Consider the following 1,153,433-nt stretch of genomic DNA (forward strand, 5'->3'; position numbering starts at 1 on the left):
GGAGTGTATCAGAGCTTATGCAGCGTTAATAAGGGCTCAATTTTCTTAAATTCTAGCGAAACCGAAATTGTAAAAAAAAAGAACTTAGAAACGTGCTTTACTCGTCGAATAGTGCTGCAAGAACTGCGTTGGAATCAAAGAAACCCTCTTTTTCCAGTTATATGGCTTACGAACTGTACTGCCACTCCCTACCAAATTATCTCACCCCACCCATGAGTCGCTGGAAAAGGAGCCCCCTATTCCACCTGAGGGCTGGGACAGTTAAATTTGCATTGTGTTTCCCCTTGGGTTACCACTCTAAACTTGACTCACTACCCTGCCCATGTGACGGGTTGAGTGGTCAATCAATCCAACACTTCCTGTTTTTCTGCAAATACTACGTGAAATATATCAAGTGGCTTCTTCTCCCATTTTTTAATAAGTGCAGGCACATTAGTTTGGTGTCCGCCTATTCATGTATGCTTGCCTTGGCTGATGAAGAGTTGTTTTTTCACCTAAGCACATTTTTGAGAATTGTCACAATGGCGCGCAAGACAATGCTTACTCTTTGAGTTTTAATAATGTACAGATAGTTTACAATTATAGACTGGATTGATTTTATATATCAGCAATTTATTTATTACTGATGATTTTTTTGCTTTTTTTCTGCAGTAAATTACCATCTAAATTTTATGATATTGTGTTTATACAACTGTAATTTTTACTATTAAGTATTGCTCTTCCCTTCTGTCATTTTTAACTATTGTTACACTTTTATGGATACAATGTTTATCCGAATTACGTTTGTGAACTGAACTGTACCTTACATAATATCAAATATTTTGCAAAAAAATACTGAAAAAACAGGTGCAGTGCAATGCCATATCGCATATTCTGAGTTTGTAGCCGCAGCATATCCCTGCTCAGACCTTGATCAGCAAATTCGCCCAAATGCTGCCCATCCATGAGTGTACAAGATTATGCCATGTCCAGGAGATAGCACGTCAGCGGCGGACAGAAATATTTAGGTCTAGAGGTCTCGGGCAGTTCCTCTGCATAAGTATCCAATTGTCCTTACAGTATACAAGTTCTTTTATCCATTGTGCCACTGTGGGAATCGATCTGCCACCCCAATGCTTTGCAACCATGTGTTTAGCTAGGAGGATAATGACAGCTACTATTCGCCAGTTGCATGGCTTAAGCCTTTTTACCAGACCAATTTCTAATTTCTGTGGTAGATCCACATGCCCCAGTTTCTTGCCCTAGACTAACCATCCTGTTGAGTTGAATTGATTTTTGGGTTTCGCCTGCCGAAGGCTGCGCTCTGCGCAGCTTTTCGGCGCAGGCGAAATCCATTGTTTACAAAAAGGACTTCAGGAACGTCCCCCGGCTCCCATTGGCTAGCTCCATAAATGGAGGCTAGCCATTGGGTGCCGGATCTGTCCGTCAAGGCCGGACCAGATTCGGGGGCGTTCCCGAGAATTTTTCTCTTTTGGCCACGTCATGCGGCGGTGGGTGGGGCTTTTTTTTTTGCTCGTCGAGGTTTGTTTGGGCCATTTGGCGGCCGACCGCCGGCCGAGGAAGTCCAGGTGAGTGCGTTCCTTTCCCGCCGTCCGTTCCTTTCCCGCCCCCCCCCTCCCGCTGTACGTTCCTTTCCCCCGCCCCCTCCCGCTGTCCGTGTGCCTGCCCGCCACGTTTCTGCTGCTTGTTTATATTTGTTTGCGTGTGTCCTCCTCCCCTGCACTCCTCCACCTTTTGTTTACACTCAGCATGCGCTATCTGCCCCCCAACCGCTCCCAATGTCCGTGTCTTCTCAACCCTCGGTTGTCCGTGCCCGCCCTTTGTACATGCCACTTCGAGACCGTCTTCCCGTTCCCGCCCCCCTCCCGCTGTTCGTGTCCCCGTTCCCGCCCCCTCCCGCTGTCCGTAGGTGCTTCTTAGCATTATGTTCCCTGTTGCCGGTGTCTGTGTCCCTCCGAGTTTAGATCCTTTGGATGACACCAGGGCAGTCTGAAAGTCACCCCGAAGGCATGCTTCCAAAGAGATTCGACATCACACGGCCAGACTGGCCATACGAGACTCCTGGAATCCTCCAGCCCGGAATCCACCCTCCCCTAGCCCGTCCTCAACTTTTCTTTCCCTGTTTATCGTTGTTGCCTCACCCTCCCCCAGCCCGTCCTCTCACTCACGGGCAAAGTACAACTTTTCTTTCCCTGTTTATCGTTGTTGCCTGCTTTGCAACTAATGGCGCCCACTGTGCTTTGTTTCATGTGAATCGATGTGTTGCCCGTGTGCCCGTGGTTTGCACTGTACAAATACACGGAATACAGCCTGCTGCCGTGCCCGTGGTTTGCACTGTACAAATACACGGAATACAGCCTGCTGCCATGACGAAAACACTTCAGAGTAGGGCCCATATCGCACCCCGAAGGCATGCTTTCAAAGAGATTTGACATCACACGGCCGGACTGGCCATACAAGACTCCGGGAATCCTCCAGCCCGGAATCCACCCTCCCCCAGCCCGTCCTCTCACTCACGGGCAAAGTACAACTTTTCTTTCCCTGTTTAGCGTTGTTGCCTGCTTTGCAAATAATGGCGCCCACTGTGCTTTGTTTCATGTGAATCGATGTGTTGCCCGTGTGCCCGTGGTTTGCACTGTACAAATACACGGAATACAGCCTGCTGCCGTGAATAAAACACTTCAGAATAGGGTCCATATCGGGAAATACTGGAATACGTCACGCCTTTCTCTTTACAGCTCCCTAGAAAGTAGTGCTGCTAAGCTTCCTGCTTCTCGACGCGAAAACAGACTTTGTCTTTGCACACGGTTGACTGACCCGGGTCAAGTTTAGCCGTTCCTGTTAGAAGGGTTTGTGTATGTTCTCCAGGTCAGAGGTGTTAACTCACTAGAACTTGGGAGCTGGATTATAATACAGCCAGGTTTACTGATTGCTTCTCAGTGTGGTAATGGGGAGTATTCCAAAAGAAACTTTTCTGAATTTTGATAAACGGAAATAAGCAATCTCTCTCCAAGGAGTATTGGGGCTGTTAATGTTATCTGTTAAGAGGTCGTTTTCAAACACCATTCAGTGCTAGAGCAGTGTGCTGTTACTGGCACTCAATTTGACATTCTGAAACCAAAAACGATCACACTGCTGTAGTTGAGTTGTTGTTAGTTTTTCAGTGTGGCATCGGAAGGCATCATTCGAGGGTGTGACAAGCAGCTATTTCTATAAAGTATATACAGATTGAAGAAAGCAGACTGAAAACATCTAACCTTACTTAGTTTGGTGGATGGTTCCCGGTTGGACATGGATAGGATGAAGACTGATCACCTCAGACAGGTCCATCATAGGCAGCACACGCATCCCGCGTGCTCACCTATTAGAAGTGCATCACAGGCAACTTGAACTTCTCTCTCAACCATCAGGACTGGCGCATTGCAGGCAGTGAAGGATTCCTTAACATTCACCAGGCAGCACTGCATTCCCATGCATCAGAAGCAGCACGAGAGACCCTCATACTTGTGTATGACAAGTGCATCACAAAGAGCATACTTCACTTGCATCCCTCGAGGCCGATCCATTATGGGCATTGCCAGCTTTGCTCACACCACCAACTACAGGCAGATCGGAGGCAGTACAGGCATCGATCCACCCACACGTGACGCTTGCAAGAAATTACAAGCCTTCCTTCTGCAAACACACATTGAGTGTCTGCAGCCTGAGGGCTTTTGCTTCCCTTAAACGCACTCCCATAGCTATTTGTAGCAGGGGACACTGCACGTCTGTGCATAGATTCCAGTTTGTGTTCAGTTTGTAATCCAACTTTGATGGTTGGTGTTACTAAATCTAGGTACGGTTTCATTAATCCTTTTGTATTTTAAGGATCAGAAAAGTGTGGGTAGGTACAGCGTATTAAAGTTTATACACAATTTGAAAGAGGCATGAGAAGGAATTCAAACTAGGCAGCTCTAATATTCACCAACTTTCAAGTTCAGCTCCTAAGAAAATATTTGGGCAACTGCCCTTGCCTTTTCATTTTTTTCTACAAATAAAGAACCGCATCACAGGTCTCCAAGACTGCATAAACCAGCGCAAATTTGAACTGTTCGTTCAACCCCCAGATACGTAGCAGGCAGGTCTAGCTCGCCTCACCTGTCTTTCCTCTCTTCGTATTAGTTTCATGTAACACGTCTAATGCAGTTTACTGTTTTTGCCAACAAACGTAATCTCTGTGTTTTATCGTATGCACCTAGTAGAGCCCACCCTACACAACACCAACCTGTCACTTTTTCTCTCTTTATTCCCCTTCTCTTCTTCTCCACTTATGTTTTCTCTCTCTCCCTCTCATCTCTGTCGATTTCCACCTCCCTCCATCACTCTTCTCCAGTTCCCTCTTTTAAAACCTGATTCTAGACCTTCGTCGTACAGGGGGTAAGTGTGTATGCCCACCATTCTTGACGTTTATGAGACGTCTGTGTTCTTTCTGGCTTTGAGTACCTCAGCATGTTGATTGCATGGCTATTCTGGTCTTGTCCTTGGAATTTGTGATGCAGAAAGGTATCTGTTTCCCAGTAATCGCGTCTGTCTTTCTCTTTACCCTGATAATGCGCTAAATTCCTCGATAAACAGGCTGCAGGCAGGGTGTGCACGGGTGGAGTGATCTAGTACAATATAGTTTTTCTACCGGAGTCTACAAACTCAAATAATGTTTTCAAAGCAAAGTAATATAATTTAAAGTCCTGTTTAGAGCCATCGAACAAAGCTTTCTGATTTTTACTGTGAGTGTGGATGTGTAGCTTTGTGTGTGGCTCTGGGTGTGTGGGTGTGTGTGTGGCTGTGGGTGTGTGTGGCTCTGGGTAGGTGGGTGTGTGTGTGTGTGGCTCTGGGTGTGTGTGTTGCTCTGGATGTGTGTGTGGCTCTGGGTGTGTGTGTGTCTCTGGGTGTGTGTGTCTCTGGGTGTGTGTGGCTCTGGGTCTGTGTGTGTGGCTCTGGGTCTGTGTGTGTGGCTCTGGGTGTCTGGGTGTGTGTGTGGCTCTGGGTATGTGTGTGTGTGTGGCTCTGAGGGTGTGTGTGTGTGTGGCTCTGTGTGTGTGTGGCTCTGTGTGTGTGTGTGGCTCTGGGTGTGTGTGTGTGTGTGGCTCTGGGTGGGTGTGTGTGTGTGGCTCGGCTCTGGGTGTGTGTGTGTGTGTGGCTCTGGGTGGGTGTGTGTGTGTGGCTCTGGGTGTGTGTGAGTGGCTTAGGGTGTGTGTATGTGGCTATGGGTGTGTGTGTGTGGCTCTTAGTGTGTGTGTGTGTGGCTGTAATTGCTGTCTGCTGAGCTCATTCGTAGGGTACAATAGGTCTCACATTTGCAAGAGATTAAGCTAATGGCAATGTAAATAACAATGCCATTTATTAATATGTTTTCAAAACCAACGCATAAATACAAATGTTGTCATTTACAATGCCAATAGATCAAACTTTTCAAAAGGCAAAACCATTGCATTGTAAATGCTTGTTTCTGAAGTGGGCAATGAAACGTGCATAGTCGGGATTCAGTCAAAGGTGCCAAGGCCTCGGCTCAAACCCTAAGGAACATGATTAGAAGATATAATCTGTTTAGTATATTGGTCATCTGAGTCAACGTTAAATGGTTTCCATTAAAAGCTTTTAAGTAACCTTTTACAATAATTGTTGATAAGCTTGAAACCTGCAGTAAACTGAAGCCTCTAGCCCAGACAGAGAATCGAAAATTCGTGTTCATGACTGTTATAAACGGTTCGCTTGATAAACTTAAAAACACATCAATAAATATTTCTTATATTTCACGGTGTAAGTACATCAATAAATATTTCTTATATTTCACGGTGTAAGTGTTTGAAATTTTTGCGATCTCGTAGGTCAGATATACATCTGACCTATTGGACAATAAATTAAATTATTAATTCTAGGTGAGTTCACCGAGTCACTCAAGGGAACTGCCGTTTCATTAATGCCCATGCGCACAACCCGTTCTAGGTCACTCGAAGCGACCATTTTAAAACACCGGCTTCTGTTTATGAATCCGCTTGAATATAGCAGATAACGAAAATATAAAGGGGTGCCTCACGAGCACATAAAGAAAATGTTTGTCTTGTTATTCTTCCCTCACCGTGCAAAAAGAATATATATGTTCCCATAAAAAGTATACGAAAACATGCGTTATTCGCGATTGTTAGCTTCATACAAGTAATTTGTAGATTAGATGCGGATTATGGCGGTATGTGGTTATGCATTAAGCAACAACTCTGCATTTTTGTGTGTGTCTAGGGTGAGGCTTATAACGCGCTCGGTCGTACTGTGACACACACTTGCAAGATGGCCGTCACATTTCCCACCCGGGATATAGTGACCTACTCAGCTGCCGTGTCACTCTTTGTTCGCACGGTGGCAGCACTAGAGCTATCGTAGCTCAGAACGAAAAGCCTGGAGAGCGCAGGGAGGGGAGGGACTCGGGAGCCGTTGCTACCTGCCCGAGGGCACTCCAGGGGTCGGGCTTGAGACAGCCGCTCCCAGGGCGCGGCTACGCCCTCCCAGCAGAGGCTGAGCTTGCGCAGCCCGTTCCCTGTCAGAGGTGCGGTTTTAATGAAAGTACAACTGTTGGGACAGCAGTTCCTCTGCTGACACTTGTGGCCTCGCCATCCCAACCGTTCTCACAGCCGCGAGTAGGCGTCAAACTTTGCGGCGCGCATCTGGGCCAGCATGGTCGACTGGCGGAGGGTGGGTGTCCTGAGTGCGGCTGTTGTCATCACTAGTGGGGTCTTGTATGTGTTCTGGAGTTACCTGTCATCCAGGCGCCGAAGAAAGAGGCGAGAGGATGAGGAGCCCCAGCCCCCGGTCCTTCCCCAGCCCGCGCAGCTGCAGGTAAATGCAGATGAGAACCCCCAGTCCCCATCCCAGATCGTGAAGCAGGAGATAGAGGCTGGTGAGACATCCTTGCATCAGGTCCTGGAGCAGGGGGCAGGGGCTATTGATGAATTCAAGCACCCCTCCTTGTTCCAGGACTTTCAGCAAAAGGAAGAGGCTGGTGTGAAATCCAAGACCACCTCCGTGTCCCAGGGGGTCTTACCGCACGAGGCAGACTCTGGCAAGACACCCAAGACCTCCTCCGTGTCCCAGGGGGTCTTACCGCACGAGGCAGACTCTGGCAAGACACCCAAGACCACCTCCGTGTCCCAGGGGGTCTTACCGCACGAGGCAGAGTCTGGTAAGACACCCAGGACCGCTGTTGTGTCCCAGGGTATATTACCGCACGAGGTAGAGTCTGGTAAGACATCCAAGAACCCTTCCGTGTCCCAGGGGGTCTTACCGCACGAGGCAGAGTCTGGTAAGAAATCAAAGCCCCCCTCCGTGTACCAAGTCTTACCGCACGAGGCAGAGTCTGGTAAAAAATCAAAGCCCCCCTCCTTGTCCCTGGTCTTACCACACGAGGCAGAGTCTGGTAAGAAATCAAAGCCCCCCTCCGTGTCCCAGGTCTTACCGCACGAGGCAGAGTCTGGTAAGACACCCAAGACCCCCTACTTGTCCCAGGGGGTCTTACCGCACGAGGCAGAGTCTGGTAAGACATCCAAGACGCCCTCCTTGTCCCAGGGGGTCTTACCGCACGAGGTAGAGTCTGGTAAGACATCCAAGACGCCCTCCGTGTCCCAGGGGGTCTTACCGCACGAGGTAGAGTCTGGTAAGACATCCAAGACCCCCTCCGTATCCCAGGGGGTCTTGCCGCACGAGGCAGCGTCTGGTTATAAATCAAAGCCCCCCTCCGTGTCCCAGGTTGTGCAGCGGCAGGCATCGACTGGTGAGAAATCCAAGCCCCCCTCCCTGTTCCAGGTCTTTCCGCACAAGGAAGAGTCTGGTAAGAAATCCAAGCCCCCCTCCGTGTCCCAGGTTGTGCAGCAGCAAGCAGAAGCTGATGAGAAGTCCAAGCCCCTTTCCCTGTCCCAGGTCGTGCAGCAGGCAGAGGCTGATGAGTACTTCAAGCCCCCCTCCCTGTCCCAGTTCGTGCAGCTGCAGCCAGAGGCTGATGATGACTCCATGCCCCCCTCCCTGTCCCAGTTCGTGCAGCTGCAGCCAGAGGCTGATGATGACTCCATGCCCCCCTCCCTGTCCCAGTTCGTGCAGCTGCAGCCAGAGGCTGATGATGACTCCATGCCCCCCTCCCTGTCCCAGTTCGTGCAGCTGCAGCCAGAGGCTGATGATGACTCCATGCCCCCCTCCCTGTCCCAGTTCGTGCAGCTGCAGCCAGAAGCTGATGACTCCAAGCCCCCCTCATTGTCCCACTTCGTGCAGCTGCAGGCAGAGTTCGTGCAGCTGCTGGCAGAGGCGGATGAGCACTCCAAGCCCCCCTCCCTGTCCCAGGTCTTGCAGCAGCAGGCGGAGGCTGGAGAGAATCCCCAGTCTTCAGATCTGTCACAGCCCCATGTTGTGCGGAAGGAAACGGAGACGCAACAGGAGGAGTGGCAATATGAAGAGGAGGAGGAGCCGCAGCAAGTTTGGACCACCAGCGAGCCCCCGCTGCAGGTGATTGCGACACCCTTCACTACTTATACACTAGGAAAGGACGAGCATTGGCACAGCACTGCAGGGTTTTTACCAGTGTTGAGTTTAAGAACAGTAGAGAAAATTTAAGGTGATACATTGTGTTAGTACTGTGAAAAATAAGCCCGGTTGGAGGATCTATTCAGGAAAAAAATAGTTTTGTGTTTATAAACAAATCCATTCTTGTTCCAAAGTGTTCAGCTAACGTCTGATGGGAGTCCATGGTCGGTATCATTTCACAGCATTGATTAATATCCGGGAATTCACCTTTGCAGGCGAAATGCAGCTTCGCCGGGTTGACTGTTTGAATCCTCTTGGCGTTTCCTTTGGGATTTTACTCGTAAACAGTGCAGCAGCACTGTTGCGTTTGTCATCAGTGCCACGAGTTTTTATTTTATTGTATAACAGGCCACTATGCAACTGGTGGGTTTCAAGGCATGAACTTCTACAATTAGGGGGAATATAACCAGAATTGTACATTTTCAAGTTGTAAGAAACAGTAATACAGATGAAGTCGTACTTGTCACTGTAAGGAAAGGATGCAGTCTCAGACACACAGTGCATAAAGGAGTAGGAGTCTTGGGAATAATGATGATCACTCCAAAACATAAATATTCTTATCATACAAAATCGTGCTGTGGCCATAATAGAATTGTGGCTCTTTTTTGCATCCTTTAAGCAACTCTTTTGTTTGTGCCTATGAAAGTAGCACACTTGAAGGAAAGAAACATTCCAATGCAAACAGTGGTCGAAGTGGGCTAAAAAAAAAGTATGGGAACTGTGATTCTGTGCACACTTGGGGCCAGGTGAGTGAACATGGTTGCGAGTCAAAAGAGAGGCTAAAAAGGAAAAAATGAAAATATTTAACTTTATTTCGGTTTTTTACGTTCAGTTAACTACATATAAAATAATATGAAGAATACCTGCTAATGGGGATGCTAAAAGAGAAGACATTCATACAGGATGCAATTACGGGGCCTAATACTGTTTATACAAATTTTACAAGTGTATTTGAGGAAAAATGTGCTCAGTGTCCTTAGGGAAGATAGAACCAACACGTATTAGGTGACAAATTTGGACATACAGCATGGTTTCTTGTTACATCTAATCATTATATTATACACAGTATTTAGCCACTTCCTACAGGTTATATCACAGAGACTGGAAATTGTTTGTTTATTATGCAAGTTGACTGCATTTCTGCCCTGTAAATAATATGGGGGGGGGGGGGGGTGTCTCATCCGGAGCTAAGGATATTAGACACCTGAAATGTAATACCACTGTGAAGCCAGGTAGTTGAGTGCTCTGTAACCACATGAGAACAAGCATTTCCAAAGCAATATATCTCGAATTTGCGAGAGTTTAAGCTATTTGCATTGTAAATGACACTGCCTTTTGTATTTTCAAAACCAACTTAATATAAAAGGCATTGTCATTTCTAAAGCCAATAGCTCAAACTCTTGTAATTGCGAGACCACTTTCATAGTGGACGCGCTTATTTCTTTAGGTGCTGCTCGCCGTGTTCGGGCTACAGCGAGCCGCGTCTAAAGAAAGGGGCGTGGCCACCATTAAAGGGAAAGCACGTCATGGGGCACTTTTACCCCAAAAAACAATTATTCACTTAAACAAATGATTTTTTTGTTTGTTGGTAAAAGCGCCCCATTACATGCTTTCACTTTAATGATAAATGCAAAAACCACAGTTGATGGACAGAATGCAGAACAATGTCATACATTCACCCCTGTACAGAGATCTGGGCCTAAATCCATCGTTTTTTGGCACTCTGCACTGAACTGGGGTGGTGTGGAGTGCAAAAAAACGATGGATTTAGGCCCAGATCTCTGTACTGGGGTGAATGTATTACATTGTTCTGCATTCTGTCCATCAACTGTTGTTTTTGCATTTGTCACCCCGAGTGGGATAGGTATGTTCAGACGTGAGTCCCATGCTCTCCACACCACTGGATTAACGCAAGCCGGGCTGAAGACGGCTGAAATGCCAGAAACCGGTCCTCGGAAGCTTGTTTCCGGTCCAGGGACGGCATGGCTTGGCAGTTCGGGCTGGACTGTGTTCCCATGAGGCACAGGGTCAGACTGATTTGCATATGGCCATGTCTGAAGTGGGGTGGTGTGGAGTGCAAAAAAACGATGGATTTAGGCCAGTTTTGTCACTAGGGTTGGTGTCACCTGGTGCGGGTAACTCATGGTGTCACCCCCTCACGACTTAACGCATTGACCTCCTCCTCTCCGAGTCCGCCAGTGGACACAGATGGCAAATAAAGGGACCATACAGAATCGTTAGTAACGTTTGTAAATTTAGTTCCTATATTTACAAAGGCCACAGAAATACACCAGTTATAGTTTAGTAAAAAAACGATAACGTCCACCGCATTATGCACTGGTTTTCAGCCAGGCAGTGCACCCACCCACAGGAAAACACCCAATCCATATTCTTGTCCTCTTAAAAACGAAAATTCACATGTCATGATTATTGTACTATTTAAGGTCATACGTGATCATGTTTGGGCAGAAGTTATATAGCTTTTTGACAAAACTATAACTGGTAAATTTCCAAAGTTTTTTAGATTTTTTTAAACATTAGCTAATGCCTCATTCCAGCAACTAACTACAACATCAGTCTAACTTTAATCTTTCCGTGAATTTTTGTTTGTATTTTTTTATGTAAATTAAGGTATTAGAAACTTAAAATGTCACTTTAACATTTGCTTTTTTCACTGAATTTCTGGGGTTCTTTGATCATATTCTAAAGTGGACCAAGTCCGAAACCTTCACATTCTGCATACCCCAGCGGTTTATGATTATTGTCCATGTGTTGCAGGGGTTGGCTTCAGGGTGTGGCCTTTGGCCAGGCACAGCACCCACTCCTTTTGCATGCACACAGCCCCTACAGTGGACCTCCTTGGGCCTTGTGCGCCCATCATGCAATGTCTTCCTCCTTTTTTAAACACACCCAAAACATTTTAGGTACTGCTGTACTCTTATGGCATCCCTATTGCAAGCTTCCACCTCATGTTACCACAGAACAATGTAAGCTTCCTCGTGAAGCTTGAGTAGTGACATAGGACCATGAGGTGAAAGCTTGCGAGATTCCCAGAGTACTGATATGACCCCAATGCATTTTCATGAAATGTTACGGCTGGCCAATCAGAACGTCAATTACGGCAGGACCATACCAGGTTTTGCAGTAGTACCCCATTGGCTGACTGGAAAAAATGCTCCCTCAGCAAGTAATTTTTTTATTTTTAGTGCATAACAGTCCAGATATCTCTAACTTTTCTGGAAAATGTACCCCTTCATAAGCACACCAAGGACTTATTTCAACAAATATTTTTTTAAACTACTAAACAGATTTACCATAAGTAATAGCATTCTTTCTGAGTAAAATCCTAACTTCTGCCAAGTTGTTTTTTTCAGTATCAGAGAACAGTTTCAAATGGGAAATAAAATGGAAAATCGTTGTTTTAGACTTCCCTTTTTTCTTGTACCAGTACCACGTTTAACAGATCAGTTGGAAACTTTCTAAGAAAGAGCCAAAGCAAGAGAGCTTGTTTTTTTTTTCGAACATTTCGTGCAATACTGAAATCATGATTCAAGATCGCTCCTTGACGTCTCTTTAAAGCTGACTGCCGAAGCTCTCCTTTTTTATAGCACTGTGTGTGTGACTGTCTTGTCTTCTTAGGCCGGCCTTGGGGACTGTCTGGGAGTAATGTGATAGCGATCTGAATCTGATTGTGTGCCTGCACCGCCACATTTCTAACTTCATTGAGTTCATTCATAAATCTCACATATGTGTCAGAGCGGTGTCCTGGTACTACTTCTGAACTGCTACGTTTTAAATCTCCTGCCAGTGCCCACGCAGAGCCTCTCGCTGTCCTGACACTTGACTGATGGACGAAGGTGCAGTCACATCCAGGACCTGCCCGAATCGCACATTCCTGACACTCTATGCAGCGTTGCCGGGAAGCACACATTGGATCAATTCCACGACAAGTGCACGCACCCTGCAGGGTTGTACAAGCACCGCAGCTCTCACATGGTCTGGGCATACACAACAGAATCCCTATCGGAGCTTCCCTGCCTCTCTGCAACACCCCTTCTCAACTCACCTCCACACACCATGTGCTGAGGGCATTGGGATTTCTAACCATGAAGTAGAAGCCAGCCATCATGGCCCAGGGGTGCTCTGAGGTGGTGTGAGCTACCATCCCATGGGCACTTTAGTAACAGCTTCCTCTCTTGTCTCGACTGCCTCTTCTAACCCTCACAGGCCTTGCAGGAAATGTGTATGTTTTCTGTATCACTCAGTGTCAAGTGTGTCAATGCCAATTTCGAGAACCCCCCCCCTTTCCCACTGCGCCACTGCCAATTCATTGCTCTTTGCGAAAATGCCTCGTGAGTTTATTATTTGAGTTTTATATATAGCACTTTCAAGACCAGACGGTATCAGAGCGCTTTACAATGGTAAATGGTACATGTTGCCATCAAAAAAATAAAATGTAAATAAATCTAAAATCAGAACAGCTAATTCGAGTCCAACCAACTTGATATTTCTCTCTCACCGTGACAAGGCAAGACAGTCACACTGTCCCAAATTGAAGGGGAGAGATGACGGCGCTCGCTTCGCTCGCGATATCAAAGCTGATGGCGCTGGTGGCAGTTGACTAAGTTCACATGAATTCTTCATTTTAGCAGCGCACCGCACGCACTTCCCTGAGCTGCCGTCTCGTCTCCTCCATGGCGCGTGACCGCGACGCATCAGAGGAGCACCGAGCACGGGGGCTGTCCCAGGGCCGTCATTGGTAGCACTAAAGATTGACGGCCCTGAGACCCACAAACTGGGTACGCCGCGGCGCCCGTCCTCCACATCGCACCAGCATCATCACCACCTGTGCATGCGAGCGTGCATGGGTACGTGCTGCAGTGCACACTCACTGCACTGACTGCATAGCATTTTAATTTTGTAAGCAGCGCACCGTGGCGTGCGCTTGCAGCGGCTTGCACTCTAAATAAAAAGCACTGGCAGCAGAGGTGAGGGCGAGGCTGAGGCTCAGGCTGCACTCCACTGTGCAGTGCAGAGCGAGCGCGAGCCAGCCACCGTAACTAATAAGATTGGTGTCACCCCATGATGGGGTGACACCCGGTGCGGTCCGCACCCCCCTTGTGACGCCACTGATTTAGGCCCAGATCTCTGTACTGGGATGAATGTTCTGCATTCTGTCCATCAACTGTGGTTTTTGTATTTGTCACCCCGAGTAGGATGGGTATGCTCAGACGTGAGTCCCCTGCTCTCCACACCACTGGATTCAAGCAAGCCGGGCTGAAGACGGCTGAAATGCCAGAAACCGGTCCTTGGAAGCTTGTTTCCGGTCCAGGGAAGGCATGGCTTGGCAGTTCGGGCTGGACTGTTCCCATGAGGCACATGGTCAGACTGATTTGCATATGGCCATGTCTGAACTGGGGTGGTGTGGAGTGCAAAAGAACGATAGATTTAGGCCCAGATCTCTGTACTGGGGTGAATGTATGACATTGTTCTGCATTCTGTCCATCAACTGTGGTTTTTGCATTCACTTTAATGATAGGCACACTCCGTTCTTTAGCCATGGGTCGCTGTAACCTGAATACAGCAGCAGCGTCTAAAGAAAGGGGCTCTGCCTGTAAGTGAAAGCATGGTATGGGGGCTTTCACTGCCCAAAAAACCCCGTGTTTCATAGCGCGGCCGCTGAAGTTAAAGCGGACCACGCAGCCAAATTAAATCAACGCAGCCGCTATAGTTGTAGTAGACCGCCGCTAGTATTTAAAATAAAAGCAGGTGGCGTGCTGCTTGTAGGAAAACACATAGTGGATAGGATAGGAGCAAATCATTGAAGAAAATAGTGCTCACAGCCTAGACATAAAGCAGACCGTGTAACAACACACGTAAAAAGTCCAGTCCTCTTTGGAGGTTATAAATGCAAACTTGGCGGAACCAAGGAGGGACTACTAAGCCTATTCAAGAATGAAAAGCAACGATTTAGAAAGGACAGTAACATGAACCAAATGAGAAGATGGGCGTAGCTTCAAGTCCATACCTGAAAACCGTATGCAGAGCAGCGCATGCGCTGCCCAGGCTCCACCTAAATAAAAGTGTGTATGTCACTCACATAGGGCACAGTCGGACGCCTAGTGAGAATGAGAGGGGAGTCAAACTGGCTAATTTCAGACACGTGTGATGATGGACACGTCAAGGAGAACAATAAAATGAGATGCAGGCATGTATATCACCGTTTTTGCGGTATTATCACAGGTGATTTCTGTTGTGACCTTTTTAATTATCTTTGAACTCCGTGTACCCCATTATTTTTAACTTTTTTCATCTAGGAATTATTGTGGCTTTCCTGATTTCGACATAATGCTCTCCAAAACGCCAGTTGAAGACGATCCATCAATCAGCCACTTCAGTCACTTGTCGTTATATTTATCTCTTCATTATACTACATTTTGATACTTATTTTATGAATCTGTTCCCATAATTTCCTGTTTGTCTATGTTTGTCTTTCCACTGCACTGTGTAACCTTGTAAGTCATGTGGGGATACCATACTATGTATTTTATTAGCGGTCTGATAACATCTTTCAACATGTTTTAAGTATTTTGTATTAAAGAAATTATTTTTTTATAAGGTATCTGTAGGTTACACTGAGTTCCTTATATCATGTTTCCAGCCTTTATGGTCTGTTAATCGCCATAGACCTCTAGTTTGCCTTGGGATTTTTTTCAACAATTATGTTTATCACTGTACAGGAGGAAGTGTCAGAGTCTGGGCTGAATGTTCCCTTATCTTTGACAAAAAAGAGACCACTTCGGCGGTTCTCTTGATTGACGGGACGCAAATCTCAATTTCATTGGTAAACCCTGAGGTGCAGTTGATGTTCCTGTACTCTAACTGACATCTTATCCCAGACGCTGTGACACTTTATCCTGTGCGGTGCTAAACATCCAGCATCTCATTTTATTGTTCTTCATGATGTGTCCATTGTCGCACATCCCTTAAATTAGCCAATATTCCCCCCAGTTTCTCTCCTATGTTAGTAACACACTCGCTTTTATTTCACATGGTTACTGATCTCCCAACTATCTGGCTTTACTGTGGTACTACATTTCATCTGTCCCCTATCCTTAAGTCTTGAAGCCCCCCCCCCCCCCCCCCCCCCCCCCCCAAAAAAAAACTCCATTGTTTATGGGGTTGAAACGCCATCCACTAGCATAATAAACGCACCCTTTCCAGTTCTTGTGATATATAGGGCTAGACTGGGCATAGCGGACACTGGGCGTTTCCCTAGTAGGCCAGAAGGATTGGGTCGGCTTTGGACCAGTGGGGGCTGCTTTTGTTACTGGGGGCTGGTTTTACAGCAGTGCTGCAAAATCGGCCCCTTGTAACGAAAGCGCACGCATCAGCAGTGTTCCCGCCAGCACCCTCTTGGATGGTCGAACCTAATTGCCAGGGCTGGTTTGCAATCCCAGTCTGGCCCTGATGATAGAACCTGTAAGCTGTGGCCAAATACTGTGCATCATATAATTGTTGTTTAGATGTAACAAGAAACCTTGCTGTATGTCAGAATTTGTCACGTAATATGTGTAGGTTCTATGTTCACTTAGTACACTGAGCACATTTTAATTGATTTTTCAAATACACTTGCAACATTTCTATAAACAGTATTTGGTCTTGTAATTGCATTCTGTATGAATGTCGTCTTTCAGCATCCTTGTGGCAACAGTAATTGCCATTGTGCATAAGGATTATCAAGTATTCTTCATATTATCCAAAATAATTGTCTTTTTTATATACACTATAAACCCTTGTTTCTTGTGAGTAGGGTTGCCCTAGTTCCCTGGACACAATACAACAAAAATTAGTTACAGCTTAAATGGAAAATAAATGCAAGTTAAGTTAATCACTGGGAAACGCTAGCATACATTATGAAACGTCTATTAGTTAATGCACTACAGAGGTTTGTGACAGTAACCAGTCAGCCATAGAATTGAATCCTGGTTGGTGCAGTGGAGAATAGTGACTTGTGTATGTTTAGTGCTAGGAGGTCCCAGTCTGTGACAGAAAGCACTGTGAATAGGTACGTCGTTATTTTAAACATTCTTACACACAGTGTAAGGTGCTATAAAATGCTCAAAAAGGTGTAAGATAAAAAGTGCTTTTAAAATATATATTTTAGTGATTCCCAGACTCTAGATAGTGCAGTTTTTTTGAATAGCTGTCCTTTAAAAGCACACTCTTCATAGCTCAGCTTGTAATTACCTTGCAATCCCACTAAAAAAAAGAATACATCTGTGTCATCAGGAAGCTTCTAGTGATTCCATCAATTAAAGCCAATACTGCCTTCCAAGCACCCTTTACATTTGTAAATTAGCCACCTGGGCACATTTACAGTTCGTTCAGATAAGCAGGCACCCTGGCAAGAAAGCTTGTTTATCTGTCTGCCCCTCCCTCGGTTTCACAGCACAGGAGACTCCATGCCTTACACTTCAGCTAAAGCTTTTCATCTCTTGGAATTAACCATCTTGGAGTGGTTGTCTTTTTATAAAAAGTTTGGGAACCTACATTAAAAAAGTATGGGCACATCGAACTATCCTATCCTGCCCACTTCAACCACTGGATGCATACCATGAAGGCTCTTTTTGGAGAAGAGTCTGCTGATTCAACTTGACACACCTTTTGTGGTATGCGGATGTGCCATAAAGAAATTACATGTCTTCAGGCGAAGTATGGGTGTAACAGGTTTTGTTCCTTGGAGGGGAACCATTTTTGTCCTTGGTTATTCGTGAGTCTAGGCGTGTCTCAAAAGCAAGTTTAGTTTTAAAAGCTGCTGCTATGTTGGGTACATCCATGCCTCTGTGGGCGTAGTCACCAATTACTATTTACTATACAGTACTTTCCTGCTCAAACTCAACCTCAATTTCGCCAGTTACCCTTGTTTGAAAAACATAATTGAAAAGTAAACACCAATCAAAGTAACTGACCCTTAATAAGGTATTTGTTGTTTCTTGTAAAATGTCAAATTCTGCCCTGAATAGGTAGCTTCGAGAAATGACATAATACATTTATTAAAAATCCGGTGTAAAGTACAGTACAAATAACTCCATACAGAATGTGCAGATGGCATACTTCGTTTTCTGCAGACACTCAAGTGTTTTAGCCCAATTATACGTTTCTGGAAATTTTGTTATTGTGGGGTTTTGAGCAGATACTACAACATTTAAATGGCAATAGTTTTTAGAGATTTTCCAATTGCAATTTCTTAATTCAGATTTTTACTGAGAAATACTGTCAGTTCGTTTTTAACACTTCAAGTTATATCCGTTTGAAATTGAAGTGCATTTTATAAAAATAAAATGCAGTACTGTTGTGAAAATCAGCACTTCAGTTTTTGTATTTTGAATACAGAATAAAAATACATGTAACCTTAATCTGAACTCCTTCAACTCATTTCCGGTGGCGACACTAAATAATTGCAGTGATAATGGGCACGCTTTACCCCAAATCCTTAATGCCTTACCCATTACCAAATCCCTGGACTCCTTAACCACTTCCGCGCTGATGACAAAGCCAGCTCGTCATGGGCGTTACCTGCCCTATGAGCATGACGAGCTGGCTTTGTCATGTAACCCGCGATTTTTGAAAATCCAGCGCACAGCGGGAAAACGCGGTAGCGGTTAACCCTGTACCCAATTCTTTTAATCCCACCAGATACATCTAACCATCATACCTTTTGCTGTTGACTCTAACCTTTAACCCCTTACGTAACACTTACAAGCCAACTCCTTAAAATGAAATCCTTAACTCCATATCTTTAAGCCATTGTCCCTCAAACCGTAATCCTATATTGTTAGAAATGGGGATCTCTGGTTGGCTAAGGCTTGCGCCAAAGCCAGGCCGAGACCACCACTCTAGTCAGGGAGAGGGACTTACACGCCAAAGATAACATCTGGTCGCCCCCTTGGTAGCTTGGCACAAGCAGTTAGGCTTATCCCGGAGGCAGTGTGTTAAGCATTAGCGCAACACACACAGTAACAACACACTAGGCACATCACAAAAGGAACTCCACACAAGGTTATATATAAAATAGCCTTTGTATTATAATAAAAACACATCAGATAGTAATCACACAATATACACTGTGCCAACTGGCACGGGCAATATTTACAAGGGATTATTTACACATGACAGGGCCACTGTCAGAAGTAGCACTTGGTAAAGAAATAGTAAAAGTAAGAATCTATATGAACTCAGAGCACAGCCAGTAATCACTGGCAGACACTGTATTCAGCGTCCACCTGTAACATAAATCATAACAGGCACAGTATCACATAAGGCGAGAACTCAATTCTGCGCCAACCTCATAAATCTTAATCTAGTAGACCACAACTCCTAAACATAACTTGCATCAGGAAATAAACTTAGTAACATAACCTGCAGTAGGGAATAAATCAAACCTAGACCACAGTAGAGACATAAAATGGTAGGTAAAACCTAGTAATCATAAAAGCACATCTATGAGCATGAATCAAGGTGCGTAAATCATACTACAAACCTTACATTTCCTAGCACCTATAAAAAGTACACTAGGGCCTGGCGCCCTACAAACCCAATAGTCCCCTGGGCCAGCTGGCCATCTCTGAGGGGCTTGAATGCCCTCTGTCCCAAAGTCAGGGCGCGCTGCCAATGCAGCGACAGTCACGGGGGGGCGCACGTGGCGCAAACCTAAACGTGGCAGCTGCCCACTACTGGCTGGGCGATTTACAAAAAGGGGTTGGTGATGAACAGAGTGTCTGAGTTAAACAGACCACTCTTACCCAGTCCAAAGATCAGGGCTTGATCCATCACCGTTATTTATCTCACTGCCCCATCCCAGCTCAGAACCTGGCTATATGCAAATCAGTCTGTCCCTGGCCCAGTGCATCATGGGAACAGGGCAGACTAAACTACCAAGCCAATTCTTCACCAGAAAGGAGACAAGCCACCGGGGACCGGTTTCTGGCATTTCAGCCTTCTTCGGCCCGGCTTGCTTGAATCCTGATGGAGCAGTGAGAAAGGGACTCATGTCTGAGTATACCCTGCCACACCTATAGTGGCCAAAAACGATTTACAAAAAGGGGGTGGTGATGAACAGAGTGTCTGAGTTAAACAGACCACTCTTACCCAGTCCAAAGACCAGGGCTTGATCCACTACTGGCTGGGCAGCTGGGAATCTCAATGAAGGCCTAAACGATGCGCTGGCACTAACTGCTGCGCAGCTGAGCAGGTCAAGGCAGGGGCGAAGGAGTGTGTCTTACTCCTAGATTAAAAACATGTCCCTTAAAAGAAAGAAGAACCTAAATGATGCAGCTGCCCACTACTTGCTGGTCAGCTGGGAAAGTCAGCAGATGCTCTCAGTAGCCCTTTAAAACAAAATGTGCCACACGTGGGAGCCGTCTAGGCTCAAAAAAATAAAGTATGTCCCTTGGAGCACTCTGGCTTCTGAAATAACTATGCGCCCAACGTTGGAGCCATCTAGTCTCTGGAAATAAGTAAGAGAATGGCGGAGCCGATGTAGAGGGGAAATCCCGGGCCCCTCTGGGCTCTCCAACCAATTGGTTGGAGAGCCCTTCGGTGGAGCGACCCCCTATTAGGTGGGGGCCGCTCAAGACTGGACAAGGTACTGTGATTTAGGAAACAGGGAGCCCCCACTCACCGGTCTGGTCTCTCTCCGCTGGTGATCGGGCTCCTCAGTACACACAGTGGGGGCAGGCACCGGCAATGTTTCTCGAGCCCCCTCCGCCTCCAATCTGAACTCGGTGGCGCCTGCGGGGCTCTCCCTCAATCATGGGAGCCCGGCGCAGGCTGGCGCATCACCTGTTCCTCCAGGTGGCGTTTTCTCATGGCGCGGGACAGCCTCTCCTCCTGGCGTGGCACAACTGTTCTCGGCGGGCTGGACTTCCTGTTTCAGGGCGCCGGGGAAGCCCTTCAGGTGGAGCCAATCCCTGCGCTCCACCCTAGTGATGCTGTGGGAGTCTGCTGGCTGGGACCAATCCCAGCGCGGCTTCTACGATGACGTCAGCAGCTCGCTCTCGGTGCGGCGGCGGTGATCTCTTGGGTGAAGAACGAGGGGTAGGCTCCCTCGAATTTATAAATAAATATATCAAGCGAGGTGGGCAACCGCGCAATTAAGACATAAAAACATGGCCATAAAGCAGGGTGGGCACCTTCTCGCAAATATTAAAAGAAGCGGGGTGGGCAACCGCTAGGAGTCCAAAGGGGGGAATCCCCCATTTCGGGATTTCTTCTTAGAAGGGACTGCAGCCCAGCGCTGGGCGGCCTACGACCTCCCTCAGCAGGAGAGCCAGGTGCTCGCAAAAGTACAGCAAAAGTCCTCACGGTGCTGGGGCAGGTACAAGGTCTTGTGGCTGAAAGAAACAGTCCTTGTGGGAGAAATGAGCCAAAAGTCCTCAAAGATAAGAAGGGCATCCAGGGGCAGGGCAGAGCCCAGGTAGGCAAGCCTTCCTCTGGGCCCCAGCAGCAGCACACCCCTGATTTCAGTCCAAGAACATTTTACATGGGGTCACAGCCCTATATTTATACCACAAAAGCCTTTGTCTAAAAGGTGCAGACAACTGGTTCTGGAGCACTTTGTTTTGCTCAGCTCCCCTCTCTATTCACAAGGCAGGCCAGGGACATCGGACACACCACAGGGGGTGGAGCCAGTATTGTGGAGGGAAGGCACAGCCCTATTCAGGTCCCAGGTGCAACTCCTCCCTCCCATCTACATGCAGATCTCCCCATTCACCACCGGGCAGACTCATCATGGATCCTGGAGCAAACCACACCTGCCAGCCTCTGTCACTCACAAGCCAGACAGGCAATTCACATCTCACAGCACACAGAAATGCCAACTTCTAAAAGTGGCACTCCTCCACTAGACACAATAAATCTGCGCACACCATCGCGCAGCCTTTATCCTCACGATTTCGCACATACCAAACTCGACCCTGCACTCCCCACATATCAGGAACTACCATGGACACACACATCCCCCATGCATTCCTATGGAAGGGCAAGCCACTCTCAGCACATGCACTCAGAGTGCGCCCACACTTTACAGTGGGCCCCAGTGCTAAAGTGCGCAGAGGCCTAAAATCACTACCACCATGCCATAGGCTAAAGGCAAAGAGTCTAGGGGTGACCCTGCCAAAAAGGCCCAGGTCCAACACATCTCAAGTTATTAACTTTATTCCTAAAACCTTACATTTTACTCTGTACCCATAATCCCAACACCTTGACCCCAACACAGTATTCTTATTCTTTCTACCCTGAACCTTTAGCCCTATACCATAAACCACAATGCCCTTAAATAACCTTATACTGTTAGCCCCATATCTCTAACCCCAGCACCTGACTGTAATCCCTATATTTTATTCTCATAATAGTAAACCTTAAATTATTCCTGGCCTTTCTCATTGTCTTTACTTTTGTATATTTTAGGGAACAAACTATGAAAGTGTTTTTTTCAAAATATTCATTTTTAGAAAAATATTTTGGAAGTATTAATTTTAAGTCAAGTTATTTTTTAGGCAATATCTATTTCCACTCCGAATGAATTGTAGACTGAAGCTCCAGAGCCAAACCTGATCATTAAAAATCTATTTGTGGGAAGTCAGCATAGTTTCAGAAAAACAGGTTCAAGCAGAGGTTCAGGATACCCGTATTAAATACATTTGCGTGCATTTCATTCAAGTTGAACTTGTTTATTTAGGTGGTGTTATCCTATAAATCAGGAGGGCATGAGTGGAGCCTTGCCAGGAACCACATTGCACATTGACATCCATAGACTAGTTCCTACATCAGCCACTATTGCACCAAATATATATTTAAATACCCCCTTGTTTTAAATAGAATTATTACATGATCTGTTTTTGTGTATCCCTTAATCCATAGATAAATTGTTATCCTCTGCTGCGTTCTTGGAATGGTAATGACCTCATTTCATGGTTTATTGTAGTCTTTGCGTAACATCTGGATGTACATGAACCATCTTCCCTCAAACTTCAGAAGTCCTGGCTGAAAAAGGAACAGGGAGAAAAATGTAATTCAAGAGAATGTAGTCTAGATAAGAAATGCTATTGTCCTCCATAACACTGCCACATGTTAAACTTTATGTAAGAATCAATTGTGCAGCAAGTCAGGCAGCATTTTAACATGCAATTTAATTTCTTAATAAGTACTGTTATGATCCCCCTGCTCTAAAAGATCACAAGCTATCCATGGGTATAGCCTATCCATGGCTATAGCCTACCAGGCCTCGAAAAATCATAACATTTTTTACTAGACCTATTGGTCTAGTGACTTAAATAATCTACTTGACCTAATTGTATTGCTCCTGACCCATAAATTGGTTTCAAATATGTGATCCTGGGCAAATATTTTAATGCACTGAGCTGCCATTTTCTTCGTTATCACATATGAGAGCACCTCCAAATATGCAAGTTGAGCATGGCTGCTTTACAGAAAGTTCTTTTGTTCGAATCAATATTCTAAATGTTTGCTCCATATTTAATGCAAATCGAGCCTTATATAGGATACACATGGCCCGTGACTTGCCTTGTATTTCATTAGCCGCATTGTCATCAGGGCAGGGGCAAGAATGTTTATCATATCAGTTTAAAAACTATCACTTTTAATAAATTCATTACTAAAGCATGAAGTGGTAGCACACTGTCATTTGCAATCAGCAGATTTTCCATTGAAATGGACACAAGTTTCCACTGACTTGCGGGGGATGTAGGGGGGTCTGCTAATAATGTAATATCCTGGAACATTGCTGGTGTGGCGAATACGTTTTCTGATCCCATGTGGGTGGCCTGTGTGAAACAATTTAGTGTTATATGTTTCCAAGAAACATGGTTGTTGGGCCACAGCTTTTTTTTGGGAGGGCTACAAGGCAATTTTTGTTTCTGCTTTACCCTCCTTGGCTGGCATACCACAGGGTGGTCTTGTAATACACATCTCAATAGCACTGGAATGTCCTATTCAAGTCTTGCCCTCAACAAGCTCATGTTTACAGTCCTTGGTCCTAAGGAGAGGGGCATACAAAATGGTTCTCGTAAACTTTAATAATGCAACATTAGTCTCTAGCGATGGGTGTAACATCACACTGTTAGGAACTTTTATAAGTAGACACTGCACAGCAGATATACACAACCTTATGGTCATGGGGGACTTTAATATACATCTGTGTGGGAACCCTGGGATTACACGTTTAGCTGATTTGGGATGTTAAGCTAGGAGGCCCCTTACTGACCACCCAACCAAGAGTTGAACCAATGGTGGTCCTAATACTGACCAACGGGAAGAGAAGGTTACGTTGGACACATCTCTCCATAAATCAGTAAAATAGTCTTGTGCTAGTGTATTTGCAATGTGTACCTCGTTGGGTACTTCACAGGAAGAGGTAATAATTGCTTTTAACACTATCTCCCTTAGAGTAGGTGAAATTTTGAGTGCTCCGGTACGCAGCACAGTTTTTTCACAACTCCAAAATGGTTTGAATTGTCCTGCTCACTGGCTTCAAGAAAACTGCAGGAGGCCCTTGGTGAGAGTCCCAGGAACCAGGTTTTGGTTTGAGCATGCCGCAAAGATTATAAATTGAAGTTAGCAAAACGTTAATCTATTTTGAAGGATGAAGCGAGCTGTCAGAAGCTAGTGCCCTGAAGAATAGCTCCAGGTTCTGGAGCATTATTAATAGACCCTTCCTGGTCCACGTTGAAGGTGGGGACTTGGGTGCACATATTACTGAGGACGAATGGGTGCTCCACTTCCAAACTGTGTTTGAAAGTCCGTTAGAGCAACCATGTCAGCATGGTCAAGGGGTAGATGCACCAGTGTTCACCTTCGAATTGGGGGAGGTTGTGGATGGCATTACTGGCTTGACAAGTAACAAAGCGCCGGGACCTGATGGTTTCCCCCAGACCTTTTTAAATTTGACGTATCCTTTTGGGCTCCTGTTCTTACAGCCGTTATTAATGCAGCTGCTAAGAAAGGATGCCCGGAGTCCTAGGCCATTTTGACAATCGTGACTGTTTTTAAAAAGGGTGACTGAGGTAGTACACATTGTTACAGGCCAATCTCTCTGTTGGACTCCGTAGTCAAGGTGTTGGGTCGTGTGCTACTTGATAGATTGACCACCTGGACAGAGAAACATGAGATACTCTCAGAGGTACAATATGGGTTCCACCTTGGCCAGTCAACCATCACCCAATGTCTCAACCTAAATTTTATACTTAACCAGTACATGGTGGCGCGAACTGGAATTATTTATCTAGCCTTCATGGACTTGTCCTCCTCGTTTGATCATGTGCACAGGGCAAAACTGTGGCAGTTCATGAGGATATTAGGGTTGATGCTTCTGTCTGTTTTTTTTGGCTGACCTTCACCGTGCAACTAAGGCTAATGTTAGAGTTTCAAACTGGCACCAGGTGTCCTGGAACTTTGATATTAAAAGAGGTTTTCCCCTCGAGGTGTATCTTGGCGCCTTTCTGGTTTAACCTTTACATTAATGATCTAGATAAAGCTCTTTTATCAACCGGGGTAGAATATCCCTGCGCAGGCCGTCAAGGCCTCCTCCCTGTTTTACTCTATGCGGACGACGCGGTCCTTATTTCCAGGGCTGCTAGGGGGCTACAATCTCTGCTAATCGCTTTTTCTGACTTTGTCAGAACGTGATCTAACCATTAATAACTCAAAATCTTTTTTTATGGAAGTGGAGATTCACCCGAAAGAGTTTTCAGTTCAGGGTAGGTACAGTTAAGGTACCCCAAACCGATGTTTTCTCTAATCTCTGGGTTATCCTGGACGACCAGCTAAAAGGGGGTCCCCTTAAACAAAGGAAGAAAGGGGACCGGGAGCAGGTGAACACAGCTATTTTCAATTTAGCCTCTAAACTGGGCAATAGACCTACATCTGCCCTGTTGAAGATCTACCAAGCAAGAAGTGTTGCCACAGCTCCTATGGGAGTGAATTATGGGGGTACATTGCTACAGATGTATTTTAGGTAGCCGAGAACTCCTTTCTAAAGCGTGTGTTAGGTGTACCACAGGGACCGCCCAATCTGGTGGTACACAGGAACTGAGGGTACCTTATCTAAGCGATACTTTGGCACTCAGACCCTTGATGTTTTTTGGCTAAAAACCTGGTTAAACGAGGGCCTAACACTTTGCCATTTGATTTTAAAGGATTGTATGTCCCTGGATCATGCGATTAAGTATACCTTGGTTTAGATATATTGAGAGTAGCTTTAAAAAACTGGGACGAGCTGAACTTTCTACTAACCCTGATTTTTTTTTTTTAAAACCTTTATTTGTAGAGTGCACAATACACAGCGTCTGCCTACAACCCCACGGGGCCGGCCGCTATGACATATGAGAAAAGGATAATAAAAGCACCATCGGGACAGAACGCCGTTAAAGCAGTCTCTGAGCGAAGAGTAGCGTGCGGAGCATAGAACCATAGCATAAGGATAGAAAAAGGTTTAATTTTATGATTTTGTTGAGTACAATTTATAAAACTACGAAAAGAGTAGAGGCTAATCATTGACCAGGATAGCTATCATAATTCAAGGAGCACCCAGAAGGAGGCGTGATAGAGGAAGGCAGTTATCAGAAAATAATTTGACCACTAATAAAGAACCAGGACCCACCGCTATGTCACATAATGATAGAATACCATAAACTCCCTAATGACACGGAACCCCAACCCCAAAGGAAGCGAAGAGGTGTAAAAGAGAAAGAAACAGAAAAAGAGAAGAAAAAGAAAGAGGGCCATAGAAACAAAGAGAAAACATAAAACACATCCCATCCCCCCACACCCTGCATACCAGCGGAAGGCCACGGCCCACCCCCCCCCCCCCAATAGGCATGCCTGTCGCCCCAAGAAAACCCCCAAGTGGGAAAGAGAGTAGAGAGAGAGAGAAAAAACGATCCCAATCTCCAACTCTCAGAGAAAGCGGGAGGAGGAAAGTAAACATACTCCCGGTCTCCATCGGCCCCGTAAGCATCCCCCACCCCAAGTATCATCAGCACGACAAAAGTAGCAAGCGGCACTGTAGGTGGGGAGAGTCATTTCCAAATGTGCAAGTAAATCAAACAAAAAAAACAAAAACAGTCCCATCCTAGTCCCCGCCCAACAATGCGTCCATCACATTAAAGAAATCGCCTAGCCCTGGCCCGATCTCGGGCGACCCCACGTACCCACCCCCCGTGAAAGGCCACAACCGTAGGAGAAAAGGAGAAAGCCCGCCCCAGTGAGAACAAAGGGGCAAAATGGCCGCACTCGATGATGAAGGAATGTCCAGGGACAAAATGGACGTCGCCAGTCCCAACCAGAGCCGACACATGGAAGGAGCTGCATTCTCAATATAATAACTCTTTGCATTGCAGAAGGTGTCAATGTTTCCATTGAATAGGCACCGTATATAGGGACAGTCTGATGTTGTAGCAGCAGCCCCGTGGACTCAGTAGGCAAGGTTGAGTGTCGCACCGGGGAAAGAGACACTGTATCAGCGCCAGGGCGATTAAATCGCAGCTCACTCTCTGTATCCACGCAAAGGTGCAGTTTAGGAACACACTCCCGCGGCAACAATGTATCATTGACAGGGATCAGCGGAGGCTGGTAGACATTGCAAGAGGAGAAACCAGGCAAAGTATAGCATGATCCAGTCACGCACCCATCCAGTTTCTCCCTTAACAGTCTCGAGATTTCACGCCAGTCATTCCGCAGTCGAGTGAGGGCACAAAGCACAGAAGCGAGAGTAAACGTCTGTAGATTATTCATTACCCCCTCGGTGCGAGGCGCAGTAGGCAGGTCCGCTTCACAATCGGGTATGAGCTGGGCACACCGGGCGGGAGCCGAGGCACCGTCCGCCATAGTTGTTGGGGAACCAGCCGTCTTGATCCTGCCTCCAGGGACAACAAAGGATCACCGGCGAGGTCAGCGCTGTGGCACAATAGTCAATCTCTTCGGAACAAGACAAGTCCGTAATCGTGGACGGCTCACATCGAGGCGTCCCTTTCCGCTCGGATCAGGCAGAGGCCAGGCAAGAAAGGAGCCCCGGTGGCCCGGGGCACCTCCAACACTGGAGAGAGCGAAGCGCAGCTCACCTTCAGAGTCCCACGGAGAAGGAGATGAGATAGACTCCCAGCTGGCCAGCAGCGCCCTCCACACCAGCGTCCGGTGTAAACGACCACAAAGGATGACAGCACCGTTCCAGAGCGATCGGCCCCCGCAGCTGCAGTGGACACAGGCGGTGCGCTGTATCGCAGGACCCGGGTCCAGGACTAGGAGAGGGGTCGGCGTGTATCTCGACGATACCCCAGGTTAGCAAGCAGGCAGGGACATCGGAGGAACACCCGTAAAGTCAGGAAACGTTTCCAAACATCCCGCTGGTACCAAATAGCAGGATAGCGGACAGGATGGCTGTGCGGGAGATAAGGGCTCCGGGAGCCGGGAGACTACACGTCCGTCTCCGCGGCCATCTTGGCTCCTCCCGGCCTACTAACCCTGATTTAATAACCAATAAGGATGTGAGGATAATAAGGGAGTCCTTTATCAGTTTAAGAAAATTGGAAAGGGAAGAGCTGGAGCTGTGGAAACCAAGCATCCGTACATTTTTTAATGCTAAAGACTACACCATTAGCAGAGCCATATCTCCTGGGGCTTTTATCTGTTTATGAATGGTTTTTATTGACTATTTATTTATTTATTTAGAGAGTTTTGTATAGCGCGAACGTGACCCTTGGGTATCATAGCGCTTCACAGATGCATATATACATACACATACATGAGGTAGGTTTGAGATACAACTCGCATAGCATTACCATATAATGAGTGAGGCCGGTAAGTATAGAGCTATATAGTAAACATTACACTGATATGAGGTAGGTTAGGTATACGTCAAAAGTGGATATATTCTTAAACTATGTACAATGGTTTGCTAAAGTTAGGCTAGTATTAGCATCGGGATTACACCATTCTGCGTAATTTTCAGTCTGCGTCTATCTCCCAGGTTATCATAAATATTATTCTACTATCCTACTATATTGTATGTTGTCTTCCCGTAACCAATAGTTCTGACTTGTCTTTATCTGTGCAATCTTCTGGGAGGGTATAGCGCCGGTAGGTTGTTCCCCATTTAACTAGAAGCACTCGCTTTCTTCCAATCGATGTTCCGTCTTGGCACCTCTAAGACGTGGTGGCAGTGAAGTCCGTTCTAGTCTATGTAAGGAACTTATTCATTAGGAAGATCTTAGCTTCCTTTTTGAATGTTGCCGTATTTGAAATTTTCCTGATATTCGGAGGGAGTGAGTTCCATATTCTGGGAGCTGCCCCAGAGAAAGCTCTGTCGTATGTTTTCTTCTTCTGGAAGATGGGTGGCCTCAGCAGCAGCTCCTTGGCACTCCTGGCTGGTCTCCCTCCTCCAGAAAGCTCAATCTTCTGGGCCAGGTATCTTGGTGTTTTGTAGTGGAGAGCTTTGTGGGTGATACATGCTATTTTAAATTGGATTCTTGCTTCATATGGTAGCCAGTTTACCGTTTTTAGGTGGGGTGATACTGGTCAAATTTCCTCGATCCGGTAATGAGCCTTGCTGCTGCATTGAGGCATGCTTTTAGTGGTGCCGTGGTGATTTTTGGAAGCCCTGCTCAGGTTGTGCACCCGTATTCAATTGTTGAGATAACTAATGATTGTATTGCCAATTTGAGATGTGCGGAAGAGATGAATGGTTTCAGTTTCCTTAAGTAGTTCAAGTGAAAGCGGGCATTTTTTGCCATAGATTTGATGTGGGCTTTCATGTCTAGGTTCTTATCCAACGTAATTCCTAATGATTTGGCTGAGTCCACTACTGTAGGGGTGCAGTTTAGTGCTGTGATCAATTTGGTCCATTCTATCGCCTCTGTGTGGTTTTTTGGTGGTGCGTTTAATAGGAATTCGGTTTTTTGTGCATTAAGCTTCAGGTGATTACTGGTTAACCATCGTATTGTCTCTTTTAAGGCCTCATTGATTAACTTGATGTCCTCTATAGAAGCGACCTTGATGTAAATCTGAGTGTCGCCCGCGTTCATGTGATAGGAAATGTTTGCGTCTCAGAGGATTTCTGTCAGATGTTTGACGTATAAGTTAAAAAGTGACGGAGATAGAGTAGATCCTTGAGGGACTCCGATCGGGTTTGGACATGGTTGGGATAGTGTCTGGTTGACCAAGAATCTTTGAGATCTGTTCTGAAGGAAGGATTCAAACCATTTCAGCACATTTCCCGACATTCCCATCCTTTTATTTAGCCTGTCTAGTAATTTTTCATGGTTTACAGTGTCGAATGTGGACGACAAGTCAAGCAGGACTAGTAAGCATGTTCTATTGAGATCTAGGGCCTGTATTGCGTCAAGGTTTCCCTTGGACCTTTTTCACCTCCTGCTTGCGTTCCCCAGGGGGTGCAGTAGAGACCAGCAGCTTGCGTCCTGTGGCTGCAACGATGCGTCTCCACAGGACCTGCTACATTTTATGTTTTCTGTAAATTATGAGGTTCCAAGGAAGTCTTTTTTTAGTTCCTATTTTAAAGGAGCTGAATGTTGCTAAGGCACGTCCAGCCCTCCTGTATCTACAACTGCTTAAGGACGATTGTATTCTCTTCGTTGTTAGTTATCTGAAATCAGTAGTGAAGTCTAGGGCTTGTCTTGATTAAAAAGTGTTGAGTGTTTTGGACTTATGATTACCATTTTTACGTTTGAGTCACTTTTATAAATTAGGACTCTTCTATTGAGGGAATTAATTTAACACCTTAGATGCGGCGCAAATATCCCTCCCCAGTGCTGCGCTGTCCATTGGAACTAGTGCTGAATGACGTCCAATGGTCGTGCGCAGCACTGGGGAGGTAGTGCTGCCGTCGGCCAATGCCCCGACGCAGCACTTAAGAGGTTAAAGGGGAAAATTGTTGATTTATGAATTGTAATTTGATGTCAACAAGCAATCGGATATATGGTGTAACATAGTTTTACAATGTTTAATGGTGCTGACCTTTTACAACTTTATAATACCTTATGGTTGTGTCACTCTGTTTTATGGTTATCATGCTACAGTAGACCATGGGACTATTGATCATCAATTGTGCTGCTATTCTGAATATTTAATTATTTTTATGTTCTGTCAACTTTTATGGTTATATATATCAAAAACTGAACAAAGTTTATATTGATTGATTGACATGCTCTTTTACTGATAAAACTATATAGTGTACAAACAATGTTTTGAATAGTTTCTGCAAATATGTAATTTGAACGTAACCAAGTAAAGTGGTGTGTGATTTGTTTTGCTCCTATTTAAATCTTTGTTTTCATCACATTTCTGAATTACAAAAGAAAATGTGTGTGTGCAATTCCGTATATATTTTGGAATATTTTTACTATTCATTTACAAGCTATTTAAATGTTGTGTGTTAAGAAAAAACGGACATCTGAAAATACCTTCTCGTGAGCCTACCACACCCACAATGTGTATTTAATTAATTGATAATGCTCTGCTACACTATTTGTTCTTGTGTTGTCTTGAAAACAACGGAATAAACAAATATTGAAAAAAAAAAACAAAAAAACTGACATCCTATAGCCTTTTGTTTCAAAATGATTGTAGGGCAGCTCATTGATAAAAACCTTTAACTGTATTAAGAGAAAGCAAAGTAAACACCACTTCCAGGATAAGATAAACAGCAATTAGTAAAAAGACAAACTGACATTTGACCTCTGTCTTTGAACAGACAGCAAATGTGTGAAGATAAAAGCAAGATTCTAAGGCATCTTATTTGCTCAATCACTTTCTGAATGAAAAGAACGCCTGCTCCTTTCCAGCTCAAGTTCATTCGCCAGAACGGACCAGTGGATTCTAAAATAGCTCAACCTAATAAAATCTGACTCTCCACAGCAAGTGGGTGGATAGTTTTCAAGGCCTGCCTATTTTTTTGTTCCAAGGCATTGGTTTGTACTTCTCTGGTGTAAACTCATGCTAGTCGTAATCTTCATTGATAGGTAGGCATCAAAGGCCATTGGAGTGGAGTACAGCGGCTAGTAAAGGTGGTTGTGTGTATATAGTTAAGCAAACTAGTTTAAAAAGGTTTGAAGCTCAGACTGTCTTATGCCATCCGCAAAGGCTTTTGCAAAGTTAAGCATTGTGTCTGCAATGCCAAGCTATTGAGTGTGTCCCATGCTGGAGTCCTCAAAGTACTCTACACATTAATAATATATAGTCCAATAAAAAAAAACTATGCTAAAGCACCATCAAAGAATACGTCATTTAATAATAGCCTCACGCACCTTGCCCATTTCAAATATAAATTTAAAAATCCGTTCTGTCTATGAAAGAGAAAACAAGACGTAATGACTCCTGTACAAGCTTGTTGTTGGTAGAACAAGGTAATAAGTTTATCCACTGAAAAACGTTAGGATCTTTAAAAACTCAGTACCTCCATAAAGTGGAAATATAAAGGAGTAGTATGTATAGAAGGTAGGAACAGTTTCAAAAGGTGTGTGCTGCAAACAAACTGCCTGAGAAAGTTGCTGGATGTGAAATGTTGTATGGCTTTTACTTCTTAAAACCAACTGGCGATATCAAGATCGCAGGCCCGAGATGTGTAGTTTTGAAGCCAAGTATTATGTATGTTTTAAATAAATTACTTTATAGGCCCAGTAACTCATTTAAAAACTGAAACATAGCCTCCAAACCCAGCCAATTGAAAGTGCAAATAATGTGTTACAAGAGATGGCCCTCAACCTCCGAAAGCAGGAGTTTGTTTTTGTAAAACAAACAAACATTGGCAATGCCAATCGGTCTCGCCATATTTGTTTTTTTGTATTTGTTGTGAATTCATAATATTCAAAGTAATGTTATATTATGCGATGCAAAAGTAATATGTAATTAAAAGTGACCGTGCTTGTTTGTTGAATTTTTTTTTTTTATTTTCTCTGCAAACGTTGGTACTGTGTTTTATATTGTAAAGCATAAAAACAATATAATATATACAGCTATTTTTTGTTTTGCAGATAAAAATGCTAAAGAGCTAAGGTTATATAATACGTAAACATACTTTAAAAAACAATTATCCAACTAAAAGCAATATGTACGTATGCAGATATTGCAACATAGAGCCTAGCCTTTCACAACCATGCGAAAATTTGTACAACATTCAATGCCGGAGGCTCACATGAAAACTAAAAAAAAAAACAAATCGCATTACCACCGTAAAAACAAACAACACATTAAATCCTCCTTTATAATAACATTACTTCTTACCATACCGCCCAACAAAAAGCGGACTATTTGTGAACAGTAAACTTCCTCACGCACCCATGTACTATTCCTGTTTAGCTGCTCTGCAACCATCTTGCAACTAAAAGTTTCATTTAAATAGGCCGCTAATGCAGCATAGAGCATGGGCTTCCACACCCAGCAGAAAGAATAATTATTTGGATACCAAAAACAATATAGGCGGTCGATTTGGAAAGTTTTACCTTCGCCACATAGTATCACTATTTTATTACTTGGTAATCATTTTGCAGCTAAAGGCTACATTTAGTAATCTTGTTATTGCAACATGAAGCGAAGCCTTTAACTAATGAAAGGCTTTGCTTCATGCTGCAATAACAGGATATATAAATGTAGGTTTTAGTTGCATTATTGTTGCTGAGCAGTTACACACGGATAGTATGTGGCAAAGTAAAATGTTCCTACATTGGTTTATTATTTTTTTCGTATGGAAAGATGTAATCTTGTATCTATGTGCCAATATGTAGGAAGGTGGCTACCTGACTAAGGTTACCCCAGATTTTTGCCTTGTGTTTAGCTGGTTTTCGACTTAGTTGGCCTGGTTCCCTGCTAATCAGGGCCCCAGGCTATCTGCTCTCTCTGTAAAATGGATTCCATGTACCCTAGGTGCATAACTAGATTGGCTTGGGTCACCTTATCAGCCCCTATACAGAGCACTATAGGTGCCCAGGGCATAGGTGCATCCAAGGCCTACCAGGGGCTGCAGCATATCTTTTGCCACCCCTGGCTGGCTATCTAAAATTGACACAACTGGCTGATCACTCAGCTGGGGCAGGTGGTGTAATCACCCCTTGCTTAGATATAGTATGCCTATATCTAAACCTATCTGGACACATATAAACCTGTGAGCCACTCCTATGGCAGGCCTTAACAATCCTGAAGGCAGAGTGCGTGGTTTAATGTGAGATGGTGCTCTAGCATGAGCTGAGCCTGTCTGCAGCTGTCGGGACCAATTCCCTTAGCTGTTCCGGGATAATGCCAAACCATATACTCTTAAGCGCCTTATAATCCTCGCGGTTATATAGCAACTTTGGTTTGGCTTTATCAAAACATGTCGTGTAAGGTGTCATACGAATTGGAATACTACCCCCTCGCCAGTTCTGGCGACGGGGGTAGCATTCCACCCTTCTAGAGGGAGAAGACATGTTACTTTGCTGAAACGCGGTTGATTTAAAATGAGCCTCAGATCCACAAAATGGATGCCCCTGCCACAGACACGGGTCTGGCCTCCTGCTGCTGACCGAAACTCGGCAGAGGAGGCCTGGACAAAGAGTTTCCTGTCACAGGGCGGTGTCAAACCACCCCAGACAGGAGATAGTGGATTGGAGTAGGGAGGTTTCAAAGAAACCAGACACTGCCTGGGGAGCACAAGGCTGCCCCTTGCATAATCCGGCCAAACCGGTTCTGGGGCCTCCCAGCCCCTGTCCCAGCGCGGCCAGGATCAAAGGAGAGGGGTGTAACCACCCCCTTCCTGGGTCCCACCCATAGGAGGGGACCTAGCAGGATGTCCAACCCCCCAGATTCGAATAAGAGGGGGAGCAGTGCCAATGCAACTCAGATCATCCTGAAGAAACATAAGAAACGAATTCTGGACCCTTCGACTTTCTACACGACGTTAGAAGACTGAAGAATCTCCCTTGTGGTCAAGGAGTGACCACCCTGTGCAGACAGGCACCATCCAGCCCTCGACCCTTGCTTTGTTGCCGTTCCCGCCGGAACTCGAGCGACAGATCGACGAGATCAAGCTTGCCTGCCTTCTACCTGCCCGATTCTCAGTCCCTGCAGAGCTGAGACCAGTGGAGGCGACCGGAAGCGTGGGGCACGCCATCTTGAAAAGGCCACGAGACGCTGACCGTGCAGCCCACGAGTGATCCTCGAAGCTGTGCACCGGGGTTTGAGAAGCCCCCACCCCAAGCTACACTTGCACCCAAGCTCACCCCTCCACACTCGACGAGTGCTGCGTGGGGCCCTTCTGCTTGTTTTGGCTCGACGTGTTGGCCCGGTCACTTGCCAGCTGGCTTGTGGCCCCTGTGCCGACGAAACTTGAAATAAGACTTGCTTTTCTGGTTGCTCCAGATCTGCACCAGCTCCTGTGAAAAGGAGCCCCCACTCTGACCCTCCTGGTTCGAGTGATAAGCAATCTCCCGGTTCCGCGTGGATTGCTTTTGCCAAGTGCTGTTTGCTGCAATCTTGAAGCCGACGGTGCTGACGGCGAGAGCCTACGTGGGACAGATCGTGATCCGCTCCAGGACGTCGCAGATGCCCCAGAGCCCACGTGACAGCGGAGAGAAGCCTATCGACAACCACCTGATTGCGCCCGACATTGCCTGGTTCCGTCCTGGTTCCACCCTGGTCACTGCTGAGTGACCCAGACTCTGTCCCCTCTGCTTTCAGGTACTTTTCTACTTCGATCCACCCTTGGATCGCACCGGACACTTCTGCTTCACATCGCCTGCAGCTGCAACAGCTCCAAGCACCAAGAGCCTGCGTGTCAAGACCCGACGCCACTTCGACCCTGTGCACCCACGGCCTGTGGGTGAGGTAACTTTGCAACGCCGGTGTTCCCACACTGGTACACACCTCTAGGGTCTGTGTCTAAAGTTTTGTTCCTCTAGGTTCAGCGGAAGTATCTTTTAATTCACTTTATCTAACTTTTACGCACCATTGACATTGCATTGGTGCGCGCCGCACTTTCCGTGCTGCACCCGTCTCCTTTGGGCTACTCCCGACTTCAGCATTGCTAGTCCTGACTGCTCCCAGCGAATCTCTAGGCCCTAGGCCTAACCACTGTTCGATAAGTGTTCCTTATACCACTTTTTTAGTATATGGTCTGAGTGGCCACCCACCCTCATCCATAATTGTGCAACTTTATATGTTTTACTGTGCTTTTGATTTAACGCTTGTGCCCCTTTCCTCATAAAGAGTACTGGGGAGTAATTTAGAAATAAATACATATATTTTTATAATATATACTTGTGTGGTGTCCTTTCATTTGATTACAGGATTGTATGAGTTTTATATATAGCACTTTCAAGACCGGACGGTATCAGAGCGCTTTACAATGGTACATGTTGCCATCAAAAAAATAAAATGTAAATAAATCTAAAATCAGAACAGCTAATTCGAGTCCAACCAACTTGATATTTCTCTCTCACCGTGACCGACTGCCTCCGGACCCAAGGCAAGAAGTCAGTCCCACTGTCCCAAATTGAAGGGGAGAGATGACGGCGCTCGCTTCGCTCGCGATATCAAAGCTGATGGCGCTGGTGGCAGTTGACTAAGTTCACATGAATTCTTCATTTTAGCAGCGCACCGCACGCACTTCCCTGAGCTGCCGTCTCGTCTCCTCCATGGCGCGTGACCGCGACGCATCAGAGGAGCACCGAGCACGGGGCTGTCCCAGGGCCGTCATTGGTAGCACTAAAGATTGACGGCCCTGAGACCCACAAACTGGGTACGCCGCGGCGCCCGTCCTCCACATCGCACCAGCATCATCACCACCTGTGCATGCGAGCGTGCATGGGTACGTGCTGCAGTGCACACTCACTGCACTGACTGCATAGCATTTTAATTTTGTAAGCAGCGCACCGTGGCGTGCGCTTGCAGCGGCTTGCACTCTAAATAAAAAGCACTGGCAGCAGAGGTGAGGGCGAGGCTGAGGCTCAGGCTGCACTCCACTGTGCAGTGCAGAGCGAGCGCGAGCCAGCCACCGTAACTAATAAGATTGGTGTCACCCCATGATGGGGTGACACCCGGTGCGGTCCGCACCCCCCGCACCCCCCTTGTGACGCCACTGATTTAGGCCCAGATCTCTGTACTGGGATGAATGTTCTGCATTCTGTCCATCAACTGTGGTTTTTGCATTTGTCACCCCGAGTAGGATGGGTATGCTCAGACGTGAGTCCCCTGCTCTCCACACCACTGGATTCAAGCAAGCCGGGCTGAAGACGGCTGAAATGCCAGAAACCGGTCCTTGGAAGCTAGTTTCCGGTCCAGGGAAGGCATGGCTTGGCAGTTCGGGCTGGACTGTTCCCATGAGGCACATGGTCAGACTGATTTGCATATGGCCATGTCTGAACTGGGGTGGTGTGGAGTGCAAAAAAACGATAGATTTAGGCCCAGATCTCTGTACTGGGGTGAATGTATGACATTGTTCTGCATTCTGTCCATCAACTGTGGTTTTTGCATTCACTTTAATGATAGGCACACTCCGTTCTTTAGCCATGGGTCGCTGTAACCTGAATACAGCAGCAGTGTCTAAAGAAAGGGGCTCTGCCTGTAAGTGAAAGCATGGTATGGGGGCTTTCACTGCCCAAAAAACCCCGTGTTTCATAGCGCGGCCGCTGAAGTTAAAGCGGACCACGCAGCCAAATTAAATAAACGCAGCCGCTATAGTTGTAGTAGACCGCCGCTAGTATTTAAAATAAAAGCAGGTGGCGTGCTGCTTGTAGGAAAGCACATAGTGGATAGGATAGGAGCAAATCATTGAAGAAAATAGTGCTCACAGCCTAGACATAAAGCAGACCGTGTAACAACACACGTAAAAAGTCCAGTCCTCTTTGGAGGTTATAAATGCAAACTTGGCGGAACCAAGGAGGGACTACTAAGCCTATTCAAGAATGAAAAGCAACGATTTAGAAAGGACAGTAACATGAACCAAATGAGAAGATGGGCGTAGCTTCAAGTCCATACCTGAAAACCGTATGCGTCGCAGAGCAGCGCATGCGCTGCCCAGCCTCCACCTAAATAAAAGTGTGTATGTCACTCACATAGGGCACAGTCGGACGCCTAGTGAGAATGAGAGGGGAGTCAAACTGGCTAATTTCAGACACGTGTGATGATGGACACGTCAAGGAGAACAATAAAATGAGATGCAGGCATGTATATCACCGTTTTTGCGGTATTATCACAGGTGATTTCTGTTGTGACCTTTTTAATTATCTTTGAACCCCGTGTACCCCATTATTTTTAACTTTTTTCATCTAGGAATTATTGTGGCTTTCCTGATTTCGACATAATGCTCTCCAAAACGCCAGTTGAAGACGATCCATCAATCAGCCACTTCAGTCACTTGTCGTTATATTTATCTCTTCATTATACTACATTTTGATACTTATTTTATGAATCTGTTCCCATCATTTCCTGTTTGTCTATGTTTGTCTTTCCACTGCACTGTGTAACCTTGTAAGTCATGTGGGGATACCATACTATGTATTTTATTAGCGGTCTGATGACATCTTTCAACATGTTTTAAGTATTTTGTATTAAAGAAATTATTTTTTTATAAGGTATCTGTAGGTTACACTGAGTTCCTTATATCATGTTTCCAGCCTTTATGGTCTGTTAATCGCCATAGACCTCTAGTTTGCCTTGGGATTTTTTTCAACAATTATGTTTATCACTGTACAGGAGGAAGTGTCAGAGTCTGGGCTGAGTGTTCCCTTATCTTTGACAAAAAAGAGACCACTTCGGCGGTTCTCTTGATTGACGGGACGCAAATCTCAATTTCATTGGTAAACCCTGAGGTGCAGTTGATGTTCCTGTACTCTAACTGACATCTTATCCCAGACGCTGTGACACTTTATCCTGTGCGGTGCTAAACATCCACCATCTCATTTTATTGTTCTTCATGATGTGTCCATTGTCGCACATCCCTTAAATTAGCCAATATTCCCCCCAGTTTCTCTCCTATGTTAGTAACACACTCGCTTTTATTTCACATGGTTACTGATCTCCCAACTATCTGGCTTTACTGTGGTACTACATTTCATCTGTCCCCTATCCTTAAGTCTTGAAGCCCCCCCCCCCCCCCCCCCCCCAAAAAAAACTCCATTGTTTATGTGGTTGAAACGCCATCCACTAGCATAATAAACGCACCCTTTCCAGTTCTTGTGATATATAGGGCTAGACTGGGCATAGCGGACACTGGGCGTTTCCCTAGTAGGCCAGAAGGATTGGGTCGGTTTTGGACCAGTGGGGGCTGCTTTTGTTACTGGGGGCTGGTTTTACAGCAGTGCTGCAAAATCGGCCCCTTGTAACAAAAGCGCACGCATCAGCAGTGTTCCCGCCAGCACCCTCTTGGCTGGTCGAACCTAATTGCCAGGGCTGGTTTGCAATCCCAGTCTGGCCCTGATGATAGAACCTGTAAGCTGTGGCCAAATACTGTGCATCATATAATTGTTGTTTAGATGTAACAAGAAACCTTGCTGTATGTCAGAATTTGTCACGTAATATGTGTAGGTTCTATGTTCACTTAGTACACTGAGCACATTTTAATTGTTTTTTCAAATACACTTGCAACATTTCTATAAACAGTATTTGGTCTTGTAATTGCATTCTGTATGAATGTCGTCTTTCAGCATCCTTGTGGCAACAGTAATTGCCATTGTGCATAAGGATTATCAAGTATTCTTCATATTATCCAAAATAATTGTCTTTTTTATATACACTATAAACCCTTGTTTCTTGTGAGTAGGGTTGCCCTAGTTCCCTGGACACAATACAACAAAAATTAGTTACAGCTTAAATGGAAAATAAATGCAAGTTAAGTTAATCACTGGGAAACGCTAGCATACATTATGAAACGTCTATTAGTTAATGCACTACAGAGGTTTGTGACAGTAACCAGTCAGCCATAGAATTGAATCCTGGTTGGTGCAGTGGAGAATAGTGACTTGTGTATGTTTAGTGCTAGGAGGTCCCAGTCTGTGACAGAAAGCACTGTGAATAGGTACGTCGTTATTTTAAACATTCTTACACACAGTGTAAGGTGCTATAAAATGCTCAAAAAGGTGTAAGATAAAAAGTGCTTTTAAAATATATATTTTAGTGATTCCCAGACTCTAGATAGTGTAGTTTTTTTGAATAGCTGTCCTTTAAAAGCACACTCTTCATAGCTCAGCTTGTAATTACCTTGCAATCCCACTAAAAAAAGAATACATCTGTGTCATCAGGAAGCTTCTAGTGATTCCATCAATTAAAGCCAATACTGCCTTCCAAGCACCCTTTACATTTGTAAATTAGCCACCTGGGCACATTTACAGTTCGTTCAGATAAGCAGGCACCCTGGCAAGAAAGCTTGTTTATCTGTCTGCCCCTCCCTCGGTTTCACAGCACAGGAGACTCCATGCCTTACACTTCAGCTAAAGCTTTTCATCTCTTGGAATTAACCATCTTGGAGTGGTTGTCTTTTTATAAAAAGTTTGGGAACCTACATTGAAAAAGTATGGGCACATCGAACTATCCTATCCTGCCCACTTCAACCACTGGATGCATACCATGAAGGCTCTTTTTGGAGAAGAGTCTGCTGATTCAACTTGACACACCTTTTGTGGTATGCGGATGTGCCATAAAGAAATTACATGTCTTCAGGCGAAGTATGGGTGTAACAGGTTTTGTTCCTTGGAGGGGAACCATTTTTGTCCTTGGTTATTCGTGAGTCTAGGCGTGTCTCAAAAGCAAGTTTAGTTTTAAAAGCTGCTGCTATGTTGGGTACATCCATGCCTCTGTGGACGTAGTCACCAATTACTATTTACTATACAGTACTTTCCTGCTCAAACTCAACCTCAATTTCGCCAGTTAACCTTGTTTGAAAAACATAATTGAAAAGTAAACACCAAAGTAACTGACCCTTAATAAGGTATTTGTTATTTCTTGTAAAATGTCAAATTCTGCCCTGAATAGGTAGCTTCGAGAAATGACATAATACATTTATTAAAAATCCGGTGTAAAGTACAGTACAAATAACTCCATACAGAATGTGCAGATGGCATACTTCGTTTTCTGCAGACACTCAAGTGTTTTAGCCCAATTATACGTTTCTGGAAATTTTGTTATTGTGGGGTTTTGAGCAGATACTACAAAATTTAAATGGCAATAGTTTTTAGAGATTTTCCAATTGCAATTTCTTAATTCAGATTTTTACTGAGAAATACTGTCAGTTCGTTTTTAACACTTCAAGTTATATCCGTTTGAAATTGTAGTGCATTTTATAAAAATAAAATGCAGTACTGTTGTGAAAATCAGCACTTCAGTTTTTGTATTTTGAATACAGAATAAAAATACATGTAACCTTAATCTGAACTCCTTCAACTCATTTCCGGTGGCGACACTAAATAATTGCAGTGATAATGGGCACGCTTTACCCCAAATCCTTAATGCCTTACCCATTACCAAATCCCTGGACTCCTTAACCACTTCCGCGCTGATGACAAAGCCAGCTCGTCATGGGCGTTACCTGCCCTATGAGCATGACGAGCTGGCTTTGTCACGTAACCCGCGATTTTTGAAAATCCAGCGCACAGCGGGAAAACGCGGTAGCGGTTAACCCTGTACCCAATTCTTTTAATCCCACCAGATACATCTAACCATCATACCTTTTGCTGTTGACTCTAACCTTTAACCCCTTACGTAACACTTACAAGCCAACTCCTTAAAATGAAATCCTTAACTCCATATCTTTAAGCCATTGCCCCTCAAACCGTAATCCTATATTGTTAGAAATGGGGATCTCTGGTTGGCTAAGGCTTGCGCCAAAGCCAGGCCGAGACCACCACTCTAGTCAGGGAGAGGGACTTACACGCCAAAGATAACATCTGGTCGCCCCCTTGGTAGCTTGGCACAAGCAGTTAGGCTTATCCCGGAGGCAGTGTGTTAAGCATTAGCGCAACACACACAGTAACAACACACTAGGCACATCACAAAAGGAACTCCACACAAGGTTATATATAAAATAGCCTTTGTATTATAATAAAAACACATCAGATAGTAATCACACAATATACACTGTGCCAACTGGCACGGGCAATATTTACAAGGGATTATTTACACATGACGGGGCCACTGTCAGAAGTAGCACTTGGTAAAGAAATAGTAAAAGTAAGAATCTATATGAACTCAGAGCACAGCCAGTAATCACTGGCAGACACTGTATTCAGCGTCCACCTGTAACATAAATCATAACAGGCACAGTATCACATAAGGCGAGAACTCAATTCTGCGCCAACCTCATAAATCTTAATCTAGTAGACCACAACTCCTAAACATAACTTGCATCAGGAAATAAACTTAGTAACATAACCTGCAGTAGGGAATAAATCAAACCTAGACCACAGTAGAGACATAAAATGGTAGGTAAAACCTAGTAATCCTAAAAGCACATCTATGAGCATGAATCAAGGTGCGTAAATCATACTACAAACCTTACATTTCCTAGCACCTATAAAAAGTACACTAGGGCCTGGCGCCCTACAAACCCAATAGCCCCCTGGGCCAGCTGGCCCTCTCTGAGGGGCTTGAATGCCCTCTGTCCCAAAGTCAGGGCGCGCTGCCAATGCAGCGACAGTCACGGGGGGGGCGCACGTGGCGCAAACCTAAACGTGGCAGCTGCCCACTACTGGCTGGGCAGCTGGGAATCTCAATGAAGGCCTAAACGATGCGCTGGCACTAACTGCTGCGCAGCTGAGCAGGTCAAGGCAGGGGAGAAGGAGTGTGTCTTACTCCTAGATTAAAAACATGTCCCTTAAAAGAAAGAAGAACCTAAATGATGCAGCTGCCCACTACTTGCTGGTCAGCTGGGGAAGTCAGCAGATGCTCTCAGTAGCCCTTTAAAACAAAATGTGCCACACGTGGGAGCCGTCTAGGCTCAAAAAAATAAAGTATGTCCCTTGGAGCACTCTGGCTTCTGAAATAACTATGCGCCCAACGTTGGAGCCATCTAGTCTCTGGAAATAAGTAAGAGAATGGCGGAGCCGATGTAGAGGGGAAATCCCGGGCCCCTCTGGGCTCTCCAACCAATTGGTTGGAGAGCCCTTCGGTGGAGCGACCCCCTATTAGGTGGGGGCCGCTCAAGACTGGACAAGGTACTGTGATTTAGGAAACAGGGAGCCCCCACTCACCGGTCTGGTCTCTCTCCGCTGGTGATCGGGCTCCTCAGTACACGCAGTGGGGGCAGGCACCGGCAATGTTTCTCGAGCCCCCTCCGCCTCCAATCTGAACTCGGTGGCGCCTGCGGGGCTCTCCCTCAATCATGGGAGCCCGGCGCAGGCTGGCGCATCACCTGTTCCTCCAGGTGGCGTTTTCTCATGGCGCGGGACAGCCTCTCCTCCTGGCGTGGCACAACTGTTCTCGGCGGGCTGGACTTCCTGTTTCAGGGCGCCGGGGAAGCCCTTCAGGTGGAGCCAATCCCTGCGCTCCACCCTAGTGATGCTGTGGGAGTCTGCTGGCTGGGACCAATCCCAGCGCGGCTTCTACGATGACGTCAGCAGCTCGCTCTCGGTGCGGCGGCGGTGATCTCTTGGGTGAAGAACGAGGGGTAGGCTCCCTCGAATTTATAAATAAATATAGCAAGCGAGGTGGGCAACCGCGCAATTAAGACATAAAAACATGGCCATAAAGCAGGGTGGGCACCTTCTCGCAAATATTAAAAGAAGCGGGGTGGGCAACCGCTAGGAGTCCAAAGGGGGGAATCCCCCATTTCGGGATTTCTTCTTAGAAGGGACTGCAGCCCAGCGCTGGGCGGCCTACGACCTCCCTCAGCAGGAGAGCCAGGTGCTCACAAAAGTACAGCAAAAGTCCTCACGGTGCTGGGGCAGGTACAAGGTCTTGTGGCTGAAAGAAACAGTCCTTGTGGGAGAAATGAGCCAAAAGTCCTCAAAGATAAGAAGGGCATCCAGGGGCAGGGCAGAGCCCAGGTAGGCAAGCCTTCCTCTGGGCCCCAGCAGCAGCACACCCCTGATTTCAGTCCAAGAACATTTTACATGGGGTCACAGCCCTATATTTATACCACAAAAGCCTTTGTCTAAAAGGTGCAGACAACTGGTTCTGGAGCACTTTGTTTTGCTCAGCTCCCCTCTCTATTCACAAGGCAGGCCAGGGACATCGGACACACCACAGGGGGTGGAGCCAGCATTGTGGAGGGAAGGCACAGCCCTATTCAGGTCCCAGGTGCAACTCCTCCCTCCCATCTACATGCAGATCTCCCCATTCACCACCGGGCAGACTCATCATGGATCCTGGAGCAAACCACACCTGCCAGCCTCTGTCACTCACAAGCCAGACAGGCAATTCACATCTCACAGCACACAGAAATGCCAACTTCTAAAAGTGGCACTCCTCCACTAGACACAATAAATCTGCGCACACCATCGTGCAGCCTTTATCCTCACGATTTCGCACATACCAAACTCGACCCTGCACTCCCCACATATCAGGAACTACCATGGACACACATATCCCCCATGCATTCCTATGGAAGGGCAAGCCACTCTCAGCACATGCACTCAGAGTGCGCCCACACTTTACAGTGGGCCCCAGTGCTAAAGTGCGCAGAGGCCTAAAATCACTACCACCATTCCAGTCACTCTTCCTGGCGCTGGTTCTGTTCCCCCCCCTCACAATACCTTTTCGTTCACTCAATTCCCCCCCCTAGACCCCACTTCTCTGGCCACTCTTGCCACCCGTATCAAGTCCGGATCCCCTGACGACTGCTGCCCCCCGTCCATACTCCGGGACATCTGCCACTCCCTACCCGACTGCATCCTCCCCCTGCTAAACTCTTCTCTTTCTTCCGGTACGGTGCCCGGCTCCTTCAAGGAGGCCGTGCTGGTGCCCCTCTTGAAGAAGCCGGGGGCCGATCCCGCGGTTCCAGCGAATTACCGTCCTATCTCTCTTTTACCTTTCTTCTCTAAAATCCTGGAGGCCCACATCACTACCTGTCTCTCACAGTTTATCGAGAGTTCCAACTTTCTCGAGGCCAACCAGGCCGGCTTCAGACCCGGCCACTCTATGGAGACAGTGATCTTGGCCGTGCTGGATGCCTTGAGAGACGGGGTTGACAAGGGTACCCCCCAGGCCCTGGTATTATTAGATCTGTCGGCCGCCTTCGACACGGTGGATCATAACATCCTTTTCCGCCGTGTCGAGCAGGCTGGCATCCAGGGCCTGGCGCTGGCCTGGGTCAAATCCTTCCTGGCCGGCAGGTCTCAGACCCTCAGTCTGGGCACTTTCAGGGCTCCAAGGGAGCACTCGCCATGCGGGGTCCCCCAGGGCTCTTCTCTATCCCCTCTTCTTTTCAATCTCTATCTTCGCCCCCTTCTTCTTTCTCTGAGGCAGTGGGACGTCACCGTGTTTAATTACGCGGACGACCTGCAACTCATCTTTCCTCTTACCTCCTCTTCTGCTATCCCCAACTTCCAGGCAGTCATGTCCCACATTCTCCAGTGGATGGGCCACAACCAGTTAAAATTGAACCCCGGCAAGACGGAGCTCCTCCTTCCCGGTAGGAGCGCCACCTCCTGGGGGCCACAATTTTGGCCGGCGGAACTTGGTCCCCCTCCCACCCCCGCGACCTCGGTGAAGAGTCTAGGGGTCACAATTGACTCCGGCTTATCCCTTGGGCCACAGGTAGGGACAGTGGTCTCGTCCTGTATTTACCAGCTACGCAGGATCAGGAAAGTGGCATCCCTCTTTACACCTGATGCCCTCCTGCAGGTCATCATGGCCCTTGTCCTCTCCCGCTTAGATTTCTCCAATGCGATTTATCACGGTTTGCCCAAAACATCGGTGGCCAGACTGCAAGTGATTCAAAATCAAGCGGCGAGATTGGCCCTAGGGATCCCGAAGTGGCAATCTGCCAGGCCTCTTCTTGCCAAACTCCACTGGCTCCCGGTCACCGCAAGGGCGGCTTTCAAGGTCGGCTGCCTTACTTTTAAATCGTTGACCGGGCCTTGTCCCGCCTTTGTGAAATCTCTTATTAGACCCTATTGCCCATCCCGGAATCTGAGATCCACTCATCTTCACCTCTTGACTGTCCCCCCCTACAAGCTTTGCAGATCTGGAGGCCGGAGATTCGCACACCTGGCCCCCAAACTTTGGAACTCTTTCCCTCTGTCTCTCAAAACTTCTAACTCCCTGATACTTTTTCGCAAGTCCTTAAAAACTTGGCTTTTCCCTCAATCCGGTTAGTCCCTCTGTCCTCTCTCTGTCCAACCAGCGCCAGGAAACCCATGGTGTCAGTGCGCTCTATAAGCACCCCTTACATTACATTACATTACCACCATGCCATAGGCTAAAGGCAAAGAGTCTAGGGGTGACCCTGCCAAAAAGGCCCAGGTCCAACACATCTCAAGTTATTAACTTTATTCCTAAAACCTTACATTTTACTCTGTACCCATAATCCCAACACCTTGACCCCAACACAGTATTCTTATTCTTTCTACCCTGAACCTTTAGCCCTATACCATAAACCACAATGCCCTTAAATAACCTTATACTGTTAGCCCCATATCTCTAACCCCAGCACCTGACTGTAATCCCTATATTTTATTCTCATAATAGTAAACCTTAAATTATTCCTGGCCTTTCTCATTGTCTTTACTTTTGTATATTTTAGGGAACAAACTATGAAAGTGTTTTTTTCAAAATATTCATTTTTAGAAAAATATTTTGGAAGTATTAATTTTAAGTCAAGTTATTTTTTAGGCAATATCTATTTCCACTCCGAATGAATTGTAGACTGAAGCTCCAGAGCCAAACCTGATCATTAAAAATCTATTTGTGGGAAGTCAGCATAGTTTCAGAAAAACAGGTTCAAGCAGAGGTTCAGGATACCCGTATTAAATACATTTGCGTGCATTTCATTCAAGTTGAACTTGTTTATTTAGGTGGTGTTATCCTATAAATCAGGAGGGCATGAGTGGAGCCTTGCCAGGAACCACATTGCACATTGACATCCATAGACTAGTTCCTACATCAGCCACTATTGCACCAAATATATATTTAAATACCCCCTTGTTTTAAATAGAATTATTACATGATCTGTTTTTGTGTATCCCTTAATCCATAGATAAATTGTTATCCTCTGCTGCGTTCTTGGAATGGTAATGACCTCATTTCATGGTTTATTGTAGTCTTTGCGTAACATCTGGATGTACATGAACCATCTTCCCTCAAACTTCAGAAGTCCTGGCTGAAAAAGGAACAGGGAGAAAAATGTAATTCAAGAGAATGTAGTCTAGATAAGAAATGCTATTGTCCTCCATAACACTGCCACATGTTAAACTTTATGTAAGAATCAATTGTGCAGCAAGTCAGGCAGCATTTTAACATGCAATTTAATTTCTTAATAAGTACTGTTATGATCCCCCTGCTCTAAAAGATCACAAGCTATCCATGGGTATAGCCTATCCATGGGTATAGACTACCAGGCCTCGAAAAATCATAACATTTTTTACTAGACCTATTGGTCTAGTGACTTAAATAATCTACTTGACCTAATTGTATTGCTCCTGACCCATAAATTGGTTTCAAATATGTGATCCTGGGCAAATATTTTAATGCACTGAGCTGCCATTTTCTTCGTTATCACATATGAGAGCACCTCCAAATATGCAAGTTGAGCATGGCTGCTTTACAGAAAGTTCTTTTGTTCGAATCAATATTCTAAATGTTTGCTCCATATTTAATGCAAATCGAGCCTTATATAGGATACACATGGCCCGTGACTTGCCTTGTATTTCATTAGCCGCATTGTCATCAGGGCAGGGGCAAGAATGTTTATCATATCAGTTTAAAAACTATCACTTTTAATAAATACATTACTAAAGCATGAAGTGGTAGCACACTGTCATTTGCAATCAGCAGATTTTCCATTGAAATGGACACAAAAGTGTCCACTGACTTGCGGGGGATGTAGGGGGGTCTGCTAATAATGTAATATCCTGGAACATTGCTGGTGTGGCGAATACGTTTTCTGATCCCATGTGGGTGGCCTGTGTGAAACAATTTAGTGTTATATGTTTCCAAGAAACATGGTTGTTGGGCCACAGCTTTTTTTTGGGAGGGCTACAAGGCAATTTTTGTTTCTGCTTTACCCTCCTTGGCTGGCATACCACAGGGTGGTCTTGTAATACACATCTCAATAGCACTGGAATGTCCTATTCAAGTCTTGCCCTCAACAAGCTCATGTTTACAGTCCTTGGTCCTAAGGAGAGGGGCATACAAAATGGTTCTCGTAAACTTTAATAATGCAACATTAGTCTCTAGCGATGGGTGTAACATCACACTGTTAGGAACTTTTATAAGTAGACACTGCACAGCAGATATACACAACCTTATGGTCATGGGGGACTTTAATATACATCTGTGTGGGAACCCTGGGATTACACGTTTAGCTGATTTGGGATGTTAAGCTAGGAGGCCCCTTACTGACCACCCAACCAAGAGTTGAACCAATGGTGGTCCTAATACTGACCAACGGGAAGAGAAGGTTACGTTGGACACATCTCTCCATAAATCAGTAAAATAGTCTTGTGCTAGTGTATTTGCAATGTGTACCTCGTTGGGTACTTCACAGGAAGAGGTAATAATTGCTTTTAACACTATCTCCCTTAGAGTAGGTGAAATTTTGAGTGCTCCGGTACGCAGCACAGTTTTTTCACAACTCCAAAATGGTTTGAATTGTCCTGCTCACTGGCTTCAAGAAAACTGCAGGAGGCCCTTGGTGAGAGTCCCAGGAACCAGGTTTTGGTTTGAGCATGCCGCAAAGATTATAAATTGAAGTTAGCAAAACGTTAATCTATTTTGAAGGATGAAGCGAGCTGTCAGAAGCTAGTGCCCTGAAGAATAGCTCCAGGTTCTGGAGCATTATTAATAGACCCTTCCTGGTCCACGTTGAAGGTGGGGACTTGGGTGCACATATTACTGAGGACGAATGGGTGCTCCACTTCCAAACTATGTTTGAAAGTCCGTTAGAGCAACCATGTCAGCATGGTCAAGGGGTAGATGCACCAGTGTTCACCTTCGAATTGGGGGAGGTTGTGGATGGCGTTACTGGCTTGACAAGTAACAAAGCGCCGGGACCTGATGGTTTCCCCTGGACCTTTTTAAATTTGACGTATCCTTTTGGGCTCCTGTTCTTACAGCCGTTATTAATGCAGCTGCTAAGAAAGGATGCCCGGAGTCCTAGGCCATTTTGACAATCGTGACTGTTTTTAAAAAGGGTGACTGAGGTAGTACACATTGTTACAGGCCAATCTCTCTGTTGGACTCCGTAGTCAAGGTGTTGGGTCGTGTGCTACTTGATAGATTGACCACCTGGACAGAGAAACATGAGATACTCTCAGAGGTACAATATGGGTTCCACCTTGGCCAGTCAACCATCACCCAATGTCTCAACCTAAATTTTATACTTAACCAGTACATGGTGGCGCGAACTGGAATTATTTATCTAGCCTTCATGGACTTGTCCTCCTCGTTTGATCATGTGCACAGGGCAAAACTGTGGCAGTTCATGAGGATATTAGGGTTGATGCTTCTGTCTGTTTTTTTTGGCTGACCTTCACCGTGCAACTAAGGCTAATGTTAGAGTTTCAAACTGGCACCAGGTGTCCTGGAACTTTGACATTAAAAGAGGTTTTCCCCTCGAGGTGTATCTTGGCGCCTTTCTGGTTTAACCTTTACATTAATGATCTAGATAAAGCTCTTTTATCAACCGGGGTAGAATATCCCTGCGCAGGCCGTCAAGGCCTCCTCCCTGTTTTACTCTATGCGGACGACGCGGTCCTTATTTCCAGGACTGCTAGGGGGCTACAATCTCTGCTAATCGCTTTTTCTGACTTTGTCAGAACGTGATCTAACCATTAATAACTCAAAATCTTTTTTTATGGAAGTGGAGATTCACCCGAAAGAGTTTTCAGTTCAGGGTAGGTACAGTTAAGGTACCCCAAACCGATGTTTTCTCTAATCTCTGGGTTATCCTGGACGACCAGCTAAAAGGGGGTCCCCTTAAACAAAGGAAGAAAGGGGACCGGGAGCAGGTGAACACAGCTATTTTCAATTTAGCCTCTAAACTGGGCAATAGACCTACATCTGCCCTGTTGAAGATCTACCAAGCAAGAAGTGTTGCCACAGCTCCTATGGGAGTGAATTATGGGGGTACATTGCTACAGATGTATTTTAGGTAGCCGAGAACTCCTTTCTAAAGCGTGTGTTAGGTGTACCACAGGGACCGCCCAATCTGGTGGTACACAGGAACTGAGGGTACCTTATCTAAGCGATACTTTGGCACTCAGACCCTTGATGTTTTTTGGCTAAAAACCTGGTTAAACGAGGGCCTAACACTTTGCCATTTGATTTTAAAGGATTGTATGTCCCTGGATCATGCGATTAAGTATACCTTGGTTTAGATATATTGAGAGTAGCTTTAAAAAACTGGGACGAGCTGAACTTTCTACTAACCCTGATTTAATAACCAATAAGGATGTGAGGATAATAAGGGAGTCCTTTATCAGTTTAAGAAAATTGGAAAGGGAAGAGCTGGAGCTGTGGAAACCAAGCATCCGTACATTTTTAATGCTAAAGACTACACCATTAGCAGAGCCATATCTCCTGGGGCTTTTATCTGTTTATGAATGGTTTTTATTGACTATTTATTTATTTATTTAGAGAGTTTTGTATAGCGCGAACGTGACCCTTGGGTATCATAGCGCTTCACAGATGCATATATACATACACATACATGAGGTAGGTTTGAGATACAACTCGCATAGCATTACCATATAATGAGTGAGGCCGGTAAGTATAGAGCTATATAGTAAACATTACACTGATATGAGGTAGGTTAGGTATACGTCAAAAGTGGATATATTCTTAAACTATGTACAATGGTTTGCTAAAGTTAGGCTAGTATTAGCATCGGGATTACACCTTTCTGCGTAATTTTCAGTCTGCGTCTATCTCCCAGGTTATCATAAATATTATTCTACTATCCTACTATATTGTATTGATAAAAAGGGTTCCAAAGACAACCAGTAACCAAAGACCCTTTTCGTTGCCCGGCGATATCGCCTCTATGACCCACCAATGTTAACCAATGAAGAAGCAGGCGCTGGAGACTGGAAGGCAGGAAACGAGGATTTTATTCTCTCCGGAGGAGAACACATCAATTCAGACAGCAAGTATCGTCACGAGGTGCTCTAGCCACATCTCTGAGGCCTGGCCTCTTATACTAGGGTTTATGACCTTTATTGCACATAACACATTCTCGCAACATTTTAGTATTAGAAAGAACATCCTCGGAATCTCCCCTTCAGGCCCGTTCCCACATACATTTACAGTTGGATTCCCCACCCCGGTCACAACAGGTGATGGTTGTCGCACAGCAGGGCATTCCGCCGATTCACGGAATGCATGGGATTGGTCGGATCTCATGGGGTGGGGGCTTTGATCGGTTCGGGGGTCTTTTGATGGGGAGGGGAAGCTTCCTACTGTACGGGGTAATAAACAGTATCCGCAGAGCCAGGTGGCGGCCTGGGAACAGGGAAGACAAACGGGGACACAGGAAAAAGGGGTTTGCATCAAAAGGATTTGAGGCCACGAAAGGAATGAGGGGAGGTGTCGCGCTGGGAACAGGATGGGATTCAGTGGTGAAGCTGCGCTGAAGAGGGGTTTATGACCCAAGGCATGAGAGAGCGGGGGTTGTCAGTGTGCGGGGGGATGCTTGCGAGGTTAAGGGAGAGAGAGAGACGCGCTGGCTATCAGCGAGGGGCAGGGAGGCCATGGCGTTCAAAAATGGCTGCCGCTTACGCGCACGAATGGGCTTGAAAAGGGGCAAGATGACGCCGATAATGTTCACCAAGTTTGAGTTAATTTTCCACAGTCCTCCCTTTAACATTTCCAAGACATCTTGCTGGCCTATTTCCTATCTATACCTATATGCAGCGATCATAAGTAAGGGAGAGGGGACTTAGGCAAAAGAGCTGTACATAAACATCACATTATAAACATTATATTGAAAAATCTCATCATCTAGTAGGTGGGTTCATCGTTAAGTTGGTTGCAGAAAAAGTCATCGTAATGCAATATCAGACTAGAATTACGTAGCGAGGGCGTTGGGTATAGATCATAGATGCTTATAGTCATTCGAAATAGGAGCTGGTAAGTTATCATATAAGTAAGTCCTTTTTGTATACGGCGGGAGCATAGTTAGTCCAATGGTGATTGGGAGAGAAAGGAGATACAGTAAAAAAAATATCAGAGTTCTCGTTGTCTTTTGTCGTCTTCTGTTGGCACTGTTAAGCACCTGGATTACAATTCGGTCTGTCAACAGGAATGTTCATGTGGATTGAGTCGTTGGAGGTCTGTGGGCAGGGGTACATTTTGTCTTGTTTCGTCAGACCTCATAGGAGCAATGCGTTACGGGTTTGGAGCAGGTGTACTTTCTTTTGTAACGCAGAGCATAGATTTGCAATAAAAATGCGATTGTTCCTGAATTGTGAGATCTGTTTGTTTCTTGGGTCTGTGTGGTGAGCATTTCCAGTCGCTTCCATCATCTTCGAGGCGTTCAGCAGCGGGTAGAACCACATACTTCGTTCATCTTTTCTTTAGAGGCGACCCTTGGTGGAGTTCTAGGTCACCGTTCTAAGATTAACATAGTTCGTGGTCTACTTAGTCGGAGCTCCCTCCCTTCTGACGCAGGGAGTACTCTTCTCTGGGTAGCTCAGTAGGATTTGGAGGAACTTGGGAGTTCGTGTGGAAAGGTGCGGGTGTGAACAGTCCTTATGGTAGGTCGGAGGAGGAGGGGATGGAGCAAGGCCAAGTCGGGGACAGATCAGGGGGAGGCGGAGAGTTTGCGACAGGCGAGTCCGCAACCATGTTCAGAGAGCGGGGGCTTTTTGGCACACGTTGATCATAGAGCAGGGGCTTCAGGTCAGCCCTTTCCTTAGCTTTGTCTGAAACAGTGCCCCGTCCGGCGTCTCCTTACTGCTGTGGTCTCGCCTCGGCCTCCGTCGTTGATGTTCCACAATCCGCAGTCAGGCCGCGTGCTCCCACATCCGGTCTCTTTCTCCTCCGACAGTGATACCCTTAAATGAGTTTTGAAAAGACAGTCTTTAGAGATATTGCAGAAGAAGGTAAGTACATAAATCTATTTCTCTCCCAACACCAAGCAACTGGGGTAAGCACTCGCTACATTGGAGATTCTTGCGGCTAACGTATAAACAATTGATGATGGGTTTGCTGGATTCCTTACAACTTCCTTTCGCTGGCTAATTCTTTGGCGCTTTGATGGTTATTACGTTCATTTGTAATAGGTGCGAGGTCTGGTACTCATTTATTGCATACGTCTATTATAGTAGATGTCAGTTCTTCTGGTAGAGACCTATTTCCCTAGTGCGAGTCTTGCAAGGCTAGGCTGGTCTTCAGGACCTTGTATTTTACAAAAAGTGCAACGTGCTATTCACCACAGTCTGATGGGCATCCTTCTGAGGGGTGAACATAGGCTAAACAAGTCTTTATTACATAAAAACATCTTATTTTCAACCAGGCTTACTGCAACAAGTTCTTTCGATTTTCAATCTAATTTTCAACTTTGCACACATCCTTCTAACTTTCTATATAAATCCTCGCAACCTGGTTACTACAAAAACTCGGGGGGGGGGGGGGGGGGGGGGGTGGTTTGCGATAATTATTAAACTTATCCTCGGGGAAGGTGGGATCTTATGGAAAACGGTTAGGAACATAGTGAATTAGAGCAGGGGGCGTTTTTCAAGCTCTCGTTCAGGGCAGCTGACACCAAACTGGGGGCATTTTGGGAAGACGGGGGTGTCTTGATCATATCTTACTGTTTGGGGTATAGGGGCAATTTGGAATGGGGATGGTCGCATTACCACAGACATATTTTATCATAGAAGCCACTGACAAATAGTTCCCTGGCTGTGGGTCAAATTTAGGGAACCTCAGTCGTCTTACCTGTCCCTTTTCTATTGGCCAATTTAAATTTCATCCATATTTAGCAGAAAAGGAGAGGTAGTAACGTGGTACCGATACAATTTTATGTAGGACAAATTTAGTGCAAATACTTGTGGTATTTGGGGCCAATCAGGAGGTGCACCAGTTTCGTCAATTAGGTGCCAGTCGCTAGGAAGAGGGAAAGTGTGGAGGGGTGATAGAGTGAGAGAGAGAGAGAGAGAGAGAGAGAGAGACAATAGGCCAAACAGTACACGTAGGACATGGAGAATGACCGTGTATTGTTTGGGCTATTCAGTGCGTTACCCAACGTTCGACGTTTCGGGTCTGTGTTAGGATGTAGAAAGCATGCAGTTTTGGGACAGAAGAGCATTAGATTAGGTACAGAAAGGTAGTGCATTAGGTAGAGCGTCCTTTTTGTGTCGTCTTGCAGCGCTAGTCCGTTTTCATGCATCGGGCGTGACGTGGTTCCAGATCCCTTACGATACTCTAATCGGGATTCTAATGTAACCTGCAGAGGGAAAAAAGGAGGGAAAGGGGGACAACATTCGAACACATCAAATGTACGGGCACGAAAGTCCTTTACTTACCGCATACTCGTACTTATCTCTTCGGGATATAATCCCTTAGGGTTTTTGGTTTCCGAGAGTCAAGGGGGGGCAGGCAATGTGATAGGTGGTTTTGTGGAGAGGTTCGAGGATGGCATTTAAGGATTGTGTGTAGAGAAACGCTTAAAAAGGAATCAGAGGTGCCTAGCGTGAGGTACCCGGTTTTGTAGATGTATCCGGCCTTCGGGGTCCTTAAATCATTCCCAAAGCTGTGAGGCTCTAAGGCATATCAGTTCTTCGTCTAACCCGGTACCTTAGTACCTTCGACCACCATATCTTAATAACATTCTATCAATCACCCCGCTTTACTTTACCCATTCTCAGAAGTCGAGGTCCTTCTTCATATGTTAGTTCCTGAGCTTAGTCGCATATTTTGGAGGCAACGTATCATACCTGGGATCCGATCATCAATCCGGGGCCGAACAACCATTTCTCGGATAACCTTAAAAAAAGAGCAGAACGGTTGCGCACAGAAAAACCCTCCCACCGATACCCGCATTTACAAGAGTATGCAATGCTTATTCATAGTTTTTTAAGACCTTTATTTGTAGAATTATTCAGTACGTAAAATGTGAGAGCGCAATTCATATTTTGGCCTGACATGTCGTCGATGGAAGCACATACAGTAGGGGGTTATTTTGTAACACAAGAACATGTAAAAAGGCCTAATCTATTGTTTGCAAGTAACTGAAAACATTTCATTGCGTGACAAGGGAATCAGGGGCATTTCAGTTCATAAATGGAAACACAGTCAACCTCATCGGAATCACATTTCCTAGATGTAAACTGTGAGTGTGCATCATAAGCGACGTTATGTACCAGTTACAATAAATATCAAAAAAAAATAAATCATTCATTGAAATCAACATTTTTACGGAACCCCTTCCCAAACGTTCGTCAAGTGAACCCTCCTCCCTTTCCCATCGAGCGCACAATGGTTCGTATATATATCTTGGTACATCAAGTTTCATTAGTTAAGGAACACCACGAGGCATCCGTTAGTTTCCATTGATACCGGCGCCATTTTGGGCGAGGCCGGCTTAATCCGGAAGTAGCATCAGAGGAAAAAATGTCCCCGACGATTGGCGGTTGGATCAGGGTACCTTTCGGCAGTTCAAAAAAAACTGTGCTAACAGAGGGGCTGGTGGTGTGGACCGTCAATCAAGAGAGGGAGGGGGATAGAGTCTTTCTTACCGGGTCATGTTGATGCTCAGCCGGAACTTACTCAAGTTCGTTAGCCCATAATGTTCCTGGGTGGTTCAGACGGAAGCTGATGCAGACACGAGAGCACCGCCATCTTGTTGCTGTGCCGTGGTTATTTCATTTGAGATCAATGCAACTGTTCCTCACCGGAAGCCTGAAGGGGCTGAGGGCTCTTGGGACTTTGGTAGAATCTTCAAAGTCGAGGGGATGTTTGTCGATGGTGGGAGCTTGCGCCCAGGTGGGCAAGTGCCCGAGTTGCAATTTCGGACAAAGTTACTCCAGCGGCCTAGACCCGCCTTTCGAGGGCCCAGACGCCATTTTGAGACCCTGTGGCAGCCACCTTTGCCGTATCCATCAGGAGTGGAAGAAACTTCTTGTGATGGCGAAGGGCAGAGCATCATGCTGCTGGAGCAGGACATTTTGGTTCGGGGCGCCAGGGTGCAGCAGTGGAGCCTTCATCTGGGGAGGTGAGGGAGGCTCTCTCGTGCCGTCTCCCTCTCCCGGCGCATCCTACACCGTCCCTTTGAGTCAGGGGTGCACATGATGACCACCCTACACCCCTGACTCCGACTCTTGGGGGACCACTGTACATCCGGTGCTCCGTAGATATGCCCGTCGGACATTGTATGTCCTGTACTACGCAAGTATACCAGCCGGGTCTTGTATGTCCTGTGTTGCGGAAATATACCAGTCGGGCATTATATTTCCTGTGCAGCGTAGGTATATGGCCGTCGCCCGGCTGGAGGACATCGGCGCCGGACCAGGGCAGGGAAGCCTCCTACCTGTGGAGGTGGAAGAGGCTCGTCCGCGTCGCCTCTTCCTCCCTGCCCACCCTGCATCCGTTCGATGGAGGAATTCGTGATGGCCGGACCAGGAGATACGAGGGAGGGGGTCATTTGCAGCCGCCCCCTCCCTACTCGCGGCCCGGGGGACGCCATCCCTGGAAGGGTAATATGGAAAGACCATTTCATTGCCTGCTTTGTGGAGTTTCCAGTACCTTCTCGCCAGCGATCTCTTTTTGGCCCATGGTTGCTGGCAGGCCCCGCCCCACACGTGCTATGTGTTTCGGATGGGCGGGACCATCGAACTGTTACATTGGAGGACTTCCGGAGTGAGCATAATATGTTTTGTATTTTTCCTATTAGTAAAGTTTGTTTTAGAGAGAGTTCTACTAGTTATTCTATTTACTGTTGGTTGTGTGTTTTACCGTAATTAAATCCTAAGTTTATATAATAGACGCTTGGCTTCCTTGAGTCTTTTCTCTAACGGGGGGGTTGTTTACACTGACCTGCAGTTGTGTTTGTTTTTCAGAGTGGGGGAGCAACAGAGAGCAATCAGTCCCAGAACTCTAACATGTCGTTAAAATTGATCTGACGAAATCTGTGCCATCGAGCATAATCAAACGGGGTGGTCCTGTCTGCACTAGTCTGATTGGTTTTTATCTCGCGCCTTTTTCCTTTCTGTCGGTCTGTCCTTTCTGTCAACCCTCCATTCTTACCTATGCTTTGCAGAGTCGGGCATTGGGCTTTCCAGTGCCCGAGGCGTTTACAGAAAGCACATTGGTTCTGTTTTAAATCTATTCGTCCTGTGCGCAGTGTCGGGGGATTACCTTCGGGTCGTTGTGTCCCGGGGTTGACTTGTCGGCACATCCCTCTACACCGTTCTCTTTCCATGTCTACTCCTCGGGACTGTGCCATCGCTGGCCCTTCCCTTTGCCTACTAGACGTTTGGAGGGTTGTCCGTCGTGTCCCTTCACCTTTTCTGAATTCGTCGCCTTCCCTTCGTCGCGTGGCTTCTTTGCGCCACATGCCGAGACTATCGAGCATAATAGGTGTTGTTTCATTCCTACGAAGGGCTATTTCTACCGTTTCTATTTTGTCAAGATCAAAGGATCCTCTCAGTGGCCACTGTCTTTCTCGATCCTTTTTCGTATATTTATGCCACAGCTCACTATAGGCTATAGCGATTAATCCATGCTTCATGAACATGTCCTTATTAGGGGTGCCTTCCAGCGGAGCCGGATGGTTCATCTCTAATAAGCGGTCCGGGCTAAACAGGCTACTAACCAGTGGGGAGAAGACAGGCATGGCGGATCACAATGGGATAATAGTCAGCACTACCTATCTTATCACTGCGCGCAAAGACTAGATAGAATATTTCTATTCTACGTTGTTTGCACGTAGTGAATACCTCATGAACCAATTCTGAGCAATCAATGTTAGGTCAAAAATAAAAAATCAATATGGTCAATGGGAAGAATAAGTAGGCTCGCAAAGGTTCGCGTCACCTACCCTTTCACTATCTGCAAAGAGGGGACCTATTCTTCCCTGTTTGCAGACAGAGAATCTCCAGAAAACAATCTATAACAGTTAATCAATGGGGGGAGGGGCAATTGTTCAGTGGGGGAGAAAGATAGGTCCGACGGGCGCGTACCTATCCTTCGCTGTTTATAAAGGGAGAGCCTGTTGTTTCTCCGTTTGTAGACAGTGAATCTCCAATAAATTAACAAAAAGTAATACTAGTATTTTCTCAACAATTATCAATCACTTTCAATTATCTATCACTTTCGCAATTCGTCGTGTTTACACGACCTTACCCGGACCGCATGGACAGTTTCTTGTCTTCCGAATCCAGCGCCCGATCGTCCTCTTCTCTTCGTACTTCTCGTGGCACTCCTGATGGTTCCCAGTCAGGACCGCAGATCACTCGAGAGAGGTCTGTTCGGAACCAGTGAAGTTCGGATGATCGGCTGTCAGACGAGGGTCTATCGGACAGGGTACCTTCCGATCGTTGCAGTCGTTCACTCTGTCGTCAGGACCTCTCCCACTGGATCCACGAGTCGCTGATGGGCCCGACGTTGGGCGCCAATTGATAAAAAGGGTTCCAAAGACAACCAGTAACCAAAGACCCTTTTCGTTGCCCGGCGATATCGCCTCTATGACCCACCAATGTTAACCAATGAAGAAGCAGGCGCTGGAGACTGGAAGGCAGGAAATGAGGATTTTATTCTCTCCGGAGGAGAACACATCAATTCAGACAGCAAGTATCGTCACGAGGTGCTCTAGCCACATCTCTGAGGCCTGGCCTCTTATACTAGGGTTTATGACCTTTATTGCACATAACACATTCTCGCAACATTTTAGTATTAGAAAGAACATCCTCGGAATCTCCCCTTCAGGCCCGTTCCCACATACATTTACAGTTGGATTCCCCACCCCGGTCACAACAGGTGATGGTTGTCGCACAGCAGGGCATTCCGCCGATTCACGGAATGCATGGGATTGGTCGGATCTCATGGGGTGGGGGCTTTGATCGGTTCGGGGGTCTTTTGATGGGGAGGGGAAGCTTCCTACTGTACGGGGTAATAAACAGTATCCGCAGAGCCAGGTGGCGGCCTGGGAACAGGGAAGACAAACGGGGACACAGGAAAAAGGGGTTTGCATCAAAAGGATTTGAGGCCACGAAAGGAATGAGGGGAGGTGTCGCGCTGGGAACAGGATGGGATTCAGTGGTGAAGCTGCGCTGAAGAGGGGTTTATGACCCAAGGCATGAGAGAGCGGGGGTTGTCAGTGTGCGGGGGGATGCTTGCGAGGTTAAGGGAGAGAGAGAGACGCGCTGGCTATCAGCGAGGGGCAGGGAGGCCATGGCGTTCAAAAATGGCTGCCGCTTACGCGCACGAATGGGCTTGAAAAGGGGCAAGATGACGCCGATAATGTTCACCAAGTTTGAGTTAATTTTCCACAGTATGTTGTCTTCCCGTAACCAATAGTTCTGACTTGTCTTTATCTGTGCAATCTTCTGGGAGGGTATAGCGCCGGTAGGTTGTTCCCCATTTAACTAGAGGCACTCGCTTTCTTCCAATCGATGTTCCGTCTTGGCACCTCTAAGACGTGGTGGCAGTGAAGTCCGTTCTAGTCTATGTAAGGAACTTATTCATTAGGAAGATCTTAGCTTCCTTTTTGAATGTTGCCGTGTTTGAAATTTTCCTGATATTCGGAGGGAGTGAGTTCCATATTCTGGGAGCTGCCCCAGAGAAAGCTCTGTCGTATGTTTTCTTCTTCTGGAAGATGGGTGGCCTCAGCAGCAGCTCCTTGGCACTCCTGGCTGGTCTCCCTCCTCCAGAAAGCTCAATCTTCTGGGCCAGGTATCTTGGTGTTTTGTAGTGGAGAGCTTTGTGGGTGATACATGCTATTTTAAATTGGATTCTTGCTTCATATGGTAGCCAGTTTAACGTTTTTAGGTGGGGTGATACTGGTCAAATTTCCTCGATCCGGTAATGAGCCTTGCTGCTGCATTGAGGCATGCTTTTAGTGGTGCCGTGGTGATTTTTGGAAGCCCTGCTCAGGTTGTGCACCCGTATTCAATTGTTGAGATAACTAATGATTGTATTGCCAATTTGAGATGTGCGGAAGAGATGAATGGTTTCAGTTTCCTTAAGTAGTTCAAGTGAAAGCGGGCATTTTTTGCCATAGATTTGATGTGGGCTTTCATGTCTAGGTTCTTATCCAACGTAATTCCTAATGATTTGGCTGAGTCCACTACTGTAGGGGTGCAGTTTAGTGCTGTGATCAATTTGGTCCATTCTATCGCCTCTGTGTGGTTTTTTGGTGGTGCGTTTAATAGGAATTCGGTTTTTTGTGCATTAAGCTTCAGGTGATTACTGGTTAACCATCGTATTGTCTCTTTTAAGGCCTCATTGATTAACTTGATGTCCTCTATAGAAGCGACCTTGATGTAAATCTGAGTGTCGTCCGCGTTCATGTGATAGGAAATGTTTGCGTCTCAGAGGATTTCTGTCAGATGTTTGACGTATAAGTTAAAAAGTGACGGAGATAGAGTAGATCCTTGAGGGACTCCGATCGGGTTTGGACATGGTTGGGATAGTGTCTGGTTGACCAAGAATCTTTGAGATCTGTTCTGAAGGAAGGATTCAAACCATTTCAGCACATTTCCCGACATTCCCATCCTTTTATTTAGCCTGTCTAGTAATTTTTCATGGTTTACAGTGTCGAATGTGGACGACAAGTCAAGCAGGACTAGTAAGCATGTTCTATTGAGATCTAGGGCCTGTATTGCGTCAAGGTTTCCCTTGGACCTTTTTCACCTCCTGCTTGCGTTCCCCAGGGGGTGCAGTAGAGACCAGCAGCTTGCGTCCTGTGGCTGCAACGATGCGTCTCCACAGGACCTGCTACATTTTATGTTTTCTGTAAATTATGAGGTTCCAAGGAAGTCTTTTTTTAGTTCCTATTTTAAAGGAGCTGAATGTTGCTAAGGCACGTCCAGCCCTCCTGTATCTACAACTGCTTAAGGACGATTGTATTCTCTTCGTTGTTAGTTATCTGAAATCAGTAGTGAAGTCTAGGGCTTGTCTTGATTAAAAAGTGTTGAGTGTTTTGGACTTATGATTACCATTTTTACGTTTGAGTCACTTTTATAAATTAGGACTCTTCTATTGAGGGAATTAATTTAACACCTTAGATGCGGCGCAAATATCCCTCCCCAGTGCTGCGCTGTCCATTGGAACTAGTGCTGAATGGACGTCCAATGGTCGTGCGCAGCACTGGGGAGGTAGTGCTGCCGTCGGCCAACGCCCCGACGCAGCACTTAAGAGGTTAAAGGGGAAAATTGCTGATTTATGAATTGTAATTTGATGTCAACAAGCAATCGGATATATGGTGTAACATAGTTTTACAATGTTTAATGGTGCTGACCTTTTACAACTTTATAATACCTTATGGTTGTGTCACTCTGTTTTATGGTTATCATGCTACAGTAGACCATGGGACTATTGATCATCAATTGTGCTGCTATTCTGAATATTTAATTATTTTTATGTTCTGTCAACTTTTATGGTTATATATATCAAAAACTGAACAAAGTTTATATTGATTGATTGACATGCTCTTTTACTGATAAAACTATATAGTGTACAAACAATGTTTTGAATAGTTTCTGCAAATATGTAATTTGAACGTAACCAAGTAAAGTGGTGTGTGATTTGTTTTGCTCCTATTTAAATCTTTGTTTTCATCACATTTCTGAATTACAAAAGAAAATGTGTGTGTGCAATTCCGTATATATTTTGGAATATTTTTACTATTCATTTACAAGCTATTTAAATGTTGTGTGTTAAGAAAAAACGGACATCTGAAAATACCTTCTCGTGAGCCTACCACACCCACAATGTGTATTTAATTAATTGATAATGCTCTGCTACACTATTTGTTCTTGTGTTGTCTTGAAAACAACGGAATAAACAAATATTTAAAAAAAAAAACAAAAAAAACTGACATCCTATAGCCTTTTGTTTCAAAATGATTGTAGGGCAGCTCATTGATAAAAACCTTTAACTGTATTAAGAGAAAGCAAAGTAAACACCACTTCCAGGATAAGATAAACAGCAATTAGTAAAAAGACAAACTGACATTTGACCTCTGTCTTTGAACAGACAGCAAATGTGTGAAGATAAAAGCAAGATTCTAAGGCATCTTATTTGCTCAATCACTTTCTGAATGAAAAGAACGCCTGCTCCTTTCCAGCTCAAGTTCATTCGCCAGAACGGACCAGTGGATTCTAAAATAGCTCAACCTAATAAAATCTGACTCTCCACAGCAAGTGGGTGGATAGTTTTCAAGGCCTGCCTATTTTTTTGTTCCAAGGCATTGGTTTGTACTTCTCTGGTGTAAACTCATGCTAGTCGTAATCTTCATTGATAGGTAGGCATCAAAGGCCATTGGAGTGGAGTACAGCGGCTAGTAAAGGTGGTTGTGTGTATATAGTTAAGCAAACTAGTTTAAAAAGGTTTGAAGCTCAGACTGTCTTATGCCATCCGCAAAGGCTTTTGCAAAGTTAAGCATTGTGTCTGCAATGCCAAGCTATTGAGTGTGTCCCATGCTGGAGTCCTCAAAGTACTCTACACATTAATAATATATAGTCCAATAAAAAAAACTATGCTAAAGCACCATCAAAGAATACGTCATTTAATAATAGCCTCACGCACCTTGCCCATTTCAAATATAAATTTAAAAATCCGTTCTGTCTATGAAAGAGAAAACAAGACGTAATGACTCCTGTACAAGCTTGTTGTTGGTAGAACAAGGTAATAAGTTTATCCACTGAAAAACGTTAGGATCTTTAAAAACTCAGTACCTCCATAAAGTGGAAATATAAAGGAGTAGTATGTATAGAAGGTAGGAACAGTTTCAAAAGGTGTGTGCTGCAAACAAACTGCCTAAGAAAGTTGCTGGATGTGAAATGTTGTATGTCTTTTACTTCTTAAAACCAACTGGCGATATCAAGATCGCAGGCCCGAGATGTGTAGTTTTGAAGCCAAGTATTATGTATGTTTTAAATAAATTACTTTATAGGCCCAGTAACTCATTTAAAAACTGAAACATAGCCTCCAAACCCAGCCAATTGAAAGTGCAAATAATGTGTTACAAGAGATGGCCCTCAACCTCCGAAAGAAGGAGTTTGTTTTTGTAAAACAAACAAACATTGGCAATGCCAATCGGTCTCGCCATATTTGTTTTTTTGTATTTGTTGTGAATTCATAATATTCAAAGTAATGTTATATTATGCGATGCAAAAGTAATATGTAATTAAAAGTGACCGTGCTTGTTTGTTGAATTTTTTTTTTTTATTTTCTCTGCAAACGTTGGTACTGTGTTTTATATTGTAAAGCATAAAAACAATATAATATATACAGCTATTTTTTGTTTTGCAGATAAAAATGCTAAAGAGCTAAGGTTATATAATACGTAAACATACTTTAAAAAACAATTATCCAACTAAAAGCAATATGTACGTATGCAGATATTGCAACATAGAGCCTAGCCTTTCACAACCATGCGAAAATTTGTACAACATTCAATGCCGGAGGCTCACATGAAAACTAAAAAAAAAACAAATCGCATTACCACCGTAAAAACAAACCACACATTAAATCCTCCTTTGTAATAACATTACTTCTTACCATACCGCCCAACAAAAAGCGGACTATTTGTGAACAGTAAACTTCCTCACGCACCCATGTACTATTCCTGTTTAGCTGCTCTGCAACCATCTTGCAACTAAAAGTTTCATTTAAATAGGCCGCTAATGCAGCATAGAGCATGGGCTTCCACACCCAGCAGAAAGAATAATTATTTGGATACCAAAAACAATATAGGCGGTCGATTTGGAAAGTTTTACCTTCGCCACATAGTATCACTATTTTATTACTTGGTAATCATTTTGCAGCTAAAGGCTACATTTAGTAATCTTGTTATTGCAACATGAAGCGAAGCCTTTAACTAGTGAAAGGCTTTGCTTCATGCTGCAATAACAGAATATATAAATGTAGGTTTTAGTTGCATTATTGTTGCTGAGCAGTTACACAAGGATAGTATGTGGCAAAGTAAAATGTTCCTACATTGGTTTATTATTTTTTTTGTATGGAAAGATGTAATCTTGTATCTATGGGCCAATAGATTAAAAATTATTACAGAGGAGCATTTCAAGTTACCGCTTAAACTGTCTAACTTGTGGTTGGTGAAATGTGTTCTAAAGTGCATGCTTTCGTGGTCGAAATGTGTTTTTTTTTTTTTGTTTCTTTTTATGTGAGCCCCGGCAATGAATGTTTTACAAATTAAGGGCTGCCAGCCCTTAATTTGTAAATGTCAAATGGCGGGGCTCACATAACCCCCCCCCCCCCCCCCCAAAAAAACGTTACGCGCGCGAAAGCAAGCCAAACTTTATATCCTCCTTTGTAATAAATTCATTTCAATCTATTAACACATAAATACAAACTTATATCGTGCCATAACAAAAACAATAAAAGCGGACAATTTTAAACATTTCACAAGGGGGGTGGTGATGGACGGAGCATCTGAACCAATCAAACACTCACACCCAGTCAACAGATCTGGGTTTAATCCATCACCTTTCTTTAGCCCACTATGCCTCCCCAGTTCGGACATGGCCATATGCAAATCAGTCTGACCCTGTGCCTCATGGGAACAGTCCAGCCCGAACTGCCAACTCCCTTTTGTACTGCTTAAAACATTTCACTACACCACGTACTATCCTTATTTAGCTGCTCTGCAACAATTATGCAACTGAAGGCTACATTGAGATAAGCCGCTATTGTAACATGGAGCACAGCTTTTTACACCCAGCCCTTTATTTGTATAACATTAAATACCGGGGCTCACATGAAAAACAAATGCCACATACTATCATGCAGCTAAAATCTACATTAGGATATCGGTAAAGGACGTCACTTGTGTTGGCAAAAGCTACATGTAATACAAAAGTGTTTGCAATACGCACTCAATTTGCATCTAAGTAGACTGAGATGGCAACAGGACAAATAGTGTGAAATGAATGTAGACAACAGACTAAAGAGAGGCCACACAAGATCGTTATCAACATTGCGTCCACATGACTTAATAATTCACAGTGGGCTGTCAGTTAGTAGCCATAAAACCCAGTAGAGAAGGCTTCGAAGCGAAACCAAACAGTATTCCTAAGGGAAGCAAGATGTTTATCACTAGGGCAAGGCAACATCTGTTTTAGCTTTTAGTTTACTGTTGAAAAAAGGCAAAGTAAGCTTTAACTCCTCCTTTGCACTAAATTATTTAAATGTATTTTGCACAAGAATCAAACATTTCTTCATACTATACCCCAAAAAACAAAAGGCGGCCTATTTGTGAGCATTTAACTTCACCACGTACTAGCCCTGTTTAGCTGCTCTGCAACAATCATGCAACTAAAAGCTACATTTAAATATGCAGTTACGATTTAAAACAATAAATGCCAAACCGTAAATCAGGCCCTACAATACAAACACACATTAGAAACGCAAAAAGACACTAACATTTAGGTACGCCTTTGTAAAAAGATTTTCTTTCAGGTTGCAAACGGTAAGCAAACAAGCATAATAATCCTTATTTGTAGTACATCATTTTCAACAAACATACAGCACAGTAAATAACACATCTAACACACCGTATTACAAGCAATTGTATTGTAATACATAAAAGGAGTCCATAATATGACATATTTCACTCTACAATAATAACACTGCATATTATAGGGGGGGGGGGGGGCAGCACACTCGGAGACGCAATGTTTTAAAAGCAAGTTAAATACCCAAAACAAGACTTCGTATTATTACACAAATACTAATTATAAAGAACAATATTTGAAACACCTCACACAAACAAGAACGCAAAAAAAAAAAAAAACAGAAGTACACTTATTAAACCATTACCCACAATACATAAAGTAATACGTTCGAAAACAAAGCCAACAAAAGCCATTAATAAAAAAATAAGACGAAAAGCAATGCCGTCCAAAACAAAGCAAACCAAATGCATTGAAAAACTTAGACGAAAATCAATACCTTAAAAAATTAAGCAAACCAAATCTATGGAAAAAGTCGGAGGCAAACAAAATGCATTAAAAAAAAGAAGTAATACGGAATGCAACGCCTTCGGAAACGAAGGAAACCAAAGCCAGGAAAAAAAGTCTGAGGAAACCATCTTATATTTCGAACAACAAAGTAATACAAGTAAAGGGGGCCAATAGTTCTAGGCGTGAACAACTCTCCAAAAGGAGGGACTTTAGAACACCACAAGTCAGACAGTTTAAGTGGCACACGAAATAATGAAAATAAACTACGAGGAAAAAAAAGCATATGCATAGTATAGACAGCATCTCTGGACGAGACCAGGCATGCGCTGCCTAGGCGAGACCTAAAAACTAAAGACCTGGGGCCTAATTTATGAAGGACTTGTGCCACTAGTGCGTCACTTTTTCCCATTTTAAAAGTGACTCACCAATGTCGCAAGACCTTCATAAATAAGGCCCCTGATGACCTAACAGAATTGCTGTGTTTGGGTCCGCCAAACTTATCCTTTTGGTCTTGAATGGAAAACAAGCAGTGCCAAAGCCAATAGAGCTCGCATGTGCGAGAGCTACTGTCTTTTTCATTGTGTTTTAGCTATGTTGTCTAGCAGTGCAGCTAAAAGTTAGGAAAAATCGTTATGGACTTGGCCTCAAACTGGTTTCGGCCTTGTTGTACCTCATCAGTGAGATATAGCTTGTTATCTATAGCCTACGCCTCGTTGTGGATAGTAAGCACTAAATAAATTCAGTTCAAATGCAGTACAATAGAAAGTGCAGGTCCCACATCTGGACATTCTCATTTATTTTTATTTTACAGAGTTTTATATAGCGCAAACTTGATCCGACGGTTTGGGGTATCCGAGTGCTTTACATTGCGCCAGTTGCGTTACATGAGGACACATTAATTTTTGTTAGACACAGGGAGATTAAGTGATTTCCCCAGAATCGCAGGATGTTCAGCGCCATTGCCGAGACTCAAACGCATGTTCCCAGATTTGAGGTCGACCGCCATAGCCGTTAGGCCAACGTCCCATTGAAACAGAGGTTGTGTGGAATATTTGCAAACATCCCAGCCACACTCAACGCCGCATTCCCTCCATTGTTAATTGCCCACTGTGCCACTCTAGACCAGGATCAGTCACATTTGAATTAGACTGGTTTCTGCAGCAATCCTAACAGTCTCGCCTAAGCTGCTAGGTCCGGTCCCTTCTAGGCAGTAACATAAGTAACCCAGATCTCTTTCAGCCATATTGGGCCTTGTCGGTGAGAGACGGTTTAAGTTGGGGTGAAAAACAAAAAGGAATGGCTGCAAAAGTCTCGGCCACTTTGTCACATTTCAGTCTTCTATTTGTCTGCTATGCCTATCCACGCAAGGACTAGCCTTATTTAGATCAGACTTGGTCCTTAGGTTCTCCCCCACAGCTCACTAAAGTTTGGCATTCACACTTCCATATCAGGGCCCGAATTGTACATAGGGCATATTGTGTCTGCTTGTACTAAGGAGCAGCGTTAACTAGGTGCACCCAGTGCAGACTGGGTCAGTGCATTCCATGCACACTAAAAGAATGCTCTGTCCTCAGTTCGTATCTGCGCTGAAGTGAACATATTAGTGAAAGACAGCTATGCTTTTTGATTCATAGATTGCTCTTTCATTGGAGGCTAACCAACCTCATTTTGAAGAGGGAGCAGGCGCCCCCCACAGGCAGGTGCCATGTTACAGTAACCACTTTAGGGGTCCTCTGGTATCCCCACAACTTCCTCATAAGGAGTACCCTCTGTACGGAAGGTTCAGTCACTGTTCTCCTAAGTAGTATACAATCAGTGCACCCGCTCTGCCATTGTGCTTGCTAAAGACAACTGGTTCTATTATTTTCCTGAGCCCATACAAATGAAGAAACTCTCCCTTGGGATCATGGTGGCATACATCTCGCCCAAGTGCTATCCATATTACAATAGTGGCTGTGCAAGCATCACCTTCTACAATACCAGAGTAGTTCATGGATGCAGATATGCGCACACACGTTATGGACCCAAGGGCACCTATTCTAAAATGGCCTGTGACGTTTTTGTTGTTGCAGATGTAATGACTGTAGAAGTATCTGAGCATGGCACAATTGAATCGGAGCTGATTGCCATAGAGCAAACATGAATTTTCTCTGCCCTGTAACAAGTATGGATCTTCTTCATTAAGTACAAGCACAGATCTTTACACCCTTCTCTATCAATCGAAACATTTGTAAGGCGCACTACATGCCTGTGAGTGTCTCAAGGCGCGGGGGGATGCTGCTACTGCTCGAAGAGCCAGGTCGTGAGGAGTCTTCTGAAGGTCAGCAGGTCTTGGGTCTGCTGTGGGTGGATGTGGAGGGTGTTCCAGGTCTTGGCGGCGATGTGGGAAAACGATCTGACGCCGGAGGTCGCTCTTCGGATGCGGGGGACTGTGACGAGGTCTGTGGAGCGGGCGGGTGGGGGTGTAGAAGCGGAGTCGTCTGTTGAGGTATGCTGGCCTGGTGTTGTTGAGTGCTTTGTGTGCGTGGGTGAGGAGCTTGAAGGTTATCCTCTTGTTGACGGGGAGCCAGAGCAGGTCTCTCAGGTGGGGTGTGATGTGGCTGTGGGGAGGGATTTTGAGGATCTGGCATGCAGAGGCGTTCTGGATGCGTTGCAGTCGTCTCAGGAGTTTGGCCGAGGCTCCTGCGTAGAGGGCGTTTCCATAGTCCAGTCTGCTGCTGACGAGGGCCTGGGTGACCATTCTCCTCGTTTCGGTGGGGATTCACTTGTAGATCCTGCGAAGCCTGCGGAGGGTGTTTAAGCATGAGGAAGAGACAGCGTTGACCTGTTTAGTCATGGACAGGGTGGAGTCGAGGATGATCCCTAGGTTGCGTGCATGGTCGGTGGTAGTTGGGGCTGTTCCCATTGCGGTCGGCCACCAAGAGCCGTCCCAGGCCGAGGGGGTGGATCCGAGGATGAGGACCTCCGTTTTGTCTGAGTTCAGCTTCAGTCGGCTGTTCTCATCCATTCGGCGACGGCCTTCATTCAGGTTGGTTTTGGCAGTGTGGGGTTCTTTGGTGAGGGAGAGGATCAGCTGGGTGTCTGCGTAGGAGATTGTGTTGAGGTCATGCAGTCTGGCAACATAGGCGAGTGGTGCCATGTAGATGTTGAACCCTGGGGTACGCCGCAGATGATCCTGGTGTTTTCGGAGCAGAAGTGGGGGGGGGGGAGGTGGACGCTCTGTGTTCTGCGGGAGAGGAAGGAGGTGGTCCAGTCCAGGACCTTCTCTTGGATCCCAGCATCGTGTTCGAAGTGTGCGGTGGCAGACTGTGTCGAAGGTGCCTGACAGGTCCAGAAGGATGATGGTCGCTGTTTCTCCGTTGTCTAGCAGGGTCCTGATGTCATCGGTGGCAGTGATGAGGGCAGTTTCGGTGCTGTGGTTGCTGTGGATCCCGGACTGGGAAGGGTACAGGATACTGTTCTCTCGAGGTAGTGGATCAGTTGTTTGTTCATGGTCTTCTTGATGACCCTGCCGGGAACGGGAGCAGGGAGATGGGCCGGAAGTTCTTGAGGTCCTTGGGGTCCCCCTTGGGTTTTTGAGTAAGGCGTTGATCTCGGCGTGTTTCCAGCTCTTCGGGAAGGTTGCTGTCTCGAAGGAGATGTTGATGGTTTTCCGGAGGTATGGTGCGATGACTGTGCTGGCTTTGTTGAAGATGTGGTGTGGGCATGGGTCTGACGGAGATCCAGAGTGGATGGAGTTCATGATCTTGGTGGTGTCGTCGTCGGTGATGTTGGTCCAGGCGAGCAGGCGGCTGGTGCTGATGGTGGTCGTGGTGGCAGAGTTCTCGGTGGTTGTCGGGCGGTTGTGGCGTTAAAGCTGTTGTGGATGTCTGCGATCTTGCGGTGGAAGAAGGTGGCCAGTGAGTCTCACAGGTCTTGTGAAGGTGGTTGTGACGAGGGGGACCCGGACTCGGGCCCCCATGGCCTGCCTATTCATGTGTCTCCTCTCTTTACGCAGCACACGGACTCATGGAAAACTGCGGACGTCGTCAGATGCCGTCCGGTGCTGGACTCTGAAGAAACCTGTTGCTTTAAGTGGGCGGACCTGGATCTGGGACCCGCCCTCTACACCTCGGTAAAACCCGTCCCTGAATCTACACAAGTGTGTGTTACACCCGGAGGAGGAGGAGAGTGGCGTGAGGAGAGCGAGGACGGAGCGGAGAGGAGAAGGAGCGGAGAAAGAGCGAGGACGGAGCGGAGAAGGAGCGAGGACGGAGCGGAGAAGGAGCGAGGACGGAGCGGAAAAGGTGCGAGGACGGAGCGGAGAGGAGAAGGTGCGAGGACGGAGCGGAGTGGAGAAGGTGCGAGGAGGGAGAGGACTGGAAAAAGAGTGAGGACGAAGCCGAGTGGAGAGGGACCGAGGAGCGGAGCGTGAAGTGGAGAGACCAGGCGGACCAGGAAGACCAGGGTACCGGAGGAAGATCGGAGGTGGAGAGAGACTGCAGCGACACGCCAGGAGGCCAACGTGAAGGCGCATCGCCCAGCCACGCTTCCCGGGAAGTGTGGCTAGGACAGGTACGGTCTCGTTTCCTGGGTTGGGCAGGACGTAGGCGGGACAACCCCCCCCCTGACCCAAACCGTGCATGTAAACCCCCCCCCTGTTCCCCTGACTTGATGTAATAATGTTTACAGCTAAGTAATTGAGGCCATTTCACCTCATTCCTCTTCACAGCCCTTGTAGAGAATGTGCTAAGCAATGCTGAACACAAATCACATAGTGTAAGGGGAATACAAGACAGTGGCTTTCCACATATACTGCAATTAAGAAGTGTTGTTTTCCTTTAACTGCCATAGACATTCTGGAGAACCATGTTACACTACACACTGACTGCATCAAACGGGATAACCCATCCGTTTCTCCTTAAACTCTGTTGTAGCCTGTGGACCTCTTCTAGTGTGCTTCATTACAGTGACTAGAAAGAGATTTTCCACACTTAAAGTAGAAACCAGTGGCGTAACCATGGTCCCTGCAGTGAGGGTGTGGGGGGGACCTTCAGCACAGTACCCTGGACTGAGAGCTCCTGAGTGAGCCCGAAGGGGGGCCCCCTCCTTGTACTTTGCAGGGTGGGCCCTCTTAAGGTTTTTTTTATGCCATTGCAAAACGCATTAAAACAAGCAAGCTAAACATGTTCACAAAGTGACACTTTAAATCGGAAGCTATAGCTCCTATGCAAAAAGACTTGTGGACCTAATGCCAAATGTGCAGACCTGGCTGATAAGGCTACCTGTTCTGGAAAAAGTGTGAGCATGTGGTACAGATACAACACATTGCATGCCTAGGAGCTCAAACTTCAAAGCATTCACAATGACAATATGTGTATGTAGTACACTGTACCCACACACTTTGTCAGACCACAACAGTGAAGGAAAGAAACGTAGCCAGTAAAGGTAACCCAACTTGTCCATGATGCATTGCATACAGGTTAGTAAGGTTTCTGGGCTCATGGTCTGTGACTGAACTAGAACTATCAACACACCTTTCAATTACATAATCTGTTTCACTTAGTCCTTTATTTGACAACCGAAGCAAAACAGGTTGAAGCAGCGTGCCCTTGTCTCTTCTGTACCTTGCTCATGGCCAGCATGAGTGCTGAATTGGTTGCTGTATCCCCTTCAGTTATTGTGTGCTACATATTGACAGAGATGCACCCCTAATGAATTGAAAAATCAAACCTCAAATGAAGCCCTGATCCTAAGGTGGAGTAAAAACAACTTGCCGAATTTGTTATGTGGAACAAATATACTGTGGATGGCGTAATTGATAGGAGGCATGGAAACAGCCGCAAGTGAAACTGCTTACCAAGAACCTGAATTCTCTTCTCCAGTACTGGTATTGATGCCTGGATGAAGCACAGCCTGTCAAGGTACATCTGCATTTAATATGGATTATACTTGTGTTTATATACTGGAAGTTTTCCTCCCCACCTACCACCACTGCTTATCCTAAATGAAACCGACTGATAAAGACACAGGCAATGCAGTAACAGTGCAATTAGGTGGCCACCGATTGTAACTTTCACTACCATCTAAAGAAGCAGTAGATGTGCTCCAGTTCAAGATACAAACATATCTTAGTGTGTCAAGAGATCTTTCTTCCAATCGACTACTCCTGCAGTTGCTTGCTAAATTTCCATAAGTGAATCAGGGATGTGTGCACCCTTTCCACTGTGGAGTTGGCTTCACTGTGAAGAGCTCATGCATATTTCATCGGTCCTCATTTGCTAAAATTTGTGAAAGTGCAAAATTTGTTTTGACTTACAACTACTCCCATTTAAGTCGATTCACTTTACAGTTAACATTTGTTTTTGTAAGCTTGTTCTTTATCTGCTCTTTGGGAGTATGAATAGCCGGGTTGCTAAAACAAATGTAAATTCTGTTACTACATAGTACAATTAAAACAAGCATTGGAAATGCAATAGGTCTCGCATTAGAAAAGTTGGAGCTATTGGTCTTGTAAATGACAAATATTTTTTTTATTTATTGGTTTTTAAAATAGCTAAATTGATAGCTTTGTCATTTACAACGCCAATAGTTATAACTTTCGCAAATGTGACACCTATAGCATTTGGAATGCAACATGTTTTGTATTTACGTGACTTAGATGGCAGCTCTGGTCGTTAGGCCACATCTCGAGAGAGCAGGAGAGTGCAGCAGGGGAGAGAAGCACAGCAATGCAATAGGTCTCGCATTAGGAAAGTTTGAGCTATTGGTATTGTAAAGGACACATTTTTTATTTATGTGCTTGTTTTGAAAATAGTGAAATTAATAGCTTTGCTATTTACAATGCCAATAGTTTTATCTTTTGCAAATATGACACCTATTGTAACACAATATGTGTTGTAGCACTGAGTGGTGTGAGGGTGTGAGGGTGGGTGAGGGTGAGTGAGTGAGGGTGAGGGTGAGTGAGGGAGGGTGAGGGTGTGGGTGTGTGAGGGTGTGTGAGGGTAAGGGTGAGGGTGACTGAGGGTGTGTGAGGGGATGAGGGTAAGGGTGCGTGAGGGTGAGGGGGGTGATGGTGAGGGTGTGTGAGGCTGAGTGAGGGTGTGTGAGGATGAGTGAGGGTGCGGATAGTTAAACGCTCAAAATTTGAGGGCCACTATTAAAATGTAATAGTTATGGGTGGGTGGGGGTGTCATCCCCGCAGAGGTGCATAAAACGTGACGCTTCTGGAGACCTAGAGCTTTTATGCAGATACACTTTGGAAGCCCTGCTCAGGGGCATTCCTGGAAACATCATGTCAGTGATGGCCAACCCAGGCTGCCCAGTGCAGTCTTACTCCCTAGCTCTGCCCCCAAGCGTCTTGGCATCTGGATGAGTCCACGTGTGTTCTTGGGCACCTGAGCTCCGGGGTGACTGTTGCTGGGCAGTTTGCATATCATGGCATAGAAGTAAAGGGTTCAAAGATGTCTGAGTGCAGAAGTGGCTTGGCTCAAGTGAACCTCACCTTTCTGAGGACCAATCAAATGCAGCTTCTGTGTAAACTTGTAAACACACTCTTTATTTAAGATGCAATGAGAGTGATCGATTGTACCTTTGGCTTGAAAGTCTTGGTTCCTCTTTGCAGAAGGTGTGTAGGGAGTAAGACATTCAGTCTTCTCTACACACCAGCAAACTTTACTGTGCGTGTCGTAGCCGCAAAGATGCACGCATACCACTTGACGGATACTTACATGGTCGACCACCCCTTTAAAAAGTTCCATCTGAGCTGCCAGCCTCCCCTTCACGTGGGCAGCACGTGCTTCCTGTCGGCTGGCCTGAGAGGCGCCTTGGCAAGGAGCTGGTGGCGTCTGTGCGCTCATGTCCCGGCCTGAGTTTTGGTGGTTTTTAACCACGCCCCGCTCCGTCTGAGCCTTTTTCTCTCGCCAGGTTCGAAGAAAGCTGCCCTCTTTTTGGTTGTTCTTGATTCCAGCCAGGATTGATTCAGCTGTGTGTTTACAACCTGAATCACAATCCTTGCCTTTCATGCCTCTGTGTACCGGCGCCTTTTTCACACCCCGCAGAATCTGGGTGGCTTGCAAGGTCAGTAGTCCCGGCGCATACTTGGCAGACGCACCGAGTGTTACACGGCAGTGTGAGAAGCGCGTGGCCTGCTCCTGCGAGGTAAAGAGTTATACTGCGGGATACAAGTCCCGAGGGCCCGTGGCCAAAAGAGTAAGCTACCAGCAAAACAAGCGGGAGGCGTCTCGGGCGCAGCACGTCTTCCGGAGACGTGCGCGTTCACAGAGCTGAATCGGCTCGTGCACAGGCCAGTAGCGGCTCGTGCACAGCTCTATCTCCCTTGCCAGTTAACACGGTGACTATAGAACTTGCTGGCGGGAGCGCTTCGCGCTCCAACGCCAGCTCGACCTAATTAATATTCTGATAACTATAAGCCCAGCACAGACACAAATGCACTATCTGCAATGTAAGGCAGCTGTCAAAGGTGAGCTTTCGAGTTTTTGAGCCGTCTTGCTGTTTCACTTGTACTGCCTCAAAATGATTGATATGACTGGATACTTTAATTTGACCAAGATTGGTACTTCCAAATGATATAGTGCATGAAAAGATTGCTGAACACAGAAATCCTCCCTTTGCTGTAGTGACTGAATGCATTTCTGCCTTAAAATAAATGTCCCTCTACGTGAGGAGAATTGCTAAATAAGTGGTTGCATTGGCTATTAGCAGAGAATAATCTTTGTTGCACAGAAAAAGATTCTGTGGTTAAAAAAAAAAAGGTTTGGGTGTTGGATGAGCTAGGGATATAGAGAATGCTGGTCCTCTTAGCAACCATATGCGCCAGCCAGAGCAGAAAATTATTTCCTTCTCTCAAAGAAGTATTCATAATACCCTGAAACGTCCTGTTGCTAGTTATCTTTTGCTTCAGCTGGGGCACAATTACCCACATTTCTCTGCCTTGGATACATGTACCCTATAAGCTGAAACAATACATTGAAGCAGAAAAGTGGTAAAAAATGACAGGGTTCCAAGATGAAGACCTGCTGGTGCAAGGCACAAACCTCAAATTTAGTTGAAAAAAACACATTTGCCACATATTTGTGTATGGAATCACTGTGCCGGCACAAATGTCCTACCCCACAGCGTTCCCCTCAATCTCCCGAGTAAAATGATACCTCACTTTGTGGAAATTTGGCAGAGATCGCTGTTAGCATTTAACTGAAGCCATCTTGTTTCCGGCAGCCATTTTAGTTAGCAATGTGCTCGCCGTGTGCTCTTTTCTTCTCTGTCGTTTGCCCTCGTGTTCTGCTCAAAGAACTAGCTATACTTAGTTTCTGCTACTCTGCGCATGCCCAGAGGGGTCTATAGCTGCCCATGCAACCTTTTAGTTTTTTTTACTGTCAGGATGTTTCTACTAAAGTCAGCAACTGTTAGTTACTCCTTCATTGTTGACTGTGCATTTTTGTATGACCATCTATGTATGTAACTCTCCTATGTGTGCTTGTACCGCCTTCTTTTGAACTCCCGTGTGGGTATACAAGACCCATGGTTCTTCTACTCCTTGTGCTACTTCATACACTACCGAAGGGTGTTGTGTGAATGTAGTTCCACCTTATGAGGTTAATAAAATATCTTTTTACTATTTCTGCTTCTGTGCCAACTTCTATTTTCTGGTCTGAGGACTTGTGTGCAGAGAAGGGCGAACCCCTAGCACTGGTAGGCCTTGCTGAGGTCCACCTCTACAGATTGGCGCCCAACCAAGTGGGGCTCATCGACGACGTGGATGCCAGAAGGAGTGGTTGAAATGGAGGATTGGAATCTCGCTACGGATGATCACTGCCCGAGGAGACCCGCATCTTGGCAACCACTGTGTTTTTCCTCTATTCCTGATCTGACCCTCCTGGTGGTGCCGGTCCTCTACTGAGATCTCTTCTGATGTTCGCTGTGCAGAGACCCTTTGGTTGATTCAGAACTTGGCAGTTAGAATCTGGAGACTTTTGTTTGGTAAGGTTGTTTGATGTGACACTTTGTATATGGAAATTGGCCAATATTTGGAATTTCTTTGGATATATATGAATTGCAATTTAAATAGGTAGGTAATGAGGGGACTTTTCTCCAACCTTTGAATATTTCGTAACGGCACATATTGTGTTAAGTGCCACTGCTGTATAGTATTGTATAAGCTACAATAGTTTGGCATGCCTGTTTCAAGCACACTTCGTAGAATGTGTTGCTTCTTTGGAGGTACCGATGTGAATATCGAGCGGAATCAGTTGGCTCCCCCTGAGGGGACACCTAATAGGGACATATATATTAAAATTGGTATTTCTTCTATAATGTACAGCACGTTATGAAATAAATATATTAGCAAGGATCCTGAGTTGCGGTGGCCTATACATGGGTTATTTGATCTTAGAAAAATTCAGTATGTGGAACAATGTATGTTTAAGTGCAAAAGTAGACAAGATATGTTTGACTGTGTACGAATGTGGGAGAAAGAAGCGCATGAACGAGTGAAAAGAGAGCAAGCTTTGATAGAAAATGAACAACGCAAAAATATCCATGCGAAAGCGCTGCAATTAAAAAATGAAGAAATGAAGGAGAGGATAAGGGAGCATTGTTTACAGGTAAATGGCCAATACCCTGTCCGGAGCCCCCTCTCCTTAATAAACCACAGGATGATTCAATTCTGCTAGATTGTTCTCTGCCTCCATATACTTTCTCCCTCTGCCCCTGTTCCTGATGATGACATTCCTCCTTCGGATAAGGAGAAGTTAAGGTTGGATGCTTTGCGAGGGACTTGCTCTATGCTGACCGCTGATTGTGCGGCTACTCTTAGATCTACTGCTCGTAAAGCAGTCTGTGATAACGTTTCTGCATCACATCTTTCAGCTGAGGTACAGCAATGGCAGGATAGAGAGCAGTTATATATTTGTAGAAATGTTTGCCACAGAAGTGATTGAATGGTTTAGAAAGCATTCCACAGAGTTAGAGCCTGCTGATATTGCAAACGATTGTAAGCAATTGCGTGACAGTGTTTTTTTCCCCTCTCAGGTGGCTGACTTAATTAGACGTATGGTTAAACTACGAGCTGATGCACTCCGTTTGCGGGAGAGGAAAAGGCAGCTGCTGCAGCTAAACACACAATTCAGACCACCGTGCCGCAGGCTGACGCTTCAGGGACAGATAAGAATGTTGTAGTTCATGGGAAAACCATGCGGGATGCCGCGCCTTTGCCTGACCTGTGCAAAAATTAGCCCGCTTTTTATGAAGAAGTTGAAGGAGCCATTAGTTCTTGTACCATGACTTTATCTGATATTGATATGTTTTTTGGGCTTATTTTACCCCCTGATATGTGGAGATCTATTCGTAACGTCGATGATCATACAACTTTTGGGGATGTTTGGAAAGTACTAGAAAAGATTGATACGGAAAGGGAACCCGCACAGAAACCACAACAAGAAATTTTAGATCTCCCAAAAGCTATACTTGTTAAATTGAAAACTCTTATTCCTCCTAAAAAAATAGATTGGACTGTGTTAGCATCTTACAAGCAGAAGGCAGATGAATCGGTCTCTGATTTCTTTACACGTTTTGCGGAGGCATTCCACAACTTTAGTGGCCAGTCATTGACAGATGACACAGACAGGCATCTGTTTGTCGATAAATTTGTCGTAAACATATTGCCAGGAATGGCTAGTCGCCTAAAAGCCAGTGAGAGTTCATGGACCACATCTTCCCCAGTCTCTTTTGACTATGGCCCAGTATTATGAATGTCAGGAATTAAAAGCCAAGGGCAATGAAGATGAAAAAAATAAGGAACTGAAAACAAAAAGGTTATGATTGTTCAGGTTTATAGCCTATCTTATGCAAGTGGTGGTAGAGGCGGACGTGCAATGTATCGCCCAGGCACATCCTCTTTTTCCCGAGCTACTTTGTCTTCTGATCAGTGCGCTTACTGCATGGAGACTGGACATTGCGCTTTTGAATGTCCTCGTTGGCGTACTCAGCAGTATCAGCGTGGTCGGGGACAAATGAGAACCCGCCCCGGGAATCCAGGACATAGGGGAGGTATGGATGATCGTGCTAGATTTGAGACTGTTAAGCATCCTCCGAATTCTTTAAATACATTTGATAGGTGTAACCATATCTGATTATTTGAATTCGGATTTGAAGGACTTTGCTTATGCATAGGAATGCCTAGAATGGGGTAAGGAATCAGTTGAAGTCCCAGTAGATCAGAAGGGTCCCTATGTCCAAGCACATGTTTTGGTTTCTACTGATCGGTTTCTGGTTGATACAGGAGCTACTCGTAACTCTGAACAATTGGTTCCAAGGGCTCCCCTGTCTGGCTTAACCATTACATCGATAGGTTTCGATGGCACACCTCCTCTTAGCCCACTGTCACAACCACTTGCATTTCATGTTGATAAATTCACTGCTACATGTCCATTTTTGCTTTCCCCTAACACACCAGACAATATTGTGGGTCTTGATATGCTCAAGTATTTTTGGGCTACAATATGTTGTTCCCCAGAAGGTGTGCATGTTATTTTGAATGATAACTATTCCGTGGCTGAGAAGTCCTGTCTCATTAGAGAGGATATTGCTTTGGCTTCACTTCCTAGTACTTTGTGGGCTACTTCAGATACTGATGTGGGACAAATGGTTATTCCACCAGTGCATATACATGTAAAGGAGGGAGCTTCATTGCCTCAATACAAAACTTCTCGAAATGGTGAAGAGGCACTTGTACGCATTGTTCGTGATCTGATTGAAGTGGGGGTTGTGGAAGAAGTCCATATTTGCAATAGCCCTATCCTTCCTATTTTGAAGAAAGACACTGATACTAAAATCTACAGGTTTATCATTGATTTATGAGAAGTTAACAAGATTGTAGTGCCACAATACCCGGTAGTCTCTGACCTCACAACACTCCTTACCATGGTTCCTCTGACAGCGACTACCTGTACTGTGATTGATTTAAAGAACGCCGTCTTTTCAATCCCTATTCATCCTGACAGCCGATATTTTTTCAGCTTTGCTTTGAATAACTGATCCTTTAGATTCTGTAGAGAGCCCTTCAAGGGTATAGGGAGAGTCCTAGTATTTACAGCCAAGCATTGAAAAGACAACTTGATTCTTTCCCTGTGCCGTCTGGGGTGGCTCTCATACAGTATGTCGATGACATCTTGTTGGCAGCTGATACGCCTAAACAGTGTGAAGAAGGAACGCTGTCATTGCTTTCATTTCTTGCATCACACCACCACAGTGTCACGGAAGAAATTGCAGTATTGTAGACCTGTCCTTTCTTAGACAGGTCACCTCCTGTCTAAGGAGGGACGTGCACTTACACAAGACCGCATTCAAGCTATTTTAGACACACCAGTACCCCATACTCAGAAAGATGTTCATGCATTGATTGGTCTTACTTCTTTTTGTAGGCAATGGATTTTAGGCTTCTCACACATTGTTAAATGTTTGTTGGCTCTTCTGACTAAAGACACTCCAATGCCCCTTCTATGGATGACTGAATGCCAGAATGCTTTTTAACAGTTGCAACAAGCTCTCTGTTCTGCACCAGTGTTAGGCACCGCAGACTACACTAAGGCTTTCACACTCTATGTACACTTTTAGTACAGACACACAGGGACAAGCAACATCTTTGTCATATTTTTCAGCTGTTCTTGATCCAGTTGCTCGTTCATTGCCTGGGTGTTTCTGTTCTGTTGCAGCGGCAGCTGTGTCTATATGTCCGAGTGAACGGATAGTCTTGTCACATAGACTGTTGGTGTTAGTACCTCATGCAGTTGATACCCTGTTGAACCAAACTAAAACGCAGCATTTAACTAGTGCTAGGCTGACAGGATACGAATTGACACTCTTGGCCCCTCATATCACTTTGAAAAGATGTTCAACCTTGAATCCAGCTACTTTGTTGCCATATCCAGCGACTCAGTCCCAGTCACAAGGGCCTCATGATTGTATATTCCTTACTGAGGAACAGACAAAGGGTCGTGCCGATTTCCAAGATACGCCCCTCTCAAATGTTGATGGAGAACTGTGGGTTGATGGGTTCTGTTTGAAGTTACCAGATGGCACAACATTAGCTGCATATGCAATCACAACACTTCAGACGGTAGTTGAGACAGCTTGTATTCCACAGAAGTCAGCACAGGCAGCTGAGCTAATAGCTTTGACAAGAGCGTGTGAACTTAGTACTGACTTGTCTATGAACATCTATACTGATAGCCGCTATGCTTTCGGAGTGGCTCATGATTTTGGGTTACTCTGGAAGGAAAGAGGCTTTCTTACCTCCCACGGGATGCAAATAATGCATGGAAAATTGGTACACAATCTTCTGACTGCCTTGACATACCCGAAGAAAATAGTGATTGTTAAATGTAGTGCACACAAGAAAGTGACCGATAAAATAGGACAAGGCAATGCCTTCGCAGATCACACAGCCTGTGAAACTGCAATGCAGCGAAGCACCACATCCATGTACGTAGTGAGGTCACAGGTTGAAAACTGGCATGATGTTAGGCAGGAAGTGCTAGACATGCAGAGATCTGCTTCTGCTGAAGAACTTGAGCAATGGTCTAAAGAGGGAACATTGGATGATGAGGGCTGTTGGTGAAATAAAGACATGGCCAAATGGAGACTGCCCACAGCTTATTTACAACCTATGATTCATATGGCACATGGGCCGGCACATGTTGGAGCTTCCTCGATAACGAAATTGCTTACGCAAGAAATTGTCGGCACAGTTAAAAACACAGTACAGTCCTGATTGATTTGTCTCCAGTACAATCCTGGTAAAGGGACACAAACTCCTACAGGAGGGTTTGCTATACCAACTGCACCTTTTGAAGTTTTGGAAATGGATTACGTTCAGCTTGAACGCTGCAATAATCTGAAGTATGTTCTAGTAGTGGTATGTGCCTTCAGTAAGTGGATAGAGGCGTACCCTACGAAGGATAATACAACTCTTACTACAGCAAACAGTAGTTTGCAAACTTTTATGAAGTGATAACGGACCCCATTTTATTGGGCAAGTTGTTGAATGTGTCCTGAAAGGATTAGGGATTAAGCAGAAGTTTCATGCTGCCTTCCATCCACAATCAGCTGGGCTAGTGGAGCGATACAATGCTACTCTCAAACTGAAACTAGCTAAAACCCAGGCTTCCACATCCTTGAAATGGCCTGATGCACTACCTTTGGCATTGTTGTCCATTAGATCAGTGCCACATTCACTATCTGGCCTTACACCATATAAGGTGGTATTTGGATGGCCTATGAATATTTGGGGAGTGCCTAAGCCACGCCCCATACATGATGTACCATGTATTTTGATGAGTGACTACCTATCACAGTTGACTGACAGTTTGACAGTTTGATTTCTATTCATCAACGGGTTCGAGAAGCTCTTCCTGACAGGTCTGTAGGTGAGAGCCATGGACTCCGGCCCGGGGATCATGTAATGGTCCAATCCTTCCAGAGGTTGAGCAGCTTGGAGCCTAGGTGGCACGGCACAGAGCAACTACTCCTCGCGGCGAGAACTGCGGTTCGAGTGACGAACAGGAGGAACTGAGTTCATTCCACCCATTGCAAAAGAGTGCCGTCTACCTTGGTGGAACCTGCTGCCCTGATCGACTATTGAGACATCCTGGACACGGAGAAAGGCCAAGCCATATCACCTGAAGAAGTCTTCCAGGGCCATACGATTCCTGGTGTATCCTGATATCAACTGTGGCCCCAGAAAGAAACTTCATTGTTGAAAAAGACTGGTTGCGCTGCCGTCCTGGGTTTGTGATCGACTGATGTGGTGAGGGGGGGGCGGTCCTTTTGCTTAGTGAAACCCGTCTCAGCCCTCAGTGAAGAAACCAACGGCTGCCCAGGACTTTCGATTTTTGTTACTTCGACAACGAGATGAATATGCCTAAGGAGAAAACATAATCTGCTGCAAGGATCTGTGATAAAAAGAATGTGCATTGCTGGGTTTATTGTCACTGTGGTCACTATGGCAGTGATAACTTGGGTTGTAGAGGAAGTGGCTCCTGCTCGACCAGTTCTGACTGCCACTACTCCGGTACCCTTTGAACATCACTATTTTACTCTCCCTTATCATGAGCAGAAGCATAGACAGTCTTATCTAAACAACACGTTCATCCAGATGTTGCACCACACGCACAATGCTACGAACATTACTAACTGTTGGGTGTGTGGAATGATGCCAGCTCATCAGAAAAAGGGAGGAACACCTTTCATTCCTCTTCCCTTTTCCCACAATGGCTCTTGTCAAGCTTGGTTTGTTTGCACTTCTATTGGCTTCTTAAGTGGTTAATATTACTGATATGGCTGTAGGGAGAATAAACTATTATCTCAAAGCGTGTTATCCTGATGAAGAAGGTGATCCACAAGCTAAAGGGACGGAGTGGGAGGAGTACCGACCAGGAAATGCTTCCATACATTGTTTACCTAAATGCTCGAACTACCAAGGGTAATGGACCATTTGTTATAGCTGTCAATAGAGCCCGAGCAGATTTGTGTGTGAGCAGTGTTGGGAAAATTCCAGTAGGAAGAAGCGAATGTACTCAGGTTTTGACCATTGAGGGGAATTTGTATTGTAAACTTTATTTACATTGTTCTTCAATTCTTAGTGGCTATGAATTTAATATATCATATAATTGTCATAATGTATATAGGGGGAAGATGTGTAGAGTTCTGTAGTTGGAATGTATTCTTGTTACTATGGTCTTGGAATGTTATGATTGGAAACAGTGAGTTAAGCTGTGAAGCGGAAGGAGCTGGAGGTACTGGATGTTCACTCCTAATAAAGATTAACTTACAGTGGTGTGGAGTTCATCTTTACATTTCTCATAATACATATTTCATCTGTGGGAACAAGGGATACTACCATCTACCTATTGGATGGTCCGGAGTCTGTTATGTGTCCTTTTTGTTACCTCCTGTGTTTTTGGTACCTGCATCGTATTACAAGGTGTATTGATTGTTTGATGACATTTCTAAGAACAGATGCAAAAGAAAAATATGTAATAATGAGGTGGATCAGACGGGCACTGCACTACAGCAATACGTTGATTTCAATTTGGGGCTGTTCTTCTTTGTTGGTGCTGCCTTGAACAGCAGGAAAGGCAGGCGATTGACTCGTGTCGTGGAAGCTGTGACCAACCAGACAGCTATGGCACTTGGAAACATCACAGAGGAACTGCAAATTGCAAGGATTGTGGCGCTTTAAAACCGCATCGTCTTAGATGTAGTCCTGGCTAATCGAGGTGGTGCATGTGGCATCATCGGAAGTAGCTGTTGTGTGTACATACCAGATCATGCCCCTTCAGTTTTTGTTGCTCTCTCCAAACTTCATAAAATTGCTGCTTAGATCCACCCTGGTACTGGCACATGGACTTTCGCCAGTTGGTTTTGGACACCGTTTGTCACCTGTGGTTGGAAACTGTTGACAGTTTTATGTATATTATTTGCAATTCTGCTGACATGCTGCTTATGTATACAATGTGGTCCAATGCTTTGCTCCATCTGTATTACTGCCTGTACACCTGCCAAACGTAATATTGCACAAATGAATGCCCAGCACATATTAGACAGAGAAATTGATCAATTGATGCAAATCGATGTACATGACGTATATTTAGACTTCTCTAGAAGGTGAATGTCTTCAGCTAATACTAAAAGGGTAATATGTCGAAATTTGGCAGAGATCGCTATTAGCATTTAGCTGATGCCATGTTGTTTCCAGCAGCCATTTTAGTTAGCCATGTGCTCACAATGTGCTCTTTTCATCTTCTCTGTCGTTTGCCCTTGTGCTCTGCTCAAAGATGTAGCTATACTTAGCTTCTGCTACTCTGCGCATGCCCAGAGGGGTCTGTAGCTGCCCATGCACCTGTTTAGATTTGTTACTGTCAGGATGTTTCTACTAAAGTCAGCAACTGTTAGCTCCTCCTTCTTTGTTGACTGTGCATTTTTGTATGCCCATCTACTCTCCTATATGTGATTGGACCGCCTTCTTTTGAGCTCCTGTGTGGGTATATAAAACCCATGGTTCTTCTACTCCTTGTGCTACTTCATACACTACCAAAGGGTGTTGTGTGAATGTAGTTCCACCTCATGAGGTTAATAAAGTATGTTTTTAGTATTTCAACTTCTGTGCCAACTTCTATTTTCTAGTCTGAAGACTTGTGTGGAGAGAAGGGCGAACCCCTCGGACTGGTAGGCCTTGCTGAGGTCCACCTCTACAACTTGTATGGGTGTCCAATGCAGAATTGGCTTAAAACGTTTTTTTTAATGTAGTGCTTAGAATTATGTGCTATACACTTAATCCCTATGTTTTTGGCTCTTCCTAGTCACAAGCCCTTGCCCCACCCACACAGGTTAGGAAACATTTTACTCGAGAGACTGAGAGGAAGGCTGTGGGGTAGGACATTTGTGCCGGCATGGTGATTCCACACACAAATATGTTGAAAATGTGTTTTTTTACAGCTAAATTTGAGGTTTGCAGGGGATTCTGGGTAGGAAAACATTGCGGGATCCACACAAGCCATATCTTGCTGGTCTCCCCGAGTGATTCGTTTTCAGAATGTATGGGTTTGGTAGTTTCCCAAGGTGGCCGCCAAGCCTGGGGCCAACAACCCAGATAACCCCCCCCCCCCTTGCAAAACCAGGTTGTTTTCTGCTAGGTAATTTTGATGTCTTCTCAATACGTTTTGGGCCCTTGCATGTCGCTAGTACTTGACCCACCCTCGCAAGTGAGGTATCATTTTTATTGGGAGACCTGGGGGAATGCTAGCTGGTAGGAAATTTGTGGATCCATGGAGATTCCAGAACTTTCCCACACAGAAAACCGAGAAAACGTAGTTTTTTTAGCTAAATTTCAGGTTTGCAGGGGATTCTGGGTAGGAAAACATTGGGGGGGGTCCACGCAAGCCATACCTCGCTGGACTCCCCCGGTTTTCAGAAATGTGTCGGTTTGTAAGGTTTCCCAAGATGGCCAGGGACAAAAACCCTGGTGCCCCCCGCAAAACCAGGTTGTTTTGTGATAGGTAATTTCGATGTCTCCTCAATATGTTTTGGGCCCATGCCTATCGCAGATACTTGACCCACCCACACGAGTGAAGTATCAGTTTTCTCGGAAGACTTTAGGGAATGCGGTGTGGGTATCATTTTGTGGATCCACGCAGATTCCAGAACTTTCCACCACAGAAATGTGAGGAAAATGTGGGTTTTTGACAAAGTTTGGTGTTTGCAAGGGATTCTGGGTAACCGAACCTGGTGAGAGCCAGATAAGTCACCTCATCCTGGATTCCCCTGGGTGTCTAGCTTTCAAAAATGTATCGGTTTGCTAGGTTTCCCTAGATGTGGGTAGAGCTAGAGTTCAAAATCCACAGCTATGCACTTTCCAAAAAAAGGGTCAGTTTTTACTGTAAAAATTAACTTTGTCCACGTTGCATTTTGAACCGTTTCCTGTCACGGGCACTAGGCCTACGCACACAAGTGAGGTACCATTTCTATCGGGAGACTTAGGGTAAAACAGAATTGTAAAGCAACTGTTATTACCTATTGACTTTTGATGCATTTCTGCCTTTCAAATGAAAGACCATGTGTAAAAAAGAAGTCACTTTGAAAAATGTCCTATAATTCTAATGCTAGTATGGGTACTCAATTTCGGAAATGTGCAAATAGCTACTGTTTCTAACCTCTATATTTTGTTCCAATTTCAGAAATAAATAGGTGTCTTTCATCCCCACTATATATATTTTCCCAAATTAATTGCTATATACCTGGTACATAATAAAAAAATAATTGTAGATGCTGCTCAGTTATTGGCTCTGGGTTCGTCGGGTTCTTGATGAATCTACAAGTCTTATATATCCCCACAACCAGAAACGTCCAGCGGATGTAATGGTATATTGCTTTTAAACATTTGTCATAGTTAAAATAAATTACAGGTAAAAACGTTGGCACAAATGGCTGCTTTTTTCAAACTATTTTCAATTTTTCCTATTTTCAACTGTTTGTTTCTATAAAGGAACCTTTAAAGATCTATACAAATGACCCCTTGCTGAATTCAGGAATGTGTCTACCTTTCAAAAATGTATAGCTTTCCAGGATCCATTATTGCTTTCATGCCCATTTCTACCATTAACTGTAAGAAGGTTGAAAGCACAAAAAATAGCAACAATCGTCTGTCCCAGTAAAATGCCAAAACTGCAAAAAATGTATATTCAAGTCTATCAGCCCCTGAAAGCTGGGACAATTGTGATTTCAGCCCCACAAACCCTTTGTTGATACCATTTGAAGGGAAAAAAACAGACACTTTCATTAGCAGCACTTTTTCCCCATTTTAAAAAAAACTGCATTTTGTCGTATTTTGGCAAATTTCTGGGGTTTCCTCCAGGGGAATCCACAAACCCTGGGTACCTATAGAATCCCCATGATGTTGGGAGAAAAGGACCCAAATTTGGCATGGATACCTTATGTGGTCCAAAAGTTACCGGGGGCCTGAGCGCGAACTACCCCAAACAGCCAAAAATAGGTCTAGCAGCGAAGGGGTTAACAGCATCAGGTGAATGAAATTCTGGGTAAAAAAAAAAGAACTTACTAACTTGTACCAAGCAGTTTGCTTGCAGCTCTTTGATGGCAGTTCGTTGCTCACTGTGCTAAATTGTAACTTATGAACTACATAGTAACAACAGAATCTCTGTAACAAAAGCAGTAACCCACTGAGCTATGCACATAACATATTGTGTTTTTTTATGCGTGGTGCACATTCTTTGCAGCAGGCATATTAAACCTCAGCGCTACCTTAGATGAGTCAAAGCTGCCACTGGACCAAACTCCCATCGCCAGCAGGTTCATTAATCATTGGAGTTATCTTGACACTTTTATTGTTGCCAGAAAATTGCTGATTATATAAGGAATTTTGCAGTGCTTTTAAAACTGCTGCCTGCGGACCCCCTGGGAATGTGTCACTGACCTGTGGGGGGTCCGCGGACTACAGTTTGCGAACTACTGGCCTAGAGTGTTGTAGAGTGAAATGTAGTGTTGTATAGTGGAGTCTCTTACCTTTGTGCTCTTTTCTTCCATTTGGTTGCTCTTGTCACCTGTTTTTTGATTGCTTTGCTTTTCACCCCTTGTGCTTTTTTGACCTTTCCAGTCGTTTTCTTGTGCATTTACACCCTTTTCAGACCTTCTGCCCCCCTCTGTCATGCTCCTTGCAGCTCCCCACCCTCCTCCTGCACCTTTTTCAGCCTCCCCATTCCTTACCTGCTCTTCCTGCTACGTCTCCTCCTGTGCCTCTGCTGCCTTGTTTACGCACCCACAACCTCGTACTCCTCCCCAAGCTACTCGCCCCTCTCAGCTGTGTTACCCCATTGAAAAGGTGCCTAGGTCCAGCTTCACTTACATGTGACTGGTCTTCATACCAGTCAAGGCCCCTTTCGGACCGGATCCCTTGCTTCAGTGCTCATGCTTCACTCCTTCTTCTGTCTCTCTTCTGAAGCCCACTTTTTATGCAACTCCTTTTCTTCTTTGGTCTTTGCCAAGCTCTTTCACCCTTCTGTGTCTTTTGCTTTTTCACTTCATGTTTTTGTCAATCGTTCACCCATTTCTCTGCTTACTTTCTTTCACCCTATGTAGCTCTATGCTCTTTTCGCTTCTCTTTGTCACTCTGTTAAACCATTTTTTGTCCTGCTTTCTCTCGTGCCTTTGTGCTCTTTCACCCATTGTATCAGATTTTTCACCTGTTTTCTGCTTACTTTATTTTATTGCTATAACCTACCCCCCACCCCTCCGATCCCATTGAGCAGGTACCTAGACCTAGCCCTCAATTACCTTGGACCTGTCCTCTGTCTGGTAAAGGTGCTTTTGGACCTGGCTCCCTTGCCTCGAGGCTCCCACCATGCTCCTTCTGTGCTCTCCCTTCTGCCCGATCCCATTGAGCAGGTACCTAGACCTAGCCCTCAATTACCTTGGACCTGTCCTCTGTCTGGTAAAGGTGCATTTGGACCTGGCTCCCTTGCTTCGAGGCTCCCACCATGCTCCTTCTGTGCTCTCCCTTCTGCTATCCCCTTTTGACCAGCTTCTTTTCTCCTTTCTCTTTCACCTGATCCTTCACCTCTGCCAAGCTTCCACTACACGTTTTTGTAAATTTTTCATTCATTTTTCTACTTGCTTTCTTTGACCCCTTTTGCCTCTGTGCCCCTTTCACTTGTTTTTGTCACGCATTTCCCCCTTTATTAGGTTTTGCCTGCTCAGCACTTGTGAAATCTGTTGTATTTATTATGAATCTTAAAAGCAGTTTACATCTACCACCACCACTTTTATTGCTATGTGTGCTTGCCACTTAATTTTCCTCCATTTCTATTGCCCGTAGCATACTATTTCCTGTTGTTCTTTGTATGTTTCTCTCATCAGTCTCCCGTGGACCAAGTACTGTTTTCATCTGCTTTTGTGGAACTTTTTTCATGTTCAGCGTGTGTTGTGCTTGTTCAACAAAGACGCTACTCTGGCCACAATAATCACCATACTGCAGTAGATGTGGTCATTTGCGCATAAGATCTACATCTTCCTCAATGGCGTTATAAGCTTGTATGCAGCATTGTAGAATTCATGCGACTGAGATAAGCGCTGGCTTTTCTACCGTGCCTGCCTTTCACACAGTTCCTTTTATTCATGTTGCATGCCATTTCTTTACTTCTGCCTTTTTATCTTTTTGCGTCCTCCTTGACATCCTCTCTTCTTCCTTTTTTTCTCTTCGCCCTTCTTACTCATGTCCACACACTTCCTTCTCTATGTGCTCTTCTCTACAATGACATGGGACCCCCCACCCCCCCCCCCCCCGGCTGCCCTTGTGCCTTTTAGCTCCTCCCATCTATTTCAGCAGATAATGCCACAGACTCTTATAGAATCATGATGAAGATGCTCCCTCTCCTGTGCCTCATGACTCTCCCTGGGCTGGAATCGACAGCCCCCTTCTCCTCTGTAACCGCCCTACATGAGTACTTTTAAAATTATCTGCTTCTGAAATGTAAAATGTTGGATAGTTGCGCTCGCAAGTGGCAGTAAGCAGGGAATGGGCAAATGGGTCTATAAGTAAATATACAGAACTTTTGCAACGCTCATGTAACATGATATATATTACGCTTGATCTTGGCACGTCCTAAGGTTCCTTGTTCATAACATGACGTATCACTCTTCACCGGGTTCAACTAGTACTTGCAACCTGTGACCTGGTGGGCAACATTCAACTCTATATCTTGGTGGGCTAAAGCGGACGCTGCACATTCTGGCAGGGCTCACTCAGCATTTCATCTTTCCGAGTTTATTTCCTCATCTAATGGCAGGCGTGAAGTGAAAGTATTAGTGAGTGTGCTAGATTATGAATACATTTCGAGACTACATCTTATGGACACCCTTCTATGTAGAGTGCCAGTATGGAAGGTGCACTCATTGCAGAGTCAGTCACACAAGCCAAGTTCGTTCCAATGTTACTTCTTTTATTTAAACAATCTTTAAAACTGGCACACAGCCAACGTGTTTTGTTGCTAATTTGCCAGAGGTAACTTCTTCAGGGCTGTAAACAATTATAAACAAGGCGTAACATAAATAACATAAATCGAAGAAAACAATGATAAACATAGACTACCCACAAAATCATATGACAAAACCTCACATATATTGAATACATAAAATAACCATTATTAAAGCACCCACAAATTCAAAACATATATATTACATAACAAAAAATGATAAACACTTCCAATATACATATATATATATATATATATATATATACATATACACACAAACAGAACATACAAGAGTGACAGTTTTATGCATACAAAGGGAGAGAACATCCTTATTGTATTTGATATCTAAACTTCCTGACAAGGAACATGTGGTGTTAGATGTATAACAAATGTGATTGAACTGAAGTCTTTTGCGCCCATTCACATAGCTATATGAAGAGCAATTTATAAATCAGCCAGCAAAATAAAACACCTTCATGGCAAATAGATGTAAAAAAGGCCATATTTAAAAACTATATGATATCGCCAATCCAAAAAGTGCGGTTGTATATTAATATTTTCAAAGTATTGAAAAAACTTTTTTTTTCCCATAGACAGGAGGTGACCTAAGAAGGTAACCTGCTGTCTACAACATAGATATTTCTAGAGACTTTGTGATTATGTGATGCAAGAAATGATAACCATAACAGTGTTCCTTCTTCATACTGCTCAGGGGTATCTGCTGCTAACAAGATGGCATCGATATATTGGATAAGGACCACCCCTTTTGGTACAGGAAAGGAATCAAGCTGTCTTTTTAATGCTCGACTGTAAATGCTAGGACTTTCTGTATAGCCCAGTGGAGCTCTACAGAACCGGAATGATCTATTTTTCAACGTTAATCCGAAAAGATAACTGCTGTCCGGGTGAATGGGTATTGAGAAAAATGAGTTCTTTAAGTCTATCACTGAAAATATTGTGGCAGTGGGAGGGACCATAATGAGAAGTGTTGTGATATCAGAGACTACTATATACTGGGGCACTACAATTTTATTAACCTCTCGCAAATGAATAATCTGTAAATGTTTGTGTCTGTGTCATTTTTTCACAATTTTAAGGATAGTGCTATTGCAAGTATTGTAGGGGACTTCTTCCACTACCCCCACTTTAATCAAATCCTGAATAATACCTGCTAGTGTTTCTTCACCTTCTTGGGATATTTTGTATTGGGGCAGACGAGGCAATGAAACACCTTCCTTTACTTGGATATGCACAGGTGGAATTACCATTTGACCCACATCAGTATCTGATCTAGCCCACCAAGTAGGGATGCCAGAGCGACATCCTCATTGATAAGACAAGATCTCTCAACCATTGGATAATTGTCATTTAAAATAACATGCACACCCTCCGGAGAACAACGTATTGTAGCACGAAAATATTCAAGCATATCAATACCTACAATGTTGTCCGGTGTGTTAGGGAAAAGCAAAAATGGACATGGTACAGTGAATTTGTCAAGTCTCCATTCAAGTGGCTGTGAAAGTGGGCTAGGTGTAGATGTCCCATTGAATCCTATCGATGTTATTGTTGTGCCGGACAGGGGAGCCCTATGAACCAATCTTTTAGACAGAGCACTACGAGTAGCCCCTGTATCAACCAGAAACCGATCAGTGGATACCAAGACACTTGCGTCAACATAAGAACCCATTTGATCTACTGGCACCTCAACCGATTCCTTACCTCATCCTAGGCTTCCCTATGCATAGTCAGAATCTGCAAGGGCATCAGCAGAATAATCACATTTGATATTGATTTTGTCTATCAAAAGTATTAGAATAATTTGGTCCTTGTTCAACTGCCTCACACCTAGGACGAGCTCCTGCACCTCCTCCTGAATTCCCTGGACATCCTCTCTTACTTCCTCTTCCTCGCTGATTCTGCTGACTTTGCAAACCAGGCCACTCAGAATGTCAATGCCCAGTCTCTTTACAATAGGCACACTGATCAGGGGACAACTTCGCTCGAGGGAGAGGGGGCACTCCAGGTGTATACATTGCACGTCTGCCTCTTCCACCTCCCCTAAATGGTGGACCATAATTTGAGCCAACATAACTATTGTCTTTAATTCTTCAACCTTCTTATCCTTCTTGCTTTTCGCTTCCTGTTCCTGTCGCTCATAATATCAGGCCATGGTCAAAAGGGAAACTGGGGAAGACGTCGTCCAAGAACTCTCGCTGGCCTTTAAGAGACTAGCTATTTCCAGTAACATATTATCGACAAATTTGTCAACAAACAAATGCTTACCTGTATCATCGGTCAATGACTGGCCACTAAAATCATAGAATGTCTCTTCAAATCTTGAAAAGAAATCAAAAACTAACTCATCCTTTTTCTGTTTACAGGACGCTAACCTAGTCCAATCTATTTTCTTGGGGGTATGTGTGTTTTTAACTTAGTCATAATAGCTTTAGGAAGATCTAATATCTCCTTCTGAGTTTTCTGCGCAGGCTCGCTGTCCCTATCTATTTCTTCTTAATGTTCCCAGGTATCACCAAATGGCATATTGTCATCTATTTTAGGTATTGTTCTCCACATATCAGGGGGGCAAAATAAGCCCAAAAACATATTGATATATGGCCAGGTCATAGTGCAGGAGCTGATGGCTCCTTCCACCTCCTCATAAAAGGCAGCAGGATTTTTCCGGGGGTCAGGCAAAGCAGCCTTGAGAGCCATAACGTCTGCTCTACTCCAAGGAGTGTAAACCCAATTATATCTAAAATATCCCTTCGTATCATCCGAGGTTTTGTCATCATTTATTCTCGCACCCTTCTGGGGAACATCAGAGTTGCAGCTTCATGCGTTGGTTTCAAAGTAATTGTACCACTACCAGGTGCAATCTCATCTACTGGAGCATCTATTTTCTGTGCTTGAGATTGCACTGCTTCTACAACTTTCTGTTTTCTAGCCAATTCTTGCTCCTTTCATAAACGCAATGCTTCATCTCGTCTAATCATGTCAGGTAGATTTGAAAAAAGGAAAGTCCCATCTACTGTTTATAATCAGTACTTATATAATCTGGCTCTGTTTCATTCGAAACATGCCGCCAACCATATATTCCCTCCCAAGTGAATTTTTCTACAAAATGAAATTGATCTAGATCTTTTCACTGTTGAACCATCGCTACGAGGATCGATGCAGTGTTATTCCGACGAGCTTCCTCTCTAGCAGAGGTTTTTAAGCTATCTTTTTCTGCCTTAGTTAAAGTAGAGCGAGTCTGCCACCAACCTTGCTTATCTTTATCTTTTTTTGTCTGAGGACAAATGCTCCTCGCCAGAAACCTCATCCTCACGGCACTTGGAGTAGGAAATTTATACGGGGTGTGGGTCATTCTAATAGGATGCAATCATCCAGAGGTGTATTAAGTAGTGGATAGATAGGGCGCCTAATAGGGTACTCGCCATTTACCTCTAATCAATGTTCTCTATCTTCTTTTTCTATTTTTTTACTTTATTTCTTTATTTTTTTCAATTCTAACGCTTTTTGATATATCGTTTTCTGCTGTTCTTTTTCTGCTATAGCTTCTGCTCGCTTCTCTCTCTCGTACTTCTTTATCCCACATATGCACACAATCAAACATATCCTGTCTACTTCTTCTTTTAAGTAAACACTACTCTACATATTGAACATTTTTAGAATCGAATGACCCATTCACTGGACATTGTAAATCAGGCTCTTTCTTTGTGTATTTGTTCCACAATGAAACATACATTATGGGAGAAATACCATATTTAACATACATATCTCTATTGGGCGTGCCTTCTGGAGGAGCCGGCTGACTTTGTTCCAAGCTAACTTTGGTACCACAACAGCATCAACACCACTTGTGGAGTGTGCTGAGAACAGGCAGGTTTTACACATTTTTGTAAAATATTACTACTCCAAACAAATATTCTAAAAGGAGAAAAATCTCCACATTACCTGCCTCCAGTCTTTGCAAAGAGCAAATACAAAAACTAAACCAAGCCCCAACTCCAACTCCCACTTGCCGATCTCTGGTCGACCTAATGGTCACTGCAGAATGATGCCAAAGAAAACCCCAGTTCAGAGCGGCCACTAACTGCAGGGTCAAATAGGTAAAACTGGAAAAGTCACGCCAGACAAAGGTCTCCTCATGCAGTGCGCATCCTCAGTAATATTTAGATCCTCCGTCAAGACCACTCCTTTGGATGGCCGTGTCTCCGATGGGGCTCCACGTGTCGGGCGCCAACTGTGGAAATGTACCCAAAAGTGAGGACACTGGTGCAGGGTCACCCTCTTGTCCACGGGTTCAAAGACCAACAAAATAGAGATCGGCACTGGAGTTGAAATAAAATAACAAGTTTACTAATCACTCATGAGTGGGACCACATCCACAGAACACTCAAGTGCTGCAGGAGGTAGTACACTGGCTTCACAAATGATCGTCCCTTTTATACCATGTTGTTGCAGTGTAAGCATGTGAACAGAAATGGAAAGACCACGTTTAGAAATAACTATCCGCAAACAAGGGCAGATGGATAACCACTTGGTCAGCAAAGTGTGAGGGAGAACAAATGCTTATGGCACCCATAAATGGTCGACAGTTAACATCTGAGACAAGGTGAACTGGCAGCTACAAACCCCCAGCACGTACATTGCTTAGCCATGTCAGGAGGCCAACTAAAATAGATAACACAAGCAGAGTGAAAAAGACAAGCAGCAGAGGACGGAAGAATTATGAAGGAAACTAAATGGACACCACAGCCAAAATGGCGGTTGCTTATGCTAACGTCAAATATTACACGTTTCCACACCAGGGCCTGGATTCAAACAGCAGCACAAAGGGCAGTTTTTCAGTGGTAGATCTGTGCGGTCCTTACACCCTTGTTGCAGCCTTATACTAGATGCCGGCACTGGGGCTGTGCGCATCCCTCATCTGCATCCCATATCTTCATTATCTGGCATGTGAGTGAGAAGGGCGTGTGGTTAACAGAGGTGATAAAACCTCACATGTGTGCGTGTGTCTAGTGGATTAGTATTTGGAATTATCGTATTAGAGGCCGTTTGGGTCCAGTAATTGAATGACGTCTCCTACCTATCTAGTGGTCATGTTAATACCCTGCAAAAACATCCTGCTCGCTAAACCCACCCAGCAGGTTCGGAAAAGATCTTGGAGGAAGCTCCGTATAGAGGACTTCCATGCACTCCTTACAACTAGCCCCCCCCCCCACCTAGCGAAGATCCTGATCAAGGGTACGACCAATTTTGCGAATGGATCAACCGAGCCCTAGACACCCTGATCCCAGCCAAATGGATCAAGGCACGCGCTCATGAATCCAGCCCCTGGTATAATAATGAACTCTCCGCACTGAAAAAAGAGTGCAAAAAAGCCGAAAGATGCTGGAGAAGAAACTACGACCCTGCCCTCAAAAGCCTGTATATCAAGTCGCAAAAAGCCTACCACCGTAGAATCTGTAGGACCAGGGCAGCCCACTTCGCCACCGAGATTAAGAACAGCCACAATGCCTCTAAAACCATCTTTAAAATTCTCAAAGAGCTCAGTGCCAAAAAACAGTGGCTAACCCAAACACCTCACCCGCACTGTGCGATAACATGGCCTCATTCTTTTTAGAGAAAATCCGGAAAATCTACAGCGCCTTTCCCACCACTCCCCACCTCATTCCCTCGACTGGCCTCAACAGACACAACCTTTCTAGCATCCCGGCACTTAGCCAAGAAGATTTCACAAAAATTTGTAACAAAATCAAATCTGGCTCACCTGCAGACCCTCTCAAACCCGAAACCTTCAGAGAAGCTGACATAACAGTCCTAGGCCCCCTGAGAGGCGTTTTAAACATGTACTTCTCTACAGCCAGAATCCCCTCCAAATGGAAATAAGCCTGGGTATCGCCTATTATTAAAAAGCCCACGTTGAACCCTAACATACCCGAAAACTTCAGACCGATATCACTCCTCCCATGGCCAGCCAAGGTAGCAGAAGCCCATGTAAACACCATCCTGACCAAATACCTGTCATCTAATTCCATCTTGGACAGGTCACAACATGGATTCCGGGCTGGACACAGCACCGAGACAGCCCTACTAAGTGTGACAGAACACCTCCGTACCATTCTAGACTCTAGCGGAACGGCAGCACTGATTTTACTTGATCTCAGTGCTGCCTTCGACACGGTGTCATACAAGGTTCTGCTGTTCAGGCTAAAGGAGGTCGGGATATCAGGAAAATCCCTTGGCTGGTTCAGAGACTTTCTATCAGGCAGATCATTCCGAGTCTCCACCCCCCCCTTATCTCTCCAAAGAATGCCCCATTGAGCAGGGCGTGCCCCAGGGGTCAGCTCTTAGCCCCACCCTGTTCAATGTGTCCATCCAACCCGTGGCAGAGGTAGCCAGGAGGCACGGAATGTCTCTCGTGTCCTACGCTGACGACACACAGCTAGTGGTGGCATTAAATGACGAGAGTGGCCACGGCGCCCAAAAATTCCAACAAACGCTCGTCGACATCACAGAATGGATGACGGCGAACTACCTCCAGCTCAACGCTGGAAAAACGGAAGTGCTGCTGGTGGGAAAAAAGACAGACACTTGGGGTAACAACTGGTGGCCAGAAACCCTCGGCCAACCACCTGAACCAAAGAACTGTGTCAAAAACCTAGGAGTCTGGGTAGACCTAAGCTTTACCCACCATACTAAAAAAGTGGCGGCCCCCTGCTTTGGCATTCTACGGAATCTTAGGCCTATCCTAGGATTTTTCGACCATCAAACCCGTCGGATGATAGTCCAGGCAGCCATTTTCTCAAGGCTGGACTATGCCAGCTCCCTCCTGCTAGGAGCTAACGTGGCAGAAAAAACTAGACTCCAGCGAGTCCAGAACGCCGCCGCCAGGGCTCTGGTAGTACTCCCCCGCCATACGTCTGTGGCTAGCGTCCTTACAAAACTCCACTGGCTTCCAATGGAGAAAAGGATTCACTTTAAAATGCTATGCCTAGCATTCAAAATCCAAAAAACGGCATCTCCCCCCATGCTCTGCCCACTCCTGTTAACCTACGTTCCCCGGCGTACTCTACGATCAGAGGGGCAGAATCCACAACCGTACCTCGCATCAAACTAGCCAGGATGGGTGGCCGTTCATTCAGATATCTGGCCGCCAAACTCTGGAATGGCCTCCCAGACCAGATTCGAGGGATGCAGGATCTGCTATCTTTTAGAAAAGCAATCAAAACACACCTCTTCTGTTAAACAGTATTCTCCCTACTTTTCTCCCTCTGACCCTATCCTCCTCCAATGTCTCATACAGAAAGTGCTGGGACGCCCCTTCGCTGGGGCAGCCGAGCGCTATACAAGCACATATAACATTAACATAACAGGCTCACAAACTGATTTATATGCGGCACATGGACATGGGAGCACATTGGATTAATGTCTTGTTTGACACAGACTCTGACCCTCAAACTATGGAAAGATCTCTTGGCGTGCACCAGAGCTTTTGCTCCATTCTGCATCCACTTTGTCTCTTTTGTTAATGATACATTTGATCTATGGCTTACCATTCCCTCAGAACGTATGCCGCAGCGTTCGGAAGTCCTACTGGTGTTTATAGCGCAATACATGTGATTGCTGCTGCAGGCTATCGCCGCCCTCCACCCCAGGCCCCCTCCACCATTCCATAGTAACTTTTGGCTATTACCCTGTGGCTGCACCCGGTTAAAGCTGCTGTAGAAATATGTACAATCAATTTTTAAAAAAAGTCTAGTTCCCGGGTTTGAAAATAAGGCATTTTCTTAGAAAGTCGCCCCATCTCTCTCTCCTTCCCCTATTTCTCTCACCTTACTCACTCACCTCTGTCTTCATCTCTCTCTCTCCCCTTTCTCTCTTGCTTTCTCTTTTTACCCATCCACTCATGTTAGCCCATCTAGTGCTCTCTCTCATTTATCTCTTCTTTCTTCACATTTGTATCTCTGTATGTGACTATCTGCTTTTTAGCTCCATCTGTCCCCTGCCCCCGTCTGAGTGCTTCAAATGCTCAAATTTTCCAAAGATTTAAAAAATAAATTCATTCAAACCACCTCCCAGGGTTGAGACTAAAAATTGTGTTCGTATAAATGTGTGCAAATAGTACCTCTACCCTTTACGTGCCAATCACGCATACCTTATAAGTTTTAAGATTAGTGCATCATCGGGCGGTCCAGGAGGTTGGTTCCTGCTGAGGAAACAACACACATGCAAGACAGTTACAATTGAGACAGAGTAATACGTTACTGTTGCGTTGAGTCTCTACTGGGTGATGCTGCTTCTACCTATTGTGCGGAAGTTGCACAACTTGTGCTGGCTCTGCCTCTCGGTGCACTGTTCGACTTGGTGTTTCCTTCCTGTTTTTTTGAAGTATTAACAATTGCAATTGAAAAAGACTACGCTACCAAATTGGAAAAAATATATCGTTTTTTTTTTTTAAGTTCCAAATATTAACTCCTTATTTTTATCCACTGGAATAAAGTGGAGAAGGCCCCCTTTCACTATTTTTTCTAGGTCCTGAAGAAAGCCTACTTGACCCCCCCTCCCACCCCTCCCCCCACCCCCCCCCCCCCCGGGCATAAAACAAGGCTGAAACATGTCGACCTTTTTATGGACATTGAATTCTGCGGAAGACTCCTAACTCCCCTTCCTAGGCACGCAATTTTTTTTTAAGTAAGCCCAAATCCAGACCCATTAAAATTTCCTTTTGTCTGGCTACACAAGCTTGTTTAACATAATATTTTTTTCACTTACACTGTTATCCACCATCACTGATTACTACTGTACGGACCAGTGGTTCACCTCCAGGTGGAGAAAGCATGAGGACTAACCTAATGATGATGCTGTCACGTTGCTAAGAGAGAGGTGGAGAACCCCGATATACCGCCACCCGAGCCTCGGTACGTGAATGAGGGTTTTTTATCAGTACATGAAACTAATAACTAATAAACCCTGGTTACTCAGGACAAGTGATCCGTTCCCCCATTGAATTTTTGATGATACAAATAAGGAAGCTGAATGGATCACAACCCCTTTCTTCTCCCCCCTTAGATTTTATACTGTTTGTATGGGCCTGCATATGTATATGTGCATGAGTGTGTGTTTATGTACGCTTATGTTGTTACACCTATCTGTGTATGCGGCTGCAGGTTGCTGTTTCCAAATCTGTGCATGTCTATGTGTGCGTTTGTTTCTGCATTCTTTTGAGATGAAACAAAACATTTTTGCATTAACCTCTTCCATGTGTCAGACGGCCCCCGGCCGTATGCGTCACGGTGGGTGTGAGCATCGGATGGCCAGGGACCGTCCGATTTGCGCAGGCGTGGAATTCGCCCGCACGGCAGGGGAATGTGCCGCGGCGAAGTGGTTACAATATTGAAAAATAAAACTGTTTTGTTAGAAACAAACTCACTTTCCGTTGCTTGGATTTTACAGTGTGTTAGAAATGGGGATCTCTAGTTGGCAAGGATTTGCACCTTTGGCCAAATAGGGACCCTTCTTCCTTGTCAGGATAAGGGAGTTACACTCCTAAAATAACCCCTGCTCACCCCCTTGGTAGCTTGGCACGAGCAGACAGGCTTATCTTAGAGGCAAGGTGTAAAGCATTTGAACATAACCAACAGTAATACAGTGTAATCACTACAAAAGGACACCACACCAGTTTAGAAAAATATCCAATATTTTTATATTCTTAAGACAAGACCAAAAACGATAAAAATCCACTATAAAGTATTTCAAAATCTTCACTTATCAAAATATGCTTTAAAAATAGTTCCTTGATGTCGATAGCTCCGTGCGAGGCTATCACAGCGTTGTGAGCAAGCAAATACAAACAGTTCTGGCTGACTGCGGCGTCGCGGGCCAGCTACGGTGTCTGGAAGACCCGCAAACAGTATACCTTTTAGAAATGCAAGGCGTCCGCAGACGTAGTTTCTGGATGTCGGTGCAGGAGTCGTCGGGGGCCCTCGAAGTCTCACACGTTGCAGGTCGATCTCCTTTCTGATGGAGTCAGGAGCGCTGGCGTCGGCAGGCATCGTGTGCTGCGGTGCGAAGGTCAACGGCTCATGGCGGCATCAGATGGCGATGGCGGTGAGACCAGGGTACCGGTGCTAGATGAAGGCAGTGCTTGTCAATGGTGCTGGCAGGTCACGGTGCAAGCAGCGGTGGCATCATTGCTAAAGTTTTGTCGTTGGCTGACGAACTGGAGACGATTGCGTCGGTGGGCCAAGGCTGTGGTGCGGGATGAGGGCGATGCGTCGTGTAAATTTTCGAGCGGTGCCCTCGAACCAAGGTGCAAGCAGCGGCGTCGATTTCGGCATGGAGCGTCGTCGTTGGGGATACCAGGGCGCCGTCATGAAGCAAGGTGTTGCGGAGTGCGGTGTCCACAGGTCGCAGCGCGAGCAGAGGCTCGGTGGCGGCGTCACAGGCGTCATTGGTGAGACCAGGTTTGCGTTGCAGCGGTGTCCACCGAGGTGCCACGGTGTCGTCGCGAAGTGGTGCGGAGGCGGTACCCACAGTGGCTCGGTGGCGGGGTCAGAAGGCGTGGTCGGTGAGTCCAGGATCGCGGTGCAGCGTTGCCCTCTGCGGTGCCTTCAGGACACATTCAGCAGCGGCATCGTAGAAGTCATAGAGTTGATTTTCTTCTATTGCAGCACAAAAAATCTTTGCTGTTCCTGAGACTTCTTGAACAGGGGGCCAGCTTTACCTCAAGCCCTTGGAGAAACTCACAAAAGTAGATTGCAGAAAGTTCAGTCCAGTCCTTTCACTGCCCAAGCGGTAGTCCCTCCTCACAGCTTCTCCCTCGCTTCTTCTTGGCAGTCTTCTTGATCCAAAAGAGTTCTAAAGTTCAGAGGTCTAGGCGCCAATATTTTTATCCCAAAATCCTTTGATTTCTTGGGCAGAGAGTGTCTGTGCCCAGCCAGAACCAGTTCTGCCTTCTCTGGTGTGATTTCCTGGCAGGAGGTGGAGATGGCATTGTCAGAGGCAGACCAGGCCCTTTGAGGTGCAAAGAAATCACCTCCCACTTCCCCCATTGCATTCCAGGTCTAGTCAGCCCTTTCCTGACCCTACCTAGACTATCTGGAGCCACTCCTGCTCCCCAGCCTTCTGTCGTCCAAAACCCAGACAAGCAATTCACATTCCAGCAGAGGCACACGGGATGACTGAGCAAGAAAATACCTACTTTCTAAAAGTGGTATATTCAAAAACCTTCTCTAAAAGATGCAACTTTAGATTCTGAGTTCAGGCATACTAAACTTTATTTTCCTACCTAGTTCCCAGGGCCAGTTATGTTTATACGATGTTATAAACAAACTTCCCATTCTGTCCTATGGGGAACAGGTAGCCGTGCAATAGTGAAAAACAAAATGGGCTGTAATTCACTATCAGAGTATGCGACACTTACCAGGGCATGTCCTACCTTTCACATACACTGCACCCTGCCCACAGGAGTACCTTGAGCCTACCTTAGGGGTGACTGACATGTAGAAAAGGGAAGGTTTAGGGCCTGGCAAGTGGGTCACTCCCCAAGTCGACATGGCAGTTACAAACTGCGCGCAGACTCTGCGATGGCAATGGCAGGTCTGGGTTACCTTTTTAGGGCTACTCACGTGGGTGGCACAATCAGTGCTGCAGGCCCACTCGTAGCATTTTATTTACAGGCCATGGCACACTTAGTGCACTTTGCTAGGGACTAATAAGTAAATCAAATACCCAATCCTGGAAACACCAATCCATAACACGATTTGCCACAGGAGCACTTAGTAAGTTTTATTATTATGCATGATTAATTAAAACCGTTGCATACAGTACATTTAACAATAAATACAAAAAAGTTTAAAATTAAGCGCTTTTATGTGTATGTAAAACTTTTAAGAATAATATCAAAAGTGGATGTGTGCCTAACACAGTCAGCACTGAGTCTATTAGATGGCAGCTCAGTAGGGAATTTATTTTTAAACTGGCAAGATGTTCCCTTGCGAAAAGTAAGACTACCTGTAGCAGCTGTTTTTAGCATCCAAGTTCCGTTGTGAGAGGCCGGAGTTACAAGGTGGCTCAAACAGTGCCCAAAGGTGTGACTATTGCAGATTGGGTTTTCAGCTTTGTTGCTGTCAGAGCAAAACATTTTATGAGGCAGCAGTTTAGCTGTTCTAGAGATGGATTGAAGTACAGCATAACTTCCTACCTACAAGACCTGACACCATGCTGATTGAAGAATGGCTTTAGTAACCTTTTCCGTAGCTCTTTTAACTTCTCACAGATGCATATGATGTGGATAAGATACTCCATGCCACTGGCGCACAAACGACAGGGCTGGTCTCCACCCCTTCTTTCCCAAGGTGGTAGAAGCGAGTTGATTATAACGACTCCCAGGCAGAGCCCAAGAATCCTTCCATGGTCTCAATCTTTATACCTGCCTTGAGATAGGGTTGAGGTTTGAGGACATTGTAGTTGTTAAGCACAGCCCAACCATGAGCTCGTTTAGCTAGCACATTCTTGTCCTCTATGGATGATATTAGTCTTGTTGACTTGGTTACAAATGTTTTAATTTTTTCCCATTGGAGTGTTCCAGGCGTCTGTCAAACCTAGTGGTTAATGGACTCTTGAAGGTACACTTTGGCGGGCAGCATTCCAGAGCGTTAGAGCTCTACCCAGAGATGGTTGTTCAAAGACCCACTTCAGCAGCTCTTATTTTATGCCATCTTTTTACAAAAATCTCCCTTTCTTTCTATCACCTGGTTTTGGAGGCCGAATTCCAACCTGATTCGGGCCAGTGAAACATATTTGGGAAGCTAGAAGATCGCTCGATAGGCAGTTGCTATTGTGCTATCGAGAGTTACTGTGTCTCTTCCCATCAGTGATTCGCTGCCATAATGTGGGCTGCAATTTTGCTCGCAAGACTTTTAAAAAAGGATCGAGCGTAAGGTCCGGCAACAGCTTCTTTACAGGTTTTAATGCTAAGTAAGTCATAGCTCCCTTCCTTTGCAGAGATTCTTGCTGAGGCTTAAAGGAGTTCTTGTAATCTAGCAACATGCCCAGATATTTATAATTTGCTACTTGATCAAGGCTTTTGCTGGCCAAGTACCACTTTGGATTTACCTTCTTGCTGTGGTTTACTGCAAGATTTTTGATTTTTTGAAGTTAATTTCTAAAACGTTCTGATGTGGGAATTTATAGGTTGCGTCAAGAATGTGCTGGAGTCCTACTAATCAGAACTAAATCATCGGCATATAGCAGGTTTGTCAATGTCATGCTCCCTAGCTTTGGAGCATGTGAAAGACAACTATCCAGTTCCCCCGGTAAAAACACCTCCTTGCTTTAGGCCCTTTGTAGTAGTAATTCTGGTTGAAAGATGCTTCCCGGCGCCTAATTTGATTCTAATCCATGTGTTAGTGTGCAGTTGAATAGGTTGATCCAATAAGGGTGGTGATATCCCCCATTTGTCTAGCTTTTGCTAGAGCTTGGTGCGGTCAACGTGATCAAAAGCTGCTGAGTAATCTATGAAGCAGAGATGTAGGGGGTATTTTCCCTGCTTTGCAGTATCCATGAGCATGGTTAAGGCCATGATGTTGGTTGTTGTGCCATGCCCTTGGCGGAAGCCTGTTTGGGTGATTGGTATTTTGTGGTTCATGGAGGACCAGCCGGTCAATTAGTTTAGAATGATCCCCGCAAAGTATTTGGCCTCTATATCTATAAGGGCTATCAGTCGATAGTTGTTTGGATCAGACCTTGCTCCTTGCTTGTATATTGGGCTGATGATTGAGCCTCTCCATGACTCAGGAAATACTGTAGTTCTTAAAGCATGTCCTAACACTGGAACCAAAGCATTACTCCAAAACTCTGACTCTTGCTTGTACAGCATTGGCTATATACCATTTGGGCCTGGTGCTCCCGCCCGTCTTTCTTTGGCAATTTGTTTCCTTATAGCTGTAGCCAGGGGGCCATTTTGTTGTCTGCTAAATTTAGTTGGCAGTGGGGCCTGATGGCAGTTCCGTCTCCCGGTGCGTTGACTTAGTTGAACCTCTGTCATCTTCACTTTGTTGGTATAGGTTTATCTCTGCCAGTGTTAAGTTGTTGGAGCAAGGATATCCCGATTGGAGAAGGGGAGTGGTAGTTTCTATAGCTTGGTCGTTAAAGTGATTAAAAAGATAGTCAACCCAAGAGACTTCAGTGATGTTTGAGTCTATTCCTGAATGGCTGGGCCGCTGCAGTTTCTTAACAGATTGCCAGAATTGTGCGATGTTTTTCTATCTTGCATCATGGTAGAGTTTGGAGCATATGTCATTATCCTTTGCTCTTTTGTTAGCCCATCTCCTTCGTTTCAATAATTTCTTTAGTGCACAAAGAGTATCTTGCAGACTCTGGTTGTTTGGAAATCTGCGTTGTTGCTTTAAATATGGATTTATAGATCACTTAAGTGTTTTTGAAACTGGACTCCTTGCCAACTTGATTGGGTTGGCTTCAACTTCCCTCTGTTTCGGGCCTTGAATAGTAGAGAATGTTCCTCCTAAAGATGTAAAACTTTTCTCAACTTTCCACAGGCTGGTCTAAATTAACACCTCCTTGATTGAACAGGGCCTTAGCTATTGATGATATTTATTTTATGTTGTTAGAGCTGCACCTTATTCTTCTAAGATTGCTAGCTTCATCCAGCAAAATAGACTTGTTAGTTTTTGGTATATGACAGGGTCGAGTTTGAAGGTTCAACTCTTGTGGCAGATGATCACTGAATTCGTAGTTGTCTATCTTAAAGGTGGCAATTTTGTTAAACATAGCCAAAGTTGTAAAGGTGTAATCTAGGTGAGATGATGTCATAGTCGAATGGTACGTGGCTGCTGGTGGATTGTCCTCTTTAAACCGGCCGTTTAGAGCTCTCATATTTAGATGTTCCAAATCCCGAAGAGGATTCTACACAGTCCTAGAGGGCTTGCTGATCTCTATTTGACCTTGCGTTGGGATTCCCCATGCGCCCGGGAGGTCCTGCGTTGAGTCGTCGTGTCGTCCTGAGTATACCGTTGGAGGTGCATGTTAAAATCTCCGGCCAAGATGAAGAGATCTGTTGCCTCCTCGTCCATCATTCTCGTTAGCTCCGTTAACAGCTCCTTTGCTGCTTTCGTTTTTTTGTTTAGGATGTACATAAATGTTTATTATTACTATATCCTATTTGAGCTGTTTTAACTTGAGCGTTAATGTTACTGCCAGAATGCAGTTTGGAGGTGTTAAGTGTATTGTTATAGGAAAAAAACTCACCTATTCTGGTTATTGAGGCTAGAAACAGTAGGCCTCCCGAGCGCTGACCAAAAGCAGATTCCTTAGTTGCAGGAAGGGAGTAGGAGGTATAACCTTGCAGGTCGAAGGGTTATCTTCCCAGGTTTCCTGTAGCAATATTATGTCAAAAGTTTTTATGTAGCTTAGGATCTCCTGGTCACGCGTTTTAGATGCTAAGCCATTAATGTTCCAAACACATATGGAAGTTCCTTCTGAATCTGTCAGTGATGGATATACTATCAATTTGGGGATACAGATGTTATTAGTCGGTGTGTGGCGGTCCATTTCATGCTTGTTGAAGGATGTGGTAGTGCTGATTGACATTGAGTTGGTAACAGAGCGATTGTCAGGTTGGCCTCAATTGTTCTACCTGGTGATCACTCCTTGCACCGTTCAGAACTGAAGAGATCATCAGGCTTTGGAAGCTTGTGTCTAAACTAAGAAAAGGTGTTGGATATGATGGCTTTGGTCTTGATTTCAGAGTTGTCCACCAATTTTGAAATCTGTTTCTTTCGTGTAGAATTCTACCAGCAACCGCTAAGGGTCGCCATTTTTTGGGGTCATTTCGGAACTCTGTCCAGTATTGACTGGCAAAAATTGGATTGACAGTAAGTCAGAAGTATCAACGTTAACTAGGGATGTGATGGAATGTAGGAGTCGTAAGATGTTTCCTCTATTTAGAATGTCCACACAACCTCGTGACTGATATTGGGGAAGGAATATTATTGTATCGGTCTCTTCTGCCGTAGTTGGATCCTGGTATTGGGGCTGCATGCTGCCACTGTTAGTTGCTCATTTCATGGTTGCTACTATTGTGTAATGTTAACAATTGGTCAGATGAGCGTCGTACTGTGCCATGCAAGCTTACATCTTGCCCATGATTTTGACTTAAAGATAATAGGCCACCGTTACGGACTTCCTGTGGATCTAAACCTAATTTCAGACTTAACACTTGTGTTCCTTCATTAGGTTTCTTTCTGTCTGAAGCTGTTGTTGATGGTTCTAGTCTTGTGTTGGTGTACACCGCGGTCTTCCGCTGGGATGTAGGAATTAAAGAAGAGGTGATGCCGAATGATTTCCCAAATGTTTCATGTCCATCCTCCGGTTTGTTGAAACCGCTCTTTAAGGGGCAGGTGCTCCTTTGCTGTACCTTTATGGGATTAGTTCTTGTAGTCCTAACCCTTTTGCATTCAACTGCCGCTGGAGTTTCTGAATTTAGAATGTCGTCGCTTATTAGGTTAGTTGAAGCTGAGTCCGGCTAAAAGTTAATCGCTAGATTTCTTGTTCCTGCCTTTCCTTCTATGTTTACATCCAGATTTTGATGATAAATCTGTTTTATTTGGTGGCCCAGCTTTTGAACCTTGCGAGGAGCTACTTCCTCCTGATAAGCTGTCACTGTTTGGCGGTGGCAGCCCTGTTAATTGTGGACCATGTGCGCTGCCTTTGACCTGCAAGCTATCGTTACAGACAATTGTATTGTATCTGTGCTTGTATAGTGCTACTGCCACCCTACGGGTATCCTGGCGCTCAGATATAAGAACACATGATCAAAATGACGACGAGCAGAGAGAGAGATCGTGCGGATCAGACTTTCGGAAAGAGACAAGTTTTTAGGCTCTTTCTGAATTCAGTTAGAGAATCAATCTGTCTGATCCTTTGTGGGAGCTCATTCCACAACTGAGCCCCAACTACACTAAAGGCCCTCCCCCCCCCATCCTGGAGCGTTTAAATCTCGTAGTTACCAGTAAACTGGCACCAGAAGAGCGGAGCTGTCTCCGAGGAAGTTACCAGGAAAACCTTTCCTGTAATGGGATTGGACCCATCTTGTGTGTTGCTCTGTACACCTGACGGAGAGATTTAAAGAGAACCCTTTCCTTGATTGGTAACCACTGGAGCTCTCTCAGGGCATAGGTAGAGGACAAGGACAATGTTCTGGGTTGTAGCTGTTTGTTTCAGGACGGTTAATAGGTCACCCAAAATCGTTGGGAGCATAATAGTTTATCCACTATTGGAGCACAGGAACATTCCTTTGCACGGACTGTGGTTTGAAAGCCGTTTCTTGCCCTCTTTTTATTAGGCCATTCAGATCGCCCAATTTCCTATCGATACCTGAGGTAAAGTCAGCGAAGGTTTGAAGAACTGTACGTTGGAGTTCCAGTTTGTGAGATTGGTATTACAAGGCCGCATTCGAATATTGCATGGTGTTTAGTATTGACTCCTAAATTAAGGGTTTGTTGTTGCAGGTGGTTTTTCTTCTTCCTTACTGTACAATGTTTGGGGGATTGTTGTGATCTTGACTGTAAGAGGCAACTAGTTCCTCCCACTCTATAAAAAAAAAAATGTATTTGCATTTTTAACCAACAACAGCTGGCAAGTCACAAGTGGTTATCCACACACCCAGGCATCCCCCAGTTCCTCCCACTCTAGAGGAGCTAGGAAGGACATGTCACCAGTTGAAGCTGGCAGGTCTTCATTAAGCAGCGGTTGACCTTGCTCTAGAGAAAATAAGGCAACAGAGTTGCCATTGAAGTTGCCTTTGTTTTTGCCAGATGCCGGTAGACCTGGCCCAGTGCTAGTTGCTGGCTACGGTTGAGGGGAGGGATTATTTTGTTGTGGTGCTAGTTCCCTTGTTTTATGATCCTCCAACTGATGTGCTGCTGGTGAGAGGCGTTGATGGAGCTTTGGGGCAGATTCCGTATCAGACCTAGTTTGGTTTAACAAGGTTTCAGCATCCTCGCTTAGGTCCTCACTTAAGTGAGACTCTGCAGTGTGAGGGGAAAATTAAACGTTTTGGAAATCTGAGCCTAATATAGGTTCCCCTTCCCCTTGCCGCTGTAGTTTGGAAGTTACTGTCTCTGCCTGGGCCTCAGTAGGCCTAAACAGATGAGAGTACAGAGTAGGGATTTGATTGTTACGTGAGCTGACCGATAAATTATATTGTGAGGAAATAAGATGCTCGTTGTGGTTGTCCTTCTGTTGAGCATATTGGTAAGCAGGTTGATGTTCCAGTAGATCGCAGTCAGACACCCTTTCAATCTCCTTTTTTTCACATTGTGCATTTGGTTCGACGGTTTCTTGCATTATGTCATTCTTTCCGTTATAGTTTTTTTACAAGAGCAACACATCCTCACTAAGATTCCCCTCGAGACTGGTTTGTGGACTTGTTTGGGAGCTGCCATTGGAATGGATTTGTACAGGGATTTACTTCGGCATCGTTGGTTGCAACTCTTGGTCGAGGCTGTGTGGAGCTAGCTAAAGGTAAGAGAGGGGATTGCAACCCTTCTATGGTGGCACTTTTTGAGAATATTACTGTGCCAGGATCTTTCAGGAAGGATAATTTTGTGGATATTTTGGGTTGAAAAAAGCAAGTGTTTCTCCTTGGTGGCAACCCTCCCGCACAGATTAAATCCTGGTCCTCAAGTCCCTGCCTCGTGTTAACTACATTGCCCCTTGCTGTTGCAACTTCATTTTTGAGGTTGCAGGTGAGCGGGAGGTTGTTTTGCAAGTTGTTCTGCATGTCATCAGACGAGTCGTCAAGTTTTCCACGTTTTATCTTGGAGCTGTCTGGAATGAGTGGGCTGGTGTCACTGGCCCCCTCCTCCCCTCATTCTTTCGTTTGGTTGCTTTAAGTTGTGGTTGTGATTTTGATTTCGCTGGTGCTTTCCTTACTCTGTCGGATCTCTTGGCACCCGCCTTAATAACCACCTTTATGACCAGCTTATCAGCTTGGATTTCCCTTTTTGATTGTGAGATGTTATGAGACTGAGGGCTGGGGGCTATTGAGCCTGAGTCAGCCCCTCGACAGGAGCTGTAATATATGGAGCGCAACAAATTTGCTGAGATTGCTGGAGTTCAAGCGTAGGTTCAAAGAGCAATGTTACCCAGTTGCAGCAACCATTAGTTCAGATTGAAACAGGCACACCACAAGTTTTCAGTCCACTCTGGTTCTTACCACATTGTGCGCAGGACATAGGTGAAGCCAGTAGTTATAGCTTAAAGTTGCAGCTAAAATAATTGAGGGCGAGGATGTTTGAATTACTATCCAAGGCTAAAAAAAAGCTGTTGAAGGCTGCAAGGAGCAATGAAAAGTCAGTTGGGTTGTAGTAAGGCAGTACAATGGAAGAATTTTGAACAGAGAAATGCCACAGTCACTCCTCTATAGCTCCTCCAGGAGCCTCAAAGTGCTTCAAAAAAGACATCATACACTATCAACTCAACAAAAGATGTTCACATATGTACAACATTCATAGCACATCCAAACACCAGACCACTACCTTTGAACAGCACTTTAGGATGTCATGATAAAGTTTCCATCAACAGCAGAAATACCAAAAAAGACATGGTGCATGGGACTCGACCCCAGGGGTGATGGAAAGTCTTCTTCCACAAGCCCTGTGCAATCATTTGATAAACAGATCTACTAGAAGCTGCAAGTCGGGGCTTTGTTCCAATTTACTGGTGTAATCCAAACCTGTGTTTGTTTCTAAATACACTCCTGCTAATCTAGTGTGTGCGCTGGGATCTAGGCCTCTCCCTGACAATGATGGGTCCGGGACCTGTCCTGTGACCTGGAGGGGCCCAGCAATCTGCCCTCCTCGTAGGCAAGGATTACTCTCCTACTACTGCGTGTAGCACATATGCAGTGGTGGCAGTGTACCATGTTTGGAGCGTCCTTAGTTTGCCCAGACCTTTTGGTTATCAATGAGAGCATATACTACTGACTCCTCTTGTGTAATGTTCAGTTGTTATGTGTACCCCCAGAACCGTGTGCCGAATGTTGAGTTAGCGTGTGTACTGTGAGCCTCTAATACATGCATGGTAGTAGGACTCTCTCAAGTCCTACTACTGGAGTATTGAGGCCAGTGGGATATGAGGAATACTGAGGCTAGTGGGATTTTTTTGGGTCCCCCTGACTGTAAAATTGCACAAGATGAACTGGGATAATAGCTTTCCCACGTTGTGGCAGTACATTGCCTGCATACCTTTTGCTTCATGGTGGTGATTCAGACACTGAAGTGAAAAGGATGGAGGCAGGGCTAGAAATTCCATAAAGACTTTGATAGCAAATGGCTGCTGATTTGGTCTTCCTGAGCATTGCAATTCAGTGAGTGGTGTGGGTGGGGCTGTAGTTTGTCGTTCAAGGGGAGAAAGGTTCTTGACCAGCCCAGCCCTTCATTACAGCATAATAAAGGAAGACTTTAAGAATATCAATGGAAAATTATAGTGTTGACCTACTGAAACCCCTTCAGTATTTTTTTGTTATGCCCAAACCATGAATTCCAGCAATGACAAACACAGGACCGTATTCCTAAAGATCTCATTAACTTCTCTTACCAAAATAGAGGTCGAAAAGCCTCGCCTGAGGAGTGCACGTAATAGGGGCATTCATAATATCATTGGGTTTAATATATTTCGAACCATTTTCTGGGGGGAAAAATATGCCTAGGCCAAGCTGTCCTTATTGCAATTCAAATGAAAAGAAGAACCCTCTAATATTGTGGGCCTCCTGTCATTTGGATCCTGCGTACCAAGATTCTTTGTCTTTTTAATTGTAGAAATGTTTGATACTAATCACTTGAAACACAGATACGACAGGGAGGTGGGCTTAAACCCGTTCTTTGAATAATAATGGCGAAGGATACATCAACTAATTATCAGATAATGTTGTGAGACCTGCAAGTTGTAAATGATCTGCATTTTAATTAATGTAGTCAGCTACCACTATAATCAAGGATATGTTGTGGCTCCATTTTATTTACGGAGCAATTTTAATTTATGGATGTGCGAAAGATCTCTGTAAACTTGAAAGTAGTGAGCCTGTGGCCCTTAGCTGTCTGTACCCCTGCAGCAGAATCGGAATGGCTACTGCAACCCTTTGATCCATGTCTATATCCTGTATTAAGTTGCAAGACGAAAACTTTACAAGAGAGATAATTCTGTATCCTCAGAACGCCATTGTGTTATAGTTGCCAAGGATTACCTTTAAGAGTTGCAAAGGCGTTAAATGCCTTGTGCTTTTCCCCAGTAAGGGAAGACCTCCTGCTTTGGGATGATCCCTTCTTACTCTTGAAGATCCGTTGTTTCCATACTGCTTGCTTCCAGTTGTACCACTACTCGTATACTTCAGAGGCAGGGGATGATCGTTGTTGCTAATATCAATCAGTCCAGCAAAGAGCTAAGTCTTGAACGATTTACTTCTTGGAGTTGCAGATACTGAATATTACATTGAACATCTGCTGACCTTTTGAACCTAAAATCTTAATTCAACTTAAATTGAATCCTAGTACAAAATGTGTTTAGTAAATCTTTCACTAAGTATTGTGCAATCAGAAACTTAGCTTCACCTCTAGATCTGCTTTGTATTGTCCATCTTATGCACCACCCTGTCTCCACTCTTGTAAGGACCTGTTTTTAGGAAGCAGAGACATGCCCTTTTGTATTTTTACGTGAGTTTTCATTCTTTTTTTAAATTTTTGAAAACCTTTATTGTGCATGTAAAAGAAAACAAATACGGGCCTACAACCATCCGGCCGGCCACAATACTTTTGAGCACAGGTGCTAGCAATGCGGTCCCCCAGCGGCATCAGGTGATATAGCAACAATTAATAACAGTTACACTGGAAAAATCATGTCGCCAAGGAGAAGGAGCAGTAAAGGTTAAGTTTTAAAGTTTTTCCGAGTAAATAGAAATCAATGAAGAATAGGTGCAAAGGAGATCTGAGTCCGTACAGTAATTCTCCCACATGAGTAGGCAGCAATAATAATAACATCAGTTGCGCGAAGCACCCCGTCAGAGTGGCAAACCAGTATTGAACAAACTGAACAGCAGGAATCATGCTCATACCACTCCCAGCGCCACCCACTCCCAACCAGCCCCTGTCACAGACCCAGAAAAGAAATAGGACCAGAAAGCGCAGAAAGTTGAGAAAAAAGGCCCATAGAAATGAAATAAGGAAAATTAAATCTATCCCCCCACCCTACACCAATGCGGAGGCTACGGCCTACCCCCCCCGACAATGTGCCTGTCGCCCATTAAAGAACCCGAAATGCAGTACAAGTAAAGAAAGAGAAGAAAGGAAAAGATAAGAAAAAAATAATAAAAAATGTAACTCTTAAATATAGAGAGTGAGAAAAGGCCATCCTAATCTACAACTCTCACAAAATACAAGTGAAGCGGGAGGAGGAGCAATTCCAAACGTTCCCAGCCCCCCAGTCAAAAACACTATCCCCACACAGTTTGCGACAGCTGAGAAATAAGTATTAATACAGAAGCAATTGGGGAAAGACATTACGTCGTGCATGACTTAAACAAGTGTGTGACATTCCTAATCCCGGTCCAACCAGCCAAGCAACCGAAAACATAAAAAGAACCTAGCCCTGACCCGACCTCGGACAGATCCCAAAATGAGGTCCATGAAGAAGGCCCGCCCCCACCAAGACAAAGAGACAATATGGCCGCATAACGGAGGAGAGTAAAACAATTACACAAAATGGCCGTCGAACATCACCAGTTAATCCTTTGTCCTTTCCAAACAAGTCCCATAGGCCATCGGGGAAGTATAGGGTCTTCAAAGCGTTGAACGAAGGCCACAATGGGAAATCCATCGAAGGGGCCAGCTGCTGCACATCCTGGTCTCGAGGCAGAAACAATGTTTCAGGCAGCAGAATGGCAAGCCCCGGAGATAGGGGAAACAAAGTATCGCAGGCAAGTCCACTGGACGGCCGGTGGCGGGCGTCAGTAGAGGCAGAGACAATCACGTCTTCTCCACAAGGAAAGAAAAGCACTGCATCCCCAGTAGGCTCCGATGAGGATAGTCTCATAGTTGGCTGGCCCCCCACACTGCGCTCTCGCCGTAAAACAGATACCATTGTATCAAAGCAGTCACCCAGTACTTGAAAATCCGCACACATCTCCGCTCGAAAGTCGGACAGGGCGGTCAGGATAGATCCGTAGGAAAGCGGTGGTTGGAGTCCCTTATCATAATGCTCCCGGGAAGGAATGTACAAACTGTCCCCCAGCACCCGCCGGGCGACACAATCGGCAGACAGGGACGGGCGCTCTCTCCCGTACTCCGAAGCAACAGACACCGCCATGACGATTGGGGCACAGAGTGAACTCCAATGCGGGTGCAGCGTGACCAGTCGGCAATGCAGGGCGCCAAAGCCCGTAAAATCGAGTCAGGTCGGGCTATCGTCACTGGGGACCTTAGCGCTTCAGGCCGGCACACCAGGCCAAGGGAGCAGGCACCCAACGTCCTTTAAACATGGCCGTGTGCTCCTTCTCTCTTGTCACCCGCCTCAAACAAAGACGCCATATTGCAGAGCGTCTGGATGGGCGATAGGTCACAAGGCGCAGGTTGCAGCGTTCCGCGGCAGGCAGCACAACCAGGAGTCCGTCTCGGGAGGATATTGCCACCCTCTCAGTCTCGGTGTTGCGCGGGCAGCCCGGCCGCCCCAAGCCTCCCAGACTCGGGGACGGACGACGGTGTAGTCCGGGGGTCAGGGCTCGGAGTCGCCTCTCACCTATCTCCGGCTGCCGGGCGAGTTGAGAGTCCCGGGAAAGACGGTGCAGGTCAGCACAGCGTAGCGCACATTCCGCCGCCACAAAATGCCAGGATAGGGATCAGGATATCAGCGCGGAGGAAAGATAGCTGGTGGAGCCGGGAGACTACACGTCTGTACCGGTCGCCATCTTGGCTCCTCCCCGAGTTTTCATTCTTAAAGGAAGAACTCCAACTTCTAAAATAAAATGATAAAACTTCTGGAAACCTGGTCTTTGTCAGTTTGTCTCCAACAGCCTCCTTTGTGAAGACTTTTCAGTTGCCCCTTACACAACATCTTTGAGATGTGCCATCATGACTGTCTAGTCCAGTAAATTAACACTGAATAGTATGTATTTTTAAATAAACCACCAGATTATGCAGACTTTCTTTGCAAAAGAAGCCGAATGAACTTGAAGGAAAGTCCTCCTGGTCAGTCTGTTGGATATAACTGAGGATCAATAATTGCGCATCAACTTCTCCTTCCCTTTTTTGGAAGCCACATGAAATGAAGCCGTTCTACTTCCTTTGCATTTGGAAAGGAGCAGGCAACCCCTGTTTAGAGTCTAAGGTTCGGAGACCAAAAAAGGAAATCACTGGCAGTATCAGTCAACGTTTTTTAGAAAAAGAGAGAGGAACCCTTTATCACCAGATGGGTAGGGTGCAAATAGACCAAAGTCAAAAGCACATTCCCCTAGGGAATAAATATTCAACCACAACAACTGATTCTCGCATCCACCACCAAACTTAATATCAGTCAACCAGAGTCAACCAAACACAGTTGTAAATTAAATGAACTGATATATATATCTCCCCTTCAATGCTCATGACTAGCTCAGCTCGTCATGCAGCACAGTGCTCCTGTATGACGAGCTGAGCTCGTCATGACCATACCCGTTTTTATTGTTGTCCAGCACAGCAGGGGAATATCTCAAGCAGGGATGAGGATATATATATATATATATATATATATATATTTCCAAAAAGCGACAAGTCAGTAAAGTACGCTCTCAGGGCAGAAACAGGCAAACACCTGTGGTTTCTTTAGTGCTGTTTATTCCACAACGCGTTTCGCCGTGAAGACGGCTTGATCACGTGGAAAGCAAATTGCAAAGCCATTGGTTATATCTATTATCAACATAGATATAGAAATGAGACTAGACGTGAATACATGTTAAATTACATTACACTCTAAATGCATTTCATGTTTAGAATACAAAATACAGAATGTGTACCCTCAAAACGATATTTGTCACGTGTTTGGCAACATCCCCGTAATTATAGGAAGCAGAATACATGTACAATAAAATATATGCTTCGTCAACACAATTATAAACAAGAAGTTATTTCATTGTTTAGCTCGTGGAATGCACCACAAAATCATATTGTGCTAGAACCCATGCGTTCCTAGGTCTGGGAGTGTCATATCAAGTTTGCCAAGTGATGGTTCCGTGTCAACCGAATTAACCCACAAGGTGGAAGTGGTGGTGACATCGGGAATGTCTCCCAGAAAGGGGGAGTCAAGGTTTGAGTATGGATCACGCCTACGACGCGTAAACATAGTTCATTCAGTATTCGCAAGTGCTCAAATAAAATGTACTTTTCTACCAGTAAGTCTTTGCAAACCATGCAGTGCCTTTGTGCTCAAAAACGTGGAGAAGGGGAGTAGTCCTGTGAGGTGAAGTGCCAGTGGAGTGGGCCCCTTCTCGCGTGTTCCTACAAGAACAAAACAAATATATGAATTAATACAAGTTTAAAATCAGATGAATTACATTTTCCATTCCTATGATATTGCACATAGGACTGAACACAAGCATAAGGTATGGAGGAGACGTGAATTTAACTAACAGCATGAAAGACAAACATGAATTGACATCACATATGGTGTGAATAAACCAAGGTTGCAATATACTTCTGGCTGAGCTTTTGATTCCTGAGAGCGTACTGCACTGGACTTTTGTTATTGAATATTAATTTCCGGCGGCTCCGCCGGAGTGTACGCCACTTGTCTACGGGTCACCACGTTGCAGCAGGAGCGGCTTTGTAATTGGATATATATATATATATATATATATATATATATATATAACTGATCAGAATGGTAAAAAACATACAAGTTATGGGGAAATTTAATACTCAAGTGTGTCAAATAATCATGAATACCAAAACAAATTAAAAAACAGAATAGCGAGTGGGAAAGAAGCAAGAAAAAATGTTTTCAAATGAAGAAGACATCACAATGGTCAGACAAAAAATGGGATAGTAGATGCACACAATCAGATCAACAAATTCTTGTCAAATGATAGCCATAAAGTGTTGCACTTGTCACTGATCTGTGATGTATTAAAAAAACAAAGCATCAACGCGTTTCGGTGGGTCCAACGTTCTATAACCCCCACCTTCTTCAGGAAAGCCAATATCTTCCCACCTTGTTTCAGATTTTCTAAATGAAAGAAAAAATAAATAACGACCATTTTGAATTTTTGATTGAAAAGCTCACAATTAGCATCCTATGTGGGTTACTCCCACCCTGATATCACACTCTCACTTAGACAGTCAAACCTTCAAGCATACTTCCATAGACCACTGGACCTGCCACCGGTCTCAGCCGTACTTCATTCACTCATTAAATTAGCAACCGAGGGCAAACATGCCTCAAAGTAAAATTACTGCCCGTCCATGGTTCAGTTCAAGGATGCGGGCTCCATTTTTCTCTGCATAAAACTGTAGAGAATATCCAAAGGATAAAACACCATAAAACATTCAAACCAACAAGCATACTTCCAAATACCGTCGGACTCGCCACCAGTCTTAACCGTACTTCATTCGCTCATTTACTCAACAACAGAGGGCAAACATACCTCCAGATACAGATACTGCCCGACTAGGGTGCAGTTCAACAATGCTTGCTACGTTACTCTCTGTACACAGCTGCAGAGAATACATACGAGATAGGACATCAACAGGTTCTCATACTACTTCATCTCAGCTCTATGATACAGTGTACAACATTTCTTAGGCATTTACCTTAATGGTAACCGGAGAACCATCACACTTTAGTTTTAGGCAGACCGGCTCCTTTTCAATGGTTCACTTCCTTATGCCAACGATTTATTTACCCCTTCCGTGCTCATGACGAGCTCAGCTCATTATGAGGCACAGTGGAGCTGTGCTTATGATGAGCTGACCTTGTCATGAACAATGATAAATCTTACTTTCCAGCACAGGAAGGGAAAACCACTAGCAGCCAACTGGTTAACAGAGTGGCTAAAATCCCAATCTGCATAAGAGACAATATGCAGAAAAATGTTTCAGACATAAACCTTGCCTGTTACTATCAAGCTTAAATCATTAAATATTACGGACTCCCCAGATGCTTACCTGTTTAATTCTAAAAAAAGTCCAGCCTAGTTTCATCTCTTTTCGTACATCAACAGGTCGGAAAGCTTGTTCTCACTCCACACAGTGTGTTCACTAAGACGTATCTAAACACACAAAGGTGAAATTAGGATCCCCACCACTGTGATACAGTCTCCAAAATACACCAAATTGAAGCCTACGCTCTACGTGCCTTAATCGCAGTAGAGTTGTGATGCCCCAACAATCTCCTATGACTAGATGCAAACAGTAAGGGGGTTATAAGAACCAACATTTGGGACAATACCCTCATGTTTGCTAGATCTATATACAGGGATTACCCATTTCCTGTTTCCATAAATGTCCCATAGACCCGGGTCATCCGTGTATGTCAAGTTCAATAACCCTAGCATGGTCCCGAAAGACAAACTAAAATAAGTCGCAAGCCCTACACTCCTAAAACAAACTGCGGATATTAGCTCTAATCTTAACAACAATACGCTGTCCTAACCAACAGCCCCCTCCCGTTTACCTGTCCAGCAGATACACTTTCCTACCTACTGGGTTCCAATACGGGGTACTCTGCCTCCGTAAGCGTAGCTCTTTACGACCAGAGCACGCTTCTATTTAAACCCTAAAAGCCCGCGACTATTATTACCGGCCTCAAGTCCAACCCTGCAAAAGCTGTGATAGTTATGTCACGTGTCTTGAGATCGCTCCCAGTGGCGCCATCTTGGAACAGTGGCCCAAATAGGTGGCGCTCAACGTTCTTGTTTAAAAGCACTTTCCTACTTCTCGTGTAGCCACATACTCCTAAAGAAAAATTGCGTTTTCATAATTATCAATAAAGATTCCACTCTCGACAACTTCTCTATACGTAATGCCGATGAACCTCAAGTTACCTGAATGCATAAGCGCCATGTTGAAACTCCCAAAACATTATTAACAGCGGTAAAATATGCTACAAGCTGCTAACCCTGTAGTCTTTCGACATTTGTCTTTTGTTCTTTTGACAGTCAAAGTACCAGATACTGAGGATGTGGCTACCGAACAGCCAGCAATTTTTGACTGGGTACTGGTGAATTAATTGTTTTACAAAAAATATATCCCTCCTGGAACCTCGTATGGTCCCTACGTGGTAGGTAAAGAAAGGGAAAACCAAACAACCAATGATGTTGGAGGGGGTGTTCTGTAGTCGAACAAAACACCTGAAAGAGTCTGATTCAGTAATATCCCTGAGTTGTAAGATGAGAAGGGAGCGAGACCCTTTTGTTATTATAGCCCGCACTCACTCTAATAGTGTATCAGATAACAGGAGCAAAACCCATAAACCGTGTTGGGATTAGGGTAGAGAATGTTGTAAAAGCATATATTATCCCAACTGGTATAATTAGGAGGCAATTTGTAAGGATATGCATACAACATTATCCAGAAGGAAACAAGGAGGCTCTAATCGATTGTAACATGTGCTCATGGCATCATATTTATCAACAATGTGGAGAAAGGCAAAAAGCAGTTGTAGCAGCACTGCGAGATACAAATAAAACAATTGAGAACAACCCAAATTGCACTTGGTGCTCAAGGTGTGTAAGTGAAAACCACGGTAGCGACGCAGGTGACAATGTGATCAGCGAGGACGGCGCAAAGTGACTAGTGCATTAATATATACAGTGAATAAGATGCACAATGTGGTTCAGGGTCACTTAGAAGATATAAATTCAGTTTGTTTGTTCAGTTCGTGAACCACTGTGTGTGGAGCATCTAGGATCTCGCTGAATGGTCGACGGCGTTTTGATCCACATTAATCGGGATCTTCATCAGGACTGGGTTGGGTCAAAGGCAGTGCTCAGGCGGCTGGACAGTTCGGCGGATCCGTGTGGTAGGATCTTCGTTTGAGAGAGAATGACTCGATCCGAATCCGGGACTGTGGGGAATACGTCGTGAGGAGGGACTTCTGTGGATTAAGGCGGCTGATCCGTCAGTGATCGGTAGATCGAGAATAAATCTCAGGGTCCGCCGGTGAGCTGGAAGAGGCTCGAGCGCGGATGGCGTTTCCTAGGGGAAGGGAGTCCCATTTAAGGCTTACAGCACTGAGATAGATGATCAAGACCGGCTGGCTATTGTGCAAGGAACGCTTGGGGGTACGAGTGTGCTTTTAGTGAACGTCTATGGTCCAAATGTGGATGACCACTCCTTCTTCGCTGATGTGTGGCGTTGCATCTCTGCCTTTCCCGCTGCTGAGATTGTTTGGGGTGGGGATTTCAATACATGTCTGGATGCTAGCACTGATGGGGCAGTGAGACGTAGGCTTTCCACTGATGCACTTTTTGGGTATTCTAGTTGCCCGAAGCATCCTGACCTAAAGATATTTGGGCTCCCCTTTCTGGGTATCTCCTTATGAATCCAGATTTGCCATAATCTCCTATACAGGCCTTCGCTGATTATGGGCTGGGAGGAATGGGACCGTTCTGCACTGTTATTTTAAAGTAACACTGTATCACTGCCAGGTGTCACAGTTATATATATTAGTGCCGAGCTAGGAGAGGAGGTGTGAGGGGGTTAGGGTTTGTTTTGTAACGGGTACTTCCTTTCTTGCACTGTAAAATGGCTTGTACATGTTATATTGGTACAGTGATTTTGCTTAGTCCCTTCTGTGAGGGTGATGAATGTTTGTTGCCTTACAAGCTGCTCAATAAAGATATTTATTTTAAAAAAGTGTTTTAGATAACTAGATAAGTTAAGGTGTTGTTTTTCTCTGGCAGCAGCACAGATGGGAGGAGGACCGTCATTAATCTACATGGATTTGAAGGTCTATTACTTGACCGTACAATTGTCAAGCCAGACTATTCCAATATTATTCTACAGTACTTTGCTTCCACACAAATACATATCCATTCCCCTGCTAATTGCTGGCAACGTTTAACATTATCATACAACATTCCCTTTAAAGCCAGGCCTATTGCCAGTGCCGATACGTGTTCTTGATTCTGCTGCAGGTACTAAACTTGGAACCAATTCTAATTGATCAGGCTGTTCCGAGCTTAAGATGGGTATTGCTGTGAACATCTGTATAGAAAAGTGCCTGGACACCCAAGAATAGAATTGAAAAGGATAATTTATTTTATTGTATGCAATTAACTTGTACAGATTGTAGTTTGTACTTCGCTTTCTGAAAGGTAAAAACCTGTGTACAGATGCGAAAAACATCATAATGGGTCTCTCTTTGTGACACCTCAAAGGAGTATCTGCTCAGTATTTAGAAACCTACAAAATTGTAACTATATAAGCAAAAGTGTAGAATTTCTGCAAATCACATCTGTGAATAAATACCAGATTATCACTAAACCTCACGTTATGAGCAGTGTTCTGTTCTTGAGAAGTCTTAACTTTTGGGGGCTTTTTTAAAATACATTTATTGGTTTTCACGAAACTTCGTGCCTGTTAATGCTCTTTCTTATTAGTCACTAACATACTGGACGAAATAATGGACTTTTGTTTTGACAGTAAAAAGTTGCTTCTCCGTCTATGGATGGGGTCCTGCACTGAATTAAAACAACAAAATCCTTGAGCAATGTTACAAGAGCTAGCCAGAAACAAAGATTGGTACCTTGATTGATATGCCCTACAAAGCTTATAAACACAAATTTATAAATCTGTGGCTGGTGAAAGTGCTGATTTAATTACAAATTAAAGTCAATTCCATCGTCTGCTACTACAATTCAGGACTCTAGAAAGTGAGACTTGAAGTCCCCTTGCGAATTCAGAAAGCTCCTCTGAGCATTCAGTGGCATGCATTCTCCCTTTAAGGAGGGAGTGTCTTGTCCACCTGTCAATGGACATTTATGTGTCCACTGTCTGAGGAAGGATTGCGATTTTGAATTTGTTCCAGGTACTTTCTTGTGCACAAGAAGAAAATATTTTTCATTATACAGCCTGAAGTATTTTCTTTTAGTGTAGTCCTTCCACACAGTGGCATGGGGCTATGTATTTATTTTTTAAACTTATAAAGCGCGCAAATGCCCAGGGGCGTCTCGGCGCTGCGGACGTGGCAGAAAGAAAGAGAATTATTGATTAAACAGCCATGTCTAAAAAAGACCTGTTGCAGGCAAGGGGCTGGATAGCATCTGTGGTTTGTCAAGATGCCTAATTCAACATATCAACTAATCAGTCATTAAGTATCATCGCTCCTTAGTGTCTGCCATTAGTGGGCCGAACCTTCTGTGCTGATTTCTTCTGACTTGGAGTCTGCTCTCAGAGAGATAATAACTTATTTTGATAGCAGCGGCCCATCTCTATTTTGGTTGATAAATGCCCAGTTACCTGAGATCTGTCTGTACAACGTTATTGTAGTTAGCAATACTGCACAGCCTGGACTTACTAGTCAATAATATCTCCCCAGTTTCTTTGAGGCATCAGTTTACTGCAGCAGTTATTGAAATGTCGGTACCAGACATTTACACTTTTCCAGAGTTTTCTCTCTTGGTCAGACGATTCAGCACTTTGCTGTTTAAACATTAACACAACAAAATGTGGTTCCAGGTATTCCTGACTGATGGTCTTGCGTATCCATACAGTCCCTTTGGTAATGTTGATGAGAACACTTCAATAGGATCCATCTCTCAATCCCCATAAGTTTCCAGTGAACCAAAAAGGACTTGTGTAATGTATTTAAGTCTTTGTGTGGATTTCCAGGAGGGTTTGCAGAGGAACTCCGATGAAAGCTTCAATCCTCCCCACAGGTATATACCAGGATTAAGATGGCAAATTCCAGCAGCAGAAAACAGAAGGGGAAGAGATACGAAGACTACGAGTTTGACTATGGTCAGATGACCTTTTCAGTGTAATACATTTAGGCCCCTAAAGTTGCCACCTCCCCATGAGTGGAATGGCTCAATGAACAGTGTGCAGTACAGTAAAGCATAGAGATAAATGGCTTACTGATTTCAAAACCTGTCCTTAAACCTGGAAGTAGCCTGGAGAAGCTTTTAGAGGACGTAAGCAAAATGAAAAGAAACATGGCACAGGAAGTACTAGAGAGCTTTATTCTTTAACTTGCGGATAATGCATGCTCTGCACTTCTGGTGCCTCCTGGTCTCTACTGACCAGTGATCCACCACCGCAGTTTTACTATAATATTTCACTCCCACCTGTATTTTGGGAATATGGCAGTGCCTTCAGGCCCAAGTCTTCTAATGAATGCATAAAAGGACTGTAAAAAAAGCGTTTCTGGTACACAGGGCCATACAGAGAACAGAGCAAGAAAGGGCCAATACCACAGTGTGTGCCTATAACCTAGTAAAGATCACAGGAGGAATGGAACCTTACTTATATTTGATATATAACGCTCAGGACAAGTTTTTAATGAGCCGTTTTAGGCTCAATCTTTTACCGTATTTATGGCATCACCGTTAGGGTATTCATTTACAATTGAGCAGAAGGGAACCTGCGGCTGCGACAATAGGTCTCCGCAGGATTCCCTTCATTTTGTATTGTTATGTTCTTTTTATTCTGAGCCCAGGCGAAGATTCTTGGTTGATATTTTAAAACAAGCTAACATAAAAAGTGCTCAAGAAGCTTTGATCTTCCTACAACAAGCGACTGATCCCCTTACATTGTGCTGCATTATCAATTTTATTAAAGTAGCGGTACGTCTGGCAGCAACTAGAGGGGGGGGTATTATGAGGTTTTAGTGATAGGTGTTAAAGGCTAGTTATGTCTTTTTTAATATTGTGACTTGTTTGTATTAATATTGGGATTCATGTAAATTTAATTGTTTTTTTAAAGAATGGGGAAAAAATTGGGGGGGAATGTACATTGTATGTTTGTAGTTTTATGGCGATTTTTAATCATCGAATAAAGAATCCTGACTGACTGACTGAGTGCTTAAATCTAACAAGGTGTTGTACTTAGTTCCCTGCAGTTGCCATTTACAGGAGCCTCATACTTCTCTAAATGAGTAGGGTCTCTAGCAGTCATCACTAGTGGCGCAAACTCTGAAACAGGAAGTGGGGGCTGCTTTAGTGTGCTTGCCTCACTGGCTAAATTTGGCCAAAAGTTCAAGGTCTAACAAGAGAGGGTATGCATGATGAGTCCAGGTACAGCACAACACAGTAGTCCCAATAAAGTATAATTGTCTGCAGAGTTGTGCCTACTAATCATTTCTAATAATATAAATTACACAGACTTGCATGATACACACTTCAGACCATAAGAACAGTACACAAACATAGTACTGCAAAATATCAAACCAGATACTCCGTGTGCAGTAAAGGTAGAGTTGAGTCAGTACTCTCACTGTGATATTGACAATCTCAAGGGGGTGCATTTTAGCAGAGAAGTTGTACACATAGTACCAATACCCAGGCCGCTAACTAAACACAATATATTGTCCGGGAACAGTGTTAAACCTCAATTGTGAATTGGGACAACCTGCAGGTATAGCAACAACACATGCAGTACAGATACAATATCCAGAGTTTGCAAATGATATCAAAAGATGCTGATATTCTAGCCAAAATTGAGTATTGTAAAACCTTCGTAAATTAGTAAAAGGTGCTTGGAAAGATCGAATTGATATATTGCACAGCAATTCAATCAATCAAGAGTTTATAGAGCGCAAGCTACTCACCTGGAATGGGTCTCAAGGCGCTGGGGTGGGGGTGCGAGGGTTTCGCAAATCCTGGAGGTTCACTGATATCCACCAAAGAGCCAGGTCTTGAGGTTCCTGAGGAATTTAGGGAGTGATGCAGTCTGTCGGAGGTAGAGTGTGAGGGAGTTCCATGCCTTGGCAGCAAGGAGGGAGAAAGATCGCCCTTCTGTTCTGCTTTTCTGATCAGAGGTACCGTTGCAAGGGAGAGCTGGGCCGAGCAGAATGAACGCAGGGGTGGCTTGGCACACGAGGCGGTGGTTCAGGTTGGCGGTTCCGGTGATGTGGAGGGCCTTGTGAGTGTGGGCGAGGAGCTTGAAGGTGATTCTGTTCTCGACGAGGAGCCAGTATAGTGTTTGTAGGTGTTGGCTGATGTGGGAGTGATGCAGTAGGTTGAGGACTCGTTTAGCGGCGGCGTTCTGGAATTTGCGGATAAGTTCTTGTTGGTACCGGTGTAGAGTGAGTTGCCGTGGTCCATTCTGGTACTGATGAGGGTGTGTGTGACAGTTTTCCTGTGTTCGGGCGGGATCCACTTTAAAGTCTTGCGGAGTAGGCGGAGGGTGTTGTAGCAGGAGGAGGTAATGGCGTTGACCTGGCGGTCCATTTTGAGTTCGGAGTCCAGGATGTGCGTGCTTGGGGGCAGTGGGTGTCTCCCAGGGCGGGGGGGGCTACCTGGTGTATTTCCAGGTGTGGGCCCATGATGAGTATCATGGTTTTGTCCGTGAGTTGGAAGCAGCTGTTCTTCATCCATCAGGCAACTGCTTCCATTCTGTCTTGAAAGTTGCGTTTGTTGATGTTGGGTTTGTTGGATAGGGAGGGGATGAGTTGGTGTTATCTGCGTATGATGTTATGTTGAATCCATGTGCTCTGACGATGGATGCGAGCGGGGCCATGTAGATGCTGAACAGGGTCGGGCTGATGGAGGTTCCTTGTCGGACTCTGCAGGTGATTGGAGTTGGTTCTGAGATAAATGGAGGGAGTCGGACTCATGTTCAGCCGGAGAGGAAAGAGAGGATCCAGTCTAGGGCCTTTTTCCGGATTCCTGCCTCGTGGAGTCTGCGGGCTAGGGTGCGGTGAGAGATCGTGTTGAAGGCTGCGGAGAGGTCAAGGAGGATGAGGGCCACAGTCTCTCCTCTGTCCAGGAGGGCGCGGATGTCGTCTGTTGCTGCGAGAAGTGTGGTTTCGGTGCTGTGGTTCTTCCTGAAACCTGATTGGGAGGAGTCGAGGATGTTCTTTTCTTCTATGAAGCCGGCGAGTTGCCTGTTGATGGCTTTTTCCATGACTTTGGACGGATAAGGGAGTAAGGAGATCGGTCTGAAATTCTTTAGGTCGGTTGGATCCGCTGAAGGTTTTTGCAGGAGAGTGTTGATCTTGGCGTGTTTCCAGTCGTCGGGGAAGGTGGTGATCTTGGAGCGGTTGATGATATGTTGGAGCTCGGGTGATGATGTCTGCGGCTTTGTGGTAGATGTGGTGGGGGCCGGGATCCGTGAGGGCCTCGGAGTGAGTAGTCTTCATTATCCTCAGATTGTCTTAGATGCTGAGGGCGCTCTATCTGTCAAGTGTCAGCTGCATGCTCCTGGGAGTGGTGGGAGGGGGTTCCTGGTTCGGGGTTGTTGTCGTCAAAGGTCTTTATTTTGTGGTGGCAGAAAGTGCTGAGTCTGTCGCAGAGGTCCTGGGAGGGAGTTGGTCTGTGGACTCGCTGTTAGGTTGGGCGAAATATTTGATGATGCCAAAGAGTTCCTTGCTGTTGTGTGTTAGTGAAGATTCTGTCCTGAAGTGCTCTCTTCCTGGAGAGTCTGTTGAGCTTGTGGTGTGCTGCGGTAGCTGTTCTGAAGTTGTCGAAGTCTGTAGGGATTTTGGTGTTCCTCCACAGTTTTTTTAGTCATCTGTAAGTGTGTCTGGAGTCTCGGAGTTCGGTGGAAAACCAGCTGGCTTTCTTGGCGTGGGCATTGGAGGCTTTCTTGAGGGGGCGATGGTGTTAGTGCAGTCCGTGATCCAGTTGTGAAGAGTGCGTGTGGCAGTGGTGGGGCCATCGACCGTGGTGGTGGTGGTGGTGGTAGCAGAGCTGCTGATGGCGGCGGCGAGCTGGTCGTCGGAGATCTTGTTCAATTCCTGTGTTGGAGCTGATGCAGGCGGACGTTGGATTTAAAGGTGAAGTGAACACAACAGTGGTCCGTCCATGGGAGTTCGGAGGTGTGGCTGAAAAGTGATGGAGTTCCCTGCTTTGAACACAGGATCAAGAATGTGCCCAGCTGAGTGCGTTGATTTGGGTACGATTTGCTTGAGTCCTATGGTGTGGCGGTTGCCCAGAAGGGAGGCGGAGTTGGAGTCCTGACGGTTATCAAAGTGGAAGTTGAGGTCTCCTAGCAGTGTGACTTTGGTGGAGATGATGTCATGCGGCGTGATGATGTTGGTGATGGTCGGAGAAAGAAGTGCGGGTCCGGGGGGGTCTGTAGATGAGGGTGCCTCGGAGGGAGGAGGACGGGTTGGTCTGGATCTTGAAATGAAGGTTCCATCAGGTCTGTGGGCCCATCGGAGTAGGTGCTCAGCCGGAGATTGAGCTTGTGGGCAATGGCGATGCCTCCTCTGGGGCAGTTGGGATGATCCTTCTGGGTGAGCTTGTATCCTTCGGGGATGGTTATTGCGATGTTTCGTCCCAGGTGGTGTTTGTCTAGATTTCGGTCATGAAGGCGATGTCCGGGGCGGTTCTGTCGAGGAGGTCCCAGATTTCCGTGGTGTGTCTGTGGAGGGAGCGGACGTTTAGGAGGATGCATCGCAGGGTTTGGGGTTCGATGGAGTTGTTGCTGGAGGGAGGGGGAGGGTCCTGGGTCTCGGTGGCGGCAAAGGAATGGCGGCAGTGATGGCAGGTGAAGGGTCAGTGGGTGTCGAGGGTTGAGGAGAGCTTGCAGTTGAGGTTCTTGCTGGCGTTGAGTTCATTGAGAGCCAATGAGTTGTAGCGTTGGCGGACCAGGGGTCCTGGTGCTGGTCACGGCCGGGCGCAGACTGGCTTGACTTTGGCGTGGCCGCGCAGCGGCCTCCATTAAGTAGAAGTTGGGGATGGCGGGGCAGCTGGGAGGCAGCAGCAGGAAAAAACGCGGGAGGGGGCCACGGGGGTAGCAGCAGCGGAAACTGGCCAGAGGGAGAAAGTTGGAAAAAGGAAAGAAAGTTGGAAAAAGGAGCTGAGGGGAGAAAAAAATCAAAATAAAGCAAACTATGTCCTGAATAAGGAAATAGGTAGAAATAGGTAGGACAAGTCACCAGTCGAGAAATAAGGCAAATAGAGCGAGAAACCGGACAGCAGGGAATAACTATCACAAGCAGATCCGGGCAGGGCTCGGGCCTCGAACTGTGGCCTGAGCGGCCAGGATAAGAGCACTACCAGGGCGAGCTGCGGGCTGTGTGCTGGGAGAGCAGGAACCCTGGAGAGAGCAGGAACAATAGCGCCAGTAGTATCAGCGGCACCTGGAAGGCAAGGGAACAGTGTCTCGAAATGGTATGGTAGAGCAATGCCGATATTGTGGTAGGTGGAAGAGTTGGAGGGGAATTGGAGCAGCTGGCACAGACTGACTATCTGCCCAGGAGCACATAGGGATCAACCCAAACTGCCAAAATTCCTGATTTTTGTCACCACTGTTTCAACTGCACTTGTGGGGTAGCTCTCGGACAGCTCATCTCCATTGCTGGTGTGGGTTTGAAGAGCTCAGCAAATGTTAACTAACATTGATGTTTGATGAGTTCTAATTATTGACATGTAGGTCCCCTACCGTGATCAGGGGCACACCATCCTCTGGTCTCCTTCAGGCTACACGTATGCAAGACACTTTGGGGCTGACTAGGGGTTCCAGTGCTGGGCAAGGGCAGCAGCAAAACAGCAGAGCTTGAGGGTTGTCTTGGCTTAGTCCCTTGCTAAAGAATGCTCTACTTTTTGGCCTCAGTTCTCCAACAAGGGGTCCCCTCGCATCCAAGTGCAGGAAAAGTTAAGTGAGCGTCAGTGTAACTTCCTGTTACGTTCACAAAAGTGGGCAGTAGGCATCAGTCCATTGATGTGCTACAGCAAATGCATTGTTACAAATCAAAGTGCCATCCATTCCGGCTTGACTCTATTTAACCTCCTCAGAAATGAGTATGGAGCTTTTTTCTATCTGTAGGGGCGTTGGTTGACCCTTCCAGGATTTTTTGCTAGCCTTTGCAGAAGAATGGTTCAACGGAATTATACAAACTTGGTATGAAAGTATACATTTTTTAAAGAAAGTGCCATTAGCTGGTTTGTTGTAAATTCGTTCTGTAGTTTTTGAGAAATTGGCATTAGAAAAGTATCTTGGCAGGGCATAAAATTGATAGGACCCATCATTCAAGGTAGAGATATCTGAACTATTAGTCTGTGGATCGTCCGCAAAATGACATTTAAAACAATGCTCTAATCTGGTTGGACGGGGTTGCTTTTTTTTCCTCCCGGTTGACCACTTTGCAGGCCTTCAAAAATCATTAAAAAGTTACCAGACCTGCAGGTCTAATGATTTGAATAGTCTACTTGATCTAACAGTAATGTACTTGACCCGTTAACTGGCCTCAAATTGTGTGATCCTTGGCAAAAACGTTGTCAGCTTTTTCTTCATGATCACACATGAGAGCACCTGCACACATAAGTTCGGTATTTCTGCTGTACAAATAAACTCTTGGTTAATTACGTACACTAAACCTTTGCTCCGTGTATAATAAGAATCTAGCTCACATTTAGGGTACATATGACCCCTGACTTGCCTCATAGTTCAGAAATAGCATTGTCATCAGGGCGGATGCTGGGATGTTTCTCAGTTCATGTTTAAAAACTCATTTTTAATAAATGCATTGCTGAAGTATTGTTGTGTGGCGTTTTAAGCTCTGAGTGAATTTTCCCGATTCATGCCCTTATATAGATACAATTCACATTGCCCTTTTATAGGCATAGACATCAATCCCTTATTTAAGCACAGCCCATGCTACCCAAATACAGGCATGGCTACTTCAACCCGTACCAAACGTCACAACGACTTCTTGGAAAAACAGCTTAAGCAGTCAGGGACTTCCCCTTGCTTGAATATTGATTTGTCCAAGAACTCAGTTACTTTACAAAGAACAACTAGTCCCTAGGGCTTCTTTCCTGACGTTCATTTGCCCGGCTTTACGTCAAACTATGGCATTCCTAAACACCTTCAAGGTATAAAGATGCCTTCACTTGCTATAGCAAACTACGGTGGTTCAGAGCAGTTTGACTATCTACCTGCCCGATGCAGCTCGCTACAGCAAGTACCGAAGGAAGCCGACTCTCCAGCTGACGCACTGATTAAGAGGCTGCCCTTCTCATGCCAAGAATCCAGCTCCAGTGTTTCCAAGCTTCGCTTATGTGGTGTTGGGCAATCGAGTCCCGAGACAGAGATACCAGACCACCCTAGACCTCCTTGGTATCATAGAAACCTGGCTCGAGGAGTCCTCTACCCCAGACATAGTAGCCTACCTGCCTCCAAACTATGCTGCCATTTACAATAACAGACGGGCAGTACTAGAGGGGGTGGTGTTGCAATCCTGCACGAACAAGAGCTAAAGGCCGAAATTATCTGTGCAGAAAGCATCGAGTGGGCGGACGTTTTAGGGGCAAAAATCTACTCCCCAACTACCTGCTTAGCCATCTTAATAGTTTACCGTCCCCTGCATACACCTCCCAAATTCGTGGAGCTCTTCATTGAACTAGTCAATGACATTCGCACACGCTACCAGTGCTTCCTAATGGAGATTTCAACTTCCACTGGGATCAGACTCCCATGGAAAGCCAGGCCATCCAACTCAATGAAGCATTGACTTCCCTGGAACTCAAACAAGCGGTAAATGCCCCACACACAAAAAGGGCCATACTCTAGCTCTAGTCTGGTCATCCCACCGTTTACCTGCCCAATAGACATCAGTCCCTGCGCCTGGTCTGACCACTACTTAATCAGTGTCCAGCATCCTCCCACTAAGCATGCAGTCAACCCCGTTCCCGAGTGGAAAGTACTGTGAGGCTGAAAAAATATCCGAGCAGACGACCTGGTCAACACCCTACAGAACACAGTCCCTCCGAATCCAACTGGAGGAAATCCTGACTCAGCTAGCATCGCCCTGTCTACCAGGCTGAAGCAGACAATAGACATAGTTGCTCCTTTGCGTAGAGTCAGAACCAGGGACAAAGGCAAAGGGGCCCCTTGGTTCAATGACTCCCTAAGAGACCTGAAACAAACCCTCCGCCAGCAGGACAGAGCATGGCGGAAAGCCTCCAACGCAGACTCCCACGCAGAGTACCTCTTAGCGCTCGGAGCCTATAAAAAAAGCCATCCTAGCAAGGAAAGCCGAATTATACAAACTTAGGATCACCCCAGCTAAAGACACTCAAAAAGAAACCTTTTGTGTACTTTCTGAGGTAAGACAGACGGCGAAGCCCGCCCATAGCCCGGAGGATTACAACAAGTTTCAATGCTTCTTCCTAGATATAGTCAAGGACCTACTGAACGAGATCACAGCCACTTACATCGTCTCCTGTCCACCGTCAACGGTCCTTGAATGCTTGATTCCGGTCTAGGAAAGACATGGCTTGGTAGTTCGGGCTGGACTGTTCCCATGAAGCACAGGGTCAAGGCTGATTTGCATATAGCCATTGTCTGACCTAGGGTGGTGTGGAGTGCAAAAAAACGATGGATTAAGGCCCAGATCTTTGTACTGGGGTGAATGTATGACATTGTTCTGCATTCTGTCCATCAACTGTGTTTTTGCAATTTTCACCCTGAGTGGGCTGGGTATGCTCAGACGCGAGTCCCAGGCTCTCCACATCACTGGAGTCAAGCTATCCAGGCTGAAGAAGGCTGATAGCCAGAAACCGGTCCTTGGATGCTTGATTCCGGTCTAGAAAAGACATGGCTTGGTAGTTCGGGCTGGACTGTTCCCATGATGCACAGGGTCAAGGCAGATTTGCATATAGCCATTGTCTGACCTAGGGTGGTGTGGAGTGCAAAAGAAATGATGGATTAAGGCCCAGATCTTTGTACTGGGGTGAATGTAAGACATTGTTCTGCATTCTGTCCATCAACTGTGTTTTTTGCAATTTTCAACCCGAGTGGGCTGGGTATGCTCAGATGTGAGTCCCAGGCTCTCCACATCACTGGAGTCAAGCTATCCAGGCTGAAGAAGGCTTATAGCCAGAAACCGGTCCTTGGATGCTTGATTCCGGTCTAGGAAAGACATGCCTTGGTAGTTCGGGCTGGACTGTTCCCATGAGGCACAGGGTCAAGGCTGATTTGCATATAGCCATTGTCTGACCTAGGGTGGTGTGGAGTGCAAAAAAACGATGGATTAAGGCCCAGATCTTTGTACTGGGGTGAATGTAAGACATTGTTCTGCATTCTGTCCATCAACTGTGTTTTTCCAATTTGTTTTCATCCTTTTAAAATCTTTCTGTCCATCATACAGAATTGTAAATAATGTATGTTCCTAACACGGAAATGTATATTTTGACATATTTGTGGTTCATTTACAAACTGTTTAAATGTTGTAGAACAGAGACGTCCTTCCGAGCACTCAGTCAGTAATACAATATCAATAAAAAAACGTTTCTTTCTTCAGTTGTAGGTTCAGTCGGCACAGCTTCACGGATTTATTAGTTCCAATGATCAAAGACAACTCAGTTCCAATTCAAAGAGAATTCAGTACATCCAGTTCCAATTCACAAGATATACGCGTAGCCAACACGTGTTTCGTCTTGCCAGTATAAGGCAATTGACTTCTTCTGGGCTTATTCAAATCCTGAAATACAAAGTTCCTCACTTTGGTAATTCAATCCAAATCATAAAAATAACGGTATTCTTCAAGTCAGAACAATGGTCACTATGAACAGTCTTCAGCCGTATACCAATAAATAAAGTAATTCCTCCGTAGTCCACAGTCAAAGTTGACAAAAAAATCACGTCCAGTAATCCCAGCTATACCACAATTTCAAGTTAATCTACCTCTCGATCTGCACCCAGTAATCAACCCGAAACTTCACGTACATGGCTGAAGACTGTTCATAGTGACCATTGTTCCGATTTGCCCGCCCCGGGGGCCTGAGAGGCGCATGTGGCCTGGGGGGTGAGACTGCTGTGGACCCCTGAGGCGCGGATGAGCGTTTAGTCCGGAGCGGGAGACATCGACGGCGGTGTCCCGGGGGGGCCTCGCTCCAACATAGGCATAACCCAAGAGAGGAGGCCCTGACCAGATACAAAGCGGTGGCGAGGTGGTGGGACGGCCGTGGCGTGGCCCTGGTGGTGTGCAGAGGCAGGAGTCCGGGCCCAGGGCGGCAGAGTAATCCCAGAAAGAGGTGCTGTGAGTGAAACCCTCACCGGCAGAGTGTATGCAGGCCGGCAGTGAGAGACGCACGCGCCCCTCAGGAAAGGAAGCATCTACAGCCCCGGATGTCTCTGGCGGTTGGTCCAACGGGGCTCTACGGACCTGGTACATAACACGACACGGAGCCCAGGGCCCGGTGGCGGTGAGTTAGACCCTGGACCTTGCCTAAACAGCTTGCGGAGGAGGGCGGTGCACGGCAGACCTGCTTGTTGTTTGGGACCTACTGTTGTGGAACCGAGGCGCCCCCGACAGTGACGATCCGTCCATCCAGGGGTCTACAGTGCCAGAGTGCCACAAATACAGAGGCTGACACTTGAGGGGGCCTGCTTATTGTAGTTTAACCGCTGCAGAGTTCAAGCAAGTCGGGTGGTGTGCCACGCCATCAGCAACCCTACCACCATGAGGCCTAAAGGGGGTGCCAACACCCAAACCAACAAACTCGACAAGTATGCGGTCCCAATGGGACAGGGACAGGCGGGCGGCGCAGCGGACGACCAGGCGGGCCAGAAGGAGCCTTCCCTGACCTCCATAATGGCGGCGATCCAGGCGTTGGGCACCAACCTGGAAATAAAAATGGACAAGATCTCCATTGAAGTGAACCTCCTCCGAACGGACCTGGGCACGACTACGGAGAGATCAAAAGCCAATGAATCAGAGATTACAGCGCTTCACGCTTCCTCGAAAAAATTGGAAAGCCGGGTTAACGAATTGGTGCACCAGCACCGCCAGATGGCCCTCAGGCTCGAAGACCAGGAAGGGAGGGCCCGAAGAAGCAATATTAGAGTGGTGGGAGTGCCGGAGGGAATGGAGGGGCCCAGCGTAGAGCTGTTCCTGGAGGACCTCATCCTCGCCCACCTCAAGCCAAAGCGCCGGTCTAACATTTTTACGATTGAACGAGCCCATCACGCGCAGGTCCCTAAACCTATGCCAGGGGCGCCGCCAAGGACTATCATTAGTAAAAATCCTGAACTATAGGGACCACGACGCCATCCTCCAGGCGGCAAGGCAGAAGGGCGACCTACAACATTAAGGGGCCGGGATCCGTTTCTTCCCAGACTTCACCCTACAAGTCCAGCAGGAGCGGCGGTCTTTCGTGGGCGTGAAGGCGGCACTCCGAGAACAAGGCATCAAATACATGACGTTCTTTCCGGCTAAACTGAAGGTCATCGCGGGAGGCAAATCCCTGTTCTTCACCACGCCAGCGGAGGTCCAGACCTGGCTTGATAGAGCATCTCCACCCGAGCAAATGCAGCAGGAAAGTGGCTCCTGGAGGGAGAATTGGGTCGCCTTGTCTGGATCTACGGTGGACAGGTCGGAAGTTGATGCGCAGCGCCAGCGTTCCTGGCGCTCTAGGTCGGCCAGCCCAAGGTGGGGATCTCTCTGTGACAACGCAGCTCGTTGAAGGTGGTGACCACAGGACATGGACCCTGCTGAACTGTAATGTATAATGTAACATTGGGGGATTGCGGGCATATGACTCTGTCGGTGGGCTGCATTTTTCTCTGTCTAGCATCCCCATGACTGTTTTGAATATGCCTTGAGTGCTTCGCAGCATTAGAGAACTGGAATGGGTAGGGGGCAGAGTCGGCGCGGCGGCTGGAGTTAGGGCCGGCACACACTCCCCCGGCAGGAGTTTTTCGCGGGAGGGGCGGTTTTCCTCACTCCCGGGTTGGGGTTGGGCGAAAGGCGCTCTGCTAATTGGGGTTGTGGGTAGTTTGAAGCCTACGGAGCAGGGAACAGGGTTGGGGGAGGACTGTTCAGGGGGAGGTGAGTCCTGTTGGACCGGAAAGGGAAATTGGGGACCAGATGTTGGGGGTATGGGGGATGGAGGGGTGGGTGTTGGGGGGGGGGGGGGAGGAAGAGAGCGGGGCGGGGGGGCATTTGGGATGGTCACATCAGAAATGCATGGCTATCTATTTGCAAAATGTTTTGGGTGGAGGGGGTGATTGGGGAGGGTGGGGGGTTGGTTGTTATGGTCACACCAGGTACGTGCGTGCGGGGTTGTGAAATGCACCGGAGCTTACAGGGCCGTTTCCTCAGTTCGGAATGGGTATGGCTAAGAGATGGGATAAGAGCCTCAAGATACTGAGCTGGAATGTTAATGGTCTGGGGGACAAGCTTAAACGAACCATAGTATTGCAATTTGTCAAACGCCACCTCCCCGATGTACTGTTGCAGGAAACCCATTTGCTGGGTAACACTTGCCACGCCCTGAATAGATGGGGATACACTTTGGCGGTCCACTCCAGCTTCACCTCGGGGTCCTGGGGAGTAGGTATCCTTCTCCGTCGTTCCTTCCCCCTCCTTATCGACCACACAGAGACGGATCAGCTGGTTCGCTTTGCGGTACTGTCGGGGAAGTGGGAGGGACGCAGGCTAAACCTGGTCTCTACCTATATCCCGCCTGGTCTCCAAACTCAGTCCTATCAGGACCTGTGCAAGCTTCTCCTTTCCCTCCCTGATGGTCAACTGCTGGTGGGGGGCGACTTTAGCGCGGTTGTGTCAGGGACTTTGGACAGAAACCCACCTAGGGATTTACCACATGGGCGGAAATGGCTGGCAGACTTTCTGGAGGCGTTCGGTCTGGCAAATGTCTGGCGTCTTGCACACCCGACGGACAAACAATACACCTTCTTTTCAGGCCCACATAGCTCCTTTTCCCGATTGGACGACATTCTTACTCCCCTGCCTCACGACACCGCAATTCGAGACGTCTTGCATTTAGCTAGGGGTATCTCGGATCACTCACCGGTTTTGGCTCACCTCACAATCGGGACCTAGCAGGAAGGTTGTGTTGCGCCTATAAACGCCTGGTATCTTCGCAACGAAGACCTTCGAAAGGCACTCACTCTCTTGATAGTTCGCTACTTTGAGAGCAATGACGGACCTGTTGACTCTTCGGTGGTACTGTGGGAAGCCTTTAAGACCGTCCTCAGATGGGAGGCCTTGTCGGCAATCGCCGGCCGCCGTAAAGATAGGGAGGCGCAGATGGCGACTATTGAGACCGACCTTAGGGCACTGGCAGAAGCAGCGCAGACTGACGGAGGACCCGGGGGCTCATGATCGGTTGCTCCTTAAGACAGCGGAATACAAGGCTCTGGCTACAGAGGCGGCTAAGACTTTGGCCAGAGACAGGGAGGGCAGAATATACGACCAAGGCGACAAGGCAGGTAAGCTCATTGCCTGGCTCGACAAAAAACAACAGGCAAACAAAATAGTGGCTGAACGTAAGACTGCTTCGGGAGCTACTGTCACTGAACCCCGTGAGATTGTCACCGAATTTGCACGACATTTCCAGAAGGTATATAGCAGGGGATCAGACCGCCCAGAGGATGACTCTGTGGCCTTACTTGCTGACATTAGGATGCCAGCACTCTCCGTAGTTGAGCGAGAAACATTGGAGGCACCCCTCACCACAGCAGAGCTGGACGGGCTATTAGAGACCTCCGTCCCGGTAAAGCCCTTGGGCCTAACGGTCTCCCGATCGAACTTTACAAGCTTAAACCTGACGGCCTCAGCCCCTACCTCAAACAAATGTTTGAAGAAAGCAAGGTGAAGGGGATATTGCCGCGAGATCAACGCCTGGCCACTATTGTGGCCATCCCGAAAGAAGGGAAACCCAGAGAGTCCTGTGCCTCATATCAGCCAATATCCTTACTAAACACAGAGCCAAAAATACTGGCCAAAGTCCTTGCTAACAGGCTCCAGCCGGTCTTGACCACACTTGTCCACCCGGACCAATCGGGCTTCATGCCTCACCGTAACACAGCACTCAGCCTCCGTCGCCTTAATGGAGTGATGGGGGGATGCCACACTATCCAGGAAGACGCGGTAGTGGTGTCGCATGACGCCACTATGGCATTTGACACGTTGGAAAGCCTGTTGGATGGCAGTGCTTTGCAAATTGGGCTTCGGCCCAAGTTTCATCAAATGGGTGCGTCTCCTTTACTCAGAGCCCCTGGCCCAAGTCACCGTTCATAATAAAACCTCTGAGGCTTTTGTCCTCGAGAGAGGGACTCGTCAGGGATGCCCACTCTCACCTCCTGTTTACCCTTTCCTTGGAGCCACTTGCAGCCTGGATCAGGCAGGACGTGTCCTTAAAAGGACTTAGGTGGGCGGACAGCTGGGAGGACAGGATCTCGCTGTACGCGGATGACATCCTCCTTTACCTCTCGCGACCCCGGAGGTCCCTCATGGTGGCCCTGGACATCTTCACCAACTTTGGGAAGAACTCCAACTACAGCATCAACTGGAGCAAATCTCTCCTATACGTCCTTCACGGCGACCCCCCCAGTGCTTCCCAGAGACTGCCCGATTACGGTGGTCACGGAAGGTTTTAAATATCTGGGCGTTTTTATTTCTAAAGACAAGACCACCATGTACGAGAGGAATCTCCTCCCACCCCTTCAGCGGCTTAAACGTGACTTTGCGGCTTGGCAGAAACTCCCGTTGTCCCTGCTGGGCCGAGCGGCACTTTTTAAAATGATGGCGCTGCCCAGATTCCTCTATGTCCTACAAAACTACCCTAACCTGGAACCGCTGTCGTACTTCGCAGCTGTCGAGGCCGCACAGAGAGACCTCCTATGGTCCGGCACACCCAGAATAGCCTTGCAAAAACTAACACTAGGAGGGTTCGACGGGGGTATAGCACTCCCTGACATTCGTAAATATTATTGGGCTGCACACCTCTCGGCCATTAACCAGGGTACGTACTGCGACGGTAACAACCCGGGATATGGCATGGACATGTGGCTCCTCCCCGGCGGGAATTTTGAAGCGGCGCTGTACTCAAAGCCCGGCAGGTACACGCTCACGGGGCCAACTCTGCACTCGGTGCAATTGTGGCACATAGTCCAGCGAAAACTGGGTCGGTTCAATACCCTTACAATGGCCACTCCACTCTGGGTCTCTGAGAGACTGGACAACCTGGGTCGCACAAAAGGGTTCCTAAACTGGGACCTCATCTGTATTTCTCAAGTCAGAGACCTTTGGGGACCGGACGGGGTCAAGTCCTTCGCCTCACTACAAGACACTTATGAACTCGCACACACTGAATATTTCCGATACCTGCAGGTCAGGCAATCCCTTCAGAAGAACATTCCATCGGGGACCATACCCCCACAATCCTCCCCCCTCGAGGATAGATTGCTGGACGGACATCTGCCGGAACACGCGATCTCCGTCACATATAAAAAACTGATAAACAATTCTCCTGACCTACTTCTAGGCCTCAAAGGGAATTGGGAGGTGGACGGATTAGAGATTGAAGAGGAGGAGTGGAGGATTGCACTTGCCTCCCCTAAGGAGGTGGCCATATTGTCCAGGCTAAGACTCATCCAGCTCAAAATATTACAACGGGTATGCATTTCCTGCACTAGATTAAAGCTGATGGGAAGAAGCGAGGGGGGTCTCTGTAGGAGGGGGTGCGGAGTGGTCGGATCGTTTTTAGGTCTCGCCTGTCGATGCGCATGCGCATCGAGCTTGCGAGACTATGGGGGCTTATCCACTCTTTAACCAACTTGCAAGGAATCGTGGCGATTCCTTGCAGTGCACGAGAAATTTAAGCTCAATGCGCATGCGCATTGAGCTTAAAAGCGGTGCACATGCCCCCAGCCGCCTGCCTTGCCTACTCTCTCTCTCACAGCCTCCCCCAGCTCCGCCCCCTCACTTCTTGATTGCACGGCCGCTAGGCCGTGCCTCCCCTACTCTCCTCCCCCCTCCTCCTCCTACTCTCCTCCCCTGCCTGCCGTGTCGCACCTCTCCCCGCTCCGCCCCCTCCCCTGCCCGCCGTGTTACGGTCTTTGCAACTCCCCAGCCATAGCGATTCTTGGGGCAGTCCTCCTCTTTCATAAACGTAGAGTTGTTTTTTTCTGGATCACTCGGTTTTTTGTATGTTATTATTATTGCACCTTGCACTTTAGAGGAACCATTCCCTAACAAAGTCGCATGCTGTTTTATTTATGGAATGATCACGCTATGTATTTTATCTTTACTGTGGTTTTTAATATTGCAATGGTTTTTAATAACTTGAAACAATAAAAATTCTATCTAGCTATCCTTTCTCGTCGCATAAACAAACCTCCCTTCTCTTTCTGTCCTAGAAAGGGATAACATCCCCATTGTAACTACAATTCTCTCTTCAAAAGGCCAGCCGTCCCGCGAGAGAAGTGGGTTGAAAGAATCACGCAAGGAACTAAAAGCAAATAGTGTGAGTAGCCGTCCCTCTCGCAAGGAGAACAACTCGCCCAATCGGCAAAGGGCTGGATGCAGCTTACGTTACCCTGACAATCTGAACACCTGACCTCTTCCTGCATGCTATCACAGCAGTAGCAGAAACGTAATGCTACGTAGTACTGCCAAATACTGCCGTGTGACCCGCCTACGTTAGCAACACCACTCAAGAGCGAAACCCGTCCCCGCCCCCCAAGTCACCCCTCAAAGTCTCACCGGAATAAAAGCCTGCTGTGTGCCTGCTACTGCGAGCGTCCTAGTTTCATCCGCCCGGTGAGTCTTTCCGCTCAGGCTTTAGCGAGGCTGACTGAGAGTGCCAATGCCTCCCTGCCTATGCCCCTCCCCCACTGCTGCAAAAGTGGGTGAAAGGTCGCACGCTGCAGATGGCTACTCTGGGAGCCGGTGTGCTGTGCGGGAGTCAGCATGGGTGAGATGACAGCAAGGGAGCGATGGCGGGCAATCAGTAGGTGACAGGCTAAAATCTCACTGTCCTGGAACAGGTTTGCTTGTGCTGAATGGTTGTTCTCTCCAGAGGACTGTCCAGAATGCAATCACAACTAAGACAAAAATGTTTTTTTGTGATTAGAAGTCAAAGAGGTGCACACCGTATTTCCTGGGTAAGAAGAGAAAATGTGCATTGGCAATAGAACTCTATGGGCCATCCCTACCACCCTTTATCAAAAGATTTCACTTTGTAGGAAGGTGCAGTCCGAGTGACCATCAAATGGTCTCCGAGGAACAGCATCGCCGAGTTTGCATCTGTTCCTTGCAATATTTGATGTAATTAACCTCAAATCAGTTTGCCATCCATACCCCCATGAAGTCTGTGGAGTAAACGGAGTGCTCTGGATGACCAGACCTTAATTGTCATCAAACTGAAAACCATCATGTGCCCAAACTCGTTTTTAAAAAAAATAAAATAAAGAATACATAATATGGGTGTTTGTTAAAGGTCGCGTGTATGGCTTTTTTCACAGATTCGGTCGGAGTAACCTCTAATTCTGTTGATGCAACCTTGAAACAGAAATGGCAACATATCTGGTTAATGTTTACCCTTAAATGACTCCTCTTGCTCCCCAGACTCACGGGTGTCGCCTTCCCAGACACGAGTGTAATTTAGCATTGCTGAGGCGCACGAGTTCTTGAGTGGATGAGCCTGGCTTCAGGGCACGCAAAGTTCAGAGGGCAGCACCCAAAGCAGCTTCCATGCACGTCAAGGACTCGTGTGTCACCGGTAAACGAAGAGGCCAGAAACGGTCATACTCTTGCTTCTCAGGGAATCCAGCCAAAATAAGTGTGGAAAATAGTCAATATGCTATTTGATATTGCCCAAATACTGCCCAGCATTGTGCACAGAAAACGCAACAAGATGATCCATGTATACCTTCTAGTCTAGTGAAAGGCCAGTGCCGACCTTTTAAATAGATAGTACTTTTTCAGAGTGAGATTCTTAAAGAGTTTCTGGGGTAATGTTTATTTTACGTAATAATGTAAAGAACGCTACTAGAGAGTGTAACTGGAACAACGTGGATACACACAGCATTTCTGCGTGCCCTTCAGCGGTTTACTGTCTTTCCTAGAGGCTGCCATGCATGCATACTCCACGAGTGTGCCAGCCCCAGAGGCAGTTTTATTTAAGTATTAATTATTTACAAAATTAAAAGCCATTGATATTTGCAATATCAATACATCTAAGTCACGTAAAGACAACACACATTGCATTACAAATGCTATAGGTGTCACATTTGCGAAAGTTAAAACTATTGACATTGTAACTGACAAAGCTATTACTTTTGCTATTTTCAAAACCAACACATAAATAAAAAAAGTGTCCTTTACAATACCAATTGCTCAAACTTTCCTAATGCGAGACCTATTGCATTTCCAATGCTTGTTTCATATAGTGTGGGAATGCCCAGTGTTACAGAACTATTGGAGGCAAGTGGTATGCTGCATGCAAGATGTGTGGGGGGTGGAGCTACGTCTGGGAGGCTAAAAGATGCCTATTAAATATCTGGGAGCCAACAGACCTGTCAGCAAAGGGGAGGGTCTGGGTTACGCTTGGACAGGCGGTAGCAAAGCGCAACATTACGAGACTTTGGGGGGCAACCACGCCTCCGAGGATCAGCATGTTGAAAAATGACATGGACTGGTGCATGCTCCAAGAAAAGACTGTACACGGCAAGTGGCTGTCCTAAAAAGTGGGGGGCGGTGTGGTCCAATTGGAACGAGTACAGAGGCAACATTTGTGAGCCTCCTCATCCCCTGCATACAGAAATTGAGGCTGGTGTGTAAGTTGTTAAATGGTTTAATGATGTATTTGCTTTAACACCTATGGTAAACTGTGAATCCTGTGCTGTCTATGGTGCGCTGAACCCCTTCCACGCTGATGACGAGCTGGGCTCGTCATGGCGTAGCCTCCTCGCACTCGCACGCTGATGACGAGCCCAGCTCGTCACGTAACATGCGTTTTTAAAAATCTCACTGCAGGAGCGGAATTCCGCTAGCGCGCATGCGGTAAACAACTGTATTGTACGAAAGTGTTAACCACGATTGGTTTCTAAGCTGTTAATAAAAAGATTTTTTTTTAAATCATTTATGAGCCAGCCAGCCAGCGTTTGTTCAGTAGAAAATAAGTTCCACTTTCTTATGATTTAGTTAATTGCTATGTAATGTAACCTAACCTCCTCACAATATTTTTTTTGATTTTGTTTCCTTTTAAGTTAAATCACTGCATCACTCACGAATGCTAGGATTTAATAATGCTTTATTGGTTTAATGCATAAAGTCAACTTTACAGACTTGCTGGCAGCCGTTTCTTATTGGGATCCACCATAATGTATTTGATTTATTTACTTTAGATTGTATAAATATTTGAACAGTTAACCTGCCCCCATCTTCTCATAAATATCCACCATCTTCTCCACCCTCACTCTGGCCGTCCTGACCATCATTTGATGTCCAGATCTTTACTGAGGCTTGAGAATTTTTCTTCCTTTCTGCAGTCATAGATCATGTATTTATTATAGTAGAGCCATGCAGACCACCCTCATAAGCTTTACCATTCTCTGTGTGTACGATACCCTCCCCCACTAGGTCTCCAATGTCGGTCTCCAATGTCTGTGTTCTAGGTTTACAACATACTGCAACTAAATCTTTCTTTAAGCTAGAAGTAGATTTGTTAGGAGTCAGCCTTTCTGTGTGTTTAGTGGGTAGATCCCTTCCGAAGTTCTTCCAGGTATGAATGACTGTCTCACGTGATTTGTCTGGTCTAAATCCTTGTAATCTTTAATTTGGTTTCTAAGATTTTCTCTCCGTATACATTTATCATTGGGTCTTGTTTGATATATGGGAAAAATTAGCCATAGTCTTGCATCACCTCCAGCGTTTGTCCTGGTTGAATTAATTTTGTACAGCTTTTCAGGTGACAGGAGCCATCTGCATACAATTTTATGTAGAGTTCCTCCTCCATTGGCATATCTTGAATGGTTTGTTTTTCTGAGGAGCATACCTCTTCATTGGTCTTCATCTATGTGTAGACCTAATTCTGTTTTCCATGCTATCTGAAATGTGTTCCTATAATTTTCGAATATATGAAGAATTGTATACATTTGGTTATATGCTTTAAGAGTCAAGCAGATATGGCAAAAGCAATCTCACTATCTGTTAGCTCCCTACTTGCCCTTTCTTTTATTTCTATTTGAAGTCCCCTGTATCGAACCTGAGTAAATGTATTGTTTTTCCTCTGATAACTCCTATTCATGCTTGAGGTCTCCAAAGCTCTTTAATTGGTCCCTAATGAACCTATATTCAAATCAGAAACGTCCTGCATCTTTCAACTTGTTAAAGGTGCCCCTATACAACACCACAGTGAAATCTGTGTTTAACCACTGTAGTATAAAGGCAACGGATATGATAATAATGCAACCCTCTTGTTCAGTATATTTCATGTTCTCAACTTTGTATGATTTGTTTTAAACTGCACTGGCCTGTCTCCTTATATAAATCGCGCTTCAGCACGGTAGTTTACTTTGGAAATTATCTGTTCCATTTGAGCTACAAAAATCCCAGTGATGCTATTGCTATCCTTTTCGAGCTTTAAAAGCAAGACTATTGATGTCCTATAATTGCGGTTACTCATTGTGATGATTTTAAAATAATTGAATAATTCCCGCAGTGACTCCTAGATGAGTAGGGAAAATGTTTTGTAAAAACAGGCTGTGAACCCATTTATAACCATTTCATACCCGTTTTGAGCTATGTAATCGCTAATGTTTCTTCCTTGGTAATGCAGAAGTTTAACCCTTCCCTGTCGTATTCTGTCAGATTAGGTAGTCTTATTTCTTTTAGAGAGTCTGTGATGTCCATCCGACTTGATTCCCGTGTGTGCAGTTAGTGATAAAAATGTATAAAAGACTTCTCTTTTGTAACTTCTAGTTTTCATCCACTGACCGTCACTGTCCTGGACTTATCGGATATATTCTTCTTACTCTAAAGAGGTTAGCTAATAAGGTTCCTACCTTCTTATTCCCTTTACAGTATTATAAGTTTAGTCGGTACAGTGTGTATTCTGCTTTTTTCCACTTCAAGTTTCTTTTTGTAGCTTCTGATAGTTAGTGTTTTCCTCTTGGTTAGCTTTGAGTGTGCCTTTGTGGTATTCTTCAGGACTGAGGAATTCCTGTATTAGGGCCCTCAACTGCGTGCAATTTCCCCTCTACAACTGTGCTGCTGCTTTTATGAAATGACCCCTCCCCCCCCCCCCCCCCCCCCCCCCCCCAATAAATAATTTTATCCCCTTCACTGCTAGGTCCTCACCCCTCACTCACACCCCGCTAAGCCTTTTTTGGGTTGCAATTCGTGTTTAGGCCTCCACAACTTATTGTCCACATAAGGTTATCCACCTCAAATGTGCGTCCTTTTTTCCAACATCCTGGGATTCTAAAGGTGTACCTAGGGTTAATGGATTCCCCTACGGGCGACCGAGAAATTAGCCAAAATACAGATAAATGTTGAGTTTTTGGTGGAAAATGGAAAACAAGTGCTGCTGAAGAAAGCATCTGTTCTTTGTCCCCTGCAAATGGCATCAGTGAAGGGTTTGCAGTGCTAAAATCAACATCTTTCCAGCTTTCAAGAACAGGCAGACTTTTGTCAGAAACCCACATTTTTCAATACAGTTTTTGCATTTTACTGGGACATAGTCAATTTTTCCACTTTTTGGTGCTTTAAACCTCCTTCTGGTTAATGGTAAACCGGGTGTGAAACCAATGGTGGATCCTGGAAAGCTGTACAATTCCAAAAAGTAGACAAAAGTCTGAATTCAGCAAGGAGCCATTTGTGTATATCCTTCAAGGTTTTCCTATAGAAAGTAACAGTTGAAATAAAATAAAGTATTGACATTGAGTTGGAAAAACCAGCCATTTGTGTCTATGTTTTCACCTGTAATGAAAAATTTCCTAGCTAACGTAACGGAACGTTTCGATTCTATTAAGGACTCTGAGGTGAGGATTATGCCTTCTTTCTTCACTTTTATTGACATAGCTGCAACAAGAAACCAACGAAAGACTACGTTTCTCATTCACCACAGGGAATAAGTAGTCGAATCAAAATACATGAAGTAACCAAACACAGCTCGAAAACAATGTCCAATCAGAGCCCATTGTTATGGGCTATTGCTAGTGTCCTTTTCTCCTCTTTCGTAGCGCGGATGCAGCCCACTTCTCCTCTTCAGATGTCCTCTTTATTGGAATCCGAACCTGAAAAAACAGATAGGTATTACCGGAGGTCAAAATGACTCGCCCTGCAAGATAGGTATGTTGTGAGAACATACAAGAACATTCCATAAGATACATAAGCAAACCCAAAAATAAAGGTACTTACTATCATACGGTGAGGGACCTCCTCCAGGAGCAGTGGGCGGGATAATCCTCGCCTCCGAGTCCTTAATTGAATTGAAACTTTCCGTTACGTTAGCTAGGAAATTTTTCATTCTATGTCAGGACTGGAGGCAAGGATTATGCTCGTTCAAAGCTTGCCCACAACCAACTGAGCCTTGTCAAGTATCGGCTTGAAGTAGAACCTCTTAAAGGTAGAATCAGAGGACCAATTGGCTGCATGAAGTATATCCTCCAAAAGGGCACCTAAGCCAAACGCCTTGGAAGCCATGGCACCTCTTGCCGAGTGAGCTCCAAAATGGTGAAGACTGATCCCAGCTTCTTGCATCACCCACCGGACCCATCTAGTGATGGTTGGGGAAGAAACCGCCTTGAAAGGTTTACGAAGTGCAATCAAGAGTTGCCTCTCTGCCGGGGGACGGAGTTCTTCCGTCATCTCCTCATAAGCCTTGAGGCAGCGCACCACACAGAGTTTAGGGGAATCAGGAAACTTCGGATAGGAAATGACCCTGGCATGGTAATTGGTGCGTCGGTGCAAAGTGAAAGTAACCCCGTTAGGGGTGAACACACGCCCAGAGAGGTCTAGGGCTCGAACATCCGAAACCCGTCTACAAGAGATAAGACACAAAAGCATTGCCAACTTCGCAGAAAGTTCATTCCTGGACAAAAACCTGTTAGGCTGCCATGAGAGAAAAATATTCAGGACTAGATTAACGTCCCATAGAGCCGAATAGCGAGGTTCCAGGGGCAAGGAAAGCCGAATGCCTCGCAAAAGTCTACAGACCTTGGGATGTTACCCCACCGGAGCTCCATTAACCGGAACATGACCAGAGGAGATGGCCGATCTGAAAGTGTTAATCGACCGATAAGCCAAGCCGTCAAAGGCAAGGTGTGCCCAAAAATTCACAACATGGACCACATCTGCGACCAAGGGATCGACACCCCTTCGCACACATCAAGTGGGCCATCTGCCCCAAACGGATTTGTACCTTTTGACAGTACTGTCCACCCAAGCCTAGGAGATGAGGATCTCAGCTTCTCGCGAAAGGCCTTTGGTCTGCCATCTACCCCTGAAATCCTCCATGCAATGAGACACAACAAGTTTGTCTACACCAACGTGTGAGGAGCTCCGTCCGGGTTCTTCAGAAGAAGAGGAAAACTGGGGAGTAGGATTGGAAAATCCCAAGAAAGTTCCAGAAGAACCGGAAACCACACTTGAGACCTCCACAGAGAGGTGAACAGGATTAGTTCTGCAGATTGTCTGCGAACCTGAGCTGTCAACCATGTTATCATCGCAAACGGGGGAAACGCACATCTCGCTCCAGAATCCAGTCCTGGAGAAACGCGTCCGAGGCCACCGCCAAGGGATCGGGCCTCCAGCTGAAGAATCTTGGAAGTTGATGGTCCAGGCTGGAGGCAAATAAATCCACTGTGAACGGACCCCAAAGGTCCTGAAGAGATGAAAAAATTTCTTGATCCAGCTTCCAAAGGCTGGAATCCCTGAAATGACGGGACTGAAAGTCCGCTATCACGTTGTCCCGGCCCGGCAGATACTCCGCCGTCACTGAGATTTGAGAATCTAGGCAATACTGCCGGAAGTTCGCTGCAAGGTCCGAGAGGGCTTTCGACCTGGTGCCTCCCAGGTGGTTTATATACCTTACTGCTGAGACGTTGTCCATCTTCAGCAGGAAGTGTGCCTTGAGGCGCTGAAGGGCCCTGTAGTGAAGCGGACCCTGGAAAATTTGCCTGAATCGAGGCCGATAACAGTCCCGCTACATGAGCGAGTTGCCCCAGTGACACCTGGTGCTTGGCCAAGACTTGCCGTAACTCGTGAACAATTTTTGCCACCTATTTTGCTGGCAGCCTGAGTGTGGAGGCCATGGAGTCGATGACGAACCCCAAGAATGTAACCGACTGGGTCGGACGTAACAATGATTTCGTCTCATTGATCACAAAGCCACGGTCCTGGAGCAGAATCACTGCCATCCGAAGATGTTCCGTCAGCTGGCGGGGACACAAGGCCATCAGGAGAAGATCGTCCAAGTACACAATCATCCTGACGCCTCGAGCTCTCCGGAATACCACCACCGGTTTGAGGACCTTGGTAAAACACCAGGGCGCTGAAGAGAGTCCGAAAAGAAGACTTGTGAACTCGTAAGCCCGACTACGCCAAGGGAACTGGAGAAAATGGCAGTGGGGCGTAAAAATCGGTATCACCAGATCCGCGTCCTTGAGGTCCAGGCGGACCATCCAATCGCAAGGACGGAGGACATCGCGCAGGAGTTGAATCCCCTCCATTTGGAAATGACGGTAAACCAGCCATTCGTTGAATGCGCTCAGGTTTATTACAGGTCTCTTTCCGCCATTGGTCTTGTCGACCAGAAAAATGTTGCTCAAAATACCCTTGGGAGTGGGGTTCCGAGAGGACGATGGCGCCATTGTGAAGGAGTGATTCTACTTCCTCGTTCACAAGGAGTGCATCCTGGGCGGAAAACTAAATGGGTCTCGGGGCCACCTTCTGAACTGGGAAACCAGTAAACTCTATATGGAAACCTTTCACTGTTTGAAGCACCCAAGCATCCTGGGTAATGAATCGCCAGGCCTGGTAACAACTTGCCAACCGCCCCTCTATTTTTTTTGAGGGGAAGAAGGGAGAACACTCACCGGAATTAGAGTTAGATGCTCCTGCTCTGAAGCCTTTGACTTTCCCCCGACGTCCTCGAGTGGGGTAAAAGTTTCCGAATGGTATTGACCGGAGCCTCTCTGATTATTCTGGTGGTTCTGACGACCGGTCGAGCGGCCGCTACCTCTACTGGCCCCCCGAAAAACACAAGGGATGACCTTCTTTATTGTAGATTGGGCCCTATCCAAGGACGTAAAAGTATTTACGAACTTGCCCAGTTCCTTTATGAATGGCTCCACAAACAAACCTCCCTGAGCGCCGGCGCCGGCCTCCGAATCTACTAAGTCACCTAGATTCAGATCGATCTTAATCAGGAGGGACCGGCGGCGCTCAGTGGAGAGAGCTCAGTTAGCGTTGCCCATGAAAATCACTACCCTCTGCGCCCAGCCCAACAATGTTTCCAGGGATATAATAGAGCCAGATGCCTTGGCCTCCTCAGCCATATCCAGAATTTTTGTGATAGGCCCGAGGGCGTCCAGGAGCTTATCCTGGCACGCCCTCCATGATCTGTCAATGCCCTTCTTCGGATCACATATACATTTTTAAAGGAGTGTGGACATCCTAGGGTCAATTTCTGGTGTCAGGGTGATTTTCCCGTTGAGAGGGGCGGGGACACTCTGCTCGAAGGCAGTTGCGGGCGTCTTTGTCCAGAGGGCGGCGGATGTGCTCTGCGACATACACAGCCACCTTCTCTGCCGAGACCCAAACCGACGAGCGTGGGTGCACTATATCATTAGGGTCAAGCATGTCTGACGCCGTAGGAGCAGGTTGGGGATCCTGAAAAGGGCGAGACGGGAGCCAGGGTCTAGAGGGGCTGGGCACAGGGTCTGGGTCCGCCAAAGATCTCGGTAGAGCTGGCAGCTGGGAAGGGGTCAAAGGACGGGGGGCCCCCGAAGGACTTGGCTGGCTATCTAGGAAAGCCTTCCTGAGGTGCTCAAAAGTGTCAACATCCACTCCTGGCTCGCGAGGGCGCTTAGAAGGTGGGGGGGGGGGGGGAGTCAAATTGTCTTGAGTTGACGTGGAAGGAGCTAGCGCGGGGGCTACTCTACACTCCAGACATTCAAACGCCTGTTCAATCTGGCGTGAAACCCGGTTTTCCAAGGGTGAAATGGCCAAATCAACAGCCTTGCAGGTAGAAGTGTCTACATCCTCATAGAAGGCATCCCCCAGGACATGTCTGCCAAAGGATCCTCTTCATCCTGATATTCATCTTAATACTCCACAATGAGGGAGAGGAAAAAGTAAATATAGTAATGTAGGCCAAACACACTACAAGAGGCCCTCAGAACTTAAGCAAGGTGTATTTAGGGAACGCTGAGTGCCAGGTGCAGGTAAGGGTGGCTATACAAGCCACAATTTTACGAGGTACTAGCCCCAGGGGACAGACTGCTGGCAAAACAAAAAAGCAATTAATCCTCTCCAGCCGGGGCACAACTGGTCTGGGATATATCCCCTTCGACAGGCCTGAAGGCTGCTACTTGACCTCGTTCCCGTGGCGTCAATTTCAAATAATACAGACCCGCGTTCCCCACACGCAGCCTCACTCGCGGGGGAACCGGGCGGGCACAGTACAGAACAGAGCTCAACAGTGGAGCCGCTGCCGAGCTACAGACCGTTCCGGCGTTCGTCCTCAGACCAGGGCCTGCAATGAAACTCACGAGCTCGCCGTCCGAACCGTCGTAGAGGTTGCGGCGGCGCACGCTCGCAGCCGCCTCCCGCGCCTCCTTGCGGCGGAAGGAATGCAGGCGCAACCAGAAGTAAGCTGCTTAGGAACGGGAGACCCGTTCCCGCCGCCAGAAAAACATCACAAAACCGTGCGACTACCGTGTCTCGCACTGTAACCAAAGCAAAAAAACAATGCTGACCAGGAAATATCAGAGCGCTCGTGCCAGCAGGCAGCAAGAATAAATAAAACACTGACAGCAAATCCGACAGTTCAGTCACACAGTAAAAGCTCGCAGCGCCCTCGCGCTGACCATATTCAATGTAAATATATGAAGCAAAACCAGACAAAGCACGAAGCAGTTAGAGAATAAACTGAAAGGCACTTATCTGGCTACGAGATGAAAGAGGAAGAAAGGACACTAGCAATGGAATATAGAGTTGCTGGATGGCTCTGATTGGACATTGTTCTCGAGCTCCGATTGGTTACTTCAAGTATTTTGATTCGACTACTTATTTCCTGTGGTTCTTGGAAAACATAGTCTTTTGTTGATTTCTTGTTGCTGCTATGTCAATAAAAGTGAAAAAAGAAGGCATAATCCTCGCCTCCAGTCCCGACATAGAATTTATTTTAAGTATGTCAGTTTTTGAAAACAATATACCGTAACATCTGCTGGATCCTTCTGGTTGTAGGAATATATAGGGCTTGTAGGTTCAACAAGAACCTGAGGTACCCACAGCCAATAACTGAGCTGCATCTTGCAATGTTTTTTCCATTGTGTTCTGGGTATACAGCAATTCACTTGGTAAAATATTAAGAGTAAAAAATAGGTGTCAAGGAAACCAATGTATTTCCAAAATTAAAAAAAAGATATGGTGTTAAGAAGCTGTAGTTGTTTGCACATCTCTGAATTTGTGAGTACCCATACTAGCATGTGAATTAAAGGACCTTTTTCAAATACTTTTTTATGCACTTTCTTACATTTGGAAGGCACAAACACAAAGACAGACAATTGGTAATAACACTTGTTCTACTATTCTGTGTGCCCCTAAGTCTCCTGATAAAAAATGGTACCTCACTGGTGTGGGTAGGCTTGGTACCTGCAAGAGTAAACTGCTCAAAACACAACGTGGACATATCAAATTTTTTTCCACTGAAAACAGACCCTTTTTAGGTCGAGCAGACCTACCCTCAATGCGTGAGCATTGAAGGTGTCTGCTTCAGACCTATTGTGGCCCGTATTTAGGAATGTGGACAGCAATCAGACGCGCGCTTTAACATTGTCAGATTTCACCTCGGGAGTGCGCGTCTGAGCCGCGCTTGCGCAGACTAACTCGCTTCCCTCGCACGCATTAACGGCACAGACACAGCCATCCCCCACCCCCCTGCGCGCACACACGCTGCCGCCCCCCCTCCCCCCCTGCACACACATAGACACGCACGCATACACACGCCGCCGCAGCCCTCTACCCTCCCCCTCTTCATTAGATGCACAATCCGTAATAAACCCGCCGTAGACCAAAGCGCGATCACCCGACACCACAGTGCTACCCCCTGCGAGCTTTAAATTATGGTAAAAGCGAGCACAGCATTCGTATGTACAGCAAAGCGCAATGCCGCCAATCGGTACAAGTGAGCAGCGTGTTCTAAACACTTGGGGCCATCCACTTTAACGAGGTGCAGCGCAATCCCCGCTTACCGGGCACACGCAGGGCTTCCATCACTGGGGGGGGGGGGCGGGCACCGTCAATGTGCCCAGAAGCCCCCCCCTCACCGGGTCTGCTATACTCTTCCCCGTCCCACAGCCTCACAGCACTCCGGCGAAGACTGCAGGCGCCGCCACTGTCACGAGCCGCAGGGAACGCCAACGTGCACGCTCACGGCGTCACGCTCCTGCCCTCTCGCGTCTCTTCTGCGCTCCAGGCCGACGTGCGCCAAATACAGGAAAAACAACAGAACCTCAACTGCGTGCTCAACAGTTTTATTTATTTCATTTATGTACTTGTTTTTAATCCAATGTAGTTTTTCCACATCCCACAAAGGCAATCAAATAGCTCGTGAATCATGCCCTGTGCTGTTTTTGGCTCAAATGTCGCCGTCTGAAAATTATTACATCTTTAACCGTGCACGCACAGCGGCCTCCCACGCCAGGCAGGCTTCCCAGCAGATCTGCCGTTCGAGGTCAACGTCTCTGAGTAACATTTCTGAAGGTGCATCTGCAAGCTGTCCTTTTCCCAGGCGCCGACAATCACGAGGAATCCCACAGACGGTATGTGTCCCAGCCTGTAGGGCAATTGGGGAGGCACTACTGGTTATTATTTTAACTACTATTTTGCATGCAATCATACATGCTTAGTGAACTGACATGATAACGGAAGAGGCGTTAGGCACGTGCGTTCTAATTCACCATCATTAATTTACTTGCATTATGAGCACAGTTGGTTTGGGATTGGAGGAGCCACGGACACCCTGCGGACAGTCAGTGCAGGCATTCTGGGAGATGTAGTGCGAACGTGTGTGTGTGGGGGGGTGTCATTTGTAAATAGCACGGCATGCACAAAGCCTGGTGTTTGTTTTTATTTCGCATGACGGTGGAGCGCATTGAAGTTAATTAGTCCAGGGGAAGATAAAAAACAATCGTTTTCAATGGCACAATTGAAATTTCGCCAGAAACGGGCTGCTTCCCTTGAAGTTGAATGAAGGAGGCCAGGCTACATGGGAATTCTAACATGGCGCTACTTCCAAAAAGCTTATATTGGTCACTTACAGTCACGAACGTAGTCAAACATAAGGTGTGGTAAGCAAGGGAGTGGACATTGTGATAAAGGGGTGTTCTCTCCGAGGGAAGGGGTGTGACTGGCAAACATGCATTTGTAGCTGATTTGTAAGCACGGATTAAATAGGGATTTCTGAAGTTTCCATTTGGGACATAAATACGGAGTTCAAGATCACTGTTGCATTTGTTTTAATGAGGATTCTTTTTTGCATTGTGAGGGGGGGTTAGTAGAGTTACTGGCAAAAAATGAGTTACTCTCTGGAAACATGCGCCAGGAAAGACTGCACTGCCACTCACGCCTGCACCACTGCTCAACATTGATATACGTCTCCCTTTTGACAGCACCTTAAACTTCAACAGCTCAGGATGGGTGCTGCACAAAATCCTCAGTTATACATGAGCTACATATAGAAAGCAGATGACACCCGAATGATCACTTGGTTCGCTCCTAGCATCGTCGTCGACAACAGGGAGTGGGGAGGTGGGCGGAGTGGGTGGGGCGCGTGGGGATACTAGCATAAATGTTTCTAAGTTTATCTGGCTCAAAGATATAAACAAATGTACTAAATGAAACGCTCCCACGTTACGGCAACTTTCATGAAATGTGAAACATCTTTCTTCTTTGGTTACGTGATGTTTGTTGCACGAGTGCCGAATATTCTGTTGGCTCGGCTCGTGCTCTTAGAGCCCAGACTGAAATTTGGCTTGGCTCTCTCTGCTAATTAGCTGGCTCGCCCACCTGTATTGCTAGGCCTCTGGTCTGGATCAATCTGATTCTGGACTCTTACTTTCAGTCCTTTTCCTTTAAATGAGTGCATCCTGTTTTCGGTTTTATATATCGGGGAGTCGGCCCGAAGGCATTGGACCACCTTTACATGCGCAACAGATTACACACCCTCACCCTCACACCACCTCACCCTCACACACTCTCACCCTCACCCCCCTCACCCACCCTCACTCACCCTCACTCACCCTCACTCACCCTCACCCACCCTCACCCCCCTCTCACCCTCACTCACCCTCACACCCACACCCTCACACACCCTCACCCACCCTCACATACCCTCACCCACCCTCACATACCCTCACCCCCCCTCACCTTCACTCCCCCTCAGCCCCTCTCACCCTCACACACCATCACCCTCACACACCCCCTCACCCACCCTCACCCTCAAGCCCCCTCACCCTCACACACCCTCACCCTCACAACTCCTCACCCCCACAACCCCTCACCCTCACAACCCCTCACCCTCACACACCCTCACACCCCAACACCCTCACATCCCCTCACCCTCACACACCCCTCACCCTCACACCCCTCACCATCACACCCCCTCACCCTCACTCCCCCTCATTCTCACACCTCCTCACCCTCACACCCCCCTCACCCCCACACCCCCTTACCCTCACACACTCACACCCCTTTACCCCCTCACCATCACACACCCTCACCCTCAGACCCCCTCACCCTTACACCCTCACTCACCTTCACACCCTCACCCTCACACACCCTCACCCTCACAACCTTCTCACCTTCACACACCCTCACCCTCACACACCCTCACCCTCGCACACCCTCACCCCCTCACCCTCTCACCCTCACACCCCCTCACCCACCCTCACTCTCACACCCCCACACCCCCTCACCCCCACCTCCCCCACCCTCACCCCCTCACCCTCACACCCCCTCACCCTCACACCCCCTCACCCTCACACACACCCTCACCCTCACACACCCCCTCACCCTCACACACCTTCACCCTCACACACCCTCACCCACCCTCAGCCTCACACACCCTCAGCGTCACACCCCCTCACACCCCCTCAAACCACTATTGGCATTGTAAATGACAAACCTATTAATTTCGCTATTTTCAAAAACAAAACATAAATAAAAAAAATTGTCATTTACAATACCAATAGCTCAAACTTTCCTAATGCGAGACCTATTGCATTGCAAATGCTTGTTTTGCAATGTGCCTAACTGTGGATTTTAGGCCATAGCTCAACCGGCATCTAGGAAAACGTAGCAAACCTGTACATTTTTGAAAACTAGACACCATGGGGAATACAGGATGGGCTGACTTGCGTGGCTATCTCTACTTTTGTTTTTTACCCAGAATCCCTTGCAAACTTCAACATTTGCCTAAAACAATACATTTTCCTCCCATTTGTGACGGAAAGTTCTGAAATCTGCTGGGAGCCACACATTTTCACCCCCAGCATTCCCCCAAGTCTCCCAATTAAAAATCGTACTTCACTTGTGTGGATAGGCCTAGTCTCCGCAACAGGAAACTCGTCAAAACGCAACATAGACACTGAAAACGTACCCTTATTATGCAATGTGCCTAGCTGTGGATTTTGTCCCTAGCTCATCCGGCATCTAGGGAAACCTGTACCTTTTTGAAAACTAGACACCCAGGATCACTGTACCGGTACAAATTTCCTACCACCCTGTGTTCCCTACCGATATTCCTATGAAAATGCTACCCCACTTGTGTAGGTGGGCCAAGTGTCTGCGAAAGGGAAAAGCCCAAAGCGTATTGTGAAGGCTTCAAAATTATCGATCACAAAACGACCTGGTTTTGCAAGGGGGGCACCTGCTTTTTTGCTCCTGTGCTTGGTGGGCATCTAGGTAAACCTACCAAACCTAGACTTTTCTGTAAACTAGACACACCCGGGGGTGTCCAGGGAGGTGTGACTTGCGTGGATCCCCCAATATTTTCTTATTCAGTATCCCTTGCAAACCTCAAATTTACCTAAAACAAATCACAATTTCATCACATTTCCATGTGGGATCACCACGCCGGCACACATTTTGTACCACCCAGTGATTCCCTCGGTCTCCTGATAAAATTGATACCTCACTTGTGTGGGTGAGCCAAGTGACAGGAAAGGGCTAAACATGTGTAGATATTAAGGAGGCATCACAGCGTATTGATAAGCACAATTTTTTTCAAATGCGATTTTAGGCTGACTCTGCTTTGGGCAACCATGCAAGTGAGGTATCGTTTTTAACGGGAGACAGAGGGGAACACTAGGTGGTAGGGAATTTGTGCCTGCGCGGAGATCCCATACAAAAATGTAAGAAAAATGGTATTTCTTTTTTCTACAGTTGAGGTTTGTTGGGGATTCTGGGTAAGAAAACATTGGGGGAACAACGCAAGTCACACATCCCTGGACTTCTTAGGGTATCTAGTTTATCGAACTGTCTGGATTGCGTAGGTTTCCCTAGATAGCCGCCGAACCGAGTACCATAAATGCAGGTGACCCCCTCCCTGCAAAACCAGATTCTTTTGGGATTGATCATTTTGATGCCTCCACAATACGTTTTGGGCCCGTCCCTTTTGCGGGCACCTGGCCCACCCACACAAGTAAGGTAGCATTTTTACCGGGAGACCTTGGAGAATGCTGGGTGGTAAGACAATTGTGGTTTCTTTCTGATTCTGGGAGAATATGACACAGTAATGCAAGGAAAATGTGTGACTTTAGTCACATTTTGAGTTTTGCAGGGCATTTCGGGTAAGAAAACTTGTTGGGATCCATGAGTGACACAGCACTCTGTACTCACCAGGGTGTTTAGTTTACTTCACTAGAGACAATGTACACCTTGGCAGAAAAAGATAGAAAAATCCCAATATTACTGGACAACCATCTATTCCTCAAGTGTACACACATACTGGTTGGATTTGTCTTGAGGGCTAGTGAAAGGTTCAAAATGTATATTTTATTAACAAAAGATTTCACAAAATGAAAAATACACTGTTAATAGTTGAAAGTTCTCTGCTCGTGAGTTGTAAATCCGTGAAAGGGCACCAACCTCTTCACAGGCCATTCACATACCTTTTACACAAGACCATTCACACCGCCAGCCACGGGCACAGCACATTAAAACACGTACATCAACAGAGAGCACCATTCAAGGACCCATCACTTTCATACCTCCCACATGGCGGATATGTCCATTACACCGGCTGGCGGCTGCTAGTGTAGTGACCAGCTGCAAGTTACTACTTGCACAGTGCCGGCCAAAAGCCAGCTCGCGCACACCACCAGCCAAGCGCCAGTCCACGCCCACCACCAGCTAAACGCCAGTCCACGCACACCACCAGCTAAACACCAGTCAACGCACACCACCAGCCAAGAGCCAGTCCACACACATTAGCCAAGAGCCAGTCCATGCACACTGCCAGCACCTTTTTGTTCTTAACAAAAAAGAAAGCACAAACCAATCTGAAGTAGATACAAAACTATAACTACAAACACAACAGGTCTAACTGGTCTAACTAAACACAACACACAAATGATCTGAATTTCTTTTATAAAACTATACAGACCAGTCCGTTTACTTTTACAGTTGCATCCAAAAACTCCTCTGTTGCGTGTGGTTCAATTAAGAACATGTGGGCACACACAGCCCAGGATTAGAAGGACAATCGGGCAGTACATATAACTCTCCTTTCATATTCCTCTTCGGGCACAGACTTTACATTTCTTAATGGGAAAGCCTTTTTGGGCTGTGGGAGAAATGTGATCGAGAAAGTGGTGATCTATCAATCTAGCCACATCCTCTACTGATGCTACTCTAGGAACTCTTTCCTGTACCACTACAGTAAGGCTGCCTGTAACAGACTGCTGAAACTGGACAAATGCCATCTTTGCCTCTGGAGAACGATCATTTAACACATCAAAAGCATTGAAGGCTGCTAAATGGAATAAATTGATAGCCAACTTCGTATACCAAACGTAAGCCTTATGAACAGGAGTGTAAGGTTCCAACCTCTGATCTACTCGATCTACAACTTCCATGTGCTTATTGAAGTCTAAAATGCATTCCGGTATGTTTATTTCAGCCGCCTGACCCCAAACAGTCACATGTGAAGTACTTTCATCGTGGTTGGTAGTCGGCATGTAGACATCTTTTCTGTCAGAAATTTTCACAGCCAAAATTTCATCACTACGCAAAAAAATTATTTTTATTTACTAGACTAAATGTTTGCTCAATATATAACAAGATTATCTTCCAGGGGATACTCATCAATAGTCATAAGCACTGAATAGTCCCGCCCACGTGCGGGACCCCGGAGCAATAGCCAATAATATGCATATAGCTACACACACACATATATATATATATTTTATGTCACAAAGGGATCGGCACACTATATATATATATATATGGGTGGAGTGGAGAAGAAGCAGACACAGCCCACTGGGGGAGCACAAGCGCGGATTATCTGCTTGACTCGAAGGAGCGGGTCTCTGGACACACCTCCCTCTACCTGCTTGTGACGCCGTGGCCAATCGTAACACGGCATCCATGTACTTAAGGTGGACACTTGTGGATATCCTAATTGCAAAGCGGCAAGCGGCATTTGAAAAAGTCACATTGACGAAACGCGTCATGCCGACGCTTGGATTCACATTAAAGGGACGTTCCTTAAGCACCCGTGTGTGGCTCGTTCTTTTCAGAGGAAGAGAGCATGGTGTTTGTATATTGGTGTGCGGCCACAGCGCACTTTGGGCCCCCACCCCAGAAGACGTTCGGCGGGAAAAGTGGTAACTTGTTGGTACTCCTAACGGACTTGGGAACCGCCGAACCGCCGCTCCTCCCAACTACAATTTGTCCAATGGTTGGAAGCGTGACTACACAAGGAAGCGTCACTTACCTAGGTGATGCTTGCGAGTTGGAGCTGGGTTTGGTGCGGCGGGGTGAGGGTGCAGGAGAGTCGCTTTTGCCCACAGTAGGTGTAAGGTGGAGTGGAGAAGAAGCAGACACAGCCCACTGGGGGAGCACAAGCGCGGATTATCTGCTTGACTCGAAGGAGCGGGTCTCTGGACACACCTCCCTCTACCTGCTTGTGACGCCGTGGCCAATCGTAACACGGCATCCATGTACTTAAGGTGGACACTTGTGGATATCCTAATTGCAAAGCGGCAAGCGGCATTTGAAAAAGTCACATTGACGAAACGCGTCATGCCGACGCTTGGATTCACATTAAAGGGACGTTCCTTAAGCACCCGTGTGTGGCTCGTTCTTTTCAGAGGAAGAGAGCATGGTGTTTGTATATTGGTGTGCGGCCACAGCGCACTTTGGGCCCCCACCCCAGAAGACGTTCGGCGGGAAAAGTGGTAACTTGTTGGTACTCCTAACGGACTTGGGAACCGCCGAACCGCCGCTCCTCCCAACTACAATTTGTCCAATGGTTGGAAGCGTGACTACACGAGGAAGCGTCACTTACCTAGGTGATGCTTGCGAGTTGGAGCTGGGTTTGGTGCGGCGGGGTGAGGGTGCAGGAGAGTCGCTTTTGCCCACAGTAGGTGTAAGGTGGAGTGGAGAAGAAGCAGACACAGCCCACTGGGGGAGCACAAGCGCGGATTATCTGCTTGACTCGAAGGAGCGGGTCTCTGGACACACCTCCCTCTACCTGCTTGTGACGCCGTGGCCAATCGTAACACGGCATCCATGTACTTAAGGTGGACACTTGTGGATATCCTAATTGCAAAGCGGCAAGCGGCATTTGAAAAAATCACATTGACGAAACGCGTCATGCCGACGCTTGGATTCACATTAAAGGGACGTTCCTTAAGCACCCGTGTGTGGCTCGTTCTTTTCAGAGGAAGAGAGCATGGTGTTTGTATATTGGTGTGCGGCCACAGCGCACTTTGGGCCCCCACCCCAGAAGACGTTCGGCGGGAAAAGTGGTAACTTGTTGGTACTCCTAACGGACTTGGGAACCGCCGAACCGCCGCTCCTCCCAACTACAATTTGTCCAATGGTTGGAAGCGTGACTACACGAGGAAGCGTCACTTACCTAGGTGATGCTTGCGAGTTGGAGCTGGGTTTGGTGCGGCGGGGTGAGGGTGCAGGAGAGTCGCTTTTGCCCACAGTAGGTGTAAGGTGGAGTGGAGAAGAAGCAGACACAGCCCACTGGGGGAGCACAAGCGCGGATTATCTGCTTGACTCGAAGGAGCGGGTCTCTGGACACACCTCCCTCTACCTGCTTGTGACGCCGTGGCCAATCGTAACACGGCATCCATGTACTTAAGGTGGACACTTGTGGATATCCTAATTGCAAAGCGGCAAGCGGCATTTGAAAAAGTCACATTGACGAAACGCATCATGCCGACGCTTGGATTCACATTAAAGGGACGTTCCTTAAGCACCCGTGTGTGGCTCGTTCTTTTCAGAGGAAGAGAGCATGATGTTTATATATATATATATATACACATACATATGCAGCCTGAAATACACCATACTAGGCTAAAAAGACTGCCATTATTGCATGTAACACTTTTACATTTGCTAAATAAAGACATATATATATTACATTATATGATAATGTAAAGAAGAAACACTGCCCTGGGTTTCTTTGAAATACACAACCTTTATTTTCAAAGGTAAAAACAGGCAGGATCATAGAGGCAGATTTAGCCTAGATAGGCTGCATAGTAACAACTGAAAAACTTGGCGCTGTGCCTTTAAGACCTCCATGAGCCTCCAGGCTCCCATCATGCACCACAGGTGACAGTTAGGTCAGTTCTTTTTTCCGGCTCCTTCTGGGAGGATCCTGGAGCATTGAGCTCGCCAGTTTGTGATATTTTATCACTTTATTCTGGTATTTCTCTAATTTTTTCGTCTTTACTCGACGTCTTTAGTCATTGTTTGACTAATTCAACAATTTTTTCCTGGTTTTTGACTATTTTTCCAGTCATAATGCCGGCCTTGTTTGTTAAGTGTCCGGCCTGTGGAAAAAAAAATGGCCAAGTCAGACCCTCATTCGGTCTGTGTAGCTTGTTTACCATCTTCTCACAAGCCAGAACTCTGCTACCACTGCAGAAAGTTGTCTAACCGAACTCTCAGGGAGATGGAGAAGAGCAGGCTACAGTCCCTGTATGACCGAGGAGAAACTGTGAGTGGAAGAGAAGATGTTCATTCCAAGAGGCCTTCTTCTCAGCACAAACAGCGCAAAGACAAAGGGGAGAAGAGAAAACATCGGTCCCCTACTGCGTCGAGGGACAGATCTTCTTCTAAGGTACCTCTGTGCTCAAAATCGGCATCGAAATCACCATCGCAGCGACCGTCGACGTCGCGGCATCCTTCACAGTCGAAGAAGATCACGTCGTCGAAGCAAGGTGGGAAGAGACATGAACTTAGACGGTCCAGGTCCGGCTCGCCTACGACTGCAAGAGGGCGGGACTCAACGTAGTCTTATCGACGTCGGCGGTCGCCGCCACGAGGCTCGGAACATAAGTCAAGGTCGCCTTCGAGAGGTGCCATGAGGTCGACGTCGAACCGACCAGCAGAGGTTTCGACGTCGAAGAGCCCAAGCCAGGTGGCGTCGAGACACACGAAGTCGAGAAATTCATCGCCGTCAAGGCGTATGACGTCGACGCCTAAGAGACCATCGCCGTCGAGGGAATCGCCGTCGAGGAAATCGACGCTGAGGAAATCGACGCTGAGTAGATCGACGCCGAGGAAATAGATGCCGACGAGGAGATCGTCGTCGAGGAGGTCGTCGTCGGCGTCTCCGGCACCTAAGAAGCCTAGGACAGTGTCTAAAGACCGGTCTAAGGCTAATACTGTGTCTTCTGGGAGTTCCTCTTCCTCCCCATATCTACAAATTGTGAAAGTCTCTCCAGAGCCCTCGAGAGCACCTTCACCTGTTCAGCCGGCAATTAATCTCTCGCCACGCTGGTTGGGGGAGATTAGAGACTGGAAGATGAGGAAAATAAATCTTCCAAGGTCTTATTCCAGGTCTCCTGTGTCTATAAGACCTGCTTCAAGATCAAGATCCCCTCAAAGACAGTTGGTGCACTCTCCGAGAAGACGTGAGCCTACTCCTCCGAGAAAGTCTCCTTCAGTAAGGAAACGGACTTCACCTTCGCCTAGATCGTCACGTCGCCATTCTTCGAAGAGGCGCGATACTAGATCTTCTACAAGATCTACAAATTCGAAAGGGGGCTATTCGCCGACACTATCATCAACTCCTCCAAGTAGGATTTCACCGATTGAGGACGTGGTTACCTTTAATGAGGTTCTCTGTCGGGGAGCAGCTAAGCTTCATATCGAAATGCCGGTCTCTACTACCAAGACAACGGTCATTTTCGATACTTTGCACCAAAAACTAACGTCAAGGCCCTTACTTCCTCTGGTGCCAGGTCTGTTGGAGCCAGCTGAACAAAAGTTCTTAACTCCAGCAGCACTCGGAGCGGTCCCTTCTCGGATCGCTAAGAAATATAAAGCACCGAACAATGATCCGTTCTTTCTGAGAGATGAGCCAAAACCGGATTCTGTAATTGTCTCAGCAGCACGTAAGAATCAAACAGGAGCGGCGTCATCTTCTGTGCCGCCGGATAAAGACAGTAAGGCTATGGACTCAGTAGGAAAGAGAGTGTGTGCCACCTCTGCTTCCTACATAAAAGTCGCCAGCGCTTAAGCTTTGCTGGGTCGCTATGACCGTGCCCAATGGGATTCCATGTATCGTTTTGCAGAGAAGCTTCCAAAAGAGGAGATCTTACATGAAGGTGGGCTAGTAGCTAACCAGGTGATTAGTGTAGCCGCTGATGCTTCGGACTTATTTACGCATGGTTACGCGCATGGACTCTGCGCTAGGCGCTTCGCTTGGTTGAGGCTCACGGGTCTTAAGCCTGAGGCACAACACCGAATTCTTAACCTGCCCTTTAATGGACAATCACTCTTCGGATCTCATGCTGATGATGAGATGTCACGTATGAAAACCGAACTTGATACAGTGAGGGTTGTTGGTCTTGAGAAAAGGAAGGATTTTAAAAAAAATACCGTCCGTATGACAGGAGACAGAACCAGCAGAGAGTTCAAACCCCTCAATGGTCGTCTCAGCAGAATCAGTGAAGATCTCAGTTCTCCCAGCATCGTCCTGGTCGAGGAAGAGGTGGCATTTCCAGGCAGTCTGCACCTGGAAACAAGCAGCAGCAACAAAAACAGTGAGTTTTTGCTTCCCCTGAGCCCGTTACCCACTCCGGTGGGAAGAAGTGCTTGTTTTTGCCTGGAAGAGTGGACAAACATCACTATAGACAAATGGGTTCTGAATATTGTAAAGAATGGATATGGCATCAGATTCAAGTCCCCTCTGCCTTCCATTCCTCCTCAAAAGTCTGTGACCCATCGTATTCATCTTTTGAGACAAGAAGAGTCTGCCTTGATCTTAAAGAATGCCATCGAGGAGGTCCCAAAGACACAGCGTCGGCAAGGCATTTGCTCCCAATATTTTCTAGTTCCAAAGAAAGGTCCAAACGAGTTCAGGCCCATACTAGATCTCAGTCGCCTCAACCAGTTCATTCGACGAGAAAAGTTCAGAATGTTGGTGTTACATCAAATAATCCCACTTCTGCATCAAGGGGACTGGATGTGCTCCATAGATCTTCAAGATGCTTATTTCCACATCCCCATCGCCCCAAAGCATCGGAAGTTTCTAAGGTTTTGCATCCAAACAAGCCACTTCCAGTTCACAGTCCTACCCTTCGGACTAAAGTCAGCTTCTCGCACATTTTCAAAGTGCATGGCAGTCGTAGCGGCTTTCCTGAGGAGGAAACACATTTTCGTCTATCCCTACCTAGACGATTGGTTGCTAAAGAGTGAGTCTCCGATTCTGCTTCAGCAACATCTCACGTTCTGCATACATCAGCTGCGGAGACTTGGCCTGCACGTGAACTTCAAGAAGTCTATCCTCAATCCAAAGCAGAGGATACACTATCTGGGCGCACTTCTGGTTTCAAAGGACGCAAAAGCGTATCCTTCGGAGGAGAGACTATCCTCTATTCTCCTCAAATGTCAAACGCTACTGAAGACTCCTCGTCCCACGGCCAGGCAGATCTCGTCTCTTCTAGGCTCCATGGCTTCATGCATTTTCTTTGTTCCAAATGCCAGGCTGCACTTGAGACCTCTGCAACAGGCTCTGGAGGACCAGTGGTCCCAGTTTTCAAATCGTTGGGAGGACAAACTGTCACTGCCCTGGTCAGTACAGATCTCCATCCGATGGTGGATGCAGCAGAGTCATCTGGTAGTGGGAGTCCCTTTCCAGGAGGACATGCCCAGACAATCACTGGTGACAGATGTGTTCCTTCAGGGATGGGGCGCTCATCTAGGATCGATTCAAATTCAAGGAGTGTGGTCAGAGAAAGAAAGATTATCACATAAACATGTTGGAACTCAGAGCTGTCCACCTAGCTCTCAAGGCTTTCGTTCACACGATCAAGACATCCTCCCTGCTTGTTCAAATGGACAATACAACAACGATGTACTATCTGAACAAGCAGGGCGGAACGAGATCCAGACCTGTGTCGCTCGAAGCGCAAGCAATCTGGAAGTGGCTTCTGGCTCGGGGTATGAGCATATCAGCGGTCCATCTGCCAGGTGTCCTCAACATCGAAGCAGACGACCTAAGCAGACACTTCGCAGAAGCACACGACTGGGTCTTTAAAGAAGAAGTAATAAAAGATGTCTTCCAGGCCTGGGAGACACCAGAAATAGATCTCTTTGCAGATGCCGAAAACGCAAAATGCCGCGTCTTCGCGTCCAGATACCCACAACGAGGGTCCAAGGGGAATGCTCTATGGATGGACTGGTCAGAGACATTACTCTACGCGTTTCCACCGATTCCACTCATTCCCTTGGTGATCAAGAAACTGTACAAGTCCAAGACAGACATGATCCTGGTGGCTCATGCATCTGTCCAAAGTACCGCACAGGAGGCTTCCTTGCTGTCCGGATCTACTGACCAGAGAGAACGGCAGACTGTTCCATCCCAACCTGCCGTTCCTGAAGCTAGCAGTATGGCTCCTGAGTTCGTCCGATATGGGCACTTAGGCCTCTCGCAGGACTGTATGCACATTTTGAGGGAGGCAAGGAGAGCTTCTACAACAAAAATCGTATGCTTTCAAGTGGAAGCGGTTTTTTATGTGGTGTGTTGCTGAAGGTCATGACCCGATTTGAGGTCAAGAACAGGTACTGTTACCATACTTACTTTCTTTGGCCAAAGCAGGTTTACAGTATTCTTCTATAAAAGTCCATCTGGCAGCAATAACAGCATATCGAAAGTCTCCCACTCGGGTTTCTTTCTTTCAAATGCCAGTGGTAAAGGATTTTCTGGAGGGTCTCAAGAAAGTTTACTTTCCGGTGAGGGCTCCTTCTCCACCTTGGGAGGTGAATGTGGTTTTGTCCAAATTGATGGGTCCCCCATTCGAACCTATTCATAAGGCGTCCCTTCAACATCTGTCGTGGAAGGTGGCCTTCTTGGTAGCTATCACTTCTGCGCGCAGGGTGAGCGAGATACAGGCTTTTTGTTTTACAGAACCTTATCTCGTTTGCCAAGCGAATAGAGTGGTACTTCGCACGCATCCGAGATTCCTTCCTAAGGTGATCTCGGATTTTCATATTAACCAGTCAGTTACACTGCTTACGTTTTTTGCTAGTCCGAACACTCCAGCTGAAAAGCTCTACACTCTTTGGACCTGAAAAGAGTGCTGAAGTTTTATCTTGACAAAACCAAGAGTGTTCGAAAGTCTGATCATTTGTTTGTGAACTATGGCCCTCTGAATACAGGCTTGTCTGCATCTAAGAGTTTCATGCATTATGTTATCTTATCAGTTGGCACTGAAACAGCTCCCGGGCAAGCCGAGAGCGCATTCCACTAGAGGAAAAGCTGCTACGATAGCAATGCTTAAAAAGGTTCCTAGTGGTTAGAGGAGGGTTCGCAGTTTGCGTCCCTGTCTGTTGCACAGCGGCAATGAGGAAACGTTCCTCGCTATCAGAATTCATGTGTCATATTTTATCCAGTTAATCCATATTTATCCATAAACTTAACGTAGTTTTCATGCTTCATGAGTTTCAAAAGTAAATCAATCCAGAGGCAGCCAAGAATCTTTGATGTATTTATTTTGCATATTCAAACGTCTAGTGTTGCCGAAGCTTTTCCACAGACATGTGCTTTATACATCCTGTCGAACAACCAGTATTAGAACCCAATGCATTTCGAACTTTGTTAGTTCTTCCTCAGGGGTACTGGAAAAGATAGATAAAGGGCCATTTTAACATATGTACAAAAAAAAGAAGAAAATTACGTAATAGTAAACATGCTGTGAATCTCCCAATCTGACATCCTGTCCTCATCACCATGTAACTAAATTCATCAAAAAGTCTTTAAATACGCCTCAATAGCAGTTGTCATGTTCACATGAATCACGCACTCTCTATTCCGTTCCCCTTTTGAAAAAACCTAAACTGAACCTCTTAACATACAGAAGACTCGATCCGAATAGTTTACTCTCCCCTTCGGCAACACTAGACGTTTGAATATGCAAAATAAATACATCAAAGATTCTTGGCTGCCTCTGGATTGATTTACTTTTGAAACTCATGAAGCATGAAAACTACGTTAAGTTTATGGATAAATATGGATTAACTGGATAAAATATGACACATGAATTCTGATAGCGAGGAACGTTTCCTCATTGCCGCTGTGCAACAGACAGGGACGCAAACTGCGAACCCTCCTCCAACCACTTCAAGATGACTGTGTCGGGACAAACACAGCGCTGTTCTGCACGCAAATATTGATTCCTGATAAATTGAACATGAACAAAAAAGAAAGGGAAGGTGTGCGCACGCTATCCTCCATGAAGTTTAGCAAACATAATTCTTGTCCCACACGCGATGCGCACCCCACTTGATGATTGAAAAAACTGAACTTGAAAATATTGAACTTTCATAAGGTCTTTCACCACCGAGGCAGCCTCATGCTCGAACAAAGCACAACTGATAAAAATGCACGAGGACCAGATTTAGATTATGTTTACACAAGCGCACATTGTCAGTTTGATTTTTGTACTATTTTGTGATGACTATGCATGGCACTTGAAAATTATTGCTCACCAGCAGTTATTTGCGGAGTTGAGAAGCGTATTTAATTTTATTTACTTTCATTTAGCACTTATATGGTATCAGTTTTTACCTTACAATTGGAATAGCGTTGGAAGTTTACATGTTCGTTTAAACAGCACTCACATAGTGCATCATGGAAAAGGCAGTTTTTCTGTCAGGAAGATAGCCTAAGAGAACACACGTAAACGGTGCATTACCACGTGCTGCTAATTAAGGGATTCATCTGATAAACATGGGCTCGAAGGGGAGTTTAGATAAGGCTGATGGGAAAACGTAGGCGGAAGGGAGCTCTGGCATACGCTCATAATATATTGGAGAGGAAACTCGCTACAAGCCACAGGCTTTTACTGAAACCAGGTAAATAGTATAACTTTAAAAAGTGGCTTTTAATTTAAGGACCAGCTAGGGGTGTGGGGAGAGTAAACTATTCGGATCGAGTCTTCTGTATGTTAAGAGGTTCAGTTTAGGTTTTTTCAAAAGGGGAACGGAATAGAGAGTGCGTGATTCATGTGAACATGACAACTGCTATTGAGGCGTATTTAAAGACTTTTTGATGAATTTAGTTACATGGTGATGAGGACAGGATGTCAGATTGGGAGATTCACAGCATGTTTACTATTACGTAATTTTCTTCTTTTTTTTGTACATATGTTAAAATGGCCCTTTATCTATCTTTTCCAGTACCCCTGAGGAAGAACTAACAAAGTTCGAAATGCATTGGGTTCTAATACTGGTTGTTCGACAGGATGTATAAAGCACATGTCTGTGGAAAAGCTTCGGCAACACTAGACGTTTGAATATGCAAAATAAATACATCAAAGATTCTTGGCTGCCTCTGGATTGATTTACTTTTGAAACTCAGGAAGCATGAAAACTACGTTAAGTTTATGGATAAATATGGATTAACTGGATAAAATATGACACATGAATTCTGATAGCGAGGAACGTTTCCTCATTGCCGCTGTGCAACAGACAGGGACGCAAACTGCGAACCCTCCTCTAACCACTTCAAGATGACTGTGTTGGGACAAACACAGCGCTGTTCTGCACGCAAATATTGATTCCTGATAAATTGAACATGAACAAAAAAGAAAGGGAAGGTGTGCGCACGCTATCCTCCATGAAGTTTAAAAAGGTTCCTATTCATGAAATTTGTAAGGCAGCTACGTGGCGTTCGGCCCATACCTTTGCACGCCATTACTGCCTTGATTCTGATACTCAGGCGGATGCTCAGGTTGGTCAAGCATCCCTGAGGAATTTGTTTGGGTAATGTTTATTAGTATACTGTTTAGAGAGACTGGTATTCGTCCGCAGGGTATGGGATGGGCTTGCTACTCTATTCAGTGCTTATGACTGAATATCCTCGTGAGAAGAGGTCGCTCCCCCATGCTCTCGCTCTGGCTGCCGGTATCTCAGTGTGACTGCTTCGCATTTACCTGATCACAGAAGTATCAACTGCGCGCTCGCATTTGCATAATTTGAACTGCAGATTAGTTTACTTCAAATTGTGCGCTAGCATTTGCCTAATTGAATTGCTGAGTTGTTTATTTTACCATTATTGTGCACTCGCATTTGCCTAATTTGAATAGCTGAATATTTAGATATTGATTGTGCGCTCGCATTTGCTCTAGTGTTTTGCTGTACTGTTGCAGTACTGCTGACTGCATTGTAGATCGGACTGCCTGCCTGGTTAGCTATTTGTTTATCCTACCCGGCCATTTTGTTTGTTGTGCCTCGTAGCGAGGCTCCCCAGCACGCACCCGCCTCCCAGCTGACCCTCCCTCCCACGGACTGCCTTCAGGCTGCCTCGGTGTCCATTGCTCTGTGACCTCCCTATCCTCGTGAGAAGAGGTCGCTCCCCCACGCTCTCGCTCTGGCTGCCGGTATCTCAGTGTGACTGCTTCGCATTTTCCTGATCACAGAAGTATCAACTGCGCGCTCGCATTTGCATAATTTGAACTGCAGATTAGTTTACTTCAAATTGTGCGCTAGCATTTGCCTAATTGAATTGCTGAGTTGTTTATTTTACCATTATTGTGCACTCGCATTTGCCTCATTTGAATAGCTGAATATTTTGATATTGATTGTGCGCTCACATTTGCTCTAGTGTGTTGCTGTACTGTTGCAGTACTGCTGACTGCATTGTAGATCGGACTGCCCGCCTGGTTAGCTATTTGTTTATCCTACCTGGCCATTTTGTTTGTTGTGCCTCGTAGCGAGGCTCCCCAGCACGCACCCGCCTCCCAGCTGACCCTCCCTCGCCCCCCCCCCCCACTATCCACATATGACAGATGCTTCTGCGCGAAGCGTTCACGCGCAGCGGTCGCGCCCCATTCGCGCCGAAGGTGCGCCAAAGGTAAGCCCGTCTACGCCTGTCCGCGCCAAGGCCGCGCCCAGCGCCAGACCCCCTGGCCCCCGAACCACCCACCCCACCCGCATTACATACGACGCCTCCACCCTCTTAGCCCTAAACCCCGGTCGACTCCCCAACTGCGCCCAAGCCGCTCCTGGACACACCCATGGACCCTTCACATGCTACTCCTGCAAGTATGACGGCACCAAGACCAACTCCTCATCCACTATCACCAAACAGAGATCTGACACCAACCACCTGAAATGCATCCTGCTCAACACCCGCTCGGTCCACAGACACGCCATCGACCTTTGGAATCTACTAGACACCATCTCTCCGGACGTCGCCTTCCTAACAGAAACATGGATGAACGCCTCCTCAGCCCCAGACATCACCATTGCCATCCCAGAAGACTACAAGATCATCCGAAAAGACCGCACCTTCCAAACAGGAGGAGGCATCGCTATCGTCCATAAGAATTCCATCCGCATCTCAACCAGCTCAGACGTCAACCTCACTAGCGCCGAACACCTTCACTTCCAGATCCACACCGACCCCAAGACCACACTCCGAGGCACCCTCCTCTACAGGCCACCAGGACCCCGTGCACAATTCAGTGAAGACATCACTGACTTTATCACCCCACACGCCCTCCCCTCCGAGGACTACATTCTACTGGGAGATCTCAATTTTCACCTGGAAAAGAGCAACGACAGCAACGCCACCACCCTTCTGGACAATCTCGCCAACCTCGGACTCAAACATCTTGTCAATACCCCCACTCACTACGCAGGTCACACACTCAACCCTATCTTCACCTCCAGCAAACATATCTCCTTCAGTCACACCACAGTTCTTCATTGGACGGACCACAGCTGCGTTCACTTTATCTACAATAAGACCACAACCCACAACCATCCTCAACCTACTCTGCGAAGAAACTGGAACAAAATCACCATCAACCAGATCTCCTCATCGCTTCTTCAAAACCCCCCTGCCAGCTCTTCGAACCCCAACCAAGCAGCCATTAACCTCACTCAATGGCTAACCAACAGCGCCAACAACCTAGCACCTTTGAAAAAACATCAAATCAAACTAGGCAGCAAAAACGCCCCCTGGTTCAACGATGATCTTAAGAAATCCAAGAAACTCTGTCACTCCCTCGAGAAGGCATGGAGAAAAGACCCAAACACCAACACCAGGGACGCCTTCAAAAACGCCACTTGCATACACCACCAACTGATCCGGACTGCCAAGAAAGCCGCATTCAAAGACCGACTAGACAACAACGCCCACAACAGCAAGGAATTATTCAACATCGTCAAAGAGTTTACCAACCCCACTGCCAACTCCAACGACATCACTCCCTCTCAAACCCTTTGCGACTCCCTAGCTTCGTTCTTCCACGACAAAATCGCAGACATCCACAACAGCTTCGACAACCAACCCGGAGACCAACCCACCCAACCTTCTGCCGTACCTTCACCCCCCTTGAACATCCTTAATGACTGGAACCCAATCTCCACTGAGGACACCATCCGCCTGATGAACTCCATCCACTCAGGATCCCCCACAGACCCATACCCTCACCACATCTTCAACAAAGCAGATTCCATCATAGCACCACACCTCCAAGACGTCATCAACTGCTCCCTCAACTCCGCCACTTTCCCGGAAAGCTGGAAACACGCCGAACTCAGCGCCCTTCTGAAAAAACCCACAGCTGACCCCACCGACCTCAAAAACTACCGCCCCATCTCGCTCCTTCCATTCCCGGCCAAAGTCATCGAGAAAGCTGTCAACAACCAGGTCGCCGCTTTCCTCGAAACCAACAAATCCCTCGACTCCTCACAGTCCGGCTTCCGAGCCAAACACAGCACTGAGACCGCACTCATCGCAGCAACAGACGACATTCGAACTCTACTGGACAATGGAGACACAGTCGCCCTCATCCTCCTCGACCTCTCTGCAGCCTTCGACACAGTCTGTCATAGCACCCTGTTACAACGCCTCAGAAACATCGGAATCCAAGGAAAAGCACTGGAATGGATCACCTTGTTCCTTACCGGAAGAACTCAGAGAGTCCGCCTCCCACCATTCAAGTCAGAGGCCACTGAAGTCATTTGCGGCATGCCACAATGATCTTCACTCAGCCCCACCCTCTTCAACGTATACATGAGCCCCCTCAGGGCCATCGCACGCCAACACAACCTCAACATCATCTCCTACGCTGATGACACTCAACTGATCCTCTCACTCACCAAAGACCCTAACACCGCCAAAACGAACCTACATGAAGGAATGAAAGAAGTTGCCGAGTGGATGAAGCACAGCCGTCTGAAATTAAATTCAGACAAAACAGAAGTCCTTATCTTAGGTACCTCCCCCTCCGCCTGGGACGACTCTTGGTGGCCAGAGGCCTCATGGGTCGGCGATTCCTATTGATACGGTTCAAGGCGGCTGGAAATGAGGGTCCTGTTCTCCGGAGGCTCAATCAGCCGCACCAGTCAGCGTATCAATAGGAATCGCCATGAGGCTGCTTTTCTTCACCAGAGTCAACCCTTCGGACCAGGACTACAACTTGACAGATTTGACCTATGTGGCGGCAATATGAATATGTCAGAGTGAAGCCTGTGGACCGCAAGTTTGTCCGGGCCCATATTCATTTCTTTCTCCACGGACTGGAGCCATTCGGCACGACCGTCCATGCAATATTCATGGTAACCCCGCCCCTCTTCACCTCCCCAGTCCTGATGAAGACCCCCTCTAAGGTTAAATGGATACCTAGCTCTACATTTGGGGTGGAAACGTCGACAACCTACCCTCCCATCAGCTTACGCCATTATCTGAAGATATTGATATGGGCAAATGGAGCATGGTTTTACCTTACTTCGGATGAACATTAACTGTCCTGTTGCTCATCTGGCTATATGACACAGCCATTGTGAACTATCCATAAAGTCTTGATCTAGTGACAATCACCTTACCTCTAAATCCCTCCTTGATTCTTTGCACACCTTTTTCTCAGACTTTTTTGTTCCTCCCTCACTCCTTGGGGCACCAATGCGTTTCTCTAACATACAATGTATTGTTTGTGATTTATGGTACAAATTGGTACGTTGTGATTAAATAACAGTGTACCTCCAAAACTCTTAATATATTTTTTGTTTTGATTTCTATTATTATTTGTTATTTTTAATAATATGTGTACTGGGACCCCTCTCTTCATGTACCGTATTGCACCCAGGTCCCGTTGACTTTAATGGGTATACCCTTTTTCCCGTAGCACCATTTTCAGAAGGCCACCCTACCCGCCACGGACTGCGGCAGGGACCCCAGAACTCCATGGAGGAGCGGAGGGACCGTATAGCCCTGTTCACGTTGCCCTCCACTAGGTCCTCAGCTCAGTGATATATTTTCACCCCCAGGTACTCCAAACAGGTGGGCCCCCATTGGAGGCATCCCAGCCCGTCCGGGAGGGGCCTATCCAGTGACGTGAGGAACAGTCTCAATATCTGCCAGTTCACTCTCAATCCCGAATGGCGGCTAAACTCTTCCAACATATTCCTAGCACATCTCAGGTCCTCCTCTGTAACTCGGAGAAAAAGCAGTAGGTCATCCACATATAGGGCTATGTGATGATGGATCCCGCTTACCATCAGCCATTCATAGTCTCGCCCTAACCGGGCGCCACACGCCAGAGACTCTATGGCCAGGGCAAATAGCAGCAGAGACAGGGGACATTTCTGCTGTGTACCCCTTTCCACTCTCGGACTATGGTATATAACCTTCTCGTGCGCACTCTGGCCCTCGGATCCTTGTACAGTATTTTCACCCAGCCCACGAAGCCCTCTCCCAGTCCCATTTGCCCCAGTACCTTATACAGATAGTGCCATTCTAGATTATGAAACTCCTTTTCTATATAATCGACTGTAAACACTGTTGCTTCTTCATTGGCGTAGTCCCCTGCGTCTAATATGGCCATGAGTCGTCTTGTATTAATGGCTGTGATCCTTTGCGGAATAAAGTCAGCCTGATCCAAGTGAACTAACTTGGACATGTGCAGTAATAGTCTGGTCGCTATTATTTTGCTCAGTATTTTATAGTCCATGTTCAACATGGATAGCGGCCTGTAGGCTGTGTGATCATAAACCAGCTTTTTAAAACTGGAAAAGTAAGAGTTTCTCTGGTAGTGTCGGATAGTATTTTCATTTCGCTAGCTGCAGCAAACATCGAGACCAACCTAGGAGCTAGCTCAGCTGTATAGGTAGAGTAGGATTCACATCCGTTCCCTGCGTTTTATTAGGCGCAATGTGCTTAATGGCTGCGTTCACTTTGTGTAGGGAGATGTCAGCCCCAACTCCTCTTCCTCCTCTAGCTCCAGTCATGGCAGTCTCAATACCTCTATACGTTCCCTTAGTATCTCGTCCTCACATGGGGAAGCCCTGCTATACAGTCCATCATAGTTTCAGGGCAAAAATATTGTTGAGCCCTTCTTGCGTATATTGTTTGTTCCCATCATCATCCTCTATCTCAACTACAGAGGGCCCTCTACTATTTGGGCTAGCCAGCCATGCCATTAAGGAGCCTGACTTGTCGCTTTCAGCATACCTGTGATCTAAATATTGTGTATAGTCAAAGAAACACACTCGCTCAGTCTGTCAGGCTACTGTCTCCATTGCCTCCCGGAGTCCCGTCTGTAGCTCTGGATGTCCCATCCTTCTCCGTTCTAAGTTTCTGAGCTAATTTTCGACTATCAGGACTTCCGTTGTGAGCGTTCGTCTAACCCCCCATAGTCGCCGCTTTGCAGTGGCCTCTCAACACTACCTCGAAGGCATCCCACTCCGGTAGCGGAGAAGTTGCCCTTCCATCATTATCCTGGAAGTACTGTGTAATCTTCTCCCGGATTCCTTCTCTAAATACCTGGTCTTCCATCGCCTCTGGGTGGAGTCTCCGGGTAGGGATTACAGGGCTAGGGTGTGTCCATTTAAGTCCCAATAGGACTGGATGGAGGATGTGGTTTAAGATAGTTCTGGCTAAGTACTTGTTATGGCTGGATTTTCTGAGTAGGTGGGATCAGCCCCCAGGGGCCCCTCCAACCCAGCCAGAACGTACTCACCTTCCCTCCTCAGGACTCCTCTATATCCAGGCACCTGGTACCTACCTGAGGATGGGGAACTCGCAATATACAAGCTCATATTATTAAAAACACCACTAAATCTATAGGGATACTAAGAATACTCACTGATTACTAGGGATATCCATACCCTACACCACACTTATTTACATCAGTTGGTCTCGCGGCCACTCAGACCCAGACCGGTCTACCCTAGGGCAGATATTGCGCACAATCCGGTGCGACTACACATGGGCCTGCAGAACCCAATGCTCCCTTTTCCAAACTGTTCGCAATCCTGCGAAACTAAGCGTCAGTATCCTCCCTGGCGTTCTCACTTATTCAAGCCACAATCCAGTGGGTATACACACTGGTTCGACCCCCCAGTGCTCTCACTAACGCCGCATATCAACGACGACCACATTCCTATGAACACCTATACATATATATATATATATATTGGGAAGTCTCTTCACTAAGGGTCTGCTACTACAATAATATTAATATCTCAGTTGTCTACTCGGGATGAAACTACAATAATAACTTTGAATATAGTTCCAGATTATAGTGTACTCCCTGCTCTTGGCATCAAAGGTCCACTCACTCCCTATTTATGTGATCACCACTTACCTGATTGGGATTACTCATCCATTCACGTGCCTAGCAAACACCTAGGAGCTATATTTACCTTCAGTGAACAAGAATAGGGGCTACACACCAGTTTGTTATAAACTGGGGGTTGTTTTATTACAGCAATATAAACATTTATACAGATCTAACAAAGACTATAGGTAGAACACACCGCTTGAAAGAGAAGGATTACACATAACAGGAACACTCCGCTGAAAGGGAAAAGATTAGACATAAAGTGTAAGTGTAGCTAATGTGATGAAAACAATATCACCTGATTAGTGTGAAGTCTTGTTCTAGCTGTCATCTGGGTTCCTCTCTCGTCTGTGCCTTGGCTCATCTCAGGCTCTCTCTCTCTCCTGCACTCTTGGGTACACCTCTGCGCTGATCACTCTGTCTCTGCGCCAATGTCCAATTAACTCCATCTGCTTCCATAGGTTAGTCCACGAGCTCTCCTCTATCTCTTCTAAAAGGCATTACTTCAGACTCCAGCTATTCACACCTCCTCCTGATAAGCAACTGCTTCTGACTGCTTCCTTCAGTTCCAGCTCACTATTCAACTCAGCTCTTCTCCAGCTTGAACCCTCTCTCTCTCTCTGCCAACTCCACTCCACTGCTCGACTCTCTGCTGGACTGACCCTCTGCTTGACTCTCTCCTCGACTCTCTCTCTCTTGACTGACTGACTCCGCCTCTGCACTTCACTGATATAGAATGCTGTTTTCTCATGGAAAGTTCCAGCCAGCAGCTTGCCGCCCACCAGATCCCTGCACCACTTCGCATCAAGGACACACACCCAGCTGGCCAGCCTTTTGTGGTGTCTTCAACACAGAGAATAATACAGCCTACCGATAAGGGCTGGCCCAGACCGGTTCTCTCCAAGCGAAAAACAGCCTTAACTATAAACTTTGCCTTTGCCCTGAAAAGTCTCCCAGTTTCATCAAGATGGATTCCCTCTAGCTCTAGGCCTGTAGGCCTGAAAGGGGTGAAATGCTCCTTAGCTCTGTCAAAACACCTACATAAACCATACCAATATGTCTAATATGTCAAAGCCAATAGGCAATAGACAGGTTAAAGTCAAGAATAAAGGCATATTAAGCAGCTATCCTCTTCTAGATCTGGAAAAAAAAGCTTAAAAGGGCCAACACAGGCTAAGAATACCTATACTAGATGCGAGCAAGACTAATGATCTATATCACTGCTAAATAAAGCCAAAAACTCTGCCATTACAGTACTCAACCATGTGAATCTGTCAGTGTATATCTAGGGTGCATAGAAAACGTGTCTAGGCAAGCGTGCACCTCATGCGTCGCAGAGAAGAGTGAATAGTTCCTGGCTAAGGCATGTAAGGTTCTCCAGGAGTCCACAAGCCCCCACTGTCCCTGCCAGTCTCCGAACGCCAGTGCGGTACGTGTAGTCTGAGTCTTGCAGTGACGGGTGGGATCTGTCAAGGGTGACAGCTGCCACACTATTAAAGTCTCCTCCCATGATTACTACGGAAGTCCAGTATGGGGCCAGATTTCGGGTTAGTTGGGCCAGGAAGTGTATCTGGTCGACACTGGGGGGCATATATATTCACTGTGCTCAGCGTTCGACCCTCCAGTCTCCTTCTCACTACTATATATCTGCCTTCAGGGTCAACTAAAGTGTCTGTCTGCTGGAAAGGCACTCCTGCTCGTATCCAAATCAGTACCCCTCTAGCGTAGGCTGAATATATAGTGTAATACGCCTGCCCTCGCCAGTGTCTCTGCAGTACCTGCCCTTCCTTTGATGTGAGGTGTGTTTCCTGGAGGAGCACTATTTGCACTCCCCTTCTATTAAGATAGGAGAACACCTTGTATCACTTGGCCATAGTGTGCATTACCCTTATGTACCAAGTTAAGCATTTATACTTTATAGTGGCTACCATATGCCAGCCATCCTCTCTGTATCCGCCCTCTAGGAACCTCAGGCTATCTTTTCTGAGCTGCTGCACAGTCCCCTGTCTGCTGATAGATACATGTGAAGCGACTCATATTTTCCCAGTTTGTAATACTAAGAAAACAACAACTTTTCAAACGCCCCTTCCCAGGACAAGTAGGTGGCTGTCCACCCCATCCAAACTAATAGTCAATGTCAGTGGAAAGTTAATTTACGGGGTGTACAATCTAGATAAGTGGCCCTTCAGGGTCTATAACCGCCTGCCCACCGTTCGGCTCAACTAGAGCATCTAATTCTGCTTTACGTTTCCCCTCCAGATCTCGACACCTCTTCTTTGCCATAGTATTCTGTTCGTGTACCACACCCCCTTCCCACCTCCCTACCTGTTACATCACATGATCCAGTCAGCCATAGTATTCTGTTCGTGTACCACACCCCCTTCCCACCTCCCTACCTGTTACATCACATGATCCAGTCAGCCATCAGTTCTCGATGTCACTTTTGGCAGGTCACTGCATAAGAGTCTCAGAGGCACTCGAGCCAGATTTAAAGGCATCCTTCTTGCTCTTTCACTTAGTGAGCAATAAAGATGCCTTTAAATCTTGTTCTTCTGCTTTCAGAGACAGAGGTCAAAAGTCAGTTTGTCTTCCTACATTTACTTTTTGTTCTGGGACTGAAGATAGAGGATTTTTAGCTCACCAGAAAGGGCAAGGAGTCCCTAAAATAGCTTGTCCTGATTAAATCTTGCTTGACAATGCGAGTGGGTGAGTGGATTTTTTTAGCACTGGGTTAGAGCAGATTGTGGCACAAGCAACAGTGTCCACTTTGAGCAAATCCATGGACAATTGCTCACCAGTGTAGAAGTTAGCTACTTATAAATGATGACCTTTGTTAAAAAGTCCTCTACCAAGTTCCCACACAATTTTCTCACCAACTCCAAATGTGGATGGAAAACCAGGGGTGCCAGCACTGGAATCCCTACTGGTGTACACCATACAGTTATATACTTTTCCAGTACTACTCTCAGGCAGCACACACATCTTAATCATACATCTTAATTCCATAACGTGCCCTCTTGCTAGGAATGTACTGCCTAAAAACCAAGAAGCCCTTGAACAGGACCAAAGACCCATCAACAGCCATTTCTCTCCCTGGAATGTATATCTCTGAAAATCAATTTACAGATCAAGGAAAGGCCAAATCTTAAAAAGACAGTAACAATCAGGGTGATCTTGTGGCAACGCAGAAGCATTATCAACAAATTGCAGCATCCAAAGAAGCAAATACCGATCATGACTCATGGTGGCAGGAAATATAGTCGCTGCCATCAAGGGACTAGTAGCCCAACATGAAGACAGCGGCGGCTTCCTTATCAAGTCCATCAAAATTAAAACCAAGAACTTCTTCAAGTCACCCAGATTTGTTGGAGACCACTGGGTGGCTCTGGAGCGGGGCTTAAGTCTGGCACTGTTGTCCCTCAAATAGTGTTCAGCATACAAACTAGTCTCCAAATTAGTATATAAAGCAACTCAGAGAAATGTATACGCAAAAGGTTTTCAGTATTCAAGTGACACCACTGAAGGCAGGCAACATCAGCAACACTGGCTGCATCTTGTTTGTGGAAACCCAGAGCCCTGCACTTCCAATGGGTAGCCTTTCATTCCCAGACTGCAATCCAGATTACTTTTGCTGCACTATTGGCATATCAATGTCCTCCTCTAAAAACGGCACTTAATCCGCACTGAGAGTGGCATTATCAGCAGATGATTCCTCTCGGACAGAAAATTCACTGCCAGAATCCTGGACTTCCTCGTCTGCCTCTGCAGTCAGTTTCGGAATCATGATCAGAGGAAGACTCAGAAAGCATAGCTGCAACCTGCAGAGTGGTACTCCTGCTGCTAGCCATAATCCTTACTATGAAAAGTAACTTGACAAATACACCAACAGTACCCAACATTGTGTAAAATAAGTAATAAACAAAGTGTGGCTTCATCAAACGGAAAGTAAAACTACTGGTAATCCGAAAGGAAAAGTCAATGAATACAAATCACACAAAGACCTATATATGGAAAAACAATACCACTCACTTGTCAGAGACAGCTAGACTCACCAATACCAACTCTGCATAGATTCGGCAAGCACCAGCAATATCCCCCTAGAAAGGAAGGATAAATGAAAATTACACACAAGGCAACACAATACACATTGTGCACAAATCAAAGGAGAATTTCACACACAATAAAACAGAAGCTAATTATGCTGCTATTATTACAGCACTTACAAACTGTAAACATACCAGTGCCGAAACCCCTATCAGGAGTCGAAGAACAGGAAATCAAAAGCTTTGCACCAGAATAAAAATGGGAAATAAAACATTACCATCACAAATGATCGACAAGAAATAAAACAGTTAACATTATAAAACCCTATGTCTGCTCATCCCCACCCAAATGCCAGCCACACACATCGCCAGCCAGAAGCCTGTCGACCCTGCCAGATTAAACCCCAGTTCGCACACCATCAGCCAAACGCCAGTGCGCACACACTGATAGCCCAGCGCTAGTTTACACACACCGCCAGCTGGACACACACCACCAGCCTGCGCACAATGCCAGCCAAGCGCCAGTCCACACACACTGCCAGCCAAGCCCCAGTCCCCACACACTGCCAGCCAGGCGTCACTTCACTCGCACCACCAGCAAGCCTCTAGCCCAGGCACACTGCCAGCCAAGCGCCAGTCCAAGCACATCTCCAGCCAAACGCCTGTATGTACACCACTAGCCAAGTGCCAGTCCACACAGCGCCAGCTAACTTATACACACGCATGACAAGCGCCAGCCATATACACCGAGTACATGTAGACTGTGGGCCAAACTCAATTTCTCACACACATACATGCAGACACACCGCTATTTCCTGGTGTCTAGTGGTGTTTTGACTCCCTTGGGGGGAGATGGCCCTAAAATTAAGACCAATCTGCCCCCAAGCGAAACAGAGACTGGCAAAACAATTGCCCCAAAAAATGGGAGCGACCCTGGCCAAAGGGGCTGCTCCTGGACATATAAATAAAATACCTGGTGACTAATGTCTCTCTGCCCCTCTTGGGGGAAGATTGGGCCTAAAAATATGGCAGATCTGGCCACTCCCCAACATATAACTTAAACACATCCCTAGTGTTTAGTGGCTTAAGGCCCCCGTGGGGGCAGGTGGGCCTAAAAATATGGCTGATCTTCTCCCGGGGGAGGGGGAGAGGGGGGGAGGGGTAAAAAAATGACCAAAACATTACCCCAAGTAAATAGGAGTGACCCTTGCCCAAGGGGCCGCTCCCTGGCACATAAAAAAACTCCAATCCCTGGTGTCTAGATTGCTTTGCACACGGAAACCTCAGTCCCTCCAGTAAAACATAGACTAGGCAATGATCCAATAGCGTTATTGGTCCCTGCTTAGCTTCTACAGTGTTACCCAATCGTCACTTGTCTTACAAAAGGTAGTCCTTCCAAGCATATGCCTTGCGGGCATGTGAACAATATGGGTAGTCTTTTCAAAGAGGATTTCTGATAGAGACATCTAGTTACAGATTCCTTAACCGTTGAATTCTCCCCAGGCACCAGACCAAATCAGGAAACCGTGTGGAATCTGCGGCTAGGCTATGTCTCTACCAAATAATGTGTTAACGATTGTAATAATAATAATCATCTTTATTCTGTGGTAGTCACATCCATAAAAGATACAGTAATAAAACGGAGACAAGCCTTAAAACACTTCATCAGTACAACTGAGTATCAGTCTAGCTAATGTGCAAAAAAGCAAAGTACAATCAACCATACATACATCTGATATTTATAGATCTAAGTGCTGCTCTTAAAAAAATTCATAACTGCAAGGAGCGTATGGTCATTAGGCAGCAGCTGCAGATATATTAAGGCAACACAGGCGTGTCTAAAACTCATCGCTTTCAAAAGCGGTTTAAGATATATTCTTCTAGGGTAATTAAAATACTTACATAAAAGTACAAAATGTAGGGTATCCTGTGGGGACCTATTGTCGCAACCACAGGGCCCTCTCATCTCATCATGTAAAACAAAACCAGCCGGCTGATCTAAAAGATGGTGGGGCTGGTTAAATCTAAAACGAGTTATTAGAAATCTATCGTAGGCATTTCTCATCCTGCATAGGTAATTCTCCATGCCCTGTGCTGATTTTAGGTAAGCATTCATTCTCACCGCTGGCTTGGTTAGCTTGGTGTTTTCACGTGCGGCCGTGGTGTGTTTAAAAAATTATTCCTTCACTTTGCTTAGGTCGCGAGGCTTCACTGAGTCAGGATTTACAAAAATATTTGCCCTGCACAAAGCAACTAACGTCTGTTTAATGAAGCGCAACCATGGGATTTTTAGTGTATGGTCTAGTGATAAACAATCTGATATAATCAGTCGATTGAGTGCCGACTTAAATTTATTAGACCAGGTTTTCATCCAACAGGTCAGGGGTTTAACTGCCACCATGTCTGCTATATAACTTACACCTAATTCCTCATGCACGGAAAACGATTGGATGCCCTGTGGGACTTTAAATATACGTTTCAGGAACTTATTTTATGCGATCTGAAGTTGGCCGTTTTATAGCCCCACACCTCACTTCCGTACAAGCCTTGGATATACAAAATGACTAGTAAAGCCTTATAATCACATCCGGGGTCCATGTTCCTTGTCTGTAGAAATAGCTGGCAATGACTCCCATCGATTTGTTCATATTGCCTGCCTTTCACCTCTAGCAACTGTTTCCAGTTCAATTTCTCATCGAATTGGATTCCAAAATAATGAAAAGCTGGGACCTTAGCTAAAGTGTGGGCACCTTGTTTTTTTAAAATTTGTATTTATTTATTTATTTTATTTGAGTTTTATATAGCTCTGGCTAGACCCGGAGGTATCAGACCGCTTTACATAGGGTTCCACAAAGTTACAAAATTACATCAGTTAGCAGTTACATCAGTTACTAGGAAACATTTCAAGAGCGTAAAGAAGAGATAAATGGAGCTTATAAGGGAGAAGGGGTCGGGTAAAGGGGTAGGAGGAAATAGGGTGGAGAGACGAGGGAGAGTCTGCCCAAAATCCGGCTGGATAGGTGACGGCAGAGGGGGAAGTCAATCAATCAATCATGAGATTGTAGAGCGCGCTGCTCACCCGCTCGGGTCTCAAGGCGTTAGGGGAGGGGGGTAGCTACTGCTCGAATAGCCAGGTCTTGAGTTGTTTCCTGAAGGCGAGGTGGTCCTGGGTCAGCCGTAGGTGGGTGGGGAGGGAGTTCCATGTCTTGGCCGCCAGGTATGAGAAGGATCTTCCTCCGGCGGTGGATCTTCGAATACGTGGGACGGCGGCGAGGGCGAGGCTGGCGGATCGGAGCTGGCGAGTGGGTGTGTAGAATGCGAGGCCGCTGTTGAGGTACTTGGGGCCCATGTCGTGGAGAGCCTTGTGTGCGTGGGTGAGGAGTCTGAACCTGATCCTCTTGTTGACGGGGAGCCAGTGTAGGTCTTTCAGATGGGCAGAGATGTGGCTGCGACGGGGGATGTCCAGGATGAGTCGTGCAGAAGCGTTCTGTATGCGCTGGAGTCTTTTCTGGAGTGTGGCTGTGGTTCCCGCGTAGAGGGTGTTTCCGTAGTCCAGTCGGCTGGCGACGAGGGCCTGGGTGACCGTCTTCCTGGTTTCGGTGGGGATCCACCAGAAGATCGTGCGGAGCATGCACAGGGTGTTGAAGCAGGACGACGAGACGGTGTTGACTTGCTTGGATATCATGAGGGAGGAGTCCAGGATGAAGCCCAGGTTGCGGGCATGGTCCGTTGGCTTGGGGGCGGTGCCCAGGGCAGTGGGACATCAGGAGTCATCCCAGGCAGAGGGAGAAGGTCCCAGAATGAGCAGAGGGAGAAGGTCCCAGAATGAGGACTTCCGTCTTGTCTGAGTTCAGTTTCAGACGGCTGAGCTTCATCCATTCCGCGACGTCTTTCATTCCTTCCTGGAGGCTGGCTCTGGCGGTGATGGGAGAGGATCAGCTGGGTGTCGTCGGCGTAGGAAATGATGTTAAGGTTGTGTTGGCGTGCGATGGCTGCGAGGGGGCTCATGTAGACGTTGAAGAGGGTGGGGCTGAGCGAGGATCCTTGAGGTACGCCGCAGATGACTTCGGTGGCCGCGGATCTGAATGGGGGGAGGCGGACTCTCTGGGTTCTTCCGGCGAGGAACAAGATGATCCACCCCAGTGCCTTCCCTTGAATTCCGGTGTTGCTGAGGCACTGTATTAGTGTGCGGTGGCAAACTGTGTCGAACGCTGCTGAGAGATCCAGGAGGATGAAGGCAGCTGTTTCCCCGTTGTCAAGCAGGGATTTGATGTCGTCGGTAGCTGCGATGAGGGCGGTCTCGGTGCTGTGGTTAGCTCCGAAACTGGACTGTGATGGGTCGAGTGATCCGTTTGACTTTGGCAGGAAAAGGGAGGAGCGAGATGGGGTGGAAGTTCTTGAGGTTCGTGGGGTCCGCGATGGGTTTCTTCAGGAGGGCGCTTAGCTCAGCATGTTTCCAGCTCTCCGGGAAGGTGGCGGTGGCAAAGGAGATGTTGATGATGTCCCGGAGTTGGGGTGCGATGATGGAGTCGGCCTTGTTGAAGACGTGGTGAGGGCAGGGGTCGGTTGAGGATCCGGAGTGGATGGTGTTCATCGTGCGGGTGGTGTCTTCGGTGCTGACCGGGGTCCAATTGCAGAGGGTGGTGGTGGGGGGGCATTGGTTCGGTGGTTGGATGTGTGGTCTGTGCGCCAAAGCTGTTGTGTATGTCGGCGATCTTGCGGTGGAAGAACGAGGCGAGTGAGTCGCAGAGGTCTTGCGAGGGTGTGATGTCGTTGTTGCAGGCGCTGGGGTTGGATAGCTCTTTGAAGATGCTGAAGAGTTCCTTGCAGTTGTGGGTGTTGTTGTCCAGTTGTTCTTTGAATGTTGTCCTTTTGGTGGTGCGGATCACCTGGTGGTGTGTGCGGGTGGCATTCTTGAGGGCTGTCATGTTTTCTGTAGTCTGGTCGTTTCGCCAGGCTTTCTCGAGGGTGCGGCAGTTTTTCTTGGAGGTTTTGAGTAAGTTGGTGAACCACGGGGCTTTCTTGCTGCCGGGTCTGCTGGCAGGGTTCTTCAGAGGTGCGAGGTCATCGGCGCAATTGGTGAGCCACTGTGTGAAGTTGCGGGCTGCTTAGTTGGGGTCTGTTGTGTTGGCGGGAGGGTTCTGGCTGAGGGAGGTGGTGAGCTGGTCGGCGGTGATCTTGCTCCAGCTCCTGCGGGGAACCTGTTGCGGGTGGTGATGGGTCGTGGTTCTCCTGAAGTTGAAGTGGACGCAGCTGTGATCAGTCCAGTGTAGTCTGGTGGAGTGGCTGAAGGAGATGTGTTTGCTGGAGGAGAAGACTGGGTCAAGCGTGTGGCCGGCATAGTGGGTGGGGGTGTTCACCAGTTGCTTGAGTCCGAGGTTGGCGAGGTTGTCCAGTAGTGCGGCGGTGTTGCTGTCATTGTTGTTTTCCAGGTGGAAGTTGAGGTCCCCTAGGAGGATGTAGTCTGAGGAGGTGAGGGCGTGCGGGCTGATGGAAGTCTGCGATGGCTTCGCTGAATTGTGTGCGTGGTCCCGGGGGTCTGTAGATGAGAGTGCCTCTGAGGGTGGTCTTGGGGTCGGTGTGTATCTGGAAGTGAAGGTGCTCGGCGGCGGTGAGGGTGTTGTCAGAGTTGGTCATGATGCGGATGGTGTTTCTGTGGACGATGGTGATGCCTCATCCGGTTTGGTTGATGCGGTCCCTCCGGGTGATCTTGTAGCCTTCCGGGATGGCTATGGTGATGTTGGGTTGCTGAGGAGGCGTTCATCCAGGTTTCCGTGAGGAAGGCGACTGCTGGTGATGTTGTGTCGAGGAGGTTCCAGAGTTCGACGGCGTGTCTGTGGACGGAGCGGGTGTTGAGCAGGATGCACTTGAGATGATTGTTGCTGGTGCCTGGCCTTGCGGGTGCGTTGCAGGTCCGGAGGCAGGTGAACTTGCAGGCTTGGCAGGTGAAGGGTCCGTGGGTGCGTTTCAGGGTGGCTCGGTAGCAGGCGGGGTTCCAGCCGGCGTTGAGTGCGTGGAGGGTGGTGGCATCGTAAGTCCGTCATGTGGGCTGGCATCGTCTGGGGCCAGGGGTCCTGGCGCTGGGCGCGGTCCAGGCGCGGACGGGCGCAGTCAGGCTTGCCTTAGGTGCGCCTTTGGTGCGCCAGCGGCGCGGCCGCACAGCGTCCTGCATTATGAAGTGGTCTGGGGAGGGAGAGCCCATCTTTTCTATCAGGTAGCTCCACGGGCATGGGCCAAATAGCTAGGTCTCAACGGAAAAACATTTAAAAAGCATAGGGGATGAAATAAAAAAAAAATATATTAAATGGAGGATAGAGGGGGAAAGGAGGCTGGGTAAAGGGGTGGGAGAGAGAAAGCGAAGGCGAGACGAATGCTTTGAATGTCACTCTTGGCTTTCATCTTGCTTTGGGTTTATACCTTACAAGATGTAGACTCTGGAAGGCCTCTTTGGTGGATTAAGTTTCGTTTTGTGACTCCTTTATCCCAAGATTATATTAAATAACTGATTTTATTTAATTTGAATGTCCCTGCTTCTTTAAATGTTGGTCACTTTTCAGAAGGATTTGTGTTTTAATAGGGTTACAACTGCTAGATCTTGATAAATATGTAGTTATACCCCATTTTTATGGGAGGGTTTAGTTTTTCAGAACCTCAGCCAACACTCACTTTTCATCTTCATAATTAAGAAATCCCTCTATTATGTCTCCGGAAAGCAGTGTTACCTAGCAATTAGGGCCATTCTGTGTGTTTTTTATATTTTGTATTTCAAACCTCCTGGTTCTTTCAGGGTCGCCTCCTCCAGGTTATCTACGTACTGTATGCCCTTCCTTTCATTGTCTAACCCCTCTTATCCTTAAATTGTTCGTTCTGGAGAAATCTTCCAAGTATTCCTGCTAAGAGTCAAGACCTAAACATTTTCCATATCCAGGACTTCTGCCCAATCTTCCAACTTGTTGACCCTTGCTATTATTTCTGAAACATATTTGTTGATATTTTCTATCCTTTTTTGTAGTTATGTTTTTAAAGTCCATTATGTATTTCCTAAGCTTTCCAAAAAGGTGTTCCACATAGCTACGGGTGACTTCAGAGTCCATATTTCTGTTAGTTGTGCCTGTCCATCAGCTCCTATTTTGCACAATTCCTCACTTGGTTCCTCTGTATCTATTTTTTTAGATTTGTTTTGTTGTCGCATGCACTTAATGTTCCAGTCCTTTTTTGATTTCCTTTCTGAAACCAAGTCTATCTGTATCTTTTCATGTATTTGTTGCTCTACGATGTATGTTTTCCCCTCCCCTCACTTTTCAGTTGTTGACTGTTGTTTTAAAGCAAGTTCCCCTGGATTCCCTCAAGGGAGTGCCTATTTTCTTAGTCTGTGGTCTTCTTTTTGTATTAACTTATGTGGCCATTCCCTCCTGTTTGTTTTCTAGTGCCATTACAATGTCTTTACCGTGCAGGTAAGATGGATTTTTCAAATACGTGTTTGTGTCTGTGTGTGTGTGTGTGTGTGTGTGGGTGCGTGTGTGTGTGTGTGTGTGTGTGTGTGTGTGTGTGTGTGTGTGTGTCTGTGCGCGTGTATATGCCATTTAGTTTTAAATAATTAGTGCTTAATTGGTTTGTTTTCATTAAAAAATATAATCTAATAATAATTTTACATTTCTTAAAATCTCTATATAAGATGTTACAACGCGCAGTACCCCTATACCTTACCCATCCGTGATCCCTAAGAACTCCTTACTACGCTGATACACTACCCATCTCTGAACCCTAAAAACTCCTTACTACCTCTATATACTACCCATCCCAGAGTCCTAAAACTCCTTACTACCTCTATATACTACACATCCCAGAGTCCTAAAATCTCCTTACTACTCATGTACATTGATCATCTGCCCCTCCCTGCTTGGTACAACGAACGTTGAGGGGGGGGGGGGAGCCTGCAAGGTACATGGAGGGCCCCCACTCCAGCTTTTGTCCGGAGCTCTCAGGCTGGAGTATGGTGCATGATCACTGCATACTATGCATACTTGATTTCGTTGAACTTTGTCAACATTGGTTTCGATCTGAGCCTTAAATATGGACTTTGGATTCAGCTCATGATTGAGAAGTGCATTCAGCTCATGATTGAGAAGTGCATTAACACCTCCCTAGAAACTGATGCGGTAACAAAGCTATCTGTAATAAAACTCACGAGTTTTAGCAATCTAAAGTATGATAGAATTCAATATGATTTCTACATATTTTTTTTGTGTTGTGCTTCTGTAAAAATTAAACAGCGGGGTGGGTTCCAGACTAAGTTGATAGCAGTGCAGAGCCCATACTCCTTTCAAACTGTTCTCTGTATCTGTGATGCAATATTCCTATGTTGTATTGGGGGCTCAGTAATGCTTTTTCATCATCACTTAAGAATGTCATACAAATTCCCTCATAGTTGTGTGCGACGTTTTGGCCTCCTTTGGTAAAAACTCCGGGCTCTCCATCAACTGGGGGAAATCTCTTGTTTGTTCTTAAGGGGGAGACCCGGTCCCTCCGCGAAATTGTCCTATTCAAATTAACACGGGCAGGTTCAAGTATCTAGGGATTTTTATTTCTTTGGACCCGGCGATCTGGTATGCCAAGAACCTACTTCCCCCTTTGCAGAGGCTTAGGAGCGACACTGCAAATTTGAGGAAACTTCCCCTATCATTGCTGGGTCGAGCGGCTCTTTTTAAAATGATGTCTCTTCCTCGTTTCCTTAATGCTCTTCAGAATACTTTGGATGCAGTGCCAGCTGGCTATTTTCGTGAGATGGAAGGGTTGCAGCGTAGTTTATTGTGGGAGGGCAGACCCTGTATTGCTTTAGCTAAACTGACGCTTCCGTGGTATGATGGAGGTGTTGTCCTCCCGGACATGAAACTATATCACTGGGCTTCCCAACTGGCTGCAATCAGCCAGGGAACATATGGGTCAGTGACTGATCCCGGATATGCGATGGACAGGTTGCTCCTCCCTGGAGGTAGTTACAACAGGGCACTGTATTCTAGGTCAACGAAGCTGAACTTGACAGGGCCAACTAAACACGCAGTGCGGATTTGGCATGATGCCACGAGATCTTTGGGATGGAGGGACAGGCTAACGCTAGCTACCCCACTGTTTGACTCGGAACGTCTAGGGAAGCTTTGGAACACGAAAGGATTTGATAAGTGGGATCTGATAGGGATTTCGACTATTAAGGATATCTGGGGCAAGGGGAAGATCAAGTCATTCGAAGAACTGCAGGTCGAGTTTGAGCTGTTGGGAACTGAGTACTTTCGCTATGCACAAATCCGCCATGCGTTGCAAGCAGCCCTGCCTGAGGATGGAGATCTCCCTGAGGCCTCACCTCTCGCGGATAGAATTTTGACGGTCATCTCCCCGAAAAAACATTTCCCTGATCTATAAGAAGTTGATTAATCATAGGGCAGACCTACTTAGGGAGCGGAGGGATAAATGGGTGCGAGATGGCATAGAATTGGATGATGAGGATTGGCAATCGGCCGTGTCCTCTCCAAAAGTGGTCGCGATCCCAGCATGATTGCGGCTTGTTCAGTTAAAAATATTACACAGAGTTTATGTCACAGGCCCCCGCCTCGTCCGGATGGAGTTATCGGATGTAGGGTTGTGTAGACGGAAATGTGGTCTTCTGGGTACAATCCTCCATATCCTTTGGGAGTGTCGATATTTCACCGAATATTGGGGTAAGATCCATGATACTATGCGGGTGGTATTGGGGGTTGCCCTGTTACCAGAGGCGAGGAGATGTCCCCATAATATATGGGAACCTACTGGTCTCAACCTGGCACAAACACAATGGACCACACTAGGTTTTATGATTGCAAAAAGGAACATTGCTCAGCAATGGGGATCGGAGAGGCCTCCTACCCTTGAGAGTTGGAAAAATGATATGGATTGGTGTATGTTTAGGGAGAAGACTGTGTATATAGTGAGAGGCCGACCTGGGAAGTGGGCATCAGTTTGGGGACTTTGGAATAGATACAGGGGAGAGATATGTGTACCACCCAGAGATTCTATGTTTGATGTGCCCCCATCCCCGTAACTTATTTGACTAGCATGTACCTTGAATCCCCCCCCCCCCCCCTCCTCTGGGAGATGTTGTATGTTATTATGCTGCGATTCTTCTGTACTGTCTTCTTTCTTTTTTTTGATGCCTTATTTTCAATAAACAGAAATATATAAAAAAAAAGAATGTCATACATATTGATGGAGCACTCTCCTTTAGCTATACCGGAAGATGATTTCTGAAACTGCTTTTTTCATAAAAAATGTATTAACTCATTTAACGTATTCTAATTTCTGTTGTATTTGTATGGTCCTTTTTAGGTCGCGACAATGAGACAGCTTGAGGGTATTCCTCACTCACAGTTTTTTGAAAAATATAAATAATATATATAAATAGATGACCTTTCAGTCTGTGAGCTTTATGAATTGTTCTGTTAAATTGCCATGTGCACCACAGCATAAAGCATGAGGCAGTGGGTAAACCCAGTATATTCATTGGCTTTTTCTTTTTTTTTATACTTTTGAGTGATTGCACAAAGCTTGTGCACATTGTTTACATCAACCAAAAATGTATTTCACTTCTTCGTAACATTTGGTTAAAATTGTGTTATTTTATTTTGTTTTATATTAACTCTGTAAGCACCAGCTGTTTATCATCTTACACCTGGGTTGCCCAGTTAAATTGTCATTTATTTTCCACCTCCTGTTTAAACTTGTCATACAGTGTTTCAGTGACATACTAGCTTCTTGTGATTTGAGAGCTTGGTGTGGTGGTGATATATTTTCGTCTCCTTCCCAAATAATAAAAAAAAAATGCATAGCGCAACTAAAATGTTATTTAAAAATCGTCAGTACAACGCAGTGACATGAGTGAATGCTTTTTTAAAATTGTGTGATGGTTTCTCCTACAAACTATCACATATTAGCTCTTATGGACAGCTGGGTGTTTTATTTTTGTAGCATGCATGCAAAAAATACAACAAAAATTAAGTACCACACCAGATTTTCTTTTGACACGTACAGTACTAACCTTAAATAATCCCATCGTGTTTCTTTTCCACTAATGTAGTAACACACTTCCTAGCTGTGTACTCCGAAAGTCATTTTGTGAGTACTGTACAAATAAAATATATTTTAGAGGCCTTCGGTTTCTTTGAATCTGAGATGTATAGATTTTCCAGTTCTCCATTATTGAATCTTTCATAGATTCAAATGCTTGAATCATTCCCAGTCATCAAAGTGGGAGTCCCACAATACTATATCCAAGCAGTCATATTATTAGCATAAGGTACAATGGCACTAGGGCTTGAATTTAATAGCCTATCTATGACCTTTTTAAAAAAAAGGACCAAACTTCGTCTGCAACAAATCAGGCGACAGCACCCTCTAGAACCTTCCCCTTAGAAGCTAGTTCCCGCAGATTTTCTACCGCACTTGGTGTGAAGGGAGAGTCCCTGAGCTCTGCTCAATTATTTGTCAAACCTTCTAATTTCAAGAAACTTCTTTTCAGGTCCCTTATATATATTTCTTTATAAATATTCCCTTTGGACATTCTGACAAGAAAGGGATTATTCAGGCCATGTAACACCTGTGGCAAAAAGATACTTTATATTGATGACCCTCATAAAAAGTGCATTTATTGTCTCTATCCTGACCACACAGTCAAAGACTGTAAAGTATGTCGCACTTCCTCACAGAAGACCCTCAATGACAGAAAGGGAAGACTTCTGGTGTGGCTACAGAGGATTAACTCTAAAACCAACCTTTTGTTTGAGGGAGAGAGCGATGATTCTTTTACATCTGGCAAATTGCCAAAAAGGGATACATTCTGTGATAAAGAGCCTTTTGAACACCCTAAAAGGCCCTTAAGAAAACCCACCATGAGACACCTGGTTATTCTAAGAAATATCAGGAGAAATTACATCATAGACCTTCCTCAAAGGTTCCTTCAGAGTCTTCTGCGCCATCTGAAAAACAAATATCTGGCAAAAGGTTTTCTAAATCCCTTCCATCGACGATGGGATCTCCTCCTGCTGAAAAAAATAATGATTTCTGCATCTTTTATTCCGTGTACAATGCAGTGTTGACTATGCTCTCGTCCACAACATCAACTTTAACATCTACATTCAGTACAGTGGCATTGCCATTATTAATTGCATAGTCTCTGGCGTTGATGACCATAGTGACATGTAGATTGTTGACGACACTGAAGTGAATTCCATAGACAAAACGTTCATCTAAGCGCTCGTCTACATAGTCTATGACTAAGGATCCTGCTACGTTGATGAAGACTTCCATTTCGAAGGACATTTAAAGAAAACACCGTTGACGGAGCTCTAGTCGAAAACAACACCGTCGACATTGTCGATGACAACCTCGTTGACTGCAGATCAGTCGGAAAAACCTGTTTTGCATGGAAAAACACAGAAATCCTTGTCGACTACTGAGGTTCAGAATTTGTCATCCTCTGCACCTTTAACACCTCTGGTGCCAGTATCACACCTTTCATATACGGACTAATCCAGTGTGGATGTGATTCTTACAGTTCACACATCATTAAGTAAAGTTTTGCATTTCCATCAGCTGTTCTACTGGAAGAAGAATCTGGAGATGAAAGTCTCTTTAAAGCAGCTCATTGTCTGTGCACATTCCAGTTTATTCCTCTATCAGCGTTACCACTGGCGGATCCCCCTGCACATGAACCTGACACGCGGAGGGTGATCAAGTGGAAGAAGAGGGAGAGATCAGCGTGTGTGCCTCCACTATTAATGATTGGGATGACTGATAACTACACTATCTCCCCCAGGTGAACCTCCAGTGGATTCACCTCCGGACGATATTGGAGGTTTCCACCACATCATGGAAAGTGCAATGAAGCATTTTCAATTGCCTTTAACTACCAAACAGGCAGACTGTTTTCTTTACGATTTTAAAGAACCAATTAAAAAATTGATACAGGCTATTCCCATTATAGATTTTACATGGCAGGAAGGAGTTTGGCTTGTGACGAGCCCTGCCACACTGACAGCATTTAGCAGTTATGCCCAGGTTTTTAGGAAATACAAGTCACTGGATTGTGCTCCTGCATGCCTTATTGGACAACCAAGAACAGATTCCGTCACCAGTCAAGCATCCCAGATGCTCTAGAAATCCTGCTGCCCCTATCACAACACCACCAGATTGGGAAGGGCATCGCCGGGAACCGTTTTATCAGCATGGCAGCATTTACAGTTAGAGCAGTTAATTCTCTGGCAATTCTAGGGACAATTTGTGGTCAGATATGACTCAGTTTATCAATCTTCTGCCAGAGGGTGCTAAGCCTGACGCCAGGAAGATTCTCTTAGAGCGCGAACAAGCTTCTTTGGCGCTAAGACGGTGCCGTTGATATATCTTCTATAGGTTTCCGACAACTGGCTGGAGAAGCTGTCCTCCTCAGGCAGGGCCTACTAAAAGCAATAACATTTAGCCCAGAAGTCCAAACGAAGATCCTGGGCATGCCCTATGACGAGTAAGCATTGTTCGGAATACACATTGAGAAAGCTGTGCAAACCATTAAGGCAGATACTGAATCCGCCTAGTCCCTGGGAACATTGCAATTTCTCAAACAGCCCTTTTAAGGAGCCAGAAGGAAAAAGTCATACTCTTACAGAGGAGGACTTCAAAATTATAGGCCTTACCAAGGGTAATACGGGCCGCAATGTGCACAACAGTACAGACACCTACCTGCAGCAGCTTACAAGCAGCCACCTAGAGGAAAACAGCCCACCAGGGGATGAGATGTTTATAGAAAACAACGAGCTTTCCTTTCAGCTGGCTACCGTCCCCAAATCCAAGGAACATCTAGAAGGATGTATTTCTCATTATATTCACCAATGGTCAAGGATAACATCACACAAGTGAGTCCTAGAAATAATAGATCATGGACATGCCCTCGAATTAGTCAGTAAACCGCTGAATGTGCCTCCAACAGGGTTGTTTGCTCCCCATCTGAAACACCTATTGAGGGAAAGGGGCAAAAGAGAAGGTCCCGAAGTCTCCGCGGGGCAAAGGGTTCTATTTCTATTTCTTCCTGATCAGGAAAATATCATGAGACTGGCACCATTCATGGATCTTTGACAGTTGAACAAATACCAGAGAAATCAGTCTTTTTGGAAGGTCACTCTACAAGACATTCTACACCTTACCAATCAGGAGGACTACACGACAGCTTTGGACCTTCAAGACACTATCTATTTCACGTCCCAATCCTTCACAGCCATCAGAGATACTTTTGTTTCCAGGTAGTTGGCACACACTTTCAATTCAAAGTGCTCCCCTTTGGACTACGATCAACCCCAATATTCACCAAGTGCATGGCCCCTGTGGCAGCAAGTCTGAGGCTAAGTGAATTTCAAATGTTCCCCTATTTAGACGATTGGCTAATAGGTCTCATACCAGATCCACAGAAATCAACTCTCAACCTGAGAACCACATTAATGTTTCTAGGAGCTGTCTTGGGCACCCAGTTAGACAAAGCTTTCGTCTCTCCAGAACGACAGGTCAAGATCCGGATACTGGCTTAAAAGCTTTGCAAAAGAAAGTCAGTTTCTGTCCGATTGTACAAGTCGTTTCTGGGAATATGCTCCTCCTGCATTCCTCTGATAGCAAACTGCAGATTTCACGTGTGTCCTCTACAAAAACAGCTGGGCAAGCAGTAGCTACAAATCCTGGGCTCATTCGACGATGTGATACTTTGCAAAAGAAAGTTCATTTATGTCTGACAGTACAAGTCGTTTCTGGGATAATGCTGCTCTTGCATTCCCCTGATACCAAACTGCAGACTTCATATGCGTCCTCTACAAGTAAAGCTGGACAAACAGTAGCTATTCGATGATGTGATACTCATAAACAAAACAATGATGAAAGCTATGCATTGGTGGGCAGTATCATCCAATATTTCTCAAGGGTTGACTATTCTCTGTGAAGAAACAGATCTCATCATCACCACAAATGCATTCCTGGAGGCATGGGGCGCTCACCTTCAAGAGCTCTCAGTCAATGGCAAATGGACAACCTCAGAAAAGGATGCATATAAATCTTTTAGAACTGAAGGCCATAGCCCTCGCTCTATCATCATTCCTCCTCAGAATTGCAGGCTCTTCAGCAATTATCCGTACGGAAAATACCAACAGCATGCACAACCTAAACAAACAAGGAGACAAAATCAGTTGCTCCATCTCAAGATGCACAAACGATTTGGAATTGGGCCTTGCAACACAATGTAACAATGAGGGCAGAACACGTTCTAGGAGTATCCAATGTGCTAGCGGACACCACTTGTCACAAGTGGGAACTCAATCCTCTGGTTCGACAGGACATTTTATCTTCAGTGGGGCACACCACACCACAACTCTGTCTTTTTGCAAACAATAAATGCCAATACTACTCAAGCGGAAATGCCTTTTTGATCTGATCAAAAATATTTGCTGACGCTTTTCTCCCAATTCCTTTGATACCAAGGATTCTTAGGAAAATGAACAGGGAACCATGCAATTCTGGTACATAGAATTTCTTCTCTCTGCACAACATCACATTCCTCTGACGCCTACTCCAACGTCACTATCCATGAACGAGGGCCAAGTACTTCATCCTGACCCGACTTCTCTTCACTTGTAGGCCTGGAGCCTGACGACCTTGAGATCAGACCATTAGGTATCTCCAGAGACTGCAGAGAAATACTCTAAAGTGCGAGCAGACGCCATGAATAAGTCCTATCAATTTAAGTGGAAATGCTTCTGTATATGGTGTCAAGAAAAATAATTACATCCATTTCTCGCAACACTAGTACAGATCTTACCTTATCTCCTTCAGTTAGCCAAGTCTGGTCTTGCATAGTCATCAATAAAAGTGCACTTCGCTGCAACCTCTCGCTTTAGGAGATTGGGTAAATCATCTCTGTGGTCTGCGAGATTAAACAGTTCCTCAAGGGACTCTTTAGATTTTTTCCACCGGTGAAAGCCTTCTTTTTGGCATCTCAAAGTGGTATTGTTAGTTAATAAAAAGCCTGTAGGAACCAATCCACAAGACACAGTTGAAATACCATGTCATGAAAGACAGCTCTGCTATTAGCACTAACATCTGCAAAAAGATTAGGTGAATAACAAGCATTCACTATAAAACAACCATTCATGCAAATCTGAAAGAGACACGTTAGTGATAGATTCCTTACCTTAGTGTATCCCCACGCGTCACACTGGATCCGTGTCCTTCAATGGCGTCGTCAGCGACGAGGTGACGTCATGGAGAATACTTAGGCGCCAGCCATGCGCTCTGACGACAGTTCTTTCTTTTTCCGCTCCGAAAGCGCAAATCTGGATTGAGCGCGTACCTCAGTCAGTCAGTCAAAATACTTTTATTCGATTTTGGATACTCTTGACTACTCTTTTGAGACTTTATGTCTCCTCCTCTTGTCTCCTGGTGCACGTAGGGATGCCCGGATTTAAGTCTTGGGAGTCGTGCCGCCGTAACGTCGGTGGCGGACCCCCACGATGTGTGCCTCTACTGCCTGGAGACCGATCACGACGCCCGGGACTGTCGAGACTGTCGGGCCATGGCCCGAAGTCCTTGCGGGAATGGTGCCGGAAGTTGCAGAAGGTCCGGCATGCCTCTCACCGCCGCTCCGGGTCTAGGGGCTGTTCACGAGACAGCTCACGGGACCGGAGCTGTCGCTTTTCGGGCTCCAAGTCTTCGCCTTGAGTTTCCAGTAAGCGATGCCATAAAAAGAAGTCAAAGAAGCGTGCTCGCTCTCAGACTCTCGGTGGGGGACAGGGGCTCCGACCCTGCGGTTCCTCTAGAGCCGGGCAGTCCCGCGGCCTACCGGCTATACCCGGGTCAGTCAGCGACTCCCGCACAGATGCAAGATTTTCTTGCTGCTATAGACCACCTTTTTAGGTCCCGGGCTCCCGCCAACGCGCCTTCGGGCCCTGCGGAGCCATGTCCAGATCCTGTTGAGTCGGCGGCTCTGCCACCGGCGCCACAGGATCCTGCGCCGCTGTCTTTGGCCCTGGCACCACGAGGAGCAGCACCTATGTCCCCGTCTTTGCCCCAGGCGCCGCACTGGATGCCGTTTATCCCACCCCTGCCCCGGTTCCCGGACCATTTTGTTCGGGCCTGGGATCCAAATTGGGATGCGGCTCCGGCCGGCGCCGTTTCAGGTGCCGTTTCCGACACAGTTTCCGACACCTTACGTCCCTTCTCCGGCTCCGGCTCTGCCGCCATGACCGGCCCCCTCTATGCCGGAGCCGGGCAAAGACTGGGACGGTCCGAGGATCCCCTTGCCCGCCAGTGTGACTCCGAGCAAGATTGGGTGGATGACCTCGAAGATGCGGGCGAACATGATGTGTCTTCTGACCCGGGGCTTGCCTCTCCTCCGCCTACTATGGAGTAGGGTGCTTCCTACACTGCGGTGGCTCTCAATATTGACCTCCCTGCTGTGGCCCTTAAAACCAACCTCCTTATGGAGGTGCTCCAGACAGCGTCTGCGTTGTGGGAGCCGCTGCTCCCTTTTCAATGAGGCCCTCACTGAAGTCCTCTTGGGCACGGGGGCGCAGTGGAAAAAAAACATTGCTAGGCGTTATCGTACAGCGCCTGGTGATCCCGCCATCTTGACCACTCACCCTACGTCTGAGAGCCTGGTCATTTAGGCCGCGACGTCGTAGAGTGCCTTTCCCACTGCTCCACCGGAATAAGGACTCTAAAATGCTAGAACAATTTGGCAAGAGGTTGTTCTCCTCAGCCAGCTTGGGGATGCGGTCGGTTAACACCGCCTGCTTATTGGGCCATTACACCCACGCAGTGTGGGATTCTGTAGCTCAGGTCTTGCCTCTGTGTTCTGAGGAGGTCCAGGCTGTCCTTTTCCAAGCAATTGTGGAGGGTAAGGATGCAGCTAAGTTTGCCACCAGGTGTGGTTTGGACACCGCTGATTTGTTGGGCAGGGCAATTTCCACAACTGTGGCGTTGCGGCGCCACGCCTGGTTGCGTTCAGCTGGGTTCTCGCCTGATGGCCAGGGCTCGCTCAGATGCTCCGTACATCACCACCCCCTTTTGTACCGCTTTTGGCCGCCATAAGTGTGGCAGGGTATGCTCAAACGTGAGTCCCTTGCTCACTTTGCCACTGGATTCAAGCAAGCCGGGCTGAAGACGGCTGGAATGCCAGGAACCTGTCCTCGGAAGCTTGTTTCCGGTCCAGGGAAGACATGGCTTGGCAGTTCGGGCTGGACTGTTCCCATGAGGCACAGGGTCAGACTGGTTTGCATATAGCCATGTCTGAACTGAGGTGGCAGAGTGGGCTAAAGAACGGTGATGGATTAAACCCAGATCTTTTGACTGGGTGTGAGTGTTTGATTCAGATGCTCCGTCCATTACCACCCCCTTTTGTACCGCTTTTGGCCGCCATAAGTGTGGCAGGGTATGCTCAGACGTGAGTCCCTTGCTCACTTTGCTACTGGATTCAAGCAAGCCGTGCTGAAGACAGCTGGAATGCCAGAAACTGGTCCTCGGAAGCTTGTTTCCGGTCCAGGGAAGACATGGCTTGGCAGTTTGGGCTGGACTGTTCCCATGAGGCACAGGGTCAGACTGATTTACATATAGCCATGTCTGAACTGGGGTGGCAGAGTGGGCTAAAGAACGGTGATGGATTAAACCCAGATCTTTTGACTGGGTGTGAGTGTTTGATTGATTCAGATGCTCCGTCCATCACCACCCCCTTTTGTACAGCAGGGCTCGCTCTTGGACATGCCCTTTGATGGCTCCTACCTCTTTGGCGATAAGGCCGACAATGCCCTGGAGCCCTTTAAAGACTCTCGATCCACGGCCAAGTCTTTGGTCTTTTCACAAAGAACCGTGGCATGTCTGGCTTTCGTTCCATGTGCTGCCAGGGGAAGGGCACCCAAGCCCGCTCCTCCAACAAGCCTGTGCAGAACCAACCTCAGCGCGGCCGTGGACTCCACAGGGGCCAGGTCTGGTAAACCAGCGTGCGGGTCAGTCCACCTCCACCCCCGCTGCTTCCGCCTCTAAGCCAACCTAATCTGAGCTTCAGGGAGCACCCCACGCCGGTGGGTGGCAGGGTCCGCCACCACCTCCACCACTGGTGCGAAATTACATCGGACAAGTGGGTGCTGCAGATAATCTGCCAAGGTTACTCACTCCCCTTTCTGTCCTCCCCTCCAGCCATGCCACCCCGGTACCACCGCATGTCGGGGAATCATTTGGCTCTTCTGCGTAAGGAAGTCACGGCCCTCCTGGCCAAGGGGGCCATTGAGTGCATTCCCGGTCAGGAAGTAGGGAGTGGTTATTATTCCCACTACTTTCTGGTCCCCAAGAAGGACAAGGGGGGCCTACCCCCCATCTTGGACCTCCGGGATGTCAATCGCATCCTTCGGAAGGAGAAGTTCAAGATACTGACTCTGCCTCAGGTCCTGGCTGCCCTGGAGACTGGATGGTAGCGTTGGACTTGCAGGACGCTTATTTTCCCTGTCCTGCCAGCCCATCAGTGCTGCCTGCGGTTCATGGTAGGCCGGGAGCATTTTCAGTTTGCCGTGCTCCCCTTCTGCCTTACCAGTGCCCCTCGAGTGTTCACGAAGGTGATGGCGGTGGTCGCAGCTCATGTACACAGGTCAGGGGCGTCAGTCTTACCCTACCTCGACGACTTGCTGTTGAAGGCGGGCCCGCCCCAGGCAGTCGTCACCCACCTGAAGACTACGGCCGACCTCCTGCATTTGCTGGGGTTCTCTATCAATGTGTGAAGTCACACCTGAGTCCCTCTCAGAAGCTCCGCTTCATCGGTGCGGTTCTGGATTAAAAGCTGCTTTGGCCTTATCCTGCCGAGCAGCGAGTCTGGGATATTCAGGCTATGATTCCGCTCTTTTAGCCTCTATCCCGCGTTTCAGTCAGATGACCCTCCGGCTTCTGGGCCTGATGGCCTCCTGCATCCTGCTGGTGACACATGCCAGATGGCATATGTGGGCTCTGCAGTGGGACCTGAAGTTCCACTGGGCACAGCATCAGGGCAACTACTCTGATCACGTCCAGATCTCAGAGGGCGCTGCACAACAGTTGCAGTGGTGGCTCACGGATTGCGATTGGGTCAGTGGCAGATCCCTCTCCCTTCCCCAACTGGAGCACACAGTGGTGACGGATGCGTCCCTCCTGGGATTGGGAGGCCACATGGGAGAGGCAGAGATCAACCTTCTTGGAGCTGCGGGCGATCCGACTTGCACTGAAGGTATTCCTTCCCTCTGTCCGGGGAAGTGTAGTGTAGAGGTTCACGGACAACGCCACCTCCATGTGGTATTGCAACAAACAGGGCGGGATGGGGTCGTGGACCCTATGTCAGGAGGTTCTGCTCCTCTGGACATGGCTGGAACATCAACGCATTACCTTGGTGGTTCAACACCTGGCAGGGCGGACGAACTCAGCCGCCGGTGCATGGTGGATCACGATTGGCTTCTGAACTGGGACGCGGTGCAAGGTCTATTTCTGTAGTGAGGATAGCCTTGGTTAGATCTATTCGCCACCAAAGAGAACGCAGAATATCATCAGTTCTGCACGTTGGAATTTCCCTCGCTCGGAGACGCTTTTCGTCGCGAGTGTAGCGGCGGTCTATTGTACACCTTTCCGCCTATACCACTTCTGCCCAGAGTACCGAAGAAGATCAGAAGCGACCGGGCCCAAGTCATTCTTGTGGCTCCGGACTGGGCTCGAAGAGAATGGTATCCCGAGCTACTCAGTATGAGCAGCGATCCCCCGATCAGTCTGCCTCTTCGGGACGATCTTCTGTCGCAGGGGACGGTCCTCCACCCGAACCTGTTCAGCCTCCACCTCCACGCATGGAGGTTCAGCGGCGACAGTTTACACCTTTCGATCTTCCTCCCGAAGTCTGTGATGTCATTCTGGAAGCCAGGCGTCCCTTCACCAAAACGGTATATGCCTGCAGGTGGAACGGATTTGTGGCAAGGTGCACAGCAAATCAATCAATCAATATATTTGTAGAGCGCGCTACTCACCCGTGAGGTACTCAAGGCGCTGGAGGGAGGGGGGTGCTGCTACAGCTCGAAGAACCAGGTCTTGAGGAGTCTTCTGAAGGCGAGTAGGTCTTGGGTCTGCTGTAGGTGGGTAGGGAGGGTGTTCCAAGTCTTGGCGGCGAGGTAGGAGAAGGATCTGCCACCAGAGGTTGTTCGTTGGATGCGGAGGACAGCAGCGAGGGCGAGGCTGGTGGAGCGGAGCTGGCGGGTGGGGGTGTAGAAGTGGAGTCTGCTGTTCAGGTAGGCTGGTCCGGCGTTGTGTAGTGCTTTGTGTGCGTTGGTGAGGAGCTTGAAGGTAAACCTCTTGTCTACGGGGAGCCAGTGTAGGTCTCTCAGGTGGGGAGTGATGTGGCTGCAGCAGGGGATGCTGAGAATCAGTCGGGCAGAGGCATTTTGGATGCGTTGCAGTCGATTCAGGTGCCTGGCTGGGATTCCTGCGTAGAGTGCGTTGCCGTAGTCCAGTCTGCTGCTGACGAGGGCCTGTGTCACCGTTCTTCTCAATTCGGTCGCGATCCACTTGTAGATCCTGCGGAGCATGCGGAGGGTTTTCTAGCAGGAGGAGGAGACGGTGCTGACCTGCTTCGACGTGGAGAGGGAGGAGTCGAGTATAAATCCAAGGTTGCGTGAGTGGTCGGTGGGTGTTGGTGCTGCTCCCAGCGTGGTCGGCCACCAGGAGTCGTCCCAGGCTGAGAGGGTGGGTCAGAGGATGAGGATCTCCGTCTTGTCTGAGTTCAGCTTCAGGCGGCTGCTCCTCATTCAGTCCGTTACGGCCTTCATTCCCTCGTGGAGGTTGGTTTTGGCAGTGTGTGAGTCCTTGGTGAGGGAGAGGATGAGCTGGGTGTCGTCGGTGTAGGAAATAATGTGGAGGCCGTGCTGGTGGGCCACTTGTGCGAGGGGAGCCATGTAGACGTTGAACAGTGTCGGGCTGAGGGATGAGCCCTGGGGGACGCCGCAGATGAAGTCTGTGGCTTCGGATCGGAAGGGTGGGAGGCAGACACTCTGGGTTCTGCCAGAGAGGAAGGATGTGGTCCCGGCGATGGCCTTCTCTTGTATTCCGGTTTCTTGGAGGTGTGTCTTTAGGGTACGGTGGTACAAAAGGGGATGGTGATGGACGGAGCATCTGAACCAATCAAACACTCACACCCAGTCAACAGATCTGGGTTTAATCCATCATCGTTCTTTAGCCCACTCTGCCACCCCAGTTCAGACATGGCCATATGCAAATCAGTCTGACCCTGTGCCTCATGGGAACAGTCCAGCCCGAACTGCCAAGCCATGCCTTCCCTGGACCGGAAACAAGCTTCCGAGGACCGGTTTCTGGCATTTCAGCCGTCTTCAGCCCGGCTTGCTTGAATCCAGTGGCAAAGTGAGCAAGGGACTCACTCGCATCTGAGCATACCCTGTCTACCAATGGCGAACAAAGTGGTACAAAAGGGGGTGGTGATGGTACGGTACGGTGGCAGACCGTGTCGAAGGTAGCTGACAGGTCCAGGAGGATGAGTGCTGAGGTGTCGCCATTGTCTAGTTTTCTCCTGTCGTCTGTGGCAGCGATGAGGGCTGTCTTGGTGCTGTGGTTTCGTCTGAAACTGGACTGGACAGGTCTAAGATGTTGTTGTCTTCGAGGTGGCGGGTCAGCTGCGTGTTGAAGATTTTCTTGATGATCTTCGCCGGGAACGGGAGCAGGGAGATGGGCCGGAAATTCTTGAGGTCCTTGGGGTCTGCCTTGGGCTTCTTGAGATGGACGTTGATCTCGGCGTGCTTCCAGCTTTCCGGGAATGTAGCTGTCTCGAAGGAGATGTTGATGACCTTCCGCAGTTGGGGTCTGATGGTTGCGTCTGCTTTGTTGAATACGTGGTGTGGGCAGGGGTCTGATGGCGATCCTGAGTGGATGGAGTTCATGACCTTGCGAGTCTCGTCGTTGTGGATGTTGGACCAGGAGGTCAGGCGGTTGGAGTTCGTGAGGGTGGTGGAGTCTGGCGTGGTCGAGGCAGTCGTGGTGCTGAAGCGGTCGTGGATGTCAGTGATCTTGCGGTGGAAGAAGATGGCCAGCGGGTCGCACAGTGCTTCTGAGGGCGGGATGTCGTTGGCGCTGGGGTTGGAGAGTTTCTTCACGATGCTGAAGAGCTCTTTACTGTTGTGTGCGTTGTTATCGAGGCGGTCTTTGAAGGACGATCTCTTGGCTGATCTGATGAGGTGATGATGTCTGCGGCTGGCATCCTTGTCGGCTGCGTAGTAGTCCGGTTTGCGTTTGTGGAGCTATTTCTTCTCCAGTTTTCGGCATGTGCGTTTGGAGGTCTGGAGCTCGTCGGTAAACCAGGTGGCTTTCTTGCTGGAGTAACTGTTGGAGGGTTTCTTGAGCAGGGCGAGGGTGTTCGCGCAGTCGGCTATCGACTGTCTGAGGTTGCGGGCGGTGGCATCTGGGTCGGTATTGTCGGTGGTGTCGGTGGGTGGGTTCTGGGCGAGGGTGGTGGACAGCTGGCCTTCGGTGACTTTGCTCCAGTAGCAGCGGGACAGCCGTTGGGTGCTGTGGTGCATGGTAGGTTTCTTGAAGGTGAAATGATTGCAGCGGTGGTCAGTCCAGTGGAGTTCGGTGGTGTGGTTGAAGGCGACGTGGGTGCTTGTGTAGAAGATGGAGGCAAGCGTGTGACCGGCGGAGTGAGTGGGTGCAGTGACGAGTTGCCCGAGGCCGAGGTGGTCGATCAGGGTGGTAGAATTGGCGTTGTTGTTGTTCTCGAGGTGGAAGTTCAGGTCCCCGAGGAGGATGAAGTGCGTGGCTGCTGGCGAGGTCGGCGATTGAGTCGCTGAACTGTGCCCGGGGTCCGAAGGGGTCTGTCGACGAGTGTTCCTCAGAGGGTGGTGTTAGGGTCGGTGTGAATCTGGAAGTGCAGGTGTTCGGCGGTGTTGAGGGTGTCGTCTGCGTGGGAGGAGACCTTGAGAATGGGCTTGTGAACGATGGCTATTCCTCCTCCGATTCCGTTGGCGCGATCCCTGCGGGTGATTTTGTTGCCGTCCAGGATGGCTATGGCAATGTCGGGCGCCGAGGAGTCGTTCCACCAGGTTTCGGTCAGGAAGGCAACGTCTGGGGCGGAGGTGTCGAGCAGGTCCCAGAGCTCGACGACATGTTTGCGTGCAGAGCGGTTGTTGGGGAGGATGCATCGGAGGTGGTTGGGTCTGGTGCTGGGAGGTGTGGTGGCTCTGTTGCAGGTGAAGCTGCAGGTGCGGCAGGTGAAAGGTCCGTGGGTCAGTTTCGGGGCGGCCTGGAAGCAGGTGTGGTCTCCGCCAGCGTTGAGTGCGAGGAGGTTGCTGGCGTCGTATCGAAGTCTGGTGGCGTGGCGTTCGCGGGGTCCAGGGGTTCTGGCTCTGGGCACGGTCCAGGCGTGGACGGGCCCAGGCGGACTTGTCTCTGGCGCGCCGCCATAAGTAGGGAGGTGGGAGGGAGGAGCAGCTGGGAGGAGGGTGGGGGACCAGGGAATGGGAGCGGGCCGGGGCCGCAGGGGACAGCAGCAGCGGGAACTGGCGAAGGAACGGAGAGTGAGGGGGCGGGCCGCAGGGGTGGCAGCGGCGGGGGAAAGGACGTTGAGAGCGGAGCAGGGGGCAGAGAAGTACACAAGTACCTGAAAGTGCAGAAAATACAATACAGGACAGATCCTATACCACAGTCAGCAGCTAACAGCAAAGAAACAGCAGCCCAGGGGGCCCTCGAACACTCGGCGCACTGGGTAGCAGCAGGAGCGGTAGACGGGCGCCGACAGGTGGAGCTGCGCGGCGTGGGGGGCCACCAGCTTAACCAGGGTCAAGTGTTGCAAAGAGTGTGGATCCCCTTTCTGAGGTTCTTCTGTTCCTTCTATCTTTGTCCTAGCAGGGCTCTGCTCTGGGCACTATCAAAGGTTATCTTACGGCCATCTCCGCCTTTCAACGGCTTCCAGATCAGCTTTCTCTTTTTAAGTCCCCTGTTCCTAACCGTTTCATTACAGGCATTACGCATACGTTTCCACCTGTGCCCTTCATAATGCCTCAGTGGGACTTAAATCTTTTCCTGACTTTTCTGATGTGCAGTCCCTTTGAGCCCCTTCATAACTGTCCCTTATGTCTTCTCACTCTAAAGACGGCTTTCCTTGTTGCTATCACCTCTGCCAGAAGAGTGAGTGCAATCCAGGCCCTCTCTTCCAAACCTCCTTTTCTTTCTATTCATCCGGACAAGGTGGTTTTAAGGACCCATACTCCTTTTCTGCCCGAGTTTGTCACGCCTTCCAAATCGGGCAGACCATCACTTTGCCCACCTTCTTTCCGCCTCCACATCCTTCACGGGAAGAGGAGAGGATCCACCGTCTGGACCCAAAACGTGGGCTTGCATTCTATCTGCAGCATACACAGCAGTTCCAGGTGGATGGTCAGCTCTTTGTTGGCTACGTGGGTGCCAAAAAAGGTCTGGCTGTGCACAAACTGACCTTCTCCCGGTGGATCGTTCTGTGCACAAACTGACCTTCTCCCGGTGGATCGTTCTGTGCATCAAAGCATGTAACTCCTTGGCCAAGAATGAGCCTCCTATGGGGCTGCGTGCCCATTTAACCAGGGCAACTGCAGCCACTACTGCCTTGGTACGTGGCGTTCCCTTGCAGGACATTTGTCAGACATCTACGTGGGCCTCCCTGCACACATTTACCAAGCACTATTGCCTTGACAGTCAGGTCCGGAGAGACGGCTTTTTTGGCCGTTCCGTGCTCCGTGAATTTCTGGTGTAATTTCGTTCGCAGACCCACCACCGGGGTTGGTATTGCTGGGGTATCGACTCTAAGGTAAGGAATCTATCACTAACGTGTCTCTTTCAGTTACACAAGTTACTACTTGTGTAACGATATATCTGTAAGAGACATTAGTTAGTGATCGATTCCTTACTACCCCGACCATTCTCCCCATTCTGCGAACGGATTACTAGGGTTAAGGTCACCCCCTTTTAGGGCCCTAGTTTTATGCACCAATGGTCAGTATCTTGCATGGCTTCGCATTTCGGCGCGCAAAGTCGTGTACAGAACTGACATCAGCGCGCATGGGTGGTGCCTAAGTACTCTCTGTGAAGTTATCTCTGCGCTGACGATGCCAGTGACTGGCGCGGAGCTGCAGGACGCCACCAACCAACGCGCAGGGGTACTGCTAAGCAAAACTTTCCGGATCCAGTCTGATGCCTGAGGATATTCTAAGTTAAGGAATCTATCACTAACTAATGTCTCTTACAGATATATCATTACACAGGTAGTAACTTTTGCTTCAAGAAAGTCAAAGTGACCTTAAGGACTAACCCTTCATTCATACCAAAAGTACCTTCGGATTTCTATCTCAACGTACCTGTTGTACTAAAGTCGTCCTTTCCAAACACACAAATCACTGCTGAGATCTCTGCATACTTTGAATGTTTAAAGGTGCATTAAGTTACATTTATACAGAACAAAACAGTTCTGTAAATTTGATCAATTGTTCATCGTCCATGGCAATTTGAATAAAGGACTTCCAGTCTCTAAATCTTCCATTGCAAGATGAATTGCAACAGCCATTCCATTTTGCCATAACTCTGCAGGACGTCCCTTAATAATTAGAGTCCAGGCTCATTCAGCAAGAGCTGTTTCTATGTCCACAGCTTTATTTGCTTGTGTTCTGAATCAGCATTATTTCCTGGATGCTGCATCCAAAGTTGATACGAGGGTGAGAGGCTGTGTTGCACTACCTATTTCACTAAGGTGAGCCTCTTTCCTTTTTATGCATTTCTTTTCCCACCATCCGCTCTTATTATGTTTATTGCTTTCATTATGTTTGTAACAACTATTAACTATATCTGAAAGAGACAAGTTAGTGATAGATTCCTTACCTTAGAATATCCTCAGGCGTCAGACTGGATCCGGAAAGTTTTTCGTCAGCTGTACCTCTGCGCGTCCGTAGGTGGCGTCGTGCTGCTCCACGTCAGTCACTGTCGTCGTAGGCGCTGAGATGACGTCACAGAGGCTACTTAGGCACCACGCATGCGCGCCGACGTCAGTTCTTTCTTTTTCCGTGCCAGCAAGCGCAGATCCGGTTACAGCTTGTACCCTAGTCTCTTTTTTATTAACTTTTTTGAGACTTTTGTTTCTACTTATCCAGTATTATTGGTATCTTTCATAGATTCACATGCCTGAATCATTCCCCGTCGTCGGGGTGGGAGTCCCCGGTACATAAAAAGAGTAATGTCATATAGACATATACATAGTAATAGGCCAGAGGCCTCTTATTAGTAATATATCCATGTCCTTTTGTAAAAAGAACCAAACTTTGGCCAAGAGCCATTCAGATATTACCACCCTCTAGAACCTTCCTGGAAGGAGCCCTAGTCCCTCAGATTTTCTACTGCACGTCATGCTAAGGGAGTCTCCTCTGAGCTCTGCTCAGTTTTTTCTGGTATTCTTTAACTTTTTCAATATTTTTCTCTCAGAATTTGTTCTCTGTGAGGAGTTCTTCAGTTGAACATGGCTGACACTCCTAAAAAAAGGTCCATTTCGATCCTGTGCCTCTTGGCGGAAAAAGAGGCTTCATGTTGATGACAGACACGAGGACTGCCTTTACTGTCTCTACCCTGACCACTCTGCAAAGGATTGCAAGGTCTGCCGCACTTTTTCGACCAAAACTCTGAAGGATAGAGAGGGACGCCTGCTGCTCTGGCTCCAGAGACTTAAGGACAAGGACTGGGTAGTCTCTTCAGGGGAGAGTGAGTGTTCCATCAAAAGTACTCATTCCTCTCCCAAAAGGCCTAGAACGTCATCCCCAGGACCATCTTTGGAGCCACCTCAAAAGAAGACGCCCAAGTCTTCAGAGGTTCGTTCAAAGGCCATGGCTGAGAAGGTTTCTCCTCAGGATACTACCTTCAAAAAGCCTCTCATGACATCTTCAGTGGTGGCTGTAACAACGTCGACAACAACAATCTCCACATCAATGGCATCGTCATTCTCCTCAACGTCGACGACTACTTAAGCCTCGTCGTCGAAGGGTAGGTCCATTCCATCTGTAATAGTAATTAAAAAATAGACTACGAAGCCCTCGTCGACGAGCGCTTCCTCGTCGACGAAACAAAAATCATCGTCGACTAAAGCCCCATCGATGTCGATGAAACCTTCTTCATCATCGACGAAATTTTCGTCGATGACAGTGAAGCCTTCGTCGACAGTTCCATCGTCGACAAAGCAGCCGACGAGACCATCGACGTCGACAACAGCGTCGACAAGAACGAAGGCGTCGACTGGACCATCGACGACGTCTCCAGCGTTGACGCTGCCTTCGACAAACAAACTCAGTCGACGACGCTGCCGTTGACAGTTCCATCGTCGACGAGGACGCCACAGTCGACTCCTGCTATAGCCGTCGACGTTCCCCAGTCAATGACCGCACCATCGACGGGCTCGCCGACGACAGGATCACCTTCATTGAAGTACTCTTACACACACTTCAGGATAACCAAGCGTACTTTGACGCCAGAATTGACGTCACCAAGTAGAGTCCAGCCACTGCCACCGGCTCATTTGTTGGACACGGATGATTCTGATGATGGCACACTGTTTCAGACAGCTACCAATCCATCAGAACTTAACATTAAAATCCATGAAAGTTCTGAGTGTGAAGACTTGGATCAGGAAGGAATGGATTTCCAGGAGGAATATCACTCTACTCCTCTTCCACCTTCACAACCTATGGTGTGTCTTCCAGCATCCATAGTGACGGATTTACAATTTCTCATTGCGGATTATAAACAGCGGTTTCCTTCCAATCCGCCTCCTCCAGTAGGGCGGCAAACGCCACTTGTGACACCTACCCCTCCACCTCACCCTAGGTCGCCTCCGCTGGTCATCCAACCGGACACAGCTTATATGCCTCCTTTACCGTCTTCTGATGACGAAGAGGGGTAAGGAGCACAAGACGAGGAAGAACAGCAAGAAGAAGGAGAACTGCAGGACGACGAATGGAATAATTATGTTATTCCAGATCCGGCTTCCCCTGACCAAGCACAGGCAGACTCGCCTCCGAAAGACATTGGAGGGTTCCATAACATCTTGGAAAGGGCTGCTTCAAGATTCAAGATCCAAATAACCACGAAACCTCAGGATTGCTTCCTGTATGACTTTAAAGAGCCATTTAAGAAGGCTGTGAGATCCATTCCCATTATTGATTATATTTGGGATCAGGGAGTGAAAATAATGAAGAATCCTTCATCTTTGCCTCCAGTTCTACCCAGGCTCGACAAAAAGTATAAAGCTCCTGACACAGCTCCTGCATGCCTTACAAGTCACACAAAACCAGACTCTGTCATTACCCAGGCTGCGCAGCGTAAATCTAATAATCCGTCGGCAGCGTTGACTGCGTCACCAGATAAGGAGGGTCGTAAACTGGATAATATTGGCAAAGGTTTTCCATCCATGTCGGCCCTCACTGTACGAGCGGCTAACTCCTTTGCCCTGTTAGGGCGCTACAACTGCCAAATGTGGGCGGATATTGCTCCATATTTGGGTACTATCCCAGAAGACCAAAAAGAGGAAGCAAAAAGGATTCTCCTTGAGGGCGAACGTTCAGCCTCGGAGATGATCGACTTGGCGATGGATATCGCCTCCACAGGATTCAGACAATTGGCAGGGGCTGCGGTCCTAAGGCGCCAAGGATGGCTTGAGGCCACATCTTTCCGACCGGAAGTGCAGGCCAAGATATTGGACATGCCGTTTGATGGCCAGCTACTGTTTGGGAAAGACATAGACGAGATGCTGCAAGGTATCAAAAAGGATACTGATACCGTGAAAGCCCTAGGTACTCTCCAGTTCAGAAATACTTCCTTTCGGGGCTCCAGAGGAAGAGGACAACCCTCAAGAGGTAGCTATCAGGGGTACAAATCATCATACAGCTCAAACCAGCAGTACAAACCCTTCCTTTCGTGGACGAGGAGGGAAGAAAGACACAGCCAGAAGGCAATGACCTCTTTCTTCCGCAGGCCTCCATTTCTTCTCCACCTTACGCAGTTGGAGGAAAAATCTCATCTTTCCTCCACAAATTTCAGCAAATTGCAACGGATCGCTGGGTCCTTCAGCTAGTCCAGTTTGGACATTAATTGGAGTTTGTGGAAACTCCTCCTTCGAATTCTCCACGTCCAATGATCCACAAGAATCTACATCTCCTACAAAAGGAACTTTCTATAATGCTCCACAAAAGAGCTATAGAAAAAGTACCTCGGGATCAGAAAGGCAAAGGATTCTATTCCCGATTCTTCCTAATACGGAAAAAGGAGAAAAAATGGAGACCTATATTGGACTTACAAACCTCAACGGATACCTCAAGAAACAGTTGTTCCGTATGGTGTCCATCCAGGAGGTGATGCAGCTCCTCGATTCAAAAGACTTCATGGTGTCTTTAGACCTACAAGACGCCTGTTTCCACATACCGATCCACAAGAACCACAGACAATTCCTCAGGTTTACGGTGGCGGGCAGACACTACCAATTCCGGGTGCTGCCCTTCGGACTGAAATCGGCTCCTCGCATTTTTACGAAATGCCTATCTCCGGTGGCAGCAAATCTTCGCCAACACCATCACCAAGTCTTCCCATACTTGGACGGCTGGCTCGTCAAGGCACCTACTTTCGCAGGCGTGAGCTGGTCCTCAGACGCCTGTCTACAACTCTTCGAAAACCTTGGACTCACTCTCAACCAGGAAAAGTCTGTACTTCAGCCTTCTCAACGCCTCACTTTCTTGGGGGCAGTCCTCGATACGGATCAGGAAAAAGCCTTTCCTTCACAGGAACGTCAGTACAAACTCAGGTCTCTGGCAGCCCGGATTCAGGCCAAGAAGACCATCACGGTGCGCCGGTACAAGTCATTATTGGGGATGATGTCTTCCAACATCCTGTTAATCCCACACTGCCGTCAGCGTATGCGGCCGCTGCAGGAGGCACTATCCACTCAGTGGATCCAGTGTACAGGATCCTTCGACGATCTAATCCAGATCACTCCATCCATGGTGCAGGCCCTAGACTGGTGGCTTCAACCTCAAAACCTGGACCAGGGCCTTCCATTCCTACTACCAATCTCACCACATGTGATCACCACAGATGCTTCATTGGAGGGATGGGGTGCGTTTCTACAGGAACTCCAGATCAATGGGCTATGGTCTCGGACAGAAAAACAGCTGCACATCAACCTTCTAGAATTGAGGGCAGTGTACCTGGCACTAAGAGCATTCCTGCCCCGGATCAAGAATTCCCCAGTGCTGGTGAGAATGGAAAACACCACCACAATGCAGTATCTGAACAAACAAGGGGGAACTCGATCTCTGACGCTATCGCAAGAATCTCAACGTATTTGGAAGTGGCTACTTCAAAACAACATTTCTTTACGGGCAAAGTATGTCCCAGGCGCAGACAATACCCTGGTGGCCTCTCTAAGCAGGCAACGCTCCATCTGCCACGAGTAGGAGCTGGATCAACATCTTCTCAACACCGTATTCTCCAGTTGGGGTACGCCTCACCTGGATATATTTGCAACACAACTCGACGCAAAATGCCAATACTACGCAAGCTGGCATCCCCAGAAGGGGTCTCTCGGGAATGCATTTTCCATCGCATGGTGCAACGTCTTTGCTTACGCATTTCCTCCATTTCCCCTGATTCCCAGGGTTCTCAGGAAAATGAAGGCGGAGCATTGCACCCTAATCCTGCTAGACCCAGCGTGGCCACGCCAACACTGGTTTACGGAACTTCACCTCCGGTCGCTGGAACCACCAATTCCATTCAGGCCAAGCCAGACTCTCCTGACAATGAACCACGGGCAAGTCCAACATCCGGATCTAGCATCTCTCAAATTATCGGCTTGGCTCCTGAGTACAGAGAGTTCCAGAACGTAGACATTCCTCAAGAATGCAGTGTAGTCTTGGCCCGGGCCGACAGTACCAACAAGACGTATTCCCTGATGTGGAAAAGATTCTGTATATGGTGTAAGACAAACAGGATACACCCTTTCGAGTCTTCGCCGGCACAGATTCTGCCTTATCTGCTTCATTTGGCTAACTCGGGGTTGGCCCACGCCTCAATAAAAGTTCACCTGGCGGCTATGTCTTGGTATAGGCGTTCTTCGTCTGGTGCTTCTCTCTGGTCCAATAGACTGATCAAGCAGTTTCTGAAAGGATTGTTCAGGACATTCCCTCCAGTGAGGGCTTTGCCACCTACCTGGCAGCTCAACATCGTACTGGCTCAGTTAATGAAACATCCCTTTGAGCCAATACACAAAGCGGACATCAAATATCTGTCATGGAAAGCAGCTCTCTTACTAGCGCTCACATCAGCAAGGAGAGTGAGTGAGCTCCAAGCCTTATCCATTCAAGACCCTTTCTTGCAGTTCAAACAGGACAGAGTTATCTTAAGAACTAATCCTAAATTCATACCAAAGGTTCCGTCCAATTTTCATCTGAATGAACCTATAGTTCTGCAGTCCTTCTTCCCGAATCCAAGCACAGCAGCAGAAAGGTCTCTCCATTCCTTAGACCTAAAGAGATGTCTGAAGTTCTACATCCATAGAACTGAACAATTTCGGAAATCCAACCAACTATTTATTGCCTTTAGCAGGCCCAGGAAAGGTCTTCCATTAATGAAGCACTCCATCTCAAGGTGGAGCTCGGCAGCCATTACTTTCTGCCACCAGCAGGCAGGACATCCTCTACATTCTAAAGTCCGGGCCCACTCCACTAGAGCGGTCTCCACCTCTATGGCGCTCTTCGCCGGAGTACCCACCATCGACATATGCAGAGCGGCGACATGGAAGACACCTCATACGTTCACCAAGCACTACTGCTTGGATTAAGAACTGATGAAGGATGCAGCGGTGGGTCAAGCGGTACTCCGCCATCTATTTCACTAGAGGTGAGCCTTCTTCCTTTCATCCCTCCATCCTATACCTTCTTGCACATTTCTCTATGTTTAGAGTATCTTATTACTTGCTGTATTTCACGATTGATATTCTTTTATCAAGTGATTTTACATGTTGTACTATACGAAATGTGCTGGTTATTGCTTTCTACTCTTATTCAGGCATGTGAATCTATGAAAGATACCTATAATACTGGATAAGAAATGTGTTACTTACCTGTAACTGCAGTTATCCAGTATTGGTATCTTTCATAGATTCACATGCAACCCACCCGCCTCCCCTGGAAGGGCTCACCGTGGTTCTCTCAGTAGGTACTACTTAGCACTGTGCTTACACAAATCTGAGGGACAAGGGCTCCTTCCAGGAAGGTTCTAGAGGGTGGTGATATCGGATTGGCTCTTGGCCAAAGTTTGGTCTTTTTTACAAAAGGACATGGATATGTTATTAATGAGAGGCCTCTGGCCTATTACTATGTATATATCTACATGACATTACTCTTTTTATGTACCGGGGACTCCCACCCCGACGACGGGGAATGATTCAGGCATGTGAATCTATGAAAGATACCAATACTGGATAACTGCAGTTACAAGTAACGCATTTCTTCTCTTTTGAGTCTTTGTTTTCTGGTGCCACATAGGGATGCCTGGGTTTAAATCCTGTTGCTGTACAATGTTGGTGACCTACCCCCATGGCATTTGTCTCTACTGTCTGGAGCGTGACCATGACTCCCGGTCATGTTCCGACTGTCTAGCCATGGCTCTGAAGTCTTTGCGGGATGGGTCCCGTAAGCTGTTGGAGGCCTGGCAGTCGTCTCCGCACCGTTCGAGGTCCAGGGGTTGATCGAGGAACTGACTGCAGACCCATCATCATCATCGCTCTTCGGGGTCGAAGTCTTCACACTCTGAATCGGGTAAGATACGTCATAAGAAGAAGTTGAAGAAGCATTTACACTCTCCGACGTCCCCCCATCGGTCTCCAGACGCAAACGAGGGCGCCTGGGGTACCTCCCCCACGGCTCCGTTGGAGCCTGTGAGTCCTGCAGCCTACCCACCTTATCCGGGTCCATTGGCGACTCCGGCCCCGGTGCAAGATTTTCTTGCTGCCATGGACCGCTTTTCAGGCCTTGGGCTCCCTTCCGGCGCGCCCTTGAGCCCTGCGGTCCCTGCTGAGGGCCAGTCCTTGCTGCCGGCTCCGCTATCGGTGCCGCCGTTTGCTCCGGCACCGCAAGTTCCTCCGCTGGCGGCTCCGGCCCCGGAAAGTCCTCCTCCAGCGGCTCCGGCCCTGGCGCCGGCACCGCAAGGTCCTCCGCCAGCAGCTCCGGCCTAGCGCCCCACGCGGCTCCATTTCCGGCCCCGCAATGGGTTCCCTTCGTTCCACCTCCGTCCTTGCCCGGGTTTCTAGACAATTTTGCTCCAGGTTGGTACCCTGTTTGGGAGGCGCCGTTCCCGGCGCTGGTGAACCATTTATATTCCCCTGTCCCTACCCTACCGCCACAGCCTGTGCCACGGGCAGTGTAAGAGAGGGACAACTTGGAGGGGTCTGAGGATCCTCTTGCACAGCAGTGCGAGTCGGAACAGGAGTGGGCAGAAGAGTTGGAGGATGCAGGTGGCCTCGACCTCTGCTCTGAGCCTGGTTTTCTTTCTCCTCCTGCTGTGGCCATAAAGGAGGGCGCCACATACACTGTAGGGCTCCGTAGAGCAGCTGAGGTCCTTGACCTTGATCGTCCTCCAGTAACTCTTAAAATAAACCTCCTCACGGAAGTCCTTCGCCGGCAGCAAGCTGTATGGAGCCTCTGCTACTGTTCAATGAGGCGTTAACTGATGTGTTGATGGGTACCTGGTCTAGACTAGCCACGGGGGTTCCTGTGGATAAGAACGTGGCCTGGCGTCATCGCCCGGCACTGGGGGACCCTGCCCTTTTTAACGACCCACCCAACTGGTCATCCAGGTCTCAACTTCCCAAAGCGCATTCCCTACTGCCCGCCGCATAAGGAATCTAAGAAGCTGGAACAGTTTGGGGAGAAACAGTTTTCCTCTGCCAGCTTGGGTCTGCGGTCGGTGAACACTGCATGCCTTTTGGGCCGCTACTCTCACTCTGTGTGGGACACGGTTGTGCAGATGCTGTCTCAGCGTCCGGAGGAGGTTCGGGCAGTGCTTTCCCAAGCTGTTGCTGAGGGGAAAGATACAGCAAAGTTCGCCATCTAGTGTGGGCTGCACACCGCAGACTCTCTGGTCCTCTGGGGGAGTCCCGTCTCCATATCAACCTTTTGGAGCTTTGGGCGATCCGACTTGCACTAAAAGCATTCCTTCCCTCTGTCCAGGCAAGTGTAGAGCAGGTGTTCACAGACAACCCCACCGCCATGTAGTACTGCAACAAACAGAGCCAGGTGGGGTCGTGGACCCTATGTCAGGAGGCTCTGCACCTCTGGACATGGCTGGAACATCAAGGCATTACCTTGGTGGTTCAACACCTGGCAGGATCTCTGAACGCCAGGGCGGACAAACTCAGCCGCCGGTGCATGATGGATCACGAATGGCCGTCTGAACTTGGACATGGCGCAAGGTTTCTTTCTGTAATGGGGAGAGCCTTGTTTAGATCTATATGTGCACCGAAGAGAACGCACATGCTCATCGGTTCTGCCCATACTACTTAAGCCCAGAGTCCGGAAGAAGATTTGGCGCGACCAGGCCCAAGTCATCCTTTTGGCTCCGTATTGGGCACAAAGATACTGATATCCAGAGCTACTCAGCATGGCGATCGATCCCCCGATCCGACTGCCTCTTCGGGAGGATCTTCTGTCGCAGTAGCAGGAGATGGTCCACCACCCGAACCTGTCCAGCCTCCACTTCCATGCGTGGAGATTGAGTGGAGACAGTTGACAGCTTTCGACTTCCTCCTGAAGTCTGTGATAACATTCTGGCAACCAGGCGTCCCTCCACTAAGACGGTATACGCCTGCAGGTAGAACAAATCTGTGGCATGGTGCATAGCAAAGGCTGTAGCTCCCCTTTCTGCCCTTCTTTCTGAGGTCCTTCTGTTCCTTCTCTCTTTGGCCCAGCAGGGCTCAGCTCTGGGCACTATCAAAAGTTATTTTTCAACAATCCCTGCCTTTCTACAGCTTACAGATCAGCCTTCTCTTTTTAAGTCTCCAGTTGTTAATGGTTTCCTCAAAGGCATTAGACATATCTTTCCTCTCGTATCTTTCATAATGCCTCAATGGGACTTAAATCTTATTTTGACCTATCTGATATGCGCTCCCTTTGAGCCCCTTAATAACTGTCCCTTACGTCTTCTCACTCTAAAGACGGCTTTCTTGGTAGGTAGCACCTCTGCCAGAACAGTGAGTGAGCGAGCTCCAGGCTCTTTCTTCTAAATCTCCTTTTCTTTCTGTTCATCAGGTCAAGGTGGTTTTAACCGCATCGCTGCTGCGGTTATTTTTGCGCTGTGCGGCTATTTTCTAATTACCGCGTTACATGACGAGCTCAGCTCGTCATCAGCACACGCCACCCGTGGCTGATGACGAGCTGAGCTCGTCATCAGCATCGAAGGGGTTAAGGACTCGTTCTTCTTTCTTGCCAAAGGTTGTCACACCTTCCACATCGGGCAGACCATCACTTTGCACACCTTCTTTCCGCCTCCGCATCCTTCAAAAGAGGAAGAGAGGCTCCATTGTCTGGACCCAAAACGTGCGCTCTTGTATTATCTGAAGTACACACAACAGTTCCGGGTGGATGACCAACTCTTTGTTGGCTATGTTGGCGCCAAAAAAGGTCTGGCCATGCACAAACAAACCGCCTCTGGTGGGGCTGCGTGCCCATTCTACCGGGACAACAGCAGCCACTACTGCCTTGGAACGTGGCGTTCCCTTGCAGGACATTTGTCAGGCAGCTACGTGGGCCTCACTGCACACGTTTACCACACATTATTGCCTTTACAGTCTAGTCCGGAGAGACCCCTTCTTTGGCCGTTTTGTTCTCCATGACTTTCTGGTGAAATCTTGCTCGCAGACCCACCACCGGGGTTGGTATTGCTGGGGTTTCTATTCTAAGATGTGGAATCCATCACTCACATGTCTCTTTCAGATGCACAAGTTACTACTTGTGTAACAATATATCTGTAAGATACATTAGTTAGTGATAGATTCTTTACTGCCCCATCCATACTCCCGTTCTGGGAACTGATTTCCAGGGTTAAGGTCATCCCTTTCAGGCCTCTAGTTTCATGGCACCAGTGGTCAGTTTCTTGCATGGCTCTACGTTCCTGGTGCGGAAAGTCATGTACAGAACTGACGTCAGCGCGCATGGGTGGTGCCTAAGTAGTCTCTGTGATATCATCTCGGCGCCTACGACGCCAGCAATGGACCCGGAGCCACACAACGCCACCTACTGAAGCGCAGGGGTACTGCTCAAGAAAAACTTTACCGGATCTATTCTGACGCCTGGGGATATTCTAAGGTAAGGAATCTATCACTATCTTATGTCTCTTACAGTTATATTGTTACACAAGTAGTAACTTGTGCATTTGCATTATTATGGTATGCTAAATATGTATTTATGTTTACTGCTAATTATTCTGATTCAAGCATGTGAATCTATGTAAGATCCAATACTGGAGAAGATAAGTTATTTACCTGTAACTGTGGTTCTCCAGTATTGGTATCTTTTGTAGATTCACATGCGACCCACCCTCCTCCCCTAGAGGCTCCCCTTTACTAGTTGGAATTATATTTATTTCCACTTGTGCTTAAAAATCTGAGGGAACTAGCCTCTGTGGGTAAGGTTCTGGAGGATGCCGTCACCTGATTGGTTGCAGACTAAGTTAGGTCTTTTTTTAAACAAAGTCATAGATAGGCTATTAAATTCATTGCCTAATGCCATTGTACCCTATGCTACTATTATGATTGCTTGGATATGGTGCCGTGGGACTCCCACTTTGTCTGCAGGGATTGATTCAAGCATGTGAATCTATGAAAGATTTCAATACTGAAAAAACTACAGTTACAGGTAAGTAACTTATTTTCACCTCGCTCGTCTGCAGTTGAGCCTCTGAGCACTCAAAAGCAATAATTGCTAGTTTTGTTTCAATCAAACCTTTCATCTGAATTGTATGATTGATGTTATTGTGTGTTTCTTTTGTAGGAGAAAGCCCTTGAGAGCAAATATGTTTTAGTGCTTGGCCTGGATGGAGCTGGGAAGAGCAGCATTCTTAATTCACTTGCTGCCAGCAGAGCCAAACACTGCACAATACCCACAGATGGTTTGAATGCACTGTGCATTGCTACTGAAGATGCCAAATTGGAGTTTTTAGAACGTAAGTGGGGAAAATGTAATGTTGCGTTCAGGGGACAGACTGGTGTAATATCACCAAGCACTAAAGCCTCTAGTTATGAAAAAAACATATATGCTTGTAAATGTACTAAAGCACTTTAATTTCACCCTCCTTGGTACCTCCTTCAATTCTACACCTGCCAGATCTTTTATTGCTCGTACAAATAGATCCTATTTGGGGTTTCTTCCAGGCAACAATAGCTTGATTTTAGTTTTTGCAGGAAGCCCATCTTCTCTAGAATCTGTAGCAAAAAGGATCAACACACACGGCCGGAAACTTTCACTGCATTAAATAAAAGCAATAGTCAGAGGAACGTCCTTTTTTCTCTTCCCACATACAAAAGGTTTGTGTAAGCTGTAGTATACAGTGCAGGTAGCAGTGTGTGTTGATCATTGGAAACGATGATTGTGTAGTACTTTGATTAGCCTGGAGTTTGCAGTATGCTTTGTTTTCAGCTTTGAGCAAAGATCTAGGATGATAACATGCACAATCCAAATCTTTCTTTAGAGTGGTTATATTGTCTTGCGACCAGTAGTCCGGAATGGCTGTTACCAAATAATTTCCTCCCCAGCCGCCACAAAATTACTGGATAATTTAGGTCAGAATTTCTCATTTAATTTGGATTTGAATAGCATGATTAGCCACATTATGCAGAAATGTTATTACAGATTTAAGTACTAAAAGACCAATTTGAGATGGAAGCCACAATTTACGCTCTTCATTAAGGTTTTCAAATTAGTGAAAGAGAAATATTTTTCTTTGTACAGCTTAGTCCCATTATTTTTGCCATGAGGATAAGCATAACGCTCAGAACCTTCTAAAATAACCTCTGAATTGCTTATGCTGTCCAACCATTTTATTGTTTGCATTGTCTTCTCTAGTCTGTTATGCTATCATGCTCCTGGCATATTAACTTTGTTCATATTCTTTGGGTCTGTAACCGTATGATGCTGAGGGATTCTTTCTGCCCGTTAAGTTTTCATTTCACCAAAGGCAGCATAACCCAAACTCCATAAAAAATGTGTCGAAAAAGCGTAAGTGAGAAGAAATAGGGAGGGAAAAAAGATAAAGGGGGATGATTTAAGAGAAAATATGCCAGATAGCCATTAAACCTGTAAAGAAGAATGATCAGTGAAACTGTTCTAGTACACATCAATGATGAGAAGACTGTCCAGTTTATTTCTTCCATTTTTGTTTGTCTAGATTTTCCAAATGTCTTAACTTGCCTTGTTTTGCTCTTTTGAACAGTATTTTGATTGCACGATTGTTCGCCTTGGTACATCAATTGATATACTAGCACAAGTTACTACTTGTGTAACGATATATCTGTAAGAGACATTAGTTAATGATAGGTTACCTTAGAATATCCCCAGGTGTCAGACTGGTTCCGGAATGTTTTTCGTCAGCAGTACCCCTGCGCGTCGGTAGGTGGCGTTGTGCGGCTCTGCGTCTGTTGCTGGCGTCGTAAGCGCCGAGATTACGTCACAGAGACTACTTGGGCGCTACCCATGCACGCTGTCGTCAGTTCTGTACACGACTTTCCGTGCCAGTAACGCAGAGCCATGCAAGAAACTGACCACTGGTGCCATGAAACTAGGGCCCTGAAAGGGATGACCTTAACCCTAGAAATCAGTTTGCAGAATGGGGAGTATGGGTTGTGCGGTAAGTAATCTATCACTAACTAATGTCTCTTTCTGATATATCGTTACACAAGTAGTAACTTGTGTGGTATTGAGTTCTCCAGGCCTACATATTCCGCAAAACCCGCTACACCATAAAAAGATGTTGGCACGGAAACTGGAAAATGCTAAAGACAAGTTTATTAAGACCCCATGGGGTGGTGGTACATTCCTACAGCACCCTTCGGCAATGCAAGACGTATCACACCGAACATCGGTGCGAGACATCTTTTATACAGTTTTACAGTAATAAAAAGTGTAGGCGGAACACATTTGCTCAGTTTAGGTACATATATGTTCATTTTTGGAACAGAGCCAACTCATGGGAGGAGTTACAACACCACTGGTCAGTTTGGAGGAACATTCCTAAGTGATGACTGTCCACTAATACAGAGGGTTTAACTGCGCATATGCAAGCTTGACCAGTACTAAAAATAGCCTGTTGCTGGGCAAATTTGAGTGGTCAGTGGTACAGAGAAAGGACAAAAGGGTATGCTGGCCACGAGGCGACGCATTCATATGAAATGGCCGCCAGTGCATTCAAAATGGCTCCTGAACACCATAGTCAAGTTAAGGGGAAATACGTGTAGCAAACCTTAATGCTAACCCGATCACCGTCAAATTATGATAGACGACCCTTTTAGCGTTTAGCTGAAGCTACCTCATAGTGGACATAATCAGGGTATTCATCCTCAATATCAATGGACATAATTTTCGCTACTTCTCTATGAATCATTTGTTCATTTTTTACAATAGCTCGTTTAGACGGAATACAAGCAGAAAGGCATATGGAACATAACATAGGGCCACATTGAATACAAAGACATAGGAAGAATAATATCCCAACTATTACACATAAGATTGTCAGCAACTTCCAACCCCAAGTATTAAATAATGTCCAAAACCACCCCGAAAGTGTCCAAGTACCATTATCAGGATGTATCTCAGCAGCTATCTTGTGCAACTTAGATATTGCATCATATACAGAAGGTGAATTATCTGGCACGTATAGACAACAACTACTTCCGATAATGCGACATGCACCTCCACGGTCAGCTAATACTACATCTAGAACCATACGGTTCTGGAGCGTTACAATTCTAGTAATTTGAAGTTCCTCTGTTAAGTTTCCTAGGGCAAAAACTGTCTCATTAGCAACAGCTTCTACAACACGTGTCAGTCGTCTTATTTTCCGACTATTTAAGGCAGCCCCAACAAATGAGAAAAGGCCTAATTTGAAATCAACATACTGTTGCAGGGAGGTATCGGTTTGATCGATATCGTCAAAAGCTAATGTTCTTTTCACTCTATTCAATATAAAGTCGTGATACAAAACAAAATCATTATGATACATAGGTGGGTCAATAAACACAGGGGGTAATACAAAAGATATATAACATGTTCCTAACCACCCTACAGGGAGACGGTGATAACCTTTATTTCCACAAATGAAATACGTGTTTCGTGAGGCCACAAAAGTAATACCGTTTGGAGTGTCAAAGGTGAGAGTGGTGTTACATTCACTTCTTCCTACTGGGATTGTACCTTTATTACGAACACATAGATCGGCTTTCGTATCAATAACAGTAATCACGTGCAGATTAGACATATTTACATTTCGTTGGTTATTATAAATTTGTGGCGAGGATACATTATCAGGCCTATATTCTTCCCATTCGAACTTAGTTCCTTCAGTTTGTGGATAACCATCTCGATCATTAAAGCAGACCTTGTTAAGTCGGAAAAGTAGTCCACCTTTTGTTGGCCATCGTAAAGTAAACAAAAGAGTATACCAAGCATTGCAAGAACCATTATGAGAAAACGGGAGTGGGATAAGTGGTGTTGACGTAAATAATTAATTTACTCTCTTAATTTCTATGCAGGTAAGTACTTAATCAATGATAACTCAATCAGAAGGAAAGAAAACAGAGTCCGTGGTGTTAGAGTTTCTAAGGGTTTTATTCCTCATAAAGGAATCAGGATATCATGTTCTGACCACCACAGGGGTGTCAGAAGGGATAGATGAGCGCGCTCTCGTTTATTGACAATACATGGCTTATATACTTGATTTTACATCATAAGGTTCAATGTAAGAGGCGTAACAGCTGAGAGAAGACAAGATAACAGTATACACGTGGTACCAATACATCATCAAGAGGCGTAAACTAGGCGTGAACTAGAGGTGTGTGCTAGAAACGTCACTGATTGGTGACGCAAGTGGGTGGCACCAAGGGGTGGTGCTAACAGAATGTTGCAATGTCAGCAGAAATCGGAAGCTTGGATGCGCGCGCAGCTGCATGACGTGTGATTGACGGGGTGCAGGGGTCTTGACATTTACACTGACGGAAAGAGACAGAAGTCTGGCATGTCAGATCAACTTGTACTTCTATCGTATCTGATATCTGATGTTTAGGAACTATACTATCTGGGCGGAAAGGTCTCTAGGGTAGAGGCTACTCTATGCTAACTGTAGATGCGTGTATGAGCGCCTAAGTGTCTACATGTGAAGCGTGGGGCACGGGGCCTTCCATGGAAGCATGGCAACGGAGGCTATGAATTACTTGCATTAAGACAGGTCGGCCCTTTTGGCTCTGCAGCTGGAGAGGATGTTTACAGGATCTAGTAGGCAGGAATGTATTCTCGGGGAGCGGAACAGATAACTCGAAGGTTATAGTCAGTCTTGGCAGAAAGCAGGCTTGAGCTGAGCGCGAGGGGCCGCGCTGAATGTAGGACAGAGTTCACGAGTACAGAGGTAGCCTGGGCAGAGTCAGGAGCCACAAAAGAGGTTCAGATGGCAGGAATTCAGGGCCTACTCTGGCTAGAGCAGGAAAAAGTGAAAAGTGTACTACAAAAAGACGGTGGCATAGCATACTTAGGAACGGACTATATAATCCATTCATGGTGCTTCTGAAAGAGGACAAGTTGACGGTGGACGCAAATGTATTTGCGTCTTCATAGCTGGCACAGGAGGGAAGTTACATGCACTTTAAGCTGGTACATGGAGTCGGTGGGGTACGCGCTAGGGAACACATCATGACCAAAATTTAATTTTCCTCATTCCCTCCTTGTTCCCTACGGACCCTTCATGAAATATCGATCCTCATGAATCGATCAGTCTGTTTTTGTAACATCATTTGTTCTTCTTTCTTTCGGTTACGTTTTGAGTGGAAACTGGAATGTTCAATACAAGAGGTGGCACACAGTCCACAGATCGCTGGCCCACACTGCAGGCACAGGCAACAACTGAATACTAGGACTAGGCCAATGCCTAGGAAGGATAGGATCTTCCATCCCCAAGCTGTTAACGTTGTCCAGAACCAACCGGACCAAGTCCAGGTGCCTGGATTCTGATGTATCTGATTTGCAATTTTATGAAGACGGGTGATAGCTTGATATACAGATGGTGCATTCTGTGGAATGAAAACACAGCAGCTTGACCCGATGACCTTACAGGCTCCACCTCTATCTGCCAAGATGACGTCAATTACAAGACGATTCTGAAGAACAACAACCCGCATAGCGGACTGCTCTTCTGTTAAGTTACCTAAGGCGGAGGTAGTTTCATTTACTACGGCTTCAAGTGTTCTAGTTAGTCTGCGTATTAATTTACTATTCTGGACAGGGCCTAAGAAGAAAAAGAATCCTTTATTAAAATCAGTGTACTGTTCCCATGCCGTTTCTGTGTAGTCGACAAGGGGGGCACCTCTTCTGGCTCTATTCTTTACTAGATTGCTATTTCTATGGTAATCAGAAGGGGCTAGAAAAACAGGTGGCAGAAGGAATGCAATGTAACAGGTACCATCCCAATCTGGAGGTAGGCGAATGTATGCGGTATGACCACAAACAAAGTAAGAATGACTGATAGCTTTGAAAGATGATTTTCCATCATCACTGAATTCGACCACAGTAGTGCATTTACTATGACCTAAGTGTACTGAACCTTTCTTCTTGATACATAATTCACCAGTGACTGGCAGTACTGACATAATAGGTAGAACTGGTGTGGCTTCGGATTCGACAGTAAGAATCATGAGGCTAATTGTATAATTACCTAATCCATATACTTCATTTTCTAGATCAGTTCCTATTCTAATGGGGAGTCCCTCCTTATCCGGGTAACAGATGTCTAGTAGGACCAAGTTCAGGTTTCCCCAAACCCAACCCCCATCGAAAACAGCAATGTCGGGATCTAAAGAATTAATTATCTTAAACCATGCTCCACAGGAGCCATTGTGAGAGAACGGATACGGAAAGAGAGGCAGTGCTCCCTTGTAATTCTGGTAGGGAGGGAGTCGGCCACATATCCAGCAATTTGTAGCATTGTTAGTTTGATGAGAATGATGTAACATACTAATGAATGTATTGTTGCGCAGCGCGAGTCTGTAGGAAAGCTCATGAGGAGGTAACTCACTAAAAGTGTGTTCAGCAGAGACATTGTAAGCAGATTGTTCACGCTTGAAGATAGGATAGTATATAGGTAACAAGATGCTAGCAACAATTATTAATATACTTAGAATAAACATTATTATTAGTGTCACTATACAGTGACTACAAAGTGATTTGCAGTATGTTCTTTTCTTTTCCTCTCTCTCTCTAACTCGATCTAGGGGATACATGTCAGAAACTATTTAACCGATTCACCTAGGGGAGGACTTAAACAATTAAACTGTCTGACTTGCTAGATCGTAACTTCATACGGTATTGTTCTTGAGGAGTCTTTTCTCTTTTAACTTCGGTAAAGTCTTTGGAATCACAGTCTCTGGTGGGGGTGGGTGTGTCTTGTTCCGGTTTCAGTCCTGGGAATGTTTTGATATGGCTTAGGTGGACCCACCCCTTTCTGCCTTCCAATTTGACTGCGGTCTTTGTTGTAAGAAGAACGGTCTTCGGAGACTTCCAGCGGGGCTCCAACGGACTTTTCCTGTCGAAGTTTCGGACTAAAACAACATCTCCGGGGCGGACGTCATGCTCCTTCACATCGGTGTTGTCAGGGAAGGCTGCGGCAACCTGTGAACGACATGATTGGAGTGCAGACATCAAGGAGGCAAGGTAATCTGTCAACATATTAGAATCAACATCGGTTATCTTTTTAGGAATGGGCGTCCCCCACATATTCGGTGGTCTGCCAAAGACCACTTCGTACGGAGATAGCCCTGATCTCGAATGGGCGACCATTCTCATATAGAATAGTGCCACCGGCAGGGCGACTATCCAGTCGACCCCTTTGTCCTGACATATTTTGGCAAGGCGAATCTTTAATGTCTGATTATGCCTCTCAACAAGGCCTGCGGCTTCTGGATGTCGGACACAATGGAACTTCCACTGGTATCCCAATAACAAGGAAACTTCTTTCATTAGGGCAGACGAGAATGGCTGACCGTTATCTGAGTACACGACACGGGGCAAGCCGTACCGTGGGAAAAATTCACGAACCAACTGTTTGGCAGTGGTCGGAGCAGTGTAATCTGGGACTGGGTATGCTTCGGTCCAGCGGGACAGAGCACAGACAACTACGAGAACATATTTAAGTCCTCGACAACGGTCCATCTGGATATAATCCATCTGGAGGACTTCAAAAGGGTGATCGGGAGGATGAAATCCACCTTGCTCTACAGGGACGCTTTTACCTGGATTGAACTGACAACAGATCATGCAAGTACGCACTTTCTGTTTTGCTGCTGCTCGTAAGTTTTTATTGTTCCAGAGATTTTGCAAACTGTCTAGCATTGCTTTTTCTCCTAGGTGGGCAGGACTATGTGCTGTATTTATCATGACTTGAACCATAGAGTCAGGGAGAAACCATGTAGATTTTCCCTTCGTCATCCAACCTTGATCTGTCTGGATCCCTCCTAGTTCGGTCCATTTCTTTATTTCGTCTGCAGTAGCATGTGTCTGAATGTCAATAACATCTAGTGTGGGATCCCTGACTGTCATGCAGTTTGTCGGATCTGTTATCTTTGTCGTGTCAGTTGTCTGTGTGTGAGTCAGTGCTGTATGTTTTGCTGTCTGATCTGCCAGGTCATTACCCTGGGAAACAGAATCTGTGGCTTTAGTATGTGCCTTACACTTCATGACTGAAATCGCTGAAGGCAGATGTATTGCTTCTAGCAGTGCTTGAATGAGAGGACCATGCTGTATCTTTGTACCATGAGAGGTCAGAAAACCTCGTTCTTGCCAGAGCATGCCGAAGTCGTGTACGACTCCGAACGCATAACGGGAATCTGTGTATATGTTAACATTTCTGTTCTTCGCTAGAATACAGGCTTGGGTCAGAGCGATGAGCTCTGCTGCTTGGGCAGACAATGTATCAATACGATGTGTTTCTTTAACTTCAGTTTCAGTGGTCACGGCATACGCGGCCACTAACTCTCCTGTACTTGTTCTCATGCATGAACCATCCACATAAAGTGTCAGGTCTGGATTTGTCAATGGAACATCTGTTAAATCTCGTCTGGGCTTTGTTACTGCATTAATAATCTCTATACAATCATGTGGAGCTGGATCTGTCATAACTGTAGGTAACAATGTTGCTGGATTCAAGATACTGCAGCGTCTGATTTCTATGTGTGGCTGGAATAATGTCAATTCGTAACCTGTCAGTCGTGCTATAGTCAAGTGTTGAGTCTGGGTTCTGTTTAACAGAACCTCTACAGAATGTGGAACTTGTACTGTTAACTGATGACCTAAAACAATTGAGTCGCTTTGTCTGATTGCTAACGCTGTTGCTGCTACTGACTTTAAGCATGCAGGGAGTGCCTGTGCTACTGAATCCAATGTGCTTGAAAAATAAGCGCAAGGCTTATGTGAACCTGCTTGATCTTGAGTGAGGACAGACAATGCTGTACCGTCACGTTCTGTAACAAAAAGTGTAAACGGTTTCCTGTAACATGGTGTCGCTAAAACTGGTGCTTGGCATAAAGCTTTCTTTAATTCCTCAAAGGCTTGTGTGTGTTCCTGAGTCCAAGGGAGGACAGTCGAAGTTGCTGCCTCCTGTGTTGTTAACTGGATGAGTGGTTTAGCTAGAAATGCATATTGAGGAATCCATTGTCTGCAGTACGAGGTGAGGCCTATGAAGGCCCGTACTTCTTTTTGTGACTGGGGTCGGGGCATGTTTACAATTAACTGAATGCGATCGGGAGTGAGCTGTCTCCCCACTTTGGACAGCAAGTGACCCAAGTACACAACTTGCTGAACACAGAATTGTAGCTTCGAAGGAGACACCTTGTGTCCCTTGTCGGCCAGAAAATGCAAAACTATCAGAGATGCTTGTTCACATTCGGGCTCACTTCGTGCGGTGATCAGTAGATCATCGACGTACTGTAGTAAAGCGGTATTAACTGGCATTTGGATACAATCTAGTTGTCTTTTCAGTGCTTGACTATAGATGCTGGGGCTTTCTGTAAATCCTTGAGGTGCGCGGGAAAATTTGAAACTTCGTCCATTTAAACTGAATCCGAAGAGATATTGGCTCTCCGGGTCAATGGGTACACTGAAAAAGGCGTTCTTGAGATCGATTACAGTAAAGAACGTTGCTTCTGAATCAATGGCAGTTAACAGGGAGGAGATATCGGGGACCACAGGATACTGTGGTACAATGCATTTGTTCAGTTCTCGAAGATCAATCACCAGCCGATATACTGGCGGTGCATTGCGGTCTGTACGTTTAAGAATTGGAATGATGGGTGAATTACAGATATTGGAGTCGGTCTCTACGACCACTCCCTGGGCGATAAGCTCTTCAATAATTTTCAGTAAAGCCACTACAGCATCGGGTGGTAACTTGTATTGTCTGATTCTGGGTAAAACAACTCCTGTCTTGAGTGTGACACGGTATGGTGTGATATGCATACAACCTACATCTGCTGGGCCTTTTGCCCATAAGTGATCTGGTACATTCTTCAATCTGACATCAAAGTCACGTAAAACATAATGACCCTTGAAATCCCGTAGAAAGAGTCTGACTCCCTCCGGGGAACAGCAAATTATAGCTCCTAGAGCCTTCAGTGTTTTAATTCCTAACAGATTTTCGGGACATGATTTCGTAAGTAACAAATCTGTAACTCGAGATAATGGACCCACAGCTAGTGGTACTGGTTCTGATACTTCATTTACAATAGGCTGTCCTGAAAAACCAAGGGAAACATTCTGTGAGCCTGAGAGGGGTGCCCCTGGGACTTCATTATGACTTATAGTAGTGCGACTTGCCCCTGTGTCAATTAAAAACTTTCTGTCTTTTCCTAATACGTGACTATGTACATAAGGACCTTCTTGATCTACAGGAATTTCAATAAGAGGCAAATCACTTTCCCTCCCTAGGCTGTTTCATGTATAACGCTGATAATCTGGGTATGCCGACTGGGCATACTGGTACATCTGTTGTGATACTTGTCTAGTTGCGGCAGCGGGCTGTGTTTGGGCATGCTGTGGCTGCGGTACTGCTACTGTCTGTACGGTATGGGACTGATCATACATAGGCTGTGTATTCTGCTTTGGCTGTTCGTTCTGTGAGGTCTGTTGTTGACCCTGTTCATGTCTATGCGGACGCGGTCTTTCTTTAGTTTTACCTGTCTCGATGTTATGTTTCAGGACTGGACATTCATGGACGTAGTGACCTGGCTGCTTGCAATAATTACATGTCCCTTTAACGGGAGCGGCAGAATGATTGGTCTGGGCCCCACCTTTTCTATGACCCTCGGCTGGAATGGTCTGAGCTACTAACATTTTCATTTTCGTGTCTTTCATACGTTTCTGTTCCTGATCTTGTTCTTCCCTAATTCTATTCTGGTGATATTGTAACATTTGTAACATCTGTGATGGCGTATTTGCCTGCCAAGTACTTTCAACCTTGTACACTCTATTTTTAACTAGTGGTAGGGCGTTCTCTACTAATTTTGTTACAAAAAGATGTGGATATGACTCGCTACTAGTTTTTAGGCCACTATTGATAATGAAACATTTCTCGAATCTTGAATAAAAGTCACTAGTATCTTCATCTTGTTTCTGTTTACAGGACGAGATTGCGTCCCAATCTTCCTTTCGAGTTGTCAATAATCTTGGCAGAACCTGTACTATTAAACCTGGTAATGCTTTAGTCAGATCCCCAAGGCCTAACCCTGGGACCCGTTTCTTTTCTTCGTCTTCTATTTCCGCCCATGCTATCTTTGACTCTCCCACTTCCCAATCCTTCTCTTTTAATTTCTCGTAAATGCCCGTGGGCAACAGTACCTTTAGCATTTTCATAATATCATCATACGTGTAATCTCCCATCAGTAACATGTCTTTAAGCTCTCTGTGAAAACCCGCAGGGTCTTTATCATGGCACGGAACTAATTTCTTCATTTCTAACAGTTCTAACTTAGTCAGTGGTGTGTGAACATACACACGTTTCAGAGTATGATCCTCACCCATAACTGGATGTACTTCTCGCAAGGGATTCTGACTTTCAATGCCACCACCGCATTGCATGTGGTACATTTTTCTTTCTGGAGGCGGGGCGGGAATATATTCAGAGCTCAGGAAGGTGTTATACTTACGTCGTTGTTCTAGAATTATTTGTATTATTTTGGTACTAAAACCTCTCCATCTATCCATGAGTAGTGCTTCTAATGTTTCATGTAAGGGACCTGGATCAGAATGATGGTTTCTGAACTTGATGAGGAGGTGCTGAATCATGTATACACCTGCTATTTTCTGTTCTTCCGGGGAAAGGTTCAAGAATGTCTGCACTAACGTGTCATCATTATATATGTCTGGGTTTTCGGCCCACAACACGGCTGACCGGGCTAGTTCCTGTTCATCCATAGAATTGAGTACATGGTACCCTACTCGATCTCGAAGCCTTTTATCAGTTTCCTGGAACTGATGCTCAGAAGAATTCGGATTTGTTAAAGCAGAGAAAAGGACTCTCTTGCTCTCCGGACGGACACCTTTCCTAAGGTAGTTTCCCCTACCTACATATGCTATAATGTCTGTAGATTTTCCTGATGTTTCATCTTCATCTTCCTCCTCGGAGGAATTTTTATCATTTTCTTCCTGATGTGCAGTTAATACTGCCTTTCTAATTTTCTGGGACATAGTGGCTATGCAAGTCCCCTTGTCATGTTTTGCGTCTGCTATATTTTGGCCCCACTTGTTCAATGCGTCTAACTCACTTTGATCTGTCCCGGGCCTATCTCGTTCTCTTATCACACAATTAATGAAGAATCGTAATATCTGTTTTTGAATGTCAATTTTCTGTTTATACATGGCAGCTTTGACACTGTCGGGGTCTTTCCCTGTCTGTATGAATTTGTATAGTCTGTCGAGAGCTTCCTGCATTCCTACACAGCATAGCAAGTTATCGGTGGCAGATCTTAAGCGCAGTGATGCTAATACCATTAGATCGTCTTTTCCGGGTACTGGATCATATCTGCAGAATGACATCCTATCTTTGAATGCCTCAAGCCGGGGTGAGTGGGGAGACTGGAAAGGATTCTGTGTGTCCTTTAAATGCAATCTGTGTGTCGGTGGCGGGGTCTGTAGACCCGTTGTCGCACCTCCTGAGGCGGATGCTTGGGCATTATCTCTCCGCGGAGTCTGTATCTGGACTTGAATCTGTCGTTTAGTAAGATTAGGTAGTACTGGTTTCGTTAGATCCGTCTTGAGTGGAGGAAGTGGCGGAGGTGGCGGAACAGGGGAGGTCTGTCGCGGTACCGGCGGAACATTATCTGGGGGCGCAGTGCCACCCCCATCCCTGTCAGTAGGCAGGGCACGAACAGGCAGATTGGTGTAAGCTGGTGCTACATCCTCTAGATACGAATTCAGGAATATGTCTTTAGTAGTTTTATGCATTACTTTAGTTGGAACTAATGGTGTCGGTAAGTTTTTCGGTATCTCTGATTCAGATTCGGATGTGCCATCTGCTATGAGATACATACCGTTTACAAGATTATTTCGGGCACGGTCTATTTGTTCTGTTTTTACTCGGATCCCTTCAGTAACTAATTCGTTTTCTCGTTCTTTATCTGATTCTTTAAGTCTGTCTTCTCTACGAAGTGCTTTGTCAGCACGCTTACGTGATTCCTTACGCCAAAATTCTATGGCGTCCTTCTGGGATTGCCTAGCTTTCTTTTTCCATAATACTTCTTCTACCCTCATGATGCACTCAGCATCCCACGTTCCGGTAACAGGCCATCTGTGTCTCTCATCTAGGTGCTTGGTGTAATCGGCCCATAAATCTAGATATAATATGGCATCTATGCCGTGTTTCTGATACATAAAATTGCCTGGAGTGTCCCTAGGGGGGATAGGAATTTCTTCCTCTAGTAACCCTTTCCTAGTTCCGATCTGTTTTAACTTGCTGAGGAACGGCATCCTGCTTACTTATTACTGAACGCTAGGTCTTTTATTCCTTGATACGAGTTGCTAGTTGATACAAGAAATACAATAATACACAGTAAAACAGTCACATTCATACCACAACATTAATCACATGAAAACATTGAAGACATAGCTAACTAAGTGTACTGCTCAACAGTACAGATACACTGCTGTAACAGTGCAGAAATTCGGAAGACTTGATATACTGCTAAACAGTACAGATACACTGCCTAAAAACAGTGCAGACCGGACTTGCGTACCCAAACCCGTCTAGATACGACCCAGCAATGGTACTCACCGGGAAGCACGGAAACAGAAGGCCTCGGAAAACTCGACTGGACTCGGCTCGGAACTTCGGAAAACTTCGGAGAACTTTCGGAAAACTTCGGAAAACTTCGGAAAACTGGTGGGCCTCTTCACACCTCGGACCTTGCTTCTTTCGGCTGGGCTCTGGTCGGGATCCTCCGCACTCCTCACCGCCTCGTCTGGGTACTGATCGCAGTCTTCGTCACCTCCGTGGGTCAGAGGGGGATGCAGGAAATCCTGCCAGTACACGTGTAGTCCGTCTAACTGATGGCAGGGGACACGGATTGCAACGCACCTTCCGGCGCGTGAGGTGGGGGAGGGGTCCCTGTTCGGGCGCCAAAATGACGTAAATAATTAATTTACTCTCTTAATTTCTATGCAGGTAAGTACTTAATCAATGATAACTCAATCAGAAGGAAAGAAAACAGAGTCCGTGGTGTTAGAGTTTCTAAGGGTTTTATTCCTCATAAAGGAATCAGGATATCATGTTCTGACCACCACAGGGGTGTCAGAAGGGATAGATGAGCGCGCTCTCGTTTATTGACAATACATGGCTTATATACTTGATTTTACATCATAAGGTTCAATGTAAGAGGCGTAACAGCTGAGAGAAGACAAGATAACAGTATACACGTGGTACCAATACATCATCAAGAGGCGTAAACTAGGCGTGAACTAGAGGTGTGTGCTAGAAACGTCACTGATTGGTGACGCAAGTGGGTGGCACCAAGGGGTGGTGCTAACAGAATGTTGCAATGTCAGCAGAAATCGGAAGCTTGGATGCGCGCGCAGCTGCATGACGTGTGATTGACGGGGTGCAGGGGTCTTGACATTTACACTGACGGAAAGAGACAGAAGTCTGGCATGTCAGATCAACTTGTACTTCTATCGTATCTGATATCTGATGTTTAGGAACTATACTATCTGGGCGGAAAGGTCTCTAGGGTAGAGGCTACTCTATGCTAACTGTAGATGCGTGTATGAGCGCCTAAGTGTCTACATGTGAAGCGTGGGGCACGGGGCCTTCCATGGAAGCATGGCAACGGAGGCTATGAATTACTTGCATTAAGACAGGTCGGCCCTTTTGGCTCTGCAGCTGGAGAGGATGTTTACAGGATCTAGTAGGCAGGAATGTATTCTCGGGGAGCGGAACAGATAACTCGAAGGTTATAGTCAGTCTTGGCAGAAAGCAGGCTTGAGCTGAGCGCGAGGGGCCGCGCTGAATGTAGGACAGAGTTCACGAGTACAGAGGTAGCCTGGGCAGAGTCAGGAGCCACAAAAGAGGTTCAGATGGCAGGAATTCAGGGCCTACTCTGGCTAGAGCAGGAAAAAGTGAAAAGTGTACTACAAAAAGACGGTGGCATAGCATACTTAGGAACGGACTATATAATCCATTCATGGTGCTTCTGAAAGAGGACAAGTTGACGGTGGACGCAAATGTATTTGCGTCTTCATAGCTGGCACAGGAGGGAAGTTACATGCACTTTAAGCTGGTACATGGAGTCGGTGGGGTACGCGCTAGGGAACACATCATGACCAAAATTTAATTTTCCTCAGTGTGCCTCCTTTATTTTGATGTCCAGGCAACATCCCACATACCCAACAGTTCGAAGTATTTGTCATGTTATGGGTGTGATGCAGAATCTGGATGAAGCTGTTATTCAAATAAGTCTGTCTATGCCGTTCTTCATGGTAAGGCAAAGTAAAATGAAAATGTTCAGTCGGAATTGGGGTAGTTGGCAATAAGTGTTCTCTTGCCGGCACCAGGAGTTCTACTACCCAAGCGATCACAGCTATCACCACAATTGTCATAACGAAGAGTACTGCACCAAGAATTCTCTTATTTCGCATTGTAGAAAATGCCATAGTTCAAAAGTTCAAAATGTCTCAAAAGGCAACTAAAAAATAAAAGTATGAGTGCTGAGCTCCGAGGTAGCCGTTGGTTTCTTCTCCGAGATTCAAGACTGGTGTCTCTACACTTGGCAGAACAGACCCCCCCCCCTTGATATTCCTGGCTTCCGTTTCACAAACCTGGAGCGGTAACTCAACCAGTCTCGCACAAAACAACTGCTCTTCTTGGCCGTAGGTTGTATCTTTCTCTTCCAGAAACGGTGTGGTCCGGGAAGGCTCCCTCCGATTCAGTAGACGCAACAGCTGGGCTCTTTTCCTCGTCCAAGATGTCTCGATAATCAGACAGCACAGTTGGGCTCACCAGATCCGGAGAGACGCGACGGCAGTGGATGGAATGCACCCAACGCTTCCTGTTGGTAACTCGCACAGCCGTTCGAGTTGCGAGTAACACCTGCTCGGGGCCACGCCACCTCGGCTCCAAGCTGCTTGTTCTCTCAAAGGATCGGACCATCACATGGTCGCCAGGACGAAGATTGTGAGCCTCTCCAATGGAATTGTCAGGGAGCGCTTCTCGAACCTGTTGATGAATAGAAAGTAAATCATTTGTTAATCGTGCCAAATAATCGTTCATCATTATACAAGGCACATCATGTAACAATCGAGGCTTGGGAACTCCCCATATATTCATAGGCCTTCCAAACACCACTTCATAAGGTGTGAGGCCAGTTCGGGAATGGGGCACTGATCTGATAGATAGCAATGCCAGAGGCAGAGCATCCGGCCATTTCAAAGACGTGGATGCCACGATCTTTGCTAGCTTCAGTTTCAGAGTAGCATTATATCTTTCCACAAGACCTGCTGACTGCGGATGGAATACAGCATGAAATTTCTGCTGAATTCCCAATCCCTTCATCAAATGTTCCACAATTTTTCCAACAAAATGAGGACCATTATCGCTCCACAAAAATTTACAAACACCGTAGCGTGGGAAGTACTCCTTGAGCAAAACCGTAGCTGTTGTCAGCGCTGTATTATCCTTCGTGGGGAAGGCCTCAATCCATTTACTGAAAGCACACATCACCACTAAGACATACTTAAGGTTATTGCAACGCTCAAGCTGGATGTAATCCATTTGTAGTACCTCGAATGGTGCAGTAGGTGGAACAAACCCTCCTTTCGGAGTATGGGTCCCTTTTGCAGGATTGTGCTGTAAACATTTCAAACAAGTCTGCACTACTCTTTTGGCCGTATTGGCAATCTCAGGATGCTCCCAAACTCGCGTTAGCAATCGAGTAATTGCGAGAGCTCCTACATGTGCCAATCCATGTGTCATTGGAACCATCGCTTGCAAGTAAGCTGCAGGCAATTTCCATCTTTCCATCTCTTTACTTCTCCAACAACCCTCATCATCCAGCACTCCTTTCGCTGCCCAGATTGCGAGTTCTGCTTCAGACGCTGATTTCTGGATATCTAGTATCTCCTCTCTAGCATCGTGCCATCGCTCAGCCTGTGATTTCACTACATACATTGGCGAGGCATTTCATAACATAGCAGTTTCCCTCGCTATGCTATCTGCAAAAGCATTTCCTTGCCCCACTTTGTCCGTCACTTTCTTTTGTGCACTGCATTTGATTATCGCCACTTTCTTTGGACAAAGTAACGCATTCAAGAGATCACGCACTAGTTCTCCGTGCATGAAGTGCACTCCGTGTGAAGTCAAAAACCCTCGCTCTCTCCAGAGTAGGCCAAAATCATGCGCTACTCCAAAGGCATACCGACTATCAGTGTAGATATTCACACACAAGCCAGCACTCAATTCACATGCTCTTGTTAAGGCTATCAGTTCCACTGCTTGGGCCGATTTCTGTGGTATTCGTGCTGCTTCTACCACTGTCTTAAGTGTCGTGATCGCATATGCTGCAGAAGTTGTACCATCTGGCAGCCTCAAACACGATCCATCAACCCACAGTTCCCCGTCCACATCTGGAAGTGGCGTATCCTGTAAGTCGACACGACCCTTTGTTTGTTCTTCAGTCAGGAAAACACAATCATGGTGTTATTCCTCTCGGCCCTCAGCAACTGGATACGGCAATAAAGTAGCAGGGTTCAGGGTAGCAAATCTCTTTAGTGTGATGTGTGGCGCCAGCATTGTAAGCTCATATCCTGTTAAACGTGCACTCGTGAGATACTGGGTCTTTGTTTGGTTTAACAGAGCATCTACCGCATGGGGAACTAACACCAGCAATTTATGTGACAAAACTATTCCCTCACTCTGCCGTATGGCCACTGCTGTTGCTGCGACTGCTCGAAAGCACACAGGTAATTCTCGCGCTACAGGGTCAAGTATTGCCGAAAAATACGCACAGGGCCTCTGCTTATCCCCGTGTGTCTGCACTAAAACTGACAATGCGCACCCATCTTTCTCGTGTACGTACAATGTGAAAATCTTTGTGTAATCTGGTGTACCTAACACTGGTGCAGAACAAAGGCTTGTCTCAATTGTTCAAAAGCATTCTGACATTCATCTGTCCATTCAAGGGGCATTGGTGTAGTTTTGGACAATAATGCTAACAAAGGTTTTATAATGTGTGAAAACCCCATTATCCACTGCCTACAAAAAGACGTTAAGCCTATAAAAGCGCGCACATCTCTCTGAGTGCGGGGGACTGGTGTATCTAAAATTGCTTGATTTCGATCAGATGTTAATGCACGCCCCTCCTTAGACAAAAGATGACCGAGGTAGGTCACCTTTGGTCTACAATATTGGAGTTTCTTCCTAGATACCTTATGATTATTCTGAGCAAGAAAGGATAGCAAAGCAAGAGTACTCTCCTCACACTGTTCTGGCGTATCTGCTGCCAGTAAAATGTCATTGACATACTGAATGAGAGCCACTCCAGACTGCAAATCAAAAGAATCGAGCTGTCTTTTTAAAGCCTGGCTATAAATGCTAGGACTTTCTGTATAGCCTTGAGGAACCCGACAAAATCTATACGATTTATTATTTAATGTGAATCCAAATAGATATCTACTATCGGGATGGATGGGAATGGAAAAGAAGGCATTTTTGAGGTCAATCACGGTAAACGTGGTAGCAGTGGGCGGAATCAGAGTAAGTAAGGTGGTAATATCAGACACCACCGGGTACTGGGGCACTACAATCTTGTTAATTTCCCTCAAATCAATAATAAATCGATAGACTTTGTCATCAGTATCTTTCTTTAAGATCGGAAGAATCGGGCTGTTACAGACAATATAGGGAACTTCCTCCACTACTCCTGCAATAATCAAATTGTGTACAATGTGAGTTAAGGCAATTTCACCTTCCCTAGAGATTTTGTTTTGCGGGACACATGGCAGAGACACACCCTCCTTAACAGTTATTCGAATAGGAGGAATAAGCATCTGTCCCACATCCGTGTCCGAAGTAGCCCATAACGTTTGTGGGAGAGAGGCTAACGCTTCAATTTCTTGCATAGTACACAGTCTCTCTCCATCTGGGTAATTGTCATTCAAGTTAACCCGCACTCCTTCAGGAGTGCAGCGTATTGTTGCTCGAAAGTATTTAAGCAGATCTATTCCCATAATATTGTCTGGAGTATTCGGCGACAATAAAAATGGGGACGGACCAAAAAATCTGTCAATATAAAACGTAAGGGGTTATGACAATGGGCTAAGAGAGGGTGTTCCATCAAACCCTATAGATGTAATCGTTTCACCAGACAGGGGAGCCCTGGGAACCAAGTTTTTAGACAGAGCGCTACGAGTAGCTCCTGTATCAACCAAAAACTGATCAATAGAACCCAAAACGCCCGCTGATACATATGGACCTCTTTGATCTACTGGTACTTCAACCGATTCCACGCCCCAACCTACGCAATCCTATGCATGCACATAGTCCTGAGACTCCACATTCTCACCCTCCGATATCTGATACTGATTCCGTCGATCAAAAGTATTATGATCATCCTGACCACGACCCCTCGCCTCAAACCTGCCACGATCACTTGCTCCACCCCTCGCTCCTGAATAACTATTCCGTGTCCTTCCACCTCCTCGACCACGCTGATTGCGTTGTTCACGAAGCACTGGACAATCTGAGGCCCAATGTCCAAACTCTTTACAATATGCACATTGATCCTCAGCAATGTCGGTACGACCAGAAGACGCACCATACGATCCACGCCTACGTCTATCGTTCCCTCTCGGCTGTGTAGCACGAACCTGAGCCAACATCACTTTCGTCTTTAATTCCTTCGCTTTCTTATCAGTACTTTCTTTGGCCTCTAATTCCTGTCGCTCATAATACTGAGCCATAGTCAATAAGGAAGCAGGGGTCGCCGTGGTCCAAGAACTTTCACTAGTCTTTAGACGCTTTGCAATCTCCGGTAGGAGATTAGCCACATACTTATCAACAAACAGATGCCTACCCGTATCATCTGTTAGTAATTGCCCACCATAATCATGAAACGCTTCTTCAAAACGTGAGAAGTCAGACACCGACTCATCCGCCTTTTGTTTGCAAGAAGCTAACATAGTCCAATCAATCTTTTTAGGGGGGACAAGCGTTTTTAATTTGTTTAAAATAGCCGTCGGAAGATCTAAAATTAATTGACACGGCTTACATGCAGGCTCCCTGTCTAAATCAGCTTGAGCTAAAGCTTTCCAGTCCGCTCCCAAAATCGCTTGATCATCGAACTTACGAATCGCTCTCCACATATCAGGGGGCAATATTAACCCAAAGAAAAGATAATATCAACTAACGTCATAACACACGAAGAAATAGCCCCTTCCACTTTTTCATAGAAAGCTGCCGGATTTTTACGGGGGTCAGGCAGAGCATTTTTAAGTGCCATAACATCTGCTCTATCCCAAGGTGTATAAACCCAATTATATACAAAATAGCCCTTTGCATCCCCGGACAATTTATCGTCACTTGTACCTTGCCCTTTAGGAGGGACATATAAAGGTGCAACTTCACGCATAGGCATAACATGAACCGTAGAACTCTTATCTGCTCCAAAGATAGAACACTCTTTGGATTGCTCCGTCGATACCGGCGCAGGCACGTCTGATGCTTTTCTTGCTTCCCGTAATCTTGACGCCTCATCCCGTAGCTGGACCAACCGTCGGAAAAAAACATCCGCATCTGCAATAACAAATAAACCTTTACGCATATTCTCACAATGAACTGATATATCCTTAGGCTCTAAATCAGTTGAATTTTTCCTAAATCGGTCTACAACTTCATCTCCAAACTGACTCAAAAAATACAACCGTTCTCGTTCGGACCACTTACTCATTTCATCATTAATCTCTGACATAGTTATTTTGTTCAAATTAAGTTTGCGGGCAAAACTGCGCAATTCTGCAGAAACACTAGCACTTAGCCTGACACGACTACTCCCTTGACCATCTCCGTCTGAGTCCTCGTCTGGGGCCGTAGGCAGAACATACGGAGGCGGGCACTGATCTAATAATGAAAAATCATCAACTTCATTAGTAAGGACAGGATAAAGAGGACGTCGAATAGGGAATTGACCATTCGTTTGCAAATTACGTTCCCGCGCCTCCCTCTCTTTCTTCTCCTGCAACTCTTTTTCCTCCAGCTGTACAGCCTTATCCCGAGCAGCCTTCCGCTGCTCTTTGTCCGCCAAGGCTATTTCACGCTTCATTCGTTCATGCACCGCTTTCTCCCACATTCGTACACAATCAAGCATATCTTGTCTAGACCTACGCTGAAACAAACATTGCTCCACATACTGAACCTTTCGTAAATCAAACGACCCATGTAGTGGCCATTGCATTCAGGATCAGGTTTGGTGTACTTGTGCCACAATTTACAATATAGAATAGGGGGCAGGCCAAATTTTATATACATTTCCCGATTAGGAGTCCCCTCTGGGGGAGCCGGCTGAGATTCATTTAATCGATAATTGGTACCATTTCCAAGACAGCACATTCCTCGGAGTGTGCTTAAAACAGGCATGTCAAAATATCACAGAAACGCAATATCACAAAAATGGCACTTAATATACTCCACACAAATGTGCTGTTCAAACAAAGACAAATTTAGAGAAATATCTCTACATGCCCGCCTATGTGAAGTGCACTGCACATATAATTCAAATCATAGAACCAAATGTTAGCTAACTCAAAACATATTCAAAGAGCCACAGTAAGCGTCCGTAGACTATCTTACCAATCACAAGCTTACCAAATTCTCAGATATCCAGGTTCCAACTGCCAAGGTCTTTAATCGAATCAGCCAAACCGGCACTGTACGACAACTCGAACAAGCAGGATCTCAGTTGAGGACCGGCGCCACCTGGAAGGTCAGATCAGAAGGAAAGGAAAAAACACTGTGGGTGCCAAGACTCGGGTCACTCAGTGGTAGCGTACACGTCCATGGCGAGTTTCCAATCCTTCGTCACGACCTCTCCTTCGGGCATCCGAGTCGCCGATGAGTCCCTTCGTGGTCGCCAATTTGTGGTATTGGGTTCTCCAGGCCTACATATTCCGCAAAACCCGCTACACCATAAAAAGATGTTGGCACGGAAACTGGAAAATGCAAAAGACAAGTTTATTAAGACCCCATGGGGTGGTGGTACATTCCTACAGCACCCTTCGGCAATGCAAGAAGTATCACACCGAACATCGGTGCGAGACATCTTTTATACAGTTTTACAGTAATAAAAAGTGTATGCGGAACACATTTGCTCAGTTTAGGTACATATATGGTCATTTTTGGAACACAACCAACTCATGGGAGGAGTTACAACACCACTGGTCAGTTTGGAGGAACATTCCTAAGTGATGACTGTCCACTAAAACAGAGGGTTTAACTGCGCATATGCGAGCTTGACCAGTACTAAAAATAGCCTGTTGCTGGGCAAATTCGAGTGGTCAGTGGTACAGAGAAAGGACAAAAGGGTATGCTGGCCACGAGGCAACGCATTCATATGAAATGGCCGCCAGTGCATTCAAAATGGCTCCTGAACACCATAGTCAAGTTAAGGGCAAATACGTGTAGCAAAGCTTAACGCTAACCCGATCACCGTCAAATTACGACACTTGTGCATCTGAAAAAGACACGTCAGTGATAGATTCCTTACCTTAGAATAGATACCCCAGGAATACCAACCCCAGTGGTGGGTCTGCGAATACGATTACACCAGAAAGTCAAAGAGAACAGAACGGTCAAAGAAGCAGTCTCTCCGGACTTGACTGTCAAGGCAGTAATGCTTGGTAAACGCGTGCAGCCAGGCCCACATAGCTGCCTGACAAATGTTCTGCAAGGGAACGCTGCGTTCCAAGGAAGAAGTGGCTGCTGTTGTCCTGATGGAAAGGGGAACGCAGCCCCAAAGGAGGCTCTTTCTTAGCCAACGAGTAACAGGCCTTGATGCAGAGAAGACCCACCAAGAGATGGTTCGTTTGTGCACAGCCAGACCTATTTTGGCGCCCACGTAGCCAACAAAGGGCTGGTCATCCACCCGGAACTGTTGTGTGCGCTTCAGATAGAACGAAGCGCACTTTTTTGGGTCCAGACGGTGGAACCTCTCTTCCGCTTTTAAACGATTCGGAGGCCGAAAGTGATGGTCTGCCCGATGTGGAAGGGCGTGACAACCTTTGGCAAGAAAGTAGGACGGGTCCTTAAAACCACCTTGCCCGGATGAACAGAAAGGAAAGGAGGTTTGGAAGAAAGAGCCTGGAGCTCACTCACTCTTCTGGCAGAGGTGACAGCTACCAGGAAAGCCGTCTTGAGAGTGAGAAGACGCAAAGGACAGTTATGAAGGGTCTCAAAGGGAGCGCATATGAGGTATTTCAAGACAAGGTTTAAGCCCCATTGAGGCATAATGAACGGCACAGGAGGAAACGTTTGCGTGATCCCTTTCAGGAAACGGTTAACAATCGGAGACTTAAAAAGAGAAGGCTGATCTTGAAGCCGTAGAAAGGCGGAGATGGCCGAAAGATAACCTTTGATAGTGCCCAGAGCAGAACCCTGCTGGGCCAAGGATTGTAGGAACAGAAGGACCTCAGAAAGAGGGGCAGAAAGGGGATCCACAGCCTTTGCTGTGCACCATGCCACAAACTTGTTCCACCAGCAGGCGTATACCGTCTTAGTGGAGGGTCGCCTGGCTGCCAGGATTCACCATAAGCGTGGAAGGGTATACTCAGATGTGAGTCCCTAGCTCATTGCACCATCAGGATTCAAGCAAGCCGGGCCGAAGACGGCTGAAATGCCAGAAACCGGTCCCCGGTAGCTTGTTTCCTTCCCAGTATAAGAATTGGCTTGGTAGTTTGGTCTGCCCTGTTCCCATGATGCACTGGGCCAGGGTCAGACTAATTTGCATATAGCCAAGTTCTGAGCTGGGATGGTGCAGTGAGCTAAAAAACGGTGATGGATCAAGCCCTGATCTTTGGACTGGGTAAGAGTGGTCTGCTTAATTCAGACACTCTGTTCATCACCACCCCCTTTTCTGAATCATGGCTGCCAGGATGACATCACAGACTTCGGAAAGATGATAGAGAGCTGTCAACTGTCGCCACTCAATCTCAACGCATGGAGGTGGAGACTCGACAGGTTCGGGTGGAGGACAGTCCCCTGCTGCTGCGAAAGAAGGTCCTCCCGAAGATGCAGTCTGATCGGGGGATCGATCGCCATGTTGAGTAGCTCGGGATACCAGTATCTTCGTGCCCAATCCGGAGCCACAAGAATGATTTGGGCCTGGTTGCGCCAAATCTTCTTCAGCACTCTGGGCAGAAGTGGTATAGGCGGAAAGGCGACAATAGACCGCAACTCCACTCGCGACGAAAAGCACTGCAGAGCGAGTGCCGCCTTGGAAATTCCAACGCGCAGAACTGATGAAATTGCGCATTCTTTTCTGTGGCGAATAGATCTAACCAAGGCTTTCCCCACTGCTGAAAGAGACCTTGTGCCACGTCCGAGTGCAGACGCCATTTGTGATCCATTAAGCACCAGCGGCTGAGTTTGTCCACCCCGTTGCTCAGGGAACCTGCCAGGTGTTGAACCACCACAGTAATACCCTGATGTTCCAGCCATGTCCAGAGGCGCAGAGCCTCCTGACATAGGGTCCAGGACCTCACCACGCCCTGTTTGTTGCAATACCACATGGCGGTGGTGTTGTCCGTGAACACCTGCACCACACTTCCCTGGACAGAGGGAAAGAATGCCTTCAGTGCAAGTCGGATCGCTCCAAAAGGTTGATATGGAGCTGGGACTCCGCCGGAGACCAGAGGCCTCTGATCTCCGCCTCTCCCAAGTAGCCTCCCTATCCCAGGAGGGACGCATCCGTCACCACTGTATGCCCTGGTTGGGGAAGGGAGAGGGATCTGCCATTGACCCAATCGCGATTCGTGAGCCACCACTGCAATTCTAGCATGTTGCACTAGCAGGATGCAGGAGGCCATCAGGCCCAGAAGCCGAAGGGTCATCCTGACTGAAACCCGGGATAAAGGCTGAAAGATCGGAATCATAGCCTGAATATCCCGGACTCGCTGGTCGGGAGGATAAACCCGAAACTGCATCGAATCCAGAACCGCTCCGATGAAGGGGAGCTTCTAAGAGGAACTCAGGTGCGACTTCGACATGTTGATGGAGAAGCCCTGCAAATGCAGGAGGTTGGCCGTAGTCTGAAGGTGGGTGACAACTGCCTGGGGCGAACCAGCCTTCAACAACCAGTCGTCGAGGTAGGGAAAGACTGACACCCCTGACCTGCGTAGGTGAGCTGCGACCACTATCACTTTCGTGAACACCCGAGGGGCGCTGGTAAGGCCGAAGGTGAGCACGGCCAACTGAAAATGCTCCTGGCCTAACGTGAACCGCAGGTAAAGCTGGTGGGCCGTCAAGACAGGGATGTGAAAATATGCGTACTGCAAGTCCAACGCAACCATCCAGTCTCCAGGGTCAAGGGCAGCCAAGACCTGAGCCAGAGTCAACATCTTGAACTTTTCCTTTCGGAGAAAGCGATTGACGTTCCTGAGGTCCAATAGATGGGCCGCAAGCCCCCTTTGTCCTTCTTGGGGACCAGAAAGTAGTAGGAATAACCACCACTACTTCTGGCCCAGGAACGCACATGATGGCCCCCTTGTCCAAGAGGGCGGTTTCGTCCTGTTGGAGAAGTGATCCCCCGACATGCAGTGGATCTGGGGTGGCATGGCTGGGGGGGGGGGGGGTAGATTCGAAGGGGAGGGAGTTACCCCTCCGGACGAGTTGCAGCACCCAGCTGTCGGAAGTGACCGAACGCCAGTGGGGGAGGTGATGTCGAATCCTGCCGACCACTGGCGTGGGTGCACCCCAAAGCTCGGACTAGGAAGGCTTTGAGGCAGGTGCTGTGGGAGCGGAGGTGGAGGTGAACTGACCCACACGCTGGCCCCCCTGCGCCGCCACGGCGGCCTCCTCACCCAAGGCTGCCCTGAGGTTGGTTTGCGGAGGCTTCTTACTGAATGAGCGGGCAGGGGCGCCCCTTTCGTGGCCACGAAAGGAAGACGTGTCCAGGCGTGTGGTGGACAGACCCAAGGACTTGGCCGTAGCCCGAGAGTCCTTGAAATGCTCCAGCGCACTTCCTGCCTTACCCCCAAACAGGTGAGTACCATCAAAGGGCATGTCCTTGAGGGAATTCTGGACATCCCCCGAAAATCCAGTGGACCTCAGCCAGACATGGCGACCTAGGGCCACTGTTGTGGAGATCGCTCTCCCTAAAGAATCCGCAGTGTCCAGGACACACAGAATGGCAAAGTTCGTGGCATCCCTTCCCTCCGCCACCGCCTGGGAAAGTACAGAACCTCTTCCGGACACTGGGGCAGTGTCTGCGCCACTGTGTCCCACACCGCATGAGAGTAGCGGCCCAAAAGGCACTCCGTGTTAACTGACCGCAGCCCCAAGCTGGCAGAGGAAAACAACCTCTTGCCAAACTGCTCCAGCCTTTTAGGGTCCTGATCGGGTGGGGCAGTAGGGAACGCACTCTGAGAAGTGGAGGCCTGAATGGCCAGGCGCTCCAGGGTGGGATGATTTGTCAGAAAGACCGGGTCACCCGGTGCCAGGCAATACCTGGCCACGTTCTTATCCTCAGAAACCTCAGTGGCTGGCCTAGACCAGGTGCCGATCAAAACATCCATCAAGACCTCATTAAACAGGAGCAGAGGTTCCATAGAACTTGCCGCCGGCTGAAGCACCTCAGTAAGGAGTTTGGTCTTGTGAGTGACAGTAGGCAGGTCAAGGGCCCCAGCTGCTCTACGGCGCACCATGGTATACGTGGCGCCCTCCTCCATGATGGCGGGAGGAGACATAAATCCATACTCGGAGGAGAGGTCAAGGCTGCCTGCGTCCTCCGAGTCTTCCACCCACACATTGTCAGACTCGCACTGTCATGCAAGAGGGTCTTCCGAACCCTCCTCCACAGCCTGTGGTACAGGCGGGAGCAGCAGGGAGGCACGGGGGAAAACAAATGATCCAACGGGGCAGGGCACGGCGCCGGTCGACACCGATCTGGCTCCATGTCCAAATTAGGGTCCCAAGCCGGAGCATAATTGCCCGGAAGTTCGGGCAAGGGCAGTGGTGGAACAAACTGAACTCATGGCGGCGCCGGGAACGGAGCCGCGGGGGGCGCCGGAACCGCCGGCGGAGGTCCCTGAGGGGCCGAAGCCTCCGGCAGAGGACCCCGAGACACCAGGGCCGGAGCGGCCAACGAAGGACCTTGTGGCGCCAGGCTGTAGCCGATGGCGACGCTGGAGCCGAAGGCAAGCAAGCGCCCTCAAAAGGGACCGCGGGCCCAAAGGGGCGCCGGCTGGAGCTCTAGGCCCGAATAGGCGGTCCATGGCAGCAAGAAACTCTTGCACCTGGGCTGGAATCGCCGACGGACCCGGATAAGGTTGGTAGGCCGCTAGACTCCCAGGCTCAAACGAAGCCACAGGGGAATGACCAGAGACCGACGCGGGGGACTTCGGAAAGCGAACACGCTTCTTCTATATTTTTCTTATGAAGTCTCTTACTCGATTCCGAGGGTGAAGACTTGGACCCAGAAGAGAAATGATGATGGCTCCGCGATCGGTCCTTTGAGTGACCCCTGGACCTCGAACAGCGCGGAGACGACTGTCTGGCCTCCAGCAGCTTTCGGGACCGCTCCCGCAAAGCCTTTGGAGCCATGGCCAGACAGTCGGAACATGACCGAGAGTCATGGTCGCGCTCCAGACAGTAGAGACAGACGCCATGGGGGTCGGCCACCGACATCGTACGGCGACAGGCCCCGCAGGATTTAAACCCAGGCATCCCTACGTGGCACCAAGAGTCAAATACTCAAAAGAAGTAGAGACAAAAGTCTTAAAAAAAAGTTTGTCAAAAAGTGACTAGGGTGCGTTCTCTAACCAGATCTGCGCATGCTGGTTCGAAAAAGAAAGAACTGACGTCAGCGCGCATGGGTGGCGCCTAAGTAGTCTCCGTGACGTCATCTCGGCGCTTACGTCGCCAGCGACGGACGCGGAGCCGCATAACGCCACCTACTGACGTGCAGGGGTACTGCTGACTAAAAACTTTCCGGATCCAGTCTGATACCTGGGGATATTCTAAGGTAAGGAATCTATTACTAACTTGTCTCTTTCAGATATGCTTGCTAATCACAGCAAGGATACTGGCCTTATGTGCTTTATTCCTGATTCTGAAATATGAACAACATTCAGGCTGTTGATATTCCTTCTTAAGACTTTCTTTAGCGTATTTATTTGTGTAAAGCTGGACTTGGATAGGAGGAGTGCAGAGCTGGCTTGAGTAGATGTTCCTTCTCATACACCTGGCTTGGATCAGTTTTCCGATTTCCCTCATTCGGTGTTTGGAGGATCATCAAAGGCCAGCTAAAGACGCTGTTTGACATCGGTGATATCTCTGCACCTTAAGTAGTCCTGGGTCTATTATCGTATTTCACTTCCAAGAACAGTAAAAAGTTGCTAACTGCTGCAATACAAGGTGACCGAAGATGGTGGTACTCTGTTCTCTGTATGCCTGATGTGGGAGCTCCATTCAGGGGTGAGAAGGTGGGTGTTGTGACTGCAGTACTCAGTGTAATAATTGAGGGCAGGGGGTAGGTGCTGATGACGGGGGAGAAATAGCCCCATTGCACTTCCATCCCACTGATGGGGCTGTAGGAGACTTTGCTAGATGGAATGCCAATTGGGTTTAGGGATTATACTGTTTTACAGTGCTCTCTCAGGTGTCTCTGTGACATAATTGTGGAAAACCCCTACACATTCGTTGAGTTTTTGGGCCTCTATTATACCCTTTTTTTTTCTAATCTAGGCCTTGACTGCTGTCTTATATATACAATCGATGTGAGCAGAGTTGCTTACAGGGCCGGTTCTAGGATTTGTGGGGCCCTGGGACAAAAGGGAATGTGCGAGGCCCCTCTAATTTAGATAAGTGACTCTTTGCATTGAGACCATTCAGAGACACTGCGGGACGCCCATTGTCCATCATTTTAGCTCTCTCACAGTTTTAACTTTTAGTCCACAAGCAATTCTCACACCTCTAGTCCTATAGGTGTGAGAATTGCTTGTGGGCTAAAAGTTAAAACTATTGGGGCGCGAAAATGCTGGACAATTGGCGTCCCGCAGTGTCTCTGAATGGGTCTCCTTGCAATTGGGACAATAGGAAGAGTCTCCCTCCCCAAGGCCTCCAAACACCATCCCTGAGAGGCCCGGGAAGGGGGGGTCCCTCCCATGGACCCTGATTGCAAGGCTATACCTTTCTTTAAAATGGATTGCCAGGGAAACAGGATACACCACCAGTGCGGGCCCCATGCTGGTGGGCTGAGTGTGAGGCCCTGGGCAGTTCCCCACATTGCCCATGCCTAGCGCTGGCCCTGGTCGCTTGCCTACTAAAACTAAAAATTAAAAAACAAATGGGAGAAGAAAAGACTGTCACATTTTTTACCCTTGTATGTTGAATTGTTGTGGACTTTAAGACTCCAGGCTATCAAGACCAACAAACCCCTTCCTGAGTCTGATCCAGGTAGCCTCCCACGAATTGCAACTAACTACAATATTCATATAACAAAAAATATCATTCTGATGGATACATCTGCCAGTGGATTCCTCACCTTGTGAATATCCCCGTGTGTCCGCAACCTTCGGAAAATTCTTTTGTAGCACGCCGGCATGGACAACGTCACAGGAGCACGGCATCGCGCGCACCTCCAACTGACTCCTTATTAGGCCTACGTCGGCGTGATTAATTCAGTTCCCTTTTTTCCGCGTCGTCGACGCTAACGGTTTCTTGGGATCTTCTGTTTTACGGATAGTAACTATTACTTTTGTGGATTTCTGGTTTCTGTATCTGTTTTAAGCATGGGCGAATTTTGCGAATCTGGCGTTCGCGAATTTTGCGAATTTGCGAACTCGCAATCCGCAAAATCTGCAAATTCCCGCGAATTTGCGGAATTTTTTTTGTGTTCGCAAGGGTTTCTGCCAGTTCGCGAGGATTTGGTACTAGTTCGCAATTGCGAACTTACTTGTCGGCTCGCAACGGTCGCGACTATGTTGTTTCTACGTCTGGTTATTCATCACTACCTCCCAGCACCCTCTGTTTCACCACTGCCACCCTCTCTTTGACCCATGCCACCCTCTGTTACATCAATGCCACCCTCTGGTTCATCATCACTGTAGAAGATGGGGGGGAAAGCAAGCACACCTGCCCTGCTTCAACTGACATGAATTAATTTGGGGTTAGTTTATTAACAACACCTGCCCTGCCCCAACTGACAATAATGAATTAGGGGCTAATTAATGTGTCACTGAATTTGAAGTTCCAGCCTGGCACCTGCTTGTCTGCTCCCTTAGCTGTAAATCAGGACCTCTGTGGCATACAGTTAAGGTCAGAGCAGGGTCACACAATAGTTGCAAGTAGGCAACCGAATTCTGGAGGGCCCCCTCAGGAAGCACAACAGGGAATCGTTACAAATCATGAGATTGACCTTTTGCACCTGCTCATTTGTTTTGCTTTTGCAAAAATCGTTTTTCGGTAATTTCGCGCTATTTGCGAGGCTCGGCGTCATGCGAAACCGACCGCGGAAGCCGCCAATTCGTGCAAATGAGCTTTATATTTTTTTTGCGGCGTGTTATTTTGCGAGTTTTTTTGCAGTATTCGCGAGCCACTTGCAGCGCAACACGCAAATTTACCCCAAGGTCGAGTACGGGCGCGCCCATTTTGTTTGCGTGACGTATTTCCGTTTCCGCCCGCTATGTATAATCTCGCGAAGTAAGCGCATTGCGAGTACAAGTTCGCACGAGATTGCGAGGAAAATCGCGTGCGAACTTACTTTCGCGCTCATGAACGGGCGGCCATCTTGTTTTTCATTCATTTCCTGTGTCTGGGCATGGTGTTTATCCTCTTGCTATCTTTGCCATCCTTTGCTTGTTTTCAGTTTTTTTTCGAACGATTTTGCTTCTTATCTATCCCTCTCTTTTCCTAGCTGTATATTTTTGTCTTTTCTGCTATTTTTGTTTACTTTTAAACTACTTTTTTAAACTCTTTTCTTTTCTTCTTCCCTATCCTATTCTTTCTTAATTTTCTACTTCCTACCTTACCTGCCCAGACCATGGTGAAGCCAGGCGCCGTGAAGCTGTCCAGGCACTTGAGGGCCGCAGCGGCGGCAGGGAGGAGGAGTCCTGGACCCCGTGCCAGGACAGCATGCGGGCGATTGAGGGGGGAGCAGGTGACGCGACGGGTGATCTTCAGCCCGGAGGAAGTGGGCGCGCTGGTCTACTTCGTCCAGCGCCGCCTGCCCAGGACCATCGCGGGAGGCGGCAGGATCGCGGCCGGCGGCTACAACATCCGGGAGCGCCGGAAGCGGTGGCAGAAGGTGTGCTGGGCCATGTCCCAACTCTCCGGGGTCCAGCGTACCTACAGCCAGGCCACCCACCGCTGGACGGACCTCCTGGACCGGGAGCACGACCTGCTGGACCAGCTCGGCTTGGAGATCCCCGGGCCTGGTGAGTAGTAGTAGCTATTTCATCACTCACTACTATGTTTTCTCCTGCTCTGTGTTGTTGTATTGCAAATATTTGTTTTTTACATGGAGCAAGCCAATAATGCTGCTGACGATTACATTGTAGTTAAATTATATTTCAAAATCTTCTGTGCATTTCAGGTGCACTGCTCTCCTTCTCAGTGGCGTTGCTACTATGCTTATTTGTTTTCTATTTTGTGGTCTCATTGGCCTGAGTAACTATTATGTATGAGTGTACTTTACAGAACTGCGTAATGCTAGACACTAGGGGGCAGAATACATTTACAAGCCCCTTGCGCCACGTTTACGTTGCCTTGCGTGACGCAACAGCGGCGTAAACGTGGCGCATCCCTGCGAGTCATTTACAGCATGACGCATCTAGGGAGATGCGTCACGTTATAAAGCCATGGGCCTGCGCCACAATGGGTGCGTTCCTAGTACGCAGGGTGGGCGGTCCGGCGGCTGTGCGCCTCGCAAAAGTGCCTGCGTGAAATCTACAAGATTTAACGCAGGCACTTCTGCGACGCTGCTACGTCAATTCAATTCCTTATGCCTGCTTGAAGCAGGCGTAAGGACTGACACAGCATGTTAAGTATTGGGTGGCCCTGAGCATTACTGGAGTTGCATTGCGTTGGCGACGTGACTCCAGCGATGCGCCGCTCTTACGTGACGAGATGCGTCACGCAAGTGCCTACCCTTGCACCAGGGCGCGCCGCATTGTAAATGATGCAAAAACAACAGGTGATGGACCGAATGTGGATCAATGTCACACAGTCACCCCAGTCCAAAGATCTGGGCCCAAATCCATCGTTTTTTTGCACTCCACACCACCCTGGGTTAGACAATTGCGATATGCAAATCAGCTCTGACCCTGTGCCCCATGGGAACAGTCCAGTCCGAACTACAAAAGCCATGTCCTTCCCAGAACGGAATCAAGCATCCGAGGAACGGACCGGTTTCGAGGTAACACCTCTCATCAGCCCGGCTAGCTTGACTCCAGTGGTGTGGAGTGCCTGGGACCCACGTCTGGGCATCCCCAGCGCACTTAGGGCGGAATATGCAAAAACAACAGGTGATGGACCGAATGTGGATCAATGTCACACACTCACCCCAGTCCAAAGATCTGGGCCCAAATCCATCGTTTTTTTGCACTCCACACCACCCTGGGTTAGACAATGGCGATATGCAAATCAGCTCTGACCCTGTGCCCCATGGGAACAGTCCAGTCCGAACTACAAAAGCCATGTCCTTCCCAGAACGGAATCAAGCATCCGAGGACCGGACCGGTTTCGAGGTAACACCTCTCATCAGCCCGGCTAGCTTGACTCCAGTGGTGTGGAGTGCCTGGGACCCACATCTGGGCATCCCCAGCGCACTTAGGGCGGAATATGCAAAAACAACAGGTGATGGACCGAATCTGGATCAATGTCACACACTCACCCCAGTCCAAAGATCTGGGCCCAAATCCATCGTTTTTTTGCACTCCACACCACCCTGGGTTAGACAATGGCGATATGCAAATCAGCTCTGACCCTGTGCCCCATGGGAACAGTCCAGTCCGAACTACAAAAGCCATGTCCTTCCCAGAACGGAATCAAGCATCCGAGGACCGGACCGGTTTCGAGGTAACACCTCTCATCAGCCCGGCTAGCTTGACTCCAGTGGTGTGGAGTGCCTGGGACCCACGTCTGGGCATCCCCAGCGCACTTAGGGCGGAATATGCAAAAACAACAGGTGATGGACCGAATGTGGATCAATGTCACACACTCACCCCAGTCCAAAGATCTGCGCCCAAATCCATCGTTTTTTTGCACTCCACACCACCCTGGGTTAGACAATGGCGATATGCAAATCAGCTCTGACCCTGTGCCCCATGGGAACAGTCCAGTCCGAACTACAAAAGCCATGTCCTTCCCAGAACAGAATCAAGCATCTGAGGACCGGACCGGTTTCGAGGTAACACCTCTCATCAGCCGAGTCAAGCTAGCCGGGCTGATGAGAGGTGTTACCTCGAAACCGGTCCGGTCCTCGGATGCTTGATTCCGTTCTGGGAAGGACATGGCTTTTGTAGTTCGGACTGGACTGTTCCCATGGGGCACAGGGTCAGAGCTGATTTGCATATCGCCATTGTCTAACCCAGGGTGGTGTGGAGTGCAAAAAAACGATGGATTTGGGCCCAGATCTTTTGACTGGGTTGAATGTGTGACATTGATCCACATTCGGTCCATCACCTGTTTTGTTTGCAATTGCCGCCATAAGTGCGCTGGGGATGCTCAGACGTGGGTCCCAGGCACTCCACACCACTGGAGTCAAGCTAGCCGGGCTGATGAGAGGTGTTACCTCGAAACTGGTCCGGTCCTCGGATGCTTGATTCCGTTCTGGGAAGGACATGGCTTTTGTAGTTCGGACTGGACTGTTCCCATGGGGCACAGGGTCAGAGCTGATTTGCATATCGCCATTGTCTAACCCAGGGTGGTGTGGAGTGCAAAAAAACGATGGATTTGGGCCCAGATCTTTTGACTGGGTTGAATGTGTGACATTGATCCACATTCGGTCCATCACCTGTTTTGTTTGCAATTGCCGCCATAAGTGCGCTGGGGATGCTCAGACGTGGGTCCCAGGCAGCGATGCGCCGCTCTTACGTGACGAGATGCGTCACGCAAGTGCCTACCCTTGCACCAGGGCGCGCCGCATTGTAAATGATGCAAAAACAACAGGTGATGGACCGAATGTGGATCAATGCGCCCAAATCCATCGTTTTTTTGCACTCCACACCACCCTGGGTTAGACTCCACACCACTGGAGTCAAGCTAGCCGGGCTGATGAGAGGTGTTACCTCGAAACCGGTCCGGTCCTCGGATGCTTGATTCCGTTCTGGGAAGGACATGGCTTTTGTAGTTCGGACTGGACTGTTCCCATGGGGCACAGGGTCAGAGCTGATTTGCATATCGCCATTGTCTAACCCAGGGTGGTGTGGAGTGCAAAAAAACGATAGATTTGGGCCCAGATCTTTTGACTGGGTTGAATGTGTGACATTGATCCACATTCGGTCCATCACCTGTTTTGTTTGCAATTGCCGCCATAAGTGCGCTGGGGATGCTCAGACGTGGGTCCCAGGCACTCCACACCACTGGAGTCAAGCTAGCCGGGCTGATGAGAGGTGTTACCTTGAAACCGGTCCGGTCCTCGGATGCTTGATTCCGTTCTGGGAAGGACATGGCTTCTGTAGTTCGGACTGGACTGTTCCCATGGGGCACAGGGTCAGAGCTGATTTGCATATCGCCATTGTCTAACCCAGGGTGGTGTGGAGTGCAAAAAAACGATGGATTTGGGCCCAGATCTTTTGACTGGGTTGAATGTGTGACATTGATCCACATTCAGTCCATCACCTGTTTTGTTTGCAATTGCCGCCATAAGTGCGCTGGGGATGCCCAGACGTGGGTCCCAGGCACTCCACACCACTGGAGTCAAGCTAGCCGGGCTGATGAGAGGTGTTACCTCGAAACCGGTCCGGTCCTCGGATGCTTGATTCCGTTCTGGGAAGGACATGGCTTTTGTAGTTCGGACTGGATTGTTCCCATGGGGCACAGGGTCAGAGCTGATTTGCATATCGCCATTGTCTAACCCAGGGTGGTGTGGAGTGCAAACAAAACGATGGATTTGGGCCCAGATCTTTTGACTGGGTTGAATGTGTGACATTGATCCACATTCGGTCCATCACCTGTTTTGTTTGCAATTGCCGCCATAAGTGCGCTGGGGATGCTCAGACGTGGGTCCCAGGCACTCCACACCACTGGAGTCAAGCTAGCCGGGCTGATGAGAGGTGTTACCTCGAAACCGGTCCGGTCCTCGGATGCTTGATTCCGTTCTGGGAAGGACATGGCTTTTGTAGTTCGGACTGGACTGTTCCCATGGGGCACAGGGTCAGAGCTGATTTGCAGATCGCCATTGTCTAACCCAGGGTGGTGTGGAGTGCAAAAAAACGATGGATTTGGGCCCAAATCTTTTGACTGGGTTGAATGTGTGACATTGATCCACATTCGGTCCATCACCTGTTTTGTTTGCAATTGCCGCCATAAGTGCGCTGGGGATGCTCAGACGTGGGTCCCAGGCACTCCACACCACTGGAGTCAAGCTAGCCGGGCTGATGAGAGGTGTTACCTTGAAACCGGTCCGGTCCTCGGATGCTTGATTCCGTTCTGGGAAGGACATGGCTTTTGTAGTTCGGACTGGACTGTTCCCATGGGGCCCAGGGTCAGAGCTGATTTGCATATCGCCATTGTCTAACCCAGGGTGGTGTGGAGTGCAAAAAAACGATGGATTTGGGCCCAGATCTTTTAACTGGGTTGAATGTGTGACATTGATCCACATTCGGTCCATCACCTGTTTTGTTTGCAATTGCGGCCATAAGTGCGCTGGGGATGCTCAGACGTGGGTCCCAGGCACTCCACACCACTGGAGTCAAGCTAGCCGGGCTGATGAGAGGTGTTACCTCGAAACCGGTCCGGTCCTCGGATGCTTGATTCCGTTCTAGGAAGGACATGGCTTTTGTAGTTCGGACTGGACTGTTCCCATGGGGCACAGGGTCAGAGCTGATTTGCATATCGCCATTGTCTAACCCAGGGTGGTGTGGAGTGCAAAAAAACAATGGATTTGGGCCCAGATCTTTTGACTGGGTTGAATGTGTGACATTGATCCACATTCGGTCCATCACCTGTTTTGTTTGCATTGTAAATGAGGCGCATCTGCCATGTCGCAAGGGTAGTTTTGCTTGACGCATTTGATCTGGCGCATCTCTGGAGATGCGCCAGAACGCGTAAGTAAGTATGCCCCTAAGGGGCAGAATTGCAATTACCGTCGCATCCCTGCAAAGTAGCAGGGATGCGCCAGTAATTGTGCAGCCCGCTACCACCACCAAACATGGTGCGCCGTATTTGCAATGCGGCGCACCATGGGCCCAAAACGTCACCGAAGCTTTACTGCTGGAGTTGCGTCGCAACGATGGCGCAGCTCCAGCAATGCTCTGGGGTACCCTATCTCCCCAATGCTGGGTCAAGCCGTACGTCTGCTTCAAGCAGGTGCAGGGTTTGTGTGACGCATCATTGTCCTAAAGTTGACTGATTGAAATTTTGTTCCCTCAGCCACTTTTAGGATGAGTTCCAGCGCAGGAATGCCCTTCCTTGCGCCGGAACGCCCCCTGATGGCGCAGGGCTTTATAACGGGATGCATCTCCCAAATGCGTCACGTTGTTATAATATTATACGCCGCACCATGGCGCCTCTTTTGTTCAGCTGCTGCGTCAGAAAAGTCACGCAAGAACGGAGCAAAAGAGCCGCAAGGGGCTTAAATCTGCCCCTTCCTTTGTACCCCTGACAATAAGAAAAATAGTGGCGGTGGATTGATAGTTTGACTATTTAAAAGACTGGTTATGTAGCAGGCAACTGTTAGTGTTGTCACTGATCTGACTGAAATCACAATGGAGTTTGTCTGTCACTTTGCGTCTTGCCTGCGGACTGCTGCCTGCCAGTCCTAGGTGAACCTTTCAGTTCTTTGTTTAGTGAGTTACGTGACTTTCGAAGTCGCAGGTCCGCAAATCAATGAAAACTAACCCTAATCAATATAATTTCGCGGAAATATTTTGTTATTGTTGTTTTGAAATGTTTGATTTGGTTGACATTGACAAGCAACAATCATCCATGTTTTCTGTTCTTTCTTTCATGTTGTACGTCAGCTCCCCCCAGGGGCGAGGGGATACAGGAGCAGCAGGCGGCGGCGGATGCTGTTGAACAGGGCCAGGATCGGGCAGGCGAGGGCTCCTTTGCTGGCCCCAGTGAGTTTTCATTTTAGACTAGTACCTATTTTTCCTAGCGTTCCTCATTTGATTTTTTCAAAATCGTCTTTGATCTTCTTGTAGACTGTATCTAAATTCTTATCCTGCCTCTACTATGACTCGCTGTGGTATTACTAGATTATTCTTATTAGTCTGTCTGTGTAGCTAACGAAGATTGCACGGTTGGCGAAACTTCCATTCTAGTCAGCAATAGCTCTATCAACTTAGTGCAGTCCTCTGGGATTGTCCATAATGTCTTTTGAAGTGTTCTATCTGCTTTGAAAATTCCCAACTATAAAATGTGAATGACCACCAAGAAAGAATAAGATACTACCTTTTGGTTTGGATAGGAGGACAATCCATACCACTACTGTTGCTGGGACAATTCTTCTGCAGAAACAGAACTATGGACAATAAATAGTGCATTGCTTATCAATTATAATAGGCGCTGTTAGAGTTTCCACATACCTCTGTGATAACAGACTTTGAACCCCCAATGTCCTTACTGACTGACTACATAGTGTGGCACAGTCATTTACCTCCCGAATTCATCGATGATTGATCCCCAATGATGATTATCCAGCGTAGCTCAAGAGTACGGAGTCAGAGTCAAGAAGTGTCAGAGGCACGGACTCATGCTTGCAAAAATTGCAAAACCTTTCGCTCAGTCACTCTAGTCTGGACCAAAAAACACAGAGTCTATTTAAGTTTAAAAGCTTTATTAAAAGTAAACACATTTATTAAAATGAAGTCATAATAAAAAAACTAAACGTTTAACTGAGAATGGAAAAGTGGTTAGTGCTGACGATTAATTGAAGACATTTCTTGTGGTCGAGCCGAGCTCTCACCTGGTTTCAACTTGATCTTGTTGTTAGAAGTCCATCTTCTGTCTGTGTGGAGAAAAATGGTGCGTGTTAAAAAGCCAGCCTTCATCAGTTGTGCCAAAAAGTGCAGCAAGACAACACCCTTCCCTGGAAAAAGGGACATTTTTTTTTACTTTAGAGTAGACAGTCACAAATTACATTGTTTTCACATGTCTTCATTCCTAGACCAAATACTAGTGAGTGGTTTATTCTAACATTCTTAAATGTACTTTGTAGGTGGAACATCTGGTGGCGGGGCCAGCGCGGAGGTGGTGGTGCTCGACACGGAGGCGGAGGGCAATTCTTCAGGGGAGGAGGCGGCAGCTCCAGTGCCGGCTGTGAGAGTTGAGACGGTGGTGGTGGCGGGCAGAGGTAAGCTCTTATATATTCCTTACTTATTGAGATTGAAGACGTGGCTGGGAAGGAAAGAATATGAGATGCATGGCTGGGTGAATGATGAAGCAATGATTGGTGGAAGGACAACAGCCTAGGTGGGTGACACAGAAACTGTATGTGTCTATATACCTGGATCATGCTACTATCTGACTCTTAGATAGCATATGTGTATCTAGAGCAGGGGTACTCATAGTACGGCCCGCGCGCCAGTGGCGGCCCGGCAAGCCTTCCTTGGCGGTGCGCAGACCTTGCAGACAAACACTGCTCCCCCGGCCCCCACAGAGCAGAGGCTTTGTTGTATTTCACCTGTTAGCGCCCCTGCATCTCCACTCTGACAATCACTGCTCCCCCGGCCCCCACAGAGCAGAGTGGAGATGCAGGGCCACAAAGAGGTGAAATAGAACAAAGCCTCTGCTCTGTGGGGCCGGGCAAGCAGTGATTGTCAGGGTGGAGATGCAGGGGCGCTACAACAAACAAAGCCTCAATAATATGTTAATGGTCTTTTAAAGACCTGTTAAGTACTTTGGTGTGGCTGTCTGTGTGTGCGCGTTGAGGAAGCTGTCTCAGCCCGGGCTGAAGGCTGACACAGACAGACACACACACAGTAAGATGACAGAGGGGGAGGGAGAGGGAGGGCAGGAGGGAGAGAGATGTATGTAAATGCTGGATCTGGTGGCTCAGTGGATGAAGGCATCTGCTGCAAGGACCTGTGTGCAACCTCATGGTCACAAGTTTTCGTTTTGCTTTAGCCCCGCCCCCTCTGACTCCGCCCCCACCAGTGCGGCCCTCGGCCACAAACTACACTGTAAATTTAGCCCCCGAGAGAAAGTTTGTGAGTACCCATGATCTAGAGAGAGTAGACGGTCAGTGGATGAACTAAGTGCAACTTTGAAGAGCATGTAACACTGCACCCGCACGTCCGTTCCAGTGTAGGAAAGGCAAGGAAAAGAAGTTGTAATTTTGTCCAAATACTACCATCAATAGTAGCAGTAGTTTGTATTGAAAGCACAGCATAGATCCGGTTATTACGGTTGCCACTCCCTACTTCTCTTAATAAGTTTAGTAGTACTCAGTCATTCATGTGTGGATGTATCACTGGTCACTCAATAAAAAGCAAAGCACCTAAAGTCATCCCATATGTAAGCAAAAACATCCCATGTGAAGTGATAGATAATCAGATTATTTATCTTCTTCATTTTCCATTTCTAGTACTCATTTGCACTGTAGGGTGAAAGTTAAACTAATTAAGCAGTAGCCCTTGTAACAGAGTATTCTTAGTGCCACCCGTAATAGAAAAGTAAGAGCTTCATCACCTGCATGTACTGGACCGGTACAGTAACGCAAGTCTAGGTCACTCATCATGGCGTGCATCTCTTTTTCTCGGGTGCAAGTTCACTGCGCTGGCATAATGCCGGCTTGCAGAAGATAACGTACCAATTTTCCTAAACAAGAGACAAGAAGAAGAATAAGACTGGTGTACTTTCATAGTCGACTCCAATGGAAGTCCATAGTGCTCGTAGAATTTGTTCCTTAAACTCCCACTAATGTTAGAGCAAGGATGAAGAAGTGGGAGGTTAGATAGATACTGGCCTCAATAGTTATGTAATGCGCTTGCAAGTTGCTAGTTGTACTGCAACACAAATTTCTGCTGAATGATTGAGTTAATCTTAAAGAGCATTGGTTACAGACTATGTCTTTCTTTCTTCATATAGATGCTCCTTCCAAACGAACAAGGAGGAAGGAGCTGGCTAGAGCGGCCCGGCAACGGAGGATCGATGCCACTGTTGCAGAATATCGGCGGCTGGTGGCCCTGGAGGACGACGAAAGTGCGCAGTCGACCACGAAAACAACGTCGGCTGCATCGGCCTTCGTGCCCCCACGGGCTGCCACCCAGCACAGTGCTCCAGCCAGACTGAGCCGGGCTGCCAAAGCCAAACGCCGAGCAGCAAGGACAACAGCTGCCTCTCACAGCCATTGCAACTGCAAGGCACGCCTGGGCCGCAGTACCCTGAGGGTGTCCCGCCTTCAGCAGGAGCTCCACCACTTTACCAATGTGTTGGAGGGGCTCCGCTTAGAGCACGCCTTGCTCCGCGAGGAGTATGATGCCCTGGCCCAAAAAGTCAACAGCATCATCCACCCATAGTGTCCCTTGCCCCTTTTTTAGAGACTTTTGGGGGGTGGGAATCGGGAGTTGGGTTTGGGACTTTTAAAGGACAACCGTTGGGGTTAGGGAGGGTCTTGCGGGAGATTATTTTGTTAGGGCAATAAAAATATACTTTTTGAAACTTTATCTGACCATACCTGTTTTTACTGCTTGCCTGGTGGGTGGGGGTTTAACAGTAACTTTGTTTTCCTGAAAGTTTAGTTCCATTTTCTTCCTTTAAGTGTAAATGCCCAAACAAGAGTCCTAGGACTTTAGTAGTACTACCGTCAGTCTCTCGTCTCTGCTAATACTCCATTATACTCCCTCCCACCAAACGCTTATCTTACCTGTAATTTGTGTTTCAAAGTAGGGCTAGGCACAGGGCTGGCTCCACGGGAAATGGCGATTAAGGTTGGCAATCCTGGGCGGATGAAATTTCCTCATAGCGGTGGTACTAGTGGTGTGACACAGTGGCAGTTGCATGCCTATGAAAAAAAAGAAAATGAAATCTGGTTTGTCCTGAGCAATACAACGGGACAATAGAGAATATAGCAGGTGACAGTACACTAGAACAGTGCCACATTGTAGCCTAACAAATGGTAAAGTATAACTACTAATTCGGTTGAAGTTCTTTGACATTAGCCATGGGTCTTTGTCAAGCAGAGTAAGAATATATCCTCGGATTTCTTCACCAGCCTGTTGCTATCACCTTATCCTCCCCAGCAAGTGTGTGGATTTATTGCTGTAATTTAGTCACACATCAATCAAAACCACACAGCCCGGGGGAAGAGGGTTAGGGTTTGAAAAATGGATGGGTACGGGGGTTTTTGGGAAAGGTTTTGGGAGACAAGAAAAAATAGCACAGCATGGACAAACAATTGTGAACATAAACAAATCTTTGGGTACAAACCTATCGATCAATCTTTGAAAGTGCATGCACTACTGCATGCATGTCAATGAAAAGTAAGTAGTACTTTCGACAACTGTGGAAGAAAGAATGCGACAGTACAGGGCGTGTGTGGAATTATTGATAACTATATTCAACATAAGGTCTCTGTTGCCAGATACCTGAGAGCCTTGCTGGTCACTATAAATCCATTCACAACACTCAATGGGGTTGGTCTGGAAGGTATAGTAGATAGAAAAGGAGAAATTGCTCTTTTTCTAGGTGTCCCCTCACTCACCAGGGTTGCCCCTTGGTGACATGCTTCATCATTAGGGCCATCCCAGTCCTCTACGGGCTGGAGCGTGCTGCGACTTGCGAATTACGTAGGAGCACTTACAAATGACTATGTGTGGTGCAGATGTGATAGTGGAGTGGACTAAGTGATGTGTTAAGGGATCAATTTAGAAGCAGAGAGAGATCCAAGAAATGCAGTCACAGTCATAGAAAAAAACAATGGATACTGTATCTGTATGTTGTTGTAGTTGTCCTGTTGAAATTGGTAAGTAAGTTGCATGCAGAAAAAAATTCCTCTTATTAGCGGCACTCCTCCATTGCAGCTGACGCTTCGTCCATCAATGTTGGTGACCAGAAGACACCCTGTAAAAAAAGCACAGCATGGACAAACAATTGAACATAAACAAATCTTTGGGTACAAACCTATCCATCAATCTTTGAAAGTGCATGCACTACTGCATGCATGTCAGTGAAAAGTAAGTAGTACTTTCGACAACTGTGGAAGAAAGAATGCGACAGTACAGGGCGTGTGTGGAATTATTGATAACTATATTCAACATAAGGTCTCTGTTGCCAGATACCTGAGAGCCTTGCTGGTCACTATAAATCCATTCACAACACTCAATGGGGTTGGTCTGGAAGGTATAGTAGATAGAAAAGGAGAAATTGCTCTTTTTCTAGGTGTCCCCTCCCTCACCAGGATTGCCCCTTGGTGACATGCTTCATCATTGGGGCCATCCCAGTCCTCTACGGGCTGGGGCGTGCTGCGACTTGCGAATTACGTAGGAGCACTTACAAATGACTATGTGTGGTGCAGAAGTGATAGTGGAGTGGACTACGTGATGTGTTAAGGGATCAATTTAGAAGCAGGGAGAGATCCAAGAAATGCAGTCACAGTCATAGAAAAAAACAATGGATACTGTATCTGTATGTTGTTGTAGTTGTCCTGTTGAATTTGGTAAGTAAGTTACATGCAGAAAAAAATTCCTCTTATTAGCGGCACTCCTCCATTCCATCTGACGCTTCGTCCATCAATGTTGGTGACCAGAAGACACCCTGTCCACTGCCTGCCTGGCGGATGCTGAATTGCGGCTCGCTAATGTGAAGCCTGACTCCATCCTTTTTTCCCCATTGCACAGACTGAAACCCGGCCTGTAATTATTCAACGAAAAACAGGAAGTGATATAATATTACAACACCACTGATAAATAAATATAAGGTATGTAGGCTGTGGAGTGCAAAAAGTCACACTTTGATTTTCCTAGTAGACAGTACAATATTTTTGAAAGTGCGTACTCTGTCTGAGTCACCTTTTGAAGGATAAATAAGTATGGGCAAATTAATGTAGTGGATCTTTCCCCTCAAGCTAGGTGTACTGTAAACTGTGTTTTAGAACAAAATTAGATCTTCCCAGCAGTGCTCCCACCCAGACCCTTACTAAAGCCAGTCGCAAAAATGTAGAAGACCCCCAATCAAATGTCAAAAAACGAGGCCTAGCAGAAAACTGGTGACAAAACGTACTTTGAAAGTAAAAGTAGGCCCAAATACCCCCTTACCCACCTTGGATTGTATTCAAACCACTTGCAAGCAACCAAGCAAAAGTATCCATAGCCAGCATCGCTCCAAGACTCGAAAAACCCCCCACCCAAACACATGCAATAGAAATACTGCTAACCCTAACGAACCCGAAGTTAAGAATAGTGGCAAAGGCTTTCTTTAACTATGCCAAATCCCCCCTTTCCCACCATGGATTTTCTTCAAATGACTTGCAACCAAAATTACACATTCTCAAGAGTGCTCTAAGACCCCAGAACTCAGTTGCAAAAATCTAGAACACCCCGAAACACATGCAATCCTGCTGCTAGGGCTAACCCTAACGAACCCTAAGTTTCAAAAAGTGCCAAAAGGCTTTTCCGCGTGGATTTTGTCCCAATCACTTCTACCCGGTATTAGACCTTCCCAGGAATGCCCCAAGACCCGCCAACCCACCCGCCAAAAAGCATAACACCCCCAAACAGGCCAAAAGCAAAATCTCATACTTACAATATTTCTCGGCCTTCGGTCCAAACGCGCTGTGTAGCTAGGCCATAACTCCGGTTTACCACCACAGATTTCCTGAAAAGCAAATGCAATCAAAATTAGAGTGTCCCAGCAGTGCTCCCAGACCCCGAAACCCACCCACAAACACCAGGAAGCCCCCCAAACAGGCCCCCGAAAACGCTACATTGAGCAAAATGTCAGAAATAGGAAGAAAAAAAATCAGCGTGGATTTTGTCTCAACCATTTCTACCCGGTATTAGACCTTCCCAGGAATGCCCCAAGACCCGCCAACCCACCCGCCAAAAAGCATAACACCCCCAAACAGGCCAAAAGCAAAATCTCATACTTACAATATTTCTCGGCCTTCGGTCCAAACGCGCTGTGTAGCTAGGCCATAACTCCGGTTTACCACCACGGATTTCCTGAAAAGCAAATGCAATCAAGATTATAGTGTCCCAGCAGTGCTCCCAGACCCCGAAACTCACCCACAAACAGCCGGAACCCCCCCTAAGAGCACCTCAAAGGCAAGCAAGTCAGCAAAAACACAAAAATATTTCCGCCTCGGATTTGGTCCAAACCACTTTTATCCGGTATTAGAGCTTCCCAGCAATGGCCCCAGAGCCGTCAACCCAGGAGAAAACGAGTAGAAGACCCCCAAACAGCCAAAGAGCAAAAGTACAAAAATGGGAACTTAGTCATTTTTTTGCCAATTTCCCAAATCACTCCGCACGCGCTCTGCAGCTAGGCCCTAACTCCCCTCTGCCACCATGGATTTGCTTAAAACCTCTTGCAAAGTAAAGTATCCATAGCCAGCAGTGCTCCCAGACCCCGAAACCCACCCACAAACACTAGGAAGCCCCCCAAACATGCCCCCGAAAACGCTACATTGAGCAAAATGTCAGAAATAGCAACAACAAAAAATCAGCGTGGATTTTGTCCCAACCACTTCTACCCGGTATTAGACCTTCCCAGGAATGCCCCAAGACCCGCCAACCCACCCGCCAAAAAGCATAACACCCCCAAACAGGCCAAAAGCAAAATCTCATACTTACAATATTTCTCGGCCTTCGGTCCAAACGCGCTGTGTAGCTAGGCCATAACTCCGGTTTACCACCACAGATTTCCTGAAAAGCAAATGCAATCAAGATTAGAGTGTCCCAGCAGTGCTCCCAGACCCCGAAACCCACCCACAAACACCAGGAAGCCCCCCAAACAGGCCCCCGAAAACGCTACATTGAGCAAAATGTCAGAAATAGCAACAACAAAAATCTGCGTGGATTTTGTCCCAACCACTTCTATCCGGTATTAGACCTTCCCAGGAATGCCCCAAGACCCGCCAACCCACCCGCCAAAAAGCATAACACTCCCAAACAGGCCAAAAGCAAAATCTCATACTTACAATATTTCTCGGCCTTCGGTCCAAACGCGCTGTGTAGCTAGGCCATAACTCCGGTTTACCACCACGGATTTCCTGAAAAGCAAATGCAATCAAGATTAGAGTGTCCCAGCAGTGCTCCCAGACCCAGAAACCCACCCACAAACACCAGGAAGCCCCCCAAACAGGCCCCCGAAAACGCTACATTGAGCGAAATGTCAGAAATAGCAAAAACAAAAATCAGCGTGGATTTTGTCCCAACCACTTCTATCCGGTATTAGACCTTCCCAGGAATGCCCCAAGACCTGCCAACCCACCCACCAAAAAGCATAACACCCCCAAACAGGCCAAAAGCAAAATCTCTTACTTAAAATATTTCTCGGCCTTCGGTCCAAATGCGCTGTGTAGCTAGGCCATAACTCCGGTTTACCACCACGGATTTCCTGAAAAGCAAATGCAATCAAGATTAGAGTGTCCCAGCAGTGCTCCCAGACCCCGAAACCCACCCACAAACACCAGGAAGCCCCCCAAACAGGCCCCCGAAAACGCTACATTGAGCAAAATGTCAGAAATAGCAACAAAAAAAATCAGCGTGGATTTTGTCCCAAGCACTTCTATCCGGTATTAGACCTTCCCAGGAATGCCCCAAGACCCGCCAACCCACCCGCCAAAAAGCATAACACCCCCAAACAGGCCAAAAGCAAAATCTCATACTTACAGTATTTCTCGGCCTTCGGTCCAAACGCGCTGTGTAGCTAGGCCATAACTCCGGTTTACCACCACGGATTTCCTGAAAAGCAAATGCAATCAAGATTAGAGTGTCCCAGCAGTGCTCCCAGACCCCAAAACTCACCCACAAACAGCCGGAACCCCCCTATGAGCACCTCAAAGGCAAGCAAGTCAGCAAAAACACAAAAAAAATTCCGCCTCGGATTTGGTCCAAACCACTTTTATCCGGTATTAGAGCTTCCCAGCAATGGCCCCAGAGCCGTCAACTCACCCGCAAAGATGTAGAACAACACCCCCACAAGTGCTGAGTCTTTCTTCATTGGGCGTAAACCAGCCCTCTGCTTTGATGGAAATAGGAGTCTGGAGGAGGAGGATAGAGGAGCATGTTCTTCTGAACTTGTGAACCTGAGGAATGCAGACTGCGGCACCTTCAAATCAATAAGCAAACAAGTGAAGACAGTTCTGCTGATGGGCTTGTTTTTGTGATTAGGTGATTAAAGTTTGAATTATATTAACTGTGCACAACAAAGAAAGACAGACACACAGGAATAAAAGTGAATAAGGACGAAAAAGAAAGTTATTGATTCATTGTCTCATTTTCAGGGCTCGGTGTCACGGTCCACGAATAAGAATAAGGCTTCGTCATCATACTCTGCGAATTCAGGCAGGGTGAGCTCAGTGTCACCTGACTGAGAAGAAATTCCCTCATCTATGTTGCTGTCCACCTCGTCTTCATCCGGCGCGCTTTCTCGTACTCTATAATCTGGTGGTATGAGGTGCTGATTCATCTTGATCATTGTTAACCTCTCCACATTTTTGGGCGAGAGGCGGCTCCGTTTGGAAGTTACAATGCCACCAGCAGCACTGAAAACACGTTCAGAAGACACGCTTGCGAGTGGGCAAGACAAGTAGTTTAAAGCCAGGTTGGAGAGCTGTGGCCACAATTCTTTTTTCCCATGCCAATACGCCAATGGGTCAGCATTAACATAGACCTCTGTTGAGTCATTCAGATAGTCCTTCACCATCGACTCAAGGTGCTCCTCCAAGGTTCCTCCACTTTGCTTAGCTGTTGCTGTGACCTTTTGAGAACCAAACACAAGCCGAGCTAGCCAATCCTCTTCAGCCTCCAATGTTACTGTTGTGTCTGGTGGTGCAGATGATCCGGTTGCCGGTCTCTTTAACGGCTGAGAGGTCACTTGTGCCGCAGCCACAGGTGCGGAAGTGGATTGTTGTGACTGGGGATGGCCTGCTGATGCTGATGTACTGCCTTTTCCTTCAATTTTCTGCCGTTCTCTTTCAAACCTCTTGGCTGAGGAGGCTAGCCACTGTTTGTACTTTGTAACATCTTCATCAGCAAAAGGAAAGTATGCTTGGCCTGCCAGCGCCTTTTTGTAGCGTGGATCCAGAATAGTAGCACAAATGTAATGCTGGTTTGAGTGGATCATTTTAAGACGTTCATCACCTTGTAGGCGCTCTAATAATTTCTCCGCCAGAACAAAAGGGTCTTGGTTTTCTTCATCTTTTTGAAACACAGAACACACCTCCTTCAGTTGGTGCTCCAGCATGTACAACAATGGGATAGCTTTTCCCAAATTACAGTCCTCCTTGCTGACTGCCGCGTGAAGAACTCAAAAGGACGAAGCATGCGTGTCAGGCTTTTAACTATGTCCCATTGCGCCGCACTCATCCTCAGGTCCTCCTTCTGAGCTGTACCCTGTGTTAAGAAATAGTGATCGAGTACCGTATACTGCTCATACAGACGCTCAAGCATGTAGAAGGTTGAGTTCCAACGTGTTGCCACCTCCTGGATGAGTGCTTTCACTGGCATTTGACGTTCATATAGCAGGCTCCTCAGATGCTTCCGGGCCTTAAAAGAATGGCTGAAATGTCTGCACATTTTTCGGCAGGTGTCAACTACCCTGTACGCTGCACTGTCTTTATCACTCAAGAATTTTTTGACAACCAGGTTTATACAGTGCGCCAAACACGGCACTCTGAAATAGTCACCCAGCTCCATGGCCTTAACTATATTGGCGCCATTATCCGTGGAAACATAACCAACCTGGCGTTTTTTTGGGGACAGACAGTCAAGGACCTTTGTGTTAAACACATCCAAAATGTTTTCTGCTGTGTGACGTTTCTCCAAACCAAACATGGCTTGTGTTGCATGTTTCCGAGCAGCTTTAAAAACTTGGTCCGGGTCAACACCTGCGTTTAGCTTTGCTTTAACCCCTGAAAAAGAGAACCCAGTGTGTAGTGATGCACATGTAATCAGCGCCTGCGCCACTGGTCCACATGTCTGTTGTCAGATGTATAGTGTGAACAGCACTCTTCTGCAAAGCTGCCCCAATCACCTCCAGAACATCTTCATGTAGTGCTGGAACCGCAACTCGGGCAAAATAGAACCGGCTAGGAACCTTCCATTTAGGGCAGAGCACTGCCACTAATTCTAGAAAACCAACCCCTTCTACAAAAAAAAAAAGGGAGAAGGTCCAGAGCTAGCATTTTAGCCAGCTTAGTGTTATACAGACGCGTCAGTGGGTGGTTGCGTTCATATTGCGCTTCTGTAAACAACATCTTTTTAATGTTGCCCTGGACCAAGGATTTACGGGATGATGATATCTTCGACCCAGTTACGCTCGCTGATGAACTTTTTCGCATTAGTGTATCACTCTCTCCCACACTCTTAGTGTGGCTCACATGGGGTGTGCTGCTGACAGGGGTACTGGGTGTAAGTGAAGTGTTTGACACGTCTTCTTCCTCCTCGTCATCATCAGATGAAACAGCATTACATGCAATTCGGGCTTTCTTGATCGCCTGTAGGTGCGCAAACCATTTGACAGCGTGCTTTCTTTCAAGATGACCTCTCTGGCCTCCGGTACCATAGTTGGAACCAAACTTACCACGACTAACTCGAAGCTTACAAATGCTACAAATGGCTACGTTTTCTTTTTTTGGGCAAACACTAAAGAAGTCCCAAACTGCAGACTTGAAATGTCTTTGGGGGCCGGAGGAGGCGGCGATACTGGTGGTGGTGGTCCTGCTGCTAATGCCAGATGAAGTGGAGGATGCGGATTGCCGAACTTCAGTACGTTTTGCTTTTTCACCACCACTAATTGAGGTCGAGGTGGATGGAGGTCCCTTCTGGCGACTAAGAAATATGGAAGCGGTAGGTGTTGGTGTACTAGTTAACTCCAATTATTGTGGTGTTTCTTCCATTGCCTCCTCGTCGACATCATCATCACGCTCAGCAGCTTCTCGGGATAGGGTCAAAATGTCTCTTTGCTGCATGCCCGCTGGGGCTGCAGTGACCTTTATGATGACTGGCTCGTCGTCGTGAGAGGCTTCATCAGCAGCAGTATCCGTCACTTCTTGTTGAGCCTCATCACACTCCATAGCTATGAGTTTTTCGACGACCTTCCTTTTACGCATAGGTATCTTTGTCAGATCATGGTGTGCCTCACTCAGACTGCAGTGATGGTTCCCAATCTTCATCCATATCATCAGAAGGAGGTGGGCTTGAAGAAGATGTAGACACCCCCCTTGATCTTTTCCTTGCTAGGGATGTGGAAGACAATGAATGATCATCAGGAGGAGTGTCTTCCTCAAATGATACCTCGGTTTGATTGTCAATTTCCTGATGTGCCCCTACTTCGGGAGGAACAACTATTGTGGTTAATTGAGACCCTCCATGCACCTCTGCTTGCGCATCTCCTTGCGCTGCCTCTCCTTCCACATGTACTTGGGCTTGTACTTGCACATGTTGTTGTTGTTGCGGCTGTGGTTGTTCAGCACTTGTCAGATGAGTTACAACAACCTGTGTTGATTCAGGGACATTGCTGCTACTTTCTTGCGATGAGCCAACATCACTGGTCGATGGTGATTGAAGAAGTACACTGACTGCCTCTGAAGCACTCAAGGGCTTTGACTTAAGTTGGCGTGGTGGTGGAGGCACTGAGCCCAATGGAGCGGGGGTGCTGCTCCCAGCTTGGTCCCCAACAGATCCCGCTGCTGCTGCAGGCGTACTTTTTTTTTAACTCCCAAAAAACGCGGCGGACGGCACACCAGCCTCCTTGGTAACTTGCTTCTTCTGCTCCTTACTAGCAACTTTCTTGCTAGAGGAGCTACGGAGAACTTTTTTTGGGGCCATCTTCTTCAGAGCAGGTCAGAACAGCAGGCCGCAGTTGCACGAGTTGCAGAGTTGTCTGAGGCCAGACGTGACGTCGCGTGACGTTATGCTGCACACACACACCGCTGCAGGACTTCTTCCTGGCACTGGTGGTTCTCTTGAGTCTTGTGCACCTAAAAGCAATGGAAGACAGAGGAACATCAGTTCAGTTATACACCCCCCAAAAAAACGGGAAAAAACAGAAAAATCAGCACAATCCCATGCCCTCCATGATGCTTAAATTCAAGACACCCCACAGAAAGACTAGGCCCATGCACCACTCACTACCCCTGGGCATAATGGATGAAAGCTAGGCAAAATGGGTGCAGGCCTGAGAACACTGCCTGCATTCAAAATGGCCCCCTCCCTCACAGCACAGGGCCTGTAGCAGCACTCAAAATGGCCCCCAACCACATGGTCTGTCCACAACAGGCCAAAGAAACGAAAATCACAGAAAAATCAGCACAATCCCAAGCCATCCAGCCCCTCCATGATGTTTAAATTCAAGACAACCCACAGAAAGACTAGGCCCATGCCCCACTCACTACCCCTGGGCATAATGGATGAAAGGTAGGCAAAATGGGTGCAGGCCTGAGAACACTGCCTGCATTCAAAATGGCCCCCTCCCTCACAGCGCATGGCCAGGGCCTGTAGCAGCACTCAAAATGGCCCCCAACCACATGGTCTGTCCACAACAGGCCAAAGAAACGAAAATCACAGAAAAATCAGCACAATCCCAAGCCATCCAGCCCCTCCATGATGTTTAAATTCAAGACAACCCACAGAAAGACTAGGCCCATGCCCCACTCACTACCCCTGGGCATAATGGATGAAAGGTAGGCAAAATGGGTGCAGGCCTGAGAACACTGCCTGCATTCCAAATGGCCCCCTCCCTCACAGCACATGGCCAGGGCCTGTAGCAGCACTCAAAATGGCCCCCAACCACATGGTCTGTCCACAACAGGCCAAAAAAACGAAAATCACAGAAAAATCAGCGCAATCCCAAGCCATCCAGCCCCTCCATGATGTTTAAATTCAAGACAACCCACAGAAAGACTAGGCCCATGCACCACTCACTACCCCTGGGCATAATGGATGAAAGCTAGGCAAAATGGGTGCAGGCCTGAGAACACTGCCTTCATTCAAAATGGCCCCCTCCCTCACAGCACATGGCCAGGGCCTGTAGCAGCACTCAAAATGGCCCCCAACCACATGGCCTGTCCACAACAGGCCAAAAAAACGAAAATCACAGAAAAATCAGCACAATCCCAAGCCATCCAGCCCCTCCATTATGTTTAAATTCAAGACAACCCACAGAAAGACTAGGCCCATGCACCACTCACTACCCCTGGGCATAATGGATGAAAGCTAGGCAAAATGGGTGCAGGCCTGAGAACACTGCCTGCATTCAAATGGCCCCCTCCCTCACAGCACATGGCCAGGGCCTGTAGCAGCACTCAAAACGGCCCCCAACCACATGGTCTGTCAACAACAGGCCAAAAAAACGAAAATCACAGAAAAATCAGCACAATCCCAAGCCATCCAGCCCCTCCATGATGTTTAAATTCAAGACAACCCACAGAAAGACTAGGCCCATGCACCACTCACTACCCCTGGGCATAATGGATGAAAGCTAGGCAAAATGGGTGCAGGCCTGAGAACACTGCCTGCATTCAAAATGGTACAAAATAAGGGTTAACCCAATAGCACTGGGACCTGGGTAGTTAAGTGTTGTATATAGAGTGGTCCCAGTTGGAACAACATACTAGACACACATAACAATAGTAAACAGTATTATAAATAAATTATGTAAACAAATTAGTATGAGTGATGTTCTTTAATATACCTCCTCAAATGCAAATTGATTGTCTGAATAATCAATACATAGTAGACATATATATATATATAGTCTCAGTGTCAAAAGGAGGAAAGGGACAGGTGAAGGAAGGGACCGTGATTAGGATAGTGTGGAAATAGAAGACAAATTATAGGAGCAATGACAAGTGGTCTTATGTACATTCAAGGTTCAGTACCACATTGACATATATGCATCGTCATAAATAAATTGATCATTGGATAATCCTATCCCACATGAGTAATAACTCAGTCACTGAATGTTCTGTTGTTTAGGGGGTAGGATGAAGAAGGTATGTCGACGTTTCGACCCCATAAAGTGTAGGCTAGTTCCTGCCCTACTGCGGGGTCTTCTTCAGGACAAGTGAGGGAGGTGGGAGGGTGACGAAGGGCACCTAAAAACCACAGCAAAATCGTGTGGTGTCATCTGTAGTGCAAGGAGGGCCAAAAAGGCTCCAAGGGAAGGGAGAGCGTACGAACCCAAAATTCATAGGCTCTACCCGGGCTTCTTGGGCGTTGCTTAGAGGGAGGGTGGGTATCTGTCAAAAACTTCAGGAGTGTTAGTCAGGCCGCCGCATTTAGTCGGCGCCTGTTTGCAGTAAATGCATTCACAAAGGGCCAGGAGCATCCGTCTCTGGACCGTAGGGTGCCCCTGGGCATAATGGATGAAAGCTAGGCAAAATGGGTGCAGGCCTGAGAACACTGCCTGCATTCAAAATGGCCCCCTCCCTCACAGCACATGGCCAGGGCCTGTAGCAGCACTCAAAATGGCCCCCAACCACATGGTCTGTCCACAACAGGCCAAAAAAAACGAAAATCACAGAAAAATCAGCACAATCCCAAGCCATCCAGCCCCTCTGTGATGTTTAAATTCAAGAAAACCCACAGAAAGACTAGGTCCATGCATCACTCACTACCCCTGGTGAAAAGGTCACAACAGGCCAAAAAAACGAAAATCACAGAAAAATCAGCACAATCCCAAGCCATCCAGCCCCTCCATGATGTTTAAATTCAAAACACCCCACAGAAAGACTCAGTGCACCCACCACTGAGTACCCCTGGGCAAAAGGCCCCAAAACAACCCAAAAATGGAAAATTCCAAAATTGTAGTTGCAGCAACCGTAATGCCCCAAACAAACTTACTTGTGAAATTTCTAATCCAAAAGTGATCCAAAGAAAGTCAAAAAGGCCTCAAATCCAAACATCCAGCAGCATCCACAAAAAGTAACCCTTCCAGCTCCAGATCCAAATGAAAAGTGACCAGGAGATGGACAAAGCACTGGGAGGAGCCTGCTGGACAGGAACAGGAAGTTGAAGACTGTGGGGCACTTCCTTCCTCCCAACCCCCCCCCCCCTCCCCAAAATGGACTCCTCGCAAAAAAAGTGCAGGCAAATGTCAACCTGAGGAGGTATTCAGATAAAAATCATCATTTCCAGAAGGTTTATGCTGCTTGCTGGTGGATTTCTTGTGCAGAATTACAAATTTTGTATTTTCGCGAGTGCGAGATTGTTGCTGCTCGCCGCATCTCCAAGCTCGCAATTAGGAAGTACCGCGATACGTGATCACGGCGTACTCACGTTGACAAACTCTCGCTGTACAAGTTGGCAAGCCGCGATTACGTAATCGCGCTTGCCAAATTCCTGCGGGATCCCGCAGCAAGATCCAAAATGGCGCAGCACTCGCAAAATATCAAGAAAAATAACTCGGCAAACGATGAATGACGGTAAGTAAACGCCGCGCGCCGCAAAATTGTATCACCAAGAAAATAAAAATCCTCTGCGTGCGAATTTGCGCATTTTGCGGGAAATTCGCAAATCTCGCGGATTGCGAATTTTTTCGAAAATCCGCAACATCCGCGAGCGGAACGGATTTTACGCCCATACTTAATCTGTTTGTTGTTGCGGTCTTCTGTTGAGATGTCATCAAGGAAGACAGGATTTAAACCATGCGATACATGTGGGAGGATGATGTCCATTACCGATCTTCATGGTGACTGTCTTTGGTGTCTGGGTTTGGATCACAACGTCAAGGGTTGTCGATCCTGTTTTAAGATGAACCCAAAGGCTCTTCGGGAACGAGAGGCAAAACTACTTGTTGCCAAATTGAAGGGTAAGGATACCGAGAGAACTTCGAGGTCAAGATCGAGACGCTCGAGGTCGAAGTCGAGGTCCCGGTCGAGGTCGGCTTCGAAGTCGGCTTCGGGTCATGCTTCTGGCTCATCAAAAAAAGCATAGGAAAAAGAAGCACAGTTCGAGACATCATTCCAGCAGGGAGTCGAACTCGAAAAAGAAGTCATCTTCACGAAAACATCGTAAGGGTATGATATCTCCCTCTCCAGTTCGTAATCCTGAAGGCGAGGCCACGCCTTTACAATCTCGGGAGCCTGCACAAGCTCCGGCATCGAATCCGTCTTCGGATCCGTATCAGTCGTCTGAGCATGAAGGAGAAGAAGAAGTTCCTCAGGGTTCGACGACTCCGGAACGTCCTCCCGAGGAAAAAGAGGTACAGGAGGAGTCTAATCTGGTGCAGCCTCCTCAGGAGCATCCAGTCGGTTCGTACCCTCAATTTCCTGGCCCTGGTCAGGACCCTTCACATTTTCGACAACGCCATGTATGGTGTATATGCGAGAGCAATGTACCCCTCTGGTGCGCCGGCTGGTCCCATGGGTCCATTAGCTTATAATCTGGGTGTGCCGCAGGCTTATGCTCCGGCTCCTTTCCTGCTGTTTATGCCGACGCTGACTCCGCCATGGCTTCTATCGGCGCCTCCGAGGTCATCGACTCCGTGCACGGCTTCACCGGCTCCAGAGCGACCTTGAGCTCCAAAACTAAGTTCGACGCCGTTACCAGCTTCACATTGGAAGGCGGCTTTGGCTCCAGCTCCTCTTTCGACGCCAGCTCCGACTCCATTGGAGTCGTTACTGGATCCGACGACGTCTGTTCGAATGAAGTGGTCGAGGCGTAGAGCGCAGCGCCTTTTGGAGGAAAGAAATTATGGAGAATCTGAGATTGAAGAAGGCGAGCTTCAGGATCAGGAGGATTATTTTGAAGAGTTGCATGATGCAAGTGGTCTAGAATTTTCACCAGAATGGGGGTCCCACGGTATCTGATGCTCCTTCTAAGGATGTGGCGCCTTGCCATGTGGTAATTAAGAAGGCTGCAGAACTCTTAAATTTGACTTTGCCATCTGTGGAGTACAAGTCAAACATTCTTACTGAAGTTCTCCACTCTCCATCTTTTGTGGTTGAGCCACTTCTTCCATTTACTGAGGCTCTTACTGATCCCATATTGGAGGTATGGAGTAAACCTCTTACTGCTCTTGCAGTTTCAAAGTCAGTGGCAAGGCGCTACAGAATGGCGCCTGGAGATCCTGAATTCTTAGCCTCACATCCTTTGCCAGAAAGTTTGGTGGTTCAGGCTGCTTGCTCGAAAAGATCTGCAGGTTCTTTCCCCCAGGTTCCTGGCGATAAAAACTCTAAGAAGCAGGATCAAAATGCGAAAAAAGTGTTTGTCAGGCAGTATGGTCCTAAAATCGACAAATGCTACTTGTTTGCTAGGCCGATATATCCATGCTTTGATGGATACAGTGAAAGAGCTATCTCCTAAGCTTCCTGAGGAGGATAGAAAGAAGTGATATCTGACACGCAGGCTGCAGCTCGGCAGGTCATACAAAGTGGTATGGACACAGCAGATTCAGTGGCAAGGATCATGGGGTCTTCGATCGCCACCAGAAGAGCTGCTTGGCTAAAGATTTCCGAGTTTTCTGCTGATGTACATGCTGCTCTGATGGATTTGCTTTTTGATGGCACAGGCCTTTTCGGAAAGAAAGCTGATGCTGCTTTAGAAAGGTTTAAGGATAGCAGAGCAACGGCAAGATCTTTAGGTTTGCAGACTAGAGGCTCTGTATCCAAAAGGTACAAGGGTTTTGGAAGGTCTACTTTTGGTACCTGAAGCATACCCAGCAGCAACAGAATCCCTTGTACAGGTCCTACAGAGGCAGACAAAGGGGTCGGTCTCGTGGACGTCAGGCCTCCTCCTCCTCCTCCACTTCCTCCTCTTCTACCCACCCCCCACCTACAACAGCAAAGCAGCCCTAGATCCGCCATTCCGGATCATGCGGGTTCTGGGGGGGTCGGCTTACTTATTTTCCCTTATCTGGACGATTGGCTGATCAAAGCACAATCTCCGGAGGTAGTGCTCCATCATCTGCAAGAGACAACTCAGTTGTTGCACAGGTTGGGTTTTTCGATAAATGTACCCAAATCTCACCTGGAGCCTTCCCAGCGCAACCTGTTCATAGGTGCGGTACTGGACACAACTGTTTGTCGTGCATTCCCTCCACCTCAAAGGATTCGCGATATACAGGAAATGATTCCTTTATTTTACAATGGAGCGGTTGTTCCAGTCCTGAAGGTCTTTCGTCTGCTCGGCCTGATGGCTTCTTGCATTCCGTTGGTGAACCATGCACGCTGGCACATGAGGGCACTCCAGTGGTACCTCCGCAGGCAGTGGTATCAACACCAAGGGGATCTCGGGGAGTCAGTGAGGATCTCCAGAGAAGCTGCGGCGGATCTGTCTTAGTGAGGAGTGGAAGGCAATCTGTCTCAAGGAAAGCTTTTTCAAACTCCTCCGTCGGTGGCTACAGTGATAACGGATGCATCCACTCTAGGGTGGGGTGCTCATCTGGGGGATCTGGAGGTTAAGGGTCTTTGGTCTCCAGAAAAAAGGTTTCTTCACATCAACTTTTTGGAATTGCGGGCAATAAGTCTGGCACTCAAGGCCTTCCTCCCTTCCCATAGCGGTCAGTCTGTTCAAGTCCTGATGGACAACACCACCGCGATGTGGTATATCAACAAACAGGGAGGAGTGGGGTCGCAGTGTCTCTGCTGAGAGGCTCTGCCTCTCTGGTCCTGGGCTCAGGATCATCAGATTTGTCTAGTGGCAAATCATCTGACCGGAGTACTGAACGTTCGTGCAGACAGTCTCAGTCGGCAGTTCTCAGCCGATCACGAGTGGAGCCTTCATCCAGAGGTGGTTAGTCATGTCTTTCGGACATGGGGAAATCCTCAGGTGGACCTGTTTGCCACTCACGAGAATGCTCACTGCCCGTCATTCTGCAGTCTCCAGTATCCGATGCAAGGAGCGTTGGGGAATGCGTTTCAGTTGAGTTGGGGCTCGCAACTTCTTTACGCATTTCCTCCCATACCCTTGATTCCTCAGGTTCTGAGGAAGATACGTCAAGACCGGGCCCGAGTTATATTGATCGCCCCGGATTGGCCAAGAAGGGTGTGGTATACAGATCTTCACCTCTCCTCGTGCCCTCCGCTCCGTCTCCCTCTCAGGGCAGACCTCCTCTCGCAGTCGCAGGGGCAGGTTCTACACCCCCACCTCCAGACCTTACACCTTCATGCCTGGAGATTGAACGGGGCAACCTGAATTCCTTTTCTCTCCCACCTGGTGTGGTGGATGTCATTCTATCGGCCAGGCGTGACTCCACTAAGTCTATCTATTCTTATAGGTGGTCTAAATTTGTATCCTGGTGTGGGGAGAATTCTGTTGAACCTTTGAGAGCTTGTTTGTCTGAAATACTTCAATTTGCTCTTTCATTGACGCAGCAAGGTTTTGCTGTAGCTACGGTAAAGGGATATCTATCAGCTTTATCGGCTTTTATCTGATTACCAGATCAACCATCTTTGTTTAAATCTCCTGTTGTTTTGAGATTTTTAAAGGGTTTAACAAATAAGTTTCCTCCTACTCCTTTTATTGTGCCTCAATGGGACTTGAACTTAGTTCTTACATAATTAATGGGTTCTCCGTTTAAACCTCTGCACAGGTGTCCTTTGAGACTTTTGTCTTTTAAGACTGTTTTTCTTGTCGCAATTACCTCGGCAAGGAGGGTAAGTGAGCTTCAAGCTCTTAGTTCAAAGCCCCTGTTCTTGACACTTCATGCTGAATGAATGGTTCTTAGGACCAGGGCTGCTTTTCTGCCAAAGGTGGTAACTCTCTTCCATCTAGGACAGTCCATTACCCTTCCTACCTTCTATCCTCCCCCTCACCCTTCCAAGGAGGAGGAGCGACTTCACTGTCTGGACCCCAAAAGGGCGGTGAGCTTTTATCTTGATAAGACAAAAGACTATCGAGTGGATGACCAACTCTTTATTGGATTTGCTGGCTGCAAAAAAGGAAGAGCTGTGCACAAGCGCACACTCAAGATGGATCATACTACGCATCAAAATCAGCTACGCCCTGGCTGGTAAGGAACCTCCTGAGGGTATAAGGGCTCATTCTACTAGAGCAAAGTCATCAACATCTGCTTTGTCTAGAGGTGTACCTGTAGAGGAAATTTGTAGAGCGGCGACATGGGCATCCCTCCACACTTTTCCTAAGCATTACGGCTTGGATAGCGAGATGAGAAGGGATGGCTATTTTGCACGCTCTGTCCTTCAAGATTTTCTGGTATAGAAGAGTGGACACCCTCCTCCGGGATTGAGGACTGCTGTGGGAATCTATTCACAAGGTGAGGAATTCATTGGCAGATGTATCCATCAGAAGAACAAGTTACTTACCTTCGGTAACGCTTTTTCTGGTGGATACAGTATCTGCCTGTGGATTCCTCACATGCCCACCCGCCTTCCTGTTGTCCACTCTTCTATATCTGAGTTTATGACAATGTTTAAATGCATTGCTGTGTTTATTAACTTATATATATGTTATATTTGGTGTTTTTCATGCATTATCTTCACACTATGTGTGTATTTTTGGAAATGATGTACTAGGGTACATTGTATATGTATATGTCTACTATCATTGGTCCGTCCAGGCGCCTTGAAAGCACGGAAAAAAGGGCGGAATTGATGTCATCACGCCGACGTAGGCCTAATAAGGAGTCAGTGACGTCAGTCGGAGTCGCGCACGATGCCGTGCTCCTGTGACGTCGTCCACGCCGGCGTGCTACAAAAGAATTTTCCAAACATTGCTGACGCAGGGGGATATTCACAAGGTGAGGAATCCACAGGCAGATACTGTATCCACCAGAAAAAGCGTTACCGAAGGCAAGTAACTTGTTCGTTTCATCCATTCTTTGCTTGAAGCCTAGGGGGGAATATTTTGAGAACATGGCACTAAGGTTTTCTAATGGGACATTTCTTCCTGAGGTGATCTTTGGTTTCCTAGATATCGTGATCCTTCTTTTAAAAAAAAATATACCTATCTTTAAAGAATTAATACACTATGAGGTCTGCGTGTGGAAGGAATGATTGAATTTATAAAAAGCCTATATTGCACCAACATTTAACATGTGACTAAACAGCTGAATCTTCATTAGGACTTAACGTTCTATCCAGATTCTCAATACTCAATCGAATCCACAGTTGAACACAGCCTAGTGTGTAGGCCTATGATATCTCCTGTATGGAGGGGGGGGGGGGAAGGGATCCCCAAAGTAGCATTGACCTAGATGTTTGCCTTCCGTTATCTGACCCCTGCCTCTTGATATTTGCTGGTTCTATCAGCAGTCTTCAATTCAGTTGATAAGCCCATCCTACTAACTACCCTGAATTCTCGAATGAGATTTATCGGCAATTAACTTCATTGGTTCTGCTCTTACCTTTCCAACCGACACCAGTTTGTTCAAATAGGCACCTCCATGTCCTAAAATATACCTCTCACCTGCTGATTCCCATAACTTTTACTTGGAGTGGCTTCGCACAGATATCTGCATCAAGATTCAGGAATATGCCTGTGATGCAGAGTTCTACTTGACAATCTAATCTGCTTCAGACATTCAATACCTCAGACAATGCTTACACATCACCCAGACCTGAACGTCCACCACCTACCTGAAACCCAACCCTTTGCAAACAGAATTTCTGGTATTTACCATGAACAAACAGGACAAAACGGACTCAATAACATGAACCATGACAGTTTAAAATCTCAACTTTCACTAATGACACGTCACTTGGATTCACCTTGGAAACTAACTTCACCTTCCAAGAGCGCATTCTCTTCAAAAGAAAGTAAAATCTTTTCTTCCAGAAAGCTCCTTCAGAACAGCTGTACAAGCCCTTGTATTCTCGCATATGTATGATGGTAATTCCCTGCTCCATGGCTTCCTGCCCACTTGTACCCGTTGAGGGCATCCTACAAGCTGCAACATGTCTGACTGAATCCAGGGACTGAATAAATATGATCAAATCCCCCACCCCCATCCTGATGGAACTCTTTTGGCACACCCTTGCCAGCTCATACCAGCTAAAAAAAACTGTACGGCATTTTCAAAGTCAACATGACGAGCACTACACTTATCCAGTATTGGGGTATCTAACTTTTATGGATTCACATCCTTGAATCATTCCCCTCATCGAGAGGGGAGTCCCACGGTAAAATAATCAAGCAGTATTTAACAAATACCATAGGCTATAATGGCCCTATGCCATGCATTTATTAGCCTATCTATGTTTTTTTTTAAAGGGCCAAATGTTGGATACAACCAATCAGCTGTTTGCACCTGCTAGAACACTCCCAGCAGAGGCAGATTCCTTCAGATATTCACTGCACGTTGTGTGGCAGGTAGTCTCCCTCAGTGCTACTCTGTTCTTTTCCTGCAACTACTGGAATTAATCTTCTCATGGGACCAAGGAATCTACGAAGGGAGAGGAAAGAAGCACTCCTCAGAGCCTGCTTTATATGTGCCTATTACACCTTACAGAAAGGGCAAGGACCGTCCCAGAGCCTCTTTCAGACACTTTGAGGCATAAATCTGGCAAAAAAACGTAGAATGTGTCACCACACTCGATGACTGCAAGACCCACCAGGCTTGCCGCCATCAGTTACACCTACTATTACTCCTCGGGAAGCAGATCCCATTGCACAGGATATGTCTGCTTCAGATGAACATAAAGAGGAAGGCAAGCCACCAGATCCTAGGAATGATTATATCATACAAACAGGCTCTCCTCCACCACATTTACCACCAGATTCTCCTCCAGAGGATATTGGAGGATTCCATAACCTAATGGTAAGAGCATCCACCATATTCTGCTTGCCTATGACAATCGAGTAGACTGACAATTTCAAGGAGGAAACGAGTATGTCTGCGCTCTGAATCCATTATTGACTGTATATGGCAAGAGGGCATCAATATTATAAAGATACGCAACTGTACCTCCAGTGCTCCTGCGAAACGATAAAAAATGTAGAGCTCCAAAGGATTCTCCAGCTTGCCTCATAGGACTCCCCAGACCAGTTTTGGTCATTTCTCAAGCGGTGCAAAGAAGATCCAAATACCCTGCTACTCCAATCACTACTCCACTTGATAAAGAGAGGCACAGGATGGACATTGTAGGAAAGCCCTTCTCTTCGATTACCACAGTCACAATCAGGGCGGAGAATGCTTTGGGCCATTATCAACTGTTATGACTGACAAATGTCAGACATGGGAGCTTTGGTGGACCATATTCCAGAAGAGAAAAGGCAGGCAGCTAGAAAGATCTTGTTGGAGGGGGAACGTGCAGCGTCAGAGACCTTCGACTGCGCTTTGTATGTAGCCAATACTGGGTTTAGACAATTGGCAGTTGCCGCCATACTGAGAGGATAGGGATGGTTGAAGGCTACCACCAATAGGCTAGAAGTGCAGACAAAGATTTTAGATATCACTTTTGACGGTGGTTACCTATTTGGAAAGCATATTGATGAGGTACTCTTGACTATTAAGACCAATACAGACACAGGGAAATCCTTAGGCACATTATTATACCGGAATGTGCCATTCAGAGGGGCTAGGGGAAAAGGTTTTACCTCATAAAGGAGGTTATCAGAGAAACCCACAGTATCAGCCCTTCCAATCTCAGTACCATCAGAACTATAATCCTCCAGCATACCATCAGCCTTCTACAGCTGGTTTCTCTCGCCACGGTTGTGACTAACAGAAAACAACAATCAGGTCCGGGTACCAGCTTCCCTCTGCTCCCAACCCATGGGTTCAAGGATTTCTGGCCATGTGCATCAGTGGTGCAATATAACAACGGGTCAATGGGTGTTAGACCTTGTAACCTATGGACATACCCTAGAATTCACTCAGCGACCACAGAGTACTCCTCCCAGGAGAACTCCCCCCCCCCGTAGTGTAGTTCCTATATTCCCAATAGGTGCTGCGCATTGGAATAACATAAACAGCAGTGTAGACTTAGGACTGAGGTCATCTAGGTCTCTACTGACTATGTTAGACTTAATTCGTTTTGCCAGCTAGCTCAAAGGTCACTAGAAACTTTCTCGAATGTTCAGGAAAGGGTTAACCGTCCTGATTTAGACAAAAAGGGATTAGTTTCTGACAACCGCATAAACATGACAACTTTGCTCCCTCAGAATAAAGAGTATATCTCTAGAGTCGTGTGAAAACAATAGACCGCTATTTCACTCAGTCATGCTTAATTTCACCAGAGTGCAGAGAAATAGAGAGACGGGCGTTTTCAATAAAAGGTGTTATTTTATTGAACAGTCTTCTTTCTCATGCAAGAGAAATGAATTGCCACAATTGCAATACTTATTATAAAGTAAAGTGCGTACAGTAAAAGTAGTATTATGAAATAATACTGTAAAAGCATTGATATGGTTTCTTAGCCATATGATACTTTAAAATGGATAAACTATATACATACATAAAAACATTGACTAACGAACTCAACTGCTGCTTCTAAGATACGCCTACCCCGGTGTACCTGACCTAAGCCTAATACGTGGGAAGGAGTAAGTAAGTTGCAGTTTTAAGTTAAGTTAGGTTTTTGCCAAGTATTGCAATCAAGAATTCTCTCTAAGGTTTTAATCATCTCCGTACCTTGGTTATAGAATGAAGGAGGTCTTGTATCTCGCTTCTCAGGACTCGATCTCCCAGGAACCCACAAGGGTGACTTGGGAACACCGGAGCTGGATTTTCTCGGCGTGAGAAAAGGCAGCTTCTTTAGCGCGTCAAAGGGGAGGGCGGCTTCCTTTGGCTCTCGCATCAGCTGGGCTTCGGATAAGTAGATAGCCGCTCTGCTCCACCCCACCCTGTGTTTGCTTAAGGCAACGTTGGTATATTTATACCTGAAAGGTGCCGGGGTTGACGTAAGGTTGGACATAAGACGTCACTAAGCACCAACAGTTCTTTCAGGACTCCAGGAGTTCTTGTGCAAATCAAAACAAAAGCAGGGGATTTTCCCGGGCTGCTGGAGGCTTGGTTTGTTTAAAGAACGCGTTGTACTTTCTAGGAGTCTATGGTAGTAGCCTTGCCGTGTTTTGGACTGCATGGGCTATTACTAAATATGGATAGCATTCTTATGCCTTTATAAGGAAACTATTTGTTATAACCACATAAGGGCATGACTCGGGAATATCGAATTAGGATCCTAGATAGAAATACAACACCCACTCCACGTATTTATGTCCATCATTACTAAAAATTAGCAATATAAAACAAATGATGCATGTGTGTTTTCCAACCCACCCCAAAATATATAATTGCATTTGAAATGGTGCATGGTTTATACACTAAAAATGAGTATTGGTACTGTACGTTTCTTCAAGCAAGGTTATCATTCAGTTAAATGCATATATATCAGCTGAACGAAAAGCGAAATTTAAAAATAAAAATTACACATGAAATGGCTCTGTACACAGAAGAGAAGGTCGAGACCATTTCATCACATATTATTAAATGATAATATATATGTGCTTAGAGGCTGAGGTTAAATATTGTATCTAATGTCTCTAAAAATAGAAGCTCTGTTCTTTAAGAATAGTTCTACTTTAAGCAAAGTACCATGTGCCGGAAAAAATTGTAAATATTTTTGATTTGAAAGAAAAATAATTTTGCTTTCAGGGGAAAAATAGTTCCAAATGTTTTTCAGATGCTTTGTTTAACAGAACTGAAGGCCAAATTCAGAGTTCAGGGAACGCTGTGTGCTTGTTATTATTTAAAAAGTCATTCTCGTTGCTCAGGGGAGAACATCATATCAGACAGGCTTGCAAAAAATTGGTCTACAACATCAGGTGAAAGTTCGACCAAGTGTGAAAACACTGCAACTGTGCAGTTCTGTGCGTGATTGCTATCATCAATGTTTGGAACAGCAATGCTCACAGAAGGTTGTACCCGTTTGGTGCTGCTTTCCTCTCGTACTTCACCGCCACCTATTCATAATGGTGAAGCCTCAACGAATGCAGTCATCAGGATAGAAAGCCGCTGGGGACAACACATTGCATGAGTCGTTACCACACCTAGCAAAGTATTGATATCCATTGGTACTGCTGATGGTAGTGTAAGACAGACGTCCAACACGCATTCTTCTCCGCATAGCAGACATCGAAGCACAGGTAAGATGCAATCTTGCCAGATTGGTCTGAATGAAAGAAACCAGGTAGTATTCAGATCTCTCAGCCAGGCCAATCCGAGGACCTTAGTGATGCGGTCTCGGTAGCGCATTGCTTGGAACGTTTCTTCCATCGTTGCAGGAGTCTTGTCTGTGGCTTGGCTTGCCATATCGGAGCAGAAGGAACAAAAACAAAATTCCTGCTACAAGTCCCAAAATTAAAGTAAGTAAGTAAGTAAAATTTTATTGCACAATTATTTAAAATCATTGCAATGTGCACATACAAAAAAAATGAAATTAAGTAAAAAAAAGAGGTATACCAGTCTGTTAGAGGGATCAATAAAGTTAATGGATCGGATAAAAGGAAGGTAAAGCTGAAAAGCCAGGGAAATGTCACTTAGGAGGGTTAAAATTCAAGCTTGCTCAGATGATAGAGTCAAGGAATTAATTTCAATGATGAATTTTACAAAACGAATCGCCAGTTGTGGCGAGTCCCCCCTCATACATGCCAAAAATAAAGGTAGGCCGTCAAAGACACAATGGACAAAATTCGGAAAGATGCCCAGAACTGTTTCAAACGGTGCTAACAGTCCCGAAATAATTGTCTTAAATATATGTGCGGTGCCACTGGTATCAGACATGTTTAAAATTTGACTTAACATTTCTACGAAATGCACGGGGCAATTTGTCGATAAAAGGGTATGTATCTCTGCTGCTGTCCTTGCAACTTGCAGATCATACGTTTCTTTGGACGAGGTCAATGGCACAGTAGGCTGTAAAAGAATAGACTTCAATCTAGCGATTGCTCGTGTGTATGCTGTTCTCGTTTGGTCCTGAAGCGGAAGCCGGGACTTGGATGCTAATACTTATTTCTGCTGCTATTGGTATTTTAAAAGCATCATTTTACATTGAGGATTTTAAACTGCGTAGTTTGCACATGCAGGGCTCGAACCCGAGCTAAATCGCCCCATTTGGTCCCGCCATCTTTAGTGAGGAACGGGAGCTGGGCGAGCAGACTAGTGCTCCGCCCCTCCCGCCCCTGCTTGCATAAAAACCCCGCCACTTCTGCATCACTGCTGATTGCTAGTGTGTATACTGTTCTTGTTTGGTCCTGAGGTGGAAGCCGGGACTTGGATGCTAATACTTATTTCTGCTGCTATTGTTATTTTAAAAGCGTCATTTTACATTGAGGATTTTAAACTGCGTAGTTTTTTTTTAAAAATAAAATTATTTTTATTGCAGATACACAAGGAGCCGATAAACAATCTGTCGGAGATTACAGTAATGCATCACAGTTGGTGCTACTCACTGCCGGGAGTGGAGACACAGCCATTTAGCCCACATCCCGGAGGTTGGGCGGCGAGCATGTTTAGTGCAGTATATTTACCAAGAATTACCCAGCTGCAAACTTTCATGGGCGGTCCAAGTTTCTGCATTTTTTGATTTTAAAACGCAAACAACCCCCCCATCCCCCCATGGTGAACAATAGAAAACCCAAGTTAAGATCTTTCAAAGAGTACATACACGAAAAATGCATCAGTTACGCTTCCTTGTTCCTCCCCATCCTCCCCAATACCAGCCAAGGACACCCATTTGTTCAAGGCCCGCAACAGCGGATGGCTCATGTCTCCTTATGGGATCAGCATGATTAGTCGTGACCCCAACGTATACCCCTTTGGTCCCGGAGTTGTGTCCCACTTCTCCTCCTGTTTAAAACTCTCTTACAGCCCCCCATCCAACCCATGATAATGTCTCCATTTCGACCAAACTCTACGGAATTTTTTCGGGCAACCCCTGGCCTTGCATGTGACCCTCTCTGCTGCCATATATAGGTCTAAACCTCTTCTCCACTCCTCCAGGTTTGGGGGTTCCTATGCTCCCCAGTGTTTTGCGATCTCTCGTTTGGCAACAACCAATGCAAGGACTAGAAAAATAAGTAGTGGCCGGGTCAGATCAACCTCGTTCGTCATTCCAAGCAGTGCTAGCTCGGGGTCCCGAGGGATCGAAGCCTCAAGGACCTCCTCCAGTTCGCCAAATATCTGGGTCCAGTATCTCTGTATTACATCACAAGTCCATACAGTATGAAAAAAATCTCCCTCCCCCTGAAGGCATCGAAGGCATCGTGGTTCCTCTATCTTCCCCATCTTTCACAGACGCACTCTGTCAAAGTATGTTCTATGGAGAAAGTTAAATTAAATAAGTCGTAGTCTAGATTTGATTGCCACTTCCCGGGGATGCATCAGGACTATCTCCCAATCTAGGTCCTCCATCTCCCCCACCTCTGCCTCCCAGGTGTGTCTAAGTCTTGTTAAGTCACCCAGCATATTGTTAGTCAGTGTTTTGTAAGTTAGGGAGACCGCCTTTCCCACCATCTGCTCTTGAAGGAGCCTCCCCTCCAGTGGCGCATATTCAGGGATCTCTGTAAGCGTAATATTTTGGGCTATCCAAGCGTGCCGTAGTTTAACATATTTGAAATGCTGCGTATTATTTAGCCCGAACACTGATTGGAGGACTTGGAACGATTTCAACTCCCCCCTGGCTATTACATCTCCTATAGTGAAGATGCCTATGTCGTCCCATCTCTGGAATCCGCGTAGTTTATGTAACTCTGTCAACCATTGGCAGTGCCACAACGGTGTCTGACGTGTGGGTTTCTTTTCCCAGCCCATGCGTCTTGTAGCTCTCGTCCACGCCCTAAGGGTTATAGATGTGACAGGGAGAAGGGGGGCCCTTCCAGCGCTCCCATAGAGATATCTCAATATGTTATTGGGCGCCAGTTTAGTTCTTTCTAACGCATAAGTTGGGTGGTCTGCCGGTGCATGGAGCCAGTCATTAATCTGAGTTAGATGTTCCGCCCAATAGTAAGCCTCTAAATTGGGGAGTGAGATCCCACCACTATATTGGTGCCTCTGGAGCGTGGACAGGGCCACCCTGGCCCGTTTACCCAGCCAGAGGAAGGATCTCAGATCCGCGTGTATCCTGTTGAAGACCGCCACTGGTATTGGGTAATATTCAATTTGTAGGGCATATAGAAATTTCGGCAGAAAGATCATTTTGTACATGGCCGCCCTACCCAGAGGTGTCAATGGGAGCTGTCTCCAGCGGTCCATATCTACCACTGCATTAGTGATGATGCGTTCCAGATTTCTTTGGAACGAAAGGGTTGCATCCGCCGTTATATAAATCCCAAGGTATTGGAAGCCCTCATCTGTTGTCATCAGTTCCTCTGGCAGTGTCCCCCACTGATTGCGTCCCCCCGGGTCGTAGAGTACTGATTTGTGCCAATTTGTTTTGTGGCCCGCCATCCCTCCGTATCGTTCTAGTTCTCGAAAGAGATCCCGCACAGTGATCTCCGGTTTAGTGATGTAAAGCAAGACATCGTCCGCATAGAGCGAGATCTTTTCAGGGTTCAGTGCAGTATCTCCACTAGTCAAGCCATGAATGTCCTTATTAAGCCGGATTCTGGCCGCGAGCACCTCAATGGCGAGCGTGAAGAGGAGAGGGGACAGGGGACAGCCCTGTCTGGTGCCTCTCTGGATTTGGAACGCACGTGAGAGTATCCCGTTCACCCTCACCCTGGCCCTCGGTCCAGTATAGAGCAACCGGACCCATTTAATGAACTTTGGCACGAATCCAAACCTCTGAAGCACTGCAAACAAAAAGGGCCAATGGACCGCGTCAAACGCCTTTTCGGCATCCAGGGAGAGGAACCAGTGTGGATCACTTCTCCCCCTCACCTCTTGGAGCCAGTTGTGGGCTCTCCTGAGATTCAGCTTCGTTGCTCTATCAGGTAAGAAGCCCGATTGGTCCAAATGTACAAGGCCCGTGATGACCGCCTGTGAGAAGGTGGCCTGATATGCAGTGCTCACTATTCTAGTGAACACTATGTATCAGTCCAGCAACCCTTATTGATGATTGGTTGTAAGTCAACCTTATAGACCAGCTATCCTAGTAGCGTGGATACGAGCAGTCTAAGGCTAAAGACTCGAGAGGGCGTGTTAAGCCAGCTGTTTACCACACATATACCCCTTGAATACCAAGTGAAAGGACACCACACAAGTGTTATGAAAATAAACAGTTATTTATTTAAAGATCACAACAGCCCTGTACTCTTTATGAGGACAGGGTACTAAGCACAAACCAAAACTCTTACAAAAATACTTAAGTTAGCACAGTATATACAAATGCCCGAGGGGCACGGAAAACCATATACTCTGAAAGTGGAATGCGAAATTACTAGCAGGTAAGTACAGTACTAATAGCTTTTGGAATCGCTAGGACTTGACTAGGGAATCGTTAGATTACTTCTAGGAGGCCTAGGGGACTCGGGTGCAGTGTGTGCACTCTCACGCGAGATGCGGGACAAAAGTCTATGGTAGCTAGGAATTAGAAAGTTAGTGTTCTCGGGCGAACCCGACCTGGTAGGGGGAAAACGAAAGTAGATTCTGACCCTTGGATAGTGAGGCTATGCTGGGGCACCGAAATGCCGAAGTTACCTAGCCCAGGGGCTGCAGCTGCATAGGTCTGAAAAGACGTCGGGAATCCTCGTAGACGGACCAGGAGCCGGAAGAAAAGATGCTGGCCGGTGACCAGTGAAGAAAGTTCAGTTGGATCCAAGCCTGGATCTCGAAGATAGATGACACCTGAAAGCAGAGGGGACCAAGTTCGAGACTACTAGCCAGTAGTCAGTGGGCACCAGGAGGGCACCGGATGGTAGCCACCTCGACTAGGTGAGTGGGTGACGCTTGACTCGAAGATCTCACGGACCAGGAGGCGTTGTCGGCGACCAGGATGGAGGATCGAGCTGTCCCACGAAGATGGAAGCTGTCGGCGTCGCTGGACCCAGGATTGGGCAACAAAGCCTTGGCAAATTCAAGCCCACGCGGTGGACCTAAAATGGCGTCTGGAGTGGACCAGGAGGGTCCGGGGTGCCTCTCTTGAATAAGGAAGCAAGGGCCAGCCTGGAGCAACCAGACCAGCAGTCGTGAAGTCGTTGGGCGTCGTTCAGAAGGCCACAAGCCAGCCGGCTAGTAGCCAAACAAGCGGTGCACAGCAAACAGCAGAAGGGCCCCACGCCGATCGTGGAGATGCAGGGGGGCTGATCTTGGGTGCTGGAGCTGCGCAGGGTCGGGGCTTCTCGGACCCCAAAGCACTCACCAGTGGAGGACACGGTGGGCTTGCAATAAAGATGTCGTGCAGTCTTGGCGATCGTCGGTCCCTTGAGGTCTCGTCGCACTCACGGTTCTCAGCTTGGCTGTAGAGGTGAGTAGAGGTCAGAGGTGCCAGGGAAGCCGGGTCTCGTCGAGCTGGGTCGTCGGATTCGTGATGAAGGACTTGCAGCAGACCGCAGTGTTCTTTAGGATGGTGCCCGCTTGATGCAGGGTGACTACTCCTTAGCCACAAGGGAGAATCTTGAAGAAGAAATCGTGAAGTCCTTTCGAAGAAAGTGGTATCTTGATTCCAAAGATGATCTAATTTTAACAGGGGGCCCGCTCCCATCTTTATACTAAAAAAGGGGGCTGACCCGGTGACTAGGTCCTGCCTATGGGTGGGACTAGGTGGGGGGTGGTTACACCCCTCAGCCATGCTGGACTTCCCCAGGCCAGGGGCTGGTGTGCCCCTGGAACTGGTTCAGACCGGCCTATGCGTAGTGAGCACCGGGGTGCCACTCAGCAGTCACCTTCCTGTAAAGCCCTGCCTACCCAGGATACACAAAACCATGTCTGGGACGGTGCTAGCACCGCCCCTGACAGGAAACCCTTTGTCCAGGCTCCCCTCGCTGGAAGGACTCCCAGCTGCAGGGGGTCAGACTCGTGTCTGTGGTGGCAGCATCCATTTTGTGGAGCTGAGGCTTCAGTTAACTTTAACCGGGGTTCACAGTTACATACATGTCGTGTCCCTCTAGGAGAGTGGAATGCTAACCCCGTCGCCAGAATTGGCGAGGGGTTAGTATTCCAATTCGTATGACACCTTACTCGACATGTTTTGATAAAGCAATACCAAAGATAGCATTTAACCGCGAGGATTATAATGCACTTAAGAGTATATGGTATGCGATATCATGGAACAGCTATTAGGACTTGATTCCGCAAGCTGCAGACAGGCTCAGCTCGTGCCAGAGCACCATCTCACACGATTCCAAGCACTCTGCCTTCAGGATTGTCAAGGCCTGCCATAGGAGTGACTGATAGGAATCTGTGTGTCCATTTTAGGGTTAGGTATAGGTATACTACACCTACAGCAAAGGGTGATTACACGACTTTGCCCCAGCTGTCATGCAGCCAGTTGTGTCAAATTTAGGAGGCCAGCCAGGGGTGGCATAATACATGCTGCAGCCCCTGGCAGCCCTGGGTACACCTATGCCCTGAGTTACAGGGTCTGATAAGGTGGCCCAGTACCAATTGGTAGATGCACCTAGGGTACATGAGGTAATTTAGAAAGAGAACAGCCAGGCTGTGGGTCTGATTGGCAGGCCCACAGCCAGAGAAAGTCGTAAACCAGTGAAACAAAAGCAAAAAATCTGGGTGATCATAGGATTGCAGACCCTACTCTCCTACATGACCCCCCCCCAAACTTTGGGACAATAAGCTAACCTTGACCAGGTGAGTCTTCTTGTTCTAAGTGGAAATATCTGGAGAGCCCATCGGCATTGCCATGATCAGTACCAGGTCTATGTTCCACTGTAAAGTCCATCCCCTGTAGGGAAATGGACCACCTAAGCAGTTTGGGGTTTTCACCCTTCATCTGATTTAGCCACAAGAGGGGCTTATGGTCGGTCTGAATCTTGAAGTGAGTGCCAAACAAGTATGGCCTCAGCTTCTTCAGGGCCCAAACCACAGCAAAGGCCTCCCTCTCAATAGCTGACCAATTCTTCTCTCTGGGGGTCAGCCTTCTGCTTATAAAAGCAATGGGCTGATCCTGACCATCAAAATTCAGTTGAGCAAGAACAGCTCCCACACCCAACTCAGAAGCATCTGTTTGGACAATGAATGGTTTGGAGTAGTCTGGACTCTTAAGGATAGGTGCTGTGCACATGGCCTGCTTTAGGTCATCGAATGCTTTTTGACAGCCTGCTGTCCACTGAACCTTTTTTGGCATTTTCTTACTTGTCAGTTCATTTAATGGTGTCACAATGGAACCATAGTTCCTGACAAACTTTCTGTAGTACCCAGTCAGGCCCAAGAAAGCTCGAACCTGAGTCTGGGTGGTTGGAGGAGCCCAGTCCCTGATTGACTGTATTTTGCTCTCCAGTGGCTGAACCTGGCCTCCACCTACAAGGTGGCCCAGGTATACAACCTGTGTCTGCCCTATCTGGCACTTGGTGGCCTTGATAGTGAGGCCTGCTGCTTGCAGAGCCTCTAACACTTTCCTCAGGTGGACCAGGTGATCCTCCCAGGTGGAGCTAAAGACAGCAATATCATCTAGATATGCTGCACAGAAGTCATCCAGCCCAGTAAGGACTTGATTCACCAACCTTTGGAAGGTGGCAGGTGCATTTTTCAGACCAAAGGGCATTACCACAAATTGATAATGCCCACCAGGGGTTGAAAATGCTGTTTTGGGCTTGGCATCCTCAGCTAACCTGATTTGCCAATACCCAGCTGTTAAGTCAAATGTACTTAAGTAGTTGGCAGAAGCCAATCTATCTATAAGTTCATCTGCCCTTGGTATTGGATGGGCATCAGTCTTAGTGACTGCATTGAGACCCCTGTAGTCTACGCAAAACCTCATCTCTCTCTTACCATCTTGGGTGTGAGGCTTTGGCACTAGAACTACTGGACTAGCCCAAGGGCTATCTGAGGGTTCAATGACTCCCAATTCCAACATTTTCTGCACTTCAGTTTTTATGCAGTCTCTAACATGATCAGGCTGCCTGTAGATTTTACTCTTGACTGGCAGGCTGTCGCCAGTGTCAACCTCATGGGTGCACCAATTGGTCTGACTGGGTGTCAGAGAGAACATATGTCTGAAAGACTGAAGAACCTGTTTACAGTCTTTCTGCTGATGTTCAGAGAGGCTGCCACAAAAGACAACACCATCTACTGACCCATCATCAGGATTCTGAGTGAGCAGGTCTGGGAGAGGGTCACTCTCTTCCTCCTGTCCCTCATCTATGGCCATGAGCAAGCTCATGTCCTTCCTGTCGACATATGCTTTGAGCCTGTTGACATGGAGTACCCTGTGGGGACTCCTGGGAGTTCCAAGGTCTACCAGGTAGGTGACCTCTCCCTTTTGCTCAAGAATTGTGTGGGGCCCAGACCATTTGTCTTTGAGTGCTGCTGGGGCCACTGGCTCCAACACCCACACCTTCTGTCCAGGCTGATAAACAGTCAGGACAGCCTTTTGGTCATGCCAAGCTTTTTGAAGTTCTTGACTGGCCTTAAGGTTTTCTGATGCCTTCTCCATATACTCAGCCATCCTGGAGCGGAGACCAAGTACATAGTCCATTATGTTGGTTGCAGGCTTTTTGAGAGGTCTCTCCCATCCTTCCTTCACCAAACACAAGGGGCCTCTCACAGGGTGCCCATACAAAAGTTCAAAAGGGCTGTAGCCAACCCCCTTTTGTGGGACCTCTCTGTAAGCAAACAGAAGGCAGGGCATCAGGACATCCCATCTACGCCTGAGTGTTTCAGGTAGTCCATGAATCATCCCTTTTAGGGTCCTGTTGAACCTTTCAACAAGCCCATTGCATTGTGGGTGATAGGGTGTAGTGAATTTGTAATTGACACCACACTCCTTCCACATAGCAGTTAAGTAGCTTGACATGAAGTTTGCACCTCTGTCAGAGACAACCTCCTTAGGGAAGCCCACTCTGGAGAACACTCCAACTAGGGCCCTTGCCACCACAGGTGCTGTGGTGGTCCTAAGTGGAATAGCTTCAGGATACCTGGTGGCATGATCCACTACCACCAGTATAAACTTGTGCCCTGATGCTGTCTGGGGTTCCATTGGACCAACAATGTCAATCCCCACTCTTTCAAAGGGCACCCCCACCACAGGCATTGGTATAAGGGGGGCCTTTGTTGTGCCACCTGACTTACCACTGGCTTGGCAAGTGACACAGGAGCGACAGAACTCCTTGGTATCCTCATTCATGTGAGGCCAGTGAAAGTGTGAGACAAGTCTGTCCCAAGTCTTTGTCTGGCCTAAGTGACCTGCTAAGGGAATCTCATGGGCCAAGGTAAGTAGGAAACCTCTCTGAGACAAGGGTACAACCAGCCTCCTGGTCATGCCAGGCTTGGGGTCTCTTGACTCAGTGTACAGGAGTCCATCTTCCCAGTATACCTTGTGGGTACCTGTGGCGTTCCCAGCAGCCTCAGCAGCAGCCTGCTGTCTGAGGGGTTCAAGAGAAGGGCAGCTTAACTGGTCCTTCCCCAGGTCCTCCCTTGAGGGTCCCCCTGAACCCAAGAATTCAACTTGATCAAGTTCAAACTCTCTGGGCTCAGTTTCCCTCAATTCCTGTAGGTCAGCCTCCTCTGAGACTTGATCCTCAACCTGGGGCAAGGGGGAAGGCACAGCCTTAACCCTGCTGCTCTTTTTCTTGGAAGGTGTCTGGTCCATTGTTCCAGGATCCAGCACCTGTTCAGTGGGGCATTTTCTGGCCTGTGACCTGGTCACAGCAAACACATGTGCTGGCAAGCCTAACATTTCCAGATGAGTCCTCTGCTCCACTTCTGACCATTGTGATGACTCCAAATCATTGCCCAACAAACAATCCACTGGGAGGTCTGAACTAACTACAACCTTCTTTTGGCCAGTTACCCCTCCCCAGGAGAAAGCTACAATTGCCATACTATGATTGGTAGTGACATTGCTTGCATTGGTCACCAGGAACTCTGTACCTGGCATGATCTGTCCAGGGTCCACAAAGCTAGGTGTCACCATTGTGACACTGGCACAAGTGTCCCTATAGGCCTGAGCCATTTTTCCATTAATAAAAGGTGTCTGTCTGTATTTGCCCAAAGTATTGGGACTTATGTCAGGGGACATATCCATATCCCCTGTACTGACAAGGACAGCCTGAGTGAGGGTGCCAACTAAGTTGTCACTCCCCTCAGAACCCAGGGTTAACCCTACTAAACCCTTGGGAGGTGCACTACCACTGCTGGCTGTACTAGGGGGCACAGGTGCCTTAGGGGCTGCAGTGGCAGGAGTCTGCCCTCCTCCTTTCTTGGTGCACTCACTAAACCAGTGAGTTTTACTTTTACAGTATTGGCACCACCTTTTAGATTGGCATTCTTTCTTCTTTTGGGGAGCCTGACCCCCACCCTCTTTGGGTTGTTGGGGACCTGTCGAAGACTTCTGGTCATTTTGTTCCCCTTTTGAATCTTTACCCTTCTGGTCTGCTTTCTTCTGACCACCTTGATTCTGGCCCTGGTTCTGTTTAACTCTTGTTCTAACCCATCTGTCTGCCTTCTTTCCCAATTCTTGGGGAGAGGTCAGATCTGAGTCAACAAGATGCTGATGCAACAACTGGTTCTGACAATTGTTTAAAATTTGCTCTCTCATCATCAAATTGTACAATCCTTTATAATCAGTAACCTTACTGCCCAGCAACCAGCCCTCAAAAGCCTTAGTGGCACAATCTACAAAGTCAGCCCAATCTTGAGACTGAGTTTTCTGGGTATCCCTGAACAGCACCCTGTACTGCTCAGTGGTTAGGCCAAACCCATCAACCAGTGCATTTTTCAAGACTTGGTAATCATTAGCATCCTCCACCCTTGTGGTGAGGAGCTTGTCTCTTCCTTTACCCTCAAAGGAGAGCCACAAGATAGCTGCCCACTGACTTGGGGGAACACCTTGCACAGTGCAGGCCCTCTCCAAAGCAGTAATCCATTTGTGGATGTCATCCCCTTGTTTAAAGGGGGGCACTATCTTACCAAGGTGTTTTGTATCAAAACTCCTTTCCCTATTGCTAGGTACCATGCTGCCACCAGTGGGGACTGTCCCACTCAATTGTTGCTCTCTAGCAAAGGCAAGCCTTTCTTTGGCCAGGGCAAGTTCTTCCCTCTCAATCCTCAGATTGGCTGCCTTTTCTTTAGCTACATACATTCTCCTCTGGGGAGATGTCATTCCCCTCTGAGAGGAACGTTGAGAGCCATTGGTATGAATGGATCTGCTAGAGCCTCTTGACAGAGATCTAACTCGTCCATTCCCAATGTTAAGCTGACCTGAGAGTGGCCCCAGGGCTCCCCTAGAGTCCCTCTCATGTCTGCTTAAGTTGGTCCTGGTTAGTCTGACGACTTCTACCTGGTCCTGCTCTGCCTCGCCCTTAGATTCCAAGTCATCATCCTCATCATCAGCATCATCTGCTTCCTGATGTGGATGGTCCTGGTTATCAAAGGGTTCCTGTAGGGAGGGCATATTGCCTTCTGAAGTAGAAGGGTCTGGGTTACCAGCCCTCCTTGCATCATGAGTCTCTAAGAGACCAATCAGAAAAGCAGTTGTGGGGTTAGACCCCTGCTTAATCTTCCTAGAGGTACATACTTGTCGTAACTCATGGAAGCTAAGCGCAGTATATCTTGAAGGGATGACCTGTGGAGGGTCAACTGACACAAGGGGAGACTCAGTGTTTCCTCCTGTGACCGACATACTGCTTCTAGTGTGGTGTAAGTGATGCACCTACCTACACTATGTGTTACCTACTGGTCCCTTGCTAGAGTTGTAGCCAAGGTGTGCTAAGCCTTGTGGAGCTACAACAGCTGGTTCAGTAGAACTCAGAGTATTCTAAGCTTAAGTTATATGTACCTGACAGTACTTATGTGATCTTTCAGCAAGATATTCTTAGGATACGTGTGGTAAAACAACAGCAAGCTCAAATCCCAACCGCTGCTCACCAATGTGAGAAGGTGGCCTGATATGCAGTGCTCACTATTCTAGTGAACACTATGTATCAGTCCAGCAACCCTTATTGATGATTGGTTGTAAGTCAACCTTATAGACCAGCTATCCTAGTAGCGTGGATACGAGCAGTCTAAGGCTAAAGACTCGAGAGGGCGTGTTAAGCCAGCTGTTTACCACACATATACCCCTTGAATACCAAGTGAAAGGACACCACACAAGTGTTATGAAAATAAACAGTTATTTATTTAAAGATCACAACAGCCCTGTACTCTTTATGAGGACAGGGTACTAAGCACAAACCAAAACTCTTACAAAAATACTTAAGTTAGCACAGTATATACAAATGCCCGAGGGGCACGGAAAACCATATACTCTGAAAGTGGAATGCGAAATTACTAGCAGGTAAGTACAGTACTAATAGCTTTTGGAATCGCTAGGACTTGACTAGGGAATCGTTAGATTACTTCTAGGAGGCCTAGGGGACTCGGGTGCAGTGTGTGCACTCTCACGCGAGATGCGGGACAAAAGTCTATGGGAGCTAGGAATTAGAAAGTTAGTGTTCTCGGGCGAACCCGACCTGGTAGGGGGAAAACGAAAGTAGATTCTGACCCTTGGATAGTGAGGCTATGCTGGGGCACCGAAATGCCGAAGTTACCTAGCCCAGGGGCTGCAGCTGCATAGGTCTGAAAAGACGTCGGGAATCCTCGTAGACGGACCAGGAGCCGGAAGAAAAGATGCTGGCCGGTGACCAGTGAAGAAAGTTCAGTTGGATCCAAGCCTGGATCTCGAAGATAGATGACACCTGAAAGCAGAGGGGACCAAGTTCGAGACTACTAGCCAGTAGTCAGTGGGCACCAGGAGGGCACCGGATGGTAGCCACCTCGACTAGGTGAGTGGGTGACGCTTGACTCGAAGATCTCACGGACCAGGAGGCGTTGTCGGCGACCAGGATGGAGGATCGAGCTGTCCCACGAAGATGGAAGCTGTCGGCGTCGCTGGACCCAGGATTGGGCAACAAAGCCTTGGCAAATTCAAGCCCACGCGGTGGACCTAAAATGGCGTCTGGAGTGGACCAGGAGGGTCCGGGGTGCCTCTCTTGAATAAGGAAGCAAGGGCCAGCCTGGAGCAACCAGACCAGCAGTCGTGAAGTCGTTGGGCGTCGTTCAGAAGGCCACAAGCCAGCCGGCTAGTAGCCAAACAACGCGGTGCACAGCAAACAGCAGAAGGGCCCCACGCCGATCGTGGAGATGCAGGGGGGCTGATCTTGGGTGCTGGAGCTGCGCAGGGTCGGGGCTTCTCGGACCCCAAAGCACTCACCAGTGGAGGACACGGTGGGCTTGCAATAAAGATGTCGTGCAGTCTTGGCGATCGTCGGTCCCTTGAGGTCTCGTCGCACTCACGGTTCTCAGCTTGGCTGTAGAGGTGAGTAGAGGTCAGAGGTGCCAGGGAAGCCGGGTCTCGTCGAGCTGGGTCGTCGGATTCGTGATGAAGGACTTGCAGCAGACCGCAGTGTTCTTTAGGATGGTGCCCGCTTGATGCAGGGTGACTACTCCTTAGCCACAAGGGAGAATCTTGAAGAAGAAATCGTGAAGTCCTTTCGAAGAAAGTGGTATCTTGATTCCAAAGATGATCTAATTTTAACAGGGGGCCCGCTCCCATCTTTATACTAAAAAAGGGGGCTGACCCGGTGACTAGGTCCTGCCTATGGGTGGGACTAGGTGGGGGGTGGTTACACCCCTCAGCCATGCTGGACTTCCCCAGGCCAGGGGCTGGTGTGCCCCTGGAACTGGTTCAGACCGGCCTATGCGTAGTGAGCACCGGGGTGCCACTCAGCAGTCACCTTCCTGTAAAGCCCTGCCTACCCAGGATACACAAAACCATGTCTGGGACGGTGCTAGCACCGCCCCTGACAGGAAACCCTTTGTCCAGGCTCCCCTCGCTGGAAGGACTCCCAGCTGCAGGGGGTCAGACTCGTGTCTGTGGTGGCAGCATCCATTTTGTGGAGCTGAGGCTTCAGTTAACTTTAACCGGGGTTCACAGTTACATACATGTCGTGTCCCTCTAGGAGGGTGGAATGCTAACCCCGTCGCCAGAATTGGCGAGGGGTTAGTATTCCAATTCGTATGACACCTTACTCGACATGTTTTGATAAAGCAATACCAAAGATAGCATTTAACCGCGAGGATTATAATGCACTTAAGAGTATATGGTATGCGATATCATGGAACAGCTATTAGGACTTGATTCCGCAAGCTGCAGACAGGCTCAGCTCGTGCCAGAGCACCATCTCACACGATTCCAAGCACTCTGCCTTCAGGATTGTCAAGGCCTGCCATAGGAGTGACTGATAGGAATCTGTGTGTCCATTTTAGGGTTAGGTATAGGTATACTACACCTACAGCAAAGGGTGATTACACGACTTTGCCCCAGCTGTCATGCAGCCAGTTGTGTCAAATTTAGGAGGCCAGCCAGGGGTGGCATAATACATGCTGCAGCCCCTGGCAGCCCTGGGTACACCTATGCCCTGAGTTACAGGGTCTGATAAGGTGGCCCAGTACCAATTGGTAGATGCACCTAGGGTACATGAGGTAATTTAGAAAGAGAACAGCCAGGCTGTGGGTCTGATTGGCAGGCCCACAGCCAGAGAAAGTCGTAAACCAGTGAAACAAAAGCAAAAAATCTGGGTGATCATAGGATTGCAGACCCTACTCTCCTACACCGCCCTCAGGCGGAAAGCCAAGATGGTCGCCAACAATTTCACTTCCGTGTTGAGAAGGGAGATCGGCCGGTAGGAGGCACAATTCTCTCGCGGTTTGCCCTCCTTATATATCGGAATTATCGTGGCCATTTGGAGATCCGGTGGGAGCTCTCCTTCCTCGAAGACGCTAGTAAAGAGGCCCTTAAGATGGCGGGTCAATAGGTCCGCCGCACACTTAAAAAGCTTTGCTGGGAAACCATTCAGGCCTGGGGTTTTGCCCGGTCGGAGCCTGGCAATGGCATTTGTGATGTCATCAGACGTTATGTCTGCTTCCAGTGCCTCCATGGCCTCCGGGGGGAGGACCAGCAGGGAGGTATCATCTAGGTTTTGGAGGGCCACTTCATGGGTCGCTAGGTCTTGAGCTGCGTAGAAAGCTTCATAATGGGTAGCAAAAGCCTCTGCTATCTCTGTATTGGTGCTGACCACGGTTCCCTCAGCCGTAACTACACTGTCTATCCACCTCGCCGCTCGCTCTTTTTTGCTGAGCCATGCCAAGAGTTTCCCTGACTTGTCACCCACGTCATATAGTCTATGGAGGGTGGCTAAGGATTGGGTCCTGGCCTTGTTGGTTACTAGTTCCCTATATTGTTTCTGGGCGTCAAGCAACCGTCTTAGGGTTTCGTTGGTATTATGGATTAAATATTCTCCCTCCCATCTCAGTATAGCCTGTTCTAGGGCCGCTACATCGGCCTGGAGTCTCCGCCTTTCCTCGCCCAATCTAGATCTAATCCTGTCACGTAGGACCGGCTTTAGGGCTTCCCATAGAGTGACATTCGAGTCCGCCGAGCCTTCATTTTCTGCGATACATACTTTAATGTCTGTCCTCACGCCTCTCAGGATTGCCGTGTTCTAGAGATCCCAGGCAGCGAGGCGCCAGGACCCCGCGTCTCTACCTCGGTCGTGCCCCACTCTCACGTATATTGGTGAATGGTCGGATATGCCTCTGGCCCTGTATTCTGCGATATCCCCTACTCTCAGATACTGTCGGGACATGAAAACATAATCGAGGCGCGAGAACGTCTTGTGAGCCCCAGAGTAGTAAGAATAGGTGTGCTGTGTCGGGTGGAGCCATCGCCATAAGTCAGTCAGTCCTATGGTGGTCATCTAGTTGAACAGCGCAGTCCTATGCTCCTCCCCAGCTGTGCCTCCAGATCTATCGAGGTTTATGTTCATGACGTTGTTAAAGTCTCCCCCTACCACTTGTACCGTGTCTGCTGTGTCTAAAAGTATGTTTGCCAGTGCTGTATTCGTGCGTGGCTGTAATTTGGGCTGTGCGTAGACCGAAATCAGGGTATATGTGCGTCTGTTCCAGGTACCCTGCACTCCAGCGTATGTTCCCTGCGGGTCAATCCATGTGTGAGTAATGGAGAAGGGTGGAGATTTTTTAACTATGACTGCCACTCCCCTGGAGTCGGATGTGTATCCCGCATGAACCAATACCCTGTACCGGCCTTTGGCGATGAAGGCACACTGGGTACCCTGGAGGTGCGTTTCCTGTAGGAAAATGATGTCTGGGTCGATCTTTTTAATATAGGCGTTCACTAGGCCTCTCTTGACCTTAGAGCCTAGTCCGTTAACATTCCATGACAGGATACTCAACCTCCTGCCTTCCTCCCTCGATGTGTCTACGGTACCTGCCATTGGAAGATGCTGTGACTATGAATGACCCAACCCCAGCATGTAAAGGTGATGCAAAGGCGCAGGATGCGTGGCTGACCTCTTACCTGTGTTTTCTTTCTCTCCCAACTGTTCCCGCCCGGTCCCCTACCCAAACAAACTTGGAAATCCCTTCTCCCCTCCCCACCTCCCTCCCCACCTCCCTCCCCTTCCAGATGTGTCCCAAAACAGGAAATGGCTTTCCGTAGGAGTAGGTCTGTCGCCCACCCACCAAACCCTCCCTATCAAACACCAAAAAAACCTACAAACGTGTAAAACAAAATAGAAGGGGGTTCCAACTTGCGTGCTTCCCTGTGCCGGGCTGCTACTCCAGTTCTCCAAATCCACCAACTTTCAGAGTCTCTATCCACATTGCTGTGTACTAAGATGCGTAGTTTGCTCTGTGTTCCGGGCCCTTATCTATCAGGATTTGGAGTCCTGAGTCTCGGATTCAGGCGCACTGTGCTGTCCTGACAAGTCCTGTTCCAGCACACGGATCTCTTGTACCAGCGGGTGGTCAGATTGTCTCTCTTCCTCTTCCTCCTCCCCACCTGACGTGCGGCTATTGAGAGCCTCCTCATCCTCGCCCTCCGAGTGTGCTGTGGTGCGCAGTACTGCAAATCTCGACCCCGTTCCGGCTGCACCTTTTGGGGAGGCGGAAAGTCCTTTTCGCGCCATCCCAGAGCCGCGACCTCTGTACGGCGTCGCTGGGGTTTGCCTCTTGGATCTCCTGGATTTCAGTCTCTGAGCCTTCGGAATTCCCCAATGGGTTGCGTTCTTCAGGGATCTGTCTAGCAGATCTTGTCTGGCGATCTCTCTGCTGTTAAGGATCGGACGCTCCTCCAGCCATTGCCAGGCGTCATCCTGGTGTGTGAAGAAGAGTGTCTGGTCATTGTACATCACCTTGAGTTTCGCCGGGAACAGTAGCATGTAAGCGATTTTTAAGTCGCTAAGTTTAGCCTTCACCGCATCAAAGGATCGTCTCTATTTTTTACCTCCTGACTGTAGTCTGGGAATATCATGATGTGTGAATTTTCCAGTCGGATCTCTCCCATCTTCCTCGCCTCTCTCAGTATCAAGTCTCTGTCAGCACAGTTTAGAAAGCGTGCAATAACCAGACGCGGTCTTGACCCTGCTGGCGGTTTTGCGAGGAGGGCCCAGTGCGCCCTCTCTATTATGAAACATGGCGAGAATTGTGCCGCTGGGAATGTTTCCATTAACCACGCGTGTAGAAAGGACACCATATCAGTCTTCTAAATCCCCTCTCTAAATCCGACAAAGCGCAGGTTGTTGCACCGGGCCCTGTTTTCGGCGTCGTCCACCTTCCAGAGGAGCTGGCAATGTGAGGCCTGAAGCTCCGCCATGTCTTTTCGTAGAGTCGTGATTGAATCTTTAGCCTCACCCATCCGCGCCTCCGCGGAGGTGACCCTGTCTGACAAATTTCGAAAATCCTATCTCAGGAGTGTCACTTCCGAGCCCACCTCGCCTATTTTGACCGCCAGGGCCACCCTGGATTCCTGGATATAATTGTGTGAAGCCTGGATGGCCCTCATCAGTAGTTCAGTGTCCGACCGTGGGCCCGGGGCCGAGGGAAGGTCATCCGCCACCTGGCGCGGCGAAGTTGTCCATTGGGCCTTGTTTGGGTCCTTTAGGTTGTATATCCTTTTTCCCCATGTTCTGCAGAGGCGTCGCGTCTCGACCGCTCCGCAAGCAGTTTGCTCTCCTCCACCCGGGGGCTGGACGTGATCTCAAGGCACTCGCTTGCGTCTCGGGGCCTCCGCAGCCCAGATCCCCTGTAGTTGTCGATCAAGTCTCCGTCCGAAAGGGCCCAGGGGTATTGTCCGCCTCCTCCCTCATGTCGACTCTTCCCAGGCGCCGTGTTTCCGGACTCCCCACTTCACACCGCAGCGGCGGTGGCCCCGTCCGTGGCCCCAAGTATTTCAGGGGTCTCTTCGATCTCCCCTGCGTGTTAGGCAGGCCTGCGGGTTGTCAAGCACGGCCAGGATCGTCTTCCGGTCAACTGCCGCCAGGCCGGGGAGGTTCCGGGCCTCTCGCTCCCCCCAGACCGCTCACCTCCAGCTCCGTTCTCGCATCTCTGCCTCTCTGTATCTCTGTAGTGTCACTGAGTGCTGACGTGTGTTGGCAGCCTCAGTGATGCCCAGGTGCTTGGCAGCCTTATGCGGATCCGGTTGCGCCCCTTGCAGTGGTTGCTGTTACAGTCCCTGGACAGGTCAACTTAGAAAAGGACCACAGGTCCCTGCACCATATCGAAGCCACCTGTGCATGGCTATCCACTGGTGTCTCTAGGCCTCTTCCTGTGCACCACCCTATTCACCGTAGCCCCTCTAAAACTAAGCTCTCGGGAGCGTGGCCGTTGTGATGTCGTGTGGCCTGCCGAGGTCCCGGGGCCCCGCCAGTCTCCTCCGTCGCTGCGGTCCCGTCACTGGCAAGCGTTGGCTGCCGTTTCTTTTCTAGGACCTTGTTTTCCTTTCAGGAGCCAGACCTATGTTAAGATCCGACAGCGGGGAGGCCGCTACCGTCTCGCAGCCCAGTGTATAATGTTCTGGGTATGTTCGGCCCCTCGCATACAGGGTGTTCCGCAGTCGGCGGAATGAAGACTCACAGCGTTTTCCCAGGAGTGCAGTAGTGTTCCGCTAAGTCCCCCGCCGCCACCACTCTACCTCCGTTAGTTATTCGGGGACCGGGATCGTGGCTCTCAGCACGGCCGGAGCTCCACCGCGACTCCGGGCGCCATCTTGGTGCAGTTCTTCTCGTGGTGTTCGTTCTCCGCCGGGGGGGCTGACTCCAGGGTCTATTCGGGGTGTGCAGGCTCTTCCTTTTGTTACCCACACTTGGTAGCCTTGAGCAGTGGGGCGAGGATCCAGCTATCACGGTGTCCGGTTCACCTGGGTGCTGACGTCCGCCATCTTGGTGTAGTCGGGCGCACGAGCGGGTGAATCCGAAGCGATTTTCTCGTCCGGGGCGCAGAAATTCCTCTGGTTTCTTTCCCCTATCTGGTGTGGGACACCTTCGGACTCACCGCCGTCGTTTTGGGATATTGCAAGTTAGTGTGTTGTCGGATCTGGAAGCAGCTCTTCAGGAGCTCCGCGTTAGCACGTCCTAACCGGCCATGCTGTTCGCCACGCCCTTCTAAACTGCGTAGTTTGCACATGCAGGGCTCGAACCCGAGCTAAATCGCCCATTTGGTCACACCATCTTTAGTGAGGAGCAGGAGCTGGGCGAGCAGACTAGTGCTCCGCCCCTGCTTGCATAAAAACCCCGCCACTTCTGCATCACCGCTGATTGCTAGTGTGTATGCTGTTCTTGTTTGGTCCTGAGGCGAAAGCCGGGACTTGGATGCTAATACTTACTTCTGCTGCTATTGGTATTTTAAAAGCGTCATTTTACATTGAGGATTTTAAACTGCGTAGTTTGCACATGCAGGGCTCGAACCCGAGCTAAATCGCCCCATTTGGTCCCGCCATCTTTAGTGAGGAGCAGGAGCTGGGCGAGCAGACTAGTGCTCCACCCCTGCTTGCATAAAATGGTACCCTAGCCCAGGAAGCGCAGCGGACGAGCGCAGCGGGCGCGCCGGCAGCGCGCCGAAGGCAAGCCCGTCTGCGCCCGTCCACACCGGACCCGTGCCTAGAGCCATGACCCTGGTCAGATGCTTTCAAAACCAGCTGCGCGGTCCTCATACAATCGCAACACCCTGTGGGCGTTAGGGGGCAACGTCAGCACTATAGGTTGCATCACTATGGAAATAGGAGAAAACCTATCGATCAATCCTCATTACTGCGTAAACTGTAAGCAGGCCCTGCCCAATCTACTCTGGCAAACCACCGCTCTCTCCATGGCTTCACACAAAACCACTGAGAGGAAAGAGCACGCCGCAGTGCAATGTCTTTTACTTAATGCTAGATCCCTGGTGAAACACAGCATAGAACTGGCGGACTTAATACAGGATTCAAAAGCCATGATAGCATTTATAACGGAATCCTGGACAGATGCAGCCTCGGGCCCAGATATCCTTAAAGCCACTCCTCCGGATTATCAATGTTTTATCCAAAATAGAAAAAGGAAGAGAGGCGGAGGACTGGCTATTATTTATCACAAATCCGTCAGAGGGACCTTCCAGCCTGGAGCAACTGACTTAGACGAAGTGCTAGTTTTTAATTTTATACTGTCTGACCACCAAACCCTCAGAGGCTGTCTACTCTATAGGCCCCCTGGGGCTAAAGCCCCATTTCTTACGGCTCTGGGTAGTCTGCTTGAAGAAGTGGTATGCACAAAGTCCTTTACTTTACTAGGGGACTTTAACTTTCATCTTGAGTGCGCTTCAGACTCAGATACTCAGGATCTCATAGAATTGCTGCATGGGGTGGAGCTCAAGCAAAGGGTATGTGGCCCGACTCACAGGGCAGGACACACCCTAGACTGTATTTTTTCCAACCATCCAAACTTAGAAGTCATGGCAGTTCAGCCGGTTTCCTGGTCTGACCACGCCGCAGTCCACTTTAAAATTGCTTTAGCCCCCCCTTCTAGACCTTGTAAGGTTAAAATTCCACCCAGAAAGATCAGGAAATGGAAAAGTATAGAAGATGAGGCACTTGAGGACCTATTGAGAACCTCGATGACGCCCCCCCCTAGGTAATGTGGAGGAGGTGGCCACAGCCTACACGAGCTGGCTGGAGGCAGCATGCATGCAACTGGCACCTCCAAAAATGTATCACTCCACGCGCTCTAACCCGTCAGCCCCCTGGTTCTTAGAACAGCTCAGGGACCAGAAAGTTCGCTGTAAAAAACTGGAAAGATCCTGGCGGAAAAACTTCTGTGTGGCGGACAAAAAACTACTCAATGCAGAGTTGAGAGTGTAGAAAGAGATGATACAAATGGATAAACGCGCGTTCTTCACCAAACGCATCAAGGAGGCAAGTAATTCCCCAAAGGAACTATTTCGCACAGTGTCTTCTCTGGCAGCCCCCAATCCAGTGGAGATACTCCCTAGTCGTCAACTGTGTGAAAACCTGGCCAAATTTTTCTTGGGAAAGGTGGAAAAGATATTTTACTCCCTGGATAACCGAGTCAAGACTGATGCCCCTGAAGTAAATGCAGAGACTGATAGGAAAATGGAAAAACTTCTTAATTTCCCCCAAATCAGTGTGGAGGAGGTAGCGTCCCAGCTACAAAGGATAAAATCAGGCTCCCCACACGACCCCTGCCCAACCACTATTGCAAGACTAGCATCCTCTACCATTGCTGCAGGACTTACTCCACTGTTCAATATAATGCTGGATAGTGGGGAATTTCCCTCACGATGGAAACAAGCATCCATTCTGCTCCTTCTAAAAAAATCTAACCTCGACTTGACCGACCTGAACAACTATCGGCCGATCGCCAGGTTACCCTTCCCAGCTAAAATCATGGAGGGCATATTAAACACGCAGCTGAGCACCTTCCTGGGGACAGGAGAATGCCTGGATCCATCGCAGCACGGATTCTGGGCGTGACACAGCACTGAATCGGCATTGATCAAGTCAGCCGAAGATATAAGAATAGTGATGGACGCAGGTGGAAGAGCTGCCCTGATCCTGCTGGATTTGTCCGCGGCCTTCGACACAGTCCTCCACAAGTTACTGGTGGACCGGTTGGAGGCCCGTGGGATCCAGGGAAAGGCACTTAAGATCTTGCAGGCCTTCCTATCCAGCAGGACCCAGACAGTGGCCCTGGGGGACTTTGAATCGGACCCATTTGTGCTCCCCTGCGGAGTTCCCCAGGGGTCCTCCTTGAGTCCGACCCTTTTTAACGTGTACGTTTCTACCATGGCGCCAGTTATTAGATCCTTTTGGTTTTAACCTTACATCATACGCAGACGACACACAAATAGTGGTGTCGCTGCCTCCGGGTGAAACAGAAAGCACGGCAGATAGGTTCAGAGGCTGCATGAGAGAGGTCAGCAATTGGATGGCAGAAAACTGCCTTAAGCTCAATTCAGCAAAGACGGAAGTTTTGCTATTTGGATCCAGAGATAACTTTTGGTCCCCACGTTGGTGGCCAGAGGAAATGGGGGCCCCCCGTTCACCAGAAGCGAAGGTCAAAAACCTGGGTGTACTAATGGACGACTCCTTGTCCTTTAGGCCACAAATTAACGTGCTGTCCTCTGCAACCCATTATGTGCTAAAAACCATTCGGAAAGTCCTTCCTTTTCTTGCGGATGAACACAGGAAGACAGTGGTAACAGGACTGGTGATGTCCCGTGTTTATTTCTGCAACAGCCTGCTACTGAATGCCCAACAGGGTCTGCTAAACAAACTGCAAATCTTGCAGAATGCTGCAGCCCGACGGATTACGGGTACACCCAAATTTGCATTGGTAGCACAAGATCTGGTGAAGCTACACTGGCTACCAGTTCGCAAAAGAATAGTTTTTAAATCGCTCTGTGTGATCTTCAAGGTTCTGCTTGGCCTAGGCCCCCAATGTATGACACAGCTCTTCCAGTGGTATAAGCCGGTGAGATCACTAAGGTCGGCTGAGCAGGGGCTGGTTGTAGTCCCAAGAGTCAGGAAAGCCCGCTGGGGGGGGCAGGAGCTTCTCTCTGGGTGCTGCGAAGGCCTGGAATGCGCTGCCATTGTGCCTCAGACAGATATCAGACCTGCTGTCATTTAGGAGAGTCTTGAAGACCTGGCTACACACTAATTCCTCAGTGCACGCATACTAGTGATCACTCAGCGCCAGGACACCTTCGGGTAACAGCGCGCTTTAAAAATGTGAAAAATAAATAAATAAATTAATTAAAGTATCAATTCGAATAGAAGAGATATTCACATAAGGCCATATTGCCGCCTCCATGTCTGGATTGCTGTTTGGATACAATACTTGCATACAGCAAATGACTCTGGAAGTAACGGTTAAAAGATAGCATTCTCCTGCCACCATTCCACACCAGCTGTGGTCATTTATTAAAACGTAGCTACCGATGGAAAGTTGTCTGAAAAATGGTTCTATCTGTGTTGTAGGAGTGCCCTGCAGGTGACATGAAAGGTCATTTGAAGACCCTTCACAAGTTCCATGCAAATTAATACTTTGACACAGAAGTGTACTGCCTAGTGATTTTTTACAATTATTACCACTAAGGAATACCTCCTTTTTCCTTTCACTATAACATTTGTGTGCGTAGGGTAAATCCCAGGTTGATTTGATGTATCCTTTACCCAACCTTTCATTCTGGCCTGCTGGTATATATTCTTGGCAATATTTAAACTGGAAAGTTGTTATCGGAATTGTAATTGTTTCATGTATTATCCATTCAATGACAGGTCTCTCCGACATTGTCAATAGTAATCTCTCAAGTTTTTCAATGCTCAGAATCGTATAGTCTGCTCCTTTTTGTGCCAAACTGATTTGTTTATCAGTAAGGTTAAAGATAGAAAATAATGGCGTTATGTTGATTAGATGCCATGGCACGTAGCCTGAACGTAGGTTTTGTAACGTCCAGCCAAGCTGTACAATAGAACGCAATTGGGACTGACCATGTTGTAACATTAGCAAGTCTTGTTCTATTATATCAAAGGCAGAAGATACAATGCTGTCCAGTGAATATATTCTGGAAGACAGAGTCGTTAACCCATTGTCCACTACAGAAAGTGATTTTTCCAAATTTATACGATCAATTTCTCGTATTTTTACTGCTGTTTCAATCTGCATTACTTTCCAAGCTTCGTTGTATGCTGCGTATATACCGGCCGCTATGAAACGTTTTTGACGCTGTTTGCAAGGTCCCAATATGAAATCGTGCAAGTCAGCACCTTCTTTAAGTAAAGTCAAATGTTTCTCAATTTCAGCCAGTGTGGATTTCTGTACCCACTCAAGGCATAATTTCCCTACACTGTATGTTGTAACTATCCCTGGATGTTGTCTCTGGGAATATCTTGGGTCTGGCCTGGTCATTTGGAATCCCTGTTTTTTGTTCAGGAATCTATCTTGACAGTTATGTGTGGGTCAGATGAACCATTTTTTCCCAATCAGGATTTGTTCTGTTTTGGTGAAAAATATGGGATACGTCTATTTCCACATCTGTGGTACTATTACTATCAGGTATGGGCTTTGGAATAGACAGTTTATTTAAGTCTTTTATCTTAGCTAAACCAAGACAAGTAGTTTGTTGAATGGTATCATTCAGGAATATTATTTGTTCTGGGATCATGCAGGCTCTAAATAATGATTCTAGACTTTGTACCTGCCAGTCTTTTGTTCCCCAGATGGTTTTTGTTTCAATGTTATTTTCCAAAACTCAAAACCAAATGTAGACATTTTGTCATAAAAGTTCTCAGAATAAATCAATTTAGTTTTTGTCAACATTGTTTTCATTCATGTCTTATTTAACATTTTAAAATAAAACGTTTCTGGATCACTGTTGTTAAACCCTGAGAGGTATGGAAATTTCTCATAAAATGTCTTCGAACTTCCTTTTGGTGGAGTTGGACAATGTTCCCATTGATTATAAGTAAAAACATTTCTAGGTTGTGCAGATTTATGCAAATAGTGATGACCATAGTGACTGTAACAGTATAATTCTTCATAATTTGATGAACCCTGTATATAATCATGTTCTGTAAATTTGGCTGACATTACTAAATCTGACATCATATTATTAATATTTTCAAAGTCCCAATCATCAGAAAAGGAACTTGGTATCACAAAGTCACTTAAGGAAACCTTAAACTGGTGTGGATACTTCAGGAGCTCAATCGGGCCATAAATATCATAGTCAGTTCTGTCCCATGCTATACCACCAGGTATTGGATTCGCTGGGATGTTCACTGATGATAGTTCTCTTTTCTCGATGTGAGAGGATCTGTGAGACTTTAGAACCAAGTTGATGTTCTGACTTGCTGTGTCCATTGTAATATATTTTCCATCAATGAATTTACCCAAGCATAAAACCATGATGAGCCAAAGCAGGAGGAAAAGTACACCTAACACAGTCCAAAATTCAATCCAAGGTGAAATCAGATATTTTTCTTTTAGTTGGTGAAAAAGCTCGGTCATTTTTTCTTAGAAAATTTTTATTGCTGGCTCGTCTCCTTGTTCACTTGGATCATCGGAAAAGTCATCAAAGTTGACAAAATAGCCAGATGCAGTTCTATCAATTGGTGGGATTGCTCCGGATTTCCATTGATTTCTGTGTTTTCTTTTCTTACGGTGTACAGTCTGAGGCTACATCGTTGTAGACTGGTGTTTCATTACGAATTGTTGTAATTTGGGTTTCAAGAGGCACAAGTTCCATGGCTTTGTTGCATAGTCCTTTTTTATTTACTGTTGGTTTGTCGAATGTGATTAGTCTCTCAGTTTGAACCTCTTGGATTGTAGCAAAGTTTGGTCTTCTGCTATTTCTTGGTAATCCACTGGGCCTGCTATTTATTATCGGCCATATGTTTGTGGTTTCACCAGGTCGATGGAAACAATTCTGTTTTCCTTTTTACCAGCAAGTGGCGGTAGTACTACTGATCTTGTTCCGCTGACAGCTAAGACAGGTACTGCTTTTCTGTAAGAAGGCCCAAATTCCTTCTTCACCGCAATCTTTTCTCTGACCAGATCCCCAATCTTTGGAATCCAGACAGGTCTTGCTGGGACAGGTGGTTCTGCAGTGGTTGTTAGCTTAAACTTTATGTTACTTAGACTTTTTCTTGTTTCATTCAAGTCATGTAAAACAGCCAAACGATCTTTGATATCAAAAGTTTTTTCTTCTACCACTGAAGTTTGACGATCCAGATCCTGGATAATCATTCTAGTACCAAACAAAAGTTCATACGGACTGATACCTCCTAGGGAATTTCTTGGCATGTTGTTAAGACTACGTTGGACACTTATTAAATGTTTGACCCACCCATCACCCGAACCTAATACCCTCGCCGTTATAGATTGCTTTATGTCACAGTTTTTTCTTTCCACTACCGCATTTCCCTCAGGATGGAAGAGAGAAGAGTACCGCAATGCGATGCCCATGCTGGTCATGGCCTCTTTGTAAGCTCGAGAGCTAAACGCAGGACCCTGGTCAGAATGTAGCATGCCAATTGCGTATGTGCCGATAAAGACTCGCAAATCTTTTATAACAGTTCTGGCGTCAGCCGAGCGCTGGGGTCTACATTTTCAAAGTGAATTTCGTCTTAATAATTATAGGGACGCATTTCTCCTTCTGGATTTCTGCGTATAGATCGCCTGATGCTTTCTAATAAAGGTGTCCTGGCAATAGTCTGGTCCGGTTCACAACTGCGATCTCTGATGCAGTCTGGACAATCCATTGCGAATTTGTAAATTTGCAAGCTCATCCCCGGCCACCAGTATTCTGATTGTAATTCTATTAGAGATTTCAAGATCTCTTGGTGCGTCAGACCCAATCCCATGTGTGCTTCTTGTATCAAGAAGATTCTCCGGTTCGTGTTTGGAATTACCCTATCCCCCACTCCAGGGATTTGAGCAAAAGGAACGGAGTTTGCATCAATTATGTATGTATTACTGAGTGGATAGTTGAGAGGTAATGCTGCATAATCGCCTTTTAATGACGCTTTTTCCGCCAGCATGGTTTCTCCATCTATGTGTTTTTTAGAATGCTTTTTTGTGGCTACAGAAGCCGGTTGAACCGCTTCCGATGTGGCTCTATTAGCCAATGAATTCCCTGCAACGTGAACGCCATCACGTCGATGACTCAGTGTATGTATCACGTGAGTCTTTTGTAGTTCTTATGTAAAAGAACTACTTGTTCCCAAAGCATTTTATGCTTTATTGTGGCACCTGTGCCGTCTTTGAAACCATTTTTGCTCCATGTCTGCATGTCACTGTTTTAGGACTTGACGCAGTAATGCGAATCGCACACTATTGTAGTGTAGTTCCTAGTTTCCCACTAGGCCCTGCGCATTGGAATAACATAAACAGTAGTATCGACGTGGAACTGCGGATATTCCAGGCCTCCACTGACTATGCTAAACTTAATTGGGTTGTGTTACCAACTAGCTCAGAGGTCACTGGAAACTTTCTTCTCTGCATGGGAAGTGATCAGCTTCCCTGGCACAGACAAGAAGGGATTCAGCTTTCCAACAACCGTGCAACATGACAACTTTGCTCCTCAGATCAAGAGTCAATCTCTAGGGTCGTGTGAAACAATAGACAGGTATTTCACTCAGTCAGTTTAGTGCAGTTTACTTTCACGAGATGTAGAGAATAGAGAGACGGGCGTTTGTCAATAAAGGGTTAACATTTATTGAACAGTCTTTCTTCTCATACAAGAGAAATGTATTGCCACAATTGCAAGACTTGTTATTATAAAAAGTACATACAGTAAGATAAGTATTGCGAAATAGAACTGTAAAAGCATTGATATGGTTTCTTAGCCATACAATGGTTTAAAAGTAATAAAACATATATACATTCATATATACATTAGGCTAACATACTCAACTGGTGCTTCTAACTAAGCCTACCCCAGTGTGCCCGACCTAAGCCTAACACGTGGAAGGGGAGTAAGTAAGTAGCTTTAAGTTAAGATGGTTTTGCCAAGGTTTGCTTCAAGAATTCTCGTCTAAGGGTTTAGTCAACACCATACCTCTGAATAGAATGATGGAAGTCTGGTATTTCCTTCAGGGGGCACTCAATATCCCAGTCACCCGCGAGGGCAGACCGGAAACGCTGGAGCTGGATTTCTCTGCAGGAGAAAGGCAGCGGCTCTCTTCTCAGCGCGTCGGGAGGAGGAGGCGGGGGACAGCGTCCGCGGCAGCTGGAATCTGCTGGGCTCTTCGTAGAGGGACGGCTGTTCAGCTCCTAAGCGTACTGCACCATCGTTCGCGCTTTAGCAGCGATAATGGTATCAGTAGCTTCACCACCAAGGGACAACAGCAGCAGCGTACTGCCTGCAGCAGCAATGGGATGCACAACAAAGTGCACGGCAGCTTACAGCAGCACAACAGCTTTCAGCTCACAGCTCACATTGCTTAAGGCAACGTTGGTAATATTTATACCTGACAGGTGCCGGGTTTGACGCAAGTTTGCTGGACATAAGACGTCAATTAAAGATGTCACTAGGAAGTGATAGCTATCAGTTGCTCATTAGAGTTCTATTACTAATCAAAACAAAGCAAGGGGGATTTCTCAGTTTGCTGAGTTTTTATCTTGTTGAAGAACTCGGAGTGTTAATCTAGGAATATCAGATAGTGACTTCTGCTCTGTCATTGCACTAATTGGTTGCAAAGGAAGTGGCAGAGAACTATGCTGGAATGTGGCTCTGTTCGTGTGAGGCCAGAGATGACTTTTCTGAAAATCGCACTTGAACGGTTATGCCAATATAGGGAATAAATGGATTTATAGCCGAATAGGGGCATAAGGTCGCAGTATCGATCAGGAACCTAGATAAACACGCAACACCCACTCCACGTATTCATGTCCATCAAATTACTAAAACTAGAGCAATTAGATGCATGTGTAACATTGCCCACCCCAAAATACATAAATGCATTCAAAATAGGCGTATTTGTAATACATGAAATTTAGGTACTGTACGTTTTTTGAAGCATAGAAATCATTCAAAAATTATTGCATATGAAATCAATGAACGATTATGCAAAAAGAATTACACATGAAGTATCTCTGACAGAAGAAGGGCGAGATAAATCATCACATAAAAATGCATTGTAATAACATGTGCTAGAGGCTGATGTAATGTTGTTATGTCTCTAGATGTGATTTTAGAAATAGAAGTTTGAAGCTTCTGTTCTCTAAGAATAGTTTTTACGTTAAGCAAAGAATTGTTCGTGCCAAAAAAAAAGTGAATATTTAGAAAAATTGTCCAAATCAAAAAGAATTAATGCTTGAACGGGAAAATAGAGCTACAAAGCTTTTTGCAGTCTTTGTTGATCAAAACTGAAGGCCGAATTCAGAGTTCATGGGAACGCTGTGTGTCGGAAAGCTTCTCCAAAGTTACGCTATGTGTCGGAAAGCTTCTCCAAAGTTATTGTTTCTGTATGGGTGAGAACATCGTATCAGACGGGCTCTCAAAGAATTGGTCTACAAATTCAGGTGATAGTTCAACCAAATTAGATAGCGCTGTAACTTGGCAGGTGTGAGAATGATTGCTGTCATCATAGTCGGGACCAGCAATGCTCACTGAACGTTGTACCTGGATGATGTTGCTTTTGTCACTCGCTCCACTGTTACCACTTGGTTGTAGCACAGGAGTCTCCACGAATGCCGTCATCAGGATTGGTAGCCGCTGGGGACAACACAATGCGTGAGCCGTTATTGGACTGAGCAAAGTATCGACGTCCATTGGTACTGCTAATGGAAGTGAAAGACAGATGTCCAACACGCATTCATCGCCGCAAAGCATACACCGTAGCACAGGTAAAATGCAATTTTGCCATATCGGTCTGAATGAAAGGAACCAGGTCTTGTTCAGATCTCTCAGCCTGGCCAATCCGAGGACGTTAGTTATCCTGTCCCGGTAGCGCATTGCTAGGATTGTCTCTTCCATTCCCATGGGAGCTATGTCTGAGCTGAGGCTTGCCATAACGAAGCAGGAGGGTCAAAAATAAAATCCCTGCTACAAGTACCAAAAACAATGGTATGCCGCCAAAAACAGAGTGTACAAAATTAGGAACGATTCCCAAAATTGCCTGGAAGGGTGTTAGAAGTCCCGTAAAGACTGTCTTAAATATGCCTGGGATGCTTTATTGTACTAGACTTGTTAAGGAGTTGGCTAAGCATTTGTACGAAATGCACGGGGCAATTTGTTGATAAAAGGTCATGAACTTCAGTAGCTGTCCTTGCAACTAGAAGATCATGCGTCTCTTTTGATGACGTTATAGGCACTGTTGTCTGTAAAAGTACAGATTTCATTTTGCTTAATGTATCAATTCGTATAGAATAGAGATTCAGACGAGGCCAGATGGGAGTCACTGTGTCTGCAGGCCCACTCGGGAACAATGCCTGCATACAGCATTTGACCATGGATGTTACGCTTACTAGATAACTTTTCCCTGGCACAAGGCCACAACATCTGTGATCCGTTCTAAGAATGTAACTCCCGTTTGAAAGTTGCATAAAGAAGGGCTCTATCTGAGTTGCAGGTGTGACTAGCTGGTGGCATGAAAGGTTGTTAGAATTTCCATCACATGCTCCGTGTAAATTAATACCCTGACACAAAAGTATACCGCTTAGTGAATGTTTACAGTTGTTACCACTAAGAAATACATTTTTGTCGCTGTCACTATAGCAAGAATGAGTGTATGGTAATTTCCATTCTGATTTTACATATCCTTTACCCAATTGTTCATACTGGCCAGCAGGTATGTACTCAAGGCACTTTTTAAATCGGAAAGTTGTTATCGGAATTGTGATAATTCCGTGTATTATCCATTCAATGACAGGACTCTCTGACATTGTCAATGGTAATCTCTCGAGTTTTTCGATGCTCAGGATTGTATAGTCTGCTCCTTTCTGTGCCAAACTGATCTGTTTATCAGTGAGGTTAAAACTGGAAAATAATGACGCTGTGTTGATTAAACGCCAAGGCACATAGCCTGAACGAAGATTTTGCAGCGTCCAGCCTAATTCTATAATAGAGCGTAATTGAGACTGGCCATGTTGTAACATTAGCAAGTCTCTGTCTATCACATCAAAGGCAGAGGATACAATATTGTCCAACGAATATATTCTGGAAGACAGAGTCATTAACCCATTGTCTACTACAGAAAGTGATTTCTCCAAATTAATACGATCAATTTCTCGTATTTTTTCAGCAGTTTCAATTTGCTTTACTTTCCAAGCCTCGTTGTAAGCAGCATAGATACTGGTCGCTATGAAACGCTTTTGACGCTGTTTGCGTGGTCCAAGAATGAAATCGCGCAAATCAGCACCATCTTTTAGTAAAGACAAGTGTTGCTTAATTTCAGCCAGTGTGGATGTTGTTAGCCATTCAAGGCAGAGTTTCCCTACACTGTATGTTGTTATAATCCCTGGATGTTGTCTCTGGGAATATCTCGGGTCTAATCTGGTCATTTTTAACCCCTGTGTTTTATTCAGGAATCTATTTTGACAGCTGTTTGTGTCAGTAGGCCAGATTAACCACTTTTTCCAATCAGGATGTGTTCTGTTGAAATGTAAAATATGTGACACGTCTAACTCAATATCTGTGGTTGTATTTTCAGGTATTGGCTTTGGTATAGACGGTGTTTTAAGCTCTTTGATTTTAGCTAGTCCAAGACAAGATGTTTGGTGTATTGTGTCATTTAAAAATAACATTTGTTCTGGTATCATGCAGGTTCTAAATAGTGCTTCAATGCCTTGCACCTGCCAATCTTTTGTACCCCAAATTGTTTTCGTTTCAATATTATTTTTCCAATAATCAAAACCAAATGTCATCATTTTGTCATAAAATACTTCTGAATATATCAATTTAGAATTTGTCAGTATTGTTGTCATTCCTGTTTTATCTAACAATTTGTAATAAAACGTTTCTGCATCACTGGTGTTAAACCCTGAGAAGTATTTGAATTTCTCAAAAAATGCTTTAGAACTGCTTTTAGGTGGTGTAGAACAATGTTCCCATTGATTATACATAAAAACATTTCTAGGCTGTGCAGATTTATGCAAGTAATGATCCCCATAGTGGGTGTAACAGAATAACTGCTCATAACTAGATGAACCTTGTAAAGAATCATGATCTGTGAATCTAGCTGACATTACTAAATCAGACATCATGTCATTAATACTGTTAAAGTCCCAATCATCAGAGAATGTACTAGGTGTCACAAAGTCACTTAAGGAAACCTTTAGTTGATGAGGATACTTCAGGATTTCGACCGGACCATAGATCTCATAGTCTGTTTTCTCCCATACTACCCCACCAGGTATTGGAATTGCTGTGACATTTACTGTTGACAGTTCTCTTTTCTTCATGTGGGATGATCTGTGTGGTTTCAGGACTAGGTTGATGTTCTGACTTGCTGTGTCCATTGTAATATATTTTCCTTCAATGAATTTTCCCAAACATAGTACCATGATGAGCCAAAGCAGGAGGAAAAATACACCTAGACCGAACCAGAACTCTAGCCAAGGGGAAATAAGGTAGATTTCCTTCAGTTGATGAAAGAGTTCCGTTGCTTTTTCTTTAAAAGATTTTTCTGTTTCTGGCATCACTTCGGGGTCGGTTTGATCTTCAGAGAAGTTGTCGAAGTTGATGAAATAACCAGAGGCAGTTCTGTCAATTGATGGGATTGTTCTTTCAATCTGTCTTTCGGTAGCACTTTCTGATGCCACATTAGTGTAGACTGGTGTTGTTTCTTGACGAACTGTTTCAATCTGTGTTTCAAGAGGCACGAGTTCCATGGCATTATTGCATAGTCCTTCATTGTGCACTGCAGGCTGATCGAATGTGATTAGTCTTTCAGTTTGAACCTCTTGGATTGTTGCAAGTTTGGGTATTCTGTTGTTTCTTGGGAGTCCACTGGGCCTACTGTTGATTATAGGCCACATGCTTGTGGTTTTACCAGATCGATAGACACGACTCTGTTCTCCTTTTTACCAGCTACGGGCGGTAGCACAACTGATCTTGTTCCGGTGACTGCTAAGACAGGTACTGCTTTTCTGTAAGAAGGCCCAAATTCCTTCTTAACCGCGATCTTTTCTCTGACTAGATCCCCAATCTTTGGAATCCAGACAGGCCTTGCTGGGGCTGTTGCTGGTGGTGCCTCGTCAGTGGTAGATGGCTGTTGCTTTAACTTTATGTTGCTTAAGGATTTTCTTGTTTCATTCAGTTCCTGTAAAACAGCCAAACGATCCTTTACATCAAAGTGCGTTGTTTCTTCTTGTACCACTGACATCTGTATTAACAGCAACACTATTAGTGTGGGGAATTCGCGATCGGCATTTTCAAGCGCCATCTTCAAAGATATTATTTCAGCTCGCTGAGCTGAACAGTTTCTGAGTGATTCAGTTTTGGTAATCATTGGTTTGAATTTACCAGAGCGTCAGCGACCTTTAACAATCGTGCACGCTGCATTGTAGGATTTTTTCTCTACATCGTAATGGTGTGCAAATCTGTCCATATAGATTACACAGGTATATTGATCGAGAGGCAGGATTTCGATTGGCAGAGGATATTCTTGTTCGTATTCTAGATCTAGTTTTTTCAGTTTTGGGTCAAAATAGTATTTCATGTCTTCTGCAGCTAGAGAATTTTAGGATCTAAGGCCACTGCATTCAGATTGCGTGGACTTGGTAATGCCTCAAGGGCTGATTCTGCTGTGTAGGCAGTTATTCTCTTGCCTTGGGCTAGGGCTCTTTCTCTTGCTACAGCAGTTTGGACCGCTGTCAGAATTTTTTCTGTAGAACTGAATTTCATTTCAGCTTGAGTGTACAAATGTGATTTGTAAGCTATAGGTAAGTTTCTCCCTCATTAGAGGTCAGGTATGTGAATCCGCATCTTTCTGGGCTGACTCGGATTACAAGGTTGCGTATGTTTTCGCGAGTTTGCAATTTTGTTTTAGTTAACATGTCTGTTTGTAATGATCTTAAAATTTCTCTGTGTTTCGGAGTCCAATGTATTGGTTTGAAATCAGGTTTTATCAATTCATAGAGAGGTTTAACCCTCTCTGCATAATTTAGAATGTATGTTCTACCAAAATTTAGGAAGCCTAGTATTGATTGTACGTTTTCAGCGTTTATGGTGATTGGAGTACTGCACACTTCTCTAGGAAGTTGTCTGCCGGGCTTTTGCCTTCACTTGATAATTCATATCCTAAAAATATGATTAGATGGGTAATTCTTGACTTTCTAAAGTTGAATTTGTAACCCTCTGATGCGAACCCAAGTATTATGGTGTTCACTCTTTTTAAGTGAGTCTCCAGGTCATCATCTCTAAGATAGATGTGATCGACATATGATAATGCCTCATCATCATATATTTGTAGTAATTCTGTTACTCTTGCTGAGAATAATCCTGGGCTATTCTTGAATCCCTGTGGGAGCCGGAAAAATTGTTTATTGCGACCCCATTATTGAGAAAGCGGTCAAATACCTGCTTTCAGGTGCAATGTTTTGACAGAAGAATCCATTAGAGATATCTAGTGTCGTTTTATATTTTTTGCTCACGATGTTGTTCATTAGTGCTGCACTGTGTGAGTTTTGTACTGCAAAAGTTTTGCAGCAGGAGTTTAAATGTCTGTAGTCCAAAACTAGGCGATATGAATCGTCTGGCTTGGAGACAGGAAACAAAGGATTGTTCATTTGTGGGGGTGCATGTTTCAATCAACCCCTGATATTCAAGTTGATCCAAGATCTCCCTGACTTGTTTTTTAGCTTCTTGTTTAACTGGGTACTGCCTTTGCGCAATAGGTTGATTTTTTAACTGGATTTTGTGGTGAGGTGAGTCCTCATCCCATCCTACATGATTTTTATATAAAGCAGGGGCTTGGGCCACTGCCCATTTTCTTGCAAATGTGTATTTTTTATGAATTGGAATAGGATTTGAGAAGGCAGGCATAATCGTTTCTTCGCCATGAGGGCACTCCCTGACAAATTCTGGTGGCCAGTCTTTTTCAGCTAAAAGGATGTCACAGCCTTTAGAAAGATTCTCCCAAAAGAGACCTTTTATTTTCCAAGTTTTATCTCCATTTATACGTAATGTTATTTCATATAGTTTATGGGGCACGCTAACTCGCGTGTCTGCAGTTGCCACCTGAATGTATTCATTCGTGTCCACTGTCTCCAGAAGATTCATCAGGATCTTGCGAGCTATGGTCACTTCTGCTGCGCTGTCTAGCATTTTCTGGGCCCACTCTCCATTTTTCAGTTGTCCTCAGAATCCTCGGCATGTTTAATTTTAATACTTGCTACCTTCTTTCTGGGAAATTGTGATTTTTTACTTTGATGAGCAGGTTCTTTGTCTTTGGACTTGACGTGCTCTTCCTTGTGTTCTGACCGTTCTCTTCTTTCGGATTTCTGTGAGGAAGTCTGAAAAGAGCGAGAGGGACGTGTATCAATATCTTGATATCTATCAGGTTTTCTCAATTTATCCCTATCTCTTAGATTATATCTTTTTTTCAGAGGGTTCCCGTTGGGGAGACTTGCCTCCTCGGTCAAGAGATCTTTCTTTCCGTTGAGGAGACCTTCCTCTGGACTGGAATCGTTTTACCTTGGGAGTGGATTGTTTATTACCATCCCAACTCTTTTTTTGAGTATTTAGATTATTTTTAATAAATGTTTTTTCAGGATTTTCAGTTAGTTGGGGTTTTACTGGTTTCCCACCCAAACTATCTCTTCCTAGCTCTTCATAGGATTTTTCTATGATTCTGGCAAGTACAAATGGTTGGTCTGTTATATCTGTCTCCTTCAATTTCTGGCGGATTGCCACATATGCTGCTTCTCTTATGTTGGCTAATAATATAGCCGAGACCTGCTTAATGTCTTTTAGTAATTTCATACCTAGTGTTAAAGCTGGTTCTGGACCGTATTCGTTCTGAATTTGTTTTAGTACATCTGGTATGACCGCCATAGACGGAACACCATGTGTTTTTGTGTAGATGGAAGCAAAGACCATGCCCCAAGTGTCACAGTCCTCCACATGTGGTGCGACCCCCAGTGGGAGGCAGATAGTCAGAATTCTGTGTTTTTCATGAGGTGCAGTATTAGGAAATACTGCCTCTATTTGAGTTATTTTCTGAGTTAACCAGAATGGAATTTGTTCCTGTTTTATGGGTGTTTAACCCAGACATGATTGTATGTTCTGTGGTGTAATTTTGTTTGTATTCCCCTGATGAGGGGTCAGCTGTGGGATGTTAATTGCTGGTTGGACTGTTGCAGTCCGCATGACATATTGGACCAATTGTCTATGTATTTTAATTAATAGTTTTAGCTGTGCTAAAAGTTCCCGGTCTGACATTTTATCAATGTCCGGATGTGGTGTGTAGCTGGCTAGAACCGGCCACGTGGCTCCTGGTCTACCTAGTGGACCGTGCCTGGTGATGTGATTTTGATGTTTTAGGGTGACATTAAACCAGAGCAGGTGCTCTTGGTAAGTTAGTGGGATTTCAACGTCCTCGAAAGGTCTGTATATATCCGGAGGTTCCACTATTTTTTAATAGTGGAAGTCTTTTGTCACAGCGTGTGCTGCTGGAAAATGAATAGAATACCTCTGTCTGCCAAAACTCATGTGCCTCTATCACGAATATGACCATACCACCTCTTGGTGATAGTCCATTTTCTATGAGTTTAAGAGTTATAATTCTTCTAGTATTGACCGGAATGATTATAGCATTCGGGTCACTTTCTTGGATGGTTGTGTCATCCGCTATGAGTTGAGCTGCTATTCTAGCTTGCTCCCTTTCGTCTTCACTTTCTCCCATTTTACTGACAGAAAGTTTTGTTGCAGATCAAGTTTCAAGGAAACAAAGATTAGGTGCACAATATTTTGGAACACTGTATCCTTCAACGTTGACTAAACCAAAAAATTAATACATAGGATTCTCATCCTACTAAGTTCCGGCGGATATTAACCTTTTACCCACTCCAGACGTCTTTTGGAGTTTTTACGGAAAACGGTGTCTGTGTGAAAAGCACGACTGAGTTACTCTATGTCTTGCGTCAGATTATCGCCTTACCAAACGTTGGGCGCCATGTAGTGTAGTTCCTATATTCCCAATAGGCTCTGCGCATTGGAATAACATAAACAGCAGTGTAGACGTAGGACTGAGGTCATTTAGGTCTCTACTGACTATGTACGACTTAATTAGTTTTGCCAGCTAGCTCAGAGGTCACTAGAAACGTTCTCAAATGTTCAGGAAAGGGTTAACCGTCCTGATTTAGACAAGAAGGGATTAGTTTCTGACAACCGCATAAACATGACAACTTTGCTCCCTCAGAATAAAGAGTATATCTCTAGAGTCGTGTGAAAACAATAGACAGCTATTTCACTCAGTCAATCGTGCATGCTTAATGTCACCAGAGTGCAGAGAAATAGAGAGACGGGCGTTTTCAATAAAAGGTGTTATTTTATTGAGCAGTCTTCTTTCTCATGCAAGAGAAATGAATTGCCACAATTGCAATACTTATTATAAAGTAAAGTGCGTACAGTAAAAGTAGTATTATGAAATAATACTGTAAAAGCATTGATATGGTTTCTTAGCCATATGATACTTTAAAATGGATAAAATATATACATACATAAAAACATTGACTAACTAACTCAATTGGTGCTTCTAAGATACGCCTACCCCGGTGTACCTGACCTAAGCCTAATACGTGGGAAGGAGTAAGTAAGTTGCAGTTTTAAGTTAAGTTAGGTTTTTGCCAAGTATTGGAATCAAGAATTCTCTCTAAGGTTTTAATCAGCTCCGTACCTTGGTTATAGAATGAAGGAGGTCTTGTATCTCGCTTCTCAGGACTAGATCTCCCAGCAACCCGCGAGGGTGACTTGGGAACACCGGAGCTGGATTTTCTCGGCGTGAGAAAAGGCAGCTTCTCCAGCGCGTCAAAGGGGAGGGGCGGCTTCCTTTGGCTCTCGCATCAGCTGGGCTTCGGATAAGTAGATAGCCGCTCTGCTCCACACCACCCTGTGTTTGCTTAAGGCAACGTTGGTATATTTATACCTGAAAGGTGCCGGGTTTGACGAAAGGTTAGACATAAGACGTCACTAAGAACTAACAGTTCTTTCTGGACTGCAGGAGTTCTTGTGCAAATCAAAACAAAAGCAGGGGGTTTTCCTTGGCTGCTGGAGGCTTGGTTTGTTTAAAGAACGCATTGTACTTTCTAGTAGTCTATGGGAGCAGCCTTGCTGTGTTTTGGACTGCATGGGCTATTACTAAATATGGATAGGATTCTTATGCCTTTATAAGGAAACTATTTGTTATAACCACATAAGGGCATGAATCGGAAATATCGCATTAAGGTCCTAGATAGAAATACAACACCCCCTTCTCGTCTTCACTTACTATGCAAAGAAACCCAGGTCATGCTCTCCAAAGGAGCAATAGACGGGATCCCTTTGTCTCAAAGAGGAAGACATTTTCATTCCTGTGTTTTTCTTGATAAAGAAGAAGTCAGGGGAATGGAGTATGTTAGACCTGGCACCATTAGCGTGGGTCTCCCTTCCATTTGTCTCCTCTGGGTTTGCTGGTGTTAGCTCTGGGCGCTGTGCCACTGCCATTCAGTGCCACAGCACGAATGCTCCCAATTGTAAATTGACTGTATTACATGCTAAAATTCTAATTGACCCAAGGAACCTGATAGGACGCCGAATTTAGTATGCCTGAGCTCAGAATATTAAAGTGCTTCTGGTAGTGAAGATTATTTCTATATTCTGTGGTTGAAAATACCACTTTTAGAAAGTGGGTATTTTTTTGCCTAAGCCTTCCAGTGTGCTCTGCTGTTATGTGTATTGGTTGTCTGGTTTTGGAGGGACAGGGCAGACCGAGCCCGACCTGGATTGAATAGAGAGATCTGCATTTGGAGTATGGGGAGGGGTGACCCTTTGATCTGAGCAGGGTTGTGCCTGGTAAGGTGAATGATGGCTCCACCTCCCACTGTGCATCTGGTGGCAGACCCCCTCTCCCTGAAAGGCAGGATGCAGCCTTGTAAACAAAGTGTTCCAGGACGACACCTAGCTGGGTTCAGTGATTTGTGACTTTTTGAGAACAAAGACTTTTGGGGTATAAATAGCTGTGCTAAAACCCCTACAGTGTATGTTACATCTGGATGTCAAGACAAACCTCTGTCCGTGTAACTAGAGGGAAAGGACTTTGAAACTTTCTTCCATCTTGCTGAAGCAACTACCCAAGGGCCTGATTTGAACTTGCCTCCTGCTGAAGTCTCAGGGACATTAGACCACCCATCAGCCCTCCGGATTCCTATTTGAGGGGAATTCTACTCGCAGGTGAGGCCTCTGTTGAGAATTCCAGAGCCTCTGATTCTAGTGCGGGGAACGCAGGCTGAAAGTCATAGTCATCGGTATCGTGGGCCGCACCAGCTGAGGAGCTGTTGCCGCTGAGAGCCCACATTTGCCTGTGTTACCAAAGTCATTGTTATCCCTATTGTGCGCCGCCGTAGCTGAGGAACTGTTGCCGATGAGAGCCCGCATTTGCCTGTGTTATCAAAATCATCGCAATCGCTATTGTGGGCCGCTGCAGCTGAGGAGCTGTGCCGCTGAGTGCCCGCATTTGCCGTCCTACAAGAATCATCGCAATCGCTATTGTGGGGTGCTGCAGCTGAAGAGCTGTGCCGCTGAGTGCCCGCATTTGCCGTCTTACGAGAATCATCGCAATCACTATTGTGGGCCGCTGCAGCTGAGGAGCTGTGCTACTGAGTACCCGCATTTGCCGTCCTACGAGAATCAATCGCAATCGCTATTGTGGGCCGCTGCAGCTGAGGAGCTGTGCCGCTGAGTGCCCGCATTTGCCGTCCTGCGAGAATCATCGCAATCGCTATTGTGGGCCGCTGCTGCTGCGGAGCTGTGCCGCCGAGTGTCCGCATTTGCCGTCCTACGAGAATCATCGCAATCGCTATTGTGGGCTGCCGCAGCCGAAGAGCTGTGCCACTGAGTGCCTGCACTATTCACCACTTTGAGGATCTTGTTATCACCTGCGTGTGCCGCTGGGTGCCTGCCTTTAAGCCCCGTCCCAGGATTAGCGTGAGTGCACGCCGTGGACCGCTACAGCCGGGAGCTGTGACGCTGCGAGTCTGCCTGTCATCACCGCAGCTTCCTTGTGAGGCTGCTTGCCGTGCCCCCTTTAAATCGCAGGTACATTGTGCATCACCGGGTCGCGTGGACCCCGGCCTCGAACTAAGTTTGTTCCATAGACTTTTTAAGTGCCTTTATTGCTTTTGAAGTGAATATGTACTTATGTGCATTGTGGCTCATTGAGCGCTCTTAAGCCTTGTGTTCAGTCTATATAAAGATAACAATTTTTCTAGAACTACTTGTGGTGTCCGTTTGTAGCGTCCTTCCTGCGTTATTATGTATGGTCATAAATGCTTCAAGCACTGCCTCTGAGATAGGCCTGTCTGCTCGTGCACGTTACCACAGGGTTGAGCAGGGGTTATCAAAGGGTGTAGCCCCCTTCTCTGGCTTAGGAAGAAGGATCTCTATTTGGACCTTGGCGCCAGCCGCTTCCAACTTCCAACTCGATATACCCATTACTAACAGAGACCAATACTGGATCTCAGGAATCTCAATTAGTTCTTCAGGAAACAAACGATCATAATGATAACACTCTCCAAGATTCTTTCTCAACTTAATAGTGGAGACATTATGACCTCGCTCAACATGGAAGACTCATACTTTCACATCCCTATCCATCAAAAGCATTGGAAATGTTTAAGATTTACGGTCGTTGGTACCCACTGTCAATTCGCAGTACTTCCGTACGCCCTCAAATCAGCTCCAAGAGTCTTTACCAAGTGCCTTGCACCAGTAGGTGCAGCCCTACAGTCTCAAGGTATCCAGGTAATCTCATACCAGGACGACTGGCTGCTTAAAGCACCAACAGCGCAGAATGCCACTCAGACTACCAACGCTTGCCTTAATTTGTTCCGGATGCTAGGGCTCACTGTGAACACAGGAAAGTCTTCACTCCTTCTCATTTCTAGGAGCCACGATAGATACCATTCAGTGCAAAGCTTTCCTCTCGGAAGAGAGACAAATGAGATTACAGCAGCTAGCATAGAAGGTGTCGCAAATAGGGTCCATTTCAGTACACAAATACAAATAGCTCCGGGGAATGTGTTCATGAGCAATATACCGGATACCACTCAGGCTAAGGATGAGACCTCTACAGGAAGAACTCCAGAGTCAGTGGCTGCAAACCTTGGGATCTTTTGAGTATATGATACAGAGCACAGCATGCATGACGGAAGCCCTGCAATGGTGGCTTTACAAGCCAAATCTCTCAAAGTGCCTTAACATCCTTCAAATCATCCCAGATTTTCTTTGAACGACTGACGCCTCTATGGATGGCTGGGAGAGGGGTGGGCATCTGCAAGAGCTACAAATCCAGGGCAAATGGTCCAGTGGGCAAAAGCTAACGCACATCAACATGTTAGAGCTCAAGGCCATCTTTCAATCTCTTCAGGCTTTCCTGGCAAAGATAGCAAGTCCCTCTGTGCTGGTTTGGATGGACACTACGACAAGCATGCACTACATCAACAAGCAAGGGGAACCTAATCCAAGATGGTATCAGGGGAAGCACAGGAGCTATGGGACTGGATAGCGTAACACAGGATCTCACTCAGAGCCAAGTTTATTCGAGGTCTACACAACACGCTAGCAGATGCGTTAAGCAGAGTATTGTTCAGTTGCCACAAATAAAAATTGGAAAAGCACCAGATCAACAAGGTGTTTCAAATATGGGGAGAGCCAACTCTAGACCTCTTTGCCACGAAGGAGAACAGCAAATGCCAGTCTTATTCCAGCAAGTTCCCTCTCCCAGGGCGATGGAGAAGTGCCATTTAAATGCGATGGTCATGGATATGTGCTTACTCTTTTCCCCCCATTCCGTTGATCTCTAAGGTGCAGTCTAGTGAAGCAGTTCATGAAAGGACTCTTACGCGCCATCTCTCCGTTGTGGGCGCCCCCCTCCAGAACGGGGACTGAACTTAGTCCTTTTCACAATTGATGAGGCAGCCTTTTGAACCAATTCACAAAGCTGAACTAAAATATCTGACTTGGAAAGTAACTCTCCTTCTAGCTCTCACTTCCGTGTGGACAGTTAGCGAAATTCAGCCTTTTACCATCAAACCACCTTTTCTTCATTTCACAGAAAATTATATGACTCTAAGACCAAACCCAATTTTAATTCCAAAGGTTCTGACAGTCCCATCTTAAAGAACCAGTCATACTCCAGTCTTTCTTACCAAACCCATCTATGCCATCAGGGCGAGCCTTGCACACTCTAGATGTGAAAAGATGCCTCAAATTCTAGATATAAGATAGACTGATCAGCTACTGGTAGCTTACGGACAGGGCCGAGAAGGAATGGCAGTTACTAAGGCAATGGCAGAAAATTACCCCCACTAAGTTCCATGAAATATTTATACCTCCCAAGATCTCAGGAATGCCTAGCATCCTTCACAGCCAGTGCAAAACTACAATTGACTGTCTAGCCCCTTTGAAATCACTACAGACCAAAACCAAGCGTCTCCAGACCCCATGGTATACCCCCGATTTAAGATCTGAAAAATGCCAATGCAAGAAACGGGAACGGCTATGGCGTCTTTCCAAAGACCCGCAAAATAAGGAAAACTTTAAAACCGCATTAGTAGCATATCATAAAAATATAAAACTCGCTCGGAAAACGCACCCTATAGTACAACTTGAAAGCACCGGAAACTCCTCTTGCACCCTGTTCCAAGTCCTGAACTCATTTATTAACCCCAAGGCCTGCCACACCGAAGCAGCCCCCTCTCAAACCTTATGTAACAGCATTGCAAATCACTTTGCGGATACAATTGAAACTATCTACCAAAAGACTAGTTCTAGCCTTTATCCACAACCGGGCCCCGGCATAGACCCGTCCTCCACTGCTACTGACGCCCTTACCCTTGAATCCTTTCCAGCTCTGACCACAGTCGAAGTAGAATCGTTACTGAAAGTGGTCAAATCTGGATCCCCCCTAGATCCTATACCTGCCAGGACCTCTGCCCTTCTATCCAAGACGCTTTCTGCTCCCATCTGCGCAATCCTCAATAGATCTATGGAAGAAGGAAGCCTTCCATTAGAGTGGAAAGCGGCACAGATCACCCCCATTAGGAAGAACCCCAAGATCACCATTGACGAGGTCTCTAATTACCGCCCCATTTCTCTGCTCCCTCTACACAGCAAACTCCTACAGAAACATATCAATAAGCATCTGTCAGAATCCATTGAATCCTCCAATCGTCTAGACTCCTCACAGTCAGGATTTCGACCTAAGCACAGTACCGAGTCAGCCCTGGTGGAATTAATGGACAATATTCGTATGCTGGCGGACAAAGGTCGAGCAGTACTCTTGGTGCTACTCGACCTGTCCGCTGCATTTGCCACAATCTCCCACCAGATTTTACTCCACAGACTCGAGGACCTAGTCGAGGAAGTCTATGTCGAAGGTACCACACACCTACCGGCGTTCGACGTCGATAAGACTGTCACGGTCTACGTCGAAGAGACCGACATTGAGGGCATTACCGCAGAGACACGAATCTTCAAGTGTGTCTCCACAGCATCGGTCGACATCTGTAGTAGCATTGTCTGGGTCATCGTCGAGGCATCGCTCGACGTCAGGGGAGAGAATTCTCGCCACTTCAGGACACGCACCAGAGAAGCCAAGATCGACGTAGAGAACACAGCGGTCGATGTCAAGAGAAGTGTCATCTTCTGGAATCAACATTATATAGATCACACCGGAGGGATCTCCGGCTCGTAGAGAGAAGTCTTTTCCTATTAACAAATCTCCACGATGGCTAGAAGGTATACTACGCTGGAAAATACCACCTAGAGTTCCAGCTCGGAATTCTCCAAGTCTCTTTTGCCTTCCAGAGTCTCTGGGGGACCCCCTCCACGTAGGTCTCCATGAAGATCTAGGTAGCCAGCAACACAGCATTCAAGATCAAGAGGGTGCCCACAATCTCGTTGTTCTCCTACTCCTAAAAGAAGACATAGATCTCCATCATCGACCAAGTCTACAAGGTCTTCTATTAGGGATTACTCGCCTACTTTATCCACGACACCTCTGTCCAGGGTGTCTCCGATTGACGATATCGGAACTTTTAATGAAGTTCTCTGCAGGGGTGCCAACAAGCTAAACATCAATATGTTTACACCTCCAGTTTCAATGTCCGTCATCTTTGAAACCCTTCATTATAGGTCGTCAGCAAGGCCTCTTCTACCCTTGATCCCAGGTCTGCTTGAGCTAGGTCTGGCCAGACTCCGGCCACGGTGGGTTCAGTTACCACACGGATTCCCAAAAAATATAAGGCTCCAGATCAGGACCCTTTGTTTCTTCGTGCTGACACACCTCCAGACTCAGTCATAGTGGCTGCAGCCAGAAAGGCACATACGGCTACAGCTTCTTCTACTGCCCCACCAGAGAAGGACAGCAAAAATATGGATTCTTTAGGTAAACTAATGTGCAATACATCTGCTTCGATAATGGAGGTAGCTAGTGCTTCCGCCTTGCTGGGTCGGTACAATAGGTCTCTCTGGGACTCTTTTGCGAGATTTACAGAGAAGCTACCGAAGGAGAATCCAATAATAAGTAGGGGCCCCCTGAAAATTAATCAGAGGCAGACCGACAGGGGAGAATAGAAACTACTAAGCACAGAAATGTCTGCCCCCTCTGTTTTATACAAATGGCTCGTAAAGAGTCCAAGGTTTATACTTAGCAGAATTGAGCTCACCAAAATGCATCACTAGACCACATAATCAGCAGAACCACATAGTGGAAAAATATATAAAGATTTTTTTATTTTTCATTTATTAGGTTCATCACAAAAAGATCATTTCCTAATCAACAACACAAATAATCAGTCAACAAATCAAAAAATAGATAACCCCACACAACCCAACCAAATTTCATTCACTCAAGAACACTTAAATACATTCTCTACATCCTCTCAGAACACATTCCAGCAAGCACACCCATATATCCGTCAGACAATTCATCACTCATCCTTAAACAAAATTTCAGATGTAGCACACTGTAGCTGTCCTGCAGCGTCTTCCCAGTTGGCAACTGGGGACCGGATATCGTAATTGCAGGACAGAATAAAACAACGGCAACGCGCGTTTCGGTGCCGTGCCATATCTACGGCCACACCTTCATCAGGGCATTCAAAAGTGGGTAATGGGGGGACAGGATGATATCAAAACAGCAAGCAGTTTAGAAGCGACACAACCGTCGCATTAGAAAATGAACCCACGTTAGGCAAGGATTCCGGCCAATATTCGCGATAAAGACTCCACAATGGCAGCAGCTGGGACCTAGCGACTAGTTCAGGCAAATATCACCATGCGTCGCAAAGGGGGAGCGGAATTCCGTAAAAGATACAGCGAGCGGATGCTTTTCAGACTCAAAGTTTCAAACGTAGTCCATACACGAGTCTGTCAAGTGGTAAACAGCCACTACAATTGCGCAGACAGAGGAGGGCGTGCCGAATTCAGATGCTTCAGCAATATTCTTCCTTCAAAAAATCGCCTCTGACTCGTAACGACATCTCTTGGAAACACAGCCTCAAGCTTGCTCCATTCTTTGGACCTCAAGAGGATTCTGAAGTTCTACTTGGATAAGACAAAGAGCATGAGGAAAACGGGCCGACTGTTTATAAACTACAGGTCCATAAATACTGGTTCTGCACAGTGCTTAATTTGTGCCATTGCTATGCACCGGCGCTTATTTCTCAGGGACGGGTCTACACTCTCTAATCTACCCTACAAACAATATGTGTGTAATCTAATAACTGTGCTGCTCACCAAGTTGAGACAGTAGAGCCCCACTCTTCCCTGTAAAGAGCTAATATTGCACGTTACTGCGTGTGCATAAAATATTTCAAATGATATGTTGGCAGCCGAAAGTGAAACAGCCTCGGTGGTCCCTGCCTCGGCCTAGCGTAGATCACGTCACATCTCAATTTGCAAACGTTCATTGGTAGCGCACTAGCCTAGTGCACTACCAATGAACAATTACAAAATATAATATTAACCTGGCCCCCTCCTTGGCGAATCGGAAGTGTGTGGCAAGTGTCAGACCAATGAGCAGTGTTTTTGTCCGTGACCTGCCGAACTTACTGCAGCTACAACATTAATTAATCATCTGATGATGGAACCAACCAGTAATCCAGCAGTAGACATCCCTCGCAGATTCTTTAAAACGAAAACTGCTGCCTTGCATTCCCGGTTAGTAATGACTGAAAAATGATGCTTGCTTGTACTAGTGTTTGTTTGTACCAGTGTTCAGCGCTGTATTTGTCGACCATGCATTGAAATTACTCTCTATGCTAAATAACGTTTTATAGTGGGGGGCCACGGCAGCAGTTGCTCCTCCACTACTGCAGGCTTTTAACTTTTGTGGAAAAATAAATCTTGCTTTAAAGTTAAAAGCCAGCAGCAGTGGAGGAAGAACTGTAGCCGTGGGTCCTGCACTATAAAACTTTATTTAGCATAAAGAGGCATTTCAATTCTTTGTAGTCAAATACAGCACTGAACACTGGTACACAGCTGATGATCGAAAAACAAGACTACCTGAACGTGAATTTTGTCTGGAGTGGCACGTCAGGTAGTCTTGTTTTTCTAGTGGACCACTAGACCCATCCCTATGGGCACACCATGTCCCCTCAGTCGCAAAAATGAGGGTTCCAATACAAACTTTGGTAGTTCAATATTTTGTTGATTTTATTCTTTACACTTTTAGTGATGTGTTTGTTTCCCTTTCATCAATATTCCTTAATCTTTATGCATTCAACATACGACATTGTTAGAATCAATCCAATGCATTTCGGGCATTTATCTCAGCCCTTCATCAGGGAATAACACTAGAACAAAAAATAAAGTAATCAATAACGTGTATGGTGTCATGTCATAATCACACCTTTTCAAAACATACCTTTTAAAGGCAGTTTCAAGAGGATCATGTGCAACTTACAGTACTGTCTAGGAATGTTATCGTCCAACCTCTTTTCAACCTTAGTGCCCATAATTTGAAAAAAAATAAACGTAACAATTCATGTCTAACTTGCATGCCGGTTCCTATGTTGCTCTCATCTGTCTCGACATTCGACAGCTAAAAGAAAAAATATAAAGCACCACTCACTATCGTCCTGATCTCCTAAAGTAATGAACACCACACGCTCATACGGTCATTGTATTAGCAAACCAACCTTATCAGTAGGATCGTCTAATCTTCTTAATCTCTCCAGTATGCGGCAGTTCTGTCTAAACCCCGAATGCGTCTCAAAAGTGCTTTTTGCGGTTACCGTTTAACAAGTTATTCCGGTCACGTGATCCAATAGAGCTGAACAACAGACTACGTTCTGTTGCTTTACTGTTCTCAAAAAGAAATAACGTTCTGATTACAAAAATTCCTGCAACCAAAAAAGGGGCGCATCGCCCACTCCTGTTCTAATCTCAATCTCTTACGATTTTTAGAACGATCTAAACAAAGTATAAAAGAATATGGTGCATGAGTCAAAAATCGAGGGTTGGGCTAGAACCCACGAACCGTCAAAATGAATCAGTCCTGTGTCCTAATGTGTAGAGCTACAGGGGAAGTATTATATGTTCTATACCAATATTCATGTAAGTGCTCATGATGCCATCATTGAGAAAAAATATATAACACTTAAGGAAATTTAAATTAAATTAAAATACATCGCAATAGCTACAGATTTGGTCAAAGGAACATTCATATAGTTCACAAGTAACAAGATAGTTCAATCCGGTCATTAAGACCGTATGGTTTGTGTGTAGACAGTTTCTGTATCCAATAATTCTCCCTTTGCAAAAGGTATTTGGTATTGTCTCTTCCTTCCACTTCATCAACAGTCTCTAGTATTGTAAATTTCAACTGGGATATGTTGTGTTTTTCATCCATGAAATGAGCGGCAACTGAAGATTTCACATTCTTTAAGCGTATGTTTGACTTATGCTCCGTCAGTCTGGTTTTGATGCGTCTCTCAGTTTTACCAATGTTTAATTTTCCACATGGGCATTTCAGTGCATGTATGACATTTGCTGTGTCACAGGTGGCATTTACCTAGGTTCCGTGCTCGTGTATAGGCAAATATTGGGAGATTTTCAAATGCCTTATTGAAATCTGGTTCAAAGTTTAATATCTTCCAGTGCTTATACACGAGCACGGAACCTAGGTGAAATACTTAAACACAAACCACTCAAGATGGAAACATTTAAAGGTACGAGAGCCTGCCTCAATTGCGGCAATTGTAACAGCATAATCAAGGGCAACAAGATCAATCATCCCATGAAAGGATTTGAAGTTAAATTAAGAGTGAATGCCACCTGTGACACAGCAAATGTCATACATGCACTGAAATGCCCATGTGGAAAATTATCAAAAATCAAGAAAGACTAGCTAGGTTTTTTACAGGGAAGACTCAATGGAGTACGTATGTCAAGGAAAACCAGTAGGTTTTTAGAAAGCCCTCACCCACCAACCTAGTTGGTGGCATGCTTCATCATCGGGCCCACCACAGTGGCACCTAACGTGCCCCGGGTGTGCTTCGACGCCAGATTACTGCGGAGCTGGTATATTTACTGAGTGTGCAGTGTGGTGAGTGTGAAGGTGAAGATTAAAAAGCCATACAAAAATCCCAGCACCCGAGGGTAAAAAAACACTATTTTAATAAACTGGATCTCTGTTGGCATATTAAAAGGCAGACGGACACGGTGGAGTATGGATTATGACCTCCAGTGTCCTGTGTGGTCTACATGTTTCAGCCTGGCCTTTCTTAATTTAAAACAGGCTTTCCTCAGGACCAAGTGAGTATGTGTGGAGTTGAAAAGGTTAATTTACAGTGAGTGTTTTTTGTTTTTATGTGTAGCACTCCCTAAGGTGCTATATGGGTGAGAAGGGGATTCCCTCTCGCTTTGCTACATATAACATAAAAGGGGAGACAGACAGACGTACAGGGTAGAGTCATATTAGCATATTATTGCAAAAACAGTCGTCATTCCACCGTCTTATAAGGTGAGTGAACGAACTATGCATGGCTAAAGTGTGGTCTTGTCAGTGGCAAGACTCATGTGATAGTTATCTAGAAGCCGGTTGTTGTGGTGAGCTAGAAAACGGGAATACCAATGTGAGGTTCAGGTAAGTGAAAGAAAATTATCCTCACACAGTATTTTGCTGTTCAAAGCCTCCTTGGGTCGCCTGGCAGAGAAAAAGACCCTAAAAGAAGGTTGTATTGGTTTATAAAATTATCCGACCTGTAAGGGAAGACCTCAACACCTTACCCCAACAGTAGCTGTAGTGCGCAGCCTCATTACTCACGAAACTGTCGATCTGGTTCCTCCTTGGACCTGTCGTCCTTCTGCGGCGCCCGGTTGTGAAAGGAGGGCCTGGCCGAGCATGTTTTTAAAGCCTCCGTGATTGCCTGCACCTGGGTGAGGGTAGAAATAGAGGGAGGGGTGCTCTTGCGCGAAAAGCGCCATGTCATCTATGGTCTGCACATGCTTGGGGGGGTAGTGGTCCCTATTCCGCGCGCAAGCCTTTGGTTATGGTGCTCCGCGCATGCGCGGAGGAGCAAAGGCTGTGTACAGCTGCCGCGCATGTGTGGGAGAGCGTAGGAGCGCTCGCTGTTACCAAGGACGCGCTTGGGGGCATAAAGAGTATATTATTGCTCATGGAGAAAACAGGCAAAGTGAATAAATAATATAGTATAGATGTGCTTGGGAGGAATTAGGATGGGAGGAATAAAATTTAGTTTGTTGGTAGCTCAGAGTGAGACAGATTGGGTTGATGCACAGCATTGTTAAGAGAAGAAAAGGAAACATCATACATCAGGTAGTGAGGGAATTCCACGGTATGGAGTCGTTCAGCCCCCCAGTATGAGTGGATAGACGGTAAATCCAACGTTGTTCTTTTTGGAGGAGATATCTTTCATTGTTTTCAGTTATGGCAAATTGTTCAATCACAGTCCAAGTGAAGTCATTTGGGGTGTGGTTGTGGGACAGGAAGTGGTCTGTAAGTTTACTTATATTTTTGCCACATCGGATGGTACTACGGTGTTCCGTCATTCTTGTCCGTACTTTGCGGGTGGTCATCCCCACATACCGTAGGCCACATCTACATGTCATAAGGTACACCAGGTTTGATGAATTACAGTTAGTGAACTGACGTTGTGTCCATACTCTGCCTGGTTCTAAATCCAGGGTTTTGGATGAGGATGTAAGGTGGCATACACTGCAATTATTGCACGGCGGTGTCCTGTAAGTTTTGGTAAGCCCCAGGCATTGAGGACAGTGTTGTCTTTTGTGGCTTGGTTGGGCCTGGGTCTGGTGTGTACTAGGGAGTCTTTCAGATTCTTCGCCCTTTTATATGCGAATTTAGGTTTTTCCCAGTTTCGGTTGCCCGAATTAATAATCTTCCAGTTCCTGTTGATTATGCTGGAAACCTGGTTTGATACGGTATTGTAAGTGGTGACGCATGTCAGAGTAGGTTCCTCAGGAGGCCTTGTTATTACCTCAAGTAGCGCCTCCCTATTTTGGTTTCGCGCCCTCTTGCAGGTGGTGTTCAGGATCCTTGTGGGGTATCCCCTGTCTTCCAATTTATGGACTAGGCTGGCTGATTGTTGTTTGAAATCCTGGATCCGGCTGCAATTGCGTCTGAGTCGCAAAAACTGACCATAAGGGAGATTTTCCCGTAGAGGTCTAGGGTGGAAGCTGTCAAACCTCAGAAGGGAATTCCTTGATGTAGGTTTGTGGTAGGTCGTAGTTGTCAGGCCATCCATGTCTGCTTTGATGTTGAGGTCCAGGAAGGCCAATTCCGAGGCACTGCTCGTACAGGTAAATCTCAGGTAGTTGTCGCAGGTATTGATCCACACGAGGAATTGATCCAGGGATTCCTGGTTCCCTTCCCAGATAACCAGGATGTCGTCGATATAGCGACGCCACATGCTGATGTTAGCTGCGTAGGGATTGTTCACAGATTGTATGTGTGTTTTTTCAAAATGGGCTACATAAAGACCAGCTATGCTGGGAGCGAAAACGCTCCCCATGCTCGTCCCATTGGTCTGTAGGTACAGCTTGCCCTCGTACTCGAAGTAGTTGTCCTTTAATGCAAGGGTGGCACATTCCATTATGAAGCTGCGTGGAGTGTGATGGTTCCAGGCAGTTCCCATTAGGACTTCCTCCAGTACTTTCAGTGTTGCGTCCTGCGGTAGGCTAGTGTATAGGCTCTCAATGTCTAATCCGACAAGGAGTTGGGTTTCTGGGTTGTAGTTGATTTCTTTAATCACATTGAGAAGATGTTTCGTGTCCTTAATGTACGATGGTGTAAGTTGCACTAGTGGGTTTAGGAAGAAATCGCAGAAGCGTGACAGCGGCTCTAAGAGTGATTGATTTCCTGACACAATTGGTCTTCCCGGTGGTGGGGTTACCCCTTTGTGTACCTTTGGTAGTGTGTAGAAATATGGGGTTTTAGCATTTTTGCTGCACAGGTAGTCAGCCTCCTGTTTGGAGATATGTTCGGCATCTCGGGCATTTTTTACCAAGGTCAGTATCCTCTTACCTAGTTCTTCGGTAGGGTCCTTCTTGAGTGGTCTGTAATTCCTGGTGTCGCTTAGGAGTCTGCGACATTCAGTGTCATAATCCGTTTTGTCCATGAGCACGATACCTCCGCCCTTGTCGGCGGGTTTTATGACAAGGGTAGGGTTAGCCTGCAGGCGTCTTATTGTTTCACGCTCCCGATGGGACAGGTTGTTGAAGGTGTTTTTCTCCTGTATATTCTCCACCTCAGTGTAGACCGCCTGTTCAAAGGCAGCAATCTCGACAGGTGTACTGGCGGGTGGTGGGACGAAAGTGGATTTTAGTCTGAGGCCTGTCTCGTTGGGGATCTCCTCTTGAGGGTCGTTAGACTCTGTTTTCTTTTCAAAGAAGGCTTTTAATTTTAATTTTCTAAAGAACTCTGCTAGTTCCATGTGTAATTTGAAGTGATCCAGTTTGGCTGTAGGGACGAAAGATAGGCCCTTGTTCAGGACTGCTATTTCTTCCTCTGTCAGTTGTGTGCTGGAAATATTGAACACCAGTTGGTCTTTGGTTCTCACTGCTGTTGTTATTTGCTTGGTCCCGCCTGTTCCTTGGTTTTGTTCCTCGTGTTCGAGCTCACTGGTTCCGCCTCTGGTGTCCAGTGGACCTGTGGTGCATTTCTTCTCTTTCCGCGATTCCTTCGGCCCTGTGATAAAAAAGGATATCTTTGATTCTGATTCCCTTGGAAGTATGGTATCTGTCCTGGTGCGTACATTGGAGGGAAACCATAGAATGGGGGTGGTATTGGTCCAAATTGTGGTGGCCCAAAATTGTGGTTCTGTGGTGGTCCCTGCCAGGGTTGCTGCCAGTGTTGGCCTCGTCGCCCTCTCCCTCTAGATTGATTAGATCCGGTGCTGGAATTGCTAGAAACAGAGCTGTTGTCCCCGGAGCTGTCGGAGTCTTTTTTAGCCGGGGTATAAGCATCGTCCGAATAAGGGTATGTCTTTGTGAAACTGAATCTCTTCAGATCCTTCTCGAAATTTTTAATTTTTGTCTGAGTTAGGTATTCTTTGTAGTCCGCCATCTCTCGATTTTGATCTTCTAGTTTCTTTTTGAAACCAGTTAGGGTGGTCTTAAAATGGCTCTCAGTTGCTTGGATTTCGATCAGAATAGCATCTGAGAGTCGTTTGGCGGTTTTGATGATAAGGACGAGCCAGTCCCTGGTGCAGTGCCAGGCGATCTGGGCCCAATCCTTCCTGAAAGTCGCATCATCTAGGAAGATTCTAGGAGCGTTGGTGACTATGAGACCTTTTGGGGCAGTGTTGGTGCGTAAGTACTGTGCCAAAATTACGCCATGTAGGATGGTCCGTATTCTGTTCCTTTTCTTCTCAGTTAGTGCATCCCAATCGGTAGACTGTGCAATGGTTGTGGAGATATTGAAGTCTGCCACAAGGGACGGGTCGGATAAGATTTCACTGACGTCATCTTCAGTGAACGTTAGACCGGTGTTTTCTGCCATGTTGTCGTATTTTTTAGGAAAGTTAAACTCTCACAGCTGTGCGCTGCCTAAATATCACTGAATCAAAGGAGAGAGGGAGGACTAGGTAAGCTAGTCTGAATCCCCGCTTTTATATATCAAAAATCAAGAAAGACTAGCTAGGTTTTTTACAGGGAAGACTCAATGGAGTACGTATGTCAAGGAAAACCAGTAGGTTTTTAGAAAGCCCTCACCCACCAACCTAGTTGGTGGCATGCTTCATCATCGGGCCCACCACAGTGGCACCTAACGTGCCCCGGGTGTGCTTCGGCGCCAGATTACTGCGGAGCTGGTATATTTACTGAGTGTGCAGTGTGGTGAGTGTGAAGGTGAAGATTAAAAAGCCATACAAAAATCCCAGCACCCGAGGGTAAAAAAACACTATTTTAATAAACTGGGTCTCTGTTGGCATATTAAAAGGCAGACGGACACGGTGGAGTATGGATTATGACCTCCAGTGTCCTGTGTGGTCTACATGTTTCAGCCTGGCCTTTCTTAATTTAAAACAGGCTTTCCTCAGGACCAAGTGAGTATGTGTGGAGTTGAAAAGGTTAATTTACAGTGAGTGTTTTTTGTTTTTATGTGTAGCACTCCCTAAGGTGCTATATACATCATCATGTATGATGTTTCCTTTTCTTCTCTTAACAATGCTGTGCATCAACCCAATCTGTCTCACTCTGAGCTACCAACAAACTAAATTTTATTCCTCCCATCCTAATTCCTCCCAAGCACATCTATACTATATTATTTATTCACTTTGCCTGTTTTCTCCATGAGCAATAATATACTCTTTATGCCCCCAAGCGCGTCCTTGGTAACAGCGAGCGCTCCTACGCTCTCCCACACATGCGCGGCAGCTGTACACAGCCTTTGCTCCTCCGCGCATGCGCGGAGCACCATAACCAAAGGCTCGCGCGCGGAATAGGGACCACTACCCCCCCAAGCATGTGCAGACCATAGATGACATGGCGCTTTTCGCGCAAGAGCACCCCTCCCTCTATTTCTACCCTCACCCAGGTGCAGGCAATCACGGAGGCTTTAAAAACATGCTCGGCCAGGCCCTCCTTTCACAACCGGGCGCCGCAGAAGGACGACAGGTCCAAGGAGGAACCAGATCGACAGTTTTGTGAGTAATGAGGCTGCGCACTACAGCTACTGTTGGGGTAAGGTGTTGAGGTCTTCCCTTACAGGTCGGATAATTTTATAAACCAATACAACCTTCTTTTAGGGTCTTTTTCTCTGCCAGGCGACCCAAGGAGGCTTTGAACAGCAAAATACTGTGTGAGGATAATTTTCTTTCACTTACCTGAACCTCACATTGGTATTCCCGTTTTCTAGCTCACCACAACAACCGGCTTCTAGATAACTATCACATGAGTCTTGCCACTGACAAGACCACACTTTAGCCATGCATAGTTCGTTCACTCACCTTATAAGACGGTGGAATGACGACTGTTTTTGCAATAATATGCTAATATGACTCTACCCTGTACGTCTGTCTGTCTCCCCTTTTATGTTATATGTAGCAAAGCGAGAGGGAATCCCCTTCTCACCCATATAGCACCTTAGGGAGTGCTACACATAAAAACAAAAAACACTCACTGTAAATTAACCTTTTCAACTCCACACATACTCACTTGGTCCTGAGGAAAGCCTGTTTTAAATTAAGAAAGGCCAGGCTGAAACATGTAGACCACACAGGACACTGGAGGTCATAATCCATACTCCACCGTGTCCGTCTGCCTTTTAATATGCCAACAGAGACCCAGTTTATTAAAATAGTGTTTTTTTACCCTCGGGTGCTGGGATTTTTGTATGGCTTTTTAATCTTCACCTTCACACTCACCACACTGCACACTCAGTAAATATACCAGCTCCGCAGTAATCTGGCGTCGAAGCACACCCGGGGCACGTTAGGTGCCACTGTGGTGGGCCCGATGATGAAGCATGCCACCAACTAGGTTGGTGGGTGAGGGCTTTCTAAAAACCTACTGGTTTTCCTTGACATACGTACTCCATTGAGTCTTCCCTGTAAAAAACCTAGCTAGTCTTTCTTGATTTTTGATATATAAAAGCGGGGATTCAGACTAGCTTACCTAGTCCTCCCTCTCTCCTTTGATTCAGTGATATTTAGGCAGCGCACAGCTGTGAGAGTTTAACTTTCCTAAAAAATACGACAACATGGCAGAAAACACCGGTCTAACGTTCACTGAAGATGACGTCAGTGAAATCTTATCCGACCCGTCCCTTGTGGCAGACTTCAATATCTCCACAACCATTGCACAGTCTACCGATTGGGATGCACTAACTGAGAAGAAAAGGAACAGAATACGGACCATCCTACATGGCGTAATTTTGGCACAGTACTTACGCACCAACACTGCCCCAAAAGGTCTCATAGTCACCAACGCTCCTAGAATCTTCCTAGATGATGCGACTTTCAGGAAGGATTGGGCCCAGATCGCCTGGCACTGCACCAGGGACTGGCTCGTCCTTATCATCAAAACCGCCAAACGACTCTCAGATGCTATCCTGATCGAAATCCAAGCAACTGAGAGCCATTTTAAGACCACCCTAACTGGTTTCAAAAAGAAACTAGAAGATCAAAATCGAGAGATGGCAGACTACAAAGAATACCTAACTCAGACAAAAATTAAAAATTTCGAGAAGGATCTGAAGAGATTCAGTTTCACTAAGACATACCCTTATTCGGACGATGCTTATACCCCGGCTAAAAAAGACTCCGACAGCTCCGGGGACAACAGCTCTGTTTCTAGCAATTCCAGCACCGGATCTAATCAATCTAGAGGGAGAGGGCGACGAGGCCAACACAGGCAGCAACCCTGGCAGGGACCACCACAGAACCACAATTTTGGGCCACCACAATTTGGACCAATACCACCCCCATTCTATGGTTTCCCTCCAATGTACGCACCAGGACAGATACCATACTTCCAAGGGAATCAGAATCAAAGATATCCTTTTTTATCACAGGGCCGAAGGAATCGCGGAAAGAGAAGAAATGCACCACAGGTCCACTGGACACCAGAGGCGGAACCAGTGAGCTCGAACACGAGGAACAAAACCAAGGAACAGGCGGGACCAAGCAAATAACAACAGCAGTGAGAACCAAAGACCAACTGGTGTTCAATATTTCCAGCACACAACTGACAGAGGAAGAAATAGCAGTCCTGAACAAGGGCCTATCTTTCGTCCCTACAGCCAAACTGGATCACTTCAAATTACACATGGAACTAGCAGAGTTCTTTAGAAAATTAAAATTAAAAGCCTTCTTTGAAAAGAAAACAGAGTCTAACGACCCTCAAGAGGAGATCCCCAACGAGACAGGCCTCAGACTAAAATCCACTTTCGTCCCACCACCCGCCAGTACACCTGTCGAGATTGCTGCCTTTGAACAGGCGGTCTACACTGAGGTGGAGAATATACAGGAGAAAAACACCTTCAACAACCTGTCCCATCGGGAGCGTGAAACAATAAGACGCCTGCAGGCTAACCCTACCCTTGTCATAAAACCCGCCGACAAGGGCGGAGGTATCGTGCTCATGGACAAAACGGATTATGACACTGAATGTCGCAGACTCCTAAGCGACACCAGGAATTACAGACCACTCAAGAAGGACCTTACCGAAGAACTAGGTAAGAGGATACTGACCTTGGTAAAAAATGCCCGAGATGCCGAACATATCTCCAAACAGGAGGCTGACTACCTGTGCAGCAAAAATGCTAAAACCCCATATTTCTACACACTACCAAAGGTACACAAAGGGGTAACCCCACCACCGGGAAGACCAATTGTGTCAGGAAATCAATCACTCTTAGAGCCGCTGTCACGCTTCTGCGATTTCTTCCTAAACCCACTAGTGCAACTTACACCATCGTACATTAAGGACACGAAACATCTTCTCAATGTGATTAAAGAAATCAACTACAACCCAGAAACCCAACTCCTTGTCGGATTAGACATTGAGAGCCTATGCACTAGCCTACCGCAGGACGCAACACTGAAAGTACTGGAGGAAGTCCTAATGGGAACTGCCTGGAACCATCACACTCCACGCAGCTTCATAATGGAATGTGCCACCCTTGCATTAAAGGACAACTACTTCGAGTACGAGGGCAAGCTGTACCTACAGACCAATGGGACGAGCATGGGGAGCGTTTTCGCTCCCAGCATAGCTGGTCTTTATGTAGCCCATTTTGAAAAAACACACATACAATCTGTGAACAATCCCTACGCAGCTAACATCAGCATGTGGCGTCGCTATATCGACGACATCCTGGTTATCTGGGAAGGGAACCAGGAATCCCTGGATCAATTCCTCGTGTGGATCAATACCTGCGACAACTACCTGAGATTTACCTGTACGAGCAGTGCCTCGGAATTGGCCTTCCTGGACCTCAACATCAAAGCAGACATGGATGGCCTGACAACTACGACCTACCACAAACCTACATCAAGGAATTCCCTTCTGAGGTTTGACAGCTTCCACCCTAGACCTCTACGGGAAAATCTCCCTTATGGTCAGTTTTTGCGACTCAGACGCAATTGCAGCCGGATCCAGGATTTCAAACAACAATCAGCCAGCCTAGTCCATAAATTGGAAGACAGGGGATACCCCACAAGGATCCTGAACACCACCTGCAAGAGGGCGCGAAACCAAAATAGGGAGGCGCTACTTGAGGTAATAACAAGGCCTCCTGAGGAACCTACTCTGACATGCGTCACCACTTACAATACCGTATCAAACCAGGTTTCCAGCATAATCAACAGGAACTGGAAGATTATTAATTCGGGCAACCGAAACTGGGAAAAACCTAAATTCGCATATAAAAGGGCGAAGAATCTGAAAGACTCCCTAGTACACACCAGACCCAGGCCCAACCAAGCCACAAAAGACAACACTGTCCTCAATGCCTGGGGCTTACCAAAACTTACAGGACACCAGCCGTGCAATAATTGCAGTGTATGCCACCTTACATCCTCATCCAAAACCCTGGATTTAGAACCAGGCAGAGTATGGACACAACATCAGTTCACTAACTGTAATTCATCAAACCTGGTGTACCTTATGACATGTAGATGTGGCCTACGGTATGTGGGGATGACCACCCGCAAAGTACGGACAAGAATGACGGAACACCGTAGTACCATCCGATGTGGCAAAAATATAAGTAAACTTACAGACCACTTCCTGTCCCACAACCACACCCCAAATGACTTCACTTGGACTGTGATTGAACAATTTGCCATAACTGAAAACAATGAAAGATATCTCCTCCAAAAAGAACAACGTTGGATTTACCGTCTATCCACTCATACTGGGGGGCTGAACGACTCCATACCGTGGAATTCCCTCACTACCTGATGTATGATGTTTCCTTTTCTTCTCTTAACAATGCTGTGCATCAACCCAATCTGTCTCACTCTGAGCTACCAACAAACTAAATTTTATTCCTCCCATCCTAATTCCTCCCAAGCACATCTATACTATATTATTTATTCACTTTGCCTGTTTTCTCCATGAGCAATAATATACTCTTTATGCCCCCAAGCGCGTCCTTGGTAACAGCGAGCGCTCCTACGCTCTCCCACACATGCGCGGCAGCTGTACACAGCCTTTGCTCCGCCGCGCATGCGCGGAGCACCATAACCAAAGGCTCGCGCGCGGAATAGGGACCACTACCCCCCCAAGCATGTGCAGACCATAGATGACATGGCGCTTTTCGCGCAAGAGCACCCCTCCCTCTATTTCTACCCTCACCCAGGTGCAGGCAATCACGGAGGCTTTAAAAACATGCTCGGCCAGGCCCTCCTTTCACAACCGGGCGCCGCAGAAGGACGACAGGTCCAAGGAGGAACCAGATCGACAGTTTCGTGAGTAATGAGGCTGCGCACTACAGCTACTGTTGGGGTAAGGTGTTGAGGTCTTCCCTTACAGGTCGGATAATTTTATAAACCAATACAACCTTCTTTTAGGGTCTTTTTCTCTGCCAGGCGACCCAAGGAGGCTTTGAACAGCAAAATACTGTGTGAGGATAATTTTCTTTCACTTACCTGAACCTCACATTGGTATTCCCGTTTTCTAGCTCACCACAACAACCGGCTTCTAGATAACTATCACATGAGTCTTGCCACTGACAAGACCACACTTTAGCCATGCATAGTTCGTTCACTCACCTTATAAGACGGTGGAATGACGACTGTTTTTGCAATAATATGCTAATATGACTCTACCCTGTACGTCTGTCTGTCTCCCCTTTTATGTTATATGTAGCAAAGCGAGAGGGAATCCCCTTCTCACCCATATAGCACCTTAGGGAGTGCTACACATAAAAACTAAAAACACTCACTGTAAATTAACCTTTTCAACTCCACACATACTCACTTGGTCCTGAGGAAAGCCTGTTTTAAATTAAGAAAGGCCAGGCTGAAACATGTAGACCACACAGGACACTGGAGGTCATAATCCATACTCCACCGTGTCCGTCTGCCTTTTAATATGCCAACAGAGACCCAGTTTATTAAAATAGTGTTTTTTTACCCTCGGGTGCTGGGATTTTTGTATGGCTTTTTAATCTTCACCTTCACACTCACCACACTGCACACTCAGTAAATATACCAGCTCCGCAGTAATCTGGCGTCGAAGCACACCCGGGGCACGTTAGGTGCCACTGTGGTGGGCCCGATGATGAAGCAGGCCACCAACTAGGTTGGTGGGTGAGGGCTTTCTAAAAACCTACTGGTTTTCCTTGACATACGTACTCCATTGAGTCTTCCCTGTAAAAAACCTAGCTAGTCTTTCTTGATTTTTGATATATAAAAGCGGGGATTCAGACTAGCTTACCTAGTCCTCCCTCTCTCCTTTGATTCAGTGTCATGTGGAAAATTAAACATTGGTAAAACTGAGAGACGCATCAAAACCAGACTGACGGAGCATAAGTCAAACATACGCTTAAAGAATGTGAAATCTTCAGTTGCCGCTCATTTCATGGATGAAAAACACAACATATCCCAGTTGAAATTTACAATACTAGAGACTGTTGATAAAGTGGAAGGAAGAGACAATACCAAATACCTTTTGCAAAGGGAGAATTATTGGATACAGAAACTGTCTACACACAAACCATACGGTCTTAATGACCAGATTGAACTATCTTGTTACTTGTGAACTATATGAATGTTCCTTTGACCAAATCTGTAGCTATTGCGATGTATTTTAATTTAATTTAAATTTCCTTAAGTGTTATATATTTTTTCTCAATGATGGCATTGGTATAGAACATGTAATACTTCACCTGTAGCTCTACACATTAGGACACAGGACTGATTCATTTTGACGGTTCGTGGGTTCTAGCCCCACCCTCGATTTTTGACTCATGCACCATATTCTTTTATACTTTGTTTAGATCGTTCTAAAAATCGTAAGAGATTGAGATTAGAACAGGAGTGGGCGTTGCGCCCCTTTTTTGGTCGTATGAATTTTTGTAATCAGAAAGTTATTTCTTTTTGAGAACAGCAAAGCTACAGAACGTAGTCTGTTGTTCAGCTCTATTGGATCACGTGACCAGAATAACTTGTTGTAAACGGTAACCGCGAAAAGCACTGTTGAGACGCTATCGGCGTTTAGACAGAACTGCTGCATACTGGAGAGATTAAGAAGATTAGACGATCCTACTGATAAGGTTGGTTTGCTAATACAATGACCGTATGAGCGTGTGGTGTTCATTACTTTAGGAGATCAGGACGATAGTGAGTGGTGCTTTATATTTTTTCTCTTAGCTGTCGAATCTCGAGACACATGGGAGCAACATAGGAACCGGCATGTAAGTTAGACATGAATTGTTACGTTTTTTTGTTTTTTTTTTCAAATTATGGGCACTAAGGTTGAAAAGAGGTTGGACGATAACATTCCTAGACAGTACTGTAAGTTGCACATGATACTCTTGAAACTGCCTTTAAAAGCTATGTATTGTAAAGGTGTGATTATGACATGACACCATACACGTTATTGATTACTTTATTTTTTGTTCTAGTGTTATTCCCTGATGAAGGGCTGAGATAAATACCCGAAATGCATTGGATTGATTATAACAATGTCGTATGTTGAATGCATAAAGATTAAGGAACATTGAGGAAAGGAAAAAAACACATCACTAAAAGTGTAAAGAATAAAATCAACAAAATATTAAACTACCAAAGTTTGTATTGGAACCCTAATTTTTGCGACTGAGGGGACATGGTGTGCCCATAGGGATGGGTCTAGTGGTCCACTAGACACACAAGTGTTCTTCAAATTGGGCTTCCTGGGACACCGGAAGTCACCTACCGAGCAAGCACAGCCATTTAAAATATCTAGGATACCACTGGTAAAATAGCTGTGCATTTGCCTCAATATATAGTCTTGTTTTTCTGCCATCAGCTGTGTACCAGTGTTCTGTATTGGTCTACAACTCATTGAAGTGGCTCATTTTGCTAAGTAACGTTTTATACTGGCCGACAGCTGCAGCTCTTCATCAACTGGTGCTGGCTTTTAACTTTAAAAAAGATTTGTTTTGCTTTGAGTGGCTCCAGTCACGGCTACTGTCAAAACACTTGGTGGGACAGTGAGTGTGGGGTGGGGGTGGGGGTGGTGTTGAAGGTAATAATATAAAAAAAAACATAAAATTACTTACCTGCCACTGCTGCTGCCGGATGCTTCATCAGTGCTCCTCTTCTCCCGTCCCCACCCAATCACACAACACTGCTCTCACATTAGAGCACAGTTGTGCAGTGAGCAGTGCATTCTCAAACACATCACAATGGTATGGTTGACTGCTGGCTCTGCAGTATTGCACATTCTCATGTCATTGCACTAGAAAACATTTTTAAGATAGCAGAGCTATCTTAAACATGTTTTATCTCTGCTGAGTCTGCACTAAACTGGTGAAATAATAAGATTATGGTTGGTTTAGAACGGGAGTTGTATTACTCTATCATTTGTGAATAGTGCTCCCTCTGGTATGAGGCGAGATCTTCTTTCAGAGCGCAAGACCGCTCTCTTCCGCTACTGCATGAGGACAGGTGAGGGTAAATAAGCCTTCTCAACACAGGTCCCTGATGTTGCAGAGACTGGAGTTTTTCAATCAGTCTGATGTTTAGGGCCCGGCTATTCGAAAGATGGCAAAGAAAGGGAAGCTTTAATGAGCAGTGACCCGCCAGACTAAAGTGTCTGGAGGCTACAAGCCAGACTGGGGCATAAAGACTGGGAGGGGGCACATGTCAGACTGGACCATAAGGAGACACAAACTACACTGGGACCCAAGGAGGTACAAGCACACTAGGACTGAAGGGGGTGGTACGAGCAAGACTAGAGAGTGACGGGCAGAAGCAAGACAGCTGTGCGAGGGGGTCGCAGGCCACACTGGAGTGTTAGGGAGGCAAATGCAAATCTGAGGCATACGTGTTTCAAGGGCCTGATTGCAGTGTGAGGGGGGTCTTCGCAGCATAGGTCATACTAACGGTACTGGTCAAGGTTGGGCATGTGGGAGGGGGACACAGGAGGAACCGCCCCAATGTGGCACGTTCAGGTAGTCTTCTTTTTCTGCCATCAGCACACATTCTTGAAATCTTATGAAGTGAAACTAGAAGCCCCACGTGGTAATGTACTCTACTCTTGAAAACCTTGTACTTGCTAAACGTAGCACTGGCTAGAGGAACACTTTATGGGGCAAATTGGCTGCAATCCAGGACAGCTCACCAACCTAGCTGTACCAGATGCTGCAAGACGGTAATTTAGTATACAGTTTCTCCCCTTCATGAAGAGCTTGTATGCCTGTCAAAAAGAAAATAATTTCTGCCTGTCACCTTCGCTATAATATCGTCTTTCAGGACAAAACATTACCCTTTGATGTCAGAAAAACATGCACAGTTGGTGTCGGAGTTGCAGTGAAAATTGAAAACTTGGGATCACTGCTGGCTTCTCTGCTTAGCCAATCTGTGTGATCCTAGATTGATATTTTCTTTTATTGACTCTCCCTCTATTTCCCTGAGATAGTCTCAGATGTATGTTCCATTCATACCTATTCACACATCTTCCAGGCAAAAAGGAAGTTGAACTTATTGTTGCTTAGCTGCAACAAGTCCATCTAGAGCAGCAGATTACAGCTTTTGTTATCTTTTTCTTCTGTTTTATTTTAATAGTTTACATAAACAACAAGGAAAATATATTTTTTGGCACTTTATAGAGAAATACTAGAATCTCTTTCTTCATGTTTCTACTTTCTACATGTTCCAAACTACTTTTTTTTTTAAACTGACTTGTATTGAAGCGTTTCTAATATCTGTATTCAAAGAACATCCAGCAGGTTTTTGGTATGTATAATTTTGCAGTACTAGAGATTTTATTTGTATTCTTCTTTATTGCAAGCATGCTCACTCTATCATATAAAAGCAATATGCACCAAGTTTTTAAGAAGTGTGTGCGAAAGGTGATGGTATGGCCGTGTATTATATGGGATAAAGGCATACACCCAGGTGTATATGTTCGACCGTGTTCCTTTTTCAATGCATTAATAATTTTATCAAATTTTTTCCAAAATTGTGGTTTAAATGCACTTTTGATTTCATTTTTGAAAATGTTTTCCTCAGGGGCAGAGGGAACCTCCCATCAAAACCTTACTTAAGGAAGCCTCCCTTGCTGAAATTTAGGATGGGTATTACATTGGGCTTTCAGTGGTGCCAGTTGAGGATGTGGGTGGAGGAAGTGAGTGGAGCCAGGAGAAGTGGGTGTGGCATCCTACAAAAATTGAGCACCCAACTTAATATTTTACAAATCAAGCACTGGTTCTGCAGCTTCTAAAAGATGTATCTCGAGGTGAATAGTGTCTTGTATATCTTGGTCCTATCAATTGAACAATAGAGTCCTCCCTGGCAAGCCTAAGGCCCATTCCACCAGGGGAAAGGCTTCCACCACAGCTCTCCCTAGAAACTATGGCAGAAATTTGTAAAGCAGCCACAAGGCCTTCAGTACATACTTTCACGGGCCATTACTGTTTGGACTCTGATACACAGGGGGATGCCCAATTCGGGCAAGCCTCACTCTGGAATCTGTTATCATGATTACATATTAGATGCCATTTTAAATGTTCTTGTTACGGTTTGCTCGGCCGCGAGGAAGTGGGTATTGGCTTGCTACTCTATTCAGTGCTTATGACCATTGATGAGTATCCCCTGGAAGAGAAGGATAAGTTACTAACCTGTAATCCTAGTTCTCTTCCAGGGGTATACTCATCAAAGTCATAAGCATTCCCCCCACCTACCTGGACGAGCATTAACACTAGTTTAGTGTGTAGTTTGCATCTGATATCCTGGTTACTACGTGTTAGTACACAGTAAAAAAAAAGAACTGACCTAACTGTCACCTGTGGTGCATAATGGGAGCTGGAGGTCTTAAAGGCACGGTATCCAGGTTCTCTGAAGCCTTAAAGGCAAGGTGCCCGTTTTTTATTATACTGTGATTATTCATCTATGCAGCTTAAGAGCAAATTGCCTGCTATTACCTGTTTTTCGTTTATGAAAATAAAGGGTTTTTGTTGAACACTACTGCAGTATATGTTCTATATTACACTATTTACATGTGATATTATTTTCTCGCAATAGAAATCCATGTAATTTTGGCATTTTAGTCTATTGGATCTATAATAGGCTGCATATTTTTGTGTATATACATTTATATATGTATGTTATGGAAGTGCTATGTACTTGTGGTTCTAAACATAGACAGATATATGTATTTTTATATATGCTCCGGGGTCCCGCACATGGGCCGGGATTATTCAGTGCTTATGACTGATGAGTTTACCCCTGGAAGAGAACTAGGATTACAGGTAAGTAACTTATCCTTCATGCATTTCTTTCTCACCCCAAACGTCAGATAAACCATAAGTCACCCCCAGATGCATCAGAGATCTAAAAACCCTGGGTTTGCGGCTTTGGTACAGTTTTTCACCTGTCTTAAAACCACCCCCTTTGATATTAATATTAAAATCACCGCAAACTATAAGAGGGAGCGGCCACCAACCAGTTTGTTATGAAGTGAATCAAATACAGTTGGGTGGCCGGCTCTAGCCCATATACAGAGCATAATGTAATCTATTTATTATCTACACAGCATTCCACAATGCCCCATCAACCAAATTTGTCTGCCCTGCTCTGTGGAAACCAAAATCTCCCTTTGCGAGCCACAATAGCCTCCCCGAGTGTAGGATTCCCTTGTGTGGTGTTACTAACAAGTTGATAGCCCGCAACCTCTAATACCTCCTGCCTACTTGCCTGGATGTGAGTCTCCTGCAGCCACATAATGTCCGCTTTCAAATACTGTATGTCCTCATTAACCCTTAGTTTTTTCAGGGGATTATTGAACCCACAAATATTGATTGTAGCAATTTGCAACTTACTCACCTATGCCCTAAATAGTGCCCTCTGAACGTTTATCCAGCCACCTACCCGTAACCACCCCCCTGCTTGGAATGCCCTCCTCCCCTAGCCATCCTCTCCCTGCCCCCACCAACCACCCCCCAAAACCCCATGCCATCACCACCCTCCACTGTTGCCTTGAGCAAAGCCTCCTGCTATCACACCACTACAACCGCCCCAGCCCCTTCCCGCATACCACCACCGCTCTTGTGACCCCACCTTTGGCTACTATATGCATCTTAAAAAAAATTAGACCTGCCTCTGCACTATTCCCATTAGGCTCCCTTGACACCAACATACTTTTTTAATTCCACCATTTTACAACCTTATGGGATCTGGTTTATCTTATCCATGCTATCAATACATCCCTAAGCTGAGCCTTACCGACCCTCAAAATCTCCTACTGGAAATACTGGGCTTTAATTTCTGGAAAGAATACTCAGGGTTTTCCTTTAACACCTTCAATGCTATGGGAATTCCCCTGCTGCGCTGACTTTGGCCCATTTCCATTAGTTCATGACGAGCTCAGCTCGTCATGAGTGTAGCAGCAGGCTACTGCATGACGAGCTGGGCTCGTCATGAGTGTGGAAGGAGTTAAAGATAACTTTTGGTCGAGCAGGTCTTAGCAGGTTGAGGTTCTGAAAATTCCGAATTCGTTCGTGCTCAGCCTCCATTTTGTGATCGCCGCCATTTTATGTTGCCCTCACTCAGGCAGCTCGGCGAACGCAATGTTTTCGTCGTTTCTGCCTTTGCGTGTCAGGTGGCTTCTCTGCTTATGTTTATTAACGAGTGTCAGGGTCTGGCCAAGTACACTAATTCCTGTCTGAGCTGATTAATCCCCGTCCGGACTACATGTTGGTTCACACCATTGTTTCCTTTAAGTTATCTTATCTGCTGTCCTTCGCTACATGTCTCATGCATTCTCCTGTTTCACGACTGTCCTTCTACGACACACAGCTGTGTTTTTTCTGCTTGTAAATTGAATAATGTGGATTCATTTGTAATTTACTTAAGGGGTCGAGTGACAAACGGAACCGGGTATTTGAGTTGCCTTAGTCTTAAAACATTGTCTATAACGTTTGCCTATAGCTCATGCTCTTGTGTGATTGCATTTTTGCATTTATTGTATCGTATATAAACCTGTGCGCCACGGAGTTAAGTGGCAGTCTCTTTTGAACCTCGTTGTACTGACGACTTCTAATACCACTGTACTAGCTGCAGCTAATAAATACCATCTTCTACGCCAGACGAAGAGTCCGTGTCTCTGTGTTTGACAGGGCAGGTGAATCCCGGGGATTTTAGGCGTACCCTGCGCCGCCGGGCCTTAAGCCTGCGGTTCTCCAAGGTAGATTTCACAACCTAGTCCCTGGAAGTCCATAAACAGTTGCCGCAGTCACCATTTCCTTTCAACAGTTGCATGGCAAAAGTCCAACCGAACCATAAAAGTATGCCCATCGAAATTATATTGAGCCTTAGGATTAGTCTTCTCAAAAATTTCCTGGCACAGGAGGAAGTTCCCAAACAATACCAGAATAGCTCTAGGTTTCTCATTCTGCCCGGGCTGTCGGTTCTTCTTAAGTATAGGATGAAATTGTGCACTCTCTGTACCTCTGATTCCCAATCCCAGTGGGCGAGCTAAAGGGGAACCCAACATGAAAGACAAAATATCTCCGGAACACCAAGGAATCTAAGATTGTTCCTGCGTTGCCGGTTTTCAAAATCTTCATGCTTCCCCCATTAACTCTGCCCCTGCCTCCAGTAATATAGTTTGTTCTTCCACCGCCACCGTACGCTCTGAAATGTCAGAGCAAATCTTATTTACCTTGTGCATTGCCCCATTTTTGTAGCAAGGAGTGATCTCTTGTTCTTCATACATGCTTCCCCTTGCATCTGTTTTAGTGTGGGGTATATTAGCTCCATTGAAAGTGCCATTTCAACATTGGGATTCATTACCGGCCCCTCCCGCAAAGTGCCTGTTGTCACTGACCCCTCCTCCCCCTCCCCCCTTTCTCCTGAGTTAGGCTTGTGGCGGAATAGTCCCATTTCAGCTGACTGGCAATACTCCGATCAGATTCATACCCAAGTTTGCCAGATATAACTTTCTCAATCAGTTTTTTTCTTTTTTTGCGTGGCTGCCCGCTTTTGTGTCACTTGTTTGACACAGGAGCTTCCAATACTCTCTCTGGATATACCCGGGGCTGAGTGCTCATCCTTCTGAGCTTCACTAGCCCCTGAAAGACCTCTTAATGAGTAAAAAGTTTCCACACCTTTTGTGGTTCCTCCGCCCCTCAGCTTCTGACATGCTAAGCTCTGCTCCATATTAAATTCCATCCCCAAAAATGCACTTTCTTGGACCCTCAAGTTTTAACTTGCTAGTGACTGATTCTGCATAAACCCCTGTCCCGTAGTCTTAACTACTGCACCTTCTTTTCTAGAAGTTACACCACCCGGGAGAGACATTAATGGTAATTAGTTACAGCTTATATCATTATGGAGTCAGTAGCCGTTGTTCTGCTTCCAAGCAGTCTGTGACTGGAGCCTCTGTGTGACACGTTTTGTTCTTCCCAGCTCCCGCAGCCTCAGATCGCCTGGCACAGATTTCCAGGATCAGAGGCTGCTCCTTTCTCAGCATGTCTGAACTGGAGTGGTGGAGTGAGCTAAAGAATGATGATGGATTAAACCCAGATCAGTTGACTGGGGTGAGTATTTGATTTGCTCAAGCTCTCTGTCCATCATCCCCTTTGGTATCACTTTGTTCGCCCTAAGTTGGCAGGGTATGCCCAGACGTGGGTCCTTTGCTCACTTTGCCACTGGATTCAAGCTAACTTGGCTGATGACAGCTGATTAGCCAGAAACCGGTCCCAGGATGCTTGTTTCCGGTCCAGGGAGGACATGGCTTGGCAGTTCTGGCTGGGCTGTTCCCATGAGGCACAGGGTCAGACTGATTTGCATATGGTCATGTCTGAACTGGGGTGGTGGAGTGAGCTAAAGAATGATGATGGATTAAACCCAGATCAGTTGACTGGGGATGAGTGTTTGATAAGCTCAAGCGCTCCGTCCATCATCCCCTTTGGTATCCCTTTCTCAGCGTGTCAACACTAGACCACTGCTCCTTTATTCTTAGCCGACTGTCAGCCAGTCCTTCTGCGTTGCATCTGCAGGAGTAACAACGCCATCCATCCTTTGCCCTACCAAAGATTTCCGGGCCAGAGGCGCCACCTACGTCCCCATAGGTGCCGTAGCCTCTGCACAGTCCTTCAAGGTTTTACTCTGTTTCTGGGGCATCGTGGGGCAATGTTGCCTCTTGACTCTGCGACTTCAGAGAAACAGAAAAGCATGCTCCCTGTGTCCGCTAGGCTCCGCTCGGACTCCGCCTCGGGTAAAGCTGTAGTCTTTTGATAATTAAATATATAGTCTTCTGCATTATTCAGCTTAAAAAGGGTCACCAGGGTTACCTTAACTCATTGTAGATGCGGCTGTCCCGGGCAGCCGTGGCAGCATTTAAAGCTGCCCCATCTTGCCCACAAAGCTGCTGTTTCTCTCCGTTGAGGAGGGCTCCGATATCATTGGTGATTGAGTTGGTGCAGAATCAAGATTGGGAGGTGTCTAGTAAAAGTTTCTGCTCCAGATATTTTGTGAGTTGTCGATTGATGGCTTTTTCCACGCCTTTGGTGGGGAAACGGAGCAGGGAGATAATGTGCCATTTGAAGGGTCTGGCCTTTTGGGCATGAAGCCGACTCTTCCTGTCAGTATTTAAACAAAAAAAAAAAAAGTAGATCCACTGCTGACTGCATTTATCTCTCCCCACCCGTGATGCAGTATCCCCAACAAATTCGCCCCTTTTGAGGCACTCCTAAGATTTTCACCTACAGACACCATCAAGGCCCACCATCCCAACAGCAACCACCCAGTCCTGTCGGGGTTAGGGTAGGGCATGCAGCAGACAACTGACCTCCCATCCCCGGCTCTTCTGACATCAACATCCAAGTCGCTTTAGTTTACCCTTAGTGTTGCATGACCACCCTGTGGGAGTACGGATCGGTCATTTTCTACACGGGTAGCAGGCAATAACATCTGACGGATGGGTCTTGCACAGACCTAGGGGCTCCGCCCTGCCATTCCTGTCTATCCAGCAGCATCTTCCTCACTAATCAGAATGGCTTTGGATGGACCATTTGTCCATTTTTCCTTAGGCAGTACAGGCTAATTTGGAAAAAGGTGATTGGAACTGTGTGTTACTCTCGATATTCCCTTGTACCGAATTAGAGAGGAGGCCTCCATCCTACTCTAGACCATAGACGCTTCAACCTCTTCCTATGGAAGGACAAATTCAAGATGTTCATGCTGAACCAGGTTCTATCCACCCTGGATCCAGGTGACTGGATGGTACTGTTGGGCCTGCAGGACACCTTTTTCCATATGGTGGTCCTTCATGCCACAGGCGCTACCTGCTATTCAAGGTGTGCCACACACCTTGTCTGTTTGCCATACTCCCTTTTGGCCTCACCAGTTCCCCTCAGGTGCACACAGAAGTGATGGCGGTTGCTGCCTGCCATCAGAGATCAGAGACACCAGTCTTCTCCTACTTTTGAGGACTAGTTGCTGAAGGCAGTCTTGTTTCAATCAGATAGGTCTACGAGTGTAATTAAGATACAACATTATTGCCTTGTAGGAGGCTGGCTTACTATATGGTGCACACTTAGTAAGTGAAGCACCTTGCACTAATCCAGACAACCCTTATGGGGATTTTAGTGGTCTTAGACAAGCATAGAAAGGTCTCTAAGTGGTAGTTGTGGAGAGCAGCCTTTAGTCCAGAAGGAGTGTTAAGCTACTTGTTTTACCAGATATAATTGGGCAGTGCCGTTTAAACGAAAATGAACCACACAGTGTAGTTATAAAAATATGTCTTTTACACAACACTCACTAACACATTGGTATATCTCCTAGCCAGAAATAGCAACACAAATACACAAGAATACTTCAATTGTAAAAGGGAAATAAGCGCAATACACAGGGGTCTCCAGGGGGAGACCACACCATATACTAAGAAAGTAGAATGCGAACTGCGACCGAAGGCGGGACTTGGACCAGGAGTCTCAGAAGCGCTGGGTACACAAGAACCAAGTAAGGTAAGTACCCAGGAACCCCACGGAGGCTGTGTACAGAGTGGGAACACAGCTGCGTACTCAATAGAAGTCAATGTGGAAGTTGCAGTTTTGAAGAAGGCCCCTTCCCAGTGGACCCTGAAGAAACCCTGTGGAAGACAGAAAGCTGGAGAGTCACCCCATTCGGGGATACCCCAGGATACCTACACCAGGGAAGCCGGGAGCATAGGTGTGAAGTGACATTGGAAACCGCTGTAGACCCCAATGGAGGACTTCAGTGAAGATGCCGCTGGCTAAGAAAATGAAAGAGTCTGTTGGAATCCAAGGGTTGATTCTTGAAGAGGAGTACCTACAAGCTGAGGGTACAGAGTCCATGCCACTCGACAGTGACCAGGACTCACAGAAGACCAATGACCACCGATGACGGAAGATGCAGGAGAGTTGACGGTGACCTTGTCGCTGCAGTTCTGAGGACCAGGCGATGCGGAGGAAGACAAGGAGCCGTGCATGAGCTGTCCCTTGTCAGCAGTCTAGGACCAGGGGGTCAGTGTCCGACAGGAGTACTAACAAGCCTCGGCAGCAGCAACAGACTTGGTAAACGGTGAAGCAACGTTGGGACCACCAAGGCACAAGGGACTTACCAAGTGCAGGAGAGTCAGAGCAGGCCCAGAGCAAGCAGGGGAGCCCAATGGAGCCAAAGAAGGCCCTCGGGAGAACCCACTGGCCAAAGGCACAGGAGTTGCAGTAGGACCTCGAGCAGCTCACCAAGGATGCAGGCCAATAGTGCAGAGGATGCAGTGAGGACGAAGATCTTGGTAGCAAGAGTTGCTGGAGGCTGAAACTTTTTGGAGCCTGAAGATCTCTGGAGAAGAGTAAACAAGTCTTGGCAACGGCAAGTCGATGTGGTGCACAGGGGTACTGCTCTAACGGTTCCGACATGCGATACTGGCTTCATACCTGCTGAGAAGACAGCACAGGTCTCGAAGGAGTTGCAGAGCCACCACCTGTGTTGGTCAATCTTTTGGAGTCCGTGAGAATTCTGGAGCAGTACACTGATCAACTTTTTGCAGTGCTTTAGATGCAGAGGAGTGACTCCTTCACTCCAAGGGAGATTCCTTCGGGTGTCTTTGATGCCCACAGGCCTGGAGAAGAACCTGGATGGAGCACAGGCACAGATGCTGTAGAAGACTGGCAGGACACCGAGACCAGGAGCAGCAGGAATCTTCTAGATGTGGTCTCAGTTCCCAAAGTAAAGTCCAAAGTGCCCAGACTGTTGAAGATGAAGTGGCCTTGGACCTGAATGTTGTCCCACAACGAATCTGAAGAGCCACCCACAGGTAAGGCATTAAGCACCCTAAGGAGAAGGTTAGGGTGGTTCAGGGATCCCTCTCAGGGGAGGGGCTGGACAGAGGGGAGGGTACTCCCATGTCTTTTGCCCAGTTTTGCCCAGGAGCCAACAGCTCCCTGGAGTATGCAAAGATGGCAACAATTGTGCCCTGCAAAGAGGTCTGGTGGCGCTGGCAAGCGCCCCACCCTAGCCCAATACACTAAGGCCTGTCTGGGGGATGGTTACACCTCCCTGCGACAGGAAACGTATCGTTCTGCCTTCCCCCTGCTTGAGCCTGGCTCCGCAGCAGGAGGGCATAATGCTCTCCGTCGGCAGCAGCACTAGCTTGCTGTTTGACAATGAAATTCTGGTACTGGGAATACAGGGGTCTTCCTAGGGTAGCCTCCCAGTACATGGGATCCTACATCCAACATTGGAATCAGTGTGGGGGTAGGATTCAAACATATTTGATACCAAACATGACTGGTTTCGGTGTAGCCAATATATAGTGAGACATCTCGTAACTGACCTGATATCCACTATATGTATAAAATGCCTGACTGCACTTACAAAGCCTAGAGAATCGACTCCTGGGTTTTTAGGGGGTTGTCCTGCTCTTGCAGGGCACCCTCACATTTTGAACTAAGGACCCTGCCTTCCGGATTGAAAGACCTACCTTAGGGGTGACATATAGATTTGAAGTGCAGTAGCCTCAGATGTAAGGAAACATATATCTGTGGTGCTAGCACCAGCTCACACAGGCTGAAGTGGCAGGCCTGTAGTCACAGTTTGAGTGGTCTCTTATGGGTGGCAGAATGCATGTGCAGGCCATTGGTGACCTCTGGTGTACCTTTGCCCTGGCTACCTTAGTACCATATACTAGGGACTTATAAGGGTACACCAGTAGCCAATAAGGAAGGTGCCAAAGTACTTCCCATAGTCCAATTTAGGGAGAGAGCACAGTGGCTGGGGTCCTGATTAACAGGATCCCAGTCAGACTAGTCAGAAATACAGAATGACACCAGCAAAAAGTGGGGGTAGCCATGAGACCAGATCCTACTTTCCTACAGTTTCACTATCAACATGCAAAAGTCAATCCCTCTCAGACGCTCCCTTTAATCGAAGCAGTTCTGGACACGGTGCAGTTTCAAGCTTATCCTCCTGAATGGCGAGTCCCGGATATTCAAGCAATGATACTGATGTTTCAGCCTCTAACCTGGATTTCGGTTAGAATGACTGAGGCTGCTAGGCCTCATCGCCTCTGGCATCCTGCTTGTGGATCGTGCCAGATGAGCGCTCTGCAGTGGGACCTGAAGTACCAATGGGCGCAGCATTGGAGAAATCTTACGGACCTCGTTCAGATATCGGAGGGCAGTGCAAACAATCTGCAGTGGTGGCTGACAAACTGCGATTGGGTCAGAATCAGACCCCTCTCTCTTCCCTACCCAGGTCTCACAGTGGTGACTGATGCGTTACTTCTGGGATGGGTTGGCCATCTGGGAAAGGTGGAGATCAGAGGACACCGGCAGAAGCCTAGCTCCACATCAACTTGTTGGAGCTTCATGCGATTCGATTGGCACTGAAAGCCTTCTTACCATCCCTCAAGGGGAGGCTAGTTCAAGTGTTCACAGACCACACTACTGCCATGTGGTACTGCAACAAACAGGGTGGGTGGGGTCGTGAACCCTCTGTCAATAAGGTCAGCGTCTCTGAACTTGGCTCGAACAACAGGGCATGTCCCTGGTGGTTTAACATCTGGCTGGTTCCCTGAACGCCAGAGCGGACAAAATCAGCCGTCTGTGCCCAGCGAATCACGAGTGGCATCTTCATCTGAAAGTGGTGCAAGATCTCTTTCAACAGTGGGTAGAGCCTTGGTTCCCCTCTGACGAGAATGCGCAATGTTAACAGTTTTTGCGCATTGGAGTTTTTAAGGCAGCTCCCGATTGGTGATGTCATTTGTCTGGAGTGGAGTACAGGAGTATGACTTTTTGCCCATAACACTCCTGTCCAGATTGCCCAAAAAGATCAGGAGTGACTGGGCACAAGTCTCCGAACTGTGTATGGAGAGTTTGGTATCCTGAGCTTTCGCAGTTGAGCATCGATCCTCCGACCTGCTGCCACTTTGTGAGGATCTTCTGTTGCAGCACAGGGGAGGGTCCTCCACTCGAACCTGTCCAGCCTCCGCCTCCTTACGTGGAGATTGAGCAGTGACAGTGTACCGCTTTTGACCGCTTTTGACCTTCCTCCCGAAGTCTTTCAAGCTATTTTGACAGCCAGGCGTCCCTCCACAACATCTGTATACTCCTGCTGATTGCAAAGTTTTTGTAAATAATTTACGATCTGTTTTTTTAAAACATTTTTATTGAGTTTCATGTAATGTGCCATTACGGAGGTGTTCTCCTGGCTACTTGGGAGCCAATTAAAGTGCAATCCCGAAAAGTCTGAGATAATTTTTGGGGGATCCGACCTGAGCATAGAGTGGCGCCATTGGTGGCCACAGGACATCTCCCACTAAGTGTTCCGTTACCACAGTAAAAAAACCTTAGAGTGAAGATGGACTCAGACATGTCCATGAAGACCCAAATTCAAACTGTGGCCGGCACTTGCTTTCGGCTTTTAAAATGCTGAGGAACTTCCTCCCCCTGCTTTTGTGACATCATGAGCATACACCTCTGTACAACCACAGCACTGTGAGTATTTTATCAACCTTACTAGTATATCCGGACAGCTAGGCTCTGTACATATATTGACATTTATCTGTATAAGCCGTATGCTCAGTCTAGTTCCATATTAAGAAAGTTGTCTAAGCTTACATTGTAATGAACAATCTTAATTTAACTTAACCGTGCCTCCCACCCACCCGGTAGGCTCACCCTAATACATGTTCTCCAGTATTGGGGTGTCTTTCATAGATTCACATGCCTGAATCATTCCTCGTCGTCAGAGTGGGAGTCCCACGTTACATAAAAAAGCAATAATATGCACCTAATAACCAAAAAACCTTGGTAATAAACAACCAGGAAGTAAAGTAGCCCTAGGCTACAAGAGAAAAAACTTCCACACTCATGACTATCGTAGTCATTTTGTATAGTCGAAACTGCAGCCAATCAGGCGACAGCACCCACCAGAATGTTCTCCCCAGAGGTTCAGGCTCTCAGATTTTCTGCCGCACGTCGTCTGAAGGGAGTCTCCCTGAGCTCTTCTCAGTACTTCACTTTTTTGTCTGGATTTCACTCCTTTTAGGATGTCATCTACTAAAAAATCTCTCTTCAGGCCTTGTGAATCTTGTGGGAAGCTCTGGCTGCATTTAATGCCTTTATCCTGATCATGAGGTGAGAGATTGTAAGATTTGCAGGACCTTCCCTCAGAAGACCCTCAGAGAATGGGAAGGACGCCTACTTCTGTGGCTTCTGAAGATTAAAGACCATGATAACCCTTTATCTTAGGTGGGAAGTGTGGCCTCAGGGTCATCTGTATCCTCCAGAAAGAGGATGGCTGAGGAAGATTTATCTCCTCCTGGGGCTAAGGTGTTGAGGAAAGTTCAACCCTCCAAGAGTTCTGGCTTGCCTTCTACAAAAAAGGCTAGCTCTACCTTCTGGATCTTCACCTGTATCCCCCCTAAAAAGAATGTAAAGCCTCTGGCGTCTAAAAAGTTTCCTGAGAAGGTTTTTCCTCAGAAGAAGACGACGGTGGCGTCGACGGAGGGTTATTATAGTTGACACTGCTTCAACGTCGACAGTCACCTTCTCGTCGTCGAGGCCCAAGATGTTAATGTCGTCAGCCTCCTCTCAGTCGATGCTGGTCTCTGTTGCAGTTAGACCAATCTCGTTGATGAAGATAATGCCATCTATCGTCGGCGACGAAGTGAAGAAAGATCCAGTCGACGATTGCTTAGTCGACGAAGACTACCTCGGCAGCGGCTACATAGTCGACGAAAACTACCCAGTCGACGGCTCCCTTGTTGACGAAGACTGGCTTGACATCGACAACCTCACCGTCGACGAAGTCTACCTAGTCGTCGACTGCCACATCATCGATAAAGGATGCCTCGAAAACATCGTCGGCGAAGATTACGCCGTCGACTAAGTCAAATGTCTCGTCGGCGGTACCTGTCCTAGCACCATCTCCATCAACGACGGCAAAGTCGAAGGCAAAACCGTCGACGCCTCTTCTGTCATTTTGCACTGAACTGCAAGTATGGTCCACCACACCGTCTACCTCCTCCTTTGCCCCACCGGCTACGACAGCTTCTTTGCTAGAAAGACGTGGCTCGTCATTGCAAGCTCTTTCACCACTTAAATTACCTGACCAATTGCAGGATTCTGATGACGACGGGGAGCAATAAGATGTGGACGACAGATTCCGCACTGCTAGGAGTCTGTCAGAATTATTCAGTAAATATCAGGATGAAGATCAGGACGAAGAACAGTTCTGAGCCTGTAGATCAAGCTCCTACCATGGGGCCCACAGCACAGATGCCTTTGGCCCTTCTCAATAACTTACAATTCATGTTGGACGACTACCATCGCCGTTTCCCTCCATCTGAGTCGGCAGGGTCTCTCTCAGCAATACCCATGCCTCAGGCCTCTGCATCTTCCTTGAGATCTCCAAGACCACCTTCTCCAGCACCATCTCACCATTCTCAGGAGGCTAACACCACGTATGAAGATAGAGAGGAAGGAGAGGTGTATGACAAATCTGTTCTGTCGGAGTGAGATGTGTACCAAATTAAACGCCATCACCTCCTGTTCCAGCTACGGCTAACTCTCCCCAGTAGACATCGGAGGTTTCCATCTCCTGATGGAGAGAGCTACAAAGAGATTTCTAATTCCGATGGAGACGAAGAAAGACTATTGCTTTCTTTATGATTTTAAAGATCAACCTTGAAGGCAAGTGAAAACTATTCCCATCATGGATTTCATCTGGAAGGAAGGATTAAAGATTATGGCAACACCCAATTCTCTTCCTGCTGTCTTGCCCCGGTTGGACAAGAAGTATAAGGTACCGGACAACTCTCCTGCTTGCCTCATAGGACAACCTAAAGCGGACTCGGTCATCACCCAAACAGCACAAAGACAGGCCAGGAATCCCTCTTCTCCTATATGTGCTCCACCAGATAGAGATGGCAGACGACTAAATTCCATCGGGAAAAAAAAGTCTCCACTATGGCGGCAACAACTGTACGTGCCGCGAACTCTCTAGCGATATTAGGGAGATATGACAGGCAAATGTGGTCCGACATCTCCCCCTACGTTGAAATGCTACCAGAACCTGCGAAATCTGAGGCAAGGCATATTTTGCGAGAAGGAGAAGTTACTTCTGCAGAAATTATCGCAGCAGTAGATGTGGCGTTTACAGGATTCAGGCAGCTTGCGGGTGCAGCAGTGCTAAGAAGGCAGGGATGGCTAAAATCCTCATCTTTTCGCCAAGAAGTCCAAACAAAAATAATCGACATGCCATTTGATGGCTAGTTTCTTTTTGGCCAGCATGTTGACAAGGCCCTTCAGGCTATCAAGAAGGACACGGAGACAACAAGATCTTTGGGTAGGCTTCAGTTTCGTAAGTCGTCCTTTCGAGGTGCTAAAGGGAGTGGATCCTTTTCCAACAGAGGAAGCTACAATCAGCAGAGGTCATACCAAACCTCTCAAACTAATTAGAGATTCCAGCCCTACAAGCAACAGTGTTACAGACAGCGAGGTAACTCCTACGCGCAGTCAAGAAGATAGCCCTCCTACCGTGGAAGAGATTCCACCAAGAAGCAATGAGAAACGCCACCTGCCACCATCTCCTCCCTCCCCCTAGTGAAAGGTTGGAGGAAAAATATCCCAATTCTACTCTAACTGGTTCCGCAATTACTACAGACAAGTGGGTCCTGGATATAGTGGCCAGAGGCCACAATTTGGAATTCATCAAGATCCCTCCAAACTCTCCTCCCAGGGGCCCACCTCCAGCTCATATCAAGGAGTTGTTTACCCAAATAAATTTGATGATACGGAAGCGATCGATTGAAAGGTCTCTCATTTGCAAAGAGAAACAGGTTTTTACTCAAGATTTTTCCTCATACGGAAAAAAAAGAAGAAAAAAAAACAAATCCGGAGAAGGGCGCCTTATCCTCGACCTGCTCGCCCTCAACAAATACCTGAAAAAGTTGACCTTCCGGATGTTAACACTTCCAGAAATCATCCAGCTTCTTTCCGTAGGCGATCACATGGCCACCCTCAACCTTCAGGACGCTCATTTTCATGTGCCGATCCTCCCCAGACATAGAAAATTCTTACGATTCAGAGTGACTGGCAGGGATTTTCAGTTCAAGTACTTCCCTTTGGACTTCGGTCAGTACCCCATGTTTTCACAAAAGGTCTAGCTCCGGTAGCAGCACACCTTCGCTTAGAGGGCATTCAAATCTTTCCATAGTTGGGCGATTGCATTATCAGGATAGTACTTTTGCAAAGGCAAACACACACTTTCAAAGACGTCTATCGCTATTCCAGTCTCTGGGCCTCTCCATCAACTTCGAGAAATCTCATCTCATTCCGATGCAAAGAAAGACCTTCTTGGGAGACTCGCTGGACACCCAACTCACTCAGGCTTTTGTCTCAGGAGAGAGACGGCACAAGATCTGCAAGCTAGCTCGCCTATTGCAAGAAAAAGAGTACGTTTCAGTTCACCTGTTCAAATCTTTCCTGTGAATGATTTCATCCTGCATCCCTCGGATACTCAACTGCCATCTCAGAATGAGACCTTTACAAGAAGAACTCAATTTCCAATTGTTGCAGGTTTCGGGGTTGTTCGACGATGTCATTCTCATAACTCCTCGGATGCAAGAAGCCTTTCTCTGGTGGTCTCGGATGAAGAATTTGCAGGAAGGATGTGCATTCCTGGCGGAAGTACCAATTTTCACCATCACCACGGATGCTGCTCTCGAAGGATGGGGAGCACACCTTCAGGGAATGACGGTCAACGGAAAGTGGAATGTGTAGCAGCAAAAGAAGTGGCACATGAACTTCCCAGAGCTGCAAGCCATTTTCTTGGCCTTGAAGTCCTTTCGAACAGTCACCCAAGGGGCTTTGGTACTAATTAGGACAGGCAACACAACAAGTATGCATTACTTGAACAAACAGGGTTGTACAAAGTTGGCCCAGCTCTCTCAACAAGCCCAGGTGATATGGGACTGGGCCCTGAGTCACAAGAGCAACATTTCAGCTGTCCATGCTCCGGGGATCTCCAATGCTCTAGCGGATTCACTCAGCAGATCTTCATTATCCAATCACGAATGGGAGATCCATCAACCAACGTTGGACCGAGTCTTCCGGGAGTGGGGCCATCCCGATCTAGACCTTTTTGCGACAAGCCAGAACCGCAAATGCCCACACTTCGCAAGCTGGCTTCCCCACAAGGACTCATGCGGGAATGCGCTTTCAATGAACTGGTCTCAGATATATGCCTACTCCTTTCCTCCGATTCAGTTGGTACCCAGAGTCATCCGCAAGATGAAGAAACAGCCTTGTTGCCTCATTCTCATTGCTCCCAGATGGCCTCGCCAATACTGGTTCACCAAACTTTTCCTCCTTTCGGAATGCGATCCCATTCAGTTTCCACCAATACCGAACCTTCTGTCCATTCAGGAGGGTCAGATCTGTCACCCGGACCCAGCATCCTTGAGATTAGCAGCTTGGCTCCTCAACACCTTGAGTTCGCACACTTCGATATCTCAGCGGACTGTCAAGAAGGTTTAGCCAAAGCTAGACCACCTGCCACGATTAAGACATACAAACTCAAATGGAAAAGATTTTGCTCCTGGTGTCACTCTGCCAATTTGCATCCAATTCATGCCAAACCAGAACAGATCTTACCGTTTGTTCTTCAATTGGCAAAATCAGGTTTATCTCATTCCACGTTGACTGTGTTTTTGGCAGCTATCTCAAGGTTCCGTCAGGATAGTTCTAACTCTCTCTACTCAACTAGAGTTATTCAGCAGTTCTTTGAAGGACTATTTCAAATGTTTCCCCCTATTCGGCGACCACCTCCATCCTGGCATTTGAATGTATTTTGTCAATTATGGTGTGTTATATTTCACTAATTTCTGATTAGTCCCTTATTTATTAGTAAAAGGAACATTAAATTATATATAAAATAAAAATTTTACATCAAAAACTAATAAAATAATATATATATATTTTTTGAATAGTTATTGTTTTTGGGTCACATATTGTCATTGTTTAGTATAAATCCACATTTTATTTGTTTCCTAAATGTTTATTCACAAATAATGACGATAAGAACAATAGTTACTTGCCTGTAATCTGTGGTTCTCCAGTATTGGTGTCTTTCATAGATTCACATGCCTGAATCATTCCCCGTCGTCGGAGTGGGAGTCCCACAGTACATAAAAAAGCAATAATATGCACCTAATAACCAAAAAACCTTGGTAATGAACAACCAGGACGTAAAGTAGCCCTAGGCTACAAGAGAAAAAACTTCCACACTTATGACTTTCATAGCCATTTTGTATAGTCCTAACTGCATGCAATCAGGCGACAGCACCCACCAGAATGTTCTCCCCAGAGGCTCAGGCTGTCAGATTTTCTCGCACAGGAGTGAAACAAAACATTATAACCTAAACAGCCTCTGAGGTGAGGTGGGCGGGTTGCATGTGAATCTATAAAAGACACCAATACTGGAGAACCACAGATTACATGTATACGTAAAAATCTGCAAAAAGAACTGATGGAATGAATGCAGAACAATGTCATACATTCAACCCAGTACAGAGGTTTGGGCCTAAATACATCATTATTTGCTCACCATGCCCTTCCAGTTTGGACCCAGCCATATGAAAATCAGTCTTGACCCTGCGTCCAATGGGAACAGTCCAGCCCGAACTGCCAGGCCAGGTCTTCCCTGGACTGGAATCAAGCATCCTAGGACCGGTTTCGCGATTTCAGCCCTCATCAGGCAGGATAGTTTGACTCCAGCGGCATGGAGAGCACGGGACTCACATCTGAGCATACCCGTCCCACTCGGGGTGACTCATGCAAAAAGAACAATTGATGAACAGAATGCAGAACAATGTCATACATCTGTGACTGGGGGTAAATGTTTTGCCAATGTGCAACACTCTGTCCATCATCTTGTGTGTTTTGCTGTTCGCCCTATGTGGTAAGGGTATGCCCAGACGTGGGTCCCGTGCTCACTTTTCCACTGGAGTCAAGCTATCCTGGCTGATGACGCCTGATAGTCTGAAACCGGTGCTAAGATGCTTGATTCCGGTCCAGGGAAGACGTGGCTTGGCAGTTCGGGCTGAACTGTTCCCATGAGGCACAGGGTCAAGACTGATTTACATATGGCCACGTCTGAACGGGGAGACGTGGTGAGCAAAATAACGATGGATTAAACCCAGATCTGTAACTGGGGGTGAATGTTTTGCCAATGTGCAACATTCTGTCCATCATCTTGTGTGTTTTGCTGTGTGTAAAAATCTGGACACATATTGAAGATCCTACTACATCTTTCTGTCTATTGCTAGATCAGCCATGCTATATTTGTTTAAAAAGTGCAAGATTAAGAATTGAAAACTAACCCCCATATCACAATGGGACTGTTGGTTGCTAAAGAAAGAAGAGAGGTTAATTTAGTGTGAAAAGAGAAAAACAGAAAAAAAAATAGATCCACTAACCAATGTGAAACAATCAACCGGACTGAATATAAATGAATAAGGTTCAGAGAGTTCCATCATATATTTAAGATAGCCAATGAGTGTGATGAGATCTTACACATATAAGAAAGTGATATTTTCTGTCCTAAGTAGACTAAGTAGAATGGGTTACTTTAATGAAATTACATTACCTCATTCAATATGTAAACACAAAGTAGAAAAAGAAAGCTTCTTAACATGCAAGCATGAGGTAACCGGCGGTAGTGTCTGTAGGTATATCTTGGACTTCTAGAAATAAAGAGGAGAGTCTGAATAATATAATTTTTTCCACGGTACCAGATGATGTCCAACAGAAAGACAATTAAACATCTCTACTGGATGGATACTTATCATTAATATGAATTTCTTGATTAAGTGGTTAATTCTAAAATGCCATACATACATTGTATGTGGCCTCGATGTAGGTTAAAAAAATCTAATTGTTTCACTTGATAAAGCGCGGTATGATCCTAAAATTTGTCGTATACACACCGAAGACGTAAAGTGGGAGATCTAAAAAGAGAATAGGTTAGAATATTGAGCAGCTAGGGTCTTACCTTAAATGTTTTGACGAAGAGTCTCTTAGAGGGATGTATAAAGACTTCTAATCACGGCGTGGACGGAGGCTCCTAAATGGTAGCATATGTAATTAGGTCGTGTAAGAAGACATATGACTAAATGGACAATATTGGAGTATTAAAATGTACATTTAATGTGTACCTTCGAATGAAAAACTATGCCCCGTAAAATTTCTTGAATTTATCACTTGAATAGCTATGGGCCAGGTAAACAGATTGAGTCCTGAAAACAAAATTCAAAGGATACAGTGTATCAATAGGACTGCTGAAGTATTTCTAGAGACCGTATAATGAAAGTGCAATAGGTCTCAATATTGTTGATATTTCCAGAGATAAACAGACTATATATTACCCCTAATAAATGCCCGGGCCATGATGTTTACTGGCTTGTAATAATTGTTGCCGAGGTACTTAGCCCCTGGTGTGGTTAAATCTTGCCCAGGTGACTCGAGGTATGCACCTGTAGTAAAAATAACAGTGAGACTGCAGGTAAGCTTTTTATTTATACTACCGTAGTATCTAGAGGACCATAGTCCTTATGGGAAAAAGTGTCGAGTGATGTACCTAAGAATCGGTGAAGGCGCTGTCCCCATTATTAATGCTGGGTGATCAGGTAATGCTTTATAGTTCACTAGGAAAACAAAAAAGATGCATACACTATGTTAAAAACCATAGCTGAACATGTAAAAGTCACGATCACATGGTGTTCCTATGGTGGACATACCTTGTGAGGTTCTCGAGTCCTAGTCGAAAAAACCGGACAGCCGCCGCCTCAGTCCATGGATCCCTGGGTCATTCAATGTGCAGGTACCCAGTCTAATGCTCAGGAAGGAGTTTACCAAACCGCCACCAGTTACGTTGTTTGTTTTTAAGTCCGCTCGTGACCTCTGTTTCTGACTGCTTTGGGGTGAGGCTGAAGGGACGTCGCGTTACATAGAAGAGATGCCAGACAAGAGCAGGCATCCAGGCATTGGTGGGATAGCAGCCGCCATATTGGATGAGTGTATTGCATAGAAGTGAGCTCATATAAATGAGGATAGAGTCATATGTCTTGTTAGAAAATCACCACAAGAAGAATAGGGCAAAAAGGCGTAAAGTGGTTCTGATACCAACCTCAGTGTAATTACCTATAACGTTTTTATGTGCCCAGAGAAGTGTTTGTTAGCATTCACGAGTGTAGCTCTAACCTGTGGAGAATATAATGCTACGATGTTTATACAATAATCTAAGCATTACGAAGCCAATTGCACATAGTAAAATTATATGTCTTTGTAGGGTACGTAGGAGCAAAGAAGGGATGTGCTGTTCAGAAGAGTACAATTTCACGTTGGGTCATCCTCTGCATAAAGATATGTTACGCTTTTGCCGAGAAACAGCCTCCTGAATGCCTTAGAGCTCATTCAACCAGGGCTAAGGCAGGCACCATGGCTCTTCAGCTTGGTGTTCTAGTCCTGGACATCTGCCAGGCGGCCATATGGGCATCCCTACCTGCACACCTTTGCCAAGCATTACTGCCTAAACAATCATGATCCAGCCAAAGATTCCTTACCGACCCACCCATACTCCCTGCAAGGCGGATTTGTTTTTTGTGTCAGGGCAGTTTCCCTTCAGGGCCCTAGTTGTTTTTTAGCACACCATGGTCAGTCACTTCATGATTCCACGCTTCTGGTGTCGAAAGTCATGAAAAGTACTGACGTCAGCTTATCTGGGTGGCACCTACATAGACGATGTGGACGTCCCGACAAACCAAACGCCTACAACATCACGCAAAGGCGATCAATGCCACCTATCAGCACGCAGGGTTAGTGCTATCATAAATCTTCTGGCTCCACCCGAAGCCTAAAAGTTTACAGTTAAGGAATCTGCAGCTAGATCATGTTAATTAGATAAGGCATTGTCGAAGGTAAGTAACTTGTCCATCTGTCTATTTTTATCTAAGGCAGATAGCTAAGTCAATAGATATTGTTTTTATCTAAGGCAAACACAAATACATATATATATATATATATATAAGGCCTTAATTTAAAGTTTGTCTTAAGTTTAACTTAAGACAAAATCCTAACTTAAGACAAAATCCTAATTTAACCCCTCCACTGCGCCCGTGATTTTGCGGAAGTGCGACACTTCCGCAAAACGGGCGGGGCCACGTCGGCCATTGGCCGACGGCAGCACCAGCGAGGTAGCGTTGCCGTCGGCCAATGACCGACAGCAGCAAGCATGGAAGGGGTTAAGACAAAATCCTAATTCAAAACAAAATCCTAATTTAGGAAAAAATTCTAATTTAGGACAATGCCTTCTGTGAATATCAAAAGTAGTAAGTTTAGGATTTTGTTGTAAGTTAGTTCTGTGAATCGGCCCAGAGTTCTTAATTTAAGGATGTGACTTGATTCTTTTTGACTAAGGATTTTCTCCCTATATCCTCCAAGTTTATTTATTGGCACGGTCTCTATTCCATAGACCTTTAGGGCCTTCCAATCCCCATTGTGGTATTGCTCCATGTATTTGGCCACTGCATTATTTCTGTCCTTATTGGTTGTGGCACGCGCATGTTCCAGTACCCTTTTCTTCAGCTCACAAATAGTGTTCCTTACCTACTTGAGTGGGCAGGGGCACTCAATCACATAGATAGTGTACTGACTCTTGCACGTTCTTAGTTCCCAGATCTTCCATACTTTATTGTTTGCCATCAGAACTTCTGCTGTAGGTTTCGCAATCTGATAAACCTTACAGTTGTGGCATTTGACAAAGCCTTTCGTTTTCAGCCAAGAGTCACTTTTCTATTTCCCTTTGAAATGGCTGTGTATTAATTGGTCTTTTAAGTTTCTAGCTCTGCGATAGGTAATAGTTGGGTGTTTACCCATTATTTCCCTATTGTGTTGTCCAGCTGCAGGATCTTCCAATTCTTTTTTAAGATGTTCTTTATTTTTTCTTTTGATTAATGTGAATAGTCCATAATTAATCTTATTGGCTCTGGTTCTGATTTCCTCTCCTTCCACCGTTTCTCATTCCTCTCTTTTTTTTTTTTTTTTTAAGACCAACGGTCCCAAACTTTATTCAGTTTCACAGATAATCCAGTAGTTATTCATACAGTGACAGAACAACGGATTATTGCTACAAACATTAACCCAGCAGATAGTACATGTCGACACATCAGTTACACATGAGTGAAATCAAACAGTTGCTGGTGAAAGTGCATCAGTCCATAAATGACGATGTCAGGAAATGTCACATGGTGCAGTGCCTACGGTCCATAGCACTGCAACAAGGAACTAGCGTGTTCAAAACGAGAAGCCAACAGTCATTGTTTGAAATGGAGTTCCCTGGTCAATGTAGCAGGGGATAGAGGCGGCATCATACCCTCCGGTGTCTAGTGGGTCGCAGGGTGCCCGCTTCCTAGTCCTGGGCACATCTAAGCAGCTTTATAGGAGATGCAGACGAGGAAGGGTGGTCGGGTGTTATCAAGAGCATAGTATGAACGGCCTCTGTGTCAACCAAAAGAATTAACTGGGTAGTCGAAAACAGGGGTGGGGGAAGGAACATTGCAATAACCGTTAGACTAGTATTCGTGTGTGTGGTAGTGCATCTAGGATCCTAGCTGTGTGTGGTGCACCCTGTGTGGGTCGTGCAGGGGCAGGGACAATGGAGGAGGCGGCGTCGCCGCGGCTGTAAGGCAATAGGGGGGGGGGCTGAGCGGCGGGGGGCGACAGCGGCTGGGGACATCTCCATCGCGCAGGACCCCAGTCATCGGGGGGGGGGTAGGGGAGGTAGGGAGGCGCGCGGGACGGGGGGGAGGACGGGAGGGAGGGGAAGGGGGGTAGAGGGATGGTGGAGTCTGTGCCAGGTGCGGACAGCAATCAGGTGGGCCCTCCCTGTTCTGCGTCGAGTCGGTACTCTATGCCGGCTTGGGTGCACGCGCGGTGATATGTAATCAGGGCAGCGTCCCAGTCTTGGGCGATCGGGTATTTCCGTAGGCCCGCGGTTTCCTCTCTATGGAGCGACACACTCTCCGCACAGGCCCAGTTGGCAAAAGAGCGACGCCAGTCTGCAGGGCGCGGCGGGGTGGGACTCTTCCATCGTCGTGTAATGAGACGCTTGGCCGTAATAAGGCCCAAGTCCCAGAAGCGTGCCCGTAGCTTGGTCTGCTTGGTTCTCTTGTAGAGTCCCAATAGGCATACTTCCCACGTCGTGGGGAGGGTTTCGCCCGTGGCCGCTGTTAGCATACCCGTGATCGCAGACCAGTACGAGGTAAGATGAGCGCAGCTCCAGAGTGCGTGCAGGAAGTCCGAGTCCAGGAGGCCGCATCTGGGACATGCCGATGAAGTGAGCCCGAAGTAGCGGTTCAGTTTGTCCGGAGACAGATATGCACGGTGGAAGATGTAGTATTGGATAATCTTGAATCGTGCGTTACGGGGAATGGCCCTTGCGCCTGCTAAAATAGCATTCCATTGTTTGTCCGTCCAGTCTGAGCCATGGTCGGTCGCCCATTTTTCCCTCAATTTCTGGGAAGAAGATTGCGTATGGCTGTGTAAGGCTTGTGCGAGCCAGTGCACAATGTGGGACCCGTCTCCCATCACATGCAGGTATTGGATGAGTAGGTGAGTGGACGGCTCGTGGCTAAGGTCACCCCACGCCCTTGCCAGCTCATGAAGGAGTCTGGCGTGTGTCAGGAATTGACCCACCGGTAGCTCTGTGTCCGCGGCCAAGGTCTCGAAGGGCAGCAGCTCTCCGTCGCTGTACAGGCCGCCCAGGTCATCCAGGTCTGCTGCAGTCCAGCTGCGCAGCTCGGCCGTGGACAGTGTGCCTACGCCCAGAGGTGTCCCCAGTAAGGGTAGGTTCGGAGCATAGGGCACCGTATGTTTGGTGAGCCGGAGGCTCCGTTCTCATTCCTCTCTTGATCTCTCATTAGCTCTATTCCAACATCTATTGACAATGCTTTTATTATATTTTCTGCATTTGAATGTTTCAGTTGTAATAGCTCTGTGTTTTTGCCACTCCTCCTCCTCACTACAGATTCTACCACCAGGTATATCTCCATTGACAATGTCAAGATACACAGAGTGGCCGATTCTTCTTAGCATGTCACCGGCAGTCTCATGTCCTGCGATTGTGAGAAATTCTGTTTTGGCCACGGCTTCCCATCCTGAGCCTGAGGTTGCCCTCGAGATGCCTGCAATTTCTAGTCCTTTGTTGAGTACATTGCCTGGTACTCACCTTGATGAAACTGACTACACTTACCCATCTGACTTATCGATGCCTGATTTACAAACTCGCTTGGCCACAGAATCCAGATTTTCTTCTGACACTGTTTCACACACTTCAGAAAGGCCTTCAAAGATTACAGTGTATGTATGGCTGTTTAAAAAACATTTTTTAATTCCCCCTTGGACCTATATTTGGCTGGTGCTTTTTTCGATTTACCTTTATATGTCAATTGGTTAGTGTTTAATTTTTTCCGTATCGTCAATGGACACTATGTCGATGAGAGAACATACATTCGACATATCAATAGAACATTGGCACCCTATTCCTCCTCACACACTGCGCACAGATTGAAGAGAGACTTGGCTTTTGTTAACATCACTGCTTGGCCTGTCCTGGATGGGATAGTATGGGATGCTGTTAAATTTCAGATTCATGGCCCCACTGAGGTTATAAATGTCCCTAATGTGCTTTGAGTTAATATGGGGGATGTAGATAAACAAAATATACATTCTGATGATTGGGATGTTCAGGCCGTAGTAGCATTGTTTTCTGATTTGAAATATTATGCTGCTTTTGATGCTGCAGATTTGTATTTAGAGTCTTCTAATTACGGTGATTTACATTGTTATCAACATTTTGGCAATCACTACCTGCATAAAACTAATACCAGGAGGAACACTGAATTATACTCAATGGGAGCATTGTCCAGCTCTGATACAAGGCAGTTTTTTAAAAAGTACACTTATTTTACTGATTTTAATCAGTCCAATCCCAAAGCATTTTATTTTAAAGTGACCGAAAAGTCCATGTCCAAAGTTAGACTTACCGATACTAAATTATTGTACTCTAAGTCCTTTCTAGACCATTTGGCTGTTGGAGGCTACGAGCTTTGAAGGAAACAGTGGACCTTAAATCGGTTTGGGGTTCTAAAAGTTGGCAGGTGCAAAGCACTGAGGCTTTGCACTGTGCATGTCTCATCCTGAATCGTATGTTGTTTTTGAATTCTACAATTTCACAGACAACATGCTTTGGATTGACTACCTCTAAAAGATTAAATGCTCCTTTTTTTCCCTGATTTGGAAGAATATTCAGGTTGGGGTAATAAAACAAAATTTTCGATCAGAGAGTTGCAAACTCTCTTGCAAAATTCTTCTTTTAACATATCCAGTTTCGATCCCCATGGCTGGTTGCTGTGGCACAAAAGTGCTGACTCGTGCCAGCATCGTTTTCTGTGTTTGGCTCCAGGCTTTACACAGGTCAGGGTAGATCCCCGTTTTGAAATTGACCATTCTGTGAATACCTATTCTGTAGGCAAATTATGTCAGAATTGGCTCAAACATTCTACCTTGGCTTCTGTTAAACAGCATTTATCTAAACTGACTGACTTGTTGATATTGTGCAACATTAATTGTCTGTTTTGTACCATGGTCAATATCAATTGCGTTCTATTATGCAGTTTGCTTGGACCCTGCAGACGCTCTAGGCCGGTAAAGTGCCATGGCATTACATGAATACCTCTTCTCTATTTGCCCTGTTTATTTGACCGACAAGCAACGTTTACTTTCAATGAAGGATGCTTCTTTTTCCATGTTACGCATTGAACGATTGGAAACCTTACCGTTGTCAGTGGCCAGGCCACTACTGCAACGTGGCTTATCCACGGGTTGATAACTCTACCGTTTCCTCTGTTCGAGTTTAAAAATTGTATGAAGTATTTTGCCATTGGTAGATACGAGCCTCTTGGTAGCTCCTATCTCCATGAAGCCTGGTTGCTTCCTTTTACATATAGATGCCTTAGGGAGGGCAAGGAAGTTTATTTGAAGGGTGAAGAATGCACTGAAATGCCGGATCACTCATTAATGTGTAGATATATCCAATTACACGGCTCCTGTAATCAAGACGAGCCTAATTTAGCCTGTATTTTGAAAGGTACCCCTGTGCCTGCTATCGTTCCCACATTCACTTTACTGGCAAATTGGAGTTATTTAGTATTAAACCATGAGGATTGCTGTGGGTTAATAAAAGGCATTGCTTATGTCGTTACCGTCAGTGAGCGTGTGGTTTGCTGTAAAAATGTGATGTATCCACCCACACATGGGAAACTGGATGTTTCCATCTGGCCGAGGATTCCGACCTTGAAAGCAGAGTTCAATAAGATGAGTTGCATAAGAGCTCTATTGTCCCAAAAAGAAGTTGCCCTCACATCTGCTCGTGAAACATTTGTCCTTCACGTAGCTAACACCCGCACAGAGGTGCATGCTTTATTAAATACTGACTTGCCATTACATTTCGGTGAATTAATTCACACAATCTTTAATGCATCCTCCACAACTGGGCTGGCGCACTTTTTTAAAGTGGTTAGCAGCGGCCTTGTGACTTAGTTTCAAAGTATATTTGGGGTCTTTCCTGCTTTCTTTCATTCGGTCTTTTCCAGCCTATTTTGGTGGATTTCCCATTTTACTGGCACTGGCTGCTGGCGTTCTTTTTCTGTTTTGTCTCATTCAGAATGGATGCACATCCTGTGTTTCAAGACTAGCTGTCACGACTGGCACTGTTTCGCAACAGAATGCATGAATACTATGGAGCGCTGCCACTCGCCACCTTAAGTGCAGCTTATGGATTATCGTTTCGATTTTCCTAGTTTACATGTGTCCAGCATGTCTTTCATTGCCTGAGTTGCGATTTCGACTGGGCCCTGGATTTGTGTCTCTGCAATACGGTGTCTCCTGATGTGGATTATAACCAGCTCATGAGCCCCTTAGTTGCTCATGAATTGCTTTGTTCTGAAGGAGGGATTACGGCCTTTGCAGCGATGCATGGAATACTGGCTCGTTGGAATGTGTTCGCAGCGGCGCAAGATTTCTTGGCGCACTGCTTCATTGAGAACCCACCGAGTTGCCCTCTGATGGTGCTAGAGGCTCCGGTACTTGAAGAGCATGTATGTTCTTTCCCACTATTAAATTGGATGGCTGAACTATTTTCGGATGAAAACAGTGACTTCCTATTGGAAGCTGTGGCTGCTTATTTTGCATATTCAATGTTAGGATGAAGTATTTCATCACCATTAATTGGACATTGAACGTTTTTTAAAATTATTTTTTATTATTTTTTTTTCTGGCATTTGACAATTTTCTCTGCCCCAGGCCTATTGACTTTGCCCAAGCCAATGACTAAACTTTCTTACTTATGAGATTTTGTTTTTGGGTGAATTTTTTTTTTTTCACTTGCGCAAATTTGAGCTGACTGTTGTTCTTGAACTCTGCATTTCAAAATTTGCCCCTTATCTTATCTTATCTTATGCGTGCTCGGATCAAGGGAGGGTGTCATATAGATATGCTTTGCCTTCACACTGTGTTAAGTTAGCACAAGCCTATTAGGAGTTTAAACGCCATTTTACCTTTCTGCTGCTTCTGCACACGGCACATATTGTTATTAGAGCTTTGAGCCTAGTAGAATATTTTGCTTCACACGAGAATATTATGTTTTGCTATTGTATCAGCTTTGCTCGGTAAGCTAAGTCTGTACAGTGAGTGCTGAGGCCTTCAAGGATATTTCAACACAGTGGTTGTTGTGAGGTCTGATCTTCGCACGTTCTAGACATAACAAACATGCAGCTGCAGCCAACTCTGGCTTTAGGCGCGTTTTATATTGCACTGCACAGAGCATACACACACACACTTGATGATGCTTCGCATGCAGAGAGCCGGTGGAAGATGATGTGATCCCTTTCCACTAGGATCAGAGGTATGGGGCCGCACTGCTAAAACCCAAAGAGACCTTCTTAGATGTAATATAATTTACTAGCAAGGGAGGGTGAGAATTAGGTGTCTTTTAGCCTTCTTCCCTCTAGCATTTTAACATGCTTTCTCCCCTTGTATTCTATGGGCTAGTAACTATGCTGATTACTTTGTTTCTTATAACATGTTTGCTTGTATTATCTAAGATACTGCGCTTGAGAACACTGCATTAGAAAATAAACATTTCAAATGTGCACGTGTCTTCATTTACTCCTCGTTCTGAATTGATATGGTTGTATAAAGAAAGAGTGTTCACGTGTTCCACGTTACCTGAAGTGTTCTAAGTCCATGTTCTGGGTTGTCTACACATTGGGAGTTTGTAAGAACCAATGAGACACTGATTGCTAGTCTGGTAGGGGATTTTGGGTACTAAGTTGAGTTTTGGCAAACCCTAATTCACTGAGGTTCCAAGTCTCTATGCACAATTCTGTGTAGGAGCAGAATCCCTGCAACAGAATTCTCAATATCAGTGATGCCTGGTGGAAGCTCGTTGCTTGTAAGGTGGCAATCATCGCTGTTATTTTTCGATGGTGTGGTTTGAATTTGATTATCTTTGATATATAGCTCAGTGTCCAGGAATATCATCCTATTGTTACTGATCTCATAGGTGAATTTAAAGTTAGTTATGCTGGTGCTCAAGCTTTCAAAGTATTCCTGGAATTCCACTTGTGTTCCATCCTAGATGATTAATAAATCCTCTATGAATCATGTCCAACTGAGAATTTTTTTCCACAAATTTATCCTGTTGTGTATTCTATGCCACCTCTTTTTCCCCACCATCCCATTACTAGACAGGCATAACTGGGGCTAAAAGAAAATCCCAAACCTACCCCTGTACCCCAAAACCCAAACCTGGCCCTGAACCCCAAAAATAACTCTGTACCCCAAAAACGAAACCTACCCCTGAACCCTAAAATACCCCAGTACCCCAAAACCCAAACCTAGCCGTACCCTAAAAATACCCCTCTACCCCAAACCTAGCCCTGAACCCTTAAAATACCCCTGTACCCCAAATCCCAAACTTACCCCTGAACCCTAAAAATACCCCTATACCCCAAAACCCAAACCTAGCCCTGAACCCTAAAAATACCCCTGTACCCCAAAACCCATACCTATCCCTAAACCCTAAAACTACCCCTGTACCCCATAACCCAAAACTATATCTGAACCCTTAAAATACCCAAACACCCCAAAACATATACCTCAGTACTCCAAAACATATACCCATACTTATCTTAACCAAACATAAAAAAAACATGCTTTTGCCATTCATGCATTTACAACGAATTTCGTTGTAAATGTATGCGTGCTAAAAGCATATAAAATGTAATGCCATGCATTATAATGGCATTGCGGAGTCATGGTACTTTCGTAATGAAAGTATGTGGAGTGATATGCGGAAAGAAAGTTGTGGAATAATGGGTGTTTACCCTTCCCCGGCAAGTACATTGGTGGCACGGCGGCCCACATCTCCAGCAACATACTCATATTTTTTCACCACCCATTTGAAAAATGCACAGGTCTCTCTCAGTGATGGCCAGCACCGACATACACTTTTAGACACACCTCCCGCCACAAGTTCTAGAATTGCGAACTTTAGAGCTGGGAAGCTACGTTCGAATTTCGACATCAGCTCAACATCCTGTGATTCCAGGCAAATCGCTTTGTCTCCCCTTGCCTACCACAAATGAATGTGTTCTTCTGTAAATTAAATTGTGCTCATGCCATGTTGTCGATTTTGCGCTATATAATATTGCAAGGAAAAATAAAGTAGGGAAACTCGAGTTCACACACTACTGAACGCGCACTCTTAAGTGCATCAGCAGTGCACTGTGAATCGGAGCGATTCACAGGTCTGTCACATATGAGAAATGCTATCAAAACGAAATCCTACAAAACAATATACTACTGGCCGGCAGCAATTCATACCCGGACAACATCGGGACAGGCTGCTAGTTTGGTATAATTCCGTTCAGCAGTTCGAGATGTACCCGTGTCTAAAGTTTTCTATGGGAAAAGCTTTTTTTTCGACCTCTAGTTTTTGATTTTCTCTGGAACTACTGAACGCATTTACACCATTTAACAAAAAGAGTTCTTTCTGAAACAAGGGCTACCTTTCCTATGGGAATTAACATGGAGAAAACACGTTTTGGGACTCCCCTTTTTTCTCGGCCTCCACCTGCCAAATCACCTCAAAACTTTCAAGATAGGAGCCGACCGGAGCGCCCCACTAGTTTTGAAAATGTTGCGAAGATTCGTCAACCAGCGCCAAAGTGATTGGGAAAATAAAAAACAGTTTTCCTATGGAAGCTAGGTCCTAACTATAACTACCTGCTGGCAACTGCCAGTAGGTAATATATATATGCTATATCGCCAGTTGCAGGGTGTGGCAATGGAGGACAGTTTTTCGCCAAGCTACGCCTGTCTCCATATGGGCAGCTGGGAAGAACTGTTCCTCAAAGTCAAGTACAAAACAACATGGGAGGAGAACATTGTGAAATGGTTATGGTACATTGATGACCTGTTTGTTGTGTGGAGGAGGACAAGGGAACAAGCTGAGGCATTTGTAAAAGACATTAATAACAATGAGATCAATCTACAATTTACTGTAACTATGAGCCGGTCAGCATTCCCGTTCCTAGACACAGAAGTCTATATCAGCAATAACAGGATAGAAACCAGACTGTACAGAAAAAGTACAGCTGGCAATACAATTCTGCACACCACCAGTGTGCACCCTGCCCATTTAATAGCAAGCATCCCCTATGGGGAGATGCTTCGTCTTAGGAGGGTGTGCAGTAATGAGCAGGAACTTAAGGTGGCACAACATGAGAGCAGACTCCGATTTCTAGAGAGAGGGTATTCTAAAAACACCATAGAAAATGCTATTACCAAATCTATGAAGTCTGACAGACATGAACTCCTCAGTACATACTGTCAAGATGAATAGGGGGTCAGTGATAATATGGTGGTCGCGACTAATCCAGCTAAGACATAACCAGGCCCTTTTAGATTTATCGCTGGCTATAACAAACAACACTCCGACATCTATAGAATAATCAACCAGAATTGGTCGATAGTCCTAAATGACCCCGTGATAGGTCCTACATTACCCCGCACAGCATCGCTAACCTACAGCAGAGCACCATCCATGAAAGACCGCTTAGTGAACACGAGTCCTGAAGTCATTGAAAAAACTTCCTGGCTTCATACAAATAGTGTGTTTTACAAATGCAAGACATATAAATCCTGTATTCATGACATTAACACTAAAACTTATAAGAATACATTTAGTGAGAAGGAACATCAGATTAACAAAGTGCTGACATGCAAAACCGAATTCGCTTTGTACGTTCTTATCTACCCATGTGGATTAAAATACGTGGGCAGTACTAAATTACCTGTACATAAACGTATTTTAGAACATCTCCGGGCCATAGCCAACCACGACAACACCTATCCTGTGGCTAGGCATATTAAAGAAAGACACCGCAGTGACAATTCAGGTTTAAAATATTTTGTGATAGATGCATTGAGTGCCATCAGAAGGGGGGGGGGACAGGGAGTCCAAGCTGCGCAAGTTGGAAACTAGATATATTTTACAGCTGGACTCCAAAAGCCCCGGAGGACTCAACATCAAGGAAGATTTACATACATGTCTAGCATAATGACCTATATGAGATACATATACAGTAGGGAATAAAGAGCACCTTTATAATCTGTTGGATGAATTACAAGCAGCCATAATTATAATATCTGTTAGTTCTGCAATATACATTTTAGACAGTTGGTTTTACTCTTTACCCTTTATCCTATTTATATCGCTATATGGTTTTATCCTATGAAGCCACTAGTTTCCAGCGAGAAACATGCTGGCATATCAGTTTGTTTCCTTTATTAGGTGAGAAAGCACAAGTCCTGATTTAGTGTCCTAATAGCAGCACCTTTTCCAGGAAGCGAGAGGCACAGTAGGGCAGTAACACGCTTTGTCCCTGCACACTGTGAACAAGATCTCACGACAACTCAAGAGAACCATCATGGGTATCAGTTTACAGGTACTGATCATGATTTAAAACAGGGGGATCATGTTACCCAGAGAATTAACAATATGAATTACAATCTGTACTAATATAGGGATGAGTCCCAGGTACAGAAATCCACTGGGTTTCTAAACTTTATTACAATTTAACGGATGTTAAATGAGTTTTTTTTTTTTTTACACTTTGCACTTTTACGCACTTTTTGCACATTTATAAGACAGATCCAGTAGACACTAGAGGTGTTACATGAGATGTACCTAAATATGTATTAATCCCAGGGAAACAGGATGATAATAGTAGGAAGGTGGAATCTGACTATATGGTTACCCCAACTTTTTTCCTGGTGTTTTGCTGGTTTTCATCTTAGTTGGCCTGGGATCCTGCTATTCAGGGTCCCAGGCTATCTGCTCTCCCTATAAAATGGACCCCATGTACTTTAGGTACATACCAGATTGGGTATTGGGCCGCCTCTGTGAGCCCCTGTATAGTGTAACATAGGTACCCAGGGCATAGGTGCATCCAATGCTTACCAGGGGCTACAGCATGTATTATGCCACCCTGTCTGGCCCTCCAAACTGACACCACAGGCTGATCAGTCAGCTTGGGTAAGGTGGTGTAATCACCCCTTACTTAGATATAGTGTACCTATATCTGCCTTTACATATAGACACATATACACCTATAAGTCACTCCTATGGTAGGCCTCGACAATCCTGGAGGCAGAGTGCTTGGTTTTATGTGAGAGGGTGCCGTAGCATGAGCTGAGCCCCTCTGCAGCTTTCGGAACCATCTCCTTATAGCTGTTCTATGATATAGCCATACCATATACTCTTAAGTGCATTATACTCCTCGCAGTTAATGCTAACTTTGGTTTGGCTTTATCAAAACATGTCGTGTAAGGTGTCAAACACTTTGGAATTCTACCCCCCACCAATTCTGGCGGCGGGGGTAGCATTCCACCCTTCTAGAGGGAAAAGACATGTATGTTACTGCTTTACCCGGTTAAAGTTAAACAGAGCCTCGGCATCACAAAATGGATGCTGCTGCCACAGACACGAGTCTGACCACCTGGTGCTGGGGGAAACTCCGGCAAGGGCGGCCTGGACAATAGGTTTCCTGTCCAGGGAGGTGCCAGCACCTCCCCAGACAGGGGTTATGTGTATTGGGGCAGGGAGGGCTGCATTCAGTGAATGCATCTAGACACTGCCTGGGGCACACAAGTTGCTCCATGCATAGCCCGGTTCAAACCAGTTGCTGGGGAACTCCAGCCCCAGCTCTGGCGCGAAACTGGACAAAGGGAAAGGGGTGTAACCACCCCCTTCTCAGGTCCACCCATAGGAGGGACCTAGGCAGGTAATCCAGCCCATTAGCTTAGTATAAGTATGGGAGCTGTTTCCCCAGGACTTTAGATTATCCTGGAAAGAAACTTTGATACAGAACTCTTGGACCGTCGACATTCTATCCTGACTAGAAGACGGAAGACATCTCCCTTGTGGTCAAGGAGTGACCACCCTGTGCAAACAGGCACCACCAGTAACTTGCCGGTCTGCTTTGTCGATGCTCTCGCTGGAACCCAAAGACTCAGCGACACAGGAACTGGACTCTCAGACTTCTCTAACTCCGACACACACCCACAGCAAAGCTGAGACCCGTGGCGGACACGAGAGATGTGGGACCGGACACCCTGGACATCCTGCATTTTGCTAACTGTTCGACGACCTAGGTACCCTCGCAGTTGTGCATTGGGGTACGAGAAGCTCCAGACCCATGCGCCATTTGCACCGAAGCTCAGCCCTCCACACTCCACGAGTGCCGCGTGGGGCCCGCTCTTGCATTTCAGCTCAACGCGTCTTCCCGGTTCCTTGCCCGTTGGCTAATGAGCCCCCTGAAGACTTTCTTGTTGAACTAAACTGCTTTCCTGGTTGCTCCAGGCTTGCTCCAGCTTCCCTTCAAAGAAGAACCGCCACCGACCTTGCGGGTCTGCAACAGAGCCAATCTCGACATCCTGCGTGGGTTGCGGTTGCCAAGGCTTGTTGGGTCCAATCTGGATACCGACTCCGCAGTCAACTAGATCCATCGTGGGACAGCTCGTATCCAGCTCCTAGTCATAGTCGATGCCTCCTGGACTTTGTGGCTGAAGAGACCAACTCACCTTCTTCACCTTCAAGCACGCAACATCGCCTGGTTGCTTCCTGGTCACTGGCAAGTGACCCAGACTCTGTCCCCTCAGCTTTCAGGTTCTTCACTTCACCGATCCACCCGGACACTTTTCCTCTGGTCGCCTGCAGCACTTCTTTGCAGATCTCCAAAGAAAACGACGACGAAACCCGACACGAAAAGACACCTATGCACCCGGTTTCCCTGGATGAGGTAACACGAGTACTCTGGTGCTCCCGTGGGTCTTGACTCTCGAAGTGTCCTAGTTAAAAGGGGTTTTATCGTAGTCCATCCGGAAGTGTCCTTAAACAGTAACTTTGTAACTTCTTCGTTCTCCATCATAAGTCAATTGTAACTCGCGACTGTGTTTAGACACTGCATGCGTCTCCCGTGGGCCTCCTACTTACTAACCTTTGGTTGTTTAGTGTAGCCCCAGCGATTCTACAGGCCCTAGGCCTACTGACTAACTTTCATGTGGTTCTTATACCACTTCTTTAGTATATGGTTTGTGAGGCCCCTAGGGCATAACTGTATTTGTGCAACTTATCGTATGCTAATTGAGTAACTTGTGATGTACTTCGATCTCTGACCTCATAAAGAGTGCATAGGGGTTGTGTTAGAAATAAATACATATATATTTGATATATACCTTGTGTGGTGTCCTTTCATTTGGTATTCAAGGGATTATAATTGGTAAAACAGCTTGCTTCACATGCTCTCTGAAGTCTTAGCCTAAGACTGCTGGTCCATGCTACCACTAGGATAGCTTGTCTATAAGCTTCACTTTACAACCACCATCAATAAGGGTCGATTAGACTGGTGCAAGGTGCCCACTAGAATAGTGGACATCATATGCCAGGCTAACTTCTCACAATCATTAGTTTGTACCTTTCTTCCCCTTTTTGTTGACCAGTAGTTATTGGGGTATATTGTCTGTTCATGTCTATTACATGAACAAAACTTTGAATTTAGCCCACAATTAAATATACTGTATATGCAATCAAGAATGACATCATATATGGGTATTACTATATGCTTCTGTGACCCAGGGCTTTACATATATTTTATGTGAAACATGCTTGACCTGTCCGGCTGGATAGGTCACTGTGAAGTACGGTCTCGCCATATCCACTATGAATATGTGGACCATTCAAGATCACAGCAGAACTGCTAGTCCAACATGATTACATGGTATTCAGCAAGAGGCCAATTAGATCAGTTGAGTTGCATGTAGCAACACGCACTGAATAGAGGACACACAATACCCTGACAATTGAGGGCCCAGAGTACGGGGCATGGGACCATGTTACTACTGGCAGATTACAAGATACCCAAAATAAATGTACATGCCTGATTTTCACAATTGTATGTTTTGCACAAACAGCAACATACGTTTAAGATATATTTTATTTACATATTTTAACAAATTGTTTTATGGTGACATAGTATTTTACTGATATTATTGTATATACTTTATTCATTTATCTGCAGATAGTTGCACATACTTGTGAACTAGGCCAGAAAGAGTCAATCAATTTTGATATTAAGCTGTAGACAATTTCAGTAAAGCAACAGGCGGCTGTAACAACCAACAAGCACATATACTGTCTACATTTTGTCTATGTCTATGGCGGGACACGTCATGTGATGCACTTTGAAAGTTGCACGGTCACTTTAAAAACTGTAGAAAGCCAGAACCACATTGCCATGTGATCAAGGCTCGGAGGAGCCGAAACGTTATGGCGGCAGTTCGCAACAAATAAAGAAACTTGCACTTACCTCTGGTCCGTGTCTACATTGCTGTGGTGGGGACAGGATTGCCTTCGCCGAATCTGTGGATTGTGTGATACATATATTTAAAAACACACACACACACAGGGCTCGAGTCGGGGGACCACGCGGGTGGACGGCGTCCCCCCACCTATTTTACAGGGGGGACACCAACCCCCCTGCTCTAAAGCGTGACCATCTAAGATGGTGAGTTACTTGTCCCCCCCCCCCTCCCAGTCGTGTGCGCAGCCCGGGAGGAGACAGCTTTGCGGTCACACACACAGCCACACCCGAGCCCTTCACAGATCTTTAATAGACCATTTGGTTGTGAATGAGGCTTTGTTTTTTTTTTCACTCCTTTTAGCCCCTGCATCTGCATACCTAGCAACTCTTTGAAGCTCCGTTTTGAGGAAAGAATGGAACCAGAAAAACCCAAACAGCGATGTAGAAACTTGAATGTGCCCTGCAGACGACTTTCTCTGATGGCACAGATATACAAGGTGACGCTTAAATAAACAGGTGATAAACTGCCAGCCCAGGAAATCTATCATTCCCCAGAGCAGTCACCTTGCTGGAACTGAAAAAAAAGGTCGCTTTCTGTTTGCGCTGCAGACCCTCGGCACAACAATAAAACCTTTGAAAGTATTCCGATTTCATGTGAAGAGATTTAGGCCTGAACAAGGTCAGATTGGGAAGGAGGGCACTCGGAGATTGGCCGATGGGCCCAGTGGCACCTGTGGGCCGTTTTATTTGGGCCTCTGCAAACTGGCCCAAGAGAATTTTACAGTCTTCCCTAATCCCCGCCAGGCCACGGCACTCAAATGAGGCGCCAGCATCACGGTTCTCTCCTGACATGCTGTTTTTTTAGGCTGGGGAGCCGGTGTTGCTCTGGCCTTTGGGGAATTCTTGCCTCTGCCCCCTGCCTCGTGGGGCCTGCTTGGCAAGAAGCAGAGTCATCCCCTGCTGGGCACAAAAAATGGAGTCTAGAGGGAAAGACAGAACTAGGACGCCCTCCACTCAATGAGTCATCAAACAAAACAAGTCCTAGTTCTCACTGCAATATTTTTCTATTGATATATAGAAATCGCTGGTTGCTCGTGGATCACACCAGGGAGTTCCTTAATCTAGGGATACTCACGACTTCTCAATCTATTGCTTAAATAAAAAGCAGCCTAGCTCTGATCTCAACAATACGAGACAACACAGGACTCACATACACTTTGAACAGACAAAAAATGTGTGAAGAGCGAGATGGCACCTCACGGGCGCACCACCAATGGGACCCCTGGCTGGTACTCACCAAGATGGCCCTGTTATCATCATTGGTGCCATCAAGCTTTAACGGAAACGTGTCTCAAACCCAAAGTAAAAAGACAGTGTGTGGTGCAGTGAACACAACTTATATGTAACAAAAACTAACAACATTAAACATTTAAACATATAAGATACTGTGCAACCAGGACGTTAAACTTTACTTATGTTCCCTTCTTTGTTGCAAACAGTAGAACACTTAATTATAAAAAAGGAGAGTGTGAAGACTACCTATCACTTCACACCCCACTTACAGCCGACATGTTTCATTGCCGTGGTTTAAATCAGGCAATTGCCTCAGGGCCACTCAATTTGAATGCCACTGCTAGAGACACTGTGCTGCCAATGCCTTTGCGTGGTTTAACCCCTCATACCAGCCGAGAGGAAAAACTGTAGGAAATATGCCCCCAATGGTGAGCGAAGTCCTATCTCCCTTCAATAAGGTTACCGTGGAGAATACTCGTTCGGCGTCTTCTCATTGTTCGAGTTCGCTCACCATTGGGGGCATATTTCCTACCGTTTTTCCTCTCGGCTGGTATGAGGGGTTAAACCACGCAAAGGCATTGGCAGCACAGTGTCTCTAGCAGTGGCATTCAAATTGAGTGGCCCTGAGGAAATTGCCTGATTTAAACCACGGCAATGAAACATGTCGGCTGTAAGTGGGGTGTGAAGTGATAGGTAGTCTTCACACTCTCCTTTTTTATAATTAAGTGTTCTACTGTTTGCAACAAAGAAGGGAACATAAGTAAAGTTTAACGTCCTGGTTGCACAGTATCTTATATGTTTAAATGTTTAATGTTGTTAGTTTTTGTTACATATAAGTTGTGTTCACTGCACCACGCACTGTCTTTCTACTTTGGGTTTGAGACACGTTTCCGTTAAAGCTTGATGGCACCAATAATGATAACAGGGCCATCCTGGTGAGTACCAGCCAGTGGTCCCATTGGTGGTGCGCCCGTGAGGTGCCATCTCGCTCTTCACAAATTTTTTGTCCGTTCAAAGTGTATGTGAGTCATCCCCTGCTGGGCCTTGGTCTTCAGGTTATGGGGGCAATAAAGGAGGGTGTGAATACGCGTGGAGTGGGGTTGACTTGTGGCCTTTGTGCCATTCTTACCTCAGGCTATTGTGTGCTGGGAGGGGGATAAGAGAAGCAGCCTTCCTAGCAGCCATGTGTTGTAACATCAGCTCCAGTGTCTTTTAGGCCTTGTTGGGGGGTGCGTGGCTTTAAGACTGGATATGGCACCGCACAAAATGTGCGTCTATAAAAGTACAGAAAGCACTGAGTGGAACAGTGTCAGTGCTGTAAACGAACATTAACAAGAGTTAAATGAACAATGCAGTACAGGAAAATGTCAGCGAAACACAAAGCAAGTGCACACATGTGGCAAAACCAGATGGGCCCCTGATTATAGGTAATAGAGTAAAGCTGAATAGAGTATTATATCATGAACAGCTGATACGGCAGTCGTGAATCTTGCACTCCCTTCTGAGTATTCCATCTTCACACACAATCGGGCATCTAGGGGTGGTGGCATCGCTGTAGCCGTAAAGTCCTGTTACCCATGTGAATGGAGGGTGGTGGATTTGGCAGGGTGTGAAAGCGCTTTTTTCAGAATCTCTATTAGCCATCAGTTTACTTTGTCCGGCCTCTTAATTTACCGCCCTCCTGGCTGTGGCACTGCTTTTAGAAAGGCTCTCCCGGAATGTGTCAGCTCTTTGGCAATGGGCTGCGCTAACTTTTGCATTCTTGGAGACCTCAATCTTCATTTTGATAGCGGCCATATGTCCGCTATCAGTAGTACTCTGGCTGATTTGGAGGCCCTTCAGCTTAATCAACTGGTTACCTTCCCCACTCACGTGGGGGGCCATATCCTTGATCCTTTCTTTACGAATTTAACTGGGGCCAAGGTGGTTAGGCCCAGTCCAGTTGCGTGGACTGATCATTTTTTAGTGAAAATTTTTCTTGTGATTAAAGAGCATCCATTTAAGCCCCTGGACAGAGTAGTGTTTAAACGCCATTGGAAGAAACTCAAACTGGAGGACTTTCATCATCTCCTGGAGGTCAACCCACTAGGCCCTTTCCTCAATGTAGAATCTGGGTATGACGTATTTTGTGATTGGGTTTCTTGCGCCCTGGACGCTCTGATCCCCGCTGCCTGGACTAAATGTCGTTCCAGAGAACCCAGCCCATGGTACGATAGTTCCCTGGTGCCGTTAAAAAAAGCTTGTAAACAGGCAGAAAGGGACTGGGGGAAATCCTATGAGGCTGGGAAAAAAACTGTGTAGCTCTCTAAAATCAAATCATATCATAGAGCTGTGTGTAGAGCTCGGGCAGCCTACTATTCCCAGGAATTTAGAAATAGCCTCAATCCGTCCAAGTTCATTTTTAAAGTCCTTAAGGACCTGACGGCCAAAAGAGCCACTGCGGCAGAAATCTGTTCAGTGGATCACTGCGAAAATCTGGCAGCTTTTTTCACTGAAAAGGTCCAAGCCATTTATCGTGCCTTTCCCATCATTGAGCAGGTAGCTGAGCCTACTAGCCCTACACCGGCCACATGTGAGTCCTTAGCCTCACTCCCCAGTTTGTCGATGGAGACATTTCACAAGCTGGCCTCTAAGATTAAATCGGGCTCGCCAGCGGATACCTTTAGGCCTGCCCAGTTCAGAGACTCTGCTGCTGTCTGTCTCCCTCCAGTGTGCCACCTCATCAATCTTTCTCTCGCCTCGGGTGCTGTCCCAATTAGGTGGAAACAGGCTGTTGTGACACCCATACTGAAAAAGGCTACACTGGACCCCCTTAAACTTGAGAGCTATCGCCCAATTTCTCTCCTTCCCTGGGCCGCTAAAATTGCTGAGGCCCACGTGAATGGGGTGTTGTCTGAACATCTTGCGAGGGCATGTATTCTGGATTCTTCCCAGAATGGGTTCCGTGCTGGTCACAGCACGGAAACAGCCTTGCTCTCAATGACGGAACATCTTCGCTCTGTGCTCGACTCTGGTCAGACTGCGGCACTAGTACTACTCGATCTTAGTGCCGCGTTTGAGACGGTCTCGCACAGGATCTTACTCCAACGTCTTCGAGAGGCGGGTGTTACGGGCACCGCACTCGACTGGTTTCATTCCTTCCTTGCTGATCGGACCTTCAAGGTTGCTACCCCGCCTTTTGAGTCCAAATCCTATCCGCTGGAGCTGGGTGTGCCTCAGGACTCGTCGTTGAGCCCCACATTATTCAATCTATATGTGAGGCCGCTGGCATTACTATGGTCTCCTATGCTGACGACACGCAGCTGGCGGTCGCCTTGAGTGGGGACTCCGACCTTGATGCCCCCAGATTTCGGGATGGACTCTTGGCAGTAGCCAGCTGGATGAATACCAACTGTCTTCAGCTTAATGCTAAAAAAACAGAGGTCATGATAATGGGCAAGCGAGCGGATCTCTGGGGTGACATGTGGTGGCCCCCTGAGCTGGGTGTAACTCCTATTCCAGTCTCAGAGGTAAAAAACTTGGGGGTCTGGTTAGATCCTGCCCTCAGTTTCTGTGGCCACACAAAAAAAGTGGCGGCCACCTGTTTTGGCATCCTACGAGGGTTGAGACCCATTTTGAAGTTCTTTGATGCTTCTACTAGGCAGTTGGTCATACAAGCATCCATACTATCTCGGCTTGATTACGCCAGTTCGCTCCTGTTGGGGGCCAACCAGGCTGAAATCGCCCGGATGCAACGTATCCAGAACGCCGCAGCCAGAGCCCTGGTGGGTTTACTGAGATTCTGCTCTGGGGAGAGTACCATCTGTTCTTTACACTGGCTGCCTATGGCACAGAGGATCCACTTCAAGACCCTATGCCTTTCCTTCAAGATCCTCAAGTTGGCCTCCCCCCAGATTCTTGAGAATCTTCTGGTGCCTTACGTGCCTTCGCGCTCCTTGAGATCCTTGGGCCAAAACTTGGTCGTGGTCCCACGGTTCAGACTGTGCAGGGCGGGAGGTCGCTCCTTTCGGGTATTGGCTGCAAAACTGTGGAATTCTCTTCCGTCCCACATTCGTGAAATAGACGAGCTGCTGAAGTTCAGGATGGCTATCAAAACGCATCTGTTCCCTCTTAGATCTTAGTATCCTGATCTTGTGCGCTTCTGCCCTTGTACTGCTGTGTTGTGTCTGGGTACCCTTTCTGAAGCGTCGGGACGCCCCTTGGCTGGGGCAGCTGTGTGCTATAGAAGTGTTACTAACATAACATAACATAACATAACAGAGCATCACCTATAAATCATGAGCTCCAGTAAAACAAGCTGAAAGTCAGGAACACTCCTCCTTTGTTTGCATCAAATATCTTCTAAAAACACAGGGAAGCTCTTTCTGTGGCTGCATAACACCCTTGCTGTCAGACAGTTTTTAGAAGATATTTGATGCAAACAAAGGAGGAGTATTCCTGACATTCTGAGAGTTGCTTGTGAAAGGTCTGTGTAATTTGCACTTCTTGAAAAGTGGGGTACAGGGTTTTAAAAAATGTATTATTTTTTTAGGATTGCGTTCAGGCATGGATAACATCAGCAACAAATACATAACACATCAGCCCTTTGCATTTATAGAGAAGACATTGGGGCACAGAAGGGGGCTTCTCCCAGCACATTTTCAGATTCGGTTCTCTGCAGCCTTGAACAGTTCAGGGATATTGCTACATCAGTAACAGGAGTTCCCCAGCAGTACTCACTTATAGTGCTTATACCGCTGGGGAAACATGAGAGAAAGATGTCAGTGCACTTCTTTCCACTGTTGGAGAATAACACTATTACAGAGTTTTCGTATATTTTCAAGCCCAGAGCCGCAACTGAAACTTTAAAAAAAACTCTCTCTGCCTTGTACCATGTTGAAAATTTAAAAAGCAAGAAAAAAAGTGCAAATGATTTGGAGGGAGCTGCAGGCAGGGGAAGTTGGAGGGGGAGAGAAATAGTATCTCAATCAGTTGTGAGCAGCAGATGGGCATAGATTAACTTGAATCAATCCGCACCTTTGTCCCTACTTCACTGAAATGACCAGAAATTATGTTTGGCCTGGTCTGGCCAATTCGGGAGCCTGTAAAGAAGAGTGGCATCAAACGTACAAATAGTAAGCAATGCCCGGGCTACAAGTCCTTTTTGTGAGCAATAGCTAGGGCATTCTCTCACAGGCTCAACCCTAAAAATTAATTTAATCTTGTATAATGTATTAGCATAATCTTGTATGATGTAACTGGTGATCATGTAAATTGCTTTAATGATTTCAAGCCAAGTTCACACTATATAAAACTACAAAAAAACAAGAAACAAACAGACAGATTCTGCAAAGGCTGGACAATGATAATTGAAGAGAACTCTTTATATAAAAAAAAGTCCCTATTCCATTGTAACATATTTTTTCAGCCTTTCTTTTTTAGTTTAACTATCAGTCACAGAGTATTAAGCCATCTTTAGAACACATTTTAAAGTGCTTTTGCCTTACATTTACTACTTAAAGTACATACCTGTAAGATGAAAAAATACCGGCTTTGGGTGATTTTCGTCTGTTTGGTAACATCCAGGTGGCAACCCTAGCCAGATCAAGTGTTGTGGCCCTAGGCTATTTTATTTCTCCTCGCCAGCATGCAGAGCTTCTAGTTATGCCAATCTCAATGGTTCTAGAAGCATTAAATTATTTAATTTACCAAACATTTCTCAAACAAATTAGTCTTAGGAGACTAACCAGATGGTGATCCATAAAAGGGACGTTCCGGGAAAGTGGGCCAATTTTTTTGGGAGTGCCCGGGCTGAATTGTGATCCCAATCCGACCCTGTAGAGGGCGCGAGCCTGGGTAGAGTCACCACAGAGGGAGCTGAAGAATAGAAAGCAAGGAGTCTGTGGCAGGAGCGGGGGTGGGGGGAGAAATACAACGACGGGGGAAATAAAAAGAGGAGGCAAATTCATCGAGGAGGTAGGTGTAGTCAAGAGATTTATGGAGCGAGGAATAAAAAACTGTGGTGCAGATTTAGAAGCCCCTTACGCCACTTTCGCATCACTTTTAACATGGGAAAATTGACACAAAATTGGCGCAAGAGCCTTGTCAATCTGCCAGTGGGACTACAAATAATGTGGCGAGTGAAATGCAGCTAGGAGGTAAATGTAGAGAGGCGAGAAAGAAGAACTGAAGAGAAATAATACAAGGTGTTGCAATTTTCCATGCTGTCCAGCTGCTGGCCTATAATTCATGAAAGACAGCACTGAGAGTCACTTAAAAGTGAGACAATTTTCCGTATTTATCTATTTTTCAAAATAAACGCAGACAGAAAACACATTTTCAGTCTGTATGTATCTGTAAAAAATCTGTGAAAATGGGGAGCCTTACACATAAGCATCCTGAAAACTTGGCATGCCATGTTTTAGTATGCCTCGCTTACAGCACGTGATGGCTTGTAGTTGTATGCCAAACTTCATCCACATTTGGGCTCTAAATTCCTCCATACAGGGACCTCAAGCAGCTTCAATTGTTAAATCTTGCGATACATGCAAATGATAGATCTGCTGCACATGTGATGTCACTTCCTGCCACGATGTCACTTCCTGCCACGATGTCACTTCCTGCCACGACGTCACTTCCTGCCACGATGTCACTTCCTGTGACACCACCTAACTTGGAGAGTCCCCCCACTTCTTTTTTTAGGACTTGAGCCCTGCACACACACACACTTTGTGCGGACCGTAGAACACTTTAATATCTATACATTTGTCACACATAGGTTGCCAATTTTCATATTTCAATCTGATTTGCAGCACCCTTTAGGAGCTTGTCAAAGAGAACATGTTTCTGAAATTTAGACTGCCAAACGCCACAAAGTTTTCTTTCAAGATTGCATTGCAGCATCAATAGTTCAAAATGTAGTGTACCTGTTTAACATTGAAGGAAAGGTGCCGCCTGGTAGGCTTACATTGAATAACCTTGACAGTGCATCATATGTCCAGTAGGCTTTCTTTCAGAAGACTTCTGGTCCGTTGCGGTGCTGTTTTATAAACCTAGGTAGTGCAGTAATGTTGGTATTGTTCAGCCTTTGCAAGATGGGAGGTGTGTGACCTGTAACCCTTACCTTATTGAGAGGGGAGTTTAGATCCTAATGTTTTGCGTTTTTTGGTCTCTGAGCATCATACGGTTCGATCTTCAGGTGAATTTGCTGGGACGTCCCTTCCTGGGCAGAATGGCAACAGTCTTGAACTTTCTCTATTCATAAATAACCATTCTTATTGCGGAATAATGCTCTTTACATTGGCCGGTAATGATTTTATGTTACTTCCCCAGAGTGATGAACAGCAACAAGTATTTCTCCGAGACCATTAAAGATGTCTTTTGACAAGGGCATGATGTGTTGACACAGACTGGATTGCTCCAGACTAAACAGATTTTATAAACGGTTGTTAGTCATTACGTCGCATTCTAATACCACGAATACCATGGCTACGCGTAGTTACATCGCATGCGATGTAAAGCATGCGATGTAATGGTAGGTGGAGTAAAATCCACGTTGTGATGGCTGTTCCCCTTTATACACTGGTAGCAGCACTCCAGATGACCACGTAATAATAGACACTTGTTTAGCAGCAGCTGTATCTAATCATCTTAAATGATTTGGAAGGGTCACTTTTTCACACAGATTTCTGAATATTGGCTGGTTTCTTATTGGTTAATGAAGGTGAAGTGAAATGAATGTGGGTTAGTTGTCAGATGTAGTTTGATGTATCTGCTGACTTGGTGAGGGCAAAACCGAATGCCAAATGGAAACTTACACCGGCAATGATTTTCAGAAAACTTTTTTTCACTATCCCATTATCACTTGAAGATGGTCTGCATTTTGTTATATAGATGCACTTTGAAAATATGTTTAGCCGGTCTTGGTTTTATTACCCAGATACAGCTTGGCATGAATAATGACTGGATTCAAAGTCACAGGATCGTTCCTTTAAATAGTTTCCTTTAATTATCCAGTATTTGGGTGTCTTTCATAGATTCACATGCCTGAATCATTCCCCGTCGTCGAGACGGGAGCCTCCGGTATATAAAAAAGTAATGTCCTATAGACATACATAGAGAAAAATAGGCCTAAGGATCCCACCTTAGTGGCCTATCCACGTCCTTTTGTATAAAGGACCAAACTAGAGTGGGCCCAAGGGTCCCACCTTAGTGGCCTATCTATGTCCTTTTGTAAAAAGGACCAAGTAAAGAAAACCAACCAATCAGCTACCACCTCCTAGAACCTTCCTGTAAGGAGCCTAGGTCTCTCAGATTTTCTACCGCACGTTGTGCTAGGGAGTCACCACCTGAGTTCTCTTCAGGATTTCTACTTCTTACTTTAAAAAACGAATTTACTAAATTTATTACATTATGGCTGACGCCCAGAAAAAAGGTCTCTTCAGAGCCTGTTCCTCGTGTGGAAAGAAAAGGCTCCATGCAGAGGACAAGCATGAAACCTGCTTGTATTGCCTCTACCCTCACCATCTAGCCAAGGACTGCAAAATATGTAGGACCTTCTCAAGCAAGACCCTCAAAGACAGAGAAGGATGCCTGCTACTCTGGCTGAACAGACTGAAGGACAGAACAGATGACTTGGTGTCAGTGTGTCTGGTACCTCACAATTTTCATTGAAGAGGCCATGTGTTACTTCCCCTAGCCCCTCAGACACCCCTCCTAAGAAGACTCTCAAGAAGTCCTCAGAGGGCAAAACCTCAGTGTCTGGCAAGGATCTTCCTGTCGCCAGGAAGCAACCGCTGATTTTGACGATGACAGCGTCCAGTATCTCCTCAGCGCAAAAAACTGCGTCAACATCGACGACGACAGTGTCGACGACGACAGCATCGTCGACCTCTACTTCGACGACAAAGACGACGCCTTCATCGCCGGAGAGTATGCCAGTGTCTTCGACCATTCCATTTACTCCATCGACGACGAAGATCCTATCGTCTACGACGAAGTCGACGTCGAGGCCAAAGTCAACGACGATGGTCCCGTCGACGAAGATCATCCCGTCGACGAAGGACACGTCGACGACAAAAACGTCGACGACGGGGAAAATACCGTCGACGAAGGACACGCCGATGAGAACACCGTCGACGGGGACACCGTCGATGACGGGGAAAATACCGTCGACGAAGGTGCTATCGACGACGACACCGTTGACAATCCCTGGAAATGCACCGTCGTCATCGGCGCCGCATCTGACAACCCCAACAGGAAAATGGAAAGAGTCTGCGTTACTACCTCACGCCATGGATACCCTGCCGCCACAGACATCCCATGTCGCCATTAAGATCACGAGGAAACCAATTACGCCAGACCTGACGTCACCCAGTAAGGTGCAAGAGCTGCCTCCAACCTGTCTATTACAAGGCGAGGAGTCGAAGGAAGAACAGTACACACAAGCCACAAGCCCATCAGACCTTGTGGTTAAGTGCCAAAGCACTGATGAGGAATTAGAAGAGGTGGAACATGTAGAACATTCAGTCCACACTCGAGTCCACACACAGGTTACACCGATGGTGTGCCTACTAGCGGCCATTGTATCAGACCTACAATTTTTAATCCAAGATTATAAGCAGCGGTTCCCGGAGCAGCCCTCTACGCCTGTGCCTGCTACTGTACAAGCACCCACTCCTTTGGCCCGACACAAGCCGCCACCACTGGCACTCAGTAGAGAACAAGAGCCAGTGAAGGAAATGTATTCGTCTGCTGACGAAGAAGGGGACCAAGAAGAGGGCGAGGTCCGTGAAGAAGAGTCTGACCCAGATGTAGATCAAGACTATATCGCTCCTTCTCTGGCCTCCCCGGAACCACAGTCCTCGGAATCACCACCCGCGGACATTGGTGGATTCCATAACCTTGTAGAGCGTGCAGCCAAGCAATTCCATATGGCTATGGAAACTCAGGAAACTGAGTGCTTCCTGTACGACTTCAAGGAACCAGCCAAAAAGACAACCAAGTCAATTCCCATCATTGACTTTATATGGAAGCAAGGAAAACTACTGATGCAAACACTAGCCTCAATTCCAGTAGTGGTACCCAGGCTTGAAAAGAAGTACAAGGCAACCTCATCAGCGCCAGCATGCCTCACAGGTCACCCCAAGGCAGATTCTGTGGTAACCCAGGCGGCGCAGAAAGATTCACGTAACCCAGCATCGCCTTTGTCAACACCAATTGACAAGGAAGGCAGAAAACTGGATACTATTGGCAAGCGTTTTTCCACCACGTCGGCCATGACAGTAAAGGTGGCAAATTCCATCGCACTCCTGGGCCGCTACAACCGGCAACTTTGGGCAGATATTGCACCTTACCTATCTCACCTGCCAGAGGATGTAAAAGAGGAAGCTCAATCACTCCTCTTGGAAGGCCAGACGTCTGCTTCTGAACTCATTGACTGCGCAATGGATGTCGCCTTGACCGGGTTCAGGCAATTGGCAGGTGCTGCTGTACTCAGAAGACAAGGCTGGCTCAAGGCCACCTCTTTTCGCCAGGAGGTGCAGACGAAAATTATTGATATGCCTTATGACGGCCAGCATCTCTTCGGGGAAAAGATTGATGAGGCCTTAAATACTATCAAAAAAGACACGGACACTGCCAAATCCCTTGGGACACTGCAATTCCGAAACCAGTCCTTTCGTGGGAACAAAAACAGAGGACAATCCTTTTATAGAGGCACATATCAGAACAGGTCCTCTTATTCATACAGCCAGAACAGAACGCAATACCAACCGCGACAACAACAGCAAGGGCGTCAGACTTCCTACGGCAAGTCTAACTATAGAGGGAAGAACCAGAAAAAACCCGCTGGCGGCTGTCAATGACTTGTGTCAATGGCCCATCCATCCACCATCGAGCTTCTTCAAAATTGGAGGAAAACTCACACACTTCCTCGCAAATTGGAGATTGATAACAACAGATCGGTGGATGCTCCAGCTCATTCAGTTCGGACATTCTCTGGAATTTGTCACAATTCCCCCGACAACACCACCTCGCAAACGGTCCCACAGGCACCTACGATTGGTTCTTCAGGAAATCGCTTCCATGATGCAGAAGGGAGTGATAGAGAAGGTTCCACCTGCCCACAAAGGGAAAGGTTTTTACTCCCACTTCTTCCTGATCCACAAAAAAGGGAAAAAGTGGAGACCAATCCTGGATCTCAGGGCACTCAACGTGTTCCTAAAGAAACAATCGTTCCGTATGGTGACACTCCAGGACATCCTGGGACTATTGGAGGAAAGGGACTACATGACGTCCTTAGACCTGCAGGACGCCTACTACCATATTCCTATCCTCAAAGGCCACAGGAAGTACCTCAGATTTGCGGTAGCGGGGCAACATTACCAATTTCGTGTCCTCCCGTTTGGCCTCAAATCTGCACCACGGATATTTACCAAATGCCTCTCCCCTGTGGCAGCCTTCCTTCGCCAACAAGGACACCGGGTCTTCCCATACCTGGACGACTGGCTGGTAAAGGCACCATCTGCGAAAGGCGCAGCCAAATCCTCCAGCGCCTGTCTGAAAATGTTTCAACGTCTAGGTTTGACTCTCAACCACGAAAAGTCTACACTAGAGCCCAACAAGGTTATTACCTTTCTTGGGGCGACTCTGGACACGAAACGTATAAAAGCTTTCCCTTCTCAGGAAAGGAAAGTCAAACTCATCTCCCTGGCCACGTCAGTGGCATCAAGGAAAACTTTACCGGTCCGCAGCTTCAAGTCTCTCCTAGGCATGATGTCGTCATGTATCATGCTCATACCCCATTGCCGCCTCAAGATGCGCCCACTCCAGGAGGAGTTGACAAACCAATGGACTCAAAGCACAGGATCATTCAAGGACCGCATAAGAGTCACTCGACACATGGTCAACCACTTACAGTGGTGGAGATCGCTCAAACACCTGTCAAAGGGATTGCCATTCCTGCTTCCCGCAGGGCCACATGTGATAACAACGGATGCATCCCTAGAAGGCTGGGGAGCGGTCCTCCAAGAACTCCAGGTCAATGGCAAGTGGACAGAACAAGAAACCCGGCTCCACATCAACCTATTGGAGTTAAGAGCGGTCTTCCTGGCTCTACAAGCCTTCCTGCCCCGCATTCAAAACTCCCCAGTGGTCGTCAGGACAGACAACACCACCACGATGCACTACCTGAACAAGCAGGGGGGGACGCGATCGCTATCACTATCTCGCGAATCGCAAAGGGTCTGGAACTGGCTGGTGGAACATGGGATAACGCTGAAAACAGAGTACGTCCCGGGCAAGGACAACGTCTTGGCGGACGCTCTGAGCAGACAGGGAACTCCATCTCACGAATGGGAAATAGACCTGGAAGTGCTGGAATACCTCTTCGCGGAATGGAGAACTCCACAAATAGACCTCTTTGCCACGAAAGAGAACGCCAAATGCCCAAGCTTCGCAAGCAGGCATCACCAACCGGGGACCCTTGAAAATGCTTTTTCCATCGCATGGTACAACATCTTTGCATACGCCTTTCCGCCATTCCCACTGATACCCAGGATTCTCAGGAAGATGAAGTCGGAGCCCTGCACTTTGATCCTGATCGCTCCATTCTGGCCGAGGCAGCACTGGTTCACGGACCTTCACCGCCTCTCGGCCCAGCCACCTATTCGACTGCGTCAACAGCCAGCTCTGCTCACAATGTCCCAAGGACAGGTACTTCACCCGAATCTGAGCTCTCTAAAGTTGTCAGCGTGGCTCCTGAACACCGGGAATTCAGCCACCTAAACATCCCACAGGAGTGCAGAGACATCCTTGCAAAGGCTAGAGCGGACAGCACTAATAAAACCTACTCATTAAAATGGAAGCGGTTTTGCTCTTGGTGTGTGGCCGAAGGCCTACACCCTTTCCACATCACTCCACAGCAGCTGCTACCATACTTGCTACATCTGGCACAATCGGGCCTTGCGCACGCATCCATTAAAGTGCACCTGGCGGCGATCTCAAGATTCACAAGGACTTCTAAGGGTCCATCCCTGTGGGCAAACGGACTTATAAAGCAGTTCCTTAAAGGCCTATACAGGTCCTTCCCACGACCAAGACTGATCCCTCCGTCGTGGCACCTCAACGTGGTCCTTCACCAATTAATGAAGCACCCCTTTGAACCCATCCATAGGGCGGACATCAAATTTATCTCATGGAAAACGGCCCTCCTCCTAGCCTTGACTTCGGCTAGAAAGGTCAGCGAGTTGCAGGCTCTCTCAATCCAAGACCCTTTCATTCAGTTCAGGGAGGACAGAGTGCTCTTACGAACTAATCCTCGGTTCATTCTGAAAGTCCCTTCGGACTTCCACCTCAATGAACCAGTGGTCCTCAGGTCATTTTTTCCAAATCCTACCAAGGTAGCTGAGAAAACTCTTCATTCATTGGATCTGAAGAGGTGTCTTAAATTCTACATTGACAAGACAAAACACTTCCGAAAATCATCTCAACTCTTTGTTGCCTTTAGTAGACCACGGAAGGGCATGCCCCTGTCAAAACAAAGCATTTCAAGGTGGATTTCCTCGGCGATCACCTTTTGCCATGACAAGGCCGGACGACCTTTGGACTCAAGAGTCAAAGCCCATTCGACAAGAGCCATGTCCACGTCTGCGGCACTGTTTGCTGGAGTGCCGGTATTGGACATCTGCAGAGCGGTGACCTGGAAGTCACCGCATACCTTCACCAGGCACTACTGCCTGGATACTGAGCTGATGAAGGATGCAGCAGTGGGCCAAGCAGTGCTGCGCCATCTATTCCAGTGAGGTGAGCCTTCTGACATCCCTCCATCCTTTACTGGTATGCACATTCTTTTACTAATATTTATATGACAATGCATTTTGGTGGTTTTACAGTCACGTGATATGTATTATCTACAGACTTATATATGATGTTCCATCAAAAATGTGCATAATATATTGCTTGCTACTCTGATTCAGGCGTGTGAATCTATGAAAGACACCCAAATACTGGATAAGAAATGCGTTACTTACCTGTAACTGCAGTTATCCAGTATTGGTGTCTTTCATAGATTCACATGCACCCTCCCGCCTCCCCTGGAAGGACTCACCCATCTCTCTAACAAGTTTACGCCTACCTAGCTTGGTGCGTAGGAAAATCTGAGAGACCTAGGCTCCTGACAGGAAGGTTCTAGAAGGAGGTGGTAGTTGATTGGTTGGTTTTCTTTACTTGGTCCTTTTTACAAAAGGACATAGATAGGCCACTAAGGTGGGACCCTTGGGCCTACTCTAGTTTAGTCCTTTATACAAAAGGACGTGGATAGGCCACTAAGGTGGGATCCTTAGGCCTATTTTTCTCTATGTATGTCTATAGGACATTACTTTTTTATATACCGGAGGCTCCCGTCTCGACGACGGGGAATGATTCAGGCATGTGAATCTATGAAAGACACCAATACTGGATAACTGCAGTTACAGGTAAGTAACGCATTTCTTTTTTGTGTATAAAGCATTCCATGTTGTTGACTGTCTAACTGGTGTCTTTTTACCGATGTTTAACTATGTCCTTTTGTGTTTTTTCCTCAGTTGGTGGCAGCGAAAATGTACGCTCATATTGGAATATGTACCTCCCCAAAGCACACTTGCTGATTTTTGTTGTGGATGCAGCAGACCATGATCGCTTGCCACTTGCTAAACAATATCTATTTGAAGCGACTGACATCAACCCTTCGCTGCCCGTGATGATTCTGGCCAATAAACAGGTACTAAAGAAAATAAGTATTTATAATGGTTCAGAGTCCAACTTCTTTTTGACAAATTACTTCAACTTAGTGCGGTTTGGTGGAGTTTCTAAACTGGCCTCTATGCATGTTATGCATTCTAAATTTATAAAAGTATATGATATTCATGTTTTGATGCCTTTTGTTGCACTAAATGCAGTGGTAGAAAAAACATTAGTTAGTAGGGATCTCTAAAATATTGTATGTTTTCCTGTGCGGTATGGATTTCCTCACAATCATGACAACTCTTAGACCACTCTGCAACGCTTTATAATTGTTTGTGTTCCTACTAGTTTGTAGTATAGAAGACAGAAAATGCGGCATGGTTACTGTGGGAGTTCGGCTGGGGTCGGGGTCTGTACTGCGGGGTTCTCGAAAAGATTCGCACACACGGGCTGTCTGGGTAATGCCGCTTTTATTGGTTTGTACAAACGACGTTTTTGAATAGGCACTCTATAGAATGGTAGTGGCGGGTCTGCCTCCTCCGTCCTGGATCTTCCTCCTGTTGCTCGTCTGTCCCAAGGTCTCCTGGGAGTCGTAGGCCTTTTCCCCGCCGTCTCGCTGGTCTCGTTGCGCCGGTACACCAAAGAAAAAGGAAAGAGAAAGATCCGTCTCAGTATAGGTCCTGGATAAAACGTCTCTCAGGGAAGGGAGTGAGGGGAATCACACGTGCAACCTTCTACCCTGGCTTCGGGACGTGAACCCTTGTGAAAACCTCAAGGGTGTGAAGGGGTGTTCTCGTTTTTAGGAGGGCTTCCCTTGTCTACTACCTCCCCACGCTGTGTTATTGGACCGTACCTGGGTGAGCCACACTTCCGTGTTAGTGTGGCTGGGCGATGCGCGTCCCGCAGAGCCCCCTGGCTTCCCGCGGTAGTCACTCTCAGGTTCGTTGTCTGGTCCCGCCGCCGCCTTCCCTTTTGGAGTCGTCCTGTAGCTCGGCCTCGCCTCAGGTTCCGTCCGGCTCCACCTTCGTGGTCTCTCTCCGCTTTCCCCGCCGTGCCTGGGATGATCTTGCTGCTCCTCCTCCACCTCCGTCCTACTCTCTCCGTCCTCCTCGTCCTCCGTCCTCCGATCTTCCTCCGTCCTCCGCTCGTCGTCTTCCTCCTCCGTCCACTCCGCTCCGCTGTCTCTCCACTCGCTCCACCAACCTCCAACTCCGCCTCCGGGTGTCTCGCACCCCTGTCTGGACTCCGGGATGGGCTTTACGTCGTCCGTGAGGGTGTGACGCCAATCAGACTCCGCCCCCTTAAAGGTGTAGTCTCGTAGGTGTTCCGCTGCAGGTCGTCTCCGTATGACGTCAGGGGTGTTCCACGCCTCTGTATGCTGGACAAAAAGGGCAAACACATTAATAGGCATACCAGGGGGGCCCTCGTCCGGGTCCCCCGTGTCACAGTTACCTAAATTATGCATAAAAAATAAATCATGGAATACATTATTTGTCCGTATTATATTCTTCCATTTGAATTAGAAATAATTTGGTAAATACATAATATGTGTAAACGTTGCAACTATGTATTTTCATACATTCACTGACTTTTCTACTGTCAGTTGTTAGATCAGTAATTTATTCATGAAATGTAACAACCCCAAACAAACATAGCATAAAAAATCCATAAAAGGTAACAAGTGCCCTTGTAGTGTAGTTCCTAGTTTCTCGCTAGGCCCTGCGCATTGGAATAACATAAACAGTAGTATCGACGTGGAACTGCTTATATTCCAGGCCTCCACTGACTATGCTAAACTTAATTGGGTTGTGTTACCAACTAGCTCAGAGGTCACTGGAAACTTTCTTCTCTGCATAGGAAGTGATCAGCTTCCTTGGCACAGACAAGAAGGGATTCAGCTTTCCAACAACCGTGCAACATGACAACTTTGCTCCTCAGATCAAGAGTCAATCTCTAGGGTCGTGTGAAACAATAGACATGTATTTCACTCAGTCAGTCTAGTGCAGTTTACTTTCACGAGATGTAGAGAATAGAGAGACGGGCGTTTGTCAATAAAGGGTTAACATTTATTGAACAGTCTTTCTTCTCGTACAAGAGAAATGTATTGCCACAATTGCAATAATTGTTATTATAAAAAGTACGTACAGTAAGATAAGTATTGCGAAATAGAACTGTAAAAGCATTGATATGGTTTCTTAGCCATACAATGGTTTAAAAGTAATAAAACATATATACAGTCATATATACATTAGGCTAACATACTCAACTGGTGCTTCTAACTAAGCCTACCCCAGTGTGCCTGACCTAAGCCTAACACGTGAAAAGGGGAGTAAGTAAGTAGCTTTAAGTTAAGTTGGTTTTGCCAAGGTTTGTTTCAAGAATTCTCGTCTAAGGGTTTAGTCAACACCATACCTCTGAATAGAATGATGGAGGATTGGTATCTCCTTCAGGGGTCTCTCTCGATATCCCAGTCACCCGCGAGGGTAAACCGGAAGCGCCGGGACTGGATTTCTCTGCACGAGAAAGGCAGCAGCTGCTCTTCAGCGCGTCGAGGAAGGAGGGGGGACAGCGTCCGCGGGCAGCTGGAATCTGCTGGATGTCTTCGCAGAGGGACGTCTGTTCAGCTCCTTAAGCGTACTGCACCATAGTTCGCGCTGTAGCGGCGATAATGGTAATCAGCAGCTTCACCACCACAGGATAGCAGGCTGCAGCGACAGAGTGCTAGATTTACCAACACAGGTTCATGCAGGCAGCCAGCATCAGTAGCTCGCAGCTCACGACAGCTCCTAACCGGGCAACAGGCTCGCATTGCTTAAGGCAACGTTGGTAATATTTATACCTGACAGGTGCCGGGTTTGACGCAAGTTTGCTGGACATAAGACGTCAATTAAAGATGTCACTAGGAAGTGATAGTTATCAGTTGCTCATTAGAGTTCCATTACTAATCAAAACATAGCAAGCGGGGATTTCCAGGTTTGCTAAGTTTTTATCTTGTTGAAGAACTCGGAGTGTTATCTAGGAATATCAGATAGTGACTACTGCTCTGTCATTGCACTAATTGGTCGCAAAGGAAGTGGCAGAGAGTCATGCTGGAATGTGGCTCTGTTCGTGTGAGGCCAGAGATGACTTTTCAGAAAATCGCACTTGAACGGTTAAGCCAATATAGGGAATAAATGGAATTATAGCCGAATAGGGGCATAAGGTCACAGTATCGATCAGGAACCTAGATAAACACGCAACACCCACTCCACGGGTTAATGTCCATCAAAATTACTAAAACTAAGCAATTAGATGCATGTGTAACATTGCCCACCCCAAAATACATAAATGCATTCGAAATAGGCGTACTTGTAATGCATGGAATTTAGGTACTGTACGTTTTTTAAAGCATAGAAATCATTCAAAAAATTATTGCATATGAAATCAATGAACGATTATGCAAAAGGAATTACACATGAAGTATCTCTGACAGAAGAAAAGCGAGATAAATCATCACATAAAAATGCATTGTAATAACATTTGCTAGAGGCTGGTGTAATGTTGTTATGTCTCTAGATGTGTTTAGAAATAGAAGTGTGAAGCTTCTGTTCTCTAAGAATAGTTTTTACGTTAAGCAAAGAATTGTTCGTGCCAAAAAAGGGGTCAATATTAAAAAAATTGTCCAATTCAAAGAAAAAATTTTAATGCTTGAGCGGGGAAACATAGAGTTCCAAAGCTTATTACAGTCATTGTTGATCAAAACTGAAGGCCGAATTCAGAGTTCATGGGAACGCTGTGTGTCGGAAAGCTTCTCAAAAGTTATTGTTTCTCTACGGGTGAGAACATCGTATCAGACAGGCTCTCAAAGAATTGGTCTACAAAATCAGGTGATAGTTCAACCAAATTAGATAGCGCTGTAACTTGGCAGGTGTGAGAATGATTGCTGTCATCGAAGGCAGGACCAGCAATGCTCACAGAACGTTGTACCTGGATGATGTTGCTTTTGTCACTCGCTCCACTGTTACCACTTGGCTGTAGTACAGGAGTCTCCACGAATGCCGTCATCAGGATTGGTAGCCGCTGGGGACAACACAATGCGTGAGCCGTTATTGGACTGAGCAAAGTATCGACGTCCATTGGTACTGCTGATGGAAGTGAAAGACAGATGTCCAACACGCATTCATCGCCGCAAAGCATACACCGTAGCACAGGTAAAATGCAATTTTGCCATATCGGTCTGAATGAAAGGAACCAGGTCATGTTTAGATCTCTCAGCCTGGCCAATCCGAGGACGTTAGTTATCCTGTCCCGGTAGCGCATTGCTAGGATTGTCTCTTCCATTCCCATGGGAGCTATGTCTGAGCCGAGGCTTGCCATAACGTAGCAGGAGGGTCAAAAATAGAATCCCTGCGACGAGTCCCAAAAATAATGGTATGCCGCCAAAAATGGAGTGCACAAAATTAGGAAAGATTCCCAAAATTGCCTGGAAGGGTGTTAGCAGTCCCGAAAAGACTGTCTTAAATATGCCTGGGATGCTTGTTGCACTAGTCATGTTAAGGAGTTGGCTGAACATTTCTATGAAATGCACGGGCAATTTGTTGATAAAAGGTCATGAACCTCAGTAGCCGTCCTTGCGACTAGAAGATCATACGTCTCTTTAGATGACGTTATAGGCACGGTTGTCTGTAAAAGTACAGATTTCATTTTGCTTAATGTATCAATTCGTATAGAATAGAGATTCAGACGAGGCCAGAGGGGAGTCACTATGTCTGGAGGCCCGCTCGGGAACAATGCTTGCATACAACATTTGACCATGGACGTAACTTGTACTAGATAACTTTTCCCTGGCGTCAGGCCACAACATCTGTGATCCGTTCTAAGAATGTAACTCCCGTTTGCGAGTTGCATAAAGAAGGGCTCTATCTGAGTTGCAGGTGTGACTAGCTGGTGGCATGAAAGGTTGTTTGAATTTCCATCACATGCTCCGTGTAAATTAATACCCTGACACAAAAGTATACCGCTTAGTGAATGTTTACAATTCTCACCACTAAGAAATACATTTTTGTCACTGTCACTATAGCAAGAATGAGTGTATGGTAATTTCCATTCGGATTTTTCTGTTGAAATGTAAAATTTGTGACACGTCTAACTTAATATCAGCGGTTGCATTTTCTGGTATTGGCTTTGGAATAGACAGTGTTTTAAGGTCTTTGATCTTAGCTAGGCCAAGACAAGATGTTTGGTGTATTGTGTCATTTAAAAATAACATTTGTTCAGGTATCATGCAGGTTCTAAATAGTGCTTCTATGCCTTGCACCTGCCAATCTTTTGTACCCCAAATTGTTTTCGTTTCAATATTATTTTTCCAATAATCAAAACCAAATGTCATCATTTTGTCATAAAATGCTTCTGAATATATCAATTTAGAATTTGTCAGCATTGTTTTCATTCCTGTTTTATCTAACAGTTTATAATAAAACGTTTCTGCATCACTTGTGTTAAATCCTGAGAAGTATTTGAATTTCTCAAAAAATGCTTTAGAACTGCTTTTAGGTGGTGTAGAACAATGTTCCCATTGATTATACATAAAAACATTTCTAGGCTGTGCAGATTTATGCAAGTAATGATCCCCATAGTGGGTATAACAGAATAACTGCTCATAACTAGATGAACCTTGTAAATAATCATGATCTGTGAATCTAGCTGACATTACTAAATCAGACATCATGTCGTTAATACTGTTAAAGTCCCAATCATCAGAGAATGTACTTGGTGTCACAAAGTCACTTAAGGAAACCTTTAGTTGATGAGGATACTTCAGGATTTCGACCGGACCATATATCTCATAGTCTGTTTTCTCCCATACTACCCCACCAGGTATTGGAATTGCTGTGACATTTACTGTTGACAGTTCTCTTTTCTTCACGTGGGATGATCTGTGTGGTTTCAGGACTAGGTTTATGTTCTGACTTGCTGTGTCCATTGTAATATATTTTCCTTCAATGAATTTTCCCAAACACAGTACCATGATGAGCCAAAGCAGGAGGAAAAATACACCTAGACCGAACCAGAACTCTAGCCAAGGGGAAATAAGGTAGATTTCCTTCAGTTGATGAAAGAGTTCTGTTGCTTTTTCTTTAAAAGACTTTTTTGTTTCTGGCATCACTTCGGGGTCATTTAAATCTTCAGAGAAGTTGTCGAAGTTGATGAAATAACCAGAGGCAGTTCTGTCAATTGATGGGATTGTTCTTTCAATCTGTCTCTCGGTAGCACTTTCTGATGCCACATCATTGTAGACTGGTGTTGTTTCTTGACGAACTGTTTCAATCTGTGTTTCAAGAGGCACGAGTTCCATGGCATTATTGCATAGTCCTTCATTGTGCACTGCAGGCTGATCGAATGTGATTAGTCTTTCAGTTTGAACCTCTTGGATTGTTGCAAGTTTGGGTATTCTGTTGTTTCTTGGGAGTCCACTGGGCCTACTGTTGATTATAGGCCACATGCTTGTGGTTTTACCAGATCGATAGACACGACTCTGTTCTCCTTTTTACCAGCAAGGGGCGGTAGCACAACTGATCTTGTTCCGGTGACTGCTAAGACAGGTACTGCTTTTCTGTAAGAAGGCCCAAATTGCTTCTTAACCGCGATCTTTTCTCTGACTAGATCCCCAATCTTTGGAATCCAGACCGGCCTTGCTGGAGCTGTTGCGGGTGGTGCCTCGTCAGTGGTACTTGGCTGTGGCTTTAACTTTATGTTGCTTAAGGATTTTCTTGTTTCATTCAGTTCCTGTAAAACAGCCAAACGGTCTTTTACATCAAAGTGCATTGTTTCTTCTTGTACCACTGACATCTGACTATCGAGGTCCTGAACGCGCATTCTAATTCCGAACAATAGTTCGTATGGGCTGAAACCTTTTAGAGAATTTCTTGGCATGTTGTTAAGACTAGTCTGGACACTTATTAAATGTTTGACCCACCCAGCGCCTGAACCTAATACCTTCGCTGTTATAGATTGCTTTATGTCACGGTTTTTTCTTTCTACCACACTATTCCCTTCGGGGTGCGACGGACAAGAATACCGCAACCCAATTCCCATGCTGGCCATGGCCTCCTTATAGGCTCGAGAGCTGAAAGCAGGACCCTGGTCAGAATGGAACGTGGTAATTGCGTATGTGCCGATAAAGACTCGCAAATCTTTTATAACCGTTCTAGCGTCAGCCGAGCGCTGGAGGCCTCATTATTTTAAGTGCTTTTCGTCTTAACTGTTAATAGGACGCAGGATGGGGTGTAGGCAGCGTTACGCTCTTTCTGACTGGTAGCCGGTAGCAAGGTTCGCTACTGCGATCCCTATTACAGTTTTCACAGTTGTTTGCATATATTTGGTGTTCTACACTCATTCCCGGCCACCAGAATACTGATTGTAATTCAGTCAGTGATTCCTTGATCTCTCTGTGCCTTAGACCCAAACCCATGTGTGCGTCTGCTATTAAAAATATTCTCCTGTTCATGTTTGGAATTACTCTGTCCCCCACTCCAGGGATTCGAGCAAAAGGAACGGAGTTTGCATCGATTATGTATGCATAATTGAGTGGATAGTTTACGGGTAGTGCTGCACAGTCGCCTTTTACGGTCGTTTTTACTGCCAGCATGGTTTCCCCGTCTATATGCTTTTTTGTGGCTACGGAAGCCGGTTTAGTTGCTTCCGCTTTGGCTGTATTAGCCAATGAATTCCCTGCAACGTGAACGCCATCACGTTGAAGACTCTGTGCGTGAATCACGTGAGCCTTTTGTAGTTCTTTGTGTAAAAGAGCTACTTGTTCCCAGAGCAATTTATGCTTTATTGTGGCACCTGTGTCATCTTTGTAGTCGTTTTCGATCCAACTCTGCAGTTTATTGTTGTAAGAGTTGACGCAGAAATGAGAATCGCACACTATAAGTGTCGGGAATTCACGTTCTGCATTTTCGAGCGCCATCTTTAAAGATCTGATTTCAGTTCTTTGAACCGAACAGTTTCTTACAGATTCAGTTTTTGTTACTTTCGGTCTGAATTTACCGCACAGCCAACGACATTTAATGATCGCACATGCTGCATCGTAGGATTTTCTCTCTACGTTGAAATGCTGTACAGAGCTATCTGTATAGATTATACAGGCATATAGTGGGAGAGGCAGAATTTCGATTGGCAGAGGATATTCTTCTTCATATTCTAAATCATTCAGTTCTTTGTATTGCGGGGCGAAATAGTATTTCACATCTTCCGCTCCTAGAGAATCTATGCACTGTATCCATTTCGGATCCAGTGACACTGTAGGCAGGTTTACTTGGCTGAATAGCGCTTCGAAGGCGGATTCCGCTGTAAGGATATTAATCCGTTTGCCGTGTGCTAGTTCTCGTTCATTTGCTAATGCGATTTGCACTGCGTTCACAGTTCTTTCTGTGCGACTGAATGTTTTTTCTGCTTGTGTGTACAAGTGAGATTTAATTGAAATTGGTACCTTTTCTCCCTCATTAGAGGTTAGGTATGTGAATCCGCATCTTCCTGGGATGACTCGGATTACAAGATCGATCGTGTTGTCACGTGTATCTAATTTTGTTTTTGCTAACATGTCTGTTTGCAGTGATCTCAAAATTTCTGTGTGTTTTTGAGTCCAATTGATTTGTTTTAAATCAGGTTTTATTAGTTCGTAGAGAGGTTTAACCCTCTCTGCGTAATTTAGGATGTAAGTTCTTCCGAAATTCAGAAAACCTAGTATGGATTGTAAATTCTTCAGCGTTTTTGGAGCTTGGAGTACAGCGCACTTCTCTAAGAAGTTGTCCGCTAGGCTTTTCCCTTCACTTGATAATTCGTACCCTAAAAACAGTACTGTCAGATGGGCAATTCGGGACTTTTTAAAGTTGAATTTGTAACCCTCTGCTGCGAACCCAAGTATAATGGTGTTCACTCTTTTCAAGTGAGTATCCAAGTCGTCGTCTGTGAGATAAATATCATCTACGTAAGATAATGCTTCATCATCATAGATTTGTAGTAACTCTGTTACCCTAGCTGAGAATAGTCCTGGGCTGTTCTTGAACCCCTGTGGGAGTCGACAGAATTTTTTCTGCGACCCAAATGCGGAGAAAGCGGTCAAATATCTGCTTTCTGATGCAATGTTTTGACAAAAGAAACCATTAGAAATGTCTAATGTCATTTTATATTTTTTCCTAACTATGTTATTCATTAGGGCTGCACTATGCGAGTTTTGTACTGCAAAAGTTTTGCAACATGTATTAAGATGTCTGTAGTCCAAAACTAGACGATATGAATTGTCTGGCTTGGAGACAGGAAACAAAGGATTGTTCATTTGAGAGGTGCATGTTTCAATCACCCCCTGGTATTCAAGTTGATCTAAGATCTCCCTGACCTGTTTTGTAGCTTCTTGCTTTATGGGAAACTGCCGTTGGGCAGTTGGTTCACTTTTTAGTTGGATTTTGTGAGGAGGTGAATCCTCATCCCATCCTACATGATTTTTATATAATGCAGGTGCCTGGGCCACTGCCCATTTCCTTGCATATGTATATTTTTTGTGAATCGGAATGTGATTCGAGAAGGCAGGCATAATCACTTCTTCGCCACGAGGGCACTCCCTGACAAACTCTGGGGGCCAATCTTTTTCAGCTAACAGAATATCATAGCCTTTTGAGAGCTTATCCCAAAATAGACCCTTAATTTTCCTAGTCTTATCACCCTCTATACGCAATGTTATTTCGTATATTTTATGGGGCTCGCTAAGTCTGGCGTCGGCAGTTTCAACTTGAATGTACTCATTCGTGTCCACTGTCTCCAGATGACTCATCAAGATCTTGCGCGCTATACTGATTTCTGCTGCACTGTCCAACATTGTCAATGCCCACTCCCCGTTTTTCAACTGTGTCCTCAGTATTCTCGGCATGGTTAATTACTTTAATACTGGCTACCTTCTTTTTCTGAAATTGAGATTTCTAATTTTGAGCCGGTTCCTTGTCTTTGGACTTGGTGTGCTCTCCTGGGTCTGACCGTCCTCTTCTTTCCGAATTCTGTGGAAGAGATCGAGAGGGACGTGTATCAATACTTTGATATCTATCAGGTTTTTTCAGATTATCCCTATTTCTAAGGTTATATCTTTTCTCAGAGGGAGACTGGCGTTCTCGAGTCGGAGTTCTTTCCCTCCGTCGAGGAGACCTTCCTCTGGACTGGAAAACTTTTTCCTTGGGAGTGGATTGTTTATTTCCATCCCAGCTCTTTTTAGGAGTGTTTGAATTATTTTTAATAAATAATTTTACTAACTCTCTATAAGCTTTTGTTAATTCTCCTATGTTAAATAAGAGATCTTCTTTTGACATTTTTGCAATGTCCAGATGTGGTGTGTAGCTGGCTAGAACCGGCCACGTGGCTCCTGGTCTACCTAGTGGACCGAGCCTGGTAATGTTATCATTGTGTTTTAGGGCGCCATTAAACCAGAGCAGGTGCTCTTGAAATTTAAGAGGAATTTCAATCTCCTCGAAAGGAGCGTACTCTTCCAGAGGTTTCTCTATTTTGTAATAGTGAAACTCTTTTGTTATAGCGTTTACCGCTGGAAAGTTTATCCATGAATAGAATACCTCTGTCTGCCGATACTCGTGAGCCTCTATCACGAAAATTACTGTACCACCCTGAGGTGTCAGTCCGTTTACTATAAGTTTTGAAGTTATAGATTTTCTTAACTGTGCCGGGATGATTATTGCATCCGGGTCTGTGTATTCGGGACCTTGCTGAGTCGCATCTGCTGCGGCCCCAGAGGTTCCGTTATTTTCTACTGACATTGTATAAATGCAGGTTTTGCAGAGTAGGTCTCCAAGGAGACAAAGATTAGATGCACAATATTTTGGAACACTGTATCCTTCAACGTTGAATAAACCAGAGCTTTACATAGGAATCTCTTCCTACTAAGGTCGGGCGGATTTTAACCTTTCACCCACTCCAGACGTCTATTGGAGTATTTACGGGAGAAAGGGGTGTGAAATATGCACGACTGAGTTACTCTAACTGTCTTGCGTTAGTTTATCGCCTTACCAAACGTTTGGGCGCCATGTAGTGTAGTTCCTAGTTTCCCACTAGGCCCTGCGCATTGGAATAACATAAACAGTAGTATCGACGTGGAACTGCTTATATTCCAGGCCTCCACTGACTATGCTAAACTTATTTGGGTTGTGTTACCAACTAGCTCAGAGGTCACTGGAAACTTTCTTCTCTGCATAGGAAGTGATCAGCTTCTTTGGCACAGACAAGAAGGGATTCAGCTTTCCAACAACCGTGCAACATGACAACTTTGCTCCTCAGATCAAGAGTCAATCTCTAGGGTCGTGTGAAACAATAGACATGTATTTCACTCAGTCAGTCTAGTGCAGTTTACTTTCACGAGATGTAGAGAATAGAGAGACGGGCGTTTGTCAATAAAGGGTTAACATTTATTGAACAGTCTTTCTTCTCGTACCAGAGAAATGAATTGCCACAATTGCAATAATTGTTATTATAAAAAGTACGTACAGTAAGATAAGTATTGCGAAATAGAACTGTAAAAGCATTGATATGGTTTCTTAGCCATACAATGGTTTAAAAGTAATAAAACATATATACAGTCATATATACATTAGGTTAACATACTCAACTGGTGCTTCTAACTAAGCCTACCCCAGTGTGCCTGACCTAAGCCTAACACGTGAAATGGGGAGTAAGTAAGTAGCTTTAAGTTAAGTTGGTTTTGCCAAGGTTTGTTTCAAGAATTCTCGTCTAAGGGTTTAGTCAACACCATACCTCTGAATAGAATGATGGAGGATTGGTATCTCCTTCAGGGGTCTCTCTCGATATCCCAGTCACCCGCGAGGGTAAACCGGAAGCGCCAGGACTGGATTTCTCTGCACGAGAAAGGCAGCGGCTGCTCTTCAGCGCGTCGAGGAAGGAGGAGGGACAGCGTCCGCGGGCAGCTGGAATCTGCTGGATGTCTTCGCAGAGGGACGTCTGTTCAGCTCCTTAAGCGTACTGCACCATAGTTCGCGCTGTAGCGGCGATAATGGTAATCAGCAGCTTCACCACCACAGGATAGCAGGCTGCAGCGACAGAGTGCTAGATTTACCAACACAGGGTCATGCAGGCAGCCAGCATCAGTAGCTCGCAGCTCACGACAGCTCCTAACCGGGCAACAGGCTCGCATTGCTTAAGGCAACGTTGGTAATATTTATACCTGACAGGTGCCGGGTTTGACGCAAGTTTGCTGGACATAAGACGTCAATTAAAGATGTCACTAGGAAGTGATAGTTATCAGTTGCTCATTAGAGTTCCATTACTAATCAAAACATAGCAAGTGGGGATTTCCAGGTTTTCTAAGTTTTTATCTTGTTGAAGAACTCGGAGTGTTATCTAGGAATATCAGATAGTGACTACTGCTCTGTCATTGCACTAATTGGTCGCAAAGGAAGTGGCAGAGAGTCATGCTGGAATGTGGCTCTGTTCGTGTGAGGCCAGAGATGACTTTTCAGAAAATCGCACTTGAACGGTTATGCCAATATAGGGAATAAATGGATTTATAGCCGAATAGGGGCATAAGGTCACAGTATCGATCAGGAACCTAGATAAACACGCTTTATAATTGTTTGTGTTCCTACTAGTTTGTAGTATAGAAGACAGAGAATGCGGCATGGTTACCTAAATTATGCATAAAAAATAAAAATGCATAAAAAATAAATCATGGAATACATTATTTGTCCGTATTATATTCTTCCATTTGAATTAGAAATAATTTGGTAAATACATAATATGTGTAAACGTTGCAACTATGTATTTTCATACATTCACTGACTTTTCTACTGTCAGTTGTTAGATCAGTAATTTATTCATGAAATGTAACAACCCCAAAAATAAACATAGCATAAAAAATCCATAAAAGGTAACAAGTGCCCTGTTATTGCCATTTTGGTTTTCTGGTGAAATTTACAGCTCCGTTTCCCGAACCCTTCGAAGGCTGTATTTGTCCTTACTGCATGGTTACCCATCTTGTTTATATACATAGATGTGTGTGTGTGTGTATATGTATGTGATATATGTCTGTCATTTTTACATGTGCTGAGTGTGTGCGTGAGTGTATAAAGTAATAGGCGATTTGTGTTACCAATGTTTAGTGTGGATAAAAGTCAGGCCTATGAGGTGCAGAGATTAGAAGTAATTTTTCTTCATTGTCAAAAATGGCCAGGGACAGCTCTTGTGTTTGGAAAAAACACATCGATGAAAGTACAGAGTGGGTATGTGCAGATCTGGAGTAGGTCCATACACCTGTGTTTCAGTTGCATATTTGCACTAGTCTTATGATTGGAAATAGTTTTTATGGTTCCCCTCGAACTCCTCTACGCCCACTCTCAGAATGATCATCAAACTTGACTTGTGTTTGAGAATCTTTGGAGTAAATCCATGAAGTCTCCAGAGGTATTAGTCGAAAAAGAAAGAAATAGAAGCAGAATCCTGACTGTAATTGTATTCATAAATACACATTGTGTGTGTTTACTTATCTTTCTGTTATACTAGTTTTACGAAATGTCAGTTGACGTCCGGTGTTATTTTTGTTTAGAATGTAAGACAATCAGCCAAATAAACAAGGTACATTGTGAAGCAAGATGTATGGGGGCATGTTGCCACTCTTGACTCCTCCCCCCCACCCCATTCTTTCCACCTTTCCTGGGTCAGTCTTTTTATGACCGGGACATTATTTCTCCAGACATACCGCTTGTTTTCTCGTAACATGAGATCAGTATTTTGACCTTGATTCAATTTTTACTTCACCATCAGGTAGGACTTGTTTCTACGTAATGGGTGTGATATGAGGACGAGTTTTACCACGTGTACACCGAAGTAGCGTAGAACGCATGTTCATTGTGAATGTTTTTTTAGAGTTTTTATTCCAATTATAGAAAACTTGTGTTGAACAGTGTACAGTATAGCAGTTACATTACATATGCAATACAGCAGTGTCGTACATAAAGTGTTTAGACTTCATTTAAATTTTTCATATTGCCCATCGAATTTTCCATGGTGTCCATTAGCTTCAGCACTGAGGAGCAGAAACTGACGAAACTGTGTCAAGATGTGTTTGAGGCGAGAAACGTCTGGGATGAGTTCATTATGCAATTCTATGTCGGGACCAGAGGCTTCAGATTATGCTTTTCCTTCTTGCTGTGTATTATAATATAAAACTCACAACAGCCCAGAAAAGCTCCACAAAAATGCTTACATATCCCAAAAGAAAGGGAAAAAAAGCATTGATCCAAGAAATAAACGTGATTTTGATAGAAACAAAACTACAAATCCCATCAGTCCATTATAACACAGAGAGCATCAGTCCTTTCACAGTGTCCATGACATCTAGATAGGGCGTCCATCTTGTGCCATCTTCCTCTTTTCTTCGCTGCTTCGCAGTCAGTTAAGTGTTTTCCTTATATGCTCTGTGTTTTTCATGATTATTGGGGTATTGTTATGCCTAGTTAATCGTTTTGGGAAGGGCTCTGTGGCATTTAACTAACTTGTGCCGTTTTTTACTTACAGAGCCTGTCCGATCGCGGGACGCTCTCCGTCCCTTTCGCGATCTCCCCATGTAAGTTGCGGTGCGCTTCTCGCCCGCTAGGGAGAGCCCTTGCGTCTCGCTGCTCTCAGCGCGGTTTTCCTTAGTCGGAAGCCGCGCTGAGGAGAGAGACACTCCTGAGCCTCACCCCGCCGCCTCACCCGAACGCCCTCTGTGGGGGGTCTGTATTGCCCTAGTGTAAACACCCGCAAGGGTCTGTACTGCGGTGTGAGTACCGCGTTGACGCCCGCTGGCGTATTGCTGCACCCTTAAAGCGGTCCCGAGCCTTTCAAGGCATTTTTCTTGGTCGGGTCTGCGCTCTCTGGGGCTGCCCCAATTCTGGTTTTCAGCCAGTCCAAAAGTCTGTGTTTTCTCCGTCCCAGAGCGTGGTATTCCTTTTTTGTTGTTGTGGATTCACTCAAAGCCTCCTTGAGTCTTCCGTCCTGGAAGGTGGCCAAGATTCGGCATGTGCTGCGGCAGACAATGGCCAAATCACACACCTTCCTACGCCAGATTGCCAGAGTGGTGGGGCTTCTCTCCTCTCCCATCCAGGCGATCTTCCTGGGGCCCCTCCATTATCGGGCCCTTCAACGTCTCAAGGCACACCACCTCAGGAGAGGTGTGACTTAAGATCAGTTAGTTCCCCTTTCAGGACAGGTGAAAGGATGGATGGCCTAATGGCTCTCCCATATGGAGGCCTGGAACGGCCGGGCAATCTTCGGTTCAGCCCCAGACCTGGTGATAGAGTCCGACGCCAGCAGGTCAGGCTGGGGCGCCCGCTGCGGAGAATTCTCCACAGGCGGCGCTTGGTCCTCAGAGGAGCAGGAGTTGCACATAAACTGCTTGGAGCTCCTGGCGGGGTCCTTTGAAGTTCGTTGCTGGACCAGGGAATCATTGAGCTCCTGTGTTCTCCTGAGAATGGACAACGTCTCAGGGGCTCGATATGTCAACCACCTGGGCGGTCCTCGGTCTCGAGCACTAGCAAACCTAGCAAAGGATTTTTGGGACTATTGTCTCGACCATCATGTATCCGTGACAGCAGAATACTTATTGGGGCGGGCCAATCAGGTGGCGGATTGGCACTCCAGACATCTGCGGAAATCCAGCTTGTGGAAACTGGATGTTCGGGTGTTTCGGCAGCTGAACGATCTTTGGGGTTCTTTCTCGATGAACCTGTTTGCGTCCCGCTTGGATTATCAGCTCCTGCGGTTCTTCAGCTGGAGGTCGGACCCTCTCGCGGAGGCCATGGATGCTTTTCTCCAAGATTGGAGTCAGGAGAAGGCTTATCCGTTCCCTCCTTTTTCGATGATTGTGTGGATGGCGACCCATCTCCGCCGCCAGAGAGAGGAGTTGGTGGCGGTGACGCCTCTTTGGAGATCTCAAGTTTGGTTTCCGGTTCTTCTGGATCTTTCTTGGGATTCTCTGATCCTACTCCCCCGGTTTCCTCATCTTCTTCTCAATCCTGACGGGGAGCCACAACACCTTCTAACGCAGGGTTCTCTCTGCCTGATGGTGTGGCGGCTTTCAGGCGATGTTGGTCGCTCCCAGGCCTTTCGAGATCGGCTGAGGATCTCTTTTCAAAGGCATGGACACTCAGCACCACTAAGAAATATCGATCCGCTTGGACCAAGTGGGTGCGTTGGTGTTTTCGACGGGACCTGGATCCCTTGGTCGCAGGCTCCGTGCCAATTCTGAATTTCTTGGCGGAATTGGCGTCAGACGGCCCAGCATATCGCACCATTAATAAATACAATGCGTTCTGCGATTCCGGCAGCTCACCAGCCGTCGGAAGGGGTCCTATTCGGAGAACACCCCTTTGTGTGCCGGCTCCTGAGGGGTATTCTGCTTTCGTTACCCCCGGAACCGCGATATTCGGTCCTTTGGGATGTGAACGTCGTTCTGAATCTTTTTCTTTCATGGCAACCTAACAAATATCTTTCTTTGAAGGAATTGTCAGCCAAGCTGGCCATGCTTTTGTGTTTGGTGTCTTGTCGGAGGGTTTCGGATGACCGGGCCCTGGACATTTCGGCGAGGGTTTTTTCGCCGGACGGTGTTACTTTTACAGTGGGCCGTCGTACTACGTCTGCGTCAAGGACGATCTCATATCCAGCTTTTGTAGACGCTCCCAAGTTGTGCGTTGCGCAATGCCTAAAGGCATATGAAGACATGACTACAGAACTTCGTCCTCCGGGCGAAAGACTATTACTCATTGCCTTGCGAAAGCCACACAAGGCGGTCTCCTCCCCCTATTGCCAGGTTGGTGCGATGGGTCTTACAAGAAGCAGGCATTGACATTAACCTATTTGGAGCTCACTCGGCTAGAGGAGCAATGGCTTTGAAAGCGTTTTCTTTAGGTGCTCGTTTAGAGAATTTGATGAGTGCTGCAGACTGGTCCTCGGATTCCACCTTTAAGAGGTTTTATTTCAAACCGGTGGTGGACATTGCACATTTAGTAGTAAGTAAGCTTTGAACTAGCATAATCTGAAGCCTCCGGTCCTGACATAGAATCGAAATTTCCCTAGCTTAGTAACGGTAAGTTTAAATTCTATTAAGGACACAGAGGCGAGGATTATCCCTCCCAGGTCTTCCTGGGGTAATATTCTCGCTCGTAATGCAGTAAGTAGTCAGGTTTTGATTTTTCGGGGATGACTATAAAGTGTTCAAGTGACATTAAGTTTTTTGGTTTGCCAGTGTGAGTGCTGGGTGAGTGGTCTGAGACCATGGTGAGTGATGTGCCTCTTTGAGTGGTGTGAATGCAGTATGAATGAAGTGGCTATGTGAGTTCTGAGTGAGCGATATGCCTGTGTGAGTGTGGTGTGAGAACAGTGAGCGCAGGGTGAATAATGTGCCTAGTTGTGTTTAGGTGCAGGTGACAGCTAACAGTGGGAGGAGTGCATGCATGGTGAGTGCTGTGCTTGAGATAGTGTTGGGTGAGAACTGAGAGTGACAGCAAGTAGTGTCATGTGAATGCAGGGTGAGCAGTGTGCTCATGGAAATGAAGGGTAAGAGGAGGTTGAATGTTGTGAGTGCAGGGTGAGCGTGAAAGTGAAGGGTGAGCAGTGAGAATAATGTGCGAGTTGTCTGAATGCAGGATGTATTCCCAGACACTTTGAGAAACTCCACATGTTATTGATGGTTGAAAGCGAGGGCTTCAGTTATAATTTCAACTGCTTCGATGCAGGCGCACATTTCCACGCTGTGCGGGCGAATTTCAGGCATGCGCAAGTCGGACTGCTCCCAGCTGTCCGGCTCACACGCCCATGGCGACGTCAGATGGTCAGGGGGGCGTCCGACGCACAGAAGAGGCTAGAGAACTGTTATAGCATCAATCAGGGGTGGAGGAAATTAATGTTTTGCTTATCCTACAACAAAGTTTCCGCCTCTTCATATGCCTCACATTATCTTTCACAAAATACATTTTCACCCTTCTGTAGCACATTAAAGCTCATTCCCAGTCCATCCCTGCAGCCTCAGATCGATCCTCAATCGTGCACCATCCCCCAAAGCCTCTGGCTTGAGCTCCCTCCTTGCGCCATCCCACATTCTCTGTGGCTGCAAAATTAATTTACAGATGGAAGGAACATGCAGAGTAGGGATGCAGTGACAAGACTGAAATCCTAAATCTTAGTTAGAGGTTGATTTCCTGACTGCATTCTTTCCAGCTCCTCTTTTCTAACAAGGAGAACTGATTTGCTGACTTAACTAGCTAGAAGGGCTCTTATATATATATATATATATATATATATATATATATATATATATATATATATATATATATATATATATATATATATATATATATATATATATATATATATATATATATATATATATATATATATATATATATATATATATATATATATATATATATATATATATATATATATATATATATATATATATATATATATATATATATATATATATATATATATATATATATATATATATATATATATTGGATTTTTTTGTATTCACAGGACTACAGATTCCTGCGTCAACAGCAATCTTTTTGTCTTGTGTTCTGTCCATCTACGGCAAGGACTGTTGAAAACCAGACCATTTCTAGATGGAGTCAGATTGGGTTAAAATCTCACTGATGTTGCATATGTAGATTCTTCTCACTACTACCTTTGCTTTAGGATAAAATGGCTGTACATGGAAAAATCAAAGGAGAGCCTCTGAATGTTTTTCTTTTCTTTTTTTCCTATTGATATATTATGTTTTTCACAAATCTGCACAAGACGTGAATTTATTGCCCCAGATCATCGGCCTAAAGACCGAGATCGGCAGGACATTTTCAGTTAAAACCCTCAATAATCTTTAGGTTGGAGGCTTCCGGGGTCGATTCATAAAAATAAGGCGGCTAAACATCAAAGGAAGAATCTTAGATAAGCTCTCATATATCCAGAGAGAAACAAGCAGCAGAAGGAAGCCAAAGTCAGCTGTGGTATTAAAAACTAAATTGGTGACTAAAGATTCATCCTCTGAAGAATACCTAGAAAGAAAATCACAAAAAAGTCTGTGAAAGAATCTGTCAGGCCATCTTGTAATTAGAGTGCAAAGAAAAAGACAACCTCTGACTTATGCTTCTGCTTTCATCTCCTATGGCAAAAAAAGACAAAGATTACAGCATCAACAGTGACTCAGGGAGTGACTCCTGCATGAATGCACTAACAACTACTTCGTCAGCACTGCAGATGGCGACTCCTTCAGTGAAAGACTCCATGTCTAAACAATACTGGCACAATTGGCCACTAAAAAACTGTCGACTGAGCAGGCCACAAAAAAGTAGGCCAGTCCGTTGTTTCCTGACCCATCAATGACACTTCGGCAACAGACATCATGTGCCCCACATATATGTGTATATGTGTGTGTGTATATATATATATATACAAATCTTTACCATCTTATGTACTGGACACCAGTGATTTTCTTAGAAAGGTGTATGATGTGCAATGGAAACCAAGTTACCTGTTGATAGCATTAGATGTGTCTGCATTATACACCAGCATACACCACAGGGATGGCCTAAGAGCTGTGCAGCATTATTTGAGTACCAGGCCAGATCATTGCACAACACACACACGTATGATCATGGATATGATCACTTTGTGTTTAGAAAATAACTTTTTTCTATTCGGTAAGCAATATTTCCAACAGACCAGAGGAGTAGCGATGGGGGCCTGCTTCTCTCCCAGTTATGCCTGTTTGCATATGGGGTACTGGGAGGAGCAGGTCCTATCGGTAAACTACTCGGAAATTATGGCTACCAATGTTATTTCTTGGCTAAGGTACATAGATTACCTTTTTGTAATTTGGGACGGAAGCTTACAAGAAGCTCAGGGGTTCATTGACAGTTTAAATGTAAACAACATGAATCTCCAATTCACTGTGCCAAATCAGTGACAGTTCCATCAGCTTCCTTGATGTGGAGATCAGTGTAAATGGAGGAAAACTAGAAACCAAGATGTATAGAAAAGAAACGGCTGGCAACAGTATCCTCCATTCCAATAGTCACCACCCTGTCCATTTGATCAACAGTATACCGTATGGCGAGATGCTTCGCATAAGACGGATTTGTAGTACAGAACAAAGTTGCTTAAGCGCACAGCAGGCATGTGCGGCCAGATTTAAAGAAAGAGAGTATAGCAACAAAACCATAATGAGGGCCATGAATCGTGCTAATTTACAGCCTAGAGCCTCATTACTCAACATCCCTGTAAATGACCCTAATATAACGTCTGTGACTAGCTCTACGGCTGTACATACAACTAAACAGCAGGATGATAATACAACTAGACTGATTCTAACTTACAGTAACCAGCACCGAACCATTAGAAACATTGTCAAGCGTAACTGGTCTCTAATTACGAGTGACCCAGTTATAGGTGATCAATTTAAGGGGGCTCCCTTGATTGCCTATAAACGTGCTAGATCTATGGGCAGTCTTCTAGTTTCAAGCAGTCCAGAAATCCGCGCAGTGACTCTTTGGATGGACAAGAGCAAAGGGTTCTTGCGCTGTCCTACTTGCAAGGCTTGCAAGAACGGAGTCAGCAAGAAGGAATACACTACACCCTTCAACCTAATACCAACTACCATCAGGTACAAGCTGACTTGTCGCACTGAATACGCTGTGTACGTGTTGAAGTGCCCTTGTGGCCTACGATATGTGGGAAGTACAAGGCCACAAGTATTCAAACGGATACTCCAACACCTTAGGGCCATCACCAATGGTGACGCAGCGTATCCAGTAGCTAGACATTTTGAGTCTGTGCACAACAAGAAGGCTGCAGATCTGCGCTATTTTGTGATAGACACAGTCCCTCCCCAGAGGAGAGGTGGGGACCGTGATCTATTACTGCGCAGATTAGAAACACGACATATCATTTTACTCGACACCAAGAGCCCTAATGGTCTTAATGCAGGGGAAGACTGCCATACTTACCTGTAAATAGAATCTGTATCTAGTCCATTTTAGCATATCATGATTTTAAAATCAATAGTAGCTGCCTCAGACCATATATCACATTTTAATTGCACTTTTTCTCTTCACATATTTTCACGGGGTAGCACAATTGCCATGGAGTTGGTAACTGATTAAATACCACCAATGCATTGTATATGTGAGCAGGCAAATATGTGCACATAACAGGATTAGTACATGCACTATGCAATAATGATTTTTCCTGTATCATGCACTTCTCTTAGGTAGTACAAAACTCTTTAAAAGATAGGGTTTTAAACTTTTAGGGATTGGTTATATATATTTATTTATTTTAACCGTCTTCTACCTATGAGAATTTTTCAATCATGTGCGAATATGTGTATGTATGTATATGAATTCTGTAATTTTAGCAATATATATTTATATGTATTTATTTATTTATTGGATTTTATATTTATATTTAAATTCAATTTTGCACAGCATGATTTTGCACATTACTCAGTAATTTTACCAATTGTATTTTATTGTGTAAAAATATATGAGTTTCTGCCGCACTTATGTGTACATATACAGCGAATGCATTTATGCAGTAATTGGTTTCAACAATATGTCGTCTATGTCTATGACGCTATTTTGATTGGCTCCAGGCAATTTAAAATGAGCACGCCCGCCTTGCAATGACTGTCATGTGATCAAGGTGCTGTTTGCACCGAAACGCGTCATGGCGGAGTGGTGATGAGGATTATACTTGAATAAAACTTACCACATCCACAGAAATCGGGTTTGCCTCGTCTTTCTTGCTGCTGCATACTGTGGCCACGGACGTTCTATGCCGAAAATATATATATATATATATATATATATATATATATATATATATATATATATATATATATATATATATATATATATATATATATATATATATGTATATATGTATATATATGTATATATGTATATATATATATATATATGTATATATGTATATATATATATATATATGTATATATATATATATGTATATATATATATATATATATATATATATATATATATAAAATAAGCAACAAATGCAGCCTTATACACACCAGAGCTGAATAATGCTGTAAGGACTCCCCATTATATCATAAAAGCATACATTAGAAACAGGAAAAGACAACAGCAAAACATGTTTTGAATCTGTTTTAATGCTTAGCAGTCAGAAGAAAACTCTCACATAGGGCTGAAAGCATATACAGCTCCCAGGCTGCATTGCAGAAACATAGTCTAAAAAGACTGAAAAGCTAACTCATAGCAACATAGAGATAAACTGGCAATGTGCCTTTAAGGCAGTCATGACCCCCAGCTTCCCATCATGCCTCAGGGGTGACAGATAAGGTCAGTTGTTCTTTCCTCCAGGAAGGATCCTGGTTACACAGCTCCACTTCTTTCTGATTTTAGTCAGAAATAATCTTCACTTTTTAATTTTTTTTTACTTATTTCGCCGTCTTCCATCTTCTGAAGTAAGGTTCTGTCTTTTTTTGACAGTTTTGGGCATTTTTTTTCCACTCAAAATGCCATCTCTTTTTGACCCCTGCCCTTCTTGTAGTAAAAAGAAGGCCAGGTCTGAATCTCATGAGGTCTTTATTCTTTGTTTGCCTAAGGACCATGACCCTAAGGCTTGTCCTCATTGCCAGACCCTGTCCAAAAGGACTTTAAAGGACAGAGAAAGAATCCGTCTTTATGGACTGGCAGAAAAGTCTTCCAGAGGCAGGTCACCAGTGAGGAAGGGCTCCAAGAGGGCTAGATCTCCATCCATGAAGCAAGATCCCTCGCCCTCCTACTTCAGCGTCGGGCTTGGCGCTGAAAAATCTACCACCAGTAGGGCATTTGTCCAAGAAAAGACCATCGACGGCGGGCTCGTCATCGAGAAGACATCGCCATTCAGGTACATCGTCGACGTCGAGGAATCGTGATCCTCCGCCATCGTCAACTCGCCGACGATCGGCGTCTAAGAGTATCAGCCCTCCGCCGTCATCAACCCGGCGACAATCGGCGTTGAGGAGTAGAAGTCCCCTGCCGTCGTCTGCATGACGTTCAGCGTCGAAGGCAGGTTCCCCTCCATCGTAGTCAGTCCATCGGCGATTGAAGTCGAGGGGCAGGAGTCGTCTGCCGTCGTCAACCCGGCGACGATTGCCGTCGAGGATTGGAACTCCTCCGCCGTCGTCTCGACGAGGATCGGCACCCCTCTGCTGTCGACTCGGCGACGATCGGCGTCTCGGAAAAAGAGCCCTCCGCCGTCGTCAACACGGCGACGTTCAGCGTCGAGGAGCAGAGCCCCTTTATCTGTATCTACACTTCGGCGTCGAGGAGCAAAACCCCTCCGCCGTCGTCGGCTCATCAACGTTCGATGTCGAGATTAAGGGATGTTCAGGCGTCGTCTGCAAGGGCTTCGACTTCGAGAAGTAGAGAAACGTTGTCGAGACCGGATCCAACAACAGACCGCAGATCGACGGTGAGAAGGAGGTCCGAATTGACGTCGGCAGGCGCACGCCCGACGTCAAGGCCTTCCTCAGTGAGGTCTAGAGAAGGATCGGTGGTTCTGGTAACAAAATCCGCGTCACGCCATTCTTCCTCTGATTCCTCCAGACATCCTTCAACGAGATCTGCCTCTCCAGAAAGGCGTTCCAGCAGACCTACTCATAGGTCTCCATCACAGCACAGGAAGGCTTCCCCTGCTGTGCACTTGTCTCCAAGATTGCTCCTCCCCCTGCATCACTTGGATAAGGCTACAGGAGCAACACAGCGGATGCAAGAATACGCCATTCCCCTCCATAGGTCACCTTTACAAAGATTGGTGCAGGAAGTGGACAGATCACGTTCTCCCAGACGTGAGGAGCACACGAGCAGGTCACGGGAACGAAGACACATTTACCATCGCAGAAGGAGAAGGGCACCGTCGTGGACTTCTTCTTCCACTCGATCATCGAAGAGGGATTATTCCCCGACCCTATCGAACAGCCCTTTGTCGAGAGTATCTCCGATAGATGACATCAACACCTACCATGATGTGCTTCAGAGAGGGGCTCAGAAGCTGAACATTGAGCTGTCTACCCCTCAGGTGGCAACAACGGTGATCTTTGAGAATCTGCATCAGAGAGCAGTGTCTCGTCCATTACTTCCCTTGGTCCTGGGCTTCTAGAACCGGTGATGGACATTTTCCTGACGCCAGCTACGATCAAGGCCTTACCGGCTTGAATTCAGAAAAAATACAAGCTGGCTTCCACAGACCCTGTCTTCTTGAAGACAGATCCGCCTACGGACTCCATTATCATTGCGGCAGCTAAGAAAACTCATGCCGTGGCTGCGTCTTCATCGGTTCCTCCCGATAAAGAAAGTAGGCACCAGGACTCTTGGGGATGTAAAGTTTGCAGCTCGGCAGCTTCATCATTAAAAGTCTCCAGTGCTGCAGCCTTATTAGGTCGCTATGACAGGGCCTTGGGGGACTCCTTGGACCGCTTCAAAGAGCAGCTGCCAAAAGAGGATCAAAAGGACTTTGAAGAGATCATCACCGAGGGGTCGCTTGTTGCCAACCAAGTGATCTGCACGGCAGCGGACGGCGCTACACTATCGGTGCATTCATATCCCCATGGAGTTTGCGCCAGGAGATCCTCCTGGTTGAGGCTGACAGCACTCAAGCTGGATGCGCAACAGAGAATCCTAAATCTCCCGTTTTCCGGCTCCTCTCTGTTTGGCACCCATACAGATGAGGAGATGGGCAGGATGAAGGCGGAACTCGATACCCTCAAAGCCGTTGGCTTGGAGAAGAAGAAGGAGTTCAAGCGTCGATACAGGCCCAACACACGCAAGGGATACCAGCAGAGGGTTTAAACCCCTCAATGGTCCTAAGGAAAAAACCAAGTCGCAGTATCAGGGCCGTAAATCAAACAGAGGTAGAGGTGATCGCCATCAGTAGTCCTCTACCACGGCCAGATCGGCAGGGAAGCAATAAGCAGGAGCTTCCTCTGGCACCGTTGCCCACTCCAGTGGGAGAAAGTGCTTCACATCATCTGGCAGAGTGGTGCAGCATCACAAAAGATCGTTGGGTGCCCAATATACTGCGCAATGGATACGCACTACGTTTTCGTGTGCTTCTAAAGGACATTCCTCCAAAAAGATCTCGTCCTCACCAACTAAAGTTGCTCCGGCTGGAAGTGGCAACCCTTCTGCGAAAAAAGGCCATAGAAGAGGTTCCTTCCTCGCAGCGAGGGAAGGGAGTCTACTCCAGGCACGTTCTTGTGCCCAAAAGAGACCAGGAGCACAAGTTCAGACCCATCCTGGACCTCCGCCTGCTGAACAGAGTCATTGTGAAGGAGAAGTTTCGTATGTTGGCCCTTCATCAAATATGTCCACATCTGAAAGCAGGAGACTGGATGTGTTCGGTGGACCTCCAAGATGCGTACTTCCATATACCCATGGCTCCACGTCATCGCAAGTATCTGCGGTTTGTGGTCGGAGGCAAGCACTATCAATACAAGGCCTTACCCTTCGGGCTGAAATCTGCCCCACGAGTCTTTACCAAGTGCATGGCAGTGGTGGCGCCCGCTCTACACAGAAAAGGTCTGTTTGTCTACCTTTACTTAGACAATTGGCTCCTCAAAGGGCCGTCTCCTCAGCAAGTAAGGAGCGATTTCCAAGTCTGTCTACAGCAACTACACAAACTGGGTCTTCATGTCAACATGGAGAAGTCTGTACAACAGCCCACCCAGAAGATCCACTATCTGGGATCGACTCTGGATACAAACAAAGGAAGAGTGTTTCCTTCGGATGAGAGACTTTCTTCATGCAGCAGAAGTGCAAGGCTCTGCTTCAGACAGATCGCCCAGCAGTCCGACAAGTGACATCTCTGCTAGGGTCGATGGCCTCCGGCATATTTCTCATCCCCAATGCCAGGCTGAGAATGCAACCGTTGCAACAAGATCTGGAAGACAAATGGGACCAACCAACGAGTCAGAGGATCAGATCGTGCTCTCCCAAGCAGCGAAATCCTCATCAAGTGGTGGCGGCCGCAGAATCTGTTGGTGGAAGTCCCTTTCCATCAACCAGTTTCAGTGCATTAGTTGATGACGGATGCATCTCTGCAAGGATGGGGGTCACACATGGGGTGCCTTCAAATGCAGGGCCGGTGGTCCACGAAAGAACAGTCCTACCACATAAACATGTTGGAGCGCAAGCAGTCCATATTGCTCTGAAGGCTTTTTTGCCTTCGATCACGTCCAACTCGGTCCTGATCCAAACAGACAACACGACCACCAAGTATTATCTAAACAAACCGGGTGGTACGCGCTCTCGCCCTCTCTCCTTGGAGGCTCAAGCGATCTGGCTTTGGCTTCTGGCTCGGAACCTCTCCATAGTGGCAGTGCACCTTCAGGGAGAGCAGAATGTCAAAGCAGTTGCACTGAGTCTGCACTTCAAAGATCAGCAAGACTGGGTGCTGCACGACGAGGTGGTGGAAGATATTTTCTAACAGTGGGGTCATCCATCAATAGATTTGTTTGCAGACGACAAAAACAAAAAATGCCACACCTTCACATCCAGATTCCACCGTCCAGGGACAAGGGGGAATGCGCTTTTGATGGATTGGTCAGAGACATTTGCTTACGCCTTTCCTCCTCTGCCTCTGATCCCGAAGGTGGGGTCCAAGCTCATCAGACATGAAGATGATTGTGATAGCGCAAGACTGGCCACGGCAGTGGTGGTACCCGGACCTTCTTCATTTATCGGTACTCCCCCACAGGAGGTTGCCGTACAGAGCGGGCCTGCTGACCAAGATGGACGGGAAGGTTCTCCATCCCAGCTTTCCCTCCCTGAACTTGGCAGCATGGCTCCTGAGGTCCTACAATACGGACACTTGAATCTGCCGCAGGACTGCATGCATATTCTGAAAGAGGCTAAGAGGTCCTCCACAAGAGCGTCATATGCTTTTAAGTGGAAGAGGTTCGACGTATGGTGTGTTGAAAATCATTTTGACCCTACGAAGGGGCAAGAAGACGTCATTCTTCCTTACCTTCTATATTTAGCTAAAGCGGGTTTGAAATATGCCTCAATCAGGGTTCATTTGTCAGCCATTATGGCATACAGAAAATCACCCAGCCAACCTTCCTTTTACCAAATGCAGGTGGTTAAGGATTTCTTACAGGGGTTGAAGAAAGTATATCCCCCGGTTTGAAACCCTTCTCCTCCCTGGGAGTTGAATCTGGTGCTGTCTAGATTAATGGGTCCCCATTTTCAGCCCATTCATAAAGCCTCTTTACAGCACTTGACGTGGAAGGCCGCTTTTCTTGTAGCGATAACATCAGCGCGTTGAGTAAGTGAGATCCAAGCACTGTGTGCAAAAGAACCTTATACTGTGTTTCACCACAAGAGGGTAGTGTTAAGGGCTCACCCTGCTTTTTTGCCAAAGGTTATATCTGATTTCCATATTAATCAGTCAATCTCCCTACCGCCCTTTTTTCCAAACACAGCGACTCCTGCGGAGAGGTCATTACATTCCTTGGACCTCAAAGGAGTGCTTAAATTCTATCTGAAGGGTACCAAGGGTATAAGGAAATCAGATCAATTGTTTCTGAATTATGGTGCCATAAGAACAGGTTTCGAGCCTCCAAAAGATCCATTTCAAGATGGATAGTGTCCTGTATAAAATTGGCTTACCAGCTGGCGCATAAACCCTTGTTGTTGTCTCCTAAAGCACACTCCACTAGGGGAAAAGCGGCCACAGTAGCTTTCTTGCATGATGTCAGAAATTTGCAAGGCTGTTACCTGGAGATCGGTTCACACTCTCACAAGGCATTATTGTCTGGAATCCGATTCCAGGGCTGATACTCAAGTGGGCCAGGTTTCCTTGAGGAATCTATATGGATAGTAAGTAATCTATCTATCCAGGCTTAGTTATCTGAGCTGATTGGTTAATTTACCGTTATGTTTCCTTTGCCCGCAGGTGGATGAGGTGAGGCTCGCTATTCTATTCTAGTGCTTATGACTATTGATGAGGATCCCCTGGAAGAGAAGGATTAGTTACTTACCTGTAATCGTAGTTCTCTTCCAGGGGTATCCTCATCAAAGTCATAAGCAACCCTCCCGCCTCCCCGGGCAATGGATCGTTGTGTTTTTAATGAGGTAATGTCAACTCTTTGTGACATGAATTTTTGAGTCACTGCAAAGAACAACTGACCTAACTGTCACCCCTTAGGCATGGTAGGAAGCTGGGGGTCATGACTGCCTTAAAGGCACGGTGCCAGTTTATCTCTATGTTGCTATGAGTTAGCTTTTCAGTCTTTTTAGACTACGTTTCTGCAATGCAGCCTGGGAGCTGTATATTCTTTCAGTCCTATGTGAGAGTTATCTTCTGACTGCTAAGCATTAAAACAGATTCAAAACATGTTTTGCTGTTGTTTTTCCCTGTTTATAATGTATGCTTCTATGATATAATGGGGAGTCCTTACAACATTATTCAGCTCTGGTGTGTATAAGGTTGCAGTTGTTTTATATAAATATATATATATATATAAAATGAATGGAAAATTACTAAGTTTGATCATGATACAGATGATGCATGAAATCATAGTATGTTATGAATTGTAGTTGTCGACATTTGAGAAATGTTAACTGTAAATGGTAATAACCTCAATTAATAGGCATACGAAAATAACATTTACTCGAGTGCAAAAATTGTCAGAAAATGCATAAATATGACTGTAAAGTGATTAATTCTAAATACGGGGAACAACACACATGATTTAGAAAATGTAGCAAAGTGAATGTGTCTAAAAAACATTTTCATTAGTCTAGATTCATAACTGTTTGATGACAAAATACAAGTATGTCTTCCATGTTCATTATGCACTGGTCACCAATCACGGGGTCAGCCTCAACTTAAAGAAGGGGCGGGGATATTGGCACTGATCACCAGCGAGCAAGGCGTCTGAGAACGCTGAAACGCGTTTGGATTTCCTGTTTGGAACATGCACATTTGATAAAACTGCTGAATAAATCTTACCTGCGGCTGCGGTAAAAAGAATAATTGGTGGTGTCAGTCTCTCTTTACCCTTGGAAACTTGGGCGCCGTTAGGAAAGCGGCGTGAAGAGTGGTCTCTTGATTCACATCGGCGAGGAAAGACTTGGCCCCCCAAGACGGACCCCTCCCCAACTAAGTGGCGGGAATTTGGTACATGTCAAGCAGAACTTACAGCTCAGGAGAGCTACTCTAATCCCGGCCCCCTGTGCAAAAGAAGATAAAGGAGTTTTGGTTATCGGCAACGGAGCTTGTTTCACGTGGCACACGCAACCCCGAGAGTCGGAGGACAATCGTTGGAAGCGGACGGCACTTCAGAACAGTGAGTTGTACGTTAAACCGAACCCGGTCAAAGAAATTGTATTTGCATGCAGGAGGGGAGGTGAACGACAACCGCAGGAAAACCACGCAAGCATACGTGGTGTTGGAAAAAACGTTATAGTGCTTAATAAGTTCCAAACAGCAATGGAATGCACAGATGGGGAGAGGGATAAAGAAGCAGACGAACTGTTTGATAATTTACCAGTGGTTGATAAAATTCAAAATGCATCAAAGGAAAATAGCAATCAGCACCCCAATATCAGAACTCTCATGAAAGCACTAGAAAAGCATCATAGGAGCGAGGTCACAAAATACTGGGAAGCCAAGTCATTAGAAAAATATCATGAAGCTGGAAGAATTCCCCGGGGCCTTCGCATAATGCTTGCACCAAGCTTTGAGAAACCTAATCCCCTTTTACTCAAAGAAGGGGCGGAATCAAATCTGGAAGCATCCATGAGATTAGTGTGTCTATTAATAAAATATGCTAAAATAGACAGAGATACTGATCTAACAGAGATTGCAAAGATAAAAAGTGAAATTGATGCACTTGTTGATGAAAATAATAAATCCACGGTGGAAAAAATGACTTCAGAAATGTTAAGCAGGGGGAGGAGCTACGCGGGCATCCAAGATGGTCGCGTGAGCAGAGAGCTCCCGAGACCCGCGCCGCCCTTCTTTATCTATCCTACACTTATCCTGATAATTTCGACGGGCTTTTGAAGTGCTACTCTCACTGATGCTGACGAACCTTTTTTGGTCGAAATCGGACCTTGGGGACCATTTTTCTGTCGTCTTCAACTTTTTGGCCTGCCCACGGACGCGACCGAGGACTCGGCTGCCTACTGTGGCCGAACTGTAATGCAACAACAACGGCTGCCTGGCATCTGGCCCACCGGTGGTGTACCACTTTCACTTTCGGTTTCCGGCCTCATTGTCTCTGTCTCCTCCTACTCTGTCTTCGCCTGCTGCCCTCACAGTGCACACTTTCCATCATTGGGCTGGCAAGGAGGCCTGCGGTACTCCCTCTTCGAACTGCACTTCGGAGTTTCTGGATTTTCCTCCGTCCCACTGCCTTTCTTGGGTTCTCGGCTGCCATCGATTGCGACATGGCGACAAAACCTGAGGCCGAAAAACGCAGGAAGACTGTAACCCGGGGGGGGTCGATCCAGTCCAATATGATCGAACGCTACACCCAGCCGAGAGGCTCCCCCGGTGTCACAAGCGTGGGCGCTGAAGGACCTCAAACGGACATGTCGTCTTCTTCTGAAGTATCGCTCCAAGACCTGTTGGCTGCCATCTCTGGACTTAAGGCCGATATGAGTCAGCAATACGAAGCCATCGTGTCCAAGATAGACACGGTGGCTGTGGATGTTACTCTTATTCGGGCCGATCTTGCCAAAACGAATGAGAGGGTGAAGGCACTAGACCTGAAGGCGTCAAGCCTGGTAACGGACATGGCAGAGGCGCAGTCTGAGATTGGGAATCTGCGTGCCTCGCATGATCTGCTGCTTAAACGTATGGAGGACTACGACAACAGGGCCAGGCGGAACAACATACGCCTAGTTGGAGTGCCGGAAAGTGATGGTGCTGCCTCAATCGACTTATTGGTCGAGGAACTTATCGTTGCTAAACTTGTTCCGGTTGGACTCAGTAAGTTCTTTGCCGTAGAGCGCGCCTATCGTTTTCCAGGAGGACAGGTGAAACCAGGAGGCCCGCCGAGGCCTATCATTGCAAGACTATTTCACTATCGAGATAGAGACGCTATCCTCCAGGCCGCCCGTAAACACGGCCCGTTGAAATATGACAATAACTCTATCTCCATCTATCCTGATTTCACTCCCCAAGTGCAGCGACAACGATCTGCGTTCCTCGGAGTGAAGCGTCGCCTGAGAGACCGGGGACTGAAGTACGCCATGTTGTTTCCAGCCCGACTGCGGATTGAGTTTAGAGAACGTGCCTACTTTTTTGATCAGCCGGAGCGTGCTGCCGACTGGTTGGACTCGTTGCCGACGGATGACTCTGAGAGCGGAGGCCCTGGTGGTGCGGAAGGTGGTGCAACGGCCCAGGAGTAACATGGGCCCCCGGAGGTCCAGATTGAGACTACGTATTGTACAGAGTAAATTAACTGTATGCTCTATGGTTATGCCCGTGGCGGTGCTGGAACGGGTGATTTCTCCCTTCCTCCTCGGGGGGTTCTTTGTGTAGATAAGATGGGGCGACAGGCACACTGCAGTTGGGGGTGGCTTTTTAGTCAGCAGGGGTGCAGGGAGGGGGGTGTTGTAACGGGTTTCTGTCTGGGGGTTGGTTCCTGGGGACTTGGTTGTGTTTCGTTTTGTTTGTTATGTCTCTTTTTTCATGGTATTTCACTGATTGCAATTATTCCGAACTTGGGGTTGTGGAGGGGGGTTGGGGTGGATTGCCTTTGCCGCAATGGGGGGGGTGAAATGCGGGTTCTTTCCTGGAACGTCAACGGGTTGGGTGACAGGATCAAGCGGGGCATTGTGTTACAATTTTTGAGGCGTCATGCCCCCGATGTTGTGTTCCTTCAGGAGACCCACTTAATTGGAAATGCTTGTAAGGCCCTCGACCGCCGGGGTTATCGCCTGGTCGCATATGCTGGTTTCACCTCTGGGTCCCGGGGTGTGGGTATCATGGTGAAGTCCTCCCTTGCTCTTGCTATTGACGAGGTTATCCTCGACGACCGCGGGCGGTATGCTGCTGTCACCGGGAGGTGGGAGGGTAAACAGATTGTGCTGGTTGTTGTTTATATTCCCCCGGGGCTGCAGGCTACCACCTATGCTGATCTTGGCAGGACTCTTCTTGGCCTTCCTGATGGATTGTTAATTTTGGGCGGGGACTTCAATTCTGTTATGTCTGGTGAATTTGATCGACTTCCCCCTAGAGTCCTGCTGCCGTCCCAGATGTGGCTCAATGAGATGGCTGATACTTTTGGCCTAGTGGATGTTTGGCGCTCACTACACCCCACACTCCAGCAGTATACTTTTCACTCTGGTGCGCATGGCAGCCTCTCTCGTATCGATTATTTCTTTATGTTAGCTTCCACTCTGTCCACTGTCCGGGAGGTACGACATCTTCCCCGGGGTATCTCGGACCATTCCCCCTTGATGATTAAGATTTCTGTGGGTGGTCTACTTGGTAACAGGGTCCGCCCGGTCCCTCCCTGGCATTTCCGTAGCCCCCGGCTCCGCTCAGATTTGGTGAAGGCAATTGATTGTTACTTTGATGAGAATGTGGGCTCGGTCACCTCCCCTACTGTTCTTTGGGAGGCCTTCAAGACGGTTATCAGGGGTTCCGCTCTATCACTCATTGCTGCTGAGCGTAGGGTAAAGAGGGAGGCTGTTCTGGCTCTTGAAACTGAGATCACTGCGCTTGAAAGTGAGTTGGGTGGGGATGACACGCCTGCATTGTTGCACACTTTGGAACTAAAACAAGCTGACTATAAAGCTTGTGTCACTGATGCTGCTAAATTGATGCGAGCGAATCAACTAGGCCGACTGTATGATGTGGGTGACAAAGCTAGCAAGCTCCTGGCATGGCTGGATAAGGCTGAATGAGCGAGTCGTGTTGTGCCTGTCATTGTTCGCGAATCCGGTGAGAGTGTCTCCGATCCTGGTGAAATTGTTGATTGCTTTGTAGACCACTTCCGGAAGGTTTATACGCCTGTTAGTGATCGGGATGAGGCTGATTCCAGGCTGCTATTGCGAGATATCGCCCTGCCTACTGTTTCAGATGATGATGGTCTTGTCTTGGAGGCCCCTTTCACCGTTGATGAGATTGCCCTTGCTATCCGATCTTTGCGCTCGGGAAAGGCGATGGGCCCAAATGGACTGCCCATTGAACTTTACAAACTTTGTCCGGACAAGATGGCTGGAGTTCTGGACTTTTTGGTTCCGTCCAGAGGTGTCAGGGATAACACCCGAAGACCCCGGAGTTCTACCTGTCTCGGTGCACAAATAAACAGAAACACGGGCTTCTCGATGGTGGCGTCAAAGACCAAAGGTTTATTACTGCAGGGACACAGAAGTCACAGAAACTACACACGGGCAGAATCTAGGAGCCTGTTCGATTTGTACAAAGAGGGTTGCTCCTTATATACTAAATATTGGGCTTCAGGCAAATTCTTTACATGTTAGTACATTCCCAAACCTTTGTGTCCTAAACAATAAATATTTGGCGTTGCACAGGAATCGTCAACAATATCTGATGTCAAAACATTACGAACGAGGGGTTCCCACTGTTCCATCATAATCCCATGTCAACTTTTCATTCAAGACCCGGACCGCCTCATCGTAAATTTCGTTACCTCCCCCTAATAAAGGCCCAGAAGGAAAGGAGCAGAGCCAGGTGCAGAAGATAGAAAAGCAGGATAAGAGATGTTTGTGGGTCGTAAATGGGCAAGGCTACCAGCTTCGGCCGCCTAATCATGATCAGGCCAACGAACACGAGAACCAGTATAGCAGGACTGGCCTCGGGCAGAGGAGGCAGTTTCTGTCGAGTCATGCAGCCATGGCGTGTTCTGTTCTAAGATGCACGTGTCACTAGCAAGGTGAATCTCCGGCTAAAGCTTACGTGTTCTTAGGTGAAAGGGGTCACTGCGTGTCCATTGTCTACGTGAGGGCAAGAAACACCATATGGCTTCCGTGATCTAAGATGGATGCCATGGGTAGATCAGAAATGTGTTCATAACAGGAGTGCTCTTGCTCGTAGCACAGCGAAAACACCAGGATATGCTAAATGGATCATTTGCGGTTCACTGATACCAAAATTATGTATTTACGACAATGTTGAAAACATGGGTTCAAATCGTCACGGAACCTCAGACCCTCCTTTTGCCCTAACGTAGGCAATTACTCTATGTCCGAGTCTATCTCTATGCTCATCAGGTCAGTGACATGTTGCTGCATCATCATTCTTTCTCGCGCCTTTTCTCCAAACGCAGGTGGTTTTCTGAAACATGTTGCAGCACAGAGACTACACAAAGCGGGACCACACTGGATAATAAGGCAGCATGAGAATAGAAATACTAGGATGACACCAATGACCATCAGAACCTTCCATCCCCACGCTGATATCAGAGTCCAAAACCACTCCATGAAGGACCAGTTTCCCTTGTCTACGTGTATAGAGTCGGAAATCTTGTGTAGCTTAGAGATCGCCTCATAGACAGTTGGAGCGTTATTGGGAATAAAAACACAGCAGCTCGATTGGATCATTCTGCATACCCCACCTCGATCTGCAAGTATTACGTCTAGAACCATACGGTTCTGCAACGTCATGAGTCGATCCGCCTGAAGCTCAGCTGTCAAGTTGCTAAGGGCACCAGCAGTTTCGGTAATAGTAGATTCAACTACCCGTGTTAGCTGACGTATATTTCTACTATTGGCCATAGGCCCCCAGAACGGAAGGAAACCTTTGAAGAAGTCTCCAGCTTCCTGACCAGCGGTATCTTCCTTGCTGAAAACACCTCTTGCTACTCTGGTCTTGTGATAGTCTGAAGAAGCAGTGTACGTTGGAGGCAACAGTCAAGCAATATAACATGAACCTGAAAAGTCAGCAGGCAACTATGTATACGCTCTGTCTTGACAGATGAAGTAGGTACCCCTAGCAGTAAGAAAGGCAGGGGAAGAGTTGGACGGAAACACATAAGTCTCAACGCACTCACTCTTCCCTAGCTGAGCTCTCGGATTTCTCCCATTTCCTTGCAAACAGACCTGACCTCGGTGAGGCACGACCCAGACTGGAGTGGAGCTTTTACGCTTGCTTTCTCCCAAACTAAGGCGATACTCTGTAGAGTTCCAACTCAAATATACCCGTAATTCATCTCTAGGGTAAGATGGAGTATTATTGACGTCTTTAATCATGTCAATAATTCCCTGGACTAAAGCTTTGTTGGCTGAGTTGTATTTAGTGGAACGTGGTGGACGCGGAGGATAGGTCTCAAGGGCATAGGCAAAAATGGTCTGAAAGGCCTGAAATGATCCATTATAGCTAAAAGGCAAGACTAGATAGGGAATGCCTTTATCCATAGTGTGGGGTATCAAGCCACACACCCAGCAGTCTGTAGTGTTAACCACCAGTTGGTGTTGATGCAAGAGCTGTACAAAAGTGTTATTAATAAATTCTGAGCGTCGAGCTTGCTCATGTTCAGGAAACGAGTGAAAAGAATGCATAGAAGAAACAGTAGAAGTAGCAGGATCAAGGGGAGGTACTGTAGTTACCGGCATAAAAATCAAATGCACACCAAAGACGATTCCACCCACCAACGTTATCAAAACAATTAAAAACGTAACTGCACATTGCATTAGAAAGCATTTGCTGTGAAGAATTCTGTACAGTCTATTTCTGCGAACATAAATTACATTCTCTCGTTGCAGCTCAAGAAGCTCCATCTTCTACAATCCGCTCGCGACCACTGAAGATGTGTACGTAGATGAAAATGCCTCTATCAGCCCTGGGAGTTCCCAGAACTAACAGAAAGATCGACCTTGTGTCTGACCCCCGCAGATTCAACTAGGCACACAGCCACGACCCTACGGCTACCCAGACGGCAAGGCAATTTTTAAAACAACAAAACAATAGCAAACTTCCTGGCTGGAGGCAATGTACGGTATTAAAATTCAAATGTGAAAAATAGGCAGTTTCCTGCTTTATTTGTCCATATTGCGAGATCGTAAATTGTATCTCAGTTTAGCAGGAGCTGTTTGATCTGGAAACAGTGTATTTTCAGCAGACGTTGCAATGCTCAAGTTCGCAGGTGGCAAATGTTCTTTTGTTACAGATGTCAAATGTTCAGAGTTCAAAAGAGCAGTTTCAGGAGGAGAGCCAGAGTTCGATGTATCAGTGATTAGTTCTGCATCGCTGAAAGGGATAAACCTGGGTATTTGTTCTGCTTCAGAGGCACCGATTCCCTTCTTCACCCAGTTATCGTAAGGAAGTGGCAGAGGCACACGTTTGACGTGTGTCGTGTGTATCCAGTTCTTCCGTCCGGCCACACGAATAGCAGTTCTCGTCGCCAATAACACCTGGAAGGGGCCAACGAATCTGGGTTGAAGATTTTTCGTCCTTGCAAAATTTCTAATGACGACTTGATCCCCAGGTTTCAGCTGATGACCTGGCCTCTCTGGTGGCTTTGGCAATGCATCGAAAACCTGTTGGTGAATAAGACTCAATTTAGCAGTCAAGTCGAAAAGGTAATCAATCAACATTGGATATTCCAGCTGTCTAAATTCTTTTGTCCTAGGTACCCCCCAAACATTGGCAGGACGACCAAAAACTATTTCATATGGACTGAGCCCTACTCTAGAATGTACAGTTGCTCTCGTTGATAACAAAGCCAAAGGCAGTGCATCTGGCCAGGGCAAACCCGTGGATGCTTGTATCTTAGCAAGTTTTAGTTTGAGGGTGCCATTGTAACCCTCAACTAAACCAGCAGACTGGGGATGGTTCGCACTGTGGAACTTTTGTTTAATCCCTAAACCAGCACACACACTCTGCATAACTTTCCCTACAAACTCACTTCCATTATCTGACCATACAATCCGTGGCATGCCATACCTAGGGAAGTATTCTTTGAGAAGAATTTTGGCAGTGGACAAGGCAGTATTGTCCTTCAGTGGATATGCTTCGATCCATCTGGAGAAAGCACAAACTACCACTAGGACGTATTTTAGATTGTTGCAACGATCCATGTGAATGAAGTCTAACTGAAGCACTTCAAAGGGGCAAGAAGGAGGAGCGAAGTGACCAGCGGGTGTGGGGATTCCCTTGCCAGGATTATGCATCAGGCATACCATGCAATTTCTCACCACTCTCTCTGCACATTTACTAATCCCATCATTCTTCCAAACTGGAGCCAACATCTTACAAATCCCTTTAGAACTGATATGCGTGGCTCCATGTGCCATCGTTACTACTGCAAGCACATACGCATCTGGCAACATCCAACGCTGTTGTTCCGACAAATCAATCCAACACCCACTCGAGTCCAATTTACCCGTACTCTCTTTCCATGCAAGCTTTTCCTCTTCAGTCGCCTCTTTCTGAATTTCTTTCACGCTTTCCACTGTGTCCTCACACATTCCAGACTCAGAAATCCATCTTGCAGACGTAGCAACATACATTCTACTCATCATATTTCTAGCTGTCTGTTTAGCAGTCTCATCAGCAACAGCATTCCCACGACCAACATCATCCGTGATTGCTTTATGAGCGCTGCACTTCACAATCGCAACTTCAGTCGGCAAGGTTAGAGATTCCAACAGGTCGTTAACTAGCTGACCATGTTGAATCTTAGTCCCATGGGACGTAATGAAACCTCTCTCTTTCCACAAACGGCCAAAACTATGGGCCACGCCGAACGCGTACTGACTATCTGTGAACACATTCACTCTCTTTCCCTTAGCTAAAACACACGCTCTCGTTAGCGCAATTAATTCCGCAGCTTTGGCAGAATTCTGACTCACTCTTGCAGTCTCCACAATCGTACTCAAAGTCGTTACTGCGTAAGCGGCAGTCACATCACCATTCTCCAATTTAAAGCAAGACCCATCAACATACAACGTGCCATCTGGATCTGACAACGGAGTGTCTTTTAAATCAATTCGTCCTTTTGTCTCTTCCTCGGTTCTGAAACAGCAATCATGGGGTTCAGAATCACTCGACTCCTGATTAGTCGGCAACAATGTTGCTGGATTCAATACATTGCATCTTTTGATCTGTATATGACTCGCTAGCAGTGTCAGCTCGTAGCCAGATAATCTAGCACTGGTAAGGTGTTGCGTCTTGGTTCGGTTCATGAGTGTGTCCACAGCATGAGGAACCATAAGCACTAGCATGTTATTCATCACCAAACCAGCAGATTGTCGAATGGAAGCCGCAGCTGCCGCTGTAGCTCTCAAACAACTAGGCAACGCTCTAGCTACCGGATCTAATGTTGATGAAAAATACGCACAAGGGCGTTGTTTATCACCAAATCTCTGTGTCAGAACACTCAACGCGCAACCTTCTCTCTCGTGAACATAGAGCGTGAATGGTTTACTGTAATCGGGTGTACCCAATACAGGAGCTGAACATAGTGCATTTCGTAACTCAGAAAAACTCTGCTGACATTCGGCAGACCATGGCACTGGACTCTGAACATTTTTCCCAGTCAAGGCTACCAACGGTTTTGCCAAAAGAGAAAAATTTGGGATCCACTGCCTACAGTATGAGGTAATACCTAAAAAGGCACGTACTTCTCTCTGTGTGCTAGGAACATTCATCTGCGTAATTGCTTTTATTCTCTCTGGGGTCAACTTCCTTCCCTCCTTTGACAAGAGATGACCTAGGTAGGTCACTTCTTGGCAACAGTATTGCATTTTCGAAGGTGACACCTTGTGATTCAAATTAGATAAATGATGCAATAACGAAATTGTAGCTGCTTTGCAAGTTTCCTTGTCATCGGCAGCCACTAGAAGATCATCTACATACTGCACTAAAGCAGAACCAGAAGGAAGTATAAAGGAATCTAACTGACTTTTTAATGCTTGACTGTAAATGGACGGACTTTCACAATACCCTTGTGGAGCACGTTTAAACCTGAAGCTTCGGCCTCCTAAAGTGAAGTCGAAAATATCTCTGCTTTCTTCGGCTATCGGAATGCTGAAAAAGGCATTCTTCAAGTCGATAACTGAAAACCATGTGGCTGTTGCAGGAATCAACGTTAACAATGCAGTTATGTCTGGAACCACAGGAAACTGTGGAATCACAATCTTGTTAACCTCCCTAAGATCTATTACAAACCTATAGACTGGAGGTTTTGAAGGATCAGTACGTTTCAGAATTGGCAATACAGGACTGTTACAGACATTTCCTCTAGTTTCTTCTACTACACCTTTCTTGATCAAATCTTGCACAATTAATAGAAGTGCACGTTCACCTTCATTAGAGATCTTGTATTGAGGAATTCGTGGAAATTTGACATTTGCTTTCAAAGTGACTACATATGGTGGAATTTCTAAAAGGCCTACATCGTTAGGACCAGTCGCCCAAAGAGTATCAGGGAGTGAACGCAGCTCTGGTGGGAGTGCATCCATTGACAAGTACATTGGAGAGGTGATTCTTTTACCCAACGTAAGCTGTACTCCTTCCGGAGAACAGTACAATGTCGCATATAGTCGTTTTAACAAGTCTAAACCAAGCAGATTTTCATTACAACCTGTCGTCAAAATCAAAGGTGCTTTCAATTGACGGGGTCCAACAGAAATAGACAAAGGACCAGATACGGGGTTGTAAACAGGGACGCCTGAAAAACCTACAGAAACATTTGTTAAGCCAGACAAAGGTGCGCCAGGGAGTTTCGCATGTATGATAGAACTTTTTGCTGCACCAGTATCCAACAGAAACGGTTCGACTACACCTGATGTTGCTACTGCGACATAAGGCCCACTCTGATCCACTGGAACTGATACTACTCCCTCTCTTTGTCCTTGGCTGTCCTAGTACTCACTTTGCTGAAATCCTTCACGAGTTTCACAATAGTCTTCAACATGATACTGCTGAGATCTATTTTGTTGAGCAGACTGTCCATTTCGCTGATCAAAATAATTAGAAGGGCGATCATTCGTCTGTGGAGGCATAGCACCTCGTCCTCGACCTCTAGAATTCTGCATGGAACCACCACGACCTCTCTGAGCTGCTGCAGCATTATTCTGCGCTAAGACAGGACAGTCATTCTTATAATGACCTTCTTTTTTACAATACGCACATTGGTTCCATTGGTATTGCGGTCTCTGAGAACCATAATCTGTCCTTTGATATGACCCTTGCTGCATATTAGTCTCATTCGTGCGAGGCGGATATGCTTGCTGTAAAAGAACTTTAGTTTTTAAATCTTTCGTCTTCTTCTCTGACTTTTCCTTCTCCTCTTTATCCCTATTTTCATAATACTGTGCAGTAGCAAGTATTTGCGCAGTTGTAGAGACAGCCCACGCACTCTCGGAATCTTTCAATTTATTACTAAGCTCTGGCAACAAATTGTGTACAAATTTATCAACGAACAGTCTCTGTCCTCCTTCTGTGCTCATATCCTGACCACTGTGATCTACGAAAGTCTCTTCGAACCTTGTGAAAAAGTCGGAAACACTTTCGTCTTTCTTTTGCCTGCATGCGGACAACTTGTCCCAGTTAACACGCAGTGCTGGCATCAGAGTCTTCATTAAGTCAATTATTCTACCTGGTAGATTAGCAATTAGAGGTTCGGGTTTGGAACCACCTATTTGCTGACCATCCGCTGCAATTATAGCTGCCCAATCACCACCTAGAGCAACTGGATGATTCTCTTTACGAATTTTAGCCCAGATTGGTTGCGGAACTACATTCCCAAATAACATGTCAATGTCCGCTAGATTCATCACACAAGCCTCAACTGTCTGTGCTAACTCCTTATAATATCCGGCTGGATTTTTACGCTGATCTGGCAAGGCCTGCTTCACTGCTAATACTTCAGCTCGCTTCCACGGAATGTGTATCCACACTCTCTGGAATTGCGCCGGAGCGGCTGCAATACCAAGGTTTACATTAGCTTGTACAGCTTCACGCCAAATTGGGGGAACGTCCCTCATTGGATATTGGCGATTCTGCTTAGTATTACGTTTCTCTAACTCCCTCGGTGAACGAAGGGATGGATCATTCCTATAACTTAAAATCAGTTCCATTGCTTCTTTTATATTCTGACCAACTATCATACCAGCAGCAAACTCTTTCTGAATATTAATTAATTCTTCTAAATTTGATTCAGAGTCATCTTCTTCTAATTCCTCACGCAAAAGGGAGCACATTTCGTCGAACACATATCTTTGTGTTGGTTCATTCCATTGCATGAATGTATCTAATACATCTCTAGTACTATATCTTCCACTTTTCGAAATCCATCTAAGAGCTGTGGAATCTAATATTCCCCGTTCTTCAGTACTGGGAAGCTGACTACGTCTCTGCACAGAGTCAGAGGTAGGAGTCTTAATCAGAGTTTTATAGAAGGGAGACAGAATATTCGAGACAGAATCAGTGATTCTCCGACGAACAGAAAGTGGAGTCATAATACTAGCAGAAGTAGAAAACACAGAAGCAGTTGGAACAGATAGAACAGAAACAGTAGGAGTATCAGGCAAAGTAGCTTGTGAAACAGCAGGTGTAAGTGATACAGGTATAGGCAAAGAAGCCGGCAACCCTGGAAGAGGGGGTGCCGAAGGAACATTAACATTGACCACAGGAGGTACAGGAGCTTGATTCTGGGGAGCGGGAGCAGGAATACCAGGCTGTCCAGCAACCGGTAAAAGTGGAGCCGTAGCACCTTGTGCATATGGTGGGGGTGACCGTAACAAGTAAGACAACAGGGGATCCTTTTCGGGGTCCTCTACTAACTTAGCTGTACTCGATGGCAAGGCAGGATAGCAATTGTCTATCGCTAAATTACGCTCTCTGTTGGCCACCTCCATTGCTTTCTCAGACTCGTTGAGTTGCAGCTGCTTGGCAGACTGTTCTAAAGTCAACTCTTGCTCTTTCTGTTCTTTCTTCAACTTTTTAATTTCTCTCTGTTTAGATTCTTTTCGCCAATAACGAAGAGAATCAAACATTGCCGGCCGGGCTTTCTTCTTGAACAATTTCGTTTCTAAATTATCAATAACTTGGGGTTCAAAACTACCATGCAGTGGCCAACTAAGGACACCGTCTTTCTCCGTATATCGGACCCACACCTCATTATAAGATATAGGACCCACTCCAAACTTACAATACAGATCATAAAGAGGAGTTCCGATCGGAGGAACCAGACATGAGTCCTCCAACCGGGAATCACTGTTGCAACCAAAACACGACAACATACAATTTTTCCGACTTACCATTTTATAACCCGGAACACAGAACAAACAAAAACACAAAAAAATGTGCACTCGAACCAAGAACTTAGGCCTACCAAAAGCGAACGAATGTATCGATACCCAAACTAAACAAAATGATTATCGTAACTAGAACAACCAGTGATAATCTTACGAAACCAAACCAAACCAAGAACTGAAAAAGGATTATCCAAACAGGAACAACCCTTACGAAGTAACCAACTAGCAACCACTTAATACTTAACTGAGGCACTGAAGACGTCACCAAGGAGAAACCCGTCACGTCTCGCCGTACTAAGGACTGCACCTCGGGTCCAAGACAGGGCGACGGTCAAGGCAACGGACCACTGCAGCCGTCCGAACGGGAACCCTCGTGGAAGAGATCGTCGGGCCACTTTTGCGATATGCCGGGATCGATGAAGTGGGGCGCCTCCCTCAGGAATCTTCACACGAAGCTTCTCGAACTCTTCAGGCTTTTGGACCGGTACCGAATGACGTCGCCCTACGTGGGGCGCCAATTGGTGTTCTGGACTTTTTGGTTCCGTCCAGAGGTGTCAGGGATAACACCCGAAGACCCCGGAGTTCTACCTGTCTCGGTGCACAAATAAACAGAAACACGGGCTTCTCGATGGTGGCGTCAAAGACCAAAGGTTTATTACTGCAGGGACACAGAAGTCACAGAAACTACACACGGGCAGAATCTAGGAGCCTGTTCGATTTGTACCAAGAGGGTTGCTCCTTATATACTAAATATTGGGCTTCAGGCAAATTCTTTACATGTTAGTACATTCCCAAACCTTTGTGTCCTAAACAATAAATATTTGGCGTTGCACAGGAATCGTCAACAATATCTGATGTCAAAACATTACGAACGAGGGGTTCCCACTGTTCCATCATAATCCCATGTCAACTTTTCATTCAAGACCCGGACCGCCTCATCGTAAATTTTGTTACCTCCCCCTAATAAAGGCCCAGAAGGAAAGGAGCAGAGCCAGGTGCAGAAGATAGAAAAGCAGGATAAGAGATGTTTGTGGGTCGTAAATGGGCAAGGCTACCAGCTTCGGCCGCCTAATCATGATCAGGCCAACGAACACGAGAACCAGTATAGCAGGACTGGCCTCGGGCAGAGGAGGCAGTTTCTGTCGAGTCATGCAGCCATGGCGTGTTCTGTTCTAAGATGCACGTGTCACTAGCAAGGTGAATCTCCGGCTAAAGCTTACGTGTTCTTAGGTGAAAGGGGTCACTGCGTGTCCATTGTCTACGTGAGGGCAAGAAACACAAAATGGCTTCCGTGATCTAAGATGGATGCCATGGGTAGATCAGAAATGTGTTCATAACAGGAGTGCTCTTGCTCGTAGCATAGCGAAAACACCAGGATATGCTAAATGGATCATTTGCGGTTCACTGATACCAAAATTATGTATTTACGACAATGTTGAAAACACAGGTTCAAATCGTCACGGAACCTCATGGCCGCCCATCTGCGCAACATGTTTCTCGAGGCGGTTGAGGCTGGAAGCCTCCCCCTCGAGCAGCGCCTTGCTACCATAGTGGTCATTTATAAGGATGGCAAGCCTCGTGACCGCTGCACTTCCTACCGCCCCATCTCTCTCCTGAACGCGGAACCCAAAATCCTGGCCAAGGTTCTGGCCAATCGGTTGCTTAAGGTGATTTGCGACTTGATCCATCCGGATCAATCCGGTTTCATCCCACATAGGAACACGGCCCTTAATCTGCGTAGGCTCCACAGTGTTCTCGCGAGGGCTCCAATTCTCGCTGAGCCGGCAGTGGTCGCCTCCTTAGACGCCACTATGGCTTTCGACACTATCGAATGGCCCTATCTCTGGGCGACTCTCGCTAAGTTTGGCTTTGGTCCTAAATTCATTGCATGGGTCAGGCTCCTTTACGAACGACCATTGGCTCAGGTTGTGGTAAATGGTAGATGCTCTGACCCCTTCCCCTTAGGCCCTGGCACTCGTCAGGGCTGTCCGCTCTCCCCGCTTCTATTCGCATTGGCGCCTGAGCCCCTTGCTGCGTGGCTTCGGTGGGAACCCTCTATTAAGGGGATCAGATGGTCTCCAGATCTTGAGGATCGTGTCTCCTTGTACGCGGATGATATCCTTCTTTATCTTACTTCCCCTCAAAAGTCGCTTAACGTCCTCTTCGACGTTCTCACATCCTTTGGTAAGAACTCGGGATTAGTCATCAACTGGACCAAGTCCTGTGTTTACGTCATAGCCGGGGCGCTGCCGCCTCTGCCTCGCAGGTTTCCCATATTGGTAGCGACTGACGGCTTCAAGTATTTGGGGATCTATGTCTCTATGGTCTCTTCGGTCCGCTATGAGCGGAACTTGTATGCTCCGCTCCGTAGACTCAAGCAGGACGTGCGACGGTGGCGTGAATTGCCCCTATCCCCATTGGGCCGAGCGGCACTCTTTAAAATGATGTCGCTCCCCCGGTTTCTTTACACCCTGCAGAATTTTTTCGATCCTATCCCTGCTCGCTACTTCCGTGAGGTTGAGAGTTTACATCGACAACTGATTTGGGATGGTCGTGCCCGTATTGCCTTGTCCAAGCTCACCCTCTCATGGTATGACGGTGGTATTGCGTTGCCGGATATTAGACGCCATTACTGGGCCTCACACCTGAGCGCTATCAACCATGCGACGTACGCTCCGGAACCCGCTCCCGCCTTTGCTTTGGATAAACTATTATTGCCTGGTGGCAACTTTAATAGGGCTCTGTACTCAAAGGCACCCTTTTGACTCCTTACAGGCCCGACGAAATGTGCAGTGCGGGCATGGAGAGATGCTACTGTGGCCACGGGCTGGGGTGGTAGGCTGACACGTATGACGCCATTGTATGACTCGGATCGGTTGGGTAATCTGTGGAAGACGAAAGGATTTGAGAAGTGGGACATGATTGGGATCAGTAAGGTGGAGGATCTATGGGCACGGGGCGCTGTTAAATCCTTTGAGGTATTGAAACTGGAATACCGGCTCGATGATAGGGAGCACTTCCGGTATATGCAGGTTCGACATGCCTTGTCCTCCGTCTTTCCATCTGGTACCGATATCCCGCAGTCCTCCCCTTTGGAGGATCGTGTTTTAGACGGCCATGTCCCCGATAGCACTATTTCCTTAATATATAAAAAGCTTGTCAACAACAGGGCTGACCAACTTGAGAAACTTCGTGCTTCCTGGACGGCTGACGGGCTCGAACTCGATGACGAGGACTGGCAGTCAGCTGTATCCTCCCCTAAGGAGGTGGCTATCCCGGCTCGGCTTCGCTTTGTCCAGTTGAAGATCCTCCACCGTGTGTATCTGACCGGAATGCGTCTGGTGCGAATGGGTTTGGTTTCGGATGGACGGTGCAGGCGTGGATGTGGTATGGATGGTACCTTCCTTCATGTTCTGTGGGAATGCCCGATGATTGCAGCTTTTTGGTCTAGAGTGCATGATGTTATGGGTCGTGTCACCGGGATCCCACTCCTTCCCGAAGCACGACGTTGCCTGCTCAATGTGTGGGAACCGTCGGATTGTAATGCTGCCCAGACACTTTGGGTTACTCTGGGCAACATGGTCGCAAAGAGAGATATAGCGCAGCTCTGGGGCTCCCCTAGATTACCATTGCTCAGTGCCTGTAAAGAGAACATGGACTGGTGCATGTTCCGAGAAAAAACTGTGTATGAGGCGCGGGGGCGTCCCAAGAAATGGTCCAGGGTCTGGGCTCAGTGGAATTCGTACCGCGGAGACATTTGCTCTCCTCCGCTGGACTATGAGGTTCCTCTCCCCTCTTCTCCATGATTGACGTTCCTTTTCCAATCTCCAGTATAGCCTTTGTTTTCTCTCTCGTGCACGCCCCCCCTCGCCATATGTGCTTCTTTATTTATTAGCGTTCTTTCCCCCCTTCCCCCACCCCTCCAGCGACCCTTGCCATTATGATACCATGTGTTTGTGTGTTGTTGTTCTTTTCGACAAAATCATAAAATTAAACCTTTCTTATCCTATTTGATATGGCGCTATGTTCCATCCGACAATGTAGTCTCGAGAGATTGCTTTAACAACGTACTGTCTCCAAATTTACTTTTTAACCATCCTGTTTATGTCATAGCGGCCGGCCCTGAGGGGTTGCAGGCAGACGCTGTGTATTGTGCATTCATAAATAAAGGTTTAAAAAAAAAAAAAAAAAAACAGAAATGTTAAGCAGGAAAAGAAAATTGGAAGAGACAATAAAAAAACGCAAAGTGTGGAAATTCAGCAAGGATAAGAATGACTACGACAGGGGCCAGGTGTTCACATTTGCCAGGAAATACGATTCAGTTAAAAAGCAAAAAATGAGTAAAACTTCCCCAAGCGCCCAAACAGATGAAGATAAAGGAAATCAAGCCTCAACCTCTGCAGCGCAACCAGAAAGTTCAAGCACTGAAGGGAGCCTATTAACTAGTGATGAAGACTCTGATAGAGGGAGTACAGGACAACTTGCAGAAGCAATGGACCCTTTAACCTACGCGGAGGAATTGAAGTATATTCGGGAGCAACAAATCCAATCCCTCAGGCCGCGTTACCAACAGAAAGGCACTGCTCAAACAACAAAAGGAACTGGAAAAGTCGCCAACGCAGGAAGAGGAACAAGAGGACGCGGCAACTGGCAAAGGAAAAAACGGAATTGGAACAACTAAAAATCAATGGAAGTGGAACAAGAACAATCGTGAACCTGACTAAAATTGAACTAAATGATGCAGAGCAACAGCTATTGACTCTTGGCCTCAGCTTCTGTCCAGAGAGCAATTTTGATTTCGAGAAGACTAGAATAGATGTCTACAAATTTATCAGGAAGTTGAAATTATCTAAATACTTCGCGATAAAAAATCCTGTAAAAAACACCCAAGGGAACACAGGAAATGTAACCCAGGAAAAATCAGGTTTAACGGTGCAAGAAATTCCTCTTTTAAAAACATTATACACTCTACAAAGATCAGTAGAATCACAAACATTACTGAATACTCAAGAAGTATTAGAAGAGGAGAACATCATTGGGGACAAAGGAAATCAAAGCCCATTCAAGGCACCATCAACATTTGTTCCCATCATGCCGAGGGATGCAGTGGATGTATACCCCGACAGAGTAGTAGACGAACTTAAAAGCCTCTACAAAAAAACTAGTTCATTCAAATCTAAGAAACTAGATTTCAACAGACAATACTTCCAATTAATGAATAAATTAAAAAGAAATGATACAGTGGTAATCAACAGAGCGGACAAAGGAGGCAACATTGTCCTGTGGGACACACTCCTATATAGAGCTGAAGCAAGTAATAATAATAATAAAAGGGGTCTTATCCTGCGCAAACTTAGCCCAATGGGCGTCAAGGCGCCTAAGTAGACATTTGGAGGATGGAAATTGTTACGAACTGTCCAATGGCACAGAGGTCCTCAAAGCAAACAAACTATTCAAAAAAGATGTGAATAAATGGACAAGGGAGGGCTTAATTACCAAAGAAGAGAACAAATTTCTCATCAACAAACATCCTAAACTGCCCACTTTTTATTTGATCCCGAAGGTCCACAAAGGATTGGACCCACTACAGGGCAGACCAATAATTTCAGCACAAAACAGTATGTTTGAAAACACGTCAAAATATGTGGACTTTTACCTACAGGAGTTTGTAAAAAACTTACCATCCTTTATACAGGATTCCAGAAATTTCCTGGTAAAATTGAATGAACTTGATTGGTCCGACAATTATCTGCTGATGACTCTGGATATCAAAGCACTTTATACCTGCATAAGGCATAATGAAGGACTGGCAGCAGTGGAACACTTTCTAAATCAACAAAATATAGAACTTTATGGTCACAACAAAATGCTCAATAAAATGATTAATTGGTGCCTATTTAACAATCGATTTTTGTATGATGGTAAAATCTTCAGACAGAAACAGGGTGTAGCGATGGGGGCATGCTTCTCCCCCAGCTACGCGTGTCTACACGTGGGCTGGTGGGAGGAGCATGTCCTCAAGAGGGAACACAAAGCTCTCTTTGACCAACATGTAGTGCGTATGTGGAGATTTATTGACGATATCTTCATAGTGTGGAATGGCACAAAGGAGGAAGCGCTTCTCTTTGTTAATAACATCAATGTAAATCAATGCAATCTGGAATTTACACATCATATCTATACCTCCAAGATTAGCTTTTTGGACATAGAAATCATCATTCAAGATGGGAAGGTAGAAACTTGCATATTTCAAAAACCATCTGCAGGCAATACCCTGCTCCATGCTAATAGTTTCCCCCCGAAACACACAATAACAAGCTTACCATATGGTGAATTCTTGAGAGTAAAGAGATCATGCAGCACAGACACTATGTGTGATAATGCTTTGCCCCAAATGAAGTCCAAACTTTTAGAAAGGGGCTACAAAGAAAAAGTATTGCTTAATGCCCTCCACAAGGTCTTACTGATCCCTAGGGAGAATCTATTGAAAAAACAGGTAGAACAAGGTTCACAAATAGAGGCCCCTAACACAGACAATCTGAACAAAACATGCAGATTTATCACAACATACAGTAGGCAATCTAATAAAATCAGACAAATAATGAGTAAAGAGTGGCCCATAGTGATGACGGATGGCATACTGAGAGAGATCTACAATCAAAAACCTCAATTCACATTTCGGAAGGCATATTCTATGAAATCCGAATTAGTGAAAACTAGTCCTGAAACTTGGAATAAGAATTGGCTCCCTTCCCGAAATGGATTCTTTAAATGCCATACATGCAGAGCATGCAAATTTGGAGTAAACACTTCCACGTATACCAACGCATACTCTGATCAGCCCATAAAAATAAAAGGGAACTTCAACTGCTAGACAGAGTATGCAGTGTATATTCTGAATTGTAAGTGCGGGCTGAGATATGTTGGCAGCACGATAAAACCAGTGCAAACCAGAATCCTCCAACACCTAAGAGCGACCGTTAATTCGGATCCTTCGTACCCGGTTGCTCGCCATGTTAAAGCTGAACATGAGAGCAACTTAAATGTGCTCACCTATTATGTAATTGACCATGTCCCTGGCAACAAAAGAGGAGGTGACAGGGAGAAATTACTTCGCCAACTCGAAACCAGATATATAATCGAGTTAGACAGTAAGAGCCCTAAAGGACTCAATATCTGCGAAGATTTATTCCACTTTTTGTAATAATCTTCAAATGAGGGCATGACAGACTGGCATTTTTGTCCAGAGGTAACAACTACTCAATTGTATATGTGTAGTCTAGTTCTAAAGTGTTTAATATGAGTCTTAAACATTTTATCTTAAATCACATATTTATTGTCTTAGATATAGTCCTCATGTAATATCTATAGGTGGATTTCAGGCAACAATATATTTGTGTGATCCATCAAGAATTTTAAATTTCAGAGGATCATAAGAGCCGTCCATAATAAAGGCCATTTCTTTTTAGTACATGACACACATTACACAATGAACTGTCAAACTCATAAAATGAAAAATCCAAAGATATACCATTCAGGACATATGATACCCTCTAATCTAGTAAGAGCAGTGTGCTCGATCAGATATGCCATCCCTTAAACTAAAGCTCAACACTGCCCAGGTATATGTACAGTTAGAAATAGTTCTACTATGAATAAGAATTAGTCACACGCTTCTATCCCTCATACCCTTATCCCAACCAACTATTAAGCAGGCGGTTTTCTTCAGCTTAACTCTCGGCTGAGAGGCTCCATTAAACCAATTGCACTGTTCAATTAATTTTAATTCACTTTCACTATTATTAGGGGTGTTGTGACCGGAAAAGTGCTTCGTTTAAAATGAATGGAAAATTACTAAGTTTGATCATGATACAGATGATGCATGAAATCATAGTATGTTATGAATTGTAGTTGTCGACATTTGAGAAATGTTAACTGTAAATGGTAATAACCTCAATTAATAGGCATACGAAAATAACATTTACTCGAGTGCAAAAATTGTCAGAAAATGCATAAATATGACTGTAAAGTGATTAATTCTAAATACGGGGAACAACACACATGATTTAGAAAATGTAGCAAAGCGAATGTGTCTAAAAAACATTTTCATTAGTCTAGATTCATAACTGTTTGATGACAAAATACAAGTATGTCTTCCATGTTCATTATGCACTGGTCACCAATCACGGGGTCAGCCTCAACTTGAAGGGGCGGGGATATTGGCACTGATCACCAGCGAGCATGGCGTGTGAGAACGCCGAAACGCGTTTGGATTTCCTGTTTGGAACATGCACATTTGATAAAAATGCTGAATAAATCTTACCTGTGGCTGCAGTAAAAAGAATAATTGGTGGTGTCCGTCTCTCTTACCCCTGGAAACTTGGGCGCCGTTAGGAAAGCGGCGCGAAGAGTGGTCTCTTCATATATATATATATATATATATATATATATATATATATATATATATATATATATATAGTATATATATTCCAAAGCTTGTCCTCTTCTGTAGAAGGAGACGCAGGGACACAGCGGGGCTTCTCAGGTAGCATTTATTTCAGACCCTGGCATGACGCGTTTCGGCGAAGCCTTTATTAAATGCCGTGGGTGCTGCGAGTTCCCTGGTTTTACTTTCGTAAGTGTCCTCCTCCTAAAGTAGGGTAGGTCACACCTGGGCCAAATTGCATTAGAATCCATTTACTCAATTCAATTGTTAAAGACTGCAATTCCCAACATGCAATTTGTTCTCTATCTGAATGAATGTCTCACTCAGCCATGTTATCGCCTGCTTCAAGTAAGCGGCTGCTAGAAATTGGTTCAGGCAGAAGATCGTAGCGCTGTACAGGGCAATAAAGGTTCCTTTGCCCTCCCTTCCAGCCACACGCTCTCGATGATTGCAAGTTTGGAGATGCCGGTAAAGTAACTGCATCACTCCATGCAGTGATGGACCGTCATCTAACAGCAAAGCCTTGGTTCTCTCGAGAGGGATGGCGGTTCCGGGTAATGCCATTGATCCCGTGAACGCTTAAGGAAGGGTCCCCACTGTGTGTCACTGGCACACGCCCAATATTCCAAAGATATATATATATATAAGATGTATTCAGGGACCCAGGGAAGCCCGAGGACTGAATTTACAATTGCAACAGCACTCTCCGCTCTGCAGCGCGCCACAGCCACACGGACTTTCACCATTCATTTTCCCCCGCAGCACCTACCCAGAGATGATGTATTCTGGGTGCTGTAGTTCCACCAACACTACAGCAGGTGAGCGTAACAACGGAAGGGGAGGCGCTTCCCATCACCTGTGGGAGGTCTGCAGAAGCACTTATGGCGGAGAGATGGGACTGCTTTGCACAGCAACAGGGGCATCTGAGGAAGACGAGTGCGTCGAAATGCATTATGCCTTACCTGCTTGTTGGTCCAATTAAAGTCTTTTCCGGCATTTCCTTGTGTGGCCTCTTCCTACAGTTCGTCTGGAGGGTGTGTGGATATATATATATATATATATATATATATATATATATATATATATATATATATATATAGATATATATATAGATATATATATAGATATATATATAGATATATATATAGATATATATATAGATATATGTGGGGCACATATATGACTGTGTTTCCGGGGTCCCGCGCATGGGTGGGACTATTCTAGTGCTTCTGACTTTGATGAGGATACCCCTGGAAGAGAACTAGGATTACAGGTAAGTAACTAATCCTTTTTGACACAGAAGCAGAGCAAATTGATATCCTGATGACCCTTATGTAGCAACCTGTAGCCCTCGTCAAATTAGGATTAAATGTCAAGACAAAGAGCAAATATACTCTCCACAAGCAAAGACCAATGAAATTCATCCCAATTACTTGCAGAAAAGGGAATACTATGACAAACATTATGATCTGTATGAGACTTGTTGTGGAAACTGAGGAATGTCTAGTGATGTGGTTACCAGTAGATCTGCTAAAGGATCTACACCATATGATTGCAAGATGGAAGAGTTCCATCAGGTTCTCAGCCACAGCTGTCCTTCCAAACTCTACAACAATCCTCTATCTTGAAATCACCTTTAACGTCCAGACAGAAACCTGGCTGTCCATGAACAGAAGTTACTGAGGCTCCACTACCCCAACTGCACACAAGCAGCTAGCGCTTTTCAGATTATTCACAAGAACCGTTTGAGAAGGACACGTCGAAGGACAGCCAATACACGTATGTGGGTGAAGGAGAATAGCCTAACAAAGAAAGTCCCAGGAGTAATGAATGGGATGACAGTATCCTCTCAGTAACAGATACAACAATATTGCTTGCAGTTTATTCGCCACCAGATGATATCTGTAAATTTTACAGCTTTGTGGAAAGAGCTGCAAAAATATTTGATATGCCTGTCAGAATGATTGACTGCTACTTATACAATTTTATAAAGCCAGCATGAAGATCTGTAAAAGGAATTCTCATGATAAACCACAAATGGCAGAAGAGCACTAATGTCATGAAAATTCCAGCTACAGTAGATGCTGTAGTACCCAGGATGGACAAGAAATATAAAATTCGAGCAACGCGATTGTGAAATCCAGTAATACAATGCACACTATCCTCAAATAGAGAAGGTTGGAGGATGGATATTTCTGTTGGACACATCTGCCTGTGGATCCCTCACCTTATGATTCCTCACCTTATGAATATCCCCTGTGTCAGCTTTCCGCTGAAAATTTTTCCTAGGTCTCCACGCCGACAAGGTCGTCTCAATACCATGGCTCCGCACGCGGCTCCGCATGACGTCATGGAGCCATAAGAGGACCACGTCGGCGTGATGACGTCAGTCCCGGTTTTTCTGGGACTTTCCATACTTTCTGCTTGATACTTTGCATTTTGGATTGTTTCTTTCTGTGGTTTTGCCATGTCTGCTCCGAGGAAGTCGGGGTTTCAAGCCCTGAAAAAAAATAATAAACCCGAAGGCCTTGAAGGAACGGGAAGCCAAGTTGTACATGGCTAAGGTGAGAAAAGAAAAAAGGGGTCGAAAACGTTCAAAGTCGAGGTCGTTGACTTCCCATGACTCGAAGAGGAAGCAGAAGAAGAGGCATGGATCTCGACGCCGCTCGTCGAAGGCTGTGGTTTCGAGGTCGCCTTCTCTGGCTCCTCAACGTCATGAAAAGGACTTTGTCTCTCCTTCACCTTCAGTGTCTCCTCAAGCGACTGATCCATTCTCCATCGTATAAGGGGACTCCGGTGCAATCACCGACGCCAAGATTTTCTCTGACTCCAAAAGGTTTGTCGAATCCGGCTGATGCCGAGGTTCCTTTAGCTCCTGCAGCTCCGCCTGTGCCCCCCTGCGGTTCCGACTCTGGAGGAGCGACGATTGGATCTCGAACCAGCTCAGTTTCCACAATTTCCGGCACTGGGTTCAGATCCATCGCATTTTTTAAATGCGATATATGGCGTGTTTGCCAGGGCCTTGTGCGCTTCTGGTACACCTTTGGGTCCCATGGGTCCTCTGGCATTTAATTTGGGTGTGCCTCACCAATATCCTCAGGCACCCTTTGCGCCATTCATGCTGACAGTGCCGTCTTGGCAGTTTCCGGCTCCAAGGATGTCGATGCCGTATTTGCAGTCCCCGGCTCCATCCCGTGAACCTTCTTGGATTCATCCGGCGCCAGTTGCTACTGCGGATCCTCCTTCGACGCTGCTCCCGGCGCCATCGATGCCGCGTGTGGTGGCGCCGATGCTGCAACCGAGGATGCACTCGAGGAGAGAAGCACAGAGATTGATAGAGGAGGAGAAGTACCAGGTTAAAAAGAAGGAGGAAGGGGAAATCCATGATACTGAGGATATGTTTGAGGGTTTGCGTGAGGCAAGTGGACTTGACAACTCCCCGGAGTGATACTTTTCTTCACAGAAAGCTTCCCCCTCAAAGGAAGTTGCACCTTACCATACGGTGATAAGGAAGGCTGAGGAACTCTTGGATCTTCAGCTCCCTATGGCTGAGTATAAACCTAATTTGCTCACAGAGGTGCTTCATTCTCCGTCCTCTGTGGTTGAGCCACTCTTGCCGTTCAATGATGCCTTGACTGAACCAATCCTTGATGTGTGGCGCAATCCACTTTCTGCTCCTGTAGTTTCAAGGTCGGTGTCCAAAAGGTACAGGCCTGATCCAGGGAATCCTGTGTTCCTTTCATCTCATCCTTCTCCTGAGTGTTTGGTGGTGCAGGCTTCATGTTCTAAGCAGTCCACGGGTGACTTTCCGCAGGCTCCTGCTGACAGGGATTCCAAGAAGTTGGAACAATCTGCAAAGAAGGTCTTCTCATCGGCGAGTATGGCTTTGAAGTCCACCAATGCTACCTGCTTGTTGGGTAGATACATTCATGCCCTTATGGACTCTGCCAAACAACTTCTTCCAAAATGGTCTGAGGAAGATCTGGCAAATTTCAGTGAGGTGCTGGCAGACTCACAGGCTGCGGCTCGCCAAGTCATCTAGTCTGGCCTGGACACAGCAGATTCGGTTACCAGGGTGATGGGCTCATCCATTGCTATGAGAAAACATGCGTGGCTAAGGTCTTCTGGACTTTCACCTAATGTACAGGCTGTCCTTCTCGATCTTCCTTTTGATGGATCTTGACTTTTTGGAGAAAAAGCTGATTCTGCTCTACAAAAGTTCAAAGAACGTAAGGCCACAGCGAAATCCTTTTGTCTGCAGACACAGGCAAAGGGTTATGGCTATAGAAGGTACCATGGCTCTGGAAAGTCTTCCTTTCGTGGTTTCCGTCAGCCACAGCAGCAGCAAACCCCCTTGTACAAGTCCTACAGGGGTAAAGGCAGAGGTTGCGTTCGTGAAGCAGGCAGTCAGCCTTCCTCCCCCTCCTCCTCCTCTACCTCCCCAACCCCTCCTGGTAATGCAGGAAAGCAGCCCTAGATCCGCCATCCTGGATCATGCAGGTCCTGTGGTTGGCCGGCTTACTCATTTTCTACAGGATTGGAAATTGGTCACTTCGGACCTTTGGGTTTTAGATCGGGTAGAACATGGGTATGCCCTTCCCTTCAGGGAATTCCCTCCTCCTTACCCTCCTTGCCAAGGGTTTTGCACGGAGGATCATTTACTTCTTCAGAAGGAGGTTCTTGTACTGTTACAAAAAGGTGCGATAGAGGTGGTTCCAGAGCAGGACAAGGGTCAGGGATGCTACTCCCAGTATTTCCTGATTCCAAAGAAGGATGAGAGGTTACGACCCATCCTGGATCTCAGAATCTTGCATCTGTTTCTCAAGCAGGAGAGGTTCAAGATGCTCACCATAGCGCAGGTCCTTCAAGCGTTGCAACAAGAGCACTGGATGGTGTCCATCGACTTGCAGGATGAGTATTTTCACATCCCAATCCTCAAGCGGTACACGAAGTATCTCCGCTTTACGGTTGGTTCACAACATTACCAGTTTGCGGTCTTTCCGTTCGGTCTTACTACTGCACCTCATGTCTTCTCTAAGGTGATGGCGGTGGTGGCTGCCCTTCTCAGGAGGTCGGGGATCCCGGTTTTCCCCTACCTGGACGACTGGCTACTGAAGGCAGAGTCGCTATAGATGGTGCATCGTCATCTGCAGATAACAACCCAGCTGTTGTTCAAATTGGGGTTTTCGATAAATGTGCCCAAATCTCACCTGGCGCCCTCTCAGTGCAGCCTGTTCATAGGGACAGTACTGGATACCACTGTGTGTCGAGCTTTTCTGCCTCCGCAAAGGATTCTCGACTTTCAGGAAATGATTCCCTTGTTTCACAATGGAGTGGTTGTTCCAGTTCTGAAGGTCCTTCGCCTGCTCTCCAGAGAAGCTGCAACTGATCTGTCTTGGTGGAGTGTGGAGGGCAATCTGTCTCAAGGAAAGCCCTTTCATCTTCCTCCATCGGTGGCCACAGTGATAATGGATGCCTCTACCCTAGGGTGGGTGCTCATTGGGGGATCTGGAGATCAAGGGCCTTTGGTCTCCAGAGGAAAGATTGCTTCATTCAATCTTCTGGATTTGCGGGCGATATGTTTGGCGCTCAAGGCCTTTCTCCCTTCCCTTTGCGGTCAGTCGGTTCAAGTCCTGACAGACAACACTGCCTCGATGTGGTACTTCAACAAGCAGGGAGGAATAGGGTTGTACCGTGTCTGCAGAGAGGCATTGCAGCTTTGGTCCTGGGCTCAAGACCATCGGATTTGTTTGACGGCAAATCATCTGGCTGGGATGCTGAGCATGCGTGCGGACAGTCTCAGTCGGCAGTTCTCCGCCGACCACGAGGGGAGGCTTCATCCAGAGGTCGTTCGACACATCTTCTGGACGTGGGGGACTCTTCGGGTGGACCTGTTTGCCACTCACGAGAACACACACTGCCCGTCATTCTGCAGTCTCCAATTTCCAATGCAGGGGGCGTTGGGGGACGCGTATCAGTTGAGTTGGAGCTCACAACTCCTTTATGCATTTCCTCCCATACCCTTGATTCCTCTGGTTCTGAGGAAGGTTCGTCAAGACCAGGCCCAAGTTATATTGATCGCTCCGGATTGGCCAAGAAGGGTGTGGTACACAGACCTCCGTCACCTTTCGTCGCACCCTCCGCTCCATCTCCCTCTCAGGGTAGACCTCCTCTCACAGTCAGAGGGGCAGGTTCTACACCCCCACCTCTAGAGCCTGCACCTTCATGCCTGGGATTGAACGGGGCAACCTGACTTCTTTCTCTCTTCTGCTTGATGTGGTGGATGCTATTTTATCGGCCAGGAAACACTCCACTAAGTCTATTTACTCCTACAGGTGATCAAGATTTGTTAAATGGTGTGGAGAGAGGTCTATTGATCCCTTAAAAGCTCATCTTTCTGATGTTCTTTGTTTTTCGCTGCATTTGGCCCAGCAGGGCTGTGCTGTGGCTACTGTTAAAGGATATTTGTCTGCTTTATCGGCGTTTCTTTGTTTGCCTGATCAGCCGTCTCTTTTTAAATCTCCGATTGTTTTAAGGTTTATTAACCCCTTCCCTGCTGGCCCGTTTCCGCCCCCGTGCGGTAAACAAACGAACAGGGGCGGGCCATGACGAACCCCAGCCGTCATCAGCACACGAGCACCGTAGTGCATGACGGCTGGGGTTCGTCACCAGCATGGAAGGGGTTAAGGGGATTACTAATATGTTTCTGCCCACTACATTATGTCCCAGTGGGATTTAAATCTAGTTTTAACTTTCTTTATGGGTTCCCCATTTGAACCTATGCATAGCTGCCCTTTGAGACTGCTGTCATTCAAAACGGTCTTACTTGTGGCTATCACTTTGGCCAGGAGGGTGAGTGAACTTCAGGCTCTGAGTTCAAAGCCTCAGTTTCTGACTATTCATGCTGAAAGGTTGGTTCTCAGGACCAGGGCTGCTTTTCTGCGTAAGGTGGTAACTCCATTCCATCTCGGGCAGTCCATTACCCTCCCTACTGTCTATCCTCCTCCTCACCCTTCCAAGGAGGAGGAGAGGCTTCACCGCTTGGATCCTAAGAGGGCGGTTAGTTTCTATCTGGATAAAACGAAGGACTTGCAACTGGATGATCAGCTCTTTGTGGGCTACGTTGGACGCATGAAGGGCATGGCAGTGCACAAGCGCACTTTATCCAGGTGGATCATCTTGTGCAACAAGATCTGCTACGCTCGGGCTGGTAAGGTGCCTCCTGAAGGCATTAGAGCTCATTCCACCAGGGCTAAATCATCTACTTTTGCCTTGTCCAGAGGTGTTCCTGTGTTGGACATCGGTAAGGCCGCAAATTGGGCCTCCCTCCACACTTTCACGAAGCATTACTTGCTTAGATTCCCGGGTGAGGAGGGACGGCCATTTTGCGCACCCTGTTTTGTAAGACTTTTTGGTATAGAAGGGTGGACACCCTCCTCCGGGGGTTGGACTGCTGTGGGATTCTATTCACAAGGTGAGGAATCCACAGGCAGATGTATCCATCAGAAGAACAAGTTACTTACCCTCGGTATCGCTTTTTCTGGTGGATATAGTATCTGCCTGTGGATTCCTCACTGACCCACCCGCCTCTCCGTTGTCCACCCTTTCATACTTTAAAAGAAGTATTGGTTAATATGTTTTTTTAATATTGTCATTTTGTATTGCCTCTGTTTTCCTTTGTGTAGGCTTATAGGAAATGTTTGCTTTCCTTTTTCACTTTACAATGTGTGTATTTATGTGAATACTGTGCACTATATATGCATTGTCTACATGGTCGGTCCGCCCGTTTGCCTCGGAGACACGGAAAAATGGGTGGAACTGATGTCATCACGCCGACGTGGTCCTCTTATGCCTCCAGTGAAGTCATGCGGAGCCGCGTGCGGAGCCAGGGCATTTTGACGACCTCGTCGGCGTGGAGAGCTAGGAAAAAGTTTCAGCGGAGTGCTGCCGCAGGGGATATTCATAAGGTGAGGAATCCACAGGCAGATACTGTATCCACCAGAAAAAGTGGTACCGAAGGTAAGTAACTTGTTCATCTGAAAGAGACACGTAAGTGATAGATTCCTTACCTTAGAATATCTCCAGGCGTTGAACTGGATCCAGAAAGTTTTCCTTAGCAGTACCCCTGTGCGTCAGTAGGTGGCGTCCTGTGGCTCCGCGTCCGTCACTGGCTTTGTCAGCAACAAGATGACGTCACAGAGGATACTTAGGCGCCACCCATGCGCGCGAACATCAGGTCTTGCTTTTTCCACGCCAGCAAGCGCAGATCCGGAATAAGCATGTACTTGAGTCACTTTTTGACTGCTCTTTTGAGACTTTTGTCTCCCCCTTTTTTCTCCTGATGCACGTAGGGATGACCTGGCTTTAAGTCTTGTGGGATGTGCTACCGTAATATGTCGGTGGCGGACCCCCACGATGTGTGCCTCTACTGCCTGGAGACAGATCACGACTCCCGAAAGCCTTGCGCAAGAGGCTTCGGAAATTGCTGGAGGTTCGGCATTCGTCACTCCGCCGCTCTGGGTCCAGGGGTCGTTCCTGCGACCACTTGCGCAAACGTAGCCAACGCTTCTCGGGCTACAAGTCCTCGCCTTCGGATTCTGGAAAGCGACGCCATAAAAAGAAGTCAAAGAAGCGTGTTCGCTCTCCGACGTCCCCCCGTTGCTCCTCGGAGGCGGACGAGGGGGACAGGGACGGGGCCTGCCCCTGCGGCTCCTCCGGAGCCTGGGAGTCCCGTGGCCTACCGGCCATACTTGGGTCCGTCGGCGACTCCTGACAGATGCAAGAGTTTCTTGCTGCCATGGGCCGCCTTTTTAGGCCCCGGGCTCCTGCTGGCGTGCCTTCGGACCCTGCGGTCCTGTGTCCAGATCCTGCTAGCCCGGCGCCACAGGATCCTACACCGCTGGCTCCGGCCCCGTCGCCACCAGGTGCAGCACTGCCAGCTCCGGCGCGGCCCTCTGCACCACCCCCGGCACCGCACTGGGTGCCTTTTATCCCACCCCTGCCCTGGTTCCCGGACCATTTTGTTCCGGCCTGGTATCCGATTTGGGAAGCGGCTTCGTCCCGGCCCCGGCCGGCACCATTCCCGACGCGTTTGTCCCTTCTCCGGATCCAGCTATACCGCTGCAACTGGATCCCTCTACGCCAGAGGCAGACGATGACTGGGACAGGTCCGAGGACCCTCTTGCCCGGCAATGTGACTCCGAGCAAGATTGGGTGGACGACCTGGAAGACACGGGCGACCTCGATGTTTCTTCTGACACGGGGTTTGCCTCTCCTCCGCCTACTATGGAGGAGGGTGCTTTCTACACCGTGGTGCTCCGTCGGGCTGCGGAGGCTCTCAATCTCCACCTCCCTACAGTGGCCCTCAAAGCCAACCAACTTACAGAGGTGCTCCAGACGGCGTCTGCATCGTCGGAGCCTCTGCTCCCTTTCAATGAGGCTCTTACTGAAGTCCTCTTGGGCACTTGGTTGGGGCCGGCCACGGAGGCGCCAGTGGATAAAAACGTCGTCCGGCATCATTGTCCGGCGCCTGGTGATCCTGCCTTCCTGACCACTCACCCTACGCCTGAGAGCCTGGTCATTCAGGCCTCAACGTTGCAGGGTGCCTTTCCCGTGGCTCCGCCGGATAAGGACTCTAAGAAGCTGGAACAATTTGGTAAGAGGTTTTTCTCCTCGGCCAGCTTAGGGCTGCGGTCGGTTAACACCGCCTGCTTGTTGAGCTGTTACTCCCACACAGTGTAGGATTCAGTTGCTCAGGTCTCGCCTCAGTGTTCTGAGGAGGTCCAGGCTGTCCTTTCCCAAGTGATTCCTGAATGAAAGGATGCGGCTAAGTTTGCCATCAGGTGTGGTTTGGACACCGCTGATTTGTTGGCTAGGGCAATTTCCACGAATGTGGCGTTGCGCGGACACGCCTGGTTGCGTTCAACTGGGTTCTCGCCCGATGTCCAGGGCTCGCTAATGGACATGCCCTTTGATGTTCCCGCCTCTTTGGCAATAAGGTCGACAGTGCACTGGAGTGCTTTAAGGACTCACGGGCCACGGCCAAGTCCTTTCTACAAAGAACCCTGCCACTCCTGGGTTTCGTTCCTTTCGTGGCCAGGGCAGAGACACCCAGGCAGGCTCCTCCTACAAGCTTGTGCAGAACCAGCCTCAGCGCGGCCGTGGCTTCTGCAGGGGCGGGTCTGGGAACCAGCGTGAGGGTCAGTCCACCTCTACCCCCGCTGTTTCCACCTCTAAGCCATCCTAATCCGAGCTTCGGGGAGCACCCCAGGCCGGTGGGTAGCAGGGTTCGCCACCACCTCCCCCACTGGCGTGAAATTACATCGGACAGGTGGGTGTTGCAGATAGTCTGCAAGGGTTATTCCCTTCCCTTTCAGTCTTCCCCTCCAGCCATGCCGCCTCAGTGCCACCGCATGTCGGGGGATCATTTGGTTCTTCTCCAACAGCAGGTCATGGCCCTCTTGGCCAAGGGAGCCATTGAGCGCGTTCCTCTGCAGGAAGTAGGGAGTGGTTGTTGTTCCCACTACTTTCTGGTCCTCAAGAAGGACAAGGGGGGACTGCGCCCAATCTTGGACCTCCGGGACGTCAATCGCTTCCTCTGGAAGGAGAAATTCAAAATGCTGACTCGGGCTCAGGTCCTGGCTGCCCTCAACACTGGAGAATGGATGGTAGCGTTGGACTTGCAGGACGCTCATTTTCACATCCCCGTCCTGCCGGCCCACTGGCGTTACCTGCGGTTCATGGTGGGCTAGGAGCATTTTCAGTTTGCTGTGCTCCCCTTCGGCTTTAACAGCGCCCCTCGGGTGTTCACGAAGGTAATGGCGGTGGTCGAAGCTCATCTGCGCAGGTCTGGGGTGTCAGTCTTCCCCTATCTCGATGACTGGTTGTTGAAGGCGGGCTTGCCCCAGGCAGTCGTCAACCACCTCCAGACTACGGCCGACCTCCTGCACTTGCTGGGGTTCTCCATCAACATGCTGAAGTCGCACCTGAGTCCCTCTCAGAAGCCTCCCTTCATCGGAGGGGTTCTGGATTCGGCGTTGTTTCAGGTTTATCCTCCCGAGCAACGAGTCCAGGATATTCAGGCTATGATTCCAATCTTTCAGCCTCTATCCTGGGTTTCGGTCAGGATGACTCTCCGGCTTCTGGGCCTGATGGCCTCCTGCATCCTGCTGGTGACACATGCCAGATGGCATATGCAGGCTCTGCAGTGGGACCTGATGTTCCAGTGGGCGCAACATCAGGGCAAACTGTTCAGATCTCGTAGTGCACTTCACAACAATTACAGTAGTGGCTCACGAATCGCGATTGGGTCCGTGGCAGATCCCTCTCCCTTCCCCAATTGGAGCACACAGTGGTGACTGATGTGTCCCTCCTGGGATGGGGTGGCCACTTGGGAGAGGTGGAGATCAGAGGCCTCTGCTCTCCGGCGGAGTCCCGGCTCCATATCAACCTTCTGGAGCACTGAAGGCATTCCTTCCCTCTGTCGGGGGGAGTGTAGTGCAGGTGTTCACGGATAACCCAACCGCCATGTGGTATTGCAACAAGCAGGGCGGAGTGGGGTCTTGGACCCTATGTCAGTAGGCTCTGCGCCTCTGGACATCAAGGCATTACCTTGGTGGTTCAACACCTGGCAGGTTCTTTGAACGCCAGGGCGGACGAACTCAGCCGTCAGTGCATGATGGATCACGAATGGCGTCTGAACTCGGACGTGGTGCAAGGTCTCTTTCTGGAGTGGGGAGAGCCCTGGTTAGATCTATTCGCCGAATAAAACGCACAGTGTCATCAGTTCTACGCCTTGGAATTTCCAATGCGGCACTCGCTCTGAGACGCTTTTCATCTCGAGTGGAGCTGCGGTCTGTTGTACGCTTTTCCGCCTGTAACACTTCTGCCCAGAGTTCTGAAGAAGATCACGCGCGACTTGGCCCAAGTCATTCTTGTGGCTTCAAACTGGGTTTGAAGAGTATGGTATCCCGAACTACTCAGTATGAGCATCGATCCCCCGATCCGTCTGCTTCTTCGGGAGGATCTTTTGTCGCAGCAGCAGGGGACAGTCCTCCACCCGAACCTGTCCAGTCTACACCCCCATGCGTGGAGATTGAGCGGCGATAGTTGACAGCTTGTGACCTTCCTCCTGAGGTCTGTAATGTCATTCTGGCAGCCAGGCGTCCCTCCACTAAAACAGTATACGCCTGCCGATGGAACACATTTTTGGCCTATGAATCCCCTTTCTTCCCCTCTTTCTGAGGTTCTTCTGTTTCTTTTGTCCTTGGCCCAGCAGGGCTCTGCTCTGGGCACTCTCAAAGGTTATCTTTCTGCCATCTGTGCCTTTCTCTGGCTTCCTGATCAGCCTTCTCTTTTTAAGTCCCCGGTTGTTAACCGTTTCCTCAATGGCATTATACACACGTTTCCTCCCGTGCCTTTCATAATGCCTCAGTGGGACTTGAGTCTTGTCTTGACTTATTTGATGTTCGCTCCCTTTGAGCCCCTTCATACCTGTGCCTTACGTCTTCTCACTTTAAAGGCAGCTTTCCTGATGGCTATCACCTCTGCCAGAAGAGTGAGTGAGTTCCAGGCTCTTTCTTCCAAACCTCTTTTTCTTTCAATTCATCCGGACAAGGTGGTTCTAAGGACCCATCCTTCTTTCCTGGTAAAGGTTGTCACAACCTTCCACATCGGGCAGACCATCACTTTGCCTACCTTCTTTCCGCCTCCGCATCCTTCCAGGGAGGAGGAGAAGCTCCACCGTCTGGACCCACAACATGCGCTCGCATTCTATCTGCAGCGTGCTCAGCTCTTTGTTGGCTACGTGGGCGCCAAAAAAGGTTGGGACGTGCACAAACGGACCATCTCCCGGTGGGTCGTTCTGTGCATCAAAGCATGTTCCTCCTCGGTCAAGAAGGAGCCTCCTGTGGGACTGCGTGCCCATTCAACCAGGGCTAATTCAGCCACTACTGCCATGGGATGTGGCGTTCCCTTGCAGGACATTTGCCAGGCAGCTACGTGGGCCTCGCTACACACGTTTACCAAGCACTACTACCTTGACAGTCAGGTCCGAAGAGACGGCTTCTTTGGCCGTTCTGTGCTCCGTGACTTTCTGGTGTAATCTCCTTTGCAGACCCACCACCAGGGTTGTTATTGCTGGGATATCTATTCTAAGGTAAGGAATCTATCACTAATGTGTCTCTTTCAGATGCACAAGTTACTACTTGTGTAACGATATATCTGTAAGAGACATTAGTTAGTGATAGATTCTTTACCGCCCCACCCATCCTCCCCGTTCTGCGAACTGATTACTAGGGCAGTGCTTAGTTTGTAAAATATGAAGTGCAGGTGCTCAAATGTTTGTCGGGGCAACACATACTTTTCTCCGGCTCCACCTGCTTCCTCCATTGGATCCACTCACTTACTCTATTAGCTCCACCCATATCCTCAACTGGCGCTGCTAAAAGTCAGATGTACTACCCGATCTGAATTTCGGCAAGGAAGCCTTCCTCATAGTAAGGTTTTGAAAGGAGATTACCCTGCCCTGTGAAGTTTTTGAAAAAGATTAATTCAAAAGTGCATTTAAAGCACAATTTTGGAATAAATTAGCTAAAATCACTAATGCATTGAAAAGGGACAATTTCAGTGCTCTATGTGCTGATTTGGGGAAAGGCCAATAGTGGGGTAAGCCATTTTTACAACAGAGTCTATGAGTTCAAATATACAACTTTTACATAGCTGATGTGACAAAAGAAACCAAAATGTTTTGAGAAAATGTTTTAAGAACACTCTAAACAGATAAAGGGAATACAATCATGCAATGCACTTGAATGAGTCAGTCACTGTCACTGTCACTTCCAGTGGCCGAAGGGGCTTAATTTCACCATATCCTTATTGTCCTACAAATTACAAACATTGCTCAAAGTTGCTGAACAATCACAGACGTGTAATGCCCTGTTTGGGAGCATAATGTAGCGGAGTGCCCGGTATTCTTTCTCTCTCTTACTTGCTTTTATTTTTCTCTCTAAATCTTCCACCACCACCCCACTGCCTACCTCGAACTCTGATTTTCTTGACTTTCTCTACCTGTCCACATATTATTGGCACCATGGCATGGCTACTAGTTACATTCTGGGTGATTACAGGCGACGACTTCAAGGACGTACGCATTCCTCACACTGAGTCAGTAGATCATAATGGTGTGCAGACTAGATGCTCTTCCAATCATTGGCCTCTCTTCAGAGCAATGCTAACTTGCATGCTAATTGTAATGCCTACATTATGTGAAAGTGGGTGACAGAGGTACACAGTTGTGGGTATTCGGACTGTGTAAAAACGAAAAGAAAATTCTGTGTTTATAGATGAGTGAGAGACGCAAGAAAGTAAATGCAAAAGGTGTGAGTGAAAAGTGTGATGAAAGAGATTTGAGAGAGGCTTTCAGAAAGATGCAGGGAATAAGAGGGTCTAAGTGTATAGCCGAATGAGACACTCCAATGCTACTACTTACACAGCACTTTCAATTCTAATTATTCACATGGTGTTATTCAATTATATGATACTGTTAATAAGTACTGGCAAGACCAATAGGTCTGGTTTGTTTTAGGCACATGTTTGTTGTCTGTGATCTATCAGGATGCATTTGAAGAAAACTCAGAGAGACACAGAATCCTTTTTCAGGTGGTATTCTGTCAAAAGAACTAGATTCTACTTAAAATATTTTAAGTCACACTATTAATTAAACAAACCTCACCTTTTGGAACGGATACCTAGTTAGGGTCCTTTGACCATAATCCTTTAGCAGACACCCTGCAACCATTGTTACATCCCACTTAAAGCCCTACACATGGGAGGGGAAAGGGGCAACCTAGATTTACAAACATGCATCTTTTATAGAAGCATTTACTTCTAAATTTCTGACTGTTCTGTATGAGAGGAAGGGTCCTGCTAGTAGTCAGTACTGATTGACAGTAAATACGGCCTGGCATTGAAATGTGATGCTATGCTCAGTAGTCAGTCTTATATTTAAGTCCGTAACTTTACAAATGAAAAACTGATCTGGTTATCAGGAAAGACTTCAAGAACCCTTACTTTTATTCAAGCCAGCCTTGCAGTCCCTATTTACATTTCACTACTTTTAGTTCATATTGTATGGTATGCTCCCTAGCCTGTGGGTTTAAAAAAGAAAAAAATATCAGAATTATATTTGTGATGTTTCTGAAAATATTTGAAAAGAAGGGTCTGAGGAAAAGTGCCCTTCTAGTTGGCATTTATTTTGTGTCAGGACTCCATTGTTTTTGCATTGCCATTTCGTGTCAAACACCTCTGTACGACCCTCCTGGTAGTTTCTGCTGATGTCTCATGAAATTCTAACTGTCACGACCACCCTGCCCTTTCTGCTCCTTGTGGTTGAGCCAATTTCGAAAAAGGGAACAAAGAATTGACCTCACCACCCTCGGACTGAACTCCTGCACACATCCACCCTGTTTCGCAAGACTTAGTCACGCCACCGTCCCAGAACTTGTTTCTTTCACATATCCTGTTGTTCAAGATCCATCTGTTCTCGCACGTACATATCCTGTTTTGCAAGACCTGTCCGAAATCTTTTGTACCATCTGTTGCAGCCCCCGTCAGGCCTGAACAAAGAATGGTGTAACTGCATTTTGACTCGGGGGTACCAGGTCCCCACCCAAACTGGTTTCTTAAGGTGGGAAATGTGTCTATAAGACCTGTAAGCTGCGGAGTGAAGCAGCAGCCTCCTCTGTCTTGACTCCGACGAGCTTGGGACTCTGTTCTATAGCCCGGGCTATTCGATTAAAACTCGGTTCCTCCTGGAGACGAAGGCTCCTGTGTCTCCTTTTTCTATATAAGGAGGGTAGGGAAGACTTGGGCGGTTCCCCCGCCGCCGAGACCCAGTAAGTGGGTATAACCGGTTCTTCAAATGGCTCCTGAATAGGAACTCCACAAGCACAAAGGTCAGGCCCGGCGGATGTGAGGAGATGCATGGAAAGACTCCGACAGAGGTACCCTACCCGAGGGATTCTTGCAGTCCGGTAGCCGAACGACTCACCCACTGTTCCTCCCTACCCGGTCAGGGCCACAGACCGCGTCCTTGCTGGAGTCCCCTAACAAAGTGATTCCTGGAACAGGACATAGCCGTACGTCTGTAGAAGAGAACTACCCCTGTCAGGTAAGGGTGGACTGATCACCCACCGAGTCTGTATGATTCTGCTGTTATTGACTTTTGCAAAAGCCAAGCCAGCGAGGTGAGTATTTTTAAACCCACAGTTGTCTGTTATCTGTTTACAAGCATGCCGGCCAGTAGTAAGTTTAAGAAATGATGTTGTTGTATGTGTGCGCAGGACTCCCAGCTGGAGGCGGCCTGTCCGCTTCCTCCAGAGGGGACCCCTGGTCACACCATGTATACTAAACATGGTTCTTCTGCTATAATATTTTCCCCTTTTCGGACCAAATACACTAAGCAAAGTAACTCCGAATTACAATGGCCGCCTTCGCAAGTTCTGGCAAATCTAGAGGAACAGCAATTAAAACGGAAGATTTGTCCCTCGCTGTTTGAGTCTGTCAGGTTGTGGAGGAAGGTAATTGAGCAGAGAGCAAAGAAGGAAAAGGCACTAGAAAGGAAGCGGGAGCGGATGTCAATGGCTGACCATGCCTGGGAGCACTTACTGGACCGAATGGAAAAATCTGTAGAGATGGCTGATAGGGAGCATAGGGTGCGGGTGCAGAAATGCTACCCGGCCCGTGAAGAGAAAGGAAAAGCCTTTATGGAAGGGGGAGAAGAGGGCGATTCCCCGCTCGATACAATGTTGGAAAGTCCTCCTGCTTATGCCCCATATACCCTGCGCTGATACCCCCTGCCCCGCATGCAGCTGGACCAGCTGTGCTGCACACTCCTGCCCCCACTGCCCCTCCTACTGTTCCCCCGTCACACTGACCCCCCCTATTTTGCCGCCTATGACACCGACTGCGCACACTGCCCCTGTCCTCACCTCAGGAATGGCAATGAGTCCCATCCCCCCAATCCCTGCTGCTTTACCCCTGCCCGTCCCTTCCCTTCTTCCCCGTGGTCTATGATTAAGCAGGATTTATCTAGATTATTGAATTCCCTCCGACTGGCTTCCTTGCACTCTGCAGTCAGCTTTTCGTCCCTTCGAGAGGGTGACCTGCAAAAACAACAGTGTGAATGTTGGATAAATAGCGGGAATATTTTTCCATTTAAAGAAATATGGTCCATCTTTTCCCGATGGACGATTATGGAACAGATCACCTGGGCTGAATACATGTGTACCATGGTTATGCAGAGATTCGAGAATTCATTTATGCAGATACCCGCCGGATTAGTGGACCTCAGGTCACAAATAAAAAGAGGAGATGTGCAGGGAGAGGGGATGTTTGGCGCTATGTCTGCTTTGATAGCTTACTGTGATATGACCGCCTTCCCCAAACCCCCTCTAGAGACAGCTATGCCAATGAGAGAGGTGGCCCCTGTCTTTGTTAACGCACTCACCAAAATAATGGCCGAGGGCCTGTTGAAGCCCACTGGCGTAGGCTATCGGTTCATGTCCCTTTGAAAAGGTCAGATGTAATGCAGTTGAAAGGGCAGTTACCAGATCCTCGAAAAAATCCGGCTGCCTTTTACAAAGAATTAGGCCAGATAATATCTGCTGGTACACTTATTCTTGAAGACATCGACTTGCTCTTAGGTACTGTCATTCCTACTGAAATTTGGGATAAGATTCGACATACTGACCATGAAGTAGAGCTGGGAGGTAAATGGGCTAATCTGGAAGCTATAGAAGACGCAAGGGCAGGGGGGTCTAAGCCAGAAGCTGCCATCCTGACTTTGCCCGGTAAAATAATAACACTTTATTTTTGACAGAAACAGTCATTAACTGGGATAAGATAAATGCCTGTAGGCAACAAAAAGATGAAAGTGTAGCTGAGTTCTTTACCCTTTTTGAAACAGAATACAAGGAAAATATTGGCTTGGACCCCCGGATCCCAGGCTCTAGCCTAGTATTTGTCAATAAGTTTGTCAGCAACTTGCTTCCTAAGATTTCAGCCAGGCTCAAGAAGGTTGAGAGTACATGGTCTGCCCAGACTATGATTGGTATCTTGGCTATGGAACAATATCACGAGAATAGGGAGAATGAAGATAGAGAAAAGGAAAGTAAGAGGGCTAGGGATCTTAAGACTAAGGTACTTCTACAGCAGGCTTACCCTCCCTGGGGTCCCGATGCCCGCTGTAATTTCAGACCACAGCCCCAACCCCCTCCGAGGACTCTCCAGTATGCCCCCTCAGGCCCTCAACGCACGGGGGCCCTCCAAACAGATCAGTGTGCTTATTGTAAAGGGTACGGCCATTGGATAGATGAGTGTCCTGTATTAGCTGAAAACATCCGAACAGGGAAGACTAGGCCTCGTGCTCCTAGGGAGGGGAGGCCAACTAGGGACCATGGCCCGCCCCGTCTGCAGGACAAAGAGCATAGATCCAGGGAGGACGCCCCTGTCCTGCAACGCCCGGCCAATAGGTTTGATGGATACGAAGCAACACGCACTTATTACAATGATAATTATGATGAAGTTGGTGTGACAGGGTTCTATCAAGCATAGGATAGCCAGGAAAGGGTTATTACTAGAGTACAAATTCCAGTGGATCAAAGGGGCCTGTATGTTCAAATGTCAGTTGTAGGGAATGATCAGAATTTTCATACTGGGGCCACCAGGTCTTCTATTGCACGTCTGTCAGTTCCGGAGGCACCCCTTTCTGGCAACATGAACGTCTCCGTGAGTTTTGCAGGAACACCCGTGACCAGCCCTGTCTCTGAAGCCCTCCCTCTTGATTTGGCCCCACACATGTTTACGCTCCCTTGGTCCTCACTACAGGTTGCAGTGAAAACTTTTTAGGCCTGGATTGAAAGCTCTGTATGCGACCATATCATGTAGTCATGTAGTCCCCAAGGTGTATCCCTAACAATTTTCCCCACCACAGCCTCCTATATGTATCTGTCCGGTCCCCTCCCACCAGAATTGCAGTCTTTACCTTCCTCCCTCTGGGCATCATCAGGCACTGATGTCAGCTGTTTCAATATACCCCCTCATGTGGTACGTATTCAGCCCGGCGCCATCCTTCCTCGCCTTCGACTGTATCGACTGCCCGCGGGAGGAGAGCGGCCCTTATAACAATAATATCTGAATTGATGGATCAGGGCGTAGTGGAGGAGACACGTGCTAATATCTGTAACAGTCCCATTATTCCGGTTCTTAAAAAGACCAATGGAGATGCTCTCTCCCCTAAAATATACAGAATCGTGATTGACCTGATAACCCTTAACAAAATAACGATCTCCCAATACCCTGTTGTCCCCGACATTACAGCCCTCTTGACGTTGGTCCCTTCTGACACCACACACTTTTCTGTCATAGACCTGAAGAATGCCTTTTTCAGTATTCTTATACATCCTGACAGCAGACATTTTTTTGGTTTCTCTCCTGGTGGGCGGAGCTTTAGATTTTGCCGCGCCCCTCAAGGCTTCACCGAGAGCCCCAGTATCTATAGTCAAGCTCTCAAAAGTCAGCTAGATTCCTTAGAACTCCCTGATAATTCCACACTGCTGCAGTATGTTGATGACCTCCTCATTACTGCAAATTCCGCCCGACATGTAAAGAGGCTACTCTCTGTTTGTTATGCCACCTTGCCCTCCATAACCACAAGATCTCTTTAAAAAAGCTTCAATTTTGTCAAGAGAAGGTGACCTATTTAGGTCATCTCCTCTCGAAGGAGGGAAGGCAGCTCACTGCTGATCGTGTAGCCGTTATCAATGCTATGGCGGCCCCACGAACACAAAGCAGGTGCGAGCCTTCATAGGTCTAACCTCATACTGCGGACAGTGGATTCCCAATTTTTCGGCCATGGTCAACCCTCTTCTTGCCCTCACCACTAAAGACATATCAGACAGTTCCTTTTCATGGACTAGAAAGCATACGCAGGCCTTCCAGGATTTAAAAAGAGCTCTGTGTGCTGCTCCAGTCCTAGGTACTCCTGATTATAACAAACAAACAATTTGTTCTTTTTGTACATGAGACAGATGGCTGTGCATGCGCTGTCTTGACTCAGCTATTCGGAGGTCACCATCGGCCATGTGCCTATTTTTCAGCCACCTTAGATCCTGTTGCGAGGGCTCTCTCAGGATGCCTACGGGTGACAGCTGCGGCCGCACTCATGGTCCGTCAGAGTGCAAGGATCGTCATGAACTTCCCCTTGACTGATGGTTCCCCATTCTGTGGATACCCTCCTTAATAACACCAAGACACAGTACCTCACCTGCGCACGACTCACAGGATATGAATTGACACTCTTTTCCAGCCACATTAACATCAAGAGATGCACTGTACTGAATCCCACCACCTTACTCCCACTGGACACTCAGGATGCTTGTTTAGATCCACATGACTGTATATTGAGGACAGAGGAGGAGACAAAGGGAAGGGTTGACTTACAGGATACCCCGATAGCAGACCCAGAAGGTACACTGTATGTGGACGGATCATGTCTCAGAGGGCCAGATGGTAACACATCAGCCACCTAGGCCCAACGATATTGGAGCAAGTAGTAGAAACAGCTCAAATTCCGCAGTGTTCTGCTAAGGCTGCAGAATTAGTGGCCCTCACTAGAGCATGTGAGCTAAGCAAAGGAATAACGGTTAATATCTACACTGACAGTCAGTATGCCTTTTGGGTGGCTTACAACTTTGGGAGATTGTGGAAAGAAAGGAATTTCCTTACTTCACATGGGACAAAAATTCAACATGGCCCCCTAATTCATCGATTATTAGACTCCCTGACATTTCCCAGAAAGGTAGCTATTATAAAATGTAAAGCGCATAAGAAATTGACAGATGATGCTGGAAAAGGCAATGCCTGGCTGACCAGACAGACAGACAGTTCTTAAGAAAAAGGAAGGAATGTATGTGGGAGGTCCCGCCAGGTGGGTGGCAGAGGGGGCAAGGTTGAAGATACAGTACAGAGTGTGATCGATATTCAGTCCCATGTTACCCTTGAGGAGCTGAGGATGTGGACGGAGCATTTAGTGGTAAAGGAAATAGATGGTTGTTGGGCCTGTATCACTATGGAGAGACAATGGATGTTGCCCGACAGTCATGTGCTACCGGTAGTAACGATGGCCCATGGCCCTGCTCACATTAGTGCGAAAGGTATATGTAAGTTGCTGGAACCCACCTGGCATAACTAAAAAAATACCAGCATATGCTGAGAGGATGGTCAGTCAGTCAGTCAGTCAGTCAAAACCACTTTATTCGATGGTCAAAACATGCATGATTTGCCTAATGTACAACCCGGGAAAAGGTACAGTGACCCCTGGAGGAGGATTCTCCCCCCCCTACTTTTCCTTTCGAAGCCCTCCAGATGGATTATATCCAGATGGACAGATGTAACAATTTAAAATACGTCCTGGTGGTGGTCTGTACCTTCAGCCGATGGGTGGAGGCCTACCCTGTCAAAGACTGCACCGTTATCACTACAGCCAAAATACTATTGAAAGAATACTTCCCATGATTTGGTTTGCCCCGTTTGGTCTGGAGTGACAACGGGACACAATTACTGCTCAAATAATGGAGTATGTCTGTTCAGCACTGGGTATGAAACAAAAATTGCATACAGCTTACCACCCCCAGCCAGCAGGTCTAGTGGAGGTGTACAATGGCATCCTAAAGACTAAAATGGCCAAGATTGTAGCCGAGACAGGTGTCACTTGGGTTGATGCTCTGCCCCTGGCTCTGCTGTCTGTCAGGACAACGGTCCATACCAGGATAGGACTGCCTCCCCATGAAATTGTGTTTGGGAGGCCTTCCAATGTGTGGGGTTTTCCACGGCCCCAGAAACTGTCTGATGTTGAATACTCTGTGTTGACTGATTATCTGTACAGTTTGACTAACACCTTTCGTACTTTTTACCACCAGGTGCATGAGGCTATACCTGATAAAAGCGAGGGCCCAGGACACGTTATCCAACCTGGCGACTGGGTTCTGATTCGCAACTTTCAACGTACTAAGAGCCTCGAGCCCCGCTGGATACAGGCCCATCAGGTGTTACTGGCCACTCGCACTGCCGTGAAAGTTGAAGGTTGGAAGAACTGGATCCACGCAACGCACTGCAGACGAGTGCCTCTGCCTCTTCCCTATGATCAGTGGGTGAGAGAAGGACTAGGAGACTCAGAGACCGAAATAGTCCCGACGTTTGTTTCATTCAACGACGTAAGATTACATTTCACATCTGCGGAAGCAGAGAGTGAAAGTATACTAAAGGGAAAGGTGGAATATTCCCCTCACTCTGCTCAGCATCAGGAACAATTATTCCCTGACCATACTGATCCTACTTCTACCCGATATAACTTGCGTTCCAGAAGGAAGGCTTGCCCTTGACTTTGCTCAGGTACCTATAGGCTGTAGGGCTGTGATCTCCCGGCTAAGACCGGTGCAAGTATGTCAGACTAAGGTACGCCCCTAGAGCTCTTGGCACCTGCATCCAGTGAAGGCACCTGCATCCAGTGAAGCAACCACCAATCACAGACAGCCACTACTGGTCCCTGGCTTAGTACAATGACAGTCGTCTAATACACCCAAGTCCAGAAACGATATGTCAGTGTCCTACATGGCAAGCGCTTCGTGGCCCCCATGATAACGCTGTTTGTCTCAATCATCTTGTCTATCATCGGTTGGGTGTTACTGATCTACTATCCTGTTACCCCACCAATTCCTACCCCGACTCCTGCAGAGCATCAGTATTTCACGTTACCCGCCTACGAATGACCCCGCCGTGCAGAATATTTCAATAAAACCTTTGTCCAGATGTTACATCATCATCAGCTGATCATAAATACTTCCAACTGTTGGGTATGTGGACTGATGCCACATGCTATGACACATCCTGTCCCATTCTTTCCTTATCCTTTTTCCATTTCTGGGTCCTGTCTTGCATGGTGGATGTTGATGCAGGAGGCCTATACTATCAATGGTACTGCCAATTCTGTCCTTGGAACATTTCGAGATGACAACAGCCCTTTTTGCCCGACCAGTTCATCAACATTGCTATTACCAACGGATGAACTCGGTGAGATGGTGGTATTTAACTCAACTTCTCGATAAACATTTACCAAATTTCGTGCCAGAAGGCTACTACCTGATGTAGGAAACACTCTGAATGTTATAAATGTGCGGGCCGTGTCTGCATCCATGGCTTGGGAACTAACAAAGTTGGTACTAGTATCTGTGACCTCATTAAAACGTACTCTACGTCTCATCCAAAGTCGGTGGCGTCCCCCAACACTTATTTTGTCTGTGGCACAGCAACCTACACTTGGCTCCACCGTAACTGGTCTGGTACCTGCTATCTGGCCTTCCTCCTTCCACCAACGTATTCTACCCATGGACATTACCACCTGTTGATGAAGGGCACTTTGCGCCGCTCACGTCGGGGTGTCATATTGGCTGAGGATACAGTAGGCCAGGAAGCCGGGGACTTCTTTAACGGTTTCCTCCCATTCTGGGGCCCCATGGCAAACAGTCGGGCTATACGAGGACTGACCAGGGTCCTTGAGGCCACCATCACAGAAACAGCTGGTGCCCTCTCCAACATCACTACAGAGCTACAGGCGAACCGCCTTGTAACACTTCAAAATCGTATGGTCCTTGACATCATTCTCGGTGATCGTGGTGGTGTGTGTAAATTCATTGGCTCCAGCTGCTGTGTGTATATTCCAGATCACGCACCCACAGTATATGATGCCATCCAATGTATGCATCACCTTTCCTCTAAAATTCATCAGAATGAAGGCAACTGGTCCCTCACAGGCTGGATCTGGGGCTTCCTTTCCCAGTGGGAATGGAGGGTCCTCATCTTCCTTGCCTTGGGAGTGGTTGTCCTAGTCTCCTGCTGTTTGTGCGTTCAGTGCCTGCCAATGCTCTGTGCAACGTGTGTTCAGGCTCTCAAGCCTCAACCTTCTAACATTCACAACACCAATATGAAGATGATGCTCCAACAAGAAAAGGATGATCTCATGAATATCGACGTTTCCTAGGGTATTTGCCACTCAATGGCAAAAGGAGGGTCTGAGGAAAAGTGCCCTTCTTGTCTGCATTTATTTTGTGTCCGGGCTCCATTATTTTTGCATTGCTATTTCGTGTCAAACACCTCTGCACGACCCTCCTGGTAGTTTCTACTGATGTCTGATGAAATTCTAACTGTCACAACCACCCTGCCCTTCCTGCTCCTTGTGGTTGAGCCAATTTCAAAAAAGGGAACAAAGAATTGGCCTCACCACCCTCGGATTGAACTGCTGCACACATCCACCCTGTTTCGCAAGACTTTGCCACGCCACCGTCCCAGAACTTGTTTCTTTCACATATCCTGTTCAAGATCTGTCTGTTCTCGCATGTACATATCCTGTTTTCCAAGACCTGTCCGTAATCTTTTGTACCATCTGTTGCAGCCCACGTCCGGCCTGAACAAAGAATGGTGTAACTGCATTTTGACTCGGGGGCGCCAGGCCCCCACTCAAACTGGTTTCTTAAGGTGGGAAATGTGTACATAAGGCCTGTAAGATGCGGAGTGAAGCAGCAGCCTCCTCTGTCTTGTCTCCGACGAGCTTGGGACTCTGTTCCATAGCCCGGGCTATTCGAATAAAACTTGGTTCCTCATGCAGACGAAGGCTTCTGTGTCTCCTTTTTCTATTTAAGGAGGGTATGGAAGACTTAGGCGGTTCCCCCGCCGCCGAGATCCAGTATGTGGGCATAACCGGTTCTTCAACCTACAGCAAACACGTTTCCAGTTTTAAAAATAATGTGCTCTATGATAAATCTGATAAATAACATTTTAAGGTGCGGTGGTGGTGAGTTTTTGTTGTACATACACAACGTAGACTACAAGAAAATAAATGTCATACTAATTTGCAAAATCAAATATCTTTTTTTCTCTCCCTATCCTATCTCAATCAACCCACATTTCTCCTCATCTCGCTTACTCCTAGTTGTTCTTATAATCCAGCCAATTCACACTGTCTGGGCCTGAGCATTTGCCTGTCCTGCTAACTGCATGTGCATTGCACTCAAGAACGAAGCTGTTTCGTTTTATGGTACCCTGATTGGACTCCTGGTCCTGAAGTACCTGGTTGTTTCCTGTGTGGGGCGTTGTTTATTACCCTTGACAAAAGCATCACATTTTTGTCTGATAGAGCCTTTGGGACACTGTCTTTACTTAAATGCATATCACTGAAACATAACGATATGACAGAGCTAATGATGACGCACAACAAATACATCTGTTACCCCTGCACACTAGAACATTGCTGGCTTTGAAAAGACAGGTCTAACCTTGACCTTGCTGACTGCAACCGTTTGAACATTGCTGACTGCATTTTGGTAGAGCTTCCATTCCTACAACATCTTTTCTTGCGAATAGAAGCTGTTGCATACAAATCTCTGCAGGACTTAGGCAACCTGAAATATATCAACAGTACTTTACTTACTCTTACTCGTGGTGAGCCTTTAGCTTTATTAAATGATTGTTGGGCCAGTACTGGCTGCTGCCTGCCAGTCCTCAATGTCGTCGTCGGGTCGGGCTGGCCCTCAGACCGTTGAACGATGACTCAGTGGTGGGTGCGACCATGAGGTTATGCTGCTGCGTGCCAACGCAAACTGAAAAAATGTGCACTGCCTGCTGCCGCACAGCCCCAACCCTGCAGACCGAAATCCAGCCCAAATCAGTATCCAGCACACCGGCCTGTCAACACTGAATTAAGGGCCGCGCCGCGGCCGCCATCCACCTTAGATATCAGGTTGATTCATATCAATCAATCAATCAATCAATCATAGGCATTTATAGAGCGCTCTACTTACCCGGAGGGTCTCAAGGCGCTGGGGGGGGGGGGGGGGGGGGTGCTGCTACTACCCGAACAGCCAGGTCTTGAGCTTCTTCCTGAAGGCGAGGTGGTCTTGGGTCAGGCGCAGGTCGGGAGGGAGGGAGTTCCAGGTCTTGGCGGCCAGGTAGGAGAAGGACCTTCCTCCTGTTGTCATTCTTCGGATGCGGGGGACGGCGGCGAGGGCGTGACTGGCTGATTGGAGGTGTCGTTTGGGAGCGTAGAAGTTGATGCGGTTGTTGAGGTAGCTCGGGCCTTGGTCGTGAAGAGCTTTGTGTGCGTGGGTAAGGAGACGGAAGGTGATTCTCTTGTTGACCGGGAGCCAGTGCAGGTCTCTTAGGTGTCCGGAGATGTGGCTGTGTCGTGGGATGTCGAGGATGAGTCTGGCTGAGGCGTTCTGGATCCGTTGGAGTCTCTTCTGGAGCTTGGCGGTGGTTCCGGCGTAGAGGGCGTTGCCGTAGTCCAGTCGGCTGGTGACGAGTACCTGGGTGACAGTCTTCCTGGTCTCGGTGGGGATCCACCGGAAGATCTTCCGTAGCATGCGCAGGGTGTTGAAGCATGACGAGGAGACGGCGTTGACTTGCTTGGTCATGGAGAGGGAGGAGTCCAGGATGAAGCCCAGGTTGCGTGCGTGGTCTGTCGGTTTGGGTGCGGTGCCCAGGGCGGGGGGCCACCAGGAGTCGTCCCAGGCGGAGGGCGAGGATCCCAGGATGAGGACTTCCGTCTTGTCCGAGTTCAGCTTCAGGCGGCTGGTCGACATCCACTCGGCTACCTCTTTCATTCCTTCGTGAAGGTTGGCTCTGGCGGCGGCGGGGTCGTTGGTCAGGGAGAGGATCAGCTGGGTATCGTCGGCGTAGGAGATGATGTTGAGGTTGTGTTGGCGTGCGATGGCCGCGAGGGGGCTCATGTAGACATTGAAGAGGGTTGGGCTCAGCGAGGATCCTTGAGGGACGCCGCAGATGACTTCGGTGGCCTCGGACTTGTACGGTGGTAGACGGACTCTCTGTGTTCTTCCGTTGAGGAAGGAGATGATCCATTCCAGCGCCTTCGCCTGGATTCCGACGTTGCTGAGGCGCTGCACTAGGGTGCAGTGGCAGACGGTGTCGAAGGCCGCGGAGAGGTCTAGTAGGATGAGGGCCGCTGTTTCTCCGTTGTCCATCAGGGTTCGGATGTCATCGGTGGCAGCGATGAGGGCGGTCTCGGTGCTGTGGTTGGCTCGGAAGCCAGACTGTGAGGGGTCGAGGGATCCGTTCGTCTTGAGGAAGGCGGCCAGTTGCTTGTTGACGGTCTTCTCGATGACTTTGGCTGGGAACGGGAGCAGCGAGATGGGGCGGTAATTCTTGAGTTCGGTGGGGTCCGCTGTTGGTTTCTTGAGTAGAGCGCTGAGTTCGGCATGCTTCCAGCTCTCAGGGAAGGTGGCGGTGGTGAAGGAGATGTTGATGATGTCCCGCAGGTGGGGTGCGATGACGGCGTCGGCCTTGTTGAAGACGTGGTGAGGACAGGGGTCGGTCGGAGATCCGGAGTGGATGGAGTTCATCTTGCGGACGGTTTCTTCGGTGCAGATCGGAGTCCAGGCGCGGAGGGGGGTGGTGGGGGGCGGTGGTTCGGTCGAGTTGGACGTGGCGTTAGTCGGTTGGGTGTTGAAGCTGTTGTGTATGTCCGCGATCTTGTTGTGGAAGTAGGAGGCGAGGGAGTTGCAGAGTTCTTGCGATGGGGTGATGTCGTTGTTTCCGGCGTTGGGGTTGGAGAGCTCTTTCACGATGTTGAAGAGTTCCTTGCTGTTGTGTGCGTTGTTATCCAACCGGTCCTTGAATGCAGTTTTCTTGGTGTCGCGGATCAGTTGGTGATGCTTCCGGGTGGCAAGCTTGAGGGTGGTCATGTTGTCCGGTGTTGGCTCCCTTCTCCAGGCTTTCTCGAGGGCTCGGTAGTTCTTCTTGGAGCTCTTGAGTTCGTCGGTGAACCACGGGGCCTTCTTGCTGCCGGGTCTGCTGGGCGGGGTCCTCAGTGGGGCGAGTTCGTCCGTGCAGTTGCTGATCCACTTCGTGAGGTTGTCGGCGGCCTGGCTGGGGTTCGCTGAGCTGGCGGGAGGGTGCTGGCTCAGGGAAGCGGCGAGCTGGTCGGCTGTGATCTTGCTCCAGCTTCTGCGGGCGACCTGTTGCTGGTGGTGGTGGGTCGTCGTTCTTCTGAAGGTGAAGTGGACGCAGCTGTGGTCCGTCCAGTGGAGTCCTGTGGCGTGGCTGAAGGCGATGTCTTTGCTGGATGAGAAGACGGCGTCGAGTGTGTGTCCGGCGAGGTGGGTGGGGGTGGTCACCAGTTGCTTGAGTCCGAGGTTGGCGAGGTTGTCGAGCAGGGTGGTGGTGTTGCGGTCGTTGTTGTTCTCCAGGTGGAAGTTGAGGTCCCCCAGGAGGATGTAGTCAGCGGAGGGGAGGGCATGCGGGCTGACGAAGTCGGCGATGTCCTCGCTGAATTGGGTGCGTGGTCCCGGGGGTCGGTAGATCAGGGTGCCTCTGAGGGTGGTCTTCGGGTCGGTGTGGATCTGGAAGTGTAGTCGGTAGTCAGGATGGTAGTCAGGATGTCGGTAGTCAGGATGTCGTCGGTGTAGGTCGTGATGCGGATGGTGTCCCTGTGGATGATGGCGATGCCTCCTCCTATCTGGTTGGCGGTGCGGTCCCTCCAGGTGATCTTGTAGCCCTCTGGGATGGCGATGGCGATGTCGGGTGCTGAAGAGGCGTTCATCCAGGTCTCCGTGAGGAAGGCAACGTCAGGAGCAGTGGTGTCGATGAGGTTCCAGAGTTCGATGGCGTGTCTGTGGACTGAGCGGGTGTTGAGCAGGATGCACTTGAGGTGGTTGCTGCTGGTGTTCGTCTTGGCGGGTGCTGGTGCGAGGCAGGTCCGGATGCAGGTGAACTTGCAGGCGGTGCAGCAGAAGGGTCCGTGGGAGCGTCTCAGGGTGGCACGGTAGCATCCCGGGACTCGTCCGTCGTTGAGTGCGATGAGGGTGGCGGCGTCGTACGTCCGGCGGGTGGGCTGGGAACTGCGGGGGCCAGGGGTCCAGGCACGGACGGGCGCAGACGGGCTTACCTTTGGCGCACCTTCGGCGCTCAATCGGCGCTCCCGCTGCGCGCGTCCGCTGCGCGGTCGCTGAGGGGGCGTCATAAGAAGGGAGCCGTGAGGGCGGGTCAGCTGGGAGGCGGGGAGCGCGTGGTCCTATCAGCAGGCGGGGGGGCGGGGTCGCGGCAAAAACCGGCGCGAAAATCGAGTCGGGCGGCCCTGCGGCGGCTGGGGCGCCGGGCTGGATCGGCGATCGAGGCGGCGGCCCTGCGGCGGCTGGGGCGCCGGGCTGGAATGGCGTCAGCAGGCAGGCAGCAGGTAGGAGGCAGGCAGCAGGCGGGGAGCGTGGGGGCAACCAGGCCGAGGGCACAGTGGTGAATCTCCTCTTCGTTCAGCCAGGCCAGGAACGTCTCAGTCTCACAATGACAGCCGTGCACGCAACACACTTTGCCGGGAATTACTCACTCAGGACTCGGGAGACGGACGAGAAGTTTAACACAACACTCTGCAGCTGTGCCAAGTCAAGTAGTGAGGTAAATAAATATATCAATGACATGCAGCAAGATGCGTGCAGAGTAGACCCGGCCCTAATAAGTTAATGTTGGTCTAAGCACCGGAAAGCACTGGCACAAATTAAGCACTGTACTAGGGTTAAGTTCATCTCCTTTTAGGTCCCTGGTTTTATGCACCAATGGTCAGTATCTTGCATGGCTCTGCGTTTCTGGCACAGAAAATCGTGTACAGAACTGACGTCAGCACGCATGGCTGGCGCCTAAGTACCCTCCGTGACGTCATATCGGCGCTGACGACGCCACCTACTGACGCGCAGGTGTACTGCTAATCAAAAGTTTCCGGATCCAGTCTTGACGCCTGGGGATATTCTAAGGAAAGGAATCTATCACTAACTAATTTCTCTTACAGATATATCGTTACACAAGTAGTAACTTGTTCATCTGGTAAAAGATTTTCCTCTATGACACCAATGTGAATTATGGCTGCCAATGCCATGGCAGTAGTAGGCAGATTTGACTTATGTGGTTGGATATTACCCAATACCTAAATGTACTACCAGAAAACAAGAAACCAGAGGCAAAACTAATTCTTCTGGAACTAAAAAAATCGTCTGCAGCACTAATTGATTAACCTTTTTACGTAGAAAACATTGGCTTTAGACAGCGGGTCAAGGCTGCTGTCCTACAAAGGCAAGGTTGGTTAAGGGCCATTTTGTCTAGATCAAAAGTCCAAAATAGAATTGTGGATATTCCATTTGATGGACAGACATTGTTTGGCAAACACGTGGACAATGCCCTCTGAAATTTTAAAGTTGACTCTGACACAGCTCGATCCCTAAAAGCATTGCAGCAGAGGACACTTCTATCCTTTCCTTGAGGCAGAGGAAGATCTATACATATTGTGAGTCCAATTAACCTTACAGATACCCATTGTATCAGCCTCAACCATATCAGCAAATGTATGGGTCGCAAAAGCAATCAAGCAGAGTGCTGCAATCCCAGTACTACACCAGGTCTTTGCCAACATTTAGAGGGCATCAAAGAATCAAGGTAGTAGGCTCCATTGACAACTTCAGCCAGTGGATCCCATACTCCCTCCACACAAGATTTGGGCCCTGTAACAGGCAGAATCTCTACTTTGTATAGCAAGTGGGTAAAGATCACCAGAGATAAATAGGTGCTCAGTGATATTCAGTTTGGGCAAACACTAAAATTTCAACGACCACCAACCGTAGCTCTGCCCAGGTTCAAGCATTTAAACTTGTTGAAAGCAGAGACCTACAACATGCCTCATAAGGGACCCATAAAAATAGTTTTGAAACATCAGAACATCAGGTTTAATTCCAGATATTTTCTCATAAAAAAAACCTCAAAAGAGTGGTTAAAACAACTAAACGTTCAAAAAGAAGCAATCATTCACAAGTGTGATGCTTCAAGAGGTACTACAACTACTCATGGAGAGGGATTACATGACATAGTTACAGCTTAAATATTGCCATTTTAATATACCTATCCACAGAAAACATTGCAAGTACCTCACTTTTGAGGTAGCTGGTTGTGACTGTCTATTTTGTGTACTCCCTGCCATACTCTAATTTGACCCAAGGATATTAACCAACTGCATGTTTCTAGTTGCAGCCCACCTTCAACAGCTATTCACCATGTATACCCATACCTGTACAACTGAATGGTCAAAGGCTTATCTATAACCCCTTCAAAGAAACTCAATTATAATCTGTATAAGACTTTTCAGATCGTTGGGGGTTCACCATCAATAAGAGCAAATATTCTCTATGACCAGCCCAGAAGTGTCACTTTTTAGCTGCATGTTTAGATACGAGGAAGGCAATAGCTTATCCTTCAATGGACAGACCGGCAGCTCTCACTGTGCTGACAAAACAGTTATTGAAATACAGAAGTGCGCAGTAGATCAAGTAATAGGAACTCTGTGTTGTTTAGTGATAAAGACGTGGGTTAATCCAAGGGCCCGAGCGATAAAGGACAGGTTTCAGTGAACTTTACATTGGAAAATGTATATGATGTCATTGTCTCCTGTAGTTCTTAGGATTCCCCCAGAACCTGCGCGTTTTGGATGACCTAAACTGAGGGCTTGGTGTCCCAACCGCTTCTGGACACCCCACAGGATATTTCAGCCGTTAGACTAGCTAGCTCTACAGTGCCACTACCACCCCCCTGTATTCTACAGTGGTGTAGATAGTCTCTGGCAACAACTGACCATGAAAACAGTACAGTATGTTTCGCTCAGACACACATCCTTGCTTACTCTCAGAAAATACACAGGACATTTCAATAAGTATTATTGGTCCAGCGACAGTCTTGTGTAAAACATGTGTGCTGCAACAATCAGGAGACAGAAGCATACAAAAGAGCACCAATATAGTAAATAGTAGATACATTTCTACCATAGTGCTAATAAGATGAACATAAGCAGTTCAGATAAAAACAGTAGCACTTGCATATTCCTAAAATGCGTGCCCTAAGTAATTTGCATAAATGTACCTAGCCTAGATCTGTATGTGCAGCATGTATATGTGTGTTGGTATGTGTATCTGTAGCCAAGAAACCCTAGGGAAGAACCAGAACCTCAACTGATGGTTGAGAATGAAGGACCCAGTCTCTGTCTCGAGGATGGCACACCGCAAGGGATGTCAGACTGCTACGTGTCGAAGATTCAGCATGCTGGGCCCGTGTCATCTTGGAAGGAATTCTCCTCTAATTTGTAGGGGGGGAATTAGGGTCTTTTATACTAAAGTGCTCACTCCAGGATTTTTTCTAGAATCAATGTTTTGAAAACAACCATAAATGTTTTGAAAATAGTAACTTATGCTTTTCTAAACAAGTGTGATCATACACAGCTGGCTGTTGACCAATGATGAAAAAAGTGGTGACCCTTATGCAGACTAATTCTGGCGTGCCTGGGGACATGTTGGATTAAACCCAGATCTGTGACTGGGGGTGAATGTTTTGCCATTGTGCAACATTCTGTCCATCATCTTGTGTGTTTTGACATGTTTATGTACGTCAGGTACAGGGATAATGATAGAGGACAGAGAGCCTGGCGTTGAAGAGACAGCAGCAAGCTACTAGGTAAAAGTTCACCTGTTTAGAATCAGTATTGTCATGTGGGTGGGACAAATGTATGTAATAGGGATATGCATGACAGGACTATCCTAAAGGACATGCCAATTGGTCTTGTTGATTAATTCCCCAAGGATTTAAGAAGTTTACAGTCAAAAAAATATGTTCAAGATCTCCAGCAACTCAAAGCCCCATGATTCTCCATTACAAGGTATGTTTTACGGTGACACAACCCTCCCTCCGATCAACAGTGTGGGGCACCCCTTCTAACTTCAGAGTTTCACTTCCTTCAAACATCCAGGCTCTGCTTCCCCCATACACCCTCACACTACTGCCCCCTATTTACTCTCTTGTTCTTTCCCCTTTTACTGTCACAGCAGAGTTCATACCAACCACTGTGAAGCTGGCTGGGATGTCTCACTCACCTATTAGGCTTATTGTAAACATTAGGTTAACCTAATTGTGAAGTCTGACCTACTTTGTTCTATACAATGCTTCTTAATCTATGTTCTACAAGTCCCGGAAACCAGTATTTGCTCAAGCTGTACTTTACTTTTGTATTTTATTGACAGTAATATTCTCCAATAAAAGTTTTTTTGGGGGGAAGGGGGACAGAAGTGAAAGTGTGCTTGATCAAATTCTTACATGCCATTATAACCTCCTGCATAGAACTATTTCTATCTTGTATTATGTGGCCCATTCATGAGGAACTGGGCAATCTAGGAAATCGGGTGATTGGTTATTTCCAATAAAAAAGTTTCAATAACCTCCAAAATGAAAGAAGCTGTCCTGTGGTGGGCGTCAACAAGGAACACAGGAATAAACCTCACTTTTCTTCCTCCTCAGTCTCACTTTGGCTTCACCATTTATGCTTCAATGGACTGGTGGGGTGCTCACCTTCAAAAGCTATCAGTGAGGGGTCATTGATCGTCCCAGGAAAGGAAGCTACACATCAATGTTCTCAAACTGAGAGCTGTCAATGCGCCTTGGAATAATTTCTCCCACACATTCAAAATTCTGTGGCGTTGATCTGAATGGACAACACTACCACAATGTTCTACATGAACAGGGAGGAGCACACGTACTCCATGCTCTTGACAGAGACTCAAGAACTTTGGTATTGGGCTATACACCCCAAATTGCCCTAAAAGCAGAACATCTTTCAGATGGGTAAAGGACTGCACAGACTACCTCCGCAGATCTTTGAACGTGTGTCACAAATGGGACCCAAAAGACAGCTTCTTAGAAAAAGTAATTCAGCACTTGGGGAAAGCCATAGATCAACCTCTTTGCGGCAGAAAGCAACATGAAAAAGCAATTTGGGGGCATTCTCTCGGTGCCAGCCCCTTTCCCTGTGACTTTCGCCACTGTGCCCGGTCTCTCCCTGCTGCCGCAGCTCCTTCCAACAGAGCGCGGCCGCAGTGGGGAAGGGGGGGACCCAGAGGGCAGGACCACAACTCCTGGCTGCCCTAGCGCCCGGAAGCAGACAAGTGGGAAATCGCGCCAGGAGGCGCTTAAAATCCAGCATTTGCCTCTGTGGAGCGAGGACCATACCTGCAGCCCGTAGTTTTCTCGCCGCATTGCTGTCCTGTTGGGGGCATTCTCTCGGTGCCAGCCCCTTTCCCTGTGACTTTCGCCACTGTGCCCGGTCTCTCCCTGCTGCCGCAGCTACTTCCATCAGAGAGCGGCCGCAGTGGGGGGGTTCGGGAGACCCAGAGGGCAGGACCACAATTCCCGGCTGCCCTAGCGCCCGGAAGCAAACAAGTGAGAAATTGCGCCAGGAGGCGCTTAAAATCCAGCATTTGCCTCAGTGGAGTGGGCACCGTACCTGCAGCCCGTAGTTTTCTCGACGCATTGCTGTCCTGTTGGGGGCATTCTCTCGGTGCCAGCCCCTTTCCCTGTGACTTTTGCCACTGTGCCCGGTCTCTCCCTGCTGCCGCAGCTCCTTCCAACAGAGCGCGGCCGCGGTGGGGGGGGGACCCAGAGGGCAGGACCACAACTCCCGGCTGCCCTAGCGCCCGGAAGCAGACAAGTGGGAAATCGCACCAGGAGGCGCTTAAAATCCAGCATTTGCCTCCGCGTCGCGGGAGCGTCCCGGGAGAAGCCCAGGACAAGGGCGGGACCGTCCATGGCCGTCATAGGCCAGAGGAGGCCGGGCATGGCTACCCCCCTGAAATTTCACTCTGTAAGCATTGACCTTTGCAAAGTACTCTGTTTCTACATATTTGTTGCAAAATAGTGTCCATTGTACGATTGTATTAAGGGGCCACTCCTAATGCCAATGTCTACTAGGTCAAGCAAGGGAAAAAGGGGGGGGGGGGTGTTAGTGGCACACTTGACCAGTTTATTACACAGGCTTTCTCTGTTTTAGAAAAAGAAATCGCCATTACTGAGCGACGCCTTTCTACTGATCTATTGTCCCACAAACGCTCATCCCTGGGGTTGTTGGCATTGGCTGTTTCGCCAGCTCCCATTGAAGAGCGCAATGAAGGAGCTGCTCATGATAATGCCTCTGTTTGTTCACCTAGTGATGGGGCGGATCACGAGAGGCCCGCTGGGCACGGTCAAATGTCCAGATTGGACCCTTTGGACCCGCCGCTGTCGGACAACCCAAATGGGGAGCATGAGCTTACATGTACTGACAGCCTCACCCAGGGCGCCCTAATATACTCAGAGCCAGTAAATGCTACGGGGCTAAGCAGTGCTATGAGCAAGAGGAAAAGAGCTGGTAGTGGACAGAAAGGGGGACGCCCAAAAACCTCTTAAGAAATTTAGGACAGCTGCTCATCATAGTAGTGAGACAGCAGCAGGACATGGGAGTCTAGGAAAAACAGCAAAGCCAGCACTAAGAGCAGGAAAATCTGCTGGTAGTTTGACTCCTTGTAATACATCTGAGACAACCATTCCCCCGTCAAACTCTAATCTTCATTTAGGCGCAGGATCACAGTCCCTGCTTATTGCACAAATAGAACAAGTTGCGAGATCCTTTATACTTCCGGTACTGGAGCGGGTAAAGTTACTAGCTGAAAAACTGGACAGATTTGAGCAAGCTACACTTGACAATTTCTTTTCCTTAAAGACATTGATCAAGTTACATTCCAGATCCGGGCGGGATGATTGTGATCCAAGGAAAAAGCCCCAGGTAGATTCTTTATCTCCACATATACTGGTTCCGGCCTCAGCAGACACTGGTATAACTCCTGGGCTTCAGGCTGCACACAACCTGGGTCCCTTAGGCACTACATCAAATAGTGTGAAGCCTGGCAGTAAAACCCCGTCTTCTGATACACACAAAGGGAGAAAAGAACCCCCTAGGAAGGGAAATGGTCGGGTCCATGCAGCAACCAATAGTTTGGGTAAATCACCTAGGCCGAGTGAAGATAACCTGATATCAAATCTAGAATCAAGTAGGGCAGTGGCACCGAGGCAAACCGCTTGACAAGTTAGCCTACCGCCGCAGTGCCTACCCTACGTAGTGGTTCTAACTGGAGTCCCGCAGTTAGATTCGGGCAAGTCGAAATCCTACCAAGAACTTAAAAATAAAACAACCCATTGGTTGAGTAAGAATAGGCCGCTTCCGCCCCATATTGACGGGCAGGTTCTCCATGTAAGACGAACCAATTGGGTTGGTAACATAGCCAAGGACACTGCAGGGGACTGCATCCTGGTAAACTTCAGGGATGCAAGGGTTCTAAGGTTTATATGTTCCCACCAGTGTCGTCAGGAATATAGCAGAATTGGCACCTATGACCTGAGCCACTTCCACACCCAGCCTGAATATTTGCAGTATGCACAGGCCCCTTATTTCTTAGTTGGGGGGGGGTCACAAGGTGTTCCAACCCATTATAACTATCCAACCTGGAATATCCTGCCCCACAATGGCTATTCTGACTTTCGTGGGGCAAATTGTGGCTACTGACATGTTGACTATTGTCGCCTGAATAGTATGACTAAGTGTGGTATTGCTAGAATTGGGGGAAGCTCAAATGAGGCAATACAAGGTCTAGGAGAAAATGGTGCTCTAGGCTATTGGGAGGAATCGCATGTATTTAGTGTGTCTCCGCTGGACATACAGACCAGGCTGGGTAACATTTCTAGCCCCACGGCCATAAGTCAGGCATGCAAGGCATTAGATCCCATTGAGATAATAGCCAGCCCTACCCTAATTCCATCTTATAATTTCCCTGGCGCAGCTGTCATTGATCCCTCCCTAAAAATCTTGAGCTGGAACTTAGCGGGCATCTCCAAGAAATTGGACTTACCAGACTGGAATAGGCTGATTGAGTCCTACTCAATTTGCATCTTCCAGGAGACCTGGAGCTTGGTGCCCCACCATAAAGCTGGCTACACCACCTTTTTTCTGCCAGCGGTATCTCCGCCCTCAGGAAGAGGTCGCCCTTCGGGTGGGCTCCTGATTTGGGTGAATATCTCGCTGAGTAGTAATACTAGCCAGATACAAACTAACTCTCTTGACATCTTAGAGCTCTCATTAACGGGAGAGCATAGAGGGAGGAGAATGGAAATTTATAACATATATGCTTGTGGCATTAATAGTGGTGCTCCATCACCCGTAATCAGTCTCTTGGATAATATACTTAGGAAACGCCCGAATAGTGTGCATGTTCTTGTGGCAGGGGACATGAACTGCACATTTTAGCCCCTCGCAGCAGAGGATATTTTGGACACTGCTGAGGACGATGTTAGAAGGGGTATTCCTATCCTTGCCTTACAACCAATTAAGAGGTGGTCACAACGGGCCGTACAACTGAATATATTAGCAGCAGAGCTTGGCCTAAGGGCAGTGAACGGTAGATCTGCCTCCGACCAGATGGGGGCTCACGCTTATAACAGGGTCAACCACTCTTCCAGGATTGACTATATCCTCCTTGACTTCAAACTCTGGCGTGTCATGAAGGACATGGAAGTCCTCCCGCCCGTTGATAGTGACCACAATTCTCTGTCATTAAGTCTGAATTCCTTGTGGCCAAAGCTGAACAGCCTACTACCTATAGCTGCCACCATGTCAACCTCAGAAGTCCAACCATCAAATTGTGGAAGGCGCCTGAGGTGGTGCAGAGTGGCCCTTGACGAAGAGAAAATGAAGAACATCGAGGTCCTCCTATCAGTAGCATTGACTGATCTGAATAAACTGTCTAGAGACCAGTGTGCCCTATCTAGGGAGACGGAAATATTTCAGGATATGATCACGGCATTGGGTAACCTTTTCCTTGTCCAAAGTTGCGGAGTCTCGCGAAGAAAGCCCAGAAATTACACTGACAAAAAAGGCTGGTATACTACTAAATGCCGCAATAAGAAAACAGCGTTAATTAAGGCTGTTAAGTCCAAATCGCAAGTTCAGATAAGGCACGCTAGGAATGAGTATAAACGGGTTAAAAAGGAGTGGGAAGGACAATACTGGGAAGCATTAAAAGAGGCAAGCATAGGGAGGGATGCTGGACGCTTTTGGAGAATTATTAGAGAGAAGAATAGATCAGATGATGCTCTTATTACATGTAATATCCCAGCCCAAAAATGATTTGACCATTTCTCGAAATTATACTCATGTTCCCAGGGCGACCTGTCACAGCCTATTTACCAAACTTTCCTAGCAAATCCAGTAGAACCAAATGGCTTTCCCTTTACGCAAAGGGAGGTGGAAAAAGCGATCAACTGCATTGTGTACCGTAAAGGTGCAGGTCCCGACGGCATTCCCGGCGATCTCATTCGCCATGATCTTCCAAATGGGGGCAGGTTATTACGACCCTAATTAATGCCATTGATAATGGTGCGACAAACCCGGAGTCGTGGAAGGGGGCAGAGTTCGTCCCTATTTTCAAAAAAAGGAATAGGAATGACCCTACCAACTACCGACCGATAAGCCTGATCAATTCCACGCAGAAGGTTGTTGGGAATGTCGTGCTAGAGAGAATCCTTCAATGGGTCGATGAAAATAAAATCCTCTCGGATTACCAAGCAGGCTTCAGGGCAGGTACAGGGACTGTAGAGCAGGCGTTCCGTTTGTTACTTATTTATTGGAAGGTGGTCCTTATAGGCAAAGGCAGTCTTTATCTCGCGTTTATTGACCTAAAGACTGCCTTTGACCTGGTACCTAGGGAACGACTGTGGGGAGTTCTATCTGAAATGGGGATTCCACAGTATATTTTGTCACCATTAGTGAGGCTGCATGATGGAAACTTCGCGCGAGTGAGGTGGGGCCAGCAGGGACAGAAGACCAACAGAATTCCAGTGAATAGGGGCGTCCGCCAGGGATGCGTTTTAGCCCCCACCCTGTTCTCACTATATGTGAACGGGGTGGTGGAGCATATATTGCAAAGTCCATCTGATGCACCGTCCCTGGCGGGCGAGAAAATTCCAACTCTCCTATTCGCTGACGATACCCTCCTTATTTCTAAGTCCGCTGTAGGCCTGCAGAACCTCCTAGATAGTTTCCAGTCTTTTTGTTTTTTGCGGGGGCTGGTTATAAATACAGATAAAACAAAGTACCTGGTGATAAATCCGCCAAAAAAGATTAGTAGGCCCCCTGTTTTAAATCTTGTTCCACTGGAGAGGGTTACTGTTTTTGATTACCTTGGTATCCGCATCTCAGACAACATGCAGTGGTCCTCTCACATTCAGAAGATGCCTTTATGCCATAAAAGGGTAGGGGGGGCCATCCTTAGGGAACATCGCTCCTCATCTACCAGGCCCATTGCTCCGGTTGTTGAGATATATAGGGCAAAAGGAGTGAATTTCAGCCCTATATGGAGCGGAACTGTGGGGTACATTTAATATGGACCAGCTGGTTAGATCTGAAAACAAATTTTTCAAAGATCTAATGACACTCTTACAGAGTGCCTCTCGATTTGTGATCTGGCTAAACTCCGCCCGGTCTTATTATGGGCTCGGTTGTGGCGAGCCCCTGAGTTAGTGAAGTATGCGGAGGGCTTGACGGAAGTCTTGTCCATGGTTGGTTGGTACAAAATTAAGTGGCTCAAGGATGTTAAAATCTTGTTATGTGATATGGGCCTTAAAGATGCATGGGTAACTAAATCTGCCCCACCTAAGCCAGTGTTAAAAAGAATTTACTGGAATTGGGTAGCACGTGAGCGTTGTTCTGATCCGAACCTGGGTAGATTAACAGACAACTTTCTAGGGATTAAGGATGTTGCATTTTGTGAACCTTATCTTGACACCATCCAGAACCCATTTGATCGGGCGCTATACTTTAGGTTTAGGGTTGGCATATTGCCAACCTGTGAATTTACCGCTCAATGGAAATCCTCTACCAGACTTCGCCATATTGCCCATTTTGCACGACTAAAATAGATTCAATTGCACACATCTTGTTTGCTTGTCCACTGTACCGATCACCAAGGAACTGTTGGCTTAAACCACTATGTACAGAATTGGGCACCAGACAACACACTCTGGCGTTGCGTATTTTTAAAACTAACACTTGTGTAGTGTATGTATGCGGTCTATCAAAGTTTTTAGGATGGGCTTGGTCCATTAGAACTGAAAGGCTAAATCAAATAAAATCAAAGAAATTTATAGAGCGCGCTACTCATCCGTAAGGGTCTCAAGGCCCTGAGGGGAGGGGGGAGGGGGGGGGTCGCTACTCCTCGAGATGTTTCCTGAAGGCGAGATGGTCCTGGGTCAGCCGTAGGTGGGTGGGGAGGGAGTTCCATGTCTTCGCTGCCAGATAGGAGAAGGATCTTCCTCCTATGGTGGATCTCCGAAAACGTGGGACAGCCGCGAGGGCGAGGCTGGCGGATCAGAGCTGGCGGGTGGGTGTGTAGAAGGAGAGTCGGCTGTTGAGGTACTTCGGGCCTATGTCGTGGAGAGCCTTGTATGCGTGGGTGAGGAGTCTGAACGTGATTCTCTTGTTGACGGGGAGCTAGTGAAGGTCTTTCAGGTGGGCGGTGATGTGGCTGCGGCGAGGGATGTCCAGGATGAGTCGTGCTGAGGCGTTCTGGATGCGCTGGAGTCTTCTCTGGAGTTTGGCTGTAGTTCCAGCGTAGAGGGTGTTCCTGTAGTCCAGGCGGCTGGTGACGAGGGCCTGGGTGACCGTCTTCCTGGTTTCGGTTGGGATCCATCGGAAGATCTTTCGGAGCAGGCGCAGGGTGTTGAAACAGGATGATGAGACGGCGTTGACTTGCTTGGTCATCGTGAGGGAGGAGTCCAGGATGAAGCCCAGATTGCGTGTGTGGTCCGTAGGCTTGGGTGCGGTGCTCAGGGCCGGGGGCCACCAGGAGTCGTCCCAGGCGGAGGGAGATGGTCCGAGGATGAGGACTTCCATCTTGTCTGAGTTCAGTTTCAGACGGCTGCTCTTCATCCATTCTGCGACGTCTCTCATTCCTTCCTGGAGGTTGGCTTTGGCGGTGGCGGGGTCGTTGGTGAGGGAGAGGATCAGTTGGGTGTCGTCGGCGTAGGAGATGATGTTGAGGTTGTGTTGGCGGACTATGGCTGCGAGGGGGCTCAAGAAGATGTTGAAGAGGGTGGGGCTGAGTGATGATCCTTGCGGGACGCCGCAGATGACATCGGTGGCCACGGATCGGAACGGGGGGAAGCGGACTCTCTGGGTTCCTCCGGCGAGGAATGAAATGATCCACTTCAATGCCGCTCCTTGGATTCCGGTGTTGCTGAGGCGTTGTGTTAGGGTGCGGTGGCATACGGTGTCGAAGGCTGCTGAGAGGTCAAGGAGGATGAGGGCAACCGTTTCCTCGTTGTCCAGCAGTGACCTGATGTCGTCGGTGGCTGCGATGAGGGCGGTCTTGGTGTTTTGGTTTGCTCGGAAGCCGGACTGTGAGGGGTCGGGGGATCCGTTGGTCTCGAGGAAGGTGGAGAGCTGTCTGTTGAAGGTCTTCTCGATGACTTTGGCTGGAAAGGGGAGGAGCGAGATGGGGCGGAAGTTCTTCAGGTCCGTGGGGTCCGCGGTGGGTTTCTTCAGGAGGACGCTCAGCTTGGCATGCTTCCAGCTTTCCGGGAAGGTGGCGGAAGTGAAGGAGCTGTTGATGATGTTCCGGAGCTCGGGTGCGATGATGGAATCGGCTTTGTTGAAGATGTGGTGCGGGCAGGGGTCGGTAGGTGATCTGGAGTGGATGGTGTTCATCATGCGGGTGGTGTCTTCGGTGTTGACAGGTGTCTATGTGCAGAGGGTGGTGGTGGGGGGCGCTGGTTCGGTGGTTGGGTGGGTGGTCGGTGTGCCGAAGCTGTTGTGTATGTCGGCGATCTTGCTGTGAAAGAACGAGGCGAGTGAGTTGCAGAGGTCTTGCGAGGGTGTGATGTCGTCGTTGCAGGCGTTGGGGTTGGAGAGCTCTTTGACGATGCTGAAGAGTTCCTTGCTGTTGTGGGTGTTGTTGTCCAGTCGTTTACGGAATGTTGTCTTCTTGGTGGTGCGGATCAGCTGGTGGTGTTTGCGGGTGGCGTTATTGAGGGCTGTCATGTTCTCTGCTGTCTGGTCGTGACGCCAGGCTTTCTCGAGGGTGCGGCAGGTTTTCTTGGAAATTTTGAGGTTGTTGGTAAACCACGAGGCTTTTCTTTTGCCGGGTCCGCTGGGTTTCTTCAGTGGTGCGAGTTCGTCGGCGGAATCGGTGAGCCACTGTGTGAGGTTGCGGGCTGCCTCGTCGGGGTCCGTCGTGTTGGTGGGTAGGTTCTGGCTGAGGGTGGTGGGGAGCTGGTCGTTAGTGATTTTGCTCCAGCTTCTGCGGGAAATCTGTTGCGGGTGGTGGTGGTTTGTGGTTCTCCTGAAGTTGAAGTGGACGCAGCTGTGGTCTGTCCAGCAGCGACGGCTCGTGGAGGGAGTTACGGTGGGGCAGGAGGGTGGGGAGGGGGAGGGGCAGGGTGGAGGTTGCTAAAAACCGGCATATGGATAATTGCAGGTAAGTAAACAATTTAATTAATAAAACGAATTTCGTAGTGCGCCTTGCATCGCAAAATGCAATGCAGTGCGAGCTACGAAATTCGTTTTATTAATTAAATTGTTTACTTACCTGCAATTATCCATATGCCGGTTTTTAGCAACCTCCAACCTGCCCCTCCCCCTCCCCACCCTCCTGCCCCACCGTAACTCCCTCCACGAGCCGTCGCTGCTGTCCAGTGTAGTCCGTGGAGTGGCTGAAGGCGATGTGCTTGCTGGAGGAGAAGATGGGGTCAAGCGTGTGTCCGGCGTAGTGGATGGGGGTGTTCACCAGTTGCTTGAGTCCGAGGTTGGCGAGGTTGTCCAGCAGGGCTGCGGTGTTGCTGTCGTTGATGTTCTCCAGGTGGAAGTTGAGGTCCCCTAGGAGGATGTAGTCTAGTCTGTGGAGGTGAGGGCGTGTGGGCTGACGAAGTCTGCGATGGCTTCACTGAATTGTGTGCGTGGTCCTGGGGGTCTGTAGATGAGGGTGCCTCTGAGGGTGGTCTTTGGGTCGGTGTGGATCTAGAAGTGAAGGTGTTCGGCGGCGATGAGGGTGTCGTCGGAGTTGGTCGTGACGCGGATGGTGTTTCTGTGGACGATGGCAAGGCCTCCTCCAGTTTGGTTGACATGGTCCCTCCTGGTGATCTTGTAGCCATCTGGTATGGCTATGGCGATGTCAGGGGCTGAGGAGGCTAAAAGAAATTGTTTAACATATCATTTTAATCCCTTGATGTAATTAGTTTCTAAATTATCATCCCTATGTAGCGTTGTTAAACAAACATGTGTACCATTTCGAAAATGTATGAACTATGTCTTAAGCGCCAACGTGGTTGCTAAATTAATTGTGTCATGGTGTTTTATCAGAATTGTAATCTTTTTTATGCTTTTAAGATATGTTTTTATCGAAATAAAGTCTTTAATTCATTCATTTTCATTCATAGTTCTCCAGCATGGTTACTTTTCATAGATTTACATGCAACCCAACCTCCTGCCCATAGAGAGGCTTAACCGATGCACTTTTTCAGCTTATAGATTCCTCTCTTGTGTTAGATGTCTGAGGAGTGATGACCCCTGGGAGGGTTGAGCCTAATTGCACTGATGCCTCATTGGCCGAGGTTTGGTTCTTTTCAAATGAGGTGGGCTTGCTAATAAAGTGCCACTGTTCTGATGGCCTCGCAGGCAGGTAGTGCATGATGCTATTTATTGTAAAGTTACAGACGGTCATCCCCTTAGACAAAAAGGAATGATTCAAGCATGTGAATCTATGAAAGATGCCAAAACAGGAGAAATACTATTACATGAACCTAACTTTTTTCCCTTTGAAAGGTAACTATACTTTTTCAAACACATTTAATTTGTCATTAAACAGTGTTGTACGTCCCCCCATTTCATAGATATTTCACAACTTTGTCTACTATATCATTGTTGGTGGAGGAAGGGTTAGACTTTCCACGTTTGGGTAATAGTAATTCTTACTTCCTAGGGAGAAGCGTGGCTCAATGGTTAGAGCGGCAGACCCTGATGCAGAGGTCTGGCCCGGGACCAGTGTTCAATTCCCACCTCGACGGCTCTTGGACTCAATCTCCCCGGACCTGATAAATCTCGCCTCGGTGCCTAGTCTAATCATGGGTCCCACTCTGTGACTCTGGGCAATAGCTTGCTTAATCTCCACAACGGCCCCAGCAGCGCTTGGATGCCTGGCTTCACCGTGGGGGTGCCCAGGAGTGGACATCTCACAGGAAAGCCAGGAAGGGTTCCACAGCGGTATGAATACAGCGCTACAAGACCTCTGGGTAGAAGGCGCTATATAAATACAAACACATTTACATTTACAAGGTGTGTCAACAATTTTAATTTTGGGGTTTGTGATTGATTAATGTTTTATCCAGAGTCTCCCAACAGTAGTATTTTGGGGTTGAGTGGTATTTCAATGTCAGGACCGGAGGTGAGGATTATGCTAATCTTTCTCCACTTTTATTAACAGCAGGCATTTTAAAACAAACAGAAAAAACTACTATTCCCAAGAAGCCTTGGGAATATGACAACATCATAGTCCAGCATATAGAGTGTCCACTGCAGCTCCACCAATCCGGATAGCCTAGCTTGTTCATAGTCCTTCATCCCTGGTTATTCCTCCTCCTTCTTCACTGCTTCCTGCCAAGATAAGTGCCCTCTCTTTTTTCTTCAGTATTGATTGTGGCCTTAATATTGGCTCGCTGTTGCTATGCTATTTGCTGGTTGTTTATTGTAATATTTATAATGTTAGCTTAACCCCTTGTGTGAGCGTGAAGGCTGGGGGCCATCACGCGTCATGGTGGGCGTGTGCAGAGGACGGCCCAGGCCGTCCGAACCCCGCCCACTCTCTATTTCCCCAGCAACGCAGCGGAATTTGCACTGCGGTCAAGGGGTTAAGATCATTTCTACTGTTGCGAGTGCGGTTGTTTATGGATTGTGCTATTTTGGGGCTCTATTGCGAGCGCACTAAATGTGCCATAAATGTCATTTCTCCTTTGTTTCTATACGGGGCAGCCGCTACTGGGGTTGACCTGTCTTTGAGCGCGGGAGCATCTCAACAGCTCCTACCCGGTCGTTCAGTGTTTGCCTCAGGCTCGGCGGTGCAGTTCTCCAGCCTGCAGAGGGCGCGCGAGTTGCGTCCTCCACCCGCGACGCGCTCCACATTCCGTGCCTGACAAGAATTGGAACCGGCACCGCGGGGGAGCCTCTGTCTGTGCTGGAGAGTAACGCCCACTATTTGTGGGTCTGTTCACTGCGTTAGCAGTGCTCTGTGCCTCGCTGCTTTGGGCAGCCTTGTAACGCCTTCCTAGGTTGGTAACTCTCCTCAGTTTATCATCATGAGGAGTCTGTATTGTAGCCCTGTGTGGGTGGGATCCCTCCCAGCACTTTTTGCCTCAGAACACTGGGCTGCAGGGACCCGGGCATGAGCCCATTAGATGCCTTGTACCACAACATCGGCTGACACCCAGCCACCCTTTATTGGGCTTACCTGGTCCGGGATAGCAAATTACTAGGGTAATACTTGCCCTCTATTCTTGAGCCTGCCCTTTTGAGTGGCTTTACGCCCCAAAAAATTATTACCTACCTTACTAGGGTGGGACCTCAGGGGTTACTTACCTATATCATGGATCACTACACTGAGGACCTTGGGGAGGAGGACCCCCTTGCTGCCCTACAATGGAATGAGGAATTTTCAGATGCTGTGGACCCATCGATCCACAGGGCAGTTTCAGAGGTCATGTCACCCCTGGTCAATCGCCTCTCCCGCCAAATTGCGCAGGCATGCGAAAAATTGGCTTGGGCTGTGCCAGGTCACCCATCCCCTGCCCCCCCTCCCCCTGACACCCAACCACCTCCGGCAAAGCGCACCCACGAGGCAGGAGTAGATCTTGATTCTTTAGCCCGCCTTAAACAGGCCTTTCTGGACAGTACCACGTGACAGCTCCCCCCTGACCCTTCTGACGGGGACCATAGGGATATGGATGACGACGAAGGCCCTTCACGCCCCTGGCTCTCTTCCCACCAGCTACCTGCCCATCTGACCAGGGTCTCTGCGCAGACATGCTTGACCTGGGCGACATCCTTCACCCGAGGTCTACGAATTGGGCCCCTTCTGACAAGGTGGCACAATATGTGGCGAGCTGCATACGGAGACCCATGGAGAAGGAGGCCTGCAACTCCTCAGGGCGGAGTACCCCAACCTATCTCTGAGATCCTAGCTTGGGCTTGGACTTCCATCACGGGAGACGACTGGGTCCTTCAAACTGTTCAGGGATTTCAAATAGAAGTTTACGGGAACCCCTCACAACCCGATCCCCCACGACCCATCACCTTTTTCGCGGCAGACGCCGTTTTAGTGGATCAGGAAGTGCAGTCCCTCCTAGGCAAAGAAGCGATCACCAGAACCTTTCCTCACCCCAGAGGTTTTATCAGCAACCTCTTCTTGGTGGACAAAGCGGACGAGTGGCTCATATATCGCTACTTCAAGATGGAGGGAATTCACCTCCTTCAAGATTTGTTTACGACCAGGAGATTGGATGGCGTGCCTGGATCTTAAGGACGCCTACCTCTCGATCCCTATTTCCCCCCCACACAGGAGGTTCCTACAATTCTGTTCGGGGGGGGGATCAAACCTACGAGTTCACCACCCTGCCCCTCAGCCTCTCTTCGGCTCCGTGGTGCTTCACAAAGGTCCTCGGATGCTGTGGTGGAACGCCTTCGGGCGTTGGGTGTCAGGTTCATTGTGTACCTCGACGACATCCTGTTGATGGCTCAGTTTCCCCGAGCTCTCTCCCAACAGCTGCAGATGGAGGTCAACCTCCTGCAGGGCTTGGGGTTTGTGATCAACAAAACCAAATCCACTCTGGTCCCCTGCCAGAAGGTGATTTTTCTGGGTTTCTCGATTGACTCAGTTGAAGCTACTCTCAGCCTCCCATCCAAGGAGGTGACAAAGATCCGCCACGAGATTCGGCGGGCTCTAACAAAACTGTGCATCTCTCTCTGGTAGGTCGCCTGCATTGTCTGACTTCTGTCCTTGTCAAGTCAGGTGATGTTCCCAGGGCCCTTGGGCTACCAGGCCCTCCAGCGTATGAAAGCTGCGCACCTCCGCAGGGGTCTGTTGTATTCCCAGCAGGTCTCGTTAACTCAGAAGGCCAGGGCGCAGCTTACTTGGTGGCTAGCCAACATGGAAGCTTGGAATGGTAGAGCAATATTTGGCTCAGCGCCAGATAGTCTGACTCCAGCAGGGAAGACTGGGGTTTGGGATGAGGAGAGTTTACCACTGGAGGTCTATGGTTGCCGCAGGAACAACAACTACATATACATTTGACGTACCATAAAAATAACATAAGGAGCTATACTTACAGATAGCCCCAATACCAATTACCAAATAAGCAGTCAGTCGGCAGTGAAGAAGGTTCAATCGTTTATTTTGCAAAATACTCGATAGAGGAGCTTCTCCCATCCTCACCCCTCAAGGTGTGTGGAGAAGACTGCTGCCTTACATTCAAAACAGCACATATATACATTCAGGAAGGTACGTGAAGTCACCGTAAATGGAAAAACACTACTTGGCTCTTGGTCCTCGAGGAAGGAACATATATGGCACACATGATTAGTTCGAGGCTTTGCTTGGTTATTATTGGGGAGGTCAGGAGGGGTGACTCCCTTTCGTCCCGTTGCCCAGGAGTGCAGGCACGGCTTCTTCCGAAATGCACTTATCGCACCCAACGCCAGATGCGACCTTGGGTCCCAGGGCAGAGAAAGAATGCGTTCATTCAGTAATTCAACTGAGCCGGGTCCTGACAACTAAGAGAAGGTAACACGTGATCACTGCTTGCATCTAACATTACAGAGGAAGATGGCGTCTGTATGGTTCTCGGCCTACTCGAAGTAAACAGAACACATGAACAGTATTAACCCCTACCTACTAGCTAAATCAAATATAGGTTAGGCTTAATGCATACTCACATAGAAGAGTATATAGATACATCATGCTAACACAATATATACACATGTCTAATACCACTGTCATAGGGGAAATCGGATTTTATCACTCAGAACCACCCTTTTAGCATGATGTAGCTAACTAACAGAGAAGTCAGTCTTCAAACATCCCTTCATGAATCTGCATGATATCCTTTATTTCTCCAGTATTAGGGGTGTCTTTCATAGATTCACATGCCTGAATCATTCCCCGTTGTCGGAGTGGGAGTCCCATGGTACAAAAAATAGCAAAAATATTCCATAATATCATAGTAAAAACCAGTAACTCCCAACCAGGAAGTAAAGTAGCCCAAGCTACAGGAGAAAAAAAAACTTCCACACTCATGACTATGCTAGTCATTTTGTATAGACCAAACTGTAGCCAATCAGGCGACAGCACCCACCAGAAGGTTCTCCTCAGAAGCTCAGGCTCTCAGATTTTCTACCGCATGTCGTGTGAAGGGAGTCTCCCTGAGCTCTGCTCAGTACTTCTCTATTTTCCTTCTGGAATCTAGTATTTTGAAGATATCTACCAAGAAATCTCAAGACCCCCACAAGAAGTGCATTTACTGCCTATATCCTGACCATCAAGTGAAGGACTGCATGATCTGTAGGACCTTCCCTCAGAAGACCCTCAGGGTCAAAGAGGGCCGCCGGCTTTTGTGGCTACAAAAGCTCAAGGATTCGGATGATCCTGCTTCTGAGGTAGGCAGTATTGCCTCTGGGTCTACTTCAGTCTCTAGGAAGAGAGCTGCTGATGAGGTTTTAACTTCTCCTGGGGCTAAGGTTGCGAGGAAGCAAGAAACTGTTAAGGGGTCTGAGAGGCCTTCCACATCTAAGGCTACTCCCCCTGTTAAGGAGAAAAGTGGTTCATCTACACCCCCGAGAAACTTCACAAAGAAGTTACCTCAAAAATCTTCTGAGAAGACTGTACCTCAGAAACAGACCCTGTCGTCGACGACGCAGTCGCCGACTCCTTCGTCGACGAAGATGTCTGTCGACGCTACGTCTACGTCAACGGTAACCTTTTCCTCTCCAAAACCTGGGATGATTAGGTTGACGGCCTCCTCATCGCCGACGATGGTCTATGTTACTGTTAGACCTATCTCGTCGACGGCAGAGTCTTCATCTTCTGCCATTGTCGGCGACGCGTCGGCGGCTAAACTAAAGAAGATTACGTCAACGACACCGTCGACGCTTGTTCTCCCGTCGACGAAGAAGCCACCGTCGACGGGATCGTCGACGACTACCACACCGTCGACGAAGACACCATCGTCGACGAAGACACCATCGTCGACGAAGACGTCGACGAAGCCAACATCGTCGACGAAGACACCACCGTCGACGGAGCCATTATTGTCGACGACGATAACTGTACCGTCGACGACGAGCTCATTGTCGTCTACCCCCAAACCCAAGTCGACGAGTCCTTTGATAGAACCCCCATCGACACCACAGCTATCTTCTTGTACCACTTTGCAAGTGTGGTCGCCGTCTACGGCTTTCCTGTCGACGCCAAAGCCGTCTTTACTTCAGAGACGTGGTTCCGCCTTGGAACCCTTACTCCTCTACATATTTCACCGCAGAAAATACCTCTACAGGTTCCAGACAAACTACTGGATTCTGAGGACAGTGATGAGGATTCTGTTGTTGGGGAAGCATTTGGAACAGCGACAAGTCCTTCTGAATTGAATATAAAATTTCAAGGAGACGACCAAGAAGATCAGCACTCGCCTGAGCAACTGACATCAACTGTGACAAATGTCCCTTCAGCTCTGGTGCCAATTGCAATGCTCACCAACCTTCAATGCATGCTAGATGACTATTACAGGCGTTTTCTGCCATCAGACTCAGCAGGCTCTGTACCTCCTACGCCTGTGGTGGAGACGGCTTTGCCTGACCTCAGACCTCCAAGGTCTCCTCCACCTGCGTCATCCAATCAGCCGGACGAACAACATTCTTCAGACGAAGAAGAAAGAGAGGAAGGAGAATTCGATAATGACTCATTGATGTCGGAGTGGGATGATTACCAGGTTCAAACTCCTTCTCCGTCACCACCTGCTACTTCAGATTCACTTCCAGTGGACGTAGGAGGATTCCACCTTTTAATGGAGCGGGCCATGAAACGCTTCCACATTCATATGGAGCATACATAGCAGGAATGCTTCCTATACGATTTTAAAGACCAGCCAAGAAAACAAGCAAGGTCTATACCTATTATAGATTTCATTTGCAAGGAGGGGATTTAGGTCATGTCTAGCCCGGCTTCCATTCCTCCGGTCCTGCCAAGGATTAATTAAAAGTATAAGGCTCCGGAGAAATCCCCTGCTTGACCTATAGGACAACCAAAACTGGATTCAGTAATAGTTCAAGCTGCGCAAAAGAGATCGAGGAACCCTTCATCTCCAATCGGGGCACCACCCGATAGAGACGGTAGGCGCCTGGATGCCATTGGCAAGCGTGTTTCAACAATGGCAGCTACCACGGTCCGAGCTGCTAACTCATTGGCCATCCTGGGCAGATATGACCGGCAAATGTGGTCAGATATATCACCATACATAGACCAACTTCCAGAGCCTTCTAAGTCTGAAGCGCAGAAGATCCTACAGGAAGGTGAAAGAATCTCGGCTGAGATTATTGATTGTGCTGTTGATGTGGCCTCAACTGGCTTCAGGCAATTGGCAGGTGCAGCTGTCCTGCGTAGGCAAGGTTGGCTACGCTCCACTTCATTCCGTCAAGAAGTGCAAACAAGGGTATTGGATATGCCTTATGACGGAGAGTTTCTGTTTGGTCCGCAAGTGGAAGAAGCCCTGCAGACTATCAAAAAGGATACAGAAACCGCTAAATCCTTGGGCACCCTGCAATTTCGTACGCCGTCCTTTCGAGGAGCGAGAGGACGTGGATCGTTCTCTAACTGAGGTGGATATTCACAACAGTCCTCTTACAGGCAAGGAAATCAACGCTATCAAACACAGCGTTATCAGTCCTTTGGACAACGAAACAATAACTATTCCCAGAACAAGAGGAGACCGGCCTACCGCGGAAAGGATAAACGACAATGAGCCTTATCACCTGCCACCGCTTCTGTCCCAATCTCATGCAAAAATTGGAGGACAAATATCAAAATTCTACTCCAAATGGTCATCGATAACATCGGACAGGTGGGTCCTGGACATTGTGGCCAAGGGTCATGCCCTCGAATTCGAACAGTTTCCTCCGAACGTTCCACCAAGGGGACCACCTCCAGCTAACCTAAAGGAGTGGTTTACCCAAATAAATTTGATGTTGAAGAAAGGAGCAATCGAGAAGGTTCCTCAAACGTTGAGGGGAACGATATTCTACTCCAGATTTTTTCGATTAAAGAAGAAGTTCGGAGAATGGCGTCCAATTCTGGATCTCCGTGCCCTAAACAAATATCTGAAGAAGCTAACGTTCAGAATGTTATCGCTACAGGAAATACTGCATCTCCTATCGGCTGGAGACTACATGGCCACCTTGGATCTCCAAGATCCGTATTTCCACATGCCCATCTTACCTCGACACAGAAAATTCCTGCGATTCAGAGTGTCTGGCAGGGATTATCAATTCAAAGTCCTTCCCTTTGAACTGCGCTCGGCGCCCAGGATCTTTACAAAGGTCATGGCTCCGGTAGCAGCACACCTCCGGCTGGAGGGAATACAAATATTTCCATATTTGGACGACTTCCTTATCAAGGCCAGTTCTTACGCAGACACACACAACCATTTACAACAGTGTCTAGCTCTCTTTCAATGTCTGGGCCTTTCCATCAACGTCAGCAAGTCCCAGTTGATACCATCCCATAGACGAGCTTTCTTGGGGGCGACCCTAGGCACCCAGCTGCTCCAACCATTCGTGTCGGACGAAAGACAAGTCAGAATACAGGACATGGCTCGACATCTCCTTTCAAAAAAGTCAGTTTCAGTCCGACGGTTCAAATCCTTTCTGGGGATGGTATCGTCTTGCATTCCGTTGATACCGAATTGCCGTCTCAGAATGAGGCCTCTTCAAGAAGAACTCAGTGTGGAGAAGTGTGGCTCAATGGTTAGAGCGGCAGACCCTGATGCAGAGGTCTAGCCCGGGACCAGGGTTCAATTCCCCACCTCGGTAGGTCTTGGGCTCAAAATTCCACAGACCTGATAATTCTCGCCTTGGTGCCTATTCTAATCATAGAGTCCCACTCTGCAACTCTGGGCAATAGCTTGCTTAATCTCCACAACAGCCCCCACAACGCTAAGGATGCCTGGCCTTCACCCTGGGGGTGCCCAGGAGTGGACGCCTCACAGGGAAAAGCCAGGACTGGTTCCACAGCGGTATTCATACAAGCGCCTTGAGACCCTTGCGGGTGAGTAGTGTGCTATACAATTTACAATTTACATTTACAGTGTACAATGGCTACAGGTCTAGGGTTCATTCGAGGACCTCATCCAGATCCCCCCATGCATGCAGGGTTCCCTTCTCTGGTGGAAGCAAAAAAGGAATCTGCAACAGGGTTGCGCGTTCCTTCAGGACGCACCAAACTTTACGATCACCACGGACGCATCCCTAGAAGGCGGGGGAGCTCATCTTCACGGACTGACAATCAGCGGCAAATGGAGCCCTCAGCAGAAACGTTGGCATATCAATCTGTTGGAGCTGAGAGCCATCTTCCTTGCCCTCAAATCATTTTGAGCAATCATTCAAGGAGCTGCTGTATTGGTTCGCACGGACAATACGACAAGTATGCACTATGTCAACAAGCAGGGAGGGACAAGATCGTCTCTCTTGTCTCAGGAAGCCCAAGAGATATGGGCATGGGCAATACGGCACAGATTCAATCTTTTGGCGGTTCATGTACCGGGAACAGAGAACGTTCTTGCAGACACTCTCAGCAGGGCAACAGTGGCCACTCACGAGTGGGAACTTCATCAGCAGACTGTGGATCGGATATTTCGGCAGTGGGGTCATCCAGACCTAGACCTCTTTGCGACCAAGAAGAACAGCAAATGCCGGTTCATTGCAAGCTGGCATCCCCACAAAGACTCTCAGGGGAATGCGTTTTCGATCAACTGGTCTCAAATATATGCCTACGCTTTTCCACCGATACCGCTAGTTCCCAGAGTCCTGCTGAAGATGAAGAAGGAACCGTGTCGGCTGATTCTTATTGCCCCCAGGTAGCCTCGCCAATATTGGTTTACCGAGCTCCTTCGCCTATCTGAGTGCGAACCAATCCAGTTACGTCCAGTTCCGGACCTGCTCTCCATCCAGGATGGTTAAATTTACCATTCGGACCCGACATCTCTGAAGTTAGCGGCCTGGCGCTTGAATACCTTAAGTTCGCCCACCTAAACATTCCTGCAGATTGTAAGGAAGTACTAGCCAATGCAAGAGCACCTGCTACTATAAAGACGTACAGTCTCAAATGGAAAAGTTTTTGTATCTGGTGTCGTTCAGCTGGAATTCATCCTCTTTTGGCTAAACCAGAGCAAATCTTACCTTTTTTCTTACATCTGGCGAAATCAGGATTGTCTCATGCAACCCTAAAGGTTTTCCTGGCAGCGATTTCAAGTTACCGACAAGATGGAACCACTTCTCTTTATTCTTCAAGAATTATACAACAATTCTTCAAAGGTCTTTTCAGAATGTTCCCTCCGGTACGTCGTCCACCACCATCGTGGTATCTTAATGTAGTGTTAGTGCAGCTCATGCGCCATCCTTTTGAGCCTATCCAAAAAGCAGATTTGAAATTCCTTACGTGGAAGGTGTCACTTTTATTGGCTTTGACTTCCTCTAGGAGAGTCAGTGATATCCAGGCTTTCACAGTTCATCATCTTTTCTTACAGTTCACAAATGACTCAGTGGTGCTCTGCACGAATCCAAAATTTATACCTAAGGTGCCTTCGGACTTCCACCTTAACGAGCCTGTCATCTTAAAGACATTCTTCCCTAATCCACAATCCCCTGCAGATAGGGCATTGCATACACTGGACATTAAGAGATGTTTAAAGTTCTATTTGCAGAGAACTTCTATGTTGCGCAAATCTGATCAACTATTTATTACTTATGGTACGATTCGTAAAGGCCAAGCAGTATCTAACCAAACAAATGCAAGATGGATCTCTGCAGCTATTGACTTTTGCCATATACAAGCAGGATGACCTTTGTAAGCAGCTCCTAGAGCGCACTCTACAAGGGCAGTGTCTTACTCAACTGCTCTTTTCGCTGGAGTCCCTCTCCAGCACATCTGCAGAGCGGCGACCTGGGCCAGTCGGCATACATTCATCAAACACTACTGATTGGATGCAGCCAGCGAAACCGATTCTTCAGTGGGTCAAGCAGTCCTGCGTAATCTTTCAAATAAGGTGAGCCTCTGTTTCCCACCTCCTATTACTGCTGTCAGACGCTTGTTATGCTTATTTTATTGTGCACATGCTCAAGTATTTGCTTTTGTCATGCTTTTAGTGATGTGATTATTTATATATATATATATATATATATATATATATATATATATATATATACATAATAGAACCGACAAGCGAATAAATTATTCTTCACCGTAAATCTGGTCCGTGCTTTGTGTTCCTGCGCATGCTGAGGGAGAGTTGCAGCGCGCTGGAAAACTTTGGTTGTATATATATATATATATATATATACATATATATATATTTCATGGTTATGTGCATCTCATATTACCAGCTTATGCTACAAAGAGCGTCTTCCAGACACGGATGTGTACTGCTATGTACTCTGATTCAGGAATGTGAATCTATGAAAGACACCCCTAATACTGGAGAAGAACAATAGTTACTTACCTGTAATCTGTGGTTCTCCAGTATTGGTGTCTTTCATAGATTCACATGCAACCCGCCCACCTCCCCACAGAGGCTCTTAGGCTACTTTGGTTTACCATCAATCCTTACGAGAAAATCTGAGAGCATGAGCCTCTGGGGAGAACCTTCTGGTGGGTGCTGTCGCCTGATTGGCTGTAGTTTGGGCTATACAAAATGACTAGGATAGTCATGAATGTGGAAGTTTTTTTTTTCTCCTGTAGCTTGGGCTACTTTACTTCCTGGTTGGGAATTACTGTTTTTTACTATGATATTATGGCATATTATTGCTATTTTATGTACCGTGGGACTCCCACTCCAACGACAGGAAATGATTCAGGCATGTGAATCTATGAAAGACAACCATACTGGAGAACCACAGATTACAGGTAAGTAACTATTGTTCTTCCTGCTGCACTAATTGAGCTTTTACTGCAGCTGGGGAAGGACTAGTCACAGAAGAGGCAAGTTTAGTAGCACAGTAAGAGCAACAAGCGGGCCCACACTGTATGCAAAGGCAACAGGTGATTATGAAACCAGCAATACCTGCCAGTACCATCCAAATTTTCCACCCCCAGGTGAACAATAGACCCCAAAAGCAACCCGATAAAGACCAGATACCAGTATCTGCATGCACTTCAGATGCCAAGCGATGCAGCTTCTGAATAGCCTAATGAACAGAAGGAGCGGAGTCAGGAATATACACGCAGCAGGAACTGCCGATCACGCGGCATGCTCCTCCTCGATCAGCCAAGATGACGTCTAAAGCCATTCTATTCTGAAGCGAGACAAGTCTCGTGGCTTGAAGTTCTACAGTTAAGTTGGTCAATATACCTGCAGTAGGAATGATCACTCTCTCAACAACCCTAGACAGACGCCGTACTTCCTTACTAGTGATAATGGCCCCCCAAATAGGAAGTACCCCCTTCATTATATCAATGAAATGCTGCTCTGGGGTATCCGTTTGATCTATATCAGTGGTATCTATCTCTCTCACATTCCTAATGAGGAGTAGACTTCGCTTCTCTAATCGATGGTCCTTATGATAATTAGCAGGGGCTATATACACTGCAGGGTACAGAAAAGACAAATAGCAAAGGCCGGCCCAACCACGGGGAAGCCACGTATAAGCATTTTCACCACAGACAAAATATACATTAGGAGGAGTCAATAATGGAAGACTACTAAAGGTGCGCAGTCGATAAGTATAATTACACTTGCTTTCTCCTACTAGAATGTGTTCTGCTCCCTGAATACAGAAGGCTGAGGTACTGTTTAATATGGGCACAGGGATTGCCTTGTCATCTGTAACATTTCTTTCCTTAAATTGTTGAAAATATTGAGTGAAGTTAAACTCTGCAAAATCAAGAATTTCGACTTGTAACCAGGTGACATTTTCATTTTCAGTATACAAATTCATACACACATTTGGGTCTAAAGCTCCCTCCCCATCATTTCCCTTCGGGTCAAAACCTTGGTGCATTTATATATATATATATGCCAAAATCATCTCGTAGTCCTTCTCTGAATATCTTTGAGTATCTACTGTCTAATGCATATACATCATTGACAACAGTTTAAACCAAGCTTCACAACCTCTTAAATATGATAGGGGCAAAGAAATAAATAGGTCATGTTTATGCATTACGGAGGGCAGAAGGCCACAAACCCAACAATTGGTAGTATTAGTTGCACTGTGCCTGTGGTGAAGCATTTCTACAAATACATTTTTAGTATAAGTCTGACTGTGCCTTTCTTTATGTGGGGCCAATGTATAGAATAGATGTTCAGGAGGCGGGGTTGTTGTTCCTAAAACAGTGTGCATAGGATGGCAAAATTCCAAATATACAAACACACTCATTAATATTATCAACAAAATCGTAATGGTGACCACTAAGGCAATTTTTACATGCATTGTCCAACTGGAGAAGATGGGCACATATGCAGGGTAGTAACGGGGTGCAAAAGGACGTTCCTTCTCGGGAACAAAACGAGCAAAAGGATACATGCTAACTAAAAGTCCACAACTAAACTCGGGCAATGCAGTCCAACCTGCCAGAGGGTTTTTCTTTCCTGTGTCCGTCTAGAGCCTCATAGGCAGGCTCCTATCGTTCACAAAGAGAACCAAAAACCAATCCTCTAGTTGGAGTTATGTTTTCACACAACTCTTGATGAATACACAACCTGGGCCCTTTTACAGGAAATTCAGTCTTTCTTTCTGAACAGAGCGAACAAAATGTTCCAGGCTCTCAAAGTGTTCAGTCCAGTGTCTCGCTCAGTACCCCAGAAAGGTTGATAACAAACCCTATAATTCAAGTCGTTCCCTATCTCCTACTCTCTTCATCGGGGGTACCGCGTTGTTTTCTGAGCCACAGGTTGTATCGAACATGGCCAGGCGTTTCTTGATCAGAGAACAAAACAGAGGAGGGTTCATCCGTTGAAACAGGGATATCATGAACCCGTTGGTCAATGGCAGGAGCAACAGAATCAGGGGCAATTGATGGTGCAAATGAAAAAACCCCTTCGGAGCCAGATACTCCTTCTCCTTGCCCTTCTCCAATTTCCAGGGCATCAGAAAAAGGAACAAAGCAAGGGGCTCGCTCACTCTCCTGGGTCAAAATTCCCTCCTTGTTTCGTTGATCATGAGGAAGCGGGAGGGGCAATCTCTTCTGATGAGAAATGTGCATCCAATGCCGCTTGCAGTCCACCTTCACCGCCGTCCGCGTGGCCAGGAGAATTTGATGGGGCTTGGACCAGCGAGGGTCCAAGCTAGATTTCCGCTGATAGTTTCGGACTAGGACCCACTGTCCTGGTTCCAAACGACGTCCAGGACCCTCCGGCAGGGGCTGGAATACTGCTGACACCTGTTGATGAATGGAACGGAGATCTTTAGTCAAAGCATACAGATAATCTGTCATCATAGGGTATTCAATATCACGAAACGTTCTGGATCATGGGACACCCCAAACATTGGCTGGTCATCCGAAGATGACCTCATAAGGTGACAAACCAGATTGGGAATGTGGGGTAGCTCGTAAAGACATCAAGGCTAATGGTAGGGCATCGGGCCATTTCAGCCCAGTACCCTCTTGAATTTTGTCCATTTTTAATTTCAGTATTCCATTACACTTCTCAACCAGTCCCGCAGACTGTGGGTGTCGGGCTGCATGAAATGTTTGCTTAGTTTGCAACCCATTACAAACGTGACTGACAAGCTCTGCATTAAAGTGTCCCATGTTATCTGTCCAGATCACCCGAGGCAATCCATAACGCGGGAAAAACTCCTTTATCAAAGCTTTTGCTGGTGCTAAAGCAGTGTTTTTCTTGGTTGGGTAGGCCTCAACCCATTTACTAAAGGCACACACCACGACCAGGACATATTTTAGGTTATTAACACGCTCCAGCTGGATATAATCCATTTGGAGCACTTCAAAGGGCAAGGATGGTGGTGCAAAGTTCCCACTGAGAACAGGTTCCCTGCCACCGGGAATATGTTGCAGACAAACCATGCACTATTGGACCAATTGGGCAGCAGTCTTAGGTATATTAGAATTATTCCACACAGGATCCAGAAGAACGCAAATGCCTTTTGCCCCGATGTGTGGTGGGCCATGTGCCATGGTCACTACAGCGTTTACACAATGCATTGGGTAACAACCACCTCTGTTTTTCCGTCAGGTCAACCCAACAATCATTTTCATCTTATCTCCCCACCTTCTCCTCCCAATGAGCCAACTCAGCGGGTGTAGCTTCTTTCTGTATCCCTCGGACACTCTCCATCGTATTATCAAACATCTCCGTTTTTGCCACCCACCTCGCAGAGGTGGTTACGAACATCAAAGACATTATAGATTTTGCAGTATCCTTCGCTACCTGATCAGTGAAAGCATTTCCTTCACCTACTGCGTCTACTACTGCTTTATGTGCACTGCATTTAACTACAGCCACCTTCTCTGGTAACGTCAATGCTGTTAGTAATTGTAAAATCAAAGGGCCATGTTGTATTCTTTGACCATGGGAAGTGAGAAAACCCCTCTCTGCCCATAGCCTGCCAAAACTATGAGCCACGCCGAAGGCGTATTGGCTATCTGTGTAAATGTTTACCCTCAATCCTTCACTCAACTCACAGGCCCTCAGCAATACCACTAACTCAGCTGCCTGTGCTGATTGATAGGGTACTCGAAAAGCCTCAACTACTGTGCGGAGGGTTGTGATTGCATACGCAGTTGTTGTCGTGCCATCTGGTAACTTGAAACAAGAGCCATCCACATACAATTCCCCTTGGGGGTCAGATAGAGGAATGTACCCATCCCTTTGTCTCTTCTTCGGTCCGAAATATACAATCATGTACATCATTATTCTCCTCGTCCGAAGGGAGGGGTAGTAATGTGGCAGGGTTCAGAGTGGCACATCGCTTAATTGTAATATGGGGAGCAAACAAAGTCAATTCATACCCAGTAAGACGCACACTCGTAAGGTGCTGGGTTTTTGTTTTGTTCAATAATGTATCCACAGCGTGCGGTACCATCACTGTGAGGTCAGTGTTCAGAATAAGCCCTTCTGACTGTCGAATGGCCACCGCAACCTCAGCAGTAGCCCTTAGACAGCTGGGAAGTGCTCTGGCGACATTATCCAATACTGCCTAGAAATAAGCACAAGGTCTTTGCTTACCACCAAATCCTTGTGTTAACACAGAAAGCGAACAAACTTCCACCTTGTGTACATAAAGCACAAAAGGTTTTCAGTAGTCAGGAGTACCCAAGGCGGGTGCAGAGCAAAGCGCAGATTTCAGAGAGTCAAAGGCTTCCTGACATTCATCAGTCCAAGGTAGAGGTTCATGTACATCTTTAGTGGTTAAGTAAGAGAGGGGTTTAGTGAGAAGAGAAAAATTAGGAATCCATTGACAACAATAAGAGGTTGTGCCAAGAAATGCACGAACATCATGCTGAGTACGAGGTACAGACATATTAGAGATGGTAGTTACACATTCAGGGTTTAGTCTCCTTCCCTCTTTCAACAGTAGATGACCAAGATAAGTCACCTCCTGTCGACAATATTGGGATTTGGAGAGGGATACCTTATTACCATTGGCTGCCAAATGAGACAATAATTTAACAGTGGCTTCCTTGCAGCCTTTCTCAGTATCGGAAGCCACCAACAGATCATCGACATACTGAAGGAGCACATTGCCAGGGGGCAGGGTCAATTCATCCAATACTGCTTTCAAAGCTTGACTATAAATGCTAGGGCTTTCAGTGTACCCCTGAGGAGTGCGGCAAAATCGAAAGTTGCGCCCAGATAAGGAGAAGCTGAAAATATGACGGCTATCAGGATGGATCGGAATGCTAAAGAAAGCATTCTTCAGATCGATAACCAAGAAATATTTTGCTGTGGGAGGAATCATAGTGAAAATAGTAGTGATGTCAGAAACCACAGGATACTGTGGCACCACTATCTTGTTAATTTCTCGCAGATCAATTACAAAACGATAAGTATCAACATGATCGAGATAATTTTCAACAGGGGCCTTTTTCAAGATCGGTAATATAGGGCTATTGCATATATTTGCAGCTGTTTCTTCCACTACACCCTTATCAATCAGGTCCTGAATGATAGCGAGCAGAGCCTTTTCACCAGCTGGTGAAATTTTGTACTGAGGTATGCGTGGTAAATGAGTGTTTGGTTTTAATGTGATAGAGAAAGGCGGAATTTTTAATAAACCAACATCCGTGTCCCCGGTGGCCCACAGAGTCGATGGGATAGCAGTGAACTCCGGAGGGAGCGGTTTATTCTTAGCAAAACATTGTCGGGTATGTTCACCAGGAGATTGTATGGTCAAATAAACGCCATCAGGGGAACAGATCCAACCCTAACAGATTTTCTCTGCAATGGAAAGTTAATAAAAACGGAGAGTCCACCGTGACCGGACCAATCGTAAACGGGATAGGTTTAGAGATGGAGCTCACCAAAGGGATTCCAGAAAATCCCACTGAAACATTATTCTGCCCAGACAGAGCAGCCCCTGGGACCAGCGAACGAGCAATAGAACTATTCATTTCACCCGTGTCAACTAGAAAGTTTTCAGAAGTCCCCATCAATCGTCCTCTCACATAAGGTCCTTGCTGATCAACGGGTACTGACACTTGGCCCCTACTCTGTCCATGGCTGTCCTATGTATAACCATACCCATCGGTTCCTTCAAACATACAATCTTCGTTGTAATACTACCTACCCCTTGGATTATCAAAATAATTATTTCCTGACTCACAGTGCGATGTCTCTTCCCTTCACATATCACTTAGATCCACACCACCTCGACCTCTTCCTCTCCCGGCCCCATTCCGAGCCAGCAACAATGGACACTGAGCTCGCCAATGCCCCTCCTGTTTACAGTAAGAGCATTGGTTCATTCCTAAAGGAACAGCTGGAACTCCTCGCGCTTTTCCCGCCCCCCTTGGGATGGGCCGTTTCCCGCCTCGATCTCCGCCTCATCCCCTAATAACTTGTTGTAGCAATACTCGTGTCTTAAGATCCTTTGCTTTCTTTTCTGACTTATCCTTACTCTCATTTTCCCTATGCTCGTAATACTGAGCAATGCTCAATATAACCGAAGGTGTGGAAGTGGTCCAAGTACTCTCAGGGGCTTGTAACCGCACAGAAATCTCTAACAAGTTGGTCACAAAACGATCAACAAATAATCGTATACCACCCTCCACAGACAGATCCTGCCCAGTAAAGTCAATAAATACACCTTCAAATCTGATGAAGAAATCCGACACACTCTCATCCTTTTTCTGCTTACACGCTGTCAATTTGTCCAAATCTAGCTTACGAGGCGGAATCAAGGAATGCATATAGGTAATAATCCGACCTGCCAAAGCCAAGATTTCAGGTTTAGGTTTATCGCCAGGCTTTCGATCCTTGTTCCAATCCTTAATCTGTTCCCAAGTCCCTCCCAACTCCGCAGCATGATCCTGATCATGCACCTGACGCCATACGTCAACAGGGACTAGTAAACCGAAAAATAACTCAATGTCAGCTAGGGTCATAACAGCTGAAGAAGCAGCCTCGGTGAGCTCTTTGTAGTAAGCAGTAGGATTCTTACGTGGGTCGGGGAGTTGCGACTTCAGGGAAAGGACCTCACTCCTTTTCCAAGGGGTATAGACCCATTGCTCCTGAAATCTTGCCTCCACTCGAGCTCTAGTCTCTTGATCCTGATCATTTCTTAATTCCGGTATTTCAGGAAGGTAAATAGGATCAACTTCCCGCATAGGATGCTGGGAATCCCAATTTGGACATTTCAACTGCAGCCGCCCTCAATATTTCACTTAAGTCTCAACATTCCTGTACACATCTTCCAGACCTAATTCAAACTTATGAGCCCGGTCTAGAATATATAGAAATATCTAGAAATCTGATTTTATCCCTCAAATTGTTTAGAACTCCTCGCTGGGTCGTTTACGATCTAATGTTGGACCACGGACTCCATTCAGTCCTGCGTACTCCTCAAGATGGACAACGTATCTGCGGTCAGATACATCAACCACATCGGAGGAACTCGGTCCAAGGCCCTCTCCGATCTGGCCGCAAACCTTTGGCAATATTGCCTAGACCACCAGATTTCGGTCACGACGGAATACCTACCTGGTCAGGACAATCAAGCGGCAGACTACCAGTCACACCACTTCCACGATGTGAGTCTGGAAACTCCATCCTGGGGTGTTCAAGAGCCTGAATAGCAAATGGGGCCTCTTCTCAGTGGATCTATTCGCCTCTCGCCTGGACCATCAACTGCCCAGGTTTTTCAGTTGGAAACCGGACCCACAGGCCGAGAAGACTATGCATTCCTTCAGGATTGGCATGGGGAGCAGGGTTACGCCTTTCCCCCATTCGCCATGATAACCAGGGCCTCGGCTCAGGTTCGGCGGCAGGGAGCGATTGTAGTAGTGGTCAAACCGATTTGGAGATCATAACCATAGTTTCCAGTTCGTCTGGAACTTTTGTGGGATTCTCCAATGTCTCTCCCCCGATTTCCAACGCTACTCCTTAATCCAGCGCTTCAGCCTCACCCGCTAGTAATGTAGGAGCCTCTCACGCTATTGCATGGCCGATTACAGAGGACGATCGGCGGTCCCAGGCCATTTGGGCACAGCTGAGAAGCATGGGCAGACAGTACAGTCAAGCGGTATAGATCTACCTGGAGGAGATGGTCATGTTGGTGTTGGCAACGGGATCTCGATCCCGTAGAAGGAGATGTGACTCATGTCCTAAATTTTTTGGTGTCTCTGGCCGAGGAAGGCCTGGCCTATAGGACTGTTAACACCTTTCGTTCTGCCATCTCTGCATGTCACTCAGTAGTGGACTGTGCCCCGGTGGGAGAACATCCCTTTGTTTTCCGCCTCATGCGGGGAATACGCCTCTCTCTTCCCCCAGAACCCAGGTACTCAGGGCTCTGGAACGTGAACCAGGTGCTGAACCTTTTGCTCTCCTGGGCACCGAACAGGTTCCTTTCCAGGAAAGAGCTGTCGGCCAAGTTAGCCATGTTACTCTGTCTGATCTCCTGTAGAAGGGTGTCGGACGATCTTGCCATGGACATCTCCGGCAGGATATTTTCCCCTTTAGGAGTTACTTTCACAATTCAACGAAAAACCAAATGTGGGATAAAGGCGATCTCATACCCGGCCCTCCCTGATTGTCCCAAATTGTGCGTGGTGTTGTGCCTCAAGGCCTATGAGGAAATGTCAGAGGACTGCAACAGCTTTTAATTGCTTTGCGGAAGCCGCATAGAGCCATCTCCTCACCCACGATCGCCCGCTGGGTAAGGTGGGTCATGCAGGAAGCGGGGCTAAACTTCTGAGCCTTCGGAGCTCACTCGACTAGGGGGGGCAATGTCTGGAGGATATACACAAAGCTGCTGACTGGTCCTCGGACTGTACTTTTCAAACGGTTCTATTTCAAACCATTTCCACAGATGGCCCACTTGGTGGTCAGCAAGCTTTAAACAAGCATAATCCTCGCCTCCGGTCCTGATATAGAATGAAAAGTTTCCCAGCTATCATAACAGAAAGTTTCAATTCTATTAAGGACTCAGAGGCGAGAATTATCCCTCCCAGAGTACAGCAATGGGCTGGATTCCCATCCCTCGTTCTGGAGTAAGTAAGCTCTACGTTCATTTTCTTATGGACTTCAAATGTTGCTTGTTTGCACGTACATTTCTGGTGATGCTATTGCATGTATTCTTCCCTTTCACGGCTAAACCTTATCCATGGTCACCCCTCAAAACGCGTTATCTAATTTCAGGTTCGCATACGAATAAACATGATCCATGAGAGGTGAAGGACGGCTGATCTCGCTCCGCGAATGAGGAGGAATAACCAGAAATTAAGGACTATGAACAGGCTGGGCTATCCGGATTGGTGGAGTTGCAGTGGACACTCTATATGCTGTACTCTATGATGTTATAATACACAAAAGATTGCCCCTTTTCAGTTTATTTTAGGTTGAGGACCAAATAAACTATTACATTAAATCTGGTCCAGTATATTTATTTATACCTTTTAATCACGTTCTTTCATACAAAAATTATTTCAAATGGCAGAAAGAGAGTACACAATACAAACAATTACTAACAAACCTATTAAATGGACAATTGACACAAAGCATATTACGAAAATATCAAACAAATAACATCAATATTACATCCAACAATCAATATAAATTACAGTGCAACAATTTTGCAATATATTCAGTCAATTCAATGAACAAAATTCTTTACATAAAAAGAGTTACTACATTCCAAGAGCAAATAGAAACATGTATCACTATTATCCTGAGACACACTAGTTGTTGCAATTGGCTCTTGCTGGGGTAGCCGACGCGTTTCAAGTTCGGACCATGAGTGTCCAAACCATCATCAGGGCTGTGTTTTATTCTGTTAGGATGCAGAAAAACGTAGTTTTAATACAACCAATTTGCCTCTTTTGGTAAAACTCAACTGTTTGGATAAGTAACAAATGTACCTCTGTGATACTATATAGTTGGCCTGTGATCGCTTCTATCACTGGACACAATTCTTTTCTTCAAGTATCCAGTGGGGCACCTTATTCCACAAAAACAATCTGGGAAACAAACAACATATTGTCTATATTTACTGAACGCAATATTTGGGGTTTACAACCACCTAATATTGTTTTTTGGGGGTTTCATACCTTAGTCTGCGTTATCTTGCGATGCACGAAGGGGCGGAGGAATGTCTTTTTCTTTTTCTTGTGATCCTAATTAAACGACACATAACCTGCTTTTAGATACCCTTTGTCTGTTAGTAAAATTATAGGTACTTGTGAATGTAAAACCCATCTCGTACCTTTAGTTCGCGTGCTGGTCACATTCAAGGGACTTCGTTTTTTCTTTAAATACTGCCGCGTCTACCTGTTTATACAATACACTTGTAAGTGCCCAGAAATTCCATAAATTCTAAAATTCTTATAGCACAAATCGCCTGGTTGTTACAACAGGTTACGCAGATTTTCGTACCTGTGCTTGTGGTAGAACGAGGCGTCGCCTCTCGCCCCCGGCTACCGCCCCGTCCGGGGCTGTGGCTGTATCGGCCTCGCCTTCTTTTTAGTATTTAGCGTGTTCCGATTAAGGCAACAATTCTGCCGTTCTGTAAAGAGAGAAGCGTATTGTAAGACGCTTCGCATAAATCGGGTTTTTGTTGATTTAAAGGAGGCTCTGCGCTGCCGCGCGTATGGCATTACCTGCTTGTGCAGTCCGCTAGTCTTGCATTCAGCTTCTCGATCGCTCCTTGCTCAATTGTGAAACCGGCGGCCATGTTGCCGACCTACAAAAAGGCCTGCTCTTCAAATTAGTGCATTGTGGGGATTGTAGTGTATTGGAAATTGAAACGCATGAATCATGCATGCGTAAGTGGCAAATGGGGATTATTTGAAAGACCCTAGTATTCAAAAGGGGAAATTGCAGGGTTGTGTCATTAGGATTCAAGCAATGCGGATTTAATACACAACATCACAAATCAAAAGTTAATACTACAAAGTTGCGGATAAAGTGTTTCAGTCTTAGCGAATACAACCTAGCAGTGTGACGCAAAGTCTCAAATTCTTGACAGTTCTGACATATTATTCAAGCCAGTCATTGTACAGTTAAATTTCAAGATAAGGTATGCTTCCTTTTCTAGTAGCATCCTATCAATGTCCGCAGGGCGTTGTACGTTACTCATTGTATGGAGGACAGACCACCTGAAGTCAGTTTCACTGTGTGACATCTCGACAAAATGTTCAACCATAGGGGCTGTGAGTATTTTCTTCTTGATTCTTGACCTGTGTTGTCCTATTCGGAGGTTAACCTGCTGATTTGTTTTGCCTATATTGATTCTTGGACAAGGGCAATTGATCACATAAATCACGTTTTTGGTTTTACAGTTTGAGAAGCCAAGGTGTTTCCACTTGACTCCTTGGTGCTGGAACTCATTGCCTTCAATAGTGCTGCCACATGCAACACAGTTGCCGCACCTATGATGCCCCTCTAATGGTTTAATGTCCCATAGTGCCCGAAGATCATGTTTTGGTTGAGACTTCGGAAGGTCCGCTCTCACTATTTGTTCTCCCAAGCTCTTGTTCTTTTTATATGCGAAAATGGGACGCGGAAATGGGCATTCCAAATCTTACAGTAGGTGCCAGTTTTTAAGGACCGCTTGTCTAAGATTATGCGTATCCGGCCCAAAGGTTGTAACGCATACTAATCTATCTAGTTCCTTCTTCTCTTTGACCTGTAATAAGGTTTCCCGAGGGGTAAACCTAGCCCTTTTGTAAGAATTTTTCAGAAGCTTTCGTGGGTGCCCTCTATGGAACATCTAATTGCAGAATACCTGGGCATGATGGTCGTAGTCACCTATCTCAGAGCAATTTCTCCGGATACGTAACATTTGCCCATACGGCAAATTGGCCCTCAAGCTTCTGGGGTGGTAACTTTTGTGGCGCAAAATGGTGTTTTTGTCAGTCGATTCTTTATATAGGGATGTCTTTAATTTGCCATCCTCACAGGTGACCTCAACATCCAAAAATGTCATTCTTGTGGTACTTGTCTCAGTAGAGAATTTGATATCTCTATGTCTGTTGTTAATCCAATCATGGAACGCCAAGAGGTCCGTCTGGCTCCCCTGCCACAGGAGCCAGACGTCGTCTATGTACCGCCACCATTGTATGATGTTAGCCTTGTATGGATTATTGTTCTCTACGAATAGGGACTCATACTGTGCCATGTAGAGCACTGCCATTTCTGGGGCATAAGGACACCCCATGGCAGTGCACTTGATTTGCATATAGAACCGATCGTTGAATATAAAATAGTTCTTTTGTAGAGCTATTGCTGCGAGCTTTAGAATGAAACTAGTCGGCACTCTATGTGGCTTTTCCCTTTTCTCTAAGAACAGTTCAATTACCTCTAATGCTTCTTCTTGAGGAATTTGTGTGTAAAGGGACGTGACGTCCATGGTTGCCATTATATGTTTAATTGGGTCAAAAATGAATCCTTCTACCTTCGTTAGGAAATCTGTAGTATCTCTGAGATACGATTTTACCTCCGTCAAAAAGGGCTTTAAAAAGAAATCCACATATTTGGATATTGGTTCCAAACAGGAATCACAGCCCGAAACAATTGGACGCCCTGGTGGTTCGGCTAGGTTCTTATGTATTTTGGGGAGTAAATATAATACTGGTATTCGCGGAAATTTTTTATTCAAAAAGTCGAATTCTTTACTCCCCAAAAAGCCTTCCTCTTTCCCTTGTGTTAACACTTGAGTGATCAATCCTTGGATCTGCTTGGTAGGGTCCTCATTAAGGGCTCGGTACCATTCGTTATTGTTAACCTGTTTCAGTCCCTCTGCGACATATTTTTCGCGGGGCCAAATGACTACTGCTCTGCCCTTGTCAGCCTGTTTTATGACAAGGGAGGGATCTTCCTTAAGGCTTCGTATTGCATGTAGCTCTCCCTTGCTAATATTAGGTGGCACATACTTCTTGGTTCTTTCCATTTTGTTAATAGAAGAGAGCATGATTTGCTCAAACGCTTGTATTTGCTTTGGAATATTTTGGTACGGGAAAAATTTAGATTTGTTTCTTAATCCTGTTGCCTCTGTATTTTGGAGAGCCGGTTGATTAAAAAAGAAGGCCTTAAGCCTTAATTTCCTGCAAAAGTCTAACGTTTCTATTTTCAATTTTGTATAGTCTGTTCGTTTACAAGGAACGAATTTCAATCCTAAATTCAGTAAGGATTCTTCCTGTCTTGTCAGTGTCCGATCGGATAGATTGACCACCACGTTGGGTTTACTTAAGATTGGTAAAACCGTTTGCGCGTTCGCATTTGCCAAGGGACTTTGGACTTTGTTCTTCCTTGTTGGCCCCTCTCTAAAAAAGAGACCTGTTTGCGTGAATTGTTCCCTCTTGTATCCGGGTCTGACGAATCTGATGACGAGGTCTCAGAGAAGGTGGTAAAGCGATTTCGAGATCTACCTTGGTAGTCGTACAACGCCCTGCGTGACTCAGCCTGGGTATAATAATCCTCTTTTAGAAACGGATACACTTGTTCTATTTTAAAGGATTTAGTGTCTTTCTCGTATTTCAAACTTTTGTTATTTATTGTAATATCCTTAAAGACCTGTATGTCTTTTTGAATTTTGTCAAGAAGAGTCTTGGCGTCAGTGACTGCCGGGTTGTCCGCAATGGCTTTGGTTAACTCTTCTATTTCCTCCAATTCCTTTGTGCACAGCCTTTGTGCCGTATCGATGGTATGGAACATCAAGTCCCGGCTACATTTAGTATTGATGTAGATGAATCCCTTTTTGTATTCAGCGTCATCCACGAAAATCACTGGTATATTCTTTACCTGTAGTCCCCAGGGGATGGGGATATGTCGCAGAGGGACTGAAACAGGTTAACAATACCGAATGGTACCGAGCTCTTAATGAGGACCCTACCAAGCAGATCCAAGGATTGATCACTCAAGTGTTAACACAAGGGAAAGAGGAAGGCTTTTTGGGGAGTAAAGAATTCGACTTTTTGAATAAAATATTTCCGCGAATACCAGTCTTATATTTACTCCCCAAAATACATAAGAACCTAGCCGAACCACCAGGGCGTCCGATTGTTTCGGGCTGTGATTCCTGTTTGGAACCAATATCCAAATATGTGGATTTCTTTTTAAAGCCCTTTTTGACGGAGGTAAAATCGTATCTCAGAGACACTACAGATTTCCTAACGAAGGTAGAAGGATTCATTTTTGACCCAATTAAACAAATAATGGCAACCATGGACGTCACGTCCCTTTACACACAAATTCCTCAAGAAGAAGCATTAAAGGTAATTGAACTGTTCTTAGAGAAAAGGGAAAAGCCACATAGAGTGCCGACTAGTTTCATTCTAAAGCTCGCAGCAATAGCTCTACAAAAGAACTATTTTATATTCAACGATCGGTTCTATATGCAAATCAAGGGCACTGCCATGGGGTGTCCTTATGCCCCAGAAATGGCAGTGCTCTACATGGCACAGTATGAGTCCCTATTCGTAGAGAACAATAATCCATACAAGGCTAACATCATACAATGGTGGCGGTACATAGACGACGTCTGGCTCCTGTGGCAGGGGAGCCAGACGGACCTCTTGGCGTTCCATGATTGGATTAACAACAGACCTAGAGATATCAAATTCTCTATTGAGACAAGTACCAAGAGAATGACATTTTTGGATGTTGAGGTCACCTGTGAGGATGGCAAATTAAAGACATCCCTATATAAAAAATCGACTGACAAAAACACAATTTTGCACCACAAAAGTTACCACCCCAGAAGCTTGAGGGCCAATTTGCCGTATGGGCAAATGTTACGTATCCGGAGAAATTGCTCTGAGATAGGTGACTACGACCATCATGCCCAGGTATTCTGCAATGAGATGTTCCATAGAGGGTACCCACGAAAGCTTCTGAAAAATTCTTACAAAAGGGCTAGGTTTACCCCTCGGGAAACCTTATTACAGGTCAAAGAGAAGAAGGAACTAGACAGATTAGTATGCGTTACAACCTTTGGGCCGGATACGCATAATCTTAGACAAGCGGTCCTTAAAAACTGGCACCTACTGGAAGATTATGCAATGCCCATTTCCGCGTCCCATTTTCGCATATAAAAAGAACAAGAGATTGGGAGAACAAATAGTGAGAGCGGACCTTCCGAAGTCTCAACCAAAACATGATCTTCGGGCACTATGGGACATGAAACCATTAGAGGGGCATCATAAGTGCGGCAACTGTGTTGCATGTGGCAGCACTATTGAAGGCAATGAGTTCCAGCACCAAGGAGTCAAGTGGAAACACCTTGGCTTCTCAAACTGTAAAACCAAAAACGTGATTTATGTGATCATTTGCCCTTGTCCAAGAATCTATATAGGCAAAACAAATCAGCAGGTTAAGCTCCGTATAGGACAACACAGGTCAAGAATCAAGAAGAAAATACTCACAGCCCCTATGGTTGAACATTTTGTCGAGATGTCACACAGTGAAACTGACTTCAGGTGGTCTGTCCTCCATACAATGAGTAACGTAAAACGCCCTGCGGACATTGATAGGATGCTACTAGAAAAGGAAGCATACCTTATCTTGAAATTTAACTGTACAATGACTGGCTTGAATAATATGTCAGAACTGTCAAGAATTTGAGACTTTGCGTCACACTGCTCGGTTGTATTCGCTAAGACTGAAACACTTTATCCGCAACTTTGTAGTATTAACTTTTGATTTGTGATGTTGTGTATTAAATCCGCATTGCTTGAATCCTAATGACACAACCCTGCAATTTCCCCTTTTAAATACTAGGGTCTTTCAAATAATCCCCATTTGCCACTTATGCATGCATGATTCATGCGTTTCAATTTCCAATACACTACAATCCCCATAATGTACTAATTTGAAGAGCAGGCCTTTTTGTAGGTCGGCAACATGGCCGCCGGCTTCACAATTGAGCAAGGAGCGATCGAGAAGCTGAATGCAAGACTAGCGGACTGCACAAGCAGGTAATGCAATACGCGCGGCAGCGCAGAGCCTCCTTTAAATCAACAAAAACCCAATTTATGCAAAGCGTCTTACAATGTGCTTCTCTCTTTACAGAACGGCAGAATTGTTACCTTAATCGGAACACGCTAAATACTAAAAAGAAGGCGAGGCCGATACATCCACAGCCCCGGACGGGGCGGTAGATGGGGGGCGAGAGGCGACGCCTCGTTCTACCACAAGCACAGGTACGAAAATCTGCGTAACCTGTTGTAACAACCAGGCGATTTTTGCTATAAGAATTTTAGAATTTATGGAATTTCTGGGCACTTACAAGTGTATTGTATAAACAGGTAGACGCAGCAGTTTTTAAAGAAAAAAAGAAGTCCCTTGAATGTGACCAGCACGCGAACTAAAGGTACGAGATGGGTTTTACATTCACAAGTACCTATAATTTTACTAACAGACAAAGGGTATCTAAAAGCAGGTTATGTGTCGTTTAATTAGGATCACAAGAAAAAGAAAAAGACATTCCTCCGCCCCTTCGTGCATCGCAAGATAGCGCAGACTAAGGTATGAAACCCCCAAAAAACAATATTAGGTGGTTGTAAACCCCCAAATATTGTGTTCAGTAAATATAGACAATATGTTGTTTGTTTCCCAGATTGTTTTTGTGGAATAAGGTGCCCCACTGGATACTTGAAGAAAAGAATTGTGTCCAGTGATAGAAGCGATCACAGGCCAACTATATAGTATCACAGAGGTACATTTGTTACTTATCCAAACGTTTGAGTTTTACCAAAAGAGGCAAATTGGTTGTATTAAAACTACGTTTTTCTGCATCCTAGCAGAATAAAACACTGCCCTGATGATGGTTTGGACACTCATGGTCCGAACTTGAAACGCGTCGGCTACCCTAGCAAGAGCCAATTGCAATAACTAGTGTGTCTCAGGATAATAGTGATACATGTTTCTATTTGCTCTTGGAATGTAGTAACTCTTTTTATGTAAAGAATTTTGTTAATTGAATTGACTGAATATATTGTCAAATTGTTGCACTGCAATTTATATTGATTGTTGGATGTAATATTGATGTTATTTGTTTGATATTTTCGTAATATGCTTTGTGTCAATTGTTCATTTAATAGGTTTGTTAGTAATTGTTTGTATTGTGTACTCTATTTCTGCCATTTGAAATAATTTTTGTATGAAAGAACGTGATTAAAAGGTATAAATAAATATACTGGATCAGATTTATTGTAATAGTTTATTTGGTCCTCAACCTAAAATAAACTGAGAAGGGGGCAATCTTTTGTGTATTATAATTATATAGGGTCCAGCCCTCCCTCAGCCCCGCCAAGGGCCTATCTCCTTTTTGTGTGCACTCTATGATGTTGTCATATTCCCAAGGGTTCATGGGAATAGTAGTGTTTTCTGTTTGCTTTAAAATGGCTACTGTTAATAAAAGTATCGAAAGATGAGAATAATCCCCGCCTCCGAGTCCTTAATAGAATTGAAACTTTCTGTTACTATTGCTAGGACATTTTTAATTCTGTATTTATTACCCTCCTTATCCATGATGGCACCCTTTTCCAAAAAAGTACCGTGAACAAATACATAATCTGAAAGAAACTGGTTAGTGTTAGATTCCTTACCTTAGAATATCCCCAGGCGTCAGACTGGATCCGGAAAGTTTTGCATGGCAGTACACCTGCGTGTCGGTAGGCGTCGTCTGCGGCTCCGCGTCCGGCGTCGGCGTAGTTGGCGCCGGGATGATGTCGTCAGAGTACTTAGACGCCGCCCTAGCTCGCTGACATCAGTTCATCTTTTTTCCGCGCCAGCAAGGCAGATTCAGAAAAAGCAGTACTCCTTAGTCACTTTTTGACTAACTTTTCCGATCTTTTTGATCCTGTTTCGAGTCGTAAGACTATCGGATGCCCGGGTTCAAGCCCTATGCCGATTGTAACCGACTGATGTCGGTTACCGGCCCCCATCGTCAGTGGCTGTAGTGCCTTGGGGCCGACAATGATGACAAGTCGTGCCCCGACTGCCAGGCCTTGACGTCGAAGGCTAGGCTGGAGCGGTCCCATAAGCGCCTCGAGCTCTGGCAGTCGGCCCATGTCGTTCACGGTCCAGGTCGAGGAGGAGGTCGAAGGACTGGCCGCGGGGCCACAGTCATCGCAGCTCGGCGAGTCCACACCATTCGTCAGGCTCCAAGTCCTCAGGTAAGAGGCACAAGAAGTCGAAGAGACAAGATCGCTCTTCCGACTCTCCCCGACGCTCGCGCGATGCGGCCGGGGGTTCGGGGGACACCGTCCACGCTGCTCCGCCGCAGGCGCCGCTGCCAGCTCCATACCCGCCGGTCCCTTGGCTGAACGCGACACCCGAAGAGATCGATGCCTTCCTCATGGCCATGAGGTCGCTCTCTTGTCCGTCGGGTCCCGCTGTGGCGCAATCTGGGAGCCCAAGCGGGCCGGGTGCTTCGGCCCGGCACCGTCGACGACTTCGGTCCCGACGCCGCAGGGCCCCACCGGATCCGGGCCGCCGCTGGGCAACCTTACGACCCCTCTGCTGGCGCCGACCCCCAGGGTGTCGCCCCTGACGTCATCCCCGGTCCCTCCCTCGGTCCGGATCCGGCGTCGGACCGGCGTCGCTCGATGCTGCATTCGACACCGAGAGAAGAGCACTTTTTCTATGATCCGGCCCCATCCTTTGCACCTGACTATCAGGAGATGGGAGACGAGGAGGATTGGGAGGGGTCTGAGGACCATCTGGCACGAGAGTATCAGTCTTATCGGGACTGGGCAGTAGATCTAGGGGAGGCCAGTGGTTTGGACACTTCGCCCAACACTGGCTTTGTCTCCCGTCCTACCGTGCTGACGAGGGCGGCCAAGGCCTTGGTTCTTGAGCTCCCCATCGTGGCATTGAGGACTAACCTCCTCACCGAGGTCCTTAAACCGCAGGCAAGCTCTTCGGAGTCTCTACTGCCGTTTAATGACGCCCTTTCTGACGTTCTGTTGGGCACTTGGTCCAGGCCCGCTACAGGTCCTCCTGTAAATCGGAACGTGGCTAGGCGCCACCGCTGGGCGACCCTAGCTTCCTGTCTACCCACTCCACCCCAAGAGCCTGGTTATCCAGGCCTCTAACTCCCAGACCGCATTACCAACTGCTCCACCTGATCGGGAATCCAAAAGGTATGAGCAGTTCGGAAAGAAGCTGTTCTCACTTAGGGCCAGATGTAGGAACCCTAATAACGATCGGTAACAGCCGAAATTACCGAATTTCGGCTGTTACCGACCGGTATTAGGCATTTGGGATGTAGGTGGCTACATTTCAGATTCGGTAATTTACCGAATCGGTGTTTAAGAATTCAGTAAATTACCAAATTCTTAAATACCAATTCGGTAAATTACCGAATCTGCAATGTAGGAAGCACTCAAATGAGTGCTTTTCACCTGTAAAGATTCGTTATTTACCACCAACTACAAGCTTAAGCCCTCACTCAAGCCCTTGCGGAAGGGCGGGATGCAGCACGGTATTATATCCAATGTGGGCTGGATACCACGGACTTGCTGGGAAGGGCCATTTCCACGATGGTGGCTGTCCGCCGCCACGCCTGGCTGAGGTCTGCCAACTTTTTGCTGATGTCCAGAATTTCCCTCATGGACATGCCGTTTGATGGCCCTCGCCTCTTTGGCGACAAGGCAGACAGTGCGCTTGAGCTCAAGGACTCCAGGGCAACGGCCAAGTCCTTGGGCCTGTCAGGCCAGCGCGAGCAAACTTCTGCCTTTTGCTCCTTTCGTGGCCAAGGAAGGGGCGCCCCCTCACGTCTGGCCAGCCATGGGCCGCAGACTAACATCCAGCGCGGCGGCGGACATGGTAACCGCCGTGGCTGTGCCAGGGGACAGCGGCGAGGCCAGCTCCATCATTTTGGACAGGTGGGTGCTGCAAATCGTCCGAAGGGGCTACTCCCTCCCCTTCGAGGCGACCCCTCCAGCCATGCCACTGCAGTACCACCGCATGTCGGGGGGATCACTTGCCACTTCTGCAACAGAAGGTTACGGCCCTCTTTGCCAAGGGTATATTTACAACAAGGGGTGGTGAGGGACAGAGTCTCTGAATTAAGCAGAAAGCTCTCACCCAGTCAAGAGATCAGGGCTAGATCCAACACCGTTTTTTAGCTCACTGCACCATCCCAGTTTCAGAACCTGGCTGTATGCAAATTAGTCTGTTCCTGTCCCAGTGCATGATGGGAACAGGGCAAACCAAACTACAAAAGCCAATTCTTACACTGGGAAGGAAACAAGCTCCCGGGGACCGGTTTCTGGCATTACAGCCGTCTTCGACCCGGTTTGCTTGAATCCTGATGGTGCAATGAGCAAGGGTCTCACATCTGAGAATACCCTTCCACGCTTAGGGTGGACAAAAATATTTACAACAAGGGGTGGTGAGGGACAGAGTCTCTGAATTAAGCAGAAAGCTCTCACCCAGTCAAGAGATCAGGGCTAGATCCAACACCGTTTTTTAGCTCACTGCACCATCCCAGTTTCAGAACCTGGCTGTATGCAAATTAGTCTGTTCCTGTCCCAGTTGCACTGGGCCAGGGACAGACTGATTTGCATATAGCCAGGTTCTGAGCTGGGATGGGGCAGTGAGATAAATAACGGTGATGGATCAAGCCCTGATCTTTGGACTGGGTAAGAGTGGTCTGTTTAACTCAGACACTCTGTTCATCACCACCCCCTTTTTGTAAATCGTTTTTGGCCACTATAGGTGTGGCAGGGTATACTCAGACATGAGTCCCTTTCTCACTGCTCCATCAGGATTCAAGCAAGCCGGGCCGAAGAAGGCTGAAATGCCATAAACCGGTCCCCGGTAGCTTGTTTCCTTTCTGGTGAAGAATTGGCTTGGTAGTTTAGTCTGCCCTGTTCCCATGATGCACTGGGCCAGGGACAGACTGATTTGCATATAGCCAGGTTCTGAGCTGGGATGGGGCAGTGAGATAAATAACGGTGATGGATGAAGCCCTGATCTTTGGACTGGGTAAGAGTGGTCTGTTTAACTCAGACACTCTGTTCATCACCACCCCCTTTTTGTAAATCGTTTTTGGCCACTATAGGTGTGGCAGGGTATACTCAGACATGAGTCCCTTTCTCACTGCTCCATCAGGATTCAAGCAAGCCGGGCCGAAGAAGGCTGAAATGCCAGAAACCGGTCCCCGGTAGCTTGTTTCCTTTCTGGTGAAGAATTGGCTTGGTAGTTTAGTCTGCCCTGTTCCCATGATGCACTGGGCCAGGGACAGACTGATTTGCATATAGCCAGGTTCTGAGCTGGGATGGGGCAGTGAGATAAATAACGGTGATGGATCAAGCCCTGATCTTTGGACTGGGTAAGAGTGGTCTGTTGAACTCAGACACTCTGTTCATCACCACCCCCTTTTTGTAAATCGTTTTTGGCCACTATAGGTGTGGCAGGGTATACTCAGACATGAGTCCCTTTCTCACTGCTCCATCAGGATTCAAGCAAGCCGGGCCGAAGAAGGCTGAAATGCCAGAAACCGCTCCCCGGTAGCTTGTTTCCTTTCTGGTGAAGAATTGGCTTGGTAGTTTAGTCTGCCCTGTTCCCATGATGCACTGGGCCAGGGACAGACTGATTTGCATATAGCCAGGTTCTGAGCTGGGATGGGGCAGTGAGATAAATAACGGTGATGGATCAAGCCCTGATCTTTGGACTGGGTAAGAGTGGTCTGTTTAACTCAGACACTCTGTTCGTCACCACCCCCTTTTTGTAAATCGTTTTTGGCCACTATAGGTGTGGCAGGGTATACTCAGACATGAGTCCCTTTCTCACTGCTCCATCAGGATTCAAGCAAGCCGGGCCGAAGAAAGCTGAAATGCCAGAAACCGGTCCCCGGTAGCTTGTTTCCTTTCTGGTGAAGAATTGGCTTGGTAGTTTAGTCTGGAATCTTCACAAATTCGAGTGCTGACTCTTCGCAGCGATTTGCATATAGCCAGGTTCTGAGCTGGGATGGGGCAGTGAGATAAATAACGGTGATGGATCAAGCCCTGATCTTTGGACTGGGTAAGAGTGGTCTGTTTAACTCAGACACTCTGTTCATCACCACCCCCTTTTTGTAAATCCTCTTTGCCAAGGGGGCCATCAGGCGCGTTACTGGTCCAGAAGTAGGGTGTGGTTGTTACTCCCACTACTGTCTGGTTCCCAAGAAGGGCAAAGGGGGCCTACGCCCTATCTTGGACCTGCGGAACGTCAACGGCTTCCTCCGGAAGGAGAAGTTCAAGATGCTGACTTTGGCTCAGGTCTTAGCTGCCCTAGACCCAGAAGACTGGATGGTAGCGTTGGACTTGCAGGACGTATATTTTCACATCCCCGTCCTGCCTGCGTTACCTGCGGTTCACGGTAGGCTGCGAGCACTTCCAGTTTACCGTGCTCCCCTTTGGCCTTACCAGCGCCCCTCGGGTGTTCACGAAAGTGATGGCGGTGGTCGCAGCTCATCTGCGCAGATTAGGGGTGTCAGTCTTCCCCTATCTCGACGACTGGTTGTTGAAGGCGGGCTCACCCCAGACAGTCCTCAGCCACCTCCCGACAACGGCCGACCTCCTGCACCTGCTGGGGTTTTCCATCAATGTGCCGAAGTCACACCTGTGTCCCTCTCAGAAGCACCTCTTCATCGGAGCGGTTCTGGACTCTGCGCAGTTTCGGGTTTATCCTCCCAAACAGCGGGTTTGGGATATTCAGGCTCTGTTTCCGATTTTCAGCCTTTATCCCGAGTCTCGGTCAGGTTGATGCTGCGGCTTCTGGGGCTGATGGCCTCCTGCATCCTTCTGGTGCATCACGCCAGGTGGTGGATGCGGGCTCCGCAGTGGGACCTGAAGTCTCAGTGGGCCCAGCATCAGGGCAACCTGTCCAACCACGTCCTGATCTCGGAGGGCACTGCGAGACAGTTGCAGTGGTGGCTCACGGACCGCGATTGGGTCAGCGGCAGATCCCCCTCTCTACCCCAACCGTAGCACGTAGTAGTGACTGATGCGTCTCTCCTGGGCTGGGGGGGCCACATGGGAGAGGCGGAGATCAGAGGCCTCTGGTCTCCGGCGGAGTCCCGGCTCCATATCAACCTTCTGGAGCTGCGGGCGATCCGGCTTGCACTGAAGGCATCCCTTCCCTCTGTCCGGGGAAGTGTAGTGCCGGTGTTCACGGACAACACCACGGCCATGTGGTACTGCAACAAACAGGGTGTGGTGGGGTCATGGACCCTTTGTCAGGAGGCTCTGCGCCTCTGGCAATGGCTGGAACACCAGGGCGTGTCCCTGGTGGTTCAACACCTGGCAGGTTCCCTGAAAGCCAGGGCGAACGAACTCAGCTGTCGGTGCATGATGGATCATGAATGGCGTCTGAACTTGGACGTTGCGCAAGGTCTTTCAGCAGTGGGGAGAACCTTGGTTAGATATGTTCGCCACAGAAGAGAACGCGCAATGTCATCAGTTTTGCGCGTTGGAATTTCCAAGGCGGCACTCGCTCGGACACGCTTTTCGTTGCGAGTGGAGCTGCGGTCTGTTGTACGCCTTTCCGCCTATACCACTTCTGCCCAGAGTGCTGAAGAAGATCAGGCGCGACTGGGCCCAAGTCATCTTTGTGGCTCTGGACTGGGCACGAAGATACTGGTATCCCGAGCTACTCAGCATGTCAGTCGATCCCCTGGTTCGTCTGCCTCTTCAGGAGGACCTTCTGTCGCAGCAGCAGGGGATGGTCCTCCACCGGAACCTGTCCCGTCTCCACCTCCATGCGTGGAGATTGAACGGCGACAGTTGAGGCCATTTGACTTGCCTCCTGAAGTCTGTGATGTCATTCAGGCAGCCCGGCGTCCCTCCACAAAATCGGTATATGCCTGCAGGTGGAACACATTTGTGGCATGGTGCACAGCAAAGGCTGTGGATCCCCTTTCTGCCCCCCTTTCATAGGTTCTCCTCTTTCTTCTTTCTCTTGCCCAGCAGGGCTCTGCTCTGGGCACTATCAAAGGCTACCTCTCTGCCATTTCAGCCTTCTTAAGGCTTCCTGATCAGCCTTCTCTTTTCAAGTCCTCTGTTGTAAATAGATTCTTGTAGGGCATCACTCACATTTTTCCTCCTGTTCCTTTCGTGATGCCTCAGTGGGACTTGAACCTTGTTTTGACTTTCATGTTGTACGCTCCCTTCGAACCACTTCACAATTGCCCTCTTCATATTCTTACTCTTAAGACTGCATTCCTGGTTGCCATCACCTCTGCCAGGAGAGTGAGTGAGCTCCAGGCTCTATCTTCTCAACCTCCTTTACTCTCTGTCCATCTGGACTAAGTTGTCTTGAGAACGCATCCCTCTTTCCTGCCCAAAGTAGTCACAGCCTTCCACATCGGGCAGTCCATCACCTTACCCACCTTCTATCCGCTTCCGTATCCCTCAAAAGAGGAAGAAAGGCTCCACCGTCTGGACCCAAAATGTGCGCTCTCATCCTATCTGGACCGCACACGCCAGTTCCAGGTGGACGACCAGCTCTTTGTTGGTTACGTGGGCGCTAAGAAGGGACGGGCGGTGCACAAAATAACCTTTTCTCGATGGGTCGTTTTGTGCATAAAGGCTTGTTATTCACTGGCTAAAAAGGAGCCTCCTGTGGGGCTGCGTACCCATTCCACTCGGGCCACGGTGGCTACTACTACCCTGGGTCGGGGAGTCCCCTTGCAGGACATCTGTCAGGCAGCTACGTGGGCTTCGCTGCACACGTTCGCTAGATATTACTGCCTGGACAGTCAAGTCCGGAGAGATGGCTTTTTCGGCCGTTCTGTTCTCCAGGACTTTCTGGTGTGATCATTGGTTCGCAGACCCACCACCGGGGTTGGTATTGCTGGGGTAGCTATTCTAAGGTAAGGAATCTAACACTAACCTGTTTCTTTCAGATGCCCAAGTTACTTACCTTTGGTAACGATATATCTGTAAGAAACAGTAGTTAGTGTTAGATTCCTTATCGCCCCACCCATCCTCCCCGTTCTGCGAACCGATATCTAGGGTTAAGGTTCTTCCCTTTGAGGGCCCTAGTTTCATGGCACCAGTGTCAGTTTTTATCATGGCTCTGCGTTTCTGGCGCGGAAAAGCTGTGTATAAGAACTGACGTCAGCGCGCGAGGGTGGCGTCTAAGTACTCCGACAACGTCATCCTGGCGCCGACAACGGAGGCAGAGCCGCAGACGCCGCCTACCGACGCGCAGGGGTACTGCTACGCAAAACTTTCCGGATCCAGTCTGACGCCTGGGGATATTCTAAGGTAAGGAATCTAACACTAACTACTGTTTCTTACAGATATATTGTTACCGAAGGTAAGTAACTTGTGCACCATCTCATATGAAAATGACTTTTTCCACTCAACCTTTCCAATATGTATCTGAGCTGTTAAACATTGTTTTCAATCTGACATCTCATAAATTACCTTGTACGTGTTTGCTGTGAAGACATATCAGCCCTTGCCCATAATTGGGCCAAGGTTCCTACTGAAATGCCATCTTTCTGATCTGTTTTTCTTTTCACTGTGCAAGTTATTTTATGGATCAGAGGTGTATTCCACAAGTTTATATTCTTCCTTGAGATGCCTCTGTTTTTACTGCAGTTTGCAAACATTTGTTCTAGTAGTGTTTTGTCCCAGCACCATACAGCTTTCACAGCAGTTGTTTGCTCGTTGTAGAAGTTGGTTCAATCTAAACTCATCTCAGGGTAACAAATACAATGTCTGAATGCAGGTCTCTCTATGTAGGATTTCCCTATTTTCATAAAGGTCACCCAACAAAGGAGTCACCCAATATTCGCCCTCCAAAACTTGAATTGTCCTTCCCTTGTATAAGTCTAGGTTGTTTGTGAGGGTCATGGGTGAAGGAAATGTAGATATTTAGCATCCCATTCTCTTTCAATGGTTCTTACTAAGTACATGGGATTGTCACCGCTTCTTGCCACTGGTAAATTCTCACTTAGCAAGTGGATTCACTATTGTTCAGTTGCAGTGATGAAACATGAATTTGTCCCATAATCAGTTTTCCAATGTTTTCTGAAATTGACGATGTACACTTTTATCCTCAAAGGCATGATGTAACCTTTCCTTTCCCTAAATCTCTACACCCTTCTCTGTCAAGATAACTTTATATCATTACACTTGATATGGCTTATAAACACAATATACTCCTTTAATAGATAGGTCATACTTTCTAGCTTAATCTTTAGACTTAGCTTCAGGAAGATTTAAAAAAACAGTTAGACTTTTTGTGCAAAAGTAATGTAATAAATGTTTTCCTCTCAACAACATTTGTACAACATCTGTTCACCACATAATTGCTTACCATAGTGGTGGTTTGCTATAACTTTAAGGAACAAATGGCAGATACAGAACATTTCACTTGATGTCTCAATAAATGGTCTACATACAAATGAAAACTTGCACTGATATCCAGTACATTGCTAGTATCCATAACCCTTCTCTCTGTACCTGTGCTTCATTTAAAAACAAATACAGATGCCCACATTTTTCTGCGGCCCACTTTAACATTTGGCACCACCAGCTTCCACCACTAACACAGCCCATTGTCTATATGGACACTGCCCAAAGCCTTTGCTGCTTTCAATAATAATCTGGGGTGGGGGGGGGGGGGGGGGGGGGGGGGGGTTGTTCTGGGTTTGTGTGTATGGCAAATAAAGGAGTTAGAGAGTGGATCACTACCTGCTTGTAAGACTGGTAACTTGGACCTGATGTATAACACACACCGGTTATAAAATACTAGTTGCAAATTCCAACTAGTGACATTATGACCAGTGTGGAATTTTGCACATCAACCTTTGTACTTAAGGTCGGTCCATTCAGATTGGGTCACAGTCCAACCTACCTTCATGAATATTTAAGATGTAAGTTGCAATTTGAAACTTACTCTGATTGGATTCCACAAAATGGGTGGTGGCTGTTGGGATCAGCATACCACCATGGCTGTGATCGCATTTAAATAAAGTAAACCTGAATTTAAATGGAGCAGTTTTCCTTAAAGGAAACAAGGCTATGTTTAAATAGAAAAGTTTTTATTTTTTGAAATGTCTACAACATGCCCCATTCATATAACGATTCCTTATGTAGTCGCAAAGTCGTTTTTGGAGTCTGTGATCATTTACAGACTCCCTAAGCCGGTATTGTACAAAGTTTTTATTATCTTAAACAGTCTGAATCACAGTTTGCAACAGAAAAAATATTTGGACATCAGAACCTTGAGTCCTTGCTTCCTCTTCCTTACTCTTGTTAATTTGGCATTGGCTAAGGAGTAATTGTTAGCTTGAAGCTACAGTTTATGCAGCTCATTCAACAAGAGATAGTGAGGTGAATATTGCAGTCATATCACAGCCTCTTGTAATGGTATGGAAGTCTATTTCCGTACCATTAATACAGTAGTGGCTCATCTTTGGTGTTCTCCATTCCACATCTTTTGCAGGTTGATACACCATTGTTAAACTTTGTCAACTTCATCGCGGTCCTGTAGATTCTGTGTTGTATATATGAGTAATTTTTTTAAGGCAACATAATTAACCATAGCATAAAGAAGAGTTAATGATACTTGCCAAAAGTCGGACTGATAAGGCAGATGCCCTTTCCATAGGTGTTCTGGAACCCTCAAGTTCTTGTCCTTGTCTCAAATAACACTCTGTGCCAAATCGATGCCCCCTTTTTTAACAGCCTTGCATCTTCCACTTGATAGTCCTAGTTCCACCTCTCTGCTGCACTTCATTTCTGTGCTGACCACCAAGATGTTCATTGAAGATACTTGAACTTATTTATTTATTTATACAGGATTTATAATGCGCATGGCTGCCTCAGCGACGAGGCGTCTCAGCGCAACCAGAGAGGAACAGGGGGATACACAAGCGTCCTTTATCAGATGGTGGGGAACAACCATGTCTTTAAAGACTTCCGAAACTTCAAAAGATTGGATATGACTCGGATGTTCGCTGGGAGGGAATTCCAAAGTTTGGCCGCCAGAAGGCCAAACGAGCGGCCCCCCGCCCTAGCTTTCCTTACTCGAGGGACACAAACCAGCCCACAGTTTTCAGATCTCAGAGCACGCCCAGGCGAATAGGGCTTCAATAAATCCAATAGCCCGATATGGGCTTGGTGCATCAAGATTTTGTGCGCGATGCACAGCACCTTCAAATGAATTCGAGCTTCAATGGGCAGCCAGTGAAACTTAGAGAGCACATGAGCCACCGACTGTGATCTAGGAAGCGCTACTAGCATACGTGCTGCCGCATTCTGGACCCTCTGGAGGCGTTTAATACTCGCTCTATTGGCGCCCAGATATAAAGCATTGCCATAATCAAGCCTCGCAAGAATGGAGGCTTGCAAGAAGGTTTGGCGCACTCCGGGAGGGAAAAAAACAAGCAAGGGTCTCAGACCTCTCAGAAGCCCAAAACAAACCGCAGCAGTGGCTCTTGTCTGTTTCTCGAAAGTTAGTCCATTATCGAACCAAACACCCAAGTTCTGTACCATCTTCTTTGGTAACGGAGCGGGTTTTAGATGGTCAGGCCATCACTGCTCCGACCAAAGCTCTTGGTCTTTCCCATAAGAAGAATATCGGATTTACTGGCATTTAATTGAAGGCAGTTAACCTTCATCCAGTCTGAGATAACCGACAGATCCTCTTTGAAGCTCTCCAAATTTGCGCAGCAATTTTTGGAGAAGGCGATCACAAGCTGGGTGTCGTCAGCATACGACACCAAGGATAACCCCCTACCTCTGGCCACCTCCGCCAGAGGTCTCACGTACAGATTGAATAGAAGCGGGCTCAGGATAGAGCCTTGCGGTACCCCAAGAGAGAGGGCATGTTCCTGAGAGCGAAAAGGAGGTACTGACACTTGGAACGATCGCCCAGCCAGAAAGGAACAAATCCACTCCAGGGCAGCACCCCTGATTCCGACCGTCCAAAGGCGTTCAAGAAGGATCGCGTGCGACACCGTATCAAAAGCAAAAAACACAGTTGATGGACAGAATGTAGAACAATGTCATACATTCACCCCAGTACAAGGATCTGGGCCTAAATCCATCATTTTTCTGCACTCCACACCACCCTGGGTTAGACACGGGCTATATGGAAATCAGCTCTGATCCTGTGCCCCATGGGAACAGTCCAGTCCGAACTACCAAGCCATATCTTTCCCAGACCGGAGTCAAGCATCCAAGGACCGGTTCTGGCTATCAGCCTTCATTCAGCCTGGATAGCTTGACTCCAGTGGTGTGGAGAGCCTGGGACTCACGTCCGAGTATACCCAGCACACTCGGGGTGAAAATTGCAAAAAACACAGTTGATGGACAGAATGTAGAACAATGTCATACATTCACCCCAGTACAAGGATCTGGGCCTAAATCCATCGTTTTTTTTTTGCACTCCACACCACCCTGGGTTAGACACTGGCTATATGCAAATCAGCTCTGACCCTGTGCCCCATGGGAACAGTCCAGTCTGAACTACCAAGCCAGGTTAGACACTAGCTATATGCAAATCAGCTCTGACCCTGTGCCCCATGGGAACAGTCCAGTCCGAACTACCAAGCCATATCTTTCCCAGACCGGAATCAAGCATCCAAGGACCGGTTTCTGGCTATCAGCCTTCATTCAGCCTGGATAGCTTGACTCCAGTGGTGTGGAGAGCCTGGCACTCACATCTGAGTATACCCAGCACACTCGGGGTGAAAATTGCAAAAAAAAAACAGTTGATGGACAGAATGTAGAACAATTTCATACATTCACCCCAGTACAAGGATCTGGGCCTAAATCCATCGTTTTTTTGCACTCCACACCACCCTGGGTTAGACACTGGCTATATGCAAATCAGCTCTGACCCTGTGCCCCATGGGAACAGTCCAGTCCGAACTACCAAGCCATATCTTTCCCAGACCGGAATCAAGCATCCAAGGACCGGTTTCTGGCTATCAGCCTTCATTCAGCTTGGATAGCTTGACTCCAGTGGTGTGGAGAGCCTGGGACTCACGTCTGAGTATACCCAGCACACTCGGGGTGAAAATTGCAAAAAACACAGTTGATGGACAGAATGTAGAACAATGTCATACATTCACCCCAGTACAAGGATCTGGGCCTAAATCCATCGTTTTTTTGCACTCCACACCACCCTGGGTTAGACACTGGCTATATGCAAATCAGCTCTGACCCTGTGCCCCATGGGAACAGTCCAGTCCGAACTACCAAGCCATATCTTTCCCAGACCGGAATCAAGCATCCAAGGACCGGTTTCTGGCTATCAGCCTTCATTCAGCCTGGATAGCTTGACTCCAGTGGTGTGGAGAGCCTGGGACTCACGTCTGAGTATACCCAGCACACTCGGGGTGAAAATTGCAAAAAACACAGTTGATGGACAGAATGTAGAACAATGTCATACATTCACCCCAGTACAAGGATCTGGGCCTAAATCCATCGTTTTTTTCAACTCCACACCACCCTGGGTTAGACACTGGCTATATGCAAATCAGCTCTGACCCTGTGCCTCGTGGGAACAGTCCAGTCCGAACTACCAAGCCATGTCTTTCCCAGACCGGAATCTTCACAAATTCGAGTGCTGACTCTTCGCAGCGATTTGCATATAGCCAGGTTCTGAGCTGGGATGGGGCAGTGAGATAAATAACGGTGATGGATCAAGCCCTGATCTTTGGACTGGGTAAGAGTGGTCTGTTTAACTCAGACACTCTGTTCATCACCACCCCCTTTTTGTAAATCCTCTTTGCCAAGGGGGCCATCAGGCGCGTTACTGGTCCAGAAGTAGGGTGTGGTTGTTACTCCCACTACTGTCTGGTTCCCAAGAAGGGCAAAGGGGGCCTACGCCCTATCTTGGACCTGCGGAACGTCAACGGCTTCCTCCGGAAGGAGAAGTTCAAGATGCTGACTTTGGCTCAGGTCTTAGCTGCCCTAGACCCAGAAGACTGGATGGTAGCGTTGGACTTGCAGGACGTATATTTTCACATCCCCGTCCTGCCTGCGTTACCTGCGGTTCACGGTAGGCTGCGAGCACTTCCAGTTTACCGTGCTCCCCTTTGGCCTTACCAGCGCCCCTCGGGTGTTCACGAAAGTGATGGCGGTGGTCGCAGCTCATCTGCGCAGATTAGGGGTGTCAGTCTTCCCCTATCTCGACGACTGGTTGTTGAAGGCGGGCTCACCCCAGACAGTCCTCAGCCACCTCCCGACAACGGCCGACCTCCTGCACCTGCTGGGGTTTTCCATCAATGTGCCGAAGTCACACCTGTGTCCCTCTCAGAAGCACCTCTTCATCGGAGCGGTTCTGGACTCTGCGCAGTTTCGGGTTTATCCTCCCAAACAGCGGGTTTGGGATATTCAGGCTCTGTTTCCGATTTTCAGCCTTTATCCCGAGTCTCGGTCAGGTTGATGCTGCGGCTTCTGGGGCTGATGGCCTCCTGCATCCTTCTGGTGCATCACGCCAGGTGGTGGATGCGGGCTCCGCAGTGGGACCTGAAGTCTCAGTGGGCCCAGCATCAGGGCAACCTGTCCAACCACGTCCTGATCTCGGAGGGCACTGCGAGACAGTTGCAGTGGTGGCTCACGGACCGCGATTGGGTCAGCGGCAGATCCCCCTCTCTACCCCAACCGTAGCACGTAGTAGTGACTGATGCATCTCTCCTGGGCTGGGGGGGCCACATGGGAGAGGCGGAGATCAGAGGCCTCTGGTCTCCGGCGGAGTCCCGGCTCCATATCAACCTTCTGGAGCTGCGGGCGATCCGGCTTGCACTGAAGGCATCCCTTCCCTCTGTCCGGGGAAGTGTAGTGCCGGTGTTCACGGACAACACCACGGCCATGTGGTACTGCAACAAACAGGGTGTGGTGGGGTCATGGACCCTTTGTCAGGAGGCTCTGCGCCTCTGGCAATGGCTGGAACACCAGGGCGTGTCCCTGGTGGTTCAACACCTGGCAGGTTCCCTGAAAGCCAGGGCGAACGAACTCAGCTGTCGGTGCATGATGGATCATGAATGGCGTCTGAACTTGGACGTTGCGCAAGGTCTTTCAGCAGTGGGGAGAACCTTGGTTAGATATGTTCGCCACAGAAGAGAACGCGCAATGTCATCAGTTTTGCGCGTTGGAATTTCCAAGGCGGCACTCGCTCGGACACGCTTTTCGTTGCGAGTGGAGCTGCGGTCTGTTGTACGCCTTTCCGCCTATACCACTTCTGCCCAGAGTGCTGAAGAAGATCAGGCGCGACTGGGCCCAAGTCATCTTTGTGGCTCTGGACTGGGCACGAAGATACTGGTATCCCGAGCTACTCAGCATGTCAGTCGATCCCCTGGTTCGTCTGCCTCTTCAGGAGGACCTTCTGTCGCAGCAGCAGGGGATGGTCCTCCACCGGAACCTGTCCCGTCTCCACCTCCATGCGTGGAGATTGAACGGCGACAGTTGAGGCCATTTGACTTGCCTCCTGAAGTCTGTGATGTCATTCAGGCAGCCCGGCGTCCCTCCACAAAATCGGTATATGCCTGCAGGTGGAACACATTTGTGGCATGGTGCACAGCAAAGGCTGTGGATCCCCTTTCTGCCCCCCTTTCATAGGTTCTCCTCTTTCTTCTTTCTCTTGCCCAGCAGGGCTCTGCTCTGGGCACTATCAAAGGCTACCTCTCTGCCATTTCAGCCTTCTTAAGGCTTCCTGATCAGCCTTCTCTTTTCAAGTCCTCTGTTGTAAATAGATTCTTGTAGGGCATCACTCACATTTTTCCTCCTGTTCCTTTCGTGATGCCTCAGTGGGACTTGAACCTTGTTTTGACTTTCATGTTGTACGCTCCCTTCGAACCACTTCACAATTGCCCTCTTCATATTCTTACTCTTAAGACTGCATTCCTGGTTGCCATCACCTCTGCCAGGAGAGTGAGTGAGCTCCAGGCTCTATCTTCTCAACCTCCTTTACTCTCTGTCCATCTGGACTAAGTTGTCTTGAGAACGCATCCCTCTTTCCTGCCCAAAGTAGTCACAGCCTTCCACATCGGGCAGTCCATCACCTTACCCACCTTCTATCCGCTTCCGTATCCCTCAAAAGAGGAAGAAAGGCTCCACCGTCTGGACCCAAAATGTGCGCTCTCATCCTATCTGGACCGCACACGCCAGTTCCAGGTGGACGACCAGCTCTTTGTTGGTTACGTGGGCGCTAAGAAGGGACGGGCGGTGCACAAAATAACCTTTTCTCGATGGGTCGTTTTGTGCATAAAGGCTTGTTATTCACTGGCTAAAAAGGAGCCTCCTGTGGGGCTGCGTACCCATTCCACTCGGGCCACGGTGGCTACTACTACCCTGGGTCGGGGAGTCCCCTTGCAGGACATCTGTCAGGCAGCTACGTGGGCTTCGCTGCACACGTTCGCTAGATATTACTGCCTGGACAGTCAAGTCCGGAGAGATGGCTTTTTCGGCCGTTCTGTTCTCCAGGACTTTCTGGTGTGATCATTGGTTCGCAGACCCACCACCGGGGTTGGTATTGCTGGGGTAGCTATTCTAAGGTAAGGAATCTAACACTAACCTGTTTCTTTCAGATGCCCAAGTTACTTACCTTTGGTAACGATATATCTGTAAGAAACAGTAGTTAGTGTTAGATTCCTTATCGCCCCACCCATCCTCCCCGTTCTGCGAACCGATATCTAGGGTTAAGGTTCTTCCCTTTGAGGGCCCTAGTTTCATGGCACCAGTGTCAGTTTTTATCATGGCTCTGCGTTTCTGGCGCGGAAAAGCTGTGTATAAGAACTGACGTCAGCGCGCGAGGGTGGCGTCTAAGTACTCCGACAACGTCATCCTGGCGCCGACAACGGAGGCAGAGCCGCAGACGCCGCCTACCGACGCGCAGGGGTACTGCTACGCAAAACTTTCCGGATCCAGTCTGACGCCTGGGGATATTCTAAGGTAAGGAATCTAACACTAACTACTGTTTCTTACAGATATATTGTTACCGAAGGTAAGTAACTTGTGCACCATCTCATATGAAAATGACTTTTTCCACTCAACCTTTCCAATATGTATCTGAGCTGTTAAACATTGTTTTCAATCTGACATCTCATAAATTACCTTGTACGTGTTTGCTGTGAAGACATATCAGCCCTTGCCCATAATTGGGCCAAGGTTCCTACTGAAATGCCATCTTTCTGATCTGTTTTTCTTTTCACTGTGCAAGTTATTTTATGGATCAGAGGTGTATTCCACAAGTTTATATTCTTCCTTGAGATGCCTCTGTTTTTACTGCAGTTTGCAAACATTTGTTCTAGTAGTGTTTTGTCCCAGCACCATACAGCTTTCACAGCAGTTGTTTGCTCGTTGTAGAAGTTGGTTCAATCTAAACTCATCTCAGGGTAACAAATACAATGTCTGAATGCAGGTCTCTCTATGTAGGATTTCCCTATTTTCATAAAGGTCACCCAACAAAGGAGTCACCCAATATTCGCCCTCCAAAACTTGAATTGTCCTTCCCTTGTATAAGTCTAGGTTGTTTGTGAGGGTCATGGGTGAAGGAAATGTAGATATTTAGCATCCCATTCTCTTTCAATGGTTCTTACTAAGTACATGGGATTGTCACCGCTTCTTGCCACTGGTAAATTCTCACTTAGCAAGTGGATTCACTATTGTTCAGTTGCAGTGATGAAACATGAATTTGTCCCATAATCAGTTTTCCAATGTTTTCTGAAATTGACGATGTACACTTTTATCCTCAAAGGCATGATGTAACCTTTCCTTTCCCTAAATCTCTACACCCTTCTCTGTCAAGATAACTTTATATCATTACACTTGATATGGCTTATAAACACAATATACTCCTTTAATAGATAGGTCATACTTTCTAGCTTAATCTTTAGACTTAGCTTCAGGAAGATTTAAAAAAACAGTTAGACTTTTTGTGCAAAAGTAATGTAATAAATGTTTTCCTCTCAACAACATTTGTACAACATCTGTTCACCACATAATTGCTTACCATAGTGGTGGTTTGCTATAACTTTAAGGAACAAATGGCAGATACAGAACATTTCACTTGATGTCTCAATAAATGGTCTACATACAAATGAAAACTTGCACTGATATCCAGTACATTGCTAGTATCCATAACCCTTCTCTCTGTACCTGTGCTTCATTTAAAAACAAATACAGATGCCCACATTTTTCTGCGGCCCACTTTAACATTTGGCACCACCAGCTTCCACCACTAACACAGCCCATTGTCTATATGGACACTGCCCAAAGCCTTTGCTGCTTTCAATAATAATCTGGGGTGGGGGGGGGGGGGGGGGGTTGTTCTGGGTTTGTGTGTATGGCAAATAAAGGAGTTAGAGAGTGGATCACTACCTGCTTGTAAGACTGGTAACTTGGACCTGATGTATAACACACACCGGTTATAAAATACTAGTTGCAAATTCCAACTAGTGACATTATGACCAGTGTGGAATTTTGCACATCAACCTTTGTACTTAAGGTCGGTCCATTCAGATTGGGTCACAGTCCAACCTACCTTCATGAATATTTAAGATGTAAGTTGCAATTTGAAACTTACTCTGATTGGATTCCACAAAATGGGTGGTGGCTGTTGGGATCAGCATACCACCATGGCTGTGATCGCATTTAAATAAAGTAAACCTGAATTTAAATGGAGCAGTTTTCCTTAAAGGAAACAAGGCTATGTTTAAATAGAAAAGTTTTTATTTTTTGAAATGTCTACAACATGCCCCATTCATATAACGATTCCTTATGTAGTCGCAAAGTCGTTTTTGGAGTCTGTGATCATTTACAGACTCCCTAAGCCGGTATTGTACAAAGTTTTTATTATCTTAAACAGTCTGAATCACAGTTTGCAACAGAAAAAATATTTGGACATCAGAACCTTGAGTCCTTGCTTCCTCTTCCTTACTCTTGTTAATTTGGCATTGGCTAAGGAGTAATTGTTAGCTTGAAGCTACAGTTTATGCAGCTCATTCAACAAGAGATAGTGAGGTGAATATTGCAGTCATATCACAGCCTCTTGTAATGGTATGGAAGTCTATTTCCGTACCATTAATACAGTAGTGGCTCATCTTTGGTGTTCTCCATTCCACATCTTTTGCAGGTTGATACACCATTGTTAAACTTTGTCAACTTCATCGCGGTCCTGTAGATTCTGTGTTGTATATATGAGTAATTTTTTTAAGGCAACATAATTAACCATAGCATAAAGAAGAGTTAATGATACTTGCCAAAAGTCGGACTGATAAGGCAGATGCCCTTTCCATAGGTGTTCTGGAACCCTCAAGTTCTTGTCCTTGTCTCAAATAACACTCTGTGCCAAATCGATGCCCCCTTTTTTAACAGCCTTGCATCTTCCACTTGATAGTCCTAGTTCCACCTCTCTGCTGCACTTCATTTCTGTGCTGACCACCAAGATGTTCATTGAAGATACTTGAACTTATTTATTTATTTATACAGGATTTATAATGCGCATGGCTGCCTCAGCGACGAGGCGTCTCAGCGCAACCAGAGAGGAACAGGGGGATACACAAGCGTCCTTTATCAGATGGTGGGGAACAACCATGTCTTTAAAGACTTCCGAAACTTCAAAAGATTGGATATGACTCGGATGTTCGCTGGGAGGGAATTCCAAAGTTTGGCCGCCAGAAGGCCAAACGAGCGGACCCCCGCCCTAGCTTTCCTTACTCGAGGGACACAAACCAGCCCACAGTTTTCAGATCTCAGAGCACGCCCAGGCGAATAGGGCTTCAATAAATCCAATAGCCCGATATGGGCTTGGTGCATCAAGATTTTGTGCGCGATGCACAGCACCTTCAAATGAATTCGAGCTTCAATGGGCAGCCAGTGAAACTTAGAGAGCACATGAGCCACCGACTGTGATCTAGGAAGCGCTACTAGCATACGTGCTGCCGCATTCTGGACCCTCTGGAGGCGTTTAATACTCGCTCTATTGGCGCCCAGATATAAAGCATTGCCATAATCAAGCCTCGCAAGAATGGAGGCTTGCAAGAAGGTTTGGCGCACTCCGGGAGGGGAAAAAACAAGCAAGGGTCTCAGACCTCTCAGAAGCCCAAAACAAACCGCAGCAGTGGCTCTTGTCTGTTTCTCGAAAGTTAGTCCATTATCGAACCAAACACCCAAGTTCTGTACCATCTTCTTTGGTAACGGAGCGGGTTTTAGATGGTCAGGCCATCACTGCTCCGACCAAAGCTCTTGGTCTTTCCCATAAGAAGAATATCGGATTTACTGGCATTTAATTGAAGGCAGTTAACCTTCATCCAGTCTGAGATAACCGACAGATCCTCTTTGAAGCTCTCCAAATTTGCGCAGCAATTTTTGGAGAAGGCGATCACAAGCTGGGTGTCGTCAGCATACGACACCAAGGATAACCCCCTACCTCTGGCCACCTCCGCCAGAGGTCCCACGTACAGATTGAATAGAAGCGGGCTCAGGATAGAGCCTTGCGGTACCCCAAGAGAGAGGGCATGTTCCTGAGAGCGAAAAGGAGGTACTGACACTTGGAACGATCGCCCAGCCAGAAAGGAACAAATCCACTCCAGGGCAGCACCCCTGATTCCGACCGTCCAAAGGCGTTCAAGAAGGATCGCGTGCGACACCGTATCAAAAGCAAAAAACACAGTTGATGGACAGAATGTAGAACAATGTCATACATTCACCCCAGTACAAGGATCTGGGCCTAAATCCATCATTTTTCTGCACTCCACACCACCCTGGGTTAGACACGGGCTATATGGAAATCAGCTCTGATCCTGTGCCCCATGGGAACAGTCCAGTCCGAACTACCAAGCCATATCTTTCCCAGACCGGAATCAAGCATCCAAGGACAGGTTCTGGCTATCAGCCTTCATTCAGCCTGGATAGCTTGACTCCAGTGCTGTGGAGAGCCTGGGACTCACGTCCGAGTATACCCAGCACACTCGGGGTGAAAATTGCAAAAAACACAGTTGATGGACAGAATGTAGAACAATGTCATACATTCACCCCAGTACAAGGATCTGGGCCTAAATCCATCGTTTTTTTTTTTGCACTCCACACCACCCTGGGTTAGACACTGGCTATATGCAAATCAGCTCTGACCCTGTGCCCCATGGGAACAGTCCAGTCTGAACTACCAAGCCAGGTTAGACACTAGCTATATGCAAATCAGCTCTGAGCCTGTGCCCCATGGGAACAGTCCAGTCCGAACTACCAAGCCATATCTTTCCCAGACCGGAATCAAGCATCCAAGGACCGGTTTCTGGCTATCAGCCTTCATTCAGCCTGGATAGCTTGACTCCAGTGGTGTGGAGAGCCTGGCACTCACATCTGAGTATACCCAGCACACTCGGGGTGAAAATTGCAAAAAAAAAACAGTTGATGGACAGAATGTAGAACAATTTCATACATTCACCCCAGTACAAGGATCTGGGCCTAAATCCATCGTTTTTTTGCACTCCACACCACCCTGGGTTAGACACTGGCTATATGCAAATCAGCTCTGACCCTGTGCCCCATGGGAACAGTCCAGTCCGAACTACCAAGCCATATCTTTCCCAGACCGGAATCAAGCATCCAAGGACCGGTTTCTGGCTATCAGCCTTCATTCAGCTTGGATAGCTTGACTCCAGTGGTGTGGAGAGCCTGGGACTCACGTCTGAGTATACCCAGCACACTCGGGGTGAAAATTGCAAAAAACACAGTTGATGGACAGAATGTAGAACAATGTCATACATTCACCCCAGTACAAGGATCTGGGCCTAAATCCATCGTTTTTTTGCACTCCACACCACCCTGGGTTAGACACTGGCTATATGCAAATCAGCTCTGACCCTGTGCCCCATGGGAACAGTCCAGTCCGAACTACCAAGCCATATCTTTCCCAGACCGGAATCAAGCATCCAAGGACCGGTTTCTGGCTATCAGCCTTCATTCAGCCTGGATAGCTTGACTCCAGTGGTGTGGAGAGCCTGGGACTCACGTCTGAGTATACCCAGCACACTCGGGGTGAAAATTGCAAAAAACACAGTTGATGGACAGAATGTAGAACAATGTCATACATTCACCCCAGTACAAGGATCTGGGCCTAAATCCATCGTTTTTTTGCACTCCACACCACCCTGGGTTAGACACTGGCTATATGCAAATCAGCTCTGACCCTGTGCCCCATGGGAACAGTCCAGTCCAAACTACCAAGCCATAACTTTCCCAGACCGGAATCAAGCATCCAAGGACCGGTTTCTGGTTATCAGCCTTCATTCAGCCTGGATAGCTTGACTCCAGTGGTGTGGAGAGCCTGGGACTCACGTCTGAGTATACCCAGCACACTCGGGGTGAAAATTGCAAAAAACACAGTTGATGGACAGAATGTAGAACAATGTCATACATTCACCCCAGTACAAGGATCTGGGCCTAAATCCATCGTTTTTTTGCACTCCACACCACCCTGGGTTAGACACTGGCTATATGCAAATCAGCTCTGACCCTGTGCCCCATGGGAACAGTCCAGTCCGAACTACCAAGCCATATCTTTCCCAGACCGGAATCAAGCATCCAAGGCTTGATTCCGGTCTTGGCTTGGTAGTTCGGACAGGACTGTTCCCATGAGGCACAGGGTCAGAGCTGATTTGCATATAGCCAGTGTCTAACCCAGGGTGGTGTGGAGTGCAAAAAAACGATAGATTTAGGCCCAGATCCTTGTACTGGGGTGAATGTATGACATTGTTCTACATTCTGTCCATCAACTGTGTTTTTTGCAATTTTCACCCTGAGTGTGCTGGGTATACTCAGACCTGAGTCCCAGGCTCTCCACACCACTGGAGTCAAGCTATCCAGGCTGATGAAGGCTGATAGCCAGAAACCGGTCCTTGGATGCTTGATTCCGGTCTGGGAAAGACATGGCTTGGTATTTCGGACTGGACTGTTCCCATGAGGCACAGGGTCAGAGCTGATTTGCATATAGCCAGTGTCTAACCCAGGGTGGTGTGGAGTGCAAAAAAACGATGGATTTAGGACCAGATCTTTGTACTGGGGTGAATGTATGACATTGTTCTACATTCTGTCCATCAACTGTGTTTTTTGCAATTTTCACTCCGAGTGTGCTGGGTATACTCAGGCCTGAGTCCCAGGCTCTCCACACCACTGGAGTCAAGCTATCCAGGCTGATGAAGGCTGATAGCCAGAAACCGGTCCTTGGATGCTTGATTCCGGTCTGGGAAAGACATGGCTTGGTAGTTCGGACTGGACTGTTCCCATGAGGCACATGGTCAGAGCTGATTTGCATATAGCCAGTGTCTAACCCAGGGTGGTGTGGAGTGCAAAAAAACGATGGATTTAGGCCCAGATCCTTGTACTGGGGTGAATGTATGACATTGTTCTACATTCTGTCCATCAACTGTGTTTTTTGCAATTTTCAGCCCGAGTGTGCTGGGTATACTCAGACGTGAGTCCCAGGCTCAACACACCACTGGAGTCAAGCTATCCAGGCTGATGAAGGCTGATAGCCAGAAACCGGTCCTTGGATGCTTGATTCCGGTCTGGGAAAGACATGGCTTGGTAGTTCGGACTGGACTGTTCCCATGAGGCACAGGGTCAGAGCTGATTTGCATATAGCCAGTGTCTAACCCAGGGTGGTGTGGAGTGCAAAAAAACGATGGATTTAGGCCCAGATCCTTGTACTGGGGTGAATGTATGATATTGTTCTACATTCTGTCCATCAACTGTGTTTTTTGCAATTTTCAGCCCGATTGTGCTGGGTATACTCAGACGTGAGTCCCAGGCTCTCCACACCACTGGAGTCAAGCTATCCAGGCTGATGAAGGCTGATAGCCAGAAACCGGTCCTTGGATGCTTGATTCCGGTCTGGGAAAGACATGGCTTGGTAGTTCGGACTGGACTGTTCCCACGAGGCACAGGGTCAGAGCTGATTTGCATATAGCCAGTGTCTAACCCAGGGTGGTGTGGAGTTGAAAAAAACGATGGATTTAGGCCCAGATCCTTGTACTGGGGTGAATGTATGACATTGTTCTACATTCTGTCCATCAACTGTGTTTTTTGCAATTTTCACCCCGAGTGTGCTGGGTATACTCAGACGTGAGTCCCAGGCTCTCCACACCACTGGAGTCCAGCTATCCAGGCTGATGAAGGCTGATAGCCAGAAACGGGTCCTTGGATGCTTGATTCCGGTCTGGGAAAGACATGGCTTGGTAGTTCGGACTGGACTGTTCCCATGAGGCACAGGGTCAGAGCTGATTTGCATATAGCCAGTGTCTAACCCAGGGTGGTGTGGAGTGCAAAAAAACGATGGATTTAGGCCCAGATCCTTGTACTGGGGTGAATGTATGACATTGTTCTACGTTCTGTCCATCAACTGTGGTTTTTGCAATTTTCACCCCGAGTGTGCTGGGTATACTCAGACGTGAGTCCCAGGCTCTCCACATCACTGGAGTCAAGCTATCCAGGCTGAATGAAGGCTGATAGCCAGAAACCGGTCCTTGGATGCTTGATTCCGGTCTGGGAAAGATATGGCTTGGTAGTTCGGACTGGACTGTTCCCATGAGGCACAGGGTCAGAGCTGATTTGCATATAGCCAGTGTCTAACCCAGGGTGGTGTGGAGTGCAAAAAAACGATGGATTTAGGCCCAGATCCTTGTACTGGGGTGAATGTATGACATTGTTCTACATTCTGTCCATCAACTGTGTTTTTTGCAATTTTCACCGTATCAAAAGCGGCACTTAGATCCAATAGGACCACGGCCGCAGAGTCTCCTGCATCCAGCCGGCTACGGATAGATTCCGTGACAGCAAGGAGAGCTGATTCGGTACAGTGGCGGGGGCGAAACCCATGTTGGGAAGGGTCAAAGATGTTATGCGTGTCGATGTATTTAGACAGGATGGAATTTACGTGTGCCTCCACCACTTACGCCATAAAAGGTAACTGAGATATGGGACAGTAGTTACCAGGGTCGTCCGGATCAAGTGATGACTTTTTTAACAGTGGGATCACTTTTGCATGCTTCCACGCTCTAGGGACGGAGGCTGATTTCAATGACAGATTGACCAATTATAGTGCCACAGGAGAAATGAGTGGTAGAAGCTGGCGAAAATGGGTCGATGACATCCGATCAGCTGGCGAGCCCGACTTGATTTTTGCACTTAGAGCCCCAAACTCCCGCGACGACAGCAAAGGAAAAGCCGACAAACAATTGTCCACCCCAGAGTCAGTCCCTGCCGGCACAACAATCTCAGTAGGGACAGTCCCAGTGGAAAAGCCCTGATAGATCACTTCCACTTTCTTCACAAATTCGAGTGCTGACTCTTCGCAGCGATGATTTGACGCTACGGGTGAGAGAATGGTCATACCTGCACTCTTCCTGTTGTTAAGCAAAGTGAAAATGGTCTTGGTGGGATTAGAGCTGACCATGATTTTATTGGCTACAAACTCTGCCCGTGTTTTGAGGATGAGTTTGTGATAGTCTTTGACTGCCTTACGAGTGGAGAAGGAAGGCTCAATGGTTAGAGCGGCAGACCCTGATGCAGAGGTTTGGCCCGGGACCAGGGTTCAATTCCCGCCTCGGCGGCTCTTGGACTTAATCTCCCCGGACCTGATAATTCTCGCCTCTGTGCCTAGTCTAATCATGGGTCCCACTCTGTGACTCTGGGCAGTAGCTTGCTTAATCTCCACAACGGCCCCAGCAGCGCTTGGATGCCTGGCTTCACCTTGGGGGTGCCCAGGAGTGGACATCTTACAGGAAAGCCAGGAAGGGTTCAACAGCGGTATGAATACAGCGCTACAAGACCTCAGGGTAGAAGTGCGCTATATATATACAAACACATTTACATTTACACATTTTACATGACAATACACTGCTTTGGCAGAAGGCTCATAGGAGCGGCGCCAGACACGTTCTAGTTGTTTACATCCCTTCTTTGCCTGAGTTAAAAGATCAGTGAACCATGGATTAGATAGCCCACGTCCCTTTCCACCCGCTTTGCTGGGATACAGCTATCCAGACCAGCTACCAGCCAATCGTGAAAGCCCACATGAGCCCCCTCAATATCAAGAAGTTGGCAATCTCAGCCTTTCCTTCCAGCTCGAGATGCAAATTCAGATTCCCCAAGATGGTGAAGCTGGCCGCTTTGCAGGCCACCTGTCCAATTTTGGTTATTAGGTCCTCACGAAAGTTTCCGGAAGGCCCAGGGGGTCTGCAGATTAATAGGCCAGACATGGTCAAGTTGCTGCTAAACTTTATTTTAAACAGTGCACTCTCACAATCTGCTATTTCTTCCTTAGACAGGCTGATGGCGAAAGCTACTTTAGATATCACCGCAATGCCACCCACCCCCCCCCCCCCCCTTCCCCCTTCTCTATTAATGTTATGTAGGATGTAGCCATCAGGGTGGGCTAATCCTGGCTCCGCCACTGTATCCTGGGTAAGCCAGGTTTCCGTAAGAAAAAGGGTGTCTGGGCTCTCGTCCATTAATAGATCAAATACCTAAGCATAATGGCTCACCAAAGAGCGACAGTTGAGGCTAAGAAATTTGAATTCAGTACAGATGGATAAGCAGAGAGATTGCTCCTCAGAGTCCACCTTAAAAGCGCAAAGTTTGCACGCAAAAATCGTCTCTTGAAAGGCCCACGGTGCTGATGGGCACTCGGAGGCCAAGTCCACAAGTTCTTCACGGGTATATCTACAGGAATTACCTGTATTAGATGCAGGGGTTCTGGCGACTGGCGACGACCCGGCGCAGACGGGCTTGCCTTAGGCGCGCCTTCGGCGCGCCAGAAGCGCGCCAGCAGCGCGCCCGCTGCGCGGGCGCCTAAACGTCATCATTTGTAGCAAAGCAAGGAGGTGGCCAGGAAGGCGAGGCAACAAACACTAGCCCGCTAACCTCGTCGATTCCTCCCCAAGATGTCGGACACAACTCCCACCCTTGCCCCAAACAGCGTTTCCCCAAGAGCAGCAGCAAATTGAGGTTTTTAAAAACGCGGCGAAATGAGGTGAGGGAATTGTACTGGGTAAAGTGCACAATTAAAAACAGATAACAAAGTACTGTGAATATTTCAGCAACGCGCTAGGTAAAGCTCCCAGCTCACGCCCCAGGAGTCTGAACTTTGAAATTGCACCGTTGGTGGCCCTGATTCTAATTAGTTCTTCCCTTGAAATTTGATCAGATCCCTATTGCAGCTCCCCCCAATATATTGAGCTTGCATCAATGGGAGACTAAGTTGATCTTTCAGAACTTCTGGGTACTGTGTGGGTTCCATATTGGAGCATTTGCTGTATAATAGTCAATACTTAAAATGTTACATTCTAATTCTTTCTGTTTTATGCTCTAGCTCACCCTTGATATCTTTTTTTTTTGTCTGTCCTAAATTGTCTTCACTCCACTTACTTTCCTCCTCTTTTAGTCCTCTCACTCCAACTGCTGCTACTTCCCACTACATTTGTAGGTACACTTCTTCTTCCTCCTTATTCTCAGGCTGTCCCTTTCCTTTCCTCTTGTCACTGAAGTCATAAATGTTTTGTTCTTCACCTATATGATCCTCTCTTGTTGTTGATGTCTAGTTTATATAATTCATGAGTAAAATTGCCTCCTGTTTCATGAAAGAGGTTACTTAGCCACTCCACAATTGTTATAATGTATAGATAATTGACTTTGTAGAGTGGAGATTCAACCTTAATCAGCTGTACCTTTCTATAGTTGTGGTCGTGCATATATATTAATGACATCAATATCTTTACTGTCCAGTGTTCTGTAAACACCCACTTAGCATCTGTAGGGGGTCTATATATCTTTGTGAATACGAGAGAAACTATATTTTTGTTCAGTCTTCCTTATTGGTCAATATTCCTTACCATTCTGTGCCTTAACCAATCCCACCTTGTACAGGGCGCTATTTTTCTCACTTCCCATAATGCATGCATTGCCTATCAGGACAAGTGCCTGGTGTTCATAGTATAGTAAGGGGGAGTGGGGCACCACCCACTCCCCCTTTAATCTTGTCCCCAAGGCCATTAACTTTCAGAGGTATTATTTGCAGCTGTATAAATCCCTCTACCCACCCCTGATGTTTCAGTAATGAGGCTGTTCCTTGAGGGAAAAACTACAGTTCCCAAAAACGTAACAGTACTTGCCCTCTGGTCTACCCACACAACCACTAATTATTTTCTATCGTACTAGTTATCGTATATTTTTAAAAAGGTTGTAGTAACATATTTCTTCCCAATAACTATAGGGATGGGGCTGAAACTAAGGGTGTTAAGTAAAGGAGAGGGGAGTGAACACAAACTAACCCACACCTTTCTGAGCATTCACAAACTTCAAAAGATGGAAAGAGCTTTGCACTCACAATTGTGTCCATGGTTTTCACACACCATTTTCTATTTTGGATATTTGGAAGCACATTGGGTTAGTTGGTAACTCTAGTTACTCCCCTTTGATCATTGCACACCTTCTCACCTCTGACCTCAAGATCATCATCAACTTACTTCAAGAAGATTCCTTCCTGCAACAACTGAAACATGAATTAGGTACACTGTAGGCAACTGCATAACAATTTGTAATCATTCCCACATCAATAAAGTAATGTAAAATGGAGTTGTGTGATAACTCGAGGGGTGGTATAATAATTTTTGTTTTGTTTATGCCATAGCCAATTGAATTTATTTGTCCTCACAAATCGTACCCGAAGATGAAGCACAGTTCTCTTGTAGGGGATTTCCGTGTATAGTCATAAGCATGTGAATAGTCCCGCCCATGTGCAGGGACTCCGGAGCACTTTATTAGCTATATCTCCTTAGGTTGTCATCTTTCGCACTTCTTCGGGTAGGCCTGTGTAGACACTTAAGAAATAGAAAGACAATAATGCAGCCTAACTAACTAAGCTACACTGGCCATTACTTCATTCTGAAGTGAAAAAAGGTAGCCAGTAATTTAAAAATTTTCAATTTATGGAGTTAAATACATATAGAAAACCCCCCTTCACAAAACCCCTTTTTAGGTCTGGCCTGAGCCAACGCGCATGCGCTGCTCTGCGAGTCTTTTAGTAAGGGCTTTAAACTTGAAGCACACGCTTGTGCGTGTGCTTTTTTTTAATCTCCCGCTATTGGGCTTTGCATGCGTCTTTCTAAGAAAGACAGCACACAATTGGCCCAAGGCGGGTGCATGTCCCGCCTTATTTCTCCCCTGGCCTAGGGTGCTCGGGAGCGAGCATCAGTGCCATCTCTTTCCAATTTTCAAGTTAACTGGTAACAGATGGAGCTCGTGCTAGCCCTGGCTTTTTTTCCCCTTCAGCTTGATTAACACCTTGGCTGCTAAGGCAATTTTCAGCCTGTGCTGGAAATTACTATTTTACATGATTAATGACGAGCTCAGCTCGTCATCAGCACAGCTCCACTGTGCCTCATGACGAGCTGAGCTCGTCATGAGCAGGGAAGGGGTTAAGCCCTCGCTTCTGTTTAAGTATTTAATAGCGTACAGGAATTCTAATGTTAACTCTGGAAAGCACTTTTTTTCAGAGCTTTGTTATAACAATTCACTTTTTTATCCAGTCTGCACCAAATATGGCATGAAGAAAGCCTGCATTTCAAGCTAGGTTTTCCAAATACTTATGCACATTGGTGGCGGGGACTGCCTCCAGGCTGAAACAATAACACCGCAGTCGCTGTGGCTGTTTTGAGAAAAGCTTCAGTGATCGACTAAAACATGCAGACTTTTTTATGCCCTGTACTGCGAGATTAAATTGTAAATGTGCTGAAATACTTATGTACATTGGTGGTGGGGGCTGCCTCAAGGCTGAAACAATAACACTGCAGTAGTTGTGGCTGTTTTGAGAAAAGCTTCAGTGATCGACCAAAATGTGCAGACTTTTTTATGCCCTGTACTGCGATGTTAAATTGTAAATGTACTGATATATTGCTTACGACCCCTGGCGGGGCACTGAATCATTTTTTTTGTGGAAAAACACTAGTCAAAGCAATTGGAGTGTTATCCTTTGAATCACGAGGGACCTGGTCTGTGAGGTCATCAATAAAACGGCACACAATGGCACGCGTTACTTAGTATTGTCTCCAGCGTATAGATAAACTCCATGGCTTGATATGGCCTGTTCAAGGCATGGAATTAAAAGAAGCACCCCATGCCTGGATGATGGTAAAGAGTGATTTGTCGCTGCAGCATGCAGCAAGAGGAAGCCAAGCGGGCGAAAGGGTGGCTTGTGTTGAGAGATTTCATGTTGATTTGAGCAGTTTCACGCCACCGCTGGAGGTGTTCTCAGGCACACATTCTTTTCAGAAACTGTGTTAGCTCAGCTCGCAGCAGAGCCCTTTTAGGGCATATCTTCAAGCCCCACAGGGGGGAGGTTTTTCTACCCTGCTAGATGGCTGTTGTTTAAAGTTTGCACTGTCGTACGTAGATGGAGAGCCAGATGTGTTTTCACTGTCTAGAGATAAACCTGCCATTGCAAGTTACCATAGTTACTGCTGGGTAGAAAATATACGACCAGCACTACACAATGAAAACGTCTGAGCCAAGGTACACAAGAAGAATCTGTGATCTATTGTTTATTCTGGCCTTCTACAAACGGGACCACGGATGCTCACTGATTCCTGATGCCTCAATCAAATTAACAAGCATTTGCAATGCAATAGGTCTCGCAGTTACGCGAGTTTAAGCTATTGGCATTGTAAATAACAATGCCTTTTATGTATGTTTTTCAAAAGAAAACAAAAATAAAAGGCATTGTTATTTGCAATGTCAATAGCTCAAAATCGCGTCAATGCAAGACCTATTGCATTGCAAATAGATCTCGCGTTGACGTTTGTTTGAGCTGTCTCCGCTTTGTGTGTGTGTGTGTGTGTGTGCATTCCCTGTACATTATCCCTGTGCGCGGCTTGGTGTACAGTTCGTGTTCCTCAAACAGCGGTGTAATCTGCATGCATTTAAAAAAATATATTGCGAACTCGACCCGAGGTTTTAGAGCGCTTTGTACCGGCACAAGTTACATTACATAAAGTCACATTCATTGTTCTTTTAAGCGCGAGGAGATTAGGTGAGTTGCTCAGAATCAGAGGCTACTGAGTCGAAGCAGAGACTGGAACCTGGTTCCCCAGTTCCAAAGTAGGTAGGTCTGGCTGTAACGTCACACCCTCTGCCCTAGATGCTGCTATGGCCAGGGTAGTAACGCATGACACAGCGACCCCTGCGGTGCAGGGAGAGGAAACTTTTCAGGGGGCCCCAGCCCATCATGGGGGCCTCCATTGAGCTCAATCTCAATATCTGTGAGATACGGGTGTCTCAGGGGCCCCTCTACACATTCAGGGAGGGCATAATTTTGCGTAAGTCCACTGGACATGCCCCTTGCAGTTGCTGCTCAGCCTTAATCTCTCTACCGAGTTCAGAGAAGGCAGAGGTCAGTCCCGGGGTGGCTCAAGCCCCAGACACTCAGCCGCCGATGCTGACACTCCGAGAGCCCGGATCCATCCCTCGTGTTCATATCGCGACTGCTGTCACTGGCCACGAGCACCCTTTGGTTGATTCTGGAGGTGGGGGTATTGTAGGCGAATAGTAGAGCGGTTAGTTGGCATCGCGTTGCCTTCATTTCTTTAGCAGAACGAGTGGTGCCCGCTGCCCTCCCTACTAAGGTTTGACAGCAGCTAAGACACGCTCTCTTCCCAGAATGAACTTCAGTAGATTTGAAAACTGTTAGCAGAAAGATAGTGCAATTTCTACTGCAGGCTCAGAAACTTACTCACTATCACTCTCACCAACTAACTCTCTCACTGACTAAATCTCACTTTCTGTCACCAACTCACTAACTCTCACTCTCTCGCTAACTAACTCTCTCACTCTCACTAACTAACTCTCACTAACTAACTCTCACTCACACTAACTAACTAATTCTGTCACTTTCACTAAATAGCTCACTCACTCTCTCACTAACTAACTCACTAAATCTATCACTCTTACTAACTAACTAACTAAGCTTCATTTTCCTGTTATTTTATACCCACCCCATTACCAATGAAAACCATAATAAGCAACCATTGGGACAGTTACAAGTTGCCAGCATTCAAACATCAACAAAAAACTAGTCATTGCTTATTATTAATACTTTTTTTAATATAGTCATTCTCTTGTACATAATATTTTTTGGTCATATCTAAGGTAACAAAAATGCTTCTCACACTTTTTTATTATAACTTTTTAGCATACTGCACACATCTGTACAACACAGCATAAAAACAAACACAAAGTCAATATCTCTGCTGCCTAAGCACTCATTAGATCCCAAAGGCGAGACCTATTGGCTATGCCGATGCTTCTTTCATGACAGCGGAGAAAAGGTTGGACAGAGAAGCCCCCCATAGGCTGCCATTATATGTCTGAAAATAGATACCGTGCCTTTAAGAGTCTCCTGAGACCCTCAGTATCCAATGATGCACAACTAGTGACAGTTACTTCAGTTTTTTTTCCAGCTCCTGTTAACAGGACCCTGGAGCATTGCGCTCTATCTCATTTGGTGTTTTTAATCAGAAATCACTTCTGAATTTACCTTTTAACAACTTCACTCGATGTTTTGGTCTTTTTCTACCTTTTCCTGTCTTTTTCTGGCAGATTTTTCACAGTTTATTAGTCAAAATGCCTTCCTTTTTTGACAAGTGTGCTGACTGTGAAAGAAAAAAGGCCAAATCTGATTCACACAGTGTTTATTCTGTGTTTACCTGTTTCTCATGTTCCTGAGACATGTTCCATCTGTAAAACTCTCCAAGCGAACCCTCTGTGACAGGGAGAAGATTCGACTTCAAGGGGCAGAGAAGCGAAGAAAACAGCAAGCAACATCAACAGGTGGGACTTCTGGGCAAGGAGAGGGTCAGTCCTCTACCAAAATCCTGTATAAGCCCCATGGGGGCTCCCCAGGCGAAGAAGATTAGAAAAACGAGTGGCCAGACCTTCTCGTTCTTCCTCGCGGCAGAGATCACCTTCGAAGACGTTGTCTCCTCGGTCAACGTCGACCCACTAGCGCCAATCGGCGTCGACACGACCCCACCGATCGCCATTGAAGAGGCACCGACGATTGGCATTGAAGAGGCACCGACTATTGCTGTAGAGAAGTCACCGACGGTCGATGTTGCAGAGTAGCCAATGTCTAAGAATTACCAATGTTCTACGCCGAGACAACACTGATTGCAGACGCAATCAAGCATGAGCCTATCGACGTCGAGGAGGAGTTCACGGTCCAGACGACGTCATAGATCGCCGTCGACCAGTAGATTTTTCGTCGAGGGAGAGATCTGGGAATTAATCTTTGGCTCCTTCTCTTCAGGCAGCTCGAAAAAGGAGGAGGTTGATTTATTCAGTGGATTCTGAGTACCCTCGTACATATTCTCCTACGAGGACTCCACCTTATTCTGATCCTCCTGGACCAGCGGAACATCCACCGCCTCCTCCTCCTCTGCCACCTCCTCCGCCAACTCCTCCGCAACTGCCGCCTCCACCTCCTCCAACGCCGCCTCTTCCTCCACCTCCTCCGGGGCCTGCTGCTCCACGGCGCACAACATCTGTTGTGCCCAGAAGACGGAGGTCTAGGTCACGTGCAAGCGATCAATCTTGCAGCCACTGACGTTTGTCCACATGCTCTCATCACTGACTTCGTTATGAGAGATTTCACTCCTGGCACACCAGAGACACATCCTCCACAAGTACTGGGAGATTTTCGCCCACACTTTCGGGCCCTCCTTCTCAAAGGGTGTCTCCGATTGACGACATTACCACCTTTCGAGATTCTACTATGAGGGGCGTCCAAACTAAATATTCCATTGTCCAGCCCTATGCCATCAACTTCAGTCATCTTCGAAACTCTCCAACAGAGACAAGCTTCTCGTCCCTTGCTCCCTCTGGTTCCAGGCTTATTGGAACCGGCGATGGAATAGTTTTGAACACCTTCTTCCATCAAATCTGATCCTTCCAGGCTACAGAGAAAATACAGCCCGCCTGAGCAAGAGCTCGCATTCCTTCGGACGGACTCCACGCTAGACTCTGTTATTGTTGTGGCAGCTAAGAAGCAACAAGCTACAGCTCCGACGTCAGCAGTACTGCCTGCTAAGGAAAGCCGTAAAGTAGACTTGGTGGGGAGGAAGTTATGTAACACATCAGCCACTACAATGAAGGCTGCTAGTGCTACAGCCCTGCTGGGCAGGTACGACCGTTCCCTTTGGGAATCCCCTCAACAGTTCGCAAACCTCCTGCCAAGGGATAAGAGGGAGGACTTTACAGAGATATTAAATGAAGGACTTATGGTGTCCAACCAAATAATAAGTGCAGCGGCTGACAAATCACTCCTGTCGGCACATGGCTATTGTCATGGAATTGCTCTCCGGAGACATTTCTGGCTGTGCCTCACCTCGCTTAAACCGGAGACTCAACAGCGGATCATGAATTTACCCTTTTCTGGCACTACCCTCTTTGGCTCTCATGCGGATGAGGAGATGGCTCGCACGAAGGTGGAAATGGAGACCTTGAAGGCAGTAGGTCTTAAAAAACCGAAGGAATAACACAAAACTTTCCGCCCTTTCCAAAGACGTTACTCTTCACAGATATACCAGGGCCGTCAGACAAATCAGCAACAGTCTTATCAGCGGTCGTTCCAACCGTTTCAGAAACGTCAACCTAGGGGACGAGGAGGCCAGCAACCTGCACAAGGGACTAAGGCGCCTGCTGGGTCTAAGCCCTGACACCGTTCTTCCCCCTCTTCTGTTACCCACTCCGGTGGGGGGAAGCATTCAAAATTCCCTGGCAGAGTGGCAAAAAATAACTCCAGACATTAGGGAGCTAAATACTGTTCGCAATGGATGCTCGCTTTCTTTCACCAGCCCTCCTCCATCGGTCCCTCCAACACACACATGGTACCAATTACGTCAGTTGCAATTGGAGGCCAACATTCTCTTACAAAAAAGGGCAATAGAACCTGTTCCTCTTGTACAGCGGGGAACAGGACTGTATTCCAGGTTCTTTCTGGTCCAAAAGAAAGACGAGAACGAGTTAAGCCCCATTCTAGATTTACGACACGCAAATAAGCGGGTTCGGAGGGAGAAATTCCAAATGTTAGCGTTGCATCAAATATACCCTCAAATTAATCAGGGGGATTGGTTATGCGCGATAGATCTGCAAGACGCATACTTCCACGTCCCCATTGTAAAGAAGCATTGCAAATTTCTGAGATTCACAGTGGGAAACCACAACTATCAATACTGTGTGCTTCCATTCGGCCTGAAGTCCGCTCCCAGGACATTATAAAAATGCATAGCAGTAGTGGCTGCCCATCTGAGGAAGCACAAGGTGTTTGTCTACCCTTACCTAGACGACTGGCTGATCAAGGCGTCCACGTCTCAGGGAGCTCAACTGCATTTCAGTTGGACCTCCGATCTTCTCCTTCGTTTAGGTCTTCACATCAACCGTACAAAGACCGTCTCAACACCTGTCCAGTGCCTTCAATATCTGGGAGCAACTATTGATACTCGCACGGCAAACGTGTATCCTTTGGAGGAGAGTCGCTTATCGATCCTTCGGAAGGTTCAAGCACTCATGAACATGTCCACTCCAACAGTGTGGAAGGTCTCCTCCCTTCTAGAATCCATGGCATCCTGTCTCTTCCTCACTCCAAATGCACAACTCTACGTTAGACCCTTGCAGGAATGCTTGTAGGATCAATGGGGTCAGATGATAGGGGATTGGGAAGACAGGATCCAACTGTCACAGCATGCCCTTAAGTCCCTCAGATGGTGGTGTTCTCCCCACAATCTCCTGCAAGGGGTCCCGTTCCACAAGGAGATATCGAAACTGACCATAGTAACGGATGCTTCTCTCCTCGGCTGGGGTGCACATACAGGCCACCTTCAAATACAGGGCAAGTGGTCCACGAAGGAATCCACATACCACATCAATCTGCTGGAGCTACGAGCAGTCAATTTGGCTCTGAAAACTTTTCAACCATCACTCCACTCCAGTACCCTGCTTGTCCAGATGGACGATACGACAGCAATGTTCTACCTCAACAAGCAGGGGGGGCTCGAGGTCACGACCATTGTCTCAGGAAGCCCAGACGATCTGAAGATGGCACTTGGCCAGGAACCTGATCATCACAGCAAATCACCTCCCAGGTGTTCAAAATGCTCAGGCCGACGCTCTAAGCAGACTCCTTCAGGAAAACCACGAATGGGTCTTAAACGATGATGTGGTGCGAGATATCTTCAGCAGATAGGGCACCCCAGAGGTTGATTTGTTCGCCACCACAGAAAACAACAAATGCCGAAACTTCGCCTCCAGGTTCTACCAACTGGGAACTCTGGGGATAAACTGGTCAGGCAGATTTCTCTGCACCATTCCTCTGATACCCCTGATCCCGGCAGTCCTCATCAAGCTTTAGCAGACACTGGCCAACATGATCCTCATTACCCCTGAGTGGCAGCGTCAGTGGTGGTTCACAGGCCTTTTCCACCAGTCTCTCCTGCTGCATCTCTGGCTCCCATGTCAGGCAGACCTTCTCACGAAGTTCGGCAGACAGATGGTACACCCCAATCTCTCGTCATTGAATTTGGCGGCATGGCTCCTGAGTTAGTGCAGTATGGACTTTTGAATTTGCCGCAGGACTGCATGACGATACTTAAAGAAGCTAAAAGACCTTCCACACACACTTCTTATGCGTATAAATGGAAAAGATTCTGCATTTAGTGCGCTTCGAAGAATGTAGTTCCCACTTCATTCCAGGAAGATGTGATACTCCCATATTTGCTACATTTGGCACAATCGGGCCTTCAATTTCCTTCCATTAAAGTGCACCCTGCAGCTTTGACTGCCTATAGGAAATGCCCTTCACAAACTTCCTTTTTCAAAATCCCTGTCATTATGGTTTTTCTAGAAGGTTTGAGGAAAGTTTTTCCTCCCTTCAGACGTCGTTCTCCTCCTTGGGAGCTTAATGTGGTTCTTTCTCGACTGATGCGGGAGCCTTTTGAACCTATTCATAGGGCTTCTCTACAGCATCTGTCTTGGAAGGAGACTTTCCTTGTAGCCATTACTTCTGCCCGCGGGGTTTAGTGAACTCCAAGCTCTATGTTGTCAAGAACCATAAACAGTTTTTCATTCCTCTAAGGTGGTGATGAGGACACATCCGAAACTCCTCCCTAAAGTTATTTCGGATTTCCATGTAAGTCAAACTATTTCACTACCTACCTTTTTTCAGCATCCCCCTTCTCCTGCTGATAGGTTGCTTCACTATATGTTAGGAGGGTTTTGAAGTTTTTTGGGGACAAAACTAAGGATATTAGACAATCAGATCAGTTATTTATAAACTATTGCTCTATCCGTACAGGTCTAGCTACCTCCAAACAATCCATCTCCCGATGGATTGTGTCCTGTATTCAGCTTTGTTACCAGAAAGCCAACAAGACTCTTGATAGTAAATCTGGGGCTCACTCTACCAGAGGAAAAGCTGCTACTGCTTTAGTCCGTAATATACCTATTTCAGAAATCTGTAAGGCTGCCACCCGGAAGTCAGTCCATACTTTCACAAAACACTACTGCCTGGACACTGATGCAAAGGCAGATGCTCAGGTTGGGCAAGCTTCCCTTTGGAATCTCTTTGCATAAAGGGAAATGTCACTTCTCTGTTTTCTTCCATCGCTTGAGGGTTTATGGGATGGGCTTGCTAGTCTATTCACTTGCTTATGACTATACACGGAAATCCCCCACAAGAGAAGGAGTAGTTTCTTACCTAAACTCCAGTTCTCTTGTAGGGGTGTTTCCGTGATAAGTCATAAGCAACCCTCCCTCCTCCCCGGTGGAAGAAGCAGACTTCTCCAGGATCTAGCATTGGTATTCACTTCTTTACGCCTTCAAAAAGAACAGAAGTAACTGCCACTAGCTGTGCATCATTGGATACTGGTGGTCTCTGGAGACTCTTAAAGGCAGGGTATCCATTCTCAGACATATAATGGCAACCTATGGGGGCCTTCTCTGTCCAACCTTTTCATCTCTATCATTAAAAAGGGGGTTTTGTGAAGCAGAGTTTTCTATATGTATTAAACTCCATAAATTGAAAATTTTGAAAAGTACTGGCTACCTTTTTTCACTTCAGAATGAAGTAATGGCCCGTGTAACCTAGTTAGTTAGGCTGCATTATTGTCTTTCTATCTCTTAAGTGTCTACACAGGCCTTCCCGAAGAAAGGCTAAAGATGACAACTTAAGAAGATATATCTAATGTAGTGCTCCGGGATACCCGCATGTGGGCGGGACTGTTCACATGCTTATGACTTATCACGGACATACCCCTACAAGAAAACTGGAGTTACAGGTAAGAAATTATTCCTACTCTCCTTAACCACATGGCTGCTGCTATGATTTTTGCCGTGTGCTGGAAATTGCCATTTTGCTGTTTCCATGACGAGCTCAGCTCGTCATCAGCACACGACACCCGTGGGTGATGACGAGCTGAGCTCGTCATCAGCAGCGAAAGGGTTAATGGATACTGGAATAACGAGCAATCAGATCTCCTTGTTTGACTCTCTGCTTTCCACCACCTCCCTCCATCCACTCAACTACAAATAATATTTTTAGTAGTGCTCAGCTGGTAATTTTCCCAGACATACAGAGGCAAGAGTAAAACCAGTAAAAACCCGAAAGATATTAGTTGTAGATATAACCTGCATTTTAACAGGTGAAAATTTGGAATTGTCCCACTCTTTGCATTTGTGTGTAATGTAACTGTCCCGATTGCTGGTCAATTGATCTTGCAAGCCGAATAAGTTAGGAATAGGATAGGTCTAAGAACTTTAATGAATTAGCACTTTTTAAAGATATGATTACACACTACCCCACAGGTAGGCATGCCATATGCATGATGCCACTAAAATCGTTAAACTCCGAGTCCTCTTGGGCTAGTCAAAAAGAAAAGTGGCCATCTACTATGAAATAATATTTGCAACTGCGCCAATCATTTATTGAGTGCTTATTTTTTTTTGTGCAGGCACTCTTTTTGTCTTACTCTATTAATAGTAAGCACCAAACTTAGTGTTGTAAGGTGACTTAAAACCTTTAAAAATGAAAAAGCACAGACTCCTCTTTGGCAATGTATGGACAGCTTTTTATTGTTGCGACAGGGAGACTGACCCTCCTCGGACAGGCAGACAGCCAGTCTCAATTGGATACATCTCAAACAGCTTATTTTATTCTCAGTTAAACAATGAGGGTTACAAAGGTCATAAGTAGATCCTTTAATCAGTTACAGATTAATACATGCTGATCGTAAGACATATATGAAGCCACCTGTGACTCCTGACTTTAGCCTAATTCAATACATATTCTTTAGTTTCTAACAATGCTTAACAAACCTAGAAATTCTTTGTTTGTGAGTATATGTGTATTTGTGGTAAATACAATGTTAGTGGAGTGTGTGCTTTTATCATTGTCCACCCAAGACCTGAGTGTGTTCTAAGCTGATTGCATTTCCTACTCCCATTGTCTAATCAGGTTACAATCTATTTGGAACACGAAGTACGTGCTGGTGAACATGTGTGCTAAAACCAGAAATATTTTAAAGCTTGCTAAGCACGAGTTGCCTTTTAACTGCAACCCTTTCAAGTTACTTATTCTATTGTGTCCTCAACAGAACTCTTCACCTTTCTCTCATCAGCAAAAGATTGGGGCTGTACAACTGTGTGGCTTTTGCTTGTGTTTGTTGTTGTTCATATGGTTTTGTTTTTTACATTTTCTACTCCGTTTATATTACACATTCCCATAACATTCCCTCCTCTAATTGATATTTCAACTACTTGTCCTAAACCTTGGTCTGCACTTGGCACTAAGTGATATAAGTTGCCCTGGCAATACACTACTTGTGTTGGTGTCCTAACTGGCAACATCCCTTCCGCCTTGGCACCTATTTTTCAACATGCTAGGATCAGCTGTACAACTCAATATATTAATTGTAAGACCACAATAGTTGACAGCAAGGCTCCCAACAGTGCATACATCCAGGTTGGCAGGAATGATAACCAGCCACTAAGCCAATTTTCTGGGGCACCTCCTTCAGCTACTATTTTCTTTTGTAGAATATGCATTGTCTGTCCGGCCTCTGATAAAGATTCATTATACTCTTCTATCGCTGTGATGAAAGTACAGCACAGCGGCGGCTCATCCGTTAAGGCGGAGGAGTGCCTAACTCTTGGCTGCAAGTGCAGCAGGTACACACAGAAAAATAGAATAGTCATTGCCCTTTTATTATTCTGTGTGCTGCCGGCTGCACTAGTTTAAACCGGATGGTGGGACAGATACCTGCGTATTGCAGGATGACTGCTGAGTGCGCATAACAGATTGGCCGGCTGTTTACAGCTGGCCAATCTGTCATGCACACTTCAAAGCCTGTAATTCCAGTGATGTAAAACTTAGAGGGATTGCAGGCGCAGGCCCCCAACCTCAAAATGAGCTCTGGGTTAGCATGCTCTAACCAAGAAGCTCCAGCATTGGTTGGATTCTCAAGTAGGAAGTAAACCACCTTTCTTCCTGCTCGTGGTCGTTGGGAGAGGGGAGTACAGAAAGGCAACATATTGGTTAGTTCATGGCGCGCTGTCCCTCACCGATTTTCAGAGATGCCAGCTGCCCCTGCATGCAGTTCCAATTTTCTCACATACCCCTCCTTGCGTGGCCGTCATATGTTCATATACATAGCGGTGCTGTATTACCATCATTCTCCTAGCACACAGCTCTTCCTTTATGGCATTGAAACCATCTTTTGTAGTATTGATAGCCTTAAGAAGTTTCCACCAAGTGATTTGCAACGGTCACAATGGAGCAGATTCCACCCCATGTTGGTGTTAACTGGCAGTACAGTAGTTCTCCACACTGCCAATAATAATCCATGTGGTTTGAGGTGCCCCTCTGTATGTCAGTATTATCTATTGTAGTCTAACAACCAATATTTTGGCCTACTTAAGCAGTGCCATTTCCACTGAAACATAAAGATACAGAAGTTAGTCTGACATTCTGAGGACTTATTGTGCTATCTGTCCAAGTGTAACGTGCAGTGTTCTCGTTCAGATATGTGCACACTTCCCTATTGCATCCTGACTAAGTTCCATTCTATAAAGATATAACCCTACAGGGAAAATAAATATTGGGATGAGTGAAGACTGACCCAGCAACTCTAAATCCCGGCCTACGGAACAATCTAAATAGCTGTTGCACTCAATGAGCGGGTGTGTTCCTTCCAAAAGTCCTACATCAAAGACCATCTGGATCCAATCTACAGTGGTAGGACGACCTGTCTTCTTCATATGTGATATCTCATCCCTGATGTCATGTCTATACGTGAGAATATATAATACTTTCGCTAAAGAGTGTTTACTAAGAAACATATGGGCATATGTATGAAGAAACAATTTTGAGATTTTCAAATTGCGATTTTTAGAGAATCGCAATTAGAGAATCGCAAAATGCAATGTAAGTAGGATTGCAAAAGATTTAGCGAGTCCTACATATTCCTTATTTGCGAATCGCAAATTGAGATTCGCAAATAAGGAATACCTTCCCATTCATTCCTATGGGCTAGAAGGCCCATAGGAATGAATGGGAAGACATTCTCTATTTGCGATTCTCAATTAGAGATTTGCAAATTGAGAATGCAATTTCAAGGGTGCCAGGGTATCAAAAGGACACCCTGTTGCACCCCTGAAATGTGCATGCATGCACATGTGGCACACATACATGCCCTAAGAAATCGAAAATTACCACCAAGTTGGTGGTAATTTGCGATTCCTTAAGGCCAAATTGCACTTTTTCTGTCCTTCTTACTTTGCATTTAAGGAATCGCAATTTGCGATTCCTTAAATGCAATCGCAAAATAGGGAATCGCAAATTTTGCGATTCCTTATTTTGCAAAGCATCTTATCTTTCCTACATACCACTTAGCCCAATTGTGATCGCAAACGCCGAAATTGAGCGGATTTTGGCGTTTGCGATCGCAATTTGGAATGATACATATGGCCCATACTACTTGAACATGTGCCAATTGCATTTGGGCCTTAATTTAAAAGTAGAGATGTAATAAATATTGATCGGTACTTGGGGGTACTTCTTTCATTGAGTGCAGCCTATTTGATCCAGTAACATGAGGAATTAGGGAACACACAAAACAGGATTCATTAGTGTTTTTTGAACCTATATCGCACATATGCTGATACCACATATTATCTGACAGCTGAGTATGGGCATTATGGGTCACATTATTAAGAATTTCTCTTCATACTTATAAAATATTAGAACCACAGGGTATGTTGCTATAGAGAAGTAGAAAAGATAGAATCAAGAGACAAAAAAGAAACAAAAATACATTTCTTTCATGCTGTCTTTTCAAAATGAAGACCAAATGAAGACCATCCTAGCTCTTCCATTTCCTCCTCGTCCCCTTCTACTACTTCCCTGCATCCTTACATTATCCTGCTGTTTGGGGTATGACTGGGTGGTGGGACTGATCCCACAGACATTGCAGTCATCTGAGTGGTGGCTGCCACTAAGCTCCTTCCACTGCTCCCTTCTTTGCAAACTTCTGCTGCACTAAGTTTCTCTATCACTTGCTGTTTTTTTCTTTCTTTCTCCTTATTTGTCGTGCAAAAATTGATTGTGTGTTTGAATTTCTGTCCAAGGCTTGGCTTTTAATGCCACTATATTATCCAAGCTACCCTGTTCATCAGAGGGTAATCCTTTTTTCACTACATTATAAAACAATATGGCATTTCCTCCTGTTACCTCCCAATCCTGATCTACTTCCTGGGTCCATTTTTCGGTTGTGCCTAGCAGCGCGCATGCACAGCTCTGCGCGGCTGCTGCTGCTACTCTGGGGCATAGACCACACCCACCTAATTCCATTTGCTCTTTCCTATGGCTATCAAACTTCTTTTTTTTAATTTGTTCAAGGCTGCTTATTGTCCCGCCTTTGAGTGTGTTTTGACTTTGGTGGTGACTGTCCCTGTCACATGTCCCCTTACTCTTGGCTTTACTTCTCATGTGTTTGCCGCACTATTTTCATCGAATGGTCCTGTGCTGTTTCTTGTTCTTTCATCCTATTAAGGAACATAGTGGGATCCTCATTTGGGTGCATTGGCTGGGCCATGAAAGATCCAATGACTTGCCTATCCGGATACATTTTTCTCAGCTGAGAGCCATTATATCTAGTCTCAGCTTTTTGAAAAACAGTGTCTGTTTCATCTCCTATAAGAGAACTAAGATAAGGCGATACCGGCAGTAACCCTAACCCATTTTCCTGTAAGCAGCAGCAACAGTTTTCTAAGATTTTCCTTGTGACCAAGGAACATAATGGAGTACCCAGGTCCCTTGTGTATTAGGGGCACCTGATGTAAAGGAGTAGTAGAATTCTGGGATTGTGCTGTCTAGCATATTTCTGCCATACATGCAAACATTCGTGAATGTAGGGATAATCCCAGTCTGGATCTCCCTCACCATAAAGAATGCAATCCTCATCTTTCACCATATCGTGTGAATCAAAGGACCCTTTTTGTGGCTGTGGACTCATTATGACGCTAAACCATCAGTCCAATCTACTTAATTATCTATGTATGGCACAACATTGTACAATCTGTTCTCTCTTTTAGCATCTATTTCACTAGGGGTGAGATCTATGCAGCGCTAAATTGATAGAACACTCATTTTTTGCACTGACCTATCATGTAGTATCAATCCTCTCAAAGCCCCACAAGATCCCATTCTAGTTTCTCGCTGGCCATGGTGTCCCTGAAACTGCAACCGCTCAACCTTTGTCACTTGAGTTTTCCTAATTCTAGAAAGCATGTCCTGTTCTTCTTTTCTAATATCAATACTATTAGGCAATCCCCTTGCACGTATTTGTATGATACAAATTAATAAGGGTGTCTTTCTTGAATATCAACATCATAAGTAGGGTTTCTAGCCTTTGGGGGTTGGAGCATTTCACCCATACTATCCACACACTTATGTATAGATTCTATCCTATTTATTATCCTCCCAAAACCTCCCTGAATTTGTCCTGAAAAGTAATTCTAATATCCCTCTCTCCTCGCTTCACTTGCGTCTCTCCATCTCTCACTTCATGATAGCCATTCTTTAACACCTTCTGCCAAGATAGTAAATTGTTTTCAGTCCTCCTAAGGTCCAAATCTTTTTCTTGAGTTACTGGCCATCATGGCATCCCTACAGCCCTATCCACATATTCACTCCATCTGGCATCATCTGCATGTCTTCGCTGTGGTGTAGACACTCACTCTCTAACTACCCTTCCTGTGGTGCCCCTTTTCTGGAACAAATGCAATGTTGCTGATGAAACATGTGACTGGTCCTCACTATCACCTGGACTTTGCACTTCGCTTTTATCCTCCTGGGGAGACGCTGGATCTAAATGCTGTGTAAACTGTGCTTCTAGTTGTCCTGAAAACAGGGATTCACCTACACTTGCTTGCTGCCTAGGTGTACACGCAAGTTTTGGCTTTGGCATTTGTGGGGGAAATTAGTGGTTACTGTAGGAGGCTGGCTTAGTATATGGAGGAAACCTATTTAAGTCAAGCACCTTGCACTAATTTAGACAACCCTTATGGTGATTTTAGTGGTCTTAGTGTAGTTATAAATATATGTCTATTTACTACACAACACTCACTAACACATTGATATATCTTCTACCCGGAGATATCAACACAAATACACAAGAATACTTCAATTGCAAGACGTAAGTAAGCACAATACACAGTGGTCTGCAGGGGGAGACCAAACCATATAAGTGGAATGCAAACGACGAACCAAGTCGGACTTGACCTGGAGACTCGGAAGGGATGGTGACACGAGGAACCACCCAAGGTAAGTACCCAGTAACCCCACGAAGGCTCTGTGCAGAGTGGAAACACAGCTGCGTACTCAATAGAAGTCAACAGGAAAGTTGCAGTTTTGAAGAAGGACCCTTCCCAGTGGTACCTGAAGAAACTCTGTGGAAAATAGAAAGTTGGAGAGTCACCCCACCCGTGGATGCCCCAGGAATCCGGACAACTATACCAGGGAAGCCGGGTGCATAGCTGCGAAGTGGCATTGGAAACCGCCATGGACCACAGTTTTAGGCCTTCAGTAAAGGTGCAAAGACAGTGCCAGAGTCAAGTGAAATCCAAGGGTTGATTCTTGAAGAGAAGAACCTGCAAGCAGAGGGGACTGAGTCTATGCAGCTCGGAGGTGACCAGGATGCACGGAAGAGCAAATTCCACCGATGTTGGAAGATGCAGGCAGGATGAATGTGACCTTCGACGCTGTAGCTGTGAGGACCAGGCGACGCTGAGAAAGATGTTGGAAGTCGAGAACCAAGGATCGGTTTCAGGCGGGATCACCAACAAGCCTTGGCAGCTGCAACAGGTGTGAAAGCGAAGAAGGAGCAACGTTGGGACCAGCAAAGGTCCAAGGGACTCACCAAGTGCAGGGGAATCAGAGCAGGTCCTGAGCAAGCAGGGGAGCCCACTGAAGCAAGAGAAGACCCTGAAGAGGGCCCACAGGCCAAAGGCACAGGAGTTGCCAGAGTACCTCGAGCAGCACATCAAAGATGAAGCCTACAGTGCAGACAATGTGGTGAGGACGCTGATCTTGGCAGGAAGAGATGCTAGAGCTGATTGTAGCCCAAAGATCTTTGGAGCTGCAGATCCAACAAGCCTTGGCAATGGCAAGTCAACGAGCTGCACAGGTGTTCGGTCCCAGTGGTTCTGATGAGGGGTAATGGCCTCAAATTTGCTGAGAGGACAGGTCAGGCCTCAAGGCAGTTGCAGAACAACCACCTGTGTTGCTGAGTCTTTCAAAGTCTGTGGTACGTCAGGAGCACCAGACTAGTCAGCTTTGTTGCAGTGCCTGCAGTTGCAGGGGAGTGACTTCTTAACTCCAAGGGAGATTTCTTTGGGTGTCCTTGATGCCCATAGGACTGTTGAAGATTGTGGAAGATGCAAAAAGAACAATTGATGGACAGAATGCAGACCAATTTCATACATTCACCCCAATACAGAGATCTGGGCCTAAATCCATATTTTATTTGCTCCCCATGCACTTCCAGTTTGAACACAGCCATACGCAAATCAGTCTTCCCCTGAAACGAGTGGGAACAGTCCAGCCTGAACTGCCAGGCCAGACCCTCCCTGGACTGGATCAAGCATCCTAGGACTGGTTTCTGGGTTCCACCCCTCATCAGCCAGGATAGTTTGACTCCAGTGGCATGGAAAGCAGAGGACCTATGCCTGGGCATACCTGTCCCACTCGGGGTGACAAATGCAAAAAGAATAATTGATTAAAAGAATGCAGAACAATGTCATACATTCACCCCATTACAGAGATCTGGGCCTAAATCATCTTTTTGTCTTGCTCCCTGTTAGATCTGGGGGTCTCTAGTTGGCAATGATATTCACCTTTATCCAAATAGGAACCCTTACTTCTAAGTCAGGATATGGCTATTACACTCCTTAAGAACCCCTGCTCACCCCCTTGGTAGCTTGGCATGAGCAGGCAGGCTTTTCTCAGCGGCAGTGTGTTAAGCATTTGTGATTCTCCAGTATTAGGGGTGTCTTTCATAGATTCACATGCCTGAATCATTCCCCGTCGTCGGAGTGGGAGTCCCACGGTACATAAAAAAGCAATAAAATGCTATAAATATATAGTAATACCAATAGAAATGAACCAGGAAGTAAAACAGCCAATGGTACAGTAGGCAAAAACTTCCCATCTATGACTATCATAGTCATTTTGTATAGTCCAAACTACAGCCAATCAGGCGCCAGCACCCACCAGAATGTTCTCCCCAGAGGCTCAGGCTCTCAGATTTTCTACCGCACGTCGTGTGAAGGGAGTCTCCCTGAGCTCTGCTCAGTTTTTCTAACTTCTACTTCATCTGTGTCTTATTTTCAGGATGTCTTCAAAGAAATCTCTCTTCAGAGCCTGTGACTGCTGTGGTAAGCCTCGGCTTTTTGAGAAAGATCCACACAAAAAGTGTATTTATTGTCTCTACCCAGACCACCAGGCCTCTGATTGTAAAATCTGCAGAACCATGCCTCAGAAGACTCTCAGAGATAGAGAGGGTCGTTTACTGCTGTGGTTGAAGAGGCTAAAGGATTCTTCTAATACTGTTTCAGAAGTAGACAGTGTCACATCTGCTTCCACTTCAGCCTCCAGGAAGAGATCTGCGCCTGAGGGAATGTCATCTCCCAAGGCTAAACTGCCTAAAAAACAACCACCTGCTAAAGGACTGGATCAGCCTTCCACTTCTCAGGCTGTCCCCACTTCCAGGGGCATGGAAGGCGCTTCTGCTTCCTCTAAGGTGAAAAAGCTCAAGCTTCCCCTATCTTCTGACAGGATTTTACCACAGAATTCATCTCCGCCTCCTGTGAAGTCTTCTTCAGCTTCCTCGTCGACGAGAACGACGACTTCAGTGACATCTACGGTAACATTTTCATCTCCTAAACCTAGTATGGTTATGTCCTCGTCTACGGCATCTCCAACGATGGTTTTTGTTTCTGTGAGGCCTATTTCGTCGACGTCCGTCGTCGACGCCTCGTCGTCGACGTCTTTGCAGGCTTTACCGCCGACGAAAAAGACTCCGTCGACGAGCTCGTCGTCAGGCTCTACGCCGTCGACGAAAATACCACTGTCGACGAGGAGTGACTCGTCCACGAAGACGGTCCCGTCGACGAAGGGTGTCCCGTCGACGAAGAGTACTCCGTCGACGAAGAGTGTCCCGTCGACGAAGAGTGTCCCGTCGACGATGAGTGTCCCGTCGACGAAGAATGTCCCGTCGACGAAGAGTGTCCCGTCGACGAAGAGTGTCCCGTCGACGAAGAGTGTCCCGTCGACGAAGAGTGTCCCGTCGACGAAGAGTGTCCCGTCGACGAAGAGTGTCCCGTCGACGACGACTATTTCGTTGCCGAAAGGTGTCCCGTCGACGAGAGGTGATCCGTCGACGACAATTCCATCGGAAGTTAACCTTCCGACGACGCCGCAGTTATCCTCATGCACGGCACTACAAGTGTGGTCTCCGTCGACGGTGTTTTTAACACCACGCCAAGCAGCAGAACAGCTGCGCAACACTGTAATGAGGCTCTCACCCCTGCGTGTTTCACCTCACAAAGTGTCCTCTGAAGTCCCAGACCAACTACTGGATTCTGACAGTGACAATGAGATGGTCCAGAATACTTTCGGACAAGCCACTAGTCCATCGGAGTTACATATTAAACTTCAAGATGATGAATATGAAGATCCTCACACTCCTGCTGAGGTATCGATGCCGGCCACTACCCCTGTTGGTCAAGTGCCTTTGGATTTAATATCCAACTTACAACTTATGCTGGACGATTACTATCGGAGGTTTCCACCTTCGGAATCGGCAGGTTCTGGACAAGCAACTCCAATTTCGGAAACGCCTCCACCCGTGCTCCCATCGGTGTGCCCACCTTCACACCCACAACCTGCTCACGAAGAGGACCCGCAATCCTCGGAAGATGACGACCAACGGGAGGAAGGAGAAGTGGATGATTTATCGGAGTGGGAGGACTATCAGGTCCAATCTCCTTCTACATCTCCTCAGACTGCGTCGGCCTCCCCTCCTGTTGATGTAGCAAATTTTCACTTGCTGATGGAGCGTGCAACCGCACGTTTTCATATGAAGATGGAACATACTCAACAAGAATGTTTCCTTTACGATTTTAAAGATCAGCCCAGACGACAAATTAAGACAATACCCATTGTGGAATTCATCTGGAAGGAAGGTGTTAAGGTGATGTCAACGCCGGCTTCCATTCCTCCAGTCTTGCCAAGAATTGATAAGAAATATAAAGCTCCAGACAAGACGCCTGCCTGTCTCATTGGACAAGCAAAGCTTGACTCGGTAATTGTCCAGGCGGCTCAGAAAAGGGCCAGAAATCCGTCCTCTGCAGTTACGGCACCGCCGGATAGAGATGGCAGACGCCTAGACTCAATAGGAAAACGAGTTTCCACCATGGCTGCAACAACTGTCCGTGCTGCCAACGCATTAGCCATCTTAGGTCGTTACGACCGTCAAATGTGGTCTGACATCTCACCATTTATCGATCTACTCCCTGAGCCATCTAAGGCGGAAGCACTCCAGATTCTCCATGAAGGTCAAAGGACCTCTGAAGAAATAATTGATTCAGCTGTTGATGTGGCATCTACAGGTTTTCGCCAATTAGCAGGGGCTGCGGTTCTCCGTAGACAGGGGTGGTTACGTTCCACTGCCTTTAGACAGGAAGTGCAAAACCGAGTTCTAGACATGCCATTTGATGGCGAATATTTATTCGGGCCCGAGGTCGAGGAGGCCTTACAGACTATCAAGAAGGATACCGAAACTGCCAAATCCTTAGGCACTCTACAGTTTCACAAGCCGCCCTTTCGAGGAGCGAGAGGACGAGGAACGTCCTTCAATAGAGGTGGATACCAGCAACAACATCAACAATCCTCATACCGTCAGGGTAATCAGCGCTACCAAAATCAGCGCTACCAGTCTTATGGGCAGAAAAAATCTCAATACACCCCAAACAGGGGTAGGGCTACATACCGCGGCAAGGACAAGCGACAATGATATTTTTCACCTGCCACCACCGTCTTTCCACCCTCTCAAAAGACTTGGCGGAAGAATCTCCAAATTTTACTCCAATTGGCAGTCGATAACAACGGACAAATGGGTCCTGGATATTGTCGCCAGGGGCCATGCCCTAGAATTCGAAAAATTTCCCCCAAATGTACCGCCAAAGGGCCCGCCTCCAGCTCACCTGAAGGAGCTGTTTACCCAAATCAAAATGATGATACAAAAAGGAGCTATCGAGAGCGTTCCTCAGAGGATGAGAGGACTAGGATTTTACTCCAGGTTCTTCCTGATCAAAAAGAAGAACGGGGAGTGGCGCCCGATCCTCGATCTTCGAGCATTAAACAAATACCTAAGGAAATTAACATTCCGGATGCTCTCTCTTCAAGAAATTTTGCATCTTTTATCACGGGGAGATTGCATGGTCACCCTAGACCTCCAGGATGCATATTTCCACATCCCCATCCTACCTCGCCACAGGAAATTCCTTCGCTTCAGGGTGGCTGGCAGAGACTACCAATTCAAAGTCCTTCCTTTTGGACTACGGTCAGCTCCAAGAGTTTTTACGAAGGTTTTAGCTCCAGTAGCTGCGCACCTCCGGCTGGAGGGAATACAAATTTTTCCATATCTGGACGATTGCCTTATAAAGGCCAATTCTCAGGGCACCGTTCAACGTCACCTTCACCAGTGTCTCCACCTGTTTCAGTCTCTAGGCCTGACAATAAATTTCTCCAAATCCCAGATGCAATCGTCTCAAAGAATAGCATTCTTAGGAGCAATGTTGGACACTCACAAATGCAAAGCTTTCGTCTCAAAGGAGAGGCAAATGAAAATAAGTCGGCTAGCACAAGATCTCATGCAAAGAAGGTCAGTTTCTGTCCGACTATACAAATCCTTTCTGGGGATGGCATCGGCTTGTATTCCATTACTTCCAAATTGCAGGCTTCAAATGAGGCCGCTCCAGGAGGAACTAGCCCTGCAGTGGCAACAGGTTTCAGGCGCTTTCGAGGACCTCATTCAAATCACACCACTCATGAAAGAGTCTCTTCTGTGGTGGACACAGAGGTGTCATCTCAGTCAGGGTCATGCGTTCCTTCAAGAACCACCAAGTCTCACCATCACTACAGATGCATCCCTCGAGGGCTGGGGGGCTCATCTGCAAGGCCTCACGATCAGTGGCAAATGGACTGTACAACAGAAACGGTGGCACATCAATCGTTTGGAACTGAGAGCCATTTTTCTTGCCCTCAAGGCGTTTTGTGCCATCATTCAGAACACCAATGTGTTGATAAGAACGGACAACACAACAAGTATGCACTACGTCAACAAACAGGGAGGAACTCGATCTCTTCTCCTGTCTCAAGAGGCGCAGGAATTATGGACATGGGCTCTTCACCACAATGTACAGTTGCATGCGGTGCATGTTCCGGGAACGGAAAACGTCCTTGCGGATGCACTCAGCAGGACCACAATCACCAACCACGAATGGGAGCTTCACCAGAACACAGTGGACCACATCTTTCATCAGTGGGGTTGGCCAGACCTAGACCTATTTGCGACAAGTACCAACAGCAAATGCCTGAGCTTCGCCAGCTGGCACCCCCACAAGAATTCTCTGGGGAATGCATTCTCCCTCGATTGGTCCCTGAGGTTTGCGTACGCTTTCCCACCGATTCCGTTAGTCCCCAGGGTTCTGCGGAAGATGAGGAAGGAACCTTGCCGACTGATCCTGATCGCGCCCAGATGGCCGCGCCAGTATTGGTTTACGGAGCTCCTCCTACTATCAGAGAGCAAACCAATTCAGTTACATCCAATCCCGAACTTGCTCAGTGTTCAGGAAGGTCAAGTCTTCCATCCGGACCCAGCATCGCTGAGATTAGCGGCTTGGCTCCTGAACACCATGAGTTTGCACACTTGAACATCCCAGCAGACTGTAAAGAGGTGTTGGCCAAAGCTAGAGCACCCGCAACCATCAAGACTTACAGTCTCAAATGGAAACGCTTCTGTATCTGGTGCCGTTCAGCAGGTGTTCATCCCTTTTTGGCAAAGCCTGAGGAAATTCTTCCTTTTTTTCTTGCAGTTGGCACGAACAGGTCTGTCCCATGCTACTTTGAAAGTATTTCTGGCTGCAATATCCAGGTATCGACAGGATGGGTCCAATTCTCTGTATTCATCAAGAATTATCCAACAGTTCTTTAAGGGTCTCTTTAGAATGTTCCCTCCAGTACGTCGTCCACCTCCTTTGTGGCATCTGAATGTGGTCCTGGGTCAACTCATGCGTCACCCATTTGAGCCCATCCATCGAGCTGACTTGAAATATCTTTCATGGAAGGTATCACTGCTTTTAGCCTTAACATCCGCCAAGAGAGTTAGTGATATCCAAGCTTTCACTGTTCATCATCCTTTCCTCCAATTCACTAGCGATTCGGTCATACTTCGCACGAATCCCAAATACATTCCTAAAGTGCCTTCGGATTTTCATCTGAACGAACCTGTTGTTCTTAAATCATTTTTTCCAGACCCGCAAACTCCTGCGGAAAGAGCTTTACACTCGCTTGACATTAGAAGATGTCTCAAATTCTATCTACAAAGAACTTCCGCTGTACGCACCTCTGACCAGTTGTTCATTACCTACGGTGCGATTCGTAAAGGGCAGGCAGTATCAAAACAGACTATTGCAAGATGGATTTCTGCTGCCATTGCCTTTTGCCATGCACAGGCTGGGAGACCTTTACCATCTGCGCCCAGAGCGCACTCTACAAGAGCATTCTCCTCATCTACGGCCTTATTCGCTGGAGTCCCACTTCAGCAGATCTGCAAGGCGGCGACTTGGGCAAGTCGCCATACCTTTACCAGACATTACTGTCTAGAGTCCATCAGCGAGGCTGATACTTCTGTGGGTCGAGCTGTTCTACGGAACCTGTTTCATTAAGGTGAGCCTCTGTTTCCCACCTCCTTGTGTTCTGCTGTCAGACGCTTCTTATGTTATGTTTTTCACATATTTTCTTGATTGCATTATGTTATGCTTTATATGATATGTGTTTATTCACTTCGCTTTGTTATTTACATTATTAGCTGACAAGCTGGGTGTTATGAGCGTCTGTTCAGCAAAGATATGTACTGCTAGCTACTCTGATTCAGGCATGTGAATCTATGAAAGACACCCCTAATACTGGAGAAGAACAATAGTTACTTACCTGTAATCTGTGGTTCTCCAGTATTGGTGTCTTTCATAGATTCACATGCAACCCGCCCACCTCCCCTCAGAGGCTTTCTAGGCTATTATGGTTTACCTTCACTCCTTGCGAGAAAATCTGAGAGCCTGAGCCTCTGGGGAGAACATTCTGGTGGGTGCTGGCGCCTGATTGGCTGTAGTTTGGACTATACAAAATGACTATGATAGTCCTAGATGGGAAGTTTTTGCCTACTGTACCATTGGCTGTTTTACTTCCTGGTTCATTTCTATTGGTATTACTATATATTTATAGCATTTTATTGCTTTTTTATGTACCGTGGGACTCCCACTCCGACGACGGGGAATGATTCAGGCATGTGAATCTATGAAAGACACCAATACTGGAGAACCACAGATTACAGGTAAGTAACTATTGTTCATATACACAGTAATACAGTGAAAACACTACAGATGGACACAACAGAGGTTTTATAAAAAATAAGTATTCTTTATATAGACTTAACACAAGACCACAAACAACAAAAATCCACAATACTATACTTAGTTGACTTTGATGATAAATGTTGCTTAGTTCAAGTTGATGATAAATGCGACAAAGTTCTCAACAAAGTACCTCGATGCGTAACGCAAAATGAACAAAAGGCTCGCAAAAGGGGAGATGCGTAGATTCCGTGATCCAGGGGGAAATGATGCGTTGTGCCTCAATGCTTGCGCAGAGTAGGGGATGCGTCGTGATCCTTACTGGTGTGGGGTTGATGCGCAGATTCTCCAGGATTGGGTGTGTTTCATAGATTCACATGCCTGAATCATTCCCCGTCGTCGGAGTGAGAGTCCCACGGTACATAAAAAAGCAATAATTATGCACATAATAACCAAAAAACCTTGGAGACATTAAACCAGGAAGTAAAGTAGCCCAAAGCTACCAGGAAAAAAGTTCCACATCTATGACTATCATAGTCATTATACATAGTCAAAACTGCAGCCAATCAGGCGACAGCACCCACCAGAATGTTCTCCTCAGAGGCTCAGGCTCTCAGATTTTCTACACAATGTCGTGTGAAGGGAGTCTCCCTGAGCTCTGTTCAGTATTTTCTCAATTCTTCAGGAATTTCTGCACTTAGGATGTTTTCTTCAAAGAAATCTTTATTCAGGCCTTGTGAGTCTTGTGGTAAGCTCTGGCTTTTCTCTGAAGATCCTCACAAGAAATGCATTTACTGCCTGTACCTGGATCACCAGGTGAGAGACTGCAAGATATGCAGGACCTTCCCTCAGAAAACCTCAGAGACCAAGAGGGCCGTCTTAAAGATCAGGACAATCCAGTTCTGAGGTGAGAAGTATTGCCTCTGGGTCATCTGTGTCCTCTAGGAAGAGGGCTGCTGAGGATGTTTTATCTTCTCCTGGGGCCAAGGTGTTGAGAAAACAACAACCCTCTAAGGGTCTGAAGGGTCTTCCACTTCAAAAAAAGGCTACTCCACCTTCTAAAGGCAAGCCTTTGCCTTCCATGCCCCGAGAAAGGCCGTAAAAACTCTACCTTCTAAGCTGACTTCTGAGAAGATTGCCTCTCAGAAGAAAACCCCATCGTCAACGACTCCTTCGTCGACCAAGATTACAGTCGACACAACATCTACATCGACAGTGACCTTCTCATCACCGAAGCCTCAAATGATTGTCGTCGGCTCCATCCCCGTTGAAACTGGTATCCGTCTCGGTGCGACCCAGTTCGTCAACGAGAGAGACAGTACCTATCGTCGGCGTCCCGTCGACGACTAAGGCTAGAAGAATCTCATCGTTGACCACCTCATCCTCGAAGATTGCCTCGTCGACGGCTTCCTCGTCGACGGCAAGAACTACATCGTCGTCGACGAAGACTACCTCGTCGACAAAGCCCTCATTGTCGTCAAAGACAACTTCGTCGACAGAAACTTCCTCGTCGACAATTTCACCTTTGGTAACAGTCCCATCATCGCCGACCCCGTCGACGGATCTCTCGCGTCGACGCAGAAATTGTCCTCTTGTACGGACAACAACAGTCCGTGCGGCCAATTCACTAGCCATCCTGGGTCGGTACGACCAACAAATGTGGTCAGACATTTCACCATATATCGACATGTTACCAGAACTTCAAAGGCTGAAGCTCTAAAGATTTTACAGGAAAGGGAACATATCTCTGTGGAGATTATTGATTCAGCTGTGGATGTTGCATCCACAGGTTTCAGACATCTAGCAGGTGCTGCCGTTCTGCATAGGCAAGGCTGGTTGAAGGCTACATCTTTTCACCAGGAGGTACAGGCAAAGATAATCGACACGCCATTTGATGGAGATGCTTTGTTCGGCCAACATGTAGAAGAAGCCCTACAAACCATCAAGAAAGACATCGAAACGGCCAGATCTCTCGGTACTTTGCAATTTCGTATGCTGCCCTTTCAAGGTGCGAATCATTCTCCAATCGAGGGAGCTACAGCCAACAGAAATCCTACCAATCTTATCAAGGAAATCAGCGATACCAGTCACAAAGGCAGCAGTTGTATGGTCAACGCAACACTTCCTATTTTCAAAATAAGAGGAAGCCTTCCTACCGCGAAAGATATTCAAATAAGAAGCAATGAAAACAGCCACCTGCCACCGCTTCTACCGCAGTCCCGTGTAAAGGTTGGAGGAAGAATCTCTCAATTTTACTCAAACTGGTCCTCGATGACATTGGACAACTGGGTCCTAGACATCGCGGCCAAAGGCCATGCTATAGAATTCGAAAAGTTTCCTCCAAATTTTCCCCCAAGAGGCCCACCTTCAGCTCATCTCAAAGCGCTGTTTTCCCAGATGAATTTGATGATACAAAAAGGAGCGATCGAAAAAGTCTCTCAATTGCAGAGAGGAACAGGATTTTATTTGAGGTTTTTCCTAATAAAGAAAAAATCGGGAGAATGGTGTCCCATTCTCGATCTTGGCTCCTGTGAGAAGTTGGCCTGATATGCAGTGCTCACTATTCTAGTGAACACTATGTATCAGTCCAGACAACCCTTATTGATGATTGGTTGTAAGTCAACCTTATAGACCAGCTATCCTAGTAGCGTGGATACGAGCAGTCTAAGGCTAAAGACTCGAGAGGGCGTGTTAAGCCAGCTGTTATACCACACATATACCCCTTGAACACCAAGTGAAAGGACACCACACAAGTGTTATGAAAATAAACAGTGTATTTATTAAAATCACAACAGCCCTGTACTCTTTATGAGGACAGGGTACTAAGCACAAAACAAAACTCTTACGAAAATACTTAAGTTAGCACAGTATATACAAATGCCAGAGGGGCACGGAAAACCATATACTCTGAAAGTGGAATGCGAAATTACTAGCAGGTAAGTACAGTACTAATAGGCTTTGGAATCGCTAGGACTTGACTATAGAATCGTTAGATTACTTTTAGGATACCCAGGGGACTCGGGTGCAGAGTGTGCACTCTCACACGTGATGCAGGACAAAGTCTATGGTAGCTAGTAAAGACAAAGTTAGTGTTCTCGGGCGAACCCGACCTGGTAGGAGGAAAACGAAAGTGGATTCTGACCCTTGGATAGTGAGGCTATGCTGGGGCACCGTAATGCCGAAGTTACCTAGCCCAGGGGCTGCAGCTGCATAGGTCTCAAAAGACGTCAGGAATCCTCGTAGACGGACCAGGAGCCTGGAAGAAAGATGCTGGCAGGCGACCAGTGAAGAGAGTTCGAAGTGATCCAAGCCTGGATCTTGAAGACAGATGACACCTGAAAGCAGAGGGGACCAAGTTCGTGACTACTATCCAGTAGTCAGGTGGCACCAGGAGGGCACTGGATGGTAGTCACCTCGACTAGGTGAGTGGGCGACGCTGTACTCTGCAGATCTCACGGACCAGGAGGCGTTGTCGGCGACCAGGATGGAGGAGCGAGCTGTCCCACGATGGATGAAGCTGTCGGCGTCGCTGGACCCAGGATTGGGCAACAAAGCCTTGGCTAATTCAAGCCCACGCGGTGGACCTAAAATGGCGTCTGGAGTGGACCAGGAGGGTCCGGGGTGCTCCTCTCTTGGAAGGGAGCAAGGGCCAGTCTTGAGCAACCAGACCAGCAGCAGTGATGTCGTCGGGCGTCGTTAAGAAGGCCACAAGCCAGCGGGCTAGTAGCCAAACAACGCGGTGAGCAGCAAAAAGCAGAAGGGCCCCACGCAGATCGTAGAGATGCTGGGGGGGCTGATCTTCGGTGCTGGAGCTGCTCAGGGTCGGGGCTTCTCGGACCCCAAAGCACTCACCAGTGGATTACTCGGCGGGCTTGCTGTAAAGAAGTCGTGCAGTCTTGAAGATGGCCGGTCCCTCGAGGTCTCGTCGCACTCACGGTTCTCAGCTTTGCTGTAGAGATGAGTAGAGGTCAGAGGTGCCAGGGAAGCCGGGTCTCGTCGAGCTGTGTCGTCGGATTCCTGAGGAAGGACTTGCAGCAGACCGCAGTGTTCTTTAGATGGTGCCTGCGGATGCAGGGTGACTACTCCTTAGTCACAAGGGAGAATCTTGAGGAAGAAATCTTGAAGTCCTTTCGCAGAAAGTCGTGTCTTGATTCCAAAGATGATCTAATTTGAACAGGGGGCCCGCTCCTATCTTTATACTAAGAAAAGGGGCTGACCCGGTGACTAGGTCCTGCCTATGGGTGGGACTAGGAAGGGGGGTGGTTACACCCCTCTCCCATACCGGACTTTCCCCAGGCCAGGGGCTGGTGTGCCCCTGGAACTGGTTCTGGCCGGCCTATGCGTAGTGAGCACCGGGGTGCCACTCAGCAGTCACCTTCCTGTAAAGCCCTGCCTACCCAGGATACACAAAACCCTGTCTGGGATGGTGCTAGCACCGCCCCGGACAGGAAACCCTTTGTCCAGGCTCTCCTCACTGGAAGGACTCCCAGCAGCAGGAGGTCAGACTCGTGTCTGTGGTGGCAGCATCCATTTTGTGGAGCTGAGGCTTTAGTTAACTTTAACCGGGGTTCACAGTTACATACATGTTGTGTCCCTCTAGAAGGGTGGAATGCTAACCCCGTCGCCAGAATTGGCGAGGGGTTAGTATTCCAATTCGTATGACACCTTACTCTACATGTTTTGATAAAGCAATACCAGAGATAGCATATAACCGCGAGGATTATAATGCACTTAAGAGTATATGGTATGCGTTATCATGGAGCAGCTATTAGGACTTGGTTCCGCAAGCTGCAAACGGGCTCAGCTCATGCCAGAGCACCATTTCACACGATTCCATGCACTCTGCCTTCAGGATTGTCAAGGCCTACCATAGGAGTGACTGATAGGAATCTGTGTGTCCATTTTTAGGGTTAGATATAGGTATACTATATCTACAGCAAAGGGTGATTACACAACTTTGCCCCAGCTGTCATGCAGCCAGTTGTGTCAGATTTAGGAGGCCAGCCAGGGGTGGCATAATACATGCTTCAGCCCCTGGTAGGCCCTGGGTACACCCATGCCCTGAGTTACAGGGTCTGATAAGGTGGCCCAGTACCAATTGGTAATGTACCTAAGGTACATGGAATCCATTTTAGAGAGAGAGCAGTAGGCCTGGGGTCCTGAATAGCAGGGCCCCTGGTCAACTAAGTCAGAAAACCAGCAAAACACCAGGAAAAAAAAGTTGGGGGTAACCATAGTCAGGTATCTACCTTCCTACACAACCCCCCCCCCCCCCCCCAAACGAAAGGAGATAAGGCTATCCTTGTCCAGGTAAGCCTATATTGCCTGAGTGGCCATATGAGGTGGTACATGCACTGGCATGGTAACCCCCTGTATCATGGTCCACTAAGCAATCCCTCACCCTAAGGGTATCTGAGGGTCTCCACCATAGGGAATCACTACCTGTGGGGTGCTTTGGCAAAGTAAAAGGCTGGTGTGGGAATGGAGCACTGAAGTGAGACTCCACTACTGTTGGGCTCAACTTCCTCCAATCACCATCCACCATATGTGCCTTTCTTTCCAGTACTGAGTTGCTTTGAGCTCTCAGGGTCAACCTCTGGCTACCTAAAGCTGGAGGCTGAGTCCCTCTGTTTGGCTTACTGGAGGGACAGGTCAGGTTTGGGGTCTTTAGGCCCCCGGTTTGGCTGTGCCCAGCAGTGTCCAGCTGTGGGAGTTCCCTAACTACTTTTAAGGGGGTTCCCTCAGGAGTCTGTTTTATTTTCACTTGGCTAGGTCTACTAGCTTCGGTGATCCTAATCTGTTGATTGGGGAGTTCTTTTGGACAGGGGGCCCTTTGGGATCCACCACTGGCCTCCCTGACCTCTACAGCCCTGGGCTGACTGAGGCAGGGTAGAGAGGAGCAGGTTACCTGCTCCAGACTGGGTCCCACCTTGGAAGGGTCCACTGACATCAGGGGCTCGGCCAGGCTAGGCCTGACTACCTCTGGGGCAGTTCCTTCACAAGGGGTCAGATCAGTTCCCTGAGGAGGCTGATCCTTTCCTAGAGTCTGGTGGGAGGGAGATTTCTCTTCCTCCTCAATGCTCTCTGTCTGAGTGGAGTGATCCATTGTTTCAGGCTTCACAACCTCACTATCTGTTTGAGTAGAGGCTGAGACCATTACAGCCTTGCCAACCTTTTCAGGAGGGCACTCAGTTTGTGTTTGGGCTGTGACTGTCACAGCCCTCCTATCCTGTTCTGGAAAGTCTGTCTGAGCCTGGGCAGTGGCTACCACTGCCCTTCCAACCTTTTCAGGGAGGAATGGTGCTTGGACTGGGGCTGTAGCTATTACTGCCCCACTAACCTTTCTGGGTAGGCCTATCATCCTGGAGTGAGTTTCTTGCTCCACCTCAGCCCAGGCTGAGATTTCCAGGTCATTCCCCAGTAAGCAATCTACAGGTAGGTTGTCTGTCACTGCCACTCTCATGGGCCCTGTGACATTACCCCAGTTGAGCTCGACTACTGCCATGGGATGCCTTCTTTTCACTCCATGAACGTCTGTCACCTGATAAGTGAAACCAGGGGTCAGTTGAGCAGAGGGGACCAGATGGTCAATCACCATGGTGATACTGGCCCCTGTGTCTCTGTAGGCCTCAACTTTCTGACCATTGATAAAGGGCTCTTGTCTATACTTTCCCAAAATGTGGGAACCAGCAGTGAAGTTGGCAAACCCCATGCCAGTCTCACAGACAAGAGTGTTGTTAGGGGACCTGGCTAGGCCATAGTCCTCCTGGTTTCCCAAAGTAATGCCCACTACATTCTTGGGGGCACTCCCACCACCTGGGGGATTACCACTAGTGGTAACTGGAGGTCTGGGAGTATTACCTGGGGGCTTGGTCTCCTTATTGTTGTTGACCTTGGGACAACTGTTGTCACTTTTGTAATGGCCTACCTGTTTGCAGGTATGACAATAAGGTTTCTTTTGGGTTTTGGGAGAAGTTGGGGACCCACCCTTTTCAGAGGAATTTTGGGGCCCTGTGGTTTGATCAGAAGATTTATTCCCACCCTTCTCTTGAGGCTTGGTTGATTCCTTCTTTTGGTCACCACCCTGGTTCTTAGGCCTGACCCTGGTTCTGACCCATTTGTCTGCCCTCTTACCCAATTCTTGTGGAGAGGTCAGATCAGAGTCTACCAGGTGTTGGTGTAATAACTGGTTCTGACAATTACTTAAGATTTGCTCTCTCATAATTAGATTGTACAATCCTTTAAAATCAGTAACCTTACTTCCCAGTAGCCAGCCTTCAAAAGCCTTAGTGGCACAATCAACAAAGTCAGTCCAATCCTGAGACTGAGTTTTCTGGGTGTCTCTGAACATCAACCTGTACTGTTCAGTGGTTAAACCAAACCCATCAACCAGTGTATTTTTCAGGACTTGGTAATTGTTAGCATCCTCAGTTCTAGTAGTGAGGAGCTTATCTCTACCTTTGCCTTCAAAGGAGAGCCACAAGATAGCTGCCCACTGACTCTGGGGGACACACTGTACAGTGCAAGCCCTCTCCAAAGCAGCCATCCATTTGTGGATATCATCCCCATGCTTAAAGGGGGGCACTATCTTACTCAGGTGTCTTGTATCAAAACTCCTGTCCCTATTGCTAGGTATAATGCTGCCACCAGTGGGAATTGTCCCACTCAATTCGTGCTCTCTAGCAAAGGCAAGTCTCTCTTTGGCCAGGGCAAGTTCTTCCCTTTCAATCCTCAGATTGACTTCCCTTTCCTTGGCTTCATATACTCTCCTCTGAGGGGATGTCATCCTCCTCTGAGCAGAGGCCTGAGAGCCATTGGTTTGAATGGATCTGTTAGAGCCTCTGGATAGAGACCTAACTCGTCCATTCCCAATGTTAAGCTGGCCTGAGAGGGGTCCCAGGGGTCCCCTATTACCATTCTCATGCCTGCTTAAGTTGGACCTGGTTAGTCTGCTGACTTCTACCTGTCCCTTGTCTGCCTCATCCCCTGAGAGATCCTCATCCTCATCCCCTTCATCAGTCTCAACTGTGAGGTGGATTAGGTCAGGATCACCTCGGGTTCCCTCTAGGGGAGGCATGTTCCCATCTGGATTAGAAGGTTCTGGGTTACCAGCCCTCCTGGCATCATAGGTCTCCAAGAGACCAATCAGAAAGGGAATTGTAGGGTTAGAACCCTGTTTTAACTTCCTGGATGTGCAGATTTGCCTCATCTCCTGGAAGCTAAGAGCAGCATATCTGGAAGTGGCCTGTGGAGGGTCCACAACCACTAGAGGGGTCTCTGAAGACTCTCCGTGGTTAGACATGCTTCTAGTGTGGTGTAAGTGATGCACCTACCTACACTATTTGTTTGCCTACTGATCCCTTGCTAAGAGTTGCAGCCAAGGTGTGCTAAGCCTTGAGGAGCTACAACAGCTGGTTCAGTAGAACTCAGAGTATTCTAAGCTAAGTTATATATACCTGAAGTACTTATGTGATCTTTCAACAAGATATTCTTAGGATACGTGTGGTAAAACAACAGCAAGCTCAAATCCCAACCGCTGCTCACCAATGTGAGAAGTTGGCCTGATATGCAGTGCTCACTATTCTAGTGAACACTATGTATCAGTCCAGACAACCCTTATTGATGATTGGTTGTAAGTCAACCTTATAGACCAGCTATCCTAGTAGCGTGGATACGAGCAGTCTAAGGCTAAAGACTCGAGAGGGCGTGTTAAGCCAGCTGTTATACCACACATATACCCCTTGAACACCAAGTGAAAGGACACCACACAAGTGTTATGAAAATAAACAGTGTATTTATTAAAATCACAACAGCCCTGTACTCTTTATGAGGACAGGGTACTAAGCACAAAACAAAACTCTTACGAAAATACTTAAGTTAGCACAGTATATACAAATGCCCGAGGGGCACGGAAAACCATATACTCTGAAAGTGGAATGCGAAATTACTAGCAGGTAAGTACAGTACTAATAGGCTTTGGAATCGCTAGGACTTGACTATAGAATCGTTAGATTACTTCTAGGATACCCAGGGGACTCGGTGCAGAGTGTGCACTCTCACGCGTGATGCGGGACAAAGTCTATGGTAGCTAGTAAAGACAAAGTTAGTGTTCTCGGGCGAACCCGACCTGGTAGGAGGAAAACGAAAGTGGATTCTGACCCTTGGATAGTGAGGCTATGCTGGGGCACCGTAATGCCGAAGTTACCTAGCCCAGGGGCTGCAGCTGCATAGGTCTCAAAAGACGTCGGGAATCCTCGTAGACGGACCAGGAGCCTGGAAGAAAGATGCTGGCAGGCGACCAGTGAAGAGAGTTCGAAGTGATCCAAGCCTGGATCTTGAAGACAGATGACACCTGAAAGCAGAGGGGACCAAGATCGTGACTACTAGCCAGTAGTCAGGTGGCACCAGGAGGCCACCGGATGTTAGTCACCTCGACTAGGTGAGTGGGCGACGCTGTACTCTGCAGATCTCACGGACCAGGAGGCGTTGTCGGCGACCAGGATGGAGGAGCGAGCTGTCCCACGATGGATGAAGCTGTCGGCGTCGCTGGACCCAGGATTGGGCAACAAAGCCTTGGCTAATTCAAGCCCACGCGGTGGACCTAAAATGGCATCTGGAGTGGACCAGGAGGGCCCGGGGTGCTCCTCTCTTGGAAGGGAGCAAGGGCCAGTCTGGAGCAACCAGACCAGCAGCAGTGATGTCGTCGGGTGTCGTTAAGAAGGCCACAAGCCAGCGGGCTAGTAGCCAAACAACGCGGTGAGCAGCAAAAAGCAGAAGGGCCCCACGCAGATCGTGGAGATGCTGGGGGGGCTGATCTTCGGTGCTGAAGCTGCTCAGGGTCGGGGCTTCCCGGACCCCAAAGCACTCACCAGTGGATTACTCGGCGGGCTTGCTGTAAAGAAGTCGTGCAGTCTTGAAGATGGCCGGTCCCTCGAGGTCTCGTCGCACTCACGGTTCTCAGCTTTGCTGTAGAGATGAGTAGAGGTCAGAGGTGCCAGGGAAGCCGGGTCTCGTCGAGCTGTGTCGTCGGAATCCTGAGGAAGGACTTGCAGCAGACCACAGTGTTCTTTAGATGGTGCCTGCGGATGCAGGGTGACTACTCCTTAGTCACAAGGGAGAATCTTGAGGAAGAAATCTTGAAGTCCTTTCGCAGAAAGTCGTGTCTTGATTCCAAAGATGATCTAATTTGAACAGGGGGCCTGCTCCTATCTTTATACTAAGAAAAGGGGCTGACCCGGTGACTAGGTCCTGCCTATGGGTGGGACTAGGAAGGGGGGTGGTTACACCCCTCTCCCATACCGGACTTTCCCCAGGCCAGGGGCTGGTGTGCCCCTGGAACTGGTTCTGGCCGGCCTATGCGTAGTGAGCACCGGGGTGCCACTCAGCAGTCACCTTCCTGTAAAGCCCTGCCTACCCAGGATACACAAAATCCTGTCTGGGATGGTGCAAGCACCGCCCCGGACAGGAAACCCTTTGTCCAGGCTCTCCTCACTGGAAGGACTCCCAGCAGCAGGAGGTCAGACTCGTGTCTGTGGTGGCAGCATCCATTTTGTGGAGCTGAGGCTTCAGTTAACTTTAACCGGGGTTCACAGTTACATACATGTCGTGTCCCTCTAGAAGGGTGGAATGCTAACCCCGTCGCCAGAATTGGCGAGGGGTTAGTATTCCAATTCGTATGGCACCTTACTCGACATGTTTTGATAAAGCAATACCAGAGATAGCATATAACCGCCCGGGTGTGGGGAGGATAAAGTGGTTATCTTTTATAAGGGGGCATGCGTCCAAGATAGGCATGGAGAATCTCTGGTCTAACCCGGAGGACACATGCAAATCTATCTCAAAGAGAACCCTGGCTGAGTCTATAAAACATCATAACCTTGAAGAGGTCTTTCGAACAGCCAGGCCATCTAGTCTCACCGACAGTTTCTTGCACTTTAAGAGTGTTTACAGTTTTGAGAAAAAGTTAGATGCTATAGAACCTGTCTTAGCAAAAAAATTGTTTCTACAATTCAGATATGGTACATTACCCCTCTATTCCTATTCTGATAAATGGAAATTGGGTTTAGCTTGTCCTTGTCCAGGTTGTGATGACCCGAATGAATCTCTAATCCATGTAATTTTGTTTTGTCCTGCTTATTCTGCCAGCAGGAAAAAATGGATTATACAGTTATGTGTTAACCTAGGACTGAGGAACTATATAGACTATTTTAGAATTTTAAAAACTGATACTGATGCATTGATAGTTACCGCTATTTCCAAATTCTTGTTCTCGATGTGGTTAACTAGACGAAGACTGATCCATGTGTAGTAAACCGCTTATGTGGGTGGATGGCTCTGTCCTAGTAATAATCAGTTTTTTATCTGTTTTAAAGGAAATTTCTTAGTTTTTGTATCTTATTGTTATGTCTTTATTGTCATATTATAACCGCATGTCAACCGATTACTGTAAATATGCTAATTGAGATCTACAATGCATTGGATGAGTTGTAAATGTATTGTTTTTTTTTTAATTGTTATGTACTTTTATGGTTCATTAACAAACCGAAATAAAGTTGACTTGATTGATAACCGCGAGGATTATAATGCACTTAAGAGTATATGGTATGCGTTATCATGGAGCAGCTATTAGGACTTGGTTCCGCAAGCTGCAAACGGGCTCAGCTCATGCCAGAGCACCATTTCACACAATTCCATGCACTCTGCCTTCAGGATTGTCAAGGCCTGCCATAGGAGTGACTGATAGGAATCTGTGTGTCCATTTTTAGGGTTAGATATAGGTATACTATATCTACAGCAATGGGTGATTACACGACTTTGCCCCAGCTGTCATGCAGCCAGTTGTGTCAGATTTAGGAGGCCAGCCAGGGGTGGCATAATACATGCTTCAGCCCCTGGTAGGCCCTGGGTACACCTATGCCCTGAGTTACAGGGTCTGATAAGGTGGCCCAGTACCAATTGGTAATGTACCTAAGGTACATGGAATCCATTTTAGAGAGAGAGCAGTAGGCCTGGGGTCCTGAATAGCAGGGCCCCAGGTCAACTAAGTCAGAAAACCAGCAAAACACCAGGAAAAAAAAGTTGGGGGTAACCATAGTCAGGTATCTACCTTCCTACAGCTCCCTTAACAAATACCTAAAGAAATTGTCCTTTCGGATGTTAACGCTTCAAGAAATCCTACAACTTCTGTCGGCAGGGGATCACATGGCCACCCTCGACCTTCAAGATGCCTACTTCCATGTTCCGATTTTTCCCAGGCACAGAAAGTTCTTTTGGTTCAGAGTGGCTGGCAGGGACTTCCAGTTCAAGGTCCTTCCCTTCGGACTACGGTCGGCGCCCAGGGTGTTTACGAAGGTCCTAGCTCCAGTAGCGGTGCACCTCCGTCTGGAAGGGATTCAAATATGTCCTTATTTAGACGACTGCCTTATCAAGGCGAGTTCTTTCTCAGACACAGACACCCATGTCCAGAGATGTCTGTCTCCATTTCAGTCGCTGGGTCTCTCTAGCAACCTCAACATGTCTCATCTTGTTCCTTCGCAAAGGCAAACGTTTTTAGGGGAAACGTTGGACACGCAAATGATCCAGGCCTTTGTCTCAAACGAGAGGCAGCAAAAGATCTGCAAGCTAGCTCACAAGTTAAGATCAAAAGAGTCAGTTTCAGTCCGACAGTTCAAGTCTTTTTTTAGGAATGATCTCTTCTTGCATCCCCTTAATACCCAAGGAAGAGGCCCTACAAGAAGAACTCAACCACCAATGGTTACAAATCTCAGGATCGTTCGACGATCTCATTCAGGTTACTCCTCGGATGCGAGAAGCCTTCCTCTGGTGGACTCAGAAAAGGAATGTAGAGAAGGGATGTGCATTCCTACAAGAAACGCCAAATTTTACAATCACAACAGATGCGTCCCTCGAGGGTTGGGGAGCACATCTTCAAGGGCTATTGGTCAGCGGAAAATGGAGCCCTCAACAACGGAAGCGGCATATCAACCTGCTGGAACTACGAGCCATCTTCATGGCCCTGAAATCATTTTGAACAGTCATTCTAGGAGCCACAGTACTGATTCGGACAGACAATACTACAAGTATGTATTACTTGAACAAACAGGGAGGAACAAGATCGGCTCGTCTTTCTCAACAAGCCCAAGAAATCTGGGACTGGGCGATACGGCACAGGATCAATCTTTCGGCAGTACACGTGCCAGGAGTTTCCAATGCTCTGGCGGATTCCCTCAGCAGGTTCACGGTATCCACTCACGAATGGGAACTACATCAGCCGACGGTGGATCGAGTTTTCCAAGAGTGGGGTCATCCCGATATAGGCCTCTTTGCGACCAATCAGAACAACAAATGCCTATTCTTTGCAAGCTGGCTTCCCCACAAGGAATCTCATGGGAATGCGTGTTCGATGACTTGGTCTCAAATATATGCTTACGCTTTTCCTCCGTTACCATTGGTTCCCAGAGTTCTCCGCAAATGATGAGAGAACCTTGTCGCCTAATTCTCATTGCTCCCATACTTCTCCTCCTATCAGAATGAGATCCCGTTCAGTTTCGACAAATACCGAACCGCCTGTCCATTCAGAACGGTTAAATTTGACATCCGGACCCTGCATCTCTGAAATTAGCAGCCTGGTGCCTGAGCACCTTGAATTCGCTCATCTAAATATCCCTGCGGATTGCAAAGAAGTTCTGGCTAATGCTAGAGTGCCTGCCACGATAAAGACGTACAGACTTAAATGGAAAAGATTCTGCATATGGTGTCAATCTGCCAGTGTTCACCCGATTCACGCGACACCTGAACAGATATTACCTTTTTTCTTACATTTACCAAGATCAGGCCTTTCTCATTCAACTTTAAAGGTCTTTTTGGCGGCTATTTCAAGGTTCCGACAAGATGGTCCCAATTCTCTCTACTCGTCAAGGATAATACAACATTTTTTTTTAGTATTAAATCTTTTTATTGAACAAAAGACTCTCAGGTAATGCATTAAGCATACAGAAAACATTGTACATGCGACAAGTGCTTGATATGAAACCGGATCGTCAGAATAAAGCATATCACAAAGCCTACATGGCAAACTGAGTCCCAGTGCTATACCGAATAGGGGTGGAGTGAAATGCTGAAGTGCAAATGCCAAAAGAGAGAGCAAACCCCCCTTGCCCCGCCCCCTCCCAACTTGCCTACCCACCACCCTCGTTCCAAGTCAAGTTCCTCAATCCACACTCGCATCCGTTCACTCAACCTTAGTGCCATCATCTACCTGAGATAGTCGTAGCAGCTGTAGATAGCGGGGGCATGTCACCTCCCTGAATTCTGTGGCCAACAGGGACAAAAAGGGTTGCCATAACTCCGCATATTTGGCCCCCTCTCCCGCTTTCTCCAGGGACAACTTCTCCATTCCTAAGACTGACCAAAGCCTGCCTTGCCAGCCCTGCATGGTAGGCACCTGCGCCGTGCGCCATGAGGTCAGAATAGGTTGAACAGCGGAGCCCAGCGCTGTCGCGATCAGTCGCCCTCTTCTAGCTCTAAGGGGAAAAGTAATGGCGTTAGGAAACCCCAGGAGGACATAGGCCGGAAATCTCGGAATTTCCGTGTCGAAGTGAGCAACAATTTCATCCAGAACCACCTTCCAGTATCCCTGAATGTGCGTGCAATCCCACAAAAGGTGTGTTAGTGTGCTTGTCTCTGCGAATCCTCTCCAGCAGGTCGCTTCTCGGGAAGAATCCATCTCGTGCAGCCGTTCGGTCGTGTAATACCAGTATGACACCAGCTTGGTAAAGGTGGACGTCAGGGCTTGGACAGCCTTTTATACAGATGATTGGGGCTCTATACTGCAGAATACTGCAGACCACGAGCTAGGATTAGAATAAATGATCTAGTGACAGACTCATTCCAGATCACTAGAGGCACCAGGCAGGGGTGCCCACTCTCGCCTCTCCTGTACGCACTGGTTGCAGAGCCTTTGGCTTGCGCCCTAAGGGAATACCATGGCAACAAAGGCGTGTGTTTTCCGAACTACAAGATAGTGGTGTCAATGTACGCAGACGATACATTGCTATACGTCCGTGACCCTGATAACAACCTGTCTTTAGTCCTAAGAGAAGTGGTCCGATTTGGCGCGTTATCGGGACTCCGAGTCAATTGGTCGAATTCGCTTGCATTTCCCTTGACCCCTATCACGCAGCCCACCGACATGGAGTACCCACTTACTTGGACCACGGACCCAATTAGATATTTGGGGGTTCACCTGCATGCGGACCCAGAGAGCATATTTAGAGCAAACTACGGAACCGCTTTCAGTAAGGTGGAGGACGATGTAACTGCCTTGTGCAGACTTCCGCTCTCTCTCTTGGGGCGGATTTCCATAATGCAGATGGTAGTTCTCCCCAGATTTTTATTTTTATTCATGGCCATCCCGATGGTGCTTCCGAAGATATTTTTCCAGCGGCTGCAACAGGTGATGACGAAAATTGCGTGGGCGGGTGGTCAGCCTTGTGCGAAATGGTCACTTCTCACATTGTCGTACAGAATGGGGGGTCTAGGCGCACCATACCTGGAGCTATATTATTGAGTGGCACAGGCCGCACACTTACACACATGGGTGCATGGGGATCGAGACATACCGCATGTTAGGATGGTAAACCCTGTTTGCTAGTCCGCTCTCCCTCCTGTACACGATTTTTGAACCAACTGACCGTAGGACTGGGAATCTAGACTCTCTAGCGGCTACGAATCATGCGTGGCATAGCCTCCTTCGGGGACAGAATGGAGTTCTGCTATACTCCCCTATCATGCCTATTGACTTGGCTAGATGGTTGCCTCCGCTACGTGAGAAGGGAGTGGTAGTAGACATGCTGAAACTCAATATAGAGATGGCTGGAGACCTGTTCCAAGATGGCGTGGTAAAGTCCTGGGAGCAGGTGGCAGCTGGTATAGAAGCGCCATCGCTCTTGATGCGCTTCCAATACTTCAGAGTACGACATGCTCTTTCGGACCTTCTGGGAGGGACATGGCGGAGCCGCCAGAAGTTAAAGAACTCATATATGTCATAAAGGCGATGTCACTGCAGAACCTGCTATCTCACTTATACAATCTATCACAATCACACAGGGAACATACATACACCAAAGCGCGATTGGCTTGGCAGTCAGACTTACAAACTGTATTGGATGATGATACTTGGTCATATTGCTGCACCAACACCAGGAAAATTTCGCTGAATTGCCGACACAGATTGGTAGATTTCAAATTCCTAAATAGGATATATTACACACCGGATAGGCTTTTCAGATATGGTCTCCGTGCCACAGCGGACTGTGAAAGGTGTCATGCTCCTGATGCTGATTTCTTGGCAGTTCGGGCTGCACTGTTCCCATGTGGCACAGGGTCAGACTGATTTGCATATAGCCATGTCTGAACTGGGGTGGCAGAGTGGGCTAAAGAACGGTGATGGATCAAACCCAGATCTCTTGATAGGGTGTGAGTGTCTGATTGATTCAGAAGCTCCGTCCATCACCAATTCCTTTTGTACTGCTTTTGGCCGCCATAAGTGTGGCAGGGTATACTCAGACGTGAGTCCCTTGCTCACTTTGCCACTGGATTCAAGCAAGCCGGGCTGAAGAAGGCTGGAATGCCAGAAACCGGTCCTCAGAAGCTTGTTTCCGGTCCAGGGAAGACATGGCTTGGCAGTTCGGGCTGCACTGTTCCCATGAGGCACAGGGTCAGACTGATTTGCATATAGCCATGTCTGAACTGGGGTGGTAGAGTGGGCTAAAGAACGGTGATGGATCAAACCCAGATCTCTTGACTGGGTGGGAGTGTCTGATTGATTCAGAAGCTCCGTCCATCACCAATCCCTTTTGTACTGCTTTTGGCCGCCATAAGTGTGGCAGGGTATACTCAGACGTGAGTCCCTTGCTCACTTTGCCACTGGATTCAAGCAAGCCGGGCTGAAGAAGGCTGGAATGCCAGAAACCGGTCCTCGGAAGCTTGTTTCCGGTCCAGGGAAGACATGGCTTGGCAGTTCGGGCTGCACTGTTCCCATGAGGCACAGGGTCAGACTGATTTGCATATAGCCATGTCTGAACTGGGGTGGCAGAGTGGGCTAAAGAACGGTGATGGATCAAACCCAGATCTCTCGACTGGGTGTGAGTGTCTGATTGATTCAGAAGCTCCGTCCATCACCAATCCCTTTTGTACTGATTTTTTGCATCTAGCGTGGTAATGCCCGGGTATAAGCGACTTCTGGGTCAAGATTTTTGAGGGAATTTGCACCGTCACAGAGGTTGTCATTCCCCCAGACCCTATGATAGCATTATTAGATTACACCAAACGACTTCCGAGAGCTGTCCGCAGGCTAGCTGACATGGGGTTTTTAATTGCGCGCAGAGTAGTAGCATGCTGCTGGATGAGAGGACCAAAGACGACACCTAAGAGATGGGCACATGATATGTTGTACTGCTGCACACAATCCGAGAACTATAGCGAACTCCTTCCCCCAACCAGTAGACCCAAGAACTTCTGGGGGCTTTATCACACTTATTTGGCGGCTCGGGCTGAAAGCATTGCTGCGGCGGAGCCACAGGGGACCTAAGAAAGCTGGACGCTATGGCTGACATACCTGGAACGTTGAGCACTCTTTTTATTTTGGAACCGGGCGCGGTGAGTTTTGACACCGGAGTTTCCTGGCACTGCCTGAATAATATATATCTGCAAACATATGTACCTTCAACGCCACCTGCCCTAATGAATGGGTTGTTGGCTAAAAGGCTGTGTAATTATTGGAAACTGTGAGGACAGGTGTCTGATGCTTAGAGGATGCACTGCACAATTGGCGGGTAGGGGAGGGGGGAGGGGTATGTTAGTAAGACTGTATCTTGTATCTGAAAGTTATATAAATAAAATATTTTTTTTTAAAAAGGTGGACGTCAGGCCCATGTGGTAAGCAGAGTGCCGCGCCCGATAGCAAATGTCCTCCCATTGTTTATTACTCAGATCCCTTCCCAGCGTGCCCTCCCCGCATTGTAAACTCGCGAGTATCGCTCCAGAAGCAATCGGTAGAGGTCCGATATGAGTCGCTTGTCTGTCTTCCGAGAAAGCAGCCAATACTCGTACTGGCTGAGTTTCTGGTCAGCTCCCTCCCTCACTTGAGGGTCGAGCGCCCAATGACGCACATGTAGATAACGGATGCGCTCCGATTCTGGTAGGCCATACTCCTGACGCAGGTGCTCAAAGGGTGCTACCCCTCCGTCGGAGTACAGGTGAAATAAAGCCCGACAGCCTGCCGGGTGCCACTGAGCGAACGCCCTTATTTCTCTGCCTGGCTCAAAATCTGGATTTTCCAGCAACGGCGTCCGGGGTGACGGGAATGTTGTCAGATCATGTCGGGTGTTAGTCTGATCCCACACCTCCAGCGGGACTCTGGTGATGAGAGAGGCATATAAGTTAGGGGGTCTATGCTGTCTACGGAGGAAAGGGATCTTCTGCAGGGGCCGGTCGGCCACCCCCTGATCCAGAAAAAGCCAATGCCGTTCTGACTCCCACTTACTCCACTCCACCAGGGTGTGGAGTTGTGTTGCTTGGAAATATAGCGTCAGGTCGGGTAGTCCCAGACCTCCTTTCTCTGGAGGGAACATCGCCAGCCGCAGTTTCATCCTCAGGCGCTTTCCGTTCCAGATGAATTGTGCAAGTTCTGATTGTGTTTGGCGAATCCAGCCCTCAGGTGGTCGAAGCGGAATAGCCCGAAAGATATACAAAATTTGTGGCAAGATGGTCATCTTTACCGCCGCCACCCGTCCCAGCCAAGAGAGAGGCAGGTGCCGCCATCGCCCCAACTCCGTGCGGATAGTACGGCGGAGGGTGGCATCGTTAATCCGCACTGTGTCCTGCAAGGTGTGCGCCAGGTGAATCCCCAGGTAGGGGACTGCCTCTGAGGACCAGTGAAAGGGAAAGCGATCTTCCAGAAAGGCACAAGTCTGGCGCTCCAGCGAGAGATCCAGCGCCAACGATTTCACCATATTCACCTTAAAGCCCAAGGCCCTTGCAAATGTGTCTAAGATTTCGATACTAGCCGGCAGGGAATCCCTCGGGGTGGCCAGGGACAGGAGCACATCATCAGCATACAAACTGATTGTATGAGTGTAAGCTCCAATTTTCATCCCCTGAACTCTGGGATCCGTCCTTAAGGCTTGCGCCAGCGGTTCCATGTATAGTGCAAATAATAGGGGGGAAAGTGTGCACCCCTGTCGGGTCCCGCGTTCGATAAGAAACCGGGCTGATGAGCAACCATTGACGCATACAGTTGCCTTGGGGAAGGTATAACAGTTCAGCACCCACGTGCGGAATTTGGCACCTAATCCCGCCCTTATCATTACCTGTTCCAGATATGGCCAATGGACCCGATCGAATGCCTTTTCGGCGACAATCGCCAGCATCATGAACTCGCCAGGCAATCTTGTGTCTCGTTCGATTAGGTGGAGCGCCCTCTTAGTGTTGTCGGCAGTCTGTCGTTCGGGAATAAACCCCGTCTGGTCCAGATCAACCAACCCCTGCATCAGGGGCACAAGCCGGGAGGCAAGGATGCTAGTATAAAGTTTGAGATCAACGTTGAGGAGGGAGATGGGTCTATAGGCTCCGCAATGCGTGCGGTTTTTCCCCGGCTTGGGGATGACCGAGATGGTGGCCTCCATCAGGTCCCTCGGAATGGCACCAGCTTCTGAAAAGGAGTTAAAAAGAGAAGTGAGCTGCTGGGCAAGCTGGAGGCAGAAGGTTTTGTAAAAGATGGCGGTGTAGCCATCTGGGCCCGGGGCCTTAGCTAATTTAAGTCGCAAAATCGCTGAAATCACCTCCTCCGGTCTTATCGCCCTCTCCAGTGCCTCCGACTGCTCCGGCAAGAGAGTGGGCAGCGCGGTATCCTGCAAGAACGCATCACTATCCGTGGGGTTAAGATCGGCTCCGGCGTACAACGCCGCGTAGAAGTCGCTAAAGGTGTTCGCAATGTCCCTATCCTCTACAACTTTTGTGCCCGCCTGTGTGATTAATTCTCGCATCGTGTGCCGCTGAATCCGTTTCCTGAGTGCCCTTCCCAGCAGCCGGCCGCAGCGGTCCCCGCTTGTGTAGTAGATATGACGGACCCTCAAAGCTGCGTATGCGGCGCGGTCTTGGTCGAGGGCCGCCAGTTGTTGACGCACCAGACGGAGCTGCCTCCAAATTCTCGGCGCCCCTGTTCTCTGGTGTATCCTCTCTAGCTCGCGCGTAGTCGCCGATAGCTCCTCTCTTTTTCGCGCCGCTCCGCATTCTCCGCCGTCGATATCGCTATGAACTCGCCTCTTAGCACTGCCTTAAGCGCCGCCCAGTGTGTGGCCTGTGAGGTGTCAGAAGGCTGATTATGTGTCATGTACTCCGTTATGACCCCTTTAATTTTAGCTATAACCTCTTTCCGATGAAGTAACGTGTCGCGCAATCTCCAGCAACGCGGGGGATGTGCAAGGGGCGGGAAAGAGAACACTGCCGTGAGCGGCGCATGATCTGACAGCGCCATTGCTCCTATGTCTGTCTGGGATGTCAGCGCCGTGAGTGAGGTGGAGGTCAGCAGATAGTCTAATCGAGCATAAGTCTTATGAGCATTGGAGTAATATGTGTAATCCCTAGTACCCGGGTGAAAGGTCCGCCAAAGATCAGTCAACCTCAACTCTCTCAATCTACAGTATCCCTCCTCCGACAAAGTGCCTGTTTGCGAGAAGCGCTGCCCTGATCTGTCCTGTAGGTTGTTCAAGACCAAATTAAGATCCCCCCTATCACCATATGTCTGTCCGAAGTCGCAGCGGTCTCATCAAGAACCTGGTAAAAAAACTTTTCTTGTACCTAGGTGCATAAACTGAACTAGCTGTTAAAGTGACCTCACCTATAGAGAAGCTGTAGGATAGCAGCCTCCCCTTTATCTCAGCTCTTTTCTGCAGAACTTTGCCTCTAAAGTGGTGGGACACCAATATCGCAACCCCTGCAGTCTTCGTGAATGCTGAAGAGAAAAACTGTGTTGAGAAATGGCATGATTTCATCCTATGACAGTCTTTGGGCAATAGGTGCGTCTCCTGTAAGAGGCAGATATCAGCCTTCGAGTTCTCCAGGAGAGACAAGACCGCCCTGCGCTTTACCGAGTTATTCAAGCCTCGGACATTTAAAGTGAGGAGGCACAACTCAGCCCCTGACTTAGGGAACCTTCAAACCTTAAAACTGCATCCCAGGAGATCCCTGCACTCCTGCATCCCCATACTCATCTATTCTCACCGGAACTTGAAACCCCCCCTCCCTACCACGAACCCCGCACTAAAGCCAAGCTCCTCTTGAATCACAACACCCCACCCCCCCCCAGGAGCCCTCCCTAACCCCAACCACAATCCCCCCCCAGAACTCCCTAAACTCCCCAACAGTCAAAATAGTCCTGGGCCGGTCATGTCTTTGTTCAGGCCCTCGGAATGAAGTGGTGACGGGAAACGTGGCACTGGCAGTCCCAGCGGCCCCCCATCCGGCCCCACTCAAGCCCATATGATATCAATGCTAATAGAAGAAACCCCCCCCCTCCACTGCGCATGAGGAAGGGACTCAGTCTTGTGTTGCAGTATCCTTGGACACCTCCTCGATAGCTGCCGCCTTCTCCTGTGCCACCGTCTCATGGTCTGACCTACGGGCCAGCCTGGGCGCTCGTCGATGCCGCACTTTCTGCCAACTCTCCCCCGAGGGACGGGGGGTCTCCCCTGCGAGGGGTTGTCCGCATCCTCTCCGGCCTTCGAGGACTCCTCCGACTCTATCCCCAGCAGGGCGCACGCGTCCGTCAGAGATCGGAACTGATGAAGTGTGCCGTTCCATTTGAAAACCAGGCGGAAGGGGTGACCCCAAGTGTAAGGGACCCCCTTCTCGTGGAGGAACGAGGTGACCACCTTGAATGCTCTCCTTTTTTGTAAAGTAATAGCGGAAATGTCCTGATATAACGCAATCTGAGGGTCTCAATAGCGTAGAGGTTGTTTTCGGCGCGCTTCCTGCATTATCCTCTCCTTCAGTGGGAAATCCGGCAGGAACGCCAAAATGTCCGGCGGAGGGGCGGGAGCCCTCCTTGCCAATCCCACTCTGTGTGCCCTGTCAATGCGTATCACAAAGTCTTCCCCTTCTCCTAAAATGTCCCGAAACAGGCCCTGCAAGAACAGGGCGATGTCACCCCCCTCCGCCTTGGATGGTACACCTCGGACGCGTATATTGTTCCTCCGGGAGCGATTTTCTAAATCTTCCGCATGGACCTGTAAGTCCAATTGCTGTTCCTGCAGGCGCATCACCTCCTGCTGCAGTTGCTCCACTTCCTCACTCCGTGTTTGATCAGCCTCTTCGACAGCGGCCACCCTGTCTCCCAGTCCATCGACGTTGCGGCAAAGCTCCCGATACTCTCCCGCCATTTCCGGTTTTAGGGTCTGGAAATCCTCCTGTAGAGAGTTGAACAGGGATTCCAGGAACACCTTGGTGATCAGGCCCCCTCGTCTTCTCGCCTCACAAAGTCTGTGGCCGCCGCCGGGCCCGGGGGGCTTTTGGCCCCCTTAGGTGCTCCCTTCGTCAACATGTCTGTGATAGTGCGTCCTCCCTTGCGTGATCCCCCGGACATGTCGGGCCCGCCGGGTACGTGCCGCCAGAGGCCCCCCGCCGTGGCTCAAGGTTGCCCCCCTCCGTCTCCACCACCAACTCTCAGGCCCACCAGTCCCACCTGGGCTGCCTGTGCAGTGGTTCCCTCAGCTGGGGGGTCAGTCAGGCTATCCGACGGCGTTCACCAAGCTCCAGGACTCAAGAGGGGCCCTCACAATCCATACTCAGTCCGCTCACCGCTGGGCTCCTGAGAAGCTCGCCTGTGCAATACCCCAGGCGCCAAGTGTCTTGGGGGCCCCCCTCACACAGGCCAACTCCCGTCCACCAACCAGGGCTTCAAAGAGGGGTCCCCTCCAGCTAGGTCTCAAGGGCCGAGTTACACTCCAAGGGCAGGCCGGCCGTCTTCACTGGTCTCCCACTTCTACTTGAGGGGTGTTTCAGGGCTCTCTTAAGTTGCCAGGCAAGTTCGAAGCTACAGCAGAGACCCCACGCTGTGCGAAGGCAGGCTCTACCGCCTCAAGAGTCCCGCTCTATGTGCCGCCTTCGGGCCTCAGTGCTCCAGTCTCGCCTGGCGCCAGACCTCCACACTCTCCCGGCTCTGCTAGGCACCCCTTCAGCAGTAGGCCTCCAATCCCCGGCCTCAATTTTCACTACGCCTGCTGGCCCTCAGATCGGCTGTGCCTGCCTTCGCTGCTCATCTGATGTGCCTCGCCGTCTTCCTCTATGCCCCGCTCCCAGGGGGGTCCCCCGGCGTCCTCTTCTGGCGGCCCCCAGTAAAGGCTATTCTTCCCGCTTCACCGGGAGTAGACCCCTGGGCCCGGACCTCGATTTTCGCGCTCTCAGAGTGCGCGCGTTCACCGCCCCAGGGAGCCTCTCACCTCGGTTACTGCTGTGTCTGTCTCCGCCGAGGGGCCCTCGATGACCTGGCCGCCGCCCACCGCTCACTTCCTGCGGCCCAGTTTGCACCTTCCCGCTCCGGCACACCGCAGCCCGGGGGCACACTGCTCGAGACTCCCGGCCGCACCTCTGCGGCTGGATCTCCGGTTTCAAGTGCCGCCGCAGCTCCTGCCGCTCTGTCGAGGGATGCACTGTGGTCTATGCGCCGGGGGCCCCCAACTGTAGATGCTGGAGGGGGGTCTAGCACTGCTGATCGGGCATTTACCGGGGCCGGGGTCGGGAGCCTCTTCAGCACACGTCCGCCGCGGTCGCCATCTTGGCCACGCCCCCCCAACATTTTTTTTAAAGGGCTATTTCGAATGTTTCCTCCTGTCCGTCGTCCGCCTCCATCCTGGCATCTCAATGTGGTACTAGCGCAGCTCATGCGGCACCCCTTTGAACCTATTCATAGAGTGGATTTCAAATTTCTACCCTAGAAGTTAGCTCTACTATTGGCCTTGACTTCAACTAGAAGAGTCAGCGACATTCAAGCTTTCACCATAAATTCACCTTTTCTGAAGTCCACTTCCATTTCTGTGGTGCTACGCACAAATCCCAGTTTTATGCCGAAGGTGCCTTCGGACTTTCACCTTATTGAACCAGTCATCTTAAAGACATTGTTCCCTTATCCGCAATCCCCTGCGGAAAGGGCGTTGCTTACCCTTGACAACAGAAGATGTCTTAAGTTCTATTTGCAAAGGACCTCTACCATTCGTAAACAGATCAATTGATTGTTGCCTACGGAAAAATACGGCAAGGACATGCAGTGTCTAAACAGACCATAGCTCGTTGGATTTCTGCCGCTATTGACTTTTGCCTTCAACAAGCTGGAAGACCTTTGCAGACCACTCCAAGAGCGCACTCTACGAGGGCGGTTTCTTCCTCGACTGCTCTCTTTGCTGGTGTTCCTCTTCAACAAATATGCAGAGCAGCAACTTGGACCAGCAGGCACACTTTTACCAAGCACTACTGCTTGGAGTCTGCCAGCAATGCTGATACGTCAGTGGGAAAAGCGGGTCTACGCAATCTTTTCAAATAAGATGAGCCTCTGTTTACCCTCCTCCTCTGTACTGCTTCTCAGACGCTTATTATCATACATAATATATAATAGCATTACCATGTGGTTGCAAGCTTACATGTATTTATGCATAATTATAGCATTCTTAGTATGTGATTGCATATGCTTTCTATATGCATGTTTATGTTACAAATAGCGTCTTCCAATCATTATTTGGGTACTGCTATCTATTCTAATTCAGGCATGTGATTCTATGAAAGACACCCCAATACTGGAGAAGAACAATAGTTACTTACCTGTAATCTGTGGTTCTCCAGTATTGGTGTCTTTCATAGATTCTGAGGAGAACATTCTGGTGGATGCTGTCGCCTGATTGGCTGCAGTTTGGACTATGTATAATGACTATGATAGTCATAGATGTGGAACTTTTTTCCTGGTAGCTTTCGGCTACTTTACTTCCTGGTTTTATGTTACCAAAGTTTTTTGGTTATTATGTGCATAATTATTGCTTTTTTATGTACCGTGGGACTTCCACTCCGATGACGGGGAATGATTCAAGCATGTGAGTCTATGAAAGACACCAATACAGGAGAACCACAGATTACAGGTAAGTAACTATTGTTCTTCTCGGCCTGCGGGCCCGTTGCGATGCGCCGAATGGCGCCTTGATGCGATACGATGATCCGGTTGCGATGTGAGAAGATGGCGCCCTTGATGCGGCGATGTGATGGCAAAGCGTAGACGCCCTGGCAGCCTTGCGACGACTCTGTACTTTGGAGCCGCGACAGGCCCTGCGACACGCTTCTCTGGTGATGCGATGGCGACTCTTTCGATGGCATCACGCTTCTCCGGTGATGCGACAGCAGGCATCTTTAATGAAGACACGCTTTCTGGGAGATGCGGCGGCAGCACGCTTCTCCGGCGGTGCGACGATTTCAGCTGCGGCTGCGACACGCTTCCTCTCGATGCGTCGCGCTTCCAGCTCCCAGCGACAAGCAAATGTCTGTGGATAAAATTCCCAGCAAGGAAATTCAGAGGGGAGCTGCTGGAGATGAAGTCTTTTGTCCCTGAGTCTTCAGCAGGAGGCACGCACAGTTCAATCCCTTGGAAAATATTCTGTAGATAATGAAAGTCAAAGTTCCTTCTCCTTTTCTTGGCAATGAAGCAACCACTGCAGGCCAACCCAGCAAAAAGCACACTGGCAGAGGGGCAGTAAAACTCCTGCAGCTTCCTTGGTTCTTCTCCTTGGCAAAAGGTTTCTTGTTCCAGAAGTGATCTAAAGTTCTTGGGATTGGGTCCCAATATGTATACCCCAAAACCCTTTGTTCTCTGAAGGCAGTGAGGCCTCTGCCTTGTCCAAACCAGTTCATGAGCACTTAGTTTACAGGACTCCTTCCTTCCTTTCACAGTGCAGGGCAGATACATCAGATGCCCCACAGGAGGTGGAGCCAGCACAGGGGAGGGAAGGCACAGCTCTGGAGCACTTTGTTGACAAGATTCCTTCTCTCCTTTCACAGTGCAGAGCAGAGACATCAGACAAGCCATAGGAGGTGGAGCCAGCATTGTAGAGGGAAGGCCCAGCCCTATTCAGGTCCCATGTGCAACTCCTCCCTCCCATCTAGATGCAGATATCTCTATTCACCACTGGGCTGCCCCAGCCTGTCTCCTGGAATCCCCCAGCCCTGTCACTCTCAAACCCAGACAAGGAATACACAACCTAGCAGAGGCAGGCCTGGACAGTTAGGCAAGAAAATACCTACTTTCTAAAAGTGGTATTTTCAAACACAGAATATTAAAACCAACTTTACTAAAAGATGTATTTTATCATTGTGAGTTCAGGCATATTACATTCGAATTTCTACCATGTTCCCTGTGTCAGTTAGGATTACAGGAATGTAATAATCGAACTGCCCATTCTAGCCTATGAAGAACAGGTGGCCTTGCAATAGTGAAAAACGAAAATGGCTGTAATTCACTATTAGGACATGCTACACACACCAGAGAATGTCCTACCTTATACTTACAATGCACACTGCCCTTGGGCCTACCATAGGGGTGTCTAATATGAAGCAAAGGGAAGGTTTAGGGACTGGCAAGTGGGTGCACTTGCCAAGTCGACATGGAAGTCACAGACTGCACACAGGCCTTGCAATGGCAGGCCTGAGACACACTTTACAAGCTGCTTCTGTGGGTGGCACAACCAGTGCTGCAAGCCCACCAGCTGCATCTGATTTACAAGCCCTGGGCACACATGGTGCTCTGTACTAGGGACTGACAAGTAAATCAAATAACCCAATCATGGAATCACCAATTAGTACTTAATTTACCAAAAGGGAGCAGAGAAGGCAATCAGTAAAAAATGGAAGGGAGACTCACGCCAATGATGCCAGGTCTAACACGTGTCCCCTTCCAGCTGAAACGTTGGGAGAATTATCCTTCCCCTTGGGAGTTCTCTTCACTAAGGTGGAAAAATCTGGACAGACCATCAGCGTTGGCGTGTTCTGTACCAGGGCGGTGTTCCACTGTAAAGTCCATACCCTGTAGGGAAATAGACTACCTCAACAACTTTGGGTTCTCACCCCTCATCTACATCAGCCATTTGAACGGGCTGTGGTCGGTCTGAACCAGGAAGTGAGTCCCAAACAAGTATGGTCTCAACTTCTTCAGTGCCCAGACCACAGCAAATGCCTCACGCTCAATTGCACTCCACCTCTGTTCCCATGGAAGTAACCTCCTACTGATGAAGGCTACAGGTTGGTCTAGGCCCTCTTCATTAATCTGTGATAGAACAGCCCCCACGCCATGCCCTGAAGCGTCTGTCTGAACAATTAACTCTTTTGAGAAGTTGGGCGCCTGAAGCACGGGTGCGGTGCACATGGCAGTCTTCAGGGCGTCAAAAGCCTTCTGACAGGTGTCAGTCAGTCAGTTGTCAGGTGTCAGTTCACTTTCTTGGCTGCTTCCTGGAAGTCAGCTCAGTCAAGGGTGCAACAATGTTGCCATACCCCTTGACAAACCTCCTGTAGTACCCCATGAGTCCAAAAAAGGCTCTCACCTGTGTCTGAGTCTTTGGGGAGTCGGGGTTCCCATGCCAGGATGGTATCATCAATCTTTGGTTGTAGGGGAGCCACCTGGCCGCTTCCTACCTGGTGACCCAAGTACACCACGGAAGCATGCCCGATCTGGCACTTACTCACCTTGATCGTGAGGCCTGCCTTTCGCAGTGCCATTAACACTTCCCAGAGGTGGTGCAGATGTTCTTCCCAACTGGCGCTGAACACTGCAATGTCATCCAGGTAGGCAGCATTGAAATCCTCCAGTCCAGCCAACACCTGGTTGACCAACCTCTAAAAGGTGGCGGGGCATTCTTCATCTTAAAGGGCATAACCCGGAATTAGTAGTGCCCATCTGGTGTGGAGAATGCTGATCTCTCCTTAGCCCCATCAGTCAAGGCGATCTTTCAGTACCCAGACTTCAAATCAAACGTGCTAAGGTACTGTGCAGCCCGTAACCAATCAATGAGCTCATCAGCTCTGGGGATGGGGTGTGAGTCAGTCCTGGTGACTGACTTGAGCCCTCGGTAGTCCACACACAACCGGAGTTCAGGTGTGGCACCAGGCGCTGCAGCCTTTGGGACCAAAACCACTGGGCTGGCCCAAGGACTGCTTGAGGACTCAATCACCCCTCAAGCAAACATTTTGGAGACTTCCTCCTTAATGTAAGCCCCAACCTTGTCAGTCACTCTGCAAGCCTTGTGCTTCACAGGAGAACTGTCTCCAGTGTCCACATCAGGGACGCACCACTCTGTGACACCAGGAACCAAGGAAATAGATCAGAGAATTGCCCCAACAGTCGGCAACAATATTGCTGCTGATCAGGGGTCAGTGTGACAGAGAGGCTGACACAATTCACTGACCCATCTTGATCTGTTGCACGCAGGAGGTCAGGAAGAGGCTCGGTCTCCTTCTCCATTCCATCATCTGTCGGTAGGAGCATGCCCACTTCTGACCTTTCTAAGTGGGGCTTCAGGCGGTTAACATTCAGGACCCTCAAAGGGTTCCTGGGAGACTGCAGGTTCACCAGATAGGTGGCATCACTCTCATATGGACCGGTCCACCTGTTCTGGAGCGCACAAGGCTCTACAGGGGCCATAACCCAAACTTTCTGTCCAGGTTGAGGCTCAATCAGAGTGGCATTCTGATCGTACCACCACTTCATTTCCTCCTGGCTGGCTTCCAGATTCGCCTGCGCAAGATCTATGAATCGCCGAGTCTGGTTCCTGAAGGCCAGCATGTAACTGTATAAATCCTGAGGAGGTTTCCTGGGAGATTGCTCCCAGCCTTCCTTGACCAGACTTAAAGGTCCTCTTACCAGGTGGCCATACAACAGTTCAAAGGGGCTGAAACCTAGGGACTTTTGTGGCACCTCACTGTAAGCAAACAGAAGGCATGGCAAGAGGATGTCCCACTTACGCCTCATTGGTTCCTCAAGACCCATGATCATGCCCTTAAGGGTCCGGTTGATTCTCTCAACCAGCCCATTACTTTGTGGGTGGTAAGGAGTGGTGAACTTGTAGGTAACACCACCCTCCTTCCGCAGAGACTTAATAAAATTGGAAATGAAGTTGTATCTCGGTCAGACACAACCTCTCTGGGAAACCCCACACGGGAGAAAATCCCCATCAGTGCACGTCCCACCACGGGGGCCGTCACTGTCCTGAGCGGAATGGCTTCCGGGTACCGGGTAGCATGGTTCACCAAGACCAGGATAAACCTGTTGCCCATGGCTGTCTTCGGGTCCAGTGGCCCCACAATGTCAATGCCCACTCGTTCAAAGGGGGTACTGACTACAAGGAAAAGTTGGAGAGGAGCCTTGTGCTTCCTTCCACTTTTCCCACTTGCCTGGCAAGTTTGTTAGGTCCTACAATGAGTATCTGAACTCTTTTGCATCTGGGGCCAATAAAAGTGGTAGACAAGTTTTTGAAAGGTCTTGTTTTGCCCCAGATGACCAGCTAAAGGAACGTCATGAGCCAAACCCAGTAGGAAGGCTCTGAAGCGCTGGGGTACCACCAGCACACGGGCTGACCCAGGCTCAGCAACCTTAGGCTCGCTATGCAGGAGACCGTTCTACCAGTAGATCCAATGTGATCCAGACTGATCACCTGCTGCCTGGTTTGTGGCCTGTTGCCTCAAACCCACAAGAGAAGGGCACTTCTGCTGCAATGGGTCAGCTCAGGTAGGTTCCCCAGTTCAGAAACTTGCTCCTGTAGGTTCTAGGGCATCCCCCTCAAGGTCTGCCTCCTCCTGGACCGTGGGAACAATGTGGGTGGGTTTCCCGCGCCCCCTACCTCTTCTCTTTAAGGCAGGTTCCTGGGCCATACTTTCAGGCTCCAGGATCTCTTGAGTATCCTTAGCTGCCATAGACATAGTGGTCACACACGCCCACTCAGGCAGACCCAACATCTCTAAATGAGCCTTCTTCTCCACCTTAGCCCAAGGAGAGCATTCCAGGTCATTGCCTAACAGACAATCAACAAGCATGGCTGGCCTCACAGCTACTTGAAGCGTACCAGAGACCCCCCCCCCCCCTCCCCACTCCCCCCCCCACTTAAAGGGAACTTGAGCCACTTTGCAATGGCTTTCTGTATTGTCAGCGGAAACAACTGGGAAGAATGCATTGGGGACCACCTGCTCTTCAGACACCAAGTGACTCTCGACAGCTGTCACACTGGCTCCGGTGTCTCTCAGAGCCTCCACTCTATGGCCATTGATGGTCACCCTCTGCCTGTATTTCTTGGTGTTATCAGGCAGCTGAGTTGTAGGGACCATCTCAAAGTCTCCTAATGAGACAAGGGACATTTCTGCGGGATCCCACCCACCTTGGGTACCCATCTCCTCCTCACCCAGAGCTACACTGGCCGTCTGACTGGGTGGTGCACGGGGTGGCACATACTGACCCTTTTGGGGACACAGGATCATACTAACGGTGTCCTACCTGCTTACACTGAAAGCAGGTAACAGGTTCCCTATGAACAGGTTTTCCTGTTGAGGATCCTCACTTCTTCTCAGGGGGAGGCTGGGAACCCTTACCTTGGTTCCCTTGGGAATTACTTTGGGGCCCTTTCTGGAACTCCCTCTGTTTACCCATGTACCCCCCCACTCTTCTGCTGGGTAACCTGCCCACCTTTGGCTGAGTCTCCCACAAGACTCTTGTGAACCCTGGTACTGACCCAGCGGTCTGCCTCCTCAGCAAGCTTCCTAGGGTTAGTTAACTTGCGATCAATAAGGTGCTTGCATAGGTCTGGAAAACAAATAGCAGACAAGTGCTCCCTGGTAATCAAATCATAGAGCGCTTGAAAATTATCCACATTGCTACCCCTCATCCAACCATCTATAGCTCTGCAAAAGAAAGATACATATTCTACCCAAGTGGTTCCCTCCAGCTTCTTACAATTCCTGAACCTCTGTCTATAGAGTTCTGGAGTCAAACCATACCTTGTCAACAGTGCTTCCTTCATGTGGGCATAATACATCCTATCCTCACTGGGCAGGTCTAACAAAGTATCCCTAACAAAGCGGCCCCGTAACCCAGCTCCCCAATCCTTCTGTGGGCCAACATTGCTATCTCATAGGCTGCAAACCACTCCCCAATGTCTTCAATTTTGTGAAAATCGTTGATGAAATCCTTGGGAATATATACCCTGCCTTCTGAAGGCACTGATGGTGCCCTGCCATCAGAGGGATTGATTTCTAAGCCCTTGGCCTTGATTTCTAACTCCCTCAACATCCTCTCATGTTCCATTCTCTCTCTGTCCAAGGACAACCTGTTATTCTCTGCTTCCCTCTGACTCTCCATCCTAAGCTTATCCAACTCCAGCTTGTGTACTCTATTTCTCTCCCTGTCTTCCAACTCTCTGGGGGACAGGTCTTCAGAAGAGATACTGCTGCCAGGTGGGGACGGTATCCCTCCCCCGGGTGGAAACACTGGCCTATCCAGTTGCCCATCTGCATCCCAAACTGGCTCCACCACAAGATCAGGGGCATTTCTTGCTTCTACCCAGGTCCTCAGCGCCTTTTGGTAGTCATCCTTCTTAGAAATGCCTGGTGTAGCAACTTTCAATTTCTTGCAGAGATGCTTGAGCTGATTCAAATTGTAAGTTTCCAACCTCTCTTCCTCAAATTCATGATCCATGCATACAACAGATGCTGGTCTACTCGTGGTAGTAGGAATTAGGAGTTTTCAGGGAAAAACTAACAGTCCAAGGAAAAAGAATACTAGCAAAAAAGTATGTGGTCGCGTTTGGTCTGCACTCACTAGTAGTGTACACCAATTACTGTATATGAAACACAAATGCAGGTACAAATCCTCACCGCTCACCACCAGTGTTAGATGTGAGGGTCTCTAGTTGGCAATGGTATTCACCTGTGTCCAAATAGGGACCCTTACTTCTAAGTCAGGATAAGGGAATTACACTCCTTAATAACCCCTACTCACCCCCTTGGTAGCTTGGCACGAGCAGTTAGGCTTATCTCAGAGGCAGTATGTTAAGCATTTGTGAATATACACAGTAAATACAGTGCAAACACTACAGATGGACACAACACAGGTTTTATAAAAATAAGTATTCTTTATATAGACTTAACCCAAGACCACAAATGACAAAAATCCACAATACTATACTTAAAGTTGACTTAAAGATGATAAATGTTGCTTAGTTCAAGTTGATGATCAATGCGACAAAGTTTTCAACAAAGTACCTGGATGCGTAACGCAAAGTGAACAAAAGGATCGCAAAAGGAGAGATGCGTTGGTTCCGTGATCCGGGGGAAATGATGCATCGTGCCTCAATGCTTGCGCAGAGTAGGGAATGCGTTGTGATCCTTACCGGTGCGGGGTTGATGCGTAGATTCTCATCCAGGGGATGCTCAATAAATAGTCATAATCTATGAATAATCCCCGCTCATGTGCGGGATCCCGGAGCATATAAAAAATACATATATATGCATATGTGAAAACATATACATGCAGCCTAGAATGTTTCCAACATGGCAAAAATGCTGAAATTACATAGGTATGCATTGTGGTACCTATACCTTCTCAACCCATAAGGAAAAGAGGAAGCAGTAACCATTACCATACAACAATGCTTTATTGTCATAGAGAAAGCTTTTAATTGCAGGCATTTGCCTGTAGGCTGCAGCAGAGTGTAAGAAACAAAGAAAAAACTGACACCTTGCCTTTAAGGCAATACAGTAGGGGTACCCTGCCTTTAAGACCTGCAGGAGACCCCTTGCTCCCATGATGCACCAGAGGTGGCAGTTAAGTCAGTTCTTTTTGAGGGTGCATACGCACCCGAGTAGATTTGCAATCAATAAACAATAACTTCAAGAGAAAATGCTCGTCCGAGGAGGTGGGTGGGTCGCTTATGACTTTGATGAGTATACCCCTGGATGAGAACTAGGATTACAGGTAAGTAACTAATCCTCATCCAGGGGATACTCTTCAATAGAGTAGGCATTAGAGTAGGGGTACCGTGCCTTTAAGACCTAAAGGAGACCCCTTGCTCCCACGATGCACCGCAGGTGGCAGTTAGGTCAGTTCATTTTTCCGGCTTCTTCTATGAGGATCCTGGAGTTGAGCTCTTCAGTTTTTTGACTGAAAGTGATTTAGTTGCTATTTTCCTCAGAAAACTCGACATTTTCTGACTTCTAAAGGCTTCTTCTACTGGTTTTGTGGTTTTCCATAAAATGTTTCCAGTCAGAATGCCTGCCTTAATCAGGAAATGCCCTTCCTGTGGCAAGAAGATGGCACTGGCAGACCCACACTCTGTGTGTATTGTGTGTCTTCCATCCTCACTCAATCCTGACCAGTGTTTTCACTGCTAGAAGTTTTCCAGGCGGACTCTGCAAGACAGGGAACACAAAACTTCATGCCCAGCTGGAGAAGGACAGAAGCCATCATGGAGCTGACCATGGAGTCTTCAAACCACTTTCTTCAAACAAACAACACCGACAACTGTGACATACCACCTTTCCTGAGTCCAGAAAGAAGAAGGTAACAGGAGATTTGCCGTTGACGTCGAAGTCGCCGTCGAAGAGACCTAGACACTCTTCAGCGTCAAGGGACAAATCATCATCTCGACGTCGAGATTCTCCGCCGCATGCAGGTAAGTCGGCGTCGAGGCCAGCACTTCGGGCTCGAAGGCTGTGGGTCCTGAGAGACCTGAAAAGTCTCCGTCAATGTCTAGGCTTCCGTTGACGTCGAGACACTCTCCGCCACCCTCAAGGGGGCGGAGTCGGGAGTCACGATGGCAAACATCTTGCCGCAAGTGGGCTTGTCAACGTCGAGAGCATCGTCGAAGTCCCATCACTCGACGTCAAGATCGACGCCGACACAACGTCATGGAAGATCGACGTCAAGGTCCTGGGCCCGCTGGCGAAGGTCGACATCGAGGTCCCCAGGCCGACGTCGAAGGTCGACGCCGAGGTCCCCAGGTCGACGTCAAAGGCGATCATCGAGACCGCCGTCGAGAGAGGGACAGCGTTCCCATAGCAGGTCACCTCGATCGACGCCGATGGTGACGCAGACTTCATCGACGTCGAGGGAAGAAATTGCAGCGGCTATAGAGGAGACACTGCGGAAGTCCATATCTAGGTCCAGATCGTCATCTGGATAGCAGTCATCTCCAGGACTGCATATTGTGCAGATTTCACTGGAGAAATCTCCCTGGGCCGGAGAGAAGGGGGCTTACGGTCTATCACCTTGCTGGCTGCAAGATGTCGGGGCAGGTGACTGCAGAAGTCCGGGCTCGGACTACTCCAGCACGTACTTTCGTTCCAGGACCTCTCCTCAGGGAAGCGCTCCTGCTACCAAATCTCCCCCCTTGAAGACCAAGATCACCTTCCACGCACCGATCACTGTCCAGGCATCGTCACTCTTCCCCCAGAAGACCAAGATAACCTTCCAGGCACCGATCACGGTCCAGGTGTCATCACAGCTCTCATCATACCCGTCCCCATAAGAGAAGACACACGAGATCACCCACATGGTCTTCCTCTACAAGGTCCTTGGTCCGGCACTACTCTCTGACTTTCACTTCAACTCCTCCATCGCAAGTGTCTCCCATTGATGACATCGTGACTTTCTCGAATGTCCTAGGTAGGCGTGCGAAAAAATTGAACATCACTTTGCATACCCCAGCAGTTCCCACGTCCATCATCTTCGACACCTTACACCATCGTACAGCTCCTAGACCCCTGCTACCTTTGGTGCCAGGATTCTTGGAACCAGCTATGGCCACATTCCTCCCAACTGCTACGGTGGGTTCCGTTCCATCCAGGATTGCCAAAAAGTATAAGGCCCCAGCCGAGGATCCCTTGTTTCTCAGAGCTGATCCACCAGCGGATTCCGTCATTGTGGCAGCAGCCATGAGGTCTCATTCAGCGTCTGTGTCATCTTCTGTCCCCCTGGAGAAGGACAGTAAGCAGATGGACTCCTATGGCAGAAAAATGTGCAATACTTCGGCTTCATTCATGAAGATTGCCAGTGCCTCAGCTCTTCTCAGGCGATATGACAGGTCTCTTTGGGACTCCCTGGCAAGGTTTACAGAAAAGCTCCCCAAGGAAGACCGGCGGGACTTCAGCAAAATTTTGCTAGAAGGTGAGCTAGTAGCCAATCAAGTTATAAGGGCGGCAGCGGACGCTTCAGATCTCACCGCGCATCGCTACTCTCATGGCGTCTGCTCTCGGCGTTCAGCCTGGCTGCGCCTTACCGGCCTCAAGCCTGATGCGCAGAAGAAGATTTTAAACCTTCCTTTTAATGGCTCTTCCTTGTTTGGGGCACATGCCGACGAGGAGATGAGCAAGATGAAGACAGAGCTGGATACTATCAAGGCTGTTGGTTTGGAAAAACAAAAGGAATTTTGAAAAAGCTTTCGTCAGGGCGACAAACGTTCCTTCCAGCAGAGGGTTCAAACACCTCAATGGTCCTCCCAGAGCCAGTAGAGGTCCCAATTACACCAAAAGCGCCCTGCAAGAGGATGAGGTAACGACAAACAGCAACAGTCCACCTCTAAGCAGCCTCCCAAGCAGGCACTGCTTCCTCCACACCCGTTTGCCACTCCGGTAGGAGGGAGTATCGTTTTTCACCTGGAAGGGTGGGAAACTATAACAAGAGACAAATGGGTGCTGAATATTGTGCTGCATGGTTACTTACTAAGGTTCAAGTCTCCCCTTTCCGCAAGTGCCCCCGCAATTGAAGCACCTTCCTCAACTTCAAAATCGGCTGTTACGAGACTAAGTATCCATGCTCCTCTCCAAGATGGCCATAGAGGAGGTCCCATCTCTCCAAAGAAACAAGGGGGTATACTCTCGGTACTTCCTAGTCCAAAAGCAAAGAGTACAGACCTAACCTCAATCTGCGCCTGCTGAACAGGTTTATAAGAAACGAGGAAATTCAGAATGCTAGCCCTGCATCAAATCTTTCCGCACCTTCACCAGGGAGACTGGATGTGTGCTATCGACCTGCAGGACGCCTACTTTCACATTCCTGTCTCAGTGAAACTTCGCAAATTTCTCAGGTTTCAGGTCTCTCGCCACGACTACTAGTATCGAGTGCTTATGTTCGGACTCAAATCCGCCCCACGGACATTCTCCAAGTGCATGGCGGTGGTGGCTGCCTTCCTCCGCAGGTGGAGGATCTTCGTCTATCCATACCTAGACAACTGGCTCCTGAAAAGTTCCACACCTGCGCTACTCCAGAGCTATCTCTCGTACTGCCTCAACCTGCTGCATTCCTTGGGGTTGCAAGTCAACTACAAGAAGTCGGTCCTCAACCCCACGCAACGGATTCATTTTCTGGGCGCCTCCCTGGACTCCGCAAAGGCAAGCGTGTGTCCTTCGGAGGAGAGGTCATCAATGCTTCTCAAATGCCACACCATTCTCAACACTGGACGTCCCACAGCCAGGCAAGTGTCTTCACTGCTGGGATCAATGGCCTTGTGCATCTACATTGTACCCAATGCGCGCCTTCACATGCGGCCACTTAAACAGTCCCTCTAAGATCAATGGTCCCAGAGGTCAGGTCGCTGGGAGGATCGTGTCTCTCTCCGCCAAGCTGCCAGGGACTCCATCAGATGGTGGATGAAACGTTCTCACCTTCTACAAGGGGTCCTTTTTCATCAGACGCCTCCAACACAGACAGTGGTCACAGATGCCTCAATGCAAGGCTGGGGGGCTAATATGGACCAGCTTCAGTTACAAGGTCTCTGGTCCGAGACAGAAAGAAGTTATCACATCAACTTCTTGGAGCCACAGGTGGTCCATCTGGCACTCAAGTCCCTGTATCCGTCTCTTTAATCCAGCCACATTCAGATTCAGACAGACAACACAACAGCAATGTTCTATCTGAAGAGCAAGGAGGCACCAGATCACAAGTCCTGTCTCTGGAAGCCCAATCCATATGGCAGTGGCTGCTGGCCAGGGGCCTCTCAACTTCGCAGTTCATCTTCCAGGAACCCTGAACGTGCAGGCAGACGGTTTCAGCAGAGACTTCATAGAAGCGCACGGCTGGGTGCTCAACGACGACATCACTCAGGAGGTCTTTCGGCAATGGGGAGTGCCGGACATCGATCTGTCCACAGACGCGGCAATCACGAAATGCCCGTCTTCGCGTCCAGATTCCCCCAGCAGGGATCACGGGGGAATGCACTTTTGATCGGCTAGTCGAAGACATTTCTGTACGCTTTTTCTCCGCTCCCTCTGATCCCGGCCGTCATACAGATGTTCTACAGGACCAACACCAGAATGATCCTGATAGCGCCAGAGTGGCCACGCTACTGGTTGTACCCTGATCTTTTTCAGCTGTCAGAGGTTCCACACCGGAGGCTGCCCTGCGCCCGGACTTGCTGACCAAGAACGAGGGGAGAGAGTTTCATCCCAACATCTCTTCCCTCCGATTGACTGCATGGCTCCTGAAGTCATCCAGTACGGATATCTAGACCTATAGGCTGACTGTATGGATATTCTGAAAGAAGGTAAGAGGCCCTCCATCAGAAAGTCTTATGCTTTCAGTTGAAGAGATTTTACCTTTGGTGTAAGGAAAGGACAGCGCTCTTGATCCTACTCAAGGTCAGGAGCAAGTGATTCTTCCATATTTACTGCACTTGGTGAGTTCAGGCCTGAAGTACCCCTCCATCAGGGTCCACTGAGCTGCTATCACAGCTTACAGAAAGTCTCCTACCCAGACCTCATTCTTCCAAATGCCTGTGGTCAAAGATTTCCTGGAGGGGCTTAAGAAAGTGTTTCCACCAGTGAGGTCCCCCTCTCCTCCCTGGGAGCTTAACATTGTTCTCACCAAGTTGATGGGTGCTCCTTTTGAGCCTATTCATAAGGCATCTTTACAGCATTTGACCTTGAAGGCTGATTTCTTAGTAGTCATCATTTCAGCCCACAGGACGAGTGAGATTCAGGCCCTGTGCTGCAAGGAGCTTTACACTGCGTTCCACGCCAATAGAGGGGTGCTGCGAACTCATCCGAGTTTCCTGGCTAAAGTGCTCTCGGATTTCCACATCAATCAGATTATCACACTACCCACATTTTTCCTCAGCCAACCACTCCCCCGGCGAGATCTTTACATTCTCTAGACCTCCGTAGGGTATTGAAGTTTTACCTTGCTAAAACCCTTCCACTTAGGATGTCTGACTGGCTCTTTGTCAACTATGGTTCTACAAATACTGGGCTGGCTGCTTCCAAAAGATCTATTTCTAGATGGATCATCTCCTGTATAGCCTTGTCTTACCAACTAGCCAACAAAGCTTTGCAGGGCAGACCACAAGCACACTCTACTAGAGGGAAAGCTTCTACTGCAGCTCTCCTTCGCAACATTCCTATATCTGAGATTTGCAAGGCAGCTACATGGCGCTCAATGTATACTTTTACACGCCATTACTGCCTAGATTCAGATGCACAGGCCGATGCCCAGGTGGGGCAGGCCTCTTTAAGGAATTTGCTTGCATAACTGCTATTTGAATGTGATGTTACTTCATGTTCTATATGCTCTGCGGTATAGGCTTGCTACTCTATTCATAGATTATGACTATTGATGAGTATCCCCGGGATGAGAAGGATTAGTTACTTACCTATAATCCTAGTTCTCATCCAGGGGTGTACTCATCAAAGTCATAAGCGACTCACCCACCTCCCCGGGCGAGCATTTTCTCTTGAAGTTATTGATTGCAGATCTGCTCGGGTGTGTATGCACCGTCAAAAAGAACTGACCTAACTGCCACCTCTGGTGCATCGTGGGAGCAAGGGGTCTCCTGCAGGTCTTAAAGGCTTGGTACCCCTACTCTAATGCCTTAAAGGCAAGGTGTCCGTTTTTTCTTTGTTTCTTATACTCTGCTGCAGCCAAATGCCTGCAATTACAAGCTTTCTCTATGGCAATAAAGCATTGTTTTATGGCAATGGTTACTGCTTCCTCTTTTCCTTATGGGTTGGGAAGGTATAGGTACCACAATGCAAACCTATGTAATTTCAGCATTTTTGCCATGTTGGAAACATTCTAGGCTGCATGTATATGTTTTCACATATGCATATATATGTATTTTTTATATGCTCCGGGATCCCGTACATGAGCGGGGATTATTCATAGATTATGACTATTTATTGAGTATCCCCTGGATGAGAATCTACGCATGAGGACAGCACGCAAGAACCACCCTCTGTCAGTCAAGTTGTCACAGTCAATAAACCAGCATCCAGTCCTTTTCGAAGTAAATCAACTTTCCTACCCCTCATGCCGAAGGACGCAGTAGACGTTTTCAGCGATAGAGTAGTCGCTGAATTAAAGCAATTGAATAGGGTCACTTTGGGAAAAAAGAAACAACAAAACTACAATAATGAACAATATTTGTCATTAATGAGAAGAATTCAAAGTAATCCATATGTGATTGTAAAAAACGCCGATAAAGGTGGTAACACGGTTCTATGGACTAAACCAGATTATTTTATAGAAGCCACAAAACAGTTGGGGGGGGTCCCATGTGTTATACCAAAACCACCAAATTTGCCATGCTAAAAAGCAATGAATCCACCAGAAAGAACATCTATCAATGGCAAAGAAAGGGTCTCATAACCAAGGATGAGGCCAAATGTTTTAGCGTTACACATCCCATCACCCCAGTTTTCTACCTTCTTCCCAAAGTTCACAAGCTGATCACCCCTGCCCCTGGTCGTCCTATTATTCCAGCACGGGGGAGTATTAATGAAAATGTATCCAAATACATTGATTTTTTTCTTCAACCTCACATGACTTCACTCCCTTCCTATCTTAAGGACACTACAGACTTTTTAGTTAAAATCAAAGATGTGAATTGGTGTTCTGATTTCTGTTTTTTGGTGATGGATATTGAATCCCTTTATACGAGCATCAACCATTCCCAGGGTATTGAGGCCGTTAAATATTATTTGGATACACGTAATGAAGTCCTGCGCGATCATAACATCATGTTGGTAGAGATGATTAAGATTTGTTTAACCAACAATCATTTCCAATTTGAGAAAGAGATATACCACCACGAACGTGGAGTTGAGATATACCACCACGAACGTGGAGTTGCCATGGGTTCGTGCTTCTCCCCCAGCTATTCATGTTTACATGTTGGCTGGTGGGAGGAGCACGTACTTGGTAAAACTCACAGCCAGTAGGTTCCGCATCTAGCCCATTACTGGCGTTTCATAGATGATATATGTATCATTTGGAAAGGGTCGCAGGCTCAGGCTCAAAGCTTTGTAGACGAGATTAACATCAATACTTGCAATCTGAAATTTACTGCCACAATCACATCAAACTCGGCTGAGTTTTTAGATGTGCAGATTTACATAGAGCAGGGAAGGCTTCATACCAAGTTACACAGGAAGTCAACGGCGGGCAATGCCATTCTCCACGCCCGCAGTGCTCATCCACCTCACACCATAAACTGTATTCCCTTTGGCGAATTCATTCGCATCAAGAGAATTTGCAGTGATCCAATCAAATCTAACCAGTGCCTAGCTGAATCAGTTGAAAGGTTTCTTCAGCGCGGTTACAAGTTAGAGCTTTTGAACTGTGCTCTCTCAAAAGCGTCTTCACTTTCGAGAGATAAACTATTGACCCCCAAAAACGTGACTACTTCGGATGTTAGCTCTACTGGTTCTGTCCGCCTCATTACCACTTATTGTTCACAAGAACGTAAATTGGGACGGATCATCAATTCAGAATGGCCTATTGTTTTGACTGATGTTATTTTAGGTCCCATCTTACCTAAATAACCTGCGATTACCTTCAGGAGGGCTCCTTCCATGAAGGATGTATTGGATAAAACCCAGCCTGAATTAACACCTAAACGTACTTGGCTGTCCAAAACAGGTTTTTTCAAATGCACGTCATGCCGCGCATGTACATTTGCAAGAAACGGCACACACTATAAATCTGCATTTAACGACAAACCAATCGCCATTAATGAGTATCTTACATGCCGTAGCAATTTTGTCATTTATCAATTAACCTGTACTTGCAATCTGTCATACATGGGCAGCACTAAGCTTCCGGCCAATCAGCGCATCTTACAGCACATACGAGCCATAGTTAGCTCGGACAGCAATTATCCTGTAGCTCGCCACTTTAAAGCTGTCCATGGGAACAAACTGAAAGATCTGCAGTACACGCTTTTGGGGTCGGTCCCTAACCCCGGACGGGGGGGGGTGACCGAGAGAAACTTCTTAGACAAAAAGAAAGCTATTTCATCTTACTACTTGATTCTAAGGCACCTAACGGATTGAATGCAATTGATGAACTCAATAACTCTCTGTAATTAGAGCTTTTGAGGTTTCATCATTTGGTTTCTGTAATATCATATCCTGGTATAGGTTACTTCTGAAGAATGTTAAGTCGATGAATCCACAGTTTTTGTAGTATATATATATATATATATATATATATATATATATATATATATATATATATATATATATATATAAGATGAATTATTAGATTTTTCATAATTCTTGCTCCGGCTGTCTTTATCTAAAATAATGTTTTTATGTATCCTTTTTCACCCATTAGACACGAGCACTTTAGTTAATTTGGCATATATCATATCATGTTTAAAACATCGTTTTTGCATTGTGTTGTAAGAGGAATATATGCACACTGTGGAGTGGTCATTAGAGAAGGCATTTGCAACTTGCATTTGAATGTATCTTGCTTTAGGCACACTATGTGCATATTTTATTCAATAACATATTTTGTATTGGATTTAGTTTTTATTCAAAACCTACATCTGTCAATTAATTTTGGGCAAAGTTGCTTTTGGGACTCTCGAAGATTATGCATTTACCATCATGTAATAGATTTTATCTGACCACATCTCAATTTTATAATATGAGCACTATGCTCTCACTGTTATCATGTGTTTTCCATGTTTACATTGTATACACACCGCAATGAATGAATTCACCATTTGATTCCATGCCATTATGTTGATTTGCGTCTTTCATCCCTTTTTTATGGGTGATAGAGCTTTTTAATCACTATATATTGTAACACCTACTTTGGGCGCGTCATGTGACCATGAGGAGAGCACTTGCTCTGCATTTTGCCGAAATAAATTACCACTGCTTACACATTTGATGGTGTGATGGCGCTTTACTTTAAAGTTTGATCTGTGAGAGGAGAAGAGGTCTGTGCCTGTTCATTACCACGTTGACAGCGGCCAGGATTGCTACGATATATGTATATATATGTATATATATGTATTTTTTATATGCTCCGGGATCCCGCACATGGGCGGGGATTATTCATAGATTATGACTTTGATGAGTATACCCCTGGATGAGAACTAGGATTACAGGTAGGTAACTAAGCCTGCGGGCCCGTTGTGATGCGCAAGATGGCGCCTTGATGCGATGCGATGATTCGGTTGTGATGTGAGAAGATTGCGCTCTTGATGCGGCGATGCGATGACGATGCGTAGACGCCTTGCCAGCCTTGCGACGACTGTACTTTAGAGCCGCTGCCAGGCCCTGCCACACGCTACTCCGGTGATGCGATGGCGACTCTCTCGATGGCGTTACGCTTCTCCGGTGATGCGACAGCAGGCAGCTTTCACAAAGACACGCTTTCTCAGAGATGCGGCGGCGGTACGCTTCTTCGGCAGTGCGGCGATTTCAGCTGCGGCGGCAACACGCTTCCAGCTCCCAGCGACACGCAAATGTCTGTAGATAGAATTGCCAGCAAGGAAATTCAGAGGGGAGCTGGAGATGAAGTCTTTTGTCCCTGAGACATCAGCAGGAGGCAAGCATAGTTCAAGCCCTTGGAGAATATTCTGTAGATGATGAAAGTCCTTAAAAAGTTCCTTCTCCTTTTCTTGGCAAAGAAGCAACCACTGCAGGCCAACCCAGCAAACAGCACACTGGCAGAGGGGCAGTAAAACTCCTGCAGCTTCCTTGGTTCTTCTCCTTGGCAAAAGGTTTCTTGTTCCAGAAGTGATCTAAAGTTCTTTGACAGGGTCCCAATATTTATACCCCAAAATCCTTTGTTCTCTGAAGGCAGTGAGGCCACTGCCTAGTCCAAACCAGTTCCTGAGCACTTAGTTTACAGGACTCCTTCCTTCCTTTCACAGTGCAGTGCAGAGACATCAGACGCCCCACAGGAGGTGGAGCCAGTACAGGGGAGGGAAGGCACAACTCTGGAGCACTTTGTTGACAAGATTCCTTCACTCTTTTCACAGTGCAGGGCAGAGACATCAGACGAGCCGCGGGAGGTGAAGCCAGCATTGTAGAGAGAAGGCCCAGCCCTATTCAGGTCCCAGGTGCAACTCCTCCCTCCCATCTAGATGCAGATCTCTCTATTCACCACTGGGCTGCCCAGCCTGTCTACTTGAATCCCCCAGCCCTGTCACTCAAAAACCCAGACAAGGAATACACAACCTAGCAGAGGCGGGCCTGGACAGTTAGGCAAGAAAATACCTACTTTCTAAAAGTGGTATTTTCAAACACAGAATATTAAAACCAACTTTACTAAAAGATGTATTTTATCATTGTGAGTTCAGGCATATTAAATTCGAATTTCTACCATGTTCCCGGAGTTAGTTAGGATTATAAGAATGTAATAATCTAACTGCCCATTCTAGCCTACGGCGAACAGGTAGCCTTGCAATAGTGAAAAACGAAAATGTCTGTAATTCACTATTAGGACATGCTACACACTCCAGAGCATGTCCTACCTTATACTTACAATGCACCCTGTCCTTGGGTCTACAATAGGGGTCTCAATTATGAAGCAAATGGAAGGTTTAGGGACTTGCAAGTGGGTGCACTTGCCAAGTCGACATGGCAGTCACAGGATTCAAGCTATCCTGGCTGATGAGGGGTGAAACCCTGAAACCGGTCCTAGGATGCTTGTTTCCGGTCCAGGGAGGGCCTGGCTTGGCAGTTAGGGCTGGACTGTTTCTATTAGGCACAGGGTCAAGACTGATTTGCATATGGCCAGGTCTAAACCGTAGTGGATTTGCGAGCAAAAGAATGATGGATTTAACCCGGATTGCTTGACTGGGGGTGAATGTTTTGATTTGTTCTGCATTCCATCCATCAATTGTGTATCTTTTGCTTTCTCGCCCTAAGTGCACCGGGTATGCCCAGAAGTGGGTCCCAGACTCACTGTGCCACTGGATTTAAGTAATCCTGGCTGATTAGGGATGAAACCCTGAAACCGGTCCTAGGATGCTTTTTCCGGTCCAGGGAGGTTGTGGCTTCCCAGTTTAGGCTGGACGGTTCCCATGCGGCACAGGCTCAAGACTGATTTGCATATGACCAGGTCTAAACTGAGGTGGCATGGTGAGCAAAAGAATGATGAATTTAACCCAGATCTCTTGACTGGGGGTGAATGTTTTGATTTATTCTGCATTCCGTCGATCAATTGTGTCTTTTACTTTCTCACCGTAAGTGCACCGAGTATGCCCAGACATGGGTCTCGGGCTCACTGTACCACTGGATTCAAGCTATCCTGGCTAATGAGGGGTGAAACCCCGTAACCGTATACTTGGGACGCCACGTGGAACGACAGCCTCACAGACTGCAAAGACGGCGCTGGAACGTGGAGAATCTGACAGAAAAACTGTAGTGTTTCTCATTCCGACGCATGGCAGATGAAACATATTTCAGGTCTGTGGAGGTCATGTTTTGCTCTAGTAATCACCTCACGAAGCGTGGGAACGGCTCCAGCTGAGCTTCAATTAGGCTCTGTGGAGTTCATAACTTGTTTGGAAGGTTGCCTCGAGAGACTGTTTGGAGGTGTTGAACTGCACAGTTTAATGGAATTCATGTTTTTTAACCTTGTGTGAGGAACATTTGTATGTTATGTGAACTGACTGTACCGTTCTATGTAAAGGCTTGTACTTCTATGCAGTGATGAGGCTACGGGACGAACAGCCCAGTGCTGACCGGGGGATACTGAAAAGAACGCCTGAGGACTCCGTGTCAGCATAGACCTCCATGGCCCTGATCTCCCACCTCACATGACCGCAAGCATCTAATAAGAGGGCATGACTCAGCGACTCACAACTACAACAACGGCGCCAGATGCATTAAGCAGAGAGAATCTGCCCGCCGAATCATCCCGCTGCCGCACAAAACAAGATTTACGGTCAAATTGTTGTCTTGACAGCGGTGCCACTGGGGTTTGCCGATATAGACCAAAAGAATAGGTGTCATCAGTGGAGTAGCCGCGAGGGGAATGCGTCGGAGCTCCACAAGATGGCTGTGATAATTCGGAGGAACAGCGCCGTCCAGTAAAGACCAAAAAAGAGCCCGGAATTACATTGAGGCGCACTTGGAACCAGCAGACTGAGAAGAACGGCAATACAAGCTGCCACGAGAGCTCAACACAGCTGGCTGCCTTTCCTGACTCCACGGTCGGGGATGCCACAATCCTGGGACGAGCACTGGAACTAGACCGGTGAGAAGGGAGGCGGGGCACGTCCTTGCCACGCGCTAGGGTTATTTAAGACTCTAAAGAATCAAATCCACATAATAACAATATAATACTGGAAACAAGGGGGTCGATTGTGAGCCACTGAACTACAATACATGTCATTACGTTTTTCACAATGCCTGACCCTAAGATGGGCGGCTGCCCCGAAGAGGCCCCTGAGAGTCATTGATGTTACCATGCCTAACCTTAAAATGGTGCCCGCCCCTGAAGAGGCTTTAGGTCTGTGATTGCTGGCATTAAAGGGAGCCACACCACGGAGTGGTGAGCACATGGCAAACTTAATCAACTTGAATTAACATCAATTAACTCCTAGATGCCTCCCATTCCGAGCGCTGGAGCTCAATGATTTGTAGATCGGTCTCCGCTCTCACTGCTCATCTCACACTCCAACCCAGCAGTCAGGAACATCGGATGCTTTCGATGGAACTATGATGACAAAAACTGTTTTTACCTACCCTGGAGCCCGAGCAACCTTGGCCGATGCCAGGTGGAGCTGTCCTATACAGCTATAGAGGAGTCTGGCCCCTTGGGCGTCACCTACACAGCTGCTCATCTGACATTATTTTCCTTGTCTCCCCGTTTGTGTCTCCTTCCCTCCCCCTCCCTCTGTTGATCCTTTGATTCAAACTGATGTACCTATGTAACCCATAACTCGCTGATTCAACTGATGTAAATTACAAAACCGTTTATACCTACCACGAAGCCAGAGCAACCTTGGCTGATGCCCGGTGGAGCTGTCCTATGCAGCTATAGAGGAGTCTGGCCCCTTGGCTGTCACCTACCCAGCCGGTCATCTGACATTGTTTTTCCTCGTCTCACCGTTATGTGTCTCCTTCTCTCCCCCTTCGATGGAACAATGACGACGCCCCTGGGCGGATACCAAAACTGTTCTTACCTACCACAGAGCCCGAGCAACCTTGGCCCATGCCCGGTGGAGCTGTCCTACACAGCAATAGAGGAGTCTGGCCTCTTGGCCGTCACCTACCCAGCCGGTCATCTGACATAGTTTTCCTCTTCTCCCCAGTTCTTGTCTCCTTCACTCCCCCTGCCTCTGTGATTCTTTGACTCAAACGGGTGTGTTGGACTAGGACCTTCTGGCAGGTTTACCCCTAAACTTTTTGCTTTGGTAGGTGACTTAGTGTTAGTTGTTTTTGGCTTCTGCGCACTTTCACTGTGTCCCAGTGTAAAGTGCGTGCGCACTCTGAGTACGTGTGGCGAGATTGGCCTGCCCTCCTATAGGAATGCATGGGGAATGAGTGTCTCCATGTTAGTTCCTGATGTGTTAGGAGTGCAGGGTCGGGTTTGGTATGTGCGGACTCATGTGATTAAATGCTGCGCGATGATGTGTACGGCATAAATGTGTCTAGTGTGGAAGTGCCACTTCTAGAAGTTGGCATGTCTGTGTAATAAAGGTGAAAGCCTACCCCTCATTTGTGACCCCTTCGTATCACCGCCGCAGCCCAGGAGTGTCCAAAAACGTTGCCAGGCCGCTGCCGTCGCGACCCGGAAGCTAGGCGGCCCTGCCTGGTTGTGGGCGCGGCCGCGTGACCAGAGGAAGTGCAGTGAGGAGAAGAGGCCGGAAGTCCCGCCCTTTGCAGCCGCAGCGCAAGGAGAGGAGAGCGGCTGAAGGTGCAGGTGGGGCTCCGGTGTTGGAAGAGAGCCCCGCACTGCCCAAAGAAGAAGCCAGAAGCCGGCGTCCCTCCCCCGGGGCTCTCAAGAGCGAGGGAGAGCCCCGGAGTGAAGCTGAGGAGTGCACGTCCGGCACGAGGAGTCCTGCAGACCCGCTGAGTGGGGCCCCTGTGCTACTTTGAGGAGAGGGGGGCGTCAGGGCACATTGCCGGTGCCCGCCCGCCCGCCCCCCCCCCCCCCCCAGTGGTGCTAGCTTTGTCTTGGGGCAGTGTCTGTAAGGATAGAGCGGCCCCGGTTGGCAGTGGGCTGCTCCCCCGTTGCCCCGCATGCTTGTTGCCCGAGTCCCCAGAGCGGGACTCCAATCGCCAGAGTCTCTTTCATTTTCCGAGTCCCCAGAGGGGTGGACTCCAACGACGGGGGCATCTGTTCCGAGCCCACGAGAGGTTCCTGGGGGCATTGTTGTTGCTCCTACGCGGCTCCCTAATTACGAGGGGGCACATCGGGGCATATTGTCGATGCCCGCTCCCACGTGGGGGGCACTCGTTGTGTTTACAACCCACTAGTACTTAGGGGCATCTTGAGAATTTAGAGGCTATGAGGCTCCCACGTGTTTGGGGACACTATTGTTTATTCAGAGCCCCACGGGAGAGCCAGGAGGCACGATGGTGCCAGGCTCCGTTCCATAGCTGCCCAGCACTTAGTGGGCAGCTGCATCGTTTAGGCCCTGCGCAATCTTCTTTGGCTGCCTGCGCAGCCAGCCCAGACATTCTGGACATTGGGCCTGTGAGCCCCTGAGAAGCCAGGTTGGCCTGGGGTCAGAGATGTGATATTTTGGTGCAAATGTGATTACCTGCCTAATGTGATCTATGCATGATAGGCATTACCTTTTTGCCTATACCTCTAAATGTATTTTTATACCTAGGAGGTTGTTTTTCCTAGTATAGGTTATACTAGTGAGTTCATGGTTCCCTGCGTGATATATGCCTAAGGTGGTTAGGGTTGAGTAGTGTGTACTTACCTTTTACCAGTGGTTACTGGTTGTGTGCTACATTTGCTATTTGGTGCTACAATTATTCTATGTTCTAAGTGCTATTCCTACAAAGTGCTATTTCTACGAAGTGCTAGTTCTACCAAGTGCTTATTCCTGACAGTGGTCCAGGTGGCCCTGTCCCATGTATATAATCCCATGTAAATTCCACCCGTGCCAGTGGCACAGTGTAAATTGTGTGTTTATTATCTAATGTGTTTGGTATAGTACAAAGGCTATTTTTATATATAACCTTGTGTGGAGTTTCCTTTGTGGTGGGCCTTGGAAGTTGTTGCTGGGTGCGCACGCAAACGCTTCACACATCGCCTCCGAGATAAGCCTGACTGCTTGTGCCAAGCTACCAAGCTGGTGAGCAGGGGTTATCTTTGGCGGGTGACTTCCTTGCCCTGACTAGAGTGGTGGTTTCTGCCTGGCTTTGACGCAAGCCTTAGCCAACCAGAAATCCCCATTTCTAACAGGTTGTAACTATGTAACCTGTAACTCGCTGATTCAACTGATATAACTATGTATCCTGTAACTTGCTGATCCTCATGTAAAGCGCTCTGATACCTCCGGGTCTAGCCCACGCTATATAAAACTTTGCAAATAAAAAATATATAAGATGTTTGTTTCTGGTCCAGGGCCAACCTGGCTTGACTGTTCCCATCAGGAACAGGGTCAATACTGTTTGCATTTGGGGCGGGGAGAGGATCAAGTGAGCAGAAAAACGAGGATGGATTTAACCCAGATGTTTCATAATTCAGTAAATAATTTCCTGTATATTTAGCAGGTGTCGGGAATACCGAGCAGGAATCCTGTAGCTCACAGAATCTTTTTCAAGCAGCAGTGACTGCTGGAGAAGCACATCCTTGATGTACGATCGTGTTGATTTCATCTAGGATCTTTCTTGTTAAATTATTGCCGTTTAGACCTTGGTAATTATTTTGACTGCTCCATATATACATGGAGAACGGTTACGTTTGCCAGCAATCATTGAACCTGGGGCACTGTGCGTATTGCTTTTGTGGAAACGTTTGGCCATGGCTGTCTCTGACTTTTTGGCACTCAAATATTTAAAAGTCCCTTGAGAATATTGATTTGAACATACTTGCTGTCCTAGATCAGTTTAGTGCAAGCAAGAATAAATCAATGTAGCTGTATATTTCCACAGTGGAGCTAAATATCAGGCATTTTACAAACTTTGTGGTACATGGAGGGGTATTTACTTTATATTAACTACGCACATTGATGTGTTTCTTCCTGTTTTTTAGGATCTTGAAGATGCCTTTTCCATCACACAGATTCACGAGGCGCTTTCACTGGCTGAAATTGAAGGGGATAGAAAGCTGTTTCTGATTAGCACTCATGTTCCACGGGAAGGTGCTGAAATACCCTCAGGTCTGCAAGATGCCAAGGAACTGATTTCAGAGATTTTCAGTTCAGATATGTGTTTGGATGCATATGACTTCGAAGAAATGGAACCAGCAACCAAACCGGCTAATGAATTTGAAGGACCTGTGAACGAAGACCAATAGTATTAAAAAAAATGTATGGGTGTTACTAAGATCAATTTGGGTTTTATTTTTGTAAGCTTAGAACCAAATTACAAGCCTTTTCAAAAAGTGTATCTCTAGGGTTTCAATTATAAGTTATGTGTATAAATATGGTGGTTATTTATTAAATTGGACTTACAATTTTACTTTGAAACTATTTTTGCATAGATTTGTAGTTAGGAGATGGGTGCGAGTAGTGTGTGTTTGAAACCATAACCTTTGAAATTGGAAGAGTGGCAGTTCTCAGCTGTAGTTCCATGGATTCATTTCTCAGTTGTTACCTTCAGCTGCTGGTCAATATAGCGTTTTGGGAAAGAAGTGTAAAAGTTAGAAGTATGACCGAGGGCCTCATGTACCACAACATGCATTCCCATTCTATGCTGTAGGATTGTGACGCACCTCAGGTTGGTATTTTTGTACATTTTATGAAGAAACTGATATCTTTCAATTACATTTTTTCTACTTTTTTTGTTGAGGTTTTTGAGTCTATGGAGAAGCTCCACTTGTAACTATGCTACAAGCAACCATAATTCACACCAAATTAGATTTTGCTCAATCTCATTGCTTGTACAGCCTAATATGTGTTCGGGGTCAAACCCGTAGTGTGGCTGACCTTTCAGCAAAATTATGGTTCAGATGAAGGACTGACAACCATTTTTCAGCAAAGTAAGAGTAATGTCTCTACATACTACTGAGACGAAAGCCGGCCTACATTGTTCAATGAGTTCTCTGTTTTAGTGCTGCTCAGCTGTGGTATGTCCGTTTGATTTCTGACAAAGGCAGTAACCATGATGCCAAGGCGCTTTTGTTATCAGAATCAATTTTACACCCTTGACATATGTAGTTCTTATCCCCATTATGTAGGCCTTCCTATTGTTCCTACATTTACTGGGTATTGGCAGACGCAAACCTCAATACAAGGAGATTGTTTGTTGCAGCTCCTATGTGCTGTAATTAGAGGCATTAAACATTTTTTATGTAGTTGATTTGACAAATTCTGGAACACTGTTAGCGAAAGCTCACTTACAAGGTTTGCAGATGACTATGCTGAAAGGCTGGTATTCCTGCATGGGCCCTGTTCCTGGATGAGTCTAACTCCCGTGTAACTGTAAGGTGATAGGTGACATGATTAGAGGGCTGAAGCTCAGACTGTCAGCTTTATAGAGAGTTGCTGCTTAGCCGTGGTATGTGAGCTTTCCCAGTTTGTTTGGGTGCTGGTCGATGTTCTTTTCAAACGTGTGTTTTCTCAAAGGGTGTCTTATTGGTGAACAAGATCTTCTTCAGGCTCCAGTAAGATTATTGGTAAATCGATGTATATCATTCAGATCAACCCTCATGGGGTTCATAATGGAGATGAATTGCAATACTGCTTTGTTTTTAATGCCTTTCTACTCAAAGCGCTCGGAGGTCCTGCCACTGAAAATAATAAATTGCATGTGAATTCATGATGGTCCTACTCTGGGCAAAATGTATGTACTTGGGGGCAAGTAATTTGTTTTTATATATAAGAAGATTCGACGTGGACTGCAATGAACATAAATATCTTGTAACTACATTATTTTTCACCTTAATTCACAGCAATAAAGTAAATATTTGTTGTAACTCCATCCAAATTTAATTTTATCCGGACCTATTTTAAGGCAAATAAAAGCACTTTACTTTGTGAGAAAGATTATCATACTGGAACCTCGTCTTTAGGTCAAATACTGTTGAGCTGTCTAGTGGAAAAGTGGCACTGTCTTAGAATGTTATGATATGAGGAACTCAGATGAATATTAACTGTGAATATTATCAGCTGCCTAGGTCATCAAAAGAGATGTAGTCTTCGGGCGGTCTTTACATCATGTGACAAAACACATTTCATATATTCATAGACTTGTATAAAAAGGTCAAACCGCTATCAGGCTGTGCAACGAAAACAACCAAATGGTGTGTAATTACAGAATCCTATTCAAGTCTTCATTTTCCACTGCATGTGGCAGCTATGCCACACTTGGTGTGCACGTCGAAGTGCGAGGAACAGCGTTTTCACACCTTGAAGTAACCCGAGCATGGGGAGTTAAAGCCAGCGCCTCTGCATGAGTGAGGGACTTAAATAAAGAGCGGTGAACGCTAAGCAAAACTTGGGTCTGGGGGCCGGTCGAGCCCCTCATCTGACTTGTAGGGGGCGTATGAGAGGGACATACTTCCACCTCCTGTACTTGGGCTTCTGCGACCAGAGCGGTTTAAACTAGAGCTCTGCATGGGATGGTAGGGTTCGAGTCACCCACATGGAAAGACATGTTTCTCTTCCACTGGATCCTCATCACTAGTCATAAGCATTGAAGAGTCCCACCCATATGCTGTGACCCCGGAGTACATAATACATATTATATATATATATATATATATATATATATAATTACCTACTGGCGGTCGCCAGTAGGTAGTTATAGTTGGGCCCTATTTTCCATAGGAAATCCGCAACATTCTATTTGGAATAACTTTGTTGCCGGTTGACGAATCGTCGTGAAATTTTCAAAACATATGGCCCGCTCCGGTCCGCTCCTATCCTTAAAGTCTCAGGGTGATTCTTCAAGCGGGGGCCGAGAAAAAAGGAGGGTCCCAAAACGTGTTTTCCCCATGCAATTTCCTATAGGAACCTTTAATCGCAACTACAGCCCGAACTGATGAATGGAATTACACCAAATTTGGCAAGGAGGTAGCCCTTGGTTCCGAGTCGTGCCTTTTGCTTAAATGGTGTAAATCCGTTCTGTAGTTCCTGAGAAAATCAAAAGTAAAATTACATACATATCTATAGCCGCGGAGGATCCGCGCACCCTGCCGAGCACGAGCCGTATTCTAATTGGCTGTCAATCCTCCAAATCAGTAAGTGTTGGCAGCCATCTTGTGGAACCGAGGCACAAGAAACCTAAGAAAAAAACTCGAAAAGGGGGCAGGGTAGAAATTGGCATCCGCGAAGGGTGCGCGGATCTTACCAGTAACGGGGCCAAATCCCTGGGGCAATGTAATAATGGGTGGCGGGCCCCCCAGCCCCGGGGACTGCCACCCCCGGGCCTTGATATTAAAATGTGCAGGGGCTCATAGCCCCGGGGACCGCCACCCCCGGGCATTATGAATAGGAGGGCGGGGGGGCTCAAAGGCCGCCCCGGGGACCGCCACCCCCGGGGCTTTATCAGAATATATGCAGGGGCTCACCAGGCGCACACACCACCAGAACTCCGTGCACGCTTCCACCAGGCACACACACCACCTGCCGTCAGTGCACGCTTTCACCAGGCACACACACCACCTGCCGTCAGTGCACGCTTCCACCGGGCACACACACCACCAGGCGTCAGTGCACGCTTCCAGCAGGCACACACACCACCAGGCGTCAGTGCACGCTTACACCATGCACACACATCACCAGCCATCAGTGCACCCTTTCACCAGGCACACACACTACCAGCTGTCGGTGCACGCTTCCACCAGACACACACCACCAGATGTCAGTGCACGCTTTCACCAAGCACACACACACACCACCAGCCATTGGTGCACGCTTTCACCTGGCACACGCACCACATGCCATCAGTACATGCTTTCACCAGGCACACACACCACCAGCCGTCAGTGCACGCTTCCACCAGACACACACACCACCAGCCATTAGTGCACACTTCCACCGGGCACACACACCACCAGCCGTCAGTGCACACATTCACCGGGCACACACACCACCAGCCGTCAGTGCACGCTTCCACCAGGCACACACCACCAGCCGTCAGTGCACGCTTCCACCAGGCACACACACCATCAGCCATCAGTGCACGCTTCCACCAGGCACACACACGACCAGCTGTCAGTGCACGCTTTCACCAGGCACACACACCACCTGCCGTCAGTGCAAGCTTTCACCGGGCACACACACCACCAGCCATCAGTGCACGTTTCCACCAGGCACACATACCACTAGCCGTCAGTGCACGCTTTCACCGGGCACACACACCACCAGCTGTCAGTGCACGCATCCACCAGGCACAAACACCACCAGCTGTCAGTGCACACTTCCACCAGGCACACACACCACCAGCCGTCAGTGCATGTTTTCACCAGGCATACACACCACCAGCCGTCAGTGCATGCTTCCACCAGGCACACACACCACCAGCCGTCAGTGCACGCTTCCACCAGGCACACACACCACCAGCCATCAGTGCACGCTTTCACCGGGCACACACACCATCAGCCGTCAGTGCACACTTCCACCAGGCATACACATCACCAGCCGTCAGTGCACGCTTCCACCAGGCACACACACCTCCAGCTGTCAGTGCACGCTTCCACCAGGCACACACCACCAGCTGTCAGTGCACGCTTCCACCAGGCGCACACACACCACCAGCCATCAGTGCACGCTTCCACCAGGCACACACACCACCAGCCATCAGTGCACACTTCCACCAGGCACACACACCACCAGCCATCAGTGCACGCTTCCACGAGGCACACACCACCAGCTGTCAGTGCACGCTTCCACCAGGCACACACACCACCAGCCATCAGTGCACGCTTTCACCAGGCACACACACCACCTGCCATCAGTGCACGCTTTCACTGGGCACACACACCACCAGCCGTCAGTGCACGCTTCCATTAGGCACACACACCACCTGCCGTCCGTGCACGCTTTCACCAGGCACACACACCACCTGCCATCAGTGCACGCTTTCACTGGGCACACACACCACCAGCCATCAGTGCACGCTTGCACCAGGCACAAACACCACCAGCCGTCAGTGCATGCTTCCACCAGGCAAACATACCACACGCCGTCAGTGCACACTTTCACCAGGCACACACACTACCAGCGGTCGGTGCATGCTTCCATCAGGCACACACCACCAGCCGTCTGTGCACGCTTTCACCAGGCACACACACCACCAGCAGTCAGTGCACAGTTCCACCAGGCACACACCGCCAGCCGTCAGTACATGCTTCCACCGGGCACACACACCACCAGCCATCAGTGCACGCTTTCAGCGGGCACACACCACCAGCCATCAGTGCACGCTTCCACCAGGCACACACACCACCAGCTGTCAGTGCACGCTTTCACCGGGCAAACACACACCACCTGCCGTCAGTGCACGCTTTCACCAGGCACACACACCACCAGCCATCAGTGCATGCTTCCACCAGGCACACACACCACCAGCCGTCAGTGCACACTTTCACCAGGCACACACAACACCAGCCGTCAGTGCACGCTTTCACCAGGCACACACACCACCATTTATTTATTTATTTATGAGATTTGTAAATCGCGAACGAATGCCCGTGGGCGTCTCGGCGCTAAAAACTCAACTCGTGGCTCTACTGATATAATTCCTGAGGGTTTACTGGGTGAACAGCCAGGTCTTTAGACCTTTGCGGAAGGAATAAAGAGAGTGACTTAATCTAATTGGGAGCTGGAGTGAATTCCAGAGTCTGGCTGCTGTGACTGAGAAGCGTCTGTCACCCCAGGAGACTGTTTTGGTACGGGGGACAGTTAATTGGTGCAAGGTCACCGATTTCAATTGCCTTGAAGGATGATATGGTATAAACTTGTTTTTAAGAAACTGCGGGCCTAAATTATGCAGTGCTTTGAATACCAGGCAGAGTGTTTTGAATTTTATTCGATTTTTAATCGGTAACCAGTGAAAATTACGGATGGTTTGGGCAATAGGTTTAAATTTGGTGCGGTGATATGTGATATGTCCGATCTTATTTGGAAGGTAAAGGGATTAGAGCTGTTAAAATATACGGGGCCCTCTTTTAATGCAGCAGAAAGAATCTGTTCTTTTATGGAGTAGGTTAAGAAATTCACCAGAATCTTCCTGGGCTTTTGTTCTGCGAGGATTCTCCTAAAAGGGTCCCGGTGCACCCTTTGTATGTCATGTATCAAGTCCACCTCCGGTGAGTCCTTTAACACTGCCCCCTTCAATAGGGAAATTACAAACCCCTTTATAGCTCCCCCCTCCATGGCTTCCGGCACATTCAGTATTCTCAAGTTGTTTCGGCGTGAATAGTTTTCCAAACGCTCAATGTCCTCTTTTAGCTCCTTATTCTGAGCTGACAACTTAATAACCTCAGCTTCAGTGGTACTTAGGGCATCCTTAATCTTGGGGAGTTCTGACTCCATTGCCTCGGTCCTAAGCGTGACCTCGTCCACCCTCTTTGTTAATTCCTCACATGAAGCTTTTATTGCTGCTTGGTTAGCCTCTGAGACTGAAAATCTATTGGCCAGCTCAGCTTGGTTAGTTTCCGAGACAGTAAACCTACTGGTAATTTCATCCTTCATTGCCAGTAGTATATCGGCCAGTGTACCGGTTGTTGCATCTGATTTGGTGTTGTTCAAAGGGAGCTCTATACCTGTTTGGTCAAGGGGGGTTGTAGAGGCTGATTGTGACATATTCAGTGTACCAGTGCTGCTGTCCGTTATGCTAAGAACCCGTGTGCTGCTTGATCTACCCTCCTCTAGTATAGAGTAATGATTGCCAGGACGGGTTCCCTAAGCAAGCGCCGGGAAACCCTTTGTGGGTAGCTGTGCGCTATATAAGCTCAAATACATTTACATTTACATTTACATTGGTCAAACCGATATCTGGATGTACTGCTGCCGCCTCCTGTTGGTCATTATGATTTTCCATTCAGTTCTCAACAACATCACCAACACCTCCCTGTGTTGGTGCCTGCATGCAGCTTGCTTCCTGGACTGCCATAATAGGCTGAGTGTTCTGTAAAGGTAAGGACTGGGTGACCTTAATACACTGGTCGGGCTGGAGAGACTGTAAATGTTGTATAGACTGAGCTGGCTGGGTACCCTTAGGGACACCACTGATTGCGGGGGCAAAGATAGAGGTAGTCGTGGTGATATTTGACATTACCTTGTAGTAGGTTTTAAGTGAGGGAGTAACTTTGATACTAGCCTCTACTGACTTTGCTGCGTTATTTTTCCCTTGACTTTTGATGCTTTTAGCGCTTAAATACTCTTCAGAGGTATTCAGCATTGCTCTCCCCCTCCTTGTACGTTTCCTTACTTCCAAGATGGGGGGTGAAACACGTGAGGGGTATTCAGGTTTATCCTTATTGCCATCAAACACTGTCCTGGCTCTTAACGTATATCTTTTTGTTTTCACTGGTTTTTGAATCCCCTCTACGTAGCCAGTGCCTTCCGATCTCCCTTCACCTCCTGTACCCTTATCACCTCCACCTCCACCCTCCACTTCCATACAGCTGACCAGGGCGCCAGTAAAATTGTGCACGTCGAGCAGAGGGGGGTTGGGGTTAAAAGCCCTGCTCTCACTTTGTGCCCAGACCTCCCCCTTCCTACCCTCCTGACAGTCCTCCTCCTTAAAGCACACACAGCAGTAATGCCAGCCCTTTAGACAACTTACGGTTTCTGACGGCGTCTCCCGCGCCGCCTCTACACCGAAGATGCCGCCGAAGATGCTGCCGCTGGCTCTGCCTCCACTGACCCGGAACGTCAGCAAAGCAGAGTCGCGCCTCTTCCGCTGCTTGGCTGCCCCCTCCCACAGCCAGCACCGACTCGCCCAGACGCCACCCTCCCTGGTCTCTCGCCTTACACCGCACACCATCGGAGACACGCTAAGATCCGGGGACATATCTCCCACAGCACAGCTTCGCTCCGCCTTATCCTTATCGCCACTCGGGGGAACAGGGGGGTGATTGCATATTTTTTTGGGGACTACATAGCTACGGCATTACAGGAAACACTCGCTGCTCCATGAAGGAGAGAGATGGCTACGACCGTTCACCTAGCGGCCGCCATGTTCCTCCTAGCTCCTCCCCCCCCCCCGTCGTCAAAAAAAAAGATTCTTTCTGCTGCATTAAAATAGGGCCCCATATATTTTAACAGCTCTAATCCCTTTACCTTCCAAATAAGATCGGACATATCATATATCACCGCATCAAAACAATGGGAGTTGGGAAAAAGGCTAGAGGAGCTGAATAGCTTAGGAGCTAAGGCACAGCTGAAATTTCCAGCACAGTTGAGAATGATGTGGGACAATAAAATGCACTCAATCAGGTCAGGGGAAGAAGCAGACACCCTCATTGCTAAGATAAGGGTTAGTAAAGGGGGTCAGGGGGGGGAAGTAAAATATTATAGTGGGTCTTTTACCATATGTGGTGTGGGATCAGCAGGAAATAGTATAAGATAAAAAATTAAAATTGATATGGTTGCTCCATGGGGGGGGGGGGAGGCTAAATAGGCTTTTGCCTATTAGTAGGGAGGGTTCCTCGGGGGCTGAGGGGCACAGGGTAGAGGGAGGGGGGGGACAGGGTAGGTAGGGGGTCACGTGCTGGGGGAGCAGAGGGAAAAAAGAAAAAAATTCATCCTCATCTAAACCTTTCATATAGCCATAGTAACTTTTGTGCTAAACCCAGACAATGTTTTTTAAGAGGGAATAGAAGAATATGGCTGGTATGACACTTAGGAATAAAGGGATTACATTTATTTCCTGGAACGTCAATGGGTTAAGGTGCCCCCGGAGACAGAGGTTAATTCTTAAACATCTCAAAATATCAACCGCACAAGTATGTCTACTACAAGAGACACATCTGAGCTGGAAAGAAAGCACCGCAATCTTCTCCAAGGTTAAATGGGTTAAGTCTTTTAGTGCCTCAAGACAGACAACACAAAACAGAGGGGTCGCAATATTAATCAAACAAGGAACTCCCTGTAATATAAGAAAAGAACAATCAGACACCTCTGGTAGATGGTTGACTGCCTGTTTGGCATTTGAAAACTCCGAGATGGTCTGTGCCTCTTTTTATGGTCCAAACACGGATGACCCGACATACATCCACAAATTACAATCTGTGTTGATGTTGGAACCCCCACCACATGTGATAGGAGGAGATTTTAACGTGTTGATGGATCCTCTTAAGGATAAATCTAACTTAAGCCATTACAAAGGAGCTGTGAAGGTGCGTCGGGCACTAGTCAATATGGTGCACAATATGGATTTAGTTGATCTGTGGAGAAAGAAAAAGGGAGATCAGAAGGGCTTTACGTTTTATAGTAAAAAGAACTGTCATTCGTCCAGGATCGACTATATATTTATAGATAGAGGATCCATAGGTAATCTAGGGGAGATCCTAGTACTCCCGAGTCACTTGTCCGATCACGCACCTATACAAGTGGTATATCAGATTAAGGAGGCACAACGCCAAACACTGAGGTGGACGCTTAACAGGGCGAAGTTATTGGATCCCGATGTGATCACCGGGTTGCAGGCCCCATCTTTGGAATTTTTTTTACTGAACTCAGGCTCCACAACACCTGATGTAGTATGGGACGCCTACAAGGCCTGGCTCAGGGGGAAACTCCACGGAATTATTTGTTATAAGAACAAGTCTGATGCGGAGGTATTACAGAACATCAAAGGGAAGATAAGTGGTTTGGAGCGAGAGAGGGATGGTGTTAATAACGGAGACCAAGAGCAATTCACTCAGATCTCGGGCAAGCTTGAAGAAGCGAGATCAGAATATAGAGGGAAATTGGAGGCTAAGTGTAGGGCACAGTGGGACACCAGAGGGATGCAGAATTTTGAGTATGGGGAGAAGGCGGGTGCCCTATTGGCCTGGAAAGCAAGGACTGACAGAGTAAGAAACGATATTAAAGAACTTAACATCAATGAGAATAGGGATGTCTCTAATAAGATCGAGGACATACAGGCTTGTCTTCTATCCATATTCTCAGAGTTGTACAGAGAAGATCTGGCCCCCCAGTCGAGTTCGATCCAGACATTCCTTAGAAGTAAACAACTACCAGTACTCTCTGAAGAAAGTAAAAACATCTTGGATGCCCCTTTTACGTTGGAGGAGATAGCGGCCCAGATCTCGAAATTAAAAAACAAAAAAGCTGCGGGTGCAGACGCACTCCGAGCGAAATATATAAATATCTTAAGAATGAGCTCTCAGAAGTAGTGAGGGACTCCTTTAATTCAATTTACAGTTCAACAGGAAAGGTCCCCAATACATGGAAGGAGGCAATAATAGTCCTGATTTTAAAACCCGGTAAGGACCCAAAAAAGGCAGACTCCTACCGTCCAATCTCCCTGCTAAATGCTGATTATAAGATCTTTATGGGCATGTTAGCAGGGAGATTGGCTAAATTAATACCAAAGTTAATACACCCGGACCAGAAAGGGTTCGTCACAGGGAGATACATCCAGGAACAAACGCAGCTTCTGATTGGTAACATAGATCTAGCCATTCAGAGGACAGAGCCCTTGGCTGTGGTCGCTGTAGACGCAGCCAAGGCATTTGACAGAGTTTGCTGGACATATCTATGGGAGGTCCTGAGAGCCATGGGGTTTGGCCCAGTCTTTATACAAACTCTACGGAATTGCTACCAAGGTGCCACCGCTCGAATACTTCTAAATGGGGCCCTGACTGCAAGTTTTAATATTCAGAGGGGAACTAGGCAGGGGTGCCTGATATCGCCCCTCCTGTTCAATTTATATTTGGAACCATTAGCCCAGATGCTTAGATTGGATGACCTAATAGTTCCATTTAGTTCAGGACAATACAGCTCCAACATAGCCCTATATGCTGACGATTTGATATTATATACAGGGGACCCCGAGACTGCTATCCCGAGGGCGGAAGAGTGTATGAGTGAGTTTGGATTGCTCTCAGGGTTTCTTGTTAACAAAACGAAGACAGAGGTGATGTGTTGGAACCTGGAGTGGCCAGGGAGAGTGAGTGAAGAGATGAGATACTTGGGGATATATATCGTAAAAGATATTGAAAAGATACCTGAGCTCAATCTTAAGAGGGCGCTAAGAGAAATGGATAGTCTTCTCAACAGATGGAGTAATCTCCCCCTGACTATTTATGGAAAAACCAACTTGGTAAAAATGATAATATTACCTAAGTTGTCTTATCTCTTCTCTTCAATACCATTAACATTTGACAGTAAAAGCTTAATGAAAATACAGAGTAAAATTGGGAGTTTTATCTAGGGCAACAAAGGAGTTCGTCTGGCATGGAAACAACTGAGACGTAGATTAAAAAAAGGCGGGTTAGCCCTCCCAGATGTAAGGCTGTATGCGGCAGCATTCCATTTTAAAAGCATTCGGATGCTGCTGGTGAAACCGGGGGAATCAGCCTGGGGGAGACTACTGGGCGAAATGGTGCGGTGGAAGGAGGAGGAGATGGTTCGGCGTTCCTGTACAAGTTTGGGTCACCGAGGTTCTTCAAGAGGGTACGGCTGAAGGTTTTGAGGGCAGCCTTGGAGTTATGGTATAGGCTTAGGTGCAGTTGGGGCATTGGGTACCATTCTGAAAATGCCCCGGTATGGGATGCACCAGGTACACGGACTGTCTAAACGATAATTTGGCACTGCCTATAAGAAGGGCAGGCATTATAAACTTGTCTGACCTGCTGGATTCCGGGGGGATTCATTCATGGGAGTACCTGAGGGCAAAGATCGGGCCAGGGCTCTCAAGATTCAAATACATGCAGCTAACATCATGGTATGAGGCAGAAAAGGGGGAGACTAGTGGAAATAGAGATATTGAAGATCTGTTGAGATCCGATCGTCCACTTAATAAAGAAATATCTATATGGTACAATAGTTTGTTGGAGGTTGAAGACCAAGCGATACCCCCCTTCTCCGCAGTTTGGACTGATACCTCGCTTGGGCCGTATATAGATTCCTTATATGAACCATCATTAAAGACTATGTACAGGGATGTCAAGCCTGCCTGTTAAAAAAAAAAAACATTTCTTTGTCATTAATAGACTTTACTACACCCCCACAAAAATTGCAAAGTTCGCCGCCCATCCCGCCCCCAAAGGCCCCAGGTGTGCGACACCTCATGCAGACGATATACATATTTTCTATGAATGTCCAACATTAGTAAAATTCTGGGCTGAGGTGGGAGAAAATATACGAGACATTTTCAACACTATCATTGAAATCAATATGACTTTGGTGTTTTTTGGAGACGACGGACGCCTCAGCCAGACCCTTTCTCAGAAAGATAGGGGTCTATTGTTATATCTGATACTGCTGGCTAGAAGGGAAGTGTGTAAGAGGTGGAAGGACCCCTTACCCCCTCAAAGGGAGGATTGGTTAAAAGCTGCGTTTAACATGTCGCGGTTAGAGTACGAGGGCGTTAAGGACAAGGTAACGAACATATGGCACCCTCTCGTGAGCTGGGGTAAGGCTTTAAGATTACTGTAAACATCATTGGTCTTATTATTACACCAGGGCCTCTTGCAAAAAGAAGAGGCAGGTCAGCTGACCCAAGCGAGTGCGGTAAGCCGTAGGGGCGACAGTTCGAGAAGGTGGCTTCATAAGACCCGCAGAGGCTTGAAAGGTGAGATGAGGACCAAAAAGAAAATAATTTATAATAGGTTTAAATTTGGGGGTTCCAGATAAATATCTTGCCGCAGCTTTTTGTACTGATTGCATTTTGTTAACGACCCAGACTTGAGCATTGGCGAAAAGGCCGTTGCAATAGTCGAGTGATGAGAGTACAAGTGTGCTGACCAGGGTTTTGCCAGCATTGTCAGGTAAAAACGGCATGATTTTTTAATGAGTTTTAACTTATGAAAAGCTGTTGCCGCTGTCTGATTAGCATGCGTGGAAAAGTTGAGATGTTCATCAAAAATAACTCCCAAATTCCTGACCTTCGAGACAGGGTTGGGCAGGGTTCCAAACGATGAAGGCCACCAGACGGATGACCAGCGTGGGGAGAGTTTCCCAAAGATGACATCCTCGGTCTTCTCGGAGTTAAGTTTAAGGCAGCTAGAGAACATCCAGTCTCCAATTGCTTGCATACCCTCCTGGAAGCGCTCTGCCAACTCTTCTCCGTCGTTATTAATGGCGAGGGCTAACTGGGTGTCGTCCGCGTAGGAGGTAACGCCCATCCCATATTGTTTGATGACTCTAGCTAGGTCCGACACATAGATGTTAAAAAGTGTTGGACTGAGGGATGAGCCTTGAGGAACCCCACATGGCAAAGACAGCTCGGCTGATTGAAATGGCCCTAATGTAACTGCCTGAGTCCTGCCAGACAAAAAAGAGGCTAGTAGGTTCTTTGCTCCAAGTTGTATGCCCATCCTTCCGACACAGTCGATCAAGATGGAGTGATCGACCGTGTCGAAGGCCGCAGAGAGGTCCAGCAGTACAAGTACTGCTGTTCCCCCTAGATCTCTGATGACTCTGATGTCATTGGCGGCTTTAATGAGGGCAGTTTCCGTACCGTGAAATTTACGGAATCCAAACTGGGTGTTATCTAGCAGTTGATGTTCCTCAATATACTCAGAAAGCTGCTGGTTCATAGCTTTCTCTGCCACCTTGGCCAAGAAAGGAAGACTAGCTATTGGTCTAAAGTTTTTCGGTTCGTCTATGGCCAGATTCTGTTTTTTTAGGAGTGGTTTTAAAAGAGTGTTTTTCAAAACATTGGGATAAATCCCTGACTTGAACATGACGTTGCATAATTGCATAATTACTGGAGTTATTAGGTCCAGAACAGTCGGAACATTTTTTGATGGACATGGGTCTAGAGCCGATCCTGATTTTATAGTTTTAATAATGTCCATGGTTTGTTGCTCTGTTATTTCTTTGAATTGAGAGAATGAACTGGCAATGGGACTGGTGCTGGTAGGATGTGTAATAGGATTATCTTTGGAAGAAAAGGCCACATAAATGTCATTGACCTTAGTATAAAAGAAATTGGCCAACGCGTTGCAGAATGATTGAGAAGGAGGAGGGGCCATGTCGGGAGTATTCCCTACTAGTTGCTTAACTACCTCATAGAGTTGTTTATTTGAGTTCATTGCGTTATCTATTTGGTTGCTAAAATACTTTCTTTTTGCCTCGGTGATCATTTTTTTATAATTGGCAAGAGTTTCCTTATAGCGGGATTTACTTTCTGCGTCATAAGATCTACGCCAAATCCTCTCACGATTCCTACATATTTGTTTTTGGGTTCTAAGCTCTTCCGAGAACCATGGGGCGGAGGGAGCTGTCCTGTTTCTGGATATGGTTTTAAGTGGTACTAGTTTTTTTATGGCATTACCTAACCAGTCTGTGTATTGACTCATGGCAGTATTGGGGTCTTCTGCAATGGTGGGGCAGGTGCTGTCCAGTAGTTCTCTAAAGTCTGCATTATTTATGTCGTTCCAGGCTTTAAAGGGAGTGTGACACAGGTTGGTTGGTCTACCTAATGGGGCATCATTGATGGAGATCTCACAGAGGACAGCATGGTGGTCAGTCCAAGGAAGCGGTAGAATGTCTAGTAGATGAATCCCCCTAAAGCTAGAGAAAATGCCATCCAGCGTGTGACCGGCCTTGTGTGTGGGGGAGGTAACCAGTTGGGACAATCCTAGGATTTCCATATCAGACAGTAATGTGTGTGTTTCATTATTGTCATCTTTTTCTAGATGGAAATTGAAATCCCCTAAGACCGTGAAGCAGTCCTCTGTCGCTAATGACTCGAGCAGTCGATTGAGATTGGAAAGAAATTGTGTACGAGCTCCTGGGGGTCTATACAGGAGAATTCCTTTGAAATTGTGTGAGGGTGTCAACATGATGGAGAAATGAATTGCTTCACATGATGGTGAAAGTATAGGAGACAGCGTCACCTTAAAGTGTTGCGAGCAATAATTCCTAAACCACCTCCCTTCTTTCTTTGTCTATCATATCGATAGATTTTATATCCAGGTGGAACAGCGACCACTAGACCCGGATCTGAGGCGTTGTCCATCCAGGTTTCTGTGACAAATAATATGTCTAATTTCCTGTCCGTAATATGTCCTGTCTGTGTCTGCCTAGCGATCGAGCATTAATAAGTGCTATTGATATATTTAGGTTAGATTTGACATTCTGTTTAATGCTGGATGAAGTATTCGTAAAAAAGGGCAGCGAGGTTTTACAGTGAGGACAGCTACTGTTATTTGTTAAAGGGATGGACTCCGGATCATAATTAAGGCAGTTTTTGGCTGGGGTTGGTTGATATTGCAATAGCATGGTTTTGGAATAAGGGGTTCGTATCAGCATTCGACCAGGGGTCATGGCCCTGGGCCCGGTCCCGGCGCAGACGGGCTTGCCCTCGGTTATGAGGAGGGTGGGAGGCAGCCAGCAACTGGACCGCAACCCTTTCCTCCGCTCAAGATGGCGGCTACAACCCTTTCTCCCCGAGCGTCACTACCTAATCGTGTGCGCCGGGAATCGGGGTTAGAAGGAGGCTGAGGAGTGTGCAGGTAATTTTAAAAGCTAAATCATATACAGTGCGTAAAATGACATTAATAAGTATAATTTTAAAAACAGTGATGGCAAGCAAAGCCCCCGGCTTCCGCCTCAGCGGAGAGACACGAGTAGAGTAGGCGCGCTGCGCTGTCGGGCTGATTAAATATCCTGGGAGGGCGGGAGGCAGCCAGCAACTGGACCGCAACCCTTTCCTCCGCTCAAGATGGCGGCTACAACCCTTTCTCCCCGAGCGTCACTACCTAATCGTGTGCGCCGGGAATCTGGGTTAGAAGGAGGCTGAGGAGTGTGCAGGTAATTTTAAAAGCTAAATCATATACAGTGCGCAAAATGACAATAATAAGTATAATTTTAAAAACAGTGATGGCAAGCAAAGCCCGCGGATTCCGCCTCAGGGGAGAGACACGAGTAGAGTCAGAGCATGCTTTCACCAGGCACACACACCACCAGCTGTCAGTGCAGCAGGCAGGCTCTTAGAGTTTCTTGGTAAATATGTGTTTAATGCCTGGGAGGGAGTGGGTCGAGTTTCCTTAAACCATGGTGAGTATGCAGGTGCAGTGAATGAACTCTTGTGTGAGTGAGTCATGATGCCTGGTGCTCATTCACTCCACACTTGTAAATTGCGCCTGCACCAGGGTTTTTCATATTTGCAAAGTTCGGCGCATGTGCACAGCTAGGCAGCCCCCACGCCCCCGGGAATGACTGCTGCCTACAACCAGAATGGAAACTACATTCAGAGCAATAAAAACAAGTTCATTTGATGCAAATAACTTAACAAAAACCATGACCAGCTATTGTAGATTTGGCAACTTAAACAAAACAGCAACAAAAAATAAATAAGAATTGGCATAGCTAATAGGTCTTGCTTTTTAGACCCTATAAGTATTTAGTTATTCAGCAAAATATCCTTGGTGCAACAACACCAACTGTTGCATGGCTAAACACTTATAAGGTTCCAAATGCGAGAACTATTGGCTATGCCAATGCTGGTTATAGATGCAGAGGGCCAATGCGTATTTCTTAAGTTTGCATTGGATAGTTGACAAATAGTTCTGGGTGGTCTCTAAGCTCCTAGTATTGATCAAGCAGACTTTTGGGCCTTGGCTCAGCCTGTCTTGAGAATTAGATGCCTATACTATGGTTTATTGGTGGGGGTTGCGGTAGTGTTGTAGATGCTCAATTGGATAGATCTTTAATCCCATTCCCACAGGCTCCGGCTGGAAACAATGCAAAAGGCTGTGCACTTGGTTGCAAAAAAAGCAACTAATAGACATTTGGCATACTCTTTTTCTGACGTGTCGTGATACTCCTACTACTGTGCTATGCACAACATGCACTCTCACCTTGATCAATTTATGTGCACTCTTGACTCACATGTTTGCATCACCACTACTACAAGCTAAAACTATATCCAACCATAACCTGACAGTCTCTGATTATTAGAAATTGGTTTCTGGTTTGGAATAGTGTGCACCTAAGCCCAGTTGCGGCTGCTACCTCCCACGCGTAGTGGGGTGGCGGGGGATAGGGTAAAAAAAAAAAACACCTCCTGGCTGGTCTGCCGCTGCCGCCTCTCCTGCATCCTCTTCCTTCTTTGGAGAAGCAGGAAGCGCCAGGGTTCCCACGTTCCCCGCAGCCAATCACAATGCTGCGATGCAGCGTTGTGATTGGTCTGAGCACCATGACACAGTGCTCACCCAGGGGCAGGAGGGGTAGGCATGTTCTCCATGCAGGCTGTAATGCAACCTGCATTGAGAACAGGGGAAGTGCGCATTACTGTTTTGGGAAGCCCAAGAGGGCCAAACCAAACAGTCATGGCGCAATTAGGATGTACCCTCATCTCCTGCTCTTCAGCCCGCCCCATCCATCACGCCAGCTGCCGCAGCAGGAAAACAAAATAAAATTATAATAACATTATGTTTTTTTAATCCTTTTGATACTAAAGGCAGTGTGGTGACGCTCCTCCGCCTTAGCGGAGGAGCCGCCACTGCCTAAGCCAGGCAGAACTCACCACTCTAGTCAGGGTAAGGGAGTTACACATCCAAACTAACCCCTGCTGAAGATAGGTGAAAATACAATTGAGCCAAATGACTTTAAACCCTGAGTGCGCTACAATCCCTCGCTGGGTCCTATACTGAATGAAGTAATATCTTTTTGCTATCTCGGTGTTAGTAAGGGGCCCCCTCGGCACTGCACTCTGGCCGGAGAGCTCCTGATTGAGCTCGGAGGGGGCCCCTCTACATACCGTGCAGGGAGGCCTCCTCACTTTTCATTACGCCCGTGTATACCCCTCTGCACCCAATCTGTGTCGATGGCAACATCGGTACGGTTCGTGCGAAACTCAAAACACAACTAGCATTCTGGTCTTCACTTCCGTTCTCTGTGATCTTATTAGGGCAGTGTTTACATAACTTTAATTGGTTCCATCAGGATTTACACATTGTGTGAGTCTGGAAAGTTTTATACGCCTGGAAGATCTTAGTCTAAAAATACGTACTTTCATGAAATATGCCTGAGACTCTGTGGGCTGTGAATCCAGGCTTCGGACTTAAGAGATTCCAGTTTCTTGAGATCTTGGTAACACCGGTCTCGACTACCTAACATCTCCCGCGCATTGGCACCTGAAATAGGAGTTCGGGGGCCCAAGACAGCCAACTGTATTTTTAAATGGTGGGAAAGGGACACATTCTTAACATTTCCTTAATTTAAACAATGTACCGCTCCTGTTAACCTACCCCCACTCAATGCAGTGCTTTTTTTATTTTAAATGTTTGTCATCCTCTCTGTGGTTTCACCCAACGCCCAACCTCCGGTTCCGTTGTCCTTCCCACCATGCTCCTTCGTGTTGCCACACCCCTTCACCCAACCTGATATGCTGTATTTTTACATGCTGCATAGGAGCGCGGGCTGCTGTGCAATATGCTTTAAGTGAAATTTTAAAAATTGCGCTGCTGTGTAACGTATACATTTTTTTTAAAAAAACATCGACAAATACAATAGATTTTGCATAGGTAAAACCTATTTGCCGTTGCCAATGCTTGTTTGGCCTTGTCCCTTATGCATACTTACTGGGTGGCCATTACAATTGCACTCTCTCAGGCCGCAGGTGCGCTATACGTAATACACTTGAAACATCTATCTTCAGCATGCTTCAGCAACCTAAACTAGATAAAGTCACTGGAATGTGAATTGACTTTGCGTTAATATTAGCTCGTCAAAACCTAACAATGAACTAGAAACATGCTAGTCCCTCATCTAGCACTTGGTGGCACTCAACTACAACCCACTAGTTTGAGGCAGAAACAAGATGTTGCATAAAGAGGAACGTGCTGGCCTGAGGAAGTATATTGTTGTTCCTAGCTGGAAAATAATGTTAAAAACCCTGAAATCAAACATCAAAGGCGAACAACGCCGCGAGAACAGTTTAAACTGGAATCCCTGCGGACTTTTAGGGCCAGATGTAGGTAGGTCGGTAACGGCCGAAAAAAAACGGTATTTTCGGCCATTACCGACCGGTATTGAGCAATCGGTATGTAGGTGATAGAAATTGGGCGAAACCGGTAAATTTACCGAATCGGAAAACATACCGAATCGGAATATTTACCGAATCGGAAAATATTCACCGAATCGGAAAATATACCGAATCGGAAAATTTACCGAATCGGAAAATTTACCGAATCGGAAAATTTACCGAATCGGTAAACTTACCGAATCGGTAAAATACCGATTCGGTAAAGAAAAATAGGAAAAAATGAAGAATGAGATGTAGGTAAGATCTGAAATACCGAATTTGCTCCAAATTCGTTATTTCAGAGTCCGTATTTACCATGGATTCAAATCAGGTGGTAACCAGGTGCAGCCTATAAAAATGGACCCAAAATGCAATGCTGTTTGCACAATGGCGGCATTTTATGTCATCGCAAGACGGCTACGGCTACAGGAGGACGGAGAGAGGGAATGGCTGAGACAGGAGCAGGTCTACAGGCAGAGGGTGACCCTGTTCATGCTCTCAGAGGCAGAGATACTGCAGAGGTACAGGTTGGATCCAGACACCATATTGGAACTAATTAGGGACCTCCAACCACTGTTGCAGCACACTACCCCAAGGGCACATGCAATTCCACCCCATGTACCGGTGCTGTGCAGCCTCCACCTGCTCGCGTCTGGGAGCTACCAGAGCGTGGTTGCTGCGGTGGGTGGGGTGACCCAGAGCAGCCTCTCAAGGTTTTTTCACAAATTCCTTGACGCCATGTTGCAGAGGATGGAGCATTACATTTCTTTTCCTGCCACCCATGCTGAACTGTTTCAAACCAAATCTGAATTCTACCAGATGGCTAGATTTTCCCATATAATCGGCTGCATTGATGGCACGCACATCCCCATTTGTCCCCCTGCTGCCACGGAATACATCTACAGGAATAGGAATTCCACACACACCATGAATGTGCAGGTGATCTGCAATGCAAAGTTTGTCATCAGTGACCTTGTAGCGAAATTCCCTGGGAGTAGCCACGACTCCTATATTTTCCAGAACAGCGGCATCTATGCACGGCTGTCTGCATGGGAATTTGGCGAAGGATTCCTCCTAGATAAGACACAGTGTGCGACCCCACCCACACCTATTACAGTAAGAATTACAAGTATGCATGTGAGTAATGTATTCCCATTTCCCTTTTAGGAGACAGTGCATATGCCCTACGTTCATTTATCCTCACTCCCTACCTCAACCCCTCCACACCCAGCCAAAGGAGGTATAACCGGGCCCACAAAAGTACACGGAATGTGGTAGAACGGACCTTTGGCATCTGGAAGAGCAGATTTAGATGCCTTCACAAGAGTGGAGGTGCAAGGCAGTATACCCCAATCACCTGCTGCAAGATAATTGCTGCCTGTGCCCTGTTGCACAACTTGGCTGTGAGGAAGGGTACTGAGGTGGAGTTGTCTGACTACGAGGATCATGACGACGACTATGCTGTGCCTGAAAGACAACCTGCTGGAGTGACAACACCAAGTGATGGCAGATACAGACGTGAGGAAATTACACGCAACTATTTCTGAGTAAGTAATGAGACACAGACAGGTAGTGTATGGCACCAACGTATGTTTATGTAGCCACAACGTTAATCCACATAAGTGCAACAAATCAAAGTAAAGAAAGATGGGGACAACATGTCCTGGGTTACATCACCCACACCGGCCAAGACATTTGCGCCCGTGCTTCCCAGAGCCACTGGGGTGTTGCTCACTGCTTCCCTCATGGCCTGCAGGCTCAGCTGGGCGCCTGCTGCTCCTACGTGGGTGAACCACAGCGCTTGACATGCTGCTGCAGCTGCTGCGATCATCTCCCTCAGCCACATCCAGGGCTGGATCCAGTGCAGTGTTTGGTATGATAATTGCCTAGAGGGAAGTAGTGATCCTAGCCATGCCCCTGGTGACCTCAGCCGTGTTCTGAGTTAGGCTTTCCTGCATGTTAATGCCTCTGCGGCAGAGCTGTGATGTGGCAGTGGCTAGGCGATTCATTGCCCTATTGTTTACACCGGCGTCCCTGCGTCGTGTGTGCTCAAGGCTGTCCAGTTTTGAGCACAGCTGGTTGATTGCAGTGCCCATTTGCTGCATTCCTGCAGCTAGGTCAGCATTGGTTTTTGATATCTCCCTGTTGCTTTCCACCATGTCTCTGATGCCCATCCCCATTTCTCCAATTTTTTCGTTTAGGACACGAAATTGGCGGTGGCAGGCCTGTATTGCTTTCCCCTGCTGGCGTTGAATTCGCACCATACTCCCCTCCAGACCACGGAACACTGTGACTTCTCCATGAACACCTGCACTGCTGGGCCTGCCTTGCCATCTGCGCAAGGTGAAAGGCTCTGTGGTGGGCTGCAGTGCAGCAGGACTCTCAGGTGCAGTGGCTTGGGCCTCTCCCTCAGCTGCCTCCATCAGTGGCAGTGTGGCCACGACTCGCCTCCTGGCTGGTGAGGTTGCAGGTGCAGGCTGTGACAGTGTTGGGGAGGCCTCAGGAGAGAAAAGCAATGAAGGCAATTGTGAGAGGTGTCGGGAGTGGGGCAACTCGGGTGTGTGGAATGTGTCCTCTTCCTGGGAGGTGACAGTTGTGTGTTCTTCCTCCAGCGAGCCATGGACTTGGCTTGGCCCTGGCACGTCACTCTGCTTCCTCGCTGGTGCAGTCCCTGCTCTAGCTGTGGCTTGACTGGTTGATGTTGCCCCTAGGTATAAATAAGCGTATGTCAACTGAGTGCTACTGTGTCACAGTCACTAAAATAAATGCATTACACATTTTACTGTCATTATTCTGCATTACGTTCACTGCCTTGCTGATGTCTGTGCAGTTACACATGGTCTTATGTTAGCTGACTACATTTCCCATAATGCATTGCTCCTGTATGGTGCTAGCAGTACTGGACTGGGGTTGGCCTGTGCACAAAGGGTTAAGGGAGGCAAGTTGGTATGGGGTGTCATGCTGCGCATGCGTCTTACCTTTTTTTTTCCCCAGCTCTGGCTGTGCTGTCCACATCTCCCAAGCCCACCACACTGTCTGGCTCGATGGTAGACGCCACCAACTCCTCCAGGTCAGTCAGGGGGGCGCTGGGTTCCTGCCTCCACCGGTGACACCAGCCTGCTTATGTAGCTCTGACATCTTTCTCTTGGTGAAACTCCTGATGTCGTAGAAGCGTTTCTTGAGGTCATCTAGGCTCCTGCTTGTCACTCCCACAGCATTCACCCTTTCACCAATATCAAGCCACAGCTTGCGTTTTGCTGACTCAGCTACTGTGAGGGAGTGTCTGCCAAACAGTTGTTTGTGGTTTCTCACCACCTCCTCCACTAGTACTTGCAGCTCAATGCTGCTGAACTTTGATTTCCTTTTCCTTTCTGCCTTCTGGCTCTCACTGCTGCTGGCCATTTTCACTGAGGTGAAGTACAACTAATCACTCCCTGCAGCTCTGTGTCTGTGCTGTGCTCTGACTGCCTCTCCAGAACCTTCTAATTAGTTGCAGCTGCCTGGTTAGCCACTTCCTGGTTGGGAGGGGGAGGGTGGTGGCACCTGATTGGCTGTTTTCATTAGTTTCACTTTTGCTTGCTTCCCCTTTCGGCCCATAGGGATGAATGGGAAATACCGAATCGGGAAATACCGATTCGGTAATTACCGAATCGGTAAATTCCAAAAGTCAGATACCGACTTTTACCGATTCGGTAAAAAATACCGATTTTTTTACCTACATCTCATTTACCGATTTTTGAATACCGAATCGGTAAAATTCGGTATTTAAAAATCGGTAAATGACTTTTACCTACATCTGGCCCTTAGTCTTTTGCTCTGCACGACTGCGTTATTGATTTGATTATCATCTATAGCCGTCCAGCAAAGAAGGCCATTGCCCCTTATTCCATTAAACAACACACCGCTTCCATTTTACTGGGGTTCACGCCTGCAATGCTTGCAGATTGTGTGGAGGCGAAGTGGAGGTAACAGTTAGGTTAGGGAGGGGGGCTTTAAGTATATCACGGTTTTGTTAGTCTAGCTCTATCAAGGTGATAGGAACAAGCTTTTGCAATGCAAAGGTCTCCCGTTAGTGAGAGTTAGCGCTATTAACGTCATAAATGACAATGTCTTTTATCTCTGTGTTTTTTGTGTAGAGTGGAGTGGATGTTGTAGTCACGGGCTGGTCACTTTAGAGTGTTTCCTAATGTGTTTCCAAATGCCATTCCTAGATGGCTGGCTTCCACAATCACCCCACACCCATCCATCCCATGTGACCCTGCCAATAAAAGGGGCCGGGCGCAAGTGCCCTGGGCCAGGTCTATATAGTATACCACTGTGTCTGCATGATCATTGATATTGTATGGGGGGCCTAGGGCCCCTTACTTTACATTGGCGACGAGTGGGTGCCACGGTCGAGGGTGCAGCTAAACTGAAGTTAGGTGGGCAGAGTGTAGCCTGCATATAAGGTACCCACCCCTTCCTGCAAGCTGCACCTGGCGGGAGAGACTGATGGTGCCTGCCACTGAGTGACAAACCCCCCCCCCCCCACCCCTTCACCCCGATCAATTACCGGCCTGGGAGAGAAGTGACTAGCCGTGAAGGGTTGTGAGAGGTCCGGCGGTGTGAATGAATTTACTATTGGGCAGGCATTTACACGTGGCATTCCTTCAAGGGTGAGATGCACCGGCCCCAGAAAGGGAAAGCGATAGCTTGTGGTGTGCCACAGTACCTGTTGTTGGTTGCATAGCAGCTATGAGGGTAGCCTCCACTCCTAAGGAAAACTCAGGCAGAGAGAGCGACAAGGCCTGCATCGTTAGGAAAGATGCTGGGACCTGAAGATGATGCGGCAGTGCCACCTAGTGGCCATAGGTGAATACTGCACCTGCTTCAGGCAAACTTCTAGAGCAAGGGGGCCTAGCGCTGAAAAAGCTGCCTGGTCTATAGCTGAGGTGATGCCACTGGTACGAGCTGTAGCATCGCGCTCTAGTTGCTGCACGCTGCGTGATGACGCAGCGTGCGGAGGCCATCTTCAATGGCATTCACGAGTGAAACTCGGAGACCACCGGACCACCGGACGCCCGGCGCTCTCCTGCTGTGAGAATAAATCTCGATTTTACTAACCTCACCCCTGACTCTGCGGACTTATTGGGGTGTAGAACAGGAACATTACAGTGGCGACGAGGCTGGGATGAAAAAAACACGGAAGAAGCCTACAGACAGAACTGTCATCGGACCCACTGCACAAGAAGTGTCACCACGTGGAGCAGCACGGAGAGGAGCCATAGGAACAGCAGGAGAGCGTGGCAAGGGACAGCGCCAAGACGCACAGGGAACCAGGAAGAACAGAAGCTTGCCAGGTACAAAGGGTAGTGCGCTACAGCAGAGGGGCGAGGAGCCAGTCCCACAGGGACACCCATCATCTTAAGGGCAAGGAGGAGACAGAAGGGGTGGACTATACCAGAAGACAGCCGCCGGTCACCAGCACCCAGAACACGCTTAAGGCCATGGCGGAGTCAGGGCGACACGGAGAAGGGGGTGCCGGGGGGCCCCAACCGACCCAGACGCACAGGGAGAGTGCAAGCACGCCAGGCAGCCCGAGGGGACAAGGAATAGAGCCAGAAAGACACGCCGAAATGAGTGCACAAGCGTCCTCACTCACCACACCGATCCCGTTCTTACCAATACCGGGAGAGCCTGTAATGAAGTGGGAGGACTGGTGAGAATACTTCATGAATTTCATAGAAGATGAGAATGGTGAAGCCTTCCCCAGCAAGAGGAAGAGGAGAATACTACTACACAACTTAGGCCCAGAAGGGATTAGGGTCTTCCAGAACCTTGTGCCCACCCCCAGGCAAGCGGCAGATGATGATGTATTCCGTCATTCGATAGAGGATTTAAACAACCATTATCGTCCTGCAGTGTGCACATCCATAGATAGATACAATTTCCAACAGAGAAAACAGGAGGCAAGCGAATCGATAGACGACTATGTAGATGCGCTGAGGAAACTGGCGATCACGTGCAAATTTGGTGTCCTGCACGATGAATTTATAAAAGATCAAATAGTCATGCACACGACGAACGAGACCGTCCAGGACAAACTATGGGTGAATGGAGATGCAAGGCTTAAGGAAGTGATTGCCATGGTGAAAAAAGCAGAACTGTCCAAAAGGTGCGCTGACGCAGCAAAAAAGAGAATCCGCCCTTAGACCCATGGTAAATAAAGTCGATGATGCAGAACCAGCAGAGAGAAGCAAAGCCACTGCCACAGAAGGGAAAGCGCCAAACAGGTGGACAGGGAAGCTTCCACAGCAGAGAAGGAAGAATAAAGAAGGTACGAACAGGTGCTACAGGTGCGGAAGCCAATCCCATGCGGCACACGACAAACGCTGTCCGGCATTCCAAGCGAAATGCATGTACTGCGGGATAGTAGGACACTATGAAAAAGTATGTAGACGCAAGATGAGGAGACCAACGTTTAAATATGTGGCGCATGAACCGGAGGAGGAAGAAGAGAGAGAAGAGGACGAAGACGACAATGTACTGTGCGTTGTAGACCAAGTACTAGGCATTGACTGCAAACGCTTCAGGAAACCACAATGCGACATGGTAATTGTAGGGATACCGATTAAAATTGTAGCGGACTCGGGCTCCCCGTACCCCATTGTCCAAAGAACTGTGTGGAGCGAAAGTTTTAAACCCAGTCTAGGACCGCGACTGGAACCTCCGGACATAAGGCCAGTCACTTACACAGGGCAACCTATTCCAATGGTCTGGTTCCGAGTCGTGAAATTTGAGTTTCAGGCTGAAGTGCTGAGTGCAAGTTGTATGTAGCAGAGAAGGGCCCTTCGGTCCTTGGGTGGATGGATCACGGAGACTTGGGAATACAATTGAACCCAGGAGGAGACACGCAGGAACTAATGACAAGCACAGACAGCCCGCCAGATTTTGAGAGGATGAAAAGTGATTTCCCCCATATGTTCGGAGGAACGGTAGGCAAACTAATGAAATTTACGCATTGGATAGACCTCAAGGAGAACACCACGCCTGTCTCCCACAAAGTAAGGAACATACCCATTGTGGTCAGGGAAGCAGTGCAACAGGAGTTGCAAAGATTGGAAAAAAATGGAATCCTTGAACCAATAAATTGCTCCGAGTGGCTGGCGCTCCTAGTGGTGGCCATGAAACCTAATGGCCAGGTCTGTCTCTGTATAGATCTACGCGAGTTGAACAAGTGCATCATCGTGGAGAAATTGCTGTTGCCACGAATAGAAGAGTTGTTTGCGAGGACAAAGGGAGTAAAGTGGTTCTCCACCATTGATCTCACCTCAGCATATCATCAGATAGCACTGCACCCCACGAGAAGGAAGCTGACATCGTTTATAACACCCTTCGGATGCTATCAGTTCTGCCACATGCCCTTCAGACTAGTGCCTGCAGCAGCGTTTTCCAAAAACTGATGCATAGATTGTTTAAAGATATAGAGGGAGTGCAGTACTTCCAAGATGACATATTGGTGATGGGTCAACATGACCACGACAAGAAGTTGGACAAGGTGCTCCGGGTTCTGGAAAGCAATGGCCTCACGGCGGAATGGGAGAAATGCCGGTTCGGGATGACATCTGTCACCTATCTGGGTCACGAGATCGGAGAACAAGGCATCACACCCAAACAGGCCAACATGAAGGCTATATGTGAAGCCCCAGCACCAAAGAACAAAGAAGAGGTGAGGTCCTTCTTGGGGATGGCTGAATACTACAGCAAATTTGGCAACACTTTGCCACCAAGACGCACAACCTGAGGCAGCTCATAAGAGACAAAACATCATTTGCATGGCCAGAAGAGGCACAAAAGGATTTCAACGTAATAAAAGACGACATCAGCAAGGCCGTACCCCTTCAGGGATATGACCCTCAGGGACGGTCGGTATTACGACAGATGCCAGTGAAAAGGGGCTGGGAGCAGTCCTTATGCAGGAAAGGAAGGACGGAGAAATGGCGACGCTCAGCTTCGCGTCCAGGTCCCTATCTCCTACTGAACATAAATTCTGTGTAATAGAGAAGGAGATGCTTGCAGCAGTGTGGGCTGCGGGAAAGTTTCGCCAATTCTTGTGGGGCACGACTGACCACAAACCCCTTGTCAGGGTACTCACGTCGAGTGGCCACACCTGCGCAACGCCCCCCATTGCGAAGATGACGTTGAAACTGCTAGACTACAGGTACGATGTGGAAACATCCCAGGAGCAAGGAATAAGGTAGCCGACTACCTCAGTAAGGCTTCAGCGATGGAGGAATCTCCCAGCGGTGCAGACGAGAGTGAAGCCCTGGTGGCTTTCACTGAGGATCCTGAGAGTGTGATAAGTGGCCAAGAATAAACAAAAGCCTATGAAGAAGATCCTGACATAGAAGACGTCAAAGAGTGTCTCCTACATGAATGGCCGGAAAAGAAACATCTACGAGCGGCACTCAGAACATTTTATGAGGGGCGCGAGGAGCTGTCCATAGGAGATCAGGGGATATTCTTGTATAGAAGGGACAAAGTAGTCCCCCCCGACGACATTGATGCCTCACCTACTAGCTGTACTACATGAGAGGCATCTGGGTATCGTGAAGATGAGAACGAAACAGTTCTACTGGTGGCCAGGATTGGCATTCAAGTGGAGAGACATGTAAGAGAATGTGACCAGTGCCAAAGAGCGGACAAGACTCTAACTCCCCTGAGACCATCTTCAGGGAAATTTGCCAACCCTACAAATCCCTGGGAGGAAGTGTCGATAGACATTCTTGGACCCATATTGGACACCCAGAGCACTCCAAAATACTTTTGTGTCCTTATCCACAGATATTCAAAGTGGCCCGAAGTGCACATACAGGAGGAGATGGACACAGAAACAGTCCTCCGATTCCTCACGGCCACATTCCTCAGGGAAGGAATTCCCAGATCCATCTTGAGCGACAATGGGCCACAGTTCACCTCAGAAAAGTGGTACAAGTACATGGAGCGAAATGGGATCAAGACGAAACACACATCCGTATACCACCCTGCCGGCAACGGCCTGGTGGAGAAGTTTAACAGGGTCATAATGGGAGCGGTGCAAGCCGCCATTTCAATGGGCAAGGACTGGGAAAAAGAAGTACAGATCATGCTGTGGGCATGTCACATTACGCCCACTAGCACAGGGTACAGCCCCTTCCAGATCTTGAGAGGGCGTGACCACTTCACCAAGGATAACCTGGCGTGGAAGGAAAAGACAGTCACTAGTAAATGGTCTCCAGCAGTGGTACAGCATAACTTGGAGAAAGCCCAAAGCCTCCCTGGAAAGGGGGAGTGGGTCAGAGTCAAACTGGCTATGCTACGAAAGAAAGGGGACAGTAAATACAGCCAGCCCTTGCAGGTAAAGGAGGTGTATGACAGAGCAGCTTTGCTCAGTGATGGAAATGTCTGGTCCTAAGACTGTATGTCCAAATGCAATAAGGTTTTGAAATGGACCCATAAAGAAAGAGTGAGAACATCGCAGGACCAAATCCCACCTGTGGGTGAGGAGGCACTCGAGGAAAGAGAAACAAATCCTGGGGCAGGAGTGAGTAACACAGAGTTCGAAAATGAAGACAACCCCTTAGCAGGGCAACATCAGGAAGAGGTTGGTGAGAGTCCGAGAGGGAAGAGTCCTCTAGGAAGTGAGGACAAGATGGCGGACCCGGCAGAGAGCAGCCCCAGGAATTCCTCCACCACTCCGGTAAGATGTACAGGGACAGGCAGAGCTGTGGTGAAGCCTGCCAGATTCCGAGACTTTGAACTGGGAGATAGGAGATAGTTTGAGGTGTTAAGAGACTGTTTAATTTTCTATTGAAATGTAAAAGGATGGAGATATGTAGCATCGTGCTCTAGTTGCCGCACGCTGCGTGATGACACAGCGGGAGGCGGCCATCTTGAATGGCATTCACGAGTAAAACTCGGAGAGCACCGGACGCCCAGCGCTCTCCTGCTGTTAGAATAAACCTCGATTTTACTAACCTCACCCCTTCCTCCGCGGACTTATTGGGGGGTATAACAGGAACATTACACAAGCTTGAACACAACAGGGATTGGAGGGTCCAAGGGAATATTTATTGACCACACACTGCTATAGCCCCCAGGAATACAGTAATAACAACAAATAATAGCGGTGGGTCAAGGCAATAGGGAATGACTAACTATGCAACTGACAGACTGTGCTCTCAAACCATGTGGTGTGAACTAACTAAACTGGAATCAGCGGGGTACTTCATTCAAGTTTGAAGAAAATACCCATCAGTATTCGACCTGTACCGCCCTTTTCATCCTGTGGGTTCCTTCATACCACGAAGCAAGATAGTCTACAATGGTCAGAGCGGTGCTTCAACTACCTGAGCCATAGCCAGGTGAGGTGGAGTATTTCTCTCCTATACAAATTGCTTGGAGAATGATGTTCAAAAAATACCCAGGTGATAACTTTTCATTATGAGTTTCACAGTTTTGTGTTTTAAGCAGTAGCGTCGCCGGTCCTGAGGAATGCAGTAGACACCACTTGGGTCCTTAAATCTGCAGAAACATGTTGACCAGTTGAGAATACACTCGTAGCTATTAGTTAAAACTACTAGATTCGCACTACTTTTTTATTCACTTAGAAGCAGCGAGGTGTTTATTAAAGTTCTTTTCCTCCTGTCTATCTAATTTTAATAACACTTTTAGTCTATTATCACACCTTTTTCACATGCACTGCTTTACAGTAGTCTCCTGTCGTCCTAACTACTTGGCTATACATTACTGGGTCACATTTCAGTCTACCACTAAAAACAACTATTGTAGACTATCTTCCTTCGTGGTATGAAGGAACCCACATGATGAAAAGGGCGGTACAGGTCGAATACTGATGGGTATTTTCTTCAAACTTGAATGAAGTACCCCGTTGATTCCAGTTTAGTTAGTTCACACCACATGGTTTGAGAGCACAGTCTGTCAGTTGCATAGTTAGTCATTCCCTATTGCCTTGACCCACCACTATTATTTGTTGTTATTACATTACACGAGCTGCCAAGAAAAAGGACTGAACACAGCCCAGGGACATCACTGCAAAGACTGGCCAAGTGGGTTGCTCAGTGTTTTGAAGGGGAGGGATTGCTAACCCTAACTAACAAAAAAAGAGCCTTCAATAGCCAAAAGCTGTCCGTGTGTGTGAGTGAGCTGCAGAGTGTAGAGAGCAGAGACAGACTGGGTACCCCCAGAGAGGGAGATGAGAAAAGAATCCCACACCAGAAAAGAGGCCAAGGGTATGGTGAACAACAAAAAAGGGAATGACGCCAAAGGCAGCAGGGGAGAATGCCAAAGGTGCACCACATGACACCGGGGGACGGCTGTCCTTAGAAGGGAGAGAGACTATGGATCCCAATGCAGGGAACCCCAAGAAGCTTAACGCTGCCAGCCAAGGAACCGGTCAAGTGTCCAATGATGGCAAAAAAAACAGCTAAGCAACAAAGCCCCAGGCAGCAAGTCCACAAAGGACAAAAGAATGCGCACTGCATGCACACCCCTATGGTGAAAGGATGCCACCACAAGAGGAGGAACTCGGTATGCAAGGCGCCATTAGAAGGTGCACCTAAAGTGAAGGACAGAGGAAGCAAAGTCAGAAGCATGCCGGAGACCTCACCAGAGAAGCTGACTGTACAAGAACGAGCCCGGGAGTGAGAGCTCTGTGAGGAAGAGGGCCCATGTTGAACAGGGTGTGACTGACCCTGCAAAGCCTGCTTCAGTGGAGGCAGAAGAGAATACAGCGAAGGCGTAGCCTTGAGGTGCAAGCAGTGCGTCTTTAAGTGAAGAGAAGACCTGTGAGAAGTTGACAGAGACCTGTGAGAGGTCGGAGAAGATAAAGTCTGTGAGAGTCCCAAGAAGAAGACCTGTGAGAGGTTGTGAAAAGAAGGTGGTCATGACGAGAGGTCGGGTCAGTGGGCGAGGAGAAGGCACAGTCATAGGGGTAGGACATTGTCAGGGATACCCTTGTGAAGTGCACGTCACATGGCGTAATACAAGATGGCATCAGATTGCGTCATGAAGAGGATGAAGATAAAAGGAAAAAGTGTGGCATAGGCCACAGCATTAGATTCAGAAAAAGAGAAGGGTGTGTAGGAGACATCTGGCACACCGCAAAGTATAGAATATGACTGTGTGTCCTCTCAATAAAGTGCATCCCCAAGAACATCTCAGGAGCTTTGGACATCTAGAGCGGAGCACTGTACCTATGAAACACCCAGAGGTCAGTGAGACATCTTTGGTACCCTGAGAGGCTGGCCACCCAAAAGTCTTCGGCTAAACTCAGAAAACCTGAAGCCTGTGGAAGAGAGCAAGCTGGACCATTTGTACTAGCCCCTTTGGTGTTGCAAGTGAAACTGGATTGTGGTCCTGTTCAGATGTCCTGAGTGACCTCTGTTGTGGGGCCTAAAAGAGGATCTGAGCAATTCACACCGGTCCGTGGCAATCCAGGAGCAACGGCCTCAGGGAGTACAAGTGAGAGAGGAATCCCGACACAAGAGATGCGCCTGCAGCTCCCCAGCAGGTACCAGGAAGCGCAAAGATCTCGGTTGGAGTCTGGCTACCCCAAAGACTGCCCTGTCAATGCCAGAGTCAGGATGACAGGAGTACCCTGACCTGGAAACACTTACCCATGATGCGGAGCAAGTGACTTGAAGGTGGGACTCGTAGCAAGTCCTCCATGGGCCTATAGTATGGCATTTGAGTGACACTGAAGTGGAGTTGAGGAATAAATGTGTACAATGGCTAAGATCTAACAAGCCAATACCTCTACACATGTCTGGGGAAATATTGTCTGTCAGAAGGGGACAATGGATAGGAAATGGCACGAAAACTATTGCGGGGGATGTTATCGCAATAAACTTCAGGGACACCTCTGTAGTTACCCACATATGTAACTCTCCATCGTTGGGACCACAAACTAACATATACCCCTTACCTTTATCCTATTTTTACCCCTTACCCCCCTCACATAGACTAACACAACCAAACAGGGGTCGGGCAAATAGGGCTCCACACCCTGGGCAGCTACATAGAGCAGACAATTGGCAGACTCCCTGGCAGGCATTCCCTCTTTACGATCCTGTAGCTGCAATGCACGCACACTGGAACAGGTTCTGTGCCTTGGACAATGTCGACTGACTCGAATGGAACAGAAAGTGCCAACTTCAGCTTATTGAGGGCAGCTCAGTGAAAAGATCTCGACAAACAGGGTGTCTGTCACTTACCGCCTTAGCAGAGACAGGTAGTGCCTTGATGGTATCCACTCATGAACCCATAGCAGCTGACCCGAATGACACACTAAGGGCTGGGCAGGTAGCCGAGCCAAGGGGAGGACCCTCACCAGATAAGTTGGATACCCCAGTGGCAACGGGGGAGGCATCAGTTAGTAGTCCTATGGCGGCTGGCGCAAACAAGGTTGAGACTCAGTCTGGCATAAGAGTTATATCCTGGAACATTGCAGGGGTGGCAGCCAAATACAATGTGAAGGAGTGGAGAGATTTTATAACCAGCTTCCACATCATCTGCCTCCAGGAGACCTGGGCTGTTGAACCCGATCAATATACACTAGAAGGGTTCAAAAGTTTTGTGGTCCCCGCAGTAAGGGCGCCATCTGGAAGAGCCATTGGTGGACTTATTACATACGTAGATTTTCGCATTCAGGGGTGCTGGTCAAACTTGAGCTGGGTCTCTACAAACATGCAAGCGATCGGCTTTTGCCACAAGGGATTAAAAATTACATTGATAAACTGGTACAATGCAGTGGGTTTATGTGGCAGAAATAATACCATGAGAGAATTGGATGACTGTTTTAAAACCATGTCGTCAATCAATCAAGCCAAGGGGTCACCGTATACCATCCTAGTTGGAGACTTTAACTGCCATCTTTGTGAAAAATTAAGACCAATAAACAAGGATTGGTCACGGTGCCCGGAGGAAAAAGGACCACATTTTGCTCACACCACTGAAGGCAAGGAGATGGAGAAATTTATAAAGAGGCACAACCTATCATTCGTAATGGATCTAATAAGGATAGGCAATATGAGGGAACCTAATCCAACGTATAAAGGAAGGGGTTGCCACTCCTACATAGACTTGCCATGGTGTCCCCAACACTCAGAAAATGGATTATAAATTTTGAAATTGTACATAGTCCCTTTAGTGATCACAACCCGCTGGCATTGGATCTTAAAGGTATGAACCTCAGAACAGCAGAGGGTGTACCCGATGCCATAGAACAGGCGACAGCACAAGGGAGAAGACTTAAATGGGCCAAGATTAATGGAGAAACATTCTACTTCAACCTTGTAACGAATGGCCAAAAACAAATACAAGTGTGCCTGGATGAAAATATGGGTGGACAAACTGTAGTAAGGGCCTTTGAAGAAATCGCCCAACTTGTAGATACCTTATTGAAATCCTCTCCCTGAACAGGAACCACACAGTCCCAGACTCCACGTTGGTTTGATCATGATTGCACTAAGGCACTGAAAGACCTCAAAAAATGCCTCACTGATCATCCAAAGGACAAAGCTAAAATAGCAGGGAGCAGATCCAATTACAAAAAAGCCCTGAAAGCACGCAAAAGAACCCTACAGAATCAAGCATGGGAAGATCTAAGGGAAGCAGCAGAGAGGGGCGATATGACGGCTTTTTGGAGAGTTATAAATGACCCATGTTTTAAAGACCCAAGGGGGCCAGACATAGTGAATGCTATTCTCCCTGATCAATGGCACAATCACTACCGTGGTCTTTATAATCACACTGGGATGGCACTGCAAGAAGAAGGCGCAAAAACAGCAGCATCAGTAAGCTTAGAATTTTCGCTGGGAGAAGTAAAATCAGCTATCCAAGGGCTCTCAAAAAATAAAGCGCCAGGCCCTGACCGTATCCCTCCTGACCTTTATTTGAGCCACATTGACTTATGGGCATCTATTCTCACTAGGGTCTTGAACGAGGCAGTTGTGGCAGGACTGCCTCGCTCTTGGTCCTCGGCAATTATTGTCCCAATTCACAAAAAGGGTAGCCGGGACGATCCTCAATGCTACCGTCCTATTTCATTAATAGACGTTACGGCTAAAGTTCTGGGACGAGTGATTTTAAATCGTCTACAAATTTGGGCAGAGGACAATCATATTTTAACAGATGTACAGTATGGGTTCAGAGAAGGGAGATCCACAACAGACCAATGCTTAAATTTGTATCTCCTCACCGCCAAATACACTATTGCCGCCAAGGGGACTATCCATATGGGGTTTATGGATCTCTCAGCGGCCTTTGACCGTGTTAACAGACAGAAGCTATGGGCCCTGATGACCTCCCTGGGGGTGGATCAAGGGCTCTTGGACACCTTGAAGGCATTACACTGGGAGACCACAGCTGCAGTCCGCTATAATAAAGAAGGAATGAAGACAGAGCCATTTCCTTGCACAAGTGGTGTGCGGCAGGGCTGCATTTTAGCTCCTTTTTTATTTTCATTGTATATTAACAATTTGGACCGAGAACTTATGAAGCTGGGAGTGGACTCCCCCAAGATTGGCCAGCGTCCGGTACCCGTCCTCTTGTATGCGGACGACGCAGTGTTGCTAGCCCGCACCCCATTGGGTTTACAAAAGTTAATCGATGGTTTCGTCAATTTTATGAACTCATTGGACCTCTCAGCAAACTTGGACAAGTCTTTTGTTATGTCCACAGGCATAAACCCAAAAAAGACCTTTTCGCACAGCATAGGCTCACACAGGCTAGGAAGAGTGAAGTCCTTCTCTTACCTAGGCGTACTATTTGATGAGAAATTGGAATTTAAAAACCTGGCTGAAAAACATGCAACTAAACTGGAGGCCTCAACGGGTGCTATAATGGCTTACGGAAGGAGGTTAGGCAGATGGTCACCGGAACAGATACTGAATCTTTACAGAGTGGTCTCCTGCACCAAGGTGTCATATGGGGCAGAAGTTTGGGGTTGCAAAACTAATCAAGTACACCAGATACAAGCTGAGGAAAATTAATTTTTTTTAAAACTATTAAAGGTTCCTCAGAGCACCCCCTCACACATAACACACATGGAATTGGGCGAGCCATATATTGAGGACAGAATTATGGTTCGACCCATCCTGGCCTGGATTAAGATTTGGACCAACCCAGAGGCTGACCTCAGCAGACAGATTATCAAGGATTGCCTGAGCCGGGACAGAGGGGGACAGATTCCATGGCTCAAATATGTAAAGGACACCATGGAATGTATTGGCTGCATGAATCTGTTCTCTGAGCCGGAGTCGATGACCTCTCAGAACAAAACCCTGGCCAAAAATCTTTTTAGTGCATGGGCAACAGCCAGAAGGGCCCACGCTGAAAACAGGAAAATATCCGTTGTGGCCCACGGCTCATTAATAACTACAACGCCTGGAATGGAACCATACCTAGCGGTAATGTACAATGCGCAGGAAAGATTCTACATGACTAGGTTCCGACTGAATCTTCTTCACCATTTATTGGCCATTCCCGCAGAATTCACACGTTCGGTAGAGCTGAAGGGTGCCTGCGGCTGCGACACTAGGTCTCCGCAGGATACCCTTCACTTTGTTTTATTATGTCCGTTTTACCTAGAGCCTAGAAGGAAGTTTTTAGTAAGGATTTTGAAAAATAAAAGACTGAGACATGCCAAAGCAGCCCTCCTTTTTTTTGCAAAAAGCCTCAGACGCATATACTTTGTTATGTGTAATAAGCTTTATTAAGGTTGCCATAAGACTGAGGAACACTAGGGAAACATCTGCCCATACCATAACTACATAGACTGAATCAATGTCAGTATGAGACTCCCAATGATCCATTGCTCCTTTTCCCACTATTTTTTATATCTATTTTAATTGTAATTTTTAACAATGTTATTTAAAATGCTTTTAAACACTGTATGTATGTATTTTCATGTTCTTTAATGGTATCTTTTTAAGTACTGAATAAAGATAATTTGAATTTGAGTGACACAGCGTAGTCTACACAGTCCTGTGGAAGCCCGGTGAAGAGGACCTGAGGGAACTCCCATGAGAGGAGAATCCTGGTGTGAGAAGGATGTCAGAAATTGCTTCACCGTTGGGCATCTGGAAGCGCTGCAGCATCTGAGGTAGACTCGTCAACAATAACCAGGGTGTCATCAGCCTTTGGAGGCTTGCTGTACATGGAGCTAGGGCATCTTTGGAAATGCATCATCCAGAGACTTCACTATTGCTCCACATGCACCCCCACAGCAAGCAGTGTATATAGACTTCCATGTCTTGAGTCCAGGTGGCACAGTGCCCAGCTGAACGGTGACAATTCGAACTGGTGAGCAAAAAATCCAGAGTTCATCTACACTGCTTATCATGCCCAGAGCAGTCTGGTTAAAAGGGTGGAGGTGTGCTGTGATGCCTGGCGATCCCAGCTGCCCTTGTCCACGTATCCTGTCCTGCCAGCAACTTGAATGAACTCAGTGGAGTTGTTGTTTTGTTCTCTCCCACAGGTTGTACTTGTTGTCCCATATTTTATAAAGGTTGGGAGGGATGTAGTGAAGAGCTGATCACATTCTAGTGCTTCCTAATAATTTGTTTCCACCAGCCACTCCTAGAGGGCTGGCTTCCACACTCAACCCACACCCATCCATCATAGGTGTCACAGGACAACTGACCCTGCCAATAAAAATGGCCGGGCGCACGTGCCCTGGGCCAGTTCCAGATACCCTATCCCTGTATGTGTATGGGGGCCTAGGGCCCCGACACTCCGCAGATGTATGTAGTTTGAAGTGGAATTATGTGGGTTGGATTTGAATAGTTAGTTGAAGAATTGTGTTTTGCTTGATTTGTGTGCTGTGGAGTGGATTTTTGCAGTGGAATAATGTGGCAGGGTGTGCAGTGGAATCATGTAGATAGTAATTATGTGGTATTGAGTGTACTGGAGTTATGTGGAGTGGGATTGTGTGTCATGGAGTGTAATTATGTAGACTGGTATTTTGGAGTAGTATGTACTGGAGTTTACTTATGTGGGTGTTGTTGAATTTTGTGCAATTTTGTGGTATGTTGTGCTATTGTGTTGCTGAGTCAATTATGCAGTTTGTTGTTGAATTTTGTGGCTTGGAATGGAAATGTGTAGAGGTGAATGGTGTGGCACGTGGAGTGTTGCCATGTGGCATAGACTGGATTCATGTGGAGTGTATTTATGTGGTATGGAGTAGAGTGCAATTATCTGAAGTTGAATTATGTGGTGTTGAGTGTTATGTGAAGTGTAATTATGTCGTGTGGTTACTTGTGTGGGCCTGAATTGTGGCATTGTGTGGAATTGTGGCATGGTGGAGTGCATAAGTGTGTGAAATGGAATTATGTGGCAAGTAGCAGAGTTGTATTTTTTTGGAGTGTAATTAAGTGTTTTTGAGTGGAGTGTAAATATGTAATGTGAAGTGTAATTATGTGAGTTGAAGTGTAATTATGTGTAGTTGAATTGTTTGGAGTTGAGTTAGTGTTGTTTGAAGTGTAAATATGTGGTAGGAGTGGTATTAAGTTGTGTGGAATGCTAATATGTGTGGTTGAATTATGAGATGTGAAGTGGAAATATGCGTTTTTTAATTTTTAGGATTGTAATTATGTGGCATGGAATGTTGTGTAGTGCAATTATGTATAGTTGAATTGTGTGGCATGGAATTATGAGATTTTTAAATGTGCTGTGTGTGGTAGAATTATGTGGTGTGAATTTGGATAAGCTGTGCACGCTATGTCTTGTATGTCATGGGGTATAAAGTTGACGATTGTCTATCTTTGTAAGATCAATCTAGGCTATTTTTTTAACTTTCTTAGGAATTTACTTTTGATGCGTGTTTGCAGCGTTACATTATACTAAAGAGAGTGGTAAAAGAAAGGGTTAAAGAGATCATATAGAAACAAATACGTCTCTATTCACTACATTTACAGGTTTTCAAAAGCTGAAGCTAAATATTATGTGGCACAACATTCCACACAAGTGATTCTTTAGGGGCAGTGAGACCTTCAATAGACGTCTGATGGGCCTAATGCATCCATTTCTTTTGATTAGGCATCCCTAATACTTTTCTAGAGCAACAATGAAAGAAGTGCGTATTTTGAAGAGTACACTTCCTTTTACTTTGTTTTTCTGTTTAGAAGAAAAGTGTCCTAGGAAAGAAAGGAGGAAAGGGGGCCTTGGTTATTAAATCGTGTTTTGCGTATGAGGTGTCTGTGGACAGATAATACACCACTTAAATATCTAAGACGCATCAGGGGGTGGTGAGGAGTGACGACAGCAACAAAATAAAATATTGTGTGAAGCCAGTAAAAGTTTAAATAAATAATAACATCAGCACAAAGCGTGTGCAGAACGACTGAAGAGGAAGCACTGGATAATGATTCTGCTGGGAACCTTTCAGCCTGCCTAAGTAAAGACAACACACATGCAGGCCAACAAAAAGAAAAGAGTGCACTCCAAGTCCCATAAATTAACATGAAGAGTAACAGCACATGTAAAAGGGACAGTCCTCATGGAAGATTACAAAAGTAGAAAAGGAGGGACTAATAAGCATGTCAAGCAATAAAAAGCAGGCATTCAGGAAGGACAGCAAGAGAAACCAATGAAAAAGAGGGGCGTTTTTTCAAGCCCATATCCTAGATACACCATGCCTCAAGGAGACTGCACAAGCTCTGCGTACGTGAGACCTAAAAATGGCCTGTAAACAAGCGACAGTGGGGCTGTATGTTTGAGTGGGGGTCAGTAGGAAGATTCACCTTGTATGGCAAACTGTCTGCCGCCCTGTTTCTATTGTGATGGAAATAAACATACATTTTTAAAAAACACACTACAAGCGGGGCCAGACATTCAGCGGCCTCCCTTTTTTTGGAAATGTCACACCAAACTCACATAATTGATGTATCTCATTATTGACAGATTCTTGAATGCTAAAAGGAAGGGGATAGATTTATCATTATTTCACGTAGCGCAGCAAGCCAGTGTTGAGATCCTTCCTTGAGATAAGAGACAGGGTATCGAGGTTTCAGTATCTCTGTAAGCATCCTTTGATGAGGCAATCCTATTACGTTATCTCTCTTACAAGATGGACATACTTTCCACAGTAAAAAATTGCCTTTATATCTGTATGCATGGCCCAGAATAGCCCAGCATCTTGATTGGAGTTCTACCATATCCACCAAGTGTAGTATCCGTAAGTTTTAATTTAATTTTCCTCCAAAACAATCAACAAACTTTCTTTTTGATATATGAACACAATTTCATTTTTAACACTCCATCAATCAAAATCAGTTGGATGGTGACTTTCCACTACCTTATCTTAAACTTTCTTCACTTAACGTTTTCCTTTTGTATTTTGATGTATATTGATGGACCTGGCCCTTTTTGGCAGGTTCACCCCGAAACTTTTTGCTTTTTCCTAGCCTGTTTCTGTGACCTGGTGTTGGTGATTTTAGGCCTCTGCGCACTTTTTAACTGTGGTACAGTGTAAAGTGCGTGAGCTCTCTGTGTGTGTGGTGAGAGTGACCTGCCCTCCCATAGGAATGAATGGGGAATATGTATGCCCATGGTAGGTCCTGATGTGTGGGGAGTGCAGGGTCGAGTTTGGTATGTGTAAACCCCTGAGATTGAATGCTGCGTAATGATGTATGCGGCATGATTGTGTCTAGTGTAGAAGTGCCACTTTTAGAAGTTGGCATATTTGTGTAATCTGTGCCTGCCGTGTGATTGGCTGGAGCCTGGCTCCAGGAGGGATCCTGGGCCTGCTTGTGGATTGACTGTCTGGTTTGAGGATAACAGGGGCTGGGAAGCCCCCAGGATGTTGTCTGAGTCAGCCCTTGGTTGAATGACTGCATCTGCAACTAGGGAAGTGGGAGGAGATAGCACCTGGGAGTGAATAGGGCTGTGCCTGCCTGCCACAATGCTAGCTCCACCTCCCGCAGAGGCGACTGTCACCTCTGCCCCTCACACTGAAAGGAAGAAGGAAGCCAGGAAGCCCAAGTGCTCCAGCAACACCCAGAACTGGTTTAGACCGGGCTCAGGGCCCACTTGCACAAAGACTTCAAAGGCTTTTAGGGGTATAAGAGAAGGACCCCTGACAATAGAAAGGGAGATTCTACAATCAAGAGGAACCTCTTCCAGAAGAAGGAACGCTGAAGGAACTGAAGGAAGATTGCCTTGCTGTGTGCTCTAAGGGCTGACCTGTTCTGCTGTTCATCTGAAGCTGAGGAGAAGAGGGACTTTACTGTGTGCTGTGACCCTGCCTGCTTGACCTACAAAGACTTTGCTGTGTGCTGTGTCTCTGAATCTCCAAGGGCGTGAGAAGAGCTGGCCTCCGGTTTTGCAACCCAGGGACAGAAAGGTTGCCAAAGACTCTGCTGTGTCTCCTGAGACTGCTGTGTGCTGCAGAGGTCGTGGACTACTTGACAGAGTGTCTGCCGTTGGCCCCGTGTAGAGCGCTGGCTGCTCTCTGACCCGATTGAGAGTGCCGCGCTGACAATTGCCTGCTGTGACAGAGGATCGGCGTGCTTATCGGCACGTGATTAACAGTGGCCGGGAGATCGTGAGCTTTTCCAGCGTGACATATCCCCCTGAGAGAGCGAGTGACTTCAGGAGCGGCCTGCTTGCAGTGGCGCTCTGAGTTAGCTGTGCTACGTATCACCGCCGCTGCCCGGGGGCCTGAGATCGACCAAGAAGGTGCCGTTCCCCTCTCCAGGGCCGCAGACAAAGAACTGAAGGAGCCGTGCTCCGATTGGGCCGTTGCTGAGGGCCTGGCCGTGGAGCCGCACTCCGATTGGTTGATCCCCCCTGTAGAAGCTACCGCGTCAAGAAGGGCTCGTCCAGGAGCCGCGCTGGGATTGGCTGACTCCTGGAAGCTCCGAAGCGTCACGAAGGGCACGCCGTGCGAGCCGCGCTGGGATTGGTCCAGCGCTCGCATCTCGTCTTTAGAGGATCCGCCGCCGGAGAAGAACGTCCGAGGTGAGGAGAAGCGTCGCAGGACTGCCAGCCTGCACGAGGTAGTCGCGCGAATCCTCCCCCAGCGAGGTCGCATTCTTGTTTGACCCACGAGGGTCTTGGGGGCATTTGTGCTGATCTACTGAGGGTCCAGAGGGGCTCGAGGTGCCCCCTTTGGAAATACAAGCCAGTGAGGCTCCGGGGGCATTCCCAGTAGCCGAGTCCCCCGAGGAGGGACTCCAACGACGGCCGCATTTTTGTGTTAGAGCCTGAAAGGCTCAAGGGGCAATCAGTTTGATTAGAGCCCAGAGAGGCTCAGGTAACCCATTTGTTGACGAGCCCCGAGAGGCTCATGGGGGCATATTTGTTCAAGAGCCTGTGTGGCTCCTACCTTTTGGCGCAGTTCTGTTAGAGGGATAGTGAGAGCCCATGCCATAGTTTTATTGTTATCCCAGCTGCCCAGCAATTAGTGGGCAGCTGCACCGTTTAGGACCCTGACATTGGGACACAGGGTGTCCTAGCCCCAACAAGGCCAGTTGGCCTAGGGACTGCCACAGGTAGTGGCTAATGTGAGTTTTGCACAATGTGATGTGGTGCTAGGAAATGTAATGCATTTAATATGATTACGCACCTGGATCTTACACCTCTGAATGTTTTTAGGCATCATGGGGTTTTGCGCTATTGAGTTATGTTCTGGCACCTCTGAATGTTTTTATGCATCATGTGTCTTCCTTGAGTTTACACCTCTGAATGTGTTGGTTTATGAATCATGTGTTTTTCCTTCCCTGCACCTCTGAATGTGTTTTTGATGCATCATGTGCCATGTTCTTACACCTCTGAATGTAATTTTTATGCATCATGTGTTTTCCTTCCTTACACCTCTGAATGTTGTGATGCATCAGGTGTAATGTGTTCTTGCTTATACCCCTAATTGTAGTGTGATACTTAGGTGGTTGTTCTTTTTAGTACAGGTGGTCCTAGTGAGGTCCTGGTTCCCTGCGTGCCATGCTCCTAAGGTGTTTAGGGTTGTGTAGGTGGTACTTACCCGTTACCAGTTTACTGGTTGTGTGCTATATTTGCTCATTTGTGCTACAGTGATTTTATATCCTATATTCTATGTTCTAGAAGTGCTATTTCTACTAAGTGCTGATTCTGACAGTGGCCCATGTGGCCCTGTCCTGATGTAAATAATCCCTTGTGAATATTGCCCGTGCCAGTTGGCACAATGTACATGTGTGATTTCTATCTGATGTGTTTTGACAATACAGAAGTTATTTTTATATAACCTTGTCTGGAGTTCCTTTTGTGGTGTGCTGTTGTGTGCTGGCGCAAATGCTTTACACATTGCCTCTGGGATAAGCCTGTCTGCTCGTGCCAAGCTACCAAGGGGGTGAGCAGGGGTTATCTTGGCGTGCGACTCCCTTGCCCTGACTAGAATGGTGGTTTCTGCCTAGCTTTGGCGTCAGCCTTAGCCAGCCAGAAATAGCCAATTCTAACATTGTTGGACAGCGGTGAGGATTAGGACTTGTGTATGCGCAGTGCCACAGCGACAACTGGCTACATTACAAAACTCTGCATTCTAGATAGTCACATGTTTGGGATTATTGTTTATGATTTTGTTTTTCCTCAAGAGTGTCATTTTTAAATGGTGTTCCTGCGCTTTTATGTTTAGTGGCAGATGAGAGAAAATGACAGGGCGGGACGCCAGTAGAGGGGGAGGTTCCCATAGATAAGGAATCCCTTGCTGGGTCCAGTGCCCAATCCCTGTTCCTGTCCCTTTGTGGGTAGATGGAAGAGAGGGAGTGTGGAGGAGGAATGGCTTGCTCGGGAGGGTGGTTATCCCCTGAGTGTAGTGTGTTTGTCTGGATTCCCCAGTATGGTAGGATCCAGTGGTGGCAGCTAAAATATGTCCCGTGCGTGAAGTCCCATTCCCAGTGTATGGTGCCGGTGCTCAGTAAGAGGGGTACAGGTTGAGAGTCAGGGGCAGTGAGGAACTGTCTCACCAGTCTGAAGGGGGAGTGTGTGGATGAGTGGTGTGTTGAACTGGAGGAGTTGGTGTGAGTTTTTAAATAGGAGCTTGCACAGGAGGTGTACCTCTGGTGGTGTGCAGGAGGTCCTGCAGAGGCACTGGATGAGAAGGTGGACATCTGGCGGTGTGCTAGATGTCTTGCAGAGGCATTAGGGAGTGATTCTAAGAGTAGTGGCTTGTGTATCTGATGATCCTGTGTAGGGGAAGAGGTTCATGTGTAGCCCAGCTAGGTCCCAGTAGGATGATAGGGGTGTAGGGGCTCACGTCCTGTCTCAGTGGAGGCGGAGTGAGTGTGGGACGGTGTGTCCCACGTTGGCCCGAAACCCTGTCTCAGGGCCTGGAGTGTTCCCTAAGGGAGCGCCAGGTCAGAGGCCTAGGCTGTACTTACAGGTCATTTGAGGAGGATCTTCCTGTGTCTAGAGGATGGGGAGTGTCTGTAACCAGAACTCCGGCGGTCCTGGTGTTGGGCAGTACCACTCCTAAGTGGAGGGTGCAGAAGTCCTGGTTCGCTGGGCATTTGACCGTCTAGAGTGCTTGACCATTTGTGGGGCCTCTGGAGGTCGTTCCCCGTGGAGGGGGGAGGCCATGTTCAGGTTCAGCCTGACCTGGAGGGAAGGGCATCTGTAATCAGTGTCCTGACCAGTTTTGGCTTCCAGGGGTACCGCTCCAAGGTGGGAGGGTGCAGAACTCTGGAAGGGGGTGCAGAGGGACAGTGTACTTCTGACCCCGGTGCAACCTGAGGGTTTAGATCCTAGGTTGGGAGATTAGGAAGCTTCCAGGTCAAGAGGAAATGGGACTTTGCTGTGTGCTGTGTCCCCCCACCTGCTTGAAGAGGAACTGTGCTGTGTGCTTTGTACCTCAGAAGTGAAATAGTTTCCAGGTGGTAGACCAGTGATGGAGTGAGGTCCTTATCTGGTAGGAGAATTGTGTTCTAGTGAGTGCTTCCCTGTGAGGGTGCGGAAACCCAGAAGTAGAGGTAGGGTGGGGCATTCTTGCCCGTGACCTCTGGTCAGCCTGGGAGTGTGGACCCTAGGTTGTTGGATCAGTGGTAGTTGTAGCTACACTGAGAGGGAGAGTGGAGAATGGCTATTGTGTGCCAGGGGTTACTGCCCCCCACTCTGTGAAGTGGTTAGGACCTGTGACATTTGGATGGCCTAGGGCCTGGTCCTGGCTGTGGATGACTAGGGAGTACCAGTGGGGAATCCTAGTTGGGTCAGAGAGTTCTGGTTTGGAGGTAACCAGGTAGGTTCAGAATGGCGTAGAACCGGAAGGTGTCCCTGTCGTGCGGGCCCGTGTCCGTGTTTTGTCGCCCAAAGCAGGGAAGCCCATCAAGGGAGTGATTGGTCTACCCTGCGTTTTTGGCTGGAAAGGGGTTGTGTTGGACCTGGCCCTTTTTGGCAGGTTCACCCCGAAACTTTTTGCTTTTTCCTAGCCTGTTTCTGTGACCTGGTGTAGGAAGGTGGATACCTGACTATGGTTACCCCAGATTTTTTGCCTTGTGTTTAGCTGGTTTTCAACTTAGTTGGCCTGGTTCCCTGCTAATCAGGACCCCAGGCTATCTGCTCTCTCCTTAAAATGGATTCCATGTACCCTAGGTGCATAACTAAATTGGCTTGGGTCACCTTATCAGTCCCTGTACAGTGCACTATAGGTGCCCAGGGCATAGGTGCATCCAAGGCCTACCAGGGGCTGCAGCATATCTTTTGCCACCCCTGGCTGGCTAACCAAAATTGACACAACTGGCTGATCACTCCGCTGGGGCAAGGTGGTGTAAACACCCCTTGCTTAGATATAGTATGCCTATATCTAAACCTATCTGGACACATATAAACCTATAAGCCACTCCTATGACAGGCCTTAACAATCCTGGAGGCAGAGTGCTTGGTTTTATGTGAGATGGTGCTCTAGCATGAGCTGAGCCTGTCTGCAGCTGTCGGGACCAATTCCCTTAGCTGTTCCGGGATAATGCCAAACCATATACTATTAAGTGCATTATAATCCTTGCGGTTATATGTTAACTTTGGTTTGGCTTTATCAAAACATGTCGTGTAAGGTGTCATACGATTTGGAAAACTATCCCCTCGACAGTCCTGTAGACGGGGATAGCATTCCACCCCTCTAGTGGGAAAAGACATGTTACTTTACTAAAACGCGGTTGATTTTAAAAGAGCCTCAGCATCACGAAATGGACGCTTCTGCCACAGACACGAGTCTGACCTCCTGCTGCTGACCGAAACTCAGCAGAGGAGGCTTGGACAAAGGGTTTCCTGTCGCAGGGAGGTGTTACACCACCCCAGACAGGAGATAGTGGATTGTAGCTGGGAGGTTTGAAAGAAACCAGACAGTGCCTGGGGAGCACAAGGCTTCCCCTTGCATAATCCGGCCAAACCGGTTCAGGGGCTCACCAGCCCCAGTCCCAGCGTGGCCCTGGACAAAGGGAAAGGGGTGTATCCACCCCCTTCCTGGGTCCCACCCATAGGAGGGACCTAGCAGGATATCCAGCCCACCAGATTGGTATAAGAGTGGGAGCAATGCCCAAGCATACAGATAATCCTGACTGAAACCTATGAAACGAAACTCTGGACCCTTCGACATCCTACTCGACGTAGCAGACTGAAGAATCTCCCTTGTGATCAAGGAGTGACCACCCTGTGCAAACAGGCACCATCCAGCACCTCGACCCTTGCTTTGTTGCAGTTCCCGCCGGAACTCGAGCGACAGAGTTCGACAAGACCAAGCGTGCCTGCCTTCTAACAGTCCGATCCACAGTCCCTGCAGAGCTGAGAACCGTGGAGACGACCGGAAGCGTGGGGCCCGCCATCTTGGAAAGTCCACGAGACGCTTACCGTGCAGCCCACGAGTGACCCTCGAAGCTGTACACCGGGGTTTGAGAAGCCCCAGCCCTGAGCCTCTCTTGCACCGAAGCTCACCCCTCCACACTCGACGAGTGCTGCGTGGGGCCCTTCTGCATCTTTTGGCTCAATGCGTTGGCCCGGTCACTTGTCCGTTGGCTTGTGGCCCCTGTGCCGACGAACTTTGAAATTCGACTTGTGATTCTGGTTGCTCCAGACCTGCACCCGCTCCTCTGAAAAGGAGCAGCCGCTCTGACCCTCCTGGTCCGAGTGCAACGCCATCTTCGAATCCTGCGTGGGTTGCCCTTGCCAAGGGTTGTTTGCTCCAATCCGAAAGCCGACAGCGATAGCCTGCGTGGGACAGCTCGTGATCCACTCCTGGACATCCTCGGTGCCCCAGAGTCCACGTGGCAGCGGAGAGAAGCGACCCGTCAGCGACCTGAAAGCGCCCGACATTGCCTGGTTCCTTCTGGTTCCACCCTGGTCACTGCTAAGTGACCCAGACTCTGTCCCCTCTGCTTTCAGATAATCTTTTCCTTCAGGAAGCAACTGAAGACCTGGCTGTTCGAGCAGTAGCGGACCCCCCTTCCCCAAGCGCTTTGAGACCCTCCGGGTGAGTAGCGCGCTATACAAATGCTTTGATTGATTGATTGATCTTTAACTTCGATCCACCCTTGGATCACACCCGACACTTCTCGTCTCGACGCCTGCAGTATCTTCAGCTCCAAGCACCAGCAACCTGCGTGACAAAACCCGACACTACTTCGCACCTGTGCACCCGCTTCCTGTGGGTGAGGTAACTCAGCAACGCTGGTGTTCCTACACTGGTACACACCTCTAGTGTATGTGTCTTAAGTTTGGTCCTTCTAGGTTGAGCGGAAGTATTCTTAAACAGTAACTTTATAACTTTTACGCACCATTGACATTGCATTGGTGCATGCCGTGCTTTAGGCGCTGCACCCGAGTCCCGCGGGCTTTTCCCGACTTCAGCATTGCTAGTGTCACGGCTGTTGATCCTCAGGGTCGGAATGATGCTCTAATGGGGTCCACCTCCAGACGTCCCCGCACTCTAGCTAAAAACCTCAGAGTGCAAGGCAGTCAGGCGAGGGAAAATATAAGTAGAAAACAGGAACATCCGGGACAGGGACCTGAAAGGACAAGAGGAATACGTTAACTAAGTTCCCTGTTATTCTAATCCTAATCTCGCTGCTGTGAACACGAACCCTCACCTGATAGTGCTCAGGATACGACTCTTCCCCTGTTTGTATCCCTTCTTCAGCTAGAGGTAGAACAACAAAACAATGGTTATGGCTCTCTTGTAACCCTCTATGTTTTAGGTGTATGTACTCTGACAACCCAACACACATTCACTCACCAGTTGCCAAAGGAAGGGAAGTAGTAAGGAGATCACCGATGGAATTAAGGAAAGATCAAGCTCTTCCCCCGCTCTTCATCGTCAGATGAGATCTCCGATGTTCCTGATCGAAATGATATACTAACTAAACTGAAATGTAGCCAACCGGCTTTTCACTCTTGACAAGATATACGGAAACAATGTTCAACACGAACGAAATAGGAGGGGGCAATCCGGCGTCTCCTGTTCGCGGTACTTAGTTTATCAATGAGCTCATAGTCTCGGCGTGTAGTGAAGGGGGAAATCCAAGCGTCTCCACATACACGCCCGGAAGAGTAGCAAGAACAACACAAAGGCGTGGAGGGGGCAATCCGGCGTCTCACACGCAAATAACAAACAAGGCACCAGCCGGTGCCGAGAACGCAGTTCTTGACTACGAGCGTGAGCGACCCGAAGGGGGCAATCCGGCGTCTCCGGGTTACTCACTTAACATTTAGTACAGTTCCGCAAGTGCGCTGAGGGAGCAATCCGGCGTCTCACGCGCCTTGCGGATGACTCACGCAAGATCAGTCTTTACTCGTCTCGCTTCCAACTTGCTCTACAGCCGCAGAGCAAAAGACGAACCACGCCTTCCCAGCAGATCCGCGGGGACAGGGCGTCCGCCAACAACAGCATACCATTGGACAAATCACGAGCACCTATTACAAGGTCCCACAAGACTTTATACACTCTGACAACAGCCCCCAAGGTGCAAAGCATTCTGGTAGGTGTAGTTCATCATCTAGGCAGGCACATTTGTCAGACCCTGACAGCTAGTCCCGACCAGCCCCAGCGATTCCCCAGGCCCTAGGCCTGACCACTGTTCGATTGGTATCCCTTATACCACTTTCTTAATATATGGTTTGAGTGGCCACCAGCCCTCATCCATAATTGTGCAACTTTGTATGTTTAACTGTGCTTTTGTTAAACCACTTGTGCTTCTAGACTCATAAAGAGTATAGAGGATTATTCTAGTAATAAATACATATATTTTTATAATATATAACTTGTGTGGTGTCCTTTCATTTGATATTACAGGATTGTGATTGGTAAAACAGCTTGCCTAACACGACCTCTTGAGTTAAGCCTTTAAGGCTGCTTAGTCCATGCTACCCTTAGGATAGCTTGTCTATAAGGTTGACTTACAACCAGGCACCATAAGGGATTGTTTGGACTGATACAAGGTGGTTCAAGAATTGGAAACATCATATATCAGGCCAACTTCTCACACCTGGTGATGGTGATTTTAGGCCTCTGCGCACTTTTTCACTGTGGTACAGTGTAAAGTGTGTGAGCTCTCTGTGTGTGTGGTGAGAGTGACCTGCCCTCCCATAGGAATGAATGGGGAATATGTATGCCCATGGTAGTTCCTGATGTGTGAGGAGTGCAGGGTCGAGTTTGGTATGTGCGAACTTGTGAGATTGAATGCTGCGTAATGATGTATGCGGCATGATTGTGTCTAGTGTAGAAGTGCCACTTTTAGAAGTTGGCATATTTGTGTAATCTGTGCCTGGCGTGTGATTGGCTGGAGCTTGGCTCCAGGAGTGAGCCTGGGCCTGCTTGTGGATTGACTGTCTGGTTTGAGGATGACAGGGGCTGGGGAGCCCCCAGGAGGTTGTCTGAGTCAGCCCTTGGTTGAATGACTGCATCTGCAACTAGGGAAGTGGGAGGAGATAGCACCTGGGAGTGAATAGGGCTGTGTCTGCCTGCCACAATGCTGGCTCCACCTCCCGCTGAGGCGACTGTCACCTCTGCCCCTCACACTGAAAGGAAGAAGGAAGCCAGGAAGGCCAAGTGCTCCAGCAACACCCAGAACTGGTTTAGACCGGGCTCAGGGCCCACTTGCACAAAGACTTCAAAGACTTTTAGGGGTATAAGAGAAGAACCCCTGACAACAGAAAGGGAGATTCTACAATCAAGAGGAACCTCTGCCAGAAGAAGGACCGCTGAAGGAACTGAAGGAAGATTGCCTTGCTGTGTGCTCTAAGGGCTGACCTGTTCTGCTGTTCATCTGAAGCTGAGGAGAAGAGGGACTTTGCTGTGTGCTGTGACCCTGCCTGTTTGACCTACAAAGACTTTGCTGTGTGTTGTGTCTCTGAATCTCCAAGGGCCTGAGAAGAGCTGGCCTCCGGTTTTGCAACCCAGGGACAGAAAGGTTGCCAAAGACTGAAAGACTCTGCTGTGTCTCCTGAGACTGCTGTGTGCTGCAGAGATCATGGGCTACTTGACAGAGTTTCTGCCGTTGGCCCCGTGTAGAGCGCTGGCTGCTCTCTGACCCGACTGAGAGTGCCGCGCTGACAATTGCCTGCTGTGACAGAGGATCGCGTGCTTATCGGCACATGATTAACTGTGGCCGGGAGATCGTGAGCTTTTCCAGCGTGACATATCCCCCTGAGAGAGCGAGTGACTTCAGGAGCGGCCTGCTTGCAAGTGGCGCTCTGAGTTAGCCGTGCTACGTATCACCGCCGCTGCCCGGGGGCCTGAGATCGACCGAGAAGGTGCCGTTCCCCTCTCCAGGGCCGCGGACAAAGAACCGAAGGAGCCGCGCGCCGATTGGGCCGTTGCTGAGGGCCTGGCCGTGGAGCCGCGCTCCGATTGGTTGATCCCCCCCGTAGAAGCTGCCGCGTCAAGAAGGGTTCATCCAGGAGCCCTGCTGGGATTGGCTGACTCCTGGAAGATCCGAAGCGTCACAAAGGGCACGTCGTGCGAGCCGCGCTGGGATTGGTCCAGCGCTCGTGTCTCGTCTTTAGAGGAGCCGCCGCCGTCGGAGAAGCACGTCCGAGGTGAGGAGAAGCGCCGCAGGACTGCCAGCCTGCACGAGGGAGTCGTGCAAATCCTCCCCCAGCGAGGCCGCATTCTTGTTTGACCCACGAGGGTCTCGGGGGCATTTGTGCTGATCTACTGAGGGCCCAGTGGGCCTCGAGGCGCCCCCTTTGGAAATACAAGCCAGTGAGGCTCCGGGGGCATTCCCAGTAGCGGAGTCCCCCCGAGGAGGAACTCCAACGACGGCCGCATTTTTGTGTTCGAGCCTGAAAGGCTCAAGGGGCAATCAGTTTGATTAGAGCCCAGAGAGGCTCAGGTGACCCATTTGTTGACGAGCCCCGAGAGGCTCATGGGGGCATATTTGTTCAAGAGCCTGTGTGGCTCCTACCTTTTGGCGCAGTTCTGTTCGAGGGCTAGTGAGAGCCCATGCCATAGTTTTATTGTTATCCCAGCTGCCCAGCAATTAGTGGGCAGCTGCACCGTTTAGGACCCTGACATTGGGACACAGGGCGTCCTAGCCCCAACAAGGCCAGTTGGCCTAGGGACTGCCACAGGTAGTGGCTAATGTGAGTTTTGCACAATGTGATGTGGTGCTAGGAAATGTATTGCATTTAATATGATAATGCACCTTGATCTTATACCTCTGAATGTTTTTAGGCATCATGGGTTTTTGCGCTATTGAGTTATGTTCTGGCACCTCTGAATGTTTTCATGCATCGAGAAAATATCTCCCACCTTGGCAGTCTCTTCCCCCAACTTCACCATTCTGAGTGATCTTAATCTCCACTTTGACTCCGTGACAGAACCCATCATTAAAAACTTGCTGGCCGACCTCACGGCCCTGCAGTTAAACTCCCTGGTCCACTTCCCCACCCACACTGCTGGGCACATATTAGACCCCATTTTTACCAATATGTTGGAAGCTACGGCTGATCCCCCTGAACCTATGGGTTGGACCGACCATTTTCTTGTCAAACTTATCATTACGGCAAAAAAACCGCCTGCCAAAGCTGCAGCCAACCCCAGCCACAAACGACCATGGCACAAACTCTCCTCCGAAGACCTCATCAAAAACCTAGGAGAATTCCACCCCCCTGACGAGAACAGAGATATCAATACAGCCTATGCCGCTTTTCACGACTGGATCGTTACAGGGCTTGACGCCCTAATTCCGGCTAAATGGACCAAAACCCGCAGTTCCCCCACCAACCCATGGTACAATGAAACGCTCAAAGCCTTGCGGAAGGAATGCAAGAAAGCCGAACGCGGATGGAGGAAAAACTACTTAGATAGTGACAAAGTCCTCTACTTATCTAAATTACGCATGTATCACAAGGCGATTCGTACCACTCGAGCCTCCTTTTACGCAAAGGAAATTGAACTAAGCTCCAATCCCACCAAAACTATCTTCAATTTAGTTCAAAGCCTCCACAAAGTCTCCAACCCAGGTTCCTGCATTACCTCCTCGAAACAGTGCGAAGACCTTGCCACCTTTTTCATTGAAAAAGTGAGGAAGATCTATACTTCCTTTCCGCAAGATGACCCTGTACCCTTCAACACTCCCAACTCGGCGGCTGATAAGTCGAAACTGTCAAGAATACCCGACATATCCCTCGACGACCTTGCTAAACTGTGTAGACAGGTTTAGTCTGGTTCCCCCACAGACCCCATGAGACCAACTAAATTCCTGGACTCACTTGATTTCTTCCTTCCCTCGCTTGCCAGCCTACTCAACCTTTCTTTCTCCTCAGCTGTGGTCCCCACCTGTTGGAAATCTGCATGGGTTTCCCCTATTATTAAAAAACCCACATTAGATCCCACTAAGCCGGAAAACTTCCGACCCATCTCGCTGCTCCCCTGGACGTCCAAGCTGGCTGAAGCCCATGTAAACAAAGTGCTATCCCACCACATGCTGCAAAACCACGTCCTGGACCCCTCCCAAAACGGCTTCAGGCCAGGACACAGCACCGAGTCGGCCCTGCTAACCACTACTGAACACCTTCAAGGTGTCCTGGACGCTGGTCAAAGTGCCGCGCTGATCCTGCTGGATCTCAGCGCGGCCTTTGACACGGTCTCACACAATATCCTGTTGAAACGACTCGAGGCCATAGGGATCGGTGAACTAGCCCTTGAATGGTTCCGGTCCTTTTTAAAGGACAGGTCCTTTCGAGTTTCAGCCCCACCTTACATCTCCCAAACCCATTCCATCGAGCAGGGAGTCCCCCAGGGATCGGCGCTAAGCCCATCCCTTTTTAATCTGTACGTCCAGCCTCTCGCAGTAGTGGCAAAAGAGTCGGACCTTACGCTGGTGTCGTACGCCGACGACACACAGCTGGTCATCACACTCTCTGAAGGCCCATCATCTTCGGCTACTAAATTCAGGGATGGTCTAGCGGCAGTTGCCCAGTAGATGACGCGCAACTGCCTGCAGCTGAACGCCGGGAAAACGGAGGTGCTTCTCCTCGGCAAAAACCCCAGCCACTGGAGCGATCATTGGTGACCCTCTCTGCTTGGCCCCACCCCCGTGCCAAAAAATGTTGTCAAGAACCTAGGTGTCTGGCTCGACTCCTCACTCAACTTTCAGTCCCACACAAAGAAAGTGGCAGCTACGTGTGTGGGTCTAATGAGGAGCCTTAGCCCGATACTCGGCTTCTTTGACTCCAGAACCCGCCAACTTATCATCCAATCCATGATCCTTGCCCGGCTGGACTATGCCAATGTTCTATTCTTGGGGGCAAACAAAGCAGAACTAGCAAGGCTGCAACGCATTCAAAACTCGGCTGCCAGAGCTGTGGTTGGCCTCCCACGCAGGTGCTCTGCCAGAGCCACCATCCGTAACCTGCACTGGCTGCCAATTGAATCCCGAATTCATTTCAAAACCCTTACCATGGCATTCAAAATTCTTAATTCAGACTGCCCTGAACTTCTACGCCCGCTCCTTGTACCCTACACTCCCCAGCGCACCTTGCGCTCACTGGGACAACACCTCGTGACGGTCCCCCGAACCAAGCTTTGTAGAATGGGCGGACGCTCCTTCAAAGTCTTAGGGGCAAGACTCTGGAACTCCCTGCCTCTACACATCCGCACCCTAACCAATCTGACTGCCTTCCGAAAGGAACTCAAAACCCATCTCTTTTCTGTCATCTAGTCTTCTGTTGGCTATCCCACCCACTCCTCAGGTACTGGTTAGGTCAGCGCCGGGACGCTCCGTTGCTGGGGCAGCTGTTTGCGCTTCAACAAAGGGTTAACATAACATAACATGTGTCTTCCTTGATTTTACACCTCTGAATGTGTTCGTTTATGCATCATGTGTTTTTCCTTCCCTGCACCTCTGAATGTGTTTTTGATGCATCATGTGCCATGTTCTTACACCTCTGAATGTATGTTTTTATGCATCATGTGTTTTCCTTCCTTACACCTCTGAATGTTGTGATGCATCATGTGTAATGTGTTCTTGCTTATACCCCTAATTGTAGTGTGATACCTAGGTGGTTGTTCTTTCTAGTACAGGTGGCCCTAGTGAGGTCCTGGTTCCCTGCGTGCCATGCTCCTAAGGTGTTTAGGGTTGCGCAGGTGGTACTTACCCGTTACCAGTTTACTGGTTGTGTGCTATATTTGCACTACAGTGATTTTATATCCTATATTCTAGAAGTGCTATTTCTACTAAGTGCTGATTCTGACAGTGGCCTATGTGGCCCTGTCCTGGTGTAAATAATCCCTTGTGAATATTGCCTGTGCCAGTTGGCACAATGTACATGTGTGATTTCTATCTGATGTGTTTTGACAATACAGAAGTTATTTTTATATAACCTTGTGTGGAGTTCCTTTTGTGGTGTGCCAAGGATGTTGTTGCTGTTGTGTGCTGGCGCAAATGCTTTACACATTGCCTCCGGGATAAGCCTGTCTGCTCGTGCCAATCTACCAAGGGGGTGAGCAGGGGTTATCTTGGAGTGTGACTCCCTTGCCCTGACTAGAATTGTGGTTTCTTCCTAGCTTTGGCGTCAGCCTTAGCCAGCCAGAAATAGCCAGTTCTAACGTATATCAATTAATATAATGATCTTTTCCTAACACCCATTATACAGTGCATGCATGGCAGAGTATTCCTTTGAATTCACTACATAGGCATTTTTTCCACTCCGAAAACATTGGTCTTTATTAAACCTTCCTTCTTTGCCAATATATATCCACTCCTTTTTTGCTATCAACTTCTGTTTCACCACATACTCTGAATCACCCTCCAAACGCTGCTTTGCTTTCTTATCATGATCATATTCAACTTCCCCAACATATGTTCTCTTCTTTTAGTAACTGAAATGATTTCACCAAGTGGAGGTTCATCTTTTAACCACAGTTCCACCCTAATTTGGTCACTGATCCTTTCATTAGTTGTAGCTTCAAATTTGCATTAGGCAGCCAGTTTCCTTGTAACATAGACCTCCACTGACTCATCCTCTCTCCGACTTTTTCATTCTAAGTGATAACGCTCCAGAATGATACTAATGCAAGAAAAATAGGCAAAGTAAATGTTGTAATGGAAACTTCCTACTAATTTATGGTTATTTAATGCCTCTGGTCAAAGAATTAGTTCTCCAATACCTGATGTCCCTCAGCACCCAGATAGTGCGACACAACAAATACTTCTTTTTTGCACCTAGGGGTATATTTAGGGGATTGTAACACAGCGCACCAAGTCACCTTGCTGCACTGTGCTGCCTTACAAAGAAAGGGCTGGAATGCACCATATATACACCAATATGGAGCATTCCTGTCCTTTCTCCAGTGCTGGGGCACGATGGCTGCCTAGCGCCAACATAGGCATAGGGAAGAGGTGTGGTTCGATCTCCGGCTCCGGCGGCAGGGGTCTGCCCAGCACCATGCGACGCTGGGCAATAGCTCGCTTAATCTTCCCAACTGCTCCCAGCGCGAGATGCCCCTTTGGGGGTGATTTGTGCGTGATACAAATACTGGATTTATATTTTACCCTAGCTCCGTGATGCAAGGGTGCCTGCATTGCATGCAGGATTGTGTTTGAGCAGGAAGGGGCACTTTCCAGCACAAAAACAATCCAAAGGGGCATATTCCTCTTTCTACGTGTGCTGCAGAATGCAGCACACATAGAAAGAGGAAGTAACGAGGAGAAATAAAGATATTTGTCCTTGTTACACTTCCCATGAGAAGGCGTATCTTTTTTGGCACATTCCCAGGTCTACCACTTTCGGAAAATCTGTGAATGAGTCAAAAACCATGGGGGCTGCGTGATAACACCCAAGCAACGTCCATGGAATGTCTTCCCAGAGCTAAGTAGCTGCATTGTGTAACCCCAGATTTATGAATCCACTCAGTGCCATGCAAAGTGGCCTTGTGTGGCTTCATAAATCTCCTTTTTGAGTTGTGTCACTCTTGCACAACGTTGCATGTTGCAAGAGTGAAGCAACTGGGCTCATAAATATGGCCCTTAGTTTGTGCCACTTTCTATCATAGTTTGTGAATACATTCTCTAATTGCTCCATTTAATTGCTAATTCACCTGGCAATATCAAAAGAATGGAGATGGAGTTACATTCTTCAATGCTGCTATGAGGATGTAAGTTAAATATTTTATAGGAAAATGGTGAGGCGAGAGTGTTCACACTTTTTAGTTTATCTTACTTTTGTTCTATACCAAAAGGAACAATTTGACAGTCAACACACTTATTTCTGTATTAATATCGTAGCACTTTCTCCTAAACTAATTCGTTTTACTTTGTGTCCTATAATCTACTTCATTTTATTTTTTGATGTGATACCACCTAGATGTATCAACTAAGCAGGAATTTTTTTTACCTCCATGGACAAAATATACTTCTTCACTCAAAGCTATCCTGAAAGTGCATTCATAATGTTGGACTTGGCCCTTCTTGCAGGTTCACCCCTGAACTTTTTGCTTTTTATATGTGACCTAGGGATGGTGAATCTTGGTTCTCCAGTATTAGGGGTGTCTTTCATAGATTCACATGCCTGAATCATTCCTCGTCGTTGGAGTGGGAGTTCCACGGTACATAAAAAAGCAATAATATGCCTGTAATAACCAAAAAACTTTGGTAATAACCAACCAGGAAGTAAAGTAGCCCTCAGCTACAGGAGCCAAAGCTCTCACACTCATGACTATCCTAGTCATTTTGTATAGACCAAACTGCAGCCAATCAGGCGACAGCACCCACCAGAATGTTCTCCCCAGAGGCCCAGGCTCTCAGATTTTCTACCGCACGTCGTGTGAAAGGGAGTCTCTCTGAGCTCTGCTCAGTTTTCTCAACTTTAACTCCAATTTGTACTACTTTCCAAGATGTCTTCTAAGAAGTCTCTCTTCAGAGCCTGTGATTGTTGTGGTAAGCTGCGGCTTTTTGAGAAGGATCCACACAAAAAGTGTATCTATTGCCTATACCCAGATCATCAGGCTTCTGACTGTAAGATCTGCAGAACCATGCCTCAAAAGACTCTCAGAGATAGATAGGGTCGTTTACTTTTGTGGTTGAAAAGGCTAAAGGATTCTTCAAATCCTGCTTCTGAGGTGGGCAGCATTGCCTCTGGTTCAACCGCAGCCTCTAGGAAGAGGCCTGCGCCTGAAAAAATATCATCACCTCAGGCAAAGGTGACTAAGAAACAACCACCTACTAGGCTGGACAAGCCTTCAACTTCTAAAGCTGCCCACTCAAGCAAAGGCATGGAGAGCTCTTCTGACCCTAAAAAGGGAATCACCATTAAGATTCCTCTCTCATCTGAGAAGAAGTTACCACAGACATCATCTCCTCTAACGACGATGTCCACTTCAACCTCCTCGTCGACGAGAGTGACGACTACAGGGACATCAACGGTAACTTTTTCCTCACCTAAACTTGGTATGATTATGACGTCGTCTCCTACTTTGGTTTTTGTCTCTGTGAAGCCTGTACCGTCGACGTCCGTCGTTGACGCCTCGTCGTTGACGGCTCTGAAGGCTTTACCGCCGACGAAAAAGAAATAGTCGACGAGCTCGTCGACTGGTTCCACACCGTCCACGAAGGTAACGCCGTCGACGAAGAGTGCCCCGTCGACGAAGAGTGCCCCGTCGACGAAGTGTCCCGTCGACGAAGAGTGTCCCGTCGACGAAGAGTGTCCCGTCGACGAAGAGTGTCCCGTCGACGAAGAGTGTCCCGTCGACGAAGAGTGTCCCATCGACGAAGAGTATCCCATCGACGGAGAATGTCCCGTCGACGGAGAATGTCCCGTCGACGAAGAATGTCCCGTCGACGAAGAATGTCCCGTCGACGAAGAGTGTCCCGTCAACGAAGAGTGTCCCGTCGACGAAGAGTGACCCGTCGACGAGGAGTGTCCCGTCGAGGAAAAGTGTCCCGTCGACGAAAAGTGTCCCGTCGACGAAAAGTGTCCCGTCGACGAAAAGTGTCCCGTCGACGAAGACTGTCCCGTCGACGAAGAATGCCTCGTCGACGACAAAAACATCTGAAGGAAATCCTCCGTCGACGCCGCAATTATCATCGTGTATGGCATTACAGGTTTGGTCTCCGTCGACGGTGTTTCTAACACCACAGCAAGCATCGAGACAAAAGAGTGAAACAGCGATGCAATTTTCACCCCTTCGTATTTCACCTCAAAAGGTGTATTCTGAAGTGCCAGACCAACTTTTGGACTCTGAAAGTGAGGATGAGATGGTCCAAAATACTTTTGGACAAGCAACTAGCCCATCAGAGTTGCATATCAAGCTTCAGGATGAAGAAGATGATACTTTTCAATCTCCTGTTCATATATCGACACCAGTAGCAGAAAACCCTGTTGCTCAAGTGCCTATGGCTTTGCTATCCAACTTACGGTTTATGTTGGACGATTACTATAGGAGGTTCCCACCTTCGGAGTCTGCTGGCTCTGGGCCTACCACTCCAACTTCTGAAGCACCCCCGCCCGTGCTTCCACCGGTGCGTCCGTCTTCTCAACCACAACCTAATCAAGAAGAAGCTCCGCAGTCTTCGGAGGATGAAGAACAGAGGGAAGTGGATGATTTGTCGGAGTGGGATGACTATCAAGTACAATCTCCTTCAACATCTCCTCAGACTACGTCGACCTCTCCTCCGGTGGATGTGGCTAGTTTCCATTTACTAATGGAGCGTGCAACCAAACGCTTTCATATACAAATGGAACAGACGGAGCAAGACTGTTTCTTGTATGATTTCAAAGATCAGCCTAGACGACAGATAAAAACAGTACCCATCATTGATTTCATCTGGCAAGAAGGTATTAAGGTGATGTCAACACCGGCCTCCATTCCTCCGGTCTTGCCACGCATAGACAAAAAGTATAAAGCTCCTGAAAAATCGCCTGCATGTCTGATCGGACATCCAAAGCTCGACTCAGTAATTGTCCAGGCTGCACAGAAGAGGGCCAGAAACCCATCATCTGCAGTTACGGCATCGCCGGACAGAGATGGTAGACGCTTAGACTCAATCAAAAAGCGTGTTTCCACCATGGCTGCAACAACCGTTCGTGCTGCCAATGCATTGGCCATTTTGGGGCGTTACGACCGCCAAATGTGGTCTGACATCGCACCATTTATTGATCTCCTCCCTGAGCAGTCCAAAGCTGAAGTATTTCAAATTCTACAAGAAGGTCAAAGAACCTCGGAGGAAATAATCGACTCAGCTATAGATGTCGCACCTACAGGATTTTGACAGTTAGCAGGAGCTGCTGTCCTACGCAGACAGGGGTGGTTACATTCAACTTCTTTCAGACAAGAAGTCCAAAACAGAGTTCTTGACATGCCATTCGATGGCGAATATTTATTTGGTCCCAAAGTAGAGGAAGCATTGCAAACAATCTAAAAGGATACTGAAACAGCAAGATCCTTGGGCACCCTGCAATTCCGCAAGCCGCCCTTTTGAGGAGCAAGAGGACGAGGGACGTCCTCAAATAGAGGTGGATACCATCAACAATCCACATACAGACAAAGTAACCAGCGCTATCAGACGCAGCGCTACCAATCTTCTGGGCAGAAAAGATCAACCTACACCCAGAACAGGGGTAAGACAGACTACCGCGGCAAAGACAAGCGCCAATGAGTCCTTTCACCTGCCACCACCATTTCTCCACCCTCACAAAAAACTTGGCGGAAGAATATCAAAATTTTACTCCAACTGGCAGTCAATAACAACAGACAAATGGGTCCTGGATATTGTGGCCCGGGGCCATGCCCTAGAATTCAAAAAATTCCCTCCAAATGTTCCGCCAAAAGGACCGCCTCCAGCTCACTTGAAAGAGCTCTTTGCCCAAATCAAAGTGATGATACAAAAGGGAGCGATTGAGAGCGTTCCACAGAAGATGAGAGGTATGGGGTTTTACTCCAGGTTCTTCCTGGTCAAGAAGAAGAAGAAGAACGGGGAGTGGCGCCCGATCCTCGATCTTCGCGCTTTGAACAAATATCTAAGGAAATTGACATTCCTAATGTCGCTTCAGGAGATATTGCATCTTCTAGCAGCAGGGGATTGCATGGTCACCTTAGATCTACAGGATGCATATTTCCACATCCCCATTCTACCTCGTCACAGAAAATTCCTTCGCTTCAGGGTGGCTGGCAGTGACTACCAATTCAAAGCCCTTCCCTTTGGTTTACGGTCAGCTCCAAGAGTATTTACAAAAGTTTTAGCTCCAGTGGCTGCGCACCTCCGGCTGTAGGGAATACAAATTTTCCCTTACCTAGACGACTGCCTTATAAAGGCCAGTTCTCAAGAAACCGTTCATCAACACCTACAACAGTGTCTGCACCTGTTTCAGTCTCTAGGCCTGACAATCAACTTCTGCAAATCCCAAATGCAATCATCACAAAGAATAGCCTTCTTAGGAGCCATTCTGGACACTCAGAAACTCAAAGCTTTCATCTCAAAAGAGAGACAGGTAAAAATACAATGACTAGCACAGGACCTGGTGCAAAGAAAGTCAGCTTCTGTCCGACTGTACAAATCTTTTCTGAGAATGGCATCGGCTTGTATTCCATTACTTCCAAACTGTCGGCTCCGGATGAGGCCGCTTCAGGAGGAACTGACCTCAATGGCAGCAAGTTTCGGGCACTTTCGAGGACCTCATTCAAGTAACACCACTCATGAAGAAATCTCTTCTCTGGTGGACACAGATAAATCATCTGAGACAGGGATGCGCGTTCCTTCCAGAAGCACCGAGTCTAACCATCACTACAGATGCGTCCCTCGAGGGCTGGGGGGCTCATCTACAAGGCCTCACGATCACCGGCAAATGGACTGCGCAGCAAAAACCGTGGCACATCAACCGTTTAGAACTGAGAGCCATTTTTCTTGCACTCAAGGCGTTTTGTGCCATCATTCAGGATGCCAATGTGTTGATACGAACAGACAACACAACAAGCATGCACTACGTCAACAAACAGGGAGGAACACGATCTTTTCTCCTGTCTCAAGAGGCGCAGGATTTATGGACATGGGCTCTTCACCACAATGTGAATCTGCAAGCAGTGCATGTTCCGGGGACAGAAAACGTCCTCGCGGACGCGCTCAGCAGGACAGCGGTCACCACCCACGAATGGGAGCTTCACCAGGAGACATGGAGCACATATTTCATCAATGGGGTTGGCCAGACCTAGATCTATTTGCTACAAGAACCAACAGCAAATGTCGAAGCTTCGCAAGCTGACATCCCCACAAGAACTCTCTGGGGAATGCGTTCAACATCAATTGGTCTCGGATGTTTGCGTACGCTTTCCCACCGATTCCACTACTCCCCAAGGTTTTGCGGAAAATGAAGAAGGAACCTTGCCGACTCATCCTGATTGCACCCAGATGGCCGCGCCAGTATTGGTTTACAGAGCTCCTCCTACGGTCAGAGTGCAAGCCAATTCAGGTACATCCAATCCCGAACATACTCAGCATTCAGGAAGGACAAGTCTTCCATCCGGACCCAGCATCTCTGAGATTAGCGGCCTGGCTCCTGAACACCGTGAGTTTGCACACCTAAACATCCCGGAGGACTGTAAAGATGTGTTGGCCAAGGCTAGAGCGCCAGCTACCATCAAGACGTACAGTCTCAAATGGAAGCGCTTCTGCATCTGGTGCCGTTCAGCAGGGGTTCACCCTTTTTCAGCACAACCTGAGGAAATTCTTCCTTTTTTCCTGCAGTTAGCACGAACAGGTCTATCTCATGCTACCTTAAAGGTGTTTCTGGCTGCAATATCCAGATATCGACAGGATGGAACCAATTCTCTGTACTCAGCAAGGATTATCCAAAGTGGTATCTTTTGCTATGGTTTCCTCCAACTCAAGGATTTCTTTTAGGAGTTCCTCACTAAGTCGTTGGGCAGTACTAATTATTAAAATGAGCCAGTCCCTAGTACACTTGTTGGCGATGTAACGCCAATCAAGGCGGAACTTGGTGTCATCCAAAAATATACGTGGCTCAATCCTAACCAACAGACTCGGGGAAATCTGTCTCTGGAAGAGATATATACACGATGTGCTCTGTATCTGGTCGGGCTCCGAGGAGTCTTTGCTGGAGTTTCTGAATTGGCTAAATAAACAGGACCAGGGTCTTAAGTTCACCTGGTCATATAGCCACACCACGGCTACATACCTAGATCTTGACATAGAGTCTGGCAGAGAAGGGAGTCTAACTACTAGGGTTCATCAAAAGCTTACTGACAGAAACTCCCTCCTCTTATACAATTCATACCATCCAAGAACCCTCCGGGACAACCTCCCGGTGGGTCAATTATTAACGTACCGGAGAAACTGTTCAGCAACAGGAACCTTTATGGAACAGTCCGTTGATCTGACTAAAAAACTGGTACAATGAAACTATCCTCCGAAGGTCGTCAAGAATGCTAGGAAGAGGGCATTAAATACTCCACGAAGTGTACTCCTAGAACAGACAAGCAAGGAAAGACAGGACTGTCTACCAGTGGTGATGACATTCGATCCTATGGCCACCAAGATCAGACAGTCCATTAGAAAACACTGAAATTTATTATCCAATAAAGAATTTTCTATGCCACCACCGAGGTTTGCTTTCAAACGGTCGGGCAATCTCAAGGACAGGCTTGTCCATACCCGTGACCGGATACCTCCTAGAAATGAATCCACAACGATTCCTAATGGTCATTACCCCTTTGGGACCTGCTCTGTATGCCCACTAACCAAACAATGTAATAGTGTGACATTGTCGACAGGAAAAGAGTGGTTTTTGAACCAATTCAGTAACTGTAACACCACCAATGTGGTGTACAGGCTATTGTGCATCTGTGGTCTCCAGTATATTGGACTAACCACAAGAAAAATAAAGGTCCGTATACAGGAACACCTCAGTACGATCAAGGCAGGAAAATTGACGACTAAACTGGTCCAGCACTGTCACCATGAGAGACACACCTTCACATGGACGGTGCTGGAGACAGTAAAGGGTAATCCCAATAACATTGAGGCTGTGCTACTTACGAAGGAAGCCAGATGGATTTTTAAAGAAAGATGTGACACACAGGGCTTGAATGAAATTATAGAGTGGAATAGAGTCAAATAGAACCATCAACATGACTACGTCCACAACCTTGCACACATCACTGTCTGGATGTGTACCCTGGTGAAATGCTGCATTTGTGTTTTGCATTTAAAATGGCTGCCAAGGCTATGCGTTGTGCCACCTGACTGCAGGAGGTTAGCAGTCCAGTTGTTAGGTACCCAGCCACCCCTTCATTTGGAGGGAAAGCCTGGCACCCAGGGTGCTCTACTCCTCCCCCTGAGCCAGTTAGAACTAGTTTGCCTGTCTGAGGTGGGTTAGCGGTCTAGTTGTCTGGTACCCAGCAATCCCAGCATTTGGAGGGACCTTCTAGAAGCTTCCAGCTTTTCTGGTATAGGGAGAGCAGTAGAGATGTGATGGGCAGAGACAGAGCTGGGACAGGAATGTGAGGGGACCTGCTGCAAGGGGATACCGCCACTTGGGCCTGTGTGCTGGGCCCTGCACCCATCTAGGACCCCCCCTACTGTCCCCAGGGCTTGTGAAGCCCCACTTCAGGAGTTCAGGCTGCCGTGTGGGAGGAGCGCCATGCTGCAGTGGGGATGGTGAAAGCCTACCACCCTGCTTTGATGATGCCCCCACTACCTGCTGACCTGCCCAGTAGTGCCTACTGCTCTGTCCCCCGGGCCCCTGAGGAAGGAGGGCCCCCCTAGGTCCCTGGAGCTGCCGGGACCCTGCGCAACGCAAGCGCTGCGCAAAGAGGCACCCAGAAGGGAAGGAGAATCTGGGACCGCCCCCCCCCAGGAGGTGAGGAGTGTTACCCTGGGCCTGCTGCTGGGACTGTCCGCCCCCCTTTCGCTGTGCTCCTGGACGTGCTGGGCCTGGAGGAGGCGCTGCGTGCCAAAGCGCTATAATCCTGGAAGCGCAGTGCTGCAGAAGCCCTGGGTAGTCCTGAAGTGCCTGAACTGTACTGCCTGCTGTGTGTGCCTGTAAAGCGCCGCTTCAACCAAGCACTGGACTGTTGGAAGGGCTGCCTGGCCCTGGATAAGTGCTGCCTGCTAAGCGCTGTGACCTAGAAGCGCTGTAGCTGGGCTGAGAAGCACTGTGTGGTGGCTAGCGCTGCGCAGCTGGAAGAGGCTGCTTTTGTGTTCCTAAGCGCTACTGTGCCAGATCCTGCCGCCTCTCAGCCTTGTAATTAGGGCAGGATCTACCCCACCTCCGCTCGGGGAGCAGTGTCGGCGTCTGTCTGGTGAGGCCTCGAGGCACATTGTCGGCACCTGCCTCCCACCCTACTGCCCAGGAAGCCCGGAGCGAGGAGCAGAAGCGTGGCGACATTGTCAAGAGCCCGGTGAGTGTGGGGCTCAAACAGACTGTGTTGGGGGGTGTATCGGGGCATACTGTCGGTGCCCAACCCCCGGTGCCAGCATTCCGTGGTGAACTGCCGCCCCTCAGGAACAGTATTGTTCTCCAGGTGCCCGCGCTGGCAGCGGGCACCTGCAACGTTGGGCCAGTAGACCCAGGACAGGGACTCGGAGGTGTGGGCCCCGGGTGGTTCAAGGACCTGGGTTGTGCCTGCAGTAGTGAGTTGCCTGATTCCAGGCCAATAGGGGAAGTCAGGCTATGGAAGTTTAGCTGCAGATGGTCCTGCCTCATGGTTGATACCACTCTTGAGGGGAGGGGGCGGGGGGGGGGGGCAATGCCGGTCTTGGGTGCCTAGTGTTTTTATGTCACCGGGAGGTGCTTTTGAGCCCCTATTCGGTTAAGGCTGGGTGCTTAGGTCACTGCGCCCCTACTCGTGATTAGTTGAGCCAATGTGGATGTGTGCTCTGCCATTCTTATGAGCACTGTGATTCCTGCCCAAGGATAAGGCTCCTGCCTGACGCCCAGAGGTCTCTCTACTGAGGTTGAAGGCCCGATATCAATGTTATGCACCCAATGTTTCTTCTCTTGCAGGAGGTGCTAAGGCCTGGCCGGCTGTGTTATACCTAGTGTTATGCCCACTGTTGATATGTTCTGTGCCAAAGGTATGTGCCCCAGGGTGGGCGTAATTATGCTAGCCCAGGCCTGATATTACATTGGCATGTCTATGCCAGTTGTTAAGGCCAGGTGCCGCCTGTTTCTTTTCACAGGAGACGCGGATGCAGGCCCTGTTGTGTGGCTATGCCTCCATACCTTGTGCGTATTTTATGTCTAATGCTTTAGTTTACGCCTACAGCTTACGTCTAGGTGAGGCCAAGGGTTAAGGCCTGAGTTGGCCCTGCGATATTGGCCTTGGGTTTCAGCATTAATATTTATTTACCTCACGTATTCTACTAAGGATTCATGCCAATGATAACACGTTTTTATTTCAGCCATGGACTCACGAATTTAACCTTTTATTCTTTTTCCCCTTTCCTTGTAAATAATCCCCCTTGCATTCATTGCTCTGGCGCCAGTTGGCGCCCCATTGTGATTACTGCTGTTATTGTGCTTTACCTTTGCAGGTTGGAGACAATACAAAACGTATTCTTTTTCCAACCAGAAGCAGTGTCGTGTCTCTTTTGTGGTGTGCCTGGTGTGTAGTCTGTGGGTACTGCGTGGATGCTTTACACATGTCCTCTGAAGTTTGGCCTGCCCGCTCTTCTCCATGCTACCCCCTGTAGAATTGGTAACCCCATTTCTAACACCCGTCAACTCATCAAAACTTTAAATTGTCAAAATTCTTCAATGTGCAAGGGAATTATGCCACCTACCAAGTCAACATGGTTAAACCCTCTGGGGAATGTTCCAAACAAATATGTGTAAATGTCCCATATGTGGTTTGACTGTGGTGCCTAGGGTTGTATCATCACTTTAAAGCCTGCAGTGATTGCGCAATGATACACCCCAAGGCCATTTAAGATCGAGAAGCTAAGCTCTGAGATGAAGCTCCACAAGATCCCACACCAGGTTGTTTGAGGTCTAAAGGTAGATGCCGTTGCCAAGGTCGCCCCATGACCAGTCTTCTTTGCGCTCCGTTTCCTCAAGGAAGTTCAAAATGTTAGAATTGTTGACAACAGAGAAGTTAATGTGGCGACTCCACGATATGGAATATAAATTTGACCATAAATGAAAATCCCTGGTTGAATACCTTGGAACAGCTTTGCCGGGCCTGGGGTGTCCTAGATCACGGAACACCCTCAGATTTACGGTTTAAGGGGGTGCTACTGGGAGCTAAGGAGTCCTGATGACAATAACCTTTTTGGCCATGGAATGGTGTAGCGGGGTGATGCATGTTTCATCTGAGAGTACTGTGTGGGAGGAACTACTAGAACTATTGTGGATTTATTGGGTGGGACTTGACATAGGGGGAGAGGGTGGCAAGGGAGGGTCTCCGGCTTTCATTATAAAACTGTGAAATGTCTGGTTCGAAATGTCTGTTCACATGCTTGTCTGATCACCATGTGATGTGCTAAGCACTGGACCTGTTTGTGTTTGCATTTTCATTTCATTAAAATACAGTAGAATAATAAAAAAAAATTAGGGTTCGGACAGACATTGCAGCCTGGCCGTTGCGCTCGGGCTTCAGCTCCCATATAATAAGGCTCTCACAGATACGCTCTTGTGGCCAAAACCATGCTCAGACCCACCTGTGCATCGCCAGACATTATCACCCTGGTCCAGGCGACCCTGCTTTTCTCACTCAACAACCCACTACTGAAAGCTTTGTGGTGCAGGCTTCAGCCATCAGGGAGAACCCAAACTCATTTCCCTCTACTCCCCAACAGGGAATCAAAAAGGATAGAGACCTTTTGTAAAAGAGTTTTCTCCCCTACTAGTTTGGTTCTTTGTTCCGTTAATGCCAGCTGCATTTTAGGCCATTATATTCACACCTTGTGGCATGTGCCCTTCAATGGTTCCCAACTGTCGAAAATAAGGACAACTCAGCTCTGGAACACTTCAGAGATAGCAGAGCCACAACACGTTTCCCAGTCTTTTCAGCTCCCCCATGCCAGACGCACCAGTAATTTTGCACCCTCTGGGGCCTTGGTTGGTTTTCCCAATGTCACCAACAGGCCCACAATCTTCACAGCCCTTTTGTTGACACAAGCACTGTACCTATCATAGGGGGCAAATTGGGCTGCAGACAGCCCAGTTTTCCAAACTCCAGAAGCCTCTTTAACCTGCCTTAGTCGGCACACAATCATCCGGTCTGATACTTTCTGCCAGGGTGGCAGGCTACCACTTTAGACAGGTGGACACTGCAAATTGTTCAGCGGGGTTACACTTTACTATTTCTTGGAAGCCCACCGCACCTAACACCACCCTGAATTGGGCTGACAAAGGACCATCTGCAGCAGGAGGTTCCGGCTCTTTTGGGCGAAGGGGCAATAGAGTGCTAGTGCATACGTTGATCATGGTTGTTATTCCTGCTACTACATGGTGCCGAAAAAGGGCGGTGGGGCCTTCGATCCATATTAGACCTTTACCCTCGATTCCTTTCTTAAATAAAAAAAAAAGTAAACATTTTAAGATGCTTACCCTGGCACAGGTATTTGTCTGCCCTTAATCATCAAGACTGTATGGTAGCGTTGGGCCAGCAGAACACTTTTTTCCACATCACCGTCCTGCAGAAATCACAGACATTACCTGTGGTTCACAGAAGGCTGCACGCATTGTCTGTTTGCTCTGCTCCCCTTTTGCCCTACCAGACCCCATTGTGTCTCCACAAAAGTGATGGTGGTGGTTTCAGTACATCTTCAGAGGTCAGTGGTGCCAGTCTTCCCCTACCTCAACGACTGGCTGTTGCAGGAAGGCTCACCCCAGGTAGTTATCTCCCACCTCCAGACTATGATGAACCTCACAGCATCATTATGGTTCACTATCACTGTGCCAATAGAGACACCGGACTCTTTCATAGATGCTCCCATTCATTGGAGCTATTCTGGACACTGAGGTTGTGTGCTTCTTCCCTTGAAAAAAGTCCAGGATATTCTAGCTATGTTCCTGATGTTTCAACCTCTGATGTCAAGGAGGATGACTCTAAGTCTGCAGTGACGGATGGCCCTCTACATCCTGCTGATCAAGCAGGCCAGATGGTGTAAGCAGTTTGAGACGGTGGAGGAAGGTAGAGAAAATAACGATGCATCAACTCTGGAGTGTGCAGGATGACCTGAGTGTGGCATTGGGTGGACTGCTGCTGAAAGGACAGAACATTGTAGTGACATGGAAGCTGTGGGTGCAAATTAATGCAGGCATGGTGAAAACAAAAGCCTGACTCAGAGAAAAAGTATGGCTGTGAGGGATGAACAGTGGAAGAAGTGGTATTTGCATGCTACACCTGCCAGTTAAATTTCAGTGTGCCACATCTGCCCTCAAATGCATCAGAGGACATATGTGAAGACCCATGGGCAAGTCAACAAGACTGGGAGTGAAGTATTTGAAGAATATAACTGGATACAGGAATGATGGTTAGACATCAGTTTATTCCAATATGAGGATCCCATCCAACAGGCTTCATAACCTACAGCAACTGCAATAGTTTATCTTCAAAGCTCCACTAGAACATCATGAGCTCAGTGACATAATGAATGACACATAAAATATTTCAACGACACATAGTTCCACCAAGGTCATGAAATAGATACAGCATATCACATACCTCCCTCACACCAAAAAAACAAAAAAGAATCATCATAAAAAGAAGACAATAACCTATGTATTATCAGCTAAATATGATGGTGCTTTACGCACCCTTGTGAAACGGCGAACTCCAACTCTTTATCTATCTTTAGATGAACTGTCATGTAAATTACCATCAAATTTCCCTTTAACAACAACAACCCTATTTAAATTCCAAATTCTATGGTCTTCAGTTTTAATGGCATTATTGAACACCTGAATGACGGATAGGCTTCATGAATTTCGAAACAGATTTTCCCATTAAACCTGGACGTTTTATCATGACAATATCACCGACCATCACTCTTTTTGTTTTCACTTCTTTTTTCAAATCAAAATGACTCTTCCTTTGTCTAGCTTTCTCCTCATCTCTCCTTTGTACACTCTCATTAGCACATTTACCTTCTTTACCTTTACTCAATTCATACCTGTTAACACATGCAGGTTCCAACTCAGTATTTGGGAGTCTACCTCTAAACAAAACAAAAGGTGTTTTACCAGTAGTAGAATAAGGTAACAATCTGTATTCCTCAATCATTCTTAAGACCTCACACTTCCAATCCAAAAATTGTGACTTTGCTAACGCGATGGTTTCTTTAATCACTTTGTTGAATCTCTCCATGTTAGAAATGGGATCCCTGGCTGGCCAGGGCTTGCGCCAAAGTCAGTCAGAGACCACCACTCCTAAGTCAGGGCAAGGGAGTTACACGCCAAGATAACCCCTGCTCACCCTCTAGATAACATGGCGCGAGCAGCAAGGCTAAACTTGGAGGCTATGCGAGTTAACTATTTGCGCACGCACAACAGCAACAACACCCAAGGCCCACCACAAAGGAAACTCCACACAAGGTTATATATAAAAATAGCCTTTGTATTACACCAAAACACATTAGATGAAAACACACACTTTACAATGTGCCAACAGGCACGGGCAGAATTTGCAGGGGATATGTACAAGACAGGGCCACATGGACCACTGTCAGGAATCAACACTTTTAGAACTTAGCACTTGGTATATCACTTAGAACATAGAATATAAAATCACTGTAGCACACAACCAGTAACTACTGGTAAATGTTAAGTACCCACTACGCAACCCTAACCACCTTAGGAACAGGTCACGCAGGGAACCAGGACCTCACTAGCACCAACTGTACTAGCCAGAATAACCACCTAAGTATCACAATACCTGTAGGGGTATAAGCACATTACACATGAGGCATCACAACACATTCAGAGGTGTAGGGAAGGAAAACACATGATGAAGAACCTACATTCAGCGGTGTAAAAACAAGGCACATGACGCATAAAAACACATTCAGAGGTGCAAGAACAATTGCGCAAAAATCACATTAGTCACCATCTGTGATTGTCCGTAGGCCAACTGGCCTTGTTGGGGCTAGGACGCCCTGTGTCCCAGTGTCAGGGGCCTAAACGTAGCAGCTGCCCACGAAGTGCTGGGCAGCTGTGAGGCTCTGAACCAACCAAACTGCCCTGGAGCCTCTCTGGGCTCTAAAACTACGAAATGCCCCCTAGAGCCTCTCTGGACTCTCTGCAAGAATGCGGGGTTGCTGGAGCCCCCCTCTGGGGCTCAAGATCGCTGAGATGGCCCCCTGAGCCTCTCCTAGGCTCTTACTTCAAAGAAATGGCGCCACAAGCCTCTCGGGCCCTGAAAACAAATGCAGTGCCTGCCTTGAGCCTCTCTGGCTCTTCAAACAACTGGGGCTCAGTACGCCTCGAGCGTACTCTTCATCAAGGGGTAGTGCGGGCCGTAGTACACCTAGAGCGTACGCTTCATCGTGGCCCTGGTGCGATTCTGTACGCGTACGGTGGGACGGTGACAAAAGGGGGAGCGGCCCGCTGCCTTCCGGGGCCGCTCCGGGAATATGCCTAGGCCCCCACAGGGCCTTTACAGAACAGTGGTGCCCTCCTCTCCCAGATGCCCGCACTCACCGGGCCTCTGCTGTGGCTCCTCTCCGGCTCCTCCTGGGACCGGGCTTCTGAAATGGCGGCGGGCGGGGCTCTCTTCCTCGGGAGAACCTCGCTCAGAACAAGGCCGCGAGAGTCCTGGTTGCCCGGCAACCCTCTGGCCGGGCTTAGCACGCGGTAGGCTGACTAAGCAGCCAATGGCAGCGTGGCCCTGCTGACGAGCCCCCAGGCTCTGGCCACACTGCAGAGGGCACCACGGCAATCTCCTCCAGAAAGCACGTGAATGCTGAGGGGTCGGCTCCCTCTGAATTTTCACCGCCAAAAAGCTGCAGACCTGCAGGGTGGGCACCTGCTATCTTTACAGGGCAAGTGGCCCGTCACACAGCGCTCCCAAGCGCTATGGATCATAAAGCGCCCCATGGCGCTATGAGCACAAATGAAGCGCTTCCAGGCGCTATAGGGAAAAATAAAGCGCTCCCAGCGCTAGGACACACATTACAGCGCTTTCAGGCACTTGAGGGCAAGGTCCAGTTCAGCAAAAGATGCTAGGCAGGCAGGGGGGGGCAAGGCTGGGCCCAGAGCCAGCTCACTGGGCCTCCAGGCAGGGAGGCAGTCCAAGTGGCGGTCCTCCTGCCCAGCAACAGCAGCAGCCCCCTCACGATCCTGGAAGAGAACAGCGCACATGGGGACACATCCCCTTCTTATACTGTACAATCCTTTGTCTGTAGGTGCAGGGTGGGGGAGAAACCCGTCGCAGCTGGTTTTGGAGCACCCTTGATGGCTCAACCACCCCTTTCATTCACTAGGGAGGCTAGGGTCGTTAGACGCACCACAGGGGGAGGAGCCAGCATTGTGTGGTGAAAGCCCAGCCCCATTCAGGAACCAGGTGCAGCCCTCCCTCACATCACTCATGCTGATCTCTCCACACACTCCTGGGCAGACCCATCCAGACTTCCTGGAGCCAGGTTTGCCAGCCAGCTCCAGCCAATCACGCTCCAGCACCTTTACAGGACATGCACAGCCATGTCTGGAAGTGGCACTTTCACACTAGGTACTGGCATCTTCTCCCTCCTCTTCTGAATATTCAGGGCTCCTCACAGACCCACGACCCTCATGGTGTGAGGCCCAGGCCCTTTCCTCACTGCGCTCAAGATCCCATTGATCCTCTTGCCATCTTATCAGCCGGTCCCCAAGTCCGTAATAGTCTGTCTCACCCCACCCTATGTTTCTCTCTTCACAGAACCTTAACAGCTCCCCTTTACTGTAGGTACCTAGATCACTGAAATTAAAAGTAGACTCCATCTTGGTAGGACGTTAGAGAAAAAATTACACAGGGAACCTAGGGGTCTGAGCTTAACACAGGAGTACACAATTCACAAAGGATTCAGCAAGCTCTCTATCCCAGATAACTCACACTCACTTGTCTAGTGCCACACACCATTCATCCACACACAACCCTCCCCCTCAGACTGGTAAGGCAGTTTCTACCACCCCTGATTCCTCAACTTGACCACACGTGACACAGATACCGACTCTGGGCGCAGGGCGGGGGACAAATGTACTGGACACAAGTACACAATGATACCTTTAGGAGAAGAAATATGGAACTTCCAAAAAAACAATAATCCCCAAAAATGTGGTCATCTAAAATGCAGAGTTTTGTAGTGTGGCCAGTTGCCACTGCGGTACAACGCAAACACAAATCCGGATCCCAACGCTGCCAGCCAATGTTAGAAATGGGATCCCTGGCTGGCCAGGGCTTGCGCCAAAGTCAGTCAGGGACCACCACTCCTAAGTCAGGGCAAGGGAGTTACACGCCAAGATAACCCCTGCTCACCCTCTAGGTAACGTGGCGCGAGCAGCAAGGCTAAACTTGGATGCTATGCGAGTTAAGTATTTGCGCACGCACCCCAGCAACAACACCCACGGCCCACCACAAAGGAAACTCCACACAAGGTTATATATAAAAATATGGTTAAACAAAATAGAATCCACTCAGAGAAGTGGTCGTGGTCCCTAAAGTGATGGGGAACACACAGTGTTGTTTAAATGCCCCTCACACACCAACAGGCCCCTTGGTGTCATGCTTCATCATCGGGGCCTTCGCATCCCTCAACGGAATGCGGCGTGCTACGACTTGCGGCTACGTAGGAGCACTTGGTAGTGAACTGTGAGGGTATGTGTTTAAGATGTGAGTTAGTGAGGCGAGGTGAAAAAAGTGCGGTTAAAAAATACCTGCCTCGTAGGAAAAAAATATTTATTATATCCTCGGCTGGTATTATTAAAGAGGAGCAAGGTGGGGTTGATTATATATGTTTTAGGGTATATCAACCGAAAAGTGTCAACATGTTTCGGAGTACAAAGACTCCTTCTTCAGGACAAGGATATGCACGTGATCCTCACCTTACTCACATGAGATGTCAAAGTGTATTCTACAAAAATAAACTAGGTGAAATGTACCTATCAATGTTATTAAATGGACAAGCTCAGTTGCGCCCAATTGGCGTTGAAGAGAACTTATAGTTCAAGGTTAGGAGACCTCATGAGCCTTAGCGTGGTTTTGGGGGGATTCCTTCCTCACTGCTCAGTTTAAGCAACAGTTACTGCATAGCCTGATCGCCTGCCTTCCCCTCAACGCTGCTCCGATGAATTGAGACTCAACGTATATAATCAACCTGCTCTGGCCACACTGCAGAGGGCACCACTGCAATCTCCTCCAGAAAGTACGTGACTGCTGAGGGGTCGGCTCCCTCTGAATTTTCACCGCCAAAAAGCCGCAGACCTGCAGGGTGGGCACCTGCTTTCTTTACAGGGCAAGTGGCCCGTCACACAGCGCTCCCAAGCGCTATGGACCATAAAGCGCCCCTAGGCGCTATGAGCACAAATGAAGCGCTTCCAGGCGCTATAGGGAAAAATAAAGCGCTCCCAGTGCTAGGACACAAATTACAGCGCTTTCAGGCGCTTGAGGGCAAGGTCCAGATTCAGCAAAAGCTCCTAGGCAGTGGGGGCAAGGCTGGGCCCAGAGCCAGCTCACTGGGCCTCCAGGCAGGGAGGTAGTCCAAGTGGCGGTCCTCCTGCCCAGCAACAGCAGCAGCCCCCTCACGATCCTGGAAGAGAACAGCACACATGGGGACACATCCCCTTCTTATACTGTACAATCCTTTGTCTGTAGGTGCAGGGTGGGGGAGAAACCAGTCGCAGCTGGTTTTGGAGCACCCTTGATGGCTCAACCACCCCTTTCATTCACTAGGGAGGCTAGGGTCGTTAGACGCACCACAGGGGGCAGAGCCAGCATTGTGTGGGGAAAGCCCAACCCCATTCAGGAACCAGGTGCAGCCCTCCCTCACATCACTCATGCTGATCTCTCCACTCACTCCTGGGCAGACCCATCCAGACTTCCTGGAGCCAGGCTTACCAGTCAGCTCCAGCAAATCACGCTCCAGCACCTTTACAGCACATGCACAGCCATGTCTGGAAGTGGCACTTTCACACTAGACACATACACGCCGCATACATCATTTCGCAGCATTCAATCACACGAGTCCGCACATACCAGACTCGAACCACGCACTCAGAATGTGCACGCACTTTCCACTGGGACACAGTGAAAGTGCGCAGAACCCAAAAAATCACCATAACCATGTCACCATTAAAAGCAAAAAGTTTAGGGGTGAACCTGCCAGAAGGGCCAAGTCCAACACTCCACCATTCCATTGGCCTCGGGATGATAGAGAGCGCATGTTTTATGCCTAATCCCTTTTGACGAAAGACAATTTTCCAGCTGTTCAGAGACTAGCTTGACTCAGTTATCCGTCAAAATAGACTTGGAATCCCTTCTCTTGAAAATAGATCTTTCAGACACTAAATTATGTGACTTGAATCAATATTAGACAAAAAGAAGACCTCAGGCCATTGTGAAAACATGTCAATTATGACTAACACAAACTTGAGAGCTATTATTATGTACCGGGCCCAATATATCTAAAGGGATGTCTTGCCATGGATTTGAAGAACGTCTCATCAACACCATGGGTTGAACCCGCACACACTTCGTTTTGTCACTCAAGGCGCACGTTATACAATCACGTACCACCCGTTCAATCTCTATGTCCATTCCTGGCCACCAGTATGAACCACGTAATCTCTCCTTACATGTTGTTAGCCCAGCATGTGATGAGTGAACCAGATCAATGAGTTCCTTTTTAACATTCTCAGGAGGAATCAATTTCGTGCCCCGAAATAACAATCCATTGTCAACAGATAACCCATTTCGTAATGGCCAAAACTTGAATGACAAATAAAACATTCCAACAACACATTATAGTTCCACCAATGTCATGAAATAGATACAGCATATCACAGGCAGATATCCAGGAAAAGGCAATCGAGTCATTTCTCCCTGAGGAAGACCTTCATCAAAGTGACAGGCCCACCTAAGTCGAAATGAGCCAGCGGAATTTAAGGATTTGAGGGCAGCCAGTATTTATAAAATGTGATTTAATCTTCACAGAAAAGAATGAGACAATTGTTATTTCTTCACTTAATGTTTATTTGAACCACTGTTGTGTGCACCGATTCCATAGGACCACCCCTTTATTTTAGTACCCGACGGCCGTATGAAACAGGGCTATAAAATATATATACCCCCTGTGATATCAACATATCAGTGCGACAGTAAAATTTCAATATATATGGCATATCTTAATTAGATGTTTCTAGTTTTGTTAATAATAGCACTCTATATGTAGGACACTTATGTATGTTATTGTTTTTTTTGAAAAACTTGCCAAGACATGTTAATGTATGTACAGACAAGTTATGTGAGACTTAGTATTGGTCTCGGTGGTCCAAAGTTTTTTTCTATGTTAAATGAGGTCTTGTATTTTTGTATTATTACAATTTGGGCAGCAAAACAGCCCACAGATTACAAATAGTCTTGTGTATTTTTAATTCATCACTTTCTTGGTTCATTTCCGTTATAACGTTAATGTGTAAATCTAATTTTATTTGGAAGTCTGACACCTACATGTAAGTGAGTGTGAGACATGAATGAGAGGATTTCTTTATGTTAAAAGAAGAAGCAGAGTAAAAGCTTTAACCATTGGCGACAATGAGAGGTACGTAGCCTCTTGAAAATAGTGGTTTAATGTATGGTAGGAGGAGCCCTCTTGTTTAGTAGTTTATTTTGAATTATCCCGCCCCTCATTACCTCAAAAGGATCTCTACCCCTTTTTGGGATACAGAAGAACTGCCACATGGCATCACAAAAGCTCTCAACCTGCTGTGATATCGCTGATGGACCCAGAAATTCAAGGTACATTACGACCAAGTTCAGGAGCAAGACTAAAGAGGCACCTGATGCCCTTGCACCTTCCCTAGAGTTTGAGAGTGGCAGGAAGTCCTGCTTAGAGTTCTTTTGGTTCTTTTTAAGGGTAACTAGTGATTTGGACCATCACGAAGATCTACAGCGGGACTGACTTCAGGAATGTGCTCTTCCTTTCAACAAGTCTTTCAGTTGTTGCAACCAAAAGTTTCACCATGCGGCTTGTGAGTTCATCTGGGCAGTCACCATGTTCTGATTCCATGCACTGCAGGCATACCTCATGGACATTTGTCACAGAGATCTGTCTGCAACAGTTCCTAAAAGGCTTTAACCCTGTCTTTTTGGGAGGCGACATCCCTTTCACACTGTTAAAAAGGTAAGATTCAAATTTGTCAAAAGACAAAGGAGTAGCTACAGATCTGCATCTGGAGGAATGGAAAAACAGGTACGGACAACAGTGTGCCTGGGTAGTGTTTATATGTGGCTCCGCTTGCCGCTGCTAGAGTAGTCAACATTGGTGAGAAGCTTACAATCCTACAAACTGGTGCAGAGGAATACTACTTTGAAGTTTCAGGATCCAAACTGACGTCTACAAAATATTCACAATGTGAGAAATCTGCAGTTAGAAGTATCCATCAGAAATGCCCTATGCTGCTCCCACTTGCACGAACCACGAAGGAGACAACAACATCACATATAAGTATTCCGCACTAGGAAGAAAATTAAATGCAGATCCAAACCAGCACAGTCAGGCCTCAGGTAGCAGTTGCATGCATATGATAATGCAAGTCAGTATGATTCTACTGACCTAGGAATGAAAGAAGTGACGAATGGCAAAGTCCTGCAGTCACACATAACATATATGTAAAATCTTATATATCTACATCAGTGAAATAAGACATTGCCATCCACCCATCATGATGATGATTCCAGTCTGACAGGAACACTGAGAACCTGATGAAGGTACACATCCTAGAAAGCCACAGAACATGCAGCTATGCAAATAGTATCGGTTACATGAAAGATTAAAGCCTAACAAATCACACCACTGACCTGTGGACCAACCTGCTCTCCAGCTGGAGTAAGTCGGAGTTCTACAGGTCCAAAGAGGCATTTCTCTCACTCTGTGTGCTTGCTAGTGGTTGAACAGTAATTGTGGGTACCATGGGGGGGGGTCACTTAATTTCCCTACCTCACCCACTCATCAAGTCTGAGGGGGATATCATTGGGAAGACCCCTGAACCTGCTTGATGTTTTGCACAAACTGGAAAAGAGTCTATAGCAGCCCTTCTGCAGGATGAAGAGTAAGAAATGAAGCCGGCGTACTTAGACCTCAATATGTTCTGTTGTACCCAAGATGTTGTTCAAAATGGATATAGGGGAGACTCTTGTTGTTTAGTATTAGATGTGCAGTGAGGGTATTCACGAATGTGACGACTGGGTCATTGATGGCTCGAAGAGTGAATATCTAGATTTACAAATGTGACTGGCTGGTAATGGAATCTTGTTTGATAAAATAGGGGTACCCCATAGTTCCTAAATCAGCGTGCATCAAGCAATTGAAATCAATACAATTTAGGAACGTTGAAAATAATATTGCAGACCTAAAAAGCATACACAATAATCAATGCATACATCTTTAGTTACAAAAATATTTGTTTGTTATTCTTATTTTATATAATAGTCACATTTTAATGTAATTTAACAACAGAAACAGAACAATGTACTAGAGGTAATGATGGCCTCTGTATTTAAAAATGTATAGTGTTTAGACATTTAGCTTCATCAATCGTTTGACAAAAAATGCAATGATTTCTTTTATATCTGAAATTCATTAAACATTTGTCAAAATATTATACAAATTCTTATTTAATGTTAGAATAGGGTATAACTCTCTAATATTTAGAGTTGTGTAAGCACCTGTGGGATTTAACCACTAGCACAGCAGTTTTTGCACATTTATCTTTTTCATGTTTAAAAACAGGATTTCCATTTATGGTTTGTTATGTTTCTGTTTGCATAGTGGATGTATTGTGACCTGCTAACTAAATACACAGACAGGAAATTACGGACATCACAAAGGACAACATTAAAACTACGCTCTTGATACTAGATATCAATTCAAGGTAATGTCAGGATATTTAGGATTAACTTGTCATATCTCTTCCACACCTCTTCATATTTGCTCAATATCACTCCTTTTAAAATTTACAGAACTTCACATACTAGACTCTTATCGTATTTGAAGTTTTCCAGAGGTCTAAAGAACCTAATATGTAATAAAAGGCAAACAGAAACATAACAAACCATAAATGGAAATCATGTTCTTAAACATGAAAAAGATAAATGTGCAAAAACTGCTGTGCTAGTGGTTAAATCCCACAGGTGTTTACACAACTCTAAATATTTGAGAATATGTATCCTATTCTAACATTAAATAAGAATTTGTCTAATATTTTGACAAATGTTTAATGAATTTCAGATAAAAAAGAAATCATGGTATTTTTTGTCCAGAATGATTGATGAAACTAAATGTCTAAACACTATACATTTTTAAATACAGAGGCCATCATTACCTCTAGCACATTGTTCTCTTTCTGTTCTTAAATTACATTAAAATGTGACTATTATATAAAATAAGAATAAAAAACATTTTTGTAACTAAAGTTGTATGTATTGAATATTGTGTATGTTTTTTAGGTCCGCAATATTATTTTCAACGTACCTAAATTGTTTTGATTTCAATTGGTAATGGAATCTTTACAGTACGATGCCTTTCAAATGAAAACACAATGTTTGAGCATGTCTGTGATCTATCAAAGTATCATGGCGCACAGAGAGGAACAAGAACAGCGAGTCAAAGAACGCAGGGAGCATGCTGTAAGCTGCAGAATTCTATAAGGCACATCGCAAAGTCCTGCTCAGAGTTTGAAGAAAGGATGAATGAAGCAGAGGCTCGAGTTTCAACTCTGGAAGATGAGCTTTCAGCAAGAGATCTAGAACGGAGGCAATACGATCTCAGAAAGAAGATACTCAGTGGAAGCTCAATGACTTGGAGAATCTGCTGTGGCGGAACAATCTCATAGTCCTGGGTATAACTGAGGGCATGGAAGACCAGGATGTCTGGCAATTTATTGTTGAACTATTTACAGAAGCCTTCCCTGAGCTCCCACAGTGGAATTGGAACCAGGAAATCCAGAAGGTTAACGATTTCCCTTAAAAACAACAGCATTGACAGGGACAGAAATCTCCCAGACCTAGTGCGATCCTAATCTGTCTAAATAAATTCAAGGCTCGTCAAGCAGTGTACGATTTGGCAAGACCAAATAAGAAGAGGGCAGGGAAAGGGAATAATTTCTTTGAGAGACCGGATTTCTGCCACATGACAGCAGAAAGACGTGGACAGCTTTGGCAGTTATTTCCATTATTTCACGGCAAAGGGGCACAGTTCTTTCTTCTTAATCCCGCAAAATTGAAGATTATATATAAAGAGCAAAGTTCATTTTTTCTCTTCAGAGACACAAACCAAGAAATATTTACAGTCACTCTAAATTCACTACTGGGGCTCTTGTGTCTATTGCTGTGTAATAGGAGTGTTGTGGCTGCATGGTAATCAATGTCAGGAAGGGTGGTGATCAGGGGGGATTGGGAGCTTCCCATCAAACGGGACCTCAGGTCCTACTGCCTTGATTCTGTGGGGAGCGGGGAGGGGTTAAGAGGGGTATGGGTCAAGTGAGGGGTTGTTCGGCAGTTGTGTGGGAAGGGGTCATGGGTGTGAGGAGCACTCTGGGATTGGGGCGGGGGAGAGAAAATCAATCCATATCATAGCAAAGGTGGAGCAAGATGGGTGTATCCAGTTTGATACTCATCATGGTTAACTTACGGAGTGTGAAGGACACTATTAGATGGGAGATAGGATGATGGCCTCATGAGTGCGTATTTGTTATTTTTAATGTATGTGGCTTGAATAAATGTTAAAAGGCAGAGAGTCGATGCAGAGATAAGGGTATTACAACCCAATGTGGTTTGTTTACAAGAAACTCACATCCCTTGGGGCAAGCGCAAGATGTTGGCAGAGCTGGGTTACACTCTGATAGCTTGAACACAACAGGATCCTATGACACAAGGGGTGGCAATTCTGACAAAATATGTTTATGGTGGGCAGAACACTGGTAGATAAATTCGGCCGTTGGATCATTGTAGAATGTGCTGCAGACACTACCAAGTTTGTTATATGCTCTATATATGGATCCAATTTGGATGAGACAGGTTCTAGACTTCCTCAAAATATAATTAGCGCCTTGGCCGACACCCCAATACTATGTGGCGATTTTAAAATCCATCTAGATTGCCTGAAGGTACAACCAGGCAATGCTAGTTACAGGGATAGAAAGCCTAAAGTAATTAAGGCACTACACCGGCTTTTAGCCAATCATGGCATTAGCCGACGGTTGGTCAACAAGGATGTATCCGGATCCCAGTTTTACATTCTAATCTTACCCACATAACAATTTTGTCAGGCTAGGCAACTTTTTTATCTATAGGATATTAACATTAAAAAAATGCAATCTCCTCTGATCGTGGTCCTTTATTGTTAGACATCCCGGCATTGTTCGACCACAAAAATCTTTTATCTTTGATGGGAAACTCTTGTAGGATACCCTGTTTGTTAGCCACATTGAACAATGGATTGTACAAGTTCTTGAAATTAATCATAACAGCTGCTTGCTCATTGTTATGGGACACCTTAAAGGCAGGGCTTGGGGGGAGATTTTGAGTTTTGGGCTCCATAAACAGCGGCAGGTCAAGCTTCTGATGCAGAGTTTATATGAGGACCTCAGAAGGGCCGAACAGAATCTCATACAATGTGTGCTTGATAATACTCCAACTATGTCAGCACAAACAGACTGCCCGGAGTAAGGCCAGGATCAATTCATACTGGACCAAAGCGATTGAATGTAAATATCAGGTGTATAGAAAAGATTGTTATAAATATGTGGAGGCCACAGAAAGATGTCTTGCAAAACAGGTCAGGGAAGTTGATCAAGGGATAGCATCTATGAAGGACTCAACAGGGAGGTTAGTAGACACCCGCTGAGATTCTTACAGTATTCAGAACTTTTTATGAGCAGCTTTATACTGCAAGTGGCAGCACTGGACCCTGGCAGGGGATGCCCTGATTCAGGATGGATGTAGGAAGTGGTGACATTCCAGGAGGCACAGAAGGGGATGGCGCCGCCATCCTGGGATCTGGTGAATATCGTCATTTAAAAAAAAAAAAAAAAAAAAAGATAAGCCACCTACTTTCCAGGGTTCATATAGACCCATCTCCCTGTTGAATCGTGATGGGAAAATACATGCTAAGATCTTGGCTATGCGTCTAGCCAAGGTCATCGCCCCGTTGGTATCGAACCGACCACATGGCTTTATCCCAGGTAGAGGCATGGTTAACCATATCAACAGGGTATTGACTTTATTTGATTAAGCTAATGCACATCAGGTTACAATGGGCCTGGTACTATTGGATGCTAAAAAGGCATTTGACTTGGTCTCTTGGGAGTTTTTGTGGAGGGTTCTTCAATGGCTTGGGTTTGGGATGGGTTTAATCAATTCCACCTGGGTTATGTATAGAACCCCCACAACTTGAATTTGTATGATGGGTTTACAATCCGAGCCGGTTATCATGTCTAGCGGGACGAGGCAGGGGTGCCCGTGCTCCCCTTTGCTATTTGCTCTATACATTAACCCATTTTTGACTATGCTGGAGGATATTCTGATCATCAAATCCATCCACTGCTATCCTGGAGATAGAGCGACTGGCATACTTGATATAAAACTGGATATAAAATACGACTAAGCCACAGATTATTTGTACAAATACACATACTGCCGAATTTATGCTCTGCCCTCTATCTTTTGAGATACTATAACGGCTAGATGGAGATGAAAGGGGATGGTGTTGGTTGTGGATTTTTTCAATGAAGATGCTATTCTCCCATTTTCAGCACTGGCTGAAAAATATCTTCTCCCTAAAATTGAATTTGTTAAGTTTTTACAGATCCGAGATTTCCTACAGAGGAAATGGAAACAGATGGTGGCAATGCAAAATCCTCTGGTAGGGGCAATCAGACGGAGGGTTCGGAAGCTTATATAATTGTCTGGTGGATTCCCAACAGGATGATTTAGAGGCTCAAAATCTTCAATGGAACAACCGGTTGGGTCAACACAGGGAAATTCTGGAGGAATCTTTTGAGATGTCGGAGGAAATCTTGAACTCTGCTAGTTTAAAAGCATAGTACTTTAAAACTATATTTAATCTGTACTATACTCCTGCTAAAATGTGTAAATGGGGGGGATGAATGGCAGTAAATGTTTGGGCAGAACAGGTAGATATCCTTCATATGGTTTTTACCTGTGTTCAATTAAGACAGCTACTGGGGCGAATGGAAGCTTTTCTAGTGGAGGTGACAGGTATAGAAATTAATATTACACAATGTTATTGGGCTTAGGTAAAAGGCTGACGACTAGACGGGCCACTCAGCAGTTTAGGCATCTGATATTTATGGCTACTGCAATTGCCAGAGGCTGCATAACTTCCTCCTGGCTTCAGAAAGAACCTCCTACTTTCGAGATGTGGAGAGTTATATTTTATGCCATTTACAATCGTGAGCATAGTCTGTATTCTCTCAAAGGAACACAGACTGAAACTGTGCCTAAGGATCTGGGGCTCAATGATCGAGCACATGAAAGAGTAAAGTAATGTTTATGCAGTTCTTTATTTATTGTGAATGTATGCTCTTACTAGAATATCAATTAACTCTCTGCACCTTACAAACAGGATGAAACTGTGATTTTTTGTGTATTTTATTTTCATGCTGTCGATATTTAGGCACCCACATGAATTGTAACTGGTTTAACTATGTCATGGATTGAAATAAAAAAATAAAATTAAAAAAAAGAGCATGTCAGTTTTTCCCCAAACCAACAAGAGGCAGCTATCCAGGAAAAGGCATTTGATTAACTTCTCAAATGGCGGTTCGTGGGTGGTGGTTCCATAGGATGTGCAGGCTCACTGCCTCCTTGTCTTGCTGGTCCCTCCATGGTGACTGGGTGAAAGAGCAACTACCTCCACTTGCAGTCTTTTTGGAACCAGGGTTTAGTTACTGGTTCAAAGAGGGGGACAGGAGATCTGACCTATCCTGCTATATGCCAGATGCACCTTTTCTGGTTCTCATCTATGATGTCTCGGTCATACAACTGGTTAGATCACTAATGATATGCCGTGCTCCCCCCCCCCACCTCTTTCAGGCACCTATCTTTTATTGAACTTAGTATTTATTACATTACTTCGACATGTTGCAACCATACTGAAGATGTTAATCACCAAGTTTGTGGAAATTTAGCAGACAAAGGAAGGAAAGAAATAATATTGTACATGGGGTGGAGCCAGATCGCGAAAGACTTGGTCAAATCTTCCTGAAACTGAGATCATGAAGAATGTCCCTTGAAACCCCTAGATAAACTTAAAACACCCAAGAACCAAATATGCCACAGGCGACAAGGAATTAAAAAGTTCACAGACAGTAAAGGATCTCTCCACCATTTTGGCCCAGGAATTGAAAGGATGGACAAAAAATACTTACTATTTTGGACCACCAATCAGTTTCATACAAGTGTTATGTGCATGTACAATGTGTGGTTTTAAAAGAATTGCGAAGGAGTCCACTTACACCCTGCATTCAAAACACCTGCAAGCTATTGGCCTTTGAAACATTCACACATATTTGCATCAAAATCTATGCTGCTTGAAGTTTATTTTCCAATTGGAAATAACTTATACCTCCCACCTATCTCCTAAAAATCTCTGACAAATGTATGCAACAAAAGACAAACACAAGTTTTGTGAAAACAAAAACTGGCTCGCAGCTTGAACTTTAATTTACTTGAAGCAAAATAATATTGTTTTTTTGGATGCGTTTAATTTGTCCATTTCACCAACCACCTTTTCCACCTTTTTTCTTCTTCTGTTGTACCTTCTTCTTTGTGCCCGCAGCCCCAACAGGTTTTTGGTGTCTTGGGGGTATTACATTACTTGCGGAGGAAGAAGGCGCATTTGCAGCAACACTGCCAGGCCTTGGAGATGTCGGAGGGCTTGTAGTTGTTTTACTGGCGTCCCTGGTGCAAAAAAAAATAACACATTATTGTATACAATTCAGATGTAATATGCATGTTAGTCTTTAAAATAAAGCAGTTTAATCATTTACAATTTGTTAATAAAGGTCAGCTAATTATGATGTCCATATTTATTCATTTTAGATCAAGACACTGAGGCAGATCTCATGCATCTACATCATTAATGCACTCTCAATATTAAACCTTCAATAATGCGATATATATTATCAATGATAATTCAGTCACTCTATACATAGAACATTCCTCAATCTAACTTATTTTTCTGCTCACTGGAGAAAAAGCATCCTCTGAGCAGCATAAGTCGAAATTAAATGGGAGGATATTTGAACAGATTGAATATAGGTTTACTTTCGAAGACAGGTATATTTAATTTTTATTATGAGTTCGATCAAATCCATTTTCTTTCCAGCTGCGAAGCAGTCATCTTTGGAGATGTTGATCTGTGTTTTAGTCGTTGTGGGCCAGTGCAAAGCAGAAGTCGTTCTCTCATTTCAGTGACCCTTGTGAGAAATTGTGCTCTCTTTCTCTCGCTCTTCTGGCATTGAATTTCATGAAGATGCCACTTTAAATAATCAGGCAAGTCTGGCATTTGAGAATGAATTTGTTACACGCACGTTGGAACGATTTGTTTTTAGCTTGCAGTGCTGTAGATATACATTATCTACATATTCATGTCATCTAGTGTTGGGCGTGGACGTTTGTAAGTTGTTATTCTTCAAAGCTGTTTCGTCCTCGAGAGGTCTCGTGACTCCTCCTTTAGCCTACAATGTACCAGGACAAAGATTGTTTTTCCAAGTGGGTGACCAATGTAAGTGGAGTATAGAGCAGCAAGACCGTTGTGTTTTGTGTACTGTGCCTAACCAATAATCAACATCTTAGTTTATTGCCCTCTTCCAGGAAAATGTAATGGTGCATGTGAATCCAAAGCACTAAAAGCAAAGATTATTACAGGGTAACATTTTCCGTTTGTAGCACGTGATGGTGTAGATACACTTTCCCTGCATAAAGTGTAAAGCAGTTACCCCCATGAGCGGTAGCTAGCGAGCAGATGAAGTAGGTGTTTGGAATAAAGTTCTAAAGACGGTTGGCCTCCTTAAGAACTTGAATTTCACATAATAGTGCTTAGTAAACTGTGGGGTTGACAATTTATCCGGATTGCAGATATTCGCTATTGGAGTGTCTGTTAAGAATTCTTTCTTTGTAGTGGAAAATTCTTTTTAAAAATCATGGTGGTTTTTTTTTGTTTAGCATGTCTGTATGCGGTTTACTATACATCTCACAATACCACCTTTCGAGATAGGATTGCTTTAATGAGGCTTTGCAAAAGCAACAAACAGTTGCATGGCTTGCGGATGGATTTTCTCCTGTCACTGAAAAAATCAGTGCCCTTTTGACATCTAATCTGTGTAATGCCTTTTCTGCTACTGTTTCAGACGTTAGGAAGATGGGCAATTCAATTGGCTGATTCACATGGAAAGGGGAATTTACCCTTGGTAGAAATCTTGGGTTTTTCCTTAGGACAACGGTCTTTGTGAAATTGTACAAGGTTTCCTCTATTGTGTGGGCCTGCAACGCACTAACTCTCCTCAGCCAAGTGATTGCCACTAGTAAGGCTACTTGACACAACAGAATTTGTATTTCACAACACTGTTGTGGCTCAAACGCAAGTCCCCTAAGTTTTTTTTGTAAGTATCACATTAATGTCTCATGTAGGGGCTGGTCGGGTTCTAGGAGGGATAACTCTTAGGTCCCTCCTTAATGGCTTTCACAATAGATATTTCGAGCAAGAAAGTGTGTTCTCTGTTTTCCATGTACCCTTCTACTGCAGTTAAATGTAGTTGAGTAGAAGTGTGTGCCAATCCAGCTTTTCGTAGGTAAAAAATGATGTTCTGCACTAATGATTTAAGTGGGTTTGCCTGTTTACGTAAGGAGTAATAGACAAATATTTCCAATTTGCAGTGCAGCACACTTCCATGTTCAGTTTACGTGCTTTATGCAGCCTGAAGGAGTTGTAAGTAACTAGTCCTAGGACTTTAGGTGCTAGATTGCTAGGCTCATTTCCCTGAGGTTTGGATGTTGCAGGATCACGGTCAGCTCAGGCAAGAGGTCTGGTATCACGGGCAACTTCTCATATTGGTGGCCTGACATTTCCAGAAGCACCTAGGACACAGGCTGTGTCACCCACATCAACACAAGAATGAGTCTTGGAGGTTTGACTCCTCTTCCGCACCAAATACGGAATCGGACACAGGGGGGGGGGGGGGATGAAGCGAAGTCTGGGCATTTTGCGTTTTCTTGAGTTGTGAACAGATCTATTGCGGGTGTGCCCCATTTTTAAAGTACATTTTAAGTGCTTGAGGATTCCTCTGCCACTCTTGTGCATGTTGATGCAAACTCTGCAGAGCATGTCTGCAAAACCATCATGCAACACTGATAGATGCCCCACCAAAAGCTGAATGTGATTGCAAATGGCTCGCTGCAAAATATTTGGGCTAATGCAGACAGCGATTCCACCCGCTTCTAGATGTAGAGTGTGTCCAACACTGTGAGCACCAACTGATTGCTTCCAGCTACAGGCAATCGATGCAACATTCCTGTTCTCATATATAGGTAACCTGAAAAATCATGTGGTTCATATGTGCTCCCCGCTCCAAGAGTGAGGTGTGTATGGTAATGGTCACCTAAAGGTTGAAGGACTACAAATGGCCTGCGCAGCAAAAAATGCGTGTGTTAAACTGTAGACCATACTCACAGTAGATCTTCTCCATAAGCCTCTACTAGTGACCATTGCCTCATTAGACACTCTTACAGAAGACGTGTAATCTTGCATGAGGCACTGTAGCTGTAATGAAGCAGTCATCCCCAGCAACTTAATTACTATCCTCACTGGAAGTGGGCATACTGTCTGAAAAAGAGGTAGATCCTTTGGAATGCCATGACCTTCTCTAAGTTTGGGTAGGTTTCCGAGTGATAAAGTTTAACATTTTGTATAAAAAGGTAGGATCAGATGTGTCTCTAGATGGATTTGATCACATTACCTGTGAAACCTAGGCAATGCTCTTCCGCTGTTGCTCTTTATGAGGCAACTGTCCAGATACAGGAAGACGTGCATGTAATTTCTTCATCAGCTAAACATTTGGAGAACACCCATATGGTGGTTGTGATCCATAAGGGTTCTGTGGCAGAACTTTAAATTGGTAGGTTTGTCCACTTACCAGAGAGCACAAGCAGTGCTGATAAGGGGAATGACTTGAAGAGGTCCTTAAGGACAATGGTTCCCAAGTGCTATCCTGTGCAAAACAGCAGCATGATGCTCTGCAACGTGGGCATTTTGAAGTCTGACTGGCGGCATCAGGTTAGTGGCCAAAGTTCAAGGATAGAATCGTTTTTGGCCACTATAGGTGTGGCAGGGTATACTCAGACATTAGTCCCTTTCTCACTGCACCATCAGGATTCAAGCAAGCCGGGCCGAAGACGGCTGAAATGCCAGAAACCGGTCCCCGGTAGCTTGTCTCCTTTCTGGTGAAGAATTGGCTTGGTAGTTTAGTCTGCCCTGTTCCCATGATGCAATGGGCCAGGGACAGACAGACTGATTTGCATATAGCCAGGTTCTGAGCTGGGATGGTGCAGTGAGATAAATAACGGTGATGGATCAAGCCCTGATCTTTGGACTGGGTAAGAGTGGTCTGCTTAATTCAGACACTCTGTTCATCACCACCCCCTTTTCTGAATCATTTTTGTCCACCATAAGCGTGGAAGGGTATACTCAGATGTGAGTCCCTTGCTCATTGCACCATCAGGATTCAAGCAAGCCAGGCTGAAGACGGCTGAAATGCCAGAAACCGGTCCCCGGAAGCTTGTTTCCTTCCCAGTATAAGAATTGGCTTGGTAGTTTGGTCTGCCCTGTACCCATGATGCACTGGGCCAGGGTCAGACTAATTTGCATATAGCCAAGTTCTGAGCTGGGATGGTACAGTGAGCTAAAAAACGGTGATGGATCAAGCCCTGATCTTTGGACTGGGTAAGAGTGGTCTGCTTAATTCAGACACTCTGTTCATCACCACCCCCTTTTCTGGGACACTCGTGTCTTGCCTTACTAATTTTTCCGCATGTCCAGGTGCCAGGAGCTTTGGACAAGGGGGTTAGTTTACTCTCCCGTGAGAGAAAGCAGATTCGCATACCAAAGACAGTGGACTTGTTCGAGCAGGCTTTGTTCATGGCCCTCAGAGAGCAGAGGTCTTCACTATTGGGAGGGGAGGGGGGGGGGGGGCAGGCCCTCGTCTCTGGTGGAAGGCTGACATAAGGCTGTTAGTCAGCGCCAGGAGCTGGTAGGTTTTCAGGGGACACCTCTAAGATGCCCTCTGTGTGGATGTACTACTAAATTCACCACAAGCTTCAGTGTGGGCTTATTACTACGAGATGTTTGATACCAAACAACCTACTTTTCAGTGAAGCCATCATGTAGCTGGGGAACACGTTTTCACCAGTGTCCAGAGCATGTTTCAAAATGGCTTCCCTGTCCCCTTGTACTGGCAGTAATGGAACTGACCAGCACTGAGGCATATCTGCTCCTGCAGATATGTCCTCACATGTGATATAAGGCACCCTGCCTTAAAAGCACAAGGCCTGCTGTAGGGGTGACTAACAAATATTACATGCAGAGTAAAGGGATACGGCACACATGGATGGGTGTCATGTCTGGTTTTCACTTTTGTCTACACCAAAACGCGCAGCCTGTACTGGCAGTTTGCCTGAGGTTGGTGAGGGGTCCTTTATGGAGGCACAATTAATGCTACAGCATATAGGGACCCTATTTAGTGCCTCAGGACCTAGGTACCAGGGTTCCTTTTGCTAGGGACTTAAAGAAGGTACTAAATGTATTGCCAATAGGGGAAAACAATTGCATAGGTTTGGAAAGAGATCTGGCACTGGGGACCTTCTTAGCAGGGACCTAGTGCACTTCCAATTACAATTCCATTATTCAAGGCAAAAGGTGGGGGTGACATGTCAAGAAGCGCACTTTCCTACTACTGCCCGTTCTATAACAGCATGTTATGATTTATTTTATGGTAATCAGCTGCCCATTGTATAACGGCATGGTATGCTGTGATGTCAATCTGGGGGTGATGCATTGGGCTGGATAGGGCTCTAGGCTGCAGTACTCCTCAGGTCAACACTGTAATCTTCCCAAGGGTCATCCCGTCCTCATGTGGTGGAGAATACAGATATGGCTCTTGGGGGTCGTGGGGACTGGCCTAGGCAGAGTGAGTAAGAAGAGTGAACAGGCTGCTGACATGGTGAAGTCTATGGTGATGGTGGAGGTTGACAAACGAGCAATGAAGTGTTGAAAGACTTACTTGTGGCCTTGTCCTCATCTTTCTAGAATATCTGATAGAATTGTAAAGGGAAAAATGTCATTATGTTCTTGATCTTAAACTCCTGTCAAGCAGAGTAGGTCTACTTCTTGTGCTCTGAAGATGGACTCAGGTTGCAAACCTTATGACTATCTAGCCATGGGTATTTGCTATTAAGGGCATGTTCCCCATACCATCCACCCCCATTAGAACCTTTTGATAAAACACGAGTTCTGGAAAGCATCCGCTTCAGGGCAGTTTAGAAACTAACTGGCGCTGTCACCGATAAGCCAGCTGGTTTTCCAACTATGTATCAGGATACTCTTGACCTAAAACTGAACTGAAAGAAAGAAGAGGTTATCGATGTTCGAGTTTTTTGTTTGACGGTGCTACCAGACCTTTTGTCTTGGCCATTGGTTTTGCCAATGCTGGTCCGCATCATCAAAAAAAAAAAAACAATTGTGGCTGCATCGTCACGACATACACTCGCTCATATATCATGATGCAGAGAACTTTTTTGTAATTAAATGATGGGTGGTGTTAGGGAGCAACAGGGCAGCAGATCAGAGCAACAGAAGATAACAGAATGAGGAGAAGATAATGCGAGTGGAACGAAGGGGAGTGGGTGTATGGAACCAACAGAGGAGCTTAGTTTTGCAGAATGAGTATGAACATTTGTGAGGAGCTAGGGTGGGAAAGGGGAGAACAACTATAATCCCCTCCTCCCCAAAAATGAAAAACCATCTGCTCCTCAGATTGTGAAATGAGGTTCGCTTTGAGTGGAAAAGGGACAAGATAATCAGATCTGCATATCAAACCATCCTCAGGCAGTCCACCACAATCAAGATCTGCGCATAGAGGAAACGCATAATGGAGGGTAAAGTCTGACTTCATATGAAACACATCCCCTAGAGTGAGAATTGGAGGGCACAAGAAAGCAGACAAAGTGCATGTTTCCAACTGGAAAACTGCTCCACCACTGAAGTAGCCCAAATAGCAAAAATGGAATAAACCCCCTCCACATAGAAATGCCACTCATTACGGTAAAATGACACTGAATCAGGTTGTTGGCGCTCACATTCAGGGACTTTGCCAGGTGACTGACAATTAACCAGATCTTGTGAGCCTGAGCACATGCCCACAGTTTCAGTACTTCTTCACTGAGAAAGCGTGATCCCACACAGCCCTGTTTGCTGATGTACCATACTGAAGTCATCTGGACCATGAGGACCTGAACTGCACAACCACATAAGGATGGACACCAAGAACGTCTTTAGTGCCAGGCCGAACGCCCAAAGCTTGAGCAGGTTAATATAATCCCTCTGTGCAAATGTAGACCAAAGTCCTATTATGTCAAAGTCTCCAGATGCACACCCCTCTCCAGAAAGAAGTTACTCATCACCACATTCACTGATGCTGGAGGAAGACCGAGGGTTTCACACAAGTGAAATTCCCCACCACTGACCACCATAATAACTCTTTAGTTACCACAGGGGAGATCTGGACCTTGTCCGATAGTCCGTCCCAGTGTTAAGCCCACTAGAAGTAGAGGCACTAGTGAAGGGCTATCATAGAACAAGTGTGGGTGACCAACAGGATGCAAGAAGCCAGGCGGGCCAATAGGCAAAGGACTGCTAGTGCCCCCTCCCAAAACAGCGGGACCATATCCTGAATCACGGATCTTCTGGGGAGGTGGAAATACTTTTAGAGATGTGTCCAACAATGCCTTGATGAACAGGAGGCATTGTGAGGGCTCCAGTTACAGCTTGGGTAGGTTAATCGAAAACTCCAAGTTGAACAGCATAAATGCTGCGGCGAGTCCGCCTTCAGCAACCAGTCAGTGATTAACAGGAATACACAGATGCCTTAATTACGAAGGTGTGCCACCACCTCTGACAATACCTTGGTAGAGACAAGAGGTGACAATATCAACTCAAATGGAAGGAATATGAATTGGTAGGTAGGTACATCCTAAGCAACTGCAGAATCAGTATGTGAAAATACACATTCTACAGGACAAGGGACACTATCCATTCTCCTAACTCCAGGGCCAACAGAAACTGTACAAGGGAGAGCATCTTGAATTTCTCTATGCAAAGGAGTCATTCAAGACTCAAAGGTTGATAATTTGACAAAGCCCTCGGTCCTTCCTGGGGACAAGAAAGTAAGAGGAGGAACATCCCTGCCAAATCTCGTGTTTTTAGACCAGTTCCACTGTTTTGTTGTTGAACAGAATTTAGACTGTGTTGCAATATGCAAGCATGATCCACCAAAGTAGTTGAGGGAACAGGAGGAATTGGTTGGAGTTTAAGGGTGCCACCCTGCTCTATTATCTGTAGGAACCAGCGTTCCGTTTTAAAGGCCTGCCACTTCAACAAATTAAGACATCCTTCCTCCCAGAGGTTGCATATGCTCCGTTAACAGCGAGCTAAAGCAGTTTTACAGGTTGATCAAAAGAGGGGGAAAAACTGCTCCTGGGCGTGATGGCCCCTTGAGCCACTGCGCCCTCTGTACTGGTATTGCGTTCCGTTGCAGTATTGGTTGGGATTGCTGACACTGCTGAAGTGGTGGTCTCTTAAGAGTCACCCTGAACGTTGCAGCCATGAGGGCAAGCCATAGAGAATGAGCCATAAGTCCCCCCCTGGCATGATCAGCTTGAGGGTCTAATGTGCTTTCTCTCCACATAGGCAAGACTAATCAAATAGCATAGCCATCAAGATGGACCAGACATCCCCTGAAATGCCAGTCGACTGTAACCAGGAATGTAGCCAAATGGTGACACAGAGCCCCATTAAGCGTGCCACCCAGGATACCATTTCCCAATCCTGATTAGCCGCATCTGGTCCATTGCATCTGACCTCTGCAAAGTGGTCTCTCAAGACTTCCCGAAGGCTTGGCATGTTCACATGAGCAATCTCCCACCAGGGACTTTCAAGTAGGCAGGCCACATTTTTGGAGCAGAGGGAAGAGAAAGCCATCTTCCCCATCAATTCCTACACATCAGAAAAACATTCCTTGAGCCACACACTTGACCCACGGTGTAGTGTGCTAAACATTCAATAATGCACTTTTGCAACTCACAAGGAGGGATGAAACCCTACATAAATGCCACATACAATACTGAATTACAATGTGTCAGCAAATCAATCTCATTACTCCTGGAGTATGCGTTAATGGTGTTCTGGGGAGCAGAAGCCGTTTTTGGGTACTAAGAAACACCAATGTCTTTGAGGGCTTTGACAGAGAGCAGGTATATTTGCGGCCTTTGGGACACACTGTCAGGTAAGTCATTTAACAAAAGTGCGAAAAAGATAGTACAACACCCTTTCTTATTTGAAAATATTGTTATGGGAATTGGTCATTGTCTTCTTAACTAGGAGCAACCAAACCATATTAGATCATAGCTAGGGTCTCCAGCTAAGACATCTGCAAATAAATAAACTCCACTGGCTCCCCCAAGAGCTGACAACATCTTCAAAAGCAGCTGCACCATCTCCAAAGCCATCAAGCACTGTATCCCGGTTTTCCTGGCTGTCAAACTCACTACTTCGCGTGGCTCTCAGCACACATGCAACTAGGTCAATGCCATACTGGCGATCAAGTGTAAAAAAACAGAACAAGCATGGCAACAGCCCATCTCTATGCACCCAGGATCTGGATTTACATCCTTGTACCTATTGGGAACATCCTAACCCTGCCCCAATATACAGAGATACAGCTCTCTACAGAACATTACATCATGCCGAATAGGCCACCTCTGCTCTCAGAACCTAGCTTCCACTCCAATCACTCATTGACTATATATATATATATATATATATATATATATATATATATATATATATATATATATATTCACTGAAAAAAACATAGGTTTCACACCAGTTATAGTTAGGAATTAGCATTTAAAAAACCTATTAAATTCACTGAAAAAAACGTAGGTTTCACACCAGTTATAGTTAGCTGGAAATTTTACTGACATAAAACCATTGAATTTCCACGTTATAGTTAGTTGGACTCACTATAACTTGCGCGCCTGCAATGAACTGCTGATGACGTTACATATTACATCACTCATGACATGGTCAGTGACATCACTCATGACATCATTCGAGGTGAGAGGCTGCAAGGGGGGGAAAGAGCCACACTGACTATGCGATTTACTGTTTGATGTGTCCTTGCCAAATGAGATATATTGGCAGCACAATCAATCCGGTAAAACTAAGAGTGCTTGAGCACATGCGAGCGATCGCAAATAGGGATTTCTCTTATCCGGTCGCTCAGCATTTTGCCATAAAGTACAATAGCAACAGGGACCTGTTGAGGTTTTTCTGTGTGGACTGTATATCCGAAAATCCCAGAGGAGGCAACAAGTTACAGATGCTCAGGAGATTAGAATCCAGATACATTATAGATTTGGAGACTAAGGCCCCTGGAGGGCTGAACATGGGGGAACAATTATCATCTCACCTGGGCTGAACTTTATTTGTTGGTTTCCGTGTAACTGCACTTGCATGACCTTTGTATCTTTGGTTTTTGTCAATTTGAATTTTATTTAACTGAATCTGGAGAAGTAATGTACTGGATAAAGGGATTTGAAACTGTCTGAATGGGTGTTTGGAGCTAGCCTTAACAATGTGATTATGTGAGGGTCCATGAATATGATGTATTCCCTGGTAACTAGCAGCCTTACTGGCTGCAATCTCAGATCCACGGCAAGATCACGACGAGTAGACCATTTGGTCTTCAAGTTGATATGCACAATCTTTTGTGCTTCAAATTAAAGGAATTTCCCACACAAAATTGTGGAGTACCAGATGCAACATATCCATGCTCACAAAACAATTGCGAACATTTTCCATCAAGGTAAATGCAGGCTGATGTAATTTAACATCCACACTGGTATATAGGACATTACACACTACAAGATGGCGCTGACAAAAATACGTCAGTCCTATGTTTATGTTTGTCACCAATGAAAAAATGTGATATAATGTTGCCGCTTCGCGCGTTTTCATGTAAACACTGACAAAGGGAGTTTCTCCCGAAACGCGTCTGTTTGGACTAATAAATCCTTGCTGCTGGGTAACAGGAACCCCGAGAGTGCTGTATCTTTTTCCAAACCCGGCTGGGATTATTCTTGGGAAAGCTGAGTATGTATGTATATATATATATATATATATATATATTCTTCAACGAAGAACGGACCCAGCCAGCTCCAGTATGCAACCAGAAGGTCAGAAACACCACAGCACAAACAGGGTCCAACACTATTTCAGGTAAGATGTTTTTTTATTCTTTCAACACCATCGTGCAGACGAGGACGGTCAACGCGTTTCGGCGATTGCCTTCGACTGGACCATAGAGTCCCGCAGTCCAAACAGTCCATTTAAAGTGAAAAGTGCTTAAAGTCCCTTCTTCATTTCCTTTAAAAACAGACTAGACTGTTAACCCTGCTAATCTATTATTTTTCAGTGGCCATTTTAAACTTTCATTTATATTCACAGTTTTATGAACAGAGAAACATATTGGTAAAGTACCCTATGACAAAAAAGGCAAGTAAAATCTCATTTGAGCAACGTCACTCTCATCTTAACTTCACAATTAAGATACAAATTCTTAAGAATTGCATAAAATAGGGGAAATGTAGGTATAGGGTACAATGTATTCATAATAACTATCTCAAACAGTTTCAATAATTCATAGCAAGACTATGGAAAGTAAGGGGGAAGGGTAGACTAAGTAAAGTGAAAGGTAACGGTTATCTATCGGGTCGGTCAATCAACGATACTACTAATAAAGTGCCAAGTGCAATGTGCAAATTAACATATGTAAACATTTTATGTGCAAATAGCATTTATATGCAAAAACGCATTCCTATCCTTGACCTGTCCCATGTCCTTTCTCAACAAGGTCTATCCTATCTGTCTGCATATATTGAAGAGCCGAGGAAATGCAAAGTAACCCACTCTGTGTTTTGATCAAGCTAACGTAGACTTACACAAATAGAGCATAGTGAGCAACAAGATAAATCCACCTCGTTCAATCATTCAATATGCTTTACCCTAACATTATGTTATTAAATATATCCACCTATATAGTACTCATAGGATTCTCTGTCCCCAGCGCCAAGATGAACCTTGATTCTGCTCTTCTTAAGTCTAAGGTTCTATCTCCTCCTCTTTCATTCTTTTTTACCAATTTTGCACCAAAGAATTTGAGTTCTTGGTTATTGATAGAATGTTTTTCCTGAAAGTGTTTGGCCATTGGATAAGCGAGATCCTGGTTCTTGATCGCCCTGAGGTGTTGTAATATGCGTAGTTTCAATTTATTTATTGTACTTCCTACGTATAGTTTTTGGCATGGACATTGCAGGACACAAACTACAAATTTGGATTCACACGTTATGTGATCAGTGATTTTTTCTATGTTTCCGTTTTGTAATTCATATGAGAGAGTGTTTTTGCCGTGCTCACAGGCTTTGCATTTTGAGCATTTCCAGAAGCCAGGTGTTAGCCAGGATTTGTTGCCTTTCTCATTATGTGGATTGATGGTGGATAGATGACTTTGTGCGAGGATATCACCCAGAGAACCTGTCTTTCTGTAAGTTATTTGGGGGAGTTGGTGGGAGTGTTTTTTTCAATGAATCATCTAACATCAGGATTTTCCAATTTTTCTTTATGATTTTATTAAGACTTTGGTTTTCTGCGTTAAAATCCATGATGATACGGGTTGTTTCTTCATTTTCCACCTTCTCCATTGTTTCCAGTAATGCGGATCGTGGTCTTTCCTTAATTTTTGTTTTTGCCTTTTCAACGATCTCCATAGGATATCCTCTTGCCAAAAATCTATAACGAAGGCTGCCCCCAATGGAGATGTCGCTCAGAGAAGAGTTACCGCACACACATCCCCGGCGGTCACAAAGACGCTGCTCTTGCTCATTCCCCTCATCCCCTAGATGCAGTCAATATGCTAGAGAAGGAACGCCGGGCATGTGTGTGCGGTAACTCTTCTCTGAGCGACATCTCCATTGGGGGCAACCTTCATTTTTGATGTTATGCGGCCAGCCCGGTCGCGGAGATGTCCCACCGCTTAACATAGTGGATCCTGGTGTTTTACAACAGCACCGTGTGGAAGAGAGGAGGCCTCATCTGCGGGAGAGCGGGAGATATTGGTGCCAAATGAACTGTATCCAGCCCGTTTTCATACTTGCAACGGGGGCAGCGACGCCCACTTGGATGTACTTTGGATAACCTGGGGTCCTTGTCTAGCATATTGACTGCATCTACCACAATGCAATGCCGGAACACACCCAATGAGGCGGGACCTCAATTCAAATAAAATGGTTTCCCGACACAGTGCTGCCTTCGTGTCTCAATTTGCACCAGTGATCAAGGGCTCACCGCCCGAATCGCGTTTGGTGAATGAGGGGAATGAGCAAGAGCAGCGACTTTGTGACCGCCGGGGATGTGTGTGCGGTAACTCTTCTCTGAGCGACATCTACATTGGGGGCAACCTTTGTTTTTGATATATATATATATATATATATATACATACACGTACAGCGAGGCATATAGAGAATTGATGTGTTAGATCTTCCCACTAATCAAAATATGACTGACTTTGAGATTACGCCTAGATGAATTATCAGTTAACAGCAGAGCAACAAAGTTGTAAAAGAGAAAAGACCATTTAAGAAAGTAATAGGGAATTCTCTACAAGATAACTTGGAACAAAAGGTTTAATTTATTATGACCAGCTATCTCCTCCACAAAGCCACATTCTTAAGCAGAATTAATGCATCTTGGCTCATTACTGGGTTAAGTATTTGGTTTGATCTCTTTAAAGAACTCTTTACAGAATTAAAATATATAATCAGAATTTCTAAATAAGTACAAAACATGACCACTAAAAACACTGTTCATACTTACAGTTCAGTTGATGCACCAGCCATAGCCCCTTGTGTTCCTTTTCCAACCTGTTCCTTCTTTTTCCCCTTCTTCCTGCCTCGGTAATATGAGCGTTCTCTCATTGGAAGCCATCGCTCAGGATCCGGGGACACTTTGGGATCATAATTCTTTGGAAGTTTTCCTAGCAATTAATAAACACAGGTTTACTTTTCTCAAAATATGCTTTTAGTGAGACAAGTTAAGACATTTATGAATGAATGACTAAACAAATGAGTTTCAAACAGCGCAATAATTTACATATGCAGATCATATGTTGTCCTTAACCATAGACAGCCAATCAGAAATACCTATGCATTTTCATGTTACATGAAAAAGGCTTGAAGAGATTTTTTTTTTAAGTGGACTTTCCTTGGTAATCGGTACGAAACAATGTCCTCACCAGGGAGGTGGGTCTGAGCAGTGGACTTACATCAGAAAACCTTCAAGGACTGAGCGTGTATGTCTGTGCTCTCTGCAGACTTGTGAATCGATACAGACGAGTCTGTTGAAGGTTTGGTGGAAAGATGCTAATGTGGCTGCCTGCCAGATGTTCAAAACTGGAACAGCACTAGATACTGAAATAGTAACTTTCTTTGTTCTAGTAGAATTAGGCCAAAGGCTCTCTGGAAGACATTTTGACTACGTCATAATAGTCTGATGCGGAGGACAAGCCATTGGGACAAGATCCTTTTTAGCACTGCCTTTCTTTTCTTTGCAAAATTCAACCCAACAAACCGCTGGATCTTCCACCTGGTACTCTTTAATCCTATCAATGCAGAACTAAAGATACGCTGTGGATCCAACCAGTGTGTCCATCCTTCTCTTCAGATTAATTTGGCAGATAAAAGAACGTAGCAAGAGTGATGGATTGCCCCACACGGAAAAGTGACAACTTTCAGAAGGAATGATGCACGTATGACAATGGGTGATCTGAATAATGAAGCCTGATCGGGCAAACAAAAGAGCGCATATAATCAACACTTAACAGTGCATAGAGTAAAGCCTTGACGGGTCAAAGAGGGTACAACTGAACAAGTTACTTACTTTGGGTAATGATCTTTCTTTCATTTGTTTTGTTCCATATTTTGATTTTGAAATTGAGATCTACAGCATGACCCGATGGGCCCAAATGCAACAAAGAAATGTCAACATATACAAATACCTGCTCGCCCCCCCCACGAAAAATTATAGAGACATAAAACAAGACCAATTGTTAGATTGTTTATCCCACTACCTCGCAACCCGCATCTATCCTTGAATGTTCGGAATTTATCATAAATCAGATGGTGTTGAGAGTGGACTGGTTCCAATGTATGGCCCGATAATCTGCTCATGCTGACAAATCCTGTGGTGTTTTTGGGGACATCCACTCGCTTTGTAAACTGCCACTTCCATGCCCATACAGTGGTCCATCCCCTTTTCTACATAGACAATGACCAGGAGTCGCAGCCTTCCACTCTCCAGCTATATCGTGTTTATCTAGTGTCAGGCCTATACACAACAAGCATTGGCATAGCCAATAGGTCTCGCCTTTGGGACCTTATAAGTGTTAAGTCATCCAGCACAATATCCTTGGTTCGACAACATCAAGTGTTGCATGGCTAAACACTTATAAGGTCCCAAAGGCGAGACCTATTGGCTATGCCAATGCTTGTTTTACTTGTGGCTGTAACATCAGTGAGAAGATTAGGGGAAGTAGGATCCTTGACCCTGCTCCTCATGGAAACAGTCCAGCCCGAACTGCCAAGCCAGGTCTTCCCTGGACAGGAAACAAGCATCCTGGAACTCGTTTGGGGGTAACACCAGTCATCAGCCAGGCTAGCTTAAATCCAGTGGCATGGTGAGCCCCGGACCCACGTCTAGGGATACCAGACGCACTTAGGGCGAGAAAGCGAAAGACACAGATTATGGACGGTATGCAGAGCAAATCAAACATTCACCTCCAGTGAAGAGATTATACTTAGAGCCTCCCAAGCAAACACTGAGACTTGAACCTTGGACGTACAGCCTCCCAAGCAAACACTGAGACAAGAACCTTGGACATAGAAACCCCCCCCCACCCAAACAATGAGTGGATAAGAAGGGAGGAAGCTGCTGAATGAATGACGATGAATGATGACCGCGATTTGGTTTCTGTACGGCACTGGATTGGGTAAACATCAAAGTGCTTAAGAATATATCCAGAAAGCAGAATTAAGAGATAGTTCTATAAGGATCAGGAACTGCCAAACTATAAACTTCAAACTGATTCAGACATGGCATTCTCAATCGGGTGTGCAAAATAAGGGCTTGCTTTAAAACCCTTACCTTCTGACTCAAGTTTTATCATTGACATATGGGTTTCAGAGTTTTGAAAGCTATGTTGGGGGTAATATGTCACAACAAATAGGTCTGTTTCATATAAAAGACTCAATAACGTCTTTCCTGCTGTAACAATAGACTATCTATTTGAGTTCCTGTCTTTTTAGACCATTAGCAGAAAATGATAAACAGACCTGTCCGACTCCGTGAGGAAACCAATTGCATTTTTTGGCAAGATGGTAGTGGTACATCATTCAAAGATGCTCAGTTACATTTAATGTAGATCAGTACATGAATAGGAATGCTGGGAGCAGTAAAAGCAGTCTGGTTGTTCGAGGATCATAGCATCGTTCATGATGCCAAAGCACGACTCCCATTAAAGTGGTTGAAAACTACATGCTATTACATTTATCCAACTTACAGGGGTACTAAAGTCCTTTGCCAAGTGTAACACAATCAGTTATCACTTTGTTTTAAGGAAGGAGCACTGGCACCGAGGTCTGGTTAGCAGGCTTCAGTGCACTGTAGAGAGTCGAAAATAAGCATCTAGCAGCTAACAGGCATTTGCAATACAATAGGTCTCACATTTGTGAGAGTTAGAGCTATTGGTGTATATGACAATGTGTTTTACCCATGTTTTATGGTTTGGAGTGGATGTATATGGTGTGGAGTGGAATTGTGCATGTTGGACTGCAATTGTTAGTGGTGGAATTGTGTGGTGTGTGGTGGAATTGTGTGGTGTGCAGAATATTTGTGTGGTGGAATTATGTGGCATGGTGAGTAGACAGGGGTGAGAGGTGTCCAGATAGAAGAGCAGAAAGTGCGTGAGAAAGAAGGGGAGAGCAGGCCATATACGCATAAAGAGAGAGCGCCTGTTTACGCAGCAGACTCCCCAGGAAGAGGAGGAGAAGGAGGGTTTGAGGGAGGGAAACCTTGAAAAGGCATGGGAAATAAACTGTGCTCAAAGACCTGAAGTGAACCACATGAGAGAGGCGGGAGGAATGTGTTAGAGAGTGAGAGAGAGGGGTTAAGAGATGGTATGAGAGAGAGGGGGATGACTGGGAAGGGCACCTGGGTCCGGGAGAGGTGGACCAGTGCTTAGCGAGAGAAGGTAAAGGATGGTAGCACTCGTCTTTAGTGTACCCACCATTTCTGCATTTGAAATATCATGGCAAGCTGTAGGCAGCAGATTATTTATAGCCTATCGCGTTTCAGACACTCCGGACACACCCGCTATTAAGAAAAGAACGAAACTACGAGACAGGAAGGTGGCAAACTCCAAAAGAAGGTCCAAGCAGGCTATGTGGATTGCTTGGTTTTAAGTGGCAAGGGACTATTATAGTGGTTGTTGCACTGGTTTAAGCTGAATACGCAAAGTCCAATCTCTTCACTGATGTACTGTGCGTTATTAGACACGGCAAACAGTACGAACATAGTTCTATTTAAAAGAGGATTAGTAGTTCAGAAATCTAAGCTTTTAAATGATAAAAGGAAATATCAGAGCTTGTAAGATGAGGTACAAACCTTGCACGATCAAAAGCATGTGCTGGCCATAAATGCGGTACTACCAGGAGTTAACTATTCTGTAAGTCAATGGGACAAATTTTGTCAACATACAAAGTATTTAACACACAGCGAATAAGCTATTATTCCAAAAGAGTTTCCATTGGAGATGGCATTAAAGTATTATGAACATGCCAGCTGTTAAAAAATAAAAATAAATCACTTCATCTCCTTGCGACTAAAAGAAATATTGTGAACTTGTGTAATGCAACTGGTGCTCATGTAAAGCTCTCCAATACCTTCAGGTCGGTTCGATATTAAGCTATATAAAACTGATAAAAAAAAGAACTTGTACCTCAAGCACAGCGCAAGCAGCACACTGCCACTAATGAAAATCAATCAATCTGTACTTGGTCCATGACCCGTACAAAGCAAAAAAAGTGTTTGAATCAGAAGGCATCAAAGAAGAATGATAATGAGGCCAACGAATGGTAAGCAATGAGTGTGCTAAAATAACAACTTAGTTACCTTCGGTAACAATAGCGAATATGCTACTTACTAGTATGCATCTGTTCTTGGCATGTAGGGCTGCTGACATTCATATCTGTGCATAGATCGCCGCCTAGTGTTTGGTCCGGATGATTGCACATTGTTGTCCTGGAAGAGTCTTCGAAGTATCACGAGATAGGTGGCTCCTCCCCTGGACTACAGTGCGCATGGGCATCGACTCCATCCCCAGATTGTTTTTAGCCATTGTGGCCAAGATGGAGTGAAACTCAGTGAATGATGACCATGCTATGAGTATATATGTGAATACTGCAGCTGCTACAGGCGCCGGGGAGGAGGGCGGGCGATATTAATGTCAGCAGCCCTACATGCCAAGAACAGATGCATACTAGTAAGTAGCATATTCGGTTCGAGGCATGTGGGCTGCTGAATTCATATCTGTGCATAGAATACATAGCAGTCCCTCCATTAGCGGCGGCCGCCCGTGCCAGTTGCAGCAGTTTGGAAAAGTGTCTTGAGAACAGCCTGCCCGACAGCTGCCTGCTGTTTGGAGTGCACATCAACACAGTAATGCTTAGTAAATGTGTGTGTGGTAGACCATGTGGCTGCTCTACATATGTCCTCTAAGGGAATGTTTCCAAGGAAAGCCATAGAGGCCCCCAACTTTCTGGTGGAGTGGGCTCTTGGTGGAATGGTAAGAGTGCGTTTTGCTTTTGCATAGCAGATCTGGATACATTTAACGATCCACCTAGCAATATCAGCCTTGGAAATAAGGTTACCTTTGTGGTGTGGCGCAAAGGCGACAAAGAGTTGCTTAGTTTTTCTAAAATCCTTGGTCCTATCAATGTAATACATTAGGGCCCGTTTAACGTCAAGGGTGTGGAGCATCCGCTCCGCTAGTGACTCAGGATTTTGAAAGAAAACAGGTAATTCGATTGTTTGGTTGATGTGGAACTGAGACACAACCTTGGGCAGAAACTTGGGGGTTAGTGCGGAGCACCACCCTGTTGGAATGAATTTGGATAAATGGCTCTTGGATTGTGAGGGCTTGCAATTCACTAACCCTCCGTAGCGATGTAATTGCTACGAGGAAAGCCACTTCCCATATCAAGAACTGAATCTCGCAGGAATGCAGTGGTTCAAAGGGAGGACCCATCAGTCTGGTAAGAACCACATTGAGGTTCCACTCAGGAGCTGGTGGAGTCCGTGGCGGAATGACTCGTTTGAGGCCTTCCAAAAATGCCTTGATGGCAGGCACCTTGAAGAGTGAAAGGTGTTGTCTATTTTGGAGATACGCGGCCATTGCAGACAGATGAATGCGAATGGAAGTATAGGCCAGATTACACTTGTACAGATGGAACAGGTAACAGAGGATGTTCTGAATAGAAGCATCCAGCGGGTTAATGTTGTGGTTCGCACAATAAATGACAAACCGCTTCCATTTTGCCGCGTAGCAGGCTATAGTAGTGGGCTTCCTCGCCTCCCGAATGATGTCCATGCAATTGGGAGTTAAGTTCAGGTAGCCAAACTCTAGGACTTCAGGAGCCAGATTGCCAGGTTGAGCTGTTGCGGATCTGGGTGCTGAATGTCGCCATGGCTCTGCGTCAGAAGGCTGGGTGTGAGATGTAGCCTTTGATGCGGTACCACGGACAGTTCCAGAAACGTGGTGTACCATGGTTGACGAGCCCATGTTGGAGCAACTAGGATGAGAGTCATCGAGTGTTGCCTGAGTTTGCGTGTCACCAGCGGTATCAGAGGAGCTGGGGGAAAAGCGTACGCAAATTTGCCTGACCAGTTCATCCATATCACATTGCCCTGCGACAGTGGGTGTGGGAACCTGGCGGCGAAGCTTTGGCATTTTGCGTCCTCCTGCGTGGCGAACAGGTCTATCTCTGGATGACCCCACCTTTGGAAGTACGGCTGGAGTACTGATGGATGTATCTCACACTCGTGCATTTGGTGGCTGTGCCTGCTGAGCAGGTCCGCCATCTGATTGTCCTTGCCTGGGAGATGCTCTGCCATGAGGAAGATGTTCCTCTGAATGGCCCACTTCCACATGCTCTGAGCCAGATGAGACAGCTGCGGAGAGTGTGTGCCTCCCTGCTTCTGAATGTAGTACATCGCCGTCATGTCCGTCCGAATCAACACGACCTTGTTGCATAGATGTACTTTGAAGGCCTTTAGTGCCATGAAGATCGCCATCAGTTCCAGAACATTGATGTGCATCTTCCCCTGTTGCTGCGTCCATAGTCCCTGCACAGTGTATTGGAGTACATGCGCTCCCCATCCCTGGAGAGAAGCGTCCGTTGTCAGGATAATCTGTGGCACAGGCTCCTGAAACGGTCGGCCCTTGCAAAGGTTTCGTGGATTCCACCAATGCAGAGAGTTGTATGCCCGACCGCTCACCAACACTAGGTCTTTCAACTGGTTGTGAACCTGAGTCCACTGACGTGCCAAGCACTCCTGAAGCGGACGCATATGTAGTCTCGCGTGCGGGACAATGGAGATGCAGGAGGCCATCATGCCTATCAACTGCATGAACACTCTTGCTGGAAGCGAGTGTTGAGGTCTGAATTTTTGGTTCAGCGATTGAATGCTGTCGACTCTCACTGAATTCGGCTGTGCTGTGGCCGCCAGAGTGTTTATGGTCGCACCCAGATACTGCCGTATGTGGGCGGGCTGGAGATGGGATTTTGGGTAATTCAGTGAGAACCCCAGATCGTGCAGAAGGTGAATGGTGTGGGACACGTGGTCGGCGCACTGCTGGGCCGACTTCGCCTGAATGAGCCAGTCGTCCAGATAGGGGTAGACGTGGATGTTTTGACGACTCAGATGCGCCGCCACCGTCGCCAGACACTTTGTGAAAACCCTGGGTGCCGTGGTGACCCCAAAAGGCAAAACCTTGAATTGGTAGTGCTGGTTTTGGATGGAAAACCTGAGCTATTTTCTGTGTGAAGGATGTAGCGGAATGTGGAAGTACGCATCCTTCAGGTCCAGAGTTGCTAGGAAGTCCCCCTGTTGAAGCAGTGGGAGAACTTGCTGCAGTGTGAGCATGTGGAAATGCTCTGATAGGATGTAAAAGTTGAGGGGCCTGAGATCCAGGATGGGCCTGAGGGATCCGTCCTTCTTTGGAATCAGAAAGTACAGGGAGTAAACTCCCGCACCTCTTTCCTGCAAGGGCACGAGCTCTATTGCCCCTTTTTGCAGCATGACTGTGACTTCCTGCTGCAATAAGTGCAAGTGCTCGCCGGACATAGGACGGTGCCTTGGGGGTATGTTGGGTGGAGTGGATGTGAGCTCCAGACAATAACCGAATTGGACAAGTGTTCTGACCCACCTGTCCGTGGTGATGGACTTCCACATGGACAGGAACTGCTGGAGTCTCCCCCCGACCGGTGTTGCGTGGTCGGGGGGCAGTGACAAGGCGTCACTGTTTGTTGGCGGTGGAGGACCTGGAACTGTTGTTGCCACGTCCTCTGCCCTTGGCGTTGTTGCCGCGGTATCCACCTCGACCCTTGTTGGTATAAGTAGTCTGGGTGTTGCTTTTGTAGAACTGCGCTGACTGCGAAAGTTGCCCCTTTGAGGTGCCTCTAGTATTGGAGCGACGAAAGGACCCACTCCGAAACTGCTGGGACTGCAAGGCACCCATAGATTTTGCAGTGTCGGTGTCCTTTTTCATCTTCTCAAGGGTGGTGTCAACCTCAGGGCCAAACAGGTGATCTGGGTTGACTGTTTGGTTCAAGATGGTGGTTTGAATGTCCGGCTTGAACCCAGATATCCTCAGCCATGCATGTCTACGAAGCATAACGCTAGTGTTAATTGCGCGTGCGGCGGTGTCAGCCACGTCCAGAGCGCACTTTATGGAAGCATTGGAGATAAGCTTCCCCTCTTGTATCAACATTTCAGCCGCTTCTTTATATTGATCGGGCAAATGCTGTAAAAGGGTCTCTAGAGTATCATAGTGTGCCCTGTCATAACGCGCCAGGAGCGCCTGCGTGTTGGAGATGCGCCATATTTTGGCTGCCTGCGCTGCCACCCTCTTCCCCGAAGCCTCAAAGACTTTTGATTCCTTGTCTGGGGGAGGAGCATCACCCGTAGTCTGCGAGTTGGCTCTTTTCCGGGCATTGGAGACAACCAGGGAGTCCAGAGGCAACTGTCCCTTAATATAAGTTGGATCTGTGGGCGCCGCCTTGTACTTTTTGTCGATTTGTGGGTTGATGACCCTCGCCCTGGTGGGTTCTTTGAACACCTCAGCCGCGTGCTTTAAAACACCCTTCAGCATTGGCAGAGTTTTTACAGTCTTTTCAGAGACAGAAAAGGTGTCAAATAGGAAGTCGACGTCCACCGGGTCAGCATGCAGCTCGACGTTGTGATTGGCCGCTGCCCTCTCAATGAGGGCATTGAAAGCTGCAGAGTCCTCAGTGGGGGAAGTTTTGGCTGAGAAAAGCTGAGGGTCCTGTCCAGGATGCGGGTCCCCAGGTCTGTGTAGATGGGATAGCTGTACTCCTCTTCGCCGTCATCTTCACCAGCGTCGACATTGGAATGAGTGGGCGAGAGTTCGTGAGCCTGTGGTGAAATGGGCTCCACCAAGGCAGGAGTACCAGCAGAGTCCATCTTTCGTTTGAGTGGGATCTTGTACGACTCCAATTGGGGCTCAGGGGTGATTTTCCTCTTCAGGAGGGAAAGTCTGCCCGTTTCGGCGTCGATGAAATGCTCCCGACGCTCCTCCTCTGCAAGTGGTCGATGACGTGAGCCGAGGACCACCAACGACGGCTTCGAAGACACCTTTTCGGGCACGCCGGCCCCCGGTTTAGCAGCGAAAGCCTTCGGCGCAGTCTTAGGTGGCAAGGTGAAAAGGATCGGCGTCGGCGCCTTCGCCGGTTTCTCCAGAGGCTTGGCTGGCGCAGGGTCCTTCTTGCTGCGGCGCCGTCCCTAATTCGCTGTAGGGACTCCGTAACCTTTTTTGTGAACGCGGCGGATGGACGCGCCGGTTCGACAGAGTCTTTAGCGGCTGTTTTCGGAGCTGAGACTGACGATGTTCCCTTCGGAGTCGACGCACTCGGCGCAGCTCCCTTGGCCTTGTTGTGTGGAAGCGAGGCAGAGAGGGACTTTGGGTCGTCTGGCCGCTTCTTTGGGTCGGCCATAGACTTCTTGGGGTCGTCGACCGTTTTTTTGTGATCGAGTCGACCCTTTCTGGCGTCGACCGTCTTCGGCGCCGATGCGGCTGCGTCCGACCCCTTAACCTTCGGCTTCGATGTAGTAGCCTTCGGGTTGGCCATCTTGACGTGGCTCTTCGGCTCGACGGCCATCTTCGATTTCTTCGGCGCCGAGGCCTCCGAAGTCTTCGATCCGACCAGCGCGATGCGCACTTTCGGTTTCGATATCTCTGGCGTCGAGACCGCAGGTTTCACTTTTGGTTTCTGTGGTACCGGGAGTGAATCGGTATCAATGTCCGTGGCCGGGCCAGGAGGCGGAGCCGAGGAACTTATAACAAGGTCTCGGGTAAGGCCCGAAGGCGATCCCTCGACCTGGGCCTTATGAATTTGGACGGCCCCGGAGTCAGTTTGAGGAAGCTCCTCGTCCGAGCTATCCTCCACGGTGGCAAGGGCCCCGTCGTCGTCCCCTACCTCCTCGACGACTTCACCGAAATCCTCGGTCTCTGCGCCGTAGTCGTCCTCGACCTCCGACGCGGGGTTAGATTCCGTGATGTCCTGGATATCGTCGTCCTCGACATGTCCAGCATCGAAAAGGTCCGTAGGCGGTGGTGCAGATTGCTGGGCCTCCAGGCGCGCAGCTCGACGGAGCTTGAGTGTTTTTTGGACCGGAACCTGGAACAGGCCATACACTTGGCCTCGTCGTGGTCCGGCGACAAGCACTTGTTGCACACCGGGTGGACGTCGATATGTGGGTACTTTGAGGCACACACCGGACATCGTTTGAATGGACTTCGTTCCATGATGGATGGTTGAAGAGTCTGGAGCGTCGACTAGGCCCTTCCGCGCCGAAAGCACGCGGAAGAACAATCTCGGTTCGGAGCCGAGGAAAGTTGCGAAGCCGAACGGAAGACAATACCGACGCAAGTCCTAAAGACCTTTTGGTCTCAAGCAAAGTGAAGTTAATTTCTATCGATTCCGACAGGAGGGAACCAAAGACATCCGAACCCAATGGCGGAAAAAAACAATCTGGGGATGGAGTCGATGCCCATGCGCACTGTAGTCCAGGGGAGGAGCCACCTATCTCGTGATACTTCGAAGACTCTTCCAGGACAACAATGTGCAATCATCCGGACCCAACACTAGGCGGCGATCTATGCACAGATATGAATTCAGCAGCCCACATGCCTCGAACACATATATAAGTCATAAATTCCTTACCTTAGAATTTCCTCCATTCGTTGGACTGAATCCGGGAAAAAATTTCTCAGCAGTACCCTTGCGCATCGACAAGTGGAGTCGGTCAACTCCACGTTCATCATGGTGATCGCCGGGATGATGTCGCGGTATATACTTAGAAGCCGCCCAGCGCCCCAACGTCAGTTCCTTTAAACAACATTCCAAGCCAGAAGTGCAGAGACATGTAAGACACTGACCACTGGTGCATAAAACCAGGGCCCTGAAAGGGTGTCCCTTACTTTGGAAGTCAGTTCGCAGACCGGGGAGGATGAGTGGGGTGGTAAGGAATGAATATATATTAGGATGTTTCTGTAGGTCTTTTCCAATTACAGTGTCTGATTGGAGAATTCCCCAATTTTTTGACATGATGGCTCGCACTTTGTTCGCTGCCACCGAGTAGTTTGTGATGAGTCTTATAATGCCACTCCCACCTTTGGGAATATCAATCTTCTTGTCCTGTAAGAGGGTATGTCTCTCAACTTGCTTTGCTTTCTTCTCAGCTTGTTGGAGGGTAAATGCAGAATAGCCGCGAGATCTAAAGCGTTTCACGCTTTTTTGTGCGGCCTCTGCGTAATCTCTCTCCTGGGGGGGGGGATATATATATATATATATATATATATATATATATATATATATATATATATATATACATACATACATATATATATACATACATACATATATACATATATACATATATACATACATACATACATACATACATACATATATATATACATATATACATATATACATACATATATACACATATATATACATATATACATATATACATACATATATACACATATACATATATACATACATATATACACATATATATATACATATATACACATATATATATATGTATATATATATATATATGTATCCACAATCCTGTGGTGCCAGCAACAACGCACGGACACAGACCAGGTACAGACCACAAAACGAGGAGTTTAAAGGTGAATAAAGTGCTTTATTCTATCGATGGGGACGGCCCAGGCTCTTCATGAGCACACGAGCACCGTGCTGCATGACGAGCCTGGGCTCGTCATCAGCACTGAAGGGGTTAAGAAATCTGTTGTGTCCTTGATGTGGGTTGGCATTTTTGTGACCATGGGTTGCAAGTATTTATCCCAAAACTGACCTATTGGTTCGTGTATACTGTTGCAGGTTGATACTATTGGTCTCATTGGTGGATCCATAAGGTTTTTATGTATCTTTGGGATCATGTGTAGACATGGGCTCTTGGGATTCTGTTTAATCAAGAAGCTTAGGTCCTTTCATTGATTGTGCCATTATCCACTGCCTTCTCAATAATGATCTTCAATTCTTGCATGAATTCACTGGTGGGATTGGCCTCCAATGCCATATAAGTATCCTTATCAGAGAGATGTTCCATTATCTTCCTTTCATACATTGATGCATTCATGATGATTAGTGCGCCACCCTTGTCTGCTTTAACACACGTGATCTTCTCATTGTTAGCCAATTTCCTTAGAGTATCACTATCTTTTTGTGTTATGTTTTTCTTGTTTTTTCTGTTGTGTTTTATTTTACTCAAATCTTGTTTAACCATTTTTTCGAATAGGTCTAAACTCTTGTGACTGGTTGGTGCCTGGAATGTACTATGCGGTCTTAGTCCCCTCAATTGGTCAGGCTGATCCTCTGTTTTTTCAGGTAGAATATTATCGAAAAAATGTCTGAGCCTCATTTTCCTCATTAATTTATTACACACGCGTAGTCTTTCTTTTCAACTCCCCTAGCACAGAGAGTATGCCTTCACTTTCCATTCCTGCGTCACAGAGACACGGAAGTAACTTCATAGACACCGGTAACACCAGGGTTTGAACGCCAGGAGACCGCTTGATCCGTCGAACAAACCCGAGATTACCCCTTCGAATGGAACAATAACAGAAGATAAGGTTAGTAACACTAGCCAAACATTGCATATTTTTCTCGCGTTTTTGTGTCACTATTCAGTATATTGATCCGTATATATTTTATACGCAGAATCTGGAGTCCTGACCATTATCGGCTTGCATGTAAGTGCGTTTTTTTCGTAATTAAATTCACCACGGCACGGGTTTAACACCGCATATAATTTCGAACCTACACTTAAACGGGCACACTAATAAGATCCCGCATGGTTTGAACCCTATTAAGTGACAACATTGTTTGTATGTATAGAACATGGTTTGTGATTATGGTTATATTTGTATCCTCAACAGCCTTCGCTCCCTGAGGAAGGGCAGTTAATGCCCGAAATGCATTGGAGCTCACAGATAAACGTGTGTTTAAAAAGGAAACGTGTTTGAAAAGGAAATGTGTTCGAACAAATTTACAAAGAACGTTTGAAAGACAATTGTGATGAATATAATCGCAAGGGAAGAAAAAAAGTTTAAGCAATAAAACATTGCACAAAGACCTGAATCGGAGTCCTTATTTGAAGAGGAACCAGCACAGAGTGCCTGTTGGGGATGTAACCAATGACTCATAGGCCACAAGTACATTCTCTTCGGGGGCATACAGATCTAACCAAGGCTCTCCTCACAGCTGAAAAAGGCCTTGCACCACCTCAGAGTGAAGACGCCACTCGTTATCCATCATGCACCAGCGGCTGAGTTTGTCCGCCCTGGCATTCAGGGAACCTGCCTGGTGTTGAACCACCATGGATATGCCCTAATGTTCCAGCCATGTACAAAGGCGAAGAGTCTCCTGACTCCACCCCACCCTGCTTGTTGCAGTACCACATGGCGGTGGTGTCCGTGAACACCTGCACTACTCTCCCCTTGACAGAGGGGAGGGGAGGAATGCCTTTAGTGCAAGACGGATCGCCCGAAGCTCCAATCAATCAATCAGGGGAATTATAAGCGCGCTACTCTCCTGTGAGGGTCTCAAGGAGCTGGATGATATGGAGCCCTTTCTCCCCCGGAGACCAGAGGCCTTGGATCTCCGCCTCTGCCATGTTGCCGCCCCATCCCACAAGTGGCGCAACGGTCACCACTGTGAAGTCTGGTTGGGGAAGGGAGAGGGATCTGCTGTTGACCCAATCCTGGCTAGTTAGCCACCATGCAATTGGAGTGCAGTGTCCTCCGAGACCTGGACGCAATCGAAAAGATTCCCCTGATGCTATGCCCACTGGAACTTCAGGTCCCACTGCAGAGCCGGCATATGCCACCTGCCATGATCCACCAGCAGGATTTAGGAGGCCTTGAGGCCCATGCGCCTCAGGCTTATTCTCATCCGAAATCCGGGATTGAGGCTGAAACATCGGTATCATAGCCCGAATATCCCGGGCTCGCTGCTCGGGAGGATAAGCCTGAAACTGCGCTGTGTTTAGAACTGTTCAAATGAAAAGGAGCTTCTGAGAGGGAATCAGGTGCGACTTTGACACGTTGATAGTGAACCCCAGCGAATGCAGGAGGTCCACCGTAGTCCGGAGGTGGGAGACGACAGCCTGGGACGAGCTCGCCTTCAACAGCCAGTCGTATCGATAGGGGAAGACTGGAACCCCTGATCTGCGCAGATGAGCTGCGACCATCGCCATCCCTTTCATGAACACCAGAGGGGCGCTGGTAAGGCCAAAGGGGTACTCCGCAAACTAAAAATGCTCGTGGCCCACTGTGAACGGTAGGTAACGCCTGTGGGCGGGCAGGACAGGGATGTGGAACTAGGCGTCCTACAAGCCCGATGCTACCATCCAGGGTCGAGGGCAGACAGGACCTGAGCCAACATCCACATTTTTTACTTCTCCTTCCGGAGGAAGTGGTTGATGTCCCCAAGATCCAAGATACGACGCAGGCCTTTGTCCTTCTTGGGGACCAGAAAGTAGTGGGTGTAACAACCACGACCATCTTCTAGAGTAGGGACTCGCTCGATAACTCCCTTGGCCAAGAGAGCCGTAACTTCCTGGTGTAGAAGGGCAAGTGATCCACAGACATGCGATGGAGCGTAGGTCGCATTGATGGAGGGATAGTCTTGAAGGGGGGTGGGGGGGGGGGGGTGGGGGGGGGGGGGAGTAGTCCCTTTGGACTATCTGCAAAACCCACCTGTCCGAAGTGATGGTTTGCAAGTGGGGGAGGTGATGGTGGATCCTGCCACCCACTAGCAACTGGTGGCCCGGACATGTTGGACTAGGAGGGTTTGGTGGCTGCTGCAGAGGGGGCACTGGAGGACAGGCCCAATGGCCCCCAGACCCACGGAGCTGGGTCCCACATCCCTGGCCGATCAGAGGCTGGTTAGCCTGTGCAGGCCTGTGGCTGGAACGTGGTGGGGCACCATTTCCATATCGAACTTTGCTGCGCCTCTCCCTTCCACAACCTCACAGGAGAGTACGGCCCGAGCCTCCTCCGGGCACTGTGGCAGCATAACAGTGTCCCACACAGAGTGGGTGTAAAGGCCCAAGAGACATGTGATGTTCACAGACTACAGTCTTAAGCTGGCGGGTAGAAAACTTCTTCCCAAGATGATCCAGCGTCTTGGATTCCCTATCTGGGGGAGCAGTAGGGAAAGCGCCTTTAGATATCAAGGCCTGGCAAGGCCTCAGGGGTAGGGTGTTGGGAGAGGAAAGTGGGATCGCCCGGAGCTGGCGTTGGGCAATCATCCTATCCACAGGGCCCCTGTGCTATGCTTGGACCAAGTGCCCAGAAGGATGTCAGTGAGGGCCTCATTGAATGGTAGCAGGGGCTCCGAAGAGGCTGCTGCCTGTTGAAGCACCTCAGTCAGGAGGTTGGTCCAGACCGCCACCATAGGCAGCTCAAGACCTCAGTCGCCCCACGCAACTCCACAGCACAGGAAGCCCCCTCCTCCGTAGCCACGGTAGGGGAGAAAGCATGCCATGGTCTGGGGACGTATCCAGACCACTGGCCTCACCCAGTATCTCTCTCCAGTACGGCTCATTTAGTTGATCTGCCGAAGGGTCAACAGACCCTCCCAGTCCTCCTTACCTTTTTCTGGCTGCCACTCAGGCAACACCAGTATAGAACAGGGATACAAAAGTACCGGTCGACGCCGGTCCAGCTTTGTGTCCATGTCGAGGGGTGGACTGGGGGTGTCGCCCGCTGAGACAAAACGAATATGCTACTTACCAGTATGCATCTGTTCTTGGCATGTAGGGCTGCTGACATTCATATCTGTGCATAGATCGCCGCCTAGTGTTGGGTCCGGATGATCGCACATTGTTGTCCTGGAAGAGTCTTCGAAGTATCACGAGATAGGTGGCTCCTCCCCTGGACTACAGTGCGCATGGGCATCGACTCCATCCCCAGATTGTTTTTAGCCATTGTGGCAAAGATGGAGTGTAACACTGAGCGATGACCATGCTAAGAGTATTTCTGAGTGCTGCAGCCGCTACAGGCGCCGGGGAGGAGGGTGGGCGATATGAATGTCAGCAGCCCTACATGCCAAGAACAGATGCATACTGGTAAGTAGCATATTCGGTTCGAGGCAAGTGGGCTGCTGAATTCATATCTGTGCATAGAATACATAGCAGTCCCTCCATTAGCGGCGGCCGCCTGTGCCAGCTGCAGCAGTTTGAAAAAGTGTTTTTAGAACAGCCTGCCCTACAGCTGCCTGCTCTTTGGAGTGCACATCTACACAGTAGTGTTTCGTAAATGTGTGTGTGGTAGACCATGTGGCTGCTCTACATATGTCTTCTAAAGGAATATTTCCAAGGAAAGCCATGGAGGCCCCCAACTTCCGGGTGGAGTGGGCCCGCGGGGGGACCGTTAGAGTGCACTTGGCTTTTTGATTGCAAATCTGAATGCACTTAACGATCCACCTGGCTATACCTGCTTTGGAAATGGGGTTGCCTTTGTGTTGTGGCGAAAAGGCAACAAATAGTTGTTTTGTTTTCCGAAAATCTTTGGTCCTAGCAATGTAGTACATTAAGGCTCTCTTGACGTCTAGTGTGTGGAGCATTCTCTCCGCCACTGACTTAGGATTTTGGAAGAACACAGGCAGTTTCTATAGTCTGATTGATATGGAACTGTGAAACCACCTTAGGAAGAAACTTAGGGTTAGTGCGAAGCACCACCTTGTTGGAGTGAATCTGTATGAATGGCTCTTGGATAGTTAGTGCCTGGAGTTCACTAACGCGTCACAGCGATGTAATCGCTATCAGGAAAGCCACTTTACATGTTAAGAACTGAATCTCGCATGAATGTAGAGGCTCAAAAGGTGGACCCATCAGTCTGGTGAGGACCACATTCAGGTTCCATTCGGGAGCTGGTGGGGTCCGGGGAGGAATGACTCGTTTGAGTCTTTCCAGAAAGGCTTTAATGGCAAGCACTCTGAAAAGTGAGAGATGCTGCCTGTTTTGGAGATAAGCTGCTTTTGCGGATAAATGTATACGAATGGAAGCATAGGCCAGATTGCATTTGTATAGATGTAACAGATAACAAATGATGTTTTGAGTAGATGCGTCTAGCGGGTTGATGTTGTGGTCTGCACAATAAATGACAAACCGCTTCCATTTTGCCGCATAGCATGCTCTGGTGGTGGGCTTTCTTGCCTCTCTTATGATGTCCATACAGTCGGGAGGCAAGTTGAGTTAGCCAAATTCTAAGACCTCAGGAGCCAGATCGCCAGGTTGAGCTGTTGCGGATCTGGATGCTGAATGTCGCCATGGCTCTCTGTCAATAGCCTGGGTGTGAGATCCAGCCTTTGATGCGGTACCACGGATAGTTCCAGAAACGTGGTGTACCATGGTTGGCGTGCAAACGTTGGAGCAACCAGGATGAGTGGCATCGAGTGTTGCTTCAGGTTGCGTGCCACCAGCGGTATTAGAGGTGCTGGGGGAAAAGCGTACGCAAATATGCCTGACCACTTCATCCATATCGCATTGCCCTGCGACTGTGGGTGTGGATACCTGGCGGCAAAGCTTTGGCATTTGGCGTTTTCCTTTGTGGCGAACAGGTCTATCTCTGGATGACCCCACTGCTGGAAGTACGGGTGGAGTACTGATGGATGTATCTCCCACTCGTGCATTTGGTGGCTGTGCCTGCTGAGCAGGTCCGCCATCTGATTGTTCTTGCCTGGGAGGTGTTCCGCCATGAGGAAGATGTTCCTCTGAATGGCCAACTTCCGCACGCTCTGAGCCAGATGAGACAACTGTGGAGAGTGTGTACCTCCCTGCTTCTGAATGTAGTACATGGCCGTCATGTTGTCCGTCCGGATCAACACGACCTTGTTGCACAGATGTACTTTGAATGCTTTCATCGCCATGAAGATAGCCATCAGTTCTAGAACGTTGATGTGCATCTTCGTTTGCTGCGTTCTCCATAGTCCCTGCACTGTGTAGTGGAGTACATGAGCTTCCCATCCCTGGAGAGATGCGTCCGATGTCAGAATGATCTGTGGCACAGGCTCCTGGAACGGTCGGCCCCTGCAAAGGTTTTGTGGATTCCACCAATGCAGAGAGTTGCATGCACGACCGGTCACCAACACTAGGTCTTTCAACTGCCCGTGAGCCTGATTCCACTGACGTGCCAAGCACTTCTGAAGCGGACGCATATGTAGCCTCGCATGCGGGACTATGAAGATGCAGGAGGCCATCATGCCTATCAACTGCATGAACACTCGTGCTGGAAGCGGGTGCTGCGGTCTGTATTTTTGTATCAGCAATTGGATGCTGCTGATCCTCACTGAATTTGGCTGTGCTTTGGCTGCCAGAGTATTTATTGTTGCGCCCAGATACTGCCGTACGTGAGCGGGTTGAAGGTGGGACTACGGCTAATTCAGTGAGAATCCCAGATCATGAAGAAGGTGAATGGTATGGGACATGTGGGCAGCACACTGCTCGGCCGACTTTGCTTGGATAAGCCAGTCGTCCAGATAAGGGTAGAAGTGAATGTTTTGTCTCCGTAGGTGTGCGGCCACTGTCGCCAGGCACTTTGTAAACACCCTGGGTGCCGTCTTCACTCCGAAAGGGAGGACCTTGAATTGATAATGCTGATTCTGAATGGTGAACCAGAGGTATTTTCTGTGTGACGGGTGTAGCGGTATATGAAAATAAGCATCCTTCAGATCTAATGTTGCGAGGAAATCTCCCTGACTGAGCAACGGTAGAACCTGCTGCAATGTTAGCTTGTGAAAGTGTTCTGACGGAATGTACTTGTTGAGGGGTCTGAGGTCCAGTATGGGTCTGAGGGACCCGTCCTTTTTTGGGATTAAGAAGTACAGTGAGTACACTCCTGTACTTCTTTCTTCCACAGGCACGAGTTAGATTGCCCCTTTTTGAAGCATGACGAGTACCTCCTGCTGCAATAAGTGCAAATGCTCTGAGGACATAGGACGGTGTCTTGGGGGTATGTTGGGTGGAGTGGATATTAACTCCAGACAATAACCATATTGGATAAGCTTCCTGACCCACCTGTCTGTGGTGATGGATTTCCAGACCAGCAGGAACTGTTGTAGTCTCCCCCCGACCGGCGTTGTACGGTCGGGGGTCAGTGACAAGGCGTCACTGTTTGTTAGTGGCGGAGGATCTGGAGCTGTTGTTTCCACGACCTCTGCCCTTGGCGCTGTTTCCACGATAGCCACCTCTACTTTGTTTGGTGTATGTGGTTTGCGAGACACCTTTATTGTACTGTGTTTGCTGGGTCAGCTGGCCTCTGGAAACACCTTTATTGCTTGAGCGACGAAAAGAACCACCCCTTAACTGCTGCGACTGAAGAGCCCCCATAGACTTTGCAGTTTCAGTGTCCTTTTTGATTTTCTCCAAGGTGGTGTCCACCTCTGGGCCAAATAAATGATCAGGGTTTACAGGCTGATTTAGTATGGTGGTCTGTATCTCTGGCTTGAACCTGGAGATTCTGAGCCAGGCATGTCGCCTTAACAAGACACTTGTGTTAATGGCTCTGGCCGCGGTGTCTGCTGCGTCCAGTGCACATTTGATAGAAGCATTTGATGTGAGCTTCCCCTGCTGTATGAGCATCCCTGCTGCCTCCTTATATTCATCTGGCAAGTGTTGTAACAGGGTCTCCAGTGTATCGTAATGGGCCCCGTCATATCTGGCTAAGAGTGCCTGAGTGTTTGAAATGCGCCAGATATTGGCCGCTTGAGCCGCCACCCTTTTCCCCGATGCTTCTAGCACTTTAGATTCTTTATCAGGGGGAGGAGCATCACCCGTTGTTTGTGAGTTAGCCCTCTTCCGGGCATTGGAAACAACCAGAGAGTCCAACGGCAACTGTCCCTTAATGTAGGTAGGGTCTCCAGGCGCCAGTTTGTACTTTTTTTCAATTCTGGGGTTTATCACCCTGCCCCTTTGTGGGCTCCTTAAATATCTCTCCAGCATGTTTCAAGACACCCTTCAGCATTGGCAGAGTCTTGACAGTCCTCTCTGAGGTGGAAAAGGTGTCAAACAGAAAATCCACTTCAATAGGGTCAGCATGGAGCTGGACATCATGATTTTTGGCTGCCCTCTCAATAAGCGCATTAAACACCGCTGAGTCTTCAGTAGGCGATGTTTTTACAGCATACACTTGACTGTCCGGGGCAGTGTGTGGATCCCCTAGGTCAGCAGCATCCGCCCAGGGTTCATTATGATCCTCTGGATCAGTATCCACAGGATAGCTGTATTCCTCATTGTCACCTTCCCCTGTCTCCACATCCGAGTATGAATGAATGAATGAATGAATATTTATTGTTGGTTACTAAAAACCATTACATAAAACCAGCAATACAAAAGTCATCACGTTACAAAAAGAAATTAAAATCAAGGACATTTCAAAAGTCAAGTTGTATAGTTAATCCAAAAATGCGAAGAAGCCGGAAAAAAGGTTCATGAGCCGGCTGAGGGCTCTGTAGTCTGGCCAGTAGCAGTCATCAGCATTGCCCGTGCTTTAAAGATAAACTTCCCAAAGGCAGCCATATGCATTACTCTGGACAGGGTATAAAGATGAAAAATCCCATCCTTTGCAGAGCTTGACCCAGAATGTCTGAGTAATGGCCTAAGATAAAGGCTGCGGGGCAACCGCAAGGCGGGGCAACAGAAAAGAAGATGTGCCAATGACTCCCGTTTATAGCTGCAGAGCCTGCATACCTGTGCATCTGGGCTCGCCTTGCCACATGGATAAAGTTCTTTTAGGGGCAATGGGTGTAGTCTGTAGGCCAGGATCTTGTGAAGGGCTGCACTTCCCACTGCCTGCGTTGGATGCTGTTTGGGGGAGTTCAGGATGTGCGGGAAAATCAGGGTCTCATGCAGGTCTTTTCTTCGCCACAGGGACTCCAGATCCAGTTCCCGTGACCGCGCGCGCACTTGTTTTTTAATCGCGTTTTTGATTGTGGAGTATGTAACATATTCCGGATTCCAGGAATCCATGGCAAGGTTAAGATGGGCCTTAGCCACTTCAAGGGAGGCCGACCAAGAATTCCCTGGCTCTCTGAAAATACATTTCAGGGCTGCCTTCAGAGTATTCTCTTGTGCCGCCGTCGTTAAAAAGTAGTATTTGCTTAAGGCGGCCAGCTCTTCCAGATTTTGCTGGTTGAGGGAGAACTCCAAGCGAACAAGGGTGTTTCTGGTGCATCTTGGGAGGTGGAAAAGTTTCTTGTATGCCCTGCAATGAATTTTTTCCAGTTCATGGCTCAATTTACCGGGGAATGCCTGGAGGGCGTAGTTGAGTGCCGGCATGAGCTTGGCTTTCAGCACTCTGTTAATGGCCGTAGTAGACGGGCTGTGAAGGGAGACTTGCAGCTTACAGATGGCATAGGTGATGGATTTATCTTTGGTCTTGATAGACTTGAGATGGGCACTTGGGAGCCCCGACTCCTGAAAACAAATGCCCAGGTAATTGTATCGCTGTGTGCTTTCCAGCGAAAGGTCCCCTAGCCTCCATTTCAAAGATTTTTTCCTTGAATGATGCCCAAATATAATTACCTTTGATTTAGATCGATTGGCTACAAGCCTATTTTTGTCATTGTATGCGGCCAATGCCGTCAACGCCTTTTGCCGCCCCATTCTCGTATGATCCAAAAGGACCAGGTCATCGGCATATTGCATGAAGTATATTTTGTGTCTGCCGATCTTTGGAGTGGCCATGGCTGCACCAGTCAAGGCCCTCTCCATGTCCGCCGTGTATAAGTTGAATAGTAATGGGGCTAGCACGCACCCTTGCTTTAGGCCTCTGTCAGTGTAGATCTTAGCAGAAGCATGGTCCCTTGAGAGTTTGATACCCACCCAAGTTTTTTGATACAGGGACTGTATCGCTCTTAGCAGTCCCGGATTGATGTTCCATTGGACCATCTTATGCCACAGGATTGCGCGGTCGACCCCATCAAATGCCGCCGAGTAGTCGATAAAGCAGGCGAAGAGTGGAAGGCTTTTGCCTGTCCGAGCGCGATGCGCCAGATAGGAGAGAGCGATGATGTTATCTACTGTGGCTGACCCAGGTCTAAATCCGGTTTGGCAGAATAGAAGGATGCCAGCTGCACTTGACCAGTCTGCGAGATCCCTCAAGATGGCGCTAGCGTAAGCTTTACCCTCAATATCCAACAAGGCAATCATGCGGTAATTGGCAGGTTCCGATTTTGGGCCTTTTTTGTGGATAGGCTGTAAAAGCGAGCCTCTCCACGAATCTGGAACTTCCGCCCGGAGCCAACATTCGGAGTACAGATGGGTCAGGTTTTTGGTCCAAAAGTCGATATTTGCCTTGAATAAATGCCCGGGAAGCCCATTGGGACCTGGAGCGGCATTTTGTCTAATATTTTTTAAGATTTTAGAAACCAACTATTTTTCCGGTGGGACCGTCGTCTCGATGGTAGAATCAAGGTAGTCTTCCGGAATAGATGTTACATTTTGCATGTGTCCTGAACCATCATTGGTATATAATGCCTTAACATGGGCAACCCAGGTGGAGGCTTCGAGGGCATTTTCTCATATGATTTGGGCCTCGTCCCATGTTGCATATGTAGTTCCAAAACTCCTGTGATTTTCCCGGCCTCAGCAACTCAAATATAATTAGCCATTGTGAATCGCAGTGGGCTCGCCTTGCGGCCCACACCTTTTTTGCGTGACTTTTTGTGGCTTCTTGTAATTCCTTCTTATTTTGTTCAGTCCTGTTTTTGTGGAACCGTTTACGTTCCTTATTTAATGCTTTGGCACTTTTTTAAATTTCTATGTTATATCCGTATTTAGGGGGAGGACACCAGTGCGACACACTATTCTGATTCCCACGAAGAAGCACCGCCAGGGTATCTGATATGGCATTCCAGCTTTCTATTGCGCCATTTTTCTGTGCACTCGATGGCCAGCCTGACCATTGATTTGCCCAACTAGTAAATCTGGTTATGGTGGTTTGTTCCCATTTGATCCTTCTGGGCAGCTTAATCAGTTCTTCACCATCAGCCGCTCCGATGTATACAAGCTTGTGGCGTTGGTCCGCGGTGAGATTCAAGGTGACAGTTAAGGCAGCGTGATCGCTATCACTACGCGGCTGAACTGAAAAGTTTAACATCAATGATTGGAGTTTGCCACTTAATATTATGTAATCGACCGTGGTTTGGTTGTTAAATGTGGGGCCGACCATCTGCCCCGGGCTGTTCTTTAAGAGGACTGAGTGGGCCGTCGCCAGGTTGTAGGATTGTAATAGATCATTTAGGGCGTCAGTAGCCCCTGCCTGATGGCTGCGTTTGGTCAGAACCCCTATATTATGGGTGTTAAAATCGCCAAGAATTATACATTCAAGTGCCGCGAATTGGAACAGTAAACACTATGTGATGTACCAACAGGCCCGGGTTTGATGATGGCCCATGCGGATTGTGGTAAAGATTAATTAACAATATTGAAAGGTTACTGTTTGCCAAGCGACAACCTTTCAAAATGCCTGCCTGGAGGAAATCCGGAAGATTAGAGATTTCTGTAATTCCAAGTTTAGTGCGTGTTTAATATAGACGCATATCCCTCCTGAGGGTCTACCAAAGATGTTAGTCTTTTTTGCTGGTTTTCCGTACTCAGCGTAACCTCTCAAGGAGAGCGGATGGGTTTGCCAAGACTCTTGTATACAGATTATATCTGCTTCCTCCATAAATGACAGCGCGTTTTGGTTGAGAAGCAACCGCCTAAGTCCAGCAACATTCCAAGACATGACTTTCAGTCTCACCGGGGACCATGCCTTCTCAGCGGGTTTTAAGTGTGTTTTTCATGCGTCGTGGAGAGTGGCCCCAGGCGTTAAGGCGCGAACCGTTAGGTCCTGGAGTTTAACGCAAGCGAGAGCCAGGACCAGTCTTTATTCGCGGGACCCAGTGTTGCGCATTTACGTGTCCCCTGGATTAAATCCCTAGTTATCTTGATTGGTGTTCTGATAGGGTGACCAGAGATTGTGCCACCTTTGTGCCCCTGGAGTGTAGTCGCCAGTTCTGGGGCGTCATTGTAGAGCGCATACAGGCGTGGGGGCTCTTCAGCTGGTTGGACCATATTTCCCATCGAAATATATGCAGAGTGTGTTTTTAAGAACAGAGGCTATTTTTGTGTTTTCTTGGGTTTTATCCTTAAACCCCAGCTTTCCAGTAGCTTGTGCTGGCTTTTTAACGCCTCAGCCATGGCCGAGCTCGTCCGAGTAAGTGGGCAAGACATCTTGGCCACGTGGAGAGATAGGTTCTACAAGAACGGGTGTTTTAGTAGAATCCTTCTTTTTCAATGGGATTCTATATGACTCCATAGGCTGTTCCGGGGCGATCTTTCGTTTGTAAATAGAAATTCTGCCGGTCTCGGCATCAATGAACTGCTCCTGTTGCTCTTCAAGCGAGGGTTGTCGATGCTTTGCGGCGGGTACCGCAGTTGTGGGCTTCGGCCCCATGGACACCTTCTTGGGCGCTTCGACGGCCATCTTAGGGGCGAAGGCCTTCGGTACCACTTTCGGCGGCAGCGTGAACTGGATGGGCGCCGACGTCTTTTGAGGTTTACTGGCAGGCTTTGGTGGTGGAGTGTCCTTTGGTCTGATAGCCGAAGCCTTTTCCTTAATGCTCTTTAGCGATTCCGACACCTGCTTCGAGAAGGAGGCGGACGGCTGCGTCGACTCGCCGGGTTCCTTCGAGCCGCCGCCAGGCGTGGACTCGAGGTTTGTACCGCTCTTAGCCTGGTCTGGTTGACGCGTAGTATCGAGAACCTTCTGAGCTCCGAGTCCTTTGTCGGTGTCGACGGTCTTCGGCGCCGACATTTTCGGGCCGACGTCTTTGACCAGTGCTTTCGGTGTTCCAGTCTTTGGTTCGACGCCCTTTAGCGACCGCACCGGGTCGATAACACCTTTATGCTTCGTCGGTGACGATAGTTCAGTGGACTTCGAGCCGACCAAAGCAATACGCACTTTCTGTTTCGATTTCGCCTCTAGTGCTTTTGGTTGCGTAGACACCGAAGCTTTCTCTTTCGATTTGGCAACCGGGGACTCCTTAGAAGTGTCCGAAGCCGGGCCCGAAGGCGGGGCTGTAGAAGCCAGTGGAAGATCTTGGGTAAGGCCATGTGGCGATCCCTCGACCTGAGCCTTATGAAGTGTCTTGGCCCCAGTAATAGTTTGTGGGCCTAGCTCCTCGCTTAAGCTATCTTTCATGGCCCCAAAGGCCCCATCGTCGTCTCCTACCTCGTCGACGAACGTCTTCAGTATCGACCATCTCAATATCAGCGTCGTAGCTGGAGTCGATCTCCGATGCGAAATCAGACAGGTTCTCTCGAACCTCCCGCTCTGCTCCCTCATCGTCCTCGGCATCGAATATGTTCACCGGGTCAGGTGCCGTCTGCTGGGCCTCCTTGCGCGCTGCGCGTCGAAGTCGAATCGTCTTCTTGGAGCGGAAACAAGAACAAGCCATACAGCTGGCTTCATTGGGATCCGGCGACAGGCACTTGTTGCACACCGGGTGGACGTCGATGTGAGGATATTTCGAGTTGCACACGGGGCATCTTTTGAACGGGCTCCGTTCCATGATGGTTCGTCGATAAGGCCTCTGGCGTTGACCGGGCCTTCAGTGCTGAAAAGCCATGCGGCTCCTCTGGAAGTCCGGCTCGGGAACTTGAGCTGGAACAGAACCGGGCACCGATCGCAAGACAATACCGACGATAAACTAAAGGCCTTTTGGCCAAAAAGAAAGTTTTTTATTGATTCCGAACTTGAGTGAACCAATATGCATCCGAACACTATGGCGGAAAAAAACAATCTGGGGATGGAGTCGATGCCCATGCGCACTGTAGTCCAGGGGAGGAGCCACCTATCTTGTGATACTTCGAAGACTCTTCCAGGACAACAATGTGCGATCATCCGGACCCAACACTAGGCGGCGATCTATGCACAGATATGAATTCAGCAGCCCACATGCCTCGAACCTGGCGTCGGAGGTGGCAGAGGCGTCGTCAGTGGAAGCGGCGGCGGGGGAGGTTTTGTGAGAATGGCCGGTACCGATCCGGATCCAGACCTGGATTCCCAGGGGCCCTGCGACGTCGGCGCCGGAGCCGCCGGCATTGAAGGCCTAGAATCCCCCCAGCCGAGTCTGCAGGGCCCGAAGGCACACCGGCGGAGTCGGGCTGCCCAAAAATGGAATGAAGGGCTTTGTAGAACGTTCGAGGTTGGGCAAGGTTCGCTCCGGCTCCCGGAAAGGGAGGGAAGCTCGGAGCTGACACAACGGGCAGAGCCAAAGGACGACGACCATGCATCTCGCTTCGGCTGACGGACAGGGAGAAGGCGAAGAGCGACAGTACTTCTTCACCTTCTTGTGCTTCAACTTACCAAAAGACAAAGACTTCGAAGAGAAGCGGTGGTGGGGACTCTGCGACCGCTCCCGCGACCTCCCTCTCGTTCGGGACCTTAAGCGGCACGGAGCTGACTTTCGGGGGGCCTTCAGAAGCTTTCGGGAACACTCCCGCAAAGACTTCAGGTTCATGGCACGACAGTCTGAGCACGACTTCGGGTCGTGGTCGCGCTCCAGGCACCAAAGGCAATCAAGGTGCGGGTCCGTAACCGACATCAGCCTGTGACAGGAGTCACAAGGTTTGAAGGCGGTTCATCAATGGGACATCCCTCCGTGCACAAGGAGTAGAAGGACTCAAAAAAGATGTCGACAAAACGTTAAAAGAGAGTTAGTCAAAAAGTGACTAAGGGTACCGCTCTCTCTGGATCTGAACTGGCTGGCGCGGAAAAAGAAAAATCTGACGTCAGCGCACAGGGGCGGCGTCTAAGTAGATACCGCGACATCATCCTGGCGATCACAAAGCCGAACACTGAGTCGACCGACACCCCCTATCGACACGCAAGGGTACTGCTGAGAAATAAATTCTCCAGATCCAGTCTGACGCCTGGGGGTAAGTCTAAGGTAAGGAATCTATAACAAATAGTACCTTTCAGATGCCAGTTTGTAGAGTTTTTTTAGACAAATTAGGTCGCCAAGCGACAGCCCATGTGTGCTGCTTTCTGGCTCGAGCTAAAAATGGACATTGAACCAAGGCCCATGGGGCCCTCTACTTTGGTCACTTACCAGCTGAAAAGAAAATCCTACCTTCCTGCCCATGCTAGTGCTATGCAATGTCACCAGAAGTCTCTCTTGCAGCACCGAGACTAAGTGACGTGCTGCTACTGTTGTTTGCCATTGTTGATCCAGGCCTTAAAGCATTATTGCATTCCAACTGAATAACAAATGTATTGCCACTTACTTAACATTAACTTGTCAAGTTGTATTTATTGCTTTTGGCCCTCGATAAAGGTCCTATAGAAACTGTTAAATGAAATATCCTTCCGATTTTGATTATGGTTTTCCAAATGAGGCCCCTTTTATGAATGTCTCAAACACAGGATGGTTTTTTTCACATATATTATTTACATAGGCTATGCCTTCTGTGAAGTTTTTCAAGTCACACTCACTCCAGGGCCGTGACAACTTTTCATACCACTTAAAACATTAAGGAGCCCCATACATACGCATTCTTGCCAGTGCTATCTAAAATGTGCCAGATGCAAATGCACTGGGAAGGCTGTGAAAGACAGCTTGCAGGGAGCCTGCATGAATCTCACCTTAGTTGTTGCAGTAAAGTGGAGGCTAACATGACATCTTATGTTTGCTGGTGTGGATGTGATGTACAGTGCAGGTCTTAATCGTGTGCCCTTAAAGTTGCTTGCACTTCAGACTTCGAAGCATTGATTGGCGGCTTCCCATTTTAAGTTTTAGGTTAGCCTGAAAGAGCATCAATGATAAACCAACTGGATATGCCAATTCTGGCGCTGTCGTCGATGGCCCATTCTAATAGGCTCTCTGGTTGCTTCCGTAACTGCACACACAATAGCGGCATCTGCCCACTGACCAAACCAGACTGGTCCAAAATCCAAACTAGGAACCTTGCCCAAACAAATCCCACAGAGGTTGTTGATCCAGATAGACGTACGGTAAATGAGAACATTATGTCCTGAAGTTATCTTTTTTTTTCTTTACATCATGAGTGCTGGCACAAGTCATAAGGATAACAATACTACAATTAATTCCTTCATGCCCACCGTGCCTGCTCACAATGTAGTAATGTCTTCTTTATGGGCTTCTTTATCCACTTTAGATCCCCCTTTGTGGGCTACCCACTTATTAATTGATTTGCAAGCCCATATGGAACAACTTATCAAGTCTCAGTTTAAAATCCTGATGAGTAGAATAGATAAAGTTGTGTCCATGTTAAATACTAAAAGCGGTGCAACCCACCAGCCAACAACGCCAACTGGGAATAATCCCCCGACTTTGGGTGTAGGTAATGCTAAATTGACAACTCAAGACCGAAGTCAAGGTGTAAGACCTCGAGCAGATAAGGAACAAGGGCCAGGTCCATTGCCTATGACCAATTGTGCTGCTGGACCTACCAATCCCTGCGCCGCTAACCGCCCATACGTTCATCCAAGCATAGCGGGCCCCTCCACCAGTATCCCGACACCAACCTCAGCGGGGGTGAATAAACAGCTGCCAATCCGAGGAATGGTACCCCATAAGTCCACACCCAAACTGCCAGTCAATAGCCCCAATCAACCTCCACCTTCCATCCAGCTACCCCCAGAGGCTTCTCCCTATGTGGTGGTTCTATCTGGAGTGCCGCCACTTTCTGAAGAGCGAGGTGAAACGTGTACCGAGCTAAAGAATAAAATCATATTCTGGTTGAACAAACGCAGACCACTAACGAATCCAGGAAAAGGGTAAATACTATTCGAAGGGAGAGTTAGTTGGATAGGGAATAATACCAAAGATATCGGTAGGGATTGTGTGTTCATTAACTTTAGAGATCCTGGCGTGGTTAGCCATATATTAGAATGGGGCGGACCCTGTCATCAACGCCCAATTATGCCCCGCCCCCCCCACTTAGGGCACTTCTACCCACAGGTAAGGTTCCCTGGTGGCCCAGGTGTATCCTACTTTCATAATGACGGTGTGAGGTCTAATTACAAAATACCTGTGGAGAATAGATTTAGTACTTTGAATAATGTGGATTGACTAGCCTCCTCCCCCCGGCATAATGATATAGATTTTATTCCAGCCGAATACAGGGAGGTGAAGGAGGGTGAGAGGCAAGGGGAGGAGCACCCACAGGTTAAAGGGGGGACAGTACTAGTGGACCCACCACCGTCTCTATCATCTGAAAATCTCCAAGCTTGTGGCCAAGGAGATAGTAGTGGGATAACCAATCAAGAAGTTAACCCTTGTATTACTTTGCCACTACCCGCCACAACTAATTCTACAAGGCACCACTTAAGTAGCTCATTTATTGGGTCTTGTAATGTAGCGGGGTTAGGCTCTAAGCTATCGAATTCGGATTGGGGGGAGTCGGTGGACCAATACGACGCGTGTCTGTTCCAAGAGACTTGGATGACATCCGTTCCCCTTAGGGTGGGTTATGTATGTTATCATATCCCAGCTGCACAGGGACCGAGGGGCAGACCATCGGGGGGCTTGTGCACATGGGTAGCCACTCATCTGGGGTGTTCAGTGACAGTTATTGACACACACTCCCCGGATCTTCTGTGCATTGCCCTCAAATATCTGGATGTCACGTCAGTGATGATACTTAACTTTTATCTGCGCCCCACTCCCCATGGCAGGGGGTCACCCCTGATTGAGGCTATTGACAAACTTCTAGCACTGTACCCTGCTCCTACACACAGAATATTGGGTGGTGACTTTAATTGTCATTTCGAACCCTTGGTGGGGATTTTGTTTGTAACTACAGAGGAGGACTCTATCTGGCATATCCAGGAGTGCTCAATGTACCCAGCTAAGCGCCTGACCCTATTAGCCCTGCAGATAAACAAGCTCTTAGTCTCTCATTCCCTTAGAGCTTGCAACAGCAGATTTACTGCCGATTCCCCAGTGAAGCCAACTTATAATAGAGTGGGGAAAACCACAACTATAGACTACATAATGGTCAATGTTGAATTGTGGTTCCTAATCAAGTCCTTCTCTGTAATCGAGAGAGTGGATAGTGACCACAACCTCTTGTCCCTAGAACTCCATTTAGCATTGGGCAGTAAACCTGGAGTGGGGGAGAACGATCTTTATTCAAACCCCAATTTAATTACTGTGGCAGGTGGCAAACTTATTAAATGGGCCAAGTTTGCACTGGCTTCGGATAAAGTATCTGAGCTTTACCAAATAGTTGCCTCGTCCCTTGCTGAGGCTTTTATTCTGCCTGCCACTTACAATTGCTCCTATTTTCGGGTGTTGAACTCATCCACTCCAATCTAATTATCTCCCTAGCCAACTACTTTTATATCCCATACCACGGGAAGACCCGGCCAAGAACCCAGGAGCAGTGGTTTGACAAATCTTGTAGGGAGGCAAAACGTACCCTTCTTAGGGAGGTTAAAATTGGTTCAGTCGAGAGCATAAGATCGGCTAGATCCGCTTACAAAAGCATTACAGTGGAGTCTAAAGCAGAATGGGAGGCCCGTGGATGGGAAAACATAAAAGACGCCCTAGATGGACGTGATTACAGGGCATTCTGGAACTTGGTAAGATCAGGTTTGTCCGAGGGCTCGAGCACCATAATACCAAATTTGAGTGAAGATGTGTGGATAGCACACTTTAAACCCATTTTTTGCGCAAACCAATACTGTGACCATAGCTGACTTAGTTACATCTGCTCCAGACATAAAGGTCACTACTGACCCGGACTACTATCCCGTAACCCTGCAGGAAACTCAGGGAGCCCTTAAAAGTCTGCCCACAGGTACAGCCCCCGGATTGGACCGCATACCGGGAGATCTGTTTTTGAGTGAGCACAATATACCCTGGCTGAAGTACGTTAAAAACTCACTAGCAGAGATTGACTGTATAAACCTCTTCACATCCCCAGAATCTTTAACTGTCGAGAGTAAAACATTGGTAAAAAAACTCTTTCCTGAACGGTTACGGACAATTAGGGCAGAGAGTGAAAGTCACAAACCCACTGTTTTATCTTATTGTAAACTTACACCGAAGCAAGGAATGGAACCATATCTGAGGGTCATGTATAATGCTCAGGATCGTTATTTCATGACTCGCTTCAGACTTAACATGCTCCACCATCTATTCGCGGTTCCGGCTGGGTTCACTCACACAGTGGAGGAGAAGGGTACCTGCGGCTGCGACAACAGGTCTCCGCAGGATACCCTTCACTTTGTTCTATTGTGTCCATTTTATACAGTCCCAAGACGTAAGTTCCTGGTGGGGATTCTGAAAGAATCAAAGTTTAGACCAGCAAAATTGGCCCTGAAGTTCCTACAGGAAGCTGAAGACGCTTACACTCTATTCTGCACTATAAACTTTATCCGGATAGCACTGCGGCTAAGGAACACCAGAGAAATAGGACTTTAACATTACCCGACCCATTAAAAATAAAAATGAACTCCTTTCCCCATTAGCCTAATGAATTATGGTTTTAGCTAAACTCATCTTTTATCTTCTTTTTTAACAGAAACTCATTTTTATAACATTTGTGTGTATATTGTATATGTGCTTTTATGGTGTCTTTTTAAGTACCGAATAAAGATTACAAATTGAATTGAATTGAGTGAGCACAAGGTTTGGGTTCCTTATATGTGCCTATATTTTAATGCCATACTCTTGGGTATGGAAATTCGTCCAACCTGGCTGGGCGTGGAGATCATTCCCATTCATAAAAAGGCATCCCCTCTGGACCCAGGCAACTACCGCCGTATTAGTCTTATTGACGTCTTACAGAAATTATTGGACCGCATTCTTTTATTTAAGGTTGCAGTGTTGGATGTACGATCACCACATCCTGACCTTCCTACAAGCGGGCTTTCGTGCCAAAGTTTCCACCAATGACCAACTGTTCAGATTACAGATGGTATTCTGGAAGACGGTGACTCTGGGGGCGGTAGTTTGTATCTGATTTTTGTAGATCTTCGATCTGCATTTGACCTGGTCCAGAGGGAGAAGCTATGGGCCATTTTGTTGGAGATGGGTGTTCCAGCCTACCTTTGCCATTTATTCAACCGATTACACCACGGTACTTATGCAAGAGTGAGGTACAGGAGAAATGGGGAGCTTTCTGACGCATTCCCGGTGGAAAAGGGAGTGAGACAGGGGTGAGTGTTGCCCCCCACGCTTTTCTCGCTTTTTCTTAACGGGTTAATTAAACATCTTTGGGACGCGCAGGACCTGGATTCTCCAAGCTTGGCAGCCCGAAAGATTCCAGCCCTGATGTTTGCTGACAATACCCTTCTGTTATCAAAATCTTCAACAGGTATTCAGCGAACATTAGAGGCTTTCTGCTCCTTCTGTAGACTAAGAAATCTAGAGATCAATCTGTCTAAAACCAAATTTATGGTTTTTAACTCCAAACTCCCGAACTGTCCCCTTCCCCATTAGGGTTTTAACGGCCCTTGAAAGAGTCTCCACTTTTGAATATTTAGGGTAACACTGAATGATAAGATGGAATGGGGGACCCACATTGCCAAGGCAAATATGAAGTTGGCCCAAGCAGCGGGAGGCATCCTAAAGTTACATAATGAGTGCACATCTAAAATTATGGGAGCTCCAGTAGAAATCTATAAAGCACAAGCTAGAGGTGGGGCGCTCTCTTTGGCGTAGAGCTATAGGGCCATGCCAATGCCTCCTCGCTTTCATCTTCTGAGAACAGTTTCATTAGGCGTCTGCTGAGACTCCCAAAGAGCACACCGCTGATCCCGCTACGCCTTGTCGTGGGTCTGGTCCCCATACACGAAGTTATCCCAAACCGTCCTTTATTATACTGGAGGAGACTCTGTTCCACACCTGAGCTCTCAAGCTATCGGGAGGAACTTACCTACTTACTGTCGTTAAGGGGTGTGGGAAAAATCCCTTGGTTAAAGCATGATAAAGATCTATGCCTGGCTTTGGGGAAGGGCGATCTGTGGCTCGCCCCCGCACCCTCCTCTGTCACAATACCTAAGAGGGCACTGATCACAGCACTTAACCATTTCCGGTTGGAACAGATGGATCTCTGGATAGGTTGACAAGTAGTTTTCTGGAAGTCAAGGATAGGTACCAATTTGAGAAACTCTTGGATGATATCCAGCCCCCTCTGGCGAAGAAATTGTATGTCCAATTTAGACACGGATCCCTACCAGTAAGGGCAGTAACAAACAAGTGGTCAATGGATCATTGTGCATCTGGCCTTTGTCCGGGGTGTGAACAAGCCGAGGAGACATATCTGCACGTTCTGCTCTTCTGCCCCTCATACTCCGCGGCCAGAGCTAAATGGATCCTACGGCTATGTAAGTTCAGGGGCTTCAGGGATTACAGGGATGTATATAGATTGCTGCAATACGATCCCTCCCCGTTAATTGTGTTTGCAACTTACAGATACCTGTTTTCCATATGGTGCTCTAGAAGAGCCAAACTCAAGCACCAAGCTGCCCCAATTAATTGACTGTGTAGTACCTTGTTGCATATGCTAGGGAATTTCAATACCATTCTGAGTGGGCTGTTTTTATTTGTGTTTACTATTTTAAACTCTATTTATTGTTTTAAGCCTATTGTTTATCTATGTATACTATGTATTGCTGCTCACTGGTGATCAATTGGTAGTCTTATGTAATTATGCACTGTTGCTTTTATGGTTTTTAACCGATAATAAAGCTTTTTTGACTGACTGACTGATTTCAGTATTTGTCGTTTCACCCACGCATTCACATGGGACGATAGCCTGCCTGCTTCTGTATACTGAATTTCTGGAAGGAATATGGGCACTAGCGTTCTCTTTCTATGGATGGCCCAACTTCATATGCCCTGAGCTATGTGGGATAATCCATTTTTTTTTTTTTTTAAATATATTTTTATTGCAGGAATCAGTAAATTGTTACATATTCGACCAGCATTATAGATCAAACACAATCAATGAAATGCAACCCTCCGTCCCCCAGCAGTATGTACCCTTACACAGCCATTCAGCCCACAACCCTATGGTCGGGCGGCGAAATTCAATTGGGGCTCAGCGGGAAGGCGAAGCTGGTCCGGATGATCCACTGTCCGTCATCTGCTTTTCCAAACAAGCCTACAAAACCCAAAAGAAAACCCCTCCCTCAAAACACTATGAACCAAATTAATCCCTACCCAACCCCGCCATCAGTGCACGGAAACAACCGCAGTAGGATCTGTGAGAGGACCCATGAGGAAAGTAACAAAGCTGTAAAGCGCAATCGTCTATCGGGACTCGGGGCGAGCTGCTACCTCACTTTCGGAATCGCTGGGGGCGCAATAATCCCTGAGGGCCTGCACTAATGTCTCCCATTCTAGCGCTGCCTCCTGTGCCTTCTCGTTATGCTGTCTCCTGGCTAGCTGGTATCTCAGTGTACTTTCCCCCGCTGCCCACTTCAAGAGTTCGCTGTGCCACCGGCCCCCCGTCGGACCAGCCCGTGCCTTCCAGTTCCTGGTCACCTCTCGTTTAGCAAGGAGAAGCCCCAAATCGATGAATTTACTGGTAATTTTGTTTTTGGGGGTATGTGGAAACCAGTGTAGGAGTCCCACTGCCGCATCAACCGATAAGGATCTCCCTGTCACCTCCTCCAGGGTCTTCCCCACTTCCATCCAGTAGGAGGACAATCCCGGGCAGGACCACAACATGTGGAGAAGGTCTGCCTCCGGCGCCGGGCATCTGGGGCAGTCCGCCGAGCCCGTAGCAAAATATCGTTGGATTTTCGCCGGGGTCAGATATGCCCTATGGAGTACGTAGTAGTGGACCAATTGAAAGCGGGCGTGGCGCGTGCCCTTCCAGGCTCGCCGCACCAGTTGGGACCAGGTCGTCTCCGGGATCTCCTTGCCTATGTCCTCCTCCCAACGGGTTCTCAAAGTGGTGAGGGGGGCCAGCCCCTCACCGATCAGTCTACCGTAGAGGCAAGTGACCGCCTTCACCGTACCCGCAGACATCATGACGTATTGGCACACCGGAGATATAGGGGGTTCCTCCTGCCCGCATTTCCAGTGCGCCTGGATCGCTCGGACCAGGGCCGAGTGCAATAGAAAGTCGCCGCGAGGAACCTCGAAACGATCAATGATCTCCTGAAAGGGCAAGAGCGCCCCGTCCTCGTAGAGGTCACCTACCAATTGTAAGCCTGCGTCCTCCCAGTTTGCCAACCGTGACCAATCACCGCCATGGGGCAAGGCCGTCAGCATCCCCAAAGGCATTTCGGGCGCATACGGTATACGCAGGTGGCCCCGGGCGTGAACTCGGTTCCAACACAGGCGAACGGTCTTCTCCTCTAGCGACAAGTCCTGTAAGGCCAAACGTTGTCGCAGCGCTATGAAGGAGAGAACATGCCTGGCCATACCCGTACCTCTCCTGTCTTCTGGGCCCCGGAATTCCCGGGCGATCTCCTGTGTGAGGGTCTGGAGCTGCGCCGCTAAGTAGTATTTTTCAAAGTCCGGCACCGCAAGCCCACCCTCGGCTTTCGGCCTCATCAGGGTCCTGAGGGCCACCCTTCGGCGGCCCGAGGCCCAGAGGAATCCGACTATCATTGATCGTAATAGTCTAAACGTGGCCGGTGGGACCCAGATCGGTAACGCCCGGAAATAATATAGCAACCGGGGAAGCGCCACCATTTTGAGCAAAGCGATCCGCCCTGCCACCGAGAGCGGTAGTGTAGCCCAGAAGTCCATACTGCCCCGTAGTGCTCGAGTGCCGCGTGCGATGTTCCCATCCAGGAGGTCAGATGGTTCATGGTAGACGTACACCCCCAGGTACTTAAAGCAGTCAGGTTCCCATCTAATCTCTCTACTGAGAGCAGGGCTGGGGGTGCCTTTGCGAACCGGGAAAAGACAGGTCTTAGCCCAGTTCACCCGGAGGCCCGAGACCTCCCCAAACGTCGTGAGCGCTGTCGCAGCTCCATGCAGGGCAGCAACCGGGTCCTCAAGGAAGAGCAGCAGGTCATCGGCATACAGCGAAATGTAGTGTGGGCCCGAAGGTGTCCACAAGCCATTATAATGGGCTCCCGATCGGAGGTGCAGCGCGAGAGGCTCCACCGCCAGCGCAAAGAGAAGCGGGGATAACGAACAACCCTGTCTCGTGCCTCTCTCCACCGGGTATTGTGAGGAAATCAGCGGGCCCGCCCGAACCCTGGCCGACGCAGAGGCATACAGGACCGTGGTCCATCTGATGAAACCCTCGCCAAGGCCGAACCTCCGTAACACAGTGCTCAGGTAGTCCCATTCCAGGCTGTCAAAAGCCTTCTCTAAGTCTACCGATAGGACTACCGGGCATGGGGCATCCACGAGCGGTTCTCCCAGCAAGCGGAACAACCTGCGGATGTTCATGGTCGTGTTTCGCCTGGGGATGAATCCAGCCTGGTCTTCATGTACCAGGGAGCTCATGTGACCCAGCAGCCTCGAAGCCAAGATGCTGCTCAGTATTTTATAGTCAACCGTCAGCATTGACAAGGGACGGTAAGACCCCGGATCGGACGAGTCCCTTCCCGGCTTGAGGAGGGGAACCACTAAGGCCTCGCACATCGAACCTGGGAGCCGACCCAGCCTCTTCGCCTCTCTATATACTATTAATAACCTAGGGGCTAGGATATCAGCATAAGTTGCATAAAATTCCACTGGAAGGCCATCCAGGCCCGGGGTCTTATTCCTCGCCATCTTTTTAATGGCGCTGCAGATCTCTCCCAGTTCTATGTCGGACCCCAGGGCCTTCGCCACGTCCTGTTCCACTGTTTGGAGCTCCAGGGGCCGTAGATAATTATCAAGCCCGTCAGGGTCTCTGACAGAGCGACTGCGGTACAAACGTTCGTAATAGTGCAGGTAGCAGCTCAGAATCTCAGGCTGAGTGTGTACCACGGTCCCATCCGCCGTGCGCATAGACGTCGTCAGTGAGGACTGGCGCGTAGGGTTGGCTAGCCATGCCAGCAACGCGCTCGACCTATCCCCCTCTGCGAGGGACCTAACCGTGTAGGCTTTGTAGTCGAAACAGCGCAGCCGTTCGACTTCCGCCGCTACCGCCTCCTTTGCCTCCGCCGTGCGTTCCTGTAATTCAGGGCGCCCGGGGCGGCGGAGTTCCAACTCGCGGAGTTTCCGATCAGCTGTATCTAAGTCGGCAAGGATAATTCGCCTCATGCCGACCTTCTTGGAAATACAGTATCCCCTCACCACCACCTTAAAAGCGTCCCATTCTAGCGCTCTCGAGCTCGCTGTGCCCCCGTTGGACGCGAAGTATTCCGAGATCTTATCTCCTAGGTCCGCTTTGAAAACGCTGTCCTCAAGGATCTCGGGACGTAACTTCCAGGTGGGCACCGCAGGCACCCCAGGAAACCAACGAAGGTCCAGCAGGAGGGGGTTATGATCTGAGATGGTCCTGGTCAAATATTCAGACCGGACCGCCGCTGAAACCAGTTCAGCCGAGCCGAGAAATCCGTCCAGTCTAACGTGTAACTCATGTAGGCCCGAGAAGTAGGAATAGTCTCTAGTTGCGGGGTGTTGTGCCCTCCAAATATCCGTCAGACCCCAGTGTGTCTGCCACTCCCTACGACCTTTAGCCACACGGCGAACCGGAGAGTCAGGGAGGGGCGGATGCGAGCGGTCAGTTTCCACATCCACTACTGAGTTGAAATCTCCACCGAGCAGGAGGGGCCCGGAGAAGAAGTGGGCCAACGAGCCCGATAACCTGGAAAGGAAGGCAATCTGGTCTATATTGGGTGCGTACACACAGCAAACGTTTAGGTCGCTCCCTCCCAAAGTGCCCGAAATGGCCACATAACGCCCCTCTGGATCTATCACTGTTTTCGTGACCTGGAAGGGAACCCCAGCTCTAATCCAAATTAGCGCCCCCCTGGCATTCGCGGAGTACGAAGTGCAAAAGACCTGCCCCCTCCACCTACGCTGTAGCGCCGCCCCTTCCGCCTTGTTCAGATGGGTCTCCTGCAGCAGCGCCATTTGTACCCCTCTACGCACTAAATAAGCGTGGACTTTGTGACGCCTAGACATGGTGTGGAGCCCCCGCACGTTCCAAGTAATGCATTTCACATTAGCAACATCAGCCATTGTCCCATATTGTTCGTGCAAAGTCTCCCCATCCGGGTCCCAACAAGGAAAGAGCATCAATCAACCCAGCACTGACGGCGGCCATTTTCCCCAACCAAAACTTAACAACCCCAATTCGAACCAAACCCCCATCCACCCTCCCCAGAACAGGACCCAAATAGCACCATCTAGTTCCCATCCAAACCATACCCTCCAAAAACCCCCTGTCCCCGACTAATCCTGCGGTCGCCACCGTAGGAAGGCCTTAAGGGCCAGGTGCGGGCCGGGCGTTGGCAGTGGGCCCTCGATGCCCTGGCTACCAGGACTAAAGCAAGCCCAAAACAGTACCAGAAACCCTCGGGGCAAAAGCAAGGCACCCCACCCCCCCTTCCCCGGGAGTCAGCATCATTCGTCGGCTCCCGCCACCCCCGTTTCGGGCCCCCACCCAAATGGATGTAGCTCACCCCGTTAACCCTGTCCATCCAGAAGGTCCTCCACCGATTTCGGTGTGATCACCGGCGTGTGGACGCTATCAGTCACCGATTCCTCGGAGTCCGTCGGTACCCCCTCATCACCAGGGTCCGCTTCCTCTGCAATGGCACCGTCTCGTGAGCCAGATAGCGCAGATAACACCTCCAGCACTCCCTTCCGCTCCGTCGATGTCTCCGCAGTTGAGGGTCCGACCGACCGTCCACGGCGACTCCGAATCCTCTTGGACCACCATCTCTGCTCCGGCTACGTCGCCAGCTGAGATGAGGAGCTAAAGCCATCTTTCCCGGCTCTATAGAGTTCAAGCCAGTTACAGACATCCTCCGGGGTATCAAAGAATTGAGTCTTGTCATCGACAATTATGCGGAGCCTTTTAGGAAATAGGAGCGAGTATTGGATGCCCTCGCTCCGGAGCTCGCGCTTGACCGCCAAGAATGAGAACCGCCTGCGTTGGGTTTCATAGGTGTAATCCGGGAAGATGTTCACCTGGCTATTCGCCACTTTGAATGGGCCATTATGTCTGGCGGCATTGAGGATGAGGTCTCTGTCCCGAAAGTGCAATAACCGTGCCACCACCGGTCGCGGGGCACGTCCCTGTTGTGGTGGCCTCGCTGGGACTCTATGAGCTCGCTCCAGGGTGTAGAAGGAGGATAGACCCTCCGGGGCCACCGTGTCTCGGAGCCAGGCTTCCAAGTATGCCACCATGTCTCCATCCTCAATCTTCAATCTTCTCCGGCAGGCCCACCACACGAATGTTGTTCCGCCTGTTACGGCCTTCCGCGTCCTCCGCTCGCTGTTCCAGGGCAGTAATCCGGGACAGGACATCCTTCACAGTCGCGGCCAAGGTTCGCTGCGCCGGCTCCAAGGTTTTGACCGAGCTCTCCACTTCCTTGACCCTATCCGAAAGCTTGCCGTGATCCGCTCTAAGGAGGCCCAGGCTCGTCGCCACCTGGGCAATGTCCTGCTGGAGGGCCGAGCGTGTGGTCGCAATCGCCTCCAGGACGCGGTCAAATTGCTGCTGCATTGGTGCGCCACCAGAACTCTCCGGGTCTCCACGTTCCTCTTTGTCCGGGGCCTCCGAGTCTGAGGCGGCTGGGGTAGTCCCCTTGGCTCCCCTTGGTTTCCCCATGTCGCCGGGGGCACACAGTGTGGATCCAGGGACAGGCGCCACCGAGTGCGGGCGTCGGCTATGTCTCTCCCGGTTGTTGGTCTTCGGGTCGAGTGCCGGTGATCCCCGTCTCCAGGGCCTGTTGGACCTTCTCAGCTTCGGCTCGCGCCACCACCACGTCGTCTGAGGGCACCGACGAGGAGGCGGAGACAATCGGCGCCAGGTCGGGCTGGCCCGTTTGGCTGATGAGGACCCGGTATGAGGGTCACCAACTCCACCGGATACTTTGTGGCGCCAAGGGGTTGTGCCTCCCATGGGAGTGGGTCGGTCAGGGAGATGCAGCCAAGTGCGGTTTAGGAAGTAGGCGCCACGGTCAGGGCTTCCAGGCGTCCGCGTGCCGAGATCCACTATAGTGAGGGCATCCGACCATCTAGGCACGATCCCCGTTGCCAGAGTCCAATCAGATCGACATCCAGACCCTCATATCACAGGGAGACGGAAAGGTGGAGGGTGCGCCGCTGCTAGTGATGTTCCTCCAGTCTAATGGTCCCGGCCAAGGGGACAATGAAGTCCGGGCGCCATGTTGGGTCGCACTCCGCGGTTCCACAAACCTCGATTTTCCGTCGGGTCACCACACGATCGGACTGCGCCAGGTGCCCCGGCAGGTCCCCGTCGGGCCGATCAACAGTTTGCGGGGGTTAGGGTGCCCCACGGCCTCCGATTTACAGGATAATCCCGGGCTCAGTCCCGGAGCCGAGCTCTCAGGCGACCATCGCCATCGGCGCCCAAGCCACGCCCCGAGCTATGTGGGATAATCCATGTGACATAGTTCCTTCCTGAGGTAAAACATAGTGGCTGTGTTGTCTGGATGTGAGCTGTCTCCCCCCCACCCCCTCCCTCCTTTCAAAGTCGTGTTTGTAAGGGTAAAGATTACATCTTCAGCTCCAACCTATTTATGTGTTTTACCACATCCTCAGGGCTCCATTGTCTCCTGAAGTTCCATTTAGCCATGTGGGCTCTCCATCCCCTGTGGGATGCATCTGTTGCGATGGTTACAGAGGAATTTGATTGTTTGAAAGGTTTGCCTACTCTGATGTTTTTTGTGTTTCACCTCTGGATTTCTTTTTGTACCCTGTCTGTGATAACCACTAAATTCTGGTAACTCCCAGATGCCTGTGACTATTGATGGTGTAGCCATCATTGAGTGGTTTAAAGTGTAGCCTGGCAAGTGATATTAGAGGTATGCAAGATACCATCATGTCCATTTCCCCACTGTCAGAGGTTGTCCCTTTTTGCTAAAGATAAGTTTGCCCTATCAGTGCCAGGACCCTCTTTGTAACTGAGAATGCGTTGGCCTCTCAGGAGTTTATTCTAGTTCCCAGAAAGGTCTTCTCTCTCTGGTCCTGGGGATAATTTTTCTAGGTTTGGGGAAACCCCTAATATGTGGAGTGTCTCCATGACTATTTATTCTCTCCTGGCACTTTTTGAAAGAGTACTCCTTTATCAAACAGTCATCTAAATAAGGGTACAAAAACATAAGATGGAAGGTGCACACAATCAGAGTCCAAAGGAAGGATAGTGTATTATGTATCTTCTTCTTTATTTAACAGTTTTTTTCAAAAACAGGCACAGCCAACGCGTTTCGTTCCATTAGCCTTGTGGAACTTCGTCAGGGCGAATTGATTTAATTTCGGAGTTTTTGTCAATCTATTTAAACACCCAATGTGGATCAGACAGCAACTAGCACTGGGATTTCAAGGCATGTAACCTTCTTATATTCAGCGATGATGTTCAAACTGGAAACGAGTGGGTAGGCCCAGTGAGTATTCAAATGCTGTATCCAGCAGAGTTCAGAATATTGGAGGCCCAAGTGTAACGATTATTCAAGGTGGTGTGAACGTTCGTCAGAGAGTCTAATTTTCGCAAGGAAAGTTTCTTTCTTCTATTTCTAATGTCCAACTCCGGTACAGGCATAAATTGAAGCTGTGGAGGTCCGTAGAATAACGCGGTGGTCGTAGTAATGACCACCGAGCACCTGTGGTCGGGTGCTTGGATTCAGTATGCAGTCTCGTGGCGGCGCTGAATATAAGAAGGTTACATGCCTTGAAATCCCAGTGCTAGTTGCTGTCTGATGCACATTGGGTGTTTAAATAGATTGACAAAAACTCCGAAATTAAATCAATTCGCCCTGACGAAGTTCCACAAGGCTAATGGAACGAAACGCGTTGGCTGTGCCTGTTTTTGAAAAAAACTGTTAAATAAAGAAGAAGATACATAATACACTATCCTTCCTTTGGACTCTGATTGTGTGCACCTTCCATCTTATGTTTTTGTAGCCTTGACCTGAACACCTATTGTTAGCAGGTGTAGGAAGAAGTTTGCACCACCCGAAATTTAGAAATATAGAACCAGTAGTGTTTGACCTAGGTCTGCTGCCTTGACCCTTTTGGAAATCTAAATAAGGGTAGAAGTGGATCTCCTCAAATGTGTTACAACCCACCGCAAGACATTTGGTGGAAATACTTGTCACAGACTTTATATCCCAAAAGAAGGGGGAGCACCCTGAACTTTAATGGACGTTGTCCATGACAAACCTCAGGAACTTTGAGTCCCGTGTTCAAAATGTGCAGATGTGCATAATTGAGGTCTATGGTGGTCATATAACCTTCTTTTCGAAGCTACGGGATAACCTCTTGCAGATAGGAAATTTTAAACTTGAGTCATTATGAACATTGCTCAAAGCACATAGGTCTAGGATGGGTCTGAATGTCTTACCTGGTTCCCTTGATGTATTTCTTCCTTTTGGGCTCTCTCGACTGCGTGTTTGCTTAGAGGGTATTTGACATTTTGTTGTTGACGCTGAATCTCTTTCTTTCGGCCTGATGTTTGGGGGCTTTCATATTAGAACTATACAACAGCCATGATATAATTATGTTTATTGTCCATACGTTAAAGGGGTTTGCCCTCCGTTCCTGAAGGAATCCTTTGATTCTGCTCCCTACCGATGTTATGTGTAGGCGTGATTTCTCTGGCAAACGACTTGTGCGGTTGATCCCAACCCCGCAGGTGGTACCCTCCCTCTGGCTCTTCCTCGAAAGGGCTCACTTTACATTGTAATTGCGCTGGGGCACTCTGTGAGCTAGTCTATTGCATGATGCTGGCATGAGGGGTGGGAATCTACTACCCTCCTTTTGCAGACAAGCTACTTCTTGTACTGCTCTTCCGCGAAACGTGTCCCTGAACTGCAAAGAACCCATCACTTTTGCTGTCTCAGTGTCTTTCTTCGTTCACTCTCAGTCCAAAGAGTTCTCGCCCATTTGAATCCGTAAGTCTCTTCTTAGGGTGATGCCTGCACACAACGGATAGCTATATTAGATGCATCAAGTTCTGATTTTAGGCAAGCGTTAGAGTTGGTCATGCCGTCCTGGATTACTCCCTTTGACCTTTCTTGTACTGCTCTGGGAGGTGCTGTATTAACTCCTCTCTGCCATTGTTGGTGTCCTTATCTGTTGAGAAGCTCTCTGGAGTTGTCAATGAGCCATTGCATGGCGGTTGACCTATCCACATTTCATCGTACCATCTCCAGCCCCTTACTCTCTTTGCCCGGTAGAGGTCCTATGGTAGTGGGTGCTTTAGCAATCTTGCATGCAAAGGTGACTACAAACAGACAATTTCGAACCCAACAACTAGGATGGTGGAATTAGGCACAAGATGTGAACCCAGGAAAGATTCACACAGCAAAATCCCACATACAAATCAAGCTGGTCATTTCAGATTCCACCACACTAAAGTGGTGTGCATTTGTGAAGCTTGGCAAAGTATCAACATAAGGAAACAAGGGTAAGGTTACAGGTAGAGAGCCAAATAACCCATTATAAATACATTTCATGGCTACCACTTTAGGATTAAAAAGCACCAAAAGATGCACACAATCCATATTTTAAAAAAGCCCATTAAAAGAACCATATATGTTGTAGGTAATCTATGACAATTCTTTAAATAGGGTCGCAAATAAATTTACAACAGACAACCCACCTTTCTTTTTCTTTTTCTTCTTTTTCATATCCCCTTGCCTAAAATAACAAGAGCTAGTTAATGTTATTATAGAGTCAACTTTAAATTCTTAAAATAACCATTATAATTTGAAGATTAATGTGCAAATTTGGGTGGAGTCACAGCTATGGACAACCTGGCCATGCAGTAGCTTACTTTGTGTGAGTATCTAATACCAAGTAATATCCTCTTAACTGAAGGTCAACTGTACAACTAGAAATTGTAGCTTTGAACCCATTTGTTCTCCCTTAAACCAATAACCCACCTTGCAACATTTCCTTGTCATAGCACCAGCACTGCCAGGCATACATTTGGATCGGCACCAAGGATGAGGTTATATGCTTGCATGCAGTTTGACCATTTCAAATACATTTAAAGTATGTAATACACACTAAATCTAGAAATCAAAAGCCTGCATATGCCCTATTTTTAAGAACCAGGGGTCCCGGCTGCAGGATGTTTTAAACACTTTAAGTAATCAGTGTTCGTGGAGAGGAACTAAGCACACTAATCATTCTCACCTGGGAGAGAGTGAAAAACTGATCAATGCAGTCTGTTCCCCATTTGAGATTAAAATATATGGTACCAATGGTGCTCGTGCAATCAGTGGTGTGCAGCAGGTACACACCACTAACAAATCAGACGTTCCATAGGCACTGCCATTTCTAGGTGCCTACATATTGCTTGTGTTCAATCCATAAATAACCCAGTAGGCAACTGCAGAACTAGATGCTTGTGCTACCAAACCATATGCAACACTCCTCATGCAAATGCTGAGGTCACGGATACAGTTTCCACTGCAGTAGATCAGAGTGGTGACAGTTAAGCTCTACAAGTTGCTCACTGCCTGCATTCCTTAATGAGTGGTAGGTTATTCCTAGCATTAGCATGCTGCTTTCCCCATGCTGTCCTTCGCTTGATGGGAAGCCTCGAGTAGGAAAACGTGAGGACGCATATGCCACTGTAAATAACGGTCCGAAAAAATATAACACCTACTTCACAACCACTACAGCTGAGATGGCTGGACAGGTTTATTGAATAGGTTCTGCTAAGAGAATATCTTAAAAACTGTTACAATCAATTATCACGGACAAACAATTACACCCCACATTCCTCTGTATACATATTATTGTACATCATAGATCAATATGTTAAAGGTCTTTACCCTTGTTCATTCTGTATGTTTTCGCCAGCAATTTTTCCTGCTTTCTTTCGGATGAAAGTGGCACCAGGAGAATTTTCAAGAGCATCTACATCTACCTTCAGGGACATGGAGTCTGACGAAGGTAAATGTTTGCTGAGACTTTTGATTAAATTAAGTTAAGGAACATAGCAGCATAGTAAAACATGTACAGACAAATGCAGTTTAATGTGTTATCGGCTTCTTTAACCAGGTACCAGCTTTCCAATTTACACCTTGCTCAAGTCACATAGCAAAGATTTGATATCAATTAACAGTGCAACAGTATAGGATGAGCTAGAAGGGCAAGTGAAGCCCTTTTATATTCCCTACAATCAAGAGATCTATCAAAAAAGTTCCAACTCAGTTCTTAAAATTCAGTTCACGGGTTAGAGGCAAGAGAGCCCACAAAAAACTAAACGGGAATAACAGCAGAGCAGATCAAGCAGTAATGAGCCCTATCACATTCCAGAAAGCTTGCAAGATATCCAGGAAAGGACATTGGAGTGAAGGTGTACTCCCAGGTATGACTGTCTTCAATTTCCCCTGTAACCACAAGATATGGCCCAACAGTGGGTATTTGTGGGCAGTACAGGGTAGTTTCTAGTACTTTAACTGATAGATTACAATCATAGTGCAATATTATTGAACAGAGTTGGAATAGGACACATGGACAGATTGTGAGATCTAACGTGCGCTGTCATTTACGACATCCATCTTCAATGCCTTTAATCATCCACCTTTCAAGAGCAATACCATGCCACACCAACCAGCAAAACAAACACTAACGTGAGAAGTAGCAGCGAGAACCTGGAGTGCAGTGGACGGAGGATCTTAGGCCCAAATAGTTAGATCTCCAGAGGATGCTATTGCACCAGTGTATGTGCTGCCCTCTCCAATCCATTTCTCCTGCTTTAGCCTTTCCTCTGATCTCCTTACATTTGTCCCTCCCTCACCTCTCTCACATCTCCTACCTTCACTCACCCATCACCTCTTTTACACTACCTTTGTAAACTCTCCATATCCCTTTCACCTTCCACCATCACATTTTTACCCATCCTTACCCACCCCACAACAGTTCAATCATGATCTGTTCACCTCCTACCCTTTTTAAGGTCTCTTATCACATGTTCCTACCCACCCTCACCATTCTCTCTTTAACCTACAACTTCTCCTTTTCACACCTCTAAAAGTCCTCATCTCCTACACAGCTATTTGCAAATCACCTCTCTCCTCCTTTACCCTCTCCTTCCTAGACTCTCATCATCACTATCTCTACTAAAAGCCCTCATCATATCTTTCCTTCCATTAAACAATCCCTCACTACCAAAGATTGTTTGCAATCTCACCACTAGTCAAGCAAATTATCCCTCTTCATTTTAACAACACGGCCAAAGACATATCTTTAACCAAACACCCCCCATTCCAATGTCATAACTCAACACCTTCTCTCTACTAAGAGACAGTGAAGGGAAAAGAACATTCAAACAACGACTTCAGGATATCACTGTCTCAGGGATGTAATGCATCTCGAAATTGTAGGGTAAAAGAACCCACCAATGGGACTAGGCGACATAGGCATCCAATTTTATCCACCCACAATACTAAATGTCACTACTTGCACACTAAATCCACACCAAACTTATCAATCACACAGAAGTTGCTAGATGGTCAAAAGACCGGGACACCTCACACTCTGAAAACACATGAACTGGGATAACCCACAAACTGCACACAACAAGAGCAGCGCATTAATAGTGCGTGTGGGTGAAAATATATGGCCTTTACAATCACAGAGATATTATGCACAAACAAAACAGAAAATGTTTACGGTCAGTCACAAAATACCAAAATGGGAAACATACACAAGTTGAGGTGGTGGATCGTAATGTACACCCCCTCCCAAACCTTGTCCTCCCACCTACCAGGAGAACCTTGCATAATGATAGCCATCCGTCATGAGACACCACAAAGAACAAAGCAGAAATGCAATTACAATTTTATATCATATAACCCGTTTGGCTGTGCAGTGGGGTATTATCAATTATTTATCTCCACAGGTCCATTTCCCATGGCACATCATACGTTGATTAGTGAGCAGGTTTTCTTCTCGCAGGCTGATAATTTATTACGTAAACCAAGTAAAAAGGATACACTTTTGCTCTGTAAGGATCTACTAAGGAGTAGGCAGAAATAAGTTGAGCCAAGGTGTGAATATCTTTAGGGTTTTGCCTAGGAAAACAGAAACAAGCACACAGACCGTTTTAATAAAAACCCTTGGACACTTTTTTTTTTCTTTTGCCACAGAAAGAAAATGATAACGAAGTAAAACAATTAGCAATTTGACAATATCTTTCATGGGGTGGTGATAACCACTAAAAAAAATGGTTATTTACCAGAAAGAGTAGTTGGGCAACCTGGGGAGTTTTCTTGATTTACATGCAACACATCTATTCCACCCTTGAAGGGTCGCTCACCTCGCCTGTTTGCTCTTATCTCCATCTCTGGGAGGCGGTTGGGTCGGCTCCCCAGAGAAGAAAAGGTTTCATGCTGCAAAACTTGCATGCCACTGGGATCATAGTAACATGCACTATGCAATTTTTCAAACACAATACTGACTTTCAATGCTCTAATTAATATTTGAAAAAAGTGCAAAATACACAGAACTGTGACTAATATGAAGATGGAACAATTACTTACCTGCAAACAGAATGTCTCCAGAAAAGATATCTCAATTACATTAATTAGCATTAGAACATGTCCATCTTAGCGGAAATGGGATCTCGGGACACTTTTCACCCAGATATTGTCCCCCCAAAAAATACACTACTTATCTGGACACTCCACTTCCCTTCTTCTACATTCAAATGAGCTTAAAACACAAACCGTTTTAGGCCTTTTGTAATTTCCTGTTACCTTAATATTGCTCATATTGTTCAGCAACTAAGCTATTTGGGCTAAAAGCTGACTCTAAAACCAAAGTAGACTGGAGCCATAAAGCATCTCAGGAAAAAATATTGTTTTGAGTTTTTACTAAGTTTTTTCCCACCAGGGCTTCCCCTATCCTGGGGTATTAGTCATTTTAAAATTCTGAGTTTTTTTCTATTTTTAAAATAACATTTTGTCTTCAACATCTTTGACTAGGAGCACCAATCTTGGAGCAACAGATCCATCAAGAAAGGACACAAAATCTTACACTCCTTTTGTCAACCCTTACAGTGAAGTCCAGATGAGCCACATGTAATTAGACTACTCTTTTTACTGTTTACAAATATTAAGATCCAATAATAGAAAAGAATAACCTACTTACCTGTGAATTTAGTTCTCTATCACTGCTATTTTCATTACACTTCTAAACAACCCTCTTGCCTCAGCATAAAGCAGGGTGGGTGGGGTGGGTTTGGCAACAAATCCATGTGCCTCAAATTGAGAGTATAAAATATCACTTCAGTGAAGCCCATGGCCTTCAGTTCAAATCTCCTTTCTTTCTCTTATTTTTTGCAGGCAAGAAGAACACTACTACGTTAAGAGCGGATGTCAGCCAATGACCGACGCCTGCACTACATCTCCAGTGCTACTGTTATCCATTGGTCAATGAGTGAAATAATGAATGAATGAATGAATGAATGAAATAGCATTTATAGAGCGCACAGCTACTCCGAAAGAGTGTTCCGGCGCTAAAAAGACTATCAGACCCTCTGCAACCACTAGAAGTGGGAGACCAGGAATTAGTTACGGAAAAGCCAGGTTTTAAGTATTTTCCTGGAAACGGCTATGTCGGTCACCGTTCTGAGAGTCAGTGGGAGAAGGTTCCAGGTGTGGGCTCCATGGTACTGAAAAGAACGCCCGCCAGATTGGGCTCAGCGTATCCTGGGGACGGATGCCAGGCTCAACGTGGAGGACCTCATGGTTCTTGGCAGCACACAGTGCGTAACTCTACACAGCTTCCGTATAGGGCCTTGAAGAATAGCACCAGAGCTTTAAAACTGATCCTCTTTTTCACAGAGGGCCAGTGTAAAGCCTTCAGGTGCGAGGAAACATGAGCCCTGGACTTAAGTAAAAGGACAGCTCTGGCGGCTGCATTCTGGACCACATGAAAGCGGTTGAGAAAAAACTCCGGGAGGCCCAGGTACAGAACATTGACCAGTCTGGAGGTGACCAATGCCTGGACTACGGTCTTCCTGTGTTCAAGAGGCAAAAGGGGGAAAATTTCCTAAGCATCCACAGAAGCATGAAACAGATGCCTGCTACCGACTGGACCGGAGATCTCATCGAGAGAGTGCAGTTCATCATGACAGACAGATTTTTAACAGAGATTTGTGCAGAGAAAGGAGGTGACATATCCGCGGGCCACCAGTGTTTCCACTCGGCCGCAGGCGGGGAGCCAAAGAAGATAACTTCTGATTTCTCAGGGTTGCATTTTAACTGGTTCCTCCTCAACCACAAAAACACCTTCGAGAGGCAGGTACTGATCTTCTTACCCTCAAAGTCAGCTCCGTTGCCGCAGGTGAAAAGGAGCTGCGTGTCGTCAGCGTAAGAAATTATTTTTGCACCACAATCCTCTACCAATGGTGCCAAGGGGGACATATATAGGTTTAAAAGAGTAGGGCTTAGTATAGAGCCCTGAGGAACTCCCACTTTCAGATTAGGGATGGGGGCCGCGACTGGGGGGGTCCAGACTTCTTGGCTTCGGTCCTCTACGAAGGAGGAGAACCATTTCAGGATGGTGCCACCTATACCACAGTTCTGTAGCCTGTCCGGAGTCTAGCGTGAGGAACGGTATCAAAAGCTGAGAAAAGGGCTAATAAAATCAGAATGGCTTTACCCCACACAACCAGCTTCTCCTTAATATTCTCCAAGACCTCTAGTAGGGTGGTCTCTGTACTATAGTTGGCTCCCAAACCGACTGGCTTGAGTGTAGGAGATTGTTTCCAAATACCAGTCACATGGCTCAACTCAAGCTGAGACTACCCAGGTGTAGTCCCCACTAGAGGTGGGAACCGCTGAATGCCTAGATATAAATGACTATTGCACTAATCTACAACGCACTGTTACTGGCTACGTATAATGAAATGGCAATTTATGCAAAAAACAATAAGTTTGCAACAAAATAAAGTTTGAACTACATATCCATGGGAAAATTAATTTTTGGGGTTTCCTAATAAGATTGGTGCTATTTGATGAATCTTCGCTAAATGATCCAGCTCAGCTCCTCCTGTAAAGTTTTGGGGTGAAATCTCAAACGAGAGCCAAGAAAAAAGGAGGATCCCACAACATGTTTTCCCCGTGCAATTTTTCATAGGAAAATTAGACACAGCTCCAGCCAAAACGGCTTAACAGAATTACATCAAATTTGGCAGTCACCTACTTCTTGGCACCTAAAGTAATCTTTTTGTGATTTGGTGTAAATCCGTTCAGTAGTGTTTGAGGAAATTAACATTTAAAATATATGAATATTTCACGCAGTTCAGGATCCGCAGACATATCTCACAATAAGATGATTGGCTGCTACCACATCAACAAAGATGTGATGCCAGTCATTTTAGGTCTCGGGACTCAGACATCTGTCCTGTAAAAAACATCTAATTTCTGCAAATACGCAGCACAGAGGAAAAATAAATAAAAGAATGCACACTCCTGCTCTTTTTAAATATAAGCCCTCGGGATAGACCAGGGCCCGCGGTGTTGCCACACTTATTTTTGTCAAAGGGGGGTGGGAGCGTGTGGCCTCTCCCTTCGCGAGCCTTACTGAGGAACTGAGAACCCCATCTCCCGGTGCCAATAATTATAATTAGGGGAGAGGGCATGCTCGCCATGCACTACTAATCACCTCCCATGTTACATCACTCATGACATGTTCTATGACATCATGGAGGACATCACTGCAACATCTAAAATTACATCATTGATGACAACAGTGCATGGCGAGGGCGCTAGTTATAGTTACTATGAGGATATGGGGGTAATAGATGGTGTGGTTGTGCAACCTCATTGCATACTACACTTAACAACCCCTGTAAGTCCAGTAGGTTTCGACTGTAAAACCCTCAGCTTAACCCTGAGTGGCTGTGGCACTGAGAAGCAAGCCTTACACAGAGGAACATGTGTTAAGCATTTAAACAGCACCAAAATAATTGAAGAAACTGACACAACACTCAAGAACTCCAACACCAATTTATAAAAATAGACAAAATTTTAATAAGAATTTAGACACGAAAAAGGTCCACCAGAGGGTTCCAGAGACAGATTTTAAAAGCAATAATAAATTAAAGCAATTTCACAACTGTGAACAAGCCTCGGCAAAGTCAATGAATTGGACACTTTGAAACTTTTTCAAGGAAAAGTTAGGTAAGTGTAATATGGTTTGTTTGAGGTACCAGGGTGAACAACTCCGGCAGAGAGCTAGTCAGGGAGACCAGCAAGGTCCTCAAGAACAGTTACCTTCATAGAGGAAGCATTCCTCCAGCAGTTCTAGGCACTTTATCCACGTTGCAATGGATTTCTACAGTGGTCCTGATGCAAGGGCTGAAGGATGCTGAAGATGCTCTGGTCGACGGGGGGTTGGGGAGGGGTTCTTCCTTCAGAGACTCCACAGTCCATAAAATTTATTGCAAGGGATATGGTTGCAGAGCGGACGTACCACGAAGTTCCCTCCAGTCTGGCTGAAGTCCAGTCACCCCTGGAATACCAGTCGCCCGTCGTCATCACAAGCCCATTCTTCCTGGATCGATAACTCGCCTTCTGAGGGTCCCAGCAACTCTCCGACAGCACTCCAGGGCTCAACAAATTTGGGTGCAATTCTGTGCATCAGATCTTAGTCCTGGGTGCCGTACAGCGGCTGTGGTAGCAGCTTGAAGACTTTGGGCTACCAACATGTCCCAGCAGGCTTCTTCAGTAGTTGTGTCCCTGTGTTGTGAACAGGAGGGCAGTCTGCTGGCCATGTAGTTCTCTTAGCTTGACTGGGCTCTCCTTGAGCAGGTAACCGCAGGTACAGGTGCAGTCTTTGTCAGTGCAGCCTCTCTTTGCTGTTCCCTCGGTGCAGCAGGGCAGTCCGTCGGTCCTTCTTCCCAATCTGAGTTCTGGGTGCCAAGGTGCATGCTTTATGCCTTGAAAGTGCCATCAGGGCAGGATGCGGTTAGTAACCAGCGGCCTCCCAGGTGCCCTCCCACCTGTTGACACTTCCTTTGGAGTATGGCTCTGGCTAACCCAGGATGCAATATTCTGCCAACTCCCAAGATGGCAAGACCCCTCTCTCGGTGTTCAGACCCCCTAGCTTCCCTGGGGTGTGGCAACCTCAGGACTATATGCCCCTGGGGAAAAAGGTTTGCCAACTGGTTTCCCATCTCTTCTGCCTGTGCCAGTCTGCCTACCTCAACAATGGGGCAGCCCTTCCCCTGGTGTTCACCTTTGAAGTCGGTCTTTTGTGGCTTCCAGCATGATGGAGGTGACACCTCCCTGGCCTGCGATCCCTCATTGTTCTCCTTCCAGAGAGTCATTGGCGCGTCTCCCCAGGAGGGCAGAAAGTTTTCTTGTGAAGCAGGCTCCACCTGTGCCAGGGAAGGCACAGGAGTGTTAAACAAAACAAAGAAGCAGCTTTGCTAAAGCTGCACACTGCAATAATTTACATTAATTTCAAATTGAGATACAAGTCAGGCTTAATGTAACAAGTTGTTTGATATCTTGGAGTGCCTACTTTGGTCTCACTGTTCAGGAGTTAGCACAGCTTAAGAGGTCAGCGTGTAACCCTGTTCTCGCAAATTGGGCAACCAAGCCTTCCCATTGCAAAAGCGGCAGTTTTGCATGTTTTACTATCAGGACATGCAGAGTACATATCTCGTCTGTGTCATATGTTGCACCCTGCCATTAGGGCTCAGTAGGCCTGCCAGAGGGGTGATATTCACATATATCCAGGGGAAATGGTTGCTTTGTCATAGCTTTCAAAGGCAAAGTCAGGCTAGCAGTGCATGAGTGCTCAACCAGTGTGCATTTGCAGAATGGGGTCTTGTATTACTTGGGGTACCTCCAAAGGGGCACAATCAATGTCGCAAGCCCTAGGGTACTCCTCTAACTTACATGCACTGGGTACCAGGGTACCATTTACTAGGGACTTACAGGTAAGTTAGCCATTTCCAGTTGGGTACACATAATTGAACATACACTTGAGGGTCAGGGCACCGAAGTCTGGTTAGCAGGCCTCAGTGCACTCTCAAAGTCTGAAAACCAGCAGCATCAGTCAAAAAACTAGGGGGTGACAATACAAAAAGAGGCATTAACTTACAGTTATTATAGGTCACAAGTTATAGTTACTTAAGATAACTATAGCTGATGAGCCAAAGCAGGAGACATATTTCAGGAGGAGAGGGCTAAGACATGGGAGCAGGTGCAGGGTGCTGAGGGTACTGAAACTCTGCTGCAACGCTTACACTTTCATAGGGTGCGTAGGCCCTTGTAGAACAACTAGGTGAACACCTTGCGGAACCACCGGAGGTCCCCGAACTAACTTTTGTCTTAAAATCTGAAGCCCCGCAGAAACTAGTAACTAACTTATATAGGATAGCCTTATCCCACAGAGAGACGCAGTAAACTGCGGCGCGCTTGGCCTGGCAGAAAGATATGGAAATGCCAATAGATGACGATATGTGGCGGTACGGCTGCGAAAATACCAGGCGAATCTCCCTCAATGGTAAACACAGGCTGATTCATTTTAAATTCCTAAACAGGGTATATTATTCCCCAGAGCGCTTACACAGATATGGCCTCCGCGTGTCGGCTGAGTGCGAACGATGCCAAGCGCTGGTGGCGGATTTCCTACATCTCGCTTGGCTGTGCCCGAGGGTGCAATGCTTTTGGAGTGCAGTTTTTGCGGAGCTTGGTAGTATTACAGAGGTGGAGATGGCCCCGACCCCTGCGCTTGCACTTCTTGGCTACACTAAACAGTTACCTACGTTTTCGCGCAAACTGATCGGTATGGGTCTACTAATGGCGAAACGGGAAGTAGCTATGCGCTGGTTGAGGGGGCCGACTCCCACGGTCCAGGGTTGGAAGCAGGACATGCTGTTTTGTTGCACTCAGTCAGAGGCCTACAATGAAATGCTTCCTCCTAGGAGCCGACCCAAAAATTTCTGGGGATTGTTTCAGACGTACATGAGCAGTAGGGAGGGCGAGGGAGCTCAATGGGGGGGGGGGGGGGGGGGGGGGGGGGGGCGTAGGGGGGGGGGGTAGGGGGGGCGGGGGAAGATGAACTCACGAACGAGGACGACCAGGGGTGATGACTGGCAATTCATGTGTATATAAGCTGATAGCCCGGAGGGGTGGTTTCCCTAGGTGGGTTTTTCTTCTTTTTTTTGTTTCGGGTTTTGAATGCACTGTTTGCCGCCTGCCCGGTACTGGGTTGTTGGCTAAATGGCTGTGTATACATGGCAGAGGGTACTGTAGACGTGTAACTTGTACTTTAATCGGTGTGTGTGGGTGGGGCGAGGGGGATTGCTGGTTGCTGGGGAATGTATCTTTTCTGGATTTATGAAACTTGATAAACCAATTAATAAAATTAATTTTCTTTTAAAAAACTATAGCTGATGAATTTTAGTGGTGGTGTTAGTTTAAAATGGTAGGTTTTAACTGACATTTTCACCAAACTATAAAGTTCCTTTAACCTTTGTTTTTTTTCAGTGAAATTCTAAGGTTTTTTTCTTTGTAATATAAAGTAAGATATTACAATTCCTAACTATAACATCCTCTTGAGAGAGAGAGAGAGAGGGGGGGGGGCAGAATACACATGCATATGTTAAGGAAATTGCATTTTGCAGATAGACAATGTTTTTGAATCTATATTGAAAAGAGAACTCTCCTTACAAAATGTGTTTCGGGTCACCCTACATAGGTCAAGATGCTCCCAATTTGATGACTGTTAAAGATTCCATGATGAACAGATGTCACCTTTCTTGGAAGAGACTGCCATAGAAATCTTAAGACATGCAAAAGACCTCAATTAGAGTTCCTATTTGAACATGCAATAGAGGGCAGTGCCTGGATACCTTCAAGGGTGATTAGAACACTCTACAAATCGACTCAACATATAATTTCTTTTTAACTCATTTTAAAATAAAGGACAGTAAAATGGACTAATATGAATTAAATGACGTTTGATAACTTTTTTGTAAAACTGGAGGTATCCTAACCAGGCCTACCAATTAAGTGTTGATGTAGGAGCATTTCACTCAGTACTTTTGGAAGCTCGAAGTGAAGATTTCGCGGAAGGTAAAAACTTAGCATATCTAAGTACTATTAAGCAATAATGATGACAGCATATTTAGAATTTTACTGGCTGTATTTCTATTATGTACGGCATGCTTTACATTTATCTGGAAATTTGCATGAATAAAAAAATATTTGGGCCACTTTTCAAATGAGGAAGAAAGAACAGCAGAACCAAATATCTCTGTATGTAGCTACTATGGTCAGTGTTTAGGGCACATTTTTTGGACGGGGCAGAGGAAAGCTGTGGGAGAGTTCTGTGTCCACTAATCACTATTGGTTTCAGATTTTACCGTAATATGTAAAAGACAAATATGCCCCTCTTCTCTGGGACCCTCACAAATGTGTCTCAAAGGCATCTATCTTATTCATGCAAACATGAATAAAGTCAAGTAGGTGTTCTATCAGTCAGTAAAACCAGAATATCCCTATTCCATCACGGTCCCAAACACAGTTTCATTCCATAATTATAAGGGGTGGTGGCTTCAATTGACTACAACTGGCTGTGATGACCCATTTCCACAGGTCCATAACATGTAAAAATAGTATAAATACTTGCAAAACTATATTTGTATTAATAAGGTGCTGATTATGGTGTGAACATTTGTGGTTTTCAGCTTTGGTTCTTACACAAATAGCGCGATTTTCAAAACAGTCATCTCCCTTTGCTTTAGAGGAATCGATTCTTTGGCTGGCATTCACTTGATCTCATGGTATGTAGAGCTGTACCAAAATGAATCTACCACTCCGTAAATAAACAAATTTGAATTTCCTTGAGAGCTATATTTAATACCACTTACATCACTTCTTGTAATGAATGGCAGGACTTCCAGACTGTAGCCCTAATGCAAGTGCCCCAGAGGGATCTGCACTATTTATAACACCCGGTAAAATCCAATACAGCGTTTGATTTTTACCGGGTGAAATGAATCAATCCCATTAAGAGTTTGACCCTAAAACTGGTGCATAATGTGAGGGTTTTGATGCTTTCTGTAACTGTGAAAAATTGCAGGGGTTGAAGGTATACTGCAATCAGTAATTACTAGGTGCAGTAAACTCTGAGTAACTTAATTGCAATCCCTACAGCAGTTTGCAGAGGGAACTGAATTATTCGGGGCACATCTAATCAGCATCTATAGCTTTCACGGAATTAAAAACACACCACTTCCTCTATAGGATCGTTGTAGTGAGATTTCCGATTTTCCTTCATAAACATACTCAAAAAACAAATCTTATGAACCATTCCACTTTGCTCCTCCTTAACCCCACCAAACTTACTCACTACTTCAAGAACTTACTTCCATAGTTGTTCGAGATCACTTATTGCTTCTTTCTTTCTTCCATGCTTCAATTTGAAATTTGCAGCTTCGCGAATTAAGGACAAGTGAATTGGTGAGTTGGGCTAAAAAGGAGATAAATGGTGTTAAGGAAATGAGAAGGCAGTAACAATTGTGTTGTTTATATTCACTAAAAAAAAACAGAATGCATGTTTACTACTTTAGACAGTAAACCACAGTTCTGCTATGCTTACATTCCTTACTATTAGCCATCATTGCTCTGCTCTAGATTTAGCACTATGTTCTTTATTCCAAATGCCCAGACTCATGCAGTAGCTTGCTTTACATTCCAATTTTAGACAAGCATTTGCAATGCAATAGGTCTCGCCTTTACGAGAGTTAGAGCTATTGGCATTGTAAATGACAACGCCTTTTATTTATTTGTTGATTTGCTCTTTCCCTAGCTAAGCCTTTAACACATAAGTCAATCTTGTTTGGTATCTTTGTGTGAGAAAGTGCCATCTTTCTTGTATTGGTATGCCCCCTCTTTATTTCTGACTGTTGATGTGCTTGACGGGGGAAACATCACTTACAACGCAACTTTTACAACGGAGTGCCTTTACGACGCAACTTTTACAACGCAAACCATTACAAGGCATTGCGCTGGGGGGCGCTCTAGGATAGGGAATAGGTTTAATTTACTGTCCAACACCTTCCCTACTATCCACAGGGACTGGAGTTTGAATAGTAAATTAAACTATTCACTATCCAGCGCCCCAAAGCACTATGCGTTGTAATGGTATGCGTTGTAAAACCCGCGTTGTAAAAGCATGCGATGTAAAACCATGCGTTGTAATGTCGTAAATCCGCTTGACGGAGTGTGTCCTGGGCTCCTGCCAACCAGGTACCCAGGGCCTGTGTTCCTTCCATAAAACTGTGTTGAAACTGAAACCCAATTGGCATCTCTGGCCACCTGTCAGCCCCTAGTAAATGGTACCCTAGGTACCCAGGGCATGGTGACCAGAGGAGACCCCCAAGCCCTTCAGCACTTATTGTGCCACCCTTAGGGGCCCTGTCTTTGCAGGCTGAGTGCCTAAGTACAGAACTAAACAAGGAGTAGACATGGCACACATCCTTGTGTGCCATGCCCACCAACCCACTGCCCTGGAATACCTCAGTCACCCCTCTAGCTGGGTGCCCTATGCCAGTGGTGAGGACACAGGTGCATGAGCCCTGTGCCCCTACAGTACCCAGGGCCATTCCTGGGCACTGTAAGTGCAGTGATGCCATTAAGAGCATATGGTGCTGGGAGGTCCACATTACGAACTCCACAGCACCATAATTGCTACACTGAAGACTGACAAGTTTGGTATCAAACTTCTCAGCACATTAAATCCACACTGATGCTAGTGTAGGATTTAATGAGAAATGCCCTACAGAGGGCATCTTAGAGATGCCCCTGAAACCTAACTACAATCCACGTCAGAGGCTGCCACACAGCAGACATGTTGCTGGACCCCTGGGTGGAGAGCCCCCGCTCTCCTGGGCCTGCAACAATGCACATCCTGGGCGAGGTGCTAGGCCTCCTCCCCCAGGATGGGCAAGGGGGAGCTTCAAAGGCATTCCGCCTCTGTGAGCTTCTCCAGACCATTTGCTGTACCCAGCAACTGGCCCCCGCCAGTCCTGACCGCCACTCTGGCGGGAAGACTGGCAGGAACAACTATGTCAGGAAGGGGGGTGTGACAGCCGGTGCCAACCCCACCCCTCAGGTGAGGGAGACTAGGTGAAGCATGACCCCGGGCTCCAGCCATCTTGAAGATGGGGAGTCCTGCCCAATCACGGCTAGGCTCCTGCCCCCCTCCCACAGGAGAGGAGCAGGCTAGGGGTGTACCCACCCCGGGACAGGGACCTCTTGCTCCCAGCCCTTGCCCTACCTGTAACACCCCTAAAATCAGTATTTAGGGGCTCCCTGAACCTTCCTTCCTTAGATCCCGATAAGAATAGAAGAAGGAAGATCAAGAGGAAGAAGACCCGCCGTGCAGCTGCTAACAGGACAACAACAACTGACTTGGCCCCAGCCCTACCGGCCTGTCGATCCTAGAACCAGCTCCTGCCTAATCCCGGCGACTCCTGCGGACAGCAACCTTGGGACACCCAGAGGACCTGCCTGCCTTGACCCTCCTAAATCCTGAGACTCCCATCAGCAGAGGCTCTGCTGCAACCACACCCCCGGTGCCAGCCAGGAAGCTCCGGACTAACCTACTCTGCACCCGCCGAGCTCGACCTGTGCCCGAGTGATCCAGGACCATGAAGACTTCCCCCCCCCCCCCCGGCGACTGGGACCCGAAGTCCAGTGCCCAAAGACCCTCCTCGATGACCCCTACGACGCCTGCAGCCTCAGGACCGAGGACCCCTCCGACCACGACCAGAAGGGGGTAAGATTTCCCGACCTCAAAAGACACCCCTGCGCCCGGCGCCCCACGGCCCCCTGTGCTCAACTCCTGGGTGCCTACCTATCCTCCAAGACCCCAACTTTCCCCTCGAAGTGTTGGTCGCTCCAGAAGATCCTTCGTCCCCGAGCCTGCAGCCTTTGTTCCCTTTTCAAGTTCCTCATTGAATAACATTGAGCGCCCGACGGCTCAAAAGCACCCTGCACCCAGCCGCCCGAGTGCCCCTGGCAGGGCAACCTGTACCCTATCCTACTTCCCCATTTGCCCTGAGCAAGTGACCAGGAGCCCAGCTCCCACAGCCGCGTGGCCTGGTAGCCAGCAGCCGCCAACCAGAGGTCCCCTTTCCCTCATTGGATAACATTGGGCCTAACTACCTCTGCAACCGGCCGCCCCTGTGCCGCTCGGGCTGAACCAACTGTACTTACCTGACCCTGGGGGACCCCTGAGTCTATGCCCAGAACCCTAACTTCACCAGCCAAGTACTCACCTGGAAACCGATAACTCACTTACCTGCCATTGGATAACATTGACTGGTTTGACTCGAAAAATCTTCTAAGTGTGAATTTTTGGAAACTAAGAATATTCATATAAAATCACCCTAATTCCGAATTCAGAAGTACTCACCTGTGATCAGGGGAGAAGCCAGTACTGTACCCTGTAGCCCAGTACTGAACCGCAAAAGTAATCCTTACTGGATTTACTAGTAACTTGAATTTTCTCCACAGGAATCCATTGTCTGCTTTTCTATTAAAATTCTTCTAAGTGTCTACTTTTGAAAACTAGAAATATTCTTTAAACATCATACGAAATACTGAAACGTAATTACTTACCTGTTTTGAGTTGAGACCCCAGTGCTGGGCTCGGGAGACCAGGACTGGATTACAAAAGTAACGAGATCGTACTTTACCTGCAACCTGAATTTTCTCCCATTGGATAACATTGCCAGATTCCTGTTAAAACGTTTTTAAGTGTGAACTTTTAAAATAGCTTTTTATTCCTGAAAAATCTCTACAATACCTAAAACGTTCTTGCTAAACTGTTTTCAGCTTAGACCCCAGGACTGAACCTAGGAGTCAGTCCTGGAATTACCAAAGTAATCTACAAAGTAATCAACTGTGTTTATATAAGGAAATCCATTGAGCTCAATGCTAAATTGTGTGTAGAATTGTGTTGCCTACTGCAACCCCTGTACCTATTGTCTTTACAAAGTTTATTGCCTTTCTGCAAAGTACTCATCTGAGACCTTCCATATTGAGAACAGTATATTTTTTTATACCTGTTGGTTCTAGAAATAAAACGATATCTTTTGATATAAAAACAAGTGGCCTGGAGTTCAGTCTTTGAGTGTGTGAAACCTTTTGCTGACAGTGTCTACTACTTATGCTTTACATGTCCTCTGGTACTGCCTTACTGCTCAACCAAGCTACTACTATTGAGAGTAAGGTCAGTCCTGACTTTAACCTCGGTTATACTTCTGGGGTCTGTTGACTCTATACACGCTGTACCTTATTCGGGTTCAGTATATATAGAGCCACTTTATGACACTTTAGGCTTCAATAAGTACAAAAGTGTGTCATATAATTGAAATTGTTGCTCTGAACAGGGGCCCCACGCTGTTTCAGTTTTATATACTACTGGGCTTCCTGGCACTTTTGGACTCAGAGTATCTTAGGCCTGCGGGTTTCTCACAGAGAAGGCAAACCTTCCATGGGGGTTTCTTCGACAAACCCAGGCCCAGAGGAGTTAGCGCTGGTTTGCCAAGTCCACTTTTTTCGCAAGGTTTTGCGAGGGCCTTGTAACTTCGTCGAGGTTGTGAACTTTTAGGCTTCGTTACATTCGCAGGAGTCTCAGGAGGTTTGCAAAAAAAGTCACAAAAGGTAAACCCAAATTGTAAAAATCTGCATACGTTTTTCATTAAGCGCGGAAAATGTTTCTCGATGACAGCCCTACAAATAAAGTCTGCCTACATTGAATAGTGCTCACTCTGAATAGTGTGCATTTATCTCACAATTTGTTTACAAGTATTCCGCCTTGCACAGAAACATTCTGTGTGTGCAAAGGAGAAATGAAACCAGGTGCCTTTGCAAGGTTTAGCGATGAGCAAAATCATGAACTTTGCACCCGTCCAATTTCCCTGTGGTTTAGTTCCCCTGTGGGTGAGGACGGGATCTGAAGCCCTTCCTTCAGGGGGGTGTTCTAAAAGTACTTTTTCGGATTGGTGGGTAGATATGTGTTTGATGGCTGCCTGGGAATGTGTGAATGGATGAACACGTGACGTACATTTATAATCATACACTTGGGTGCCACTGGGCACACATGCCCGTCCAGGTTTGCAGGCGATGGGAATTGCCACAGACCAGGTTTTCTAATGAATCTCTTGATTAATAAATAGAAGAATAAAAGACTGACTGAGCTAGACCCATGCGACTAGGGCGACTATGGGGATGGGGGGGGGCAGACCCTCGACCTTAGAATAACCAGCTGAGTCTGATGCCGTGTTTAGGGTGTCAGCCCTCCTGTAGGGCGCGCAGAGGACAGAATGGACCTCCAGAGGCTGCCTTCGTGCTGTGCAGGGTAGCAGAGCAGGCCAGCGCAGTCAGTGCAACTACTTACATCCTGTTACATGTAATTCATATCCGGTGGAATGTTTCAGCGAGTGATCAAAGACCAAAGCCATGTAAAGGGCCCTAAATAAACAGGCAGCTAATGTGCAGAAAATTGCCCCGGTGGCTGCAGTCCAGCACCGCCGCCGGGGCTGGGAGGGGTCTGCTTTCCTGCCATGTAATAACCGGCACTGCTTTCTGCAGACACAATAGCAGACACAATATATTAAAACTACGGGGTGGCGAAGTTTGTGCCCTGGGGAGAAGGCGAGATAATGCATTGAAATTGTTCAGACGCAGTTAGACGCCTAATTGACTGGCATGTAAGGCAGTTAAGGCCCTGGGTTGGCTCCCATAAATCCCGGCTCAGCCGCCCCTGGAATTCCAAGAACAGAGTGAAATTGCTTGGCAGCCTTTATCAGTGCTCAAGGCCCGTGAAGTGACGTCACTCCTACAGAGCTCTGGTGAGACACTGACGGGAGAAAGCTGCCTCGATGCTCTTCTGCACAGGGCAGGCGCAGCGAATTACGACCCGTAGCGCTGCGGGGCTCAGCCTCCCTTCTTTAAGGTGTTGTACATAATGGATGGTCCAACTATCTTGATGGCACTGGGTAAACTGATCTGGGAAAGATCAAATGTTGAGCCTATGTAAGTATATCATTAGGTGGGCTCCAAGCTAAGCAGGGCGCCATATCTGAGTAATTAACACATACAAATAGAATAAAAATATTTGTAGCGTCAATTGCATGGATTGCCTTTGTCAGCTGGTCTCAGACCATCCGTTATAACAAATATGTGTCCAGAGAACTCATTAACTCAGTCAGTCAAAACTTTTATTCGGTTGCCTCAAGTTTTTTTTAGGAACCATAAAAAGTACATGTAACAAAAAGCGATACAAAGAACAATGCATTTAAAAACAGCAGCGGAAAAAGTCAATACAAACAAACAATTTTAAAAGTTATTAAAAGAGTTTTCATTCAGGTTAAAATTCATAAACTCGCTAAGCAGAATTTGATAAAATACGAGTGCTTAAAAACTGGATTAATCATAATTACGGCGCTATTTTATACATGATTTAAGAAAGCTAGCAACGCACTTGGCACTATTTTCAGATTCTAGATATTGTAGAGCCAAACAAGCAGGGCGGCATTAACTCACTAAGCTAACTCACTGAGGAAACACAGAGGAAGGCAGGGAAAGCGAAAGCGTGCCATGCGCGCGCGGTGTTGTAATGCAAGCCCTACGCGGGAACAGGAGATGTGCGCGCGTACGGAGTGCACAGCTCCTGTCCCCCTTCTGCAGAGAAATCGATGACAATATATCCCGCCAAGCGAGCCGCGCATGCGCTGCGTTGCTAGGCGGGACCTAAAAGCAAAGCTTTACTATTACTCTGAATGTTCTTCAATAAATAAAACAGTTGACTAGGAATGACTATTTTCAGGCAGGTCTAGGGGCACGGTTGTAATTTTATAGACAGACTGGACTAATGCAAATTACTACAAATTCATCTAAACTTTATATTAGACTTCTGCTTGCCCTACTCTATTTCCAAGGCTGAACTCTCTTGGTTGCAGGAGACCTTTAGCAAGTTTCATCTTACTTCCTTACATGGAATGCTGGGTGGGCCATTTTATCACTCCTCTGAAGCATAGCAAACTGATTTTGCACAAAGCAGTTCATATACACGTTCCAAAAGATCACCATTTACTCAACTGACTTCCAGTCTAAGAGCCGCTGTGTCACGACCGTACAACAGCAGGGTAAAAGGAATCTCTGAGGCTTTTTGCCCTAGAGTGTTTAAAACAGGGCCCCACAGTTTCATCATCGTATTTTTTCACCCTAATCGATTAGATGAACATTTATCGTGAGAATAACAAGGTAACCAATCATGCAAATCTTTCCCCCAGCCATGGGTACCTTGGATATACTGGAGTATCTCTTTCCAAGAAACAATCCAAGAAACAAATACATTCATTAAAATCTAATGTCCCAAACATTTTCAGTTACCTGCTTCTCAATGCAACTCCCGATAATTATGAGACACCCCCACCCCCATGTCAAAGGTTACTCTTTAACTACTTCCCCATCTACGGCTCCCTCATTTATGCTATCTCGATCCAAAGTCCTTGTATAGTTAGCCACCACCTCTCTACCTGAAGTCCATAAATGAAACCAGATTAAAATATTTCTTATACAAAGTCTTAGACATTCTAACCACAAAATACTGTTCTTATTCTTAGGTGAGCTGACTACTTTCCATCAACAGGAAACCCTTAACTGTAAAGCTGTATCCCTGTTGAATATCTGCTAATCGTTTTTGTTGAATGCAATGTATTTCCAGTCAAGTATGATTCATGAAAAGTCATTTCTGTAAGTTAAGCAGCTTTTGTTAATCTGAACCAATTTCCTAATTCTAGACTTGAACATGTGGGTCATAGTTCCAAAGCAACTCGTCATACTATTCCCTCAAAATTAGAAAACCTGTTTTTATTTTCAATTACTTCATGAATAAACGCATACTGTTGGTCAGGACCAAACAGGTCTGTGATCATTTTAAAATAAAACAGCAGATTCTCCTCTTTTAATGCTTACTAAAGTCCTCTTCATGGCTTTGTCAAGCTATGCCTCCTCACCTGGTTCGATTTCTACACAGACCTGTGTTTCCCCCAGCAGTTATTTAGACAATTCTTTATGTCCGCTGGTGGTGTCAAGAAAGCCTCCAAATTGGGCCCCCTTTTGAGAAAGTAGCTACAACCCTCTCTAGTCTGGCTCTGTCAAGACTTGATGGCGATAGTAGCATGTTTCTAATTAGGGAACAGCACTTTGTGCCCTTCCCTCTTAATGCTGAAAAGGAGCTTGCCTGTGTGTCCTGTGCCTTTTGTCAGGTGTCCTAAAGAGAATGGGATTGGATCCAATTTCATGCAACAGATTATGGGGAACTACCCTGGGGCAAGAGTCAGGGTAAACAGTAGGCTTACAGATAGTGTCAACAATATTAAGGGGGTTAAGACAGGGTTGCCTCTTCCCTCCCGTTCCTGTTTTATGTGATGACCCTTCAACCACTAATAAGGCTTACGGGCAGTCTCTGGATTTAAGATTAACTACTCAAAGTTAGAGGGACTGAATTTCAAAGCAGTGGCTAATGTGATGTTGAATCTTAGGTCCACCACACCATCCCGATGAGTGGGAGAGAGGGAGTAATAGGATATATGGCGACTAGTGATTGCCAAAACCTTACAGGAGATCCAGATAATACATTTGAGGAGGGCCAGTTGCACAATTAAGACAATCATCAATCTGGCACAACCATAACCACCAAATGTTGTGGGTCAGCAGGAAATTGTTGTAAGTATTACATTGTTGGCCAAGAAACTACATTTTTGCATGCTCTAAACTTGCTATACCAAAGTAAGTTTCAAATCTTATACACGATCTGTGTTAATTATATTTGGCATGAGAAAAAGCCATGAATAGTATGGCAACAGAGAATCTGAAAACCATGGTGTGGGGAAGAGACAGCTCTGAGAGTTCCATATGTTACGAGATACTTCCAGGCATCTCATTTATACTATTTACAAGAGTGGTCACATGTAGACACACAAAAGAAACAGTTCTTTGTAGAGGACATCCTCGCAGGTAGAGAGCTATGGGAAGTCGCATGGTTGCCATCAAACAAGAAGTACTCATCTGTACATCCCTCCCGTAGTTAGTGTCACTTTTAAGATACGAGATGAAATTGGCACTAAAAGGACCTTGACATCATATCCATCACCTTTCACCCCTCTGTTTGGTGCAAGAGACTTTTCTCCAGCGTCGGAAAGTAAAGTGTTCTGGGCATGGACAGGGGTGGCATGCATAACAGTGAGGGACCATTTTCACAACAGTCGCATCAAGACATTTCAACAAATCAAGGGGGAGGAAGAGAGGTTTGGACATCTAGTAAGGCATTGGGTCCTGCAGATGAATGAACACAGAACCCGATATTTGAAACCATTTGATAAACTAGTGAATACACAGATCGCTAAGACCCAGGCCATTTCACTTTAACATAAGCAGCAACTCAAAGACGTCAATCAGGGACAGTGGGAACAAAAATTTGTAATTAGTCTGGTAAACGATCAATGGGAAAACATTTTACAGTGGCACATTACTTTACCAAACTCAAATAGAATATGCTATAGGAGATCCTACATAGATGGCATTTTATACCTGTCCAGCTACATAAAATGGACAATAAGTGTCCAAATCCCTGCTGAAGGGGTGAGGGGGGGGGGGGGGGGGGCGGGCATGCTCAAAAAATCTTTTTATCATGCACACAACTACAAACATTGGAGCAAAGTGCTACTTGGCATACACACAATTACGGGATCAGAGGTAATTAGATTCTTATCAGGGATCTAACTGGGAGCCCCTTCAAAACTGTCTAATCCGAACATGGAAATAAGGGGAAGATCATCTCTTTTATGCTCCCAGATGCAAACCATACTAGCCTTACACCATGTGGTAAGGAAGCTTTTGTAACATGTGGTTACAAGAGATATGGTCCCTTCTGATCAAGGAGGAGCTGGCTTGCAAGATAGAGGACAAACAAAAACAATCAAGGGAATACTTCAGCAAAACATGCCAGAGGAGACTATTAGCCCTCTGGCTACCCTACCAGATGGGAAGTGTTGATGGCATTGGACATTCAGTTCATCAGCAGTAGTGAAGCTCTTATGGTGAAATGGGGTAGAACGCAGATGGCCAGGTTTAATCCAATTACTGCAGCAGTGAATTAATTCTAATTGATTTGTTACCGTTACTATACAATGTAAAAGTGTAAATAAAACTACCATCTGATATCTAATACTACTCAGTAGGGAGAGTGGTCAAGGGTTTGAAATGAAGCCATAGATCAACTAGCATCACTAATGCAGCAACACCTTGGTTTCTCATGTCGAAACTGGACAATTGGCCCTCTTATAAAAGCATTTCTGTATCACTATTTGGAAGGTAATCTGAAAGCCAATTTCCTAATTTATTAAGAAGTGCCTTATCATGAATAGGGGCAGCTTTTAACAGATTCCTCAACAGCAATGGGATGCTGCACATAGGATAACAGTTTGTCAATGTCTATGGTCAAGAGCTTCTTTTCAAATCTTTGCTTCCAAATCACTGTAAGCAACAGATCTTCTAGTGAGTATCTGTGCTTTCCAATGGTTCCTGTGGCAATTTTCAGTCTTATTTGATCAGTATTGTTAGTAATGTCGTCTTTCACTCTGTAGTTCAATATTATATAGTCTTGGTGGATACAGATTTGCCAGATACTTCAGGGTCATAACTCTTCCCTTGACATCCTTGCGTTTGTTCCTCCATTTCAGGTAAGGGTAAGTAAGCTTCAACTGTAAAGGTCAAGTTAGCAATATTTTTCAGTGACAATGCTGTGTATGTTGTGAAGTGCCTGGCTAAGTGACCCACAGGACTTCACGGACCTAACCATACAAACGAGTACACCAGACATTCGAATTCTGGACCCTTACACTTCAGGACCACAGCAACCCAGGATTGACTGTTCTAACGAGGAGACATTACAAAAAAAAAGCACAACAAAATGTTTTGAACAGAGTGAATATTAACCATTTACAGATGTGAATTGTTAGGTTATGCTTTAATTGTGCTTCGTGATATATCCTCTCCCGGCACCAGTTTAATCCAATTGTGACCTATTACAATAGTTTCACAGGAGACCAGTTTTTGATTTCAAGAGCACTGACAAATTCCAATGACCAATACACATATGCTTGCTAATACAAGTATATGCAGGTTTATCAAAACAGACAATACAATGAAGCTATAATAAGAAGCACTCAACAATTGTTTTCGTACAAGAGGATTGTAACACATTAGCAAACAGTCTGCAAAGAATCCGAAAGTGGTGAACTTTACTAAGTTATTACTAAGTTTATTCGGTTACTGAGTAACACTACATAGTAAAAGGGATGAGGTAAAACTTTATAGAAAAAAATGATTGACAACTACCTTGATAGGAAGGGACCTAACTTAATAGGAATGCTGGCAGCCTTTTGAAATATGAACGGTGAAGTGTCAGAGAGGCACTTTGTCTGTGTACAAAGCCAGGTCAGAGGCTTAAATTTCCTTTAGCTAAGAACAGTGGTGTTTTCCCAGAATATACTGTATGACGGACCTGGCTGCTTGGATGCATTAAAAAAAACTTTGGAGAACGCTACCACTTACAGCACTTACTTACAGGAATGTTTTCTATTATTTAACTGTTTATTCATATACACAACAATATTGTGAAAATATGCTTTTTTTGGGTACTAGGTAATCCTATGATTGAGAATTACAAGGTTTTTAACAAAAATGGAAATGCTCCTTTTATGATGCTAAACTTACTCATGTCATCTTTCAATTCACTATAAAACAAAGGTTCAGCAGATGGCATCCAGTTAGTGTTTCTTTCTATGAAAACACATTTTTCACTCTAATGACCAACCCTCGCTTGTTTGCATGGTTAAAGTTCCCGGTCCAACACAAATCAGACAGGTTATTTTGAAACAAGGACCATGTAAGTAACCACTAAATGTAAGAGAGGGACACTTTCATTTAACAATTTTCACAGAATCTTAATGAGGATGCTCTTTTAAAAATAAATGGGTGTGTATCCTACTATTGAGATGGGATGAACAAGCATAACATTATAAAAAACAAGATAGGAAGTAATCTAGCTTGTAAGTGAGACTGATGAACCGAAAACAGATGCCCCCAGCAGTGCCCTTTCGGCAGTAAAGTTAGCATTGAAAAATATATTTTTTCATGGAGAAATAGGGTGTGAAAAATAACTGAAATAAATGTAGTTACCTGGTTTTCATGATACCACTGGATGGCTTGTGTAAAAACTTCAATAGCACTGTCAATGTCCTCTTCATGGCTGTACATCATAACCAGGGCTGACACCTACAAAACAAGCATTGCTGCAATATCATTCTGTGGTGTAGATTTCTACATTTCAAGGTATTTTCCCCCACACTCAACTATTGAATGACCCCAATACAAAGGACAAACTCACTGTAAAGAGAAAGAAGTCACAAGCAGTTATTCTTAACGTATTATGATCACCAACAGAAAAATACAGCATCTAGGGTGCCAGGTAGAATTCAAGTGTGTAGTCCGATCACACCGTTGGCCATTCTAGTACAGTACGTCATCTGCAGACATACAACAAATCACTTCTATACTCTCCACATTCCCACTTATCAGTGTTGCCGTTAGCCCAATGTGGGTACCACTTGTTAGTGTGCTAAACCATGGATATGCTAGTCTAATGTAGACAGTCACGATATACATCATCATTGGCCATCGTAAGTACACAATCTGTTATCATGCAGTATGATGCAGACCAGAGGGGTAACTTTGCATACTGCCCATGATACCTTGCAGACGAGATATAGCACACTGAGCAAGGTGCATGAATCAACTGTGCCACTACAGAAATCTGCGTCCGTTAAACCGTCTTGGTGTTTAGGTAGGGGCTGCCGCAGTAAAGTCACTGCTACTCAGAAGAGAAAGAAGTGGAGAGTGTTCAATGTGTGTTTGTCTAATTTAGGCTATCATGTCGACCGCCCCGGTATACAAATATGGAACTCCTGACTGTGCCATGCAAGATGGAGGAAGTCAGTTAACGTGTATGGGCTTCAACAGCAGGCAATGCTTAAAGAAGGATCATATCCGTGCAGGAGCGCTGGGGTATAATACCTCCTTGTCAAAAAATTTAAATATTTCAATTAACACCTAGAGGTCAATGATATGCTTTCAGTGTGAGAATAGTACGACTATCCTAATTATCACAAGAAAAGGAGGATGTGGAGGTTGAACCCAAGACACTTTCCATCATTTTTTGCAAATAAATGCAGATGCATTGTTTTTCCTTGGTAACAAGAGTGTTACCAATGGTACCTTTAAGCAGGACCAACGGAAAAGATTAAGTCACACTTCAAGATGAGTACATCTCTGAAAGAGTAGTGAAAGATCAGCCACAGCACAAAGGTTGTAGAATTTTCCTTGCCATTCTTTGAATGTCACCAGCAGAGGTTTATTCTGTTGTCGGTTTTGATTTTATATCTTCTGTTTATTTTACCGTGAAGTTTGTAAAGTGACAGTGTAACCAGATTTGTACTTCAAATCACTAGTAGGAGAGAGTTAGTGATGGACAGGAAACCTGACCTACAATGGAATTCCTTTGCAAAGCCATGCGTCTGTTTTAACAGATGGATCTTTAAAACATGTTAATGCTTCAGACAGCTATACTCTTGTGATTGTGATGTCACTACTCTGGAATCCCAGGAGTTCTCCGCTGTTCCCCTTTGTTGCCAGGACCAAAGGTGTGCAAAAATAAAGGAATTTGGCAAATCAGGCAAACAATTAAAAAAATATTAAAAGCTGATATTTGATGGTGAAAAAACAAATTCTGAAAAAACATCTAATTTCAGCGAGAGAATATTACTTCTAAAACTATTTTTGACAGGAAACTTTGCCATCAGGCAACATTGTGCTAAGTACACAAACCCTTTTGTTTGCATACATATTTAGTTTACACAACTTAAGAGCCTTCTTTCAATAGGCACTGTTCGACAGAGGCAAGATGAGATGGAGGCAGTGAGAGGCTCTGTGAGTTCGAAGTATGACAGTGGGTGAAAATTGAATTTGTTTCTAAAATCAAGGTAAATGAATTACCCCCTTCAGAACATTCTAAATTAACGTAGTTTCATAGGAAAACTCTGAATACTGACAAGACAAAAACTGAGGAATGGAACAGGTAAAGGTTTCAAAGAAAGTATTTACCAGTTGGTTGCATATGGTTTGGGATCTCTTTTCAAGTACTCTGGTGCTCATGCTTACAAAAAAACAGTGGGTTAATCATGCAGTTTTAAAGAATACACTTTTATTATTCAATGTTATGCAGGCTCTTAATCTCTTAATTGCTCGGGCTTCATTGCCCCCTTATTGTCACCCCCTAGCCCCATAGCACTTTTTTGGCTATTTGGGCTCCATACATTTTCTTCCAACATTCTACGGATTCTACAGGTACTCTGGGTTTGTGGATTCCCCAAGAGAGAACCTAGAAAAAAGTAAACATTTTGCTAAAGTTAAAGGGGGGGGGGGGGGTATTTCGTGCTACGTGACAGTCTTTTTTGTTTGCTAAAAATGGCATCAACGAAAGGTTTGCTTTGATAAAGTCACCATCTTCCCAGCTTTTAGGACTATGCAGAGCTGAACTAAAAAAAACGATGTTTTTAACAATAGTTTGGCATTTTTTAAAGATGAAACCCGTTTTGCTTATTTTGGAACACCCTACTCCCTTCCCCTTGAAAGACAAACAATGGACCTCCCTGTACAAAGACATTACCAAATATAAACGTTCCTTGTTTTCACGGGAAGCCACTACAAAATCATGTATGAATGGTACCTACAGCCCCAGAAACTGCACACGATTTTCCCCAAAACTTCAGACAAATGTTGGCGGGGCAGCGGGTTGGTGGATATCTTTCTACAAATATGGTGGGATTGTCCCTCGATTCAACCTTTTTGGAAAGAAATTCTCTCCCACATTAAAATTATTTTGGGATACCCAATTCTGAACACCTTGGGCCACATGTTCTTGGAAGTGAGAGACCAAATGCTAAAATATCAAACCTGGTGGGACCAATCCATGATGTGGTTGTGTCTGGGAGCAGCCAAGATGGCAACAGCTGCAGCTTGGAAAAAGCCAGAGGCCCCCTCCCTTACCCAGTGGCATGTTTAACTGTGGCGGGCTTTGTCCAGTGAGAGGATGACTGACATAGTGTAGGAATCACGGAGGAGCTTCAATTATGTATGGACCCCAATGGTGAATTACCTCTCAGAGGGTTTGCTCTTATTTGCATGCGAGACAAGATTCCGAGCTCTCCACCTCTTTCAGACCTAGCGGCTTGGGCTCCCCCCTTGATCCGCTCAGTGGATGACCTTGATCACATGGGGGCAGCCTTTGGATGGATGGTTTCTGAACATCCTGGAGACGTGGGAGAAGGACCCCAGAGGCTAATTGGCCAAGCAATGCAACCCGGTCCCGACTTACCCCCAACCCATCTGGACCAATTATTCATATCACCACGGTTTAGTTGTATTGTGGTTTGCTTTCCTTTTTGTTTAAACAGAGTTTTTTCTTTATGTAAGCCGTGCATTATTTGGGGACCCTGTGCGCAAGTGGAATGTTAAACCTGGAACATATAAGCTTTATATTTAGTTGTTGTAGGGGCAACCCTACCATATCTAGTGGAACAAGTGAAGCTACACAAACACTTGTGAAAATGCTGTGTTTTCTCGTTAGATATCAGTAACTCTTGGCAAGTGAATTGAGCACGGGGGATTTTCAATGTACTGTGAACGTTTTAAAATCAATTAAAAGAAATTGACACACAAAAAGGGAATTTGAAAAGGTTATGTTGCACGTGGAACCAGTAAATTCCAAATGGATCATCATACATTTCCATAAATCATTTGGAAATGCGTTGATTAGAGCCAGGTTTAAATTAACGACAAGAGGAGCTTCAGGAAGCATCCGTATGCAGGAATAGGCTTGAACAGGAATTCTGAGCAGTAGGTGCAACACAACAGCTTTCTGGGTAAAATGGAGACCGCTGAATAGTAACAGTCATCCATTTTAGAATAATAATGATAAAGGGGTGCAATATCAAGCAGCTCAACCGCTGAAAATATAAATCCGCATTTGCCGAGGTACTCACCATGCCTGGCTTATGCTGCAGCTCTTCTATACTCTGTAGGATCATGCATGCTTTGGTTACGCTTCCTTGAAAAAAGAAACAAATAACATTCTCAGAAGCTGCACAATGAAAACATAAGGATCCGCTGTTCAGGACGTAAATTTGGAAGATAAAACCCTTGTCAGAATCAGCATGCATATCTTTTTCAAATAAGGAATTGCAGGTACTCCCAAAATCTCATTTTTGAAACCCTTTAATTTTCGACTGTGCTCGTATGGCAGCCACATTCACTCAGAACGAAGTGTTAAGGGATGAGAAGTAAGAGAAAGACAAGTGAATGTGGTTAACAGCAGGACCCTGCCCTGGATGCTGCTCTAAGAACAAGATCATAAATTCAATTCTTCTAACTTGTGAGAACAGATAAAAGACAAACATTGGCAAAGTCAATAAGTCTCACCTGTACAAGAGCTTACTGGATTTGGCAATGTTTTTTGCCATGTTGTACACCAGTGTTGCTGCTGTTCAGCATGACTAAAAGTTAGTGTTGTAGACTGGATTTGTTGGAGTAGAGTGGAGTACACTTGAGTAGAGTCAGTGGTTCATTGCCAGAGACTGTCGTAGAGTGCAGAGTCAAGACTGCAGCGGTGTGGTGTGGAGTGGGGGAGGGTAGGGTGGAATGAGGTGGGGTGGAATGGAGTGGATTGAGGTAGTGGGTTAAAGTGGGTTGAGGTGGGGTGGAGTGGATTGGGGTAGAGTAGGTTGGATTGATTGGAGTTGGATTGGAGTCTGGACTGAATGGGGTGGATTGGATAGGGGTGGGGTGGATTGGATTAGAGTAGGGTGGTTTGGAATTAGGTTGAGTGGAGGGGCGGATTGGACTGGAAGGTGGATTTGTGTGGGGGTGAATTGGAGTTTGGTGGGGTGGATTGAAGTGGAGCAGATTGTTTTGAATTGAACTGGGGCAGATTGTGGTGTACTGGATTGTAGTGGGTTGGTTTGGGGAAGGAGTGGGTTGGATTGGGGAAGGAGTGAGGTGGATTGGATTGAGGTGGATTGGATTGGAATGGGGTAGATTGCAGTGGGGAAGATTGTTTTGGGACAGGAGCTGGGCAGACTGTCTTGAAACAGGAGCTGGGCAGACTGTCTTGGGACAGGAGCGGGGCAGACTGTCTTGGGACAGGAGCGGGGCAGACTGTCTTGGGACAGGAGCGGGGCAGACTGTCTTGGGACAGGAGCGGGGCAGACTGTCTTGGGACAGGAGCGGGGCAGACTGTCTTGGGACAGGGGACAGGAGCAGGGCAGACTGTCTCGGGACAGGGGACCGGGGCAGACTGTCTCGGGACAGGGGACCGGAGCGGGGCAGACTGTCTCGGGACAGGAGCGGGGCAGACTGTCTCGGGACAGGGGACCGGAGCAGGGCAGACTGTCTCGGGACAGGGGACTGGAGCGGGGCAGACTGTCTCGGGACAGGAGCGGGGCAGACTGTCTCGGGACACGGGGCAGGAGCAGGGCAGACTGTCTCGGGACAGGAGCGGGGCAGACTGTCTCGGGACAGGGGACCGGAGCGGGGCAGACTGTCTCGGGACAGGAGCCAGGAGCAGGGCAGACTGTCTCGGGCTAGGAGCGGGGCAGACTGTCTCGGGCCAGGGGCCAGGAGCTGGGCAGACTGTCTCGGGCCAGGAGCTGGGCAGACTATCTCGGGCCAGGAGCGGGGCAGACTGTCTCGGGCCAGACTGTCTCGGGCCAGGAGCGGGGCAGACTGTCTTGGGACGGGGCCAGGAGCCAGGAGCGGGGCAGACTGTCTCTGGACGGGGACAGGAGCCAGGAGCGGGGCAGACTGTCTTGGGACGGGGACAGGAGCCAGGAGCGGGGCAGACTGCCTCGGGACGGGGACAGGAGCCAGGAGCGGGGCAGACTGCCTCGGGACGGGGACAGGGGCCAGGAGCGGGGCAGACTGTCTTGGGACGGGGCCAGGAGCCAGGAGCGGGGCAGACTGTCTCGGGACGGGGACAGGAGCCAGGAGCGGGGCAGACTGTCTCGGGACGGGGACAGGAGCCAGGAGCGGGGCAGACTGTCTCGGGACGGGGACAGGAGCGGGGCAGACTGTCTCGGGACGGGGACAGGAGCCAGGAGCGGGGCAGACTGTTTTGGGCCAGGAGCGGGGGTGACTGTCTCGGGCCAGGAGCGGGGCAGACTGTCTCGAGCCAGGAGCGGGGCAGACTGTCTCGAGCCAGGAGCGGGGCAGACTGTCTCGAGCCAGGAGCGGGGCAGACTGTCTCGAGCCAGGAGCGGGGCAGACTGTCTCGAGCCAGGAGCGGGGCAGACTGTCTCGGGCCAGGAGCGGGGCAGACTGTCTCGGGCCAGGAGCGGGGCAGACTGTCTCGGGCCAGGAGCGGGGCAGACTGTCGTTAGGCAGACTGTCTCGGGCCAGGAGCCAGGAGCGGGGCAGACTGTCGTGGGGCCAGGAGCGGGGCAGACTGTCGTTAGGCAGACTGTCTCGGGCCAGGAGCCTGGAGCGGGGCAGACTCTCGCAGACTGGAGCGGGGCAGACTCTCGCAGACTGGAGCGGGGCAGACTCTCGCAGACTGGAGCGGGGCAGACTCTCGCAGACTGGAGCGGGGCAGACTCTCGCAGACTGGAGCGGGGCAGACTCTCGCAGACTGGAGCGGGGCAGACTCTCGCAGACTAGAGCGGGGCAGACTCTCGCAGACTAGAGCGGGGCAGACTCACGCAGACTGGAGCGGGGCAGACTCACGCAGACTGGAGCGGGGCAGACTCTCGCAGACTGGAGCGGGGCGCTCTCTCGAACTGGAGCGGAGCAGGGCAGACTCTCTCGGACTGGAGCTGGGCAAACTCTCTCGGACTGGAGCGGGGCAGGCTGTTTCGGACTGAAGCGGGGCAGGCTGTTTTTTTACTTGAGTGGGGCAGGCTGTTTTTAGGTCTTGCTGATCCAGTGCACATGCGCTTTCAGCGAGACATTTAGTAAGCCTGCTTTTGGAAGTGCTTCCAAAGCTACGACCAGCTTACTCTCAAGCGCACAAGCACGCATGCGACGTGCACAACACTTTTTCGACGCGCGTCCGCACAACTCGCGTTGAAAAAAAATATATATTTCATTTCGCCAATGCTTGTTTTCCCTTCGCTTTCACGTGTCACTTTAGGGCCACGACAAAGCGTCCCCCCTCCTCTCACTCGCACAACTCGGGGGCCTCCCATTGTGCTTGTGCGGCCTCGACCAGCCCTACACTTCCCACCTACCTCAGGTAAATCAGCCACCGGCAGCAGGCTCGCTTTGCAGGATGTCCTCCACAGACCCGCAGCTCTGCTCTCGTTCCAGTGACCTTAAGGACGGCAGGAGCAGATTCCTCGGGAGCGACGGCCTCCACACGTTGAGTGCAGGGTTGTTGCCCACAGAGGCCCTTCAGGTGCGCGAGGGGGGTTCAGTTGGTGTCTGTGTGACTCTCACGACTCAGGAGTACCGCTGACACTGTGGAAGCAGCGTGGGAGGCAGGCTAGTTTCCAATCCCTCTTCCCATGGGGAAACCTGATGTGCAGGCTGAGGGTGCTGGTGGAGGCTTCCCTTAATACAGATGCAGGCTGGTATTCGGCCACCATGCTGGGAAGATGCTTTTCTTCCATACCCCTCCTTCTCTTACATTGGGGCTGTCACCTGCAGATTTCCCTGTGCTGCTTGCTGCTGGAGGGCACACCGCAGACTGCCTCGCGCTGTGGACTTTCCACTCTCACCAGGCCGCAGACTGTGTCCCTCATGTCAGCTGCTGCAGAGACGATCCTCTACAACGTGCTCACCTGTGGCCAATGCTCTCCCTCGCCCTGCTGGTCAGCAGCGTGCAGGTACCAGGGACACAGTACAGGCTGCCACACGTGCCTAGCTTCTTTGCCACGCCTGCCGTAGGTACATCAGTCTACCCGGGGCTCACCTCATGCCCAGCGGGTAACTGGTCACTGCTTATGACTGCTTGCAGGGGGTGCCCTCAACGCGGGCTTCACTCCCCCCCCTCGCAAACATCAGGGCTGCTGCTGCACTCCGGTCCAACCCACTTGTCGCCATTCTAAGGGTCAGAGCTCTAGGCCCTCATGCAGTTGCATTATTGACACAGACACATGGTTAAAATATCTGGAACTGGCCTAGGGCACGTGGACTGGCCCCTTTTATTAGCAGGGTCACCTGACCGGTGACACCCGTGATGGATGGGTATAGGGTGGATAAGGAGGCCAGTGGCTGGTGGAAATACATTACTTTACAAACACTAGACCGTGAACAGCCTGTCAATTCAGGTATGACATATCATAATCTTCAGATTTTTTCTTTAACACCATGGCTTCAAACTGCTGGAATTCCTTACATTTTTCTACATGTAGTTTGTTTTATACCATATTATTTATTACAGAGCGTTTAAAAAGAACTCAAATTGTTACCACAAATTAACAGGATTTTTTTGCCTACAAAAGCAACTCTGACTCACAAGTAATATGAAACTCAAGGTCATTTTGAAAAATGCTCCTTGCGGGGCCTGTCTGCGCCCGTGCTCGGATTAAGAGCTTCTACGGAGAGGCTCCCAAGGGCACGGCGCGAGGCAGTGTGTCTGCTGCAATAAATGATTTCTTGGAAAGCCTCGAGAGTTTTATAGGCACAAAAAGAAAGGAATCATAGGTTCGTGCTAATGTTTTGTAGAACATCTATTACAGGAAGGGGTTTCACGGAGTAATAGACCCCGCTCATTATTCTGTCTGTAAGACCAAAAACATATTTTAAAATAGGCCTTGTCTTTATGCTTGAGCGCACCTCACAATTTAACTCGCCTTGATGATTGCTTACACCCTATCACCCCACACCCTATCGCCCCACACCACACCCTATCGCCCCACACCACACCCTATCGCCCCACACCCTATCGCCCCACACCCTATCGCCCCACACCCTATCGCCCCACACCCTATCGCCCCACACCCTATCGCCCCACACCCCATCGCCCCACACCCCATCGCCCCACACCCCATCGCCCCACACCCTATCGCCCCACACCCTATCGCCCCACACTCTATCTATCGCACCACCACAGCATCACTCAGCACCACCACAGCATCACTATGCGCTACTACAGCATCACTGAACGCCACAGCATCACTTGTCGCCACCACAACATCACTCAGTGCCACCACAGCATCAATCTGTGCAACCATTCAAACAACAACTGGTTCAAATATGTTCTCTCAATGTTTCAAGCTTTATTACAAATGTCACAAAAAGATGTTAATATTTCACTTCTGTTCTTGGATTTTCTTCACAATAAAATACACTAAACATAATCTTCACAAAAGTTATTTACAAAAGTTTAAGCTATTGCCATTATAAATTACAATAACTTTTATTCAAGTATTAATTATTAAAGAAAATTAAAAGCCATTGTTATTTGTAATATCAATACATCTAAGTCACGTAAATACAACACATATTGTTACAAATGCTAAAGGTGTCGCATTTGCGAAAGTTATAACTATTGGAATTGTAAATGACAAAGCTATTAATTTCGCTATTTTCAAAACAAACACAAATAAAAAATTTGTCATTTACAATACCAATAGCTCAAACTTTCTTAATGCGAGACCTATTGCATTGCAAATGCTTGTTTATTTGAGTGGGGCAGATCGGAGTGGAGCAGCCTGTCTTAGATTGGACTTGAGTAGGGAAAACGGGAATTGGAGTGTAGTATGGAAAACTGGAGTGTGGCAGATAGCAGTGGATTGGTCTGGCTTGGAGTTCGATGGAGTGAAATGAGCAGGGCAGATTGGTGTGGGTGAGGTGGGGTGAATTGTCATAGATTGGAGTGGGGTGAATTTGTAAGCAATAAGTAATATAATTTTATTGTTTTTAGGTATTTAAAACCATGACAATTTTAAGATGAAAAAATTAAAATATCACAGGCTTCTTTAGTAAAATAGGACTTAAGAAAACGTTTCACCTAAAGTAATTCAATATTAAAAATAGTTCAATAAATGCTCATATTACGGGTACATAAAGTGCATGGTACTGACTGAGGCGATTACATTACAATTGCTATTAATTCACCCATCCTGTGCCCCAAACTACTTTCCAGGAACGGTTTAAAGTATTACGGGTCTATGCAAGGTGCAATATGCTCATATTACGGGAGCACAAACTGCATGGTACTAACTGGGACTATTGCGTTAAAAATGTACCATTAATTTACCCATTCAGTGGCCCAGACTACTTACCAAGAACTGTTTACAGTTCAATAGATCTATGCAGTGGTGCAACGCGCTCATATTACAGGTGCACAAAGTGCATAGTACTGACTGGAGCTATCACATTAAACATTTACCATTGATTCACCCATCCTGTGCCCCAGACTATTTGCCAAAAAACTGTTTAAAGTGCAATTGATCTAAGCAAGATGCTATGTGCCATCTGAGGGGAAAACAACAGTTGGGTGTTGGACTTTAGTGCAGTAAGGACAAAACTGCTTAAATCACAACCTTCTATGCATTTTAAATTCTATACAGACAAAGCATTCTTATTCTGAACTTTATATGCGTCCTTCAGGAGTTAAAAAAGTAGGCGTCTAGAAAATATAGGACGGATAAATTATTCCGTCGGCCATCTTGGAACGGGCATTGGGGCTGGGATTGTGCACGCCATCTTGGAGCATGTTCAGGGTGTGGGCCTTAGGAGTTTAGGTGAAATTGTGATTCGTGCTCAAGTGACAAAAGGTGCTGTTACTTAATAACTGTACCGAGCAACTGATAAAAAGGGACAGTTTAGTTAAAACCACAGAAATTTAGGTCTTATACAGGTATATATACAACGGACAATGTTTCAATTCGACCATAAACCTTGTAGTCAGAGCTAAAGCAGAGTTGTCCAATCTTCGGCTCTGTTGAGGCCATTCCTTATTGTATAAGCTTACTCTCAAGCGCACAAGCACGCATGCGACGTGCACAACACTTTTTCGACGCGCGTCCGCACAACTCGCGTTGAAAAAAAATATATATTTCATTTCGCCAATGCTTGTTTTCCCTTCGCTTTCACGTGTCACTTTAGGGCCACGACAAAACGTCCCCCCTCCTCTCACTCGCACAACTCGGGGGCCTCCCATTGTGCTTGTGCGGCCTCGACCAGCCCTACACTTCCCACCTACCTCAGGTAAATCAGCCACCGGCAGCAAGCTCGCTTTGCAGGATGTCCTCCACAGACCCGCAGCTCTGCTCTCGTTCCAGTGACCCTAAGGACGGCAGGAGCAGATTCCTCGGGAGCGACGGCCTCCACACGTTGAGTGCAGGGTTGTTGCCCACAGAGGCCCTTCAGGTGCGCGAGGGGGGTTCAGTTGGTGTCTGTGTGCCTCTCACGACTCAGGAGTACCGCTGACAATGTGGAAGCAGCGTGGGAGGCAGGCTAGTTTCCAATCCCTCTTCCCATGGGGAAACCTGATGTGCAGGCTGAGGGTGCTGGTGGAGGCTTCCCTTAATACAGATGCAGGCTGGTATTCGGCCACCATGCTGGGAAGATGCTTTTCTTCCATACCCCTCCTTCTCTTACATTGGGGCTGTCACCTGCAGATTTCCCTGTGCTGCTTGCTGCTGGAGGGCACACCGCAGACTGCCTCGCGCTGTGGACCATCCACTGTCACCAGGCCGCAGACGGTGTCCCTCATGTCAGCTGCTGCAGAGACGATCCTCTACAACGTGCTCACCTGTGGCCAATGCTCTCCCTCGCCCTGCTGGTCAGCAGCGTGCAGGTACCAGGGACACAGTACAGGCTGCCACACGTGCCTAGCTTCTTTACCACGCCTGCGGTAGGTACATCAGTCTACCCGGGGCTCACCTCATGCCCAGCGGGTAACTGGTCACTGCTTATGACTGCTTGCAGGGGGTGCCCTCAACGCGGGCTTCACTCTCCCCCCTCGCAAACATCAGGGCTGCTGCTGCACCCCGGTCCAACCCACTTGTCGCCATTCTATGGGTCAGAGCTCTAGGCCCTCATGCAGTTGCATTATTGACACAGACACATGGTTAAAATATCTGGAACTGGCCTAGGGCACGTGGACTGGCCCCTTTTATTAGCAGGGTCACCTGACCGGTGACACCCGTGATGGATGGGTATAGGGTGAATATGGAGGCCAGCCGTCTAGGAGTGGCTGGTGGAAATACATTACTTTACAAACACTAGACCGTGAACAGCCGGTCAATTCAGGTATGACATATCATAATCTTCAGATTTTTTCTTTAACACCAAGGCTTCAAACTGCTGGAATTCCTTACATTTTTCTACATGTAGTTTGTTTTATACCATATTATTTATTACAGAGTGTTTAAAAAGAACTCAAATTGTTACCACAAATTAACGGGATTTGCCTACAAAAGCAACTCTGACTCACAAGTAATATGAAACTCAAGGTCATTTTGAAAAATGCTCCTTGCGGGGCCTGTCTGCGCCTGTGCTCGCATTAAGAGCTTCTACGGAGAGGCTCCCAAGGGCACGGTGCGAGGCAGTGTGTCTGCTGCAATAAATGATTTCTTGGAAAGCCTCGAGAGTTTTATAGGCACAAAAAGAAAGGAATCATAGGTTCGTGCTAATGTTTTGTAGAACATCTATTACAGGAAGGGGTTTCACGGAGTAATAGACCCCGCTCATTATTCTGTCAGTAAGACCAAAAACATATTTTAAAATAGGCCTTGTCTTTATGCTTGAGCGCACCTCACAATTTAACTCGCCTTGATGATTGCTTACACCCTATCACCCCACACCCTATCACCCCACACCCTATCGCCCCACACCACACCCTATCGCCCCACACCACACCCTATCGCCCCACACCCCATCGCCCCACACCCCATCGCCCCACACCCCATCGCCCCACACCCCATCGCCCCACACCCCATCGCCCCACACCCCATCGCCCCACACTCTATCGCCCCACACTCTATCGCCCCACACTCTATCGCCCCACACTCTATCGCCCCACACTCTATCGCCCCACACTCTATCGCCCCACACTCTATCTATCGCACCACCACAGCATCACTCAGCACCACCACAGCATCACTATGCGCTACTACAGCATCACTGAACGCCACAGCATCACTTGTCGCCACCACAACATCACTCAGTGCCACCACAGCATCAATCTGTGGAACCATTCAAACAACAACTGGTTCAAATATGTTCTCTCAATGTTTCAAGCTTTATTACAAATGTCACAAAAAGATGTTAATATTTCACTTCTGTTCTTGGATTTTCTTCACAATAAAATACACTGAACATAATCTTCACAAAAGTTATTTACAAAAGTTTAAGCTATTGCCATTATAAATTACAATAACTTTTATTCAAGTATTAATTATTAAAGAAAATTAAAAGCCATTGTTATTTGTAATATCAATACATCTAAGTCACGTAAATACAACACATATTGTTACAAATGCTAAAGGTGTCGCATTTGCGAAAGTTATAACTATTGGAATTGTAAATGACAAAGCTATTAATTTCGCTATTTTCAAAACAAACACAAATAAAAAATTTGTCATTTACAATACCAATAGCTCAAACTTTCTTAATGCGAGACCTATTGCATTGCAAATGCTTGTTTATTTGAGTGGGGCAGATCGGAGTGGAGCAGCCTGTTTTAGATTGGACTTGAGTAGGGAAAACGGGAATTGGAGTGTAGTATGGAAAACTGGAGTGTGGCAGATAGCAGTGGATTGGTCTGGCTTGGAGTTCGATGGAGTGAAATGAGCAGGGCAGATTGGTGTGGGTGAGGTGGGGTGAATTGTCAGATTGGAGTGGGGTGAATTGGTAAGCAATAAGTAATATAATTTTATTGTTTTTAGGTATTTAAAACCATGACAATTTTAAGATGAAAAAATCAAAATATCACAGGCTTCTTTAGTAAAATAGGACTTAAGAAAACGTTTCACCTAAAGTAATTCAATATTAAAAATAGTTCAATAAATGCTCATATTACGGGCACATAAAGTGCATGGTACTGACTGAGGCGATTACATTACAATTGCTATTAATTCACCCATCCTGTGCCCCAAACTACTTACCAGGAACTGTTTAAAGTATTACGGGTCTATGCAAGGTGCAATATGCTCATATTACGGGAGCACAAACTGCATGGTACTAACTGGGACTATTGCGTTAAAAATGTACCATTAATTTACCCATTCAGTGGCCCAGACTACTTACCAAGAACTGTTTACAGTTCAATAGATCATGCAGTGGTGCAACGCGCTCATATTACAGGTGCACAAAGTGCATAGTACTGACTGGAGCTATCACATTAAACATTTACCATTGATTCACCCATCCTGTGCCCCAGACTATTTGCCAAAAAACTGTTTAAAGTGCAATTGATCTAAGCAAGATGCTATGTGCCATCTGAGGGGAAAACAACAGTTGGGTGTTGGACTTTAGTGCAGTAAGGACAAAACTGCTTAAATCACAACCTTCTATGCATTTTAAATTCTATACAGACAAAGCATTCTTATTCTGAACTTTATATGCGTCCTTCAGGAGTTAAAAAAGTAGGCGTCTAGAAAATATAGGACGGATAAATTATTCCGTCGGCCATCTTGGAACAGGCATTGGGGCTGGGATTGTGCACGCCATCTTGGAGCATGTTCAGGGTGTGCGCCTTAGGAGTTTAGGTGAAATTGTGATTCGTGCTCAAGTGACAAAAGGTGCTGTTACTTAATAACTGTACCGAGCAACTGATAAAAAGGGACAGTTTAGTTAAAACCACAGAAATTTAGGTCTTATACAGGTATATATACAACGGACAATGTTTCAATTCGACCATAAACCTTGTAGTCAGAGCTAAAGCAGAGTTGTCCAATCTTCGGCTCTGTTGAGGCCATTCCTTATTGTGTCGAAATGTAGAAGGTGGCTTGAAAGGAGTAGATGGGACAGTTGGCTGACTGATGTAATTGGAAAAAGGCCTTCAGACGAATTGTTCTGAAGAACCTTAGCAATTCCGTGTGCAGCTCCATGAAATGAATGTCTGTGAATACACGGTGGAGGGAAAGAAATTCACCCACAACAACACCACGATCGAGAGACGTTCGTTTTCTAACTGTAATTCGTCGAATGTAATGTATGCTATACAATGTTGTTGCCAAAAACTATACATTGGTCAGACTACACAAAAAGTGAAGACGCGCATTGGCCAGCACAGGAGTCGAATACGATGCAAAACAGCTAACGCCCCCTGGTGGAACATTTTTCTGAAATGGGACACAATGAGAACGACTTAAAATGGACAATTTCTAAAGTCGTAAAACTACCACCTCGAGGCGGAGACATTTCCCAGTTATTTAACAGAGAGGAACTAAAGACTATGATACAATTCGACACAATAAGGAATGGCCTCAACAGAGCCGAAGATTGGACAACTCTGCTTTAGCTCTGACTACAAGGTTTATGGTCGAATTGAAACATTGTCCGTTGTATATATATACCTGCATAAGACCTAAATTTCTGTGGTTTTAACTAAACTGTCCCTTTTTATCAGTTGCTCGGTACAGTTATTAAGTAACAGCACCTTTTGTCACTTGAGCACGAATCACAATTTCACCTAAACTCCTAAGGCCCACACCCTGACAATGCTCCAATATGGCGTGCACAATCCCAGTCCCAATGCCCGTTCCAAGATGGCCGACGGAATAATTTATCCGTCGTTTATTTTTTCTAGACGCCTACTTAAGCCCAAAAGGATCTGTACCTGGTCACACTGCAATCTAGGCAGCTTCAGACGGACCGGACATCGGTCCCGCCCGATGGATAACTTCCCACGGAGTCATAGCACTCCATAGGTAAGCCCCCTCGCTCACCACCAAAACGCATTATCTTTGTTGCCCGTAATTATAAGCGGCCCGGAAACTGATCCCATAACTCCTGTAATCTTCCACAGAGACACCTGTGGAGGTTTACGAAGCCCCCGGAGACAGACCGAATTGGAACAAACCAGGTATGTCAATGGTCAATTAAGTCGGCTCTTACTTACTCACCCCCCAGAAAATCCCCCGACTTAATAAAGTTCGACTTTCTCCTTTCAGAGAAGTCGAGGTGTCACAGCTAGTATACTTACCAGGACGCCTAGCACCCGGCCGCCCAGGTAATTTGATAATCCTTACCAAACCCTTAAGGACTTCCATGCAATGAATTATTGACACCCCACTTCCCCTCACCCCACAGGTATTACCAAACCGCGGCCCTAACGCTTCCAGCAACCGCTGAGTATACCAAACAACCCTGATCACGGAAAACCCTATAGCAGGGTAAGCGAGCCACCCACCCTCACTTATAAACACTGTATGTAAGGGCATGTATGAATGAACACAGAATGGGTCTCCAGTGGAATTTTATTATTTTCAACCAAAGATATCAGAGATGCACCCCTTTAAAACCAGAATGTGCGACGCAATCATACACATGAAAACCGCAATGTTACCATTGAATGAAATGCCATTCTAGCTAGGAACCTTGTGATACACACTTGTCCCCCTGCACAAGTTCCGGTATGCTCGGTTTAGGCACAAATAGCAAGCACCACTTAGAGCACGCTAAGCCTAATCCGAATGAAAATGTATTAATATTGCGTTTGCAAATTTCTGTTGAAGGACCAGTCAGTAACTTAACTACTGCTTTTCTTTTCCCCTTTTTTCCCCCAATTTTCTCCTAAACAGGCGTGTGTAATATTACAGGCAGGCAAATGTTTTCTAAACTTAAGTCCTGATGATGGTCCCATAACATTGAGCATAAGGGACCGAAACGTCGACCCCAAATAGTGCTTTCATAACTGTACCATTGTGTTTTATTTTGTTATGTCTAGCACTTTCCTGGCATTTCTTCCATTCAATCACTGATTTACAAGTGGCCAGTTTCGCTCCTTTATTTGCCTGTGAAAATTTGTCCTTATTTGTTGTTTGTCCTTCTTGAGTAAGGTACAGGATTGTGCCTAAAAATCACTTATTCTTTGATTTCTTCAAAATAAATGCCCTGTCCGGCTGGACAGAGAACAAAATATAGTCTCCTATCATGGCCTTTATTTCATTATTACTATTATTCCTGATAAACTAAGGACCCTTGTCCCTTACAGCACGCTTTTTCTTTTGAAGCAGCCGGGACAATGGCGGCCGCTTCCGTGAAATGAAATAGGTCATGCATTTAAATGTGAGACCTATTGCATTGCAAATAGTTATCTGTTCTATTTACTTACTTGATCGTAAAAACAAACGTTTTCTGTATCACACGGATCTGCCACTAGATGTCGGTCAAGTACTAAGTGTTCCTTAGGGAAAGCCTTTCAAATTCGTCAAACCACTAGCTCTTCCTTGAAATCTAGAAGGATGTTAAAAAGCTCTGCTAATTGCTTGAAGTATGTGTCACATTTTAGCCACGTTCTCCCCTCGGCCATCTAAATTCACTTTAGAAACAAGTGGCAGAACATCTCCATACCTGTTTTCAGAGGAAATATTCTGTAAATCGATTAACAATTTAAAGAAAAGGGGCCCCCGTTTTCTACAGGATATAATCTTAGGTCTGTGCCCACAGTCACTTTTGCTTCCGTAGAGTGGGTCCTGGAAACGCAAAACTTAGATTTTGCTAAATAATATTTAGATTATATTAAGAACAAGGAGGCGATGATTATAGTTTTAACCATACCTCTCAACCTTTAGTGACAACATGGCAGATGAGCTTCTCAATTTTAAAGTGAAAATCTAGTTTCTTTCTCTTTTTTTTTTAGAACAATAGATTGACATTATTTTACCTGTCAGTCCTCTATTTTATTCAGTCTATTTATATTGCTCTTGATAAACACTGATTAAATAAAGAAATACTAATTTACATCACAGACTGTGCCTTGCTTCACTCTTCTCCAAGCTGTGATATTACGAGCATCGTGCTGGGAAATTGCTAAAAAAGATTAGTTCCTTAAAGAAAGTGTGGATCACAAATCATGAGTTTGAATCCTGCAAAAATCCAGTCAGCCTTCCATTCTCCGGAAGGTTGCATATTAAGACCGCGTAAAACGCTGCGCAAAAGTTCACTTATTGAAGACATTTGCTGCCAACCGCAAGACGGATTAAGAAACAAGGATGGCAGGTGAGAGCCTCCCAAGATGGGTGTCACCTGTCAAAGGTGGGTGAGTTGAGAGTTACAGTAACCATTGGCAAAACCGATAGACTTCGACTATGTGAGACCTACTGACGTTGTCAAGGTTTAAAAAAAGAAAATCAAAAAATGTGCACAACTGCACGGGTTGCTGTGCAACATGGCTTAAAGCAAATGCAAATAAAGTGCTAAACCGGTGCAAGGGTTGATCGCAACACAGTGCTTTTTCTGTTTACTTTGAGGCATGTTGCACAGCAGCCTGTGTTGCAGTGCAACATCTTAAAATAAAAAAAACATTTAAAAAGCCAAAAGCTAAAGTAAATTGTTAGGCCAAGGCGGGCTTCTGCCCCCTGGTATACGGTGGAATTAAAACAAGCATTTACAATGCAATGGTTTTGCCTTTGTTAAAGTTAGAGCTATTGGCATTGCTCTTGACACTCTGAAGCTCCGCTCTGCGCTCTGAAGCTCCGCTCTGCGCTCTGAAGCTCCGCTCTGAAGCTCTGAAGCTCCGCTCGGAAGCTCCGCTCGGAAGCTCCGCTCGGAAGCTCCGCTCGGAAGCTCCGCTCGGAAGCTCCGCTCGGAAGCTCCACTCTGAAGCTCCGCTCGGAAGCTCCACTCTGAAGCTCCACTCTGAAGCTCCACTCTGAAGCTCCACTCTGAAGCTCCACTCTGAAGCTCCACTCTGAAGCTCCACTCTGAAGCTCCACTCTGAAGCTCCACTCTGAAGCTCCACTCTGAAGCTCCACTCTGAAGCTCCACTCTGAAGCTCCACTCTGAAGCTCCACTCTGAAGCTCCACTCTGAAGCTCCACTCTGAAGCTCCACTCTGAAGCTCCACTCGGAAGCTCCACTCTGAAGCTCCACTCTCCACTCGGAAGCTCCACTCTGAAGCTCCACTCTCCACTCGGAAGCTCCACTCTGAAGCTCCACTCTGCACTCGGAAGCTCCACTCGGAAGCTCCACTCTGAAGCTCCACTCTGAAGCTCCACTCTGAAGCTCCACTCTGAAGCTCCACTCTGAAGCTCCACTCTGAAGCTCCACTCTGAAGCTCCACTCTGAAGCTCCACTCTGAAGCTCCACTCTGAAGCTCCACTCTGAAGCTCCACTCTGAAGCTCCACTCTGAAGCTCCACTCTGAAGCTCCACTCTGAAGCTCCACTCTGAAGCTCCACTCTGAAGCTCCACTCTGAAGCTCCACTCTGAAGCTCCACTCTGAAGCTCCACTCTGAAGCTGCACTCTGAAGCTGCACTCTGCACTCTGAATCTCCACTCTGCACTCTGAATCTCCACTCTGCACTCTGCACACGCAATTTTGGGTGGGCGACAGGTAAAACACCAAGGCTGTCTAACCTTGATTCCACCTCATATCTCTTTCATGAACCACCATACATGTCCTGCCCATTTATTTCACTCATGCATGGTTTTTTTTAATCCCTGCTTTCTCCCTTTGTCAGCATTTTACCGTCATTTTCTTTATCAGTCTTCACCCCGTTTCTCTCTCTTATTTTGGATGGAGGCTGGTGTTAAAACAATAATAAGTGCGGGTTTTCAAATACGAGCGCTGGTGGACCCCTGCAACCAGCTCAGCTGCTCAAAGTAAGCACGGTATAATCTTCATGCCTCCTACTTTCCCTGCAGCCAACCATCTCCTCGGATGACGGGCTGCCGGCGATACCTCCCTGCAGCTTGGTTTGACCTTCATGCCCTTTCCCGGCGGGTGCCCTCAATCCCGGACCAGATTCGGGGGCGTTCCCGAGAAGAGGCTTTCGGCTGACGTAGCCAAAAGCCAAAGAATCTCGGGAACGCCCCCGTGTCTGGTCCGGCATTGACGGACAGGCCCCTCGTCCAATGGCTAGGCTCCATTTATGGAGCCAGCCAATGAATGACGAGGGCCGACCCAAACCCACACTACAGTTCTCATTAGGTTTTTGCCTGCGCAAAAAAGATGCGCAGAGCGCATCTTTTTGGCGAGGCAAAACCTAACAAGCATTTACAATGCAATGGTTTTGCCTTTGTTAAAGTTAGAGCTATTGGCATTGCTCTTGACATTATTTTTATTTATGTTTTTTTAACATAAATAAATGGCATTGTCATTTACAATGCCACTAGCTTTATCTATCGCAAATGACACACACAAACACACACAGAGCCCCCCACACACAGCCACACAGAGCCCCCCACACACACAGCCACACAAAGCTTCCTACACACACAGCCACACAGAGCCCTCCACACACACCAACACAGCACAAGCAGGCAACAGGGGCACACGGAGGCACAAGCAGGCAACAGGGGCACACGGAGGCAGAAGCAGGCAACAGGGGCACACAGAGGCAGAAGCAGGCAACAGGGGCACACAGAGGCAGAAGCAGGCAACAGGGGCACACAGAGGCACAAGCAGGCAACAGGGGCACACAGAGGCACAAGCAGGCAACAGGGGCACACAGAGGCGCAGGCAACAGGGGCACACAGAGGCACAAGCAGACAACAGGGGCACACGCAACAGGGGCACGAAAACGGAGGCACGAAAACGGAGGCACAAGCAGGCAACAGGGGCACGAAAACGGAGGCACAAGCAGGCAACAGGGGCACGAAAACGGAGGCACAAGCAGGCAACAGGGGCACGAAAACGGAGGCACAAGCAGGCAACAGGGGCACGAAAACGGAAGCACAGGCAGGCAACAGGGGCACACGGAGGCACAAGCAGGCAAGCTCTGTACCCCCACGCCGGAATGCACGCGTGTGAACATATTAGCTACATTCTATTAAGCACAAGCACTAAGGACACCCCAGCAAACACTCATGTGCACAACCCTAAACCACCAGGGAGCTTTCGTTTAAAATCCTATCGACCTAATGCCGCTTGGCACCCTGCTGCAGGCCTGTGTACATTAAGTGACCTTAACATCATCACTGGTAGTAATATCTATGCAAAACATTACCTCAAAGTCACATAACGGCACCAAAATGGTTACAGCTGGTAATTTATAAAGTATAAAATCTAAACTTAAGACATAGTAGAATAAAAGCTTCAACATAGCTGGAAAAAAAATAACCTGCCTACCCTGTTCTATGAACACAGGACTCCATGTCTCAAATCTGCCCATTATTTGATTAAATATATATCAGTGCATACCAGCCCCAAATAGTTGGCCCACCAACCAACTGATACCATGCACGCGGACACAACCAACTGACAGCGCAATTGAAGGACCGTCCCGTCCCCTTGATGACAACTGACCCTGTACATACCAAGTAACACATTTTCAAGAGGTTTCATGATTCTCAACTACTGCCTGTCCTTCATTAGACTCACGACCTGGTGACAAGAATAGGACCCCTTTCAAACACCAACCTCTACCTGTAGTTAGAATTCATCTTCCTTTCAGGAGTTGTAAGGCACTAAGTTGAGCTCTCCTTTGTACACAGCAATTCGACATCCGTGCCTCAGCACTGATGACATTGATGTAATTTCTGATGACATTAGTGTGAACAGTAGCTAACCATAACTAGTGCATATCAGGGATACTAAAGTATTAGACCGTAACAATAGCATGTTTTGGGAACGCCCGCACCAGGCTTCTTGGCCTTTGTACACCCTGGAAATGTGATTGTTCGACCTGGCAGTGGACAAACGCTCGTACCAGAGATGACTTGTAGTTTGTGGATATAGTGTTGGGTCTTTGCCGTGGACAGCAGCAGGTAGTAGAGATATCTAGTATTCTGTAGATGTGTTCGCTTAACAGAGGGTGCTGGGTTATATTTTCGCTGTTTTACAGTTCCTTGTGTTGGGCCATCACTGAATGGAACAGTCCATGCTCCAGATGTCTTGTCGTCGGTAAATGTGGTGAAGGGTCCTGGTATGGTGAATAGCTCATTGGCGCCGTCTCGTTCTTAGACGGCGTCATCCCGTTCTTAGACGGTGCTGGTCAATGGCTGTAGATGACCGCTCGTATTTTAGATGTCTGTACCTCTGTGAGGCCGTAGCTGTGGGTGTCCGCTCATAGGAGACATGTTATGCTATGTGGACAGTCAGCAGCTTTGAATAATGAGATGGCTGTAGTCTGCACGTGTTGTTTCAGTCTTGCCTGTGCGCGGCAGGTCATGTTAGAGCTATATTGCAGTCTTCAAGTATGATACTGAACCCTCAACATGGGAGACGGCTTCTTTTTTCAACTTTGAACAAGTACTTATGTCTTCAAGTACTTATGTCTTTTATAAAATTGCTAACATTTGACCACGCCTTTGGAAAGGGGCAATTTCTCCAAGCGACGGCTACATTTGCACAGGTGCGCCAAAGTTAAACTTTGCAAGCATTGAATCGAAGTCGTGGTGCCCTGATCCGAAGCAATGCTTTATTGGAATGTTGTGCCTTTCTGGTGTTACTTGACGCTTCTATTGCACCTCCTCGGGTAGATTACCTTACAGAGCCGCCCAAGCTGCTTGGAGACCCGTCTGGAGTGCCTCTGCTTGGCAGATAGTCTGATGGAGCTGAATTGAGACCCGATGCCCCTCAAGTTTCCCTAATTGGGCTGCGATTTTCTCAATACACGAGTGATTGAGTACAAGTACACAGTCCTAAATGGACCATAAAGAGGAATGGTCGATGCCTCCCATTTTTCAGTGTGGATCGCCCCTGCACGAGTGTATGATGGGCATCAGTGTACCGCGAGTGTCATCAGTACACGGTTTGCCTCAGCTATGACCCCAGAGCACCGTGGCGTTCCCCCTCTCCAGTGCCGTTTTACAAAAACTCGTCTCGCAGCAGGCTACCAAATAAAAAAAAAAAAACAAATCGACTCACCTGCACCTTGCGACGGCGGCACTTCTCCGGTCTCCCTCTTCGGCATGGGAGACCGGCAACGTCGACGGCGGCAATCTCTCTGGCACTTCTCCGGTCTCCCTCTTCGGCATGGGAGACCGGCAACGTCCTCCGCATCTCCCGGGGTTCCCTCCAGGCCACGGGAGCCCCGCGGGCGCCGCCATACTTCTTGCCGTCTTCCTTCTTCCCCCGGGCTGCGGGGGGCGGGCACTTCCGGCCGGCCGCGCTAGGATTGGCCGGCCGGCCAGTCACGGGGCGGTAAACGGGGGAGGAGAGACGCAGAAGTGCCGGCAATGCCGGAACAGATTCGGGGGCGTTCCCGGCTTTCGCCTGACGTCGCGTGACGTCGGCAAAAGCCAAAGAATGTCGGGAACGCCCCCGTGTCTGGTCCGGCATTGACGGACAGGCCCCTCGTCCAATGGCTAGGCTCCATTTATGGAGCCAGCCAATGAATGACGAGGGCCGACCCAAAGCCACACTACAGTTCTCATCAGGTTTTCGCCTGCACGAAAAAGATGCGCAGAGCGCATCTTTTTGGCGAGGCAAAACCTAAAAAGAAAGCCAGCTGCAGGTGTCTGGAAAGAAGGTGGCGCTCAAATAAGACCAATGAAAACAAATCACTTTACAGACAGGCTCTAGCAAAATACAATCTTAATTTAAAAGGGGCCAGGCATCAGTTTATTATTACTCATATTGATGCCAGTAATTCCTCAAAATCACTGTTTGGATAGTGCGGGAATTTGTATACCCGAAAGTGTGCAGTTAAGACCCGGTGGAATCACAGGAATTATGTAATTTGTTAGCACACTTCTTTTATAACAAAATCTCAAAAATCTATGAGAACTTTCCTCCCAGAGCCCCACATGATATAGTTGTATCTAGCGTGCTATAGAAGCAGAATGGAAATGTAGTGGGCTCACTGAGTAGCTTTACAACAATAACAACTGAGGTCATGAAAGGTTTGGCAACTGCCAAATCAGGGTCACCCTCCGATCTCTGCCCGCCGAAGACAATGGCACTCCTAGCAACTAGTTGTGCCCCAATGATTAGAGACATTTTTATTCTGTCAATCCACACGGGGTTTTATTCCAGCGATATGGAAGGAGGCATTTGTGCGCCCCATCTTGAAAAATCCCAAGGTGGACCCTTTAATCATTGGTAATTACAGGCTTATTTCCTTGCTACCATTGTTGAGCAAAATCTTGGAAGGTATTATTGATCGACAACTTAGTACCTACCTGGAAGATAATCATCTCCTGGATCCGTCACAGTCAGGGTTCAGGCCAGGCTTTAGTACTGAGACTGCAATCCTGGCAGTGACTGACTCGCTCAGACCAACTATTGATGCGGCTCAGCAATAATGATCCTCCTAGATCTCTCCGCAGCCTTTGATACCATCTCGCCTTCTAGGCTGGCGGGGAGATTTGTTGCCTCGGGCATCAAGGGGGTGGCACTTAAGTGGCTTAACCACTTTTTATCTGAGAGAATCCAAACGGTGATGCTGGGACCTTACACCTCTGAAAAAAGACATCTGGACAGGGACGTCCCGCAGGGCTCTTGCTTAAGCCCAACTCTATTCAATTTGTATATGGCTCCATTGGCAAGGATCATCGAGCAATTGGGTTTCGAGATCATCTCGTATGCAGATGATACGCAGCTTATTTTCACCATCGGTCCGAACCCAACATTCGACAAAGTCCGTTTTACCACAGGTATGCTTGCAATCTCGGACTGGATGACAGCGAACTATCTCCAGTTGAACCCGGAGAAAACCGAGATGATGCTTTTGGGAAAAGCTATGGATGTTTGGTCAGGAAACTGGTGGCCGAATCAGTTGGGAGCCGCTCCATCTCCTAAATGGACAGTAAAAAATTTGGGGCTAAAGCTTGATCGAGTCCTGAACATGAAAGATCATGTTGCGGCCACGACAAGTTCACATTATTATGCCCTTCTACTCCTGAGGAAAATGTTACCTTATATTCCCGTCCCCCATCAGAGAACACTAGTACAAGCAATGGTAACTAGCCATCTGGATTACAGGAACGCCCTATTGGCGGAAGTTGGAGAGACACTACTGGCCAAACTCCAAGTAGTGCAAAATACAGCAGCTAGAATGATCTTGAATCAACCGGCGAGCTCACCTTCAGCTCCCCCTCCTGAAGGAACTGCATTGGCTGGCAGTAAAGAAAGGGTCTTTCTTTAAGATTTGCTGTCTATCGTATAAGGTGTTCAATGAAAGAGGCCCTCTGTATTTACGGAAAAAATTACAGAAATACTCTCCTTGTAGGAATCTTAGATCTAGTGCTCACGATCTTCTACAGATTCCCCGAATTCGGCTGTTCCGTACAGGAGGTAGAGCCTTTTCATTCCTGGCGTCAAGGTATTGGAACCAACTTCCGCAAGAACTACGAAAAATCACAAGTTATAATGTCTTTAGGAAACAGCTGAAAGCATATCTGTTCTAGTAACTTGGCTGGACTATTTCCATATGTCTTCTCCAAAGGTGTACTTCTGCCTGGACAGCACTGTGATGCCCCAGGGTGATTTGAGCGCTCAATAAACTTTAACATAACATAACATAACATAACATAGGTTGAGCTGGGCAGTGCATGCGCTGCTCTGCGAAACATGCTGTGTTCAGGTAGGGACTTGAACCTCTGTTCACTCTGCCCCCAATTTTTCTTTGGCTTATGTTATTGTCCACTGTAAACTGAGGCTGTTCATTGGTCAATAGGCTTAGTCCCTCCTCTGTACTGCCTTGTCTAATTTTGTAAACTCCCTTGCGACACCCCCTGTTATGCGTGTTGTTACTTGGCAGACTTTAATTACAGCCTCCATGCCCTATTTTCTCAAATAGCACTAGGTCTGCCATTTGCAAGAGTTCAAGCTATTGACTTTGTAAATGATAATGCCTTTAATTTATGTTTTAAAAACAACACATGAATAAAATACTGTCATTTACAATGCCAATGGCTCAAACTCTCGTAAATGCAAGACCTATTGCATTTCAAATGCGTGTCTGAATTTGTAAGCTTTTCAGCGGTATAACTCCGCATCTTATCCTTACTATATCTGTTTTTCATTTCGAGGCTTATATGGTTAGATACATGTCTACCCTCCCTTTGAACTGTAGGGAGTGATGCTCAATTTTGTGTGGGCCTTTGCTGAAAGCTCCTGTCGATCATCGTCAGCGGATTTCAATCTTGCATTTTCAATAACTGAGCACAAAGTTTTAGTGGAAGCACCAAGTCAATAATGTCTCAAAACACCCATGGCGTTGAATGAATTCATCGCATATTCTCTCCATGCAAGCTTACCATCTTTCATCCTTGACCATATTAACTGCCTCAACGAGCCAGTCGGGGCAGTCTTAAGTTTAATATAATAATTTAAGAATCTTGTTAACTCCATGGTCATTTTCTTACTTAAGTTGAACTATAGGCAAATTTGTGATGGCGGCTTGGCATCCGGCAACTGAAATAGTCTTCTGTAGCAACGGCACTGGGCCTTGTCCAGCCAAGAGCATAAACGGTCTTTAAAGATTTAAGAACCAAATGACAGAGTTGAAATAAATCTGGCATCAATAACTTGGCAAACTGCAGTAAGGTCAGGACCTGTCATTTGTTTGAGCAACTTTTGAAAGCGGAGGATCATTGCGACAGACATTCCCTTTCATCGCCTCAAGCTGCGAATGGTGGGAGACACCCTGATTAAAATTGACGCCAAGATATTTCAAGCTGGGTACCTGCTTAATGTGTGCCTGGTCCAAAGCAAATTTAGTTTTCTTGACCATCTTTCTCCCAAACATTTGTGTTTGAGGGATTGATGGAAATCTCGTTTTTGTTGCAGTAGAGACACAAGGTGTTCAGACCAACAGCAGTGTGGTTGAATACAATTGTGTTGTCTGCCAATTGTGGATACTGAAAAGGAACACCTGCAAACTTAGGTGGACGTGCGTTCACTCCTGGGGTGGATTAGGGTGTACTGTACGATTATGTGGATCTACATGGCTCTTCACTCAGTCCAATTTTGTTTAATGTCTAAAGCAAGCCAGTGATCTAGCTTATTAAAACCTATAAGGTCACGGTAATCAACTATGCAGATGATACTCCACTGATTATATAATTTAACTATCAGTCTGACCCTATTAGCAATTTTCAGGCATGCATAATGAACATCTCAAATTAGACAAGTGTCAATTCGCTGAAACTAAATGGAGGTAAAACAGAGCTCCTTTGCGTCTTCTATGGTAAGGTTCCGGGCCCTTTGCCCATCTAATTTTCTAACAGCGACTCCTCTTGGTTCCTCACAGAAGGTTCGGAATCTAGGAGTAACTTAGACGTACATCTTTCACTCGAAAAGCAAGTCAATGGAGCAATAGAGGGTCTGCTTAGCTTTTTTTCGGAGCTTTAGGAAGCTTTCTCCAATAACACCTGCTCAAGTCAAGTCTCTAATTGCTAGGTGTGTAATGCTTAGTAGACTGGACTACTGTAATGCCATTCTTCTGGGAGCTCGTAATTATCCCCAGAATTCTTCCGCCTTCAGCGCTCTTTGGGATCTTCATTGGTTATCCATTGAGCAGATCTTGGGGTCCGCACTTCTGGCCGGCAGAGCTTGCCCCCCCCCCCCCCCACCCCTGTGGCCTCGGTGAAGAGCCTCTGGGTCACTATTGACTCCGAGCTATCCCTCAAGCCCCAGATAGGGATGGTGGTCTCTTCCTGCATGTATCAGCTGCGCAGGATTAGGAAGGTGGCCTATCTCCTGACTCCCGAAGCCCTGATCCAAGTCATCATGGCTCTTGTCCTCTCCCGCTTGGATTTCTCAAACTCTATCTATCACGGTCTGCCTAAATCCTTTCTCCTCAGACTACAAATTGTTCAGAACCAAGCGGCGAGACTGGCCTTCGGGATCCCGAAATGGCAATCCGCCAAACCTCTCCTCACCAAATTGCATTGGCTTCCTGTCATTTCGAGGGTAGCCTTCAAGATCGGCTGCCTCACCTTCAAATCTTTAACCGGTCCCTGCCCTGCCTTCCTGAAATCCCTTATCAGTCCCTACTGCCCTTCACGTAACCTCAGATCTTCTCACCTCCACCTCCTGGCTGTTCCCTCTATCAAACTCTGTAGATCCGGAGGTCGGAGATTCGCACATTTGGCCCCTAAACTCTGGAACTCTTTCCCTCCCCTGCTCAAATCCCCCAATTCCCTCATTCAATTTCGTAAATCTCTAAAAACATGGCTTTTCCCACAATCCAGCTAATTCCCTTTGCCCCCTCAGCATCAGATCAGCGCCAGGACACCCACGGTGACAGAGCGCTTTATAAGCCTACCTTAACATAACATAACAGCAGAGGATACTCTTTAAATCACTTTTCATTGTATTCAAAGCGCGTCAGAATAAGAGCCCAAAGCCATTGCAGACCAGACTGAGTAAATACGCTCCAGGAAGGTCGCCACAGTTAATCTTGCCCAGGAACACAGATTCAGTAGGGTGCGTCAAGGGGGGTGAGCTTTCTCTATCAAAGCTGCTCAGGTATGGAACAAGCTACCACCTCAACTAAGATCTCAGATCGACTAGATTAAATTTAGGAAAGCCTTTAAGACCATAACTTTCCCCAAAATAACATTGATCAGGAAGACCGCTGCCCCCTACCTCACTCCTTATCATTTTTGTCCCATGTTTATTATCAGGAATTAAGCATTCTTTGTGCAAGGATGCCAAATACACCATAGAAACAAAAATGTGTCAAAGCATCACCTTAGCAATTACAATAAGAAAGAAAATGTTGCTTTGCAATAACATAATCCTAATTCTTTTTAAGAACAGCACCCAGGAAGCAAACCAGCATTGGAAATGCAATAGGTCTCGCAATAGAAAAGTTTGTGTTTTTGGTGTTGAAAATGTTTGTTTATTTTTTTCTCAAATTAAAAGTACTATTTAATATATTAGAAATGGCAATATTTTTAAATGTTTTACATGTTACATGTATAGCATTAGTAAAGGTACAATATATAGTTCCCCACTGTCTTACACGTATTGACCTGACAAATATATTAAATTTATATTGTTCTGAAATTTTTAATACATTTTGAAACATTGGTAGTAAATATTTGAACAAGTTGTTGAATTGTCGGACATATTGATGGTGTTGTTGCTGTGAGTGATGTTGTTTTGGCTAAAAGTTATGCTGTGGCGTTTGAATGATGCTGTTGTTGCGCATAGTGATGTGTGGTGCCCCTGAGTGATGCTGTGGTGGTGCTTGGTGATGCTATGTTGTTGCACTAGTTAGAGTGAGTGCGATAGATAGATAGAGGGAGTATGTTAGATAGAGGGAGGGCGATAGATGTTGGACTGTAGAGAGAGAGCGTTAGAGGGAGGGCGTTAGAGGGAGGGCGATAGAGTGAGGGAGGATGGTAGAGTGTTTGAGGATGGTAGAGTGTTTGAGTATGGTAGAGTGATGGAGTATGGTAGAGTGATGGAGTATGGTAGAGTGATGGAGTATGGTAGAGTGATGGAGTATGGTAGAGTGATGGAGTATGGTAGAGTGATGGAGTATGGTAGAGTGATGGAGTATGGTAGAGTGATGGAGTATGGTAGAGTGATGGAGTATGGTAGAGTGATGGAGTATGGTAGAGTGATGGAGTATGGTAGAGTGATGGAGTATGGTAGAGTGATGGAGTATGGTAGAGTGATGGAGTATGGTAGAGTGAGGGACGGCGATAGAGTGAGGGACGGCGATAGAGTGAGGGACGGCGATAGAGTGAGGGACGGCGATAGAGTGAGGGACGGCGATAGAGTGAGGGACGGCGATAGAGTGAGGGACGGCGATAGAGTGAGGGACGGCGATAGAGTGAGGGACGGCGATAGAGTGAGGGACGGCGATAGAGTGAGGGACGGCGATAGAGTGAGGGACGGCGATAGAGTGAGGGACGGCGATAGAGTGAGGGACGGCGATAGAGTGAGGGACGGCGATAGAGTGAGGGACGGCGATAGAGTGAGGGACGGCGATAGAGTGAGGGACGGCGATAGAGTGAGGGACGGCGATAGAGTGAGGGACGGCGATAGAGTGAGGGACGGCGATAGAGTGAGGGACGGCGATAGAGTGAGGGACGGCGATGTATGTATGTATGTAAATGTATAGGCATTTATATACCGCACTACTTACCCGTAGGGTCCCAAGGCGCTTCGACCGCTGCGAAACCCTTCCTGGCTTCCCTGAGAGATGGTCCCTTAATGGGTATCTCCAGGGTGAGACCAGGCATCCCCGGCGGTCTGGTGGGGCCGTTAGTGAAGATGAGGCAAGCTAATGCCCAGAGTTGCCGAGTGTGATCACTGATCAGAGTAGGCACCGAGGCGAGAGAATTATCGAGTCCGCTGACCCTGGTCCAGAAGAGTGAGGGACGGCGATAGAGTGAGGGACGGCGATAGAGTGAGGGACGGCGATAGAGTGAGGGACGGCGATAGAGTGAGGGACGGCGATAGAGTGAGGGACGGCGATAGAGTGAGGGACGGCGATAGAGTGAGGGACGGCGATAGAGTGAGGGACGGCGATAGAGTGAGGGACGGCGATAGAGTGAGGGACGGCGATAGAGTGAGGGACGGCGATAGAGTGAGGGACGGCGATAGAGTGAGGGACGGCGATAGAGTGAGGGACGGCGATAGAGTGAGGGACGGCGATAGAGTGAGGGACGGCGATAGAGTGAGGGACGGCGATAGAGTGAGTCAGTGAGATAGAGTGAGTCAGTGAGATAGAGTGATTGATGTTCGTAGAGTGAGTGAGAGTTGTAGAGTGAGAGAGGGCGGTATAGTGAGTTATCGCGGTAGAGTCAGTGAGGGCGTTACAGTGAGTGTGCTAGAATGAGGGGGATAGAGTAAGTGTTGTAGAGTGAGTGTTTTTGAGTGTGGGTTGTTGAGTGAGGGTGGTCGAGTGTTAGGGTGAGGTTGGTAGAGTTGTTGATGAGTGTGGTAGAGTGAGGGCGTTAGAGTTAGGGTGAGGGTGATAGAGTAAGTGGGATAGAGTGATGGTGGTAGATTGGTACAGTGAGTGTGGTAGAGAGGTAGAGTGAGCGTGGCATAGTTGTAGAGTGTGAGGTAGAGTGTTAGAGTGAGGATGGTAGAGTGAAGGGCATGAGGGTGGTAGAGTGAGTGTGTTAAAGTGGTAGAGTGAGAGCATTAGAATGAGTGCGTGAGGGCGGTAGAGAGGTATAGTGTGTGTTGTACAGTGAGTGCGTGAGGGCGGTAGAGTGAGTGAGGGCGGTACAGTGAGTGAGGGCGGTAGAGTGAGTGAGGGCAGTAGAGTGGTAGAGTGAGGGCGGTAGAGTGAGGGCGGTAGAGTGAGGGCGGTAGAGTGAGGGCGGTATAGTGGTGAGGGTGTGTGAGAGGGTGAGGGAGTGTGAGAGGGTGTGGGTGTGTGTGGGGGTGTGAGGGTGAGGGGGTGTGAGGGTGAGGGGGTGAGGGGGTGTGAGGGTGAGGGGGTGTGAGGGTGTGTGAGAATGAGGGTGTGTGAGAATGAGGGTGTGTGAGAATGAGGGTGTGTGAGAATGAGGGTGTGTGAGAATGAGGGTGTGTGAGAATGAGGGTGTGTGAGAATGAGGGTGTGTGAGAATGAGGGTGTGTGAGAATGAGGGTGTGTGAGAATGAGGGTGTGTGAGAATGAGGGTGTGCGAGAGTGAGGGTGTGCGAGGGTGAGGGGGTATGTGAGGGTGTGGGTGAAGGGGGTGGTCGAGGGGGTGTGTGGGTGAGGGTGTGGGGGAGGGCGAGAGGGTGGGTGACGGAAGAGCAAAAGTTATGTAGGCAATGTATTACACTTGGGCAAGTATCTAAAGCAAACACGGCCACAAGAACACACGGGGAAGTCACCGGAGAGCATGAGGGTGTAATATAATCTATTACGCAAGGGCCTGGGTGGGGGAAAGGAAGAAAGAACGAGGAAACTGGGGGGGGGGGGGTGCAGGGGGACAAACAGATGGCTGCCTGTGGGAGGGAGAAGCGGCCGTGAAGCCACATTTTTTTGGTCAGTTTGCGGAAGCAAACCACTACATGTAAAACTGCCTTAGGGGGCTAGATATATTTAGGGAAGACCAGTCAGAGGCGAATTCCCATCGGAAGCATCTTGTAACACAAGAGATTAGACGAGGATTTGGAGGGCTTGCTAAGGAATACATCAACAAAGCCTCCAGAGAAATATTAGCTAAAAGTGAAGATTTTTAGAAATCATTCACTTGAAACTGCACATGGGGTCTTTTGCATGGGAGGAAACCCTGCCAAAGACTGCCTGTTTGCAATCCAGTTCGACACATTAATCAAGCCAATATCGTACAGGCAATGTCGTTTGAGACGGCTCGATGAGGAGAAACTCTAATTTTAAAGGATTGTGTTTCAAGGGGTGGCCGGTCGGACAGTCTTGCAATTTATGCAGGTTTATTAAGAAGTTTAACTTCTCAGGAGAGGTTATGAAGCCAGACGTGTGTATCACCAGCATACAGACGGAATATTTAACACAGGCTGACTATGTAGCATAATTCCGCTTGCCGTACAAAATAATCGGTCAAAAAACCAACCACCAAGTAAGGATGAAATGCTGAGATGGCTCACACGGGATTTACAATTGTTTGCATGACACAGAAATATCTGTGTAGTGGTCTATGTGTTATTGTGAACAGTTCATTACAGTGGCTCATTACCAAACTCGGCCACAAGAACACACGGGGAAGTCACCGGGTGACTAGGTGCGCAAGTCATGTTCTCTGCAGCCGAGTTTTTTAAAAGATAAAACTGTTTGGGCACAGTGGGGTGGAAATAAAAAATAGACCCGTCCCTAAAGTGGAAATGGCACTGAACCGTATATTGCTACATATAGTTTTGGTTGCTTTAAAAAATAAGCAACTTCCATTAGTGACTGCTACAGCCGAATGTGGGTCTGAGAGTGAGACATAGACTGTGGCACTGTACCTGTTGCACATAAGGGAGCTACGGGCCAGTAAGTGTAGTTGCCTGGGCTAAGTACAGCAGAAGAAAATGGAGAGGCATGTTTGAGCTGGAAGGGTGACGAGACGCACGGGGAGCAGCAGGGCGTGCAATGAATAATTAGGGGAGGAGAAATGCCGGCCTGAGGCAAAGCGCACGCCGAAAGCGAATGCACGGCCCCATCTTTGAGACTGTTTGCTTAGTTTAACAATAAAAGACACCGAAGTCTTCCAAAATGCGGACTAGCGATAACGAATTTTAGAAAAGAGCCTTCTACTTTAGAATACTTGGCGCTATACTAAAGTGTGAAGTTAGCTAAATAATGGAGGGAGCAGGGGTAAAATGGATCAACGTTTTCAACTTCTGAAAAAGACATGTGCATCCATTCAAACTACAGTTTGCAAAATAGGCACTGGCTGAGCAAATACAAAGTAATTCAATTCGAGGCCTCGGCGGATGATTGCATTAAAAGAGCATTGAACAGCTTCATAATTTTCACCGGAATTCAACGAGGGCTCCGGGGAGAGAAAGGTGGGAGGGTGGGGTGGCGTTCTCTAGTGACAAAATGGCCCATGTACCTTACTTGTTTGGGGTACGTTTAATCAGAACGTTATTGCGAAACTTAAAGTGGTGGTGTGCAGCACTGCCCAAGTTTAAGAGAATGCTAGCAAAAAGAAATGCGAGTCACGGCCTGGCAGTCGTGAAGTGTAGCAGGATACTGGAGCGAAATGAAAGAACAATTGTTACATACCTGTAAACAGGTGGTTCTCCAGTATTGGTGTCTTTCATAGATTCACATGCTTGAATATTCCCCGTCGTCGAAGTGGGAGTCCCACGGTAAATAAAACAGCAATAATGCTAAATATATATAAATATATATGAAAACATAATACATGATAAAGAAGAGGAAAACATAATAGAAACCTCAAAAAACGATTCCTCAACGGGGGGCCAGATGTCAATGATTCTTCTCGATGCCGAGAAGGCATTCGATAGAGTTTCGTGGGATTTCATGTGGGCCATTTTTGAACGCTATAACTTTGGATATCGCTTTATTAAATCACTTAAAGCTATGTACGTCGACCCGAAGGCTAAACTTCAAATCATGGGGTACGAATCGGGCACCATTAACATATCAAGAGGTACTAGGCAGGGCTGCCCGTGCTCACCAATATTGTTTGCCCTTTACATTAACCCCCTCATACTAAAACTACTATATAATACCAGAATTAAACCAGTGGTGACTGGATTATATGAAACAAAAGTTTTAGCCTACGCCGACGACGTCGCAATTCTAACACCAGACCCCGAGGGGGCCATTGCTGAGATTGAGGCGATTACGCACTTGTTCGGATCCTACTCAGGATACTCCCTCAACAAAAGCAGAACGCTCATATTATGTACAGGAAATATACAATGTATGGACACCAGAAGAACTGAAATATCCACCTATTTAGGGGTTTGCATAACCACTGATGTTCAAAATATTACGAAACTCAATTATGAACCTCTAATTAACTCCATCAGACAGGACTTAACAAGAGTAAATAGTCTTCATCTATCTATTATAGGGAGGGGGAACTATATTAAAATGACAATTTTTCCTAAGATATTGTATCTATTTCGTGCGATCCCTTTATTAGTTGAAGACAATTTTATTAAAGTCCTGGACTCCCAGATTTCCAAATTTGTCTGGCAATACGGTAAGATTAGGAGGTCATTCAAATTTTTATCCTTACCATATGACAGAGGGGGACTTGCAATTCCGCAATTACTCATACTTTTGGGCAGCTTTTCTTCAACAACTCGCTCCAATGATTAATCCAGCATCCAATTTGGACGAGTCAGACGTACCCTCAGTATATGAACTAGCCCTTGGTCACAGAGCCAGAGGATTACTCTTAAGACAACTCGAACCTAGCTATTTTAAAAAATTTCAATTTAAAATTATCACTGGTGCATGGAAAGCCTGGTCAAAAATTGTAAAGCATATGCAAATCCCTAAATTAAACCGCTATACCCCTCTCTGGCGATCATCTCTGCTTCCACAAAATGTGAAAGATATGATATCTACTAGCTGGGAAAGCAAGGGAATAATCTCCCTTCTAGATTTTTTCAGGCACAGACATGAAGTCGAACTTTTATACCCTTCAGAATCAGTTTAATATACCTGTGACAGACTATCTAAAATTCTATCAAGTAAGAGCTGCTGTAAATTCTAAAATGTCTACTATAAGCTGGGGCAGAGTACCTCTTATCGAGAACATCCTCAGGCCTCCACCAGAATTGCCATATTATACACCCTCCTTCAAAAAAAAAAGCCTGACGATTTAGACCACACTGAAACTCTATGGTCAAGTAAACTTGATAATCCAGACGTTGACATCGATAAGGTCTTAGCATTGACATCACAATTGCTACTCTCCACGAGTCTAGAAGCACAACTTTATAAAACAATATACAATCTTTACTATACCCCAGAGAAATTGTATTTGTGGGGTAAAAGATCTAATGATCATTGCCCAAGGTGTAATCATGGACCGGCCACGCTTCTGCATATGTTTTATGAATGTAATAAGCTTACATTATTTAAGAAAATGATATGGGAATTTTGGGGGGAGGTTTTCGGACGATAACTTCCTGAATCACCCACTATTTGCATGCTTGGGTATGATAGCACGTTAAATCTAAATCCGAATGAGGAGGCTACTCTTTATCGGAACTGCAGTATATAGAATTATACTTGCTGCACAATGGAAAGATAGTGATTCTCCGAGTTTCCAAATGTGGCTAACTCGTTTCCTATGTGTATATAATCAGGAGACAACAATATATGCCACCAGGGGCCTGAAATCCAAAAGACGAGGCGAAAAAATCTGGTCCCCAATCACCGCGTGGAGTGATGCAGTAATCTCAGTTTGAATGTCCTAAAATTTTATGTCTGACATTATTTGATGCCCGCATTTACTTACTTTTTTAATTTTTTTTCTTCGTTACCTAGGCTTAAGACATTATTTTATTACAATTGTTTTTTGCATTTATTTTTATGCTTTCTCTTTTTTCTTTCTGTTATTCTGTTGCGTAACGTATATCTTTTGCTGTATTAGAGTTGTTTTCAATAAAAATGCATGGTAAAGAGAAAAACTATTTGTAACACATCAGTGTCATTATGTTAGTCCAAATTGCAGCCAATCAAGCGCCAGCACGCTCTAGAACCTTCTCCTCAGAAGCTCAAGCCCTCAGTTTTCGTAGCACCAAAGTGACCATGAGGAGAAGAGAGCCTCTGAGGGGAGGAGGGTGGGTCGCATGTGAATCTATGAAAGACACTAATATTGGAGAACCACCTGTTTACAGGTAAGTAACAATTGTTCTTCTCCAGTATTAGGGGTGTCTTTCATAGATTCACATGCTTGAATAGAATAGAAAGCAGTAGGCACATATGGCAAATGCAAGACAGTAATAATTATACAGTCATGTAAAACATCATAGCAATCAAAGCAAAAAGAGCAAGGAGGGGGGAAACAGAGGCTCACCTTAATGGAAAAGATGGCGAAGCACTGCCTGTCCCACAGCGGTACCCGCTTCATTGATGGCATCCAAACAGTAATGTTTGGTGAAGGTGTGCCTGCTGGACCATGTCGCTGCACGGCAGATCTGAGGAAGAGGCACACCAGCAAACAAGGCGGTGGATGACAACATCGCCCTCGTAGAATGAGCCCTCACTGCAGACTGCAATGGTTTGCCAGCTTGTGAATGGCAGAAGGTAATGGCTTAAGAAAGCAAACGGGCAATTGTTGGTTTGGAAACTGGATGCCCTTTACGCAGTCGTTCGTAAGCAATGAACAGTTGATCAGACTGGCGGAAAGGAGGCAGTTTCTGGCAATGTAGAATTTAAGGCATTGTTTGTTCCGCCGGAGAGCATGGGTCCGGAAAGAAAGTTCGTAGGAACACCGGTTCATTCAGATGAAAATCCGTAGGCACTTTAGGTAGGAAAGAGGGGTTGGTGCGAAGCGCCACTCTGTTAGGTTTGAACTGTAGATAAGGCGGCTTGATAGTAAAAGCGTGAAGGTCGCTCACGCGACGAGAGAAGTCAAAGCTAAAAGCAGCACAACTTTCCAAGTGAGGAATTTGATACCCGCCTTAAGGATAGGCTCAAATGGTGACTTCATAAGTTGAGATAGGAACACATTGAGGTGCCAAGATGGAGGAGGGCGCCGAAGAGGTGGGAACTTGCGGAAGAGCCCTTTGAAAAATTGCCTTATGATTCTGGATGAACATAGGGAAGAAGAACCATTGTGTCGAAAACGAGAGATTGCAGCTAGGAAAACTCTCAGGGTAGCATGTGAAAGTCCTGACTGAGCGAGACTTAAGAAGAACGGAAGAAGCTGCTCCGGAGTGGAATGGATGCGATGTCCGTCGTGAGCGTGAGATCTGGTGCGTGAACGAGTAACGACATTCCCGTCTCCAAATTGGTTGGCTGCGCCCACCAAAGCAAGCCTTTTCTCATGCGGGCCGTGACCACGACTAGGTCGTTGAAAGACCCGGAGACCTGACGCCACTGTAAGTCCAGTTCCTCCTGAATGGGACGGGTTCGCAATCTGCAATTTGGGATCAGTGCGATACAGGATGATGCCATTCCCAAAAATGACTTTAACGTCCGAACAGAAACAGACTGTTTTCTTCGAATGAGGGAGACCAGACGAAGGATCTTCTGTCGACGCTCCTGTGAGACGAACGCTTTTGAAAGTTTTTTTATCTAGGATCGCTCCCAAGAAGTTTCTCTTTTGCAGTGGCGCAAACTGTGACTTTTCGACGTTGATGGTCAACCCCAGGCATTGAAATACCTGTTGGCAAAGACGAGTGTCCTGACATAGATGATGGTGGGATTGAGACTTGAGGAGGCAATCGTCCAAATATGGAAAGATTTGAACACCCTGGAGACGCAGGTGAGCCTCCACGGGGGCCAGTACTTTCGTGAACACATGAGGAGCTGATCGCAGCCCGAAGGGCAGGACCTTGAACTGATAGTGCATTTGTCCCACTTTGAAACGCCGGTAGTGGCGATGTTGATGGATAATTGGGACATGAAAGTATGCGTCTTGAAGGTCTATGGTGGTCATGAAATCCTCGCTGTATAGAAGACGCAGGATTTCCAGTAATGTCAGCATGCGGAAAGATTGGCACTGTAGGAACTGGTTGAGAGCCCTCAAATCCAGAATGGGACGCCAATCTCCGGTCTTCTTGAGTATGAGGAAGAATGGAGAGTAAAATCCTTCTCCCCTCTGATGTTTCAGGACCACTTCGACTGCTCCCTTTAAAACAAGGAGACGGACTTGATGGTAAAGCTCCTCGAGGTGTAGAGGAGGTGGGCCAAAAGGTGGAGTATGAGGAGGAATCTCGACGAATTCTAAGGTATGACCCCACCGTACAATGTCCAAAACCCAGCGGTCCGAGGTGATGGAGGACCATTGAGAATAAAACAGAGATTCGACCTCCAACAGGTTGGGGATGGCAAAAGTCATTGGCGCTTAGGAGTGGAGCCACCATAAGAGGACTTTCCCCTATAGGGTCTGGAGGGCTGTTGACGAGTCTGCTGAGAGGATGTGTAACGCTGGTTGCCCTGGTTGTAGGAGCGGTATTGTTGCCCTCCTCGAAAATTGGAAGAAGTGCCGCGTCCGTGCGCACCTCGAAAGGACTGCTTCCGGAATTACAACGTGCCCAAAGACTTTGCCGTATCAGTGTCTTTCTTAATGTTCTCCAGGGAGTCATTGATGTGAGAACCGAAGAGCGATTCACCATCGTACTGCATATCCAGTATCTTGGATTGGACTTCCTGCGGAAAGAGGTGGATTTCAACCAACCCTGGTGTCGGAGGGCAGCTGCACTTGCAAGCAGACTGAAACCTGTATTCGCTATATCGACTGCACAGTCGATCATTTCTTCCGAAGCTCTCTGCCCATCATGGAGAATCTGCTGAGCGTCCGCCTTGGAAGCTTCAGGTATAAGATCCATTAATGCAGATATGTCTGACCACATCTGCCGGTCATAGCGTCCCAAAATGGCCAAGGCATTGGCCGTACGGACAGAAGTAGAAGCCATGGTTGAAAACTTGCGGCCAATAGAGTCTAGGCATCGACCCTCTCTATCTGGAGGTGCGGTGATTGGAGACGCTAGGTTCCGGGCTCGACGCTGTGCAGCTTGAGTGACTACTGAGTCCGGCTTAGGGTGAGAAATCAAGCATGCCGGAGAAACAGTCAGGCCTTGTATTTTTTCTCATGGCGCGGTATTTGAGCAGGTAACTAGTTTGGAGCTTCCATGAGTTTAATCCCCTCCTTCCACACAAAATCGATGATTGGAATCGTGTGAACCTGCTTATAAGGCTTATCCTTAAAATTGTAAAGGAAACAGTCCTCCTCACGTTGCGATCTAGGTAACTTGAAACGCTGAGCCGCTTTGTCCATTAGTAGATAACTGGCGATATCAACTGGAGGTGATTCACCAGAGTTTCCCGGCTGAGGAGAGGGCGCCTGCGCTCTATAATTGTCCCACTCTGCCATATCCTGGTCGCCTGCATCTTCGTCCGAATTGTCGGGGACCTCTCCGTCTTCACGTTCTGGGACCGCCTCATCATCCACATCGTGCGGATAAACCTTAGTATGGATCCTGATGGACGTCTGAACCGGAGACGAAGTTGTAGGTGGCAACACTGGCGGAAGAGACGGCGGTGGCAGTGCAACAGCAGCAGGAGATGGTACGGAAGTACCTTGTGGCATTGCTGGGAAGCGACGGTTGTAATCATCCAACATATGTTGGAGATTTGAGATTAATGTTAATGGTATTGTAGCCATAGGCACTTGGACCAACTGTTTGTCAGGTTGAGACTCTTGGTCTCCGCCATCTTCGTCAGTGTCTGTGTCTGTGTCTGTGTCCTGACATTTTATGATCAAGTCAGAGGGGCTATGGGCTGCCCCAAATGTGTCACCTTCATTTTCAGAGTCACTCATGCTCGGAGGTAGTGGCGAACATTGGAGACGGTGGTTGCGGCTCTGGAGCAGGGATCTGTTGGCTCGGAGCCTTATTGCGACGATAGGTGGACTCAGCAGAAGGTCCTGAAGTTTTCAAAGGCACCAAAGGCAAAGAGGAAAAGGAATCCGGGGCCACCGTCGACGGCGCCGTCAACGGAACTGATTTGGCTGTTGACGAGGATGATCTTGAAGAAGAACTCATCGTCTACTGAGTCGGCGACGGGGTCATCGTCGACGGGCGATCCATCGCAGACGGGGTCATCGTCGACGGGCGATCCATCGCAGACGGAGTCGTCGACGGAGCAGTCGTCGGCGGTGTAGTCGTCGACGGCACGGTCGTAGACGCTGCAGTCGTCGACGCAGGTAGAACCTGCGTAGACTGAGTCCTCGTCGACAGGGCTTTGGTCGACAGAGTCTTGGTCGACGACGAAGATTTCTTCGAGACTTTCGATGAGGATTCTTTCTTCTTCGTCGACGAGGTGATGGGAATCGTCGACGGGACAGGCTTGGAAGGCAGACAAACTCGTCGACGTGTATGCTGTAGACGAGACCGTCGTTGACGAAGTAAAAGCTGACGCCGTCGTCAGCGCCGTCGTCGAGGATGCAGTCTCTGCGGTTCTCGTCGTCGGAAAGCTCGTAGACGGTCCCGTCGACGACGGAACTCTAATAGGCGTGGAAACACCCCGAGAGGCAGAAAAAGACGCCTGAGAGCCAGGTCTCGTGGGTGTAGTGGTAGTAGGAGTGGTAGGAGACACCACAGAAGCCAGAGGCAGGGCCATTTTCTTCTTTTTGAGGAATGGTGATGGAAAATCCTGTATACTACCACGCTTAGAGGCAGAAGAAGGAACAGATTGTAAGCTTTCTGCATCTGACAGGGCAGAATCTTTGTCCTTTAGACGTTGAAGCCAAAGGAGAAGACGGCCTTCTCTGTCCTTAACTTGCAGCTGCCAGCCTCATGATCTGGGTATAAACAATAAATACACTGCTGGTGGCGGTCCTTTTCTAAAAGGCGCAGCTTCCCACAAGAAGAGCAAGGTCTGAATAAAGACTTCTTACTGGACATTCTGAAGAAAAAGTCTGGAACTAGAAGTTTTGAGGTGAAGAACTGAGCAGAGCTCAGGGAGACTCCCTTCACACGACGTGCAGTAGAAAATCTGAGGGCCTGAGCTTCTGAGGAGAAGGTTCTAGAGGGTGCTAGCGCCTGATTGGCTGTAATTTGGACTAACATAATGACACTGATGTGTTACAAATAGTTTTTCTCTTTACCATGCATTCCTATGTAGGAATCGTTTTTTGAGGTTTCTATTATGTTTTCCTCTTCTTTATCATGTTTTCATATATATTTATATATAGTTAGCATTATTGCTATTTTATTTACCGTGGGACTCCCACTTCGACGACGGGGAAAATTCAAGCATGTGAATCTATGAAAGACACCCCTTATACTGGAGAAGTAGAAGCGCCCGGCTGGGAAACGCTCTCGAGGGGGGGAGGAGAAACGTGAGAGACGGCCTGGCGGCCGTCAAAGTGAAAGTACAGCCGGCCGGCCGTGAATAATTAGGCCTGGAGAAATGCCTGAGGGCAGAGCGCAGGCTGGGGGAAGCTGTGGGAGGGAAGCAGATGGCTTTGATGCTGTGCACGCGTATTTTAGCTCAATGCGCTTGCGCATTGACCTTAAAGCACACGGGCACAGCATCAAATCGCCAGTTTGGTTAAACTCTGGATAAGCCCCTACATCTCTCGCCAGCTCGAATGCGCAAGCGCATCGGCAGGCGAGACCTAAAAAAAAAGAAAACATGAGTTCAAATTGAGAAAAGAAGGCTTGGCATATCAAAGCAAGTTAACTGTAGAAAATAAATCATTACAATTGTGTTTGTCCTGCTTGGAACAAAATAGTACCCCAATCAAGGCGGGAGCAGCAGACAGGCACTGATTAAGCTGAATCAATCAGTGCTTTGTCTCTGCTCTACAGAGAGGAGTGGACATGATGTCAGACTGGCTTTGATCAATTACAAGGCTGTAAAGAAGAGTGCCATGCAAGCGAACAAATGGTAAGCAACGGGCAGGCTCCAAGCCCTTTTCGTTAACAAGTGTCTCGCATGCGAGACGCATGCACCAGCACTTCTCTCGCAGTCTCAACCTAAACAAGCATTTGCAATGCGATAGGTCTCGCATTAGGAAAGTGGTGCCGTGGTGGTGCTGGGGTGGTGCTGAGTGGTGCCGTGGTGGTGCTGAGTGATGCTGTGGTGGTGCTGAGTGGTGCTTAGTGGTGCTGTGGTGGTGCTGTGGTGGTGCTGAGTGATAATGTGGTGGTGCTGAGTGATGCTGTGGTGGTGCTGAGTGGGAATGTCGTGCTGCTGAGTGGAAATGTGGTGGTGCTGAGTGGTGCTGTGGTGGTGCTGAGTGATGCCGGGGTGGCGCTGAGTGATGCTGTGGTGGCGCTGAGTGATGCTGTGGTAGCGCTGAGTGATGCTGTGGTAGCGCTGAGTGATGCTGTGGTAGCGCTGAGTGATGCTGTGGTGGCGCTGAGTGATGCTGGGGTGGCGCTGAGTGATGCTGTGGTGGCGCTGAGTGACGCTGGGGTGGCGCTGAGTGATGCTGGGGTGGCGCTGAGTGATGCTGGGGTGGCGCTGAGTGATGCTGGGGTGGCGCTGAGTGATGCTGGGGTGGCGCTGAGTGATGCTGGGGTGGTGCTGAGTGATGCTGGGGTGATGCTGGGGTGATGCTGGGGTGATGTTGAGTGATGCTGTGGTGGTGCCGAGTGATGCTGTGGTGGTGTCGAGTGATGCTGTGGTGGTAATGAGTGATGCTGTGGTACTGCCGAGTGGTGCTGAGTGGTGCTGAGTGATGCAGTGGTAGTGCTGCGTGATGCTGTGGTAGTGCTGAGTGATGCTGTGGTAGTGCTGAGTGATGCTGTGGTAGTGCTGAGTGATGCTGTGGTAGTGCTGAGTGGTGCTGTGGTAGTGCTGAGTGGTGCTGTGGCGTGTCACTCACGAGCATCTCTTGGTATTCTGGTTCAAGTAATGTTGCATTATAAATGGATAATTCAAAAATACAAACAACGCGTTGAAACACATAAATAAATAAACTTCTCATTCCTGAAACAAAAACTTGAGAACTCTGCCAAACTGTGAGTGAGACTAAATTGTGATTACAGAATTCTGGAGTACATACAAATTCATATCACTTACAAATGACCGTTCTCTGATTGAAAGGTGCTGCCATGATCTCAGTGACCCGCATATGGGCAACAATTCCTTCTGAAAAGTATTTAAAAGTAAACTAAAATGTACTAGCTTCGAAAAAGATACAATAAGCCCCTGATATACAACCATAGCAACGTTCGTAGTGGTCTATAAATCCACTTTATCACACAAGTGCTGGCATCTTCTGGGAATGTGTAATACACTGATGTACCTATACCAATTTCAGAAGACATACACACTGTAGAAAGTATGCATGGACTTGATTTTAAGGTTGTTCTTATGTTAGGATGCAGCACTAATAAACACGCTCAATTGTAGGTCGGGAAATGCTCTCGGCAATGCGGGGGCGGGGGGCGCATTCCTTTTCAGTGTGATGCAGGGGGCGGGGGAGCGGATGCCTTTGAAGTGAAGCTCTCGGCATTGCTGTGGCGGGTCTGATGCAATGATGCGAGGCAGGCGGCTGGGAGACCAAATGGAAAGCGCGTGCATGGGCACATGTACTCGGCGCAATCCGCCTGGTTTAGCTTTCCTGGTTCCAACTCTATAATCTCGACATCTGCAATGCCAGAGGCATTGGCCGAGGTCGAGACCTAAAAAAGATATCAGTTAATTAGGGGATTTTCACACTTACAGAAATCTCAAATTGGCCAGTTCAAGGGAGAGTGTCTTCAGTGGTACATGAAGGGTAGGTGTAGGTTCATGGTTCCGCGATCCGTCGGTGTGAGCCATAAAAGAAAGATTGTGGGCTGTGGAGCACCCACGTGATTTCACAGGGACGCTGCAGTTTTGATGTGTTGCTGTTGTGGGGAGCTGTGTGCGGCCTCAGGAATCCTATTATAACTACTATGCTTTTAACTTGGAGGAAAGATTGCCTGGTGTCAGCGTGTTGGGAAGTGGAGAGGCCACGTGCTCCGGCGCCATCTTTATATAAGCAAACAAAACATTTTTAGTAGTAGCAGTAGTAAACTTTCTTGCATATGAATTCTCCAGCTCTTTAGATAACAATGCATTTCTTGCAAATAAGGAAAGGATTAGCAAATAATTTTCTTTTTCACTAAACTGAAGCTAATACTTTAAATGCTTAGACAAGTGAGCTTTATTCTTCTCTTTTCATGAGCACATTGCTCTAGCATGATGTCATTGCAGCACAAAGACCGTGCTAGTGATGTGGGGAAAACATCCTTTTGCATTTATAGTATGCTTAATTTGGAATATTCTTCTGTGCGTATTTGCAGTGTTCAGGACCGGGCTCTCAATGTCGGTTGAATGGAGGTGATGACTTTTACTGGCAAATAAACATAATTTAAATGGGTAATATCTGTAGAAATTAACTTATTGATCAAATAAAGGAAATCTCAAAGACGCTATTATAAATATTATTTTGAATAAAACCTATACTTTTGGAAAGGGATTTGCAAGTAATGATGTGTAATAAACGATACATAAATATATTCTGAGTATTTCCACCGTACTGTTAAACATTTAGGTGCACATCGAAGCCATTTATTATTACATTATTTCTCCATAACAGATCTATTAATAAATGATAATGCTGGCTTTGAAGTCCAAAGTGCTCATTTGAAAGGGTCATGTAACTATAAGAACACCTGAGGAATCGTACGAATACAAGTCAAACTTGCACCGATGCAGAAGATTAAACATGCAAAAAGGTACACATAAATAACCTAGTGTAGGGTTAACAAAAAATATCCAATCCAAAGCATAGATTATACGTGTTTACATCTCATATATTTAGATGGGCTTCCAAAAAGTCAGGGAATAGAGCAACACTTGGTGCACTTGTTAAGGTCAGCATGCTTTCCATGTGCTGTACAGTCCCATTTCAGTTGAAAGTAAATGCAATGAACTGACCATCCAACGACAATTCCTATTCAGTTCAGGGTATGGGAGATGAAATTACCGGCAGGAATCAATAACCAAAGAAATGATGCCTCACCTTCAAAAAATCCTAACTTCCACCAATGTAGTCTGGGGCACAACTTCCAAAGACATTCAACACGGCGGTGGTAGGCACCAATTGACAAATGGATATATATTTCAGGCAAAAGGCTGCAGATTACATCTTACAGCTCAAGAAACAAGCATTTGCAATGCAATAGGTCTCGCATTTGCGAAAGTTCAAGCTATTTGCATTGTAAACGACAATGCCTTTTATTTATCTATTTTGCTAATTAACATAAATAAAAAGCATTGCCATTTACGATGCCAATAGATCAAACTCTTGTAAATGCGAGACCTATTTCAATTCAAAGAAGTGGGCAGACAAATTCAATAACAGTCTCAGGTCAGCATCAGAAAAGTTGTCTATAATACATGACTGAAGACAGAAGTTATTGCCCAAGAGAACTCAACAGCTGTATTAAATGTATTCTTTGAAACATAATAGGTTGAAACAGCTATGCTACACAACATGCAATTACAGAGGAGCGAACTGATAGGTCTAGGCGAGTCAGTGGGGCTGTTGGCATAGATCCTGCTGTGGGATCTATTCAGTTGTTGTACTACCTCAGAATTTCCACCGAACACTGGAATCTGTGATTCAATTTTTATAATAAATCGTCATCTTGAATGCGGTATGGGCTCTCTTTTTCCTACATCATACTGTTTACTAACACGTTTTACTGCAATGCACTCCTCAGCCTAATTTAGGACTTGTAACCTTCACAAGATTATTTAATAAAAAACATTCACCACCAGACAAAATTAAAAGAATGGCCAACTATTTTTTTCAAATGTAGAAACCCGATTTAATACCATTATCACTTAACTAATTTTCTATTATAAAACTAAATATATTGCCAAAAAAAGAAATGTGACGGAATGGGGCTCTGTAATTACAATCTTTCATGTAAAAACAATTGACTTTTTGTTACAGAAATTGCATAAGTTTAATATGTACTGGTTAACAGTGCAGGCATACCCCTTCTGAACGTTAACATCGAGTCTCCTCAGAGGAATTGGTGTCATGAAGAATGCGACCTGTGTATGAGTGCTCTACAGAATGCAACCTATTTGAAGGGGCCGTCAAGCTCGCAACCTGTGAATGACTGCCATGCAGAATACAACATTTGTATGGGTAGCACACAAAGTTACCCATGTATCGGGGCCATGCAAAATGCGACATATGTGCGAGTGTCATGCAGAATGTCACATGTACTGGTGGCACGAGGAAGTTTGATGTGCAGTCTGACATTCCTGTAAGTAGTCAATGCAGCAGCAAGGTGCCAGTCGAGATAGTAGCACATATGCACAATTCAGGCATCCGACCAACTACAGAGTGCTGTGTTTTTACCAATACTCAGCTCAGTCCCTTCCTCCTCCTCCTCCTCCTCCTGTCACCGGGAGCCTGGTGGAGAGGCAGCGAGGGCTGTGCCTGTGCATTGCAGAGTTCATGGAAACGCCAACGTTGTAGGGCTCACAGCCTGGCCGGGGACAGTGGGCTACAGGCCGCACTGCCAGGGCACCACAGGGCAATTTGAATACACCGGGGAGGGTGGGTCGCACCAGGGAGGGAAGCAGCACCCACCCCACAAGCAGCACTCCGCCAGAGGGCAGCCCTGCCCAGGTGCTCAGATGAGAGGGTCATACAAAGAGGAAGAGTGGGTGGAATTGACAATCAAAAGGATATGAAAAGGAACACCAGTGCACTTCCAAAACAGTCTATTTGATCCCTTCGCTATTTTAGCGTTTCATCAATAATCTATGTAATTCCTCAAGTCGTAGTGTCAGTTTTCCCAAATGCGGTCATTGTTGTGGAGCCATGCTACGTTCCACAATCTTAGCACGAGTCATGATCTACTGTGTACGCCGTCCCTGCAACCCAGCGGGTTGCAGGGACGGCGTACACAGTAGATCCTGCAACAACATTAATCAATGCTCAGACTAAGCCCGAAGGGGGCGAAACGCACGTCGGCTGTGGACCATAAAGTGTGAAAAATAAAGGCTTGAAATTTCTACAGCGTCTGGTGTTATGAAATTGACTGTTTGACCAAGGACATGGATTATTGATGAAACGCTAAAATAGCGAAGGGATCAAAGAGACTGTTTTGAAGTGCACTGGTGTTTCTTTTCATATCGTAGGGACCTCCATTCCGAACGAACTTTGGGAAGGGGGTCGCGGTTTGATGCCCGAGGTGGATGTGCATCCAACGCCAAGCAGCACTCCATATTGTTCAGAGTGTGTGATATTGTATTGGCATATGACTACTGAGAACTAAGGTTGATGTGCAAATCAAAATAGCAAATCCACCATTCTTTTTGTCTTGACAATCAAAAGGAAACTGACATGGATGGAGAAATTACACCCAAAGAGATAACAGACATGCGGAGCTGCACTGACACCCAGAAGATGATTGAAATTCATAGAGGAAACTTACATCCAAGGGTTGCTGACATACAAAGAGCAAGCTGAATTCTAAGAGTGACTGACATAAAAGGGGAAAATGATAACCAAACAGAAAACAGACAGCCAATGTTGGTGAATAGTTTCGGAAGAGGAAAGAGACAGCCAAAGGATGGCTGACATTTAAGAGGAAATGGACATCCAGTGGGGAACGACACCTTAAGTGAGTCCGACATTCAAAGAGAAACCGGACATGTATGAACCAATCACTTGAATTAAAATTTAAAGGAACAGGCAGCAAAAAAGAAAAAAAAATAACCAAGGACGAGAACCAATGTCCAGAAGTAAGACTGACGTCTAAAGAGGGACTGACATCCAAAAGTAGCACTGATGTCCACAGGGGTGGGTGACTACTTAAAGCAAGATTAGCATGTGAAGCGAGGCCTGCCATTCGAAAGTGAGACTGACTTCCAAGAGGGGAAATGCATCTTGACGTGAGAATGATGTGGAAAGTGTGACTGACATCCGCTAAAAGGACTGGCATTCAAGCGGAAGACAGACATCCAAGCGGAGACTGAAGGAGACTAGTGCCCAAAAATAATGTCAACGCTCAAAGGAAACCAGACTACCGACCAGAGAGGCGACTAGAACTCCAAAGCTGAAACTGACCAGGAGGCGGAGCAGGGTGCTCCACACATCACAGTGAGCAGCGAGGGGCGGAGACGCATCACCATAGAAACGGTAGAATGAGCCTATGTGGGTACAAACTGTAGAAAGAGACAGGGGGGTGTGGCCAACAGAGAAGCCTTCAACTAGCCAGGGTTTATGAAAAAGTGAAACTAGCCAAGTTATAGACCAAGCATTGGCCGAGCGGCCGCGAAAGCGATGCGGCCGTGAAAGTGAAAGCGATTGCGCTAAGAAGCAGCAGCTGTTTGCGTGCAGTCTCCTCTTTTTCAAAGCACATACTTGTGCTTGTGGTGCGCCCCTGCTCGCTCCCGCAAGGTGGAGGCCGCCACAAGCACAAGTATGCGCTTAGAAAAAGAGCAGAACGACAGCTAAAGGTCCTCCTATGCAGCACATGCGCACTGCGTAGGCAAGACCTAAAAAGGGAACACAGGTGGTGGCCACAGTGATCTCGAGTGGGCTATGCACAAGTCAAACACAATCAACTAAAACAATCTACAGTCTGAAGATTTGCATAAGTGATGAAACAAGTAGTTAGTTTTCTGACTGGTCTCTATATACACACTTCATGCAGTTGTGAGACAAGGGTGACACTCAGACAGGACTAGACTGCTCCAAACTCTCTATTTGGGCTAAAGAGGTGGACATAATGTGTATTTTCATGGAACTCTAGCCCTGCTACTAAAATCAAACAGAGTGCTAAATAAGAAACAATTTTAAAATAAAGCCTGGGCAATATTGAAGCACCAAATATCAATATCAGCTAGAAGATGCATCAAACAAACCAACTTTCTTCACATAAAAACTTATTGTAAAAACAGAACATACCATTCAGTTATCCTACTAGCACCTACTTTATACCATAGTTTGACAGACATTCCAAAACTGTGAAAAGATGTACCTTGAGCAATTTTTAATTGTGCCATTGTAAGCTTTATTTCAGCTGCGTCGGCAGGATGCTGTTCAGCAAATTCCTGAAAGGTAGGCAAACACAAGCGCAAATTAACATATATATGCATTTCAAACAAACACTAGCAAAGCCAATAGTCATGGTTATTTTCTGAGGGTGCTTTTATTGTAGGGAATACTACAATGAAACAACGTCACAGGACTGTTGAACACTTACAATATAGACAGTTTATGACTCAAGTAAACTTCGTTGGCTATTTTAATGCAAAGATGCTTGCAACAGCAGTGTAAAATACACCGTACAGTATAGTAGAACTTGTGACATCAGAATGAAAAGTAAAAATCATGATTGAGGATATAGCACTGACTGGCATGCACTGCTTAAGGGCTTTTCAACACTGCTGTGCCACTGTTTCCTCCATTGCACTCTTAGAACATGGAGCTTTGCTGTCATTTGAAGTTACAATTTGTGAGCCCTATCACCTTCAGTAGGGTGTGACGGCTCAGCACAGAGGTCAATGACGACATCACCACCATGCGCAGCATCTCATTTTAAATCTATTACGTGCCCCTGTGTCAATCAGCTTCAGTCACAGTACTCTGCATCCTGGGATATTCCAACAGAAAATTGAATCTACTACTGATGATTTAACAAGGAGTAACTTAAGCATCTGGTAAGAAACATGTAAGTTTGGCAGGTATGTTCACAATACCATCGCTTCGTGGTTTGCCACCCGGCTGCATGTCATCAGGATACCAGGTTTCCAGTCCTAGGCTTTTCATTTACAAATCACGGCTCTCGGTTCTATTAGTCCAACAGGGTTAATGGAATTTATTCATGACAACCCCGATTACACTAAATTGTCCAAAAACAGACAAAAACTGGAAACATGCTATACTAGCAATATGAAGCCAAGAGACAACCATAATGCTTTTACCTTGTTGAGAGCAGGAATAACAGCTTCTCTGGAGTAGAGAAAGTTACTCATCGATAAATCGATAAGAGACTAGAGTGCTCACGAATTTTCCCTTTCCCTACATGAGTAGCTCATCCCTTCAGATTCTACGTTCTGGTACTTGGAGTCCTATTTATCCAGTTTGACATTCAGAATTTGAAATACAAAAATGTAAAGCAAAACCTGCATTGGATATGCTACTCACAGCTCAAATTTATGAATTTGAGAGTTCTGGCAGAGCAGGGCCCTAATTCCCTGTGAACAGGAATACATTGATCAGTGTGGAGTACCTCAGCTACCCTGGAGCATGGATAACATTGAGCTATTTCTCGTAAAGCACAAGTTACTTACCTTCGGTAACGACATATCTGTAAGAAACAGTAGTTAGTGTTAGATTCCTTACCTTATAATATTACCAGGCGTCAGACTGGATCCGGAAAGTTTGGCGTAGCAGTACCTCTACGCATCGGTAGGCGTAGTCTGCGGTTCCGCGTCCGTTGTCTGCGTCGTTGACGCCGGTATGACGTCTGAGTACTTAGACGTCGACCTCGCGCGCTGACGTCAGTTCTTATACACAACTTTTCCGCGCCAGAAACGCAGAGCCATGATAAAAACCGACACTGGTGCCATGAAACTAGGGCCCTCAAAGGGAAGAACCTTAACCCTAGATATCGGTTCGCAGAACGGGGAGGATGGGTGGGGCAGTAAGGAATCTAACACCAACTACTGTTTCTTACAGATATATCGTTACCGAAGGTAAGTAACTTGTGCATCTGAAAGAAACAGGTTAGTGTTAGATTCCTTACCTTAGAATAGATACCCCAGCAATACCAACCCCGGTGGTGGGTCTGCGAACCAATGATCACACCAGAAAGTCCTGGAGAACAGAACAGCCGAAAAAGCCATCTCTCCGGACTTGGCTGTCCAGGCAGTAGTGTCTCGCGAACGTGTTCAGCAAGGCACACGTAGCTGCCTGACAGATGTCCTGCAAGGGGACTCCCCGACCCAGGGCAGTAGTAGCCGCCGTGGCCAGAGTGGAATGGGCATTCAGCCCAACAGGAGGCTCCTTTTTTAGCCAAAAAGTAGCATACATTGATGCACAACACGACCCACCGAGAGATGGTCCGTTTGTGCACCGCTCGTCCTTTCTTAGCGCCCACGTAACCAACAAAGAGCTGGTCGTCCACCCGGAACTGGCGTGTGCGGTCCAGATAGAATGAGAGCGCACGTTTTGGGTCCAGATGGTGGAGCCTCTCTTCCTCTTTCGAGGGATGCGAAGTCGGAAAGAAGGTGGGCAAGGTGACGGACTGCCCGATGTGGAAGGCTGTGACTACCTTGGGCAGGAAAAAGGGACTTGTTCTCAAGACAACTTTGTCCAGATGGACAGAAAGGAAAGGAGGTTTGGAAGAAAGAGCCTGGAGCTCACTCACTCTCCTGGCAGAGGTGATGGCAACCAGGAAGGCAGTCTTAAGAGTGAGACGACGAAGAGGGCAATTGTGAAGTGGCTCGAAAAGAGCACACATCAAATAAGTAAGAACAAGGTTCAAGTCCCACTGAGGCATCACAAAAGGAACAGGAGGAAACATGTGAGTGATGCCCTTCAAGAATCTATTCACAACAGGGGACTTGAGAAGAGAAGGCTGATCAGGTAGCCTTAAAAAGGCTGAAATGGCAGAGAGGTAGCCCTTGATAGTGCCCAGAGCAGAGCCCTGCTGGGCAAGGGAAAGAAGAAAGAGGAGAACCTCTGAAACGGGGGCAGAAAGGGGAAAGACAGCCTTTGCTGTGCACCATGCCACAAATTTGTTCCACCTGCAGTCGTATACCGATTTTGTGGAGTGACGCCTGGCTGCCAGGATCACATCACAGACCTCAGGAGGCAAGTCAAATGGCCTCAACTGTTGCCGCTCAATCTCCACGCATGGAGGTGGAGACTGGACAGGTTTGGGTGGAGGACCGTCCCCTGCTGCTGCGACAGAAGGTCCTTCCTGAAGAGGCAGACGAATCGGGGGATCGACTGATCTGCTGAGTAGATCGGTATACCAGTATCTTCATGCCCAGTCCGGAGCCTCAAGGATGACTTGGGCCCGGTCGCGCCTGATCTTCAGCACTCTGGGCAGAAGTGGTAAAGGCAAAAAGGGGTACAAGAGACCGCAGCTCCACTCGTGACGAAAAGTGTCTCTGAGCGAGTGCCGCCTTGGAAATTCCAACGCGCAGAACTGATGACATTGCGTGTTCTCTTCGGTGGCGAATAGATCTAACCAAGGCTCTCCCCATCGCTGAAAGAGGCCTTGCGTCCGAGTTCAGACGCCATTTGTGATCCATCATGCACTGGCGGCTGATTTTGTCCGCCCTGGCGTTCAGGGAACCTGCCAGGTGTTGAACCACCAGGGTGACGCTCTGGTGTTCCAGCCATTGTCAGAGGCGCAGAGCCTCCTGACAAAGGGTCCACAACCTCACCCCACGCTGTTTGTTGCAGTACCACATGTCGGTGGTATTGTCCTTGAACACCTGCACTACACTTCCCCAGCCAGAGAGAAAGAATGCCTTCAGTGCAAGTCTGATCGCCCGCAGCTCCAGAGGTTGATATGGAGCCGGGGCTCCGCCGGAGACAATAGGCCTCCGATCTCCGCCTTTCCCATGTGGCCCCCAGCACAGGAGGGACCCATCCGTCACTACTACGTGCTCCAGTTGGGGTAGGGAGAGGGATCTGCCGTTGACCCAATCGCGGTCCATGAGCCACCACTGCAACTGCCTCGCAGTGCCCTCCGAGATCAGGACGTGGTCGGACAGATTGCCCTGATGCTGGGCCCACTGAAACTTCAGGTCCCTCTGCAGAGCCCGCATCCACCACCTGGCGTGATGCACCAGAAGGATGCAGGAGGCCATCAGCCCCAGAAGCTGCAGCGTCAACCTGACAGACTCGGGATAAAGGCCAAAAGATCGGAATCAGAGCCTGAATATCCCAAACCCGCTGTTCGGGGGGATAAACCCAAAACTGCGCTGAGTCCAGAACCGCTCGGATGAAGAGGAGCTTCTGAGAGGGACACAGGAGTGACTTCGGCACATTGATGGAGAACCCCAGCAGGTGCAAGAGGTTGACCGTAGTCTGGAGGTGGCTGACGACTGTCTGGGGCGAGCCAGCCTTCAACAACCAGTTGTCGAGATATGGGAAGACTGACACCCCTAATCTGCACAGATGAGCTGCGACCACAGCCATCACTATCATGAACACCCGAGGGGCGCTGGTAAGGCCGAAGGGGAGCACGGTAAACTGAAAGTGCTCGCGGCCTACGGTGAACCGCAGGTAACGCCGGTGGGCCAGCAGGACGGGGGATGTGAAAATATGCGTCCTGCAAGTCCAACGCTACCATCCAGTCTTCTGGGTCTAGGGCAGCTAAGACCTGAGCCAAAGTCAGCATCTTGAACTTCTCCTTCCGGGAGCTGTTGATGTCAAACGGCATGTCCATGAGGGAATTCTGGACATCAGCCGAAAAGTTGGAGGACCTCAGCCGGGCGTGGCGGCAAACCGCCACAGTTGTGGAAAAAGCCCTCCCCAGCGAGTCCGTGATATCAAGCCCACATCGGATAGAGTACTGTGCTGCATCCCGCCCTTCTGCAAGGGCTTGAGCGAGTTTAACCCGGTCCTCCTCCGTGCAAACTGGCAGCACGTCCGCGACTGTGTCCCACAGAGAGTGGGTATAACGGCCCAAAAGGCAATCGGTGTTGACCGACCACAAACCCAGACTAAGTGAGGAGAACAGCTTCTTACCGAACTGCTCATACTTTTTGGATTCCTGATCAGGTGGTGCAGTCGGGAATGAGGTCTGGGAGTTAGAAGCCTGGATAACCAGGCTCTCGGGGTGGGGTGGGTGGACAGGAAGCTAGGCTCGCCCGGGGCCGGGCGGTGGCGCCTGGCCACGTTTCGATCTACAGGGACACCTGTAGCAGGCCTGGACAAAGTGCCCAACAGAACGCCAGTAAGGGCCTCATTTCACGGCAGTAGAGGCTCCGAAGAGCTAGCCTGCGGTTTAAGGACCTCGGTGAGGAGATTAGAGAGATTAGACCTCACGGCCGCAACGGTGAGCTCAAGACTAGCCACCCTCGTCGGCACCACGCTGTAAGCAGCCCCTCCTCTGTAGCCACGGCAGGGGGGGGGGGGGGGGCGGGACAAAGCCAGTGTCGGGCGAAGTGTCCAAACCACTGGCCTCCCCTAGATCCACTGCCCAGTCCTGAAACGACTGTCACTCTCGTGCCAGAGAGTCCTCTGACCCCTCCCAATCCCCCGCGCCTCCCATCTCCTGATAGTCCGGTTTAAAAGATCATAGAAGAATTGCTCTTTTCTCGGAGTCGGTCTGACGCTGAAGCCGGACCGAGGGAGGGACCGGGGACGACGTCGTCCTCGGACGGCGTCGGGGGCGACACCCTGGAGTTCGGTGCCGGCGGAGGGGTCGTTCGGTCAACCAGCGGCGACCCGGATCCGGACCCGGATCCGGTGGGGCCCTGCGGCATCGGGACCGGAGTCGGCGCCGGGGCTAAAGCACCCGACGGCACCAGGGCCGAAGCACCCAGCCCGCTTGGGCTCCCAGTTGGGGCCACGGGGTCCGAAGGCGCCACAGCGAGACCCGACGGAGGAGAGAGCGACCTCATGGCCATGAGCAAGGCATCGATCTCCTCCGGCGTTCAGCCCAGGGACCGGCAGGTATGGAGCTGGCAGTGGCGTCTGCCATTCCAGCTGAGCCGCGTGGGCGGTGTCACCCGAACATCCGGCCGCATCGGGGGGAGTGGGAAGAGCGATGTCGTCTCTTCGACTTCTTGTGCCTCTTACCTGAGGACTTGGAGCCCGACGAGTGGTGTTGACTCGCTGAGCTTCAATGACTGGCCCGGCGACCGGTCCTTTGGCCTCCTCCTCGACCGTGAACGGCGCGGGCCGACTGCCAGAGCTCAAGGCACTTACGGGACCGCTCCCGCCTAGCCTTCGATGTCAAGGCCGGGCAGTCCGGGCACGACTTGTCGTCATGGCCGGCAATACAGGCACGGCGATGGGGGTCGGTAAACGACATCAGTCGGTTGCAATCGGTACAGGGCTTGAACAAAGGCATCCCTACAGGCACCGATAATCTTACGACTCAAAAAAAGATCGAAAAGGTTAGTCAAAAAGTGACTAAGGAGTACTGCTTTTTCCGGATCTGCGCTTGCTGGCGCAGAAAAAAGAAGAACTGACGTCAGCGCGCGAGGGTGGCGTTTAAGTACTCAGACAACGCCATCCCGAGGCCAACGACATCTACGACAGACGCGGAGCCGCAGACAACGCCTACCGATGCGCAGGGGTACTGCTACGCAAAACTTTCCGGATCCAGTCTGACACCTGGGGATATTCCTAGGTAAGGAACACTAACCTGTTTCTTTCAGATACAAACATTTCATTTGGTGCTTAACATCAATTAAAGTTCATAACATTGAAATACAAGTACACCTCATTAGACATTTCTAGAATCCCAATATCATTTCTATTATACCTTTGCATCATGCACCAGCTCATTCGTATTTGTGCAAAACGTAAATGACTTCCTTTTCAAGCAGAGGACAAGCATTTAGTGGTTTGCATGGTGGGAAGGACACATTTTTAAAATGAGCTGAGCAGATCTTTTACGTGTTTAGGCTGGAATACAAATGTATTGTTTAACGCCTGGTGTCAACAAATACGAAACAGTCAACAGAGCAGGTCGCTCAATTGGCCACCTCCACCTGGAACTCCGCCTCATGAAGCACACACTGTGGCCTTTCCACAAAACATAAAATAGGGAAGGGGCGTCACTTGGGGACTGGCTGATAGGCAGGCTCTTATTGACTGGTGGAACGCTTACTGTGCCCATTGCAAGAACCCGCTCTGTGAGAAGACAGGCAATTGTTTCTTGTGGCTTGGAAGGCTACGAGAGGGAGAGCTTGTAACAACTGTAGTGTTGCTCTCAAGTGGGGCGCTGCAGGGAGGGGAATGGACAAACATATCCTGTGTCATCCGTCAGACATCAAGGAAAAATTATTTCATTGATAATAATTAAATATACACTAAATCCAGTGCAAGCTATGTAATAAAAAAACGCTTACTTAACGTATCATGTGAATAGGGAGTGTAATAGTTGTCCGGTCTCCTTTTTCAATAAACTCAGTCGTTTATACTTATCAGGCTGCCTTTTTTTACATACAAACGGAAAGAAAACGTGTCAAGCTTTATAACAATGCCATTTCAATTGTCAAACTTTAAAAAAATGTTTGATTAAGATGCACAGTCTTATGTGTTTATTGCGGGAAGGGTTTTTATTCAAGATGGCTTCTGCTGATCACCAAATAGTGCCTGAAAGCTGCTGCTGCTGCTGCTGCTTCTGTAAACAAAGTGCAATTGTATTGGCTAATGGGGATTGGGAACATAACATTTATGAATGGCAGCCCATCTGTCACTGGTTTCCAAAACCATTTATGGGACGGTGGGGGGGTGTGGCCAAGCAACGAAGAGGATGGCTGATTAAGCGATTGGCTCCTCTCCCAGTACTCCTATTATCGGCAATCTCCAGTAATGGCCCACTTCAGTCTCACAGTGACCAGATAATCAACAATTAGAAAACTTGTTGATTGTCTGATGCCGTTTTGGTGTTCTACACCCTAAGGATTGACCTGCTCCACATTACAGCCTGTAAGATAGACCTGGATGGCAAATGCTGGAAATCCAACCCAGAGCGGCGCAGAACGGCACAGCAGATATTAAGCTCCTGTAGGTGCAGAAGCACATAGTCTTAACATAACCTCTCTGCCCAATTCATGATTTAGAGTGCCTTTTTACTGCTCCAATCAGAATCCTGAATTGCATGACCCTACCTGTGGGAGACTTGTGCAGGGTCTGAATCACTGGATCATAACGAGTTGAAGCAAACTGTGATAACTCTGATTTCACCATCACATCTTTAGCGGTCCCGCGTTAGTTCACTATATGAATGTTTTGCTGCCCAAATGTTCTACTTTGCTGCATCCCTGCTCGGAATGACCAGTGTTTTTATTGGTGAAAGCGCCAGCTCACCCTATACTTTACCAAGATAGCGGACACAAGACAGAATCAGTTAAAAGTAAAACAATCATTACTCCAGTAATGAACTATATGTTAATCATGATACCTATAATTTCTCAGAGGAGTTTTTAATCAATAGATAAAAATGTATCAATAGATTCCAAAGGAATGGGAAGAAACCATGTATTGCTTTAAAGAAATCAAGGCTTCCATAAGATCTGGTTGGAGTTAATTTGATAGATTCCAGAAGATTCCAATTGTCTTTCTTATTTAATTGGGGTATACATTAGTTCCAAAATGATGGGAACTGTACCCCAATCTACATTAATCTGGAGAAATTACTGGTCGAAAATAAATCTTTGATATCCATTCTATTAATGAAAACTGCCCAAATTCTTCAAAATCCGATTATTAATAGCACCAGACGAACAATTTTAAATATGGGCGCTAAACCCTCAGATGTTAAAATTAAGAACTCTAGCATAGCTTCCTTAAGGTACAAGCAGAATATCAGAATGAAAGGAATTTTAAATCTAAATAAGACATGGAGTAAAAAGCAGTTCTTTAAACTAGAGATCTGGGATCCTTTGATAATTTACAAGAAATTTATGGTCTGGGGAATGCAAACTTTCATTATTTCCTAAAACTGAAGGTAGCAATTTCCAAACAACATACCTTTCCCCAGTGCGTCCCTTCAATCATGCCTTTAATTTATAAAACTAAGAATGGTGGCCATGTGTCTCTAAAATTTACAAATGGCTAAAACCTTCATCATCCAGATTACTGAAATCAAAACAAACAAAATGGGCAGCAGACTGGTGGAGAGCAAAGCATGCCACCCAAGAGAAGATGTGGTCAAAGATTTGGACAGGAACTTTCCACAACAAAATTACTCCCAGCCCAGCTCAGACTAAATATCTCCCCCCTTCAGAGTATTTCCAACACCTGAAAGGTTTCATATGATGGGTTTAACAACCATTAAAAATTGTTGGGGTCGTAAAATAAAACAAATGTTGGGGACTTCTCACAAATGTTTTTGAGTGCCCACAGCAACGCCCTTTCTTGGATACGATATTCTTGCACACATATATTAGTTTTAATTTTACAACCCCTGAGAAATGTATTTCTACAGTCATAGGCCCCTCTCTCGACAACAAGGTAACTGGTATGAAGAAATAGGACTTCATTTTAATAGATCAAATGCTTATGATAGAGCTTAAAACCTGCTTAAGTAATTGGAGAAATTTTGGGAATGTTTTAAGCCATACACGGTGGGAATGTTTCAGATATACTAGAGGACCAGAGCATATTCTGCCTCAACAATACCCATGGATCTCAGCGAGCTATCACATATGGAACAAATTAGATGAATACCTCACAACAAGCATTTACAATGCAATGGTTTCACCTTTGGAAAAGTTACAGCTATTGGCATTGCTCATGACATTTCTTTTTTTTTTTACTTATAAATAAATGGCATTGTTATTTACATTGCCAACAGCTCACACAGCCCACACAGCCCACACAGCTCTCACAGCCCACACAGCTCTCACAGCCCACACAACTCACAGCCCACACAACTCACAGCCCACACAACTCACAGCCCACACAACTCACAGCCCACACAACTCACAGCCCACACAACTCACAGCCCACACAACTCACAGCCCACACAACTCACAGCCCACACAACTCACAGCCCACACAACTCACAGCCCACACAACTCACAGCCCACACAGCTCTCACAGCCCTCACAGCACACACAGCTCTCACAGCCCTCACAGCTCACACAGCCCTCACAGCCCACACAGCTCTCACAGCCCACACAGCTCTCACAGCCCACACAGCTCTCACAGCCCACACAGCTCTCACAGCCCACACAGCTCTCACAGCCCACACAGCTCTCACAGCCCACACAGCTCTCACAGCCCACACAGCTCTCACAGCCCACACAGCTCTCACAGCCCACACAGCTCTCACAGCCCACACAGCTCTCACAGCCCACACAGCTCTCACAGCCCACACAGCTCTCACAGCCCACACAGCTCTCACAGCCCACACAGCTCTCACAGCCCACACAGCTCTCACAGCCCACACAGCTCTCACAGCCCACACAGCTCTCACAGCCCACACAGCTCTCACAGCCCACACAGCTCTCACAGCCCACACAGCTCTCACAGCCCACACAGCTCTCACAGCCCACACAGCTCTCACAGCCCACACAGCTCTCATAGCCCACACAGCTCTCATAGCCCACACTATGCTGCTGTCTCTAAGAGAAGCACTTCCCAAATTCAAAACAGATCTCAGTTTCAGAGATTCATTCCCCAAATGCAACTACAGACATGTGCTTTCCCAAGGAAATAAACTGCAAAAATAAAACAAGCATTTACAAGTGGGCCGGAGACACGGACAGCAGGAGGGGGGGCAGGAACGGGCACACGGACAGCAGGAGAAGCCAAATGCCACTGGAGCTAGGTGGCCAGAGCGCCTTTCAAAAGTGGCCCGGATTGGGTAATGTTTTGCGTCATTGCGTACAGAAGGGAGCTGTAGTGACGCTGCTGCGTAGAAGAGCCTTTTAACACCAATGCTGGCAGCAACACTCCAGCACAAGCCGCTACTGCACCCAGCTGCCCTGTCACCTTCTATTTCCGGTCACCTCATGACAGGGACATTTAACACAAATGACTTTACTTTTTCGAGTTCATGGTAATCCCCAGATAAAAGCGGTGCAAGGGGAGAACATTATGGTGGCTAGTCAGTTTGGTCTAGCTTTGCCACTGCATAAATGCAGCGGGTAAAACTTCTGATTAGCCGTCGCGACGCCTTTGGTGGCCACTGGCCAGAGATTGGAGTTTCAACTTAAGTTTACATGGATAGAGACCGTAGCATGTTTTAGGTAAAAGGATGCTATCTACGTCTATCTATCTATTGGCTATAGAGATAACACTACAGTGCGGCATGTGAAAGCGATTTGGAGACCAAACGAGTTGGCTACAAAATGTTTAAAACCACTAAAAGGTACACTTTTCTCAAAATGCTTCCTTTAAAATCGCCTTTCTTTGTGACTGCGCCGCCATGGCAGGGTTTGGGGTCCTGCTGCTGCTGGGCTCACCTGGCTCTCTGCTTCTTGTAGCACCCAGGCTCTCTCACCTAAGGTCTGCCGCAGCCCTCCTCCTGTGCATGATACTAGTTTTAAATCATCCTGATAACACGGACGGGGGGGAACGACTACAGGGGGGCAAAAGGCACGGACAGCCGGAGGGGGGGGAGGGGGGGGGGGTGGGGGGGGGGGGGAAGCACGGACAGCGGGAGGGGGGGGGAAGCACGGACAGCGGGAGGGGGGGCGGGAAAGCACGGACAGCGGGAGGGGAGGCGGCGGGAAAGCACAGACAGGGGGAGGGGGGCAGGAAAACACGGACAGGGGGGGGGGGCGGGAAAGCACGGACAGGGGGAGGGGGGCGGGAAAGCACGGACAGGGGGAGGGGGGGCGGGAAAGCACGGACAGGGGGAGGGGGGCGGGAAAGCACGGGCAGCGGGAGGGGGGCGGAAAGCACGGACAGCGGGAGGGGGGCGGAAAAGGCACGAACAGCGTGAGGGGGGGCGGGAACGGAAAACGCCACTAAAAAAAGCACTCACCTGGATTTCTTCCGGCGGCGGTCGGCCGCGGAATGGGAAGAAAACAAAGGACTACAAAAAAAAATAAACCCCGCCCACGGCCGCGATGACGACATCGCAGAGGCGAGAGCGAAAAAATCGCGGGAACGCCCCCGAATCTGGTCCGGCCTTGACGGACAGATCCGGCTCCCAATGGCTAGCCGCCATTTATGGAGCTAACCGATGGGAGCCTGGGGACGTTCCTGAAGCCCATATTGTAAACAATAGATTTCGCCTGCGCCAAAAAGCTGCGCAGAGCACAGCCTTCAGCAGGCGAAACCTAAAAATCAAACCACCTCATCTTGCATTATATAGAACACTCACTTGAAATTGCTATCTGCTCCTAAAATCTGTATATATATATATATATATATATATATATATATATATATATATATATATATATATATATATATATATATATATATATATATATCAGGCTTGTTCATTTCTTTTTTCCTGTTAGGTTACATGTTCCATCTGTCATTTTTCAATATGTGATTTGTTTGTGGTTGTAATTTATAACTTGCACTTTATATAATTCTCTCTTTGCTGCTAACTGAAAACTGTAATATGAATTCAGATAAAACTTTTTTCCGGTTTCTCTCTTTTTTGCACTTTTTTGCACTTTTATTCATTTAACGTCTGTTGCTCTTGTGCATATGTATTTCATATGTATTTTAGTTTGATGTAATCTATTATGAATTTAATGGGGATTGCATTTTGCACTTTTGCACATATTATACTGTGTTTTGTCCTCTCTTTGCCACTATCATTAGTATTGGTAGAAACTTGATTTGTTAGTGCAGTGACATTTTGGCTTTAGGCTCGATGTATATAACTGCACTACTATGCCGATTGTATCTGCAGAATGTTTTCTATATCTTTGACTAAGTGGGTGGAGCATTGTATGAGAACGTAACAGTATTTAAACTTGTGGTTTTTTTGAGCATGTCATGTGATCAAGACCGGGTTTCCCGGTCGAAACGCGTCATGCTGCTGTCTGTGAAGGAATAAAGCACTTTATTGCACCTTTTTCATCTTGTGGTCCGTACCTGATTTTTGTGCATCCTGCCCGACTTCAGGATTATGGAATTCATATATATATATATATATATTTATTTCTAAATTTATTTTTAGCCTGTGAAATTGAATCAAAGGTAATTACCTTGAAAGGCAACAATATTGCAAACAACAAGAACAACGTGAATTTTACAAGCATTGTTGTATTACTCTGAGAATTCAATATTTATTTCATGAGATTTTGTGTTGCCTAGAAAAATTGTAGTATTTTTTCTATGTTTTTACATATAAGAGTATAAAGATTGCTCACAAAATGGCACTCTAGGTGACAAAGGCTGCTGCACAGCCGAAATGCGTCCTGTCCGGTGAGACCTGATGAAATAAACAGATGCTGATTCTTCTTCGCACCAGAGTGCGATTTCTTTCATGAGTTGGAAAGATTGTTGCGAGTATATACACACTATATATATATATATATATATATATATATATATATATATATATATATATATATATATATATATATATATATATATATATATATACGCATAGGTTGTAACATATCTATTTTCATATCAGTATTCCATCTTTATTTCTCCCAATTTTGGTTTTTCCCACGTTTTTTCTCACTTAATATCAAGCACATGTATACAAATAGCACTTGTACTAAAAAAAAATATTTTGAGCATAGTATTAATATTTATGATGTATATAAATTCAAGCACTTTGAATTTGTAATAAAAATTCATTACATGAGCTCGGGGGCATCATGGTTAAGTTCCACTACACTCAGATTCAATGTTACAGGATTGTTTTAATTTTAGGCGAAATTAATGTTTACTAATCTGATCGTTATGTAAAATCGACTGGTACTGGTTAATTCACATGCCGACAGGTATATGCATTCATGCAGTAAGGATACCGCACCAGTCACTTTATTAGCCTTTGGGCGCTTCTGCATTCATGCAGTTATGATAAACGGTTGTAAATAGCTATGAGATATGTGCAACAATTGTAAATGGAATTAACAAATTTTTTTTACATGCGATATTCATGCATTGTAAAATCATAAGACGGATCGATATGTAAAAACAGAATTAACATGTTTTACAATGTGTATTGATTTCAGGCAAAATGTACTTTTTTTACTGAATGCAAATGTCCACAACAGTCTGTTTTTTATTCCATTATGGTATATGCACCTTTTCTATGCCTATTTTTTAGGTAATCATGTGATGCACTTTAGGAGGTGTGGCCCATAGGAGGGGTCAGGGAAAACAAGCATTTAAAAATAACAGGCTGACTCATTCAATGGTGTGTGATCAAGAGTACAAGTTACTCGAAACGCGTCGCCAGGAAGGTTTTCAATAAAAGCAACATCTCAACATCTTGCCTGAAGCCGTGGGGTCTGTCTCCTTCTTTCGCCACACCGTCAGTGTGGAGGTCTGAGATATAGATATAGATATATAGATATATATGAAACAAACGACCCCTCCGTGAAGAAAGTCAGAGGACACAGCGGGGAGCTTTCGGGAACGCTTTTAATGACAGTTTTTTGTATGGCATGATGTATTTCGGCGTTTTGCCTTCTTCGGATTCTGCAAGCTTTAACTGGGAACACTCCTCCTTACAACCTTGATATTCTCAGGCCCTCCCAATCAGAGGAGGTCAGCTGGCTCCACCTACTGAAAGGATTCGGCTGCAGTTTGTAGGACTGCAGTTCCCATAATGCAGTATATTGGTAAGTACCGTGTGTGAAGCCATAAAGTTCGTTCTTGCAATGAAGGCTGTAAATCCTGGCAAGGAGTAGGGGTAATGTCGATATGGAGTGCTCCTGTGAATGACAGTCCAAGCAATTCCTCGGGTCCCCACACGTTCAAGCCCCATCTCCAAAGTCCAACCGAGCCATGAAACTAGGATACCGTGATCCTGCTTCCCTCGTGAAGTCAGGTGGCTGTACCTTACAGTGGCCACCTGCCTGATTTGAATCTGAGGCGGTCCTGCAAGATCCGATTCCTCGGGTAATTAACAGCAAGTCGCCAGCATTCGCAGGACACTTCGTAGAACGGGTCCTCTTCACGTGCTGCTGGCAGGCACGTAAACTATAAAACAAACAACCCCTCCGTGAAGAAAGCCAGAGGACACAGCGGGGAGCTTTCGGGAACGCTTTTAATGACAGCTTTTTGTATGGCATGATGCATTTCGGCGTTTTGCCTTCTTCGAATGCCGCAAGCTTTAACTGGGAACACTCCTCCTTACAACCTTGATCTTCTCAGGCCCTCCCAATCAGAGGAGGTCAGCTGGCTCCACCTACTGAAAGGATTTGGCTGCAGTTTGTAGGACTGCAGTTCCCATAATGCAGTATATTGGTAAGTACCGTGTGTGAAGCCATAAAGTTCGTTCTTGCAATGAAGGCTGTAAATCCTGCCAAAGAGTAGGGGTAATGTCGATATGGAGTGCTCCCGTGAATGACAGTCCAAGCAATTCCTCGGATAGATATAGATATATATATACACACACACACACACTTTTTTATTTCACTCAAAAAACCAAACATTAAAGTAACAAATGTACTGTTTTAAACTAAAAACTAAAACCAAAAAAGTTATAGTTATCTCGAGTAACTAACTCCAGGCCTATAACTTGCACCCCGTCATAGTTTTCTTATCAATTTCATTGCATGTTTCAGTGATATTATCAATGATGTCATAGAAGATGTCACGAGTGATGTGATATATGTGGGGTAATTAGCAATGTATGGCTAGAACAGGAGTTAAAGTTACGTTAGGGCACAAGCTATAGTTACTTGAGATAACTAACTAGTGAATATGTGTTTTGTTTTTATATGCTATGTTGTTACTGAACATTTCACCTAATTTTAACGTTACTGCTAGGAATTGAGGTTTCTGGTTGGCAGAGTGTACACCCAGTCCAAGCAGGCGCCACTATCCTAGTCAGGGTAAGTCAGATACGCAACCTAAATGAACCTGTGCTCACCCTCTGGTAGCTTGGCACAGAACAGTCAAGCTTAACTTTAAAGGCAATATATAAAGTATTTGTGCAACACTTAAATTACAATAACACAATAAAAACACCACAAAAAGACTCCACATCAATTTAGAAAAATAGAGAATATTTATCGGAGTAAAATAAGACCAAAACGACAAAAATCCAATAAGTAGAAGTCGAGATATGAATTTTTAATAATTATATCCCAAAACAGTGCTTAGAAGTCAATAGCGCTAAAAGGTTACTTGAAGTCACGCTAGACAAGGGTAAATCCAAAGTTCAGGCCAACCGGGATAGAGGTCAGGCCAGCTACGGGACCCACACAGGGCCCGCTGAAAAAGTACCTAGTACGGAGCAAGCATCGAGGACTCACTGTCTTTCGATTCATGCAGGCAGGTTGATGTGTAGGAGTCGAGCCTAACAATGGATGTCGAAGGATTGATGCTGCCCTGGAGTCAAGCCTTGCAGCAGCATCTTCGGATCTACGCTGTGTTGTCGGCGAATCTGGCAGTGGAGAACCGAGATGTCGAACTGGCACTATGTTGGTGTCAAAAGGCACTGCGTCAGTTGGTGAAAAGGAGTCACTGCTTCAATTTTTACAGAAAACCGCTGCAGAACCCACTTCTGAGGCCCAGGCGTGGAGGGGGAACTTCAGGCAAGGGTAGTGACTCACAGATGGCAGAGAACAGCAGCACCACCAGAGTTGCACAGTCTCTTGTGACCCTGAGACTTCCGAGAACAGGAGGCAAGCCAAAAAATCCTTGGAGACACTTGAGGTTCAAGATGTACAATGAAAGCAGGCCCAGTTCTTTCACTCCCAGGCAAGAAGCAGCAGGCCACCACATCAGAGCAAGTTGCGAAGTGGCAGTCCCTCCTACAGCACAGCAGCTCTCCTTCCAGACAGAATGTCTTTGGTTCCAGCAAAGTTCTGATTTGGTGTTGTCAGGGATCCAGTACTTCTTCCCAAATGTGTCTTTGAAGTGGGAAGGACATCGAAGAGGAGTTTGAAGACCACAGGAACCGTTCCTTTTCTGCCCTCGCTCCAGACTCACTACAGGGAAGTATGCAGCTCTTTGTGCAGGAACAGGCACAGACCTACTCAGGTGCAGGTGTCAGCTCTTCCCTCCCAATCTACCTCCGGAAGGCCCATCAGCCTGGAGATGAACCATAAGGATGCAACTGTCACACACCTTCCAGAGACACCAAACCTCTATCTTTTCCCAAATGGAAATCACACAAAAGATATTTTAAGGCAATGTTAACCTATGGGAGAGAAAGGCTTTGCAGTAGTGAAAAATGAACTTAGCAGTGTTTCACTACCAGGACATGTAAAACGCAAAAGCATATGTCCTACCTTTTAAATACACTGCATCCTGCCCATAGGGCTGCCAAGGGCCTACCTTAGGGATGACGTATGCAATAAAAGGGAAGGTTTGGGGCTCGCAAATAGGTTAATTTGCCAGGTCGAAATGTCAGTTTAACACCATGCGCGCTACCGGAATTCCGCTCGCACGCTGGGTTTTGCGGAAACGCACTTTACGTGACGAGCTGGGCTCGTCATCAGCGTGCGAGGCGGCTACGCCATGACGAGCCCAGCTCGTCATCAGCGTCGAAGGGGTTAAAATGCTCAAACAGGCTTTGCAGTAGGAGGCCTGAGCCAAGTTTAAAGGGCTACTGAATGGGTGGCAAAATCAGTGCTGCAGGCCCACTAGTATCATTTATTTTACAAGCCCTCGACACATATAGTGCACTCTATTAGGGACTTAGAAGTACATTAAATATGCCAATTGTGGATAAGCCAATGTTACCCTGTTTTGAATATAGAGCATATGCACTTTAGCACTGGTTAGCAGTGGTAAACTGCCCAGAATCCTAAAGACAGCAAAAATGAAGTGAGCAAAACAGAAGTCAGAAGCCAAAAAGTCAGGGGATACCACGCCAAGGGGGCCAGGTCTAACAGTTACTTTAACCTTTGGTTTTTTTCAGTGAATTTCTAGTTTTTTTTTTTTTAAACATAAAGTAATATTTTGTTACCATACATAAAGACAGCTCCCTTCCCCCTCTGTGTACAGCCTTTGGTTGTGTGCCAGCAGGGGTTTGAAATGCAAGGTCTAGTCTGTGGCCATGCCCTGTTACCAACCCAGAGTCAACTCCACACAGCGAGGCTGGCCCTGTGGCCAACCCCCCGCAGGCAGCCAAACCCACGCTGCTCATGTACTCCGGCCACAGGCAGCGGGGCGTTGGCCACACCAATCTACCTGCAGGGAGCCAACCCCACAATGCGCAGGGCCTCTGGCAGGACCCTATGGCCAAATGTAAATGTAAATGTATTGGCATTTATATAGCGCACTACTTACCCATAGGGTCCCAAGGCGCTTCGACCGCTGCGAAACCCTTCCTGGCTTCCCTGAGAGATGGTCCCTTAATGGGTATCTCCAGGGTGAGACCAGGCATCCCCGGCGGTCTGGTGGGGCCGTTAGTGAAGATGAGGCAAGCTAATGCCCAGAGTTGCCGAGTGTGATCGCTGATTAGAGTGGGCACCGAGGCGAGAGAATTATCGAGTCCGCTGACCCTGGTCCAGAAACCTGCCGCGCCGGGAATCGAACCCTGGTCCCGGGCCGTCCTCTGCTCTCGGGTCTGCCGCCTCTAACCAGTGAGCCACACTACTTCACTTCACAGCGTTTTGGAAAAAGAGGGGCCCCTTAGCACCGACAAGGGAGTAGGGCACTGATTCAGTGAAAAGAAGAGAGGCCCTTGGGGTAGAACCTTTTCAAGAAACGACCTTAATATGCACACATCACACACTTCTCTCAAATGAGTCTCAAATTCATATCTCCTTTCATTTGACCATATATAATAGGGAAAGCAACATATACACAAGTTATGTAAAAAAATATATCACATATGTTTATTGTTTGTTGATACACATATTATGATTAAAAAAGACACATTAATTAATACAATTCATAACCAAAGGCAATTAGAAGAGTAAGATAAAAAGCCTAAAAACTAATAGGCATGAAAACAACAAGAGCGAAAGACTAATGGCTAGACAGAAAGGTTTAGTCTATACAATATACACCTCCGTCACAAAATAAAATGCAACACTGGTAATATGCCATCAATGCTTTAGCCTTCTTTCACCAGTATTTACAGACAGGATTGTGTATCAAAAACTTGTCATGGCCTTCTGCCGTGCATAGCAGGGGGTGGCCACAGTGTCTGACCTGCGGCCAGGCCCTGTGGCAAACCCACCCGCAGGCAGCCAACCCCCCACATGGCAATAGGTCCAAGGAATCCCATACAATGGTGCCAGATTTTAAGGAGAGGGGATGTGTGGCCCATTCGCCCCAATCCTATCAGGCTCCCAGTGCCAAAGCCAATAATAATACTGAGGGTGCCACGTGGCTTCCCTCCCTGAGCCTCATTAGTCCCCGAGAACTCCATCCCCAGTTGCCAAAGTCATTTAAACAGTAGAGGGAGGTCCCCCTAAATGGGCCTTCTTGGGCCCTCATTCACTAGGGCTAAATATAATTTTTGTAAACAGGGAAAGGGACCATGCAGCCCCCCTCCCCAAGCCTTATCAAGATCCTGGGCCCCCATACCTCGGGGCTGCGTGTCTATTATAGAGTAAAAGAGGGTTGCATAACACTCCAGCCCAAGTCTAATTTAGCACTGGTGAACCCATCCCTGGGTTATTTCTACATTATAGGTGGATGCCCCAGTGCCCACACGAGAACCCACCAAGTACCACGTTGGGGAATTCCCAGGGCCCTGGATACCCAGCCGGCTCCCCGCTAGGTGCAGAAGCTGGCAATGCTCCCACCCAGAAGGAGAAGCTGTTTTGTGCATGCTCCCTCTGGCCTGGTGCAATGTGTGTTATTTTTTTCCCTGACCGCAGGAGTGCAGGCAAGAAATTAGTATAGTCGTTTACTCCCAGCTGGCAAGAGCATGCTTAAATCCCCTGCCGGCGGCGAGCAGACCACGTTTGGTGGGAGATTTAAAAATACTCCCACCAGGCGGGAGCAAATATACGTTTCCCTGTCCACACTCCCTGTCCACACTGGTGCAGGCAGGGAAACTACTGTGTCCCAGGGTGTGTGCTCCCCGGGACACATTAACTGAGCAGGTCCCAGGGGTTGGGGTCCAAGGAGTCGCTAAAGGGTAGGAGAGGAGGGCTGCGTGGGCTTTGCCTTTTAATTACTCGAAGACGGCACCGTGGGAAGGGGTATCTGGGACCATTTTAAGGCTCATGGAGGGGGCCACACATCCCCATCCACTTTTATTTACATTACGGTCCCAGGGTATGTGGTCCCCGGCGTCTTTTAAGACTCTGGGAGGAGGGCTGCAGAGCCCCCCTCTGTTTTTCTTATTTCCTCTGGCCCCTGGGGATGGATTCCCGGGGGCCTAATTAGGCTCTGGGAGAAGGGAGGTTGTTGCACGCCCCCTCCCTTCAATTGTATACTGCAGCCCCAGGGGTGGGGTTTCCAGGGCCTCGCAAAGGTTCAGGGAGGGGGGGTGACGTGCCTCCCTCCACAGGATTATAAAGTTGACACTCTCAGGACCTGGGCCCCTGGAAAGTGGGGGGGGGGGGGGGTGTGTGTGGGGGGGGGGATAGGAATTTGCAACAAACAGTGTGCGGGCAAATTAGAGACAATTTAAAAAAAAAAAATTTGTCCCTAGGCAGGATCCCTCTGGGACCCCACCATCAGGCATAGGTGACGAGGGTATCCTAATCTACAGAGGCGCCACATGCCTAGGCATTAACATTTTGTGGGCATTAATTGTTCAAAAACTACTGAACGGATTTATACCAAATCACAAGAAACACTTTCTGGACCAAGATCTAGCTTTCTGCTAAATTTGGTGTAAATCCGTTCAATGGTTTAGGCTGTAGTGCTGGTTAACGTTTCTATGGGAAGATGAACGGGAAAAAAGTGTTTTAGGAACCCTCTTTTTCTTGGCTCCCGCTTTACGGATCACTCAAAACTTTCCATGCGCAAACTAGGCAAAAAGTAGCACTTTTCTGGGAATGTTTCACGGAGATTCGTCAAACGGTGCCAAAGTTCTTACCAATTCAAAACGGGTATTTCCAATGGAAACACGATCCTAAGTAGAACTACCAAGTGGTGACTGCCACTGGGATGTCACACACACAGTCTCACACACACACACACAGTCACACACACACACACACACACACACACACACACACACACACACACACACAATTAGAGGATGCAGCTGCAGGGTAGCAACATATTAATTCAAAGTGAAATTGTTTTGCAAAATACATTGTTAAGTGCAATACATGCTGTAATCAATTAAAGCATTCTGGTTCTATTCAGTATTCAATAGTCCGGTTCCTGATTTCATACTGTTTCTGGCACTCCCCTGTATCTTGAGGGGTGCAAGGGCAGGGATAGAGATTCCCAAAGGGCAAGCCATGGTGCTACCCTCACGACTTAAATAACGTCCATGGAAAAATACAAACTCCATTATAAACGCATTCCATCATTTGAGCACAGTATGAACTAAATCAGAAAATTATCCACTTCTTTGCGAATGGTACCAACACAGGACTTCCCTGACTAATATCGGCTTATCTAGAGCACCTACAAACAAAACTCACTGCAGGTTGAAGCAGGCACCATCACTTCAGGTCTGTTTTCAATTTCTAGCATTTTGCCTAAATTCCACAGGCTTTTGGCATTGAAACATAACCGTAGGAGAATCTTTCTTCTTGGTGTAGAGCACTATTTCTTTCAGTGTAACAGACAACTTTACATATTGAATCACATGTCCAATATCTATACCAAAATTCGGCTTTTACAGATAAATTATTCTCTCAAACTCCCCTTAAATGAGAAAAAATGTATTTTAAGAGAAATGCTTACCTGGAGGAGCTCAATAGCTTTTGAATGTTGCTTTTCCCGACACAACTGGGCAGCCTGGATCAGGACAGGCATCAGGTGCTCTGGACTTTGTGCCTGCAAAGTTGCAGAGAGTTTGCGGCACTGATCTGCCTAAATAACAAAACCAGAACATCTATAATGAAATCAATAAAGTTTGCTATGATAGGAAAAACACATGCCTGGAAATACACCTCGAAATATTATTACTTTCCTTATAAACCATTTACCAATTTTGAGGAAAGAGGTGGTGTTTTTCAACCCACAGCCCATCTTCCCACAACCACCACCTGCAAAACCATGATTTTTTTTTTTTTACAAAATAAAGCAATTTCTATGGTATTATTCGGTTTACTGAGAATTAGCAAGAGAGTCACTATGTATTTATAACATTTATGTATTTCTTAACATAGGTTCAATAAAAAAGTTAGATGGTACATTAACTTGTTTGGTAATAGTAGTTGATGATACAATATAATCGAACAGCAAGTGTGGAGGTAGATTCTGGATAGCTGAGTTCCAAATATGCTAAAGCTGTGGGAGCCCTTGATAAATTGTAGTTTGCTTTTTTTAAGCATGTTTTGCTTATCTTACATTTATAAACTGGAGTTCAGGACTCTGTCCAGAAAGATCCGAGATGAAAATCCCACAAGGTAACCAAAAACCAACTTTACACTTGAACATACTGTGGTCCCCCATCCCCCCCCGTCCCTTTCTTTCAAACCTTTCTGATGTGTCCTCACACTAGTGTTTGAATTTGGGCTCAGTGCTACTGGCAATATGTGACCATCCCTGGTTCCACAGCTCTTAATCAGTTCATCATTCCCTGTTCCTTTGCATTCCATCATCCACCCGACTGTTACCTTAACTAGCTTCAATCACGGTCCCAGCCGCCCCACATATTCTCAAATTTACGTGGGCATCCCCTACCATTGTATACTACTTTTTCCAGGGCACGGAATCTCCGAATTTCCTTCTCCCAGTCGCACACCTTTGGCAGTCTATGCTAGGAAGCTGGCTCAGTATATACTATACCAAAATGAGGTATAGTGTGTACAGAGTCTAGTGGAAGCCAAAAGGTAGGCAGAAGTAAAGTAGATAGCATCTCACTCTCTATTTGTGGTAGTGTGGTCGAGCAGTAAGGAGTTATCAGAGGACAGTGTTAAGCATTTGTTGTACACACTCAGTCAGCAAATGAATTCACACACTCAGACTGAACTTCAGACCAATTGTTTTTGTATCAAAATATCATTTTAGTTATTTTATTTTCTAGAACCATGCAAACCTGGCACAGGTTAGCAATAAATACTTTACAGTAGTAATGCAGTTGTAATACAGTTTGAATTGCAATTGTACATGCACTGTTGATTACAGTATTGTTACTGAAAAATGCAATGCTTTGGAAATACAGTGCATATACTTTGTATAGTCTTTTTAGTAAAATGACCAGTAGATTACTTTGCAGATTACTTTTCTTACACAGTACAGTATACCTGGATACTGCACTGAGATATTTTCTGTAAACAGGTGAGTAAAAGCGTTTTTGTTATTTAGTACATTTTCTCTTTTTAAAGCTTTATGTTCATTATCATTTTAACTTTCAACATTACAAGTGTATTCACTTCAGTCAGGAACGTTTCCAAAAGCAAGTAGACATCGTTTGTGATTCAATCAATAGAAATAAATTGAATGTGCACAAGCAAGCATTGTTCAATTTCAACAGGGTGGCATATGCTATACGTTAATCTGGTCATATCCAACACACAAATCCGTGAACCAGCTCCAAACAGCTCACCTCAATCTACCATAATGTAGAATGCACTGTGAAGTATAGAAAGTAAGTATGACAAGGAAATTATCCCAGGCCCGTAGGGACAATCCCAGGAAGCTGTTGAGAAGTGGGGGTGGGGCTAGATTCCAATAAATAATTAAGTGGATCCCAAATATCTTTTGGGCGAGAGGCTGGGGGTTGCGTTGTGGCATAGAGTTCGCTATTAATATTTAAACATCTGAGACTCAGGAACCAGTCTTTCACCCTCGGAGTGATCCGGCTACCCCATTTAAGAGCCAGTCTTTCACCCTCGGAGTGATCCGGCTACCCCATTTAAGAGCTATTACCCGCTTTGCAAGCATGAGTGCGATGGCAATAAATTTACATAGCTTCTTTGGGAGCCCTCCCACATAACCCAGCAGGGCTACTTCGGGAGTGGGGTCCAAGTCAAGATGTGTCATTTGCGCTGTAACCCCGAAAAAGGATCTCCAAAAGCTACCAATTTTAACGCAGTTCCACATCATGTGGGAAAGTCAGTCTGTGGACCACCACATTTAAGACAGGAGTGTGGCAGGTTAGGGTCAATAGCATGAATTCTAGCTGGTGTCATGAAAACCCTCCATGAATATTTAAAATGTATCAGCTAGTGTCTGCTGTTCAAAGCGTCCGCTTTGGTTTGTGCGCAACAATAGGACCATGTGAGTCCTGGATGGGGAGCTCAGGAACATGCTCCCATGCCTCCTGTATATTAGAATCCCTGCTGGGGACTGGAGCAATACATGCTTTATATAACTTAGTTATCAGATGGTCCCCACCGGAGCTGGTAATTACCAGCGCGAGCATGGGAAAGGGGTCGGGTTCCAGTGGATAGCACGTGATCTTGGCTCTAAGCGCCCTTCGGACCCTACTGAAGACAAATTGATCCATAAATGATGCATCGCTGAATTTCCCACCCTCCGTACTAGAAAAAACGTGTCCCCCTGAAAACAAATCCCCGATCTTATTCAAGGAGTATGCAGTGAGTGTGCACTGTACCAGTTTCTCCTCAGTGATGGGGAGCCAGGGGTTGTTAAGGAGTGGAATCTCCGGTGAATATTGAGCACCTCCACCAGTCATTCTCGCCAACTTCCGTCAGGCCAAGCTAGTCGTGGTATCGGTCTGAATATCTCGAAGATCTCGTGGGAACTCCCACGGTAAGACAGTGCACAGCAGCACTGGGAGCACCAGGTCCGCCTCAGGTCTGGAATATGGGCATCTGGGTGATACCAGGCATGAGCAAAGCTACATTGAGCTACCAAGTAGTAAACCTGTAAATTGGGAACCCCAAAGCCACCCCTCTTATAAGGTAATGTCAAGGAGTCCCAGCTAACTCTGGGTCAACCCCCTCCCCCCCCCCCCCCCCCCACCCCCCCAGACCAACCTTATCAGGTGAGATCGCAACCTGAGGAAAAAAAGAGTTTGGGAGAGGAATGGGGATGTTATGAAACAAATATAGAAATTTAGAAGCACAATCATTTTCACGAGCGCCACCCGATGGGAATGGAGCGCGGGAGCTTCAACCAGCGCTCAACTGGTTGCTCCAAATTATGCACCGCCGGGCCATAATTCAGTCTGATTATTTGTTCCGTATCGCTATGGACTTGAATGCCTAAATATTTGGCAGACTCCTCGCACCACGCGAGTGGGAATGTACTCTCCCAATGCGTTCTTCCCAACGCGTTGTGCTCAGGGTCAATGGAAAGATCTCAGATTTACTCCAATTTATACCCAACCCGGAAAACACAACAAACCGGATGACCTCATGGATAAGCAGTTCCAGATTCTCGCAAGGGTTACGGACGTAGAAGGTAATGTCATCTGCGTATAAGGAGATTAAAAGCGGACCATTTTTAAATTGAAGGCCCCTGTGTAGGTGTCTCTCCTGGAAGTGGCGAACTAGGGCGTCTAATGTCAATATTAAAAGCAACGGGAAAGCTGACAACCCTGTCTAGTGCCACGAGTGAGGGCAACGACACAGATAACGTGCCATTAAGGTGGAGTCTGGCTGTAGGCAGGGAATATAGTAATGCTGTGAGATCAATGAAACCCTTGGAAATACCCAACTTCCTCACCACCGCTAAGAAAAAGGGCCACTCCAGGGAGTCAAATGATTTCTCTGTGTCAAGTAGTACTGCAGCGGCAGGAATCTCAGGGGCAATGCTATGTATTAATGCAAATAATATGCACAGGTTTAATGCAATTGACCTATGGGGGACAAATCCTGACTGTGCCGAGGAGATAATGTGATCTAATAACAGCGCAAGTCTCATCGCTATTATTTTGGCCAAGATTTTATAATCTAGGTTTAACAGTGACAGTGGCCTGTAAGAGCCACACATCAGCGGATTCTTTCCTGCTTTTGGAAGCGGAATTATTATGACCTCTCATAAAAGGTTGGAGGGAGCACCTCAAGCGCTTAGCGAGTAAAAGGCTGAGGGCCAGGAACTTTTTGTGAGTAGTAACCACAGACGGCGTCAACCCCAAAAGCGCTTGGAGTGGGCATGGAGTCAGTGCCACACCTAGCATACTTGTAAGACCATCAAACACTTGTTCCCAATACCTGGCAATCTGGGGGCAGGACCTTGCTAGATGTATAAAATCTGCACCAGCGGCGCCACAGCGGAGACAGCAGTCAGAGTCGCGTAAGTGAAATCTTTGCAGTCTGGCAGGTGTATGATATAGCCTGTGGAGAAATTTAAAGTGTAGGAGCCGCAGTCTATTGTTGCCTGTAATCGCCTGAGTTTGAGTGCAACTGGTTTCCCATTGTTCGTCCGTGAGTGGTGATTCAAGGTCTCTGTCCCATTCCAGTCGAGCCCTAGCAGGGGCGGCCCTAGGTGTGGTCTGCGCATGTTTATAAAGCATGGATACTACGTGCCGTGGTGCGTCAGGCTGTACTATGGCGTGAAGTGGAGCAAATGTGTCAGGTTCGGTGGGGAATGAAGGGGTTAGGGCCCGGACATTTTGCCTCAGTCTAGTAAACAGGAAAGTGTCCTTGCAGGATGGGGACACATCCCCAAAAAACTGCTCCGTTGTGTGGAAGGTGCCCTGCACGTACAAGTCTCCTCAGCAGCAAATTTTTAGTTTCCGGAGCAGTGTATGAAATATTACTTCGCAGGTGACTTGTAGTCTCGGATCATTCAGCAAAGGGAGATTGGGTGAAATTAACAAATGGACTATCAAGAGCCCGCACAAGTCGGTTCCACGCCTGCACCGTGCAGTCCACAGTGGAGGGATCCCGGCTTCTCTGGCTTACTGAGGTGTGGATATAGCCAGTTGGGGGTATGGGAGCCATGTAGCCCTCCTCAACAGCCAAATGAGCCATATATGGTGGTGGGTGATACCAGTAGACGGCAAAGTGAGCCTGCGCGCAATCGTAATATCGTTCAAAGTTGGGTACATCAAACCCACCAAGGTGAAAGGGTGTCAAGGCTGAGGCGTGCTTGTTTCCCACCCCAAATCAGTCGCGTGATCTGAGACTTAAGAGAGCGGAAGAAAAAATTGCCTGTATTGTACGGGATGTTTACAAAAAGGTATAACAGTTTGAGTAGTATGTTCATCTTAATTAATGCGATGCGGTCCGCCATGGAAAGAGGGAGGTGCAGCCACTTAGTGACGTTGTCCGTGATTTTATCCAGTGTAGTGCCATAGTTGGCACGCATCAATGTCTCCTTGTCCCTGTGGATGTGGATACCGAGATATTTCAAGTCTTCCTGCTCCCACACCAGCGGGTAGTCTAGTTGGAATGGGTGCGTGCTGTCTGTAAGCGGGAAGACTGCAGATTTGGCCCAGTTAATTTGTACTCCAGCAATCCCTCCAAATTGTGTAATTTTACGTAGGACTGGATTTAAATTCTCGCAGGGTTTCTCAATATAAAGCGTAATGTCATCAGCGTAAAGCGAGACGAGGAGAGGTCGGGAACGATAAATGAGGGAGAGGTGATTGTGTTTTTGCCGGAGCATTGCGGCTAGGGGCTCAATTGCTAGGGCAAATAGGATGGGGGATAGTGGGCAGCCCTGACGGGTTCCTCTCTGGACTATAAATGGAGTGGATCTGGACCCGTTGAGAAGCACAGTAGCCATGGGTTGGAGATATAGTAATTTTACCCAGTCCAGGAAGCTGAATGGCAGTCCTATATATTGTAATGTGCCTAGCAGGTAATCCCATTCTAGTGAATCGAATGCCTTGGTGGCATCGAGGAACACTGCCACAGTGTCGCATTTGGGGTTGAGGTCTTGAAGCACGGCATGAAGTGTGCGGAGGTTATGGGAGGTAGCGCGATTGGGCACAAACCCGGCTTGGTCAGGGAGAACTAGGCGTTCCATGAGGAGATTGAGTCGTGTAGCTAACACTTTGGCAAGGATCTTGGTGTCGCAGTTTATGAGAGATAACGGGCGATAAGAGTCGCAGTGTGAGGGGGATTTACCTGGTTTAAGTAGGGAAGTGATAAGAACCTCCCGCATGGTACGGGGCAGGCAACCCTCCTCCAGAGCGGCATAGTACACCTGTTTCAGAATGGGGCCAGTATGGGGGCAAAGAGTTTGTAAAAATCAATAGGGAGGCCATCAGAGCCCGGGGCCTTACCAGAACGCATACTCATAATGGCCTCGCTTATTTCATCCAGTTCTAGTTCAGCGTGGGGAAACTTCTGCTGACTGTCCCCTAACCATGCCAGCGCGACACCCTCAAAGTATGTGGAGGTCAAGGGGCTCAGTTCTGTGCAAGGAGTATAGCGTCTGATAGTGGTCTCGGAAAGTGCGAATTATATCAGGGAGGTTCCTATGAACATCGCCACACTCATCATGTATTTCTGTAACATAGGTAGTGAATCTAGGGGGCTAAACAGCATTCGCCAGGGCCTTCCCGGGTCTGTCTCCCTCCCCATATATACAGGCCAAGTGTGGGCGTCCTAGGAATTTACTCTCTTTGTCAGCTAGCTGCGTGTATTCAGAAAGTTTACGTCGAATGCGTAAATGAATGTCAAGATCCGCAGGGCAGCGAGTGATGGACCTCTAAATCCCTCAGCTCGGTCTCAAGCTTATGCAGATCAGTGCGCAAAGATTTTAAAATAACACCCCTTTTAGCGATACACCAGCCCCTGACGGTCACCTTAAAGGCTTCCCAGACAGTGACCACACTATCTATAGATGAAATGTTGCGTTCGAAAAATTCCTGAATATCCAGTACGAGTTCGGCCTTAAAGGCCGCGTCTCGAAGGTGAGCAGGGTTAAGACGCCAGGACAAGTAAGGGGAACTGTTCAGGGGGATCTGTAATTCTAAGAGGACTGGTGAGTGTCAGAAAAGGTGCGGGCGAGGTGGGTTGCGTGGCGCAGCCAGGGAGCTAAACCAGCAGAGACAAAACCATAGTCCAATCGTGCCCAAGTGGAGTGTAAGGTAGAATAGTGTGTGCCTTCCCGTGATGCGGGGTGAAGGTGTCGCCATGTATCTATCAAGTGATTATCCGCAACTATGTCGCAGAGCGTGCGTTGCGTGCTAGAATAGTGTGAAGGAAGCAGACGAGACCGGTCAAAGGAAGGCTGCAAAGCCGTGTTAAAGTCTCCGCCCAAAATAACATGCGTGATGCCTAGTGTATGTATCTTACTACACAATGTCAGCAGATCGGAGGGCTTATCTACATTGGGGCCATAGAAATTAGCTAACAGAACATCGTGCAAGTACAAGCGTCCCCATACTAGACAAAACCTGCCTTCATTATCAGCATCAAATCCTGTGGGCGTGAAGGCCACTCCCTTTTTTATCAAAATAGTGACCCCTCTAGCATAATTAGAATAGTGTGAGAAGGTGCGACTGGAGGCCCATCTGGTTGCGAATTGCGGAGTGTGTCCAGGGGCGAGGTGCGTTTCTTGTAGAAGGGCCACATTTATGCCATGTCTGTCTAAATATCCCAAAATCTGTCTACGCTTTCTGGGGTCATTCAGGCCTCTTACATTCCAGGAGACTAATCTAATAATCTGACTTGTTTCAGGACGGGTCATGGTAAACAAATGCGGATGCGGCATGAAACGATAGGCAGGTCAGTGGCAAAGTGTAGATTAAGTAAGCAGTTGTGAAATTAGCGCCACATAGCACGTGCAATGAATAGAACAGTGATACTTCGGACTGAATAAAACAATTCCTCCACTCTCCCCCCGCTCCCCAAACTGGCCACCCCAACTCGCCAGGAAAGAATTATCCCCCCCCTTAAACAAGCCGCCGAGTCATTTCTCCCAGCAGAAACAATCCCAAAATTTAACAGTCATTAGTTCTCAATGGGGAATGCCCTCTGACGGGGGGCACTAGGGGCTCATGCCCGTTCCACTCCATCTCTTTATTTCACCCTTCTACTACCACCTGGGTCACAGGGGTAAACAACGGGGTGGAGATGAGCGGCCAGGAAACAAAGTGTTCTCATGTCGATAGGATCATTATACATCACCAGTCAGTTGGTCTTCATCATGTCACCAGGAGGAGGATCCCCAAAGCTAGGTCGGTCCTGTGTGGAGGTAGCGTCACAGGAAGGTTCTGACATGGGTGATTGGGAGCGGGAAAGGCTTCTGGCAGCCGCCTCACGCGAGGCCGATTTCCTGTCATGTTTCAAATATTCCTCGGCCTCTTGGGGCGTCTGGAAGTTGTGCTGACGGCCTCGATGGTGGATCCGCAGTCTCGCAGGGTAGAGCATCGCGTATTGGATACTGCGGGATTGGTGTCGTTTCTTCACCGCGAGGAACTTACGCCGAGCATCTTGCACCGCCTAGTGAAATCCGGATAAAAGGACAATATGGTCTTCTCGAAACGTACTTCTCCCTTCTCTCTTGTCAGACACAGTAAGGTATCCTGGTCGCGATAATTAAGGAACTTCATGATGATCGGACGTGGTGTCGCTCCCGGAGGAGGATTTGGCGCCAGTGAGCGGTGTGCTCGTTTGATAACCTCGTAGGCGACACTCCCCCTCCACAGCTGTGCCCAGGATGTCAGCGGGGGGCCACCACGGGCCCCCGTTCTCCCCCGGCACCTCCAGCAAAGCCAGGATTTATCAGCGGAGGCAGGGGGGGGGGGGGGCCAGCAGCGCTTCGCCATCGGGCACGGTCCGCAGTAGTGTCGAGGGGGGCGGGGGGCACACATGTAGCGCAGAGGCGCAGAGTCCAGAGCAGAGTGTCGTGCGCGAGCGCCGGGCCTGTGTCCCGAGGCGGCCGACTGGGCCCCGCAGCACCGGCCTCGCGTAGTGCCCCTGGCCGCACAGTGGACCAGTCAGCGCAGCAGCCTCCTCCCGCAGCGACCTCAACCGCAGATTCCGGGCTCACCACGGCAGCTACACCCCCCGGATTTGCTCCGAGTGGGCAGTATGGCCTACTGAATGCATCGGTGACAGTCTTAGGTTGCGAAGTTAAGGCAGGATGGGGATTATGATGATGTTTGTCCCTGGCAGGGCAAGAGCTCTACGCTAGAGCGGCCATTTCAAACTAGCGCCACCTAGCGCCATCTAAGAGGAGATTAAAATCCCCGCCCAGACATATGTAGTCAGCATCCAATTGGAGAAGTTGTGTTTTCAGTCTTTGAAAGAAGTCCGGGCTATCTAAATTCAGAGTGAACGGCACTAATGAATGCCATTCTATGCCCCATTAATTGTCCCTCTACCGCCGTGAACCCCCCTCACTATCATTGAATGCTTTTTCAAATTGTGGATCATGACCACCGTGCCGGACGCATATGTACTGAATCCTTTAAAATAGTGAGGAGGGCCCCAGTTCGCAGCAAAAGTGGTGTTAGTAGCTTTGGGGAGATGGGTCTCTTGAAGAAGCACAATGTCCGCCCAATGGCGCTGCAAGTAGTTAAGAACAGGTTTCACTTTCCTGGGATTATTCAGACCATGGATATTCCAGGTGATCAATGTGAAGTCGGAAAATGGAGACAGCCTACTCTGTCCCCGCCATCCGAACATACTGGGCATAGCTGAACTTGTGCATTTGATTTAAACCAGTTCCTGCTGCAGCGTAAGTGTGACTGAAAAACTATGGAAAACCCAACAAGGCTAACGTACCCCCCTCATCCCCCCACCCATCCCTGCATGCCCGAAGCAGGGAGTATCCCAACTGAGCCATTGTGTATTTGCACCCCGTAAACACCAGTGCATACAAAGCAGAAGCAATGCTAAATAAATTTCCCGTAAATGTAAACCACACACAGTGATGCACACTTGGGGTGTGGCAACACCACGCCAGCTGCCTAATGTTAGACCTGTCAGCCTTCTGCATGGTCCCTCCTAATTATTTTTTTTTTCCTTATCCCCTTTTTGCCTTCTGTAAAAAAAAAAATTGTGTGTCCACTACATTATTGGTGTTGACCCTAGGTCTCTGGGCGCCTCATTAGTACCCCTTGGTAATGAGGTGCAGGTGCTCCTCTAAAATGGAGGAAGGTTCTCTCTAACAAAATGGTGGCTTGCTAACTGTCCGGATTACCTCACAGCCTAGGGCCATAGGGATGTCATGAGGAATTCCAGAACCTTCTAGTCCACTCTAGACACTTTAGGCCCAGGCTATATAAGCCGGAATGTTGTGCGGCCATTTTGTAGAGCAAATGACCTGAGGAGAAGGAATGTCCAGATAACCGGGGAGCTGGAGACCAGGCTGTGGGTTGAAAAGGTGGGCTCGCTGTGGAGGGTCTGATGGCCTCTTGGGGCTGCTTCCTTTCCGGCTGCTACCCTCACTCAACCATGGATCTGACCCAGTAGAACCATCCCCTAAAGACCTAACTGGAATGAAAGCCAAACCCCTCAGGCCTCTGACAATAACGGGATTGTCTCGGTACAACGTGAGACACTCGAACGACTGAGGGATTGCCATGGGGTGTTGAGCCTACCCTCACCGTACAGGGCCCGTATTAACTCACAATTCCCCTACCCAAGCAAGAGCCCAAACCCTTCAGGCCTCTGTCAACGGCTGGGTCGCCTCACTACAAAGTAAGTAGGGCTGTGGATGGGGAAGTGGAGGCCACTGGAATCTCACAGGAAATCTGTTCTTCCCTCATAGCAAGTCAGTGAACTAAGTAGGAACTGCAGGAGAGCCTAAATTTGTGTTAGTCCTAGAAAATGTACCAATTGAAGGCATGAATGTATCTAAGATAGGAAATGTAACACAACTGAAGTAATGCTGAAGCTGTAACTCTTTTCCAAGCGCTATTGTGTAAATAAGAAAAGGTGTTCTTTAAGGGAAGCTGCATTGAAGGTGAAGTGATGTCAGGAACAGTTAATTGAACCTATTCTTGTTGTAGGTCAGTGGTTAACATTAATGGACATTGGCTATGATGATATGCGAATGGTCTGCAACAATTCCCTTCACCAGCTAGAATCTTATTTAATTAAGCCAAAATCAGAAAAGAGTGCTATTTAAAACTACGGTACTGAATTGATATAAAAGCTAAGAGAGGTACTCCGGTACTTTAGGATTTGTGCCAGGATGTATAATCACAGAGTCAAGTACCTTATATGGCAAATGATGAGATGTTTATGTGAATGCAACTAGAACCAGATTTTAAGAGGATATAAAGCTTTTCTAAATTATTCTGAAAAGGTGTGGTGTCAATTTTTAGTGGAAGTACGCTGGGCTACCAAGTTGAGTGTGACGCAAGTGCAACAATTTGCCTTAGAGTTAGGCCTTACCACTCAGTGCTAAGCTACCCTAGGGGGACCGGAGACCCCGGGTCCAACACCAAACATTAAGGAACCGTGTAAAATACGTCATTGACCCATTAATAAAATGTTAAACAAGATCCAACACCCTGCCCTCTATGGTATCCAAGCGCTTGTTGTGTGTATCTAACTGGTCGCCCATGCTGTCCAAACGTTTCCCCAAGGTGTCAAATCGACCCTCAAGCTCATTGAAACCCACCCTCATTTCCAGTAGTAATGTGCCCTGCACATCTATGGGCTCGCTAGGGCTTGCGTCCTCCAGAACTCCCTCTGCCATGGTGCCACTGCGTTCCGACGACTGCTCAGTGGGCCTACCAAACTGCAATAAATGCTGCTTGGGGTCCTTGCGCCCCATTGCCTCCCAGCTCTGCAAAACGGTTGCCAGGCTGCTCTCGGGGCCCTTGCAGCGTGAACACTCAGCCCAGAGAGGTGCGCAGGCACACCCCTGTATGGCACAATTTACTGTCCCTGGCCTCAGTGCTTGCCACAAACGGTATTAGGAGCTCTATCCTGCTACAATCAAACCAGAGAGTTCCACCTTGTACTGCAGGACACAGGAGGGAAGGGTCAACCTACGCCACAGAGTGGGGCCTAAACATTTACACAGAAGACGCATGAGACTAGCTGGCAGTTAGGGGCCGAAGACCACGAGCGGTCTCGCACCCGTTTATTTATCCCTGAGGGTGGTCCTGCCCCCAGGTTGCGTGCGTGCATGCATGCGTGTCTGGACGGGCCGGGTGGCTCCGTCAGTACATCCCTCCAAACTCACGGATCAACAGTCCAACCTATGGGGATTCAGCTGGTGCACCGAGACCCCACTCAGTCTTTTAGTCTCTGATTGGGAGTTGGGTCGGGTCGGAGGTTGTACTTCCGGCACCGGGTCCGCTCAACCGGTCCCACCTTTTCAGACGGGCTTGTTAGATTTCCGGACTCGTCGGGGAACCTTTCCAGGTGGATATTCTGCTCTGTTTCAGATCTCTGCACGGGTACTTCTGTTTGCTGATTTGTCGGTGTTTTGTTGTCGCTTCTTCCCAAGTCTTCATATTCCACCTCCTCTGACTTCTCTTGTGCGGCACTCCCACTTTTGGGTACACGTTTGAACCACAACACATTCCTTGTTACGGCTCTCGTGCCACGGGTCGCAGATATCATTGTACCTTGGACATTCATGACTTCCCATAACTCTGGTTCATATGTGGTCTGAAATTTCCAGTTGGAGTGTCTGTTCTTAAGAACAACCTTGTCACCGACCCTCATGGATCTTGTCTGATCTCTTCTTGTCCGACTGACTATCATTGGTTTGTCGTCTCCTTACTTGAGTGGCAGGTTGGTTGTGTACTGGTGGGCGCCAGGAGGGGCCTGCTGGCATGCAGTCTCTTGGTACTGTTCGAAATAGTAGATGTGCTGGAGCGCACTTCGTGGTGCAATGAGGCATTTGTCTATAAGTGCCCAAAGACAGGCACTCCTCCGCCCCTTCCCCCTTTTCTACTCCGATTTGCAAGGCTCTGTTCATTGTTCGCATGAATCTCTCGACCTCACCATTCGCCTGAGGCTACTGTGGGGTGATTTTTCTGTGGGGGATGCCTCTTGCTGCTAGGAAATTCTGGAAGTCCTTGCCCTGAAAGGGTGGGCCATTGTCCGACCGTATTTCATCAGGAAGGCCCATCATCGCAAATTCTTTTTCCAGTGCCACTTTGACATGTGCGAAAGGTACCACCTCCACCACCGGGAAGAGCGAATGGGAATCAATTGTCACAAGGGTGTGTCGTCCATCCGGGAGTGGACCAAAGTCAACGCTCAGTTTCGACCACGGGATGTTGCAGGGGTTTTCGCTGATTATTGGATGTGGCACGGGTGCTTGACTTGTAATGGTGCATGAGTGACAGTTACGAACTTCATCTTCCACAGCACAGTCAAGGCCAGGGAACCACCCTTGCTGCGCAATCGTGCCTTTGTTTTAGATGCTCTTTGGTGGCCTTGATGGGCGAGCCGCACAACCTCTTTTTGGAGGCTTGATGGGATCACAATGGCCATGCCGCAGAGAACTACACCGTGGGGTCCTATGCTAAGTTCACTTTGGGCCCTCCAAATTTGTTGCCTGAACGCCTGTTCAATGGTCGTGAGGGCGCTAACCCCATTGAGGAAGTTTTTCCAACTGCGGGTTACCAGTGTGGTTTTCACCCGACTTAGGCACTCATCTTCCTTCGTTGCTTTTCCAATGTCTTCTAGCGTTAGGGCCGCTGGGCATGCCTCTTGCAAAATTATTTTTACAAATTCCTCGACCTCCTCCAATTCTTCTTGGTCCTGAGTGTTGGACATTGCGTTTGGGTGACGTGACAGGAAGTCCGCCGGGTTGTCAGCTCCTGGGCGATAAATTACCTCAAAGCGGTATGTTTGTAGCTGGACAGCCCACTTCTCTATGCGCGGCGGGGCAAGTCTCGTCGTTCCTGCGAACAGCGGCACTAGGGGTTTGTGGTCCGTGACGACTTTGAATTCATGGCCGTATAAGTATAAATGGAAATGCTGGCATGCCCATTTAATAGCCAGAGCTTTCCTTTCGATCTGGGCATATCTCATTTCTGTGGCGGTCAGTGCCCGACTGGCGTACGCGGTGGGCACCCATTTGTGTGCTTCTGTTTCCTGCATTAGGACGGCCCCAAGCCCTACTGGGCTCGCATCCACAACAACTTCGGTGAGCCAGTGGGGTCTGAAGTAGGCCATGATCTTGTCGTTGTTCAACGCATCCTTGACAGCCATAAATGCCTTGTCTTCTTTCTTCGACCACATCCATGGGTATCCTGTCTTGGTGAGAACGCACAGTGGCTCAGAAAGGGACGCTAGGTTCGGGATGAAGCGGCCACAATACGTGGCCATTCCAAGGAAACTTCTGACCTCTGTAGCTAATGTTGGCTTTAGTGCGGATATGATTGCCTCCGCTTTCTTTGGATCGACCTGCAGTCCCGTTCCTCAAAAAAATATACCCAAAGAACTCAACTGATTCTTGGTAGAAAGAGCACTTTGCTCGATGAAGTGTGAGCCCATGATCAGCTAGGCGTTGTAAAGTGGCCCGGAGGTGGACATGGTGCTCTTCAAGGGTTTTGGAGAAGGTTAAGATGTTGTCACTTAGGTTTATGACTCCTGACAGCCCAAAAAGTGTTTCCTTTATGGCATTTTGAAATACCTCTCCAGCAGAGGATACGCCAAAACTCAAGCGTTTGTAGCGTCGGAGCCCAACATGTGTCGAAAAGGTGGTGATATTTCAGCTGTCGGGATGCAGCTCGAGCTGGTGGTAACCTGCATTAAGGTCTAACTTAGAAAACCACAGAGCCCCATTCAAGTCCGCGACGATATCGTCCATCGTGGGCGTTAGATGCCTTTCTCTCTTTATTGCCTTGTTTGGGAGGCGAATGTCTACACATAGATGTATGGTTCCGGGTTGTTTTGGTTTTGGCGCGACGACAAGAGGTGAGACCCACGGCGTCGGTCCTGATACTTTTTCAATGACGCAGAGTTCAAGTTTCCGTAACTCTTCTTCCACTTGTGGCCGCAGGTGGAAAGGCACCCTCCTGTGCCTTAGTGCTGTTGGTCGTACAGTGTGGTCTATATGTAGCTTGAAGGTTTTTCCTTTTAGTCGTCCGAGCCCCTGGAAAAGTGTTGGAAAATCTTTTAACATGTCAGCGTGAAGTTAGTGTACTTGATTTGCAAAAAACACCAACTGGAGATCTTCTGCCCTGTGGCAGCTGAGTAGGGTTCCACGCTTCCCTCCGGTCACATGGAATCTTGTCTTCACTTCCTGGCCGTTGCAGGCCACTGCCACTTCCATGACTCCACGTAGGGGAACCGGGTCGTCGCTGTCATATGTGTAAATTTTTGCCTTTGATGGCGCAAGGGGTGGACGTGGAGACAGCTTTTCTTATTGGATGCTGTCCATCACATTCACTGATGCTCCCGTGTCAATCAGCGCCTGAATTGGTGAGACAGCAATGGTGACTTCGCACATCGGCGGTGGTCGTCTTCTGGAGCCTTCCCGGCCCACGAATGAGACAAAGAATGACATCAACCTGTTCCTCCTTAACGACCGGGGTCCGAGCTGTTACTCCTGGTCGGTTCAGGGCAGCCTGCATTTCGTCAGCCCTTGCATTGGATAGCTCGTGCGATCTTCCTAGAACAAGGATCTCATCAAGTGTGATGCGCGGCTGTCTGAGTATGAGGCGTCTGAGCTGTACTGATCTGCACCCTTGAATAAGCTGCGCACGTATTTCCAGCCGTTGATACGGCAATTCGCAGGCTGTCGCAAGCTTCCTGAGTCTTGCGTAGAAAGTCAACGGATTCTGTTTCTCCTTGGCGCGCTTGACGCAGTTTGAACCACTCATAATCTGGATTGACGCGGGGTCAAAATGATGATTTAGGGCAGCAACCGCGGCTTCATAATCGTTGGCATCTCCCCTGTCCGGCAATGTTTCAAATAGCTCATCTCCCCCGTAGCACATCAAAAGTGAACGTTTAACCTTCCCGTCCGTCTCTTACACCCACGAAATAGTGATTGAGACGACCAATCCACAGGCGCCATCTTGCTGCTGCCGTAAAAAGGTCTGACAGTTCACTGAAAGGCGGGAGAGGGGCAGCCATGCCATGTCCTGGGGGGGCAAACGCATTGTTTGCGTCCTGTCCTGGTACAGGCATGCCAAGCTGGAGTGATGTGGCATTCGATGGTCCTGCTGGCTGTACTGTTGGCGCTGCCGCTGCCCCAACGTTTAGTTGGCCTTCTGGCTGTACGGTGGGTGCCGCGGCCGCACTTACATCTCCCGTGGCCGGTATTGGGTTCATCTTGCTTGGCTCTCTTACATGTAGTTTTGTGAATTAGCTTTGTTTGCTCCGGTCTGCCTTCCGTTGGAGTAAATGTCCACACTAACACGCCTAATGTCCGTCACAGAATGTCTTATTGGTCCTCTAGTAGTAGTAGTGTACCTGTTGTTCACCTGTTTCAAACACACGAAATGGTGTGCTGCTTGAGGTTTGCTGTGCGTGGGCAGCTGGTATGAGCTGGGCCCTTATGATCTTCGACCTGGTTTTTATTCCCCTTTTTTTTATAGAGGCAGTAGTTTGTGCACTGTGGAACACGTGAGGAGAGGCTGGTCCTAGAGTTTGTGGCTGTGTTTTGTGCCGTTCGAATTTCCTTGTGTGCCCATGTAGTGAAGCTAACCACGAGACGCTGTTGCCTCAGTCTGGTGATCTGGCCTGGATGACAATGCGCTGGGTTGAGGGTAGGCCTTCGCACTAGGTTGTGGTATTCTTGTGAATGGGCTGGCAGGCAATGCGCAGTAGCGAAGGCTGGCATGTGTACTAGGCCTAAATTATTTCCCTGTGCTTCTTATTTCATGAGGGCCGAACTGTCCCCCGAGTGATACGGTGTGCAACAAACGTGGTGCTCCTATTTGTTATTGGCACAGTGAGGGCTTACGTTATTAATTTATCGGCTTCTGAGTTGTATTTATTTATCTTTTCATCACGTTGTCAAATGTTTATGCTTCAAACTCAGACCGTTTTTTTTTTTTATGCGCCAAAATTTTCCTTGAAGGGGGAGGGAAAAAAAGTCTCACCTTTTCTTTCAGGCAGGCACGGGTAGAGAACTGTGGCATTTGGCAAGCCACGCGGTAATAGCAACGGGGTGAGCACCCGCCGCGACTTTCCTCATGCCGTGAGCTTGAGCGCCGGGAGCGCGAACTCGGCAGGTGTGTGACTAACACGGCTCGTCTCTGCAGGGGGCGAGGCGTGGGAGATCCCGCCCTCGTCGCCAAAGTGTACTGCAGGACACAGGAGGGGAGGGTCAGCCTACGCCACAGAGTGGGGCCTAAACTTTTACACAGAAGACGCGTGAGACTAACTGGCAGTTAGGGGCCGAAGACCACGAGCGGTCTGGCGCCAGTTTATTTATCCCTGAGGGCGGTCCTGCCCCCAGGGTGCATGCGTGCGTGCATGCGTGTCTGGACGGGCCGGGTGGCTTCGTCAGTACACACCTTACAGCAGCACAGGCCCCGGGCGTGAGCAAAGACCACAAAGGCAAATAGTCACTTTAGAATGGCGCTCTGCTGGGAACACTCCCATGGGCAATGCGAAGCAGAAACCAGCAAGCAATCGTCCCACTCACACCCCTCCCCCAGCCGGATGGCTGGTCCCCAGGCTCGCCCTCGGAACCTCTCTCCAAGGGGCCTCCAGGGGCAAATCGGGCCGGACGCCAGCCACCTACATAATGAAATTGATGCTTATAAAGGTGCACTGTGACCATACAGGTATTCTGGCACTGAGAGACAGAGAACATGTGGCATAGAAAAAGATTAAAATTATACTCTAAGATGGAGCAAAGTCTTAATTTTCTTCCTGAACGGCAGTAGGTCTTTCATCTGTCACAACTCTGTGGGTAGGCTATTCCAGAGCTTTGCTGCAGCCACACTGAAGGTTTGCCCCCCCCCCCAGTTTAGCTCTTCTAACTACGGGTACTTTCACTCAGTTAGCCGAGGATGACCAAAGACAGCGAGTGGGGGCATACCAGCTGAATTTGTTCTGTAGCTTAGGCCTGGGGTGTGTGTGTATCCGTGAGAGGGGAGGGCCCACGAGTAGAGCGCTCACCTTGTCTCATCTGGGGTAGTCCGCTCCTCTCGACAGGGCGCATAGACACTAGAGAGCGCTTTGCACAGTCTTGGTCCTCACGTCCCGATCTCGGCCGAGTTAAGTGTGCTGGGTCAGCGCCGTCCCCACTGTCTCCGTGGTCTCAGATTGGGGTTGTCTTGGACGCTCAATCACCATAAATGGCTCCGATGCAATCGGGAGACATGCTGAAGCTTCACCGCACGTCACAATTACGATGCGGCCAGGATGTAAGGCGAACTGAGCAATGTTGTCGAGAATGCTGGCGGAGCCTCAACGCTGCAAGGCCATCTTGGTCAGCAGCTTGGCCACGCCCCTTATTGTACAATTTTAAAAGAATTTCTTGGGTTTACCAACTCCACACTTAAAAACTTTTCATAGAAAACAGTTCATGTTCTCCTATGGAGGAAAGTAGTAGTATCAGTTAACAGATAAGTACTTTGTTGCAAGGGTGCACTCAGGTTACACCCTCAGCGGACTAGGGCGGCCGGGTGCAGACTGCTGAGGCCAAATGTTATCCAATGGGGGACAGGGGGCCTCGGGTTGGTGGCTGCTGGCGAGCAGGCAACTGGGTTGCGAGAGCGAAGCTCCTGGACTTAAGCTCAGGGCAAATGGGGGTTTAGGCTAGTATAAAAAGGTGCGGCCGTGTGCAGAGTGCTGATTTGACATTGGGTGCCCTGTAGCTTTCAATGGGGTGTCTCTGGTTTGCAAACACACTGGAGGCTTGGGAACGAAGGTCTTCTAGGTGCGACCACCACTTGGAGAGGTAAGTTGGAATGTTGGGGGTTGGTTAGCCACCGTCGGTTGGGAAACCCAAGGCCGTGGGGTGCCAGGTGCAGGGGTGCCTTTTAGGATCGGATCTTCTTACCAGCTCCAGGTCGCGGTTGTTTTTTTTTATTTTTTGAGGCTGCAGGCGTCGGCTGGAGGCTTGCAGCAGGTCAGGGATCAACGAATCTCGGGTCAGGATCACCGGGGTGACCTTATCGTGGTGTTGGGCCACTCGAACTTGGCCCGTGGGCGTCAGGTGCAGAGTGGTGCAGACTCGCGGATCTTGCCAGAGCTAGAGTCGGTTTGTGAACGAATCCGGTGTTCAAGGGAGACAGTTTTTTTTTTTAGGGGAGGGCAGGTACTCTGGGTTCTTGAGGCTGCGGGACACACCGGAGTTCCGCTTCTGCAGGTTCGAGGTGGGGACAGGCCAGTAGGGCGGGGGCCAAGTCAGTAGGCACCTTCCTCTTGTTAGCTTCGGCACAGCTGTTCAGTCCTTCTTTTCTTCTTGTAGTTTCTGGTCTGCCAGCTTGGTTCAGGGTTGCCCCCTAAATAAAGTATTTAGGGGGGGGTTAGGAGTCTTTAGGTCAGTAGCCAATGGGCTACTGACCTTAGGGTGACTACACCCTTAGTGTGCTCAACCCACGTGGGGGAGTGAGCACAATACCAAATCCTGATTGGGGAGTACCTGCCATCTGCAAGATGGCGGGCACTGAGGAGTTGGCGTCACCTCGCCTCCCCGACCTGAGGTGTGGGGTTGGCAGAGGTGGGCACACCTTCTGGGCTGGCTAATTTTTCCCGCCTGTCTTCCTGCCGAAAAGGAGGGGAGTCGGGAAGGGGGCTCTTCCTGGCCTGGGGGAGGTGTGAACACCTCTGCCCAGGTAAGGCTTTGTTTCTGGGATCAGGGAGCGAAGGCTCCCACCCTAGGGTTCCAGAAACATGTCTCTTGGTGGCAGGCTGATGTGTACCAGTCAGGGAACCCACCAGAGGCTGGTAGTTTTTCAGGGGCATCTCTAAGATGCCCTCCAAATATTTTTTTTGTTTAAATCCCACACTGGCATCAGTGTGGGTTTAATGTGCTGAGAAGTTTGATACCAAACTTCTCAGTTTTCAGTGTAGCCATTATGGTGCTGTGGAGTTTGTAATGACAAACTCCCAGCACCTTATACTCTTAATGGCAGCACTGCACTTACAATGTACTGTAAGAATGGACTTGGACATTGTAGGGGTACAGGGCTCATGCACCTGTAACCTCACCACTGGTATAGGGCACCGAGCTAGAGGGGTGACTGATCTATGCCAGGGCAGTGGGTTGTAGGCGTGGCACACAGGGATGTGTGCCATGTCGACTCAAAGGCAGTGTGTGAGTGTAAAGGTACAGGACCTCTTAGGGTGGCACAATAAGTGCTGCAGCCCTTACAGGCCTTCCCCGGTCACCGTGCCCTGGGTACCTGCAGTACCATTTACCAAGGGCTGACCTGTGCCAGAGTGCCAATTGGGTGTACAAGGTACAGTTTTGGGGAAGGAACACAGGCCCTGGGAACCTGATTGGTAGGGACCCAGGGCACATCAAGTCAAAGTGCATCAGTAGTCTGGCAAAAAGTGGGGGGGTTACTGCAACATAAACCCAGCTTCCTACACTTGGCTGGTATCCCAGATTCACCAGGTGTTTATTGTAGGCTTTTAGATCGGAGGCACTCCATACACTCACCAACCCTATGATCACCTGCCCTTCTATCCGTATTCCCACTGCGGCTTCCAGTCTAGTCCACACTCCTGTCCAAATCAGTCCCAGAGACTGTCAGTTGCCCTTCCTATTTAATATAGTAGCGTTCAAGTATAATATACTCTGTGTAGTATTTTAATTTGTATCAGATGGAAATGTGATTGTACTGCCACACCTCACGGGAATGTTATCGCTTCCCTCCAGTTGTCATCCACCTCTACCACATCTGCCAGTTTGTTCAGCTCTCCTTCTGTTTGTTATGAGTGTACTGTACGTTAGGGAAATGGCTTAAGTGGTCAAGTGTCCATCTATCAGTCGCCTTTCCAAGGGAGACTCATCTATTGTTTCCTCCCTCGGGGGAATCTGGGCCAGTAATACAGGGCGCAGCTGAAGGAAGTGGAATATCTGTTTCGGTGATATGTCGTATTCCTTGCTCAGGTATGCAAAGGGCACCATGCCGTTCGCGTCCCAAACCTTCCCCAATGTAGAGAGGCTGATCAAGTCCTTTCCCCTGAACCCCTGCAGTGTGTTGACCTGACCCAGATTAGTCCCGAGCAACAGAGTGGTCTGTGTGTTAGTTTCTATGCCAGACAGAAAGCACAGTGGTGGACGCTGGACGGAAAGTATTTGGTAGTCTATCTCCATAAAAAGCATGGAGGTGTCGTGATCAGAAGAGAGTGAATGTAACGCAGCAGCCATCATTATATGAGTGATTACAAACACAACCACCATCTGCAGCCTTTGAGAATATGCTTCTTGTCACACGACCACAGCCGCTGAGCACCACAGGTGTTCAGCGAGGGTGTTCAGGGAGGAAACTGGGGCCACCACGGGACAACAGGAGCCACTGATGATGTGGGATGGGCTAGCGTGCTGCTGCAGGTCATGCCACAAAGTGAGTGTTGACTGATGGGACAAAGGCAAAAACAAATAAACTTGTTCCCCCTCAGATCAATTGCCCGGGAGCGTCCCAGCGCTAACAAAAAATGGAAACAGAGAACAAACTGAAGGGGGTACCGATAATTAGGAGTCCTTGGGAAAAAGAAATGTTTTAAGGGCCTTTCGAAACTTAAAATAACAGGGTTCGGTTCGGTCCGAATCAGACTGGGGAGAGAGTTCCAGTTTTTTGACGCATTTACAGAAAAGCGGCGACCCCCTGTTTGTGCCTTCCTAACTCTGGGAACCTTAGCAAAATTTCCAAGGTCCGACCGGAGAGCCCGAGATGATTTATAAGGGCAAATCAGGCTCCTGAGGACCGGAGGTCCTTTACCTTGAAGAGCCTTATGGGTGATGCATAGCGATTTAAAGAGGACTCTTTCGCGTATTGGCAGCCAGTGAAGTGCTCTCAAGACTGGTCTAGCCGAAGATCTTCTTGAGGTACCCGCTAGCATCCTGGCTGCAGCATTCTGTACCCGTTGAAGGATATTGATGGTAGCTTCAGGAGCTGCCAAAAACAAGGCGTTACTGTAGTCCAGTCTGGATAGTATTATCCCCTGGATCAGAAGTGTCCTGGACTGGGGGGGCAGAAGAGGGAGAACTTTCCGCACTGAACGCAGCAGGCCAAAACAAATGCCTGCAACTTTCTGTGCCTGTGTCTTAAAGGTTAGGTCAGGCTCAAACCACACCCCTAAGCTTTTAATTTTATCCTTCGGTATGGGCATCTCACCCAAACAAGGGGGCCTGGTGGTTTTGGGGAGAGATGTAAAGTGATGACCCAAGAGCATGATCTCCGTTTTTGCTCCATTAAGTTTGAGCCGCGAACTAGACATCCAGGAGAATATTCCGGCAAGGCAGGCGGAAAGATTACCCAAACATCCCTCTTGTTGGGTAAGCGAGACGACTAGTTGGGTGTCGTCCGCGTAAGTGACTGTTTTGATCCCGAAGGGAGCCACTACCTCCTCCAGTGGGGCCATATATATGTTAAATAAAGTAGGGCTCATATAAGAGAAGATAAATAAATGGAACGAGAAAAGGTTTGGTAACAGGAGCAGTTGTCCAAGCTGAGGGCTATGAGCTGCAAACATAGTTCATATGTTTGCAAGCTGCTCATATTTAAAACAATACTGGAGTGATGTAGCTCAGCATCTCTCTCAGCTTCTATAGGCTGATGTGCAGCTAACAGTGAGCGATATTATGCTGGGCTGGAAAGAAGATGCAGCTCAATATATCTCCACAGCTATACCTATTGCAATGATTACAGCTCGCTTATGTATTGCTGGGGAATGGAAGGCATCTGTACCTCCTACGGTCTACCAATGGCGGGTATTACTTGGGAAGGTCTATGAGATGGCGGTTGCAAGTCTCCGTCTTTGGGGTAAAAAGAATGCCAAATGTATAAATCAGATCTGGGAGCCTCTCTTTCGATGTTGGATACCAGAGATTTTTTCTTAGTTGTTGTCATTTACTGATATCCAGCCTTTGTTATGACTATGTGGCATGAAATATAAATATGAAATTATCAATGTGAAAGGTTTATATATTATGGTTTTTATGCTTTGCTGCAATAATTCTTCCTTTTTTCTCTTCTGCTTTTCTTCTCCCCCTTTTTTTCAGCTTTTTTGTGTGCCTTTCTCTTTATTTTTGAATGTACGTTTATGCATTTTTTATCACATCAAATTCTAATAACAAAAAATAAGGATTTAAACAAATTGCATATCTGAGATCTACCAAAGAGCTGGAAGAACAGCACAACCGACTTCTAGCACAGATTGAGCATTTTGATGATTCAGCCTTCAGTAAATTGATTGCTCCACTAGATTATCCAAGGAAAATATTTCCTGAATTTGTAAATGCCATAAGAAGGCTTCCATCAATAATAAATTTAATAAGGCCAAAACTGATATCACAGAAGGGGTCTTCAGTGGAAATGCGAGGTCATATTTATAAATGCAATATTCCATTACACAAAGGAAACTAAACAGAATCTGTGTCCTCTAGACCTACTGCCAGCTTTTGATGGGGTCTGCAGGGAATGGCTACATGGAAAAGATGCACAATAGCAATTCTTCTACTAAATTGCTATAGATAGCAACACAGATGCTCTTCAACACATGAATATATTCAATTTAAAGGGAAAGGAAAATGCTACTTACCAGTATGCATCTGTTCTTGGCATGTAGAGCTGCAGAGTAACACACTATGCATAGATGGCCATCTAATGTTTGGCCCGGATGTTTGCAGTTTGTTTTGTTGTAGAAAAGTCTTTGGAAGTCACGGGATAGGTGACTCCGCCTTTGGATGATACTGCGCATGGGCATCAGCTCCATCCCCAGATTTTTTTCGCCATTAGGGAAGTGATAAAGCTGTATAAGAGGTAGTGATGCCCATGTGATTTGTATCCAATTAAGATAATACTGGATCAGAGATAGGTGGCCGGGGAGGCGGGTGGGCGTGTGTTACTCTGCAGCTCTACATGCCAAGAAAAGATGCATACTGGTAAGTAGCATTTTCCGTTCGAGGCATATGAGCTGCAGATTACACACTATGCATAGATTGTATAGCAGTACCCACACCTAGCGGCGACCACCAGTATCTGTTGCAGTTGTTTGAAACAGTGTTTTTAGTACAGCCTGGCCCACAGTGGCTTGTTGTTTAGTTTGCACATCTACACAGTAATGCTTTGTGAATGTGTGCGGTGTAAGCCATGTAGCTGCTCTGCATATGTCATCTAAGGGAATGTTCCCTAAGTATGCCATTTAAGTCCCTATCTTTCTTGTTGAGTGGGCTTTTGGAGGAATTGTTAACATACGTTTTGCTTTTTGGTAACATATTTGTATGCATTTAACAATCCATCTGGCGGACCCCGATTTTGATATGGGGTTGCCTTTATGTGACGGTGAAAAAAAAGTTCTTTTGTTTTACGAAAAGTTTGTGTCCTTTCGATATAGTACAGTAGTGCTCTTTTGACATCTACGGTGTGTAGAGCTCTTTCTGCGACTGAGGCTGCGAGAAAAATATGGCCAGCTCAACCGATTGATTTAGATGGAATGATGAAATGACTTTAGGAAGGAATTTAGGATTAGTACGAAGAACTACTTTGTTATGATGCATTTGCAAAAAAGGTTCTTGAATGGTAAATGCTTGTAGTTCACTAACCCTTCTGAGAGAAGTAATTGCTACTAGTAAAGCCACTTTCCAGGTTAGGCACTGCAATTCACATTTGTGTAATGGTTCGAAGGGAGTACCCATTAGCCTTGTAAGAACAATGTTCAAGTTCCACACTGGTGCCGGTGGGGTTCTGGGAGGAATTATTCTTTTGAGTCCTTCCATGAAAGCTTTTATAGCTGGTACTCTAAAAAGAGATAGATGTGGTCTATGTTGTAAGTATGCTGCAATGGCAGCAAGGTGTAGTCTGATAAACGTATAGGCTAAATTACACTTTTGAAGGTGTAATAGATATCCTATGATGTGTTGAATAGACACATCTAAGGGATTGATTTGGTTGTTTTGGCAGTATATGACAAAGCGTTTCCACTTAGCAGCATAACATGCTCTAGTAGTGGGACGTCTAGCTTCTTTAATGATGTTCATGCACTCTGGAGGAAGGGTGAGGTAACCAAACTATGACCTCAGGAGCCAGATTGCTAGGTTGAGCTGATCTCTCCATGGTTCTGTGTTAATAGGTGTGGAGATAGGTTTAGTTTTTGGTGTGGTACTACAGACATCTGCAACAGTGTAGTGTACCACGGTTGTCTGGCCCAAGTTGGAGCGACTAGAATGAACGTCAGGGAATGTTGTTGTAGTTTGCGTACCACTAACTGAAGTAGTGGGAGAGGAGGAAAAGCGTACGCAAATAGTTTTGACCAGTTCATCCATATCGCATTGCCTTTGGACAATGGGTATGGGTATCTGGCGGCAAAGTTTAGGCATTTTGCGTTTTCGTGGGTGGCAAAGAGGTCTATCTGAGGTGGTACCCACATTTGAAAGAATGGATGAACTTGCAGATGAAGTTCCCACTCGTGGATCTGCTGTGTTTGTCGACTTGGCAGATCTGTGATAGTGTTTTGTACTACTGGGACATGTTGGGCTAAGAGGAAGATCTTTAGCGGGATAGCCCATCTCCATATCTGCTGTGCTAACAGAGCTGCAGAGAGTGTGTCCCCCCCCTTGCTTGTTTATGTAGTACATAGCGGTCATATTGTCCGTGCGGACTAAGACAGCTTCGCCTGACACTTGAGTTTGAAATGCTTTTAGGGCTAGAAACACAGCTAGCAACTCTAAGTGGTTGATGTGGAGTAGCTTTTGTTGCGGTGTCCACCTGCCTTGCAGGGTGTGATGCAGTAGATGAGCTCCCCAGCTCGAGAGAGATGCGTCGCCTGTCATGACTATTTGAGGAACTGGCTCTAGAAACGGTTGTTCTCTGGAAAGGTTTTTGGTGTTCCACCATTAAAGAGAACGATGAGTCCGACCGTCTACCAACACTAGGTCTGTTAATTGACCTTAAGCCTGGTTCCATTGGCGTGCTAGGCACGCTTGAAGTGGACGCATTTGCAGTCTTGCGTGAGGTACTACAAATATGCAAGACGCCATCATCCCTATGAGCTGCATGAACACTAGAGCTGGTAGCGAGTGTTGGGGTTTCAATTTTGTTAGGAGAGTTTGTACACTTGTTATCCTGGCTGGAGAGGGATAATCTAAGGTTAGTTGGGTGTTTATTATAGCGCCGAGATACTGTTGTATGTGCGAGGGTTGCAGATGCGATTTGGTGTGATTTACCATGAATCCCAAGTTGTGAAGCAGTTGAATAGTAGCGCGAGTGTGTTGCACACACTGGCTGTATGAGCTGGCTTTTATGAGCCAGTCGTCCAGATATGGGAAGATATGAATATGTTGTCTTCTTAAGTGTGCTGCTACTACTGCTAGGCATTTGGTAAACACCCTTGGCGCTGTTGTGACTCCGAATGGGAGCACTTTGAACTGGTAGTGATGCCCTTCTAGCACAAATCTGAGATAGGTTCTGTGCGCTGTGTGGATGGGAATATGGAAGTAGGCGTCTTTGAGATCTAGAGTGACAAGGAAGTCGTTTAGTACCAGCAATGGAAGGACTTGTTGGAGTGTGACCATATGAAAATGATCCGACTGTATGTAAATGTTTAGAGGTCTGAGGTCTAGGATGGGTCTTCGAGATCCGTCCTTCTTTGGTATTAGAAAATATAGGGAGTATACTCCTTTGTTTTTCTGATGCTCTGGAACTATTTCTATTGCATTTTTCTGCAGGAGGGATATTATCTCCTGTCTGAGCAATGTTAAATGTTCCTGTGACATTGGACGCTGCATGGGTGGTATGTTTGGGGGGTAGATGTTAGTTCCAGACAATAACCTGATTGAATTATTTGGAGCACCCACCTGTCTGATGTGATGTTTTCTCAGGCTGGCAGGTATTGTTGCAGTCTTCCCACGACAGGAGTTGAATGGGACGGGGGAAGGGGAAGAGAGTCATTGGGCGGGGGTAGAGACAGAGCGTGAGTTGTTATTTTTACCTCTGCCTTTGTTATTATTACCCCTGTAACCACCCCTTTGGTAGCCTTTACTGTAAGTGGACTGTGTAGGGGCTTTGTACGAGGTAGAAGCTGTGTCTGAAGTATATCCCCTGGTGGCACCTCGATAGGATGAGCGACGAAATAAACGTCTTTAACCTTTAATATATGCTGGTCAGGACTAGGTGGGATGCGTGCCTTGCCACTCCTCTGACGGATGAGGAATGGGCCGAGTGTTGTAGCATGACTGGGAAATTTTCGTTTAATGGCAATTTTAGACTTTTGCACTATAAATTCCTGCAACAATGGTATTACACACCTGCGCAACTCTTTCGATATGGGCTTCGAGAGTCCGATGCTTGTGTGTGCTGTGGTAGGCCGGAAGCCGGCTTCATACACTTAGCCTGGCACTGCCCGAAAGTCCTGGCGTTCTGGTCTGCGGTGACTTCCACGCTAAGTGAGATGGTGAAGATGCCGATTGCCTGTGACCCAAGAGTGTGTCTGCTTGGACTGGTGTCTGGAGTTGCGGCGGCAGGGCGGCGTCTGGTGACACTGGCGTTGCAGATAGCTAAGAGGTGAGTGGCTGTGTGCTGGGGGGGCAGGAGAGCGCCTGAGGTTACAATATGGATGCAGGAGATGGCGTATTGCCGTGATCAATTGAAATGCTATCAGGAAGAGCTTCCTCGAGCCTCCCGTCCGAGAGATGTGTGGGGCCCTTACACTGAGTTTCTGCTAGCCAGGCTTGATGAGGAGGAGTGATTCGGCTGTGGGCATGGTATGTTTCTGACTTGCTATCTCCGCTGTGCACGTTTTGTGGGGGGTTGGATGCGACCTGCTGGTCTTGGCCGGTGATGCGCCCTTTTGTGCCTCTGTGCTTTTTTTTTCTGGCTCACGCTTCCTGATGTGTGGTTTTGGGATTTTCCACTGGTGTTACTGCTAATTGTGGTGAGACGTCGCCTGATGCCCTGCTGGTGCTCGGCGCCCCGCTGCGACTGTATGCTCTTCTTGTCAGTCTCTGGGATGGGGGTGTGGGGTGTTATTTTGTTGGTTGGGGGGAGGGGTATTTCAATGAAAACCTGAAAATGAAGATCCATGTTAATTTTTTGCAGTGCATTGTCTTATAGATATTATATCATCTGCCTGACCTCACTTTGATATGAATGGTTTTGGATGCTGTGGCGGGATCATTTATCTGTTGCTCATGTTTGCTATATATTTTGGCCGGCCTGTAAGGTTGTAGGCCAACTGCACTGTATTAATGGCTTTACTACACAAAGATCTTCGCAAAAAACTTTAATATATGCTGGGTCTGAGGGGGCAGCTTTATATTTTTTCTCTATATGAGGGTTAATGACTCTAGTTCTGGCTGGGTCCTTGAAGACTTCAGGAGCATGCTTGATCACTCCTTTAAGCATCGGTAAAATAGATGAGGACCTTTGTGCGTTATCAAATGTATCCATCAGGAAGTCTTCATCAACAGGGACTGTATGTATGTCTACCCCATGATATTGTGCAGCCCTGTGAATTAATTCATTACACCCTATAGTGTCTTCAGGCGGGGAAGGCCTGGAGGGGTATATGTCATCCTAAAGGACCATGTGGGACATCTGGGGTGGTATAATCATCCCACGTGTCAGGTATGTTACCCCCCACATCATCAGAGCTATCATCCCTGTCTGGTATGATAGAGGATGCTGGGGAATGCTGTGGTATGGGAGGCTGTGGTGATGGTCAGGTGAAAGAAGGGGAAGGCAGTCTTAAGGGAGAGGTAGCCATGTCCTTCTTTGAATGCGGAGCTGGTGTGTCCAGTGGTCGCTTTTTTTAAAACCAAAATTAAGTGTCCAGTAATTGGATCCTTAGCTAGAGTCTTTTGAGCAGGGTCTGGATAGGGTAAATCCTCTGCAGGAGGTTGATCTTTTGGTGCGGAGGAAGGATTGGGCACCGAAATGGCTTGTTTTGGTTTCTTGTATAAGTCAAAGGAGAGTAACCCTTCTCTACCAAGGGAATAGGGTAAGTAATGAACAAAAATTGCACCTGTGCGCCAAGTCTAGCATGTCTCTATGGGGGTTCCTTTGAGGATAAACACATTTACAACGAAGCAGCCCCCTTTTTTGAATGCGTGACCCATTGGTCGCGATTCATAGATGATATTTTTTTCATATGGACAGGAGAAAAAGAGCTCCTTCTTGAATTTATTAAATGGTTAAACTGTGGAGATCCCAACCTAAAATTTACATCCAACATAAGCCAACAGTACTGTGATTTCCTTGATATCAAGATCCTTAATAGAGACAATATACTCACTGTTGACTTATTTGTAAAACCCACTGACAGAAACACCATGCTACATTATGACAGTGAACATCCCAGATGCCTAAAGGACAATATCCCCTATGGGCAGTTTCTGCGCCTCCGCAGAAACTGCTCAGAATTTTTTTTTGGGAGAAACACGCGGGAAATCTAAAAAGAAAACTATCAACTAGGGGTTATCCTAAGGGAATAATCAAAAAGGCATACAAAAGAGCAAAGTATTATAACCGAGATGCTTTGTTTGACTCTGATAAGAATAGAAGTACAGAAACAAACAGAATAACCTTTGTGACCAACTACTCCATACTTCGCAATAAAATCAAAAACATCATTAATAGAAACTGGAGACTACTACAAAACAAAGAACAGGTAACTCTGGATAAACCACTTTTCTCCTTCAGAAGAAATCAAAACAACAGAAATAGACTAGTGAAGACATACAAAGAGAGAAACACAAGTCACCAGAAAAGCATAGACACTAATAACAAGATAATTGGCACCTTCTCATGCAGCAATTGTGTCAACTGTAAAACTATAATCACAGGAGAAAAAATAATAGTAAATAATGTACAACATACAGCTAGAAACATGTTTAATTGCAGAACAAAAAATGTGATTTATTTAATTAAGTGCCCTTGTGGCTTAGGTTATATAGGCGAGACTGGGAGAGAAATCCTCACCCGTCTCAATGAACATAGATCCGCCATAAAGAACAACAAGTGTAATGCCCCTCTTACTGAACATTGGCAGATGAATAACCACAAAGTGGAAGACATGAGGTGGTGCATTATTGAAAAGATAGAACAGTCAAAACGAGGTGGCAATATTGAAAATAAAAGGAAAATCAGATAACAGTTCTACATGTGTAGATTTAAAACCTTCCCATATGGTTTAAATAACCGTGAAGAATGGGAAAGACTATTCAAATGATTCGAATCTGGGAACACAGAGACAAATACAAAATAGGTTACAAACTCTATATACCCATTAACTATGGGCCACTCCAAATAGAACCATTATTAACATGTCTACCATGAGGATGTGGTCTTCTCTGAACAAGTTGATCACGTAAGGGTGAGGAAAATTTCTCACATATACCTCGTATTACTATAGATTCGGGAACACTAGTGTCCATAATCAGGAACTTCGTTAAAATGCGGAGGCAGTATAACTAGACCAAGATGGCGATTGGGATTACGCAGCTTTACCGCCATCCTAATACTGCATACAACAAGTGACCGAAGGTAGTAGAGGAGTTAAAATCAACATATATATGAATATAACCTAGATTTCACTCTAAAATGGTAACGATTAATAGGAGTTTAAAATTACCCCCGTACCTAAAAAGATCGAATGACACCATATACATGTAGGAAAACAAGGAGTGTAGTGTAATATAACTAGTGTTGGCGGTAATAATTTCATTTTCCACATAAGCTGGCATTAAAGCGAGGGTGTTTGTCTTAGTAAAATACGAAGTAAAGATCGCACCACTCCAATATGTCCGCCAAAAATGGATTACATGATTTAGACACGTGACCGAATGAACCACTTAAAACGGGGACTGTAAACCTATCGGGTTACCTGACACTAACCGCGGAAGAGGAGAAAGAACAGGCACCAGGTAAGAAGGGAACACGGGCTTAATTTATCGGTAATGGCGAGGAAAGGGCAAGGCCCTCCTAGGTAATATACGGGCAAATAATTGTTTGAGGGTTAAAAGTGCACCTTTGAGATAAATGTGAGAGTAATTAAATTGTGATTATATAGAAGTAACGAGTGAGCGTGTATTAAAATATCAGCAAAAAACATGCTCTACTCCTATGAACAAGGTCATGGGTCCCGGGAAATCATAAAAACTCCGGTTAAACTACGGGAACCGACTATACATTGAACTAACGCTACCTTTAAGAAATTAAAGAGGGGCGATAATTTTACGCAGGTGAAAGATCTCTATATAATCAGGCATGAGGAACTAGAATAAAAGAGGTACAAATACCCGTTTGTAAATAAAAGAGTAAATATTAAAGAAACTGCTATAAAACAGCGGGGACATTAAAAGAAAAGCTTAGACTAAATCACTGTAAGGAAATTATAATGAGGGACTACAAATGTAATTATTACTACCCGAAAAGTTAACATCGTTGCCCCTATAAGAAAGTACTACATATTGGGTAGTTCTGAAAGGTTCTTTACAATCTTGTCTTTTGGCAGTACACTACGAGTGGGATAATTCATGAAAATTCCCCATGCGAAGTAGAAAAGAAAAGGGAGAAAGAAAAGCAAACCCTTGACCAAAAGAAATACTACACTGGATTATATTTAAATATCCCTATACTGGTAAGCAAAACTAGTAGGATGCATACTAAGATTTGATAAGAACCTGTGGCGTCTTTATATAGAAAAAATACTTAAGAACTGTTTCTTATGATTAGGTGCCAGGATGTTTTCTTGATAGCAAAAAGGAATATTCAAATCGTGGAAAAACCCTGAAAAATTAAAATAAAGTAACTGGCATAATAACGAAGATCCTACACAAGGATAACCAGTAAGTATAAGGCACGAATACTAAAGTCCGACACAGAAGGAGTAGTAGTAAATAAACATCATGTCTCTTTTAATATAGGACTTCGAATAATAAGAGTCCGGAATCCGCTTTGTGAATAATCAACGAGGCTGTATGGTTAAAAGACCAAAGGTACGCCAACACATCAGGGCACTGGATTGTGGTTGTATGAGTGTGGAGAATAGCATAATTGGGCGATCAGTAGACTGGTCAGATTAAAAGAGCAGTAAACAAGGGAGAGAATGGTTGTCTTTAGTTTGGAACACAAAATCAGCATAGGGAATGGGTAGAAGAGCATAATGAGTGACCCATAGAAGACTTACTATTAAGTATAATAGCTCTATATGAGGTATTTAAAGAATGTAATTATTGTCTTGAGTAATATCTTCATGACGACTAAATTGACAATGCACTGCAGCTCTTAAAGCTTTTATATCTTGTAAACGTATGCTGAGGTCAAATCAAGATTGTGGTTTATTGTTTTTACAGAATTTTTTTTAAACTGTCCTGAAGAAGGTGGTACGCACAGCAAAGATCCACCGAAACGCGTCGACTTGGTTGATTTTATTTTATTGTACTTGAATGTAATTATAAATGTAAGATGAACTGATATCTCTTTTGAGGATTTGAAAATAACGTGCATAGACCACACCAAATGAGATATAGATCACTGTGTTTTATATAATATGAATGTATAATATTTTGTTTCTTGAAATTTTAAATTAAAGAAAATATTTTTTGCAAAAACATATCTCGGCTACGTAGTTCATAAAGTTTTAGATTGTAAGTGCTTATATTTGTGGTTCCATAAAAAGTTTGTGAGCGTAGAATGTATGAGGAAGTCAGTGACTTACACTACGGGAAGAATCCCAGATATTCTAAGTGGTGACTTAATCGTAGATTATAACAAAACCCAAGGGAAACACCTGCAATTTTTGTTTTGGTTTCTTGACAATGTCTTTCACTGGGGAGGCTGCAGTCTTTTTCGGCTCCAAAGCTTTTTTCGGTTCTGAGGATTTTTTCGGTTCCGGTATGGCTTTTGGATCCGATGGTTTTTTCGGTTCCGGTGTTTTTTTTTAATCCGAAGCGGGTTTGCTTGGTTCCGACCTAGGTTTCGGTGCCGAAGGAGTAATAGTATGTTTCGGCGCCGATGGTTTGGATGTAGTTGTAGTCGGTGCCGTTGTCTTCTTTGGTGCCGGTATATGTGCGCCGGCACCGTGTGAAGGCCGACTCGAGCCAGAGTCGCCTGAAGGCTTGATTGGCTTCTTAGCCGGGCCCGAAGGTGGGGCAGTAGAAGCAGAGTGACGGTGTGCACCCAAGCCCAAGGGCAAGGGTGTGACAGGGGGCCTTCTGTGTCGAGGCAGGGTCGGGGTCGACGGTCTTACTTACGACCCGCTGCGCTGGAGTGATGTCCTCGACATCGGAATCTTCTTCCTCGGAGTTGCTGTCGACGTCGTGCTGTTCTGGAACGTTCACACCTTCTACGGTGTCGTCCGGAATAAGAGCTGAAGATCTTTGAGGCATTGTTCTTCTGGCTCTTCGGTCCCGGATAGTCTTTTTGGAGCGGAAAGAGGCACAAGCTGAACAGTCTTTCGCCTCGTGCTCCGGAGAGAGGCAGAGGTTGCACACTTCATGAAGGTCGGTGTGGGGAAACTTCGACCCACATTGAGGACACTTTTTAAATGGTGTCCTTTCCATGAGCTGGAGTAGAGGCCTAGCTAGGCCCGAAGGCCGTCTACGACGACCGGAATCGAGTTCCTCGATGTTGAAGAGTAGCTTCGACTCGAAAGCGTTCGAAACTAAGTTTTGTAAGTTGGTGAGGATTGCGCGCCGAAGGAAATCGGTTCCAACACGGAGCGCTGGAAACACATCCGAACCCGGAGGCGGAAAAAAACAATCTGGGGATGGAGCTGATGCACATGCGCAGTATCATCCAAAGGAGGAGTCACCTATCCCGTGACTTCCAAAGACTTTTCTACAACAAAACAAACTGCAAACATCCGGGCCCAACACTAGGTGGCCATCTATGCATAGTGTATAATCTGCAGCCCATATGCCTCAAACATTGTTTTCCACCAAGATACCAATCCTTTTCTGTTTAATGTATTTCTTGCAGACAAGCTGGCATATGTAATGTCTACAGAGTACTTGGCACAAAGGCTGCAGGGAAAAAGAATGCTTGTACTATTACTCCCTGATAATATTGTGTTTTTCTCTAAAATACTTAAAAGCTTCAAATGATTAATGTATTTAGTGTGTGTGCTCATGGAATTCAATGATCTTACCATAAATACCAAAACAAAATAAGAAATTATGAAATACACTCGTCGCTAGATGAGAGCTAGTAGGACGAAGCATTCTAGTTCAACTAGCTGGACTCCTTTGAATGTTGGCTAGTTCGGGCCTATTAAAAGACTATGCTGGAGACCATCAACTGGACTGCCACTGCTGTCAATGTTTTATCATACACATAGCAATGTTTCTCTAAAACCCAAAATAAAATTCTAACTGGATTAAGTGTTGATGATTGCATTATAAGGGCCAGAGGCATGAGTGATGCTCCAAGGTGGTGGGTTAAGTGTGAACAAGAACTAGATAAACTGGAAGGGGTGTGTGAGAAAAGTATGTCAGTTTGATAGTGCTGAATTTATTGACTAGCTTGCACGAAATTAATGTGGTTAAGCAAAATTAATTTTGGGTGTAAATAAATAAGCGAATATTGCGTTTGTGCAGGTGATTTAGTGAACATTTTTATTATTTGAAGACCAGTTCCTGACAACAGTGAAATTAAACTGCACAGCATTTCTTTATGCCCACAACAGCCCTAAATTTTATATTTTAAATCTGCTCCAAAACACAAGCTACATTTATTAAGTAGCACATAAATGCGCTGTGGACTTAAACACACAGCATCACAACATTTCAGGCTCCCTTCAATAATAACCTGCCTGAGCACAACGGAGAAGGCTGGCAGAGAACAATGCTTGGGGACTGTGCGTTCTGTTGCAACTCAATTAAACTTGGATAGGGACAAGGCAGGATAGATAAGAAAATCAACACCGCCCCCCAAAAAATTCAAAATACGTAAAAGACTGCTCTGACATCATTGAGACTGAGTGGCAATACGCTTTCATACAGTACCTGGTTTGTGTACATGGCGAGTAAAGCTTTATTGAACTCGATAGCTTGAAGTTGCTTCTTGGAAAGCTTATGTTCCACACCATCTGCATTAGTTAGTTTGACCTTTTTCTTGGAATCAAAGACATTTTGGTCCTTGGAAAAAGAAAAATGACAAAGCAATTTTCAGAATATTTTCACCTGATAAGTAAATGTTGCCACCCATTACGGTCTGTAAATCAATGCACATGTTTCTCTTGTACTTCTGTTTAAAGTGGTGTGCAGATGCCCACTCAGTTTTGAGCATCTTACAGCAAATCCCTCCCCAAGAAACATATTACAGGATCAAAACGCACCTCAGGTGACATACACATTTGCTATTTGCATGTAACATCCACACTTTGGCTACAAGCTCATTGATCGACTTGCACCTTCGCTCAAAAACTATACAAAAATCCAATCTTAGGAGTGAAGAGATTAGCTAATGACATATATAGACTATTAATGAGACCGATGGAAATAATTCTGGATAGATATCCTCAAAAAGATTAGAATAAAATGATTTTGTTTTTATTCACACTTCTGTTACATTTACAAACTCATTAAGGTCACTGAGCTGCAAACGAATGAAGACAACCAGTTGCATAAGTTTGCATGACGAGCAAATGTTCGTGGCTCAGGGAAGAAAAAAAGGGGGAGGAGGCCAAAAGTCTGGCCACAAGCTGAAATGTATTTTTAATGTTTTAACATAGCTGTTATAGGAATAACTGTTTTCTAATCCACACGTTTGCAAGAGGGGTTCAATGACTTGACCAGGCATGACCAGTAGCAATTAGGTAGCAGGGTTAACAATGTCTTACTAGTAGTATACTCCCTGTAATTTGTCATTCTGGTGTCATTACCAACAAAAGTCTAGACAAAGTAAAAGAAAGACTAGTGCTCACTTGAAATTAGAAGAGGACAATAGAGCACTGTAGAATCCCACTATATGGTTTACCAGCTTCAAAGAACTAATGCACTAATAGTCTCTATTGTGTTTGAAGGGGAGGATGCACAAGAAAGCGGTCAGCTGTCCTGAGATTCTCCCTATTACACATAAAACAGACACACTGACGTATGAAGTGGTCCTGCTGTGTACATCATAGTCTGTTAGGTCTATTAAGTTATAACTCTATAAATCCTGTTTCATAGACATAGCGTGCTAAACTTTTATTGGTATGCTTGGACTTTCACTAGAGACTTAATACTGCATCGTTTAGGTCTATGAGGTGATGGTTGAGGGACTTTATCACTGTATTGCCCTGAATGGTCCACCAAAGAACCAGACATTTAAGTAAGTCACTGACAGCAGCAAGACGGTTGAAAAGACACAGGAACAATTACTGAGGGTACTATTTCCAGGTCTGAGTTTGTAAGAATGGTGGTTTAAACTCTGCAGCAGCTGAATGAATAAATCAGTGTGGATGAATGACTGATAAAGGTATGATTAGATGAACCCCCCACACTCAAGGGTCCTTGACCCTTGGTCATCAAAGTTACATACAAGAAACCCTTAGAGAAGTGTCTGGTAGCATGAAGTTAACATTCAAGGTGAAGTTACCGGAGTCTGCCAAATACTGGTATGGACACAGAAAACTTTGCGATAAATTTATTGCATACATATTTCCACTGCCACCCAGCAAACAGGTTTGGAAAGGATTCACTTTTGCAGGAGTTTGTAAAACATGAACAATTTGGCAGGGTACATAGCAACTAGTTTTAGCTTTACGACGAGAACTGGTGAAGACAGTCTGCACAGGTAGATCACTTGTGTCTAAGATCACAGACATCCAATGGTTGAGAGCACGGATAATTAAATACTATAAGAAGGCTCCAGTACAGAAGATATCAAGAGATAACTATTTCAATCGTTGCAAAGCTCTTCCTATTTGGATTAATGATCAGTATTTAATTCTGTTAGGAAGAAAATTGCAATGGGATCTCCCTCACCCAAGGCTTGATTGTGAAATAATGTGTATTCAACCATGTAATGCTCCAAATCTTCAAGACTCCAGTTGAACATGAATAAGGACCACCTGCTTCAATGAAGGAAAAGTCCCTTCTAAAGATGAAATTACATAGTTACTGTTGCCTCAATAAGAGACCTGCAAGAAAGACTTGACCAATTTGACAGAGGTTTGGGAGACTTCAAAGAGCAAATACAGCCACTATGTGATCAGTCAATATTTCAGATGCAAACCCCAAAGACTAGGAAAGGAAAAACCACAAATTAAAAGGCAATATTTAGCCCATTTCCCAAAGTTCTATACTCCAGCAAAATAAACCAGTAGGTGTAAAATGGCAGAAATAGTGTTGCTTTAGAGTCAAGGTTTCATTACACCAAGATGCATTAGGCAGAATTATTTTACTGACGGGCGCAGTGATCTGAGCCCTTGCAAAGAATGCAGCACACAGACAAATAAATTTAATTTAAAAAAAAATCAAAACAAGACCAAAACATCAAAAATTGGTTAAAGTTATCAAAAGCAATTTCTTTGTTTTAAGTACAAAGTCAAAAAGCTCCTTCTAGTCCTTTCTGTCCTTGGGAACACCACCTGTTCTAAACCTTGAAAAGTATTTGCAGTATCTATCTATCTACAAGGACTAAGCAGGCTAAACCTCGATCCTCTCCCTCATACAGATGCAATCAGAAGGCCCATCCTTGTCTGGCGTTCTTCAAGTACAGCGGAGGTAATGGAAGATAAGTCTTTTTTTATATTGGTTTCAAGTCAGCATGTAGTTCTAATTGCCAGTTAAAACTAGGCGGCCCCCATATTCCGTATCTTAGATATGCTGAGATGGCAAAGCATCAGAGAGCCTGATCTCTCCTGAGGACTTATCTGGTTGGGTCCAACGGGCCATCATCATCCTGGAGAACACAAATTGAACGCTCTCTACAGAGAAGTGCCATTTGCTCTTCATCAAAAGCGTTCCTAAGCTGGTGGACCTATCCACCTCTAAGGCAGGCCTCATTGCCCAAGGGGGGTTGTTCGGGGGCCATTCATACAGGAACTGGGTAAATGTGTCCTGACCTTTAATTCCCTAGATAAGGCACAAGCATCCATTAAGGGCATCTTCAAGCCTCAGGTTTTCACGGGGCTGGCCGAGGTAGGGGCGTTCAGCCAGCTGCGCTCAGCATCCAGCCTTCATCAAAAGACAAGACGACAGGAGAGGGCATTAGCAGGACGCCTCCATGTTTGGAAATGTTTACCCCACCAGAGGGCAACCCCGCCATCGAGGTGCAAGAGAAGGACGACTTGGAGACAATACCCCGGGAACCAGTTCAGGTGAGCGTACAGACCTTCCCTAAGCTGCGTCTGGGAGGCAGACTTGGGTGTTTCTTCCACAACTGGCAGGTCCTCACAGCCAATGGCCGTGTCCTTCAAACTGTACGGGGGGGGGGGGTCCATCAAGTTCTTTGGCTCCCCTTTCCAAGAAAAAAACTCTAATCCCCCAGGTCTTCTCTCCCGCTCACGCTGCTCTAGTGGACATGGAGGTATCAGATCTTCTACACAAAGGGGAAATCGCAAGGACATCCCTTTTAAGCAATCTCTTTCTGGTAGATAAGAGGGATTATGGTCAGAGACCGGTGATCAACTTGAAAGAATTCAACAAATGGTTGGTTTACTGGCATTTCAAGATGGAGGGCATCTATCTGCTCTGGGATCTTCTCCTTCCCAATGATTAGAAAGCACGTCTGGGACTTAAGGACGCCAATCTAACGGTCCCGGTTTTCCCTCCTCCCAGCTGCTACCTCCAGTTTCAATGGCAGGAGAAGACTTTCGAATTCAACACCCTCCCTTTCGGTCTGTTATCCGCTCCTTGGTGCTTCACTAAGGTGATGCTTCCAGTAGTAAAGTTCCTCAGAGCTCGGGGCGTTAGGCTCATTATCTACCTCAACATCATTCGCCTGATTGACCCTTGCCCGCGAAGCCTCTCGCGACATCTACAAATTGCTGTCTCGCTTCTGGAGTCACTCAGGTTCAATATAAACCAGCAGAAGTCGGCTCTTACCCACTCTCAGCTAGTGCTCTTGTGTTTTTTGTCGTGAACTCGGTTTGGCCCTCCCTCAACCTTCCTTTGCGAAAGATCAAGACATGATCTGCGTCGCCTGGCTACCCGGCCCTCCACCTCCCTATGCCAGATAGCAAGAGTTGTGGGTCTCCTGTCATCCTCGATCCAGGCTCTATTCCAAAGCCTCTTTCATCATTGGGCCCTCCAAAGATGAAAGGCCTCTCATTTCGGGAAGGGACTGACTTACTCTCAAGTGGTCCCCTATTGACAGACGCCAGGGAAGAGAGATCTAGTGGTGGCTGGCTCACATGAAGGCCTGGAATGGCTGAGCGATTTTCCGCTCCCTTTCGGACCAAGTCAGAGTCCGACGTCAGTGGCATGGGCTGGGGGCGAGATGTGGAGATTTCTCCACAGGCAGAAGATCCATGCACATCAATTGCCTAGAACTTCTAACTGGTTCTTTCACTGTAAGCTGCTGGAACAAGGATCGAGCGCAGTCTTGTATCCTCCTCAATATGGACAACGTGGCAGCAGTCCAATACATTGAATTCTACTGGGGCACTCTATCCAAGAACCTTTTGGATCTCGCCCGCAACATTTTGGACTACTGCCTGCAGAATCAGGTCTCTGGAATGGCAGAATATCTTCAGGGGGCGGCCAACCAGAAAGCAGATTGGAACTCAGGTCACCTCCAAAACTTGGGCCTCTGGCGTCTATATCCACCGTATTCCAAATCCTATGTGAATGGTGGGGCCGCTCTCGGTGGACCTCTTTGAATCCCACCTGGACCGCCAGCTCCTGAGATACTTCAGTTGGCGCCCAAATCCGGAGCCAGCGCCATGGACTAGTTTCTCCAAAATTGTCAACCTTCCCTCCATTCGTGATGATCATGTGCCTCTCGGCTCTGGTCAAGAGGAGGACATCGTCCTAGCGAACTGGACATTGAGCTCGCAAACTTGGTATCCAGTTTTCCTGTAACTTTCTTGGGATTCGCCAATCCCTCTACCCTTGTTTCTAGGTGTCTTCTGAGATCAGGAGGAAAATCCCCCCAACCTCTGGTCCTGGAGGACTCGTTTATGGCTTGGAAGATTACAGGGAACACTAGAAATTAAAAGGCCTTTTACGGAAGGCTGTGTCCCCCCTTTCCAGGGGCAGGGGCAGACAGCACAGTCCAGCTTATCAATTGCGTGGACTAGATGGATGGGCTGGTGTCATACATGACATCTGGATCCCGTGGGGATAGAGATTGTGCACATCCTGAACTTCCTCGCCTCCTTGCCTTCTGAGGGCCTGGCTTATAGAACTATCAATACTTTCAGATCGGCGATCTCGACTGGCAATTCGCCGGTGTGCGATTACCCGGTAGGTGAGCACCCATTGGTGGGCAAGCTCTTGAGAGGCATTAGCCTTTCTCTCCCTCCGGAACCAAGGTACTCTGTTCTGTGGGACATTAACAAGGTTCTCAACTTATTGTTGTCTTGGTCATCAAATAATACCTGTTGTGGAAAGAATTTTCAGCTAAATTATTTACTCTCCTCTGCCTAATCTCTTGCCCGTGTGTCTCGGGTGTCAGAGCTCTTGTCATAACAGGCAGGATTTTCACTCCAGAAGGGGTCATCTTCCATATTACAATGCATACAAAATGTAACTCGTTTGGTTAATTACTCTTCTTTTCCAGATTCCCCAAAACTATGTGTTGAAAGATGTATAAGGGCTTTTGAGGCCATGACGGCAGACGTCTGTCCCCATGGAGAGAGGCAACTGCTAATAGCCCTACGCAAACCGTTCAGAGCAGTCTTTTCTCCTAAAATTGCCAGATGGGTCGGGTGGGCCATGCAGGAAGCTGGCTTCCAAGATGTCCTCCTTCCGGGCCCGCCTGGAAGATATCCTCAAATGGTGCAGACTAGTTATTCTACTCCACTTTTAAAAGGTTTTACTTTAAAACCAACCTCTTATATTGCTTAGCTGGTTGTGGATAAGCTTTGAATTAACGCAATCCTCGCCTCCGGTCCAGCCATAGAATGAAAAATTCCCAGCTATCGTAATGGTAAGTTTAATTTCTATTAAGGACACGGAGGCGAGGATAACCCAAACGCACGGCTTCTCTCCCTTGAGTGCGATATGCTTACGTTAAGGTGAGCATGTAAAATTCCTTCACCTCACATGTTCATAGTGTTCACTGACCGAAACTATTTTGTGCACGACCGTTGGTTTGTTTACTCAGATTTTCTAGATTCGTGCATATTTGTTCAATTGCTCCTAGGATCTGAGGGGGTCAAAACTGGATTAAGGATGCTACTCTCCATCTGCAGTCACCGGAAGAAATAGTAGGACACAACAGCGACGTGGTACCATGGAGGGGTCTGGCATCATCTGATAGGATGTGGATATTTTGTTGAACTGTGGCTTGTTCCCTTGAGTTTATGGGAAATTAAGCCTGTTAATGTTTTAAGTAATGACGGCTGTATTAATAAAACAGCGTAATCCTCACCTCCGTGTCCTTCATGGAATTGAACACTAGGACATTTTTCATTCTTGGCCTCAGCCTTCTTCCAAGTAGATGCAGGTTCTTCGGACTGAGCTCTTCATTAAAAGCTAACTATGTTCTATGGGGGCAGTGGAAGGGGAAGGGAATCTTTCTTTGGTGGCTGGTAGCTAGCGACAGTTGAGAACTCCTAACCTAAATCCAATAGAGTTCACAATGTAAAACAATCCATTTTTTTTTACAACATTTTGCTCTCAGTTGGAGTGCAGATACTCATTCTGGCGATCTTCAAAAATGCTAGGATCCAAGAGCCATGATGTAGAGTTGATTGCCTACCTGGGGTGCTGACCTAAGGAAATTGAATACTCCCCTTTGCCCCAGCCACAAACCACCTCAATTTGGGTCCTAGCACAGGATGGATGCCCCCTGCAGTAAGGGCAGACTATTTGGCTAGGAGCAGGAGAGCAGGCCACTACCAGAGGCAAACCTGACACCAAATCTCTGGATACCATAAACAGAACTCATCGGCTGTTCGTGACCATAATCCTCCCCCACATTTCCACGATACATCGGGGTGGATGGCTTACATGCCAATGATCTGATGGTTGATAATGACCCTTAATACTCCCACTGGGGTCATAAAATACCTAATCAGCAGAGCTAGGGAGTCAACTACTGAAAAGGCAAGCCTGGCAGAACGGTTTAACCCACTGTCCAGGCCCTGAGGCACAAATTAACAGTTTTCAATATAATCATCCTTGGATTATATGCAACAAAAAACGCAATATCAACAATGAATTAGACTTTCGATAAATATTACAACTGTGTGTAGATGGTTTCTTAAGTTGTTCCATAAACTAACCTATGAGAAAAATTATTTTTATTCACAAACAGGCTTTTTCCATTAGTGAAACAACACTTAATGTGGCTACTAAAGGAACATGTCAGTGTCACTATATGGCATGTCAAATTTCTAAATGTTATGCACGAGGCCCTGTGGCATTCAGGCATCACTTTGGATGACTAATCCATGTCAAAAGGGCTTACTTTGACAGTGGCCTAGTGCAAATGTGTCTACTGCAATTCAGGCTGAATTGACACAGGCATGATGCTTTTAAAGCGAACCGTGGCAAAGCCAATAATAAGTCTGCGCATTATTGAGCTACTGGCTTTGCCAATGTCAACAGCAGCAAAAGGGAGAAAAAAAAAATAATTCGGATGTTACCAATGCTGAAGATTGCGTCATTATCTAGATGTGTGTGTATGTGACATCACACATCCATACACCTAGGGAATGACGCAGGAGCCATCTTTTTTATTTACCGTCCAAGATGGCAAACGCCACTTGGATCAGTAAATAAAAGACATTTAATTTTAATGGCAGGAAAGCACTTTTAGTATTAAATAGCAACCCTTGCAACAATTGCTGGGCGCTCCAAAATAAAAATAATAAACAATATGAACTGCAAGGGATTCAAGGAACAATGAGGGGGAAGTAATGGACAGTGGGTGAGTGGCTGAGAGAGCAAAGGACACAATCCATGAGAGTGTACGTATTTTTCAAGCGCTCTCCCTTGTCTGTTGCTTTTAAGAAAGCCAGGGAGGTGCTGGGAAAGCAATGAACAAGCTTGGGGAGTGCAATGAGAGAAACGTGGAAATGGGTGGGCGGAGCACAAGAGAAATGTTGAAAATGCACGCACTCTCATGAAGTGCTGAAAGAAAAAAAAAATCCCTGAATGGAAGCAGTGGAAGGATACAAGTCAGTCACAAATAAAGGAAAATGAACTCTGCGCCAGGTGAACGAAAAACACAAGGGGGGAGGAAAGCCAATGAATAAGAAGAAAGCAAATGAGAGTAACAAGAAAGCCAACCAGTGGTAAGGAATGTAAAACCGTTTTTTTAGTACCGATTACAAGAGGCTTTCGCCTACAGACAGCTAACAGCTGTTGGGTAGGCGAAACCTAAAAAGTACATACATCAAAAATACCAGGAGCGCCTAGAAGTCATCTAGCTATGGAAAGGGTTTTCCATGGAAATGTCAGTGCTTACGACTCTAGAGAGGAAATCTCATGGCAGGATTTCTCAGCTTCGAAAAGGGCCTGTGTGACAGAAAGGAGGCTGCCTCTGAAGGCTCAAAGTGCTTAAGGTAGAATCTGGGTTATGAATTTATCCTGGCACAGTCCTCCTCCAGAACAGACATTGCTGCTCTCTCAGCTATGAGGCCAGGATGAAATGAAATGAAATGAAATGAAAAGCGGTTTTATAGAGCGCAACAGTTGCCCTGAGGCGTCCAGGCGCTAAGATATCTAGGATATCTCAATGTTTCAAGTGTTGTAGAAAGCAATACATGAATTCACAGAAAGAATATTCCATATAATACAGCAAGGGAAACTGGAAAGTTTCTTTAGCAAGTTATAAATCCTAGTAAAAATCTATACATCTACATGGACACAGATCTGGGTATTACCTAGCATACGTTATTGTTAACAAATTAATCTGAAGGTAATGAGGCAGCAGTGAGCATCACGAGCTTAAACGGCGCACAGATGGAGAGCTGATGGCTCAAACTATCACCCACTGCAAACGTGGCAGGACAGAGTACCTATCTATTCCTTGCAGATAAACACACCATTCAATACTTCAATTTTGACTGCACAGCAAGTTAATAAAAGTATTTACCTTGTTAATTGTGATGATGTTATTAGCAATAACAGCAAGCAACCCCACATCTGTTGGTCTGCAAAAGCAAAAAAAAAATGATCAAAATCAGTTTCATAAGAACAGTTCACAATATGATGGGACAGACAGACTTTAAAGTTTCCGTACTTCAACTTGATTATCTGATTATACAGTTGCAATGCGTCTTCAGTCCGACCCTGCAGCTGCATGATATATGCCATCTGTCCATGGATTATGGCCAGCTCAGCTGCGATATCCTCCTCTGTCACATCCTGCAAAGAAACAAAATATGAAAATTACATTGTTAGTTGCCAGCAAGTTAACCTCTGGTTTCTTTAAGGAGATATAAAACATTTTGTCTGAAACCAAGAACATGTTTAATACTTTACTGAAAATTAAAAGTGTATTATCACATTTCAGGAGCTTTTCTTTTAACAGTTGATTCACGTTTCTACCCTATCACAATAAAATGCAAAGGTGACAGATAAAGTTTCATGCATTATAAAAGAAATGCATTTTCAAAATGTTTGAGGCAGATTACTTCAAAGACTACTATATAACTAGTAATGGGCAGGCTGAAAATCATGTTAGAATTTGTAGATCATGCTTTGCTGTCCTTCATAACTTGACTATGGTAATGATCAATTAACTTACAGAACGTTCATGTAAAGACGACAGCCAACCCATTGCAGCAATCAAGCAGCCAACTTGTCGATCCCCTCAACCAGCAGCTGGTTCTTTTTCAGCTGCATGTCTAACTTTTATCTAAAAAGCTTTACCTTTTAGTGACTTGATTTATTATTGGCTAAACATGCAGTTTTACAAAGAGTAGTAACTGAATTATCACCCATAAAGCGCTCCACTACAACACACCAAGATATCTAGCCGGGAAAATTGAACTATCAGGAGGAAACAGACCAGCCAGGAGTGCCAAGGACCTGCTGTTGCGGCCAGCCATTTTCCGCAAAAAAAAAATCATACAATCGAGCGTTCTCGGGAGCAGCCCCCAGAATATGGAATTCACTACCTCCAAACATTAGAAAGATTCAGAATACAGCAACATTTGAGAGGGAAGTGAAAAGCATCTTGATGAGTAAATAGCTCACATAGCGAAGACTTCTGATCACAAATGAGATTTATTGTTGTCCTAATACAAAGCATCTACGTAACTGGAATGGAAAGATGCCTATGTGAATGAAGGCCATGTGGAACGATGATTCGGGACAGGAGTCTCTCCTGAGACCGACTTGTATCCTTACTGCTAGCTCATGCTAATATGAATACTCATTTATATATGCATCTCCTGAATGACGTATAATAACCTACCTCATATTTGTTTGCGCTTTAAACTGTAGGCTATATAGACTAGTATTTAACCTAACTTTTAATGTAAACGCACATGTTATGTAAATTTATATTTACTGTCACTTTCGAATGCCATATAAGTATCTACCTCATATTGCCATTGTAAGAAATGGGGGGGTTACCCAAATCTCAACCGGGGTAGCATGGCATCAAGCGGGCAGGCCAAACTTCGAGGACATGTGAAGCATTCACGCAGTACCCACAGACGACACACCAGGCACACCACAAAAGAGGCAGGACACCAGTTTGAATTGGAAAAAGATACGTAGTTTAGTAGGGTTTCCAACCTGCAAGGCAAAAGAATGCAAAACAGTAGTGTCACACAGGGCGCCAAATGGCGCCAGAGCCAAGTGGATAAAGGGGGGAAATTATTTACATAGGAAGTAGTCCATGCTGAAAGAGAAAAAGGATGGAATCAGAATGTCATAAGATCTGGGGCCAATCTGGCGGGGCCAACTCAGACTCTCATCCTAAAGGGAAGGCTGTAATTGCAAAAGTTCTACATTAACATAGTAATACATCATGCACATTAACACCAACCCAACCCCTGTTAGGGAAAGAAAACATTAGGGCATCACGGCATAACATGACAGGAACACCTGCAATAAATCAGCCTGTCTGGCCCATCAATCTGGTACATAAACAAGGGCCTGGAATAACACCTCAGGCCAACCCATTGACCAACCTAGGCGGAACATACATCGCCAAGCATAGATATCAGGTAGGAGCCCTCCTCATATATCAGGAACACCTGTAAGGAAATAGCTAGGCTCCCTCTACCAACAACCTTGGGGTATCAACATCAGGATGTACACAACAGCCCACTCTTATTAGGCCCCTGACGTCCCAATCTCAGGTCCGGGACGCAGTACGCTAGGCACTCTGCTTTAACATAAGGCTCAGCCCTAACTAGGGAGAACAGGCAGATAGCTGTCACCTAACCACTAGGCCCGTATTACCTTGAACCTAATGGGGGCCAGCCTCTGGGCCTAAGAACCTCAACCTAGGGCAAACCCTCCCCGGGGTCTACATATTTAGGTGGGACACTTCAGGAAAAATTAGGCAGTTCAGGTATCCCGGGACTCTGCAGCAACAGTCACCAGCAGCCTTTCCTTGGTTTCTGGGCATTTAGGCTCCACCTAGTCAACAGAGGCAGGGGAGGGGCGGACACCGACCCTGTGCCCCGTTGCCCTCTCCACCCCCACACTGTATATTGTTGCCCACACTCACCGGGCTGTCCAGGACCTCCTTTGCGGTGGGGGCAGGCACCGGCAATGTGCCTCGATGCCCCTGCGGCACAGTGCTTTCAATTGCAGGGCTTCCCTGACCATCCGGGAGCCCTGCGGACCTGCAGCACCTTCTCGTGACCTCTGTCTCTACCAGGCCCCTCTTATCTTATGGGGACCCGGGCTGCAAGGCGGAGGGGGGCAGGCACCGACAATGTGCCTCGAGGCCCCCTGGCGTAGCGCACGCAAAGGGAACTTTTCTCCCCTCTGGGGGATTCAGCCGGCTCCTCTTCCTCACCGGGGGCCGGGGCGGCTCAATCGGGGCTCCCTCCTCCTGACGGGAGCCTCGCAGCTGCTCTGCTCCGGGCGCCTCAGGTCGGGGGGCGGGGCTGGCACCGACAGTGTGCCCCGGCCCCGCCTACCTCACCGACCCCTCGTGTGGGGCACAGACCGGCGGGGTGGCCTCCCGCTCCGGTTGCTCCTCAATCGGGGCTCCCTCCTTGGCACGGGGGCCCCGCAACGAAGCTTCACCCGGGTCCTCCTCCGGCCTCACGGGGACCCGGGGCTCCGACTCGGCTTCTTCCTCCAGCGCGGGGGCACTCACCGGCGGGGTGGGCACCCGCTTCGGTCGCTCTTGCTTCGGGGCTCCACCCTCGACCACGGGGGCCCCACTCCGGCGCTTCACCCGGGTCCTCCTCCTACCTCACGGGGACCCGGGGCTTCGATTCCCCTTCTCCTGGCCTTCCCGGCCGACCGCCAATCCCTGCGCGGCCTTCAAAGGTCACGGCCGCGCAGGCCAATCAGTGCGCGGCGGGGGCGGGCCGATGACGCGGCCGGGGCCCCCGTCATGTGATGGGGGAACCTGACGGCCTCAGGGCCTAGCGCGGCCCTTTCTTCACTTCGGCGGCCCTCTCCTCACACCGGGGGCCGCCGCAACGGTATCCACAACGGTGGGGGTCCCTTAAAGGCGGCGCCCAGCCGCGGTGAGGATTTTCACCAATTTACGACCGGCGCAAGGCAGCGCCAACACTCCTCGGGCTGCGGCGGTGAAATCGGCGGCAATAAGGGGTAGGCTCCCTTTTAATTAATTATTTATCTGTCGCTATTCTCCACAGAAAAAGGGGCGCTTTTCTCAGAGGACAGCTCCTCCCTCAGCCCACACAATCCTCAGGGCCGACAGCACTTCGGGGCCACACCAATCACAGGGCACAGTCCCTTGGGGGCACAATCCTCCCCAGGCAGCTCCACAGGCAGCAACAGTCTTTAGACTCCCAGCGCTTAGGGGGCGATACTGCAGTTTACGCCAGTCAGCTGTCCACAGCCCTTCACCATAGGCACCTCACAGCCCAGCGCTTCCAAAGGGGCCACAGCTTCCTTGGGGGCATCAACCTCCCCAAAACAGCGCTATTGTTAATGTTAATGTTAATGTTATGGTGATTTGTATAGCGCACGGCTGCCCCAGCCAAGGGGCGTCCCGGCGCTGCGAACAGACAGTTTACAGAGAAATAGAGGCGCAGAAAATGGAGCAGTTATTGAAAGAGATGAGTTTTGACAGCCTTTCTGAAGGCTAAGAGATCCTGAATCCCACGGATAGCTTCGGGCAGACTATTCCATAACTTGGCAGCCAGGAAGCTGAAGGATCGGCCGCCCACTCTGGCCAGTCTGGTGCGGGGGATGATCGCAAGATGCTGCCCCTCTGAGCGGAGCGATCTTCGAGGGATGTACTCTGACAAAAGCGGGCGAAGCATTGGGGGAGAGGCGGTTTTAAGGATTTTAAAAGCTAGGCACAATGCCTTAAACTGGACCCTTTTGCCCACCGGGAGCCAGTGCAGCACAGCACCTGGCAGCACACCTCACAGGGGGGCGAACAGTCCCACAGTCTGCCTCAAGGGCACACTCCTCACCTCCTGGGCGCTTCCTCACGCAGTGCTGGCGTGGTACCCGGTCCAAACAGCGTCAGTGACCTGGGTAGGGGCCCTGCCTTGTCAGGGGCCCATGGGGACAGCAGCGGGGGGGTTTATAGGGGTGCAGGGCCCAGCTCACAGGCCCATGTGGCGGTAGCACCTCACAGCAGGTCCCCTCCCTTCCTTGTCCCAGCGCTGACTGACTTTCTGGTGGCACTTCTCCCTATTTATACCCTCCTCCCAGGCAGTGCCAGGACCTTCTAGAATGTTGGCAAATCTAGCCTAAACTGGTTCTAGGGGAGGGGGTGAGCACCCTGGGTGCCAGGTTTTCCCTCCAAAAGCTAGGGGTAGCTGGTATTATTATCTAGACCGCTGACCTATCGCAATCAGGTGGCACTACCCAGGGCCATGGCATCCATTTTAAGAACACAGTACATTTTAGTCAGGTACATTTTTAAAATGGGGATTGTTTTCTGCACACCATTTAACAACATTTAATCTCACAACAGGGCAACTCTTACCACACATGGTCCATACATATTTAATACCATGGGGGAGTCATTCAAATTAGGGGGGCAAAAAGCGAAAAATTTGGGGGAAAAAGGCCAAGTCCAACAGCCATATAAGTATCTACCTCATATTCTGACTGATTTTAAAGTGTTATTACATATGTTAATCATAACCGACCTCATAATGTGAAGCGCTCTGATACCCACGGGTCTTGTTCGCGCTATACAAAATTTTACAATAAATAAATAAATAAAGCTTTCTCCTTCAAACAATAAAAAACAACCACATTGGGCTGAAGAATGGTCTCTTTAGTAAGCCATGATGTGAAACTGGTCTCTAGTTACTTCAATTTTTTTCATGGCTTCTGAGATTCTTACATAGGTGGGTGGGGATAAGTATTTGCTGAAAGTCAAATAGGTTCTTTATAATGTATCTCTAATATTTAGGTTTGGCAATGAAGGTAAGTTGACACGCCCCTTTGCGGACCATCAACGGTTCAGGAAGTATGTCATGAACCCTCTGCTTTTTAAAATATATGCAAATGAGTTCAAGAAAACTCTGTGTGGAGTTGGTCAAGAGATCCTCCTAGTGTTAGTGGCTTTGGTCTACCCATGTCATTTGCCAATAATACAGTGCTACTCGCCAAAACTCCACAAGGTATGAGCTCTGGACCCATATGTTGTGGGAGAATCCCAGACGGAACAAAAAACAGGGAGATACAGTCTATTTATTGAAAGTGTCACTAGCAGGTTACAGATGCTTGCTTTTCTACATTGCAGAGCTACTGGACTGCCACTTTCATGTTTACTGGCTCCCATTAGTTCTAAAAACAACGCTATAGCAGGGGCTATGATTAGAGGAGAGAATTAACATGCAAAATAGGGCCCTCTTCCCACTCTCCTGTCTGCTATTAAATAGACTGGGAAAGAATGGACGTTAAACTGTTTTGAGAAACTAAGTAACTATTGTAACTTAACAAGGGACAGATTGTGACCTTCTGTAGCTCAGTTCATGATTTTTTTCTGGAGGGGGGGGGAGGATTGGGGGGGGGGCTAACCTGTAAGGCATATGTCACCTATATCCCTGCAAGTAGGAGAAGGGTCTTTCTTACCAGGTTATTAAAAGAGCACCACCTTACTACAGTTTCATTTTTTTTTTAATAGTCTTAGGGGGCTTTATGTAATTTTGAGATACGACATACAGAGGATGCAAGAGTGGTCTTTGTTTTTATTGTCTATTTAAAATAATCATTTTAGTGGCGATTTCTAAACATCACTGTCATGGTGTGCATCATGTTTCTCTCAAATATACTCCTATGTTTAATGCACGGATATTTTTTCTAACGCTGCAAAAATAATACCAGATTATATAAAAAGCAGCACAGGTAGATTACATTTACACAAGAAGTCAAGAAAAAGAGGATTAGGGTTATACTTTCAATAAAAGAAAATAATCCAACAAGCATTTTTCAAAATGCAATTGCAAAAATTGGAACAGTTACATAATGATAGTCACAGATGTTAACAACATGAGTCAAGTGAAAAATTGAAGGCACCTTCTCTCTTGTGTAGGTGCTATGTTTCCATGACAAAGGAAAAACCCTGAAGCTTATTCACGCAGAGAGAGGCAGAAAACAATCCAATGGATAATAGAGGTCTCATTATTGGGGACTTGAAACATCTTACGTAAGGAAAAGTTAGCAGTGCTGTGCACTCACTCATGCAGAAAGTCAAAATATTTTTGTGCCAGCAGTGCATACAGTTCATGTAAATGATAACTGGTCCTAGAAGCAAGATGCTTGGAATGGGAGATGAGAAGGGAGATGTGTGTAAGATCTAGAATTCTACAATCTTATAAAGAAAGGAATGGTAAATACAGAACAATCCTTGTCGCCATAAAATACTGTAAGAATCTGAAGCAAAAAAAAGTCTTCAAAATGCATAAGCTAAAGTGATGGCCTTCAAATCAAATTATTAAATTGACACAAAGCAGTGATATCCAAGAGAGACTTGGTATGAGAGGGCCACAGAAGTGTATTGGGCAGCAGCAAGGCTTATGTCCCCTGACTGTGCATGCATTTAGTAGGCAAACAATGAGCAACCGGGAGACTGCAGTAGTCAGGTCAGCAGCAAGTGCTGCAGGAAGATGGGCCATGATGTGTGTCCTTTAGGGATACCATCAAAAACTGCAGCTGAAAAATCAGTGCAGCAGTGGTCAACAGTACAGAGATTTAACAGACAGAAGGGTAAGCAGCATGATCCAGGCATGGCCTTGACCCAGATACCCAAAAGAGGATCTCTTGAGTGAGCCAGAGGAGGAGAACTAGTGTTCAAAGTGAGGTAAGGCGCGTTTGTAGTCAAGGGGCTCTGGCTTGTCTGCATCTACAGGGTGCTGGTAGTCGGGGACACTCTCGAGCATGAGAACAGAGTTAAATGTTAAGGCTGGGCGTAAGGCCCAGGTAGATCTTCAATTTGCTTCCCTCTTTGCTGCATCTACATTGACACATTTTGCCCAATTTACTTTATTTAATCTCCTGTATTTTGGCGTTTTATTGTACTACATCTACACACTACAGTTAGGCTTATCATCTACTTTTGCTGCCAATTTCCCAGCTGTTTCTCAATGAAGTTGCAGGCAGCATTATAGTTAACTTTTACCACTTTATAGTTAACACCTCTCTTTCACTCTAAAGCTTGATCAATCCAATCATAAATAGAATTACTACAAGCTTTATGGAACTGAATTACATAGTTCTATCCGGAGGCAGCATCTTCATAATACAGTCGTTCACAAATCAACCATCTTAGGGCAGGATTTCTTTGGGAACAAAATTGATTTAAATTTTTGTGTGATTCCTCTGGCATTTCACCTGTTTCCAGCCATATTATCAAACCTGGGGTTGATCCAGGTACCCCAAATGCTATATTCTCATGGATTCCGGCCTCCTGACACATCTTCCTCCAGGGCAACATACAAGATAAACTCATTTTTTTAATCAAGGTACTAGAAGTGTTCTCAAATAAGTGAGGTCGTCTAATTGATCTTCGGTGCCCCTACAAAGGTCTAGCCAGTAGGACTCTATTGTCTGGTGTAGAGTCCACAGTTGAATATTATACACAAAATCGTACCTCAGTAAAGGAAATTAAAGTATATTCCTCAACCAATTAGTCCAATGGGCGTAGGACCCATGTGGTATGCATCTTCTAACAACCATGTTTACCTTTGCCCTGTGTTTGGAAAAGAAAACTGATTCTCCTTTATTTTGAGATTTACTCCACCAATCAGATCAACCTGTTTCCCAGAAATTTTCTAACACTAAAAGTCTGGTCTCTGGAAATGTCTTAGCTTTCTATAGAGATTCCATCAGGTTCTTGAGCTTTCCCAATTAATTGAAGCAGCCCTTGTCGTTTTCATCATTGGTGGTCCTACCCTTCAAACTAAGAAACCAGACCCTACATGTATATTCTCAAAATTTACAGGCCAACTTTCAAGCATTATTGGTCTATCACTCTACAATTACCCGGCCCTTTTGCCACCATAAATTAATGTCCCCTACAATTTAGATTTTGTGCATTTGTTCAACAAATGCTTCCTAAAATGGTCTATTATACTTAATTTTCCACTGATTTCCTGAATTCTCTTCTTTGTGCTTGGAATACTAGCACTTGCACCCCCCTTCCATAATGCTTTCTACCTACCATATCTTTCAGTGCTCATATTCTGAACATTTGGTCATCCTTTATTCATAATTTCAATAATGGCCTACTCTTCCTTTATCCTTGATGGTTCTTTAAATCCTTCCTCTCTACAAATAATCAAGTGGATGGTGTAAATTTTAGGCAAATGGAATACATGCAACTCTTTCAGGTTTCCTACTTTGCAATTATCTTTCTCATTCCCATCCACCCCAAAAATCAGAAGCCTGGGTTATAGCCTCAAGACCACTCCTATCCAAAAACACTACTACATTTCAGGCCTCAATACCAACAAAAAGCCATACTACTAAGTTTTGGGTCAAACCCAAGATGAAGGCTAATTGGCCTACGCATGAAGCTCTTCGGCCGTGTATCAGACCTCTTGTTAGGAAATTGCAGTAATCGATCATAATGAAAATTCTACTTTTTGAGATCACGCAAGTAATCTCCTGCAGCATTTCTGAATTTAAACAAGAAACAGTGTTTACTGCTCAATAAAAAAAAGGAACAAGCCCTTTGCTACGGATTTCCATTTTACGCATTCAAAGGAAAAACTTTTCTTCTTAACTACTCTTAAACCCCTGCACTTATCTTACAACCCCCACCCCATCAGAATAAGCAATTTCCTGTTATGTATCCATTTTCTCCCTTTTCTAGCCTTCAAATTGAAAACCTGGCACCCTTATGTCTGTAGCCTCAAATGTACAGAGTTCTAGGAGTATTAAAAAAAAGTACTCAGAACATATCCAACCTTGGTCCTTATATTGCGCTTTCAGTCACGTGATATTCCAAGACAGAACCTTACTTTCTTTGAATTCTTCACTTTTCTGCTTTTTAGGCACTTTGCATTCCTCAACAGCAGGAAGAGATACAAATATTCTTTTCTTTCATCATCGTCTCCCTCATCTATTCTCTGATTAATCAAACCTTCCTTTCTTTAGTTTTTGTTTAATCAATATCATTTAGCAGACTGTGACCTGTTTGGCAAAGTATATTTTTTATTTGAAAAAGTGGCCTCCTTTATATCTTCCCTTCAGCCATCTCTATTTTGCATTTCCTTCATCATTTGTTTACTTTGAAATAAACAAGATTTCCATATGCATTTCCTCTATCATTCTTATTCCATATATCTAACTTCACTCATAGTTGCCAAAGATACTGCTAGAAATGTGACTTCTTTGCAAATAAAGTCATAATTTTCCTTACATGCTTTTTTGCTTTTCCCATACTACAACCTTGGAAAATATACCACGTGAGAGGGGTATATGATGGGGGGCTGGCACTCCCTGATGACAGATTATATTACTGGGCCTCGCAGCTCCAGGTAGTTAATGAATGTGTATATACAGACAGCACCGAACCGGCCTAAAGAGTTGACAGCATGGAGTGGTAGTTCAATGTTGGAGGGAGGCAAACAAGTTCCTGGGGTGGAGGGATAAACTGACTGGTAGAACCCCCCCCCATATGGCTCGGAGATCAACTGAGAGAGGTGACGCGTTTGACCGGCTTCAGGGGGTGGAAGTTGATTGGCATTGAATACTTGGGTGACATTTGGAAGGGATCTGCCCCCGCTCCTTAGCTTACCTCAAGAAGGAACTCACAACAATACCATTACATACGCCTCATACACGCCCTACGTTCACATATTAGTAGAGATTCTTCTATCCCGGAATACTCCCCCTTGGGAGATAGATTACTGCTGGACCCCATATTGGAGAAGCCCACATCCACCATTTACTGAAAGCTCATAAACAATATGCCAGACCCCTTGGGGACGCTCCGGGCGGCATGGGCCCAGGATATTGGTACCCTAGATGACTATGATTGGCAAGACGCCATACAGAGTCCACGTGAAATAGCAATCCATCCCAGGTTTAGGTTGGTCCAACTGAAAATCCTACATCGCATATACTACCCTCGCACACATCTCTATACTTTGGGCAGGAGTCCACCGGCCCTTTGTGTGAGGGGTTGCCAGGGGGAAGACACCTTCTACCACATATTATGGGAGTGCCCCGAGATAGTTCCTTTCTGGACCAAGGTCACGGACATTATTTCCGCAGGTGTGGGTGACAAGGTTTGGATGGAGCCAAAGTGGCGGTTATTGAGGATTAGGGGTGACGCAGACTGGTCGAGGCATGCCGAGCTCTGGTAAGCGTTGGCGGCGGGGGTAACGAAAAGAGACATCGCCAGGGGGTGGGCATCCCTGACGCCCACGTATTGGGAACAATGGAGGAGGGACCTGGATTGGTGCCAAAGAGCTGAGGAAACCATATACAAGAGCAAGCGCTGCATTAAGAAATGGAAGAAGATAGGGAGGCCGAGCTAGCTTGCAACCGAGATGGGTGCTTGAGCCATGAGCTCCCCCGCTTCTATAACTATCCTGCCAGTTATCCTTACAGTAGCTATGCCCTCCCAACCTCGGACCATTGGCTCTCTGCTCCGGACCAACTGGGGCTGATACCAGGCGAGTTTCGTCCCCCCGCTCTGCCAGAGGGCGCTGCTCTGATCGGCTTGGCCTGGCCGCATGTGGAGCTGTGGTGCGGACTACTGAGTACCGAGGGTCGAGTTGCTGCTGCCTCCTCGAGTGTCGCGGCACTGGTGGTGCTCCGGGCCGCCTGTGGAGAGTGCCGCCGGGGACCCGAGACAGCTGAGTGCGCTCGACGGCCCCCGCAAGCTGTGAGGAGGTGAGCGGGGAGCTGTGAGGAGGGCGACGCGCCACCCGGAGCTTCTGCCGGGGCTACGGCAAACTAACTGAGCGCCCGGCTCTGCTTGGGCCTTTGGGTATATCGACTTCCGGAGAGGCCCTGCGGTCGGCGCGGCTGGTCCTGGTGCACGGACCGGGTCTCTTGGTGCCCCCCTGGTGTCCTCCGTGTGCTGGGGGGCTCGCGACTGCTTCCTGGGCGTTAAGTGGAGAAGATGGAGCAGACTGGCCCTGGACCTCTTGACCACCCCCCCCCCCCTCCCCCACTAGAAGCGAGATACGAGGACGAGGCAAGACTTGCCTCCTTAGGGAGCGATATGGGTTACTATCCTTCTGGGAGCGATTTGCGGACCCCCTCCCCCCCACCTAGCCCCGGCTCATGGGGCTCAGACTACGATAGCGCCTGCTCGGGAGCTGAAAGCTCCGCTGTGGGGAGCCTAAGCACTTGGTTGGGACATCGGTATTGGCGTGACGCGGGGGCATTCATATACTGGAGAGACGAGTGGACCCTTGGTGTGGAGCACGAGAATTTGTACCAGATCTGCTGCCCACTGGGATGGAGTGTGGAGTGGGGTTTACTCACTCGAGACTGTTGCCGCCCAGCCCTGCAGCCCTGTATTGCCCTAGCCCTGAGAGCGGATTGAGGAGGTTCGGGGCTCCTAAGCTTCCCAGAGCTGACGACTGGTGGTGTTGCTCTGAGGGCCTGGCCCGGCCCACCGGCTGCCTCGGACCCCCGATCTGCCGTCTGAGCTGAGTGTCGGGCTGGAGAGGACAACGCACGGCTTCTGGCATCGGAGGGCCCCCAACAAATCTGGGATCTCGACCTAGAGGAGATAGAAGGAAGGTGTGCCGCTATGGGACGCCCAGACAGGTCGCAGCCTAAACTAGCATTTGACAGTAGGAGGTCCAAGTCCAGCGACCCCCGCCGGGGGCAGAGAAGGACGGTGCGAGGAACCGGACATCCGCTGCATCTTACTTGCCATGGAAAAGAATCTACAAGGCGGTATCGCCTCCCTAGGGACGAAGATGGACGCCCTCGCATACCGTATGGACCTGATGGCGGAGCGGCTCGACAAACACGCCGAACGCCTTGATATGTCAGAGCGCCGAATTGGTGAGGTGGAGGAGGCGCAAATAACTTTGGACTCGGAACATAAAGAGCTTGGCAAGGTGATACAAATCTTATAGGACAAGGCGGAGGACTTAGAGGCGCGGTCTCGTAGATGTAACATACGAATTACAGGCCTGCCGGAAAGTACACAGACGGGCAACATGGAACTGTTCGTTGAGGCCCTTTTGAGATAACTGCTGGGAGAAACGGCCTCCTAGTGGATGTTTGTGGTTGAGACGGCACACAGCACCTTGGGCCCAAGACCTAAACCTGGGGCCCCCAAACGTCCTATTGTGGCCAAGCTGCTTAATTATTGGGACCGAGACACAGCGTTGAAGCTTGCCCGAGAGAAACAACCGCTAACATATGAGGGCTCCACACTCTCGCTCTTCCCAGACTTTACGGCAAGGGTGCAGGAGGCGAGACCAATGAAGCGCCAACTTCGTGAACTTGGGGTTGATTATGCTATGCTGTACCCTGCCAAGCAGAGAGTCAACAGGCAGGGGACATCCACGATTTTCATGGACCCGAGGGCGCTTGAGACAGCCATGAAAGACTAGCGCGGGGACGCGCGACAGGCATTGGAGAACGGCCGACCCGGCGACTCTGCAGAAGTCTCCCTGGACGACCAGGATTGAAATCATGGACTGCGACTGGTCGAGGTACTCCAATGGCCTTGGGCAACTGTAAACTTGGGTGACCCCGCCTATGACTTGACATCGATATTGTTGGCCTGGGCTGCTGCCCTGGTTGCGCCCTATACCCTGGGCATTGATGCCACTATGGGCCAATAACTGCACGGGGTGTGTGGGGGGGGGGGGGGTTAGGGGGGGTGTTCCTATAAGATGGCATGTCATTAATGCCACTTTCTTTGCCCATAAACCCTCCACTATATTGTACATACAGCGATTGGGAGTGAGTAGATACCCTCTGGCCTCCTACTAGTGCCCTGGATAAAAGGGACATGATTGATGTTCGGGACTGCTGTTCCTGAGGTAGGGTGGTATAGACTAGGTCACGGTCTACTTCTTGTAGAGATCATAGGTGCTTTGTGGAGCCATTTTCACGTAAATCTTTAAGAATTCATATCTCTGGTTCAATTTAATGGATTTTTGTTGTTTGGATCTTATTTTACTCATAACATTTTCTCTTTATTTTACAATTGGTTGTGGAATTTTACTGTGTTTTGTGTGACTTTGTCTAGTGTGTATTCACTATGTAAATACTTTTCATGTTAATCAGAAGGAAAAATGGACACTTGTGACAATTCTAGACCATTGGTTTAGAAAAAACTATGGTATCCTCAAAAGACCCAATGTGTTCCGGTGTTGCGGTGTATTTCTTTCATCCGCCCCTACATTGTGGTTTTCGGCAGTTATCATTGGATACCATAGAGAGTGTGGGTGCCTGCCTCATCCAGAGGCTCCTCTGGTCTAGGTTGCAGTGTCCAGAGATGAAAACAAGCATTGGAAATGCAATAGGTCTCGCAGCATTAGAGTTAGTGCTTTTAGAATTGTTATGGTTTTTTTTTTTTAAATCTTTAGCATTTTTGTTTCCTGTAGCCAATGCTAAAGAATTAAAAAAAAAAAGCCATAAACATTTCTAAAAGCTCTAACTCAAATGCTCCGAGACCTATTGCACTGTGTGAGGGTGAGGGGTTGAGGGTGAGTGAGAGTGAGGGTGGGTGAGGGTGAGTGAGGGTGAGTGAGGGGTTGAGGGTGAGTGAGGGTGAGGGTGAGGGGTTGAGGGTGAGTGAGAGTGAGAGTGAGAGTGAGGGTGAGGGTGAGGGTGAGTGAGGGTGAGGTGTTGATGTTGAGGGTGAGGGGTTGAGGGTGAGTGAGGGTTTGAGGGTGAGTGAGGGTGAGTGAGAGTGCAAGAAAGTTGCAGTTTGGCTTTGAAACGGATCTGAGAGGTGTCTGCGTGATAAATGAATGATGCATAGGAATGGACAGAATGGAAATGTGTTTCGAGGACGTGCTCGGGGTGTGCATACTGGAAGCAGGGTGATGGATTCGAGGCTATGAGCGAGGGTGATGCCGAGCTCACCTCAAGGAGAGGGGGAGGGGCCAGGGTAGAAAGTAGGGAGGGGAGGTGTAAGTCGGCAAAGTCACACGGATCGAACAAACGATGAGTAAGGGAAGAATTGTTAAATAGGTTTAAAATGGAACAGGAAAAAAGAAACAAACTGGGGAAGGAAAGAAACGGCCTGCTCCATGTTTGCTCTCCACTGCGTTCCCTGCTTTGCTACGGCCAATGTGGGGGCCCACCTCTTCCAGTGGAGAAAGATGTGGCTGAGCTGATGAGACCTTCATGCTGCTGACCATGTGTATGGAGAGTGCTGTCTAATGCCTGGATTTCACACCCCAGAATTTCTCGTCTGCATGCCATCAGGGTGTGCTATGGTAGCCTGCATCTATCGTTTTCTGCACTGTGTCAGATAAGGGAGGCCTGTGACTGTGTGAGCCTACTATTTGCTCAATCTTCCTTTGTTTGCCTGGGGCCCTGCGTTTATTTTCTGCACCCCCCGCTTTGTATGCTGAATTTGGTGCTATGAAGCGCACTTTTGAGGCCACACATTGCTCACGACACCCCGTGAGAGTCCTCTGGTAACAGTGCTCTGCAGCTGATGGGCTGGGCACGTCACCGGTGATAGGGGGCAGCTGCCTTCTGCGCATCCTGGCTAACATGGTACAGGGAGACCGTAAACAACGCAAATTTCCATTTGAGAAATGTCAAGCCTCTGGATGTGCAGACCCCCGACACTGAGGAGGGCGCAGTGCGGAACCTCAAACCAGAGCAGATGACTGGTGCGGTGCTGATAATGACCGAGCTTTGTGTGGTTTTTTGCTCGATTGACACATGCTTTAACCACCTAACTGGGCCGCTTACCCGCTTAGGTGAAAGCATGGACTGCCAGGGCGTGCTACTGAATGGTGTAGAGGAGTGCATCTTGAGCCTGGAGGACGGCGCCTCAACAGTCACCTAGAACCTTGAAAAACTGGAGCATCTACTAAAAGCTGTGGTAGTGGTTAAAAACGATTTAGAAGCAAAGTCCTGTGACGCGACATGGCAGGCAGGGGAGGGGGCGGAGCGGGGGTGTGGGAGGAGTGCGGGAACAGACGGCGAGGGGAGGAGAGTAGGAGGAGGAGAGTAGGGGAGGCACGGCCTAGCGGCCGTGCAAGGAGAGTAGGAGGAGGAGGCTGGGCAAGTCACCGGTGATAGGGGGCAGCTGCCTTCTGCGCATCCTGGCTAACATGGTACAGGGAGACCGTAAACAACGCAAATTTCCATTTGAGAAATGTCAAGCCTCTGGATGTGCAGACCCCCGACACTGAGGAGGGCGCAGTGCGGAACCTCAAACCAGAGCAGATGACTGGTGCGGTGCTGATAATGACCGAGCTTTGTGTGGGTTTCTGCTCGATTGACACATGCTTTAACCACCTAACTGGCCCGCTTACCCGCTTAGGTGAAAGCATGGACTGCCAGGGCGTGCTACTGAATAGCAACTGCAGCTGGTGCACTGCACTGGTGCACAAGTGCACAAACGTGGTTTGCGGCTTGCAGTAGTAAGTGAATAAAATAGATTTGCCCCATGCAAATTATAAACACAATTTTGCACCAGTACACAGATAGAGAAAAGTGACGTTGAAAGAATTGCGGAAAGAAATATGAGGCTTATTTTGCATATAATATTTCATGTGCGCAGTAGCGTTTTTTTTAAATTAAATAAAACATTTGTTTTGTTAATTTTATGACGCCCATTAATCTTTGCAATGTTGATACTGCTGTGTTCACCTTAAAAGATGTGACATGCCTGAAGTCAGCTGTGCGGGATCAGCATGGTGCTACGGTGCCGGCCCCTCTCTGAGAAGGCAGAGGAGTTGGGACAGGGGAGGGACTTGCAGGGCACAGAGTCGCCGGAACCGTGTGTTGCTTCTTCTGTTCATGATTTAAGGATCACGGATGTAAGGAAGGGTGGGAGCAGCTGCACCCGCTACATCTGCTCTAGTCCCTGCTTTTTAATGCACATTCTGTTACCTGCATACCCGGCGCCCCAGGGTCCACGCCAGTGTCGAGCACAGCAATAACCGTCCCTAAGCCGTCGTACTCTGGGATGTGGGAGCGGGAGCCGGCGGCACCCGTCTCCTTCTTGGGAAGAAGTACGTGGAGCGGGAAGGGCTCCTCGGCCACCGGGGAGGCCATGGTGACGATACAACGGGGCTTCTTGGAGCTGCTGCATGTACCGGGGGAGGAGCAGGAGGGAGGCATCCGGTGCAATGTGTGACGCGACATGGCAGGCAGGGGAGGGGGCGGAGCGGGGGTGTGGGAGGAGTGCGGGAACAGACGGCGAGGGGAGACGAGTAGGAGGAGGAGAGTAGGGGAGGCACGGCCTAGTGGCCGTGCAAGGAGAGTGGGAGGAGAGTGGGAGGAGAGTAGGGAGGCACGGCCTAGCGGCCGTGCAATCAAGAAGTGAGGGGGCGGGAGAGTAGGCAAGGCAGGCGGCTGGGGGCACGTACACGCGCTTTTAAGCTCAATGCGCATGCGCATTGAGCTTAAAAGTCACGGGCACTGCAAGGAATCGCCACGATTCCTTGCAAGTTGGACAAAGAGTGGATAAGCCCCCATAGTCTCGCTTGCTCGATGCGCATGCGCATCGACAGGCGAGACCTAAAAAGGAATCAGTGCAAAAAAATAAAAAGTTGGTAAAAATAAGATCAACACCTGCGAAGTTTTTAATGAAATGGTGGAGATCTCATGTTAAAATAAGATGGGTACTTGTCCTAGATCGAGTTATTAGATCTAGAAGTGTGGATTTCCAATGGGTGTCGACATGTTTCAGCCCCCTATGGCTCAACGGAGTCTACGGGGCTTTCGTCAGGACAGGGAGGACAAACAAACATAGAGAATCTACTCACACTTTGTGTGTGGTGTTCAAGGGATGACTATATGGAGGGTCAACATTAGCCACTCTAGTCTTATTAACCTGAAAGAGAAAATAGACACATATATGTTGCACAAGGATAAATATCCTACATTCTCACAGTATCACAGGAGTTGGGGTGGGCACAGTAGTGAGCTCTAGTCAAAACTACTAGGTGGATGCATATTAGCAAAAATAACGTGTACACATAACACAGTGGAGTGTCACCTGGAAAGGCAGAGGAAAGAGGGAGGCGAAAGTTGACAAAAGTTGATAAAAGTGCTGTGATGTTGTTGTTATCAGCTGGCTGTGACTGGAACATAATAGTGAATTATCAACATCGTTTTGATGTTTAATAAAGCGCTAAGACCTCAGTGCAGATTATAGGCACTGTGTTGAAATATCAAAAATGACAAACATTACTCTGGGCTAGTTTAAAAGAATGCAAGGTGAGGTCAAGGTATTGCGGAAAGACCCGGAACAGCGGACCCCTTCGTGATTTAAGGCAGCGCAAGTGAACGCCGGATAACGTCCATTTGAAAGAACACCCAATTTAAGATTTACCCCGGTTTGTGGAGTCTTAGGCTTTCATTGGGGAGACCCAGAGCTGGAGAAAGAGGGTAAACAGAGATAAGTAATCTCCTTACCTCAAGGGAAGAGTGTACTTCCCTGACTAGTACGAGCCGCCATTACCCGCGTGTGTTGGGTCCTTTGCCGCTTGTGCTGACTCTGCCCCCGGATACCGAGCTGGTGTCGGGGAGGGCGTATTTAGCGGAGTTTTTTTGAACATTCAGCTTTATTGGTTCTTAACACAAAGAAACAGACAGAGGTGTCGCTCGTTTGTGCTATCTAAATGTAACAGACAGTTGTCAAGAGAATCTACGTTTTTGAGGCGGTTTCTCTGAGGAAGCTTTAGGATTGTGAGAGTAATCCAATATTTAAAGGCTGCCACGTTGATATAGCGAACTCGAAATGTGAGTTTCACCTTGAAGCTGCGTAAAGTGTGTGACATGGTCAAGATAAATGGAGGCAAATGGATAAAGTGGAGACATATATTAGAAAAGCGGATGTCAGAGTGGTAATGACATAAACATGATCTAATTGGTAGTAATGATAATCAATGTACAATCAGTGGGCAGCAAACTGGTGCCAGGGGACATTGTCATTCATGCCAGTGACATTTGTTTTCAGACAGTCCACCCACCTCTGTTCTTTTTCATGCAGAATTCTCTCTGCGTTAGGGGTTTTATCAGTCAGCATTTCAATGACGGTCCATCTGATGTCATTACAAGAATGGCCCGCCTCCACAAAATGGGCACACAGTTTAGTTGTTGTCTTTTTCAGCCGGATGTTGCTCCGATGTTCCCCTATTCTGGTTTTAACTTTCCTGCATGTCATTCCTATGTACAATTTCTTACAAGGACAAGTGGCCATATAAATTACATGGGAGGAGTTGCAGTTTGTGTGTTGTTTTTGGGTCCATACTAGAGTTTCTGACAGTTGTAATTGTTTAGAGTGGGTGGTATATTGACAGGCTGTACAGTTTCCGCATGGGTAATGGCCACTCACTGGTGACATGGTAATGTTTCTGATTGTTTCTTGGTTTTGTATTTGTCGTGGTCGTGTATGAACCAGTGTATCTCGCAGATTTTTAGTTCTTCTGTTAGCGAAACGTGGTTTAGGCCAATTAAATTTCCCTGTATTGAGGATTTTCCAGTTCTTGTTGACCAGTTTTTGGACCTCATAGGTAGATGGGCAAAACGTAGTTACACAGGTCATAAGGTCCGGTATGGGGTCTTTCGGGTATGTTTGGAGGAGACATTCTCTAGGTTGGTTGCTCGCACGTTTCATGCATTTTCGGATGGTACTTTGCGTGAAGTCTCTTTGTTTTAACTTGGTGCATAAATCCAATGCTTGGGCTTTATAGTCATCTGTCTTGGTACAGTTCCGTTTCAAACGTAAAAACTGGCTATAGGGCAGATTGTCCCTCAGTGGTTTTGGATGATGACTTTTATAGGACAGTAAACTGTTTTTTGCAGTTGGTTTGGTATATGTTTTGGTTTTCAGCTGGTTATCTTCGGCAAAGATTGTGAGGTCAAGAAAGTCAATGGATGTGTTGTTGGCCATGTATGTAAATTTTAGCCATTCTTGTAATGACATCAGATGGACCGTCATTGAAATGCTGACTGATAAAACCCCTAACGCAGAGAGAATTCTGCATGAAAAAGAACAGAGGTGGGTGGACCGTCTGAAAACAAATGTCACTGGCATGAATGACAATGTCCCCTGGCACCAGTTTGCTGCCCACTGATTGTACATTGATTATCATTACTACCAATTAGATCATGTTTATGTCATTACCACTCTGACATCCGCTTTTCTAATATATGTCTCCACTTTATCCATTTGCCTCCATTTATCTTGACCATGTCACACACTTTACGCAGCTTTAAGGTGAAACTCACATTTCGAGTTCGCTAAATCAACGTGGCCACCTTTAAATATTGGATTACTCTCACAATCCTAAAGCTTCCTCAGAGAAACCGCCTCAAAAACGTAGATTCTCTTGACAACTGTCTGTTACATTTAGATAGCACAAACGAGCGACACCTCTGTCTGTTTCTTTGTGTTAAGAACCAATAAAGCTGAATGTTCAAAAAAACTCCGCTAAATACGCCCTCCCCGACACCAGCTCGGTATCCGGGGGCAGAGTCAGCACAAGCGGCAAAGGACCCAACACACGCGGGTAATGGCAGCTCGTACTAGTCAGGGAAGTACACTCTTCCCTTGAGGTAAGGAGATTACTTATCTCTGTTTACCCTCTTTCTCCAGCTCTGGGCCTCCCCGATGAAAGCCTAAGACTCCACAAACCGGGGTAAGTCTTAAATTGGGTGTTCTTTCAAATGGACGTTATCCGGCGTTCACTTGGGCTGCCTTAAATCACGAAGGGGTCCGCTGTTCCGGGTCTTTCCGCAATACCTTGACCTCACCTTGCATTCTTTTAAACTAGCCCAGAGTAATGTTTGTCATTTTTGATATTTCAACACAGTGCCTATAATCTGCACTGAGGTCTTAGCGCTTTATTAAACATCAAAACGATGTTGATAATTCACTATTATGTTCCAGTCACAGCCAGCTGATAACAACATCACAGCACTTTTATCAACTTTTGTCAACTTTCGCCTACCTCTTTCCTCTGCCTTTCCAGGTGACACTCCACTGTGTTATGTGTACACGTTATTTTTGCTAATATGCATCCACCTAGTAGTTTTGACTAGAGCTCACTACTGTGCCCACCCCAACTCCTGTAATACTGTGAGAATGTAGGATATTTATCCTTGTGCAACATATATGTGTCTATTTTCTCTTTCAGGTTAATAAGACTAGAGTGGCTAATGTTGACCCTCCATATAGTCATCCCTTGAACACCACACACAAAGTGTGAGTAGATTCTCTATGTTTGTTTGTCCTCCCTGTCCTGACAAAAGCCCCGTAGACTCCGTTGAGCCATAGGGGGCTGAAACATGTCGACACCCATTGGAAATCCACACTTCTAGATCTAGTAACTCGATCTAGGACAAGTACCCATCTTATTTTAACATGAGATCTCCACCATTTCATTAAAAACTTCGCAGGTGTTGATCTTATTTTTACCAACTTTTTTTTTTTTGCACTGATTCCTTTTTTTCATCTCTGGACACTGCAACCTAGACCAGAGGAGCCTCTGGATGAGGCAGGCACCCACACTCTCTATGGTATCCAATGATAACTGCCGAAAACCACAATGTAGGGGCGGATGAAAGAAATACACCGCAACACCGGAACACATTGGGTCTTTTGAGGATACCATAGTTTTTTCTAAACCAATGGTCTAGAATTGTCACAAGTGTCCATTTTTCCTTCTGATTAACTTTGATATTTGCCCGGGGAAATAAATGGACATGTATTCCTCCTCCCCATTTTTCTGATCACACTTGTTTTGTCATGTTACCAGAGATTGAGCATAGTTTTTATTTAATCTGACACATCTAGCAGGTGGTGGCCTAATCCTTTGAAGTGAACACTTGTCCATCCCATCGCCCTCGTTTACCCTGCCAGTACGGATGTTGTGTTTGAATGCCGATCGATTTTAAGGGGGCTGTTGGATGCCTTTAGTTCCGCTTTTGGATATTGCAGGGTATAATAAGGCACATAACCTGACGAGCGCCTGACTCTGGTGAATGCCTGAAGAGACATACTGTGAGTAGTCAGAAGCTCATGAAGGGACAGCCTGACTAGATCACAGCATATACAGACATCTGAACTTTGGTCATTCGTCTTAAAAAACTAAACGCCCAACTGGAACTTTTTGTGTAAGAGCGGAGAGAAGGTCCAAGGCCTGTTTATTTCAATGAGATTGTTGTCTACATTAATCATTAACAATCCCATTCAATTCTTTTGCCGCTGCCACAGCAAAATACTTGGCGTGAAGAAATAAACCCCCGCCTTGAGTCCACGGAAGTGGGACATTACGCTTTCACATGTAAGATTTCTCGAGCATATAATAAGTACTCTCTTTTCCATACTATGGTGGCTGCACCTTTTCGGGATGCGGCAAATACTCGACAGGGTATTTAGGAGCACACACTGTTTGACCACATGAAACTAGTAGGTAGGCCCATAACTTAAAGGAGCACTGCCCTAGCAATCACTATAATTAGTGCCATTTTGAATGCATACTCAATCAAGAACCTGTGCATGCTACACTACGCATTTGCGCAGCATTGCGCCACTATTAATTTCAATAATTTGAATTCACTCTTGCCACATAATAGCACATTGTGGTTTTGTCTATGGTGGAGGATGGTTGAGCGACAACCCACAATAGTTTGAGTAAGTGTGTGTCTGCATTTACCACGTGGTAAGCAATAGATTAATTTTGATGTTGCTGTACGCCGCATTGCCCCTTTTTCTTCACAGGGTATTGGACGCCGGGGAAATTCCAGGACGGTCCACGAAACCGTGAGTCTGGTTCATTGACAAATCATACCCTGAGGTTAGGATACACCTTAGTGCGTGTATACCGCCCAGGGTACTTACTGGTTCTGATGAAAGCTCGGCTGACCTAGCCAAATAGAGCAGAAACATGTCGACCAACACTTTCACATTAAGGACACTATTGGTTCAAATTTGCAACCTTTTGGCGTCCGCTACACTGTTTTTTACTAATGCAATCTAGTCCCCGAATAAATTTTTTTTTTAACACAGACTGCTTTCTTTAACACCACTGAAATCTTTCTTGCAGTATCGAATATGCTACTTACCAGTATGCATCTGTTCTTGGCATGTAGGGCTGCTGACATTCATATCTGTGCATAGATCGCCGCCTAGTGTTGGGTCCGGATGATCGCACATTGTTGTCCTGGAAGAGCCTTCGAAGTATCACGAGATAGGTGGCTCCTCCCCTGGACTACAGTGCGCATGGGCATCGACTCCATCCTCAGATTGTTTTTAGCCATTGTGGCCAAGATGGAGTGAAACTAAGTGAATGATGACCACGCCAGAAGTATGTGTGAACCCTGCAGCCGCTACAGGCGCCGGGGAGGAGGGCGGGCGATATGAATGTCAGCAGCCCTACATGCCAAGAACAGATGCATACTGGTAAGTAGCATATTCGGTTCAAGGCATGTGGGCTGCTGAATTCCTATCTGTGCATAGAATACATAGAAGTCCCTCCATTAACGGTGGCCGCCTGTGCCAGCTGCAGCAGTTTGGAAAAGTGTTTTTAGAACAGCCTGCCCTACAGCTGCCTGCTGTTTGGAGTGCACATCAACACAGGAATGTTTTGTAAATGTGTGTGTGGTAGACCATGTGGCTGCTCTACATATGTCTTCCAAAGGAATATTTCCAAGGAAAGCCATGGAGGCTCCCAACTTTCGGGTGGAGTGGGCCCGTGGTGGAATGGTGAGAGTGCACTTGGCTTTCTGATAGCAGATCTGAATACATTTAACGATCTACCTGGCTATACCAGCCTTGGAAATGGGGTTACCTTTGTGTTGTGGCACAAAGGCAACAAATAGTTGTTTAGTCTTCCTAAAATCTTTGGTCCTATCAATGTAGTACATTAGGGCCCTTTTGACGTCAAGTGTGTGGAGCATTCTTTCCGCAAGTGACTCTGGATTTTGGAAGAACAAAGGTAGTTCTATAGTCTGGTTGATATGAAACTGAGACACTACCTTAGGAAGGAGTTTAGGGTTAGTGCGAAGCACCACCCTGTTAGAATGAATTTGAATAAATGGCTCTTGGATAGTTAGTGCCTGGAGTTCACTAACTCGTCGTAGCAACGTAATCGCAAAAAGGAAAGACACTTTCCATGTCAAGAATTGAATCTCGCAGGAATGCAGTGGTTCAAAAGGGGGACCCATCACCCTGGTGAGGACCACATTGAGGTTCCACTCTGGAGCTGGTGGCGTCCGCGGAGGAATGACTCGTTTGAGTCCTTCCAGAAAGGCTTTAATGGCAGGCACCCTGAAAAGTGAGAGGTGCTGTCTGTTTTGGAGATAAGCAGCCATTGCGGATAAATGGATACGAATGGAAGCATAGGCCAGATTACATTTGTACAGATGCAAGAGGTAACAAATGATGTTTTGGATAGATGCATCCAGCGGGTTAATGTTGTGGTCTGCACAATAAATGACAAACCGCTTCCACTTTGCCGCATAGCATGCTCTGGTGGTGGGCCTCCTTGCCTCCCGGATGATGTCCATACAGTCAGGAGGTAAGTTGAGGTAGCCAAACTCTAAGACTTCAGGAGCCAGATTGCCAGGTTGAGCTGTTGCGGATCTGGATGCTGAATGTCGCCATGGTTCTGCGTCAAAAGCCTGGGTGTGAGGCGCAGCCTTTGATGCAGTACCACGGACAGTTCTAGAAACAAGCCCACGTCGGAGCAACCAGGATGAGAGTCATCGAGTGCTGCTTCAGCTTGCGTGCCACCAGCGGTATTAGAGCGGTATTAGAAGTGCTGGGGGAAAAGCGTACGCAAATTTGCCTGACCAGTTCATCCATATCGCATTGCCTAGCGACTGTGGGTGTGGAAACCTGGCGGCAAAGCTTCAGCATTTTGCGTTCTCCTTTGTGGCGAACGGGTCTATCTCTGGATGACCCCACCTTTGTAAGTAAGGGTGGAGTTCTGATGGATGTATCTCCCACTCGTGCATTTGGTGGCTGTACCTGCTGAGCAGGTCCGCCATCTGATTGTCCTTGCCTGGGAGGTGTTCTGCCATGAGGAAGATGTTTCTCCGAATGGCCCACTTCCACATGCTCTGAGCCAGATGAGACAACTGTGGAGAGTGTGTTCCTCCCTGCTTCTGAATGTAGTACATGGCAGTCATGTTGTCCGTCCGGATCAACACAACCTTGTTGCACAGATGTACTTTGAAGGCTTTTAGTGCCATGAAGATCGCCATCAGTTCCAGAACATTGATGTGCATCTTCCTTTGCTGTGGTGTCCACAGTCCCTGCACCGTGTAGTGGAGTACATGAGCTCCCCTTCCCTGGAGAGAAGTGTCTGTCGTCAGGATGATCTGTGGCACAGGTTCTTGGAACGGTCGACCCTTGCAAAGGTTTTGTGGATTCCACCAATGCAGAGAGTTGTATGCTCGACCGCTCACCAACACTAGGTCCTTCAACTGTCCATGAGCCTGAGTACACTGACGTGCTAAGCACTCCTGCAGCGGACGCATGGAGTCTCGCATGCGGGACTATGGAGATGCAGGAGGCCATCATGCCTATCAACTGCATGAACACTCGTGCTGGAAGCGAGTGTTGAGGTCTGAATTTCTGTTTCAGCGATTGAATGCTGCTGACCCTCACTGAATTCGGCTGTGCTGTGGCTGCCAGAGTGTTTATTGTCGCACCCAGATACTGCCGTATGTGGGCGGGTTGCAGGTGGGACTTTGGGTAATTCAGTGAGAATCCCAGATCGTGAAGAAGGTGAATGGTGTGGGACATGTGGGCGGCACACTGCTGGGCCGACTTTGCTTGGATGAGCCAGTCGTCCAGATAAGGGTAGACGTGAATGTTTTGTCTCCTTAGGTGTGCTGCCACATTTGCCAGGCACTTCGTAAACACCCTGGGTGCCGTGGTGACTCCAAAAGGCAGAACCTTGAACTGGTAATGTTGGTTGTGGATGGTGAACCGGAGGTATTTTTTGTGTGACGGGTGTAGCGGAATATGAAAATACGCATCCTTCAGATCTAAAGTTGCGAGAAAATCCCCCCGATTGAGCAACGGTAGGACTTGCTGCAGGGTCAGCATGTGAAAGTGCTCCGATAGGATGTACTGATTGAGGGGTCTGAGGTCCAGTATGGGTCTGAGGGACCCGTCCTTCTTTGGTATTAAGAAGTACAGGGAGTAAAACCCTGTGCCTCTTTCTTTCACGAGCTCGATTGCCCCTTTTTGCAGCATGACGAGGACCTCTTGCTGCAATAAGTGCAAATGCTCGGCGGACATAGGACGGTGTCTTGGGGGTATGTTGGGTGTGGTGGATGTTAACTCCAGACAATAAACGTACTGTATAAGCTGTGTGACCCACCTGTCTGTGGTGATGGACTTCCAGACTTGCAGGAACTGTTGAAGTCACTCCCCGACAGGTGTTGCGTGGTCGGGGGGCAGTGACAAGGCGTCACTGTTTGTTAGTGGCGGAAGATCTGGAGTTGTTGTTTCCCCGACCTCTGCCTTTGGCGCTGTTTCCACGATATCCACCTCGACTTAGTTTGGTGTATGTGGTCTGTGTGTTGCCTTTATAGTACTTTGTGGTTTGGGAGAGCTGGCCTCTGGAAACACCTAGTGCTTGAGCGACGAAAAGAACCACCCCTGAACTGCTGGGACTGCAGAGCCCCCATGGACTTAGCAGTTTGTGTCCTTTTTGATTTTTTCCAAGGTGGTGTCCACCTCTGGGCCAAATAGATGATCAGGATTTACTGTCTGATTAAAAATGGTGGTCTGTATCTCCGGCTTGAATTTTGAGATTCTGAGCCAGGCATGTCGTCTCAGCATGACACTAGTGTTGATAGCTGTGGCCGCGGTGTCAGCCGCGGTGTCAGCCGCGTCCAGCGCACATTTAATAGAAGCATTGGATATCAGCTTCCCCTCTTGGACGAGCATCTCAGCTGCCTCTTTGTATTCGTCTGGCAGGTGCTGCAACAGGGTCTCCAGTGTGTCGTAATGTGCCCTGTCATACCTTGCTAGAAGTGCTTGTGTATTTGAAATGCGCCAGATATTAGCCGCTTGAGCTGCCACCCTTTTCCCTGATGCCTCAAACACCTTAGATTCCTTATCTGGGGGAGGAGCATCACCCGTTGTTTGCAAGTTAGCCCTCTTCCGGGCATTAGAAACAATAAGAGAGCCCAAAGGCAACTGCCCCTTGATGTAAGTAGGGTCACTAGGTGCCGGTTTATACTTCCTCAATTCTAGGGTTTATTAGCCTGGATTTCGTAGGCTCTTTAAAGATCTCCCCAGCATGCTTCAAGACACCCTTCAACATAGGCAGAGTCTTGACAGTCCTCTCTGAGACGGAAAAGGTGTCAAAAAGAAAGTCCACTTCAATGAGGTCAGCATGGAGCTGGACGTCATGATTTTTAGCTGCTCTTTCAATGAGGGCATTAAACGCAGCTGAATCCTCTGTAGGCGCCGTTTTTACAGCATACATCTGAGTGTCTGGGGTAGAGTGAGGATCACATGGGTCAGCACCAGCTGCCCAGGGTTCATTGGTGTCATCTGGGTCAGTGTAGACAGGATAGCTGTACTCATCATCATCACCTTCCCCAATGTCCACATCTGAATAAGTGGGTGAGACATCATGGCCATGTGGAGAAATTAACCACAAGAACAGGGGTCTAAGTGGAATCCTTCTTTTTCTTCAGTGGAATTTTATAGGACTCCATTGGCTGTTCCGGGGCAATTTTCCGCTTATGAAGTGAAAGCCTGCCTGTTTCGGCATCGATAAAATGTTCTTGTTTTTCTTCCAACGAAGATTGTCGATGCTTTAAGGCCGGGACCACCGTCGTCGACTTCGGCACCTAGGACACCTTCTCGGGCACGTTGGTGACCATCCTAGGGGCGAAAGCCTTTCGCGCCACTTTCAGCAGCAAAGTGAAGTGAATGGGCGTCAACGCTTTCTGAAGTTTCTCGACAGGCTTTGAAGGTGGAGGATCTTTTGGCCCGACACTTGAGGCCTTGTCCTTGATGCGCTTCAGGGAGTCTGCCACTTGCTTGGACAAAGCGGCAGACGGCTGCGTCGAGTCGACGGAATCCTTCGAGGCACCACTAGATGTGGGTTGGGCCGCTCTTGGCCTTGCCCGGTCGACGCGGAGTCTCGAGAACCTTCAAATCACCGAGCCCTTTGTCGTGTCGACCGTCTTCGGCGCCAATTTGCTCGGCTCGACTGCCTTGACCTTTGTCTTTGGCATGCCAGACTTCGTCTCAACGCCCTTGAGCTGTTTCTCCAGGTCGATAACGCCCTTTTGTTTAGTCGGTGCCAACAGGTCCGAGGGCTTTGAGCCGACTAAAGCAATACGCACTTTCGGTTTCGAGGGGGGCACCAGTGCTTTCACTTGTGTCGAGACCGGGGTCTTCACTTTCGGTTTCGATTTGGAAGGGTGCGGCTCAATAGCAATGTCCGTAGCCGAGCCCGAAGGCGGGGCCGTAGAACCCACTGGAAGATCTTGGGTAAGGCCTAGTGGCGATCCCTCGACCTGAGCCTTTTGAAGCATTTCGGCCCCAATGTCAGTTTGAGTAAGCTCTTCGCTCGAGCTATCTTCCATGGCCCCAAAGACCCCATCGTCGTCTCCTACCTCGTCGACGACTTCTTCTGCTTCGAGCATTTCAACGTCCGCGTCGTAGTTGTAGTCGACCTCCGACGCGGGATTCGACAAGTTTTCACTAACTTCCTGGTCAGCTCCCTCATCATCCCCGGCATCGAATATGTTCACAGGCGCCGGTGCAGTCTGCTGGGCCTCCTGGCGCGCAGCGCGACGATGCATAAGAGTCTTCTTGGATCGAAATCGGGAACAAGCCATGCAGCTGGCTTCATCATGATCCGGCGACAGACACTTGTTGCACACCGGGTGGAAGCCGATGTGGGGATACTTGGAGTTGCACACGGGACATCGTTTGAACGGGCTTCGTTCCATGATGGTCCGTCGATAAGGTCTCATGCGTCGACTGGGCCCCGAGTGTCGAAAGCACACGGCTCTCTGGAATCCGGCTCGGAACTGAGCTGGAAGAATCAGGCACCGAACGCAAGACTATACCGACGAAAAACTAAAGGCCTTTTGGCCTTAAGAAAGTTTTATATCGATTCCGACTAGAGTGAACCAATATACATCCGAACCCAATGGCGGAAAAAACAATCTGAGGATGGAGTTGATGCCCATGCGCACTGTAGTCCAGGGGAGGAGCCACCTATCTCGTGATACTTCGAAGACTTTTCCAGGACAACAATGTGCGATCATCCGGACCCAACACTAGGCGGCGGATCTATGCACAGATATGAATTCAGCAGCCCACATGCCTCGAACTCACAAACACAAAAACCAGCTCCGCTGTAGCATCAGGCGTTGAAGCACAGCGGGCAGACATTAGGTCTACCCGGTGGGAACCCTATGATGAAGCATGTCACCGACCAGGTCGGTGAGTGAGGGTTCGTCATACTAAACAAGAATTTGTCCCCTCACTAACCCATCCCCACCTCTTTTGTTGTCTTCTGTTTAACTTTTTTGGGGAGTATAACCTATATTTTGGTTTGAATGCACACCCTTGATCACTCTTTTGTTGTTTGAATACATTCCAAATAATAATCCACTTTCCTGCAGGATCTTAATGTGCTAGTGAGATATCATTTAATCTGACATGCAAGTGTCATGAAGGATGCAAATTAACTAGTAATGATTCAGAAATCACTCAGCAGATTGTAATTTCTTTTACTGGAAAAGTAGTATAGTCCAGTTTTTAGGTCGAGTTTACTCGAACCTATTGCCGTCCATCCACTTTTTACGATCCGGATTTTCAATAGTTCACGAGAAGCGAATCACGTGACAAGCTCCTCGTGCACGAGCTTCCCCCTGCCAGCAGCATTTGCCACATCAAAGGCTTCCGCTGCCCGGACCCCCGCCGTCACTTATTCACGGCCGCAGGCCGTGACTTCAAAGGGTTCCGCTGCCCCGCCCCCTGCTTCACGGCCATCGGTTCCCCAGCACCTCCCCTCTCTCTCCCCTAATTATTCACTGCTGGCCTGCCGGCACATCTAGTTTTCCACGGCTTTCGTTTTCCGCTTGATTGGTTGCTTTGCTAATGCTTGTTTTTGTTTTGTTGCTGGCTTGTTTAAAACTGCGCCTGGTACTATACTGACTGCGTCGGAGTTGAGGCTCGGAAATTAGATTGTGAAATCCTTTTATTCACGTTTTCCCTTCCTTCTCAGGTTTTCATTTCCAATCTCGGGCCCTGCTTTCGGTTTGCTTTCTGCTCCTAGATATGCAGAGACAGGGTTTGCCTGGAGGGCTGATGTTACCGCCGTCTCCGGTAGTGCGGAGACGTTGTGTGCCCAGTACTGCAATTGCGAAGACAATAGCTTATTTTTCTGCAACAAACAGCGATAGTGTTATGTGTTGGGATTTCCTTTTAAAGTTAACCTTTCTTGTGTCAATAAAACTATTGTTCCTTCGATTCACGAGGAAGGTAGGCTATCTCCTTCGTAGTTTATATACTTTGGCACAGAAATCTTACCTAACAGCATTCTATTTCTATAACATACGGATTAGCAAAGCTTTTGGGGCCACAGGACAGTTTTGTTTCGTAAGTAACTGTGACCCTCGTCCTAGGCTGATAAATTCTTGTTGCGCTACAATTTAGTTGGCTACATTTGCTGAAGTGTTTTCTTTATTCATTATAAAAACTTGTGTCAAAGCGCTAGATACTGCACGGTTTTGTCATTCAACATCACTGCAAATAATAGTTGCGAGTAATTTTATCGTACCAAATTTACTGACTTAAGAATGAGAGCCAGTATTGGCCCTGTTGCGATTCAAAATTGTGACATATAGGCTATACGGATTTCAAAACCTTGCTCTGGCATTGTGGCACTGTTTGTTTTCAGATAACTCGTCCTGACCGCCACTGACTCCTGTATTTACTGTATACAGTAATAGTCGTACTGCCCTTTTAATGTGCATGATTTTCATGAGATTTATGCATTTCACGAGATTTAGATTAAAGGTTTTATTATCTAGAACTTTTCAACATAAAGTGAACTGGAGGTTCTCAAGAAAGATGGTATTTTAAAGAAAAGGGAAAAGGCACGGCCTTGGCTTTGATGTCAGAAGTATATCAAATGCCTTACTTTGCCAGTCATTAGTTCGCCCTTTCCCCGGATCACAGCAACATTCCTCCTGTCTTTGATTCCGACGCTTAATAAATTCACTGCAGCGTCGAACAGGAATTTGACTATCCCTTAAACCTTCTTATAAAATTAACCGTTTCTGGGAGGAGTGCGGGCAACGGTTGTAAGATGGCGGCACGGGGGCCATATCTCCCAAGTATGATACTTTTAACAGGTCCTCTTTACACCCCTCAAGCTTTGCCCCAAGAAACGCACCTATGAAGACGACAGCAGCAGCATTTAGAAACAGAATAGCAAATGCTTGTGATACCATTTTTATTAGTTTCTCTGTTTTGGGGACAACGGGCACGGTGTCTGTTTAGGTCGCGCGTCAGCGAAAGACCTATTGTTGCCTGTATTTGGGAAACGAAACTGAACTGTCCCGCAACAGTGTATATAATATCGGCAGTCGTTCTGCGCACTTGGTATTGCGGTCCTCGGCATGGGTAAGAAGAGACCTTCGGGGAGCGGTGCGCTGGCAGCGGGCGCGCTTTCCAATCTGCCCTCCTCATCTCTGTGGTTCTATTCGGCTGGGGAATGCCAGCTGAGCCGGTGTCCCCTGGAGTTCAGTGGTATTCGTCAGGTGAGCTGCAGCCTGCGCCATGTGGCTGTGGTGCTGAGCGACGGCAGAGTGGCCCTGTGTGCCACACAAGAGGCTGGAGCACTTCTGACTGGAAAACGGAGTGAGTGGCTGATGGCTAACAATATATGTATTTTTTATATGAAACGAAAACTTAAGACATCCTCTGTCTGGGAGTTCCATACACTTTGGCGATTTTATAACTTTGCTTTTTTAGAGGGGCTTGCCATATCTTTTCATTCACTAAAAGTGTTGTTTTTTTTACTTATGGCGTTAAAAATATCTTCTGATGTTACTAAAATTATATACGTAATATACTTAGAGGAGTTTTCGGCCAGCTCTCTCCATTCAACGGTCTGTTGTGTCATTCACATATTTTTTGGCTTGGTTTTGGAAACGCAGTTTAATCCATTTGAGCCATATGTATGTTGTCACTGGTTAGGGAATGAACTGCTTTTTGGTGGGACATGTGCGATGTTTGTGCTATTCACATTAAACGTGTTCTATACTTGCTTTAGGTGAACGGCCTTAACATGTTGGGTTCTTTTGCTCTGTAGCCTTCATCCATTGATGTGCGATATTGTCAAACTCCTCTTGTGGTGATTGACTGGAGTATTTAATTATCCGTTTTGTGCCTTGTTTTTCTTATGCCCCCTGCCCCCTCTATTCCCTCCCTATTGCCGTCATCTCTTCCCCTCCGTGCTTTTCGCTACCCAACCTGCAAAAGCCCCTCATTCCTCCTTCCCTGGCGCTTTTTCCGTTGTACCTTGATCTTTCTCCAGCCAGTCACAGCCCTTATTCCTTCCCTCCATCACTCCTTATTTCCCCTTGTTTCCTCCTTATTCTACCTCCCTTCTCTCCCACAAGCTTCTCATTAGTGCCTCTGAGCCATGGTATATACTTTTCGACTTACAAATACAAGGCTGTGTATACTGAAGGCTCCCTTGCTTCAACGCACACCTCTTTGTTTCTATGTCTTATGAAAGACACCCTCACACACCCCCTCACACAGCCTCTCACCCCTTCACACCATCACCCTCAACCTCTCACGCCCTCACAACCCCACACCCTCACACCCCCTCACCCTCCCCGCATCCACCCCCTCACTCACACCCTTACCCACACTCACCCTCTCACACACCCTTACCCACACTCACCCTCTCACACACCCTTACCCACACTCACCCTCTCACACACCCTCACACACACCCTCGCCCTCACACACCCCTTCACCCTCACACACCCCCCTCACCCTCTCACACCCCCTCACCCACCCTCACCCTCACATCCCCTCACCCTCACACCTGTTGCCCTCAACCCTGTCACCCTCACCCTCCCTCACACACACCCCCTCACCCCCACCCCCTCACACCCCCACCCCCTCACACCCTTCCCCTCACACACCCCCTCGCCATCACACCGTCACACCCCCTCACCGTCACACCCCCTCACACCCCCTCACCATCACACCCCCTCACAACCCCCTCAGCCTCGCAACACCCTCAGCCTCGCAACACCCTCAAACACCCTCAAACACCCTCAAACACCCTCAAACACCCTCAGCCTCAAACACCCTCAGCCTCAAACACCCTCAGCCTCAAACACCCTCAGCCTCAAACACCCTCAGCCTCAAACACCCTCAGCCTCAAACACCCTCAGCCTCAAACACCCTCAGCCTCAAACACCCTCAGCCTCAAACAGCCTCAAACATCCTCAAACATCCTCAGCCTCAAACATCCTCAGCCTCAAACATCCTCAGCCTCAAACATCCTCAGCCTCAAACATCCTCACCCTCAAACATCCTCACCCTCAAACATCCTCACCCTCAAACATCCTCACCCTCAAACATCCTCACCCTCAAACATCCTCACCCTCAAACATCCTCACCCTCAAACATCCTCACCTACCCTCACCCCCCTACACCCTCAACATCATAGAATAACAAAACATAGCATAGCATAACAAAACACAGCATAGCATAACAAAAAAAGCATAGGATAGCAAAACATAGCATAGCATAACAAAGCAAAGCATAGGATAGCAAAACAAAACATAGCATAACAAAACAAAGCATAGGATAGCAAAACAAAAAATAGCATAACAAAACAAAACATAGGATAGCAAAACAAAACATAGCATAGCATAACCTCTTAAGCGCTGCTGACGGCCAACGGTCGTCACGAGCGCTACCTCCCCAGTGCTGCGCACGACCATTGGACGACCATTTAGCACTAGTTCCAATGGACAGCGCAGCACTGGGGAGGGATATTTGCGAAGCAGCTAAGGTGTTAAGCGCTGCTGACGGCCAACGGTCGTCACGAGCGCTACCTCCCCAGTGCTGGGCACGACCATTGGACGTCCATTCAGCACTAGTTCCAATGGACAGCGCAGCACTGGGGAGGGATATTTGCGAAGCAGCTAAGGTGATAACAAAAAAAGCATAGGATAGCAAAACATAGCATAACAAAAAAAGCATAGGATAGCAAAACATAGCATAGCATAACAAAACAAAGCATAGGATAGCAAAACAAAAAAATAGCATAACAAAAAAAAGCATAGCATAACAAATCAAAACAGGATAGCAAAACATAGCATAGCAAAACAAAAATAGGATAGCAAAAGAAAAAAATAGCATAGCATACAGCATCAATCAACACACCACAGCATCACTCAGGGGCACTCCAACATCACTATGCGCTACCACAGCATCACTGAACGCCACAGCATCACTCGTTCGCCATCACAACATCACTCAGCATCCCCAAAGCATATATCTGTGCAACTATTCAACAAAAACTGGTTCAAATATGTTCTCTCAATGTTTGAAGCTTTATTACAAATGTAACAAACAGATGTTAATATTTCACTTCTGTTCTTGGATTTTCGTCACAATACAATACACTGCACATAATCTTCACAAAAGTTATTTACAAAAGTTTAAGCTATTGCCATTATAAATTGCAATAACTTTTATTTAAGTATTAATTATTTTAAAAAAGTAAGACATTGTTATTTGTAATACTAATACATCTAAGTCACGTAAATACAACACATATTGCATTACAAATGCTATAGGTGACACATTTGCAAAAGTTATAACTATTGGTATTGTAAATGACGAAACTATTACTTTCGCTATTTAAAAAAACGTATAAAAAATGTGTCAATTACAATACCAATAGCTCAAACATTTCTAATGCGAGACCTATTATTGTACAATTGGACCTATTCCAATTCTTCTACTAAGGCTAGGATAGCTCGTAGGAGATATAATTTTCAGTCTCCTCAGTTGTCTAGGCTGATGATGGAATAAACATAATTGCTCACTAGTGAATTTTGGCATCTTTTTGCTAGTAAGATTCTATGGTTTCTCATGTACTGGAGGAGCGGAAGAGTGATTCAGTTGGGGAAAAGACAGGTCTTCCCCATCCTCCTAATTTTCAGGTGGTTGTCGGTGGCTCATATTATACCTGGAAGTGAGTTCCATATCTTCACTGCTAAAACGGAAAAGGATGCACCATATAGGCTTTTCTTTTTGTAAAGTGATACGATTAGATGGGAAGCTGTAATACAATTAGTACAATGGTGATCACGGACTCCATTTTGCGTGCACAACTTTATTTTGACATCTTTCTTGCAGCTACAGGGTGGGAATGTTTTCATTCTTCACAACACAAGCACACGCATGAGAGAGGAATGTAGTGCTCTTGTCTCGGAGCAAACACTGGAGCCTGGCTAGCCCATGTGAGTGACCTCGGCACACACTGGTATGGCCTGCTAGCTATGACTGCATAACAGAAGGAAGGAGGGGAGGTTTCTAGAAGTCTCTCATGGAGTTGAGTAAAGGTATTAAAGACAGGTACTTTTGGCTCTCAGACAGGAGCTCGCCTGTGGAATGGACGCGTTGCCCACGAACCTTGAGATCCTAATCAAGACTTCTGCCAGAGTGTGAGCGCTCCCCAGTCATGCTGGCCAGAATGTTGAAAGATAATCTATCGGAGATGTATTTCAAGTCCTGATTACTTGCTTTGTGTACCTATTCTATAAGTTTCGTCTGACATTTGGGAAAGGTCCTTAATAAGTACATTTTGTCTTTCTCTTAAGAGTGCTGCATTAATAAAAGCATTTTTCATTTTGACCGTGCCGTGATAAATTCATCTGCCTCATTGAGAGTGCAGAGTTCCTTTTTAAAAAAAATGTTTTAAGTGTGTCCTATTGGTTTAAGCCTGAAGTAACACAGGAGGTAATCTGGTACAGAGTCCTTTTCTAAGAGTTCTACTTAAGCTTCATTTGTAAGAAAGCACTCCTTTTTAGGTCTCGGTACTATCCGGTTCGTCAGAACCGGAAGTAGCGAGATCTTATTTCTCTTAGAGGGGCTCTACATCCCGCCTCTAATTTTGGCTCTCTCCCATTGGCTGGCTTCCTAAATGGAGGCCAGCCATTGGAGGAGAGAGCCGTTACTCCAAATAGGCTCCGTCCTTTTCGGATTTGGAGGTGTGTTCAGTGTTCTTCTTTCCACTTTTTGGCCACGCCTACTTTTGAACACCGAACACACCCCCAAATCCGACAAAATCTCGGAGCTTTTTTCGGCCATTTTGCAGCTTGCTTCCCGACATCTGACGTCTTACGAGGTCCCCTTTTCGTGTCCCGCCCTCCTCCCGCTAAGTGCCCCCACAACCCGAGCAGAGCACACACGGACAACAGACGAGCCCGCTTTTGGCCCCCTGCATCGTTGAAGGAGGCTGCAGGAATACTTAAAGAAACACCTTGCAGTACCTCCCTTTGTCCCAAGAGGGCCGGGCCGGAGCAGTACATCTACATTGTTATTTAACCAACCCAAAGTTATGCCACAGTGTTGATAATGTCAGCTGGGAACTGAGACGTTTTTAAAACAAGATCTATTTCGGCAAACTCTGCCAGTTACTACACCTAGTGTGTTATTTCTACCCTTCTCTTCAAAGCCGCCCTCTCCTACAAACCCTCGGGAACCAATTAGCGAACAGAGCTGCCCTGGGAACTGAGGCTGGAAACGAGCAAATACAGTAAGGCTGGCGAAACCGACCTTTTTCTCATGCCTATTTCTGAGGAGTAGTGTTGACAAAGTGAAGGTGGCTCCTTGCATCTATCTGAGAAGGGGCATGCTGCTTGATTGAGGCGAGGGCAGTCCTTGGATGGAAAGTACAGAGACCAGTCCTGTATGGTAAGGTGTTCTGCAGGACACACTGCAGACACCTTGCAGTACCTTCCTTTGTCCCAAGAGGGCCGGGCCGGAGCAGTACATCTAAATTGTTATTTAACCAACCCGAAGTTATGCCACAGTGTTGATAATGTCAGCTGGGAACTGAGACGTTTTTAAAACAAGATCTATTTCGGCAAACGCTGCCAGTTACTACACCTAGTGTGTTATTTCTACCCTTCTCTTCAAAGCCGCCCTCTCCTACAAACCCTCGGGAACCAATTAGCGAACAGAGCTGCCCTGGGAACTGGGGCTGGAAACGAGCAAATACAGTAAGGCTGGCGAAACCGACCTTCTTTTTCTCATGCCTATTTCTGAGGAATAGTGTTGACAAAGTGAAGGTGGCTCCTTGCATCTCTCTGAGAAGGGGCATGCTGCTTGATTGAGGCGAGGGTAGTCCTTGGATGGAAAGTACAGAGCCCAGTCCTGTATGGTAAGGTGTTCTGCAGGACACACTGCAGTAACAAGTGGAGACTGCTACTGGCTGGCGGCCGAGTGCATTTCTTCTCGAGGTTTAGCAACGTAACACTGCCATGAACAGCTAACTTCAGAGAGGAATGTCCGTGCACTTCTCACTGTGGACGTACGTGGACGTTGCTAAATCTGTTCTTCACAGACAGAACGGGCTCAGGAACGCGAGGCAGCGTGTCATTAATCTGGAACTCAGATCTCAGCAGGATTTCACAAAGAAAGGATGAGCAGCACAGACTATCACCCTGTTCATGTTTGAAATGTGTGGAAGATTTGGAAGCCCAAAGCACCCATCATCATATGCTTTCAATGCCTGGGTTACTCGAAGTCCACTAGAGAGGCAGGCCATCTTACAGGCCAGGAACTCACACTATGCCACAGGTGAAGGTGACATATTAGCTGGCATGGCTTAGTCAGTGTTACAGTCCTATCGAGGTTTTGGTTTCTTTCTTGCCGAAAAGAGGTAGTTTGTCAACATGCCTTCTAATTACATTTTTAGAGGGAGAGCGTACTCGCAGATTGGTTCCTTTAAACCGTTATAGGTAATCCATGTATAAAAAAAGCTCTACACATGTTGGTTCAATGTAAGTAAGTTTGTTGCAGCCATAGGTGCACCTGCAGCTACTCTCCAGGTGGAACTCCAAATGCCTGGGTTCAACAAGCAATCTCAAATTTAGAACATAGAACTTTACATCGAGCAAAAGTCATAATGCCACCCTAGTCCAACGCACAACACACACCCAGGTCACACAAAACAACCACACACCCTTGAACAAAATGTAAGTTTAACATTAAGTGAGTGAGTATGCAGGGTGAACAGTGTGTAAGTGTGCAGGGTGCACAATGTGTGAGTGTGCAGGATGAACAGTGTGTGACTAAGCCGGGTGAACAATGTGAATGTGCAGGGTGAGCAGTGTATGTGTGTAGGGGCACTGTTTGAGTGTGCAGGAGACAAACACTCAAACTAAGTCCACCACACACATACATAGGACCACACACATAAAACCACACACCACACACACATGCACCACACACACATACCACACTCACACACACCACAAACACACCAGCCTCTCACCATTACACACTCATCACCACCCACCACCACACACTCGCCCCCACAGACTCACCACCACACACTCACCACTACACACACAACCACACACTCACCACTACACACACAACCACACACACAACCACACACACAACCACACACCACCAGCCATCAGTGCACGCTTTTACCAGGCACAAACACCACCAGCCATCGATGTACGCTTTCACCAAACACAAACACGACCATGTATCGGTGTAGGCTTCCACCACGCGCACACACACACACACACACACCACCAGCTGTCAGTGCACACTTTCACAAGTCACACACAACACCAGCCGTCAGTGCACTCTTTCACTAGGCACACTCGCCACCAGCTGTCAGTGCACCCTTTCACCAAGCACACACATTACCAACCATCTCTGTACGCTTGACAGGCACACACACTACCAGCCGTCAGTGCACGCTTCCACCAGGCACACACACCTCAAGCCGGCACTGCACGCTTCTACCAAGCACACACACCACCAGCCATCAGTGCACAATTTCTACAGGCACACACCTCCAACCATCAATGCACGCATCAATTGTTAACGCATCCACAATTAACTATTGTAGCAATCGCACTATGCTGCACTTTACTTTTAAACATATTCATCTAAAGCGCATCATGCCACCGTTCTGTGTGTGTGAGCGTGTGTGTGTGTGTGTGGCTCTGTGTGGATAGTTTTTTTTGTAGGTGGCTATGTGTGGGTGGCTCTGTGTGAGGGTGGCTCTGTGTAGGGGTGTAGCTATTGGCATTGTAAATGACAATGCCATTTATTTAACGATTAATCTATTGGCAATGTAAATGACAGTGCCATTTATGATTTTAAAAAAAAAAGAAATGTCACGAGCAATGCCAATAGCTCTACCTTTAATGATGCCGAGACCACTGCATTGTAAATGCTTGTTTTATCTGCGTGAGCAAATGTGGAATATTTTGAAAGCAGCTGTACTAGCATCAGGGAGCCAATGATGGGCCTTAAAGACCAGGGAAATGCGGTATCATAAATTTACATGTAGTAGTTTTGCAGCAGTATTCTGTATTCTTAGGAGGCACCTCAGAACTGATAGTGACACTCCGTGGTATAAAACAAGTAAATATGATGGCCGGAATGCTGAACACTGTCAAACATTCACTCCCCAGTCCCAGACCTTGGTTAAATCCATTATTTTTTGGGTCACCATGCCATCCCAGTTTGGACCCAGCCATATGCAAATCAGTCTTGACTCTTCTCCCCATGGGACCAATCCAGCCCGAACTGCCAGGCAAGATACTCCCTGGACCAGAAAACAAGCATCCTCTGACCAGTTCTGGGGTATCATCCCTAATCAGCCAGGCTAGTTTGAATCCAGTTGCATAGTGAACATGGGACCCAAGTCTGGTCATACCCCTACCACTTAGCGAGACTATAGCAACACTAAAAGATAATGGACGCAATGCTGAATATTGTCAAACATGCACCCCCAGTCACATATCTGGGTTAAATTCATTGTTTATTTATTCACCACGCCACCCCAGCTTGGACCCATCCATATGCAAATCAGCCCGGACAGTGCTCCCCATGAGAAAAGTCCAGCCCAAACTGCCAGGCCAGGTCTTCGCTTATCTGGAAATTAAGCATTGTGGGACCAGTTTCACAGTATCGCCCCTCTATGCAAGGCTAGCTTGAATCCGGTTGCACAGCGAGCACAAGACCCACGTCTGGGCACACCCTTTCCACTAAGGGCGGGGGGAACCATAGAAACTCAAAAAGATGATGGACAGAATGCTGAACCTTGTCAAAAGTGGGTTCTGAGCTCGCTATGCCACCGGATTCAAGCTAGCCTGGCTGATCAGGGGGCGATAACCCGAAACCGGTCCCAGGATGCTTGCTTGGAGAACCTGGCCTGGTTGTTGGGGCTGGAGTACTGTTAGAAAACTCGTCTTCACTGACATGGGCATCAACGTTGTCAACATGCTCTTAATTTGCCTGGGGTCTATCAAACTCAGCAAGCAATGCTGGATATGTCCTTTGGTTGGTCTAGACTCAGTTGTAATTTTGTAATTTTGCAAGCCTTACAGAAGTCCTTTAGCTGCTTCAAACTAAGATGCAGGCAAGGGATCAGGTTGAATTCCTCAACTCTATCCTGAGGTTCACAGGTTACTGTAGTAGGGAGCTTTTTAGAAAGTAGAAAACATTCTAAACAATTTTTAAGGCCTAACTACTAGTTTCCTTTTTTTAAATCCTAATACAGTCATCTTACAAGCCATCCTTGACTCCACTACAGCACTGGAGACAAAAATAGGGGAGGTGGGAGAGGATGTTACCCTGCTCCGCCAAGACCTCTGCTAAACGGTGGAAAGGGTCACAGAAGTAGAAGGGAAAATCTCAACATTAGAGGACACTGTCAAACATCTCTCCTCAGAGAAGACTCGCCTCTCTCGAGACGCGAAGGCCCTTCAAGACCGTGTGGAGGATGCTGAAAATAGGGCCTGGCGTAACAACCTCTGCTTCATTGGCATCCCGAGGGGGCAGAGGGCAAATCTCCAGAAACTTTCCTTGAGCAATGGATCCGGTCCTGGCTAGAGTCAATGAGCCTTTCCCCTTGTTTTGTCAGTGAACTGGTCCACTACTCCCTTGCCCGGAAACCCCCTCCCAGGCCCCTGATAGCAAGTTTCTTAAACTATAAAGATTCCAAAGCACTCCTAAATGGCGCCTGGCTTAAATAAGGACTCGATGCTCCAATCAAGATGCATGCTAATTTCCTGGATTATACCCACATGGTTCAAACACAACTCAAGTCTGAAGATCAGTTAACAGTTAAAATGTGGCTATGCTTTTCCCCTATATGCTCATCTACTCCACCAAATTATGTTTATTTTATCACTGCAAGACGCTCTACTTTGACTCTCCAAAGGAAGCCTGGACATGGCTTACTGAACAGCATCCATTTGTCACCAACTCACCCTCCTCCCAGACACTCTACTAATCCTGGCCATGTGCCTGATCAGGGTCCTCAGAAGACCAGTGGCAAGCATCAGAGGAAGAGCCCGCAATGGCAGCATACCAGACTTCCAGAGGCAGCTATCACCATGGACTTCCAAGGGAAAAAAGGACACCAGTTGGGGGAAGCTGACCCTGTACCTCAGCCACAGCCTGATCCACCTGCATGCTTGAACTCTGGATGTTTCCCATCGCTGCATATCGGATACACCAGCCCACTTTAGCCTGAGATGGTATTATTAAATTCAGTTCTGGGGAGGTGGAGGGTGGGTGACCTCTTTGCCACCCTCCCAGGGTAAATCAACCCCTCATAGTTTAATAGTTAGTTCTTTGTATCAGTTGGGGATAGATAACAGATGCTTCTACAGGATGGGAGTTGGGGGGCTAGGACACGGTTTTGTTTGTTTGTTTTCAGTTTGTATTGCTCTGCTTTGCTTTATATCCAATTCTGAGGAGTATGCTGCTCACTGCCTTCCCTAGCAGGATCCCGGACGGTTGCCCCCACAGGCAGCATCCCTGTCGGTTACGCCCGAACTACGAAGACTTGGTAGCCTTGCACGCTACACTGTAGGCAAAGAGGGGGGTCATCTAGAAACAGGCTGCAGAGGGGGACTTGGGGACAATGCCGGGAGCTCCCAACAGGAGGCTCTGTTTGCGAGGGTACTGTGAGCATGGGGAGCACAGCGGGTTGTCATGAACCCAGATCTGGAAACTCGGGTGCAGGGGATTTTGGTCTGGTGGGCCACTCATGGTGCTGGCCTCTGCAATGCGGACGTTCCTCGTCACATGGCCAGTCGTTTCAGTGTTGGAGTCCGGATTGGACTCAAAGAAGCTTTGGATGCTTGAAGGGGTCCGGTACCCTGGATACTGTTGCAAGGGGTGCTCCAGTTGGTTCTGGCATCTTCACACAAGGTGGGGAGATGCATCTGACCTCCGGGAGCACTGTAACCTCCTCCTGGGCAGCTGCTGTGTCGGTGGTCCCGGTGAACAGAGAACGGTGAATCGAACGTTATGGTTGGTGCCTGCAGGCAAGTGGCTCCTCCACTTCAAGTGAGATGCTGACGACTTGGCAAAGTGCTGGAGGCCAACCAAGGCTTTTTGAAGATGCACAGCTGCAGGACAAGTCGGGTTGTTGCAATTGTTGGGACAGGAGCAGCTAGGCAGGCAGGGTCTGGCAACTACGTCCACCAGTAGCCCACAGTCACTAATTCAGCTCCTCTTTGTCCTCTTCTTTCTTCAGTCAGACAAATTTAAGTTCCTAGTATCAGGGGTCCACCTAAATACTGAATTTAGGGGCATTCAGAGGAGTGAAGTGTAATTACCAATGGGCTACTTACCCTAGGTGTAACTAAACCCCTATATGACCACTTCCTGTGGGGAGTGGGCCTAAACAGGTCCCAGAGTTCATAATTGCACCAAAATCAAGATGGTGGAATCCCCCTTTCGTGGGCACATCAGGCAGCACACCTTAGGGGTGTGACTGGCCTGGTAGTGCACCAAGCCTCCTAGCATAGCTAATTTCCCACATGATCCAGTACCAAATGGGCCTCAGGGCAGGGGGTGGCATCTCCCAGGTATGGGGAAAGCTGGGAATCGCATTTCAAAGGCAGCAGGGGCATTGAAGTCCATGGCCTTAGTATGCAGATTGACTAGCCATCCTGCTGGATTAAGTGTGAACACATTCCTTTGGGCAGGCATTGCTTCTGGCCTCAGAGAGCGCAGGCTTTCACCTGCAGGGTGTCAGAAACATGTCTGTGGTGGAAGTGTGGACGATGACTATCAGCCAGCACACTAAGAGGCTGGTAGCTTTTCGGGGGTACCTCTAAGGTGCCCCCTGGGTCCAAGTTTTAATAAATCCACTACTGGCATCAGTATGGATTTATTAAGACAAGGTATTTGAGGCCAAACACCATAGGTTTCAGTGAAGCAATCATTTAGATGGGGAACTTGTAATGACAATTGCCCAGTACATGTCATTAAGATGGCTTCCCTATTCAGTTGTACTATCTAGCAATTGAACTAGACCGCACAGGGGCATAACTGCTCATGCAGATATGTCCTCACATGTAATATAATGCATCTTGCCTTAGGGCTGTAAGGTCTGTTGCAGGGGGTGACGTACACATATTTTATGCAGTGTCTGTGTGGGCATGGCACAGAGAGTGGTGCCATGTCGTGTTTTCACATTTGCTTGCACCATTTCATGTATCCAGCAATGGCAGCCTGCATGAGTTTGGTGAGGGGTCCCTGAGGGTGGCACAATACATGCTGCAGGCCTTTAGGGGCCTTGTCAGGACCCATGCCCTAGGTACCAGAGGTACCATATACTCGGGACTTGCTAAAGGTCTTGGCAATTGGGGAACATTTGAACAGTTACCTTGTTTCAGGTAAACAGCAATGGCACTGGGCACCTGGTTTGCAGGAATCAGTGCACTTCAGTAAAAATTGTATCGAATACCAGGCAAAAAGTGGGGGTGACCATGTCAAAAAGGGGCACTTTCCTATAGTACTTCTTCACTTACCTGTAACCAGCACTGGAACACTCCTTGTGGAGCAGCTGTTTGCACTTTATAAACTCCTTTCATTCATTTGTTTAAAAAGGTTTTCCAGTCTCATCATTTTTCTTGGGTTGGTTGAAGTTGGGGCTGATTCACCAGCGGTTTGCAGTATCCAGGCTCCTGCTCTCGAGGCCAGAGCAGACGAAGCACTCTCGAGTTGAAATGACTGGCAGAGAGGAACCCCCTTGTATCCTACCTGCGCACGAGGTTTCCAAAAAGGATTTCACCATGGGAACGCCAGTGTATCAGCTTCCAACATCTCTTACCAATATGAGTCTTAACCATTCTTCCCATGTAGAACTAGGTGGCTGGATTTGCCTATTTCTACAAAACTGGATCTCCATGACCCACAATGTGTGGGTTCTTCAGACCATTCAAGGTTTTCTAATGTAGTTCTATGATATTCCAGTTCAGAAGATCAATCTTTCCCAAATCTACTTTCAATCCCACAAGAGTCACTTCATAAATCAAGTTGTCTTCTCTCTTGCAAAAACAAGTCATACCTCATGCCAACTTCATCCTGCACAATTTCGCAGCAACATCTTCATAGTACACAAAAAAAGACCTTGGTCTAGTCAACCTCAAGAGTTCAACTCTTGGATCCTTTACCGTCATTTCAAAATGGAAGTGATTCATTTTCTACGAGATTTGCTGAGAGAGGCAGACTACATGGTCCACTTGGACCTGAAGGATGCCTATCTATCATTCCTAAATTTCTCTCCTCACCATAATTGTTTGCAGTGTTAATTGCAGGAGACTACCTATGAGTTTTTGGCAATGCCCTTTGGGCTCTCGTCAGCCCCTTGATGTTTTACCAAACTGCTCAAGCCGGTGGTAGCATTCTTGAGGGAGGGAGGAATCTGGTTGATTGTTTACTAAAAAACAACTTCCTCCTGATGTCTCACGATCCCAGTTTGCTCACAAAACAATTAAATCTCACAATAGCTCTGTAGGTCTCTCTAGATTTTGCATCAAAAACGACAAGTCAGACCTGCTTCCTGCACAATAAATGAATTTTCTGTGACTCTCCATGGATTCAGTCTCGGCCATCCTCACTCTTCCACCCCAGAAGATCAGAACAATAGAAAAGGAGATTCGCAAATCTCTCTCCTGACCAACGATCACTCTTCATTGGTTAACGCGACTTGTGGATCCCTTGGAGGCATCCATTCATCCCATCTTTCCGGGGCACCTCCATTATTGTGCCCTTTAAGGCCTGAAGATTGGTCATCTGTGCAAGGGCCAGCCCTATTCAGGCCAGAGGCCAGATTGCTCTCACTCAGGAGGTACATTAAGAGCTGCAGTGGTGGCTCGACAACATTGATGCCTAGAATAGGAAGGCCATTCCTGGTCTCATTCTAAACATGGTGGTGGAGTCTGACACCTGCCATTGGGGTTCTCTCTGCAGCGACAGCTCAAAAGGGGGATATTGGCCCAAAGCGGAGCTCTTGTTACACATCAATTGTCTAAAGTGGCTGGCCGGTTCTTTAGCGATCTGCTCCTTTTCACCACATCACGCACATTGCTGTATCCTCCTGAAAATGGACAGCATGTCTGCAGTCCAATACTTCAAACGATTGGGGGGATATGGGAAACATTTGCACGCTCTTGCGGTACTGCTAAAAGACTTTGGGCATTATTGCCTACAAAATCAGATATTGGTCATAGCTATGCCTCTCCAGGGCTCTCAGAATTCAGTGCCAATTGAAACTTGCGGTACCACAGTGATGCCAGCGAGTGAAAGTTGGATCCAAAACTGTTCTCCAAGATCATACTGTGAGAAGGGACCCGGCGGAGCTCACTCTAGGGCTGGACTACGAGACCCAGACTTCCCTGCACGAGCAGGACGCTGTCCTATTAGCCACGTCCCACAGGAACCACGGACGGCGATCCATGTCTCTCCTCTCTTTCCACAGCGAGGATCAACGTCAAGAGGAGGAGCTATGGAGGAAGGACCAGTAAAAACGGACACCAACCAGGAAGAGGGGTGGCAGAAAGTCGTGGAGGCGGACCCTGGGACGGACCACGCGGAAGACGCCGAATCTCAGAGCCGGGTGCCGGAGCTGAACGCCGAGAGTCAAGACAGCGTTCCTGAGCGTGAGGAAGAGGCGGGGGAGGCCGAAGACCGCTGGACGGAGGAGTGGTGGTGTCCCCCGGAGGAGGCTGGAGAGCGTGCCGTGACTCAGGAGAGTTACGGCGGGGCCGGTGAGTGAAACTGGTCCTGGGGACATTGTGGGATTGCTCTCTGTTACGGGTGGTGGGTGAAGGAGCGTATATCGTGGGAGGAGGGTGGAAGTGATTAAAGGGGAAGAATTGCACATCCACATGTTTTCACGAAACAGAGAGTAAAAGCGGCACATAGGTTTTTCTCTTGGGAATTGTACTTTTGGTCTACAGCTGTCCCTACTACCTTATCTCCCCTGGCTTATCCAACCCCTTCCCTCTCACCAACCTTCACGCCCAGAACCTAAACACAACCTATCCCCTTTCCATCTGTTGAGCACTACCTCCGGGTGTAGGAAAAAGGGCTAATATTGAACAGACGAACTGACAGCACCTTTTCTCCTTTCCTCTCGGTACCCTCCGGGTAAACCAACGCCACGGAGCCCCCATCGCCCCAGGAAATAGATCATCAGGCTGAAGAGGGAGAAACAACGCTGAGTACCACGGCCAACCCTTCCAAAAGAGAAGAGACAGTTGCTGCGGGAGGAACATCAGAACCAATTGTGAAACCTAAGACTTTGATCTCTGATAATAAAAGCGCTGTTCGACAATATAGTCAGCCTCCGCGTCTGTATGTATGTATGTATGTATGTATGTATGTGTGTGTGTTCTTATATAGCGCTCTACTTACCCTAGGGCATCTCGGCGCTTGCCTTGGGAACCCGTCCTGGCTTTTTTTCCCTGCGAGATAACCCGTACTGGGCATCCCCAAGGTGAAAGCCAGGCAACCCGCCGCGGGTGGGCCGTTGTGGAGATTAAGCAAGCTAATGCCCAGAGTTGCAGAGTGTGAACCTGTGATTAGAGTGGGCACCGAAGCGAGAATTATTGAGTCTGTGGACAATTTGGCTCAAGACCCTGCCGCGTCGGGAATTGAACCCTGGTCCCGGGTCTGACCTCTGCTTCAGGGTATGCCTCCTCTAACCAGTGAGCCACACTTCTCCACTATATATATATACTGTATATCAGACCTGCCCTCCCACACATACAGAGATGGGGTCCATGCCAGATGGACCCGTTTGTATCTCGCCTAACATTCCAATTACCATCCTTTTACAGTGGGAGACCTGACCGCTAGCCTTTCAACAGATGCATTCTTGCAAACTTGGACTGAACTATACTTTTCCCTCCTTTTCTATGCTGTTGAGAGTGAGCCTTCAGATCAATGTCAGACTGCTGAGGTGATCCTGATCTGGCCCCTTTGAAGAACTCAGAGTTGGTTTCTGACTTTGCTGGAACTGTCTTGCAAATGCCCTCCAGTACTCCCTTGGTTCCCACTCTCCCCCTGGACCCTCTCTGGTGGCAACAGATGTGATTCACATCAACAATTTTCTGGCCTCGCTAGTGTTGAACAACCTTTCTTATCATACCACCCATTCTGACAGTGAGGCAATTTCTGTGGGCCACCTGCTGGTTCTCAATAAACCAGAAGGAGAACACTCGCTTGTATCCAAACTTCTCAGAGGAATACGTTTTTCTGCTCCTCCTCAACTAAAGTATTCCCCTCTTTGGAATGTTTCCATTGTCCTTAGATTTCTTGAGTCTTGGACCAATAATGCTCTGAGGTCCAGGAAATAACTATCGGTGAAATGGACACTCTAGTAGTTCCTAGTCTCCTGCAAACGGGTCTCTGATGTTCGAGCACTGGATCTCGCAGGTAGGTCCTTAACCCCTGAAGGGGTTTCCTACTTGGTTTCCAAGTGAACCAAATCGGCAACTAGACAGTTTGTAATTCCTGATCTTCCAATGGACAGGAAACTCTGTGTGGTTCAGTGCTTGAAGGAGCATGAGAGAGTTACTGCCCCTTGAAGAAGCTCTCCTTCTGGTCCACTTTTAATTTCTTTGTTACAACCTAAATCCCCAGTGTCTTGCCCCATTTCAGAGTGCTGGGTGAGATGGCTCCTTTCTAAAGCAGGAAAAGACACTTCTAATAATAATAATAATAATCTTTATTTAGATATAAAACATATCTTTAAAAGAATTTACAGATTCACAGCCTGACCGAATATTAGAATAAAAACTTCTAGGAATAACAACACAAGTGTAGATATAAAGGCACGATCCATTAACAAACATTATAAAAACAGGGATTTTATCTCAGTGTATATTAAAATCACAAAAATTGAAACAAGGCGCCAGATTGCATTGGATATAACCAAATTATGTCTAACGTTGCTGAGAATAATGCCAGTTAATACTGTTTTCGGTGAGAAAAGAAAGATTGAGCACTTTAGCATGGTCTCCTTAAGTTGAAGATGTGATATGCTCGCTGGATAAATTTTATAAATTTTATGTTTAGCACTGTGTTTTCCAGGTTCAGAGCTGCCATGATGGCTTGCCTGCAGGACCGAACCCCCAGCCTATTCCATTCTAATTTTAATCCGGACCTGCGTTCTGTGTTAAGGGCTGGGCAAAGGCAACTTACATGCAACATGGTTTCCGCTGTTTCCCCACACCCTCTACAAGAGAGATCTTCCGATGTACGTCGCCATGATGGTAAGTCCTGCAAGAAACGCCAGTCACCCAGTCTGATGGCAATAAAGCCGCGTTTCAGGTATAATGGATATGTGCTGGCCAGATAGCAGGCTGGGACCGGGTGTCTGTAGGAATTTATTGTGACCCAGGCATGGCTACGTTTCAGAAAAAGTGCTTTGTCAGTGAGACAAGAAATCATTCTCCTCACACATTTTTTTATAGCTTTTTTAAATGCGATCTGGCCTGGGTTTAGGGCCCACAAATCGCTTGCTGACATTTGGTTAATGGCATTTGTACAAAGTCATCCGTACAAACCCCCCGGATTTATCTGGCTGATTTCTTGCCAGACTAGGGATTCTAAAGTACCTGGCTCAGCTTGTCTTAACTTGTGACACAGGTTAAGGTATGCCCCAGTGGCTGAGGCCTCGTAGTTTATTAGCCCCATCTCCAACCTGATCTGCGCTGCAGAGGCGGTCTTTGGCAACCGGAGCACCCCTTTGTAAACTTTAGTGGTCTGTTGGTTCAGGGTTGTGTTCATTTTACCACTGAAAATCTCAACACCGTAGGATAAAGTGGGGCCAACCTTTGCTCTCATTACCTCCAAAAGGGGAGCTAAGGTTGGACCGGAAAGAGCTTTTGCAAGTTTGCCTAGTGACACCATTAGGGTCACTGCTTTAACTCCGATCTCTCTACGCTGTTTTTTGTAGCTACATTTTGAGTCCAGGTGGACGCCTAGGTATTTATAGGATTGGCCAATTTCCAAACTAACATTATTGAATGACCAGCCGCCCCCTGTGTGTCGTTTCTTGCCGAATGTAACTACTTGCGTTTTCTTTAGGTTAACCTCGAGTTGGTTGCTGATCGTATAATCAAACAGTTTATCGAGGAGTCCTTGTAACCCTACCCTGGTTAAACTAAAGAGAGCCAGGTCGTCGGCATATAAACGATTGCTTAGAGTCATGCCACCCACCTTCGGAGAGTGACTATTAGTGTCGTCTAGGACCGCTGACAGATCTGCTACAAATAAGTTAAAAAGGAGAGGGGCCAGCACACATCCCTGCTTCACTCCTCTAGTTGTCATTATTTTACGTGAGAGATGTGTGCCGGTCCCCAGCTTCCCCCGCACCCACGTCCTAGTGTGGAGCTGAATTATTCCCTCTAGTAGTTTCTCTGGAATCCCCCACATCTTTAGTTTGGCCCATAGGACCTCCCTGGGGACTCTATCGAATGCTGCTTTGAAGTCGACAAAGCAGCAATGAACTAATCTTGAGGTTGCAACTGCCCTGTCGACTACAGTTGTTATTGCTAGCAAGTTGGTACGGGTTCCTGAGAGTGCCACAAACCTGGTCTGGTTCATTGGCAAAAGCTTATTGTCCTTTACCCATAACCTTAGGTCCTCTAATAGAAGACCTGCATAATGTTTTGCTTCAATGTCCAGGAGGGCAATGAGTCTATAATTGCTCGGGTGTGCATGAGATCCAGATTTATAAACTGGGTGTATTATGGCTCCCCGCCATGACTCTGGGATTGTGGCTGTTCTTAATGCGTAATTGAAGAGATTGGCCAATGTTCCTGACCAGAGGGTAATATCTGATTTAAACAAAGTTTGTGGCAGGCCGTTTGGGCCTGGCGCCCCGTCAGATCTTGCTTTTGACAATAGATTCGAGACCTTTTCATGTGTTATACTCCACGAAGGACCATGCCCTTGGCTGGTCTCAATTACGGTGGTGTTTCCAATAGGGCTTGGATAATCAGGAGACTTAAAGTGATCGAGCAGCAAATTTGCCCAGTCTGATTCCGGGATATTAGCCGACCCCGTACACACTGTTCCTAAGCTGGTGCGGTTAATAAGCGCACAGAATTTCCTCACTTCTATCTTTGGTGCTCACTTAGCAAGAGGAGCCATGGCATCAAAGTTGTTTGCAGTTGGAGCTCGGTTGGAAGAAATTATCCCCATGGCCGACTGGTCGTCTGATTCGATGTTTAAAGAATGTTATCATAACCAGTAAATAATCCTTTTTCTAATGGGGTTGATATGCTTTAAACTTGCATAGTCTGAAGCCTCCGGTTTGACATAGAATCGAAAACTTTCTATCATTCGTGAGCAATAATTTTCAATTCTATTAAGGACACGGAGAAGATTATCCCACCGGTGATGTGTATTCTGGAAAACTTATGATGAGGTTAGCCTTGCTGCTGGTATTATCTAATGTTGTTCTCAGAAATGTGTGGTAAATTGCCCACCCACTTATTGTGCAGATTTTAAGCTTTCTTTTTTAGTTTCAGATCAAAAGCAGGAACGATATTATGAGTTTCATTATCCCAGAACAGTTTTCCTCACAGCAGAAGAGGATTACTTAACATGGTTCATACAGTTTATACACTAATGTCACAGCTTATTGGATATGGGGCATTCTATTTTGACATACGAGGTTGTTGGAACTCTATGATTCATATTTTTTTATTGCCTCACTATGTTTTCGGTGTGTTACATGGCTGCTGTAAAATATAAAGCAAAGAGTAGAATGCATAATTCATCTTGTTCACAAATGCTATAAAATTGGATTATCGATCAGTGCTCTGTAGGTGGTGACAATGAACTTGATGACAAAGGTGAAACTGTGACAGATGAGCCTCCTTCCAATAACTTAAAAGGTCTCAATATCAAAAGATGCCTCAAAATCACGTCACAATATTCAACAATGAAACATAGGGGCAAATCTTTTTAGAGTGCTAGATTCCATGTGAACGCAAGTGTTACTTCAATCCTTGAAGGATACCAGTTCAAATACCTGGACAATAATTGCAAAGTAACTAGGCCTTTAATTTTAGAAATGGAAGACCGTGAAGAAGAATCATTCCAACCAACAGAAGAGATGTTATTCCTGGCCGCAGACGGTGGAGAGAAAATGCACACACCATTCCCATCTATTCCAGGATGAAGTCTCTAAGGGTGCCATGCCTCCTTGACCAACCAGATTGTAAATGGCTGCTATTGGGAGCCCTGTACTCTTCGGCCAAATAACACCAATACCCACCTTCATCCACCTAGCTCTTCATCCCATTGCTACCAACACCCATTCTTCCAATACGCACTTTGTAAGCTGTTCTTTTTTTCATAATGCACACCAAAGTGGAAATCAGCTTGGGGATGGAGCAATTATAATAAAACTTCCTTTCTTACTTAGAGTAAAATGGGGTAAATCTAATGTTGATCAGAGCAACACAACTGTTCACTAAAAAAATGAAAGGAACAACGTCTAGGCCAGAAGTGTGACCAACACTGTTTAGATAAGGCCATCATTTTTAAGCATTTCTGCCATTACACCAAAAACTCACAGGAGTTTTGTGGACTAAAAATCCTATTTCTATTATATGTGAGAGGACAAATGGGTCTGCATCTACATTTTGTAAATTCAGAAAAGTGGAACTACACTGATTAGGACCATATCTCCTCTAAGGTCTTTCAAGTTGCACAATTAAGTTGTACTGCAGAAGTCTTGCAATGAAACACAACCTCTATGTTAGCTTGAACTAATATTAAAATGGGAGGCCTAGTCCAAGTTGGAGACCAAGAGGCTCTTTAATGGAAATAATTCTGGGGGGAACATTTAAAGCAAGTTTAGCTTTTAAGGATGTACAGATTGTGGAGGAAACTCAAAACAATTTGAAGACTTTTAATCACCAACTACTGCCATGATTTTAACCATATATACATGCGTGGGTGAAACATGGATCTTCAGGAGAACTGCATAATTAAAAAAGTCTTTAAAAAAAAACACCTTTGTTGACAATTTTACCTGAGTATATGAGAAATGTTAAAAAGAAAAGATTTAGGCCAAAAAGGAAGGGGGAACACAGGTTCCTAACAGCACATACCATGGGAGACAGAATGATTAAATTGAAGGCTAGTGAAAAATAAACAACAGCAACTTTACAAAAGCTATGCGCTCAGAAAATTTGAGGATTTTGTTTTAGCTCTGCATTTAAATTGCCCCTTTAATACACACATAACAAAACACAAAAAGGCATTCATACAACCCATGGCTGCATTGATATAACTTACTGCATCTTCTGACAGGGACTGGCGGCAGAACTCTGAAAACAGAAATAAAGAAATAAAAATAAATAACCTGGTGTTATTAAGCAGTAGCTTTCTTACATGAGAAAATATATATTTGGAATATCAAACTTCATAACTTTCCTCCTAAACAAATGTTTTACATGAAAACACGTTGACTTATCCCACCATGCAGAGCAAAATGTCAGTTTAATAAGGTGCCAAACCTTCTGCCTGCTGCAGTTTTTTCATTGCATCGTCAAGCCTTCCTTGTCCAATCATTGTGCAGGCTGCATTATAACAAAGCTCATAGGTGAGATCTTGAAGTCCCAGGTCATCCTGTTAGGAAGCAGTAAAATTGATGGGATCAATTTGTGAAAATTAATCAAACTGTTAAAATATATCAAACAAGTGCATTTGTTAAAAAATATAAACAGTGACAATACCGCATTAAAGTTGTAACCCAATACAAATATAATACTTCTCCTTAGAGCAACACCTCTTACATTTATAGATGCCACCAGTGATTCCACAAAAACTCAGAAGTAGGATAATAAAAAAAAATTATATGCAAAAAGAACTTACAATACTATAAGATAGTGTTGCATACAATAAAAGTTAGCTGGACCTGATGTTAGAAGGGTAGATTGGAACGTTGTTCCAGAGAAGAGTTCATAATTGTGTTGGCCAAATGTCTCAAACTTTTCAAAGACCATTTATATCATGTTTAAACTTACAAATTACATTTTGAAAAACCATTTAGCACACTTTGCAGAGTCAGAGTTTATCAGTTTTCTTTTTCCACCGGATAAAAAGATACCACCAGACAAAAACCGATACAGAAGTAACTATGCTCATCAGAAAAGGTGGCCCAAGAAAACAAAACTGGTAAGGACAGAGACCCAATAAGAGGAAGGATGAAAGAATCTTTGGAGCCTGCAGAGTCTAAGGAGACCAGTGGACATTTCAATGAGTAACAAACTTGGTAAGAGTAACATCTATTATTTAGAATGCTTCAAAACTATAGTAGCATTATATTAGAAGCTACATAAAATGCTAATTATTATTCTAGTTCGGATTCTGTATGATGTGTGGCATGTAACGTACTGTCGGAGAATGGAAACATTAGTGGATTCTTTCGATGTGCTATGGTTTTAACATTCTTCATGGATAACGAGGGCAGGCTGATGCACAGTAGTCCTTGGAATTCACCTGGCTATTTTGAGGGGGAACTATTATTTTTCTCACCAGCTTCTGCTCTGAAATTTACCATAGAAAGGAACACGTGACAATTATTCATCACCAACAAGGCTGCAAGTCAATTGCATTATATGACTTCGTTGTCAACACTGGCTCACTCTGGTGCCATGCCTCGGGTCAAATGATCTTGCCACAGTTAGACAATAGTCCCTTGTTGCTAAGAACAATTGGGTGCCTCTTATCAAGAACCACAAAGCCTAAATAAGAGTATCCACAGGAAGGGCCAAGCATTCCAATTCATTCATAGCTTGCATTTCTCAACCTGCTTGCAGGATATTATCAGTTCCTTTTATGGTTTGGAAATCTGGCTTCAGCTCTGAAACTATCTCAATGGCATGTGATGTTACACAAAAAATCTCACAGTTTGAAAGAATAATGCAGTTAAATTACATTATACATAAGAGCACTCCTAATCTCAGTCTCCTTTTCATAAACTTCACATAAGATGAACAACTTGGATTCGTGTTAGTAAGAATTTTAGAATTTGCTTCACTAGAAATTAGTGATGGGCGGAATCCGTGGTTTAGCATAAAAACTCTGCTAGATTCAACAGAGTTGCTCCAACAAGCTGAAAATATGCACATTGCTCTGCAATTTACTGCCGGTAGAATGAGCAGCGCTGAAAAAACCGCACGAACTGCACCATGCAGTGCACAAGAGCATGCGACCATTCAAGCTGATTTTCCTGCTGCTCAAGTAGAAAATCTACTCAAGCATCAGCAAATCTACTCAAGAAGCAGTTCTCTGACCGCCTGCGTTAGAAAATTGCACTAGGAGATCCCACATCTTGCGCACTAGCTCGCGTTTCTGGAACCTTGCAGGGGAAAAAATTCCATCATGTGGTGACTGGAATTACGGGAAGAATTAAACATTCCACTGACAGCTACTCGAAATGCAGTCGGTGGTGACATAAAAGGATATAAACAGCAAGACTTTTTTGTTTTTAATTCTGGCTTGACAGTGTAGCAGTGTGCAAAATTATGACCAAGTATTCAAAACCTTCAAATAGTGGGCTTTGGCGCCTCAAAAAGATGCATGGTCTTAAACGTCATGCTACTGGCTGTTTAGTGCATAATTCCACTTCCTTTGAAATGCCTAATGAGGAGATTAATTACAAAATCTTGAAATCTGGCCTTAATGATCCTCCTTCATTGAGAAAAACAGAAGAATATTGTCATGGAAGAAACTGACTTTCTTTAGAGACATGTCAATCTATTCATCATGAGCTGAAAGACGCTTGATGCGGACGGCAAACCGGGATACTTCTTTTGTAGTGATGAAAGCAGTGAGAAAATTAGATTCGGGTGTCACTTGATCAGATGATATGGCAATTTTTAATCTAGTAAAATATTTGCCATTATTGAATAGCAAAACCATATTAAACTTGTATGACCATGCCTCTTATTGTGATTAGCCCTCCTCCAGAGCATGGACCAAGTGCATGTGTTCTTCGACTGCTCTCATTCTAGGAACTAATTTTTCTTGGTGTTTGGGCACGAGTGCTCAAGTTTTTCTCAAGCTCTGTCCCACCTGCCCCAACACTGCTGCTTCTTTTCCTTCATACATCAGCTTTATTATTCACATTCTCATGCATTTCTGTTCAATTATGTAACTTGCTTATGGTGTTTCATTATTAAAAATAAAAAAATTATATACAGACATTCCACTTCACAAGCTTGGTTTGGTCGCAGAGCTTTCTCCCAGCCTAATCTCCTCCTATTCCTTTTTCCTCTCCCAGAGGTCATCTGTTATGTCAGGACCTCTGGAGATGCATCACACATAAGGTGTGCTGTGATAAGTTGAACTAACCTGCTTGTCCACCAACTGCCCCCCACCCAACACTTCAAAACTGGGAGCATCTGTCGCCCTAAAATCAAACCTTTCCATTGTAAACAGTAATACAAAATGTACCAATCACCGAAGTATAATGTAGCTGGGGTAGGACCCCATGCCAGCCGCTCTTTTTAGGGTTCTGGCGACCCCTCGTCTGGGGCTTGTATAATTGGAGCACCCAGAATAGTCCACCAGACGTGTCCCAGTAAACTTCCAGAACCAGTCTGTCAGGCATTGGAACTTCCGGAGGAGCTACCCTATAGCCTCCTGCCATCGGGCTTCAGCCGGTCTGGTCTCAGTATACTGCGTTGTCTATGGTTCTGTCTCTCCTCGGGCGATCTGATCGCCCTGCTCCACCTCCCTGAGACGTCATCAGCTCTGCTGTCGAATTTTGGCAGTGGTTTCCTCTTTGCCTTCCAACCTCATGCCTGCAGAGGGCTCTTGAAGAATATGGATCTCCCTTGTTACAGGGACAGCGATGGGAAAGATGTAGTAAAATGAATCTATAACAATAAAAAAAAAAAGACTATTCATAGAGGGTGCTCCAAGAAGTGGGACCATAAATGGGGGAAATGGAACAAATACAGAGGTGGTCTCTGTATATACCCTTCCATAGTACTGCAACGTGAAAGAGGGTTATTGCTAGATCAACCAGTGAATGATGTGGAGCCCACGTCCTCACTTCCGTAGTTACTGCCCAATTGTACGACCCCACCTGCTTTACATGCTATTGGTGTATTCATGTCTCCTAGCTCTTAATCAGACTAGTGGTTTGCACCCTGGCTCATCTCTGGGACAGTTATGGTGATTATGGTTTCATCTCAGTATTGTACACTGTCATTTTAATGTGTTCCTGTCTACTGATTTGTCATTGTCTTGTACTTTTTTCTTTTGTTTAATAAAAATGGTTACCAAAAAAAAAAAGAAAAAGGACTTGATTAGGTTTATACCTTGGTCGGGAACACCGGACTTCCTATCCTAGCAGCAAATGGATTCTATGTCAGGACCGGAGGCTTCGGATTATGCTTTTCTTCCTTCGCTTTATTACATAAATGAAAAAACACAGCAGCCTTAGAAAAGCTCCAATCCATTTTCAACTGTAGAAAAATCAACAAAAACGATTCTTTCAAAGTTCATCAATCCAGGAAAACTACAGCTCCCATGAGCCTTCAACATTAGTCCTTCAGCTATCTCCATTCCCAGTATGTTAGGCAGTCCATCCTCAACTTCCTCCTCTTTCTTCGCTGCTCACGCAGCAGTCAGTTAAGTGCACTTCTTTCTTGTTTATTGGGCTGTGTTTATGCGCTTTATGCAGGAGATGTTTTGGGCTATGTTGCAGTGTTAATACTGTTTTCTCTCTGCAGAGCCCCGAGCCGCGGGAGCGCTTTTGCTCCTTTCACAGCGTTTATCCCTTCGGCGGTGCGGTGTTACTGGCGCCCGCCAGGGGGCACCCGTGCGTCTCGCCTGCTCCTCGGCGCGCGTCCCTTCACTCGGAGGAGACGCGCGGAGGAGCCGGCCGACTGCGGAGCTTTGCCCTCTCCACCCTCAACGCCCGGTATACCGGGTCTGTATTTTTGGCCCTTGTCTGAATTTCTGCGACGCCCCGCGGAGTCTGTATTAGCGGCGGAGACCGCGTGGAGCGCCGATTCGGCGAAAATACGTTATTTTGCGCTTGTGTGGTGAAACGCGCATTGGGGGTGATTGGACCCGATCCCTGTGTGGAGAGTCGGCGCGTTTGGGAGCTTTATCGTGTGGCTCACCTTGCCAGGGTTGGCTGGCCCGAAAAAGTTATTGCAGTCTGTATAGTCTACCCATATTGCTCTGACACCCTCTGGTGAGAGGGTCTTGTTCACAGTGCTGTTTGCATCAGGTGCTTAGTGGTTAGCGCGGCAACATGGATCAAGATAATTATTTTGAGGAACCCCACTCCTATTTACAAGATGAGGAGTTTTACCAAGCGGTCGACAGCTCTATTTATCGCTGTGTGACCGAGGTGGTGGGTCCCATGGAGGACTGGTTGTCTGCGCGCATCGTTGAGGAGTGCGCCAAGTTGGCGCAGGCCCATTTGGGAGCGCCTACTGGCCTCCCAGGCCCCTCAGGTGAGGGCCCCCCCCGTGCCAAAGAGGCCCTGCAGGGAAGGGGCTCCGGAAGGGGGGCAGGGGGTCGACAGAGGCGCCTTTGAGCGTCTCAGGGACGCTTTCTTGGCCAAGGCGACTGCTGGCCCCCCTGCACCGCTTTCGGACCCTGCACCTTAGGTGGTTTCAGAGACCGCGCCTCCGTCTCCGGGGTTGGATTCACCGGATACCGACTATGGCGGAGAGTCGGTCCGCTCGTGGCACCCCTCGGGCTCGGCCACAGAGTTGCCCCGGGACAGTTCCGGCATGCTGAACCCGGATGAGATTATGCATCCGCGGTCCGCGGCCTGGACGCGGGGAGAAACGGTGGCAAAGTTCGTGGCAGGTCGCCTGCGCAAACCTCTAGAGAAAGACGCAAAGGGTTGCCTGCGGGGGGAGTGTCCTAGACCCACTTTGGAGGGAAAGGTGGCCCTGACGCCCGAATTGGAAGCGAAAATGGCCACGTTCCTCGCCAAATTTATGAAGGACCCCCGTAAGGGGATCGACCGTTCCTGGCGGTCATGCCAGGATAAGTTGTTGGACGCAGTAGGGCCCGCCACAAAAATCCTGGACATGGCGGAGGGGGCGAAGGCCAATGGCACAGTGATTTCTCCTGGGTCTTATCCAACTGGGCCCAGAGGGTTATCATTCTTCTGGGGAACGCCAACTGCGCCCGATCCACTAAACGTCGGAGATCCCTGCTTATCAAGTTGGACCCGAAACTTGGTGACTTGGCTTCTTCGGAAGCGGGGGCGGTCGCCCAGGACGGCCTTTTTGGCGAGCCTTTCATTAAGGAGCTTGGCAAATTCGTGTCTACGTTCACTTCGCTGGACAAGGCACAGTCCAGCATCAAAAGAGTATTCCAGTCAGTGGATGCTGGACATCCCAGTTTTCCAGTGGCTGAACGCCCGCTGGGGTCCGTTTTCGGTGGATCTGTTTGCATCCCGTCTGGACCACCAACTTCCAAGGTTCTTCAGTTGGAGGCCGGATCCGCATGCGGAGGCCACGGACGCTTTCCTCCAGGACTGGAGCCAGGAGAGGCCTTACGCGTTCCCCCCATTCTCGATGATAATACGAACGGTGGCCCAGGTGCGTCGTCAGGAGGTGGAGATGGTGTTGGTTACGCCGCTCTGGAGGTCTCAAGTCTGGTTTCCAGTTCTTCTGGAACTTTCTTGGGATTTTCCAATCCTACTCCCCCGGTTTCCTCACCTCTTGCTCAGCCCGGATCGAGAACCTCATCCTCTCATCATGCAGGGCTCTCTCTCCGCCCCATTGCATGGAGGCTTTCCGGAAACGTTGGTCGCTCCCGGGCCTTTCGGGATCGGCTGAGGGCCTGCTCTCCTAGGCCTGGGCTGATAGCACGGCGAAGCGCTACAAATCCACTTGGCTTAAATGGCTGCGTTGGTGTCTTCGAAGGGACCTGGATCCCGTGGTCGCAGGACTCGTTCCAATCTTGAATTTTTTAGCCGAATTGGCGTCTAAAGGCCAGGCCTATAGGACAATTAACGCAATGCGTTCCGCAATGGAGGGTGCCCCAGTGGGGGAACATCCTTTTGTTTGTCGCCTTTTACGGGGTGTTCGTCTCGCTCTACCCCCGGAACCCCGATATTCTGTCCTTTGGGATGTGAATGTGGTCTTGAACCTGTTCCTGTCTTGGCAGGCTAACGCTTATTTGTCCCTGAAGGAGTTGTCAGCTAAATTAGCTATGCTCCTGTGTTTGGTTTCTTGCCGACGGGTGTCGGATGTCCGTGCCCTGGACGTGTCGGCGCGAGTGTTTTCCCCTGACGGAGTCACTTTTCAAGTGGGACGTCGTACAAAGTCTGCGTCACGAACGATATCGTACCCAGCCTTTGTGGACTCCCCCAAGTTGTGCGTCGTGCAGTGTTTGAAGGCTTACGAAGACATGACGTTGGATATCCACACACCGGGCGAACGACAATTACTAATTGCCCTGCGAAAACCACACAGAGCAGTCTCTTCCCCCACTATTGCAAGGTGGGTGCGTTGGGTCATGCAGGAGGCGGGCATTGATACTAAACGTTTTGGAGCTCACTCTGCCAGGGGAGCAATGGCTTCTAAGGTGTTTTCTGTGGGAGCTCGCTTGGAGGATTTAATGCGTGCAGCAGATTGGTCCTCAGACTCCACTTTTAAAAGGTTTTACTTTAAACCGTTGGTGGATCTAGCACATTTGGTGGTGAGTAAGCTTTGAACTAGCATAATCCGAAGCCTCCGGTCCTGACATAGAATCGAAATTTGCCTAGCTTACGTAACGGTAAGTTTCAATTCTATTAAGGACACGGAGGCGAGGATTATCCCACCCAGGAGTTCGTCGATGATGAACCCGCCCGTATGTCTGTAAGTAACTCTTTTTCCAGTTCCATTGTGCATGTTCTTCAGACTGTCTTAATGATGTCCTCAATTGGTTGTTGTAAATGTAAATGTAAATGTACAGGAATTTATATAGCGCAAATCACCGAGCGGTCCCCGGTAGCTTGTTTCCTTCCCAGTATAAGAATTGGCTTGGTAGTTTGGTCTGCCCTGTTCCCATGATGCACTGGGCCAGGGTCAGACTAATTTGCATATAGCCAAGTTCAGAGCTGGGATGGTGCAGTGAGCTAAAAAACGGTGAGGGATCAAGCCCTGATCTTTGGACTGGGTAAGAGTGGTCTGCTTAATTCAGACACTCTGTTCATCACCACCCCCTTTTCTGAATCATTTTTGTCCACCATAAGCGTGAAAGGGTATACTCAGATGTGAGTCCCTAGCTCATTGCACCATCAGGATTCAAGCAAGCCGGGCCGAAGACGGCTGAAATGCCAGAAACCGGTCCCCGGTAGCTTGTTTCCTTCCCAGTATAAGAATTGGCTTGGTAGTTTGGTCTGCCCTGTTCCCATGATGCACTGGGCCAGGGTCAGACTAATATGCATATAGCCAAGTTCTGAGCTGGGATGGTGCAGTGAGCTAAAAAACGGTGATGGATCAAGCCCTGATCTTTGGACTGGGTAAGAGTGGTCTGCTTAATTCAGACACTCCGTTCATCACCACCCCCTTTTCTGAATCATGCTTAGGGAACCCGTCCTGGTATTCCCCTGTGAGATAACAACGGCAGGGTATCCGCAAGGTGAAAGCCAGGCATCCCGCCGAAGGGGCCGTTGTGGAGATTAAGCAAGCTATTGCCCAAAGTCGCAGAGTGTGAACCTGTGAATCGAGTAGGTACCGGAACGAGAATTGTCGAGTCCATGGACATTTTAGGACTCAAGACCCCGCCGAGCCGGGAATTGAACCCTGGTCCCGGGCTGACCTCTGCTTCCAGGTCTGCCTCCTCTAACCAGTGAGCCACACTTCTCACCAGGTTGTTGGGATTTCTCTTACGTTGTTCTTTTTCCGATAGGAAATGACGGTTCCAAGCAGGACCAGTGATGATGTGCGTAACCAGCGCCAAGAAAGAGGAGGAAGTTGAGGATGGACTGCCTAACATACTGGGAATGGAAATAGCTGAAGGACTAATGTTGAAGGCTCATGGGAGCTGTAGTTTTCCTGGATTGATGAACTTTGAAAAAATCGTTTTTGTTGATTTTTCTACAGTTGAAAATGGATTGGAGCTTTTCTAAGGCTGCTGTGTTTTTTCATTTATGTAATAAAGCGAAGGAAGAAAAGCATAATCCTCGCCTCCGTGTCCTTAATAGAATTGAAACTTACCGTTACGTAAGCTAGGCAAATTTCGATTCAAAGGGGTATAATGCATGAGGAGGGTGTCACACATGTTGGTGTTAACCTTCTTAATGTATGGTTGGAAATTACAATAAGAAGAATTTAAGTTTAAAAAAAAAAGAAGATTCAGCAACATAGAAGGAGCTCCATAGACTGGTCACAAGTAACTGCCACTACAGCATCTTAGAAGCCAGTTACATAATTCAGAACTCTGGTCACTGTGGCAATGTAATAACTAAGATGATGTCACACTGCAAAGGAGGAAAAAGGAGAGCAGTACGAAAATGTAACACCTTCAGAGCAATGCAGGGGCACTGTTTTATATCTAAAAAAAAGCATTCTAAACCGTGACACATTATTACATTCTTTATCTTGCATGTGTTTTTTAAAAAAAAATAGAAAATTCAATACACAAGTTTTTAATGGTTGTCCGGACTCAAAATTTAAGCCAGACAGATTGGCTTTGCCAATGCATATTAAATCTTGCTTACTAAAATTTTAAAAATAGCATTAAAGTTATGGAACAAAATGCCTGAATCAATCTGTACATGGTAATTACCCAGCGTACATTCCTAGGCATAGCTGTTTGCCTCATGTCTGCCTCTGCAGTCAGATATCAACCATACACAAAATATTCTTGGCCCAGTCATACACAAAACTTTTTAGTTCAGTCTCAAAAGTGAACAGTTCTGTCAGAAGTCCTGGACTAGGTTTCTTTAAAAATGCAAACTAAGCAAATCAAAACAAATGTTGGCCTGTTTGAACCCAAATGGTCAAGCGCAGCTCAAGTGCCTATGGCATAACATGCACAGGACCAGAGTCTTGGCATAAACCAAGCCACTTTTAATAACACAAGACAGTCTTCTGGCTTAGATTCTACTGTTTGAAGCTGGAATCTGCCTGCAATGGAACAAACATGATAATAAAAGAGTGGAATGTCCAAAAGCAATTAATTATGTATGCTTCATACTAAATTCAAATATTTGAATCAATTACTTTAATGTTCAATTCTGCACACTTACTGGTGTCACTTTGTCCCACGTGCTCATCGCAGCCACCACTGCTGAAAGATTAGTTTTTCGTTCCTCTTCATAGTCATCCTGTGAGTTCCTTATCAGATCCCTGTAGACTGCTACGCATTCATCATAGCGCTCCAGCCTGTAGAGCTGAAAAAAATGAAAGGAATATTAAAATCACCATACTGGTCCAGTCAACAGACTGGAAAGCATTTAAAACTCTTGGGATTTAGGAATGAATGGCTCCAAATCAGATTTAATTCCTTTGAGTTGATTGACAAGAAGCAACCGGAAGGGGACAGAATAGGTTAGAAGTCCTTAAAAGGCTAGGGAGTTTTAAACCTTTGACAGATGTCTATTAAAAATAGGCATTGTAATGTTATTTAAATTCATTATATGATCATTTATCATCTGTAGATATCCAGAAAGTCGGTCTGGATTTGCTTGAACCTGTGCTTCAATAATGAGGGGCCTATACAGGGGTGAGGGTGGTATCAGGGTCAGAGTATAGAAAACGCGGGTGCCGTGCCTCTCCCAGAGAGGTCAATCTCCTCCATGAGCCTGGGCTCTTCCTGCTGACCGGGCATCTGTGGTCCTGTGCCAGAGCTGGGTAGGAACTGTGCCCCTAAGACATCTGTTCTGCAAACTCAGACTAAGATGGACTAATACACCACCACGGACCGCTACCCAACGGACGGAACGCCGGGGGGCTCCTCCCTCCCTGGGACTGACCTCTCGACCATCCTACAGGCTATTGGCACCTGCCAGTCTTAGGTATAGAGCAAGATCGGAGAGGTCCGGGTGGACATGGCCATTATACGCCTGGACCTTCGTAACGCCACAGCCCGAATCTCAAAGGCAGAGTCCCGTCTCTCCACGGTCGAGGACGAATTTGGGCAGCTGAAGACCCAGGTATCCCGCCTACAGGATGCCGAAAACAGCTCGCAGCGAAACAACCTGCGCCTGGTGGGGTTTCCGGAGGGGGTCGAGCAGGGCCACGCGGACACCTTCATAGAGATATGGCTGAAATCCTGGATGCCCAAAGATGCCCTGTCGGTCTGGTTTGCGATCGAGCGCGACCACCGTTCTTTAGCGCCTAAAGCTCCTCCCAGTGCCCCACACCGTCCCATCATAGTGAGGATCCTCAACTTCCGGATCAGAGAGGCCATCCTCAGTGAGGCCCGGGTCCAGGGCCCCCTGAAGTACCACAATAAGACCATCATGCTCTTCCCGGACTGCAGAAGGGAGGTGCAAGCCCAGCGCCATTCCTATGTGGATGTTAAACAGAAGCTCTGCAATCTAGGGCTTAGATAGGGCTGCCTCTTCCCAGCTCGCCTCAGAGTTATCTTTCAGGGCAAAACAATCTTTTTCGACACCCCAGTGGATCCCTGGACCTGGCTCACTGAGAATCGGCCCTTGCGAACTCGGCCTGCTTCCCCCAGCCCTCTCTGACCATCAGCAAAAAAGTCTATCATCTCCCAAGCAACAACTGAGACGCACCCATTTCGTAGGATTGGGGTTGGCATCACGGTCGCCGGGCCTCGGGACCCAGTTGTTGGCCACTGGAGGGGCTCCCCTCGCTCTTGAGGACTAGAGCCATGCCAGCTCCATGGACAACCTGAGCAGAGATCCAGACCGTCTGGGATCCTGCGGCCTGCCTGGTCGGACTCAGACCTTTCTAGAAGCCCAGCACTTCTGGCCATCGGTGGGGATGCGGCAGTCTGATCTGCGAAAGGCCAGTATCTGTGTAGATCCCCCATGAACACTATCCACTTAGACATAGGCTGATGATCGTCCACATCTGTCACAATGGAGGGGTCCATTGTTGCAACAAACTGCCCTACTATGCGTTTTAGCTTGGCTGCCTGTTATTGTTTCCTTTTCAGGGCGACAGATGCTTCAGTTCTGGAAGTATAGGGGGGGGAGTTCGGGGAGGGGGACCATTTTTAACCCGGCTTCGATAGAGCCTCTGCCTTCTGTTTATAGCATCTTAACACCTATACATCACAGCACCATCAACCGACAGCACACCACATTGCGTTTGCCACACCTCTCTGCCCTAATGGCAGAGCACTGCTCCCCCTGGTATCCGGTCCCTGCCAGTCCGTTCCGCCCATTCACCACCTGCGACCAAGATTTCTACCAGCAGTAGGTCCCTCCGCGTTCTATCATAGAACGTGAACGGATTGCTGGACCGCATCATATGTTTGATGCGGTCCTTAAATACGCACAGTGCAACGTACCAGACGTTCTCCTACTCCAGGAGAGACACCTTCTGGGAACTCACCACCCTTTCCTAGCACAGTATGGGTTTGGCGGAGTGTGGCACTTAGGTTTCACACAGGGATCCCGGGGATCGCCATACTGGTCCAGAGGGGCCTCCCCTTCACCCCTGAACAATGGCCGACTGACATAGGGCAGTTATGTGTTCATGTAGGGTAGGCTTGAAGGACCATCTCTAAACCTAACTCCAACTTAAGTCCCACCCGCGACACTTCCCTCCACTCTACATCGCCTCACGGTCTTAGTCTCTGCCTTGCCCCTGGGTCAGACTATCAACGGGGGAGATTTCAATGCGGTCATGCAGCCGTCACTGGACGCGACCGGAACGTCATCGCCGGTACTATTAGACCACGCCAAGAAACGGTCCGACTGGTCCGCGGCTCTAGGCCTAAGCTACGCCTGGAGGGTTTGGAACCCCGGGAGAAACCATGTACCCACACCTTGGCAGCCCACCACACTCACTCTCGCATGGACTTGCTCCTCCTACCTGCCACCGATTGTCAACACATCTCCAATATCTCGATTCTCCCTGAACGTGTGGTTTTTACAAGACGAAGAGGTCAAAGACGCGAATGAGGTGGAACTGCGGCACTATTTTCTTACTAATCAGGGTACGGTCCCCTCCCCGGGTACACTCTGGGAGGCTGGTAAGGCCACTACTCGTGGCGTGACCAGGGGCCTGGTGCGCGCGAAGCATAAGGCCCAGACCGCTCACCTGACTTGGCTTGAGGCACAAGCCACACGGCTGGAACGGACACTCTCGGACAGTGCCGACGACCAACTCCGTTAGGCAACTGGCAGCAATTTGTGACGACAGATATCCCTCGACTCTGCCAAGATGCTGCGGTGCTCCTCTGTAGCCCATATCTACGGCTGGTTAGACATAACTGAAAAGTTGCTGCATAACTTGGTCTCGTACCCCAGAGCCAACAGAATCATCCCTGAAATCTGGGACGCCTCTGGAATTCACCACCACACCTCTGGGACCATTGCACAGGCCTTTGTGGGTTACTATGCTCAGCTGTATTCTGCTCGCCCCCCCATCCCGAGGACACCCTGGAGCCTCTGATGGGACCTGCGGATGTCCAGCTCTCCTGCCTCATTCGGGTGGAGACGACGGATCTGGATCTCCCCTTTACCTCGGAGGAGATAAAGAGGGCCATCTCCTTGCTGAATCCAGGGAAGACGCCAAGGCAGGACAGCTTCCGACAGAAGTACTAAACGACCTACAGAGACTTGCTGGTGCCCCAAGTGGTAGAGCTTTTCCAGCATGTGGCTGAGTTAAGCCCCTTGGAGGCACAAGTCATGATGGGCAACCGTGTCACGGTTATACCGTTCCGTGGTGAACAATGGCCCAACCTCTTTGGACTCGCTGCGGGCCCGTTGGAAGGATGGTCGGGCCTCCTAGAAGATATGGACTGGCGCGATGCCCTTATGGCCCCCAAAACCCTTACGACCTCCTCTAAACTCCGCCTCATTCAACTCTATGATCTCCATGTGGCCTATCTTACACCCGAGCGCCTACACAGGGCGGGGCTGCGCTCATCCCCGGACTGCACAAGATGCGGCCAAGCTCCGGACGACTTCTACCACATGGTCTGGCTTTGCCGAGGTCTTGACCCATTCTGGCCGGGGTGGAATCTGAGCTCACACAGACCTTGGGTTGGCAAGTTACGCGTGATCCCTTACTTCTTCTCCTGGGATTATTTGATGGTTTGGACGGCTCAAGAGCGGACAAGCATTTTCTGGGAACAGCGGTCACTGTGGCTAAAGGAGATATTGCAACGGTCTGGGCTCAGCACAACCCCCCTACCCGGCGAAAGTGGCTCCAGGGGGGTGGATTGGTGCGCAGCCCATGAGGAGCCCCTCTTTGAGGCACGTGTTTGTCCCGTGAAGTTCCAAAGGGTTTGGAGCAAATGGCTAAACCTACTGTTGTAAATTGGCTGCTTTGGCTCCCCCATGTAGCGGGGTGCTTTATTCCAGCTTGGGGGGCTTGCATAAATACTCCTACCCTAACAGTGGGTTTTTTTTTCTGCCAGTTGGACATGGAATTGGCTTTACTAAGTAAGGTAGATGCTGTCATTTTCTTTGCTTGGTTTTTTTCAAACCGAAAATAAAAAATTGATTATCAAAAAAAGATATCCAGAAAGTCTGTCATAGATACAGCCTTACCAGCCACATGCTGGGAACCCCTACATAAGATATAAGCCTTCAAGAAACCAGTTTCTAAAGCTAGCCTGGCCAACACAATCCCCTTTACTGAAGTAGGCAACCAGAGAGTAATTCTTACAGACTACAAGAAGAGTAGTCCGAAAGGCCACACTACGGATCTAACTCACAATGGACAGTTTATGTAAAGTTAAAGGTGCTATCTCAAAGTAGAATGTTTTAACATGTTTCCATTGGGGATGCAAGATTGCTCCAAACTTGAGGAATGCCCATCGCTATCCAGCAAGCAAGCGTGGTAAAGGTAGTTTGCCTACTGGGACAACAGCCACAAAAGGCAAGTGATGCAGCAAACGGTTTACACTGCATTTTAGGTTCAATGCAGATGTTTAAAGTTCCCTCAGTAATCTGCAACTAATGGAATCTTCGGCAAGTTTTAACCAGGGCCTACTAACGAAGGCTAGGTTAATTATCTCCAGGTTAACCTGTAGATCAACTACTATTAAAATCAACATCCAGCAATAAAATGGAAGGATCACCCAGTACAGAGAAACATTCACGTTTCAAACGTAGGTGCTGTCCGGGATTCAATAGTACACATGGCAAAGAGGGCCTTGCTAGGCAAGATCTTTCAAAGTCTAAATATTAGTTGTCCAGTAGCCCATGGGCAACAAAGTCCCAGATGTCATTGTGGATGCAACCCCCTATTGTGGCGAATCAGATGTAAGATGTCAAAATTGCCTGGAGCAATTAAAGATAAATCATCTGTAGTGTTCCATTTATTAATTTACAGAGGCATTTTTGAAGTATGCTTGCCACATAGGTGGAACAAAGCTGTTCAAATAATGGCGGTATTACATTAATGCACCAAGGAACACTCAAACTAGATACAGCATCTAGGGAGAAAAAAAGGGCAAGAATTAGGTAAAAGGAGCAGGAAGGAGAGAGTGAGAGCTTATTAATTTGGCTTCATATCTCTTGAAAAGTATAGCTCCAGAACCTTAAGGAAGACGCAAAGTGACAGATTAATATACAGGGAAATTATTCTGTGATATCCAAGAGAGCACAATTTCATCCAAGGAGTATCAAATTGAAAGTTACGGATAGCTATAAAAAAGACAAAATGCGTAACAAAAAGAATGCACAAGTAGATATCAGTTTCTTTAATATTAACAACCAGCAAGGAAGCTTCGCAGTGGCTCTTTACCTCAAGTCTGCACACTCACATTTGATATGTTGAGCACAGAGCAAGGAATTGGCTAAGAAAAAGCCAGACACTAAAACACTTCACTAAATACTTTTAAAAAATCGTGTTGAAAGAATGCTGGTCATTTTCCTCTAGTACTTTTTCTAACCCCACTTTTACCCTCTACCTTCTCAATAATTTTTGGACACCTTGCAAGTCGGCAGAAACCTGCTGCTTAGGCATGCACAGCCAATAAAGCCAAAAATAAATGTCAACAGATAAAGCCGAGCCATTTATTAAGATGCAACATTGTATAATGTTGAGAACTGCTATGATTGTCAGTGGTGATGAATGCCCTTTGGTACTACATAAGACCTGATTGGGGATTGGGGAGGGGGGGGTGGGGGTGGGGGGGGGGGGGGGGATTGTTTGGTTTTCGTACTGCCTCTTCTTGTTGAATTGTTAGTTGAGGACAAGAACTCTGCAATCCTGGGGGGCAGGCAGTTCTGAATCCGCTTTGCAGGGAGGGGGGTATGTTTCAGAGTTTTATTTGTTTTGTATTGTTGAGTTGGGAGTGGGGGGCGGATTATGTTGTGGGGCACTGACACTATGATTACCTTATGCTTCCAGTTATAGGTTTGTTGCCCTTTCGCAGAGTGGCTTGCATTGCTATGTGGGGTGTGTAGGAAGGAAACACCCCCTCCCACCCCCAATGGCTAATTCTTCTACCACTTTAGCCTTAAAATTCCTTTCCTGGAAGGTGATTGGGCATGGAGACAAATGTAAAAGCTTGATAGTACCGCAATACATTAAACGCCTGGGATCGGACATTGTCCACATTCAGGAGACTCATGCACTGGGTAACACGTATCGGGCTTTGGTTAGATGGGGTTACAAGATGTTGCCCATGTGGGGTACACTGCCGGCTCTAGAGGGGTGGGTATCTTAATAAAGAAGTTGTTCCCACTCACTATTCACCATATCTGGCAAGATACCCATGGGTGTTACTTAGCCCTCACTGGGAAGGGGAAACAGTCAATCTTTGTTTGGTGTACATTCCTCCTTGTCTACACGACTCTACACTCTCTGAACTGGGTGCCCTGCTACTTCGGATGCCAGAGGGTACATTACTTCTAGGAGGTGACTTCAATATGACGCTCAGTGAGCAGACACGAACTGGTGGACTTTCTCTTAGTCCTTGTTCTATCAGATATATGGCATGCCCACAACCCTTGGGAACACCAGTATACTTTCCTCTCTGGAGCTTATGGCAGTCTCTCCCATATTAAATTACCTTCTTACCCTCACACAACAGCTTCAGCATTGTCTGGAAATCTGCCACCTAGCTAGGGGTATCACAGATCACTCTCCAATCTGGGCAGTGATCGGTCTGAATTGAAGTTCTGAGCAGCGTAACATCACAGTAAACCCCTGGTACCTTAAAGAGCCCACCTTTAGAGAGAGTCTCTTAGAAGTGACCGAATACTTTTCTGAAAACAAGGTTTCGGTAGACTCCGCGCAAACCTTGTGGGAGGCATGTTAGACCGGCTAAAACAGCAGGAATATAGAGATGTAGCCTAAGATGCCACAAAATTGAGTCATAGAGCCACGCAACACCGCCTCCAGGAAGTGGGTGATAAAGTAAGTAAGCTACTAGGCTGGTTAGAGAAGAGAGAACAGACTAGCCGCTTGGTGCTAGAGGTTAAAACTGCCTCTTGTACCCTGAGGCGAGATAAACAACATGTGGCAAATGCCATATGCAGATTACTATACCCCGATCTACTCACTAGCAGTAGCCACCAAAGTGGAAGATTCCTGGGCGATATTAGTCTTCCATCCTCTCACAGACTCAAATAGAGCACTTCTTGAAGACGAGTTTACAGAAGAAAATATTTTTTGAGAAATCAGAGATCTGAACAAAGCAATCAGTCTTAATGGCTTAAATATTGAACTATACAAATTTTCGGCCGACAGCTGGCTCCTCATATTATATATGTTTAAAGAGTAGATGAAAGAGATCACTCGCTAGGGACTAAAGGCTAGCTACTATTCTGGTCATTCACAAGACTGGAAAGCCGCTGGATGACTGACTCCTAAAGGCCAATATCACTTCTAAATGTTGAGGTCAAAATCCTGGCTAAAATCCTGGCCTCCCACCTGAATAAAGTGATCACAACTCTAGTCCACCCCAATCAGTCGGACTTCATGCCTTGTAGAAGCACCACTCACAATCTGAGGTACCTCTATGGCATCCAGAGCCAAACGGGCAACTTACAGGATAGCACCCTGGTGTTCTAACTAGACACCAAAATGGCATTCGATACGCTGGTGTGGGACTACATGTTTGAGGTACTAGATATATAAACCTCAGCACTCTTGTTCAATTTAATATTAGTTCATACAGTTGTTTAAACAAGTCAATTTAAAGTACCAGCAGGACATAAATTTAGTTCTTGCCGTATCAATTTAATATGAATTTATAACAGTCTTGAATCACAAATTTAAAAAGCAGTGACATTATAATCCAGGAGTAGACAGCTTGATGTAACAATCCTCCTTTTAAGTGTTGAACCGGCAGCCAGCATGTGTTTAATTTCATAGATACTTTTTCAAGGCTACGATCATTGATAAAGTAGGCGACCAAAAAGTTGTATAGAAATGTCAAAGTCTTGTATTGGGGAGTCGGCTGTCCCTAAATATATTCTAGCTCTTTGTCAGAACAGAAGACTGCGTCACGTATTTTTTTTGTATAAATCCACTGGTTGTTTTATAGTTTTAGTAGTCACAAAAACTAGGGCTATGATATGCCCCCGTATTATACTTGGAACGACTGCGCAGCGAGGGAGACTTTCATACTACAGGGGCATATCATAGCCCTAGTTTCTGTGACTACAAAAACTGGATTATAATGTCACTGCTTTTTAAATATGTGATTCAAGACTTTGCTATATATTCATATTAAATTGATACGGCAAGAACTAAATTTATGTCCTGCTGGTACTTTAAATTGACTTGTCGAAACAACTGTATTAATTAATATTAAATTGAACACGAGTGCCGAGGTTTATATATCCGTTTAATGTTTTCACTGGGTCCAATTGGGCCTCGTGATTTGGCATCTTAGGTAGTGGGGTGCAGTCTTCTTAACCTCGAGGGGCACCAATACTTGGATAATTACATTTAATGCACAAAGAGAATAGATGTGCTACCAATTAGACCTCCACTGCCATCTGTAAATATGGTCATGCTTGAGGAAAGGGCCATATTGGGTTATGGGCCACACTTCCTGCATTGGGTGAGACTCTTGTACACGAAACTGTTGGCTCAAGTATGTGTAAACAGAGGAGCATCTCACGTATTTGGGCTCCACCACCACCAGGTAGGGCTGCCTGTTATCCCCACTCTTTTTTGCTTTGATACTGGAGCCCCTCGCAGCCTGGATCAGGCAGGACCCACTGGTTTCTGGTATGCGCTGGACTGACACTGGGAGGACAAAATATTGCTTTATGCACACAAACCCTCTTTTATACGCTAGGTAGATTGATGAACATACTCACTTTATTTGGTTGATACACAAATATACATCCTGCTGGGGCCACAGCCTCGACTGCCCGAAACTGCGAAGCACAAATGGTCATAGAGGGTTTCCGCTATCTAGGTATTTACATAATGACTGACCCGAACTTGCTTTTTTTTGGCAACAATCTATCACCACTGCTGAACAGACTAAGGAGGGATGTCTGCCATTGTAGATCTCTACCACTGTCACCTCTTCGTAGGGTGGCTTTATTTAAAATGGTGCCGCTTCCTATTTTCTATAGGTTTTATAAAAAAGCGCCCTACACAATTCATTCCTCCTATTTTAAAGCCATTGTTGGCAATATCAAGACACTACTGTGGGATGGGGCCATGCACGAATACCACTATACAAGCCTACATGGGGGTGGTACAAAGGTGTGACTGTCCCCTCCCTGATATTCAGAAACACTAATGGGTGGCTCAATTAACCGCCATCAATAGTTGGATCTTTTTCTTACCGGATGAACCCACATTTTTGCTTGGACATATAGAGAAATACAACGTGTTAAGAAAAACAACGTCTACTTTTGTGTGGCAACTGTCTGCCTACACATTATTTTTAATCAAAAACTATCAACAGCTGCCAACTTACCACTTGGCCATAGAGCTCTTTGAGTTTGTCTGTTTGTTCACTGGTGTTTTCTATCGTTTTTAGTGCATTTTCAATTCGATTTAACCTATACTCGCAGTAAGCCTTTTCAAAGGCGATCACATCACTGCTGAAACAAGAAAACAAAAATAAATTTATCTGCAACCATGACAGCATAGGATTCCAAAATTAATGTTTACAGCGAGTCGTAAAAGAAAACTTTTTACTTCATTATTTAAAAATTACAACACCAGTAGGAAAATATCCAACTACGATCTATAATTTACTTTTAGTTTGCATAAACGATATAACTCATCTTATGAGGCAGATGAAGGAATAGTGGAAAACAGATTAAACGCTTGGGAAGTAATAGCCATTTCCCTCCATGTTGTTGTGTTAAAAATCAGTAGAAGATGGATGAAGTACACTCCTCAGCAACTATCCACACCCCAATCAAATCAGACTACACCACCCACCCACATCATGATCTTTAACACTTATGACACAAATACCTCAACAGAGCTATGGAGATTCATTCGTTTGAAAACGTTCAATGTCAGATAAGAGGCAAGTGAGTTAATTGGCCAGACCGTACAGAAAACATTTCATAGCAAGGTCACAGTATTTCCATCTTACAACTGGGGAATGAAGTAAAGATATTATGGCTGGAGTAAAAACGGCTAAGAGGAATAGATGACAAATTTAAATAAACTTCAGCACTGTGTTGGCGGTGTGCAGTGACATTTTTCTAAGACAAGAGTTTCTCACCACTAGTTCAAAAACCGACACAGAATATTCATAACAGACCAACATATCCGTGATTTTAGATAAGAGCTAGTGACAAGTGACGCAGAGCAAAAAAACTGCTAAAACGGCGCAACAAAAATGTATGTATAAACACTCTGATGGTTAGTAATTTGCAAAAAGTTCAAATGCAATTAATATGGACATGCAGAGTGAACAAGTTAAAGAACCAAAAGAGCGCCAAAAGTTGTGCTGGGTGGTCTACGACGTTTTGACCTGTGATCAATTCAGTCATCTTTTGGACCAAGTTACGACATTTTTTAGTGCTGTAGTGGGGCAGGTCAAAATTCCATGCATAGGTCCTCCCAGGTATATGCCCAAGGCGAGGTATGTAATTAATCCAAGGAGGTAAATCCAGATTGGTGTGTCAGGAGAATCCAATAGAATAATCAGAGCTGACGTACACATCTAGGCATCCAAGGACCGTGTAATACTCGAGTGGGGAAGAGGAAAAACGATCATATCTGGACCGGCGTCAAGGTGCGGACATCCGGTTAAGGAACTGTATTTCGTAGGGGGGCAGTGTCCTGATCGAATAAGGTGGTTCCCCAAGTCCACAAAGCAACTCCTGGGTTTCAAGACATTGGCGCGAGTCCAAGTCAAGGGGGCTTTTCGCAGTTTTTTGCTCTGCTTCACTGGTCACTTGTGCCGCCCACACAATTGCACGAGCACTATTGAGCACAAGTCTTTATGGGTTACTTCCACATTCAATCTATATAGTGCTAATTTTTTTTTGCACTTTATTCTTAAATTTAGACTCCCTCTTAAATTTCTTAAATAACCATTGATGTTTCCCGGATTCTTCCTTTTGGCAATTTTCATGCATGCTCTGTATAATTGCCTATGAATATTAATTGTTGCAACGTTGTTGTGGGTTACAAATAAAAAAGGTAAAAACATTGTTTTAACTATATATAAAAATGTAATTAAGCATAAGAAAGGTTATTTAAATACAAGTGCCTGTAAAAAACACAATCCCAAACAATTTAACAAAAAAGGAAAGCAACTTAACTGCTCTATGTTAAACACATGAAAAAGGATTGCTTGCAATAAGTCAAGCTACTGTTACTCTTTCAGCGTAGCATTCCAAACCATTGTTCTTTTACCCACAATGCCACCTCAGTTTGGACCCAGCCATATGCAAATTAGTCTTTACCCTGCTCCAATATGAACAGTCCAGTCCAAACTACCAAGTCAGGTCCTCCCTGAGCAGGACCTCAAGCAGCACAATACTAGTTTCAACAGGATTAGGACTCACCAGTCGGGTGTACCATGATTTCAGTAGCACAGTTATCACAGGAAGCAAGCTACAACCAATCAAACAGTTTCAATCAGAGTGAAAACAGCCTCTGGTTGCTTGTAATCAAATATACAGAGAACCTAACATCACAGTGTGTGCTGGACTATTCCAAATGGAGCAGGACCTAGACTGATTTGCATACAGCGGGGGTCTAATCGGAGATGGCATGGAGGGCAAAAGAACGATGGGTTGCAATGCTACCCCGAGATATTGCCTATGGTTAAACTTATTGCAACCGTTCCTCTCATCACATTTTGTGTGTGTGATCATTACACTACAGACATCAATGGCAACCACAGAACTCTATACCACGTTTTATAGTCCGCTCCCAAATGAACGGAATGATAACGTTTTCTTACAGATCTGGCTTTAGGTAAACAACAAATAAACATCGGTGCATTTGAAGAAATCATTGTAAAGAGGTGATCACAGTTATGTAAACACTGTACACAGCAACTTATCATTAATTAACTAATGCCTAATGGTCAACTTAATTTACAATGCAATCTGGAAGAGCACGCCTGATCAATATCCTGCAAAAGGTGAACACGTAATAGTGATAATTAAAATGAAAAGAACACCAAATGTTTCAACCAACCGATTGAAAAACCTGCAACGTATAAACATCTTGGCACTGTTTATGCAGTCCCGCAACGCACACTGTGGATGCTCACCTGGTCAACACTTTGGTATGACTATGGATAACATTCATGGCTTCCTTGAAGCTGCCGCTCTGAAGCAGGCACACCACCTTGCAATGGAGTGCCGTGACATCGTCTTTAGTGATCTGCAGTACTAAAAAGGAGATAAGATAGTTTGTCAAAACCGATAATTAGGTGCTGTACAATAATTCTTTAAAACATTGAAAGAACCCCAACTTCTTGCTTCATTAGTTTTAATGCATTTTAAAATACTATCTCAGTATTAGAGGCATTTAAATCCCTTATATACCGTAACAGCATAATACTAGAAACATAATAACAGCCGAATAACTAAATCTACATTAACACCACAACAGCGCAAAGCCAAAGTCTAGGAAAAACAAGTGGGGAGAACTTTAGCATTGACCCGGAAACCAAAATAATTTGGTCCGCCAAGGATCCACTGGGCAGGAGCTGCATCTCACTCACAGCGCACTTGAAATAAATTGATTCGCCATTGCTTTCATTAATGCACTTGAAAGAATTAGTTTGAGCATCTTACTTTCTACCTACTGTACGCTAGAAAGTCAAAGACAACTACAAGGAAAGAGATGGTCATGCAGAACTTGGGAAAACTGCTAATGCCACCTTATATTAGATATAGAATCTCACAGGTAGCCAGTGCACTTAGATGATAGCGTCCTGTTCCGCACAAACTTGACTCTCCTATCTGCCCAAGTGGTAGTAGGCCTTTGCACAGAGCAGTTTGAACAAGTTACAATAAGACTGTGGAATTACACACTAATATCTCAAAGCAAATATAACTATTGAGGACTTGTGTTCCTCAAAGAAACGTAGCTAACCAAACTTTATATTCCATCATCACAGCAATGATCTATCAGTTTCAAAATGACAATCTCATCTTGCTCAATTAATACTGGAGGAGGGCAAATGTATTTATGGATGATCGGTGAACAATTCTGTCAGACTCCGTTGGGGGGGGGTGGACAGGACAGTCAGGGGCTACTGGGTGCCAATTGTGCTGGTTGATGTCGTATGCCATTAGTGACCTGCAGTCCACCCTACTATGGCTCTACAAACTAGGCTAAGTAACCCTTTCCAGAGTAGCGAGGGCAAGCAGACACTGGCTTCTCAGGAAAACAGTGTTGTGGCTAAGAGCCCAGAACTCAACAATTCAACTAAAGACCAATAAAGTATTGTCCAGCCAAGTGGTTGTTTGGGTCTCGCCTGAACCAGCGCATGCGCTGCACTGCAAGACATTTAGTTAGTGGGTTTTTAAAGTGCCATCAGCCTTTCTTTCATGGCTCATTAAGCCTTAACAGCATGCTCCTCCACCCCCTTGCTCTCTGCTCTCACTACCCCCTTCCACGCAGCCCGCGCACACACACACACATAAGGCTACTCACTGCCTATCAACCTCCTCGCAGCCAGGTAGCGTGATCAGTTTAACTTTCCCGGCCGTGTCACTTTCACGGCCACGTTCGCCGTGAAAGTGTTAGTCTTAAAACATATTTACATAGAGTCTGTTGCATGATTTACTTGGACATTATTTTTAATTGCTTGCCTCGTGCTGTGGCTTCTCGAATTCTTCTAGAAGGTATGTGCTACTGGATGCAGTAAAGACAACAGCGTGCTTAAAGGGCCGTTTAGATCCGATCAGTCAACTTAGCGCATAAACACCAGTAAATTTACAACTGCGTCGAGAAATCGAAATATTTTGGAACCTTAATTATAGATAGGTGGAGGCAAACTGCAATTGTGACTGTTTTATTCAAGTGACCTTTATTCCCTGCTTTGTGCATGCAGTTACCATGAGCTAAAATATGTAAAGTGCAGGAGTAAATAACCTACATTTCCACACAGATCTTAAAAGGTGCCTGTGAGAACGTAATGCACAATTAACGTTTGCCCCTGCTGCATGATTCTAAATTAATCTGCGGGGTCTCGGTCTGGAGTGCCTGCTGTGCGTTGATCTCCCTTTGCTGCTCCTTAAGCTGAACTATAGCAGGGATGGTGCCAAATTCAGGCAGGTCTGCATATATTGGGTGCAGTCAGAGCGGTCACTCTCTTAGAGCAAAGAGGAAAGCATTTGTGGTAGAAAAGTTATGAAACAGCCGAACAGAGCCGTACCTGGGTCTTCGTAAAGACCAGCAGACAATTCAGAACAGTTTGGTCATCCTTCTGGGATGGTGCGATATATATATATATATATATATATATTTATTTCACAGTCCTGTTCCGCTGCCTCAAACCAGGACCAAGATCCAATCTGCCACAACGGATACCACAGGTACAGACCACTCCACAGCGCAAGGGTGAAATTCAAAAAGGTTTATTCACACGGATTCGCCAGCATGACGCGTTTCGGTCACTCCACGGTGACCTTGATCACATGACGAACAAAACCAATGATAATGTTTATAAAGGGTTACCAATCAACATGTAGGGCGGGAAAAATGATGGAAACTGAAAAAACACTAAATGCATATCATCCGAGAGTGAAAACACACCAAAAATGGAAACAAACATGCCTGATTATTTACATTCTATAAACTGATCACAATATTCATATGTACAATCTATGTAAAATGTGTCAATTTACAATACTATTATGCATTTATTACTATACAATATATACAAGTAAATCCATCAATTCACTGAAAAAACCATAGGTTTCATACCAGTTATAGTTACCTGGAAATTTTACTGACATAAAACCACTGAAATTCCACATTATAGTTAGTTGGACTCACTATAACTTGCGCGTGTAATGCACTGCTGATGACGTCATATATTACATCACTCATGACATGGTCAGTGACATCACTCATGACATCACTGATGACTCCATCCTTGTGACAGAGTGACAGACCTCTTTTCAGTGTAATGTAACCCTTGAAACACATATTCAAAAACAGAAACTAACATTTACAAAAAAGTGGATACCTATACTAGTTACAACAACCAATTCAGTAATTCCACCATTTATATAAACATCCACTTATTCACCAACAGTTCTATATAGTCACTCATACATACACTCACTCATCATATGTAGTGATTCACCTATACGGTGGCCAAGGACCGAACATGGCGGACGTGATCTAGCGAGGCTCCGTCCATAACCACCTACACTAGCTGAATATCCTGTACCCCCCTACCCCCCCCCGATTGCCACGATACACCCCCCGGTCCCGGGAGGCGGTGCGGATCCCCGACGCCGATCAGCGGCTGTGGAAGACTGCGGACGGCTGTCTACTGGCGGTGATTCGGGAGCGGCCTGGCCCTCGAGGTGGAGCGGCGGTCTGGCGTGTGGGGGCGGCCGGAGCCGGCTAGGGCTGCTGCGGGTGCAACCTGGGCCGCTGAGGGGCGGTGAGCCGGAACACGCCGGCGGAAGACTCATGAGAGGGACACTTGACAGCAACCTGCCGATCACCCCGGGAGCCCGAAGCCGGTGAGGGCGCTGCCTGCGTGGACTGCCGTTCCGTCCTGTCTGCCTGGTGAGGAAGCGGCGCTGACCGGGTTGGTTCACGGCCTGAGCGCGCCTATCCCCGCCGCGCTCAACGGACCCCCTGGGAACGCTGCCAAGACTGACCTACCCCGAGTGCCGCTACCCGGAGGGACTGCGCGGGTCATTGTCGGTGGCGGGCCGGACAGAGGGCCCCCCCTTCCCCCCCCCTGGAAACCCCCGGCACCACGAGGACACTGTCTGCTGAATCGGGCCGCCGGCTGGAAGGTACAGTGCACGGAGCGGCAGCGGGATAATAGGCACCCCGCCGCAGACAACATTTAGCCTTGAGTGGCCCCCTACCCCCCTTTCCTGGAGCAATAAGAGTGAGAGGTGCCAGCTCCCGGGAGAGCTGTGTGGGCCGCCATTCCTGAACCCCCTTTTTCTTGACTGTGACTACCGGGCCCTGGGGGGGGCTGGTGAGGCCTCCTGCATACGCCGGACGTGGAGGAGCGGCGACGGGTGACCCCTCCCTGGCAACTGTACGTGGGGGACACCGGCATATCACTCGACTGGGGCCCCCTCGCCGCTGGCCCAGACCAATAGCACTGGGGACACATCCAACGCGCAATATGGGCAGGAACAGGACCAAGGCGCAGGACCACGGAGCTGGAGCTGATCTTCAGTCCACAGGCTCGGAGGACCCGCTGGCGTCCTCGAACGTGGAGATGATTCCCCCGACGGGCAAATCCTCACAAGATGCGAAACTGGACCTTATACTAATGGAGATCAAGGCGTCCAGGGAGGCGCTCGAATCCCGAATGGACAGCATGGCGACGAGCCTCTCACTGCTCAAGGCGGACTATACGAAGCTGGCGGAGAAAGTCAAAGGGCACAAAATAGCGCTAGACAACCTCATACCACAACAAACTTCCCACACTACGAAACTCGAGCAAATGGACAAGCAGATCAAATCGATCTGGGACAAGCTGGATGATGCGGAAGGGCGGGCCCGCCGCAATAACGTGCGCATACTGGGTATTCCAGAGAAAAGCGAAGGGAAAGACCCTACCCAATTCGTGGAGGACTGGCTAAAAAAGATAGTGGATCCCCAAGACCTCACGCCACTATATAGTGTGGAGAGAGCGCACCGGATGCCGGCAAGGCCGCCTAAACTGGGAGCATCACCGCGCCCCTTAATTGCCCGCCTGCTACACTACAAAGACCGTGACTCGGTCCTGAGGGCCGCAAGAGAGAAAGCCCCATTGCGCTTTGAGGACAAGACTATCTCTGTGTATCCAGATTTCACCCCGGCGGTGCAGAGGGCCCGCTCGGCGTTCCTGGGAGTTAAGCGCATGCTGCGGGACAGAGATCTGACGTACGCACTGCTGTTTCCGGCACGACTCAAGGTGCTTTATAACAATAGGTCCTACTTTTTTGAATCACCGGAGGAGGCGGCGGAATGGATCGAGGTGACACTGACGCCCCCGAACTCGCAGGATGCCTTTGGGGGGGACCACGGCGAGGGATCATCGCACCAAGGAGGCCGACACCAGCGGGGAGCGACCAAGGAACACATGCACCGGCACGCGGACTCTGGGGGACCGTCATCGGCCAGGACCGAGGGGCCGGTCCATCTGACATCGGCCGCCTTGGCTGAACACGACGCCCGGGACCCTGCCGCCTCAGCCAGCCGCTCTACCACCCATACGGAGGTGTCAGGGTCTGCCGATAGCCTGCAGCTGTTTCCCAAGATCACGGCACAAGAAGCACATGACCTGTGACTGTGACTAGGAGACAAGTCGGATGGTAATGTATGAACTATCTGTGAGGCGATCGGGGGGAGGGGGGGCCTTCTTTGCTCTTGGTGAGATGGAGTGCTACCAACTGACTCTGGACTGGTGTAAGAGGCCCCAGACCCCCACCATATAGACATGTTTAACTGTAAGACAAGCCCACGTTGGGCTCTACTGTTTGGATCCCGGAAGGTTTTGTTCGGGGACCTGGGAGTTTCGGGGTCGTTTCTTGTACGGGCACGAGACTCATGGTTGTTTAATTATACCCGCTCCATGGTGCGGAATCCATCGACTACACCTGCTGCCGCTAGGGATGGGGACCCTTAATGACTATAAATTGTGCACTTGGAATGTTCGTGGCATGGGGTCGGTCCACAAAAGGCATAGAATCTTAGCTCAACTGAATCGCAGGAAGGTCAATATTGCCTGCCTTCAGGAAACCCATTTAACGACCTCAGAAAGTGGGAAATTGCTTAAGAAGTGGAAGGGTCAATTGTTCGCCACCTCTTACTCAGCCTTTTCGAGAGGGGCAGCTGTATGGCTGAGGAACTCGGTCCCCTTCAAACTGGTGGAGCTGAGGGCGGATACGAATGGCAGATATGTATTTGTCCGGGGGTTACTGGATGGTTGCCCTGTTGTGTTGGGAAGTGTTTATGCACCGAACTCTAACCAATCAGCGTTCCTGGTGACGCTTAGCGGAGTGCTGGCTGATTGGGCTGATTTTCCCTGGTTGCTGGGAGGGGATTTTAATGCCGTACTAGATGTCTCAATGGATAGATCGCACCCACCATTACAGGCCACGGAAAGTAGGAAACAGGCTGAGGCGCTAGCGCAGTGGGCAGAGGGTTGGCAATTAACAGATGCATGGCGTGGCAAACACATATTGGACAGGGAATATACATTCTATTCACCACCACATAAGTTGCACACCAGAATAGATCATGTGTTCTGCACCACGCCACTCTTGGGGTCGATTCTAACGGCGGAACACATGGGGAAAACTTTCTCAGACCACAGTCCGGTGGAAGTCACTTTTCTGTGGGGTAGGATCCCAACTCCCATACCAACTTGGCGCCTTAACCCGGACCTATTAGAGGACTCGACTTTCCGCGCATCACTAGAGATGGCCATTGTAACTTACTTTGACATAAACAGGGGGTCAGCGAGCGCCCGCCAGGTGGAGTGGGATGCTTTCAAGGTCACGATTCGGGGTGAAGCGATGAGCACACGGGTGGGCATGAGGCACAGTGTGATGGACAAACTCCGGGATGTAGAGGGACGACTGGCACCACTGGAGAGTGAAGCTGCTGGCACAAATGTGCCTTTCACGCCCCTACAGGAAGCACACATCCAACATGCAGAACTGTTAGAGGAGCTGCGTATCCTTGACTACCGAGAGTACACGAGTAGACAACATGCACAGGCAGACAAGGCAGGACCTTTATTAGCCCGGCTGGTAAAAGACGACCCGATACACTTGCCCATAATGGAGGTACTTGACCAGGGGGGGACCATGGCCACAACGCAACTGAGTGTGAACGCTGCGTTTCAAGACTACTATGGGACGTTATACGGCCCGCACGATCCTATGGTAGATGGGGCCCTCGGGGACTTCATGAGGGGGTTGGAAATTCCGAAACTGGAGGAAAGACAGAGGAAAGAGTTGGCGAGGCCCATCACAGTAGCAGAAATTAGACAGGCCGTCCGCCCCCTTCCACGGAACAAAGCCCCGGGCATGGACGGCCTTCCAGTGGAATTCTATGGAGCCTTCATAGATCTTCTGGCACCACGACTACTGGAGGTTTATAGGGAGGCACTTAAGTCCCGGGGTCTTCCACAGTCCACACTACAAGCACTAATAGTATCACTGCTGAAACCGGATAGGGACGGCCTATGCATAGCAAATTACAGACCGTTATCACTACTAAACACGGATTACAAAATATTAAGTAAACTACTAGCGAACAGACTGACTCAATACATTCCATCGCTCATACACCCAGACCAGTGTGGCTTTGTTCCGGGCAGAAGCACTGCTATGAACCTGCGGCGCCTCAGCCAAATCATGCTAGGTACACCGGGAGGGTCGGGGACGGAGGGCTGCGTATCACTAGACCTGAAGCAAGCCTTCGACTCCATCAAGTGGGACTACATGTTTGCGGTACTCGAATATTTTGGGCTACCGATAGAGTACATTAGTTGGGTGAAACTACTTTACACATATCCAACTGCACAGGTCCGCACAAATAGGTGCATATCGGCGCAATTGGCAGTGGCTAAGGGTACCAGGCAGGGATGCCCATTATCCCCGCTGCTGTTTATACTAGCGCTAGAGCCTCTACTATGCAAACTCCGGAAGTCCGCGCAACACAGAGGTGTACGAAGGGGTGAGACGACGCATGTGGTATCAGCGTACGCGGACGATATTATACTCTATTTCGGAGACCTGGGAGGGGACTTAGACCCGGTGCCCGAAATATTTAATACCTTTAGCACCATGTCGGGCCTTACGATTAGCGAACCCAAGTCATATGGGTTTTTCTTCTCTGCAGCCAGGATGGAAACTCATCTTCCCTTTGCACCTTACTCATTCCAGGTGGCGGAGCACACTTTCCGCTACCTAGGGTTACAAGTGTATAGAGATCCAAGGGACCTGCTAGAGGGCAACGTGGGAAGGGCGATTACGAAGCTGAGGGCACAGGTGCGATTTTGGATCACGCTCCCGTTAGCGGTGGCGGGCAGGGTGACTATTACCAAGATGGTGGTCCTGCCACGTTTGCTGTACTACTTTACCGGACTACCGCTGAAAATTCCCGCCGCGGTATTCAAAACACTTGACACCCTGTTGACGGAATTGGTCTGGGGCACCAGGAGGCGACGTATTAGCCTAAAGAAATTGCAGCTTCCCACGTCCGCGGGTGGTATGGGGGTCCCGGACCTCCGGGCATATAACTTTGTATGTCAACTGCAATGGCTTGCCTACTGGCTGGCAGGACGCAACTTGCACGAAATTGATATGTCTGACTCAGAATGGAATAGAGGGAGGGTTCACGCCCTATTGCTCCCGAAGGCGGGGATCCAGAGATCCACACCCCCCCTTCTCCGCATAGCGATTGAACACTGGAGGCGGGCTGTGAAATACACGTCTCCCACGTCAACTTACGCCCCCTACGATACCACTACTAGGGTTACCAGCTGGGCTGCAAACACTATCAAACCACATGCTTACAGATTGGCACAACTTGGGAGTGACCCAGGTGGGGGATTTCTTTAATGATAGCAAGATGATGGCTTTTGAGGACTTTCGCATTACACACCAGGCGTGTCGTTCTTGCTACACGCAGGTGTGAAATGTTACATAGCACAGGCATGGGCCCCTGACGGGACGGAGCCACCCACGAACCCGCTAATCACGATGCAGTATCTAATGGGGACTGGCAGCCACCTGACCAGGTGGATATCGCATGGTATAAGAGAGGGCAGGACCATATCACTGCAACCATTACGAGATAAGTGGGAACACGACATCGGGAGAACGCTCAGAGATAAGGAATGGGGCAGGATCTTGAGATACCCCAAAAAGGTATTGAGGAACCAGAAGTTTAAATTCATACAGCTCATGCTCCTCCATCGGGCATATCTGACACCTCACCGCCTGCACACTATGTTCCCAGACACTCCTAATACATGCCCAAGATGTGGGGGGGAGGATGCCCGACTGGTTCATATGCTATGGGATTGCCCTAAGCTGGGGTACTACTGGGCCTCAGTGCAGTCTGATTTAGCCAGGCTGGTCCCTTCCAAACCATACAACACATTGGAATATACCCTCCTGGGACTGGGCCCTGTGGAGCGGAGAAAGAGCGTAGGTACACGGTTCACAGACTTAGCCATGATCTTAGCGAAGCGTGCGATCACCATGAGGTGGAAGTCCCCCAAGCCACCAGACCCTGAGATGTGGAGGGCGGAGCTAGTTAGGTGGGGAAAGGCTGAAAGTACGACGTTACAGCGCGAAGAACGCAGAGGGCTTAGGAAGCACCCCATTTCCCTAGACTGGAATGCTTTGTTGGGGTCATTGGAGTCGGGGAACGATTCGGATTCAGAACACACCATAGACTTGGGACACCAGGAATGAGGGTCATTCCACTTCATAGACTGACACATATGCGGCGGCAACCAACAGGTGGGACCCATCACACGAATATAGAGGTGCACGGCCGCAGATGGCACTCACGAAAGTGTCTAACCCCACGTGCCCCTAGTGCGCATTCAACAGGGATGCTGTTACACCCACCATGCACACGTGCAGGACTGTCCGACATCACGGGCTGGTATAAAAGTGAATAGGAAGTGCCTGAAGGGGGGGGAGGGCAAGGGAGGGGGGAGTTTAGTTGGGGTGTTACAGTAACATATTGAAAAATGAAAATGTGTATATCCTGACAGAGCGATCATATGATGCAAATATGAGACTTAAGTACCGAACTGTTATGCTCCGATTGCTATACCTTCGTTTATCCTGCCAATAAAGAAATTTTCACAAAAAAAAAATGTAGTGATTCACCTATACATCCTGTTACACACCGACAGTCATCCACTTACACGTACTTACTCTCTTAAACAATCACTTATAGAAACACATACTTATTTAAACAGGAACTCTTTCAATCTCTCACTCTCTTATATACTCACTTATATACATCAATACTCACATATACTAGATTAAAACATATGTAGTTACTCAAAGACACTAGTGAGACAATCATTCACTCACTAACACACACATACACTCTTCCACTCATACAGTCCTGCACATATGCGGTCTTAAAAACACATACAAACAGTGAGTTAGTCATTGATGCATCCATGTGCTAAGTAACACTCCCACCAAACCATACAGACACTTATACTGATACTAAAAAAAAAAATCTAATAACATATATACACACACATGTAGCTACTCACCAACTCATGCAGCCACTTATACACAAAGAGAAACACTGATACAAACATTTAAATATTTAAACAATACTCGCTAATATATGTATTCACTAAGATACACTTAATAAGCCAGTTAACCAAACATTTAAAAAAAAAAAACCACATCCATTAAAACACTTACTTAAACATTTATTCTTCCATCGACCTTTACATATACTTATATAAAACATATTTCTTTTTAGAAAGACACACATTCACTGGATGGTGTCATCAGTGATATGAGTGATGTCCCTGACCATGTCATGAGTGATGTAATATATGACGTCATCAGCAGTGGATTACACGCGCAAGTTATAGTGAGTCCAACTAATTATAACGTGGAATTTCAATGGTTTTATGTCAGTAAAATTTCCAGGTAACTATGACTGGTATGAAACCTATGGTTTTTTCAGTGAATTGAATAGGTTTTTTAAATGCTAATTCCTAACTAGAACTGGTGTGAAACCTATGGTTTTTTCAGTGAATTTCATAGGTTTTTTAAATGCTAATTCCTAACTATAAGTCTCACTTTATAAGAAAGACTGTTAACGCTCTAGTTGTTCTTGAGAACACTCTGGTACATTCTATCTTTGGGCTATAGTTGGGCTACATATGGCTGATATTTGGGCTACATTAGTATTACTTTGTCTCTGGTGGCCATCTTTGGGCTACATTTGGGCTACATTTGGGCTACATTTGGGCTACACTTGGGCTACATTTGGGCTGTAACATATATATAGCCCAATGTAGCACAATATATATTTTTTTTAAAGTACATTTTCGTAAAAACCACTTGAGTATAGCAAAGTATAGCAAAGGCACATCAGGTTACCAGTCCCTTAAAATATTCCCATTTTTAAAAAAAAAAAATTTTTTATTTATTTATTTTTTTCCTAGAAGCGCTCCCGGATCGCGCCCCGGTGAGCGACCCGGAGAGCGTACTCGCTTGAAGCGCCCCGGGGCGCGCCCCGGGGTGCGTCCCGTAAGCGCCAATATCGCGATCGAAAACATGATCGTGACGTATCGCGTAGCCGCGTGATGCGTCATATTTCGCACAGTGTAAGCGCACCCGGAAGCACGCATGCGCATACGATCGCAAAACGTTCTGACGCGCTTACGCTACGCGCCCCCCGGGTCGCGTAGCGTAAGCGCGTCGGGTCATGTGACCTGAAAATAACACTTTTCATTGGTTCACAACACTTGGTTTCAATATGATGAAAGCCCTGCTCATGTGACTTGAAAATAACACTTTTCATTGGTTCACAATACTTTTGGTTTCAATATGATGAAAGCCCTGCTTATGTGACTTGAAAATAACACTTTTCATTGGTTCACAACACTTTTGGTTTCCAAATGATGAAAGCCCTGGTCATGTGACTTGCAAATAACACTTCTCATTGGTCCTGAACAGTTTTTTTTTCCAAATGATGAAAGCCCCCTCCTTTTTTCTTTATTCTGCCTTTGTCCTTTGACTGAGGAAGACCTGTTTGGAGATCTGTCTCTAATATATTCTACTTAATTATGGCTACAGTAGCAGCAGCAGCTGGAGCATCTGCCCCACCACCACCACCATCACCATCACCATCAAAAAGACCACCAGAAGATCACATTGGTGGTCAAGAAGAAGAGGAGGAGGAAGAGGAGGAACGCCCAAGGCAGTTCCTGCAAGAAGTTCATCAGCCCTACAAACCAAAAGAGCACTTCGTATGGCAGTTCTACAAAATCCCAAGGGGTTTCAAAAAAGTCAACGCTGCGAAGGTGACTTGTTTGATTTGTGATGCAGAGCTGTCCAGGGGGAACCCTAACAAAAAATATTCCTTCGGGAATCATACCATGATTCGGCACATGATCCGTTGGCACCCAATCAACTATTCTGCTGCAGAGGTAAGGGACCTCTGCAGTAAGCTACCCCATCAACATCAAGACGCTCAACATCGAAAGAACCAACTCCATCAGGTTCAGAGGCAACAGAGACAATGCCTATCATACAACCCAAATTTAACGATTTTAAAATCATGTGCAAATATTGTGGAAAGTTAATTTGCTATGGTGAGCAAAGTGTTAAAACTTATCATCTGTGCTGGGGAGAACCATAAGTGCCCGAAAAAACCCTAATTTTTTTCACAATTTTTTTTGCTCCAGTTGAGCCATTTACAATTCCCTGTTTTTTGTTGCTCCCCCAAGAAAATACAAAAAAATTATAAAACTGTTCAGAAAAGCCATAAAAAGTAAAAAATGTTCAAAAAACAAAAAAATAAATAAAACAAAAAGAAAAAAAACAGTTCTTTTCAGAACTACCTCCCATTTATATAAAATGACTTAAATTTTTAAACTCTGCCATTCTCTTTTCTCCCCGGTGCGCGTACCGGGCGCTCCCACAGCGCAAATTGAAAAAAAAATATTTTTTTTTTTGCCCCGCGGGGCCCTTTTATAGCCCCTACATGAAACCTAGGTGGTCAGGGAGGTCTACTCTGCCCCCTAATGGTCTTTTCCCCCTTTGTTTTGGCCACCTCTTGTGTCTCAATCCTAACGAGACACAAGATGGCGGCCGCTTCGGACCGTTTGGAATGTTTACAGACACCCGAGAGCCAATCAGCTTTCCGTGCGCAAGTCGTGTGGCGCGCCCGGAGCGCTCCCCGGTGCGCGGCTCTAGATATATATATTTTTTTGAACCTAAATTACTCAAAATCCACTGGAGCACATATCTTGAGACATAGCAAAGGCACATCGGGCTACCAGTTCCTACAATTTTGCCAAGTTTGGTGTAAATCCATTCAGCCGTTCGGGCTAAAAGTGAAATCGACCGCCCTATGGAAATTAACATGGGGAAAACGCGTTTTGGGACCCCCCTTTTATCTCGGCCCCCGCTTGACGAATCCCCCCCAAACTTTCAAGGAAGGACCGGAACGCTGCGAGGCCATTTTGAGGAACTTTTCAGGCAGATTCGTCAACCGGCGCCAAAGTTATTCCAAATAGAATTTTGAGATTTAACATTGAAAAAAATCCTAACTATAACTACCTACTGGCGACCGCCAGTAGGTAATATATCTATATATCTATATATCTATATATCTATATATCTCTATATATCTATATATCTATATCTCTATATATCTATATCTCTATATATCTATATCTCTATATATCTATATATCTATATATCTATATATATATATAATAAGGCATAATTATTACATCGCCCAACTCCAACACTCCAAAGTTAGGCTACCTTAGGAAAAGTCCTCTAAAAATACTGCTTCCACGAAGTATGAAGTAGGGAGCACTGGTTAGCTACTACTGGCCCTCTTTTGTTGAACCCTCATCCTACACCTCTTAAAATGCATCGAGGAAAATTCCCTACATCAACACACAGAGGAAAGGGTTCTGCCTAATGACAGCCTTTATCAAGTGGTACTCTTTTCCGGGCCCCTGCCAACTTGATGGCTCATACTGGCAAAATGCCCTAAAGCAGCATTTGACAGGGTGGAGCAGAGTAGAAAAATCCAGCCAGGCATAATTTTGAGTTCAGGCACTTCAATGAAGTAATATGGACAGTAAATCGGGCAGGGCTCTCTTGGAAGAGAGGGACTCTAAATGTTGCTCCATAATTCGGTACTGAGCATTTGCGAACAACGTGTTTCTTGTTCAAACTTTGAACCTACTGCCTTTTTTACCATTACTGACACAGCTTATTATCTTGTTGGCTCAAACTGCACCTTTTTCTGGGGGATTCGCATCAGTTATACTCTACAGAAAAAACGTACAATAGGCATATTGCAATCAGTTGGAGGAAAGAAAACACTACTGTTTACAAAACCAATAGGCCTGGGGCTAACTGCCAGTCTTTTGGGTCAGTCAATGCTTGTTTTGTTTTACAATGGATATACTAAAACTTTCTTGAAGCAAATATATATTAGCAAGAATCAAAATTTGGTTTAGTCTCGAAAAGCACTTAGCTGTCGTAGCAGCTGGAAGTGAAGGCAGCTACTTTGTATTTAAATGTGCTCCTTGTGAGAGCAGCATACCATTGACTGAGGGTGAATGTTTGAATCATTCAGCATTCCGTCCATCATTTGTTTTTAGAATTAATGTACAAATTCATTATCGTGCAATCTAGGGTACCCTTATCATATTTGAGTTTGAAACGTGTCCAATGAGATTGTATGAAGTTAAACATCATACAACTGTACAGACGACAAACAAGTCCGATGCTACTTCTTTAAAAATTCAATTAAATAATGCAACGATTGTCTGATCCTGCCTCTCTGCCCTGCCGTTTGCCTCGGTCTGCTACAGCTCCCCATCTGGGTGGCAAGATGGTGTACCACCTCAATTTCAGACCCACAATGTTGTCCTACCCTGTAGTTCGATCCTAGTCTTCGGGTTCACTACAAATTCGGATTTGCATTATTTCGGATGGTTAAAAATCAGATAGATAAGCATATATGTATGGTATTAAGTTTAGAGTTTTAATAGTTAGGGGATAAGCTGTAGGTTCAATATTAGTCTCTCTCAATAACACGCTTGGCGTTGGCATTCTGGAATACAAATTAGTGAGAGCTAATGAATGCTGTTAAGATGAGAGATGTCATCAAGGCTTCGAGATCTTAGAACAACGATAAGTTGAGCATGAGCAGGAGGCTGTTTGCAGGGCACAACCACTGAAATTCTAACCCCAGACTACTTGGGGGCAACAGGAGGAGATAGAAGCACCTGGCATTTGTTAGGGCTTAAATCGCTCCTGTTATCCCGTGGTACGGGACACGTCCGAGCCAAGGGTGGGCCCATCCAGGTCTGTTAGAGACCAGAGAAGGCAGGGCTTGGCCCACAGACTGGCATTTCATAAAGCCAACAAGCATTGGCATAGCCAATATGTCTCGCCTGTGGGACTTTATAAGGGTTTAGCCATGCAACAGTTGATGTTGCACCAATGATATTGTGAGGCATAATTAAATGCTTATAAGGTCCCAAATGCGAGACCTATTGGTTATGCCAATGCTTGTTTTGAGTGAAGTTATTTAATCACACATTACTTAATACTAAAAAGCACAATTAAAAGGTATGCAATAAAGGGTTAAAAGACTGCTTTCGATTCTAGGTGCTACACACTTTAGTCCCCAATTCCACCAATGGAGATCCTCAGTGCCTGTGACACGAAGTTTAATCGGGAACACAGCACTGGTTAGGCACAGGTGCAGAAACTCCATCACCTCAAAAGTATCTATGTGTCCAGCTGTTCCGTTTGCTTTGCACTTAGTGTAATATTGCTACGGGAAAAGTCTTAGTTTATGCAACAAGCTTCAGCTCTCTTCCCAGTCTCTAGTTCACATTCAGTTCTTATATCTTGCGGTTACCTGCTTTTGGCATATGGTACGTTGGCAGATGGAGATATGGACACAAGAAGCACTCCCTCTCCTGCAGTGGTGGCTTCAGAGCTGTCAGAGCTTTGGTGGCAGAGACTCTGGGAACCTGAAGTGCACTCTAGTCCAGTAGCTTCCCATCATCAGCAGTTGCAGCCTCCCAAGGTCCGGTGCAGAAAGGGAACAGGCTCATCAGGTGTGGCCTTCAGAAAAATCTTGACACCGCCCAGAGGACTTTGGCATTTGTGACCTCGAAGCGGATCACAGTGCACAGTTCAATGCTGCTGGAGCACACAGTCTCCAGTGTTGGCAGCAGAATACACTTTTAGGAGCCCTTGTAATTTTATTGCTCCATGCAGAACTCTTGACATGGTTCAAGCTTATAACCATTTAGGGAGACCAGGGAACCATTTTCCACACTTGGGTCGCTCTGGGCTTCCCTCGGGCAGTCTCTCACTCTCTCTTGCTATTCCCCACACAGGGAACATGCTGGGATTCTCCTCCTTCACAGTCTCTCCTCCAGTAGGTCCAGGCTCACTCCTTCTCTTTATCAGCAGGTAGGCAGACCGGCTTATAGGCTCTGAACAGACCATCAGCTTCAAGGCATAAAGTGTAGAATTCAAGTGATTTCCTCTCACCTTGCTGTCACGCATACACCAGTCCTGATCATAGAGCAGTCCTTCCAGAAGTCTGTCACTCACTTCCATGGTCGTCATGAACTAGAAACTGGAAGGATCCAGTTATAATACAAATTTTACAGATAGATAATGTGGATCCACTGATCAAGGTTTCAGAACCGATCCCGTTTCAATTGCGATCTTCAGGCTCCACTCTAGGGCCAGCCTTTGTGCAAAATTACCACCCTCACAGCAGGAGCAATTGGGACTGTCTCCAAGAAGGAGTATCCAAACCTTGGGCAAAATGAAGTGTGAACTCTGCTGCCATCACCTTCCTGAAGCAGTAATCAGACAGACAAAAGGGCAGGCCCGGTCTAGAAATGTTGGAAGAATTAATCATCAGTCCTGCTAACATGAAAGTTCTAAAGACGGCCTTATCTCCATCCTCCTCACTTCAGTGTCTGGGTTTCCACCTTTAGCCACCGGAATGCGGGCAAAACACTTCCATTGTCTGATGAAGCTATTCTCAACCTTCATCTTATGCCGCACTAACCAGGGGCATTCAAAATGGATTTCACTGCCCGCAGTTCTGACACCTCACACAAGAGTCCTATTAGCATCATATGCTGAAAGCACACTACATACATATAGAATGTCAGCACAAGGTTCAAAGTTTCACACTAGTAATTCACAAAACAAGGTATGATGCCACCATCACTTTACCCGATGTACCTAGGACAGGGACAGTTGGCTACTCACTATGACAATATTCTTGGTGTGACCAGTCAGGACACATGACAAGTGCTAAACCTCGCAGAGCCAAGGACATGGCCAGGCCTCTGGGCATAATTATTTGTATCTAATCACAATATGAATGGAAAGGTGGGCACTACCCAGGCAGCAGCCCCAATTAAATGTATTTTATAAGTCCCATGGGTGAGGGCTGGCTCCAGCAAGGCAGAACCACACAAAGTATAAACACAGAGAAATTACAATTCCTGGGATACTGTTTGTCAGAAGTATAATTGATGCCAAAAGAACTTACTAGAGCTACTGAGCAGGTTTCCTCAAAAATCTGAAAGGGTAATATAGTTTTCAACAAGCATACCAAGACGCAGATGCTGCATTTATTGCACGAGATACGAGAGTTGGCAGAACATGTTTGCTCCATACTATCTCCTAGAGTAAGCCTGGGCTGTTCAACTACCCTGGCAATTGAAAGTGAAGGCCTAAAAAGGATGTAGGCATGTACCTGTGTATATGTATAGCACAAACCTAACCCAAAAGCAGCCTAGCATTGAACAGGGTCAAAAGCAAGCATACAATTAATGAGTTATGGCAGGGGACTGGGTTGTAGAAGAAGCACGCTTTTACAGCATAGTCATGTGGTCATCTTAAAAAAGTCAAGTCTGTTTCCTACATTGGAGCAGCATTGGGGTAGTCCTAATAGAAGGATATTGTTCCAGACTCTTCCACAGAGCACTCAGACACTGCCTTTGTTGATAGACCTTGGCCGTAAAGCGCTGGTTGATCTTGCCAGGTTGCGCCCAATTTTGTATTGGCGCAGAATCTGGAGCACACCACAACTACCACCATATGCTTAAGGCCTTGGGGATATAATTAAGGCAGACACTTTTCATAAGATTCGCTGGCTTTGTGAAATCAGAGCATTATTGATAAACATGGGCTTGAAAGATTTATGGGAAACCCCCATGAACAATCCCATTCCATCTAAAGGAATTGTAAAGAAAGATCTGGAATATGCTCCTTTATAATACCTACAATAGATGTGATAGCTCCACGCAATCAGGGCTTTTCTTAATAGTGAAACCCCGACCTAAATTGGAGATGTACTGAGATATTATATCCAAACCTTATTATCGGAAGTTGTACTTTCAGTTTAGAGTGGGGACTTTGCCTTTGCAAACCTTCACGGCAAGTGGGGGCAAAAATAAATGCCCCTTTTGCGATAAGTGTGAAGAGTCTTACGCTCATGTTCTCTTTGTGTGCCCAGCATACACAGCTCCGCGCAAAGCGCGGTTGGCTCCATTATGCAGATTGCTGTCTTCCAGATTATGTAGCACTGCAATGAGGATATTGCAAAATGACACTCTCCCATGTATTGCAACAGCTGTAACAAAGTATCTGAGCTGGATGTGGGCTATTAGGTCAAAATCTCTTTTAACCAATTGATTAATCGATGTGTGGCATTTATGTCTGCAGCTTATCCTTTTTAATCATTGTGTATGCTTAATTATCTATTGTCATTTTAATTAGGAAAATCCAATTTTCATCGAATGCTTTTTTCTAGATGTTTAATACGATTTTTAATCATGGTAAAATTGATGTGTATTTATTAAATTGTATTTTAAAAATTATTTCCACTGACACTTTTTGTAACAAAAATTAGTTTTATTAGATGTATTTAGCTTTTATGACATTTATTCGTCGAATAAAAGCATTTTGGGTTGGATGCTGTTCCAGATTCTGGGTGTATAGCTGCAAAAGTCCTGCTGCCTTTTTTTCTTTTTTTAACCTCATTTCCAGTCTCTGATGGTGTCCTGGTTGCGGTTGTGACAAGATAACATGGTCTTCAAGATAAGCAGGGGAGCTAGTTGTAATAGCTTTGTTAATTGTACAGCGGAGTTTAAAGATGTGTGGGCCTACAAAGGGAGCCAATAGTGGTCCAGCAGGCTGTGAGTGATGTGATCATACTTTTTCAGTAGATCCTGATGTACGAGGGCTTTATAACAGAATAGCTGCTTTCAGGAAGAATGTGTTCATTTTCTTTAGACGAGTGTGGTACCAGGCTACTTTTGATTTGGCAATGTGATCACTGCGGGCGAGGTCGGTGTCCAGGGTTAAAACAAGTTACTTGTCATGCTATGAACTTTGGAGATCGAAGTAGTCAAGGTTCATGTCAATGAGCCATTTCTTTCTTGTTATTTTTGGCAAATAACAGGAACTCCGTCTTGGTGCAATTGAGGTTCAGCTAGGTGCTGGACATCTTAGTCTTGATGAGGTGCAGACAGTGTTTGAGGTGTTGGATATCTGCAGTGGTGGAGATGTTCAGTACAGTTTTCTATCATTGGCATATTGGTGCATTTTGATGCTTTTCTTTGTGAGAAGAGTCCCGAGGGGTTTTATGTAGCAAATGAGGACAGACCACCTTATGGAATACTAAGTAACAGGGGTCTTTTGGGATCTGGAGGTGCCTGTTGAGCAAACTGAGTCTGTTGCAATGGTAAAATGAGAACCAGTGAAGGATAGTACTAGCAGATTGTATTCAAGACTCCAGGGTGTGGATGAGGGTGGCATAATCAACTGTGTCTAAGACAGCTGAGCGGTCCAACAATATCAGGAGGCAGGGGTCATCTTCATTGATGGTCAGGGAGGCGTCTACAATGTGTACAGTAGTGGTCTCCATTCTTCAGCATAATCTGAAGCCATACTGGTAGTCGTGCAGGAGATGGTAAGCAGTGATGTGATCTTAGAGTTGAGAATAGACTGCTTTTTTGATGATCTTGACGATAAAGGATCAGAGAGTGATGAACCGGTAGCAGGAGAGGTCATCAGGCTCTAGTGCAGGTTTTCTTTGGAGTTGGAGGATCTGGCCTGCCTTGAGATTTTCAGGGAAGATGAACTGAGTGTGGGAGGTGTTGTCAACAGTTAACTAAAGTAAGAGAGCAGCCCTGGAGAGATCTCTGAAGAAGGACGAGGGTAAGACATCATCCTCATAAAGTGGCTTAGAGAGAGAGAGCAGAGTATGTTGGTGGGATCTGTAAGAGATGACTTTGAAGGAGGACTATTTCGGTATTCTATGAGAAGGGGTGGGTGCAACTGAGGAGGCAGACTGGTGTTGTCAGGATGCTGTCGGATCTTCTATATTTTTCATTCAAGAAGAGGTTTCCAGCTATACACTAGCCTGGAGTAAGGGAGCAAAACCTCTATAATTATCTGAACTCCAATCATAATAATTTGGCTCAAGAGTCTCCAGTTGATCTAGAGCTACAGACTACAGTCCTTATGAGGAAACCACAAGTTAGCAGGGTTTAACTGAAAAAAAATATTAGATGCTTAAAGGACTAAGTTCAAGATCAAACATAAGCTAAAAGGGCATTTATTACAGAATAATAAAAATGCGGTACAGAGAAAGAAATGCATGGATCACCAAGAAGGCCCGAGTTACAGAAGTACAGAAAGATAGATAGAGTGAGGGCGATAGATAGATAGAGTGAGGGCGAGAGATAGATAGAGTGAGGACGAGAGATAGATAGAGTGAGGGCGATAGATAGATAGAGTGAGGGCGATAGATAGATAGAGTGAGGGCGATAGATAGAGTGAGGACGATAGAGTGAGGACGATAGATAGATAGAGTGAGGACGATAGATAGAGTGAGGGCGATAGATAGAGGGAGGGCGATAGATAGATAGATAGAGTGAGGGCGATAGATAGATAGATAGAGTGAGGGCGAGAGATAGATAGAGTGAGGGCGAGAGATAGATAGAGTGAGGGCGAGAGATAGATAGAGTGAGGGCGAGAGATAGATAGAGTGAGGGCGAGAGATAGATAGAGTGAGGGCGAGAGATAGATAGAGTGAGGGCGATAGATAGAGGGAGGGCGATAGATAGAGGGAGGGCGATAGATAGATAGAGTGAGGGCGAGAGATAGATAGAGTGAGGGCGAGAGATAGATAGAGTGAGGGCGAGAGATAGATAGAGTGAGGGCGAGAGATAGATAGAGTGAGGGCGAGAGATAGATAGAGTGAGGGCGAGAGATAGAGGGAGGGCGATAGATAGAGTGAGGGCGATAGATAGAGTGAGGGCGATAGATAGAGTGAGGGCGATAGATAGAGTGAGGGCGATAGATAGAGTGAGGGCGATAGATAGAGTGAGGGCGATAGATAGAGTGAGGGCGATAGATAGAGTGAGGGCGATAGATAGAGTGAGGGCGATAGATAGATAGAGTGAGGCCGATAGATAGAGTGAGTGCGATTGATAGATAGATGGTTGTGTGTGTGGGGTTGTGTGTGTGTGTGTGGAGTTGTGTGTGGGGGGTTGTGTGTGTGTGTGGGGTTGAATTATCATTTAACTTGCAACCGAGCAGCTTCTGTTCACAAGCTTGAAAGCAGCAGTTATATAAATCGGGAGCTGCAGCATGCCCATGGCTCGCCAGTGCATGTTGCAAATAAAACGAAGCATAATGTGTTCGATCGCATTACAAAGAAAGGCATTCAAAAGTCAGGGATATTAAGGTTATTGACCAAGTATAGAGAGAAAGACTTGAACCTTGAACTCTTCCTACATGCGCTGTGTTACTCATTCTTGAACTCAAGCATCCATTTAATCATACATCTGTTCACTCCATCCACTCAATGATCCGTGCACTCATGCATCTATTCTCTCCACTCACTGACACTTGCATTCAGTCACTCACTGATGAAAAATAATCAAGCACTCAAGCGTATGTAAGATAAATTCAAGGAAGGAGCATGGATGACAGTAAACATATTGCGGTCTCCCAGCAGATCAATGGTGTACTTTGCACCTAAAAATGCTAGATGGGTCGCTTTGTTCACATCGCAGTGAGTAGCCATCTTGGAACTGTAAGGTGCATAATTTCTCACAGATTTTCTGTCTAGGAGCTTTCTCCCCCAGACACTGAATGGAATGCACGTATTTACATAAAGCACGCGTACAGCGCCTTGCTAACACTGAACGGCAGTGAACAACTTGGGCTCTGGTTGCACTGGCAAACGAAGAAGCCGGCTAAGTCATGACAAGGTTCGGATCTCTTGAAGCATCCGTTAGTATGACTGTTGGAGCTGCATGCTCCGTTTTATATCACACGAGTCTGAATCCGGAGTTGCACTGACTTTAACTGGGTGGCAACTGTCCCTAGCGCAAGATCTGGTATCGTTTTAGCACAGCTGGGTGGCAGAATAGCTGCTCTCTCCCTGCATCACCAGTCATCTAAAATACACCACGGATGATGGCACATCCTGCTTCGGGCCTATGCTTTAAACCAGATTTCCCACTGTTACTATTTCTTTCTGTTGCTGAGCGAAAATGGCTAAAGTAGAGCATTGATCACATAAGCATTTTGTGTGGGATGCATCAGTAATCATTTTGCATCCCTGGGTGGACCGGAAGCGCTAGTAGTTGTTTCTAAAAGGAACTTAATTGAGGTGCATGGGGGAGGGTGACGGACAAAACGTGCCACACTCAGCCCCTGCTGGAGCACTCTGAACTGCTTGTCTCCTAAGCCCGGAATATGCAGCAGACTTTCCGGGAAACTGTGTGTGCCTCAGCATGTCCATGTGAAAAGGGCTGTACGCGCTGCTGGTCCTCCCCCACTCCTACTAAGCAGCTGTCTGGGGCAGCGATCCGTGGAAGTGCTAAAAACACTAAAATAAAGTTTACAAAATTAGCGCAGGGGGAGCGGCATTGTCCATGTTTGCATATGCTTTCAGTCTTTCTTGCCTGTATTCAGACATTCATTCACCTGCACATGTACTCATATTAGCGCATGCCCTAGTCAATCTTGCTTAACCCTTTTGATGCTGATGACGAGCTCAGCTCGTCATCACCCACGGGTGTCGTGTGCTGATGACGAGCTGAGCTCGTCATGGTGCCACTAAAATGGCATTTTCCAGCACAGGGGGGGGGGGGAAACGCTCAGCAGCCATGTGGTTAAGGCACACTTTCAGAGCAAAATACAACACATCCCGGATTAAAACGCGACCGCAAAACAAACGGAAAGGGCGCATGAATGCTTTATGAAGCACAAAGTATATTTAAGCGGAACCTCTAGAGAAACACAGATGCTCTTCGTAGTGACTATCCTAACACCCCCAAAAGAAGCTGCAAGACAAACATGTTTTGGCAGGCACAGCAGCCTCTCTTTCTAATCAGTGACATTTTTCTTAGACTTAAATACCCAGTTTCTTTCATAGCCATAGAAGAGTTTCTGATTTACGCATAATAAAGCATTACAATTCCTTTTAAATCACCTGAACATTCATCATCATCACTTTTGCAAAGTCAATGTGTCACATGGAAACTTTTATAACTGTCTTTTTAAAAATGCATAGTGCATCATAATGTTCACATTAAGTGCCTAGTTCACGAACAAACCATAAAAAAACACAAAAAAGTGAAGTTTTGCCTTATTTAATACAGAAACAGATATTTAAAAATCATAAAGATAAAAAACGTCGCGCTGACCCTTAAAGTCAGTTTAGTTAAAAATACAGTTAATCACGCTGCATTCAGGGTAAATTAAAAAGGAGACTTTCAGAATAACATACTACCTTCATAACATGAACGCACCCAGGTCGGTATCTGTAATAATGTCCGTAATAATTTCAACGCACATTAATTTAAACAGAGTTAGCAATCGTGCTCCACAATATCAGGACTTGGCACAGATAGAACAATAGAATTCCCTTTTGATTTTTCGAATATTAACGTAATACATAAGCCAGTGTAAACGTGCTATTTAGACACACCACTGACACGCTGAATCACCTGTAAACAATCTCGACATTGCCTAATCATCCCCGCAAGGACTGCTCATCCCATAATGCATCAGTGAATTAACCTGCTATTTACTTTATGGCTCGCCAGTTAATAGGCACCTGAAAGTTGTGTGCCGACTTAAATCAAAGGCGTTGTCAAAAGAATAAATGTCATGGTATGATAGGGAGTCCAGTGAGAGGCAAATTAATAACCAAAATTGATGCAAGGCTTCACCTCGAAACTTCGGACAGAAACTCCTCATGGGTTCCGTTTCAACTATTACTGAATATCGGGCACGCCATAATGAATATGAGGATCAGGAAGTCTCCACTCGTAGCAGCAGCCCAATCTCTAAGATGAGGCAACTAAGCAGGGTAGGAGGAGACCATTGTATAACAAAGCTCTGACCAGGAATTGTACAGCGGCTGAACGTCACTGCTCCGCGACGCTGTTGCCCGGCAACTTGCAGCCAAGAGGACTCTTACGAGGGTATTGGTGATACTTGATGACGTCATACACAGGGACTCTTGCCAGATCAAAGTATGTAGAGAGAACTTCATGCTGTTCTCGGCAGGCGAGATAATGGCTCAGCGGTGAGAGCTACCGACTCGGGAGCTGCAGACCAGTGTTCGAGCCTCGTGGTCGGCTCAATGTAATTATTAGTAAATACTTTAATTAAATGGACAAATAAATAGGCACAATTACTATTAATAAAAAAATTAACAAATAAACAGATGTAATTAGCAAATACTTTAAAGTAACAGCTTGCCTCCACACTCTGCACATGCTCAAAAGTCGGCAATTACAAAACAAACACAGGCTACAACCTCGCGTCAAAAGTCTCCAATTACAAAGGCAGGCTGCTGGTGCACTTCAAGCGGCCAGGAAGCAACAGCAGGGGTGATTTAGGGGGGAGGAGAAGTGAGGCAGAGCGCGCGTTGGGGAAGCTTCAGGCTTGAATGCCTGAGGCCGAGCGCACGCTGGGGGAAGCTTCAGATGCCTGTAGGAGGGCGGCTGATGGTTTTGATGTGGAAGTGCGTTGCACACGAGTGCACCACATGAACTGGACACAATCCTCAATGGTTCCAGAGCTTGATTTGCCCTCTATACTCCAGTCTATTTATCCCTTATGGGATAGAATAGTCGAGACCTAAAAAGACGTACCGTGCAACAACCAAAGTAAAAGGGCCAGTCCTCAAGGGAGGTTACAATGAAGACAAGGCGGTACTAAGGAGGGACTAATAAGCCTATTAATGAATCAGAAACCAGCATTTACAAAGGACAATGACACAAGCCAATGACAAATATGGGCGGAGAGTGGGCGGGGTGTCTATTCCATACTCCAATATAGCATGCTGCAGACCAGCGCATGACGTGGGGAGCGCAGATTCCACGCTCCACTCCCAGACGCACTGCATGAACTGGATACCAGATCCAACCAATTAATCATCCTTCAACTTTGTTCAAAATTTTCTGAATTAATCCGCGGTTTTTCAAAGTATTCTTGTTCTTTTGCATATCCACATACATAACACAATGTGTTTTGGAAACTTCTCGTATTTAAGTGTGCCCATCCGGACTTCTTCGAAAATATGATCCAAACACAACCAATAGTTCGGAGCAGCATTTCTTTATTTTAAACCCAATGCATTTCGGGCTGTGTCACCAGCCCTTCGTCAGGGGTCACTGCAAATCAATCAATTTAGGAAACCATCAGTACCAAGATATGCCGTTTGTAACATTATGCTAAATTTTTAACCTGTTGTAGTTCATTTTCACCTTCAAATTATTTACAAAAATCTATTAAAGTGCTCGAATGTCACAATATACCCCCACCAACCAAAGACAAAACCATAGTGCAACCCTCCTGTCCTTAATTTAATGATACCACCCTCCTTACACTCAGTGCGCTCTCGGCTAGATCACATTCACGTTTCCCTTGTTAAATGCATGATTTATGTTCAACTCTCGACACGTACGTGTTCAGACCTTCCTTACTCTTCCCTTCTCCCACCTTTCACCTCTCACTCCCAACTTGCTCGGCAACATTCTCATTCCCCTGTGGGCTTCATTACTTAACCTTTCTGTAAACTCGTGCTCATGCATTTTAAATAACTCTTCTTAGCGCATACCTGCTTACTCCATAATCTTTAAGCCGCTTGGCGTGCACTTCCAGCAGCCAACGAATTCACATGTATCTCGCCCCGTTTTTCAAACCACTTTTAAAGCGTGCGTGCTCCACCCCCTTTCTACGTAAACCTAAGCAAATCATTTTAACCTCGTGCTGCCTTTAAATAAACTGCATTTCCCGTCATACACCTAAGCAACATCAAAATAAAAATAAATATGAGCACTCTAGTGCATAATGAACTGCATGTTAAACGTCATGTTTATAATGAAATATCCTGGACTTCCTTGCACTGCCAGGCTTGACCTACAAACCGGCCCAGAAGACCATAAAATAGGCCCCCAAACAGCTCAAACAAACGGGCCACACAATGAACAGCGTCTCGGACACTGGCTAATTGTTATGTAAGCCAGGCCGACCTTGAATCAGACCTTGCCCCGCAGTCAACAGTTCATCTGGAGGAAAAATATATGATATAAGACAAATATATGCTTGGCTATTACTTTACAAGCTGCATAAAGATAAACAGGGCTCTGACAATAGTTTTGATCTTCTCTAGCTCTTTATCTGCAAATGATATGCTGGTTTGTCAGTGTCCTGTAGGAATACCAAGTATGTCTGTGTGAATTTCCCCAATGGAGATCATTAACCTATTTAACGATGATTAACTTGTAACCTGCAGGTTACACAAAGATCTCTGCCAACAAAGTATGAACCCCCCCCCCCCCACCCCCCCAAGGTATCTTACATAGAATTTGTATCTTTGACTTACATGTTCTATAGAATGCTCTCTAGCATATATATTAACCGGCTAAACTATTTTACCTGAATTGCACTCCGAGACTTAACCGAAACAACAACACCCTCTCGAGGAAGTGCTTAACCCATTAAGATGCAGCCTGTTAGTGATCCTTATGCACATTTTTACCAAGAGGTTTGATTTTTGGCAATCTTAGTAGCACATTTCACCGATTCGTATTCACGTGACTCTGTCCCTTACTGAACAACCTAATCCCAACAAAAATAAATGTCACAAAGGGATTTATATATCTGAAAAAATAGTAGACAATATGTTCTTGTACAACCAGGGCTTTAAGTGGGGTGAAAAAAACTGGGCTCTGGTGCCACTCCAAGGGGCGTGGCTGGTGTAAATAAAGGCTTGGCTTGAAAACATTTAAACTAAAAATCTGTGCTTCGCATAGTGTGCCTCCTGACTGGTATGTTGCTGCTTCTGTCATTGCATCCAGATATATAATACAACAAGTAACATCACCCCATACAACAAGCCAGGACTAACAATGGCTATCTTTGTATAAAATATTTAAAATGCTTCAGTTCTAAAATGATGAGACTGTAAAAGATCTATAACAAGTTTCTTTGAAGTTACATCAAAGGCAGTGAAGGGTGGTACAGCTGCGGAGTGTATTTTCACCCTGATGGTGAGGGCAAAAATGGAGAGCCCAATAGGTACCCCTATCAGCACCTGCTTTTTAGGTCTCGTAGAGAGACCTATTGCCGTTAAACCAGAAATCTAAAAGGCGGATTTGGCCGAGTGCATGTGTTTCCGTGCACGCGCTCTCCATGTGCTTCCCGAGCCTTGCTTCTCGAGCCGCCTGCCTGCCTGCTTCACACAAAGCCATCAGCCTCCCTCCCACCTCCCCCCTAATGGCTTTCCCTTATCACGGCCGCGAGGCCATGAGCTACTTCAAAGGGATCCGCTCCCCGCCTCCCGCCCTCCCCGCCACTTGTCCTGTCTATTGAGCCTTTACACCTATGTTTCTCTACCCACTCTACCCCCAGAATTTTCCCAGCACCATACATACATCATCAAAGGCTGCTGCTCCCCCGCCCCCCTCACCCCATCCGACTTGTTTCCATTTTGCGGCTGATTTTCGTTTCGCGTCCGCTAATGCTGCTGCTAATGCTTGTTGTTGAGGTTACTGAGCATTTATTTAACAAGAGAGCACTGGCACTTTGCAGAAGGATTTCTATACCTTCACTCTGAAGTACTGTGATTTCTCACCAGAGTTGTTACACTTCAATTAGGGCAGTACTAACACTTGGCTCCTATATTTCTACTGTTAGCAGAATAGTCCTGCTCGTCTCAGCAGGCCTGCTACGCTTTTAATTGGACAGTGCTAGCATTTCTCAGAAGGACGGCTATTCTTTCAATGACCCTTACAGGCACCGGTATTGATCACCAGCTCCTTCGTCCATCAAAAGGCAGAACAAGCACGGGCGATCTAAGTAACTATCCACGTAAATACTGTATATATGTGTTTGTACATGCGTTCTCCCCGTGAAAGCACACAACCCCTCCCCGCTTCCGAGAATGCTGTCCACTCCAGGAGCTGGCAGCGCCGAGACATCCTCGTGGGAGCTGGCAGCGCTCTCCCACCAGCCTCAGCGGACCCGCCCCCTCCGCACATCTCTTTGATGTGCTTTATTAACAGGAGGCCATGCTAATCACTGCCTTCTCACAATGACCTGCAGTTCCACCCCCTCCCCAATCACCCACCCCCCACAGCAATGCCCATATGCTCGGCTAGTTGGCGACTCTGCTTTCATGTTTAGAGAGCGTCATGTCCATTAGTCAGTTTCAAGGCCAGGCGCGCGCTTGGCCTCACTCACACAGCTCTTCTTCTCCCACTTGGCGCACCGCTTAATTGTGGTAAATTTGAACACGCCTCCGGCTGTAAGCGCACTATTAAACACACACTCTACTTTGCCTACTATAAAACATTTCTTTTAATACTTCTCCGAATATTTTTTGTGACATTCTAGTCCCGAGATGTAATTTCACTAGAATACTCGTTTGCCATATAACAGTGTTTAATTAAGTTATAGTGCTTACCGGCTCTTTAATGTTATCACTGTTGAGCCAAATGTCACTTACATTTTTTAAGGAACAACAGCTAGAAATCACCGACGATAATGATTTTTTTTAACATACTTTTATTCTACGACAATGTAATGCATTTTATTGTGCAGCTACAAACTTCCCAGAGTGTCTCGGTGCTGAATTTTCGTTAGTCCCGGGGTGTAATTGCACCGGAATACACGTAGGGGGTTTACATGGACTTTCACACCCGTTTACGCTTTATTACTCATAACAGATGTCATTTTGTGTATGCAGTTAATTTTCATCACCAACCACTTTCCCCAACAGTAATGTATTTATCTTATTTTTTCAATACTGCGGTGACCTCTCACCTGCTCCCGGGCGAACTGCACCATCATAAGGCACATTATCTATTGGTTATATTAGAAGTGCTTCAGTTTGTAAACTCGATGAGGAAGTACTGCTCTCTCGCTTCCTCAGCTGGTATATACTTTATTAAATGTCGTACACTAGAGCAACGCTGGTTTTAAAATTAAATAATATAATCCTAGATGGTTCTTCTGGTCGTCAAAAGTGGGAAACAGCAGACAGATTCCATGATTTGTTTCCTTGTGGGAAACCATCCGTTTGACAGTCCGGCAGGAAGGCCTTTGATCACCATCTGTGTCACCATCTTTCGCTAATCTGTGAGCAGGAGCCCCAACCTAAACATTGATTGCTTTTCACCACATGCTGACATACTTAACAATTCCCTCAATAGATGCCTGGACGGCGGCTCGGCGACCGTCCAGAAGTTTTAAGCAATACTTCCTTAAAATGGACTGTCAGGCAAATTAGCAAGGCCTTTTTTCCGGCTATTCCGTCTTTCCATTTTGTTCATGTGCTGACAAGGGGGGAAAATCACTAATTATGCGATATTACCTTTCTCCGTCATCCAGCTCTATCAGTTGTGTGTCCGCTAGTTTATTGATTTGCAGTCTTTGATTTATATTACTTCCGTTCTCTACATAAGTTTCTGAACGTACTTACTGCCCTGCTTGTGTGTTATTTGACTGACCACAGCGTGTAAAACCAGTTTTCCAATGTTTTCCATTTTATGTATCCCCTCTGTTACAGCTCTTCCATCTCACTGTGAATTAAGTACCCATCTGTTTGTCTATGTTGTTTGTCAGACTCTACTTTCCCCTATGCACTTTCTCCTGTTCTTATGTTTGTAGGATACAATTTTAGCCAATTAATATTCGTAATTAAATCAACGTCACAGTAATTTCTTTCACAATTACCTCCAGTGTGTGACTCCAACAGCATCACTCAGAACTGATATAAACTTCAAGCTACGGATATTTCCTTTCAACTCAGTCATGCATTCTTTGCCAATCAAAATTCTCTAAATACATTAACATGTTTAGGTCTTCAAAAAATAGGATACTGTCAGAAATGTATTGGTTCTGATTTTGAGCTCCCATAACTAAAAGGAATTCATTTATTTGTCCTTCTTCCATGCACTAACACACTGCCCCTCACACACTGCCCCCTCAGACACACACACAAAACCCCACCACACAACCCCCCACACCCACACACAACCCCCCACACACACAATCACACACCCAACGCCCCCACACACACAACCCACCACCGACACACAACCCCACACACACACAAAACCACACACACAACCACCCCAAACACAACTACACACACAACCCTACACACACACACACACAGAACCCCCCCCCACACACACACACACCCACACACAACCCCACAACACCCACACCCCACCCCCACGCACCCCACACACACTCACACACCCCCAAACACACCCACACACACAACCCCCACACAAAACACCCACACACACAACCCCCCACAGACACACACAACCATCTATCTATCTATGGCCTTCACTCTATCCATCTATGGCCTTCACTCTATCCATCTATGGCCTTCACTCTATCCATCTATGGCCTTCACTCTATCCATCTATGGCCTTCACTCTATCCATCTATGGCCCTCGCTATCCATCTATGGCCCTCGCTATCCATCTATGGCCCTCGCTATCCATCTATGGCCCTCGCTATCCATCTATGGCCCTCGCTATCCATCTATGGCCTTCACTCTATCCATCTATGGCCCTCGCTATCCATCTATGGCCCTCGCTATCCATCTATGGCCCTCGCTATCCATCTATGGCCCTCGCTATCCATCTATGGCCCTCGCTATCCATCTATGGCCCTCGCTATCCATCTATGGCCCTCGCTATCCATCTATGGCCCTCGCTATCCATCTATGGCCCTCGCTATCCATCTATGGCCCTCGCTATCCATCTATGGCCCTCGCTATCCATCTATGGCCCTCGCTATCCATCTATGGCCCTCGCTACCTATCTCTCGCCCTCGCTACCTATCTCTCGCCCTCGCTACCTATCTCTCGCCCTCGCTACCTATCTCTCGCCCTCGCTACCTATCTCTCGCCCTCGCTACCTATCTCTCGCCCTCGCTACCTATCTCTCGCCCTCGCTACCTATCTCTCGCCCTCGCTACCTATCTCTCGCCCTCGCTACCTATCTCTCGCCCTCGCTACCTATCTCTCGCCCTCGCTACCTATCTCTCGCCCTCGCTACCTATCTCTCGCCCTCGCTACCTATCTCTCGCCCTCGCTATCTATCTCTCGCCCTCACTATCTATCTCTCGCCCTCACTATCTATCTCTCGCCCTCACTATCTATCTCTCGCCCTCACTATCTATCTCTCGCCCTCACTATCTATCTCTCGCCCTCACTATCTATCTCTCGCCCTCACTATCTATCTCTCGCCCTCACTATCTATCTCTCGCCCTCACTATCTATCTCTCGCCCTCACTATCTATCTCTCGCCCTCACTATCTATCTCTCGCCCTCACTATCTATCTCTCGCCCTCACTATCTATCTCTCGCCCTCACTATCTATCTCTCGCCCTCACTATCTATCTCTCGCCCTCACTATCTATCTCTCGCCCTCACTATCTATCTCTCGCCCTCACTATCTATCTCTCGCCCTCACTATCTATCTCTCGCCCTCACTATCTATCTCTCGCCCTCACTATCTATCTATCGCCCTCACTCTATCGCATCACCACAGAATCACTCAGGGGCACCACAACATCACTCAGGGGCACCACAACATCACTCAGGGGCACCACAACATCACTCAGGGGCACCACAACATCACTCAGGGGCACCACAACATCACTCAGGGGCACCACAACATCACTCAGGGGCACCACAACATCACTCAGGGGCACCACAACATCACTCAGGGGCACCACAACATCACTCAGGGGCACCACAACATCACTCAGGGGCACCACAACATCACTCAGGGGCACCACAACATCACTCAGGGGCACCACAACATCACTCAGGGGCACCACAACATCACTCAGGGGCACCACAACATCACTCAGGGGCACCACAACATCACTCAGGGGCACCCAGGGGCACCACAACATCACTCAGGGGCACCACAACATCACTCAGGGGTACCACAACATCACTCAGGGGTACCACAACATCACTCAGGGGTACCACAACATCACTCAGGGGCACCCAGGGGCACCACAACATCACTCAGGGGCACCACAACATCACTCAGGGGCACCGCAACATCACTCAGGGGCACCGCAACATCACTCAGGGGCACCGCAACATCACTCAGGGGCACCGCAACATCACTCAGGGGCACCGCAACATCACTCAGGGGCACCGCAACATCACTCAGGGGCACCGCAACATCACTCAGGGGCACCACAACATCACTATGCGCTACCACAGCATCACTGAACGCCACATCACTCGTCGCCACCACAGCATCACTCAGCGCCACCACAGCATCAATCTGTGCACCCATTCACCAACAACTGGTTTAAATATGTTCTCTCAATGTTTCAAGCTTTATTACAAATGTAACAAAAAGATGTTAATATTTCACTTCTGTTCTTGGATTTTCGTTACAATAAAATACACTGAACATAATCATCACAAAAGTTATTTACAAAAGTTTAAGCTATTGCCATTATAAATTACAATAACTTTTATGTAAGTATTAATTATTTTAAAAAAATTAAAAGCCATTGTTATTTGTAATATCAATACATCTAAGTCACGTAAATACAACACATTGCATTACAAATACTATAGGTGTCAGGTTCAGGTTTTAAAGTCGTTATTTCAATAATAAAATCATAAAAGACATTTTTGTTTTTAAACGTGAAGTTTTGGCTATACAGATTATTATAAAGAGTTGGTATTACAGCAAACAATTATAGTTTCAATTACTGTATACAAATTCGAATTTCATGAGATTCATACATATAGAATATAACAATTGTTTAAAATTACAATTAAACAGCCTGGCAATACAAAGACAGACCTGACCTAAAAATTAAAGAAGATTAAAAAGGTTGGAATTGAAAAAGTTGGATTTAAAAAAGAGACAGGATCTTAATCATTTCTGCTTAATTCTCGTTCTGATCACCCATGCCCACCCCAAGAATTTGGCTATGCTCACAACAATCACATCAGAGGTGTTAGTTCTAAGTGCCCAAATAGTCTCAGCACACCCTTTGTATTTAAGTCGCTGACAAAGGGGTTTTATCCATTTACTTCGAGGGGCTTGATAAATCGAACAGGCAAATAGAAGATAACCCACACTCTCCTTGTGTCCCGGGCACCAGGGGCAATATTCACTCACTCCATTAGACCAGTTTTTAGTGAATGAATTCAAGGGCAAGGATCCCACACGAAACTGGTGGTAAAGTTTCTTGTCAAGTGGCCTAGTGATAATGTCCCAATAGTTCTCTAGGAAGGGATCCAACTTGTGAGTCAGGAACCTTACTGTTAAACTAGCGGAGCCAGAAGCAGTGACCAAAGCTTGACGAACAGAGGCCCAATAAAGTGCCTTGTACTCCTGTTTTGATGGAAAAATATTAGATCCCGGGGAAACCCACAACTGTTCAAGGCCCATTTCAACCAGGGTCGATTTTACTGCACGCAGCCATGGAATACCACCGGACCCCCAAATTGATCTTACTTCTGCAAGCTCATTAGCAAAAAGGCTAAGGTCGGGAGAGGTCCAAATACGTCTCCAAAAAGCCACCAGCCTGTACCTTGCCATTTCGTTTATTGGGTTACAACCCATATCCAGACAAAGTGGTTTAGATGGAGAGGATTGGGGTAGACCTACAAGTTTCCGCATTAACTTGCACTGCGTTTTCACCAGGGTAGAGAGGTCCATATGTCCCCAAAGATCTGCCCCATACAAAATTGCAGCGTTAACCTTGGTGGTATAGATCCGAAGTGCAGGTTTAACTCGTTTAGTAAGGGACCTTTTTTGCTCGTGTAGGAGAAAACCCGTGAGACGCGCAAATTTTAAATGTAATGTATCCACCTGCGCTTTCCAACAGAGACGATAGTCCAAGGTTACGCCCAAATAGGTCATAACCTCTACTTGTTCCAAACTCTCTCCATTCATAGTCACTGCACTCCTTCGGGGATGACTCTTAGTGAGCACCATAAATTTTGTTTTGCTCACATTAATCTTAAGATCATTGATGCGACCGAACTCCTCAAAGCGGTCCAGTGCGGACTGTAAACCGCTACGGGTCTTAGAGAGGAGTAATGTGTCATCAGCGAAGAGGAGCATAGGAAACATGGTCCCCCCCAGAGTGGGTGCATCAGTGGGGGTACTAGCAAAAAAACTTGACCACTTGATCGATGAACAATAGAAAGAGCGTGGGCGCCAGTACGTACCCCTGACGGGCGCCCCGTGTTACGGGGAAGCAGTCCGTCACCTGTCCTTGGCCTCCCCACCTAACCCTTGCAAAATTGCCCTCGTGTAATCTGACAATCAGATCTAATAAATCTATTGGCAAGCCCAGGTCTCTAAGAACGGACCAAAGTTTAGCCCTTGGCACCAAGTCGAAGGCCGACTTCAGATCGATAAACGCGGCATAGATAGTTCCACCGCCCAACAGCACCACCTTCCAGTAGATCAGACAAAATCTGAAAACCTGATCGATGGTACTTGTACCAGATCTGAAGCCGGTCTGCATTGGGGACAAAATACCCTCTAGCTCCATCCAGCCCTGAACTCTTGCAAGGACCATCCTTGCTATGACCTTTTGGAATGAGTCTATAAGGCTAATTGGACGGTAATTCCCTGGGTTCGAGCGATCACCTTTTTTAAAAATTTGGAGAATCTCAGCCCCTTTCCATGACACGTGGATCCTGGCCCCCTTAGCAATAGTATTTGCGATCATGGTTATGTAGGGAACCCAAAGTTGGGGATTGTTTTTATATAGATCAGCTGGGATTAGATCCATCCCCGGTGCTTTCCCCCGCTGGGTCAGGCCAAGTGCAATCTCGGTCTCCTGTTCTGTAAAAGTCAGCTCTTCTGTATGGACAAACATAGTTTGTAACCTGGGTAGGCCTGTAGTGGATTCTAAATTCAAATCCTTGAATTGACCGGAGTAGAACTCCACCCAGGCTTCTGCGGATACATGGTTAGTAGGTGTTTGGGAGTCAGGGTTTCTGCCCCACTTTACAATTTCCCAGAACTTAATCTGGTTATTGGAAGTGCAGGCGTCCAGAAGGTCAGACCAATAATTATCTTCCCACTCTCTTTTTGCTTCCCACTGGATTTTTTTATACTGTGCCCTGGTTTCCTTTATGTCACTCAAAATCCTGGACTTAACTGCTTTCACTAATCTGCTGTGGGCCTCCCTACATTGCTTGTTATACCATTTATGCCGGGAGGCATGCACCTTTGGGGTGCCTTTGGTTGGCGGCAGCGTTAGAAGGACCTTGAGCTGGGCGAAGCATTGTTCATGAAGACCACAAATATTATCAATATCACCCCTAGTGGTGACAAGGATCGAAATGTCGTTAGCAGTCTTGGAAACCACATTCGTAATGCTATCCAAAATAGTCTCATCCCCCACAATCCTTGTCCATTTAAGCCTCCTTCTATCGTTGGTCAGGATAGTGTCCCCTGTCGAATGAACAACTGGTGGACTCCTTCCACATGCACCCGGGAGTCTCAGGCTAAGTGACAGAGGATTATGATCGCTTTCAGGGCGGGGTACTACCTCCATGTCTATCAGAAGTGGCCAATATTCCATCTTCAACAAGATATAATATATACGGCTTTTCCTTAGCCCATTATCAAAGGTGGAATTGCCTCCCTGATCAGAGGCAGTACGGCTATTTGTAGCTCTTAGCCCCCAATTCAGGCACAAGCCCATCCAATGTAGAGCTGCCTCAGTCCCTTTTGTGATTTTATCGACGGACAGTTCTGGGATCTTCCAAACCACATCCTCTGCTAACCCCCAATTATCCCCTACAGCATAAAGGGGCTCAAATGTACAGTTAAGATCCCCAGCTAGAACAAGTATCTTGTCTCTCCCTATCCCTTCAAGATATGTGTCCGCAAAGTCTACAATGCTAGGGCAGCGGCCACCCGGTTGGCCTCGTGCATAGATATTAATGACTATGAGATCCTGGTAGCCGTCCTTGCTTAATTTAATACCCAAGAGGTCTGGGTGATCCGCAAGTATTTCAGTTGGATGGTATCCTATTGCGTGCTTAACCCATGTCACTAGCCCTCCGAATGCCCGGCCCTTGCTGCCCCTTATAGCTGGTTTGTAAAAATTTAAAAACCCGGCCCTATGAATTGGATCCGGGGCCCAGGTTTCTTGAAATAATAAAACATCAAATGTGTCAATGTATTCTAACCAATCCTCAGAATCCATCCGCCCCTTAATCCTGCCACATTCCAAGAGGCTAATTTGAGTGTTTCCTGTATTGTTGTTATGCTACGTGGCCCACTCCGGTCCACTGCCATGGGTGCAGCTAAGCTCACTTGATGACTCTCCACCCTAGTGGCATCTCGAGCCGTTACCACCTTGCTAGTGTCCCCCTGCTCGAACCCCACCCTACCAGCACCTTCTATCACACCCCCTGTGGGTATTTCAGAACTCTCCCCTGAATCCAGCACCTCCATTCTCTCTTTCCCAACAACCCCCTGAGGCATCTCCAAACCAGCTCCGTCTGCCTCGCTCACCCGATTCCTCATAACCTTTTCATTCCCTACAACCGGGTAGAGTCAATCAATGGCCTCCAGGCCAGAGAGGGGCTCAAAGCGGTTAAACAATAATGGGTACTGCGGGAGGTAGGGTGTTCTATCAACTTGGTGCCTCCTGACTGGCAATCTTGAGGGTAGATGTCTTGGGGGAAACTCACAGAATCGTCTTGGATAAAAATAGCCAAGACCTAAGGTCTGCACATTCCCCAATCTTGCAAACCTTGCTTCCCTACGTAAGAAATCTACCACCCAGGGATCTTTAAAAGATATAATAATACAATCCCTCTCTAAGTCCTTACTGCCGTGACCCACCCATTCAACTCTCCTCACAAACAAAATTTCAGTCGAGGATGATGGGGGAAGGGGGCGATTTTTGTTTAACCAGAATACCACTTTGTTACGAATGTCCCCATAAGATTCGTTGGCACCCTCCCTAAGTTGTGCTACACCAGTTAAAACTATTGTGTGCCGGGTTGCTTCAGGGGGTAGGTCTGTGCGAGGGTGAGCCCGCTTGTTAGGTTTCCCTAAGGGGGTGGTAGAGTTCATGCTCCCTTTTGCTGCCTGCCCTGGGGTAGTCTGAGACGATGTACTAGGAGCACCCTTTGCACGGTCTTGCGGCCGTAACGCCGGTGTTCGTTGGGGATTAGATTTGGAGGTGGCCTTCTTTGGCACCTGCAACAAAGGGCCTACAACCGGAGTACAATCCTTAACCCTAGAGGATCCCCCCGCCACTGAATCTTTATTTGTTTTAGACTCATGATAATTTAATGCTAAACCAGTGGTCACGGAAGTTACTGTTTTACCAGTTAATGCAATTTTCTGGCCCTTTGTGTTGATCGTAGAGGAACAAGGATTCCCCACAACATTTTTGGGGCTAACAAACTTATGTAGTAAACCAGTATTAGTATTTACAATGGACTCAAGTACATCCAATTTAGAGGTCATCAGCCTTGTTCTCTCAAGTACAGGAAGTAAAAGAGTTTTAATCATGGCCTCCATTTTTACCAATAAGCTTTCATCGCTACTAAAACAGGTTGGGCATGGGTCAGAGGAACCAAAGGGGATATGGGAAGGGCGTAATGGATCTATTGGTACCAGGGCAGGACAAAGGGTAGGAAGGGCCTCAGGGTTTGGGGCACTAGTGTGGGCCAGATCAATAGTCTTTGGTATCTTGTAAGCTCCCCCCCCCGGTGGCCCAAGCGCCTTTTCCTTTTGCGAGGTGCAATTCTCAACGGGTCCTCGTCACCTGGTGAGTTCGACTCAGGATTGCTGGCCAGGAGCACACTTTCGTTTTCATTTTCATTTCCCCTGCTATCTTGGGTATCATCCAGATACGAATCAGTTTCCCCCACGGAGGGTGGGATGCCCTCCCCTTCCCCCTCGCGGTGCACAACCACCTCTGCTGTAACCAAATGTAGACTGCTACTCGGGGATTGTGCAACGGGGCTGGGTATTATTGCCAACCTACCCAGAGAGGAACGCTTCCCACTAAGTAGGTCAATAGAGAGCCTTTTCTCGGCCATCGCTATCTCTTTTTCTAAGATCCCAGTAGCTCGAGTAATGAATGCGTCTAATGGACCAGAGACCACCCCCTTAGCAGTCTGCAATTGTACTGTACGTTCCTTGCCAGAGCGTAGAGGCATTGCAGTTTTAATTAGTACTATAACAATAGCAAAATTATACTAACACCAACAATAATGTGCACAAAATTAACCAAGGGGAACGGCCAAACCCAACCTCGCCCGACCACAGACGGCCACAGACGGCCACAGACGGCCACAGACGGCCACAGACGGTCCCGCCCTTGTCCCGGGCTTCTCCCGCGCAGCGGAAGTAGACACCACTATTATACGTTAGGTGTGACGCATAGGGGGCGGGGCTAACAGGAAGAGCGGGCCAGGTGATCTAAATTGGCCAGGCAGGGACTACTGGGAGATGTAGTCCCTGCAGAACGCTTGCAGCCCTGAGCAGATGCCCCAACACTCCTCTGTCAACACAGCAGCTCCACAGATTCCCCGGCGGCTTCCCCTGCGAAGGTGTCACATTTGCGAAAGTTAAAACCATTGGCATTGTAAATGACAAAGCTATTAATTTCGCTATTTTCAAAACCAACACATAAATAATAGATTTGGCATTCACAATACCAATAGCTCAAACTTTCCTAATACGAGACCTATTGCATAGCAAATGCTTGTTAGAACTGCTGGTGCTGAGCACCGTCAGGATCCGGCCCACTTAGAACCCTGTGTACATATTGGGCGTAAACTCTACACATTTATTTATTTATTTATTTATTTATGTAATGTGATTTTATAAATCGCGAACGTTACCCACAGGTACAAAAGAACCAGTTGCGTTACATAGGGCCTTTGGATTACAAGAGTTACATAAGAGATATAAACAGGAAAAAATGCAAATGTACAAGTGGAGCGAAAGGAGGGACAAATTGCAAATGTACAAGTTGTAAAGTCACTCAAGGAAGAGATACAAACAAATAAACTTTAAAATCACATAGAAATGGTAGTAAGTATAAAGGTCTACTACATATACTAGTGGTTAGAGATAAATATATATACAAATTGCACATACACTCCTGATTACATTTTAACAGCGATTAGGCTTGGACAATTATATATTTACATAATTAGATGCGGATAGTTACATTAACTGCATCGTTACAAGAGAATTACATTACATATGTTCACTATTTCCATCGCATAGAAATAACAATTTTAGACCCATTTTTGGTCTGGCTTAGAGACAGCTTAAGCTGGCTCACCAGCCTCATATTGTCCACAGCTTCATAAACAAGCCATAGTTGCTGCTTATTTATCTTATGCAACTAACAACCATTGACAAAGCCAATAGTCCTGACTTGTTTTAGGTATGATCTGGATGCAATGACAGAAGCAGCAAAATACAAGTTGGGCGGCACACTATGCTAAGTACGGATTTTTAGCTTATGTGTTTTAAGCCATTCCCTAAATTACATTGGCCACGACCCTTTGAGACCCCCCTATTTTTTCATACCACAAAGCCCTGGGCGCCACCATAGGTTATGATTTATTATGTTTACTTCTCACTTGTGGTACGGATAAGAGTATTAACGTACTATACTGCATGCATTGTATGCAACATGTTTGTTGTCTCAATAAAAATAAATAAAAAAAACACTCTATTTTGAGAATAGTGAACATATCCGGATACATATATATATAACTGGTGCACGGCTCAGTGACCGCTCACACATTTGCTTAAATCTACCAAAAAAGCACTAGACGAAACAAGTTCTTTTATAAAGTCTCGTTTTTATGCCCCTCCCTTATAAATTTGGATTGGTTTTAGCAATCTGAACGAAATTTGACTACTTTATTGAAGGAGGAACGCATGCCGTTTCTGACAGGTTTTGTGTAAATTGCTGTAGAGTGGCAAAGTATATGGTTCCAAAAACGGGAATCCTATTCAGTGAGATGTCAAAATTACCCTCATAAGTGCGACCGCGCCTCTAATTTAGCTCTTATGGAATTTACGTAGCATTCAGGTGGAGTAAAGAGTACAGAACTCGTGCCCATTTGATATTTGGCGTCTCAGTGAAAGATGAAATACTCCAGTCTCCATGCCCTTCCAAAGACAGTGTAAAAAAAAAAAAAAAGTCAAGTCACAAGGATTATGGCGCGTGGGTGGATGCTTTGCAGCTACTGTGCCTGTCAGTGGTCTGTAATCATTGATACTTAACTGCACAAGAGTCTCACATCCTGGTAGATTGCGAAGCGATGGGGCAAATCTGAGCATGCCTTTCAGGATACTGAGTCATGAGTGGCAGTTCTGAGCAGTCACTGAGAATTAGTGGGTATGAGCACACATCTGGGCATGCGTGGAAGACTAGTGCTGAGAGACTGCTACAGTATGGGAAGTGGTACAAAAGGGGGTGGTAATGGACGGAGCATCTGAACCAATCAAACACTTGCACCCAGTCAAAAGATCTGGGTTTAATCCATCACCGTTCTTGAGCCCACTCTGCCAACCCAGTTCAGACATGGCTATATGCAAATCAGTCTGACCCTGTGCCTCATGGGAACAGTCCAGCCCGAACTGCCAAGCCATGCCTTCTCTGGACCGGAAACAAGCTTCCGAGGACCGGTTTCTGGCATTCCAGCAGTCTTCAGCCCGGCGTGCTTGAATCCAGTGGCAAAGTGAGCAAGGGACTCACGTCTGAGCATACCCTGCCACACTTATGGTGGCCAAAAGCGGTACAAAAGGAGGTGTTAATGGACGGAGCATCTGAACCAATCAAACACTCACACCCAGTCAAAAGATCTGGGTTTAATTCTTCACAGTTCGGGCTGGACACTGAACCCTCAGCTATGAGTTGGGGGTACCTTATGATTGCATCACTCGGCCAGTAGAGGCTGATCACCTGCTTGGCAAAATTAAAAGAAAACATAGAACACCCGCGGCAAACCTAATGGGGCAAATCAATCAAAAAGCAAATCTGGGTAGGACGGCACATGTGCGGAGACTTTCATCAGCAACAGTGATGCGTTCTTTTCGCTCCATTGGTCTCCACAACACATATGCTGCTCAGGAAGGCCCATTGACCCTTCCCATATACTTTTTTTTAACTGTATAAGTGTTCAAATTAAAACAGAGAAATAATAAACAAATAGCTTAGAGTAGCGAGCCAGAAAATGTATATGCCTATGATATACGCATACTTTTACAGTCTAGTTGTAGCAGTCAGTGCTTTTGACAAATCAGTTGTTTAAGCACATGTTACAAATTGTTGGTCAGGAAAGCTCTTTTCAGTCCCTCCTCTACTAACAGCTACAATGTATTCTTCATTATGGAGCTAATTATATCAAATACAGTGCCATCCCTTCCTGTACCTCGTCCAGTCCTGTTTGTGGCGCCCTGCTTAACAGGGAAGACTAAACTACAATAATACAAGTATAACTAACATAGTACGCTACAACTACTCTCAAAATAGTCTATTGTCAGGCGGGTGTAAGGCTTTAAAGCAGTACCTCCCACTCGGGTACGTCTTACAATCAGTTCCAACTGCCTTCACATACAATTCTTCTACTGATGCCCACTCGAGAACATCTCTAAACCAGTATACACTTTTCAATCTCTTTGGCTGGACCCATTGGATTACTATTCATCTTTTCACTAGTAGCAGGTTTAAAGATTAGAATTTCTGTTGAATTTTACATCTTTTAAGGTTGCTGAAGTACTTCTGGTGGACAGTTTTTTCGTGTCTGGAAGACTTCAGGCCCTCTGATACTAGCAGCCCAGCTTAAAATTCTACCCAAAACGCCTGTATTTCTTGACATATCCAACTTAAATGTATAAAATTTACATTCTCAGTCTGGGATCCAGGGTTTGCTGCCGTATAGTCAGGATAAACTTTAGTGTGTATGTGGGGGGTTAAATATGCTCTATGTAAATAGTTAAACTGCACTTATTTCAACATAGCATTACCAGAAAAAGTTTTTAAATATATGCAGGCCTTGTCCCTTTCACAATAAGTCACTTTGATCAAAAAGTCCTTCCTCCAATTTGCCCCAACTGTCACTCGAGCCCTAGTCTTAACCTGGGACCCGAAAGGCCTATTTAGGAGGTCAGTGACTGTTAAAACAAAATCAGTGTGATTTCAACAAAATATTTGAGTATTTCTTTAGAGTATACTTGTTTTTGTATTTTTTGTCCATTGTTTTAAGATTCAAATCATAGAAATTGCTTAGGTTCCGAAACAAGGCACAAATCTTAGTTTGCTTAGAAAGAAAAATAAATCCGAAAAGTATGTTAGAAGATTTTGATGACATAACTCAAACAATAAATGAATTACTACAGGTCGATAGAAAGTCAGAAGCGCAAAGACCCCACAGATGGTTTAATAGTGATTGTTCACAGACTCATAGGAATCTCATCATTGCCTTTTAACAGAAACATAGGGATAACAGGTTGGCGAGTGTGTCCGGGTATCAATATAATCAGGCACCTATAGCCCCTGGGCGACTATTAGACACAAGGCGTGGGATAAATTATACAAAGCAACTGTTAGCAAGCACAGACTTTTCTGGAAGACTGTTAATGCCTTTTTTCAAGAAAGTCATAATACCTGTATTGATGTTACAATTCCCTCCCGACAAACAGGATGATCATTTTTTTCCGTTATATGGGAGTGATGGGGAGCTTATTTGTTCTAGCTCTCCGTCAGAACTCAATGACAATAGTGGCATAGGCAAGTGTGCCCCAAAGCGGACACCCCCAACCTACCAGGAGGTTGCAAAAGCCTTAAATCAGACCACCAAGAATAAAGCATCTGGTCCTAATGGTGTCCCAGCTGATCTCTTATTGGCAAATCCCGATCTGTGGCTCCCAGTGCTAACGAATATTTTAAGCTGTGTAGCAAATTCGGGCCCGTTAAAATCCTGGTCCAGTGAGACCATAGTCCCTATTTTATAAGGGAGACAGGTCAAACCCTAAATATATCGCCCAATCTCTGACTGATTTTACATGTAAATTAATGGGCAGGGTTTTACTTTATCGTCTTGAAGCCTGGTCAACAGACAGAGGGAAATTTTTGCGGGTAGATCTTCAAGAAGTCACAGGACCAGCAAAGACTTCAAGCTCTTCTGCCCTCAGCACTGGGAACTGTGTGTTTTGTGTTGCAATGGAAGAAAAAGCAACCCGACGTCGCCGCTGCCGACTCCATGTCCTGATGGCACCGCAGAGGGCATCGCCGCAATGCGACCCTAGTCTCACCAGCGACGCCTGCTGACGCTGCCACGAGCCGCTGCTCGCACCGCGACCTGTGGGCAGTGCACTCAGCACCGCATCGCCTCACAGCATCGCCTTGGTATGCCAGACGATGCTCCACATTGAAATCTACGCCGCTGCTTGCACTGTGGTTCGAGGGCACCGCTCGTAAAGGTACACAACGCACTGCAGCCTTGGCCTACCGACGCCAGCACCATCGACTCCAGTTCGTCAACCAACACCGCTTCAGCAATGACGACGCCTCTGCTTGCACTGTGACCTGCGAACACCGTGACGAACACCGCATTCACTTCGCACCGCAACCCTGGTCTCACAGACGACGCCATCTGACGCCGCCACTGAGCCGCTGCTCGCACCCCGACCGGAGGGCACCGCTCGCTGCACTTCGCACCGCAGCACCGGACGCCTGCCAACGCCAGCGCACCCGACTTCAACAGAGAGGAGTTCGATCTGCAACGTGTGTGACTTTGAGGGCCCGATGACTTCGGAACCGACCTCCGGAACACACGCCTGCGGACGCCGTGCTTTCAGAAGCTCAACGAGAGGTCGCTGACACCTTGCAGTTCTAAAAAGGTACTGTTTGCCGGCTTCCCGACACCGTAGCTGGCCTGTGACGCCGCAGTCAGCCAGGATTGTTTGGATTTGTTTGCTCACGACACCGTTATAGCCCCAGACAGAGCTATCAACATCAAGGAACTATTCTTCAAGCATATTTTGATAACTGAAGATTTTTAAGTACTGTATGGTGGATTTTTATAAAAATATTGGATATTCTTCTAAACTGGTGTGGTGTTCTTTTGTAGTGCTTACACTGTGTTACTGTTCGTTATGTGCAAATGCTTTACACACTGGCTCTAAGATAAGCCTGACTGCTCGTGCCAAGCTACCAAGGGGGTGAGCAGGGGTTATTTTAGGAGTGTAACTCCCTTAGCCCGACTAGGAAGAAGGGTCCCTATTTGGACAAAGGTGCAAACCCTTGCCAACTAGGAGATCCCCATTACTAACAAGCTGTGTTTGTGAGGAAATCTGTCAAGCTGTGTATGGTGTGCGATTTTATGTAGCCACAGCCTAACACACAAATTGTGCAGAGAATTCTGCAGCGGAAATATAGAGCAAACACCATGGTGAAGTTTAGAATGAGCATAATGGTGAAGAGCAATAAATTAAATGGGCTCGGACTCTCAGAATTAGGGATTGAGTCACTGGAAATAGGAATGATTTGTACCAGGAAAGAAACATAATCCGACCACCTTAAAGCTTTCCAGAAATTGCGATTGGCACTAGAGAACAAAATAGATACCATTTCACTCACACTCAGTTTACGGAGATCCGATGTGCAGTGCAAGTGATGAGACTAAACAGGAAGAATCCATGAACCACTTGAACAACAATGTTCAACAGAGTAGATGGTGCATGCTGGGTTCTTCCGACACACAAGATCGGTGCCGACATGGGGGGTGGGGGGAGGGGGGTAGCTGTGATGGAGATGTCTCAGATCCGTCGAGAGGTGAATTAAACAAAAAGAAAAACAGGTGAACTCTGAGGTGAATGAAAGATCTAACCATTTTGAAAAGGTGAGGATACCCAGAGGGAGGCTCCAGGCAGGATGTAGGGAACACGGCACAGTTCTGAAGGTACTTCAAAAAGGTAAGCCAAACTAAAGTAGGTCTGCAAAGACTCATGGATGACTAAGCAATCCAGTCAATGAGGAGAGCATGAAAATAAATTTAACGACAACCAAGGTTTTGATAGTCGATAATAAGATAAAGAAAAAAAACCAAAAAGGTTTCCAACAGGTAAACCTTTGAGAAAGTGGAAAAGTGTAAGTTACTTGGGATAATCTTTGATTCAAAAGGCTGGCTTCTGCCCCCAAAAGCAGCAACTCACATCTAAATGGAGTGCACAGTTATTGGCATTTCAAACCTTGTATAAAACACTGAAGGGGCTCCATGATACCAATGTTGAAAAAGGTAGTAGCAAACTTGATAGCCTGCCAAAAAACATCCCCAGCACGGCTGACTGGAGTCTGGTATAATCAAACAAATTATAGCGAGACAGGGGACCTTCGCCATAAATTAAGAGCAACACCACAAATATTGCTCAACAAGGTACTATAGTCTGAAATAGTAAATGTCCCAGAATATTAGCTCACGTGGGCTTACTAGGAAATCTCCTTGCAATCACTTCAGATAGAGACCCTTTGGGAAATGACAACCACATATGCAACCTTCAAAATTTCAGTCACTTTATTGCTCAATGAAGAAACTCTGGCTAATGTAAGACAAAAGAGCACTAACAAAAAGAAACCATGCCTGGATGGTACTGAACAATAACATCTTAAAAATGTATTCATATAAAGGAACTGGATATCCATCTTTCCTAAAGCGCAAATGTATGATCTTCCGATTTGGTCTTCATCGTCACTCAACCATATTCCACCTTAAGTAAGGCTAGGTAAAAAACACAAACTGTAGACTATGTAGGTTGGTAAAAGAGGACTTGATCCACTTTCTCTGTATGGACCAAACCATAATAAAGGACAGAATGGAGTGATAACGTCACTCTTTTAACCAACGTAATATCCGATCGTGCAGGCAAGCAAGCCTATTGTGCTTTGACCCGGACACAAATCCTAACTGTTGCTCTATAAAGTTTTTAATAAGGATAGAGAATTGAATCAATACCCTTCTGTCACAGCCTAGATGTGCAAACCTGCATTTCTTTTAGTAAGGCTCTCTTGACAGCACAAGCTTTCTTACTTTGTGTTTTATCTGCACTTGACATTATGTGATATTAATAGTTTTTTCTTTTTCCTTTTACATTTTCCATTGTGATTCTTTTATGTAATGACTTTAATTCATTAGGCATAATTTAAAAAACTGAGTGAGTCACTTCAAAGGGGGTGGGGAAGGGTTGAAGATCGGGGCATAGGTCAAGTAAAGAATGTTCAACTAGGGACTCAGGGATGTGGAATTCCTATAGCCCGACGCCCAGGACATATTGTTTGGGGTCAAGGGCAACAAGTTTTCATATGTATTTTGTCCTTGGGACAAGTAGGCCCAACCCCCTACAGCACAAACCCTTTGGCTGCCATTTTACAGTACCACTTTATGGATCAGGGAAAGGCATTGCCTGAAGTTAAGGTTATATTTGTGTCCACGTATTAGTACTGTTCAATCTGATATTTATGGTTCATTAATTAATTCAAAACTTTTATTATTAGGGTGAGCGATCTAAGTATATGTAAGCTCAGACTGTACTACTGACAGTGGTTCCAGCATAAAAACGTGTACACACGTTTTCAATGTTTAGCAATATGAGGCTATGCATACTGCTCCCAGAATTCTCTCTGATAAGATGCAAATATTTGCAGAAACTTGAAAGCAAGATTAATGATTCTTTGCTTTCAAAATAAAAAATGTTCACAAAAAATGCAAAAACATTTCTCTAAACTACTGTAACATTTAGGTACCGTTTCTTTGCAGCGTCATTTAGTAAAATGTGTTGATATATGCTAGTATTTGCCAAAAATATTCATAATGGAAAATAAGTGTAACCAGTTTTAATAAGATGATGGGAAACATACAAATAAACAAGCATTGGTAAAGCCAGTAGTTCTTAAATTGTTGGTCAGCCTTTTGGTTTTGTCAATGCTTGACTTGTTTTGGCATAGTTTTTGTAAAACCTTATTGGTGTGGGAGCTGCCGGGCACTCGCCATTATAACAAACATTGGCGAAAGCAAAACACACCTTGCCACAGTAGTTCCTGGCACTGAACAAAACAACTGTGTGTTGATTATGCCCATTGTGAAAGAATAGAAAGCTATCACTCACAGTGAAGCTAGCCAATAGACCGAGAGAGAGAGAGAGACAGAATTTAAAAAAACACAAAAGGTCATGGTTAACGCCAGACCTAATTAAGGGCCCAATTATTAAAAGTCTCAAAAGTGCACTTGTGTCCTTGCATTAAGTGCAAATATACAACTTTCGTGAATTCACAAGACTTTACAGAAGTAGGCCAAGAAATAGTACTCCCAAGTGTTTGCAAGTTCACTTTCCCTCCAAACACATTTTTTCCCAACAATGGTAGAAGTTTAAGTCTGCCATTGTCAGGATAAATTTCCAACCTTTCTCAGTATGGGAAAGATTAGAGAAGAGTTGGTGAAAACCCTTAAAACCATCAAGTGAGTAGGTTTGCACAGACTCATAAAGGTCATTCCAACCCTGGAACTGTTGCTTACCATTCCCGTTAGCGCCAGTATGTAGATCTGCGGAAACGTGGCAACATAAGGGAACTGCAAGTATTCAAACCCTACTTTGGAAGGAGCCCTGGCCTAATCAAAGAGGCTATTTCAGAGCTCCTATGTAATGAGATTTCTGCCATAATTTGTTGCCGCATTACATGGCACAAAAGGGACAATTGAATTTGTTAGAGGACACGTAGATTTATGAAGCAACCTGCCCCATTGGACAAGTAGATTTTTTATTAAATTCCACACCCCTGCAGGGACACAGAGCTCTGACATTTCCAGACATCAGCAGTGCATCATTAAATAAGAGAATGCCGGGTTTAAAAAAACTGTCACAATTCTGAACACGTGCCAATTTTGTCACTAGTTCATCTGTAAGCGCCACAAGATACTTTTCTAAGGCAGGCCTAGAGAAGAATTGCAGTGGTTTTCAGTGCTCCACAAAAGGGGTAAAGGTTGAAACGCCATGTTGGAAGGATGTTTCTTTCGTGCTGCTTTTCTCTTTATACTATTCCTCGTTTCTCCCATCCCTCCTCACTAACCCCCAAAACTGCGCTTTCAATAAGTAGTTTTTTCTACATGATGAAATTGTTTTATTTTTGGATTTATTGACTTAGTCAAATTAAGTATAATTTAAGGAGTGTTCCCTGCTCACTTGATTATGCTGTGGAGCTATGCAAGTGTTTTTCCTGAAAACTGATAAAAACATTTAATCCGCAAAATAGGCTAATATGTATTGTGAAAATGTTTCTTGTATGCAAGCTAAAAATTAGTTTGAAGAAAAAAAAAAATCAGACTTACTGCTAGCATTAAATGCAACTCCCCTCTGGACACTGCCCTCTTGTGCAGGTCCTACAACAGTTAGTATCCTTCATCTTCTTGCCGTCCAGAATCGGTCTCTTTATACTGGTCTTGTTCCCTTGACCAATCAGTGGTAACTCCATTGCTTGAGCAGCAGCTTCTCAACCACTTGCAAACATCCACCTTTAAACACATTTTGCAGCTTTCACCTGCCCCCAAAGTTAAGGCATTAGTTGCAGTACAGTTACAACCTCAAGACAAAAATACCTTGAGGGTTTAGAGGTAGCTTCTGCCCGAGAGAGACATAACCTGTTCTTCTAACAGCTAGTAACAAGCATTGGCATAACCAATCGGTCTCGCCTTTGGGACCTTATAAGTGTTTAGCCATGCAACAGTTGATGATGTTGCAACAAGGATATTGTGATGATAACTAAACACTTCTAAGGTTCCATAGGCGAGACCTATTGGCTATGCCAGTGCTTGTTTTGTTATCGGGGGCACAAATAACAGGAGGCTGAAGTTTGGGAAATAGTACCTGTGTAACAGTTAGTGTGACAGTGAGTTAGTTAGTCAATGAGAGAGTTAGTTAGTGAGAAAGTTAGTAAGTTAGTGAGTGAGTTAGAGAGTGAGTTAGTGAGAGGAGAGAGAGAGTTAGCTAGTGAGAGAGTTATTTAGTGGGAGTGAGAGATAGTTAGTTATTGAGAAATTGAGTATGAGAGTGAGAGTTAGTTTGGGGAGAGAGAGTCCGTGAGAGAGAGATAGTTTGCATTAGTGTTTTTAAAGAGAGAGATAGCGAGAGATTGAGATAGTTAGTTAGTAAAATGGTAAGTTAGTGAAAGGGTGAGTTAGTGAGAGAGTGAGAGAGCAAATAATCATGCAGGAGAGGAGGGAGCAGTGCATCAGTGGAGCAGGACGGGGGTGAGAACAGGGGAGCAAGTCAGGAGAAGAGGAATCTGAGGACATCGCAACATCAGGACAGATTGGGAGGGATCTTAGGGGCAGGTTAACAGGGGAGAGGACAGTGTGGGACAGGAGTGGAGAGGGCATGGTAGCAGTGGGGTAGGAGAGAAGAGGAGGAAGATAGAGGAGGGGGGGGTTCAGGAGAGGAGCAGTATTTAGGAGGCATTACGACGGTGGAGCAGGGTAGCAGGAGGAGGGGGCTGGGGCAAACAATCGGGGGTGGTAAAGCAGAGGAGAGAGCGGAGGAGATGGTAAGGGTGGCTAAAGCGGAGTGGGGGGGGGGTCAATGGAACAAGAACAACTATTTATAGGGGTGCAAGCATCCATCTGCGATCACTGCAAGGCACATACCAGCGGGCGCGAATGACGCGCATTGTTCAAGCGCCAATAGGGCGGTGAGCGCTATAACAATGGGCAGTGTTGTCAGTGTTAAAACTCACTTTCGTTGTGTACTCTTGTCAATATTAGGATGTGATTTCGGACTACATATTTTCACCAGGGAGATGGTGCACCGACCCTGGAGACCTCTGAAGCTTGAGGGAGGGTTTTACTTTAGTGAGGAGTTCAGTCATGGCCGCGAGCTCCACAGACAATAAGCATTTGAAGGGGCGGGGAGGGGCGGAAATTCCAAGCAGGGGGCCGGTGCAATGAATTACTGAGCACAAAGAGGCATTTGGTTGGCCAGTGGGTGAAATTTGTGTGTGTAAAGAGCAATTAACAGGTTTCCCAGGGGGGCGAGAGGGCAGGGGTGAAGGCAAGCGCAGCCGGAAGTTCATGGACAGCCTTTACCTTGCGGGAGCGAGCAGCGGCAGGCGCAATAATTACATTAGATCTCCAGTGGGGGAGGGAAAGAGCTCCAGTCTGAAGAAGGCTGGTAAGAATATCTAGAACTGGTCGGTAGCATTGTGCTCCCAAGCTTGGCTTTCTGTAATGTAGCAAGTTACTGTGCTGCAGCCTTTGTGGCACATAGTATTGGCTGCACACATGGGTTACAACGGTGAATGTGCTGCGAAATACACAGTTAAACATGGATAAACTATGCTAATTTGTTGCGGACATCTACAAGGGTAGCTTGTCCATGCACACAAAACAAATTTGCTCCATAGCAGCCTGGTTTATTTGTAAATGTATTTTTTATCCAAGCAGTCCGCTCTAGTTATTGAAACTCCCCTCTGGTTGTAAATTATTTTATTATGATTATTAATTTTTAATCGTGCCCGAAAAAGGGGCACGTGTAGGTGTATCCATGTTCAAAAGGCACTATGAACTGTCATGGCTGGACGAAGCAGTGTTCATGGGAACGACTGCAGAAGCAGACATCTGCAGGGAGTAAGTAGTTTCCATGGCTACAAAATGCTGCATCAACTCTCGAGCAAAAATTAATTTGGGAGAAAAAAAATGCCACTGAAGATAAAAGCAAAATCAGTAAAGATGTGTGAGAAGTTGGCCTGATATATGAGGTCTCCAATTCTGGGGGCACCTTGTATCAGTCCAAACAATCCCTTATGGTGTCTGGTTGTAAGTCAACCTTATTAGACAAGCTATCCTAATGGTAGCATGGACTAAGCAGCCTTAAAGGCTTAACTCAAGAGGTCGTGTTAAGCGAGCTGTTTTACCAATCACAATACTGTAATATCAAATTAAAGGACACCACACAAGTTATATATTATAAATATATATGTATTTATTCTCAGAATAATCCTCAGTACTCTTTATGAGTAAAGCGTTTAAACAAAAGCACAGTAAAACATATGAAAGTTGCACAATTATGGATGAGGCCGGGTGGCCACCCAAACCATATATCAAAAGAGTGGTATAAGTACCCCTTTACGAACAGTGGTCAGGCCTAGGGCCTGGGGAATCGCTGGGACTACTCGGGACTAGCAGTGATGAAGTCGGGAGAAGCCCGCGGGACTCGGGTGCAGCGCTTAAAGCACACGCATGCACCAATGCAAAGTCAATGGTGCGTAAAAGTTATCGAGTTCCAGTTTTAGGAGTCTTCCGACTGGTCTAGGATTACCAAACTTTAGATTTAGACACTAGAGGTGTGTACCAGCACAGGAGCACCGGCGTTCATAAGTTACCTCACCCACAGGAAGCAGGTGCATAGGTGCCAAAGTGTGTCGGTTTCGTCACGCAGTTCGATGGTGCCTGGAGATGAAGATGCTGCAGGCGTCCAGGAGGGAAGTGTCCGGTGTGATCCAAGGGTGGATCGAAGTTGTAGAGTACCTGAAAGCAGAGGGGACAGAGTCTGGGTCACTCAGCAGTGACCAGGGTGAACCAGGAAGGAACCAGGCAATGTCTGGCGCAATCAGGTGGTTGTCGTGAAGCTTGTCGCCGCTGCCACGTGGACTCTAGGGCATCTGCGACGTCCAGGAGTGGATCACGAGCTGTCCCACGAAGGCTCTCGCTGTCGGCGGTGTTGGCTTCCGGATTGGAGCTAACAAGCCTTGGCAAAGGCAACCCACGCAGGATTTGAAGATCGCTTCTTACTCGGACCAGCAAGGTCTGAGCAGGTGCTCCTTTTCAGACCAGCAGTGTAAATTCAAAGGTTCGTCGGTACTAGGGCCACAAGCCAACGGGCAAGCGACCAGACCAACGCGTCGAGCAGGAAAATGCAGAAGGGCGCCACGCAGCACTCGGAGAGTGTGGAGGGGTGAGCTTTGGTGCAAAAGCTGCTCGGGGCTGGGGCTTCTCAAACCCCAATGCACAGCTTCGAGGGAGCGTCAGGAGCTGCACGGTCAGCGCTTCGTAGTTTTTCCAAGATGGCCGGCCCCACGCCTCAGGTCGCCTCCACAGGTCTCAGCCCTGCAGGGACTGTGGATCGGGCTGTTAGAAGGCAGGCACGCTGGGTCTTGTCGATCTCTGTCGCTCGAGTTCCGGCGGGAACTGCTACAAAGCAACACCGAGGTGCTGGATGGTGCCTGTTTGCACAGGGTGGTCACTCCTTGACCACAAGGGAGATTCTTCAGTCTTGTACGTCGAGTAGGATGTCGAAGGGTCCAGAGTTTTGTTTCATAAGTTTCAGTCAGGATAATCTGAGTGCTGGGGCACTGCTCCAACCTATATTCCAAACTGGGGGGCTGGATTACGTGCTAGGTCCCTCCTATGGGTGGGACCCAGGAAGGGGGTGGTTACACCCCTTTCCCTATGTCCAGAGTCGCGCTGGAACTAAGGCTGGTGTGCCCCAGAACCGGTTTGACCGGATTATGCAAGGGGAAGCCTTGTGCTCCCCAGGCAGTGTCTAGTTTCTTTCAACCCTCCCTGCTACAATCCACTATCTCCTGTCTGGGGTGGTGTGACACCTCCCTTTGACAGGAAACCCTTTGTCCAGGCCACCTCTGTCGAGTTTCGGTCAGCAGCAGGAGGTCAGACCCGTGTCTGTGGCAGCAGCATCCATTTTGTGATGCTGGGGCTCTGGTTAGGATTAACCGCGTTTTAGTTAAGTAACATGTCTTCTCCCTCTAATAGGGTGGAATACTACCCCCGTCGCCAGGAATGGCGAGGGGGTAGTATTCCAAGTTGTATGACACCAAACACGACATGTTCTGATAAAGCCAAACCAAAGTTAGCAAGGACACCGGATGGTATTAGTGCGCTTTATAAATGTTATAATAAATAAATAAGTAACCGCGAGGATTATAATGCACTTAAGAGTATATGGTATGGCAATATCCCGGAACAGCTAAGGGAGTTGGTCCCGACAGCTGCAGACAGGCTCAGCTCATGCTAGAGCACCATCTCACATAAAACCAAGTACTCTGCCTCCAGGATTGTTAAGGCCTGCCATAGGAGTGACTGATAGGTATATATGTGTCCAGTTTTAGGTTTAGATATAGGTATACTATATCTAAGCAAGGGGTGATCACACCACCTTGCCCCAGCTGAGTGATCAGCCAGTTGTGTCAATTTTGGATAGCCAGCCAGGGGTGGCAAAAGATATGCTGCAGCCCCTGGTAGGCCTTGGATGCACCTGTGCCCTGGGCACCTATAGTGCTCTGTACAGGGGCTGATAAGGTGACCCAAGCCAATTTAGTTATGCACCTGGGGTACATGGAATCCTTTTTAAAGAGAGAGCAGATAGCCTGGGGCCCTGATTAACATTAGCAGGGAACCAGGCCAACTAAGTCGAAAACCAGATAAACACAAGGCAAAAAATCTGGGGTAACCATAGTCGGGTATCCACCTTCCTACACAAACCCCCCCCCCCCCCCAAACGAAAGGAGATAAGGCTATCCTTGACCAGGATGGTTACCCCCTGTCTCATGGTCCACTAAGCAGTCCCTCACCCTTGGGGTATTAGAGGGTCTCCACCATAGGGAATCACTGCCTTGGGTGTTGGTCAAACTCATTTTTGGGCAGGAAGCCTTGATCATAACCTTCCTTTGTTAACTCCAGGATTTCCAGAGCTATTGATTTGAATGGATCAGATCTTAGTTGTTGATAGCTAATGCCATCCATTAGTTGTCGATTGATCTCAGATTCATATTTAGATACGTCTTGAACTACAATGGCCCCACCTTTGTCCGCTGGTTTGATGACAGCCTGGGTGTTATTGGCAAGGGATTGGAGTGCCGCTCTTTCCGTTCTGCTTGTGTTGTATTTTGTGAAGGTTTTCTCAAGTAATGTTTCGTTAACATCTTTCCACACCACCGCCTCATAAGCGAGGATTTTGTGCGACATAGTACAAGATGGAGGGACAAAGGTAGATGGAATCCTAAGGCCTATGTAAGATGGATTGGAGTATGGACCGGCGTTTCTGAAGAAGTATTTCAACCTGATCTTTCTGAAGAATTTAAAAAGTTCGGTTCGTACTGTGAACTGATCCGGTCTGTTGGTAGGGACATAGGATAATCCTATGGTGGTGGTGGGATTGCACACTGTTGTTCATATGTTTCTATGCTCAGGCATGATAGACAACAACATTGCAATAAATATATTGATATAGGCTTTTCGAATCTCTTGGCACTACAATATGGCCTTACCATCTTATAGAATTGAAATCGGTGTACTTATCAGATATGTCATCCATGGTTTTTACCGTCATGGGACAGGTACACCTGGGATTAGACACTTTTGTTCATATGTATCTATGCTCAGGCATGATAAATAATAGCATGGTAATGAATGTATTGATGTAAGCTTTTCGAATTTTGTGGCTCTATAACATGGCCTTACCATCTTGCGATAGGTACGCCATCTAATACATGTAAATTTTCACCAAATGATGCTTTATCAGCTAAATGTCAATGTACTCGTCCACTCTGGATACATTCATCCATAATTTGTCTAAACTCAATTAACAATGTACTGTTATCACCACGATCACTTATTACAACAATATGATTTGGCTCCTTTATATTACCGTGAATATTCATCCACCACGGGAAATTACCCTCTCCTTAATATTTTGTATTGGATCATCGCGATCATTAATTAATTATCCATGATCCGATTCCTTTATGGCCGTAATATCAATTTCTATTATGTCTGAACCGAACGGGTAAATACCCTTTCTTTAATATTGTGTATTGGATCACCGCGATAATTATTAATTATTAACTCATGATCCTTTTTCTTTATGGCCACAATATCAATCCTTATGTCTGAACCACACCGAGTCTTCCTACAATCTCTACTCGGGAGTCAGGGTCACGTGACTCCGTTCCCTTGGTTACCAACTAAATAGGAAGTTAGCCTGCCATTACGGAACCTGCAGTGGAGACGCCGGTTTGATTTATACCTCGGTAAGCTCACCCGACGCTCCGGTGGTCCTCCTTACTTTTTAATCATTCTTTGCAAATACAAACACGAGCATGACAATAATTATCTCAATGCTCCATTCTTCCCCAGCGGGTGACTCCCGATTTACTAACAGCGCCTGTTTACTACGTGGGGACGACCGTAACCCATATTGAACTCTCTGGTAAGCCTCTATGCGTATATTTTAATATAGATACCTGTCTGGGTCTCTTCTGCGAATACTAATGAAGTTCCCTTATGCCTTCAGAAAAATCTTCGGATTTCCAGTGCCCAGCGTCCCCGGGCCTGTTTTCGATTCCCGCCATAACGCTAGTGGTAACAATTAAGATGTAAGTCCTTAAATTTTCGATTTGTCCATAAAAAGTTCATGCTGTCAATGTGATTTAATTTCCATTTTCAGCACATTCATTTTAATATGCTTGTAATTGTTTGTTCAAACCCCTCAGGAATTCATGTTCTTCACACAGTGGTTTTCTACAAAGATAAATGATCATGAGCACCGAATAACTAGGTATGCTCTCCCCAATTGTGTGCTTATCTAAATAATCTAACTAAGGTATGATCTGAATGGGTTTAGTAATCTGTACCCAATTATTGATATTAATAGGTTGCTAGTCCCCAACCCGTCCTGATGAAGACCCCGCCGCAAGGGTTCCACTAATTCCTGCACCATCTGTGGGTCGAAACGTCGACAACTGTCCTCTATGTTCCAGCCCCCCATTTGAAATTGTTACATATAATGTATTACGTGGGGCATGTGGTTCTTTAAGTGATATATTTGGATTTATGATCGTCTGTACATTTCAATTGACTTATAAATGTGTCAGATTTTTGTCTGATTTTATTGTCACTACTCCCTACCTGCACTATCCTCACCTTATCACTTCTCCCTTACTCCCAGGGGCACTATTCAACCTTTTTAAAATGAGTAATGTTGGATACTATATCCTGGTTTTGTCTACATTGTGAATAAAACATTGTAGATTCATTATGTGTAATACTATTATTATTTATTTTGTGGTAATTAGCCATTTTTCACTGGGACCCCTTCCCTCTCAGTACCAACCTCAGCCCAGGCTGAGATTTCCAACTCATTCCCCATTAGACAATCTACAGGCAAGTTTGGGGACCCTGCCACTCTCTTTGGGCCAGTGACACCTCCCCAGCTGAGATTTACCACTGCTATGGGATGATTTTTCTGAACTCCATCAATGTTTGTCACCTGGTATGTGGTACCAGATAAATGTTGCCTTGAGGGGACTAGATTCTCAGTCACCAAAGTGATGCTAGCCCCTGTGTCTCTGTAGGCCTCAACTTTCAAACCATTAATGAGGGGTTCTTGTCTATACTTGCTCAAAGTGTTTGGGCAATCAGTGAAGTTGGCAAACCCCATGCCAGTCTCAGACCAGATCAGTTGGGGACCTGGTTAGGCCAGAATCCACCTGTGTTCCAAAGGTAAACGCACCCAAATTCTTGGGGGTGCTCCCACCACCTGGGGGACCACTGCTAACAGTGACAGGAGGCGTTGGAGCTTTACCTGGAGGTATATATTCCTTATTACTATTCTTTGGACAACAGCTGTCTGTTTTCCAATGGCCAACCTGTTTACAGGCATGGCAATACGGCTTTTTCTGTGTAGAGGAAGTCTCTTGGGACCCACCCCCCTCCTTGGAGTTTTGGGGCCCTGGGGAAGTCTTCTCTTTTGATTTATCCCCACCCTTTTCTTGAGGCTTGGTAGACTCCTTCATCTGGTCATTTCCCTGATTCTTAGGCCTAATCCTGGTTCTGACCCATTTATCTGCCCTCTTACCCAATTCTTGGGGAGAGGCCAAATCTGAGTCCACCAGGTGCTGGTGCAAAAGCTGGTTCTGACAATTACTCAGGATCTGCTCCCTCATAATCAAATTATACAATCCTGTATAGTCATGCACTTTGCTGCCATTTAGCCAACCTTCCAGAGCCTTAGTAGCACAATCTACAAAATCAGTCCAGTCCTGAGTCTGTGTATTCTGGGTATCTCTGAACCTTAACCTGTATTGTTCAGTGGTTAAGCCAAACCCATCAATAAGAGCACTCTTCATGACAGTGTAATTGTTAGCATCCTCATGTCTAACAGTGAGAAGCTTATCTCTCCCTTTCTCAGAAAAAGGAACTTTCTTTCTGCGACCGTGTTTGCTTGTTGCCTGTAGTTCTTTGTGCCACGAACCCTCTGCTGCCTTAAAGTATCTACAGCGGACCTGCCCGCCTGTCTCCCGCCGCCCGACTGCTCACCTGTCATCTGGAGCAGGGGCTGCCGAGAGGAGACGGGCGGACTTCAACATCCATCAGCCCTTGCGGTGCTCCGCGTCACCGGGAAGCGCCAGGAGGCGCTTAAATTCGGCATCAGCCCCGTCTCGCGGGACGCCGGGCGAAGCCCGGGCCCGATCAAGCCCGTTCAAGACCGGGTAAGACTGGACTATGTTATGTGTAATTCTTTTCCTTACTTCGTGACATTTAACTCCATTGTGTAACCAGCTTAATCTAACTGCCTCCCATATTAATAATCGAAGACCATACTTTGTAAGCTGATTTTCTTTTCTGTCAGGAAATGACTTCCACAAGAGGATCAAGAAGTAAAACTGCGCAGAATACAGCTCTAATAACTGGCCCCATAGATCTTTTTATCACCAGAACCAACGAGGCGATTAATCAGAGCATATGTTTGCAGGAGCGTAGGGTCTCGCAAGAGCTGGAAATAGCGAGGCGGTCCTCTCGCTTCTGCCCTAACTCCAACACAGTTGAGGCCGACCACCTCTCTCGCATTGCAAAATGAAACTGTGGCAGAGATCTATACCGTCCCTAGTACGGTTGATTTATCTGCCTCCCAGCTGTCCCTTGATTCATACTTATCCGATGATTTAGAAAAAACACCAGACTTATCTCAATGTCAAACCCACGCTTTGCCATCGGAAAAAAAGGACAAAGGGAAGAGGGAAGGTGCAATAGCTAAACAGAGAAAGAAGTTAAAAAAGACAAATGGGACCAAGTCCAATTCTACTCAACTTAAACTTTCTGCAACCACTCAGGCTTCCGATGTAAATCACTCTGTACAGTGCCCACAAAACGATAACATTCCTCTGATTATTATTCCGGAAATTTCTGAGAATCCAAACAGCATGCGGGTAGCCGGGGGCACTTGTAACACATGTGCCTCAAATGCCCATCTATTAAATAGCGTGGGGGAGCTTTTTAAACGCTATCTACACCCAGTAGAAAAAAGCTTAATGAATATCGAAAAACAGCTAGCAAAGCTACATACATTACCTTTTAATCAGTAAACCCTGGTCTCCACGCACCCAGGGGGGGTTAAATCTAAAGCCCCGGGTATACCTCCTAAACCAGCCCAAACTGATCCCCGAATTTCAGTTACATAACCTATAAAACCTGCAGACGCACAAACTGTGCGGAAACCTGCAAAAGACATCACTGTCACCACTGTAGGGGCAGTAAAGGAAAAGCCCAATATAACCCAAGACATCTCTAAGGCCACCCCAGGTACAACCAAGGACCCTGCCGTGTCGGTTAAGTCAAATCCTACACCACACCCTTCTTCTAAAGTTCTGGCTTTACAATCCAGGAGAGAAGACAACAAGAAGGGACCAAGGATTAGGCGGCCGGTACATCTTCCCCCCGAAGTGACGCCTTATGCAGTTATCCTTACGGGGGTCCCTGAATTGATGGAAAATACGGATGAACCTTCCTGGTCTCTTCGTAACAAGGTGCTTCAGTGGTTAGGTACAAATAGACCCCTCCAATCCCCATACACTAGTAGAATTACCTCAGTCCGAAGAGTAGCATTGATTGGGGATTCTATAAAAAATATACAGGGCGACTGTGTCATAGTCAGCTGTGGTGATTCTGCCACGGTTGATTATATTTGCTCCTGGCCCGATTTGGAAAAAAGGTGGGGATTGATGCCTATCGTCTCTCCTTCTTTTACCCACCAACGAACCTATATAACAACGCAGAATCTCAATATTGGGAAGAGGGCACTGATTGGTCGTGGAACCAAGTGGGTCACTGGAATGGAAATAGATATAGAATGAGAGACTGGGAACCTAGGCCCTGGCCGCCAAGGAGAAATCAGTATAATCCGGATGGATGGAGGGGCATCCCCTTGAGAAATAGGTATGAATGCCTAGACATGGTTGATTGACCACTAGGGCATTCACTAAGGGTTAATAAGGATTGTAATACTTAGTCCACCTTTTCAACCTTAGGCAATAAATCTGATTTGTGTAATTTAAAACCAACCTTTACCAGCTCAATGAATATTGATCCTCCCTGCTCATTACCTACCTTGCCATTTCCTCCCCCTCCAACTTACCCCGCCTTAGGTCAAACATCTAATGTGTTCGTTGTTAAGACATCTTATGAGCCATCTGAAACTCTTATACAAGAAAAAATAAACAAAGGACTTCCAGACCCGATAGGGCACAATGTGGAAAAAAATTTGAGCTCACAACATTCTGAAACAGCATCGTTACATACACCGAGGAAAGCTAATCTGGCTTTAACCTCATGGAATGTGGAGGGCTTACATAAGAAACTGAACGATCAGACATTTCTATCCTTTGTAAGTAAATACGACATTGTTTGCCTCCAAGAGTGTTGGGACCAGGAGTCGCCGCATATAGAGGGTTTTACTACCTTCTTCACACCATCTACACAGGGTAATCGAGGGAGGGGCTCTGGCGGGCTTTGTACTTATGTCTCCAACCTGGTAAAAGTCACAGTGAAGAAAGTAGTATGGGAAGGGGCAAACGATAGAGTGTGTAAAACCCTGCAAGGCCTTTCTGTTGTAGGTGAGGGGATGAATCTTCTCCTAATTAACTTATACAATAACATCTGGAAAGAAGAACCTAAAGCTATTATAGAGGACCTAACCAACATCTTAAATTCGGGATCAGGAAAGGCTATTTGCACCCTTATTATGGGTGATTTTTATTGCCATTTATGCCCCCATAGTGGTGTGGATATTTGTGGTATAACTGATGTCAATGGTGAACCGAGCTCTCACTTTGAGCATTCTACTCTTGGCAACATGTTAAATCAACTTATGCATGAATGGGACCTAGGATACGCGAATGAACTTTGCGAGCCTGTGGTCGATTTCCAAATAACTTTCCATGGGCATGGGTCAGGTACCATCATTGACTTTATGCTGATATCTAATAATAGACAGGGACACGTTCAGGGATTTAATATTGAAAACCTAGCAATTAGTGATCATTTCCCAATTAGTATCAGTTTACACACGGGCCAGCATGATGGTCATGCTCTGAGCCTTCCTGATAAATTATATTGTCATTCCATTTCCCTTTCTAAAAGAAATGGCTATGCTGTGAAGTGGGCTAAGATTGACCCTATAAACTTTCTAAAAGATATAATCATAATAGATCAGGAGCACTTTATGACGTGCCTGGAACAAGATCCCTCTCCCGAGATGGTCAAGATGGCCTACAGTAAGATAGCGGTCACCATAAATGAAAAATTGACTAGGAAATGCAAAGACGGGGAAATGATTAAACTGAACCGCTGGTTCAATTCTGCCTGTACCAAAGCTCATACATCTTTATTGCAGGCTGTAAAGACACTCCCGAAGGATATGAAGCTAGTCAGAGAAGCGAGGTTAGTGTATAAACAGGCCCTTTTAAATAGGAAAAATGAACTGAAAAAACATGCATGGGAAGCACTAATTAGAGCTAGCGCCCTTCGTGATAATATCTCCTTTTGGAGAGAAGTCAATGCCCCGTTCTTTGTAGAAAGTAGGACTGACTCTCTTGAAATCGCTATACCTGAGGACGTTTGGGTCAATTATTTCACGGTATTATATCAAAAAGATGATCTATTGGAGACAAACCACCGTGAAATTCCTGTAAACAACCCTATTGATCCACAGTTCGAGGTAACTTATCTCGCAGATACGTTCCCTTTGAATATAGTTCTCGTCTGCAGAAGTCGAGCAGGCCATTTGCGAGAGCGCAAATTCAAAAGCTCCAGGCCCAGATGATATTCCCATTGATATATTTAAAGACAGCTTGGACCTCTGGGCTCCGCTTCTCACAAATGTCCTAAATGCCTATAGCCAAGTAGGTTTTCCTGTTACGTGGCAAGAAGCCATTGTAATCCCAATCTTCAAAAAGGGCGACAGGCAGGATCCTAAATGCTATAGGCCAATTTCCCAGCTCGATTCCTTGATGAAAGTTGCAGGGAAAGTATTATTGACTAGATTACAATCCTGGGCCAATGCCGAGAGGGTTCTTTCCAAATTTCAATATGGGTTCAAGAGAGGTTTGGGTACAGTTGAGCAGGGCCTGAATCTGGATTTAATTACCAGCAAATATACGATGGCCAAAAATGGTAACTTGTTCATGACATTTGTCGACCTTTTGACTGCTTGGATCACAAATTGTTATGGTCAACTTTAACCAAGTTAGGTTTAGATCCCCCCATTTTGAATTTTTACAAGGAACTTTACAGAGGTGCAGGAGCAAAGGTCCACTATGGCAAAAACGGTGAATGTACCAGGAAATTCCCCATAGAAAAGGGGGTTAGGCAAGGATGCACCCTTGCACCCTTTCTTTTTAATCTTTACATCAACCAAGTGGCAGACTTTTTAATTAACTTAGAAGTTGATTATCCCAAAATAAATGGCTCGTCGGTCCCAATACTTTTGTATGCCGACGATGCCGCAATAATATCTCGAACTCAGACGGGCCTTCAAAAGGCATTAACTGGTTTTTCAACTTTTATGGGGTCCAGAGGTTTGAAGATCAACGCGGGAAAAACTTTTACCATGTGCTGTACCTCAAAGAGAAATTCTAAAATAGACTGCAGAACCTTTGTTAATCAGTCCAAGATAAGCTTGACCAAGACTTTTTCATATTTAGGCATCACTTAACAATAGAGGAACCTGGTCAACAACGATAGCTACACGCAACCTGGCCTTCTCCCGCACCATCGGAGCGGTAAAACAATTTGCCAAACGCCTGGGTGGGAAACCCATAGACACTTTGATAAAAATGTACGCAGCTAAATGTGTATCGACTGCGACCTATGGCGCTGGCATATGGGGGACGGCCGATTGCTCACAAATCCAACTAGTAGAAAATGCCTTTTTTAGATATTTGTTAGCTGTTCCAAGATCTGTTTCTACCACTATTTGCCATAAGGAATTAAATCGAGTGCATATTACAGATCTAATAAAGGTTACACCCTTCATGCTGTGGCATAAGATCTGGTCTTCGGATGAGACAGCCTTCAGCAGGGACGTGATTCAGGACTGCATGAATCAATCAGCAGCCAAGAAGATTATTTGGCTTCAATATATTAAAAACTTCATGAACTCCATTGGGCATCCCGAACTTTTTGCAACCCCGAGCACATGTTCATTAATATCGAAAAAACTTTTAAAAGACACATGCCTTGAACTGTTAGAAGACCGACGGTGGTACTTGGATGGTAACAAGTCAACAGTCATTTCCCATCGTCGAATTTTACACGGTCCAGTATTACATCCATATCTGGCTCCGGAAATTTCCTGTTATACCAGAATGCTTTTAACTAGGATGAGAACAGACTGCTTCTACAGGCTGATTACATTCCCTACTCCAAATGACTGGTCGGTGTCACTAATAAAATGTCCATGTGATGATATTTCAACTCAGTCAAATATCCATAGCATCTTTTTCTGCAAATATTATTAATGGGGGAGAAAGAGAATTTTGCTACCCCTATTAAGGCTGTGGGGTCTGCGTCAATGCAGAACTGCTTTAATTAGACTGTATGTTACACGACGAAATTACTGTGGATGCAGCTGCTAAATATCTGAAATATGTGGTTAGAACTAGAGGCACTATGACTTAATGCAAGTGTTGGACTCTTTACACATGTAGCTAATGGCATACTTAATTAACTGATTTCCTCTGATTGCCTTTTTATAAGGTTTTAATATATGTTTTTTAGTATTTTTTAATGTTTTCTTCTATTGTAATATAGAAATATTTAATTGCATTACTTATGTGTGTCATGAATTTCTTATGTGCTTTTATGGTCTTTTTTTTTTTTTTATAAAGTTTTTATTTGGAAAACCTCAAATATACCATTACAGGAAATTGCAGGCACAGACCAATAATCACCGAACCACAACATAAAAGGATATAAAGCCTCGCTCGGCGAGGGAAGACAATACCGTAAAGGTCAACGTAGGCCTGTAGTATGGATCATTGAATTAGTGTGTCCACAATGTTCCAGGAGAGGAGAGGATTCCATTTTATAATAAAGGTATGAGGATCTTGTAGCTTGCAATTTTGCAAAATCTAAAAAACTGAGCAAATCCCAGAACAGGAGAGTAGTCATCAATGAAGGAGCACAAATTGGGAAGCATACTGAACAGTAATCACTTATCGAAGCACAGTGTCCCACTCACGGGAAGCTAAGAGCCACAGCTAAATCACATGAAGACACATTGCATAAGACTCCCCAATAATACTGGACCCCGATCCCCAATTAAGTTAAAAAGGTGTATTGAAACAGAAAAGAAACGTGGTAAGAAGAAGAGAAAGAAAAGAGGGCCATAGATACAAAGAAGGAACATAAAACACATCCCATCCCCCAACCCCCCACCCTGCATACCAGCGGAAGGCCACGCCCCCCCCATAGGCATGCCTGTCGCCCCAAGAAGAACCCCAAAAGTGGGAAATAACGGAGGAGGGCCTTAGCTCCAGCCCCAGGCACACCCCCCTCCCCCCCACCCCCAAAAAGCGTAAGCCCACTAAGAAGGAGCGTGAGCATTAATTTACGGTCATCCCAGCCTCCCAAGGTCTCCAGTTCAAGCAATGTTCCGTTTCGGCACCAAGGTCACATAAGAAGTGTCGTGAACAGGCAGTGGTCAGCCCTGACCAGTCCGAGAAAAAGTCAGCAATCCTCCCAAAGCGTGCGTAAATAGTCGCAATAGACCGACAGTACCAGAAGGGGCCAAACAGGTCCATGACAAAGACCACAGCAATAACTCAGGAGCGTTCCTCCGGGACATACCAATCTTCCGCGGTAAGGCAGGGCGCTGATGGTCAGGAAACAGATCAGCCAGTAGGAGAGCAGAAAGGGTAACAGATGCAGTCTCGGTTATTGTGCTCCCTAGTCCCACCATCCAGCATCACACACTCCTGGGAGTCCTCAGCTGCAACATCCAGGGATAAGTCGGGCTTACATTCCTCATTGCATACGTCTGTGCCCAAAAGTTCCAAGGCAGGAGAGGTGGCCGACTGCGAGGCATGCACATCCATCCACAGACCTTTCAGGGCAATGTGCAAGTCATTGATGGCCAGCCAAACATCTTTCACTGTAAGCGCCATTCCCCCTCTGCCAGTACACTCGGGGCCTCGGGTCTCAAGGAACAAAGAGATCCGTCGCTGCGGCGGTCCGGCTCCGACAAACAACATGCAGTTTGTGAAGGAGTTGCGAAGAGACACACTCAAGCCCTCACTTAACAGCGTCACGCGCCTCTTACCGCACTTCGGCCAAAGTCCGGTCCGGGCAATCAACTCTGCCTCGCGGCTTATCTTTCCCAAAGTCACTGGCACCAGCCGGAAACCTGTGTCGCGGAGCTCAAAGGTCCGGAGCCGCGACTCGCTTAATGGCTGCGACAAAAAGTAGTTTCAGTTTCCCACTCGGGGCACCGGACCATCATGGCCGATCGGAGCCGTTGTTTATCACTTGCGAGGCGGCTGTGACGCAACCCGAGGTCCCGGCTCACCCGAATGAAGGCCAGAAACTTCAGGACGACTATTCTCGGTCGTCCGGGGCGGTGCGTGGACCAGAGTCACACGGTCGGGCTCCACCTCTGCTCCTCTGCACGGGGCCACGGCTGGGATGTAGGATCGTGGACAGGATGTTGCGGGAGGCGGGGGCGAGCGGCGGAGCTGGGCGTCTATGCGGCCATATTGGCTGCCGTCTTGGCTCCTCCCTGCTTTTATGGTCTTTTAACAATACCGAATAAAGCTATCTTGACTTGAGTACCATAAAATTGCAGCCCACTGTTCTTGAGGAACCTGCTGTACCATGCAGGCTCTCTCCAGAGCAGTCATCCATTTGTGGATGTCATCCCCTTCCTTGTAGGGGGGCACAATCTTTGTCAGGTTTCTACTATCATAGGACCTGTCTTTTTCTCTCTAGGAATATGTTTGCTGCCACCAGTGAAATCTAATCCACACAATTTTTGTTCCTTTGCTAAAGCAAGTTTAGGGGGGCGTGGCCAAGACTGCTATGTGATCGGACGTGCCACGGGCGAGCTCTGTCGCCCCGTTGCCTGCATAAGCCTTTAACAGCGACGTTTGGGGGCCACCGAACGGAGTACCTGCACAGCTGCTGGTGCCTGGAGCGTGGGGCAGTCACTGGCGAAACGGACCCGGCGAGGGAGACCGGAGAGCACAGACCGGAGGGCTCGGAAGTTTTGCCGATTGCAGGCCCGCCCGCCATCTTGGTCCTGTGACGGGGGTCCGGCGCCTGGGTGACTGCACCTCAGCGGATGCCCTAGGCCCTGGCAGCGGCTGGGGATCGCGGACTGTGCTGTCCCACCCCGCGGGGTGCCCTCCGGTTACCGGGCCGGAGCCCATACATGCCTGGGAGCCGACCTGCAGCCTCCTCGCGCTCCGGCAGCACATGAAGCCAGGATGGCGCCGCCCCGTAGCTGTAGACTAGCCTGACGGCGAGGGTTGGACTGGACCCCCCAGGCCAGCGGGAGCTCCCTGCGGGACTGCGGGGAGGAGAGGAGCGTCCAGCCAACACCTTCACCCGTCCCTGAGGTGAGGGTCCCAGGGGTGAGCTGCAGCGGAGGGCCGGAGCCGGCTGGCCTTGCCTGACCCTAAGATGGCGGCGGTTCCCGAGGCCCGCGGTGACCTGCAGCGCTGCATCTAGCGCCTCCAACCCAGCGCTCGAGACGCCCCTCTGGCCCATCCTGCGAGGGGAGCCCTTCGGACCTGCCCTGGCGACCCGACTGGGGGTGACAGGGGACTGCTGCCCGGCGCTGCAGGAGTGCGGCGGGGGCCACTGCTCACGCCGCCTGCCGACTTGAGGCTCCTGAGTACACAACATCTGATAATTCATTAAAGGAGGTACAAATACCTCACTGTGAGGCTCCTGGACTGGGCACTGCTTGGCATCCTGACCCCTCCGGCCTCTGCGACCGCAGACATCTGTGCCCCCGGGGCTGGCCCGACCGGGCTGGAGCGAGGGACCAGGGCTGCGACAGACCAGTGAGTACCCCCGCGCTGACTGTGGGCCCCGGGGTGACCAGAGCTACTCCCCGACGGCGACGCCATTCCCCGAAGGACGGAAGGAGTGACACTCGGAGCCCGAGGGGGGGGGCTGACCTGTGAGGCGAGCTGGTGGCGACAAGAGGACCCGGGCCTGCACCCTGTCTTGCGGACAGAGCGAGCTTGCACACCGGGGAGCGCTTGGGTGGGGAGTGAAGGTCTGGTGGCGCTCTGCACTATCTCCACACCCCAGCGATGCTATCGAGGAACCACGCCCGCGACGAGGGACACTGCGCTCCGGGTGGACGATGACCCGAGGCAGAGGAGGGGGCAAGGCGGACCCGGCGACGGCGTCTAAGGGCACGTCGGTGGTGGCCATGTGGGGCAAAGCGGGGGCGTCGGCCCCAAACGAAGACACGCCGCCACCTGTCACCGACTCTCCCCCGGTGACCCAGGCCTTCATGTCCTCTTTCATGGCAGACTTAAAATCTGAGATAGGATCCCTGCGGGCGGAGGTGCACACCTGCGTCAAGGAAATGCGCAAAGAAGTCACAGAACTGGGAGACAGGGTCGATGGACTTGAAAAAATTGTCGACACACGCACTGAAGAGGTCGAGCAGTTGTGGCAGAGGGTGGTGGCCCTAGAGGAGCAAAACATCGAGCTCCAGGTCAAGCAGGAGGACCTTGAGAATAGGGGGCGCCGCAACAACCTCCGAATCCGTGGCGTACCGCTCAGAAAGGGACGGACATCATGGCCTACACGGCTCAGCTCCTGCACGAGGTGCGAGGCGGAGAGGGGGCCTCCCTGCCAATTCTGGACCGCGCACATCGAGTCTTCAGCGCGGGAGGCAGGACGGGCCTTCTCCCAGATATAATTACCAGAGTACACTATTTCACGGAGAAGGAGGCTATAATGAAAGCGGCAAGGGACAAACAGGACCTGCAATTCGGAGGACATAAGATCCAAATCTACCAAGATCTGGCACCTAACACGCTACATAGAAGGAGAGTCTTCCGTCCTGTGACAGAAAAACTACGGGCTCTCGACATCCCCTATCAGTGGGGGCACCCCTTCGCCCTGATCTTTCGCTGGGGTGACAAGCGCAGGACACTCCGCTCCTACAATGAGGCGGCGCAACTGATTGGACTCTCGGAATCCCCCGAACATAGCCCATCTCACCCCACGCGACAGGAGAGACCCCCGGCTCGACCGGATTGGACCACGGTGACCCGGCGACGCCGGACGACCCCGAAGGACGACCTCTCCACATCCCAGGCCAAGCAAGACATCATTGACCACATTCGCTCCCTTGAGAGCGACCGCGAGGAGCACCCCGCGAAGCCTCATACACCATGACCCCCGATGAGCCAGTCTCCACGTCTAGATGACCACCGGTCGCCGAGGGAACTGCCACTACAACCACCTGTGCGGGAATGGGAACTTCTGCGCCCGTACGCTTACTGATGGGCATTCTGGCTCCACCTGCATTCCTGCGGCTTGCGCGTACTCCCACACCCCGGCAACAAGGGGGAAGCGCATGCTTGGCCCTACAACCTGCCGAATCTCTACAGGGGGTCAACTGACCAATAGAGGCGGCTCGGAGGGGCTGACGAGGCCATGGCCAGCGGTTGGGCCCCTGGGGGTGATCGAGAGGATACGCCCTGGCGGACCTTTGCTGCAGGACCTTGCCCCCGTCGCTGGATCCAGGTACTCCTGTAAAAGTTATTCAACCTTCCCCGTTTTTGAGATACACTAGACTCACTTCCCCTGAACCCGCCCTGAGGCAACGGGGCAGACGGGCTCCGTGGCTACCGGGACCTTCATTCTCAACAGAACCCCCCCCCCCCACTCTGTCCCGTAGGAAGTGACATTCCTGAGATCATCCAAACCCTCGGGTAGAGGATGTCCGGAACATGGGACACTGTGCTAGGGCCCTGTTGGCCCGTCGTGATTCCTATCTCTTCCTGTTCTCTTTGTTTTTCCACTCTGCCTACTTCTCCTACTTTTCTCCCGAACTGTCCCTTTGCTGTCCCCTCTTCTGCCCTCGGGTGGGGTGGCAGTCCCGAGACCCTTGCAGATGCATATCAGGAGCTGCAGCAGTGGTGGCGGAGGGGGGTGATTCTTCCCACCCATGCGGGGTGGAGGGTGCTGGGTGATAAGGCGGCAGTATCCCCCCTAGTGTTATGGCAGTGAATGTACCCAGGCCCCTAAAGATCCTATCGCTCAATGTCAAGGGGCTGAACTCCCCCAACAAAAGGAACCAGGTATGGCGCTACCTTCTCCATCACTCCCCAGACATCATATTTCTGCAGGAGACGCATCTCCTACGGGGGGACACTAAGCGCATGGCACACCCTAGATACCCCACACAATTCTGGGCATCGGCTGACACCAAGACGGCAGGGGTGGCGATCCTGTGTAGAGCGGGCTGTAGGCAGGGGCCCACCAAACCATACAAGAGCAGTGATGGGCGCTTCATCCGGGCTGCGGTGCAGATGGGGGGGTTACAATACACCCTGGGTAATGTATACGCACCCAACCAGTCGCAGGACAAATATCTCCAGTCACTCCTGAGGGCCCACTTCAAGTCTGACGAGCCGCGTACAATCCTGGGTGGCGACTTTAACCTAGTGTGGGACCCAGATATAGATCGAGGGAAAACGCGGGTGGCGGCGCGGGAGCGATGTCCTCTGCGCTCAGGTCACAGTTCACAGACTTGAGACTGGTCGACGCGTGGCGCTACCACAACCCGGGGGTCCGAGGCTACACCTTTTACTCCCACTCCCACCGGACATACTCGCGCATTGACTACATTTTCACCTCCCTAGACCTTGCTCGGGACACGCTGCAAGCTGCCATTTCGGATATCTCGCTGTCGGACCACACGCATGTGGAGCTTACGATGCAGGACCCCCTGGCGTGCGGCCCTCGGGAGCGACGCTGGACCCTCCCACCGGGTGTCCTCCGAGATCCGGACGATGTGAATAGCATCCGCGAAGCCATAGACTCGTACTTCACCGCCAATGATCTGCCCGAGACACCCCTCCCGGTAGTATGGGACGCCTTTAAGGCCACCATACGGGGGCACATCACGTCCCTAGCGATCGCAAGACGACGGGAGACCCACAAACTGGAATCTCAGCTTACGGGCGAAATCAAGCAGGCGAAGACACGGGACAGGACTAGATCTTCCCTAGCGTCCAGAAGGGAGCTAGCTAACCTCAGGGGACAATTGCGTCTCCTACGCACTAACAAGGCAGAGTACTCCTTATTAGCGTTGAAACAAAAATATTATGAGGGCGGAGACAAGGTAGGGCATATGTTGGCCAGATGGCTGAGAGCGAGAACAGCCAGAGCCCATATCGCTAAACTCCACTGTCAGGATGGCTCCACGGCCGTCACAGAGAAGACAAAACAGGACGCCTTCATGGCTTACTACACCTCACTGTACGTGGGGGCACCCACATCGCAGGAGGCGCGAGCGGCGGTCCTTGACGATTACGAGGGGACTCCGTTACCGCCGGCTTGTGCTGCGGAACTGGAGGAGCCCATATTGGAAGAGGAGATTTCGGCGGCCATTAAGGACCTCCCCACCGGGAAAACCCCAGGCCCGGATGGCCTCCCGCTGATCTTTTATCAAGTGTTCCTAACCCAGCTCCGTCCCTATCTGCTCAGGCTTTACCACTCCTTCTCTGACAACACCGGCCCGTCCTCCGACATGGGAATGGCGGAGATTGCGTTGATCCCAAAACCCGGAAAAGATCCTGCGCTCTGTGCTCCCTACAGACCTATCGCCTTCTTAAACACGGATCTGAAGATCTATACCAAGATCCTGGCCAAGCGATTGGACCCCTACATGCCGGGGCTTGTGGACCCGGACCAGGTGGGTTTCATTAGGGACCGACAAGGGGCGGACAATGTACGCCGACTGGCACACCTGGTGGGCATGGCACGACACTGGGACATTCCGGCTTGCCTTCTCTCGCTTGACGCGGAGAAGGCCTTCGACCGGGTGGACTGGACCTTCTTGAGAGCGGTGCTCCGGAGGCTCGGTCTAGGTCCTAGAATGATAACTAGCATTATGGCCCCTTACCTTGGGCCGCAAGCCAGGGTCAAAGTAAGCGGCCAACTAACACCGCCGCTTCAAATACATAGGGGTACGAGGCAGGGATGCCCGCTCTCGCCGCTCTTGTTCGCCCTCGTGGTGGAACCACTGGCGGCACTGATACGACGCGACCACAGAATACATGGAATAGCCCACGGGGGGAGGGACAACAAAGTGGCGCTATTTGCAGACGACTTGATCCTCACTCTCACACACCCCAGTGAATCCTTGCCTGCGCTTCACGAGGTACTGTGTCTATATGAACAGGCATCGGGCCTCAAAATAAACCACGACAAGTCCTGGGCGCTCAACCTCACTATACCCGCTGACGAGCTTCAACCGCTGAAGGCGGCGGTGCCCTACCAGTGGGCGGAGGACCAAATTAAATACCTGGGCCTCACGCTGACCCCCTATCTGGACTCCTGGTTTTCGGTAAACTGGACGGAGTGTCGTAAAGCGGTTCTGGAGGACCTCCGGAGATGGAGGCCTCTGATGATTTCCTGGCTGGGGCGCCTAAACGCGGTCAAAATGTCGATTCTGCCAAAAATTTTGTACGTTTCAGTGTCTGCCCACCCCGATTCCGCTTCACTGCATCCGGAGCCTCCAGCGAGAGATCACTTCCTTCATCTGGGGCGGGAAACGCCCCCGGTTCTCGCAGAAACTCCTTATGGAACCGAGGGACAGGGGCGGCCTGGCATGTCCCAACTTGGTCCACTACTACTGGGCAGCACACCTGCGCTTCGTAGTAGAGTGGGGTGCTCGTGCAAGTGACAAGCACTGGTTCCACATGGACCGGGCGGTCACGGGACGCACTATATGGGACCTGCCGTGGCTTCCGCGGGCGGCGCGCTCCAGGAGCGCCTACATAGCAGTCCCTACAAAAACGGTCCTGGATATATGGGACAAGATTGCCGTGCCAAGGGGTCTCACAACGTTCCCATCTCCGCACACGCCGATAGTGGGTCACTCGCAATTCCCTCCGGCCCACAAAACACGTGCGTTTGAAGAGTGGACGCAGGGAGAATGCAGAGTCGTTGGGGACCTTTTCCTCGGGGGCCTGCCCAAGACCTGGGAGGACTGCAGGGAAGAGTTCAGACTGCCCCCGTTGGCTGGTTTTCAGCACACCCAGCTACGTCATTGGACCGCGGGTGATGAAGTATATCAGGCGGCCACCAGGGCTTTCACACCCTTCGAAAAGCTGGCGCGCTCTCTCGGGGGGCTGAAGAGACTAATCTCGCAAATATACCACATACTGCAGCACCCTAAGTCAACCCCTGCACACCCGTACCAGAAGCAATGGCAGCTGACGGCGGGAGCGGACATCGACCCCTCCCAATGGAGCAGGCTGTGGCGCGATATCCCCAAAATCTACCGCAGTGTCCCGCAGCAGGAAAATGCCTATAAATTGCTCACCCAATGGTACTACACCCCGCTGCGCCTTAGCAAAATGTTCCCTAAAACCTCGCCGATGTGCTGGAGATGTAGCTCTGCGGCTGGTGACTTTGTGCATATATGGTGGGCGTGTCCAACCTTGACAGTCTTTTGGAAGGAGGTACTCAGCCATATCAGAGGGGTGCTGGGGTTCCCCATTCCTGAAGAAGTGTCCACAATCCTACTCGGCATTTTCCCTAGCACACTCAAGGCACTTACCCGCAGCGACTGGGTACTCGCACTCCACATGCTAGGTGCGGCTAAGCAACTCATAGCCCTGTATTGGAAACGTACTGAAGCGCCGCCCATAGCATCCTGGTTTGTACGCCTTTGGCAGGTACTCGCGCTGGAACTGCTCACGGCTAGGCTACAGCTGAGAGACACACGCTTTACAGCAGTTTGGAAACCCCTAGTGCGTTACCTCTGTTCGATACAACATGCACGACACATGCCCCCTAGACTCCGCACGCTACGCCTCTTTGAGGACACCATTGCCCCTGCGGACCCTGCCAGGCTGTGTCCTTGAGTGTTAGACACGCTACGGTGCCCCGCGCTGCAGAGCAAGCCCCCCCCACCTTGCCCCCAGACACGCCACCCACAGCCACTATCCCTTCCCCTCTCACTACTCTCTGACCTCAGATTCTCTTGCTCCTTATACTTTCTCTCTTCCTACTTGCCGCTCTGGCCTTCGTCTCGCTCGGAGACAGTTGTGCCCTGTTGGGCTGTTTACTACGGTTGGGCTCGTTGCCTGCTCTATACCTCCTATGACTAGTGGGCGTATGCCCGCGTGTGATGAGCCTCTGTCTACTCCTCCATAAGCCTCGCGGCCGGCTCTCTTGAGAGAGTTGTAGGCACGGCGCTGTGTTAAGGCTTTGAGCCGGCTCCAGTTGCTGCGCAAGCATAAGAACTATTGCAAACGCGGCCGGCCTCTACAAGCGGTTGTAGGCTTAACGTTGTGTTTCAGATAAATAAATGTGGCCTGTATGGGCCTGAACATAAAGCAAGTTTAGCTTGGGCCAAGGCTACCTCTTCCCTCTCTATCTGGAGTTGGACAGCCCTCATTCTGGCCCTATGCTCTTTTCTCTGGGGGGGGGGGGGGGGGGGGGGGGGTCATTCCCCTTTGAGATTCTCTTGAGGCACTAGAAAGGTGAGAGCCCTTGAAGGAGATCTATCCCTTCTATTGCCTGGAACTATTAGGGTCCTGGGGAGGTGCTGGCCCTCTCCATTTCCCAGTAGGTCCAAGTTGTCTGGGCTAAGCCTCCCAACAAGTACCTAGTTACCCCTCTGATCCTGATCTGACTCTTCCTCTTCCTCTTCTGAACCAGGGTCTACCACCTCATCTTCTGGGGTGCTATTCTCAGTATCTAGGAAGTTCACTCCATCTCCTGACCCTAAGGGAGCTGTACTAGCTTTCTCAAGATCATCCTTTTCCTGGATGCCTATCAGGATGGGAATGGTGGGGTTGTGACCCCTTTTCAGCTTCCTTGCCATGCACAAGGCACTCAAGTCCTTGAAGCTGAGTTTGTCATAACTGGAGGGTGCCTTGGTAAGGTCATCCATCACAGGCTGAGAGCCAGAAGCTCCCTCTGTGCCAGCCATGACTGCTAGTGAGGTGTAAGTGGTGCACTGACCTACACTAAGTGTTTCCCTACTGTACCTTGCTAGTGAGTTGTAGGTAGGGTGTGCTAAGCCCTTTTATCTACAACTACTAAGTTCAGTAGAACTTAAATATGCTAAGCTTGGTTTATATGTACCTAAGTACTTAATGTGATCTTTCATTTTGATAAAAAGATTGCAATGGTAAAACAACAGCAAGCTCAAATCGGCACCGCTGCACACCAATGTGAGAAGTTGGCCTGATATATGATGTCTCCAATTCTGGGGGCACCTTGTATCAGTCCAAACAATCCCTTATGGTGTCTGGTTGTAAGTCAACCTTATTAGACAAGATATCCTAATGGTAGCATGGACTAAGTAGCCTTAAAGGCTTAACTCAAGAGGTCGTGTTAAGCGAGCTGTTTTACCAATCACAATCCTGTAATATCAAAAGAAAGGACACCACACAAGTTATATATTATAAAAATATATGTATTTATTCTCAGAATAATCCTCAGTACTCTTTATGGAGTAAAGAAGCACAAGCGTTTAAACAAAAGCACAGTAAAACATATGAAAGTTGCACAATTATGGATGAGGCCGGGTGGCCACTCAAACCATATATCAAAAAAGTGGTATAAGTACCCCTTTACGAACAGTGGTCAGGCCTAGGGCCTGGGGAATCGCTGGGACTACTCGGGACTAGCAGGGATGAAGTCGGGAGAAGCCCGCGTGACTCGGGTGCAGCGCTTAAAGCACACACATGCACCAATGCAAAGTCAATGGTGCGTAAAATTTACAAAGTTACTGTTTAAAGAGTCTTCCGACTGGACTAGAATTACCAAACTTTAGACTTAGACACTAGAGGTGTGTACCAGTGTAGGAACACCGGCGTTCATAAGTTACCTCACCCACAGGAAGCGGGTGCATAGGTGCCAAAGTGTGTCGGGTTTCGTCACACAGTTCGATGGTGCCTGGAGATGAAGATGCTGCAGACGTCCAGGAGGGAAGTGTCCGGTGTGATCCAAGGGTGGATCGAAGTTGTAGAGTACCTGAAAGCAGAGGGGACAGAGTCTGGGTCACTCAGCAGTGACCAGGGTGGAACTAGGAAGGAACCAGGCAATGTCGGGCACAATCAGGTGGTTGTCGTGAAGCTTGTCTCCGCTGCCACGTGGACTCTAGGGCATCTGCGACGTCCAGGAGTGGATCACAAGCTGTCCCACGAAGGCTCTCGCTGTCGGCGGTGTCGGCTTCTGGATTGGAACTAACAAGCCTTGGCAAAGGCAACCCACGCAGGATTCGAAGATCGCTTCTTACTCGGACCAGCAAGGTCTGAGCGGGTGCTCCTTTTCAGGGGAGCGAGGGCCAAACTGGAGCAACCAGACCAGCAGTGTAAATTCAAAGGTTCGTCGGTACTGGGGCCACAAGCCAACGGGCAAGCGACTGGACCAACGCGTCGAGCAGGAAAATGCAGAAGGGCCCCACGCAGCACTCGGAGAGTGTGGAGGGGTGAGCTTTAGTGCAAAAGCTGCTCGGGGCTGGGGCTTCTCAAACCCCAATGCACAGCTTCGAGGGAGCCTCGGGAGCTGCACGGTCAGCACTTCATAATTTTTCCAAGATGGCCGGCCCCACGCTTCAGGTCGCCTCCACGGGTCTCAGCTCTGCAGGGACTGCGGATCGGGCTGTTAGAAGGCAGGCACGCTGGGTCTTGTCGATCTCTGTCGCTCGAGTTCCGGCGGGAACTGCACCAAAGCAAACGTCGAGGTGCTGGATGGTGCCTGTTTGCACAGGGTGGTCACTCCTTGACCACAAGGGAGATTCTTCAGTCTTCTACGTCGAGTAGGATGTCGAAGGGTCCAGAGTTTTGTTTCATAAGTTTCAGTCAGGATAATCTGAGTGCTGGGGCACTGCTCCCACCTATATTCCAAACTGGAAGGCTGGATTACCTGCTAGGTCCCTCCTATGGGTGGGACCCAGGAAGGGGGTGGTTACACCCCTTTCCCTTTGTCCAGAGTCGCGCTGGGACTGGGGCTGGTGTGCCCCAGAACCGGTTTGACCGGATTATGCAAGGGGAAGCCTTGTGCTCCCCAGGCAGTGTCTAGTTTCTTTCAACCCTCCCTGCTACAATCCACTATCTCCTGTCTGGGCTGGTGTGACACCTCCCTGTGACAGGAAACCCTTTGTCCAGGCCTCCTCTGTCGAGTTTCGGTCAGCAGCAGGAGGTCAGACCCGTGTCTGTGGCAGCAGCATCCATTTTGTGATGCTGGGGCTCTGGTTAGGATTAACCGCGTTTTAGTAAATTAACATGTCTTCTCCCTCTAGAAGGGTGGAATGCTACCCCCGTCGCCAGCACTGGCGAGGGGGTAGTATTCCAAGTTGTATGACACCAAACACGACATGTTTTGATAAAGTCAAACCAAAGTTAGCAAGTAACCGCGAGGATTATAATGCACTTAAGAGTATATGGTATGGCAATATCCCGGAACAGCTAAGGGAGTTGGTCCCGACAGCTGCAGACAGGCTCCGCTCATGCTAGAGCACCATCTCACATAAAACCAAGCACTCTGCCTCCAGGATTGTTAAGGCCTGCCATAGGAGTGACTGATAGGTATATATGTGTCCAGTTTTAGGTTTAGATATAGGTATACTATATCTAAGCAAGGGGTGATTACACCACCTTGCCCCAGCTGAGTGAACAGCCAGTTGTGTCAATTTTGGATAGCCAGCCAGGGGTGGCAAAAGATATGCTGCAGCCCCTGGTAGGCCTTGGATGCACCTATGCCCAGGGCACCTATAGTGCACTGTACAGGGGCTGATAAGGTGACCCAAGCCAATTTAGTTATGCACCTAGGGTACATGGAATCCATTTTAAAGAGAGAGCAGATAGCCTGGGGCCCTGAGTAGCAGGGAACTAGGCCAACTAAGTCGAAAACCAGCTAAACACAAGGCAAAAAATCTGGGGTAACCATAGTCTGGTATCCACCTTCCTACAAGATGAAAGAAGGAATGGAGAATAAATTAGAGCTAAAGGAGAATGGGAAACAAACGAAAGGGAAATGCGAAGGGACGAGAGGAAAATAAGCAAGGGGAGAGATCGAAGAAGGAACACACGATAAAAACAGAAAGGAGAAAGTAAACAATGATAACTATGGAAAGATAAAAGATTAGAAGGTGATAATGAAAGGACGACGGGAGGAGAGAGATGGAAGCAGGCACACAAGATAAAAATAGCCAGGATAAAACAAGTAAATATATATATATATATATATATATATATATATATATATATATATATATATATATATATATATATATATATATATATATATATATATATATATAAATAAATAAATAAGAGTAGAAGGTGATAATAAGGGAACAATGGTGTAAGTAAGAGGGAGGGAGAACAGGAGGTAAAGCAAGAGGCCGCTAGAGAGGAAACCAAAGCTGGACGACTGAGAGGTCGGAGAGTGAGAAGGGCAGGTAAAATAGAAGAAAAGAAATAAGATTGAAGCTGAGATCAGACAGCGGGAAGGGATGAGCTTGGATCGTTTTCTAGGAAAGAGAGGCATGTTCGGAGGGAGAAAATGTGAACATGAAAGTGACTGGATAGAGGATGCTGGTAAGAGGCAGTAAAATACCAAGAGAAAGAGGAGAAACATGAGAGAAAGTATCAATAGCGAGAAAAGGAGAGAGCTAAGGTTTGGTGTCCGCACACACGGCAGGATAGAGAACAAGCAGCAGCTGTTTTCAAGCACGCTTGTGCTGGCATCCTCCTTGCGGGAGCGAGCAGCAGCGGCGTGAGAGCCATATATTTTTAATTACCACGCACGCCGCTGCTTGCTCCCACAAGGTGGATGCCAGAATAAGCACGAGTGTGCTTGGAAAAGGAGCAGACCGATGGCTAAGGGACCTCCTAGAGCAGTGCATGCACGCTAAATAGGCAAGACCTAAAAATAGGACAACTACCATGGTCTTGATTGACCCATCGGCAACCACTGACTACTTTAACCTTGCCTTGCTGCTCAAACATTTTCAAATTAACTGGAGTAGTCACAGTGGCCCTACCATGGTTTAGGAACCTTTTTGACTGACCATCCTTGGGCTGTCTCTCGGCCACTGTATAATATTAAAACAATCATTCCTGTAAGGTACCATTTTGTGGCTCAATTGGAAAGCGTACTAACTGAACTTTAAGGTTTTATGTATTGTTCAAAGATCATTCTATGGATAAAATCTGCAAATGTCTTCTCATTATTTCCTTGCTCACACATGCTATGATGGTTCACAACTCCCAGATGCTGAAGACACCAAGGGTGGATGTTCCTTGTAGGTTCCAGGTCCCTGGCACAGTAATCATGTGCAGTCTCGATTTTAATTTAAATCATTTTCACTGAATAAGCAGGTTTTCCAGCTCAGAAAACTTGTGTAACAGGTCACATGGATTTGATCTACTGTGCTTTTGTATGTTACACGCCAGCAGAGTATGCCGCTCTGCTGGTACAGGAGACAATAGAATGTCTATTATATTTCAAAATGGGTGACTTGTCTCCTGTCCGGGCCATGACCCAACTTGTGGCAGACTAATACGGTTACAGGGTGTATGCCTTTTTACCACTGGGTAGGTTTCCTGGTGAAATGCTGGACATATGTCATGACATAGATCATTCACACTATCCTTCCTCCAGTGCAAGATGCATTTAGTAGCCAGTTGGAAGTACAGGAGAGGATGAGGTACTGCTGCAGAGGGGAAGGTGCAGCTCTGGGTGTTGACAGGACAGCGGGATGTCACTGAAAACCACCGTAGACCTTGCTGGTAGCAATCTACCATTTCTCCTCTCGCATTTCTCGGAGGTCATCTCAATCCTGTGCAACTCACTTTCTAACGTGTCTGCTTTGGATCTTCAAAGGCCACAGTGGAGGAGAGAGTTCACCTTTGGGTTTACTGCAAATTGTTTAAGTAAGATCCAGAAGATTAAACTTGAACGTAGAGTGAAAAGGCATACCCATTTGCCCTCACCTGAAGCAACGAATGTGATCAGTGCTAATCCACTGTATCTTGTAACTGGCTAAGGCCCATCTGAAGTGATTGAAAATCAACTGAATGAATTATGAGGTATCCTTCATCACCAAGTCTCAAAACACTGTATATATTATGGGAGGACATGTCATTATGGGACTTGACTGTACACAATGTGGTTAGCTCTCTCTAATTGTTCAAGTGCTGATCAACATTGGAGTGGCTAGGTGGCCTGACTTTAACTCACCACTTTGTGTAAGCAATGTGGCCATTGAGACTATAATAGGAGTTCACCTTTGACTTCTTGGTGGTTCCTTGCACCAACACAAAGGAAGGTCTTATCCAAAGTAAGGCTGTCCTTATCCCATTAAAGTCAAGTTTTAGGTCTATGCTGTGTTACGCTTGCCACCCCACAAAGTCTCAAGAGCACCGTAAAGCAGTGCCATTGTTGCAGGTTGCCCAAGATGCTCTTCCTCCTCTGTTGCCCAATTGTCCATTTGAATCTTTGCCTGTGTGGTCCTCATTGGCTTTTTGGTGGTTCCAGCACTGATAATTCTCCTAACAGTAAAACTACAAAGCAAACTTCACATTGCCCCAGACCTGGTACAAAATAGATTCTCTCCTCTTCCCTATTGGTGCAGCAGTATACCATCTTGTTATGCCTTCCTGCTGGCACCAACAACCCTGGTTTAGACAACCAACTTGATTGCAGCATTCTCCTATCTGGTACAAAGACAAGGCCTGACACTCTCTAGCATGACTCAACCCACATTGTACAAAAACTGGAGCTGAAAAAGACACACACACACACACACACACATCAAACAGGTAAGAATCAACTGAGATATTGAGCAATCAGTCCTACCCAACCACACATGCAGTGCCTAGCCACATTAAAAGTATGAACCACATAGGTATTCCACTTTTTTCTGAAATTAGCTCTTTTCTGCTAAAGTTAGTTTGTCACCTTTGGATGAAAACCATGTTCATTGTGAGCCACCACCCATTTTTGAACTATTAAATACTATGTAAATTAGGCCTAACGTCTTTTAATGGGGTAATAGCAATTGCTAGATATTCAAGTTAATGAAATGATGTGATAAATGTATTGGACTTCCTAAATATACATCACCCTCCAAGAGTAAGCCTTGCCCGCTTGGCCTTGGAGTGACTCGAAGTCCAAAAAGCAGGTTCTTGTCATTCCAGTGAGTTAACAGTTAGTACCCTGGAATTCAGAAAGGGGCAATACTCGGGCCAAGGATTGCATAGTTGCACTCATTCCTTGGGTCCTTCAGAAAGGATGGGACATTCCTTTACATTGCATACTACTTGGAATATATTTCATCCCTCATCTCCGGTTCCTGACAGACAATTTTTGGGGAGACAAAACATTTTTGCTGCTTTTTTATTTTTTTATTCTGGCAGGTAAAGTTGCAAGGTATTATGCCAATACCAAGAAACCCACCAGGTAAACAGTCACTATACAAACTATGAACATGCATACTCATGGAAGGACAGATTGGTTAAACACTGAGAATGTGACTGTGGTTAGGGTAAGATTTGTACATTTAAAAAATGGCTTACCTGCCACAGACCAAAGCTGTGACCCATTTTTAGGTCGGGCTTCACAGTGCAGCTGCCACCAAACGTAATGTAATCAACCTAAAAACAGAGGTTTCAGGAGTACTACAGAGAGGGTCTTGGACTCCACCCACATGTTGATAGACAGAACTACACGTTTTGGATGGGCAGAACTTAGGAGCTTCCCCCACAACTCAGCCGTAGTTATTTTGTTTATTGATTCAACTACCCGAGCCAGCAGCAGTATTGCTGCCCAAGTTTCAACTTTCAGGGCACACGCATGACACTGTAAGGCTGTTAAAGTGCCTTACATAACTAGATAGTTGAAGGTATTTCTCTCAGGCACCAGATCAAAAGGGAGGAGAGCAGTCATAAGTAATGTATTACAGTCTCAGCACACTCCCTTTCCATCATTAACTTTAGGCTTCAGAGTGTAATTGTGCGTTTGAGCACAACATGGGATACCCAGAGCTACACCAATCTAAATGGATTTTTATATCTGGCTTGACCTTATGTGATCAACAAAAAAAACTTTCAGAGTACTATAGAGAGAGGGGCTTAGTTTCCAACCACATGTACGTTCCCCTGAATAAAGGATTTGATTGGGCTGAATTTGGGGAACTCCGTTAAAAAGACTGTTTGAGTTGCACCTATGCTCACTCAACACAGAAGTAATGAGTAGGGTATAGTGGCAAGCCAATGATCATAGCTATAGGCCTGATCTATTTATTATTAAGTGTTATGAAAAAAGCACTATGCTTGACGTATTTATTGTGAAAAACATTTAAGAACATCCATAGGTTTTTACATGTGGATAGTTATTATTCCATATTAAAGCGTAAAGATAGGTATTTTGTTGCTTGGAATTTTAAAAATGTCTGTAGTATATAATGGTTTTTGTGTTGGCCACCCGGTGTGACAGACCATGGATAAAGAAGGTTCGCTCTGAGAATCATTGTTATCCTTTTTAGGAGAGTTACTATTTTCCTAAGCAAAAACTTTAAAATGTGGGTACCTTTCTAATTTTATGACTGTGTGTCTGATGGTTGCAAAGTGGAAAAGCTTAAACACAAAATTGAAAACCTGTGTTGGTTATAGTGACAATATATCAACCTGACCGGTACATTGGAAACATTATGTTCGATACCATAGGTCTGGTCTGCTTATTATGAAGTGTTAAGACAAAGGCAGTTGGTTTAGGTTATTTATTGTGAAAGCATTCATTAAAGCCATTAAACTTTTAACAGTGGTTATCATATTGTGTTACAGGCTATAGAAAGGCATTCTGTTGCATGTAATCGCACAGATTACTGTAGTAGAAAGTGTTTTGCTGTTGGCCACCCACTCTGACAAACCTTGTGAGGTTTTCCTGTAATGACTCTTGTTAGGCCTTGTTGAGAGGGGTTGTATATTATGTTGCAAGCTGCATTTATGTACATATTTATATATGTAACTGTATGTTTGATGGTCAGCAGTTTATGTGCACCTCAATAGGTTAGAGTTGGGTATGGTGTAAAGCCAACTGAAAGGCATCAATGGTTCATTTGGAAAAATAACTTAAAATTTCATAGGTTTGATTTGCTTACTATGAAATATAAAAGACACAAAGGTGATGGACAGAATGCAGAGCAAAGCAAACATTCACCCCTAGTCAATAGATCTGGGTTAAATTCATTGTTCTTTTGCTCACCATGCCTCCCCATTTTAGACCCAGCATATGCAAATCAGTCTTGACCATGGGCCACATGTGAACAGTCCAGCCCGAACTGCCAAGCCGTGTCCTCCCTGGACCGGACACAAGCATCCTGGAACCGGTTTCGGGTTATTACCCCTCATCAGCCAGGCTAGCTTGAATCCAGTGACAGTGAGCCCAGGACCCATGCCTGGGCATAACTAGCACACTTAGGGCGAGAAAGAAAAAGACACACAGATGATGGACAGAATGCAGAGCATATCAAACATTCACCCACAGTCAATAGATCTGGGTTTAATCCATTGTTCTTTTGCTCACCATGCTACCCCACTTTAGACGCAGCCATATACAAATCAGTCTTGACCCTGTGCCACATGGGAACAGGGTCAAGACAGATTAGCATATGGCTGGATCACAGAGGAGCAGGTATTACAAAAACGTGATATGTGTGATCGGTGACAAATGAGTGGTGTAATAAAAGATCACAGCTGTACCCCAACAGACTTTATTGAAGGGCCAGTTGTTCACATTAAAAACAGTGAAGTCACTTGAAAATTTATATTAGAACCCCAGTGACCTGGTGTGAGTGGTCAACATGTTTCTGCTGTTTACTGCTTCCTAAGCTCAGCTTTCATCAGGACCATAATTATAATACAAATTGAATCGCTTTGCCACTGGATTCAAGCTGGCCTGGCTGCTTTGGGGTCTTACCCTGAAAATCGGTCCAGGGATGCTTGTTTCTGGTCCAAGGAAGACCTGGACCGGCAGTTCGGGCTGGACTGTTCCCATGAGGCAAAGGGCCAAAACTGATTTGCATATAGCTGTGTCTGAACTGGGGTAGCAAAATGAGCTAAAGTACGATGATGGCTCCAACCCAGATCTATGACTGGGGTTGAGTGTCTGAAAAGTTTCAGCGCTCTGTCCATCTCCTTGTGTTTACTATGAAATATGGCATGACTTTTCCAAATGACAGTCAGTAGGCCTAAGCTAGTTATTTGTTGTAAAAAGCATGTACTAAAGATAATGCACTCTTAAGGATAGATTGTTATTACACTGTGCTAAAACCTGTAGACATGTATTTTATGACATGGAATTTCAAAGATTAACATAGGCAAGAGGTTTGGTGACTCACAAAAACACATTAATTCTAAATGTGGAGGCCATGCTAAAACGTTAAAACAATGATAGACTATTTACAATGCCTCTGCAAGACTGACACCCGCTGCTATCTTTAGTTTCGGTATTGCATGCAGGTTTTCTTTTTTCCGCTTGTATTCTTTTAACATATGTTGCTGGATGTGTGTAGTTGTTGTATCAGAGAGTAAATGCAAGAATGAGTAAGTGGATATAAGAATAGATGGATGGGTGACAGGGTGAAGGTATGATGATTTATTGAGTGCCTAAACCCATTAATGACAAACAAGACACTTTCATTCATAAGCCAGACATGTTGGCATTGCCAATGATAGTTCAGAATGCACAGGAAGCTTCAAGCTAGAAACTCCAGTCAGTCAAACCAGCATACATTCAGCACTGGGAGCTTCACCGCTAGCATATCGAGCCGAGTAATTATTTATGGGATGCTCTCCTCCACGCCTGTCCCTTTAATACCCTCACCTACTGCCCAGGGCAAATCCAACTAAGTGATGTATCCCACTTTGGCAGTTATTTATAAATATTCCCTTCTTTCATGCACAATGGCTTCACTTCTTGCGTACCCCTTTATTTAACCCCAAGCCTCACACAGTACCCTGTGCTGAGACTATTTTCACTTCCTCTACCATCACTCCTCGGCAGGTACTAAGCCTACTGACCAACGCAGCGCCGCTGTCTCGTGCTGAAACTTTACATACAAGTAAAACGTGTTTCTCGGTCACTGCATGATAGATATTGACTATTAGTCTGTAAGTCGATGTTATTCTAAACCGAGCAAACAAAAATTGCAAAATGAGCATAAATGAACGGATGCACTTTTAAAAAGATACGGCCAAAACCGAAGCGCTATGCTGTATTAAGAACTGTTCAGCTAATTGGGCATTCGAAATCATTCTAATAAGTAAATATGCTCTTAATTCATGCACACAATGACCAATGTATAAGGGTGGGACGCCGTCCGTATAAGGATTTCCATATATGATGTGTGCAAAGGGTGCTAATCCTCCTAAGAGTATGGGACTGCAGGGACACGTCGCTTTAAGGAGGGAGGGTGCGCGGAAGGAGGCTGGACAGCTGTTGCTCTTACTTTTGTTTATGGATTTCAATGCCCGCGTGTAGTCGCCGCTCTGTCCGGCTCGGTTCACTTCGCTCCATATAGAGGCCACTCCGGCCGCCGCCATCCCGAAAGCTCAGAGCGAGTGTGTCTGAGCACCGGACCCGGCAGCCCCGCCGCCGACACAGAGAAAGGACTTACTCGCCGCTCGGTGCTCCGCCCCCAAGCCGGCAGCCAGCCAGCCAGAAGGTGGCCACCAAGAGGATCGACTTGGTAGCCGCTGTTTAGCGGCTCTACGCGGAAGTATCACATCTAGGCTTGTGCCGTATTTCAGTGGAAATTCATGTTGTGATAGCTCTATTTTTGCCGGTAATCAGTCGCCCAGGTTCTTCGTAATTGCTGCGTTATATAGTTACGTTATTATAAGAGAGCGGGGTAAGAGAATCGTTTGAAATGAAATTCTTTATATTCCCAAATGCAAAATAAGAAGTTAGATGTTCTTCGTGCGCTGAGCAAGTTATTTTAAAAATAATGTCAGGCTACTCGCGTTTAGTGAAGGCTCGCTTCAGACAAGACCGCCATCTTAAGGTGGTGTCATTAAGTATTAAATACATAGGCGGATAATTTGGAAGAGAACATAAATCATAATTACTCTTTACATTTTCATGTGGCAGCTGGAGAGCTTTTCGTTGTGGTTGATCTTCCGTAAGAACAGTACGTATACTGTTCTAGCAAACGTGTTAATGCATGTGTTTGATGCTAATAACGCTGTTAATTTTTGTCCCAGTAATGTTGTATGGGGGAATTAGAGCCTTGCCAGTTGATGGTGGCAGTCACTTAATGAATCTGCGCGGTTAAGCAGTAGACTTAGAACGTTCTCTCTCGCAACCCTTCTTTTATGTTAGTTGCATGGAATTTCAAGTATATGCCTACCCCCTTGACTTCATGCGACCCCTCCCTCCCCCCCCCCTGGTGAACGGTAACACTAGCTGCTGTTTAGTTGCTGGGCACTAATATTCAAACAAATGTTAAATAAATGGGAAAGCATTTATTCACCTGTAAATACACGTTTGCCCGTTTATTTAACATGTTTTTAAACGTCCTTACACAATCCCTGCCCCACCCAGACCCCCTACTGCCACCCTGCTGGCATCAGTGCGGCCCTCGGTCAAACCGCAGACTGTACTTTGTAGCCCCTAGTCAAATGTTTGTGAGTACCCATGGTGTAGAAGATATTATGTTGTGTAGAAAGATCCTGTTTTTTAAAGACACCAAGCCACAAATCTACTACTTTACTTCCCAAAATCAAGCAGCACATGAAATTCCAAGGAAAAATAGTAATGTGATAAGAGTGAAAAACGTTCAGCTCTCGCAGCAGATTCTTGCTTGCTTGTGTTAATAGTGTGACTATCAATTATTATAGCCTTAGAGCCCGCCATAGTGGGCTCTACTGCCCATTAAAGGCAAGCTCCAGCGTTAAAGGCCCGAGCCTAATGCTCTTTCTTCGAACATTGGAATGTTGGGAGCTGCATTGAAAACAATGGAGTGCTCCAGGCTTCTAATGGTCAGTAGAAGCCCGAGCTCCAACATTCCAATGTTGCTCAGCTGTTGCTGTAAACAAAGGTTTCATGGAGCCAAGCGTGTAAAGGGTCGGGGCTTTAGGCCCCCCTATAGTATAAGTAATGATAGACACAGTGGCTTACATGGTTAGAACTGGCCTAGGCCATGTGCGCCGGGCCCCTTTTATTAGTAGGGTAACATGTCTTGTGACACCTGTGATGGATGGGTGTGGGGTGGTAATGTAAGGCAGCGCCCAGGGAGTGACTGGTACAAGAAACACTAGAACAGTGACCAGTCGGTCACTATATCCCTCCCAAACTTTATTAAAAATGGAACAAGTCCAAACTGTAGGAGAGAACAATAACATAAAATTCCACAGAATCGATTAGGCTGCTTTCAGGACAGAATGAGTGTACAATTGCAGCTGTGACCACCAGTTCTAATTGGCACAGCTCAGTGGTGCACTGTGGTTACTTTCCGACCTGAACTCAATGCGTGGAAGTCTATAACCAATGTCTATATACACAGTTTACTGTGACGGTGCACGTGGTGCTATCGTGAAGTCTGTGGATGTTACGTTTTAAAAATACCCCCTGGCTCCATGAACATCAAGCTTCCTAAGACAGATGACATCACGGTCATTGTTGACAAGTCTTCCTCGGATGAGGCACTGCTTCTAGCTGCATGCTGGTGGAGTAAACTTCGACATCCTTCTCTCACCAGGATTCCCCTCTCTAACCAGGATTTCCCTCTCACAGGAGTCCCCTGAGGTCCTCTTCACCAGGCTTCCACGGGACTGTGTGGACTTCGCTGTGTCAATCCAATGCCAAACTATAGGCTCATTGAGGAATCGCTACGAGTCCCACCTTCAAGTCACTCGCTCTGCCTAGATGGTAGTTGTTTCCAGGTCGATGTACTCCAGCCCTCCTGATTCTGAGGCACAGGTATTGAAACGATAGTTATTGGGGTAACCAGCTTCCGACAAGTGATCTTCGTGAGTCCTGGGACCTGCGGGGGAGCTGCTGCAGACACATCTCTTGTGTTGGGATTCCGCTCTCACCGGTGATACCTGAGGCCCTTGTCTCCGGATCCTCACGGTCTGGTGTGAATTGGTTAGTTATTCTAGACCCCCACAACAAGGTCACTCAGGACGTCCGAGCAGGACCACAATCCAGTCTCACGTGCACATCTAAAGGTGGATGGTACAAATGGTCCAGCTTGCTCTCTTCTGCATGCATCAGGTTTGCTTGGTGTAACCAAAGACTTCTGGACAGCCAGCCTCTCATGGTGCCACAGATGCTTTAATGACCTCTGGGTGTTACATAAGTGCAGTTCTTCACTCAAGATGTCCAACAGCTCCTGAGTTGTTCTTGGAGATGCACTTGAACTGAACAACACTCACAGTCTGTGATGTGCCAGGTGTCTACTCTACACCATTCTCTTCTTCTTTATTTCTTCAATTCTTCCTCTGATTTAAACTTGTGGCCTCGTGCCAATTCTACACTTTATCTTCTTCCTCTTCACGCGGTCTGGTCCTGTCTTGCCTTACTCTATTTTGCTCATCAGGCCTCTCTATGTGACATGCGCTTCACATGGGTCTCCCTGGCCATGTCCTACCCCTAGAACTATGCTTTCTCCTTGTTCAGTGACCAGAACTCTCGTTGTGGCCTACTTCATTTCACGACCTCTCTTAGGTCTTCTTCCTTAAACTTCAGGCAAATCTTCTCTCCGACCTCTCACAGGTCATCTTCTCCGACCTCTCGGCAGGTCATCTTCTCCGACCTCTCGGCAGGTCATCTTCTCCGACCTCTCGGCAGGTCATCTTCTCAGACCTCTCAGCAGGTCATCTTCTCCGACCTCTTGCAGGTCATCTCCGACCTCTCGCAGGTCATCTTATCCAACCTCTCGCATCTTCTCCGACCTTTCACAAGTCTCTTTTCCGACCTCTCACATGTCTCTTCTCTGACCTCTCTCAGGTCTTCTCTTGACCCTCTCGCAGGTTTCTTCTCTTGAGGATGCACTCCTTGCTCCTCAAGGCTACACCGACATGGCACTGTCTTCAGCCACCACTAAGGCAGGCATCGCTCGGTCTATCACACCCTGTAACGACATGGGCACTCTTCCTTGCAGGGCTTTCACTTCTGATTTGTGAGCCCTTTACCCTTCAAATCTGGGACAGTCTGTGTCTGCCATTGACCTTCTTTTGCGCAGGCATACTACTATGTACCAACTGAGCTGTCATTTCCCTTGCCGCTCCTGCCTTGGGTCCACTCACATTCCTATCCTTGTCCTCTTGGCAGCCTTCTTTGCTGGGCTTCTTTGAGAATCTCTCAATCCGGAGGTGCCCAGACTGTCCTCTTTTCAACATTTGGCAGTCCACTAGGGGCACGTGACATTCTCTAGCCAGTCACTTTCCTTGTTCGTGCCCCAGAGCACTGTCACTTATGCACTTTTGGGCCTCAGCACCCCTCTTTGTGCTGCAGGCTCTTTCTTTCTGTCACTAAAAATAAATAAATAACATTTTAAGTACAACACTTGAAAACCAGAGTTCATCTTTAATCTACGTATACTTACTTCCTTTATGCATCTATATACCTTCCATGTACTTGGATCTATGTATTTATTACTTCCCCCCGCCAAAAAAAAGAAAAGCATATTTAAAGTACTACCCTATTTCTCAACCTATACCTCTCTCAATATATCTTCTACCGCAACTCTCGGACTCCTCTCACACCTCTTTCTACTAATATTTCCAATGCACTATCCTAAATCTCACCCTATACCTCTATCAATATATCCTCTACATCCACTCTCTCATTCATATCAAACCCCATACCACTACTATGATCCCCAATAATAGCCCTTTCTAGACTCTCCACTACTCTACCCCTCCTTGCATCATCTGGCACCTCTTTTACTATAGGGATCCCCCCAAACAAGCCTTTCTAAACTCTTCCCTCTGACTCTTCCCCTCCACATCCCTTTTTAATCATCCAAGGCCTCCCACTACTGCTATGACCTCCCCCCAAAAAGTCTAAAACCTTCACTCTTCTATCCCTCCACTATCCTTTTCAAAATAACAGACTAACATGTTCACTTCTCAAATTTCATATTTCACTATACTAATTCACCACAAATGTTATGGGTTCCAGAGTAGCATGCTACTCGCAGAAAAAAACGCTTGATCACCTTATTAGGGGTAGCAAGCACTATATAAATGCAAACCTTTTTCCCTCTTCTATCCCTCCGCTATCCTTCTCAATCCAAATAACTGACTAGTATCCCCCACTCAAATTACTTTCATATTTCACAACACTAATTCACCACTAATCCTTTATGAGTTCTGAAGAAGCGTGCTACTCGCCGGAAACTGCTTCAACACCCCATCAGGAGTAACAAGCACTATATTTACATGCAAACCTCTGTCCCTCTTCTATCCCTCTCAGTCGAAATAACTGACTAACATATCCACCACTCAAATTACTTTCATATTCCACTATACTAATTCACCACTAATCCTTTAATGGGTTCCGGATTAGCGTGCTACTCACCAAAAAAGCGCTTCAACACCCCATCGGGGATAACAAGCGCTATATAAATGCAAACCCTTTTTCTCTCTTCTATCCCTCCGCTGTCCTTCTGAAACCAAATAACTGTCTAACCTATTCACCACTCAAATTACTTTCATATTTCACTATGCTAATTCAACACTAATCCTTTATGGGTTCCGGAGTAGCGTGCTACTGGCCGAAAAAGCGCTTCAACGACTCGTCAGGGGTAGTAAGTGCTATATAAATGCATTTCCAATACAATACAAGACATGAAGTCTTTAAGTGCTGCAGGGACCATACATGGCCGCTAGGTGTCACTGCAGCCCTCCTCATAAGCCCTAGCAGCTAGGCTTGCTCCTCAAGGTTTCCTTGCACTGCTTCTCCTACACTGTGGGCCATCAGCTGTTCCTATGCTGCGGTCCAATTCTCCATGCATTGTTCTTTTTATCTTTTCTATTTCCTTAGGTAGCGCTGCTACTCCACCGCTGCAGCCGCCTCTCTGTCTACAGGCAGGGGCGGCTCTAGGCTCATGGCGGCCCTGGGCAGAAAGCGTAGGTAGGGGGCCCCGGAAGAGGGGGTCCGGGCAGGGCGGAGCGCGGAGGTCAGTGAAGAGGGGGGGGGGGGTCAGGGTGTTTGGAAGTGGAACAGAGACGGAGACCGCCAAATCCCTGCCAGGGGCCGCCACACAAATATGTATCCATCCTCAGAGGATTATTATATTAAGGATATATATTGGCGTGGTGGCCCCTAGGGTTTGGTGGCCCTGTGCTGGTGCACAGCTTGCACATGCCTAAAGCCGGCCCTGCTACAGGAGGTGCGGGGGTGGAGTCCTACTACATGTGCCTCTGCTCACAGCACTTCTTCACCATAACAAAGTGGCAGGCATCAGGCAAACACTTCCGCAGGCATATAGCAAAACACCACTCGCGCTCGACCATGCCTGCTCGCCGTTCCCTGGGCAGCTACACAGCAGCACTTTATTCTTCTTATGCAGCCTCTAGGTGGCGCTGCCACCGCTCTTCACTCTCCGACAACAGGGCACTGCCTCCGCCTAACTGGGCCTGTCATCAAAGTGCTTTTCTTTTTCATCGGCCGTCACTCTTCCTTCACAGGTTGCACATGGCCCTTTCTCCATACCGGTGCGGCCCCTGCACCATCCTTTCTCTGCATGCGGGGCGCTCTGCCACCGCGAGCAGTCCCCATGCACCATGGAGCGCCTCACCATCTCGCGCACCGCATGGCCCACACCAGCACAGCAGACAAGTGAGGCATTGTCCCTGTGCCGCGGTTGTGATGCAGGGTTGCAGGAAATGCCCAGTCTCATTTTCTTTCTCCAGCTGGAATTTACTTTGACCAGGATAGGGCAGCAGGGCAGTGGGACGCCTGGAGGCTCTTCAGCCACCTTTGTGTCAACACCGTTTCTTCTCTGTCTCTTCTTCTCTGGGATGACACGACATAAGTGGCTGCGGAAGCCAGTCTGCCCGCGCTTCACCAACAGTGCTCTTCTCCTGGTACTGCTTTTTTTTTTGGGGGGGTGTGGTCCGCTCGGAGTTAGCTCACCAGGCCCAGCGGCAGCTTTATGCAGCAGCGGACCCTGGGACTCTCCAGCAGGCACTGTCCTTGTCGCTGCAGGGAGGTGTTCACTTATACCGGACACAACAGTCTTTCCGTGTTCCCCTCACCTGCAAACACTGTGGCCTCTTCAGTACTGCAATCTTTTCAACCATTTTGCCACCAGAGGGCAGAATGACCTAACAAATAAAACTAAGGCCTAAGGGAGCCCGAGGAGGATTGAAATCCCCTGGATCCCCTCTGTAGTGACCGGCTGGTCACTGTTCTAGTGTTTCTTGTACCAGCCATCCCAGAGGGCTGTCTTACATTACCACCCCACACCCATCCATCACAGGTGTCACAAGACACGTGACCCTACAAAAAACAAGCATTGGAAATGCAATAGGTCTCGCATTAGAAAAGTTGGAGTTATTGGTCTTGTAAATGACATATTTTATTTATTTGTTGGTTTTTAAAATTGCTAAATTGATGGCTTTGTCATTTACAATGCCAATAGTTATAACTTTCGCGAATGTGACACCTATAGCATTTGGAATGCAACATGTTTTGTATTTACGTGACTTAGATGGCAGGTCTGGTCGTTAGGCCACATCTCTAGAGAGCAGGAGAGTGCAGCAGGGGAGAGAAGCACAGCAATGCAATAGGTCTCGCATTAGGAAAGTTTGAGCTATTGGTATTGTAAAGGACACATTTTTTATTTATGTGCTTGTTTTGAAAATAGCGAATGAATAGCTTTGTTATTTACAATGCCAATAGTTTTATCTTTCGCAAATGTGACACCTATTGTAACACAATATGTGTTGTGAGGGTGAGTGAGGGTGAGGGTGAGGGGTTGAGGGTGAGGGGTTGAGGGTGAGTGAGGGTGAAGGGTTGAGGGTGAGTGAGGGTGAGGGGTTGAGGGTGAGGGGTTGAGGGGGAGGGGTTGAGGGTGAGGGAGGGTGAGGGGTTGAGGGTGAGTGAGGGGTTGAGGGTGAGGGTGAGTGAGGGTGAGGGGTTGAGGGTGAGTGAGTGTGAGGGGTTGAGGGTGAGTGAGGGTGAGGCTGAGGGGTTGAGGGTGAGTGAGAGTGAGGGTGAGTGAGGGGTTGAGGGTGAGGGGTTGAGGATGAGTGAGGGTGAGGGTGAGGGGTTGAGGGTGAGTGAGGGTGAGGGTGAGTGAGGGTGAGTGAGGGTGAGTGAGGGCGAGTGAGGGCGAGTGAGGGTGAGTGAGGGTGAGGGGTTGAGGGTGAGTGGGTGAGGGTGAGGGGTTGAGGGTGAGTGAGGGTGAGGGGTTGAGGGTGAGGGTGAGGCGTGGTGGCCCCTAGGGTTTGGTGGCCCTGTGCAGGTGCACAGCTTGCACATGCCTAAAGCCGGCCCTGCTACAGGAGGTGCGGGGGTGGAGTCCTACTACATGTGCCTCTGCTCACAGCACTTCTTCACCATAACAAAGTGGCAGGCATCAGGCAAACACTTCCGCAGGCATATAGCAAAACACCACTCGCGCTCGACCATGCCTGCTCGCCGTTCCCTGGGCAGCTACACAGCAGCACTTTATTCTTCTTATGCAGCCTCTAGGTGGCGCTGCCACCGCTCTTCACTCTCCGACAACAGGGCACTGCCTCCGCCTAACTGGGCCTGTCATCAAAGTGCTTTTCTTTTTCATCGGCCGTCACTATTCCTTCACAGGTTGCACATGGCCCTTTCTCCATACCGGTGCGGCCCCTGCACCACTCCTTTCTCTGCATGCGGGGCGCTCTGCCACCGCGAGCAGTCCCCATGCACCATGGAGCGCCTCACCATCTCGCGCACCGCATGGCCCACACCAGCACAGCAGACAAGTGAGGCATTGTCCCTGTGCCGCGGTTGTGGTGCAGGGTTGCAGGAAATGCCCAGTCTCATTTTCTTTCTCCAGCTGGAATTTACTTTGACCAGGATAGGGCAGCAGGGCAGTGGGACGCCTGGAGGCTCTTCAGCCACCTTTGTGTCAACACCGTTTCTTCTCTGTCTCTTCTTCTCTGGGATGACACGACATAAGTGGCTGTGGAAGCCAGTCTGCCCGCGCTTCACCAACAGTGCTCTTCTCCTGGTACTGCTTTTTTTTTGGGGGGGGTGTGGTCCGCTCGGAGTTAGCTCACCAGGCCCAGCGGCAGCTTTATGCAGCAGCGGACCCTGGGACTCTCCAGCAGGCACTGTCCTTGTCGCTGCAGGGAGGTGTTCACTTATACCGGACACAACAGTCTTTCCGTGTTCCCCTCACCTGCAAACACTGTGGCCTCTTCAGTACTGCAATCTTTTCAACCATTTTGCCACCAGAGGGCAGAATGACCTAACAAATAAAACTAAGGCCTAAGGGAGCCCGAGGAGGATTGAAATCCCCTGGATCCCCTCTGTAGTGACCGGCTGGTCACTGTTCTAGTGTTTCTTGTACCAGCCATCCCAGAGGGCTGTCTTACATTACCACCCCACACCCATCCATCACAGGTGTCACAAGACACGTGACCCTACAAAAAACAAGCATTGGAAATGCAATAGGTCTCGCATTAGAAAAGTTGGAGTTATTGGTCTTGTAAATGACATATTTTATTTATTTGTTGGTTTTTAAAATTGCTAAATTGATGGCTTTGTCATTTACAATGCCAATAGTTATAACTTTCGCGAATGTGACACCTATAGCATTTGGAATGCAACATGTTTTGTATTTACGTGACTTAGATGGCAGGTCTGGTCGTTAGGCCACATCTCTAGAGAGCAGGAGAGTGCAGCAGGGGAGAGAAGCACAGCAATGCAATAGGTCTCGCATTAGGAAAGTTTGAGCTATTGGTATTGTAAAGGACACATTTTTTATTTGTGTGCTTGTTTTGAAAATAGCGAATTAATAGCTTTGTTATTTACAATGCCAATAGTTTTATCTTTCGCAAATGTGACACCTATTGTAACACAATATGTGTTGTGAGGGTGAGGATGAGGGGTTGAGGGTGAGGGGTTGAGGGTGAGTGAGGGTGAGGGGTTGAGGGTGAGTGAGGGTGAGGGGTTGAGGGTGAGTGAGGGTGAGTGAGGGTGAGGGGTTGAGGGGGAGGGGTTGAGGGTGAGGGAGGGTGAGGGGTTGAGGGTGAGTGAGGGTGAGGGGTTGAGGGTGAGTGAGGGTGAGGGTGAGTGAGGGTGAGGGGTTGAGGGTGAGTGAGGGTGAGGGGTTGAGGGTGAGTGAGGGTGAGGCTGAGGGGTTGAGGGTGAGTGAGAGTGAGGGTGAGTGAGGGGTTGAGGGTGAGGGGTTGAGGATGAGTGAGGGTGAGGGGTTGAGGGTGAGTGAGGGTGAGGGGTTGAGGGTGAGTGAGGGTGAGGGGTTGAGGGTGAGTGAGGGTGAGTGAGGGCGAGTGAGGGCGAGTGAGGGTGAGTGAGGGTGAGGGGTTGAGGGTGAGAGGGTGAGGGTGAGTGAGGGTGAGGGGTTGAGGGTGAGTGAGGGTGAGGGGTTGAGGGTGAGGGTGAGGGTGAGTGAGGGATTGAGGGTGAGGGGTTGAGGGTGAGGGGTTGAGGGTGAGTGAGGGTGAGTGAGGATGAAGGGTTGAGGGTGGGTGAGGGTGAGTGAGGGTGAGGGTGAGTGAGGGTGAGGGTGAGTGTGAGTGAGGGTTTGAGGATGAGTGAGGGTGAGGGGTTGCGGGTGAGTGAGGGTGAGGGGTTGAGGGTGAGGGTGAGTTAGGGTGAGGGGTTGAGGGTGAGTGAGGGTGAGGGTGAGGGGTTGAGGGTGAGTGAGGGGTTGAGGGTGAGGGGTTGAGGGTGAGTGAGGGTGAGGGTGAGGGGTTGAGGGTGAGTGAGGGTGAGGGGTTGAGGGTGAGTGAGGGTGAGGGTGAGTGAGGGGTTGAGGGTGAGTGAGGGTGAGGGTGAGTGAGGGTGAGGGTGAGTGAGGGTGAGTGAGGGTGAGGGTGAGTGAGGGTGAGGGGTTGAGGGTGAGTGAGGGTGAGGGGTTGAGGGTGAGTGAGGGTGAGGGGTTGAGTGAGGGTGAGTGAGGGTGAGTGAGGGTGAGGGGTTGAGGGTGAGTGAGGGTGAGGGGTTGAGGGTGAGTGAGGGTGAGGGGTTGAGGGTGAGTGAGGGTGAGGGGTTGAGGGTGAGTGAGGGTGAGGGGTTGAGGGTGAGTGAGGATGAGTGAGAGTGAGGGTGAGTGAGGGGTTGAGGGTGAGGGGGTGAGGGTGAGTGAGGGTGAGGGGTTGAGGGTGAGTGAGGGTGAGGGTGAGTGAGGGTGACTGAGGGTGAGGGTGAGTGAGGGTGAGGGTGAGGGTGGGTGAGGGTGAGGGGTTGAGAGTGAATGAGGGTGAGGGGTTGAGGGTGAGTGAGGGTGAGTGAGGGTGAGGGGTTGAGGGTGAGTGAGGGTGAGTGAGGGTGAGGGGGTGAGGGTGAGGGGTTGAGGGTGAGTGAGGGTGAGTGAGGGTGAGGGTGAGGGGTTGAGGGTGAGGGGTTGAGGGTGAGTGAGGGGTTGAGGGTGAGTGAGGGTGAGGGGTTGAGGGTGAGTGAGGATGAGTGAGAGTGAGGGTGAGTGAGGGGTTGAGGGTGAGGGGTTGAGGGTGAGTGAGGGTGAGGGGTTGAGGGTGAGTGATGGTGAGGGTGAGTGAGGGTGAGGGTGAGTGAGGAGTTGAGGGTGAGTGAGGAGTTGAGGGTGAGTGAGGGTGAGGGTGAGTGAGGGTGAGGGGTTGAGGGTGAGTGAGGGTGAGGGTGAGTGAGGGTGAGGGGTTGAGGGTGAGGGTGAGTGAGGGTGAGGGGTTGAGGGTGAGTGAGGGTGAGAAGTTGAGGGTGAGTGAGGATGAGTGAGAGTGAGGGTGAGTGAGGGGTTGAGGGTGAGGGGTTGAGGGTGAGTGAGGGTGAGGGTGAGGGGTTGAGGGTGAGTGAGGGTGAGGGGTTGAGGGTGGGTGAGGGTGAGTGAGGGTGAGGGGTTGAGGGTGAGTGAGGGTGAGTGAGGGTGAGGGTGAGTGAGGGTGAGGGTGAGTGAGGGTGAGTGAGGGTGAGTGAGGGTGAGGGGTTGAGGGTGAGTGAGGGTGAGGGGTTGAGGGTGAGGGTGAGTGAGGGTGAGGGTGAGGGGTTGAGGGTGAGGGGTTGAGGGTGAGTGAGGGTAAGTGAGAGTGAGGGGTTGAGGGTGAGTGAGGGTGAGGGGTTGAGGGTGAGTGAGGGTGAGGGGTTGAGGGTGAGGGGTTGAGGGTGAGTGAGGGTGAGGGGTTGAGGGTGAGTGAGAGTGAGGGTGAGTGAGGGGTTGAGGGTGAGGGGTTGAGGGTGAGTGAGGGTGAGGGGTTGAGGGTGAGTGAGGGTGAGGATGAGGGGGTGAGTGAGGGTGAGGGTGAGTGAGGGTGAGGGTGAGTGAGGGTGAGGGTGGGTGAGGGGTTGAGGGTGAGTGAGGGTGAGGGGTTGAGAGTGGGTGAGGGGTTGAGGGTGAGTGAGGGTGAGGGTGAGGGTGAGTGAGGGTGAGTGAGGGTGAGGGTGAGTGAGGGAGAGGGGTTGAGGGTGAGTGAGGGTGAGGGTGAGGATGGGTGAGGGTGAGTGAGGGTGAGGGGTTGAGGGTGAGTGAGGGTGAGTGAGGGTGAGGGGTTGAGGGTGAGGGGTTGAGGGTGAGTGAGGGTGAGGGTGAGGGCATTGACCTAAAAGCCACGGGCACAGCACCAAATCGCCACAGTAAGGTAAGCTTTGTTTAAAGCCCTATAGTCTCGCAAGCTCGATGCGCATGCGCATCGAATAGCGAGACCTAAAAAGGGTGGGGTGGCGCAAGTGGCCTGGGCCAGTTCTACCATGTAAGCAGAAAGTTTTCATGGGCAGAGTGCGGATACCAATGTAAGTAGAGGAAAAGGGCTTCCGCTGCATCAAAAAATTTGGTAGCAGAGCTATGGTTTAGTCTAGTAAAGTGAGGTATTGAGTGGTAGGATAGATATCCCTGTCCAAGTCCAAAAAGTCTAAGAGTTTATGGTTCAGCAAAGGGGAGTGATGGAGTACTGGTGGGATCTTGACGACAAGTAGCAGCAAAGGAGTGTGAGTATTAATAGGGATGCATGTTGCAATTGCTTTTAGCTGAAAGAATGAGTTTTTTTCAAATGGCTGTGTGTTGTTAGCGAAGTGAGAAATGTTTAAAGTCCATATGGTTAAATTCCATGTATGATTGTGGCACTTGATGCAAAGAATTTGAAGTTCTAAACATGTCTGTTGTGGCCAAAGATCTCAAGATATTTGCCTCTGTGGTATTCTCAGTGTAGACAACATGGAGTATGTTGTCTTTAGGTCTCGACTAGCGTAGGCCACGCACATGCGCAATCTCGCTGGAGAGATTTAATGATTTGGAGTGGCGCGGTTAAGTCCCGCCCCTCTTCTCCATTGGCTGGTCTCCTAAATGGTGGCCAGCCATTGGAGAAGAGGTCCCAGTGACGTTCTTCTTTGTATCTAAGCCCCGTCCTTTTTGGATTGGGGGCGTGTTTTTGACTTTCTTTCTCCCCTCTGCTCCATTGGCTGGCCTCCTAAACGGTGGCCAGCCATTGGAGAAGATGTAAACAACAGTCAAAAACACACACCCCCAGTCTGAAAAGGACGGGGCTTAGAGATGGCGAGCGCTTGTTTTGAATGGTGCGGGTTCTGAACTCTATGGACTTAACAGGATGAGTAGCGCACGTATTCCGTCAGGAGCGTAGTCCCAAAAGAGGTGAATCTCACGTTGACTGGCTTTGCAATGAAAAAGTCCAGAGTTAGTTAGTGCCTGTCAAAATACTTAGAGACCAGTATTTCCAGGTAAACCTTTTGTTTGAAGTGTAAACTCAACTTTTTGTGAACTCCCTGTGTCGATGTAAATTTGGTCAGTGGCATCGGGAATGCAATCATCCTGCATGTATTCAGTACCTAGATAGCCTTGCCAGGTCGGCGGGAGTTTCCTGGGGATAATGTTATAAGGTTCCCTGATTTCCCCCTAGAGGGAGAAACTCTGTGATTTGGTATATGGCATGGGGGTACACAATACTCTTATTTTGGGCCTCACATCAATCCTCCCGTGGGAAGAGCCGCCGAGACCACACCCTTCCAGTCATGCCGGCTCGTGGCCTACATCCCCTCCGGGCCCCACCCCATCGGTACCTCCTTACACTCCCTTGCACCGGAAGCGTGCCCCCAGCCCCACCTTCCCCCTTGCGCCCGCCGAAGCTACTTACCGCTCATGACGGCACTTTTTCCTCATAGCGGAGCGGGCGCAGAACCGCCCTGCCCACTGCACGCCCCAGGCCAATCCCCAGACTCTCCGACACCGAGCAACCGAGAGACGAGTCGGCAGCGACACAATGACTGACAGCGCAGGTCACCAATCAAAGGAACGCGCCTACCTAGCACAGAAGGACTGATTGACGCTGACGCCAGCCGATCCACAAAAAGCGCCTTGAAACGTGAGGTTGATGGATAATTATCATAACCGATCGAAAGAGACCGTCTTGCTATCATATGGTTGAGAGACTTCTTTGCCGACTAATCAATGGGCGACTCTGTAGCTGTAGAACCCGCCTTCGATGTTGCAAAGGAGGTCAGAAAACACGATTTGTGTTTGCTCTATGCCATTTGACTGACGTTGCTAGCAGCCAATGATAGTTACTCTGTTCTGGGTGGGTGTTCCGTTACTGTGTGTCAAAGGCCTCATCAAGTAAACAAGTCGTGTTCATGAGAAACCTGAACTGCAGAAGAGTGCGTGGTATCCCGAGCCAAAATGGCTACTATCACGCATCTACTTGGCTGTGTGTAAGCGGACTCCCAGCTTCCCTATTGCAAGTGACCTGATCACAACTGACTGATGATGAAGAAAAACTTAAAAGTTAAATTTTTAAATATAAGTAAAGAAAATGCGAAAAAAACATGGTCGCAGTGCTGCCTAAAGAGAATCTGTTGATTGCAATGGAAAATATTTTAGTGACGTGATGCCACTCGTATAATTGCTGTCAGAGGTTTATACTTTAAAAAATGTATTTATGGGGGCGTGGCTTCGGCGGCGATGCGGTGAGACGTGCTCCCCACGAGCTCCGGTGCCCTGCCGCCTACATAAGCTTTCTTTAGCGGAGTTGGGGTGCTTTGCGGTGACCCCGAGAACGGTGGGGGCTACCTGAGAGTGGGGACACCCGCGGAGAGAAGAGAACCGCCGGGGAAACTGCACTGCGGGCGGGCGGTGACGCCAGCGTCCCCGTGACCAGCCACGCCCGCCATTTTGTGGCGCCTACCGGGGAAGCTGACCCGCGCCCTGGTCTCACCTGTGGGCTGCTTTCGGGCTGTGGATTGGGCCTGGGCTGGTGGCGGAGAGCTCCGGAGCGGGAACAACGCCGCTGGAGGCGGAGGCGGAGGCGGGACCCGGCGAGGCTGAGGAGCGACTGTGCACCGTGAAGTGTGCCGCGGCCTAGCAGGGCTGCTGTGGTGAGGAGCTGGTGCATGGACAGGCCTTGCATCGCGGACAGCCGGGAGTCTTGGGAGAGCAGTGGTGCCCAGCTATACTGATTGCGGCCTGCCTGGGAGCCGGGGCACCCAGGGATGAAGGTGAGCTGCTGCATTTGCACACTGCGGACTGGCAGTGGCTGCCTGCGCTCCTGAGAGCAGCCGCGCCCGCCATCTTGCACCCCTGGTAGCGACGCGGACTAGCGCCCTCGGGGCGGTCTGGAGTCCCACCTGGATTCTCCTGTGTGCTCGCCGGGGCAGTACTGCGAGACAAGTCGGCGCAGCCTGGAGAGCCGCCCTGGTGCAAAGCGCGGCGCCTGGCCTTGAAGGAGTGACTGGCCCCAGGAGAGCGGCGGTACTTGGCTGTGCCCGGAAACGGTGACCCCGGGGGTGAATAGGCGGAGGCAGCGAAGGACTGGCAGATGGCGCTTGGTAGATCCCTTGGAGGCCGGAGCTGCAGTGGCCGGAGAGGTGAGACGGGCCGTCGGGGCCCCCCAGGTGAGCCGCTGGAGGTGGAGTGCGGGCCCAGACTTGCAAGGGCAGAGGTGGGACATTGCACCGACTGAGGACGCGGCGTAGTGTGGGTCGGAGGCCAAGGACGGGCGCATTACTTTGACCAGCGCTAGGGGACCCTAGACTTTACGTGTTGCTGTCCCTAGAAGCCCTGCCTCCTGGTCCCCCTGCGCGGCAGCTAGGGCATTCGGTGCGCCTCCATGTTGTGCTGAGCAGCGGACTGCCCCCTGGGAAGCGAAGCTGCTGGCAACTGGCCCCGAGAACCCCGCTATAAGCGCTGAAGAGAGCGGGAATTTCTCCTGGATGGGGTTGCTAGAGGCCACTGTAGGGTGGGGGTTGCTGGTCCGCAGCGCGTTGTGAACACCGTAGAGACCTGCGGGTGAGCACCACCATCCTGGGCCCGAGGCCTACTGTAGGGGTCGGATCCCCCACTAAGTGATCCCTACGTGCTGTCCGGCGCTGACCAGAGGAGGGTTCGGGGGTCACAGTCTCTGCTGTTGGGGCTGGCAGCGCTTGGCGGGTCCTGCAGGGTTCAGGGGACTGAGAGACCTGACCGTCGCCATTGACCGCCGCACTGGGACTAAGGCCTGAGGACATTGCCGTGGAGGAGTGGGCCCCGGTGGTCATCATTTGCGCTGTGGGAAGCGGCTTTTGAGTGAGTGTTTCTGGGGGGTCAGGGACACTTATGCGGCCAACTCGGGGCGCCAGTGTCGCCATTTCGTGATTGTGACTTGCCACCGGGAGTATGCACGCACGGCAGACCAGGAGCAACTGTGGCAACGCCTGGCGGCACTGGAGGAACAAAACATAGAGCTCCAAGTCAAGCAGGAGGACCTTGAAAACAGAAGCCGTCGGAACAACCTCCGCATTCGGGGGGTTCCTCTCGAAGCAGAGGGAAAGGACATTATGAACTATGTGGCACAACTCCTCCACAAGGTCTGGGGAGATGAGGACGCCTCTCCGCCGGCTTTGGACTGAGCCCATCGGGTGTCCGGGCCCGCGGGGAGGCCGGGCCTCCTCCCGGACATTCTGACACAAGTGCACTTCTTTATTGAGAAGGAGGCTATCCTGAAGGCCGCAAGAGACAAACCAGATCTTAGTTATGACGGCCACAAAATCCAAATGTTTCAAGACTTGGCGCCCAACACCCTGCGCAGAAGGAGGGCTTTCAGGCCGGTGACGGAGAAGCTGCGGGCCCTCAACATCCCTTACCAATGGGGCCATCCATTCGCCCTAATCTTCCACTGGGAGGATAAACGCAGAGTAGTAAGGTCCTTTCGGGAAGCGGCGCAACTGCTTAAGCTACCGGAGTAGCCAGCGCATAGCCCCTCTCATCCACGGCGTCAGGAGAGAGTCCTCGCTCGACCGACTTGAACCACAGTGCAACACCACCGCCTCCCCCCCCGTTGGATGAGAGGTCTGCCTCACAGGCTAAACAAGAATCATAGCACACATCCGATACCTTGAAGGGGAGCGCGAGGGATCACCGCTGCATCCGATCACACCGTGACCTGGTGCTTAACGATGAAATGTGCCTCAATGACCGCGCCACTGCGAACGATGCCCCTGGTACCCTGGGTCTGTCGGACATGACCGGATGTCTACCTGAACTCTGCAAAGCTGACATGCTCCTACTCCATACATAGGATGGAGTGCTAGACTTTAGGTTTATTTGTTAAATGGACTTTAGCAACGCTATAGGGACTAACTACAAGCCCCTCCCCATGCAATCACTAAACGTCCTCTGCTGTTCCTGTGACCTCCACTCCGGGGACTCTACCACGTTAAAGAGACTAATGAGATATCCTTCCTCATACGGCCACCAAACGTCTTCTGTGACCGGCAGGGACTCTGGGCCGGATTCGCTCCATAGTGGCATCCTTGTGGCCGTCCCGTTCACGGGGTTATGGAAATCATGACTGAACGTAAGCACAATACACTCCAGCTCCTTTTTGGGCGGTGGGGGTGCTGGGGCTCCGGGGTTCTTAGCTACTGTGATTCCTGTCCATACCCCCTAACTGTCCCCAAGGGAGTGACATCTCTGAGTGCATTTGAACCCTTGGGTAGAGGATGCCCTGTGACTGGGACAGTATGCTGTGGCTTTGTTGGCCTCTGTTGACCTCTCTTGTTGAAAGGCCTGCTTGGCTGCCTATGGAACTTCTATTCCCTTCCTCCCTTTTTCTCTCCTTTCTAGCTTTCTTTCTTCTCTCTCTTCCCCTTCTTGTGTGCGACTGGGTGGGGACCAAGCGGCTGCAATCTCCTGGGCAGATGGGGAAGGGGGTGCTGCCCCTATATCCTTTCCCTCACAATGGTGTGAGTGGGAAGCATGGGTGAACCCGGATTACTGCGCGATATGGCTGTGAACATCCCCAGACCTTTAAAAGTCCTAACGCATAACGTTAAGGGCTTAAACTCCCCCAACAAGCGTAGGCAGGTATGGCGCTACCTTCTCCAGCAATGCCCTGATATCTTATTCCTTCAGGAAACCCACTTGCTCCAGGCAGACACGAAGCGCATGGCACATTCCAAGTATCCTCTTCAGTTTTGGACTACTGCTGACACTAAAACAGCGGGGTGGCCATATTGTGCAGGATTGGCTTCAGGCGGGGGGGACACAAAGCCCTTTCGGGGTTGAGATGGGCGTTTTCTTAAAGTCAAGGTGCACATGGGGAGGCGTCATTTTACCCTATGTAACATATACACTCCCAATCAGATGCAGGACAGGTACCTCCAGACGCTTCTGCAGGAACAGATTCCATGTGGTGACCCGTCCTTGATACAGGGAGGGGACTTCAATCTAGACTGGGATCCAGACATGGACCGTAGCGATGCCTCATTCAGCGGCACAGGAGCTATGTCCTACGCAGATTGAGGAGCTAGCACTGCCCGGGGCTGAGGGACTATTCATTTTACTCCCATGCCCACCGGTCTTATTCCCGCATAGATTTCTTGTTTACTTCACTTGATCTGGTACGGGATACACTGGGGGCCTTCATAAAGCATTAGGGAGGCCATAGATTCTTATTATATTTGCAATGATATCCCGGAGACGCTCTTCCCTGTGATATGGGATGCCTTCAAGGCCACGATCCGGGGTCACATCACCTCCCTAACAATAGCGCGGAGGCGCGAAGCCTGAAAGTTGGAAGCTGACCTGACGAAGGACATTAAAAGTGCTGAGATACGGGGGCGTGGCCAACTGCCGAACATGGCGGCAGCTTAACCCGGGAGCTCCGCAAGGCAATCCGGCCCGCACGATAATCCGCATGCACATCCGTATACTGACCTGCCTGAAGGGGTGAAATCGGCCCCGGGAACCGAGCGGCACATAACGAGCCGCTCCCAGCGAAAATCCGACGCCGGGAAGTGCTCCATCCGTCGATAGTGAGAAGAGGCCTACAGCGACTCGGCAGCACCGGCCCTGAGTTCGGGGGCGTGCCGACCGGAAGCGCACCTTCTCCGGCCGGGAGGAGTCGGCATTGGCCGGCGACCGCTCCTCCTTGCTTGGCACCGAGCTCCACCACGGCGCTCCCTTCACGTTGCACTTGGGAGCACCTCTAAGCCAAGACTCCAGTGATAGCAGGGACGGTGGAGGCCCCGCACAGCGCCCCGACCACTACGGCGCACATAGGCAGACGGCGCCTGGGTCGGCGCGGTCCCCCCCCAGCACTGAACATTACTCCAACCTGCCGTTGGACAGGAAGGCGGCCTTCACCATAGTGGCACCAGTCCCCGGCGACACACGGCGACCATACGACCCACGTGGAGGAGGGAAATTGTACGGAATCCGGGACCTGTGCACGCCGCCATCGTCACAGCGGCAACCTCTCCACTGAATCCAACGGCAGCCACAATCCGGCTGCACTACAGGCGGGGACGGACCTGGACCCTGGGGTCCCTGCACCTTTTACCGGCTGCCTCGACGACACACATCGGGAGGAAGGCCTGCACGGACACTTGCAACTCAAGCACGCCATCATGACGGGCAAGAACACAAGGAGCATGGCTGCGACGCAATCCAAGCTTGACAAGTTTGCTTATGCCCATAACAGCCACTCACAAGGTCCTGGTCGGCACTCAGCCGGTGCTTCCTCTGACACCAACGGGACTGGAAAAGTCACACTGGAGGCCATCATGAGAACTCTCACAGACGTCCAGGCGACGGTTGGCACAATCTCCACGGAGGTGAACCTGATGCGAGCAGATTTCAAGAAAATGTCGGAGAGGGTGTCGCAAGTAGAGGTGGTCACGAAATCCCTTATTGAGGACACTTCTGACCTTCAGGTGGCGATGGAACGCCTAGAAAAGACAACCAAACAACTACAAGAAAAGCTGGACGACCAGGAAGGACGCTCGAGAAGGAACAACGTCCGTATTCTAGGCCTTCCGGAATCGGAGGGAAAAGGTGCCATGGACCTGTACATAGAGGACCTTATCAAGACAAAACTGCAACCTAAAGGACTATCAACCTTCTTCTCCGTTGAAAGGGCTCATCGAGTCCCCGGGGGTACGCCCCAACCAGGGGCCACACCGCGACCGGTGCTGGCCAGACTCTTTAACTATAGAGACAGGGACGCCGTTTTGCAGGCGGCCAGGGTGGCGCCACCGGTGAAGATCCTGAACTCCACGCTGGCGTTCTTCCCAGACTACACGGCCGAGGTGGCCAGGCGTCGAAAATCCTTCAATGCGGTCAAAAAGACTTTGCGGGACAGGGAACTACCCTACTCGATGCTCTTCCCCGCCAAACTGCGGATTGTGGCAGAGGGAAGGACGTGGTTCTTCGACAATCCTGAAGTAGCACGAGAGTGGTTGGATGGCTGCAGACCGGCGGGCAAGCCTCAACGCCCGCGAAAGGACCGCCAGGATCACCGTAAGGAGAAAACGCCAGAGCGCCGCGAGCCCAGCCCAGCCACTGAACAGGGCGCAGCCGGGGGCTTAGACTCCGATCTTGAAAGGGATCCCTTTGACTCAGGTCAACCTAGCAGGGGATGAATGACTACGCTGAAAGCATCAAGCACTGAACATTACACTTGGGACCTTGGGCCGATGGAACTGAGTAGGGCGGGTTATGGCCGGTGCCTGTAGGGGACTCACCAACCCCACAAGCAAGTAAGACTAGATAGGGGGGGAAGAAAAGCACTCTGCCAAGTTGGGGATGCGGGCGGGAACTCGTCCGTGGTGCAGGGGAGCAGGGAGGGGGTGGAGGGATGGGAGTTACGAAGTTCAAGTTAAAGTTAAGTTTCATGGTCATCGTCATCATTATTGCAATCTCACAGGGCATGAATACACTGCACTCTATGGGCGGCGTGCACCGCCTCCACATTCTGACACCATTCTCCTCCTGATAACGAGGAACACGGTTCGTAACTACACATGGCACAGCATGATCAAGCTACACCCGCGATGGGTACCCCTGTCACGACGGTAGTTCCCCCACTGAAGCTCCTTACCTGGAATGTCAGAGGGTTGGGAGATAAAATAAAAAGGGGTTTGGTGCTGCAAACTGTTAAGCGTGCTCGGTCAGACCTAGTACTGCTGCAAGAAACACATTTGGCGGGAACCACCTGTAAGGCCCTGAACAGGCGTGGGTACACCATGGCGGTACACTCCGAATTCACCTCGGGTTCCAGGGGCACAGGGATACTCCTCAGAAACAACTCCCCCTTCCTGGTCACTAGCCACAAGACGGATGACCAAGGCCGGTTTGCAGCACTCTCAGGCCAGTGGGAGGGAAGGGCCCTGAATGTGGTGTCTGTTTACATCCCCCCCGCACTGCACGCTATAACCCTACCGGCGCTTAGCCGATTCCTTATTGATCTCCCCGAGGGAGATGTGATCATGGGGGGCGATTTCAATGCCATCACAGACCCTCTACTGGACACTTTTCCCCAGCGGGCCCGCCAGAGAGGAGCCGCAGCACTCCCGGGCTTTTTATCTGCTATGGGCCTCACGGATGTTTGGCGTCACCTGAACCCTGCTGCGCAGCAATACACACACTACTCCGCACCCCATAACACCCTCTCCCGCATCGACTACTTTCTCATTCTGGGGATTGGACTGAGCTCTGTAGAAAGTATTGACATTCTGCCGCGAGGAATTTCTGATCACTCCCCGGTCTCCCTTCACATTTCCACCAAGGATTGTAAGCGGGGTAGGCTGTACCCGATCTATCCCAATTATTTGCAGGTCCCTGGCATCAAGAAGAAGCTCAAGTTAACCACCACACACTATTTCACTGAGAACACTGGGTCGGTCGCCTCACCTTCAATTCTGTGGGAGGCGTATAAGACGGTCCTCAGAGGGGCATCCATATCAGCCATTACTGGGCATAAGAGGGAATCGAGGGCCACACTGACCAATTTGGAAGTAGCCTTGCACACGGCGAACACTGCACATATGACAGACCCCACTCCTGAGACGCTCCATGAACTGCAGCTCCGCCAGCAACAACATCAGGCACACCTTACCGTGATCACTAAAGGGCACCTTGCGAGTACAGCACACAGAATCTATGATGTGGGCGATAAGGCCGGGAAGATGCTAGCGTGGCTAGACAAGCGGGGTGGCGGCAACAAAGGGATTCATGGACTCTATGATACGAACGGCACACTGCGAACTCACCCAGAGCACATAATTCAGACTCTAGCCTGCCACTTCCAGAACATCTACACGCCGACACGGCCAGTCACTGAGCAGGAGGCCATGGACTCCCTTAGCAACATCCAGGTCCCTGTGCTCTCACCAGAAGCGCAGCAGGAACTTGAGGCAGACCTCACTGTAGGAGAGGTCCAATTGGCAATACAGGCGCTGCAATCCGGCAAAGCCCTAGGCCCGAACGGGATTCCTGTGGAGTGGTATAAGGCGATGGACTCAATCCTGGCCAAACCCCTCCTAGACATGTTCAACGACAGCCTACAAAGGGCGCTACTCCCACTCGATCAACGCACGGCCACCATTGTGGCTATCCCAAAACCGTCTAAGCCACCAACCGATTGTACCTCATACCGACCCATCTCACTGCTCAACACAGAAGCGAAGGTCCTGGCGAAACTACTGGCCAGCCGCCTCACCAAACATCTCACTACCCTAATTCACCCTGACCAATCGGGCTTTATGCCACATAGAAGCACAGCACTTAATCTACGCAGGGTGCACGGGGTGTTGGCAAAGGCGCATCTGCTTCAGGAACAGGCTGTGATACTTTCTTTAGATGCTAAAATGGCATTTGATTTGGTTGAGTGGGAATACCTCTTTGCTGTACTAACCCGCATGGGCTTCGGGCCCCTGTATATGGCGTGGGTGCGACTGCTCTACACCCGGCCGATGGCACAGGTGGTAGCGAACGGACGTATATCCTCGACCTTTCCACTAGGGAGAGGAACGAGACAAGGGTGCCCGCTATCGCCCCTGTTGTTTGCGATAGTGCTGGAACCGCTGGCAATCCTGCTACGTGCGACACCGTTATTTAGAGGAATCGCATGGAGCGACGGGTGGGAAGACAAGGTCTCCCTCTACGCCGACGACATGTTGGTATACATGACTGGCCCGACTGAAGGAGTACCCGCCCTATTGGCGATCTGCGATGAACATGGTAAAGCGTCCGGGTATACCCTGAATTGGGCCAAGTCTACACTATATGTACTTGCCGGCCCGGCTCCGGTGTTGCCGGCTACATGCCCTCTCACAGTGACCGCCTCTTCCTTCAAGTACTTGGGTATTTATGTGACGAAAGATGCTAAACAGTTCTATGTCGAAAATTTGCAGCCGCCTCTGCAGAGGTTGCGTGCAGATGTCCAGTATTGGGCTTCGCTGCCACTGACCCTCCTAGGGCGCGCAGCTCTTTACAAAATGATGGCTCTCCCGAGGTTTCTGTATGTACTAGAGAACTCCCCTTATATGGTTAGCCCGCAGTATTTCCGACGAGTAGCAGCATTGGTCTCCAGCCTGTTGTGGAGTAACGGGCCGGCACGTATAGCGCAGGCAAAACTAGTGAAGAGTTGGTACGAGGGAGGTATCGCACTACCCAATCTCCAATTGTATTACTGGGCGTCACAGCTTAAAGTAATTAATCACTGGATTCACGTTTCCAGAGAAGACCCCGCATACAAGGCAGACTGGTCACAACTGGGGACTGAGGGCATGCTCTCGGTACTGTATAATTACCCGAAGGTCAAGACCCTGCTAGGCCCAACATTCCACACAGCGACGCTCTGGCACACGGCGCAGGCACGCCTAGGATGGAAGGGGAGGATCACTAGGCTGACGCCCCTTTGGGACACCAAGGCACTGGGCACCCTTAGGGCCTGTAAAGGCTTTAAGAGATGGGACGACATAGGGATCTCGGTGGTTGGGGACCTCTGGGACAAAGGCACGGTTGTTCCCTTCCAGCATCTTCAGCAACAATACGGCCTAGGGCCCACTGAAACATACCGCTATGTACAGATTCGACATGCACTTCTGCGCGCAATCCCACCAGACACGACACTCCCAGAGTCCTCGCCCCTTGAAGATAGACTGCTTACCGAATACATGGAGCAAAAAGCGACCTCGCTCACATACAAGAAATTAATTAATAACACGCCAGATCCCACGCACAAACTTAAAGAGAAATGGGTAGCCGAGCTAGACGATATGGATGAAACGGAGTGGAATGAGGCATTGGCCTCCCCGAGGGAGGTGGGCATATCAGCCAGGTTCCGCCTGATACAGCTCAAGGTGCTACACCGCACCTACTACACTCGCACACTGCTCCACAGAATTCAAAGGGCGCAGCACCCATACTGCCTTAGGGGATGCGGGGAGGAGGGGACTCTCCTACACACGTTTTGGGAATGTCCACAAATAAGGGAACTATGGCGTCAAATTATGCGAACAGTCTCTCAAGCCATGAATGTGTCTGTACTTCCGGAACCTCGCAGGTGCCTACTGAACATTTGGGAACCAACGGACTTAAACAGGTGTGAACAGTTGTGGGTCACCCTAGCAATGACGGTGGCCAAACGAGACATTGCACAGAGATGGGGAGCTCCGGAGTTGCCAACGGTGGCAGGGTGGATAAGAAATATGGACCTTCTCATGGTTAAGGAAAGAGCAGTGTATGTATTAAGAGCCTGTCCCCGCAAATGGAACCGGGTGTGGCTGAAATGGAACGCATACAGAGGTGACCCTTGTGAAGCTTTGCCAGAGGGTGAGGACTCAGACTCGGAGGAGGAGGATGATTAGTGGCTATAGAGGACTACTGTGCACAGGGAAGGGGCCGGGAGGCGTAATGCACGCACTACCACTCTAAACGAAATGCTGACTTTGTAAGCATGTGAGAAGGTAAAGATGAATATACGCAGACTCTGATATCATGATGACGGTTGTTTGGTTTTTTGAATGGTTTTCTTTATTCTTATGAATCCCCGCTCATGCTCTATATGAGAAAACTCAGCCTTCTGCCCTGGAATTATATGGGCGGGATGGGGTTTCGAGGAAGGGGAGACACTGGGCCTTGTACTACATATGTCTGTTTCTTAATTTCACCTATTAGGCCCTGCATGAACACGGTAACTGTTACCATACTCTATGTTGCGTACTATCCCCACTTGGGGAAGAAGCTACTGTTATGTTACTGCATTGCTATACTGTCGTACTGCTATCTCTTCTGAACTCCTGACAATAAAGAATTTTCAAAAAAAAAAAAAGTGCTGAGATACAGGATCGGGAACGTCCGACACTGGTGTCCAGAAGGAGGCTGGCTAACCTCAGGGGACAGCTTAGGCTTCTACGCACCTACAAGGCGGAACACTATCTGCTGGCACTGAAGCAGAGATATTTTGAGGGAGGAGACAAGGTCGGGTGCCTGCTGGCGGGGAGATTGAGAGCACGTGCGGCTAAAGCTCACATAGCAAATGTCCAGCTTCCGGACGGTTCCAGGGCTGTCTCGGAGAGGGGTAAACAAAAAGCCTTCATGGGCTATTACACCGCCCTGTACCGGAAGGAGGCCGTCTCGGCAAACGCAATTGCGGCTGTCCTTGACAACTATGAAGGGACGCAGCTGCCTCTGGTGTGTGCGGCGGAGCTGGAGGACTCTATAACCGAAGAGGAAGTCACGGCGACAGATAGAGATCTCCCCTGGGGAAACACGCCGGGACCAGACGGCTGACCCTTGTCTTTCTATCGCACATTCCAGTCCCAGCTTAGACCTTACCTGCTGAGACTGTTTAACTCTTTTACAGACAATGAGGGATCGTCCCCTGACATGGGTATGGCGGAGATTGCGTTGATACCGAAACCTGGGAAGGATCCCACGCTATGTGCATCTTATCGCCCTATAGCTTTATTGAATTCTGACCTTAAAATATACACCAAACTCCTCGCGATGCGCCTAGACCCTTATATACCGGGGCTTGTGGGCCCTGACCAGGCCGGGTTCATCCGTGACCGACAGGGAGCGGATAACATGCACAATCTTTCACATCTCGGGGGAAGGTGCATCACTGGAAAATCCCGGCCTGCCTCTTATCGCTGGATGCGGAGAAGGCATTTGACCGGGTGGACTGGACCTTCCTCAGGGCAGTACTCCACAAATTTGGTCTGGGCCCGAAGATGATTACAAGGATCATGGCCCCATATGTGGGACCACAGGCCAGGATCCGGGTCAATGGCCACCTAACACCATCGCTGCCTATCCACAGGGGCACCAGACAGGGGTGTCCCCTTGTAATGGCCGGATTTTCTGCTTAGATGGGATCAGCCCCTAGGGGCCCCTCTAACCCAGCCAGAACGTAACCACATCCCTCCTCAGGACCATCTATCCAGGCACCTGGGTACCTACCTGAGGATGGGGAACTCGTAATAAACAAGCTCATATTATCAGAAACACCACTAAATCTATAGGGATACTAAGAATACTCACTGATCACTAAGGATATCCATGCCCTACACCACACTCATGCCTTATAGTCTCGCGGCCACTCAGACCCAGACTAATCTACCCTGGGGCAGATATGACACACAATCCGGCGTGTCTACACACGTGGGTCTGCAGCCCCAGTGCTCTCATTTTCCAAACGGTCCACAATCTGGCAGACCTCCACGCTGGTCTCCTCCCCAGCGCTCTCATTTACACACGGCCCGCAATCCGGCAGACCTCCACGCTGGTCTCCTCCCCAGCGCTCTCATTAACGCCACTTACCAATGACGACCACTTTCCTATGAATACCTTCAGCTCTCTGTCTCTCTATGTTGGGAAATCTCTCTCTCTATTCACTAAGGGTTTGCTACTACAATGATATTATGGGATGGCGTATAAACTTTATCCCTTAGTTGCAGGTCTCCTATCTCCCCAATTACTCACTATTACTTACCTGATCAGGGGTAACATCTGTTCAAACAGTAATACCTGGCTAGGAAAACAAGGCTACCCCCACTGTATGGGGACAAAGGATATACACCACACTAGTTCACTAATTAAATGGGGTCATTTTTATTGTAACAATGATACAGTACACATACACAAATCTATGGGGTCTCTATAACTAGCAGTAACTTTAACACACCGCTGAAAGAAAAGGATTAGACATACAATTTATCTGCGGGGTAACAGGAACTTTTAACACACCGCTGAAAGGGAAAAAATTAGACATACAATAGCCTAGGGAATAAGAACAAGATTAAGATGTAAGTGTAAAGTAAACTAATATGACAGGACCGATATCACCTGATTAGTGTGAAGTCTTGTTCTAGCTGTCATCTGGGTTCCTCTCTCGTCTGTGCCTTGGCTCATCTCAGACTCTCTCTCTCTCCTGCACTCTTGGATACACCTCTGCGCTGATCACTGTGCACTGGACTCCTCTCCCCCACGAACTGTCTCCACCTTCCAGCTTCAGTCTAATGGTTTCTGCCGCTCTGATACTCGTTCGCTCCACTAGCTTGTTCACTCTGTTTTAAATGTCTCTGTGCCAATGTCCAATTAACTCCAGCTGCTCCCACAGGTTAATCCACGATATAACTTCAGTCTCTTCTAAAAGGCATTACTTCAGACTCCAGCTATTCACACCTCCTCCTGATAAGAAACTGCTTCTGACTGCTTCCTTCAGTTCCAGCTCACTGACTGTCTGTTTGTCTTCTCTCTGTTCCAAGCATTTTCTGTCTCTTCTCCTCTTGCAATTCCACTCCTCCAACTCTACCAACACTCTCTGCTCCTCCAATTCAACTCAGCTCTCTCTAGCTTGAACTCTCTCTCTCTCCTACTCCAACAGCTCCTCACTCTTCTACCACTCCAGCTCCTCACTCTTCTACCACTCCAGCTCGACTCCTCACCGCTCCTCCAACTCAACTCGACTGACTGACTCCGCCTCTGCACTTCACTAATATAGAATGCTGTTTCCTCATGGAAAGTTCCAGCCAGCAGCCTGCCGCCCATCAGATCCCTGCACCACTCCGCGTCAAGGACACACACCCAGCCGGCCGGCCTTTTGTTGTGTCTTCCACACAGAGAATAATACAGCCTACCGATAAGGGCTGGCCCAGACCGGTTCTCTCCAAGTGAACAACAGCTTTAACTATAAACTTTACCTTTACCCTTGAAGCCTCTCAGCTCCATCAAGATGGAGTCCCTCTAGTTCTAGGCCTGTAGGCCTGAAAGGGATGAAATACCCCTTAGCTCTGTCAGAATACCTACATAAACCATACCAATGTGTAATATAAAGTCAGGACCACAGGATCCAACCTCTACTATAAGCAAAAATAACAGGCCAAAGCCAATAGGCAATAGATGGCCTCTTCTAGGTCTGGAAGAAAGGGCTTAAAAGGGCCAACACAAGCTAAGAATACCTATCCTAGATGTGAGCAAGATTAAAGTCTATATCACTGCTAAATAGAGCCAAAAACCCTGTCAAGACACCCCTCTCACCCCTGCTCTCGCAGTAGAGCCCCTTGCGGAGATGATCCGCCGAGAGCCGGACATCCATGGAGTCGTACATAGCGGGCGGAACAATAAGGTGGCATTGTTTGCGGATGACCTGATACTCTTACGCGTCCATGGGAGTCTCTTCCGGCCCTGCATAGGGTGCTCTGTTTCTATGAGAGGGCCTCTGGCCTCAAGATCAACCATGACAAGTCGTGGGTCCTTAATCTTACCATACCGAAAGAGGCGATACCCTCTTTAAAAGATGCGGCGCCCTACCAGTGGGCCAAACATCATATCCGATATCTGGGTCTTCTTCTGACCCCCTCTTTGGACGCATGGTCATCTGTAAATTGGCGGGAATGCCGAAAAGCGGTCCTAGAGGACCTGCGAAGGTGGAAGCCCCTGATGTTGTCGTGGTTGGGTAGACTTAACGCTGTCAAGATGTCGATTCTTCCCAAAATCCTGTATGTGTTTCAATGTCTTCCCACCCCGATCCCGCTTCACTGTATACGGAGTTTACAACGCAAACTCACGTCCTTCATATGGGGCGGAAAACGGTCCCGCTTCTCACAGAAGATCCTCATGGCACCACGGGATAGGGGTCTAGCCTGCCCCGACCTAGTGCACTATTACTGGGCCTCCCACCTCCGCTTTGTGGTGGAGTGGGCAGCACGAGAGAGCGAGAAAGGGTGGTTACACATGGACCAAGCACTATCTGGGACCTAGCGTGGTTACACTGGACAGCCCGCTTCAAAGGCGGGTATATAGCAATGCCTACGAGGACGGTCTTAGACATTTGGGACAGCGTAGCCGTGTCCAAGGGACTCACCACGTTTCCGTCTCCGCATACCCCCACAGTGGGGAACCCGCACTTCCCACCGGCGCATCAATCTCGAGCTTTTGATAAATGGACGCAAGGAGACTGCAGGGTGATCTGCGATCTTTACGACGGGGGCACAAAACCTTTGACCACTGTTGGGAGGAGTTCCGCGTATCGTCAGAGGCAAGACTGCAATATGCGCAGCTGCGACATTGGGTCTCTGAAGGGGCAATGTGCCAAACAGCCACACGAGATTTCACCCCTTTCGAAAAGTTGGCGCGCTCCCTTGGGGGATTAAAGAGGCTGACCTCTCAGATCTATCACATCTTGCAACACCTGACCCCATACCAGTGCCAGTGGCAGCTGGCGGTGGACGCGGACATTGAACCTTTGCAGTGGGACAGGCTCTGGAGAGATATCCCCAAGACATACTGTCATATAGATACTTCTTTATATATACTGTGTTAAGTTAGCATGAGCTTATTACATGTTTAAACGCCATTTTTCCTTCGGCTTCAGTTTGCACACAACACATACTTGTTGTTGTAGCTTTCAACCTAGAAGAGTGATGTGATTTATTTGAGAATAATATGTTATTACTCTGATATCAGTTTTGCTTGGTACACTGTCTGAACAGTGAGTGCTGAACCCTCTAAGAATAACTTGATACAAGGTTGCTGGGAGGTCTGATCTTCGCACCACATTAGACATAACATAAATACAGTTGCTGCCAACATTGGGCTCTAAGCGGGTTTAAGATAGAGTTACAGGGAATGCAAGAACACACTTGATGATGCTTCGCATGCAGAGAGCTGGCGGCAGATGATGTGATCCTCTCCTCCTGACATTTAGAGGTATGGGCCCGCCCTGCTAAAACCCAAAAGAGACCTTCATAGATATAATATAATATGCTAAATACGGAGGTGAGAAATAGGTGTTGTTAATTCCTATTCATTTCAGCATTATAATATGCTATCACCATTTGCTTACTATGGACTAGTAACTATGCTGATAACTTTGATTCTTATAATCTGTTTGTTAGTATTATACAAGATACTGCGTTTGAGAACATTGCATTGATAAATACATATTTCAAATATGCACGTGTCCTCATTTACTCCAAGTTCTGATTTGAAATGATTAAAGAGCGAAAGAGTGTTCATGTGTTCCACGATACCTGAGGTAACCTAAGTTCATGTTCTGGTTTGTCTAAGTCATTGGGAGTTTGTTATGACCAATGAGAAACTGTAGCTAGCTCGGTAAGGGGATTTTGGATACTGAGGTGAGTTTTGGGTCACACGAAGTCACTAAGGTTCTAGATCTCTATGCACAGTTCTGTATGAAAACGGAATCCCTGCTACATGGCGCCCATAAGTTGGTGGTCTTATATCATGACACTCGAGTAGTATATCATTCAAACCTGAACCCCTTCATTGCCGTTTCCGGTAAACGGTGGTGTCGGAAAAACCTACCTATTTTTGAAATAGGTCTTTTCAAGCTTGAATCTATCTAAAACGGTTTCTTTGAATTACTACCCAGTTGTGCTACAAAGTATTTCTTTGTTTTCTCACATTCCTGTGCAGTCATGGCTCAAGCCGTGGACATTCCGCAGCATAGTCGCATTGCGGTGCATGATCATTTGCGGGCTTATAATGTTCCTTTGGAAGGCTTGGCTGTGATAATGGTGGTTAGTGCGGAACATGCTTATCCATACGAATTGTTTTATTCATGGGTGACGTTTCCGGCGGTGGACGCAAATTCTAGAGTGTTCCACTCATACACTCCACTCCTGTACCTTCTGAGTATACTCTGTACAGGGCACAGGAAGTTCCTATTGATGTTTAGCAGCATAGAGTTTGGTTTGGTGGCGCCCTACCCCATTCTTTGACCGCTCCGAGATTAGGTCCTTTCCAGGCGCAAATTGGCCTGCTATGGCTGGATTTACACCTCACCCTAATCACGGCACTTGTAACTTAGGTGAACTTGGGCGACTTCATGTTTTCGCTATTGCCGTGATTAGAGCGCTAGTGCATTAAACAAGCCGTAATGTTCAGCGTGCAGCCCCTGGAGGTGCGGAACTTCCGGCAGGGCAGGCTGGTTTGAAAATCAGTCCTGTCATGGTAAATTCCGTAATGGGCAAGAAGCCCCAGGATAAGGATGATTTTCCTTTCTGGCTTGCCGAGAAATTTGACCAGCTGGAGGCTGTGTTTCCTAATACGACTCCTGGTGAAAAACACCGGATTCTTACGCTTAGTTTGCCGAAAGATTTGGCCCCTGAGCTTGTTGACTGTGAGACCTGGGGTAAGACGTTTGCCGCGGTCTATGCGCGGTGCTACGGCACCCCGTCTATGTCCGTGCTGTCTTCGGTCCTCAAACGTGTTCAAGATGATCACGGACCGGAGTCTGCGGTTGAGTTGGGTATGCGCCTGTGTGGCACCTTTGATGTAGTTTGCGATCTGATCCTTGTGAATGTCAAGGGGGATGCAGTGAACTTTCAGGTGGCTAACGCTTTGGCGGTGCTTCCCGATGCAGAGAAACCCCGGCAGTTGGCGAGAATAATTGTGGCGGCTCATAAAACCGTAGGTCGCACTTCTAAGGGTCTTAAGCCTTTTTCTGTTAAGGAGAAAAAGCAGCCCCAGGGACAAACTTCGGAAACGGAAGTTCAGCCCAAGTCCAAAAAACAAAATTGGCCTAAAAAACAGAAGCAGGGTAAGCAACAGCAACAACAACAAACGCAGGTTTCTCGTCCTGCGTCTCCGTTACCTGCGCAGTCGGATCGAGTTTATGATTTGCGCGATGATTAAATCTTCTGACCATTTTCAGGCTTCTGACCAACGCTCTCCTCGTTCCTTTCAGGACTCATCGGCCCCGACAACCGGTGGAGGAGGGGGCGGCAGGGGTCGGGGTGGACAACCAGGACGTGGTCAGCCTCGCCCGCGAAACGGTGGAGAGCAGCAGGAAGGCACTGCGCCCAAGAGACCACAGTTTGCCAAGTAGAAAGTCGCCGCCTTGACAGCGCATCGATATGCCCCAGATAGTGAGAATGCGGCTTCGGAATCTGACGTGGGCTCTGACCTTGCTGGACAGCGCGGCAGAGATTACCATAGTGAGAGCTGCCCTCCGTCCACTACTGAAGATGACAGCGACTGACACTTATGTTGTGATTGAAACAGCTGATACAAGAGTTGCTCCCCCTGATAGACTTTTTGAAATAGTCCTGTTGATTGAAGGTGACATACAGCGAACTGTAAAAGGGGTATTTTGGGAAAATCTTTCGTCTACGTATGACATTTTGCTTTCGGAGGCTGACTGGCCCCCACCTTTTGTTCTCGCAGCTCCACGAGGGGAGGAGGTGATCCTCCCTAGTTTCGCGCACACTGTTTCGAGAGTGGAAGCGCTGCATTTTGCAGAAGAGTGGGCTCTGGCGCTTGCGCCGGCTGTGTACCGCAATCAATGTGGCTAGGATAAATTGTCTCCAAGCCACGAGATTCCTTTACGGTCTCAGCCGCAGCCTCAACCCCAATATTCCATATGACATGAAGCCAAAGTTTCAGTCGCGGCTATCCTTGAACAATTGGAATATCAAGGTGTAATTGAAACGTGTGTGTCACCGATGAATAACCCCCTTTTTATTGTAAACAAGCCAGACGGCTCATATCGTTTGGTTTTAGATTACCGGCATTTGAACTCGCATTGCCGTAACTGTGCAGTACAGAATACTCACGACTCTGCCCTAGACAATAGTCTTGAGCGTAAGCGGTTCAAAACCACGCTTGACATTTCCAATGGTTTTTATGCCCATAGATTGGATGGTCTAAGTTCCCAATGGACCTCCTTCACATGCGGCGGTGTGCAAAAAATGTTTCGGCGTCTCCCTATGGGCTATAAGAATAGTCCTGGAGTTTTTTCCGCCCGCATTGTCTCTCTTTTGGAGAGAATCGACCCGGTTGCTTGTTCGTATGTGGATGACATTTATCTCACAGACGACGAACTTTGGGAGTATCTGTGTTGAGTTAATAGCATAATTTGTAACTTTGCAGACATGGGTTACAAGTTTAACTTTGCAAAATCGCACATTGCGGAGTACACAGTGTTGTTTCTGGGCTACGAGCTTAACAATGAAGAAAAGGGGTTGGCTCCTCATTTCCTGGAGAAATGCGCACAGTTGTGCTCTCCGACAACACTGAAAAAATTACAATCTTTACTGGGCTTCTTAAATTTCGGGAGAACATACATTCCGGAATACGCCCAGCCTATCAAGCCTTTGTATGCTTTGATACAACCATCTTTTTCCAAATCATGCTGGCTACCTGAGCAATCAGCTATTCTGCAGTCTTTGCAAGCTGATCTGCTCGCTTCTGAATATTTACAGACTCATGATAACCAGACCAACCTGGTGATAAGAATTATCCCTGGGACGGTGGGTTTCACATACCTAACTTTTAATGAAGGAGATACAGTACATATTGCTTACAAGTCACACTTGTACACTTCGGCTGAAATGCGATTTTCCACTGTGGAGAAAGTTTTGACGGCTGTACAGATGGCAATCCTTAAAGAACGTGCCCTGTCACAGGGAAAACGCATGTTGGTTGTTACCCCGTGTACTGCCTTGGAGGCAGTTACGAAAGCCAGTGTACCAAATTCCAAAGCTTTACACCCTCGGTGGATTCAATGGGCTGCTTCCTTGACATCCCAGGATGTCACGTTTATTTTTGACGCCACTTTACGGTCGCAGGAGTACTTACAGTATGAATTTGTTCATCCTGCTCCTTTAGCAATGCGGCCGTTGGAGGATTTCCACTGCATAATTTACACTGATGGTTCGGCGCAGGTTGCGCATGGCTCTATACATCCCTACGTTTCCAGGTGCGCCATTGTGGTCGGTGCCATGGTGAACGATGAGTTCAAGTCCAGTGTCGTGCACACGCAGACACTTGGGGACTGCACCGCACATTTAGCGGAACTTCGTGCTCTTATGCTTGCGTTGGAGTACGCTGATCCTTGTGTGACTACTTTGATCGTAAGTGATTCTTACTACTGTGTCCAGTCTTACAATGAGAACTTGTTCTTTTGGATTCAGAATGAATTTCGTGATTCCAAGGGTAGCACAATAAAACATAAAATGATCTGGGTCCGAGTGGCTGAACTTAAAGAAAAGTTACCACTCGTGTTTGTGATTCATACTCTCGGCCATCAGCGCGTAGGAGTCCACGCTGTCGGTAATTCGCTGGCTGATGAAGCAGCGAAGTCAGCAGTATCCAAATATTTAGTTGCAGCTGTTACACGGTCCAAAAGTAAAATAGATGATGACATCTTGGCGGCTGTAGCTGCCACTGAGAAGGGAGGTAAATATCCTGCGGGGTTCCCTTCGAAGTACACATACCACTTAAGTCCCGATAAGGTTCCTTACGTGAAAATTCCTGGTGTTGGTGAACGTTTGATTCCCAACATGGTTCGCAGAGCTACTTTGATTACAGCGGCACATGAAGGTGTGGCGTCTGCGCATGCGGGCATCTCAGCCACTGTAACTCAGCTACAACAAAGGTTAGGTTCTGGTGGCGGGGACTGTACAAACAGACACGCGATTATGTCCTTCAATGTGACATTTGCCAGCAGATTAAGCCTTCGACTGCTGCGCGTCCGCCTCAGACACAGTTGTACATATCTAATAAACCGCTAGATTGCGTTTATTTAGATCACTGCGGTCCTTTTTCTTCTGATACTGCGTATAAGTACATCTTAGTAGCAGTTGATTCATGCACACGCTTTGTGTGGGTATGGCCCCATCGCAGCGCTGATTCACGGACTGTCATAAGAGATTTGCGTGTCTTTGTAGGGATTTTTGCCTGTGGTACCTTCCATTCGGATCAGGGTCCGGCTTTCGCCTCTAAGGCGTATAAGGATGCTATGGTTTCGTTGGGGGTCCAAGTCAAGTTTTCGTATTCATACAGACCTGAGGGTAACAGTGTAGTGGAACGGATGAACCGTGACTTAAAGCAATCTTTGACAGCTCGAGTTATAGGCACTGGCAGAAACTGGTTGGCCCATCTCAATGGCGTGCAGCGTGCTCTTAATAATCTCCCTAGAAGGTCTCCGGGTGGGCGGACCCCATACGAAATGCTCTTTGGTATCAAGATGTATGTTCCTGACCTCGACGGTCTGGACTGCAAGGCCCAGGCCACAGCCTTTGACGTAGATGAACATTGCAATGTTTTACAGGATCTACAAAAGACCAGGGACAGTCTAGCTAAGGAACATTTGCCCTCCACATCGGATGTTGCATTGCAGATCCCGGTAGTTGGCTGGCTACCACAAGTTGGAGAACTGGTTCGAGAGAAGATCGATAACAAGAAAGAATTTGGTCCTTCATATCGTGCACCGGTTCGGGTTCTTGGAGTGAAGGGCACGAGAACAGTCATATTACCACCGCTTCCAGGTCGTAAAGAAAACAGATTTATCTCAATTGACAATGTCAAGACACACAGAGTGGCCGATTCTTCATAGTATGACACCGGCAGTATCCTGTCCTTCCATGGTGAGCCATTCTGTGTTGGCCATTACTTCTAGTGCTGAGCCAACGGTGACCCTCGAGATGCCTGTTGTTTCCAGTCCTTTATTGAAAACTTTTCCTATTAATGACAATGATGACCTGAATTATACCTATCCAACTGATTTATCAGTGCCCGATTTACAGACTCGTTTGGCCACAGAATCCAGATTCTCTTTTGGCTCTACTTCAACACATTCGAAAAAACCCTCACGTTTAGCAACATATGTCACCTTATTTAAAAAACATTTTTGATTCCCCCTTCGACATATATTTGGCTGGTTCTTTTTTCAATTTATCTTTTTATGTCAATTGGTTTTGTGTTTTGTTTTTTCCGTCTGATCGATGGACACTATGTCAAAGAGAGAGCAGGAATCAGGCACCTTAATGGAACATTGGCCCCACTTTCCTAGTCACATTCATCACACAGACTGAAAAGAGAGTTGAATACAGTTAACATCACTGCTTGGCCTGTCCTTGATGGGATTGTGTGGGATGCGGTTAGATTTCAAATCCATGGCCCCACTGAAGTGATTAATGTTCCGAATGTGCTTAGAGTGAATATGGGGGATGTAGTGAAACAAAACATCTGTTCTGATGATTGGGATATTCAGGCCGTGGAAGCATTATTCTCTGATTTGAAATATTATGCTGCCTTTGATGCTGAGGATTTATACTTAGATTCTATTAATTATGGTGATTTGTTTTGCTTTCAACATTATGGTAATCATTTTCTGCATAAAACAAGTTCCAGGAGGGGTAATGTGAATTACACACAGTGGGAACATTGCCCAGCTCCATTACAAGGCAGCTCCAGTACATTTCTGGAAAAATACACTTATTTCACAGACTTTAATCAATCAAATCCTGAGTCATTTTATTTTAAAATGACACAAAAGTCGATGTCCAAAGTTAGACTTACCGATACTAAATTGCTGTATTCGAAGTCCTTTCTAGACAAGTTAGCTGTAGATGGCTACGAGCTATGGAAGGAAATAATTGACCTTAAATCGGTTTGGGGTACCAAAAATTGGCAGGTACAAGGCACTGAGGCTTTGCACCGTGCATGTCTCATCCCGAATCACATGTTGTTTCTAAATACTACCATTTCACAAAAAACATGCTTTGGATTGGCAACTTCTAAAAAATTGAATACACCAACTATCCCCGAATTGGAAGAATATTCAGGTTGGAGTAATTACACTAAATTGTCCATTCGTGATTTACAAGCACTATTGCACAATTCATCCTTTAATGTATCCAGTTTGTATCCAAAGGGTTGGCTGATGTGGCATAGAAGCTCTGATTCTTGCCAACGTCGTTTTCTGGGCTTGTCTGAAGGTTTTACACAAGTCAGACCTGATCCCCGTTTTGAGCCTGATCATACTGTTACAACTTACTCAGTGGGCAAATTGTGTCAGAATTGGCTACAACATTCAACATTAGCTGCTGTTAAATTACATCTGTCCCAGTTGAGTGATAATGTAGATCTAAATGATTTTATAAAAGGCCCAGCTAAGGGTAGAACTAAACGGTGGATTTATGCGATTTACAATGAGATTTGGAAATTTTCACAAATTGAAGCTGCTAAACGACTAAGGGCTATTGACCAAGCTAATTTGGAAAAAGTGCTTGCAGTTGTCGATAACAGTATTAACATGCTTTCTTCCCGAATTTACACGTTGAATAATATTGTTTCTTCTGTTGTTGACATTGTGCATGATGAGGTGTCTGTATTATACCATGGTCAAAATCAATTGCGTTCTATAATGCAGTTTGCATGGACACTACAGTCTCTTAAGGCGGGCTGTGTGCCCTGGAGTTACATGAACGTGTCTTCCCTCTTTGCCCCATTTAATTTGACTGAAAAGCAGCGCATGCTTTCAATGCGTGATGCATCATTTTCTATGTTACATATTGAAAGATTAGAATCTTTACCGTTTTCTGTAGCTGAAGCCACTGCAGCAACGTGGCTTATCCATGGATTAATTACATTACCATTTGCTTTGTGCAAATTCACTAATTGTATGCAGTATATTGCAATAGGGCGATATGAACCACTAGGCAGCGCATTCCTCCATGAGGCATGGTCTTTACCATACACATACCGATGTCTAAAGGATGGAAAGGAAGTAAATCTTAATGGTGAAGAATGCACGCAGTCGCCTGACCGTTCATTAATATGCCGACACATCCAGTTACACGGTTCTTGTAATCAGGACCGGCCTAATTTGGCTTGTGTTTTGAAAGGCACACCAGTTCCAGCGATAGTTCCCACATTTACATTATTGACAAATGGTAGTTATTTGCTTTTGAATAACGAGGAATGTTGTGGTTTAATTATCGGTATAGCTTATGTGGTAACTGTATCTGAACGTGTGGTGTGTTGCAAAAATGTTCTATATCCTCCCACACATGGGAATTCAGATGTTTCCATCTGGCCGCGCATCCCAACCTTGAAAGCGGAGTTCAATGGTATGAGTAGAATAAGAGCCCTTTTGTCTCAAAAAGAAGTGGCCCTGAGCTCGGCCCGTGAAACTTATGTCCTTCACATAGCTAACACACGCACAGAGGTGCAGGCACTTTTTTTTTTTTTTTTGGAAACCTTTATTGTGCAACAAAAGCTTACAGGTACGGGCCCACACCATGCAGGCCGGCCGCGAAATCAAGTGGTAGCACTCTAGGCAAAATCAAAACAGCTCAGCAGTCCCTGAGACGAGGAACAGCAATTATCCGATGCATCACATACTGGAGAAAAGGGGGACCACTGAGTACAGGATAAGTGAGGTTAATTTTTAAAGTTATAGGTAAGAAGGATCAGACGCAGTCACTTCGAGAACACATGGCGGGCAATGATCCCAGCGAGTCAGCAACAAACTAGGCAATAATTAGAGGATCATCAGAAGAACTTGAGGATAAGAACAAACAGTACAATACATACTGGTCAGTACCCGCCCCATGATCGTGGAACATCTTGACTAACGGTAGTGGAGAGACCAACAGCAGAAACAATAAGCAGCGCTACACCTAACCACCAAACTGACCCAAAGGAAAAAGAAAAGAGTAAGAAGAGTCAAGAGAGAAAGGAGAAAAATAAGGCCCATAGAACCAAGACGAAACAAAAGACCCACCCCCAAACCCCCCACCCAGCACGCATGCAGAGGCTCCGGCCTACCCCCCCCTAGCAGTGTGCCTGTCGCCCAAAAACCGAGTCCCGAAATATAGACTCAGAAAGAGAAAAAGGAAAGGGAAAAGAAGAAAGGGAAAGGGAGAAAAAAGAACTAAGAACTGATGGGAGAGGAGACATGCAATCAAAACGATCTGCTCCCACCCCCCACCTGTGCACAATTGGAGCCTACGAGAAGAGGAAGTCACTGCAAAGTCAAATACAGGAACATGATGAGGAAGCGATCATACTTGTACAATCAAAAGTACGCCATTTATCCATGCACGAAGTAGTAGTCCGCCGATGCAAGTTATCTCAACCCTGTCCCTGTCTGTCCAGGGCCATAGACACGGAGTGCACATTGAACCAGAAGCGGACGGGCCAGGAGTGAAAAGCAAGACCTCCAGGCCACGAAACACGGCACCAGTCATGATGGCCTCGGACAAGACCAGCAAGAAAAAGCAACAGCAACAGCAGGCAACACGAACAACGCCCCGCTGACCAAGAAGGGGCACTCGCTCCGCTAGGACAGACATCGGAACCCGGCTCAGCAGGGCAAGGCGAACAATCGCCGGGAGTCACGGCAAGGCAGGCCCGGACGGACCCCGGCCGGAGTCCCTCCGTCATTTCCACTCCTTGGAAGCGCTCCAGACAAAACAGAGCAACGGGCATCCAGACCTCCAGACAAGCGACGGCCGTAATCTCATCAACCTCGGGGAAGGTCCGTGCAGCACAGTTCAGCGGTTGGTCCGCACCCGTGGGGGTCGGCTCAGCGAGCCCGTCAAGAAAAGCATCATCTGGCCCAGCGGCATTCAACATCATGGCCTTACGCCAGGAACTCAAGGCAGCGAGGACGTCGCCAATCGTAGGATCACCCCTACAGTATTCAGCAAACATGCCGTGCGACAGGCCAGTGTTCCCGTCGACGATGGGTCTGAGATACAGGGCGCTGGCCACCATCTTGTCAGCACGGCGAGACCACTGTACACTCCAGCCCCGATCCGGTGGCCAGCGGGATTCAGCGAGAGCCAGCCGGGGACAGTCAACCGCACCAGTGGTGCAGGGAAGCGGGCCACCCAAACATTGGAGGTAGTCGGCGCCTCTGGCCCATGGGCGACGCCCGCCGAGTCCTGGCGGAGGATTTCAAAATGGCCGGTTGGGAGACAAAGGGGAGACGCGTCTCCCATGCGGTCAACCCCCGTCCGTGGGATGCGGCACCCCGCCACCAGGTCCCACCAGGTCCGCGGACCACCAGTCCGGGTCCGGTCAGTCGCCACCGGTCCAACCGCACAGTGGCCTCTTCGGTCGACCCCTCTCCTCCACCAGGGGCCGGCGCAAGAACTTCGTTCCAGTCGGGAGCCGCAGGCAAGTCCAGGCCCGCCCGCCTCGCAGGCTCTGAAGCGAACAAGGGCACAGCTCAGGATCCGCAGCACCCAGGAGCATCCGGAGCAGATGGTAAGTATCAGCAATCTGTCATGTTTCCATATTTCCTCAAATACAACTTCTCGGGGCAGGATAGGGCACAGGATTAATAAAACAGGCGAGAAGGTCGACGGAGCCGAGCTACAACGCGGCCATCACGGTCGCGAGCTTGGCTCCTCCCCCGGTGCAGGCACTTTTAAATACTGACTTGCCGTTTCATTTCTGCGAGCTGGTTCATCAAATCTTTAATGCCTCCTCCACGTCTGGTCTCGCTCATTTTTTTAAATTAGTTAGCAGTGGTCTCGTGACTACCTTTGAAAAAATATTTGGTGTCATCCCCGCGTTCTTTCATTCTATATTTTCAAGTTTGTTTGGCGGATTCCCTGTTTTGCTGGCTTTGGCTGCAGGCATTTTGATATTGTTTTGCTTTATAAAACATGGATGCCCATCCTGCGCAAGAAGCCGTTCAACTCCTCCTGACACTGTTTCGTAACCGGATGCTTGATTACTATGGCACCCTGCCGCTTGCGACTTTAAGCACGGCTTTTGGATTATCGTTTCGATTTTCCTATTTCACATGTGTCCAGCCTGTGTTTCATTGCCTGAGCTGCGATTTCGACGGGGCCATTGATTTGTGTCTCTGCTTGACGACATCTCCTGACGTCGATTTTAATCACCTGATGAGCCCCGTAGTTGCTCACGAGTTGGTTTGTTCTGGCGAAAGGGTTATGGCCTTGGCAGCGATGCATGGACTAATGGGTCAGTGGGACGTACCCGCAGCGGCGCATGACTTTCTGGCACATAGCGTTCTTAAGAACACACCGAGTTGTCCTCTGATGTTGCTAGAGGATCCGGTGCTGGAGGAGCACGTATGTTCTTTCCCATTACTTGATTGGATGGCTGAACTGTTTTCGGATGATGACAGTGACTTCATGTTGGAAGCTGCTGCTGCATATTTTGCATATTCTGTCCAATCATGAGATGCCTTGGAGACTCTCATTATTATGGCACGTGACTTTTGTATTTTTGAGAAGTGCTTTTTTTTCTTATAAACATTTGGATTTATGCGGCCTAGTCCTATATACTTGTACTATAGAGGCCTTGCTTTGCAGTCTTTTGATAACATTTGTTTGGCCACTATAGGCATTCATACATATTTTTACATTTAGCTTAGCTCAATATTGTTGAACTCTGCTTTCATGTTATGTCTCTATTCTAGTATTGGCTTTCCTTTTTTGACCGTGCTCGGATCATTGAGGGGGGTGTCATATAGATACTTCTTTATATATACTGTGTTAAGTTAGCATGAGCTTATTACATGTTAAAACGCCATTTTTCCTTCGGCTTCAGTCGGCACACGACATATACTTGTTGTTGTAGCTTTCAACCTAGAAGAGCGATGTGATTTATTTGAGAATATGTTATTACTCTGATATCAGTTTTGCTTGGTACACTGTCTCAACAGTGAGTGCTGAACCCTCTAAGAATAACTCGATACAAGGTTGCTGGGAGGTCTGATCTTCGCACCACATTAGACATAACATAAATACATTTGCTGCCAACATTGGGCTCTAAGCGGGTTTAGGATAGAGTTACAGGGAATGCAAGAACACACTTGATGATGCTTCACATGCAGAGAGCTGGCGGCAGATGATGTGATCCTCTCCTCCTGACATTTAGAGGTATGGGCCCGCCCTGCTAAAACCCAAAAGAGACCTTCATTGATATAATATAATATGCTAAATAGGGAGGTGAGAAATAGGTGTTGTTAATTCCTATTCATTTCAGCATTATAATATGCTATCATCGTTTGCTTACTATGGACTAGTAACTATGCTGATAACTTTGATTCTTATAATCTGTTTGTTAGTATTATACAAGATACTGCGTTTGAGAACATTGAATTGATAAATAAATATTTCAAATATGCACGTGTCCTCATTTACTCCAAGTTCTGATTTGAAATGATTAAAGAGCGAAAGAGTGTTCATGTGTTCCACGATACCCGAGGTAACCTAAGTTCATGTTCTGGTTTGTCTAAGTCATTGGGAGTTTGTTATGACCAATGAGACACTGTAGCTAGCTCGGTAAGGGGATTTTGGATACTGAGGTGAGTTTTGGGTCACCCTAAGTCACTAAGGTTCTAGATCTCTATGCTCAGTTCTGTATAAGAACGGAATCCCTGTTACAATACCAGAGCATCCCGCAAAGGGAAAATGCCTACAAACTCCTGACCCAATGGTACTAGACGCCCTTACGGCTCCATAAGATGTTCCCCACGGTTTCCCCTAAGTGCTTGAGGTGTCAGTCTGCATCTGGGGATTTCATCCATATATGGTGGGCGTGCCCGATCCTGGCCGTTTTTTAGAAGGAGGTTCTCAGCCACATTAGGGGGGTGCTGGGGTTCCCCCTACCTAAAGCCGTGAGCACAATTCTACTTGGTATTAGACCTGCCACCCTCAAGGCACTCACCCGCAGCGATTGTATTCTGACGCTCCAAATGCTGGGGGCGGCCAAGCAGCTTGTAGCCCTATACTGGAAACGACCCGAAGCTCCACCCATAGCAGCCTGGTTTGTACGGCTTTGGCACGTTCTAGCGATGGAACTTCTCACAGCGCGACTGCAGGCGCGCGACACACGTTTTGGGGCGGTCTGGCAGCCCCTAGTGCGCTACCTCTGCTCAATTGAACACACGCGCTACATGCCTACCAATCGCAGAACCTTGTGCCTCTTTGACGACGCCGTCGTCCCTTCAGACCCCAACAGGCTCCTCCCCTAGGCATCTTACACGACACTGGAGCTACATGGGACGTTTCCTCCCTGCTGGCCCCCCTCCATGACGCATCCACGCCCGTCCTCACTGTCCCTTCTCTATCTCTCATTTCTCCTATCTCTCTTTCACCTTCTTCTCTCCTCCTCTCCGTCTTCAACCTCTCTACATGATCGCTGAGACCCGTTGGGCCGCCCTTAAGTGTTGGGCTAGTTGCCCGTTATTCCATTCCCAATGGCTCTGTGATTTGGGTTACTTATATGCCACATCGATACCATAGTTCATGTCATGCCACGCGGCCGGCCCCGTTGGGGTTGTAGGCAAGGCGCTGTGTAAATCTGTTTCTGTTTGCAAAACCTTTGACCTGAATGTCGTTTGCTTTCGCGGCCGGCCCGGATATAGTGTTGTAGGCTTATCGCTGTGTTTGTATGGCCCTGATATGGGTGCTAACTCTTAAAATAAAAACAGACTTGGAACAAAAAATGTATTTATTTAAAAGGTTTTTAAATTTCTTTTGTACGTTACATATTGAAAGAAATTAATTCTCAGCATTTTTGCAACAGTCTGCAGGCAGTCTATACATGACACAGAGGTGGACCAGCCAGCAAATTAGTAGGTAGGGCCGAGCCCCTTAAAATATTCGGCATTTAAATTATGCAACAAACCATGCAAAAATATGATAAAATGTCATCAAAATTCAAAAAGCCCCGTCATTTCCAGACTGGGGGGTGTGTTTTTTACTTTCTTTCTTACACTCTTTGATGTAAACAACAGTCAAAAACACGTCCCCCAGTCTGAAAAGGACGGGGCTTACAGACAAACGGCTTTTCTTTTCTCTCGTGCTTCCAAAGCACTCGCTGCAGCATTTTCTTCAAAGAAAGCTTCGGTGTTTTTTTCCCCTGTAATTATTTTCCTGAGGCGTTGTTGGTTACACATTTATAGCTGTTTCTTGCCTCAGTTGACACAGGCTTTTTAACCTTTCAACCATGTATGGCGGAATCTGTGACTTTTAGAGAAATGTCTACCCTGATATACTTACGCTCAGCGAGACCAGACAAATTATCATGTCTGACGGAGTCCGTGACTTTTAGAGAAATTTCTACCCTGATATACCTATGCTCAGCAAGACCAGACAAATTATTTAAAGGCAGATAAGCAGCTGTAAAAATAGGTGTACGTGCCTCACCCTCTCACTCTCACACACCCTCACACCCATTCACCCTCACACCCCTCACCCTCACACACACTCACCCACCCCCTCACACCCACTCACCCTCACACACACCCTCACACCCCCTCATCCTCACCCACCCTCACCCTCACACACCCTCTTACCCCCTCACCCTCACACCCCCTCACCCTCAATCACCCTCACTTACCCTCACACACCCTAACCCTCAAACACCCTATCTCACCCTCACACCCCCTCACCCCCTCACTCACCCTCACACACCCCCTCACCCTCACACACACCCTCACCCTCACACACCCTCTCATCCTCACACACCCTCTCATCCTCACACACCCCCTCACCCTCGCACACCCCCTCACCATCAAAAACCCTCACTCACCCTCACACACCCTCATTAACCCTCACACCCCCTCACCCTCACAACCCTCTCACCCTCACACACCCTCACACACCCTCACACACCTCCTCACCCTCACACCTCCTCACCCTCACACCTCCTCACCCTCACCCCTCCTGACCCACACACCCCTCACCCACACACCCCCTCACCCACACACCCCCAGAGGAGACAGAGTCTGGGTCACTAGCCAGTGACCAGGAAGGAACCAGGATGGAACAAGGTGATGTCGCAATGCAAACAGGTGAAGAGGCGAAGCTTGTCTCTGCAGCCACGAGGACCAGGAGGCGTCGACGATGACCAGGAGCTGGATTGGAGCTGTCCCACGAAGGATCTAGTTAACTGCGGTGTCGGTATCCCGATTGGACCCAACAAGCCTTGGCAACCACAACCCACGCAGGAAGTGAAGATTGGCTTCAGGTCAGACCAGCAAGGTCTGAGGGGCTTCTCCTTTGCAGGGAAGCTGGAGCAAGCCTGGAGCAACTAGGAAAGCAAGATGATTTCAAAGGTTCGCCTTCAGAGGACTCACTAGCCAACGGGCTAGCAACCGGGAAGACGCGTCGAGCTGAAATGCAGGAGTGGGCCCCACACGGCACTCGCGGAGTGTGGAGGGCTGAGCTTCGGTGCAAATGGTGCTCGGGTCTGGGGCTTCTCGCACCCCAATGCACAACTGCGAGTTACCTCAGGAGTCGATGCAGTTAGCAATCTTCAGAATGTCCAGGGAGTTTGGTCCCACGTCTCTCGTGTCCGCCACGGGTTATGCTTTGCTGTGGAAGTGGGTCGGAGTCCAAGAAGTCTGGAAGTCCAGTCCTGAGTAGCTGAGTCTTCGGGTTAAGTCGAGAGCGTCGACAAAGCAAACCGGCAAGTTACTGGTGGTGCCTGTTTGAACAGGGTGGTCACTCCTTGACCACAAGGGAGATGTCTTCCGTCTTCTAGTCAATATAGAAAATCGAAGGTCCAAGAGTTTGTTTCAGAGTTTCAGTCCAGGATAATCTAATGTCTCTAGACACAGCTCCTATCTTTATACTAATCTAAGTGGCTGGATTACCTACTAGGTCCCTCCTATGGGTGGACCCTGAGAAGGGGGTGGTTACACCCCTTTCTCTTTGTCCAGTTTCGTGCCAGAGCGGGGCTGGAGTGCCCCAGCAACTGATTTGAACTGGGCTATGCATGGAGGGGTGGCATAATACATGCTGCAGCCCCTGGTACAAAAGGGGGTGGTGATGGATGTACCGCTTTTGGCCGCCATAAGTGTGGCAGGGTATGCTCAGACGTGAGTCCCTTGCTCACTTTGCCACTGGATTCAAGCAAGCCAGGCTGAAGACAGCTGGAATGCCAGAAACCGGTCCTCGGAAGCTTACTTCCGGTCCAGGGAAGACATGGCTTGGCAGTTCGGGCAGGACTGTTCCCATGAGGCACAGGGTCAGACTGATTTGCATATAGCCATGTCTGAACTGGGGTGGCAGAGTGGGCTAAAGAACTGTGATGGATTAAACCCAAATCTTTTGACTGGGTGTGAGTGTTTGATTCAGATGTTCCGTCCATCACCACCCCCTTTTGTACCGCTTTTGGCCGCCATAAGTGTGGCAGGGTATGCTCAGACGTGAGTCCCTTGCTCACTTTGCCACTGGATTCAAGCAAGCCGGGCTGAAGACGGCTGGAATGCCAGAAACCGGTCCTCGGAAGCTTGTTTCCGGTCCAGGGAAGACATGGCTTGGCAGTTCGGGCTGGACTGTTCCCATGAGGCACAGGGTCAGACTGATTTGCATATAGCCATGTCTGAACTGGGGTGGCAGAGTGGGCTAAAGAACGGTGATGGATTAAACCCAGATCTTTTGACTGGGTGTGAGTGTTTGATTGATTCAGATGCCCGTCCATCACCATCCCCTTTTGTACCGCTTTTGGCCGCCATAAGTGTGTAAGGGTATGCTCAGACGTGAGTCCCTTGCTCACTTTGCCACAGGATTCAAGCAAGCCGGGCTGAAGATGGCTTGAATGCCAGAAGCCGGTCCTCGGAAGCTTGTTTCCGGTCCAGGGAAGACATGGCTTGGCAGTTTGGGCTGGACTGTTCCCATGAGGCACAGGGTCAGACTGATTTGCATATAGCCACGTCTGAACTGGGGTGGCAGAGTGGGCTAAAGAACGGTGATGGATTAAACCCAGATCTTTGACTGGGTGTGAGTGTTTGATTGATTCAGATGCTCCGTCCATCACCACCCCCTTTTGTACCGCTTTTGGCCGCCATAAGTGTGGCAGGGTATGCTCAGACGTGAGTCCCTTGCTCACTTTGCCACTGGATTCAAGCAAGCCGGGCTGAAGACGGCTGGAATGCCAGAAACCGGTCCTCGGAAGCTTGTTTCCGGTCCAGGAAAGACATGGCTTGGCAGTTCGGGCTGGACTGTTCCCATGAGGCACATGGTCAGACTGATTTGCATATAGCCATGCCTGAACTGGGGTGGCAGAGTGGGCTAAAGAACAGTGGTGGATTAAACCCAGATCTTTTGACTGGGTGTGAGTGTTTGATTGATTCAGATGCTCCGTCCATCACCACACCCTTTTGTACCGCTTTTGGCCGCCATAAGTGTGGCAGGGTATGCTAAGCCGTGAGTCCCTTGCTCACTTTGCCACTGGATTCAAGCAAGCCGGGCTGAAGACGGCTGGAATGCCATAAACCGGTCCTCAGAAGCTTGTTTCCGGTCCAGGGAAGACATGGCTTGGCAGTCCGGGCTGGACTGTTCCCATGAGGCACAGGGTCAGACTGATTTGCATATAGCCATGTCTGAACTGGGGTGGCAGAGTGGGCTAAAGAACGGTGATGGATTAAACCCAGATCTTTTGACTGGGTGTGAGTGTTTGATTAATTCAGATGCTCCATCCATCACCACCCCCTTTTGTACCGCTTTTGGCCGCCATAAGTGTGGCAGGGTATGCTCAGACGTGAGTCCCTTGCTCACTTTGCCGCTGGATTCAAGCAAGCCGGGCTGAAGACAGCTGGAATGCCAGAAACCGGTCCTCGGAAGCTTGTTTCCGGTCCAGGGAAGACATGGCTTGGCAGTTCGGGCTGGACTGTTCCCATGAGGCACAGGGTCAGACTGATTTGCATATAGCCATGTCTGAACTGGGGTGGCAGAGTGGGCTAAAGAACTGTGATGGATTAAACCCAGATCTTTTGACTGGGTGTGAGTGTTTGATTGATTCAGATGCTCCATCCATCACCACCTCTTTTGTACCGCTTTTGGCCGCCATAAGTGTGGCAGGGTATGCTCAGACGTGAGTCCCTTCCTCACTTTGCCACTGGATTCAAGCAAGCCGGGCTGAAGACGGCTGGAATGCCAGAAACCGGTCTTCGGAAGCTTGTTTCCCGTCCAGGGAAGACATGGCTTGGCAGTTCGGGCTGGACTGATCCCATGAGGCACAGGGTCAGACTGATTTGCATATAGCCATGTCTGAACTGGGGTGGCAGAGTGGGCTAAAGAACGGTGATGGATAAAACCCAGATCTTTTGACTGGGTGTGAGTGTTTGATTGATTCAGATGCTCCGTCCATCACCACCCCCTTTTGTACCGCCCCTGGTAGGCCATGGTTGCACCTATGCCCTGGGTACCTATGGTACACTATACAGGGGCTCACAAAGGTGAGCCAATACCCAATCAGGTATGTACCTAAAGTACATGGTATCAATTTAGAGAGAGAACAGCTGGGCTGTGGGTCTGATTAGCAGGCCCACAGACACACTAAAGTCGAAAAACCAGGAAATCACAGCAAAAAGTTCGGGGACCATAGGAAGCAGACCCTACTCTTCTACACCCCCTGAAAAACGACCCTCTCCCTCGTGTCCAACTGACTGGTCTGCACCAGCCTGCCACACACAGACATGTTACTCACCCCCTAAGGTGGGAGCACTTGTGCTCTCGTGGATCAGTGACAAAGGCGGCTTGGGGTGGAGGTGCTTCACACCTACCTCTAAGCAGGAGCAGCATTCAGGGCGGTGAGCCTCAGAGACTTCCTGCCCTTTGACATGCTAGCCAGGGCCTTGCCAGCAAGTGCAGATGCCCACTCCCTTGACCAAGCCTCAATTTTGGCAGCAAGGTCAGCGGGAAAATTAGTAGTAGTGTCCCCTCTCTGCCAGTATCAGCTCAAAGGTGCCCTGGACTGAGGTGACCCCCTCATTAGGACTGCCTCCATCTTGAATGGAAGGATTCGACCCAATCAGGTTAGGGGGATGGCCCCTCCTCTAAGGGAGAGAACATTCTAAGGGTGTAGTCACCCTAAAGGCAAGTAGCCCATTGATTACCACAGGCCAGTATTTGTAACGCCCCTAAATTCAGTATTTAGGGGCACTCCTGAATCTTGAACCTCAGTTTCGACGAACCAAGGAAGAAGACAGAAGGGAACCACTGCCGGACCAGAAACTGAACCACTGCAGGCAGAACTCGGCAAGAACCTCGCCACCTGCAACTGACTCGACCACTAGACCTGCTGACCTTCCAGAAACCATGCAGGGCCTCAGAGAAACCCAGAGACCTTGCAGCCTTCACCAAATCATCAAGAACCTCACTTTGGGCTAGAGGCTCTAGTCCCCGGTATCCGCCGGTACAGAAACCACGGCAGTTCAGGACCAACACTTATGTTGACACGACTCACTGCTGCGAAAGGCTGCGAAAGGAACGACACTTGTGTCAACGAGACTCTACCCTGCAAGAATAAAGCACTGCAGCTTGATGCCTTCCACGACCTTAAGGGATCCTCTCGGCCCAATGACCCAAGCTGTTCATAGCTTCGGCCCGATAGCCCGTACCCTCATGCAAGATGCCCTGTCTGCCTCCTTCTGTACTACCTGCATGACTGCTGCCCCTCTGTGGCAGTTACATGAAGGCGGAACTTCTCCATCACCAGCGCATCTCCATCCCCTCAACTGCGACTGCCTCCATTTGATCGACAGTAACTTGCTAACGGCGACCGCGGCGGTAATGGTAATGGTGTAATGGTCTACCGAATCCTATTCATCCACATTGCTCTCCGTTGACTGTGAGAGTAAATATGATTGCCGGTATCGACCGCTGCGGCGTAGATACTGAATCCTGCACCTCTTCTGGTACCCCCAGTCTCTATTGACTAACATTGGGCTCAGTGACCTCTGCACCCAGCCGCCGCAGTGCTGCTGGTGATGCCGTAGCTACCTTAACCTGAACCCTACCCTATGTTGGTCTAAACCATCGAAGACTGGAAGAATAAGTTGTGCACTTACCCGTTAATGCATAATCCTGTTTTCCTCCCCTGGAATTGCATTACATTCCTCATCCTATTACGTTCTAAACTGATATCCCTAAAGTATTTTGATTACTGCAAAGCTTTTCTACTGCCTTGCAAAACTATTCCTTCTACAATTTGAAAAGTATTACAACTTTGAAAACTGTTACTTACCTGCAACTCATTACTTCTTGATTCTAGAAATAAAATAACAAATATAATGTTTATACCCGGAGGTGATGTGCTCAATGCTGCGGTCCTGGCGGGGCGCACTGTGACACACCAAATGAACACATACACTGACCCAATGCACACCCCTGTGACAAGGGACCTGGCTTAAGGAGGTTTCTGGGCTGCAAGGTTTCCGAACCTGGGACCTTATAGGAATCTTGCAACTGGGTGACGTGTGAGTGGGGGATCACGTGCGCTCCTTAAAAGACCTTCAAACCCGACACTCCCTACATCAGTCGCAGTTCTATAAATACATACAACTGCCACATGCTCTTCAAGCAACACCTCACAACAGGCACACAGCTTCCTGACCATAGCCCGCCTGAGGTGCAGATTATGCTGGGGGACCTGGGGAGGGGTGACATCTCTCACAACTACAGTACGCTGATCAATAATACCCCTACTTCCCTAGATCAATTATGTGCTCAGTGGGAGGAATGAGTAAGCACGCTGGCGGAAGAAGACTGGGGTGACGCCCTTTCGGCCCCCGTGACGGTCACCGCCTCCGCAAGGCTGCGTATGGTACAATTGTACTATTTGCACGCAGCTTACCTCAGCCCTGTACGCCTTCATTGAGCAGGATTTAGCTCAACCTCCGCTTGCACTAGATGTGGTCACGACCCAGCTGATTTTATCCATATGGTATTGGCCTGTCTTCGCTTATCACGGTTCTGGGGGGACCTTGAGGAGGAACTCGCTGAAATACTGGGGTGGGAAGTCCCGCATGACCTGAAAAACACAATCCTGGGCATCACTGACGGCCTGGATGTGTCCAGGAATGACAAGTTGCTTTTTACTACAGCAATGGTGGTGGCTAAACGGGACATAGCGGCCTCATGGAAATGCCCTGACCCCCCCATGTGTCGGACACTGGTGGACCGGGGTCGACTGGTGTGCCACGCAAGAAAAAACTATGTATGAAGTACGTGGGTGTCCTAAGAAGTATCGTAAGATTTGGGGGAAGTGGTTGGGGGGAATGGTTTGGTCTCCAGGGGAATGTCCTAACATATGCTGTTGTATATTCATTCGTATTCGTGTACAATGGGATGCGCAGATCCTTGATTGTACTCCTGGTCTTCATTGTGTCGTAATGTATTGCTGGTGTCTTTTTGTCAAATAAATAAAAATATGTTTATCAAAAAAAAAACTTTTTATACATAACAATTGGTCTGGATTCAGTCTTTGAGTCTGTGCAATTATTTCTTGCCTGAGTGTGTACAATAAATGATTAACACTGCCATCTCATAAGCCTAACTGTTTAACTACACTACCACAAAAAGAGCTTTTAGTATTATCTACTTTAGCCTCTGAAAGTCTCTGGGGATCTACTGGAATCTGTGCACACTATACCTTACTTTGGTATAATATGTACAGAGCCAGCTTTCGACAGAGCGGTTGTACCCCTTTATAAATCTGGGTTACTGGTAAATACTGTACAAAATCCTACTGTACCTGCTGGAATAAATACTGCACATAGTAATCCACTAGAACTGACAATGAGATCTGTGCTTCAGACTCTCATGGTCCAGACTTGAAGTGCTACTACTGGTACTAAGAGCATACGTTCTATTCCGAATTAGATACAATATGACCCGACAAAAGAAATGACTGGGTGGTTTCCACCCTTTTATCCCCATCGAATGGGTAGACTTCCTGAGATGAGTTATCATCTTCCTGAAATGATTGTACCAATAGGAAGTACAGCTCTTGGCATATGCACATGAAATGGGCAACCTGGAACTGTTAGAAATGTGAACAATGGAAATATGAATTTAAATATTTCTAGAGAAAAATCAGGATTTACTCCTGAAGAATTTTATGAATGGCTTAAAGGATATAGTACCCCAAAGAATAATCGAAGTGCAAAAGTCTTTGAACTTTCAGTTACAAATTCAACTCTAGGTATTGCTTCAGTTACAGTACTAGGTTCAGCTCTAGTTACAAATCCAAGAAGGTGAAACTTATTACACATAGGTAGGCTGAAGGTAAAATTCTGAGTCCATCACAATAAGATACTTACCAGGAGAAGGAACTATTGTTTCTCTGTAAAGATATTACTCGACAAGCTAGATTGACACATGAGAGATTAATCAAATTGGCTCAGAAATAAGAAATTGACATTCAGAAATCTAAAAGTTTACAAAGAAATTACAGATTAAACTTTAAGGACCAAGATTTTCCAAACATGATGCCAACTGGAAAGAAATTGCAGATTAAGGAATTGACACTGATTAAAAAATGGAATGAGAGAGAGAAATGAGAAGGAAGATGGTCAAAAGAGAAGGAAGTAAAAAAAGTTAGAATGCAGACACCTTCAGTGGTGTTTGATGGTGGGAGTGGAGAAATACAGATGCTTCCTATGAGAGAAGTACCAGGTGGAGGTTATGTACATGTACCTTGGACAAAACCTAATATTTTGTCATTTACAAACGAATTTCTGAATTTGAGAAAATATCCAGTGGCGTGGTATAGGCAGATGGAAAATTTGTGAAAATGTCAAAGGTTTTGTAGATTGACTTGTATACCTTGTTTGACATAATGGTTCCTGGAGATTTCTGGGCCGAATGTAAGATTTCTGTGGATTGGCCTGAAACAAAACCAGAAAAAGATCCTAGAACAGGTGCCAGGCAGGTGCACCATCTCCAGGGGTATTAAAGAATTAACAACAAGTGATAAATCATTTGAAAACTAAAGTTTCTCCTAAAGAGATTGATTGGCAGCAAATAGACAGAACAACTCAATAGCGTAAAGAATCAGTTCATGCCTATTATGAGAGATTGGTACAGGCTTTTAAACAATACAGTGGAATGGAACATGTGGCTGACAAAGATGTGGGACATTTTGTTTTCAGATTTGTGAATGATTTGAGATCAGAGATTGTGTCTGTGATTAGTCAACAATTTGTTAGCAAAGCAAGTCGCTTGACACAATTTTACATTACGGCAAATACTGTGGAGATGAGATTGACATGAAACACAAGACGTTGAAAGAAAAGTTAATGGTTGCTCAAATGAGAGCGATGCAGAAAAGTGAGAATCAGCAAGGTTTTGACAATACAGTTATGGTACAGGGAAATCATAGTCAAGCTCCAATGATGGCATTAATGGTTTTCAAACAGCAGAAATTTCAGTCTCAAGGTATAGGTCGAAGAATTCTAGTAGATCTTAGAACGGGGATTGATATATCAGCTTTGAATAAAGCAAATCCTTGTCATGTGTGCAGAAATTTGGGCATTGGAAACGTGAGTGTAGATTTAATCCTGCAAATCAGATACCAAATGGAGGAAATGCACAGGTTCAGGGAGATACCATGGTTCAGACACAGCAGATTCAGAATCCCAATACATCTCAATCGATACAACAAACCCCGATGCCACCGCAGAATGTCCAAGTACAGCGATAAGACACAAATCAGAATCAGCAAATGAATAGAAATTATTTTCAAAATCAGAATGCAACTCAACAGTACTTAAGATCAATGATTGTGATCCAGATCCGTTGGCATGATGGTGCTTGAGGGGGGAGAAGGACTGCGTGCTTGGCGCAGCCTTAGAGGTAAACCAGAGTGGTCCTTATGTGGGCAGAGAAGTGCATGGAAATCCTGTTTTATGACTTGTTGACACTGGTGCTACCCACTCTACTGTAAGAAGAGCAGAGAATCCTAACATCCTCCTCTCGGGAGAAAGTATTCAAGTTGTAGGAGTTACAAATAACAAGTTGTCCTTTGAGGATCGACATTGATTTGTGGTATGTGACTCTCGTCCAGTAAATCTGCTTGGATGTGCCTTGTTATGTACACTAAATTGTTCTATCGCACACCAAGTGGAATCGTATTTCATTCAAATGATGAGGATGTTGTTTTCAAATTGTCCTTAATAAAAATCTTGAGTCTTCGATAAGGCCATATCATTCAGTATTAGTGCTTTATATTGACGTCCTACTGGTGGTGTCAAATGCTGTATCCTTTGGGGCATAAACTTTGGATTTCCCTACCTGCGGGCTGACGCTCTGGTCTCCCAGGTCTCCCTGTGGTTGCCGCCTGTAGCCTTCTTGCCGCCGCAGCTGCCATCCTTACTGCGGCCGCCGAGGGACTACACTGACCATCATCTCTAGCGGCGGGAGCCGCTCACCGGACTTCCGACGCCCGGCGGCGCCCTAAAAGCACATACAGCCCCGGTGGAGCGGGTGCTGTATCCTTTGGGGCATAAACTTTAGATTTCCCTACCTGCGGGCTGACGCTCTGGTCTCCCAGGTCTCCCTGTGGTTGTCGCCTGTAGCCTTCTTGCCGCCGCAGCTGCCATCCTTACTGCGGCCGCCGAGGGACTACACTGACCATCATCTCTAGCGGCGGGAGCCGTCTACCAGACTTCCCGCGCCCGGTGGCGCCCTAAAAGCACGTACAGCCCCGGTGGAGTGGGTGCTGTATCCTTTGGGGCATAAACTTTGGATTTCCCTACCTGCGGGCTGACGCTCTGGTCTCCCAGGTCTCCCTGTGGTTGCCGCCTGTAGCCTTCTTGCCGCCGCAGCTGCCATCCTTACTGCGGCTGCCGAGGGACTACACTGACCATCATCTCTAGCGGCGGGAGCCACCCAACGGACTTCCCGCGACCGGCGGTGCCCTAAAAGCACTCACAGCCCTGGTGGAGCGGGTGCTGTATCCTTTGGGGCATAAACTTTGGATTTCCCTACCTGCGGGCTGATGCTCTGGTCTCCCAGGTCTCCCTGTGGTTGCCGCCTGTAGCCTTCTTGCTGCCGCAGCTGCCATCCTTACTGCGGCCGCCGAGGGACTACACTGACCATCATCTCTAGTGGCGGGAGCTGCCCAACGGACTTCCCGCGCCCGGCGGCGCCCTTAAAGCACGTTCAGCCCCAGTGGAGCGGGTGCTGTATCCTTTGGGGCATAAACTTTGGATTTCCCTACCTGCGGGCTGACGCTCTGGTCTCCCAGGTCTCCCTGTGGTTGCCGCCTGTAGCCTTCTTGCTGCCGCAGCTGCCATCCTTTTTTTTTTTTAAACTTTATTTTTGTAGCAGATAATGATAGTGTATAACAGTTGCGCCGACAGCAGCAACAAATCAACGACATTACGTCAAATAACATATTTCTGTGCACACGGCCCATCAGCCCACAACCCGAAGGCCGGGCGGCGGTAGGTGGCAGCTTTAAAGCCAGGCCATGAACCTGGCAATGTAACTGCGCAGCAGGATATTCTGATCTGCTGTTATTTTTCTTTTTTTTGTTTTCATACAGGTTACCCCCCAACTCCCCAATGGAACCCCCCCCCCCCCAAACTTCGGCACTTAGGACTTAGGCATGTGTATACAGTTCGTTCACCTCATTATGGCACTCCTATCGGCAGATAGTACAGCAATCGTTACTCAGATTAGGAATGAAACCTCCAGATACCAACAACACAATCACAATTCCTCCCAGTAGTATCCAAAACGTGAGTGTTCGGCCAGGCACTCCCCCAACTCACTGCCCTCCCTCTCCCTCCCCGTCACCCTCATCCTTAGATCCTGTATCCCCAGGGGTGAACAACTCCGCACTGGTGCCATCCGAATCCTCGGCTGCCTCTCCCACCACTCGCATCATTCTCCACGCAAGCAGGTCGTCCTGTAGCCTGACATCCCTACGCACGGCTTGCATGAAGGTTTCCTCCGCCAGGGACCATTCCCCCACATCTCTAAGCCACTGCGACATCTCTGGGGCCCTCTGTCACATTCATGTGATTGCCACCCTACTCCTTGCCAGTACTAAAAGTAGTTGTAACATTTTGTAGGACAAATTACATTTTCTGGGCTTGGGGACCAAGGCCAACAAACACTGAAGGGGGGTCAGCTCCAACCGGAGTTCAGTAACCTTGCGAATGTGCACCACCACCGACTGCCAGAAGGCGTTAACTAACGGGCAGTCCCACGCCAGATGAAGGAAGGAGGCCCCCGGCGCGCCACATCTAGGGCAGTCATCGCGCTTGTGCGGGGCGATATGCCTCAAGGCAATCGGTGTCACATATGTGCGGTGTAGAAAGTTAAAGTGGATCAGTTTGAACCGTGCATTGCACGACACCTTTCGGGTGAGGGTACCAATGCGTTTGCGCTGTGCCGGGTCCAAAACAATTCCCAGGTCAGCCTCCCAGGCCGCCCATGAATGGGGGGACCGGCGGGGTGGAGTCCTGCCGCAGTGCTGAGTACAATAGGGTTATCAGCCTCTTGCCTCTACCACAGGAAAGGATGATATTGAGGGTATGGGACACAGGGGGCGCATCAGGGAATTGCGGCCAAGTATCCCGCGCCATTGCATGGAGGCCCCTGTAGTGTAGGAACTGCCCCTCACCGAGTCCGAACGTCTCCGTCGCCCGTTCGATAGATAGAAACGTGTCGTCGGGGTAGAGATCCGCCAATAACTCGCACCCACCCGCTCTCCAGTCATGGAATGGCATGTGTACCTCCATGTCCACCACTGGGGCCAAGATCCAGATCGGCAGCTCTCTGTGAAAGGGGGCCCTCCGTAGGACTTTTTCTACAACACGCTGCCAAATGGCTGCGGTGTGGCGCACTATGTACGGCAGAGCCGCATCCGCGCCCCTGCCGCGCATCAGGGCCATCTGTACCGTCCTCTCATCCGCACTCCCCACCAGGAGCCGTAGTTCCCATGTGTCCGCATCCGCGAACCACCTGGCAGCTGGCAACAGCTGAGCAGCATAGTAGTAAAGGTCAAATCTCGGCGCTTCCAACCCCCCTTCCTCCCAGCTCCGGACAACCGTGCGCAAGGCAACTCTGCTACGCCTGCCCGCCCAGAGTAAAGACGTAAGAAGTGTATCAAGAGTGCGGAATATCCGCGGGGGAAGTGGGCACAGTGAATTCTGCAACACATACAGCACTCGCGGCAGCATCACCATTTTCGCCACTGCCAGACGGCCCATCAGAGAGAGAGGCAACGTGTTCCAGAATGACACCGATTGTTGTAGGGAGTGCACTACCCTATCCGCATTGCGGGTCAGCAATTGTTCGTCTGACGACGCCACCTGTATCCCCAGATAGCGGAAGGCTTCCAGTTCCCACCGCAGTCCCAGGTGTGGCAAATCCCCGCGCGCGCCCACATTACATCCCGCTAGAGGGAAGATCAGAGACTTCCCCGCATTGATACGCAGGCCCGAGGCTGCACCAAAACGGTCCAGCAGCCGCAGCAAGACCGGTAGCGCGTCTCGCGGAGATGTTAAATAAAACAGAGCATCATCTGCATACAAGGACACCGTGTGTACATTACTCCCCACTTTGATTCCCCATTGGGACATCGTGGTAAGGACTTCCACCGCCAAAGGCTCAATCGCCAGGGCGAACAGGAGCGGCGAGAGGGGACATCCCTGACGGGTGCCCCTCTCCAACGCCCAGTCGTCAGAGCGTGCAGCCCCAAGTTTGACTCTGGCCCGAGGCGCCCGGTACAATATCTGGATCCACTTGCGAAACACGGGCCCCAATCCCACCTGTTGAAGCACCTCTGACAGGTACCCCCAGCTAACCGTATCAAATGCCTTGGCCAAGTCTATCGAAACCAGGACCTGGGGATCCTCCCTACCGCGCACCTCATGTATGACATGGGTTAATCGCCGCAGATTCATCGCGGTGTTGCGTCCGGGGATAAACCCACACTGGTCCTGGTGAACCAACCGGGCCATGAGCGGCGCCAACCGAGCGGCTAAGAGTTTGGTCAGGATCTTCACATCCGTGTTAATCATGGTTATAGGGCGGTATGCAGCGGGGTCGTAACCATCACCACCCGGCTTTAGAAGCATGCAGATCTCTCCCTGGTACATTGTGGACGGAAGGGCTCCATCCTCCAGTGCCGTAAGGAAGACCTGGAGGAGGAGGGGGGCGAGGACGTCTCCGAACGTGTGGTAAAATTCGGAAGGAAACCCGTCTCCTCCGGGGGATTTCGCCTTCGGTAGGCCGGCCATAGCCACCCGCACTTCATGGAGGGTCAAAGCCCCATCCAATTCTTCCGCCGCTTCCCTCGAAAGGGCCGGAAGGGTCACTCCTCGGAGGTAAGGCTGATAGGATGCTTCCGTGACCAGCGGATCCGCCGTATACACCTGCTGCAGGTGGGTTTTGAGAACACGCAGTATACCGGACTCCGAATGCACCATGACCCCATCAGGGCCCCTCAGGGCAACTATCCTGACCGGGGCCGTTTCTTTCTTCAAGATCCAGGCCAATAATCGGCCGAATTTGTCTCCCTCCCTGTGGAGACGCTGTCTAAATTGACCTAGCGTGAATCTATCGAGGCGCGTAAGTATATTGTGTACTTGTTCCTGGGCTTCCCGCTCCAAGGCCAGTTCCGGTTCCCCAGGATTTGATGAGGCCTGGCGAGTCCGCAGGGCGTCCTCAGCGTCCCGCAGTTCGCGAGTCAGCTGTTGGCGGACCCCATAAGTAAGAGCCATACATTCACCCCGCACCACTGCCTTCAGAGCGTCCCATTTCGTCGACAGGGGCACATCGTCCCCCTCCCAGTTCAGGTCGACATAATTAGTGAGTGTTATCTGCACGTGATCTCTACCCAGCGGGTCCTGCAGGAGGTCCGTAGGCATCCGCTAGGTGCAGGGGCGGCAGGGCTGGTCGACTTCCTGCGTAGCACACAACACCGGGGATTGGTCAGACAGGATGCAGGCCAGATGGGTGACCTTTAAGGAATACGACGCATCCATATTAGCGGCTAGGACCCTATCCAGCCTGCTATGGGTGTCGTGTGTAGGAGTGTAACAGGTGTACAGTTTCTGCGACGGGTGACCCTGACGCCACACATCTACCGCCCCCAAGTTCGCCATGACCTCGCGCAGTCTCGCCGTCATGCGAGGTTTCGTTCCCACTCGGGGAGGATGCCTATCCAAGACGGGGTCCAAGATACAGTTAAAGTCTCCAAACCACAGGAGAGGGCTTTCCACGTCCGACACTAAGACGTCCTGCATTTGCGAGTAGAAGGTCACGTCGTCTACATTAGGCGCATACGTATTAAGGAGTGTAAGGTCCCTGCCATTCAACTTCACCCTCAGGAGTAGGTACCTGCCCTCAATGTCTGCCTCCGCATACTGTACCGCGAGGGGGACCCCGGGCGCTACCCAGATCAAGACCCCACGCGCATACGTCGAAAAGGAAGAGTGAAAGACCTGACCTCGCCACTTTTTAGCCAACTTTTGCGCCCCCTCCTCATTCAGATGCGTTTCTTGCAAACATGCAATCGAAATGCCATGCCTCCTAAGAAAGGACAGGACCCTATATCTTTTGGTACATGTGCCCAGCCCACGCACGTTCCACGTTAAGAATTTGTGTCCCATGTTTCCCGTAAATGCCCAGCCGGGCCATGCAGTCTGCTGCCTAAATGCCGCCTCCTAGGGGCCTGAACAGTGATACACATGATGCCTATACCAACATTCTTAAACATTTCCCCCCCCCCCCAAAATTGCAACATTTGCAGAACTCTCCCCCCCCACCCCCACCCACGAGCAGGATAGCGACAACAACCCAACCTGTCAACCCGCCCTTCCCCTGCTGGTGCCAGGACGTACACAGCCTCCCCACACACCCCTCACAACACATCACACACTCACACAACTATGAACTGCACACCCCCCCCCCCCAGCTCCCCGCATGACCAATGCTCACGTTAATGCGAACCCGGTCATCCCTCCCCCCCGTAGTCAGCAATGCAGGAGGAACAGCTCCCACCACCTCTCCCACCACTCAGAGTACAACCAACCCAGACGCCAAGTACTAGGTACCGATCAGTGTTCAATCGCCCTCAACATCAAGGCTGGACCAGCAGAAATCTAAAGAGCTGCCAGGCCACATGGAGCCACTCAATAACAGCAACCGCACAGCAGAGTCAATGGAGGCAGGGCAAGGATCATCCCAAGTCCGGGGCCTGCAGGGCCGTCTCCGGGACCACCGGGGCCGCAGAATCCGCGGTCGCCGGTGTCTCCTGCAAAGTATCTGGTACCAAAATGTCATCAGGTGCGGCCGCTCCGTGCAAACTTGTTCCAGTCTCTTCAGGCGAGACTTCCATCAGGATGGCCCCATCCGGTCCCACCGTGGGTCGAGTCTCAGGAGGACCACGGGATCCAGAACAGCGATTTCTCCTGCCACGCCGTCGTTTTTGCGGCCTGGTCCCCCAGACATCCCGCGAGCCCCCTCTCTCACCCGGGGGCAGATCATCTCCTCTGATCTCGAGCCACTCCCACACCTCCGCCGGCGTCTCAAAGAAGTGTGCCAGCCCTGGGAGAGCACCTTGAGCTTAGCAGGGTATAAAAGCATATATTGTAGCTGCATGCTGCGAAGCTTCTGTTTGACCCCCAAGTAGGATTTTCTTTGCTCCTGCACCTGCTGGGTGTAGTCGGGATAAATCGAGACACGACTGTTCTCAATCATATGGGGCCCCGACTCCCTCGCCGCCTTGAGGATGCAGTCACGGTCCTTATAGTTCAGGATCTTCGCGATGAGGGCTTCCCCAGGTTGTGGGGGGGGGGGCACCAGGGCCCTGTGCGCCCGTTCCACAATAAAGACGCTGGACAATCCACTCCGACACAGATGTTCACGGATCCAGGTCTCTAGGAATCGTTCAGGGTACCCCAGGACCCGTATGTTACTTCGGCGCGCCCTACCTTCTGCATCCTCGGCGCGCCTTTCCAGTGCCCGGGTAGTAGAGGTAAGCTGGGAGAGTGACTTCTGTAGGGACGCAACCTCCCCCTGTAGTTGAGTGATGTTGCCCTCCGCGTCCGAGACTTTATCCGCTACTTTGCGAAGGTCTGTCCTCAAAAGGTTCACATCCACGGACACCGTCTCAATTTGGCGTTCCAGAGCAGTGTGTGAACCCTGTATAGCCTTGAGAAGTTCCGCCCTGGACGGCTCCAGCGGCTCCCCATCCCCATCTCCAGCGCCCGTTTGGCGCGTGATCCTCTGCGGCTGCAGGCGAGGGGTAGTGTACTGTGTAATCGTGTTGGGTTGGGTAGCCTTAGGGCCACGTCCAGTCCGGCCCGCCATTTCAGGTGTTGTGTTAGGTGTCCGCACGGTGCTATCCGGAGGGGCCCCCAGAAGCCACCCAAGCAAGGCAGGGTATGCAACACCACAGCTCCGGAGGAAATTGGGCAAGCAGTGTACGGGTGAAGCAAGCCAAGAGGCTATACTGCGTAGGGGCCGGTCCCGTCTGTTAAGCCCCACTGGAGGGCCAGTAGGCAGGGCCCCGGCAAGACCACAGCCGGCAGTGCAGGTCCCAGATCAGGTTCCACCAGAGCATAGGGTCGTGGGTCCAGCTTACAATCCACAGAATAGGGCAAATCGGGGCACAGACGCACTCCTCCAACGGCCGGCACCGATCCCCAAGAGGCCTCTCGAGACCAACTCCAAAATGGCTGACAGGTGGGGGAGGGGCGCCGTTCGTCTCCAGGCCCAGCAAGACCCCTTCGAGAGCCCCCCGATGCCTCACCGGTAGCGGAGATCCCAATCCTCCTCAGGGCACAGGATACAGACCAGCGGGAGGAGGTGCAGGTACGGCAAAAAGCCCCGCAGTCGGACCCAGGCAGGCCCACAGCAGTCCAAGGCCCCACTCGCACCTCAGGGTCTCAAGGGGGGGCCAGGGCAAACGGCATCCACATCCCCCACTCCCAAGGGTAGGCGCTCCGACGATCGGTCGTGCAGCGCTAGTCAAGTAGGGGGGGGGGGGCCCTCCGCTTTCCAGCCCAGCAAGGCCGCGCAAAATGGATGGCACCTTCTTCCCGCTCCCCTCCTCACCGCACAGTAGGAGCTTCCCGGGCCTCCGGCACTAGAGTCCTCCGGTCCCGGGACGGGGATCCTCAGTTAGGCCACCGGTGGACATCAGAGGGCGCACCCAGGCTGGGGCCTCCGCTCGCCTTCTCCGCCGTCCGGCCCAGGGTGCAGGCCCAAGCCGCGGCGCAGCGTGAGAGAGCACGCCGGCCCCGCCTCCAGGAACAGCCAGTCCGTCGTTCACGGCAGATTGCCGATCACGGGTCCGTCCCACCAGGCACAGGAGTTCCGGCGGGACTACCACTGTCCCTCCGACACGCTTTCCCGGGAACGGGAGGGTCCGGGCAGGATATTAGAAGGATTTCAGCGGTCTTCGGGACGGAGCTGGTGGAGCTCACGTCCTGTCGGCCATGCTGCTTGGCCACGCCCCCGCAGCTGAAATCCTTACTGCGGCCGCCGAGGGACTACACTGACCATCATCTCTAGCGGTGGGAGCCGCCCACCGGACTTCCCGCACCCTAAAAGCACGTACAGCACCGGTGGAGCGGGTGCTGTATCCTTTGGGGCATAAACTTTGGATTTCCCTACCTGCAGGCTGACGCTCTGGTCTCCCAGGTATCCCTGTGGTTGGCGCCTGTAGCCTTCTTGCCGCCGCAGCTGCCATCCTTACTGCGGCCGCCGAGGGACTACACTGACCATCATCTCTAGCGGCGGGAGCCACCCACCGGACTTCCCGCGCCCGGCGGCGCCCTAAAAGCACGTACAGCCCCGGTGGAGCGGGTGCTGTATCCTTTGGGGCATAAACTTTGGATTTCCCTACCTGCGGGCTGACGCTCTGGTCTCCCAGGTCTCCCTGTGGTTGCCGCCTGTAGCCTTCTTGCCGCCGCAGCTGCCATCCTTACTGCAGCAGCCGAGGGACTACACTGACCATCATCTCTAGCGGCGGGAGCCGCCCACCGGACTTCCCGTGCCCGGCGGTGCCCTAAAAGCACGTACAGCCCCCGCGTCCCGGGAACACGCGCGGGGTGCGCCAGGCAGAGGGCGGGCCGTCTGTGGCCGTCATTGGACGAAGGACGACGGGCCGGGCCACCCCCCTTTCATTCCTTGAGGAGCCATCATCCGATAAAGCAACATCCCAAAAGTTACTGTAGCCGTGCTGTAGTCAGTGTAGGAGGTGGCATTGCTGTTGTGATTAGGTATCTGCTGTTTCCCTTTATATTTACAATCTAAGACTTCCATCTACAGAATGAGTAATCGGGGAAAAAAGTAAAATTACCAGCCACACGATCGAATACTAAGCTGCAGGCAGCAGAATCCCAGCCCCTACCCACTTTGACTGCAATTGACAACATGCTGCAACAAACAATCGGTGTAGTGGCTACTGCCATTGAGAATACTGGGAGAAGACTATCAATACCACCAACACTATACATTCAAAACCAGGGAGGTGATATCACAACCACCATGACTGATGCTTTAGAGGCAAATTCATATTTGACATCGTCGTACGTAGATTTGCCTTGCAGCCAGATACCAATAGAGATTTCTATAGATGTCCAGGATTCTCCGATCACCTTGACCTCCCCCTCTCCTGCGATAACGCTGGATGTACGCAAACCACACCACAGGAAAAAGAAAGAAAACATTCCCAAAAAACTGGGTAAAAATAATTTGGCAAATCACAACTTGGTGACCCCGACTGCTAGCTCATCGTACCCGACACCAGGAATACCTTGCTGGGTCACCAATATGGTGGCCGATCTACAAGCATGTCTGGAGCGGACTATTGTCGCTCAACTTAAACCCTTGGTGTCGAAACTTGATAAACTTATTTCCACCGTGAACAGCCAAGGTGTAGGAACAATAGTGCCAGCCAAGCCATCAGGAAGTGCTGTACCTACCGTGGGTGACTCCACCCTTAAAAATACCCTTAAAGGTGGGGCAGCCGGGGAAAAAATTCCCATCGCACAGACTAATAAGGCAGGAGTTTCACCAAGCATCCAGAAGCCAACACACATTCCACCTCACGCTTTGCCCAGTACCAATATCCACAACCAGGATTGGTGTCACTACAACGCTTGCTTTTACATCGCATGCCTTTACAACGCAATTTTTAACACGCAGTCCATTACAACGCATAATGCTTTTAGGCGCTGGATAGTGAATTATTTAATTTACTATTCCAACTCCAGTCCCCGTGGATAGCAGGGAAGGTGTTGGATAGTAAATTAAATATATTCCCTATCCTAGAGCGCCCCCCAGCGCAATGCGTTGTAATGGTATGCGTTGTAATGGTTGCGATGTAATGGTAGTGCGTTGTAAAAAATGCGTTGTAAGTGATGTACCCCCCACAACCAAGCCCAACGAGTAGTGGGAAATCTGACAATTTGCCAGAGACAAAGCCACCCCAATGACTAACGAGGGTGAAAAGGGGGGGAAAAACACTTCATCAGAGAAAAGGAACATAACACCAAGAGCTATTTTTTATCAGCTACCAACAATAAATTTTCCCCCAGAAGCCCAACCGTATGTGGTAGCACTTCCAGGAGTTCCATCCCTAAGTGAGGGGAAAAGAGAAAAGGAGAATGAGTTAAGAAACAAGTGCATTCAATGGCTTAGCGTAAATAGACCCCTGCCACCAAATGTTTCTGGTAAAATACTGTCGGCCAGAAGAGTGGGATGGATTGGGAGGGGACCAAAGACAGTAGCAGGAGATGTCATAATTTTGAACTTCAGGGACACCTCTGCTGTAGAATATACCTGCGATGCCCCACTTTATAGACTAAACACCCAAATATGTCCATTACATCTTTCATATTTTTACCCTACTCCTAGTTTACAACCATCCCACCCCAAAAGAGTACATTACAACAGGGGTTGCCAGTTTCCATCACACAGATTACCAAATGGGCGATTAATTAGGGAGGGTATGCCCTTGCATAATCCCCTTTTTCCTTTTCAACCACATTGGAATAGGTTCAGCGTGCTGGAAGAGGTGGATTGACTTAGATCTAAGGGAAACCCCCCTCCACAAGATACTAATGAAATCCCTGGAAGGGTAGGGGTAATAGAGGAAAACGATCCATCATCCATCCCCAGGGAGGAGTTAATAACCCACTTGTCTTCTAGGGAGAAGTTTAGTGACAAGGGGAACAAGGAAGTAAATGACCCTGGAAAAATAGTAGAAGGATGTCTAAAACTGGTTTCCTGGAACATAGAAGGGCTAAAAAATAAATTGCTTACTCCGGAGTGGGCCGTTTTTATGGCAACACACGACATCTGCCTGATGCAAGAGACCTGGGCACTGGAGGAGAGCACAAGCCCGACCTTTGCAACCTATGATGTTCTGGCAGTGTCCACAGGCAAAGGTCGTCCATCGGGTGGGTTATCTATTTGGATAGGCTCTCATTTGGGTATCCAGGCGACTCAAATCCAAACAAATTCCCGGGATATCCAGTGTGTTTTGTTAAAACCTTCAAGTAAACCTCAAGTAGCCATAATAAATATCTATTCGAGGCCATTGAGGAACGGGCAAGAATCAAATACAATTAAAGCCCTTAATTCCTTTATCCTTGCGCTAGACCCCTCCATTGCAGTAATTCTCGGCGGTGATTTTAACTGCCAATTTGAGCCGCTGGGGACCTTGGAGCTAGGTGAACAAGATGAAGTGGATGCATTGTGGCACATCCTCGAGCCTAATATCGCTCCAGTCAGGGCATGGACCCCGTTAGCATTACAAATAAAATCTTTCACGCTTGCAACGTCCTTGCGGGAGTGCAATGGAAGAATTGACCCGACTGCCCTGGCACAGCCACGTTTAATAGGGCAAATAAGATTTCCATCATTGACTAGCACTAATCTGCACCCACCTGGTGAAACACTCTAAAGACTTTGCAAGTGTACTCGCTTGTCGGACTGCATCTACCATGATGCTTAGGGGTGACCCTGCTGGGAGGTGAAGCAGTGTGCTCCCACACCAATTTTCTACTTGAAGGCTCCCTCGAGCCGCTGTGGGCTGACGAGCTCGTGGAGAGGCACCTGCGCGCCTGGAGAGATACTGCGTTCCAAGGATACGGCAGCCTGCTCAGCAACCCCAAATAATGCCTAATCTCTGCTGATGACAGATAATAATCTAGAAACACGTGTCCAGAGATGGCCTGCACTAATCTGCACCCACCTGGTGAAACACTCTAAAGACTTTGCAAGTGTACTCGCTTGTCGGACTGCATCTACCATGATGCTTAGGGGCGACCCTGCTGGGAGGTGAAGCAGTGTGCTCCCACACCAATTTTCTACTTGAAGGCTCCCTCGAGCCGCTGTGGGCTGAGGAGCTCGTGGAGAGGCACCTGCACGCCTGGAGAGATACTACGTTCCAAGGATACGGCAGCCTGCTCAGCAACCCCAAATAATGCCTAATCTCTGCTGATGACGGATAATAATCTAGAAACATGTGTCCAGAGATGGCCAGCACTAATCTGCACCCACCTGGTGAAACACTCTAAAGACTTTGCAAGTGTACTCGCTTGTCGGACTGCATCTACCATGATGCTTAGGGGCAACCCTGCTGGGAGGTGAAGCAGTGTGCTCCCACACCAATTTTCTACTTGAAGGCTCCCTCGAGCCGCTGTGGGCTGACGAGCTCGTGGAGAGGCACCTGTGCGCCTGGAGAGATACTACGTTCCAAGGATACGGCAGCCTGCTCAGCAACCCCAAATAATGCCTAATCTATGAGATGACAGATAATAATCTAGAAACACGTGTCCAGAGATGGCCAGCACTAATCTGCACCCACCTGGTGAAACACTCTAAAGACTTTGCAAGTGTACTCGCTTGTCGGACTGCATCTACCATGATGCTTAGGGGCGACCCTGCTGGGAGGTGAAGCAGTGTGCTCCCACACCAATTTTCCATCATTGACTATGTTATGGTGGAAGCGAAAAATTGGGATAAGCTGATGAAATTTAGGGTTGTGCAAAGGCATGATAGGGACCACAATGCCCTGGTTTTAACTTTCAAACCCGGGTCTTTTGGTCTAACAAACCCTGTCCCTAACCATGACATGGAGTCCCCTCCATTTTTGGTGTCTAATAATAGAAGGAGGGTTAAATGGCCTCACTTAGATGAGTCACCCGCACAGCTTGCAAAATGATATCAGCTCGCAATTCCCTTTATAACCCAGATGGGTGACTCCACTTCGGGGCAGAATGCAGTAGATACACATAGGCAGTTAGCAGTGGCGTTGGGGGAAGTGTTCCACCCTGTAAGTAAAAGTAAGCGGCGCGTTCCTAAGACGCATCCCTGGTTAAATGATGCCTGCAAGAAATTAAACAAGCATTTGCAATGCAATAGGTCTCGCATTATTTAAGTTTGAGCTATTAGCATTGTAAATGGCAATTGTTTTTTGCTTTATGCTATAGTTTTTTTTTTACATAAAAAGCTTCATATAAAATATGTTTTATTAAAGTTATTTATGCAGTATCTAAATTTTGTTTGCATAAAACAGTATAATAATATCTTAGTAAAAAAGTCAAATATTTTAATGGAAATTCACCAAATGTTCATTTATGTGTTGGTTTTGAAAATAGCTAAATTAATAGCTTTGTCATTTACAATGCCAATAGTTATAACTTTCGCAAATGTGACACCTATAGCATTTGTAATGCAACATTTGTATTTACGTGACTTAGATGTATTGATATTACAAATAACAATGGCTTTTAATGTTTTTTAATACTTAATAAAAGTGATTGTAATTTATAATGGCAATAGCTTAAACTTTTGTAAATAACTTTTGTGAAGATTATGTTCAGTGTATTTTATTGTAACAAAATCCAAGAACAGAAGTGAAATATTAACATCTTTTTGTGACATTTGTAATAAAGCTTGAAACATTGAGAGAACATATTTGTGCTGTGGTGGTGCTGAGTGATGCTGTTGTGGTGCTGAATGGGGCTGTGGTGATGCTGAGTGATGCAGTGGTGATGCTGAGTGATGCAGTGGTGGTGCTGAGTGGTGCTATGGTGGTGCTGTGGTGGTGCTGAGTGATGTTGTGGTGGTGCTGAGTGGTGCTGTGGTGGTTCTGAGTGATGCTGTGGTGGTTCTGACTGAAAATGTGGTGGTGCTGAGTGACTGTACTCACTGTCACTCTGCACTCACTGTCACTCTGCACTCACTGTCACTCTGCACGCACTCTGCACTCACTGTCACTCTGCACTCACTGTCACTCTGCACTCACTGTCACTCTGCACTCACTGTCACTCTGCACTCACTGTCACTGCACTCACTCTGCACTCACTGTCACTCTGCACTCACTGTCACTCTGCACTCACTGTCACTCTGCACTCACTCTGCACTCACTGTCACTCTGCACTCACTCTGCACTCACTGTCACTCTGCACTCACTGTCACTCTGCACTCACTGTCACTCTGCACTCACTGTCACTCTGCACTCACTGTCACTCTGCACTCACTGTCACTCTGCACTCACTGTCACTCTGCACTCACTGTCACTCTGCACTCACTCTGCACTCACTGTTTCTGCACGCACTCTGCACTCACTGTCACTCCGCACTCACTGTCACTCTGCACTCACTGTCACTCTGCACTCACTGTCACTCTGCACGCACTCTGCACTCACTGTCACTCTGCACTCACTGTCACTCTGCACTCACTGTCACTCTGCAGTCACTGTCACTCTGCACTCACTCTGCACTCACTGTTTCTGCACGCACTCTGCACTCACTGTCACTCCGCACTCACTGTCACTCTGCACTCACTGTCACTCTGCACTCACTGTCACTCCGCACTCACTGTCACTTCGCACTCACTGTCACTCCGCACTCACTGTCACTCTGCACTCACTGTCACTCCGCACTCACTGTCACTCCGCACTCACTGTCACTCTGCACTCACTGTCACTCCGCACTCACTGTCACTCCGCACTCACTGTCACTCTGCACTCACTGTCACTCTGCACTCACTCTGCACTCACTGTTTCTGCACGCACTCTGCACTCACTGTCACTCCGCACTCACTGTCACTCTGCACTCACTGTCACTCTGCACTCACTGTCACTCTGCACGCACTCTGCACTCACTGTCACTCTGCACTCACTGTCACTCTGCACTCACTGTCACTCTGCACTCACTGTCACTCTGCACTCACTGTCACTCTGCACTCACTCTGCACTCACTGTTTCTGCACGCACTCCGCACTCACTGTCACTCCGCACTCACTGTCACTCTGCACTCACTGTCACTCTGCACTCACTGTCACTCTGCACGCACTCTGCCTGTCACTCTGCACTCACTGTCACTCTGCACGCACTCTGCACTCACTGTCACTCTGCACTCACTGTCACTCTGCACTCACTGTCACTCTGCACTCACTGTCACTCTGCACTCACTCTGCACTCACTGTTTCTGCACGCACTCTGCACAACATCTAATTATTTTAGTTCCTAAAATTATCTTGCAGAGTAACCTAAATTGAGGACTGTCAGGAAACGCAAAAAGAGTCTGCAGAAAGAAAACCGTATCCATTACACCAAACATTACCAAAGGTTTGCAACTTTTTCGCTGAGGGGGAATACTAAGGAAATACCAATTTTAGGCCTGAATGTGCTGTTTGTCACGTAGTAATATGTTCCCAATATGTGCTGCTCAACCATGACAGCCAAAACTACTTCTACCATGTCATTTCCGAGGGGAGCCAAATGTGCATCTGTACGCTGTTTGGATCTGGGGGGAACATCATGCCCGCATTCTGAGTCTTTAACGAGCTCCGTGGAGCCCACCTTTTTACACTAAAAATAATGCAGGTGATACAGGTGCAAAACGGAGGTTGGGCAGAAGATCGGCATGTCATTTAATTAATAATTGATGATAATCAAATGCCATGCCGATCTTCTGCCCAACCTCCGTTTAACACCTGTATCACCTGCGTTAGTTTTAGTGTAAGAAGGTGGGTCCACGGAGCTCGTTAAAGAAATCAGACATAAAAAGACAAGGCAAAGCCTTCTCTCTGGCTGCTTTAACAAGCTCCGTGGAGCCCGCTTTTTTACAGTCTGGCTTCTTGGCTTGTGTATCACTGCCGTACTCCTGTTCTCCTGTTCTACTGAACAGGAATCCCTCCCATGCCAGTTCCTTACCTTACTTGCGAAGAGGATCCCACGGTGGGCAGCAATAACGTGCCTCAAACGGTCAGAGGCGAGCTGCATATGCCAGTAATGGCGACTACTACGCCTGTGAAAGCACGACTCGTACGTACGTGCGCTCTTGGGCCAAATAATTTTCCCGGATTATGCAGGCAGCAAGTTTTTTGCGCTGCAGCTGCAATAAGGTCAATTTTCCCAACGTGAGCGCGGCGCCCCTGGCTGCTCATGACGGCGCACCGGGGCGCCGCGGCGCACAGTTTGGGAACCACTGTTCTAAGCATTTTTTATGCAGCGTCGTTTTGCGCCGGCCTGCGACCAGGAAGTCAGGCAGGCCGGGCGGGACAACCGGAAGTAGGAGGGCGGGAGCCTACCCCGCCTCCCACGGAAGAGCCGCGATTGTTTGGCGCACCGGAGCAGGCAGGAGCCTACCCTGCGCCCCGGTGCCGAAGAAGGGAAGAAGAGTCTTGCTGCCGGTGGGAGCCGCTGCACTGAGGATGCCGGTGAGTGGGGCGTCGCCTTGTTGGGGGGGGGGCATCTGTGCGCGCGCGCGCGGCGGCGGACTGTGTATGTGTGTGAGCGTGCATGTGTGTGTGTATGTGTATGTGTCCTGGAGTCTGTGTGTATGCGTGTGTGTGACGGGGGGGGGGTTGCCTGTCTGGGTGCCTGCGTGTCTGTGTAAGTGTAAATGCGTGTGCGTGTGTGTGGAGCCGAGAGGAGAGGGGCTGGTGTGTGTGGAGGGGTCTCTGTGTATGCGTGTAGGTGACGGGGGTGTGCCTGTGTATGCGTGTGTATGTGCGTGTGGCTGTGATGTGCGCATGCGTGAATGTTGACGCGCGTGCACGCAGCTCAATCCAGCCAGGATAAGCTCGTCACAGTTTCTTGTCCCTCATTCCCCCGTGTCAGACAGCTTTAAGTCTCCAGCCTGGACGCATCCTTCGGATGCGATGTCCAGGCGAGACCTAAAAAGGAGCTCCTTGCGGCAATTAAAGCCAAAGATTAAGCGAACATCAGGACGATTAGACTGTCATATAAAAAGGAGGTCATCAGGGGTAAGAGAGAGTGGGAGGAAGCCAGGTGGGAAGAACTGAGAGGTGCCCTCCTGGCAAAGGAATCCAAATTATTTTTTTTTTATTTAAAAAGACCTTTATTAACAGCAAAGCCATTGTCGTCACTTAAGCACTTACAGACTCACATTGCATGGTAACTACATATCACAATAACATTGTGGCCAAAAGATGTACACAGCCATAGTAGCCGGCATCCCGGGGGCCCGGCGGCCTGATGAAGTGGCACCAGTCCAGTATAACCGATAGTGATACCCCCCTGGAGGTAGCGTGAGGTGCAGTACGACAGCTGGCTATCCCCTGATGAAAACTTGTTAGCAAGGTCTTATGTTGAGGAAAAGGTCAAAGAAAACTACCCAAACTCCCATCCCAACTCCCCCCTCCCTCCCGTGAGTGTGTCTGTGGAATTTCTACATACTCCGAATCGTGGATAAAGCTTTGTGTGTCTGTTGTGCGCCCTATCCTATCCCCAACCCCAGTATGTCAGTCCCCTCCGGGAGCCATCCCATCACGCCCCCTGTGAGACCTCGAACTTCAAGTCAACCCCATCTCACCCCACCGCCCCCACCTCTCCTCACCCCGAGGGAAGAAACCCATGGTAGCCCAGCCCCCTACTCCGATACGTGGTCCTGAAGGTCCACCACCTCTGAGGTTTCTGAACCGCCTTCCTCTCCCTTCTGTAAATATTCCTTGTAGAGGTCCCAAAAGTTTTTCGTTCTGCTCCTAGGCGGGAGCAATTCACTGTACAGCTCGGTTTGAGTACAGCAGAACTGTAAATCCCTTGCCCACCTTGTCTTGGTGGGGAGAGGCCCTCGCATCCAACAAGCCGCCACCACTCTCCTGGCTATCAGCAGCGCCATATCGGCCAGACGACGTAAAGATGGGGGAGTGGCTTAGAGTAACCTAGTAGTGCCAGTTCCGGAGCTCGAGGCAGTGTCTCCCCCAATATCTGATCAAGCTCAGTAAATACCTCCCCCCAAAAAGCTTGTACCCCAGGGCAGAGCCATACCATGTGGATAAAGTCGGCAACCGGCGTTCGGCAACGCTCACACTCCGCCGAGGGCCGGAGGCCATATCGATGTAACCGTTCGGGAGTGTAATACACCCGCTGAAGAAACTTGAAATGCACCAACCTGTGCCTGCCATTGAGAGAGATTTTGCGCGTACTGGAACAGCAGTATCGCCACATGTTGTCGTCGACGGGCGACTGCAGATCATTCTGCCATGCTGCTCTAGCTTTAGAGTGTAGCAGGCGCTGATGCGCCACTCCCAACCTGTTGACGTGTGAGATTAATTTAGCAGGTGTTTTAGTTTTAATGATATAGGTCAGTTCAGGGACCTCCTCAGGTTCCTCCATAGTAGAGCCCAGTACCTCCCGGAACGCCGAGCGCAGCCTGTGAAACTGGAATTTCTGAAGTAATGAGGGGCCCGATGTCGTGGGGGTGAGCTGATCCCAAGTTTTTAGTGTGCCCTCGGTAAACAGATCCTCCATCTTCGCGATTCCGAGAGAGCGAAGGGCCTCGACGACACCCTTCTCTCCCAAGGGGTCCAGCCAGAGCGCCCATTCTATCGGCATCAGTGGGGAATTCAACATAGTACAGTCGCGGGCACGCACCAGGGCATGCCATGCGTGGTTGGTCGCCTTAAGGGAATCCATTCGTCCGACAGAGCGATCTACCGGGAGGCAGATCGTGGCAGGCAAGGGGAGCGGGTCAGCAAACAGTTGTTCTAGAATTAGATGCGGCATGCGTGCGTCGCCGTGGACCCATGAGTGCAGATGAGCAACTTGCGCTACTCGGTAGTAGCGTTCCAAGTCCGGGGCACCCAGACCCCCCATCTCGCAGGGGAGAATTAGTGTCGCCCACTGTACCCTAGGTTGTTTGCCGCCCCAGGCCAGTCGGATTAGGACTTGTGTGAGCTGTCTAAAAAAGGTCTTCGATAGCACCACTGGAATATTTATGAAAAGAAACAGAAACCGGGGCAGCACGATCATTTTCATGATGGCGATCCTTCCTAGGAGGGATAGCGGAAGTTTACACCAAGTGTCTACATCATCGACTAATTTATTGAAGGCTACGCCATAGTTATCCCGGACTAGGACCTCCGGGTCGGTGTGCAGTCGAATACCCAAGTACCTGACCGAGTCTGTGGACCACTTCAGTGGGTACTCCATGTCGAAAGGATGTGTCACTGAAGTGAGAGGGAAAGCGATAGATTTATCCCAATTCACCCGTAAACCTGAGAGTGAGCCGAAGCGGACCACCTCCCGGAGAACTGTGGACAAATTCGACTCCGGGTTTCGGACGTATAGCAAGGTGTCATCAGCGTACGTCGATATCCCTATTTTGTAGGTGGGAAAGCTTATCCCCTCCAGACTGTGGTACTCCCTTATAGCGCAAGCCAGGGGTTCCGCCACCAGCGCATAAAGTAGAGGCGAGAGGGGGCAGCCCTGCCTAGTTCCCCTGCCAATATAGATCGGTTCCGACACCCTGTCTCCCAATTTCAGTCTGGCTGACGGACGGTGGTACAGTGCACCAATCCTCTGCAGAAACGGTTCGCCCAGGCCCAGCTTCCGAAGCACTCTAATCATAAATGGCCATTCGACAGAATCGAATGCCTTCTCCATGTCCAGGAATATCGCTAGTGCCCGGTTCTCCTGTCGGACATGTTGCATCGTTCCCAGCACCGTGCGTATGTTGTATGTTAGATTTCTGCATGGAGCGAATCCAGACTGTTCGGGCGCAACCAGCTCCGGGACCAAGAGAGCCAGCCGATTGGCAAGTACTTTGGCGTATATCTTTGCGTCCACGTTTAGCAGACTAAAAGGCCTATATGAACTGCAGAGGTCCGGGGGTTTCCCCGGCTTCGGTATGGTGACCAGCAACGCCTCGCGCATAGTGAGGGGCATCTCACCGTCCTCACAGATCGCGTCGAAGAGGGTGATCAGGTGTGGGAGCAGGATGTCTTTGTAGGCCTTATAGAAGCCCACCGTGAGCCCGTCGGAACCCGGTGCACTACCCGCTCTCATGCCGGCTAGGGCCTCCAAAATTTTGTCCTCCTGAAAGGGGGCCATCAAAAATTCCCTGTCCGAATTCCGCAGGAAAGGCATGGCGATATGGTCCAGGTAATCGTCCATTTCGCCCTCAACGCCCTGTGTTTTGGACTGGTAAAGTTCGGCGTAATAGCGTCTGAAAGTCGCAAGAATTTGCTCCTCATCCGTGACCACGACACCCTCTGGGGAGCTCAATTCGTCTATCACTAGAGGTCTCCGAGAGCCCCTAACCATACGAGCCAGAAGGGCGCCTGGCCTATCTCCCTCCCCGTAGACCCGGGCCGTAGCGTATTTACCCATGTAGAGAATCTCCCTGTCTGCCAGTGACTGATACTCTGACAGTAAAGGGGTGAGCACCGAGCTAATGTCAGGGCCAGGGTCCTGAAGTTGGCGGCTCACCAGGTCCGCCAGCTTAGCTTCTAACGCTGTCAACTCCTGTCTAATGGTGCGCAATATACTGGAGTGTTTTGACATAGCCATGCCTCTAATAAAAACCTTGAATGTCTCCCAGACCGTGAAAAAGTTATCAACAGAGCCCAAATTTGTAGCAAAAAACTTATCAATGTCTTCCGCCAGTTCGCCCCGAAAGACATCATCCAACAGGGCGAAGGGGGGGAACCTCCAGGTAAAGGCCGGGATACCCTTCCTAGCAGTGGAAAGATGCAGCAGAATGGGGGAGTGGTCCGAGAGGGTGCGCGGGAGAACCTCGCAGGTGCCAATACTGCTCAGGACAGGAGGAGTCGCCAACCAATAATCTATTCTGGTGTGGATGTTATGGTATGCCGAATAGTGTGTGAAGCCACCCTTCGAGGGGTGTTTATCCCTCCAGACATCAACCAGGTCAAGTTTGATCAGCTCAGCTTTCATGTAGGCGGCGGAGGCCACCGGCCGTCGAGCAGGGCCTGAGGAGCGGTCCCTCTCAGGGTCAAAGACAAAATTAAAATCACCTCCCCATAACATCCCAGGCTGTGCGTGAGACCTACAGTGTGTGGACAGGGCAGCATAGAAGTCAGGGTTGTCATAATTGGGGCCGTAAACGTTAACTATCAGCAGGTCAAGTCCCTTACCCACACATCTAGCTAGGACATATCGACCCTCCGTATCTGCCACTACCGGGATTGTGAGGAAGGGCTGACCCAGGTTAGTACCCCCCGGGAATGTGTCGTGAAGCCAGCCGCCACTGTATGTCCCGCCAACCCACGAGACTGTAACATCCTACTGTTGATAGGCAAATGGGTTTCTTGCAGGAGGGCCAGATCAACATGATATCGGTGTAGGTAACTAAGGACCTTCCTCAACTTGCGGTAATCGTTCAGGCCCCGCACGTTCCAGGTCATCATTTTCAGAGTGTGTGGGGTATGTGTGGGATCATTCAAAGCAGCATTCGACATAGCAAGGACATTTGAACCATCGTATCACCAGGGAGGGCGAGAACAAAACGCAGCAGTACACATTTCCCCGCTGTAGCCAGCCGGCACTTCAATTCGGGTACATTTCCACATAGCATTCCACTCAAAGCAATTTCGAACCCATTGAAACAAGAACCCCCGTCAGTAGCCCCCCCCAACCCAACCACCCGCTCCCCCACCCACCCACAGCCGACCACCCCCAACCAGGTCAGACAGGCCCCAAAGTCAACCCCCATCAACCCAAAAATAGCAAGGTGTAGTTCGTTTTGAAAATCGACTCCCCAGGGAGTCACACAGCCAAAGGCACCGGGGCAGAGCACGCCTGTAAGGAACAGCACCACCTACTGTTCTACCGTATATATCTAGTTCGACTCTCCGGCCTGACCCCGCTATTTGTTCAGTGTCCATAGTAAATCACACCAATGTGCTCCCCAATCCCACCAACCCCCCAACCGTTGAACGCTGGCCTATGCATACCCCCAAGCAGCGATGTCCTCCCCCCGCTTCAATAATCGCCATAGCGTAAGTCCAGGCTAACTGCCTGCCCCAGGCGAGGGCCCACTCGTTTCGTACGCTGCACCACCCAACAGTACTGACAGTCATAGTGCAATCCAGACTTACCGCCCCCCAAGGGGGTGGTTCAGCTCCTCCATTTGAGGAATAGTGTCCTCCCCGCGTTGAGGAGAGCCAAACGCTCCACTAGGACCCATCTAGTCCTGCTCGTCCATGTGCGAGACTGAACCAGTGTCGTCCTCTTGGTTCTTCTGAGCCTCCTTGCGCTCCCGGATCCATTCCTTCAGGGACTTCTGAAGGTCTCTGGGATCTGTGAAAAAGTAGGAATGCCCCCCTGTGTTGATGCGGAGTTTGGCGGGATACAGCATCGCGTAGTCCAGGGCCAGCATACGCAGTTGTTTTTTGTACGGCGCAAACTGTCTCCGTTCCTCCTGGACTTTAGCCGTGAAATCCGGGTAAAGGGAGATGTCCATGCCCTCATGTTGTAGCTTGCCTTTGTCTCTCGCCAGGCGCAAGGCCGTGTCCCTATCACGGTAATTGAGAAGCTTCGCGATGATGGGGCGAGGGGGCGCGCCTGGCTGCGGTTGTGGGCCCAACGTGCGGTGCGCCCGTTCCACGATAAACATGGGAGAAAAAGCCTCCTCCCCGAGCAAAATCTTCAACAGTTTCTCTACATAGAGTTCCATTTTGCCAGTCTGGGTGGTTTCCGCCACTCCCGTGATGCGGATATTAGATCTGCGCGAGCGCGCCTCCAAATCCTCTGCCTTATCTCGAATTACCTGGAGGAGTCTGCCGAATTGTTTCCTGTCCTTGTCCCATTCAGTTTGCGCCTCCTCCGCCTCCGTGAGACGCCGTTCCGCCATGTCCAGGCGCTCCGCGTGCTTGTCGACCCGTTCCGCCATGCGGTCCATACGGTACGACAGCGCGTCTATTTTAGAGCCAACAGACGCGATACTGTCCTGTATGCCCTTTTCCATGGCAGCTAGCATGTCCCGCAGCTCTGTGGTCGCCGGGCCAGTCGCAGTGGCCCCTTCGGGGATGCCTCCGAGGCCGGTGCATCCGATCCTTTCGGCCGACGCAGATCGAAGGAGAGTTTTGCCTGTGTGGCGTTGTTCTTTCCCATGTTCTTCTCTAGCAGCGGGCGGACGCAGGGATGATGAGCACCTCACTCCCTCCAGTCGGCAGGGGTAGCGTTTGAGCCTCTCCCGGCGGCGATCCGATGCCACCGGTCGCCGAGGCCTCTAGGCCTGAGTTGGCAGCGCAGAGTACCCAAGATGGCGCCCGTGAGTAGGGACCAGCAGCCTCCAACCACTCTAGCAAAGTCTGCACGCGGCTCTGGGCGATATCGGTACAAAAGTCTCAGCACCGGACCCACCACCCAGGAGCAGGGGAGGGCCGTAGGGACACCGGAACACACCGGGTCTGATGTGCCCCTGCGATCACTCCGTTGCCGCGGGGACACCACCACGTTGCTCAAAAACACAGCTTCAGCACCGTCAAAGACCCACTTCGTTTGAGGGCAAATGTTCAAGAAGGGGGGTGGCAGCCAGGGAGGGGAGGGCGCACCGGACGAGTAAATGCCTGGTCTCGGCCCGTCTGATCACCACTCCGTCTCTACCGGGCTCCGTGGCCGCAGGTCGGGTGACGTCGCTCGGCCAGCTCTCTAGGATAGTCCGCGGCGTCAGGCCCAGTCCGCCACCGCCGGCGGATCGCCAAAGATCCTCGCTTCAATCCACTCGGAGGAACTCGCCAGCCAGGGTCAGGAAGCCTCTCACTGATGCCTTGGGGTTGCAGTGGGTGTAGAAGAGCCGAATGTGGAAGATTGGACACTTCGAAGGATAAATTAGCAGGATTTTTCCGGGGCTAAGGCGAGGAGCCGAAGGCTCACGCGTCTGCCATCGACGCTGGCTAGCTCCGCCCCCCCCCAAGGATTCCAAATTATTTTGGGCAATAGTAAGCTCTGGTGCGAGAGAGGGAGGAGAAACTCTCCTACCAAATATTGCCCCCTCAGTTTGGGAGGCACACTTTGCAGCGCATTACACAAGTCCCGAGATTGGCACTCCTGAATATACAAACAGGGCCCGGATACCAGAGTCAGATAGTGCCCTTGGGACTCCATTGGCCACAAACCCCCCGCACGAGTATCGACTGCCGGGGGCTTTGGGCTTGGGCTACCAGACGGCCCACTGGGACACTTGAGAGAGGACGGGCTCTGGAAACATTGAGAGCATCTCACTTAAGGAAGTGGAATCTGCGGTTGCTAGGCTGCTCCCGAATAAAACCCCAGGTCTAGATAGGCTACCAGGCGACCTTTTCCGATCCCAGCCAAAAATCTGGGCACCGTACCTTGCTGTATTGTTTAATGCGGTCCTTGGGGGATCTAAGCTCCCGGACTCCTGGGCGGGCGCTGAGATCGTCCCCATTTTTAAAAAAGGATGCCCTTTAGTTCCATCGAACTACAGGCCGATTAGTCTTCTGGATACTACCCAGAAACTAATGGGCCAGATCATCCTGGACAGATGATTGGGATGGATGGAGGAGTTTGAAATATGAACTATCCTCCAGGCCAGTTTTAGATCTGGAATCTCGACCCTGGACCAAATTTTTAGGCTGCAGGTCCTTTTCTGGAAGACAGTAAAAGTAGAGGGTGGCAGCCTCTACCTGCAGGCCGCTTTCGACCTTGTCCCCAGGGAGAGTCTATGGAGGGTCTTGAAAGAACTTGGCCTCCCGCCCTATCTACTAGATGTTCTGAAGCGTTTCCATGCAGGGAACTATGCCCAGGTGAGATGTGGGAAGAATGGAAAATTATCAGCCCGTTTCCCTGTAACTAGAGGTGTACGACAGGGCTGTGCCCTGGCCCCTACGCTCTTCAGTCTTTACAGCAATGGCTTGGTGGGGGAATTAGCTAGTGTTAGGGATAGTGATGCCCCGTGGTTGGCCACAGGCCGGGTGCCCGCTTTGATGTTCGCAGACGATACTCTGTTGTTGCCGCGAACATCAACGGGCATCCAGCGGGTTCTGGACGGGTTTGTTTCCTTCTGCACCTCGAGGGGCCTGGAGATAAACTTGGACCAAGTTCATGATCTTCGGTCCCCCGAGGTGCACTCGCCCTGGCACCGTGCTAAATGGTACCCCGCTTGAACGGGTGAGAACTTTTGTTTACCTGGGTGTCACCCTGACTTAAGATGTTGGTTGGGGTCCACAGGTATCTAAATCCACCCTGAGGCTTTCGCAGATCGTAGGGGGTATAGGCAAGTTTAAAAAAACAACCCAATTCAAGCCAGTTGCCCCTCCCCTCGAGATCTATGGTGCCCAAGCTAGGCCAACTGTGATGTATGCCGCAGACCTCTGGGGTTATACGAATACGCAAAGCCTCCCCAAGGTGGAGCAGGCCTTCATGAGGAACTTGTTGGGCCTTCCCCAGAGCACCCCACTCGTACCCCTGAGATTAGATCTAGGTCTAGAGCCCATTACAGAACTGATAGCCGCTCGACCTCTCCTGTATTGGAGAAGGCTCCGGTCAGTACCGGAGCTAGTGGATTATAGAGCCGAATTTTCTGTAGTTTGGGAGCAGTTGAAGAGTAAGAATACACCTTGGTTATTACACATTAAAGCCCTTGCATATAACATTGGCCTGCCCCAATTATGGGAGACCCCGGCAGTGAGCTGCCCAGCGGTACAGAGAAAAGAGCTGTTGGCCTCTTTGAGACATTACAACCTTAGTTTGCTATACAGCTCGACAACGATGGGCAGGCTGACTATAGATTTTCTCCAGGTAAAACTTGCACCCAAGAGGGAGGAATTCCTGGACCTAATACAGCCTTTACTAGCAAGGAAATTGTACACTCAATTAAGACATGGCTGTTTGCCTATTGGGGCATTGACTTGTACATGGGCCGGACGAGAAGATGGAATCTGCCCAGCCTGTGAAAGCAGCAAAGAAGACATCGTTCATGTTCTGTTTTTCTGCCCAGCATATAGTAAAACCCGGAGTTGCTGGCTGGCACAGCTGTGCAGAAATTTTGGACTAAAACAATGTGCACAAGCCTGCAGAATCTTAAGATATGACACCTCCCCCCTTATTTTGTTCTCGGTTTCCCGCTTCCTCTATGGTATGTGGCGCAGAAGGTCTACTCTGATTAACTGTGATAAACTCTGTTGATTGCTACCTCCTCCTTTTTTGATAACTTATTGTTTAATAATTTTTTTAACTCAATGTTCTTAACTATTTTTGTATTTTATTTTAGCGCATGTATGTATTTTATCTGCACTTTAATGGTCTATGACCGAAATAAAGTTATCAAATGAAAAAAAAAATGAAATGCTAAGAAGGCTTGTAGGATTGATACTATTGATCTTTTGAACCATCTTGCAGCGAATGGACAAAGTTTTCCATTACAAAGATACTGTTTTGCCAAACTCAAGTCCTGTACTTAGGACATCACATTGAGAAAGGAGCGAGGAAAGTGCCACAGGAAAGAATTGCAGTGATTCTTAACATGAATCCACCGGCAACCCATAAACAAGTCTGCATGTTCTTAGGAATGGTGGGCTATTGCCACCAGTGGATACTGACATTTTTCACTAACAGCAAAATCTCTTCAGAGGATGACACACAAAGACGTGTCTGATCCGTTACCTTGGGATGACAGTTTTATGACTGCCTTCACTAAGAAGCGAGAATGCCTTTGCAGGGTACCAGCTCTGGGAATGCCTGATTACAAGTTCTTTGTGTTATTCTGCACTGAAAGAGATGGCTGTGCTCTTTTAGTGTTAACACAAGTGCATGGAAGTAGTCACAGGCCCATAGCCTATTTTTCAGCGACCCTTGATCCTGCAGTGGCAGCATTACCAGGATGTTTGAAATTGGTTGCTTCTGCATGTGTGAGTCTTGAGCAGTGTGAAATTATAGTAAAGGGACATCCATTAACGTTATTTGTACCACTTTCATTGGAGATACTATTAACTGGTACTCAAACACAGTATCTGGCGAACAGTCATCTTACGAAGTATAAGCAAAGTCCTTTGGGTGCAGAGAACGTGACTCTGAAAAGATGCACGGTTTTAAATCCATCTACTCAGTTGCCATTGCCTAGAAATGAAACCGTGCTTGATGAAGCTGACCATGATTGTTTGGATGTGGCTGAATTATGTACTAAGCTCAGTCATGACATCCAGGATGAACCACTACCTGAATCTGATCATGTGTTGTTTGATTATGGTTCTTGCTTGAGAGACAATAAAGGAAATCTGAGAGCTGCCTAGGCTGGTTGCACAGTTGCTGGTGTTGTGGAAGCGTCATGGTGGCAGGGAGTGTTCTCTGCTCAAGTGGCTAAACTCATTGCACTTCCACGTGCTATATCTCAGAACAGGTTAGGGTCACAATATTCACAGATAGTCAGTACAGCTTTGGAGTCATTCATGACTTTGGGCAGCTGTGGTCACAAAGTGGGTTCATGACTTCCTCTAGATAGCCAATCCGAAACGGGGAAAGTGTAAGGAACTTATTGCAGTCCCTACAATTGTTTGCCAAAATTGTAGTGGTCAAGTGCGTAGCTCATAGGCAAGTTAGGACTACATGACTGTTGGCAATAAATATGACATTGAGATTGCAAAGTATTGTGCATTAAATGTGCATACTTTTATTTAAAGAGTTTTATATAGCGCTGGCAAGACCCGAAGGTATCAGAGCGCTTTACATGAGAATCAACAATTACACAATATATCCAAAAAAATAGGCAATACAATTAGGAGAGGAGAGAAAGGAGAGAGAAATGTAGTGGGGGGTTAGGGGAGGTGAGAAAGGTAGGATAAGGGAAGAGACAATAAGGAGAGTCGGAAAGAATATGTCTAAAGACCGACTGGGTAGATGACGACCAAGGAGGGAATCCACGACCCATCTCCCTTATAGCTAAACCAAGTAGCTCCATTGGGCATCAGACAAAAAAGTTCAGTCTCAATACATTGAGAGAGAAGGGAAAGAGAGACATAAATAGAGGGAGGATGGGGAGGAGACGAGGGGAGAGACGAAAGGAAGTGCAACAATGTGGTTCAACAATATACCAGAAAAGGATCAACAAGTAAACATTATATCAAACAATCAGCAATACATTAGGAGAGGAGAGGGAGGAGAGAGAAAGTAGAGGGGGGAAGGGGAGGAGAGAAAGTGAGGATAAGGGAAGAGACAACCGTAGAGGCGAAAGGAAGTCTGTCTAAAGAACGACTAGGTAGGTGACGACTAAGGAGGGAATCCACAGCCCATCTCCCCTATAGCTAAACCAGGTAGCTCCATCGGGCATCAGACAAAATAGTTCGGTTTCAATACATAGAGAGAGGAGGGAAGGAGAGACATAAATAGAAGGAGGATGCGGGAGGAGACGAAAGGAAGCGCAACACTGTGGTTCAGCAATATACCAGAAAAAGATCAACAGGGAAACATTATATCAAACAATCAGCAATACATTAGGGGAGGAGAGAAAGGAGAGAGAAAGTAGTGGGGGGTAGGGGAGGAGAAAAAGTGAGGATAAGGGAAGAGACAACCGTAGAGATGAAAGGAAGTCTGTCTAAAGACCGACTGGATAGGTGACGACCAAGGAGGGAATCCACGGCCCATCTCCCCTATAGCTAAACCAAGTAGCTCCATCGGGCATCAGACAAAATAGTTCGGTCTCAAGTGGCGAGGGAAGAGGTTCACAGAAAAACAGGGTGGGGACAAAGGGCAAGGGCATGTGAGGGCAGAGGACAGAAGCTGGAAAGAGTAGGAGCGGAGAGGGGGGGAGTGTTGGGGGAAGAGAGGGGGGAAGATAAGGTCAGGAGAGTCGCGGGAGCATTAGCCCGAAGTCCGGCTGGGTAGTTGACAGTCAAAGGAGGGAGCCCAAAGTCAATCTCCCCCATATCTAGCGAGGTAGCTCCACCGGGCATCATACAAAAGTATCTAGGTCTCAGCCTAGATGAGTTTTCAGCATTGCAGCATTGGATCTCCCAGCAGGGGTAGTGTATACGCAGGGACACATCAAAGCTCTCCCTTTGCAGCACCATGTGGCCCTTCTGCCTCACTTTCTAGTGCCCTACAGCCACCTCGCGCACCGCTATTGATCAGTGGTTCTCCTCCTCTCAGGTCTGCTTAGGGTGACCAATTGGCGTTGGTGCAAATTCAGGACGGTAAGTGTAAAAATTCAGGACAAAGGGTCAAAATTCAGGACACAAATTCAGGACAGGAGGTCAAAATTCAGAACAAAACTTCAGGACAGTTGGATAAGTTTTACAGACACATCATAGGTGTGGAAAATTAATACGGTTTGGTAAACATTATCTGCGCCATCTTGCCTCTTTCCCCCGATGTCACACTTTTTGTCGTACACACCCGCCATTTTAGGTGCCTTGGTCAGAACCACACTCTGCACGCCGCTGACCCCTAGCACGGCTCTTCACCCTCACAAGCACATCCCCCGCACGCTGACAGCCCCCGCTCTCACATGCCTTGGGTCATAAACCCCTCTTCCACGCAGCTCTGCCTCGGAACCCCATCCTGTTCCCAGCGCGACACTTCCCTCCATCCCTTTCATGGTCCCGGATCCCTTGATAACACCGCTCTTCCCTTTGTGCCCGTTTGTCTCACCCGTTCCCAAGCCGCCACCTGGCCCTGCGGATACTGTCATTGCCCCTTCCTCCTGTACAGTAGGAAACACCCCCCCCCCATCAAAGGATCCTTGAGCTGTTCAAAGCCCCCGCCCCATGAGATCCGATCAACCCCACACATTCCGTGAATCGGCGGAATGTCCAGCTGCGCGATAATCATCATCTGTTGTGACCGGGGTGGGGACTACAACTGTAAATGTGTGTGGGAACGGGCCTGAAGCGGGGATTCCGAGGATGTCTTCCCGTACTTCAAAGGGTTGACAGAGATGTGTTTTATGCAATAAAGTAATAAACCTGAGTATAAGAGGCCAGGCCTCAGAGATGCAGTTAGAGCACCTCGTGACGATACTTGCTGTCCGAACTGATGTGTTTCTCCTCCGGAGAGAATAAAACTTCTGTTTCCTGCCTTCCAGTCTCCAGCGCCTGCCTCTTTGTTTGGTAAACTTAAGTGGGTATAGAGGCGGCTAACGCCGGGCAACTTCGGAAAAGGTCTTCTGCCTGTACCTTTTTCAACAATTGGCGTCCCAAACGTGGGGCCCATCAGCGACACGTGGATCCAGTGGGAGAGGTCCTGACGACAGAGTAAACGACTGCAACGATCGGGAGAGCTCCTGCCCAATAGACCCTCGTCTGGCAGCCGATCATCCGAACTCCACTGGTTCCGAACAGACCTCTCTCGAGTGATCTACGGTCCTGACTGGGAACCATCAGGAGTGCCGCGAGGAATACGGAGAAAAGAGGACGATCGGGCGCTGGATTTGGAAGACAAGAAACTGACCATGCGGTCCGGGTAAGGTCGTGTAAACACGACAAATTGCGAAATGATTGTTTGATCGTTTGGAAAATACTAGTATTACTCTTTGTTGATTTGTTTGGAGATTCGCTGTCGGCAAACGGAGAAACAACCGGCTCTCTCTTTGCAAGCAGTGAAAGATAGGTAACGCAGCCGTCGTGCCTATCTTTCTCCCCCACTGATTGATTGTTTGAACTCGAACTACGGTTCGTGGATTGTTTTCGGGAGATTTCCCTCTCCCACACTGATTAATTGATTGAACCCGAACTACTGTTCGCGGTTGTTTTCTGGAGATTCTCTGTCTGCAAACAGGAAAGAACAGATTCCCTCTTTGCAGATAGTGAAAGGGTAGGTGACGCAGACCTTTGCGGGCCTACTTATTCTCCCCACTGATTGTTTGATTGACTGAACATTGACTGTTTGATATTGGTTCATGAGGTATTCACTGCCTGCAAACAACGTAGAATAGAAATATTCTGTCTAGTCTTTGCACGCAGTGATAAGATAGGTAGTGCTGACTTTTGTCCCCATTGTGATCCGTCATGTCTATCTTCTCCTCACTGATTGGTAGCTGGTTCAACCCGGACCGTTTATTAGAGGTGGACCATCTAGCTCTGCTGGAAGGCACCCCTAATAAAGACATGTTCACAAAATATGGATTAGTTACCATAGCTTATAGTAAGCTATGGCACAAGTATACCAAAGAAAATCACGAGAAACAGTGGCCACTGATAGGATCCTTCGACCTCGATAAAATAGAAACGTTAGAAATAGCCCTTTGTAGTAGTAAGACAACGCCTATTATGCTCGACAGTCTCGGTATGTGGCGCAAAGAAGCAATGCTACGAAAAGAGAGAGACGAAGTCAGAGTAGGTAAAGAAACGCGACAGACAACCTTCCAAGCATCTGAAAGGCCACAGGAAGGGATAGCGGCGACACGGTTCCAAGGAGTAAACACAGGAAGGGAACGGTGTAAAGGGATGTACCGACAGGACAACCCCAAGACACGACGACCCGAACGTAATCCTCCGACATTACGCGCGGGACGAACAGACTTAGGACAAAATCAATGTGCTTTTTGTAAATATTCCGGGCACTGGAAAGCCCAATGCCCGACTCTACTGAACACGGGTAAGAGCAGAGAGCCGACAGAGATAACAGGCCGGCAGAAAGGGAAAAAGCGTGAGACAAAGATGAATCAGACTGACACAGACAGGCCGGATAGAACCACCACGTTTGATTACGCTCGATGGCACAGATTTTGCCAGACCGATTTCAGCGACATGTTTGAGTTCTCATAGATCGAACAGCGCTAAGACGGGAAACCCAGTCAAGCTCTAGGTTACCCGGTGACGAACCCTGTACTACCGCTACTGTTCCCGAACACAAAAGCCACCCTTTCGGATAACATACAGAAACAACACACAGAGTAGTTTCGGACAGATTAGTACACATTCCATTAATGAACTCAAACTTTGAGCGCAATGGGACTGATTACTCTCTGCTGCCCCCACTCTGTGGACAAAAGCAATTACAGGTCTGCATAGACAACCCCCCCGTTCAGGAAAACTGTTCTTGTGGACACCCCACCCCCCATTACCCAGGCATAAATACCTACCCCCACTGCAGTGAGGTTCTCGTAGTAAAAAGATTCAAGGAAGCCAAGTCTCTGTCATATAAGTTAAGATTTAATTCCAGTAAAATGACACCATACTAATAGGAGCAATACAATACATATTACACCCACTCCGGAAGTTCCCAAAATGCAACAGGTCACCGGTCACGCCCATCCAGAAGGTGAAACACTCAGCACGTGTGGGGCGGGGTCGTGCCGACAGCCAGCAATCACGGAGGTCGCCGGTGGGATGCCCAGGAGACACCATGGGCCCGGCATGTCCCATCCTCTTCTCCCATATGGTCTAGCGGTTAGGCTTCCTGGTTTTCACCGCCGCGGTCCGGGCCACGAGTAGGGAGGGGGCGGATGCAGATGACCCCCTCCCTCGTATCTTCTGGTCCGGCCATCACGAATACCTCCGCTGAAAAATTGGTGCAGGGTGGGCTGGGAGAGGGAGGCGACGCGAACGAGCCTCCCTCGCCTCCCCAGGTGGAGGTTTCCCAGCCCCGGCCCGGCGCAGAAATCCTCCAGCCGGGCGACCACCCTACTTGCGCAGCACAGAACATGGAATGGCTGACCACCCTACTTGCGCAGCACAGAACATGGAATGGCCGGCCACCCTACTTGCGCAGCACCGGACACAGAATGGCCAGCAACCATACTTGCGCAGCACGAGACATATGATGGCCCTCAAGTGTACTGGTGGAGGCACCACAGCTGCACCTTAGCGCCCCGAGCCGAATGTCCTGCTCCTACGGCACAGTCCCGTTTTTTTCACCCTAAGAAGTCTATGTAACTAGGACGCTTGCCCACCTGGGCACGAGTCCCCACCTCCGACAGCCTCTCCACGACCTTGAAGATTCTACAAGAGTCCCAGGAGCCCTCGGCCCCTACAGGCTTCCGGTGGGGAACAACTGCTTTGATCACTAACGACGTAGCCACAAGATGGTGGTGCTCTCGTGTCAGCGCCAGCGTCAGTCTGAACCATCCAGAAAGATTGTGGGCTAACAAATTCGAGCAAGTTCCGGCTGAACCTCAACGCGACCCGGTAGGAGAAATTTTGCTTCCCTCCCCCCCTTTTTGATTGATGGTCCACATTGCCTGCCCCTTCTGTTAGCACAAACCCTTTTTGAACTACCGAAAGGGACTCTGGTCCAACCGCCGGTTGTTGGAGACATTTTGTCCCTGATGCTGCTTCCGGACTAACCCGGCCTCGCCCAAAATGGCGCCGGTATCAACAGGAACTCACGAACACCTCGTGGTGTTTCTCGCTAATAAGACTTGATGTTCTGAAATATGTATATGATCCTTTGTGCACTTGACGAAAAAGAGGGAGGGTTCACTTGGCGAACATGTAAAAAGATCCCGTTAAAATGTTGGTTTCAATGTACGATTTATTATGATATTATTGTAACTGGTACATAACGTCGCTTATGACACACGTCCACGGTATGCATCTAGGAAATTTTATTGCAACTAGTCTAACTATGCTTCCAATTATGAAACGAATGCCCCCTGATCCCTCAACTGTTGATAGACGTTTTTATTCTCCTGCAAAATGACAAAACAAACCCTTTTTACGTGTTTTATTAATGCTGCAAAATAGCCCCCTACTGTACGTGCTTCAACCAACGCTGTGTCCGGCCAAATACTATTGCACTCTCATATTTTACATGCTGATCAAATCGTGTTAACTAGCTTAGGAAAGTAAGGGGCCCCTGCCTAATCGAATGAACCCTGGCAAGGAAACAGCATAAGGGGGTAAAGTTAGAACAAAAGTGCACCGGGTTATGTGCCTGGTAGAAAAAGGGGAGGAAAACTAAATAACTAATGACTGAAGACACTCTAGTGTTGATTTATTATGATATTTTATTTTTGTAACATCTTTTTTTCTTAGCAATTGTTTTTCTTAATTCATTGTACGTGCAAATTGTTATAGGTAAAAAAGACAAAACATGTGCAAATGGTGTAAGACTGGACAACTAGATTGATTATTAAAAAATACAGAAGTGCATTCCTTTTCAACGCGTTTCGGCGTGAGCCTTCTTCAGGAAGTCTGTATTTATGCACCAATATCTGCTGGCGAATAAAGCACAAGCGGATGTAAGTGTACTGTCGATTGATAAAAGAAACAGTCCACCTGCTGGTATGTAGTTGTCTTGAAAGTATTCTATCTGACGGTGGTCTATGGATGCGTGAACGAACGGAGCTTCTATGTTCACTGATTTTATCGGTCGATTTGCTTGGTGTTTGCTCCAATATGTTAACTATATGAAGGTATATGGTACCATTGATCAGAAGACCCTAGTTTAATGCAGGTAACGTGTGCACCCTCATGGATCCAGGGAGGACTCCATCTCAAATTATAAGAGTCCGTCCGTATCCCGATCGTCCGTCAGCCAAGTCCGCGGCAAGGCGGACTTGGCTGACGGACGATCGGGATACGGACGGACTCTTATAATTTGAGATGGAGTCCTCCCTGGATCCATGAGGGTGCACACGTTACCTGCATTAAACTAGGGTCTTCTGATCAATGGTACCATATACCTTCATATAGTTAACATATTGGAGCAAACACCAAGCAAATCGACCGATAAAATCAGTGAACATAGAAGCTCCGTTCGTTCACGCATCCATAGACCACCGTCAGATAGAATACTTTCAAGACAACTACATACCAGCAGGTGGACTGTTTCTTTTATCAATCGACAGTACACTTACATCCGCTTGTGCTTTATTCGCCAGCAGATATTGGTGCATAAATACAGACTTCCTGAAGAAGGCTCACGCCGAAACGCGTTGAAAAGGAATGCACTTCTGTATTTTTTAATAATCAATCAAGTTGTCCAGTCTTACACCATTTGCACATGTTTTGTCTTTTTTACCTATAACAATTTGCACGTACAATGAATTAAGAAAAACAATTGCTAAGAAAAAAAGATGTTACAAAAATAAAATATCATAATAAATCAACACTAGAGTGTCTTCAGTCATTAGTTATTTAGTTTTCCTCCCCTTTTTCTACCAGGCACATAACCCGGTGCACTTTTGTTCTAACTTTACCCCCTTATGATCAAATCGTGTTAATAAAGGTTTTTCAAACTATGAACAGGTATCGCATACTTTTGTAAATGTGGGATCAGCGGGAAGGTTTTTCTGTGCAATCTGTTTTGTTCTCTTTTTAAGGCTATTAGAAAATGGTTGCTCAGCCCTGGATTAATGATCGGATCTAAGGCACGTTACGTTGCCTCCAAATGTGCGACTGACCCAGGAACAAACGCATGAAGAAGGACCTCGACTTCTGAGAACGGGTAAGAGTGACGCGGTGCAAATGATAAAATGTTATAAAGGCATGGTACTCAAAGGTACTAGGGAACAGGGTTGGCCGGAGAGCCGATATGCCTTAGGACATCACCGCATGGGGAATGATTTAAGGATCCCGATAGCTGGATACATCTACAAACTAGATACCCCGCACTAAGCGCCTCCGATTTTTAACGTTTCCCTACACATGACCTATAAATGCCACACTCGGACCGTCTCCCTCATGAACAACCTATCGCTTGCCACCCTTACCACACTGCCCGCACCCCTGGCTTCAGAAACCAAGACCCTAGGGATTATATCCCGGGGGGATAAGACGAGTATGTGGTAAGTAAAGGATTTTCGTGCCCGTACATTTGATATGCTCGAATGTTGTCCCCCCTCCCTTCCCCTCTTTTTCCTCCCACTACAGGTTACATTGGAATCACGACTGGGGTATAGTGAAGATCCGAAGCCACGCCATGTCTGATACATGAAGCAGACGAACGCAGCAAGGTGGCACCTAAAGACACCCACACACTGCTCTTGTAACGAAAGAGCCAATCGTTGTATGATATGATGAGACGCGATCACCCCTAACCCGTGTTGCGTGAATGAGCACATGTCACGTATGTCTGAAACTGAGAAAATGTTTTCTATGCGACTGAAGCATTGACTTAACTAGGCAAAGGACTAGGAGTGCGAGGAGTGCGACAAAATGGTGCCCTTTTACTCAATGCATGTCCCTTTGTCAAACTGCATGCTTTCTAAATCCTAACCCAGACCCGTAATGTCTCATGTTGTGTAATGCACCGAATAGCCTATCTTAGTACACGGCACCTAATTGGCGAACCACCATCCCCGGTGCACCACCCAATTGGCTCCAAATACCGCAAGTATTTGCACAAATTTGTCTTAATAAAATCACATTGATGCCATGTTACTACCTCTCCTTTCTGCTAAAAATTGATAAAAACTAGATTGGCCAGAAGAGAAAGGACAGGTAAAGACGACTGAGGTTCCCTAATCTGACTCGTAATCAAGGAACCACATGTCAGTGGTTTTTTATGATAAAAACAGGTAAACGCGACCCTCCCCGTCCCGAATTGTCTCAATGCCCAAACAGTAAAAGTGATCGAAGCATCCCCGACTTCCCAGAACACCCCCAGTTTTTTAATGAAGTAGCTAGGTTGTGAGAGACTATGTAGAAAGTGGAATGATGTTCGCGAAGTTAAGATTAGATCGAAATGAAGAAATTGTTGCAGTAAACCCTGTTGAAAGTAAAATGTTTAGCTGAAAGATAGGATACATCGATATAATGGAAAATTGTTTAGCCCATGTTCATTCCTCAGAAAGATATCTATCAGGCCATGGTGATAGCACGTTGCATTTTTTTTCGTAAAATACACAGCCCTGAAGAACGGTGTAGCTTTGTAAGACTCGTACTAGAAAAGTGGGTCTCTGCCAGAAGAACTGACGTGACTGTAATAAACAAATGCAATGAATAGGTATCAGACCTCGTACCACGACAATGAATGTAATACTAACAAATGCCAAAGAAATAGTTACGATAGAAAGTTGTAGGGAATCCAGCAAACCTATCATCAATTATTTATACGTTGGTTGTAAAGCCCAATGTAACGGATGTTTCCCCAGTTGCTTGGAGTTGGGAGAGAAATAGACTTATGTGATTACCTTCCTCTGCCAGTTCTCTAAAGACTGTCTTTTCAAAACTCATTTAAGGGTACCCCTGTCGGAGGAGAGAGAGACCGGATGTGGGAGCACGCGGCCTGACTGCAGATCGCGGAACACCTGTGACATCGACCAAGGCGGGACTGCAACAGTAAGGAGTCGCAGGACGAGGCACTGTTTCTGACAAAATGAAAGGAAAGGGGTGACCTGATGCCCCTGCTCGATGATCAACATGTGCCGAAAAGTCCCCGCCCTCTGAGCCCGGTCATGGGCCCACCTACCTGAAATTTTCCGTCCCCTTGGTCTGTTCCCGATCTGGCCCTGCTCCATCCCCTCTTCCCCCGACCTACCAGAAGGACTACCCACACACCCCCCTTCTTCCACCTGAACTCTTTGACAATCGACTCGAAAAAGAGCAAAAACTGCAGACCGATTGAATAGGGTTTTGTTGCAAACTAAAATGAAACTTGGGTGCCCTGTCTAAGGTACCCATGAAAGAACAGTGAGGACACAGGGGAAAAAGGACCTTTTTGACCAGAAAAACGAGGAAAAGGTCATGCCCTGCAACGCAGGACCCGGAATAGAGCTGAACGCATAGCTCCACCGCCGGTGCTCAACAGTGCCAACAGAAGACGACAAAGAATGCTGAGAACTCACTAATAATGGTCCACAACAATAAGACACTGGAAAAAGCAGCACCCCTCCTCTTCGAACAGTGACACCCCTGATTATCGTTTTTACTACGTCTCATTTCTCTTCCAGCCACCATTGTATTGATTATGCTCCAACCAAGTATGAAATGAACTTACATATGTAATAACCTATCAGTTCATACTCCGAATGACTATAAGCATCTATGAAATGTACCCAATGCTATCACTACAGAATCATTTTTTGTCCGACATTGCATTACTATGACTTTCCTGCAACGAGCTTAACGATGGGCCCGCCTCCTAAGATGAAAGATTTTAAATGTAATGTTTATGCACAGTTCCTTCGCCTAGGTTCCTACTTCTTTACTTATGACTGCCACAGTAGACATGGATAGGAAATAGGCCAGCAAGATGTCTTGTGAATGTTAAAGGGAGGACTGTGGAAAATTAATACGGTTTGGTAAACATTATCTGCGCCATCTTGCCTCTTTCCCCCGATGCCACACTTTTTGTCGTACACACCCGCCATTTTAGGTGCCTTGGTCAGAACCACACTCTGCACGCCGCTGACCCCTAGCACGACTCTTCACCCTCACAAGCACATCCCCCACACGCTGACAGCCCCCGCTCTCACATGCCTTGGGTCATAAACCCCTCTTCCACGCAGCTCTGCCTCGGAACCCCATCCTGTTCCCAGCGCGACACTTCCCTCCATCCCTTTCATGGTCCCGGATCCCTTGATAACACCCCTCTTCCCTTTGTGCCCGTTTGTCTCACCCGTTCCCAAGCCGCCACCTGGCCCTGCGGATACTGTCATTGCCCCTTCCTCCTGTACAGTAGGAAACACCCCCCCCCCATCAAAGGATCCTTGAGCTGTTCAAAGCCCCCGCCCCATGAGATCCGATCAACCCCACACATTCCGTGAATCGGCGGAATGTCCAGCTGCGCAATAATCATCATCTGTTGTGACCGGGGTGGGGACTACAACTGTAAATGTGTGTGGGAACGGGCCTGAAGCGGGGATTCCGAGGATGTCTTCCCGTACTTCAAAGGGTTGACAGAGATGTGTTTTATGCAATAAAGTAATAAACCTGAGTATAAGAGGCCAGGCCTCAGAGATGCAGTTAGAGCACCTCGTGACGATACTTGCTGTCCGAACTGATGTGTTTCTCCTCCGGAGAGAATAAAACTTCTGTTTCCTGCCTTCCAGTCTCCAGCGCCTGCCTCTTTGTTTGGTAAACTTAAGTGGGTATAGAGGCGGCTAACGCCGGGCAACTTCGGAAAAGGTCTTCTGCCTGTACCTTTTTCAACAATAGGTCGCGCAATTGTATATAAGTAAGCCCTGCCATATCTAGACATATTCAGTCATTTGCAAACCTATCCATCATGTATCCTTCCATCTCTCATTTCACTCATCCATCCCTTCATCCATCCTTTCACTCATCCATCCATTATCCATCCATTCGCCCTTTCACCCTATCCATCTGTACACTCATCCATCCACTCTTCTACCCATCCATCCATCCATTCACTCACCCATCCAGCGATTTACCCTTTCACCCATCCAGCCATCCTTTCACTTACTCATCCATCCACCCAGTCACTGATCCTTCCACCCATCCACCCTTTCAGTCATCCATCATCCTCCCTTTCTCTCTCCATCGACTCTTTCACTTAGCAATCCTTCCATCCATCCATCCATCCATCCATCCACCCACCCACCAACCCTCCTTCCATCCATCCATCCTCCCATCCATCTACTCATCTGCTCATGAATCCATCCATTGACCCTATCACTCATCCATCCTTTCTCTCATCCATTTATCCTTTCACTCCTTCACTGGTCTATTCATCATTTT

At 47.2% G+C, this 1,153,433-nt stretch overlaps 2 protein-coding genes across 3 annotated transcripts; one reads left to right on the forward strand and one right to left on the reverse strand.

Annotated features, from left to right (window-relative positions):
- The first annotated feature begins 6,417 nt into the window (after nucleotides 1-6,417).
- Nucleotides 6,418-621,940, forward strand: LOC147727701 (uncharacterized). Its single transcript, XM_086961695.1, has 4 exons — nucleotides 6,418-8,520; nucleotides 215,096-215,267; nucleotides 394,421-394,596; nucleotides 619,986-621,940. The coding sequence occupies exons 1-4, from the start codon at nucleotides 6,706-6,708 to the stop codon at nucleotides 620,247-620,249; spliced, it is 2,427 nt and encodes an 808-aa protein (XP_086817821.1). The 5' UTR covers nucleotides 6,418-6,705; the 3' UTR covers nucleotides 620,250-621,940.
- An 81,405-nt stretch (nucleotides 621,941-703,345) lies between these two features.
- SRP72 (signal recognition particle 72) lies at nucleotides 703,346-1,059,962 on the reverse strand. 2 transcript variants are annotated; one of them, XM_086961696.1, is made up of 19 exons: nucleotides 1,059,691-1,059,962; nucleotides 975,373-975,493; nucleotides 972,598-972,724; nucleotides 962,798-962,941; nucleotides 953,085-953,196; nucleotides 952,864-952,895; nucleotides 900,472-900,596; nucleotides 900,325-900,382; nucleotides 891,132-891,263; nucleotides 855,996-856,124; nucleotides 834,388-834,460; nucleotides 789,286-789,350; nucleotides 785,366-785,461; nucleotides 773,473-773,576; nucleotides 764,075-764,152; nucleotides 761,906-762,043; nucleotides 760,723-760,760; nucleotides 716,926-717,085; nucleotides 703,346-703,622 (listed from the first exon to the last, which is right to left on the reverse strand). In XM_086961696.1, the coding sequence occupies exons 1-19, from the start codon at nucleotides 1,059,782-1,059,784 to the stop codon at nucleotides 703,439-703,441; spliced, it is 2,010 nt and encodes a 669-aa protein (XP_086817822.1). In that variant the 5' UTR covers nucleotides 1,059,785-1,059,962; the 3' UTR covers nucleotides 703,346-703,438. The 2 variants fall into 2 exon arrangements, with proteins under 2 accessions (XP_086817822.1, XP_086817824.1); XM_086961698.1 differs by having other exon boundaries at nucleotides 972,598-972,721; nucleotides 1,059,691-1,059,943.
- Nucleotides 1,059,963-1,153,433: the final 93,471 nt, after the last annotated feature.

The sequence above is a fragment of the Lissotriton vulgaris genome, chromosome 3_1 (assembly GCF_964263255.1).
Source record: "Lissotriton vulgaris chromosome 3_1, aLisVul1.2, whole genome shotgun sequence".
NCBI lineage: Eukaryota > Metazoa > Chordata > Amphibia > Caudata > Salamandridae > Lissotriton > Lissotriton vulgaris.

What these genes read in the sequence shown, in the direction of transcription:
- SRP72 (XM_086961696.1), bottom strand. Translation starts at nt 1,059,784, where the DNA reads ATGGCGGCGGCCGGAGTGGCCTCTATATGGAGCGAAGTGAACCGAGCC. An exon ending in AAAACTGCAGCAGGCAGAAG is followed by an intron (nt 952,896 to 953,084) that starts GTTTGGCACCTT and finishes TTCTGTTTTCAG; the next exon opens with AGTTCTGCCGCCAGTCCCTG. An exon ending in AACATACAGAATGAACAAGG is followed by an intron (nt 760,761 to 761,905) that starts GTAAAGACCTTT and finishes TTGTTATTTTAG; the next exon opens with GCAAGGGGATATGAAAAAGA.
- LOC147727701 (XM_086961695.1), top strand. Translation starts at nt 6,706, where the DNA reads ATGGTCGACTGGCGGAGGGTGGGTGTCCTGAGTGCGGCTGTTGTCATC. An exon ending in CCAGCGAGCCCCCGCTGCAG is followed by an intron (nt 8,521 to 215,095) that starts GTGATTGCGACA and finishes TTTCTTTTGTAG; the next exon opens with GAGAAAGCCCTTGAGAGCAA. An exon ending in CAAATTGGAGTTTTTAGAAC is followed by an intron (nt 215,268 to 394,420) that starts GTAAGTGGGGAA and finishes TTTTTTCCTCAG; the next exon opens with TTGGTGGCAGCGAAAATGTA.